Source organism: Schistocerca serialis, chromosome 2 (assembly GCF_023864345.2).
Source record: "Schistocerca serialis cubense isolate TAMUIC-IGC-003099 chromosome 2, iqSchSeri2.2, whole genome shotgun sequence".
In the NCBI taxonomy this organism is placed as follows: domain Eukaryota; kingdom Metazoa; phylum Arthropoda; class Insecta; order Orthoptera; family Acrididae; genus Schistocerca; species Schistocerca serialis.
Genome location: NC_064639.1, coordinates 495076179 through 496229611, shown reverse-complemented (window position 1 = coordinate 496229611; position 1153433 = coordinate 495076179). Strand labels below are relative to the sequence as shown.

Genomic DNA, 1153433 nt, shown 5'->3' with positions numbered 1-1153433 from the left:
GTGCTGTCCTTAGGATAGTTAGGTTTAAGTAGTTCTAAGTTCTAGCGGACTCATGACCATAGATGTTACGTCCCATAGTGCTCAGAGCCATTTTGAATACTAATTCACGGGACGTACGTGCATATTGCATCCAGTTTGAGTTAAGGGACGGGTGTGTAGTGTAAGGGCTCCTAAGCTTATCTTTTAGTACGCATACAACCAATGCATATATGCAACTGAGGCAAAGAACGTGGGCGGTCGAGGTGAACAATTTTTTACAAAAATGTTAGGACATCTCCATTAGTTTGGTGTCAAACCAATTAATCGAACCCATAGTCATAATCGAACTAACAGAGGCGCCTTGTCACGGCCCGTGCGGCTCCCCCCCCCCCCCTTCCCCCGTCCCACCGTCGCCCCCCCCTTTCCCCCGTCCCACCGTCGGAGGTTCAAGTCCTTCGGGCATGTCCGTAGCGTAAATGGTGTGTAAGCTTAGGGACCACAAATTTCCAAATAGACATAAATTGCAGGAATTTTAAAAGTCATAAATGAAAGACAAGAAGTCGGTGGTGAGCTTTTTTTTGTTTTTAGTCAGTCATTAGTGACTCATAGTACAGGGTGTCCCACTCAAACCTCCCTGATTTCTAGGACCCAAGAGAAAAACCACAGTAGATACGACAATGAAAAATGCACTACAATGTAGAGCATCTCAAAGAATTTATATTCCCATGTCAGAAGGGCCAAGTATCGTCGTCAGAGTGCAGCTTGGTTGCATGAAGTGAAAATTGCAACTCCACAACAGCGCGTGCAAGCAGGAGTGTGGTTTGCAGAAAGAAAATCGCCGATTACTGTGCAAATAAATTGTCGTCTTTTGTATGAATGTGTTCCACCTGATGTGAAAACAATTAAGGAATGGTATAGGACGTGTCTGGCAACAGGAAGTGTCCTGAAGCATTCTGGCGGTGCACGTTATGGAGTTTCAGAAGAGACAGTGGAGGACATCAGACAAACGTTTCTCAGAAGCCCAGATCAACATTGCATCGTATAGTTCACCAGCGTCTTCGTATGTGTGCTTACAAAGTGCAAATTCTGCAACATCTGACACCGAACGACAAACCACGCCGACAACAATTTGCTGCGGATATGCTGCAGCGTATTGATATGGATGCCGGCTTCCTGGATAGATGTTTATTCTCAGATGAGGCAACCTTTCATCTATCAGGAAGGGTTAATAGGCATAATGTTCTGATTTGGGATTTGCAAAATCCGCACGTTGTCATTGAACATGTTCCTGATAGCTCTAAACTAAACGTCTGGTGTGGGTTAATGCACGACAGGATTGTTAGACCATTCTTCTTTGCGGAGCAAACAAAGAATGGGTCAGTGTATCTCGACATGTTGGAGCAATTTGTGTACCCTCAGATACAAGACTTGCAACCCAACATCATTTTTCAAGAAGATGGAGCTCCACCGCATTGGTCAATGGCTGTTCGCAAGTTCCTAGACAGGAAATCTCCCAATCGTTGGATCGGACGTGGAGGACTCATTGCCTGGCCACCACATTCACCCGACATTATGCTGCTTGATTTCTTCATGTGGGGATTCGTGAAGGACTGCGTGTATGCGACCAAAGTGAAAGATACTCCTACGTTGCGACATCGTATCACTAATGCGATTGCAACAATAACAGAGGAACTGTTACAAAGAACTTGGCAAGAAATTGAATATAGTCTAGATATTCTTCGTGCTACAGATGGTTTACATGTAGAGGTATACTGATGATAAATAAATTATTTGGGATGCTCTACAATGTGGTGAATTTTTCATTGTCGTATGTACTGTGGTTTTTTTCCTGGGTCTTTGAAATCAGGGACGTTTGAGTGGGACACCCTGTATTTAAGCTAACAAATTCTTAAACACTTTGTAAGTCCATCTGGATGGATGAAGTGACATTAATATTGTGTATGTGGTATCTCGAAACATTTGCTAAATTCTGAACGCTGCCATACTACATTTTCCGTGGGTAATCAGAACTATGCTAATGCTTCACCTTCTGATAATACGCTAAAGATGAACTGTCGCTGCGGAGCATACTTAGAATTGATAACAGGTTGTTCCACTCTGAATGTTGTATTTGAACCTTTTTATATCTCTTAGTCGACTGAAATGATGCCTCCCTACATTTTGTTCTCGCTATGTATGATGTATGATTATGTGGTCGTTTGTATCTGAATACATGTTACACTCAATGTTCCCACCAGTCTCTGTTCTTGTCTTTTCCATCGTTCTTTCCAGTTCTGTTCTTTCAGCTAGCAGATTAAGTTATGAGTAGCTAAATTAAAGACATGTACCGGTAGTGTGCAGCATCCAATTTCGCTCTCATTACAATGACAGTAGTAGGGTAAAGGGGTTCCGAGCACAAAATTGGTATCAAATTGCTATGCAAGCTAATTAAATTGATCAGTTAACACTCCCACTCCAACCCCCGCACCCCACCACCTTGCCCAAGATGATGTCATGTGTGTTCCCCAACTGGGACGTGGCTCCCTGGCCCCTCTCCCTCCCTATCTCTCTCACTCCCCCTCCCCTACCTACCCTATTGACGAGAATTTTGAATTTTGGCAGGAATTACGAATTTTAGTGGGAATTTCAAATTTGGAAGGAATTTCCAATTTTGGTGGGAAATTCAAAAACTGTGGAAATTTCAAATTGGGGGAAATTGTTTGTCTCAAGGCTGTGCTGACGTTCCACCCATCTCCCACCCAGGAATTGGCAGGAAATGCCCTTTCCAGGACTCGAACCACAGTCCTTCTGGAAAGAAAGCCCAAGTGCACCCCTCAGCCCCCAACACATGGAAACTATCCAGATGCAATAGAAGAGAGAAGAAGGCTAGGTTAGTGTACTTTATTTAATCTGGTTGGGAAAGTGGAGTAAACATCGGCCCTAATTACATTGTTAATCATAAAGATCGGTCTCAGTTACACATCTATATGCATAGCACTACACCAGGAGCGCCTAAAATCGCAGTACAGCTCAAAAATTGATGGTGCCATAAAACTTGCGTTATCCTATTGGGAAAAAAATTTCACAATACCAATCGAAACTAGTGACAGACATACTCAGCTCTACATAGGAATTATTGCTTCACCTACAAGATGGTGGGAAAAAAGGCTGACTGGAAATATGTTCAACTGACGTTATGCTGTTGTTGGACAGAGAGGAGTTTAATAAGTCTATTACCTGTAAGCATATAGCTGAGGACTGTGTCTATCGCTGTATGACGTCAGAGTTCGCTACAGGCACCTCCCGCTGCATTGCTCGACAATCACCGAGCAACCCAGCTAATCGAAATTCAGGAAAGCAAAATACCCGCTACAACAACTGAAAGAAAACGCCTCACTGTTCTAATTACACATAGACATTATCGTGAAAAAAGCAATATTCGTAATCAACAGGTCATGATGCAACACATGTACTGGGGATCGGGGAAAATCGTTGTTCCAAAGGATTGCACCAGGAGAGAGGGGCGGCAGTACGTGTGTTCTCATCGATGCGCGGTCACAAACTAACGAACTTAGAGCCACTCTTACCTCCCCTCATACCTCCCTCTCCCTCCCTCTCCGCACCTTAAGTAGCGATACAGCCCTGTTATATCTTGTCACTGTTGTTGGACAAGAGATCCATCTGGTGGCGGTGATATACTGTCTCCGGTCTGCGGAACTCAGTCACAGATTGACAGTTCCTGCAAACCAGTAAGCATGTATCTTGGAAAGATTGGAACATCAATGAAATGAAAGGGAACACTATAGATCGCTTTTTCAAACAGACAGCTGCTATCGTTTCTGCATACCGCCTATGATGACTGCAGCGACCGTATTAACTTATCTCACTTTTCCAATACACGACCAATTTATATAAAATCGAAAAAAAGTACCACTGTTTTGCGCAGAAACTACTGATCACTGTAGAATGTCCTCGTTATTTTGAAACGTTCATCAGAGTAAAGAAAAAGCGAGAATTTAAAGTCTGAAGAAAAAAATATCTATGATAAGTGATTTCTTTCAGTTTGGTGTTTCTTTCTCTTTGATGTTTTCAGAGCGTCTCTCACATTGAAATCAGTGTCTATAAACAAATTGTCATGCACGTGTAATTACAAACATTTCAGACATGTGAAATAACATTAAAGAATTCAGTCTTTCACGCCATTTGCTCACATGTCGGAAAATACACAGTCACATTACTTTCAACAATAACATGCAATAATTAAAGAGGGCATTGTTGCTTTGTACACGATGGCAGGTCCCATGTTACAGCCGGCCGGAGTGGCCGAGCGGTTCTATGCGTTACAGTCTGGAGCCGCGCGAACGCTACGGTCGCAGGTTCGAATCCTGCCTCGGACATGGATGTGTGTGATGTCCTTAGGTAAGTTAGGTTTAAGTAGTTCTAAGTTCTAGGGGACTGATGACCTCAGAAGTTAAGTCCCATAGTGCTCACAGCCATTTGAACCATTTGAACCCATGTTACAAATTTTATGCTATATCGCACTGGCTTATATGAAATGTAAAAAAAAGAGATCTTGAGAGCGTGGCCTAGCAGAGAACCCTATAAGACTCCTCCGATACATCGAAAACAAATATAGGCTTCGTGCTACATTTGATATTTTTTATCCGTAACACCCCTCTACTAACCTGTGCGAACAGTTTAGCCGCACATACTTGATGAAATTGTCCAAATGCAGCAGACTATTATTCGCAACAAAAACAGATTCTTGCATTCTAGTATCACAAGTAATTTGATCATCATATAGCAGTCCATTTCACGCAATCTACTCACGTGTTGGGAACAACACTGTCATTTCTAGGTTCCACAATGAGCTTCAGTTCAAGTGCTGTCTGCTTTACAATTACGGGCTATGAAGTATGAAATAACACAGAACTTGCAGTAACACATTTTTTAAACACGAAAATGTGTCGATAATAATAAAAACAGTCATGACGCCACAAGAATAAATACAGGCGATTTCTATTAGTTATTTGAGCAATTCCATGTGTTCAAATTATATAATGTAATACACGAGGGCATTACATTCATTTCAGCTGTATGAAATACTGATACCGTTCAGATTCCATACAGTCATCTAGTACATTCAAGAGCAGCCTTAATCTTTTCTTTGTAATATCCACAGATGGTAAAAAACTATGAACTTTCTGCATCTAAACTTAAACCAGTCATACCACTCCTTGTAGTGGAACCTCCTATAAGATTTTACCGCGTCTCTCTTCCAATGTATCAAAAAACAAATACTGACTGAGTGTTGCCATGGAACATATTACACACATATGCATTGCTTCAATCACAAGATTCCTATGTTGTTCTTTCACAAGTAATTTAATATATTGATTTTCATCTGTAGCACATCCGAGCACTGTATGACTACATCTTTCTACATCACAATACATTTTGTTTTTCTACCATGACTTCGAGGTCTATTTCAGGTGCTAAACTAACATTAACAAATTTTGATCCATTCACTCTTACTGAAATCTGAACATGGCATTGTATAAACTATGCTGCTCCCACAACACACAGGATAACAGAAATAAAACAGAGAGGCAAAGTTTCTCATTGACGCAAATGTGGAAGACCTCGTAATGCATGGAAACAGGACGAGTTTGCGGCATTGTGGAGCGTTTTCAAACATCTATCCTCTATAGGTAATCTCATCTTCTACAGTGATTGGGTAGCAGATGTATTTATGTTCCATTAGGAAGAGCATTCTTTCCTCATTTTACAGATATGTACATGATCACTGTTCTGGTGTTGACCACCACCAGCAGGTGTTGTTCACAACACGTGCAGTATGGTAGACATCAAGAGAGGTACTGTTACCTTATTAATGGAAAAACAAGTGTGGTGGTGGTAGTCAACACCATACCAGTGGATGGACGGGATGGAAAAGACACCGTCGATATGTGACAATGTACTGTAAAAAGAACCGCAGTTGACAGCGGGTTAAATTTTAGCAATTTCACCAGATATCCGTAATTTTAACGCCAGCCAGTGACCAGCAGAATACTTCCCAATTGCTATATCATCGCTAAATCAACCCTCCACTATTCTCCAATTGCCATATACTAGACTGGGAATACATATGGATGGACTGTGCAATACACCTGTTCGGTGATGTACACCAAAGTATACCAAACAGCAACCCATACCTATGCAGTTAGATTATCTACATACTTGTACTTCTAACACATCGATCACAGTGCGGAACTTACGATTACGACTGGTCATCTTTCCATATGTTGGTGGGAGTCACGGAGTATCCCTCGCATTCATAGGATAAAGTCGGAGATTGACAGGCCCATCCATATTGTGCTTGATAATCGTCCCTGAAGAACGATTGTCGATTTAATCTGTAACTGACAGAAGTAGGAGGGTACCATACCCACAACCTTCTACATTTCGTGAGGGAACAGAGCGAGCTGTGTCCATATCTGTTGTTCAGCAAAGACTGTTCCACATCAGCCTTACCCACAGCATCTATCCAAGTGCACAAGATCTCTCTGGATGAGTTTATTTCCAGGAGTTTAGCACCACTTATCGATGTACGGTAGTGATGAGAGAGTTGTGATGATGTAACAGACTGTTAAGAAGAAACGTGTGGTTTATACGTGATGGAACTCCAGCTGGATGGGGTTTGAAACATTTCCCATAAATCAACTGTGCTATCTATTCTGGAGTATTATTCCAGTGTCTGGAGTCAGTACCAAGAATGTACTGGCACAAGAGAAATGGTTGTTGAGCATAAACACACACTCCTATAGGTTCACGGTTTGTCTATACTGTTAAAGCCATTTGATTTACGAAGTATTACCCATGTGGAATGTAACGCTCTTTATACTCTTATGCGGAACATATACGTCGAACGTCCGAAATACAACCACCCCACAAGTTTTCTACCCAATCAGTGGTGACAAACTCCAAAATGATAAAAATGCTTCCGTCTACATTATCCTGGTGTCCAAGGAAGTGAACGAGATGTTCCCCACTATGAAGCTATTGTCTGTGCATGTCCTCCACTCAAACTGCTTATAAACCAACACAAAGAGTCGGGAGAAAGCTATTCTGCCTCTTAGAAATGATGAATTTTATACGTCTTTTTAAGTCGGAAACGTACGTACACTGAATCATATTTCCCGTGTCAGTGGTGCTTCGTGGCAGTAGGAGCAGTTTTGACGGATGCGACTATGCGTCATTAGGAAACAGAGTAAAGGAAAAACGACATGAATACACTCGGTAGTTGACATATTGAGTAACCAGCCATGCCATACTGCACGAAGGAACAGCGACTTCTTACAATGGAGTAAGCATGATGAACACTTTCATGTCTACCATACTGCACATGTTGTGAACAACACCTGCTGGCGGTTGTCAACAACAGAACAGTGATCACGTACATACCTGCAAAATAAGGAAAAATGCTCTTCGTAATGGAACATAAATACATCTGCTACCCAATCACTGTAGAAGATGAGATTAACTGTAGGGGATAGCTGTTTGAAAACGCTCCACAATGCCGCAAACTCGTCCTGTTTCCATGCATTGCGAGGTCTTCCACATTTGCTTCAATGAGATACTTTGCCTCTGAGTTTTATTTCTGTTATCTTGTGTGTTGTGGGAGCAGCATAGTTTACACCATGCCATGTTCAGATTTCAGTAAGAGTGAATGGATCAAAATTTGTTAATGTTGGTTTAGCACCTGAAATAGACCTCGAAGTCATGGTAGAAAAGCAAAATGTATAATGATGTAGAAAGATGTAGTCATACAGTGCTCGGATGTGCTACAGATGAAAATCAATATATTAAATTACTTGTGAAAGAACAACATAGGAATCTTGTGATTGAAGCAATGCATATATGTGTAATACGTTCCATGTCAACACTCAATCAGTATTTGTTTTTTGATACATTGTTAGAGAGATGCGGTAAAGTCTTATAGGAGGTTCTATTACAAGGAGTGGTATGACTGGTTAAAGTTTAGATGCAGAAAGGTCATAGTTTTTTACCTTCTGTGGATGTTACAAAGAAAAGATTAAGGCTGCTCTTGAATGTACTAGATGACTGTATGGAATCTGAACGGTAACAGCATTTCATACAGCTGAAATGTATATAACGCCCTTGTGTATTACATTATATAATTTGAACACATGGAATTCTCTAAAAGTACTCCGATTTTGCTCAAATGACTAATAGAAATCGCCTGTATTTATTCTTGTGGCGTCATGACTGTTTTTATTATTATCAACACATTTTCGTGTTTAAAAAATGTGTTACTGCAAGTTGTGTGTTATTTCATACTTCATAGCCCGTAATTGTAAAGCAGACAGCACTTGAACTGAAGCTCATTGTGGAACCTAGAAATGACAGTGTTGTTCTCAACACGTGAGTAGATTGCGTGAAATGGACTGCTATATGATGATCAAATTACTTGTGATACTAGAATGCTAGAATCTGTTTTTGTTGCGAATAATAGTCTGCTGCATTTGGACAATTTCATCAAGTATGTGCGGCTAAACTGTTCACACAGGTTGGTAGAGGGGTGTTATGGATAAAAAATATCAAATGTAGCACGAAGCCAGTATTTGTTTTCGATGTATCGGAGGAGTCTTATAGGGTTCTCTGCTAGGCCACGCTCTCAAGATCTCTCTTTTTTTTTTTACATTTCATATAAGTCAGTGCGATATAGCATAGAATTTGTAACATGGGACCTGCCATCGTGTACAAAGCAACAATGCCCTCTTGAATTATAGCATGTTATTGTTGAAAGTAAAGTGATTGTGTTTTTACCGACATGTGAGCAAATGGCGTGAAAGGCTGAATTCTTTAACGTTATTTCACATGACTGAAATGTTTGTAAATACACGTGCATGACAAATGGTTCAAATGGCTCTGAGCACTATGCGGCTTAACTTCTGAGGTCATCAGTCACCTAGAACTTAGAACTAATTAAACCTAACTAACCTAAGGACATCACACACATCCATGCCCGAGGCAGGATTCGAACTTGCGACCGGAGCGGGCGCTTGGCTCCAGACTGTAGCGCCGAAAACCGCACGGCCATTCCGGCCGGTCGTGCATGACAATTTGTTTATAGACACTGATGTCAGTGCTAGAGACGCTCTAAAAACATCAAAGTGAAAGAAACATCACACTGAAAGAAATCACTTATCATAGATATTTTTTCTTCAAACTTTAAATTCTCGCTTTTTCTTTACTCTGACGAACGTTTCTAAGTAACGAGGACATTCTGAAGTGATCAGTAGTTTTTGCGCAAAACAGTGAATTTTTTTATTTTTTTTTATTTTTTTATTTTTTTATTTTATACATATTGGACGTGTATTGGAAAAGTGAGATACGTCAGATGTATAGCACCGACCTCTGCAGTTTTGTCATCTGCAATTAGCGGTAGTTCTATAGTTTCTTTTTTTCACTTCGTTGGATGGCGCAAAATATCGGTAGTTGGTCACAGAGAGAGATGCGAACTATATTCTGCAGTCGAATGTAAGAACTGTACCTATAGTGCTCATAAGATTAAAAGAAAATAGACTGCGCGTATTTTCTTGGGAACAGGACATTCATTACCGTCACGATTTTGTTTTCTTTTTTTAGTAGACACTCGCTTATAAGAGGTGTGTTGACGTCAAATACAAGTGTTCTCCATCGCAGAACAGCATTCGCTTGCAGTTGGAGGTGCTGGAGGCGTGGGGCCGGCGCGGGGGATGGCGCAGCGCAGCTCCATATTAGACGGGTAAGTCGCGCTCGGGGTAGCCGTCATTCATCTTGCTTTCTTCTCTGGATTGCCAGCGTCCCGCTCTATTATATACGTCATCTTCGTTAGAAATGTCCTGTCGCCTGGTAGCCACGTGCTTCACTGGGGACACATTGGACTGAAGACTCTGCTCCCAGATGTGATTAGAGGGGGGGAGGTGGGGGCAGGTCGCTGCAGTCAGCATAGGCGGTATGCAGAAGCGGTAGCAGCTGTCTGTTTGAAAAACAGACAGACCTTTAATTTCATTGGTGTTCCAGTCTTTCCAAGAAACATGTTTACTGGTTTGCAGGAAGCGGCAATCTATGACTGAGTTCCGCAGACTGGAGACAGTATATCACCGTCACCAGATGGATCTCTTGTTCGACAACAGTGACAAGATATAACAGGGCTGTATCGCTATCTAAGGTGCGGAGAGGGAGGGAGAGGGAGGTATGACGGGAGGTAAGAGTGGCTCTAAATTCGTTAGTTTGTGAGCGCGCATCGATGAGAACACACGCACAACTGCGGCCCCTCTCTCCTGGTGCAAACTTTTGGAACAACGATTTTTCCCCATCCCCAGTACATGTGTTGCGTCATGACCTGTTGATTTATCTTAATTTTTATTCTTGTGATTATGTCATTTGGACAAGAGCATTTTTGCTCAGATGTCTTTCCCATATGGCGTGATTAAATGCAAGTACACTGTTTGTACAGTATATGGAATTAATCCTAATAATTATATTGTATTTTTGGGCCATGTCATTGTGTTTTCTAGGTAATCGTATGTAATTTTAATTCTGATGAAGACCGCCTTAGAGCTCTGAAATCATGGCCAATTTGACAACAATTTTATGCAGCCAAGGTGGCTAGACGTACATTCTCTAATTAAATCTAGAGAACGTATTAGCTAAGACCTCAGTTTAACACCAGTATTAAGGTATATCGTGACGTCTTGGACAACGTGTGGTTTTGCTCTATCTTGTTGAAAGAAGGAAGGTTGGGAGACTGGGTTTAATGTCTCGTCGACATCGAGTTCATTAGAGAAGGAGAAAAAGCTCGGATTATGTCAAGGATGCGGAAGGAAATCAGCAGTGCCCTTTCAAAGGAACCAGGCCACCATTGCCTGGAGCGATTTAGGGAAATCACGGAAAACTTAGCCAGCCAGAGTGGCCGAGCGGTTCTAGGCGCTTCAGTCTGGAACCGCGCGACCGCTACGGTCGCAGGTTCGAATCCTGCCTCGGGCATGGATGTGTGTGTTGTCCTTAGGTTAGTTATGTTTAAGTAGTTCTAAGTTATAGTGGACTGATGACCTCAGATGTCAAGTCCCATAGTGCTCCTATTTCCATTTTTGAACGGAAAACTTAAATCTGGATGCGGGAAGCAGGTTTGAATTGTCGTCCTCCAGATAGAGTGTCCAGTGTACTACCCAGTACGCCACCTCCGTCTGTGAAAGATGGCGGTGGCCGTGTGGTTCTAGGCGCTGAAGTCTGGAACCGCGGGACTGCTACGGTCGCAGGTTCGAATCCTGCCTCGGGCATGGATGTGTGTGCTGTCCTTAGGTTAGTTAGGTTTAAGTAGTTCTAAGTTCTAGGGGACTGATGACCAAAGATGTTAAGTCCCATAGTGCTCAGAGCCATTTTTTTGTGAAAGATGGACTGTCCTGGGCTCATCATATGAAGAAACCTGATGTATACATTACACTATGTATTCTTCCGCAGTTGCTATGATCTCACTGAATTTCGATTCACGCGGATCAGAAGTCACGCTCTCTCGAGTACAGTCAAGTACGATAATAATGATACGTTCTATGCTCTGCATTACTCGCTCATCGACTCACAATCAACGCATGTAACTTGGACAGCACTGGCCATTCAGCTGCTCCAACTGACTTGCAGTGATGTGAACAGTTACAGTTATGACGTAAAAAGAGACGAGCAGGCAAACAATATAGTTTCGAATGTCTTTTCATTTTTAAACAAAATAAAATAATATACGGCAAAAATCCGGCAATCCGCTTATTAGAGGACCAGGAGGGAAACATAGCATGCTCTCGTTCTTAGGTAACATTGTATCCTAATTAAAAATAAGAGTGACGAAATTCCTAACTTAGATACAGCGTAATTTTTCTGTGAGAGCTACGTGTGACGTAAAAGCCTATCGTAGAAATTTCGCTGTACAGTTAAATATTGAAGACACTGAAGGTATTACTTACAGTCAGTCTTTTGGTAATTCTGAACTCCTTCCGTATCTGAATCCGAGGAATACGTTTCAATACTGGAACTGTCACGTACTCCGTTGATAATGAGGCAATCAACGACAAAATCCACATTTTCTCCTCTCCTTCTATGACGTGCCGTTCTGTGTCCCGCCAGCGTTCGGCAGTGACGTGTGACAAAGCTTGCTACATTAGATCCACAACATCTGGCAACTTAAATGTCTTGATATTTCTAGCGAAAAATCGCTTAACTTGGGTGCAGATCAATTCTACTGGATTAAGAATGCAATGGTACGGTTGCAGCTGCAAAAATAGAGCATATAGAAGGTGTGTACGATGCCGTGAAAAATACTGTTTTCTGTGTTTCTAAAATGCTCATCGCCCTGAGTCGTGAAGACCACATGTGCAGCACAAAAAATGGACATAGGCCAAATAAAGAGTATTCGTTTTTCTCTATTTTTACCCCCAAAATTTAATTTCTAATATTTTATTTATTTAAACAATCTACATTAACAATCGAACCAATAATTCAAAGAATACCAGAGTATTAGTCTCGAAACACTACCGATTACGTCATGCAACTCCTTTTGAAAGATGTCTTAATTTTAGTAGACATAATCCCACAGTAAAATTCCAATCTGATTCGTTCTGTGAACTTGTGAAAAACATTAAAAACAAGCTGTTTGTCACCATTTTTAACGATGTTCCTTGCGCACGTTCCACAACGGAGCAGGAAGCAGCATCAGCGATTTTAACAGTACGTATTAACAGCACGACAATCTGAGCACAACTAGCATTTACAGAGACTGCGAATGTACACAACTTTAGTTAACGCATGATTAAGAAAAACTTTGATGGTTTTTAATGTATTAGAATACCCCAAAGTTTCATTTATAGTAGCACTGCACTAAGTTATCTAATACTTAAGTAGGACCTGCTTCAAAGCGCGCAACGACACCAGTGTACGGGTGCTACGGCTGCTGGCCTATCATTGCGTTTGTGTTTGTTTATATCAGGTTTATTCTCTTGATGAAGGAAGCACAACGTCACATAGACCTCTAAGATAGGGAACAGACAACGTGCTGCTCAAATTACTGCCTATTAGAACCAGAGGTGGCACCCCATACCATCACTCTAGGTCAGTGGTTCTCAAACTGTGGAATGCGCGATCCCTCCGGGCGGGGAGGGTGGCGGGGGGTGGCGACAGCGAATGGTGTGAAAGATGGGGGCGCCGTATATTAAAAAAAAATTCTTAGTAATAATCAGTAAGTTATCTTTTCCTTCGAACAAAGAAGATGCCGTCGATGTGGACTGAATCTCTGCCGACTTTGGTGTTACGCCAGACGCGGTCGAGGACAGTGAAACCGCGGTCATATTTTTAGCATTGTTTGAAACGATCGGGCGAGCTGTGCGACGTCGGCCTTCAGCGGAATCTCCCGTTGTCTGCTGCACTGTCACCGTATCCATATCTACCATGCACAGTGCAAGCTTTGGCTTGTGTATCTCGGCGCCTTCTTAATAGTCTTGCAGACATCGCGTGGAAGCCTTGACAGCAGCATGAAGCAGTTCCTGGTTAGAATATGCCAGTGGTTTATTACTCGGCGGAGAGGAGGGAGATACTCCGAAGGCGACAATGAGAAGGTACGATGAGATTTATTGCTCGGCTTCACGAAAATTACGGTCAATGGTTCAAATGGTCCAAATGGCTCTGCACTATGGGACTTAACATCTGTGGTCATCAGGTCCCTGGACGTAGAACTACTTAAACGTAACTAACCTCAGGACATCACACACATCCATGCCCGAGGCAGGATTCGAACTTGCGACCGCAGCAGCAGCGCGTTTCCGGACTGAAGCGCCTAGAACCGCTCGGTTACAGAGGCCGGCTAGTCAATGGTGAATAACGTCCGCAGTCTGTAATTTGTTTAATCATTTTAGCTGCTGATAGCCTGAAGCGAAACAAGTTAAACGGACATCTTGAAACTAGATATCCCGTATTAACGAGAAAACCGATATAATTTTTTGTTAATAAACTAATTTTTTTTGCAGTCTATCCAGAACAAGTTAGCGAAAACGACGAATGTGACTTCCAACGCTCTTTCAGACTTTTACAGATTTCAAGGGAATCTTACACCATTCGCACAGGAGTACTAAAAGCAAGAAACCACACACTGTTGCAGAAACTCTAATTTTACCACCAGGGATTGATGTAGTATCAACAATGTATAAAAGTATTCCTATCGCTAACGACAGAGCACATAGAAGAATTTCAGACATTTCTGACGATTTACACGAGCAGTTAGTCGATAAACTGCGTAACAACTGTTTTGCATTCACGTGGTCGAAAATGGTTCAAATGGCTCTAAGCGCTGTGGGACTTAACAACTGAGGTCATCAGTCCCCTTGACTTACAACTACTTAAACCTAACTAACCTAAGGACATCACCCACAACCATGCCCGAGGTAGGATTCGAACCTGCGACCGTAGCAGCATAAGTGGTCGAAGCGACGGATATTCATAAAAATGCTCATGTGATTGTTTGTGTTAGTTCCGTTGATAATTTTAACATTCGAGAGAAATTGGTTTTCTGTGCGCCGATACTGAGATCAGCTACACCTCAAAGCCTTTTTGACATGATTAACACTTTTTTCCAACAAACCGGGATATCATGGAACACTGGATTATGTACAGATGGAGCTCGCTTAGTGTTTGGAATTCATGGTGGATGGCGAGCGAAAGTTGAAGCTTTAGCTGTTGATGCAGTAATGATTCCCTGCACGGTAGCTCTTACCGTTAGAGAACTTAGTCCCTTAGCTCGCCCATTCATGAAATGCTCCTAACGTTTACAGAAACAGTTAACATTATTAAAGAAAAATCTATAAATTCGAGTCTTTTTGAAGTTCTACGGAAAGAAACGGGTTCTAAACACACTCAACTACTCTTTTTTTTTTAGTAATACTCGATGGCTTTCAAGGGGTAAAGTACTAAAAATAATGTTTCCACTGAGGAATGAGGTATTCTGCTTCTTAAAGGAGAAAAGACTCTCTGGAAGACTGTTTTAGCGACTGAGATTTTCTATTGAAAATTGCTTACCTGATTGTTATATTTGAGAAACGAAATATTCGTATCACTTCACTTCAAATTAATCAGACAGCTGTTGTATTTTGTAATGAAAAAGTGAAGACATTCATTGATAAATTAAAGCTGTGGCAAATCCGAATGGAGAGTGACGTGCTAGATATGTTCCCTGCTCTAGTGTCACTGTTGGAGGGCACAGATAATCCGATACTTCCAATGGAGATAAAAGACGGTCGCCTACTTCGTCTTGCAACACTAGAAGTTCAGTTCGAAAAGTATTTCAGCGACGATTTTTATACATTTAACTGGATTAAAAATCCATTCAAAAATGCCCCTGGCTCATCACGTCTAAATATAAAAGAGCAAGACCAACTTACTGATCTTACTTGTGACACTTCACTGAAAAGTAAATTTAATGAAGTGTTGTTGGAGTTTTGGATACGTATTAGCAAGGAATTCCCAGAACTGAGCCAAAATGCAACGAAGATCCTGTTTTATTTTCCAACAAGGTACTTGTGTGAAACTGGCTTTTCAGCTTTGGCAACTGCAACCGTTCAAAACTAAATGTATGTAACGATTTTGAAGTGGCTATTTCTGCTATTACATCACGCCTTAAGAAACTGTCTTCTCAAAAGCAATCTCATCCATCGCATTGAACTTCTTAAAAAATGGCTCTGAGCACTATGGGACTTAACAGCTGTGGTCATCAGTCCCCTAGAACTTAGAACTACTTAAACCTAACTAACCTAAGGACATCACACACATCCATGCCCGAGGCAGGATTCGAACCTGCGACCGTAGCAGTCGCACGGTTCCGGACTGCGCGCCTAGAACCGCGAGACCACCGCGGCCGGCTTGAACTTCTTAATTTAAAATTATATTGCTCTTGTAATTCTTGTTTGCTGAATTATAAGTGTTGTTCACTTAATAATTTTTGAATAAATGAAAATGCGATAAGTAATTTGTTACTCATTTTCGTTATAAAGTTCATGTATTTTTGGTTTCTGTTGCGTAGGATCGTTCTAAATTGAATTTGACGAAACGGAGAATAAGGTAAAGAAAATATTTAAAAGATGACTATTTCGATGAATCATATAGGTTGGGGGAGGGGGCTGACACTATTTTTCCTCTTGAAGGGGAGGCCCAAAGGTAAAAAGTTTGAGAACCTGTGCTCTAGATGCTGGGATCGAATGACATTGATGAATGCAATCCGGCAACGTCTGTTCTCTCAGGAGCCTCCACACACGGACACGATGCTGACAGTCTGTGGTGCTCCAGTCCTCATCGCACTGTGAGTGTAGACACATATCTTGCTGCAAGCAAGCCCTCTTCTCTGACTCAACTTAAACATTAAGTGGCTGAACGATCCCGCATCGCTGATCCAGCAACATGTCTGTCATCTCGGGTACTAGGAGCGTGGGCTGTGGAGATCCTTAACCAATCAATATCGTATTTGCGTAACACTCTTGGGGTCCCGATCAACGTGACCAGCAATATCGCAGAACCATAAAAGGTTATCTCAATAGCCCAGGATCACGCCGCTCTCGAATTCCGATACGTGCTACGAGATGTTTCGCCTTCTTACAGTAGATGTAAGATTATGATCTCACATACAAGCAACATTCAACTGCGATTTATGAATGAAAAACGAATATGTTAACTTTGCCTTTATACAAAATGTGTTTGGCGTTCCTGTACTTCTGCATACAGGGGATGGACAAATATATGGAAACAGTAAAAACACGGCACATCACCACTCTTAATACGGTGTAAGAAAACCGTTGCCATTCAAAGCAGCTTATACTCGTCTCGAAGTGAGTAAGTACAGATCCTGTATGGTCTTCAAGGGAATCTTATACCATTCTTCCCGTGAAACAGTGGCAAGTTCAGGTAACGATGATGGGGGTGTGTAGCGATCAAGGAACCTTCTCTCCAAAGTAGACCACAAAGGCTCTCTAATACTGAGATCTGGTGACTGTCGTGGCCAGGTGAGATGCGACAATTCATCGTCGCGCTCACGGAACCAGTCCTGGACGACGCAAGCAGTGTGAACAGGGGCCCTCTCAGCTTGGAACACATCACTATTGGCAAATAAACATTGTACCATGGGATGGGCATGATCAGCCAACATAGCCACATGGCAGTAGTGTGACTTTGCAGAGCACCCATGGGGCTCTCCCAGTACCATGATATGCCTGTCCAAATCCATCACCAAACCACCAGCTACGGTCGCAGGTTCGAATCCCGCCTCTAGCATGGATGTGTGTGATGTCGTTAGGTTAGTTAGGTTTAAGTAGTTCTAAGTTCTAGGGGACTGATGACCTCAGATGTTAAGTCCCGTAGCGCTCATAACCATTTGAACCATTTTGAACCAAACCATCATCATGGTTCACTCTTGGGCCGTGAACTCGGCCAGAGGTTGGAAACAGCATGCAACAAGACTCATACAACTAAATGACTTTCTTCCATTACTCCATAGTCCACTCAGCAAAGTTTCCAAAAATGGGCATTTGGATCACTGATGAATGATTTTGGGAGTACAAGCTCGACCTACATGTCCCTCCTTTTCAACCTCCTTTCCTGCTGTTTTGGTACTGTGAAGATCCGCTATTGCGATATTTTGTTCTGCAGAGACTTTTTCAGCTGTCGTCCCCTTAGTTTTGGTCACAATGACCGTCTGTCACAATTACTTAATACCCACTTTCGTCCACCTTGTGACTTAGCGGATGATGTATGCGGTATAAATCTTCGACCTGACGCCTTAGTTACGGAAGCAACCCCAATACGAGCACCATTTATTTGCCCACGTTCGAATTCACTTAGTTCCGACATAATGCACTCACAATTACACAGAACCCTGTTCTGACCACGACTGTTACTGTAATGTACTGAGGACATTGCACAGGTGACATTTATGGAGAAATACAGCAACGCATCTTGGACAGGATTTGCATTTATGTTCTGAAACGTCTCCTTTGCAAAATTATAAATGACTGTGCTGGTAAACCTCTACCTTATTTGATTTTCAAACAGCTGAGCAAAACTGAACGTACTCAGACATTTCACTCTTTACGTATTCTGATCAACACTAAAGTGACACACGATATTTTTAGCGCAACGCAATCTGACTTTCAATAATCCCTACAGAAGAATAGCCCTGACCAACAATAAACTATACCTTTCATGAATCACTTACCTCACAAAAAATCTTCGTTACTCGGACTACTGCAATACAGCTAGCGCCAATACTCACTCCGTCATCAGGCCACATGTGGCCCACCGGGACCATCCGACCCCCGTGTCATCCTCAGCTGAGGATGCGGATAGGAGGGGCGTGTGGTCAGCACACCGCTCTCCCGGTCGTTATGATGGTTTTCTTTGACCGGAGCCGCTACTATTCGGTCGAGTAGCTCCTCAATTGGCATCACGAGGCTGAGTGCACCCCGAAAAATGGCAACAGCGCATGGCGGCCCGGATGGTCGCCCATCCAAGCGCCGGCCACGCCCGACAGCGCTTAAATTCGGCGATCTGACGGGAACCGGTGTATCCACTGCGGCAAGGCCGTTGCCGAGCGCCAATACTGCCAGCTAAATAAAAGATTCTATCTACTGAAGGCACTAACTACTGATAGGCATAGTTAGCAAATGAAAGATTTTGATAGAGAACAAAAAATTTAGTCTTACAAATTTCCTTTTTCTCACAGACACACGTCCAGATCGTCCGCTCTCAAAATTCTGCCATCTCTCTCCCCACATCCACGACTGCTGGCGGCTCGCCTCCAACTGCACACCGCTACGCGCTGTTCACATCCAACTGCCCAACACTACAATAGCGAATATTACAACAATGCCAACCGGCTACAGACTGCACACAGCACAGTCAACGATTTTCATACAGAACGGTGCGAGGCGTTACCAGCATAAAAACCTAAACAGTCTACTTACAGTTCAAGCATCCATAGCTGGCTATGTTTCTGTATTTTTGTTCAACTCATGCACTTTGTATAGATGTACTGAAATGCTAATCATTTGCATATCAAAGTTTGTAGTACACTTCATGTGAGTTTAACACGGATGTATGAGCCACAGCAACTCAGACGCGAGATGCGGCACCTGAAAAGCGTTCTGAGGAGCAATGGCTGGCTGCTCTGCCAGTTATAAATGAAGCATAACAAACACTCTGGGGAGTGAAACATAGAAAAAAAATGTCGAGTACGGCCTTTCCGTCATACATTCCCAGAGTGACGGATAGATTGGTTTTATGTTACGCAAACACGGCGTAAAGACTATTTATAAACTGACGAAGAACGTCAAAGAGTGCTTCAGATCAGGAAAGGAGAAAAAGGGACCCACTTGCAATGTGCGAAATATATCGCATACCACGTGCATGTGGAAAAGTCCATGTTGGAATGACTGGACGATTAGTCAACACTAGGGTCACTGAACACAGGCGGCAGTACATGTTCGGGAAGTTGGAGAAATCAGCCGTCCGGAGCACGCACTGTGTGAGACCGACGACACAGTAAAATTCGGCGACACCGAAGGTCGTGCTGCAAAGAAGAGATATTATACCCGCTTGTTCACAGAAGCTATAGAAATAAACAAACATGACAATAGCTTAAGCAGGAAAGAAGAAAGCCAACAGGCGGTTTGTCAACAAGCGACCACGAAAACCTTAACAGTTTTCTACTGCGCTTATATGGGGAGTAGATTTGCAGATTGTTCTGGATTCCCGTATTGCGACGAACTACCGTTGCACGTAGCAAGGAGAGAATCGCAGCAGTCATGACCACGAAAAACTCCTCGGACGTTGGCGCGCCAGGTACATAAAATCTGCAGTCGCGAGGTCGACCCCAGTCCATCTTTAGCAGTAGGTGAAGCTTTGACAATGCCAGCCACTCGTGCTGGTGGAACGTTAGAAAAACCAACAAACAAACGTCGGTCGAAGAACCCGAGACAGAGGCCAACAGGCAGTTTGTCAACAAGCGGCCACGAAAACGTTAACGATTTTGTAATACGCCTCTAAGGGGAGTAGATTTGCAGATTGTAACGAAACCTTGAACAAAAAGGGAGGAAGATAGCGCAATGTCCTCTCTCGCGTTTCCCTCGCGGTGATGATATCAAGGGGTCACATCAAAATTGTTGAAATGTAAGAGCCTAGTCACAACCGCCCAAGCACATCGTACCTATGGTATAATAAAACGAACTTTCCTTCGTGAGCGAATTCATGCAACACGGAGATGCTTCACAAAAACAGATGAAGAAGGTTTTGACATTTGCTATTAATTAAGTGGCAACATGCATCGAGACGACTGAGACAAGATCGACAGCATCATTCAGAGGAGTATACAGAACGAACTCCACTGCTGCACCGAGCGACAGAAGAAAGTTTACAAGATGCAGGAAGCAGATTGACAAGGCGATTTCCGACATGTCACGCATAGTGGTCAACCTCAGTGAACGACAGTTGGCCAAAGAGTAACAGCCTGTCCAAAAAGGAGGGAATTTCGCTATCATCCCGAGAACTATACCTATGGAGGACATCATAAGCGGCCACTTGTGAAAGAACTGAGGAAACACGCATTGGAACCGCCATGACCCTGCACCGAGCGAAACCACCAGCCTGCAAGCTGAAGAAAGAAGAGTATCAGACAACCGACAGTCTTGACGCCGACAAGAGTATTGGTACTACCTGCTAATAAAGGAAATGCGATAGTCGTAATGAAGACCGAAGATTATGAGCAGAATATCTGGGACCTCTTAGATCTGACGCGGCACTCGAAACTAAGCGCATATCCAACACAGCGGATCACACGGAATACGAATCGGTTACTCAAGGCGTCTTCTCTCTCGGTGGATATTCAGAGGAACCTGCGGAACACAGAAGATCTACCACCTTGGATGTATGGATTACCAAAGGTTCATAAGAATAATATTCCATTAAGAGCTTCGAGCTTACCGACGTATAAACTGGCGAAACACTCGACCTCTCTGCTCCAGTCGCACATGGGAAAAACTGACACATACATGAAGGACTCAGGACATTTCACTGCGACGCTGAAAAAAATTAAAACTTGTACCAAAAGACATACTGGTCAGCTCTGATGGTGTTTCTTTGTTTACCATAGTGCCAGTCTGTGATTCTCTGGAGTATATCTGTTCGCCGGTCGGAGTGGCTGAGCGGTTCTAGGCGCGAGAGTCTGGAACAGCACGACCGCTACGGTCACAGGTTCGAATCCTGCCTCGGGCATGGATGTGTGTGATGTTCTTAGGTTAGTTAGGTTTACGTTGTTCTAAGGTCTAGGGGACTGATGACCTCAGAAGTTAAGTCCCATAGTGCTCAGAGCCATTTGAACCATATATCTGTTCCATTTTCCCACAAGACATCACCAAGCGCTCTTTCATGCATGTCTCATCACGAGCTGTTTCACGTGGAATGGCAAGTTCAACGAATAGCCGTAAGCGACGCCATAGGTAGTCCACTTAGTCGAGTGGAAGACACCTTCTCCATGGAAGATTTCTAAGCTCAGGCGCTGGAATTGGGGCCTCGTAAACCTAAAGGTCGACCAGGATATATGTAATCGGCCGTGACCTTTCTCAAAGAAACCACTCGCCTTAATTAATTCAAGGAAACGTAAATCTAGATGGTGGGACAGGGATTTGAAAACAGTTCCTCCAGAATACGCCCCTTCTCTCTTTCATTCATAATGAGCGAAGTAGAAATAGGGCTGCGCATGTTTTTCAAAATTAGTGCCAGCCAATTGATTTTCCTTCCAAGGGCAAAAACTGACTTCTTCTACCCCATTCTCCCATTTCCCTTCTAGTATATCCCAATAAATGGAGACTGTCATAACTCTCCCTTTCCATTATAGACTGTAACCTTATTTCCCGACTTTTGCAGGTGAGGTGTCGTGGGGCTGTGATGTTCCAGCCACTGCTTCTGGTGTTCCTGCTACTTCCGGGACCTGCGCGCTACTGTGCAGCCAAGTACCACGTGGCGCACACTCTGCGTATCGGTACGTACTGTCCTCGGTGTTCAGCCGACGTCACCTTTAACGTAGCAAACCACTACTCAAAACACGCACAGAGTGTGCCTTTACAATACTGTATACTTAACATTATCTTTGATGTAATCACAGAAAATATTTTGTACTGTTAACTAGTATCGGCTATCGTTAACCATTAGTAGAACTATTCAAACTAGCATACGGTGGTCAATGAGCCGCGACATTTCGATCGTCAATATAGATCTTTTAGAGACTTCTGTCATCGTCATCATAATAAAAGATACACTATGTGGTCAAAAGTATTCGGGCACCTGCCCGAAAATGACTTACAAGTTCGTGGCGCCGTCCATCGGTAACGCTTGAATTCAGTATGGTGTTGCCCCATCCTTAACCTTCATGACAGCTTCCACTCTCACAAGCATACGTTCAATCAGGTGGTGGACGTTTCCTGGGGAATGGCAGCCCATTCTTCACGGAGTGCTGCACTGAGAAGAGGTATCGAAGTCGGTCGGTGAGGCCTTGCACGAAGTCGGTGTTCCAAAACATCCCAAAGGTGTTCTATAGAATTTAACTCAGGACTCTGTGCAGGCCAGTCCATTACAAGAATGTTATTGTCTTGGAACTACTCCACCACAGGCTGTGCATTATGAACACGTGCTCAACCGTGTTGAAAGATGCATCGCCATCCCTGAGCTGCTCTTCAACAGTGGGAAGCAAGAAGGTGCTTAAAACATCAATGTAGGCCTGTGCTGTGATAGTGCCACACAAAATAACAAGTAGTGCAAACCCCCTCCATGAAAAACACGACCACACCATTACACCACCGCCTCCGAATTTTACTGTTGGCGCTACACACGCTGGCAGATGACGTACACTGGGCATTCGCCAAACCCACACCCTGCCATCGGATCGCCACATTGTATACCTTGATTCATCACACCACACGACGATTTTCCACGCACAGTGTGCGTGATGTTGAGGTACTCCAGTGGTGTCCCACGGTTTTGAAGATACGGTTATGGACTTCCTGGCGAAATGAAACTGTGTGCATGACCGAGACCCGAACTCGCGATCCTTTCCTTTTACAGGCAAGTGCTCTGTCCACCGAGCAACTCAAGTACAGTCTCACGACCTATCCTCACAGCTTTACTTCCACCAATAACTCATTCCCTACCCTCCAAACTTCATAGAAGTTTTCCGGTGAAACTTGCAAGACTAGCACTCCTCCTAGAAAGGATCTGCGGAGACATAGCTTAGCCACAACGCTCGCTCCGTTGCAGGGTGAAAACTTCATTACGATGATGAGCACCAGGACAGCTTTTCCGAATCTAGGCTGCCTCCAAGCGCATGATCTCTTGTTGATCATGACATCTTATACACTACGTTAACATGACATATTCTTACATTTCTTTCATAGTGCATGGTGATAGTAATAACGTAATGGCCCCGAATGTGATGGGACAGACATTTGTACGGTTCCAGTATCGACCATCTAGATTCCAGTGCCAGCACAAAGCGCTGTCAATGTCCGTTTATCGCGGTGTAAGAGTAATGAGATGTAGTGGAAAGTTTTTCTGAAGACGTCTGGGCAGACAGTGGGCTTCGGAGGCGCATAGCGGCCGGCCATTTCCGGCAGGAAGCGGCAGCCGTCATTGTATCGCGGTGGCGCGTGGCCAGACCAGAAATACCGGCCGCGGGCTCACAAAGCGATGTTCGCACCAGCGACGGAATTAGAAGCGGCCGGAGCCTCCAGCGACACTCGTTGCACTGGTGCGTGTCGGCTGCGGCCTCTTCCCACCGTTGCTCCAAATTCTATTTCCATCTGTTGTCTTAAGGGCTGGGCGAACCTAATTGCAGTTCGGAATTCACTGAAACTCGAAAGCCATGGCTTGCGCTATGGCGCGACACACTAGTCGGCTCTAAGGTCAAATCGATTCTGCGGCTTCTTGCCTTAAACCTCTCTAGTTGACCACCTTTCCTGTTTCATTGTCGCAGACCGACAACATTATTTCGTACCCAACAAAGCAACACCTCATAAAGTACCTCCCGAGGAGATCACGAATGTAAAATTAGAGAGATTAGAGCACGCACGGAGGCTTTCAGACAGTCGTTCTTCCCGCGAACCATACGCGACTGGAACAGGAAAGGGAGGTAATGACAGTGGCACGAAAAGTGCCCTCCGCCACACACCGTTGGGTGGCTTGCGGAGTATAAATGTAGATGTAGATGTAGATGAAAGTTAGGTATGGCGTACATGACTATTTAAAGAAATGCCGACCTTATATATTATAGACACTGAGGATTTTATTAAATTTGAGTGATCACAAGCAAGAAGGGAGTGAGGATAGCGTTTAGTGTGGCCTTACAAAAAACCGTCGCAGCTTCACCTTGAGGTGATGTAGAGGAACCACGAAATACAAAAATTACGTTGACGAGTCAAACATAAACACCAGCTGCTTAATAGCGTCTCGGACCGTTTTTGGAACAGAATACAGCAGCAATCCTGCGTGGCATGGGTTTTACACGTCCTTGACAGATTTCCGGTGGTGTTTACGCACAGGTCACACAATTCCCGTAAAATACTGGCCGGTGGTTTGTAGGCGCTGAGCTGTGGCTCGATAGCGTCCCAGATGTTTTCCATCGTGTTCTGATCAGGTGAATGTAGTGGACGAGACAGCAAAGTCAATTCACTGCGGGGTTCCTCAAATCACTGCAGCACGGTTGTGGCCTTGTGACACGGACTGTTATGCTGGTGGGAGATGGTTTCACCGTCGGGGACAAATCAAGCAAGAAAGGACACAGGAGATCTGCAATTATTTTCACGTAGTCCACAGGTGTCATGCGGCCTTCGATTACTACCACAATTCCCGATGAAGCCCAAGTGAATATCCGCCACATCATAATACTGCCCCCAGCGGCCTGTGTCCATGAAGTGGTACCTGAAGACTGGAAAGTTGCACAGGTTACACCAGTACTCAAGAATGGAAATGGGAGTAATCCGCTGAATTACAGACCCATAGCACTAATGTCAAATTGCAGCAGGATCTTGGAACATATGTTGCTTCCGAACATCATGAATTACCTCGAAGGAAACGATGTTTTTCACAAAGAGCCAACACGGATTCCGGCGAAACACAACCAGCTCTTTATTCGTACGAAGTAATGAGTGCTACCGACAGGGGATGTCAAACTGATTCCATATTTTCGTATTGCGAGATGGCTTTTGACACTGTTCCTCACAAGCGATTTCTAACCAAATTGCGTGCCTACGGAGTATCGTGGCTCTGAGCACTACGGGACTTAACTTCTGGGGTCATCAGTCCCCTAGAGCTACTTAAACCTAACTAATCTAAGGACATCACACACATCCATGCCCGAAGCAGGATTCGAACCTGCGACCGAATCGGTCGCGCGGTTCCAGACTGTAGCGCCTAGAACCGCTCGGCCACCCCGGCCGGCCTACGGAGTATCGTCTAAGCTGTCAGACTGGATTAGTGTTTTCCTGTCAGAAAGGTCACAGTTCGTAGCAACCGGCTTAAAGTCATCTAGTAAAACGGAAATAATATCTGGCATTCCCCAAGGAAGCGTTGCAGGCCCTCTGCCGTTGTTGATTTATATAAACGATTTAGGGGACTCAGTGGCCCTCTTAGGCTGTTTGCAGATGATGCTGTCATTTACCTCCTGGTAAAGTCATCACATCAACAAAACCAATTGCAAAATGATTTAGACAAGATACAGTATCTGTAAGGCTCGAAAAGTGGTAATTGATTCTAAACAAAGAAAAGTATCAAGTCATTTATATGAGTACGAAAAAGCATCCGTTAATTTTCGGTTACGCGATAAGTCGCAAAAAACTAAAGGCTGTGAATTCAGCTAAATACTTACGGATTACAACTAAGAATGGCTTAACTTGAAAAGACCACATAACTCAACTTGTGAGGAAAGCGAACGAAAGACTGCGAATTATTGACAGAACACTTAGAAAATGCAACACATTTGTTAAAGAGACTGTCTACACTATGCCTGTTCATCCTCTTCTGGAGTATTGCTGCTCGTTGTGGGATCCGTAACTGATAGGATTGATGGAGGAGATCCAAGAATTTCAAATAAGGGCAGCTTATTTTGTATTATCGTGAAACAGTGGAGAATGTGCCACTGATATGATACGCGAATTGGACTGGCAATCACTGAAACAAAGGTGTTTTTCATTGCGAGGGAGAAATGATGATCATAATAGAATAAGAGAAATCAGAGTTCGCACAGAAAGATTTACGTATTCGTTTCTCCTGCGCGCTGTTCGAGAGTGGAAAGGTAGAGAAGTAGCTTGAAGGTGGTTTGATAATCGCTCTGTCAGGCACTTAATTGTCATGTAGGTGTAGATGTAGATGTTTCGAGCAGCGGTTCGCTTGGATGAACGCGTATTCGAACACTACTATCGACCTGATTCGTCCGACCAGGCGACATGTTCCCGTTATCGACGGTCCAGTCTCAATGCTCCGGTGTCCACTCCATTCATAAGTGACGATATCGTATGGATCAATATGGAAGAGAGGGACAAGGTTAGTGTTTAACGTCCCGTCGACAATAGGGTCATCAGAGACGGGGCTCAACATGGGTACACTTATACGTTGTCTGCTGCAGAGCTCCATGTATAACGTGAGTTGAACGGTATGACCCTAAACACTTGTGCCTCCATCAGTAATGCACTCTGCCGTCAGATCTGTCACAGAGCGCCTCCTGCTCTACTTTATAGGGCGGATAAGCCTCCGACATCCGCATTTTGTTATGAGGCGTGGACTTCTGATACTCTCTCGCCTACTCGCGATTTCACCTTCACTCACTTTCCACAGAGGCTCACAACGCTTGAATACTGTGCCCAACTTCGCAGTTTCCGAAATTCTTGTCCCCAGAAGACGGGCCATAACTGTCCTGTCCTTTGTCAAAGTCGTTTATGTCAATGGAGTTCCCTATTTACAATGATTCCCCATTAGTCTCTGTTCGCTTATGTACTTTCATTACGGCGACACGATGTATGTGTGTGGGTGTTATTTTGACGAGGTGCGCAAGAGATTGATCTGATAAGTACCCTTTGGCTCCTGCAGGAAGCAATTTTCACCCCACACTACTACAGAAGTCAGACAGACGCTCCAACGTACCAAAAAGAAATGCCTGAGAAACTTTCGGCAATAAATATCTTCTGGATTCGCCCACTGTAAGGTAAAGACACAAAAATATTCTATTTTCTTACGTAAATAGTGAGATACTCGGTTACTGGAGTATTGCTAGTTAGTGTGAGAAAAACATTAAATGAACAGAAAATATTATTTATTGCAAAATCTGAGAAAATCAAGTGAAACTTTTATTTATAAACTCATACACAAATTTCCTGGTTCTTTTCGGAATAGGAGGTTACCTCTTATGGATAGGAATCCTGTTAATGAAATTTCTATACAAAGTGTGGGAAAGCTCTTTTATTGCTTTTCTTTAAGAATGTTATTTACTTGGCATAATGGCTGAGAGCCGCGCCTACTCAACTTGAATAATTATCCAATTGAATTTTTCTAAGTACGGTCGTGGTAGTCGCGTGAGAAATGTAATGGAGTGACGTGAATGAAGTATGTTATTCCTAATGGAGGAAAGATGGGTCTAGCCTACACTGTAGCGCACAATACCGTGAGCTGCGACGACTGCTGCCTGCGTCGTCCGCCGCTGAAAAATAAAAAACTATCTCTTTGACCTTCATCAACCGAACTCTCACTACGCCTTGATGAAGTCAACGACTCCGTTACGCCCCTGGTGGCCGGCCGCGGTGGCCGTGCGGTTCTGGCGCTGCAGTCCGGGACCGCGGGACTGCTACGGTCGCAGGTTCGACTCCTGCCTCGGGCATGGGTGTGTGTGATGTCCTTAGGTTAGTTAGGTTTAAGTAGTTCTAAGTTCTAGGGGACTTATGACCTAAGATGTTGAGTCCCATAGTGCTCAGAGCCATTTGAACCACGCCCCTGGTCTAACTATTGGTGTGGTACACCAGTCAGATAACCAGTCCATCGTGATGCCACTCAATGTTCGCTCGCAGACTCTAACTAATACTCTGTCTGTGTTCACACCACACATTAAGTGTTGTGGCCAACACAGTGAACAAACACTTAATCGTGAGTGACTCAATATAGAAATATCACTCTGATTCGCTAGCAACAGAAGTGCTCTCTCAGTGCAGTGCTGAGTAGAGACTTTGTTCCTCGCTCTCTGCATACACGCACGAACACACTCACTCCTGCTATGAGTTTCCGCTTCAAAAGCATCACCAGAACGACCTCTCTCCAAGCAAACAGCGAAAGGGTATATCATCTGCTATCTTTCCCTCACTCCTCCGGCTGATTGCGTCAGAAATAGTCCGCCAATCAGCGTTACTCTTACAAACGGGAGGGTGGCATTTAAGCCAACCAATCCAGAAATATATAGCATCCGTGTTAGGCATTTACTGTCCACCTGTGAGAACTCTGAAACTGCGCACTAGGTCCGTCAAACAATGTGGATGCTGGGGCTTTCCCAAACAATACAGCGGGTTTTGCTTTTAAGGTGAACACGCAGGCCATTATTCCTTTTCTCTGGCAGAAAACTGTTTTGGTTCCCGGCCGGCACAGCTGCATGCTAACTCACCCTCCTACGGACTTTCCAGTGGGTCGGTTGCCTCCACCATGTTACAATGGGGCCGCAACGCCACCAGTCAATACGCAATATCGCGGTAGGCAGTGGTCATAATGTTTCGGCTCTGCAATGTAAGCAGGCCCAAAATGGGTTATGGACTGTCATCCTTTGGAATACGAGTCCTGTGTCTCGTCACAGCGCCAACTCGACCATTGATCGAAGTACAAGAAATCTTGTCTCCCAGGAGCAATGGTAAATATTTGGTGACAAGAGAAGAACGATCATACGAAACAAAAAAGTCTAGTAAGCATGGGCTCTAAAACTCATATTTTCGCTACTGTGAAACACATCTCTCCTATTGAAGAAGTGTTCACAACTCTTAAGGTGCGAAATTTAGTCCCTATATTTACTAGACAATTTTTTCTTGGTTAGGCCCATAACACCTCCTCCCAAAATATAAAACAAAACATTTCGCAATAGAAAAGATTTATTTCACAGTATCGAAGATGAAGATGTAGCTCATAAAAATGGTTCAAATGGCTCTGAGCACTATGGGACTTAACATCTAGGTCATCAGTCCCCTAGAACTTAGAACTACTTAAAGCTAACTAACCTAAGGATATAACACACATCCATGCCCATGGCAGGATTCGAACCTGCGACCGTAGCGGTCGCGCGGCTCCAGACTGTAGCGCCGAGAATCGCTCGGCCACTTCGGCTGGCTGTAGCTCACACCTCTTAGGGTATACATTTGGGAGACCATGTTTAATGGACCTCTTTGCTTCGAATGATGGTTCCCGTCATGTCACAGAATATTCACCATTCATCCTTGAACACCCTGTATTATGCTTGTAGACAAAAATATGAATTTTTAGATCAAAGTGATTTTAGTATTTGTCCTCTGAAGCAGATATAGTTTGCTGCTCTACTGTTTCCTGTGTCTATGTCTGTAGACGCCGACTTTCAAAAGAATTTCCTTTATTTAATGCACAGCGCTACGAATTCTTCAAGACTTAGGAGTGGGTGAGACATGATCTACAGACAATTGAGACTAATCTACAAATGTACAAAATGAACAAAATGGTTTGGAGTATCCGGATAAGCTTCTCCTGAAACATCGATAAAGTGGAGAAGGAACATTGTGCAAGATACCAGGACATTTAGGATTCACTGTGAATGAGCGAGGAACGTACGATGAGGCAACGAGCCATTTGTAGTGCACGGTGTTACCTCACAGTAGAGGGGATGGAGCATGTCTTAATTGTGATTGAGTGACTGGAGATACAAAAGAGCGAACTAGACCAAGTGGAGCGAACGACGAGGCCTTGACAAACACCGCTCCAGTAGCTTCGGTGCAGAAAAAAACTTTTTCGTTTCAGAATCATCATTCTTCTGGTTTGATGACGTCATTATTTTATTGTACCGACCTTTTTTCTCTACGTAACTATTACATTCACTATCCTATATGATCTGTTTGCGTATTCTGTTCCTGGTTTGCTGCTAATTTTTTTTCTCCTAACTGCTGTTTGCAGAGCCAAATCAACTGATTCTGGAAGCCTGAGCAGGTGTCGAAATAACCGATACTTTCTTTTAGCAAAGCTATTTCATTGACTCATCTGTCCTTTTCAGTAGTCTGTCATGTCGTGCTTTATCTGTCGCCTTAAACAGTCTTCGATAGCAACACGTTTTAAATGCTTCCAGTTCTGTCTTCCGTGAATTTTCCAATGGCGCACGCCTGACTTCCGTAAAATACTGCACTGCAGGCATACACCTTCAGGAATTTCCAAATCAATACACGACGTCAATGGATCTCTTTCACTTAACATAGCTTCATTCACCTATATCATTACGCTTTTTATACAATCCTGGAAATTGAAATAAGAAGACCGTGAATTCATTGTCCCAGGAAGGGGAAACTTTATTGACACATTCCTGGGGTCAGATACATCACATGATCACACTGACAGAACCACAGGCACAGAGACACAGGCAACAGAGCATGCACAATGTCGGCACTAGTACAGTGTATATCCACCTTTCGCAGCAATGCAGGCTGCTATTCTCCCATGGAGACGCGTAGAGATGCTGGATGTAGTCCTGTGGAACGGCTTGCCATGCCATTTCCACCTGGCGCCTCAGTTGGACCAGCGTTCGTGCTGGACGTGCAGACCGCGTGAGACGACGCTTCATCCAGTCCCAAACATGCTCAATGGGGGACAGATCCGGAGATCTTGCTGGCCAGGGTAGTTGACTTACACCTTCTAGAGCACGTTGGGTGGCACGGGATACATGCGGACGTGCATTGTCCTGTTGGAACAGCAAGTTCCCTTGCCGGTCTAGGAATGGTAGAACGACGGTTTGGATGTACCATGCACTATTCAGTGTCCCCTCGACGATCACCAGTGGTGTACGGCCAGTGTAGGAGATTGCTCCCCACACCATGATGCCGGGTGTTGGCCCTGTGTGCCTCGGTCGTATGCAGTCCTGATTGTGGCGCTCACCTGCACGGCGCCAAACACGCATACGACCATCATTGGCACCAAGGCAGAAGCGACTCTCATCGCTGAAGACGACACGTCTCCATTCGTCCCTCCATTCACGCCTGTCGCGACACCACTGGAGGCGGGCTGCACGATGTTGGGGCGTGAGCGGAAGACGGCCTAACGGTGTGCGGGACCGTAGCCCAGCTTCATGGAGACGGTTGCGAATGGTCCTCGCCGATACCCCAGGAGCAACAGTGTCCCTAATTTGCTGGGAAGTGGCGGTGCGGTCCCCTACGGCACTGCGTAGGATCCTACGGTCTTGGCGTGCATCCGTGCGTCGCTGCGGTCCGGTCCCAGGTCGACGGGCACGTGCACCTTCCGCCGACCACTGGCGACAACATCGATGTACTGTGGAGACCTCACGCCCCACGTGTTGAGCAATTCGGCGGTACGTCCACCCGGCCTCCCGCATGCCCACTATACGCCCTCGCTCAAAGTCCGTCAACTGCACATACGGTTCACGTCCACGCTGTCGCGGCATGCTACCAGTGTTAAAGACTGCGATGGAGCTCCGTATGCCACGGCAAACTGGCTGACACTGACGGCGGCGGTGCACAAATGCTGCGCAGCTAGCGCCATTCGACGGCCAACACCGCGGTTCCTGGTGTGTCTGCTGTGCCGTGCGTGTGATCATTGCTTGTACAGCCCTCTCGCAGTATCCGGAGCAAGTATGGTGGGTCTGACACACCAGTGTCAATGTGTTCTTTTTTCCATTTCCAGGAGTGTATATTCCTTGTTTCGGAATATTAAAAGGATTTTGAACATCTAAATCAGTTTTATATTGCGAAGGGGGACTCAAGGACCACAATTTCTAGGCAGGTTTTCACATTTTTATGCAACCTGTCTTCCATTGCTAAGTTGCGATGTTAGAATTGCTGTCCTGGCACATTTACCGTTCCTAAAGCCAAATCACTCTTCTCACAGTAAATTCTCAATATATCATTCGTTTTTCTGCATATTATTCTCATCAGAAGTTTACAAGTGTAACTTGTCTTTCTAATCGTCCAGTGGTGTCCACATATATCTGCACGTGTGTTCTTTCTTAATGCGATGATAATACTTTCAGGAAATATGATAGCACGTCAGACATTGCTGATTCTTCTGCCTTTATTGACAGGAGGAATAAAGAGACCTGAACATATATTAGTTCCTCCGCTAGCTGAATATGGCGCAAGTCTTCGGTCGTTATAGTCGATTTTTATTCAAAACCTGCGCAATAACTGTGACCAAGTGTAGCACTCAAGACATTTGGATCAATAGTCACAGATGCTAACTACTAAACCAATGTGTTTGAAAAAAAGAAAAGTGAATCAACTGTATGAAGAATATTAAGGCTAGGATAACACCCTCCTCCTAGGAGAGGAGAGACCTCACCAATTTTCGCGTAACAGTTTTGGTACGTCTCAGTTTATTTATCTATGCAGTAAGAGAGGTGGGCAGTAGTTTCCCCTCAATTTCAGGTTACAGTGGGACAACGGTCGACACAGTCTTAAGGTTTTATGTGTTGTCCGGACTTCCTGCCAGATTGGGCCAGGAGAATATTTTAATGTGTATCACAGCATTTTGGCTCCCCTTTCTTTTGCTAGCCAGTCACCCCCATCGGAGCGAACGAATCGAAGTGTAACACTACGGCTTACTATTAAATTAACAATACACAGATAATGTTACTTCTGTGAAAGGACTTTAATTTGACCGTGGATGTGTGTAACGGATAAGGTATCGGACTCAGTTTCGCCTCTGGAAAATATAACTATTGAATGGAAGCAGTAGCAAAAGAAACGGGAATCGAAGTTTTTGTTAGTAATAAGATAAACTGCAATTATGCAAAAGAAAATGGTCGCCAGCCTAATTTGGCAGAAGTGTGCCAAGTACTAGTACTATTCATAAGCTACAAATAATTCAATACCTTCTCTTACTGACACTACGGGTTATGTAACTGATGATGATATACAGAAGGCCGAAATTCTAAACATAGCTTTCAAAAACTCGTTTACGGTAGAAGACTGCAGCACCATTCCCGCTTTCAATTATCGAACAAACGAAAGGATGGCTGATATAGTGTTTAGTGTATCTCAGATTGTAAAACAGTTAAGATCCTTAGACGCCAGGACGGCATCTGGCCCAGACGGTATCCCCGTAAGATTTTTGTGTTGACTATGCTCAAATATAGCACCATTCTTATCCATAATCTATCAGAGATCATTGGAACAGCGGAAACTTCCACGGGACTGGAAGAAGGCCCAGGTCATAGCAATCTATAAAAAGGATACAAAATCGGATGCACATAATTACCGGCCAATTTCACTGACATCGATTTGTTGTAGAATCATGGAACATATTTTGACTTCAGACATAATGACCTTTCTAAACTCTGAGATGCTCGTCTGCAGAAAAAAAGCGGTCATGCGAGACACAGTTGGCCCTCTTTGTGCATGATATACAACAGGCTCTAGATACCGCCTCCCAGGTTGATGCTATATTTCTCGACTTTCGAAAGGCGTTCGACTCAGTTCCGCACTGTCGCTTGCTACAAAAAGTGAGCGCTTACTGTTTATCAGATGACATATGCGGTTGGATAGAAAGTTTTATAACAGACAGGGAGCAGTATGTCGTCCTGAACGGGGTGACTTCAACAGAAACAAGCGTAGCTTCAGGTGTGCCCCAGGGCAGCGTAGTAGGGCCTCTGCTTTTTACGTTTTATGTAAACGGTCTGGTTGATGGTATTGACAGCGGCCTTAGACTGTTGGCCGATGATGCTGTAGTCTACAGGAAAGTGGTATCACACGAAAGTCGTGAACAAATCAATGAGGATTTGCAGAAAATAAATGCGTGGTGTAATTACTGGCAGTTATCTCTCAATATTAGTAAGTGTAACCTACTGCGTATAACAAGGCGAAAATCCCCATTAATGTAGGAGTACAAAATAAATGCCCAGTCTTTGGAAGCGGTAACGTTCGTCAAGTATCTGGGTATGACTATTCGAATGATCTCAAGTGGAAGGATCAGATTACACAAGTAACGGGTAAGGCGAACTCTAGATTGTGATGTATTGGTAGAAGCCTGAAGCGATGCAGTCCTTCAAAAAGGAAATAGCTTACAATACGTTAGTTCGTCCAGTCTTGGAGTATTATTCGTCTGTATGGGACCCTTACCAGTTGGGTCTGATTCAAGAGATTGCGAAGGTCCAAAGAAGAGCGGCAAGATTCGTGACTGGTATGTTTAGCCATCGCGAGAGCGTTACAAATCTCACAGAAAGTGTGAAGTGGGACACACTTGCAGATAGACGGCGCGCTAAACAGGAGGGGCTGCTCACTAAATTCCGAAATCTGATCTTCGCCGAGGATGTAGAGCATATATCATTACCACCAACTTTCAAATCGCGCAATGATCACCATTCAAAGATAAGGGAAATAAGAGCTCGTACTGAGGCGTTCAGACAGTCGTTTTTCCGTCGCGCGATCCGCGAGTGGAACAGAGGGGGGGAATATGACTTTTGCGCGAATTGCCCTGCGCCACACACCGCTTGGTGGCTAGCGGAGTATATATGTAGATATTAAGACTGGTTTTACTTGATACCGAAATTCTGTTTTGCAAATAAGCTACAAGAGAGTAGCGCAATTTAGCAAGTTCAAATAAATGGCTCTGAGCACTATGGGACTTAACTTCTAAGGTCATCAGTCCCCTAGAACTTAGAACTACTTAAACCTAACTAACCTAAGGACATCACACACATCCATGCCCGAGGCAGGATTCGAACCTGCGACCGTAGCGGTCGCGCGGTTCCAGACTGTAGCGCCTAGAACCGCTTGGCCACCTCGGCCGGCTTTAGCAAGTAATGTACGAGTGGTGTGAAATGAACTACATAGGAGGATTATTAATAAGTTTGTCAACAACTGGCTCTCAATAACACTTACATAATAAAGGAGCACTGCAACGATCATTACAAGCATAAGATTTACTTACCGTGGAACACTATTAACTTGGGACTGACGTTTTTTTATTGCTAGAATTATCGAAAAATAATGTCATTGAAATCGTTTTCGTATAATTATATAATTTTTGCGCATTATTATTAGCGTTCTCCAGCAGCATTTTCTTCCTTATACTGCGCTGATGAGCCAGAACGGTATGACCACCTACCTAAGAACCGGTATTTCCACCTTTGACACGGATAACACCGGCGACGCGTCGTGGCATGGAAGCAATGAGGCCTTGGTAGGTCGCTGGAGGGAGTTGGCACCACATCTGCCCACACACATCACGTAATTCCCGTAAATTCCACGGAGGGGTGCGACGAGCTCTGACACCACGTTCAGTCCCATCCCAGATGTGTTCAAATGTGCGTGAAATCTTATGGGACTTAACTGCTAAGGTCATCAGTCCCTAAGCTTACACACTTCTTAACCTATATTACCCTAAGGACAAACACACACACCAATGCCCGAGGGAGGACTCGAACCTCCGCCGAGACCAGCCGCATATTACATGACTCCAGATGTGTTCAATCGGATTCAGATCTGCGGAGTTGGGGGTTAGGGGGGGTAGCACATCTACTGGAACGCGCTACTGTGTTCCTCGAACCAATCAGTGACAGTCCTGGCGTTGTGATATGGCGCATTATATTGTCGAAAAATGCCACTGCGGGAAACATGATCGTTATGAAGGGGCGCGATACTCGTTGGCCGTCATGGTGCCTTGCACCAGCTCCGCTGGACCCATGGATGCCGTCGTAAATGTTCCCCGGAACATAATGGAGTCGCCGCCAGCTTGCCTCCGTCCTGCAGTACAGGTGTCAAGGAGCTGTTGCTCTGGAAGATGAAGGATTCTCACCCTCCCATTGGCGTAATGAAAAAGGTGCCGGGAGTCGTCATACCATGCAACGCTCTGCCATTGCGCCAACCTCCAGTGCCGATGGTCACGTGCCCATTTCAGTCGTAGTTACCGATGTCGTGGTGTTCACATTGGCACATGCATGAGTTGTCGCCTGCAGAGGCCCATCGTTAAGACTGTTCGGTGCATTGTGTGCTCAGACACACTTGTACTCTGCCCAGCATTAAAGTCTCATGTCAGTTTTGCCGTTGTTCACCGCCTGTCCTGTTTTACCAGGGGTGGCCGCACCATCCCACGACGTGTGGACGTGGTTTCACCTCGGTTTCACTACGTGTTGAGGCACTCACCACAGTTCTCCTCAAACACCCGACAGTCGTGCAGCTTCCAAAATGCTCATGCCGAGCCTCCGAGCCATCAAGATCTGCCTTCGGATAAACTCAGATAGATAGCACGCCTTCCCTATTCTACAAGGTGCATTCAGGTTCTAAGGCCTCCGATTTTTTTTTCTAATTAACTACTCACCCGAAATCGATGAAACTGGCGCTACTTCTCGACGTAATCACCCTGCAGACGTACACATTTTTCACAAGGCTGACGCCATGATTACATGGCAGCGGCGAAGGCTTCTTTAGGAGTCTGTTTTGACCACTGGAAAATCACTGAGGCAATAGCAGCACGGCTGGTGAATGTGCGGCCATGGAGAGTGTCTTTCATTGTTGGAAAAAGCCAAAACTCAGTAGGAGCCAGGTCAGGAGAGTAGGGAGCATGAGGAATCACTTCAAAGTTGTTATCACGAAGAAACTGTTGCGTAACGTTAGCTCGATGTGCAGGTGCGTTGTCTTGGTGAAACAGCACACGCGCAGCCCTTCCCGGACGTTTTTGTTGCAGTGCAGGAAGGAATTTGTTCTTCAAAACATTTTCGTAGGATGCACCTGTTACCGTAGTGCCCTTTGGAACGCAATGGGTAAGGATTACGCCCTCGCCGTCCCAGAACATGGACACCATGATTTTTTCAGCACTGGCGGTTACCCAAAATTTTTTTGGTGGCGGTGAATCTGTATGCTTCCATTGAACTGACTGGCGCTTTGTTTCTGGATTGAAAAATGGCATCCACGTCTCATCCATTGTCACAACCGACGAAAAGAAAGTCCCATTCATGCTGTCGTTGTGCGTCAACATTGCTTGACAACATGCCACATGGGCAGCCATGTGGTCGTCCGTCAGCATTCGTCGCACCCACCTGGAATACACTTTTTGCATTTTCAGGTCGTCATGCAGGATTGTGTGCACAGAACCCACAGAAATGCTAACTCTGGTGGCGATCTGTTCAACAGTCATTCGGCGATCCCCCAAAACAGTTCTCTCCACTTTCTCAATCATGTCGTCAGACCAGCTTGTGCGAGCCCAAGGTTGTTTCGGTTTGTTGTCACACGATGTTCTGCCTTCATTAAACTGTCGCACCCACAAACACACTTTCAACACATCCATAACTCCATCACCACATGTCTCCTTCATCTGTCGATGAATTTCAATTGGTTTCACACCACGCAAATTCAGAAAACGAATGATTGCATGCTATTCAAGCAAGGAAAACGTCGCCATTTTAAGTATTTAAAACAGTTCTCATTCTCGCCACTGGTGGTAAAATTCCATCTGCCGTACGGTGCTGCCATCTCTGGGACGTATTGACAATGAACGCGGCCTCATTTTAAAACAATGCGCATGTTTCTATCTCTTTCCAGTCCGGAGAAAAAAAATTGGAGGCCTTAGAAATGCACCTTGTACATGCGGACAGCACGCTCACTGATACTATATGCACCATGACTAGCAGTCATTCCTCTTCCAGGTGATGCTGCTATCGCCTGGATGGGTTTATATCGATAGTAGGTCAGTGTTCATGCAGTCCTTGCTGATCAGTGAGTGTAGCTGGTGGTAAGCCCCTATGGGACCAAATTGCTGAGGTCGTTGGTTCCTTGTCTATAAATCAGATGGGACATGTGATACCTGGATCTGGTGTACCCTGAGTAGTTGTAAATGTTGGCTTATTACACTACAAAAATGTTAGAAGACTGGAAAATGCACTTCATTAATATTGCAGTTGTAATATGAAACTGAAATCTGTCTCAGTTGTCTATCAGTAGACACAGAACTAGACTGAATCCTTTAGGCACAACACATAATGAGAAATACCTTTAAACATATATATTAAAATGTAATATATGAATGAAAATGTAAATACTGTTACTTCCAAAACCTGCACAACAATTAATTATCCTTAAACTCCCTCCAAGTCCACTAGCCAGTAACTGTTATGAATTGTCATAGTTTTTGTAGATAAATGTGATACTGTATTGAGATTTCAATAAGAATAATCTACAAGCTGAATACTTTAAATCTTTTCTTGGCAGTTATACTTCAGTAAAACTTTAACTATCATTTTTGAAAAATACTTGGAGTACTTCAAAAACTAGGCTCACTGAATTATTATTATATTTACCACCACAAAAGTTATAAATATTTATTAAGCAAGATACATACAGAGTGCATGAAAAAGAACCATCCGACTTGGCACTTCTATATTTCTGAAACTAATAAATATATACAATGAATCTTGTTTTTTAATGAACGGGAGACTCAAAAACGTTTTTTCATACCTTTACATAGGTGTCCAATATGCCCCACTTAAGATGCATGGCATATGTCAATGCAGTATTCAGATTGTTCCCACACTACAGCGAGCATATCTTGAGTTAGTTTCCACAGCTGCTGTTATGCGATGTCTCTGTTCATTCATTGTTGTTGGTAACGGAGGCACATAAACAGAATCTTTCATAAACCCCCACAAGAAGTGATCACATACAGTCAGATCCGGTGACCTTGGAAGCCAGTAATGTAAGGCTGAATCATTTGGAGCAGTGCGACCGGTCCATCGTTCAGTAATCATTTGATTTAAAAATTCCCGCACTTCCAGATGCAGGTATGGCAGCGCCCCATCCTGCTGAAGTCGTTCGAATAAGTCTCCAACTGTGGGAAAAGAAAGTTCTCAAGGATATCGAGATTCTTGTAACAGTGTCCTCGGCAAAGAAAAATGGACCATACAGCTTTCCAGTGAAACTGCACAAAACACATTAAATTTTGGAGAGTCTCTCTCATGTCGTACAACTTCATGTGGTTGTTCCGTAACCCATCCTCTCGTATTACGACGGTTCACCTTTCCATTTAAATGGAATGTTGCCTCGTCACTAAACACTAAGCGTGGAAGACAATTGTCATCTTCCATCTTGCCAAGAACGAAATTGCAGAACTCCTCACGTTGTTCTTTGTCACCTTCACAAAGAGCTTGCAGTAGCTAAATTTTGTATGTTTTCATGTGCAAACGTCGACGAACATCGGGGGCCTGCTGAGCTTCGAGCTTCACGACGAACGGATTTTTGCGGGCTCCTCGTGAATCTATGGCGGATGCGTTTGACGTCTGTGTCAGACACTTGGGCCCGGCCCGGAGATTTGCCTTTACACAAACAACCTGTTTCTCGGACTTGTTCATGCCATCGTCTAATGCTCTGCGCTGTAGGAGGATCCACATCATACCTAGTACAACAGTAACGCTGAACAATTATTACTGACCCGCTCTGCGCGAAACGTAGAACACAAAACGCCTTCTGTTGTACCGACACCATTTTTACTAGAACTGAAGTGGTTGCACACTGATGCTACCTAGCGGGAACCATGCAAAACTCGAGAGTTTGTTTGCTCTTTCTAACAGTACGTTCTTTAAGCACATACCTTAAAAAACATAATAGTTACGACCTTTTTAAATGGGATGATTCTTTTAAATACACCCTGTACTTTTCAGTTCAATAAAATAGGATATTCGGATTGTTGCAGCACGTGGAATAGGACCTTGTCTAGGGAAATCACTAAGGATAAAATTCGGGTGCCCGACACAAGGTTTAAGGATCACAAACTTATAATATACGTAACTGGTGCATGCAGTTATACAGTACTCAGCTGAATCGTGGAAATGAAGTGGTGGCATTGTCGATCTCCTGTGTCTCTTAGAAAAAAAGGGCGGCGAAAATATACATGGTTCTTTCTGTACAACAAGTTTCGGAAATTCTGTTCTTGGCGTCGTACTTTCGTATTTCAGAGCCAAGCAATGAATCAGAATTATGAGCCTAACTTCTTACACATCTGACGCTATACAAAATAATCTTGCTGCTCTTCTTGCCACGTTCAGTTCACAAGGTGCGAACGCTTTGCCTGCTAGCTACCGACTCTCCCTTGCCACAAAGGAGCATTTCAGTTTGATCGCCAAAGCCACCTTTTCTATTCCCGCCACGCAAGTTTCATTTGCTGGTGGAATTCCCTCCAAGTTTTACATGATTGCAAACCTGCTTTCCCTACGTATGAACCACTATTACAAGTAAATTTTTAAAGTTTCTATTCTTTTACAGAATATTATTTTTAAAATTACATCCGTAGATTAATTACATTGACATAAATTAATGTAAATATTGAATAACATGTACATATATGTTACATAAAAGGCCTTGGTGATGCAAAAGTCATATTAAGTAAAAATTTAAAAAGAGAAGTTAGATAAGACGCATATAGGTATATCGATAAGAGCTCCATGTTTAAGTGATGTTTCCTGTTAGGGAAACATCCATAACGCCTCTAACAGTGCTGGGCGAGAAAAAACTGCAAACATGTCCCAACATTATTCACTCTACATAAACAGCAATACAAAGACAAAGAACATCATTCCACCACATTCACATAAGAAAAACTTTAGTTACATTTTGCAAAAACATCTATCGACAAAGAAAAATATCTATGTTACATACAGCACTGGGTAAAAATGAGTATACCCGCATTAGAATGACATGTGTACATGAGAACAAATAATAGAGAGAAAATGTGGTACAAAATTTTACAGAAACATTATTTAAAATTTGTTCAGTATTTGCAGTTGTTTACTGGAAACTTTAAGAAGTCCCTTTATTTGGCTTTCAAGGGATAATTTAATTTTCGAATTTTTATTATTTTCAAAATATTACTGAAGATTTTACTTTCAGTTATTGTACAAGTAAAAAAAGGAGTAAGTATTATTTGCAACAGATAGGCACTTTTGACTGCATTAATCTTTATACAGTTCAAAAAATAACACAATATTATTTACAATAAGCATAAATTTTTCATTGCCTCTTCGTTATTTCAGGCAGTCCACTCCAATACCTTTATTTACAAACCTTGTTCCACCAAAGAAACACTTTTCTGCCCACTGAGATCTATGGCTGTCCATCTGAAACAAACTTTCCTACTCTATTCACTTAGCAAGAAATTATGCCACCCATTTCACATATTGGCAGTCCATTTTCTTAAGCTTCTGCCCATTATGCAGTCAGCATTTAGTATGTCGTTTCACTTTTTTGGCCTGTCCACTGCATTCTATACACAGTTACATCGTTAAGAATCTGAAACTTATGTAGTAATAAAACTATAAAGGTAAGTCTTCACAACAGTATAATATCTATTACAAAACACATTTTGTAAAAGTAAACATATTATAATACAGTACACATTATTCTTGGCATGTTTTCAAACAGTGCTCCTTTTTTTCTGTTCTGTGGACATAAAGTTTCAAGTCCACTATATTAGGAACAAATAAGGACTTCCTTGATTTTGGGTACATCAGATATTATGCATTAATGTGAGGAGTTACTTGTATTTCAAACGGGTCATTGTAAATATATTTAAATTTGGAAATTTCATGATTTAATTCGCTAGATTTCTCATAAGTTTTGACGACTACAAAATCTCCAACTCTGAACTGGTAACTTTAACGTTTTTATCATGCCTCTTAGATATAGCTTCCGCTTTTTGCTCCATTCTTACCCTCACTAATTTCTTTTGTCCTGTTCAGCCCCAAGTCTACATAGGGTGAAAATTCTAAGGTCTTTTCTATTATGATTTTACTATTTAGCTTAATTTGTTCTGGTGAACGACCCATGGATTCATTGTGTAGGACATTCCTGATAACTTCAAATTCCGAAACAAACCTACCCTCTGGTCTATGGTTGTGGTGGCAGTAAGTTCTGCATAATTTACCCTGCTCATACGTAAAGCGTTCAACCGAACCACTTGCTGGGTGTTGGGACGAAGTGTATTTTACATGCACATTGTAATGTTCCATATCTTCCTTCCAGATCTTTGAAATAACCTGGGGTCCATTATCTGCTGGCACTGATTTAGGTTTTCGTAAGATATTGAAGTATTCTACAATCCTTCTGAATAGTGCTTCAGCTGTTGCCTTCTTGATAGGGAAAAGTTTTATAAATTTTGAAAAATACGTCTAATATTACTTAAACATACATACAATCTCCAGAAGTTTTCGGGAGAGGGCCGTACAAATCCACGGACAATAAATCCAGTATATCTTCCAGTATGTTGTTTTCTAAAAGACCTTGACTTGTTCGATTCGCTACCTTCGCTTTTTGGCAAATGTCACACGAATTTGTATGATCGGTTACTTTCTTGGGTGCATTACTGATTATTGGCATTACACTTGAAAGCTATGCTACACATTTTTTGGTCCACAGCGTCCTAATGCGAGGTGAAAGTAGTCTGTCACCTCAGTCTCGCACTTAGACAGCCAACATATTTTCCGATCATCCACTCCCAGATTTTTTCATTGATACAAAGGGCATTTAAAGATCTTCTAATATCCAGCAGTTTGAGGATAATTTACACTATCACAATTTTGCTAGAGCCACATGTTCTTACAAATGTATTCAGTTTTCCTTTTCCCATTGACTTCTTTAATGAACCTCATTTGAGAAGTACCGTCTTCATTATTTTCGTTTGGCACACAGTTTAGATCTTCTGGTTATATACATAAGGCATTGGCTACGTAACAGTCAGAGCCTATGACATAACAGATTTTGTAATCGAAATGCTGACGGTACGATCCCCAGCGGGTTAATCTGCCGGTTAATAAGTGTCAATTTTCGAGAAATGTTAGTGCTTAATGGTGTGTATGGATAATTATGTTGTTCCCCCAAAAATTTCGGAATGGTTTCAAACCCCGTATGATTGATAAGGCTTGTCTCTCTGACCTGATATAACTCCTTAATTTAGTCAAATTTAGATAAAGTTCCTAGTTACGAAGGATATTGTTTTGTAACGTGATTCTTCTACACTAGTTTATCGGAAAATTTCAACCTCGATTCCATACGCACTGCTATTAGCACTCACGTGAAAGCGTACCGTTAATACGGGATGGTGTAAAACATTATTTCTCATTCATTACGATTTTAATGTTTTGAAGTCATCCTGATATTCTTTAGTCCAAATAAAAGCACTATTCTTTCTAAGTATGTTGTTTAGATCTTGTTCCTCTTTAGATCTTGTGGCCCTGACTAACATTAACCTATATCTTTCACAAATCACTTACCTCACAAAAATCTTTGTTACTCAAGCTACTGATATAACTCCTTAATTTAGTCAAATTTAGATAAAGTTCCTAGTTACGAAGGATATTGTTTTGTAACGTGATTCTTCTACACTAGTTTATCGGAAAATTTCAACCTCGATTCCATACGCACTGCTATTAGCACTCACGTGAAAGCGTACCGTTAATACGGGATGGTGTAAAACATTATTTCTCATTCATTACGATTTTAATGTTTTGAAGTCATCCTGATATTCTTTAGTCCAAATAAAAGCACTATTCTTTCTAAGTATGTTGTTTAGATCTTGTTCCTCTTTAGATCTTGTGGCCCTGACTAACATTAACCTATATCTTTCACAAATCACTTACCTCACAAAAATCTTTGTTACTCAAGCTACTGCAATACAGAGAGCGCCACTACTGCCAGCTGCAGGGTGTTTCAAAAATGACCGGTATATTTGAAACGGCAACACAAACTAAACGAGCAGCGATAGAAATACACCGTTTGTTGCAATATGCTTGGGACAACAGTACATTTTCAGGCAGACAAACTTTCGAAATTACAGTAGTTACAATTGTCAACAATAGATGGCGCTGCGGTCTGAGAAACTGTATAGTACGATATTTTCCACATATCCACCATGCGTAGCAATAATATGGCGTAGTCTCTGAATGAAATTACCCGAAACCTTTGACAACGTGTCTGGCGGAATGGCTTCACATGCAGATGAGATGTACTGCTTCAGCTGTTCAATTGTTTCTGGATTCTGGCGGTACACCTGGTCTTTCAAGTGTCCCCACAGAAAGAAGTCACAGGGGTTCATGTCTGGCGAATAGGGAGGCCAATCCACGCCGCCTCCTGTACGTTTCGGATAGCCCAAAGCAATCATACGATCATCGAAATATTCATTCAGGAAATTAAAGACGTCGGCCGTGCGATGTGGCCGGGCACCATCTTGCATAAACCACGAGGTGTTCGCAGTGTCGTCTAAGGCAGTTTGTACCGCCACAAATTCACGAAGAATGTCCAGATAGCGTGATGCAGTAATCGTTTCGGATCTGAAAAATGGGCCAATGATTCCTTTGGAAGAAATGGCGGCCCAGACCAGTACTTTTTGAGGATGCAGGGACGATGGGACTGCAACATGGGGCTTTTCGGTTCCCCATATGCGCCAGTTCTGTTTATTGACGAAGCCGTCCAGGTAAAAATAAGCTTCGTCAGTAAACCAAATGCTGCCCACATGCATATCGCCGTCATCAATCCTGTGCACTATATCGTTAGCGAATGTCTCTCGTGCAGCAATGGTAGCGGCGCTGAGGGGTTGCCGCGTTTGAATTTTGTATGGATAGAGGTGTAAACTCTGGCGTATGAGACGATACGTGGACGTTGGCGTCATTTGGACCGCAGCTGCAACACAGCGAACGGAAACCCGAGGCCGCTGTTGGATCACCTGCTGCACTAGCTGCGCGTTGCCCTCTGTGGTTGCCGTACGCGGTCGCCCTACCTTTCCAGCACGTTCATCCGTCACGTTCCCAGTCCGTTGAAATTTTTCAAACAGATCCTTTATTGTATCGCTTTTCGGTCCTTTGGTTACATTAAATCTCCGTTGAAAACTTCGTCTTGTTGCAACAACACTGTGTTGTAGGCGGTGGAATTCCAACACCAGAAAAATCCTCTGTTCTAAGGAATAAACCATGTTGTCCACAGCACACTTGCATGTTGTGAACAGCACATGCTTACAGCAGAAAGACGACGTACAGAATGGCGCACCCACAGACTGCGTTGTCTTCTATATCTTTCACATCACATGCAGCGCCATCTGTTGTTGAAAATTGTAACTACTGTAATTTCGAAAGTTTGTCCGCCTGAAAATGTACTGTTGTCCCAAGCATACTGCAACAAACGGTGTATTTCTATCGCTGCTCGTTTAGTTTTTATTGCCGTTTCAAATATACCGGTCATTTTAGTTTTTATTGCCGTTTCAAATATACCGGTCATTTTTGAAACACCCTGTAAATAAAAGATTCAAACTACTGAAGGCACTAACTACTGATAGGCATAGTTAGCCAATGAAAGATTTTGATAGAGAACAAACAATGTATTTACCTTAATAGTGTTCAAAAGTCATAATACGAGGGTTATTCCAAAAGTAAGGTCCGGTTATAAAAAAAAAATTAAAACTAAAATGTTTCTTCAAAACAATTGTTTTATTTACATTCCTTACATCTTTATCTATTTTTCTACATAACTTCCATACTTATTTAAACATTTGTCACATCGTTCAACAAGCTTTTGAATGCCCATGTTATAGAAATCGGCCGCCTGTGACGATAACCAGTCCTTAACTGCTTCTTTCACTTCATCATCTGTGTCGAAGCGCTTGCCGCCGAGAAACTCCTTTAAGTAACGGAACAGGTGGAAATCACTTGGCGCCAGGTCCGGACTGTAAGGAGGATGGTACATCTGTTCCCATCCAAATTTCTTGATCAGAGCTTGCGTTTCATTTGCAGTGTGGGGTCTGGCATTGTCATGCAACAACAAGATTCCAGACGACAAAAGACCACGTCGCTTATTCTGGATTGCACGTCGAAGTTTAGTCAGGGTAGCGCAGTAGGCGGCTTTATTAATCGTTGTTCCTCTCTCCATAAAGTCGACTAACAATACTCCACGTCTATCCCAGAACACAGTCGCCATAACCTTACGTGTTGAGATTGTCTGCTTTGCCTTGACCTTGACTGGCGATGACGTGTGACGCCATTGCATTGACTGACGTTTAGACTCTGGAGTGATGTGAGAAACCCATGTCTCATCCCCTGTGACAACATTGTCTAAAAGACTGTCACCTTCCTTATGATATCGCTCCAAAAAATCAAGAGCAAAAGCCATTCTTTTCATTCGTTGGGGCTCAGTAAGCAGCCTGGGAACCCAACGGGCACACAATTTGTGAAACTTCAAATGTTCAGACACAATTCTGTACAAAGTTGTTCTACTCACATTCGGAAAATGCATGTCTACGTCTGTAATAGTGAATCGGCGATCTTCACGAATTTTTTTGTCAACCGCATTGACCAAATCGTCTGAAATCACTGATGGTCGGCCACACCGTGGTTCATCGTGCACATTATCCCGTCCTTCATTAAAAGCTCGCACCCACTTGCGCACTTTACTGTCGCTCATTATGTTAGGGCCGTACACTTCAGTAATCTGCCGATGGATTTCCGCCGCTGAATTGTTTCTTGCAGACAAAAACCGTATCACTGCCCTTACTTCACAATCGGCGGGCTGATCAATTGTCTTAAACATTGTAAAGTGACACTGTGAACTACACTCAGCAACAGTAACAAAGCGAATGGCGGCGTTTGACGCGCAAGGCTTGCCGGGAGTCGGCGCGCATGCGTGTTTTGTCATTGGCGCCAAATTTCAATAGTTACGGCGAATCGGACCTTACTTTTGGAATAACCCTCGTATATACATCAGTTCATGATATCCAGTCTTACAAATTTACTGCCTCTGTCCAGATCATCCGCTGTCAAAACTCCGCCATCTCACTCCCCACATCCACCACTGCTGGTGGCTCACCTCCAACTGCGCAACGCTAAGCGCTGTTAACATCCAGCTGCCCAATACTACAATGGCAGACAACAATGCAAACTAGCCACAGACTGAACACAGCACAGCCAGTGATTTTCATTCAGAGCGCTAAGTGGCGTTACCAATAAGAAAACCTAAACAGCTTACTTACATAGCCCCCATGCTCCCCACAAAAAATTTTACAAATTGTTTTGGGCACTGGCCGGTACATATTTGTTAAAATTTTTTCATAATTACAATAACAAAGATATCAAATGCACACACTTATTGATACAACGTTGGTCAAAAGCTAAAATTTTCTCACAGTCCATGAAGACAGTCCTGATCGTTCATCATAGTAAAATTGCAGTGTTTTTCTCAAAGTCTGAGCAGTAAAAGAAAATGCACACGGAAGTAGTGGATTTCCATGCAGTCTTGAAGAAGTAATGTTGTCCTTCCAACGGAAAGACAGTGCTGACTCTTGACATGTAATGGGCCACAACAGAGCAAACCCACAGCAGAGTCAGTCGAAGTTTTGAAGAATATTGGTAGGTCATCACAGAGCAGACCACTGTAGTCTTGTTAGAGATTACGGTTTGGTGAGCCACCAGAGGTGCAGACCCACCGCCGTCCTTGTAGAAATAATGGTATTGGTGGGCCATCAAAGATGCAGACCCACTGTAGTCCTTGTAGAGACGGCCAGCAGCCATCTGTTACGACTGTGCAGGTGCACAATCACCATCGAAGAGTCTTGTGGACAATATAGCAAGTCCATATACCACCACTTGTGCACTCACAAAGTTTTTGGAATTGTCCTTCGAACCAGCAATGCTGTTACCCAGTCCCTTGCTGGATTATCAACACACATGTCAAGCACTAACAGTCCCAACTTCTCACATATTGTGCATATACTATGACCAACAGAAACGTGTGTACTGAAATGAATGCTTACAAGTTACTTAATTTTATGAACTGGTGTCAATTGCAATTTTATAACATAATAATACAATAACAAAGGTACAAAACACATCATTAAAGAACATAACAATACAGATAACATTTGTAGTAAAACGGGATTTACAAAAGAATCGAAATAAACATATACATCAGTGTCCCAGGACTTATGACATAAGTAAATACATAAAAGATCAGAATAACTTTTGAAACATCAACTTCACACATGAGCATTGAAACAAAACAGAATAAATAATGTCTAAACATCTTTACAAAGTAGTAACATATTATCAGAAAAATTCTGCAACGTAACTCTCATCAGATAAACACATAAAGACAGGAAGAACACAAATACCCAAGGGTACACAAACACATAGTGGGATAACACAAGGAAAGGACAGGGTTTGTTTTACTGCAGTGTTTTGCAAACAAAACTTTCTTTATTTCTCGGAGAACTCCCTTCGTTCTTCATTATTTCCAAAAAGTCCTATCTATACCTGCTTTCTGTACTTTTTTCGTATAACTTCTCAATGCATTTCTTCCAATTCATCGCAACTCATTCTCTTATATAGTCTACCCCCTCTTAAGCTAACTTAAATCTACTGAGCTCAGATGCATAAACTAAGGGACGAGGCAATGCAGCAGCACAAAACAATTAATACAAACAGCAATGACAAAAAATGGAAATTGGCAAAGCAAGCAGCAGTAAATGAAAATAACTTATATCTAAACATGACAAACCCACAAGCAGAAAAAATAGTACACTAAAGGCAACAATGCAGATAAGGGAAATGTATAATCACATCTTAATGTCTATGTAATTAAAGTGGTGCACCACAAAAACTAATTCTACAAAAAATTACCAAGTACTTGAAAAGAAAATTATATATGAAGTTACTGTTATTAGTCCCTTCTTATTGTTATTTCCTTTCCAAGTGCTACTTTTTTTGAAGAATGTGGATCATAAAATTATTATTTAATAGATCTGTTGACAGAAAATGTTCGCATTAGCAAATGCATTTAATTTTATTTTATATAACCAATGCTGCAACACAGCTGGAAACCAGATATCAAATGAAATAAACAACTATGTACAAAGTAAAGCATAAAAATATCATGACCCCATACCAAATACATCATTCAGAGCTCTCATAGTATCACAATGGTTCCAAAAAAATATGAACAGTTCACAAAGTACAGACAAAATACAATTTCATAAGTGAGAAGTTATCCAACTGTGTAATTGCGTAAATATCTGTCACTGACGTAGTAAAATAAATGTTTGTCTCTCTCAGTTAAATGATCAGATAGCTGTGTAATTTATGTGTTAGAGAAATATGGTACCGAAGTGTAAAGTTGTATAAGCAAATACCATATTAGCTAGGGCTCCTTGTGCTTACCAGACACATGGTACACAAAGTAAGCGTGTACCCCCCTGAGGATTAATGTAATTATAACCTCAGGTGTTACAGATTACAGCAATGGAATGAAATGTATCACGGAAAACCTTTGTATCATTGTAATTCAAAAATCTTTAAAAATAAATGTTTTAAGAACAAAATTAATCACTCAAATGCGTGTCCTGTAGCGTTAAATGTGCGTCTTGCTGTAAGATAATTCTGTGGAACTGTCGTAGTTATCGTCCTCTGTAAGCAAAGTTTCACATTAGCAAATGCATTTAATTTTATTTTATATAACCAATGCTGCAACACAGCTGGAAACCAGATATCAAATGAAATAAGCAACTATGTACAAAGTAAAGCATAAAAATGTCATTCAATTTGTTCGCTATCAAAATCTTTCATTGGCTAACTATGCCTATCAGTAGTTAGTGCCTTCAGTAGTTTGAATCTTTTATTTAGCTGACAGTAGTGGCGCTCTCTGTATTGCAGTAGCTTGAGTAACGAAGATTTTTGTGAGGTAAGTGATTTGTGAAAGGTATAGGTTAATGTTAGTCAGGGCCATTCTCTTGTAGGGATTATTGAAAGCCACATTGCGTTGCGCTAAAAATATTGTGTGTCAGTTTAGTGTTGATCAGAATAGGTAAAGAGCGAAATGTCTGAGTACTTTATGTTTTGCTCAGCTGTTTGAAAATCAAATAATGTAAGAGATTTATCAGCACAGTAATTTATTAATTTTTCTAAGGGGACGTTACAAAGCGTTTCCTCCTTTATGGACCCTGATAGGCGCGTAAAAATTTAATAAAGGAAACTTCAATATATATATGCTCTACTAGTGTCTGTAGTAGTGCTGGAGGGAATTGACACCAAGAATCCTGCAGGGCTGTCCATAAATCCGTAAGGGTACGAGAGGGTGGAGATCTCTTCTGAACAGCACTTTGCATACACCCCAGATATGCTCACTAGTGTTCGTGTCTGGAGAGTTTGGTGGCCAGGTGAAGTGTTTAAGCTCAGAAGAGCGTTCCTGGAGCCACTCTGTAGCAATTCTGGGCTTGGGAGCTGTCGCATTGTCCTGCTGGAATTGGCCAAGGCCGCCGGAATGCGCAATAGACATGAATGGATGCAGGTGATTAGACAGGATGCTTACGTACGTGTCACCTGTCAGAGTCGTATCTAGACGTATCAGCGGTGAAGTATTACTTCAGCTTCACACGCTCCACACCATTACAAAGCCTCCACCAGCTTAAACAGTCTCCTGCTGATATACAGGGTCCATGGATTCGTGAGGTTGTCTCCATATCCCATCGTCTATCCAGACAACTCGTTTCCAGTCATCTAAAGTCAAATGTCGGTGTTGACGGGCCCAGGCGAGGCGTAAATCTTTGTCTCGTGCGATCATGAAGGGCACATGAGTGGGCTTCGGCTCCGAAAGCCCATATCGATGACGTTTCGTTCAATGGTTCGCACGCTGATACTTATTGACGGCCTAGCACTGAAGTAAGCAACAATTTGCGGAAGGGCTGCACTTAATGTCACGTTGACCGATTCTACGTCGTTGGTCCATTTCCTGCAGGACCTTTTTACGGCCGCAGCGAAGTCGGAGATTCGATATTTTACTGGATTCCTGATATTCACGGTAGAGTCACGAAATGGTCGTACGGGAAAATACCCACTTCTCCGCTACCTCGGAGATGATGTGTCCTATCGGTCGTACGTCGACTACACACACACACACACACACACACACACACACACACACACACACATATACACACACACACACACACATATATATATATATATATATATATATATATATATATATATATATATATATATATATATATATATTATTATTATTACATTATTAACAACGAGAAAGTCCAGAAACACCACAGTAACATTTGTTGATTTCAAGAAGCCTTACGATTCCATAGATAGAGAAACACTTTTTAATACGCTAGAAGAAATGAATGTAGACAATAAGACCAGAAAACTAATTCAGGAAACATTAACAAATACAAAGTCAAAAGTGAAGTTCATGGGCGAGATCTCAGAATCTTTCGAAATCAAGACAGGAGTGAGACAGGGAGATGGCCTGTCACCCATGTTATTTAACGCTGTTTTAGAGAAAATTATCAGGACGTGGGACAAAGGAGTCAATGGGGTAAAGATGGGGAGAGAGAAAAATAGAACCGTCAACATAAAATGTCTGGCCTTTGCCGACGATATAGCCATCATTACAAATGACAGAAAAGAAGCCAGAGAAGCCCTAGAGATATTGCATGAAATCGCAGCCAGAACAGGACTACAAATATCATATGAAAAAATCCAGTACGTGGACACAAAATCTGCAGACAGAAGCCCATTGATAACAAAGTACGGAAAGATAACACAAGTAGAAAGCTTCAAATACCTGGGAGAGATTATACAGAAAACAGGACTGAATTCAACAGCCAATGAAGAAAGGGTTACAAAACTACAAAAAGCATACAGACTTACCTGGAACCATTACAATAAAAGAAATATTTCTGTCAATGCCAAATTAAGACATTACAAAACAGTAGTCTTATCTGAGGCCTTGTATGCCTCAGAAACAACAGTAATCAGAGGAAGAACTAAAATCAAGGAAATGGAAAAGCAAGAGAGGAAGATTCTGAGAAAGATCTATGGGCCAGTTCAGAGACAGGGGATCTGGATAAAGAGACCAACAAAGGAATTGTACAAACAGGCAGAGACAATTACAGACAATATCAGAAAAAGAAGGGCAAAATTCTATGGGCACATTCATAGGATGAATGAAAATAGGCTGACCAAGAAGATTTTTAACATAGTGGTGACGAATAAGGTGAAAACTAACTGGGTAAAGGAAACCATGGAAGACCTCAAAAATCTAAACATCTCCACAGAAGAAATATCAAACAGAGGAAAATACAGAGAAAAAATCAACAAACAGAAATTCGAAGAAACACCAAAAGAGAAGAAACCAGGAAAGAAGTGGACAGAAGAGAGGAAGAAGAAACGCAGTGAATTTATGAAAGGTTTTTGGGAAGAGAAAAGAAAGAGACAGAAAAAAGTGCCATGAATTTGAAATGTACCAATTTATGTACCATATTGTCATTGTGAATATTGATTGTGTTTTAACGCTCTCCTTAATGGGGAATTAACGATAATAATAATAATAATAATATATATATATATATATATATATATATGGCCAGTCCATTACAGGGATGTTATTGCCGTGTAGCCACTCCACCACAGGCCGCACATTAAGCCGCGTACACACTGAGACTGAAACATGTTTTCAAAACATGTTTCCGGTTGCTTGATGTGGACACCATTTGGAAACATGTTTCGAAACATGTTTGGAAACACAGAAACATCCATCCGTAGCAGTGTCGGTACAGATCAAAGGAAACAATGTTTCCGGCTAGCTACCACTTGTCACCGCTGCACGGCGCTAGCGTATGTGTGTGTGTGTCGTCAACGTTTTAGCGGTGTTCTGTTTACTGTCGTTTTCGTTTTCGCTTTGTTTTTGTAGAATAATGGAGTGGTCAAGGCAACAAATTGTCGATTTAATTGCAATGTACCAGGGGGAGGATTGTTTATGGAACGTTCGGAGCAAGGATTACAAAAATACCGTTAAAAAACACGATGCACTTGCAAAAATTGCAGCAGCTTTTGGCACGGACAAGGGAAGTGTTGAGAAGAAAATACGATCGCTCGTGGTTGCGTACAGGCGCGAGAAAAGAAAAATTATTGCCAGCAGACCATCTGGTAGTGGTGCAGACACTGCATATGACTCGAACTGGTTCGGCTATCGGCTGCTGCAGTTCTTGGACGATGTACATGAGCCAAAGGAGACAACAGATACTGTGGAAAATGAGGTACGAAAATTATGCTTATTTGTCTTTATTTGTATTTTATAGTACACAGTCACATTCACCCATAGTTATTTTGCCACGGTACACTTCCTTGTGGGCTTAAAAAATAATTAGCAAATTCGTCTCGAATTTGTTTATTCGTGGAAGCAGCTTTCCTTGGTATGTTCTGTGCTGAAATGAAAACTGATGCAGTGTCATCTCGTCTCCATGTGCCTGGAATCATTTCACCTGTTTGTAAATCGTAGGAATCGAAGCTTCCATGTGGGGTGTACTGGTTCCTTGCCGCAGCATTTCGCCTTAAAAAATTGTGGAGACATACAGCTGTAAGTGTGACAGTTTTTGCCTTTTCCGGTTGTAGCAACATAGGTTTTCTAAACACACGAAAAACTGAAGCCATAATGCCGAAAGTGTTCTCAACAACCATTCTGGCCCTTGAAAGTCTGTAATTAAAAACTCTCTCTTTTGAACCTTTAACATGTTTTCCCGGGTAGGGTTTCATAATGTTTTCCTGTAAGGGAAAAGCATCGTCTGCTACAAAAACATATGGTAGGGCCTTGGTGCCACCTGGTAAGCATTCGGCATGTGGCAAGTTAAGTTTCTTTTTGTTAATTAACTCATTTATGCTCGCGTTTTTGAACACACCACCATCTGATATTCTGCCTTGGCAGCCGATATCTGCGTACAAAAAGTTGTAGCTGGCATCGACGACAGCAAGCAGCACAATGCTGAATGAACCTTTATAATTATAATATTCACTTCCACTACCAACAGGGCACTGTAGCACGATATGTTTCCCGTCAATTGCTCCGACACAATGTGGGAACTGAAGAATCTGTGAGAATAAACATGCTGTTTCACTCCAGTCGTTTTCAGTCGCAGGTATCTGAAAGAAAGAAATTTGATTTTCAGGTTTTCGTACATTCGCCAGAGGGCACAAATGAGGATGAAGAGGTTGCAGCTGGACCTTCCAGTCCTCCACCACCAAAAAACAGAAGGATGATGGGCGAGAAAAAAGACATGCAGCAACCCTTCAAGATTGCGTCTCAATTGTTAACTAAAGTGCTGCAAAAACAAGAAGACAAGGACGATGAATGCAGTGCGTATGGGCAGTATGTGGCCTCAGTTTTAAGGAAATTGCCCGAGTTACAACGAGCAAAAACAATGGCTTTGCTTAATAATGTACTAATGAAACAACATGTAGCGTATTTAGAAAGTGAGCAGTCGAAAAGGGGTATGAATGTAGCAGGGCCATCATCATCAAGTAACAAGTCCCCTGTTACATTTACAAGCTATGTAGACAGTGACAACGCAGTTGAAGAAGTTGTGTTTGACGAATTATGTAACGTAATTGAGAAATAATAACTCTTCGAAAATGTGCTTATTTAACGATGTTTTTCATTTACTTACCTTTACATAATCCTTCAGTGCTTCCACCAGAGCTCCACATACTTCGGGTACTATTTTAGATATTGCTTGTTTCGAAATGCGAAATAAATACGCAAGGCTCTGAAATGAATCTCCTGTTGCCAGGAAACGAAGAGTAACTGCAAGCCTTTGGTTGACTGAAATAGCTTTCCTGAAATTCGTGTCTTTTTTTGAAACAAATGGTGATATCATATTTGCCAGATATTCAAAATCGGTAGGTGAGATCCGAGCGAAGTTGCGGAAGCCAGAGCCGTCTTCCATACTCAGCTCACGTAGCAGGTTATTTCCGCCAGTTCTTCTATAGAATGTTTTTCTCCACCAACGACGAGGACGCCTTTCATTTTGTTTGTGTAAACCTTCTAGCATTAATAATGCAGCTCCACATATCATTATTGTTTCTTCGACACCAGACATAACGCAGCAGCAGACGATACGAACACAATAACACAAGGGGCACTGCAGACGGCGTGAACACACGAGAAATGTTTGCCGCCAGTGTGGACGGAAACAGAGACCAGAAACAAAGTCGGAAAAATTTGCGAAACATCGCAGAAAACAATGTTTCCGGCAGAAACATGTTTCCAGTGGCAGTGTGTACGCGGCTTTATGAACAGTTGCTCGATCCTGTTGAAGGATGCAATCGCCATACCCGAATCGCTCTTCAACAGTGGTAAGAAAGAAGGTGCTTATAACATCAATGTAGGCCTGTGCTGTGATAGTGCCACGCAAAACAACAAGGGTTGCAAACCCACTCCATGAAAAACACGACTACACCATAACACCATAACACCAGCGCCGAATGTTTCTGTTGTTACTACACACGCTGGCAGATGACGTTCACCGGGCATTCGCCATACCCACACCCTACCATCGGATCGTCGCATTGTGTACCGTGATTCTTCACTCCACACGACATTTTTCCATCGTTTAATCGTCCAATGTTTACGCTCGTTACACCAAGCGAGGTGTCGTTTGGCATTTACCGGCGTGATGTGTGGCTTACGAACAGCCGCTCGACCATTAAATCCAAGTTTTCTCAGCTCCCGCCTAACTGTCGTAGTACTTGCAGTGGATCCTGATGAAGTTTGGAATTCCTTTGTGATGGTCTTGATAGATGTCTGCCTATTACACATTACGACACTCTTCAATTGTCGGCGGTCTCTGTCAGTCAACAGACGAGGTCGCCCTGTGTGCTTTTGTGCTGTACGTGTCCGTTCATGTTTCCACTTCACTATCATATCCGAAACAGTGGATCTGGGGATGTTTAGGAGAGTGGAAATGTCGCGTACAGACGTATGACACAAATGACACCCAATCACCTGACCATATTCGAAGTCCGTTAGTTCCGCAGAGCGCCTCATTCTGCTGTCTGACGATGTCTAATGACTACTGAGGTAGCTGATATGGAGTACCTGCCAGTAGGTGGCAGCAAAATGCACATAATAAGAAAAACTTATGTTTTTGGGGTGTCCGGATACTTTTGATCACATAGTGTATATTTATGCATTTCAGCTGTTAATTTATAAATGAAGTACATCAAATTAATTTCTGGAAACGTGCCGTTACGAGGATGAGAAACTTATTTAAGTCTTGATGCAGCATATATCTTTTATGCCCCAAAATTTTGGCGAATCACAACAAATTTTAAATTTAGTATTTTAATCTTATTTTGTCCCAGAACAATGCACTGATCCCTGTACAAACCTTTCATACATAAACCAAACCCAAGACAGAGGATGTTAAAAAGCTGAAGCACTTCCTTCTGTTGGCTTCATAACATTTCCCCAAACATTAGCGACTGTGGCCAATTTTCCCTCTGCCAAGTTGTAAAGTCAGTGCTGCTATCATCTCGCAGTTGCATTTCCTTCTTTTTCCATTTCTCTGCGACACACGCCACTTTCTTTCCTCTTCTTTGTGTTACCACGTTCCTCTTTCCCCTACCCCTCTCTTTCACGCATATTGCTAACTAACACTCGCAATTAAAACTTACCTTCCTGTATTTAGTATTTGTTATTGTACTTCTCATGTGCGATTGTAAACTTCGTGTGCATTATTCTATCTGTGCTATTGTAATTTTGACTCTCCAAGTGTATTTTAAAAATTTGAATGTAATTTATGCCACGTAAAATCTACAGAAAGTTAGATGTAAGAGCGGGCCTGGTAGCTCCAATCTTGAAAGTTAGATATACTCAACTTTCATAAAAAAACAGAACGCCTTGAACGACTAGAGACAGGACGTTCATATGCACAGGACACATACATTAGTATGTTCTGCAGAAATGTTTAAATCTGAACCCTGTCATCCCGCGGGTTCAAGATGAACATTGATATCGCGGCGCAACACCACGTGCAGGTAAAATGTGCCTGCGGCTCTCGTTGTCGATATAAACCACAGGTAATGGATCAGTGTGTTTTGAGCAGCCACGCAGGGTGCCTCACAGACGTATGCGGGAACCTTACCGTCAAATCAACGAGTCAGCTTATGAGAGACAAAGTGTTCCGGCAGTGCGACGGGTGTGTGCCGAATGACCCAAGGGAGGCCGCAGAACACAATGTGATGGGTCAGGCCTCAGTACCCAGACCAACCCCAGAGAGGATCGACTCCTCACCCGAATGGCACTGCATGACAGATCTGAGTCCTTCTCGGCTCTGGGGCAACAGTGAAACAGTGTAAAACATCGCACACTATCAGACTGTCGTCCACTTTTCCTCCTAACTTTGACGAACGTGCAGAAACATGCTAGACGGCAATGGCATATGGAGCGACGTCACTAGGGACGGGAATGGAATCAGATAGTGTTTTCAGATTTATACCGGTTCTGCTTGTTTGCTTATTTGAAAATGATGGCCGCATTTTGGTTCGCCGCAGACAGGGGGGAGTGAGATCACAGTGACTGCACCCAGACAAGACATACAGCGCTAAATCAAAGCCTTACGGTGTGGTGTGCTATAATGTACAACCACAAATCACAGTTGGTGCGCCGGCCATTGTGGCCGAGCGGTTCTAGGCGCTTCAGTCCAGAACCGCACTGCTGCTACGGTCGCAGGTTCGAATCCTGCCTCGGGCATGGATGTGTGTGATGTTCTTAGGTAAGTTAGGTTTAAGTAGTTCTAAGTTGTAGGGAACTGATGACCTCAGATGTTAAGTCCCATAGCGCTTAGAGCCATTTGAACCACAGTTGGTGCGTGTCCAAGGCACTGTGGCCAGTGTGACTTAAGTGAATGACATTCTGCGGCCCGTAGCCATAGCCTTTCTGCATAACACCCCAGACGATATTTTTCAGTAAGACAATGCACGACCACATGTTACCGCACCTTCTTAGTGCCACAGGATGTCAGCCTTTTGCCCTGGTCCGCCATATCACTAGACCTGTCGTCAATCGAAATTTGAGGGATATGGTGAAACTGCAGGTGCAGCACTGTGAGCCAGTGCCAACCACCACAGACGAACTTTGGAACCAGGTGAATGCAGCACCGATGGCTATACCACAGGACGCCATTCGCGCCTTATACCCGTCGATGCCATCACACATGTAACAAGTTATCACGGCCCATGGCAGACCCTGTGCCAGCTGCGCAACACGACACAATCTGAATCCCCGTGACTGGAATACTAATCATTTCGGCAGAATAGACACTCCTGGAAATTGAAATAAGAACACCGTGAATTCATTGTCCCAGGAAGGGGAAACTTTATTGACACATTCCTGGGGTCAGATACATCACATGAACACACTGACAGAACCACAGGCACATAGACACAGGCAACAGAGCATGCACAATGTCGGCACTAGTACAGTGTATATCCACCTTTCGCAGCAATGCAGGCTGCTATTCTCCCATGGAGACGATCGTAGAGATGCTGGATGTAGTCCTGTGGAACGGCTTGCCATGCCATTTCCACCTGGCGCCTCAGTTGGACCAGCGTTCGTGCTGGACGTGCAGACCGCGTGAGACGACGCTTCATCCAGTCCCAAACATGCTCAATGGGGGACAGATCCGGAGATCTTGCTGGCCAGGGCAGTTGACTTACACCTTCTAGAGCACGTTGGGTGGCACGGGGTACATGCGGACGTGCATTGTCCTGTTGGAACAGCAAGTTCCCTTGCCGGTCTAGGAATGGTAGAACGATGGGTTCGATGACGGTTTGGATGTACCGTGCACTATTCAGTGTCCCCTCGACGATCACCAGTGGTGTACGGCCAGTGTAGGAGATCGCTCCCCACACCATGATGCCGGGTGTTGGCCCTGTGTGCCTCGGTCGTATGCAGTCCTGATTGTGGCGCTCACCTGCACGGCGCCAAACACGCATACGACCATCATTGGCACCAAGGCAGAAGCGACTCTCATCGCTGAAGACGACACGTCTCCATTCGTCCCTCCATTCACGCCTATCGCGACACCACTGGAGGCGGGCTGCACGATGTTGGGGCGTGAGCGGAAGACGGCCTAACGGTGTGCGGGACCGTAGCCCAGCTTCATGGAGACGGTTGCGAATGGTCCTCGCCGATACCCCAGGAGCAACAGTGTCCCTAATTTGCTGGGAAGTGGCGGTGCGGTCCCCTACGGCACTGCGTAGGATCCTACGGTCTTGGCGTGCATCCGTGCGTCGCTGCGGTCCGGTCCCAGGTCGACGGGCACGTGCACCTTCCGCCGACCACTGGCGACAACATCGATGTACTGTGGAGACCTCACGCCCCACGTGTTGAGCAATTCGGCTGTACGTCCACCCGGCCTCCCGCATGCCCACTATACGCCCTCGCTCAAAGTCCGTCAACTGCACATACGGTTCACGTCCACGCTGTCGCGGCATGCTACCAGTGTTAAAGACTGCGATGGAGCTCCGTATGCCACGGCAAACTGACCGACACTGACGGCGACGGTGCACAAATGCTGCGCAGCTAGCGCCATTCGACGGCCAACACCGCGGTTCCTGGTGTGTCCGCTGTGCCGTGCATGTGATCATTGCTTGTACAGTCCTCTCGCAGTGTCCGGAGCGAGTATGGTGGGTCTGACACACCGGTGTCGATGTGTTCTTTTTTCCATTTCCAGGAGTGTACGAGTACTACGACTCACGCCCCCCTTCACAGCTTTACTTCTGCCAGTACCTCGTCTCCTACCTTCCAAACTTTACAGAAGCTCTCCTGTGAATCTTGCAGAACTAGCACTCCTGAAAGAAAAGATATTGCGGAGACATGGCACACCGTTTTAATCTGCGAGGAAGTTTCATATCAGTGCACACTCTGCTACAGAGTGAAAATCTCATTCTGGATACATGCCCAAGGCTGTGGCTAAGCCATGTCTCCGCAATATCCTTTCTTTCAGGAGTGCCAGTTCTGCAAGTTTCGCAGAAGAGCTTCTGTGAAGTTTGGAAGGTAGGAGACGAGGTACTGGCAGAAGTAAAGCTGTGAAGAGGGGCGTGAGTCGTGCTTGGGTAGCTCAGTTGGTAGAGCACTTGCCCGCGAAAAGCAAGGTCCCGAGTTCGAGTCTCGGTTCGGCACACAGTTTTAATCTGCCAGGAAATTTCATATCAGCGCACACTCCGCTGCAGAGTGAAAAATCTCATTCTGGATACGAGTCTTAGTCTACATATGCTGTGAATATGAACATCCTATCTCTAGTCGTTCAAGATGTTCTGTTTTTCTGAACATGAGTGAAAATAATAAATAAAAAGTTTGTAGTACTGGTAGTAGTCGGTGCAAAAGACGCCCGTTGTGTTTCAGCCGGGCTGTTCGAAGAGGGCTCGCCCCCAGAGTGGGCGTTCGCCTTCCAGTCGGCTGTGGACGCCATCAACCGGCAGACAGCGTCGTGGGCGCCGCAGCGCGTGTTCCGGCCCACGCTGGAGCCCGTCCTCAGGACGCTCAGCCCCGGCGACAGCTTCGGCACCGGCCGCGCAGGTCAGCCTCCCCTTCCGCCCTGACTGTTACCGCTCACCTCCCAGCTTCGTTCTCCATGTTGTGGGACTAGCCGATTTTTTCCCAACAGCTCAGGCTGCGCAGGTCACTTGCTGCCGATTTCTGAAAGTATGTTACGAGTTAAGGGCCACCACTGCAAAATTTACTTTGGACAACACAGTAGTCTGCAGAGGATATTGGCATTCTCTTTCTCCGACCACACGCCCGGCTCACCGAAGTTCTATAGAGCTCCTACGGTTTAATTTGGAATTCAAACCCTGATGCAGCTTTATTTGTTCATCGTCGTAAAAGATTTCCAGAGGCCACAGTAAGTCATGCAGTCTGAATCCCAAAGGTCGGCTGATCCTTTGATACTTTTGAATCTTACGTATGCAACAACTGTGCCATAAGTACTTGCAATTTTTCGAAATACTTATATTCTCTTGGTGGAGGCCTTACATTACTGAGTAACATTTTCTTCGCAGCGTAAATTATCCTTTATTCAGCCAAAGTGAATATCGTGAAAGACTATGAAAGATCATGATTTTGTCAAACATTTTAATTACAAACCTCATTAGAGGTTCATTCATAGGCGTCATGGAAGTTGATGAGAATTTAACTCTAGTTCTTAATTTTCAACAGCTAAGAAGCATGCCGCAGAATTCACATATGCAGTTGTTGTTGTGGTCTTCAGTCCTGAGACTGGTTTGATGCAGCTCTCCATGCTACTCTATCCTGTGCAAGCTTCTTCATCTCCCAGTACTTACTGCAACCTACATCCTTCTGAATCTGCTTAATGTATTCATCTCTTGGTCTGCCTATACGATTTTTACCCTCCACGCTGCCCTCCAATGCTAAATTTGTGATCCCTTGATGTCTCAGAACATGCCCTACCAATCGGTCCCTTCTTCTTGTCAAGTTGTGCCACAAATTCCTCTTCTCCCCTATTCTGTTCAATACCTCCTCATTAGTTACGTGATCTACCCATCCACTCTTCAGCATTCTTCTGTAGCACCACATTTCGAAAGCTTCTATTCTCTTCCTGTACAAACTATTTATAGTCCATGTTTCACTTCCATACATGGCTACACTCCATACAAATACTTTCGGAAACAACTTCCTGACACTTAAATCTATACTCGATGTTAACAATTTCCTCTTCTTCAGAAACGCTTTCCTTGCCATTGCCAGTCTACATTTTATATCCTATCTACTTCGACCATCATCTGTTATTTTGCTCCCCAAATAGCAAAACTCATTTACTACTTTAGGTGTTTCATTTCCTAATCTAATTCCCACAGTATCACCTGACTTAATTCGACTAAATTCCATTTATCCTCGTTTTGCTTTCGTTGATGTTCATCTTATATCCTCCTTTCAAGACACTATCTATTCCGTTCAACTGCTTTTCCAAGTCCTTTGCTGTCTCTGACAGAATTCAATGTAATCGGCGAACCTCAACGTTTTTATTTCTTCTCCATGGACTTTAATACCTACTCGGAATTTTTCTTTTGTTTCCTTTGCTCAATATACAGATTGAATAACATCGGGGAGAGACTACAACCCTGTCTCACTCCATTCCCAACCACTGCTTCCCTTTCATTCCCATCGACTCTTATAACTTCCATCTGGTTTCTGTACAAACTGTAAATAGCCTTTCGCTCCCTGTATTTTAGCTCTGCCACCTTCAGAATTTGAAAGAGAGTATTCCAGTCAACATTGTCAAAAGCTTTCTCTATGTGTACAAATGCTAGAAACGTAGGTTTGCCTTTCATTAATCTATTTTCTAAGATAAGTCGTAGGGTAAGTATTGCCTCACGTCCAACATTTCTACGGAATCCAAACGGATGTTCCCCGAGGTCAGCTTCTGCCAGTTTTTCCATTCGTCTGTAAAGAATTCGTGTTACTATTTTCCAGCCGTGGCTTATTAAACTGATATTTCGGTAATTTTCACATCTGTCAACATCTGTTTTCTTTGGTATTGGAATTATTATATTCTTCTTGAAGTCTGAGGGTATTTCGCCTGTCTCATACATCTTGCTCACCAGATGGTAGAGTTTTGTCAGGACTGGCTCTCCCAAGGCTGTCAGTAGTTCTAATGGAATGTTGCCTACTCCCGGGGCCTTGTTTCGACTTAGGTCTTTCAGTGCTTTGTCAAACTCTTCACGCAGTATCGTATCTCTCATTTCATCTTCATCTACATCCTCTTCCATTTCCATAATATTATCCTCAAGTGCATCGCCCTTGTATAGACCCTCTATATACTCCTTCCACCTTTCTGCTTTCCCTTCTTTGCTTAGAACTGGGTTTCCATCTGAGCTCTTGATATTCATACAAGTGGTTCCCTTTTCTCCAAAGGTCTCTCTAATTTTCCTGTAGGCAGTATCTAACTTACCCCTAGTGAGATAAGCCTCTACATCCTTACATTTGTCCTCTAGCCATCCCTGGTTAGCAGTTCTGCACTTCCTGTCGATCTCATTTTTGAGACGTTTGTAGTCCTTTTTGCCTGCTTCATTTACTGCATTTTTATATTTTCTCCTTTCATCAATTAAATTCAATATTTCTTCTGTTACCGAAGGATTTCTACCAGCCCTCGTCTTTTTAACTACTTGATCGTCTGCTGCCTTCACCACTTCATCCCTCAGAGCTACCCATTCTTCTTCTACTGTGTTTCTTTCCCCCACTCCTGTCAATTGTTCCCTTATGCTCTCCCTGAAACTCTGTACAACCTCTGGTTCTTTCAGTTTATCCAGGTCCCACCTCCTTAAATTCCCAACTTTTTGCAGTTTCTTCAGTTTTAATCTACAGTTCATAACCAATAGATAGTGGTCAGAGTCCACATCTGCCCCTGGAAATGTCTTACAATTAAAAACCTGATTCCTAAATCTCTGTCTTACCATTAACCATCTATCTGAAACCTTTTAGTATCTCCAGGGTTCTTCCATGTATACAACCTTCTTTTAAGATTCTTGAATAAAGTGTTAGCTATGATTAAGTTGTGCTCTGTGCAAAATTCTACCAGGCGGCTTCCTCTTTCATTTCTTAGCCTCAATCCATATTCACCTACCATGTTTCTTCTCTCCCTTTTCCTACTCTCGAATTCCAGCCACGCATGACTATTAAATTTTCGTCTCCCTTCACTACCTGAATAATTTCTTTTATCTCATCATACATTTCATCAATTTCTTCATCATCTGCAGAGCTAGTTGGCATATAAACTTGTACTACTGTAGTAGGCATGGGCTTCGTGTCTATCTTGGCCACAATAATGCGTTCACTATGCTGTTTGTAGTAGCTTACCCGCACTCATATTTTTTTTATTCATTATTAAACCTAATCCTGCATTACCTCTATTTGATTTTGTATGTATAACCCTGTATTCATCTGACCAAAGGTCTTGTTCCTCCTGCCACCCAACTTCACTAATTCCCACTATATCTAACTTTAACCTATCCATTTCACTTTTTAAATTTTCTAACGTACCTGCCCGATTAAGGGATCTGACATTCCACGCTCCGATCCGTAAAACGCCAGTTTTCTTTCTCCTGATAACGACGTCCTCCTGAGTAGTCCACGCCCGGATTTCCGAATGGGGGACTATTTTACCTCCGGCATATTTTACCCAAGAGGACGCCATCATCATTTAACCATACAGTAAAGCTTCATGCCCATTCGGATAAGGGAGTTCTAATCTTGAAGATAATCCCCTCGGAGGATGTCCCAGAACTGCAGGCACAGATGGTGACGACGAGAAAGTACACACATTAATGTTTCGTATGTTCTGTTATGTTAACCGGGGACCTAGAAACGACGGAGAGGCTCCGTCCCCGCCGCAGCCGCAGTGGGCCACAACCCCACAAAGACTACCGCTGTCTCCTTCATCCCTCCGCCGCCCTACACCGAACCGAGGGTTATTGTGCGCTTCGGCCCCCGGTGGACCCCTCAGGGAACGTCTCGCATCAGACGAGTGTAGCCCTTATGTTCGCGTACGTGGAGAACTCTTTTGCGCAGCCATCGCCGACATAGTGTAGCTGAGGCGGAATAAGGGGAACCAGCCCGCATTTGCCGAGGCAGATGGAAAACCGCCTAAAACCATCCACAGACTGGCCGGCTCACCGGACCTCGACACAAATCCGCTGGGTGGGACCGGCGCTCCTTCCCGCCCGGAAAGCCGTGCGTTAGACCACACGACCAACCGCGCGGGCACACACATTAATACTCGACAACCGGAGATCATAGGCACATGGAACTCACGTTATAGGCAAATCAGAAACTAAGAACGCCGTACATTCTTTTTATGAACACCTGACTGAAAATTTCTGCGAGAAGAAAAGAGTTCGATTGCAGATTAAAAAGCTTCCTTTCCTCAACACAGTTAAAGGTGCTTTCAGAATGGGAAAAAGGAAGATTTTGAAGTATAGAGTGTAGAAACAAGCATCATATTCATAAGATTTTGTATTCCCCGATTTCCACCTGTTTCGCATATAGGAAAATTTATGGTTAGGAAATGTTTTGGGTTCTATGAACAGACTGACAGTTGTAGATGGATATTTCGCGCATCTTCTAGAACCGCTCTTCAGAAATAGAACTATTCACTAATTAACCGCTTGACTACATGTTTTGTCTATAAAGAGGAACTACGGAAAATAAGGCAGTTTTTTGACAAATAAAAGGACTGTCAGACGTTACTCCTTGACGCACACAGGGTCTATAATTCTATAATTCTGGTCACTACCACCGAACAACCGGCACTGACTGCTCCACAAGCTATTTTCTTACAGGAGATTGGAAAAATGCTCTTTTAAGCACATTTATCATTTACAGTTTTTCGTAATACCGTTAAAGACGCATACTTCGTGTGCCCATCAGCATATATCATCATGAAATAGGAAATGAGCAGTGAACGTTAACAAAAAATGGTTCAAATGGCTCTGAGCACTATGGGACTTAACAGCTGTGGTCATCAGTCCCCTAGAACTTAGAACTACTTAAACCTAACTAACTTAAGGACATCACACACATCCATGCCCGAGGCAGGATTCGAACCTGCGACCGTAGCAGTCGCGCGGTTCCGGACTGCGCGCCTAGAACAGCGAGACCACCGCGGCCGGCGAACGTTAACAGAAAGGCAGCTTGTATCACTGAGAACAGGCAGTTATCGTCACAAGTAGAATGGCCCCTATCTCTACATGTAATTTTTAAGGTAATTTTTCATAGGGGTCATTCCACACCAAGTGGTCTAAAACTGAAAAAAGTTCCCACCATCATGGTCTCCAATTTTCGTCAAATTTTAACTGTAGCTTTAGTCAAGTGTTGAAGTAAGTTTCCCACAATTTCAGGCCTCTAGCTGCAATAGCTGCTGATCTAGACCCCCTTGTCTGAAGTGTACTTAGTCCGTGTGCATGCAACATAAAAAAAATGTCATATTTGGAGTCTAATAAAATCGAAACTAATTCATAAGAATGGTTAGTAAGATGCGACCCTGTACAGTTTTTTTGCTGATTCCAACGAAATTATGTATAACATTACTCATGCAAACCCCGGTCAAATAACTCGACTCAAAGTATACTTCAAAATTTGTCGTGACACAACGCGACAAATTTTGACCAATATTAAGACTGCAATGATTTCCTTGCAGTTGAAGATATGGACTTGAACTTTTGGCCAAGCTTCATGCTTGTGCTAGACATAATGCAGCCGGATTTGCAATGATCCAGGCCATATGGTCGCCCTGCAGTATCTCTTCAAATTAGGCAGTGTCAGCACAAACGGTAAAATTTACCAAAGTTTCAAGCCAATTACTAAAAAATAGTTGGCCTGAATCTGCTTGTGAATAGTATCACCTAAAAGAGAAACTCTTGCTCTACAAGACTGACATTTGTTTTTTTTGCAACGCGACCATTAAGTACTCATTAACTCACATCAAAGTTGTTATATTTTGTATGCGCGATGCACTAATTTTTCTTCATTTCTAGGAATTTGAATCTTAACAGTCGCTTAGAATTACTGATATAATTGGATATTTCATTCGTGTTTTATTCAGTGATTGGCCAGTGAGAGATGTCAGAAGTTAATGAAGAAGAAGAATCGTTGGCCCCCTGTTCAATTGGAAAAGATGCTGCTGCATCGAAGTGCCATGTTATCTTCTATGCTAAGAAGACTGGATTCAAAGCGTTTAGTGATTTCACAGAATGTGACCAGAAATTGCTTGTTTCGCGTTCAGAAGCCAAACTTGACGAAAATTCCATCATTTGCTTCCACCATGAAGCCCTCTTCCTACATGAATATCAAGCGATGCAAAAGAAATGTTGCAATCCATTCAAGAAGAGGAATCACAATGTAAAAGCTGGACTTAGACTGCTTGATAATGAAACAGCTGCCAAACTTTGCCTGTTAAAGAAAAAAGAAGTGATTGATATAAAACCTGGTCAGAAGCTTTGCCCTCGCTGCATGTCGGCACTGAACCAAAAGCTAGAAGATTCATCATCACTATCAACCCAATCTGAACAAGATTTCACAACGGATGAAACTGAACCAGCCATCAACAAAAGTTTATCATTTATTGGTGCTTCACCATTGAAAAGAAGACAACTAAGTAAAAGAGATAAGCAAAGCTATGCAAAAAGAAAGATCTTGGATGCACAAAGTTTAATTGGGAATCAAATTGCTGCTGCTGTAGGAATCAATTACGATGAACAGCCAAGTTCAAGTAAAAGTCGCCCATGCAATAATTGTGCAGATCTTGATAATCTTATAGAAGAGTTGAAAGAAAAATGTAAAGTGTCAAATCGTAGGACAAAAGTTCAAATATTGACCTTGGTTCCAAGAAGCTGGACAATTAAAGATACGACAACAGCATTTAATGTATCAGAAAGAATGGTAAAGCAAGCGAGAAAACTGAAGAATGAGCAAGGTGTTCTAGTTTTTCCAGCAAATCGGCAAGGAAGGAAGCTTTCAGATGAAGTTGTCCAGAAAGTACATGACTTTTTTCAAGATGACGAATTCAGCAGACTTTGTCCAGGGAAGAAAGACTGTGTGCCTGTGAGAATTTCAGGAACAAAGGTGTACAAGCAAAAGCGGTTGTTGCTTTGCAATTTGAAGGAAATGTACGTGTCTTATCAGAAGCAAAATGGACCAGAAATTGGCTTCTCAAAGTTTTGCGAGCTTAGACCAAAATGGTGTGTTACAGTTGGCTCTGCTGGAATGCACTCAGTTTGTGTCTGTACAATACACCAAAATGTCAAGCTTATGCTCACTGGTGCATCAATCAATGAAGACTACAAGGAAATTCTTAGCAAAGCTGTTTGCAGCTTGGAAAACAAGGATTGTATGCTTCATCGTTGTGAAAACTGCCCTGGTCCAGAAGGTGTAGAAGCAGTTATTGCAACATATTTTGAAGATAATGACCCTGAAGAACTGATTGAGTACAAACAATGGATTCATACCGACAGGGATACTTTAGAAACAAAGCAGCTTTCAACAGAAGAGTATGTTGAAGATATTGCAGCAAAAATTTGGAACCTGTCTTGTCATCACTACATTGCCAAGCATCAAAGCCAGCACCTGAAAGCTCTCAAAACTGATTTGAAAGAAGGCGAATTCATAATACTAATGGATTTTGCTGAAAACTATTCATTTATTGTTCAAGATGCAGTGCAAGGCTTTCACTGGGAAAACAGTCAAGCAACAGTTCATCCATTTGTAGTCTACTACTGTGAAAACGAAGAGGTGCAATGTGTGAATCTTTGTGTTATTAGTGACTGCCTTCGACACGATACGATTACTGTCCATGTTTACATTGGAAAAGTAATCAATTACCTGAAGATGCAATTTTCCAAAATAAGCCACATCCACTACTTCAGTGATGGTTCAGCTGCACAATATAAGAATTTCAAGAATTTTCTCAACTTATGCTATCACAAAGAAGATTTTGAAATAACAGCAGAATGGAATTTCTTTGGAACAAGCCATGGAAAGTCGCCTTGTGATGGCATTGGAGGCACAACAAAACGGTTGGCAGCAAGAGCAAGTTTGCAACGTCCATATGAAAACCAGATTCTAACACCCAAAGATCTTTTCAACTTCTGCAATGATAATATCAATGGAATCAAATTCTTTTTCATCAGCAAAGAGGAAGTTGAAGAAGAAAAAGCTTCTCAAGAAGAAAGATTCCTGCAAGGGCACACTCTAGCTGGCACAAGAGAAAACCACCATTTTTTGCCCATTGATATGACGACAATTAAGGTCAGTAGAGTTTCTAATGATGCGACATCTTTTTTGGCCAAAATTAGTGCTGCTGAAGTAGTAGTTCAAGTCATGGATCTTCAGCCTGGGCAGTATGTTGCTTGCATTTATGAAAAGAAATGGTGGATTGGAAACATCGTTGAAATCTCAGTCGAACAGAAAGATGCTTTCATAAGCTTTATGCATCCTCATGGTCCTGCAAGTTCATTTTATTGGCCCTTAAGACGTGATACTTGCTGGATTCCAGAACAACTTATCATTGGTGTTATTCCAGCTCCATCAGTGACATCATCTGGTCGGCAATACAGTTTTCCTGAAAGCATTCTCTTGCAAATCAACGATGCTTCCAGAATGATGAAGTAACTGAGGAAGACAGGCTTGGGAACCTGCATAAAGAAACCCACAATCAGGCTTGGGATCCTGTGGTAAAGACACCCTGTAATCAGGCTTGGGAACCTGCAGTAAAGATACCCACCCGTGGCTGTTACTGCATGGCTATCGGGCGTGGCCCCTATGGCGATGGGGATGCTGGTTTTATTGTGATAACCAGTAATGGCTCAGCCATCATGGACCAACGCAGGGCACTGCGCACACAAAATATAAGATACTTTGACCTGAGTAAATAAGCACTTAATGGAAGCGTTGCAAAAGAAAAATATATCCATCTTGTAGAGCAAGAGTTTCTCTTTCAGATGATACTATTCACAATTAAATCCAGGCTGACTATTTTGTAGTAATGGGCTTTGAACTTTGGTAAATAAAGCCATTTGCGCTGACACTGCCAAATTTGAAGAGATTTTGCAAGGCGACTATAAAGCCTGGGTAGTTGGAAATCCAGCTGTATTATGTCCAGCACAAAGATAAGACTTGGTAAAAAGTTCAAGTCCATATCTTTATCTGCAAGGAAATTATTGCAGTCTGAATATTGGTCAAAATTTGTCGCATTAAGTCACGACAGAATTAGGGGTACACTTTGAGTCGACTTGTTTGACCGGATTTTGCATCAGTAATCTTATAATTAATTTCGTTTGAATCAGCACAAAAAACTGTACAGGGTCTCATCTTACTAACCATTCTTATGAATTGGTTTCAATTTTATGAGACCCCAAAAATGGCATTTTGTCTGATGTCGCGCGCATGCGAACTTACTACCCTTCAGACAAGGGGGTGTAGATCAGCAAGTATTGCAGCTAGAGGCTTGAAATCTTGAGAAACTTAATTTAGCACTTGACTAGTGCTACAGATAAAATTTGAAGAAAATTGGAGACATGATGGTGGGAAGGTTTAGACCACTTGGCATGGAATGACCCATAGTTGTTACCAGCAGTGTAAGAAAATGAGACATCTTTTTAAAAACGCCCTATACATTTTTTGTGTGCTTTCTTCGTTGTACTGCAGTTTCTATGAATACATCATACCTGATTTACTCTTGTGTTTTGTTCAACTACAGTCACTTCGAAAATTTCAAATAGGGTGCCGCCAGGGACCAGAATGTTGCGAGAGTATCAATACGGCTCGGACAGTGCAGGAAGACTCGGACACCACTACTGAGCTAGCGTGTTCCGCAGCTGCGTGGCGTTTCTCGCCGTGTATACAGAGTAACCAATTCGCAGCGGCGCGGGGCAGTCGCGTTCGGCGTATGTCCGCATTACAGAGCCTTTTGTGCCGCTCTTGGTGTGGGTGAAGGTGCACATCTTCACAGCCTAACACAAACAGCAGTGACAGAGCCTCTCATTTTTGTTATAATATGCGACTGCAGCGCTCCAAGCGGCTAGTAAGATACACTTCTGAAAACGATATCGGATGAATGCGAATACTGTCATCTATATTGAATTACAACATAGTTTTTGCAATGGGAAGCGACTGTAATAACATAAAAGTCGACAATAACTATAAAATGGCACCACATTTGCCTTTCTTAAGTTTCTGAAGTACCCTAGGAAGTGTGGAACGGTACATTGCAGAAAAAATTGTTTACGATTCTCTTATAACCTACAGATATTTAATGAAGAGTCTCGTTTTCTTTTAAGAACAAAAATGGTTAGAAAACAGCAGGAGACCTGACCTTTTGCAGAAAGACGTCATATAGCTGCTCAACAACGTTAAGTTTTCTTCACTGGACTTCCAGTCAAATGAGTGAACATGGAACGTAGAAAACTTGTATTGAACGCAATATCTACTTTATTTCACGTGCCAAGTAAGTCACCACAGCTGTAGCGTTAGGGAAAATCTCGCAGATGTGACAATAAAACGTCGAAATTAATCACTCTCTTTCCCAGCGCAGAAGAAACCGATTCCAGTGTTGTTGCTACATCTGAGTCACAAACAGCAAAGATCTTCAACACATTCGCTATTGATCCAAAAGCTGTTAAATTTACAAAAATATTCGTGCGTTGGAAAGTCGAGTAGAATGCAAGAATATGCGAATCGTTAGACTCAATACGAAATGGTTACGTGTCAAGGAAAGTGCCTAACATAATAACAACAGACAGCAACAGAAATACATTTTCCTCATGCATGAAATATGTTTTTATATTCTCTTGATTTCAGCTGTATAAGCTGCAGTTATACACATATTCGAAAGTATTTCTTCGTGAATCGTAGCTTATGGCACTGAATCAGTGAGATTCGGCTGTTTTTACATTTACTTCACATCATTCATGTCTATCGATAATTTACTAGTGCTTGGAGCGCAAAAATGTAATAACTATTTTGTTTGTTAGGTAGAAAAATAATTAAACACAAACGATAATCTTTTGGCTGCTTTCTCGCCACTAGGGACGCTAGTGTCGATACAGCAATTATTAATGCAGTTTTCCAGGTATGTGATTTCATTTGATAGTGACGACTCAGTGCGTCGAAACTAGTTATGTTACCTTTTAAAAACTTATTTTTTTAATTATCGCTGCTTGACGACAGTTTCTGGAGTCGAATAAACACTTTAAAGTTCAGAAGCTTGTTAAGAAATGGTCTTACATGCAGGGACCAACGCGACGTTGCCCTATCCTGTTGAAAAATGAAATTTTCAACATTTTATAGCAATTATGGAACACACGCAGCTACGCCTTACGGTCTTATTCGTGAGAAAAGCGCTGGCCATAAAAACAACAGAACTTTCGGAGCATCTCCCTTGTGGTCGACTATGGTATGTGGCTGCTGTGTTCCCCGTAGTCAAATGTTCAAATGTGTGTGAATTTCTAAGGGACCAAACTGCTTAGGACATCGGTCCCTAGACTTACACACAACTTAAACTAACTTTTGCTAAGAACAACACACACACCCATACCCGAGGGAGGGCTCGAACCACCGGCGGGACGTAGTCTTGCATTGTGATCTATTTCTTTTTCTTTTAAATGGAAATTAGCAACATAGCTGAACAGCAAATTCTTATCTTCTGTCTCCAGGTCTAGAATGAATATACGAGAACGTGCTGAAACGTAATCTTTCCTAATTTTTTATGTGAAAAATCTTAAAGCTTTTTAAATAAAAAGAACGTAGTCTGCTTTCTATAACTTCTTTCTTCGCGCCGACATAATTGCAGCTCTTTGCCGCTAGACGGCACCGAAATGTTACGTGTAACATGGCGGTATGTAATGTAACTAAGATGGGTCGTAAACAACAGCGTGCTATAACCGAGTTTCGAATTCGAAGAGTTCGTTCACACATGGAGCACCCTCTCCTTCAGCGTGACAATGCCAGACCACAAGACCACACACGAGCGCTGAGACATCTGCATCAATCCGGCGGCTTGGGTTGACTGTCATCGATCATCCTCATCCTTGGTCTCAGCCGATTTTCCTCGCATTCGGGAGGACGACGGTTCAAACCCGCGTCCGGACATCCAGGTTTTGGTTTTCCGTGATTTTCTAAATCGCTTGAGCTAAATGTCTGGATGTTTGGCTTTGAAAGGGATCAGCAGATTTCCTTGCCCGTCCTTCCCTAACACGAGATTGAGCTCTGTCTCTAATAACCTCGACGGCGACGGGAAGTTAAACCCTGAACCCCTCCTCCCATCAGATTTTCATGTGTTTCCAAAACTGAAAAAGAACACCTCCTAGGACTGAGTTTGATGGTTGTGAAGCGGTTTAAGCAGAGGTGATTCTATAGCGACTGCATCAGCAAAATGGTATCTCATTGGGAGAAATGTGTTCGTCGCCAGGGTGGTTATGTTGAAAGATAAATATGTAGACCTGAAGAATGGAGATGTGGAATGGTAATAACATTAGTTTTATTTAAAGAGCTTTAAGAGTTTTCACATAAAAAATTCGGAAGCAGTACTTTCCAGCACGACCATGTACAAAGCTCTACAGTTTTTCGTTTATTACCATCATGACTGGATTGTAGCAGCTGAATGCTGTACGTTTTCAGACAGAGACATCACCACAAAACACGTCAGACACACACACATGAGGAATCGCTAACGTGTGGCTGACACAACGTGAAGACATCTGTGGACTGCATGCAGATTCTTAACGCAGACGGGCGTACCGGTGTCAGCTGTGGTTTTCCCGTTACATAAAGGACCGGTGTCTAGAAACTGCCGGTGCCATCGTCAAACGCTTTGTACTGTAGGAGAAGCAGCGCCGTAGTCTCGATGACTGAATATCGCCCATTGAAACAGAGACTGAAGAACGCGTTTCACCGCTGTGATCGTCACACGATTTGATGCACATTGGCGAAGGGAAGAGCGAATGAGTGAGGTAGATTCACCAGGGAGACCGCTACTAGCAACTACATGTACTGGCAACCTACAACAGTTGCAAAGGCGAGCTTTTCATTTCGACGTATAACTTAATATTCACGCAAAGTTTCTATTTCCTTTCATCCTGCGTTCACTTTTTTGAAATCGGATACCTCTTTTGGAAGCGAAACGTAGATTTTCTTTTCTGAAAGTGAGGAACGTTCTCGCCAAATTTTAGTACCTTTTTTTTCTCAGTCCCTATATTCTAAGTGTAATATGATTCTCACTGGATTGGTTTAGCTTTGTGCGCTGCTGCTGTTGCAGTGTGCAACCTGACGTCTGAGGGCGTGGCCGGCATCATCGGCCCGCGGCAGACCGCCTCCACGGACATCGTGCGCTCCGTGTGCGACCGGCTGGAGATCCCGCAGGTCGTCACCAACTGGGACCCGCGGCCACCGCTGAGGCGCGCCTACCAGTTCAACCTCCACCCCGACGCCAAGTTCATCGCCCAGGTCAGCGCCACAGCTCTGGCCCTTCTGTGCCGCTCGCTAAGGTCCGCGACTGTGCGCTAACGTTAAACATGTCACCCCTTCAGATGACTGTTAACTGGACGTGGTCACTGTGGCAAATGACCACTTATATTGTGCCTTCCTGCTGAGTTATCGAACGTACACTACTGGCCATTAAAATTGCTACACCACGAAGATGACGTGCTACAGACGCGAAATTTAACCGACAGGAAGTAGATCATGTGATATGCAAATGATTAGCTTTTCAGAGCATTCACACAAGGGGGGGGGGGCGTATGGGCGCTCAACATCGTTCACACAAGGTCGGCGCCGGTGGCGACACCTACAACGTGCTGACATGAGGAAAGTTTCCAACCGATTTCTCATACACAAACAGCAGTTTACCGGCGTTGTCTGGTGAACCATTGTTGTGATGCCTCGTGTTAGGAGGAGAAATGTGTACCATCTCGTTTCCGACTTTGATAAAGGTCGGATTGTAGCCTATCGCGATTGCGGTTTATCGTATCGCTACATTGCTGCTCGCGTTGGTCGAGATCCAATGGCTGTTAGCAGAATATGGAATCGGTGGCTTCAGGAGGGTAATACGGAACGCCGTGCTGGACCCCAACGGCCTCTTATCACTAGCAGTCGAGATGACAGGCATCTTATCCGCATGGCTGTAACGGATCGTGCAGCCACGTCTCGTTCCCTGAGTCAACAGATGGGGACGTTTGCAAGACAACAACCATCTTCACGAACAGTTCGACGACGTTTGCAGCAGCATGGACTATCAGCTCGGAGACCATGGCTGCAGTTACCCTTGACGCTGCATCACAGACAGGAGCGCCTGCGATGGTGGACTTAACGAAAACCTGGGGGCACGAATGGCAAAACATCATTTTTTCGGATGAATCCAAGTTCTGTTTACAGCATCATGATGTCGCATCCATGTTTGGCGCCATCGCGGTGAACGCACATTGGAAGCGTGTATTCGTCATCGCCATACTGGCGTATCACCCGGCATGATGGTACGGGGTGCCATTGGTTACACGTCTCGGTCACGTCTTGTTCGCATTGACGGCACTTTGAACAGTGGACGTTACATTTCAGATTTGTTACGACCCGTGGCTCTACCCTTCATTCGATCCTTGCGAAACCCTACATGTCAGCAGGATAATGGACGGCCGCATGTTGCAAGTCCTGTACGGGCCTTTCTGGATACAGAAAATCTTCGACTGCTGCCCTGGCCAGAACATTCTCCAGATCTCTCACCAATTGAAAACGTCTGGTCAGTGGTGGCCGAGCAACTGGCTCGTCACAATACACCAGTCACTATTCCTGATGAACTGTGGTATCGTGTTGAAACTGCATGGGCAGCTGTACCTGTACACGCCATCCAAGCTCTGTTTGACTGAATGCCCAGGCGTATCAAGGCCGTTATTACGGCCAGAGGTGGTTGTTATTGGTACTGATTTCTCTGGATCTATGTACCCAAATTGCGTGAAAATGTAATCAGATGTCGGTTCTAGTATAATATATTTGTCCAATGAATACCCATTTATCATCTGCATTTCTTCTTCGTGTAGCAATTTTAATGGCCAGTAGTGTATTAAGATCAGTTAGAAGAATATCGAGCTTTCTTATGAAGCTTGTGACACTACTTATCATAAATGTTTGATGTATGATCACTAATTTGCTACATTTTGTTAAACTATATCCCGTACTCAATATCCTTAAGGTTTTTGTTTTTGAGTCATCAGTCTTTTGATTAGGTTGATGTGGCCTGCCACGAATTCCTTTTCCGCGCCAGTCTCTTCCTGTCAAAGTCACACCTGCACCCAACTTCTTCGGTTATTATTTGTTGGATGTGTTCAAACGTCTGTCTTCCCCTATAGTTTTATTCTTTACTGATTTCTCTTGTACTATGGAGGTATTCCCTGATTTCTTAACACGTATCCTGTCATACTGATCCTTCTTCTTCTCAGCATTTTCCACATAGTTCCTTTGTCGGTTACTGTAAAGTGAGTGATTACCACGCACCACTAAAAACAGTTCTTGTAATTAACTTGCTCTGAGAAGAAGCCTTTGTTTATGCGATTTTTAATAAACTTGTTTTGCACTGTTGACGCGGACAATGTTCTCATTGCGCCTCCACCAGCAAGAGGCATATCAAAGTGCTTTCTTGAAATAATGAATAGCCATAGTACAGTTTTGGTGTTTAACCTTCACGCATCTGTCCAACTAATATTTAACATTCTTCTGCAGCACCATTTCTCTTGTGCTTCGAATCTCTTCTTTTCCGGTTTTCCCACATTACATGATACACAATCACACAATCCTGTATTCCAAACGTACGTCCTGAAAAATTTCTTGCCTATATTAAGTCCATTGTTTGATAATAACAGAATGGTTTTGGGCAGGAATGCTCTCTGTGTTTGTGCTAGTCTACATTTTATGTTCTTACTTCGATGCAGTGCGGCTTAGGCAAAATTTTAGCACTTTAATCTGTAATGTAATGGCATCTAGCCTTTGCACTTACAATTGTAGTAATCGAAACTACATTGAATATATTAAGTTTACACATCTTAATTAAACTGTATAAATATACTTAAGTTCTATAATTAACAATTAATGAATGAAGTGAAATCAAAATAAAAATGTTGGTAACAGCGAGAATCGATTAATGTTTTTACATGCGTTACTTCAATAGGAAACTAAATACCAATCTTCTTCGCAGAAAAAAATGAGTGCCAACCGAGACTAGCACTCTAGATCTTTGCCTTTTATGGGCAAGTACGAGGTGCATTCAAGTTCTAAGGCCTCCGATTTTTTTTCTAATTAACTACTCACCCGAATTCGATGAAACTGGCGCTACTTCTCGACGTAATCGCCCTGCAGACGTACACATTTTTCACAACGCTGACGCCATGATTCCATGGCAGCGGCGAAGGCTTCTTTAGGAGTCTGTTTTGACCACTGGCAAATCGCTGAGGCAACAGCAGCACGGCTGCTGAATGTGCCGCCACGGAGAGTGTCTTTCATTGTTGGAAAAAGCCAAAAGTCAGTAGGAGCCAGGTCAGGTGAGTAGGGAGCATGAGGAATCACTTCAAAGCTGTTATGACGAAGAAAATGTTGCGTAACGTTAGCTGGATGTGCAGGTGCGTTGTCTTGGTGAAACAGCACACGCGCAGCTCTTCCCGGACGTTTTTGTTGTGGCGCAGAAAGGAATTTGTTCTTCAAAACATTTTCGTAGGATGCACCTGTTACCGTAGTGCCCTTTGGAACGCAATGGGTAAGGATTACGCCCTCACTGTCCCAGAACATGGACACCATGATTTTTTCAGCACTGGCGGTTACCCGAAATTTTTTTGGTGGCGGTGAATCTGTGTGCTTCCATTGAGCTGACTGGCGCTTTGTTTCTGGATTGAAAAATGGCATCCACGTCTCATCCATTGTCACAACTGACGAAAAGAAAGTCCCATTCATGCTGTCGTTGTGCGTCAACATTGATTGGCAACATGCCACATGGGCAGCCATGTGGTCGTCCGTCAGCATTTGTGGCACCGACCTGGATGACACTTTTCGCATTTTCAGGTCGTCATGCAGGATTGTGTGCACAGAACCCACAGAAATGCCAACTCTGGAGGCGATCTGTTCAACAGTCATTCGGCGATCCCCCAAAACAGTTCTCTCCGCTTTCTCAATCATGTCGTCAGACTGGCTTGTGCGAGCCCGAGATTGTTTCGGTTTGTTGTCACAGGATGTTCTGCCTTCATTAAACTGTCACACCCACGAACGCACTTTCGACACATCCATAACTCCATCACCACATGTCTCCTTCAACTGTCGATGAATTTCAATTGGTTTCACACCATGCAAATTCAGAAAACGAATGATTTCACGCTGTTCAAGTAAGGAAAACGTCGCCATTTTAAGTATTTAAAACAGTTCTCATTCTCGCCGCTGGCGGTAAAATTCCATCTGCCGTATGGTGCTGCCATCTCTGGGACGTATTGACAATGAACGAGGCCTCATTTTAAAACAATGCACATGTTTCTATCTCTTTCCAGTCCGGAGAAAAAAATCGGAGGCCTTAGAACTTGAATGCACCTCGTATTCTACAGAAATTTTTATCTCTTTGTGTCGGCACAGTAGCTCAGCGTGTTCGGTCAGAGGGTTAGCTGCCATCTGTAATAAAAAAACTGAGTTTATCGATCAACAACGAACTGAAACGGGTGTCTTACGACGTCCGTTCCGAGCAGATGCAACGAACAAAAAGCGATCAAAATGAGATTTTTTTTTGAAAAAAAGAGAGGTCAGCGCGATGGACTGTCAGTCCTAAGGGCCCGGGTTCGATTCCCGGCCCGGTCGGAGATTTTCCCCGCTCAGGGACTGGGTGTTGTGTTGTCCTAATCATCATCATTTCATCCCTATCGACTCGCAAATCGCCGACGTGGCGTCAAATCGAAAGACTTGCACCAGGCGAACGGTCTACCCTCCGGGAGGCCCTAGCCACACAATGTTTTTTTTTTTTATTGTGCTGCAACACTATTTCCAAGATAGCAAGTTTCCTACTTTGTTTACTTCGTGGTCCCAAATTTTGATGTCAGGTTTATCGCTAATTTCATTTCTGTTACTCCTCATAACTGTCGTCTTCGTTCAGCTTACACTCAATCCATAGTATTTACTCATTAGACACATCCTGCAATTATCCCTCACTTTCACTGAGGATAGGAGAGTCATCAGCGAGTATTATCATCGTATTATTTCACCCTGAATTTTAATTCAACTTCTGAATCTTTCTGTTGTTTCCATCATCTCTTCTTCGACGTACAGATTGAACAGTAGGGGCTAAAGACTACATCCCTGTCTTACACCACTTTTTAATGAGAGCACTTCGTTCACGGTCTTCCATTCTTCCTTTACCCTCTTGGTTTTTGTAAGTAATCTATGTTACCCTTCTTTTCGTATAGTTTATCCCCATTTCCGGAGAATGTCGAACATGTTGTAACATTATAGATGGATAATTCCTGTGATCGTATCTCGATTTATTCAGTCTTGCTTCCATAATCAAGTGCGACGTCAGAACTTCCTCTGTGGTGCCTTTACCTTTCCTAAAACCAAACTGGTATCACCTATGAGACTCTAAGTCTTTTTTCGTTCTTTTGCACATTTTTGTCAGCAACTTTGATTCATGATCTGTTAAGCAGATTTCGTGATAGTTCTCTCACATGGCATGGCATGGTGTGGCTGATAGGGGTCTGGAAGTCTGCTGGTACATCTCCAACTCATAGATTGTTTAAACCACTTTGAATAATTGTTTGGTTACCACTTACCTCACTGATTTTAGAAATTCCAGAGGAGTTTTATCTATTCCCACCAACTTATCTGATCGCTACTCTTCCAGAGCTCCGTTAAACTCTGACACAAACACTGGCTCCCCAGTCCTCCACACTGGTTCCGATTTCTTCTTCTATCACGTTATTTCATGGTTCCTCCCTCTCGTAGAAGCCTTCAGTGTTCTGTTTCCACCAAACTACTCTTTCTTCTGTATTTAACAGTAAAATCCGTATGGTAAACTCGATGTTCAAGCCTATGTTTTTAACTTCATCAAAAATTACTTTGACTTTTGTATATGCTGGAACAGTTCTTCTGACGACCATTTCCTTTTCGATTCTTTCGCATTTTTCCTGCAACCATTTAGCTTTAGTTTCCCTGTGGTTCCTATTCATTTCGATTGTTAGTGTTCTACATTGCTATATTTCTTGCTTTCACTTAAAAGTTTCGTAGTTCCATCTTTTGTCAGTCATTTGAAGTATCTGTTACCCTGGGTTTCTTCGCAGTTACCTTCCCTGTACTTATATTTCTCGATCTATCTTCTGTGGTTGCCATTTTTGGAGATTTCCATTGGTATTCAATTGAATTGGCTATTGTGGTATTTATTATCGCAGTATCTACAGCCTTAGAGAGCGTTAAACACACTTCCTTAGTACTTCAGTATCCAACTCATTCCCTCATTGATTATTCATGATCATTCTCGTAAACTTCAATCTAATCCTCATCATTACTGAATCGTGATCTTGGTCTGTATCTGCTCCTGGGTATCCACTGAAATCCAATACCTGATTTCGGAACCACTATCTGACCATGATGTAATCCAGCAGGGATCTTCTCATGTCTCTAAGCCTTTTCCAAATGTACCTCCTCCTTCTCTATTAACTGTTACTAAGTGAAATTTAACACAAAACTCAATTAGTCATTATCCTTTTACATTCCTACTATGGAGCCAATATTCGCTTTTAAAACCAACTTCAGCTTCGTTCCTCACTACGCCTCACTACGATGTTCGAGTCACTCATGATTATTAAATTTTCATCTCTCTTTATGTGCTGAATTTCACTTTCAGTATTCTCATATACTTTTCCCATCACTTAACCTTCTGCTTGTGACGTTGTAAGGTGTCTGACAAATAACACACCTTCCGCTGAATTCCTGAAACAATTCCAGTTAAATTGATATGTCAAAGACATAGTTACATGAAAATGTACGAATTTTTTTGATATGAAAATTGAATAGACAAGCCAACATCTCGTGAATATAAACCACTAACACTCACACTAGGAACTGCAAGCAAGTAATTTTCCAGACCCAAGCTAAGAGGCGCAGTTCTGAGGAAAGGAGAATTTTGCAACAGCAATGCCTGTCCACTGTTTGGCTGAAACCTTCACAGTGGGACATCCAGTGTACACAATGAGGCGCCATAGCCACTGTGCACGCCGCTGGCCAAAGCTACCCTTGTTCTTGCATTTTGCAAAGACCATCCAGAAAGCCTTTGTGCAGGTACATGGCTGGAGATGACAGATAAACGTCCGGAGAAACCCAACTCAAAACATTGGTGACTCACCATAAATGTCTTTAAAAAAATGGTTCAAATGGCTCTGAGCACTATGGGACACAACTGCTGTGGTCATCAGTCCCCTAGAACTTAGAACTACTTAAACCTAACTAACCTAAGGACATCACACACATCCATGCCCGAGGCAGGATTCGAACCTGCGACCGTAGCAGCAGCGCGGCTCCGGACTGGAGCGCCTAGAACCGCACGACCACCGCGGCCGGCCCAAATGTCTTAAAACCCACATGCAAAAAGCTGTTTATCTCAGTATTATGTAGCAAAAGCTTAACTCTGCCCTATGAAAGAAGCGACGCCTTTGATAGGTCACAGAAACTCTAGTGGATGGAGCTGTACAAAGTACAAATGCCCTGATTGGCCAGAAAGAAAAAGCGTGGCCACCGGCTTTGATATAGGCAAAATGCAGACAGAAAAATTCGCTCTTCTCTTGCATCAAACCATCGAGTGTTTGAGCAAGGCGAGTCACGCCACACCGAGACGATTGCGAGAGTAATTATGTGTTGTTCACAGGCTCATCTTAACTCTTAAGGAGTTAAACTGCAAAGTATCCCAGTATGGAGAATTGCACCGCTTACTGACAGTTAAGGCATGCGAGTGATTTGAGGGCAACGACGTATGTACCGTTTCAGCCAAATAGTATGTACCATGCCAATAAACTTAGATAGGGAACAACTAGGAGTCTCGGCTTCACCGAAGATGTAGGGAATGTATCAGACTGGTGTTTAACAGCGGAGAGAGATTTAGGATTGATTCTCAGGTTCACAGCTCGCGCCAATAGCAGCCACTGCCACCGCCGACGAAAGGTAAACACGCGCGCTCGCGTTACGCCAGCAAGTGATATTCAACTGACACTCAGAACTACGGTAATCTCCGTCTCTCCTATTTTTTTCGTACTTCCAATCATGACCTGTAGTTAAACATATTCATGATTGTCGAGCTTAATTGAAAGGGAAATACGTGATATATCCGATCTAGCGAAAAGGATTGATCAGCCACTGCAGAGTGCTTTATACTCTGAAGGTATTGAACTGTTTTAATTGTGCAATTATATTTGAAGTGATATTTACGTACCATATACAGATCCTATTTAGTTTTGGGTATTTTCTTTGTGCATTTTAGCGTAACTGATTTCTTTGACCCCAACTGTATTTAATTAGTTGTATTTTATCGACTCCCAGACATGGTCATCAACCCTCTTACTATTAAACCTTAGAATAGTTAGCAATTTGGCTTCACAGTTGTGAACACCCAATATCAATATTTTACCATCCTGTACTTATTACAACTAATTACTATGTCATAAAATCATACTTAGAGTAAAAATAAACTGTAACAATGAAAATCTGAGATTTTAATTTTTTTCTAACATAAACTTATGCCTGAACCCATACACTATTTTCTGTTAGCGATAACGTTTCCTTTACAGGGAGTCTAGTGCAACCGACGTTGAGATCGTTATCTGATTACATCACTGTCCATACTGCTGCACTTTTCTGAGCTCTGCATGGTGAGCTGTTATCTCCCTACCTTGCTGGCTGTAGGTTCAAGACAAATTCCTAAAACACTCACAGAGCATCCCTGCGCAACTGTGGTAGGAAGGTAGATCAGAACCAGTCTCACACATGTTAGCACGTCGGCATGTATACCTGAACTATTGTTGTTGTTGTTGTTTTGTTGTCGATCCTGATGAAAATAATACTATCACTGATGTGTCAATAGTAAGCCTATGGTCTGTCTTTGTATTCATGACAAATCCTTCTCCCGTACAAACTTTTATGCTGCTGTTAATATTACCCTATATTCATCTGACCAGCTATCCTTCTTTCTATTTTTCTTCACTGACAACCACTATATCTTGACTAAGCCTTTGGATTTCCCTTTTTAGATTTTACATCATACCTAGTGCATTCAGATTTCTGAGATGGTTCAGATGGCTCTAAGCACTATTGGACTTAACATCTGATGTCATCAGTCTCCTAGAACTTAAAACTACTTAAACCTAACTAACCTAAGGACATCACACACATCCATGCCCGAGGCGGGATTCGAACCTGCGACCGCAGCGGTCGCGCGGTTCCAGACTGTAGCGCCTAGAACCGCTCGGCCACACCGGACGGCTCAGATTTCTGACATTCCATGCTCAGACTCGTAGAATATTTCCTTTTCGTTGCTTCTTCAATCTTTTTCTCGTTTGTAGTCCACACCCGGATATCCAAATGGGGCAATCTTTTGCCAATGGAGAGATCATCATTCTACATTTCCAATTACAGCCCACATAACTTATGGATACACATTAGGCGTTTCCATTACCTTCCGCATCCTCAAGCCACTGATCACTGCTGATTCTCTCGCATTTTAGTGACGGTTTTTCATCCGAAATGCGAGAGGGTGTTGCGGAAATCTATCCGATCTGCTGCCTCCTTTAACACGCTAATAAGCAGTACGAGGGTGAATTCCTTTAGCAAAAGTGCTTGGCGGCCATTGCTGATGATTTTTATTCAAGTTTTAAGCAGTGGTTGGGATCGAACCAGACGTTCTTGTTTCACTAGTCAAAGATGCTGTGGCGGTTATCTTTAATCAAATGACTTACTTTCGCGATGTCGAGGAGAACATTCGAGGGCCTTCGAAAGTCCCATCGACAACGAGATCATGAAAGACTCGGAATCTGAATCATGCAGAGCATATGGGGAACGCACTGAGTAGATAAACCGCAAGCCCAGCAACCACCACAAGGGACTCGTCCAGCCTCTGCACTGATCCTTGTTAGAAAAGGATTGGGCTGGCTGTAGATCTCTTGATTTAATTCTGGACTCCACTGCATGTCAACTGTTTCAGATGTCCCATTGAGAGATCTGTATAAACGACTTAGAAGACAATCTGAGGAACCCTCGTAGACTGTTTGTAGATGATACTGTCATTTACCATCTACAAAACTTGTTACAAGCTCAAAACCAATTAGAAAATGATTTAGACAAGATATCTGTATGACGAGAAAAGCGGCAATTGACTCTAAAGAAGGATAAATGAGAGGTCATTCAAATTAGAACTAAAAGGAATCCATTACATTTCGGTTACACAGGAATCTAAAGCCAATCAGTTCAACTAAATACCTGGGAATTGCAATTATGGATAAGTAAAACTGAAACGATCGCATAGATAATGGGAAGGCAAACCAAAGACTGCTTTTTGCTGTCGGAACATTTAGAAGTTGTTACAGGTCTACTAAAGGGACTGTCAATGCTGCGATTTTCCGTCTTCTACTAAAGCACTGCTAAACGGCGTGGGATCCTTCCAAGGCAGGACAGACAGGCGACACCGAAGAAGTCGAAAGGAAGGCAGGTGGTTTTGTATTATCACGAAATGTGGTGGATATGATAAGCGAGTTGGGGCAACAATCATTGAAACAAAGGCGTTTTTCATTACAGCGAGACCTTTTCACGAAATTCCATTCACCAACTTTCTCCTCTGAATGCGAAAATATTTCATTGACGCCATACTACACAGGAAGAATGATCATCATAAAAAACAAGAGCAATCAGAGTTCGCCCCGGATGATTTAAGTGTTAATATTTCCCAGGCGCAATTTGCGATTAGAATGATAGGGGAATAGTTCGATGAACCCTCTGCCAGGCACTTTAGTGTGATTTGCAATCATGTATCTGGAGATGAATAAAGGGCTATCAAAAAGTTTTCGTTCAAAGTCCGTACAGTGTAATATCGATGAGCCAATCAGGCAAAATCGCTGTGAACATTGACGCAATCATCACTTCGACACATCAGGTTGAAGATACCCTTTTGATAAAACACTGTGTCGTGCTGAGTGAAGATGTCCATAATTGCCTGCTGCACATTCTCAACCGAGAGGAAGCGTCATCCCTTCAAGGCCTTTCTAAGGGACCGAACACGTGTTGCACTAAGTGATCAAAAGTATCCGGATACCTGGCTGAAAATGACTTACATGTTCGTGGCGCCCTCCATCGGTAATGCTGGAATTCAATATGGTGTTGGCCCACTTTTAGCCTTGACGACAGCTTCCAATCTCGCAGGCATACTTTCAACCAGGTGCTGCATTTTGGCAGCCCATTCTTCACGGAGTGCTGCACTGAGGAGAGGTATCGATGTCAGTCGGTGAAGCCAGAAGGTGCTTAAAACATCAATGTAGGCCTGTGCTGTGATAGTGCCACGCAAAACAACAAGGGGTGAAAGCCCTCTCGATGAAAAACAAGACCACACCATAATTTTACCCTCCGAATTTTACTGTTGGCGCTACACGCACTGGCAGATGACGTTCATAGGGCATTCGCCATACCAACACCCTGCCATGGGATCAGCATATTGTGCGCCACATTACGCTCCTTACAGCAAGCGAGGCGTCGCTTGGCATTTACCGTTGTGATGTGTGGCTTATGAGCAGCCACTCGACCATGAAATCCAATTTTTGTCATCTCCCACTTAACTGCCATAGTACTTGGAGTGGATCCTGATTCAGTTTGGAATTCCTGTGTGATGGTCTGGATAGATGTCTGCCTATTAAACATTACGACGCTCTTCAACTGTCGGCGGTCTCTGTCAGCCAACAGACGAGGTCAGCCTGTACGCTTTTGTGCTGTACGTGTCGCTTCACGTTTCCACTTCACTATCACATCGGAAACAGTGGACCTAGGGATATTTAGGAGTATGGAAATCTCGCGTACAGACGTATGACACAAGTTACACCCAATCACCTGACCACATTCGAAGTCCGTGAGTTCCGCAGAGCGCCCCATTCTGCCCTCTGACGATGTCTAGTGACTACTGAGGTCTCTGATATGAAATACCTGGCAGTAGGTGGCAGCACAATGCACCTAATATGGAAAACGTATGTTTTTGGGGGTGTCAGGATACTTTTGATAGCCGGCCGGTGTGGCAGAGCGGTTCTAGGCGCTTCAGTCTGGAACCGCGCGACTGCTACGGTCGCAGGTTCGAATCCTCACTCGGGCATGGATGTGTGTGATGTCCTTAGGTTAGTTAGGTTTAAGTAGTTATAAGTTCTAGAGGACTGATGACCTCAGATTTTAATTTCCATAGTGCTCAGAGCCATTTTTTGATACTTTTGATCACATAGTGTAATTACCTGATGATACTAAAATGTAAACTTTCACGGCCGGAAATATCATGTCCATTATAATTATACGGGCTGTTATGCCGTGGTCGGTTGATGAATTCTGAGGTGATTCCCAATGTTTCGTCTCCGACTGCGGGAGACATCTTCAAGGGGGTCCGTAGCTTGATGGAAGGTCCAACACACACACTGGCTCGCTACTGACCAACTCAGAATTCATCAACCGACCACGGCATAACAGCCCGGATAATTATAATGGACATTACCTGATGAGAGATAAGGACTACAGGGTGGGTGCTTGAGTTGGCGTAACTTCTGCGGTAAGCCATTTACGATAACTTGGTGCACCATTCCACACCGGTGTTTTTCGACAGACATGCAGCCCCATGCACATTCTTCATTCCCCGATTGATATATGCCGGTGTTCATCCTTTGGCAGCCAAGAAAAGAATAACAGCACGTTGGCCAAAGTTCACATTTCCGCATTTACTGCACGCACGTCGGAAAGATACGAATGTGACACCAATACCTTACTTACATGTTGGTGCTTATACACCCGCATCGCAGCAAGGATTCGTTGCTTGTACGCTGCAATAACGCCTTCAAACGGAAACTTTTTGATCGCTATTTGTAGATGTGCTGTCATTTCTTTATTTTGCTTGTCCTGGAGACTACGTAGTGTAGATAGACAGCAGCTGTGTTGCCACAGGCGCTGGTGGACGTGCTGCGCGAGCTGAAGTGGCGGTCGTACACGGTGCTGTACCAGGGCGACGAGTCGCTGGTGCGCCTGCGCAGTGTGCTCCAGGAGAGGGAGCCCCGGGATCCGCCCGTCGCCGTCCGACAGCTCAGCCAAGACGGCGACCACAGGTATGTCAACAAGGGCCCCACTGGCAAGCTATCAGATAGCAAGCAAGGAAGGAAGATTGTAATTTAGTGGTCCGGCAGCGACAGAGTCATTAGAAACTGGGTAAAAGCTGCACTGGGGGAAAGAAGAGAAAGAAAGCAGCCGACCCCTTTCGAGGGATTTAGGGATATAACGAGAAACCTCAGTCTGGATGGCAGGGTGGATATTCGCACCACCTTTTTGCCGAATACGACTCCAGAGTCTAACCACTGTGCCACCGTGCTCGGTCAAGCTTTCAGCTGTTCTTGCACACATTTACTCAGTGGTGTGACAGAGGAAGCTTGTGGTTGGGTGGTTGGTTTGTGAGGGTTGAAGGGACCAGACTACAAAGACCATCAGTCCCTTTTCCACGATCATGAAAAACACCCACAAGGAACAGAAACAAGCAACTGAGATGACAAGGGATGACACAGAACAAGAAAGACATAGACAAAGACCAGAAAAGAGGAATTAAAAACACACAGAGTGTTACAATGGTTGGCCCACCATGGAAACAAGAAAAGGAAAAGCCAACCATCAAGACAGACACTAAAAAGCCCAATCTAAAACAGTTGGCCAAAGGCCAGACTCAATACAAAAGAAAGAGACAAACCCTCAGATCGAGCGATAAAAGTCTACTGCACGATTAAAACTCCAAACTAAGCCTGCCCTTGCAACAACATCCGTTAAAAGTGTATGGAGCGTATCAGGCAGCGCAAACGTCTGCCTGAGCGTCGTTGAAAGTGGACAGTCCAACAAGATGTGGACCACTGTCAATGCTGAACCACAGCGACGGAGAGGTGGGTCCTTGCGGCGCAATAAATAACCGTGCGTCAGCGTGGTTTGGCCAATGTGCACCCGGCAGAGTACAACAGAGCCCTTGCGAGAGGCCCACAAGGAGAAGCGCCACACACCGGTAGTCTCCTTGACGATCCGAAGTTTGCTGGGTGAAGGCAGGGTGCGCCATTCATCAACCTAGTTACCAAGGACCTTCTGCCGAAAACTGAACGGAGATCACACTCCGAAAGGCCAATCTCCAAAGCCGTTGCACCGACTGCCGTTTGGCCAGCGTGTCAACACGTTGACTACCCGGGATGCCTAATGACCGGGGGTCCACAAAAAAAACCACGGAACGGCCTCCTCGGGCAAGAGTATGGATGGACTCCTGTATAGCCATCACCAGACGACCAGACGAGAGTGAGGAAAACACTGGTCGCTAGCTCGTAAACCGCTCAAGGAGTCACTGCAGATAACGAAGTCACAGCGGGAGCGGATATACTCAAGGGCGCGAGAGATGGCGACCAGTTCGGCAGTGAAAACCCTGCGGCCAGCCGGCAATGAGCTTGTGTTACCTAATGGTTCGTTGCAAAATAATTCGATGTTGATGTGACAGACACGTAAAGTTTCTGGTACTGTAGAAATGAAATTTGAAACAAGTCAACCACTCATTACGACCTGTCTCCTATGGTATCATGTATATTTGAGCAGATAATCAATATCTGCAAAAGAAATCATGTTATAAAAACTCATCATACAAAACTGACACACATTTCTTATAACATTGTTCGACATCTGTTCTGTTACTGAACAAAATCAAAATATGGATGACCGGACAGAGATCTGAACCATTGTTCTCTCGAAGACTTGAGCAGTGTGCTAACCACTGTGCCACCTCGATTGGTTGCGCAAGAGTAAGAAATTAATATGCACCTCTCTGCAGTAATAAACAATAGCGATAATAGCTCAGCTGTGGATCGTGGATCGGTACAGACTACGTTGAAGAACGTTGCAAATTATCGGAATGCCCCCAAACCTCCCAGCCATTTAGTACAAATTACTGCTATATCATCGTTGTACAGCATTGTCTCTATCATCTGCTGCATTTCCTCATTGCCAGCATGGTGGCTCCACACCCTGAGCGTTGTTATGTATCCTCTACCGCACTGCACGGCAATGTGTGTCTTTCGCAGATGGCACGACAACTGTAATCAGCTAGAGCCCATCGCAGGCAAGCGAAATACGCTCATAACTAACTCCGCAAGTTAACGATATGTTCATCCACTCTCAAGTGGATTTACGTATCCCTGTTTCTCGAGCCGGCCGACGTGGCCGTGCGGTTAAAGGCGCTGCAGTCTGGAACCGCAAGACCGCTACGGTCGCAGGTTCGAATCCTGCCTCGGGCATGGATGTTTGTGATGTCCTTAGGTTAGTTAGGTTTAACTAGTTCTAAGTTCTAGGGGACTAATGACCTCAGCAGTTGAGTCCCACAGTGCTCAGAGCCAACTGAACCATTGAACCTGTTTCTCGTAGAAACCAAACAAACTACGTTCATTTGGATTCGCCTCAACTTATAGCACCGCACTATTGTTTGTTAACATACGTGGCCACAATATATCCATCCATATTTTTAATGGCTTACCATAAAAAAGATTGTCTGTGCATGATTACTCTTGGTAGGTACAATTTCAAATTCAGCCAATGAAAATAAACTATCACATCAGAGCATAGCCATTTGCGTTGTCTCGTTTTTTTCCCACCTCCGACTCATCCGTACTTTAGGGCGATATGAGTGCGCACCCTAGCTGCATGACACCTCTGGGAAGCAACAGCCCCCTTTCCTCGAGCGCAATATGAGCGGAAGTCCAACTGAACCTTGCGGTTGTGCAGCGTTTTTAAGCCACAATTAACACACAGTTGGATAGAGGTCAAATAAATACAACAAATAAAAAATTAACGCACAGCCAGTATTAAACCCCCATTTCCCTCAGAGATTCGATGAAGAGATTAGTTGAATTGTTTACCCACCTAAAATGAGGCAAATATCTAAGGAAATTTGTGATAAGGTCTTATGGGACCAAACTACTTCGGTCATCGGTCGCTAAGCCTACACACTATTTAAGCTAACTTAAACTAACTTACGCTATGGACATCACACACTTCCATGCCCGAGGGAGGACTCGAACCTTCGACGGGGGGTGGGGAGGGGTGGGGGTGGGGGGTGGGGTGGCGCACGGACCGTGGCAAGGCGCCCTAGACGGCGCGGCTACCCCGCGCGGCAAATATCTAAGATAGGCGGATGTGAATGAACGATCGAAGAAGGCTATGATAACGACATGCCTTATATCCATATCGTTATGAGGTTTGCTATTCGGCTTGACAATGCGCCCGCTATAAATCAGAACAACTAATGAGAATGAAATGGATGGGCGATATCCACTCCCATGACAATACCGTCACGAAGAGCGCAAGGCAGAAAGGTATGCAGAACTGACAAACGCTCTTCCCACAACTAAAGACAGCCGCACTAAATTGTAATTTGTCGCAGTTTTTCCATCTTATGTCGAGTACCTTATTCTGAGCAAGGGTGGCCTACAGACTAAACAGCAGCTCTTTCTACAATCGACCGTTTACCTAAACCTTCGAATCAGAGGGAACTACAATCGTTTCTCGAAAAAATTACTTAACACGCAACATTTTATTCCGCTTTGTCAGAGATTTCAGAGCACCTTAATGCACTTCGAAAAAAGAACATGCCTTAAGACTGAAAAAAACCCTGATATTTTGTTGTGGCTAACCACGTACAAGCAAGGTAATCGTGCTCGTAGCAACCCATGCATCTCGTCAACAAGGCGTCTGCAGCACGCATTCTCTTCGCGAGGTACACATTCCTTGCAGCTTTGTACATAAGCATCCACGATCCTGCAAGGATCGACTATAAGCAAACTGGAAAGGAGGCACAAGCAATAATCCAGAAAATTTCACTTTACTTTTTATGGCGTCAATTTCCCCATTGTTTTTGACCATAATATGTCATTGCTGGTCGTATTTTGAGCTGACAGCCCACTGGCCCAAGAAGACGTCTCAGTATATGCCATGCTCGGCTTTGGTCCTAAGAAAATGCAAATAACAATTCGTTGTAATCCAACCTCTGAACCTGGGAGTGCAGAAGCTCTTTCTCGCCTCTCCTTGGGCCCAGATTTTATGACACCGCAGATTTTTACGACCATGGCTACCTAGAATGAACAAATGATACACTTCTAAGCAGATTCGTGAAGTACTTCATTTGCCTGTGCCTCAGAATGCATCTAGCATGAACTAGTTCCTCTGTGCAACAGGTAAAACTGATTAACGCGTGCTGTTCTACTTCTCGGCATCACGATGGAAGCTTGATCAAGCATCACTCATATTTGTCAGCGAACATAGACTACAAAGAACGCCTTGCCAGTGCTCAGAGCGTGGCCAGAGTACTGGTAAGAGGCACCGCCACAGTTCGTCCCAAGGTGCCCTTCATCTCACATTGACGAGCTATGTGACCAAACCTTGACATCATTGGGCTGTCTCTTCAACCAGTTTGTTTTACAGCAGTGGATGCACTATCAAAGCTTAATTTCAATGTTCGTATGAGTTCCATCACAACAATGACTCCTGATGAGTCGCGTTAAGAGGCGCCATGTCACTGATTGCGCGGCCACTCACACCGGTGTTGTTCTTAGCATAAGTTAGTTTAAGCATTGTGTAAGTCTAGGGACCGATGGCCTCAGCAGTTTGGTCCCTTAGGAATTGTCACACATTTGATCATTTTTTTTGACTCCTGATAATGTTGACAAAAAATTTAACGATCGACGTGATTTCATGCTCTGCCGAGTCCAACAATGAGACGACACTTACGTCACAACAAATCGCTAACGACTGCACCTGTAACGACATCGACGACTTGACGACGCCCCCTTATTACACAGTATTTAATAACGATATTGACAGGATAACGCAATCATTCAAGAAGCATATAACGAAGGCGGTACCTTTACACAGCTTTTAAGCACGTGCTGGGCGACGCTGGTGAGAAGTCACAGCCTAGCAGCCATTGCATCAGTCCTCCCTGGGGTAGTTGTCACCTTGGGGCGTGGGCCAGCATTAACACATATGACACAGCCCCCTGACTATCTCGCTCTACTCGACCAGCAAACCAGAGGGGCGTCGCTTGGATAAATTCCGTGAATAGCACTACGGAATAACAGAACGACAGCACGAGTGACTCCTCATGTACGTTATTCACGGACAAAATAGACTGCTCCGATCCTGTCGTATGCGATTGGCTTTCGCTTTTCTGGACGTTATTTAAGATCATGCTGCCCAGGCATTACGTACACTTATCAAGGTGAACGTAGCCTTCGATATTCCTACTGCGGTAATAACCTCTCTAGTCGCTACTCGTACATTGTGTATTCCCACTTGTGGAATCTGCCTGTATTTTGATCGTGCGTATACCCTTCGTTACCGGAACTCCCGAACACACACTTATTCACATCCGCTCTTTTCCGATGACTAATAATCGAACTCTATATCCATTTATAATTTCTCATAAAAGGCAATTAATTTGGATCGTATATTTGTTTCCAGAATACAATGTTCTGTGGTAGTAAACAACACTGACAAGGAAGAATCGATTAATTTACTTACGTGTACGACCTTTGAAGCAAAATGTGTGGACACTATGAGGTAATTACATAAAGAAAGTCTTATTTTTAAAGAAAAATTGTTGTAATCGAAGTGAGGATGTTTTCTAATAACAATGAATCTGTTCCTGAACAATGAGATCACTATACGTAGGGGAACAGCACAGCTGGTAGTGTGGAAGCCTTCTTGGCTGCTGAATTCATCAATTTGTTGGTCTGAACATCGACATGAGTTTACCTCGCAGAAAATTTGCTTCCTTTTTCTGCGGTCTGTAGGGGGAGTGAGCGTACTGATCTTGTAGTCATTTCTCCGCTGGGTACTTGCAATGAAGCGTATACAGAGAGTCGGAGCAGATGGGAAGTTTCCTAGACCTAGTAAACCTCATTTTCTCCATGGCCGTGAAGTTCATATCTACCTCCACAATACAGACTAACTCTTTTGGTGACAATAGTTGACGATCTGAAAAAGGCAAACCACAGGGCAGCCAAACGCAGTGCAAACCGGCATGGTAATATACTAAGGTGACAAAAGTCATGGGATAGCAATGTGCATACATACAGATGGCGGCAGTACCGCGTAATAGGGTATAAGAGGGCAGTGCATCGGCGGAACCGTCATTTGTGCTCAGACGATTCTTGTGAAAAGATTTCCGACATGACTATAGACGCACGACGGGAATTGACAGACTTCGAACACGGAATGACAGTTGGAGCTAGACGCATGGGACATTCCATTCCAGAAATTTTTAGGGAATTCGGTAGTCTGAGATCCACAGTACCCTCAGAATGTGCTGAAAATAGCAAATTTCAGTCGTTATCTATCGCCAGAGATAACGCAGTGACCGACGACCTTCATTTAACGACCGAGAGCAGCGGTGTTTGCGTAGAGTTGTCAGTGCTAACGGACAAGCAATAATGCAGAAAGTAATCGCAGAAATCAATGTGAGACGTGCGACGAACGTATCCGCTAGGTCAGTGTGGGGAAATTTGGCGTTAATGGACTATGGTAGCAGACGACCGACGTGAGTGCCTCTGCTAACAAAACGAAATTGCCTGCAGCGCCTCTTGTGGGCTCATGACGACATCAGTTGGATCCTAGACGACTGGAAAACCGTGGCCTGGTCAGATGAGACCCGATTTCAGTTTGTAAGAGCTGATAGTGGGGTGAGAGTGTGGAACAGACCGCACGAAACCATGGACCCAAGTTGTCAACAAGACACTGTACGAGCTGGTGTTGGCCCCATATCAGTGTGGGCTGTGTTTACATGGAACAGACTGGGTTCTCTTGTCCAACGCAATCGATCATTGACTAGAAATGGCTATGTTCGTCTACTTGGAGACCGTTTGCAGCCTCTCGTGGACTTTATGTTCCCAAACAACTACAGAATTTTTGTTGAAGACAATGGGCCATGCCACCGAGCCACAGTTGTACGCAGTTGGTTTGAAGAACATTTTAGACAGTTTGAGCGAACGATCAGGCCATCCAGACCGCCCGACTTGACTCCCATCGAACATTTATGGGCTATAATCGAGAGGTCAGTTCGTGCACCAAATCCTGTCCCAGCAGCATTTTCGCAATTATGGATGGCTCAGCGTTTCTGCAGGGGACTTCCAACGACTTGTTGAGTCCATGGCACATGGAGTTACTGCACTACTCCGGGAAAAATGATGTCCGACACGATGTTAGCAGGTATCCCATGAATTCTGTCGCAGCATATACTCGTAATGGTCCCTTAAAATAATAGCAATGCGAGATGTAATAGTGATGCTTTAGAAGTTGCAGGAGTAAGAGATACAGTACTCTCTGACTTCACGCAGACCGCTGCTGAAGGAGATCAGGCAGTCTGGAGAGACGCGGCTGGTGCTGGACTGCGACACGGACACGGTGCCCGAGGTGATGCGCCAGGCCGAGGAGATCAAGCTCATCGGCGTCTACCAGTCCTACCTCATCACCTCGCTGGTGAGTCGCCGTTCCTCTTGTCCTCTGATGTCATCACTGAGAATTTTTCTAATTTCTTCTTGTTCTGTGGAGCTGCCTTCCCCATTTCCACATTCCCATGTGGTGCAGGGTATGAGTGGAAGTTGAGTTTTGCTGGAGGGATGTGCAAGTGTTGGTCCTGAAACAGCTGTAACTTAATTTTACACTACCGGCCATTAAAATAGCTACACCAACAAGAAATGCAGATGATAAACGGGTATTCATTGGACAAATATATTATACTAGAACTGACATATGATTACATTTTCACGCAATTTGGTTGCGTAGATCCTAAGAAATCAGTACCCAGAACGACCACTTCTGGCCGTAACAACGGCCTTGATACTCCTGGGCATTGAATCAAACAGAGCTTGGATGGCGTGTACAGGCACAGCTACCCATGCAGCTACAACACGATAACACAGTTCATCAATAGTAGTGACTAGCGTATTGTGACGAGCCAATTACTCGGCCACCATTGACCAGGCGTTTTCATTTGGTGAGAGATCTGGAGAATGTTCTGGCCAGGGCAGCAGTCGAAAATTTTCTTTATTCAGAAAGGCCCGTACAGGACCTGCAACATGCGGTCTTGCATTACGCCGTTGAAATGTAGGGTTTCGCAGGGATCGAATGAAGGGTAGAGCCACAGGTCGTAAGACATCTGAAATGTAACGTACACTGTTCAAAGTGCCGTCAGTACGAACAAGAGGTGACCGAGACGTGTAACCAATGACACCATATACCATCGCGCCGGGTGATACGCCAGTATGGCGATGACGAATACACGCTTCCAATGTGCGTTCACCGCGATGTCGCCAAACACGGATGCGACCATCAAGATGCTGTAAACAGGACCTGGATTCATCCGAAAAACTGATGTTTTGCCATTCGTGCAACCAGGTCCGTCGTTGAGTACACCATCGCAGGCGCTCCTGTCTGTGATGCAGCGTCAAGGGTAACCGCAGCCACGGTCTCTGTGCTGATAGTCCATGCTGCCGCCGGCCGAAGTGGCTGTGCGGTTAAAGGCGCTGCAGTCTGGAACCGCAAGACCGCTACGGTCGCAGGTTCGAATCCTGCCTCGGGCATGAATGTTTGTGATGTCCTTAGGTTAGTTAGGTTTAACTAGTTCTAAGTTCTAGGGGACTAATGACCTCAGCAGTTGAGTCCCATAGTGCTCAGAGCCATCCATGCTGCTGCAAACGTCGTCGAACTGTTCGTGCAGATGGTTGTTGTCTTGCAAACGTCCCCATCTGTTGACTCAGGGTTCGAGACGTGGCTGCACGATCCGTTACAGCCATGTGGATAAGATGCCTGTCATCTCGACTGCTAGTGACACGAGGCCGTTGGGATCCAGCACGGCGTTCCGTATTACCATCCTGAACCCAGCGATTCCATATTCTGCTAACGGTCATTGAATCTCGACCATCGCGAGCAGCAATGTCGCGATAAGATAAACTGCAATCGCGATAGGCTACAATGCGACCTTTATCAAAGTCGGAAATGTGATGGTACGCATTTCTCCGCCTTACACGAGGCATCACAACTACGTTTCACCAGGCAATGCCGGTCAACTGCTGTTTGTGTATGAGAAATCGGCTGGTAACTTTCCTCATGTCAGCACGTTGTAGGTGTCGCCACCGGCGCCAACCTTGTGTGAATGTTCTGAAAAGCTAATCATTTGCATATCACAGCATCTTCTTCCTGTCGGTTAAATTTCGCATCTGTAGCACGTCATCTTCGTGTTGTAGCAATTTTAATGGCCAGTAGTGTATTAATGGAATGAACTGTACAACTAACGGAGTGCATGCATATGACAAAGAAACTTAAGAGTTCGTGCTCAATTTTCCAAATGGCCTAACATCTTGCGCAGTGACATAAATATTCGAGTAAATAAGCTTTTGCTCCGCAATAGCCTCCGGGCTATGATGAATATACAATCATGAAATCTTAACCTGGTATACATACAGAGTGTAACTAAATTCCCTTTACAGACTTTGAGGACACCAAAACAAGAAAGAATGAGCCAGTAAAATTGAGCTCTCATATGCACACTTTAATAATTATGGGCACTTGTTCAATAGACGATATGTTTCACAGAAGCGAAATGCGTTCACCTTGGAAACTTCATTGCTGCGGGAAAAACAGCACGTGACAGAACCGAGCAAGCTGGAGGGTTAAGAGTAAAGTGGGCAAGAGTGAATGGAACAAGATTGTTTCCACAAAGGATTCTCAGTGCACACCGTCGACATTTACTCTGTGGTCCTGTCACATTAATGTGACCACCGCATATGTTCGCCGTTAACGTGCAAAAACCCAAAAACCATTCACAGACGGCAGGTGGAAGGACTTGCACTGGAGCATGTCGGAGGGACGCGGAAAATAGTGCAGTCATCGTCGTAATGTGGAAACGGAGCCATTTATCTGACGTACAGACTGGTATTACCATTGACTTTCGGGCCAAGGGCGGAAGCATTTCCGAACCAGCTTACAGTAGAACCCCTCTAATCCGTCGCCTTCGGAACCGGGACCATGATCGGAACGAAATAAGGGTCGGATTATCCGAAAAATCTAATGTTTATTGCAAAAAATATAAAAAGACATTTAGTACAAAAAATTAAACTAGTTAAGAACTAAAAGACGTCTACAGTAATCTAAAAAGATCTTTTTTACACAGTGTTAAACAATATATTAACTACAAAACTTCTACACACACTATAATATTTATTGGTTTTAAAAGGAAAAACGACAAACAAATTACAGTACTGTACTGTACTTAATGACGTATAAACTATACATACTGTAAACTAAAAAATGTTTAGAGCACTGTACATAAAAAAGAAATTTTTTACAAAGAAATAAACTACTGTATGTATATGCTAAGAATGAATATACTGTATGCATTGTTTTTACAGTAAAGGCGAAAACAAATTACTTGGAAAAAAAGTCAGTGATACATTTTTGTTTAGCAGATGTTATTCTAGATTTAGCTGCAGTGTCCCTCCATTTTTTTTATCCACAGAACGTCCTTTGGAATTGAAGTTGGATTCTTCTCGATGTATTGAAGGGCGACGTCAAAAACGTTTTTTGCGTCGGTGTGTGAAATCCGGGTGGGGGGTTCGTCTTCGCCGTCCGCTCATTCACAGTTTCCTGGCTAACAGCGGCATCAATCTCGTCGTCATTAAGCTCTTCTAAAGTGTCACAGTCCTTGTCACATTCGTTGATTCACTCTTCAACTTCAATGGCAGGGACGTTCGGCTCCAAAGTTTGTAGATCTTTAACGATTTCCAGTGCGTCGTTGTTTTGCTCATCTTCGGTATGCTCATTTTCAGTCATACCTTGTGGCCAAAGCTTACGCCACGATTTCCGCAGTGTGTAATGTTTCAGTTCATCCCATGCTGCAGCGATTGTGTAGATAGCATCTTTGATATTCAGGGATTTCATTGCCTCAAATAAGTTATGACCTCGTTCAGATTTTTCCAAGATTGAGCTGATATACTTTCAGCGATATCGCCTTTTTAACCATTCGATAACGCCCTGATCCATTGGTTGGATGAGTGAGGTCACATTAGGAGGCAGAAAGAGAGCTTTTATGTCCCCTTTCACCCAAATTTCCTCAGATGGATGTGATGCTGCGTTATCCAACAGCAGTAGAGCACGAACAGACAGATTTTTTTGCTTCAAGTCTTTTTCGACCGATGGCACAAACTTGTCAAAAAACCAGGATTTAAAAAGGTTGCAGTCCATCCAAGTAGATTTTTGATTGCGGAGATAAACCGGCAGGGAAGATAAATTTGTATTTTTGAATGACCTTGTCTTCTTAGATTTCCCAATGACGAACAAGGGGAGCTTGTGGGTACCATCTGCGTTGCTACAAGGAATGACTGTTATTCTATCTTTTATAAGTTTCGTTCCTATCACGGATTCATTTGGAGCTGCGAACGTTTTTGTTGGCAACATTTTAAAGTTCAGCCCCGTCTCGTCGATTTATACTCTTGGCAGGGTAACAATTCATTTTCTTCTACAATTTCTTGAAACTTAACAGAAAACTGCGCCATCGGCAGATAGTTTTTCACCGGAAATAGAAACAAGTCGGACACCAAGACGAGTTTTCCAGCTATCAATCCAGCCTTCACTGGCAGCAAATTTTCTTTCGGCTTCCAGTTTTTTGTACAAAACTATCGCTTTTTCTTTGAGAATTGGCCCGGATATTGGAGTTCCTTTCCTTCTTTCTTGTCAAAACTACATCCACAATTCCTTATCGAGCAGTTCAAGTTTAGGCTTTTTTGATGTTTTGCGATTCTTCAGTGTGTTTTCACCATCAGTCGTAACTAAAATGGTTCAAATGGCTCTGAGCACTATGCGACTTAACTGCTGAGGTCATCAGTCCCCTAGAACTTAGAACTACTTAAACCTAACTAACCTAAGGACATCACACATATCCATGCCCGAGGCAGGATTCGAACCTGCGACCGCAGCGGTCGCCCGGCTCCAGACTCTAGCGCCCAGAACCGCACGGCCACTCCGGCCGGCTCAGCCGTAACTGTATAGGATTCAATGTCTTTCCGATTCTTACTGCAATCATTAATTGTGCGAACAGCTACATTCAGTTCCTTTGCAATTTTTTGGAGCGGTTCTCCTTCGTCCAGTCTTAATTTTTCATTTAGTGAAAGAGTTACGTGTTTACGTTTGAACCCAGACATGTTGAAAAACAGACAACTGTACACACAATGAATCTACAGTAATAAGTACTGTAGAGAACACGGAATAAAGCAAACAACGACGTTTTTTAATCCCAACAAAGGATAAAACTGCACAATAACGTACAGTATAACGATATGCACAGTGACAGACACCGTAACAATGGCCCCACAGGCGTCCAGTCTGTGACGAGTCGGCACAGGCTCGCGAGCCTGAGCATGGTCGGACTAACCGGAGTGACGGACCATCCAAGGTCGGATTAGAGGGGTTCTACTGTAATTTGAAAAAATATTCGCGTGTCGCTATGGCTAAAACAAACCCCACATGGCGAAACTGCGCTTTCACTGAGGAAACTGTGGTGACAGTCGATGACAAGGTTGAGCGATGGCTGCGGAGGTGTGTACTGCCGAACAGACGTGCAACTACCCAGATGAACCAAGGAGCTACGAACAGCGTCTTCTGAACTACCGTTCAGCGAACGTTGCAGCGTATAGGCCTCCGCGGCACCTCGTTCATGCGCCCATGTTGACTGCCGTTGCCGGACGGTGTGGCCGTGCGGTTCTAGGCGCTTTAGTCTGGAACCGTGTGACCGCTACGGACGCAGGTTCGAATTCTGCCTCGGGTATGGATGTGTGTGATGTCCTTAGGTTAGATAGGTTTAAGTAGTTCTAAGTTCTAGGGGACTGGTGACCACAGATGTTAAGTCCCATAGTGCTCAGAGCCATTTGAACCATTTTTTGCTCAGAGCCATTTGAACCATTTGACTGCTGTTCATCGGCGACAAATGCTGGGACTTGCGCACCAGTACCGCAACTGGACGTCCACTGACTGCGTCAAGTGGCCTTTTCGGATGAATCACGTTTCATGCTCTGTCCGACAGACGGCCGATGGCGTTTACGTTGGAAACATCTGGGAGTAAGGGGCACAGGCCAGTGGAGGAGCGGTATGATATATGGAACGTATCCTGGAATTCCATGGGTGATCTCGTCGTTATCGCTGGAAGGCACTGTGGATCTACGAAAGGGTGCATCTGTCATTGGTGACCACATCTATCCCCACGTGGATGTTGTTGTTCATCGGCACGCTGGCGTCTATCAGGAGGACAATGAAACATGTCACACAGCTCGTTGCGTATGTGCGTGGTTCGAAGAGCACCAGGATGGGTTTACCGACTCCCCTGGGCACCAGACTCCCTGGATGTAAACGCAATCGAGTATCTGTGGTACCACCTTGACCCGGATGTTCGTCCCATGAATCCTCTATCGAGTTCCACGGCCCTGGAGTCTACATGGTTCCATATTCCCGTCAGAATATTCCAGAATTTCACTGACTCTCATCCTGAACGCCTCGCGCTGCAAATGCTGGTTACTCAGGCTTTTGACAGACGGTATATTAATGTGACTGGACAGTGTAAGCTGGGGCAAGAAGTCAAACGAAATTCAATTAATCTGTAATCAGCCACGGATGATCATGGTTCCTTTACACCAAAACACCTAAATATATCTGAAAATCCTCCGAAATTGTGTTGGTAGATGTTGGCTTCGCAGTAATGGTTCTACAACACTCCTATTCAGCTCGGTATGTTATGCACTTGGAACTGTCTGTCGTTGGGTTCAACGATGTGTAGACAAAAATGGCAGCTTATTTAGCATACTATCAGTTTTGTTGTCCTACGAATTTACCTTATGTGGTAATACAGCTAAACATTTAGTTAGTCTGGTCATTGTGCTCTTCGATCGAAGCAGTACGACATGAAATTACTTGCTAGTTCTAGCATGATTAGAGCTGTTTTCTAATTCATCAGGATAAATGCGAGAAATCAGAAGAAAGGCAGGTGTCAATGTGGGAACGTTTTGCCGTAAGTGTAATGGTATTGTATGGCTCCGTCTTGATGTGCGATCTGCTGTTTTCTCTGACATTATGCATAAAAAAACGAAGCCATTTGTACGAGGGTGAGTCAAATGAAAACCTTACATATTTTTTTAAATATTATTTATTGTGCAGCTGTATCACTTTTCAACATGATCTCCCCCACGCTCAATGCAAGTTCTCCAGCGCTTACAAAGTGCATAAATTCTTTTAGAAAAAAAAATTCTTTTGGCAGTCCGCGCAACCACTCATGCACCGCGTGGCGTACTTCTTCATCAGAACGGAACTTCTTTCGTCCCATTGCGTCTTTGAGTGGTCCAAACATGTGAAAATCACCTGGGGCAAGGTATGGTGAGAATGGTGGATGAGGAAGACACTCAAAATGCACGTCTGTGATTGTTGCAACTGTTGTACGGGCAGTGTGGAGCCTTGCATTGTCATGTTGCAAAAGGACACCTGCTGACAGCAATCCACGTCGCTTTGATTTGATTGCAGGCCGCAGATGATTTTTTAGGAGATCTGTGTATGATGCACTGGTGACAGTGGTCCCTCTAGGCATGTAATACTCCAAAATTACGCCTTCTTCGTCCCAAAAGAGAGTCAGCATAACCTTCCCTGCTGATGGTTCTGTTCGAAACTTCTTTGGTTTTGGTGATGAGGAATGGCGCCATTCCTTGCTCGCTCTCTTCGTTTCCGGTTGGTGGAAGTGAACCCCGGTTTCGTCCCCAGTAACGATTCTTGCAAGGAAGCCATCACCTTCTCGTTCAAAGCGCTGAAGAAGTTCTTCACAAGCATCAACACGTCGTTCTCTCATTTCAGGAGTCAGCTGCCGTGGCACCTTTCTTGCAGACACTTTGTGAAACTGGAACGCATCATGCACAATGTGGTGTGCTGACCCATGACTAATCGGTAAACATGCTGCAATGTCATTCAGTGTGACTGGGTGGTTTTCCTTCACTATGGCTTCAACTGCTGCAAAGTTCCATGGAGTCACAACTCGTTGTGCCTGACCTGGACGAGGAGCATCTTCCACTGAAGTCACACCATTTACGAACTTCCTACTCCATTTGTAGCCTTGCTGCTGTGACAAACATGCATCACCGTACTGAACCTTCATTAGTCGATGAATTTCAATAGGTTTCACACCTTCACTACGCAAAAACCGAAAAACAGAACGCTGTTCTTCCCCGGTGCAAGTCGCAAGTGGGGCGGCAATCTTTATATTGATACTGCGACGCTATGTGTACATCTGCACTACGCTGCCACGTACAGGCCATTCTGTACGCTGTTTGTAGCACGCTTACCAACTTACAGGATAACGGCGCGAAATTTCAATTTGTTGTTTCAAATTAAAGGTTTTCATTTTCCTCACCTTCGTAGATTTTCCGAATGTCTGCCTGGCCCACGTCGTAAGTATTTCGGCAAACAAACTAGTTTCCATCTTAAGGTAATTCCTGATGACTGCTTCTCTGCTCGGGTGGGCGTCTATATACATCAGCCGTTACACCCCCCTCCCCTCCCCACCCATCACAAGGAGTGGGTGGTGGAGATGGCGTAGATTAACGGCTGCTTTTCGTACTGGATGTGTGACAGAACATAGCGCGAACTTAACTCCAATTATTAGCACAGTTTTAACATCATGACTGTTTTTCCTTTCTCGTAGCACTGTCGTTGCATGATGATAAGAGAGTTCCGTAAGCAGCCAGATAAAAACGTCGTAGAGGGAAGGTTGCAAATTACATGCAGCTAATGCTGTTCGTTGGTTGTTAAGGAATGGAAAATCTCAAGTACATCCTTGTAAATGTAGACACGAAGATTATTATTTCTTTTTATGGCTATAGTCTGACTGTAAACTAAAAAGCGAGCACCGGTCTTGGTGGAGGAGAGGTCTTCCCCGGAAGAATGATACAGCTACCGTTCACAGTGTCGAAGAAGCAACTTCCCGTGGAGCACTGCACTGCAAAGTTTTATTCTTTTCGCAAAATCTGTTCATGTACGTTTCTTGCAATAGTTATATTCGTTACTTATTTCTTTATATCGTTTGAAACGCATTTACTGAAAAATAACACTCCAAATGATACATATCGAACGTGCGATCGTAAATCGATCATGTGACTCTGGTGACGGGCGTTACGAGTATGTTTACGGTGCTCGCTACATCAACGACAAAAGAAGAGCGTTACAAAAATACACTCCTGGAAATTGAAATAAGAACACCGTGAATTCATTGTCCCAGGAAGGGGAAACTTTATTGACACATTCCTGGGGTCAGATACATCACATGATCACACTGACAGAACCACAGGCACATAGACACAGGCAACAGAGCATGCACAATGTCGGTACTAGTACAGTGTATATCCACCTTTCGCAGCAATGCAGGCTGCTATTCTCCCATGGAGACGATCGTAGAGATGCTGGATGTAGTCCTGTGGAACGGCTTGCCATGCCATTTCCACCTGGCGCCTCAGTTGGACCAGCGTTCGTGCTGGACGTGCAGACCGCGTGAGACGACGCTTCATCCAGTCCCAAACATGCTCAATGTGGGACAGATCCGGAGATCTTGCTGGCCAGGGTAGTTGACGTACACCTTCTAGAGCACGTTGGGTGGCACGGGATACATGCGGACGTGCATTGTCCTGTTGGAACAGCAAGTTCCCTTGCCGGTCTAGGAATGGTAGAACGATGGGTTCGATGACGGTTTGGATGTACCGTGCACTATTCAGTGTCCCCTCGACGATCACCAGTGGTGTACGGCCAGTGTAGGAGATCGCTCCCCACACCATGATGCCGGGTGTTGGCCCTGTGTGCCTCGGTCGTATGCAGTCCTGATTGTGGCGCTCACCTGCACGGCGCCAAACACGCATACGACCATCATTGGCACCAAGGCAGAAGCGACTCTCATCGCTGAAGACGACACGTCTCCTTTCGTCCCTCCATTCACGCCTGTCTCGACATCACTGAAGGCGGGCTGCACGATGTTGGGGCGTGAGCGGAAGACGGCCTAACGGTGTGCGGGACCGTAGCCCAGCTTCATGGAGACGGTTGCGAATGGTCCTCGCCGATACCCCAGGAGCAACAGTGTCCCTAATTTGCTGGGAAGTGGCGGTGCGGTCCCCTACGGCACTGCGTAGGATCCTACGGTCTTGGCGTGCATCCGTGCGTCGCTGCGGTCCGGTCCCAGGTTGACGGGCACGTGCACCTTCCGCCGACCACTGACGACAACATCGATGTACTGTGGAGACCTCACGCCCCACGTGTTGAGCAATTCGGTGGTACGTCCACCCGGCCTCCCGCATGCCCGCTATACGCCCTCGCTCAAAATCCGTCAACTGCACATACGGTTCACGTCCACGCTGTCGCGGCATGCTACCAGTGTTAAAGACTGCGATGGAGCTCCGTATGCCACGGCAAACTGGCTGACACTGACGGCGGCGGTGCACAAATGCTGCGCAGCTAGCGCCATTCGACGGCCAACACCGCGGTTCCTCGTGTGTCCGCTGTGCCGTGCGTGTGATCATTGCTTGTACAGCCCTCTCGCAGTGTCCGGAGCAAGTATGGTGGGTCTGACACACCGGTGTCAATGTGTTCTTTTTTCCATTTCCAGGAGTGTACTTGTAATTGCAAAGGAGACGACTTATCTAACTCGTCATCGGTATTGTCATCAAGGGAAAGTCCATTACGGTGGTCTGGTTGGATAATTTGGAAGAGTCGAACCATGTATTCTTCCTGTTACTCGTTCGTTTCCCGCACTGTCCGCAATGAAATTGTAAACAGTATTTCAGCATCGAAACCTTTCTTACGAAGTTTTACACACTTGCACTACCACAGTCTACATAGTCCCTTCATCCCTCGCCCTCGTCCCATGGTACTCCATATTTTCGATAAAAAGTCGAACAATTTTCTACGCTGGATTAACATGGAATTAGATTTTTCCACGTGTGAGAATCCGCCGAAGAAACGTCAAGAAAACCAGACATCCCACTCACTAACGACATAAATCGTCCGCGATTCCCTAGCAACTCACAAATAATTCGCAGAGGTATGCAATCTAGAGCAACTAAGGGAACGACGGAAAACGGATAAAAATTACGATCACAAATAATTGATTATAACTCCCGCCACCAGAGTCGCATGATCGATTTACGATGTATCGTTTGAACATCATATCTTCGATAGGCAATAATTCTTGGAAATTACCGATTTAAATGACTCAATGTTGTAGGGTCGGTATAACTTTGTGGGTCAGCCTGTAGATGCTCCTTGTGACGTAGCTCGGTGGAGAGAACGTTGACTCGCCTACTCGCTCTTCAGTTTGCAAGCAGGGTTATACCGCTGCTTAGAAACGATCGTCTTCTCGGCCAACAATGTTCTCGTATTCATTAATTCGGATATCCTCTATACGTACTGTATGTGCAACATAAATTTTCACAAAGGGGGGAAAAGGGGGGAGGGTTGGTAGGAGCGGATACATGCCATCTCTGCGACGCTCCTGGCCAACACTCACAGCTCAAGGAGTACGTAAAGCAGACATACATTTATCCTTCTACAAAGGTAGGTGTGATGCCTGTAGGTAACGACCGCTTAAATGATTTTATGTAGTCGAAACGGAAATCTAGTAGTTATTAATTTCATATTTCTACCATCCTATGTTAATGTGAACAATATTGTGTGTTAATTAACATTGACACAAGTCAGTACCGGCAGAATTGTATCGGCTGCTGCGCTCCCAGCCAAGTTTCATAGCACTTGTAGCGTTAACGTTGTTTACTGCTACAGGGTGTTTCAAAAATGACCGGTATATTTGAAACGGCAATAAAAACTAAACGAGCAGCGATAGAAATACACCGTTTGTTGCAATATGCTTGGGACAACAGTACATTTTCAGGCGGACAAACTTTCGAAATTACAGTAGTTACAATTTTCAACAACAGATGGCGCTGCAAGTGATGTGAAAGATATAGAAGACAACGCAGTCTGTGGGTGCGCCATTCTGTACGTCGTCTTTCTGCTGTAAGCGTGTGCTGTTCACAACGTGCAAGTGTGCAGTAGACAACATGGTTTATTCCTGGTGTTGGAATTCCACCGCCTAGAACACAGTGTTGTTGCAACAAGACGAAGTTTTCAACGGAGGTTTAATGTAACCAAAGGACCGAAAAGCGATACAATAAAGGATCTGTTTGAAAAATTTCAACGGACTGGGAACGTGACGGATGAACGTGCTGGAAAGGTAGGGCGAACGCGTACGGCAACCACAGAGGGCAACGCGTAGCTAGTGCAGCAGGTGATCCAACAGCGGCCTCGGGTTTCCGTTCGCCGTGTTGCAGCTGCGGTCCAAATGACGCCAACGTCCACGTATCGTCTCATGCGCCAGAGTTTACACCTCCATCCATACAAAATTCAAACGCGGCAACCCCTCAGCGCCGCTACCATTGCTGCACGAGAGACATCCGCTAACGATATAGTGCACAGGATTGATGACGGCGATATGCATGTGGGCAGCATTTGGTTTACTGACGAAGGTTATTTTTACCTGGACGGCTTCGTCAATAAACAGAACTGGCGCATATGGGGAACCGAAAAGCCCCATGTTGCAGTCCCATCGTCCCTGCATCCTCAAAAAGTACTGGTCTGGGCCGCCATTTGTTCCAAAGGAATCGTTGGCCCATTTTTCAGATCCGAAACGATTACTGCATCACGCTATCTGGACATTCTTCGTGAATTTGTGGCGGTACAAACTGCCTTAGACGACACTGCGAACACCTCGTGGTTTATGCAAGATGGTGCCCGACCACATCGCACGGCCGACGTCTTTAATTTCCTGAATGAATATTTCGATGATTGTGTGATTGCTTTGGGCTATCCGAAACATACAGGAGGCGGCGTGGATTGGCCTCCCTATTCGCCAGACATGAACCGCTGTGACTTCTTTCTGTGGGGACACTTGAAAGACCAGGTGTACCGCCAGAATCCAGAAACAATTGAACAGCTGAAGCAGTACATCTCATCTGCATGTGAAGCCATTCCGCCAGACACGTTGTCAAAGGTTTCGGGTAATTTCATTCAGAGACTGCGCCATATTATTGCTACGCATGGTGGATATGTGGAAAATATCGTACTATAGTGTTTCCCAGACCGCAGCGCCATCTGTTGTTGAAAATTGTAACTACTGTAATTTCGAAAGTTTGTCTGCCGGAAAATGTACTGTTGTCCCAAGCATATTGCAACAAACGGTGTATTTCTATCGCTGCCCGTTTAGTTTTTATTGCCGTTTCAAATATACCGGTCATTTTTGAAACACCCTGTATATCGTTATCACTACGTTATCGACATACTGTCAATCTCGCCTCCATGTGCTAGTGATCGGCCCCCTGTTGCAGGACACGCACACACTGGACCTGGGTCGCTACCAGCAGAGCGGCGCCAACATCACGACGCTGCGGCTCGTCCAGCCGGACAGCGAGCTCGTGCTGAAGAGCATGCAGGACTTCCAGTACCTGCGCACGGCGCAGCCCATCCACATCAGACCGGAGACTCTGCGGGTGAGGCTGCAGTGTAGGAAAAGAGATGTAGGCTACTTACAAGGGAATCTCCCCATCGCACTCCCCTCAGATTTAGTTATAAGTTGATACAGTGGAAAGGCCTTGAAAAACTGAACACAGATCAATCGAGAAAACAGGAAGAAGTTGTGTGGAACTATGAAAAAATAAGCAAAATATACAGACTGAGTAGTCCATGTGCAAGATGGGCAACATCAAGGATGATTTGAGGTCAGGAGCGCCGTGGTCCCGTGGTTACCGTCAGCAGCTGCGGCACGAGAGATTCTTGGTTCAAGTCTTCCTGCGAGCGAAAAGTTTAATTTTTTATTTTCAGACAATTATCAAAGTTCAGGCACTCACACATAATCAACTTCGCTCTCCAAAATTCCAAGACATGTTCAGATTTGCTTGGACATATGCAGGATTTGACGGTCTACACACGGAAAAATATGAAAACGTTAAAAACATATGTTTTGACAGAGCACAGGGAAAAGTGTGCGACTGTGAAACTGTTGGATTCATTTGTTGCAGTTTATGTGACAAACTCTTATGTTTTCATCACTTTTTTGGGAGTAATTATCACATCCACAAGAAAATCTAAATCGGGCAACGTAGAAGAATCTTTTTACCCATTCGCCAAGTGTACAAGTTAGGCGGGTCGACAACATATTTCTCTCATGTGACTCACATGCCGTCACCAGTGTCGTATAGAATATATCAGACGTGTTTTCCTGTGGAGGAATCGGTTGACCTATGACCTTGCGACCAATATTTTCGGTTGCCATTGGAGAGGCACGTCCTTTCGTCTACTAATCGCACGGTTTTGCGGTGCGGTCGCAAAACACAGACACTAAACTTATTGCAGTGAACAGAGACGTCAATGAACGAATGGACAGATCATAACTTTGCGAAAATAAAGAAAAACTTTTTACGCGAGGGGAGACTTGAACCAAGGACCTCTCATTCCGCAGCTGCTCACGATAACCACGAGACCACGGCGCTCCTGAGCTCAGGTTATCCCTGATGATCCCTGTCTTCGCATGGACTACTCAGTTTGTATATTTTGCTTATTTTTCCACACAACTTCTTCCGTTTTCTCGATTGATCTGTGTTCAGTTTTTCAAGGCCTATCCACTGTGCCAGCTTATAACTAAATCTGAGGGGGCTGCAATGGGGAGGTTCCCTTGTAAGTAGGAGACAGTCTGTTCGTCACAGTGTCACTTCGTTCACATATTCGTGAACATAGTACAATTTTTTCGATACGAGCATTTTAGAAATTTTAGTGCGAAATTTTGCGTGTGTTTCGCAAACTGACCAGTCGAGAACCAATATGTTGTTCATTCTTGCTTGCCTGCTTGCTTGCTAAGTTAATTATCTTATATTTGTAGTGTTTAGACATGTTATCCAAAACAGACAATCGCCACAGTAAACATTTGACTCATAAAACAAACAGCCGAAGCTGTAGCCACATAACTTTAGGTCTCGCTATGCGTGCCAGACAGCTAGTACGGTTTTACAAACGAGCTTGTGTTCAGTCGATGTAAAAAGAAACAAAGCTGTCAGTGGAAGCTACTTCTGGAAGGTTGATAAATATTCCAAAATCAGTAATTTCTACGAGCAGAAAAATATGTATTTGAAAGAAACGTACTGCTGAAGATTTTACAATTAAGGCTTTCCTTTGTTATATCCGTTGCTGCTGCCTCTGGATCACGAGGTCCGTGTTCGATTCCCGCCAGGGTTGGTGATTTTCTTCGCCCTGGGACTGGGTGTCTGTGTTGTCCTCATCATTCCATCATCATTCATGAAAGTGGCGAGATTGGACTGAGTAAAGATTGGGAATTTGTATGGGCGCTGCTAACGGCGCAGTTGAGCGCTCCACAAACCCAACATCATCATCCTTTGTTACGTCACGCCCTTACATCTAATGATATTGATCTTCGCAATGCACGCTTTTCTGGCCACGCGTGTTCTTCATATCACGTCTCATTACGACCACATGTAATTCATTTGCACTCATGCAGGTTTATTTTGCGAAATGGGGATATTACTGCGAACAATCCCTGAGATTATAAGCGGCAAGCAAGATCGTATGGACATGTGGCCAGAAATTTCCAACATAAACATAGAAGAACTTTGACCGTAACCGTGGTATCAGCCCAAGGAAGGGGGCCCGCCGTTACAGAGTAAGTCAGACGACCGTGTGGAACATTCTCCACCACAACTACCACAATGTTTATGATTTACAGCGCAGGCCGGCGTTATTGCCTACGGACTTACCTTCGCGCCGACGATTTTGTCAGAACTTTTTGAGTGGGGCTATGTGACGCCGATGTAAATCGTGGGAGGTCTCACTTTCGTATAAAGTCAGTCTTGCCGTTAAATACATTTATTACGACAGCATTTCCAACAAAAACACATCTAATACCCTGTCGTAACTTCTTACCACGCAAAATGACAATAGCATATTAGAAATACTACGCAATAAGCCGGCCGTTGTGGCCGAGCGGTTCTAAACGTTTCAGTCTGGAACCGCGCGACCGCTACGGTCGCAGGTTCGAATACTGCCTCGGGCATGGATGTGTGTCATGTCCTTAGGTTAGTTGTTAGGTTTAAGTAGTTTTAAATTCTAGGGGACTGATGACCTTAGATGTTGAGTCCCATAGTGCTCAGAGCCATTTGAACTACGCAATACTATCACGGAGTTGTAGCTATCTTAAGATCTAGATGCCAACTTAACTAATACACAACATCATACCACTTCGGTCACTATCGGCCACATTCTCATTCAATTCATACATTCAGTTCTTTTGTCAACTCTAGCCTGACATATCCTACAAAATATCTCGCTCAAAATCATGTGATTAAAGTGGGTTTCACGTTGTGGCAATTTCGATTTCAGATCATGGTATACATATAAATTATTACCTTGTAGGCGAGGGGAATATTCCGGAAACGATGGTGACATTGGAAAGATGAGACCTTTTTTTAATTTAGTTCTTTGAAACCATCTCTCAGACAAAAAAAGAAGGCCTATAATATGTGAAGGCGTATTTTTTTTATGAATTCAGAGAGTATAATGTCAATGACGTGCAAAACATGTGCTAAACAGTGTATTTACACTGCTTCCAACTGTGTGCAGTTCCACTGAAGAACACATATTACTATATTTAAGTTAAATATAAAGCCATCCTGCAATAACACTGAGAGAATGACGGTAATCTGTGTACCTTCCCGGACGCGAGTTAATGTGAAATTCTTGCTCCTTTTCATGTAAGGATCGATCTTCCGAAGTGAGTCACTATAAATTACCTGGTTAAATATATCTATAGTGTTGTTAGGGGACACTAATATGGGTGCCCTTCGTCTTTATGACGGCTTGGATTCAGTTGAGACAGTCTCAGTGAGGTGACAATGTAGCCCATTCTTTCTCAAGAGCCGAAACCAGAGAGTGATGATGTTGGACACTAAGATCTAGAGTGCAGTCAACGTTGTAATTCAACCCAAAAGTGTTCCACTGGGTTCTGGTCCGGAGTCTGGGAAGGCCAGTCCATTTCAGAAGTCGCGCGGGATAGCCGTGAGGTTTAGGGTGCCTTGCCACGGTTCGCGCGGCTCCCCCACGTCAGAAGTTCGAGTCCTCTCTCGGGCATGGCTGTGTGTGTCGTCTTTAGCGTAAGTTGGTTTAAGTTAGATTAAGGATTAAGCCTAGGGACCGATGACCTCAGCAGTCTGGTCCCATAGGAACTTACCACAAATTTCCAAAATTTCCATTTCAGGAATGTTATTCCCCCCAAACCATTGCCTCACGGATGCTGCCTTATTACAGGGTGCTTTGTCATGGTGATAAGAATCAGTCTTCGTTTCCGAACTGTTCCACTTTTGTACATTATGGACAAATTCGTAAAATGTGCCCATATCCTTCTGCATTTAGAATTTTCTTAAAACACAGTAAGCAAACCATCCTCGAACGACGAAAAACACTCCACGCCTTAACATCACCTCCTCCGTAATTCACTGTTGTCACTACACACGATGGCAGACATCCATCGGTTTCAGACCAGGTATAGCGTGATTCATCACTCCAGATTACTCCCTTCCTCTGATCCACTGTGCAGTAGCGACACTATTTACACCTTCTCAAGCGTGGCTTAGCATGGACTACAGAAATGTGGGGCTTCTGAGGAGCTGATCGACCGTTGAACGTGATTCGTTTTAACTCCATACGCACAATTGTTGTGCCGGGTGGTTGGCTGATACCACTTTGCAACTCACTAGTGATTCCTTGCACTGATTTCATGAGATTTTTACAGTCACCTTCCACAATGATCGATGATACCTATCTGCCAGTGTAGGAGGTCTACCTGGTCTTGCTTAGCTGTGACTGTTCCTTCGTGTATCCGCTTCAGATTCACATCATCAATAGTGGACTTCGGCAGCTTTAGAAAGATTTGTTACTCATTTCAGTTGACATCCAGTGACTAGTCCACGTTCGACGTTACAAAGCTCTCCCGATCGGCTCATTCCCCCTTTGCTGCTTCTCTGGTGACAACACAATTCTCCTTGCGTCCTTTTATGCTGATGGGCCAGCCTCTCGTGACATCTAGTAGTAAACTGGGGTTTACACAGGGTTAGCTTTATTATTATTATTATTTTCGATTATTCCCTTTTGAGAGAGCGATTGAACTTGAGCAGTCATGATTTCTTCTTCCTTCTTCCTTCTTCCCAAATTCTCTTCATACGTTCACTGTGTTCTCTCTTGCGTTCTTCTGACCATATTTTTCCAGTTTTGTTCTCCGTATGTTCTCGTTTAAGTGTGTGTTTCTGTATGATGTTTCTAAACTGTTATCTATTGTTTATGTTGTCTTGTGTGATCCCCAGTTCATTAATGTCTTCTTCTGCTTCAGTGATCCACTTTGTCTTGTTTCTGCTCTTGTTTACTATCTCAAAGATTTGTCTTGTGAGCTTGCTTTTATTCATCCTGCTGATATGTCCATAAAATTTACTCCTTCTCTTTCCACAGGTGTCTGTTATTGTTTCTATGTCTTTGTAAATCTCTCTAGTTCGTCTCTTCATTCAAATTCCTTCCCGAAACAATGGTCCATATATTTTCCTCAGAATTTTTCTTTCCTGCTTTTCAATCTCTCTGATCTTCGCATGACCATGAATCACTGCAATTTCTGCAGCATAAAGTGCTTCTGGCAGGACTGCTGTGTTGTAATGCCTTAGTTTCGCATTGACAGAAAGAGATTTCTTATTATAGTGATTCCAAGTGAGCTTATATGCTTTTTGTAATCTGGAGATTCTATCTTTATTGGCTATTGAGTTCAGTCCTGATGGCTGGATTATCTCTCCCATGTATATGAAGTGGGCAACTTGTGCCACTTACCCGTATTGAGTAGTAATGAGGAAATTATCTACGTGTTTGTTTTCCATAAACTGTGTTTTCTTGTAGGAGATTTGTAGCCTAGTTTTATGTGAGATTTCATGTAGCTTTACCAATGCAAGTTTGGCTTCCTCTCTATTTCTCCTTAGAATCGCGAGGTTGTCCGCGAAAGCCAGACGCTTCACCCTCATTCTCTGCTCTTTTTTAATCCCAAGCGTTAGCTTTATATCTTTTTACCAGATAGTATAGTTACTAGGGTAGCATGTTTATTTCTATGTACTGCCTGTTTTGTATTGTTTTAGTAGTTGCTGTGTAGCAGGCACAGGGTGACAATTATTGAACTATAAAAAGAAACGTAAATTAGTCATGAACTACGGCGTGCACACACTTTAGTCAACATGTAAACGTCATTACAGGTATGCGGATTTAGGTTATGACATGTTCGATATGCGTGCCATATTGGCGATGATGCGCAGCCGAATAGCGAAATTGCGTGTGATCCGCTAAAGTGTCAGAACATCGGTGCTGTCGATGATCTCCTGAATGGCTGTTTTCAGCTCAGAAATGGTTTTGGGGCTATTGCTGTACACCTGGTCCTTAACATCGGCCCACAAAAAGGAGGCGCATGTGTTCAGATCCGGAGAATCTGGCGGCCAATCGAGACCTATGCCAATGGCTTCTGGGTACCACAGAGCCACGATGAGGTCCCCAGAGTGCTCTCCTGCTTCGACGGGGTCGAACTTCGTCTTACATGATCCACATATTGTCGAAATCAGGGTCACTTTGGATAATGAGGATGAAATCATATTCCAAAACCTTCACGTACAGTTCGGTAGTCACCGTGCCATCAAGGAATATCACAGTGATTATCTCGTGACAGGACACTGACCCCACACGGTCACCTGTTGAGGGTGAAGAGACTTGTCGATAGCGAAATGCGGATTCTCAGTCCCCCAAACGCGCCAGATTTGCTTATTGACGAACGTATTCAAATGAAAGTGGGATTCGTCTCGAAACTAAGGCATTTTCATATCAAAGTACTGTTCGTCAATTCTATGGACAATAGTGTTAGCGGAACACAACCGCTGTTCCACGGCTCTGGGGATTAATGGTTGATGGGTTTGAATTTTGTGTTGGGAGGGATGCAGGTCTTCAGCAACAATTTGTCGCAATGTATTCCGGTTGATTCCCACCTGTTGTGCACCTGGTTTGAAACACAACGCCTGTCTTCTCGATGTTTTCAGGCGTTTTCACCCTTTTTGGACGACCAACATTACCAACTCTGTCATCACGAACACTACCCGTTCTTTGAAACTTGCGAATTAGGTTCACGATTGTTAGCACACTTGGAACGGTTGTGTTAATCACGAACTCGGTGGCAAACTTCCTTAGAATCGCAGCTGGGCTGTTATTACTCACATAGTAGGCTTTCACAAGCGCTATACGTTCAGGCAACGTGAAGTTTTCACGTGCAAATGGCCGACTACAACAAGGCGCGTGCGCATGCGCATACTACACTACTGGCCATTAAAATTGCTACACCAAGAAGAAATGCAGATGATAAACGGGTATTCATTGGACAAATATATTATACTAGAACTGACATCTGATTACATTTTCACGCAATTTCGGTCCATAGATCCTGAGAAGTCAGTAACCAGAACAACCATCTCTGGCCGTAATAACGGCCTTGATACGCCTGGGCGTTGACCCAAACAGAGCTTGGATGGCGTGTACAGGTACAGCTGCCCATGCAGCTTCAACACGATACCACAGTTCATCAAGAGTAGTGACTGGCGTATTGTGACGAACCAGTTGCTCGGCCACCATTGACCAGACGATTTCAGTTGGTGAGAGATCTGGAAAGTGTGCTGGCTAGGGCAGCAGGTGAACATTTTCTGTATCCAGAAAGGCCCGTACAGGACATGCAACATGCGGTCGTGCATTATCCTGCTGAAATGTAGGGTTTCGCAGGGATCGAATGAAGGGTAGAGCCACGGGTCGTAACACATCTGAAATGTAACGACCACTGTTCAAAGTGCCGTCAATGCGAACAAGAGGTGACCGAGACGTGTAACCAGTGACACCCCATAGCATCACACCGGGTGATACGCCAGTATGGCGATGACGAATACACGCTTCCAATGTGCGTTCACCGCGATGTCGCCAAACACGGATGCCACCACCATGATGCTTTAAACAGAACCTGGATTCATCCGAAAAAATGACATTTTGCCATTCGTGCACCCAGGTTCGTCGTTGAGTACACCATCGCAGGCGCTCCTGTCCGTGATGCATCGTCAAGGGTAACCGCAGCCACGGTCTCCGAGCTGATAGTCCATGCTGCTGCAAACGTCGTCGAATTGTTAGTGCAGATGGTTGTTGTCTTGCAAACGTCCCCATGTGGCAACTCAGGGATCGAGACGTGACTGCACGATCCGTTACAGCCATGTGGATAAGATGCCTGTCATCTCGACTGCTAGTGATAAGAGGCCGTTTGGATCCAGCACGGCGTTCCGTATTACCCTCCTGAACCCACCGATTCCATATTCTGCTAACATTCAGTGGATCTCGACCAACGCGAGCAGCAATGTCGCGATACGATAAACCGCAATCGCGATAGGCTACAATGCGACCTTTATCAAAGTCGGAAACGTGATGGTACGCATTTCTCCTCCTTACACGAGGCATCACAACAACGTATCACCAGGCAACGCCGGTCAACTGCTGTTTGTGCGTGAGCAATCGGTTGTACACTTTCCTCATGTCAGCACGTTGTAGGTGTCGCCACCGGCGCCAACCTTGTGTGAATGGTCTGAAGAGCTATCATTTGCATATCACAGCATCTTCTTCCTGTCGGTTAAACTTCGCGTCTGTAGCACGTCATATTCGTGGTCTAGCAATTTTAATGACCAGTAGTGTAATTTCCATGATGCCCGCGGCCATCAGTGCAGTTTGAACGTTCTAACGCAAACCGTTCAGAAGTTAAGACGATTTTATTTCACGTGGTTCAGTAACTGTCACCCTGTTAGGCGTGTGATGGTGAGGTTATGACGGAGTGTCGTTGCGTCAGACGGAGACGGCGCTGGTGTTCGACGCGGTGCACGTGCTGGCCAACGCGCTCTTCAAGGGCAGCACGGCGCAGCCGGTGCGCGAGCAGCGCCTGCCCTGCCACGGCGGCGTCGGCGCCGTCTGGGACCACGGCATCGGCGTCCGCGAGTTCATCCGCGACGTGAGTGCTAGTGCTCCGCCTCTCTGTGGGCGCATCACCGCTCCTCACAAGGCAATCTTCCCATCGCACCTCCCCCCCCCCCCCCCCCCCGCCACACACACACAGATTTAGTAGTAAGATGACCCAGTGGATACTCCGTCAAAAACCGAATGCAGGTGAAGCATGAAAACAGGAAGAAGGTGAATGTTAAAAAATATATCGGCTCAACCAGTTGTTTATAGTGTAAAACACTAAGATTGACGCGTTTCGGAAGTCGAGCTTCCATCATCAGAATAATAAAAAGTAAAAGAACCTGTTAAAACTCGCTAAAATGGAACATGCACCAGGCAGTTGATAATAAAATTAAAACATCGTGGCTTCTTCCCTTGTTGCAGCCGTGTCTTCCAAGGCGCATCTCCACATAGTCATCAAAACATAAAAAACTCTAAAATGGTGTCGACTATGGTGTTCAACATCTAATCACATGGCTCTCTCTTCTATCGTCGTAAACCGCACCGTCCGTCTTCGTTGATACCACACACCACGTAGCCAAACACGACACTGAAACGCGAGTGAGCTCACGCGCAAGTAAACAAGGAAGTCACAGAGATGTCTATACAAACATCTTCCTGCCATCCTAATAGCCAGAAACTTCCTGCTTTTAGTCAAAATATCCACGGGTGTGCTGCCTGTCTATAGTGTCCAACGGGCACAATATTTCGGCGATCATACATGTCGCCATCATCAGGTGAACTGACGGACTGAGCTCTTGTGAACGTGCCGGCACGGAGATCCGTACGCTATGGCTGCTCAGAGGGAACTGGGTTCGGTCGCGGCGGCGGCTGATTTAAATACCCTCCGCCCGCGGCGCGCTCCCTCCGCCGTCCGCGCCCCGCGCCACGGTCGCGCGGTGGAACAGATTGCGACGGCGTCTGAGATGACGTCGGAGTGATGGCTCTGTCCGCCGTGGTCGTCACAACTATACGTTTGCTCGATTTACTCTTGATTAACCCGATCGCTGGTTCCCAAGCCTTGCAGAGATTATAGCCACAGTCACGGTTTATGAGGTCGTCATTGGTGCGAATTTCGATGGCCTCTCTAACAACGCCGAAATATTGTGCCCGTTGGACACTATAGACCGGCAGCACACCCGTGGATATTTTGACCATCAAATACGCCGGGAGAAACTCAAGAATCACTTCCTGCTTTTAGATCTTTGATAGATACAGCCTTTTGAGTCCCTGTGAATGAAGAAGACAGAATGACTGAGCTGAACATCGTGAAACAATTAGCCAGAGCTAACGGATATCACCAAAACGTTGTCAATAAATTAATACGACAGAAACAGAGCGCGAATGCAAGGAAGAATACCGCAAATAATATTACGAGAATCACAATACCATACTTCGGTGATATTTCGCAAAATGTGGCTAACATTTTAAAACCTTTTAAAGATGATACCGCTTTTCAGACCAATAATACGCTGCGATTTAAATTAAGAAATAATTTACAGCAGGAAAGCGATAAATATGAGAGAGCTGGGGTCTATAAAATTTAGTGTAACACGTGCAAGGCAAGCTATGTAGGCCAAACTGGTAGGTCCTTTAAAGTACGTTACAAAGAACGTAACGATGCTTTCCGGCTTAATAATTTCGAAAAGTCAGCTGTAGCCACGCATATTTGGGAAACGGGACACCCAATGTTGGGAATAGATCAGGATCTCGTTATTTTACATAGATAGGACAAAGGCAAAAAGCTGGATCTACTAGAACAGCTGGAAATTACGATACATAGCGTGGATAATCAGAACACACTGAATGAACAGCTAACTGGTGATACAAATAACTTTTTCAAACATTTCACCGGTTTCTTTTACTAACTACATTTTTAGCAATTGGCAGGATACCATCATTTCATGAGGTCCTTGGAAGATGTATACGTTGTAACCTCCCCACAAAATTTTTAAAGAAAATAAAGCAATACTTAATAGAAATGGGAGCCAAGTGTAACCTCCCTACAAAAATTTTAAAAGAAAAGGACGATACTAATTAGAAATGCTAATGGACATTGCTCTAAGCGTAACCTGCCCACAATCAAATGTACTGACAATGGCAACAAAAATGTGAAATTCGCAATCTGACTCAAATATAAATTCTTCACAAAATTTAAAGTCCGTTCAGTGATAAGAAAATTAAATTAAACCGAAATATCGGTCTTTGGCCCTGTGTAAAACAATCGGAATTAAAGTCTTACCTCAGAATAAATGGATGTCACATATCTGCTCTTGTTGTTGCGCACCGCTTGGAGGAACTGCATTGCAAATAATAATATTCTCTTTTTTTTTGTGATTCTAGTGAAATTTTTCTTCAAAAGAAGTGGAATGAAATGGGAAGTGCAACGAGATCTTCAGTTCAATAAAAAATTAAATTTTTGAAAAAATGCTTTTGAAATAAAAATTATTATTGGGGAACTTGTTGGAGAATAATTACAATAAATAAATTTTTACATTATCTAATGATTATATTAATTAATGGTATACCTTAGTCACCATCTTGACCAGTGTTGCCGACCGCCTACATCATACAACCGCACTGGGCTGCTACTGCTGACCGACCGCTCTGCATGACGATTACTAGCGTACTGCACGCGACGACTACTGACAAAGTACTGCTCTCAACTATACAGAGCTACAGACTAGCAACGACTGCTACTGACTCGCAACGACTGACTGACTGACTGAGAACCGCTCGCAACACTCGCGCGGTCAAGCGCATACTCTCTGGTCACAGATGCTACAATGCCTCGCCATCGCTGCTATGTTACATACGTGTTTCATAACCCTCCACTGGGGGGGCAAAAATTTGGCAGCGATGGTGAGTCATTTGGACTTGCCAAGCGCGGCAAAATTTTTCTTTAATTAACAAAAACCTACAACTTACAGAATATTTAAATGTTGTGCACACGCACTAAGTACAAAATATATCAGACAAAGACAAAATGTGAGTACAAAACATAGTAGCAAATCAGAAAAATGTATATACAAATTATTTGACAGATAACAAAGTGCACAGGCACTGAAAATTCTTTAGCATATTCAGAACAAATGAACAGACTGGCAAAAAATATTATGTTGACAAGTGACATAAGTGTACTCGCATTGGAGTTCAGCGAATCGAAAAATGTATAACCTATGAACATAAATGATGTTACCAAAAAAAATTTTTTTTTTTTTTTTTTTTTTTTTTTTTATGTGACAAGAATCAGGATAGGAAAGGGAAGGATTGCATCATGGTTGTAGCACTTTAGATTGCACACAGCTGCTCTGAAAGTCCATATCTTTCCACAGAAGTACAACACCAAGTGACACAACTTGAAGTTCTTTTCCCATCAGAATTTATCAGTGTAGCCAAGACACTGAACTGTCGTAGTAATGTTCCATGTTTTCATTTTGGCAGCACATTACGTACACCAAACAGTGGGACCATAATAATGTCTTCATCGCTCATGGTGGTGGACAGCATGTCGTGTCAACACCACACTCTTACAAGGCACACCAACGTAGAATTAGTGCAAAACCAAATATAGTGCTCCATGATCACTGGGATAAACAGGACAAATGGACATTGCAGTAATTCAGGGTAGTCAGCTTATGAGGTGAAGGACATCAAGTCACATAATATTGACAATTACAGACTTAATTAGTAGTTTGTGGCATTCATAGCCCAGTTATTGAACATTTCTGTACCAAGTATGTAGTATTACAGAAAAATGTTCATTAATTGTTGTACATAGAATCAGTAGCCTTCTTTTCCTGGTTACAAAGCATTATGAAATAATCGCATTCTTTTCAGTTACAGAGTATAATTAAGAATCATTAGCCTTTTCCTAATTACAGTTAATTAATTATTTGTCATTAATTAATCATTTGTCTAATTACAGTTAATTAATCATTTGTCTAATTCCAGGTAATTAATCATATTAATCATTTGTCTAATTACAGTTAATTAATCATTTGTCGTTAATTAATCATTTGTCTAATTACAGTTAATTAATTGATCATTTGTCATTTCAATATAGTAAGAATTATTAGCCTTAATTAATTACAAAGCATTATTAAACAGTACCATAGTTAATTAATTATGTGTCATTCCAATCTATTAAGAATCACTAGCTGGCATCATGGGTGATCGTATTACAATAAACAGTGGTGGTCCTTGGCCAGTTACAAAGTATATTTAGTAAGACAGAATAATGTTCATCAGAAGCCAGAGTCAATTATTGGCCTAGCATTAACATAATACATTGAGTGATACAAATTATTGGCACTCATTGGCCATTAACCAAAACATGAAAACTCAACATGGGAAAAAAAGGGCTAATTAATGGCATAATTAATAACAATTCTTCAAGTGACATTAATTATTGGCACTCAGTGGCCAGCAAGTATTGAATAGAATCATCATTCAGCATTATTCAGGTTATTACGAAGTCATTATTAAAAATCAGTTAATTACAGTCAAATCATTAATAATCACAGGCATTATAAGTAGTATCATTACAATAAACAGTGTTCCTCCTTCAGTAGTATTCAGATCATTACAAAGTCATTATTAAAATCAGTTAATTACAGTCAAATCATTAGTAATCACAGGCATTATACGTAGTATCATTACAATAAACAGTGGCAGTTATTAGCTAGTGACAAAGCATTATTTTGAATATAGTTTCATTAAAAGGTCATTACTCAAGTGACATGCTATTCAGAGTTGATCAGTATTATTCAGAATTTTCTCAAACTGGTATCACTATTTGGGACTGTTAATACATTTTATTTTTTTTTTTTTTTTTGTTAGCAATGCATTGCGTTGGGATCGATAATTAATTGCTGAAACATAACACTATTTGCTTTTGACCCATTGCAGCAAATGAGGATAGGTAACGTCATTCGTCATGAGTCAGCTGTAGCAAGATTATGTAACAAGGCAGTACATGTGTTCACATTTATAAACGATAGACACAAATGGGTAAAAATATAAAAATGCAAGTACTAGAACAGGTATAATAAGTAACAGGTTTAGTAAGTGTCATGAAAAACTTCTCCTGGAAAAAATACAAAAACGGATTATTGACCTGAAAGAAGAAACGCACACTATGCTGAAAAGTAGTGAACTTCGAATTAACAGGCAGTGAAGTGTGTATAAAAATGTGTTCCATAGCTGTCCTTTCCAAAACTTTCAGTCATCCTACTATGCAATGTAACACCTGCTGTCAAAGCAAACTGCAACAAATACTTAAATAACTACGTAGCATAAATACATAACTTCAACATTATCCTCATCTGTAAAGAAAAAACTTCATTATCCATCACTTCATTATCCATATTATCATAACTTCATTATTATCATCACCTGTAAAGAAAAACTTCATTATTCATAATACCATTTCCTTCATCATTATTCATCAGTATTCATTATCATCTGCAAAAAATCACTTCATTACTCATTACACAATTATTCCTTATCTCTAGCATATTTCATCACTAAAACTAAGATGTGTAGTTCAGTCTGACAGCCTGCATCAATCACCTTGTATTCTGAAAGAAAAAATTAGTTAAGACTGCTATTCTGTGATGAGTATAGTATATTCTTGTTAATGTTTGTTAATCCTGATCCATTTACTCTTCCTCATAAAGTTATTGCATCTCCTTTCGTTTATTCCGTAGGTGAAATTCCCATTTATGTTAAATTTATTTCTTACATACATCATTTCTTTCTGAAATTGATGACAGAGATTAATGTCTTGCATTTAAATCATATACCCACTAAATAATGACTGGTTTATGGTGACACAATCAGCCATACAGCATAACATGACAGAAAACGTAATATGTTAAAGACGTTGACAGTGTTCAGATGCCAAAATGTACACAGAATAATACAATGCAGTAGCAAAAAAAATGTTAAACAGTCACGATCTTGAGGTGTCATATGGCAACAAAAAATGTCAAAGTCGACTGGTGTGTGTTATATCTTAACTATTTCATAGTGCATACAAACAAAACTGGAGTACAGTCATATACACAAAAAATGGAAAATGTGCACGGTCTGATGTGTAACGACAAGAAAAGCGACCTGCTAACCTTACCTTGCCGGGCACTTGCCAAGAAAAAGATACGATAATCATCAATAATTAGTCAGGTGAATTAATTGCATTAGTAAATGGCATCATAGTGTGTTGAATCATACAGTGGTTTCACTCAATAAACGGTTTAATGTTTGAGATATGGTGATTGCCTTTCGATTTTCTGGTTCTCAAAGTTTCGACGTGTACAACATTGGGGTGAGGGATGCTGCGAATCCGATATGGACCTGCGTATAGAAGTTCAAATTTACTGCACTTACCTTTTAATTTGCTGGATAAATAGTGTGTACGTACTAGTATCTTCTGTCCAACGTGAAAGACGCGGCGTGTACAAACCTGTTTTTGCTGTCTTCTCCGGCGCTCTGCGGCACGTTTGATGTTGTTCAGCGCAATGTCAATTATTTCGTGGTGTCGTAGGCGACGACTTTTGGGAAATTCTATTAATTCTTTAATTTTGTTCGGTGGTTCAACGTTTTTCAGTATAACGGACGGAGATAGCATAGTGGATTCATTTGGAATGGAATTAATTACATCTTGGAATGAGAGTATGCGTGTATCCCAATCAATATGTCTTTTGTGGCAGTATATTCTACACAGTTTACCAATTTCCTTCATTAATCTTTCACAGGGGTTCGAAGAAGCGTGGTACTTGGATATATAGATCGGAGAAATGTTTCTGGCTCGTAACATGCGTGTCCATACGCTACTACGAAATTGAGATCCATTGTCAAAAATTACTTTCATTACATGCCCTACATGAGATAGAAAATGTTTTACAAATGCTTTCGAAACAGTTTTAGCAGTAGCTTTGCGTAATGGAGTGAAAGTAACAAAATTTTGAAGTGAGCTCAACAGCGACAAAGATGTAGCAAAAACCTCTGTTAGTTCTCGGAATCGGACCAAAAATGTCTACTGCGGCCATGTGTCTTAATTTCACAGGTATAATGGGATATAAAGGAGGAATATGTGAATTGGTGTCTGATTTAGCTTTCTGGCAAATTTTACAAGACGCTAAAACTCGTCGTATACGTTTCTCCATGTTGGCAAAATAACAGTTCTGTCTCAGTATAAGAAAACATTTTCGTGCTCCGTAATGTGCGTAGCTTAAATGAGTGTACCAAATTAATTTGTTGACCAGTTCGTCAGGAATGCATAATAACCAATTGTTGCTGTCAGGATGAGAGCGGCGAAACAGAATGTCATTGCGCACAGTGTAATGGTTTCTAATCGTAACATTATTCCTATCTTGCCAAAGGTGTTTAATTTCTTTCCACACATTGTCTTTATTTTGCTCTTGTGCTATGTCCTGTAATGACGATGAAATAAAATTTTCAAAAGCAACTTGCTGAATGTACATGACACTGAAATTTGTTTTGCAGAAGTTAGTTGCTACGTCTTGCTGATTGTTGCCGAGAGAACGCGATAGTGCGTCTGCTATAACATTTTGTGTGCCGGGAATGTGAACAATCGTAAAATTAAATTCTTGCAAATAAAGTTTCCATCTACTTAACCTGTCGTGAGTGAATTTAGCCGAAAGTAAAAATTGTATCGCTCTATGGTCTGTGTAAACGGTGGTATGTCTGCCATAAAGAAAGTGCCTAAATCTCGTAAAAGCCCATACAACACATAATGTTTCTAATTCTGTAACGGAATAATTTCGTTCAGCAGGTGACAGAATGCGGCTTGCAAATGCGATGTTTTTAATTACTATTGAACCATCTTCTTCAATTTCCTGGAAAATATGTACGCCTAAGGCGGTGTTGGAACTGTCGGTGGCAATGGAAAAATTTCTCGTAAGATCTGGGTGCGATAATAGTGGTGCATTCAACAAAGCATGTTTCAAATAACATTCTCGTGAACAAAATTCTACGTGTCAAAAGTAATGTTTGTGTTACTGTAATATGCAATCTGTGCTCTATCTGGTTAAAATTTATCGTACGTGTTATTATTTACGGGAGAATGTTGTGGCATATCCACTATATGAACTGTTCTGTTATTTATTACTGACGTGTTACGTTATGGATGACACCTATTGTCTGTTTCATTCATGATTATTTGTTGTTGCTGATGTTGTTGCTGCTCATAAGATCGACTGTTATTAAATGTACGCTGAAAATTGTGCTCGTTATTTTTACGTCTGTCATGATAGTAATTTCTATACGGCGCATTGCGATAGGAATTGAAATGGTGTGTTGTCTGTACGTAGTCATTTCTTTGCTGCCATGCGTTACTATTTGTTGGAGCTAGGACTATACGTGCACGCAGCAAAACATTAAAGTTTGGTTGACCTTTTTAGACTGCATTGTTGGTTAGGTATGCTACGCGGCTGACTTTCATGCTATTGTGGTGAAAAAACATCTATTGTTACCAAAAAATGTGGTTGCGACTGCCGAAAATTTTGTACATACTGATGATTACGATTTTATCTGTAATTAAAATTACGCTGGTTTTGGAGTGCCTAAAGAATGTTGTCACTTTCAGTAAAAATTTGTCATATCCGGTTTTCATTATTCGTTTCTTAATACTACGTAGAGCAATAGTTAAAGAGCAGTTTGGATAGATATAAAGGATAGTAGAAGAAAAGGCAGCAGTGCAGAAAACTAAAGATGAAATAGCACTACTACAGCTCGGGGCCCTATGCTCGCTACGGCACATATTCATTAAAGCGTAATGAATCCCCTGAGGTCATTTACGCACTGCAAATAAATTTTATCTTTTGCGTTGCAAGCAATAGCGGTAAAATTCCAAAGGCAAATTGTTGTATCCGTGCTAATTCCTGTTTCTGCATTATAGGCAATGCTGTTGTAAATACAAAAATAAATTGTCGCATCTGGTTCAAAGCTAGCTTCTGCATTACAGGCAATAGCGGTGAATGTACAAAGATAAATTGTCGTATACAGTGTAAAGCGTGTACCTGTACGCTGTCATTATTACATTCCTTACATTTTCTTACAAATGCAAGTTGCTTATAACCAACGTTCTCGTCACTGAATTTGATAACACGTTCAGGTTTGTGTGTGAATCTGTTCGTCTGTGTCATTTCGGATTTCAAGTTGCGTAGCTTTTCAGATTTTAAGTCGCGAAGTTGCTGTAAATTGCTCACATTATACACGCTGCGTGACTCTGACAAATGCTCGCAACGTGGCGTCTGCTGTATGTTATTAACTGAAGTGTTTTTCATTTCTGCTACTTCCTGTTGTAAACTTGATAACTTCCGACGTAACGTGTTGTTAGATGAATCGATCTCATTAATTGTCTGCTGTAAATTTTGAAATTCAGGTGTTTGGTTAAATGAAACCGGTGCAGTATCGTCTGATTTATTGTCATTAGTATTTTCGATGACATCAATACGGCTGGCCAATTCATCACATTTTTCAGACAGCATTTTAACCTGATCATCGGTTTTAGAATCAGACGCATTAATCTGTTTTTGCAACTTGCGCGTAGTTTCGCTCAGTTTTTTAACATCAGCTTTGATAACATCACAATCCTGTGTTAGATCTAATTGTTCGAATCTATCTGTCACTGTTTGAATATTTACTGTGTGTGTATCTGTTTTTGATTTAAGGTCAGAAATTTCATCCCGTAATTCCGCGTTCAATTGTTCTATGGTATTAATTTTGTCGGACACTGTAGTAATATTATTGTCTACATACGTCTTCGCTTTCGCGAATATTTTACGTTTGTCCTCTTGTCTTTGTGCAGTGATTGTTTCCATGACTTGTCGTTTTACTTTGTTTTGATCCTGAATAAATCTGCGGAAACGCGTATCACTGTTCTGTATGTGCTGATTAAAGCGCTCGTTAATCTGAGTGTTCTGCTGTTCGAATTTCGCGTCTATCTTTGCGTCCATAGTGCGCGAAAGTTCTACCGTCATTGCTCTAAACTCGTCCCGTAATTGTGTCGCTTTTTCAGAGCATTGTTTAGCGACTCCGCTAATTTCGTCTCTGAGTGTTTCTGTTGCGGCTGTTTGCATTTCCCTTAATTCTTGCGCAACAGACTTAATTTCTTCGCTATTTTTTTGAGAACAAGCCTCAATTTCCACGCGCAACTGTTCCTTAGTGTCATGGCACTGCGCGGCAACGGCTGTAATTTGTTCACTAAGTTGTTTGAAATTTTCGTCATTATTGTCAAGTTTTTCATTTAAGTGTTTGTTATCTTCCCTAAGTTGTTTAAAATTTTCATCAATTTTATTAAATTTTTTGTCCTGTTCACTGAGTTGTTGTTTGAGATTTTCGTTATCTTGTTTGTTATCTTCCCTTTGTTTGTCTAATTTTTCGTCATTTTTATCAAATCTTTCATTAAACTGTTTGAAATTTTGCCGCAAAAATGCCATAATTGGATCCGATTCAAAATTAGCATTTCTATTCTCTGTGCTGTGTGGTGGTATATGTGCAATTGTCACGTTCTGTGCGACCATTTGGTCATTCTGCATTTTAGAAAAAGATTTACCAGTCAAATGTACATTATCAGTCATTGTTTCGGAATTAAATAAATCCGCCCTACTTTGTGTGATCTGTTCATATTCATTAGACAAATTTGTCTGTTCGTTACTTGGGTTTTCCAAATCGGGTGTGTTAAGCTCTGCAGCGCTCATTACAATAGAGCGTTCTGCGTCATCAATTGTCGTCAAGTTAACAGACGAGACAATTGAGTTCGTTTGTTCATCATTAAGGTGAAAGTCATCATTAGTGGTTGGAATGCACTGATTGTTAGTGATCGCAGGATTGTCATCATTACGTTGCGTATCACAATTACTATCGGTCACGTTGTTTAAGTCGGTAATTTCATTCACAATACTTCGCGATACACTATTCACAGTCTTTCGCGGCATTTTTACAATAGTCAAAATTTTTCACAAAACAAATCAACACAGTGCAAAAGCAACACACAAATACAACAAAGCAACAAACTGCCGTTGACCTGTAGAGAGAAAGTCACAATATTATTAAAAGCGTTGCGCTAAATCCTAATTATATCTAAGCAAATAAGAGCAGATATCCGACTGTTGCTCAAAAGACTCTCAACGAAATACGATCCTGGACTGGGTGTCGCCAAGTGTAACCTCCCCACAAAATTTTTAAAGAAAATAAAGCAATACTTAATAGAAATGGGAGCCAAGTGTAACCTCCCTACAAAAATTTTAAAAGAAAAGGACGATACTAATTAGAAATGCTAATGGACATTGCTCTAAGCGTAACCTGCCCACAATCAAATGTACTGACAATGGCAACAAAAATGTGAAATTCGCAATCTGACTCAAATATAAATTCTTCACAAAATTTAAAGTCCGTTCAGTGATAAGAAAATTAAATTAAACCGAAATATCGGTCTTTGGCCCTGTGTAAAACAATCGGAATTAAAGTCTTACCTCAGAATAAATGGATGTCACATATCTGCTCTTGTTGTTGCGCACCGCTTGGAGGAACTGCATTGCAAATAATAATATTCTCTTTTTTTTTGTGATTCTAGTGAAATTTTTCTTCAAAAGAAGTGGAATGAAATGGGAAGTGCAACGAGATCTTCAGTTCAATAAAAAATTAAATTTTTGAAAAAATGCTTTTGAAATAAAAATTATTATTGGGGAACTTGTTGGAGAATAATTACAATAAATAAATTTTTACATTATCTAATGATTATATTAATTAATGGTATACCTTAGTCACCATCTTGACCAGTGTTGCCGACCGCCTACATCATACAACCGCACTGGGCTGCTACTGCTGACCGACCGCTCTGCATGACGATTACTAGCGTACTGCACGCGACGACTACTGACAAAGTACTGCTCTCAACTATACAGAGCTACAGACTAGCAACGACTGCTACTGACTCGCAACGACTGACTGACTGACTGAGAACCGCTCGCAACACTCGCGCGGTCAAGCGCATACTCTCTGGTCACAGATGCTACAATGCCTCGCCATCGCTGCTATGTTACATACGTGTTTCAACGTTATCCGTTTGTATAGACATCTCTGTGACTTCCTTGTTTACTTGCGCGTGAGCTCACTCGCTTTTCAGTGTCGTGTTTCGCTACGTGGTGTGTGGTATCAACGAAGATGCACCGTGCGGTTTACGACGATAGAAGAGAGAGCCATCTGGTTAGATGTTGAACACCATAGGCGACACCATTTTAGAATTTTTTATGTTTTGATGACTATGTTGAGATGCACCTTGGAAGACACGGCTGCAACAAGGGAAGAAGCCACGATGTTTTAATTTTATTATCAACTGCCTGGTGCATGTTCCATTTTAGCGAGTTTTAACAGGTTGTTTACTTTTTATTATTCTGATGATGGAAGCTTGACTTCCAAAACGCGTCAGTCTTAGTGTTTTACACTATAAACAAGTGGTTGAGCCGATATATTTTTTAACACTGACATTCACAACCACGACCTCTCATCCAGTATGGATAAAATCAAAGGAAGAAGGTGTACTGAACTGTAAAAAAAAGAAGCAAAATACAATCAGTGAACGATGCAAGTTCAAGATGTGCTACATCGAGCGAATTTCAATTGCCATGTCATTGTGGTTCTGTGGTAACAGTGTTGGAGTTTGCATGGGCAGATCCGTGTTCAAATCTACCTCGTGATCCATATATATATATATATTTTTTTTTCACAAGCGTCCGAACTGTCAGTCCGGTCATTGACGTGTCTGTTCGCTATATACAAATTTGTCTCTGTGCCGTGGTGTAATGTCTGTTTTCAACAGCGAGGTGTTAGTAACGGACCTGCAGACATATATAATTCTAATTCTGCTACACAAGTGTCACACTCTTGCGTCCCGTTGTGACAGTTTTAATTCTTGAGTTCCTTTGTTGTAACATAGGTCACACCCATATATTTGTTGTTTTCGTTTCTGTGAGAGGTCTATGCGGCATCTCGCCTGCTGTCACTATTCATCACATTCACTTGTGACGGCAATATATTCTTACCACATGACTGATATTCTATTATCATATAATCAATGTACAGTATGACAATTGTCAAGACTACAGCAGGAGAACAGATAGGTCAATGAGCGAATGGGAAGTTCATAGTTTTCTAAAAAGAAAAAAAAAATGAAATTGAGCACGACGGCAGTCTGAACACGGATATCCGGCTTTGCAGTCGTGACCACACAGCCACGACGACGACGCTCTAGTATTTCACTCTGTGTTGCATATCTCGAGCTTAGACTGTTCACTGTTTCCATTTTGCTTCTTTTTTCACAATTCAGTACACATCTTTCCTGTTTTCATGCTTTATTTGTGTTCAGTTTTTGACGGACATCTTATGATTAAATCCGACAGGGGTGCAACGGGAAGTTTCTTTTGTCACCACCCACATCTGATAGCTGCAGCAGCTGTTGTTTTAGATGCAGGGACCCTCGACGCCCACTCTTGCGTTGTGACCACCACGTACGTTCTGGTGTCACCTTTGTGAAAGGGTAGCTGCATCCAAGAAGACAGAAGATGCTGCTCTGCTATGTGCACCACGCTTCTGGGTTCGTGCAGTCGTTAATATAGAAAACAGTTGAAGTGGCAGACAAACGAATATTCAAATTAGTATGCAGAAACAATGAGGCTGTATACATGCCATCGGAGGAAATAACAACCACACAATACGGAATATAGCAACGGCAGACAGACGCGAGAAATATCGCATCGTCAGGTTGACATCTCATGCATCCAAACTAATGTTGCTGACTGTGATAATGTACAGACGAATGGAAAAGGAACTGAGGAAGTATTGAGGAAGTAGAACGTAACTATCAGTTTCACTTTAGGAGAGGTAAAGGTGCCAGAGAGGCAGCTCTGATGTCACGCTTGATAATGGAATCAATATTAAAAACAGATCAGAAGACTTTCTATTGATTTTTCGATGTAGAGAAAATGATGAAGCATCTCATATGGTGCAATTTTTTTAAACCTGCATAAAAACAAAAGATCACTGTGGAGAGAAACGAATAATGTGCAATGTGTACAAGATCGAAGAGGGAACAGTAAGGATTGAATACTAAAAGAGAAGTTATCGGATTAAAAAGGGCATATAGCTTCTCCTACAAATATATTGTAGAAGCGACGAAGTAAACAAAAGAAACATTCAGAAATGGCATTAACTAAATTTTCCGTCGGTACTTGGCAGAACAAGATAATAATATTAAAAAGGAAAACACTTCTCAATTTCACGGAATATTAGTGTCTTCTCCTTGTTAATACTCAGGAACTGGTTAGAGTTCAGGATATCAGTGAAAAGAGAGCAAGCATTGCTGGGAATGGGATAGTCTTCTAAGCACAGAGTATCTATTGAGACTGAACCAAAGAAAGACGAAAGTATGAATGAGCAGCGAAAATGAGATTAGGGAGAAGCTTAACACCATAATTAGTGACAATATAGTAGAAGAAGTGATGGCATTCTGCTTCACAGAATAAACTACCGCATGACGGATGAAGCAATGAACCTATAAGAAGCCGGTTAGCACCGGCAAAGGGAGCAGTCTCTGCTGAAAAAAGCGTGCTATTATCAAAACCGGAAAGCATTTGAGATTTGGTGGAACAGTAGTACGCAAAAAACTGAATGGGTAGATAAAATACGAAATAACGAGCTTTTCAACAGAAACGGCGAGGAAAGGAAAGGATAGGGTTATTGGGCATATGTTAAGACATCAGGGAACAATTTCCATAGCTCTAGAGTGAGCCACAGAGACCAAATACGCTAAGGGACGACAGAGATTGAAATGTATTCAACAAACAATTGAGGATGTCGGATGCATGTGCTGTTCTTTGGTCAGGTTTCTACAGAACGTTCTCCATTTCACACAGCAAATACTTCGTATTACAACGTTTTTCACTCTTTAAACCTTAGTATGGCTTCATGAGTTACCCCAAAATATGGTTCTTATGTCATTAAGGAATGAAAGTAAACTTTTTTAATTTTACGTATCATCTGCGTGAGACAAGATCCGCATGGAAGAAAAGATTTCAGTAGGTCTTTCAACAGTTCAGTATTGTCCTGGTCCCATCTGTATTTATTATCATGCTGTAACCCCAAGAATTTAATACTATCTACGTCTTCTAAAATTTTGACAGAATGTATTTGACATAATCTTGTTCGACACGTGTTAGAGTAAGGTGAGCTAAATGAATCATTTCAACTTTTTGGGCTCTAAGGGGGTAGTACATATTTTACACTGCATGTTAAATTGTAGTGGTGAATAAATAATAGTTATACGTTTTGTATGATAAAGGTACATACTTCAAGATCTACTCTTCTTCACTGTATATAGCAGAATTTAAAATGTTGAAATCGTAAATGGGGCTGCGTCGAACATTGTAAACTGTCATGTAATTGTGCATTACGCAGAATGTAACATTTTTTAGTTGTTCCAATAATGGTTACATGCATTTCCCACAGCGGAATTGGTTACGACGAGCACCCCACACAAATTTCTTGAAGCCACACCTTGCACGTATCACACCCGATCCATTTCCTTTTCTTCGCAGATCTAGGGTCGTAATATTTAATGTTCCGGAAACCACAAGGTATGTTTTATTCCTCCGACTCAGCTATAGGTGATGATGAAGATGAATTCTCTTCTGGATCTGAAGGTTTCTATTGAACATCCAGAGCATTTCTGCAACCCTAGAGCTTCTTTCTTTGGGAGTTTTCAAAATGAAATTTTCGCTTCTCTCTTGTAAGCCTGATATGAACTAGTGTAGTCAGATGGCAAGCCGAATTTTTATCTCTACAGGCACGTGTGGTACCAGTGGTTTTCGTTGGGGATGGCAAAACAGAAGAAAATTATGATGGTGTTCCTGAGCTCAGACTTTCCGAATTTCTTGGAGGACTAAAAGTTGCAAGGTCTGGGTTTACTTCTGATTCTATGGTAACAGAGCAGGGCTCATCATTCAGGAATGTGGAGAAAGGAAGTAATTTGCATGCTGGTATTTTGTTGCGATTGAAGGGGAAAATTCCCGTGTACACAAATCCCTTCACTTCATTTCCTACAGTAGTTCTGTGTTTCCAGACTGCGTCATAAATTTTACCAAAAACAAATTTTGTAATGAAGGTTAAGTGATTATTGTGTGTACTTAGGCTACATAAATACTTTGACAAAGAAGAAATAATACATATTATACTCCATTTCAGGAAGCGCACAAAGGGTGATTCAAATAGCCCCATTTTCTTATTATTTTTTAAAAGTAATCAGTTGTTCAAATTTGTAGTAGATGTCCCTAGTTGTTCTGTTGACCGACCTGGTGGATGCTGTACAACTGGATTTATAACTAGCGTTTATACTTTTCAGTAATATGCTTTATTTTAAACAGGAGCGTAATACCGTATGGCGGGTTGTTATAAGCAATACCGTTTTATCTCTTCTGTTTCGTTGTGGATGACTGCTGTCTGGATTAAATATATCTGGAAAAAGCTTCTTGCCATTTGTGTACTACTTGTCTAGCAATGATTGTGTAACATAATAGCGCCCGAGCTTCACATACGGGCCGAGCGGTAGAATATGTCCTTATTTCTGTCAACATAGCCCCATGATTCAGAAAGACCCACCGTACTCTGAGTATTCTGATTTGCATATCGTGTATCTTTTCGATTTATTGACTAACAAATCAATAGAAACCATTTATAAATGGACATTAAAATTTCGTTTGCAGCTCTCCATAAAACTACACTTGACTTGGTAAGATTTTTGTACCACCCCCTACAAATGTTCGTGTGAGAAACTGTATGGATTTCCCTTCTTTTTTTTCTGTGTAAAACACCCTGTTAATTGTGCCTGTTGCTCTACGAAATAGTCAATCTACCCTGCAGTAATCATTTTTTACGACGTCTGCTGCGTCACCAGCGCACAGAATGTGTTGTGCCAGTAGTGCAGCGCCGTGTGTGTGGCTGTGTGGTCCCAGATGCGGCACGAGGGCCTGTCCGGAGACATCCTGTTCGACGCGAGCGGCTCGCGCGTGCGCTTCTCGCTGGACGTGCTCGAGTCTTCGTCCAGCGGCTTCCAGCGCGTCGCCACCTGGACTCCGCAAGAGGGCTTCCTCTCCAGCCGCACCGAGACGCAGGCGCAACGACAGACGCAGAGCATCATAGAGGGCCGACACCTCATCGTCTCATCCCGCCTGGTCAGTGGCACCGCGCTCTCCTAATGACAGTCTGACACTACACTAATATGTGCTGACAGGTCCGAAGCTGCGGGCATAACTTCTTCACAAATGTCCTAAGTAAATCAGTCATCTTCCCAAAGACAGGGTTGCACAACATGGTGCTTTACAGCACTAGGTACTATGTTGTTGTTCCTGATCTATATTAACGACATAGGAGACAATCTGAGTAGCCTTCTTAGATTGTTTGCAGATTGCTCTGTCATTTACCGTCTTGTTAAATCATTAAATGACCAAAACGAATTGCAGATAAGGTATCTGTGTGGTGAGAAAAGTGCCAATTGACCCTGAATAAGGAGAAGTGTGAAGATATTCACATGAGTACTAAAAGAAATCAGCTAAATTTCCATTACGCAATAAGTCACACAAATCTTAAGCCTGTAAATTCAACTAAATACTTAGGGATTACAATTACAAATAACCTAAATTGGAACGATCATATAGATAATATTGTGGGTAGCGCAAACCAGAGTGCGATTCATTGGCAGAACACTTCAAGGGTGCCACAGGTGTACTAAAGAGACTGCTTACACCACGCTTGTCCACCATATTCTGAAGTGTTCCTGTGCGGTGTGGGATCCGCATCAGGTGGGACTGACGGATGACATTGAAAAAGTACAAAGAAGGGCAGCTAAGTTTGCATTATCACGAAGTAGGGGAGATAGTGTCACAGACATGATACGTGAACTGGAGTGGCAATCATAACAAAAAGGCGTTTCTCGTTGCAATGGGATCTTCTCATGAAATTTCAATCACCAGTTTTCTCCTCCGATTGCGAAAACATTCTGTTGGCACCCACCTACATAGGGAGAAACGATCATCACAATAAAATAAGAGAAATAAGGGCTCGCACAGAAAAAATTAAGTGCTTGTTTTTCCCGCGTGTCGTTTGAGAGTGGAACGGTAGAGAGAGAGCTTGAAGGTGGTTCATTGATCCCTCTGCCAGGCACTTTATTGCGAATAGCAGAGTAATCACGTAGATGTCGATGTAGATGCTATAGTAAGAATTGGTAACATTTCGACATGAATATCAGGTCACTGTGGTGATTACTACAGTTTAACGTGGAGTGAAATGGAAGGGGAATTTTCAGATATAAGAAATTTCAGACCAGAAGGAGACGAGTTTAGCTATAGCAAGAGTTTCTAATGCAAAGCGGCACGCAAACTTGGAAGCTTGCAATTTGTAGTCTTTCCCATAACTATTGAGTCACTAAGACAGTTTCTTCTGTAGTCGCCCACTTTTATTCACTGGTGTGCAAAAGTTAAGGAATAAAACAACTTTCGCAAGATGTATCACTGCCAAGAAACGTAGCTCTATGAAACTTGGACCATACGTAAAAATAACTCCAACAGAGCAGTATAGAAGGTAACTAAAAGAAACGCGCAATGAGACGAACAGAAACGACACTTTTCTTCAAATGCAATAATTACACTGAAGCCACCGCGATTTATGACGGTCCCCGGACGGAATTCAGTTCTTAATAGGCTGTGAGGTCAAAACAGACAGCAATGCATGCTCTGCAACGTACTCTCATGCTAGCCACGAGATCGGTGAGGTGTTCCTGCGGTAGGGCGTTCCATTCCTGCACCAGCGTGTTGACCAGCTGTTGGACGGTTGTTGGTGCTTGTGGACATGCTGCAGAAAGCCCCCCCCCCCCCCCCCCTCCTTCCACCCAATGCACCTCACACACGCTCAATGGGATTTAAGTCGGGGATACGAGCAATGGTGCTGATGATTCGCTGTCACCATACCATGGGGGTTCTGCGTACTGTCCCACAAATGACTTATGAAATTTGAAGATATCATTCCGCGAAAAGATGGCCTCATCTGTGAATAGGAGATGGATGACACAAATCCCGGAATCGTGGTAGCCTGGTGAATAAACCAGTGACAAAACTGCTCCCGATGTCGAAAGTCTGTCGCTGTTAAGCCCTGCACACGCTGTAAGTGATAAGGGTAGTAACAATTGTCATGGAGAATGTTCCACACGGCTGCCTGCCTTACCGTGTACTGTCGGGATAACTGCCTGGTGCTGACACGGCGGTCGCCTTCCATAGTGTTAATTACATTTCCCTCCAAGTCTAGTGTCCGAACATTTCGGGTACGTCCTTCATGATTTCCTGCTTCCTGAAACGACCCTGTCTCAGGCAAACAGCGAAACACTGTTGCAAAAGTTTAATGCTGTGGTTGTTGTCGGTTGGCAAAGCTCTCTTGAGACAACCTTCTTGTCCGCCGCCCGTTGCCATTTGCCTTTCCTTAAGTAAACACCATGTCGGCAAGCTCTCGATTCGAACACGGAACCGTTGTGTGTGAGTCAGAAAGAGAAGTGATCCGACACAGCATTTCCAGGTACTATGGCAGGAGAGGGCGCTAGGGCATGACGGATTAGGAACAGTGCCACCGTCTAGGAGGAAACGATACATGCTGTAACTGTAGCACCATAGTACAGCGCGTATTAGACCGCATTCTCAGTAACGAAGTACGATTGAATAAATGGTCTTTAGCCTGGAAACCATGCTTTTCTGGTCATATGTTCATTAGACCTTTTTCGTTCCGTATCCTCTCATCGATCAATCCCTAGAGTATGTATACGGTGGAAAAAATCACCCTGTATATGGCGTTCCATTTCGAAATGCAGTTAGCCCCAGGCACCGCTCTTCTTATGTAATGATTGCTGTTGGCCGGCTTTTTACTGGTCTACGACGGATACTTGGTGCTTCTCTGGTCCTCCAGTACAACCGTGATATGAGACTTCGATGTGCTGCGACATCTGCTACAAAGTGTCCAAAACCAGGACGTGCAATCCTCGTGGTATTCTACTGCAAACTTCGTCAAGAAACTGTGCTCTTTTCACTAAGGAAGTGCAAACAAGGCTTAGATATGATGAGACAAATGTAGTGCTCTGTGGAGTCTTTGCAAAAACTGACAATGTCTGATAGGATAGCCGCAATCAGTGATTTTACAATGTTACTTATAATCCGTCTTGATTGCAAATATTTATTCATATGACCGGTTTCGGTTCCTCTAGAACGATCTTCAGATCTGATATTTCAGTTACAGGAGTAACCCGTCCAAACTCAGCAACTTTCACATGCTGCATCACATCATTTTACAATCAAGACGGATTATAAGTAACTTTGTGGAGTCCTTGATTTTCGTGCCTACCTCGGAAAATAATACACCCTTTCTACAAAGACAGCACAGTTGCTGTCTGTGGTGAAACCTTGACGGCCAATTACGGTATTCTCTTCTTTTTTTCTTGTCCTGATTGTGATTCGATCCTTTAAAAGAAACTGTCAGTGGAGTCAGCGTAATTGTAAAGAAATACAACCTAGCGTGTTTGCTCTTTGAACACAATTTTATCGATTTATCAAATGCTTTCTTACATATCCTGTACGCTGTCGAGGCTACTATTTGAAACAGCTGTTGTTGCTATAATATAGATAACTCGGAAGTCAGTGATTAGTGTAGTCGCGAAACAAGAACTTCGCAGGTGTCTACATTGAAGCATTCAGTGACGATGTCATATGCAGACTCATACGCATGAGCAACATTAAGCGCCTACTGATGCTGCACCGCTGACTCTTAACAATAATACACCCTTTCTACAATCGAAGAAATGATCACCAGATGACAATCAACCATATATCATTGAGCCAAGTCGAAACAAGATATTCGCTCTGATTGTAAAGTCGTTATAACTTCTTAGTTGGAATTAAGAGAGGCAGATATGGCTTAACAAGCATGCGTTTAAATAAATATATTTATCAGTCCCCCCAGGGCAGTGGTCTATAAACTGCGACTTCCGAGCCACAGGGTGCTCTTTGGATCCTGATAGTGACTCTTCTACAAATACCACGCTAGGGCGCACGTAGAGCGCGACGGCAAATTCGTGGAACATGCGCGAAAGACTAGAATTGCAAATTAAATTTTCACCCCGCCTGCTTCCATGGGAAGCTCTTTGTCTGCCCTCTAAGGTTATGCCACAAGCGCGACACTTTTCACTCACAGCCGCTCTCGGCATATAGGGGCCACAAAGATTCAATCAGCTTGATGTGCGGGAGAAGGCGCGCGGTTCAAGCTCGAGTTGAGATCTTCAGTCAGGCAGCAGTCTCATGCTGCAGTGCTTAGTGATCCAATCATCTCCAAACCATACAGCTATTTTTGTAATAAATTTAAGATTTGTTATTATTTTGTGTTGCTGGCTATGTTATTTAAAATGAAATTTTTATGCCCTGTTTGACATGGGAATGAGGTAGAAGCAAAGGAAAACGGAAGACGAAAATCGAGTATTTAAAGTTAATGGCCTTCTGACCCGTCTTACTGTGGGCAAAACTCATAACAAGAAATCAAATTTGAAAAGACACTTTACGACTGAACATCTGACATTTAGAACTGCATATCCTGTCGTTGACGAAAGAGCTGAACTTCAGAAGTGAAGAAAAATGAAGTTCTGTATGGAAATATTGGATGCAATCTTCCAACAATGCAAATATTGCATGTTTTGTAGTTGGTGAAGAGAGAAAGAACATATAGAGATGGCGAATACATAAAAGGTTGTTTTGTAAATACGTCCGAAAAGCTGCTTCTGGTTTTTAAAACTGATTAAAGTGTTACAATTATTTCCTAAAACAGTGAAGGGCAGAACAGTCAAAATGTCTTCGAATATAAACAACGAGCAAGTCGAAGATCTTAAATTGCTTTCAGCTTTATGCATAGCAATTGACGAGACTTGTGACATAAATGATAAAGTGCAAGATTCACTTTTTGTACGATTTATTTCATTGGTAACTCCTAAAAAGAACTTTTAGAATTACTGCCACTCAAAGGTCAAACACGGGGAGGAGATATAGTAAATACTGTAATTTAATGCACTGAAGAACGTCATATTTCATTCAATAAAATTATCTCAATTTCAAAAGACGACGCGAGAAGTATGAGTGGTTTTAGAAATGGGTTCGTCCCGGTTTTTTTTAAAATTAGTCACTGAATACGTACATACTATTGCATCAGTCTCAAGAAGTGCTTTGGGTACGGACATTTCCAAAAGAAATTGGCAAAGTTATAGAATTTTTGATTCAAATTGTCGATTCAGTTATAACTAAAGATCTTAATCATCGCCAATTTAAAGAATTTTTAGTTGAAATGGTAGATAGGTAGGTCTTCTGCTGCATAAGAAGGTACGTTGGTTGTTAAGAGAAACGTTTTGAAATATTTCACTTCCTTATTAACACAAGTTAAAGCATTTCTCATTGAAAATGGCATTCGCTCTCCAGAACTAAGAACGATCAGTGAATACAAAAATTTTACTTCATAGTAAACGTCTAATCTAAACCAGCTTAATCGTAAACTCCAGGCGAAAGTAAACAATTTGTTCGTTGTTAGAAGATTTCATCCGGACACAAATTGTCTCTTTTGCTCAAGATGTTGAAAGAAGTACTTTGATTCACTTTCCAACCCTGTTGGGCATAGTCAAAAATAATGTTCCAAAATAACTCTTTTAATGCAAGGGATGCTTTCCTCACTATGTTTTAGGAATTCATAAACAGCAAAGGGACGCTAGAATTTGTTAAAAATCGCTTAACGCTGCTGTAACAGAATTGCGTCTTCCTCTCTTTAATACAGTTGCTGGAAACTTTGAAATGTAGTTCTTGCATTTGCTTAAAGAAAGAGAAAAGCTCGAAATTTGAAAGTCTTTGTGCTGATGTAGAATTATTGGAGACAAAATAAATGCCGGCTGCTGTGGCCGAGCGGTTGTAGGCGCTTCAGTCCGGAACAGCGCTGCTACTACGGTCGCAGGTTCGAATCCTGCCTCGGGCATGGATGTGTGTGATGTCCTTAGGTTAGTTAGGTTAACGTAGTTCTAAGTCTAGGGGACTGATAACCTTATATGTGAAGTCCCATAGAGCTTAGAGCCATTTGAACCAAAAAAATAAATGTGAACTTTGTTCTCAGAACTAGTGGTCGGTTTTGAAAGACCTATTGAAGGAAGATAATTACGTCGATTTTTAACACTTGCAGTAGTATTTCTATCTCATGTAATGAGTTCAGAAAACTAGCATTCCCTGTCCTCTCCTTATTTGGGCCTTCGTATTTATTCCACCAATCTTTTTCACGCATGGACCTGATGAAAAGTAAACTTATTGATGAGACCCTGGTTTCGTGCCTAAAATTGAAAATAATGTACAAACTTGACCTACCTAAACTTCCCAAGGAGTTACCGGGCCATTGATCACATTGCTGTTCTGTAATAATTGTAATGACTTAATTCTATGGATACCTTACTACTTAATTTAATCAATGACCAACGTCGTTATTAAGTATGACATTAAATTTTATTCAACGTACCTATACTTTAACTGAGACTAAAAATTGCAAGTGAAGTTTATTAAGTTAATTTTAGGAGACACTGTCGAGTGAAAGTGACTCTACTATCGAATACTGAGAAAAGTATTTCGAGATGGTTCAGACATACAGAGAAGATGAACGAAAGGAGATAAACGAAACAAGTATACGAGTGTGAATGGGAGAATTTGAAGGGGTCGACTTCACTGAACATCCCTCGATCAGACATGGAGCGTTTTTCAAAGGCCAGCTTGGAAGTACACTAATTAAGTTAATAACAATGTACCTGCTTATGTAGTATAAGTTTAAAAAATTTGAATCTCAAAACAAATTTCAGTCGTTGCACTGCTGGTCCACCCGCTAATGAGTTTACCGATGGTTGCACTAAGGAGGTTTCACTGACAGCAGGTGCGAGGCAGTTCCTACAGTCTCAGCCTGAATCGTGTTCCGTCGTTTACTTGGCAGGATGCACCATACTTGCGTATGAAGGCGCCCACTACACCTCCACGAGTCGGCAACGACCGTTACGAGGGCTACTCCATGGACCTCATCGCCAACATCGCCGAGCTGCTCAACTTCACGTTTGAATTCAAGCTGGCGCCAGACGGCGAATACGGAACGTACGACAAGAGGAAGGGCACCTGGAACGGCCTCGTCGGAGAACTCATCAACGGGGTAAGTCCTATCTCTTCTGCCCTGCAATGCTAGTGCTGAGCCACTTCTGCACATGAACTCTTAGGAGACTTAGTCAGTCTCCAGTTCAGCAAATAAGAAAAGAGCGAACGTTGCTGATCAGTAGCGTTAAAACAAAAATCTTATAGTGACTTTGGAGATCGTTTGTACGAAAATAACCAGTTGCATAATTGTGCCTTCGAGCCCGCTTCCGTAGCTGAGCTTCCCATTTTCGGATACGAATCTACATTCCTCTGTATCGCCTCATAAAACGCTTGCATTCTCTTCAGCTACAGTTACCGCACAGTCCACAATTCAACGCATACAACGTCCGCCTTTGTACACTATTGGCCATTAAAACTGCTACACCACGAAGATGACGTTCTACAGACGGGAAATATAACCGACGGGAAGAAGATGCTGTGATATGCAAATGATTAGCTTTTCATAGCATTCACAAAAGGTTGGCGCCGGTGGCGACACCTACAACGAGTTGACATGAGGAAAGTTTACAACCGATTTCTCATACACAAACAGCATTTGACCGGCGTTGCCTGGTGAAACGTTGTTGTGATGCCTCGGGTAACGAGGAGAAACGCGTACCATCACGTTTCCGACTTTGATAAAGGTCGGATTGTAGCCTATCGCGATTGCGGTTTATCGTATCGCGACATTGCTGCTATCGATGGTCGAGATCCAATGACTGTTAGCAGAATATGGAATCGGTGGGTTCAGGAGGATAATACGGAACGCCGTGCTGGATCCAAACGGCCTCGTATCACCAGCAGTCGAGATGACAGGCATCTTATCAGCATAACTGTAACGGACCGTGCAGCCACGTCTCGATCCCTGAGTCAACAGATGGGTACGTTTGCAAGACAAGAACCATCTGCACGAACAGTTCGACGACGTTTGCAGCAGCATGGACTATGAGCTCGGAGGCCATGGCTGCGGTTACCCGTGACGCTGAATCACAGACAGGAGCGCCTGCGATGGTGTACTCAACGACGAATCTGGGTGCACGAATGGCAAAACGTCATTTTTTCGGATGAATCCACATTCTGTTTACAGCATCATGATGGTCGCATCCGTGTTTGGCGACATCGCGGTGAACGCACACTGGAAGCGTGTATTCGTCATCGCCATACTGGCGTATCACCCGGCGTGATGATATGGGGTGCCATTGGTTACACGTCTCGGTCACCTCTTGTTACACGTCTCGGTCACCTCTTGTTCGCTGTGACGGCACTTTGAACAGTGGACGTTACATTTCAGATGTGTTACGACCCGTGGCTCTACCCTTCATTCGATCCCTGCGAAACCCTACATTTCAGCAGGATAATGCACGACCGCATGTTGCAGGTCCAGTACGGGCCTTTCTGGATACAGAAAATGTTCGACTGCTGCCCTGGCCAGCACATTCTCCAGATCTCTCACCAATTGGAAACTTCTGGTCAATGGTATCCGAGCAACTGGCTCGTCACAATACGCCAGTCACTACTCTTGCAGCACTATGGTATCGTGTTGAAGCTGCATGGGCAGCTGTACCTGTACCCGTCATCCAAGCTCTGTTTGACTCAATGCCCAGGCGTATCAAGGCCGTTATTACCGCCAGAGATGGTTGTTCTGGGTACTGGTTTCTCAGGATCTATGCACCCAAATTGCGTGATAATGTAATCACATGTCAGTTCTTGTAGAATATATTTGTCCAATGAATACCCGTTTATCATCTGCAGTTCTTCTTGGTGTAGCGATTTTAATGGCCAGTAGTGTAGTTGAGCGGTTAGTTTCATTCCAGCAGACTTCTTTTGGCGAGCAGTTCTTCCTTAGCTGAGTTCGTCTACTAATTACGTCATCTTTACTTCGACCCTCAAGCGTTATTTTGCTTCAGTCGTGCAGTATTGCTGTAGAACGACAACATGGTCCCCGTTATTTTTGTTAAGTTAGTTGCTGATCTCACCAATGCCTTCGTCTATATTTGGTTTGCTGTTAATCTATATGGTGTGCTTAGCAGGCTGCTCATTCCATTAAACGAGCCCTTTTTTTTATAGACGATAGTAATGACGTCAACGAATCTTATCATTCATATCCTTTCGTCCTGAGTTTTAACCCCACTTGGTAACCTTTCTTTCATATCCTTGATTGCTCCTTCGATGTACAGATTGGACAGTAGAAGAGAAAGACTCTCCCTTACACCTTTCTTGAGTCTCATACTCCTCCCTTATTTTCTATTCTTAGTGTAGCCTTCTGCTTCTTGTATCTATCGCGTAAGTCACTCCTTTCCATATATCATATACCTATTTTTCTTAGAATTTCGAATACCTTACACTACGTATATTAAACAAGCATGAAGCTTGTACCTCAGGGTTGCGACTGACTTACGGCTTTGATATTAGCAAAGCTCTGGGTGTCGAAAATTTAATGTAATACCATAGTGAAGTGCCTTATATCACATTTGTAAACTCATGCAGTGTGTCTCAAAAAATTTCAACCAATGTCGTAGGACTGTCACCTAAATAGCTCATCACAGAAACTTGGAGTAAATTTTAACTTTCAAATACGAATGCAAAGTTTTTATTTTCAAATGAACCATCAGATTTTAGAAAAGTACATCTTTTACATACATGCACATACATTATTGATGGACTTTTTACACTTACGTTTAGGATTAAAGTTTTCATTTAGCCTTCAAAAATATCTAATGTGCCCTCCATCTGGAGTAATACAAAACTCCACAGAATAGTCAAATAAGTTCCATACTTTTATAGGCATGTCCTGAATTACTGCATTTACTGCGGCTGCTCCGCCATGGTTCACCCAAACTTGCTGGTAAATGAGGCACAAGCCCCTACAAAAGAAAAACAAATGAGATGAGGTGACCTCGGAGGCTCATGGTGCAGTGCGAGATCCGTACTCTCCTTGCAATCAATCCATCACTGACGCATTTCAATGATAGGAATTGACCTTAAATGCAGGTGTCGCTGAGGTTGAGCTCGGTCCTGTTGGAAATGAAAATTTCGGCATTTTCTAGGAATTCTTGAAAAATCTACATCTCCAACATACACATAACTCCTCATCTACATCTATACTCCGCAATTCACCAGTCAGTGTTTGGCGGACAGCATTTTGTGCCAGCAACTGATCAATTTAGGGGAGATAGGGGAGCCAGTATTAGAATCAGAATTTAAAAGAGGTTTGGAGGACTTAAGGTCAAATAAGGCATAAGGGATAGATAACATTCCATCAGAATTTCAAATCACTGGGGGAAGCGGCAACAAAACGACTATTCACGTTGCTGCATAGAACGTATGAGTCTGGCGACATACCATTTGACTTTCGGAAAAATATCGTCCACAGAAACCCGATAGCTGCAGGAGCCGACAAGTGTATCGTACAATTAGCTTAACAGCTCATGCATCCAAGTTACTGACTAGAATAATATACCGAAGAATGGAAAAGGAAACTGAGGTTGTGTTAGACGACGATCAGTTTGGCTGCAGCAAAGGTAAAGACACCAGAGAGGCAATTCTAATATTGCGGTTGATAATGGAAGCAAGACTAAAGACAAATCACGACTCGTTCATAGGATATGTCGATCAGGAAAAAGCGTTCGACAATGTAAAATGGTGCAAGATGTTCAAAATTCTGGGAAAAATAGGGGTAAGCTATAGGGAGAGACGGGTAATATACAATACGTACAAGAGTCAAGACGGAATAATATTACTGGACAACTAAGAACGAAGTGCTCGTATTAAAAAGGGGGTAAGACAGGAACGTAGTCTTTCTCCCATACTGTTCTACCTGTACAACGAAGAAGCAATGATGGAAATAAAAGAAAGGTTCAGCAGTGACAATAAAATTCAAGGTGAAAGAATATCAATGATACGATTCGCTTATAACATTGCTATCCTGAATGAAAATGAAGAAGAATTACATGATCTGCAGAATGGAACGAACAGTCTAATGAGTACAGATTACAGATTGAGAATAATCGAAGAAAGACGATAGTAATGAGAAGTAATAGAAAAGTGAACAGCCAGAAACTTAACATCAGGATTGATGGTTACGAAGTAGAAGAAGTTAAGGGATTCTGCTACCTAGGCAGCAAAATAACCGATGATGGACGGAGCAAGGAGAGCATCAGAGTAGCATTGGAGAAAAGGGCTTTCCTGACCAAGAGAATTCTACTAGTATGTAACATAGGCCTTGAGGAAGAAATTTCTCAGAATATACGTTTGGAGCACAGCATTGTATAGTAGTGAGACATGGACTGTGGGGCTGTGGGGGAAACCGAAACAGAGAGAATCGAAGCATTTGAGATGTGGTGCCACAGACGAGTGTTGAAGATTAGATGGACTGATAAGGTAAGGAATGACCTTCTGCACAGAACCGGAGAGGAAAGGAATATGTGGAAAACACTGACGAGGAGAAGGGACAGAATAGATGACAGAGGAATAGAAAAACAGTTAAAATCGCTCAAAAGAGGAATGGCCGCTGGACATGATGGGATACCAGTTTCATTTTACACAGAGTACGCGAAGGAACTTGCCCCCTTCTTGCAGCGGTGTACCGTAGGTCTCTAGAAGAGCGTAGCGTTCCAAAGGATTGGAAAAGGGCGCAGGTCATCCCCGTTTTGAAGAAGGGACGTCGAACAGATGTGCAGAACTATAGACCTATATCTCTAACGTCGATCAGTTGTAGAATTTTGGAACACGTATTATGTTCGAGTATAATGACTTTTCTGAAGACTAGAAATCTACTCTGTAGGAATCAGCATAGTTTCGAAAAAGACGATCGTGTGAAACCCAGCTCGCGCTGTTCGTCCACGAGACTCAGAGGGCCATAGACACGGGTTCCCAGGTAGATGCCGTGTTTCTTGACTTCCGCAAGGCGTTCGATACAGTTCCCCACAGTCGTTTAATGAACAAAGTAAGAGCATATGGACTATCAGACCAATTGTGTTCTGTGTGATTGGATTGAAGAGTTCCTAGATAACAGAACGCAGCATGTCATTCTCAATGGAGAGAAGTCTTCCGAAGTAAGAGTTATTTCAGGTGTGCCACAGGGGAGTGTCGTAGAACCGTTGCTATTCACGATATACATAAATGACCTTGTGAATAACATCGGAAGTTCACTGAGGCTTCTTGCGGATGATGCTGTAGTATATAGAGAGATTGTAACAATGGAAAATTGTACTGAAATGCAAGAGGATCTGCAGCGAATTGACGCATGGTGCAGGGAATGGCAACTGAAACTCAATTTAGACAAGTGTAATGTGCTGCGAATATATTGAAAGAAAGATCCCATATCATTTAGCTACAATATAGCAGGTCAGCAACTGGAAGCAGTTATTTCCATAAATTATCTGGGAGTACGCATTAGGAGTGATTTAAAAAGGAATGATCATATGAAGTTGATCGTCGGTAAAGCAGATGCCAGACTGAGATTCATTGGAAGAATACAAGGAAATGCAATCCGAAAACAAAGGAAGTAGGTTACAGTACACTTGTTCGCCCACTACTTGAACACTGCTCACCATTATGGGATCCGTACCAGATAGAGTTGATACAAGAGATAGAGAAAATCCAACGGAGAGCAGTGCACTTCGATACAGGATCATTTAGTAATCGCGAAAGCGTTACGGAGATGATAGATAACCTCCAGTGGAAGACTCTGCAGGAGAGACGCTCAGTAGCTCGGTACGGGCTTTTGTTCAAGTTTCGAGAACATACCTTCACCGAAGAGTCAAGCAATATATTGCTCCCTCCCACGTATATCTCGCGAAGAGACCATGAGGATAAAATCAGAGAGATTAGAGCCCACACAGAGGCATACCGACAATCCTTCTTTCCACGAACAATACGAGACTGGAATAGAAGGGAGAAGCGATAGAGGTACTCAACGTACCCTCCGCCAAACACCGTCAGGTGGCTTGCGGAGTATGGATGTAGATGTAAATGTAGATGATAGGACATCTATTAAGACATAAAGGAATGACTTCCATGGTACAAGAGGGACCTATAGAGGCCAAAAACTATAGAGGAAGACAGGGGTTGGAGTACATCCAGCAAATAACTGAGGAAGTAAGTTGCAAGTTCTACTCTGTGATGAAGAGACTGGCACAGTAGAGGAATTCATGGAGAGCCGCATCAAACCAGTCAGCAGACTGCTGATGGCTCAAAAAAGAGGAAAAGAGAAGAAAAGAAAAACTGATCCCTGCCTTCCCTGTTACAGAAGCGAACGGTCAGTGGGAAGAAAGGTAGTTGATAAATCAGTCAATTAGCTCTAATTTCCCACAGTTTCTCGTTGTGGTTGTTTCGCGAGACATATATGGGAGGACGCAATATTTCGGCCGCCTCTTCGAGGAACATAATCTCTTGGAAATTCAATCGTGATGCAAAACGCATCTCTTGTAGCGTCTACTGCTGGAGTTGCCGAGCATCTCCTTAACGCTCTAACGCCAATTAAAGGATCCCGTTACGAAACACGCCACTCTTCTGTGGAACTTGTCCCTCTCTTCTATTATGCCAAACTGGCAAGGGTCCCACGCTGATGAGCAATACTCCATAGTTGGTCAAACAATACTTTCGTAAGCCACTTCTTTCGTGGATCAATTACAGTTTCTTAAGATTCTTATTACGAATCTCAATCGGGCTTCTACTTTTCCTACTTTTCGTTTTATGTGGTCATTCCTCTTTTGTGGTCGCTCCTGTATGCATCTTTTCCGCAAAAAGAGCAAGTCATATTAATTAAGTCGGAAAACGTCACAAAACAAGTGAAGCATCGAAGAGTCTGTGGCTACAACAGTGTTCCACAAAACTCTGCAGGTTTTTATTTGTCACCACCATAAAGGGCTTCCAGGGAATGAATCCTCCATGGTTTGAAACACAAACGACGCCAAGAAACATGACTGACAGGCACATTAGGAACGGCGGTAGTATTGCTATGAAGATTCTTGTCACTTTGTTTACGTAGTAAGTTCTGATCCACTTTGATTACATCATGTGAGCCGGGTCATTAACTTGACTTCATGAGCCATATCCAGTTATCTATGATTTCATGAAGCGCTGCCCATTTCGCCCTCCCCTCCCCCTCTCTTCCCCTTTTCCAGCCAGTCTCAGCGTAGTATTAAAATGAGGCAGTATTTTAAAGTACTTTACAGAGTGTTCATAATCACCTGAAAGCTCTGAATTGTTTGCTCTATTTCAATCATAATTATATAAAACAGCACTTGTGTTCGTACAAAGCACTTACAAAATGCTCAGAAGTATCCGAGCAATCTTTTTTGCATGATATTCAACTAAAACTTACGTAAAAGGTCTAAATTCCAGTTTTTCAATGTGTTTTACACAGTGCACAAAATGATCCAAATGCTCTTTTTTGTGCCATTCAAAAGTATTTATCCAAAAAAATTACGTAAAGCAGCACTTGCACACATGCGAAGTTCGAGTGGAGCCGTAAATTAATAATTTTCCACATGTAATTTGTTTGCCGGATGTCAGAAGTTAGACGAGCACGAATCAGCAAGACTGGACTCGCTGACTAAACATTTTGCTGAACTCTTGTCTTGCTATCACCCATTCAGCGTAAGATGACACACATCGACAACAAAACTTAAACTCCACTTGTTGATGGGAGTGAACATTGTTTCGAAGACTAGCAATTAAGCGAAGATCAAAAGTGGCTGAACTTACTTTTTTAGAAGCTCAGTAATACGCTACTTCCAGTTCAACACCCAAAAATTCAGAGCATTCTACCCTATTTACTGAGCCCTGTCAGTGTGCTACATCAATTGTTGGTATGACTCTATTAGTTGTACAGATGTGAATGCAGTGTGTTTTATTAAAATTTAGGGATAGTCCGTTTGTGGATAACCACTTATAGCTCTGCGTAAAACGTCATTAACTACTGCTGCGTTCTCCTAATGGGATTTATTGTAATACTAGTATCATTAGCAAGAAGTACCAATTCTGGTTGTTTAATGTTAAGTGGGAGGTCGTTCACATCTATAAGGAATTGGAGTGGACCAAAACTGAACGCCGTGAAACTTTTTGTCATTTCTCTCCAGTCACTTTTCTACCTTTCTACAAAGATTTTGTTCACAGAATATTAACAGAACACACAAAACTGCAACGAAGCATTTTGTGAAAGAAGAATGCATATTGTCTAGTTCAATTATCAGACAAAAGAAACGTATGGAAAAACAGATTCCGATCCACAATAATCGAAATTGTGAGTTCGACCACACTGCTCACAGCGGCTCAGAACAGACGTGAAAACCTTGCATCGGTATCGTTGCCAAGCTACGGATTGTAGCAAATATTATCTTGCCTTTTACTGCTCGTACACGGAGAGCTGCAGGTCGGAATGAAGACGAGCCATTGCAGCTGCGACTGGAGATGATACACCACAGATATCGATCCATGGCTACAGTCTGCTCGCGACATCACGGTCGTGAACAACATGAGAAATTGGAATTTGCGAATTTGACAGGCAACAATCAGTCTTCTTCTGCCTTCATGCCAGACATTGTGCTACTTGAATGTATGTGGTGTCACCGCCAGACACCACACTTGCTAGGTGGTAGCCTTTAAATCGGCCGCGGTCCGTTAGTATACGTCGGACCCGCGTGTCGCCACTGTCAGTGATTGAAGACCGAGCGCCGCCACACGGCAGGTCTAGAGAGACTTCCTAGCACTCGCCCCAGTTGTACAGCCGACTTTGCTAGCGATGGTTCACTGACAAATTACGCTCTCATTTGCCGAGACGATAGTTAGCATAGCCTTCAGCTACGTCATTTGCTACGACCTAGCAAGGCGCCATTATCAATTGCTATTTATCTTGTGATGCATGTACCGTCAGACCGATGTTCACCAATTATGGATTAAAGTTAAGTATTCCAGAAGCTACGTACTATTTTTGCTACTATAAAGACCTTGTTATTTTCCAGACCTCACGCCATCCTGCGTGAGCTTAAACGCGTGCCTTTCGGCTTCCTCCTAGTGGCTTGGCTGTCTTGCCAAGTCACAACAATGTACAAGCAGAAAAGTGTTAGTGGGTTCACAGTTACAGCCGACGGAAGCAGAACAGTGTACTGGACTGCTCGCTCACCATCACACACACACACACACACACACACACACACACACGGATGGACTTGCCAGACAGCTTGGAGCGACCTTTCCATCAGACCGTAGCGCCACACAAATGCACCCCCGAGTGCCTTAAATCCTTGAATACAATTAACCGTTTTGAGGCTCTAGGGAATTGTGAGCAACAGTAACAGAATCAGACTGAAAAATAACGCTAAGATAACCTTATTGAGATACTCAGACATCCTTGAAGGGGTAAAATAATTAAGACAATTCGACAGTTGTCGCAAACATCTAATATTCCCTTAATTTTCATACCTGAGCAAGACGATAAACGCCTTATCTATCAGTACTGCTTGTTTTTGCATTGTTTCAGAGGGCTGACCTAGCTATATGTGACTTGACCATAACGGAAGAAAGACAGTCTGCAGTCGACTTTACTATGCCATTTATGAATCTCGGTAAGTCATTACTATAATTTTCTGACAGTTTATTCACAGTAAAATTTTTGAATATGCAATTCTCTACTGATATTACACATGTCTTATTCATGGAGCAATGCATTTCCATTTTAGTATTGTATTATTGTAAATAATGTTAGAAGTAATACTAACATTTCAAAATTGTAACAGACAATATCGGTAATGCTTGTCATGCCTATAGCATTCCTTGAAGTATAATACCCTTTGGACACGTACACGAGATGACACTGCTAACTGCGGTTGAATGAAGCTTCTGCAAGCTCCGGACTTTTAAGTGCAGCCATTATCTTACCCCAAACAATCCCTGCATCATGAAGCAAGGCGTAACTATGGACTATATGTGTTGTTGGAAGCTACGAGCAGTGGCGAAGCGAGAGCCCAGCGTTGTGGCTTTGCTGATGGCAAGAATTAGTGCCTGAATGTGGTGCTGCAACCCTGTAGTAGCAACGAAGGAAGAGTAAATAATGTATTCGAAACAGTGTTGCTGTTGAACGTCTGTTCCCAAAAACGAATAGTGGTTTCTCCCTTGCGTCAGCGACTCTTGTATGGCTGGCTTTCCACACAGCTGCTAGTCCTCCATTACGTTTTTCTGCAGCTATGATTACAGATACCTTTTTGAAACCAGTATTATCGGATACTGTCTCCAGTTGCCCATAGAGCGGTTCCCCCACAATTCCCTTGTTTAAGATAAAACTTTTGACAAGCATAATAATCTATGGCTCCCCAACTACTGTAATTTTCTATGAGGATGATTCTCTTGTCCTGGCAGTTGGAGGTTGAGAGGTATGACAGAAGTAATTTGTTTCTTCCGGTAACTACAAACCTGTTTTTTAAACAAATCCTCTTCTGTTTCCATTATCAAATTTATAGTGAAGTCAAAGAGTACCACGAACTCATCTAATTTGTACTTGCATTCATCGAAGGTAAAAGTAACTGTTGCCATAACTTCCACAATGTTCTGCACTGTTCTTTCGTGAATAAAGCACGAACTCACCTAGTATTGGACCAGAATTGTGACTGGTTTCAGGACTTTCTATGACGCAGAAATAAATCCGTCATTCTTAACTGGATGAACTCAACAGTTTTATAGGTAACTTCAGTAGTAATACAATGGAGTATTACAGGCCATTACTGTTTACGATATATGTAAGTGTCCAGGTGGATTGCCTCAGGAGTTCCACAAGTCTTTTTGCAGATGTTGTTGCCTACGGGAAGGTGATAGCGCCAGAAGAGAGTAGCGAAATGTAGCCTATGGAGCATCAGTGACTGGTGAAGGGACTAACAGTTGACCTTGAATGTTAAAGAAATGTAACGTAGTGCACGTAAATGGGTGAAGGGTTCCATCATTGTTGGATTACATTACAGGTGAAAGATCACTGGAAACCATAAGAACCGTAAATACCTAGGAGTAACCATCTGGAGCGACCTAACGTGGAATGATCACGTTAAGTTAACTACAGGAAAAGCAAATCCCAGGGTGAGCTTCATTGGAAGAATTAAGAATTTTAAGGAAATGTATTCTGTCTATGGAGGAAGTGGCTTGCAAAACACTTACCCAACAAATTCTTGAGTATTATCTATCTGTCTGTGTCACTACAAGAGAGGCATTGTGCATCACAGAGAAGATAGGGGAAACCAGGGCTAGTTGTTATAAGTTTTCAATCATTTTGTACAAAAAAGTTTTAGAGCTATTTTAATGTGAAATACCTTATAATGTAGCACCATTAGGTCTGACTCTGCATATTTTTTTTCCTTATGCTGTGCTGTCAACACTGACTCGATATTATTTCCTGTCATCCACACTGCAACAATTGATCCCACAAAGGGAAAAGTTGTTGCACATAGAGTAACCTATTAAGCATTGATCAAAAATCTTACAGTTTTCTGTTATTTATTGCTATTTTGACCTTGCACGTAAAATGGGATGAATATTACAGAAAAGTCTTATTCACTATGTGTTTCTACTGGCGTTGCGTTCTTTATGTAATTTCTCATGTTGCCTTCTCAAGAAGATTGCATAATAATAAACTGTACATGATATGGAGCAGATTGTAACACAATAACAGCTAGCCCAATGAAATTGTAACAATGTGCCCTACGTATTTGCGTTTCATATTTGGGTCAGATAAGCATCAATTTTCGATTGTAGAGAAATTTTAAACATTTTATCATTCCCCTGATGGTCAGACTTTCAGATGATACAGAAAGGCTCTGTTGCCATTAAAGGAAAACTAAGAGAAGAAAAAATTGTAAAAGACAGTGAAACAACGTTTCCTCTCTGTAACACTGATAGCCTACCCTCCAGCCATTGGCAAGAGAACTGTACAATCTGTCCTACCATTTGCTTGCAGGACAGTGCATTGCTACCAGTGATTAATTTATAATTTTCATGAAACAATTTACGTCTTGTTGCAACATGCCCCACTATGGCCTACTGTTGATATTCTGACATTACAAAGTCGAAGATGAGTGGGGCAACATATTGCTTCGTCTCACATGTGTCTCACTAAGTGACAACAGCAGAAAATCGGGTAAATTAAATCTCATGTAGAGGTTTACAGGCAATTATTCTTCTCCATGCAGAAGTTTAAGACAATCATTCTACCCATGCACCATTTGTGAACTGAACAGAGGAAGAAGTAAGTGATAACGATAACAGAGATACCATTCATCATACGTCGTCAGGTGGCTTGCTGAGTGTAGATGTAGGTACGAATGTAGAATGTTTCCTGTCGATTATCGATCAACGTCCTTTACACAAGTTGTTCAGGCTGCAGTACACCTTCCTTACATTATTACTGCCACATATATTTGGCGACTAAGCCAACAGAACACTGAGCGGGTGCGTATCATTGGTGAGACTCTCTCCAGCATTTTCTTCGCGTTGATATTCTAGGCTGAGTACTTCCTGTGAAAACTCTCTCGTGGAACAAACTTAATTTTGTGATGTAACCTGAGAGCTGGAAAGATGGAAAATGCGTGACTTTCGTGGTTTTGAAGGACTGGATTGGCTCTATTGCAATTATTATGAACAGAATGTGAGTGGGTAATTGTGTGGAGAATACTGTAGAAACTGAAACTCATCGGAGATCTCAGGCTAATACCAAGAGCAACAGTGACTGGATATGGTAACTTTGTCTTTTCTAAGAAACCAGAGAGCTGGAGGAAAGTAACGTGTTCCTAGAATCAGCGGAAAACTTCCTGAGACTGTGCACTGGCCTGCATTGACAAAAGTTATGCTCTCTCAGAAATGTCTCCACTTTGATGGTAGACAATGATCTTTCCCAGAACTCCTTCGAGTCTGTCTTCTCTGATCTCCTTGCGTGGCAGATCCAGTATGCTGTAGCTCAGAGTCCACTTCCGTGTTCAGAGTCGCCTATTACTGACTTATTTAGCAAGGCACTACATACTGTTAAAAGCTCTCCAAGTCCTTCATAGCTAGGTTACATATGAAACGATGAAGATCACTGTGGGGCATGAATGTTTCTGGAGTGTTGCATACTAGACAAATGTGGTGAGCGGTAAACTACTTCACCATATCCTACACTCCTCCGTCCTTCAACCACCAATATCGGCAGGAAAATGTCGGTGAAGGAAAACTTTATATTTCAATGATATTAAACAAAACAACCAGATTCAAAACTGTGGAGATAGGTAACAAGATTGAAGTTACTTGGGATATAACTTACTGAAAAGTAGAATCATAATTGCTAGACACACACCATTAATAATAGCAAATGCTAAAGGGAAACAAGGATAAATTTGGAAGGAGAACGAAGTTTAGGGCGAAGAAGAAAAAACTTTCAGTTTTCCGGAACATTGTAAATTTGTCATAGATAGCAAAGGGATGGAAGACCAGTTGAACAGAATTAATAGTGTCATTATTGTATGATTACACGGTTGCAGAACTATCACTGGAAGCAGTAACTTCCATAAAATGTCTGTGAGTATGCGTATGGAGTGATTTAAAGTGGGACGACCGCACAAAATTAATGGCAGGTAAGGAAAATGCTAGAGTGAGATTTATTGGGACAACCCTCAGGGAATGTAGTCTGTCAACAAATGAAGGAGCTCAAAAATTCTCGTGCGACCAATACTTGAATATTGCTCGTGTATCTGGGATCCGCGCCAGATAGGAATGCTAGAGGAAATAGGGAAGATCCAAGAGGAGCACTTTTCGTTACAGATTCATTTAGTAAGCACGAAAGGTTCACAGAGATTCTCAGCCAACTCCATTGGCAAGCGTTGCAAGAGAAGCTTTCTGCATCATTGCGTGCATACATTCATAGAAGAGTCAACCAATATACTGTTTCCTTCTACGTATATCTAGCGAAAAGACGATAAAGATAAAATTAGAGAGACTCGAGCCCACATGGAACCTTACCAGCAATCAGTCTTCTCATAAACCATTTGTGGCTGAAATAGGCAAAGAGTGAAGTGACACTTGTGCGCTAAGTACCCTCTGCCACAAATCATAAGCTGTCTTGCGGAGTATAGATATAGATGTAGATGAAAGGCGTTACAAGACGAACACTAACAAGATTTAAACAAGGATAATGGAATGTAACAGAATTGGATCAAGTGATGCTGGGAGAGCAATATTAGTAAATGAGAGACTGAAGGTAATAGATAATTTTTGCAATTTGGGCAGCAAAATAACGACGGCCGAAGTAGAGAAGTTGTGAAATCCAGACAGGAAACAGCAATACAAGTGTTTCTGGAAAAAAGAAATTTGTTAATGGCTAATATAATTTTACATGTTAGAAAGTATTTTCTGGAGGTATTTATCTGGAGTGTGCAGTACAGGGAAAAATAGAAGCTTTTGAAATGTGGTGTTAAGGATAATGCTGTTGAATAGGTGAGTCATCGAATAACTAATGAAGAGATACCTAATCGAAATGAGGAGATAAAAAATAACACTACTTGACTAAAAGAATCGATTGGCTGATGGAACACATCCTCAGCATCAAGCTTGATAATAGAGGGATGTGTGGGCGGTAAAAATTGTGCAGATGGACAGGCCTGCACGAGACAATTTAATGTCGTGAGTTACATCAATCTTGAAACTGAAGACCACAACAACAACAACGACAACACAATCTAATTTAAATAATGTGAAATTATATCTTTAGCTGTAAACTATAAAATAGAGGCTCCATTTATAAAAGAAGTGAGAAGCAATTCACAAACACATTTAGGGTCTCATATGATCAACAAACTTACACTAAACTGGGACGAACAAACAATCACTAGTTATCAAAAGTGTATATAGTACTTTGGTTCTTTCTTGTATATTACACATTCCACCATAAAATCCAAGTCGCTTCATGGACAATTTGTTAGCATCATGACCGAAAAACTGTGTGCAAATCGACATGCATAGGTTGGAAGCTCTTGCTGAGGTTCTCTCTGCCACTGCAAATAAAATTTGGGGTTTTAAACTCTACCTTACACAAAAGACATATTTGTGTTTCATTTACCCAAAAATGTTTAGACACACGTGTGTCATCTTCAGTGGGTCCCCATTTGTTGCTGTAAAATATCATGCAAAGTTCATGGCTGTTTTTTCATTTTTGAGCCAGATTGTTTTTTTTGCCTTTTTATATTTGACAGTATGTCACCTGCAAAGTAGTTGGAAAGAAATTTGCTTATTTTTAAGCACTTTTTCCTGAGTATGGTTATATATGTCGCTATACTTATATTTTTCGTCCAGTTGTGCATTTATGGTGGGTTTACATTTTCTGTTGCTATTGAATACACTGCTTCCCATGTTTTTTATATTTAATTGTAACCAGCCTTCACAAATTTAAAAAAAAATTGGATATAAGCAAAACATTTATGTTGCCATACTCATAAAGTGGTCCTGTGTTATTTTTAACACTCAGTTGTTCATTGGTTTGTTTATGTTTAGTACGGCATTAATTTTGAATGTTTGGTGAAAAATATTGTATTGTGGGAGAACTTGCTAACTACTAATTAAATTAATCAGTGATCCCAAAATGAGGAACCACCGAACATTGGGAAACTTCTGAAAACCGTGAAAGAACCATCACAAAATTTCAAGCAAAATAAACGAGTATGGCACTAAGGAGTCCCAAAGCACCCAATCTAAATACTCCACAAAAGATACGCAAACACAGCTGTCCAATTAGACCGACAATTAATCTCAAATTGCACCGTCCTAACACCTAGCTAGACACACATACATTATTACAGAAACTGCAGTTTCACGACTAGTAGGAACCTACAAAATTCCAAAGAACTCCAGAATGAGATTTTCACTCTGCAGCGGAGTGTGCGCTGATATGAAACTTCCTGGCAGGTTAAAACTGTGTGCCCGACCGAGACTCGAACTCGGGACCTTTGCCTTTCGCGGGCAAGTGCTCTACCACCTGAGCTACCGAAACACGACTCACGCCCGGTCCTCACAGCTGCACTTCTGCCAGTATCTCGTCTCCTACCTTCCAAACTTTACAGAAGCTCTCCTGCGTACCTTGCAGAACTAGCACTCCTGAAAGAAAGGATACTGCGGAGACATGGCTTAGCCACAGCCTGGGGGATGTTTCCAGAATGAGATTTTCACTCTGCAGCGGAGTATGCGCTGATATGAAACTTCCTGACAGATTAAAACTGTGCGCCCGACCGAGGCGTGAGGACCGGGCGTGAGTCGTGCTTCGGTAGATCAGATGGTTGTCCGCAGCTCGTGGTCGTGCGGTAGCGTTCTCGCTTCCCACGATTCTCGGCGGGGTCAGGGATTTTCTCTGCCTCGTGATGACTGGGTGTTGTGTGATGTCCTTAGGTTACTTAGGTTTAAGTAGTTCTAAGTTCTAGGAGACTGATGACCATAGATGTTAAGTCCCATAGTGCTCAGAGCCATTTGAACCATTTTTTGCCGGCACGGTAGCTCAACGTGTTCGGTCAGAGGGTTAGCTCTCTCTGTAATAAAAAAAACTGAGTTAATCGATCAACAACGAACTTGAACGTATGTCTTACGTCGTCCGCCCCGAGCAGATGCAACGAACAAAATCGAACTAAATGAATTAAAAAAAAAAAAAAGATGGTAGAGCACTTGCCCGCGAAAGGCAAAGGTCCCGAGTTCGAGTCTCGGTCGGGCACATAGTTTTAATGTGCCAGGAAATTTCATATCAGCGCATACTCCGCTGCAGAGTGAAAATCTCATTCAGGAAACATCCCCCAGGCTGTGGTTAAGCCATGTCTCCACAGTATCCTTTCTTTCAGGAGTGCTAGTTCTGCAAGGTTCGCAGGAGAGCTTCTGTAAAGATTGGAAGGTAGGAGACGAGATACTGGCAGAAGTAAAACTGTGAGGACCCGGCGTGAGTCATGCTTCGGTAGCTCAGATGGTAGAGTACTTGCCCGCGAAAGGCAAAGGTCCCGAGTTCGAGTCTCGGTCGGGCACACAGTTTTAATCTGTCAGGAAGTTTCATACCAAAGAACTCACAGAAAAGGTAAACGACATAAATGTACCACCAACAGCAAACTTCATATCTTTGGACATCACATCCATGTACACAAATGTCCAGTGGGAGAAACAATCAGCACTATTAAAGAACATTGGAGAAACAGGGGAACACAATAAATGGACGCACAAATGGAGTTGGAGCCTTTCTTAATATTATAGCAGAACAGAACTATTGAACTTTCAACAAAGACTTCTATTTACAAAAAGAAGGCCTAACAGTGGCCTCACACACTAGTGGTCGACTTGGAGACATGTTTCTGAGCTACTTTGGAAACATAATATTCAGTAAAATCATACATGCAAAATAACAAAAGATTATATATTGATACCTTCATGAGGACAACGTCATTTATTTGGTAGATGAAAAAGACACCTAGATAAAACAACTACACTGCAACATAAACACAGTACGCCCTAGAATAAAATCCACCATTGAGACAGAAGTAAACACGGAACTTAATTTCCAAGAAGTCACCATACATAGAATCAACAAAAAACATAACTGTGGAATATTCAGTAATCGTACAGTCACAGGTACAATAATTCACAACCAATCCAGTCACCCAATGACACACAAACACTGAAGTTTCAGATGGAAGTTCATAGACTTAATTCCACTGGCCAAACTCATCTATACGCAGGAACTAAAGACAACATATGACATAGCCAGAGAGAATACGTATAACACACAAATAATGCATAAAATACGCAATAAAATAACAGGGCAAATTAAGAAAGAACAAACCAGACATAAGTTTCCAAAATGAAATTTTTCACTCTGCAACCGCCGCGTGGGATTAGCCGATCGGTCTCAGGCGCTGCAGTCATGGACTGTGCGGCTGGTCCCGGCGGAGGTTCGAGCCCTCCCTCGTGCATGGGTGTGTGTGTTTGTCCTTAGGATAATTTAGGTTAAGTAGTGTGTAAGCTTAGGGACTGATGACCTTAGCAGTTATGTCCCATAATTTTTTTTTTTTTTAAAAAAAAAGAACTCTGCAGCTGAGTGCACACTGATATGAAACTTTCTGGCAGATTAAAGCTGTGTCCTGGATCGAGACTTGAACTTGGAATCTCGCCTTTCGCTGGCACAACCCTACTGAGTTCTGTTTTTTTTTTTTTACAAATTATCATTGTTTCATTAATAATTTTTAAAATCTTCTTATTTTTATTTATTTTTATTGGGGTCACAGCCAGCTACAGGATGGAGGCGGCTGGGACAAGGTGGCCAGAGGTCTAATCCCGAGACCTGGCCACGATTCCTCCCCTCCCCCCTCCCCTAACGCTGTGCTGTACCCTCACACTGTTAATCTTCATTTTACGTATTTATTTGTTTTTCTGCACATACATACAGTGAAAAAAAAAAAACAAATTGAAACCAGTCCACCGATATGGAACCCTGGAAACCCCGCAAGGTGTGAACGATGGCAGGCGGGCCTAGTACAAGATGAAGGCGTGTCATGTATCTTCCCGAATCGGGCGGCTGCCTTCCACGCCGGGAACATTCCAGCTTAGTGAGGGCGTGGTTAAAACGATGTTATGACAATTGGCAAAATATGCGCGATAACGGGAACAGAATGCAACCTCTGCATGTGTAATCCGCAAGTACTGCCAGAAATCAAGGCGCGAGTGATGAGCGTCTCCATATAGATATGGCAAGGTCTCTAGCCCTTTATCCAGAGGACCGACCGAGACTTTGTGACAGGAAAATATTCTACCGCTGGATGAAGAACGGACTCTGCGTCAATAACATGCAGCAGCATGCGTAGAAAACGAGCGGCCCTTTGTCGCCCCAACAACCAGACATCCGCGGATAGACAGTTGAATCGGTGATTATCATCGTCGACATTACGACAGACGGTGCAGAGGGGAGAGTTCGCCAGTCCTATGGCATGGAGCTGCTGATTGGTTGGATGCTTCCCAAAGGTGACGTAATACCAAGTCGATTGGATACGAGTCGGAAAAAAACTGTGATGAATGTGCTGCCAAATCACAGTCCACTGTAACAATGGGAACTTGCTTTCTACCACCTTACAGGCTACGCTATGCAGGAAAAGGACGTAGAAGTCCTTTGCCCGCGGCCGGCGCATTCGTGAGAGTTCGGCGCGAGCGTAACTCAGTTCCACAGTGAACGCCACGATGTGTGCAAATGCGGGCATGATCCTGCCGACCGGGAACGGAGGGGAGAGGGACACCGGCACAAGGACGTCAAGTTAAGGTGTGTAATGGAGGTCTCGACACCGCGCCGATGTTTGTACATCGTGGCCGTGTAAAGTGGAGCCGTACGACGGCGTACGTTTTACGTTTCGTACGACCCGGGGGTAAGCAAGCGTTTCACAGTGTACTGTGAAGGTGGACCATCCGTCAGAAGATATCCGAATGTAACTTAAATACAACGTTCTATCATAACCGGCATCGATAAAATCTGCGCAATATGAACCATTCTGAACGCCACATGGGCATTCAGGTAGGCAACACACTGCAAGGGATCGAGGCGACGTAGGGAGTCGTGGCTGATCGTCATACGGATAGTTTTCATAACTTGAAGAAAGTTGGTCGCCACTGTACGGCGTGTTGACGACATAAGGATGATCCCAAGATAGTGGAGACGTCGGACACAGGGCACGGGCTCCAGATCGGTCGGACGTAGATGGCGACCAATAGACAGCGCCATGGATTTTCGCACATTTATCACACTTCCAGCTGCCCTCCCATGAGCCGTAATTGTGTCGAAGATCTGTGCGAGCTCCTCCCGAGATCGAACCGACAGCACGACGTCATCTGCGTACAAGCGACATCGGAGAGTGTAGCTGTGTAAGAAGAGTCCAGACAGATCTATGAGCGGCTCCAGCGCCACTGCTTAAAGGTTGCATGGGTAGGGGGCAGCCTTGCGGACCGGCCATTGGATCTGTATCAAACCCGTCACACACCCATTGATCTGGACCAACGAATGGGCGCTGCTAAAGAGCTTCCGAAGGACGCTGCTGAACCAGGCAGGGAAACGCATCCGCTCTAAGGTAGAATATAAAAATACATGGCGCACTCTGTCAAACGAGCCGACAATATCTACGACAGTGTCGCCGTGCGAAGTCTGCGCGCCTCCGCCAGGCAATCACGCCACGACAGTCTTCGGTGGCTGTCTGGGCATTAACTGTGTTACCTGGCGTTGTTTTTTCGGTGGGAGGGCACATGGCAAGAGGGGTCTGCAGCGCATAAAAATCTTGCAATCAGTATTTCATAAGGCGATAGGACGGCAGTGGGCTGTAATAATTCCAGGTGGTCGTTTATGAAGGGGAGCAATAACGCCCTTGACAAAAGATTGTGGAATCGCAGATGAGGACGTTATCAGTTCATTATACATCTTCGCCCATCGTGTAAGCGTGAGATCACAAAACGTACAATAAAATTTGGTAGGGAGTCCATCAATGTCTGATGACTTGCACAACGCACCCCTGAAGATAGCGGTAGTGACCCACTAGGAAGTGAAAGGTTCCATAACGTAACCTCCTCCTCAAGCGTGGAGGGTTAGAAGAATGTCTACTGCGATAGGGTCGAAGTCTAGGAAGACCCCGTCAGTGCCACGGTAGACTTGGCAATAACGTTAGGTAAAGCTATCGATTATGTCCGCTTGGTGGATGACGTGTTGCGTACGGTGATCAACAAGCTTGAGACTAAGTTCCGTCTGCATTGTTTTCAGTATGTGGGTGTTATACTGACGAGTTACGCAACGGATTGATCTGAAAAGTACCCTTTGGCACCTGCAAGAAGCAATTTCCACCCCACACTACTGCAGAAGTCAGACAGACACTCCTAACGTATCAAAAACGCCTGAAAAACTTTCAGCAATAAATGTCTTCAGAAGTCGTCCGCTGTAAGGAAAAGACACAAAAATATTCTATTTTCTTACGTAACTAGTGGGAGTATTGCTAGTTAGTGTGAGAAAAACATTAAACGAATGGAAAATATTATTTGTTGCAAAATCTGAGAATATCAAGTGATACTTTTATTTATAAACTGAAACACAAATTTCCGGGTTCTTTTCAGAATAGGAGGTTACCTTATTCTTTAAGAATGTTATTTACTCAGCAGAATGGCTGAGAGCTGTGCCTACTCAACTTGAATAACTATCCAATCGAATTTTTGTAAGTACGGCCGAGGCTGTCGCGTGAGAAATGTAATGGAGTGACATGAATGAAGTATGTTATTTATAATGGAGGCAAGATGGGACTCGCCTATGCTGTAGCGCACAATACCGTGAGCTGTGACGACTGCTGCCTGCATCGTTCGCTGCTGAAAAATAATAAAACTATCTGTTTTTATCTGGATTGACCTTCACCAACCGAACTCTCACTACGCCTTGATGAAGTCAAGGACTTCTATCTGTCCCTAGTCTAACTATTGGCGTGGTGCACCAGTCAGGTAACCAGTCCAGTCCACCACGATGCCACTCAACATTCGCTCACAGGCGCTACTAATACTCTGTCTGTGTTCACACCGCACATTAAGAGTTGCGGCCAACACAGTGAACAAAGGGTTAATCGCAAGTGGCTCAATATAGAGTATCACTCTGATTCGCTAGCGACAGAGGTGCTCTCTCAGTGCAGTACTGAGTAGAGACTTTGTTCCTCACTCTCTGCGTACACACATGAGTGCGCTCGCTCTGGCTATGTGTTCCCGCTTCAAGAGCATCACTGCAACGACCCCTCTCCACGCAAAAGGCGAAAGGGTATATCGTCTGCTGTCTTTCCCTCATTCCTCCGGCTCCTTGCGTCAGAAATAGTCCGCCAATCAGCGTTACTCTTACAAACTGGAGAATGGCGCTCCATTTAAGCCGACCAATCCGGAAATAGATAGTATCTGCGTTAGGCGTTTACTGTCCCCCTGTGAAAACTCTGAAACTGCGAACTAGGTCCGTCAAAAATGCATACGCTAGGGCTCTCCGAAACAATACAGCGGGTTTTGCTTTTAAGGTGAACACGCAGGCCATTAGCCCTTCTCTCTGGCAAAAAGCTGTTTTGATCCCTGGGCGGTCGGCCGGCCGGTGCTGCTGTTTGTGTACGCCAGCTTCGACTTTTTAATCCCGGTTCGCACTTGCTATTTATTTATTAGATTTGCATATCGATTAAATGGAAATATGTAAAATTGACTCTAACCTATCGAGTTTGGGCTCGAATGAAACGTCTTGATACGCAGAATACGATGCTGATGTCGGAAAATGTAAGAAATGAAGGTTAGGAGACCCCGCCACCTTACATTGTCTGTGTCCGTGCACAATATGATGCATACTGGGTTGCTCCTACCTCATTACATCAGGTCTGTGGGGACGCACCATAGTCCCCTGTAGTTTCCAGCGAGTAGCCGCTAGTGGCTTAGCCTTAATCGTGCTGCATTCAGTTTTCACTTTCAGGGAGGGCGGCTGTCCATCAAGGTCGCGTAGGAAGCTAAAGTAGAAATCTATAGTTTGCCTATGCCAAGCAGCCACCTCACTGCTGCAAGTGACGAATGTGCAGCCACCAGTCCACCACTGATACATAGGATGGGAGATGCCATTCCCACTATGTCCACGTCTCTGTGATACGTTCCCAACAATAAAGATCCTGCAGCTGCTGAGTGTTGAGTTTCCATGGTGCCAGACTGCCCGAAACCTCCTGGCGGGGAAGGAGCAGTGTATATGTGTACACGCAGTGGCCAGAGAACACTAAATGTCACTTCTCTATATCAAACACTGCTTCAACCAGCCAACGGGGCACATAAATGCAGTCTAACTGATTTGCCGAATGGTTAGTGTAAAACGCGAATTACAGGTCGTCTGCGCGTCGTACCTCTCAGATATTGTGCAGGACTGGATTGCGAACAATGAGACGTAGCTCCTGGCACGTTATAAAATCCGGGTATTCTTCTCTCTGGCCGAGTATGCAGTTAATGCCCACTCCCCACCCCGACCCCAGAGGAAAGATGTTAATGTCGACCTAAGAACAGCCTCCGTATTAAATCGTGCCTTTTCACGCCGACATCCGGTACCAGAAGGCGCACAAACTTTAATAACAAGCGTGGAGTGAATCTTATACGCCATACTCCTGGAATATGGGAGGTATATGAGGTCGCCAGTTGGGATGCCTTCACATATATACACAGCCACTCCGTGTCCAAGGTGACCGTCGTGAGAGGCGTAGAAGTTATAGCTTGCTACCCGCGGTAGCGCTGCTAAATGCACCTCCTGTAACAGTGCAGTGTCTAGTTCTGAAGCCCATATGATTTCTTACAAGAGATGTATCTTGGCGGACAAGCGGACGCCGTTTACATTCAGTGTCGTGCTACGGTATTCGTGGAGCTGCACCACACTGGGGGATAGGGCTACAGGTCGTTGCTGCGAGGAGGCGGGGCACAGGGTGGCAGGCCCCTCGCACGGGGCAAAGGTTGGCACCAGCGGGTCGCCTCCCCTAACGGCGGAGACTCCTGTACGGGATCTGCTGTTTCTTCAAATCCCCGCTCCACGCCAGCGGTGACTTCGTCGGCGTGGTATCCGCATGCCTAACGCCTGCCGATACCGTCACATCCTCTGGTATCGTTCCTTCTCCAATAGGGACTTCGGAGGCGGGAACATTCCGTTCTGTCGATGCGGGAACCACTGACGGCCAACGTTCCACAGAAGCACTGACGACGCCGTCGTACACGGTCTCAGACGCTGAAACGTTGGGTTGCTCAACACTTAGTGTATCATCTAGACAGGGAGAAGAGACTCGTTCCGAAGTCGCACGGGGCCCGCTTTTGCGTTGTTATGGGGAGCGTTGTTTACGCAATCACCCTTGCGTGTCCAAAGACAGGAAGGAGTCGCGCCGGTCACGCAGGAAGGCCGTCTTCGAGATAACCAGAGAGTCGACAAGGAGTTACGTTCGACATCAACGTCGGCCACAGGCGCAGCCGGAGCAGCCACAGGAACTGAGGACATAGTTGAAGTCACACCATCAGTCACCTCGTCCAAAATCGCGTCAGGAAGGGTCGGGACGCTACGCATCAGCTGTTCACGTGAGTCCGAGAGCCGCCGGGCGGCCGGCGGCAACTTAAACGCCGTCGCGTATGTGACCGGAAGTATCGTAGACGACGAGAGAAGTACCATTCCTCCAGTCGGTAGCTGCATTATCTGCCTCTGCAGATATTCATATCTGATGTGGCTGTCTTTTCCACACCCATAATAAGTACGCTACTATCCGTCGTACATGATTACGGTCCGACATCCTCTGTGGGTCAGATAATCAATTGTGAACAGGTTATGTGCTGACGTGAGCCCAGCGTTCTACCTTATGGTTATGAAGAGCGCCTTATGGCTGGAAAGCCGACATGACGTCCTCGGAAAGTACCGCGAATGGCAGTTCGAACACGCGAATTGTACTAATGCCTAATCCAGCATGTTCGACTTTGATAACGCCGACGTTGCCGTCAGCGTGACAGAAACGGAGTCCCTGTTGGTCGCCTTTAAAACGCGCTTTCACGCAGTGTCATTGATCATTTTAACGTAAGCGGTGATCCTAAGAATCGAGTTTCGATGGTGGGTTCTTCGCCTCCTCACGGACGAACCTTTCCACATCTAAGGCTTTCGGTCGTTCATATTCCGGGTAAAAGTTGAAACGTAATGCCGATTTCCTGAACCTACTAGTTCCCTCTCAGGCTAAGTCGCAATATAAACAAACACTAGGTCACACCCTGCAGGTGGAAGTACGGCACGTCCTCTCCCGACGGTTGCTAAAGACAAATTGGTCCGACTGAGCAACACAAGCATGACTCACGACCAGACCTCACAGCTTTACTTCCGGCAGTACGTCATCTCCTACCCTGCTGCGAAAGGCAAAGATCCCGGTTTTGAGCCTTGGTCCGCCACTCAGTTTCAGTCTGCCACGAAGTTTCATGTATAAATTAGTATCCACAACAGAGAGCAATGAACACCAACAAATGACAAACACAGAGAGCACAGGGAACCAGGAACACCTTACAAAGAGCGCAGTGTGGTATGTTCTAACATGCAACAACAACAACGTCCAGAGTGTGATGAACATTCTGAAGAACTAAGGACTACAAATATCCTTCCTCACAGTAAACACAACACAGAAAAATCTAAATACTTAGAACATTTCTACAAACAAATTTTCCAAAGCTGCAATCGATCATTACCCTGTAGTTTATCCCAATCTCTCTGCATAGGCCAAATATGCAGAAATATTAAAACTAGTTATTCCGAGCATATCAGAGTCTTAAAAAGTGACAGTAAAAAACACCATCTAATCCAGTAAAATCACAGTCCTAATAACATTGAGACAGATCTCAAGATCCTCAGAGAAAACAGTAGTCTCCATCAAAAACTCACTACAGAGGGGATTTGCCATATACAAAAAGGGGTGATACAAGGAAAGAAAGTCTTGAATGAGTGTGCAACATTGTGCAACAAAACACTGTTTGCAACTCTCAATGAACTGTACAACAAATTTCCCCATATAAAACATAGTTTTGAAACATCCTAGAATATCCAAAAACATTTCTGTCTCAGTCTTTCCCCGTCCCCTCCCTTTTCACACACACACACACACACACACACACAAACGGTGAAAGATTGAGCGGCTGCAGTAACATGGGGTTGCTCTATGAACATGGCGATATAAACATTTGGCTCAAATTCTCTTTTGTGTAAAAAAGTATGAAATACAAAGAAAAGGTGTTGGAAGCAGTGTATACAATCGCAACAGAAAAAGAATGTCCACCTGAGACGCCAAAATCGTCAACAAACGTATGTACAGTGACATACATAACAACTATTCACGAAAAAATACAATAAATAAGCAAATTTCTTTACGACTTCTTTGCAGACGACGTGCTCTGAATACAATAAAGGCACAAAAACAAACCCACCTGTAGAAATACATTTTCACAAGTAATACAGGGTGAGTCAGGAGGAAAGGTACATGCATTGAGGGATGACAACGTTAATGATACTGAAAAAAAATACATATGGACAAATGTTATGTTTCGAATGGTTTCCGAGATAGAACACATGTAATATCACTTTTCTATGATTTCTTGAATCACTTGAAAACCGCACCTTCCAGCGGAAACATATCACGGTACAAAATTACATTCAGTTTCCAACAAAAAAAGGACCGGTTCATGTTTCTCTAGGACTTACAATTTGCCCAAAGACAGCGCGAGTATACTGAAAACCTAGCGCGACGCGCATGCGCTGCAGCTTAGGTTTTCTTTGTAGCCCAATCTGAAGTAGTTTTCCGACCTGATTGAACATAAGTGTCCTGTATGAAACTGTTCGTCCTAACTTCTTCTACACTACCGTCGTACGTTGTGAACAATAACGATACTTAAATAACACAGAAAATAAGTAACAAAGTATTATTACATACGTTCTATCTCGGAAACCATTCGCAATATGGCATATGTCCATGTGAAGTTTTTTGTTCAGAATCACTTATACTTTCACCCCTCAAACCCTGTACCTTTCCTCCTGATTCACCCTGTATAATCTCAGGTTTGAAATTTAAACAAATTAAACAAAATGCACAGGTTTCAAGCCTAAAAAAACGACAATGAACTTTGTATGATATTTTACAGAAATAAATCTATACTCACTGAAAATGACACAAAGGTGTCCAGACATGTCGGATGGGTAAATAAAAAATAAATACGTTGTGTTTTTCACACGGCAGATTTTAGAAAACGAAATACTATTTCAAGCAGAGATGAATTTTTTCTAGTATTCAGCTTGGAGAACTGAAACTTCCTGGCAGATTAAAAGTGTGTGCCGGACCGAGACTCGAACTCGGGACCTTTGCCCGAGTTCGAGTCTCGGTCCGGCACACAGTTTTAATCTGCCAGGAAGTTTCATATCAGCGCACACTCCGCTGCAGAGTGAAAAATCTCATTCCAGCTTGGACAACTAATTTACATTTCTTATGATTATTAAAGCCATATAATGTGTATAGGGTTTGGCTAGTTGCTGTCAGACTAATTGAAGTAGTGTGCCTATGTGCATCATTTACGATCTGTAAAATAAATGGAAGCTTCAAGAAATAATTACAATACATCATGTGGAGATGGATAAAATCACGAGGGAGGAGGTAGGCACTGCGTTTATTCCATATACAGGCGCACTCTCGGGGAAAATCGCCCGCATTTTGAAGAAACACCGGGTCGGAACTGTGTTTTGTTCTCCGAATAAAACTCGTGCACTGGTGGGGAGCGCCAAAGATGACCTCGGTTTGAGGAAGGCCGGCGTGTACCAGATTCCGTGTCAATGTGGCAAGTCGTATATTGGTCAGACAATGCGTACCGTCGAGGATCGATGCCGTGAACACCAGAGGCACACTCGACTGATGTATCCCAGCAATTCGGCGGTCGCTGAACATTGTTTGTCGGAAAATCACGCTATGGAGTATGAACGCACGAGGATTCTGGCACAGACGTCGAGATACTGGGACAGTGTTGTTAGAGAGGCCATCGAAATTCGCACCAATGACGACCTCATAAACCGTGACTGTGGCTATAATCTTAGCAAGGCTTGGGAACCAGCGATCGGGTTAATCAAGAGTATATCGAGCAAACGTATAGTTGTGACGACCACGGCGGACAGAGCCATCACACCGACGTCATCTCAGACGCTGTCGCAATCTGTTCCACCGCGCGTCCGTGGCGCGAGGCGCAGACGGCGGAAGGAGCAGCCATAGCATACGGATCTCCGTGCCGGCACGTTCACAGGAGCTCAGTCCGTCAGTTCACCTGACGATGGCGACATGTATGATCGCCGAAATATTGTGCCCGTTGGACGCTGTAGACCGGCAGTGCACCCGTGGATATTTTGATTATCAAATACGCCGGGAGAAACTCAAGAATCACATCATGAAAGTTTTTTCCCACAAAATTTGTTTCATGGACGATACACAAGTTAATAGTAGTTATCATTTACGAAACTGATCAATAACCCACTCTACAGGGTTTAAACCACGGCAACAATAATATTTCCATCTTACACTAAGATTTACAACAACATGCCTATTCTATTAATGATAACCCCATGGTTACATACTTTGAAACAAATGGAACATTGACAGGCGGACTGTTACTCGAGTACACCAGTGTATTTCACTAGCAAGTGGTGGGCGGCCAGTGTGATGGCTTTGTGTGTACAGTGGCTGTTGTATGCGTAGTTGCGACCCGGCAGGACTGGACAAAGCGTTTAGCAGCTGTGACTCTGTACTGGTTGTTTTCCCTTGTACGTAAGTAATGGGTGGGATGATCTTTCAGAACGCGGAAAGCTATCTCACATCAAGTGTAACTCGAAAGTCTCCCATAGATGGAATACCTAGGATTCTCATATCTTCCATAGTATTCCACAAAATTTCGATCCTGGATGGGACCTAACTTTTGATTGCCAACTTCTTTTCTTTCTCTCATTACTGTGGTAGCTGCTACATAGTGTTCTCCTTTTCAGCATTAAAAGAAAGGCTATGGCCTTGCCAAAACGTATTCTGTAAAAGAACAACAGTGAGTGGAGAGCTTTCGCACTGCTAGAAAATTATTCAGACGGGGAATCACTTTGGCTGTCATTGGCTGGCGAGTTTTTTCTCTATTCTGACCTTGGGCTCGCCTTGCATACACAAATCAAAACGTCCACTTCATCTGATAACTATTAGGCATTTGGCCGACTTTCCACCAATGGCGATGATTTTCTTCCGACTGACAATAGAATTACGGAGCCACGTGTGATACTAGTGTTACTGGAAGGCCCAGTACCAGTCCTTCATTATGAGTATGAGTTAAACTAAACTAAGCTAAACTCCGTCTGAACAGGCCTTGGAAGCCCAGCCGTACCGACCAGCCACCGTGTCATCCTCAACCCACAGGTTTCACTGGATGCGGATACGGAGGAGCATGTAGCCAGCACACCGCCCTCCCAGCCGTATGTCAGTTTACGAGACCGGAGCCACTACTTGTCAGCCAAGTAGCTCCTCAGTTTGCCTCAAAATGGTTGAGTGCACCCTGCTTGCCGATAGCGCTCGACACTCGGCAGACCGGATGGTCACCCATCCAAGTGCTAGCCCAGGCCGACAGCGCTCAACTTCGATGATCTTACGGTAACCGGTGTTATCACTGTGGCAAGGCCGTTGGCCGACTTTGGGATAACGTCATCTAAGTAATAGCCGTCACTGTGCTGGAAGGAAGTTACTGTGGGTGAGGTTTTTGAAGTAATGTAAAGGAACTCCACGTGTAAAAGCTCGAAGTTTTTCCTTCACCTGAAAATTCCCCGGTCTGTAATCGATATGAACGTTTAGGAGACTCTCTTGATCTACATCTACATCTACATCTACATGATTACTCTGCAATTCACATTTAAGTGCTTGGCAGAGGGTTCATCGAACCACAATCATACTATCTCCCTACCATTCTACTCCCGAACAGCGCGCGGGAAGAACGAACACCTAAATCTTTCTGTTCGAGCTCTGATTTCTCTTATTTTATTTTGATGATCATTCCTACCTACGTAGGTTGGGCTCAACAAAATATTTTCGCATTCGGAAGAGAAAGTTGGTGACTGAAATTTCGTAAATAGATCTCGCCGCGACGAAAAACGTCTTTGCTTTAATGACTTCCATCCCAAATCGCGTATCATATCTGCCACACTCTCTCCCCTATTACGCGATAATACAAAACGAACTGCCCTTTTTTTGCACCCTTTCGATGTCCTCGGTCAATCCCACCTGGTAAGGATCCCACACCGCGCAGCAGTATTCTAACAGAGGACGAACGAGTGTAGTGTAAGCTGTCTCTTTAGCGGACTTGTTGAATCTTCTAAGTGTCCATCCAAAGAAACGCAACCTTTGGCTCGCCTTCCGCACAATATTATCTATGTGGTCTTTCCAACTGAAGTTGTTCGTAATTTTAACACCCAGGTACTTAGTTGAATTGACAGCCTTGAGAATTGTACTATTTATCGAGTAATCGAATTCCAACGGATTTCTTTTGGAACTTATGTGGATCACCTCACACTTATCGTTATTTAGCGTCAAATTCCACCTGCCACACCATGCAGCAATCTTTTCTAAATCGCTTTGCAACTGATACTGGTCTTCGGATGACTTTACTAGACGGTAAATTACAGCATTATCTGGGAACAACCTAAGAGAACTGCTCAGATTGTCACCCAGGTCATTTATATAGGTCAGGAACAGCAGAGGTCCCAGGACGCTTCCCTGGGGAACACCTGATATCACTTCAGTTTTACTCGATGATTTGCCGTCTATTACTACGAACTGCGACCTTCCTGACAGGAAATCACGAATCCAGTCGCACAACTGAGATGATACCCCATAGGCCCGCAGCTTGATTAGAAGTCGCTTGTGAGGAACGGTGTCAAAAGCTTTCCGGAAATCTAGAAATACGGAATCAACTTGAGATCCCCTGTCGATAGCGGCCATTACTTCGTGCGAATAAAGAGCTAGCTGCGTTGCATAAGAACGATGTTTTCTGAAACCATGCTGATTACGTATCAATAGATTGTTCCCTTCGAGGTGATTCATAATGTTTGAATACAGTATATGCTCCAAAACCCTACTGCAAACCGAGGTCAATGATATAGGTCTGTAGTTCGATGGATTACTCCTACTACCCTTTTTAAACACTGGTGCGACCTGCGCAATTTTCCAATCCTCGCGTACATTCTGGGAAACTTGTGACACGGATCATTCAGCAGCCGAGAGATAAGGTTCAGAGTAAAAGTGTTTCGAACAGATCCGTAGTCTCAAACGAGCATCAAATTCTCGCTGCAGTTTAAGAGTAGCACAGATGAAGTTATAATCACATGATGGTCACGTCACTGTCGTTGTGAGATGTACATCTTTTGTCATTAAGTTCGACACGTCGCGAACAATAAATTTCGTATTTTTTAGGTTCGCTAGTTTACTCAACAGACCAGACTTTCAAGTTTCTAAGTGTCACATCTTTATGGCAAAAAGTAAAATATTTTACACCATTTCGAAACAACAGTTTTGACCACACCCGGTAACATGGGAATGGGAGTTGTGGCATAGCCAGTGGAATGATATGATGGCTGTCGAACATTTGTACTAAAAAGCTTCTGAATATTAAGAAAAAAATAACACGACAGACATTATTCGCCTCTTAAATTTGGAAAATGTTTAGTAATGAAACATCAGCGTTCATTGACACAAGTGCGAAGCCTATAAGGCCACAACCCTTTACTACCCTGTGGAAGGAAAGTGTGGGAGTGGGAAATATATAAATTAGAACTACTCAGTGGTCTTTCCCACTAAGGAACCACGATGTGATTGGTCAATTACATTTCTGTTAATCCATTCAGAATACCTTGCGTAATTTATTTTCTTTACTACATAATTAATAATTACATTTATACGAACTTCTTTACGCATTTATATGCACCGTGCAGTATTGACGCAGCCATTCATATTACAAAAATACAAAGTCGATAATATGGACATCGCATACAAATCAGACAGTATCTATAAATGTGGTTGCAGTACACGTGTTACAATTTGTATTAAGGCATGACTCATCGTCAACAAAATGGTCAGAGAATTTCTTGGAAACTAAGTGGTAAACGAGTTTTTCCGCAAAACATTGAAAATTAATTGTTGAACACTCATACTCTTTTGATATTATTAGATCACTTAAACATTGATTTGACCTAATATTCTTGAGTATTTATTGTTTGTATCTAGCAAATTTACTGTTGGTTCTTCAGTTGTATGCATAATATTTAAAGAGACTTGTTATTCCACATGGGAGTCTCTGCACAAATGATAATGAATCACTGTTTACCTTCGTTCAAAAAATGGTTCAAATGGCTCTGAGCACTATGGGACTCAACATCTTAGGTCATAAGTCCCCTAGAACTTAGAACTACTTAAACCTAACTAACCTAAGGACATCACACACACCCATTCCCGAGGCAGGATTCGAACCTGCGACCGTAGCAGTCCCGCGGTTCCGGACTGCAGCGCCAGAACCGCTAGACCACCGCGGCCGGCTTACCTTCGTTCAACAATTTCTGCATTGGCACACTTTAATGCATTACATCAGTATTATAACAGCAGCACAATCAAAGGTTTATGTGTCCTGAGGAGACTTTTTCTGTCACTAAACATTTTGGAAATCACGAAGCAAATTAGTGTAAAGGATGCTGAGCTAATGCGGACAGGGCGTTCAACAACAGTCATTGTTGAACACATTCAGTGACACAGTGTGTTTATCATTTGCCTTTTGATCTGTGCATGAGAAGACTTGTAAAAATCCATCATTTACAGCAGAGTGGTGAATAGTCGTTCATAGACACTTTCCCAAACTTGCACTGATTCACGGTCAACGGCATAAAATAAAAGGATACACGCCCAAAACGTATGTTAACAAATACCGAGTGATGTGTCGACAGAAGTGCCGACACAGTGTGGTTTGAGGGGACCGCAATGCACGCTATAAGCACACGAAGGATGGCGTGAGGTCTGAAAGAGGATACGTAATGAATGCTATAAAGAAAAGTACGTAGCTGCTGGAATACTTAACTTTAATCCATCCTTGTTGTACATCGCTATTGACGATACAAGTGAGACTCTGTAGATTCAGGCAATAAACTACTAATGGCGCCTTGCTAGGTCGTAGCCATTGACTTAGCTGAAGGCTATTCTAACTATCTGCTCAGCAAATGAGCGAGGCTTCGTCAGTGTGCATCGCTAGCTACGTCGTCCGTACAACTGGGGCGAGTGCTAGTCCGTCTCTCGAGACCTGCCGTGTGCTGGCGCTCGGTCTGCGATCACTAACAGTGGCGACACGCGGGTCCGACATGTACTAATGAACCGCGGCCGATTTAAAGCTACCACCTAGCAAGTGTGGTGTCTGGCGGTGACACCACACCGAGATTTCTACGATAACAGTCTATGAGACTTTCACACCAATAGCTACTGCATAGCATACATCATTCTCTTTGGTGTGCTTATGGTTCGCTCTAATAGAATGCTATGCGACGTAGCTGGTGGAGTAGCTATTTCGATAAAAGACAAATGGTCTCTGTTGGTAGTTACTCAACGCAGGTAACGCCCATAATCTTGGCTAGCAGATAATGCTGCGTTCCGTGCATTTACGTAGTGGAAACGGTGGTTAGTTTGGGCGGACGAGAAGTATGGATTACTTTGTGATTCTCGTGTTTACCGCTGACCAACGGACGTATGCAGTACCTGGAATGAAGCACAGACGTCAGTTCATCATTTGGTGCAACTTAAGTGATGCAACTGTTAAATTTATGTCACAATCAAATTTTATTTGTTTTTGAGTGTCTAAACTGGTGAATGTTGTAATGTTCAGCATCGGTTTGTACTGTTGACGGTAAGAGGTAATACGTTTTATCATACTGGTAGTAATATGTAAGTAGTCTGACGTTTGTTGGATGGTGTAATGAAATCCCACTCACTCAAGAGTTTCTGTTGCCATAGTGTTTTAAAATTCAGCTTCAGTCGGGTAGTATGCACAATACCCATCTCGGGTGGTGTGTGATAAACGAGTAAATTTTCTTTTGATTTTGAGTTAGTTTTTAAGATGTGATGCCGAGTTCAAGAACAAACGTGCAGCTGACGGTCGAGGGGAGTGGTTTGAGACTACAGTGAACCGAGCGGTTTCAAGAGTTTTGGCGAAATGGCCGAAAGGGCTGCTGCCGATCATTTTAATTTTCCTACACTGAAGAAGAGATTAAAATCAGTTGTAGAGGATCAGCAGACATGATGAGATTTTCACACTAATACTATTTGTGGGGAATTTCTTTAAGTAAACTGGGTCCATCGTGAAAGATTTGAGAGCTGGACACACGAACTTTGTGCAGAAATTGAGTATTCATTGTATTACAATGAAAAAAAATTGTTTTTAGTTTCATCTTTGAAAATCAGCCAAGTGTTGTTTAGCTAACTTGTGCAAAAGAGTCAAAATGTTATTTTCCATAGTAAAATTTATGTTTCTGTTGTACTTTTGATATCCAACCAGTTTACATTTGTTTGTGAACAACAAAAACAACTTTTTTTTCTAATAGCTATATTTTGTTGTATGGTTCATACTATCCGACATTCCTTCAGTATCTCGACTGTAAGTCTATCAAATTTTTTTAATGGTTATGTCGTCTGGTTAGAAATCTTTTGTTCACCATTTGCAAGAAAACAAATGTTCACATAAAGGTTTTATGCAGTTATACCACTTTTAAAAAGCGACAAGACTTCTATACCAATACATACCATACAGCCGCCGTTTCCCTGCTCATAGTCGAAAACACATTATTGCTTTCAAATGTTCGGAAGTGGATGTGTTTTACGAAAGATCATAAACACAGGGTGACGTTAATTCCGAAACTGTATGGCTACAACAATGTCAAAGTAGCAGCACGAAGTATTGCACCTAACGTTGATAGTGACCGTAAACAAGTGAATATCGGTTTGAAGTCATTTATATTGTCTTCCATTTCTAATGAAAGGATTGTTCCCTTCACTTAGAGCGCCGAGAGACTTGAGAGTGAACAATGAATACATTAATCTGTGAAGTAACCGATAATACTCTTTACTTATCGTGTCTCGCAAACACATGTATAGTTATTTCACTCTATCTGGAATCTTTCACACATATTAATAACTTTCCATTATCCGATACACTTCAGAACGCCACATATGATTACACCAGCAATCCTTCACCACTAGACACTTACTGAATCTATTTAACATCATTAAAATACACATCTGACTGATAAGACTGGCCATGCAATACTAATCAGTGGCCGAGTGTTGAATAATTTACTTGATATTTACAAACCACTATGACACATTAAAATTTGGCTGGTCATTCGCATGCTTTACCAATATTAGTCAAATGTGTATTTTACTTTAATTTACTAATTTTAATATATCCATCATCTCAGACGCTTACAGCTAAATTCGCTAAATGTCGTTACTATACTTGCCCAAAAGCAGCTCTACAGTAGTTTTCTAACAACAACAAACGAGGACTGTTTGTAGGACACTATAAAAACTGGATATCTCAGTTTCAGATTTTGCGTTGAAGTCTTTCTCTGTACTGCTGCTAATACTGTAGGAAACGATGCAAGTACCAACCCTGTATCATTTAGTTCAAAGGCATGTTCAAATATAGCACCTGGAGTATATCCATTAGATTCCTCATGGAGACCGATATAAGTGCCTTCTACACGCACAGTTAGAGGCCTCCCATACATTCTGTACTCTGTGCTTTGCCCGTGAACATGTACATTTATGTGCTTCAGTTCGTTATTTATTAGCTTATTGCGTTAAGATGGACCTAAATACAGAGTGTAATACCGTTAGAAAGAAATCGACTGGCAGGAAAGACTTCGGAGCTCATGAGGAGGCTTCACTACATCACAATGTAGTGATATGCGTGCACTAGCAGATCTGTTCATCAATACGCCCATACACAAGCTGATCCAATGCTACTAAGCTAAAGTGAGTAATGCCAACAAAATTTTGGTCGAGAAAATTTTCAGTGAAACTGGGGAATGGAATTCTTATTCAGTCTTCAAGAAAGATTCCTTACTCGGATGAAAAATATCACATGCCTTACAGAAACATGTGTCAGTGCAGCCACTGAAGAAAAAAGAAAACCAGAGAAGTGGAATTAAATTTCAAACCACTTAACATTTCTTTTTCCGCGTTTGTTATTTTGAAGTATTTCCTTTTCTGTATTAGTTATATTTGTGATCCAATAAAACCGTTATTAATGGCAAACAAATATTATACGACGTTTGAAATGTTTTTCCTTTCTTAAAACAAAAATACAATTTGGCTCTTACGCCGTTTCCACAAACACTCCTCAAATGTCTCTAATGGTACTAATAAGCCGTACAAACACCGAAATTGTGTAAAACATGTAGTGACTAGCTACTATTAGTGCTGCAGGGCCATTTTACTGCTAAGTCCTCTAGCGGCGCAACTCAGGCAAAGTGTCCAGGCAAGAATTATAAAAGCAAGAGATTTATTTTAAGCAACTCCTACTCTGGCGGTTAGTGTGGCTGCCTCTAGATCGGGGGATCCTGGTGTCGATTGCCGGACAGGTCGGAAATTTCTTCCCTCGGGTACTCTTTGTTTGTGTTGCCCTTATCATTTCATCTTATCACCATCGTCGCACATGCCACCGGAGTGGCGTCAAATAGAAAGACTTGCATCACGCGCACGAAAAGCACCAGGCGGAATCTTCCGGCCAACAATGCCATACGATCATTTCATTTAAAATTACAAGCAGAAATTCTATTTCAGTGCGTTTGAAAATTCAAAGCTATAATCGCCAAGTATAGATGTTGATTGATCCGATGGAAGCAAGGCGCAACTTGGTGTATGTCGAACAGTAAATTTAAAGTGCAGCGAAAATAAACTTAGGAAAATATTGTTCAGTATTTACACACGAGTGCACCACTGGCGACATTTTCTCAGTAATTATCGACAAGCCTCGAGCATCACGTGCGAGTTAGAATCTCATCTCTGCTTCACACAGTATGATTGTGGACACCTTTGGAGAGCTAACTCCTTCGTGAGTCATTTCCAACTCTGGCTATGGGTGTTTCGGGAATTTTGGAAACTGTGGCTACTAGCAGGTGACCGAGTCTCGAAAACTTAGAGTCAGGGACTACAATAACACACTCTTCTATTGAAGTCACTGTGCCATGTTTACTGTTACCATATGAGCTTGCCGAATGTGGAATCGATGTACACCTTTTCAATCGCCATACGCAAGCATTTTTTCTTGGTATGCGTGTACTGTGTACTATGAGCATTGTGGAGTTACTACCATCTACTCCATATTTACAATAAGGTCAGAATTGGGTTAGTCATGAAAAATCACTTATTTAACCACAGATATGTTACACGTATGTATGGCTAAAGGATCACCGATCTGCGCTTTCATTTACTCGTTTCTGCTCATAATGCTCCATGAGATGTGCAGGAGATGTACACTCGAGTGAGAACACTCTGATATGGATCCACTAACGGACAGGCTAGCATTCGGAAGTAGGCTTTCTAGACCCTGCCTAAATCATAAGCAAAATCAAGGATGTCCAGAATATTGTAGATTATATTGCCACATGATTTATGCAGCAAATGAGACCTCTATTCACAGGACAATATAGGAAATTGCTGGCCATAGTAGAATGAGATGAACAGGATGCGAGTGTACGTTTGTTATTTTTTAGGTAGTTTAAGTGGATCTTATGTTAGTAAAAGTTTGTAGAGTCGACTTAACTACGCTGAGTATGGGCGTGTTTTCAGGCATCAGCATCCTGTACACCAAGCCCGAGAAGCCCCCACCCAACCTATTTTCATTTTTGGACCCATTCACGATAGATGTATGGATCTACATGGCAACTGCTTTTCTTGGTGTATCTGCGATTTTCTTCGTGTTAGCAAGGTTTGTAATACACAGATGTTGCATGAGGTTACATACATCTGTTCTCTTCTTCAGTCCGGAATCATATTTTATCTAATAAGCATTTTGATACACTTCTGTTGCTTCTTTCGCTAACTTTTTTTGTTCTGCGTTGCGTAATTTCTTAAATATATGGCATTTTGATTCTTTGGCTCGATGTTTTACTTTGCTGTGTTTACAATAAAGTATTTCTTTTGTCATTGTAAAGAGTTCATCAACTACCAAATTAACACAGCATATAAGTTTCATACAGTTGTCTTTGCTTTCTCTTGGGCCTAAAACTATATTTATGCATCACTTCTGTTAATCCTATGTTTATTTATTCATTCATTTTTCCACTTGTCTACTTCATTTCTATCAAGTCTAGTATTACGAACAGACCTGTTGTGCAATTACGTACTCCCTATATTTGCTGCCGAAGCTATTGTGATATTAATAAGTCACTGTATGTTCTTTTCATTTACTTCTTTGGAGATATTCTGTTCAGAGTTCTTAAGATATAACTAAACCAATTCATCGTTGTCATGCGGAAATTACTTAGGTGAAAGAAATGGTATTACTTTCAAACTTAATCAGGATAGTGTTTCAAAGCCGAGTTCACAGTTGTATAGCGTAGCCCAAATAAAGCAGATGTTTCTTAATAACAAAAGGAATCAAACTACACTTTTTGCAGATTCAAGTCGGTTGTTCTTCGTTCAACAAAAAGTTACATTTTTTCCATGACTCTAATACAAGGCTATTAACGGCCGATGAGTGGCTGTTAGATATGGGGAAGTTTCATATGAGCTTTGTGTCATTCACTGTTTGTAATCCAATTACCTTCTGATTACCTGCAAGCAAATTTTAAATTTTAACTTGAGACATGTCCTTATGTGTTTTGTCTGTTCACTTCTACATACTTATTCTCACTGAAATTAGTTCCTGTCTTTGTTGGTGTTTCTTTCTAATCTTGTTAAACAAAAATGAGGCTTCTCTTGTGTCTTGTGCACTTATTTTGGTGTATGTCCTGCGAAATATTAAGAATAACGCGTGAAAACTGTTAGCAATATGTGCTTGATTATTATTCCAAAACTTCTGTGTGTGATGTTCAGTCTAATTAATAGTGTATTGTAATATAGAAGGAATGCGTTTATTAGACCAAATGAGATTAAAAAGCACGCATGACAATACAAATAATCTACATTCTCTATTACTTTGACCATTTAGTAAATAGAACCACAGCATTTTTGAAGTATGATGATTGAAAGTTTATGGACATAATAAGATTAAAATTTCGTGATACATTTCATTTTTCATTAACTAAGATTTATGCTTTTCCCACGAATGTGATCTGTTCCACATATACACTCCAATGTAATAACTACATAAAAAGATCATATGTTTTTCGTTTCAGAATGGCACCGAATGAATGGACGAGACCGCATCCCTGTGATCAAGACAGCTCAGAACTTGAAAACACGTTCAGCTTGATAAATATTCTTTGGTTCACAATGGGATCTCTCATGGGTGCCGGATGCGATCTCCTACCAAAGTGAGTCGTTAAATATCTCCTTCAGCCTACTAAGAAAGGAATGTCCACATGTGGATGCACACAGATTATCTTAAAAAGTATTGCATTACAAGTATTGCATTACATGATTTGAAATCGCTTCCAAGAAAATGCCCAACGTATCGACCACAACGTCTGCCGATATCAAAGATTCGCGTGCCGATAGGAACAGCCATCTGTGTGCTCTCCTGAATCCTCGAAGATTAGGCCCTTGGTCCGTTGTTTCTGTCCCTGTATATCAGTGATATTTCATCACTGTTATATTCTTGGAAGTATTACTTATTTGCTGACAAGAACATTACATCTGTCTTATTTAGAACTCACTATACGGCCGTGCTTCGTAGCGGAAGTTAAAGAAGGGTCTTTGCATACCGTTCTTTTTTAGGGTTCCTTATCTCAGTCGGTAAAAACGGAACCGCTATGTGATACTTCATCTATAGAGTAAATCCTTTTTTCCTAGGCAATAAGTCAAATATAAATAAAACCTATCGAAAGAAGCAAAGCAATTTCGTTACGTTTTTAATGCACAAAGGGAAATCATGAAATCCGTATATCCTCGCCACGTAAATTCAGTGTCAATGTTTGTATTTGTAACGTAATTCTGCCACTGACGTGAACTTTGAACTTTCGAAAATACTTGTGTAACCGAGGCAAAAAAAAAAAAAAAAAAAGAAAACAACCCAGCGCCAGCCATGGTTTTTTTGTGTACTACGAAACTAATAGCGCCATCTGTTGTTTCTTTGGCGTGTTATGCCGTGACAGTCGTGTCACTAAGGAAAAAATCTGAACTGTTAAGCTGCGCAGATTCTTAAAACTTTAGATTACGATGTGCATTTTTTCCGTAAGGCGATTTTGATGAAATAAAATCTATATGTTGCCCCAAGCTACGCTCGAGTCGCCTATGGAAAGCACATGAAAATTCGTCTAGCGGTTTTAGAGACACGACGGTTTTATTATCAGTGCACATCATTACATCTTATAAAAAATGTGTGTGTGTGTGTACGTGTGTGTGTTCCACATGTCCTAAACCACTGGATCGATTTCAACTAAATTTGGTACACATACACCTCACATTGAGGCGTCAATCGCTGTGGCGGTAAAAACCACCTACCTGTCAAAGGTGTGGGCGGTGGGGGTGAAAAAGAAGTGTAGTCAACGACGCGTGAATTCCCAGACTTTATCCACTCAGTATTTGAGAACGATATCACCTAGTGCCTTGTAAGAAACTATGCGCACAATTTCAATCTTTACGATACTTTTTCTCGCTGACAACCCCTACAAAATCATGAAAGGAAATATGTTTATCTCATTCAGTAAAAGTACCGCATGAGGTACTTTTTTCCTACTAATTGTATTCGTGACATAGTTTACAGACAGTATGCACATGTATCCAACAATATAAGTGAAAATTATATTATTATACGACACACAGTACAGGATATATGACGTCAGAAACAATGAGGTGCGTGAAAAACAGCCTCATTGTGCACGACGTTTAAATGTATTACTTAGTTGCTACTATCTCCAATCGCAGCACGTTTGGCAGACAGTATCTACATCTACATCTACATCCATACTCCGCAAGTCATCTGACGGTGTGTGGCGGAGGGTACTTTGAGTATCTCTATCGATTCTCCCTTCTATTCCAGTCTCGTATTGTTCGTGGAAAGAAAGATTGTCGGTATGCCTCTGTGTGGACTCTAATGTCTCTGATTTTATCCTCATTGTCTCTTCGCGAGATATACGTAGGAGGGAGCAATATATTGCTTGACTCCTCGGTAAAGGTATGTTCTCGAAACTTCAACAAAAGCCCGTACCGAGTTACTGAGCGTCTCTCCAGCAGAATCTTCCACTGGAGTTTATCATCTCCGTAACTCTTTCCGCACATGCCACTGAATGTACCTAGAAAATTCTCAGGAAGTATGACATCATAAGCATGAAGCACAAGGCCATACACTGAGTGATACGGACGTGGACACACAGCTATAAGTAAATACTTGGGGAGCATCGGATTCCTGCGCTAGTATACACGTAAATGAAAGATAACCTTTGTTCAGTATCACGAAGGACACAAGACCCGGGTCTCAAACTACCCGTCCGTCTCTGATGATCTCTTTATTGACGGGATGTCAAATCCTCGTTGACCACGATGGCACCGAAACAGAGGACGACCGAAGAAAGGCAGAAATACTGAATTCAGTGTTCCGAAACTGTTTCACTGCGGAAAATCGTAACACAGTCCCTGACTTCAGCCGTCGCACGGACGCCAAAATGGAAAATATTGAAATAAACGATATCGGAATTGAAAAACAACTGCTATCACTTAGTAGCGGAAAAGCATCCGGACCAGACGAGATACCCTTAAGATTCTACAGTGATTATGCTAAAGAACTTGCCCCCTTTCTATCAGCAATTTATCGTAGATCGCTGGAAGAACGTAAAGTACCTAGCGACTGGAAGAAAGCGCAGGTCGTTCCCATTTTCAAGAAGGGTCATAAATCAGATGCGAATAATTATAGGCCTATTTCGCTTACGTCAATCTGTTGTAGAATAATGGAACATGTTTTGTGTTCTCGTATTATGACGTTCTTAGATAATACAAATCTCCTTCATCATAACCAACATGGATTCCGCAAACAGAGATCATGTGAAACTCAGCTCGCCCTATTTGCCCAAGAAATTCACAGTGCCGTAGACACTGGCGAGCAGATTGATGCCGTATTCCTGGACTTCAGGAAGGCATTTGATACGGTTCCGCACTTACGTTTAGTGAAAAAAATACGAGCTTACGGAATATCGGACCAGGTTTGTGACTGGATTCAGGATTTCCTAGAAGAAAGAACACAACATGTCATTCTTAACGGTTCAAAATCTGCAGATGTAGAGGTAATTTCGGGAGTACCGCAGGGAAGCGTGATAGGACCTTTATTGTTTACGATATACATAAATGACTTAGTTGACAACATCGGTAGCTCCGTGAGGCTATTTGCAGATGACACGGTTGTCTACAAGAAAGTAGCAACATCAGAAGACTCGTACGTACTCCAGGAGGACCTGCAGAGGATTAATGCATGGTGCGACAGCTGGCAGCTTTCCCTAAACGTAGATAAATGTAATATAATGCGCATACATAGGGGCAGAAATCCATTCCAGTACGATTATGCCATAGGTGGTAAATCATTGGAAGCGGTAACGACCGTAAAATACTTAGGAGTTACTATCCGGAGCGATCTGAAGTGGAATGATCACATAAAACAAATAGTGGGAAAAGCAGGCGCCAGGTTGAGATTCATAGGAAGAATTCTAAGAAAATGTGACTCATCGACGAAAGAAGTAGCTTACAAAACGCTTGTTCGTCCGATTCTTGAGTATTGCTCATCAGTATGGGACCCTTACCAGGTTGGATTAATAGAAGAGATAGACATGATTCAGCGAAAAGCAGCGCGATTCGTCATGGGGACATTTAGTCAGCGCGAGAGCGTTACGGAGATGCTGAACGAGCTCCAGTGGCGGACACTTCAAGAAAGGCGTTACGCAATACGGAGAGGTTTATTATCGAAATTACGAGAGAGCACATTCCGGGAAGAGATGGGCAACATATTACTACCGCCCACATATATCTCGCGTAATGATCACAACGAAAAGATCCGAGAAATTAGAGCAAATACGGAGACTTACAAGCAGTCGTTCTTCCCACGCACAATTCGTGAATGGAACAGGGAAGGGGGGATCAGATAGTGGTACAATAAGTACCCTCCGCCACACACCGTAAGGTGGCTCGCGGAGTATAGATGTAGATGTAGAACTAAACCCTAAGAAATTAAAGGTCATCCTCATCTCGCAACGAAACTTTAACTGCGGATTTTTTGTGCAACAGTTCTTCGCACACTCTTTGGTTGTATCCAGTCACCTTATCAGATAATATTAGAAGATCAAGCCATAGTCTTGAATGGACATCTAAACTGGGAACAAATAAACTATCAGAGACGCAGGAAACTCTCTCTTGTTACATGCAGTTCAAAATTTAGAAAAATATTTTCCCTAAAATAAAATAAAAACTAGTCCAATCTTTAATTCCGGTGCATCTTTACTATTGTGATGCAGTTCAACACGGCACAAATATCGAAAGGTTCATACGAACCGAATAGCGAAAGGTTCATACGAACCGAACTAGCAATGAATATTTGCGTAAGATAGATATGTAACGTTGGGTTGTTTAGTCACGGTAAGTCCCCCCTATGTCCGGTTAGAGAGACTGTGACAGGATGGCTGATCCGATTTTTACATACTACGTTCTCTTCATCGACTTTTTAGTCAGTGGTGTCCTCGACATACTGCCTCACATTTCAAATACCTATCATCATTCCATAACAGCAATAGAACATATTGGCTATACGTATGTATAACACAAAACCTTTTTCTATTTCTTTCAGATAGCTCCCTTGTGTCCAACAGCGAACTAGTATTTATGTCACATTTTCAAAACTATCCATCCATTCTTGCCGCTTCTCTTTGTTTTTATTACATATTATCTGCTAACGTTTTCTTATTTTGTTTGATGCTGGTTCCCTATAGCAACCAACTACTTTTCCAGATTTGCTTCTCTGTGAACTCCTGCAGTGCAATTCTTTTAGTATATCATTAACCTCATTTCACAGAAACATCACATTATGAAAAAAAACTAAAGATAATGTTAATGTTTCGGGCATTATTATAAGAACATATTTTTGTTACTATAAGTTTATTATTATTACTGTTCTTCTTATTAATAATAATATTATTATCAGTTGTAGTAACAATAATTATTATTATGTACATCTTATTTAAGTGTGGTTATTGCAATATCAAATTTCTAAGGATATCTGATTAGATACCAGTTGATATAAATACATGTATAAACTAAAATAAAATTTTAAATAAATTTTTCGGGCTTTCTGCTTGACAATACTGTGCAAATCCCACGATATTTCGTCGATACAACTGCTCAACATCTTCAGGTGCTGGTAGTTGCTGTAGTCACGGCTGCAACAAACGACTGATGATAACAGCGTGGCGGTGTCAAAATTTACTAGCAGGCGATAAGCGTGCGCGTGAAGTCGCCCGCAGTTGGATCAAAGCGGCGCTCATAGTGCCCCCAGGCGGGAGTCGAGGAACGGCCTTTCACGCTTGCGCTTTAGGCAAAGATTGTGCTGCCGGAAACTGCTGTGGCTAGAAGCTGAATTAAATCTCAGCAACGCGAATATTTAATGCTCCTTGCGAACTTGTGTTACCAATGACACCTTCCAAAATTTGATCGGAGATTTTTCATGAAAAATCACGACGTTTAGTGAGGCACCCAGGTAGAGCCTAATCTGTTTTATGTTTACATCCAGTTAACTAAGATAACGTACACCGCACTGTTAGGTGAGAAGTCCCCTAGGGTTTCACTCGCGTAAGGCGAAATATTCTCAAACTTCCACTTTATTAGTTACATATCCAGTGAGAACTAAAATATCTTCTGTGATGAGTGCTTATACGGTATAATTTCTTGTCCATACTGTTCATAACAGTGCGAGGCGGACAGGCAGAAAGAGAGAGAGAGAGAGAGAGAGAGAGAGAGAGAGAAGGAAGATGACGAAAACCGATGCTGATACACGGCCTTCTCGTCTAATATAACATCAAATAGGCCACCGAATTGAATGTCTTCATCCAACAACAGTGGTACCTCTATCGACAGTGGCACATACCTACAGGTTATGAGATATTGCGGAGGGATTTGACATTTAAGTCAGAGCTTTGGTGCCAAGTCTCCTGATGAGGAACTTAATAACAACATTTCTCTGACCCTTGTAGGTCAAATGTTGATGATAACTGACTTCATAAAAATTATGCGAATCTAAATTGAGTCCTTGATTAAGGAATAAGGCTCTGGAGCTTGACGGTGGTATTGAACATCGCATGATGGGGACGACACTGCGACCATTACTCTGGTAGCACCTGAAAGACTTACAAATCGTCTTACTCACTTGTTAACCAACTAGTAATTTTTTCCGGAGAATTTTATTCAGTTTTGTGGCGAATGAAAGTTCTAACAATGATATCCCATATTCATTCTAAAATATCGAATTTTCACGATACCATTTTCATCTACACTACTGGCCATTAAAATTTTTACACCACGAAGATGACGTGCTACAGACGCGAAATTAAACCGACAGGAAGAAGATGCTGTGATATGCAAATGATTAGCTTTTCAGAGCATTCACATAATGTTGGCGCCGGTGACAACACCTACAACGTGCTGACATGAGGAAAGTTTCCAACCGATATCTCATACACAAACAGCAGTTGACCGGCGTTGCCTCGTGAAACGTTGTTATGATTCCTCGTGTAAGGAGGAGAAATGGATACCATCACGTTTCCAACTTTGATAAAGGTCGGATTGTAGCCTATCGCGATTGCGGTTTATCGTATCGCGACATTGCTGCTCGCGTTGGTCGAGATCCAATGAATGTGAGCAGAATATGGAATCGGTGGGTTCAGGGGGGTAATACGGAACGCCTTGCTGGATCCCAACGGCCTCGTATCACTAGCAGTCGAGCTGACAGGCATCTTATCCGCATGGCAGTAACGGATCGTGCAGCCACGTTTCGATCCCTGAGTCAACAGATGGGGACGTTTGCAAGAGAACAACCATCTGCACGAACAGTTCGACGACGTTTGCAGCAGTATGGACTATCAGCTCGGAGACCATGGCTACGGTTACCCTTGACGCTGCATCACAAACAGGAGCGTCTGCGATGGTGTACTCAACAACGAACCTGGGTGCACGAATGGCAAAACGTCATTTTTTCGGATGAATCCAGGTTCTGTTTACAGCATCATGATGGTGTGTGTGAAATCTTATGGGACTTAACTGCTAAGGTCCTCAGTCCCTAATCTTACACACTACTTAACCTAAATTATCCTAAGGACAAACATACACACCCATGCCCGAGGGAGGACTCGAACCTCCACCGGGACCAGCCTCACAGTCCATGACTGCAGCGCCTGAGACCGCTCGGCTAATCCCGCGCGGCAGCATCATGATGGTCGCATCCGTGTTTGGCGACATCGCGGTGAACGCTCATTGGAAGCGTGTATTCGTCATCGCCATACTGGTGTATCACCCGGCGTGATGGTATGGGGTGCCATTGGTTACACGTCTCGGTCACCTCTTGTTCGCATTGACGGCACTTTGAACAGTGGACGTTATATTTCAGATGTGTTACGACCCGTGGCTCTACCCTTCATTCGATCCCTGCGAAACCCTATATTTCAGCCGGATGATGCACGACCGCATGTTACAGGTCCTGTACGGGCCTTTTTGGATACAGAAAATGTTCGACTGCTGCCCTGGCCAGCACATTCTCCAGATCTCTCACCAATTGAAAACGTCTGGTCAATGGTGGCCGAGCAACTGTCTCGTCACAATACGCCACTCACTACTCTTGATGAACTGTGGTATCGTGTTGAAGCTGGATGGGCAACTGTACCTGTACACGCCATCCAAGCTGTTTGTCTCAATGGCCAAGCGTATCAAGGCCGTTATTACGGCCAGAGGTGGTTGTTCTGGGTACTGATTTCTCAGATTCTACGCACTCAAATCGCGTGAAAATGTAATAACATGTCAGTTCTAGTATAATATATCTGTCCAATGAATACCCGTTTATCACCTGCACTTCTTCTTGGTGTAGCAATTTTGATGGCCAGTAGTGTACAAGGAAGTACACATTAAATAATCTCCAGTTTTGAAGATAAGATTTCCTTTTCACCAAGTGGCCACCATGAAGTGTAACCGCAACAGCCTGTTTTCAGGGCTGTGTCTACGCGGCTGCTGGCGGGCATGTGGTGGTTCTTCACGCTGATCGCAATCGCGTCGTACACGGCCAACCTGGCCGCCTTCCTCACTATCAGCAGGATGGAGTCGCCCATCAACAGCGTCCAGGACTTGGCCAAGCAGACCAAGATCAAGTACGGCACCTTCGGCAGGGGCTCCACGGCAGCGTTCTTCAAGGCAAGTTTTAAAGTACCCTGACATAGTCTGACCATTCATTAGCAGTAACGTCTAATAATATAAGAACGCAGTGTTTCACGAGAGACATCTTGAAGAAAGAACTTTCAGCTGATCGTCGGGTGTAAACGTTAACATTTACATTTGCCCAAAAACGCGAAACTGCTAACAGACTACCTGTGAACAGTGCAACTGTCTTACCTATTTATTTGCTTCTACTCTCCGCCTTTTTAACGCATATATTTTCGTCATGTCATCGTGAGTCCACATGATGTTGTACAGGGCGGAGGAAATATAACTGGCCTGCAAAATATTTACAGTCATACGCAGAATGAATTTTGTTAACGAGCAGCACAGAAGGTGCTGGAAGTGGAGACCGTACCGCTCCATTTTGACTCTAAGTTCTGCATTGCAGACTTTGCTGAAGGTTTTGTCATAAATCTTCCACTCTTAACTACAGCGCAAACAGATCCCCGTACATTTTCCGCGAATTGTGCTGCACATAAATCTCGACGGTGAATAGGCTGCTTTCCCATGAGCACCATTTTGTGCTGCATTTAGCTAGTCACTAAACACCGCTGCTCCTCCCATTCATTCAGACGTAATGGCACAGCGAAATATTCGGGACACAGCATGAGGGGAAAACTGAATGCCTGACATGTGGCAGCAATCGATTGGCGCCTAGAAATCATGATTTCCAGCATTTCCTGTACTAGAAAGTTTTCCTGTTCATTAACAAAGGTCAATTCCGAGTCAGTCTTATGAATATTTTCCCGGCGTTTTATTTTGTCAATTTTCAACATTTCCTCACCATGCTTTACCACAAGCGACGTCACCCTGTTTATAAATGGAAGATTTCCTACTTTATCTGGAACAGACTAAAAGCATTTAAAAGACAGAGTATGAGCTTTACATCTACGAAACCTGTGACTTGCGTGTACGAAGTAATCGAGGGCTTTTTCATGATTTATGTTTGAGGGTCTCAGTTCCACGACCAAAGTTCGCCAGAAGCCGAATAGTGAGTTTAATGTAGCCGAAATGGGACGTTACAGCAGCCAGTAAGATAATACAGATTCCACGTAGCAATGGCGGTTATCTGCGACAGCTGGATTCTAGAATTGTCGTTACTTGAAGGAATTATCCACTCTAGAGTTCATCTTTGGTTTTCACTGAAGGCCATGTGTTCCACTTTTCTTACCGGCTTGACTACCCTAAGAAGCTGATTAAAGCCAAACTACAAGAGTTTAACTCTAAGTTCCGATCTGGTGCTTATCTATCACACGCGCAACACACATAGAATCGAAATACCCATTTGCTGACAATATGGATAAAAGACTCTGATAACAAGAGGGTCAATCATGTTACACATTCGCAGTACAGAATTTTTAATATATCTCACAACCCCCCCCCCCCCTCTTCTCCAATATCCAAAAGGTGACAAAATCTGAAGGGTACAAGTACTGGAAAATTAATAATATTCGATGGTTTTATTAGACCACGTTAAAAAAAAATTGTACGAAACCGGTCAAAATATTCTATCAAAATATATGAAGTTCTGCTGCATACACCAGTTGAGTATTAATGAACATTTTTCTCGAACAACAACGGAAGTCCTAACCTTACCAGAACTTAAATCAAGACAATCCTACATTGATTAGGTCAAAGTATCTGATCGTCATATATCTGATTCACTGTGGTATTTTTCGGCACTCTAGATACTCGCAGTTAGCAATGTTCACTGTCCTCTGTACACGGGACTATTTCTCCATCGTCCATCAGTACGTTGCAGCACCATTCCTTTCGAGAAGTGATGTAATTTCCAAGTACACTTTTTAAACCAAATGCGTTGCAGTGTATTTGGTTTACTCTGTTGCGTCGCGTTCTCGATAGCATTCTCAACTTGCGTGTGAACTTCTCCCGCCTTTGCTTCTAACCATTCTGTCAAATCCTCCTCTATCTTAGTCGTCAATAAACTCGTGTCTTGTGATTTTTAAATCTTCTACTTGTTTAGCAACTCTGTCGATCTGTTCACCTATTTTAGTCTGTTCTCTGTTTATTGCTTCCACGTTCACTCTAATTTGGAGACCGAACTTTTCAATGTTTCGTTCATTTCATTGCAAGATTTTGCACTTAATGTTTACTTAACTACCGACACAGATAAATTTTCATCCCTTTTCTTAGTATGTCATTCAATATCACTAACAGTCTTTAATACATCTTCCTCAAATTCTTGGTCTTGATAATCTCGTTGCTTCTGTAATTCTAACATCTCTCCCCGAAAAGCTTTTTCCGCAAGTTCGCGTTGTTTCTCTTGTTCCCTTTCTATAAGCTCGCGTTGTTCGTTTTACTCTAAAATTTCCTCTCTAAAGGCTTTATCTCTAAGATCACGTAGTTTATTTAGCTCTGTCCTGTTAACATCTAAATTTTCCACGCGGTTTTCGTCCTCGCTCGTATCTTCTCTCCCAAAAGTCCCTAGACTTGTACCTAGATTCGATCTTAAATGGTATCCCCGTTTTATTATTATCAATATACACTCTAAGAATAACACCAAAATAAGAATACATAATAAATAAAATATAACTCTAACTACTTCCACAGTTTCTGCTTCACAGACTTGCCTTATCCACGCAATTAAAATTAAAAGGAAGCGCAATGAAGTACTGTTCAGCCAGTAATAAAATGTCTTTAAACATACAAGTGCGGGTGATTTCCAAGAATGTTTGCATCTCGAAGTCGTGGGATCCAAACGATGCATATCAAACGTGCGATCCTAAATCGATCACGCGACTCTGGTGGCGGTCGTTATGATCAGTTATTTGTGATCGTCATTTTTATCTGTTTTCCGTTGTTCCCTTAGTTGCTCTAAGCTACACACCTCCACGAATTAATAGCAAAAAGGGAATTGTTCTCGTAGCGTACACATCGCACGAACTTCCACATGACAAAACCGACAATGAGTAAGGTAAGTCGCCGGCCGGAGTGGCCGAGCGATTCTAGGCGCTTCAGTCTGGAACCGCCCGACCGCTACGGTCGCAGGTTCGAGTCCTGCCTCGGGCCTGGATGTGTGTGATGTTCTTAGGTTAGTTAGGTTTAAGTAGTTCTAAGTTAAAGGGGACTGATGACCTCAGAAGTTAAGTCCCATAGTGCTTAGAGCCATTTGAGTAAGGTAACTCGCCTCCTTTGCAATTAAAAGTATTTTTGTAACGCTCTTCTTTTGTCATTGCTGTAGTGACAACCGTAAACATACTCATAACGCTCGCCTCCTGAGTCGCGTGATCGATTTAGGATCGCACGTTCGATATGTATCGTTTGGACCCCTCGACTTCGAGAGGCAATCATTCTTAGAAATTACCCTAGTCGGAGCCGCAGTAAGACAAGTCAATTATTTCCTACCTTTCCTACAGCTTTTGAAGTCTTGTAGTTCCCGAAGTTGGCGCCTTTTTGCCGGCCGCACTCGCAGATGCGATCTTCCGTCCGCAATCAACTTGTGTCGTTGCGCGTGCGTCGTGGGTTGTCGTATTGGAGAATATGAAACAAATAATTGAAAGTTTTCAGTCACTGTTCATTACACAATCACAAAAAATATATTTTACAACTGTTTATTTCGTAATAATTGTTTTCATACCTTTTTTCGAGCCACGTGTTGGGCGCCAGTTGTAACCGCCCTCCGTCGATCTGCTGCCGTCAACTTCTCTGACGTAAACTATTGATTTTGTTATCAACTGTAGATGCCCGACTTTTAGTTATATCTATACATCAGATGGGGCATCCACAAACATCTTCACTGCAACGGCGACTAAATTTCGGGTTTTCATAATAATTAATGTTAACTTTTTGCTCAGTCGATCACCCTTCATTTGTTGTTGCATTACCAAAGACAAGATTGTTAATAACCTCTTTGAATGTTAGTTGTTATTTACTAATACACACTTAATTATGGAAATCACTTTAGTTTTTTTATTAAGAATATTCAATAATGATTAAATGATCATGAATGATTGCGTTTTGTTTAGAGGGGAAAGGAGGATTGATTCTACAATTACTCTCAGCGATTACGGCAACTAAAATGTCTGTGATTTTTATAGTTCATCACTCAAAGATATTATAGAAAGGAATATAGTCCATTATTATATTTCGATACAGTTATTCAAACTTCGTACGCTTTTATTTTCACAAAGCTAACATCCAGTTCCGTTCTTATGTTCGATTTAACGCCCCTTCGCATGTTCCACAGATCGGGAATTTAATACTGAGCGATACTTTTTCTCGCGCAGACAATTAATTCCTCAGATATTCTTAGTCCGTGCCCTTACGGCAAAAGTCTAACCCGTAAAAATTAACATACAGTCAATTTTGTTGTAGTTTAACAAAAGCGCCCTGATCTTTTCCCTAGCATATCACACTGAAATGCCCGCTATATCGCACACCGCAGCTACATAAACTTATTCAGAGCGCAGAAAAAAAAGACACGAGAAGTAACAATGCCCGCTCATGGTTCACATAGTAGAATTTAGAAACAAAAGCAGCCGTTGATTTCCCTGAAGTGCTACTTCGCTGCGAGCGATCGATAATTTTAACTAAAACTTTTTGAATGCTATTAATTATTTCCGATATTATTGATCACCTCCCTCCAATATGAAAATAAGCCTGACAATATTGCTCTTAATTAAAAGAGCGGTTATAACTGGTGCAAGCCAATGAGGGCGCAGTTGTACCAACATGCTCTGCCAGAGGAAGCTTACTTCTGCTTCTGGTTCCTGTATTGGAGTGATATTGAGGTTCTGTCTGGAGGTGATGGATGTTTTGATGTCTCAGCACGCTCCTTGGTACAAGTACCTGTATCTATATACCTGTACCTTTACCTGCTGCTATCAATTCATTCGCTTTCCACTCTTGAATCTTGCGTTTCAAATACATCTACGAATAACGTTTATTCAGGACGGCTTCTCGTACCATGTGTTTGTCACGTTTCAATGGGACCTGTACATTTCTTTTGAGACATGAACACATCTGTAACAAAACGATCCCGACAAGTGGCGAAGGGTGATAGACGGAGTCTTGAACAAATTCAGGGCAGGAACCAATGTCTGGAAACGACATCCAACTTCGCTAAAAAGCACAGAAATTATAGTGCCCATCCCTGCCGCAGGGCTACTCTTCTGAAGCAAACTTGGGTTACAGTCATTGATCGATGTTAAACGAAACGTAACGCAATGGCTTCACATCATTCAATACGTCAGATGGCACAGAACATGTGCACATCTGTCACAACAACATTGGTTGTGGGCCACCAGTGAACGGAGTCACGTTCGCTATCGAAAGGGTACCCCAGCGACAAGCGTTAGCCATTACATGTACACCTACTTAGGTATTCTGCAAGCTACCGTAAGGTGCGTGGCGGAGGTTACCGTGTACCATTACTTGTCATTTCTTCTCCTGTTCCACTCGCAAGTAGAGCGAGGGAAAAACGACTGCCTGTACGCCTCCGTATCTTGTCTTCGTGGTCCTTACGCTTGATTTATGCTGGCGGGAGCAGAATGGTTCGGCAATCAACTTCAAGTAACGGGTCTCTAAATTTTCTCAGTACTATTTCCCGATAAGAACGCCGCCTTCCCTCCAAGGATTCCTATTTGAGTTCCCGAAGCATACCCGTAACACTAAAGTTTTGTTCGAACCTACCGGTAACAAATCTAGCAGCTATGGTCTGAATTGCTTTGGTGTTTTCCTTCAATCGGATCCCAAACACTCAAACAATACTCAAGAATAGGTCGCACCACCGTCCCATATATGGTCTCCTTTACAGGTGAACCACTCATTCCTAAAATTCTCCCAATCAACCACAGTCGACCATTTGCCTTCCCTACCACAGTCTTCACATGCTGGTTCCACCTCATATCGCTTTGCAACGTTACGTCCAGATATTTAAACGCCCACAGTCACTCATCTTCGATACCTAGCAGTACACGAAGCATCGTCAGCAAACCACCACAAATTGCTGCCTACTTTGTCCGCCAAATCAGTTATGGATACACAGAACAGCAGCAGTCCTATCGCACTTCCCAGGGACATTCCTGACGATACCCTTGCCTCTCGTAAACACTCGCCGTCAAGGACAACATACTGGTTTCTATTATTTAAGAACTCTTCGAGCCAGTTACATAGCTGTGAACTTATTCCATATACTCGTACCTTCGTTAACAGCCTGCAGTGGGACACCGTGTCAAATACATTACGGAAATCTAGAAATATGGAATTTGCCTGTTGCACTTCTCAGTTTATCATGTGAGAAAAGGGAAAACTAAGTTTCTAACACCATGTTGATTCGTGGACACAAGTTGCTTAGCATCAAGAAAGTTTACTATATTCGAACTGAGAATGTGTTCAAGGATTCTGCAGCAAACAGAAGTTACGGATATTGGTATTACAATTTCGACACAATGTTGCGTCGCTGAATGACGTTTCTTGCCCTCAGTTTATTTCTCAAGACTCGCTCTATAGTCCCTTGATGTTGGTCAGTATCACCGGCCGGAGTGGCCGAGCGGTTAAAGGCGCTACAGTCTGAAACCGCACGACCGCTACGGTCGCAGGTTCGAATCCTGCCTCGGCCATGGATGTGTGTCATGTCCTTAGGTTAGTTAGGTTTAAGTAGTTCTAAGTTCTAGGGGACTTATGACCACAGCAGTTGAGTCCCATAGTGCTCAGAGCCATTTGAACCATTTGGTCAGTATCGGTATCGTTCCAACACACAGGGCGGGGTAACTGAGAAACGCCACTTCAATTGCGCTGTCGGTGTTGTCTTTGTCGACCGCACACGACGGGTCGCGAACTCTCACACTCCTCAAAAGAATCTATTTTTAAAAGAGCCACCATCAGGCATGCCACGTTGAACATCGCTTTCTCCAGGGCTCGCCGATTTCCTACGCATGATGCTACGGGCGCCACCAGTGGACAGCGTTTTCGCTTTTGCTCACTCCATGCAAATATAACCCTCTGTTCCTGTTTTTAAGACGCCACATACCGATTTCCACACAAAATCTCGGAAGGCCCGCAGTGAGAATAGGACACAGCGCGACGCAATTAATGTTTTGGCCACTAGCAAGTGATGGTATGGTGTAACAGTTAACAAGCGACTAACTCAGAGAAATCGCTAACAGAGTAATTTCTTTGCAAAAAGGCATTTATATAAATTATATTCTCTAAATAGTGTAAATAAATATGCTGACGTTGTATCACTTAAATAAATGTTTGTAGTGCTCTTATGAGATGTCTCTTATCAAAAAACATTACAAGTGTTTTCGCTTACGTAGAACGTTGCTCACTTCTATTCCCTGTTAATCGTACTTTGTGTGTTCCAATGCTTGGTGCGTGAACTGCATGCTGGCACTGTTTGTACGCTTGGAACTTTTAAATCATATGTTCCACTCAGATGATTCCGTAGAGCAATTGCTTTAAAGTAAGTGGAATTCGTGGTATTTGAAAATGAGCATTGGTATCTAGAAACTATTTACGTCTTAATTAGTTAGTAGTTATTCATTTTGGTAATGTAGGTGGTTGTACCCACTCCCAATTCTCGCTCTCTCTGAGGCAGTGGAGTTTAAGCAAATAGTAGATTGCAAAGTATAAAAAAGCGCGTTTTTCTGCTGATGTGGATAATTTGAGTCGTAGTTAACTATAAGAACAGTGTAGGTTTTTTTGTAGCAGAAAATCCCAGAACTGTGCTTACTATTTAAATTACTGATATTTAAATCGAGAAATTTAATGGAACCATAATTTTCCTACCTCACATGTAAAATTTATTTTCTCGAATAATTTAATGAATTTAATCACAAACTCATTAATTTCATCATCATTAACATTTGCTAGGAGAAGCATGCCGTCCACATACACATAAAATACACATTTTTTTAGCTAAATGGGGGTTCTCAAGGAAAAAAATCTGTTAAAGGCAGTTATGGAAAATATCGGCGGAAAATCCTGAGATGGCACTTCCCATGGCAAGGCCATTTTTTGTGGTAAATCTTATTACTAAATTTGAAATAGTTATATTTCAAGATTAAAGACAACAAATCAACAAACTCATTTACTTCTCATTATGATAACCTGTTCTGAGCTATCAGATTTCCCCTAATGATATGAATAATATTATCAATCGGCATAATAGTGTATAGATGCACAATATCCAGAGGCACAAACTTCATGTTGGTTGTTACTGGAATGTCACGAATATATCTGCTAATTCATAACTTTTCCCTGTGTATTGATGACTGTAAATGTAATGAGCCTTCAATAAATGTAAGCACTTCCGAGTGACTCTACTGGTGGGGCCCCAGAACCATTAACCACTGGCCTCACAGGCATGTTCTCCTTGTGAGCCGTAAGTTGTGCTCTTAGAGTGCGTTCATAAGCCTTAGTTGTTGCTTTCTCTAGCAGAAATTATTTACCTTTACATTTTGAGTTTATCATTTAACTTTCTATGTGGTTCTGCACTTAAGTCCTTATTAATTGCCTTATTAATTCTCACTGTTATTTTCATCAATTTTTTTGGTTTCGTTGATATATTCAAGCTTCTCCACAATCACAATCGAGCTGCTCTTTCGTTATAATTACTTCCTCCACTCCTCACATTGTTTCAGCCTTAAACTGTCTACGATAAACTTTTCTTTCGTACAATTTTTGGCAAATTTATTAGATTGATGTGAAATAACGTAATTCGCTGAAATTGGGATCCTATTTGTTCAAGTCTTTTAGCTTTCAGATTGCCAACTACAACTTTCACCTTCGCTATAGTATCTTTAACAGCGCTATGATCTACATTCGTATTTATATTGAAACTACCTCTTTAATTATTTTGTTTTTATTAAACACTGACTTACAGAATTTTCCCCGACAAAGACAACTCTAACCGAACCTATTCATTTATTACCCACAATATGCAAGCCCAGCGCAATCTGACTGCTATACATTGACAACATGATTTCCAGTAACTAACATAAAAGAATGTCCCCGAATTTCAAGAAATCCCAACAATAATACAAATCCAAAAAATATGAAATTAAAGAAATATGAAACTATCTCCAACTCTCTTAACTGCCTAAACTCATTTCGGTCACGAATCCCGATAGTGGAAACCCCATTCTTTTTCATAAGTCACTTACCTCACAGAAAATCTTCTTAATACAAACTACAGCAATTACAACAAGTAGCAACAACAGCTAGCTAAATAAAAAGATTCTAACTACTATAGGCTCTAACTACTAGGAGGCATATGGTTAGCAAAAGAAAGATTATGTTGAAGAGCAAACACTGTATTTAGAAAATTTTACCTTATTCATGTGACATCAGTTCCAAAAATTATATAGTTGTCAATAATTCCACCACCCAAACATTATAAACAACATCCATTCTCATACATTTCCCTGCATATTTTCTTATAAACACATCATTTCATCTCACTTTACAATGCATGTCCCACCAACACAGAGTCACCACACAGAATCTGTTGCCGAGGGCGCAGAGCGCTGACAGCGATATTAGCACAATCTATAATGCTGGCAACATACAAATAGGCTCCTTGCAATATTATACTTCAGGCTTTATTTCAGCAATAGTTGTTCTTTCTTGTTCAAACAAATATTTGTCAGGGATAGCAACCACAGAAAAAAGTAAGTCTTTAAATCATTGTATGCATTAATATCAACTTACTGACTCATTAACTTACGAATTTACTATTGTGTTAGACCATGTTCCTTACGCAACCAAGTAGATTGTCAAAAACTAATGGCTTTACAAGCCCTGCCGATTTACGATGTAGATTATAATTTGTTACCAATCACTTCTTTTTTAATAAATATCTCGATGATTTCATTTTGCATAGCAATCGCTTCACATATCAAATTATTTTAAAAATGGATTAAAACCAGTCTCGACGGCAAAAATATTTATTTCGGTGGTAACCTTTTTCGGTCAGTGATGCCATGATGGTAGGCGATGGCGCTGAAATGGAGTGGGTGTTGTAATGCATGAGCGTCCATTGATCTCCACTGCGTACCATCATGGTATGAGGGTCTGAGGATGGTTATACACTGGCTGAAACCATTTACCACCGAAATAGATGTTTTTGCGGTCGAGACTGTCTATAATCTATTTATGAAGATCTTTTGACCAGACCACAATTTCTCCAGGAGAACAGTTCTCAGAAATTACGTCTCGAATTATATTCGATCGTACGCCTATTTCTGAAGCTGATGTTGAAAACTGCTTGTATATACGTTGGTGTCACTCTGTTGGTAATGCATCGTTTGTTGAAGGGTATATGCTGGATGCTTATAGTATCTGTGGAAAACAGCACTTGCCCAGCTAGCCAGAATTTAGTTAATTTGAAATCCATTAGATGTCTGTGTGCATAGCGACCGCTGAATATTTCAACCAAAGGAAGGATAGCAGTCAGTCGCAAAATCCGTAATTAATTGCAGTTCTAGATTTTGACCGTAACATAGTCATTATCGATGCTAAAACACAAAACAGATAGGATCAAGAACAGGTACAAAATAAGTATATAACACAGTTACAGGAATCCTTTTAAGTGGGAACAGAGCAATAACATATCATTGCCAAAGAGTCATATACGTTCCAACTTGTCAGAGCATAACTTATGACCAAATGACGCTAGCCTCTGCATGGCAGACACAAAACTGAGACCGTTGCTTACATCCAACGCAGCCTGTATGAATAAACGTCTTAAATCACCTGTAGTGCCCTCTATTGAAGTATGCATCTAACAACGCATGTTTTCATTTTTTTGAGTAAAGCTGTAACGGGCAATGGAGCTTATAATACGATTTGTATGGTATATGCAAAATACATGGAGAATATGTAGTTTCATAAAAATGAACAACCGAATTTAGGTGTAAATGAAGTCATAAAGGACATTTAGCGTCCCCTATAGGGCTGCATTGCGACAAAAGCTTAATGAATTTAATAATAAGACTAAATCCGTTTACAAAAGCGTCATGCAACATATTTGACTTAATGTCTGTAAAAAGATATAAAAACATTGTCAATAAAACCTGAAAAATGTGCTCTGAAGTAAAATAGCATTAAAATCATGCCGTAAGGGTCATGACGCGCACTCTCTGGGCTTGCACTAAAGTGAGGTGATAATCTGAAGAGCCAGATATTTGGTTGAATATACATTACACACTCTCATATTTCTATCTGATACAATAGAGACCATTGCAATTTTTTTTATATTTGAAGAAGACGTGGTAGTGTGACAACGTACTAATCATGGACACAAGTTAAGTTTCTTCTCTGGTGACGCAATATAAAGGCATATATTGACGTGTAAAAATGAAACCAGCAAGTCAGATATAAAAAGGAGTTGCGATGTTAACATGTAAACTTATGTACGTGATGTTTTCATTTTCATACCACCCTACTCTTCTTCAAATATGGAAGAATGTTAAAATGTTTGTTTGCTCTCTATCGTAGCAGACAGAAATATGACAGAGTGTAGTGTATATTTGTCAAGATATTTGATCTTGTAATATGAAGCTCTTCAGATTCTCACCTCACTTAAAGGAAAGCCCAGACACCCTTAAGGAACGACATTAATGCTAACCTACTTCACTGTACATTTTTAGGGCTTTTTAAAATATTTTGACACACATGAACTCCAATATGTTGTATGAAGCTTTTGTAAATAGCTTTTAATGCATTAGTCTTATTAAGTTGGCTATGCTTGTGTCGCAATACAATCCTATAGGGGATGCAAAATGTCCTTTACGACTTTATTTACATGTAAATTCAGATGCACGTTTTCGCAAAACAACGTATTCTTTATGTAATTAGTATAACCTAAACGTATCTTATAATAAGCTCTATTTTCCGGTTATGGTTTTATTTAAAAAATAAAAACATAGTTTCTTGGCTGTATACTCCAATAGAAGGCACCACAATTCCTGTATGGCGTATATTGATGAAGTCTGCACTGGATGTCAGCAACGGCCTCAGTTCTCAGTCTGCCATGCAGAGGCTAGTGTCAGTTAGTTGTACGTTATGCTCTGACACATCGGTACCTATATGACTTTTTGATAATGATGTGTTACTGTTATGTTCGCACTTAAATGGATTCCCGTAACTGTGTTGAACAGATGTTCTGTACCTGTTCTTGATTCTATCCATTTTGTGTTTTAGCACCGACAATGACTATGTTAGGGTCGAACTCGAAATCTGCAATTAATTACGGATTTTGCAAGTGGGTGCTATCCTTCCTTCAGTTTAAATATTCAGCGATCGCTGTGCACACAGACAGCCAACGGATTACAACTTTTTTAGATAAATAACTGTTCATCTCAATTTTGATTTCGAGATCCTTTAAATTTTTCTACAACTTTTTCATGGTTTGGCGACCTACTAATAATAAATATAGCCTGGTGCACATCTAAGCTTGTTTTTAGCACTGTGATGGTCTTATCGTTGTCTACAATGGCTAAACTAAATAATCATTCTCTTATTATTCAGTGAAGGTAACGAGGATTGCACTTGCTTATCTTATTTGAATATAAATCTGTTTATTGATAATAGAGAGCAGTGTCGATTTCCGCTGGGATTTTAAGCTTATTGTGTGTTAATTTGATGACTATTTGGCTAACAACCACGCAGTAATAAGCAGCGACATTGCAAGCTGTCACTTGCTCTGATCATAAGTATATCTCCGAGTGATGCTAAATGTTATTGTCTTTATTATTATCTTTCCAATAATAATTATCTTCCCAATAACCTTGAAGTCGTGAGCAACATCCAAAATTTTTTATTTGTGAAATTAGTGAATTTAGTCATGGCACTTTTGTTGCCTATGTCTGTGGTCACTTTGATAACTCAGATTACGAGTCAAATTAACTAATTTAGTAGAATTGAACCTTGAATTGCTGATGGATCCATGTATTACCATAAAAATAGGAAAAAGATAATAAAGACGGCGAATAGTAGTGGGAGTATGAATAACAGCGGCGTATTTAAGTTTACGAAGATAATGACAAGTTCTTGTTCATTCTTTTATAACTACAATTGAGCTGATACATTTTACAAAAAGTGACAAAGACAAGTCAGAAAAAGGATGGTGCTTGATTGGCAAAGTATTCGTTGGGGTGGAAACTATACAAATTCTGCCCTGAATTAATTCCTTTTACAACGCAATTTGACTTTGTTCACATGAATCCATTGTGGGGCCCAATTCTATTCAAATGGAATCAAGTATGACCAAGTACACCACAAACTATGGTTCACCAGACAACAGGGAACTGTGAATATCATTTAACAGCCCTGCGCGGGCGCAGCAATACTTTTCCCTTTCACCTCGATTCAGGCTGCAGCAGAAATCGGCCCGCTTTGGGGGAGGAGCGACGCGCTGCCGCAGCTGTAATGTTTTGATGCGCCCACCAAAATTTGCAACTACGCGGACTGGCGTTCTGTTTGTTAGAAAACGGGAAACTTCGCCATCAGAGCCCTGAAATCTCGACAGATTTCAGTGTGACCAGCACCCGTGCGCTAGTCTGGCCAAACCAATTAGACTCACAGGTACGACCGTGTCTCCTGGAATTGTCAAACATCAGACAGCACACTCGTGACACATGGTATGTCCGAGACGATATGCAGTTCCACTGTCGGTACAGGTGGAAACTGCCACTGGGTCTTAGTCCGTCACAAGTTTCAGACTACAAGTCTCACCCACTAGTCAAAGACCTGAAGTTCTCCACCAGGGTAGGTCCAGAAGATGAAGAAGACAAAGAATCACCACCACCCTCCAACAAGCCTCGGTATGGTATCGGAGCCAAAGCAGCGAAAAGAAAGGAAAAAAATAGCCGCCTCCATGTTGTACAAAACTATTGAACAATCCTCTATTCATTAAATCCAGAAACAGCACCGGTGTTCCTGCGCTGGGCGAGAAGGCCTCTACTCCCTGAGGGGAACCAACCAGCGACACAAAATCTCTCTTGTCTGCAAAAAGAATATTTTAGACTAGGACGCGTTGTTCTCACAGTAAGCATGCCCATGTTCCGGAAAGAAACACCTATCTAGATGGGACCACAGTCCCTCTTTCACAGAGAGATCTCATCTTTCCAGGCTGATCATTTCCAATTTCTGAAAGAAGGCTGTTAAGCTTACTGGGCAGTCGTGCCCGTGAAATATTTGTTTTTGCCACTTGCTAAAAGGACCTAGCGACTTCCTGGTATCAGGTGACTTGAAGTGTTGCCTCCGTTAAACACATGCACCAGCCGCTCTGTCTATATCATTCCAGTTTCTAACATGAGAATGCTTGGAGTTTTATGACCGTCCCACCATTTGCACAAAAGCTCAGATTACAGCATTCTCTCTTAAATGGATCCCTCCATCCACTTTCTGCTAGCTGGCCACTTTCGCGACAGTCTCTTTCTTGGTCCTGGTAAAATGTTTCGCGAACCGGCTGCCTCCTGCTCTGACCATAAGTGGTAAGAAGAGAGTGCCATGGTCTGTAGTCCAGCTGCAGGTACAATCCACAGAGCGCTGCTTCCCAGAATGACTCGCACAGCATTTACGGCCCGCATTCTACCTTCCTCCCTGTTCTCTGTCGGCTCCACTACGGTCTCTCGGATACAAGTTCTCTACGGGCTACACACGCAATTATATGAACATTCTGCGCACAATGTCCTCATGTGTTGTTGTTGTTGTGGTCTTCAGTCCTGAGACTGGTTTGATGCAGCTCTCCATGCTACTCTATCCTGTGCAAGCTTCTTCATGTCCCAGTACCTACTGCAACCTACATCCTTCTGAATCTGTTTAGTGTATTCATCTCTTGGTCTCCTTCTACGATTTTTACCCACCATGCTGCCCTCCAATACTAAATTGGTGATCCCTTGATGCCTCAGAACATGCCCTACCAACCGATCCCATCTTCTAGTTAAGTTGTGCCACAAACTTCTCTTCTCCCCAATCCTATTCAGTACCTCCTCATTAGATATATGGTCCACCCATATAATCTTCAGCACTCTTCTGTAGCACCACATTTGAAAAGCTTCTATTCTCTTCTTGTCCAAACTATTTATCGTCCATGTTTCACTTCCATACATGGCTACACTCCATACAAACACTTTCAGAAATGACTTCCTGACACTTAAATCTATACTTGATGTTAACAAATTTCTCTTCTTCAGAAAAGCTTTCCTTGCCATTGCCAGTCTACATTTTATGTCCTCTCTACTTCGACCATCATCAGTCATTTTGCTCCCCAAATAGCAAAACTCCTTTACTACTTTAAGTGTCTCATTTCCTAATCTAATTCCCTCATCATCACCCGACTTAATTCTACTACATTCCACTATCCTCGTTTTGATTTTGTTGATGTTCATCTTATACCCTCCTTTCATGACACTGTCCATTCCGTTCAACTGCTCTTCCAAGTCCTTTGCTGTCTCTGACAGAATTACAATGTCATCGGCGAACCTCAAAGTTTTTATTTCTTCTCCATGGATTTTAATACCTACTCCAAACTTTTCTTTTTTTTCCTTTATTGCTTGCTCAATATACAGATTGAATAACATCGGGGATAGGCTACAACCCTGTCTCACTCCCTTCCCAACCACTGCTTCCCTTTCATGCCCCTCGACTCTTATAACATCCATTTGGTTTCTATACAAATTGTAAATAGCCTTTCGCTCCCTATATTTTACCCCTGCCACCATCAGAATTTGAAAGAGAGTATTCCAGTCAACATTGTCAAAAGCTTTCTCTAAGTTTACAAATGCTAGAAACGTAGGTTTGCCTTTCCTTAATCTAGCTTCTAAGATAAGTCGTATGGTCAGTATTGTCTCACGTGTTCCAACATTTCTACGGAATCCAAACTGATCTTCCCCGAGGTCGGCTTCTACCAGTTTTTCCATTCGTCTGTAGAGAGTACGCGTTAGTATTTTGCATCCGTGACTTATTAAACTGATTGTTCGGCAATTTTCACATCTGTCAGCACCTGCTTTCTTTGGGATCGGAATTATTACATTCTTCTTGTAAAAATTCATAAAACAGACATACCAAATGTAGTAATGGGGAGCCCCCGAGATCGTGACGTAGAATATGATTATTAATCTGACTGATAGCGTTGTTAAAGTGAGAGAGTGGCGTGCTACCTCTCAACATTGCATATAAACATCAATCACAAGAACCGTACATGTTGACCCTTATCCAGGGATTTACTAACTGCAGTTAGGTCGGCGCTGTGAAACATATCTTAGGGTGAAAAAATTTGTAGCAACCATCTTTGTTCCATCTTGCGGCTTGTACATTAAGCTGCTGCTGCAAATATTCTAGTAAGGCGCATTAAACTATATATTGTTTATGATTTGTTTGTTTTATATGTAATTGTTTTTGGAGGATTTTATTGAGTAAATTTACATTAAGAGTGAAGTTTTTTTGTATAATGTTTCAAGGTATTTCAGTGCTTGGGGTTATTCACAGATGTTAAATTTGTTGTACCAAGAGTAGACTGTGTAGTAGATTATGTTTTCATTTCTTACATACAAGGACGGGTATAGTCGAGCATGACATAGAGAGACAAGGAGAGTTTTTAATCAGAAGGGTTTAATGGAATCATAGGAAGTTGTGTCGGAATTCTCTGAGGGGGAAGCGTCAGAAGCAGTTACGTTGCCTCACACCCAGAAAGCCGCACTGACGGCTGAACAAAGAGAAACTCGCACAACGTGTGAAACAGAGTCTACCCTGGTACACATCAGTTAGAGTTTCGGAACCATGGGGGATATTCCATTCTTTCTCAAACAGTGCAGCGTGTGGACGAGCGAACTGAATCTGAAGCTATGCAGCTGGATCAGTTCTTAGAAACTGCGATATTTACCTCGCTTTAACAAGATCTAAAGAAGCTATGGAGGGAGACTGAGCGACAAGAGTTCCGTGACCATTAATGCCCAAAAGCAGAGAGTAGGCTGAGGGTCGCTTAAGAGGTATATTTGTGAGAGGTTGGAGCTTAGTGGCGCGCTGTCAGTAACGCAAGACAGGGACTTTGCGAGGGAGTCGTGTGGATCGTAGAGGTCTGGTCTGCCCGTTGGCAGATTTTGATGACAAGGATTTCTTCTCACTGAGGAAGTTTCTCACTTATTCTGTGTGGAAAAACCTGCATGCTGAGACGTCGATTGAGCAATTTAAGGAGAGCCTCCCGAACTCCAGGCAATTCAGATAAAGTTGGAGTCCATGGGTAGCCACATGGGTGTAGATGTAATCGGAAAGTTTTATCAGTCACAAGACAGTGTAAAACCTTCGTAGATTTTGAATCTGAAATTATGAAACTGCACTGGTTGGCTGTGAAACCAAATAGGGTGGAACTAAACATAGAAGCCCTGCCACTGGGAACAATGCGGTTTCAGTCTAACTCAGTGCAGTGTGACGAAATCATAAAGCAGACTCAGCATCTTGATCACGTATAGAGAAGTGTCAAGCTGATTCAGTCGTTCATTACGACGATATCAGCATAACGCAAGAGATCTCTGCTCTGCGTTGAAAACGGTGATCTGGATGCATTTTAATTAATCTTAACAGACCTTGATTCGTACGTGAGGGTAGACAGGAGAGTGGGTTTGGCAACTGAAAGCTACCGGTACAGAAACACATAGGAGAATGAGTGTACGTGTGGCAATGTAGGTGAGAGTAGCAACAGTAGGTGTTCTCAAACTCAGAGCAGTAATTGGTGAGGTCAGAAGCGCAGACGTGAGGAGAGAACCTGTCTGGGAAACAGCGTGGAAGGAGGAGGACAACGGAGTGCTAAAAACTGTTTTAAATATGGAACCCAGCTTCAGACCACGATCAACAAGTATGACAAAAGAATGAACAGAAAACGAGTGCAGGAGGGGTCCAAGCCTACACTCTGTGCTAAAGTATGAAAAGTTCAGAGACGAGCTGCTGGCCGAGATGGACAACACTTGAGTAGCGGTGTGTCCTGTCATAGATATTCAAAGCGGTAAAGTTCTTGTTTGTGTTTAAAAATGACACTCATTGTTGCTGCAGTTTATGTACGTGTTTTTACCTTTTGGGGGTAAGTAAGAGGTGGAATGATGCATAAGGGTGTTGGAACTAGTCGCACCTTGCAAGGCATACTTTTTTTGTTACAACGTGTATGACTGAATGTACAAGTTTACTGGTAATTCCCTCTTATGGCAAGTTAATACTATATTTCACGAGTGATGTTTGTTTTGCAAATGTTTTGGATAATGCAGTGCAGTATTAGTCACCAAGAATCGCTAGAAGATCCACAGGATGCTTTTATTTGTCATCTTCCAGAAGCATCAAGGATGCGTTAAGTAACAGAATGTGATGTATCATTCCCCTAAAATTGTAAGTTTTTAGTTTCTATCACTTACAGTAAGGTTTGTTAGGGTGTAGCCAATCGTATTATAGTGTGAGAGATGACTTCTGTGGATGACATAAGGAGACTCTATGGATTTTATGTTATGATTGTTTACAGAACACACCACAGAAGTTATGAGGTTTTGGATTGCCAACAGCTATAAACATTGCCTTGGAGCAAGGGCATCCATTCGATAGTTTGTATGGGTGGGAAGGACAGACTTGGGGTAAGCAGTAGTTTTATTATTTTGGAATAAAAAAAAAAGAAAAAAAGTCCTGCACTGTGACGTCTATATATAAACCTCCGAGCAGGGAGTTCAGATTCAGTGAGTCAACCAACTTCAACTCACAACCAACGAAAATAGTAGTGGGCGACTTCAACTGTCATGGATCAACCTGGGGGTACAGGCACACAGACAAAAGTGGGGACGACCTAGAAACCTGGGCAGACTCAACTGACCTTAAATTAATACACAGCCCCAAACTTCCATATTCCTTCAACAGCAGCAGGTGGAACAATGGATACAATCCAGATAACATCTTTGTCAGCGAAAACGTAGCACATCAAACCAGGAAGGATGTGGGAGAACCCCTCCCACATACACAGCACCGAGCTATATTATGTCTCGTTGAAGCAGTTGTTAAACCAGCAACTACCCATTTCCAAAGACGTTTTAATTTTAAACGTGCCCTATGGGACAAATTCTCTGAAGAACTTGACAAAGAGGTGCAGAACCTTGATGCTAGCACGGAAAAATATGACACTTTCATTGAATTAGTTAAAACTGTCTTCCGAAGAAATATCCCCCGAGGCTGCAGAACTAGTTATATCCCTGGACTTGACGGAAACTCAAAGGTTCTTCTGGAACATTACCAACAGCTCTTCGAGGAAAACCCTTTTTCAGAGGAAACAACTATGGCGGGAGAAGAACTCCTCCAGGCCATATCAGCCTCAAGAACAATGAAATGGTGTAATCTAATCACAAACCTAGACATGAAACAGAATAGCCGAAAGGCCTGGCAACTTCTTAAAAACATCAATAATGACCCCTCATCTAATACACAAAATTTGTATGAGGTCACACCAAATCAAACAGCAAATCAACTTCTACTTAATGGTAAAACCAACAGGAAGCACCCAAGAAAAAAACTACAGAGAGGCACTCAAGAAAAAGACCACCTAGGCACCCCCTTTACTCTGAAAGAATTAGAAGATTCCATCTCCATAATGAAAATTAATAAAGCTGCTGGCCTAGATGATCTACGCCCAGAACAAATAAAAATGTTCAGACCTGTTACCAGACGGTGGTTACTAGATATGATGAACAAATGTGTCTTTGAAATGAAAATCCCCAAGACTTGGCGGAAGGCAAATATAGTAGCTATACCAAAACCTGGAAAAAACCCCACAGACCCTAAAAATTTTCGGCCTATCTCCCTGCTTTGTCAGCTCTATAAAGTCTTAGAAAGAATGATCCTTAACCGCATCTCAGAACATGTAGACAAGAATATAATCAAAAAGCAAGCAGGATTCCGCCCAGGAAGGTCATGCTGCGGACAAATCCTCAACCTTACACAGTACATAGAAGATGGATACGAGCGGAAACAAATTACAGGTGCTGCCTTTATCGACCTTACAGCAGCTTACGACATCATAAACCACAGTAAGTTAATATCAAAAATATATAACACCACAAAAGACTACCGGCTGGCGCAATTCATCCAGTGCCTGTTGCAGAATAGACGGTATTTTGTCACGCTGCAGTCGAAGAAGAGCCGATGGCGGACCCAGAAAAACGGCCTACCTCAAGGTAGCGTCCTCGCCCCATTGCTGTATAATATTTATACCAATGACCAACCGATCAGCATGGACGCTCGCTCCTTCATCTATGCAGACGATACAGTCGTTGCCACCCAGGGAAAAACCTTTGAAGAGGTAGAAAGTAAATTAACTTTAGCGATTGAAAAGCTGAGTGACTATTATGATAATAACCACCTCAAGCCAAACCCAGCAAAAACCCAGGTCTGTGCTTTTCACCTACGTAAAAAGGAAGCAAGGAGGAAACTCAACATAAACTGGAAGGGACAACATCTGTCTCACTGCGACACACCAAACTATCTTGGGATTAAACTTGACCGTGCTCTCACCTACAAGGAACACTGTTTGGCCACAAAGATGAAAGTGAGTGCCAGGAACAACATCATCCGCAAGCTAACAAATAGCAGATGGGGAGCGCAACCTACAGTTCTCCGCACGTCAGCTTTAGCTTTATGTTTCTCCACTGCGGAGTACTCGGCACCCGTTTGGCAAAATTCCACCCACGCTGAACAAGTAAATATAGCATTGAATGAGACTGGACGCATCGTGACAGGATGCCTCCGCCCAACTCCCACAAAGCAGCTGTACCACCTCATGGGCATAGCCCCGCCAGACATCAGAAGAAGGACTGCCGCAGAAATCGAGAAGCATAAACAGGAGACAGATCCCAAGCATCCAATGTTCGGATACAATCTTCAACCTCGCCGACTTAAATCAAGGAAGAGTTTCCTACGAACAATTGAAGCAACTCTTTTATCGCCTAGAGCACGACGAGAAGAGCTGTGGTACAATGTGGACCCAGGAAGACCAGGGAATAGCCCCAGGGAATAACCCACAGCTGGCTCTGAACTCCCATATACGACCTGGAAAGCCCTGAATAGACTACGAACAGGCGTATCAAGATGCAGAGCAAACTTGGAAAAATGGGGCTACATCAGTGCAGACGAGCCCTGCGAGTGTGGAGAACAGCAAGACCCACAACACCTGCTGGTCTGCAGGAAACTAAACAACCCGTGTTCGACTCAAGACCTATTTGAAGCAAATGACAAGGCTATTCAAGCTGCAATGTATTGGGCTTCACGTGGGATATGAAAATCGCTCTGTTTCGCATCCTTAGCGCTTATCATTATATGTTACATACTTTTCTGTATTATTGTAGTTAATTTACCTTATACCCATGTATTATTGTATTATAACTGCTTCTCTTGCATTGTAATATAATTTTTTTTTGTAAAATGGTGATGTCTTGGATACGATAAATAAATTTTGGAATGACAACTTGTAAGTTCCTACGAAAACGTTCCTGTTCCGTCACTGTTAAAAACCTGTGTAATACCGATTTTTAAATCATTTTCTTGAAAGAAAAACGCCTGGGGGATGGGGTGGGGTCACAGCCCCACAGTACCCCGGGTGTGGGCGCCCTTGCTCTGAAGTTCTTCCTGAGATGTTTTAAGAATTCGTCAGGCGCCAACTTTTGCCAATAGTGCTCTGAGTGATCTTGACCATATTTGTATTACGATCTGTGTCTTCCATTGTATCGTTTTTGCACATTCAGCAACCTGTAATGCTAAAACCTGTTTTCTAATTTGGATTACGCCATGCTCTCTGAACTTAGTATGCATAGATCACATCCCACCTAAACCATAACGCACACAGACCTATGGCGGAACACCAGTTGTCTGATATAATTTTGGGAGGTAACGAGATCTGAGTAAGATTATAATTAACAAAATTAGCCGACTCAGGAATTGACCGTAGCTTTTGCTTTGGATACTGCGCTTTCTTTGCCTTAATTCATCGTGTACATTGAAGTTAAACATTTTCTTCTAACAGTTGCACGTTCACATTCACACTAAGGTCACGCATGGAAATACTTAAAAGTCCTTATCATATGCCACTCTTATCTTGTATACATTTGCAAAACTTGCTGACTGAATCTCAAAACTACAGAAGGTGCCTCTAGGCTTCTGGTAGAGGTGAGAAGGGAGGGAGCCAAGGGGGTCAAGCAGCAGCTAAAGCAGAGCGCCCATCCTGCCGCAGCCCCCCCCCCCCGCACCCCCGCCCCTCAAACTATGAGGTTAACAACTAGCCCTGCGTTAAGCCACAAAGAAAATGCTCACCTGTGTCTCTTCTTTTTTTGTCGGTCAGCACATAACAGATATCTCCTTCATTGATTTCAAAAAAGCATATGATTCGATTGATAGAGAATCTCTGTTATCAGTCCTGGAAGAAATGGGTTTGGATAAGAAAACAACTAATATTATAAAAGCGACCCTTACGAATACATATTCGAAAGTTAAATTTATGGGCGAACTATCGGAACCCTTTGAAATAAAAACGGGAGTGCGACAGGGTGATGGGCTCTCACCGTTGCTGTTCAATTGTGCTCTTGAGAAAGTAGTCAGAGAATAGAACACAAATATTAAGAGTGGTATAAGACTGGGTTGCAAAAAGAAGAACCTTAAAGTAAATTGCATTGCTTTTGCAGATGATATGGCCCCGTTTGCTGAAACAATGGAAGAAGCACGGGAGCAAATCCTTGAACTAAAGAAACAAGCAGCTAAAATTGGTCTTCACATCTCCTCTGAAAAAACTAAGATATTGACAAACATCATGCACTCATGTAAATACCTCAAAGTTCAAGAACAGAAGATTGAAATAGTAAAAGAATTCAAATATCTCGGAGAATGGATTACTTGGAATGCTGGGAAAGCAAAGCAATGGAATCCAGAAAAAATAAACTTGAATTGGCCTTCCAACTAACAAAAAATACATACAACAAAAAATCCCTTTCATGGGGGTCCAAAATTACACATTATAAGACAGTGATTAAGCCAGAAGCACTGTATGCAGCAGAAACACTTAACATGAATTTCAAAGGCCAAATGGAGAAACTTGAGATAAAGGAAAGAAAAATTTTAAGAAAAATCATTGGGCCAAAATTTCAAGACAATAAGATTATATACATTAAAAATGAAACTCTCTACAAGAAAATTGAAAAACTTTCAGATTCTATGCGAAAAAGGAGAATAAATTTTTATGGTCATCTTCTCAGAATGAATTCCAACAGATTAACTAAACAAATCTTTGACTTCTTCCGTAACCGAAAAACGAAGCCCAACTAGTTTAAAGAAACTGAGGAAGACCTAGTGGAATTAAATATTTCAGAAAATTCACTTATTGATCGAACTGCTAAATTAATTACTAAAGATGAAAACATAAGGTTCCAAGACAAATCCACACAAAAGTCCAAATCCTTCATCTTGGAAGAAGAGAGGAGAAGAAGATCAGAAAGAATGAAGAAATACTGGGCCCTAAGAAAAGAACAACGCACAAAGAAATGATTGATCCAGCGTACCCCAAAGAGGGTGAAACGAAAGAAGAAAAGATATCGACGTAAACCACCCACAAAAGAACCCTAAGCCACAGAGTGTGGTCCTCCTTTCAGACAAGTGTAAACTTACGCTATCTGAGTTATCTCTCAGAGGAAGGAAAGTTTTGACTGTACTGTTTAGCATATGCCTATATGGAAAGACTCCATTTCTTGGAGAACAGTCTGATGTACATAGTTAATTCTTAGGAATCATAAGTAGTGTTAATAATTTTTCATTGTAAAGAAGCGGCAGTGACGGAACTCATGCGCACATCTACTATTCTGTCGGTCATATTTATTAAATAACAGCTGCATCTGGCTCATTCAGGTGCCATAAGATTATATTTTTAAATTATCAGATCACTTCTTTTATTTTGTGAGTTTGTTCAACACACTATATATCGTGTAAATATGAAATCCAAGTAACGAGACTTCTCTACTGTAGAGGATATTTGATGTTACGTTAAATATTGTTAGTTTTTAGATTTTTATGAGCTTGATGTTTGCAATATTCCTTTCTGACATGAAAGATGTTAGCTATTAGTCTTCCTTGTGACACGTTCTTATGAGCAAGTTATTTTATTATTACAGTTTCGAAATCTTGGTGTGGAAAAACAGTATTGTATGACATATAATCATCCTTTTTTGTAGTAATCAAATGTTGAAAGTTGAATCTGGTTGGCACAACTCTACGAAATATGCATTTTATGCACAGATTTTTCATTATCTGACACAAGAAAATCTTGATTAATTTACTCAGTTAAGCATCAAACCTGCACTGTGAGCTCATACCAAAAGACAATTTTATGAATATTAGATTTATGTGATGTGGAAAGAAATTTCATGTTACTTTATTTTTGCGTTTTATTTATGTACAAACTTGAGGTTCCATATTCATCCTCAAGTCATGTTTCTTCTTATGAATCAAACAGGCAGAATGATGCCTTGCCTATATCTTTATTCTGACGGAAGACTCTTATGAGTCATTTTCAGGTTCCTGTGGTTGTCTTGAGTTAGTTATGTGTTCCATCAATCAATCTCACGGTAACCATTATGGTTTGGAATGTGTCAAGGCTCTATTTTTTAAACGAAAAATTATTATTACCTACCCCAATTCCTTAAATGGCACAAAATGCATATATTGTACCTTTACGTTTATTTATTTCTATTCCAGAATACGTCCACGGTATAGAAGTAGTTGTCAAGGAGATTTGCTATCAATTTATTTTGAAAGAGTTACTGCTGTCTGTCAGGCATTTTATTTCATCTGGTAATTTATCGAAAAGTTTTACAGTGGTATATTTTACCCTTTTCTGTGCCAAAGATAGGTTAAGTAGAGGGTAGCGTAAGTCTTGCTTTCTTATGGTATTATAATCATGATTGTCACTGTTGTTTTTGAACTGGTCGATGTTGTGGACAACAAATGTCATTATGGAGTAAATGTATTGTGAGGCTATTGTAAGAATTTCTAACCTTTTAAACAGATGCCTACAGGATGGGCGACTATGAACCTCACATATTATTCTAACCACTTTCTTTTGAGCAGCGAATACTTTTTGGCTAAATGTTGGGTTACCCCGAAATATTATTCCATATGACATCAGGGAGTGAAAGTATGCAAAGTATGTTAGCTTACTAATTTTCATATCCTCAGAACTAGAAATTACTCTGATTACAAAATTTGCTGAACCTAGTCGCTTTAGGAGATCCAAAATATGAATTTTCCAATTACGATTCTGATCTAAATATACACCCAAAAACATAGTATGCTCTGGCCTGGCTATTGACTTCTGTTGATGTGTTATATTATGTGAAGGAACTGTACTCTGTGCCACAGAAAATTGAATGTACTGTGTTTCCTCAAAATTCAGAGCAAGACTATTTGCAGAAAACCAATTAATAACTTTACATTTATTTGTATCATTTTCAATTGGAGTTTCTTTTACTGGATAAATAATGATGCTTGTACCATCAGCAAATAGTGTCAGTTTAGCTTCTTGTTTAAGATAAGAAAGGAGGTCATTCACATATACCAAGAAGCATAAGAGGACCCATGATCAAACTCTGTGAAACACCTAATGTAATTTCACCCCAGTTAGATGAAGTGGCAAGGTTCCTTAAATCACTTAAACCATATGAAGAAACTTTTTGCTTCCTGTTCCGTAGATATGACTTAAACCACTCATATACTGTTCCATTTATGCCATAGATTGTAATTCCTGTAACTTAATGTCATAGTTCACGCACTCAAATGCTTTGGATAAGTCACAGAAAATTGCTATTGGTGACATTTTATTAATATTATTAAAGGCATATTTAAAACTGTCTTGGAAAGTACCTCGACTTATTGATGCATTACATATGTCACTCAGAATTTTTAATTTCTGGGATGCCTAAGCCAGGTGACGAATAAGTATCGAAATTTTTGGGGACTTTCTATTCTTTTTGACGTGGAATGAAGGGGTAATGTGATATTACTCTCATATATTGTTAAGCAACATTTTTTTCATTTTCTGCCACTATTTGGTGATCTTTTATTGCGAGTACTGGGAACATTTACCAAGAGGAAAGCTTTGCTTTTTTCGCTTTGGGGATATGAACTCCTGGTGCCATCTGAGGGTCTTGTCATCAACAGAAAGCAGTCAGTGAATATCATCAGGGGAGACGAGCCTTTCAGGCAGATAGGCGGTCTTCAAAAGTGAGACTGCAACCTGGTTCAAAATGGTTCAAATGGCTCTGAGTACTATGGGACTCAACTGCTGAGGTCATTAGTCCCCTAGAACTTAGAACTAGTTAAACCTAACTAACCTAAGGACATCACACACATCCATGCCCGAGGCAGGATTCGAACCTGCGACCGTAGGGGTCTTGCGGTTCCAGACTGCAGCGCCTTTAACCGCACGGCCACTTCGGCCGGCGACTGCAACCTGTTTAGTGGTTTTTGAGCAGACGCACCAGCAGACCTAGCTGAGGGCAGGAGGCACCATCGCAGAGATCAGTTTAGTTTAACATTTTAGCCTTTTCTGTATGAACGTTAAAGGTGAAGATAATGTGGTGCAGCCCAGTCAGTGTGAGAAAAACGATTGCTTTCACTCCAAAATTTCACTCCAAAATTTCGAACTCCAAAACCGTGTCTGGCGCGAAGAAATCGTCCAACCGAGGTGACCGCTACAACCCTGGACCAACCTCGTGTCTGTTAATGTGTGTTTTGTATACTAAGATTGGGAAGTTTCTGCTGCGCTCCCAGTTTTCTCGTCAAATCGACAACACTCTCGTCTGTGACATGGAGATTGTGATATCATCCATATGGTATTTTCGAAACTTAGGCAGATGATGACATTGTTTGAGAATTCTAGGCGATTCTGGTCTGGGCTGCCATGTTGGGTGCTTCTTCTGCGGGTCACCATCCTGGTGCTGATCGATTCACGTTAGCTGTGTTGAGGAAATCTAACATCCAAACCTCCAGATACCAGACACTCAGACCGGTGCCAAACGTTGTACGTAAATAGAGTATCAACCAAAACTCCGATTTAGTTTGTGCTACGTGCTGTCGTCCAGCAGAACTGTAGTAAAATGTAATTAAAAGTAACACTAGAACTACGGACCACAGGAAAAGCGTAACTGTAAATAATACGTGTAGTTTCCGTGGGAAAGTTGGTAGAGTGTTAGGTCATCGTACCAAGGGTTCTGGATTCAAGCCCCAATGATGACAATTTTTTAGCTGATTTATGCGTGAAAGTTTTCTATGGGACTATTAATGCTTCCGCAAGTGTGATGAAGTTGTTTCTTTATTCTACTGCTCCGATTTTATATGTTTATTCTGTGAAACTACAAATACACTAGCTGCTTCATCACGAGTCGTGACCGTTCTGTCTCACATGGCCGACCGGTGTGGCCATGCGGTTCTAGGCGCTTCAGTCTGGAACTGCGTGACCGCTACGGTCGCAGGTTCGAATCCTGCCTCGGACATGGATGTGTGTGATGTCCTTAGGTTAGTTAGGTTTAAGTAGTTCTAAGTTCTAGGGGACTGATGACCACAGATGTTAAGTCCCATAGTGCTCAGAGCCATTTGAACCATTTGTCTCACATGTCGACGGAACACCACACCTGTCTGTACAAATGTACTCTGGCTTGCTACTTTCAACTAACGAAGAGAAAGCACACTGTCAAAAAAACATTGTTACGAACTCCGAAAAGTCCTTTTACATGTCAGGAAAACTTCTTCCATGCAACAGTTTCATGCGTAAACAACAGCCGTACTTTTGGTACGTCGACTTCGCACTCTATCAACTCATCCACGCAAGATCTACAAAACTATCCCTCATAGATACCCTTTTCCTATGCTCCGTAATTCTGGTGTTAATTTTAACTACCATTTACGCCCGTTCTACTGGATGACAGCACACAGCACGAACTAAATCGGGGTTTTGGTAGAGACTCTATCGACATACAACATTTGGTCCGCTCTGAGTGTCTGACAGCTGGAGGTTTGAATGTATTGCAGGTCAATGCACATTCTGAACAGTTCGTTGGTTTGAGTTCTATAAGACTTCGTTGTCTCGTAATTTTTTTGTGATGTATGTCAATAATTAGAGAAAATAAGTGTCTATTAATATCAGTCTCGATTTTTTAAATTATTCAACATCTTTTCCACGGTTATGTGACCCACTTATAATAAGTATAAGCTGGTGCACACCTAGGCTTGTTGTTGTCACCGTGACAGTGTTATTGTTGTGTACAGGGACGAAACTCAACGATCGATATCTCACTGTTCAGTGAAGGCAACGAGCATGCACTCGTTCATCTTGCTTGATTATAAATCTGTTGACTAGAGAAAGCTGTGTCGATTTCCCTAAGGATTATACTATAGGTTTACTGTGTGGTGTTTCATGACTATTTGGTTAACAACTCTGCAGTATTCAGACATAGTAAGTAGCAACTTGCATACAATCTTCAATATTAAGAAACATTCATTGTATGTAGGTGTATAGTGGCTACTGTAAACTTTTGATTCAAACCCTGCCATGATATTTGGTGCGTCAGATAACAATGAATCTGAACCGCCACAACAATCTGGTTTTAGAGCTCAGCATGAGTACAAATTGTCCCTCGTTTCACATAGAAAGCACGGCAGCGCCTTCTACTGTTGAGAGACTCAAACAGACTAATTAATAAACGCATATATCCAAGAAATTTTGTGCAAAGTAATTGAAACACAACATTATCAGATTGTTTGGAAATTTTTTCGGTTGTGTCTGCTTGTATTCTGCATACAAAAACAGTCTCAATGACACCAGGATATATCAATGGATACAGACATTTCTCGATTTTTTCAGAATTCTAACGACTCGTTGTACCAGCGGATGTGGATAGTGATGAAGCAGGCACGGCCAGATGTGTTTACTGACGATAACCACGAGGGCGTGGAGCGAGTGAAGAAGGGGAAGGGCAACTACGCCTTCTTCATGGAGTCCACCAGCATCGAGTACCAGACGGCGCTCAACTGCGACCTGCGCAAAGTCGGCGGGCAGCTCGACTCCAAAGGCTACGGCATAGCGCTGCCCCGAGGTGAGAAATCATAAGGCCTCACATTTTCTTCAACTTTTCATCATCAACATTACTAAGGTGTTCGATCACCGCCGGCCGCGGTGGCCGTGCGGTTCTGGCGCTGCAGTCCGGAACCGCGAGGCTGCTACGGTCGCAGGTTCGAATCCTGCCTCGGGCATGGATGTGTGTGCTGTCATTAGGTCAGTTAGGTTTAAGTAGTTCGAAGTTCTAGGGGACTTATGACCTAAGATGTTGAGAGTCCCATAGTGCTCAGAGCCATTTGAACCATTTTGTTCGATCACCTAGGTCATCTGCTAGTCTTACAACGCCCCTCAAAATGTTCATAGCAATGAGCAATCAGTTTCAGTTGCACGAACAAGTAAGTCCCTATCTACATGTCTTTCACATTCTCAATAAATATGTGTCGTGATCACCTTCAGAGCTTTTCTTCCTCAACCTACCTTCCATAACGTCACAAAACGAGTCTCCAAGTCGCCCATCGTTCTCTATCCATCAGCGTCTACTTCCATTTTTCTGTCTCATAAATATTTCGTTTCTTTCTTATATCAACAATGCATATTTTGTCCAATACATACTCCTGTGTATGACGTACAGTGAAGTAAAATTTTACTTTTCTCTGTCCGATTCCCTAATTGTCCATTTTTGGACTGAGCATCGGGTTGCACGGATTTCCGTTTATACCATTTGCTACATTCCACATTGTTTCATTAAAATTGGTATATTACTTCATGACAGCCGATATATTTCTAATGCGTTATATCTACATACGCAGCTTCTTGGCAAGTTACTGTACACTGCACGGCAGGGGGTACTTCGTAGTATCTTTAACGTCTTTGCATCTCAGTTGATTTGCTTATAGACAGAGGGATAAGTGAATTTCTGTACTCCCTTCTACATTATCTCTCTTATTTTCGTGATCGCTACGCAACGTAAACGATGAAGGCAGCAGAATGGTTGCATAGTTCTTCGGTTACCTTTTATTAAACCCACAAAACACTGATGTAATATTCTACAATATTTGTTATTTATTTCACAAACCGGATTTCGATTGTTACGCCATCATCAGGTATGAAGATAAATGTCTGACGAAGTGAAATTTTGTTGGATCAAAGATTTTAAACTAGTGAATCTACAGATTATCTCCATATCCAGAGATGAAAATGTTAGTGCTGTATTACGATAAAATGGGAGGAATTATTTCAGAGTAAATAAAACATAAGATTATTTAATAAGGTATGTGACACATTAACTAATGAATTATATACAAATCAGAACGATCTTTCATAGAAGAAAATAAATTTAAAGACAAAATTTGGCGCCATGCTTCAAGTATGTGGCTGAACAAAATAATGTTTTCTTTGATAGGTCTTAAATTACAAGCAAATAAGACATACTAGTGTGATTAAGCATGTAAGTGAAACAGCTGTAATTATACAAAGTCAAAATTTTTAACACTAGAAGAGAAATTATAATAACTGAAATGAAGGAAAAATGGGACATGTGAGTGAGAGGCAACCATGGGCTACACTTGTGGATATAAGTTCACAGTCAGATGCATTTTGCTGCTCACAGTCCTAATGTTTCAGCTTGTTGCTATCACAACTCCACCATGTGGAAGTCTAATCCATCTTACGGTAGGGATACTGAAATTTTCATAACAATTTACTTCTAATTTAAACTAATTCTCAGTTTTTAGTATTACATTAAGCCCATTGCTTTGTTCGAGAGATGTGAGTTCTAGGACTTCTTGGCGAACGCTTCGACAGTTGACAAATAGTGTTTCAATTTTGCCACTCTTCATATTTCCTGCCCTGTGGCTTTAAGAAGTGGTTACTGGATATCTGGTTTCTATCTGAGGACTTTCGAGATAAGCCTAATTTTACGATGATGTAAAATAAAATACTCTGATACCTAAGTGGTCATTTCGGGTGTATAATCCACGCACGATCTATCCAGAAAAGCTGTGGAATACATAACATATGATCAAAAATAAAGCCAATATTTTCCGTTTTATTTTCAGAGTAGCCAAGATGCTTACAGTCATTAAGGTTGCTGCTCTACCGGGATGCTATGCTTTTACGATGATAGCATGCCCGCTTTGCAAATAATTTTCGTATATATATTCCAGATTTTCATGTAAATGTCTCTCCTTTCTTTCTCCTACATTGATATGTCATTGGACGTCCAGTAAAGGTATATGTGCAAAAGAGAAAAGAAATTTGAATGGCAATAGTAACAAATCGATATTCAGTTAAACATTTCCCACACAAGCATATTTTGTGGTTTTAACATTTCTAGGGTGACCGTGGCGGTCTAGCGGCTTGAGCACAAGACTTCAGCTCTCGAGGTCTTGAGCTAAATGCCGGATAGGGGTAGGGATTTTTCCTCTTTCCAGTCCTTCCAGGACGGCCCCAGATCCACTTAGCCCGATGTCAATGAGCACCGGGGTTCTTTCCTGGGGGAAAATGATCTGTCTGGCCGATGGGCACACCAACCTCCCCCTCCTAGTGCCGCGGCGAAGAAAGGCTGCACTCTGCCTGTCGTCAGACCAATAGCACGGGCACAGCCTGAGCCACAGGTAACAAAATCTCTGTTATCTACATCTACATCTACATCCATACTCCGCAAGACACCTGACGGTTTGTGGCGGAGGGTACCTTGAGTACCTTATCGGTTCTCCCTTCTATTCCAGTCTTGTATTGTTCATGGAAAGAAGGATTGTCCGTATGCCTCTGTGTGGGCTCTAATCTCTCTGATTTTATCCTCGTGGTCTTTTCGCGAGATAACCGTAGGAGGGAGCTATATACTGCTTGACTGCTCGGTGGAGGTATGTTCTCGAAACTTCAACAAAAGCCCGTACCGAGCTACTGAGCGTCTCTCCTGCAGAGTCTTCCACTGGAGTTTATCTATCATCTCCGTAACGCTTTCGCGATTACTAAATGATCCTGTAACGAAGCGCGCTGCTCTCCGTTGGATCTTCTCTATCTCTTCTATGAACCCTATCTGGTACGGATCCCACACTGCTGAGCAGTATTCAAGCAGTGGGCGAACAAGTGTACTGTAACCTACTTCCTTTGTTTTCGGATTGCATTACCTTAGGATTCTTCCAATGAATCTCAGTCTGGCATCTGCTTTACCGACGATCAACTTTACATGATCATTCCATTTTAAATCACTCCTAATGCGTACTCCCAGATAATTTATGGAATTAACTGCTTCCAGTTGCTGACCTGCTATATTGTAGCTAAATGATAAGGGATCTTTCTTTCTATGTATTCGCAGCACATTACACTTGTCTACATTGAGATTCAATTGCCATTCCCTGCACCATGCGTCAATTCGCTGCAGATCCTCCTGCATTTCAGTACAATTTTCCATTGTTACAACCTCTCGATATACTACAGCATCATCCGCAAAAAGCCTCAGTGAACTTCCGATGGCATCCACAAAGTCATTTATGTATATTGTGAATAGCATCGGTCCTACGACACTCCCCTGCGGCACACCTGAAATCAATCTTACTTCGGAAGACTTCTCTCCATTGAGAATGACATGCTTCGTTCTGTTATCTAGGAACTCTTCAATCCAATCACACAATTGGTCTGATAGTCCATATGCTCTTACTTTGTTCATTAAACGACTGTGGGGAACTGTATCGAACGCCTTGCGGAAGTCAAGAAACACGGCATCTACCTGGGAACCCGTGTCTATGGCCCTCTGAGTCTCGTGGACGAATAGCGCGAGCTGGGTTTCACACGATCGTCTCTTTCGAAACCCATGCGGATTCCTACAGAGTAGATTTCTAGTCTCCAGAAAAGTCATTATACTCGAACATAGTACGTGTTACAAAATTCTACAACTGACAGACGTTAGAGATATAGGTCTATAGTTCTGCACATCTGTTCGACGTCCCTTCTTGAAAACGGGGATGACCCGTGCCCTTTTCCAATCCTTTGGAACGCTACGCTCTTCTAGAGACCTACGGTACACCGCTGCAAGAAGGGGGCAAGTTCCTTCGCGTACTCTGTGTAAAATCGAACTGGTATCCCATCAGGTCCAGCGGCCTTTCCTCTTTTGAGCGATTTTAATTGTTTCTCTATCCCTCTGTCGTCTATTTCTATATCTACCATTTTGTCATCTGTGCGACAATCTAGAGAAGGAACTACAGCGCAGTCTTCCTCTGTGAAACAGCTTTGGAAAAAGACATTTAGTATTTCGGCCTTTGGTCTGTCATCCTCTGTTTCAGTACCATTTTGGTCACAGAGTGTCTGGACATTGTGATTTGATCCACCTACCGCTTTGACATAAGACCAAAATTTCTTAGGATTTTCTGCCAAGTCAGTACATAGAACTTTACTTTCGAATTCATTGAACGCCTCTCGCATAGCCCTCCTCATGTTCAAAAGATGTCATCATTTGGCGTACAAATCTGTGGTTCCCATTTTTCGGAAATATTTCTTCATATTTGTTCCATTCATTTTCACTGGTCTTTGTGATCTTCCTGAAATACTGCCGTGTGATTCCTCTACCATCCTGAGAATTAGTCTGTCATTATGAAAGGGTGCTCCTGACTGTTAAGTTAAAACCATATGGAGTTTTCTGAAGACATACTTTTCTAAATTTATAGGTTAGAGACACACTGTTTATTTTATACAGCGATCTAGGGCCTTGCGTAAGGGACTACTGCATCAGTGTTGCCATCTCACTATGATATTCACTTAGCCCAAATATAGTTTAGGCGAAACTGGTCACCAAAAGCCTATGTCTGTAGTATGTACAGGGTGATTAGAAATAGCCTGAAAAGCTTTTAAGGTTGCTGGAGGGTATGTTGTACTGAGAAATATTTTTAAGGAGAAAAATCGATATGCTGTGCCATTTCTGAGTTAATTAGCATTGAAATTAGGCAATCAGGCTGTTTCGTATGCAAATCCAAGTGGTCTGCGAAGATGGTGTTGCCAATGTGTCCATCGTTTGATGTCATAAGACTGAATAAGAGAGGGATACAAAATTGAACATGGGGCAGTAGCAAGGATCGAATCCAAGCCAAAGGCTGAGCAGTCTCGTGCCCTCTCATCTACACTATGAGAATAACGGACATTAATTATATCTGGTGGACCACTTGAAGCTGCTTGTGCAATGGCTTGAGTGGCTAGCTTCAATGTTAATTAATTCAGAAATGGCGCAATGTATCGGGAATAGTGGAGTGGTCGAAATTTTTTCTTAACAGTTATTTCTCAGCACAACTTACCCTCTAACACCCTTACAAGCTTTTCAGATCTTTTCTGACCACCCTCTAAACGTAAAAATGTATGTATGTGTGTATGTTACACATCCACTAAACCAATCGATCGATTTCTAAGCAAAGTTGATATACAACTACTTAACGTCCGAAAAGAAATACTGTCTGCGTAAGAACCAACCAACTCACATAGAGTTATGGGTGGTGGTGAAGAGGGTTGGCCGGCCGCGGTGGTCTCGCGGTTCTAGGCGCGCAGTCCGGAACCGTGCGACTGCTACGGTCGCAGGTTCGAATCCTGCCTCGGGCATGGATGTGTGTGATGTCCTTAGGTTAGTTAGGTTTAAGTAGTTCTAAGTTCTAGGGGACTGATAACCACAGCAGTTGAGTCCCATAGTGCTCAGAGCCATTTGAACCATTTTTTTTTTTGAAGAGGGTTGGTAATAGCTGACACCTGGAGTGGCCTGCACGATTAGCATATCATGCAGGTAGTATCACAACGTATTCCACTGGCTATATCTGTGGATAGGCATGGATGAAAAAAAAAGAGGTGCGAACATATGGAGACAGAGAAAGTGGAGGATGAGATGGACAAAGAAATTGGAAGGAGGAGATAGACACAAATTGAGGGAGTATGAGATGCGCAGAGAGAGGGAGGAGGAGGAGTTGGACAGAGTGGGTTGAGGAAAAGGTGGACAGTGTGAGAGGTGAGGAGCAAATGGACAGAGAGTGATGGTAGCAGATGGATAGACAAAGAAAGGGCAAGGATGAGATGGACAAAGAAAGGATGAGGGGGCTATCAACAGAAAAAGAGGGCAAATGAGATGGACATAGAAGGAGGAGAATATGAACAGAGATGAGAGAAGAAGATGGAAGGGAGAGTCATGGCACAGGAGATAGACAGGAAAAGGGGGAGAAGTAGATCAATAGATAGAAGGGGGAGTAGGGGGAGGTACATGAAGCATGTTGGAGATAAAATGATGTGGTGGGCTGGTGGCAAGGGAAGAGGGTGCAAAGAGACATGTGGAAGAGGGGGATTGTGTGAGATGGAAGAGAGTGAATGTGTGATGAGGCATTTGGTGGTAGGTAGGATGAGATGGATAGAAAGAGGAGGCAGAAGTAGATGGACAGAGATATGGACAGAGCGAGGAGGAAGAGGGGATGGACCGAGAGGGAGGAGTAGGTGTACAGAGAGAGGGGGGGGGGGAGAAGATGGTCAAAGAGAGGATTAAGGGGGGCAAGACTAAGAGAGGGGGAGGACTAATTATACAGAGAGGGGCACAGGAAGAGATGGCTAGAGTTAAGTTGAAGGCGGGGTGGGCAGAGAGAAGGGGAGGGGAAGCTGGGCAGAGGACAGAGTCTTCTAATATACGACTGTAATAAGTAAATACCCTGACAACGCTGGGTACTCATCTAGTATGTTATAAAAACGGAGATATATATGTGCTCATGAATGTGTATATATTCCACATCTTTTCCCAAACAACTGGATCAGATTCAACTAAACTTGCCACATATATCGCTCATTGTAAAGAAATAATGTATGAGGAATAATGTATGAGGACACAGGTGTGATGAAGCAGGTGGAAGAGGGATGAGTGAAGCAGAAGGGGTAAGATTAAGGAAGCGATTTAAATTGTTCCTGATAAGTTTGATGAAACTATTTCAACAAAATTTGATATCCAGCTGACTCTTTATTGGTAGTTCTTTCCCGTATTTAGCTGACTGGTAATACTTTAAAATTATAAAGTCTAATTTCTCCTATTCGTGATGTTCAGCACTTCAGCAAGGCCGCGAGAGTAAGCACTATAGCGACCCAATATTTTTGCCAACGGTTTTCGGAATCAAAGATCATACGACAGGACTGAATATCACAGATAAATTAGTCGTCATCTCTGGAGTCGTATAATGTAAAATAGCAGATATTCGGACACATATGAGTGCAACGCATGCAGTATATGCATACGTGGGTGAAGCCATAGGTAAGAATCTAGTACATATTAAAAAGCGGTTTTGAATGTTTCAAGATAAGTTCGACACAAATGTTGTGTATGTGACTCACGTGTGCTGTAAATAAGGGAATGGGCCAAATAATAGCGGATTCAAAGCGGAAATGTGCAACTCTAGTTTCACGGTGCCGGTTACCATCGTCCACAGTGGAGGTAGGTTTTGAGAATAGAAAAGAATGATAATTATCATCAAAACTTCATATATCGGACAGACTAATCTGATATTAGAAGCCCCACTAGACATTTATTCTTTCCTTACTCCTGTTTATAAAAGTACTAAGCTTTGTGCTTGAATATGAGGCGCGTCAAATGCACAATAACGTGTCTGTGTGCCGAACTGTAGTGGAAGTTATAAAATGCTATTATAACACAAAAATTTTCTCCTTCACTCCGGAAATGTTTTCATTCGACGGTGAGTGGAAAAAGTCTTGCAGATCTACCGTGCAATGAGACGTTTTGAGTGCCAGGTTTGACGACTGGGCTGTGGAAACAGCAGCAGGAGTTTGTGAGCTAAAACTATGTTAGGATTAGTAGATATCACTAGAATGTATACCCAGGTCAGTAAAACGGAACTTTTGAAAGCTGCCTGAGGATTCTGTAAGGAGGGCATTGAGATCTAAGGTCGGAAGATGTTCTGGTATACGTTCAACACCGCATCAGGCTTCAAAAGTACTGGGATAAAGGTTTTATCTTGAAGATTAATGGAGGAATGTGATGTTCGGAGAACATGAGAACAGGAGGAAATATGAATAACTGATAGGTTATGTAGGTGAGAAGGATGTGAGGCAGAGAGCATAGCGCAGGGAATGGCAAAATGTACGAGATATGAAGATCTAGTCAGCTTGCGAAGTAAAGGCAGGTCCTTCACACTATGTGTTTACTCGGTTGGCATTTTTCTCTGTCCGCTAAACGCCTGCGGCTTTAGCCAACCTATAGCTGGTCATGTTTCTCCGTCAGTGCATACTGTTCCTCCTTACCCCTTACTCTCGACTGACAGCACATGTAGATCTCTCGTTACCTTACATTTTGAGTCATCTTCTTAGAATATAAATTAGGAAAATAATCGAATGGACAGTCATGTAGATATTTCAAGCTAGTTAAATGTGAGACACCATTTTCTTTATTGTTTTTTGATATTTAGAGCCTGAGGTGCAATTTGAAGATTTTGGTTCTGGTAAACCACTTGAATTTTCTGCAGGAATATTGCGAGGTGCCGGGGTGGAGAAGACTTTGTACCTCTTTAATTCAGATGCATTTTGCATGAGAAAGACACATGCACTCGACCCCCTTCTTATCTACCAGCTAATTAATTATGTGCACTACGCTCTCGGGAGAAAATGATGGTGGCCCCTGCTAGTTGGTAAAATAAGGAGTGCAAACTCACAATAATTTAATAAAAATCGTAATCTCCTCAGAAAAAAGAGAACTTTGTCATAATAAACTACAGGAAATGGGATTCCGCACATATCTACGAAATGATGTAAGGATTAAATATCACAATCAGGTTTATTATACATCAGAACATAAATGCACATGATTATCGACACAAACAGTAGGTTAAATGATAGGGTATACTGAAATATTATGAGAATAAGAGTTGGCTCAAGAACAAGGGGCTCCTACTCTTTTTGATGCAATAGATTGACGATAATGACTGGAGGTCCTAATGAATCAAATATTAATCTCCCGACTATATAACAGTATCGCAATTAATACTGAGAGATCAAATGGGATCAAATGGAGAAACAAGCAAGGTGGACTTGTAGCAAAGCGAGCGCGTGTGCTGCTGAGGGATTCAGTATAAAATTATAAGGTCCTACAATACCGGAGCCGCAAAATACTGTACCAGTACTGAAATCTGCAGCACGTCGTCGGTAGGCAGCGTCCTGATGATGTAGGCGCCGACTTCTGCCGTGCAGAAACTCTGTGTCGACCCCTGGCTGCGAAGGCTGTCCAAGGATTCTAAGTTCTTCCGAAAACGAGCGACCAAGTCGCAAGACCGTCCGACTCAAAGGAAGATCAGATGCCGAATTCCCTGCCCGTACAACGCAAGAGCGAAGCCAACATTGCTCTACTCCCTACTCTCCTCGAAAACCGCGAATCAGCATTCAGTTCTGATTCCCCCACACATCATTTGCGCCAATAGCGACCGTTCACTCCAATTTCGAGCACGGCTTTATCATGTCAACTAGCCTCAGTTTAAGTTGTACAATCATGCCTCTGCTATTCAGCTGAGGTGCCGTTTGACCGGCTACGAAAACAACCTGCCTAGACCACCGGCCATCCAGCGCCAGACAGTCGCACCCAGCAGGGCACAGTCCACAAGTATTCTCAGAATCAAGAGGAAAATGAAGTCAGTCGGTGCCAGGAATCTTCGTTCCGGACGCGCCGGAATGGTAAACACATAAACTGCGGCGACACTCAGACGTCTCACAGGTCGTTTCACCCTGCATACAATAGGCGAAACTCGACCGACGTCAGTCGTTCCGCCAAGGGCTTAAGCCTATTGTACGAACCCGTCAGAATTCAGGGAAGTGCAGCCCTCAACCGGAAATGCCGTCCACCCAGGGAAGTAACAGAACATGTTTAGGAATCAAGTGAAAAGTATTTTTGAGCTCTCAGTACAAATACTTTCATTACAATAACCTTATTCGATCTGTTACTACCGTGCAATGACATAGAACATTAATAAAATTGATGAAAATGAGAGGAGACATGCAAAAGAGGGCATGGAACCTCTCAATATCTAAGGTCCTTTTAACAGCGATCGTTATTAAAATGAATGAAAATTCAGGTTTACGTTTATGTAACGCCGATCCGTATCATTCCATGATCCTGTCATCGTGATATGGACTTTCCGACTTCGTTTTCCCATCGTGTTTTCTATTCCTTGGTAACATGGATTCCATATACTGATAGTTACACCGTAAGTGTATTTCCATTAGAAACCTAGTTGAAACTTCGTGGCAGATTAACCCTGTGTGCCCGATAGGGACTCGAAACTGGGACCTTTGTGTTTCGCGGGCAAGTGCTTTATCACCTGAGCTATCGAAGCACGATTCACGACACGCTCTCACAGATGCACTTCCGACGCTTCCTCTTCCCCTACAAGTTTAAATCTGTCAGAAAGTTTCAAAATCGGCGTTCACTTCGCTGCAGAGTGCAGTTTCTAGAAATGTAGTTACCGAAGGGCTTTGCCCAGAACTGCTTATCTGTCACACACTGTTCTCCTCCCGATGCAGACTCACCGTACCGGACGGCGGTGAGCGGTGCGGTGCTGCAGCTGCAGGAGCGCGGCAACCTGAGCGCGCTCAAGAACCGCTGGTGGAAAGCGCCCGAGGGCAAGGAGTGCGACGAGGACGACCCGGACAAGAACAGCACCGAGCTGGGCATCCTCAACGTGGGCGGCGTCTTCCTCGTGCTCTTCTTCGGCACGCTCATCGCTTTCGCCGTCTCCGTGTTGGAGTTCCTCTGGAATTGCCGCAAGATCGCTGTAGAGGAAATGGTCAGTGCCGCTCAAGTATTGGCGAATTCTCGTGTTATACACTACTGAACGCTCCAACGTTTTATGCCCAGTAACTAGGACGGTGAGTCAAATGAAAACCCTAAATATTTTTTCAAATATTATTTATTGTGCAGAAGTGGAACAAAGCTGTATCACTTTTCAACATAATCTCCCCCACGCTCAATGCAAGTCCTCCAGCGCCTACATAGTACATAAATTCCTTCAGAAAAAAATTCTTTTGGTAGTCCGCGCAACCAATCATGCAACGAGTGGCGTACCTCTTCATCAGAACGTTAACTTATTTCCTCCCATTGCGTCTTTGAGTGGTCCAAACATATGGAAATCACTTGGGGCAAGGTCTGGCGAGTATGGTGGATGAGGAAGACACTCAAATACAGGTCTGTGATTGTTGCAACTGTTGTACGGGAAGTGTGGGGCCTTGCATTGTCATGTTGCAAAAGGACACCTGCTGACAGCAATCCACGTCGCTTTGATTTGATTGCAGACCGCAGATGATTTTTTAAGAGATCTGTGTATGATGCATTGGTGACAGTGGTCCCTCTAGGCATTTAATGCTCCAAAGTGACGCCTTTTTCGTCCCAAAACAGAGTCAGCATAACCTTCCCTGCTGATGGTTCTGTTGGAAACTTCTGTGGTTTTGGTGATGAGGAATGGCGCCGTTCCTTGCTCGCTCTCTTCGTTTCCGGTTGGTGGAAGTGAACCCAGGTTTCGTCCCCAGTAACGATTCTTTTAAGGAAGCCATCACCTTCTCGTTCAAAGCGCCGAAGAAGTTCTTCACAAGCATCAACACGTCGTTCTCTCATTTCAGGAGTCAGCTGGCGTGGCAACCATCTTGCAGACACTTTGTGAAACAGGAGCACATCATACAAAATGTGGTGTGCTGACCCATGACTAATCTGTAAACTTGCTGCAATGTCAATGAGTGTCACTCGGCGGTTTTCCTTCACTATGGCTTCAACTGCTGCAATGTTCTGTGGAGTCACAACTCGTGCCTGACCTGGAGGAGGAGCATCTTCCACTGAAGTCACACCATTTGCGAACTCCCTACTCCATTGGTAGACGTTCTGCTGTGACAAACATGCATCACCGTACTGAACCTTCATTCGTTGATGAATTTCAATAGGTTTCACAACTTCACTAAGCAGAAACCGAATAACAGTACGCTGTTCATTCCTGGTGCAAGTCTCAAGTGGGGCGGCCATCTTTATACTGATACTGCGACGGTATGTGTGTATCTTCACTACGCTGCCACCTACAGGCCATTCTGCACGCGGTTTGTAGCACGCTTAGCCACTTACAGGATAACGGGGCGAAATTTCGATTTGTTATTACAAATTTAAGGTTTTCACTAGACTCACCCTCGAATGTCGTTACCACCACGAGATCCGTAGTGTAAAACAGCTGGGTTCAAATTCTTGTCTGGGTTTCCAGATTTGAAATTTTATATGGCTTGCAAATGGTAGAATGGTGCCTCTCACAACGCCAAGGCCATTAACTTTCACCAGGTTAGTGTAACTGAGCTAGCGGTCCGTTCCTTACGACTAGGGGGTAAACTGAATAATAAACATTCTCCATCTTTTCCGGTTCATATGAACACTGCAAGCGGCTTCGGTAGCGCTCAGACCGGAAGTATTCGCCTGTACGTTGAAGCTGGAATAAAATTTTGATGAACGATATTTCATCATGTGATCTTAAATTATATTAATTTCGTGAACTAAATCTTAGTGCTTTGAACAATATGTTGGGCATTTAAGATACGTTTTACTGTTGGCTTCACCTTCGGATGGGGATGTTAACCTCGGCCACCCTGTGTTGTTATTCGAGGAAAAACAAAATGCACAGCGCTGCAGAAGCACTCATCACAACAGTCTACACAACACAGGTACTAACTGATCAGGAACGCAGACAAGCGTAATTCAGCATTTCAGTATGCTGTGTGAGAAGAATTGATCTCCACATAGGAACACGTACCTACTGTAACGCCGCTTCCTTTGGACGAAAAATGAAGAATATAAAAATAGTACCCCAAAGCCCAAAAGTCCCAAAAATCAAGTTCCAATTTCATAAATCAAAAAGAGAAAAAAAGTCCCTTTTGGAATAATGTTGCTTAAATAGTAGCAGGTAGATAGAAAAAGTTTCAGTACCAAGTAGCTTAGTGTTTTGAAAAAGAAATAAATAAAAAGATAGAATGCCATTAGTTTCAAAATAAAATCATAGTAGATCGCAAAGTCCGTAATTAGAAATTACGGAGTAGGAAGAGCGATCTCAGTGAATGTCTCGGAGCACTATGGGACTCAACTGCTGAGGTCATTAGTCCCCTAGAACTTAGAACTAGTTAAACCTAACTAACCTAAGGACATCGCACACATCCATGTCCGAGTCAGGATTCGAACCTGTGACCGTAGCAGTCTCGCGGTTCCAGACTGCAGCGCCTAGAACCGCACGGCCACTTCGGCCGGCGATCTCAATGAATACTCCTTATGAGTACTCCTTGAGAATCGTGTGTAATACCTAAGAAAGAGCCGTGCATTGTTACTGTGTTGCCGGGGCAAGTCGTACCTCAGCGTGTGCTCGTATACGTGGGCGCGACGAGATTGTTTTTTGAACACTGAAGATTTGCGATCTACTACGACGCACTGACCTTGTAAGAAGTAAATCTGTAATTTCAAATAGGATATCACGTAGAATCCAGATAGTGAAAGATTCGAAATTGTCTTAAATTGAATATTTTCAATAAAAGACTGGATATTGCCCAAAGTTAGAAACTTTAATGATGGACCAATGTAGAGACTAAACTTTGAAACCGAATTTTGAGAAAGAATTAACTTTCGTAAAATCAGTTAATGGACTCTGGAACTTGCGTAATATCTTGGGCTGAAGTACACATCATTAATTACACCCAGATAGTAAAAGCTACTTCCTTATGGCAAAGTTAGGATGTGAAAATAGTGCAATAAACCAGCATTCAGTGTTATTACTGCGTTAATAACTTCTTTCAATCCATTCACTATTGTGTACTCAGTAAAGAATTATCTGTGCGACGACATTGATTGCCCAAGGAACGCGGCGTGTATAAGTACTCTTTGCCGCATTAACAAATTATCGCTCTGTTACGAACTATTAGGCTCTAGTAAACTGAAAAACTTTGAAGGAGATATTGATATTGTGTTACTGAAGCTATGATTAATACCGGAATAGGAACTGATATATCACTACGTGTAGCTGTGTTTAAATACGCCGGGGAGCACGTAATTGCTTGACCTGATCGAGACAAATAATACGCAGTCGATGGGATTTCAGCGTAGCCCAAAAGGATTTTTTACATAATATACACAGCTCTACCGCTGGTTAGCCAGACTGCGACGTTATACTACATATATTTCAGAAAAGTGTGCATCACCCTACATACTACATTTTCAACAGGCCTCCGCAAGAGCTGAGAATTTTGGTTGTTCCCAATTTATTTTATTGTGTTGATAACAGATATTTCGTCAATTATGGTTTATGTGTGTATTGACATATCATATATATTTTTAATTTCCATCCTACGTATCGTATACACCTTCACACACACACTGCCGGGAAAAAAATGTATCACCCTCAAGAACAAAGTCATTTTATTGACAAGTGAGGTTACAGGTAGTTCAGCGTTTTAGGAGTATATGATAACTTCATACCAAACGAAAAACGTTGCCGGAGTGGCCGAGCGGTTCTAGGCGCTACAGTTCGGAACCGCGAGACCGCTACGGTCGCAGGTTCGAATCCTGCCGCGGGCATGGATGTGTGTGATGTCCTTAGGTTAGTTAGGTTTCAGCAGTTCTAAGTTCTAGGGGACTGATGACCTCAGTAGTTAAGTCCCATAGTGCTCAGAGCCATTTGAACCAACCAAACGAAAAACAAATTTCACAGTAAAGGGTGGCTAAACTCATCATTACACAGTGTATCTCCTACCCCCACCCATCCCGGCGGCAACACAGGCGTGCATTCTCGCAAGCAAACGATCATAATGGTGCCGAATGGCATCCTGCAATGGATTGTCCGAAGGGTCTTGCGTCTTTTATTGCAATTTGGCAATGGTTCTAGCAGGCCAGTGAGCGGTTTCTTTGACATTTAGCAGTTTGTGGAAGTAATTAGCTATTATTGATTATAATTATATTATAAATTTCATTATAATTATTAACATTAATTAACCTATTTAATGTAGTCAAGGTAATGTTTCATAGTAAGGTAGAAATATGCCTATGACTTAAAGGATTAACATTAAAACAAAAGAAAAACAATGAAATTGGTAAGTACTGTTACGAAGTGCCAGGTGCAAAAGAGGAGAGTCACAATTACCATGGCTGATATATTTAGATGAGATTTTCTAACGGTTGTGTCTGTGTCAAGGTATACTACTGGCCATTAAAACTGCTACACCACGAAGATGACGTGCTACAGAAGCGAAATTTAACCGACAGGAAGAAGATGCTGTGATATACAAATGATTAGCTTTTCAGAGCATTCATACAAGGATGGCGCCGGTGGAGACGCTTACAACGTGCTGACATGAGGAAAGTTTCCAAACGATTTCTCATTCGTAAACAGCAGTGGACCGCCGTTGCCTGGTGAAACGTTGTTGTGATGCCTCGTGTAAGGAGGAGAAATGCGTACCATCACGTTTCAGACTTTGATAAAGGTCGGATTGTAGCCTATCGCGATTGTGGTTTATCGTATCGCAACATTGCTGCTCGCGTTGGTCGAGATCCAATGACTGTTAGCAGAATATGGAATCCGTGGGTTCAGGAGGGTAATACGGAACGCCGTGCTGGATCCCAACGGCCTCGTATCACTAGCAGTCGAGATGACAGGCATCTTATCCGCATGACTGTAACGGATCCTGCAGCCACGTCTCGATCCCTGAGTCAACAGATGGGGACGTTTGCAAGACAACAACCATCTGCACGAACACTTCGACGACGTTTGCAGCGTGGACTATCAGCTCGGAGACCACTGCTGCGGTTACTCTTGACACTGCATCACAGACAGGAGCGCGTGCGATGGTGTACTCAACGACGGACCTGGGTGCACGAATGGCAAAACTTAATTTTTTTCGGATGAATCCAGGTTCTGTTTACAGCATCATGATGGTCGCATCTGTGTTTGGCGACATAGCGGTGAACGCACATTGGAAGCGCGTATTCGTCATCGCCATACTGGCGTATTACCCGGCGCGAAGGTATGGGGTGCCATTGGTCACACGTCTCGGTCACCTCTTGCTGGCATTGACGGCACTTTGAGCAATGGACGTTACATTTCAGATGTGTTACGATCCGTGGCTCTACCCTTCATTCGATCCCTGCGAAACCCTACATTTCAGCTTGATAATGCACGACCGCATGTTGCAGGTCCTGTACGGGCCTTTCTGGATACAGAAAATGTTCGACTGCTGCCCTGGCCAGCACATTCTCCAGATCTCTCACCAATTGAAAACGTCTGGTCAATGGTGGCCGAGCAACTGGCTCGTCACAATACGCCAGTCACTAGTCTTGATGAACTGTGGTATCGTGTTGAAGCTGCATGGGCAGCTGTACCTTTACACGCCATCCAAGCGCTGTTTGAGTCAATGCCCAGGCCTATCAAGGCCCTTATTACGGCCAGAGGTGGTTGTTCTGGGTACTGATTTCTCTGGATCTATGCACCCAAATTGCGTGAAAATGTAATCACATGTCAGTTGTAGTATAATATATTTGTACAATGAATACCCGTTTATCATCTGCATTTCTTCTTGGTGCAGCAATTTTAATGGCCAGTAGTGTACATGGCGAATTTTGTAAAGAGATGTGACTTGCGACGTGTGTGCCGCAGATGACGCCGTGGGAGGCGGTGGTGTCGGAGCTGCGGTTCATCGTGCAGTGCGGTCTGGACGCGAAGCCGGTGCGCCGGCGGCGGGAGCCCGCGCCCAGCGACTGCAGCGACTCGCGGCTGCACTACGGCAGCCTCTGCAGCAGCGGCCGCAAGTAGCAGCGTGCGGCCTGCGGGCAGCTCGACTACACATACACTCAGTGCCACTGTCGGCGTTCCTGCGGCTCGCTCCTCTTCACTGTGTCAATGTATTCGAGTTTCTAGCCCCGTTAACGACTGAATTTTTGCTGACAGTGTTTCGATGCTGACCCCTTGTCACCTCAGTCAGATGCCCGAGCAGTGGTCTAACGTCTGTGTGCTGCTCTGATTCCAACCGCACTATAAGCTACCGACCAAGTAGCACACTGTTTAAAGCCGTATTGAACACACGTTCCACGCTATGACTCAATTTTCTGCCTGTGCTCATTCTGAAATTCGATAAAACAAATGTCTCCTTGCCTTTTTTTATGGCTGATAAGGTGACCCACAAACATTGTAAGACAAAAAAAGGCGACGTACCACAAACGAATTATTCTAATGGGACGGAAATAGGTACACGTGATGTACATGTATCACATATTGACAAACAAATGCGTTCAGTCTCAGAAAAATTGGATGATTTATTCAAGAGAGAGAACTTGGCAAATTGAGCACGTCAGTAACGCGATGGTCCACCACTGTCCCTGTAGTGAGTATTTCCGCTTGGTATCCATTGATAGCGTTGTTAAATTTAAACGTCCCCTTGGAAAAATTATGACTGACTGTGCCGGTAAACATTTTACGTTATTTGGTTTCCAAACAGCTGAGCAAAACTGAACGTACTCAGACATTTCTCTGTTTACTTACTCTGATTATCACTAAACTGACACACAATATATGTAGCGCAACGCAATCTGACTTTCAATAATCCACACAAAATAATGGCCCTGACTTAAACTTTCATTTTCTAACTATGCCTATCAGTAGTTAGTGCCGTCAGTAGTTTGAATCTTTTATTCAGCTGGTAGTATTGGCGCTCGCTGTGTTGCAGTAGTTCGAGTAACAAAGATTTTTGTAAGGTAAGTGATTCATGAAAGGTATAGTTTATTATACTTTTCATGAATCACTTACCTCACAAAAATCTTCGTTACCCGAACTACTGCAACACAGCGAGCGCCAATACTGCCAGCTGAATAAAAGCTTCAAACTACTGACGGCACTAACTACTGATAGGCATAGTTAGAAAATGAAAGATTTTGATAGAGAACAATCAATGTATTTACCTTAATAGTGTTCAAAAGTCATCATATATATATCTATCATTTCATGACATCCGTCTTTCTGGCGGAAATACGTCCAGGTCGTCCGCTTACAGTAACCTCTCAAAACTCTGGCGTCTCTCTCTCCACATCCACCACTGCTGGCGACTCATCTCCAACTGCACAACGCTACATGCTGTTCACATCCGACTGCCCAACACTACAATAGCGAATGCTTCAACAATGCCAACCAGTCACAGACTGCACACAGCACAGTGAGTGATTTTCATACAGAGCGCTACCAACATAAAAACCCAAACAGCCTACTTACAAAATGTCCTCTTGCCGACATTGTGCCAAATTCTGTCCAGTTAGATCATCAAAATCTCTAGCTTGTTGGAGGGGCCTGCCCATAATGTTCGAAAGGTTCTCAGTGAAGGAGAGATCCGGCGCTCTCGCTACCTAAGGAGGTGCTTGACAAGCACGAATAGAAGCAGTAGAAACCGTCACTGCGAGCGAGCGGTCATTACGTTACTGAAACATAGCCCAGTACGGGATGACAAAGAGCAACAAACTGGGGCATAGAATATCGTCGGCGAACCACTGTGCTGTAGCAGTGACGCGGATGACAACCAAAGGGTTGTTATGAAAGGAAACGGCACCCCAGACCATCACTCCTGGTTGTCGAGCTGTACAGTGGGCGACAGTCATGTTGGTATCCTATCCCTGCCTGGGACGTCTCCAGATGTGTCACCAGCCTGTAATGGTCTTTGGAGTAGAATTGTCCTCAGTTGTGAGTCTCGCTTGGAACTGAACACCCATGACCAGCGAAGACGTGACTGGAGATGCCTTCGACAGTGGTGGGATACCAATTGACGATGTTGTACGCCCCGTTTTGTTGCCCTTCATTGCAAGCTACACTGGGCTAACATTTCAGTAAGATAACGCCTGCTCACACACCTTGGCCAGCAAGGTCGCCGGATTTCCCCCCCAATTGAGAACTTTTTGACCATTATGGGCAGCACCCTCCAACCAGCTCCAAATTATGACCATCTAACTCGCCAAGTGGACAGAATTTGACACGATATCCCTCAGGAGGACATCCAACAACCCTGTCAATGAATGCAAAGCTCAATAACTGGTTGCTCAACTTGTGAAGTTCTTTTTCTTGAGTAAATCTTCCAATTTTCTTAAACTGTAATGATTCGTTTGTACATGTACATCACAGCTACCGATTTCCGCCCCATGTCCTATTAGGATAATCCCTTCGTGGTGTTTTTTTTTTTTTGTCTTAGAGTGTAGATGGAACCGCTCGAAAAATAACTACGATACTTAGTTTCATAGAAATGGATATTCGGCTGGACGCATAAGCGACCATTGCAATCAAAATAAACTTCGCATGTGAAAGGAAACAATGTCGAGAGAGAGAGAGAGAGAGAGAGAGAGAGAGAGAGAGAGAGAGAGAGAGAGAGAGAGAGGGAGAGGGGTTGTTTGCTTTTCTTATGCCACCAAAAATTCCGGAAAAGTCAGTAGCCCCTTCGGAAACATGGAGCAAATCCATTCCTCTAACACCAACACAAGTGACAGACGACCCACCTCTCAAGGAAGGTCTGAACTATTTCCCTGTCAGTGTAGCCTTTCGTATAGAGAACGCACTACTGGAATAGCCGAGAAGTGCTAGAAACACTAGCGAAAAGGGTAATCAATTTGGTTTTCGGTTATCATCGAGCACTGTTTGAGGTTTCTCTTTGCTCGTATCATATTTCAAAAGCTTGTATTAGCTTCTTGTCTGAATTTATTGTCCGAACGTTTCACTTCTGTGCCTGCCTACACTCCACAAATATATCTTCAGAAAAGACTTTTTAGCACTTGTATTTATATTCTATATCAACAAATATATGTTTTTTCCGAATTATTCATCACGCCGTTGCCAATCTGATTTTATATCCTTTCTACTTAGACCATCGTCACATACTTTGCTATTAAAATAATAATGCTCATCTCATGTCTTTAGTGTAACATTTCCGACTATAATTGCCTCAGTACCATCCAATTTAATTCGAATAAATAAGATTACTCTTCTTTTTCTTTAGTTGATTTTCATATTATAGGGTCTTGTAGGCACTATACATTCCATTAAACTGCGCTTCCAAGTTCTTTGTCGTCCTAACAGAACTGCACTGTCACCAGTAAATCTCAAAGTTTTAATCTCTTCTCCTTGAAATTAAATTTCCTTTGAAAATTACTCCTTGGTTTCCCTCTCAGCTTCCTCAGTGTACAGATTGAGTAGCATCATTACTGCTTCCACTGCATGTCCTTCAAGTGCAATAATTGCGGTCTAGTATCTAGACAGGATGTAAATAACCTTTCGCTTCTTGTATTTCATCCCTATATCTTCAAAATTTTAAAGAGTGTAATCTAGTCGACTGTCAGACCATTCTCTAAATACGAAAATGCAATAAACCTCGAATTACCTTCTTTCGACATATTTTCTGAGGTAAGTCACAGGGTCAGAATTGCCTCGTATGCTCCTACATTTCTCCAGAAATCACACCAGTTTCCAATCTTCTATAAGTAATACACATCAATATTTTGCAACCCTGAGTTAAGCTGATGGTTCGGTAAAATTCACACTTGTCAGCATCTACCTTGTTTGCAATTGAAATTATTATATTCTTGCCTACATCTTGCATACCAGGTAGAATAGTTTAGTCGTGGCCGCTTCTGCGGCAGAAATCAACAATTCGGTGGAAATTTCAAGTAGTCTAAGGACTTTGTAACGACTTAGGGCTTTCAGTCCTTTCTCAAAGTGTTCTCGCAGTATCGCATCTCCGTTCTCAATCCAATTACCTCCTCCTCTTTTTCTAAGTTACTGTCATCAAGTTAGTTTCCCTTGTGTGAACCTTCTATACACTCCTTCCACTCTTTAGACCTTTCATTGTTTGGTACTGGATTACCATCTGAACTTTTTGTGTTCGTACAAATGTTTCACTTTCCTTCATATATCGCTTTAATTTTCCATGCTTCTAGAGTTTTGTACATATCTCTGGCAATTCCTAGTTTCCCATTTTCCACTTTCTGTCAATCTCATTTTTAGACGTCCGTATACCCTTTTGCCTGCAATGCCTCACACCTCACAATTTGGCTGCAGTCCAAGAATCGACCACTGAAAGGAGACAACTAGGTTGATTGTCGAAAAATTTCGCGCAAAAAAAAAACACAGAAACAAAAAAAAAAAAAAAACGTCAACATGGCTGGAAATTCGAAATACCATCAATGCTAGCGACAGTCAAATACCCACTGTAGTTTACCATATGACGACACAGCTCAAAGAAACGGCTTCAATTGACATACTATATTAGATGCAGACCACCTAAAAGGAATTGACTAATTACAAAAACGAAAAACACTGTTGTAAATACAGAATTATTTCAGATTATTTGGCACTTCTGTAATGTTATATTTTAATGAACAACAAGCACAAATAACTGGCAGCTCTAAAGAAATATTCTCATTTCTGACTGACAATTTCGGCTTTTATGTCGTTCTCAAACCGCTGGGGTGCAGACCAGGTGTCAAACGCAAATCAGATTAAGTGTAATCTCGTCGGTATCTCTCACCTTACGGAACGTGCCATGCATCAGATTCACGTAACAAGTGGACTGTGACGTTACACTGTCTTCTGAACAAATGATCAGACATAACTGAATAAATGATCTTGTACACATGAGGACATTTATGAAAAGTAAGCGATCTATTGACCTAACAGGTACTGATTAACGACTTCATGTAAAGCTAGACGTTCATATGCTTGAGTGGTGAGATTTCGTTTCGTAGCAAACAATCCCCTGCTACTTCTCCTCTGCAATGAGTTGTGTCATTGAGCTATATTACAACCAGTTCAGATACACACATCCTACTGTTTTTCATAAGCGAAATAAATGGAGAAAGACGTATTGTTTAGAAATGGCACAAAACGTTTTTGCTTTTGCGATTTCACTCTCGATATCAATGATAGTGCTGGATTTAAGGTGTTCCTCTACCCCCATAGTGCCATTATTTCTATTTTACAAACAAACAGTTTCAGTCACACTGTCATCTTTTCAGCAAATGTCAAAAATTCTTACAAAACGCCTGGTCTTCAAGGGGTAGTTGAAGCAGAGCTTGTAGTTTGCTTAGGTCTGCTGTAATCACTTGTATAGACTTTTGCTTGCCATTGATACTGACAACTGTACATGGATGTCTCCATTTATTACTACCGAGTCCGTAGATTGTATCTCATACCTGGCTCCTCAGCACGTCGTTTCTTTAATTAACGATATATTCTCTGTCGTATTATCTTGAGATTAGCGACACGAACACCTTCCAAATTACCGTCTACATACGTGCGGAGCATAAATACCACTCTCTTCGTTTGAATTCAGCCACACGCCTATTTTACAGTATGAAAAAAATTGAAATGATCATATGGTATTGTCGGCCGGGTTGTCCCAGTCGGGTTCGGCCTCCATGTGCAAGTCTTATTTCAGCTGGCGCCACATTGTGCTACGTGCAGCCGATGATGAGGATGAAATGGTGAGGACAACACAACACCCAGTACCCGAGCGGGGAAAGTCTCCAATCTGGCTGGGAATCGAACCTGGGCTCATTGCATGAGGGGCAAGCGCCTTGGTACCCAGCTAAGCAGGCGGACTATTTTGTAATGGTTACTCACTACGGATACATTAAAACACATGCGAGTTGTGGCGAAGGAATTAGCATCCATTGAGGGAGTCCTCACAGCAAGTGACGTGGAACAGCTTAATTGTACCTGGACGCAAACTGGCCATTGACAACTGTAGGGGAATAACTCCATAGACTGTGATAACGAACGGTCTTTGACAGCAGCCATTAGCACAGATATTAGCTGTAGCATTTACGACTGCGAGATGCTAAGCTACTGATGCAGGTTGCCACAAATGCATCCTGCACCGTCCCCTATCCCGTTCTATAACATGTAGCTTTTTAAGTGTATGTGTAACAGAAAACTGCATTATTTTAATCATGAAATAAAAGTAATAATTCGCTGAAGCACGGAGTACTTTAATATATTTAAGCGTAATCCTAATGAAAACCAACTTAATGGCTTTTTGAGCTTTTGCTGTATCTACATAAATATTAAAATCGTCCTTAGCTCGAGTCATCTCCTAAAGCACATTTTATTTTCTACAACCTTTTATAAATCCGCCATCGCTTGCTGGCGTACGCAGATGGAACAGTGCATGCTAAATAGCTTTTTCGTATTGCCTGTGTGGTCTTTATCACAAACCAGTATTCATAAACGTCAGGAAAATAGATTGTGGAGGGTACTGCTTAGATTAGATTATTACTTGTTCCATAGATCATGAATACACTTCGTAATGATGTGGAACGTGTCAGGTTAATAAAAGGTGGCTATACAAGATATTACATTACACAAAATGTTACATGACTCAATTTTTTTTGTGGGGGTTGGGAAATTACCCACTTACGATATCCAAAAATTCATCTAATGAGTAGGAGGAGTTGCCATTAAGAAATTATTTTAATTTCCTTTTAAATGCTATATGGCTATCTGTCAGACTTTTGATGCTATTGGGTAACTGACCAAAGACTTTAGTGGCAGCATAATTTACCCCCTTCTGCGCCAAAGTTAGATTTAACCTTGAGTAGTGAAGATCATCCTTTCTGCTAGTGTTGTAGCCATGTACACTGCTATTACTTTTGAATTCCTTCGGATTGGATTGTTAATAACATAAGTATATATATATATATATATATGTATATATATATATATATATATATAGTGAGGCTACAATGAAGATTTATAGCTCTTTAAATAAGTGTCTGCAGGATTATCTTGGATGAGCTCCAGCAATTATTCTGATTACATGCTTTTGTGCAATGAACACTCTTTTACTCAGTGATGAGTTACCCCAGAATATGATGCCATACGAAAGCAGAGAATGAAAATAGGCGTGGTAAGCTAATTTACTCAGATGTATATCGCCAAAATTTGCAATGACCCTAATAGCATAAGTAGCTGAACTCAAACGTTTCAGCAGATCCTCAGTGTGTTTTTTACAGTTCAACCCCTCATCAACGCTTACACCTAGAAATTGTGAATATTCTACCTTAGCTACCGATTTCTGATCGAAGCCTATATTTATTATTGGTGTCATTCCATTTACTGTGTGGAACTGTATATACTGCGTTTTGTCAAAGTTTAATGAGAGCCCATTTGCAGAGAACCACATAATGATTTTCTGAAAAACATCGTTTACAATTTCACCAGATAAATCTTGTCTGTTGGGTGTGATAGCTCTACCTGTATCATCGGCAAAAGGTACCAGCTTTGCATCTTCGTGAATATAGAATGGCAAGTCATTAATGTATATTAAGAACAGCTGAGGACCCAAGACCGAACTTTTCGGCACCCCACTCTTGATTGATCCCCAGTTTGAGAAATCTTCATTTTTTTGCATATTATGTGAACTGTTTATTTCAACTAGTAAGTATGTCGAGTTCAGCACAAGGAAGTGATGGAAGATGGCAAAAAAAAAGAAACGTGTGATTAATAACATAACAGAGCTCCAAATGTGGAACATTTGATAAAGGTAGCAGAATCTATTATGTGTACGTGCACAGTGAAGCCACGAATCGCAAATTTTCATTCTTCGCTTCAGTCTGCATATAATCAGTTTGCTGCATATCTAGCTGCGCCCCTGAATATCTTCGATGTGTCGCTTCACTCTACTTTTAGTGATCTTGTCACCAGCTGGAACAGTCTTACTGTTGTTGTTACTTACTTGTTGAAGACCCTGTGTTCTTGACGAGTTCTAAAAACTCGATAGCACTATTCCCAGCCGAAATCTATAATATGACTGTTGTACAATCTAATATGAATTTCTGTCCTAGAGTTGTAAGCTGCAGCTAAGTTCATAAGAGGCAGACTAAGTGAAAAAAATGAAGTCTTGCGTCATCCACTGTCTAGCTCAACATCACTTCATCGGTCTTCCGTAAATGAATGAGGCTCACGCGCAGTTATGGTTGCCTAACAGAAACACATGGACGTGGTGTGTTATATCGCTATTCTACTGGGTAAAATGAACATGAATGTATAAAGATTATAAAGTATGTTGAATTTTTAACACTTCTGTCGTTTCCAACTCTTTGGCTCATTTCCCGCAACATAACAAAACAACTTCAACACAACACTGGAAAGCACCGATGAGACAAGACAAATGAGACAAAATGACCAACCCATAAAATTATTATTCGAGAAATGTTTGATGTTACATGCACAAATCGACGATATACAACGTACACTCACTCATTCTATACGTAAGTTTGATTGTCACGTCCTTTTTGTTCCATTAGTTTACCTTATCGTTTTCAGGAGCTAACATAGTTTAAAACAATGTTGGTCAGGTCAGGTAAAAGGTCTCAAAACCACAAATAGTACATTGAGACATACGTTGAGAAGGCCATTTACATGGAGAGGTTTCTGTTAGGAGAGCTTTGTGTATTATTTGTTATATACAGAAGAGTCAAAGAAACTTGTACACTTGCCTAATATCGTGTAGGGCCCCCGCAAGCACGCAGAAGTGCCGCAACACGACGTGGCATGGACTCGACTGTTGTCTGGAGTAGTGCTGGAGGTAACTGACACCGTGAATCCTGCAGGGCTGTCCATAAAACCGTAAGAGTACGAGGGGGTAGAGATCTCTTCTGCACAGCCCGTTGCAAGGCATTCCAGATATGTTCAATAATGTCTATGTCTGGGTAGTTTGGTGGCCAGCAGAATTGTTTAAACTCAAAAGAGTGTTCCTGGAGCAATTCTGTAGCAATTCATGACGTGTGGGACGTCGCATTGTCCTACTGGAATTTGCCCAAGTCCTTCGGAATGCATAATGGATATGAATGGATGCAGGCTATCAGAGAGGATGCTTACGTACGTGTCATCTGTCAGAGTCGTATCTAGACGTATCAGGGGTCCCATAACACTGCAACTGCACACGCCACCAAACACCATTACAGAGCCTCTTCCAGCTTCAACAGTCCCATGCTTACATGAAGCAATAGGTACACATTGTCGCTGTTCTACATTCATCCATCAAAGGCCACCTTACGGTGCGTGGCGGAAGGTACTTTGCGTATTACTGTTTCTAGTTTCTTGTTCCAGTCGCAAAGAACTATTGTTGATAGATCTCCACGTAAACTCTAATTTCTCTACTTTTATCTTCATGGTTTTTTCGCGATATAGAGAACGGGTAGAAACAGTCTGGCAACCTGGTAAATGTGTTACGGGGTAGGTCGCGCTGAGAAATAATTGTTAAAAAAATTCGATACTTTACGCCATTTCCGAGTTATTTAGCACTTAAGTTACCTAAACAGGCCGTTGCACGCGCCAAATGAAGCGGCCCGTACAAGTGTACAATTAGTGTCAGTTGTTCTCACTGCGTAGATGAAACAATAGCTCGGATTCGATCCTTATTACCGCCCCACGTCCAATTTTTGCATCGCTCTCTTGTTCGAGTCGAGGAAACCAAACGAGGAACACGTCTGGCGACACTGTCTGAAACGTCCCCTTTGAACAATTATACATGACTGTGCTTAAACTGACACACAATATTTTTTAGCGCAACGCAATCTGACTTTCAAAAATCTCTACAAAAGAATGGCCCTGACTAACATTAACCTATACCTTTCACAAATCACTTACCTCACCAAAAATATTCGTTGCTCGAACTACTGCAATACAGCGAGCGCCACTACTGCCAGCTAAATAAAAGATTCAAACTACTGAAGGCACTAACTGCTGATAGGCATAGTTAGCAAATGAAAGATTTTGATAGAGAACAAACAATGTATTTACCTTAATAGTCATAATATATAAAGCAGTTCACGACATCCAGTCTTACGAATTTCAAAACTCCGCCATCTCTCTCCCCACATCCATCACTGCTGGCGGCTCACCTCCAACTGTGCAACGCTACGCGCTGTTCACATCCAGCTGCCCAACACTACAATGGCAGACAACAATGCAAACTAGCCACAGACTGCACACAGCACAGCCAGTGATTTTCATACAGAGCGCTACGTAACGTTGCCAATAAGAAAACAAACAGCCTACTTACATAGCCCCCATGCTCCCCACTAAAAATTTTACAAATTGTTTTGGGCACTGGCCAATACAGATTTGAAATTTTTTTTCATAATTACAGTAAGAAAGATATCAAATGCACACAGTTATTAATACAATGTTGGTCAAAAGCTAAAATTTTCTCACAGTCCATAAAGACAGTCCTGATCATTCATCACAGTAAAATTGTAGTGTTTTTTTTTCGAAGTGAGCAGTAAAAGAAAATGCACATGGAAGTTGTGGATTTCCATGCAGTCTTGAAGTAGTGTTGTCCTTCCAACGGAAAGACAGTGCTGACTCTCGACATGCAGACAGGTAATGGGCCACAACAGAGGAAACCCACAGCAGAGTCATTCGACGTTTTGAAGAATTTTGGTAGGTAGGTCATCACAGAGTAGACCCACTGTAGTACTAGTAGAGAGTATGGTATTGGTGGGTCATCAGAGGTGCAGACCCACTGCTGTCCATATAGAAATAATGGTATTGATGGATCATCAAAGGTGTAGACCCACTGTAGTCCTTGTAGAGACTGCCAGCAGCCATCTGTTGCGACTGTGCAGGTGCACAATCACCATTGAAGAGTCTTGCGGACAATATAGCAAGTCCATGAACCACCACTTGTGCAATCACAAAATTTTTTTTTTAAACATCCGTAGAACCAGCAATGCTGTTAACCAGTCCCTTGCTGAATTATTAACACATGTGCAAGCACTAACAGTCCCAACTTCTCACATACTGTGCATATACTATGACCAACAGAAATGTGTGCAGTGAAATGAATGCTTACAAGTTACTTAATTTGATGAACTGGTGTCAATTACAATTTTATAACATGAGAATACAATAACAAAGGTACAAAATACATCATTAAAAACATAACAATATAGACAACATTTGTAGTACAGGTTTTACAAAAGAATCGAAATAACATATACATCAGTGTTACAGGAATTATGACATAAGTTCATACATAAAAGATCAGAATAACTTTTGAAACATCAACTTCACACATGAGCATTTAAACAGAAAAGAATAAATAATGTCTAAACATCTTTACAAAGAAAATAGCATATCACAAAAATTCTACAACATAACTCTTATTAGCTAAACACATTAAGACAGGAAAAACACAAATTCACATAGTGTAATAACAGAAAAATAAAGGACAGGGTTTGTTTTCAGTGTGAAATTTGGTACTGCAGTCCACCCTAAAACTTCATTCCATATATCTTTCCTCTTATTTCAACATTTGTTTCCACAAAAAAAAGTTCTATCCAAGGATGCTTTCTGTATTTATATGTTCACACATTTCTTACCTCATTATTTATTTTCCATTATCTTACATCAACATTTATTTTCAAGAAAATCCTACCTAAACCTGTTGTCCCTAAACCCTACTTTTTTGGTTCATATTCTCTTTCAAAATACTTTTTTGGCCAAACCATTTTCTTATAGCTTCAATGCATTTCTTCCAATTCATCACAACTTGTTCTCTTATGTAGCCTACCCCATCTTAAGCTAACTGAAATCTACTGAGCTCAGATACTAAACTAAGGGACGAGGCAATGCAGCAGCGTAAAATAATTAATACAAACAGCAATGAAAAAAATGGAAATTGTCAAAGCAAGCTACAGTAAATCTAAATTACCAAGCAATGCAACATTACAACTAATATGAGCCAATGTGCAGCAACAAGAAAAATAAATCAGTAGTAAAACTAGCTTAACAGAGTAATACAAAGTGAAATTTAGTAGCACTATGCCTGGCAAACAGCAGCAGCAAATGTAATAACATATCTAAACATGACAAAGCTCAAGCAAAAAAAATATTACAGTAAAAATGGCCATGTTTAATACCTATGTCAAATCTTAACACTAGAGTGATGCATCACTGTAACTTGCTCTAGCAGACAAGTTACCAATAATTATGTATGCAATTCCTGTGAAGTGGAAATGTCTTTTTATGCTCCCTCATTTTTTTGGAGTACATCCATCAAAGTTATTTTTTACTGGAACTGTAGGCATAAAATATTTATATTAGTACATCTCTAAAATTTTATTTTAACCAATGCTGCAGTGCAGCTACAAACCAGATATTAAACAAAATAGGCAAAGCAAGGTGTGAAACGTCATTCACTAGCCATATGGCATTTCATAATGCAGTAAACAATCTTTCAACTAGCAAGACAATAGACATGAAATGTTTCTCATCATTTCATTTCAGTAAATATCATAAATTAAGAACTATACAGTGTAATCATGTTTTCAAGTTTGAGGGTGTCGTATTAACGATGCTTTCTATAAAGGAATGTCGATAGCGAGTATAATGGCCTCTTTTTTTTCTTTTCCACCTGTGCCTCTGAAAGACACACACTAATGGCTTTTTTCCAGGCGTCTGTCATGCAGCTGGGTGCCCATGACGCATTACTTTCTTACCCAAATATTTACGACAGCAGTTTCCGCTACAGTGACAGTCTCATAGAAAAATATTTCACAGGTCAAGAATTTGCGGCTCAAATCTGTAGAAACAAAATCCTATTGATATAACAGAGTCCAAAAAATTTTCGTCGGCATTGTAATACATTCACGCATTTACATACATTTCACCTTTTTCACAAACCAGAGTCCCTAACCACTCCTCATTATTCCTAACCTTATTCGTCAACACTTCTTCAATATTTCATCATAACAGATACGTAGCATACTCAAATAACTCATATAGCATCAGCTTATTGATCATAAACATACTGCAACAGCATAATACACATAGTCATCGTAATAATATCATCATAACACCTCAGTCAACTCTCAAAATCGTTGTAGCTTCCTCCAATAATTTCAAAACCTAAAAAAAATTCTCTGCTCATGACAAAAGTGTCATCTGCCTCAAACATACCTTAAAAATCGTGATCCCATACCAAATATATCATTCAAAGCTCTCATAATATCACAATGGGTCCGAAAAAATATGAACAGTTCACAAAGTACAGACAAAATACAATTTCGTGAGTGTGAAGTTACCCAACTGTGTAATTGCGTAAACATGTGTCACTGATGTAGTAAAAAAAATCTTTATCTCTCAGTTAAATGATCAGATAGCTGTGTAATTGGTGTGTTAGAGAAATATGGTACCGATGTGTAAAGTTGTATAAGCAAATACCATATTAGCTAGGGCTCCTTGTGCTTGCCAAACACATGAGGATTAATGTAATTATACTCTCAGGTGTTACGGAAAACCTTTGTATCATTGTACTTCAAATATCTTTGTTGGCATATCCTTAGGAGGACGTTTTTTGTGTCTACTTGCATAGTCAGGAGAACCTTCCATGGTTTGTCTGACTGCCATTATGTGCTAGCTCATTTGGCGTTACCCGGGGTGCACCACGTAACAGTGGAAATATAAGGAGTGTGATGCTAATGGTGAAACCTTGGTGAAATGGGCTGAAAATGAAAATCTTAACCTTATCTTTGATGCGAAAGACCGTTACACATTCAGATCAGCTGCCTGGGAGCAGGAATACAACCCGGATCTATGCTTCACCTCAACTGACGGAAATAACCAACCACTACCAGCTACCCGTAAAGTCCTGTGCGACTTTCCTCATAGCCAGCACCGACCAGTCATTATTGAAATTGGCAGCCAAATCCCACTGGTGACTTCCATGCCTTGCCCCAGATGGAATTTCAAGAACGCAAATTGGGAAAAGTACTCTCGAGACCTTGATAAATGTCTAGGATGGATACCACCTACCCATAAAAACTATAGAAGATTCATCGGAGCAGTAATAAGCACTGCCAAGAACCACATCCCTAGGGGATACCGACGAGAGTATGTCCCAGGGTGGTCCAAAAACAGTGATGAGCTCTACCAGCGCTTCCTCAAGACAGGCGACAAAGAACTGGCCGATGACCTTCTCCACAGTCTTGATACTGCAAGACAACGTAAATGGACAGAAGCAATGGAGAGCCTGAATTTCCAGACTTCAAGCCGACAAGCATGGACCCTGTTAAGGAAATTAGGAAGTGGAGCACCTATTCAAAGACAGACAGCAAACGTCTCCCCAAACACCATGGCATCTCATAGTGGCCACGTCCAGAGCCCCTAGTGACAGAGCACACACGATCAAGATAAAACGAGAACTCAGGAATCTGAGGAATAAGGCGACAAACTGAATACGCTCTCCCTTTCTCACTCGAAGAAATACACTCCTGGAAATTGAAATAAGAACACCGTGAATTCATTGTCCCAGGAAGGGGAAACTTTATTGACACATTCCTGGGGTCAGATACATCACATGATCACACTGACAGAACCACAGGCACATAGACACAGGCAACAGAGCATGCACAATGTCGGCACTAGTACAGTGTATATCCACCTTTCGCAGCAATGCAGGCTGCTATTCTCCCATGGAGACGATCGTAGAGATGCTGGATGTAGTCCTGTGGAACGGCTTGCCATGCCATTTCCACCTGGCGCCTCAGTTGGACCAGCGTTCGTGCTGGACGTGCAGACCGCATGAGACGACGCTTCATCCAGTCCCAAACATGCTCAATGGGGGACAGATCCAGAGATCTTGCTGGCCAGGGTAGTTGACTTACACCTTCTAGAGCACTTTGGGTGGCACGGGATACATGCGGATGTGCATTGTCCTGTTGGAACAGCAAGTTTCCTTGCCGGTCTAGGAATGGTAGAACGATGGGTTCGATGACGGTTTGGATGTACCGTGCACTATTCAGTGTCCCCTCGACGATCACCAGTGGTGTACGGCCAGTGTAGGAGATCGCTCCCCACACCATGATGCCGGGTGTTGGCCCTGTGTGCCTCAGTCGTATGCAGTCCTGATTGTGGCGCTCACCTGCACGGCGCCAAACACGCATACGACCATCATTGGCACAAAGGCAGAAGCGACTCTCATCGCTGAAGACGACACTTCTCCATTCGTCCCTCCATTCACGCCTGTCGCGAAACCACTGGAGGCGGGCTGCACGATGTTGGGGCGTGAGCGGAAGACGGCCTAACGGTGTGCGGGACCGTAGCCCAGCTTCATGGAGACGGTTGCGAATGGTCCTCGCCGATACCCCAGGAGCAACAGTGTCCCTAATTTGCTGGGAAGTGGCGGTGCGGTCCCCTACAGCACTGCGTAGGATCCTATGGTCTTGGCGTGCATCCGTGCGTCGCTGCGGTCCGGTCCCTGGTCGACGGGCACGTGCACCTTCCACCGACCACTGGCGACAACATCGATGTACTGTGGAGACCTCACGCCCCACATGTTGAGCAATTCGGCGGTACGTCCACCCGGCCTCCCGCATGCCCACTATACGCCCTCGCTCAAAGTCCGTCAACTGCACATACGGTTCACGACCACGCTGTCGCGGCATGCTACCAGTGTTAAAGACTGCGATGGAGCTCCGTATGCCACGGCAAACTGTCTGACACTGACGGCGGCGGTGCACAAATGCTGCGCAGCTAGCGCCATTCGACGGCCAACACCGCGGTTCCTGGTGTGTCCGCTGTGCCGTGCGTGTGATCATTGCTTGTACAGCCCTCTCGCAGTGTCCGGAGCAAGTATGGTGGGTCTGACACACCGGTGTCAATGTGTTCTTTTTTCCATTTCCAGGAGTGTAGAAACAGCACTCAAAGAGGTCAAGCCAGGGAAAGCACCAGGACTCGACAGCATTAACCCAGAACTCCTGATACACTGCGGTAAATACACAAAACTCTGGCTGGCGAGATTCTTCACCGACATCATCCCAACTGGTAATGTGCCTAGTGACCTCAAAAGATCGAAAATAATAGCCATCTTAAAACCAGGGAAACCAACAAACTCACCGAAGAGCTACAGGCCCATAGCACTACTGTCAGTAATATATAAATTGTTAGAAAGGCTCATCTAGAATAGAATCTGCCAGAAAATACTCAATGCTATACCAATCGAACAAGCAGGTTTCAGACCAAACCGCAGCTGTGTCGATCAAGTTCTCTCACTCACGACGTACATTGAAGCTGGGTTCCAAAGAAAGCTTGAAACCTCTGCAGCATTCATAGACCTGTCAGCTGCCTACGACAGTCTGGAGAGAAGGCATGATTTATAAGTTCCTCCGCATAATCCCATGTAAACTAACAGCTCGCCTACTAAACAACATGCTGAATGACAGAACGATCCAAGTCACCATGGGTTCAGATATTAGTTCACCGAGGAAATTAAAAAATGGCCTACCTCTAGGATCGGTGCTTGCACCACTCCTCTTCAATCTCTACATTGCAGACATACCGGAAACAAGATCAAAGAAGTTTGGCTACGCCGATGACTGGGTCTTTGCAACGAGAAGTCAGTCATTTGAAGGGGCAGAGGAGACCCTAACAGCTGACTTGGAGAAGATGGGAGAATATTTCCGAAAATGGCACCTGCAACCTAACGCCAACAAAACAGAAGTATCATGTTTTCACCTAAACAATAAAGCGGCTAAGAGGGAGCTCAGAATAAAATTCGAGACCACATGGCTTACCCACAATAAAACCCCAAAGTACCTAGGTGTGAACCTCGATAGAACACTCTCTTTCAAAGGTCACCTAATGAAAACAGCAGAGAAACTAAAAACAAGGAATAACATTATACAGAAGCTCTGTGGAACGACATGGGGAGCGGCAGCTACTACGTTACGGACATAAGCCTTAAGTCTCGTCTTCTCAGCTGCCGAATATTGTGCGCCGGTATGGCTAAACAGCCCCCACACCCATAGAATCGATGCACAGCTCAATAACACAATGAGAATGATCGCTGGTGTAATAAAGACTACACCCGTGGAATGGCTCCCAGTACTAAGCCACATACCACCCCCTAACCTACGCCGCACAAACGCTCTTATAAGAGAGAGTACAAAAAGATAATGAGCAATCGGAATCTACCCATCCATGAGAATTTTGAAGATGCCACCCAAAGCCGCCTCCGCTCCAGAAGGTCACCCATCAGAACCGCAATAGCCACATCTGCAACAGAGGAAGAATTCAACATAACCAGCGCCTGGCACCAAGAATGGTCCTTAAGGAACATCAGCAAACTTCCATGTATCTCCCAGAAGCCTCCAGGTTTTGACTTATCACGCAAAACCTGGGCAACTTTAAACAGAATTAGAACTAAACATGGCAGATGCGCCTATTCCCTCTACCAGTGGGGCATGACAGAATCGCCGCTATGTCAATGTGGAGAAAATCAAACTATCCAGCACATAATAGAAGACTGCCCCAGGACAGCCTATGATGGGACTCCAGAAGATTTCCTGATGGCGACTCCAGAATCAATTGTATATATTAACTCATTAGATGTTTGTTTGTAATTACTTCCAAACTACTATAACTTTGTATAACTACTGCAACATGTGTATTATGTGTAATTTTGTATAATTTTGTATAATTTTGTATAATTCTGTATAACTATTGTAATAACTGGAAGAATATCTAATGTCAAATTATTACAATTTTGCATATTGATTGTAATAACAATTGTGTCTAAATGCCATACGCTAAATAAATCAAATATCTTTAAAAATAAATGTCTTAAGTACAAAATTAATCACTCAAATACATGTACTGTAGCGCTAAACTGTGCGTCTTGTTGTAAGATAATCTCTGTGGAAGTGTAGTTATCGTCCTCTGTAAGCAAAGTTCTGCTGAAGTCAATGTACTCACCTCATCATAAAAGTGAGATGCTTTGCGTATAGATATCGTAGTTATTATGCTTATTGCCGTGATGAAGAAAGTACTATAATGTAACGTATTGTTGTGCTACGAAAAAGGCTGTCTCATTGTAGCTATACCACAAAAGTTACTACTAAAACATGTTTTACTTTCCAGAAGAATTCAGAAAACCTGTGCAGATCTAAAACAGATACACCGCAAAAACAACATTGTAAATTGTCACTCATTAGTAGCGTCGTGATAAAATCGTGTAGCTGTCACATGAACTAACCACTGTGTCATCTGGTATCTCACAGAAAGTACTTTAAATACAGAATGTATTTTCAAGTAAACCAAAATGTTGCATTAAAATCTCATTAGCAGTACTGGTAAATGTTCTAAGTATGTGAGCCTTATAGACGTTACGTAATCGTGCAACTAACAAGCAAGAATGTGCACACACAATAACACTGTGTCGTCTGTTCACAATAACAATGCACTCGTAATTTCCATTTAAATAAGTTCTCTTGGTTCTTGACTGGATATTTAACTTCAAACATTGTTGCATGTTAACAGATTCTAAGTCTGACAAAGCATACTAGTAATGTAAAGTGAAAAATTTTATGGCAAAGACAAAGTTAAAAAGCAGTTTATCATTCAAGAAACGGTTTTACATGTGAATGTGGTGTAAACCTTTATTCTTCCTAGTACGCAGAATTTCAACTTCAATGCAATTATGTTGTATACGTCTGTAAGGTATACCGGAATTTCTCAAGGTTAGCATCTATGTTATTTTTCTCTGACCCAGCCGGCGCACGTGGCTGCCTGCGGTGCGAGTCATTGTCTGTCTCTTCGTCGGCGCGCGTCGTTATTGGGATTTGGAGACCTAACTTCTACAAATTCACCTTGTCAAGAGGGCCCTGCTCTGTTTGAATCCCTCCAGTTCTGATGCAATTCAGGTCTGTCGTTACGATCATATCGTCTGTTGTCATGTCGGTAGACTCCATAGTTTCTTTCTTGTCGGTCACGTGGTGGAGAATTTCTCCCTGAATCGCAACTGCGCGCTGGACTGTTGCATCTAAAGTTATTCTTTCTCCCTTGATAATAATTATTTTGGTTCCCATATTGTCTGTTTCTCTGACTGTCTCTGTGATAGTCATTACTGCAGAGAGGTGATCTTTCCCTGTAATTATTACTACTCTGCCAACGGTTGTCATACGGGTGGTGTCTGTTTTGGTCACGATTTACGTTGTAAGAATAGCCTTGTGTATTATTTCTGTTTTCGCGGAATTGTAACAGATGTGGCCTGTAATTGTTGTGCTCCTGTTTTCGCGTTCTGCGATTGTCAGTGTCAATTTCCAGTTCTTGTAAGAGTCCCTGAAAAGCTTCAATGTCGTCTTTGCAACGTCCTGCTAAAATAATGTGTCGTAAATGTTCAGGCAATTTGATTAAGCAAATGCGGATGAGTTCTGAGGGGCTGTATGGGTTTGAAAGATACTGATTCTTATGCAACATGTCTTCTAAATATTTCATAAGACTGGAAAATTCAGATTGTTCGAAACGTTTCATCATTATGATGCTGTGTTTTACTCGGTCTCGTGTAGCTTGAAACCCATACGCTGAGAGGAAGGCATGATAAAATTCTCCTTCACTGTGGCAATCGTGAATGACCGATCGCATTCTTACAGCTGGTTCATTCTCTAAATAGCCACACAAATTCTAACCTGTGCTCCAATGACCAGTTGGGAGGAAAACAATGAGAGAATTGATGAAGCCATGCTTGTGGATGAATGTCGTTGTCAGAATTCTTAAATGTTTTGAATTTACGTGTAGTAATGAACAGCTTATAGTCAAAATCATCGTGTCGGCGAGTCGCACATCGCTCATTGTTACTTCGTTTCGCCGGTTCCATCTCAACATCCAATGAGCCTTGCCAATTTCTTTCATAATTTCCGAAGTGTCCTGTGTTATTATTTTGTGGTTGTTCCGTATTTCTATGTCCCTCTTCCTGTACTGGAGTGCGAGTGTCCTCTGAAATATGTAATTCTTGTATTACTTGTGCCAATTGATCTTGTACTTCCTGGATTTCGCTTTTGTACTCTGTATTGATTTGATTTTGATTTTGTTTGAATTTTCTAATTTGTTCATACTCTTCAGTGTCTGTGAAGGCTACAGGTCTTGTGTCATTCAGATCATCATCTACCTTTGTAGATAAGTTAGTGAACTGATGTGAAAGTTCGACTACTTCATCCGATAGTGAAATTATTTCCTCTGTGTGTTTTTCTGAATCAAGTTTCAGAGTGTCCATTTGTGTTGAAATCTTATCTACTGTGTCTTAAGTTTTCCTGAGTTTTTGCAAGTTGCGTAACCGAATCGGTAGATGCAACTGAGTCAATTTTAGCTTGCAAGGTGTCGTGATTTTCATGAACAATAGTTTGCAGTTCTTTTATGGCTGCTTCGTGATTCTGTAATGCATTTTCGTGACGCGAAAAAATAGGTTGGAAATGCTCACAAATTTGTGTTTTTACGTCGTTACAGACTTTTTGACATTTCGATTAGATTTTATGTAACTAAGTAGTTAAATCTTCACGTTTTTGTTCAAGCATGGTGTGAAGATTTTGTTCCATTGCGTCTAACTGTTGCTGTGTTTGTCTCTGGTGTTGTTCCATTGTGTCTAACTTTTGAAGATTTTGCCCCATTTGTTTCTGACTTTGTTCAAGCGTTGTGTCTGACTTTTGAAGCCTTTGTCCCATTTGTTGCATTAACTGTAATAACAATGCACTGGTGTCTGAAACATGTTCCTCAGTACTATTCGGCAGTGCATTTGAACTGGCAATATTTGCATTTTGAAAAGCAGAAAATGTGTCTTGATTTATTTGAGGAAACAGTGAGGACGCAAAACCTGAATCTACAGTATTTGCAAGATTGTGTCCTGTCATTTCGGAATCCTGAGGCGAGCTGTTGCCGACCGATCGATCAATAATGCTTCCCTGTTCACTAATTGTTTCACTGTCTACACCATTATTTGCTGCCTGCTCCATTTCCCTATGCACAATTACCAAATTACTACTTTGAATGTCTGTTAATTCATCACACAGTGGTGCTGATAAGCTACGCTCGTCGTCACTACGATTTCTCAGTTTACTTTGGAGCCTAGTGTTACGTTTTTCACACGCCATTATTGTCACAATGTTTCACACGATAACACACAAGAGCACAATTTGAAGAGCAAAAATAAGAACACATTAACATAGCACTGAAAAAAATATCTAGTTAATTGCAAGCGCAGCTGTGAAATACATGGTGCAAATTTACATGCATGCCACAACTGTTTTACTGTACAACAATGAAAGACTGCTACCACAAAGGAAATTCTCTCTATAATTACACGCTAGCAATAAAGAATAGCTACACTAATTACACAAACTACAAGAAAAAAAATCAGAAGATTCCATTGAGGTATCCTTGCAGGTTCGCCATATGAAACGTCCCCTTTCAACAATTATACATGACTGTGCTTAAACTGACACACAATATTTTTTAGCGCAACGCAATCTGACTTTCAAAAATCTCTACAAAAGAATGGCCCTGACTAACATTAACCTATACCTTTCACAAATCACTTACCTCACCAAAAATCTTCGTTACTCGAACTACTGCAATACAGCGAGCGCCACTACTGCCAGCTAAATAAAAGATTCAAACTACTGAAGGCACTAACTACTGATAGGCATAGTTAGCAAATGAAAGATTTTGATAGAGAACAAACAATGTATTTACCTTAACAGTCATAATATATAAAGCAGTTCATGCCATCCAGTCTTACAAATTTCAAAACTCCGCCATCTCTCTCCCCACATCCATCACTGCTGGCGGCTCACCTCCAACTGTGCAACGCTACGCGCTGTTCACATCCAGCTGCCCAACACTACAATGGCAGACAACAATGCAAACTAGCCACAGACTGCACACAGCACAGCCAGTGATTTTCATACAGAGCGCTACGTAACGTTGCCAATAAGAAAACAAACAGCCTACTTACAGATCCTTATTACCGCCCCACATCCAATTTTTGCATCGCTCTTGTTCGAGTCGAGGAAACCAAACGAGGAACACGTCTGGCGACACTATCTCCGACGGGCTGCTTGAACTTGTGCACACAACTGCCTGATTGATGAACTTCAGTGCTGGTTAACTCGGAAACGGCGGAAAGCTTCGAATTTTTTCCATAACAAATATTTCTCAGCACAGCCTACCCTGTAACACCCTTACAAAATTTTCACACTGTTTCTGACCACTCTGTGTAGACAGAAAGAAACAATATATTGGTTTACTCTTGTGGGAATATACGCTCTCGGGATTTTAACAGTAAACTACACCGTAATATACGATACCTCTTGTAGCGGCTGCCATTGGAGCTGAGTGACAACCTAATGACGCATTGACGATTACTACATGAAACTGTAACGAAACGCATTGCTCTTATTTTATTTTTTTTTTTTTTTTGTTGGATCGTCCCCCCCGGTCCCATGTGGTAAGGACTCCAAACTGAGAAGCAATACTAAAATATCGGTCGAACGAGGACTTTGTAAGCTACTTCTTTCGTGAGTAAACCACATTATCAGAGGATTCTTCCAGTGGATTTCAGTCAGGCGTCTACCCTTCATACGATTAATTGTACGTAGTTTTTTCACTTTCAGTCATTCCGTACACATAGTCCCAGCTGTTTATTGAATGTGAACGCTGTGAGGGATTGTTCGACAATCGCGTAACCGTGTAATTATAGAGCAACGGGAATTTCTGCATGTTTATGCTCAGTATGTTACATTTGTTTATTTTGAGCGTCAACTGTCAGTCCCTGCACCAACCATCGCCCCTCTGTACACCTTCCCGAGTTTCGCTACGATTTTATCGCTTTCCGATCCTTACCGACTCCTCGCAGACTTTTGGAGTTGGAGACAGTGCAAATCAACTACACCGGACCTTACAAAGATCAGAATGATCAGAACATCGACCTACACTGGGTTGTCAGTACCAGCCTTCATACAAAAGAATATATGTGCATAAATTTTTGGATTGTTTATTGTTGACAGCACAACCCCATGATGGTCGAAACCATTAGGTGAAAAAAAAACTAGTGGACGGAGGCATACCATTTGTGGTCATATAGATGTGTCGTATTGTTCGTCGGTGACTGTGCAACACACCGAAATCGATGAGGTCTCAAACGCCATAGCTTCTTATACCAACTGCAGTGAGCAACGCACCATCACATTACCGTATGTACAATTGCTGGAGCAGCTGTGTGGGGAAAGCAAGATGACAATATACACAAGAAATATGTTCGCTGTGTTGCTCTAAAAAAGGAGGATACCGAGAAATAAGAATGACATTAAAAACGTGCTATCTGGTTCGAGAAACAGATTGAATTAAATGAGAACTGTCCTAAATAGAAATCTGATATTTCAAAAATCATAAAATCAGATCTGGAGAAAGTGAGTTCGTGATATTGGAGTATCAAAAATTTCTATGCAGTCTTTTCCGGCGTAACGACAAGCGCTGGCACGAAGATCAAGAACGGAAAAGCAAAGAGGGTTGTGGGACGTCAGCCAATAGCAAGCTGACTAGGGCGTCACCACGACAGGAGCGGTCTCTACACGAAGACAATAAAAGCTACGCGCCGCCTAGCCGCGGCCGGACAGTTGGAGAGGCGCACTAGAAGAGCCACAGTGATATTAACGATACCACTGTCTTATGAACTTGTGTGATTAGCTTGCATGGAAAGCGTATCTATCGAAGGACATTGATTATTTGCAGGTCCCCAACTGCTCGCGACGAGTCATGCAGAAACGAAAGTTAAGTATTGTCAATTCAGTTACTGTAATAAACTCCATTAATATGATATGTTGCATGTTGTCTAGTTATCCGAGAAAACAGCTTTCTAGGCATCCTATAAGAGACGAGTGGGCAGGATCCCACACAGTCTGCATGGACATCATGAAACAATAAGCAGAAGAAAACCTCAAAGAATTGCAGGTCATCTATGAAAGTACTAGCATGCGCGTCAACGAGCCACGGTTGATAAAAAAAAAAAGGGTACAATACAGAGCCAAACTTTTCTGGCACTATTGTACACAAGTCACACAGGAATGCAGCACGTGCGATCTGGTAGAAAACCAAGTAAATTAAGGCACAGCATGACATTGCGACAATCACAAAGAGAAACTGTCGCATATTGTCGATGAATAGGAAGGACATTGAATTGTGTTAAATTAGTTACTTATAAATGTAGGATAGATTTGGCACCAAATTGTAAAATGACAATAATAAGATGAAGCTAGTTAGTAAGTTCCATTTCCTAAAAATCGTATTCAGGAAAACGTTATTATAAGGAAAGTGTCAACCCTGCATAGAATATATACATATTAGTGAGCACATAGGTTTTTAGTTGACTACTTCTTTTCAAGTATTCATCTAAGGTATAGACGGAATTGTTGGGGAGAAAAATCTTTAACTTATATTTGAAAATAAGTCTGCTGTTTATTGGAAATTTTATTTCCATAGCCCTATTACAAAAGAATTTTATAGCTGTGAACATCACTGCTTTTTGCGCAAAGAATTCTTTTTGCTAGTGACGTGTTCCCCCGAATAACACCCCGCAGGGCATCTTAAATAAAAATATGCGGACTATGTTAGCTTATAGACTTCTATGTTTCCGATGTTGGCAATTATCCTGAAGGTAACCGTTTTAGCTAATCTACTATATGGCTTTTTCATTTTGAATTTTAATCAATATGCACACTGTACAACTTAGAACTTTTTGTGTGTCGTAGTAAGGCAAGAAACCAATTCTACTGTTTTATCTTCTGGAGGAGGTCGAGAAGCTTCTACAACATTTAAACATCATTAGATCAGTTTCAATAAAACAGTTAAATAACAAACACTTGTCTTTAGAAAATATTCATGTCGATATGTGGGACGATAATACACAATAGAATTTCAGAACACAATCAGGAACTGTTCTTCATTTCGAATAATAGTACTGTTGTTACAACTGTTTATAGTTCTTGTACTGAATACGAGGGTGAGTCAAATGAAAACCTTAAATATCTCTTTTAAATATTATTTATTGTGCAGAAGTGATACAAAGCTGTATAACTTTTCAACACAATCTCCCCACGCTCAATGCAAGTCCTCCAGCGCTTACAAAGTGCATAAATTCCTTTAGAAAAAAATTCTTTTGGTAGTCCGCGCAACCAATCATGCACCGAGTGGCGTACCTCTTCATCAGAACGGAACTTATTTCCTCCCATTGCGTCTTTGAGTGGTCCAAACATATGGAAATCACTTGGGGCAAGGTCTGGCGAGTATGGTGGATGAGGAAGACACTCAAAATACAGGTCTGTGATTGTTCCAACTGTTGTACGGGCAGTGTGGGGCCTTGCATTGTCTTGTTGCAAAAGGACACCTGCTGACAGCAATCCACGTCGCTTTGATTTGATTGCAGGCCGCAGATGATTTTTTAGGATATCTGTGTGTTGATGCACTGGTGACAGTGGTCCCTCTAGGCATGAAATACTCCAAAATGACGCCTTTTTCGTCCCAAAAAAGAGTCAGCATAACCTTCCTTGCTGATGGTTCCGTTCGAAACTTCTTTGGTTTTGGTGATGAGGAATGGCGTCATTCCTTGCTTGCTCTCTTCGTTTCCGGTTGGTGGAAGTGAACCCAGGTTTCGTCCCCAGTAACGATTCTTGCAAGGAAGCCATCACCTTCTCGTTCAAAGCGCCGAAGAAGTTCTTCACAAGCATCAACACGCCGTTCTCTCATTTCAGGAGTCAGCTGGCGTGGCACCCATCTTGCAGACACTTTGTGAAACTGGAGCACATCATACAAAATGTGGTGTGCTGACCCATGACTAATCTGTAAACTTGCTTCAATGTCAATCAGTGTCACTCGGCGGTTTTCCTTCACTATGGCTTCAACTGCTGCAATGTTCTGTGGAGTCACAACTCGTGCCTGACCTGGACGAGAAGCATCTGCCACTGAAGTCACACCATTTGTGAACTCCCTACTCCATTGGTAGACGTGCTGCTGTGACAAACATTCATCACCGTACTGAACCTTCATTCGTTGATGAATTTCAATAGGTTTCACAACTTCACTAAGCAGAAACCGAATAACAGTACGCTGTTCATCCCTGCTGCAAGTCTGAAGTGGGGCGGCCATCTTTATACTGATACTGCGACGGTATGTGTGCATCTGCACTATGCTGCCACCTACGGGGCATTCTGTATGTTGTTTGTAGCACGCTTACCAACTTACATGATAACGGCGCGAAATTTCGATTGGTTATTACAAATTTAAGGTTTTCATTTGACTCACCCTCGTACATAGAAATGCTGTCGGCGTAACACGACTATAAAGTTTTACACGTTACGTTTAATTCTGAAATGTAGTACACTTTAACGACTCTAGCTCGATGTTGGATCCGAACTACAATGAGGCTGCTACCGGAGAGGGTGAGCGGTGCTGCGCTCTGACGAAAGTAGGCTTCTAGTAGCGGCGGCGTACGGAACTTCTTGAGGGACTGTCTTCGTCGACGTGTCTCATTCGTGGCAGCGTCTGGCACTGAGTCTCTTTGGCTTGCGGCTCCGTCTTGAGATGCCAACTTCACCAATGGACCTCGCTCTTTACACGACACCACATTACTCTTCTTCCTCCTCTCCTCCCCCCCCCCCCCCCCCCCCCCGCCCCGTCACCACAACACCGCAAATCTACACACCGTCGTCGTGTAGTGGCGGGACACGTGATACTGCAGAAGGGGGAGAGGAAGTCACCTGAATGCTGTCATAGGTGAGGAGACAAAGACTGCAGCGATGACCGATGGTCGCGCCCCGTACGCATCCCTGTATCCACCTTGCGAGTGACCAGGAACAAATAAAATGGCTCTGAGCACTATGGGACTCAACTGCTGAGGTCATTAGTCCCCTAGAACTTAGAACTGGTTAAACCTAACTAACCTAAGGACATCACAAACATCCATGCCCGAAGCAGGATTCGAACCTGCGACCGCAGCGGTCTTGCGGTTCCAGACTGCAGCGCCTTTAACCGCACGGCCACTTCGGCCGGCCGACCAGGAACAGAGGCAGAGGAACCACCCACAGGGTGCACGCCCGAACCAGGACGCAGACGCCGTGGTCGGGATGAATGAGAGGCAGAACTCAAGGTGTCACGGCGACGGTTCCTCCACAGACATATATGCTCTGGCTTCGAGACCAGGAACGACGTCGGCGCAGCGGCGCGACGTCTATTTCCATAGCCACCGCGCTGTACCGTGCCGACCGCAAGGAGCGGAGAGACGTCTATTGTTGCGGACTCCAGCGGCGTGCTGGGTTGCGGACAAGAATTCTGCGGTGGAGCGTTGCAGCGGACTCTGGTGACGCCAGTGTAACCCAGAGAAACCTTGAACAACGTGAGATGAACGACCCAAGTCCCGTGTAACAAAACCTTGCTCACAACGCTGTCTTTTGCCAAAAACCTTGAAGAAAACTTCGTCCTGCGGTTGAAACTCAGGCTGACGCAATGGAATGTGCTGTTTTCTCGACGAGAGGATGCAACATGTTATGGTGACGCCAACATTGTAATAAGTCTGCTGGCGACTTCTCGTCATGCGACAAGGAGCGCTAGGAGGTATAGAATTTCTAACGATCCATTCAACTTCACCGTTAGACTGAGGGCAAAAATGGAGGAAGAGTTACATAGTGTGTGTAACTGTCAGCACAAAACTGTTGAAAACTGTTTGGGTTGTGGGGCGCTCAACTGCACGGTCGTCCACCCCTGTTCAAATTCCCAATTTTTACACACTCCAGTCAAGCCATTGTCACGAATGATGATGAAATGATGAGAAGAATACAAACACCCAGTCCCCGGGCAGAGAAAATCCCCAACCAGGGTGGGGATCGAACCCGGGACCTCGTGATGCAGAGGCCCCAACGCCTAGCCACTGTACCACGACCTGCGGACAAAACCGGTTGACGTGAACTGCAGTTCATAGTTCAGGAGAAGACCTCAGGAAATAGTGGATAAAGCCGATCAGTACTAACGATAGTGGAAATGACGATTGTATGCGTCTACCAACAACAACCATCGCGTATTCCAGAATGGACCCGCGAATTGGATATGCAAGCACTGCCACGCTCCGAACGGACTGGCCTACTGAAAAAAGCCTAGAGGCGGAGCGGGATGATGCCCCGCACAAGCTGTGCAACGAGAGGTCATTTGCTGAATTTGGTGATCCGTGCCCTACCAAGTACAATGACGTCGGGACGTTGCTTTGTGCTAACGACGCCCCGCTGACCTTGATGTAACAAAGACAAAACTTACCGCAGCAGAGCACCTGACCGCGGACGTGTTATGTTGCGAAAGTTAGCGACGTGTAGCTGGGTGGGAAATTTCTTTCAAATTACGTAGCTACCCACAATGCACATATTGCACAATTACCCAAAGAACTGGCACTGCATACTTTTATTTATGTTGCAAATGTTCGTAGGGAGTGATCTGTCACTGGTAAATATGAAAGTCTTCTGGAGCAAACATCGCTTGGTACATTTATTTTATTTCACAATAACCAATTTCGATAGAATCTTGCTGTCATCATCGGATCTTCGAGCATTATTATCAACGTGCATACGTGCCGCAAACACAATGAGAAAACTTTCCACTCATAGGAAACGATACCACGTTGTTTTGTAAGTCTCGTAAAAAAAAACAACATTTAAAATATTCATTGCATCAACCGCGTTTCCATGATTGAAGGTGAATAAACAGAATTTGCAGTTGTGGCCCAAGCATGTCACATGAAAACTTCCAAAGATTAAATGATGACAGTCACTGTGAAATAAAATAAATGTGTCACGCGATATGGCTCGACAAGATTTTTCTACTACCAAAAGAGTTCAATCGGAAGCATGTTGCAGCAGTAATACGCCAAAAACGAAAGGCGAAAATTTTGAAGAATTTCGAAATCTTGAGCGTCAATTTGATAACATGATTCTTCTGTCGAATCAAACGCTGTGTCGCTACTGACCGGTAATCGAGATAAGAAATCAGTGTTCGAATATTGTGCAATGGAATTGTACAACAACTTGCACTGCGCTGATCGCGGTGGTTTTTTTTTTGTGGGGTTCAAGGGCGCTCAACTACTGAGGTCATTAGCGCCCAGTCACAGTTGTTAGAGCACATGTAATCTAGTAAAACTCAAGGGGTGGGTGGGGGGGGGGGGGGAGGGACACCAGAAAGTCCTGACAAAGATGCAGATAAAATAAGTAAAAAGGTTAGATGTCTTTGGACAAGCCAGTCAAAGTTATAAAACGCGGAACACGAGCAGCTGCTCGAGCGTTATCAGCTAAAATATCTGGTAATGTAGATGGCAGGGACAGGACATCACGAGATTGACTAAAGTGGGGACACGACAATAAAACATGGCGCACTGTTCATGTCTGACCACAAGGGCACTGCGGGGCTGGGTCACCGGAGAGCAGGTAGCGGTGGCTAAACCGGCAATGCCCAATCCGCAACCTGGTCAGAAGGACCTCTTCTCGCCGAGATGGTCGGGAGGAGGTTGTCCAAGCAGTTGGGAGCGGTTTTACTGCCCGGAGCTTGTTTCCTTGGAGGGATGACCAAGCATCCCACCACAACGACACAAGCCTCTTACAAACAACCCCACGAACGTCAGATTATGGGACACAATGGGAGGCTGGCCGAGGCAGGAGGACTGCAGCCTTGGCTGCAGCATCTGCAGCCTCATTCCCAGGCACTCCTACATGTCCGGGAACCCACAGAAAGCTGTCAGGAGAACCATTATCAGCGAAAGAATGGAGGGACTGCTGGATCCGTTGAACCAAGGGATGGACCGGATAGGGAGCTCCAAGGCTCTGAAGAACACTGAGTGAGTCAGAGCAGAGTACATACGATGAATGGCGGTGGCAGCGGGCATACTGAATGGCCTGATGGAGAACAAAAAGCTCGGCCGTAAAGCTGGAACATTGGTCAAGGAGCTGGTATTTAAAGGTGGCGGCCCCGACGACAAAGGCACAGCCAACACCATCGTCAGTTTTGGAGCCATCGGGGTAAATAAAGGTGTGACCGGCAAGTCGAGCACGAAGTTCGACAAACCGTGAGCAATACACTGCAGCCAGAGTACCCTCCTCCAGGAGTGAGCTGAGGTCGAGATAAATATGAACCGGAGCCTGGAGCCAAGGTGGTGTCAGGCTCTCACCCTCTCTGAAGGTGGTAGGGAGGGCAAAATCCAATTGTCGAAGCAGGCGACGGAAGCGGACTCTGGGGGGCAGCAGGGCAGACACATACAACCCATACTGACGGTCGAGAGAATCGGCGAAGAAGGACTGATAAGGGGGGTGGTCGGGCATTGACAACAGCCGGCAGGCATACCGACACAGCAGTACGTCGCGCCGTCAATGGTAATTCGGCAGCTTCAGCATAAAGACTCTTGACAGGACTAGTGTAGAAGGCTCCGGTTGCAAGACGTAACCCCCGATGGCGGATGGAGTTGAGACAGCGTAAGAGGGATGGCCGAGTAGACGAGTAGACGAAGCTCCCATAATCCAGCTTCGATCGGACTATGGACCAATACAAGCGAAGCAGGACCGTGCGATCCGCTCCCCAAGATGAACCACTAAGAACTCTGAGGACATTAAGGGAACGTGTACAACGGGCCGCCAAATAAGAGACATGCAGAGACCAACACAGTTTCCTGTCCAACGTGAGCCCTAGAAACTTAGTTGTTTCGACGAATGGGGGAACAACGGGACCGAGATGTAAGGATGGCGGAAGGAACGCTTTATATCGCCAAAAGTTGATACAAACCGTCTTCTCTTCAGAGAACCGGAAGCCATTTGCCACGCTCCATGAGTATAGGCTGTCTAGACAACACTGAAGGCAGCGCTCCAGGAGGCATGTTCTCTGGGCACTGCAGTAGATCGCGAAGTCATCGACAAAGAGAGAGCCTGAGGCACTAGGTGGAATGCAATCTATAATTGGATTGATCGCGATGGCAAAAAGGGCTACGCTCAAGACGGAGCCCTGAGGCACTCCGTTCTCCTGGAGGAAGACGTCGGACAATACGGAACCCACACGTACCCTAAACTTTCGATCCGTTAAAAAGGAATCAATAAAAAGGGGCAGGCGACCGCATAGGCCCCACCTGTGCATAGTGCAGAGGATACCTCCTCTCCAACAGGTATCACAAACCTTCTCCAAATCGAAGAACATGGCTACCGTTTGGCGCCTTCGCAAAAAGTTGTTCATGATGACTGTCGACAAGGTCACAAGGTGGTCAACAGCAGAGCGGCGGCGACGAAAGCCGCATTGGACATTGGTAAGCAGCCGTCGAGATTCAAGAATCCAAACTAACCGAGCATGAACCATGCGCTCGATCACCTTACAGAAACAGCTTGTAAGAGAAATGGGGCGGTAACTAGAAGGAGGGTGTCTATCCTTCCCGGGTTTGGGTATAGGAACAACGAGGGCGTCACGCCAACGAATGGGGACCTGACCTTCGGTCCAGATGCGATTGTAGGTACGAAGAAGGAAGCTTTTGCCCGCCGGAGAAAGGTGTGCCAGCATCTGAACGTGAATGGCATCTGGCCCCGGAGCAGAGGACCGGGACAGTGCAAGCGCACGTTCGAGTTCCCGCATAGTAAAGGGGGCATTATAAGTTTCCAGATTCAGCGAGTGGAAGGAAGGTCGCCGAGCCTCTTCTGCCTCTTTCCTGGGAAGGAAGGCAGGGTGGTAATGGGCGGAGCTTGAAAAATCCGCGAAAAACCGGCCGAAGGCGTTGGAGACAGCCACAGGATCAACAAGGACCTCATTACCTGAGGTCAGGCCAGGTACCGAGGAGTGGGCCTTAATGCCCGACAGCCGGCGCAGGCCACCCCAAACGACAGAAGAGGGAGTAAAACTGTTAAAGGAGCAGGTGAAAGAGGCCCAACAAGCTTTTTTGCTGTCTTTGATGACTCTACGGCATTGCGCTCGGAGTCGTTTGTATCCAATACAATTCGCCAACGTAGGATGGCGGCGAAAGGTGCGTAAAGCACGTCGTCGAGCACGGATAGCGTCTCTACAAGCCTCATTCCACCAGGGGACGGAACCGCGACGTGAAAAAGAGGTAGTACAAGGAATGGAACGTTCGGCAGCATTGATGATAACAGCCGTGAGGTATTCGACCTGACTGTCACAACTGAGAAAATCGTGGTCCGGAAAGGTCGCCAGGGAGGAGCAAAGTCCTCAGTCAGCTTTCGGTATGTTCCAGCTCGAAGGACGTGGGGATGGGGTGTGGTGCAGGAGACGAACGACACAGGGGAAGTGGTCGCTCGAATAGGTTGTCAGAAAGGACATACCACTCGAACCGACGGGCAAGAGTGGTAGAACAGATCGAGAGGTCCAAGTGGGAGTAGGTATGAGTAGAGTTTGAGAGGAAAGTCGGGGCGCCAGTATTGAGACAGACAAGATTGAGATGGTTGAAGACATCCGCCAAGAGTGAGCCTCTTTGACAGGTTGCAGGAGAGCCCCAAAGGGGATGATGTGCATTGAAGTCGCCAAACAATAAAAACGGAGGAGGAAGCTGAACAATCAGGTGCATCATGTCAGCCCGACTAACTGCGGATGACGGAGTGTAGATGGTACAAACTGAAAAAGTAAAAGCAGAAAGAGTAATACGGACAGTTATTGCTTGGAGTGGGGTGGTCCCAAACGAGCAACATGACCCCACCATGAGCTGGGATACCGTCCACAGGGATGAGGTCATACTGCTCCGAGGTATAGTGGGTAAAGGCAATACGGTCAGTCGGGCGCAACTTGGTTTCCTGGAGACCAAGGACGAACGGACAGTGCAGGCGGAGGAGCAGTTGTAATTCCTCCCGATTAGATCGAATACCTCTTATGTTCTGGTGTAACAAGGCCATCACTTGTCAAAAAAGAGGGGGAACGAGATGGGGGAAGAGCTGGTCACCTCGACGGCCGCGGAGGGCCAGATTTCGAGGGAACAACGCTACAACCGGCGGGAGGCGGATCCTGTTCCATCGAGTCGTCGCCAGCTGCGGCCACTGTCCCGGGTTGTGTAGGAGGGGCAGCATCATTTGCCGACGAGAGGCCAGCTGAGCGCCTGGCAGCAGAGCGTCCCGGCGAAACTGAGGACGGCCAGGAGCAGCGACTCACGGATGGAGCGTCAGACGAAACGCGCCAGGGTGGAGAGGGGGATAGAGACTTCTTCTTGGAGGCCTTCTTGGAAGTCCGAGGAGGCACCGGGATGTTGGGCTGGACCCTAAGAAGGTCCTCACGCACGGGGTCCGTTTTGGAACGCCGGACCTCGGAAGCTGGGGTCCGGAACGTTTCCTCGATGGATGCCTGAGAAGAGGATCGCCTCTCAGGCGGCGGGGCGGGAGGAGGAGAAAGGGTGGCCCCTGGGACAGAGGGGGCAGGGGCCGCGGGGGAGGAGGATTTGGAAGGGAGGGATTTGGGAGGCAGAGGCATAGACCCCGGATGGGGGGAGGAGGTGGAGGGGGGACAGGAAAGGGGTGAGGATACCGTGGAAGGAGTGGACACGACTGAGGCAAACTAAGTGGTCAACATCACGGGATGGAGGCGGTCATACTTCTTCCTGGCCCCAGAATAAGAGAGACGATCCAAAGTTTTGAGTTCTTGTATCTTCTTCTCCTTCTGATACGCGGGGCAGTCTAAGGATCTAGGCGAGTGGATGCCAGGACAATTAACACACCGAGGTGGTGGGGTGCATGTATGTTCCTCACGAAGAGGACGTCCACAATCGCCACAAAGGGGATCAGCCTCACACTGTGACAACATGTACCCAAAGCGCAAACACCGAAAACAGCGCATAGGAGGCGGGACGTAAGGTCGCACATCACACCGGTAGCACATCACCTTTACCTTCTCCGGGAGAACATCCCCGTCGAAGGCGAGGATAAAGGCCCCGGTGTCGAAGCGACGGTCTTTGGGGCCGCGCTGGACTCGCTGGACGAAATGCACACCTCGGCGCTCCAGGTTGGCCCTGAGCTCCTCATCAGATTGCAGCAGGAGGTTCTGATGAAAAATAACCCCCTGCGTCCTATTCAGTGCCAGATGCGGGACAATGGACACTGGGATGTCCCCTAGTCGGTCACGTGCCTGGAGCGCCGCTGACTGTGTGGCGGAGGTGGTCTTTATAAGAACGGACCCCGAACGCATCTTACTGAGAGCCTCGATTTCCCCGAAGATGTCCTCGATGTGCTGAACAAAGAACATGGCGGTGGCGGAGGTGGCGAACGTCCCCCCATCGGTTCGAGGACAGACCAAATAGCGGGGGAAGTACTTCGCCCCAAGCCGGTGGGCCTGTCCCTCCTCCCAGGGAGTGGCCAAGGGGGAAAGGGCAGGAGAACCAGAACCAGAGACAGTACCTTTCCTTTTGAAAGACTCGGCCGCAGGGCGTCCTGATACGTGTTGACGTTTCATCTGCGAAACGTCCGCCCCGATACCATCCACTCCGACCAGGGGCTCTCCCCATGGGCGCCACCCAGCCTCAGCAAGGGCCACCTGGCAGGATGACTTACCTGGAGTCCTGATGCCCCAAGGAGACGGGCATCTACTTCTTGGCCGACATGGGGAGGGTGCAGCTCAGGTATCGGCAGTACGATCCCTGTGTTATCAGGGGGCTGCAGCCTAGAGGGTACATGACGACCCCACCACAATGGGCTGGCTACCGTGCTGGATTTCGGGTGCCATGGAAAGTCCATCATGATCGTAGGTGCAGATGGGGACGCACTATGGGCATAACTTGTACAACCCATCAGGCGTTTAGGCCCAATTTGAGGAATAGTGGGTATGGTGACAACGCCGTTACAATGCTGAGTGGCATGATCTTAGTGCACTGAGGACCAGTGGTACACCACGTAAGGCGTCCTTCCCCAAAAGGCTCGTACTTCTGTAGAATTTTGAAAAATGGAGGTCAAACCCCAAGGGGGACCATCACATGGAAGGCCGAAACGGTTGAAACTCTTTTTAGTCGCCTCTTACGACAGGCAGGAGGGAACAAACAAAGTTGTTGTCGGCCGATGATAAATAATCTAATAACACTCTGTAACACTACAAACGGTGGTGTGTGCCTCGGTTTCAGTGCAGCGCTTTGTTGAGAGTTTTGAGGAAAAAGCAATAGGCCTATCAGACGAATCAGTTCTATGGGAGAGCAGTGCTTCAATCCTTAAGAAGCTCCATATACAGTTAACACAAAAGGCTCGGCTGCATCAAAATGAACTAGACAACAGTGACTTTGTAACGTCCCCTTAGAAAAATTATGAATGACTGTGCTGGTAAAATTCTACGTTGTATGATTTTCAAACAGCTGAGCAAACTCAACGTACTCAAACAGTTTTCTCTTTACTTATTCTGATCATCACTTAAGCTGACACAATATTTTTAGCGTAATGCAATCTGACTTTCAATAGTCCCTACAAAAGAATGGCCCTGACTAACGCTAACCTATACCTTTCATGAATCACTTACCTCACAAATATCTTCTTTACTCTACTGCAATACACAATACGAGCGCCAATACCGCCTACTAAATAAAAGATTCAAACTACTGATAGGCATAATTAGCAAATGAAAGATTGATAGAGAACAAACAATGTATTTACCTTAATAATGTTCGAAAGTCATCAATATATATATATATATATATATATATATATATATATATATATAGGGGCATATATACAAATTTCCTATTTCTGGCGGATCGTCCTCTCAAAACTCTTGCATCTCTCTCCCTCCACATCCACCACTGCTGGCGGCTCACCTCCAACGCTACGTGCTGTTCACATCCAACTGCCCAACGCTACACATGTGAATATTCCAACAGTAAGTCGAACGAGCCACAGGCTACACACAGCGCAGTCAGCGACTTTCATACGGATCACTACGTGGCGTTACCAACATAAAAACCTAAACAGCCTACTTACAATTTAAATGAAAGTCCTTTAAATGCTGAAGTGCGTCCTGATCTTCGTGGGACCACACACAGGGAACACCTTTCCAGCACTGTCTGTTCAGTGGAGTAGCAATTTTGGCAACATTAGCAATAAAATTAATGTAATAGGTTAGTTTCCTCAGGATGTGCTATAAATCCTTAATGTTACGGGGCGCCGGCAAATCGCTGATCACAGATAAATGCAGGGCAAATACCCTGTGCATTTATTACTTTTTTTAAATACTCGTTCTTCGTGGGAAAAGGAGCACCTTTTCCTGTTACGCTATAAGCCAGCCTCGGTGAGAACATAAAACAAACATTCTAAATTTGCCAAATGTTCAGCAGGAGAACGAGCCACGACAACTATATCATCCAGATAGATCGTACATAAAGCGACTTTAGCTGTTAGTTGTTCCAGGAAATGTTGAAAAATTGGTGGCGCTGAAACGCTTCCGAATGGTAGTCTTTGAAACTGGAACGATCCCAGGTGAGTATTAATCACAAAAAATTGCCTGGACTGCTCATCCAGCCTGAAGTAAATCAATCTTCGAGAAGAATACCCCCATGCATTAATTGCCCCGATCGTGGCAGAGACAAAAAAATCTACGATACTTTATGGATTTATCGTGGATTTGAAATCAGCGCGCAGGGATGTCCACAGGCCTGCAGAAATGGGTTGTATCAGCCCACTGTTGCATTTCATTTGCAATCTGCTCAGATATAGCACGGGGGACAGTGTCTAGCATGATATACTCATGGTTATGTATTATCTTTAACAATGAACAGCACCTAAAAATCTCTAGCCCTTCGTAATCCTGCTTCAAAAAGTTCACTGTATACCTATTGCACATGCCAGAAACAGGGAATGAGACACTTTCTCACATGCACAGATCCAACAAATCAGGCAATACTAAATTAAAAACATTTTTTAATAAGAACTCCGCAAACATCTGTATTCAGACCAATTTTATTAAGGCGCTGCCGGTTTCTTAACTTGTACGTACATCATTAGGCACGTATAAACATTAAAACATGGTACAAAACGTGGCTAAGAATGTAGAAGGCCTAACCTTCTTAGTTGAAACCATAATGTCCGCAGCGCTGGTAGTCAATAAATAAAAAGTTTGGAGGCGGAAAACCTGCATATAAACATCAAATCATGGTAACCAACATGGTAGAGAATGTAGAAAGTTCAATCTTTATAGATAAAATCTTCATATCCGTATGGAAGATAGTCAATTGGTAAATAAAGTTGACATATGGACTATCTGTCCCACGGACATTAAGGCTTTAACTGTGAAGGTTGGGCCTTCTACATTTTCCACTATGTTTGTTACCATGTTTTATATGCCAAAGTTTTCCCTCGCCCATCTTTTTAGTCATTGACTATGCACCCCACAGACTTTATGGTTTTAACAAAAAGCTTTGGCCTTCTGTTGTCTTCGCTATGTTGTGTACCATGTTTTAATGTATTTTGTGTCCGTTATGAGCAGACAGAAGTATGCTTCATAGCCGTGGCTACCAAACATATCATAGAAGTCTTTATTGATTAGGGAAACAGACATACCTGAGTCTAACTGAAATTTAACTGTTTTATGAGCCACTGTTAAGTGGGCAGAAAGTTTGTTCTGTCTCTGGACTGCACTCAGGCTCAGTCGTTACAATATTAAATTGCTGTTAGCTATTATGTGGCTGTGCGTTAGACTAGCGCCTTGTCTGGCGGAGTTGTAAAGAGATATGACCTTGCCACACTGGAAGCACCACTTCACGACATGGTCATGCTTTCTTATCATGGACAGAAAAACACCGTGGACAAGGCTTCAGTACCTTATTCTGACTTACACCTCGTGTACAGCGTGACCAAAATGCTTCACCTTTACCTGAGCCCTGTATTTATTTATCTTAACATTAATTGTAGACTGAGTGCCTTGTGCACTATGAACAAGAGAAACACATGGATCCTCAAAATCAACTTCAGTTGTGTTCACAATGCTCGGATTCTACTATTAACAGAACTGATTTCAAAGTCGGATCTTGCAATTTTAGGACAGCAGCCCATATGCGTGTATCTGACGTGTTTTGCGTGATTACATTATGTAGCATAACATCACTATAATTTCGTCCGCAAGAGCATTTGAACCTGGATTGTCTTCTTAGCCTCCTAAATTCAGTAATCCATTGTTTAATAAGTGGTCAGGGTGCTTCTTAAGATTAAAAAAAATGAATCTCTCTGCAGCGACATGATTATGCGCCTCCTAACGCTCGTCGCGTTTTCTAACTAGTTCCTATATTCAACACCAGTATCTGGATGACAGTCGGGAAACAATTTTAGACGATACCTGTAGATGTTGTTGTTGTGGTCTTCAGTCCTGAGACTGGTTTGATGCAGCTCTCCATGCTATTATATCCTGTGCAAGCTTCTTCATCTCCCAGTACTTACTGCAACCCACATCCTTCTGAATCTTTTTAGTGTATTCATCTCTTGGTCTCCCTCTACGATTTTTACCCTCCACGCTGCCCTCCAATGCTAAATTTGTGATCCCTTGATGTCTCAGAACATGTCCTACCAACCAGTCCCTTCTTCTTGTCAAATTGTGCCACAAACTCCTCTCCTCCCCAATTCTATTCAATACCTCCTCATTAGTTATGTGATCTACCCATCTAATCTTCAGCATTATTCCGTAGCGCCACATTTCGAAAGCATCTATTCTCTTCTTGTTCAATTCAATTGGCTCTGAGCACTATGGGACTTAATATCTTAGGTCATCAGTCCCCTAGAACTTAGAACTACTTAAACCTAACTAACCTAAGGACATCACACACATCCATACCCGAGACAGGATTCGAACCTGCCACCGTAGCAGTCGCGCGGTTCCGAACTGAGCGACTAGAACCGCGAGGCCACCGCGGCCTGCTCTTCTTGTCCAGGCTATTTATCGCCCATGTTTCACTTCCATACATGGCTACACTCCATACAAATACTTTCAAAAACGACTTCCTGACACTTAAATCTATACTGTATGTTAACAAATTTCTCTTCTTCAGAAACGATTTCCTTGCCATTGCCAGTCTACATTTTATATCCTATCTACTTCTACCATCATCAGTTATTTTGCTCTCCAAATAGCAAAACTCATTTACTACTTTAAGTCTCTCATTTACTAATCTAATTCCCTAAGCATCACCGACTAGATTCCATCGTCGTTTTGCTTTTGTTGATGTTCATCTTATATCCTCCTTTCAAGACACGTAGTCCATCCAAGTAGATATTACGTCCGAAAGTGGACAGAAAGAATACAATGCACACCGTAAATTTAATACTGTAGGCTGAGAAATGCGCTTCCAGCTGAGGAAGATATTCCGACCAATCCTCTTCCTTGCAGTTAAGCGGGCAAAACCTGGGTGTAGCAACCGGCTGTGGTACTGCTCATTGCGATAGCGAGCCCGTTCTCTGTTGAACATTGAGAAACAGTCAGCCAGTCAGTCTCCTGAACCTTAAGCTGAAGACTTCTGTTACCGATAGTTTACGTGGGCCTCAGATATGTTTAGAGATTTTAGACTAGATTTAAAAAATGATTGCCGCTGCGACCAGCGGAACACAAACCACGTCCATGCTGGCAGATGAAGGCGGAATTCGATTCAAAAACTCCTCGCCGCTATTTTCATGTGCCGTAATAAGCCTGGATGACAGTTCTATGGTTTTAACGCCTGGAGGAGGTTGGGAAGGTTCTACAACATTTCAGTATCACTAGAGCATTTTCAGCAAAAAACTTTAATAAGAAATACTTATCTTTAGAAGACATCCGTGTCCATAAGTGGGACTATAATACCTAATACAATCTCAAAACACAGTCAATGATAAACAGTCTTTTGCCTCGAATAATAGTACTGCTATTTTTGTAACTGTTTACAGTTCTTCTACTGAAAAATTCTACACAGAAATGCCGTCGGCCCAACACGAGTCAAACATGACTTGTTACATTTAACTCTGAACTTTAACACACTGTCCTGATTGACGGCGCTAGCTCACTGGTGGATCTGAACTACGGTGAGGCTGCTATCAGCGTAGGGGAGCGGCTCTGCACTCTGATGTAAGTAGACTTCAAGCAACGGCGGAGTACGGAACTACTTGCGAGCGTGTCTTCGCCGACGTGTCTCATTCGCGGCTGCGGGGGCGGTGGCTGTCTTTGATTTGTGATTCCGTCGTGAGATACCAACTTTACAATGGGATCTTATTCTTCGCGCCACATTACAGAACTTGCTGTCCTACTTATTTTTTGTTACATTTCATTAATAGCGTTTGGGGTATGTCAGAGTACTAAACTGTTTCAGGAATGAAGCTAGTTAAGGGTGCAAAAGTAGGTAATAAATTTAACAAAAGCTTCATTTACTGTTTTGTCTGCGGATATTTCTTTGCTTGCCTTGTGCATAATACTTACATAAATTGCAAAAATTGGTGAAATGCAATGGCAGGAAGAACAGGACCTCCGGTCTGGTGGTGTACAGGGTTAAAAAACATAAGCATAATGCAGGAGTAGCTGTAATAGTGAATAAGGAATTAGGAGTCTGGGTAAGTTTCTATGCACAGCGTAGCGAGCTGATTATAGCTGTAAGGTAGATATGTAGGCAACATCCATCAGAGACGAACGAGCTTAAATGCTTTTGGCTCCGCAGATAATGAAGAGATTGAAACAATGTTTGACGTGATAAAAGAAAATATTCATACTATTAAGGGAGATGAACATTTACCCGTAATGTGAGACTGAAATTAGATATTAGAAAAAGGAAGAAAAGGAGAAAATAGTAGGAGAACGTGAAGTGGAGAAAAGGAATTGAAGAGGATGAGGGCTGGTAGAATTTTTCACGGAGCATACTTTAACCATTGCTAACAAGTAGTTTAAGAATCATGAAAAACATTTGTATACGTGGAAGAGACTTCGAAATACTGGAAATTTTAAGGCACCACATGACGATAAGGCACCACATGACGATAAGGCACCACATGACGATAAGGCACCACATGACGATAAGGCACCACATGACGATAAGGCACCACATGACGATAAGGCACCACATGACGATAAGGCACCACATGACGATAAGGCACCACATGACGATAAGGCACCACATGACGATAAGGCACCACATGACGATAAGGCACCACATGACGATAAGGCACCACATAACGATAAGGCACCACATAACGATAAGGCACCACATAACGATAAGGCACCACATAACGATAAGGCACCACATAACGATAAGGCACCACATAACGATAAGGCACCACATAACGATAAGGCACCACATAACGATAAGGCACCACATAACGATAAGGCACCACATAACGATAAGGCACCACATAACGATAAGGCACCACATAACGATAAGGCACCACATAACGATAAGGCACCACATAACGATAAGGCACCACATAACGATAAGGCACCACATAACGATAAGGCACCACATAACGATAAGGCACCACATAACGATAAGGCACCACATAACGATAAGGCACCACATAACGATAAGGCACCACATAACGATAAGGCACCACATAACGATAAGGCACCACATAACGATAAGACAGAGATTTTACCGAACTTGGTGGAGCAGTGGTTGGCACATTGGACTCGCATTGGGGAGGACAACTGCTCAAACCCGCCCCCGGCGATCCTGATTTACGTTTTCTGTAATTTTCCTAAATCGCTTCGCGTAAATGCTGGGGTGGTTTCTGTAAAACGGCACGGCCGACTTCCTTCTCCATCCTTCCCTAATCCGATGGGACCGATGATCTTTCTGTTTGGTCTCCTCCTCCGAATCAACCAACCAGCCACAGATTTCGAAACCAAATTTTAAACTGTAAAACATTTCCAGGGCAGATATGAGCTCTAATCATAATTCATTGGTTATGAGCTGCATATTAAAGCTGGAAGAAGGTTGGAAATTAAGGGCATATGAACCTGGATGCATTGGAAGTATGAGAGGTTGTTGAGAGTTTTAAGGAAAATATTAGACACCGTTTGACTGAAACAGGGGATCAGAATATATTAGAAGACGAGTGACTTGAGTTGAGAGATGAAATAGTGTAGGCAACAAAAGATCGAATAGCTAAAATGATAGGGCCCATTAAAAATCCTTGGATAAGACACGACATACTGAATGTAACTGATAGTAAGATAAAATATAAATATGCTATAAATTAACCAAGCAAAAAAGAATAGAAATATCAAAAAAATAAAATTAGCAGAAAGTGCAAAATTGTTCAGCAGGTGTGGCTAGAGGAGAAACGCAGAGCTGTAGAGGCGTACATGACTAGGGAACAAATAGATAGGCCTACAAGTATATTAAAGAGAAGCAGCTATACGAATATCAATACCTCAGATGGAAAGACAGTACTGAGCAAAGAAGGGAAAGTTGGAAGGACTATGTGGAATGGCTATTCAAGAGAACTGAACTTGAAAGCAATAACACGAAAATAGAAGAGGTATTAGATGAAGATATGTTGGCAGATACTATACTGCAAGAAGAATTAATAATTCTAATTTCAAACTGGCTGGTACTCAGAGGTGCAGACACTATCAAATCATCAGTTTAACAAGTAATGATTGTGAAATATTGACATGAATTATTATCCATAGAAGAATTATTAAACTAGCTGAGGCCGACTTCGGTGAAGACCAGTTTGGATTACGGAGAAATGAGGGAACAGCAGAGGCAATGAACCTATGATATATTTAGAAGATAGATTAAAGAAAGACGAACTTCGGATTATAAAAATTGAAGTTTTTGAAGGTCTTTGTCAATGTTTACTGGAATACACCCTATGAAATTCTGCAGGTAACAGCGATAAAACACAGGGAGTGCAAAGTTTTCTTTAACGTCTTCAGGAACCAGACTACAGGTATAAGAAAGGAAGGAGTAGTAGTTCTCAGGGGAGAGTGACAGGATGTTATATAATTACTCACACTGAGCAAGTGGTAAGGAGAAATTTGGAAAGAGGATTAAAGTTCAGAAAGAACAAATAAAATGTTCGATGTGTGTCGACGACATAATTATGCTAGAGACGGCAAAAACTTGGAAGAGAAGCAGAACGAAATGGTTAGTGCCTTGAAAAGAGGATATAAGACGAATAACAATAAAAACAAACTAAGAATAACGGAATGCAGTAGAATTAAATAAGGCGATGCTGAGAATATTTGATTCAGATGTGAGGCACTAAAAGTAACAGACGAGTATTGCTATTCGGGCGCAAAGTAACTGAAGACGGCACAGGCAAGAGAGGACATGAAATGCAGAATGACATTCGCAATCGGGTTTCAGAAAGGAAGATTTGCTGACAAGAAATATGAATACAACTGTAGGGAAGTTTCATCTGAGGATATTTGTCTGGAGTGAATCCTTGTAAGGAAGTGGGACATGGACGATAATCACCGATACATGAAGAGAATAAAAGCTTTTGGAATCAAGGAGGAGACAAAAGTGATGGGATAGCGATATGCACATGTACATTTGAAGGTAGTATCACGTACACAAGATATGAAACGGCAGTACACTGACGGAACTGTAATTTTTACTCAGGTAAATTACGTGAAAAAGTTCCGACGTGATTACGGCCACACGATGGATATTAACATAGTTTGATCACGAAACGGTAATTGAAGCTAGACGCGTGGGACATTCTATTTCGGAAATCCTTAAGAAATTTAATATTCTGAGATCTTCAGCGTCAAGAGTGTGTAGAGAATACGAAATTTCAGCATTACCTCTCACCACGCCCAACGCAGTGGCCGATGGCCTTCAAATAAATGGCTCTAACAAGGGAACCTCCCATCGGACCCCTATCAGATTTAGTTATAAGTTGGCACAGTGGATAGGCCTCGAAAAACTGAACAGATCAATCGAGAAAACAGGAAGAAGTTGTGCGGAACTATGAAAAAAATAAGCAAAATATACAAACTGAGTAGTCCATGCGCAACATAGGCGACATCAAGGACAATGTGAGCTCAAGAGCGCCGTGGTTCCGCGGTTAGCGTGCGCAGCTGCGGACTGAGAGGTCCGTGGTTCAAGGCTTCCCTCGAGTGAAATGTTTAGTTTATTTTCAGTTTATGTGACAAACTTATGTTTTCATCACTTTTTTGGGAGTGATTACCACATCCACAAGAAAACATAAATCGGGCAAGGTAGAAGAATCTTTTTACCCATTCGTCAAGAGTACAAGTTAGGTGGGTCGACAACACATTCCTGTCTTGTGACGTACATGCCGTCACCGGTGTCGTATAGAATATATCAGACGCGTTTTCCTGTGGAGGAATCGGTTGACCTATGACCTTGCGATCAAATGTTTTCGTTTCCCATTGGAGAGGCACGTCCTTTCGTCTAATAATCGCACGCTTTTGCGGCGGTCGCAAAACACAGACATTAAACTTATTACAGTGAACAGAGACGTCAATGAACGAACGGACAGATCATAACTTTGCGAAAACAAAGAAAGTAAACTTTTCACTCAGGGGAAGACTTGAACAACGGACCTCTCGTTTCGCAGCTGCTCACGCTAACCACGGGACCACGGCGCTCCTGGCCTCACACTCTCCTTGATGTCGCCTGTCTTGCGCATGGACTACTAAGTTTGTATATTTTGCTTATTTTTTTCATAGTTCCACACAACTTCTTCCTGTTTTCTCGATTGATCTGTGTTCAGTTTTTCAAGGCCTATCCACTGTGCCAACTTATAACTAAATCTGAGGGGGGTGCATGGGGAGGTTCCCTTGTAAGCTCTATGGAACCTAACATCTGAGGTCATCAGTCCCCTAGTCAGAACTCCTTACGGACATCACACACATCCATGTCCGAGGCAGGATTCGCACCTGAGACCGTACCAGCAGCGTGGTTCCGTACTGAAGCGACTAGATCGTCCGGTGTGCCGGCCAGCCTGTGGATGGTTTTTAGGCGGTTTTCCATCGGCCTCGACGAATGCGGGCTGGTTCCCCTTAGTCAGCCTCAGTTACACTATGTCGGCGTTTGCTGCGTAAACACTGTCTCCACGTACGCGTACACCATAATTACTCTACGACGCAAACATTTGGGATTTGGGGTACACTCGTCTGGTATGAGACTGGTGTGTGTGTGTGTGTGTGTGTGTGTGTGGGGGGGGGGGGGGGGGGGTGTGGACTGATGTGGCCTGTTGTGGGGTTGTGAACCACTGAAGGTTACGGAGGGACGAAGCTTCTCCGTCGTTTCTATGTACCAGGTCCAATATACAGGGTGATCTATTGATGGTGACCGGGCCAAATAGCACACGAAATAAGCGTCAAACGAAAAAACTACAAAGAACGATACTCGTGTAGATTGAAGGGAGAAATCAGATGGCGCTATGGTTGGCCCGCTAGATAGCGCTGCCTTAGGTCAAATGGATATCAACTACGTTTTTTTAAGAAATAGGAACCCCCATTTTTATTACATATTCGTGTAGTACGTAAAGAAATATGAATGTTTTAGTTGGAGCACTTTTTTCGCTTTGTGATAGTTGGCGCTGTAATAGTCACAAACGTATAAGTACGTGGTATCACGTAACGTTCCTCCAGTACGGACGGTATTTGCTTCGTGATACATTACCCGTGTTACAATGGACCGTTTAATAATTACGGAAAAGATTTATATCGTGTTGATGTTTGGCTATTGTGATCAAAATGCCCAACGGGCGTGTGCTATGTATGCTGCTCGGTATCCTGGACGACATCATCCAAGTGTCCGGACCGTTCGCCGGATAGTTACGTTATTTAAGGGAACAGGACGTGTCCAGCCACATGTGAAATGTTAACCACGACCTGCAACAAATGATGATGCCCAAGTAGGTGTTTTAGCTGCTGTCGCAGTTATTCCGCACATCAGTAACAGACAAACTGCGCGAGAATCGGGAATCTCAAAAACGTCGGTGTTGAGAATACTACATCAACATCGATTGCACCCGTACCATATTTCTATACACCAAGAATTGCATGGCGACGCCTTTGAACGTCATGTACCGTTCTGCCACTGGGCACAAGAGAAATTACTGAACAATGACAGATTGTCTTGCACGCGTTCTTTTTAGCGATGAAGCGTCGTTCACCAACAGCGGTAACGTAAACCGGCATAATATGCACTATTGGGCAACAGAAAATCCACGATACTGCAACATGTTGAACATCAGCGACCTTGGCGAGTCAATGTATAGTGCAGCGTTATGGGAGGAAGGATAATTGGCCCCCATTTTATCGATGGTAATCTACACTACTGGTCATTAAAATTGCTACTCCACGAAGATGACGTGCTGCAGACGCGAAGTTTAATCGACAGGAAGAAGATGCTGTGATATGCAAATAAATAGCTTTTCAGACCATTCACACAAGGTTGGCCCGGTGGCGACACCTACAACGTGCTGACATGAGGAAAGTTTCCAACCGATTTTCCATACACAAACAGCAGTTGACCACCGTTACCTGGTGAAACGTTGTTGTGATGCCTCGTGTAAGGAGGATAAATGCGTACCATCACGTTTCCGACTTTGATAAAGGTCGTATTGTAACCTATCGCGATGGCAGTTTATCGTATCGCGACATTGCTGCTCGCGTTGGTCGAGATCCCTGAGTCAACAGATGGGGACGTTTGCAAGACAACAACCATCTGCACGAACAGTTCGACGACGTTTGCAGCAGCGGAGATCATGTCTGCGGTTACCCTTGACAGGAGCGCCTGCGATGGTGTACTCAACGACGAACCTGGGTGCAAGAATGGCAAAACGTCATTTTTTCGGATGAATCCAGGTTCAGTTAACAGCATCATGATGTTCGCATCCGTGTTTGGCGACATCGCGGTGAACGCACATTGGAAGCGTGTATTCGTCATCGCCATATTGGCGTATCACACGGCGTGATGGTATGGGGCGCCATTGGTTACACGTCTTGGTCACCTCTTGTTCGCATTGACGGCACTTTGAACAGTGGACATTACGTTTCAGATGTGTTACGACCCGTGGCTCTACCCTTCATTCGATCCCTGCGAAACCCTACATTTCAGCAGGATAATGCACAATCGCATGTTGAAGGTCCTGTACGGGCCTTTCTGGATAGAAAAAAAATGTTCGACTGCTGCCCTGGCCAGCACGTTCTCCAGATCTCTCACCAGATGAAAACTTCTGGTCAATAGTGGCCGAGCAACTGGCTCGTCACAATACGCCAGTCACTACTGTTGATGAACTGTGGTATTGTGTTGAATCTGCATGGGCAGCTGTAATAGTACACGCCATTCAAGCCCTGTTTGACTCAATGCCCAGGCGTATCAAGGCCGTTATTACGGCCAGATGTGGTTGTTCTGGGTACTGATTTCTCAGGATCTATGCACCCAAACTGCGTGAAAATGTAATCTCATGTCAGTTCCAGTGTAATATTTGTGCAATTAATACCTGTTTATCTGCATTTCTTGTTGGTGCAGCAACTTTAATGGCCAGTAGTGTAAATGGTGCAATGTATGCTGATTTCCTACGTAATGTTCTACCGATGTTACTACAACATATTTCACTGCATGACAGAATGGCGATGTACTTCCAAAATGATTGATGTCCGGCACATAGCTCGCGTGCGGTTGAAGCGGAATTGAATAGGATACTTCATGACAGCCATACCATGGCCCGCACTTTCACGTGATAGGACGTCCCCGGATTTCTTTCTGTGGGGAAAGTTGAAGGATATTTGCTATCCTGATCCACCGACAACGCCTGACAACATGCGTCAGCGCTTTGTCAATGCATGTGCGAACATTACGGAAAGCGAACTACTCGCTGTTGAGAGGAATGTCGTTACATGTATTGCGAAATGCATTGAGGTTGACGGACATTTTGAGCATTTATTGCATTAATGTGGTGTTTACAGGTAATCACGCTGTAACAGCATGCGTTCTCAGCAATGGCAAGTCCACGAAGGTACATGTATCACATTGGAAGAACTGAAAAAAAAATTTTCAAACGTACCTACGTTCTGTATTTTAATTTAAAGAACCTACCTGTTACCAACGGTTCGTTCAAAATTGTCAAAATTGTGAGCCATATGTTTGTGACTATTTCAACGTCGTCTATCACAAAGCGAAAGAAGTCGTCGAACTAAAACATTCATATTTCTTTACGTACTACACGAATATGTAATAAAAATGGGGATTCCTATTTAGAAAAACAGTTGATATCCATTTGACCTATGGCAGCGCCATCTAGCGGGCCAACCATAGAGCCATCTGGTTTCCCTCTTCAATCTAGAGAAGTTTCGTTCTCTGTAGTTTTTTCCTTTGACGCTTATTTCGTGAGATATTTGACCCGGACATGATCAATGGACCACCCTGTGCACAACAGACACTCAGCTTGGTAGTACACTTTACTGAAAATGCGTTGATATTGCTAATGATGTCCTATAAGATATTTCAGGTTCTGGACCGTACTTACACCTGAACACCTCTTTGAAAACTATGTTTTATTGTAAGTCAACACCAAATAACGAATTACGTTTCTTTACAACTTTTTATAGTGTGGACACCCCCTCCACCCCTTGGTATAGTGCGTTATGGGAAATGCGTCGGTACTGCTAGGGTTAAACCAAGTAACAAAGTTAATTTATATGACAGAACATTGTGAGTGACACGTTCAGGTGTTTTCAGTAACTGGAGAAAGAAACGCAAGGGGAAACGACTACACACACACACACACACACACACACACACACACACACACACACACACAGCTCCCAGCATTCGACGTTCCCCGTCTCTCGTGCGGCACAGACTGCTTGATGCTGTTAAGTGTTCCTGCCGCTGCGGCTGGCACCGAGCGACTTCCTCGCGGCCCTTGTTGCTTTTAGCCCGTGCCCAGCCGACTCACGGCCTCGATGTGGTCAGCGGCGTTGCCCTCTGTTCTGGACGCCATTGTGCAGTCTGTTTGGTGAGCAGCGCCGTGCTCCACTGACGTAGGCAAGTGCCTCCGCTTACAGCTCCCGCTTCCACTTTTGCGGGAACCCCACACTTTCATGTATCGTGCCGGGATGGAGCTGTGATGAAAGATCAAACCAGTCTCTTGTAAAATGTAGGACTGTAGGGATTTCCTCTTGGAGCATTTAGTCTCGCAGAGGTCCTGATCATCAAGACTGTCATGATACTGAGCATTTTCCTATTTTCAGTCGTGTCTGCAAGGCACAAGAATTATGTTCTATGATATCGCAAATAAAAATCATGCTATTATACTGGAGGGTGGAGTTTTGCAAATGTGAATATGATATCTACGACAATTTATGCAGCCCATAAAGTATGTCAGTGTCGTGTTTGGACACAGCCTCTGTCGATTTCACTTACAATGGATACAGGACACAAAGAAAAGAATCTACTAATGTGGGTCTGGCCAAACTGCGCTACGCGAGAGCGAATGATCCGGCGGCGCTCCTGCCTAGCTCTCGCAGCGCAGCGGACGTGGGGATGAGGGGCGGCGAGGAAGAGGCAAATGAAGGCTGCAGCTGGACGCCGCTAGAGCGAAGTAGTCAATGGCTCAAATGGCTGTGAGCACTGTGGGACTTAACATCTGAGGTCATCAGTCCTCTAGGCTTAGAACTACTTAAACCTAACTGACCTATCACACACATCCATGCCCGAGGCAGGATTCGAACCTGTGACCATAGCAGTAGCGCGGTTACAGACTGAAGCGCCTAGAACCGCTCGGTCACAGCGGCCAGCGCAAAGTAGTCATTTTGTCACATCCCAAGCAGTTTGCTGAGATAACTATTTGTATTGGCACCTTGGGGCATACAGTATGTGGGAAACTGATGCATACAGCTATTTGTGTGCAAATATCTGTCGCCATTCTTTGCAGATGATGGGAGTTCTCAGAACTTTAGTTCACAGAACACATAGCATTTCCGATGACAGCAGTCTGCAGGCCGAACTCCTACATTTAAAGCGAGTTTTTGAAGTCAGTGGGTATTCTCAACAGCAGAGACGTAAGACGCCATGAATGGAATCAAAGGTGGCCGTAAGCAATGCAGAAGAGGGCGCAGTAAGATATAAATCGTATAAATCAATGGCTTTCCTACCATATGTGGGAAGCCTATCGTCAAAAATAGGAGGTGTAGTCAACAAGCACAAAGTAAAAGTTTTTTCGTCCTTCACTGAAGACAGCAACACTCTTGGATTTCGTTAAAGATAATTTGATGCTTCGGAAGGTGGGGTTTACAAGAAGTGGTCTCTCATACATCGGTCTGACGATTCGTACAGTCCATGAAAGATGTACAGTACTCTGCAGGTACACCCGCCTCTTACAGCCAAATAAATCGGCTGTGGCAGAACGCTGTATTGATAATGGCCACTCTTTGTTGTAGAAAAACTTCGAAAGTTTAGCGTCTACATCTTCCTTCTGGGACTTGGTGCTGGAAGAGGCAATTGAATTTAATTAATAGAGATAGTGACTACAACTTCGATAAATTATGGAATCCGGTGCTTTCTGTAAGAAACTTAGGAAGACGTCGTGACACTGCAGCTCAGAGCGATACATCAACATCGCAGCATGGATTGGCTGCGCAGCCACACGGTCCCAGAATTTAAAAGGACGGAATAAATGCTGGAGCGTTAGTCTTTCGCCTCACGCTCAAGATGGCTGAACGATATGCAGCCGAGATATTAGAAGAAGCTGAATTTATGCGGCTAAACACACGACAGTTAATGAAGCAATGATAAAAATCCTACTTAAGTATGCTGTATTACTTACCTCTTACATAGAAGCCGCGGGGGATAGCCGCGTGGTCTAGGGCGTCCTGTCACGGTTCGCGCGGCTTCTCCCGTCGTAGGGTTGAGTCCTCCCTCGGGTCTGTGCGCGCCCGTGCGCACCCGTGCGCGCCCGTGTGTGTGTGTGTGTGTGTGTGTGTGTCCGTGTGTGTGTGTGTGTGTGTGTGTGTGTGTGTGTGTTGTCCTCAGAGTAAGTTACTTTAAGTTAGACTAAGTAGTGTGTAAGTTTAGGGATCGATAACCTGAGCAGTTTTGTCCCATAAAATCTTAACACAAATTTGTTCACCTTTTAGAAGTAGTCTTACTGTGTTTAGAAAAAAATGGCTCTGAGCACTATGGGACTTAACACCTATGGTCATCAGTCCCCTAAAACTACGTAAACCTAACTAACCTAAGGACAGCACACAACACCCAGCCATCACGAGGCAGAGAAAATTCCTGACCCCGCCGGGAATCGAACCCGGGAACCCGGTTGTGGGAAGCGAGAACGCTACCGCACGACCACGAGATGCGGGCTACTGTGTTTAGAACATGTCTACTTAGTTTCCCGCATCTGCAGGCTTCAGCATATAGCGGTCTCACTCACACCGTTTCTCGGAATAGTGCTGTGATGGGGGAAGCTCTGGAGCGCAAATCTTCGCCAGACCTGCCTGTACTGTACTGTACTAATGCGAGATATTTCATTCGTAGTTGTTTACGTATCACGATCGAATACCTGCCCCCCGCCCGCTCTCCACCCACTTCCATCACACCTGCACTCGGACAGAGAATCTTTATCAGGCGTTAGCTGTATGATGTCTCAAAAACTTAAATCATAGTACACTAGTGTGAATTACAAAGTATTATACGTGGAGCAAAGAACAGTGACACTGGTACGTGTGAAAGTCGAGCTGTGAGTGCGTCGCCGTCTGTTCATGAGCTATAGCTGTGTACTGCTTTGCAGCGAGTTCGCTGGCAACATCGCACGCGCGTCACATATTTACAATATCGCCGCCAGACTAATAACTGATATTACAGAAAAATTTCTGCATCTGGCTGAATCGTCACAAACGGACGCACAGCGTGAAATGTTCCATCGTGGTTACTTCTCATATCCATCAAATCGCACTCATAATCTCGCGCCGTGCCAATAGTTAACAAAACTTAACAAAGTAACTCTCTACTAGCAGCTCTATATCCTCATGCACCACACTCACATATTCATATATATCTGAGGCTACCACTAAATAGCGTGCACCCCACTAGAGGAGAAATAGAAATGGTTTATAGGTTGTTACCGAAATGTAAGACTCGACATTCTTTCCGAAATAGAAACCAGACCAACAGCGAGTAATGGGTGCCTAGGAGTTACCAGGAAGGATGTGTCCTCAATGCTTCACACAGATATTGATGAGTGCTTGGCAGAAGACTTACACAGCAAATACGACGGCCTAAGTGGTCTCACATTTCTTCATTTGGGATAACATCCATTGTGTGTCGTGAACAGTGAAGCACTTATGAGTGGTTTAAGCATTGTCATACGGCCATTTGCAGACAGTTCCACACTTGAGGTATGGCGAATTCTTCCTCTTTTTTATTTTCCCTGGCGATCTATGAATGAGACCGGTGTTTCAGGATTTGGGAAACGTCCATATATTATTTAACTTCGCGGCTGGATGCACTCACTGACACCACGGTCGTGAACGTGACGTAAGGGAGCGAAATGGTGAGCACCATCTTTCTGTGAATCGTGTAAATATTGTTATGCATGTCATATTTCAACGGTTTGTGGGTTTATACACTGTAGGAAAATGTGGTACAAGCCCAGCATTTGCCTAAACGAGAGTGAGAAACCGCCTAAAAACCATACTCAAGCTGGTCGGTGTAACAGCCCACGACCGCTAATCGCCCACATGGATATCATCCACAAGCCTGACTCAACCCCTGTGTCACAAGCTAGATCAAGATGTGCAGCATGAAATGAAAACATTCAGTAGGGCTCGTGCTGCCACCTGACCTCTTGTTACCCATCAGTGGTAGCCGTCTATTTGTCCTTCAGAGTTTCTCACCACATCCTGCGACGTCCATCTGTTAAGCGAAGCAGAAAGCATTACTCACCAGGAATGACTAGCAGCCAACAATCAGTAGTTCTGTTTTTATATAATAGAGCAAAGCCATGTCGCTTATGTTGCTTTACGGTCGATAACGTAGTGTGTACTCCATGAATCTGGTATGGAATTCCTAGACTGCGAGCTGCTGCACTGTAACTAGTCAATTGGATTCTATACCTCATATGTGACGACATTCACCTCGGACAGATATGGTACGTGGAAATTTGTTGATGCTACGATGATTACTTCTCGTGGGTTTGTTACTTATCGCCCAAGAAACTTTCACTTTTGACTATCAACAGCCTTTATCCGCCCCTAGTAGCTGAGTGGTCAGCGCGACGGAATGTCACACCTAACCGCCCGCATTCGGTACCCGGCTGGATCGGAGATTTTCTCCGCTGAGGGACTGGGTGTTGTTTTGTCCTTATCATCACTCAATCCCCATCGGCACGCAAGTCGCCGAAGTGGGATCAACTCGAAAGACTTGCACCAGGCGAGCGGTCTACCCGACGGGAGGCCCTAGCGATACTGCATTTCCGTTTCCCAACAGCCTTTGTCGTTTTTACCGTTAAACCCCCCAACAACAAAGGAATTTCGCCTTTGTCAGGATTCTGCCCCCCATGAACTATGGACATTGCCGTTGGTGGGGGAGGCTTGCGTGCCTCAGCGATACAGATAGCCGTACCGTAGGTGCAACCACAACGGAGGGTTATCTGTTGAGAGGCCAGACAAACGTGTGGTTCCTGAAGAGGGGCAGCAGCCTTTTCAGTAGTTGCAGGGGCAATAGTCTGGAAGATTGACTGATCTGGCCTTTTAACACTAACCAAAACGGCCTTGCTGTGATGGTACTGCTAATGGCATAAAGCGAGGGAAACTACAACCGTAATTTTTCCCGAGGGCATGCAGCTTTATTGTATAGTTAAATGATGATGGCGTCCTCTTGGGTAAAATATTCCGAAGGTAAAATAGTTCCCCATTCCGGTCTCCGGGCGGGGACTACTCAAGAGGACGTCGTTATCAGGATAAAGAAAACTGGCGTTCTACGGATCGGAGCGTGGAATGTAAGATCCCTTAATCGGGCAAGTAGGTTAGAAAATTTAAAAAGGGAAATGGATAGGTTAAAGTTAGATATAGTGGGAATTAGTGAAGTTCGGTGGCAGGAGGAACATGACTTTTGGTCAGGCGAATACAGAGATATAAATACAAAATCAAATAGGGGTAATGCAGGAGTAGGTGTAATAATGAAAAAAAAAAAATAGGAGTACGGGTAGCTACTACAAACAACATAGTGAACGCATTATTGTGGCCAAGATAGACACGAAGCCCACGCCTACTACAGTAGTACAAGTTTATATGCCAGCTAGCTCTGCAGATGACGAAGAAATTGAAGAAATGTATGATGAAATAAAAGAAATTATTCAGATAGTGAAGGGAGACGAAAATTTAATGGTCATGGGTGACTGGAATTCGAATGTAGGAAAAGGGAGAGAAGGAAACATAGTCGGTGAATATGGATTGGGGCTAAGAAATGAAAGAGGAAGCCGCCTGGTAGAATTTTGCACAGAGCACAACATAATCATAGCTAACACTTGGTTTAAGAATCATGAAAGAAGGTTGTATACATGGAAGAACCCTGGACATACTAAAAGGTATCACATAGATTATATAATGGTAAGACAGATTTAGGATCCAGCTTTTAAATTGTGAGACATTTCCAGGAGCAGATGTGAACTTTGACCGCAATCTATTGGTTATGAACTGTAGATTAAAAATGAAGAAACTGCAAAAAGGTGGGAATTTATGGAGATGGGACCTGGATAAACTGACTAAACCAGAGGTTGTACCGAGTTTCAGGGAGAGCATAAGGGAAAAATTGACAGGAATGTGGGAAAGAACTACAGCAGAAGAAGAATGGGTAGCTTTGAGGGATGAAGTAATTAAGGCAGCAGAGCATCGAGTAGGTAAAAAAACGAGGGCTAGTAGAAATCCTTGGGTAACAGAAGATATATTTAATTTAATTGATGAAAGGAGAAAATATAAAAATGCAGTAAATGAAGCAGGCGAAAAGGAATACAAACGTCTCAAAAATGAGATCGACTGGAAGTGCAAAATGGCTAAGCAGGGATGGCTAGAGGATAAATGTAAGGATGTAGAGGCTTATCTCACTAGGGGTAGATAGTTACTGCCTACAGGAAAATTAAAGAGACCTTTGGAGAAAAGAGAACCACTTGTATGAATATCAAGAGCTCAGATTGAAACCCACTTCTAAGCAAAGAAGGGAAAGCAGAAAGGTGGAAGGAGTATACAAGGGCGATGTACTTGAGGGCAATGTTATAGAAATGGAAGAGGATGTAGATGAAGATGAAATGGGAGATGTGATACTGCTTGAAGAGTTTGACAGAGGGCTGAAAGACCTGAGTCGAAACAAGGCCCCGGTAGTAGGCAACATTCAATTAGAACTACTGACAGCCCTGGGAGAGCCAGTCTTGACGAAACTCTACAATCTGGTGAGCACGATGTATGAGACAAGCGAAATACCCTCAGACTTCAAGAAGAATATAATAATTCCAATTCCAAAGAAAGCAAGTGTTGACAGATGTGAAAATTACCGAAATATCAGTTTAATAAGTCACGGATGCAAAATACTAACGCGAATTCTTTACAGACGAATAGAAAAACTTGTAGAAGCCGATCTCGGGGAAGATCAGTTTGGATTCTGTAGAAATGTTGGAACACGTGAGGCAATACTGACCTTACGACTTATCTTAGAAGTTCGATTAAGGAAAGGCAAATCTACGTTTCTAGCTTTTGTAGACTTAGATAAAGCTTTTGACAATGTTGACTGGAATACTCTTTCAAATTCTGAAGGTGGAAGGGGTAAAATACATGGAGCGAAAATCTATTTACAATTTGTACAGAAACCAGATGGCAGTTATAAGAATCGAGGAACATGAAAGGGGGGCGGTGGTTGGGAAGGGAGTGAAACAGTGTTGTAGCCTCTCCCCGATGTTATTCAATCTGTATATTGATCGAGCAGTGAAGGAAACAAAAGAAAATTTCGGAGTAGGTATTAAAATCCATGGAGAAGAAATAAAAACTTTGAGGTTCGCCGATGACATTGTAATTCTGTCAGAGACAGCAAAGGACTTGGAAGAGCAGTTCAACGGAATGGACAGTGTCTTGAAAGGAGGATATTTGAACCATTTAAGATGAACAACAAAAGCAAAATGAGGATAATGGAATGTAGTCCAAGTCGGGTGATCCTGAGGGAAATAGATTAGGAAATGAGACAAAGTAGTAAAGGAGTTTTGCTATTTGGGGAGCAAAATAACTGATGATGGTCGAAGTAGAGAGGATATAAAATTTAGACTGGCAGTGGCAAGGAAAGCGTTGTATGGAGTGTAGCCATGTGTGAAAGTGAAACATGGACGATAAATAGTTTAGACTAGAAGAGAATAGAAGCTTTCGAAATGTGGTGCTACAGAAGAATGCTGAAGATTAGATGGGTAGACCACATACCTAATGAGGAGGTATTGAATAGAATTTGGGAGAAGAGGAGTTTGTGGCACAACTTGACTAGAAGAAGGGATCGGTTGGTAGGACATGTTCTGAGGCATCAAGGGATCACCAATTTAGTATTGGAGGGAGACCAAGAGATGAATACACTAAGCAGATTCAGAAGGATGTAGGTTGCGGTAAGTACTGGGAGATGAAGAAGCTTGCACAGGATAGAGTAGCATGGAGAGCTGCATCAAACCTGTCTCAGGACTGAAGACCCCAACGACAAACAGGGTTTTGTATTTCAGCTTCATTTTCAAGGGCTGATGCGATCTAACGCAGATCAACAACATTTATGAATATCCTAGGATCTACCGCACATTTCAACAGCGTGAGTCAATGCAACGGATGTTTTGTACTTTCCATTAGTTCGGAAATTACCTACAGGAAAACGGAAGCTACCATCCGTATAGCCCCCATAATTCACCAGTGCGCACTACGTGCGATACTCTCACGAACAACTGAACTACATGCGCCTGCTGTGCTGCAGAAGTAGTGCAGCTTTCGCCACAGCGAGTAAGTTTCCTAGTTGTAGTACTCACCAAGAGACCAACTGATATCGACGGGTTTTGGCATGGTATAGGGCTCAGTAATATTAAAGTGACCACCGCATACGTTCGACGTAAATGCGCAATAATCACTCACACATGGTCGGCGGCAGCACTGGTAGTGGAAAGCATATAAAGCGTGTCGGAAGACGCGGGAAACAGTCCAGTCCTTGTCACAATGCGGAAATGGAGCGATTTATCTGATCTCGAAAAAGTAATGATCATTGGCTTCCGGGCAAAGGGTGGAAGCATTTCCGAAAGGTCTAAGTTTGTAAACTGTTCGTGTGTCATCGTGCTTGAAGTGCACCGTGAGTGGCAAAATGGCGCTATCCAAACAGGCTCCGAGGCAACGGTGGTGCACCAGAGGCCATAGATGACAGGGGGAATAGATGTGCAACTGTTGAGCAACTGACCGCCCTGGTAAACCAAGGAGCTACGAACAGTGTTTCCTCGACGACCGTTCAGCAAACGTTGCTCCCTGCAGCTGGAGCCTGGGTGATGCATCCATGCTACATGATGATCGTAGTTGACGAATGCAACTGGACATCTACCGAGTTGTGACAGGTGGCGTTTTCAGGTGAATCACGTTTTACGCTCCACAGAACAGATGGCCCTTGTGGAGTTCACCGTGAAGCGCCTGAAAGCAAACACCCTGTAATAATCGTCAGAAGGGCCAGACCATAGGAGGGGAATGTTTCCGTGGCATTCCCTCAGTGATCTGGTCATTCTGGAAGGCACTGTGGATCAACAGAAGTTTACATACATCCTTGGGGACCATGCACACCCTACATGCAGTTTTCTCTCTTCGGGGCAATGGCATCTACCAGCAGATGTCACACAGCCCGAAGAGCATGTGCGTGGTTCGAAGGGCACCAGAATGAGTTTACCGTACACTTCCGGCCACCATACTTCTCGGATTTAAAGCAAGTCGAGAATCTACCGGACCACCTCACTAGTGCTGTTCGCGCTACGGACCCTCAGCCGAGAAACCCAGTGCAACTGGCTACGGCACGGGAACAGGCATGGCTCCACATCTCGGTCGCTAGCTTCCAGAAACTCAGTAACTCTCTTCCTACCTGTCTCGCAGCGTTCGGCGATGCAAAATGAGATTATTCAGGCTTCTGACAAGTGGTCACATTAATATGACTCGACAGTACATGTGCCTAACGGAAAACAGCTTTCATTTTTTCTTAGTGCAAAAGAGTTTCCTGCTTTCTTTTCGTGTGAGATGAATACCTTTCGGCACATGATGAAGACTAACAATGACAGGAAGAAAATAAATGAATCGTTGGGAAACAGAGACTCGAGCAATAATTGCTTATCCATTTGGGTGTTCTTACATCCACATATTCGCTAAAAAAGATACACTCCGGGAAATTGAAATAAGAACACCGTGAATTCATTGTCCCAGGAAGGGGAAACTTTATTGACACATTCCTGGGGTCAGATACATCACATGATCACACTGACAGAACCACAGGCACATAGACACAGGCAACAGAGCATGTACAATGTCGGCACTAGTACAGTGTATATCCACCTTTCGCAGCAATGCAGGCTGCTATTCTCCCATGGAGACGATCGTAGAGATGCTGGATGTAGTCCTGTGGAACGGCTTGCCATGCCATTTCCACCTGGCGCCTCAGTTGGACCAGCGTTCGTGCTGGACGTGCAGACCGCGTGAGACGACGCTTCATCCAGTCCCAAACATGCTCAATGGGGGACAGATCCGGAGATCTTGCTGGCCAGGTTAGTTGACTTACACCTTCTAGAGCACGTTGGGTGGCACGGGATACATGCGGACGTGCATTGTCCTGTTGGAACAGCAAGTTCCCTTGCCGGTCTAGGAATGGTAGAACGATGGGTTCGATGACGGTTTGGATGTACCGTGCACTATTCAGTGTCCCCTCGACGATCACCAGTGGTGTACGGCCAGTGTAGGAGATCGCTCCCCACACCATGATGCCGGGTGTTGGCCCTGTGTGCCTCGGTCGTATGCAGTCCTGATTGTGGCGCTCACCTGCACGGCGCCAAACACGCATACGACCATCATTGGCACCAAGGCAGAAGCGACTCTCATCGCTGAAGACGACACGTCTCCATTCGTCCCTCCATTCACGCCTGTCGCGACACCACTGGAGGCGGGCTGCACGATGTTGGGGCGTGAGCGGAAGACGGCCTAACGGTGTGCGGGACCGTAGCCCAGCTTCATGGAGACGGTTGCGAATGGTCCTCGCCGATACCCCAGGAGCAACAGTGTCCCTAATTTGCTGGGAAGTGGCGGTGCGGTCCCCTATGGCACTGCGTAGGATCCTACGGTCTTGGCGTGCATCCGTGCGTCGCTGTGGTCCGGTCCCAGGTCGACGGGCACGTGCACCTTCCGCCGACCACTGGCGACGACATCGATGTACTGTGGAGACCTCACGCCCCACGTGTTGAGCAATTCGGTGGTACGTCCACCCGGCATCCCGCATGCCCACTATACGCCCTCGCTCAAAGTCCGTCAACTGCACATACGGTTCACGTCCACGCTGTCGCGGGATGCTACCAGTGTTAAAGACTGCGATGGAGCTCCGTATGCCACGGCAAACTGGCTGACACTGACGGCGGCGGTGCACAAATGCTGCGCAGCTAGCGCCATTCGACGGCCAACACCGCGGTTCCTGGTGTGTCCGCTGTGCCGTGCGTGTGATCATTGCTTGTACAGCCCTCTCGCAGTGTCCGGAGCAAGTATGGTGGGTCTGACACACCGGTGTCAATGTGTTCTTTTTTCCATTTCCAGGAGTGTATATATTCTTGAGAAGAAACAGACATGTAGTCTACACCGAGAAGCAGACACGTGTCACATAAGTATTTAAGAATGTACATGCATGATCGTGTTTCGTTTGGTGGCACTAAAATTCTTATTACTTAATATATAAATTCCGGGGAACTGCTTCTTGAGCCCACGCAAACTTCTGACATTGATCTGAAAGCAGATCTTGCACGTTTTGGCCATAATCTCAGTTTGTAAAGGCTTTTTTACTCATAAATACTGCAACTCATCGAAATAATTAATTCTTCGATTTCTCGGAAGCTGTCAAGTTACGGATCTGATAGGTGTGAACAAAAGTTTCATTTTTCTCTAGTGTTGTAACAATTCAGTGGCAACAATAAGAAGACAAAGAAGACAAATAATTGAAAAAAAAGACATTCCGTTTGCGGACATAATGACTTTTAATGTATTACTTTTTTGATCTTTGAGTTAATCACTTTTTTATAACAATGTTAACCTGTTTCGGATATCAAAGGCCATCTTCAGATGCTGTGGGTGGTATTCGACGATCAAGTATTCATGCGTTGTCAACGCTTGAACGCTTGTTCATCAAATGATTGGTCAAAATATAAAAAGAAATACGTAAGAACAACATTAGTGTGTGAATATCATATTCGGGAATGCTGTAGCTGTGACATTGTTGTGAACCAACTGAGCGTCAGTAGCCACCGTGAGATGTCAAGTAGTATGCTTCTGCAACAACCACAGACCACGGAAATGTAGCAATGTACACCCTCGCAATCTGATTGCTCTATGGGACCGTATCATCAACAATTTGCCTAACTCCATATGCCATACTTTAAGTAACTCGTAGAGTTTCTTTTTCGCCAAATTGAGACCATTATCAGGGCTAGAGGGAGTTTTACGTGACATCGGCGTAGTATCTCTGTTGGACGAGTAGTATTTTGTCTGGTGTTCCGTGCAAAAAGAAGTAACTGGTAATCATGTGTGTATGCCACTGTCAGTGCGCAGTCAACGTGCCGGAAGCTGGAGTTCGGATTATAATCGGAGACGGTCAATACTAAACCTCGAACCATTTTGCTTTTCATTTTTCTGAAAAAATATTAACGCATTTTTGTAAGACACGATTCAGTTTATAGACTTTATGGCAGACAGTTACAGTAAGTGTTCATCCACGTGTGCGTCATACAGGTGGGTATAGCTGCAATGTTTTTCTGTCCAGGCCCAGCTGACTGCGCCTTTTCTCTTTGCCTTCGCCAGTTTGGCGTTCCCTTTTTTTGTGATACGGCCAGAGGGCGCGTGGAGCGTGCTAATAATAGCGCATTTGGAACGGCGTGCGTAAGGAGGCGGGCAGTCGGTGTGTGTCTCAGTGCCATCGCTGACGCAGCTGCCTGGCGTTTCCAGCCTGGTGCCTGCTGCTTGCTACGGTATCTGGCAGTCGCGTCTCCCACCAGGTACTGCAACTGCCACTTGTTGTCTCTCTCTTGTAAACCCCTCCACTCTAATGGAATACCCTGTCCATCAATCGAACAGTGCTATTCTGTGTGATGATTCACTATGTAAATGCGGACATTTATTTAGAAAAGCTTGTTTTTCAGTTGTGTGTTCCAGGAACCGACTGTGTCTTGCCGTTATAGACTAAAAAACAGTGGACAGTTGGATGAAATAAATCAGATAATTTACGAGAAGATAGATGACACTAGAGAAATTTTCGATCGAATTCCACAAGGTTCAATGTTTGGGCCGTTATTGTTCCTCACACAGTAAGTTTACGAAGGTGCGTAGATCTGACCAACATTTTACAAACGCCCAGTTATGAGAAAGAGGCAGTATTGCTTTAATGTCTGTTTTTGTTTTGTGAATGGAACGATGTAGGTCCCAGATCTTCGAGATTTTCATGTAACGTTTCTGGAAGCTTGCATTGACACTCAGTTCTGAAAGCGCGACTTAGGTGATAAATGTGAAGCCCACTTCTGATACAAGAGCACAATTCTCACTGTTTAACCTGACGCTTACACGTACCGGTTCTCATTGTTACCGACGAAAAGAAATCGAGAAGTAACATGGAATAAGCCAGATTATCGAGGCAGCGCATCTGATGTGGGGGAAGTGGCCAATGGAGTTTCACAATGTTCATTGTTCGCTCTGCTATTAGTCCTTGCCCACTAAGTTTCCACAAAGATATCAACACAAGGTTTTCGTTGAGTAAAAGTGTACAATTTGGGAAAATTAAATTTGTGGGGGTGCGGGGGGGGGGGGGGGGGGGGGGAGAGAAAATTGGAAATTTGTGGCAAGTTCCTATGGGACCAAACTGGAGGTCATCGGTCCCTCGATTTACACACTACTTAATCTAACTTAAACTATCTTACGCTAAGGACAAAACACACACCGATGCCCGAGGGAGGACTAGACCCTCGGACGGGGGGAGCCGCGAGAACGGTGGCAAGGCGCCTCAGACCGCGTGGCTACCCCGCGCGCCCAGGAAGGAAGTGAATTGTTTTGCTACACTTAAATACTTGTAGCTTTTTCCTGGAGTAAGACGTTGAAGAAAGTATGTAGCTTTGTGATTATAATGATGTATTTGGAACATCCTGAAATAGAGGGATGTTTTCAGATATCTGGAGGTCTGCACAGATACGGCCATGGATATCCGCTTTAATAACTACTTTGCGAATAAAAGCCTGCGCTTTCATGCATATTTTCTTGTAAATCTTCAAATATTACCTATAAAAACATCTTTGTGGGCCTAGAAGACAGTATCAGTACTAAGAATTTCGTTCATTTGTGTTACATGAGGATGATAACGATAAGTTTTAAGTCACTATTGTAAACCATTTGAAATGATGTGTCACTATGTTGGGTTCGACGCCCACTGTCGTGAAGAGGGTAGATGCTTTGTTGCCATCTGCAATGGCTAAAGATGCCGAGATACCCTTCTTCCTGTTTGTCCCCATACTTACACGCAAACCCTGATTACGGTGTATTGCAGCGGCCTTACTTGTGATTGACTCCTGTTTCGTCTACTGTGTAACAGGTCACGTACGCAATCAGGATAAGCTGCCACAATGCTGCCTCAAGGCTCTTCTAGGGCACTATATCCACTGTAAACTTCGCGTCACGGTCTAACATCTGTTTATGTGTCAGATGTACAAGATGTATCAGAGACGTCACAAATAATGTGCAGCACAAAATATACCAAGGACCCTCTTATATATATATATATATATATATATATATATATATATATATATATATATATATATATATAAAATTAAACGTCTATTACATTGAGAAGTATATTATGTTAGCATGATTTAATACTGTTGAATTGAAGTAAATCTGACATTAAACAGTATGCATTAAGTGACAACTTTTAACTCCATTAGACTGGCCAACTGCTACGAAGAACATTTCACAGTAATCTTAATAACTCCAGAAAGTTGCAAGTTGTGGAACGTATCAAGAATATGACAGGTTATATTATATTAAAATGTGGTCATGATCGGTCTATGTTTTTAATCCGTAGAATGTAAATTACAACCTGTGTCTTGGGAAGACAAAACTTTAGGCTAGCGGCGTTTTAATGAAAAGAGCTCCGAAGTACAGAACAGGTTAAAATGATTAAAGAAATTTAATATCAATGGATGCAAGCGCGGATTACGACACTTGCGGAAGCGTATCTGTGACCTCTGTACGTAATGTTCGACAGAGTTTAACATTTTTTTGCAAAACAGCTGCATGCGACATATTACAATACTGGCCATTAAAATTGCTACACCACGAAGATGACGTGCTGCAGACGCGAAATTTAACCGACAGGAAGAAGGTGCTGTGATATGCAAATGATTAGTTTTTCAGTCCATTCACACAAGGTTGGCGCCGGTGGCGACACCTACAACGTGCTGACATGAGGAAAGTTTCCAACCGATTTCTCATACACAAACAGCAGTTGACCGGCATTGCCTGGTGAAACGTTGCTGTGGTGCCTCGTGTAAGGAGGAGAAATGCGTACCATCACGTTTCCGACTTTGATAAAGATCGTATTGTAGCCTATCGCGATTGCGGTTTATCGTATCGCGACATTGCTGCTCGCGTTGGTCGAGATCCAATGACTGTTAGCAGAATAAGGAATCGATGGGATCAGGAGGGTAATACGGAACGCCGTGCTGGATCCCAACGGCCTCGTATCACTAGCAGTTGAGATGACAGGCATCTTATCCGCATGGCGGTAACGGATCGTGCAGCCACGTCTCGATTCCTGAGTCAACAGATGAGGACGTTTGCAAGACAACAATCTGCACCAACAGTTCGACGACGTTTGCAGCAGCATGGACTAGCAGATCTGAGACCATGGCTGCGGTTACCCTTGACGCTGCATCACAGACAGGAGCGCCTGCGATGGTGCACTCAACGACGAACCTGGGTGCACGAATGGCAAAACGTCATTTTTTCGGATGAATCCAGGTTCTGATTACAGCATCATGATGGTCACATCCATGTTTGGCGACATCGTGGTGAATGCACATTGGAAGCGTGTATTCGTCATCGCCGTACTGGCGTATCATCCGGCGTAATGGTATGGGGTGCCATTGGTTACACGTCTTGGTCACCTCTTGTTCCCATTGACGTCACTTTGAACAGTGGAAGTTACATTTCAGATGTGTTACGACCCGTGGCTCTACCCTTCATTCGATCCCTGCGAAACCCTACATTTCAGCAGGATAATGCACGACCGCATGTTGCAGGTCCTGTACGGGCCTTTCTGGATACAGAAAATGTTATACTGCTGCCCCGGCCAGCACTTTCTCCAGATCTCTCACCTTTTGAAAATGTCTGGTCCATGATTGTGGAGCAACTGGCTCGTCACAATACGCCTGTCACTACCCTTGATGAACTGTAGTATCGTGTTGAAGCTGCATGGACAGCTGTACCTGTACACGCCATCCAAGTTCTGTTTGACTCAATGCCGCGGCGTATCAAGGCCGTTATTACGGCCAGAGGTGGTTCTGGGTACTGATTTCTCAGGATCTATGCACCCAAATTGCGTGAAAATGTAATCACATGTCAGTTCTACTATAATGTATTTGTCCAATGAATACCCGTTTATCATCTGCAATTCTTCTGGGTGTAGCAATTTTAATAGCCAGTAGTGTAAATGTGAAATCCATTTGTGACGTCACTGCGGAATTTCCACTCTGTTACGCGATGCTTACTTGTACTGTGTAGGCTGTCTGTGTCTCTAAGAAAGACTCAGTGTAAACTCTGACAAGAGTCATACCATATTCTCCTTCTTCCATCAGTTTCAAATGCATTAATTGGAGTATATTGTCGCATTTTCTAAGAAAAGCTTTGATTTCTTCAGTACCATCATACTTAATAAAGTACTGAACATTAATCATGCAGCAAACTACTAGCCTCTTAGTATTGTAGCCCATTCCAGCCCGGTTTGCATCAGGATGGGTGAAAAAGAATGCTAAGGGAGAACAGATATAAGCCAAGGTGTACAGTGAAAAAGCGGTAGTACTGGCAGGCGTTTATTCAAGCAGCGTATAAGCACTGTGTACTTGCAAACACAGCCGATCGCGGAATGCGCCGAAACCCCAATCAGGCAATTGCGTCCGCAGTCATGAGTCGTGGACCGCATTGCCGAGCATCCCATCAGCAGGCGACGCCGAGCGTGTCGCGTGTGGAGAAGAACGTGTGTGCTTTGATGCAGTAGCCGACGACAGACGTCCGTTGCCAAGTACCTGTGCCCTGTTGAACACCCGCCCCCCTCGCGCTGCCCATCTCCCCAGGGGTCGAAGGGATGATAGTCGATGACGTCTAGGTGGCTACGAGGTCGCGAGGATCCATCTGACCCAGCCGAATCGCAGACAGATTGCAGTCCGTCGGCCGAATTCTCTCAGAGCGCCGATGTTGGCCGCCTACCTGCTTCCTGCATCTGCGAAGCTTCCAGAGTCCCGCGACATTACGCTACTGGTAGGCACACCTCGCCAGAATTCGATGAGTCAGTCAGGGTGTAGGTTGTCAGCCGATCTTCAGCGCCAAGGGTGGGTCGCATTTTCTCTGAAACGCAGAAGCCCAGCATTCTCTCCGATTCAGGATGCAGAATCGTGGCACGACTGAAGAAGCTTTGAGCCCCTGAGCTCAATTATTTATACCCTCATAGCTACCCCTCTGATGTCCTATTAGAGGCGGGCAAGTAGGTTTGCTTCATATTACTTGTCCTGTAAGCTTTTCCTCGCTCGCTCTGCACTGAGAACAGGTTACTAGGCCCGGTTAAATCTGCAACATGTGAGTTTCAAGTTAGCACGCAAATGCCCAAATTATAAAATATTACTTCACTCATGGTCACACTGAATTAGCTGTTCCGTACCCTTAACTGTTGGCCAGTGTCGCAAATTCCGGTCTCCGGATTGTTTGATCGTAATGTCGCCTATAAGGTCCAGTGGCTTACTTGATTAGCACAACGGTGTAAGTAACCAATCATGCCTCGCACCTCACTAAGCTGTTGAATCTGAGCAACTGATAAGAAACGCAATAGATGGGTTAGTTGTACGAGGGGAAATAACTGGAATTAGCTACATAGTAAATTGGATATCGAGATCGACTATGGCTTGAAACTTTGTGCAGCTTTGACAGTATAGGGAGAACCTACTTTGACAGTCTGGCCAGGAAGTAGATGACCCTAACCACACACGTACCACGAATCATTAATATACTACAGAATATTTTACCCAAAGAGGGTGCAGCTATCATTACGCCATACAGAAGAGTTGCATACTCTCGGGAAGACAAAGGATTGACAGAAAAAGCAGAGGTGACCCAAAGAAATTTAGCATGCTTCGACACAGGTACATTTAGTACACTCAAGATCACATACGTAGTTATAGGCCATGTGGACATCTAATGCCGAATGGTATGAACTCTGTCGAATCTGTGATCGATTTCGGTTCAAAAACTTATTGGTATTAGGTTTTATGTGTGACTCCGTTCAGGCTGTCTACGCTCACTATTTGGACTATCCTAGTCACCCCTGGGTGGGAGTGGTGGCGTGCTCCTGTTATCCAGCTACCTGGAGGCTGGGTGTGGTGGACAGTCTGAGGATGTGAGTACTGTTTCACAGCATCTTGTGTTGATCTGGTGTCCGCACTGAGATCGCTTTCAATATGGTAGCTTAAGAGGAGTCTTGAGCGACCAGGTTAGCTAAGGAGGGGCGCACCGGGCCAGGCAGGAAACTGAGCAGCCTAAAGTCTCTCTCCTAGTCATCCCAATGTTTCTATAGTTCCTAGTCCGCTGAAGGTTACCTGAATCTCAGCCTCCTGGGTAGAGTTTTACGGGCTACGTGGGCTTTCCGAGCGTGCTGTTTCCTACCCTTTTGAAGACGACGCAGATACGTGGGACTTCTAACAAGTTTTGCACAGTGGGTTTTCCGACCATAGCCTCTCCCACTGATGACTGACGCCAGTCATTCACCAGCAGCGTGCGTCTTATTACCGTGTCGGCCGGGCAGTGCCCTCGCCGATAGCCTTTGTTTCCGTTTAGTTTGGTAGGCCTAGGCTACTTTGAGTTCTAGGCACTGCAGGAAATGGAAATATTAATTACAAAAACAAAAAGGAAGCTGTATCTTCTCAAGGATGGTCATCGCTTCCGGATGCTCAGAAAATGAACTGGTTGCGCGTGAATTTCGAACGGAGTAAGTGCCGAGGCCATTTAAAAATTGCAAGTGGCAGAATCATCGCTGAACAACATTATCGTCCACCAGACGAAGCAGATGTGCAGATTAAGAAAAAAAAGTATAATTGCAGGAAAAGAATCCATGAAGAAAAGGCTGTGTCTTTCTTCCAAAACTGTATAGAGGAATTTCGATATTTGAAATATAAAAGTTTAGATTTCGTCGCAAATATGCCAAATCATAAAAATTCCAAGACTACATTGTGTAAAGCTACAAGCGAAGCTACGGCAACGACACAGAACCGTGAAATTATTTTGGAGAAGTTGAGCGAAGACATTTTGAAAGTAACTCAATGTAAAGTTTTTTTAAATTACCACTACCAGTCACAAACTTTGTCAACCATTGTATTATTTATTTACCGACATGTTTCGAGGGAATACCTCATCTTTAGGCTAAATGACATTACAACACAAAAATGGTTCAAATGGCTCTGAGCACAGTGGGACTTAACATCTGAGGTCATCAGTCCCCTAGAACTTAGAACGACTTAAACCTAACTTACCTAAGGACATCACATACATCCATGCCCGAGGCAGGATTCGAACCTGCGACCGTAGCGGTCCAGACCTTAGCGCCTAGAACCGCTCGGCCACTCCGGCCGGCGCATTACAACACAACTTTACAATAAGTTCATATCAATGTTGCATAGTCTTTTCGTAAATGCTGTTGCCATTCTGTGAAAGAAGAGAAAACTTAGTTAAGAGGCGATGTCACTTTGGAAGCTGGACTGATGTTTGCAAGAAACCGTTACAAAACATTTTCGTGCAAACATCAGTCCAGTTCCCAAAGTGACGTCGCTTCTTACTAAGTTTTCTCTTCTTCCACAGGATGACCACAGCATTTACGAAAAGATTATGTAACATCAGTATGACATTGTAAAGTTGTGTTGTAATGCCATTTGACCTAAAGATGAGATATTCCCTCGAAACATGTAGGTAAATAAATAAGTAATACAATAGTTGACAAAGTTTGTGACTGGTAGCGCCCATTAAAGAAACCTTTACATATTTCTTGAGACAGTCACGGTCGGAAAATAGTCGAAATTGCTTCAAACTGAAGTTAACAGGTTTTTTATAATTGTCGATGGGTCTGTTCCTAACAAAAGAATCCTGGTGTTTGGTTGAGAAGAAACGGGGAAAATCTCATGTGAAAACGGAACGTCATATAGGCGGTACATCTGACAATCGTTCGAAACAATTGAAACAGCTGTACACCATACAGTTGATTTCGGAATACAAGAAGAGGAGACGAAAGTATATACTGTTTTATTTGTTTTTCTCGCAGACAAAATTCAAAACACACATGAAAAACTTTTTTCTGGATTGAAAAATGAGATGCCTCGATGGTCATTGAAAACTACAGTGTAAGACTTCGAAATGGCTACAATTAGAGCTATGGAATCAGTGTTCTCCAGAACACCCCTTTCCGGTAGAACATTGCACTTCAACCAGTGCCCATGGAAGAAGATAAAGGAGTGGGGATTAACGGACGAACACAGGGATAGAGAAGTCCAATAGTTTTGTCACATGTGTGCTGAAGTGACACGTCGTACACCAAACAATGTTGATGACTTTTGCATCGGTAATAGTGGAGGAAATGCCCGGTAGAGAAAAGGTTATGAAATTCACTCACTATATCGATAATCAATGGATGGAAAATCCTAGTAAACATGTTGAAATGTTTTCAAATGCTATCGAAGTTTGGCATAGGAAACTAAAATCCTCAGTAAATCAAAAACATCGAAACGTATACCCTCTGATAAACAAGCTGAAGGGGGAAGAGTGAATGCTATATTTGACATTAAAGAAAATTCCGTTGGCATGCCTCTTCAAAAAAGTAGAAAAGGTACATGGATCTTGACAAAAGGCTGAAAGGGATTATAAAAATATATACAACGGCTAAGGGGGTTTAAGAAGATGTTTACAATATTTGGCTTTCTTACAAATAGAATGGGTGAAAAATTGTTCATAAAATCAGACAAGAAACGTGATAATTTGCTGCAGTAATGCTTTCGAAAGAAAAAATAGGTAAATAAAAAAGCGAAATAATAAAACATTTGAACATGTCTATGAACTATGTGCAGAGCCAGTTCTCAGCCTGGATAAAATATGAAATGTTCTTGTTACGAAATTGTTGGCACAGGCTTCTCCAATGGTGTGGCTTCATTCAACGTTCGGAAAATCAATGGCTAAAATATTTGTGGTCAGAAACACCACGTGGACGTCATGGCTCACAAACCACACGATCGGAAATCCCACGACACCATTTTATGGACTGTCCTTACCTGAACCCTCCCCCCTCCCCCGCCTCTGGCCAACTGGCTTGTCACTTTCTATATCAGTGGCAGCTTAGCATTCACAACGTGTTTCCTGCGTAAACTCAAGCCCTCATGCAGTCTCCAGGAATAGCTAACTATCATTACTTAGCTGAGAAAACTAATTCATTGTGAATAATGTTTGAAACAGTACTGCTCGAGTTCACTAACGGATTAGCAACGCCGAAAGCAGCAACGCCGAAAGATAATCTCCAGACTTGAAAAAGACCGTATCCACACACACACACACACACACACACACACACACACACACACACACACACACAGAGAGAGAGAGAGAGAGAGAGAGAGAGAGAGAGAGAGAGAGATAATAGTATAGCTACTATACTAAAAAGAAAGTGTACTAATGGTCCGTTTTTAAAATAGTAGCAGATAGTGTACTTCTTTCAATTATTGAGAAAGAGCAACAAAATGATCTTTATTTAGATGGAATCGTTTTATAGAAATTGGATTTCCTCATATTAAAGTCAATTATCTGAACTGTTGTTGGGCTTGCTAGTCTCGTGGCAAAGTGATGCCTGGAAACCCATTTCCGGTCGGACCACGGATCTTTCAGACAGTTTTAACCTAACCCTCACCTCTCAACGATGTGAGGGGTCGCCAAAAACGACACATGGTTCGGGTTCCACGTTAACTCACTGGGCACTACTGTTTCTTCCCAGGCTGGTGCATGTTACTTCTTGGTGGCCGCATCGACGCATGACCCTCGGGAGATAGCGACTACATACTGAGTCCCCACAAACTGTTTACCTTTCGACGTCGATTTATTCTGCGCACTGGATAGGTGCTTTAGGATAAGTTTCGAAGCAGATAAACAGTTGGGATTTTCGTGAGCAGACAGATGGAAGATTTTTTTTATGTTATGTCCAATCGACAGCACTTATCTCAGCTTGACCACCTTTGATATACCTATTCACCGAGGTCTTGAAGCCAATCGAGTGTGGTATGAACAAACTTTGCGTATTGTACTTTGCTCTGTAATGTTATCACGAGTTAGCTGGGAGTATTTCGTAGAAGGGTTGCAACGTAACCTTCCAGTACTGGTGGTGGTATAAGTCCACCTAAGTAGGAAGATTACCGTCGCTTTGACATGTCCTACCGCGCCTGCAAGCTACCGTCTGTAGTAAACGATTTCTTAAATTCGTGAGGTCCACGAAATTACTGGCCCCTGCGAGTTATTGCTGGGTATTAATTTCTAGCGGAAGGTTTTAACAAACCGGTAGATATTTGAACGCAACGGATAACATTCTTTTGAACCACTACAGAAGGCACCTATACAGGGCTTAATAGGCATTATATAGCTTTTATTTGCTTCCATGACCCAGAATTCGACTGTGGTACTGACTGCCACCTATTCTTTATGATGGAAGGAGTAAATAATCAGTCGAGGGTAGAGATTAATTGATATTTATTCAGTACCGATGGTATTTCAACAACTAGTCTTGTTTCTCTTGCAATGTACATCATCAAAACCGGTCTCTAGTTAACACGGTTCAGTTTCGCCACGTAATTATGGAATGGGGCAGAGGAGCGCAGACCTGGCTTCAAGGTAATTCTATTCAACCGCACAATTATACCTAAACCCTCGGTTATTACATTCAGTTACTATAGATTACTCAGAACAAGTTCCGCAAAGACAATACAAGCAAAACTAGGTCAGGGTGGAAGAGTATTTTGCAAATCTTTATCAAATCAGTGGGCATTAAAATCCGATACTTTTCCTAGTGGCACGAGTATTTTACTTAACGCACAACATCGCCAACAAATCAACTCGTTATGGGCGTGCACAAGAAACATCACTTCAATGCTGTTCCACCCACATGGCCAAGTTTCAGTAGCCAACAGAAACCCAGAAAAATATGGACACACTATTATTCCTTCCCTATTTTACACTCGCTCACTATCATATGATTATTCATCGTGTACAATATATTTTCAGACCGAAACTACAATTTATCAATGCGGCGGTTGCTCCAACCGACCACGTGGCGCGAAAGCAAGCTCACAAAGAAAACATATGGAAAATAAATAAAAAACCCAAAATATTACTGTAAATGTAAGAGGCAGATTAAAACACATTGAATGAGTGAATTTCCGTTAAGCACAGAGCAATAACGTGACTGTGAGCTTAAGGTACATGGTGCGTTGCCTGAACAAGGCACTAACGCAAGGTCTACTGAAATTCGAGTAAATTAAGAAAATCAATTCCCTTATGGGGTTCAGTGGTAATTTCGCGCCTGATTTCAACATCTGGACTTCGTTACAGAGCAGATTTCAGACAATCTAATACCTATGTTAACATCACCAAAACGAGAGCTGCGTCTCCATGACTGTCCAGCACCACGACCCAGGAACAAGTGCTCCTCTAACCGAATTCGCCCAACCGTTCCGCTTACAAACGTGTTGGGGGTTACGCGCCAACCTGACAGAGCCAATACGCGGGCCTACGTGTCATCTTTGCCCTGACCCGCAAACTTGGCCTCTGCTAAACTTGTTCACGCTTGGGGGGTTGGTACTACCTACCCCAGAACGACCATTCATGCAGTGTTACAATCTGTGCCATAAAGCTTTCTGCTAGTTCACACACTCACTCATTTATACCGTCCAGGCCACACAAAGGAAAGGAAAATGGGAAACGTGGTACACAACAGAAAAAAATTCAATAAGTTACACTGTTTAGTCCATTCTCTCCTTTTGGACACCACCTGAGGTATTACCTGCAAGAGAAGAAACTTTTGCTAATAATTTCTGCGTGCTAGCAATTTAATAAAACATTGGAACGCTACAACAAGTTCCGTTTCAGGGTGTTCACACTAACGAGGACTTTATTTCACAAAACTCAACATCTACATCACCCTGGTAGGGTATTAGATACCATTAAAAAGGATTGACGAAACTTGAAACCGCAACGTTACCGTCACGCATAATCAGGTTTTGAGCCACCATTGTACCTGTATGGTTCTGGGAAAGGACTGGCATGTGTACGATTCGAAACCAGTGGTAACAGATTAATAAATGGGCAGATACCATTCAAAATATCTGAAGCAAGAATTCTTTACATAAAATGAAACAAAGATAATGCCATCTGCAAAGGCGAAACAACATGCTTTTCCCCTCCGATCATTGTTGAAATGCAGAAATCCAACATAGATATTTTCAAGGACATTGATTAATCAACCGTAATAAAATATAGAAACAATCTGAGTGTCAAGAATCTTACGATGTAAAGAAACTACAGAGATATTTTGCTACATCATCAGAAGAATCCTGAGAGTTCTATGGGAAGGCCACAGAGTCTTGCGATGAACGTGACAACGAAAATAATGAAGTAAGTATGCTAATAAGACAATATATTAAATTATTATTTGTTGAGTAGGTTAAAATACACTGCGATGATACAAGCCACGGGATACCGATATGTATGTACATATGTACACCATGGCGGTGCTATTGCGTACGCGAGGTTTTAAACAGGCAGTGCATTGGCAGAGCTGTCGTTTGTACTCAGGTGATTCATGGGAGAACGATTCCGACGTGATTATAGCCGCACAACAGGATTTAACATATTTTAAACGAGGAATGGTATTTGGAGATAGATGCATGAGACATTCCATTTAGGAAATCCTTAGGGAATTCAGTATTCCGATATCCACAGTGTCAAGAGTGTGCCGGTAGTACCAAATTTCAGGCCGTTACCTCTCACTACGGACAATCCTGTGGCTGACGGCCTTCGCTTAAGGACCGAGAGCAGTTGCGTTTGAGCACAATTGTCACTGCTAACAGACAAGCAACACTGCTTGATATAAACGCAAAGATAAATGTGGGACGTACGACGAACGTATCCGTTAGGACAATGGGGCGACATTTGGGTTTAATGTGCTGTGGCAAGGGGCGATCGACGCCTTTGCTAACAGCACGACATCGCCCGCAGCGCCTCTCCCGTACTCGTGACCGTGTTGAAACGTCCCCTTAGAAAAATTATGAACTGCTGGGCTGGTAAACTTCTACGGTATCTGATACAAAGACAGCTGAGTGAAACTGAACGTACTCAGACAGTTCCCTCTTTACTTATTCTGATCATCACTACACTGACACACAATATTTTTTTAGTGCAACGCAATCTGATTTTCAATAATCTCTACAAAAGAATGGCCCTGACTAACAATAACCTATACCTTCCATGAATCACTTACCTCACAAAAATCTTCGTTACTCGAACTACTGCAGTACAGCGACTGCCAATACTGCCATCTAAATAAAAGATTCTGACTACTGAAGGCACCAACTACTGATAAGCATAGTCATCAAATGAAAGATTTTGATAGAGAAGGAACAATGTATTTACCTTAATAGTGTTCAAAACTCATTATATATATATAGGGTGGTCCATTGATAGTGACCGGGACAAATACCTCACGAAAAAAGCATCAAACGAAAAAACTACAAAGAACGAAACTCGTCTAGCTTGAAGGGGGAAACCAGATGGCGCTATGGTTGTCCCGCTAGGTGCCGCTGCCATAGGTCAAACGGATATCAACAGCGTTTTTTTAAAAATAGGAACCCCAATTTTTATTACATTTTCGTGTAGCACGTAAAGAAATATCAATGTTTTACTTGGATCACTTTTTTCGCTTTGTGATAGATGCCGCTGTAATAGTCACAAACGTATAAGTACGTGGTATCACGTAACGTTCCGCCATTACGGACGGTTGCTTCGTGGTACATTACCCGTGTTAAAATGGACCGTTTACTAATTGCGGAGAAGGTCGATATCGTGTTGATGTATGGCTGTTGTGATCAAAATGCCCAACGGGCGTGTGCTATGTATGCTGCTCGGTATCCTGGACGACATCATCCAAGTGTCCGGCCGTTCGCCGGATAGTTACGTTATTTAAGGGAACAGGACGTGTCCAGCCACATGTGAAACGTCAACCACGACCTGCAACAAATGATGATGCCCAAGTAGGTGTTTTAGCTGCTGTCGCGGTTATTCCGCACATCAGTAACAGACAAACTGCGCGAGAAACGGGAATCTCAAAAACGTCGGTGTTGAGAATACTACATCAACATCGATTGCACCCGTACCATATTTCTATGCACCAGGAATTGCATGGCAACTACTTTGAACGTCGTGTACAGTTATGCCACTGGGCACAAGAGAAATTACGGGACGATGACAGATTTTTTGCACGCTTCCTATTTAGCGACGAAGCGTCATTCACCAACAGCGGTAACGTAAACCGGCATAATATGCACTATTGGGCAACGGAAAATCCACGATGGCTGCGACAAGTGGAACATCAGCGATCTTGGCGGGTTAATGTATGGTGCGGCATTATGGGAGGAAGGATAATTGGCCCCCATTTTATCGATGGCAATCTAAATGGTGCAATGTATGCTGATTTCCTACGATGTTACTACAAGATGTTTCACTGCATAACAGAATGGCGATGTACTTACAACATGATGGATGTCCGGCACATAGCTCGCGTGCGGTTGAAGCGGTATTGAATAGCATATTTCATGACAGGTTGATTGTTCGTCGAAGCACCATACCACGGCCCGCACGTTCACCGGATCTGATGTCCCTGGCTTTCTTTCTATAGGGAAAGTTTGAGGATATTTGCTATCGTGATCCAGCGACAACGCCTGACAACATGCGTCAGCGCACTGTAAATGCATGGGCAAACATTACGGTAGGCAAACTATTGGCTGTTGAGAGGAATGTCGTTACACTTATTGCCAAATGCATTGAGGTTGACGGGCATCATTTTGAGCATTTATTGCATTAATGTGGTAATTACAGGTAATCACGCTGTAACAGCATGCTTTCTCAGGAATGATAAGTTCACAAAGGTATCACATTGGAAAAACCGAAATAAAATGTTCAAACGTACCTACGTTCTGTATTTTAATTTAAAAAACTTATCTGTTACCAACTGTTCGTCTAAAATTGTGAGCCATATGTTTGTGACTATTACAGCCCCATCTATCAAAAAGCGAAAAAGTGGCCCAACTAAAACATTCATATTTCTTTACGTGCTACACGAATATGTAATAATAAATGGGTGTTCCTATTTTAAAAAAGGCATTTGACATCCGTTTGACCTATGGCAGCGCCATCTAGCGGGCCAACCATAAGCGCCATCTGGTTTCCCTCTTCAAGCTAGACAAGTTCCGTTCTTTGTTGTTTTTTCACACGTCCAGATCGTCCGCTCAAAACTCTGGCATCTCTCTCTCCACATCCAGCACAGCTGGCGGCTGACTTCCAACTGCCCAACGCTACGATCTGTTCACATTAGACTTGGCCACTGTTTCTATATTTCGATACAGTGTACCGATACGCGGAACTGTATCAGTGTTTCGGAACGGCTGTGGTTCGCTGGTTCGAAACAGTGGTGTTTCATTCCGCCCCTGTCTCGGATAACCGGACCAGATTCGATCTCGAGCCAGACACTGTATCGTTGTTTCAAAATAAGGCTGTTTCAGTCCACCTGTGCTTGGAACGGACTAATTGTATCGAAACAGTGTTGTTTCATTCCGCTCTGTGTCGTACGAGATTCGGGCTCGGCACAGGTACTGAAACACAACACTTCATGAAACACTTTCAAGAGTGTCGAAATCTTTTTGACAAGCAATAGCATGAAGCTAAGATATCCGAAAATGAAGCTTCGTTTCTAGCTGATTATCCTATTGCGAAATTGCTTTATAAACACCAACCAAACAATAAAACAACGCATACTATTCGCATTCAAAATAATAAATATGTGAAAATCATTCGATTAAATTACACTTTTTTTAATAACATATGCTTCTCTTTTCATGTACTGTAATCATATTAAGAAACGCAAGTAAGCCTACAACATTTTGAATAAAAAAAGGCGCAGAGTGACAGTTATAAGACATATACATAAATTTTATGTAGGTATAATTGCAAGCAATCTGTTTGACATATCACTGATAGTGTAACGGTGAACGGGAAGGGCTGGGAAACATGGTATATTTATAACAATGGTTCGAAACACCTTGAAAGACAAAATTTTTTTCTGTTATATTTTGTTATTAATTCGAATTATTTGGCGTCATTTGTGAGTCTATAGTCACTGTGCCTATTATCCACAATGATTCCCTTTGTGTGCATGGAAATTAGCGGAATGGGTATATTACCCATACTAACGGAATGTGGGAATCCCAGTAGCATATCCGTTGTTTCTGCAGTTTGCTCCCACCTCCAGTTCCGTTCGTGGTGGTTCTTCTGTCTTCAGCTATGGCTGTCCTCAGCCAATTGAAAAGTATGAAAGTCACACGACACGAAAGCAGCGCATTTGCTGCAGGAAATACGAAACTGCCTAGACGCCTAAGTGATAAGTTTCATACTTTCTGCGACATGATTAGCGCACTCGCACCTCATTTGTGTTTATATGGACATACTTATACAGTAGACATTTAAGATGATAAAATGTGTAGGTTTATTAGCTTACAAAACACAAACTGTTTCACTGTTTCGAAACAGCGTATCGAAACATTACAGTGTACTGTTTCATTTGTTTCGAAACAGTTACTTGTTTCAGTTTGCCCATCTCTAGTTCACATCCAACTGCCTAACACTACACAAGCGAATATTCCAACAATGAGTCTAATCAGCCACAGACTGCACACAGCACAGTCAGTGATTTTAATACAGAGCGGTACGTGGCGTTACCAACATAAGAACCTAAACAGCCTACTTACAGTATCGGTTAGATACTGGACGTCTGGAAAACGGTGGCCTGGTAAAATGAGTTGCGATTTCAGTTGGTAAGAGCTGATGGCAGGGTTTGAGTGTGGTGCAGACCCCATGAAGCCACGGATCCAAGTTGTCAACGATGCAGTGTGCGAGCAGGTGGTGGTTTGATGATGGTACTGGCTCTGTTTACATGGAATTGACTGGGTTTTCTGGTCCAGCTGCCATTTGGAGACCATTTGTAGCCATTCATGAACGTCATGTTCCCAAACGAAAGTGGAATTTTTATGGATGACGCTTGTCCCTCTTAGATACCCTTCCGTTCTGGCAGCAGAGGCACGCCAAGGCACTCCACCTCGGCAAGGTCGTTGGTTTATGGGGGAGGCAGCGACCTTAGACGTGAACAACTCTTAAAAACAGAGTTTTTCTTAAAATTTAATTACATATTTATATTTTATAATTTTTAGTTTAATGTTTTTGTTGTTATTTTTATTACAGTTACGTATAAGTGGTTATAGAAGAACAATTAAGAGAATATTACAAAAGTTGTACTAAAATTTCAACTCTTGGACAGTTCCAGAACATTTAGTTGTAGAAAATAATGCAAACGGTTTAAAATAAATGTATTTTATGGTGAAAACGTTTGGATAAGCAGCAATTTTAGCAAAATGAGGTGTGATACTCAAAACGCCTACTCTTAGTTATGTGTCGAGAGTTGGAGGTTATTTTTAAATACGTTTTTGAACGAATTGTATTTCTGTTTGATGTTAATGCCTAAGCCGCCTCCTCTCGTCCAGAAGACTTTTTGCATTGCCCCCTCCATTACTTTACTCTTAGAATATGTAGGCGGTAACACACACGCTCAGTTTCAGATCTTTCGGCATGTGTACTGCGGAAACAACTTTCTTGAAACGCCGTGATTGTCTCCCATAGTGATGCAGAAGTTTGAAATTTGGCTCAAACGTGCGTACTGCCTGCCTTTGTAATTGTGGAAAGGCGAGACGCGCTGCAACGTCAGCCTCGGATTCGGCCGATGGTTCAAACAGGATGGTGTCAACACGTGAGAGAAAAAGGCCAGAGTTCGGAAGTTCATGTGAGGTAAAATTTGGGTAAATGATGTCACATTAGCTCCAAATTTCGCCACAATTCTACCAAGCGACACCGTAGACGGGTCATACGATAGGGAGGTCGTAACACCACTTCTTAGCCACAGCTGACCCCTCCTTTTGACGCTTCTCCGATGGAGGTCAGAACTGCAACGCCTGCCGTTGCAGTCGAGCTGTTTTCTTACGAGTGGCTCAGAAAAATATTTCAGGCACATCGGCGCTGAGAATCGACTTCGAAAGGCCGTAGGGGGTGACATAAAGGGCGTCAATGAAAGCACCCATTTCCTCCGAGCCTTGATTCCCAGACATTTCCAGGTCGAAAACGGAAGTTTCCAGTGTGATGAGCAGCAGGACGACGTTCGTGACAACCTCTGACACTGCTGATACCCTCCAGCCGACTCAACCCTTCTCTAAGGACACAGTGGACCAGAAATGCCAGGGAATGTGATGGCACCCCTTTGGAGCGCACTGTAAACGCAGATTTTGATCTAGTGTACAGGGTGGAACCACAAGGGGCCGTTCTAAGCCATTCGACGAAATCCGAGCGTGATCCGAAGCAGCAAAGGGTCTTAAGTTTTTTTCAGCCCGCGCAGGGCGTCATGCATTTGTACCATTACAGAGGTTGGTAACTGGCATGTTTGAGCCAAATGTCAAACGTCTTCGTCCAGATTACATTAGATTAGTACTTGTTCCACAGATCGTGAATACGACACTTCGTAATGATGTGGAACGTGTCAGGTTAATAAAAGGTGTCTATACAAGATATTACATTACACAACATATTACATGACACTTAATATTATTAATTTTTTTGTGGGGGGGGGGGGGGGGAAATTACCCACTTACTATATCCAAAAATTCATCTAATGAGTAGAAAGAGTTGCCATTCAGAAATTCTTTTCATTTTCTTTTAAATGCTAAATGGCTGTCTGTCAGACTTTTGATACTATTAGGTAAGTGACCAAAGACTTTTGTGGCAGCACAATTTACCCCCTTCTGAGCCAAAGTTAGATTTAACCTTGAGTAGTGAAGATCATCCTTTCTCCTGGAGTTGTAGCCATGTATACTGCTATTACTTTCGAATTCGTTCGGATTGTTAATAACAAACTTCATAAGTGAATATATATATATATATATATATATATATATATATATATATATATATATATATATATTGTGAGGCTACAGTGAAGATCACTAGCTCTTTAAATAAGTGTCTGCAGGATGATCTTGTATGAGCTCCAGCAGTTATTCTGATTACACACTTTTGTGCAATGAACACTCTTTTACTCAATGATGAGACCCCAGAGTATGATGCCATACGAAAACAGAGAATGAAAATAGGCGTGGTAAGCTAATTTACTTAGATGTACATCGCCAAAATTGCAATGACCCTAATAGCGTAAGTAGCTGAAATCAGTGCATACACCTAGAAATTTTGAATATTCTACCTTAGCTACCGCTTTCTGATCGAAGTCTATATTTATTAATGGTATCATTCCATTTACTGTGTGGAACTATATATACTGTGTTTTGTCAAAGTTTATTGAGAGCCCATTTGCAGAGAACCACTTAATGATTTTCTGAAAAACATACTTTACAATTTCATCAGTTAATTCTCGTCTGTTGGGTGTGATAGCTGTACTTGTACCATCGGCAAAAAGTACCAGCTTTGCATCTTCGTGAATATAGAATGGAAAGTCATTAATATATATTAAGAACAGCTGAGGACCCAAGACCGAACTTTCCGGCACCCCGTTCTTGATTGTTCCCCAGTTTGAGAAATCACCATTTTCTGCATTTTATGTGAACTGCTTATTTCAATTTTCTGCACTCTTCCGCCGCGCGGGATTAGCCGAGCGGTCTAAGGCACTGCAGTCATAGACCGTGCCGCTGGTCCCGGCGGAGGTTCGAATCCTCCCTCGGGCATGGGTGTGTGTGTTTGTCCTTAGGATAGTTTAGGTTAAGTAGTGTGTAACCTTAGGGACTGATGACCTTAGCAGTTCAGTCCCATAAGATTTCACACACATTTGAACATTTCTTTGCACTCTTCCAGTTAGGTATGATTTAAACCACTGTCCCATTCATACCACAGTACTTGAGTTTATCTAGAAGTATTCCATGGTTTACACAATCCTAAGCCTTTGAGAGATCACAAAAAATCCCAACGGGTGACTTTCGATTACTCACAGCATTTAATCTTTCATTAGTGAAAGCAAATATAGCATTTTCCGTTGAAAAACCTTTCTGGAAACCAAACTGACATTTTGTTAAAACTTTATTTTTACAAAGGTGTGGAAGACAACTATGGCGTTTCGAGGAAGTAATCAAATGGCTCTGAGCACTATGGGACTTAACATCCATGGTCATCAGTCCCCTGAGGAAGTAATCCTTTAACTGGGTTACACAGTGTAGATTTCAGTGCTAGCCGTTTGCATATGTTGGTTTTATATGGGAAGAAGAAAACTATCGTCTAAATTGATTTATATTTTCTCTGCATGTTTGTTATTTTTCGCCAGTTTTCATAACACGTAAATAGCAGAGTGTTATCTGTCGATCAATTTCGATTTTATATGGACGAATGTCACAGCTTTTGGAGACTGTTGAGCACACGAATTGTACAGTTTCAGTGGCTTACATCGGGGCGAAGGTGAAGGACCGTGGTCCAGCACGGCTGCAGAAGAAGGAAGAGCGAAGAAGGAAGGAAGCACCATGTGGCGGCCCGCGTCCCTGCTGATGGTGCTCGTGGTGCTAGTAGGAGCGGCTGGAGGTGGTCTACGCATAGGTCAGTGGCTCCCACTCAGTCCCACAAACACCAGTTACATTTGGATTGGATTGGTTGGGGGAAGAGACCAAACAGAGAGGTCATCGGTCTCATCGGATTAGGGAAGGAAGTCAGCCGTCCCCTTTCCAAGGAACCATCCCGGCATTTGCCAGGAGCGATTTAGGGAAATCACGGAAAACCTAAATCAGGATGGCCGGACGCGGGATTGAACCGTCGTCCTCCCGAATGCGAGTCCAGTGTGCTAACCACTGCGCCACCTCTCTCAGTACACCAGTTACACTGAGGTGGCAAAAGTTATGGGGCAGAGATATGTTGTGAGGTGACAGGCTTTGGGGGCGGGTGTGAACACCGCAGTTTCTGCAGTAAAAATCGCGGCGAAGTGTCAGTCGAGAATCTGGCGTGTTTACATCTAAGATGGGTGTGTGTCACAGCAGCAGAATCGTCCTAGTTTCAGCACTGACCGACAGATGGCGGTTCTTTAAAAAGAGTACGGTCAGTCTGGCGTCCAGCCACGTGACGCGGAAACTCAACGGCCGGCACGCTGGCTCATGGTGGGCTTCCTCCTGGCAGGTTTTAGCATAAAGCTAAAGTAAATGTATGATGTAGAAATAAATAAAAACTGATCTCAATGTGGCACAAAGGAGCTTGTAGGCTCATTTTCAAGCAGAAAATTAGCCTCTTGTGCTCACATAAACGCGCCTGCAGTCGCTTTGGTAGTTTTTGAATTATAATAAATCGAATATTTTAATAACTAAGAAAGATTGTACATTGGAAATCTTGGAGACGCTTCGAAAAAATTTTACGAACAACGTGTGAAATGAAAGGTTTGAATGAGTAGTATTAAGATATCTATGTAACTTTTTTACACGTTTTAAAAATTCAAATGAGGAGCCGGATGCTGTTTTCGTGATTACAAATGCAGAATTTTGATAACAAAAAATAGGAACTATAAAGATAGCGGCAGTATGGAAAAGTAGGCAGAAAGAAATAGGTAATACAATAATAATATCAGTTATTTAAGCATTAAAAGTATTTTAAATAATGAAAAGTTCTATATGAAGAACACACAAATTTTAATAATATGAGAATAGGGTCCCGTACAGACATTTTTTGATCAATCTGAATTCAGCGAAAAATTTCCGTCTGAAGAGAAGTGTTACATGCATTTTATTGTATCTATATTAAGAGTAAAAATAAATTTTATGTGCAAACAAACTTGATTCGACTTCAAAGTGTTCAAACCGAGGGCTTTTAAGGACGGCCATTTCCTGTGGTAGGGGGCAGTCATTCAGTTGAGTTGAAAGGGGTAGCACGTGTAACTGGCAAAAGTCCGTGCACGAACTGGACTTCGAATATTTTCGGACCGCGAAGTCGCGTGGAACATGTGATTTTCAGCAGTTGGGTGCTGCTGGACTTTGAAGAATTCTCGGTGGTGCGTTTGTGAGACTTGTGAAAATTTCGCACACGAGTTGAACTTAGAATATTTTGGTACCGCGGAGTCGTGTCGAACTTTAACTCTGAACAACCGCCGTGGGATATAGTGATTTCAGCTTGCGGTTGGACTTCGGATTGTGTTTGGTTTATTATTATTTTTCGAGAAGTATTCTCCGCTCGGAACTTTGTTCATCTTGGAGTTTCAGCTATTTTAAAAGAAACATTAAGTGAATAACTGCTGAATGATTGTGATTAATATTTGACTGGTGCTGTTAAACTAACTCGGTAAATACACTCCTGGAAATGGAAAAAAGAACACATTGACACCGGTGTGTCAGACCCACCATACTTGCTCCGGACACTGCGAGAGGGCTGTACAAGCAATGATCACACGCACGGCACAGCGGACACACCAGGAACCGCGGTGTTGGCCGTCGAATGGCGCTAGCTGCGCAGAATTTGTGCACCGCCGCCGTCAGTGTCAGCCAGTTTGCCGTGGCATACGGAACTCCATCGCAGTCTTTAACACTGGTAGCATGCCGCGACAGCGTGGACGTGAACCGTATGTGCAGTTGACGGACTTTGAGCGAGGGCGTATAGTGGGCATGCGGGAGGCCGGGAGGACGTACCGCCGAATTGCTCAACACGTGGGGCGTGAGGTCTCCACAGTACATCGATGTTGTCGCCAGTGGTCGGTGGAAGGTGCACGTGCCCGTCGACCTGGGACCGGACCGCAGCGACGCATGGATGCACGCCAAGACCGTAGGATCCTACGCAGTGCCGTAGGGGACCGCACCGCCACTTCCCAGCAAATTAGGGACACTGTTGCTCCTGGGGTATCGGCGAGGACCATTCGCAACCGTCTCCATGAAGCTGGGCTACGGTCCCGCACACCGTTAGGCCGTCTTCCGCTCACGCCCCAACATCGTGCAGCCCGCCTCCAGTGGTGTCGCGACAGGCGTGAATGGAGGGACGAATGGAGACGTGTCGTCTTCAGCGATGAGAGTCGCTTCTGCCTTGGTGCCAAAGATGGTCGTATGCGTGTTTGGCGCCGTGCAGGTGAGCGCCACAATCAGGACTGCATACTACCGAGGCACACAGGGCCAACACGCGGCATCATGGTGTGGGGAGCGATCTCCTACACTGGCCGTACACCACTGGTGATCGTCGAGGCGACACTAAATAGTGCATGGTACATCCAAACCGTCATCGAACCCATCGTTCTACCATTCCTAGACCGGCAAGGGAACTTGCTGTTCCAACAGTACAATGCACGTCCGCATGTATCCCGTGCGACCCAACGTGCTCGAGAAGGTGTAAGTCAACTACCCTGGCCAGCAAGATCTCCGGATCTGTCCCCCATTGAGCATGTTTGGGACTGGATGAAGCGTCGTCTCACGCGGTCTGCACGTCCAGCACGAACGCTGGTCCAACTGAGGCGCCAGGTGGAAATGGCATGGCAAGCCGTTCCACAGGACTACATCCAGCATCTCTACGATCGTCTCCATGGGAGAATAGCAGCCTGCATTGCTGCGAAAGGTGGATATACACTGTACTAGTGCCGACATTGTGCATGCTCTGTTGCCTGTGTCTATGTGCCTGTGGTTCTGTCAGTGTGATCATGTGATGTATCTGACCCCAGGAATGTGTCAATAAAGTTTCCCCTTCCTGGGACAATGAATTCACGGTGTTCTTATATCAGTTTCCAGGAGTGTATCTTAGGTCAAATCAAGAACACTTAACAGTATTTTAGTCAAATCTGTCCTGAACAAGTTAAAATAAACTCCAAATAGTTAAAGCTGTGTTTGTTCACTAGAAATTATTCCTACCTGCTAGCATTTGTTTTTATAAACTTGAAATTAATTTAAAATTATTGGAGATAGTGCAGCGGATGTGGCTGACATCCCTCAGGCCTAACGTAGCCAATTTAGTAAATAAGTCCGACCACATTTTACGGAACCCCAAGAGGATGCATGCTATGTAGATGCTTGGGTGATTATTGTTTTTTTTTATTTTTATTTTTTCGTGCAGAAGGACGTGGGGGCTCGAACCATCTAGTTTTACTAGATAACTGACTTTGAACTAAAATTATTGTGACCACCCAGTGCAACCAGTGTGTTTCTCCCGGTCTCGCGCTTAGAGAGAAACCGTAGCACGTCGCAAATGTTTTTCTCGACCCAGCGAAGTTCGCAAATGGGTATTTCTCGTCCGTAGTAGCTCAGAGTGTACATATAAAGGTAGTGCTAGTATCGCATACAAGGTATAAAAGAACAGTGAACTGGCAGAGCTGTTATTTTTACTCAAGTGATTCGCTTGAGAAAGGTTTCAGCGTGATTACGGCGGAACGACGGGAATTTTTAGACTTAAAACGAGGAATGCCAGTTGCAGCTAGACGAATGGGATATTCCATTTCGGAAATCGTTAGAGAATTTAATATTACAAGATCCGCATTGTCAAGCGTGTGTCGAGAACACCAAATTTCAGCCATTATCTCTCATCACGGACAACTCAGTGGCCGGCGGCTTTCAATGAATGATCGGGAACAGCGGTGTTTGCGTAGAGTTGTCAGTATTAACAGACGAGCAACACTTCTTGGCATAACAGCAGAAATCAATGTGGGACATACGACTAACTTATCCGTTAGGACAGTGCGGCGAAATCTGGCGTTAATGGGCTGTGAGAACAGGCGACCGACGTGAGTGCCATTGCTAACAGCATGACATCGCCTGCAGCGCCTCTCCCGGGCTCGTGAGATATATCGTACCCAAGATGACAGGAAAACCGTGACCTGGTCAGATAAGTCCTCATATCAGTTGGTAAGAGCTGATGGTAGGGATAGAGTGTGACGCAGACCTCATGAACCCATGGACACAAGTTGTCAACAAGGCTCTGTTCGGGATGGTGGTGGCTTCATAATGGCGTGGTCTGTGTTTACATGGAATGGACTGGGTCCTCTGGTCCAATGAACCGATCATTGATCATTTGGAGCCATTGATGGACTTCATATTCCCAAGCGACTATGGAATTTTTACGGATGACAAGACGCCATGTCACTGAGCCACAGACGTTTGCGATTGGTTTGAAGACATTCTGAACAATTCGAGCGAATGATTTGGCCACCCAGATCGCCCAACACGAATCTCATCGAACATGTATGGGACATAGTCGGGCGTCAGTTGGTGCACAAAATCTTGCAGCGGCAACACTTTCGCAATTATACACGGGTCTAGAGGCAACACTGCTCAGCATTTCTGCTGGGGTCTTCCAACGACTTGTTGAATTCATGCCACATCGAGTTTCTGGGGAATAAGAGATTAGAGATATACCATAACTTCTGTCGCAACCGAGAGAGGTGGCGCAGTGGTAAGCACACTGGACTTGCATTCGGCTGGGTTCAAACCCGAGTTCGGCAGTCCTGATTTACGTTTTCCGTGATTTTCTGAAATAGCTTCAGGCGAATTCCGGGATGATTCCTTTGAAACGTCACGGTCGATTTCCTTCCCTATCCTTCCCTAATCGGAGATTGTGCTCCATCTCCAATGACCTGTTTGTCGACAGGACGCTAAACATTAATCTCCTCCTCCTCTACTTTCGTCACCTCAGTGTACATACGCTCTACACTGTATTACATTCACTCAACACATTCCCGGCAGCCATGTAAACGGCACTGTGTACGAAGCCGCGGTGCGGGAAGCTGTATGGCGACTTCCACATTCACACATAAAGGGCTGATGGTGCCCATCAGTTACCAGACAGCCGTGGCCCTGTGGACCTGCTAGAAGCTTCCACTGCTGCAGCTGCCTGCCGTGCCACACACAAAGTGCAACATATGAGATTTGATCAAAAAGTAACGGGCATATTTTGATTTCACGTGCTTTATACATCAGATTTTCAAGTTTTTTTGCATTGTTGGTACATGTGTTACTATTGTATGTTTTCATTTTCAGCTCTTTTGAATATTTGGTTAATTGCTGACATTCGAAAAGGTTATTCGTGTTTTCAAGCGCTCACCGAATTTTTACTTTTGATAAAAAAATTGTTCAAATGGCTCTGAGCACTATGGGACTTAACAGCTGAGTTCATCAGCTACGGTTGCAGGTTCGAATCCTGCCTCGGGCATGGATGTGTGTGATGTCCTTAGGTTAATTAGGTTTAAGTAGCTCTACGTTATAGGGGACTGATGACCTCAGAGTTAAGTCCCATAGTGCTGAGAGCCATTTGAACCATTTTTTTATCGAAAGTAAAAATTCGGTGAGCACTTGAAAACACGAATAACCTTTTCGAATGTCAGCAATTAACCAAATATTCAAAAGAGCTGAAAATGAAAATATACATCAGTAATGTTGACTGTGGCTTTTGGTGAATCTACTGTGAGTAATACAATAGTTTACGAGTGGTGTAAACGTTTCAGAGAGGGTCGAGAAGATGCCCTGGACGCCCTAGCACATCAATTACCGACTACTATGTGGAAAGAGTAGGGAAAATGGTTCAGAAAACCACCGAGTCACCATCAGAGAGGCTGCTGATGATATCGGCATCTCATTTGTCTCGTGCCTAGACAATTTTTTCGAGTGTTTTGGGCATGAAACGTGTAGCAGCAAAGTTTGTTTCGAAACTGTTGAATTTCACATAAAAACCACATCGCGTAGACATAACTCAGGAATTGCACACTGAAGTCGATAACGATCTAGAACTTCTAAAGAACGTTGTAATAGGTGACGAAACAGGGTATACCGGTATGACATCGAAACCAATGCCTAGTCGTTCAGTGGAAGCTACCTAAAGAGCCAAGACCAAAAAAAATTCGACAACTTCAGTCAGATGTAAAGGTTCTTCTCATTATTTTCTTTCATTACAATGGGATAGTGCATCATGAGTACCTTCCTTATGGTCGTAAAGTCAATAAGAAATACTACCTGGAAGTTATGCGCCGTTTGCGCGAAGCAGTCCGAAAAAATGACTAGAATTGTGGCAAAACCACTCGTGGAAATTCCACCCCGATAATGCTACCGCTCAGATCTCAATGGCTGTTAGAGATTTTTTGGCAAAGAAACAAATGTGCCCTGGTGTCTCAACCACGGTACTCTCTGGACATGGCCTCTTGCTATATCCTTCTGTTCCCGAGGCTGAAGAGAACCCCGAAAGAACGTCGTTTTGACACCATTGATGAGATAAAAACATAATCACTGAAGGAACTGAACGCCATAACGCAATGTAAGTTCCAGTAGTGCTCCCCAGATTGGAAAAACCGATGGCACAAGTGGGGATTACTTTGAAGGGGAAAAAGTTGATGGTGCTATGTAAATAAAGGTTCTTTAAGAAAAACTTCCTTTACTTTTTGAACGTACTTCGTATCTTTCCTGGTAACGCCCATAGGCTCGTCCTATGCCTTACTGTGGACGCCAGTTCAACAAAAAAAAAAAAAAAGGTTAAAATGGCTCTAAGCACTATGGGACTTAACTTCTGAGGTCAGCAGTCCCCTAGAACTTAGAACTACTTAAACATAACCAACCTAAGGACATCACACACATCCATGCCCGAGGCAGGATTCGAACCTGCGACCGTAGCGGTCGCGCGGTTCCAGTCTGTAGCGCCTAGAACCGCTCGACCACCCCGGCCGGCTGTGGACGCCAGTGCTGGCTTACAATAACTGTGGGGGAAGCCATGAGATTATGAGCTGGTAATTTCTGTATTAAGTTTAGATACATGCTTGAAAATAACTCACCGTTGAAACTGGCCAATTGGACGGATAATAAAAAGTATGCAACCTACTTGGACCACGTTTTCATTCTCAATACACGTCCAAGCAGTTTACCACAAAAATAAAATTTTAAAACCCCTGCATTCCTTCTAAATGGGTTGTGTACCAAGTTTACCAGGCTGCCTTGAGGGGTTTAAGTTACCTGAACGGTAAGCGGTTCGTGTTTTCCAACACTCATTGGAAGGAATCATCTGAGAGTCCTGGTAGGAAGCAGGACTTTATAGAGAATACTTTTGGTAGCAGTAGGAAGTGGCCGATCAGATGCGTGCATTCGAGTCCTGAAAGTGGTTGTCAGAACGACCTGAATGTTTCATGACAGTTTCGTGGATCAGGTTTGGAACTTGCGGCAGCCCTCGCTAGAGTAGGAGACGAGTCGTGGGGCCTGTGGCTCAGAAGTTACGTTTTAAGAGTTTTCCGTATTACAAGGCGGTAATCAGTTGACCTTAGCTATCAGGCTATTTAATTTTTCTTAATGGAAAGGTCGAAACAGTTTGTAAGTACGTCTTCCTTGTGCGGGGACAGTCGCTTTCATTCGACGAGGAGAGTGTCGCTTTTCGTAGCATCTATTACGTCAGTGCGAAAAGTGTCGCTTGACTGGTTGGTTGTTGTTCAAATATTTTCAAGCAAAAAATTTTGAACAAAAAATGATCAATTTATTTCAGGAGGCCCATTTGGCATCCACATAATAAGTGTTCTGAAGTTTTCCATCTTGTTCGCTTGGCTCTTTGCGACTTTGCAATACAATTTTAATGCTGCCAATTTGTGAGCGTGTACGTCCCCTGTAGACGGGGGCCTTTTACACCAGGTGGTGGACTCAGTAACTTGCAGGAGGTGCTGTTCAGTGAACGACGTCGATTTGACAAGGTTTAACTGAAGCCAATAAATTACTTTTGTTCCCGTGAAAATTTAGACGTAGTGTAGTTGTGTGAATTTTAGCTGTTGATTTCGAACTATTTCCTATTTTGTTGTTGTAGAACATTACCAACGGAAGTTGCTAGCAGTCATTTCGATGTGGTGCACTGAAATGTTAGGGATGGAGTTTTTCAGTCCAGTGCTCGGATCTCAGAATTTTCCTAGAAGTAAGTACACTACTGGCCATTAAAACTGCTACACCAAGAAGAAATGCAGATCATAAACGGGCATTCATTGGACAAATATACTAGAACTGACCTGTGATTACATTTTCACTCAATTGGGGTGCATAGATCCTGAGAAATCAGTACCAGAACAACCACCTCTGGGCGTAATAACGGCCTTGATACGCCTGTGTACTGAGTCAAACAGAGGTTGGATGGCGTGTACAGAGCTGCCCATGCAGCTTCAAGACGATACCACAGTTCATCAAGAGTAGTGACTGGCATATTGTGACGAGTCAGTTACTCGGCCACCATTGACAAGACGTTTTCAATTGGTCAGAAATCTGGAGAAAGTGCTGTCCAGGGAAGCAGTCGAACATTTTCTGTATCCAGAAAGGCCCGTATAGGACCTGCAACATGTGGTCGTGCATTATCCTACTAAAATGTAGGGTTTCGTAGGGATCGAATGAAGGGTGGAGCCACGGGTCGTAACACATCTGAAATGTAACGTCCACTGTTCAGAGTGCCGTCAATGCGAACAAGAGGTGACCGAGACGTGTAACCAATGGCACCCCATACCATCACGCCGGGTGATACGCCAGTATGGCGATGACGAATACATGCTTCCAATGTGCGTTCACCGTGATGGCGCCAAACACGGATGCGACCATCATGATGCTGTAAACAGAACCTGGATTCATCCGAAAAAATGACGTTTTGCCATTCATGCACCCAGGTTCGTCGTTGAGTACACCATCGCAGGCGCTCCTGTCTGTGATGCAACGTCAAGGGTAACCGCAGCCATGGTCTCCGAGCTGATAGTCCATGCTGCTGCAAACGTCGTCGAACTGTTCGTGCAGATGGTTGTTGTCTTGCAAGCTTCCCCATCTGTTGACTCAGGGATCTAGACGTGGCTGCACGATCCGTTACAGCCATGTGGATAAGATGCCTGTCATGTCGACTGCTAGTGATACGAGGCCGTTGGGATCCAGCATGGCGTTCCGTATTACCCTCCTGAACCCACTGATTCCAAATTCTGCTAACAGTCATTGTATCTCGACCAACGCGAGCAGCAATGTCGCGGTACGATAAACCGCAATCGGGATAGGCTACAAACTGACCTTTATCAATGTCGGAAACGTGATGGTACGCATTTCTCCTCCTTTCATGAGGCACCACAAGAACGAACGCCGGTCAACTGCTGTTAGTGTGGCCGAGTGGTTCTAGGCGCTTCAGTGTGGAACCGAGCGACCACTACGGTCGCAGGTTCAAATCCTGCCTCGGGTATGGATGTGTGTGATGTCCTTAGGTTAGTTAGGTTTAAATAGTTCTAAGTTCTAGGGGACTGATGACCTCAGATGTTAAGTGCTCAGCATTTTTTTTTTTTTCGCTGTTTGTGTAAGAGAAATCGGTTGGAAACTTTCCTCATGTCAGCACGTTGTAGGTGTCGCCACCGGCTCCAACCTTGTGTGAATGCACTGAAAAGCTAATTATTTATCATTTGCATATCTCAGCATCTTCTTCCTGTCGGTTAAATTTCGCGTCTGTAGTACGTCATCTTCGTGGTGTAGCAATTTTAATGGCCAGTAGTGTAGGTAGCGACAAGGCTGCAAGTATTGACTCAGGAGTAGAGAGACTTATAATCCTGTCTTCCGCGTCATTTTTCCCATTTACATACGCAGCATAAACAAAGACTTTTAGCCGATGCTGCCTTGCATCAGTGCGTTTGTGACGCTAAAAAAGTGTTCTAAGTGTATAGACGAGAGAAAAAAGAACGTGAGCTGCAAAGGCGGCTAATAATGCATTCAAGATGTAGTCGACAAAATCGTAGTATAGTATTCATCAACTGAAGATGGATATAAACGCGGAACGCATCTTTGCATACGTAAGCCCACATCAAATGTGGCCTGATGTTGCATTTCGTCAAGTAATTGAATCCGCAGCCGCGGAACTCAACCACTATTATAATCGATGAATTAATTATTTAAAAATCAATCTCATATCGTGTTCCTCACAGTATTTGCTCAAGTTTTTCTACCCATTTAAAAGTACTGGAAGAATTTCTCAGAGTAGTTGCAGAGCTCTTTAAATAGGACTTGAAATAACCATATTTGCTACTTTTCAGTTTAATTCGATGAATTCACTTTATGGGTTGGGTATTTTGGGAGAGGAGACCAAACAGCGAGGTTCAAATGGCTCTGAGCACTATGGGACTTAACTGCTGAGGTGATCAGTCCCCTAGAACTTAGAACTACTTAAACCTAACCAACCTAAGGACATCACACACGTCCATGCCCGAGGCAGGATTCGAACCTGCGACCGTAGCAGTCACGCGGTTCCAGACGGTAGCGCCTAGAAATTCTCGGCTACTCCGGCCGGCAGACAGCGAGGTCATCGGTCTCATCGGATTAGGGAAGGACGGGGAAGGAAGGCGGCCATGCCCTTTCGAAGGAACCATCCCGACATTTGCCTGGAGCGATTTAGGGAAATCACGGAAAACCTAAATCAGAATGGCCCGAGGCGGGGTTGGACCGTCGTCCTCCCGAATGCTAGTCCAGTGTGCTAACCACTGCGCCACCTCGCTCGGTAATTCACTTTATCGTTTTCCTTTGTCTTCATAATCTACATTAACGAAAATTCGTGCCTGAGTTTGATCGTTTTCCATTTCGCTGTGACTGTGTTGAGAGAGTGGGAAGGAACAATATTAAAAGGAGGAGCGGCTGGAACTGTCCTGACTAAATTACCTACCGCTTTGATGTGCTAAGCTAGTTAAGATGATTCTCTTAAATGATAATAAATTTGAAATGTTTTGGTGAAAGCCGGAACAGGTCCAACATAGCCAAGCAGAATACTCTCACCTCACAGTTTATAATGAAGCAGTAGTAAGAATTCAAGTAGTGTTGCAGATAAGAAGTATACCGATGCCCAGACAGGATGCAATTGAGCACTACTAACCAGAATTATCTCAAAATGCCAAGCCGCATTAGTCTGATTCGGTTTGTAGCAAGATGCTTCAATGCTGAGTTAATATATCTACATAAATTTACTATACATTTCAGCTTGACATTACATTGGTGTGGCCGCGCGGGAATAGCCGAGCGGTCTAAACAGCTGCAATCATGGACTGTGCGGCTGGTCTCGGCGGAGGTTCAAGTCCTCCCTCGGGTATTGGTGTGTGTGTTTGTCCTTTGCAGAAGAATAATTGATACACAGTCACCTTCAAGCCTTTCTTTGGCCTTCTTATCCAGTCGGTTCACCTTACTTAGTGGTATCACTAAAGGAGGCGATAGTGAAACAGTCATCAGTCAGTCTCTCCACCAGCTTAACAAGCGACAACACACCTGTCCTTTCCGTGATATACTGCAGGATCTAAAAAAAGAACTGTTTGCTTGCGAGTGCCTAAATTGAGAAATTTGTAACGTTTAAAAAAGGCTAACAAATTCGAGGAATAATGTCTAGAATCCATATATACCTCAAAATTACCTCAATCGCCTAGCATTTATTTACAATTGATAACTTGTGTTTTTAAGATAAGTAATAATAAATATCAACAGCTGAAATACAGGCGTTCATGCTAGTCAGGACTCCAAAAATTCAACTAGTAGAGAATTTCTTCAACTCTAAGTATAGTGCAACTTCGTGTCTTTTAGTCTGAAGCGATATGAATATGCTGCGTATAGTGACCGAGAGAAATTAATTTTCACTATCCAGATACAGAAACGTACTGTAAGTGTTACTAATTACGGAATTACTAGGAGTGGTATGAAAACTATCAGATGGAACAGGTGTCAGATTGGTGTTTGTCCTTAGGATGATTTAGGTTAAGTAGTGTGTAAGCTTAGGGACTGATGACCTTAGCAGTTAAGTCCCATAAGATTTCACACACATTTGAACATTATTTTACATTGGTGTGAGAGTGTTTAGTGATAAAAAAAGACAGTAAAAATACACTCGTTGCACAGCAACTGCTGGATAAATATAAAATCGCCGAGGTGTTGTGCTGCTGTTTGGACATGCTGTAGGAAAAGTGTGAAATGTGCTTTCATGACGAGGGGTCCGTTTTCAGCTACATAACGCGTAGTTGTCAGTTTAAGATTTACCAATCTTCTTTTACATTTTACACAGCGAACACTTTCTCCAGCTTTACAAGATCGATGCCGAATTCTTTGATGAAGCAGCTGAGCCACAGAATTAAGTTTCATGTGGCACGGTGACACTTATTTTGACTCAGTTTCTTATTCATTTATTAACTTTCTGTTTCAAATGTCACGAGGGAAAGCTGCAGTGATTGTATAGTGAGCGACGTGTCGCTTTGGTTATGTAATGGTCTGGTATTTGAGAGGATCTGGTTCAAACCGCGTCCCGGTCATCCCGATTTAGGTTTTCTATTGTTTCTCTAAACTGCTCAATAAAAAGTAGAAAGGAACACGGCTGATGTCCTTCCCTGGCCTTCCCCAAACCTACACTGAGCATCAGTTCCAACGACTTCGTCGCTGACGATATTTTGGGTCCTAATCTTCCTTCTTTTGGTCGTACCTCTGTACAATGACCGTGAAATATGTAACCGAAACTACTACTCACATCTAGTTACACCGGGCACGTCACTTGTCAGTAGATGTAGGCGGCACCATCGTATTGCCCAAAGGTGAGTTCCGGAGATAAGTGGAAACATGTTGGCATGTGTTCATCGGCTCAAAAATATGAAAATTGTCATATGGTTCACGCCAAAAATTAAAAAATACTACTATTCTTGTAATTATCTGTAAATGAAACCGAAATATTATTGAAAATTGTTATAACAATGTTGAGGAACATGGCAGAAGTTCGCCTCGTGTTTGTATTTGGTGGAGCAAGCCTAAGGTGCATTGTTATACAAGCTGATTCAAAGAGAAAGAAAAGATTTCAGCTGTTATTACAGAAAAACTATGAAAAATAGAAACACCTTGTGCATGTCACTGGGTAGAAGGAAGTTCAAAGTCTTTCCCAGATATTATACCATACACTGAACATCAGCACCATGCGTTGCTCGAGGAACATCGGAACGGTAGTCCAATTCATTCCACACACGAATGAAGAGTTCCCTGTTTAGCGAATCAGCAGCTTGAACAATTGGCCGGCCGGTGTAGCCGAGCGGTTCTAGGCGCTTCAGTCTGGAACCGCGCGACCGCTACGGTCACAGGTTCGAATCCTGCCTTGGGCATGGATGTGCGTGATGTCCTTGGGTTAGTTAGGTTTAAGTAGTTCTAAGTTCTAGGGGACTGATGACCCCAGATGTTAAGTCCCATAGTGCTCAGAACCATTTGAGCCATTTGAACAATTCGATTCCTCAGCTCATGAAGTGTAGCTGCCATGTGCGGAACAAAGACTCTGTCTTTTATGTACCCCCACAGAAAAAAATCGCCAGGTGTGAAACACAAAACACATTCAGTTTCGGTGAGTCTATTTCAAGTTCGATGGCGATGCTAGGACTTTTTGTACCCCAAATTCTTACATGAAGTCGGTTTGTATTGCTCGATAGAAGGAACGTCGATTCGTCCATAAAGATGAGTCGTTCGGAAAAACTGTCGTATCCTGGCGAACTGAAATGCACAAGTCGTACCATCTCTTATAGTCGTCGGAACGCTGTTGCTGCAGTAATAGCAACTTGTAAGGCTTCATATGCAGTCGTCGGTTCAGAGAACGCCAAACGATGTTTGCGGAAGCTGAAGCTTCTGACCTGCCCGTCCTGTGTACATCCGAGGCCTCGTGATGCATCTCTAATACGCTCGACATATGCCTCAGAAATGCGCAACCGACCAGTGCTCTTCCCACTGCATATGCGACCATCTGCCAAGAATTTTTTATATGCCAATCACAAATCTACAAATCCAACAAACAAAATAATTTCTTTTGTGGTGTAGTCGCCATGTTGCTAAAAACAAACAAAAGGGCAGCTGTGGTAAAATTTGATCTTCCCTCTATTCACTGACATGCGCAATGTGTTTCTGTCGTTTATAGTTTGTAATAAACATCTGAAATCTGTTCTTCCGTGCCGCGCGGGATTAGCCGAGCGGTCTAAACAGCTGCAATCATGGACTGTGCGGCTGGTCCCGGCGGAGGTTCAAGTCCTCCCTCGAGTATTGGTGTGTGTGTTTGTCCTTTGGAGAAGAATAATTGATACACAGTCAACTTCAAGCCTTTCTTTGGCCTTCTTATCCAGTCGGTTCACCTTACTTAGTGGTATCACTAAAGGAGGCGATAGTGAAACAGTCATCAGTCAGTCTCTCCACCAGCTTAACAAGCGACAAACACACCTATCCTTTCCGTGATATACTGCAGGATCTAAAAAAAGAACAGTTTGCTTGCGAGTGCCTAAATTGACAAATTTGTAACGTTTAAAAAAGGCTAACAAATTCGAGGAATAATGTCTAGAATCCATATATACCTCAAAATTACCTCAATCGCCTAGCATTTATTTACAATTGATAACTTGTGTTTTTAAGATAAGTAATAATAAATATCAACAGCTGAAATACAGGCGTTCATGCTAGTCAGGACTCCAAAAATTCAACTAGTAGAGAATTTCTTCAACTCTAAGTATAGTGCAACTTCGTGTCTTTTAGTCTGAAGCGATATGAATATGCTGCGTATAGTGACCGAGAGAAATTAATTTTCACTATCCAGATACAGAAACGTACTGTAAGTGTTACTAATTACGGAATTACTAGGAGTGGTATGAAAACTATCAGATGGAACAGGTGTCAGATTGGTGTTTGTCCTTAGGATGATTTAGGTTAAGTAGTGTGTAAGCTTAGGGACTGATGACCTTAGCAGTTAAGTCCCATAAGATTTCACACACATTTGAACATTTTTTTGTTCTTCCGTTTTGAATCACCCGATATTTAGCGACGATGTTAAAGTTACGAAAGAAAGATAATTGCTAATCAGCCTGCACAGGGTGTAGTCGTTTGCCATCATATGACGTATTTCTGACTGTCTAATCATAGAAAGTGTGACAGTGTCGCGATAATAAATCTTATATCAAAGTAGATTGTTTTCATGGTATTACCACAAAGACGGGCCCTGTATTACTTTTATACACATTACGACGGAAGGAGAAGTTGTTATGCAGGGAAAGGGCGCTCTGGTTTACAAACGTTTCTCTATACTTGTTATTTACTAATTTATTATTTTTAAAAAAATACAGTTTAAATTTAGATTTATGTAGGAAGACTCCTTACAGAAAATAAAAGAATTTGACATACAATTCTTAGAAGAAAGGCGACAAAAACTTTTTAGTTGTAAAGAAGACGTTTCATTACAGAAGAAGACCATCATACTAAGGAAGAAGCATACTTTAATATCTTTTTTTTTTGGTCATCAGTCTACTGACTTGCTTGATGCGGCCCGCCACGAATTCCTTTCCTGTGCTAACCTCATCTCAGAGTAGCACTTGCAACCTACGTCCTCAATTATTTTCTTGACGTATTCCAATCTCTGTCTTCCTCTACAGTTTTTGCCCTCTACAGCTCCCTCTAGTACCATGGAAGTCATTCCCTCATGTCTTAGCAGATGTCCTATCATCCTGTCCCTTCTCCTTATCAGTGTTTTCCACATATTCCTTTCTTCTCCGATTCTGCGTAGAACCTCCTCATTCCTTAACCTTATCAGTCCACCTAATTTTTAACATTCATCTATAGCACCACATCTCAAATGCTTCGATTCTCTACTGTTCCAGTTTTCCCACAGTCCATGTTTCACTACCATACAAGGCTGTACTCCAGACGTACATCCTCAGAAATTTCTTCCTCAAATTAAGGCCGGTATTTGATATTAGTAGACTTCTCTTGGCCAGAAATGCCTTTTTTGCCATAGCGAGTCTGCTTTTGATGTCCTCCTTGCTCCGTCCGTCATTGGTTATTTTACTGCCTAGGTAGCAGAATTCCTTAACTTCATTGACTTCGTGACCATCAATCTTGATGTTAAGTTTCTCGCTGTTCTCGTTTCTACTACTTCTCATTACCTTCGTCTTTCTCCGATTTACTCTCAAACCATACTGTGTACTCATTAGATTGTTCATTCCGTTCAGCAGATCATTTAATTCTTCTTCACTTTCACTCAGGATAGCAATGTCATCAGCGAATCGTATCATTGATATCCTTTCACCTTGTATTTTAATTCCACTCCTGAACCTTTCTTTTACTTCCATCATTGCTTCCTCGATGTACAGATTGAAGAGTAGGGGTGAAAGGCTACAGCCTTGTCTTACACCCTTCTTAATACGAGCACTTCGTTCTTGATCGTCCACTCTTATTATTCCCTCTTGGTTGTTGTACGTATTGTATATGACCCGTCTCTCCCTACAGCTTACCCCTACTTTTTTCAGAATCTCGAAGAGCTTGCACCATTTTATAATGTCGAACGCTTTTTCCAGGTCGACAAATCCTATGAAAGTGTCTTGATTTTTCTTTAGCCTTGCTTCCATTATTAGCCGTAACGTCAGAATTGCCTCTCTCGTCCCTTTACTTTTCCTAAAGCCAAACTGATCGTCACCTAGCGCATTCTCAATTTTCTTTTCCATTCTTCTGTATATTATTCTTGTAAGCAGCTTCGATGCATCAGCTGTTAAGCTGATTGTGCGATAATTCTCGCACTTGTCAGCTCTTGCCGTCTTCGGAATTGTGTGGATGACGCTTTTCCGAAAGTCGGATGGTATATCGCCAGACTCATATATTCTACACACCAACGCGAATAGTCGTTTTGTTGCCACTTCCCCCAATGATTTTAGAAATTCTGATGGAATGTTATCTATCCATTCTGCCTTATTTGACCATAAGTCCTCCAAAGCTCTTTTAAATTCCGATTCTAATACTGGATCCCCTATCTCTTCTAAATCGACTCCTGTTTCTTCTTCTATCACATCAGATAAATCTTCACCCTCATAGAGGCTTTCAATGTATTCTTTCCACCTATCTGCTCTCTGCTCTGCATGTAACAGTGGAATTCCCGTTGCACTCTTAATGTTACCACCGTTGCTTTTAATGTCACCAAAGATTGTTTTGACTTTCCTGTATGCTGAGTCTGTCCATCCGACAGTCATATCTTTTTCGATGTTTTCACATTTTTCCTGCAGCCATTTCGTCTTAGCTTCCCTGCACTTCCTATTTATTTCATTCCTCAGCGACTTGTATTTCTGTATTCCTGATTTTCCCGGAACATGTTTGTACTTCCTCCTTTCATCAATCAACTGAAGTATTTCTTCTGTTACCCATGGTTTCTTCGCAGCTACCTTCTTTGTACCTATGTTTTCCTTCCCAACTTCTGTGATGGCCTTTTTTAGAGATGTCCATTCCTCTTCAACTGTACTGCCTACTGCACTATTCCTTATTGCTTTATCTATAGCGTTAGAGAACTTCAAACGTATCTCGTCATTCCTTAGTACTTCCGTATCCCACTTCTTTGCGTATTGATTCTTCCTGACTAATGTCTTGAACTTCAGCCTACTCTTCATCACTACTATATTGTGATCTGAGTCTATATCTGCTCCTGGGTACGCCTAACAATCCAGTAACTGATTTCGGAATCTCTGTCTGACCATGTTGTAATCTAATTGAAATCTTCCCGTATCTCCCGGCCTTTTCCAAGTATACCTCCTCCTCTTGTGATTCTTGAACAGGGTATTCGCTATTACTTGCTGAAACTTGTTACAGAACTCAATTAGTCTTTCTCCTCTTTCATTCCTTGTCCCAAGCCCATATTCTCCTGTAACCTTTTCTTCTACTCCTTCCCCTACAACTGCATTCCAGTCGCCCATGACTATTAGATTTTCGTCCCCCTTTACATACTGCATTACTCTTTCAAATTCCTCAAACACTTTTTCTGTTCATCTTCAGCTTGCGACGTCGGCATGTATACCTGAACTATCGTTGTCGGTGTTGGTCTGCTGTCGATTCTGATTAGAACAACCGGTCACTGAACTGTTCACAGTAACACACCCTCCGCCCTACCTTCCTATTCATAACGAATCCTACACCTGTTATAGCATTTTCTGCTGCTGTTGATATTACCCGATACTCATCTGACCAGAAATCCTTGTCTTCCTTCACTTCACTGACCCCTACTATATCTAGATTGAGCCTTTGCATTTCCCTTTTCAGATTTTCTAGTTTCCCTACCACGTTCAAGCTTCTGACACTCCACGCCCCGACTCGTAGAACGTTATCCTTTCGTAGATTATTCAATCTTTTTCTCATGGTAACCTCCCCCTTGGCAGTCCCCTCCCGGAGATCCGAATGAGGGACTATTCCGGAATCTTTTGCCAATGGAGAGATCATCATGACACTTGTTCAATTACAGGTCACATGTCCTGTGGATACACGTTACGTGTCTTTAATGCAGTGGTTTCCATTGCCTCCTGCGTCATCATGTCTTTGATCATTGGTGATTCTTCCGCCTTTAGGGGCAATTTCCCACCCCTAGGACAAGAGAGTGCCCTGAACCTCTATCCGCTCCTCCGCCCTCTTTGACAAGGCCGTTGGCAGAATGAGGCTGACTTCTTATGCCGGAAGTCTTCGGCCGCCAATGCTGATTATTTATCAAAATTTAGGCAGTGGCGGGGATCAAACCCGGGACCGAAGATGTTTTGATTATGAATCAAAGACGCACCCCTGGACCACAGGTGACCACACAGCACTTCAAAATCACAGAGCACTAAATTTAACTTTCTTTTTAATAGGAAAACCAGTCACAGATAAGGGCAGCCAACCGAGCCGGCGATCATCGGCGAGAGAAAGGAAGTCTATAAGGGAAAGTTGGGGACGAAAGAAAAGTAAGAGAGATAACAAAGCTGGGTAAACGCAACACCACAAACCTCAAGATCCAGGGATGCATTCCTAAACGATCTAATCATTTTTTCCCGTTTTTTTTTTTTTTTTGAGCGACAGTTTTATTTTCTTCCAATACGGTTTTTATTACCCTGCGCTACAGGAGACATTGCACCAGAAAATAACGGTTTGTGTGACCAGCGTGCTGACTGAATGAAATTTTTCGGAAACACACTCTACAAAAATATCGATATAAACAGCGCTGCATGTAATAATGTAAGAAGAAAGAAGCTGCAAGCTCATAACATGGAAGTTTTTCAATATTAATAGTTTTCGCAAGAACTTAAACTATTACATTAATTAGCTTTTTGTATTAAAACCCGTTGCACAGTAGACTCTCGAGCACTTACTTGTACTCTGTTCATGAAGTGTGTTTCTGTTTCCCACTTACGTTATTCGTGGTGTTATTTAAGTTCTGTGTTAAGTATCTTATTGATAATTGCAATTTCCTAGTTTGCGTAGTGGCTGCAATATCGGTCACTGCAGCCAAAGAAAGTGAAAACTACTTCGGAAAAGAACTCTGCGAGCCTGGTAGGATCATTCTGGCAGAAAGCTGCAGGCCACGTGCTGCAGGGACGTAAGCACCCAGGCGCACGGCTGACAGTTATATGAATGTTTATCACCGGCGGGCACGTACAAAGTGCGTCACAGTCCTACGCCTTCCCCTCACACTGCAGACTGAGGCACTACAGAGCGCTGCTTTGTACCTTCCAACTAAGGAGCTCTACTTATTCTAGTTTTCCTGTACTGCTCGCCTTAATATTGTTACATCATCTGATTCTTTTCTTGTTTTTTTAGGTTTCAGAACGTAACTCTTCATAATCCTTTTTAATCTCTTAGATTTATTTTTCTTTCTGCAAGCTGCAGTTAAACTGGACAACCATCCTTCTACGTGACTCTACTTCAAAATTTTCCGGTTTAATTTCTTCTATTTACTCCACTACAAGAAGTTCCAAAATTCCAATCTAAATCGTATTCTCCGGTAGCTGCCACTGGTGGTGATCCCTGCATTCTCCTTTTGCCCCTGAAAGCTGTGCTGGCGGGAGCGTGTAAACCCCTGGTAGAGTCACTTTTAGCCAGGCACGTCAAGTGGTAGGATCCAGGACAATTGCAGCCCGTAATGAAGGGCAAGGAAATCAGGTGAGGTGAAACCAGTCCTGGGAGAAGGAACTCAAAAAGAAACGGGAATAGGATGATAAGTTAGGGGCAGTTAAGATAACTCCTAGCTCCTCTAATCGCTGGAAACCTCGAGACACTGTTCCTGTTCCCCAGGTTTTGCTCGGTTTGGTATGTCTAGTTTCCCAAAATGAACAAAAGATAATACCTCACACTCTAAATTCAAACAGGAACAGATGAATTGAGGAAGGAAAAATGATTTAGTATGGATGGATGAATGACCTGAGTAACTTGGATATGAGAGGCTTGAACCCGAAAGCAAATTAATTATATCATAAACATGCCAAAATGGAAATGCCATGAAAATAATTTCAAAGACAAAACAGAAATTAAAAGGATATAAAGAACAGAAAAATTGTCATGTTTTATAGTGAAGTAACCAAGGAAAATCGTCCTTTATCTGGAATAGCTATTTAACAGAAAAATAAATACTGACAAATAAGGGGCTATCGAAAGGTTTCCGCCTGAGGGCGTTGCTACAGGGCAAATGCAACGTAGTGCGACTCCGATGCGGTTATACGCTGAAGAGCCAAAGAAACTGGTGCGCCCGCCTAATATCGCGTAGGGCTCCCGCGAGCACGCAGAAGTGCCGCAACACAACGTGACCTGGACTCGATTAATGTCTGAAGTAGTGCTGGAGGGAGCTGATACAGTGAATCGTGCAGGTTTGTCCATAAATCCGTAAGAGTACGAGGGGGTGGACATCTCTTCTGAAGAGCATGTTGCAAGGCTCCCAGATACGCTAAATTGTGTTCATTTCTGGGGAATTTGGTGGCCAGCGGAAGTGTTTAAACTCAGAACAGTGTTCCTGGAACTACTCTGTAGCAATTCTGGACGTGTAGGGTGTCGCGTTGCCCTGCTGGAATTGCCCAAGTGCGTCGGAATACATACGCCCCGCACCATCACAGAGCCTCCACCAGCTTGAACAGTCCCCTCCTGACATGCAGGGTCCATGGCTTCACGAGGTTGTCTCCATACCCCTACACGTCCATCTGCACGATACAATTTGAAACGAGACTCGTCCAATCAGGAAACATGTTTCCAATCATCAACAGTCAAATGTCGATGTTAACGGGCCAGGATAAGGCGTAAATCTTCGTGTTGTGCATTCATCCAGTGAACGAAAGCCCATTTCGTTCAATGGTTCGCACGCTGACACTTGTTGACGGCCCAGCACTGAAATCCTTACAGTTTGCGAAAGGGTTGCACTTCTGTCACGATGAACGATTCTCTTTAGTTGTGGTTAATCCCGTTGCTGCAGGATATTTTTCCGGTCGCAGCGATGTCGGATATTTAATGTTTTACCGGATTCTTGATATTCGCGGTACTCTCGATGGTGGTACGGGAAAGTGCCCACTTCATCGCTAACTCGTAGATGCTGTGTCCCACCGCTTGTGCGCCGACTATAATGTTGTTGTTGTTGTGGTCTTCAGTCCTGAGACTGGTTTCATGCAGCTCTCCATGCTACTCTGTCCTGTGCAAGCTTCTAAATCTCCCAGTACCTACTGCAACCTACATCCTTCTGAATCTGCTTGGTGTATTAATCTCTTGGTCTCCCTCTAAGATTTTTACCCTCCACGCTGCCCTCCAATACTAAATTGGTGATCCCTTGATGCCTCAGAACATGTCCTACCAACGGATCCCTTCTTCTAGTCAAGTTGTGCCACAAACTTCTCTTCTCCCCAATCCTGTTCAACACCTCTTCATTAGTTACGTGATCTACCCATCTAATCTTCAGCATTCTTCTGTAGCACCACATTTCGAAAGCTTCAATTCTCTTCTTGTCTAAACTATTTATCGTCCATGTTTCACTTTCATACACGGCTACACTCCGTACAAATACTTTAAGAAACGACTTCCTAACACTTAAATCTATACTCGATGTTAACAAATTTCTCTTCTTCAGAAACGCTTTCCTTGCCATTGCCAGTCTACATTTTATATCCTCTCTACTTCGACCATCATCAGTTATTTTGCTCCCCAAATAGCAAAACTCATTTACTACTTTAAGTGTCTCATTTCCTAATCTAATACCCTCAACATCACCCGACTTAATTCGACTACAGTCCATTATCCTCGTTTTGCTTTTGTTGATGTTCATCTTATATCCTCCCTTCAAGACACCATCCATTCCGTTCAACTGCTCTTCCAAGTCCTTTGCTGTCTCTGACAGAATTAAAATGTCGTCGACGAACCTCAATGTTTTTATTTCTTCTCCATGGATTTTAATACCTACTCCGAATTTTTCTTTTGTTTCCTTCACTGCTTGATCAATATACAGATTGAATAACATCGGGGATAGGCTACAACACTGTCTCACTCCCTTCCCAACCACTGCTTCCCTTTCATGCCCCTCGACTCTTATAACTGCCATTTGGTTTCTATACAAATTGTAAATAGCCTTTCGCTCCCTATATTTTACCCCTGCCACCTTCAGATTTTGAAAGAGAGTATTCCAGTCAACATTGTCAAAAGCTTTCTCTAAGTCTACAACTGCTAGAAATGTAGGTTTGCCTTTCCTTAATCTAGCTTCTAAGATAAGCCGTAGGGTCAGAATTGCCTCACGTGTTCCAATATTTCTACGGAATCCAAACTGATGTTCCCCGAGGTCGGCTTCTACCAGTTTTTCCATTCGTCTGTAAAGTATTCGCGTTAGTATTATGCAGCCGTGACTTATTAAACTGGTAGTTCGGTAATTTTCACATCTGTCAACACCTGCTTTCTTTGGGATTGGGATTATTATATTCTTCTTGAAGTCTGAGGGTATTTCGCCTGTCTCATACATCTTGCTCACCAGATGGTAGAGTTTTGTCAGGACTGGCTCTCCCAAGGCCGTCTACTCCCGGGGCCTTGTTTCGACTTTGGTCTTTCAGTGCTCTGTCGAACTTTTCAAGCTGTATCACATCTTCCATTTCGTCTTCATCTACATCCTCTTCCATTTCCATAATATCGTCCTCAAGTACATCGCCCTTGTATAGACCTTCTACATACTCCTTCCACCTTTCTGCTTTCCCTTCTTTGCTTAGACGTGGGTTTCCATCTGAGCTCTTGATATTCATACAAGTGGTTCTCTTTTCTCCAAAGGTCTCTTTAATTTTCCTGTAGGCAGTATCTATGTTACCCCTAGTGAGATAAGCCTCTACATCCTTACATTTATCCTCTAGCCATCCCTGCTTAGCCATTTTGCACTTCCTGTCTATCTCATTTTTGAGTCGTTTGTATTCCTTTTTGCCTGCTTCATTTACTGCATTTTTATATTTTCACCTTTCATCAGTTAAATTCATTGTTTCTACTGTTACCCAAGGATTTCTACTAGCCCTCGTCTTTTTACCTACTTGATCCTCTGCTGCCTTCACTACTTCATCCCTCAAAGCTACCCATTCATCTTCTACTGTATTTCTTTCCCCCATTCCTGCCATTTGTTCCCTTACGCTCTCCCTGAAACTCTGTACAACCTCTGGTTTAGTCAGTTTATCCAGGTCCCATCTCCTTAAATTCCCAGCTTTTTGCAGTTTATTCAGTTTTAATCTACAGTTCATAACCAATAGATTGTGGTCAGAGTCCACATCTGCCCCTGGAAATGTCTTACAATTTAAAATCTGATTCCTAAATCTCTGACTTACTATTATATAATCTATCTGATACCTTTTAGTATCTCCAGGTTTCTTCCATGTATACAACCTTCTTTCATGATTCTTGAACCAAGTGTTAGCTATGATTAAGTTATGCTCTGCACAAAATTCTACCAGGCGGCTTCCTCTTTCATTTCTTACCCCCAATCCATATTCACCTACGACATTTCCTTCTATCCCTTTTCCTACACTCGAATTCCAGTCACCCATGACTATTAAATTTTCGTCTCCCTTCACAATCTGAATAATTTCTTTTATTTCATCATACATTTCTTCAATTTCTTCGTCATTTGCAGAGCTAGTTGGCATATAAACTTGCACTACTGTAGTAGGCGTGGGCTTCGTGTCTATCTTGGCCGCAATAATGCGTTCACTATGCTGTTTGTAGTAGCTTACCCGCATTCCTATTTTTTTATTCATTGTTATACCTACTCCGGCATTACCCCTATTTGACTTTGTATTTATTACCCTGTACTCGCCTGACCAAAAGTCTTGTTCCTCCTGCCACCGAACTTCACTAATTCCCACTATATCTAACTTTAACCTATCCATTTCCCTTTTTAAATTTTCTAACCTACCTGCCCAATTAAATGATGTGACATTCCACGCTCCGATCCGTAGAACGCCAGTTTTCTTTCTCCTGATAACGACGTCCTCTTGAGTAGTCCCCGCCCGGAGATCCGAATGGGGGACTATTTTACCTCCGGAATATTTTACCGAAGAGAACGCCATCATCATTAACCATACAGTAAAGCTTCACGCCCTCGGGAAAAATTACGGCTGTAGTTTCCCCTTGCTTTCAACCGTTCGCAGTACCAGCACAGCAAGGCCGTTTTGGTTAGTGTTACAAGGCCAGATCAGTCAATCATCCAGACTGTTGCCCCTACAATTACTGAAAAGGCTGCTGCCCCTCTTCAGGAACCACGCGTTTGTCTGGCCTCTCAACAGATATCCCTCCGTTGTGGTTGCACCTATGGTACGGCTATCTGTATTGCTGAGGCACGCAAGGCTCCCCACCAATGGCAAGGTCCATGGTTCATGGGGGGCCGACTATAATACCATGTTAAAACTCATTTAAATCTTGATAACCTGCCATTGTAGCAGCAGTAACCGATCAACAACTGCGCCGGACACTTCTTGTCTTAAATAGGCGTCGCCGACCGCAGCGCCGTATTTTGTAGTATTTGAACACGCATGCTTATACTACTTTCTTTGGCGCTTCAGTGTAGAAGCATAGACTTGTAGGCTAAGGATTAGTACGGCATTCGTACGACGTGCGTGCGATAAATGAGGAAACGTGAACTGTGGCAGTGTAATTACCAAATGCGCCCAGACAGGAACAACATGATGTTATTCTTTTCTTGGCTGCCGAAGAACAAACTCTGGTGGACATCCATCGGAGAATGTGTAAGGGGTAGCAAGTCTGTCGAAAACGACCGTTGCGATACGGTACGCCAATGGGTGCTACTGCTTCATGATAAGGCACGTCCCAACATCGCAAATGTCGTAACGCAGAACTTACGCCAACACAAGTATGGAGACACAAGCAACCGCCCTATAGTCCACATCTCTCTCCATGCGATTATTATGCCAGCTGTCCCTCAAAAAAGGCCATGAAGGGTCGACGAAACCTATCGGGCGAGGAAGTGCAGCCGGCAGTTACAGAGTCCTTCACGCTTCAAACTGTTGCGTCGCTCAGATGATTGCCTCAATGCTCAAGTCAATTTTGCCTGATTGGCATTTCGATTCTGAACTGTACGGCATTCGAGAGGAAATTTTTTGATTGCTCCTTATTGAATACAAGGTTACAAGTCTATGTATCAGAGGATAACTAATTCTAGCGATATAATCACTGGGTGTTATTTAACAATGCTGACCATTTTCTCCTTACAGAAGGTGAGGAAATAGGACATCAAGGAATATTGTGAACCTTTACATTATTTTGACACAAAAAACGATTACTGGATCACTGAAAAGAAGATAGAAAGTCTAAGAGTTTACATACTGTATACGGCAATATCACTACACACAGAAACCATCCGCATTATTTGCAAAGGAATTTATGTTAAAAGATTAAAAAATACAGAACATGTAAGTCGTTATACCTTCGATGGCGGCCATTGTGAGGACGTCCGGTATGTGATAAGGATTCCTGTAATGATTTCCTGAGAGTTGTGCGTTATCGTCTTTAACGACGAACCCGTCTCCGATAAATTGACTACACTGGTGGACGTGAAACTGGAGGACCCTGGCTCGGTGCTCGGTAGCCCTCACTTTACACTCGACAATTATGCGTCTGGACAGCTGCTCGAAACATGGCTCACCTACTTCCGACTTGGAACCATTCGACTACATACCTGAGACGTGGTTTGGTGCCTGGCAGCCCTTACACTCTTCTACGATGATCATCTGGGGTCAGACAAATCCTGAACTCACCAGTGAAGAGAACCCGATGCCACGGCCTATATTCCATTCCAGGTGTTCCACTGTTAACCTTCTTCGCTGGGAGGTTTGTACCTTCCTTCGTAATGGGCGCCTAGAGATCAAATTGATCAAATGGTTCAAATGACTCTGAGCTCTATGGGACTTAACTTCTGAGGTCATCAGTCCCCTAGAAATTAGAACTACTTAAACCTAACTAACCTAAGTACATCACACACATTCGTGCCCGAGGTAGGATTCGAACCTGTGAGGTTCCAGACTGCCGCGCCTAGAACCGCTCGACCATTCCGGCCGGAGCAGATCGATCAGGTGTAGACTGTTGCGTACTGTCTGTGTCGACACAATAGTTTTAGTTGCCTTTAAAAAAGGCATCGCGGAGTTCTGTTGAATTCTACCCGTAGTACCTAGGAGCCATAATTTCTATACAGTGGGCATCAACGGGAGCTGATGACTGTGGATCACCTTGAGGTAAATCACAAATTGTTTTTTGCCTCAAAATAGCTGTTGAAAGACGCCGCCTTGGTGTACGTTAATTTGCCGAGATACTACCTATCTGACAATTCTTGTGCCTTAAAGTACAGAATCTACTGTTTTCTACAGTTGGCAATTTGTTCTCGAAGCATCTCCGCAACACTTGCGCGTTGTTCGAACCTACCGGTAACAAATTCTGCAGCTCGCCTTTGTACTGCTTCGATGTCTTCCTTTAATCCGTGCTGCTATGTATACCAAACACTCGAACAGTACTCAAGAAAAGGTTGCACAAGCGTCTCCTGCATGCGGTTTCCTTTATCGATGAACCACACTTTCCCAAAATTCTTCCAATAAACGGACGTCGACCATTCGCCCTCCCTACCATAATTTTCAATGTTCGTTGCATTTCATGTCGTTTTTCAACGTTATGCCCAGATGTTTAAACGACGTGACTGTGTCAAGCAGGACACTGCTGATGCTGTAACCGAAAATTGTGGCCTTGGATTTCTTATTCATCCACATTAACTAACATTGTCCTACATTGAAAACTACCTGTCATTCATCAGACCAATTAGAAATTTGGTCGAAGTTATCAACTTCTACACGAGCATTATCAGCGAACGACAGTAGACTGTTGCCCGGCATCTCCGCCAAATCGCTTAGGTGCATAGAAAATAACAGCGGTCCTGTCACGCTTCCCTGGCGCACTCCTGACGACATCCTTGTACCTGTATTTGTATTGTGTTTTCTAAGTACAGAATGCAGAGGGCAGTTATAAGAGTCGAGGCACATGTAAGGGAAGTAGTGGTTGGGAAGGGAGTGCGACAGGGTTGTAGCCTCTCCCCGATGCTATTCAATCTGTATATTGAGCAAGCAGTAAAGGAAATAAAAGAAAAGTTCGGAGTAGGTATTAAAATCCATCGAGAAGAAATAAAAACTTTGAGGTTCGCCGATGACATTGTAATTCTGTCAGAGACAGCAAGGGACTTGGAAGAGCAGTTGAACGGAATGGACAGTGTCTTGAAAGGAGGATATAAGATGAACATAGCCGGCCGCGGTTCTAGGCGCTGCAGTCCGCAACCGCGGGACTGCTACGGTCGCAGGTTCGAATCCTGCCTCGGGCATGGATGTGTGTGATGTCCTTAGATTACTAAGGTCTAAGTAGTTCTAAGTTCTAAGGGACTGATGACCTAAGATGTTAAGTACCATAGTGCTCAGAGCCATTTGAACCATTTAAGATCAACATCAACAAAAGCAAAACGAGGATAATTGAATGTAGTCGAATTAAGTCGGGTGATGCTGACGGAATTAGATTAGGAAATGAGACACTTAAAGTAGTAAAGGAGTTTTGCTATTTGGGGAGAAAAATAACTGATGATGGTTGAAGTAGAGAGGATATAAAATGTAGACTGGCAATGGCAAGGAAAGCGTTTCTGAAGAAGAGAAATTTGTTAACATCGAGTATAGATTTAAGTGTCAGGAAGTCGTTTCTTAAAGTATTTGTATGGAGTGTAGCCATGTATGGAAGTGAAACATGGACGATAAATAGTTTGGACAAGAAGAGAATAGAAGCTTTCGAAATGTGGTGCTACAGAAGAATGCTGAAGATTAGATGGGTAGATCACGTAACTAATGAGGAGGTGTTGAACAGGATTGGGGAGAAGAGAAGTTTGTGGCACAACTTGACTAGAAGAAGGGATCGGTTGGTAGGACATGTTCTGAGGCATCAAGGGATCACCAATTTAGTATTGGAGGGCAGCGTGGAGGGTAAAAATCGTAGAGGGAGACCAAGAGATGAATACACTAAGCAGATTCAGAAGGATGTAGGCTTCAGTAAGTAGTGGGAGATGAAGAAGCTTGCACAGGATAGAGTAGCATGGAGAGCTGCATCAAACCAGTCTCAGGACTGAAGACCACAACAAGGACAACAACAAGGGGGAGATTGAGTACCAGCCGAGCACTTGCGCAGATTTACGTCGGAAAAGGGCTCTGCCAAACGAACAGTCGACAATCGTACACGCAAATTCTCTCTGGATCCGGCTCACTTCCCTGTCCGGCAAGTTAGCACACTTTGCGTTAAGCTGTACTAGTAGGACAGGTACAAAGAAGTGTGTATTTAGCAATTCTTATAAACCGTCGACTTTTTGCACCTTTTTCTATTTTCATCCTCTTAGTGCTTCGCTTGATTTTGAGTACGCGCCTGAGCTGCATTTTCGCAGTGCGCTTTCAGCGCCGTAAATCACCTGGAAGGTACAAAGGATGAAAACGTGCCTGGCCACTATATACTTTTCATATCGCTCCCATCGGGCAGAGTTGGCTAAATGCGTGGTGGCCGCTTACCAGCGCTATTTTCTCCCGGGAAACGTAAATCGGTGTGATGAATAAATCGGCCTTCCCTTGTGCACGCCTGCCAGGCACACTTGGCCGGCGCGCCAGCTGCCGCCACAAGCGATTAACGGCGTTCTCTAGCTGGCGCCACGACGGCCCATCCTCTGCGTCTCGCGGAGCACATTGTGTGTACACACGACAGGTCCCAGAATCCACCTGCGCAGCCGAGACCGCTGACGCACGCTGGCATCGCGGCATCTGTGCAGGAGGTAGTTATTCGTGACACTGATTAAGGAAGATATTTCCACCACCAGAATCTTGACAGATATCCAGTACGATGGTCCAAACCGCAGGATTGTCTACGGACTCTCGTGGAGTCTGCGTATGTGACAACGTTGGTGGAAGGTTATGTGTCAATTTTGGTGAAAGATCGGTTAGCGGTGCTCGAGAGGCGTGTGTCAGAACAGGTTTCTCCCTGCTGCTTCTCAGCATAAAGACGATACTGCATACCACAGGCATCTATGACCGTCACCTTCAATAAACAGTTCCACTTCAAACACAAACCTCATCCTGCCATGCTCACTCTGATGCACTTTTTTTTTTTTTTTTTTTTTTTTTTTTTAAGAGAAGACTACAATTTCAGAAAATTTGAATGACTTATCCGAGAGAAAGAGCTCCACAAACTCAGCAAGTAAACAATGCGATGGTCCACTTCTGAATCTTATACAAGCAGTTATTCCGGTGGCATTTACCGAGAGCCCTTACTGGGAGTCTTTCTCCACCCATATTGTCTACCTGTTTCTTCAATTTCTCAACTTTCCTTTAGTTTTTCGTTCAGCTTAATATTCCTAAATACTTTCCTTATAGACCTATCCTCATTTCATGGACAGCCAGTAACGATTTAATGAACAGTATTTTAATTTTTTTGAACGGCTTTCTTGTATTTTTTTTTTTTTTGGACGGAGACTGTTACCTGAAATGCTCCTCCATGATTCTGACAAGAGGGAGATTGAGTTAATAATTAAATCACTAAAGACCAAGAACTCTCATGGATATGACGGGGTATCTAGCAGAATACTGAAGTATTGTTCTATGTATGTTAGCCCAGTACTTAGCCATATCTGTAACTTTTTCTTTAGGAGTGGTCGGTTTCCTGACCGACTAAAGTACTCGGTAGTGAAGCCACTTTATAAAAAGGATGACAGGGATAATGTTGACAATTATAGACCTATTTCTATGCCATCGGTGTTTGCTAAAGTTATCGAGAAGGTTGTATATACAAGGTTACTGGAGCATTTAAACTCACATAATTTGCTGTCAAATGTACAGTTTGGTTTTAGAAATGGTTTAACAACTGAAAATGCTATATTCTATTTTCTCTGTGAGGTTTTGGACGGATTAAATAAAAGGTTGCGAACTCTAGGTGTTTTCTTTGATTTAACGAAGGCTTTTGACTGTGTTGACCACAAAATATTACTGCAGAAGTTGGACCATTATGGAGTAAGGGGAGTGGCTTACAACTGGTTCACGTCTTACTTTAAGAACAGAAAGCAGAAGGTATTTCTCCGCAATATTGAGAGTGGTAGTGATGTTCAGTCCCAATCGGGCACTGTTAAGTGGAGCGTTCCCCAAGGGTCGGTGCTGGGGCCACTGCTGTTTCTTATTTATATAAATGATATGCCTTCTAGTATTGCAGGTGATTCAAAAATATTTCTGTTTGATGATGACACCAGCTTGGTAGTGAAGGATCTTGTGTGTGATATTGAAACATTATCAAATAATGTAGTTCATGAAATAAGTTTGTGGCTTGTGGGAAATAATTTGATGCTAAATCACAGTAATACTCAGTTTTTACAGTTTCTAACTCACAATTCAACAAGAACTGATATTTTGATCAGACAGAATTGGCACATTGTAAGCGAGACGGAACAGTTCAAGTACCTAGGCGTTCAGATAGATAGTAAGCTGTTGTGGAAAGCCCATGTCCAGGATCTTGTTCAGAAACTAAATACTGCTTTATTGACCATTAGAACAGCATCTGAAACAAGTGACAGTTCAACATGAAAAGTAGGCTACTTCACATATTTTCATACGTTTATGACATATGGTATTAATTTTGGGGTAATTCTTCTGATTCAAAAAGGGTATTTTTGGCTCAAAAACGGGCTGTTCGAGCTCTATGTGGTGTAAGTTCGAGAACCTCTTGTCGACCCCTATTCAATAGTCTGGGAATTCTGACATTGCCCTCACAGTATATATTTTCTTTAATGTCGTTTGTTGTTAGCAATATTAGCTTATTCCCAAGAGTTAGCAGCTTTCACTTAGTTAACACTTGACAGAAATCAAATCTGCATGTGGAATGCACTTCCTTAACTCTTGTGCAGAAAGGAGTGCACTATTCCGCTGCATCCATTTTCAATAAGCTACCACAAGAACTCAAAAATCTTAGCAGTAGACCAAACGCTTTTAAGTCTAAACTGAAGAGTTTCCTCATGGCTCACTCCTATTCTATCGAGAAGCTCCTGGAAGAGCTGAAAAATTAAGCAAATTCCAGTGTTACATTGTTGATTTTTTTTTTTTAAACTTACGAATTGTCGCCTGAATACGTTTCTTGTATTTCATTTTATCTGTTTCTACTATCGTGTTATAATTTCATGTATTGACTCGTTCCATGACCATGGAGACTTCTCCTTAATTTGGTCCCACGGAACAATAAATAAATAAATAAATTCTTGAGAACAATTTTGGCGGGGAGCAGTACATATTTGGCCTCCATAAGATAAAGCGTGCCGTCTTTGTTGGTCCGTTGACCTCCCCGGAGAAAACGTTTTGTGATCTCTGAGCAGACTGGCGACGACACTTACACCTCCGTTCCTGGCATCCGTTCCTGTAACGCACACTCCCCGTCTTTTTTAAGCGCTGCAGCTCCACTTGTGTCCGATCTTTAGAAGAGGCAGCCTGTACCTCGACGCTACTGAGAGATGATAGCGTCGCGTAGGGAGACGATAGAACGGTGCGGGGCAGGCAGATGCGTACCAAACGAAAACGCATAGCAGATACGTTAAGTGGCGCCGTCCATTTTCCTCCGCTCGATCAACTCGTCACTCGCTTGCTTTCCCATGAGGTTGCATGGTCTTTACATAAATCAACGTTCCATCGAAATTAAGTCTGTTCATTTTTGTATCCAAACTTGAGTTTGTATTCTCTAAAAAGTTGCTGAGACAAGAAAGAAGGCGTTCAGCAATTTTTAAAGTCCCAAATAGCATCAAGATAACTGCTTAGATTTCCACTTGCGTTCGTCACCGTCAAAACTCACGTTTGCTGTGGGAAGGTGATATAGCAGCAGGCGATTCCCTCATAACGTGACCTGCTATACTAAATCCGTTCCTCAAAACAGCATGTAGAACTCCTCGAAGCTTGTATAGCAAATGTCAAATAATAAGAATCGGAGCTCTGTAGCCAAATCAAGCCGAAATTGAAACTTTCTTTGGCACAATCAACATTAATTCACTCATAGCACCAGGAAGTCTCTACAAATTAGGAGGAACTCTTGAAGAACAAAAAATTATAATTTTATACAAGCAAGAAACAAGACTGTCAGGTAAGAACACCTTGGATATTGAAACTTACAGACCATTTAAAAGCAAAGCAGACGAAAGAATCTTTAAAAATACATCCTATGTGGGTATTGCATCTGCAGTTTTAGAATAAATTCTGACATTTGTAATCGGATAAAACCTGTGAGCAACAGATTAATGTCAGTTTCCTTGAAATGTGCAAATAAAAAGAAAAAAAAAGTAATTCACGTATGCTGACCAACAAAAATGTAAAATAAACCCAAAAATGTTGGGAGGTTGTAGAAAATGCAGCTTCCAAAATGCCAAAAGATCATCTGAATATTTTGATGAGCGAGTTTAATGCACATTTGGGGAAAGAGAAAAGATTGAGGAAAGTAGTTGACGAATTAATCGCGCGCGAAAGGAACAATCAAAACGAAAAGACACCTATACACCTATGCAGAAATTTCAACCTGTTTTATGAAAAAACCCTCAAAACAAAAACATGGTGATCATCAAATAAGAAAATAGGTGAATTCCTAGTTGAGCGTACCGCGATCTTTTATCTACATCACAAGAAAAAAAATTGCAAATCTATGGTAAGGTCTTATGGGACCAAACTACTTAGGTCATCGGTCCCTAAACTTACAAACTACTTAATCTAACTTAAACTAACTTACGATATGGACAACACACTCACGTGCCCGAGGGAGGACTCGAACCTCCGGCGGGGGAAGCCGCGCGGACCGTGACAAGGCGCCCATAGACCCCGCGGCTACCCCGCGCGGCACGTCACACGCATATTTTAAATGTTAAAGTACCCAAAGGAGCTAATACTGACACAGACCTCTACCTAATCGAGTGAAACTAAATTTAATGAGATAAAAATTCAGCAGGAGGATGCCAATAATGAAATTTGATAGTACTGAAATCCAATCACTACTACTAGCAAACGCATTCGGCAAAATGCAAACTTAAAACTGAGAACAACTCAAACACCAGTTCGTAAAAACTGATCAAAACCATATTTCTCTATAAAGATGGAAAACTACCCTAGGAGGAATGGCGATTATGAAAAAGCAGTAATATCTGCTCACTAGGGATTCCAAACATGGAATAATAAGAAATCAGAAAAAGCACTAGATTCCTAGCAAGTAGGAAAAAGTTTCAGAATTATTTGAACAAAAAAAACACGATATAGGAACAGTAACTCCATGAAAGCGAGGAAGACATCCAAAAGTCAACACCAGGAATTTTTATAAAATTTATAAGATATCTAAATTGATACCAGCCTCAAAATTTCTGATTTAAGAAGGAAAACAGAATTGGCACTTAACAACCAACAAAACTACAGAGAACGTTGAAATTTCGAATATTTCTCTGGTACTCAGGGTGCTCAGTAGAGTGATGTAGTCTAGAAGGCGTAATATTTCGGCAAGCCGACTTCATGCCATCTCCGGGTGTTCTTGATGACTCATCACCAGGAGCGCCTGAAGATGGCGAGAAGTCGGCTTGCCGAAATGTCACGCCTTCTGGGCGACGCCAACCGGCTGAATACCCGAGAAATATCCATAATTTTCCTAGGCAAACATTTTAAAAAGCTTACCAATTGCCTTGAACCCACAGAAGTATACACTATGTGATCAAAAGCATATGAACAACCCCAGAAACATACGTTTTTTATATTAGGTGCATTGTGCTGCCACCTCAATATGCCATAAACGTCGCGAGAGAGCAGAATGGGGCGCTCTGCGGAACTCACGGACTTGGAATGTGGTCAGATGATTGGGTGTCAGTTGTGTCATATGTCTGTACGCGAGATTTCCACACTGTTTCCGATGTTATGGTGAAGTAGAAACGTGAAGGGACACGTACAGCACAAAAGCGTACAGTCCGACCTCGTCTGTTGACTGACAGAGACTGCTGACAGTTAAACAGGATCTTAATGTGTAAGAGGCAACATCTATCCATAACATCACACAGGAATTACAAACTGTATCATGATCCAGTGCAAGTACTATGACAGGATGGAGGTGAGAAAACGTGGATATCATGGTCGAGCGGTTGCTCATAAGTCACAAATCACGCCGGTAAATGTCAAACGATGCCTCACTTGGTGTAAGGAGCGTGAACATTGGACGATTGAAAAGTGGGAAAATGTTGTGTGGAGTGACGAATCACGGAACACAATGTGGCAATCCGATGGCAGGGTGTGGGTATGGAGAAAACCCGCTGAACGACATCTGCCAGCATGTGTAGTGCCAACAGTAATATTCGGAGGCGGTGGTGTTATGGTGTGGTCGTGTTTTTCATGGAGGAGCTTGAACCCTTGTTGTTTTGCATGGCAGTATCACAGCACAGGCCTACACTGATGTTTTAAGTAGCTTCGCGCTTCCCACTGTTGAAGAGCAATTCGGGGATGGCAATTGCATCTTTCAACACGATCGAGCACCTGTTCATAACGCACGGCCTCTGGCGGAGTGGTTACACGACAATAACATCCCTGTAATGGAGTGGCCTGCACAGAGTCTTGACCTGAATCCTAAAGAACACCTTTGGGATGTTTTGGAATGACGACTTCGTGCCAGGTCTCACCAACCGACATGGATTCCTCTCCTCAGTGCAGCACTCCGTGAAGAATGGGCTGCCATTCCCGAGGAAACCTTCCAGCACCTGATTGAACGTATGCCTGCGAGAGTGGAACCTGCCATCAAGGCTAAAGGTGGGCCAACACCATACTGAATTCCATCATTACCGATGGAGGGCGCCACGAACTCGTAGGTCATTTTCAGCCAGGTGTCCGGATAGTTTTGATCACATGGTGTATATGCCAGAAATTCAGCTATAAAACAGTCAACGTTCGCAAGAACTAGCTGAAGAGGAAACTTCTAGACATCTACATCTACATGATTACTCTGCTATTCACACTTAGGTGCCTGATTGAGGATTGATCGAATTACCTTCAGATTATTTCTGTGCCATGCCACTCTCGAAGAGTCTGTGGGAAAATGAATACTTGTATCTTTCTGTATGCCTTGCTCGCTTCTCTTCATTTGTTGCCATAATCATTTCTTAGTATGTAGGATGGCTACAGTGAAATATTTTCGGAGTCAGAGGAGAATGTTAGTGACTGAAATTTCGCTGCAACGAAAACCGCCTTTGTCTTAATGATTCTGTCCTAACTGATGGGGAGCCGACAACACGCAGCAATACTCCAGAACAGGGCGGACAATCGTAGTGTAAGCAGTCTCTTTAATAGTCCTGTTGCATTTTCTAAGTATTTTGCTAATAAACTGCTGTCTTTGATTCGTTTTCCTCGCAACATCATCTATGTGGTCGTTCAAATTTAAACTATTGGTTCAAATGGCTCTGAGCACTATTGGACTTAACAGCTGAGGTCATCAGTCCCCTAGAACTTAGAACTACTTAAATCTAACTAACCTAAGGACATCACACACATCCATGCCCGAGGCAGGATTCGAACCTGCGGCCGTAGCGGTCGCGCGGTTCCAGACTGAAGCGCCTAGAACCGATCGGCCACACCGGCCAGCTTAAATTATTCGTAGTTGTAATCCTAAGTAGTCAATTTAACTTACGGCCTTCAGATTTGTGTGTGTTATCTCGTAGCCGAAATTTAGAGCTTCATTTCAGGAGCCTTGTGGATGACTTCATACTTCTCATTATTTAGAGTTAACTGCCATTAAACGGACAACTTGTCTAAATCTTTTAGTAATTTGTTTTGATCAACTGATGAATTTATAAGACGGCAAAGGACAGCATCATAGGGAAACAATCTAAGAGAGCTGCTCTAATTATCTCCTAAATCGTTTATATAGATTAGGAACAGCAGAGGGCCTACTTCCTTGGGGAATGCCATACACACTTCTGTTTTACTCGATGTCTTTCCGTCAATTACAATGAACTGTGGGCTTTCTGACAGGACATCACGAATCCAGTAGTATAACTGCGACGACGCTCCATACGAATGTAATTCGCTTAGAAGTATTCTGGAATTCTAAAAATATGGAATCAATTTGAGATTCCCTATTGATACCAATCATTACTTCGAACGAATAAAGAGCTAGCTGTGTTTCACAAGAACGAAATTTTATGAATCTGTGCTGACTACATGGTAATAGACTGTTTTCTTCGAGGTAATTCAAAATGTTCAGACATAGTACGTGTTCCAAAATTCTACTGCAAATCGACGTCAGTGATATGGTGCTTTTGTGTGACCTGTGAAACTTTTCATTCAGTTGGTACGGATCTTTCGTCGACCAAGCAGTTGTACATGACTGCTCAACACGGAGCTATTGTATCAGCATACTCTGAAAGGAACGTAACTGGTACAGAATCTGGACCGCAAGACTAGTCATTATTAAAATAATCAAGCTGCTTCTCTATACCGAGGATATCTACTTCTAAGTTACTCATATTGGAAGTTGTTCTTGATTGGATTTCTGGAAAATTTAATTCGTTTTCTTTGGTGAAGGAATTTCAGAAAACTGTGTACTGTAACTCCTCTTTATTTGCACTGTAATCGGTAATATTACCATTGGTAACGTGCAGTGAAGATGTTGATTGTGCCTTGCTGCTGCTGTACGTCACATATGATCAGAACTCTTTGGATTTTATGCCAGATTTCGAGGCAGTTTCGTTGTGAAAGCTATTAAAAGCATCTCACATTGAATTCCGTGTTAACTTTCGAGCTTCGATCACACGTCGCCAGACTTGGAGATTTTGTGTTTTTATAAAATGTGCAGCAGTGTTCTGACCTGTTTTATATACCAGGGGAGGATCAAGACTAGCTTTTATTAAGGTTAAAAAATAGCGAAGTGTCTATTGAAGGAAGAGTTAATGCAGAACTTCTGAAATCAGCTAGCCAGAAAACTTTACAAGAAATTATACTGATCATGCAAAACTGTTAAACTGAGAAAATTCTTGATGATTGGAAAACTGCATTGTTACAACCACTACGTAAAACGAAGACAGAATGGATATTGATAGTTCTTCCTGTGCTACACAAAATTCTGTCCCAGTACTCCTGGATCGAACACAACAACAACTTGAATGTGAAATATTGAATTCCAATCAGGTTTTAGAGGAAACAGATCTTGCCTAGAACACATTTTAGTTCTGAAACTAGTTCTCAGGGTATAAAAAAATTTGTAATTAGAAAGTAGTTCGTACCTTTGCAGATTTTAAGTAGCTTATGGTTCTCTTCCAAATTTTGAAAGAACAAGGTCTGAACTTCAAAACCAGTGCAATTATTAGCGTAACACTAAATGGTACAAAATGTAAAGTTCAGGGTAGATATTTTAGAAAATTTTGAAACTGAAATAGCAGTGAGTGAGATCGTGATCTCTCTCCATTACTTTTCAATTGCGTCTTAGTAAAAATAATCCAAGAGTGGCGAAAACTGAAATCAAAAGTTAAAAATTGTTGAAACAATTAAATTAGGAAGAACTGGTATTAGGATAGACTGATTAGCTTTTGAGACGACCTGAAGATTATATATGAAGGTAAAAAATAAGCACAAAAACCAATAGAAAGTGTTAATGAAACAGAAGAAAAAGTAGGGCTTCAATATTATTTAAGAAAACAAAGTATGTCTAACAACTATCTGACACCCTCCGTTCTACAACCTAAATACGGGAAAATAAAGAGATTCCCAGTTCAAATATTTAGACGAAACTATTCAGGAAACTGTCCTGGGAAAGACTGAATTGGTAATCACATTTGGAAATAATTTTCAGTCTTCTTAAAGACGTCTGTAACAAAAAATGCACCTCAGAATATGTTAAACTGAGGTACTACAACACAGTAGTGAAACAAGAGTGTCTTTTTGGGTTTGAAATACTCATTTTAAACAGGAAGAAGAACTTTGAAAAAATAAAAAAAAGAACGAAAATTAATCAGAAAAATTTAGATACTTTTTGTAATGAAGAAGAAACATACAGACTAAGAGAAAATAGAAATGATGGAAAGAGTACCAACGTTAATTCGGATGTAGAAAAAGCCTGGTTAAGATTCTACGAGCATAGTAAAAGATTGGAACCAACCAGGTGAACTAGACAGGTTGTGGTATTCTATGAAATCTACAGTAAAGTTGGGCTGAAACACTGAAATGGATCGGCGCAGCAAAAGAAGACCTGAAAGAAGCAGAAATGAAGGACAGTGATGCACCAGACAGGAAAATTGACGACTGGACTGTTGAACCAGCAGCGAAAGGCCAGGGGACCTCGACAGATTGGTCTAACGAGCGGAAAAAAGCTCATTCTGAGAGTGTGACAGTAACAGGGCACAAGGAAAAGCTAAAACTAAACCCGGAAAATGCCTCTTTCTGTACAATCTGTGGTCCAGTAGGACCCAAAACTGAATATGTAGGGTGTCCCAGAAACGTTGCAACGAACTTCGAGTGTTTGTAGAGGGATCGTGAGGAACAAAACGAGGATAAGAACCAATGCCCAGAAACATCACTCAGTGACACTACAGAGCGCCAAGGTTTTGAGTGCCACACCTTCGGCACCAAAAGTGACTTTATGAGCTGACAAACCGTAGACAGAACGTCTCACATTGTTGTTTGTGATTCAGTGACAGCGACTGTTTGTCAAGATCGCCAGGTGGGAGATGGAATTGCTGATACATATACAGGTCTTGTCTCCTATGAATGCGCTGATTGTTTGGTAAAGGGGTTTGCATCCATGATTTATTTTTCTCCTGGAACCCTTAAAATCTCCAGTGTTTTTCGGTATACAGGAGAAAAATAAGATGCGTCAGCGCACAAGGTCACGTTTGCTGCTGAAGGGTTGGTCTAGAAACAGGCGCCAGCACCTGTAACTTCGACGCTCTTTAGAGTCGTCGAATGACGTTTCCAGTAACAGGTACCTATCCTCTATTTGTTCGTCAATACACCCGTTACAACCCCTTAAAGTTTGTCGCAACGTTTCTGGAACACACTGTATATATAGGATGAAGAAAAAATGCTGCACTTGGCTGCTCGCATGTTACCCATCATCTAAACTCAAGATATAAGTATTGTAGCAAAACCTAGTCCCGCCAAAGGGTTTAATAGAAATGCGATTTAGAAAACGAGGCTACGGCAGTGCTGTAAGTGAGTGCAGCGTGGCCTGGAGCGGGTAGCATGAACTCTGCACTGTGCCGAAGCTGTCACATCAGTTCAGTGAGACGAGGCAATGCCGTGGGGAACGGATATGTAGACTCGCCGATATTTGAGACGCGCTGTTGTCGAACTTTTTTCCCAGTTAAAGCGTCAAACTGTATCACATCTGTTTACACCTCCACAATGCGGTACCTTGTGTATGTTTTGGTTGCTGTTGTCTTTGTTTAAACATTGTGACGTGACATGAACTTCTTAGAGAGGTAAATGACCACTTTGTTTTGCCCATGAGACAAATGAAGCCAACACAAAATAGTAGTGGTTAAAGTAACATCGTCTGTACCTAGTAAGGTACAAAAGCACTACAGGTACGGTACACTGGGTTGCAAATTATGCTACGCATAACAATGCCATTCTGTACGTTTGACGTACAGGCTTACATTCACAGAGCCAGTACGCACTCGTACAAGCAATGCTCGCTTTAGAGACGATGTTCAGAGTGACCTTCTTGCATTTGCAAACATTTCGCCAGTCGTTGGATCACACTTTGATGGACCCTATGCAACACACCTGCATCCACCATTGCCATAGTACCTTGCACGTACCTATTAGGTCGTATACATCCGTGGGTGGAGTATTGTGAACTTGTTCCTATAAGTGTCCCCACAAATAAAAATCTAGTGGATTAAGGCCCGGCGAACTTGGAGGCCATAGCATTGGATCTTCACGACCAATCCATTTACCAGGAAACGCTTCATTTAAGTAGTTAAACACATTTACTCCGAAGTGGGGCGTTGTACCATCATGCTGAAACCATATCTGTCGCCGAGCATCAAGTGGAACGTCAGGCGAAGTATTTCAGGGGCGCATTCAACTCGTCCAGCCACTCGTATGACGATTCCAGCCCGCAGGTTTATGCGAAAGCGTGCCTGAAAGCCACTTTACAAGTGATATGTGTGTTGTGTTCTGATCAATAATGGCTGTTGTGGAGGTTGAAAATATCATCACGAGTGAAGCTAGATCTGTCAGTTCATTTTACGTTACTTATAAAATGTTCGTTAGCTTCCACTTGGAGCAAATGCCATTCACAAAACTGTGCTTGTCGAATGCTGCCTTCAGGTCGCTTGTGTTGGGTTTACGTATAATGATATAGAAGCAGTTCTACATCGTGCAACACTTCAACAATCAGTTTTTGAGATATCTGGATCTGCCTTGCAATATCACGGGTACTTCGCTGAGGCGATTGGCGAACGGTTTCAAGAATCGTGTCCTCTGTTTGTGGAGCACTTCTAGTCCTTGGACGAGCTCTGTCAATTAGTCGTGGACTAATATTGGCAATTTCCCGAAGGCGTTGGTCCAGGCTGTGGTGCGGCGTATGTACGAGCAGCAGCAACAGCTTTGTTATCGTAAGCAGCCAGCACCAAAAGCATACTGACGCATTCATCGTTTGTGTACTCCATCAGGAATCTGTCCTATATAAACTCAATAAGACTATTTATGGCAGTGCACTGCGGGGTTAGTAGACACATTTCTTTCTTTCTTTCTTTCGCTACTGCCTTAATCCCACACTAATCGGCAGGATTAGGTACGGATTTGGCATGGTTAAGTTAAGGGGTGGTCAGATACCCTTCCTGCACCCTATACCCCCCCGGAAGGAATTAGTGTGCCCTAGCTGTCTGCGTCAAGTGTAAAGCGTGAAATAATGTGAATCTGTTTCGAATGTCTGCGAGTCGTGTAACTGAGGCGGAACTTGAGGACCAGCCCGGTATTCACCTAGTAGGATGTGGGAAACCGCCTAAAAACCACATCCAGGCTGGCCGGCACACCGGCCGTCGTCGTTAACCCGCCGGGAGGATTCGATCCGGGGACGGCGCGCTTACACGAGTCCAGGAAGCAGAGTGTTAGCGCTCTCGGCTATCCTGGCGGGTCGGTTATTAGACACATACAGGTAGTTTAATAGATTCCACTGTCATTTGATAGGCTATTGTCATTGTACTGCTTTTAAACATCGAGGACTAGTGAATCGGTGCCTAAAGAATAAGAAACCTGGGGAGGATTCGAACCAAAGCAAGTGGGTTTTATGTCCCAATAGCCTACTCAGTGTGCTACAACGAATGGTTGAGTAGGGCGGGCTGATACACATACATTCTGATTCTCTGCACGATGTGACACTGCTGTTAGCTTCTCGTTTTCGTACATGTATTTTCAAAATTCACTTCATCTAATTTTGATTTATAAACTTTTGTCTTGAATCTGCATGAGGAATCACATTGCCGACCTTCAAGTGCGGCATTTTTTCTTCATTCTGTATAAGCTCTCTACCTCTGCCTACTGACACGTTCCCGTAGCAGCCGTTTACTCAACTATCACCGCCCTAGCGGTCGTTCACGCAAACAGTGGTTAACAAAACGGAAGTTTGGACTTTTCTTTCCTTCGATATGTAGACTGTTCATGTTCCATTTATTTGTCATGAAATCCAAATTAATTAAATTGGGTGCATATTTTTAATTCACACTCACATTACGCGGAAACAAGGTTAATGATGTCAGCAATTACGACGATAAGTTATACGTAATGTTAAAAAAATTTCATTTAATTACAGACAACTTATTTAGTCATATGCATAAAGTGCCATAACTACGAATCTGTCCTCATGTGTACACTTTTTAATTTGAAAATATCCTAGTTCATAGTAACTCCTACGTGTCGTTAACCATAATCTGATGTTGTAACGTATGTACAGTGCATTCATCAACTTGAATCGCTCTGTATCATCGGATGTGGCGAGAATTTAGAAAAGTTACTCGTTATTCCACAACCAAGAGTGCAGTGTTCTGTTACAAGGTCATAAATGGACTGAAAGTTTACCATATGTTCAGATTCATATATATGTTATATTTAAGATTAAATGTCCTGAATGGTGGCTATGTTGTAAGAAAGTGTGTTGAGTAAAACAGTGGTTATATGAGTGAATCTTTAAACAAGCCCACACATCAGACCTCGCATTTCTTTGCCAGGTGTTTGTTAGTGAGGTAAGATAGCAGAGGTTGGGAGGCCAGAGTGTCACGGGGCCTCAGATTGTATTAATGGGACTTAGGATATTTTGTTGACACGAACTGAACACTTGGAAATATTTCCGGACTCTCAATTCAATAGGGACTTGGGAATTTTCAAGTCACTTTCAGTGATTGGTTTTTTGCAGCCACCCGAACTTTATTATTGTTCATCTGTTTATAAGCAGCTGTGAACTATTGTGACTTTTCTGCGTTTTATGATTTCGGTAGTGTGACGAAATTATCCCGTATGAAGTCGCAATAATCTTGATGATAATGGACCTTAGATGTCGCCGTGAATGTTAGTGGGATTTCTCGGTCTCAAACTTTTTAAGATTTTCCTACTGGTTCTTCGTATATTTAAGCATTACGCTATGCACTTTTTCCATGCTTGCTACTGTCTGTAAATGCTCTGTTTGCGCTACTTATTTACCTTGCTACTTAGAATGTTGTTCAGCTGACTTATTAATTCGATGTGGAGACACCATTCACACATATTTGTGTGCTTGTTTAAAAAAACGTTTGCTTAAGATGGAAACAAACTGGATTAGATAACATCATTATCCTATGAGATATTTTTCAAATTTTTCTTTCCCCTTTAATTATTTATCACTAATGTCTAACATTCTCATAATGGAGAAACGGATATTTATGTGCTTTGTTGAAATATAAAAAGAATTCAGAGATTTGCACGTTAATGACTGATGTGATTTTTGCTGGTGAACTTGTTTATTCAGCCTGTACGAGTATGGTGTACAGGCAGGCTCAGTTTTGTTGTTGCTGTTAGCTGTAAATTTGTTATTCATCTTGTGTTCTAACAAATATACGCAACTGCATGATTATTATTACTAGTACATCTGGTTTGTGTTCAACCTGCATTTAATATGAACGTGTTCTATAGATGGTTATTACTTACAATCGAAACTAGATAGTCATCATATTTTAATTTTCTTATGTAAAGGCGATACAGGCATTAAAAGATTTTTGTGAATTTTTTTATAAATTTGAAAATATTTATTTACTGCTAATTTCTTGATAACTTCGCTAATGTGTGTACTTGTAAAAGGATTTCAGGTTTAAATTTGTGTTAGAATTTGGCCTTAAAAGTGATGGTGCACGACCAACCCCTACTGATTTCAGCGAGCCGTACAAAAATATTACATTGAGCATGCCTACAGCAATATTATTGTTAAGTCGCGATTTAATTGTGACGCGTTAAGGCAACAGTTTATTCTGTGGCTTTCTTTTCTGAAGGTATTTGTATGTAATGCAGACTTGTACGTAAGTGAAACCTGGACGATAAGCAGTTCACACGAAAAGAGAATTGAAGTTTTTGAAACGTGGTGCTACACCCTGAGGCATGAAGGAACAGTCGGTTTGGTATTCAAACGGATGTTGGTTGGAGTAGGTACTTGAAGACGAAGACAATTGCACAGCATGAAGTAGCATGGAGAGCTGTATAAATCCATCCTTCGGACTGAAGACCACAACAGGAAATGAGCAGTATGTAGAAAATCTGTTGGAGGAAGAAAGCTTTGGTAAGGATGTGGAATGGCTGAATAAGTTGTGAGCAGCGAATCATACAATTTTGGAGGACGGGAAACCCAGGCGACGTTAGCGTAATAGAGGACTGGTCAGATTAAAGCTTTGCAAGTGTAAAGCATAGTGGATGGTATTACTCCTACCTAGGCATTACGGCAGCACTCAAACGCTAATCATTTTCGTGTCCAAGCTTGTTGCACGTTTCATGCCAATATTATTGTATTTGAATAATGCGGGCATGGTGAGGCAAGGTGTTTCAGACCGAACAGCAAATATTTTAGGAGGCAGTAGTGTAAACAAATACGAGTAAAACGATCCATACAACATATGCGCTGTTTACAATTATAAGTAAAATCATTATGACCACTGTCCACTGAGAAGGTGGATGGGACCGGGTGGCGCTGCAGGAACGTGACGCGGTAAGGAAAGCACACTACTGACCATTAAAATTGCTACACCAAGAAGAAATGCAGATGATACACGGGTATTCATTGGACAAATATATTATACTAGAACTGACATGTGATTAAATTTTCACGCAATTTGGGTGCATAGATCCTGAGAAATCAGTACCCAGAACAACCGCCTCTGGCCATAATAACGCCCTTGATCCACCTGGGAATTGAGTCAACATAGCTTGGATGGCGTGTACGGGTACAGCTGCCCGGGCAGCTTCAACAAGATACCACAGTTTATGAAGAGTAGTGACTGGCGTATTGTGGCGAGCCAGTTGCTCGGCCACCATTGACCAGACGTTTTCAGTTGTTGAGAGATCTGGATAATGTGCTGGCCAGGGCAGCAGTCGAACATTTTCTGTATTCAGAAAGGCCCGTACAGGACCCGCAACATGTGGTCGTTCATTATCCTGCTGAAATGTAAAGCTTCGCAGGGATCGAATGAAGGATAGAGCCACGGGTCGTAACACATCTGAAATGTAACGTCCACTGATCAAAAAGCCGTCAATGCGAACAAGAGATGACCGAGACGTGTAACCAACGTCACCCCATATCATCACACCGGGCGATACGACAGTATGGCGATGACGAATACACGCTTCCAATGTGCGTTCACCGCGTTGTCGCCAAACACGGATGCGACCATCATGAAGCTATAAACAGAACCTGGATTCATCCGAAAAAATGACGTTTTGCCATTCGTGCACCCAGGTTCGTCGTTGAGTACACCATCGCAGGCGCTCCTGTCTGTGATGCAGCGTCAAGGGTAACCGCAGACACCGTCTCCGAGCTGATAGTCCATGCTGCTGCGAACGTCGTCGAACTGTTCGTGCAGATGGTTGTTGTCTTGCAAACGTCCCCATCTGTTGACTCAGGGATCGATCCGTTACAGCTAGTGATACGAGGCCGTTGGGATCCAGCACGGCGTTCCGTATTACCCTCCAGAACCCACCGATTCCATATTCCGCTAACAGTCATTGGGTCTCGACCAACGTGAGCAGCAATGTCGCGATACGATAAACCACAATCGCGATAGGCTACAATCCGACCTTTATCAAAGTCGTAAACGTGATGGTACACATTTCTCCTCCTAACACAAGGCATCACAACAACGTTTCACCAGGCAGCGGTATATGTTGTAGCAATCAAAGACAGCTGACGGCTGATGGCAAGCTGCGTCGGTTCACGCTTGATGTCTTCACTGACGGCGATATCATATTTCAGCCGTGTAATAGTCCGTGCCTCTAAGACAGAATTGTGCTACAGTGGTTTGAGCTGTATGATTGTGAACTCACGTTGATATCTGGTCCACCGAATTCGCCTGATGTGAATCCAATGGAACCCATCTGAATCGGTATCGGACGCCATCACAGCGTACACAAATCAGCGGTTAGTTATCTATGGGAATTGTATGACTTGGGCATAGACATCTGGCGCCACATACCTTCACAAAGCTATCAACAAACTGTACAATCGATGATACGAAGAAACTGTCCTGTATGCGTTGCAAAGATGGCTCAACAAGCTATTAAGCGTTGCAAAGATGGCTCAACAAGCTATTAAGCAGGTGGTCATAATTGTTTGGCTCATCAGTGTATATTGGTCAAAGCGAAACAATTAATCACAGAAGGTGTTTGAGACGCCCTGCTAAGCTCGCAGGACTCGACAGGTAGTTTAAGTTGTGAAAAGGGGCCTAAATAAGCAGCTGTCAGTTACACTCGAACATACAACCTTTTATTTGATCAAACAATACAAGAGCTAAGAATTAAAAAAAAATAAAAAAAACACAACTTTAGTTTTGGAACTTAATTAGCTGCTGAATGCACCGTACAATCTCGTGCCTTAAAGGCAAGACCACTTTTATTTAAAAACGGCTGAAAGCCAACAACTTAAAGCTCAACCAAAATCAGAAATTTAAAAGGCAAAGCCTTATCTCAAAACAGGTCCTTAATTAGGCTGAAGGCCCAAATAATCTGACACTTTAACAGCAAAGAACTTAAATTCCAAATCTGCTGAAGGCCCAACACATAAGACTCAATAATATTAATTTTAAAAATGCCAAAGGCTTTACGTAAAACATTCTTAAATTAAGCTGAAGGCCCAAACTATCTGACGCCTTAAGGGCATAACAACCTTAATCTCGAAAACGGCTAGAAGCCATACAAGTACAAACAACAAGAACAAACAAGCAAAGGGATTACACCCAAGGGCACTCAGAAGTTCGAAGGGTCGGCCTGGAATTCAAACACTACCGCTCCTTTAGGTGAGACAGGCAGTCGGCCCAACCATTCTCGATCCGACGACAACCCAACCGACAGACAGTCAACGGACCCACCGACAAGATAACCTCCACTTCAACTGACCAGCACACAACAGGGAGTTCAATGGAACAACGTAGAAGGTATTGGCGCCTACAACAATTATACTTTGAACTGTCAAACTACACACCGTGCTGAACAGCGACAACACGATGAGTAAAATACACAGCCTGAATTTACGCCAACGGCCAGGGCAGGTAACCGGAACGTTAACGGCCACAAGGCAGAAGATTCCGCTGGTGCACTTCAATTCAAATAACCAAGTACAGTTGAACTCCACCGGAGGGTGGCTAAAATTTGCCAACTTGAAAACACACGTTGTTGGTTCAAATGGCTCTGAGCACTATGGGACTTAACATCTAAGGTCATCAGTCCCCTAAAACTTAGAACTACTTAAACCTAACTAAACTAAGGACATCACACACATCCATGCCCGAGGCAGGATTCGAACCTGCGACCGTAGCAGTTGCTCGGTTCCGGACTGAAGCGCCTAGAAGCGCTCGGCCACCGCGGCCGGCCATGCGTTGTTGCTCGCGGAAATATCTCAACAGCCGACAACGAACTCCAAACGACATAATGTGAACAGTCGTGACTTGCTCGTGGATTAAGTCAAAACTCAACACTCTCAAAATTCCGCACACCTCTCTTCCCACATCCACCACTGCTGGCGGCTCACATCCAACTGCGCAAAGCTACACGCTGTTAACAGCCAACTGCCCAACACTACAATAGCAAATTCCAACAATGCCACCCAGCCACAGACTGCACACAGCACAGCCAGTGATTTTCATACAGAGCGCTACGTGGCGTTACCAACATAAAAACCCAAGCAGCCTACTTACAACGTTCTCCGAAGGGCGCAAAAATGCACCGAATCTGACTGTGGGACTTTCCAACATTTATCGTGAAACGTACAACAGTTATAATGTGACTTGTACTACAATGCTTAGAGATGAATCTATTAAAAATACGTATTTTTCAATCGATACTTTTTAAAACGCACGTTATAATGTTCATTAACTGTTGTAAAGGTGTATATGTGTAAAGCTGACGATGTATTGAATAACGGAGAAAGTTTAATAACAATGTACGTTAAATGCGTTTTTTTTCTCGGAAATCTTTCGGAATAGCACATATGTCTATGTGGAGTTTTTTTTTTACTTCAAACGATCTTTCCTGTGTTGTTTTGTATCCCGCCTGGATAGGCGGGGCGTGGATCTGCTCCTGTAAACTGAAGGGTAGGCCGAATGTAGGAAGCGAGTAGGAGAAGGAAAAGGTGAAGTACTGTGGTACTGCGTGTAAGTTAACATTCTTTTACTGCTTTATCAACATGTACAAATTATAATATTACTTAACTTTGGCTGAGATGAGCATGTAGGTGCGAAGCCGTACAGGTATCAACGCTAAGAGCTGCTAGTAGTGAGACAAACTATCATTGAAGTAACTGCAGTAACAAAGCCTATAATGACTAGCCCCCTATGAAGTAAAAGCTAAGTTGCTTGGTCGTCGGCTCGGAATCAAATGGACTGAATCTGGAGCGGCGCTCGTAGAGCTGCACAGCGCCGGCTAGAGGGCGCTGTCGTCGGTGTCTGTCATAGTGCCACCCTAAGAACTTGCACCTACCCCGAGGCATCGTAACTATCGATACCACATGATGTCACTGAATATTGAACATTCCTCCGAGAGCACCCTGAATATTTGTGTCTGCTTCCGCAATCAGAGTCAGATAACATGAAAATCCTATGGGTACGGTGGCGCGTCATAAAAAAAATTAAAAACAACCTGTCACTGATGAAACCAACATTTCGGTCATTGTTACAGCGCCTTCTTTTGGATCTTTTGGTGTAGTTTTGGTTTCAGTAAATGTAAGGTTACATTTTTTAATTATTTTCATTTATTTTTTTACGGTATGACGAAGTACCATACGCAGAAAAGTTTCATTTTAACACCCTCTCTCTCAGGTAGGCAAAACAGGTAGCATGTTCAAAGACAGAACGACACTGATACATTTAAGACGTGGACAAGAATTAGTAAGGCCCTCAAACGCTTCTGAGAGGCCCGCTAAACCCGCTGGGCAGAACAGGTAATAGGATTGTGGAAAGGGCCAAGGGTTGAGGCCAGTCTCTGCTTCTAATTGTCATTTATTGTAATTTAGCAACTCTTTCACGGCTGAAGGCCTCCAACAAGAAATCTTAACAAGATAAAAGTCCAATTAAGATAGCAATAAAATAATTCAAAAAACAATATACACAAAGTGCAATACAAATGGCTGAGGGCCACAATTAATTTCCAAAATTTTAAAATATATTACCATAGACCTTTAAAGGCAGAAAGCCAACAAGAAATCTTAAAAAACATCAACAAGATAAAAATCCAATTAAGATAGCAATAAAATCATTTAAAGAAACAACATACACAAGGTACAATACCCATGGCTGAAGGCCACAATCAAACTTCAAAAGTGGTTCAAATGGCTCTGAGCACTATGGGACTTAACAGCTATGGTCATCAGTCCCCTAGAACTTAGAACTACTTAAACCTAACCAACCTAAGGACATCACACAACACCCAGTCATCACGAGGCAGAGAAAACCCCTGACCCCGCCGGGAATCAAACTTCAAAATTTCAAAATTTATTACCATAATCTTTATAGGCAGAAGGCCGCATTGTTTAAGCATGAAAGATAAATTTAAAAATTAATTTTGCAAAATTTTAAGAAACAACAATAACCACAAGACTAAAATTTAAAATAGCTGACAACAGATAATTAAACACCGGCGCCACTCAAAAGGCATCCAGGGAGGTCGGTTTGTCCTCGTTCACTTAGGTGACACAGGTGGTGAGCCTAACTATACTTGATCTGTCGGAACCCAACCAGGAGGCAGCCAAGGACCGACCGACACAGCTACTTGCTTCCCGTCCATCAGTACATGAGAACTCCAACCGGCAATGTTATAAACTGTGACAAACCACAATGGAGCACGTATTAGCTGTCAAAATTACACGCCATGTTGGACAGCGACAACAGGTGAGGAAAGGACGCTGCCTGAAATTGCGTTAGTGGCCAGAGCAGGTAACCAGAACACTAACGGCCATAAGACAGAAAATTCCACTGGTGCACTCAAATCGCAGTCGATCAAAATAGTTAATTGCACCCCATGGCGGCTAGATCTCAGCAGTAGAACCATTCGGTGTTGCTCACCGGAAAGCTTCCCAAACAGCAAACCACCGAAGCGAAACATCGCAACATGAATAGACGTGGCTTGGGTAGTTGAAACCACTACTCAACTTTGACGTCCTGAGTCGGCGAACCACGAAGCTCGTAGCGATCGGACAGCTCCACACACGCTCCGACACTGCGCAGGGACTGCCAGAGGCCCCAGCCGACTGCACCGCGCAGAGATCTTACCTCGTCTGCAACAACCGACCGACTCCCCTCAGAATGCCGACAACATCTGAAATCGTCGTCAGTAGACATAAAGCGAACTACACACACAACCTGACAAGCACTTGCACGAAGAGCTGGACGATACACAACAGTAACTAAGCATGCACGAAGACAAATCGGGAGTCGATGCATACACACACAGCCGACTCATGAACGATCGGCGAGCCAAAACGCGTCGTCCGGTTGGACGACCGACCGACAATCCAGCAAGACCGTGGCCCGGCTCAAGTGATGTGTGGCGGCAATGGTCGGACGAGCCATGTCGATGCAGACCTCACTGCTGCTCCAACCCGACTGCACTAGTGCCGCATTGCAACTCCCCGACTGGCAGGTCCAGACTGCGCTCCAGACGCGTATTCAACCGACTGTCAGCACGAACTCGCAACACGAACTCACTACGTGAACTCTCCTACGATAGACAACGACCGGGAAGTAATAGCAGACAAGCAAAGATACTACGAGAGGGGATATATCGATAGGAGCTGCTAATGCTGCACACGGTCAGGCAAAGCAGCAACTCAGTGACAGTAGTAATTTAAACTAATATAGTGAGGTGGAAGTACGTTAAAAACAAGGTGTAAAATACATAATGGCGGGAACACCAGCCACGCCCGGCTCAGATTCGATTGTACGCATTGAAGACGATTTAAAATGAGAAAGGGAAAAAATGCTAAAACTTTTTCCTTTGATGTTCACCTCCATGTCTAAGTGGGAGCTCGAGTGCGGTGAGAGATGTATTACTCTTACAGCTGCCGTGTTTGACGAGGCGGACCCGCCGCATCTGCGGTCGGCGTACCTCGCGGCCGTGGAGGCCGTGAACCTGCAGACGGCCGGCTACCGGGTTCGCGCCAGCGGCTTCTCCAGGCCCGTCCTGGCGCCGCTCAACGTCACCGTGCCGCGACACGACGGCTTCAGGACCGCCAGGATCGGTACGCTGTCCAGCCGCTTTCACGTTTACTCTACAGGCTGTCCCAGGACAGTGAACAGTACTCAAGGATTTGACAGTAATGATCATTCGAAGCAAAATAATCCAGTAAACATGCGCCTTGCAATGCATACCGTAAAATCTGTGATCGACGCTGCGAAACAACCCTCTTCTACTGCAAGCTCTTTGCTTTCCATATTTTGGCAGGAGGCAGTATGGACCGAGAAATCCGCCCGGCGGCTTAACGACGGACCCCGGTGTGCCGGCCAGCCTCGATGGTTTTCCACATCCCCCTAGGTGAATACCGTGCTGGTCCCCACGTCCCGCCTCAGTTTCACGGCTCGGAGACATCTGAACATATTCGCACTATTCCATGGGTAACACTAGACGCAGGCAGTTGGGGTACACTAGTTCCGTACCGGGGGGTACGGGGTGGGGGCAGGAAGGGCATCCGGCCCCCCCTTAAATTAACCTTGCCAAATCCGAATAACCATGCCGACCCTGCACCATTGCGGGAAAAAGGCACAAGCAAAAGAAAGAAAGAAAGAAAGAAAGAAAGTATGGACTGAGGCAAGAAAAAAATGTCTAGTAAACACGGGCACTAAAACACATACCTTAAGATCCATGAGCACTTGTTCGCTAGAACAGACTTGTTTCACATTGAAGAAGATGAACACTTGCTCATACCTCCTAAGCTAAGCATTTTAGAACGCATGTTTACGACACATGTTTGCTTCGAATATTCTTTCCTGTCTTATCCTTGACTGCTGAGTGTTCCTTCTGGGACACTCTGTATTTAGATTAGCTTAGATTTACTTTTCGTTCTAAGTGATTCATAGTAAGGAGATGTTCCAGGATGTAGAACATATCAGACAACAAGAATACACAATAAATATTTACGAAGAAAAACCGATGTGCTACTCTACCTTTCACATATCTCAAGTTAAGCGGTTCTCGTGGGTATGGAATAGGTCAAAAAGTCTTAAAGATATTTTTATTTGAAGGATAAGAAAACTTGTCACAAAACATGTAAATGTTCACCAACGGCTAAGCTACAGGGAGTCAGCCAGAGAAGAGTCAACAACAGAGAAACACTGCGGAGTGACAAATCGGGCAATCATGTCGTGCCTGCTATGCAGCACTGGCTGAACTCTCTCTTTTTCTGTCTGTCTCTCTCTCTCTCTCTCTCTCTCTCTCTCTCTCTATGGCTGGGCTGTTAACTGAGGATGGCGCGCTAGCGTGAGCTACGTATCACTTTCAGTAATGCTGCATGAGGATGTCACGGTTTCGTACTAGCTGGATTGGCGGCGAATTGAAGAGGACACAGCCACAAGCAGAGGCCGACGTGAACTTCCTTGCGAGTAAACGGCTCTGTGGATTCCAAATCACGGTAAAGGCCATTTAAGATGCTTTCCTTTTTGCCGTGGTGAGGCTCAGGTTTGTGTTGAAGGTGTGTTCAGCAGAAATTTTGGTTTGGTGACAACATGGGAGTTTTTTAACTGTGGTTCCGACCCGCGTTATTCGTTAATCCATACAGTAGTAGGTTGCGTCCTAGAATAGAATATTGTGTTCACACCCCAAGTTGACTAGCCGCTTATCTAATAGGCTTTGCCACGATGTGAGCCGGCCGCTGTGGCCGAGCGGTTCTATGTGCTTCAGTCCGGAACCGCGATGCTGCTACGGTCGCAGGTTCGAATCCTGCCTCGGGCATGGATGTGTGTGATGTCTTTAGGTTAGTTAGGTTAAGTAGTTCTAAGTGTAGGGGACTGATGACCTCACATGTTAAGTCCCATAGTGCTGAAAGGTGGCTACACTGAGCCACTGCGCCAGAGATTGCGCCAAAGAGTATTATTAAGCCGCCTCCACAGTGCCTGTTAAGAACTCGTAGCAGGCAGTGCGTGGGCAGAGCTCGTAGTAGTGAGTGCTTGTCGAGAGCTCGTAGTAGAGTGCCTGTCGAGGTCTCGTGGCAGTCAGTGTTGAGATGTGCGAGTGGGCAAGGCTTGTCGAGAGGTTGTAGTAAGGAGTGTTTGTTCCATGTTTTATCCAGTCATTTGATGGGAGAGATAGCAGATGTTATTCTAATGAAGATATTGTAATGATCAGAGTGCATTTCGTCAATATATATGAAGGTAAAAACCACTATGTTCTTTTATTATTTGTGTGTCTCAAATAATGCATCATTACAGGTTCAGTCAACAAAGCATCTGGCTTGTGCTCTTGTATTAGAGTGTAATTCTGGTTTTCTTGCATAATTATAGTTTTTCTAATTTTCTTTTATCACGTCAGTATAATTGGTATTTAAAATTCTTCTCTTGTTGAAGAAGAACCGTGCCAGATGTGCATTGAGTCATACTACTACATACAGAACAGCTACACTTGTGCTTGTTGGTTTCGTAGGTTTCATAGTTGCTGGGGACTTAATTAATTAATTGTATCAACGAAAAATTTCATTTCATTCTTGTTGTTGTTCTTTGCAGTCAGATAGCGTAACAATACTAGTCAGGGCCAACCGTTTACGAAACAGCGTAATCGGACATACAGCTACGAAAAATTTAAAAAGTATTTTCAATAATATTTAATTAAGCCCCCATGCAGTGCTTAGAGCCATTTGAACCCCGTTGTAATTGTCGTCAATGTAACATCAAAACTTTTATTTAACTGGTTGTGTATGTTGATACTGTAGTGTTATATTTAGTCGAGTGCATAATTTTATTAAAGGTGGTAATATATAATAGATGTGTCGTAGTATTTAGAGCGCAGTTGGCACTGCATATGATTTCAGTAGAAATTTTGTCCTTTTATTCTTGTTGTTTCAGAAAACAAATTGCCTTTATGTCAGGAGAATTGTTGTGTCTGTATATAGTTAACCTGTGGGCATTCACGGCGAGATAAGGATCTTATTGCATCTGGTGGCATGTTGCACATCCGGCGACAGGGTTACCTACTTGGACTTCTTGCTTGCCCGGGGATCCACCAGGAATTGATCAAGTTTCCCTGGGGAATCACCAGCCCTTTCCCTCCTTCCCCTCCCCTCCCCTCTGGACCATTGGGGATGATGCACCCCCTCCACACCTCCATGTTTTATAGCTGTGTAGGAGGAGTTACTCTGCAGCTGGACGTCATAGGGAGACGATCAGGTTTTGTCTTTTTGCTTATAACAAATTACGTTAAGTCATATCACTTGAGTTGTGTTTGTTAATACTAATATTACGTGACACCAGCAGAGACCACAACGACACAGATATGTAAGTACTCTCGTTTTTACACATTTCCCATACTTTTCGTAGTTTCCCCAATTTGACCTATTTTCCACAGTTTTGCACACTACGCTCAGCTACGCGAATTGTGTGTCAACATCACATCGTGTCGTGTCACGACGTTGCGTCAAAGCATCGCGTCGCGTTGATGTCATGATGTTGTCAGCTATGTTCCCGATTTACGTATCGCTCCTATGCCACCACTGCATTAGTAATAAACATCGTAGTGTTAGAAACGGACACGTTGGTAGAAACAAAGACGTCATAGAGAATTGTATAAGCCAAAGATATTGTATAAGAAATACCACACCACCTTTCTGCATTATGTGACTTCAAAGTAAAATTCTGGTGCTCCAACCAAAGATACTGTATTTATAGCACACCTCTAGAGAGAGACGTTCAGTATCTGTAACAACCCCAGCGAAAATCATTTCCCCTACTGGGAGGTAGATCAGTCCCCTCAGATTCCGACGTGTGGGTGTGTAACAGCGAAAGCCAATAATCGCGGATACAGTGTCGACCTATTGCTGAGAAAATTGCGTTTGGTGCCTAACGTTGCTGCTAAAACAATTCTGACCGCGAAATCTCCCGCTCGCGGTAATAACGGCCAACAGATCCCAAGACGTAGGTGGAAATATCAAAGACTGTTTCACGCCTAGATAACGAGGAGCTCCTCCCCAATATCCGCCGGATAATGTCGATATCGTATGGAACTCCTTGTACGATCGTGGCCACCAGGACGCGAACGGGAGAGATCCACATGTCTGTCCAACACTACGCCAGACCATGTCCCCAAGTGTGGTAGAGAAATTAAAATAATGTATGCATAATCATCTTAGACCTAGAAGCTGACACAAATGAAGCTCGATCCGATCGCCCAGGGAGAGAGCTTATGCCACCGCTAAACCTACCATAACTTGTCGATGCTTTTACAGATAAACACTGCTAACAGTTTAAAAGCCAACCCGCTCCCTTCCCCACCACTCCATAATTTCTCTGTGGAACACCTAGACAAACGACTCACAACTCGCAGACATGTTCATGATCACCGGAGGAAATCTGTGGACTCCTTTGTGAATAAAAGTTGTTAACAGTTTAATCGCCAAGCACGTCCTTCCCACCACTCTTCCGCTCTGGACCTTTCAGAAACATACTCCCCTTCACGCATCCAACCATCATGCTTTTGAAACCAGCGTGGCTGACTCCTTTTTCAGTCAGGGAGCCTCCCAGATGGAATGAAGACCCTCAACAAAATCGATCTTACAAGTATAAACGACGTTTCTACCAGCGTTGTTGACTCCTTTTTTCAATCAGGTAGCCTTCCAGATGGAATGAAGACCCACAACAAAATCAATCTTACAAGTACAGGGTGGCGCACGAAATATGTAACCAATTGTTTCTTTTTCACAAGTTACTGCGCACTTTAGATATCCCGCTGGGATTTCTACAGCAGTACCAGCAGAGCTTGGAAAAACAAATGAGTTACGAAATGACGTGTAATTCACGATACTGCCGTTAGGAGACTAGTAAGCAGCAATGGCTGACAATGGAAGACTGACGACACAGCAACGATCGGAAATTGTGTTACTTTTTCATGAAACGAAAAACCTTGTTGTGACTCAGAGGCGTTTTCGACAACAGTTTTACACACGATGGGTCCCTTGGAAGAAGACCATCCACAGGTTGTACGATAAATTTGTACAGGAAGGAACAGTATTGGAAGCGAAGCGACCTCGGGCTAAGCCTGTTTGTTTGCCGGAGAATATTGAAGCGGTACGAGTTGCTGTACAGAGAAGTCCCGGGAAATCGTGTAGAAAGGCAGCATTGCAACTAGGAATATCCAGACGCTCCGTTCAACGCATCCTTAAGAGTGACCTCCATATGTACCCATACAAGATGACCTGTGCACAGCTCATTGAAGAACACAAGCAGCAGAGACTACTGTTTGCCCAGTGGGCGGAGGATAGGGAAGAAACTCTCAACAACGTTTGGTTTTCAGACGAGGCGCATTTTCATTTAGACTGTGTGGTTAACAAATAAAATGTACGCTTTTGGGTCACTGAAAACCCACAAGTGCTTCATGAACGACAACATTATGCTCCGAGGGTTACAGCGTGGGCAGCAATTTCTGGTCACGGGCTTATTGGACCCTTTTTCTTTGAAGAAACTGTGAACAGCGAGTGTTATTTGAGCATGCTTCGCAATAGCTTCATTCCACAGCTTCTTGCTACTGCCTTGCCCTTCAACACGAAGTGGTTCATGCAAGATGGAGCAAGGCCACATACTGCAAACACTGTGTTGGAGTTTTTACACGAACATTTCGACATGCGGATCATTTCACTCACTTCAATGACGGAAAAAATTGGCCCCCCAATAGTCCAGACCTCAATCCATGTGACTTTTTTCTTTGGGGGTACCTAAAGGAAAAAAAATTCCCCGAAACGTCCACGTGATTTAATGGAGCTCAGAAGACTTTTCTTGAAGCTTGCAGTGAAATTACGGAAGACATGTGCCGTAGAGTAATCACTAACTTCAGTGTTCCTTTGAAGGAAGTTAGGAAACGAAATGGTGGACATATTGAGCATATGCTGAGTTAGCACAAATCTCTGTGGATGGCTCTTCATTGTAGTATATGTTCCTTTCAGATTGTATTGACAATAAAGTTTATACTAAAACAAAATGGTAACACATTTCATGCGCCACCCTGAATAAACGACATTTCTATAAGGCTCGTAAATTAACCACAGGGAAATCCAAATATTGTCCGTAATTTCGACTGCCAAGCGCAATACAAAGCCATCGACTCGCAAAGGTCGCGATGATACAAAATGCGACCTTAGAGACCGAGCATCGTATACGGAGAAACCGATTCTCCAAAGACAAATTACCAACATGATTAAAATATACGATCAACAGATACACAATGATACAAAGAAAAAACTGGTCACACGTACCTGATAACAATGCAGTCGGCACCGTATTTATGACGAGAAGATGTGTGTTTCCGTCAACCCAGTATCGGGACTCTTGCAGAAGCCACTGTGAGCGTACAGAGAGACATGGGAATAATGATCAAACTTCAGCCACGCAGCAGATCCCCGTATGTGCCCGCCAGACGCGGGGAAGTGCCATCTCATTGGCTACAAATAATTACGGGAATAATCACCGACCTGTCGCTATTCTAACGGTTCGCAATAAGTGCGAATGCATTCGCCTGATAACTAGCGCCGCCTTTTAAGGAGAATGGCCGGTTGCTGTGGTGGAACGGTTTAAGGCGCTTCAGTCCGGAGCCGCGCTGCAGCTACCGGTCGCAGGTTCGAATCCTGCCTCGGGCATGGATGTTTGTGATGTCCTTAGGTTAGTTAGGTTTTAAGTAGTTCTAAGTCTAGGGGACTGATGTCCTCAGATGTTAAGTTCCATTGTGCTGAGAGCCATCTGAGCCATTTAAGGAGAATGCTCCAGCGACCGTTTGAAAGAAACGGGATCCGTGGATCATCCGCGTGCTGCCGGTATCAGGGGAAGCCGGCGACTGATAACGTTGACAGCGTGTGCCACCTGGCGAAGACCCGAAACATCTAGAGGAGTAAAAACCTACTAAAATTAATTTATATTACACACTTGTAAGCAGTCGCATACGGTCTTATCCACAAAAAAGCATTATTTAGTAGCAAAAAGCAATCCATATTTGTACTCGTTATAATAATATCCGCATCTCAGATCGCGTTAGAGCTCCGAAAGTACAATGGTGTCGATGACAAATCAGGAAATATCGACGTCCAATACTTCTCAGAGGGACGGTTGCAGTGTCTATTTGTATAGTGATATTTTATCAGGTCCGTTGTACTAGGAGAAAAACGTCTGAGACACGTATGCAATAACTTTGGTCATGTTTGCCACCATGATGGGACTCATTAAAAAAATGGTGCTGACAACGTATGTAATTCTACATTACGATCAATGTATCACAAGACATACTCGTACACTGTCCCTGCGAAGAAGAAAAAAAGAGCTATGATCAACCAATGTGTTTTAACACTATTGACCAACTTCGTTTGTCACTGTAACACACTAAGGTGATGACTTCTCCTATGTCTATTATTCCCTAGGTAGGCAAGCACTGGACTGTCAATAAAAAATAGATTTCTATGGAAATAGATCTTGCGATGATGGTAGCCTACAGCCATTAAACCAACCTGGAAATGGTCTAAAGCTGTTGATAGACTTTCGTATTTTGTCGTAAGACATCGTATCCTAAACATGTTACGTACATGATAAATAATTTTTGATTCGAAGACCAATCGTAGCTAACACCATACTGACATTTGCACTGTGTAGTGGAACCGTGGCACATCTGGAAAGACGACGTTTTTATTAACAATAGCTATGAGAGAATAGGAAAGGTCCTAATTGTCTTCTTTTTAAGTAGAGTATCAAGATATTGCTTACTACCATTATCGAATAATTCATTAAAACTAGAGTCTTCCACAAAATGTACACATACAGCTAAAATATAAGATGTATTCGAATTTTAGGAGTCGTAATCGGAAAAGACGACACACCAATTCCATCGGAGCTAGTATGGTTCATGTCAAGTAGACAAACTGCGTAACGATCTTAGATTAACATATTCAGAAATTTTAATAGGTCTGTTCGACAAACACTATCTCCAATACGAATCAGGAAGGCATAATTTATTCTATATCGCAACCAACTAGACGGTCTGGAACAGATCCGTAGTTGTTTCTTGCATTCTCAGACTTAGTCTCGCTAGAATTTTCCATACTGATTTGTGTACGACAAACAGTGACCGAGATGTGCAGCATGGAGTACCACGTATACACCACATCGTCTTGTAAACCAGTATATGTTCTAAAAGTCTTTTTTTAAGTAGATTATAGAGATATTACATCCCATTCTTACCGAATAATCCATTAAAACTACAATCTTCCACACCATTTACACACCCAGCTAGAAATGTAACACTTATATATTCTAATTTAAGGAGTCATAACCAGAAAAGACGTCACGATCAATGCCATATGTTCCAGTATTACTCCCCCCCCCCCCTCCCCCCATCAGACAAGTTCCAGAATGATTTTAGCGATACAGATAAGAAAAACTTTAATAGGTAATACTCCAGGTCTGTTCGACAAATAATGATTAACTACAGGGATACACTTCTACAACAGATTATCTGAGGTGATTGTCAGGAAAACGTGTGACCCTTTACACGTCACTCATTTCAACCTTGTGTTTTATATCTCACATCCCCCTGTCTTAGTATTTACCTCTTCTCCTTCCTATGTGTCGTTTTTTGTATGCACATGGTAAACACAAGATAACGATTATTCATACTGATTACAGAAAACAACATGTGGGTAAGGATGGAAGCACTGTGGATCTAATAGAGTTGTTACTCTTTGAACCACCTAATATACGCCCGCTCGACACATTACATCCTTTAGACTTTTATACAACCACCAGTTAGGGCTCTCCTTTGCAGCATCTGAATTACTCTCATTAGATTTTATCCCCAATATTCTTAACACACCAGTAAATGTCTCTGAGGATCGCTACACCATTGACAGTTTTAGAAACCGTAAATAACAAGAATGCCTTTCCGTCTTGATTCAATAGCGTGTACAACACTTCCAACTGTAACATTTCTGATGAAGGGTGATCATCCGCCCCCCTTGCACTGACAGAGGGGGAGAAAGTACGTTTCTATACCATATTAATTTATTTGTCAGGAATATCCATGCTATGAAAAAAAGAAATTTGGTTTATAAGCAATATTTTTTCAGATATTCTTACAACCAGTGAACTATGACGGGAGAAGCTTGCAGGATGTCATGTAGAACTGTCGACGGCCCTGGACGATTCAGCAGTGATGGACATGACCCAGTAGAAATGAGATATGGATTACGGGTGAGGCGCGATTTTGGCGTCCATGATGACTGGGTTACGACAGCAGCTGCCACCCGCCACACAGATCTACTGTTGTGGTCAGTAATGCTTGTGGGAACCAATCCTAATTCGGCAATATCTTTATCTCACGTTATTGTGTAGAACAAAGTTCAAGACTGAGAGAAAGGTTTTTCTCATGCTTGAATGCACCACTTCTTCAATATAGCGCTCCTTCTCGATCGATTACCCCATCCATATAATGTTTGTGTTTATTCCAATTTCCATACATCTATGACGCCATGTCTATCACTTGCTCTGTATAAGTATGAACAAAACCCGTGTAAATGGTGAACATTAATAAAACCGACAAACTGAAGGGACAGACCTGACTGGAAATGGAAGAAAAAGGTCCTATGAACACGTGTTTTGAAATGCATCATTGCCACGATAGATGGCGCTGACGAATGGCAGTTCCTCTGACCACGTACCGTTTATTCCTTGTGTGTTGCAGTCTGTGTGATTGATGCAGCATACGACCGCTACGGTCGCAGGTTCGAATCCTGCCTCGGGCATGGATGTGTGTGATGTCCTTAGGTTAGTTAGGTTTAAGTAGTTCTACGTTCTAGGGGACCGATGACCTCGGATGTTAAGTCCCATAGTGGTCAGAACCATTTGAACCACCATTTCGGCACGTACAGCTGGACGTCGTCGCGCGAGGTGAATCGTTTGCTCCTCAGAGCCTTTTTAAGGGGACCAAGACGGCCCCCTTCTGATTCAGTTCCTGCAGCACGGGACAACGGTGAATGCCCTGCGTTACTCGCAAACCTTGACCACCCTTTAGCAAGCGATCAATTCAAAATGACCAGGCAATCTCACCGGTGGGGTCATTCTGCTCCACGACAATGCAAAGCCTCATACGGCCAACACAGTCGCGGCACGCCTGCAGAAATTCAGATGGGAGGTTCTCGGCCACCCTCCATCCTCCATACAGTCCGGACCTCCCTCCCTGTGGTTACGCCATTTTTGGTCCCCTTAAAAGGGCTCTGAGGGCAAACGGCAAACGATTCACCTCTGACGACGACGTCCAGCTGTACGTGCGGAGCTGGTTGTCATCGCAGCCCCGGGAATTTTATGAGACAGCCATTCACCACCCTGTGTCACAGTGGGACAAGTGTCTCAACAGCCAGGGTCAATACTTCTAACATACAGGTACTGGTTTCTGGAATTATGCCTCCGGCTCGTTTCTTTTTCAACGCCCCTTATACATTGAAGTGCCTGGGGAGAACTCTTGGAGCTATGAGAATGACTAATCTATTAAATCAGGACGGAATATGCCTCCGAACTGACTGAGATCTGTGCTAAATATTGACAGAGTAATCTCACTCTAGACCCCTTGGGGAAAGATGTATAGATTTTGTTGTTACTTATACAGAGGAAGTGACATATAGGGGGTCATGGATGTGCAGCACTTATAAAAAAAAACACAATCATTATACAGGTGGGGTAGTCGGTCGAGAGAAGCTGTAACTCGTAGATACTGGAGTAATAGTGATGTCATACATACCGATTACATAACATTGGAAAACAACATCTCGAAGGTAAACGGCTATGTGATAGTGGAAATTGATAAGACAGACGACGCATGAGAGAGAGACAAATGTGGTAAATACCGAGACAGGTCGATTTGAGATCTAAAATATAACATTCAGGGTATTTAAGGTAGATATGAGTGAAGTGTTAAGGGTCACACGTATTCCTAACAATCACGTCGGATAATCGGTTGTACAAGTGTATCCCTATAGTTTATCATTATTTGTCGAGAATACCTAGAGCATTACCTATTGAAGGTTTTCATAGCTGCGTCCTGAAAATCATTCTAAACTTGTCTACTGGGGGATGAATAATACTAGATCATGAAGTATTGATCGTGACGTCTTTTCTGGTGATGACTCCTAAAATTAGAAGACATAACTGTTACATTTTCTATTTTCTGGTTATGACGCCTAAAATTAGAAGACATAAGTGTTACATTTTCTACACTTGTGTCCAAAATTAAAGCAACAAACGGAAATTTTGCAAGATTGCGTTCATTTTGCAACAAAACAACATAAACAGGTGACAGTAAAGTAGAAACAATGTAAGGAATACAGAAGGTAAACAACTGCAATATGCATAACGGTAGACAAAAATGTTCTTCGTTCTTCCAACTTAATGGATTTCCACATACATTCCGACATTTGGTTAATGCTCTCGGTATGGGGTCTGACCACTTCTGGCCGGCCGGAGTGGCCGTGCGGTTCTAGGCGCTACAGTCTGGAACCGAGCGACCGCTACGGTCGCAGGTTCGAATCCTGCCTCGGGCATGGATGTGTATGATGTCCTTAGGTTAGTTAGGTTTAATTAGTTCTAAGTTCTAGGAGACTGATGACCTCAGAAGTTAAGTCGCATAGTGCTCAGAGCCATTTGACCACTTCTGGTAAAAATACAGGCCTGACATCGACGGCGAATGCTGTGAATGATATCGTCATTCTCATGTTGAGGCAATAACGCCCATCTTCCTGGAGAACTGGTCGCAAGTCCTGGAGAGTGATTTGGTGGATGCTGACATGGAGCAACCTGTCTCCTACTTGACCCCAGACTTGCTATATGGGATCAAATCGGGAGAGCGAGCAGGTCAAGCCATTCGTGCAATATCTTTTGTTTCCAAGTAAACATAAACCTCTCTTGCTCTATGAGGTCGATCATTATCGTCCATCATTACGAAGTCTGGGCCCACACCACCTCGCAGCAACCGCACATGAGGTAACAATATCACGTCACGATACCCACCAGCAGTTAACCGTTACCGATTCACCCACACAATTTCATGAGGAAGTATTCATGTGGTCAACATAATCCTTTCCCGCAACATCAGGGGTCCTCCTCGATATCGGACTCTTTCCACAATGTTTGGGTTCGGAAATGGAGTTCCACGTTGCCTCCTGATGAGAAAGCGTCACCAGACCAAATAGGGACCCATCTGTGAAAAGAACACTGGACCACTATTCTACCGCCAAGGTGGCGTGTTAACGACTCCAGTTTAGACGTTCCCTTTTTCTGATTGATTGATTACTTTGGGGGAGGCAACCAAGTAGCGTGATCATCGGTCCCATGGGTTTAAGGAAGGAAGTCGGCCGTGCCCTTTCACAGGAACCATCCCGGCATTTGCCTAAAGCGATTTAGGGAAATCACGGAAAACCTAAATCAGGATAGCCGGGCGCGGGTTTAAATCGTCGTCCTCCAGAATGCGAGTCCAGTGTGCCAACCACTGCACCATCTCGCTCGGTTTCCCTTCTGTAAAGACGCATCAGAGGTACAGTCGTGCTCAAAAGTATCCGAACGACCTGAATTGCATTTTGCCTGATTCGCATACAACCCAACTGTCTAGCAGGTCCTCTAATCGCTCTTCGGTACAGTCGTTTGACTATTGAAAATGGTTGCAACAAATCACCACTAGAAAACTCTGCTCTGTATCGCAAATAACTCAAGATGTAAAGTAATACCAAGATACTACTAATATCAGGGAACACCTTATCACAGATGAGACTGTCCTTATGGATTGTAAGCTCACATTTATTACAATAAATGACATACCTGAAATGTTACCAACCTCATTATTACGTCAGATACGTAATGCACGTGATAAGTTCGTCGTATTCATAATTTCCTCTTCAAATTAACATACCGTTCTTATTATTTAACACAAAATGACATTAAAAATTTAAGTTTTTCACGAGTTGCTAGTTGAGAATATGTATGAACTTAAAATGACAGGACGAACCGTCTCGTTCTGCATATGGATTCAAACCCGTGTGATGCAGACTAAGCAAAGATTTCGTGACTGACGGAAACTAACTGTCATTCCTGACTAGGCAAGCAAAGATTTCGTGACTGACAGAAACTAACTGTCATTCCTGACTAGGCATACAGAGAGTGATATACCTCGATTTTAGACAGTATCAGTTAGGAAATATCAACTTTAAATTACATAACGTAAACATTTTGAACGGACGCGAATTCCTACCCAGCATCTATTGTCCCTGTAAACGAACTACGAGAGATGTTAAATATTTCTTCGTCACAAGTAACTTACTTGAAATGCCGTGAGGTAAGGCTTTGTGTTGGACAGGGATTCGAACCCAGAAACTAATCGTATTGTTATCGAAGCACAATCAACTGTAACATATCGGATTTTCTCGGCAGTAGCAAGATGTTTTAACTGAAATGACGAGACGAAACATTAATGTTTTCCTTCCCAGGACTCCAGCCTGGCACCTATCGCTGTTATATTCTAGAGAAAACTAACGTTAAATTTGGGTTTGTTACACGAGCAGCGACATGTGAGCATGTTTGAACTAGAAATAATAAGACGAAGAGTTCAGTTCTGACTGGTAATCGAACCCCACACATATCGTTGTTGACTACACACAAAGAGACGTCAGCTACCGAATTTTTCTCCACCGAAAGCTCGGAATAGCATTCTTGGACTCACAGTGATCTTGCAAATAGTTCTGTGTCTCAGTGGGAGTCAAAAATGTCATATATCGTTAGTGTTGACAACGAATGAAAATACATTAAAAATCAAAATTATTATACACTAGCAGATAGGTGTTCTCATGCTAGAACTTGATAATAAATAATGAAAACTTTAGTGGCGGGCCAGGATTCGAACCTATTCACGCGCAATATGTGGAGATTTTGAGGAATCTGCAGTTTGAAGAAACAACAATTTGTAGTCGAGCTGTACTGTCACGAAGGGATCAAATTCCACGTTAAGGGCGGTCTGAGTTGCATTGCCAGTTGGGAACCAATTTGATCAACATACAGAAGCTCAAATAAAAGCTGGAATAAGTGTCCTGTGACCCTACATACCGTTTGTTTCGTCACTAGAAATAAATAACTAGTATAAGAAAGGTTACTGGTGACAGATTTTCTACATGTTGCCACTCCTGAATATATCGTCGTTCAACCTAATGTCTACTTGATACAGAAGGAATATCATGTTTAATGTGAATTTCAGACCACAATGCTATTATACCTTCTTCACTTGGCGGAGCCAGAAGAGAATAGAATCTGTCTGTCCCTATCAAAAATTATCGTCAGAAGTTGGAATTGAACGCAGATCACGAGTATGCGAATCTACCAGCTATCCTATTGTAACGTCGTTGCGCCACACTGGATGAGCATTCTGACACACAGGCTCCCTGTAGTGGTTTGCAGCATGTTCAGTACATTCATTTACTTGGTTGACCGAATCGCCATGAACTAGCTGCCTCGGCTACCCAGTGCACACATTCGGCTCCATTTTGTAATCACCGAAATAAAATCACGTAATGCCACCTACACAGAACTGCCAATAGTGCAGAATGCAGAAATTTAAATAGGAAATGTTCCTTGCCACTTGAGTTATTCTATTGCGCTATTTGTTTGTTGAAAATGTCGTGCAGTGCAAAGGAAAATTTGTAACTGTCTGTCTCTCATAAGTCTAAATCCGGCCATATGCATTATCTCACAACACTTTGGAATGCGGAAGTTCTGGAGGCATTGTTGTCCAAATGGTTCAAATGGCTCTGAGCACTATGCGACTTAACTTCTGAGGTCATCAGTCGCCTAGAACTTAGAACTAATTAAACCTAACTAACCTAAGGACATCACACACATCCATGCCCGAGGCAGGATTCGAACCTGCGACCGTAGCGGTCACGCGGTTCCAGACTGAAGCGCCTTTAACCGCACGGCCACACCGGCCGGCGCATTGTTGTTGCCTTCTGGAGGTGCTGTAGCTACTGTTCAGCTAGTAGTGTAACGGTAAGTGAAGTACACCTTAGACAAAACGTCGTGAGTTCAAATACATCCACTGCTACATTTTTTAAAACGCAATTCTGCTGTCTGCTGAAGTTGTCAATTTAATGGAACTTTGAACATAATTCCCTTTGCTTCTCAATCCAAAATAGTCGCATGTGGAAAAAGGGCCAACTACTGCGACATTTTGTTCTTTTCAAGTTTAATACATGGCCAGGCAGCAGATGCATCTCGAAACTTTTGTATTATCTATTTGGAGAGCGCATCGTGCCAAAATAGTCAGAGAAGTATTTTATACATTAGCTGTCGTGTGGTAATGGCATTTTATTCTTCTTCAAACCTCGTTTGACAGCTTTAACTCAGAACAAGTTTTCTACATGCATGTAATCAATAAACTGCATGTGCATTGTCAGACTGTTATGGATAACATCATAGAATTCGCATATATCGTTGATGAATTTCTCTCTCATGTTTGCTATTGTTTAAACAACCTTAAAAGAAACCGACGAAAATTGTGCACTATATTACAGGAAATGAAATAAAACTACTCACGATAACCTTACGAGGAAAGTCTGTTTTAATAAAGCTGAGTATCTGTACACAATTGTGTCTCTATCAAACCGAATTAGAAAAATACTACTCACTTAGATTTCAATTGGGTCTGTGTTTAATTGGTATGCTGTGTCATACTCAAGAGGTATGAAAATGTAGCATTTCATAAATAAAGTTATGTATTTGTAGAAACCCAAAATTTGCTTTTCACCTGTTGTGCAGCATTGTAAGTTTGTCAACATTGCACTATGAGCAGAAAGTATTTTCTTGCATTTTCTTTGTCGATGTTTGATCTGACTGCTTGTAGCTCTTTCACAGAAGGGATAAAAACGTCACACTCAGCGAGACTGGAACCACGAACCAGAAAAGACACTTTTTTACAAGTCAGCAGTCACCACAGAGCTAGCGATGATTTATGTTTCTGTGATTCCTACTACGAGGCCAATAGTCACTAGAACTCGTAAATCGCTGTTTAAAGAACAAGATTAGTTGCAATTTCCACGTGCAACGACTTTCCTGGGCTGAAAACCGTAAATTTACAATCTTTTGTTACACCTCAAGCGATAATAACTCAGATTGTTCAACGGAAATGACAGGAAAAATCAAGTGAACTTTGAGGCTTAATTCCGTGCACACCAGGAAGTAACTCGTCGATCACAGAGTTGCCAAACATACTTTGCCTTGTTGCCAAATCTCAGTTACAGTACCAGCAGGAAGAAGACGAACCGATGTGTTCCTACTGAGGGCTGGGAAGTGACCATAGCTGGCATTCCAAAGACGCAGCTGGCGCGGCGTGGAATACGTAATGCGTCTGATTCGCCTTTCTGTAACTAGGTTTAGGGACTTGAGCGTAGTTACTAATAATACTCAGAACTGACTGTAAACTAAGCATCATAAATCCGTAACTCTCATAGTTGTTTTTATATGTCTTTCGTAACTCTACTCAAAACTAAGAAACTCATTCATGGACGTTTTCGTGCCTGGCCGATAGTCGAGCACAACAAACAGATAAAAATAAAAATCAATGTTTGTGTGTTTGCGTTGTAAGTAGGCTGTTTATGTTTTCTTATTGGCAACGTTACGTAGCGCTCTGTATGAAAACCACTGGCTGTGCTGTGTGCAGTCTGTGGCTAGTTTGCATTGTTGTCTGCCATTGTAGTGTTGGGCAGCGGCAGCTGGATGTGAACAGCGCGTAGCATTGCGCAGTTGGAGGTGAGCCGCCAGCAGTGGTGGATGTGGAGAGAGAAATGGCGGAGTTTTGATATTTGTAAGAATGGATGTTATGAACTCCTATATATATTATGACTATATTATGACTTTTGATGATATTAAGGTAAATACATTGTTTGTTCTCTATTAATATCTTCCATTTGCTAACTATCCCTATCAGTAGTTAGTGCCTTCCGTAGTTTGAATCTTTTATTTAGCTGGCAGTAGTGGTGCTCGCTGTATTGCAGTAGTTCGAGTAACCAAGATTTTTGTGAGGTAAGTGATTTGTGAAACGTATAGGTTAATGTTAGTCAGGGCCATTCATTTGTAGGGATTTTTGAAAGTCAGATTGCGTTGCGCTAAAAATACTGTGTGCCAGTTTAAGCACAGTCATTTATAATTTTTCTAAGGGGACGTTTCAGCGTGTGAGAGAGAGAGAGAAAAGAGAGAGAGAGAGAGATAAATATAAGAAGAATGGGAAAGAGAGAGTAAATAATTGTTGTAAAAAATTGCATCATGGTATGTAAAGAAATCTTTCATTAAAATGACTCGTTCCACATCCTTACGAAATGTAAACTGAAAGACATGGCTGGCGTGGCCTGGAATACGTAATGCATTTGAATCGCCTTACAAACAAATAAATATAAAAATCAATGTTTGTGTGTGTGTGTGTGTGTGTGTGTGTGTGTGTGTATGAGAGAGAGAGAGAGAGAGAGAGAGAGAGAGAGAGAGAGAGAGAAAGAGAAAGAGAGAGAGAGATAAATATAAGAAGAATGGGAGAGGGAGCAAATAATTGTTGTAAAGAAATTGCATCATGGTATGTAAGGAAATCTTTTATTAAAATAACACGTTCCAAATCCTTACGAAATGTCATATTCATGATCTATGGAACAAATATTAATCGGATCAAATCTAATCTAATCTAATCATATTGCTGACTAGCTATGAAGAGTCATGAATTACCGAAATTTTCGTCAATATCAGTAACTAAATCTAAACTTGAAAATAAAGGACCACAGTTTTTGTAGTAAACCAGGACTCCTATCAAGACCCTTCTGTCTCTGTTAACCAACCACTAAAGATGTCTCATGTACCTCTATTCTGAAGTAACAAAGTGTGCATGCATTTAAAGATGAAGTGCATGGTGTGAAGTTCTGTGACGGAGATACGAACCCAACAGGTAATCGGTTTGTTAATTAAGTAAAATCAAATATTATGTATCGGTTTTTCTTACCAGCTGCTAGGTGTTTGAATCGAAAATAAGGATACAAATTTTTGTGCCTGAGCGACAATCGAACCGTACACCTACCGCCCTTCTTTATCATCCACGAATATAGCTTAAGTACCAATAGGTTACTCACCAACAGTAAGACGTGTGCGTGTTTGACCAGAAAGTGTTAATTTGCACTATCAGGCCGGTATGCACGTGATAGGGCTTGAAATGAAATTATGAGTATTTTTGTATTGGATCAGTATTGAGACCCACATACTTACCTTTGGAGGAGACCTAGAGAAGACTGCAGTCTTGCGAAAAGGAACGAAATGACTGATCTGTACTGTTCCGAGAGGTTCCGATGCTCAAGAGAGGAGATACGAATTCGAATCACAGTCCAGCACCAAATTTTTCAATGTCCTTAGTTCAATCAAGTACAAGTAAAATAAGAGCCCTGTTCCTTTAAATGGCTATCAGTTCATCAAATAAAATAAAATTTTCTAATGTAAGTAAGTTTACTGGCGACAGTATTTCTGTTACCATTACTTCCGCCTATGTCATTTCCCAACGTAAACCATCTTTGCATAGTTGGTAATGAAGGAACGTGATGTTTAGTGCGGATTCTGAATTGTAACGTATTTCTCTTGTGGTTGCCAAAGTAAAGTAAATCTGTTTGTGCCTCTTAAAAGTAAATGCCAGAACCCACGCATTGCACCTGTGATAGTTCGTTCCACTACACCATTGTGGCCATATTTCCCAGCCCCAGGAGTGTGCTGTAACGGATCATATACTTATCTTACAAAATTAGTTACGGTGGAAAAAATGCGAGTCTGTTAAATGGTTAAGTAGAAGCAAGCTTCTGACGCGGAGATTATGCCATTCTCATTTCAGCGGGATGTAAAGAATCTTCTATGCATCATAACCTCGATGTGAAGCCATTTTGAAATTTTCACTAATTCAGCAAATATTTCTTAGTTCTAAAAAATCCACTGTGAAGTTACCGGATAATTCGATTATTAACGTCATTATTACTATCAATTTCTTCATGCCGCTGCTGGAACACATGTGCTTGAACATCATTTAATGCCTTTTGCTCATTATAGAAGTAGTTACCCAAGAACAGGTTCTTTCCCTGTCTACAGAATTCTTTTCATGTTAATATCAAACATCAGCAATTACTCGTAGATTACATTAAAACTGAAGTAATTGGTGAAGACGCCACTTGATAACAAAAACGCGCTGTCTTTCTTCATTTACTTGAGCCTAGAAATGGCTGTAGAATACTGCCAAACCAAAAGCCAAGGGATCTTACTTCCTTCCGATATACGTCGCTGTCAGTTCTTCCGTATGATTTGGTCGACGTGACCTGTTTCAAGTTGTGTATGACAGAGAATGTTTTAGAAAATCAGTTGTTTTCTTTCGCAATAAACAGAAAGATTTTCATTCTAAGCTATCCAAGTTTAAATTTAATATTCGCTTCTGTAATGTGAGAAGCAGATTCAGAAGGATGTAGGTTGCGGTAGGTACTGGGAGATGAAAAGGCTTGCACAGGATAGAGTAGCATGGAGAGCTGCATCAAACCAGTCTCAGGACTGAAGACCACAACAACAACAACAACAACAACAACAATGTGAGAAAGTGTTTCACAGTTGCAAAACCCGCATACGACCCATTGACCTTACACTTAGTCGCTGACCATAAATTCTAGCTCAGAGTGACACAAGTTTAAGTAACATAATGTAGCGATGACTGTTTGCCAGTGCTCTTTATCACCGGAAAATACGAAATTAACCCATTGGGCTCCATAAGTACACTTTAACAGTAATTTCTGCGTGCATGCAATGCATACGGATTGTAGAATTTAGTGGTGCTTTCTCTTCCACTTCTGTATACAACATGCCTGATATAAACGGGCCCTTTATCATTATAGGCCCTGGGCAGTGCAACATCATTCTGACAACAGTAATGTGCTTTTACTGACAGCCTCACTGTTCGTTTTATCTGATTTTGTAATCATTTAAATAAAACAACATGACCTTCCAGCATACGTTTTTTCTCATACGACGAATAATGCCAATGAAGATTGAGGCATCAAAGAGAGCCCATTTATGTTGTTTAATTTTTCTCGTTTTCTGTTTATGCCAACTTGAAGGCACTACCTTCAATTCAGTACTCTTTACTTTGGTGCGCAAGTGCTAACGCAGGCACAAACAAGAGATCCTCAATTTTAATGCCAAGCAGAACCGACAGTGGTTGCTACATGGTGGCAAGGTTATAAATAGCAAGACTACGAGTAGGAAGGTCTCGGCTTCGATCCCTGGTCAGTCCCACGAATCTTATCTCCCATTTTACACTTACTTCCCCTCGGGCAGTGTTTGTTAATGTGAAAAATGCCGAGTTGCACTGTGGTCCGAAAGCCATTTTAAACTGTAGGTTCCCCTGTTAACTGTCTAGGCACGTCAACTCAAAGGTCGGAGGAAAGCAACAGCATACCACCTCCAACAGCACCGTGTCTATTAAAGCACTGTGGTGTTCAAACCAATCTTCCAACTGATGACTTCTTTACTTTACTATGGGTTCCAAAGTTAATGAACTTCATGTTATTAACATTTTTGTGTTTTCGTGCTGTAACTTAGTAAACGTAAGTAACCGGCCGAGCACTGTCTCCGTTCGAGTTGTCAAGGTGGTAGACGACGATGCTGTCGACCCCAGTTACAACTTGTTCATGGCTATGTTTCAGTCGAATATCCCTTTGTACCTTTCTGTGTATTTCAAGATATGCTTTTATACACTTGGTACGCATCCACATTGATATCTGATAGAGCTGTATTTAGCAACATGAATCAGATATGTTTTCCGAGCAATATATCAGACAATACGTCAGTGCAGTGAGATTTCGTTTGTGTGTTGTGCATGGTGCAAGAAATATTTGTGTTTTGCTTGCTTCTGTGACAGGTTTCACCCCACTGAATGCGCGCAAGCTCACGAACAGACTATAAATAATTGGAATTACGCAATAATACACTTAAAAGTATATGCCTACTTGCTTGCGCACTCCTGGGACTGTAAAATGTGGCCACAATGGTCTGGCGGAACGAACTATCACAGGTGCAATGCGTGGGTTCTGGCATTTACTCTTAAGAGGCACAAACAGATTTACTTTACCTCTGGTAACCTCAATAGAAAGACGTTATAATTCAGAATCCGCATTAAACATCACGTTCCTTCATTACCAACTAGGCAGAGCTGGTTTACGTTGGGAAATGACATAGGCGGAAAAAAAGGGCTCTGAGCACTATGGGACTTAACATCTATGGTCATCAGTCCCCAAGAACTTAGAACTACTTAAACCTAACTAACCTAAGGACATCACACAACACCCAGTCGTCACGTGACATAGGCGGAAGTAATGGTAAACAGAAATATTGTCGTCAGTAAACTTACTTACATCAGAAAATTTTATTTTATTTGATGAACGGATAGCCATTTAAAGGAACAGGGCTCTTATTTTACTTGTACTTGATTGAACTACAGACGTTGAAAAATTTGGTGCTGGCCTGTGATTTGAACTCGTATCGTTCCTTTTTCCAAGACTGCAGTCTTCTCTAGGTCTCCTCCAAAGGTAAGTATGTGAGTCTCAGTACTGATCCAGTACAAAAATATTCATAATTTTATTTCAAGACTGATCACGTTCACACAGGCCTGATAGCGAAAATTAACATGCAATGTCTGTTCATGTGTTGCCAACATTCGCAATACGTGTCGTTATTTCTGGGCAAACACGCACACGTCTTACTGTTGGTGAGTAACCAATTGGTACTTAAGCTATATTCGTGGATGATAAAGAAGGGCGGTAGGTGTACGGTTCGATTGTCGCTCAGGCACAAAAATTTGTATCCTTACTTTAGATTCAAACACCTAGCAGCTGGTAAGAAAAACCGATACATAACATTTGATTTTACGTAGTTAACAATCCGATTAGCTGTTGGGTTCGTATCTTCGTCACAGAACTTCACACCATGCGCTTCATCTTTAAATGTTACTTCTGAATGGAGGTATATCAGACATCTTTCGTGGTTAGTTAACAGAGACAGAAGGGTCTTGATAGGGGTCCCAGTTTATTACAAAAACTGTGGTCCTTTATTTTCAAGTTTGGATTTGGTTACTGATATTGGCGAAAATTTCGGTAATTCGTGACTCTTTATGGCTACTCAGCAATATGATTAGATTGGATTTGATTCGATTAATATTTGTTCCATAGATCATGAATACGACATTTCGTAAGGATGTGGAACGTGTTAGTTTAATAAAAGATTTCTTTACATACCATGATGCAATTTCTTTACAACAATTATTTACTCTCTCTCCCATTCTTCTTATATTTATCTCTCTCTCTCTCTCTCTCTCTCTCTCTCTCTCTCACACACACACACACACACACACACACACACACACACACACACACACACACAAACATTGATTTTTATATTTATTTGTTTGTTATGCTCCACTATCAGCCACGCACTAAAACGTCCATGAATGAGTCTCTTATTTTTGAGTAGACTTACGAGAGAAATATACAAACAACTATAAGAGTTATGTTGCTTAGTTTACAATCAGTTCTGAGTATTATTAGCAACTACGCTCCAGTCCCTAAACCTAGTTACAGAAAGGCAAATCAGACGCATTACGTATTCCACGCCGCGCCAGCTGCGTCTTTGGAATGCCAGCTATGGTCACTTCCCAGCCCTCTGTAGGAACACATCGGTACGTCTTCTTCCTGTTTGTACTATAACTTAGACTTAGCAACAAGCAAGGTATGTTTGGCAACTCTGTGATCGACGAGTTACTTCCTGGTGTGCACGGAATTAAGCCTCACAGTCCACTTGATTTTTCCTATCATTTCCGTTGAACAATCTGAGTTATTATCGCTTGAGGTGTAACAAAAGATTGTAAATTTGCGGTTTTCAGCCCAGGAAAGCCGTTACACTTGGAAATCGCAACTAATCTTGTCCTTTAAACAGTGATTTACGAGTTCTAGTGACTATTGGCCTCGTAATAAGAATCACAGAAACATAAATCTTCGCTAGCTCTGTGGTAACATGCTGACTTGTAAAAAAGTGTCTTTTCTGGTTCGTGGTTCCAATCTCGCTGAGTGTGACGTTTGTTTCACTTCTGTGATAGAGCTACAAGCAGTCAGATCAAACATCGATAAGGAAAACGCAAAAAATACTTTCGGCTCATAGTGCAATGGTGAAAAACTTACAATGCTGCACAACAGGTAATGCCTCTTTCCGTTGCTGACAAGCAAAATTTGGGTTTCTAGGAATACATAACTTTATTTATGAAATGCTACATTTGCATACCTCTTGAGTATGACACAGCATACCAATTAAACACAGACCCAATCGAAATCTAAGTAGTATTTTCCTAATATAGTGCACAATTTTCGTAGGGCTTCTTTTAGTGTTGTTTAAACAATAGCAAACATGAGAGAGAAATTAATCATCAACGATATATGCAAATTATCTGAAGCTATCTATAACAGTCTGACAATGCACATGCAGTTTATTGATTACATGCATGTAGAAAACTTGTTCTGAGTTAAAACTGTCATACAAGGTTTGAAGAAGAATAAAATGCCATTACCACACGACAGCTAATGTATAAAATACTTCTCTGACTATTTTGGCACGATGCGCTCTCCCCATACATAATACAAAAGTTTCGAGATGCATCAGCTGCCTGGCCGTCTATTAAACCGGAACAGAACAAAATGTCGCAGTAGTTGGCCGTTTTTCTACATGCGACTATTTTGGAACGAGAAGCAAAGGGAATTATGTTCAAAGTTCCATTAGATTGATAACTTCAGCAGATAGCAGAATTGCGTTTTAAAAATGTAGGAGTGAATGTATTTGAACTCACGACGTTTTGTCTAAGGTGTACTTCACTTACCGTTACACTACTAGCTGGAGAGTAGCTACAGCGCCGGCCGGAGTGGCCGTACAGTTCTAGGCGCTGCAGTCTGGAACCGAGCAACCGCTACAGTCGCAGGTTCGAATCCTGCCTCTGGCATGTATGTGTGTGATTTCCTTAGGTTAGTTAGGGTTACTTAGTTCTAGGTTCTAGGCGACTGATGATCTCAGAAGTTAAATCGCATAGTGCTCAGAGCCATTTGAACCAACCAGAATGCAACAACAATTCCTCCAGAACTTCCGCATTCCACAGTGTTGTGAGATAATACATACGGCCGGATGTAGACGTCTGAGAGGCAGACAGTTACAGCTTTTCTTTTGCACTGCACGACCTTTTCATCAAACAGATAGCGCAATAGAGTAGCTCAAGTGGAAAGGAACACTTTCTATTTAAATTTCTGCATCCTACACTGTTGGCAGTTCTGTGTAAGTGGCAGTTACGTGATTTTATTTTGGTGATTACAAAATAGTGTCGAATGTATGCACTGGGTAGCCGAGGCAGCTAGTTCATGGCTATTCGGTCAACCAAGTAAATGAATGTACTGAACATGCTGCAAACCACTACAGGGAGCCTGTGTGTCAGAATGCTCATCCAGTGTGGCGCCACGGCGTTACAATAGGAAATGAGACAATGAGAGGAGGATGTGATGGTCTATTGGATAGCTGGTGGATTCTCATACTCGTGATCTGGTGTCAATTCCAACTTCTGACGATGATTTTTGATAGGGAGAGACATATTCTATTCTCTTCTGGCTCCGGCAAGTGAAGAAGGTATAATAGCATTGTGGTCTGAAATTCACATTAAACATGATATTCCTTCTGTATCAAGTAGACATTAGGTTGAACGACGATAAATTCAGGAGTGGCAACATGTAGAAAATCTGTCACCAGTAACCCTTCTTATACTAGTTATTTATTTCTAGTGACGAAACAAACGATATGTAGGGTCACAGGACACTTATTCCAGCTTTTATTTGAGCTTCTATATGTTGATAAAACGGTTCTGAACTGGCAATGCAACTCAGACCGCCCTTAACGTGGATGGGTGGTGGTGGTGGTTAGTGTTTAACGTCCTGTCGACAACGAGGTCATTAGAGACGGAGTGCAAGCTCGGGTTAGGGAAGGATTGGGAAGGAAATCGGCCGTGCCCTTTCAAAGGAACCATCCCGGCATTTGCCTGAAACGATTTAGGGAAATCACGGAAAACCTAAATCAGGATGGCTGGAGGTGGGGTTGAACCGTCGTCCTCCCGAATGCGAGTCCAGTGTGCTAACCACTGCGCCACCTCGCTCGGTCCTTAACGTGGAATTTGATCCCTTCGTGACAATACAGCTCGACTACAATTTGTTGTTTCTTCAAAACTGCAAATTCCTCAAAATCTCCACATATTGCGCGTGAATAGGTTCGAATCCTGGCCCGGCACTAAAGTTTTCATTATTTATTATCAAGTTCTAGTATGAGAACGCCTATCTGCTGGTGGATAATAATTTTTATTTTTAATGTATTTTCATTCGTTGTCAACACTAACGATATCTGACGTTTTTGTCTCCCAGTGAGACACAGAACTAATTGCGAGATCACTGTAAGTCCTAGGATGTTATTCCGAGCTGCCGGTGGAGAAAAATTCGGTAGCTGACGTCTCTTTGTGTGTAGTCAACAACGATATGTGTGGGGGTCGATTACCAGTCAGCACTGAACTCTTCGTCATATTATTTCTGGTTCAAACATGCTCACATGTCGCTGCTCGTGTAACAAACCAAAATTTAACGTTAGTTTTCTCTAGAATATAACAGCGATAGGTGCCAGGTTGGAGTCCTGGGAAGGAAAACATTAGTGTTTCGTCTCGTCATTTCAGTTAAAACATCTTGCTACTGCCGAGAAAATCCGATATGTTAGAGTTGATTGTGCTTTGATAACAATCCGATTAGGTTCTGGGTTCGAATCCCTGTTCAACACAAAGCCTTACCTCACGGCATTTCAAGTAAGTTACTTGTGAAGAAGAAATATTTAACATCTCTCGTAGTTCGTTAATAGGGACAATAGATGCTGGGTAGGAATTCGCGTCCGTTAAAAATGTTTACGATATGTAATTTAAAGTTGATATATACTAACTGATACTGTCTAAAATCGAGGTATATCACTCTCTGTATGTCTAGTCAGGAATGACTGTTAGTTTCCGTCAGTCACGAAATCTTTGCTTAGTCTGCATGACCTGGGTTTGAATCCATATGCAGAACGAAACGGTTCGTCGTGTCATTTGAAGTTCATACATATTCTCAACTAGCTGCCCGTGAAAAACTTAAATTTTTAATGTCATTTTGTGTTAAATAATAAGTACGGTATGTTACTTTGAAGAGGAAATCATGAATACGACGAACTTACTACGTGCATTACCTATCTGACGTAATAATGGGAGTGGTAACATTTCAGGTATGTCATTTATTGTAATAAATGTGAGCTTACGAGCCGTAAGAACTGTCTTATCTGTGATAAGGTGTTCCCTGATATTAGTAGTATCTTGGTATTACTTTACATCTTGAGTTATTTGCGATACAGAGCAGAGTTTTCTAGTGGTGATTTGTTGGAACCATTTTCAATTGTCAAACGACTGTACCGAGGAGCGATTAGAGGACCTGCTAGACAGTTGGGTTATGAGGGTTGTATGCGAATCAGGCGAAATGCAATTCATGTCGTTCGGATACTTTTGAGCACGATTGTACATATACAATAGGTCTCCAACAATAATACCTCGCTTCCGAAGGTTGCATACCGTTTGTCTCGTTACAACGCATGCTGAGCGGTCAGATGCAAGGTGCCGTGCGGTACTAAGGTGGTACTGTAGTGCCCTTACATTCAAATAGCGATCCTCTGTTTGTGATATTACGCTTAGTCGGCCCTGCCTTGGTCTCTTGTGTTTCATTCTCTATAAATTGTTGCCACAACCAAGAAACAACAGAAAGATCAAGCCATCAGGCCTCACCAGTTTGCTACTGTCCTGCTTCCATCCTTCTTAAAGCCCTCCAACGTAGAAAGTCGTTTGTGCGTCTTCCTTTGTGCCTTACTACACCGTCGGTGACTGTATACACAGCGATTGTAGGTGTGAGACTACCCAGCAGACACTATCCCGTTTGGTAGGTAACCTGATGTTATCTTTCACGCGGTTGTCTGTCGGCCGGAATGCCATTTCCCTTTCAGAACACGATTGTACGGACATCTGTTGACAGTTTGTATGATTATACGGTAAATTAGACACAAGACGGGGAAGTAGTGGTTCGTTGCTTTGATTTTGGACACCATTATAGCTAGATGTGTACATAGTATAGAAGAGTATAGTTTTATCAGATTATTCGGCAATGATGGGATGTAATATCTCCATAGTCTAACTTTAAAAAAGAATTTTAGGACCTAAAACGGTTTACAAAACAATGTGCTGTATACGTGCATATGTAGATGACTGTCGCAAACAAATCAGTACGGGAAATTCTAGCGAGACTAAGTCTGAGAATGCAAGGAACAACTACGGATCTGTTCCAGACCGTCTGGTTGGTTGCTATATAGAATAAATTATTCTCTCCTGATTCGTATTGGAGATAGTGTTTGTCAAACAGACTTACTAAAATTACTGAATATGTTAATCTAAGATCGTTACACAATTTGTCTACTTTACATGAATCATACTAGCTCTGATGGAATTGATGTGTCGTCTTTTCCGATTACGACTCCCAAAATTCGAATACATCATATATTTTTAGCTGTATGTGTACATATTGTCGAAGACTGAAATCTTAGTCGATTATTCGATAGTGGTAATATGCAATATCTTGTTACCCTACTCAAAAAGAAGACAATCAGGACATATATTGGTTTATAAAAATTTGCTGATACCTGGAGCTTTAACGTGGAAATCGATTACACAGAAGATCTGTACTGGTAGGCGAACTAATCGTGGAATTCAGAGTTACTCAGCCGCATGACTGAAATCATCTCATCTGCCCACGTTGCTTCCTACAGAACCAAGACTGGGAGCCTAGCATTCTTATGTTCTCACAACTATTGTTGATAGAAACATCGTCTTTCCAGACGTGTCACGGTTCAAATACACAGTTCAAATGTTCATCTGTTTGTCGTTCTTACGGCGAGCGGGAGATCTCTCGGCCAGCAATGTCGGGCACCAAAAGCAGCTTTCTCAGCAATAGGTGGACATTGCATCCTCGATGATCAGCATTCGCGCTGCACGCCTACTTACATGGGAGCCTGAGGGGGCTGCTCTACCCTCCAGTAGGCGACATCATTCTCGCTGGGTTTGTCGTGGACACTGGACGACTCTCTCCAGAGGTGTGCTACAAATACATTACCTTTTTTTTTTTTTGCAGGCGTCATAATTTTACTATGACTTCACATACTCTAATAATGTGGTATTTCTTATACAATATCTTTGGCTTATGGAATTCTAAATGACGTCTCTGTTTCTACCAACTTGTTCCTTTCTAACACTCTGACGTCACACAGTAGTACTGCACTGGTATCATAGGAACGATTTATAAATCGGGACCAAAACTGAGATCATGACGTTCACACGGCGAGATGTTGATATACAGGGTGGTGCATTGATCGTGACCGGGCCAAATATCTCACGAAATAAGCGTCAAACGAAAAAACTACAAAGAACGAAACTTGTCTAGCTTCAAGGAGGAAACCAGATGGCGCTATGGTTGGCCCGCTGGATGGCGCTGCCACAGGTCAAACGGATATCAACTGCGTTTCTTTAAAAATAGGAACCCGCATTTTTATTACATATTCGTGTAGTACCTAAAGAAATATGAATGTTTTCGTTGGAGCACTTTTTTTGCTTTGTGATAGATGGCGCTGTAATAGTCACAAACATATGCCGCATAATTTTAGACGAACAGTTGGTAACACGTAGGTTTTTTAAATTAAAATACAGAACGTAGGTACGTTCGAACATTTTATTTCGGTTGTTCCAACGTGAAACATGTACCTTTGTGAACTTACCTTTTCTGAGAAGGCATGCTGTTACAGCGTGATTACCTGTAAATACCACATTAATCCAATAAATGCTCGAAATGATGTCTGTCAATCTCAATACATTTGGCAATACGTGTAACGACATTCCTCTCAACAGCGAGTAGTTCGCCTACCGTAATGTTCGCACATGCATTGACAATGCGCTGACGCATGTTGTCAGGCGTTGTCGCTGGATCACGATAGCAAATATCCTTCAACTTTCCCCACTGAAAGAAATCCGGGGACGTCACATCCGGTGAACGTGCGGGCCATGGTATGGTGCTTCGACGACCAATCCACCTGTCATGAAATACACTATTCAATACCGCTTCAACCGCACGCGAGCTATGTCCCGGACATCTATCATGTTGGAAGTACATCGCCATTCTTGTAGTAACATCGGTAGAACATTACGTAGGAAATCAGCATACATTGTACCATTTAGATTGCCATCGATAAAATGGGGGACAATTATCCTTCCTCCCGTAACGCCGCAACATACATTAAACCCCCAACGTCGCAGATGTTCCACTTTTCCGTTGCCTAATAGTGCATATTATGCCGGTTTACGTTACCGCTGTTGGTGAATGACGCTTCGTCGCTAAATAGAACGCATGCAAAAAATCTGTCATTGTCCCGTAATTTCTCTTGTGCCCAGTGGCAGAACAGTACTCGACGTTCAAAGTCGTCGCCATGCAATTCCTGGTGCATAGAAATATGATACGGGTGAAATCGCTGTTGATGTAGCATTCTCAACACCGATGTTTTTGAGATTCCCGATTGTCGAGCAATTTGTCTCCTACTGATCTGCGGATTAGCCGCGACAGCAGCTAAAACACCTACTTGGGCATCATCATTTGTTGCAGGTCGTGGTTGACGTTTCACACGTGGCCTAACACTTCCTGTTTCCTTAAATAACGTAACTATCTGGCGAACGGTCCCGTCACTTGGATGATGTCCAGGATACCGAGCAGCATACACAGCACACGCCCGTTGGGCATTTTGATCGCAATAGCCATACATCAACACGATATCGACCCTTTCCGCAATTGGTAAATGGTCGATTTTAAGACGGGTAATGTATCACCAAGCAAATACCGTGAGCACTGGCGGAATCTTACGTGATACCACGTACTTATATGTTTGTGACTATTACAGCGCCATTTACCACAAAGCGAAAAAAGTGGTTCAACTAAAACATTCACATCCTTTACGTACTAGGCGAATATGTAATAAAAATGGGTTCCTATTTTAAAAAATGCAGTTTATATCCGTTTGACCTATGGCAGCGCCATTTGGCGGGCCAACCATAGCGCCATCTGGTTTCCCCCTTTCAGTCTAGAAGTGTTTCGTTCTTTGTAGTTTTTTCGTTTGATGCTTATTTCGTGAGATATTTGGCCGGGTCACTATCAATGGACCACCCCGTATAAAACACGTATGTAACAGAATACAGCTTGCAAAAGTGTGTAAAATACGTAAAACTGGGGAAACTACAAAAAATATGAGAAAATACGTAAAAATGTATCTGTCTGATTGTGTTCTCTGCTGGTGTCACGTAATATTGGTATTAACAAATAGAATCCAAGAGAGGTGCCTTAACGTAATTTTTTATTAACAAATAGACACTGCCTGATGCTCTCCCTATGCCGTCCAGCTGCAGAGTAACCCCTCCCACACTAGTGTACAGTTATGAAAATGAAGTTGTGGAGTGGGTGCATGATCCTCATTGCTCCAGAGGGAAGGGTGGGAGTGGGAGAGTGAGAGGAGGGGAGCGGCTGGTGAGTCCCTTGGGTGACTTTGATCAGTTCCAAGTGGTTCCCTGGGTGAGAGGGAGTGGGGGAATCAAGGAGCCCAAGTAGGTAAACCTGATACGGAAAGTGTAACATGATACCTGATGCAGTAAGATCGTTATCTCGCCATGAATACCAACAGCATTGTATTTGGAGAATGTTCTTGAGGCTTAACACCTGTATATTCAACTCTTGTTATTTGGGTGTAAATACCTTTAGTTTTTTGAGCGGTATTAAGTGGACTACCGCCTGTTTGCTTAATATTCTGGTTATTAACTTGGGTTGTGTTGATTATTGTAAAGTGTCTTTTGGAGTGAGGTGTAAAACTCTAGATCTGGTTGTTATTCATTAATTTCTTTCAAAGTGTTATTTGTCCTTGCTATCTCCAGCACGTTCCACATCCCATCCCGATTCCAGTAGCGTTTCAGTGGCCATGTATTATCATACAGAAAAATCATTCCATAACAGTTATTTACAATGGTCATATTTCTGCACTGAATTTGTACAGAAGTCGAATTCTAACTAATACTCGAATTATTAGATATAATTAAGAAATTGACCAATAGAATAGAAGGAGTTGGCCACCAATAAATCTTTTAGGCTCCTATAAACTAAACTTTTTTGTATTATACTCTTTATGGCTTTTGGTAGAAATCAGTGTATCTGAATGACAGACTCCTTTCTGGACCATAGTAACTGATTTTAAATCTTTGTGAAAGTTATTCATATTTCTGGTGCTGATTTCATGAACTGCATTGTTGGCTTGAAAAGGAGATATATTTTTAATAGAGAATTTAATTAAGTTGTAAATGTACTGAGAAGTAGCATTTTCTGTTTTTAATTCCCTCGATATGTTGGCAAAAATACTTGTTCAAAACCGGTGGTAGGCAGAAAACATCTTCCGAGATTGTCCTAAATGCTTTCTCCGAAAATTATTTCGAGCAGTTAGTCCACGAACCCACGCGAATTGTAAATGGTTGCGAAAACACACTTGACCTCTTAGCCACAAACAATCCAGAGCTAATAGAGAGCATCATAACTGATACAGGGTTTAGTGATCACAAGGTCGTTGTAGCTAGGCTCAATACCGTTTCTTCCAAATCCACCAGAAACAAATGCAAAATAATTTTATTTAAAAAAGCGGATAAAGTGTCACTAGAAGCCTTCCTAAGAGACAATCTCCATTCCTTCCGAACTGACTATGGAAATGTAGACGAGATGTGGCTCAAATTCAAAGATATAGTAGCAACAGGAATTGAGAGATTCATACCTCATAAATTGGTAAGAGATGGAACTGATCCCCCATGGTACACAAAACAGGTCCGAACGCTGTTGCAGAGGCAACGGAAAAAGCATGCGAAGTTCAGAAGAACGCGAAATCTCGATGATTGGCTAAAATTTACAGACGCGCGAAGTTTGGCACGGACTTCAATGCGAGATGCCTTTAATAGGTTCCACAACGAAACATTGTCTCGAAATTTGGTAGAAAATCCGAAGAAATTCTGGTCGTATGTAAAGTACACAAGTGGCAAGACGCAGTCAATACCTTCGCTGCGCAGTGCCGATGGTACTGTTACCGACGACTGTGCCGCTAAAGCGGAGTTATTGAACGCAGTTTTTCGAGATTCCTTCACCAGGAAAGACGAATGGAATATTCCAGAATTTGAAACACGAACAGCTGCTAGCATGAGTTTCTCAGAAGTAGATACCTTAGGGGTTGCGAAGCAACTAAAATCGCTTGATACGGGCAAGTCTTCAGGTCCAGATTGTAAACCGATTAGATTCCTTTCAGATTACGCTGATACAATAGCACCCTACTTAGCAATCATATAAAACCGCTCGCTCACCGATAGTTCTGTACCTACCGATTCGAAAATTGCGCAGGTCGCACCAGTGTCTAAGAAGGGTAGTAGGAGTAATCCATCGAACTACAGGCCTATATCATTGACGTCGGTTTGCGGTAGGGTTTTGGAGCATATACTGTATTCAAACATTATGAATCACCTCGAAGGGAACGATCTATTGATACGTAATCAGCATGGTTTCAGAAAACATCGTTCTTGTGCAACGCAGCTAGCTCTTTATTCACACGAAGTAATGGCCGCTATCGACAGGGGTTCTCAGGTTGATTCCGTATTTCTGGATTTCCGTGAAGCTTTTGACACCGTTCCTCACAAGCGACTTCTAATCAAGCTGCGGGCCTATGGGGTATCGTCTCAGTTGTGCGACTGGATTCGTGATTTCCTGTCAGGAAGGTCGCAGTTCGTAGTAATAGACGGCAAATCATCGAGTAAAACTGAAATGATATCAGGTGTTCCCCAGGGAAGCGTCCTGGGACCTCTGCTGTTCCTGATCTATATAAATGACCGGGATGACAATCTGAGCAGTTCTCTCAGGTTGTTCGCAGATGATGCTGTAATTTACCGTCTAGTAAGGTCATCCGAAGACAAGTATCAGTTGCAAAGCGATTTTGAAAAGATTGCTGTATGGTGTGGCAGGTGGCAGTTGACGCTAAATAACGAAAAGTGTGAGGTGATCCACATGAGTTCCAAAAGAAATCCGTTGGAATTCGATTACTCGATAAATAGTACAATTCTCAAGGCTGTCAATTTAACTAAGTACCTGGGTGTCAAAATCACGAACAACTTCAGTTGGAAAGGCCACATAGATAATATTGTGGGGAAGGCGAGCCAAAGGTAGCGTTTCTTTGGCAGGACACTTAGAAGATTCAACAAGTCCACTAAAGAGACAGCTTACACTACACTCGTTCGTCCTCTGTTAGAATATTGCTGCGCGGTGTGGGATCCTTATCAGGTGGGATTGACGGAGGACATCGAAAGGGTGCAAAAAAGGGCAGCTCGTTTTGTATTATCACGTAATAGGGAGAGAGTGTGGCAAATATGATACGCGAGTTGGGATGGAAGTCATTAAAGCAAAGACGTTTTTCGTCGCGGCGAGATCTATTTACGAAATTTCAGTCACCAACTTTCTCTTCCGAATGCGAAAATATATTGTTGAGCCCAACCTACATAGGTAGGAATGATCATCAAAATAAAATAAGAGAAATCAGAGCTCGAACAGAAAGGTTAAGGTGTTCGTTTTTCCCGCGCGCTGTTCGGGAGTGGAATGGTAGAGAGATAGTATGATTGTGGTTCGATGAACCCTCTGCCAAGCACTTAAATGTGAATTGCAGAGTTGTCATGTAGATGTAGATGTAGATGTAATACGCCGTGAAACAAATCTCAGAATCACCTTCTTTAAACTGTTAAGAGAACTCGTGTCTAAGATATAAAAGGAGCAGTAAGTGTTGTAATCAATTAGTGCCAAAAAAGTTAGTCATAGCCAAACTCCTTTGTTATAATTCCTGAAACTTAACCACTTTGCAAACTCTACATTCTCTGTGGTTGGCTCTGAGCACTATTGGACTTAACTGCTGTGGTCATCAGTCCCCTAGAACTTAGAACTACTTAAACCTAACTAACCTAAGGACATGACACACATCCATGCCCGAGGCAGGATTCGAACCTGCGACCGTAGCGGTTGCGCGGTTCCACACTGTAGCGCCTAGAACCGCTCGGCCACTCCGGCCGGCTACATTCTGTGAATTCCGTCGTTATATTCTGACATCTCTGAAGCGTAATTGTCTCTATCGCGCCATAATGCCACTTCAAACTAAAACATAATTCTGCTAACTGTGTAAATGCTCTGACGCATGTTTTCAAATTTAATACCATATTTCTTGCTTTGTTTTAAGTGTGAGTCGGGAATCGTTGTGGTAATCATCTCAATGTGTGCGGTAAACCACCCAAAAGAAGACTTCTTCGTTGACCCATTATGGACCGTGGGACAAGGGCTGGCATGTATTTCTTGATGCAATAATTTACCAACAGCCGTATGTATTTTAGAAATTTATTTTATGAACTTCTTATGTGCTACCAGTTTCGGCATTACACTGATGCCATCTTCAGGCCCCACACGTCATAGTCGTAAAAACGCTATACATGGAAGGAGCCATATAACTTGATCTGTGAATCAAATTTTTATGCAACAGCATGAAGATGGCATCAATGTAATACCGAAACTGGTAGCGCATAAGAAGTTCATAAAATTAATTTTACAATACATACGGCTGATGGTAAATTATTGTATGAAGAAAAACAAACTAAGACTGGCCCCGAATACCAGCCCACCGTCGCGGGGTGGAACTAGGCTGCTGAAGGTCACTCGTTCAGTTCCTCTTGCCTCTTACCATTTTACCTGTCACGCTATTACAGTGCCATGACCTGTACTGGTTGCATGCCTACACAATTCGCTATTTGATTATGACTAATTGCTTTATTCCTTGAAGTAATTTTCAGTTCCTTGCAGCTCTTAATTTAATAGAAAATAATTCTTAAGGCAGTCGCGATTCTTAGCTTCATTTACCAAGAATGAAAGATTAATTTACTATGTCTACATCATCTACATCTAAGTGACTACTCCTCAGTTCACACGTGAGTGCCTGGCAGAGGGTTTGTCAAATCACTTCCAGACTACATCTCTACCATACCATTCTCGAACAGTACGTGGGAAATATGAACACTTAAATCTTTCCGTATGAGCTCGGATTTCTCTTACTTTATTGTGATGATCATTTCTTCGTGTTAAGACTGGCATTAAGTATTTCGCGTTCAGAAGAGAAAATTTCTGATTGAAATTTTGTGAAAAGATCTCCTGCATGGAAAAAGTCTTTGTTTTCATGACTGACACCCCAGTTCGCTTATCACATCCGTGAGACTCTCCCCCCTATTTCGCGATAGTACAAAATGAGCTTCCCTTCTTTGGACTTTTTCCGTGTCCTCTGTCAATCCTATGTGGTAAGGATCCATGTTGTTGTTGAAGTCTTCAGTCCAAAGACTGGTTTGATGCCATTCTCGATGCTACTGTATCCCTTACGAGCCTCTTTATCTCCGAATAACTACTGCAACCTACATCCTTCTGAATCTGGTTACTATATTCATCTCTTGGTCTCCTTCTATGGTTTTTACCCCCAACGCTTTCTTCCAATACTGAATTGGTGATCTCTTGAGGTCTCAAAAAGTTTACTATCAACCGATCCCTTCTTTTGATCAAATTGTGCCGCAAATTTCTTGTCTCCCCAATTCCATTCAGTTCCTCCTCATTAGCTAAGTGATCTATCCATCTAATCTTCAACATTCTTCTCTAGCACCACATTTTGAAAGCTTCTATTATATTTTTGTCTAAACTATTTATCGTCCATGTTTCACTTCCATACATGCCTGCACTTCCTTTACAAATACCTATCTATATTTTATGTTAACAAATTTCTCTTCTTCAAAAATGCTTTTTTTGCCATTGCTAGTCTAGATTTTACGTCTTCCCTATTTCGGCCATCATCAGTTATTTTGCTACCCAAATAACAAAAACAAAAGAAAACAAAAAAGAAAAAACATTCATCTACTACTTTAAGTGTCTTTTTTCCTGATTTAATTCGGCTAAATTCGATTATATCTGTTTCGCTTTTATTGATGTGCAGCTAATATCCTCCTTTCAAGAAACTGTCCATTCCGTTCAACTGTTCTTCCAAGTCCTTTGGTATTTCTGACAGAACTACAGTGTCATCGGCAGACGTCGGAGTTTTTATTTCTTCTCCGAGCTGTAATTGTCATCCCAAATTTTTCTTTGGTTTTCTTTACTGTTTGTTCAATGTACAGACTGAATAATATCAGGGATAGGCTACAAGCCTTTTTTCGACTTAGCCTATTCAGAGCTCTGTCAGATTCTTCTCGCAGTATTGTATCTCCCATTTGATCTTCATCTACTTCCACTTCCTTTTCAATTAAATTGGCTTCAACTGCATGTCCCTTGTGTAACCCCTCTACATACTCGTTTGCATTTTCTGTAAATCTAATTTTTTTAATGAATAAAATGTTCTCGGGTTTCCAAAAATGGCCAAGGAGTGCTTGGCCGAAAGTTCGTGTAGTTTTAACCAATTGACGCAGTTGGAAACCCGAGAACATTTTATTCAATGTTATCGCCGCGAGACTCTACATTCATAATATTTTTAATGTTTGTATTCCCTTTCGCTTGCTTCATTTGCTGTATTTTTACATTTTCTCCTTTCATCGAGTAAATGCAGTATTGAGTTATCCAAGGATTTCTACTTGATCTTGTCCTTTTACTTATTTGCTGCCTTCAATTTTTCATCTCTTAAAGCTGCCAATTCCTTTACCCCGTTTAGCCAACCGTTGTCTAGAGCCCCATTTGAAACTCTCAACAACCTCTGGTTCCAGGTGCAATCTCTTCAATTTCCTATCTTTTTGCAGTTTCTACAGTTTTAATCTACATTTTATAAACAATAAATTGCGTCAGAATTCGTATCTCCGACTTGAAACTTCTTAAAATTTAAAATATGGTTCCTAAATCGCTGTATTACCATTATATAACCAATATGAAACCGTCCGGTGTATCCAGGTCTGTTCCATGTACATAACCTTCTTTTATGATTCTTAAACCAAGTGCTAGCTATGATTAAATTATGCTCTGTGCAAAATTCTATCAGGTAGCTTCCTCTTTCATTCCATTCCCAGAATCCATATTCACGTGCTATTTTTCCTTAGCTTCCTTTTCTTATTGCCGAATTACAGTCTCCCATCACAATTAAATTTTCGTCTCATTCAACTATCTGAATAATTTCTTTCATTTCATCATACATTTCTTCAATCTCTTCATCACCTGAGGAGCTAGTTGGCATATAAACTTGTACTACTGTAGTAGGCATGGGCTTCGTGCCTATCTTCGCTACGATAATGCGTTCACTATGCTGTTCATAGTTAGTTACCCGCATTCCTATTTTTTATATTCGTTATGAAGTCCACTTCTGCATTACCCCCATTTGATTTTCCATTTATAACCCTGAATTCACCCGACCAGAAGTCCTGCTGCTCTTGCCACCAAACTTTACTAATTCTCACTACATCTGACTTCAACCTATCTATTTCGCTTCCTAAGTTTTCTAATCTACCTGCCCAATAAAGGGGAGTTGGAACGCCCTATCCCCGACAATGTTAAATTTAGTGACTTGGCTTCCCTGTATTTCAGGAACTACTGTAGCCATTGACATGAAACTTTACAGGACATTAAACTGTATGTTCTGAGTCTACTGAACTACAGTAATTGCATTTCAGCCACTGCTTTCGAAAATACAATTTTTAATTACACAATTAAAATTTTGTATACTTTTTTGTACTTTTTCCTAAGTAATTTTAACTATACATAACATTATGTTCTTCTTTTAGTTCAGTAGACTCAGGATATGTAAGTTATTACTTCCTGAAAATCTGAATACTCTACTCGAAGTGGTTTTTGGGATTTAGGGAAAATGCAATAGAAAATGTAAATTTTCAGGAACGGCTTCTGTATCTCACTTAATATATGCTTAATTTTTTTTATTTTTAGTCACTCAGAAGCACCATGCACCATATTGTATATCATCCTCTTGATTTTTTCCAAGTTTTTTCTTCTTTTCTTCTTTCTGGACTCGTTAGTGCCGAACTGTGCTGCATACTCTGCATTATCAATGCGAACCTTGTCCATCCGTTCAAGTTCTCTGAGGCAGTTTGCTCCAGGATTAATTCCCATACGCTGTAGCACTTTCACCCTACCAGTGGTGCCATCATTAAAATAAATAACAGCACCTCTGACCCCCCACTTTAGTGTCTTCATTCCTACAAAAAAAATTTTTGGTAAGCGAGTCCATATAAGAGTACTGTACGACTAATTGGGATTTTGAGTCTGATCATGCAGACACTCCTTCAGTAATTCAGGATTTGCAATGTCTCTGTAAATAGTTTTTGTGATATCCATGACTGGTGATGGGATGGGATGTTTATGAATGTATGAACTCTTTGAGTACTGGGCATTGCGGTACTTGCACCTTGAGTCAGGTCCAGGAGGGCAAAGGTGGTGACTGGTTTTCTCACCAGTTGACAGTCTGTGGAAGAAGGTAGCCCATACTGCCTGCTTCATTTCCAACAAATGCTCAGTATTATTTCTAATGACCATCCCATAATACTGCTGTAATTTATTAATCATTTTGTCTGTCAGCCTGCCTGTTATGGCTTAGTAACACTACTGGGAAAATCATTGATGTATATCAGGAATACTATCGGTTCTAATATGCTACCTTGTGGAACCCCTATATCAATGTATTTTGGTTCTGGTAAGTGTTTTACTAAATGTTTGGACCTATTTGAAGTATGTGTTATCTCTACTCTTTGTACTCCATCTGTTAGGTATGGTCGAAACCAGTCATTAGCTACTCCTCTTATTCCTAATGCTTCTAATTTATTTAATAGAATCTTGTGGTCGACTGTATCAAACACGTTAGAAAGATCCAAAAATATGCCTGTGACACACTCATCTTTATCAAGAGCATCAAGTACAACTTTTGTTAATTCTACTATGGCTGACTCCGTATTTTTGCCACTTCGGAAACGAAACTGTGATTCGCTTAAAAGATTGTATTTAATCAGGTAATTCATTAATCTGTCTTTCATAATTGCTTATATTATTTTTGAGAATGCTGACAGCAGGGAAATGAGCCGGTAATTTTCTATGCCTTCTGCATTACCTTTCTTAAGCAAAGGTACAACTCTTGCCTGTTTGAACTGCTCTGGAAATGTCCCTGATGTGAAAGATTCATTTATTGTATTTGTTAAGGGGCCTTGTATAATCCCTGTGCATTTTTTTCAGTACACACATTGGTACTTCATCTAAGCCTACTGACTTTTGATTTGTTAGTTTTTGAATTGTTTTACTGACTTCATTCTCTGTGGTTGGAAGTGACATCATTGTATTTAGTGCAACATTATTTACAAAAAAATGGTTCAAATGGCTCTGAGCACTATGGGACTTTACATCTATGGTCATCAGTCCCCTAGAACTTAGAACTACTTAAACCTAACTAACCTAAGGACACCACACAACACCCAGTCATCACGAGGCAGAGAAAATCCCTGACCCCGCCGGGAATCGAACCCGGGAAGCCGGGCGTGGGAAGCGAGAACGCTACCGCACGACCACGAGCTGCGGACATTATTATTTACAGGTGTTATATTTGTTCTGAGGAATTTTTACTGTAACTTCTCTGCAATACTTGAAAATACTGCAAGTTTACCATTTTGATTGGTATCTCAAACATGAAAATTGCGTTGTGGCATTTGACATAAACTTTGGGCTAGTTTGTGTGCTCTTCTCCCCTTAAAAAGTTGCTTGTTCAGTGTTGTTTTCGTTTATACTTCATTTAGGACTACGATGAAATTTCAGCTGCCTACTTAGCATGATATCAGCGTCTTGTACAGTTATAGACCAATTTAGATGTAGAATTAGGAATGTGGCAATCAGTTACTAATAGTAATCAAAGCGAACTCGGTCCCTGGTTAGAAGCCCGCCACCGCTTAAATTTTGATTAATAATCAACAATGGCCGCAGAAGACTTCCGGCGTAGGAAGTCACCCTCCCTCATTCGGCCAACAGCCTTGTCGAAGAGGGCGGAGGAGCGGACAGAGGTTCAGAGCACTCTCTTGTCTTTGGGGTGGGAAACTGCCCCTAAAAGCGAAAGGATCAGCAATGATGAACGGCAAGAGGTTGCGAGGCGTATATCCGCAGGACATGTGGCCTATAACTGAAGAAGTGTCATGACGATCTCTTCATTAGCAAAAGATTCCGAAATAGTCCCCTATTCGGATCTCCGGTAGGGGACTGCCAAAGGGGAGGTGACCATGAGAAAAAGATTGAATAACCAATGGGTGGAAAACGTTCTACAAGTCGGGGCGTAGAAAGTCAGAAGCCTGAACGTGATAGCGAAGCTAGAAATTATGAAATGGGAAATTCAAAGGCTCAGACTAGATATAGTAGGAGTCAGTGATGTGAAATGGAAGGAAGACAGGGATTTATGGACAGATGAGTAAAGGGTAACATCAGCAGCAGCAGAAAATGGTACAACGGCAATAGGATTTTAATGAATAGGAAAAAAGGGCAGAGAGTCTGTTACCGTGAACAGTTCAGTGATAGCGCTGCTTTCATCACAACAGACAGCAATCCAACATGAACAACTATAGTTCAGATATATATGCCGACGTCGCAAGCCGAAGATGAAGAGATAGAGAAAGTATATGAGGATATTGAAAGGGTATTACAATACGTAAAGGGAGATGAAAATCTAATAGTCATGGGTGACTGGAATGCAGTTGCAGAGGAAGGAGCTGAACAAAAGGTTACAGAAGAATATGGGCTTGGGACAAGGAATGACAGAGGAGAAAGACTAACTGAGTTCTGTAATAAATTTCAGCTATTAATAGTCTGTTCAAGAATCACGAGGAGCAGGTACACTTGTAAAAGGCCGGGTGATACGGGGAGATTTCAGTTAGATTACATCATGGTCAGGCAGAAATTCCGAAATCAGGTAGTGGGTTTTAAGGTGTACCCAGGAGCAGATATAAATTCCGATCACAATGCGGTAGTGATGAAGAGTAGGCTGAAGTTTAAGAAATTAGTCAGGAAGAATCAATACGCAAAGAAGTGGATACGGAAGTACTAAGGAATGATGAGATAAGCTTGAAGTTCTCTGAGGCTGTAGATACTGCACTAAGGATTTGCTCAGTAGGCAGAACAATTGAAGGGGAACGGACATCTATAAAATAGGCGATCACGGAAGTTGGAAATAAAATATAGGTGCATAGAAAGTAACTATGGGTAACAGAAGAAATACTTCAGTTGATCGATGAAAGAAGGAAGTACAAAAATGTTGATGTAAAATCAGGAATACAGAATACAAGTCGCTGAGGAATGAAATATATAGGAAGTGCAGGGAAGCTAAGCCGAAATGGCCGCATGGAAAATGTGAGTAAATCTAAAAAGAAATGATTGTCGGAAGGACTGACTCAGCTTAAAGGAAAGTCAAATTAACTGAAATGAGAAGCAAGGGTGGGAACATGAAGAGTGCAATGGGAATTTCACTGTTGAATGCAGAGGAGAGAGGGGATAGGTGGAAAGAGAACACTGAAGGCGTCTACGAGGGGAATAACTTGTGTGATGTGATAGAATAAGAAACAGGAGTCGATTTAGAAGAGATAGGAGATACAATATTAGAATCAGAATTTAAAAGAGCTTTGAAGGACTTCAGATCAAATAAGGCAGAAAGGATAGGTAACATTCGAACAGAATTCCTAAAATAGTCTCCTTTTTGGGTACACCAAGAGAGCCACAGTTCCCCTATGCTGTAGCCATCCACTTACTACCATCATATCAAGGAAATGAAAAAATAACCAATGGGAGCACTTTCTTGATCTGACTCTAAAGGAGCCCCTCCTCCCATAAATTCATTGTAGAGAAGAATAATTGATAAAGAGTCAACTTCGAGCCTTTCTTTGGCCTTCTTATCCAGTCGGTTCACCTTACTTAGTGGTATCACTAGAGGAGGCTATAGTGAAACAGTCATCAGTCAGTCTCTCCATCATCCTCACGAGCTACAACACACCTATTCTTTCAGTGATGTACTGCAGGATCTAAAAAAAGAACAGTTTGCTTCCGAGTGCCTAAATTGACAAATTTGTAACGTTTAAAAATAGGCTAACAAATTCGAGGAATAATGTCTACAATAATGGTTTTTTTATCCAAATATACCTCAAAATTACCTCAGTCGCCTAGCATTTATTTACAATTGATAACTTGCGTTTTTCAAGATAAGTACTAATAATAAATATCAACAGCTGAAATACAGGCGTTCATGCTAGTCAGGACTCCAAAAATTCAACTATTCAAGTAGTAGAGAATTTCTTCGACTGTAAGTACAGTGCAACTTCGTGTCTTTTAGTCTGAAGCGATACGATATGCTGCGCACGGTGACCGAGAAAAAATGCTTTTCACTATCCAGATACAGAAATGTGCTGTAAGCGTTACAAATTACGGAATTACTAGGAGTGGTATGAAAATTATCAGATGGAACAGGTGGCAGATTGGACAGGAAGACAATTATGTGGCGGTGGAGTGGATGGTAGACTGACAAAGAAATTTCTTTTATGGATTTCTGTAGATAAGAAAAGACCGAGATGACGCGTCAGTGGAATGCGTGTGCACAACGTTAGAAAATGTGTGGTTGCAACATGGATGCGTTTATCTGAAGACTGTAATCTATGGAAATGTCTCTAGGAGGTCAGTACCCACGACGCCTGACGATCTTGAGGATGACGATTACATGTAAGAGACTATATGTTATTTATGAACATTTTTCGAACCACTCGTCTCAGAAAACATAGAAACGCTATGTCTTAAAAGGCCCCAGAAATAACTTAAAAGCTTAATTTACTCACCGGGTAGAACATAGAACTAAAATACACCCATAAACGTCTCGTTTAGGGCAGAGGATACAAGTATTATTTTTCTTAGAAATGTTCGAAGTGAACTTCATTGTTAGAGGATAAAGAAGGTGAAGTATTGTCGGCAGTGTGCAGGCTGATGGAGCAGGGCGTGGCGGGCATCATCGGCCCCTCGCAGAGCGCCTCCACAGACATCGTGCGCTCCATCTGCGACCGGCTGCACGTCCCCCAGTTGGTGCTCAACTGGGACCCCAGTCCGCCAACCGCAGCCTCCTACCAGCTCAACCTGCACCCTGACTCTCATCTTCTGTCGCAGGTGAGCCATCAGTACTCATGTGAGCAGATATTCGTTTGAGTCACTCAGTAAGAAAAGTTATGTACAGTTATCGGTATCAAACAATCTATGTAAAAAATATATCTTCTTAGCCAATGTCGGGTTTGACAGGCACGAAGACAAGCAGCAGAAATTCTCGCCATGTGCACGCGGACATAATCTTGCTGAAATGTAAACCCAGGATCGCTTGATATAAAGGGCAACTAAACGGGGCGTATAATTTCGTCGATGTACTACTGCGCTCTAAGGGCGTAGGGGATGACAACGAAAGTGGTCCTGCTATGAAAAGAAGTGACACCCCAGACCATTATTGGTGGTTGTTGGGCCGTATGACGGGTGAAAGTCAGGTCGATATTCCACCCCTGTCAGCAGCGACTCGAGTGGAACTGTCTGTAGTGACGAGTCAGTCACTCTTCGAGCTGAGCCTCCATGCCCAGTGAAGACGTGTCTGGAGTTGCACCAGACTGCAGTGATAACACTGGGATACCAGCCTGACTGTAGCCCGCCATGCGGCCCAACAACCATGGGTGATGGTCTGTGGTCCACTTCTGTTCATAGCAGGACCCTTTTGGTCGTCATCCCCTACACCCTTGCGGCGCAGCGTTACGTCGATGATATTCTATTCCCTTTTATTGCGTTTTTGTGAAGCCGTCCTGCTCTTACATTTTAATAACACAATGGCCGCCCGCATACGGCGAGAGTTTCTCTTGCTTGCCTTAGTGTTTGCCAAACCCTACGTAGGTCAGCAAAGTTTCGGGATGTCTCATCAGTTGAGAACGTTCGGAACATTATTGGCTGGGCCCTCCAACCATCTCAAGATTTTGACGATCTAACGCGCCAGTTCGACTGAATGTGGCACGATACGCCCCAGGATTACATCCAGCAACTCTCTGAACCAATTACAATCTAAATAACTGCCTGCACCAGAGCCAAAGGTGGACCAGCGCATTACTGACTTGCTCAATTTGTCAAGCTCTTTATCTTTAATAAATCACCCGTTTTTTCGGTGATAGTAATAATTCGTTTCTCTGTACATGTACATCTACCTATTTCTGTTCCATTCGGACAATTCCTTTGTGGTGTGTCGTTTCCATTTTTGCATGTAACACTAAGTTTGCTCCAGCAGCCGCTAGCCAACATCTTATTTATTCGTTTATTCATGCAATTATTTCCTGATATCAGACTACGCAGCGTGTATTCGCCACATTGACTGCCAATGGATGGATGAAAATTTCCCTTTCATTTTGTTTTCATTACCGCACTGTTTAGACTACGAAGCCATCTTCAGTAGCTTATATAGTGTAACCCATCAAAATTAACAAATCTGTTCAAAAAATGTTCAAATGTGTGTGAAATCTTATGGGACTTAACTGCTAAGGTCATCAGTCCCTAAGCTTACACACTACTTAACCTAAATTATCCTAAGGACAAACACACATACACATGCCCGAGGGACGTCTCGAACCTCCGCCGGGATCAGCAGCACAGTCCACGACTGTAGCTGCTCAGACCGCTCGGCTAATCCCGCGCGGCGACAAATCTGTGTTCGAGTTCAATTATTCATCAAACAAGTCAGTGGTAAAAGTGTGAAAGGTTGGTCGACTTCATACTTAAAGATATAATACCAAGTACATCTAGAATAAAGATAACGTAGACATTATTCCTAAGTGGTATACTACAAAATGGCTGTTCTAGGTAGCAAAGGCGTCACATTTTTATATTTGCAGTACGAGCAACAGCGATCAAAGATAGTTCAGACTCAGGAACAACACTATTGGAGAGGGAAAACACTATGCGGACTGATGAGTAGTGGTAAACATTGGGAAATGCCCATGGCTGGGTTCTAACACACCGATAACCGCTTTAGCGTAACAGACGTACGTTCAGGCAGGTGCTGGAGGTATTCTTGCGAGCATGAAGATTACATGCGATTAAGCGTGGCCCCAGATTTACTTGTCATAGTCCTAGAAGTCCGATCATGTGCATCCGTTTGTTCCATTATGGTCCCTCGCAGCCGACTCCTATGTTCAGCCTGGGCTTATGTAGTTCCCGTGTTACCTGATCTCTACCCTAAGAGGACCCCTGTAATGCCTTCGAACGAGAATCCCGCATCCCAGTGCCGACTTACCTTCATGAGTTCTGCGGGTAAGCTGAACGATCACGGATGAAGACGGTTCTCCATCCATTACTGTGTTGTCGTGTCCATGTTACTACGGGTCGCCGTTATCAAAAAGGTGAAAGATGTTCCCGGACGCACTAGGAATGGTGTGAGTTCCTCATGAGTATGCAAAGACAGTGATGAAGTAAAATTAATAGCAATAGCAGCCCTCGGTCGCAAAAAAGGATTCTTTTGCCCAAGGTTTCGTCACTGCTATGAGTGTCTTCATCAGTAATAAAACTCTCAACTGGTCATATCATTAAACTAAAAATCAAATGATATAGTTTTAGTCACCAGATTTGTAAAACAGAATACGTAAAACGCAAGCCACTATGGGCTGCTCAAATGCGTCGAGCTACGGTAGCACCAGACTCTGTATTTTATGTGGCTTTACTTTGTAAACGGTCGATGACCACGAAGCCATATTCAAAACTTGATAGTGACGAAGAGTAGAAAATGTGATATCATGTAGCATACATCGGTTAACGGTTCTGTAGTTCATGTTACTATTATATCCATTATGAATCTTTTAAAGACTTTTCCGTGTGACGGCAGCAAATAAGCTGTATTCCATTTCGATCCGTTGTCCCCCTGCATCATAAAACATCAGCAATATGTTGTGCTGCATTTTTAATATATCGCCTTCTGTGCAAATCGTCTTGTTGCCCATTTTTATTCTGAGGGCGGTTTTCGTTGGGACTGCGAAGACTTGCCTCGCCTCCCCTCCCCCCCCCCCCCCCCCAGTACACAAGGGGCTATCTACAAGTATCTCCAGGCTGCCAGAAGATGACAGCGCACAAACTACAGGACATTCACAAAAATTACACTTATCAGTAGATAGAGCATCTCTCGAAGTTTCGATTCATAAAGTATGGACAAAGAGCGCACAATTAGGGCGCAGGCGTGTCAGAACACATAGACAAATCATCTGCTCCACATTTTCATACTGAATTAGTTCGTGCAACCCACTGAACAGATTTCCAAAACTGGTAAAGGAACTGCACGCACGTGCTCTTCCATCCGTGATGACATTTGCCACGTCCCAAGTTACAAACATGGGAAGATGTTCTGTCCACTGATAATCTCATTTTTCGATATGTCTTGTAGATTTCACGCAGTTGTCTTTCGAAACCCCAGAGTTACTTACGAATAAGCCTTTATCTCTGATAGCAGCTAATGGGCGAAGCTTTGTGTTAATTACAGATTACAGAGGATTAACTCCTCTATTGGGATATGTAAATTGCCTTTTAGGCTTCAAAATCTATTCTATTCTAAATCTATTTTATAAACGGACATATAATATTTTCGTAACATTAGCTCTTGCATGCAGTTTGGTAACCTAAGATCATAAGTTTATACATCCACATGTTAATTTCCTCATTAGAACTTTGTATCTGGTGACTAACTGTCGAATATTATCAATACCTGTGCTCTGATTAATAATGTTCACGTCGTTGGTGCTCTGCACACTCGTCATGTCCAGAGTAACTCGCTTAAGCTGTTTTGCTCCCTTCTTGCAGTTTTTAGTGTCTTGCACAGTATAACATATTACACTACTGGCCATTAAAATTTTTACACCACGAAGATGACGTGCTAGAGACGCGAAATTTAATCGACAGGAAGAAGATGCTGCGATATGCAAATGATTAACTTTTCAGAGCATTCACACAAGGTTGGTGCCGGTGGCGACACCTACAACCTGCTGACATGAGGAAAGTTTCCAAACGATTTCTCATACACAAACAGCAGTTGACCGTCGTTGCCTATCGCGATTGCGAGTTATCGTATCGCGACGCTGCTGCTCGCGTTGGTCGTCAATGACTGTTAGCAGAATATGGAATCGGTGGGTTCAGGAGGGTAATACGGAACCCCATGCTGGATCCCAACGGCCTAGTATCACTAGTAGTCGATATGACAGGCATCTTATCCGCATGGCTGTAACAGATCTTGCAGCCACGTCTCGATCCCTGAGTCAGCAGATGGGGACGTTTTAAAGACAACAACCATCTACACGAACAGTTCGACGACGTTTGCAGCAGCATGGACTATCAGTTCGGAGACCATGGCTGCGGTTACCCTTGACGTTGCATCACAGACAGGAGCGCCTGCGATGGTGTACTCAACGACGAATGTCAAAATATCATTTTTGCGGATGAATCCAGGTTCTGTTTACAGCATCACGATGGTCGCATCCGTGCTTGGCGACATCGCGGTGAACGCACATTGGAAGCGTGTACTCATCATCGCCATACTGGCGCATCACCCGGCGCGACGGTATAGGGTGCCATTGGTTACACGTCTCGGTCACCTCTAGTTCGCATTGACGGCACTTTGAACAGTGGACGTTACGTTTCAGATGTGTTACGACCCATGGCTCTACCCTTCATTCGATCCCTGCGAAACCCTACATTTCAGTAGGATAATGCTCGACCGCATGTTGCAGGTCGTGTACGGGCCTTTCTGGATACAGAAAATGTTCCACTGCTGCCCTGGCCAGCACATTCTTCAGATGTCTCACCAACTGAAAACGTCTGGTCAATGGTGGCTGAGCAACTGGCTCGTCACAATACGCCAGTCACTACTCTTGATGAACTGTGGTATGGTGTTGAAGTTGCATGAGCAGCTGTACCTGTACACGCCATCCGAGCTCTGATTGACTCAATGCCCAGGCGTATCAAGGCCGTTATTACGGCCAGAGGTGGTTGTTCTGGGTACTGATTTCTCATGATCTATGCACCCAAATTACGTGAATATGTAATCACATGTCAGTTCTAGTATAATATATTTGTCCCCTTTATCATCTGCATTTCTTCTTGGTGTAGCAATTTTAATGGCCAGTAGTGTAGAATAGCTCGTTGCGGAGTGCGTGGACTGAAGCTGGTATGAGCTGTGTGGCGTGTGCAGGCGCTGGTGGACGTGCTGCGTGAGCTGAAGTGGCGCTCCTACACGGTGCTGTACCAGGATGAGGAGTCGCTGGTGCGCCTGCGCAGTGTGCTGCAGGAGAGGGAGCCCCGGGATCCACCAATCGCCGTCCGGCAGCTGAACCCAGATGGCGACCACAGGTACACCTGCATCGGTTACCTCATACTCATGACAGTCATATTGTCGGTCGAAAGTTATCTTAATAAATAAGAGAGGTTAAGAAGATTTGCTTTACTTCTGGCTTGTTTCTTTCTGAATGTAATGTTTTTATGAATGTAAGCTGTTGCATACCAAAAAATTCCACTCACAGGAAATGAATGTGGGCATAAGTTAACCTCACATTTACTGTTAAGGACTGAGTCACCTTAAATCCCAAACTTCGCAAAATAGTATCTATCTTAGTTTCTGAAGAAGAGAAATTTAAGTGTCAGGTAGTCTTTTCTGAAAGACTGTAGCCATGTATGGAAGAGAAAAGTGGACGATAAATAGTTTAGACAAAAAGAGAATCGAAGCTTTCGAAATGTGGTGCTACAGAAGAATGCTGAAGATTTGATGGGTAGATCACATAACTAATGAGGAGGTATTGAATAGAATTGGGGAGAAGAGAAATTTGTGACACAACTTGACTAGAAGAAAGGATCGGTTGGTAGGACATATTCTGAGGCATCAAGGGATCACCAATTTAGTATTGGAGGGCAGCGCGGAGGGTAAAAATCGCAGAGGGAGACCAAGATATGAAAACACTAAACAGATTCAGAAGGATGTAGGTTGCAGTAGGTACTGAGAGATGAAGAAGCTTGCACAGGATAGAGTAGCATGCAGAGCTGCATCAAACTAGTCTCTCGACTGAAGACCACAACAACTTAGTAAACAAATCTCATTCAATACATATGATAATGTTCCATTTGTAATAATTATATCTCCCATCAGATCAATAAATTAATTCGCAAGAGCACCACGTTCTGTGTTTTCATGTACAAGCTCACTGCCACGACACCGCGCTACAACTCCCTGTCTCTTCTCCTCATGATCAAGAGTTAGCACCCTTGCATCTTCGCAAAGCGAAGATCACCTAACTAGGCGCCGAGTAGCACATCGTCTCTGACGAGGCTACGCACGCGTAACTAAACGATACAAATGTTACATGCGTGTTCTAAGACACCCAAAACAAGAAAATTGCCTATAAAATATATACACACACCTTTCATTACCACTCGGCCCCTCCCGCCACAATTTTGCAGAGTTAGGTTTGTAAGTGACAAAGATTAGTCTGGAAAATTCTGTATCGAAGTTGTGCAATAGAGTAAAGAGTACATAAGCTGAAACAAGGGAATAACCAAACGATGAACATAGAAAAGTAACTTGTTTTACAGTAATGACAAATGCATTAAACCGTCGTGCACAGGCGCACAAATAGAATAAGAAACATCAATGTAAACTAGGCACAGGTATGAAAGACTCGTGGTACTCGTCCCTGTTTTCTATGTTACTATTTTGTGCACATAATAAATGGTTGATGGATACGCACTGCACATTGTATGTGAGACTGCTGCAATAAATTTATTCTATCACAAAGTTGAAGACAGCACATCACTGAAATGCCGATTTGTATAGCCCTGCATAAAAGGTGTCGCTGTCGTTGATATATATGCAAGGAAAATTAGTGTCAACATGATTGTACGCAGTACAACAGTAATATGTCGTAGAAGAGTGTGTCGAAATAAACATTTTGTCGAAGACTCAGGGCAAGATAAACACTGTGTTATATCCCATGGCCTCGATAGATGTTACATGAGTAGATGACTTCATTTGTGAATAGGCTAAGGCCAGATTCAGAGGATGCAGAATCAGTCCAAAAATTCTCCGCTGACAACTCTAAGCCAATGTGTCTCACAACCTTACTGCCAGGTGTAAAGTTACGTATTAAGACGAAAACGTAGTTTCAGTTCATCAGGTGTCTGGTGGTTGGTAGTAACCTTCTCATAAATCCAACTGAAGAGAGCTAGCCTATTTTTGTTGTGAAACTGTGCATTACTTACACAAACACATTACAGTTCATGTGTCCAGACATAAAGAATCCTAAGAATGTGTGCGATCAGAATATTACATAGTAGATAAACAATGTTGTAAAAGATTGAATACGTAAGCTAATATTAAGACTGAAAGATATATGTTATAGTATTGTAATACACTAATAGCTAAGGGAAGTTTGCACAAAAGAATAAGTTTGGAGGAGGCAGTCAAACCCAATACACAGCACAAAGCTTAAGTTGAAGATCCTAATGCAAATCAAATGACGGAAAACCGTAAACTTTGCATAGTAAAGTGTAAATGAAATTATTCACACCAGTGGAACAAAATAATCTAGGTAAGAAATCATGAACAAAATATTGTTTCCATACTACACATTAAATGGGAATAGAAAAATTAATGCATCATGATATATTACATCAATATTCGTAGGTGTAATACTGACCTACATTGGATAAAACATATCTACAACAACCATAAATCAGAATATACTTCCTATCCAATTCTCAGGCTCGAGCAACTACTAACAAGGAAACTGGATGAAAGGAGAGAACAGAGGGTTTGTGCACAAAATTGCCATTGTACTTGGTAAAAGAAACGAATTGTACTGAAACGTCTGTTGTTAGCCTGTCAAACACAAGAATACTAAAATGTGGACAAAACTGCTTAGTCTATGCTCGTGCCTAGTAACAATTATCATCCAAGAACAATATGCTGAATGTATCCCACAAATGAGAAAGATAATGTTGTAAAATAGACACACCTTACAGATATACTCAAAAAGATAAAGAATTAGTATACTAAATTACTACTAAATACGTGTAACCTCTTAAGCTTATGTATACTGACCATAGCTAAACGAAGCGTCATTGGCCTGTTGACTGGAAAAAAAGTTATTAGAACAAGAAAGAGAAAAACAAACATAAAACTAAGAACACAAAAATAGTTGTTATCTACCACAAATATGAATATCTGATCGACATATAAGTACTTAACATCTTACGCCAGTGTCCAAATTGCTCACCATAACAGTGTATCTGCCTGTAAGAAATTTTGTTGGTTTATCCTGTATCCGATGTTAATGTTACCTTCTATCAATCAAACTTTTATTGTGTTTTATATTACTATGTGATGAACATTTGTTGATATCTCATTCCTTTGTCGCTTTCCTGGAATCCGTGTGACATATACAGCAAAAATATGGGAGTTATTATCTGTAACCTTAGAGCAATTCGTATTAACACAAGTACATGAGGTAAAAGATATACAAAATGGTTTACACCCTCTTCAGTCTTTAAAAACCAAGATCTGCACTTAAGCTCCAACTTATGTCTAACAAGACAAAATGACATGGAAGATACACATCAAAACAAATTGTATAATCTAACATGCGATTAACAATATTTATTTTGTATATAAGCACGGGACTCCACTGGCATCACCGTATTTGAACGTGGGTTCTCTGTTGGGCGTGAGGAAGAGGACAGTGGGCGTGTGTCGACGAATGGCTGCTGAAGACAGAATAACAACATTTACTGATTAACTGCAATATATTGGTTGTTGGCCCTCTGGGCGAGGTTTACTTCCACGCGTAATATTCTCGGCGGCGATGAAGGTAGCCGACGGGCGCTCTAACGTGCGTCCACTGCTGCGACTGTAGCTGCCCTGTCTTTAACTGGAAACCGACTCTGAACTGGTGGCGGCGATGAGTGGCGCAGGTTCTTGCGTCATTCCAGTGCCTCAAGACGGTCAATGATGAGCTGGGTGCCCGTCCTTAAACTTCGATTGGGCGCCCCTATATATATAGTGCGCCAACAACAGTTAATATTCTCTCGACTGTTCCATTATTATTTTGCAGTTGCAAGCCCACATCTATTCTTTCATTATGCCTTCAGCTAACACAGCAACAATTTGTATCATCATACGTCCAAGCAAGCAGCAAAATACAAAATAAACAGCGAGCTAGGTGAGAAAAAATTTATGATCTGTGCAAGAAAATGACCCAATTCCGAGCGAGCAGCACACTCTCACAATGATGCAGTCGTCTACGAGATAATTAGTAACTGAATAAGTCTCTGACAGGACTCTCATGCAACTACCCCGATGGGGTTCATTACTGCAGGAACACTTGTATACATCAACACAGCGATATAATGAAAGTTTATTCCATTATTGTTCAATTAAAGTTATACTTTATTTTATTGTTGTTAAACTAATATTAAACTGTGGTTTTGCCCAGACTTGTGTACCATGGTAACATAAAGACAGCTATTCTTTAAGTGTGTACAAGTTACGCCGTGTGCTCACTCGTGTTACGAAAATAGGAGCGCCCGCTCCACGGATAAATATGGATTTCTGCCGCTGATATTTGCGGTTCTTCCCGCACAATAGGTCAGTAGAATATTCTGTTGTTGCTCGGCTATCGTAACATACCATGCTACTGAGCTGCGCAACGATATGTTAACACACATACGACTTCTGGCTGCCAATATTCCTTCACCTTGTAACTAACTTCATTACTGTAAAACTGCTACCTTCGAATACTTTACTTGTACCGTATTTCCTTGGCTCACTTCCTTTGAAACAATATTTTGTGGCTTGCCACCACTAACTACATCACAGTTATTGCTCTTATACACCATTGCTCATTTGCCTTCATAACTGTGCGAGCTTTCTATTTAAATAAATGAGATGGTGTGATGTGGCCCTCAACTACGTACCCACTGACTCAGAGTTGCAATTCAAAAGTTTTGGCTGGTTTTGATGTCTAGGGGCTGGGATACGCAGTTGCCGCATTACAAGCCAAATACTGCTGAGTCTACAGTATACAATATGAATATACACATGAATCGAATGGTCGAAGGTTCCTATCACTCAGCAATTGCGAATGTGACGTAGAAATTTATAAATGAAAGAGTGCAATTAAATGAAATCTGAAGGTACTATCTTAACGACTTTACATGTTAAGTACAATGGTAGAAGTACTTTTGAGAATGCGGTATATTTTTGCAAAACACTTATCGGTGTTGATGGTCAAGCAATTAAATAAAACATAAGTTGAATAACAAGGAAACAATCGATTCTTACTTCACGTAATGAGTTATGAGCAACAACATAGCTCGCGAGATATTCACTTTTAAACGCATACTACGTCTTCACAGTAGCAACCACCGCAAGTTCAAAAGTCGGCACTCCGAAGTATTTCTATCACCCGCGACCACGCGCAAACCGCTCCGCTCTCTCCAAGTGTCTCTCGCGACTGTCCGTGTTCTGTGCCGTACTGCCCAGAACTCTTCTTCCGCTGCCATCCGCTCTCCCATTCACGAGTGCAGTGATTAGCTAGAGCGCTCGCGCCATGTCTTCAAGCCAACGCACCCACACAAACATAATGAAGTACATTGGAAATACTGGATTTGCATTTAAATAACTTGAAATTAAATAAATATTCCTACGGCTGGACCATAAACACGATCCAACACACATTATTAGATACATAAACAAATTAAATAAACATATATTAAAGGAATAGAACAAAAGGTAGGCCACTAGCCTAAAGTCTCTGTGCTTTCTAAAACACAGTAAATATTTAACCAATTTCTTCATGAATAGTATATATCGGATATAAACAAATACGTAGATGAGTCAACATATTTATAAGCATGCTGCTATCTTTTTGTAGTGGGACTGTGAAGTACTTATGGCCTGATGCGGTCGATAGTAATCGGCCACTTTGACCTTCAATATCTCATGTACTATTCAAGCTACATGCCTGTAATTTACACCAATTTCAGTTTACACTAATAGCTTTCTCAAGATGCGTAGATCGACGAAATCGGATGAAGCGTTAAGATTTTGGAAATTCCTTACTGGGTGTTACTTGTATAATTTACAGTCAGATACTGAACAGTCAGATATTGAAAATCTGATTACACCATCAGAATCGTCGTGCAAATATGGTAATGTACATGTTTCTTTTTGAGGTATCATGATTCCTCTGGCTACTATTAATTTCTATATGAACTGTGAAATATCTGCCATTAAGGTTTCACAAAATCCGCCATCTTTGGCACTCCCCACTTACAAGTCTCTTTCATCGACATAGCGTCACCAAGGAATTCCCAGCCATGTGGTTGATGGACCACGTGTTGCGGCTACCCCTCTTGCAACGGCCAATGTCCGGCACCACGCGGCTTACCTGCCGAGCCCCGGCTAGCCGAGCGGCCCGTGCGGTCACGCCAACTCCGGATTAGAATATTTTCAGGGCGCGCCCGTTACCTCACAATGTTCACTCATTATACTGCTGCTTACTTCTGTAGCTTTTCACGTGCGCTAAGAATTGCTCCATGGAAACAGAGTCATTTTGTGTGACGGTCATCTGATGCACAGATGTGATCAGGTCCTCATCAATGGTATCGGCAAGAAATGGGTGGCCAAAACTGAGGAAGGTAGGTCAGGCATATAAATTAAGGATGGACCATACTGACGACTATGGATCCCATTATCGTAGCTGGTAAGCGGAAAGTGGGACCAGATATCTCACAACGAGTTCCATTTTTAACCCTTGACCCTGCAAAACCAACCTTTGTGTGCTATCTAACCAGCCCTGCTCAAAACAAGTACTGATAGCGACTGGCGACTCTGGCACTGAATGTAACGAGTGGTGTCCTACCCCCTCCTCTGACAATACTTCCTTAGGAGATTCTGTGGCCCTCTTCTCAAAATGAAACTACACGAACTTGCAAGGCTGTTAATGCACTGTATGCATTAACTTAGAAGAGCAGATGGTAACCAGTCCGGTGTGACAGCGTAACAAATCTTATGAAGACATTAAGACGTGACTGTGTCTGACTGGTACCACTACTAAGTTCTCCTGTACTTTTAGTCAGACGCACTTCCGCAAAGAGTCCCATGCTACTGGGTGTGCGTGTACTGCATAGCACTGCAGACATCAGTTTCTACAAGTTAGTGGTATTTGTACGCAAACTTCTAGATGAGTCACTCTCTACTGGCTTGTACCGGTAGCCAAGCGATAATACATAATCAAGTACTCCTCCCTAGCCGGTTTTAAGTTCCATAGGCGCTGGCACAACAATCTGGGTTTCTTTGAAAGACGTGAGCAATCGTTCCAGTGGTAGTAGAAGTGGCGTAAGGTGCCTCCGCAGTTTCAACACGGCCATCCATAAAGATGTCAGCAAGATTGTATAATAATGTGGCAATCATTAACGGTGCATCAGTATTGTTCAAGCGATCACCAATAATACGGAAATTCCTATTGGTAGTTTTAGGAGATGATCTAATATGTGACATTAAAGTAGCGGTTAACTTACGATGCTGCCGAGTGTTTTTCAGCACAGAGCTTTGGATAGTGGCGAGCTGAGTTGCGTGCAATTTCTCTGCCTCCTGTTACTTTTCCGCCTATTCCCGATACTTCTGTAATGCCTTATTGAAGTTAGATATGTCATCTGCATCGGCTGTGCGAAACACTGTCTTTAAGATGCTACCACCTCCTGCGTCCAACCACCCTTTTCTTCGTCTAATCCGCGGGCTCGACTACGTAGTCTGTCAGAGATGCGGTAGTTGCTCTTGTAGCTTTGAAAACTCCGATTATATCAGACGATACTCTCCTTGTGTAACGTTATACCCTGACTGATTACTCATCATGCTGAGCAATTTTATAACGTTTCTTCCAGTCTCCGAATCTCGTTCCCGTGTGCCCAAATTTTGCAGTTTACCCTTAGTGTCCACTGGTGATCCGACATAATCAAGTCCCTCTGCTCGGAAAACACGACTTCTCCTGACACAGAACATGCCTTAATTGATGCGGCTGCATACCTGTAGTACAGTGGGCCTAACACGGTAAGACTCCGTGCTTCATCCCTTCTCCATGACCGAATGTTTTCCCGGATACTGCTTCCATTCTCTCCTGGCCCGGGGTAAGAACGTGCGTTCTGCAGGGAAAGAAAATCCTAATACCCGTCCCACATCCCTGCTCTAGATCTTAGCATATGCCTATGATTCGCCATATTATCCTGTTTCCTTCGCATAGCTTTTTTCCTTTTCCTCCTCCTCGCTCGTCGTTTCTCCCAGTCCCCCACCTCCGCCTCCCCTTCTACGGAAACTGACGTCACACGAGGCAAATTGGCCACATCCGTTTCAACTGCCGAATTCAGCTCACTTGATATTACCTGATAAGAGCCATTATACCATGTCACAAACTTCTTCATTTCCCATTCGGCACACAAGGATTCGTTAACATAACCCACTGACCCACATGGTACTTGGGTAAAGTCTTGTTACATCATGCACCCTTTCCTGTTTCCCTAAAGCTGAAGGAATTAGATTAGGTAATGAGACACTTAAAGTAGTAAAGGAGTTTTGCTATTTGGGGAGTAAAATAACTGATGATTGTCGAAGTAGAGAAGATATAAAATGTAGACTGGCAATGGCAAGGAAAGCGTTTCTGAAGAAGAGAAATTTGTTAACATCGAGTATTGATTTACGTGTCAGGAAATAGTTTCTGAAAGTATTTGTATGGAGTGTAGCCATGTATGGAAGTGAAACATGAATGATAAATAGTTTGAACAAGAAGAGAATAGAAGCTTTCGAAATGTGGTGCTACAGAAGAATGCTGAAGATTAGATGGGTAGATCACATAACTAATCAGGAGGTATTGAATAGAATTGGGGAGAAGAGGAGTTTGTGGCACAACTTGACAAGAAGAAGGTACCGGTTGGTAGGATATGTTCTGAGGCATCAAGGGATCACAAATTTAGCATTGGAGGGCAGCGTGGAGGGTAAAAATCATAGAGGGAGACCAAGAGATGAATACACTGAGCAGATTCAGAAGGATGTAGGTTGCAGTAAGTGCTGGGAGATGAAGAAGCCTGCACAGGATAGAGTAGCATGGAGAGCTGCATCAAACCAGTCTCAGGACTGAAGACAACAACAACAACAACAAAGCATTCGTATTCATTTTTTGTACTTGTCTCCAGATAAGTTTCATTGTCCTAGCGAAATCCTTCACTGTCGAGGTGTCTCCTTGCGAGGGGGCTTTGCAAAACTCAAAGGGTGATGGAACCTTGCACCCAAAAATTATTTCGTATGGAGATAACCCTGTGCTTTGGTGAAATTTCAGTGGTATGCAGCGATGACGTAGGCCAATAGGACGTCCAAATTGTTATGCTCGGAATTTATATAAAAACTCAATATTTTCGCAATATTGTGGACTCGTTCTGTGCGGCAGTTGGCTTGAGAATACAATTTTTCTGTCCATTTGAAAGGATTTACCAGCTTCTGGTAACTTCTATAATTTAATTTTCTGGTGGTTAAGTTCTGCTCTTTGAGCAGAGGGAACATATTTTTTCACGTATTGGTCCATGTGCTGTTTACACATCATCCACCAATAGCTCTGCAGTGCCCTCCTTTCCACTGGTCTTCGACACGAATGTCCCGCTAAAATCGAATCATGCGCTTGTCTTAACACTTCGTCACGCAAACTCTGTGGTACCACTAACTATGGCCCATTTCGTGTTGTCTGATGCAATACTTCATCTTCCGTGCACAACTGCTGTTGTTTAGGAAACTGCTGACAGTCTGGGTCAGCACTTTGTGCTGTCCTCCGTCCACGTACGTCAATGCCTGTGCATTCCTTATCATGTGCCTTACAACTGAGTCTGTCCACGTTAGCGTACGACCTTCCTGGCCGATGTACTACCTCGTAATCGAATTTGCTTAACCACAATCTACTCTTTGGATCTTTAAGTCTTAAAAGCCACTTAAGCGTTGCATGATCAATCACACTTTAAATCGTTTACCATACAGGTAACAACGGAAGTACCCAATTTCAAAAATCACTAAGAGCACTTCCTTCCCTGTAGAGGAGAATTTCGTTCAGCATTATTGACCTGCCATGAAGCGTACACAACAGGGTGCTGCTGTACATCTATTTCCCGACTCCAAATAGCTCCTAGTGAAAAATCGCTCAAATCACAAGAAAGAATAAACGGTTTTTCAAAAACCACATAGACCGAAACGAGACTGGATGTCAACAGATCTTTTAACTTCTCGAACGGCACTTGATACTCATCTGTTCAACGAAACTTTACTTCTTTCCAAAGCAATTTCTGCAGATTTTGGAACATATCTACGGTAGAAATTCGCGAACCCCGAATAAGATTGCAGTTCCTTTAACTTGGTGGGCGTTGGATAATTTTGAACAGCCTCAACCAGTTTTAGCTTGGAATGAACTCCATCCTGCCCTATAATGTGACCCAAAGTCGAACTTCTTACGTTACAGAATGATACACTCATGCTCATAAATCAAGGATAATGCTGATACATGGTGAAACAACGCTCTGGTGGGCGATTTTCGGGTTTAAATCACCTCGGGGTATGACCTGCGGTCGTTGGACGGTGGCGTTGGCAGCAGCCCACATACACAGAGGTGTGTTGGTGCATGTCAGAGTACGGTGCAGTGAGTAAGTGTGCAGACGTTTTCAGACGTGCTAATGGTGATTTTGTGTTGAAAATGGCTCAAAGAACACATATTGATGACATTATGAGGGGTAGGATACTAGGGCGACTGGAGGCTACTCAAACACAACAGGTCGTAGCACGGGCCTGCCGTGTGTCACGAAGTGTAATCTCAAGATTATGGCAATGATTCTAGCAGACAGGAATTGTGTCCAGGCGCTACAGTACGGAACATCCATAGTGTACAACACCACAAGAAGACCGATACACACCATCAGTGCCTGCAGACTGCCATGGAGTACTGCAGGTAGCCTTGCTCGGCACCTTACCGCAACCACTGGAACAGTTGTCTCCAGACACACAGCCTATAGACGACTGAACAGACATGGTTTATTCACCCGGAGACCTGCAAGGTGCATTCCACTGACCCCTGGTCACAGGAGAGACCGTAAAGTCTGATGTTAAGAACACAGTATATGGTCATTGGAACAGTGGTCCCAGGTTATGTTCACGGACGAGTTCAGGTATAGTCTGAACAGTGATTCTCGCCGGGTTTTCATCTGGCGTGACCAGGAACCAGATACCAACCCCTTAACGTCCTTGAAAGGGACCTGTACGGAGGTGGAGGTTTGATGGTATGGGGTGGGATTATGATTGGTGCACCGACACCCCTGCATGACTTCGCCAGAGGAACTGTAACAGGTCAGGTGTATCGGGACGTCATTTTGCACCAGTACGTCCGCCTTTTCAGGGCTGCAGTGTGTCCCACCTTCCTCCTGATGGATGATAACGCACGGCCCCACTGAGCTGCCATCGTGGAGGAGTACCTTGAAACAGAAGGTATGAGGCGAATGGAGTGGCCTGCCTGTTCTCCAGTCCTAAACTCCATCGAGCACGTCTGGGATGCTCTCGGTCGACGTACCGCTGGACGTCTTCAATCACCTAAGACACTTCAGGAACTCCGACAGGCTCTGGTGCAAGAATTGGAGCCTATACCCCAGCATCTGCTCGACCACCTGATCCAAAGTATGCCAACCCGTTGTACGGGTGCATGGTGATCATATTCCATATTGATGTCGAGGTATATGCGCAGAAAACAGTGGCGTTTTGTAGCACATGTGTTTCGTGACGGTTTGCTCAAATTATCACCAATACCGTGAACTGACAGATCTGTGTCGTGTGTGTTCCCTATGTGCCTATGCTATTAGCGCAAGTTTTGTGTAGTGCCGCGTTGTGTGGTACCATATTCTGCAGTTATTCTTAATTAATGAGCGTAAGTGTATTTCTCTAAACTCAACGTGAACCATGCTACACCATTATGTCGTACAGCATTACCATGCACTGTTTTGGTTTTAATCTGTGGGACACACTACCCAGCAAATGCTGAAAGGTTGCCGCCGCGTTTTCAAGTCCAAAAGGCACGCGGTGAAACTGAAAGTGCCTAGTCAGCGTTGAGAACGCTGTTTACGGCCGGTCCTCCTCCGTCTCTTTCAACTGGTGGTAACCACTAAGCAAATCCAATGTTGTGAAGTACCAACACTGACACAAGCTGTCCACTGTCTCTGTTATATTAGGCATATGTAACGCATGCGACACCGTTTTCTGGTTGAGGAAACGGTAATCAGAACAGGCACAATATGCTCTGCCAGCATCTGGTGATTTTTGGCCTACGATTGCAATGGGAGCAGACTAGGGGCTGCAACTATGTTTCATGATGCAGTCTCAAAGTTGCTAATCTATAAACTCTTCCATAATAGGCTGTACTCGTAAATGCCTGGGTGCTTAGCTTCCAATAAGAATTCGGTACTTAAAAGGCGATGTTGCGGGTAAGTGGCCCGACAGATTAAATAATTCCACGTACTAATGCTCTATCCTGATCTTCAACATGTGCTACCTTACTCCTTAGCGCTGACCAATCGTCAGACCCTCCCAGAATTGTGTAACTTGCTATAAAACCACGGTCTACTTTATCCTCATCTTTTAAATTCACAAGCAGGGTATCCTGCGACAACTTTACTTCCGAGGGGCCAAAATTATCAATACCGACAGGCATCACTCTAGTGCCGCCTGCCTCCTGAACGCAGGACACGCTACGTCATATAAAACAACTAACTGCTTCCAGTACTTCATTATCCGCCAAAGTTTTGATGATGCACAACGCGTTCTCTGGCAGGTCAGTACCAACATCAATCCAGGCTACCTTTGCTGTAGCTTTCTGTCTGCAATCCAGCGAACTGATCTTAAAGGACCTTGTGCGCAGTTCAGTTGGTTTCTCCTGGCCATGAGGTGGATCTTGCGACAGTGAAGGTAATCCGCCTACAGAGCCTAGTTGAACCAAAGTTCCATTTCCTACCGTATGCCGTTCCAGGTCAATTATGGCGCAATGTGGAACCAGGAAATCAAGTCTGAAATCACCTCGTACCTGCCGGTAACGACCGAAGGAACTTCAACATTCCAGCACCGAGTGAATTTACACGCTCTCCACCTACGTCACTTAACGTCCAGTGAATGCATTTAACCTTTTTGACCCAAATACTTCTTTGCTTGCAACCGATATCTGAGAACCGGTATCCAACAACATTTTACATAATTTATACGCCACATAGCTGGTCAGAAAAAGTCTGCCACTGGTTTCTCACATGCGCTAACTCTTATTGGGAGCATAGCACAGTGGACACCCCGCCACATACGCCATTTAACTGCTGTCCGCAAGATCTACCCTGTGATTAAAACTCCTGTTGTTGCTGATCTCTGTTATGGCGTTGCCGATCTGAGTGAGTAAATTTCTTGCAATACCTGCAACGTTGCTGTTTGTAATCTTTTTGTACGTGGCCCTTTCGTCCACACCAAAAACAGTTTATGTGCATGTTTGTATGTATTGATCTGAGGACCTAGAAAACGGCAGAGAGGTTTCGTCCTCACCGTAGCCCTCAGTGGTACACAACCGCACAACAAGCTACAGCAGTCCATTCACCCCACCGCTGCTGTGCGGTTCGGCCCCCAGTGTCTCCCCCCGGGAACTTCTCATTCCAGACGAGTGTAACCGCAATGTTTGCGTGGTAGAGTAAGTATGGTGTATGTGTAAGTGGAGACAGTGTTTGCGCAGCAATCGCCGACATAGTCTAACTGAGGCGGAATAAAGGAAACCAGCCCGTATTAGCCGAGGCAAATGGAAAATCGCCTTAAAAACCATCCACAGGCTGGCCGGCACACCGGACCTCGACACTTATCCACCGGGCGGATTCGTGCCGGAGACCGGCACGCCTTTCCGCTCGGGACGCAGTACGTTAGACCGCACAGCTAGCGGGCGGGCGTTTATGTGCATACTAAACACTGTCCGATGTTCACGTTCTGGTATCGCGCGCCGCGGAATTTGAATCCCCGCCTGACGTCATCGACGTCGAAGATCCCTAGAGATCTCTGCACCATCGCGCTGTAAGCTGTGGCGGCGCCCGCCTACTGGCCTGCATTTAGTGTGAGGGCGCCACAGTTGAACGCGTGGTTCCAGCGGCCAATAGCGGCGCCCCCGACAGAGTACTTAAGCGTCTGCCTCTCGCTCAGCTAGTCAGTCTAACCTTGCGTACGTCTCTGGACACATTGCCTCGCCTTACACAGCTTTTTATTTTCTTGTTCTGTTAACGAGTGGACGTGGTTGTTAGGTTTTCTTGTGACTCCGTTGTTTCGATCTTGTTGTCGTTCGTTCTGTCCTTCGTTGGTAGTGTCCGTCCTCTCCGAAATTTAAAGATTTAGTTGATCAATGAAAGAACAACATGTTATAACGATCGACAGACGGGATTCATTGTTCTGTACATCAAGAAGCACTTTGCTCTAGATTTGCAGACATGGAGCAGGTGAAAAATTGGAGGTACGTACAGTAAAATTTCTCAAGTTGCAGGCATTTCTTCCCTGTCAGTTGCAACAGTTTTCAATGGATCTGAACGATAAGGAGACTTCATGTATTACTGCTAAGTACATTGGTTATGACAAGGGGCATGCCTGAAACAATGTTTCGGTTTAAAAACCACTATTGTCGAATTTCTGAAGGAAAAAGGAGTGCAGGAAAGAACATTATACCATGCGGAATGGATTGCAGACTTCGCGGCTTGCCGGCCGGAATGGCCGTGCGGTTCTAGGCGCTACAGTCGAGAGCCGAGCGATCTCTACGGTCGCAGGTTCGAATCCTGCCTCGTGCATGGATGTGTGTGATGTCCTTAGGTTAGTTAGGTTTAAGTAGTTCTAAATTCAAGGGGACTGATGACCTCAGAAGTTAAGTCCCATAGTGCTCAGAGCCATTTGAACCATTTGAACTTCGCGTCTTAAGTGGACTTGACCGCCAAATGGCTCTGAGCACTATGGGATTTAACTTCTAAGGTCATCAGTCCCCTAGAACTTAGAACTACTTAAACCTAACTAACTTAAGGACATCACACACGTCCATGTCCGAGGCAGGATTCGAACCTGCGACCGTAGCGGTCACGCTCCTAGAACCGCACGGCCACACCAGCCGTCTCTTCATAAAGGCAAAAATAATTAAATAATATTGAAAGTTCCTTTTGCTTGTGATCTACTTGTTGAGAAATATAAAACTAAGCCGTAGGTGGTGCGAGTGCCCCTGTTTTCCCCTCTTCCCCCTTCTCACGCTCAGACAGCATGCGTGCCGGCGTGCCGGTTGAAGAAATGTGCAGCGAGGCCGAGCGCTTTGGCACTCGTGCCTGGGCAAGGGCTGCAAGCCGAAATCTTGGCCTCCGCTGAGTTACAGCACGATCTATATCGTGACCTCTTACACTCGAAAATCTATAGTCAGGCAATCGATGCCCAAAGACACACTGACACATTGAACAATGACCGTTAAATTTTTAAATTGTTTCTTGCCTACTTAGCATACTTTAACATCAGCATACTTTTGTGGCAATGCAGTACATACAGGCTAAGACAGGTGCTAGCACTTGTCATTAGACACTCCATCTGAAAGCTTTATACCTCTTAAGATGTTAAAGAAACTATCGAATGAAAAGTTAAAGCTGTTTTCAAACTGAATCACGCATTTCTGAACGAAATTTAAGGAAACAGGAACACTTTATTCACTACCAGTATAAACAGTAAATTTTTAATCATTTATACTGAAACTGATTTCCTATACTTCAATAAATTTGAGAAATGTGTCAGAACAATGCATGACTGAACGTCCTTCATGTTTTTCTCAATTAATAGGAACAATAAAAGACAGAAAATTCAGCATTACACACTATTATTATGAATCGACACTAATAATTTTGCAGTTCTCTGTGTTTTTAATGAAACAAATGCTTAACGAAATTTGTTCTCTGTAATTTAGTGTAAAATAATCACCTATTTACGCCTATATCTGTAAGATTACTCTGTGGTTAACACTTAAGTCCCTCGCAGAGGGTTCAGGGAACCAACTTCATACCATTTATCTACTGTTCCACTATCGAACATTGGGTGGGAAAAGTAAACACTTAATTCTTTCCGTACGATCTGCGATATCTCTTATTTTATTTTAATGCTTATTTCTTTCTATGTGGATTGGCTTCAATGAAATATTTGTGCGTTCAGAGGAGGAAGCTAGTGATTGCAATTTCGTGAAAAGATATCAAAGCAACAAAAAGTGCCTTTGTTTTAATGACTGCCCCCCGAACGCGCTTACATATGTGTGACACTATCTCCGCTATTTCGTGGATAGCACATAACGAGCTGCCCTTCTCTGAAAATTTTCGATGTCCTTCAATCCTATCTGGTACAGATCCCATACTGCACAGCAGTACTCTAGCAGAGGACAGACAAGCGAATTTAGGCAGTCTCTTTAGTAGGCCTGTTGCAACTTCTAAGTGTTCTGCCAATAAAAAGGAGACTCTGGTTTGCCCTCCCCACATTTTCTACGTGTTCTTTCCAACTTAAGTTGTTCGTAATTGTAGTTCATAGTTATTCAGCTGTTCCTCATTTCGGGTCAATTGCCACTTTTCACATTATACAGACATTATGTCTAAGTCACTTTACAGTTGGTTTTGATCTTCTAATGACTTTACCAGACAGTAAAGGAAAACATCATCTGCAGACAGTCTAAGGGACGTACTAAGACTGTCACCTAAATCGTTTATGTAGACTAGGAACAGCAAAGGGCTTAGAATACTTCCCTAGGATACGCGAGTTATCAGTTCTGTTTTACTCGATGACTTTCTGTCAGTTACTACGAACTGTGACTTTTCTGACAAGAAATCGCGAATCCAGTCACACTACTGAGACGATACTCCATAGAATGCAGTTTAATTAGAAGTATTTTGTGAGGAACGGTGTCAAAAGCCTCCCGGAAAATATAGAGGTATGGAAACAATTGGAGATACCCTGTCGATAGCAGTCATTACTTCGTGTGACTGACGAGCTAGTTGTGTTTAACAGGAACAATATTTTCTAAATCCGTGTTGACTATATGTCAGTAGACCGTTTTCTTCACGTAACATATTCATAAAGGTAGATATACCTGTGTTAGTAAATGCAGATGCACTTTTATTAACTTACTACAGCCTAATCTATCTATGCTTGCCTTACTACAGTATAATACAGAAAAATGTAGCGAATAGACATGTGCAAAGCTTATTGAAGCTAATGAGGAAGGCTATCTGAAGCCCCTAACAAGTTTCTGCAGAGGCTAATTCAGAGAAACAGTTAAATTGACTGTACTCTCGCTATGTATCTTTGAAAATTACTCACATAAAATGCAATACGCAAAATGAGGGTGATTCATATTTTGAAGTGAAGCTGTTCATATTAACTGGAATCGATGCCAAAATACATGCATTTTTATTTCTTTTAGATGCAGTCACAGTTTCTGTGATTGTGAGTCTGATTGTGTGACTGAGTGTAAAAGACGCAAAAATATAAAACCTGGATAACTTTTCCCAATAGACATCACAATTCCAAAAATAATACCATGTAGATTATGTGTATTCTGTATAACAAAGAACCTCACTAAATAAAAATCTCAGAAAAAACGACCACTGAAAAATAAATAATAGTATTACCTTATCCTAGCTTATCAATATGGTACAAAAACTTGGAATGATTGAAGTAGAGTGCATGAAGTAGAGTGAATGCAGTACAGGGAGTGTAACTGAGTGAGTGAGGTAGAGTAACTGAGTGGGAGTACATTGGAGCGGAACGAATGAAGTAGAGGGAGTGAAGCTGTGTGAATGAAGTAGAGGGAGCCAAGTAAAATGACCAGAATGGAATGAAGTTAGTGAAGAAGGGTGTGAGAAGTAGAGTGAATCAATTAGAGTAAATAAAGTAGAGTGACAAAATTGGAGTAGCTGATGTAGTGTGAATGAATTTGTGACTGACGGGGTGTGAATCAATTTGTGACTGATGGGAAGTGAGTATAGTGGAATGAGTGAAGCAGAGCGAGGGAAGGGGAGTTAGTGATATAGAGTAAGAGAAGTGAGTGAAGTGTAGTGATTGAAGTGAAGTAAGTGTGTTGTTGAGCGAAGTAGAGTCAGCGACATGGTGTGAGTATTGTAGGGAGTAACGTGATGAGAGTTAAGCAGTGTCAACTAGATGACATGCAAATATATCTTTGCTTTTCTTGAGTGTAAATTACAATAATAATGTTATATAACTATAGTCAAATTGTGTTTGGAGTTTGACTTTATGTATCTGCATAAATCGATACATCCTATTCAGTTTCCTGAAATGATGGGAAGACATATAAATACTTCTTCTACTGTGTGCTTTCACTTGCAGGTCTTTGCTGAAGGAGATTCGACAAGCAGGAGAGACTCGTCTGGTGCTGGATGTGGACACGGAGCTGATCCCAGAGGTGCTGTGGCAGGCCAATGAAGTCAACCTCATGGGCCTTTACCAATCTTTCTTCATCACCTCACTGGTAGGCATGTTCAGGACGTTGCCACAAGTTCTTGAAATAATATCCAGATTTACAGTTCCGCCGAACTGATTTTACGATTATTGAACTGCGATACAGTAGTTTCTCTATTGCTTTTAACACTTTAATGTTCGGATAATAAGTTGCCGTCTCTTTAATCTAAGACTAGATGATCAATGGAGCTAGCCGCTATCTCTGTGTAATGTCTTGTCTGTATAGACGTGTATCTGTTGTCTTTAAGATCCCTTCACCTTCACACATAAGTCTATACAGTAAAGTAAGGCCCTCCCAGTTCTTGGCTGATCCGTGACAAGACAGGCGAAAAAATAGACTGATGGAGGATTATTAGTATTATCTCTATTTTCATTCGCCCTCTCTCTTTCTCTCCTTTATCTATGTATAGTTTTTAATATAAGATTTCATTACGTGATATATGATAAAAAGAATCAGCCAAATAGAATCTTTGGTGGAGTCCTTCGTCTTGGTAATCAGCGGCTGGCTTGCTGTAAGAGATCTTTACATTTATTATTACTGTTAAACACTGCAGTCAGTTGGGAGAATCAATCGTTTGGACAATTTGTTCCTTTTACGAAAGATTGCGAAATTCCAGATGTGTACGAAGCGTTTTTGGACGATTTAACACAGACTCAGTGATTGCAGGCTCTCTTCGACACAGCTGAAACTTCCCCACTGATTAGAGGGCCAACGTGATCAACAAATGATTCAGAAAGAAACTCATTCGTTCATTCACTCCAGAACAAAAATGTCACAAACCTTATTTATGGAGGAAATCGTGTATTAAATCCATCTCCATTACATGTCCAGATCTCCGGTGATTCCACGCCTTAATTATTTTCCTTTTACAATCTCTTTCTCTTCAAAACAAACCGGTAGCGGCACAAATGTTAATTGGCTCGCTTTAGCGAGAAGAAAAGCAGAATATGTATCTCTCAGAAACACGTCAATCCCTCAACAGATACTTCAGAAGCTGTCCTAGTTACCACTCTAACAACCTTGGAGAATGCATATATGCCTCTCTGTTATTTCAAAGAATAAGTGCACTAGAAAATACTTTGGCGTCGACGAGCTGTCGCCACATATATTACGAGAAAATCAGATCAGATAACTTTTCCAAAGTGAATGAATGTGGATGGTTTGATTGAAAATGATTAATTGGTGCGTGGTAGAGGGTATTTGCTGTGGGGACATTACATGCTCTTTCTCATGTGCGCCTAGTGCAGATCTCAGTTGCTCGCAGTCTGAACTTTTATCAACTACTTGCGAATACTAGAGTCCATGCATCATCTTTCTATTTAATCAGTAATTTTTTCTCGACACAGAACAATGACATACTGTTCCCTGCATCCGACTTCTACGGTTCTGACAGTAATTGAGCGCCAAATTTCACATTTATTTAAAAATCAAGTCTCTGTTTTACTGACTAAATTATCTCATTAATCTCGATAGCCTCTTTTATTGCACTGGTGAGACTAGCACTTGGCAGTGTGTGTACAAGCAGATACTGGACAAAAAGTATCAGAAATGAGGCATTATAAATGTGCTAAAAGTGGATATAGACTTTGAAATACTTTTCACCCAGCAGTGATTTACGACTTTTATATAAACAAACTGCACTTGTCATCCAACCCCGCCTTCCACTAGCCGTCCCGTCGCGCAGTAGTCCGCATGGGCTCTTATTCTGCGTTTATTTAAGACCTAGTTTAGAATCCTGGGTATTATCGTAATAAATATATTTATTTAAGATTTAATTTATTAACTAATTATCCTTATCTCGATATTTACATCACACTCATAGTTACCGCTGTAATTTATTAGCGACAATGACCACTGCTGTATTTATGTCACCCTTGTCTTTATTGGTGCAATTTATCACCTAATTAGCTTACCCAGGAGCCCTTATCCCAATAATTTATTATTCAGTATAGCCCCCGGGTATCTTTACAAGATATCAGGGGTCCGTATATTAATTAATATAACTTATGACACAATATGGCGACGCAGTCTAAAGATGATTGCAAAAAACGGTCAAAAACATTTTACAGGCATTGCCACCACTATGATAAGTATAAAATTGCACTAAATACAAGATAATTAACAGTTACTGAGGTAATATAAATTTTTATCGCTGTTACTTATGAATAATGATTTTACAAAGAATGTAGCTGCTGTACTTGTACTTACCCACGCAAAATAATCAGAACTAATTTGCAACATCATCATCCAAATACACACGAAAATTACCACAAATTCGAGTCTTTTAATGTTTAAGCAATTTGGCTGTGTGCATATCGTAGGATAGAATGGAACAGAAACATTTGTGTATGTAAACAAATAGTATGTCAGGGTAGTTCCATGTGTTGCAGCATACCGACAAGCTCGTGTAGGAGAAGAACAGATGTTATTTATACAAGAGTAGGTTGCTTATCATAATACACGAGTATCATTAAAGATTTATGATTTGGATCATAGCCATCAAAATCGTCTCGAATGGATTGGGTAGGGTATTGCAGTGTGTATCACATTTACAGCGCAAGGATACAATATAGCTGTCAAGCTACTGCCATCAAACAATTAATGCTGACAAGATACATAAATAAGTCTAGAAATTCAGTACTTCACGATTACACTATTGTCAGCAAGGCATTAGAAACAGTAACAACCGTATCGCTATATGCTGTGTGAAGTACTAATGCTAAGTGTAAAACAATCTCTTTCTTTAGAAACAGTGTCACTCACGCACTTACAAGCAACGGAATTAGTGGGAATTGCTAATTTTGATTCCTTTGCGATCATTCTACATGTGCGATCTGAAAAGCAGAATATAGTGGCATTAGTGTATTTTGTGACTACAGTTCTTAGTACACCTGAAACTACCTGGCAGATTAAAACTGTGTGCTGGACCGAGACTCGAACTCGGAACCTTGCGTTTCGCGGGCAAATGCTCGTTCGATCCTCGGTCCGGCATACAGTTTAATTTGCCATGAAGTTTCATATCAGCGCACACTCCGCTGCGGAGTGAAAATCTCATTCTGGAAGACTACTTCTTTTTAATAGTGAGTTGTTGTTGTTGTGGTCTTCAGTCCTGAGACTGGTTTGATGCAGCTCTCCATGCTACTGTATCATGTGCAAGCCTCTTCATCTCCCAGTACCTACTGCAGCCTACATCCTTCTGAATCTGCTTAGTGTATTCATCTCTTGGTCTCCCTCTATGATTTTTACCCTCCACGCTGCACTCCAGTACTAAATTGGTGATCCCTTGATGCCTCAGAACATGTCCTACCAACCGATCCCGTCTTCTAGTCAAGTTGTGCCACAAACTCCTCTTCTCCCCGATTCTATTTAATACCTCCTCATTAGTTATGTGATCTACAGATCTAATCTTCAGCATTCGAAAGCTTCTATTCTCTTCTTGTGTAAACTATTTATCGTCCACGTTTCACTTCCATACATGGCTACGCTCCATACAAATACTTTCAGAGACGACTTCCTGACACTTAAATCAATACTCGATGATAACAAATTTCTCTTCTTCAGAAACGCTTTCCTTGCCATTGCCAGGCTACATTTTATATCCTCTCTACTTCGACCATCATCAGTTATTTTGCTCCCCAAATAGCAAAACTCCTTTACTACTTTAAGTGTGTCATTTCCTAAGCTAATTCCCTCAGCATCACCCGACTTAATTCGACTACATTCCATTATCCTCGTTTTGCTTTTGTTGATGTTCATCTTATATCCTCCTTTCAAGACACTGTCCATTCCGTTCAACTGCTCTTCCGAGTCTTTTGCTGTCTTTGACAGAATTACAATGTCATCGGCGAACCTCAAAGTTTTTATTTCTTCTCCATGGATTTTAATACCTAGTCCGAACTTTTCTTTTGTTTCTTTTACTGCTTGTTCAACATACAGATTGAATAGCATCGGGGAGAGGCTACCACCCTGTCTCACTCCCTTCCCAACCACTGCTTCCCTTTCGTGCCCCTCGACTCTTATAACTGCCATCTGGTTTCTGTACAAATTGTAAATAGCCTTTCGCTTTCTGTATTTTACCCCTGCCACCTTCAGAATTTGAAAGAGAGTATTCCATTCAACATTGTCAAAAGCTTTCTCTAAGTCTACAAATGCTAGAAACGTAGGTTTGCGTTTCCTTAATGTTTCTTCTAAGATAAGTCGTAGGGTCAGTATTGCATCACGTATTCCAACATTTCTACGGAATCCAAACTGATCTTCCCCGAGGTCGGCTTCTATCAGTTTTTCCATTCGTCTGTATGGAATTCGCGTTAGTATTTTGCAGCTGTGACTTATTAAACTGATAGTTCGGTGATTTTCACATCTGTCAACGCCTGCTTTCTTTGGGATTGGAATTATTATATTCTTCTTGAAGTCTGAGGGTATTTCGCCTGTCTCATACATCTTGCTCACCAGATGGTAGAGTTTTGTCAGGACTGGCTCTCCCAAGGCTGTCAGTAGTTATAATGGAATGTTGTCTACTCCCAGGGCCTTATTTCGACTTAGGTCTTTCATTGCTCTGTCAAACTCTTCACGCAATATCATATCTCCCATTTCATCTTCATCTACCTCCTCTTCCATTTCCATAATATTGTCCTCAAGAACATCGCCCCTGTATAGACCCTCCATATACTCCTTCCACCTTTCTGCTTTCCCTTCTTTACTTAGAACGGGGTTTCCATCTGAGCTATTGATATTCATGCAAGTGGTTCTTTTTTCTCCAAAGGTCTCTAATTTTCCTGTAGGCAGTATCTGTCTTACCCCTCATTAGATAAGCCTCTACATCTTACATTTGTCCTCTAGCCATCCCTGCTTAGCCAGTTTGCACTTCCTGTCGATCTCATTTTTGAGACGTTTGTATTACTTTTTCCCTGCTTCACTTGCTGCATTTTTGTATTTTCTCCTTTCATCAATTAAATTATGTATCTCTTCTGTTACCAAAGGATTTCTACTAGCCCTCGACTTTTTACCTACTTGATCCTCTGCTGCCTTCACTATTTCATTCCTCAAAGCTACCCATTCTTCTTCTACTGTATTTCGTTCCCCCATTCCTGTCAATTGTTCCCTTATGCTCTCCCTGAAACTCTCTACAACCTCTGGTTCTTTCAGTTTATCCAGGTTCCATCTCCTTAAATTCCCACCTTTTTGCAGTTTCTTCAGTTTTAATCTACAGTTCAGAACCAATAGATGGTGGTCAGAGTCCACTTCTGCCCCTGGAAATGTCTTACCATTTAAAATCTGGCTCCTAAATCTCTGTCTTACCATTATATAATCTATCTGAAACCTTTTAGTATCTCCAGGGTTCTTCCATGTATACAACCTTCTTTCATGATTCTTGAACCAAGTGTTAGCAATGATGAAGTTATGCTCTGTGCAAAATTCTACCAGGCGGCTTCCTCTTTCATTTCTTAGCCCCAATCCATACTCACCTACTACGTCTCGTTCTCTTCCTTTTCCTACTGTCGAATTCCAGTCACCTATGACTATTAAATTTTCATCTCCCTTCACTACCTGAATAATTTCTTTTATCTCATCATACATTTCATCAACTTCTTCATCATTTGCATAGCTAGTTGGCATATAAACTTGTACTACTGTAGTAGGCGTGGGCTTCGTGTCTATCTTGGCCACAATAATGCTTTCACTATGCTGTTTGTAGTAGCTTACCCACAACTATTATTTTTTATTCATAATTAGACCTACTCCTGCATTACCCCTATTTCATTTTGTATTTATAACCCTGTATTCACCTGCCACCTCCTGCCACCGAACTTCACTAATTCCCACTATATCTAACTTTAACCTATCCATTTCCCTTTTTAAACTTTCTGACCTACCTGCCCGATTAAGGGATCTGACATTCCACGCTCCGATCCGTAGAATGCCAGTTTTCTTTCTCCTGATAACGATGTCCTTTTGAGTAGTCAACGCCCAGAGATCCGAATGGGGGACTAATTTACCTCCGGAATATTTTACCCATCATCATTTAATCGTACAGTAAAGCTGCATGCCCTCGGGAAAAATTACGGCTGTAGTTTCCCCTTGCTTTCAGCCGTTCGCAGTACCAAAACAGCAAGGCCGTTTTGGTTAATGTTACAGGGCCAGATCAGCCAATCATCCAGACTGTTGCACCTGCAGCTACTGAAAAGGCTGCTGCCCCTCTTCAGGGACCACACGTTTGTCTGGCCTCTCAATAGATACCCCTCCGTTGTGGTTGCACCTACGGTACGGCTATCTGTATCGTTGAGGCACGCAAGCCTCCCCACCAACGGCAAGGTCCGTGGTTCATGGGGGGTACAGTAAGTATTTAATTAAATTAAAATTGCTTTAAAGACGAATCCGATGCAATTCACTACTCAGAAACCTTGCGGTTAATACTACACACACCAAAAAAAGTTTTTCATCACCCCGGTTACCAGAACTCCTGAAGACAGACGTCGACCGTGGATATTGTATCACAAGCGGTTCAAATGGCTCTGAGCACTATCGGACTTCACTTCTCAGCTCATCAGTCCCCTAAAACGTGGAACTACTTAAACCTAACTAACCTAACGACATCACACACATCCATGGTAGAGGCAGGATCGAACCTGCGACCTCAGCGGTCGCGCGGTTCCAGACTGTAGCGCCTAGAACCGCTCGGCCACCCCGGCCGGCTATTGTATCACAGACTTTGACTGTTCAGAGATTTCACTAAACCCGCTCAAAGATGTAAACAACCATGCATGAGCAGCGCCTATTAGACGGAGGATGTCCGACAGCCGATGAGTTCCAGTCATTCCACCAGGAAGGAGGAGGACGGCTTGAGGTGTCTGCCTACACGGTCAATACCGAGGTTCGATCGTGTCCCCGTTGTTAATTTGTGCCAGGTAGGGCTGTCAACAAGGGAAGTGTCCAGGCGTCTCGGAGTGAACCGAAGCGATGTTGTTCTGACATAGAGGAGATACAGAGAGACAGGAACTGGCGTGACATGCCTCGCTTAGGCCATCCAAGGGCTACGACTGTAGTGGATGACTGCTATCTACGGAATATGGCTCGGAGGAACCCTGACAGCAACACCACCATGTTCAATAATGCTTTTCGTGCAGCCACAAGACGTCGTGTTACGACACAAACTGTGCGCAATAGGCTGCATGTTGGAACTTCACTTCCGATGTTGATGGCGAGGTCCATCTTTGCAACCACGACACCATGCAGCGCGGTACAGATGGGCCTAACAACATGCCGAATGGACCACTCAGGATTGGTTCAAAATGGTTCAAATGGCTCTGAGCATATGGGACTTAACATCTGAGGTCATCAATCCCCTAGAACTTAGAACTACTTAAACCTAACAAACCTGAGGACATCACACACATCCAAGCCAGAGTTAGGATTCGAACCTGCGACCGTAGCGGTCGCGCGGTTCCAGACTGAAGCGCCTAAATCCGCTCTGCCACTCCGGCCGGCGCTCAGGATTGAGGATTGGTATCAGGTTCTCTTCACCGATTAGTGTCGCACATGCCTTCAACCAGACAATCGTCGGAGACGTGTTTGGAGACAACCCGGTCAGGCTGAACGCCTTAGAAACACTGTCCAGCGAGTGCAGCAAGGTTGAGGTTCCCTGCTGTTTTGGTGTGGCATTATGTGGGGCCGACGTACGCCGCTGGTGATCACGGAAGGCACCGTAATGGCTGTACGATAAGTGAATGCCATTCTCCGACCGATAGTGCAACCATACCAGCAGCATATTGGCGAGGCATTCGTCCTCATGGACGACAATTCGCGCCCCCATCGCGCACATCTTGTGAATGACTTCCTTCAGGATAACGAAGTCGCTCGACTAGAGTGCCCACCATGTTCTTCAGACATGAACCACATCGAAAATGCCTGGGATAGATTGAAAAGGGCTGTTTATGGACGACGTGACCCACCAACCACGCCTGAGGGATCTACGCCGAAATGCCGTTGGGGAGTGGGACAATCTAGACCAACAGTGCGTTGATGAACTTGTGGATAGTATGGCACGATGAATACAGGCATGAATCAATGCAAGAGGACCTGCTACTGGGTATTAGAAGTACCGGCGTGCACACCTCTGAAAGTCTCGTTGTATGATGGTACAACGTGCAATGTGTGGTTCTCATGAGCAATAAAAGGGGTGGAAATAATGTTTATGTTGATCTCTATTCCAATTTTCTGTACATGTCCCTGAACTCTCGGAACCGTTGTGATGCAAAACTTTTTTTGATGTGTGTATTAACAACATTAATTTATAATTACACAGAGAAAACCAGTGACTGACTGATTTTTGCACTCATATTAAATCCTTCCTCAAAGAAAGTTTTGTTTCAGTCTCATTTGGGCAAAAAATGTTTCACGTATTTCAATACATGCCGAACGTTCAGTAAACAATCAGAGAATCCATTTCTGGCAGATTTCGCAATTTAAACTTTGAGTACTCGCGAAAATAAATCATTTTTCAGATGTTGATGCAACTGCAAACGATATCAAGATTTTTCAGAATCCTTTTAACACCGATACGTTCAGTGTTGCCTGAGAATTTCAAATGCAAATGGCCGATTTACAAAGAAGTGATTTTTATAAAGATAAGTATTGAAATTCCTCTCACACATTTCAATCACTTGCTTAAGTTTACTCTTGGTTTCTTTTCCACTTTCGGCACTACTTATCTGTGTGAGAAAAACATTCTCCAAAATGAAGTACACAAAAATATTCACAGATCCAAACTAAATGGCTAGCATTTAAAGTCGCTGCTTTTATTTCGATCAGTAAACTTGATCCACAACTTTATATAGTTGTTGAGTGGGAAGTTATAGCTAAATAAATCTCACTAATCATTATTACAGTGCTTAATTTCATTATTTGAGTTGGCTATGTGTTTCACTTAGGTATGGTAAATTTTCAGGAAATCTCAAATAATAAATTACAGTTGAAATGTCCAGTTACATTATATGTATGTCTGTTAATGTGTATCTTAATTGATCTTATAATAAAAGCAACTGGTTATTGCACGTATTTTGTATGATTTGTTTGTGTTGTAAATTTTACACAGTCCAGTGTCACATCGGTTAATGAGCGTGATTCATCCCTGAACCTTCCTCGTAATTAACTCTAGTTAATTGAAACATTTTTTCTGTAGGAATCCAATGAGAGTAAGTCAAATCGTTCCATTCCGAAACAATAGTAAAGCAGGTTTACGATGTAGTAATGTAATCTTTTAGTACAGTAAATCCTGTTTTAGAACAAAGTTGTCTGAAGATGTTTGTTTATGCCCATGTTTCAAAATTTACTTCAAGATAAATAGCATTATGGTTAATTAAAATCTTGGCGTGCATAGCTATTGCTTTATGGGTATCCGTAATGAATACGTGTCTGTTACCGATGACGAAACAGAATTTGAATTCATAAACAGATACTGCAATGGAAAGGGTTACCAGACGCTGGCGAAGAAAATATCTTGCAACATCGTTGCAGAGCATATGCGGCTCCGTCGCGGGCGGTATGGGTGGCGATAATTGCGGCCCGATGCGCTTTGCGATCAGTTCTGCTGACTGAGTGTATCATTCACGGAGTTTATACTTTACAGAGCGGTAGTTTATAGGAGAACGCCTGACGTAGTGTTCATTTATAACGGCCAAAGAAACAGATCCAGATCAGAAAGTAGGTTTGAGATGGTTATTAAAGACTGAAAAAAAAAACACTTAACAGACTATGCAAAACATGATTCGTTAAGCGAGTCAGTGTTTTCATTTTCTTCTACTCGTTTTTCGAATAACCATTATGGGAAGCGCTCGATAGGCACAGCTTGACTGTATTTAAAAAAAAAAACGGAAGATCGCATACCTTGCATGTCTGACGTGTCACCGTGGGCCGGATTGATGATGTTCGCGGGCCGGTTTTGCCTGTGAGCCGTAGTTTTATGACCCTGGTCTCAGGAGAGAGAGGGAGAGTGTCGGGTTATGTGAACCAAATGATCTTCTGGCCAAATGATCTTCTTCAGTGCGGATGCACTCACATTGCTCAAACTCTTATAGGAATCGGTAGATTGACTGCTGCGTGTAATGAGTACAGTGGGCAGGGGCACTATAAATGTAGTGCGTGGACAGTAAGTTGGAACTGTGGGTCTCGTGGGGAGCGTGCCAGAGATAAGTCTCTGCAATCACAGTCTCCTCTGTGTCCTCGATGGCTCAATCGGACAGAGCGTCTGCCATGTAAGGAGGAGATCCCGGTTTCGAGTCCCGGTCGATGCACAAATTTGCAACTGTCCCCGTTGATATTTATCAACGCCTGTAAGCAGCTAATGGTATGGATTTCATTGCAAATATTGTTCCTAGTTTTTATCTTTACAGCGGTGTTTTCCAGATGCTTCTTATAGGCTCTATCTGGTCCAGTGTAACCTCTAGATATTTTGAGTGCTGGTTGTGGCGAAGTAGTCTGTAACCAAAGCACACCTGGAGCCATCTGTCTGGCGCCCTGCTGCGCAAGTGAAAGCAAGCCATCTCTGTCTCGGTCGGGTTTGGCCTCAGTCTGCGTCTAAGAACGTATATTCCCAATATCATAAGATAGGATGTTAAAGATGGCTTCCGATCCTTAAAAATTTCATGTCCCACTGCCAACATCCGGTCATCAGCACATCCAAACTTATGAGAGCTAGTTTTAGGCATGACAAAGATGTACAGATTAAAAAGTTGTGGGGCAAGGACAGATCCCTGGGGTAGTCCATCATTTAGGGTCTTCGAAGGGCTTATCCTGTTGCACAGTACGACCAAGAATGACGTTCCAGTAAGCATGCTGTTAATAAGTTGGACTGTTTTCCTGCATGGGATTCTTTGAACAAGTTTGTAGAGAAGATTGTGCCTCTATACTATGTCATAAGTTGCTGACAGATCGATAAATGCAGTTGATGTTCTTAAATTAGTTTCAAAGTCTGCTTCTAAGTAGGTGGCGAGTGACATTATCTGGTCCATAGCCCAGATGTCTTGTAAATGGCTCTTTCAATACTTCTGTACACTTAGCCAGGAAGGGCTATTGTGCGGTAGCTTTCCGGCTCGTTGCTTGGTTTTCTTGGCTTAAGAGTAGCGATGACAGACCTTTCATTCCGTTCTGTATTCTCCTCCTCATCATGATATCAGTAAATAACTCTGTTACCCATTATTAGGTTAATTTACCACCGTTCAGGAAGAATTCAAGTTGAATTCCATCAGGCCCTGGTGCCTTTTCCGCTTTAACTTCTTTGAGTGACATTGTTATTTACTCGACAATTAATGATTGGGAAAATACGGTGTGGTCGGGCTTAGATGTTTCAGATTCATAAATTATTGTTTGATGTGGGTGGTGCGAGCTTTGTCCTGTGCTATTCTTGAAATAGTCACAACGTGCTTCGCAGTCCTGTCCGGGTGAGAGACCACTTCCCCTCTTGTATGCTTAGGACTTACACCTAATTCTTTAAAAGTGCCTGGCCTTTTCTGCTAGAACATTTGAAGTCCACTTTCACGACTGTTTCTGTCCATTTCTCACGTCTAGCCATGTCAAGTGTGAGTAGGAGGTGATCCGCTATCTCTCCTTAGAGGAACTCCTTGTATAGTTTTACACATTGAGCATTCCATCCTGATAGATATTCCTTGTGGAATCCTCTAGGGCTGGTGGTCTTTGCTACTTCAGTCACTACTCTTGTGAACCTTTGGCAACTTTCGATAGTGGGTGGAATCCAGCGTCAACACTTTTCAAGGTGGTTGGGGAACTTGTTCCAACCCGCCTTCTTAAAATTATATCTTGGACGAGGACAGGATCTGATCAGAGGAACGCGCTTTCGATTATGGGTGGTCGATGTTGACTGTGTGGAAGGTCTTTAAGTACTCTGCAGGTCCCTTGCAGCAAGTGTGAACTGACCGTCTTTTTTTACGAAGCACGAATCAGGGTTGTATTCTAGGTTCTAAGCTGCTGATTTAAAAGATCCCTTGTCTTTTGCATAAAATAGCAGAAACAGATTATCATCGACCCAGCTTGCTAGTGGTTCACTGCTGCTATCGTGCGTCTGATGACTCCTGAAGTCCCCCACTTAGCCTGCTGGGTGGGACAGTAAAGGCAGGACTTCAGGTGTCCGTTCGGTGGCGGGGAGTTTACATATATAGTATTGATAATTATTTCTATCATTTTGACTTCGTAAGTGTTGTTGGTGAAGGATGTCTTAACCCTGTAAGTACGTTACACGGAGGAGCGCACATTTGTGGCGACTCCATAGGTACGGTGACAAGTGGTTTGTAACAAGTCATGTTCAAAAAGATGTTCAAATGTGTGTGAAACATTATGGGACTTAACTGCTAAGGTCATCAGTCCTTAAGCTTACACACTACTTAACCTAAATTATCCTAAGGACAAACACACACGCCAATGCCCGAGGGAGGACTCAAACCTCCGCCGGGATCAGCCGCACAGTAACAGGTCATATTCTGGTATTTCCACTCTATTGGTTAAGTGGTCTTTACTGTCAATAAGGGTTTCCTGGATACAGAGATGTCGATACCGTTATCTACCAGACTTGAATGGAGGCCCTAGCATTTGGTCCTGCTTATCCCTTCCGTACAGATTGTCTGGCAAACAGTGTTGCCGGATCTTAGCGTTACCCAGAGTGCACCACGTTGAGGCGTGCTGACGTTGCACCACAATATCGAACACAATGTTTCAGCAAGGACTTTTCTTCATTTGTAGCTAAAGACAGACCTGATAAATTTGGCTCATTCTGCGCCCCATTCGCGCGTGTAGTACAGATAATTTTATCCAGTAATTCTCAGCTGAGAAACATTATATATCGCATCAGGGCAGAGGATATTGTTTTGAAGGTTTCGCCAAAGGTGAGTGTTTTCAATGCGGACGAAAAGGCTTAACAATAAAGGCCGCACTGTTGGTTAAGACCTTATCACCACAATTCTTAGGCTGTGCAACATGGCTGCAAGTAGTACACCATTCTTTGTAGACAGCCCGCGTGGTGCACCAAAAAATCGGGCTACTACATTCACAGTGTGGTGACGGACTCGTTCGAAATACGACAGTCATTTTGCCACGTCGTCAAGTCGACCCGTCTGCTGGTTCCACATTTACACCGCTCCACTCTCATGACTCTCGTCAGCGGTGGAAAGTCACGTGATTACCTGGTACTACTATTACATCATCTATAGCGCTTCAAGGCGACGAGTGTTGTCCTGATTTTCTCCGGTTAGTTTGTTTCCCATAAACTCGACCACTATCCATACAGGGACTGTTTTATGACTCATACTTTATTCGAGTATCTGTGGAAATGCTAGGGCGCGTCGTGAGGCAGTTATCTACATCTACATAATTGCTCTGCAAATCACAATTAAGTGTCTGGCAGAGGATTCATCGAACCACCTTCAAGTTGTTTCTCTACCGTTCCACTCTCGAGCAGCGCGCGGGAAAAACGAACTCTTAAATGTTCGCGTGTGAGCTTTGATTTCTCTTACTTTACTATGACGATCCCAATGCAGGTTGTCGCTAACGAAATGTTTTCACACTCTGAGGAGGAAGCTGGCGATTGAGATATCATGAGGTCCTGCCGCAGCCAGAAACACCTTTAATTCTGTCATTCTGATTCGCGTATTATATCCGTGGCACTATCTCCCTTATTTCGCGATAATACAGTACGTGCTGCCTTTCTTTGAACTTCATCGGTATCAGTCATACCTGATGCAAATCCTACAGTACACAGCAGTACTCCAAAAGAGGGCGGACAAGTGTAGTGTAATGGTTGGAATGGCTCTGAGCACTTTGGGATTTAACAAAAAATGGTTCAAATGGCTCTGAGCACTATGGGACTTAACTTCTGAGGTCATCAGCCCCCTAGAACTAAACCTAATTAACCTGCCTGAGGCAGGATTCAAACCTGCGACCGTAGCAGTGGCGCGGTTCCAGACTGTTGCGCCTAGAACCGCTAGGCCACAACGGCCGGCAGTAGTGTAAGAAGTTTCTTTAGTACACCTTTTACATTTTCTAAGAGCTTCAACAATAAATCGCAGTCTTTGGTTTGCTTTCCCCACAACATTATCTATGTGATCGGTCCAATTTAAGTTATTCGAAATTGTAGTCTCCAAGTATTTTGCTGAGTTTATAGCCTTCAGATTTGTGTAATTTATCGTATAAGTGAAATTTAGCGGATCGTTTTAGTACTCATGTGGATGAATTCACACTTCATTTTTTAGAGTGCAGTTCCCTTTGTATACCATACAGATATCTTGTCTACATTATTTTGCAATTCGTTTCGATCGTCTGACGCCTTTACAGCACGCTAAACGACAGCATCATCTGCAAACAATCTAAGGGGGCTGCAAAGATTTTCTCTAAATCGTATATCCACTACTGGCCATTAAAATTGCGATACCACGAAGATGTGCTACAGACGCGAAATTTAACCGACAGGAACAAGATCCTGTGATATGCAAATGATTAGCTTTTCAGAACATTTACACAAGGTTGGCGCCGGTGGCGAGACCTACAACGTACTGACATGAGGAAAGTTTCCAACCGATTTCTCATACACAAACAGCAGTTGACCGGCATTGCCTGGTGAAACGTTGTTGCGATGCTTCGTGTAAGGAGGAGAAATGCGTACCATCACGTTTCCGAGAAAGGTCGGATTGTAGGCTAACGCGATTGCGGTTTGTCGTATCGCGACATTGCTGATCGCGTTGGTCGAGATCCAATAACTGTTTAGTAGAATATGGAATCGGTGGGTTCAGGAGGGTAATACGGAGCGCCGTGCTGGATCACAACGGCCTCGTATCACTAACAGTCGAGATGGCAGGCATCTTATCCACATGGCTGTAACTGATCGTGCAGCCACGTCTCGATCCCGAACAGATGGGGACGTTTGCAAGACAACAACCATTTGCACGAACAGTTCGACGACGTTTGCGGCAGCATGGACTATCAGCTCGGAGACCATGGCTGCGGTTACCCTTGACGCTGCATCACAGACAGGAGCGCCTGCGAAGGTGTACTCAACGACGAACCTGGGTGCACGAATGGCAGCAAGTCATTTTTTCGGATGAATCCAGGTTCTGTTTACAGCATCATGATGGTCGCATCCGTGTTTGGCGACATCGCGGTGAACGCACATTGGAAGTTTGTATTCGGCATCGCCATACTGGCCCATCACCCGGCGTGATAGTATGGGGTGCCATTGGTTACACCTCTCGGTCACCTCTTGTTCGCATTGACGGCACTTTGAACAGTGGACGTTACATTTCAGATGTGTTACGACCCGTGGCTCTACCATTCATTCGATTCCTGCGAAACCCTATATTTCATCAGGATAATGCACGACCGCATGTTGTAGGTCCTGTACGGGCCTTTCTGGATACAGAAAATGTTCGACTGCTGCCCTTTCCAGCACATTCTCCAGATCTGTCACCAACTGAGAACGTCTGGTCAATGGTGGCCGAGCAACTGGCTCGTCAGAATACGCCAGTCACTACTCTTGATGGACTGTGGTATCGTGTTGAAGCTGCATGGGCAGCTGTACTTGTACACACCATCCAAGCTCTGTTTGACTCAATACCCAGGCGTATCAAGGCCGTTACTGCGGCCAGAGGTGGTTCTTCTGGGTAATGATTTCTCAGGATCTATGCACCCAAATTGCGTGAAAATATAATCACATGTCAGTTCTAGTATAATATATTTGTCCAATGAATCCCAGTTTATCATCTGCATTTCTTCTTAGTGTAGCAATTTTAATGGCCAGTAGTGTAGATCATGAGCATGTCGAATTGTAGATGTGACGCCTCGTGTACCGTTGCAGGACGCCCTGACTCTGGACCTGTCGCGCCTACGCGGCAGCGGCGCCGGCGCCAACTTCACGCTGCTCAGGATGGTCCAGCGGGAGCGACTGCTACACGACTCTCCAGCAGAGCTGCGCTCCAGCCGCACGGTAAGCTGCTGCTAACACTCCCCTTCATGTTGCACTCTTCCTGCGCTAACCTCTTCATGTCAGACTAGCACTTGCACCCTAAGTCCTCAGTTATTTGTTGAATTTATCTCAGTCTCTGTCTTCCTCTACAATTTTTAGCCTCTGCAGCTCTTTCTAGTACCATGGAGGTTATGTCCTATCATCCTATCCCTTCTTCTTGTCAATGTTTTCCCTATGTCTTTATTCGCCAATTCTGCAAAGGACCTCCTCAATCCTTATTTTATTTGTGCATCTAACTTTCAAAATTCTTCTGTAGCACCACGTCTCAAATGCTTCGACTCTCTTGTGTTCCGGTTTTCCCATAGTCTATATTTCACTGTCATACAGTACTGTGCTCCGGACATACAGTCGTGCTCAAAAGTATCCGAACGAACAAAATTGCATTTCGCCTGATTCGCTTGCAACCCGCATAACGCAGCAGTCTAGCAGATCATCTAATCCTTCCCTGGTACAGTCGTTTGACTACTGAAAATGGTTCCAAAAAGTCACCACTAGAAAACACTGCTCTGTATTGCAATAACTCAAGATGTAAACTAATACCACGATACTACAAATATCAGGGAACACCTTAACACAATAATACTGTCCTTAAGGCTTGTAAGCTCACATTTATTACAATAAAAGACATCCCTGAAATGTTACCACTCTCATTATTACGTCAGATAGGTAATGCACGTAGTAAGTTCGTCGTATTCATGATTTCCTCTTCAAAGTAACATACCGCACTTATTATTTCGAACAGCTAGTTGAGAATATGTATGAACTTCAAATGACACGACGAACCGTCTCGTTCTGCATATGGATTCAAATCTAGGTCATGCAGAGTAAGCAAAGATTTCGTGACTGACGGAAACTAACAGTCATACCTCGATTTTAGACAGTATCAGTTCGCAAATATAAGCTTTAAATTACATAACGTAAACATTTTTAACGGACGTGAATTCCTACCCAGCATCTATTGTCCCATCTATTGTCCCTCTTAACGAACTACGAGAGATGTTAAATACTGCTTCTTCACAAGTAACTTACTTGAAATGCCTTGAGGTAAAGCTTTGTGGTGGACAGGGATTCGAACCCAGAACATAATCGGATTGATATCGAAGCACAATCAATTGTGACATATCGGATTTTCTCGGCAGTAGCTAGATGTTTTAACTGAAATGATGAGACGAAATATTAATTTTTTCCTTCCCAGGACTCCAACCCATCACCTATCGCTGTTTTATTCAAGATAAAGGGAACGTTAAATATGGGTTTCCTACACCAGCAGCGACATGTGAGCATTTTTGAACTAGAAATAATATGACGAAGATCTCAGTGCTGACTAGGAATCGAACCCCACACATATCCGTTGTTGACTACACATAAAAAGATGTCAGCTGCCGAATTTTTCTCCACCAGCAGCTAGGAATAACATGCTTGAACTTACAGTGATCTCGCAAAAAGTTCTGTGTCTCACTGGGAGTCAAAATCGTCAAAAATGGTTCAAATGGCTCTGAGCACTACGGGACTTAACGTCTGAGGTCATCAGTCCCCTAGAACATAGAACTACTTAAACCTAACTAACCTAAGGACATCACACACATCCATGCCCGAGGCAGGATTTGAAGCTGCGACCGTATCGGTCGCGTGGTTCCAGACTGAAGCACCTAGAACCGCTCAGCCACAGCAACCGGCACAAAAACGTCAGATATCGTTAGTGTTGCAACGAATGAATATACATTAAAAATCAAAATTATTATCCACCAGCAGAGCTAGAGCTTGATAATACATAATGAAAACCTTAGTGCCAGGCCAGGATTCGAACCCATTCACGCGCAATATGTGGCGATGTTGAGGAATCTGGAGTTTTGAACAAACAACAAATTGTAGTCGAGCTGTATTGTCACGAAGGGATAAAATTCCGTGTTAAGTTCAGAAGTTCAGAACCAATTTTATCGACATACAGAAGCTCAAATAAAAGATGTTGTAAGTGTCCTGTGACCCTACATAGCGTTTGTTTCGTCACTAGAAATAAATAACTGGTATAAGAGAGATTACTGGTGATAGAGTTTTTACTCCTGACTTTATTTTGGTTCAACATAACGTTACGTGATAGAGAAGGAATATCATTTTTAATGTGAATTTCAGACCACAATGTCATTATACCTTCTTTACTTGGCGTATCCAGAAGAGAATAGAATCTTTCTCTCCCTATCAAAAGTCATTGGCAGAAGTTGGAATCAAACCTAGACCATAAGTATATGAACCTATCAGCAATCCAACAGACCAACAAATCCTCTTCTCTGTGACTCAGATCTCTGTCGCAACGCCATTTCGCCACACTGTATGAGAATTCTGACACACAGGTTCCCTGTAGTGGTTTGCAGCATGTTCAGTACATTTCTTTACTTGGTTGTCTGAATCGCCATGAACTAGCTGCCTCGGCTACCCAGTGTAAACATGGGTCTCTATTTTGTGATCACCGAAATAAAATCACGTAATGCCACCTACAAACAACTGCCAACAGTGTAGGATGCAGAAATTTTAATAGGAAGTGTTCCCTCCTACTTGAGCTACTCTATTGGTCTATCTGTTCGTTGAAAACGTCGTGCAATGCAAAGAAAAGCTGTAACTGTTTGTTTCTCAGAAGTCTAGATCTGGCCATATGCATTAATGTGGAAGTTCTGGAGGTATTGTTGTTGACTTCTGGAGCGGCTGTAGCTACGTGTCACCTAGTAGCATAACAGTAAGCGATGCACACCATAGACAAAACGTCGCGGGATCGAGTACATTTACTGATATATTTTTTAAAACGCTATTCTGCTGTCTGCTGAAGTTATCAATCTAATGGAACTTTGAACATAATTCCCTTCACCTCTCAACCCAAAATAGTCGCATGTGGAAAAAGGGCTAACTTCTGTGTCACTTTGTTCTTTTCAGGTTTAATAGACGGCCAGGCAGCAGATGCATCTCGAAACTTTTGTATTATGTATGGGGAGAGCGCATCATGCCAAAATACGTCAGAAAAGTATTTTCTACATTAGCAGTCGGTTGGTAGTGGCGTTTTACTCTTCTTCAAACCTTGTTTGACAGCTTTAACTCAGAACAAGTTTTCGACATCCATGTAATCAATAAACTGCATATGCATTGTCAGACTGTTATAGATAACATCAGTAAATTCGCATATATCGTTGATGATTAATTTCTCTCTCGTGGTTACTATTGTTTTAACAACACTAAAAGAAAACTTACGAAAATTGAGCACTATATTACAAGAAATGATATGAAACTACCCACGATAACCTTACGATGAAAGTCTGTTTTAATAAAACTGAGTATCTGTACACAAGCGTGCCTCTATTGGCACGAATTAGTAAAATACTACTCACTTAGATTTCGATTAGGTCTGTGTTTAATTGGTATACTCAAGAGGTATGCAAATGTGGCATTTCATAACTAAAGTTATGTATTCCTAGAAACCCAAAATTTGTTTGTCAGCAGCGGAACGAGGCGTTACCTGTTGTGTAGCATTGTTAGTTTTTCACCATTGCACTATGAGCCTAAAGTATTTTCTTCTGATTTCCTGGTCGATGTTTCATCTGACTGCTTGTAGCTCTTTCACAGAAGGGATAAAAACGCTACAGTCAGCTTCACTAGAACTTCGAACCACAACAGACGCTTTTTCACAGGTCACCACGTTACCACAGAGCTCGCACAGAGGTATGTGTCTGGGCTTCCTCTTACGAGGCGGATTGTTGCTAGAACTCGTAAAACGCTATTTAAAGGACGAGATTAGTTACGATTTCCACGTGCTAAGACTTTCCTTGGATGTTGTTGTTGTTGTGGTCTTCAGTCCTGAGACTGGTTTGATGCAGCTCTCCATGCTACTCTATCCTGTGCAAGCTTCTTCATCTCCCAGTACCTACTGCAACCTACATCCTTCTGAATCTGCTTAGTGTATTCATCTCTTGGTCTTCCTCTATGATTTTTACCCTCCACGCTGCCCTCCAATGTTAAATTTGTGATCCCTTGATGCCTCAAACCATGTCCTACCATCCGATCCCTTCTTCTAGTCAAGTTGTGCCACAAACTTCTCTTCTCCCCAATCCTATTCAATACCTCCTCATTAGTTACGTGATCTACCCACCTTATCTTCAGCATTCTTCTGTAGCACCACATTTCTAAAGCTTCTATTCTCTTCTTGTCCAAACTGGTTATCGTCCATGTTTCACTTCCATACATGGCTACACTCCATACAAATACTTTCAGAAACGACTTCCTGACACTTAAATCTATACTCGATGTTAACAAATTTCTCTTCTTCAGAAACGATTTCCTTGCCATTGCCAGTCTACATTTTATATCCTCTCTACTTCGACCATCATCAGTTATTTTACTCCCTAAATAGCAAAACTCCTTTACTACTTTAAGTGTCTCATTTCCTAATCTGATCCCCTCAGCATCACCCGATTTAATTTGACTACATTCCATTATCCTCGTTTTGCTTTTGTTGATGTTCATCTTATATCCTCCTTTCAAGACACTGTCCATTCCGTTCAACTGCTCTTACAAGTCCTTTGCTGTCTCTGACAGAATTACAATGTCATCGGCGAACCTCAAAGTTTTTATTTCTTCTCCATGGATTTTAATACCTACTCCGAATTTTTCTTTTGTTTCCTTTACTGCTTGCCCAATCACTGCTTCCCTTTCATGCCCCTCGACTCTTATAACTGCCATCTGGTTTCTGTACAAATTGTAAATAGCCTTTCGCTCCCTGTATTTTACCCCTGCCACCTTCAGAATTTGAAAGAGAGTATTCCAGCTAACGTTGTCAAAAGCTTACTCTAAGTCTACAAAAGCTAGAAACGTCGGTTTGCCTTTTCTTAATCTTTCTTCTAAGATAAGTCGTAAGGTTAGTATTGCCTCACGTGTTCCAGTGTTTCTACGGAATCCAAACTGATCTTCCCCGAGGTTCGCTTCTACCAGTTTTTCCATTCGTCTGTAAAGAATTCGCGTTAGTATTTTGCAGCTGTGACTTATTAAACTGATAGTTCGGTAATTTTAACATCTGTCAACACCTGCTTTCTTTGGGATTGGAATTATTATATTCTTCTTGAAGTCTGTGGGTATTTCGCCTGTCTCATACATCTTGCTCACCAGATGGTAGAGTTTTGTCATGTCTGGCTCTATCAAGGTTGTCAGTAGTTCTAATGGAATGTTGTCTACTCCCGGGGCCTTGTTTCGACTCAGGTCTTTCAGTGCTCTGTCAAACTCTTCACGCAGTATCGTATCTCCCATTTCATCTTCATCTACATCCTCTTCTATTTCCATAATATTGTCCTCAGGTACATTGCCCTTGTATAGACCCTCTATATACTCCTTCCACCTTTCTGCTTTCCCTTCTTTGCTTAGAACTGGGTTTCCATCTGAGCTCTGGACATTCATGCAAGTGGTTCTCTTTTCTCCAAAGGTCTCTTTAATTTTCCTATCTTACCCCTAGTGAGACAAGCCTCTACATCCTTACATTTGTCCTCTAGCTATCCCTGCTTAGCCATTTTGCACTTCCTGTCGATCTCATTTTTGAGACGTTTGTATTCCTTTTTGCCTGCTTCATTTACTGCATTTTTATATTTTCTCCTTTCATCAATTAAATTCAATATTTCTTCTGTTACCCAAGGATTTCTATTAGCCCTCGTCTTTTTACCTACTTGATCCTCTGCTGCCTTCACTACTTCATCCCTCAGAGCTACCCATTCTTCTTCTACTGTATTTCTTTCCCCCATTCCTGTCAATTGTTCCCTCATGCTCTCCCTGAAACTCTGTACAACCTCTGGTTCTTTCAGTTTATCCAGGTCCCATCTCCTTAAATTCCCGCCTTTTTGCAGTTTCTTCAGTTTCAAACTGCAGTTCATAACCAATAGATTGTGGTCAGAATCCACATCTGCCCCTGGAAATGTCTTACAATTTAAAACCTGGTTCCTAAATCTCTGTCTTACCATTATGTAATCTATCTGATACCTTTTAGTATCTCCAGGATTCTTCCAGGTATACAACCTTCTTTCATGATTCTTGAACCAAGTGTTAGCTATGATTTAGTTATGCTCTGCACAAAATTCTACCAGGCGGCTTCCTCTTTCATTTCTTACCCCCAATCCATATTCACCTACGACGTTTCCTTCTATCCCTTTTCCTACTACCGAATTCCAGTCACCAATGACTATTAAATTTTCGTCTCCCTTCACTACCTGAATAATTTCTTTTTATCTCGTCATACATTTCACCAATTTCTTCATCATCTGCAGAGCTAGTTGGCATATAAACTTGTACTACTGTAGTAGGCATGGGCTTTGTGTCTAACTTGGCCACAATAATGCGTTCACTATGCTGTTTGTAGTAGCTTACCCGCACTCCAATTTTTTTATTCATTATTAAACCTACTCCTGCATTACCCATATTTGATTTTGTATTTATAACCCTGTAATCACCTGACCAAAAGTTTTGTTCCTCCTGCCACCGAACTTCACTAATTCCACCATATCTAACTTTAACCTATCCGTTTCCCTTTTTATATTTTCTAACCTACCTGCCCGATTAAGGGATCTGACATTCCACGCTCCGATTCGTAGAATGACAGTTTTCTTTCTCCTGATAACGACGTCCTCTTGAGTAGTCCCCGCCCGGAGATCCGAATGGGGAACTATTTTACCTCCGGAATATTTTACCCAAGAGGACGCCATCATCATTTAATCATACAGTAAAGCTGCATGTCCTCGGGAAAAATTACGGCTGTAGTTTCCCCTTGCTTTCAGCCGTTCGCAGTACCAGCACAGCAAGGCCGTTTTGGTTAATGTTACAAGGCCAGATCAGTCAATCATCCAGACTGTTGCCCCTGCAACTACTGAAAAGGCTGCTGCCCCTTTTCAGGAACCACATGTTTGTCTGGCCTCTCAACAGATACCCCTCCGTTGTGGTTGCACCTACGGTACGGCCATCTGTATCGCTGAGGCACGCAAGCCTCCCCACCAACGGCAAGGTCCATGGTTCATGGGGGGGGTTTCCTTGGATGAAAACCATAAATTACAATCTTTTGTTTCATCTCAGGCGATAATAACTCAGATTATTCAATGGAAATGGCAAATAAAATCAAGTGAACTTTGAGGCTTAATTCCGTGCGCACCAGAAAGTAACTCATCGATCACAGAACTGCCAAACATTCCTTGCCTTGTTGCCAAATCTCAGTTCTAGTACCATCAGGAAGAAGACGAACTGATGTGGTCCTACAGCGGGCTGGGAAGTGACCATAGCTGGCGTCTCAAAGACGCGGCTGCTACGACTTGGAATACGCATTTCTGTAACTAGGTTTAGGGACTGGAGCGTAGTTACTAATAATACTCAGAACTGACTGCCAACTAAGTATCATAAATCAGTAACTCTCATAGTTGTTTATATATTCCTTTCGTAAGTGTACTCAAAACTAAGAAACTCATTCACGGACGTTTTCGTGCCTCGCCGATAGTCGAGCACAACAAACAAATATAAAGAATGTGTGTGTGTGTGTGTGTGTGTGTGTGTGTGTGTGTGTGTGTGTGTGTGTGTGTGTGTGAGAGAGAGAGAGAGAGAGAGAAGAGAGAGGGAGAGATAAATAAAAAAGAATGAGAGAGAAGGTAAAAAAATTGTTGTAAAGAAATTGAATCATGGTATGTAAAGAAATCTTTCATTAAAATGATACGTTCCACATCATTACGAAATGTCGTATTCATGATCTATGGAACAAGTATTAATCTAATCTAATCATATCATATCATATCGATGACCAGCCGTGAAGACTCATGAATTACCGAAATTTTCGGCAATATCAGTGACCAAATCTAAACTTGAAAATAAAAGACGACAGTTTTTTTTTAATAAACCGGGACTCCTATCAAGACCTTATCGTCCCTGTTAACTAACCACAAAAGATGTCTAATATAACTCTATTCAGAAGTAACAAAGTGAGCATGCATTTAAAGACGAAGCGCATGATCTGAAGTTCTGTGACGTAGATACGAACCCAACACTTAATCGGATTGTTGACTATGTAAAATCAAATGTTACGTAACGGTTTTTCTTACCAGCCGCTAGGTGTTTGAATCTAAAATAAGGAAGTAAATTTTTGTTCCTGAGCGACAATCGAACCGCACACGCACCGTCCCCCTTTACCATCCACGGATATAGCTTAAGTATCAATTGCTTACTCACCAACAGTAAGATGTGTGCGTGTTTGGCCAGAAATAACGACACCTATTGCGATTGTTGGCAACACATGAACAGACATTAAAAATGCACGTTAATTTTCACTATCAGGCCGATGTGCACGTGATAGGGCTTGAAATGAAATTATGAATATTTTTTTAACTGGATCAAAAATACTTAACTTTGGAGGAGACCTAGAGCAGATTGCAGTCTTGGGAAAAGGAACGAAATTATTAAACTATACTGTTCCGAGAGATTCAGATCCTCGAAAGAGGAGATAAGACGTCGAATCACAGTCCAGCACCAAATTTTTCAACGTCTCTAGTTCAATCAAGCACAAGTAAAATAAGAGCCCCGTTCCTTTAAATTGCTGTCGGTTCATTAAATAAAATAAAATTTTCTAATGTAAGTAAGTTTACTGGCTATAGTATTTCTGTTTACCATGACTTCCGCCTATGTCATATCCCAACCTAAACCGGCTCTGCCCAGTCGGTAATGAAGGAACGTGATGTTTGAGGCGGATTCTGGATTATAACGTCTTTCTCTTGAGGTTACCAGAGGTAAAGTAAATTTGCTTGTGCCTCTTAAAAGTAAATGCCTGCACTCACGCATTGCACCTGTGATAGTTCGTTCCACCAGACCTTTGTGGCCACATTTTCCAGCCCCAGGAGTGTGCTGTAATGGATGATGTGCTTAGCTTACAAAATTAGTCACAGTGGAAAAAATGCAAGTCTATTAAATGGTTAAGTAGAAACAAGCTTCTGACGCGGAGATTATGCTATTCTCATGTCAGCTGGATGTAATGACTCTTCTAGGCATCATAGCCTCGATGTGAAGCCATTTTGAAATTTTCACTAATTCAGCAAATTTCTTAGTTCGACAAAATCGACTGTGAAGTTTGAAGTTACCGGATAATTCGATTATTACCGTCATTATTACTATCATTTTCTTCATACCGCTGCTGGAACACATGTACTTGAAGATCATTTAATGCCTTTTGGTCAAGAACAAGAACAGGTTCTTTACCTGTCTACGGAATCCTTTTCATGTAAATATCAAACATCAGTAATTACTAGTAGATTACATTAAAACTAATTGATGAAGACGTTACTTGATAACAAAAACGCGCTGCCTTTCTTCATTTACTTGCGCCTAGAAATGGCTGTCGAATACTGCCAAACCAAAAGCCAAGGGACCTTACTGCCTTCCGAAACACTTCGCTGTCAGTTCTTCCATATGATTTGGTCGACGTGGCCTGTTTCAAGTTGTGTATGACAGAGAATGTTTCAGAAAATCAATTGTTTTCATTTGCAATAAACAGAAAGATTTTCATTCTAAGCTATCCAAGTTCAAAATTTTCGCAATATTAGTTTCGCTTCTATAATGTAGGAAAGTATTTCACAGTTGCAAAATCCGCATTCGACTCACTGACCTTAGACTTTGTCGCTGACCATAAATTCCAGCTCAGAGTGACACCAGTTTAAGTAATCTAATGTAGCGAAGAAAGTTTGCCAGTGCTCTTTCTCACCGGAAAATACACAATTCACTCACTGAGCTCCATAACTACACTGTAACAGTAATTTCTGTGTGTATGCAATGCATACGGATTGTAGAATTTAGTGGTTCTCTCTCTTCCACTTCTGTATACAATATGCCTGACCTAAACGGGCCCTTTATCATTACAGGCCCTGGGCAGTGCAACATCATACTGACAACAGTAATGTGCTTATACTGACAACCTCACGTTCGTTTCACCTGATTTTGTAATCATTTAAATAAAACAACATGACCTTGCAGTGGGAGACATTTCGTCCCCCTCTTCCTTCTGTGAAATTTGTCAGTATGCTTTTTGCCTTCCAACCAGCGAAATGAGGCAGAGTACGGCCGGTAAACGATTCACAAACGACGGTTTAGTGCCGTTAAGACGATTTCTCTAGACATTGTCGTAGCTGAAGGAATTTAGTTTATTCTTAAATCGTCTTATGCAGCAACGTTCACAGATGTCTGAAATAGGAAAAGCTCTTTAACCAGGTACGATGGTTGTAAAACGAACTTCCCAGAGCTTGCGTCAGCTTGATCTTTTCGTCTGATAGCACTGCATAGGTATTTTGTCTATAGATCTTATCTCCACTCTTCTCTGCTGCTCATAATGTCCACGTTCGAACCACAACAACTTGAGAACTAATATAAAACGAAAGTCATGCACAAAATGACCCACAAAAATGTTCCCCTTTTTGATAAGGATTATTTGGAGGCTTCTATCCACGTCTGTTCATTTTGGTGCTACTTCATTATGAACTTACTCAGCCCACTAATTAGCAACCTTTCACAGCACCGCTTTTCAAATGTTTCCAGCTTCTTTTGGATATTTGCCTGACAGAACTAAAAACGAAGTCGGAACAATATGATACGTAATAAATTGCATATCGAATCTTCCTAATGCACGGTGCCTTGAGGTAGGGGGCTCGTAATGCAGCTGGGCCGCCGTCACAAAATATCGCTTTTTTAGCAATGATGCAGGGTTGTTGTACCAGTGTTCTGTGACAGCTGACGTCACAAGGTTTTCTATGGTAGCAGTGTTCTACATAGCGTTCACAGACAAAACCAACAGTTTTATTTGCATAAATTGCGTCATATGCTCATGGTTTTTTTTAACAAGGATGACGTCAGCCCTTTCACTCTAACAGGGCTGTTTTCCATGGGTTCATCTTCACTCCATTTCCGTATCTGCACTTCGCAGCCCCTCAGCCTAAACAGTATGGCATCTACCCTCCTTAGTATATCAACGAGACTTCATTTCTTGTCTCCTAACATTTTGTCATAATTAACAGATGTACCTCCAATTCCACACAACCGTTGCCCCTTTCGCTCTCTCGAAAGGTATGGCAGATTACAGGACGTAGCAACTTCCATTCCCACGGCTTTGACCTTCTAACAATACCACCACTTGTAAAGTAGGTTAGAAATCAGATTAATAATGTTGCTCGCGCAGCTTTATCGGGCAACAACAAAGTTACTGACTGTGGATGGTATCGTCATAATGGAAATAATGAAGACACTGTAAAAAAGTCATTAATTTTGGCACTTATCTTGAATGGATTGCCACGTAGATTTCGTCGAAGTAGTTATGGCTCGTCTTGTTGATTCTAGGGTGATTCCACTTTGACTGCTAGAAGGTCCAGATTTGAAGACCTAACAAATGCGTTTTTCAGGAAATTCTTAATGATCAAACAATCCCAGATCAGAACAATGGTATGGTAGAAATAATTTTTGACTTGGTATTCACGATCCAGATTTTAGTTAAACTTCTTGTAAATTCACATATACTTCTTCTTAATTGTCACATCATCAAGAAAACAGTTTTGTATTGTAACCTCCCCACCGCAATTTATAAAGAGAAAATATAGTAATACTTAATAGAAATGGGAGCCAAGTGTAACCTCCCTACAAAAATTTTAAAAGAAAGAAAAGACGATACTAATTAGAAATGGGGATGGACATGACTCTAAGCGTAACCTGCCCACAATGAAATGTACTGACAATGGCAACAAAAATGTGAAAATACGCAATCTGACTCAAATATAAATCCTTCAAAATTAAAGTCCATTCAGTGACAAGAAAATTCAATTAAACCGAAACATCGGTCTTTGGCCCTGTGTAAAACAATCAGAATTAAAGTCTTACCTCAGAATAAATGGATGTCACATATCTGCTCTTGTTGTTGCGCACCGCTTGGAGGAACTGCATTGCAAATAATAATATTCTCTTTTTTTTTGATTCTAGTGAAATTTTTCTTCAAAAGAAATGGAATGAAATGGGAAGTGCAACGAGATCTTTAGTTCAAAAAAATTAAACTTTTAAAAAAATGCTTTTGAAATAAAAAATTATTATTGGGAGACTTGTTGGAGAATAATTACAATAAATAAAATTTTTCATTATCTAATGATTATATTAATTAACAGTATACCTTATTCCTCATCTTGACCATTGTCGCCGACCGCTTACATCACACAACCGCACTGGGCTGCTACTTAGCGACAACTAACTCGCAAAGACTACTGTACTGCACTGGCCTACAGCTACTAACAGACTGAGCAACGACTACTACTGACTGAGAACCGCTCGCAACACTCGCGCGGTCAAGCGCATACTCTGGTCACAGATGCTACAATGCCTCGCCATCGCTGCTGCGTTACATACGTGTTTCATAACCCTCCACTCGGGGGGCAAAAATTTGGCAGCGATGGTGAGTCATTTGGACTTGCCAAGCGCGGCAAAATTTTTCTTTAATTAACAAAATCCTACAACTTACAGAATATTTAAATGTTGTGCACACGCACTAAGTACAAAATATATCAGACAAGGACAAAATGTGAATACTAAACATAGTAGCAAATCAGAAAAAAGTATATACAAATTATTTGACAGATAACAAAGTGCACAGGCACTGAAGAAATTCTTTAGCATATTCAGAACAAATAAACAGACTGGCAAGAATAAGTAAATGTTGTGCACACGCACTAAGTACAAAATATATCAGACAAAGACAAAATGTGAGTACAAAACATAGTAGCAAATCAGAAAAGTATATACAAATTATTTGACAGATAACAAAGTGCACAGGCACTGAAAAAATTCTTTAGCATATTCAGAACAAATAAACAGACTGGCAAAAAATATTATGTTGACAAGTGTACATGCACTGAAAAATGTCTTTAGCATTTTCACAACAAATAAACATAATGGCAAAAAAAAAAAAATTCATGTCCAAAGTGCACATGCACTGAAAAATGTCTTTAGTATTTTCACAACAAATAAACATAATGGCAAAAAAAAAAAAATTCATGTCCAAAGTGCACATGCACTGAAAAATGTCTTTAGTATTTTCACAACAAATAAACATAATGGCAAAAAAAAAAATTCATGTCCAAAGTGCACATGCACTGAAAAATGTCTTTAGTATTTTCACAACAAATAAACATAATGGCAAACATCATGTCGACCAGTGACATAAGCGTACTCACACTGGAGTTTAGCGAATCGAAAAATGTATAACCTATGAACATAAATGATGTTACCAAAAAAAATTTTTTCTTTATGTGACAAGAATCAGGATAGGAAAGGGAGGGATTGCATCATGGTTGTAGCACTTTAGATTGCACACAGCTGCTCTGAAAGTCCATATCTTTCCACAGTAGTACAACACCAAGTGACACAACTTGAAGTTCTTTTCCCATCAGAATTTATCAGTGTAGCCAAGACACTGAACTGTCGTAGTAATGTTCCATGTTTTCATTTTGGCATTACATTAGGTACACCAAACAGTGGGACCATAATAATGTCTTCATCGCTCATGGTGGTGGACAGCATGTCGTGTCAACACCACACTCTTACAAGGCACACCAACGTAGAATTAGTGCAAAACCAAATATAGTGCTCCATGATCACTGGGATAAACAGGACAAATGGACATTGCAGTAATTCAGGGTAGTCAGCTTATGAGGTGAAGGACATCAAGTCACATAATATTGACGATTACAGTCTTCATTGATAGTTCGTGGCATTCATAGCCCAGTTATTGAACATTTCTGTACCAAGTATGTAGTATTACAGAAAAATGTTCATTAATTGTTTTACATAGAATCAGTAGCCTTCTTTTCCTGGTTACAAAATATTATGAAATAATCGCATTCTTTTCAGTTACAGAGTATAATCAAGAATCATTAACCTTCTCCTAATTACAGTTAATTAATCATTTGTTTTTAATTAATCATTTGTCTAATTACAGTTAATTAATCATTTGTATAATTACAGTTAATTAATCATTTGTCGTTAATTAATCATTTGTCTAATTACAGTTAATTAATTAATCATTTGTAGCCTTAATTAATCACAAAGCATTATTAAACAGTACCATAGTTAATTAATTATGTGTCATTCCAATCTATTAAGAATCATTAGTCTTTTCCTAATTACAAAGCATTATGAAACAGTCACATTTATTTCCAATTACAAAGTATGAACATTGAAAACAAGAGTTAATTAATGGCATAATTAATAACAATTTCGTTGATTGACATTAATTATTGGCACTCAGTGGCCATCAAGTATTGAATAGAATAAAACATAGTTCATCATTCAGTATTATTCACATCATTACAAAGTCATTATTAAAAATCAGTTAATTACAGTCAAATCATTAGTAATCACAGGCATTACAATAAACAGTGGCAGTTATTAGCTAGTGACAAAGCATTATTTTGAATATAGTCTCATTAAGAGGTCATTACTCGAGTGACATGCTATTCAGAGTTGATCAGTATTATTCAGAATTATCATAAACTAGTGACATTATGTGGGACTGCTAATACATTTTTTTTGGTAGCAATGCATTGCGTTGGGATCGATAATTAATTGCTGAGGCATAGTACTTTTTGCTCTTGACCTATTGCTGCAAATGAGGATAGGTAACGTCATTCGTCATGAGTCAGCTGTAGCAAGATTATGTAACAAGGCAGTACATGTGATCACATTTATAAATGATAAACACAAATGGGTAAAAAATATAAAAATGCAAGTACTAGAACAGGTATAATAAGTAACAGGTTTAGTAAGTGTCATGAAAAACTTCTCCTGGAAAAAATACAAAAACGGATTATTGACCTGAAAGAAGAAACGCACACTATGCTGAAAAGTAGTGAACTTCGAATTAACAAGTAGTGAAATGTGTATAAAATGTGTTCCATAGCTGTCCTTTCCAAAACTTTCCGTCATCCTACTATGCAATGTAACACCTGCTGTCAAAGCAAACTGCAACAAATACTTAAATAACTATGTAGCATAAATACACAACTTCAACATTATCCTCATCTGTAAAGAAAAAAACTTCATTATCCATCACTTCATTATCCATATTATCATAACTTCATTATTATCACCACCTGTAAAGAAAAACTTCATTATTCATAATACCATTTCCTTCATCATTATTCATCAGTATTCACTATCATCTGCAAAAAATCACTTCATTACTCATTATACAACTATTCCTTATCTCTAGCATATTTCATCACTAAAACTAAGATGTGTAGTTCTCTCTGACAGCCTGCATCAATCACCTTGTATTCTGAAAGAAAAAATTAGTTAAGACTGCTATTCTGTGATGAGTATAGTATAGTCTTGTTAATGCTTGTTAATCCTGATCCCTTTACTCTTCCTCATAAAGTTATTGCATCTCCTTTCGTTTATTCCGTAGGTGAAATTCCCATTTATGTTAAATTTATTTCTTAGAATCATCATTCCTTTCTGAAATTGATGAACTAAGATTAATGTCTTGCATTTAAATCCTATACCCACTAAATAATGACTGGTTTATGGTGACACAATTAACCATACAGCATAACATGACAGAAAACGTAATATGTCAAAAACATTGACAGTGTTCAGATGCAAAAAATGTACACAGAATAATACAATGCAGTAGCAAAAAAAATGTGAAACAGTCACGATGTTGAGATGTCATAAGGCAAAAAAAAATGTCAAAGTCGACTGGTGTGTGTTATATCTTAACTATTTCATAGTGCATACAAACAAAACTGGAGTACAGTCATATACACAAAAAAATGGAAAATGTGCACGGTCTGATGTGTAACGACAAGAAAAGCGACCTGCTAACCTTACCTTGCCGGGCACTTGCCAAGAAAAAAATACGATAATCATCAATAATTAGTCAGGTGAATTAATTGCATTAGTAAATGGCATCATAGTGTGTTGAATCATACAGTGGTTTCACTCAATAAACGGTTTAATGTTTGAGATATGGTGATTGCCTTTCGATTTTCTAGTTCTCAAAGTTTCGACGTGTACAACATTGGGGTGAGGGATGCTGCGAATCCGATACGGACCTGCGTATAGAAGTTCAAATTTACTGCACTTACCTTTTAATTTGCTGGATAAATAGTGTGTACGTACTAATATCTTCTGTCCAACGTGAAAGTCGCGGCGTGTACAAACCTGTTTTTGCTGTCTTCTCCGGCGCTCTGCGGCACGTTTGATGTTGTTCAGCGCAATGTCAATTATTTCGTGGTGTCGTAGGCGACGATTTTTGGGGAAGTCTATTAATTCTTTAATTTTGTTCGGTGGTTCAACGTTTTTCAGTATAACAGTCGGAGATAGCATAGTGGATTCATTTGGAATGGAATTAATTACATCTTGGAATGAGAGTATGTGTGTATCCCAATCAATATGTCTTTTGTGGCAGTATATTCGGCACAGCTTACCAATTTCCTTCATTAATCTTTCACAAGGGTTCGAAGAAGCGTGGTACTTGGATATATAGATCGGAGAAATGTTTCTAGCTCGTAACATGCGTGTCCATACACTACTACGAAATTGAGATCCATTATCAGAAATTACTTTCATTACATGCCCTACATGAGATAGAAAATGTTTTACAAATGCTTTCGAAACAGTTTTAGCAGTAGCTTTGCGTAACGGAGTGAAAGTAACAAATTTTGAAGTGAGCTCAACAGCGACAAAGATGTAGCAAAAACCTCTGTTAGTTCTGGGAATCGGACCAAAAATGTCTACTGCGGCCATGTGTCTTAATTTCACAGGTATAATGGGATATAAAGGAGGAATATGTGAAGTGGTGTCTGATTTAGCTTTCTGGCAAATTTTACAAGACGCTAAAACTCGTCGTATACGTTTTTCCATGTTGGTAAAATAACAGTTCTGTCTCAGTATAAGAAAACATTTTCGTGCTCCGTAATGTGCGTAACTTAAATGAGTGTACCAAATTAGTTTGTTAACCAGTTCGTCAGGAATGCATAATAGCCAAATGTTGCTGTCAGGATGAGAGCGGCGAAACAGAATGTCATTGCGTACAGTGTAGTGGTTTCTAATCGTAACATTATTCCTATCTTGCCAAAGCTGTTTAATTTCTTTCCACACATTGTCCTTATTTTGTTCTTGTGCTATGTCCTGTAATGACGATGAAATAAAATTTTCAAATGCTACTTGCTGAATGTACATGACACTGAAATTTGTTTTGCAGAAGTTGGTTGCGATGTCTTGCTGATTGTTGCCGAGAGAACGCGATAGTGCGTCTGCTATAACATTTTGCGTGCCGGGAATGTGAACTATTGTAAAATTAAATTCTTGTAAATATAGTTTCCATCTGCTTAATCTGTCGTGAGTGAATTTAGCTGAAAGTAAAAATTGTATCGCTCTATGGTCTGTGTATACGGTGGTATGTCTGCCGTAAAGAAAGTGCCTAAATCTCGTGAAAGCCCATACAACACATAATGTTTCTAATTCTGTAACGGAATAATTTCGCTCAGCGGGTGACAAAATGCGACTTGCAAATGCGATGTTTTTAATTACTATACAGCCATCTTCTTCTATTTCCTGGAAAATATGTACGCCTAAAGCGGTGTTGGAACTGTCGGTAGCAATGGAAAAATTTCTAGTAAGATCTGGATGCGATAAAAGTGGTGCATTCAACAAAGCATGTTTCAAATAACATTCTCGTGAACAAAATTCTGCGTGTCAAAAGTAATGTTTGCGTTTCTGTAATATGCAATCTGTGCTGTATCTGGTTAAATTCTATCGTTCGTCCTGTTATTTACGGGAGGATGCTGTGGCATATCCACTATATGAACTGTTCTGTTATTTCTTACTGACGTGTTACGCTATGGATGACACCTATTGTCTGTTCCATTCATGATTATTTGTTGTTGCTGATGTTGTTGCTGCTCATAAGATCGACTGTTATTAAGTGTACGCTGAAAATTGTGCTCGTTATTTTTTTTTTTTACGTCCGTCATGATAGTCATTCCTATACGGCGCATTGCGATACGAGTTGAAATAGAGTGTTGTCTGTACGTAGTTATTTCTTTGCTGCCATGCGTTACTATTTGTTGGCGCTGAGACTATACATGCACGCGGCGAAACATTAAAGTTTGGTTAACCTTGTAGACTGCATTGTTGGTTAGGTATGCTAAGCGGCTGACTTTCATGCTATTGTGGTGAAAAACATCTATTGTTACAAAAATATGGTTCCGACTGCTCAAAATTTTATACATACTGATGATTACGATTTTATCTGTTATTAAAATTACGCTGATTCTGGAGTGCCTAATGAAAATTGTCACATTCGGTAAAAATTTGTCATATCCGGTTTTCATTACATATGTTTCTTAATACTAGGTAGAGCAATAGTTAAAGAGCAGTTTGGATAGATATAAAGGATAGTAGAAGAGAAGGCAGCAGTGCAGAAAACTAAAGATGAAACAGCACTACTACAGCTCGGGGCCCTATGCTCGCTACGGCACATATTCATTAAAGCGTAATGAATCCCCTGAGGTCAATTACGCACTGCAAATAAATTTTAGCTTTTGCGTTGCGAGCAATAGCGGAAAAATTCCAAAGGCAAATTGTTGTATCCGTGCTAATTCCAGTTTCTGCATTATAGGCAATGCTGTTGTAAATACAAAAATAAATTGTCGCATCTGGTTCAAAGCTAGCTTCTGCATTACAGGCAATAGCGGTGAATGTACAAAGATAAATTGTCGTATACACTGCAAATCGTGTATCTGTGTTCTGTCATTATTAAATTCTTTACATTTGCTTACAAATGCAAATTGCTCGAAATCTACGTTCTCGTCACTCAGTTTGATAACACGTTCAGGTTTGTGTGTGAATCTGTTCGTCTGTGTCATTTCGGATTTCAAGTTGCGTAGCTTTTCAGATTTTAAGTCGCGTGGCTTTTCGGATTTTAATTCGCGTAGTCTCTGTAAATTGTTCACATTATACACGCTGCGTGAGTCAGACAAATGCTCGCAACGTTGCGGATTCTGTGACGTATTGGTGACTGAAATAATTGTTAATTCTGTTACTTTAATACTTTCATCAATCTGGTTGTTGTGTCGTGCAAATTTCTCGTCATCTTCCGTATTCGGAGTGTGTGAAACTTCCACTGACTCTAAGTTAATTTTGTCGCGAATCTGTACTGCGTTTTTAGGGCATTCTTCAGTGACTGCATTAATTTCGTGTATCACTGTTGCGTTTGCTGAACATTGTTCAGTGACTGCTTTAACTTCGTCTTTATGTAATTCTGTTGTGCTTACATGTGTACTATTTAATTTTTGTGCAACAGTGCCAACTTCTTTATTACTGTTTTTAGCACAAGCCTCAGTATCCTCACGTAAATGTACTTTATTGTCCCGACATTGCACGGTAACAGCTGTAATCTCTTCCCTAACTTGTTTGTTCTGTTCGTTAACGTTGTCGTGTTTTTCGTTCTGCTGTTTAAGACTTTCAGAAAATTCTTTGTTCCATTCTACAAATTCTTTGTGCTGTTCATCAAGTTTTTCATTAAGTTGTTTGAAATGATTGTCGAAAATTTCGTTCTGTTGTTTGAACATTTTATTTAGTTCTTCACTGAGTTGTAGTAAAAATGCGATAACTTGATCCTCAGTAACATTACCCATTTGTTGTACCAATACTCTAATTTCATCCTCAGTAACATTGCCTACTATATTCTCTGTGCTATTTGACGGTGTATTTGCAATTGTCGCGTTTTGTGTGACCATTTGGTCATTCTTTGGTTCACAAAAGGCTTTCCCTGTTAAATGTACACTCTCATTCACTATTTCGGAATTAAATAAATCCGTCCTACTTTCAGTACATTGTTCATTTTCACTAGACAAATTTGTCTGTACATTACTTAGATTTTCTAAATCGGGTGTGTTAAGCTCGGCAGCGCTCATTACTATAGACCGCTCCGCGTCATCAATTGTCGTCAAGTTAACACGCGAGACAATTGAGTTCGTTTGTTCATCATTAAGGTAAAAGTCATCATTAGTGGTTGTATTGCACTGATTGTTAGTGAACGCAGGATTGTCATCATCACACTGCGTGTCATAATTACTATCGGTCACGCTGTTTGAGTCGGTAATTTCATTCAAAATACCTCGCGATACACTATTCACAGTCTTTCGCGGCATTTTTACAATAGTCAAAATTTTTCACAAAGCAAATAAGCACAATGCAAAAGCAACACACAAATACAACAAAGCAACAAATTGCCGTTGACCTGTAGAGAGAAAGTCACAATATTATTAAAAGCGTTGCGCCAAATCCTAATTATCTAAGCAAATAAGAGCAGATATCTGACTGTCGCTCAAAAGACTCTCAACGAAATACGATCCTGGACTGGGTGTCGCCAAGTGTAACCTCCCCACCGCAATTTATAAAGAGAAAATATAGTAATACTTAATAGAAATGGGAGCCAAGTGTAACCTCCCTACAAAAATTTTAAAAGAAAGAAAAGACGATACTAATTAGAAATGGGGATGGACATGACTCTAAGCGTAACCTGCCCACAATGAAATGTACTGACAATGGCAACAAAAATGTGAAAATACGCAATCTGACTCAAATATAAATCCTTCAAAATTAAAGTCCATTCAGTGACAAGAAAATTCAATTAAACCGAAACATCGGTCTTTGGCCCTGTGTAAAACAATCAGAATTAAAGTCTTACCTCAGAATAAATGGATGTCACATATCTGCTCTTGTTGTTGCGCACCGCTTGGAGGAACTGCATTGCAAATAATAATATTCTCTTTTTTTTTGATTCTAGTGAAATTTTTCTTCAAAAGAAATGGAATGAAATGGGAAGTGCAACGAGATCTTTAGTTCAAAAAAATTAAACTTTTAAAAAAATGCTTTTGAAATAAAAAATTATTATTGGGAGACTTGTTGGAGAATAATTACAATAAATAAAATTTTTCATTATCTAATGATTATATTAATTAACAGTATACCTTATTCCTCATCTTGACCATTGTCGCCGACCGCTTACATCACACAACCGCACTGGGCTGCTACTTAGCGACAACTAACTCGCAAAGACTACTGTACTGCACTGGCCTACAGCTACTAACAGACTGAGCAACGACTACTACTGACTGAGAACCGCTCGCAACACTCGCGCGGTCAAGCGCATACTCTGGTCACAGATGCTACAATGCCTCGCCATCGCTGCTGCGTTACATACGTGTTTCAGTATCAATCTTCATATATTTAATTTCCGCTTACACCAAACAGAAGGCTTGACTGTTCTTTCACAAAGCGAAATAACAATTTAACTTCTGCAAAGTGAAACAGACTGCTCTGTGCGCATTCGCGCCAAAACGGTTACAAGTAAGTCAAAGGTTATGACAGTCTCACAGAAAAAAAATACACACAAGAACCATATCGCTGTAATATATCGATACATCGGAGTACCTATACATTAATAAAACCAAATTTGAATATTGTCACAAAAATATGTCTGTTACTTCGCAGAAAAGTAGTACGATATTACTGGTATCGAGAACTGGGGTTGGAGTGCCGTAATGGTGACGTAAATAAAGAACCATTACAACCTCACCATTCAAAATAATTATATGCAGCTCACTACCTAGGAGCAAATTTTTTTACATCGTTATACGCCGTTGGTGTCACTCAATTCACAAAATGCGGGGATATTTCCATTGAAAGGGAGCAGCCGATTTTCTTCCTCGTCCTTCTCCAGTCCGGGGTTTTGCTCCGTCTCTAATGAACTGGTCGTCGAAAGGAAGTTAAACACGAAGGTGAGTCAAATGAAAACTTTAAATTTGTAATGTTGTTGTTGTTGTTGTTGTTGTTGTGGTCTTCAGTCCTGAGACTGGTTTGATGCAGCTCTCCATGCTACTCTATCCTGTGCAAGCTTCTTCATCTCCCAGTACCTACTGCAACCTACATCCTTCTGAATCTGCTCAGTGTGTATTCATCTCTTGGTCTCCCTCCACGATTTTTACCATCCACGCTGCCCTCCAATACTAAATTAATGATCCCTCGATGTCTCAGAACATGTCCTACCAACCGATCCCTTCTTCTAGTCAAGTTGTGCCACAAACTTCTCTTCTCCCCAATTCTATTCAGTACCTCCTCATTAGTTATGTGATCAACCCATCTTCAGCATTCTTCTGTAGCACCACATTTCGAAAGCTTTTATTCTTTTCTTGTCTAAGCTATTTATCGTCCACGTTTCACATCCATACATGGCTACATTCCATACAAATACTTTCAGAAACGACTTCCTGACACTTAAATCAATACTCGATGTTAACAAATTTCTCTTCTTAAGAAACGCTTTCCTTGCCATTGCCAGTCTACATTTTATATCCTCTCTACTTCGACCATCATCAGTTATTTTGCTCCCCAAATAGCAAAACTCCTTTACTACTTTAAGTGTGTCATTTCCTAATCTAATTCCCTCAGCATCACCCGACTTAATTCGACTACATTCTATTATTCTCGTTTTGCTTTTGTTGATGTTCGTCTTGTATCCTCCTTTCAAGACACTGTCCATTCCGTTCAACCGCTCTTCCAAGTCCTTTGCTGTCTCTAACACAATTACAATGTCATCGGCGAACCTCAAAGCTTTTATTTCTTCTCCATGGATTTTAATACCTTGTCCGAACTTTTCTGTTGTTTCCTTTATTGCTTGCTCAATATACAGATTGAATAACATCGGGGATAGGCTACAACCCTGTCTCACTCCCTTCCCAACCACTGCTTCCCTTTCATACCCCTCGACTCTTATAACTGCCATCTGGTTTCTGTACAAATTGTAAATAGCCTTTCGCTTCCTGTATTTTACCCCTGCCACCTTCAGAATTTGAAAGAGAGTATTCCAATCAACATTGTCAAAAGCTTTCTCTAAGTCTACAAATGCTAGAAATGTAGGTTTGCCTTTCCTTAATCTTTCTTCTAAGATAAGTCGTAGGGTCAGTATTGCCTCACGTGTTCCAACATTTCTACGGAATACAAACTGATCTTCCCCGAGGTCGGCTTTTATCAGTTTTTCCATTCGTCTGTAAAGAATTCGCGTTAGTATTTTGCAGCTGTGACTTATTAAACTGATAGTTCGGTAATTTTCACATGTCAACACCTGCTTTCTTTGGGATTGGAATTATTATATTCTTCTTGAAGTCTGTGGGTATTTCACCTGTCTCATACATCTTGCTCACCAGATGGTAGAGTTTTGTCAGGACCGGCTCTCCCAAGGTTGTCAGTAGTTCTAATGGAATGTTGTCTACTCCGGGGGCCTTGTTTCGACTCAGGTCTTTCAGTGCTCTGTCAGACTCTTCACGCAGTATCATATCTCCCATTTCATCTTCATCTACATGCTCTTCCTTTTCCATAATATTGTCCTCAAGTACATCGTCCTTGTATAGGCCCTCTATATACTCCTTCCACCTTTCTGCTTTCCCTTCTTTGCTTAGAACTGGGTTTCCATCTGAGCTCCTGATATTCATACAAGTGGTTCTCTTATCTCCAAAGGTATCTTTAATTTTCCTGTAGGCAGTGTCTATCTTACACCTAGTGAGATAAGCCTCTACATCCTTACATTTGTCCTCTAGCCATCCCTGCTTAGCCATTTTGCACTTCCTGTCGATATCATTTCTGAGACGTTTGTAATAACAAATCGAAATTTCGCTTCGTTATCCTGTAAGTTGGTAAGCGTGCTACAAACAGCGGGCAGAATGGCCTGTAGGGGGCAGCATAGTGCAGATGCACACATACCGTCGCAGTATCAGTATAAAGATAGCCGCCCCACTAGCGACTTGCACCAGGGAAGAACAGCGTTCTGTTGTCCGTAGTGAAGGCGTGAATCCTATTGAAATTCATCGACGGATGAAGGTTCAGTACGGTGATAGACGTTTGTCACAGCAGCAAGTCTACGAATGGAGTAGGAAGTTGGCAAATGGTGTGACTTCAGTGGAAGATACTCCTCGTCCAGGTCAGGCACAACGAGTTCTGACTCCACAGAACATTGCAGCAGTTGAAGCCATAGTAAAGGAAAACCGCCGAGTGACACTGAATGACATTGCAGCATGTTTAGGGATTAGTCATGGGTCAGCACACAACGTTGTGCATGATGTGCTCCAGTTTCACAAAATGTCTGCAAGATGGGTGCCACAGCAGCTGACTCCTGAAATGCGTGAACGACGTGTTGATGCTTGTGAAGAACTTCTTCAGCGCTTTGAACGAGAATCGTTACTGTGGATGAAACCTGTGTTCACTTCCACCAACCGGAAACGAAGAGAGCGAGCAAGGAATGCCACCCTTCCTCATCACCAAAAGCAAAGAAGTTTCCAACAGAACCATCAGCAGGGAAGGTTATGCTGACTCTCTTTTGGGCCAAAAAAGGCGTCATTTTGGAGCATTACATGCCCAGAGGGACCACTGTCGCCAGTGCATCATACAGAGGTTCCCTAAAAAATCATCTGCGGGCTGCAATCAAATCAAAGCGACGTGGATTGCTGTCAGCAGGTGTTGTTTTGCAACATGACAATGCAAGGCCCCACACTGGCTGTACAACAGTTGCAACAATCACAGACCTGCACTACGATCGCAGGTTCGAATCCTGCCTCGGGCATGGGTGTGTGTGATGTCCTTAGGTTAGTTAGGTTTAAGTAAATCTAAGTTCTAGGGGACTGATGACCACAGATGTTAAGTCCCATAGTGCTCAGAGCCATTTTTGAACAGATCTGCATTTTGAGTGTCTTCCTCATCCGCCGTTCTCACGAGACCTTGCCCCAAGTGATTTCCATACGTTTGGACCACTCAAAGACGCAATGGGAGGAAAGAAGTTCCGTTCTGATGAAGAGGTACGCCACGCGGTGCATGAGTGGTTGCGCGGACTACCTAAAGAATTTTTTTCTAAAAGAATTTATGCACCTTGTAAGCGCTGGAGGCCTTGAATTGAGGGTGGGGGAGATTATGTTGAAAAGTGATACAGCTTTGCACCACTTCTGCACAATAACTAATATTTAAAAAATTATTTAAGGTTTTCATTTGACTCACTCTCGTACTATTGCAGATCTTGAACGCTTGGTGCTACGCAGCTTTCAGATATAAAAGGCATCTTGTATACACCTTTAGCTGCATTAGAATGGTTTATTTGCCAAATTGATTTTCGGGTTAATAATCCATCATTAGTAGCATCTGATACAGAGGGAAAGGAAACCAACTGCATGTACACGATTTCTACAAAACGACAACTGCAATTAGTAGCAGTAACATATGTCTCCTCACATTATTTGCCTCTATAGGAGTGACGCGATAGGATATGAAATCTGTTCTGTAACATATAAGGTTGTCATGTATATTATTGCTATGAATTCTTAAGGAGTGACATTCCTTGACAACGTTTGTCATAACTAGTGTAAACATGGAATTGACAGGTCAACTAGCCTACATTACCTGTCTTTTGTTATTTCTAAGATTATATTTATAATTATTTGGGACATGCATTCATATATGTAAATTACGATTTTGCGTCGTGCAGGATAACTGTGCGGTCTGAAGCACCTTGCCACTGTTCGCGCGGCTCCATCCGTCGGAGGTTCGAGTCCTCCGCTGGGCATCGTTGTGTGTGCTGCCCTTAGCTGAAATTAGTTTAAGTTAGATTAAGTGGTGTATAAGCCTAGGTACCGATGATCTCAGCAGTTTGGTCCCATATGAACTTACGACAAATCTCCAACAATTTTTTAACAATTGCTACATGAAGATAGAATATACAAGATATATAAAGTTGCAAAATGATCCAACACATCACATCAAATTAGACAATTTTACACGCAGGACCAAAATTATTCGGTTAAAAAACTGTTGAAATTTTGTTCAAAATGGTTCAAATGGCTCTGAGCACTATGGGACTTAACATCTGAGGTTATCAGTCCCCTAGAACTACTTAAACCTAAGTAACCTAAGGACATTACACACATCCATGCCCGAGGCAGGATTCGAACCTGCGACCGTAGCGGTCGCGCAGTTCCAGACTGGAGCGCCTAAAGCCGCTTGGCCACTCTGGCCGGCTGTTGAAATTTTGTATATATAAATCTATTCGGTGAAACTGTTTGTTCATTAAGTTACAGCCTCTGCTTCCTCTCCGCACAGCGGCCTCTTCCTGACCCCAACACCTCCATTCCCAGACTGCCAGTCAGCTAATCTCGACTGTCGCACCATGTATGGCCTCTGCCGAGTTTCCGCACGACTGCCATCCGCTTACACCATAGCGCAGGCGCTGGCCTCCAGCATATGTACTCGAATAGCGAAAATTGAAACCAACAGCTGTACTGTAATTCAAACGACGTTTATTCAAAACGTGGTTCCAATTTCGACTCGGAAAAGAATCATCTTCAGGCCCCAAGCATAATCTGCCATCAGCGTACGAACCACAACGAGGATGACCAATGGAGTCTTCAAGTGTAAACAGTGCAACATATTAGCCATGTTAAGCTAGTATGTGCAACCAAGAAAGTAGAGTGCAGGGGGCAAAATCAAATGCATTCAGTAACTTCTAGTAACAAGCCCACCAATGATCCAACTTAAATTCGCGCATTTACTCCCGGTCGTTGTCATTTGCGCCCCACACACCAAATATGTTTCTAATAGCTGTCATAAACGTAGCACTCAAAACCTCATCAAGCTGTGTTTTGTCCTCAACCCTGGCGCTGTGCAGCTCTGATTTCAACGCATCGCCCTAACTCGATCCATTCACACACTCTGAAGACAAATTCCCGACACAATTTCATTAGGCATATACTGTAAGTTTACTAAACTCACATAGTTCAATAGAACTCACACCTCTAAGCTTCTTCCTCTCATCAGAGCTCCTGCCTCTTTCTTTTATTTCCTTAAATCTTAGGTCAGCCACAAGACTTAGTCACATCAACTGACAAATTTTTCTCATCAAAATTATATGTCTTCTATGGCACGTAATCCCCCCAAATTCTTAAGTCCCTCCAGATCCTTGAGTGGCATGCAGTTCGCCTCGCCTTCAGTATACCCCTCCCATTCCCCATGCGGATCCTCTATGACCTGATTCCTTTCCCTCATCTGCTCCTATTCCTCGAACATATCCACATACTCTACACCTCCCGCTACCTTGATCCACCTCATCCCCTGGTTGCTCCTCTCCTCTCCAACCCCCGGCCTCTGCTGCACCTTCACTGTTGTGTCCCTCCAACCCTTATCTCTGCACCCTTCATCTCCTTTCCCAAGGTGGCTTCTGTCAACTTCCCGTCCCAGATGATGCCCTCTCTCCCTCCATTTATCCCTCCTGTCAACTCTGATCCTCATCTCCCCCTCCTTTCCTCTGTCCTTTCCCCGGGCTCCCTCTTCCCCCCCACCCATCCTGTTTTTTCCCCACCTACCCTCTCTCAGCTTCCTTCCTCCCGCCTCCCCCCGAGTCCTTTTGCATTCCCCTCCTCTGCCTTTCCCCATTCCCTCTCGCACCTGCAAGCCCCCCCCCCCCCACCTCTTATGAGTCCTCGTCCTCTGTCGGCTCCTTCCCCCCCCCCCCACTTCGTTTCTCCTCTCCTCACCCCCCTTTTCTTTCCCATCATCTGTCCAGCTTCCCCCTGTCTGCCCTCGACTGTGGCGTATCATATTTGTGCCAACTTTTTAGTGCAGTGTTCAATTGAGTGTTCAGTGTTGTGCGTTGTGTTGCGAACAAAAATCATGCTGTCAGTGGGTGTGATTTTTATATCACTTGCAAACAGAAACCAGACTGTCACCGTGTCCATTATTTTATGATTTAAGTTCCACAATTTGCCGCCATTTTAACATTTAAGTCACCGATTTTATCACCTGCTTTTATTATTTACTATCTTCATTTTTTAAAACAAATTGTGCAGGCTGAAGAGCGGCGTACTAAGCTGATGCCAGCCTGCCCCCTTCGGGGGGACTCGAAATTCAATAAAGGAAAAAAAACAGCACATAAATAATGATAAATATTCTGATTTCTTTTTAAAGAAGTTGATCTTTTTAGTGCCAGATTCCAGTTGAAGATAGTTTTTCCATAAGCACGAGCAAATTTATGACCTTCTGCTTGCTGTAGTCTGTCGCAAATACGAGGAGCAGGTGAAAGCGTGGTGAAGCTTTGAGATGTAGTTAATACAAAAAAGTGGTTCAAATGGCTCTGAACACTATGGGACTTAACTTCTGAGGTCATCAGTCCCCTAGAACTTAGAACTAATTAAACCTAACTAACCTAAGGATATCACACACATCCATGCCCTAGGCAGGATTCGAACCTGCGACCGCAGCGGTCGCCCGGCTCCAGACTCTAGCGCCTAGAACCGCACGGCCACTACGGCCGGCTGTAGTTAATACATAAAAAATATATTTTGAGAGGGTAAACTGAGGCTTATTGTGTTTCAGCTAGAACTAGTTACTCGTTTGTTAGCGTTGAGAACACACTGTGTAGCAAGAGAAATGATTCTGCCTCTACTCAGTTACGCAAGAGTGCAGGAGTGGTGGTGTGTTGCAGACGGGTGAGGCGCTGATGCAGGACGCGGTGGACGTGTTGTCCGAGGCTCTGTTCCATCAGGACTCGGAGCGACCCCTGCACGCTGAGAGCCTCAAGTGCGACGGCCCAGCCTGGATGCGCGGCCAAGGCGTTCGACAGGCCCTGCACGACGTCAGTACTGACACCTGCTACTCTCACTCACTCACTCTCTCTCTCTCTCTCTCTCTCTCTGGCTGTTGTTTCACACTGTTCATTTATCTAAACTATGGCAACCATATTTCCTTATTTATTGGTATAATTTTTCTCTGTCAGCTAGACTGCACAACAGGTCTTCGATTTCCACATAATAATTCACAGTTAATTTCTCATTTACACCATAGAACTATTACTTTTTACAGGGTTTCATGAAAACCCTGAAACTTATACTAAATGAGTCGTAGGAAAGGTACTAAATTAACAGTGGTAACTGATTGTGAGACGAGAAAATAAAGAAGACTGGAAAGGTAGAAGATGTACATCATCCCATCACTAACGCAGTCCAGGTATAGAGGCCTAGGAATAGCTTCGATCCTGGTACCCCTGGACAGCACGTGTCGCTAGACTACTCTATCACTTCAGGTCATCACCGAAATACCAGGGAGTTAGGTTACACTCAGCTGCGAAGGGCTATCAACTTGCCTTTCCGAATCTGATGCCACCACATCACTTGTGTTTCTGCTATATGTTGAGCACAAACTGGCATCTTCTGCAGCGCACAGTACCCAAAGGGGCCAAACTAATTTTTCCTTAAAATGGAATGTAGGATCTACGGAGAAGGCATCAACCCTGTCAACCGACAACGGACCAAACAGCCGCTACACTCACCAGTGGTGGAGGTGATGAGAGTTCTGAGTGACTACTTTTTCTGAGTCATCAATATTTTGACTGGTTTCATTTTGATGAGGCCCTCCACCAGTTCCTATCCAATGCCAAACTTTTCATCTTAGAGTAGCATTTGCAGCCTGCATCCTCAATTATTTCCTGCGTGTATTCCGATCTCTGTCTCCCTCTCCAGTTTTTACCCTCTACATTTTCTTCTAGTACTATGGAAGTTGTCTTACGCGATATTCTATCATCCTGTCCCTCCTCCTTGTCAGACTTTTTCACCTATCCCTTTCTCCGCCGATCATTTGAAGAACCTCCTCGTGCCTTACCTCATCAATCCACCTAATTTTCTTCATTCTTTTGTTGCACTTCACCTTAAATGCTTCGAATCTCTTCTGTTCCGGTTTTCTCACAATCCACGTCTCACTGCCGTACAATGCTGGATTGTAAACGTACATCCTCAGACATTACTTCCTGAAGTCTATGTTTGATACTAGTAGACTTCTCTTGGCCAGAAAAGCCCTTTTTTCCAGTGCTAGTTTACTTTTTATGTCCTCCTTGCTCCGTTCGTCATGGATATTTTGCTGCCTAGGTATCAATATTTCTTAATTTTTTCTACTTCGTGATCATCAATCCAGATGTTAAGTTTCTCGTTGTTCTCATTTCTGCAACTTCTCAACACATTCGTCTTTCTTCGTTTTACCCTCAATCCATATTCTGTACTCATTAGACTGTTCATTCCATTCAATATATCTGTAATACTTCTTCACTTTCTCTGAGAATAATGGCATCGGCGAACCTTGTCATTGATATCCTTTCACCCTGAATTTTAATACCACTCTTGAACCTTTGTTTTATTTCTGTTACCGTTTCGTCGGTGTATAAATTGAAAAGTAAGGGCGAAAGACTACAACCGTCCCTTACACTCTTTTCAATCCGAGCATTTCGTTCTTTGTCTTTCTTGTTGTTTCCTCTTCGTTCTTGTATATTACCCACCTTTCGCTATAGCTTACCCCTGTTTTTCTCAGAATTAAGAACGTCTTGAAACACTTTACACTATCGAACACTTTTTTTTTGTTCTTCCGAAATTCTAATGGCATGGCGACAGTCTCATAAATTCTACTCACCAACGTCAATAATAGTTTTGTTCCCACTTCCGACAATGATTTTAGAAATTCCAATGCAATGTTACCCATTCCTTCTGTCTGATTTGATCTTAGATCTTCAACACTCTTTTAAATTCAAATTATGATACTGGATCTCCTATCTCTTTCCTGTCGACTTCTGTTTCTTCTTCTATCAAGTCATCAGACGAGTTCTGACCCTCATAGAGGCCTTCAGTGTGCTCTTTCCACCTATTTGCTCTCTCCTCTGCATTTAAAAGGGGATTCCCATTGCACTGTTAATAGTATCCTGAATTCCCGTGCACATTTTTGTACTTCCTGCTTTCGTTGATCAACTGAAGGATTTCTTCTGTTATCCATGATTTCTTCGCGGTTACCTTCCTTGTACCGACGTTTTTGTTTCCATCTCCCGTGACTGTCCTTTTTAGAGGTTAGGAGGGAACAGATTGTTCCCTCCTCATTATAATTTTATGTGATATTAAGTGGCTGATTTCATAAAGAAGTAATTTTCATTTGATAAACTGATTAAGGCAAGACCTTCAGACTATAGTGAAGAAATGGACAACCTGTGTTTATTTATTGAACTCCATAATACACTTCCTTTTAAGTATTCTACTGTGCGGCTACGCATTATTTGGATCTGATAAATGGAAGTTCGTTTTCTAGATGTATTAATTCAGAGACAGGTAGTTTATTGAATATCTGGTGTCAACTTAAATGTTAGAGTACAGTCAGCAAAGATGCACCTGTTTGGTCCGGGAAAACGGGGATTGGCAACAGGTTCCCCCTCCACTACAGAAAGAAGAGCTGGGCGATCATTGTGTCGTTGCCGTTTGATTGAATTCATGATGCACTTCGGAGAGATCACACGGAACCTATGAAGGTGTCCGTCTTGGAAAGCAGATATTATTTCTGGGATGAAGTATGATCTAATATATGTGACTAATCCGTTCTCTTTCAGGCGACTTATAGTTAGAATAACGTTACGACAACTTTTTGTAGTAATTTTGATAGTCAGTTTTACGGACAGAACTTTGCTTTCAGATGAAAGCCTGCAGACTCACTCCATTCATTAGTTTCAACGTAATCTTTCGGTGCCATAAGCACACATGAATAAGAATAGCTTTGCAATTCATTTAACTTCATTAATAAAGTTAACGTTTAGTGTTCTGAGTAATTTCGGTCTATTTTCCTTTGTGATGTAGGCTTCACCGAAGCAGGTAATGAACAATGCGGAAGATAGTCGTATCGTGTGAAATCAAACAGGTCATGCGTGTGTTAAGTGTGAAATATTTAGTGCTCAAGGCGTGTGAAGTTATTTGTTGAAATTTCATGAATATATACGGTCGGTGTTTGTCTCTGTACTACCTTACATGGATTTCCTGCGGGAGTCCGGAACGTTACGTCCTAACTTAGTTTAATGAATAGGAAAAGCGTGTGAAGTTTGGCATAGATGAAAATCCAAGACGATCAACGTGACGAGTAATAAATTATGCCATTGGTTTCGATCATTCACGTGGTGACGAACTGCACAATCGATGAGTTTACAGATCGTACTTGAGGATAGCTAAGTCGGGTTTACTTGTGTGTGAATCGTGTGAGGAACTTATTATCCAACGGGGTGTAAATAATTTAGGTGAGTGAACTTAATGACTTGCGTCTGCCTATGAAAGGAGATGACTGCACAGTCAACAGAGAATAGCACGCTCTTGATGAGATTAAATGTAATCGTATGAAGAAATTTCTAGGATACATTAATTTAATTTTCTTTGTGCATGTGCGTCCATGTTCGTTCTGCCTACCCCAGTTTTCTGCCATTTGATTTCGTATTGTGGTTCAAAGTGATATTATTGATGCCCAATTCCCTGGTTGCAAGGATTGCTAAAAACTAATGAATATGAAATAGGAACTAAAGATGACGTTCCAGCACATGGTTCATTATGCTAGCGATATAATTCCTTCCCCCTCTACTGAGCACAGAATAACGAAGAGAGGGCGCTCGGAGCTGCCGCGAGGTTTGAGGCGCCATGTTACGGACTGCGCGGCCTCTCCCGCGGAGGTTCGAGTCCTCCCTCGGGCATGGGTGTACGTGTTGTCCTTAGGATAAGTTAGTTTAAGTACTGTGTAAGTCTAGGGACCGATGACCTCAGCAATTTGGTCCCTTAGGAATTCATACACATTTGGAAATTTGGTTAATAACAAAGAGACCACTAATTTAATAAACTGGGTGCCCTCAACAATAGACAAAAGCGTTCATTCAGCTCTCACTATTACAAGTTTGTCATGATTTTGCTCTTGTCCTATGTTTAGAGAAATGATAAATTTTCCGATAAAATTAATTGTGCAAAAGTAATTATCCATTGTGTTTCGCGTAATAATCTGAAATCTCACCTTTTCCACCGTGTTCCCGATTTCCTGAAGAGAGTAATTCCATTCTCATTGTAACTAGTCAGCCAGTGTTTAAAAATGATTGAAATCATAGTATGTAGACCGTATTGGAGTGTGATATGAAATATTCTTCTTATCATTATGAATTAACTGATTATTTGTATCGGGCCGCCCCCTTTAATTGAATCATTGAACAAAGAAGACATTTTAATCGAAATGTGTGCACATAACACACACTGGCATAGACTAAGAAACATAATGAAGAGAGACAAGAGGATAGGAGTCTTTTAAGATGTCCATCCAACTTCGGCTTACCTGCCTTCTGAGCTATTCATTATCATAGTATCTATAGTCTCAGAGAACTTCAAGCGTATTTCTTCATTCCTTAGTACTTCTGTATCCCATTTCTTTGGCACTGATCATTCCTCAGTAGTCCGTTACACTTCGATCTACTCTTCGTCATTACTATATTGTGATCTGGGTACGCCTCACAGTCCAATATCAGATTTCGGAATCTCTGCCTGACCATGATTCAATATAACTGGAATCTTCCTGTGTCTCCTATCCTTTTCCAAGTACACCTCTTCTCTTGTGATTCTTGAATAGAGTATTCGCTGTTGCCATCTGAAATGAATTGCAGCACTCAATTAGTCTCTTAGATTTTCGTACTGAACTTCCCGTTAAACATTCTCATATACTTTTTCTATCTTATCATCTTCTGCTTGGCTCGTCGTGATGTATACTTGAACGACTGTTGTAGGTGTTGGTTTGCTGTCGATTCTGATGAGAATAGCACTGTCACTGAACTGTTTACAGTAACTCACTCTCTGCCCTACTTTCCTGTTTATAACTAATCCTACTCCCGTTATGCAAATTTCCGCTGCTGTTGATATTAAACTATAATAGATTGACCAGAAATCCTTGTCTTCTTTTCGTTTCACTTCACTGGCCTTCATTATATCTAGATGGAGCTTTAGCATTTCCATTTTCAGATTTTTTAGCTTCGCTGCCATGTTCAGAGTCCGGACATTCCACTCCTCGACACACAGGACGTTACCCTTTCCTTGGTTATTCAGTCTTTTTCTTATAGTCACCTTAGACTTGGAAGTAAACTCCCGGAGATCCGAATGGAGACTACTCTGGAATCTATTGCCAATGGAGAGATCATCATGACACTTTTTCAGTTACAGAGCACATAAGCTGTGGATACACGTTAATGTGACTTTAATGCCTCCCCCCAGAGGGGGACTGTCAAGGCAGACGTGACCATGAGAAAGAGATTGAATAACTAGCGAAAGGATAATGTTCTACGAGACGCGGCGTGGAATATCAGAAGCTCGAACGTGATAGGAAAGCTAAAAAATTGAAAAGGGAAATTCTAAGGCTCAGTCTAGATATAGTGGCTATCAGTGAAGTTAAATGGAAAGAAAACAAGTATTTCTGGTCAGAAGAGTATAGGGTAATATCAACAGCAGTAGAAGACGGTATAGCGTGAGTAGGATCAATTATGAACAGGAAGGTGGGGGCGAGAGTGTGTTAGGGTGAACAGTTAAGTGATAGGGTTGTCCTCATCAGAATAGACAGCAAACCAACACCGAAAATGGTAGTTCAGGTATAAACCCCGACGTCGCTAGCTGAAGATGAGGAGACAGAGAAAGTATATGAGGAAGTTGAACGAGTAATTCAGTAGGTAACGGGAGTTGCAAATGTAATTGTCATAGGGGACTGGAATTCAGTTATGTGGGAAGGAGTAGAAGAAAGGGTTACGGGAGAATATAGCCTTGGTACTAGGATTGACAGAGAGGGAAGATTAACTGAGTTCTGTAATACATTCAACTAGTAATAGCGGGTACTCTATTCAAGAATCACAAGAGAAAGAGGAATGCTTTGAAGAGCCTGAGAGATCATGGTAGGACAGAGGATCCGAAATCAGATACTGGATTTTCAGGCGTACCCAGGAGCAGATATACTCAGATCACAATATAGTAGTGATGAAGAGTAGGCTGAAGTTCAAGATATTAGTCAGGAAAAATCAAAACGCAAATAAGTGGGGTGAGGAAGTACCAAGGAATGAAGAGATATGGTTGAAGTTCTCTAAGGCTGTAGATACCACAATAAGGAATATTTAAATAGGCAGTACAGTTGAAGAGGAATGGACATCTTTAAAAAGGGCAGTCACAGAAATTGGAAAGAAAAAAATAGGTGGAAAGAAGGTATCTGCGAAGAAACCGTGGGTAACAGAAGAAATACTTCAATTGATCGATGAAAGAAGGAAGTACAAAAATGTTCAGAAAAATTCAGGAATACAGAAATACAAGTCACTGTGGAATGAAATAAACAGGAAGTGCAGGGAAGCTAAGACGAAATGGCTGCATGAAAAGTGTGAAGAAACCGAAAACAAATGATTGTCGGTAGGACTGACTTAGCATGTAGGAAGGTCAAAGCACTGAAACTAAAAGTAAGAGTGGTAACAATATGAGTGCAATGGGATTCCACTGTTAAATGCAGAGGATAGAGCGGATAAGTGGAATTAGTACACTGAAGGCCTCTATGAGGGGGAAAATTTCTCTGATCCGATAGAAGGAGAAAGAGGAGTCGTTATAGAAGAAATAGGGGATGCAGTAGTAGAATCAGAATTTAAAAGAGCTTTGAAAAACTTAACATCAAATAAGGCGGAAGGAATAGATAAGATTCCATCGGAATTTGTAAAATCATTGTGGCGAAAGGGCAACAAAAAGGTTATTCAATCGGTGTCTAGAATGTACGAGTCTGACGATATACCTTGTTACTTTTGGAAAAAGTACTCCGAAGACTGCAAGAGTCGAAAAGTGTGAGAATTATCGCACAATCAGCTTAACAGAGTTTTACCTGTCACCCAGTTTCTGCGTCTCAGTCCAGAAAATAAATGCTAGTCAGTGTTGTCACTAGGCTGGAGTTACAGCGCGCTACAATAGTTGAACTATCTGATCTGTCCTGCTCATTTACAAGGTAACATAAATGTGCTGAAATCTGTGTGGATGGTACTGGCTCCATATACACAATCTGCCCTAAAAGTACCAAGACTGCTTTTATTCTAGCCGTATAAGCGACGTCAGCGCAGTAGCTATAGTGGCATATTGAACAAACAACTGTAAAAGACAGCTCTACGTTAGACGAGTCAGTTGTGAGCAGGCGGTGTTAAGTAATGGATAGGCGATCATGGTGTGTTGTGTCAGAAATAGAAATAAAGCAACGAATGATTACCTCTAAGTCAAGTGTCCAAGATATTCTCGAGAATTTTTTGAAAAAGATAGAATGGATCTCTGACGGCTCTTCAAGACCGAAGGAGGTGCGAATGTGATGCACGAGTTGGACATGTCAAAGTCTTGCAGTTTCACACGGTGAGTGCAGGGAGATTGTGTAAGACACCTGAAGCATTAAAACCAGCCTTTTAACGTTTCTCTATTTATATTTATTAAACCAGACTCTAAATTTTTTGACTGGGGACGGTATAATCGTTTCAACCTGCAATTTGCATAACGATTCCCTTTGTCTATTTTTTATTTAATCGTGGTGCTAAGTATCTTGCATATTATCTTTTCTTTCCAGCAATTCTCCCTCTTTTTGATTTATAAAAGTAACGCAGGCTATTTGTAAGATGGCTGTATAACTGAAGCTTAATGTACATTTCATTAAACAGAGAAGTAGCTCATCACATCCCCTGAAGTGATTAGAGGTTAAAATCCTGATTTGTGCTCTGCATACGTTTCATGCCGTTTAAACTACCTGTGAAAGTATCTGAAGGTGGAAATGTCTAGCCGAAATTAACACTGTCGATTTAGTGGAATTTGTACATATAACTCTCAGATAAATGTCCGGCTGACATCACCTATCCATTCTTATTAAGGGGAGTAAATATGAGACGAAAGGGTAACTTCCTACAAGTCGAAGTTTGAAAATTTTTACATGGCAGGGAAGCTAGAAACTCTGAAAATGTAAATACAAAGACTCATTCTAGACATGGTGGGGAACGTAAAGTGAAATGGAAAGAAGGCAATGATTTGTAGTCAGACGAACAAAGAAGAAAGTGGTGTAACAGGAGTAGGAATCGTTATGAGTAGGAACGTAGGACAGAGTGAGTTACTGTCAACAGTTCAGTGATAAGATTCTTCTTGCCAGAACTGACGGCAAATCATCGCCAGCAACAACAGTTGAGGTACAGGTGCTGGCATCACAAGCAGAAGATGAAGAGATACAGAAAAGCTGTGAAGATGTTGAACGAGTATTTCACTATGTAAAAGAAGGTGATAATCTAATAACGATAGGGGGATAGGAATGAGGTAGTAGGAGAACGAATAGAAGAGCAAGTTAAAGGGCGCTAAGGGATTAGTAATAGAAATGAGAGAGGAGAAAGTCTAATTGAGTTTTGCAATAAATTTCGACCTGTAATAGCGCATACACTATTCAAGAAGAAGGTATACTTGGAAAAGGCCTGCAGACAAAGAAAGTTTCCATGTAGATCTCACTTTTTTGGTCAGACAGAGATACCGAAATCCGATGTTGGATTGTAAAGCATACCTAGAAGCAGATATAGACTCGGATCACAATGTAGTAATGAGGAAAAGTGGAGTGAAGTTTAACAGAACCGTCCGGAAGAGTCAATCTGAAATGAAGTGCGTTTGTAGGTTACAGGGCTGTGGATGCTGCGATAATGAATACTGTGAGTGTGTGGGTTTTATTTTTGTCAAGTTGCTAAATGGATTGATCCAACAAGTACCCTTTGGATCCAGCAAGAAACAAGTTCCACCTTACACTACTACAGAAGTCAGACAGACGCTCCTAATGTACCAACAAGAACTGATTGGAAAACATTCAGCAACAAATATCTTCTGGAGTTGTACGCTGTAAGGAAAAGACACAAAAATATTCTGTACTCTTACGTAACTAGTGGTATACTTGGGTACTGCAGTATTGTTAGTTAGTGTAAGAAAAACATTAAACAAACGAAAAATATTATTTATTCCAAAAAAATTCTGAGAAACCAAGTGAGACTTTTTCTTATAAATTAATAAATTCCTGGGTTCTTTTCGGAACAGTAGATTGCTTCTTATGGATAGGAATGCTATTATTTTACAAAGTATGGAAAGGTTCTTTTCTCCCTTTTCTTTAAGAATGTTATTTACTCTGCAGAATGGCTGAGAGCCACAACTACACAACATGAATAACTTTTATAGGTACAGTCAAGGCTGTCATGTGAGAAATGTAATGGGGTGTACTGTTAGGGAGGAAAGATGGGGCTCGCATACGCTGTAGCACACAATACCATGAGCTGCGAAGACTGCTGCCTGCGCCGTTCGCTGCTGACAAATAACACAACTATCTCTTTCTGTCTGGGTTGACCTTCGCCAATCAAACTCTCCCTACGCCTTGATGAAGTCAAGGACTCTTATCCACCCCTACTCTAACTATTGGCATGGTACACCGGTCAGATAACCAGTCCACCACGATACCACTCAATATTCGCTCGCAGGTGCTAAACTAGTACTCTGTCCATGTACACACCGCACAATAAGTGTGGCGGCCAACACAGTGAACAACGCTTAATCATGAGCAACTCAATATAGAGTATCACTCCGATTCGCTAACGACAGAGGTGCTCTCCCAGCGAAGTACTGAGGTGAGACTTTGTTCTTCACTCTTTGAATACATGTACGAGCGCACTCGCTCTCATTACATGTTCCTGATCCAAGAGCGACAACGGAACGACCCCTTTTTCTTGAAAAAGTGCAAGGGTATATCATTCGCTGTCTTCCCTCACTCCGCTGGCTCTTTGTGTCAGAAATACTCCCCCAATCAGCATTGCTCTTTTAAACGGGAGAATGACGTTTCATTTAAGTCGACCAATGTGGAAATATGTAGCATCTCCATTAGGCATATACTGTCCTCCTGTGAGAACTCTGGAACTACACAGTCGATCCGTCAAAAAAAGCGTCTTCTGGGCGCTCCCACACAATGTAGCGGAATTTGCTTTTAAGTCGAACACGGGGGTCGTTTCCCTTCGCTCTGGCAAAAGCTGTTCTCTCTCTGGGCGGTCACTCCAGCTGAAGTAGGTGTGTGTTGACTCACCCCTCTGGAGGGATGGGCCTCCCAGCGGGCTGATTGCCTCTTTAGAACGAAAATTCCTGTGGCCGTCATGTTGTGTACGCCAGCCTCGGCTTTTTCAAGCTCAGTGCGCACTTATTAGATTTGCACATCGCTTACATGAATTCATACAAAATTGACTCTACCTTATCGAGTTTGGGTTTGAATGAAGCGTCTTGATATGTCGAATATGGTTGTGAGGACGGAATATGTAAGAAATGAACATCACCCACTTTGCAGTAGCACTCGAACAGCCGAACAACTTCGCCGCTTCCGAGATTCTCGCTCCCAAGCTTTGGGTCTGTTGTCGAAGTTGCTCAAGTCTGCGGATTTCCGCATTTGCTGAACTTAATAGCTCTAGAATGATTCCCCATTTGTCTCTGCTCCGCTCATACGCTTCTCTTACCGCGTCACGTGCCCTCAGCCCTACCAAGCAGCATACAACCTCTCGTTGGGCAGTAGTCATAATGTTTTGGCTCGTCAGTGTAAGTCACTTAGGAAATAAATAAATCGGGAGTGTGGAGGAGACAAAATGAAATACCGATAGAAAAAATAAGAAGAAATCGAAAAGTAAATTCTCTTCGGAAGGCTTGACTCAGCATTTAGAACAGTCAGAGCAACGTGAATTGAAAATAAAATGCGACAATGTTAAGAGTGCACTGGGAATTGCGCTGTTAAACGTAGAGGAGTGGGCAGTTAGATGGAAAGACTGCATGAAGGTTTTACGAGGGGGAGGACTGATGCGATAATGTGACATAAGAAGAAATGTAAGTCGTTATGGAAGACGTAGGGTATCTAGAATTATGGTCAGAGTTCAAGCTAGATTTGGAAGACACGCGATCAACCAAGGCAGAAGGGAGATGTAACATTCCTATAGAATCTCTAAAGTCATTGGGGAAGCTATTAAAGTTAGCTGTAAAATCCTCGAGACTGCAGACATGCCATCTGACTTTCGGAAAAATATCATTCATATGATTCTGAGTATAGAAACAGAAGATAAGTCAGGAACTATCGCACAATCAGGTTAACAACGCATGCATCGAAGTTGCTGACAAGAATTATGTATAGAATATGGTAAATAAAATTAAACATGTGTTAGACGATAGTTTGGCTTCATAAAGGGTAAAAGCAACAGAGAAGCTTTCCTGACGTTGGGACTGAAAACTTAAGGAAAATAAAGACTCGTTTATAGACTAAAAAAGCACTCGACAGTGAAATATGGTGCGAGATACAGGAAATTCTCACGAAAATGGGGGTAAGCTATATGGAAAGGCGGGTAAATAAACAATACACTATCTGATCAAAAATATCGAGACACCCCTAAGTAAAGCGGAATTAACCACCGAATGTCACGACAGGAGAACCCGCTAGTGTAAAAGGAGGCGAGGGTATTGTATCGTCAGAAGAGAAAAAGAGACAGTAGAATGGGCCTATCAGGAAACTTCAGCGACTTAGAACATCACGCCGGGAGATACGCCAGTACGGCGATGACGAATAAATGTTTCCAATGTGCGTTCACCGCGATGCCGCCAAACACGGATGCGACCATCACGATGCTGTAAACAGAACCTCGATTCATCCGAAAAATGACGTTCCGCCATTCGTGCACCCAGGTTCGTCGTTGAGTACACCATCGCAGGCGCTCCTGTCTGTGATGCAGCGTCAAGGGTAACCGCAACCATGGTCTCCGAGCTGATAGTCCATGCTGCTGCAAACGTCGTCGAACGGTGTTTGCAGATGGTTGGTTTCCTTGCAAACGTCCCCATGTGTTGACTCAGGGATCGAGACGTGGCTGCACGATCCGTTACAGCCATGCGGATAAGATGCCTGTCATCTCGACTGATAGTGATACGAGGCCGTTGGGATCCAGCACGGCGTTCCGTATTACCCTCCTGAACCCACCGATTCCATATTCTGCTAACAATCATTGGATCTCGACCAACGAGAGCAGCAACGTCGCGATACGATAAACTGCAATAGCGATAGGCTACAATCCGACCTTTATCAAAGTCGGGAACGTGATGGTACGCATTTCTCCTCCTTACACGAGGCATCACAACAATGTGTCACCAGGCAACGCCGGTCAACTGCTGTTTGTGTATGAGAAATCAGTTGGAAACTTTCCTCATGTCAGCACATTGTAGGTGTCGCCACCGGCGCCAACCGTGTGTGAATGCTCTGAAAAGCTAATCATTTGCATATCAGAGTATCTTCTTCCTGTCGGCTAAATTTCGCGTCTTTAGCACGTCATCTTCGTGTTGTAGCAATTTTAACGGCCAGTAGTGTTTAAAGAGTGACGTCACTGGACGGGAGATGACTGGAAACGAGCGATTTGGAGTAACAAATCACGCTATACCCTACGAAAATACAACGGAAAGGTTGGGTTTGGCAAGAGGAACGTGATATACCGTTCAAATGGCTCTGAGCACTATGGGACTTAACATCTATAGTCATCAGTCCCCTAGAACTTAGAACTAGTTAAACCTAACTAACCTAAGGACATCACACAACACCCAGTCATCACGAGGCGGAGAAAATCCCTGGCCCCGTCGGGAATCGAACCCGGGAACCCGGGCGTGGGAAGCGAGAACGCTACCGCACGACCACGAGCTGCGGACCTGATATACCGTTATGTGTAGTGTCAACAGAGAAGTATTTAAGGTGCGATCACCTAACTGAGATAAAAAAAGACTAAATGCGGAAGAGTACAAACACATTTCACAGCTTATGTACTGCGTACAGTAGAGGAACAGATCGGAGACGATGTCTGTTGGTATTAACATGCCAACGCAACCTATCATGAAGCAGCATCTGTGAGGCAATAGTTTGTGGACAATAACAATCTTGAAATGGACTGACCTGGCAACAGTCTCTATCCGAACTCAGTGGATCACACTTTCGGATCGCTGACAACGTCGACTTCGCTCCAGACCCCAGCTGCCAACATTATTTTCCTGTCTGCTTTCGGCTCTTGAGTGTGAATGGGCTGAATTCCTCCACAGGCTTTCAGACGTCTCATTAAGATGCCCCAGCAGAGACCAAGCCCTCATCCAGTATCAAGTGTCGGGATACTTTTGATCAGATAGTGTGTTACAACTACCAAGACTGAACAAAAAGAATGGAAGACAAAAAACAAAGGGCTCGGATTAAAAAGAGTGTAAGACAAGGTTTCAGTCTATTACCTCTACTGTTCAAACCATATGTCGAAGTTGCAATGACCGAAGTACAGGAAAGATTCAAAAGTGGGATCAAAATTCAGGGTGAAAGAATATCAATAATGATATTTGCTGTCCTCAATGGAAGCGAAGAAAATTACAGAACCTGCTGAATGGAAAGAACAATATAATTAATGAGTACACAATATGGACGATAGTAAAGAGGAGTATCAGAAACGAGATTAGCTATAAAGTTAGTACTAAATTGCTGAAAACGAAGTGGGCGAATTGAAGGAACACATCTACACTCCTGGAAATGGAAAAAAGAACACATTGACGCCGGTGTGTCAGACCCACCATACTTGCTCCGGACACTGCGAGAGGGCTGTACAAGCAATGATCACACGCACGGCACAGCGGACACACCAGGACCCGCGGTGTTGGCCGTCGAATGGCGCTAGCTGCGCAGCATTTGTGCACCGCCGCCGTCAGTGTCAGCCAGTTTGCCGTGGCATACGGAGCTCCATCGCAGTCTTTAACACTGGTAGCATGCCGCGACAGCGTGGACGTGAACCGTATGTGCAGTTGACGGACTTTGAGCGAGGGCGTATAGTGGGCATGCGGGAGGCCGGGTGGACGTACCGCCGAATTGCTCAACACGTGGGGCGTGAGGTCTCCACAGTACATCGATGTTGTCGCCAGTGGTCGGCGGAAGGTGCACGTGCCCGTCGACCTGGGACCGGACCGCAGCGACGCACGGATGCACGCCAAGACCGTAGGATCCTACGCAGTGCCGTAGGGGACCGCACCGCCACTTCCCAGCAAATTAGGGACACTGTTGCTCCTGGGGTATCGGCGAGGACCATTCGCAACCGTCTCCATGAAGCTGGGCTACGGTCCCGAACACCGTTAGGCCGTCTTCCGCTCACGCCCCAACATCGTGCAGCCCGCCTCCAGTGGTGTCGCGACAGGCGTGAATGGAGGGACGAATGGAGACGTGTCGTCTTCAGCGATGAGAGTCGCTTCTGCCTTGGTGCCAATGATGGTCGTATGCGTGTTTGGCGCCGTGCAGGTGAGCGCCACAATCAGGACTGCATACGACCGAGGCACACAGGGCCAACACCCGGCATCATGGTGTGGGGAGCGATCTCCTACACTGGCCGTACACCACTGGTGATCGTCGAGGGGACACTGAATAGTGCACGGTACATCCAAACCGTCATCGAACCCATCGTTCTACCATTCCTAGACTGGCAAGGGAACTTGCTGTTCCAACAGGACAATGCACGTCCGCATGTATCCCGTGCCACCCAACGTGCTCTAGAAGGTGTAAGTCAACTACCCTGGCCAGCAAGATCTCCGGATCTGTCCCCCATTGAGCATGTTTGGGACTGGATGAAGCGTCGTCTCACGCGGTCTGCACGTCCAGCACGAACGCTGGTCCAACTGAGGCGCCAGGTGGAAATGGCATGGCAAGCCGTTCCACAGGTCTACATCCAGCATCTCTACGATCGTCTCCATGGGAGAATAGCAGCCTGCATTGCTGCGAAAGGTGGATATACACTGTACTAGTGCCGACATTGTGCATGCTCTGTTGCCTGTGTCTATGTGCCTGTGGTTCTGTCAGTGTGATCATGTGATGTATCTGACCCCAGGAATGTGTCAATAAAGTTTCCCCTTCCTGGGACAATGAATTCACGGTGTTCTTATTTCAATTTCCAGGAGTGTAGTTTGGAAGCAAAATCACACATGACGGACGACGCGAGGAGGAGATAAAAGATGGACTAGGGCAGGTAAAGAGGGCGTTCCTGGCTAATAGAACTCCAGTAATATCATAAATAGGCCTTCATTTGAGGAAGAAATTTTTTGTAACTTTTGGATAACAGTGTTATATTGACAATGAATCATGAAAAACCAGAGAAAACGGAACTGAACGTCTGAGATGTGGTGCTAAGGACGGAAATCGAAAATTAAGTGCACTGAAAAGATAAGGAATGAGGAGTTTCTCTGCAAAGTCGCCGAAAAATGAACGTATGGAAAACACTGAAGACGGGACAGTTTCGAACATCGCTGATTTGTGGTGGATGTTCTTACTTTTACGAACATAGTACTGCGTCATTTTTTCCGAGCGTGTTTCTTCACATTCTTCTGACGAGACGATCTCTGTCCGTTTTCGTATCAAGTAGTCGGACTGGACAGCGCTCTGTTGCCACTGTACTCTTGGCGTCGGAGAAGCAGCGAGGCGCTGTTTCTCGAAATAGGTTTTCTTTATTTGCTACCACAAAAAAATGTCCAGTCTTCCACAGGGAAGCTATCGCGGTCACGGTGCCAAGGACCATACGACTCCCTTCTGCATGGCTTGCAGTCGTATTTCTCCCGGTGACTGTGTCCGTTCAGAAATAATTTTACATGTTAAAGCTTGGGTTAATTGCTTGCAGTTTTGTGAAACTGCTTAGGAATTCAATAGTTTCACACATTTACAAGATTGTTTTATCCAAGACACGTCCCTTTGATTTCTTCTTGGTGGGCACCAGAACTCTGACAAATTCTTAGAAAGTATTCATCATATCCAACACGCTGTTTGTACAAAACAGACCTATGTTCTTTATTTATCGTAACTGGCCATTTTAGAGCTGTAGTTCATTTTAAACTGTGCCTATAGCACGTCACCACATGAGAACTGAACAGAAGAGAAAAACATTAAAGTCTCAACAGCCGAAACGGATGTAGCGAATTAAGTTATACAAAATAAAATGCGGACACATCCTTCTAGTAATTATACACTGACCGCCCAAAAGTTTCCGAGACTGATTTTAGTCCTGGGTATACTGCGGCGACAAAAGTCAGGGGACAGCGATGTTCACATATACCGATGGCAGTGGTACCGTTTAAGCAAGGGATAAAAGGGTGGTGTATTGGCGAAGCTGTTATTTGCAATCAGGTGGTTCACGTGAAAAGTTTCCTACGTGATCATGGCCGCAACATGGGAATTGAACGCAGAGTGGTAGTTGGAACCAGACGCATGGGACATTTCGAAAATCGTTGGGTTTTTCAATATTCCGAGATCCACAATGTCAAGGGTGAGCCGGCGATACCAAATTTTCAGGCATTATCTCTCACCACGGACAACACAGTGGCCGATAGCCTTCACCTAACGACCGAGAGCAGCATTGTTTGAGTAGAGTTGTCAGTACTAACAGAAAAGCAACAGTGCGTAAGACAACCACAGAAATCAATGTTGAACGTACGACGAAGGTATCGAATAGGACAGCACGGCGAAATTTGGTGTTAATGGGCTATGCCAGCAGATGACCGAAGGGAGAGTTTTATCTAACAGCACGACAGCGTCTGCAACGCCTTTCCTGGGCTCGAGACCGTATTGGTTGGACTCTAGAATACTGGAAAACCGTGGCCTGGTTATATGAGTCCGAATTTCATTTGGTAAAAGCTCGTGGTAGTGTTCGAGTGTGGCGCAAATTCCATGAGGCAATGGACCCAAGTTCCAACAAGGCACTGTGCAAGCTGTTGGTAATTCTATAATGGTATGAGTTGTTTTTACATGAAATGAACTGAGGCCTCTGGTCCAACTGCTACTTGGAGACCATTAGACAATTTGCAGCTATTCATGGACTTCATATTTCCAAACAACGATGGAATTTTTATGGATAACAATGCTACATGTCACTGGGCCACAACTGTTCGCAAATTGCTTTGAAGAGCATTCCGGACAACACTGCGAACGTTTTGGCCACCCAGATCATGAATTCCATCGAACATTTGTGGGACATAACATAGAGATCAGCTCATGCACAAACTCCTGCATCGTCAACACTTTCGCAATTATGGATGGCTATAGACGCAGCACGGCTCAATATTTCTCCAGGGGCTTCCAACGACTTGTTGAGTGCACACCTCGTGCAGCTCCTGCCTTACGCCAGATAAAAAGAGATTCGACACGACATTACGAGGTACCCCATGATTTCCGTCACCACAGTATGTAAGTGACATGAGGGCAGTAACCATGCTGATTGTTTGAACTAACAACTGTAAACAACAAATGTGCAGTCAATTACAGGTAGTTAGTGTTAAGTACGAGCACTTCGAGTCGTGGAGGTGTAGCTGTAGTGTGTCAACGTTGTTGAATCGTAAATAAAGCGTTCAAGAAATTCTCCACATGTTTTGAAGAAGAGAGAAGTGTTTCCAAAGTATGTCCCGCATACCACGACTCCTGAACAAAAACAACGACCGTTGACTCCTGCAGCGACTTGATTGAAATGTGAAACGCAAACAATTCTTTCTGGGAAAGACCATCACTAGTGACGAGAGCTGGTGTTATCAACACGAACTCATCTCAGAACGAAATTGTGCAGAAGTTCACATGAAGGATCAACACTTTGACGACGCAAGCGACATTGAAGCCGATGTGACGTGCGAGTTGAACATCATCGCAGAGAAGGATTTTTGTGACTGTTTCGCATAGTTTCATGAATGTTCTGTGCGTTGTACTGAAGTAGGGTGTGTCTATGTAAAACATATAAGGCACTAAAACCACCATTTTACGTTGCTTGTGGAGAATAGGAAGCTAACATGTAGCAGTTCCACCAGTGCTTGAGAACGTTACTCTATATTTATAAAAATGAGTGACGTTAGGTGAAGCAGAATTAGAAATTGTATTCATTTATCTCTTAAAGTTTAATTACGACAACAATTTGTATACGTGTTGCACGTCTAGTTTTTGAAACCATTATCTGGGGAATAAGCGTCTAATATCATTTAAAATGACCAGGCTACTCTCAGCGTATGTAGAAATATTGTATGTCTGAAATTTTATAGTTTTGAGAAATAAGTTGCAATAGATTTCAGCAGGGGAATGTACAGGCACAGAGAGAACAAAAATAAACTATAGTTAAAGATTAGACACGGACTCCAACAAATCGTCAGTACATATCGACCATGTCCATTCGAATAACCGAAGTGAATAGGTATAGAGATTATTTTTCTTGCTAGCAATGAAAGCAGTTGACAAGATAATGAAATAATATACATTATAGAGGAACCTTGAAAAGTGGCGATTATTGTTTGAAATTTAAGTAGGATATAGCAAATGAAGTAAAGACTCAGTTGCAGAATGGGAAAAAATTTTGTCAGCCACAAAATGTGCGATTTGTAAATTCTAAAGGAGAAATTTTCCCATGAGATTTCGAATAATGAACTGCATGCTTTGGAGCTTGGGAACAGGTAGAGAAAGATCGTATTCGGTTTTGTACATACAGATAGAGGTCTGGAACTGATACTACGAATCCATCACAGCACATATATGTCTCTGAGAGGTTAATAAGTGCACTTGTGCATTATGTAAATGACAGTCAGCTACCGTGTGCGTGTGTGTGTGTGTGTGTGTGTGTGTGTGTGTGTGTGTGTGTGTGTGTTTGTGTTTGTGTGTGTGTGTGTGTGTGTCATATCTCACCAACGAGAATCAGCTGAGTTTGGCGTCGCTGCATGTCGGCCTGCCTGTTACACCCCGAAAGGCAGATAATTAAACTATTTTATTGCCTCTGGAGTCTGCAGAAGTCAGCACGTCGGCGTGCGTACTATCCAAACAAAAGTTAGCTATAATGATTCAGACATAGGCTACATTTTAGAAGTAGACCTTGTGTATCCTGAAAACATCCATGAATTTCGCTCCGTTGTATCGATATGCACAGGTAAAATGATAAAGCCAGGAGTACCAAAGAAGCTGATTCCCATATTATCCAATAAAAAATTAGATAATTCACTATAGAAATATAAAACAGTGTCTGAACAATAATCTTTTACCAAACAAAATTCACCGGATATTATCATTCCGTCAATCTTGCTGCATGAAACTGTATATCTATATTAATGCTGAGAAATGTATGAATGCAAAAAGTAGTTCTGAAAACAATTTTTTTTAAATTAATGAATAACAGTGTTTTTGGATAAACTATGCAGGATATGGAAAAAATGAGGGATTTGAAACGAATAACACATCGGGAAGATAGACGTTAAGCTGTTGCTCTGTCTGCAATACTGAATTTAAAGCAGTGTCGTGTTTAAGCAAAATTTGGTTGCTACTGAAGTAAGCAAAAACAAAACCTCTACCTATAGGAATGGCTAGTGTAGATATTTCTAAGACACTTACGGGTATATGTTGAAGAAATTTCAAGCAAAACGTGTTAAAATGTTTTACTCAGATATATATAGCTTAATTCGTCATGGAACTACCTCGAATATTTATTATGACTTTAAAAGTTATGAGCACAGCTGTTCTGACAATTCGCTTTAACCCAATGATAACATTTGTAACATCCGATGCATCCATAAAAAGAAATTATGTTTAATGAAAGATGAATTATTACAGAAATCTCAGAACAGAGAGAAAAAATTTACACTCTTAAAACTGAAACACAACACGTAAGGTGGGGCGCAAAGGGTGCGAAATGCTCATTAGCCGAGGAATTAGTCATTGGTAACTACTGAGAATGTTTGGTAAATAACGTTGATAAATCGGCTGTTCAGTATATAATTTGATCAAAGTTATATAGAGTTACCACTATAAAGTGAAATAACTGGCGTTATTAACAAAAGGTGGTAAACACTTCTACCTTGAATTGTGCAGTATAGCATGGTATCATTTTCCGGAAGACATGGCTAGTCATCACTTGTATGTGCAACAGAAAGTGATTTACTATTGACTTACCAATAAAATACTTGTTGTGAATGTAATGAACTGAAATTGTAACCTATGTGCTGTAGATGTAGGAAAGACGTAAACTAAAACTGTAAGCTGCATGTGATAGTAAAGTTATGTCTAAAATTGTAACCTACAGGTAGTAGTTACATAATGATAATGTAAATGTAACACACTGATTATAGATGTATTATGGAAATGTAAGTAAGCTGAGGGGTTATTGGGACAACTAAATGTGTGTAACACAGCTGGTTTGGAAGTTTGGCTTGGGATGGCAGGGAAAGGGGTGTGGCTTATGAATGGCAGGGGGAGCGGGAAGGGGGAGGGGACTGAGGCTTAGGGTGGGGAACAGTTAGGGGGGGCGAGGGAGGGGAGGAGAGCGGGAAGGGGAGGAGGACGGTCATGGTCAAATCTCAACTTTGGTCTGAAATACCCATGCATTCTTACTTGTCCTGAAAGTGTTATAGAAGCTCCCTGTAGCCTTCAACGTGAAGTTGTATATGGTCGTCTTGAAGCAGTAGTGACACAAACTTCGTTGGCATCCTTCTCAGTTCTTCTGAGAGAATACTTTCACAGGTACCAGAATTTATTCCCAATATGATGTAGAGGTTTTAAATGGTGTGTCAACACTGTAGCAGACTCAGGTCCCCAACTTTCTGAACATTTGCTGGTTTGTCGCCGGTTGACGGCCGACCGGAACGATTATCATGGCCATTCGATGTTTACACTTTGGTGAAACGCTTATACCAGTCGTAAGCCTATCTCTGACGTAATGAGTTCTCCTCCATATCTTGCTTCAACATTTAATGCGTTTCTTCAGCAGTTTAGTCAGGTACATAACTAAATTTCGTACAGAAACACCGCTCTTCCGGGCTAACCACAAAATCACTTAAACACAGCAACCGAAATACGCTTACCGCCAATTGTCCAAACTGCTCAGCTTGCAGCCACCTGTCACACAGATTCAAGAACTCTGAATGGCGAGACGCATAGCGGTAACTCGCAGCTCACGTAACCATTTGCGGGCAAAATTCAAGTTTCTGGAACTTCTGCATGACAACTCGTATAATGTAGTGAATATTAGAGTTTAATGATTGCGAATTTTGTTGATGGATCGTAGATACAGCACGAAGGAATCTCTGGAAGCATCGCATTCGACGACCTGGGCCGACGCGTGGGCTTCTCGCTGGAAGTGCTTCAGCTATCTGCTGCTGGATTCCGACGCGTCGGCACCTGGACGCCGGCCCAGGGCTTCTCCAGCACCAGGACCGACAAGGAGGACATGGAGGACACGCGGAGCATCCTGCAGGGGCGGCACCTCATCGTCTCGTCCAGGATTGTGAGTATGCACAAGTGACGAGCTACCCACACATAGCTAAGTTTCAGGTGTGAGTAGTTTAGCACTGCCAGTTCGGGTGACAGCGAAGTCAGCACTTTCGGCGGTGTCAGATTAAAGCTGACACAATTAAGTTTATTGTATTCAGGTCACCCTTTACCCTCACCTTCCCCTATCCCCCCACCCAACCCTCTCTTCTCCTTCCTCCATTTTGCTCTTGGCCGATAGGAATCATTCGAGGTCTGTACTCTGTAGTGAGAGGATCATAATGAAATGCTACTTGCAGGGAGCAGTTGCTTCCTCAAGCCAGAATAAAAGGCAGAAGAGCACTGGCAGTAAGTATTTATCTATCAGATAATAACAATAATATTGTTATTTACATATTCGGCTATACTTACGTTTTGTCTTTTTTTCATCAGAGCAAAACACCTTTAGCAGAATTGGAAGTCTTGCCTGCACCTTCACAGCAACAGCAGCAGTCCACAGGTGGTCTTCTTGATTTATGACCCCCAGTTACTGTAACATGAAGTCGCATATCAAGAACTGGTCGTTTAGTATTTATCTCAGCTGTTTTGATCAGAAATCTCGCTACTTGCGTTAGTGCTTGCTTGAACAAAATCAAATCCACTGCACAGAATGCAACAAAAGGAAGAATCAGATTTGTTATTAATTTAAATAAAGATCAGCTCTATAGGGTGTAGAAAAATATCCGCTACCAGTCACAATAAAAGGTTATTTATTTTTCACACGACCGGTTTCGGGCTTGCGCCCATCCTCAGGTGTTTATACATTTATTTACATGTTTATACTGTTGGAGATCACTGTATAAATACAAAAAAAAATTGCTGGTGACTACACAGATACAAGTGGGACAATTGTAAGTGGTAAGACAGCATTTGGCGAAAATATATCTCTATTTACATAAAGATGAAGCACCATTATTACAGTTATGCTGTTTTTACCAAGTAAAACTGAAATATGGACGTGAAAATGACAATAAGTGTGTAACTAAGTGGCAAAACTGTCACCACACCAAAACGTCTTTGGATCACGTGACATGAAGTCAGAGATCTGCAAGAAAAGCAAACGTGAAAATGTTGAACATTCATGTGATAAGCCAACGATTGCATTCGTTCCTTTCTGTGGCGCTATATCCAGCAAAATAGGCAGAATCCTGGGAAGACGGGGTAACAAATCTATTTTCCGGCCTCTTAAGACGATAAAAAAGATACTACGCCATGTTGAGGACAGTCTAGGCTCTGGATCTCTGGGATTTATAACATCCCTTGTGAGTGCAGAAGCAATTAAATCGGTCAGTCCATCCGCACCGTTTGCGATCGCTGTGCAGAACATCAATGGCATACTAAATACCGAGAACTGGAGAAATCTGCAGTTGCTGAGCACATCCTCACAAACAAATATAAAATACTGTATGACGTACAGAAGTTTTGTAGAGGATATTCAACCGTGCCGATGGATATGATCTTACTGATGCATGAAAGCTTGCTCTCGATGCAGAGAAGACCACGGATATTCGTCGCATTGTTTACGCTATGGCTGGAGTGATGGCGCCACCGTCGCAGACGTTTACACCATTTGCGACGGCGTTACGTAATCGCCGACCAATCAGAAGCTCTCTAAGGGTCATACAAGGCCACTATAGCAGCAGTTTTGTTAGTCACTTACTACTGACGAGAAGGTAATCGTCGAAAACTCAAAGTTTCACCCTGAACAGACGCGGTAAGAAGTCCGAGGATGTTATAAACATATATCAAAAGAAGTTTTGCATCACCCGGGTTCCCAGACTCCTGAAGACAGACGTCGACTGTGGATATTGTATCACAGACACAGTCCCTTTGACTGTTCAGAGATGTCACTAAACCCGCTCAAAGATATTAGCAATCATGCATGAGCGGCGCCTATTAGACGGAGGTGGTCCAACAGCTGATCAGTTCCAGTTATTCCACCAGGAAGGAGATACACGGCTTGTGTTGTCCTAGACGGTCAATACCGCGGTTCGATCGCGTCCCCATTGTTACTTTGTGCCAGGAAGGGCTCTCAACAAGAGAAGTGTCCAGGCGTCTCGGAGTGAACCAAAACGATGTTGTTCGGAAATGGAGATACAGACAAACAGGAACTGTCGATGACACGCCTCACTCAGGCCGCTCAAGGGCTACTACTGCAGTGGATGACCGCTACCTACGGGTTATGGCTCGGAGGAACCCTGACAGTAACGACACCATGTCGAATAACGGTTTTCGTGCAGCCACAGGACGTCGTGTTACGACTCAAACTGTGCGCAATAGGCTGCATGTTGGAACTTCACTTCCGATGTCGATGGCGAGGTCCATCTTTGCAACCACGACACCATGCAGCGCGGTACAGATGGGCCCAACAACATACCGTATGGACCGCTCAGGATTGGCATCACGTTCTCTTCACCGACGAGTGTCGCATATGCCTTCAACCAGGCAATCGTCGGAGACGTGTTTGGAGGCAATCCAGTCAGGCTGAACGCCTTAGAAACACTGTCCAGCGAGAGCAGTAAGGCCGAGGTTCCCTGCTGCTTTGGAGTGGCATGATGTGGGGCTGACGTACGCCGCTGATGGTAATGGAGGGCGCCATAACGGCTGTTCGATACATTAATGCCATCCTCCAACGGATATCGGCAGCATATTGGCGACGAATTCGTCTTCATCGACGACAACTCGCGCCCCCGTCGTGCACATCTTGTGAATGACTTCCTTCGGGATAATAACATCGCTCGACTAGAGTGGCCAGCAGGTTCTCCAGACATGAACCCTACCGAACATGCCTGAGATAGATTGAAAAGGGCCGTTTATGGACGACGTGACCCACCAACTATTCTGAGGAATCTACGCCGAATCGCCGTTGAGGAGTGGGACAATCTGGACCAACAGTGCTTTGATGAACTTGTGGATAGTATGCCACGACGAATACAGGCACGCAGCAATGCAAGAGGACTTGCTGCTGGTTATTAGAGGCATCGGTGTGTACAGCAATCTGGACCACCATCTCTGAAGGTTGTACAACATGCAATGTGTGGTTTTCATGAGCAATAAAAATGGCGGAAATTATCTCTATTCCAATTTTCTATACAGGTTCCGGACCTGTCGGAACCGAGGTGATGCAAACCTTTTTGTGATATGTGTACAACATACTGTCATGGAAAAACATACTGTCATGTACAACTTTGTTGACTTAGCAATATAAACAAAGTCACTTTCAGCTGTTTTTAATACCACTGTCCCCCCTTCCCCCCTCACCGTTAACTGACAGCAGGTTAACTGATTACTCACTGCCTCTATAATCCCCCGCCACACTTCGCATTCGATACTCAAACATGGGCCTATTACACCAACCTAACATAGATAACTAGCGCTCCTCACATTCTCTCGTACCCTGATACACTTCAAGCCTTTTTTCTCTTTCGAGCAGTTAACTCATAAACATCCTTAAAACAGTGCCCTGCTACGTCGTCCCAGGTGAATTTTCCAGTAAAGCTGTCGTCAAAAAGTAACAAATATTAATTTTTAATAGGAAAGAAACACTTCTCAACTAACATCGCAATCCTTTTGGTGTTTATAAATAGCCTCGGAGTTCCTGGAAGCACTGTTGTTCCATAACTACTGCAAGTATCGCAAGGGTTTCACAGCAAACATTACTGTGGGCGGGTTTACTTCGCTGTGTCTGGTGTTCCCTAGGCTCTTGTACCTGAACGCATAATTAAGCGCATCTTGCCATTTCACCGTGTCGCTGTACAATATATACATGAAGCTCTCTTTCAGTGGAAATTGTTATCTAGCTAAATTTTGTTTTCCCTGCTTCCGAGATTTGCCACAGTCCATAGCATATGTCCACCATTCCCCTTTATTTAAAGAATATGGGGCCCCGAGTTGACATATACCTTTAGATTAAGACCCAACTGAATGATACATCAAATGCAAGTCTTATGTATAACCAGTTGAAACTTTTTCCTGACGGAGCACGAAAAAGACCAATGTATTCTTCCTTAAAAGAATGACAGGAGATTGGGAAACCAGCACCTGAACCCTCTTTCCACCTTTCTAACAAAATGTTTTGGCACAACACAAACCATTCTAAATTTTTTTACACAGTCTCTTTTTGTAGTTAGGCCTTCACACTTAGCATATCCCTCTCATGGCGACTGCATGTTTTAAGTCTCTCTCCAACTGACACCGTTTTCTCCTATTGGTTTACAGCAGGGATTCCTATCCTTTTTAGCTGGTAGATCCTTTTTCAGGCAAAATTTCGCGACAGACCCCTTGGTAACAGTAACTGTTGAAATTTAGCGCGAAGCCCTTTGGAATTGAAAACTTCGTAATGCAAGTGCCACTTTCACTAAACCCGCAACGAATTGAGAGTCTTTCGTTTAAATATGAATAGAAACAACTTGAAACTAACGACGTTCCCATTTGTTTGAAATCCTACTATATTCAGATAATTGCTGTTGAGTTTACTCCCACTGTTCAACAATGTAGGCAGGCCATATTTCTAATTGTGTGAAGGGGAATACACTGCAAAGGAAAACAACAATCGTTGGATATAACTTTAATTTTCAGAGCAAAAATATCGATGACATCAGAATTCAATTATATATTAACTAACTGATAGAAAACTCTAACAAAATACGTATAAAAGTTATAGTTCGGGAACGTGAACGTACTTTGCTTCGTTGATGAGCAGTGAACTGCTCATCAACGAAGCAAAGTACATTTTTCTTTACTAGAGAAAAGTCTGTAATAATAATAACTGGATCTTAATATGAAGGTTTAGGGTGCTTTTGCTGACACAATTTTGAAAAGTCAGGTTCAGTACTTGACAAATGGAGACGGATGTCTGGTTCAGCATCTAGATAGCTTCGGTATTTAGTTTTATTGGCAGTATAGATCGAGAATCCGGAATCGCAGGTGTACGTTGTGGCAAATGGAAATAGAAAACGTTTTGCTTTTTCAATAAGGGCGTAGAATTTCTCGTTTTCCAAATGGATCCAAAAGTGCGAGTGACGGTCACCGTCGAAAGTAGATTTCAAGGTTGAGTATGTGGAAATTTCTATCAACATCTCAAATTCATTCGGCGATAAAATGTTCGGCTTCTTGGATACAGCGAATGGGTCGACCACCCATTCGTGTCCTGCAGCTTCTTATCATGAGCTGTTGGGAAGCAATGCTCCAACGATGACGTCGTGCTTCGGAGAAATTAGAGAATATCATGAAACAAATTGTTCTCAAGCTCCTGTGTCTTGTCTTTCAAAAAGTCGTTGAGAAGAGGAAAACATTCCACCTCCCCCTCCTCAGCACTCTGTGCCCAAAATTTGATTTTCCTCTTGACCACTCGAACTTTGTCGTTGGCAGTGACCGTTGTTACATTTTTCCCTTGCAGTGAAATACTAATTTCATTCATTTCGGAGAAAATAACTGCCAAGTAAGCAACTGTGCATTGCCAATTTTCGTAATTAATAAGATCAGCTAATATTGTGTTATGGTCTAAAAGTAAAGTAGTTCATATAATCGAGAGAACGTATTCCCACATCTGTGGAGAGCACAATGACTACTGCTGCAATTCTTCGAGCTCTCTTTTGTTTTAGTTAGCGCTCCGACGGTTGGACCCGTCATAGCTTTCCCGCCAACTGTGCACACATTAAAAAATCGTCCAACAAATGGAATATTTCAGCACCTTTTGTATTGGCAGGTACTGGTTTACACAATAAGAGGTCCTCCTCGAAACATCCCGAGTATTCATAACGGACAAAAGCCAATAAAATCGCTAGTCCTGCAACGGCAGTAAATTCAACTGTACAGAGAGAAAATGAATTGTGTGATGCGAGAAACCAGTGATTCTTTCACATCATTTGACTTGTCAAGTATCCCTCTCTTGACAGTACTGTTTAATAGTGGCACCGAAGATACAGGTTTTACTGCCATTTCGTCTAGCATACAAGAAGCAATATCGCTAACACTCGGTTTTATGATGGTTTCCGCAATGGTATGTAATTTACCTGTCTTTGACACTCGATAACTTATCAAGAAAGAGACTTCTAATAAGTTTTCATTAATTTTTGCATGAGTTTTCATGCAGTATTGAGAAGCAGCTAATTTAGTGCCCTTCCTCTTGGAAAAGGAAGCCCAAGTGAGTACTCTCAAAACGACGGTAAACTTTAACTGGAACCATCGAACTGTTTGGAAGGACTCGCGTGCAAATTACACACTGAGCTTTAGTCTCCTCTGTCTCAATAAAGCCCATTTCCAAATAGCTGTCGTGGTACATATGCATTTCAGTTATTCCACTTCCACAGGGTATTCCAACTAATGGAGCACCTGCAGAGTTTTAGCATAATGAATCCGGCTGTGTCGCTTCCAGCAATTGTTCTTCATTTGGCTGTGCTGCCTCCTTATTGATTTTCAACCGGGAGCTTTCCTTGTTGTGAAGGCGATGGAAAAAGTACCCGCTTCTTCAATGATCCCGATTTCAGCCATCGGTCCATGTTTGAAGTAATAAACTGACCAAAAAGTTAGTGCACTCACGAAAGAAGTTCAATATTGAATGATGTCTCGGACCGCATATGCGCCAGCGAGCTCTCTAATTGATCGAATGAGCTCGTTCCATTTCGGAATATCATGTACGAAAGTTTTCTGCTCATCGAACCCCGCGAGCCGGCGCGCTCGCGACTCCCGGCGTGTTGCAGAAACAGTCGAGCAGGAAGGCCGCGTTCATCAGCACTAAACTACATGCGAAAATGGTTCAGATGGCTCTGAGCACTATGGGACTTAACTTCTGAGGTCATCGGCCCCCCTGAACTTAGAGCTACTTAAACCTAACTAACCTAAGGACATCACACACATCCATGCCCGAGGCAGGATTCGAACCTGCGACCGTAGTGGTCGCGCAGTTCCGGACTGTACCGCCTAGAACCGCTCGGCCAAATAGGCCGGCAAAACTACGTGCGAGTCCCCGCCTGGGAACGGAACCGCTGATTGGGAACGCGACCTGACGTACATGTACACATACTTTTCAAACAATAAAAACATAATACTGACGAACTTCGTTTAGGCATTTTTAATTAGTAATTTTTCTCATTATTTCACAAATTTTGGTCAAACGTGGCCACGGATCGCCTAGAAAAAGCGGGGGAACCCCTAAAGCGTTCGCGGACCATATGTTGTGAAGTCCTGGTTTACATTATAGTCCAGTGCCTCTGTTTCTTCTCTCACTTACACCGTCTCCTTTTGCTTTCTTTCCCTCTGCCACTGTCTCCATCCTATCTCGACAGCTCAAAAATTTTATCGGGTCCAACTTACTTTTTCTCCTGTACCCACATGTTAAGGTTCTCTGGTATGGGTGGGTCCAGACCTAGAAGGCCTAAGTATGATCTGTACTCAACAATACTTTCATACCCACTGTCTCATCTCTCTTGTCTCCATCCACCTCTCTTTCTCTTTTACTGCCAGTATCTCTCAAGGCCTTCGATATGCCCTCTCTCTTTGGCTCTCACTTGTATTGCCTTCATCCATCTCTCTTTCTGTTCACTGCCTCTCTCTCGCTCCCAACAGAACTGGTTTATCTCTCTTCCTCTCCCACTGGTACCGCCTCCTCTCTTTCTCTCCCACTTCCACCGTCTCTCCTCTGTTCCACTCTCACTGCCCCACTGCTGCGCTCTTTAAGCACAAGAATGCGTGAATGTGTTCGCATGCCACAATTTTCTTTGAGGAAGGCGAAATTGATGATTCAAGCAACTGATTTCCCACTTTTCTGTCAGAGTCTTTTAAAGGGGAGTGTATTCACCTTTTTTGTGCTCCGACAGTAGCATTTTTCCGCTGTTTACCAATTTCCTGCTACTTCAGCGTAGACTGCTTATATAAAACGGATTCTATATAGGTCAGTGAAGTTTGACAGCTTATTTATATAATTCGACATAAAAAACAAACAAGTAAGCATAATTTAAGATAAACACAAAATCGTTTGTTTCACACTCTTTTCTGGATACTTCCCTCATCGGCCTCAATTCACCGAAAACGCCCGGTTCGTGATTTGTATATTAAAATATTTTACTGATTTCACAGTCTTCCCAGTTTTAAATAATTTCTGACAGTTATTTTACGTTCTTTTCTAGCATATTAAGACCTTCTGAGGCCGTTTTGGTCATGGAAGTATCACTTTCAGATTACCTGTACAAGCGTGAAGTGCTCATTATACAGTGACTGCGTGTCATAAAGTTCTATTGGTGAAAAAATGTTGACTAGAAATATAGTCTGGTGACCTCAGAACCCTTGGGATAACCTAATAATCTTTGCTATGTATTCACATGTCTGTTAAAACTACATCTATGCCTCAGACTGGATATATCGTGCGTATTTTACAGCACAAGTACGATAAATTTGAACTTCTCGATCTCGGTAAAGGAAAATACTATAGAAAAAATTTAAAGGCTCCCAGAGAACATCATCTTAAGGACAAATTATTAAAATTTCGACGATTTGCCATGAATAGGAATTATAGATGTGGCCATCACCACAACTGGTACTTTTGGTTCCCAAAAAATCATGATTTTTCGCATTTTACTTAGGAATTGCCCACGAACAAGTGGTGCTTTCTTAAGCCGCCGAAGACCCACCCTACACCATACCTAATGCATAGGAAGCAAACGATTTGCTCAATTTACCTGTGCTGGAGACACTTTTAAATATTTATTTGGACACTGTACCTTAAGCTAGCTACAGTATGCTCGTTCGTCGGGTCGTTAGGCCAAGGGCTATGTAAACACTTGTCTCTTTATCTCTGTGATCAATAGATACTGAGATAGGGCCCCATTAAAAACGCATTCTCGTGCGAGGCATTTTAGAGTATACTGGTACAGTTCACTGTCGGGCACGGGCCGATACAGGGTGAATGAGAACTCCACCGACCGACTTTCATTCTTTGTTCAGGGATACCTTCTGAATATTTTGGTATAAGTGACCCATTTTCTGGTTAATATGTAATTATGATTTTTTCGAAAAACCTCTAATGTTGCCATAAGCATAACGTACAAGACTAACACACAACAAAGAGAAATGCAACAACCATCAGACGAAACATGTACATTTTAATCACATTGTGTCAAGTCTGTTATGCCAGTGTACAGTACAGCACGTAACAAATGCTGACCGTTCCTTTACAGGTGTTGTGCAAAAGTTAGTCCGCCATGATCACGACAAGGTATACAGAGAGGCATCGTAGACTGCCTTACATGCTGAAGAACTCCAACAGTTGGGTGTGCTAATTCCACCACCATGTCCGTGCGTGTATCGACCGGAGTCTCGTACACTAGGCTCTTCACATGGCCTCAGACGAAGCAGTCCGTTGGTGTTACAGCTGATGACAGAGCTCCCAAAACGGGAGGACTGAGACAAACTATTTGTTGTCAAACGAAATGCAATAACTCTGCAACAAGCGGCCGGAGACCCAGGGTCCCTAACTCCAAAATATTTAGAAGGTATCCCTGGACAACTTATCGATAGAGTTCTGGTTCACCCTATATAACACTTTGTCTGCATGTGTGTAAAAGAGAGGGAGAAAGAGAGAGATAGAGAGAGAGAGAGAGAGAGAGAGAGAGAGAGAGAGAGAGAGAGCAATGTTAACCAGTAACAAATTACAACAAGCTTATTATACATATTCTAAGGAGTACTTTTGACAGATATACCAATGTATTGTCGTCGTTACAGGGCGCGCCGTACCTGATGATGAAGAAACCTACGACGCCCCCGCGGGTTGGCAACGACCGCTACGAGGGCTACTCGATGGACCTGATCACGAAAATCGCCGAGCAGCTCCACTTCACGTTCGAGTTCCAGCTCGCCAAAGATGGCGAGTACGGCAACCTTAACGAAAAGACCGGCGCCTGGGATGGACTCGTCGGCGATCTCCTCGCGGGGGTGGGTATCCGACCGCTCTCCGCCATAGTCCCACACCTGATCAGGAGGGCCGTGGTGTGCGAGCACGTATAATCAGGCTAAGTAGTGCCACATCGTACCTGTCCTGCTCCCAACGACTGTAGCAAGTCGTTCCAAACTTTTACTTCCAAACTATTAACTACAGCATTCCATCGCTATATGTGTTATTTCATCAATATTAATAAGGGCCAGATAAGAAGAGGAATTAAATCTTAGAAAGGAAGTGAATGCTATCTTCGCCCTAGGATGCAATGAAAGAAAGAAATTACATCGTATTTAAAACAACTATTCACATTCGATCGTCAATCGGAAATACGAACCACTGTAACAAATCACATTTATTATTCTTCCCAATATGCATTTCGGAGGTGAATTTATTTCAATTAGCCCTTAAATATTAAAGGAGGGGAAAATGTTGCTATTAAGCCATTGTAAAATTTACTACTCCACATTTCACTCAAAGTGTAATCTACCCACCCCTCACATAATTTGTTCATTGTCACTGATTTCATAATTAACTCTTTTAATAAGTTCCGAGAGGAGTAAAATCTACAGTAAACTTTTTACTTATCTTGTTTTCTCGTAGTTATCTCCAGTTCTTCGCGCCTAGAGGCTGATTCTTAAAGCTGAAATTTTTGACATTGCAGGTTCTCATGGTTCCAATTGACGTAAATAATACTGAAGTATTGCATGAGTAGTTTATTTTATTCTCTCTCATTTTTCTATATCACACTGTCTTTACAATTTCCACTTCAAAACCGAAAATTACATCGTTATTGCAAAAAATAAAAACACGTCCGATCACAACACCCGCATACCCACTATAAATCCATTCTGCAGTACCAGCAATATTCCAAAGAGTTTACAGATTTTCTTGACAAATGAATCTCCACCAATTTATATCATTATTTTATAAGTGTATCCAGAAGTAAACATAATACTAGTAAATATCGCCAGAGTGCGCAGTTAATAATAGGAATTTGAAGTGTGCCGGATATTTCGTAATTCCAAATATTTCTAAAAAAAAAAGTAATTTTGACTGTACATACAGTGCTAGTACACATCGATTGTAACAACGAAAATAAAGTAATTTCTTTTTATGGATTATAGGCTGAAATATACCACATAGTGTACAAAATCATACGGAATTCTTTTAGAAAAACAGCTGAGATAATATTAACCTATTTAAAAAGTTGTAATTATTTTTGGTATCGACTAGTTCTGTTGAGGAAAAGTAATGCTATAGGAGGGTGTCTCTGTAAATAGGAAGTTGTAAATTATGGTCATGCATTAGTTAATTACAATTATTAGATCGACAACGGCATATTGCATACAAAATTAAGCACAAAATGTCCTGTTTCATACCGTAATGCAATCGTAAATTTTTCGAGGATTTAGAAATCTAGGGTTAATATGGCACGGACTATTTTCATGTACGACAGTTTATGGGCAACCTGTGGCACTACTATCCGCATCCTGACGTCAGAAACCTCAATATCAGCATACCAAAAGAATAGACTAAAATTTTGTTGAATTGTTAGAGGAGATAAAAAGAATCGCGTTTTCTCACAAATAAACAATGTGTTAGGACATTGATTTCTAACGATTTATGTGAAGGATTTTAATATTGGTCATATTTCATGTAATTTACATCCTTTCACGATGTATAGAGCTTCGCACTTGTTTATGTTGCTGTATTTCTACAGTGAAAAGCCTTATTTTTGACGATAACATGTATACATCTTGGAGAAATCTAAAGTATGACACGTACTGAAGCAGAACCTGTTGTGGACTGGCAAGACAGCCAATCCACTATGACAGGAAGCCGAAAGGCACGCGTTTAAGCTCGCGCAGGCTGGCGTGTGGTCTGGAACAGGACAAGGAATTTATAGTAGCAAAGAACGTACGTAACTACTGGAATACTTAACTTTAATTCATAATTGGTGAACATCGCTCTTGACGGTACATGTTTTACAGCATCAATAGTAACTGGTAATGGCGCCTTCCTAGGTCTTAGCAAATGACGTAGCTGAAGGCTATGCTAACTATCGTCTCGGCAAATGAGAGCGTAATTTGTCAGTGAACCATCTCTAGCAAAGTCGGCTGTACAACTGGGGCGAGTGCTAGGAAGTCTCTCTAGACCTGCCGTGTGGCGGCGCTCGGTCTGCAATCACTGATAGTGGCGACACGCGGGTCCGACGTATACTAACGGACCGCGGCCGATTTAAAGGCTACCACCTAGCAAGTGTGGTGTCTGGCGGTGACACCACAGAACCTTTTGCAGTACCAGTTGAAAATGGTCAAAAGACCCTATACAAATATCTACACCATGAAAGAAATGTTGTGAGACTAGTTGTAGTATAATAAGCATTAATTACAGTGACAGTGGACGATTTGCTCACTGAAAATGCAAACAGCGTTACCTCTTCATACACTACCTTTTCGAAAGCTGAACTAGATACGACACATAATGTTTACCTAATTTGTGTGATAGTTAGGAGTATCATGCTACACATTTTTGCACAACTGATAACTGTTAACTCTAGTAAAGCTACATTAAGGTTTAAATAATGTTAATACAGTAAAAGGAAAAAAAAATTCCTTTAAATTCAGAGTTAATAAACCATTCAACAGCTAATACTATGGATTGCACCTACTATATCATCAGGTTAACTGAGGTCGTTTCTGTTCATTTTACAAGAGACATTGACGCTTTCAGATAATGAAGATGCACCTCGTCCGCTAAGAACAGTTGAGACAAATGTCACTTTAGTGACGATAGTTTCTTTTTAATTTATCCAAAATAAACCATACAAAAGGTTTGTGAACAAGTATCACTTCGGTGGTCGTAGTTGATTTGTAAGGGAAATGATGTGTACGGGTGAACTCTATGACTCCGTTTCGAATAGTTTTTTTGCTCTAGGTTACAACATGAGGCGGGGATTTAGAAAATCATCAGAACAGTAGCCACTGCTCCAGAACGCAGTGTTGACCAATGCAGTATCAATACGGCCACAGATCGCACAAGCACTGTATGTGCAGGACCGAGTGCTAATACATCACATACAAAGCTATATGTAATATCAAGTACTTACACAGTGTAAACTAGCGCAGCTTACAGAACCTGGACTAGCAGACTGAAAACGAGTGCTACGCCACCGTGCTATGATCACTGGGCCTGGCACCGCAAACAAGTGCGTTCTATCTGAGGGCTGCTGACAGGGGAGCATCACGTTTCACAAAGAATGTGAGCACTAAAGTCACCATGTCAGGCGAGAGTGGTGATGGGTAAGACGAGAGCCGAGAAACGGGAAGTTCTCAGTTCTAATGTGTTTTCAGGGAACGGCTGTCCAGTATTCGATACCCAGTATTCGGTACCATATTCGTGACGAGGCCTCCACCTTCACGTCGTAGAACGGCTTAAGTCGGCAGCACACTTTACTAGAAGGAGAACAGTTACGAGCTGCACCCGATTTGGAGAACTGAACTTTCTAATCCTAGAACTTCACGATTTGGCTTCTTGATAAGTGAATGTCTCTCTGATGGAACAGCCAGTAAACGAGGTCACATATGGTCGCTTTAGAAGAATCTGTTACGGAGCCGTAGATGTGGATATTTTTGATATGAGCATCTAATAAGTTGCTGATTATTAGACGACTTACACCATAATTACATTACCACAGCCGCGTCAAATACTGCTGTTAAACCTTCAGTCGCCTGCCAAATCGTCTTTTCGTTTTATTACTGTACTGAACAAGTAGATATGGATTCCCCCAGTAACTTCAAGGCTGTCGCTGCTTGAGACACCAAGGCATAGACTAGTGACGTTGCACAGGATGATTACAGGTCATTTTTGTTTAGGTAAAATAGATATAAACTGTGAAATTGTGGGCAACTGTTATCACAAAAGCGTTTGGAGCAAATAAATAGAGCTTTCAGATAAACATTGGCACGTTTAATAATTTATATTTAGATCGCTACACCACATCAATTCAGGTTAATTGTTAATAAAATAGTGGTAATTTAGAATTAAATTCTTTGTAAATGTATTGGTAATGAAGGAAGGCAAATGTATTTGCCTCTTTTGTATTCCTGGACATTTCAAAGTGTTTGTCTTATTCTCATACCTGTCTGCAAGTTTGACGCTTACCGACTCTCTCTCATAACTGGTTGTAGGCATCGAACCACGCTCTTTACTTCGCATACGTACGTTGCTGATTGCCTGTTTTGTTGCAGAGGGCAGAGCTGGCTATATGTGACCTTACGATTACAGAGCTAAGACAATCGGTTGTGGACTTCACCATGCCTTTTATGAATTTGGGTAAGGTTAAAAGCTATTCGCATATATTTTATGCTAAGAAACTCTCAATAGAAAAATATTTAACTTACGAAAGGCTTGACGAATCAGTGAGTTTGATAGTATTGCAATTTCACTCATCGTGCTATTACTTACTGCATTGTGTTCGTTGAAGAAGACATCTCATGTTGCCTCTGTCAGGCATGTTTCAAGAACGTTATAAACATTTGGTGTACGATATTTTGTCCAGTCAATGGTCAACGATCGTTTTAAACGTGCTTACAAACATTTTCGGTTTACGTTATTGTTAATATAAAAATCATAGCTATTTCATGTGAATAACAATTCGTTTTTAACAGAGGTATATAGAGAAGCTTTTGCTAATTCCGTCCCAGTATCAGTATTATTTCCTTAGCTGGACATGAGGGTGACCGTTATGTAAGGAATATTTCTTCACGTCAGAAAGAAACACTTTAGAAAATATAGCAGGAAGCGTTTTCTATTCGATAGGCATACCGAGAAAACTTCTCTCTATGAGGAATGCAATGCTTTTAAATACTGTTGCAAAAACGCCTATATAGGCCATGTGAAATTGAGAAATTACTTAGAGCCCTTAAATAAACAGTACACAAATGTAGAGAGTAGTAAAAATGTCCACCGTCTGAATCCAGCAGTAAACATGTGCAGATCAGGCAGTGGTACTGGGGGAAGAGCAACTTTTTTCTTTAAGGCTTGATAATTCGCTTTGGGGAGCGCCCCGTCCTGCACCTTAGGTATAACAAATATCTAGGAAGAATAGGGTGATTTAGACGGCTCAATAACCCCCTGTTTCAACACTTCATCGATACCTGCCTTAAGCTGCTTAAAGTGAGGTGAAGACGACCGATATGACAAGTGTCTTGCAGAACCATTGGCTGTAAGCTCTTTTTTATATTCTTCGCCTTTTAATTCAGAGAAGACATAGCTAAATGGACTACACAGGTGACCGAGCCGACGACCCTGTTCGGGAGATATCAATCCTCTGCCTTACAAGCATCCGTCATTCACGTTTGATTTCGGGCCTCTCCTGCCACTGCTTACGAAAAAAAAAAAATCTTGCCGGAATAAGGCCAAATTGTCGCATAAAAATCGTCCCCAGAATAGCGGGAATCGATAAATTCCGTGCCATGTTAGTTTTAATCACGTAGGCAATATTTTGAATCCTGTCCGTAACGGGAAATTCCTCCCATAATAGCATTTTCCCAGAATTTGCTACCCTGCAAGTCTATCCCAGCAGTGAAAGTGGGAAGTTTGCTTACTGCACTCTGTGCCATATACCAGTCATCACTAATCAGCCTCAGAAAACTTCCGGAATGAAAGTGCACACACAGGTTCTTCGTTGACGCTCCCACACACGAATGGGCTCTTAACCCGGCACCCGTAACACCTGATGTCTGATAAGCATGATCAGTTATCTGGAGCCATCCACACATACAGCTGCTGACCCTTCGACTCACTCTCTGCACGTGTTCCATCGGCGTGACACATGGTCTTCACCCCTGAAATAAATCTTTCCAGTTGTTTGAAGCTCCTAGGTTGCTCACTAAATCGGCTTTAGACCGGTCGCTGGGACAAAGTGCCTCTAAAATATTACAAGGAATCTCTTTTGAAAATCTGAGCATTTATTTCTGATAGTTTCTTTCATTCTCTTTATGCACTTCTCCAATAGCTCATCGTGCCACTGTACATAGAAATAACTCTTTTTTATTGAGTGATGGCACACCTGTGCAGACACATAGCTTTACGTGTTGACTGCCTAAATTCCGAAAAATATAAATTATTCCATATTGCCTGCTTTAAAGATTGTTCAAAACGCCTAGTGACCATTGGAAATAGAAGTCGGTAACACTGCTTGTAACTTGCACAGAACTCTTCAGCACAATCCTGTAAATCCAAGAGAAATTAAAATGACCATTCGATCTCCTCAGTACATGTCACAGACAATACTCCCCTTTCCGTGGCAGACCCAGTAAATGGTTAGGCACTTTTTTGGCTCGTTCGCTCACTATGCGTTGGTTTCATAGATATAGCTGCCCTCTCCATCGTGGATTTAGCGGTACAATTGATCACCGTCTGTGTTCTCCTGAGTAATTCGTCAGCTTGCTCCTGTAGCTGTTTATTGCGCGTATCTGTTGTGCTGACACTACACAATTCTCAAGCCCTGGTAGCATACTGCACCACTAATGTCCTGATTCAAATATTTTGTGAGTGTGGTAGTTCAGTAGTTTTGAAAACAGACGCTAACAATATAAGCCCCTCTAGCGCACACTGAATGTTGGTGACGGCATCTCCCACCTCAGTTGAGTTCAAGTTTTGTGTGGCCATGATATAGTTGATTGCCTCTCTCAATCACACACCAACTCGACCATACTCCTGGAAAAGTCGCAACCTCCAATGCAGAGTTCATACATGATATCACTCTTCCGCAGTTCTGCGATACCAGGCACCTCACTTGCAGACATTCTGAAACACAATTAGCTAAAAATACCGTCCGTTAGACCAGGCTAATTCAAAAGCAAATCTCCTCATTAAAACTCCGAAAATTTTTCAGTTGTGCATGCCACTCTCCACCTCCATAACCACTCTCTGCTACCAGTGTGCGGTGGTAGTTAGAAATGGTGGTGCTGCTTGAGAGATGTGCATCATCTTAGATAATATCTTTATTAACAACGTAAAAGTCATCAAAATCAAGAGGCAGACTATCAGTTCATATTTACAATTCATTAGCACGACTTATAACCCCAATATACTGCCACTAAAAAACAAAATACAGGACAGTGTCACTTCCATATAAATTTATAAAATGTAACTCTCAAGGGTGCCTGGTTGCCAAGGTCACAAATAAAAGAAACGCCCTGAGTGTCTCAGACCTTTACATTTTCTTAGAATAATCACATAACACACGTTCATGCCTAACAGCTGTTAGAACACCACATAACCTTTGGTACACCAAGCACTCAGACTATTATGACAGGTCCAAATAATCAGTCCCAAGCAGTAATGACCAGAGATTTGAGGAAACACTATTTTGTCTATAATGAGCCACTCTAAATAGCCCAAACATTAGCATTAAAGATGGCTACCAATTATCATATGGCCATGATGAAAACCACAACTGCCATTCAGTCAACAATTTGAACCAACATGAAGTCTTTTCTATTAATCAATAATGAACAGAGAAACTTTTGTACAAATTAAAAAACGGCGCAACTGAATGTGAGCTTGCTAACAGCACCTGCACAAGCATGCATCATTGTAGAGAATACAGTTGTGTTACTGCAGCCACACTTTAACACAGTTTCTGTGCTGTCCGAAATTCAAGTCAATAGATGCACAAAGGATTCCTAGAAAACGAGGAATACACCATTTCATTTGGTGCAATTTATCTCCATTTCATACAAGCCGAATTGAGCTGATATCGACCCAAGGTCGCTTCCAGCTGATGAGTCCAATTTCTTACCAGGTCGAGGCACGTGGTACTAAACACACTCACCGTCAGTGTGATGGCAGGTGACGTTTCCTTGCTGATGACTCCACAGGGAAGACCACACTAGGAAACTCGCGCCACCTGAAGTGAGCCCCAGTGTGTCCTATCAGTTTCGGCCAGCGTGAATACTTCCCCAGCAGCGTGCGCAGTGCGCACCGGAGTCGTTCGGAGGGTGCTCAGACGCCTCGGTGACGTGATGGAGCGGAACCAGCAAACAGATAGCGTCATTTTTGAGCCACAGGTGGAGAATGAACTCTGGGAGGATGGTGGATACTGCCACAACTGACAATGTACAGACCTACGGTCGAAGGCATGGAGACAGCTTTGTTCTGGGAGGGTCCCAGTCTATTGCTAGCCCTTTGCTGGTCCTCCACTCAAATAGGGCTTTCCATCAGTCCATTATTAACGTTTCGAAGAATGTAAAAGTTTATAATAATTATACTAATAATAAAATACAGAGAATGTTGTAATATAATGAAGCTAATAATAATAATAAATTGTTTAAAATTTGAAACAGTCTTTGATGGCAATTTTTTTCCCTTCAGTTTATGATCGGTTTCAACCTGTGATCATCCAGTGTATCTTTCTTATTATAGTATACAAAACGTTAAAAAAGTTGTAGCCTAATTAGGCACAAGTTTTTGATATTTTGGACATATACAAGTTTAGGAAGAGAGACATAGCTGATGGTGATCACACAAATCACAACAAGTCATAAAATAAAAGAGAAAGAACATTGCCGCGATCAAAGACTGTTTTAACGTAAACACAATCCAGACCCTCGGATTAGGTCTCAGGCGACTGGCTAATTGCTGCCTACAAGAAAGTACGAGAAGGTATTTATGATAGCAGGACATGTGATCAGGAAGTCGCCATTCCCTCTAGCCGTTATTGTCAATAGAAGAATCCAGGTGAAGCCGAACCCAGCTCCTCCTTTGGCCTCACTAGACTGAGAGAACTGAGGACCCAGTTACAGGCCATCCCACCAGAGACAAAAGTCTGGGGAGATACCGGAAATCCAACGTGGTCCTTCCGCTCCGAAGGAAGCGACGCTAACCTTTTTCTTGGGGAGGAGTCTCCATCCACCACTAAGTAATTCGGCTACAGAGGTGGTCGTTCAAAGACTGCTTTTAAATGAAAAAATTTAAACTACGTCGCCCTGCCCTTCGCTGCGATTACTTCACATGTCATAAATTTTTTAGTTACAATAACGTATAACCTATGTTACTGATCGAATTTGTATGTATTGTGTCACTTCAGTTTTGATCATGGAGGTGGAAAAAGAAGAGAGATGGCACTAGAAACTTACACCGTATATTGTTTTGAAGCCAGAGTGGGCGGGGCCTGCCGCCATCTTAAATAGCATTGGCAGACTGCTGCTTACGACTGCTTCTTGGTCATTATTTCTGTTGTGAGCACGCGACAGTTGTCTTAAATATGAAATATTACAAGTCTTAAATGAATAACATAGTGTCAGGAAGGCAGCTTCGAGCGTTTTTCTGTTCTTAAATATGTATTTGCTCTAGTAATACGACACATTTGGCTTCGTTACTGCAATTTATTTTCTGTTGATATATTTCGAATAACCAAGAAGAGAAGGAAGTGATGTGAAAATCATGCTGTCGTAATCCATTTCATTCTACGTTTACTGTATTTGTATCGATAGCAAATGAAGCTGGCACTCCGAAAACCAATGCTTGTTTGCTTACTGGTACTGCTTCTTGTTCGTTACATTTTCAGCTTTCAACAAGTACGCGAAACATTTCTAACGTTCACGTTTCCAAAAAGAAAAAAAGAAAAAAAAAGAACTTGTCTACGTGTTCTTTGCTAGTATGTAAACCTGTGCAGTAAGGGAAAATGGAAGGCATGATATTGTTTCTTCTGCGTGTTAACTAGCTGAACGAGTGTTGAAATGTCAAAGAAACAGAACTGTGTGGAGGTGTACCTCTATGCGGAATAGAGCTCTTATTTTATTAGATTATCAGTACATTAGTTTCACTGTAGTTTACACATCTTCTCTATTTTAAATCTTACCTATGATGCGTCATTCAGTCTGTGACCAATGATAGCAATTTACAGGATAAAAAAAGATATAATTTTTAAGCACGTTCCAGCACTGCGCAATGCTATAAATGTGTTTGAGGGGATGGTCTCAAACGCTTAGACCACGTAAAATGGATATTTTACTTTAAAATGTATGTAAGTCATTTTTTAGTAATGATAGCGTAGCCTGTGTAACATATTAGGCCCAACTTTCCAATAGTAGCCTAATGGCTTCTTTTAATGGAACATTTCTCGCCAATAACTCTGTCAGTTTTTCAGGAATAAACAAGCATATCACAATTGGAATGTACATCTGTTTTGATCATCTGTTTCATTTTACTTCTGAATTTCATTTTGAAGCTTTCAAAGTGTAGGCTGTACTATCCGTTGTGATATACCAGACGTTAATAATTTCATGTTCCACGTATCATTTATACAATAAATCTTAATGACGTGGGAAGAGTAATTTTATATTAAATTTTTTTTAATTGGCTCCATGCTGATCGTTTATTAGTTTGTTGTTTTTCAATTATAGACAGATGTTAGTCAGTAATTCCTGGTCATCGCCACTTATACTCTACAATAATAAATAGTATTCTGCGGAATAGGAGGAATTTTCAAAGAGAAACGTTTTGAGTTAAGTTTCAAATTTTACTTTGCTCTCTTTCAGGCATTTTATATCACTGAATACGGGCCAAAACTTTCGGTTGCAGCATTATGAACCCCTGTTTCAGCTACAGACAACCTTAATGTAGTGTAATGAATGTCATTGTTCCTGCTGGAGTGCAGTGGATTATTTCCAACGGTTAGTCTGCTACTCACACGCCGAACAGCGGTCAGACACGACGGAAAGCGTGTTCATATAGGCTTTTGGCCAAAGCCTTCTTCCGAAAGGAAGCAAAGCACACGCACACGTTCATACAAGCATAGAAATGAAACTCATACACACATGACCGCTGTCTCCGGCTGTTCTAGCCACAATCTTTTTTTAAAGAGGGAGGAGTGCGAACATTGAGTAACTATCGGCTGAAGGAATTTAGGGCATGAGATGCTGCACCAACAACCAGAGCGGTCACGCAGCCGTGTATTCTGTGAGGACGAGGCCGTTGATACAGGATGGCTCGGATGTCGGAACGTTCGCGGTTTGAAAGACAATGAAAAACACAGGAAAGAGTAAAGTAAATAGCGCAACCACAGTTCATGTACAAAGAAGAAAATATTGCTTGAACGGCTCCATATACGATCGGATCGATTAGTACCCCAGTAAACGAAGAAAGCTGGCATTTTTAATGAAAAAATTACGTCTCCAGACGATCGCAGCACCAGATGCTATTTGGGATATGACTACAAAACTTGATAGATATCTCGAACAGCCGAAATTAGGTCCGACAACGCCAGACTGACATCATAGGGAAGTGTCATCATTGCTTAGTTGGGAGGTAGCGTGCTCGCCTCCCATAAAAACGGGCTCGGGTTCGATTCCCGGCAGGGTCGGAGATTTTCTTCACTCGGGGACTGCGTGTTGTGTTGTCCTCATAATTATTTGATCCTCATTACCGGAGCGCAAGTCGCCCAATGTGGCGTCGACCGAAATTAGACTTGCCCTCGGCGGCCGAACTTCCCTGGATAGGGCCTCCTGGGCAACGATGCCATAGGCTCATTTCATTTTCTGTCACCATGGTGAACCATGGAGGTATAAATGCCGTGAACCTATTCATATCTTCGGCCACAAAACAAATATAAGTCGATCACCTTCGTGGTACACAGTTCTAAGTCTCTCAGATGAATCCTCCCAGATCTTCAAACTTAGTCGCTATCGAGGTAAGATTTATATTTCCATAAGCACAATCTAGATACAATGGAGGTAAGTGGAGTGAAATGGAAAGAGGACAAGGATTCTGATCTCATGAGTGTTGGGTAATATCAAGAGCAACAGAAAATAGTATAACGGGAGTAGGATTCGTTATGATTAGGAAGGTAGGGCAGAGAATGAGTTACTGTAAACAGTTCAGTGACAGGGTTGTTTTCATCAGAATCGACAATAAGCCAACGCCTACAACAAAAGTTCAGATGTACACGCCGACGTCGCAATCTGGAGATGAAAAGATAGAGCAAGTATATGAGGATATTGAACAGGTAACTCAGTACGTAAAAGAAGGCAAAAATATAACAGTCGTAGGGGATTGGAACGCGGTCGTAGGAGAAGGAGTAGAAGAAAGGGTTACGGGAAAATATGGTTTTGGTACTAGCAATGAAAGAAGAGAAAGACTAATTGAATTCTGCAATAAATTTAAGCTAATAATAGCGAATATTCAAGAATGTGAAGAGGACGAAGTATACTTGGGAATGGCCGGAGATATGTGAAGATTTCAGTTAGATTACGTCATGGTTGGGAAGATACACCGAAATCAGATACTAGATTGTAAGGCCTACTCAGGAGCAGATATAGACTCAGATCACAACTTAGTAGCGATGAAGAGTAGGCTGAAGTTTAAGAGAGTAATCAGGAGCGGTCACTGCGCAAGGAAGTGGGATACAGAAGTACTAAGGAATGAGGACACCCGCTTGAAGTTCTCTGGGATCGTAGATTCTGCCGTAATGAATATCTCAGTAGACAGTTCAGTTGAAGAGGACAGGAGATCTATAAAAAGGGCAATCACGGACGTTGGAAAGAAAACCGTAGGTACAAGGAAGGTAACCGCGAAGAAACCGTGGATAACAGAAGAAATCAGTGAAGGAAGTAAGTTCAAAAAATGTTCAGTGAAACTCAGGAATACAGAAATACAAATCACTTAGGAACGAAATAAGTAGGAAGTGCAGAGAAGCTAAGACGAAACATCTGTATGAGAAATGTGAAGAAAATGAAAAAGAAATGATTGTCGAAAGGACTGAATCAGTATTGTGGAAAAGTTAAAAGAACCTAAGGTGAAATCAAAAGCAAGGATGGTAACATTAAGATTGAAATGGGAATTCCGCTGTTAAATGCATAGGGGAGAGAGAGAGAGAGAGAGAGAGAGAGAGACAGAGAGAGAGAGAGAAATATGCTCAACTATATTAGACTGCGTGACAAAGTGAAAAGCCTGGAGTAAAGCTTACAAAGAACTCGGCAGTATGAGTCCACTTATTGTTAAGACAATGAACCATCTCTGCCATGATCGGGTTCTGAAGGTCTCTAACAGCCACTGTATCCTCTCCCTACGAAACCTGGCTCACATCTGCTCCAAATGGTCTTTGACATCTTGGATACTGGCACTGAGCCTGAGATGATATCCCTTCGGTTACCACACGTGTTCTATTGGGGACAGATTTTGGGACCTTACTGCCCACGGGAATACTTCAACTTCGTACAGACAGTTCACAGAGACACGTTTCATGTGGGTAAGACCATAGTCCTGTTGAAAAATGGTACCACGATACTGTCACATGAGAGATAACAAGTGACGTCGTAGCATGTTCGTGACATATCTTTACAAATGTTTTTTATTCCGGTCTTTGATCACAATATCAATTCTTTTGACGATGACCTGTTTCAGTCCGTAATGACCATCCTCAGATCTTTTTTACACCATGTCATAAAGTGATAAAGCCATAATGGCATCGTCAAAATATATAAATATAGTCAGCACAGCATCGTACATAGATCTAAAATAAGGTGTAGAATAGGCCACACAGTCATTATTGCAACTGGCTACTCGAGTAGCTTGTTACGTGTGTATGTGTGTAGACTGATATTTAACCAGGTCTTCTGGGTGCTTCACATTTTTGTCATGCACTGTATAAGCTCTCGTCAATTTTCTGTAATAGTACAACTTTTACAACTTGTTTTTGTTTGATTATGTAATGAAGAGGGAAAAAAGCTGTTTCACTGATGTCCATGAGGCTGTGGTTAAGTCGAACTCTCCGATTCTGACGGCCCTTGTGGCCGAGCGGTTCTAGGCGCTTCAGTTCGGTACCGCACTGCTGCTACGGTCGCAGGTTCGAATCCTGCCTCGGGCATGGATGTGTGTGATGTCCTTAGGTTAGTTAGGTTTAAGTAGTTCTAAGTCTAGGGGACTGATGACCTCAGATGTTAAGTCCCATACTGCTTAGAGCCATCTGAGCCATCTCCGCACTTTTTTCCTCCTTTGCCGGCAGGTCATCAGCACAGCAGGAAATGCTCTGTATAGCCTGGAGAATAACAAATCACAGATTTAAGCTTTGAATAGCCCTGTTAGGTGTGCAGTTGTCACGTTCTGCCACAGAGTCCAAGGATGTGGGTTCGTGTTCCGAACCGACTCACACACGGATCTACTCCAAACGTTCCTCGCACCTTATTTTGCGCCAAAGTCTGAAAACCACACTCTCTCTAATATTTTTTCCCGTAACTGAGCAGCAAGTTCTCTCAGATTCTACTATTAAAGTTATCATACTGACTTTAGCGTTACCGGAACAGTCAAGTTTGTTTATTTGGGAAAATGTGCCATGCCATGCATATCCCAAACACAGCAAAACTCTCTTTTTATGCAACGTTGGCGTTCTTGTTCTGTGAATATATGATTAATTTAAGGAATTCTGGGTACGTGCTGAGCACTAATGTGACAAATGTGTCTTGTGTAGGTATCAGCATCCTGTACAAGAAGGCTGAGAAGATGGAACGCAGTCTTTTCTCGTTCATGGACCCTTTCATCGTTGACGTATGGATCTTCGTGGCAACAGCCTTCCTCGGCGTCTCCCTCATTTTCTACATAGTGGCAAGGTGCGTGCGCCTAGCAAGATAGATCCAGTTAATTGTTTACGTGGATGGAATTAGTTTGATTGGCAACGGGCTACAAATAAATCATCACCTTCCTTAATTCAGATCAGTAACATACAGCTTGTTCCAGAAATGTTGCTATGAAATTCGAGGGTTTGCAGATGATGTCTTGAGGAAGAAATAGAGGGCAGGAACCCACATCCGAAAATGTCATCCAACGGCGCTATAGAGCGCCGGAGTTATACGCGCCGGCGTCTGCCGCGCGGTCACGCTTTCGGCAGTAAACGTGACTTCGTACGCTAACGGACCATAGGCGGAACGTCTCGCAATGTTGTTTGTTATTCTGTGATCGCGACCGATTGCCACTGGAAATCGCCAATGGAGTAGATGGAGCCAGCGGCTGCGTAGACAGGCCTCGTCTGCTATGTAGGCGATGCTCTATCGCCTCGTGGTTGCCGGTCTCCATCCGCAATTCATTTTTCTCCTGGAACCCTCTAAAATTTCCGATGTTTTCGGTGTACAGGAGAAAAATAAACTTCTGACAGAAACCCTTGTCCGAAATCGCCATCCACCCAGGCAACAGAGCATCGATGTCATGGGCCACAAGACCTTCCTACGCAACAGAGGGTAGGTGGCGTTTCTTCCATAAGCCCTTCAACCTAACTTCATACGGTGAGAATTTTCTAGTTCTAAATTTCCTTGGATATCAGTTAACCAACACAGACAAACACATTCGTTAACACTTTTAGATAGTTATTCTTCAATAGCTTTTGTCCTATAGTTGCCCACGTAGCGTCTTTGATTATTAATCAAAACGTCATGGTCCAGGTTTCGAACCCCGCCACCGCTGAGATTTTGAATAAAAATCATCAGCAGTGGCGGTCGAAAACTTGCGGGATAATAAGTAGCCTCATTCTGCCAACGACCTTGTCAAAGTGAGTGAAGGAGCGGGTAGAGATTAAGAGCAGTCTCTCGCCCTTGAAGTGGGAAACTGCCCCTAAAGGCGGAAGAAAAGGCAAGGACCAACGGCATGAGGACGCAAAAGGCAATGGAAACCACTGCATTAAAAACACATAACGTGTATCCACAGGACATACGGCCTGTTATTGAAAAAGTGTCATGATGAGCTCTCCATTGGCAAAAGATTCTGGAATGGTCCCCTATCTGGATCTCTGGGGTTTGCCGAGGGGGAGGTAACCATGAGAAAAATACTGAAGAACCAACGAAAGAGTAACGTTCTATGAGTCGGAGGATGGAATGTCAGAAGTTTGAAAGTGGTAAGGAAACTAGAAAATCTGAATAGATAAACTTGTATGCTCAAACCAGATATAGTGTAACTTAGTGAAGTGGGAAGAAGACAAGGATTTATGGTCAGTAGCGGGAAATGGTGTAACGGGAGTGGAGTTGTGAATAGGAAGGTAGATCAGAGAGTGAGTTACTGTGAACAGTTCAATGATAGGATTGTTCTCGTCAGAATCTACAGTAGTCCAACACCGACAACAATAGTTCAGACATACATGCCGAAGTAGCAAGCCGAAGATGAAGAGATAGATAAAGTATACGAGGATATTGAACGGATAATTCATTACGTAGAGGGAGACGAAAACCTAACACTCATGGGGTATTGAAATGCGGTTGTAAGGGGACGGATAGAAGAGAAGTTTCCAGGAGAATATGGTCTTAGTACTAGGAATGAAAGAGGAGAAAGACTAACTCATTTCCGCAAAAAATTTCAGCCAGTAACAGCGAATACTGTATTCAAGAGTGAGAAGAGGAGGAGGTAAACATGCGAAAGGCCAGGAGATACGGGAAGATTTCAGTTAGGCAGAGATTTCAAAATCAGATATTGGATAGTAAGGTATACCTAGGAGCAGATTTAAGCTCACACCACAACTTAGTGGTGATGAAGAGCAGAGGGACGTGTAGGAGATTAGTCAGGAAAAATCAATGCGCCAAGTAGGGGGATACGGAAGTACTAAGGAATGACGACTTACGCTTGAAGAACTCCGAGGCTATAGATACTGCCATAATGAATAGTTTTGTAGACAGGCCAGTTGAAGAGGAGTGGTCATCTATAAAAAGGGTAATCACGGACGTTGGAAAGAAAACCGTACGTACAAGAAAGGTAACTGCGAAGAAACCGAGGGTAACAGAAGAAGTACTTCAGTTGATCGACGAAAGACGGTAGTTCAAAAATGTTCAGTAAAATTCAGGATACAGAAATACAAATCACTTAGGAATGAAGTAAGTATGCAGTGCAGGGAACCTAAGGCAAAATGGCTCTATGAGAAATGTGAAAGGAAATGAAAAAGAAATGATTGTCAAAAGAACTGACTCAAAATAAGGAGAAGTTATAAGAATCTCTGGTGAAATTAAAAGTAAAGCCGGTAACATTAAGAATGTAATGGTAATTCCACTGTTAAATGCAGAGGAGAGAGCAGGTATGTGGAGGGAGTACACTGAAGGCGTCTGTGAGGGGGATGACTTGTCGAATGACGTGACAGGAGAATCGACAGTGTCGATATAGAAGATATAGGGAATCCAGTTTTAGAATCAGAATTTAAAAGAGCTTTGGAAGACTTACGATCGAATACAGTAGAAGGGATGGACAACACTGCATCAAAATTTCTAAAATCGATGGGGGAAATGGTAACATAACCATTATTTACGTTGGTGTGTAGAATATATGAGTCTGGCGATATACCATCTCACTTTCGGAAAAAATATCGTTCACAGAATTCCGAAGACTGCAAGAGCCGACAAGTGTGAGAAGTATCGCACAATCAGCTCAGCTGCTCATGCATCTAAGTTGCTGGCCAGAATAATATACAGAAGAATGGAAAAGGAGATTGAGGGTGTGTTAGATGACGATCAGTTTGGCTTTAGGAAAGGTAAAGTACCAGAGGGGCAATTCTGACGTTGCAGTTGATACCGGAAGAAAGACTGAAGAAAAATCAAGACACCTTTATAGGATTTGTCGACCTGAACAAAGCGTTCGACGATGGAAATTGTACAAAATGTTCGAAATTCTGAGAACAATAGGGATAAGCTATAGGGGAAATTGGTAATACACAACATTTACGAGAACGAAGAGGGAACGACAAGACTGGAAGACCGAGAACGAATTGCTCGGATAAAAAATGGGGTAAAGCAGGGGTGTATTCTTACAGCCCTATTGTTCAACCTACGCATCGTAGAAGCAATAAGGAAGTGAAAGAAAAGTTCAAGAGTGGAATCAAGATTCATGGTGAATGGATATTAATGGTAAGATTCGCTGACAATATTGCTGTCCACAGTTTAAAGTGAAGAAGAACTACTGGATATACTAAATGGAATGAACAGTCTAATGAGTACAGAATATATATTGAAAGTAAGTCGAAGAAAATAGAAAATTATTAGAAGTAGCAGAAATGAGAATAGCGACGAACTTAACATCAGAACAGATGGTCATGAAGTAAATGAAGTTAAGGAATTCTACTACCTAGGCAGCAAAATAACTCTTGACGGTCGGAGGAGCCGTGGTAGTCAGAAGACGGATCACTAAAAAAAAAAACAGGAAAAACAAAATGTTAACCACTTCTTGCGCATGCTATTTGCATTGTTGCAAGGACTGTTACATAGTTCACAAATATCAAGTTATTAAGTCTTTTCTCATTTATTCTAATTCCCACTTTTTCAATTAATTTTTCACATAGCCACCTGAAGGACAGTTATAAATAGTTTCGGTGATATAAAGTCACCCTACTTTACTGCTCTTTTAACGGAAAGTTCCTATGCAAAAAGAATCTATCGCGGTATCGCAGTCGTAACATAATATGTTTTCGTACTTTGTTCCACACATTGTACGGTCAGTGCCTTCATAACTGCAGTGTGACTGATAGATTTAAAAGCCTGTTTGACGTCTATAAAATCTGTAGGTATTAATCTTTCATTTTCATTTACTCGATTGATTGCCATATGTAGGTCGATTTACACATGTTGACAGTTTATTTTTTTTTTTTTCACTGATCTTGGTCGCCGTCTTTCTTCTGGATGTTTATGTCTACTTTCGCTATTAGCTATCTGTGGCCGCTATCAGTATTAAATTGCTTTACAACTGAAACGTCTTTGATTATTTTGTTTTGGTTTGCAGCTGTAAAATCTACTTCATTTAGACTTTCATGATGTGGACTTCTCCATGTCCATTTTCTGTTACATGTTTCTTAAAAAAGTGTTATCGGTTAATAAGTTACTCTCATCGGCAACCTGAACAAGTGTTCCCCCTCTTTCATTCCTTTCATCGATTTCATGGCAATTTCAGATACGTCTTTTTTTAAAATACCAACATTGGCATTTAAATCTCCAGTTATCCAGCTTAAAGTGACAGTCCCGTCTTTCATCGTGTACCTGTTTTAGTTCGTCATTAAATGCTTCTAATTCATCGTCAGAATGGCTTGAAGTAGGAGCATATAATAGTACTATTTGTAATTTGTATCTCTTTGATATTTTTATAACAATCCGTGCTATCCTATTTCATTTGCCTTTTCCTATAGCTTATCAATTATGCTCTTATTTACTAGGAACCCCACATCATTTATTCTTCTATCTGGATCTCCGGAGTGGCACAAAGTGTTTTCTGACTGTAATGTTGAAGTGTAACACACTGCTTCCCTTTATGGCGTACTTCATTCAGAACAACAACTGGCAGTTTGATTTCCTTCAACTCGTCCTCAGTTTCTCTTGGTCTATGTTCACCTGCAAGTGATAGGCAGTTATATGCGCAGACGTGCAGATGCCTGGCATTATCAACATTAGGTCCAATAATAAAGGGACTAATCCGGAATTTTGTAGGTTAGCATTACTCATCATAAAGCCTTATTGGTTTAAAGTAAAATCGCCACGTTTGCTTCAGAACAGATTGGCGATCTAATTTTCCAGGCCGCCCCTAATATGGAGTACAGAGATTTCAGCAGGTCACTCCACTAGAATACAGATGCCACAGATGTTTCTGGTTTTGATACACCCCAGGCATTGTATTTCAGGGTGCCACCTACATCTGGGATCCTTTCCCCAATTCACCGCCTGGGGAGGTGCCCGACACAGCACGGGAAGAAAAGAAATATACGAGGGTTGGAACTTAAATAGTGGCAACTATTTATCCCCAACCGATACAAAAGTGTTACATGTTTGCACCTGTTACTGTCCTTCAGTGTAGTCACCAGCGTTGTGTAGAACCCGTTGCCAGAGATGTGGAAGGCGTAGTACACCGTTAGCAGAGCCTGTTCTGTTGATGGTGCGAATGGAGCGGTGTACTGCACTTCGAATCTCTGGAACAGTTCTGTAGCGAATGCCACGAAGTGGTTCCTTCATTCCTTCATTTTCGGAATCAAATCAAAGTCACAAGGACTTAAGTCCGGGGAGTATGGTGGATGGAACAGTACTTCCCATTTCCATCGATCGAACAGAGTAACCACAGCTTGCGCTGTATGCTTCCGCGCATTGTCGTGCAAAATGACGGGTGGGTTGCGCAGAAAGTGTAGCCGCTTCTTTCGCAAATCTCCTCGCAGATGATGCTCCAAAGACGAACAGTAATACTGTTATATTATTACTTCCAGTTGTAAGTGAAGAGTGGTCAATAAATGTAGGGAACGACAACGGGTCTGTGTGGAGCCAACACCTCAAGAGACTAAAATTTGTTTGCATTTTATTAGTTATGGGCTGAAGTGATGGTGGCACATAGGCTTTTTGTTTCATTCTTTTTATGAATTGCTATCGTTTGATGTGGGTTTAACTTCTGATGGCCCTCGTTCACTCGTATCGTCGTTTTGATGATGAAATAAAGAGCTATATACAGTATAAAGTGCAGACAGTTAAAATAAATTTGGAGCCCACGCATATGTGATGGGAAATAAATGGAATTTCACCCTCAGAATTAACTGAAGTCTCCAAGAGTAGAAAAGAAACAGCTTCTAATCTGAAAGGTAAACAAAAATAAAGAAAAAGAGAAAAGAATACCAGAAACTGAAAAATAATGAAACCTAGAGAAACGAAAATTTTATTAAAGAAAAGATACTTCTAGCTGTCGAACGTTAGATTTTGCTGTCCGGAGTGGCCGAGCGGTTCTAGGCGCTACAGTCTGGAACCGCGCTACCGCTCCGGTTGCAGGTTCGAATCCTGCCTCCGGCATGGATGTGTGTGATGTCCTTAGGTTAGTTAGGTTTAAATAGTTCTAAGTTCTATGGGACTGATGACCTCAGAAGTTAAGTCCCATAGTGCTCAGAGCCATTTGAACCAGTTTGAATCTTAAATTTTCCCGAAAAATGTCATCTGTTCTTTGCTTGAGAAATGTCAATTTCGATGAGATAATTTTACTAGGTGTTTTGCATCTGCAGCTGATAAAAAGAAGCCATTATGTTACCAGCGTATGTACAGTGACTGATACTACTAGTTCAGTAACAGTTACGGCTTATAAAAGAAAGAGAAATTTTAATTTACGTAAATCAACATTAAACAAGAAGTGAAGTCGGAGGCTACGGATATGTCGCAGGCATCGACGTAAATTATACCTCCTAGCATTAAAAAGCTCGTTAATTGCGGAAATGGAGAGCCTTTGCGTTACGTGCACTCTGAGGAAAAATAAATAAATAATCGGTAAGTTGTTATTTAGAGATCGACCACTTGTGCACGTTTTTAAAACGGTGATCCAAAATAGCGATATACTAGGTTTATAATAGAATCAGTTTGCCTCGTTAGCGATGTGTTTATAACAGAACGGTTTTGCCTAGTTACCGGTGTGTGCATAGTCTCTGTTGCCATCAAAATAAGTTATCAGAGTAAGCATACAATTTAACTATCCAAGAACCATGATTTAGTGGTGAATCCATTAAGATTTTGTTTTTACAAAACACGCTCTAGTTAATCGAGATTACTAAAAAGCTAAAAGTCTATGATTTGTAGTATAGAGACGAAAAAGGAGGGTTTATTTCGCTGAGTGGTTTTGAGTATTTTAATAGAATATCATTCAGTCAGATATAAGTCAATCGAAAGTTAAAACATCGCTTATACACTGTTGCCTCCTACGTACTAACAACTTAATACGTTAGCTGAGAATCGTTTGGTGGTTAGACACGTCTGAACGTGAAATTGTTAGTAGATTTTTTTCGCTCAATACTGTTTTAATAGACTGTTGTTCAAATGTGTATCTGGAGAGAAGGGTAACTGAATGTGAGGAAGAGAACACCAAAATTTATAGTTGTCATTTGACTCGCACTTGTTGTGGTGCTGGTTTCTGGTACAGCTGTATATATGACGTGTTGCTTGATGTTTTAGGGCGGCGCCAATGGAGTGGCAGAAGGCAAATCCTCGCGATCCCAACTGCAACGAGCTGGAGAACCAGTTCAGCATGTCCAACATCCTGTGGTTCACCGGCAGCGCGCTTCTTGGAGGAGGCGGTGAGGAGATGCCCAAGTGAGTGTTTACTCACTGCTGGACCTCCGTTAAGGAACCTGTTACAAAAAATCCGAAAAAACACAAACTCTCTCGGAAAATTGAATACATAGAAGGCTAGAAGTACGTGAAAAGACATATTATGAACATGAGAGTACGTAGGTGATTATGAATACACAGCTGAATACGAACTCTGACCTTGATAGTGTAGTTTTAGTGACGGAGCCCACGTACTCCAATCAGAATCTCCAGACATCATGCCCTGAAATCAGTGATGAGCTGGATATGCTGATGTGTCTCCGTGTGGTTTGTATACGAGTCTACGATGGAGAACCATGGCGACATCGTTAATGATAACCCATATCCCAGATGCGTTCAGTAGACGACACGCCAGGCAAATGAGCCCGCCAGCAGAGCAATAGTAGCCGTAATTGTAGGAAGCGCAGTGCCTCGAGTTCTAAAATCTCCGCCGGCCGCGGTGGCCGAGCGGTTCTAGGCGCTTCAGTCCGGAACCGCGCGACTGCTACGGTCGCAGGTTCGAATCCTGCCTCGGGCATGGATGTGTGTGATGTCCTTAGGTTAGTTAGGTTTAAGTAGTTCTAAGTTCTAGGGGACTGATGATCTCAGATGTTAAGTCCCATAGTGCTCAGAGCCATTTGAACCATTTTCTAAAATCTCCAGATGCAGCAGTCGCTGTTCTGGTCCGTTGGAGACGACTTTGTTTTATCCTATAGGGACCAAAACCAACACATTAGGTGTTCTACCACTAAGTCGATCAAACAATACAGGCTTCCAGATTATTCTCACCTGGTGTTGCTCTTATGATAAGTCTTTGCCTGCCTGCAGCCGCCTATTACTTTCGTCGAAGTTTCTCTCTGTGCAGGAACATTTTAAAGCGCTCAACAAAGGAAGGCAGGGTGTTGCCGATGCGGCCCCGAGTGGTGGGGTGGGGTGTGGGGGGGGGAGGTTTTAGAGCTACCTTTTGCCGATTTCGTCACTCATGTGTCAGTGTCCCACCCGGTCGTGATCACGCCATAGAGGAGGGCGAGAAACAAGAAGGCTGAAACAGCATATGCAGCTATTCCTGCTTTGGATCACGTTCAAATTAAGTCGAATGGTTTTCAACGGTTCCTAGTGGTTCCTCCCTCTACTGCCGTTTTCGACCGCCAAACATGAGGGAATCAAAACCCCAGCAATGAGATAGTCCAACTGAAGCCCTTTATGCAGCCACCCCCAGCCCTTTCCGTGTCGATTCTGAGAGGCGGTGGATCTGAAATGTTTTCGGCCGCCCATAAGAAAACCGCTTGATATCAACGCTGGCTGTCGCGTTCTGAACTCCAATCGCAGAGGCGTCAAAAAAAGGCGTGAAATGTGTGACGATCTTCCCATCGTGTGACGCGTCCACGGTGGCGTTTCTCACAACTGTCGTGAAATTTGCTGTCAGTCTAATATCCTTAACCCATTGTACACCTCACATGACCATCTGAGCTCTCGCTTTTCTTTTCACACGTGTGGACACGTTGCTGATTGAAGCGCTGCCGCGACCGATAGTGATATCACAGGGCGTCACGTTTTTGCACCATGACAGAGGAAAGCTGTAGGCACATTCGAGACAAATTTGAAATGTATGCGCTGCAATGGCAGACAATTACGGCCTTTCGAAAAAACAATCCTTTAATTGTGTTTCGCACAGTACTTAATTCCAGGAGGTGCTGCTGCGACATGTGACAAACACGTAATCGCCTATAAAACAGCCCATTGTGTGTCATCCGCAGGCCGGGGTGGCCGAGCGGTTCTAGGCGCTACTGTCTGGAACCGCGCGACCGCTACGGTCGCAGGATCGAATCCTGCCTCGGGCATGGATGTGTGTGATGTCCTTAGGTTAGTTAGGTTTAAGTAGTTCTAAGTTCTAGGGGATGACCTCAGAAGTTAAGTACCAAAGTGCTCAGAGCCATTTGAACCATTTTGTGTCATCCCATTTTCCGGAAGACATCACTCAGACCATCTGTGCTATAAATTCACTACTCTGTAAGCTGGAAATTTATAAGGCGAATCTCCCTCGTTACAAATTTTGTATTCAGACGTTATTATTTAGAGCTATCCGTCCTGTTGACCCACAGTACAATATGACTGTCTCCCTGCAACATTCCAGTCAGTGAACGTGCATTTGTCCAAATATTTCTGTCCTGAATGACACTGTAAAGACATTTCTTTTACTCTTGACTTCCATTTTGTGTATCTGGAGGTGCAATTTGAAAACTTTCAGTCATACGTCCACAGATACTACACAGGTATCATTTACCGAGTATGGAGAAACACAATAATATAATAAAGTTAGAGGAGCGCAGGGAACGTAGAATCGTGCAAAATTTTCCACATAATTCCACTGTTGTGGAGCTACGGCCATAAAACGACAGCCAATAAGCGACGTGAATATGATCAATGGTAGCCATATGAATTTTAACCAATACTATCACTTCTCCAGCACGAACGCCAGAAAACTCCCCTTTTATAAGTGGACGCGACACTCGTCTCTGACGTTGTTGTAGCAGTAGTGGACGCCAAAAAATCCTGAGGAAGACCCCATCAGAGGGGTCGAAACGTAGAACATTTTAGAAGAAGACCACGAAAGCCTGCAGACGTACATAAGCTAACTTGTTCCATGTAATATCAGCTGTACTAAACAATGCAGTTACTAATCAAATAAGTTGTAGATAATAGTTTCAGCCGAACAGTCAAAGCAGAGCGAACTTTAAATTCTTATCCATAAACGCCGATTTTCTGTGATGTTTAGTGCGTGAAGTTTGGCTGTTAAATTGTTGTTGTTGTTGTGGTCTTCAGTCCTGAGACTGGTTTGATGCAGCTCTCCATGCTACTCTATCCTGTGCAAGCTTCTTCATCTCCCAGTACCTACTGCAACCTACATCCTTCTGAATCTGTTTAGTGTATTCATCTCTTGGTCTCCCTCTACGATTTTTACCCTCCACGCTGCTCTGCAATGCTAAATTTGTGATCCCTTGATGCCTCAGAACATGTCCTACCAACCAGTCAATTCTTCTTGTCAAGTTGTGCCACAAACTCCTCTTCTCCACAATTCTATTCAATACCTCCTCATTAGTTATGTGATCTACCCATTTAATCTTCAGCATTCTTCTGTAGCACCACATTTCGAAAGCTTCTATTCTCTTCTTGTTCAAACTATTTAGCATTCACGTTTCACTTCCATACATGGCTACACTCCATACAAATACTTTCAGAAACGATTTCCTGACACTTAAATCAATACTCGATGTTAACAAATTTTTCTTCTTCAGAAACGCTTTTCTTGCCATTGCCAGTCTACATTTTATATCCTCTCTACTTCGACCATCGTCAGTTATTTTGCTCCCCAGATAGCAAAACTCATTTACTACTTTAAGTGTCTCATTTCCTAATCTAATTCCCTCAGCATCACCCGACTTAATTCGACTACATTCAATTATCCTCGTTTTGCTTTTGTTGATGTTCATCTTATACCCTCCTTTCAAGACACTGTCCATTCCGTTCAGCTGCTCTTCCAAGTCCTTTGCTGTCTCTGACAGAATTACAATGTCATCGGCGAACCTCAAAGTTTTTATTTCTTCTCCATGGCTTTTAATACCTACTCCGAACTTTTCTTTTGTTTCCTTTATTGCTTTCTCAATATACAGATTGAATAACATCGGGGATAGACTACAACCCTGTCTCACTCCCTTCCCAACCATTGCTTCCCTTTCATACCCCTCAACTCTTATAACTGCCATCTGCTTTCTGTACAAATTGTAAATAGCCTTTCGCTCCCTGTATTTTATCCCTGTCACCTTCAGAATTTGAAAGAGAGTATTCCAGTCAACATTGTCAAAAGCTTTCTCTAAGTCTACAAATGCTAGAAACGTAGGTTTGCCTTTCCTTAATCTTTCTTCTAAAATAAGTCGTAGGGTCAGTATTGCCTCACGTGTTCCAACATTTCTACGGAATCCAAACTGATATTCCCCGAGGTCGGTTTCTATCAGTTTGTCCATTCGTCTGTAAAGAATTCGCGGTAGTATTTTGCAGCTGTGACTTATTAAACTGATAGTTCGGTAATTTTCACATCTGTCAACACCTGCTTTCTTTGGGATTGGAGTTATTATATTCCTCTTGAAGTCTGAGGGTATTTCGCTTGTCTAATACATTTTGCTCACCAGTTTTGTCAGGACTGGTTCTCCCAAAGCTGTCAGTAGTTCTAATGGAATGTCGTCTACTCCCGGCGCCTTGTTTCGACTCAGGTCTTTCAGTGCTCTGTCAAACTCTTCACGCAGTACCATGTCTCCCATTTCATCTTCATCTACATCCTCTTCCATTTCCATAATATTGTCCTCAAGTACGTCGCCCTTGTATAGACCCTCTGTATACTCCTTTCACCTTTCTGCTTTCCCTTCTTTGCTTAGAACTGGGTTTCGATCAAAGCTCTTGATATTCATGCAAGTGGTTCTCCTTTCTCCAAATGTCTCTTTAATTTTCCTGTAAGCAATATCTATCTTACCCCAAGTGAGATAAGCCTCTACATCCTTACATTTGTCCTCTAGCCATCCCTGCTTAGCCATTTTGCACTTCCTGTCAATCTCATTTTTGAGACGTTTGTATTCCTTTTTGCCTGCTTCATTTACTGCATTTTTATATTTTCTCCTTTCATCAATTAAATTCAATATTTCTTCTGTTATCCAAGGGTTTCTACTAGCCCTCGTCTTTTTACCTATTTGATACTCTGCTGCCTTCACTATTTCATCCCTCAAAGCTACCCATTCTTCTTCTACTGTATTTCTTTCCCCCATTACTGTCAATTGTTCCATTATGCTCTCCCTGAAACTCTGTACAACCTCTGGTTCTTTCAGTTTATCCAGGTCCCATCTCCTTAAATTCCCACCTTTTTGCAATTTCTTCAGTTTTAATCTACAGTTCATAACCAATAGATTGTGGTCAGAGTCCACATCTGCCCCTGGAAATGTCTTAAAATTTAAAATCTGGTTCCTAATTCTCTGTCTTACCATTATATAATCTATCTGATACCCTTTAGTATCTCCAGGGTTCTTCCATGTACACAACGCTGTTAAATTAACTACGCTAAAAAGTACCGTAATTCCACCAACTTGTTAAGTTAACAATCTGTGCTGTAGAAAAAACAGTGCAGCAAGATAGGTGAGAATTGGCACTCTAATGTGAGTTCTGTTGATAATGAAACCTAATGGCCACATCCGATGGATGTCTACCGGGGTTTGTCCTTCGGTAGAAAAGAAAAGGTCCTGTTTGGAAGCAAGCGGTAATAACGTCGCCATAGTTCACGCTTCCGTCTCTACCGCACGCACGTTGGAAAGAACGAATGGCACAGTAATCCTTACCTACGTAGCGGTGCTAATATACCCGCACCGGAGTCTCGCTACGTTGCATATACGCTGCGACAACGCCGTTAAACTGCCCTCTTTGATATGGTTTTAGAGCACAAAACTGCACTGCTAGACACAACCGAACACTTCCGCTTGCGGGCAAACTTCTGCATGTTCGTCGCTGATTGGACGTCGTGTTATGGTCATAGCTCGATAGCGATGTGTTCCCGATCTAAGGCTATTTTCGAAAATATTGTTTTTCTCAACGTTGTATACAGATGCTTTACGATGACATCGAACCAATACGTGACTAGAAATTTGATCCAAAGACGCTACAGAATAGTATCGATGGTCGCTTACCTAAACTCACCGGTATATTTGAAGAATGTGGTTGTGAGGGAGGTATTCATTGGCAGGACACATGCCTCGTGTTAAATTGTTTATCATATACTACGCATAACCCATTAGATGCTGTAATCGATACACATTGAAGCGCCAAAGAAACTGGTGTAGACAAGCGCATTCAAGTACAGAGATATGTAAACAGGCAGAATACAGCGCTGCTGTCGGCAACGCCTATATAAGACAACAAGTGTCTGGCGCCGTTGTTAGATCGGATACTGCTGCTACAATGGCAGGTTATCAAAATTTAAGTGAGTTTGAACGTGGTGTTATAGTCGGCGCACGAGCGATGGGACAGAGAATCTCCGGGGTAGCGATGAAGTGGGGTTTTTCCCGCACGACCATTTCACGAGTGTACCGTGAATTCTAGGAATCGGGGAAAACATAAAATCTCAGACATCGCTGCGGCCGGAAAAAGATCCTGCAACAACGGGACTAACCACGACTAAAGAGAATCGTTGAACTTGACGGAAGTGCAACCCTTTCGCAAACTGCTGCGCATTTCAATGCTGGTCCACCAACAAGTGTCAGCGTGCGAATCATTCAACGAAGCATCATCGATAGGGGCTTTCGGAGCTGATGGTCCACTCGTGTACCCTTGATGACTGCACGACACAAAGCTTTACGCCTCGCCTGGGCCCGTCAACACCAACATTGGACTGTTGTTGACTGGAAACATGTTGTCCGGTCGGACGAGTCTCGTTTCAAATTGTATCGAGCGGATGGAGACAACCTCATGAATCGATGGACCCTGTAAATCAGCAGGGGCTGTTAAAGCTGGTGGAGGCTCTGTAACGGTGTTAGGTGTGTGAAGTTCGAGTGATATGAGACCCGTGATACGTCTAGATACGACTCAGACAGGTGACACATACGTAAACATCCTGTCTGATCACCTGTATCCATTCGTGTCCATTGTGCTTCCTGACGGACATGGGCAATTCCAGCAGGACAAAGCGACACCCCACATGTCAAGAATTGCTACAGAGTTCATTAGTGAGCATATCTGGAACGCCTTGTAACGTGCTGTTCAAAAAGGATCTCCACCTTGTCGTAGTCTTACGGATTTCTGGACAGCCCTGCAGGATTCATGATATCAGTTCTCTTCAACACCACTTCAGACAATCGTGTCGATGCGAAGTCGTGTTGCGGCACTTCTGCGTGCTCACGGGAGCCCTATACGATATCAGGCAGGCGTACCAGTTTCTTTGGTTCTTCAGCGTATGGCATAAGTATTATATTTTTGGGAACACACAGTTCGTACACTTTTCAGTTTTCTATTAACATTATCTAATATAAAAGTCGATTGTCTTTGAAGCCATGCAGTTTGTATTTTTCCCGACGAAAAGATGAGTTACGTTTCTAGCTTCTATCGCTTCTTACGTACCCCTACTAATTGCCACAATGCCCAGTGATGAAGGTGCGAGAAAGCTCTGATCTAGCGGCTACTGGTTTCAGTATCTTTTTAGTGCTCTGTTGCTTTGTTGGGTTTATCTCGTAGACATTCCTGGTACCCTATTTAAAACAAACTTTGAATTACATCGTAGTTTTTGTCAGTATCATTTTTAAACATGCTGTTGAATCAATTTATGGGAGCACCATGCTCAGAACCTTACGCTATCAGCCTATGAATGTGTTGTTCTCGCTGGCAGGGCCGTGTCGACGCGGATTATGGCGGGCACGTGGGCCTTCTTTAAGCTGATCATGCTCGCCTCCTACACGGCCAACCTGGCGGCGTTCCTCACCAGCAGCAGGATGGAGTCTCCCATCAACAGCGTCAACGACCTGGCCAAGCAGAGCAAGATCAAGTACGGCCTCTACGGTTCTGGTTCCACTGCTGGCTTCTTCAAGGTACGGGCTGAAGTACAATGATGTGCAAAAGAAATGCTTTCTATAATAACCACTTTTATATGGCCCATAGCTTCTCAAACGGACTGTGGGGGTTCACCCTCAGGTGACGCAGAGAGACGTACAAAAGTTCGCGGGCTAGAAGAAGGGGAGCGGAGGCAGAAGGTGTTCGTAAAACTCCTTCTGGTGTGTCCATAAAATGTTCTCAAAAACCTAATGTAATACGTACAACAGAACTGGTGTACGAGATAAATTTTGTTTTCTGCCAGTGCTGTGATGAATGCGTTTGGTTACATGCGCCATCATCTCACACAAGTGAAAAGGGTGTTATATCATTTGATAAATTTTGACGTGAAAACGTCAATTAGCTCATCGATCTGGCTTTCCTGTGTGACAAAATACCGTCAGATTTGCATCGCTAGTAACAACGAGACTAGTAATGCGTAAACAGTTGTAGAGCCCACAACGAATAAATCAAGTTCATACGTGTTTGTCACACAGTATTTGTTTTGATGTTACAAAATAATGGAAGACGTCGTCTCATGTGACTAGTAAATAAGCTCGGAATTACACAGAATGGAAGTCAGAGGAAAATCCGCATCGTAAGGGATCCAGAAGACCTTTAGGCTGCTGATTTAATGCGAGAACTACGGCAGCCTCGAAGTATAGACGTAAAAACGCCGCAAAACGATTACGTAGCTGGCGCATCGGGCATACAGCGGCCAACGACAGTCAAGAAATCCTGTAACCATTACTCTGCTCTGTACAACCATTGTATTAAAGAGAGTGATAACTACATTACATGCTATTACGAAACAGTTGTTACGATTTTATCATGGCGTTTCCTGAAAAATTAAGGCGCAGTGTCAACTGCGAACACAAAAACTTTTGCTTGCATAGCAACAAATAAATTCAGTTATGCTTACAGATATTCCCAGTTACCCCATGCTTTATATAACAATATGTAGCATAATATTAGTAACAAAGAGCAAATTTCTACTGTACGTTGTAAAATCTTGACTTGTTTAGAATCGTCTCTGCAATTGATGTTAGCTGAAGATTAAAGACAGTGCACGGCATCAAGGAGTAGCAGTAACATGTCAGTATTCAATAACCACATATAATTAAGGATAAAAGGTGATCGGAGTTAAAAATTTATGGAAAAAACGTCATAAATTATTAAGTCAGTGAACTTAAATACTTATCATAGGTACTTTCTCAAGCGAACGGGAGATGACGATAACGTTAATTATGACGCTCATAAACCTTCTCAGCTTCGTTTCATTTATTTTGAAATACACTGGTGAGTCGCTTTTCTCAGCGAATTGAATATTCAAAGAAGCTTCGGGCTTGCTGCCGGTTGTCGTTAACTACAATTCACGAAATTTCGAGTGGGCACCTGCCAGTCATCTTCATGTGAAGTATCGAAGACTTCGATGACTCACCTGAAGATGACTGGCACGTGTTCAGTCGAAATATCATGGATTGTAGTTAACGAAGACTGGCAACAAGTTTGTAAGTTCTTTGATTATTCAGATACGTTGTTGACTCTGTCGAGAAATATTGTTAAATTAATGTGGTTGAAAATGAGAGAGAACTGCTTTATAAATTTCTTAATAACGCCGCTGGCCTCAACGAATTTCATGCATCATGGCAAGTGTGAATGTAAATAGTGATGTTCCTTGAGTACAGAGGTGTTATTCCCCCATTTTTGCTGATCAGTATGCATTAGAAATTAAGTTACAAATTATCACGAATATAGTGATTTCTGTTAAAACGGAGCTTTCGTGATCAATAAGGGATGCTCCTGCGGGTGACGTTGGCGTCAAAACGTTTCCAGTTCCTGGCAACCTAGCATCAGAGAATCGTTTCTTAGGAACTTGCTGCAAAAAATACGCAGTAAGGTTGGCCACAAAAGTAGGTTTGCTGTGGTCAGCCGAATGTTTCTTCCTGGATATAAGACTCATGGATAATAGCCATCCTGAATTTTGAGATACGTCTCAAGGAGACATGCTCTTCTGCATTCGGTATTCTCTGCAGACAGGTCACAATTTTCAGAATATTTCATTAAGTGTTGTATCCACAGAAGAATAGGCAAGGAAACCACGTTGATGAGTTATCAAATGTTCAAATGGCTCTGAACAATATGGGACTTAACATCTGAGGTCATCAATCCCCTAGAACTTAGAACTACTTAAACCTAACTAACCTAAGGACATCACACACATCCATGCCCGAGGCAGGATTCGAACCTGCGACCGTAGTGGTCACGCGGTTCCAGACTGAAGCGCCTAGAACCGCTCGGCCACAACGGTGAGTTATCATTTCAGTTGTTTAGCTACATGCAATTCGTCACAACTTTCGGCTAACTTAACGAAGGTAGCATGAATGAACGGTCGCCACCTTTCAGGAAACGCCAAAAGGTTCTACTCCCCAATTTAGCATTACACATCTGTATCACTCTTTTTCTTCTCATTGTCCAATGATTCTTATGATCTGAAAGTCCTTTCTTTCTGTTTTACTCAGTTTTCCGAGTAATGTTCGTCGGATTTGACGTTTTGAAGAAACGGGACTTCTGCCGCCAGACATGGGGGCGCGGACTGCATAGCGAACACCCGCTGCGGCGCGGACCGACTAGGGAGCGCCCAGCACGTTACAGGCATAAATACTGGACTCGATCTGCCCATTCTCACGTATCACCTGAAGAAGATAGCAAGTTATGCCGTCGAAATATCATGCGCGAACGACGCAAACATCCGGTAGAAGTCCCGTTTTTTTCAAAATGTCAACACATCGCTGGGAAAGCACGAAGAATTACTTCGTCGGATTTGTTACTACCATTTTTATGATACAAGCACTCTCTGGCACGTTCTAAGTTTGATAAACGTCATTCGATCGATATGATCTAATTCCTTATATAAACGATATTCACAATACGTCTTCACGAAAAAAATCACACCTTTGTACATATACTATCTGTTAAAAAATGTCCGGACATCCATGTGTAATGCAGCATTGAGCACTAGATGTCACGAGTGGTGGACAGGCTAGAAGAGAACTCACTAATCAGTCGATATAAAAGAAGGCAGGGTATATCGTGCAGACAGCAGGGAAGCAGTTACAGTAAGATAGGTCGGTCGTTAGAGCTCAGTGACTTCAAACATGAACATAATAAATCCATCAACGACATTCGAACTCTTCTAAAGATGTTCAAGGTGAATTTTGCAGATGTGATTGTGAAATGGAAACGCAATCCCCCACGCGGATCCTCTATGACCTGATTCCTTTTGCCCATCTGCTCCTGTTCCTCGAACATATCCGCATACTCTACACCTCCCGCTGCCTTGACCCCCCTCACCCCCTGCTTGCTCCCCTCCTCACCAATCTGCGCCCTCTGCCACGCCTTCACTGTTCTGTCCCCCCTACCCTCCATCTCTACACCCTTCATCTCCTTTTCCAAGGTGGCCTCCATCAACTCCCGCTCCCGGATGATGCCCTCCCTCCCTCCATTTATCCGTACTATCAACTCTGACCCTCACGCCCCTTCTTTCCTCTGTCTTTTCTCCGAGCTCCCTCTTCCCCCCTTCCATCCTGCTTTCTCCCCACCTAACCTCTCTTTGCTTCCCCTCTCCCACCTACCCCCAGAGTCCTTTTGTATGCCCCTCCTCTACCTTTCCCCACTCCCTGTGTGCAGTGTTCAAGTGAATGTTCAGTGTTGTTGGTCTTTCCAAAGTGTTGCAAACATAAACCATGCTATCGTTGGGTGTGATTTTTATATCTCTTGTGACCAGAAACCAGACTGTCGCTGTGTTTTTTTAATTGTCTGTCTACTATTTTACCTGTCTGTCTCATGTGTATTTTATTAGCATCATCAACCCTTTGTTTTATGTTTGAAGTTCCACGAATTCTGTAGAATGAAGAGCAGCGTACTATGCTGCTGCCAGCCCACGCCCTTTGTGGGGGGGGGAATCGAAACTCAATAAAGGAAAAAAATGGAAACGCAAAGGAACAAGCACAGCTAAACCGAAATCTGGCAAACCTCATGTACTAGTGGACAGTGATGGTCGAGTATTGAGGAGTGAGGTTGTAAAAAATCGCAAGAAATCGGTGGAAGGGATCACTCGTGAGTTCTAAAATGCTACCAGTGGTCCAGCTGACACAATAACTGCGTATAGGGAGTTAAAAATACTGGGGTACAATGATCGAGCAGATCCTTAGAAGCCACGTATTTCTGTAGACAACGCTAAGCGACACTTGAGCTGGTGTAAAGAGCGGCGCCACAGCGACAGGCGTCGATACGTTCCAGGCCTGGCACACCTCGCTGTATTCCCTAAATTCCATTAGTCAATCATATTTCTGCCACACTATTTACTCTGGTTGCTAATTACACTAATGATATCAATGACTGTAAAAGTCAAGCAGACTACCCTGGAGAATTTTTTGGAACATTGTCCTTACAAAAAACAGTGATCGGTGAAAGTAATTAAAATTATTTCAATGAAACAATCTTCGTCGCCTGTACGTCGTATATATTTTGTTTGCTGATCGGTTTCGATCTTTTATAAGGCACTCATCAGACCATTTGTTTACTCTGTAAACACGAGTGTTGCATATCATAACTGGTCGAGGAATGAATTCAATCCTGGAAATAAAATAACACGAAACGAATGGCTACACATCTACAACTACATTTATACTCCGCAAGCCACCCAGCGGTGTGTGGCGGAGGGCACTTTACGTGCCACTGTCATTGCCTCCCTTTCCTGTTCCAGTCGCGTATGGTTCGCGGGAAGAACGACTACCGGAAAGCCTCCGTGCACGCTCAATCTCTCTAATTTTACATTCGTCATCTCCTCGGGAGGTATAAGTATGGGAAAGCAATATATTCGATACCTCATCCAGAAACGCACCCTCTCGAAACCTGGACAGCTAGCTACACCGCGATGCAGAGCGCCTCTTTTGCAGAGTCTGCCACTTGAGTTTGCTAAACATCTGCGTAAAGCTATCACGCTTACCAAATAACCCTATAACGAAACGCGCCGCTCTTATTTGGATCTTCTCTATCTCCTCTGCAACCCGACCTAGTACGGATCCCAGTACTCAAGTATAGGTCGAACGAGTGTTTTGTAAACCACCTCCGTTGTTGATGGACTACATTTTCTAAGGAGTCTCCCAATGAATTTCAACCTGGCATCCGCCTTACCAACAATTAATTTTATATGATCTTTCCACTCCAAATAGTTCCGTACGCATACTCCCAGATATTTTACAGAAGTAGCTACTACCAGTGTTTGTTCCGCTATCGTATAATCATACAATAAAGGATCCTTCTTTCTATGTATTCGCAATACATTACATTTGTTTGCGTTAAGAGTCAGTTGCCACTCCCTGCACCAAGTGCCTATCCGCTGCAGATCTTCCTCTTATTTGAAGAGTAAAGAAAATGGTCATAAAAAACCGACACAGACCACTAAACGAAATGTATACCATTGGTGACAGCTGGAGCAGGTGATGTGGAACAGAGACCACTCTGGAGGCATGTGGAACTCTGCTGTGAAGAGCTCAGTCGCTCGTGGTTTTATAGCGGACGCTCCACCCACCGCCTTCTGCATAACGCCACCAACAGCCTGTCATAGAGAACCGTTACTGTAAGCTGTGGGAGCAGTTTGTAAACGTATGTTACTGTAAGTTAATGTCGTGGGAAAAACAATTATGGGTGTCATGAATATACGTAAAAGACGTGCAATATAAACTGTTCTTAAATAGAGGAGATCTACTCGCCCAATGAGACTGGTTCATTTCAATATATGCTGCTCTTTATAGGTGAAGTGAGTGAAGCAAAGATGGTTGATGGAACGCCAGCTGATTGCCAAGGCGAAGAATGTCAGTCGGTATGCTCCACTATGAGCCAAAGATGTGGCATTCAGTATGTAGCGACATGACTTTAACTTACTACAACGTAAGTTTACAAAATTCTCTCGCAGATTACAGCGACGGCACTCTACTGTTGCCTTGTGATGACGTCATGCAGGAGGCGGTTTGTGGAGCTTTCAGTGTGAAACCACGATCGACAGAGCTCCGCTCAGCAGCGATCCACTATCCTCAAGAGCATCCTGCTGCACGTCACCATCTCTTGCATTCACCAGTGGTATACTAGACATCTATTTTTTGTTATTTTACGTATAGCATTGTATTCATTTCTTGACCACATACGATGTGTAACACTCTTATTTGCAGAGCAAGGAAAATGGTCATAAAAGACCGAAACCGATCACTAAACGAAATGTATATAGTATAGATGCGACATAGTGTTTCATTGAAATAATTTTAACGCATCTTCTCCTATGTGTTAATCTTCTTTAAACTGTTTGAGAACTTTTGCATGTGGTTTCGTAAATGTCACTTCTGAGCCCTGCGTTGGAGGGCTGGCAGCATACCACAGCAGCGTCTGCAGGCCGAGATCCATGCAGAGGTGCTTCCTGAAGGACAGAGGCTGTCTTTCCAGGACCCTTCCAACAGGAGAAGGGGTAGTGCCTCTGGTCAACTGGGACGCAGGCATTCAGTCATCCAACAATGTTCTGATGAGTCCCGTTCTGGCGGCCCCAAAAGATTTTTTGAGCTGTAGGCCGACAGTGCTCGCAACACGGATGCAGTTAAAACGTGAGAATAATGAATCTTAGAGAGCATCGACCATAGCAAGCAAATGGCCGATTTACAACCAGACCCAAGTCGGTCAAAGCACGCTTTGCAGAGGGCACTGTACACAACCCAGTGACTTCTCGGTAGACAGTTGCAGCGGGACACAATCTGTATAGATTCCTATCTCCTGCTGTTCCGAAGGAAGCGAAGCTATTCAGCTTTTTTTAACGTGTTTTCGATCTCCCATTGAAAGCAATTTGCGTTGACTAGACACCAGCCACGGTGGCGCGAGGATTTTTTCCTCCAGAAGGTGGTACGTGTTCTTATGGGGCGTTCTTACAAAATAATCGAGAGTGGGAGGCTAGGACCTGAAGATGAGGAAATCTTGTACGCTGGAAACCCACGGACTGGTGGCCTAAGCAAGAAATCGATGACGTAGGAAATGGAAATGGAATGTTCTAGAAGTGACGCTGGCAAGAATCCGACAGACTGGACAATTTTTTACACCATTCCCTTGGCGTGAGAATAAAAATCACATAAACAATTACATCACTGGCCATAATGTATATATGCAGACTGAACTGACGCTTGAAAAATTGTACTAAAGATACAAACGCCACATTTATACCAAAAAAATTTGAAGTTCAGACATCCAGTAACTTTCCCAATTGTTCCAATTGTAGCTGCTACAGGCAACGCAAAAATGATAGTAGATGATAAATAAATTACGTTCTGAAACAAGTGGTAAATCTCTAGCTATCAAACTGCAGTGCGACAGCCGTTTACAGACAACGCTCATCAGCCATCTAACCTGATCCACAGCGACATATAACCCAGTATACCACCACTCTATCGTGATAACATGTACTATTGCTAACGAAATAAAAACTTCTTACGTGATAGGTCTTAAGAAATCACATACGCCACACCATCAGGAAACTGTCAAAAAAGGCAGTGGCACCAGTGCGCCACAACAGCTTCGAAAGCTGTAGCTGGTACATCTGCAAACTCAATACAGAATCACGATCAAACAGACCGACAGGAGCTAAAGTTCTTTTCGGTACGGCCGGAGATAGGAAAAGTCAATGATCGATACTCCGAGAGGATAACTGTTTGCACAGATGCTTTTCTCGTTAACGAAGCTATCGTACACCTTTATTAGTACCTGTGCTGTTGTTGGTGGTAGGTCAGTGACTTCATCCCACCTTTGCACTGACTTACGAAAACGTTATAGTGAGTGGGACATACAATTTAGCATGAACCTTGAACCACAGAACTTTTCTCGTGTTAACATATCCTTCGCAGAGGCGAAAGAAAGTGAAATGGACAAGGATGCCCGCAAGAAGCAAGAACTGGTGGACAATAATTCGACGCTATAACGTTTGAAACATAACCTCTGAAATGTGTCCGTTTGCTTGCTGTAACCTTGTCGTTGATTTACAGGAGCATATGTAATTGGAAGAATCAAGGATAAGAAGCAAAGTAAGGCCGTGCTGCCGTCTCTGAAATTTGCCACTCGCCGCTGGGGCACCACATGCCAGCAGCTCACACTGGATAACTGCTCCTGATCAATATCACAATACAGTCAGAAAGCGCAGGGGTATGTTTTATAGAGATCTGTTACTTGCAGCGCATTTTGGCTTCCATCTACTTTCGCGCAACCACAATCAAACACGCGGTGGTGGCTGAGTTACGTGCGTTTACTACGATAAACGGATGTTAAGCTTAACGAAAAACACAGCTTTCACACCAGTACAGTCTTCAGAATTACGGGGAAAGGCTCAATCATCTTACTACTTGTTAGTATTTATTTTTTCCTTCCGACAACAACATTGTTAATCGCTTGTTCTTCGTTTCCGAACGCCGAAACAGTGATCCTGGAATTCGGTCTGCCTATCATGTAAAATTATCTACTTATGCCACTCCAGGACATGTAAATACCACGTCTGACTAGAATAAAGAAAAAATAAAACTATTAGTAATAATGAAATGCTTTTCCTGTCAGAACGCTTTAACTGAGCAGATTTCATAAGTACCATATAGTTCGGTTGCGAAAATTTCTCAAAATTACACTAATTCAAATTAGTAACTGAATATTTAATTTTTATAATGAACGTTCAAATTTCTACTCTGTTGTTTATTTCTTTCCTTTGTTCTAGAACAATTTGTTAGCGACATTAAATTGCTACAGTTTTCACAGAGGCGGAAATTATTTAAGGAGTTTACACAATTTAGGTTATCAGAGTGTCAGTCTACAATGGCAGGTCACAATTTCCTTTTACAGTGCAATAAAACATCAAGTGATTAACATTGTCGATACTTTTGGGTAGCGTCCTGAGGTCGTAACTGATAAAACCAATTCATTATCACTTTTCCCTACGAAGGAACACTAGAAAAATATTTGACATTCGAAGGCACCACTTCCTTCTAAACAAACGAAACAGAATCCGATTCACTTCATCGCAAAACTATATAACTTTTGATGGTGTTGGGACAGCAACCAGCCACAAATTTACTTTCAGTCCCTTTATTCAAAGGGTACCGTTAACGGTTTCGAATCGTTGTGATTCTTCTTCAGACGGTTTACATGCTTTCCTTATAACATGTGGTGTGTTTTTTTTACGGATTAATTGTCCTGCTGTAAGTAAAATGGGGCTGGACGTTTTAGCTGTTAGTGACATTCGGGTAAGGGGTGAGAAAGAAGAGGAAGTGGGAGAATACAACGTCTACCTGTCAGGAGTCAAAGCAGGAATAGCACAATGGGGTGTAGGGCTTCACATCAGGAAAGAAATGGATCCCAGCGTAGTTGCAGTAAGGTGTGTAAACGAACGACTGATGTGGATAGATTTGACAGTGTCTAGCAAGAAAATTAGGATTGTGTCAGTATATTCGCATTGTGAAGGGACAGATCAAGATAAGATGGATAGTTTTTATGAGGCACTCAGTAATGTAGTTGTTAGAGTAAAGGACAAGGCCAGTGTTCTGCTCATGGGTGATTTTAATGCCAGGATTGGAAATCGAACAGAAGGGTATGAAAAGGTTATGGGTAAATTTGGAGAGGATATGGAGGCCAACAGGAACGGGAAACAACTCTTGGATTTCTGTGCCAGTATGGGCTTAGTAATCACAAACTCCTTTTTTTAAAAATAAGAACATTCACCGGTATACTTGGGAAGGCAGGAGAACCAGATCTGTCATTGACTATATAATAACAGATCAGGAATTCAGGAAGGCTGTGAGGGACACACGTGTATTCAGGGGATTCTTTGATGACACTGATCATTATTTAATCTGCAGTGAAATTGGGATTGTGAGGCCGAAAGTGCAGGAGGTCAGGTCCATATGTAGGAGGATAAGAGTGGAGAAACTTCAGGATAAGGAAATCAGGCACAAGTACATAACAGCGATCTCAGAAAGGTACCAGATAGTTGAATGTAGTCAATTACAGTCATTGGAAAAGGAATAGACAAGGTACAGGGACACAGTACTAGAAGTGGCTAAAGAATGTCTTGGAACAGTAGTGTGTAAAAGTAGAATGAAGCAAACAGCTTCGTGGAATGACACAGTCAAGGCAGCCTGTAAAAGGAAAAAGAAGGCGTATCAAAAATGGCTACATACTAGAACTCAGGTAGACAGAGAAAGTTATGTTGAAGAAAGAAACAAAGCCAAACAGATAATTGCAGCATCCAAGAAGAAATCTTGGGAAGACTTTGGAAACAGGTTGGAGACTATGGGTCAAGCTGCTGGAAAACCATTCTGCAGTGTAATTATCAGTCTTCGAAAGGGAGGTAAGAAGGAAATGACAAGTATTTTGGACAGGTCAGGAAAACTGCCGGTGAATCCTGTGGATTCCTTGGGCAGATGGAGGGAATATTTTGAAGAGTTGCTCAATGTAGGTGAAAATACGATCATTAATGTTTCAGATTTCGAGGTAGAATGGGATAGGAATGATGATGGAAATAGAATAACATTTGAGGAAGTGGAGAAAATGGTCAATAGATTGCAGTGCAATAAAGCAGCTGGGGTGGATGAAATTAAGTCGGAACTCATCAAAAACAGTGGAAGGTCAGGTCTTAAATGGCTACACAGGATAATTGAAATGGCGTGGGAGTGGGGATAGGTTCCATCAGACTGGACAAAAGCAGTAATCACACCAATCTTTAAACATGGAAACAGAAAAGATTGTAACAACTACAGAGGTATCTCTTTAATCAGCGTTGTGGGTAAAATCTTCTCAGTTATTGTTGAAAGTGAGAGTATTAGTTGAGGCCCAATTGGATGAAAATCAGTGTGGATTTAGGCCTCTTAGAGGTTGTCAGGACCAGATCTTTAGCTTACGGCAAATAATGGAGAAGTGTTATGAGTGGAACAGGGAATTGTATCTATGCTTTATAGATCTAGAAAAGGCATATGACCGGGTTCCTAGGAGGAAGTTATTGTCTGTTCTACGAGATTATGGAATAGGAGGCAAACATTTGCAAGCAATTAAAGGTCTTTACATGGCTAGTCAGGCAGCAGTTAGAGTTGACGGTAAATTGAGTTCATGGTTCAGAGTAGTTTCAGGGTAAGACAAGGCAACCTGTCTCCACTGTTGTTCATATTATTTATGAATCATATGTTGAAAACAAAAGACTGACTGGGTGAGATTAAGATATGTGAACACAAAATAAGCAGTCTCTCATATGCGGATGCAGGTGCTGGACTCGTATGACGAGGCCAAATGCAACTTTCTTTCTCCTCGCAGCCACCACACACATTTACATCCATTGTGGTTCTGAGCGCAGAACTGGGACTTGCATGAAAAGACTGTGTCCTGAATTAAGTAAAGCCGCAACAACGGCCGTCGTGCTGACAGTTCGTGGTGCTCCAGACACCGTCGCACTGTCCGTGTGAATACTTGTCTTGCTGCAAACAAATCCATTTTTTTAACTTAAGTACGTGACGTGGAGTACGTTCATGCCCGGTCAAGTGTACAATATGTCATCTCAGGTGCTAGTTGCGTGTGACCTTTGATGTCCTGCGTAGTGGTGGGGTATGGCTCTCCTGAACCAAAATCTTCAAATGTGTGTGAAATCGTATGGGACTTAACTGCTAAGGTCATCAGTCCCTAAGCTTAAACACTACTTAACCTAAATTATCCTATGAACAAACACACACACCCATTCCCAAGGGCGGACTCCAACCTCCGCCGGGACCAGCCACACAATCCATGACTACAGCTCCTTAGACCGCTCGGCTAATCCCGTGCGCTCCTCTGAACCCATCGATTCCATATACACATGACAGTTGTGGTATCTCGATCAACATGATCAGTGATACAGAGGTTTCATAAACGACAGACTCGAGAATTCTCGATTTGCCACTGTTGAACTCTGACACATGATGGTAGATGCTTCTGCTTACTACCCGACCACGATATTACTGAACTTGGGCTCTTGTGGCCTATATCCGAAACTTGCTGTGTTTACTGTAAACAAGTACAGGGGTGGCAGAGGAAAACACATCATACTGTGAATGATTTCGAGACAGTTGTGCGTATGCTATCAAGTCGTTCAGAAAGTCCTCGTAAAATATCACGAAAATCTGACTGAAGTGCCCTCACTCCCAGATGCAATAATAAAACAAACATTTAAATGTCATTTATGAATGAGAAACACACTGCGTATTCTTTCCTTATGTACGGAATGTATACATCGTCCCTCTTACCTGCTATAAGCAGTTTCGTTGAAACTCTAATGAATTACGTATCTCAGCAACTATCACACTTTATGTTGCAATTTTATTGCACAGCAGTGTAATACCCGCCTAAGTCAATGCTGGGGTAGTTCCCTAATATCTAACCCAGAAAAGGTGCATGAAAAAATTCGAAACGCGAAAATACTAAGCACTGAGCACTTTTAAGCTTTTACAGACGATGTCCCCATTTTAGATGAAGGCGATGTTGAGGGATCTTCTAGTACATGGCACCTGAGAAAAAACTGCCAGATTCAACATGAACGCAGAGTTATTAGCACAGCATCTCACGAACAAAACAGCACAGCGATAGGAAGGAAAATATGTAGGCTCCAACAAGGTATCTGAAATATTTTTCATGTTGAGAAAATTCGACGAGGACTGAATTTACATTCAGAAGCACCCTTAGATGCATTAATAGACTGAACACTATACTCTGTTCAAAATTACTGTATGATTAGGAATTACGAAGGAAGCAGTGAGATGAGCCTCATGCAGGAGGCACAGCACGTATCCAACCAATCTCATGAGACACGTAGCCGCAGCAACCATCAGCTGTTGCCAAACTTTCATTCATACCACCACAACACGTCTGTCAACACATGGCTTCAGTTTCTGGCTCATCAGAAATCGTAATAACAGGTTAAGTGTAAACCGTAAGATTTGTTTAAGTTACTGACACGAAACGGGCAACCACTTAAATCTTGAAGCACGACTGGAATCTTAGGAGTCACATGTGACTGACATTACGAGAGCTGAAAAAAAACAGTAAATTCCGATCGGTCGCGAAGCTGAAACCACAGTGAAAATCATAAATGTTTTATCTTAGCTACAGCTTACATTTACTCCTCCACCTAGGTGCCGCTCAGACTTATGCATGTGTCGTAGCCTTCTGCCTGTTTTCCAATACCTTCGTCATAGAAGGCACCCAACTGTGCTTCCCGCCAATTCTCTACGCCGGTCCGCAGTTCGTTGTCTGTGCCGAAATACTGACTTCATAGCTAGCATTTTATGTGAGCTGAGTTGAAAATTAGAGGGAGCCACATGATCAAACACTTCCCGTCGAAAACACTGCAAGAGCGTCTTCATTGCCCCAGCAGTTTGCGGCCGAGAATTATCATGGAGAGGGAAATGCATGACGGTTACGTTATGTGGTGTTACATGAAATCAGTCGAAATCTCTTGCCAGACATCCATTCTTGGCGAGAGACACTATTTCCGAGGCATCTTTTGTATGCTCGCTGTGCGCTCACATGTGCAAAGTGCAACGTGACGCGATCTACAGGGATTCTAGAGACACTGCCCAACACATCTTTGCACATTTTCGTCGGATTTTCATTGTGGACCCATTTCGCATCCAATCGGAACTTACGTTTTGGGCACACATTGTATCACGCCTGATAAATTTCTGAGTTTGGATCAGATAAAAATATGGTGTATTTTTAAGATTTCATACCCATAATATATTCGCTTATTTTCAGTAACAAGAAAATTTCCTGCTTATAGGAAATCTGTTGGTCGTCAGTAAAACGATGTCATAAACTTTCTGTACATCATATTAAAAGTTTAAAGTCACAAATAAAATTGAAAACACTACATAATGCAGTTACTGGGAATGTTGGCCTGAACATCCACGGCAGCAGAACAGCGTCTTACTGGTGTAGCTCTTTAAAGGCGGCAGACTGCACGCTATAACCATCAACTTAAACACTAGTTAGACAGGGAGGCACTGCAACAGAAATTTGGCGACGCAGTAAGAAATAGCTGACAATATTTATTAAAAGTACACTACTGGCCATTAAAATTGCTACACCAAGAAGAAATGCAGATGATAAACGGGTATTCATTGGACAAATATACTAGAACTGACTAGTGATTACATTTTCACGCAGTTTGGGTGCATAGGTCCTGAGAAGTCAGTACCCAGAACAACCACCTATGGCCGTAATAACGGCTTTGATACGCCTGGACTTTGAGTCATACAGAGCTTGGATGGCATGTACAGGTACAGCTGCCCATGCAGCATCAACACGACACCACAGTTCATCAGGACTAGTGACTGGCGCATTGTGACGAGCCAGTTGCTCGGCCACCATTGACCAGTCGTTTTCAGTTGGTGAGAGATCTGGAGAATGTGCTGGCCAGGGCAGCAGTCGAACATTTTTTGTATCCAGAAAGGCCCGTACAGGACCTGCAACAAGCCTTCGTGCACTATCCTGCTGAAATGCAGGGTTTCGCAGGGATCGAATGAAGGGTAGAGCCACTGGTCGTAGCACATCAGAAATGTAACGCCCACTGTTCAGAGTGCCGTCAATGCGAACAAGATGTGACCGAGAAGTGTAACCAATGGCACCCCATACCATCACGCCGGGTGATACGCCAGTATGGCGACGACGAATACACGCTTGCAATGTGCGTTCACAGCGATGTCGCCAAACACGGATGCGACCATCATGGTGCTGTAAACATAACCTGGATTCATCCGAAAAAATTACGTTTTGCCATTCGTGCAAGCAGGTTCGTCGTTGAGTACACCATCGCAGGCGCTCCTGTCTGTAATTCAGCGTCAAGGGTAACCGCAGTCATAGTCTCCGAGCTGATAGTCCATGCTGCTGCAAACGTCGTCGAACTGTTCGTGCAGATTGTTGTCTTGCAAACGTCCTCGTCTGTTGACTCAGGAATCGAGACGTGGCTGCACGATCCGTTACCGCCATGCGGATAAAATGCCTGTCATCTCAACTGCTAGTGATACGAGGCCGTTGGGATCCAGCACGGCGTTCCGTATTACCCTCCTGAACCCACCGATTCCTTATTCTGCTAACAGTCATTGGATCTCGACCAACGCGAGCAGCAATGTCGCGATACGATAAACCGCAATCGCGATAGGCTACAATACGACCTTTATCAAAGTCGGAAACGTGATGGTACGCATTTTTCCTCCTTACACGAGGCATCACAACAACGTTTCACCAGGCAACGCCGGTCAACTGCTGTTTGTGTATGAGAAATGGGTTGGAAACTCTCCTCATGTCAGCACGTTGTAGGTGTCGCCACCGGCACCAACCTTGTGTTAATGCTCTGAAAAGCTAATCATTTGCATATCACAGCATCTTCTTGCTGTCGGTTAAAATTCGCGTCTGTAGCACGTCGTCTTCGTGGTGTAGCAATTTTAATGGCCAGTAGTGTATGTTATAAAATGGTACTTAACTTTGATACAGTTCGACGCACAGGACTTGATGTCCTAAACCTAAAACAATGGCGTCTGATACCTTTGCTACCTATTCGCAATCTATGTTATCACTACTTCTCAATGTAATTTATTAGAGACTCTACTATTTCTCCATAAACATCGACTGCTAAGTCGGAATATTGTCTTCTCAACAAACCTCGTATAACTGTACTATGTGGAGTAACTGCTGGAGCTGAGTAGAGCTGCAGACACTCAGCCAAAGTACTTGTCTACAGGAACAGATTGTTGAGTGTCTATGGCGCGTCGTCTTTTGAACCTGTCAACCGGAGGATTTCTATCTCTGGCAGTAAAAGGTGGAAGCCCCAATGTAGTCCGAGGTTGACAACGCTTCCTTTGGCGGCAGGCAACACTATCAGAGGATGAGTACGATGCGCAGATGGACGTAGCGAGGAAGCAGAAAGTGGTCCGTGTGTGTGAGCGCCATGTGGAGGCTGGCACGCCGAACTGCGAGGCACCATGCGGCCTTTCGTAGTATTTGTACCCTTGAGCCTGGTACAGAACGACAGCTCTTCCAGACCAAATTTATGGCAGTTCCACCCATCTTTGTAATTGAATAGTTTGCTCTGACTGAATAAAACGTAAGATTATACATGATTTCCATGCGGGTTGTGGCAACTCTGCTCCGAATTCTACGTGCTGTCGTCAAAGTGTCAACCCCAAAGTAATTCTGAAAAGGATACAGATTATGCAAATTTTTGTATCAACAGGAAAAAGTTTGAGCCTGAAAAGAAACCCGAGGTATTGTGGAGGACCCACGATGTTATATTCAGACGCCCGTTTGCTGTTCTCATTCATTCCTGAATGACTCAAGTTTTCCAGAAAGTATGTCAGAGAAACTTCCTGGCAGATTAAAACTGTGTGCCCGACCGAGACTCGAACTCGGGACCTTTGCATTTCGCGGGCAAGTGCTCTACCATCTGAACTACCGAAGCACGACTCACGCCCGGACCTCACAGCTCTACTTCTGCCAGTATCTCGTCTCCTACCTTCCAAACTTTACAGAAGCTCTCCTGCGAACCCTGCAGAACTAGCACTCTTGAAAGAAAGGATATTGCTGAGACATGGCTTAGCCACAGCCTGGGGGATGTTTCCAGAATGAGATTTTCACTCTGCAGCGGAGGTGCGCTGATATGAAACTTCCTGGCAGATTAAAACTGTGTGCCCGACCGAGACTCGAACTCGGGACCTTTGCCTTTCGCGGGCAAGTGCTGTCGTCAAAGTGTCAATCGTAAAGTAATTCTGAAAAGGATACAGATTATGCAGATTTTTGTATGGTAGAGCACTTGCCCGCAAAAGGCAAAGGTCCCGAGTTCGAATCTCGGTCGGGCACACAGTTTTAATCTGCCAGGAAGTTTCGTATCAGCGCACACTCCGCTGCAGAGTGAAAATCTCATTCTGGAAACATCCCCCAGGCTGTGGCTAAGCCATGTCTCCGCAATATCCTTTCTTTCAGGAGTGCTAGTTCTGCAGGGTTCGCAGGAGAGCTTCTGTAAAGTTTGGAAGGTAGGAGACGAGATACTGGCAGAAGTAGAGCTGTGAGGACCGGGCGTGAGTCGTGCTTCGGTAGCTCAGTTGGTAGATCACTTGCCCGCGAAAGGCAAAGGTCCCGAGTTCGAGTCTCGGTCGGGCACACAGTTTTAATCTGCCAGGAAGTTTCATATCAGCGCACACTCCGCTGCAGAGTGAAAATCTCATTCTGGAAGTATGTCTTAGATTTTGTCGTATGGTAAATGTGCCAACAGAACTCGAACGACAGCCTGTACCAGCGGATGTGGACCATCATGAAGCAAGCACGTCCGAACGTGTTCACCAATGGCAACGACGAGGGCGTGGAGCGCGTCAGGAAGGAGAAGGGCAAGTACGCCTTCTTCATGGAGTCCACCAGCATCGAGTACATCACGGCGCTCGACTGCAATCTGCGCAAAGTCGGCGGACTGCTCGACTCCAAAGGCTACGGCATAGCGCTGCCCAGAGGTGAGACAGCCCACTTGACTCCACAGCTGCTGCTAGCGATCTACAGGGTGTCCGAAAAGTCTTTCCTTGATTACATAAATTGATAACTCTGGCTAGAAGTAAGATACAAATATGAAATTGGTGTCTAATTGTTTAAAAACTATCAAAGTTTTTTTCACACATCAGTAAACTTCCACATGAGCACCCTTGGTAGCACGTAGCACATCTAACCGATATTCAGTTTCCGTCCACACACTAGCCAACATTACTGGAGGGATCGATTCAACGACTGTGGTTATCCGTTGCCGCAGGGTTTCAAGATCTGGTACACGTGTTCGGTAGACCTCGTCCTTGACATAGCCCCATAAAAAGAAGTCTAATGGGGTTATGAGAGGAAAGCGTGAAGGCCAAACCGTTGGCCCATCACGACCAATCCATCGCCCAGGAAAGGTCATATCGAGATAGGCTCGGTCGTCCAAACCCCAATGAGGCGGAGCACCGTCTTACTGAAACAAGACATCGGGGTGATACTGAAGCAACTGAGGAACAGCAAACAGTTGCAACATGTCCAGATACACTGCAGATGTGATGGTAGCCTCAGCGAAGAAGAATGGCCCGATAATTCGATGGTGCAATAGCGCGCACCAAACATTCACCTTTGGACTGCCTCTGGTGCACTCCATGACCTCGTCAGGGAGTTGTGAAGCCCAAATGCGCACATTGTGGCGATTCACTACTCCACTGACAAAAAAGGTCGCTTCGTCGGAAAATGCAATTCGTCTGAGATAACCATCATCGTCCTCAATACGTGATAGCATTTCGATCGCAAAGTCATATCGACGTGTACTGTCATTGGGCAACAAAGCCTGAACGATTTGCACTTTGTATGCACGAAACAATAAACGTTTATGTAAAATGTCATGGAGAGAGCTTTTTGGCATATGTGATTCACGTGAGGCCCTGCGCACCGATTTCTTCGGACTTCGCAGAAAAGACTGCCTTACAGCTTCCACCCTGTCTGCTGAGGTTCTTGGGCGGCCAGACCTCGGAAGGTCAGCAACCGATCCTGTATTCTTGAACCTCTCATACCAGGCTTTAATGCTCTTTACATCAGGTGGATTCCTTCCAAATGTTGTCTGGAAGTGTCTCTGCACTGTGGTTGGTGATCGTGTCTCATGGTACCACAGGGCACACTCTGCCTTCTCCTGATTGGTTGACGTGGCTTTTTGGGCACTGCACCTCATCCACTACTTACGTACTGCGAACCTAAAACAGAAAAAAAACTTTGATAGTTGTAAACAATTCGACACAAGTTTCATATTTGTGTCTTACTTCTAGCCTGAGCTATCAATTTATGTAATCAGGGAAGGCTTTTCGGACACCCTGTATTATCGTATGTGAAGTAGAAGGAGCATTTTGCTTAAAGTAATTTATTACACAGAAATTCAAACTTCGATATCAAAACCCAAAAACTTTTCTTTACCTTTCACAGAATAACAAATGCTCTGTACTTAATATTACAATTTCTAATAACATCATGCAACAAGAAATAACAGTTTAACAGCATGATGGTGATCCCCATGAAACCAAACAGCAACAACAAATTTTACACACTGACTATAGCTTTGGAAAGGAGAAGGTGTCAAAACTCAAATGACTTTCAAAGACTTCAGATAACAACTATAAAATGACGCATTCACTTGATATAAAAGTTAAACATTGAGTTGAGCAATGTCATCAGTTATTTGCTATATTAGGATGTCCCTTTCCTCTCCATTTTCTGCGATCCATTGCTTCCTTCTTATGGCTGCTGTATGTTGTACCGTCCATCATGTCATCCAGTATCTGGAACCTCTTCCTTCCTCGCTTCCTTTTCCCTTCTACATAACCTTCTAAAACTGTTTTTATCAGTCCGTCATTCTTTCTTAATATATATCCAATCCAATTTCTTTTTGTTTTCTTTATTACATCTAGTAACTGTCTTTTCTCTCCCACTCTTCTCAGTAACTCTTCATTTTTTACTCTGTCTATCCAACTTATTCTTTCCACCTTCCGCCATGTCCAGATCTCAAAAGCCTCCAGCCTATCTCTGTCTTTTTTTCCTCATAGCCCATGTTTCAGCGCCATATAGAAGAACACTCCATACAAGACATTTTATGAGCCTCTTTCTGAGTTCTCTGTCCAGACCGCTGCAGAATATTCTCCTTTTCTTATAAAACGCCTCTTCTGCCATTGCTATCCTTGTTTTAATTTCTGTGGTGTACTTCCAGTCGGTGTCTATCCTGCTTCCAAGATACTTAAAATTTTGCACCTGTTCTAGTGTTTCTTCATTCAGCATAATTTTTATTTCCTTATTTCCTCCTAGTGCCAATACTTTTGTTTTATTTGTGTTAATTTTCATTCCATATTTTTTTCCGTTAGTTGCAATGGTGTCCACCAAATCCTGTAATTCTTTTTCCCCTGTGGCTAGAAGGACCATGTCATCAGCAAATCTCAAATACCCTACTCTTCTTCCTCCAATTTCTAATCCTTTGTCATCTAATGGGCATTGGTCAATCATATTTTCCAAGTAGAGGTTGAAAAGAGTAGGTGATAAACAGCATCCTTGTCTTACTCCTTTTCCTAGTCTGATCCAGTTTGTACTTTCTCCTGTCACTTTAACTGAAACTTTTTGATTAAGATATATGAGTTTATAAGTCTTCTGGTTTTCCAGTCCATTCTCTTTTCCCTCATTATAGTCCCCAGCTTGTCCCAAACCACATTGACAAATGCCTTTTCTAGATCGATGAAGCACATATATAAGTCTCTTCCTATTTCAATAAACCTTTCTCCCAAGATTCGTAGGAGCCCTATTGCATCTATGGTGCCCGTATTCCGTCTAAAGTCAAACTGCTCCTCGCCAAGATTCTCCTCCATTACTTTTTCAAGTCTTTTATTAATTATTCTTAGCATCATTTTGGCTGCATGTGAAATGAGGCTGATTGTCCTGTGCTTGCTGCATTTCTTGGTTCCTTGTTTTTACGGTAATGGAATCATTACTGGTGTCAGAAAGTCCTCAGGCCATTCACCACTGTCATATATTTTATTACATAACCTCAGTATTTCTCTTATTCCATCGTGGTTCAAGCATTTTAGTATTTCTCCCGGTATTGTATCTGTACCTACCGCTTTGCCATTTTTCATTGCAGCTGTGGCAGACTTTACTTCTTCCATTATGATGGTCGGTCCTTTCTCGTCATCATTTACAATGTTGTGTGATTCAAGTTCCAGAGTTTCTGGTTTGCTATTTGTGTCATATAGCTCTTTTATATATTCTTCCCATCTCTGGAGGACATCGTCACGATCTTTGCACACTACCTCTTCGTCTTTACTCAAAATTTCCATAGTAGCACTTCCTGCTCTGTTTTGTTCCCATGTCATAGTCTTTACTCTGTTCTTCAATTTCATCACATTCCTCTTTTAGCCATTTTTTCCTAGCCTGCTCTGTTTCTCTTCGTGGTTCATTATTTAGCCTTCGGTATATCTTTCTTGCATCTTCAGTGTTCTTGTTTTTCAATTTTCTTCTCTCCTCCAATGTCACTGTGCTTATTAAATTTTGACTTAACCAGTTACAACATTTCCACCTGGTTAAGCTAATATGACCTTTCAGCTATAATGTAAATTATTAAACCTTGTAAATGGCGCTACGCCAAAGTTAAATTCAGTGAACAGATTTAAAGAAAACAGTAATTACATAACTTCAGTTAGTGAACAACTCTTGTAATTTAAAGCCCGTGTATACAAATACGAAATAACATTTATCACAGGCACACAGTCTTTCCAAACTAGTATCTATCTATAGGAGCCGATTTACTGCATTACAAGACGCTCAGTTCAACCAGACTGTTAAAAAGACAGTAATGACAGCTTGGAAGCAAATAGAAAATTTCCATAACTAACAGTCCCCACAGTACACAGAACTTGAACAGCTAAGTAATAACTGCAACGGAATAACTTACAATAGGATTTATATTTCCAAATAATAACACACAGGTAAAGCCCCACTGTCAAATGGCTGTTCCGTGAGTTTTTCTAAAACATCAGTCACCAATGTGGCCTTTACAGTAAATTAAGCAGTGCAAAACATTTGGATAGAAACACCAGAAACATAAATTTGCTGCCACAAGTAACACACATATGTAAATCCTTACACAGGGTGTCCAGAAAACGACTCCCTGATTTCAAAATTAAATATCCCGAAAACAAAGTTCGATAGAGGAAAGCAGTAAACGGTATGTTTATTGTGAAAGCTGTAAGAAGTTTATACAGCAGTTTGAAATAATAGTTACAAAAGCTGCTAACAGATGGCGCTGTAATCGCCATACGTAATGCCTAGTATAAATAGTGATTGGAGGCCCAGAGCGATCAGTTTCACTACTGAAACGTGAAAGGAGGTTAGCGTACCGAAGGAAGAGATTAAAACCATGTACTCCATTGAACAACGCGTTTTTCTGGTGCTAGAGTACCACAGGTTAGAAGAGAGTCCTACGGCAACAAGGCGAAGTTTTAAAGCACGATTTAATGTTCCAAGCGAAAACCATTCGTACGCTCTTAGCAAAATTTCAACGAACAGGCAGCGTAACTGATGATCTAGTGGGGCATGTTGGCCGCAAGCAAACCGCAGTTACGCCTGAAAATATCGCCACGGTTTCTGGAATTATTCAGCGAAATCCAATCTCATCCGTCCGTAGAATTGCATCTGAGACTGATTTGAAGCGTTCCAGCACGCATAAAACACTGAGAAAGAGCCTACACATGTTTCCATTCAAAATTCAAACGCACCAGGCCATACCCGTACGAGCTGTGCAACAAAGGGTTGCCTTTGCTAATCAGGTGCTCATAATGATTGATAGTGAAGGATTTGATGTTGGCTGCATCTGGTTTACAGATGAAGCACACTTCCACCTGAATGGATACGTGAATAAGCAGAACTGGCGATTTTGGGGTTCCGAAAAGCCATATTGATGTGAAGCGAAATCCCTGTATTCTGCTAAAGTTACAGTGTGGGCTGCAGTATGCAGCAGTGGCATTATTGGCCCTTTTTTCATTCGAGAAACTGTCACTGGTACACGTTACGTTGCAATTTTGGAACAATTTGTCGCCACACAGCAAGCGTTAGAGGATCGACCAGGTACTGAATGGTTTACGCAAGATGGTGCCCGACCACATCGGACCGAACAAGTGTTTCGCTTTCTTGAGGAATACTTCGGAAATCGAGTCATTGCTTTGGAATATCCGAAATTTACTGGTGCAGGCATGGATTGGCCTCCATATTTGCCGGATTTGACTCCCTCTGACTTTTTTTTGTGGGGCACAGTGAAAGACATGGTCTACCCGAAGCATCCCGCCACGCTGGACGAGCTTGAATCGGCGATCTCTGTGGCATGTGAATCCATTTCGGTTTTGACACTACGGAATGTGATGGAGAATTTCATTCTTCGTTTGCGCCACCTCTGTAGTGCCAATGGTGAACATTTTGAAAACATTGTGATGTGATTGTTTGCAAAGATTGTTTTCATACGATTATTTCACTTATGTATGCTGATATGAGCTGTACAGCGTACAGCGCCGTTTTTGTAGCTATTATTTCGAACTGCTGTATAAACTTCTTACAGCTTTCAGAATAAACATACCGTTTACTGCATTCCTCTATCGATATTTGTTTTCGAGATATTTAATTTTGAAATCAGGGAGCCCTTTTCTGGACACCCTGTAGAAGGCACTTACACACTAAACAGGGACGGAATTACTGTTATCTGTTGCACACAATCGCTACTGATTTAAAACGTTACAAAACGGGACCAACTTGAGGTCACGATACTGTTCCAAACGTGATAAGAGAAACATTACTCGGTTTTTAGATGTAACTAGGGTGCGGGAACAGTATAATAAGCGCTATAACCTCTCAGATTTCTGGAGAGCCGGAAGAAGAAAGCCACCGCGTCATATTGTGTATTGAACTGGGAACCTAGAAACGACGGAGACGCTTCATCCCCGCCGTAGCCCACGGTAGTACATAACCACACAACAGGCTACAGAAGTCCACTCACCCCACCACCTACGTGGAGACAGTGTTTGCGCAGCAGTCGCCGACACAGTGTAACTGAGGCGGAATAAGGGAAATCAGCGCGCATTCGCCGAGGCAAATGGAAAACCGCCTTAAAAACCATCCACAGACTGGCGAGCACACCGGACGTCGGCACGAATCCGCCCGGGCGGATTCGTGCCTGCGACCGGTCTGCCTTTCCGCTCGGGAAGCAGCGCGTTAGATCGCGCGGCTAGCCGGGTTGGCTACCGCGTCGTAGCTTAGCTCTCAAGACCAACTAGAAACAACTTCGGGGCCACAGGCTACCAGGGTGAAGAAGAGTTGACAAGACTCCCACAATGTCATCAACTCATTTCGGCCTGCACAAGACTACGCTGTCCGCGTTTCTAGAACATCATGCAGCACCTTGATTAATACTTTAGGATGCTGAAAGTGCTCTTACAAACACACGTGCCTCTAGCAGTCGCAAAGCGGTCCATGCCATTGCTCAAGTAACAGCGACATCGAACACACCACAGCCCACTGCTCCGGCCACTGCCACCACACTCCGCGCCACTCGCAGCACCACGTGGGGAGCCACCACACAGCCCCAGCTCTGGAATCCAAGTCCATCAAACGGCAACGCGCACGCGCCCAAATAGCCTTCAATTCTCTGCACAGGAAATCCTCTGACGGGAAGTTTCGAGAGAACAATCGAACCACCCAAAACAAATAGAAGACGCAACAACACCAGCGCAAAAACGATTTATTACAAGTTATCCGTGGATGGTTCATGAAGGATACTCAGTATTGTAGAACACTCAGTATAATGTCGTTTATTGAAACTGAACTACACTTCTTGAACAATCACAATATACACTCACAAAAAAACAAACAAATAACTAGTAGACGACCTTTCATCAAGAGCGTCGGTGAGGTCCGTCGGAGCTGGTCCTAGCTCGGCGAGGAACTGGCTGTACTGCTGCTGCGCTGGCCTTATAAAGCCGGCGGCCGGCGGAGTACTCCAACTTTCCCTGCATCTGTGAGGCGACCTCTGCAGGTTCGCATTAGTCTCTAGCAAGTTCTGTTTGTTTCGAAGAATTGTTTTCCTCTTGGTTGCGCCTGCAAGTGCTTGTGTATGTTCTATGGTACACAGGGGTGTCTTGAGTGTAATCTTCCTGGCAGGGGCCGTTTGTGACAACGTAACAGTTCAGTATGGAAGGCTCAACAGGGTGGAAAAAGACATCCTAATAATTAATCAGAGCGGGGTGGGGGACATCGAATCGAGCTAAATTTTGTAACTAGCGCTTGTCGGAGATGCGCCATTGAGGAGCAATGTCATAAAATGGCAGCCAATCAGTGACGAGTGTATGGGAGAGGAAGTATTTGGGTGACATTTTGTGGCTGTAGCGACTCAACGGTAGTTTTTCTTCCTGTGGTTATCTGGGAAATTTTACACGATTCGACATGCCTTACCCTGCTCTGACGTTACTTTCGGGTCGTTTTACCCCTCACTGTAAGAACGGGCAATATCGTGGTCGGCGTATCCAGGAATACATACGATCAGCAAAGGCTGTACAAATCAGCTCGTTAATCGTAGTAGCTGTAACTAATGCATATTATCGTGCCATGAAGACTCTAAACCTACTTGATAAGTTAGATAAACAAGACAAAGTCAGCACTATGTCATTTTAGTTATTCAAAAGACGCATACACCCAAAATTTTCAAGAAATAATGTCCTTTCCTTCCTAATTTGAATCCCACAATTTCTTTTAATCACTCCTAAAGAGCCGTTTTGTATACGAGGATACATTGGGAATCTATCTGTTTCCATGGTAAAATGATAGATAACTGTTTTGTGTAATTAACTCTAAAAGCTTTCTTTGTAATCTCAATAAATTCGAACGTCAATCAGTGCTGTAGTTCCCGTCTGCGGCCATCTTAATGCGGTGAACTGAATGAGCACTACATACAATTCAAATTCCGCACATTGAAAATTTATTTCTTCGTCACGCGTGGGGCAGGTGGAGTAGATTAGTTCTTCCTTACCCTTCTGTGCACAAACTATGAAAACTGTAACAAAGGATTTAGTATTTGAGGAGAATATTACCGAAGTAACTAAAAATAGAGTACTATGATTCGTCGTATCTGGTCGGGTTATTTATTTATTGCATTAGTAATATCACTTAAAATTAACTAAAACAATACTAAACCAGGTTATAAAAATCAAAACACCCACAATAATGATCTTCGAGTCAGCAGGACCCGTAAAATCACTTGACGAAATGAACAACACAAAGGTACGACAGTCAGCTGGTTATTATCTCTGTGGGCAGAGATATTAAAGTATAATAGCTAAAGAGTGTCCTGCTCTACATCAGCGGCACACAGACGTCCCGACACGACGCCAGTACTGTTTCATGACTGTAGGAAGTGGATAGGACTTTTTAGTACCGTCAGGCAGTAAACGCTTAATAACTTGCTTCATCTGACGATCGATAATCTTGTGCTCTTTTTCCATTCTCTCCACGTAATTTGCTACGTCCTTCATTATATATCAAAATGTTAAGCTCTTAATAAGGTTCAGTTTCACAATTACTCACCCAGAACAGATATGAAAGATCTGTAAAAGACGATAGTCTCTTCCACAACACCCCCTTGCCCCTCTCATCTTTCTCGAAAATCCTCGTTTACTCTTATTATAGGACTACTGGTGAACTGTACGTATCTGTTAGATGAATATTTATTTAATCACATTTTAGGCAAACATTAGTCATAGGTACATATCTAATGGGAGAGACGATAAAGGGATGCAAGGTGACCGTCAGAAATATTTGAAACAGCTCCAGAGCACTGTTAAAATCGGTTAAGAGGAAGGAACAAATCACAAAAACAATACATTTACTCCACTGCAAGCGCTTATACCCTGATCAGCCAGCACATAATGACCAGTTACCTAACAGTCGGTATGTCCACCTTCGGCACGGATAACAGTGGCGACGCTTCGTCGCATGGAAGCAATGAGGTAGATCGCTGGAGGGAGTTGGCACCACATCTGCACGCGCAAGTCACCTCATTATCGTAAATTCCTTGGAGGGGAGGGGTGATGACCTCCAACGCCACGTTCAGTCATATCCCAGATGTGATCGATAGGGTTCAGATCTGGCGATCACATTCCTGACCTTGTGACAAGGCGCACTAACTTGTTGAAAAGCGCCACTGCCGTCGGTAAACACGATCGTCGTGAAGGGGTGTACGTGGCCTGCAATCAGTGTACGGTACTAAATGGTTCAGATGGCTCTGAGCACTATGGGACTTAACTTCTGAGGTCATCAGTCCCCTAGAACTAGGAACTACTTAAACCTAACTAACCTAAGAACATCACACACATCCACGCTTGAGGGATGTAGTGCCTAGAACCTCTCGGCCACTTCGGCCGACAGTGTACGGTACTCCTTGGCCATCATGGTGCCTTGCACGAGCCCCAGTGGGACAGCTGATGCGCACATGAATGTTCCCCAGAGCATAACGAAGCAGCCGCCAGCTTGTCTCCGTCCCGCAGTACATGAGCTGTTCACAGGAACATGGCGGTTCTTGCCCTCTCATCGGATTGACGAAGAAGATATCGTGATTCATCAGACCACACAACGCTCTGTCACTGCACCAACGTCCAGTGCCGATGTTCATGTGCCCATTTCAATCGTTGTTGTCGATGTTGTGGTGTTAACTTGGCACATGTATGGGTCATTGGCTGCGGAGACCCATCATTAGGAGTGTTCGTTGCACTTTGTGTTCAGACACACTTGTACTCTGCCCATCATTACAGTTTAATGTCACAGTGTGCCTCCTGTCCTGTTTTACCAGTCTTCCCAGCCTACGACGATCAACATCCTACGACGTTCGACATTTGTAAAGAGGAGTGGCCGCCCAATCCCCATTACGTCTGGATGTCCACTTGGTTTCGACAGTTGTTGAAGACACTCACCACAGTGCTCCTCGAACACCCGACAAGTCGTGCAATTTCCGAAACGTTCGTGCCGAATCTCCAAGCCACGACAAACTGCCCTCAGTCAAAATCAGATAGATCGTGAGTCTTTCCAATACTAAACACAGATACTGATACTGATACTCCATGCAGTGTGAGTTTGTCTGACTAGCAGTCATTCCTCGTCAGGTGACGCTTCTATCGCCTGGACTGCTTTATATCGATAGTAGGTAGGTGGTCATAATGTTGCTGATCAGTGTAAGCGAGTCTTAGAAACTCTTTGCACTCAATGGAAGACTGTGCCGTGTTAATGGTAGCATAAGAGGGTTAGCAATACTTTCAATTACCTCCTGAAAAAAAAAATTCAGCAGTAGCCTGTAAACGGTCGTTTGCTGCTGTGTTTTAGTGCAAAAGTTACTAGTGCTGGTGGAACAAACATGTGTATGTACAGACTGTGCTGTTTTACCATGTATGCACATGTGTGCTCGCACTACTTAGCAGCGTTACGAATATATATAACAGCAAATGACAACGACTTATAAATGTGTCAGCTTGTATAAAGTTGACATGGATTAAAGCCAGAACATCTGCAGTTGATAATGGCATAAGGCCGAAATTGCAATAGTGGAAATAAAAAGTTTAACAGTCACTGGTGAACATGATGTCCTTAAAAAATGTGCAAATATGGTGCTGTATAGCGTCCCCTCGATTCTCCATTGCTCATATTGAATAAATTATATAAGCGACGGGTAACACAAAATCAATATTACGCATTTCTCATTTGTTTGACCTTTTCTGCCCACGCCCCATTCCTAATCCATTAATACGGAGACATTTCTATACGTCTTTCTCACATTTACAACACCATATGGTGGCCAAAATTGGACTTAATTTTTTCCAGCGTAAATCAGCTCCACATTAACACATTATAATATCTACTAATTTTCGCTGCCATACGTTAATTACAACCCACACTGGACCTCTGTGATAGCTCCGCTTTAATTAAAACACCCACCTGGTATATGAAAAGCAGGTGTGGGGCTGAGAGTTATTCGAAAGTAAGGAAATCAATCCATCCACAAAAGAAGTGGGTACAAAGAGACTTACTGGACCGATTCTTAAATATTGGTTATCAGTCTGGGAGCCTTATAAGTTTGGATTAATAGAAAAGCTGAAGTGGATCCAACAAAGAGTGACTCGTTTTGTTACGGGACTGCTTACTCGACGCAAAAACGTTGTGGTAATAGTTACCAAACTCCAATAGTAGACGCTACAACTGAAGCGTTCTGCGTATCGCAGAGCTCTGCTGTTGAAGTTTAGAGAGAGAGTACTTCAAGAAGACTCAGGCATCTACATATCTCTCGTAAGTAGACGAGAAAATGAGTGAAGTTAGAGCCAACACAGAGGTTTCCCCTCAGTCGTTGTCATGTGCGAATGGAACACAGAAGGGAGGGACTAACAGCGATGCCAAGGTGGCTTGCAGAGTGTAGTTGCAGATATAGATGCGGAGCAGTCGTAACGGATATTCCTCCAGGAAGGCTCATCTTATGTTGGTACAGACTCACCCTACCGGACAGCCATCAGCGGGGCAGTGCTGACGCTGCAGGAGCGAGGCAACCTGACCGCCCTCAAGGAGCTCTGGTGGAAGGCGCCCGAGGGCAAAGAGTGTCCTGCCGAGGATGAGGGGCCTTCCAGCAGCAACGCCGAGCTGGGCATCCTCGATGTGGGGGGCGTCTTCCTCGTGCTGGGCTGCGGTATGATCCTCGCCATGATCATCAACGTCCTGGAGTTCCTCTGGAATTGCCGGACTATCGCCGTTGAGGAACAGGTGCGTGGAGCTACAACCATATTTGTGTAACTAGGCAGCTCATTGCTAAAGGCCTAACAAATGTTACATGTGCTGCTACACCAATAACATTTTCTTTTATTCTGGAGGTGGGCTACAATAAAATCACCACTCACGTGCATCAAATGTGTGAAAGTAAACACAACAGATGAATTTAAGAAATATATGAGTATAATTATTTCACATGAGTGTACACTGTGCCTCCGTAGCCGTTATCACGAAAACTCACAGACGTATTTCGAACCCTGCTTCGTCAGTGAGGTAATGAAAGGTATGTGCTAAGGTCTGATCAGGGTAGACCCAGAAAATAAAGTCGATTGTTGCCAACCGCAAGGTGGAATGAGTATAATATCTTTGCGTGGGAGGATCTTTGATGGTTAAGAGAGCCGGGCGCGCACAGTAAAAAACTCAGTAGTCTCAGCTAAGTGCTCTGAGGAAGCAGACGTGTGGTGACAGCTTTAAGAGAGGATTCGCGCTACGCATTTTTCAGGTTGTACACTGAGCAAACTTTAGCACGTTTATGGGAGAAGCTATAAAACTATTTCAAAAATGGTTTTTGTTAGATACTGTTCAGAGTAAGGATTTGTGTGTCCAAGTTTTGACGCAGTAGGTATTTTGTAAAACTTTTTGTAAGAGTGATTCGTGCCGCAAAAATGTTGGAAATGGTAGTTTTTGTATATGACTTAAATTTTTATCAACATTGTGTTTAAATCTAACAGCCTGAATCATAATCCACATCCTTTGCTTGTACGGGATATGAAAATGAGTAGTAAAGTAAAGTTACCCACCAAATGAAACAACGTAAAGAAAATGAGGCCTCTATGCAATATGTATGTGCAGTTCATGGTTCGAAATAGATTTTGGTATAACTTAAGTTATGAGAGCTAAGCTATTTCAAATAACTACTTTTATGCCATTGGACAACTGGCATTATTCAATTCAAGATATAATTTCATTAAGTAAACATCAGAGCCAAAAGTTAATTTTTCAGTACCATCTTAATGCCACTGCACAAACGGCATTATTCTCTTAAACTTGATTGCTGAGTCAAATACATGTTTCATTGCTGGCAAAATGGAGGAGTGCACGAAACAAGTTCGCAGTCAGAGCAGGTTTGTTGAATAATTATTTTGGAGCAATTTTATCTTTGATACTTCCACTAATTAAGAAGGAAACAATTTTGGTTAGATACTTTCACTTTTAAAGATTATTTGGACATTATTCTTTCGATATGAAGAGGCCGTGAAGTAATCACTGCAGTGAACATCGTTGCTCTCTTTCCAACGAACTGTCTACAAGACGTTGCATGGTGTTGAGTTCTTCATTACATTGGGCACAGATAGATTGATACAACTGCAACGTTCGCGAGAACTTGGGCATCGGCCTTAGAACAAATAAAGTGCAATAAAGACGTCAAATACGACAGACAAACAGAGCATGTTGTCTCTTTTGAATGATATGAACGCGCTGATCAGAACTGCGTCTATGCCTTCGTGTTTGAACAGGTGGGGTTGGTTTATACAGGGTGACTTTTTCCATCGAATTCAAACTCTGATAGATAAGAGGATACGGAACAAAAAAGATGTAATGAACTTACGTACGGAAATGCATGGTTTCCATGCTAGAGACCATTTATTCAATCATACTTTGTTACAGAGTCTGGGTCTTATAAGTGCACTACCACGCAGCCACAGTTACAGTATGCATTTCCTCCAAGAGGATCATACTGTTCCTCATACGTCATGCTGTAGCGCCGTTCCTACCTTAGTAATTGGTAATGTTGTGTCCGATTCATTCCTCTTGCTGACTCACCTTGTAGTGGAAGTGATGCAGCGCTGTACGCAATGATTCCGTATTTGAATCGAGAGCTTATCGACGTGGTGTCAACTTACGGAAAAGCAAATGGCAACGGGCGGCAGGCAGCAATGTTATAGCAGGAGACCTATCTCCTCCGACAAAACCCACAGCATTCAATGTTTGCAACAGTGTTTCGCCGTTTGTCTGAGACAGGGTCGTTTCAGGATGCAGGAAATCGTGAAGGACGTACCCGAAATGTTCAGACACCAGACTTAGAGGAAAATGTGATCAACACTGTGGAAGGCGACCGCTGTTTCAGTACCAGGCAGTTGACTATCCAGTACAGGATAAGCCAGACGATCGTTTGGAACATTCTCCATGACAACTGTTACTACCCTTATCACTTACAGCATGTGCAGTGCTTGCTAGCGATAGATTTTCCACATCGGGTGCAGTTTTGTCACTGGTTTCTTCACAAGGCAACCATGATTCTGGGATTTGTGTCATCCTTTCTATTCACAGAATAGGCCACCTTTACGCGGAGTGGTATCTTCAACTTTCATAACGGTCATCTGTGGGACAGTGTGCGGAACCCCCATGGTATGGTGACAGCGAATCATCAGCATCGGTGCAACCGGAATATGTTGGCCGGGATTATTGGCGACCGTAATTTGGGACCGGTCTTCGTTCCACGACGCCTAACAGGCTAAAACTATCAGCATTTCTTACGGGTGGCTTTGCCTCCACAGCTGGAAGAAGTTCCATTGGTGATTCGGAGGGTTATGTTGCAGCTATATGGTGGTGCTCCAGCCCACTTCGCCGTTAACGTCCGGATGCATCACAATCGTGTCATCTGTGGTGAATGGATCGGACGAGGGGGTCCAGTTGCACGTCCTGCTCGTTCAGCGGACCTCAATCCGTACGATTTCTGGTTAGGGTGCCATCTCAAAAGTATCATGTATGTAGAGCCCATTCCAGATGTGAAGACACTGTAGCAGAGAATTCCTGCTGCCTTTGACACTGTTTGGATGAAGAACGGCCGACGTGAACGTGTGAGACAGAACATGCTACGGCGCGAACACGCATATGTTAAGGCACATGGAAACTATTTTCAACACATACTGTAAATGTGGGTGCTTGGTACAGTGCGTGTTAGATCGTAATCTCTGTGACAATGTATGACTGAAAAATGGTCTCTAGCATGGAACTTATGCATTTCCGCAAATAAGTTCATTACACATTTTTTGTTCCGCATCCTCTAATCGGTCAATCGGTAGAGTTTATACGCGGCGGAAAAGATCACCCTTTTTTATTTCATATAACTTCAGTTCTATCTTGACTGCAGCCATTCTTCTAGAAGTTTTAATCTGATGGTTTCAGAGTCGTAGTTTTGATGTTTAACTGCTTATCCAACACCTTGCTTTTGAAGACGACATCGGCGAGGATCACTAGGATGAGTTTAGCTGACAGCTCCCTTAATGCGGTGAAGTGTATGTGGACAACATGTGTACCCGTTCGTCTTGAACAAGTGTTGTTGGCTTTGTGCACTTCTATTCCTGCAAGTATAGCTGCAAACGTAAATATTCGTGCTGCCATTACTTATCAACTTAAGACATCAGATTTCTGATTCTTGAAGCGAATAATGTTACAAAGACGCCAAAAAACTTTTTCTTCCTTGTTAGATGGTAGAAAAAGAATTTTTTTTAAACAGGCTGCTCGGGGTAGAACGACCGTTAGCTGACACCTTTTCAACGCCGTTTATTAATGTGGGCAGCTGATACGTTTGCGCTGGAACAGATGAAATCCTGTCGCAAGTGATCGCTGAAACACAATTTAGCTCTGAAATTTCGACGAGCGAAGAAATATTTCTGTAGGCGTTGGTCAAACAAATCGTATTTTGCTCATAAAATGTGACTATGTTACAACTATCTCTGATAGTTCGTTTGTCCACAGCTCTGCTAGAAAAGCTAGCCTCTACAAATCCTAAAATTTGAGGTAAATGTGAATATGAATTGCTGAATCATACTCCATAATTTTACCCTAAAAGATTTTCAGTAACCTTCGGCTCGACAAATGTAGAGCCTCTATTCCTGGCTGAGATACTCTCCACTTACAGCCAACCAGTAAATTTCATGCATCATAATATGATACTGGAGTCTCTGAATGTACTGTAGTAGTCAGACTTGTTTCATTTAATGCGTAGAGTCAACTGAAAAGATACCTATAATTAACGCATGCGAGCTACAGAGACTCCAATGCTCTTCCTCATTGTTAACTGTTCATTTTGTTGAATGGTTATATTCTTGAAATTAACGTTGAATTAGGTGCCTGTAATACTGCACTGATTCATTAATTTCCTTTTCTTCTTAAGAGTCGTTTCTTGTGTTTCGTATTACTATAAATCCGTATACACTGTTTGGCAGTAAAAGTGAAGCACTCAGGACAGGAGAAAGAAAAGAAATGAAATTCGATGGGTTGAAAGGGCATGTGATTTATTTCTGTGATTACGAAATCGAGTCAAATCTGCTAAGAACTTGGCAGTATCAGCCCACTCATCAGTATGACGTTGCGTCTTCTCAGGCCTGGTTGCATACACTGATTCGGTTGGCAAGGGTGCCAACAAGTCGTGGTATCGTCAGATGGGACAAGCTGGGCCACAACCGCTGTAACTTGTCCTTGATATCCTGGATACTGGTAATAGGACGGATCTGACGTCCGAGCTGGTTCCCATATTTGTTCCATTAGGGATAGATCCGGGAATCTTGCTGACGGCAGGAGAACTTATGCATCATGCAGACAGCTCATAGAGATACGTACCAGGTATGCATGAGCAGTATCCTGTTGGAAAATGGCTCCATAATACTGTCACACGAGAGATAACACATGGGAACGCAGACCTATCGTTGTACTGTCAGACTTCTCTTAGTCACTATTAGCCGTGACCCGAAGTCATACCCAATTGCTCCATTCACCATGATGCCAGGAGTAACACCGCTGTGCCTCTCCAAAACATAGGAAGAGTGGGACCCCTCCACAGGGCGCCACCACACTCGCCAACGGTAGTCAACCACGTTAGTGCAGACCAGAGATTGATCGCTAAACGCAGTACCACACCATTCATCAGCAGTTGCACAATATCGTGATCCTCCCTTGTGGTGGTCAGACATCGTCAACCGGAAACTTGACGAGGAGTATGCCTCCCGTCAAGTTCCCATGTAGTTCCACTGTCACATCCGAATGACCCACGAGTCTGGATATTACGAGGTGCATTCAAGTTCTAAGGCCTCCGATTTTTTTTCTAATTAACTACTAACCCGAAATCGATGAAACTGGCGTAACTTCTCGACGTAATCGCCGTGCAGACGTACACATTTTTCACAACGCTGACGCCATGATTCCATGGCAGCGGCGAAGGCTTCTTTAGGAGTATGTTTTGACCACTGGAAAATCGCTGAGGCAATAGCAGCACAGCTGGTGAATGTGCAGCCACGGAGAGTGTCTTTCATTGTTGGAAAAAGCCAAAAGTCACTAGGAGCCAGGTCAGGTGAGTAGGGAGCATGAGGAATCACTTCAAAGTTGTTATCACGAAGAAACTGTTGCGTAACGTTAGCTCGATGTGCGGGTGCATTGTCTTGGTGAAACAGCACACGCGCAGCCCTTCCCGGACGTTTTTGTTGCAGTGCAGGAAGGAATTTGTTCTTCAAAACATTTTCGTAGGATGCACCTGTTACCGTAGTGCCCTTTGGAACGCAATAGGTAAGGATTACGCCCTCGCTGTCCCAGAACATGGACACCATCATTTTTTCAGCACTGGCGGTTACCCGAAACTTTTTTGGTGGCGGTGAATCTGTGTGCTTCCATTGAGCTGACTGGCGCTTTGTTTCTGGATTGAAAAATGGCATCCACATCTCATCCGTTGTCACAACCGACGAAAAGAAAGTCCCATTCATGCTGTCATTGCGCGTCAACATTGCCTGGCAACATGCCACACGGGCAGCCTTGTAGTCGTCCGTCAGCATTCGTGGCACCCACCTGGATGACACTTTTCGCATTTTCAGGTCGTCATGCAGGATTGTGTGCACAGAACCCGCAGAAATACCAACTGTGGAGGCGATCTGTTCAACAGTCATTCGGCGATCCCCCAAAACAATTCTCTCCACTTTCTCGTTCATGTCGTCAGACTGGCTTGTGCGAGCTCGAGGTTGTTTCAGTTTGTTGTCACACGATGTTCTGCCTTCATTAAACTGTCGCACCCACGAACGCACTTTCGACACATCCATAACTCCATCACCACATGTCTCCTTCAACTGTCGATGAATTTCAATTGGTTTCACACCACGCAAATTCAGAAAACGAATGATTGCACGCTGTTCAAGTAAGGAAAACGTCGCCATTTTAAGTATTTAAAACAGTTCTCATTCTCGCCGCTGGCGGTAAAATTCCATCTGCCATACGGTGCTGCCATCTCTGGGACGTATTGACAATGAACACGGCCTCATTTTAAAACAATGCGCATGTTTCTATCTCTTTCCAGTCCGGAGAAAAAAAATCGGAGGCCTTAGAACTTGAATGCACCTCGTACATGATTCCACCAGCCAGCCAAATCGAGGTCCACAATGAGGCCACTTCCAAACTCTGTCAGGTGCAGGCACGCGACATCTCCGTGTCCTTCACAGCGATTACTCAACATCTGACGCTGTGCAAGCCCATTATATACTCTACCAGGCCTGGTAACAATACTAAAAACGAGCAACACAACTCAAAATCTCCAAGATTGGGGACATTTTACTGAAGCTCGAAACTTAGAGCGGAATTCAATGCGAGACAAATATGATAGTTTTCGCAACGAAACTCTGTCTTGAAATCTGCCAGAAAATCCAAAGAGCTTCTAGTCGTATGTTAAGTGCACCAGAGGCTATAACACCCCCCTGCTTCCCGGGATTTGCGAAATTACTAGTTGACAATGACCATGAATTATGAATTTTGACCCGCGTCAGGATAAAGCATCCGAATCCGAAGTAAATAATGATTATTCCACGGGAAACAGGGGACGTTATAACTTCATCGTTACTGAATGAGTAATTTCATTCAATAACGATCGGTAAATGAAATAATGGAAATAATTTGGAAATAAATTTTGCCAGTGGAAATTTTGCTGAAAGAAATGATTAAGTTGTAAAAGCAATTTAAAAAAATCGGGCGCCATCTCAACTGATGAGCGACAGTACTGTTAAGTACGTGAATAATTGTGTCAAAAATAAAGTTTACCTGGGTTGTAGCGCAGCAGGTGGAACGGGGACTTTTACGTAAGTGCTGTGTCAGGCTCAGTAGTCATATAAAACAATGTCAGAACAATCTAACTACACTTAAACATTAATGGTTAACTTTCAATAAGTATTTTGATAGTAATTTGATTCATAATTTGTCAGCTAAGTGCAATGCTGACAACACAGATAATTATGCATCGAAATTTTGAATAATCGACTGCCATTCTGTCTTTAAAATTAGGTACTTCGTACAGTTTAATCTACTGATAATGAAATATATTGCCAATAATTGATTAACTATGTTTTGAATGATAATAATTCATTAATTGAGGGTTTGTCAGGTGGAATAAGCTTTATAGTTTCATGAAATATCCTTGAACTAACTTCAGCTGAATATGCATTGAAGTAAATTGTAATAATCAAATTTATTAATTCAGTCACTACGGTTGGCGAAGCTTATTAAGTGCAAGAAGTAACTACGATAACCAGTATGAAATTTACCCTTCACCGTCTATGCAAATAATTTGATAATTAAGATATTTTCTCTTGAAAATGGCGTGACACACTCGGTTCAATAGGGCAAGGATCGGAAGGAACCTACTTGGTGTTGTTGTCGGGTGGAATGTAACTGCAAAACTTCGATTATAAAGTGCTTGTTATTAATTGTTGAACTTCAGAGAAAAGCACAGTCATTGGCAAGCCTTCAACAATTTTATCTTACGAAAATTACGTAGATATTACTTCCCTCGTTGTCGGTGGATCGACGGAATTCCACGGCAGCGACACAATGTGGCAGCGGGATTTTACTTTTGCGACTTGGGCCCACAGTGCGCTTCACATTTAAGTCCTCGTTTCTTCAGCAATATACCCATTAATCCATAATAACTTGCCCGGCCATGCTTCCAGATATGCCGACCATTACTTTCCCGTCGTACTTAGATCGGCACACTAGCCGTTATATGTAACACAGCTAAGAATAGCAGCACTCGACTGTACGTTTTACTCCGAGCACGTCGTCACTGCTACTACTACCCGCTGGCGCGCTCCCGCGCCCAGCGGCACGACAAAACAATCTCTCAGCTTCAACGTCAACTAAATATGCCCTGACTTGCCAGTGTTAAATATTACATAATTTAAATATAGTATTTACAGTACATATTTACACTAGACAATACATCGTATACAAACAGTTTCATGTGTTAAGTAGCCGTCCGGGGTGGCCGAGCGGTTCTAGGCGCTACAGTCTGGAACCGCGCGACCGCTACAGTTGCCTGCCTCGGGCATGGATGTGTGTGACGTCCCTAGGTTAGTTAGGTTTAAGTAGTTCTAAGTTCTAGGGGACTGATGGCCTGAGCAGTTGAGTCCCATAGTGCTCAGAGCCATTTTTGTGTTAAGTAAGCGAAAATATTCATAGCAAGGACTGCGTTGTAGCCTCACAAGGCAAGACACAATCAATACCTTCACTGTGTGACACCAGAAGTAATATTACCGATGACGTCGTCATTAAAGCGGCGTTATTAAACACAGTTTTCCGAAATTCCTTCACCAAAAAAGACAAAGTAAGTATTCCAGAACTCGAATCAAGAAGAACTGCCAACATGAATAGCTTAGAAGTAGATACCCTCCAATGCAGCGAAGTATCTTAACAAAGGCAAGTCTTTGGTTTCAAATGGTATATCAATACTGTATGCCGATACAAGAGCCCCATACTCAGGAATCATATACAACCGCTCGCTCGACGGAAGATCCGTACCTAAGACCGGGAATTCGCACAGGTCACATTAATACTCAAGAAAGGAAATAGGAGTAATCCGATTAATTATTGACCCATATCCCTAACGTTTGTTTGCAGTAGGTTTTTGAAACAAACACTATATTCGAACATTATGAATTGCCTCAAAGAAAACGGTCTATTGGCTCGTAGTCAACAGAGATTCAGGAATTGTCGTTCTTGTGAAATACAACTGGCTCTTTGGTCATACAAGATAATGAGTGCTGTCGACAGAGGAGTTCGATTTGATTCCATATTTCTAGATTATCAGATGCTTTTGACATCTTTCCCTACGACAGACTTCAAATCTGGTTGCATGCTATGACGTATTGCTTTAGTTGTGCGACTGGATAAGTGATTTCCTGCCAGAAAGGTCACAGTACATACTCGATGGTAAATCATCGATCAAACAAAAGTGATATCTGGCGTTCCCCAAGGAACCGTTACACGCACTTTCCTGTTCCTAATCTTCTTAGATTGTTTGCAGATGATGCTGTTATTTACCTTCTAGTAAAGTCATCATAAGATCAAAACGAATTGAAAAAAGACTTAGACACGATATCTGTACGATGCGAAAAGTGACAGTTGTCTCTGAATAAGGAAAAATGTGAGATCATTCACATGAGTACGAAAGCCATCCGCTAAATTTCGGCTGCACGATAAATCGCACAAATCTAAAGGCTGTTATTTCAACTAAATGCCTAGGAATTACAATTACAAACAATTAAAATTGGAAGTATCACATAGTTAATGTTGTGGGGAAGGCAAACCAATGACTGCGTTTTATTGGCAAGACACAGAAAATGCAACAGGTCCACTAAAGAGACTGCATACACTACGCTTTTCCGTCGCCTGCTAGAGCACTGTTATGCAGTGTCGGATACGCATCAGATAGAATTGACAGTGGACATTGAAAAAGTCCAAAGAAGGGCAGCTCCTTTTCTGTTATCGCCAAACAAGGGACAGAGTGTCACGGATAAGCGAGTTGGGGTGGCAGTCGTTAACACAAAGGCGTGTTTCGTTGCGGAAGATCTTTACACGAAATTTCAATCTCCAACTTCACCCTTTGAATGTAAAAATATTTTATTGTCGCCAACCTATGTAGGGAGAATACTCATCGTTATAAAATAAGAGGAATTAGAGTTCGTACAGAAAGACTTAAGTGTTCATTGCCGGCTGGTGTGGCCAAGCGGTTCCAGGCGCTTCAGTCCGGAACCGCGCGACCGCTACGGTCGCAGGTTCGAATCCTGCTTCGGGCATGGATGTGTGTGATGTCCTTAGGTTAGTTAGGTTTAAGTAGTTCTAAGTTTCAGGGGACTGATGACCTCAGATGTTAAGTCCCATAGTGCTCAGAACCATTTGAACCATTTTTAAGTGTTCTCTTTTCCCTCACTCTTTTGGAGAGTGAATTGGCACAGAAATAGTCTGAAGGTGGTTCGAAGAAACTTCTGCCACGCACTTAAGTGTGAATTCCAGACCAGTCGCATGGATGTAGAACACTAATGCACTGTGGTGCCCGTTCTAACCCTCACAGAGGATTGCAACTCTAAACATTTGCATACCTGCCGGTAGTGTGTACGTGTGTGAAGTTACACTGTCATCCGACCATGACTTGTGGGTGCTTCACTTCTTTTTCAGGCAGTACAGATTTGAAATAGCAACTACAACTATGTTTAATACTTAACAGGAATTGTGAATGTATCCAAAACTTGTATCAATTTGATAAAGTGTGATTAGATTTGTGCGCTGAACCATCGTACAGATCAAAATATGGTGACAAATACTGAAAATTAAAGGCTGCTACGTACTTTCATACTATGTATTCCTGGATATCAATTGGTAGAAGATAGTATATAAGAAATTTTTTCAGTTCGGCTGTTATTTTACAATTCAGTATAAAATCACAAAGTAATTAAATGTCTTTTTAAATAAGTGATAACAAAATAGTTTTTCTCCTCAAGCTACAGAGGTTGTTGGTGTCTTCAGTCTGGAGACTTGTTTGATGCAGCTCTCCATGCTACTCTGTCCTGTGCAATCCTCTTCATCTGCGAGTAGCTACTGCAATCTACAACCTTATGAATCTGCTTAATGTATCCACCTCTTGGTCTCCGTCTACGATTTTTACCCTCCGCCCCCCTTCCCCCCCCCCCCCCCCCCCCAAGAGACATACGTCCCTCCATACCAAATTCGTGATCCCTTGAGTCTCAGAATGTTCCCTACCGACAGATCGCTTCTTCTAGTCAAATTGTGCACAAATTTCTTTTCTATCCAATTCTGTTCCTTGCCTCCTCATTAGTTACTTGATCTACCCTTCTAATCTTCAGCATTCTTATGTAGCACCAGATTACAAAAGCTTCTAATCTCTTCTTGTCTAAACTGTTTATTGTCCATGTTTCACTACCGTACATGTCCGCTTTCCGGACAAATGTCTTCTGAAAGTACTTCCTAACCCTTAAATTTATAATCGATGTTAACAAATTTCTCTTTTTCAGAAACGCTTTTCTTGCCATTACCAGCCTACATTTTATATCCTCTCTGCTTCGCCATCATCAGTTATTTTGCTGCCCAAATAGCAAAACTCATCTATTACTTTAACTGCATGGTTTCCTAATCTAATGTCCTTAACATCACCTGATCTAATTCGACTACATTCCATTACACTTGTTTTGCTTTCGGTGATGTTCGTCTTATATCATCCTTTCAAGACACTGTCCATTCCATTCAACTGCTCTTCCAAATACTTTGCTATCTCTGACAGAATTACAATGTCATCGGCGAACCTCAAAGTTTTTGTTTCTTCTCCTTGAACTTAAATTCCTTCTCCTAATTTTTCTTTAATTTCCTTTACTGCTTCTCAATGTACAGATTGAATGACATAGGGGATAGGCTACAACCCTGTCTCACTCCCTTCTCAACCACTGCTTCCCTTCGTGCCCCTCGAGTCTTATAACTGGCATCTGGTTTCTGTAAAAGTTGTAATTAGCCTTTCGCTCCCAGCATTTTACTCCTGTTACCTTTACAATTGCAACGAGAGTATTCCAGTCAACAATGTCAAAAGCTTTCTCTAAGCCTACAAATGCTATATATGTAGGTTTGTCTTTCCTTATCCTACGAGGTAAGATTAGTCGTGTGGTCAGTATTACCTCACGTGTTCCTACATTTCCATGGAATCCTGAGGTCGGCTTCTACCAGTAATCCCATTCTTCTGTAAGGCATTCATGTTAGTATTTTGAAACCATGACTTACTAAACTGATGGTTCGGTATTTTCATACCCGTCAGCAACTGCTTTCTTTGGAAGTGTTATCATTACATTCTTCTTTAAGTCTTAGAGTATAGCGTCTGTCTCATACTGTACGTCTTGCACTCTAGATGGAAGAAGTTTTGTCATAGCTGGCTCTCCCAAGGTTGCCAGTAGTTCTGACTAAATGTCGTCTATTCCTGGGGCCTTGTGTTTCAGTGCTCTGTCAAACGCTTCTCACAGCATTGTATCTCACATCTCATCTTCATCTATGTCATTGATAGTAGAAAAGTAATATCACAGCTTTGACATTCTGATGAAAATACGTAACTAAACCAACAAAAAAAATATTACTTGCAACTTTTGTACAAACAGAAACGTTCACGCTTCACATCAGTGTAATGTATTATACAATTTTGTATTGTTTGACTTTTGGAATATGATTAACGAAATATTAACAAATACAGAAATTCTTTTATTACACACACACACACACACACACACATATATATATATATATATATATATATATATATATATATATATATATATATATTTCCAAATCGAGTATACAAGACCTTTTCAGCTTACTTACAACACTGTTTTATTATGAGTAATATAAGAATTCAATAGGAATCACACTTTCTACTTATTTCTACATTACTAGTTTCATTAGACCTTAAATACATCAACTACAACTCATAGAGTCCATATTTCTACTATAAGTATTAGAGAGCTGCAAGTAACATTGGTTAGAAGGCCTCAACTTGTTATTAAAATTAATGCAAATGCCTTTGTGTATTAAATTTTTATGCTAGTTACTTTCCATTTCTGTTGTGTGATATTAATTATCATTATCTAAAAGATAGAAAGTGGTGTAGAAAGACCGTTTGAAAACTGAAGGTAGCTTCCTGGATATTTTTTCTTTCTTTTATTTTTTTAACTGATTTCATCCTACAGTTACTTTAACTGCATTTATTAAACTGGACTAGGATGACTTAAACATTATTGTTTACACACTACCAGTGGTTGAACTTTTTGGTTTACAAACAAGCACTTGGTTATAAATGATAAGATATCTGCGATAGGTCAGCGAATGTATTCATCCAAAATTTTTGGTAACATTTTTGAGGAACAGCGAGATTGTTGGAGTCCTTGTAGCGTTTCATACAATTTAAACTCCAGGTTTCCTTGGAGGTATTGTCTTACATGCATGAAAAACTTCTGTAGTCTGTCAGTGATCTAAAACTTCTTAATGGGAAATGGAGGAGTAGACCGGCGACTCATATATACCGAGATAGCTAGAAATTAAACCTACATGGGAGAATGTTTGGGCAAAACTCAATGTAAAGAGCGGACATTAACTTATAACTGCATATCTCTATCGACTACTGGACACACCTCCACGTGTAACAAAAAACTGTAGAGAAAACTTCAGCTCGCTAGTAATTATGTACTCCAACCAAAGTGCCATCGGAGGAGGAGACTTGAACCACCAAATGATCTGTTGAGTCAATTTCAGTTTTGTAGGTCGTGGGCATGAAAAAAGAGCCTGCGAATCTACATTAAATACCTAAAACAGACAGTTAGAAAGGCCACTCGTGATGGTGATGTATTGTGTTTAATGGAAAGAGGCAGACCTGACCTCTCTGAGTATATCCAGGTTGAAACTGGTGTCAGTTATCACGTGGAAATTTTGGGATCGCCAAAGTGCAATGAACAAGTAAAGCTAGTAGAAGGATTTATATGTTCAGCAAACTGACAGAAGTGTCACATCGCAAGGAGGAAATTGAGAAATTTAACTCTGGGAAGTACCATGTGTAACAAGTGTGGCCCAAGTTAGGAAGAATAATTTGTCAAGTACTGTAACTCTCTGACCATCCTGTTCCACACCTACATTCCGTTTCTTGCTCCAAGCTTATCTGTACTGAATTCATGTCACCACTTTTCTTCATGAAACGGACAGTGTCTTTGGTAGCACAAGTCATGGAATAAACCACTGGAACCTCATTTACCAAACAATCGTCATCGAAAATCTGTTTCAGGACTGTGTTCAAAACTAGTGTAATGTATGCATAACGCTGGAAAGATCGCAATTCCTTGCATATCTTTGCGCCTTGGTTAGTGACGAATGAAATATTATTAAAATTCTGATGATTTACTCCTTAAAGTTAAACAACGTTTTCTTCAATTAGTTCTTAATAAATTCCCCAGTTTTTTCCTGTCAAAAAAGTAAGTTGTCACCAATACTACATTTCACATTGCTAAATCTTGATAAGCAAAGTGCACGGTACCTGATAGGTAACACATTTTCCGATATGTATCGGTCCGTATACTTGTTGTATGTCCACATGCTTTCCGTCTATGGCCTTTATAATGCTGGGCACCATACGCGCCAGTATTAGATCGGCTTGTCTTTCAGCGTTTCGCGCTCCTGTCGCAGGATGAGGCTAAATATTAGAGACGTCTACATGTCGCAATTCTGAACCGATGTCTGCAAGCTTGCAAGCTACCTCGTGTGGGAGGGAGAAAGAGGTGTGAATGTTATATGAAATGCAAGGAGTGCTGTTCAACATATAAGTGGATTATTCAGTAAAACTGCATTAAACGGCACATGCAATAATGATTGAAATTTTATCAAATTCATTTAACAATCACTCACAAATTTTTCAAATAATGATAAACAAAAATAAAAAAAATTTGGGTCGCCAGATTCTGTAGAAAGTATCAAATAAAAAAAACAACAAATAGAATTGAATTGGCACCAAGAGGTCACAACAAGTGAATTATATAAGGTCCTTGCCCTGATATTTGCCTTTTAACATGAGCATTGTATGACTTCATTCTAATTTAACATATAAATAAATTACGTGAGACGGGTTGACCTGGTGTATTAAATGAGGAAGGAATAAAAAAAAAAAAAAAAAACAGCTATCTTAGCGGGCAAACGGTGAATACTGTGCCTTCCGTCTTTATGAGCATCTAACACATTGCAAGGAAATTGAAGAAAGCGTAAGAAGAATGCGCAGCTAGGAAAGCGGGCGTTTTCTGTATTACCGTGTTCATAGCGTGGTCGGCGTGGCGGTGGAGTCGGCTGATTGCGCGCGGCTGCATCTAGACTCTGCCGGCGACGTAGTTGATAGCGTCCAACATGCCCTACGCTGAAAATAGTGACCGAAATCTGCTACTGGAAGTTATCATTACTGGACGAAGGTAAGCGTCCATCTGCAAGTGCAAACCTACGTGAAACTGCATTAAACAAAGCTCAAACCCGTTCTAACAGTACTACCGTCATCGGACATGTAGTAAATCAAAATGTGATCCTGAGTTAAGCCCTTGATAACGCGCACAGTGAGTGAAGCTCGCTTACTTGGATCTAACAGACTTTGCTCCCTACGCTGTTTGCGACGAATGCAAAGTGCATCGTCTCATGACAAGCGATAAGGGAATCAAAAAAAATGGTTCAAATGGCTCTGAGCACTATGGGACTCAACTGCTGAGGTCATTAGTCCCCTAGAACTTAGAACTAGTTAAACCTATCTAACCTAAGGACATCACAAACATTCGAACCTGCGACCGTAGCGGTCTTGCGGTTCCAGACTGCAGCGCCTTTAACCGCACGGCCACTTCGGCCGGCAATAAGAGAATCCTTGCGACTTATCGGAAGCAGTCAAGAGTGAACTCCTGCCTCATCAAATGCAATATTCGGAATTCCAATACTAGAGCGCTCCTTGCACCTGGAGAGAGAGAGCCGCTCCCCTCCAACGTCTTGTCTCCGCCCTTCCGCAAATTACGTAGCTCTTAATATTTTTCAAAGCCAATGTTAGATTCTTGCCAATAAAGAAGTCCCTTTCAAAATTTCCCCCCACGTTGCCGTCGCATTCCGCGAGGAAAAGAGAGCCACACTCTGTGTGAGACAGAGTATACAAATAAACCAAGACTTCTCCCTTTGAGTATTGCCGCTACGTTCCCAGGTGTTTTGCTCGCGGGAAACGGTCAAAATTCCCCGGACCACTTGAGATTCTTGGACACCCAAGTTGTGCTGTTGCTATTCAACTCGCCGCTCTGTCCGCGTTACCTAGAATCGTGACAAAGCTGTTTTTTGCTCTAAATTTGTAGTTTCCGCTGCCTCGGGCACACATGCGAATGTCCACGGCTTCCCTTGGAAGCGTGTTGATGTATGCAGCGTCTTCGCCTGTCGCTAATCCTCTGGTGGCCTGCCCTCTGTGAAGCGTGCCGACATAGGCGCGCGACTGCCACTCGCCCGTGGGCACTACCTGTGTCCACCTGGTCGCCGGGCTTCCCAGCTAGGAACGCATCAGAAGAATTCCTTTCATGCACAAAGCGTACCAAGTTTGCAAAGAGAAGAATCATAGCCCTTTACCGACGCAATAATTCACCTCCATCACACTTCATATATTGCAATAAATTAATGACTGATTTCTTTAACTATAAACATGAAAAGCTTTGACGCTTTTCAGGCTCCTGGCAAAAAGCGTGAAATCCAACACCTAGTATTGATATAATAGTCGAAGATCTCTGGTGTGGTGTCACCGCCAGACACCACACTTGCTAGGTGGTAGCTTTAAATCGGCCGCGGTCCATTAGTACATGTCGGACCCGCGTGTCGCCACTGTGTGATCGCAGACCGAGCGCCACCACAAGGCCGGTCTCGAGATACGGAATAGCACTCGCCCAGTTGTACGGACGACTTTGCTAGCGACTACACTGACGAAGCATCGCTCATTAGCCGAGCAGATAGTTAGAATAGCCTTCAGCTAAGTCCATGGCTACGACCTAGCAAGGCGCCATTAGCCTTACATAGCAATTGATAATTATCGTCTAAAGCATGTCTCAACAAGAACGATGTATACAACAAGGATGGATTAAAGTTAAGTATTCCAAAAGCAACGTACTTTTCTTTATAGCAATTCATTGAGCGTCCTGTTTCAGACTTCAAGATATTCTGCGTGAGCTTATAGCGTGCATATCGGCCCCCTCAAAATAACACTGTGTCGGCACATCATCTGGCATGCATTTCTACGCGCGTTTGATTGTCTTAGCTTGCTCGTGTCCTGCAGACATGTGTCTTCATATGTGTGGTGGCGGATCTGTGAGACAGGAGAGCAGAGCACTTGCCACAGCACACCTAAGCCGACATCTTTGTCAGTCACTAAGGAAAATCTCTCTCAAACATTGTTATGACCATCTTCCTTCACACTCAGGACATATTCCTTCGAATCAAGTTTCGCTTTCACATTCTCCTTCTTCTCACGTTCAAGCGCCAAGATACAACAGCGGGTGACTAAACGGCGCTCTGGTAACTAGGAGACGGTGAGGCAATTCGAGCATATGGTGCTCGAACGAACTTCGAGGAAGTCGAGTCCAGTTGCTAGCCACGTCAAAAGCGATTGTATTGACACCTGCCGGAGTTACGCGGAACTACTTTCACCGAGCAGTTCTAGCGAGCATAAACCTCAGATGCAGACCTGTAAAAGTCAGATATCCTGCTACTCTGGGCTATCAAATTTTGCCTCACAGTCCGCATTCTCCTGACATGGCACCCAGATACTTCTCTCTCTGAAAACCATTGTGTGGCAGGCATTTCCCCAAATACGCGAGGTGGTTTCCGAGGTGGAACATTTCCCAAAGAATCAAAACGCACACTTCTACAACCAAGGTGTCCATCAAGTCATCCATTGTTCGGAAAAAGTTTTGCTTTGAACGCGGAATGGGTAACAACATCATCAAGTTTCGTGATCGTAACTTCATTTTTTCGAGGTGATAACTAGAACTTTATGACTAACTCTTGTAGAGGTTCATAGTATAGGGTGCGTCAAAAAAATGTATACACACTTTGAAGCGTCATAGAAAATTTATTTCTCGTTCTACAGTGTTAAATTTCTGGAAATGGAAAGCTTAAAGTCCAATTGGGAAAATAAATATACATTGCAAATGTGATTAATGTTCAAACTGGTGGCCTTCAGCATCAATACATTTCTGAGTACGAGTCACCACTGATTCCGTACATCGTACCAAAGTGTCCAATGAGATTTCTGCGCACACCGCCTGAATCTCATTCCAAAGTGTGTCCAGGTTACGTGGTTTACGTTTGTACACCTCATCTTTTACTGTGTCCCATAAGAAGAAATCCAGCGGCGTGAGGTCTGGACTGCGTGCAGAAAACTCGATTGGTCCCCTGCGTCCTATCCACTGGTCTGGCACATTGTGATCCAGGTATGCTCGTACGTCCCTATGATAGTGTGGCGGGACGCCATCTTGTTGGAAATAAAACTCATCATTACCGTATAATACACGAATGGCAGGGAATATGGTGTCAGAAAGCTTTGTTAGGTATGTTTCTCCAGTAACAGTACCTTCAAAGGCCCAATGAGTCCCCTTGCAGGCAAACCACACCACACATTTACACCAGGCAAATTCACAGCCTTTTCAACTGTAATGTGAGGATTATCTTCAGCCCAGTACACACAATTGTGCCTATTGACAGTTCTATTGAGTTTGAATTGGGCTTCATCCGACCAAATTATGCTACCCATAAAACCCTGTTCACGTCTCACCATCTACTGAACCCATTCACAAAATTCTAACCTTCGATCTGGATCGTCGTCACTTAGCTGTTGCACCAGCCTTGGAATGTACACACGAAACTTACCTTTCTTCAGAATGCGTAGTACACTACTAGCACTTACATTACTCTCACGTGCCGCTTACCATTAAGATTTTTGAGGCGAACGGTGAAACAGTTCCAAGACCGCAGTTATGGAATCATCAATTGTAGCTGTACATCACACACTGTTTCATGAATTTCGAATTTGTGTCGTAGAAGTGTAATTGTTAACCTTGAAAGTGGTTCTGTACCATAGTCACTTCCCCACTGTCTTCGAACCGCAGCTACATTCTCAAATTTTCAGTACCACTTAATTATCTGCTTCCGCGCTTCAAAGCTCAAACGCACGTCCGCCATGTTGCAGTTACTTCCTTGCCACTGCTGCCACCTGTTGAAGAAACATAACATTACTTTCTCTCAGATATTTAACCTTGTAGAACGGGAAATAAATTGTCTATGACAGTTCAAAGTGTGTATACATTTTTTGACGCTCCCTGTATAACGCCAGTTTTCAGGGCACTGCTCTAGGTTTACAGATCTTTCACCAAGTTAATTACATTGCAACTTCTGCTACAACAGCGCAGGGACAACAATTTTTTTTAAGACGTTGTTCAAGTGTTCACTTCATAACGATGCCCAGGTATGAGCGCACCAGCTATTGAAACCTTCGAGATCCTCCGAACCAGCGAGATCCACCTGTCTACAAGTCAGCGACAGCCTTTTATTCAAAAAAGCACTGACCGCATGTTTCAGATCTCGCACTGGGACGCGTTCGTGTCTGAGCTGAAACTGGTGTCGCGCCTCTGCAGCGACGTCAAGCCTGTCCGCAAGAGCCACCTGCCGCAGCTGGAAGCACCGCAGCCACCGGACGTATGCGGGTAGACGCACGAGGAGCGCGGTGGTGTGCGACCAGATGAACACATTGTTAGTGCAAGTGCTCACAATCAGTCAAGTCTGTGGTTACTGGCATTAGATCCGAAGCGCTTTAAAACCGATTCTCGTTGTAAGCACATAATAGGTTTCTGCAGTCTCCAGGCTTACACACCTACATCCACATTTATACCCCGGAAGCCAATTTAATGTGTGTGGAGGTGCGTATTTCTCGTATAATCAACTGTTACCCTTTCCCTCTTCCATTCGCGGATGGCGTGTGCGCAGAATGACTGTAGGTGAACCTCCGTATTAGCTCTAATTTTTCGGATTTTTCCACTGTGGTCGTTTCTCGGGAGATTTGTCGTCGGGTAATATCAAGCACATGAAGGGCTTATTTCAGTAGTGGTACAACTTCATTTTTGTTCATTCTGAGATACAGAGTCCTAAAGTTAAAAGAGCGCTGAAAAATCTGCAGTTGAGATACCAGAAATATTCAAGAACCGGGTGATCAAAAAGTCAGTATAAATTTCAAAACTAAATAAATCACGGAATAATATAGATAGAGAGGTACAAATTGACACACATGCTTGGAATGACATGGGGTTGTATTAGAACCAAAAAAATACAAAAGTTCAAAAAATGTCCGACAGATGGCGCTTCATCTGATCAGAATAGCAATAATCAGGATAACAAAGTAAGACAAAGCAAAGATGATGTTCTTTACGGGAAATGTTCAATATGTCCACCATCATTCCTCAACAACAGCTGTAGTCGAGGAATAATGTTGTGAACAGCACTGTAAAGCGTGTCCGGAGTTATGGTGAGGCATTGGCGTCGGATGTTGTCTTTCAGCATCCCTAGAGATGTCGGTCTATCACGATACACTTGCGACGTCAGGTAACCCCAAAGCCAATAATCACACGGACTGAGGTCTGGGGACCAGGGAGGCCAAGCATGACGAAAGTGGCTGTTGAGCACACGATCATCACCAAACGACGCGCGCAAGAGATCTGTCGGACATTTCGTGAACTTTTTTTTTGGTTCTAATAAAACCCCATGTCATTCCAAGCATGTGTGTCAGGTTTTACCTCTCTATCTACATTATTCCGTGGTTTATTAAGTTTTCAAATTTATACTGACTTTTTGATCACCCGGTATATATACTTGAATATTTCTGGTATCTCAACTGCAAATTTTTCAGCGCTCTTTTAACTTTACTTGAATATTTCTGATATCTCAACTGCAGATTTTTCAGTGCTCTTTTAACTTTAGGACTCTGTACCTCAGAATGAACTAAAATGGACTTGTACCACTATTGAAATAAACCCTTCACATAGCAATATACGACCGATAGCTTGCTCAATATAATTCCGAATTTCAATAGTTAATCTCTCAGTGACGCTCATCGCCTCTCTTGTACCATGTGCCATTGGAGTTTGTCATTCATCTTTGTGACACGAGCCTACAACCATCCCGTGACGAAACGCGACGCTCTTGGTTGAGTCTTGTCTATGTCTTCCATTAATCCAACCTGGTATGTTTTACATTTCCATCAAACTCTTTCTGTGAATCTCACTCTGTCATCTGCTTCTCCTGCTATTTGTTTTATGAGATTATTCCGCTTTAGGTCACCCCAGATGGTCACTCCTAGGTATTTAACAGTAGTTTTTGTTTCCAGTGACTTGACGCCAATAATATAACCGTAAAGTATTGGATTTATTCGCCTGTTCCTGCGCAATATGTTCCATTTATTTTCGTTCAAGGCTACTTACCAGCCCCTGCATCAATCATAAATGCTTTGCAGTTCGCTAAAGGCTTCTGGCGTTCCTACCGTCATACACAACCCCATCTGCAAACAGTCTCCGCTAGATCATTTACCTATTTTGCAAACAATAACAATCCTGTTACACTTCAAGCTGTACTCCTGAAATAACCTTTACATCTATCGGTTTTGTTCAGTTATGAACGACGTGTTGCGTTCTATCTGCGGGGAAGTCCTGAATTCAGTCTCACATGTGGCCCGACACTTTCTTTCACTTTCCTTGTAATTTGTATCAACTATTGTCCAGCAAATGTTACACATTTTTGTGTTAACATTTACTGTAATTGTTTTAGTAACCCAATTAATGGCTCTCAATATAGCTCTAAACGGTGACTTTTCGATATTTACGGAAAACGGAAAACCAAATAACGTATAGATAATGCTACATGGAGTCTAAATGATAGACTACTTTTCACGCTGAATCTAACATTCTAACGCTCATAAACACCAAGTTAGAAGAACATAAAACTAACTAATTAATACGTAAAATGAGCACGTTATAAATATTTGTGGGATCTGCTTTGTCTAAATGAACGATGCTACTTGTAATATTCAGAAAATGTTGATGTAGTGAACAAGGCAAACAGGGTTATGACTTTGGAAGTAGTGTACTTTTTCCTGGCTTCGCAAGCAGGGCTACTTGGCGAACACAGTCGGGTGAATTTCGTGTACACTGTCTAGCAAACAGGGTGTCAAAAAGTATTCCGTATACTGACGACTGGCAGTATGATTGAAACAAGAAAAATTGTCCAGTGATCATGGACTCTGAAATGCGTACTTGAAGAGCTATGAGCACCTGTTTGTCTTCGCTCCTGTCAAAAATATCTCTTCTATAGCAAGCTCGTTGCTGCTACGAACGACCTACAGAACGCAGTAAACAAACGAGGACAAATTTCTCTCTTATTGACCATGGATACAGCATGTAGTAAAAATCTGTTAGTGTTGTTACTTTAAACCGTATTTACGCTACTGGCTAAGTGCAGCGCATAAATTAGTTGTAATGGAACCACTCTGTGTTTTGACAAATCTGTGAAACGCTTTTACATTGTAGTTTTATATGTGCACATATCAGCATAATGGAAGTCTATTATTCCACACGGAAATTGGCGGACGTAATCTTCTCTTACCGTCCGGAAAGCCCGCCTGCTTAACTGGGTTGTAACATGCTTGCCTCCTAAGCAGCGGGCCCGGGTTTGATTCCTGGCCGGGTTGGAGATTCTCTCCGCTCGTGGACTGCGTGTTCTGTTGTCCTTATCATTTCAACCCCATCACAGGCACGCAAGTCGCCCATTGTGGCGTCGACTGAAACACTCGTGAGACTTGCACTTGCGCTTGCCAGCAATGCCACATGATCATTTCATTTTATCGTACGGAAAATGGAAACAACCGTCGAATCATGCTTGCCTTTTTCCGTGTGGAATAATAGTCTTCCATTGCTCTGGCAGGCCCAAAGATAAAACTACAATGCAAAAGAATTTTAAAGACTTATCCAAATACTAATGTAGAACTAATGTATGTGCTGCACTTACTCAGAACTGAGAATACGGTTTACAGTAACAACACTAACAAAGTTTTACTACATGCTGTATCCATGAACAATAACTGAAAAATTTCTATAGGTCCTTTGTGTTAGTACAAATGACTTCTTTTTCATAGTAGTGAAAATGAAGAAGTGTTCACTGCCCGTGACTATGCATTTTTAGCTCATAATTATTGAACGTTTTTTCTTGTTTTGATTCATACTAACACCCCTCGAAACATGGAATACTTCTTTAACACACTGTTTGTCAGCCAGATGTTGTCAACATGGACATGGAGGACTCCAGTACGGTTGATTGTCCAACAGCCACATGGGTCTGCCTGTTTCAGTCACAGGCGCTTTCCGAAAATGGTTCCCATAAATAGAAACTTTATGTATTCATTATTGACTAAACAATTGGACAAACAAATTAAATGGTAGAAGAATTTTCGTCTGTAGGTAGTGTGTACTTTCTGCAGGTAACGTTTCCATATGAAGGACTACAGTTGATTTTACAAAAACTGTTAGGAAACCTAATACGTAATTAAATTCTCCTTTCATTGCATAGGATTTTGGTGAAGCAGTACAGAAAACATCAACTTGCGAACGTTGTCTTCAGACAAAGCTTACGAAAAGACTGTTGACGAAGTCATTGAGATGTATATTTTATTATTGTTCTCATGAGAATCACGTTGTCCACTGAATACTTATTTCCTGCAGCCTTAATCGTCATTGAAGTCACCCCCAGTAAGAAATTTTGTAAGTCCGGGATGAAAGCCTATAGTAATATTTCAGACTGACGGTACTTTGGAGGAAATGGGTATATCTTTGGTGATCTCGCAATTTGATTAGAGGTACCATAAAAGTCTGGCCACAATGCGAAAAGTAATTTTGTATTGTTCCTGAATGGGATGGTCTCCTCTGGAACTCTGAATGAATTATGCTGCTTGACAAAGGAAACCTAATTTATTTCTATCATTCTTATTTTTTAAAACTGTGTTACTCGTTGTGCGTGTTTTAGAAAACTGAAGTCAATGAGGCAGACACATTAGCCACATCTTCATGTCATTAATTATATGAAACAACGAAGTAAATTTTTGTTATTTTAATTTAGTTCATTCCTTATACTTCTCACTCCTCCTATGTAATTTTTTCCTTGTGTGATTAATACAATGTCCATTAGGGATGTAACAGTAGTGTTCTAATGGCAACTTAACGTGATATTTTATTAAATAATTCAGGCTCATGAGGAACCAGATAGAGAAAATATTCTCATTCTGAAATAATTTCACAAGTATTAAAATCCACCAGCAGCACAAAACTGACTTGAGGGTAGCTTAATTTAGAATTAATGCAGTGTATAGAAAGTGCAGTGTAGGGAAACCACTATTTTTTCTTCATTCTTGGTCCTTAAACCCATATTTATTTTTCTCGCATTAAATACTTGCATTATTACTGTTAGGATGAATGAACACAACTGTCAATCCGCTGGTGAACACTTATCGTAGCATTTCATTTAGTTGACAGAAATATGCTGCATCGTTGACGAATATAATTATTGAGGTTAGCAGGAGACATATTTTCGACATACTTTTGAAAGTATACAATTTTTGACGTGGTACACTGCACATGAAACTGCAGTCGCTTATTAATATCAAACTTTCCTTCAGAAAATTTTCAGTTGGCTTGACAAGTTACATTAATAATATAGTTTTATTGTACTTTGGGTTAACGTTCCTGCATAGTACGTGGGCTGTTACGTCTTGCGTCTATCAAGCCCACCCCATTCCAAAACACGAAATCGATCAGTTTCTCGATAGGAAATTTACATTGTTTTACAGAAACTGCACAGTGTCAAACTGTAAGTGCGTTCTTCATAAGTTATCCCATTTTGTTTTGAGAATGCTTAGTTAAACTTCAAAATAAATGAAAATTTCGTCAATATGAGTTCCAGCTGTTTATTTAAAGCTCGCAAAATTAGAAAACATTCAGAAAATCATACACCGTGGCAAACATTATTTCTCCTCAGTTGTCTTCATCTGTCAGTAATGTAAAATAAATCAAACCAGCGATATGAGTTCTATTCTGTTCGCTTTAGACTAACATTTTCGAAGCACTTTATCCTGGTGCCGGTATAGTATATATAAAATAAATACATACTTTCATTTTTTCCCATTCTACTTGGTTTTCGTACCTTCTGTCACCGAAGAAGAGACAATTAATGAAGTGTCAATTAATTTGTGAGACACCTGCTTTTACGAGATTTAATTGCCCGTATATGGCAAAGACTCACATGCAATCAGTGTTAGTAGTCATTCTAGATAATTTACTACTGTTCTGTTGCGTATCTGGAGTTTCTGAATAATTTCTTATTTTTCATTATATTTTCCTGTTTTTATTTTCCCTCCTTTACTCTACGCTATTTCTCATGAAGTTCTATAAAATCACGAATACTTTCCATCACATTTTTTTCTTTGCGCTGATATTTATAAATTATGTAATGGGCATATGCAAAATGAGGTCTTTCTTATGGAAAATATTCTGTACCGTGTTTATGTCTATGAAACTGCCGAAACATTATCTACAAATAACACACGAACTGTGTTTCGGCCGACAGACAGCAAAATATTTGAGATAATACAATTCTTATTATTGCTCTGAATCTATCTCTAAACATGTACCTGTTTTTCTACTCTAATTTGTAGTGAATCTACCTCTGATACGTTTCTTATATTTATTGAGATTCGCTGTGTAAATATTTTACTTACATTTGTAGTGAACACACCAGCAGATTTGTACCAGGAAGCTTCCTTGAATTTTTAATTAAACTACTTTTACATTTGTATTTTTATCTGTTATTGCAAGTTGGTATAAATTAAATAAACACACTGCATTTGAATTTTATGTTGTTGTTTGAAGAAACAAATGTTTATCGTTTTGACGATAACGTCTTCTATGTATTTTCTATGTAAAGCTATTAAATTCGTAAATAAATGTAAAATACTGGCTTTAACTGAAATAAAGCACTGTTTATCGTATTAAATTCAGTCCTCTAGTGTACTGATATTTCATAAAATTTGGTGCAGAATCCTGGGAGCAAATCATGGAAGTAAGAGTGCGAGAAAATTAGTACCGAGACTCTGAACTCGGAAGCAGTAAGTTACCGCAACACTAATCTTCTTTGTTGCTTACTGTGATTACGAGACTTGTACAGTAGACAACAGCTTGTAATTTAGTAGTGCGCTCAAGCATTCTATAGTTACGTGATAAGTGGCCATAGTATGTTGATGAGTTTGTGCCACCGCGATAAATGTATTACGCAAAAGCTAAAATATTCTAACGAAGTGCCAACTTGAATGTAGCGCTGTGGCTGTTGCTTGTTTATTTGCCTTTGTTCGAGATAGCGTATTCTACGATCTACTGACGAAATTAGCGGCCTGCAGGACACACTAGTGTGTGAGTCTTCAGAGAGGCTTGTAGCTTCAACGCACGCCACCATGACTCACACGACGCAATTTCTGTCAGAATTATGACGCAGAAGTGGCACACAACTCTCCGACGCAGCCCGATTCATTCGCCAATTAAGTACATTCCATGTTTCCACGCCAAAGAATAAAACTGAAAATACTCAGGTATTTTTGTAAAAAAAATTGAATCCGTTAGATTATCGAATATGACACATTCTTGAACATACGAAGTACCACGCTGACACTCGCAAGTGGGCTATTGGCAGGGAAAATGACCTCTTAGCAGGAGCAGATTCAGCGGATGCGGATGCCATTGTTAAACCTACCTGTACACCAGTACCAAGCCAACTTATGCGTTTATCGAAGTCATGGTGCTAACCATAAAATTTTAGGCTTTCCCTGTCATACTGAAGCTTGTCCCAGATAATAATCAATCAGCATCAGTGATCAATAGACTGCTAGCACATTGCTCAATTTCAGTTTATAAAAATCAGATCTCTGAAAACATCAATAAAAGGCTTTTATTTTACACAATTATGAAGCTAATACTTTGTTTCTTTCTGAACGTGAAAAGAACTAACGTTTCTGTGCTATTACAGTAATAGAAATTAGTTGTACTGTAACCGACTTGTGGCCTTATTTCTTCATTTTCTTTCTTTTGACAGAACCGACCTACTTGCTAGAGAGTAATGCGAATACTGTCGCTGTACTGAAGCAGCGTGTCTCTATGAAGTCACTGTAGGAGGGTACTGGCAAGAAACCTTTGCCAATACTACACGCAGCTCACCTATAATCATACTCTCGTCAGAATCATTATTTGTGCCGCGTTCGCAAGAGGGCAAAATGAGTCAGCTTACTTTGTAAATAATATTGTTTTATTGAGGCTACTAGGCATAATGTGGTCGTGGAAGGGCCGTTGCTTGTCTTGAAACTTATCAAAGGTTCCTCCATGGTGGCAACTGCGATAGCAGTCATAAAAAGTGCGACCTTATTGCGTTGATCTGCGTGAGATTATCAGGACGCAAGTTGTAGCTAAGACTAAAAGATTGATTGAAACATTGATATAAAAATGGATCTAAATCTGGATAGTTAGAAGACAAAATCACTAACAAAAAGTGATTATCGCGATCAAGACTGTCAAATTATAGTAGATATTCGTTGATTTCGGATACATATGGCTGTATTTATGTAATACTGCTTCTTGATCTTGAATCTAACGCACATTTCTTTGATGAGGGTACTTTAACATAACACAAGAAACAACACCTTATTCTATTTAGAGCGAGGAAGTTGAAACTGTGGTTCATAACCCGAGTTTCATTCCTTATAGTGTTGTAACTATCACAGAGAGGGAAATGGCATTCGCCTTTGCAATTGGATCAAATGGTTCTTTTGTTTGAAACATGTTTTTTTTTTCCTTATGACGCTTCTAAGTCATATGAAATGGCGGTTCATGTGTTTCAATGTCTCCTTTCTAGTCTATAGGTTCATTATCTATCTGCATTCCTGGCCCCAGTGCCACATTTCGTGTTAGAACAATTTCTTAGTTCCATAAGTCTGTTGCTCTCTAAGTTCACTATGGGCTGAATTTAACATGTACTTTTTGCCCTTTCTAGTCTGTTATTATCTGACACACAGGGAAAAAGTGGATTACAATATCTACCAAGTACCAGCTTTTTTAATTTGAAGCCGTATTGACTATTAATCGACCGTGATTGTATCAAAAATATTAAAAAGTTATTATTTATTGAGAGAAGTGTTTTGAGGTAACACCACATCATCATGTTGTACTAGTATTACTAAAACGTTTAACACGTTTACACAGCTATTAAGGCTTTTTTATATGACTGCTGTGATCATCCTGTGAAGAGAGAGAAGAAGAACTTGGTAAATTGCGATGTCACTGAGTGTATTGGACTTCTGTTTGCACTTCATTTCGAATTACAATTCAGTAATCTTAAAATATAATGTACATGACATATATATATATATATATATATATATATATATATATATATATATATATATATATACCCCCATGAACCATGGACCTTGCCGTTGGTGGGGAGGCTTGCGTGCCTCAGCGATATAGATAGCCGTACCGTAGGTGCAACCACAACGGAGGGGTATCTGTTGAGAGGCCAGACAAACGTGTGGTTCCTGAAGAGGGGCAGCAGCCTTTTCAGTAGTTGCAAGGGCAACAGTCTGGATGATTGACTGATCTGGCCTTGTAACATTAACCAAAACGGCCTTTCTGTGCTGGTACTGCGAACGGCTGAAAGCAAGGGGAAACTACAGCCGTAATTTTTCCCGAGGGCATGCAGCTTTACTGTATGATTACATGATGATGGCGTCCTCTTGGGTAAAATATTCCGGAGGTAAAATAGTCCCCCATTCGGATCTCCGGGCGGGGACTACTCAAGAGGATGTCGTTATCAGGAGAAAGAAAACTGGCGTTCTACGGATCGGAGCGTGGAATGTCAGATCCCTTAATCGGGCAGGTAGGTTAGAAAATTTAAAAAGGGAAATGGATAGGTTGAAGTTAGATATAGTGGGAATTAGTGAAGTTCGGTGGCAGGAGGAACAAGACTTCTGGTCAGGTGACTACAGGGTTATAAACACAAAATCAAATAGGGGGAATGCAGGAGTAGGTTTAATAATGAATAGGAAAATAGGAATGCGGGTAAGCTACTACAAACAGCATAGTGAACGCATTATTGTGGCCAAGATAGATACGAAGCCCACACCTACTACAGTAGTACAAGTTTATATGCCAACTAGCTCTGCAGATGACGAAGAAATTGAAGAAATGTATGATGAAATAAAAGAAATTATTCAGATTGTGAAGGGAGACGAAAATTTAATAGTCATGGGTGACTGGAATTTGAGTGTAGGAAAAGGGAGAGAAGGAAACATAGTAGGTGAATATGGATTGGGGGACAGAAATGAAAGAGGAAGCCGCCTGGTAGAATTTTGCACAGAGCACAACATAATCATAACTAACACTTGGTTTAAGAATCATGAAAGAAGGTTGTATACATGGAAGAACCCTGGAGATTCTAAAAGGTATCAGATAGATTATATAATGGTAAGACAGAGATTTAGGAACCAGGTTTTAAATTGTAAGACATTTCCAGGGGCAGATGTGGACTGACCACAATCTATTGGTTATGACCTGTAGATTAAAACTGAAGAAACTGCAAAAAGGTGGGAATTTAAGGAGATGGGACCTGGATAAACTAAAAGAACCAGACGTTGTACAGAGATTCAGGGAGAGCATAAGGGAGCAATTGACAGGAATGGGGGAAATAAATACAGTAGAAGAAGAATGGGTAACTTTGAGGGATGAAGTAGTGAAGGCAGCAGTGGATCAAGTAGGTAAAAAGACGAGGGCTAGTAGAAATCCTTGGGTAACAGAAGAAATATTGAATTTAATTGATGAAAGGAGAAAATATAAAAATGCAATAAGTGAAACAGGCAAAAAGGAATACAAATGTCTCAAAAATGAGATCGACAGGAAGTGCAAAATGGCTAAGCAGGGATGGCTAGAGGACAAATGTAAGGATGTAGAGGCCTATCTCACTAGGGGTAAGATAGATACCGCCTACAGGAAAATTAAAGAGACCTTTGGAGATAAGAGAACGACTTGTATGAATATCAAGAGCTCAGATGGAAATCCAGTTCTAAGCAAAGAAGGGAAAGCAGAAAGGTGGAAGGAGTATATAGAGGGTCTATACAAGGGCGATGTACTTGAGGACAATATTATGGAAATGGAAGAGGATGTAGATGAAGATGAAATGGGAGATATGATACTGCGTGAAGAGTTTGACAGAGCACTGAAAGACCTGAGTCGAAACAAGGCCCCCGGAGTAGACAATATTCCATTGGAACTACTGACGGCCGTGGGAGAGCCAGTCCTGACAAAACTCTACCATCTGGTGAGCAAGATGTATGAAACAGGCGAAATACCCACAGACTTCAAGAAGAATATAATAATTCCAATCCCAAAGAAAGCAGGTATTGACAGATGTGAAAATTACCGAACTATCAGCTTAATAAGTCACAGCTGCAAAATACTAACACGAATTCTTTACAGACGAATGGAAAAACTAGTAGAAGCCAACCTCGGGGAAGATCAGTTTGGATTCCGTAGAAACACGGGAACACGTGAGGCAATACTGACCTTACGACTTATCTTAGAAGAAAGATTAAGGAAAGACAAACCTACGTTTCTAGCATTTGTAGACTTAGAGAAAGCTTTTGACAATGTTGACTGGAATACTCTCTTTCAAATTCTAAAGGTGGCAGGGGTAAAATACAGGGAGCGAAAGGCTATTTACAATTTGTACAGAAACCAGATGGCAGTTATAAGAGTCGAGGGACATGAAAGGGAAGCAGTGGTTGGGAAGGGAGTAAGACAGGGTTGTAGCCTCTCCCCGATGTTGTTCAGTCTGTATATTGAACAAGCAGTAAAGGAAACAAAAGAAAAATTCGGAGTAAGTATTAAAATTCATGGAGTAGAAATAAAAACTTTGAGGTTCGCCGATGACATTGTAATTCTGTCAGAGACAGCAAAGGACTTGGAAGAGCAGTTGAATGGAATGGACAGTGTCTTGAAAGGAGGATATAAGATGAACATCAACAAAAGCAAAACAAGGATAATGGAATGTAGTCTAATTAAGTCAGGTGATGCTGAGGGAATTAGATTAGGAAATGAGGCACTTAAAGTAGTAAAGGAGATCTGCTATTTGGGGAGCAAAATAACTGATGATGGTCGAAGTAGAGAGGATATAAAATGTAGGCTGGCAATGGCAAGGAAAGCGTTTCTGAAGAAGAGAAATTTGTTAACATCCAGTATTGATTTAAGTGTCAGGAAGTCATTTCTGAAAGTATTCGTATGGAGTGTAGCCATGTATGGAAGTGAAACATGGACGATAAATAGTTTGGACAAGAAGAGAATAGAAGCTTTCGAAATGTGGTGCTATAGAAGAATGCTGAAGATTAGATGGGTAGATCACATAACTAATGAGGAGGTATTGAATAGGATTGGGGAGAAGAGAAATTTGTGGCACAACTTGACCAGAAGAAGGGATCGGTTGGTAGGACATGTTCTGAGGCATCAAGGGATCACCAATTTAGTATTGGAGGGGAGCGTGGAGGGTAAAAATCGTAGAGGGAGACCAAGAGATGAATACACTAAGCAGATTCAGAAGGATGTAGGTTGCAGTAGGTACTGGGAGATGAAGAAGCTTGCACAGGATAGAGTAGCATGGAGAGCTGCATCAAACCAGTCTCAGGACTGAAGACCACAACAACAACAACAACAACATATATATATACGCAAGCTCACAAAACAAATTCAGTATGAAGAACAATTAGTGGCCATTTTCAACTAAGCCATAAGCGAAAAGTACATGCTGGCTCCTAAACTTATTTATTTTCACCTAAGTTCAAACCTCCAAGTACCGTATAATACTTAAGTGAGGCAGGGACGGAAGATGGCGTTCAAGCGCAGTTTATTTCACACTGATCAGACGCTAATAACGTAGATATTGAGAGCCCCAAACCAAAAATCCCTCGTCAGTTTATCAAATTCGCAGATTAAAAGTTCATGAAATTTTTTTATCAGATCTGTTTTGACCTGAGACTGTGGACAGTGTATCCCCTATGTGCGAGTGTATATGTATGTATGTGTGTGTGTGTGTGTGTGTGTGTGTGTGTGTGTGTGTGTGTGTGTGTATGAGTGTGTGTGTAAGTATGAATGATGAGTGACTGTTTTGGCCTGCCTGCATGAGTGAATGAGTTCTATGATATTTTTGTTTTTTGTATTTTTTATTCTATAGACTCGTGGTTTACATCGAAGCGGTTTCAGTAGTAGTAATTGAATACGCTGTGTTGTAATCGGGTTGTTTCTTAGCGATCTGTGGTATGTGCATACTGGTCCGCCTTAATGCAAAAATTTGTGAATTACTGCTAACAATTAAATTAATCTAGCTTCCTCAACGTGGAATTGGATTCAGTAAGAAACTCAAGACCTTTTCTCGTCGGCGCCCTGCGTTCTTAATGGCACTGTGGTAACCAGTAATGTTCAGAAGCATGGCAATTCAGCCTCATACAGGGTACATATTGACTCCCAATGTGAGATTTAAAAAAAGTACCCTTAAACCAAGTAGAAGTAGTTGCTTGGCTGCGTAATTGGGCATTCAATTACGTAAAGGACGGACAGTGGCATATTCGCTAATTAACAACGAGGTCTTTCGTATCAGATTGTTCATACCTGATGATCCAATGAATGCATTATAGTACCCGCGTCTACTAATAAGTTCAGAGTGTATGCGCTAGAAACCCGGACTGAAGAGCATCTGATTGTTGAAAAGTATTAGTGATTTAGACTCGTTGACTGACTTACAAAGAAAAGTCATATGCCGCGTGGGATTAGCCGAGCGGTCTAGGGCGCTGCAGTCATGGACTGTGCGGCTGGTCCCGGCGGAGGTTCGAGTCCTCCCTCGGGCATGGGTGTGTGTGTTTGTCCTTAGGATAGTTTAGGTTAAGTAGTGTGTAAGCTTAGGGACTGATGACCTTAGCAGTTAAGTCCCATAAGATTTCACACACATTTGAACATTTTTTGAAAAGTCATATGCAGATATGTTTACGCTCACAACTTTCAGACACTTGACTGGAGAGCATTTGGTCCCGGCGCTTATTATATCCCTAGAAACTGATGCACACACATTGCTTGATGTAAGAGAAATTCAGACCTCAGCCGCAATCGGGCACTGAAATAAATCCAGTGGCGACCGGTGAAAATTTGTCCCGGATCAGTCCTTATGCGAGCGCTCACCTTAACTGCTGCGGTTATCCGAGCACGCTTTTTGTGTAGCCCAGATTCTCAACGTTTCGCACGCTACACATGCAGCTTCCACTGTCCACTATCCTCCCTGATCACTGCTTTACCTGATTCCCGCAGGAGTTCGAACATATTGTGCATCCGCACAGAAGGTATCATTATCCGCCGTCAGGCGCACATGTGTATACGTTTCTTGGTAGAGGAGGTTTAAACACTGAATCTTTCACATAACCCCACAGAAAGAAATCGCATGGGGTTAAGTCGGGAGAGCGTGGAGGCCATGACATGAATTGCTGATCATGATCTCCACCACGACCGATCCTTCGGTTTTCCAATCTCCTGTTTAAGAAATGCCGAACATCATGATGGAAGTGCGGTGGAGCACCATCCTGTTGAAAGATGAAGTCGGCGCTGTCGGTCTCCAGTTGTGGCATGAGCCAATTTTCCAGCATGTCCAGATACACGTGTCCTGTAACGCTTTTTTCGCAGAAAAAAAAGGGGCCGTAAACTTTAAACCGTGAGATTGCACGAAACACGTTAACTTTTGGTGAATTGCGAATTTGCTGCACGAATGCGTGAGGATTCTCTACCGCCCAGATTCGCACATTGTGTCTGTTCACTTCACCATTAAGAAAAAATGTTGCTTCATCACTGAAAACAAGTTTCGCACTGAACGCATCCTCTTCCATGAGCTGTTGCAACCGCGCCGAAAATTCAAAGCGTTTGGCTTTGTCATCGGGTGTCAGGGCTTGCAGCAATTGTAAACGGTAAGGCTTCTGCTTTAGCCTTTTCCGTAAGATTTTCCAAACCGTCGGCTGTGGTACGTTTAGCTACCTGCTTGCTTTATTCGTCGACTTCCGCGGGCTACGCGTGAAACTTGCCCGCACGCGTTCAACCGTTTCTTCGCTCACTGCAGGCCGACCCGTTGATTTCCCCTTACAGAGGCATCCAGAAGCTTTAAACTGCGCATACCATCGCCGAATGGAGTTAGCAGTTGGTGGATCTTTGTTGAACTTCGTCCTGAAATGTCGTTGCACTGTTATGACTGACTGATGTGAGTGCATTTCAAGCACGACATACGCTTTCTCGGCTCCTGTCGCCGTTTTGTCTCACTGCGCACTCGAGAGCTCTGGCGGCAGAAACCTGAAGTGCGGCTACAGCCGAACAAAACTTCATGAGTTTTTCTACGTATCTGTAGTGTGTCGTGACCATATGTCAATGAATGGAGCTACAGTGAATTTATGAAATCGCTTCAATCATTTGTAATAGCGCTGTATAGACACCACACTTATTTATGGTCTCGTGAAGCAGCAAGTCGCTCCATGACACATCGTGTTTAGTGCCGAATCCAAGTTCAGTCTCGGCGCTTCATGCTGGGCATGAAAAACTGCCCCCACTGCTGATGGACTGATTGAAATACTCGTTATAAATAAAGGGTAGTATTCTTAAAGTACAACTTGCGGACGTCATCATTACACCATTGCCTCACTACCATGGCTTGCTTTGAAGGCCTACGTCTTTCCAACAGAATGCGACTCAATACCTGGTGCGATGCCATAATCATCGGTACTGGAATGTACTCTGTAAGTAGAGCTACCGAAGGGAGAACTCTAACATATCGTCGACGTATTACATTCTGGCGAATAAAGATTGAAAATGAACCTGTGGGAATGTATTGAAGGAACCATTCCACAATTCGTCCCCTTTAGGTTACCCAGGAACTCCCTAAACCAGAATGAGCGAACGGGAATGTGAACACACGGCATTCAGAAGTCTGGATGCAGTGAGAATGATACAGACATGCAGTTGCATGTCAAAAGTTTATTCAAATCTTTACCTATGTTTCGACAGATACAATCTTGTGTAGTAATAACACCTAAACTTAGGATACATTACAATCAGTAGATGCAAGTCACATGTGCAACGAAAAGAAACATTAAAAACTACCTACAATGGAAATCTAAAATAAACTTCCGTGTTACACGTTCTGTGAACAGAGAAACGAAGTGATAAGGCTTAGTCAACAGGAAAATGATAGACATAATGCTGTGGAATAGCCCTACGGCTTAGTCAGCAGTAAAAATGATCTACGTAAAATGTATACTACTGGCCATTAAAGCTGCTACACCACGAAGATGACGTGCTACAGACGCGAAATTTAACCGACAGGAAGAAGATGCTGTGATATGCAAATGATTAGCTTTTCAGAGCATTCACACACGGTTGGCGCCAGTGGCGACACCTACAACGTGCTGACATGAGGAAAGTTTCCAACCGATTTCTCATACACAAACTGCAGGTGACCGGCGTTGCCTGGTAAAACGTTGTTGTGATGCCTCGTGTAAGGACGAGAAATGCGTACCATCACGTTTCCGACTTTCATAAAGGTCGGATTGTAGCCTATCTCGATTGCGGTTTATCGTATCGCGACATTGCTGCTCGCGTTGGTCGAGATCCAATAACTATTAGCAGAACATGGAATCGGTGGGTTCAGTAGCGTAATACGGAACGCCGTACTGGATCCCAACGGAGTCGTATCACTAGCAGTCGAGATGACAGGCATCTTATCAACATGGCTGTAACGGATCGTGCAGCCACGTCTCGATCCCTGAGTCAACACATTGGAACGTTTGCAAGACAACAACCATCTATCTGCACGAACACTTCGACGACGTTTGCAGCAGCATGGACTATCAGCTCGGAGACCTTGGCTGCGGTTGCCCTTGATGCTGCATCACAGACAGGAGCACCTGCGATGGTGTACTCAACGACGAACCTGGCTACACGAATGGCAAAACGTCATTTTTTCGGATGAATCCAGGTTCTGTTTACAGCATCATGATGGTTGCATCCGTGTTTGGCGACACTGCGGTGAACGCACATTGGAAGCGTGTATTCGTCATCGCCATCCTGGCGTATCACCCAGCGTGATGGTATGGGGTGCCATTGGTTACACGTCTCGGTCACCTCTTGTTCGCATTGAAGGCACTTTGGACAGTGGACGTTACATTTCAGATGTGTTACGACCTGGGGCTCTACCCTTCATTCGATCCCTGCGAAACCTTACATTTCATCAGGGTAATGCACGACCGCATGGTGCAGGTCCTGTTCGGGCCTTTCTGGATACAGAAAATGTTCGACTGCTGCGCTGGCCAGCACATTCTCCAGATCTCTCACGAATTGAAAACGTCTGGTCAATGGTGGCCGAGCAACTGGCTCGTCACAATACGCCAGTCACTTCTCTCGATGAACTGTGGTATCGTGTTGAAGTTGCATGGGCAGCTGTACCTGTACACGCCATCCAAGCTCTGTATGACTCAATTCCCAGGCGTATCAAAGCCGTTATTACGGCCAGAGGTGGTTGTTCTGGGTACTGATTTCTCCATGCACTCAAATTGCGTGAAAATGTAATCACATGTCAGTTCTAGTAAAATATATCTATCCAATGAATACCCGTTAATCATCTGCATTTCTTCTCGGTGTAGCTATTTTAATGGCCAGTAGTGTAAGTCTGACGAGCCTCGTACACACAAACATATAACTAACAGTACTAAACGGACAAGCCGGAGGGAAACGTACGCCCAAGTGTCTCAAAAAAGGAGCGCTGCCAACCACAAAAGACACCTGGTACGTTAATAACATTACATTAAAATAACCTTACAGAAACGGTAACATAACAAATATTATGAATGTTTTAAAAAACTGTATAAACCTATGCAAATGGTAAACAAAACTATGACGCACATTAAAGTAAGATGATGGCAGGCGGCGTCTTTGCGAAAAATAACATCTCAAAACAGCATGGAAAACCTGATACAGCTGCTATGTCAATTTAAGAACAGGCCAAGAGCTATCAAAAAAGTTTCTGTTTTTAAGCTGTAATTAATTCTTAAGAATAAACGCCTATCATTGAAACTGTGCTTACAGATTCGAACTTACAGGTTTGAAATACCTCCAGCAAGTCCAGTCTAAACCCTTTCTCTTCCCTATACAAAATAACCATGTCTTACAATTTAATAGGGGAATGTGCAGATTGTATGTGATGCCCTGTGTAAGCAGAGCCGTGAACGTCACCGCCTTCTTATCCCAATAAATATTCTGTAGCTTCTGTTCTTAAAGAGGCGGGTAAAAACAACGTCTGACTCATATTGATCAGCTGAATGCGGATGGGCAACCATCTGCCTACGTGGAAAGGAACGGGATACTACCACACTATTTTTTCCCCAGTAAACACATCGTATGTATCTCTTTGTAAAAGAATCCGGAGGCAAAACTTCCCCTCCATCGGATCTCTGGTAAATATTACATCGAAATTAAATACAGAGGCGCTGGAGGAGGATGAAGAAGGAAAGAGGAAATGGAACAGAAATAAGGAAGGGAAATTAAGGATTGGAACATGAAATGTGCTCACACTATTGCAGGCTGGATAGTTGGAAAATGCCAAATAGGAAACGAAGAAGAAGAAACTTTTGTGTATTAGTTGTTTGTGAAATCAGATGGAGGAGTAAGGAAGAGTTTAATAGTGCAGAGTACAAACTGTTTTACTCAGGATGGGAGAATATTGGCAGCCGTGGTGTGGCAGTTATGATAGGAAAGAGGCTGACAAAATACGTATTAAAAGTGGAGTACATTACGAAAGACTGATGATGATGAGATTGAAAAGTGAGAAGATGGATGTCGTTTCACTAGAAATACATACGCCAACAAGTCAACACACTGATGGGGAAGTAGTGGAATATTATGAAAAGACTGAAGAAATTATGGAAAAAGAGAAAGAGCTGTATCATCGTAATGGGAGATTTTAGTGCAATGGCAGGAGAGGGAAAAGAAGAGGCAGTGAGTGAAAGATTTGGATTGGGAAATAGGAATGACAGGGATGAAAGGCTGGTTCATTTCTGCGGAGAAAATTCTCTTCTGATTGTAAACACATTGTTTGAAAACCACAGAAGACAAAGATCTACATCGATATATAGGTTGAATAATGACAGATACCAAACTGATTATATCATAATTCAGAATAGGCACAAGAACTGCCTAAAGAACACCAGAGCATAACCTGGAGCAGACGTAGATTCGTAACACAACTTGGTTAACGGACTTGCAAATAAAATTGAACAGAGGAAGAAAGCCAAGAGAGAAATTTGACTCAGAGGGACTGAAGGAAGAGGGTAACGGTGCTGAGTTGGAAAACGCTTATATGTCAAAACGGGATAGAGGGCCCGATGAATAGAGTGTGAATGAGAAATGGCAGAGGATGACATAAATTCACAACGAATCTGCAGGAAAAGTTGTAGGGGTGAGGAAGTTCGAAAGAATAAGGAAAGGACTGGTAACAAGGACAATACTGGGTAAGATGGAAGAAAGAAGAAAATAGAAAACAGTAGGGACTGAATAAGAAAGAAGAATGTACAAAAAGCTGAATAATGAATTAAGGAGAGAAACATAACAGACAAGGAACACGTAGACGAAAGAGAGATGCAAAGAAATAGAGAAAGTAGAAAAGGAATGAAAATATGAAATGATGTGAGGATTAGCTGCAGGTCTAGTCTTTGAAGCAAAAGAAGCAGGACCAGTATGGGAACAGACAGAACTGACGGTACTATGGTACGTAAACCAGAGTAAGTGTTGGATAAGTGGTAAGACTATGTGGAGTGTCTTACATGAGGCTGATCAAAAACCAAAAGACATAGAATTAGAAGAGGAGAGGAGAGTTATTGAAGAGGGTAAAGGTTGCTCCGTATTGGAAGGAGAAGTAGGATGGGTTTTAAGAAAGATGAAGAATCATAAAGCAAGTGGAAGTGATGGATTACCTGCAGAGTTGTTTAAGAGCCTCGGGAATACTGGCGTGAAAGAGTTAACACATCTATGTAACAAGATATATGAAAATGGTGAATGGCGGATGACTTGCTCTCGGCAGTAATAATACCGATTGAGAATGAAAGGAATACCAAGAAATGTGAGGATTTTAGAACTGTAAGTTTGATTTCTCATGCATCAAAAGTTTTATTAACGGTGATAAATAGGAGACTTAAAGGAAGAAAGTATTGCAGAGGATCATTATGGATTTAGAAGAGAGAAAGGTACAAGAGATGCAATTGGACTGCTGAGAATTATTGGTGAGAGATACATTGAAAGAGGGAGAGAAGTTTATACTGTTTTCATTAACTTAGAGAAAGTCTTTGTTATAGTACAGTGGAGTAACTTAATGGACATTCCAAGGAAGAATGGTGTCGACTTGAGGGATCGAAGGCTGAAAAAAAAACTTATACCTACAGCAGAAAATAGGAGTACAGATAGAGAACGAAATGGTAGCGGAAAGCACTATTGGAAGGCAAGTGAGGCATGGCTGCTGTCTCTCCTCAATACTGTTTAACATATATTTGGAGCATATTATTCAGAAATGTTTGAAACAAAATAGAGAAGTGCGGGTTGGTGGTAGGCGGATAGAATGTGTTCGATTTGAGGATGATATGGTGTTATGCAGAGAGCGAAAGAACTATGACTGGAATGTTAAAATAACTGGAAATTCGTGGTAAGGTCTTTTGGGACCAAACTGCTAAGGCTATAGATCTCTAAGCTTACGCACTACTTAATATAACTTAAACTAACTTACGCTAAGGACAGCACACACACACACACACACACACACACACACACACACACACACACACACAAACACATACACACACACACATGCCCAAAGGAAGATTCGAACCACCGACGGGGGGAACAACACGGACCGTAACAAGGTGCCTCAGGCCACTCGGCTGCCGCGCGCGTCTTTAAAACAATGAGATCTGTGAGGGATTCGGAATGAGAATTAATAAGGAAAAGACAAAGGTATGGCGTTAAGTGCAAGAAAAGTAAGAACGACCTAAAGATAGGACAGGAAGATATAGAACAAGTTAGTGCTTTCAGATGTCTGGGAAACATTTTACTGTCATGGATTTTCTCTGCCTCGTGATGACTGGGTGTTGTGTGATGTCCTTAGGTTAGTTAGGTTTAAGTAGTTCTACGTTCTAGGGGACTGATGACCATAGATGTTAAGTCCCATAGTGCTCAGAGCCATTTGAATCAAACATTTTACGGACGACATGGTATGTAAAAAGGACGTGCGAACACGTATAGCAATTTCCAAGGAGGCATTTAATAAGAAGAGAGGAGGCTTCTATGTATGTACGTGAACAGGGACCCGAAGAAGAGACTGGTGACTTGCTTTACATGGAGTGTGGCATTATACGAAGCTGAGACATGGACACTGAGGAAAGAGGAAGAAAGAAGGAAGCATTTGAGATTTGGATTTGGAGGAGGATAGAATGGATAAAACGGGTTGACAAAGTAAGAAATGAAGTCTTGAGAAGAGCGGGGGAAGAGTGTGAACGTTTAAAGGTAGTAAGAAGGAGAAATCACAATTGGCTAGCGCTCTGAATGAGTAGAGACTGTTTATTGGTGGATGCTACAGAAGGAACAGTAAATGGAAGAAGAAGAAGAAGAGGACGCAGAAGATACCAAGTGGTGGATGGTATAACTACAGGGAAACAATTATGAAAAAACGAAGTAGAAAATGACAGGACTGCATGGAGAGCTATACGTGAAGGTCTGCCCTAGGGCAGAACACCGATGATGATGGCGATGTTGATGACCATGATGACGACTATGATGAGCTGTGAATCCAACTTTTACTGCTCTTTCCCTCTGCGCTCTATGGAAACAGAAACAAATATTAAAACTTATTTGTAGACTGCATAATGGAACATTTTTAGCGATTTTATTAACCAATATTCGGTCTTCTAATGATGGTTCGTGGTCGTTATTACCAGCTATAGCTTTAATCAAATATATCTCTACCTGAAAATTCTCCCTGGATAACAGAGTAACCAAAGCAAGATGAATATCAGAATCGATAAAGGCCAATCTGTGTGCTTGGGAGTGAGCCGATCAATACGGATAATGTTATTTGTAATTTTCTGTAGCCAGAGTTATCGTTTTATACTCAGAGTAAGAGCAAGGAAATTCAACTCACTATTTTCGTACGGCAGTTCTTTAGCGAACACTGTTATCTCATGAAACTGAGTGAAAGTATGAAACAACTGATCTAATTCAATGTCTTGGAATACAAAAATTAAGTCGTCAGCATACCGAACATAGAAGCAAATGTTGGTTGTTTGCTCAGAATTACTCTGAAAGAAATCCCATGGCCAAGCCAAAAGGCTACACGCATAAGTTCTTGTTTAACTTCAGGATCTCTTAACTTTTTGTGAAGACGCAAAGTATTTTGAACAGTCTCCAAAGTAGTGTCGTCTGCGACATTGGTATATAAGCTAGTGATGTCAAAGGAATCTAGCATGGCTTGTGGAGAACATGTGATATTTTCTAACCTATTAATCAAATATATTGAATTTTAACGGAAAAACTCTCTTCAGACTCATACGCTTCTTTAAGCTTTGTATGTAGAAACCTGGCTAAGCTATGGTGAGCACTGCTAGTGCTGTCGGCAGCTGGACGAATTGTGTGTCCATGTTTATGTGACCTTAAACTGGCTCCTCAGGACTGGTGGTTTGGGATGATATTAATGAACCATTTTTGTGGAAATCTCCAAGCAATTTTTTAGTATTTTTTAAACCGTTCCCAATTTCTTTCTGTAAACTAGCAGTCGAGTACAAGTCAATATCTACGATGTTATTTTCCTCAGAAAAATGTGTTAGTTTCAGCCATGTACTGGTATTCGCTCCCTTTATCTGAGTTATTTACAACCGTTCTTGAGTTTGCGGTTCATACTGGTAAGTAGCGTCTGCGCTACTGGGAACACGCTGTATTTGGAAGAGCATTTTTTTCCAACACATTACAACACTCATGAGCAATCCTAAACTGTTGATATCTCTATATTTTGGAACTGTCAAGACCAATTTTAAGATCTACAATAACGTTTTCAATAACATTTGGATCAGTAAGTTTAGACTTCATATTATATTTAAGAAATTTACATAAGACATCCTTTTCTTCCCGTGTAAAACTACTATCAGTCTTATTTACCATCCTATCATAGAATCAGTGCTCATGCTGATTACTAGGAGTTACATAGCGTTATTAGTCACATAGCAGTTTTATTAATGATTTTGCTAATTTATTTTCGCATCTGTCAGTAATTTCACATTTCCGGTTATATTACCAATCATTGACACAACACCAGACATTGTCTATTGGAAAATTAAACTTGTCTTTGAAAGCTTTAGTTAAAATAAATATGATATTTACGCTTCTCGTTCAACTTATCTTTGTCATCATAGGGTTTCACTACTCTGCTAGAGATAATTGGTATTACATCCTTTATAGCTGACTGAGCTTTGCTACACTATTTAACATTGATATATACTTTTACATAATCGGGTATCAAAAAACGTTTCTTACACTGTTTATTAAAAGCAATTGCCAGGCCAGGATCCATGGGGGGCAAAGCGGGGTATCAACCCCGGGCGGAAATTTCAGGGGGCGCCAAATTTATATCCTTGAAGAAAAAACCCTTGTTTCACAAAGCGCCTAACTTACAACGCACTTTGGACTATCGATTATTCACATGATCTTGAGATGCATATCTGTTGGTTTCTGAACATTTTTGAACACATTCTAAGTTAATTTCTGAGGGATCATAAGTTAATTCTTGAATGCATGCGTATTGTACGTCATGTCTCTACAAGGGGAACCCCGTCGCATCTAGAAATAAAAAACTTTCCCGCAGACGAAAAGGGACGGGGCTATATGAGCTGAGCCGAATAAACCCGAAAGGGTGAATGGTAATCGCTAATTGTTTGTGTGGTTGATTGGGTGTGCGGATGATAAGCGTTATTATAACTGTTGCCGAAGTCCACAGATTCAAACTAACAGAGTGGAAATAAACAACGAACAGGAATAACAGGGAAGAAATATTACATATTACCTTCCTGGTATATCCAAGAAAATAAAATTTTTACAGAAAATATTTGCCACATCGCTACGCTACTAAGGGCCAGTTGTACAGTCCACGTTTAGCAGCCGCTAAGTTATATTCTCGGAATACCGCGGAAAATGTGTTTTACGAACACGTAATAACGCGTAACCGGAAAATAAACACCTCGTAAACGAATCCGCGATTCTGGTAAGGTTAGTGAAGTTAACCAGAGACTAAGTTTTGACAATGGCAGGAATAGTTGCAGAATTAGTGATGACGATATTGTTTGTTAGAACGAGGAAGGAGCAGAAACGGGGACATCACACAAATTATACGGAAGAATATGAAGATTCCAAATTTATATAACAATTTCGTACTGCTACTACTTTTCCATCTCATGCCTGAGAAACTGGAGCATATGAATGAAATGCGACACTATTTCCTAACATTAAACTTTTTGCTGGCAGTAGGCCTAATAAGCATTTGATATTGGTATTTCGTGAATTGTATTCTCTTGTGTTGTTTACGTAAATGAGGTAGTTAAAAGTACCATTTGTGCCAAAACGGTCTCGCTTATTTGGCGTATGTTGCAGTTGTTGCAATGTTAGAAAGGCTAGTTTCGTTTTACTAGCAGACAGTGACGTAACAGACGATAATCAAATCGAGAGGTCACACCAGTCTTAGGTACTATTCGTATTAACAGCTTTTTCAGTATTAGACAACTACATTTTGATTTGTCATGTAGCAAAACGTTTGACGAACTTTGATGAGGTAACAGTTTCTTTCGCAGGAAGGAAAGGACGCCGAGTAAATCCGTGGCAAGATTAGAGAGAAAAAAATGCTGAGACGTAAGAATTGAAGAAATGCCTACTGTCTTGCTTGTATCTTGTCTTTACTGGCTTTATGTTTCCTATATTTAATTTTATGTCACACAAAACAGAGAGTCATTAGCTAATACGCAATAAAGAGTGCAAATTTTCTGAAGAGTTCTTAATCTCCTGCTAACAAATAATCCAACCCAGTATTAATTGTGTTTTTTAAGGGGGTCAAGGTGTCAAAACGGCCGACTGGGAGCGGGAGAGGTGCAACGGGACATTTTAAATTCCACTGTCCTGAAAATAGGTTTAACGGCTTCCTATGCAAAACATACACGTTTGAATTCTGCAGGGCTAAATACAGTGACGTGATGTAGAAGAACGCTGTGTGGAGAGGCGTGGAACTGAACTTTGTCACATGGTCTCACATTTCCTCGAACATATATGTTTTATCCATCAGACTCTTCTTGTAACATGTTTTTGAAAAATCGATTTTTTAAAATGTTTGATTTCCTATATCAAACGCTCAAGGTTTTGCACGGTTCAAAAATATCGTAGATCCAGGGCTGTCAATTGCTATGTCTGTTTCTAAAGTTTTGAAAGAAATGTCCATGTACTTGGCAGGACCTTTAGATCCATGGGCAAGTACAAACTTTAAGATCTTGAACATGTCAGCACTCAGGCATTATTAGAATTATGGACACGGTGGAAATCTCACCGGTAACAAGTTGTTGCACATCGAAAGTTTATTCAAGAGTTTACCCAGGTTTCGATAGATATACCTGTCTTCCTGAAAGGAGGTAATAACACCTAAAATGGCTTATATTACAACCAGTATGTGGAAGTCATATGTGCAACAAAAAGAAACTTCAAAAATTTAATGGAATGTTCTCTAAGGAACTGCAAAACGGCAATAGTGAATTAAATTTCCTTTATCTTACTTTGGGTTTAAAAAACGATTAAACTGACATCAGAATCCTTCGTTAGAAAACTTTTCAAATAAAGTTATCCCAGTTGATTCGGCTAACCTCCAAGCACACAAACTGGCCTTATCGATTCTGATATTCATCGTGCTTTGGGTACTCCGTTATTCCCGGATAATTTTCGGGAAGACATATACACTATGTGATCAAAAGTATCCGGACACCTCCAAAACATACGTTTTTCATATTAGGTGCATTGTTCTACCATCTACTGCCAGGTACTCCATATGAGCGACCTCAGTAGTCATTAGACATCGTGAGAGAGCAGAATGGGGCGATCCGCGGAACTCATGGACTTCGAACATGGTCAGGTGATTGGGTGTCATTTGTGTCGTACGTCTGTACGCGAGATTTCCACACTCCTAAACATCACTAGGTCCACTGTTTCCGACGTGATAGTGGGGTGGAAACGTGAAGGGACACGTACAGCACAACAGCGTACAAGCCGACCTCGTCTGTTGACTGACAGAGACCGCCAACAGTTGAAGATGATCGTAATGTGTAATAGGCAAGTATCTATACAGACCATCACACAGGAATTCCAAACTGCATCAGGATCCATTGCAAGTACTGTGACAGTTAGGTGGGAGGTGAGAAAACTTGGATTTCATGGTCGCGCGGCTGCTCATAAGCCACACATCAAGCCGGTAAATGCCAAACGACACCTCGCTTGGTGTAAAGAGCGTAAACATTGGACGACTGAACAGTGGAAAAACGAAGTGTGAAGTGACGAATCACGGTACACAATGTGGCGATCTGATAGCAGGGTGTGGGTATGGCGAATGCCCGTTGAACATTATGTGCCAGTGTGTGTAGTGCCAACAGTAAAGTTCGGAGGCGGTGGTGTTATGGTGTGGTCGTTTTTCATGGAGGAGGCTTGCACCCCTTGTTCTTTTCCGTGGCACAATCACAGCACAGGTCTACATTGATGTTTTAAGCACCTTCTTGCTTCCCACTGTTGAAGAGCAATTCGGGCATGGCGATTGCATCTTTCAACACGATCGAGCACGTGTTCATAATGCACGGCCTGTGGCGGAGTGGTTGCACGACAGTAACATCTGTAACGGACTGGCCTGCACAGAGTCCTGCCCTGAATCCTACAGAACACCTCTGGAACGTTTTGGAACGCCGGATTCGTGCCAGGCCACACCGACCGACATCGATACCTCGCCTCAGTGCAGCACTCCGTGAAGAATGGTCTGCCATTCCCCAAGAAAGTGCCGGCCGGAGTGGCCGAGCGGTTCTAGGCGCTACAGTCTGGAACCACGCGACCGCTGCGGTTGCAGGTTCGAATCCTGCCTCGGGCATGGGTGTTTGTGATAAGTTCTAGGGGACTGATGACCACAGCAGTTAAGTCCCATAGTGCTCAGAGCCATTCCCCAAGAAACCTTCCAGCACCTGATTGAATGTATGCCTGCGAGAGTGGAAGCTGTCATCAAGGCTAAGGGTGGGCCAACACCATATTAAATTCCAGCATTACCGATGGAAGGCGCCACGATCTTGTACGTCATTTTCAGCAAGGTGTCCGCTTACTTTTGGTCACATAGTGTATCTTATTGAAGCTGTAACCGATAATGATGGCTACGAACTATAATTATATTGGATAATGAAACCGCTAAAAATGTTCCTTAGTGGAGCCTATAAAATAAAATGTAATGATTGTTTCTATACAGGGCAGAGGGAAAGAGCATGAAAGCTAGATTCAAAGGACATTTATTGGGTAAAGGAGGTGGTAATGTATGTGGCTCTACCTACGCCGAGCGTCTCATACAATGTGCACACTCTCCCGTTAAATTGTAAGACGAGCTTACTGTGCATAGAGGAGAGAAGGGTTTTAGAGTGGGCTTCCTGGAGGAATTTCAGATTTTTTAAGTACAGTTTCAGTTACAGGGGCTTCATTCTTAAGGTTTAATTACACCTTAAAAACAGAAACATTTGTGATAGCTTTCGGCGTTTTGTAGATTGACACAGCATCTGTATCGTATTTTCCGTGTTGTTTCCCGATTTTATTTTCCTCAAAGACACAGTTAGTTATTATCTTGCGTTAATGTGCGTCGTAGTTTTGGTCACCATTTGCACAGGTTTATACATACTTTTTTATAGTTTTTCAGAATTTTTGTTGTGTTATGTTTCTGTAAAGTTATTTTAACGCAATTTTGTTAACATGTCAAGTGTTTTTTGTGGTTGGCAGCGCTTCTTATGGACGTAACTTTCCTGATGGCTTATCCGTTTTGTTCTGTTAGTTGTCTGTGTGTGTAATGCACGTCTGCCTTAGATTTTGCATGGATCATGTTAATGTAGACTAAACCTTATGGCTATGCCATTGAATTATGTGGATCATTTTCCTGTAGACTGGGTCTTATCACTTCGTTTCTCTGTTCACACAATACGTAACACTGAAGTTTACTTTATAGTACACATGTATGTAACCTTTGATGTTTCGTTTTGCTACACTTATGAATTGCATGTAATGGTTGTACTATACCCTATATTTAGGTGTTATTATTTCTTATGAGGAAGACAGGTTCATAGCTGCCGAAACCTAGGTAAAGGTTTGAATAAACTTTTTGACGTTCAACTGTTCTCTGTAGGATTCACGTTGCATCCATAAATGTACAGTTGCTAAGTGCTGCCATGTTCAAGACTTTAACATTCAGAAGTCTATTTGCAGTAAATATTGTGCAGCAGACTATAGTCGAAAACGTTGATTCGCCAACAGGTGCTGAGATATCATCCGATATCCACCGTAGAATTGGCCCATCAGACAACTAGAAAACCTTTTGTTCATTTATTTCAAATTATCCTTAAAATTCTTTTATTTGTGATGTCATAGTCATTAACTTTTCACATGATATTAAAGCTTGGTGAAAAGTTTCTAAATACCTATTTTGTGTGCTTTATTTATTCTGGGAATTAGTATATTTTACTCAATTGTTTAAATGCAATGAAGGCACACTTAGGAAATGTTGGAGGAAACTAATACTTACTGAAAAGATTACAAGGGTTTTGGTTTGCTTTGAACGACCTTAAGTTCCAGAGTTATTGAGAAACTTGTTTGGTATAGCTGTTTTGATAATATAGAATACTATCATCTTAATGTAGAATTATCAGTTTTTTTACGTTCAACACATGAATCTATCGTAATCCGACAGGAAGGAAAGCATATTTTTCTACCATCGATTTGTATTCACTGTGGCTTTCATTGTCATTGTTTATGGCGTTTCTACGTAATAACTTTTCCATGTGATAAGCAATTGTCCAAGTAAATAAGAGTTGGCAGCTTTGAAATTGGTGTTCTAACAATTTTATCACTCCTAACATAACAGTAGATGTCGCCAACTTGTAACTCGAAACTGCGACAAAGCAAAGTTATTTACAGCGGAGGATTGTGGCAAAGGGAGGGAGACTGTGATTTAATCTTCCATCCTCACGAAGATCATCAGTTGGAGACTGTTGGTGAGGAAATGGGTGATCACTTACTTAAAAGTAGAGGGTCATAAAACTTTTGAAAACGCACTGATTCATGGAATAATGCAGGTAGAGAAGGCAATCATTGAGATACATGACTGAAAGGACATTGGATTTTATTGGAACCAATGAGAAGCTACTCGCCAGTGACGCCGCATGAGAATCGTGCATCAAATGAGTTGTAGTGGGAGAGGGAGTCAGATGTGGCAACAATCAGGCATGTTGACTTCCCCAGAAAACCCACTGTTAGTGAAGTTTTCCTGTATGAATGAGGAACCCGCCATTGCAGCTTTACTATCCTATCACCATAAGAAGGGTTTCAGAACTTGTAAATGTCCTGTGAAAGGCATGGCTCTGAAGGAAAAGATCACCAAGTTCGATAGATACCTGCTGGAAGGTAGGACATTTGTGCAGGATGGCGCTCCAGTTCATATTGCTTCATGTGTATATGATCTTTTCCGCACATCGTTCGGGGAGATTCGTGTGCTGAGTCGCCACTTCCGTCTTACTTGGCTTCCGAGGTCCCCAGACATCAATTCGTATGATTACTGGTTGTGAGTTTACCTGAAGTCGCAAGTGGGCGTATTGAGAATTTGTTATATAGAGCATCGTCTTTGCTAAAAATTAATTGTTATGCTAATTATTGCTTTTGTGTCACATGAAGCGCCATCTGTTGTCCGTTTTGGTTTCAATAAACCCATGTCATTTCAAACAGATGTGTAAATTTTTACCTCTCTACCTACACTATTCCGTGAAGTATTGAATTTTCAGGTGCAAACGGACTTTCGGGTCACCCTGTAAACTACTTCAGGAAATCACGGCAAACCTGAATTTTGGTGGCTGCAGTGAGACTTTAACTTCAATGTATGGAAGCCAGCCATGCCACTCAGTAGTTAGACAGCTTTCGGCGTGACGACGAACCATAGTATTTCATAGCACAGATCTCGGAGGATACCAACGATTTGGTTCCTTGACCTCAAACATGTCTGCAAGGTTAATACGTTAGAGGATTGCGACATTTTTACCGAGAAAATATCGTCACGTAGAGGAAGGTGTAATTAGATGAATGACGAACGCTAACTTCTCTTAACGATGGTTTATTCAGCGCTTGCATATACAAGAGTGCGGAGCGAACTGCCTCCGGCCAGAACACATACAGTACAGAACATTCCAGTACAATGATTCTTGCAATTTGTGGATACTTCTAGAACGTACTCGACCCGAAAACAGAAATTAACATTCTACAGTTGAGGTGAGTTTTGAACTCACGACCCTCCATGCGACAGTCTACGATCATAACCACTACACTACGGCGACTGTGCTATTCAGCTTCTTCTTTGACTATAGAATTCGCCGTAATAAACTTCCCGTCGCAACTATACACTTTTAGTAGCAAACCCGATAGCGAAGAGTTCATCTGACCAGTTTAATCTCAAGGTAAAAAGATGTAATCCTGATGGTATAAATATTTACATCACCGACATTTGGTCCGACAGTGAGGCAGAAACTGTGGCTTGAAGTTCCTGCTCGCTAGAGTGCGCGCGCGCGGGCGCGCCCGTGTGTGTGTTCGTGTGTGTGTGTGTGTGTGTGTTTATTGTCCGCTATCCTCTATGAATTGTTTTAGGGCGTAAGACTCTTTGGATTGGCCCAGAAGATAAGGCACATGCTTCGAATTCAGGACGAGCGCAATTGAAAACCCTGCTCAGCTGTCGAGTGACTATCTGAGTTTCGCTAATTCGAATACTGCTAACGGTGGTATCGGCACCTTCTAAAAGGCTGGTATGGTACCTTATAAAAGGTCATTCTCCTATCAATATTCTGGTATCTCGGATTTTGCTACGTCTCTAAGCATACAAGCGTCGACGGAATGTTAAAACCTAATCTTTCCCCTTCTTTACGGAGGGAGGAAATGTGAAGTCTCTGAGGCCGATCCATTCACTCGAGGATGTCGTCAAGCTCTAAGGCACCTTGATGTTGTTTCAACGTAAGTCTGTGTGCTGGCACAACACAAGTAAACGAATGCACTAAACACGCTTTCACAGCGGTCACAAAAGCTAGGACCTTACTGTGTGGACATGAAACGCACATTCCGCGAAGAAGTCTACATGCACGTAGTGAAAATTTTTTCAATCAGGCAATGAACGTACAGCTAGGGACCTGCTTTACCGGCGTATCCCAGTGAATAATTTCACGTTTTATTTCATTCCTGCGATAACAGTAATGGAATAGCAGTCTTCAGTTCGAAAGCTGATTTCTTCGTGGCAGCACTTTGCTAGAGATCGTCTTATTAGAGGTGGTATTTTTCTGCAGTCAGATATTATATGACTGCCTGCACTATAACGTTGATTGTAAGTCATGGACCGCAGTACCGGTTCTTTCATTTTCAAAGAACCGACACAAGTGGAAGAAGTTACATTAAGCGTAAAATAAATACTAGAAAAGATCTGTAATCGCACTGAGTACCTTTCAAATAACAGCCGCACTCATTAGCCATTAACTTTCAATATTAATATGCCCACGAGTAAAGGGTTAGAAAAGGAAACAGTTTTTTCATTGCATGCCGAACATATCATCGACTTTATACTTCGACACATACAAACAGCGGCATGTACAGACGCTAGGCTGACAGTATTGTCCCAGCAACAGATTAAATTTCAATATTAATATCCCCGCGAGTAAAAGGTTAGAAAAGGAAACAGTTTTTTCATTGCATGCCGAACATATCATCGACTTTATACTTCGACACATACAAACAGCGGCATGTACAGACGCTAGGCTGACAGTATTGTACCAGCAACAAAAAATGGTTCAAATGGCTCTGAGCACTATGCGACTTAACTTGTGAGGTCATCAGTCGCCTAGAACTTAGAATTAATTAAACCTAAATAACCTAAGGACATCACACACATCCATGCCCGAGGCAGGATTCGAACCTGCAACCGTAGCGGTCGCGCGGTTCCAGACTGTAGCGCCTAACACCGCACGGCCTCCCAGCAACAGATTAAAGGTAGTTCCAATGCTCCGATTACAAACGAGATTTTCGAGAGGTTCTCATGTTTTGAGGTGAATGGCAGAGCTGGAAACCCCACTAAAAAGTTTGACATTTGGTTAACTTTTCGCTCCGGCTCGCTGGGATTTGGCTGAAGAGAACTAAAAGTTTTACAATGCGACGCCCTGACCACGCGGAAAGTGAATTAAAGACGGCAAGTTGTTAATAACTCAATAGCACAACAAGCCGCAAGGGATTAAAAAAAGTTTTATTTTAAAGTGACAACATCAGTGGTTCTTTACACCACTATATGGAAAACAAGCCCTGTCTGAAACGCTAGATACGTTTCCCATAAAGTGTAAAAAATCCTCTGCAAATCTTCTGTGAAGCGTAATTGTTTCGCGCATGTAGAATTATGCTACATGGTTTGAACTGTGGCAACGACTATAATGTAGAGCGCCAACATGATTATGAATCATTCTGGATAAGTCCGTACTAGCGGAATTAAGACTAATATTTGGTTTCCTCAGACGTCTGCACACGTGCCTAGTTAATTGGCTGTAGTTGCGGCACGCTTGGCGATAACTTAAGAGCGAACTCAGAAGACGGCGTTCACCTTCACAGCCTTCGGCACCGCCAGCCTGTCTGTTGCTTGGCGCGTACACAACAGACCGCGAAGAAGAGGTATCCAGTTCAGAAACCAGCATGGCCAGGTCCAAACCAGTTTCCAGCTCACCACGGGAGCTGCCTCACAAGCTGGCAACAGTCTTAGCCAACTTGACCGCTGCAAATTTCACATCCCCTTCTAACGATGTTATTTCATTTTATGTTGGTAATTACATAAGGCGAGAGAATATGTTTAAAACTTGATTTTGAAGTCAGTTAAAAGCGAACAAGCATCTCGCGGAAAATATGTTTACTTTAGAATCCCAACGAAGGAAGCGCATAAACCTCTTTCTTCTTATCTTCACTTATATAATAATTTGCGATATACATGCAAACATTTCAGACATTGCAGTACTTGCAAGATGGAACTCAAACACTTACAGTTGTTAGCGAAGATGAACTACAATAAAAGGGGTGTGTGACTGGCTGCACCATTAGTGTACATATTTTAAACTTGCTCACATTATCACAATACCATAATAGTTCAATAGCAAATTTGCCAGTACTTTTTACATTGTAGACGTTTAAGGTATGAATACATTAAGACTGAAGGTAAAAGCAAGAAATCTGTTGTATGTGTTACGCGTGTTTGTAGTGTTGGTACAAGCACGCAAAAATATTCGTATTTACAAGCGCACTTAAAATATGGCGTTCAGTGCTTAATGATCTCCTTAGCCATCAGATGTTACGTATTACAATAGTTTTGTGCTTTATTTTGATGAAAACGCCAATACTTTATTTTCATCGAACAACGCGCCATTACGATTCAGTTAAAGTAAGTTATCTAATCTCTTGATGGTGCATCAAGATGTCGCAGTATACAGATGTTCGTAAGTATCAGGCAATTTTACAGTTTTTTGGCTTACGTTGAATACCTTCAAAAATAATTTTATAGATCCTACTTCGGTTAAATATCAAAGTACCTGCTGGATTGCGTGTTGTGTTCTTCCACTGACATACGTTTTAATGATTCTCTTGCGTTTGGCTATAGGAGGAGTACCAACGCTTATTGCTGGCGGCAAGATGACTTTTTTTTTTTTAAATGCAGACCAAAAGAACTGTTCACTTCTTGTTTCATAGTTATTAGAGTAAAGGGATTTTCAACTGTTCCTGTGTAGTCCGCCAGATGGCGTCGTCCAGATGGTGCAACATCCGCTATTTTGGTGCCATCTTCAGGCGGTGCTGATGAATGAATGACTTCCTGTGGGTGCTTCCTTATATATTCACCTCATCCTGCTGTAGGTTCCGGGACCTCAGCGGCCACACGTGGCTTCCTTAGCAAGGCAGAGGAAGGGGTTGGGAAAGGAGGGGTGGGGAGGGGGGGGCAGGTGTGTCATCGAGGCACGAACGGCGGACATCAGTCGCCATGCCACAGTCGCAGTTTCCAGGGCGCTGCTGGAACGGAGGAGCTACGTCTTTTTGGTACATCAGCGTGGTATAAAAGGATCTTCTATCTGACTGACATTGCTATGGTCACACTTGTCATGCCCAAACATGTATTGATTCTTTTTTTTACAAGCGTGGCTAGAAACGACTTAAACAATTGTTATTGTGGATTGCGTATCCACAGACGGCCAAAAAACTGAAGGAAGTTGTACTCATGAAGACTCTTCGAGTGACAGAGGCACGTATAATCATCAGTTAACTCCGAATATTAAGAAACGCCTACGTCTCATTATCGTTCAACATAAATATCGCTTTATCGCTCTGAACGTGAATTGTATAGATGGAAAAAGGAACTCTCTGAATAACGTAAGATTCGACTGGAATTTGCGATTGGGTTAATCTGCAAATTTTTGAGTGACTTACCGAAGACAGATGAAAGTCATTTATTGTCAACGATAAAGTTTTACGTGATTGAACGTTAGATACTGCCAACGCGGTAGGCGCTAAGGAATTTCCAGCTTCTCACAGTTGGATTAGTCACTTCGAAAGATAACATAAAATTGTGGCAAGAAAATAACAGTCTCTGTATCGAGAACAGAATAAACAATGTGTTTCAAACCGAAATTATAGAAGTATTTATTATGAATGCAAAGCGTAACATCGCTAGTGTTAGTGAATCTTACGTTTACATTCGAGACCAGTCCTGCTTCCACAAGGAAATGCGTGCTAAAAGAACATTAACATGCAAACGAGAATAAAATGCAAAGGCGACTGCGCAGCCCAAGACTGCACACACATTCGTACACTATAATGCCCATAATTAGTCTGGATGGTTTATTGTTGGCTAAACCATATGTATATCTTCAAGAATCAACAGGTCGCTTTGAACCAAGTGTCAAAGAACAATGTTCTACGCAGACATTCTTGCGATAGTCGCACCGAAGTCGGGAAAAATGGAAAGTGAAAGCTTTACAGTTTTCAAGGGTCATGCTTTTCTTTCGTTCTGCAGGAACAAATTTCTTCTCCTGCTAGATTCGTTGTCAGGCCATAAAAGTTATGATTCATTAAAGGATGTATTTGGAGCTCACCCTGACAAAGAAGGAGAGATAATTCAGATTCTACCGAGCAGGACGAACGTAATTCAACCTTTAGAAAGAGAATTTTTCTATCAGTGGAAGGTATTCTTCAGAAAACTAACAGAAAAAATTATTGTGGACTTATCACTGCAGTTTACAGTCGACCACCATGACAATATTCTCCAGTTTAAATTAGTAGTACATTATGAGTTTTCCTCTAGAGGATTTCAAAATTTAATTAAATATGCATGGCACTCCTAGAAATATAATGACATAAAGCCTGATTCATTTCTAACACCGGCCCAGTTTTGTATAGGGCCGTCTATTAACGTCTCTGACTCACTGGGCTATTATATGTGATCTTTCCTTATACGTTATTGGTGCACAAAAAACATTTGTTTGGAATATTGCATTAGTATTTCGCATTTTGCGGTTGTTACAAGAAATAAAATTAATTTTGACGTGTTCTAAAACGTATATTTATTTGTGTCTATTTCATAGCAATTTGGAAAGAATGTTGTAAGTAACACATCAGGTGTACTGGTCAACGAATGTTTAATTATCTTACGATCGCTTTAAGGGGGAATCATCTCTCTCAGTGCTGTGACAAGAGAGCGGCTTCTAGCTATAGCCACCTTATAGCTAGATGGTGTCGACACAACGTGGGGAGAGAGGTCAGGGCTGTAGAAGGCAGTTACAACCGCGGAAATCGTGTGACAAATGACCTATTTCATACAATTTCTTTACAGAGTTCCAGATCATGTCAGCAGCTAAAATATTGCGTACGGACATTTTTCAGCGTTAACTCACAGCGGTAAAAAAAAAAAAAAGACAACATAGGTTACTACATGACAAGTCAGACTATTCCCTTGTGAGAAGAGCTGGATCCCATGCTTTACTAAGCTGCCAACCATTGTTACTCATTTACGAGCTCGTCATGTAGCCGGATCTCCACTGGTATCTTAAAGACGATGTCCCACGAAGTATTGGCCTGTTTTAACATCTTCTGTAACATTTGGAGATGCAGTACACTACGACAACGTCGTTGGCAGATTACAGACAACAGGGTAGTACATGTGTAATGTCGAATTACCTCACACAGCGTGAAAGTTTCTGGAACTGGTAAATGTCAGTTATGGCCATTTTCCGAAATGTGTTCTTCTCAGCGTAAAAATGGTGAGAAGGTTTGCAGTGATGTAGCTTGGTGGCCTCTTACTGCTACACGGGCTTAGCTCGTTGAGTCACTAATAGCGCTCGATTCTCTACTAATTCTCAATAACTTCTCCCGTCCAAATATTATGTGAAGTTCCATCATAGACTAAGTCATTGGAGATGTTACAAAGTTCGTAGCTCGGACTGGAGAAGAATGGGGACGAAACTAAAAGAAACTTACTCGGCCTTAAGTGATTTGAGGTCGGCGAATTCATTTCCACACCTCTTGAAGGCTCTGTACCTCTTCGTCACTCTCTGTGTTGCATAGCCGATTAAGGTGATAATCTGTGTCAAATGTGGTAGTGATGTCGTCTTGTACGATGGCGAATCAAACAGTAAGTTACACTTCCAAGTTATGGGCACTTATTAAGGGGGGTAGGACGTCAAACGGGCCGACTTGCAGCAGGAGAGGCACCACAGGACATTTTAATTTCCACTGTCTATACTTTTACAAATAAATTCATAAAAGTTTGTTACCATGACCAGGAAGGATTCAGAAATCACACTCATAGCAGTGGAAGTTCGAAAACATAACGAAGTAATTTTTTTTACATGTGAAATTTCATCATTTTTTTTTCACTTACTAATGGCAGAATTTGTTGCTATAGGTACAGTTTTCTTCATAAGTAAGAGAGATGCTTCGATGAATTTTGCATAGCATACCAACCATACTTAAAGGTGTATGAAACTCTATAGTTTTCCGAATCTATTAAAAACTGTGGAAAAAATTGAGGTAATTAACTATAAAATTTGTGTTTTTTCTAAACATGAAGTTTAAAATATTACAGCTCATTAGTTTTTTCATAAATTAAATAAATTCTAGAGTTTCATATACCTGTAAGTATGGTATGTATGCTGTGCAAAATTCATCGAAGAATCTCTTTGACTTATGAAGAAAAGTGTACCTATAGCAACAAATGCAGCCATTAGTAAGTGAAAAAATGATGAAGTTTCACACGTAAAAAAAAAATTACTTCGTTATGTTTTCGAACTTCCACTGCAATGAGTGTGAATTCTGAATCCTTCCTGGTCATGCGGACAAAGTTTTATGAATTTATTTGTAAAAGTATAGACACTGGAAATTAAAATATCCTGTGATGCCTCACCTGCTCTAAGTCGGGCCGTTTGGCGTCCTACCCTCTTAAATGACATGTATATAGGAAACACGACTATGCCGACATACAATTTAAGTTCACTTTTCCACATAGTCCCCAAGAGACGGTAAACATTTCTAGAAACGGTAACGAACTTTTCGATTCTGGAAGCGAAGAAATCACCTCCAGCGCTGTGTAACCACCTGAATACAATTGCTTTCACCTCCTCATCGTTGCGGAATCGTCATCCATCGAGATCCTCTTTCATCTTGCGAAACACATAATAATCGCATGGCATTAGGTCTGGACTGTATGGAGGATGTTGGCATACCTCGCACCTGAACCACTGCAGCAGTTCTGACGTTTGGCGGGCTGAGTGTGGTGTTGCGTTATCGTGAACAAAATCACATCGGTGTTCAACTTTGTCGCCATTTTCTTTAATTGCTTCAGTATAAAAACAGTCCTGGTTGAGGAATTATTCAATCTCAATGAGGCGTTTCACCCTTCTGGGGCATCATCAGATTTTCTATAAAAACAAGAAACTCATCATTCAGTAACAGATAGAGGAATAAGAATAGTCCTATCTTGAAAGATTGAGAAGGTAAAATAAGTGAAAGCAACGAAACTTCCGTAAAAATAGCTAGATATGAAACTCAAGCGTCGTGCCTGTATAGCCATACAAAATGGAAAATGGACGCAACAGTAACTGGACATGTAATCCACCCGTCATAAAAACACACAGAATCAAGGTGGGCCTAGTTAAAAGAAAAGAAACCCGCCAGTATATCATCAAGAAGGTATAGAAAGGTGACGAACAGATTTCACCGCCGCGCGGGGTAGCCGAGCGGTCTAGGCCGCCTCGCACAGTCCGCGCGGCTCCCCCCCGTCGGAGGTTCGAGTTCTCTCTCGGACATGGGTGTGTGTGTTGTCCTTAGCATAAGTTAGTTTAAGTTAGATTAAGTAGTATGTAAGCTTAGGGACCGATGACCTCAGCAGTTCTGTCCCATAAGACCTTACCACATATTTCCAATTTACAGATTTCATCAGCTATCGCGTGTTACCTTGAACGCACCAACTGACACCGCCACAGCAGTACAAAATAGGCCCACGCTTACAGAAATAAACGCGGTGTGAGCCGCCCGCAGCACAATGTCCTTTTGGCATGCACACAAATAGTACTGTGACAAAACAAGATGTAAACACAGCGTTTAGTATGACAAGATGAGCCGAGGTGGTGCGCATGACTGGCGTACACCACGTTTACGAAATATAAGAACTGCATAAACCTAATGAATTAAGATACATATAAGCAAACCATTGCATTCACACGAAGCCGAAAGTACACCAAGGTAACCTAATACAAAACAGAATAATTAGTTTAAATTGTGACATAAAATAACAAATAATCAGGAAGAGGGGCATTCGTAAACATTGCCACTATTGATTTTTTTATACTTTTTATTACAATTTGAGGGCCATAATTACTAGCAAAGGTTGTTTCGTAAGGACTACAAATGTATTTCTTGATAACAGCACCTAAAACATGCCTGGCCAACGTTTGGGCTCCCGAAGCGCGCCCGCACTTCGTGAGCGCAACCGAGTCTACTCAACGCTCCTGTTTTCCATATCACTGTGCTGTTCCGAGCAGGTATTATTGAAATGGCTGTATGAAGAAGGCTGCACATGTCCGAAACTTATGAAGACGTATTTGCAGCACAGTGCCACTACTTCTAACAGGCGAATAATGTAGCATACTTTTACAAGTACGATTTTATCGCGTGTTCATTTTCAACTTTTTACTTTTCTGCCAAAGCAATAACGTATTTTTGCTTAATGAAATGAGTATGTTAGTGCTAACGTGGTGATAAGAGCTACAAAAAGTTCTACATACAATATTTAGCATTAAGTTGTGACGTTTATAAATTCATGCTCATTTCGATTTTACAAACTGTAACATATCTAGAACTATTGTTCGTGATATCCAGTTTAACGCATGGAATTACGCAGGTAAAAATCATTTAAACTCAAACTTTGGTGGGACTTCGTCAATCTCATAACTGAAAAGAAACTTTCGGACACATACTTGCGTTGAATCAAACATTGAAACAACTTTAGCGTCTTATCTGTGCGGTCGAGTGAGTGCTAAGCTGTACGTCTACAGCTCAAGTTGAAATTAATGACGTGTATCAGGAGCCAAAGACTGAAAACGGCCCGACAAATAAACCTAAATCAGTTGGAATAACTTTGGGAACTCATGATGAAGTGTGTCTATCTCTGAAACGTTGTCAGTCATGTCTGGTCCACAAATGTCTGCCTTGAATTCCGGGAAGTGCTCCATGCCATGAACTAGAGTCCGATTTTTCCTTAGAATTAATTATTGTTTTATAGTATCACTCTTTCCCGCCACATCTGTTACCAGATGCTATTCCCCTTGCACTAAGAAACTTAAAGAATTCAAATAATAGGTGATGTCGACCATAAAATATTTTGTCGCCATTCTACTTACCCTAATACAGATTTTTCCCTAATGGCCGCTTTCAGTTCAACCAGTATTGATTGTCGTGTATCAGAAGACAAGTGCCTCATCTCGTCTCTATGGTTGGTGTTGTAATGACCATCCACTGAGTGTTTTTCCTGCTCACAATAGTGAGAAGGCAGATTAAGCACTTTGTGTGGCCTACAAACAACACACATCAAAAAAAGTTTTGCATCACCTCGGTTCCGAGTGTTCCGGAACCTGTATAGAATATTGGAATAGAGATAAACATAAACACCATTTCCATCCTTCTTGATGCTCATGAAAACCACACATTGCATGTCATACCACCATACAGCGGGACCTTCAGGGTGGTGGTGCAGATTGCAGTACACACCGGTACCTCTAACACCCATCAGCACGTCCTCTTGCATTGATGCATGCCTGTATTCATCGTGCCATACTATCAACAGGTTCATCAAATCACTGTTGGTCCAGATTGCCCCACTCCTCAACAGCGATTCGGCGTACATCCCTCAGAGTGGTTAGTGGGTCACGTCGTCCATAAACAGCTCTTTTCAATCTATCCCAGGCGTGTTCGACAGGGTTAATATCTGGAGAGCCGGCCGAAGTGGCCGTGCGGTTAAAGGCGCTGCAGTCTGGAACCGCGAGACCGCTACGGTCGCAGGTTCGAATCCTGCCTCGGGGCATGGATGTTTGTGATGTCCTTAGGTTAGTTAGGTTTAACTAGTTCTAAGTTCTAGGGGACTAATGACCTCAGCAGTTGAGTCCCATAGTGCTCAGAGCCATTTGAATATCTGGAGAACATGCTGAGCACTCTAGTCAAGCGATGTCGTTATCCTTAAGGAAGTCATTCACAAGATGTGCGCGATGGGGGTGCGAATTGTCGTGCATGAAGACGAATGCTTCGTCAGTGTACTGCCGATATGGTTGCTCTATCGGTCGGAGGATGGCATTCACGTATCGTACAGCCGTTACGGTGACTTCCATGACCACCAGCGGAGTACGTCGGCCCCACATAATGCCACCCCAAAACAGCAGGGAACCTCCACCTTGCTGCACTCGCTGGACAGTGTGTCTACGGTGTTCAGCCTGACGGGGTTGCCTCCAAACACGTCTCCGACGATTGTCTGGTTGAAGGCACATGCGACACTCATCGGTGAAGAGAACGTGATGCCAATCCTAAGCGGTCCATTCGGCATGTTGTCGGGCCCATCTTTACTGCGCTGCATGGTATCGTGGTTGCAAAGATGGAACTCGCCATGGACGTCGGGAGTGAAGTTGCGCATCATACAGCCTATTGCGTACAGTCTGAGTCATAACACGACGTCTGTGGCTGCACTAAAAGCATTATTCAACATTGTGGCGTTGTTATCAAGGTTCCTCCGAGCCATAACCCGTAGGTAGCGGTTATCCACTGCAGTAGTAGCCCTTGAGCGGCCTGAGTGAGGCGTGTCATCGACAGTTCATGTCTCTCTGTATCTCCTCCATGTCCGAACAACATCGTTTTGTTTCACTCCGAGACGCCTGGACACTTCCATTGTTGAGAGCCCTTCCTGGCACAAAGTAACAATGCGGACGCGATCGAACCGCGGTATTGACCGTCTAGGCATGGTTGAACTACAGACAACACGAGCCGTATACCTTCTTCCTGGTGGAATGACTGGAATTGATCGTCTAATTGGCGCTTATCATGCATGGTTTTTTACATCTTTGGCCGGATTTAGTTATATCTCTAAACAGTCAAACGAACTGTGTCTGTGATCCAATATCCACAGTCAACGTCTATCTTCAGGAAGTCTGGAAACCGGGTTGATGCAAAACTTTATTTGATGTGTGTATAATAAAAGGGATATTTTTTGTGGCAAAGTGCATACATGCCGTAGTATTCCTAATGCAGAATGTAAATCTAATTGTAGTGCAATATTGTGTGCAAACTGCTTGGAGTCTGACGAGGCGCCTGCTTTGCTCTAGCGACGTCCCGCTGCAGCCTTCATCCTCCTTTTCTTCCTCGTCCCTCAGCCACATACGGCTCTGCGCTCAGAGGACCAGGTAGGAGCGTGGCAGGAACGCTCGCTATCGCGGAGCGCTGTTTGGCCAGACCTGATTTAAAAGAAGGCAGACCGGCACGTCCTTCGATGTCCGTTTCAAGCAACGTACATACAAGGACAACAAATCAGCCTTCAGATTAGTAAAAAAAAAACATATTGTTATCAAAAAAATTGTTATCTAGACAACCTCTACCTCTAATATTGTCAAATCCAGATTAACATGCCCACCTTGCACAGATACGGTAGCAGGCCAGGAAAAAGAAGAGGAATTTTATTGAGTAAAGCACTTTTATACGCTCTTTTACAATTTTCATTAAAAACATTTTGCTGAAACACGTCAACATCAAACAACTAGCCAGTAGTCCACCAGGTAATTTACTTTTATATACATGAACCATCTCATGAATATTCATTGACAATGTCTTTTCCGCGGTGGTGAGACTGAACAACAGCATGAATTTCACAGTATTACATCTTTTCTGTGCTTTAGTTTTGACGTACTATTCACAACATCTCTTTTAATTTTCAAACTTATTTCCCTTGTACACTACTGGAAATTAAAATTGCTACAACAAGAAGAAATGCAGATGATAACGGGTATTCATTGGACAAATATTATACTAGAACTGACATGTGATTACATTTTCACGCAATTTGGGTGCATAGATCCTCAGAAATCAGTATCCAGAACAACCACCTCTGGCCGTAATTACGGCCTTGATACGTTTGGGCATTGAGTCAAACAGAGCGTGAATGGCGTGTACAGGTACAGCTGCCCATGCAGCTTCAACACGATACCACAGTTCATCAAGAGTAGTGCCTGGCTTATTGTGACGAGCCTGTTGCTCTGCCACCATTGACCAGACGTTTTCAATTGGTGAGAGATCTGGAGAATGTGCTGGCCAGGGCAGCAGTCGATCATTTTCTGTGTCCAGAAAGGCTCGTACAGGACCTGCAACATGCGGTCGTGCATTATCTTGCTGAAATGTAGGGTTTCGCGGGGATCGAATGAAGGGTAGAGCCACGGATCGAAACACATCTTAAATGTAACGTCCACTGGTCAAAGTGCCGTCTAGCGAACAAGGGGTGACCGAGACGTCTAACCAATGGCACCCCATAACATCACGCCGGGTGATACGCCAGTATGGTGATGACGAATACACGCTTCCAATGTGCGTTCACCGCGATGTCGCCAAACACGGATGCGACCATCGTGATGCTGTAAACAGAACCTGGATTCATCCGAAAAAATGACGTTTTGCCATTCGTGCACCCAGGTTCGTCGTTGAGTACACCATCGCAGGCGCTCCTGTCTGTGATGCTGCGTCAAGGGTAACCACAGCCTTGGTGCCGGAGCTGATAGTCCATGCTGCTGCAAACGTCGTCGAACTGTTCGTGCAGATGGTTGATATCTTGCAAACGTCCCCGTCTGTTGACTTACGGACCGAGACGTGGCCGCACGATCCGTTACAGCCATGCGGATAAGATGCCTGTCATCTCGACTGCTAGTGATACGAGGCCGTTGGCATCCAGCACGGCGTTCCGTATTACCCTCATGAACCCATCGATTCCATATTCAGCTAACAGTCATTGGATCACGACCAACACGAGCAACAATGTCGCGATACGATAAACCACAATCGCGATAGGCTACAATCCCACCATTATCAAAGTCGGAAACGTGATGGTACGCATTTCTCCTCCTTACACGAGGCATCACAACAACGTTTCACCACGCAACGCCGGTCAACTGCTGTTTGTGTATGAGAAATCGGTTGAAACTTTCCTCATGTCAGCAAGTTGTAGGTGTCGCCACCGGCGCCAGCCTTGTGTGAATGCTGTGAAAAGCTAATCATTAGCATATCACAGCATCTTCTTGCTGTCGGTTAAATTTCGTGTCTGTAGCACGTCATCTTCGTGGTGTAGCAATTTTAATGGCCAGTTGTGTAGATGTGAGGATGGCCGATGCCGGACGAAACCAATTATTTAGTTTTAAATTAGTTGTGTTGGACAATAAATTACTGTCAAATGAATCAACAACTATAGTCTCCAGCTCGATTTAAGTGTTGTTCTTTCGAAAAAATGCTCTTCGTTAGAAGACTGCTGCAGAATCGATCTACGTGGTTTGTAGTCTATGGTAACACGTTCCATATCTGTCCAGGAGCTCTATCAGCCACAGTCAGAAACAGAACCATCATTAATTGCTTTAACATCTACGTCTTGTATATCACGGATCTTTGACTCTTAACATCATCTTGCGACACTAACTACCAGTTTCGCTCTTGTGGAACTCTCTTTTCAAACGTGTGCAGATGTGTTTACTATATTCTTTTCGGCCAGTGGCTCTACAAATTCTCCTCACTATATTTGAAACAAAAAGGATGATACAAAGTTCAGACAATTTAGATAAACATCATGATTCACTTTACAACAAGTATTATAATACATAGAGTGAAGTTTATTCGGGCTGCTTCCAGATATCTGTGTTATTAATTCACATACAGTATTGCGAGAAGAGCGCACATCTTAAAGTAACCAAAAATTATATGTTGGATGCAGAAGACGTAAAACAAGTACTGTAATATAAGTGTGTAATAGACACTGTATCATAACCCGCTGCAGCTAACAACAAAGCTCGAGCTTTATTATGCCAGTTTTCACACTGGGGGTAGGATAAGAGAGGAACAAATGCGGACAGGTGATGTTGCATGATGCACAACGCGAATATCTGAGATGAGCTTTATTCTGCTTTCGTACCCACTGATGCAGAACAACTGCCGATATCAAAAGCACGTGACGTGATCAAGCTTCAATAAGCGTATGGATACTATAGAAGATGTAGTTATATGCTTAGAGGCTGACCGGTGGCGAGAGACAGACACACATGACACCGACAGTATAACATCAGGAAGTTAGTAACTTCCTGCAAGAGCAAAAATGGTTCAAATGGCTCTAAGCACTATGAAACTCAACATCTGAGGTCATCAGTCCCCTAGACTTAGAACTATTTAAACCTAACTAACCTAAGGACTGCACACACATCCATGCCCAAGGAAGGATTCGAACCTGCGACGGTAGCAGCCGCGCGGCGCCGGACTGAAGCGCCTAGGGCCGCTCGACCACAGCGACAGGCTCTAGCAAGAGCCTGTTGATTAACGGCAGTACACTGGGTAGTGTATCTCCATGTAGTATAGCTAACATCGAAGTAGAATCAGTATAAAATGTGAATCTGTTTGAGAATAATTCCCCTTCTTCTAAAATAAGGAAAACCAGATCACGTGATTTCAGTCCCGGCAGATAATTCTACGTGCATGCACAAGGTAGAATCTTTCATAGTTAGTACTGCTCCTAAATGTGTACTATTATCATGATTGGTAGAAGAGGAACTGTGTGCATATAAGATCACAGGAATTTCCACAGACTCCGTGGGTGCAATTGTGGAACTAAGAGACACATCTGTCAGATGGAGAAAAAAAAATGTTAATCAAAAGTGAGTAAAAACTCATTTCCTCAATTTATCTTAAACAACAATACATATTTTGCATGAGTCCTTCAATGCGAAGAAAATGCTGCACTGATAGACACAGGAACTTCTTACCCACCGTGACCACTAAACACCTGTTAGAATATTTATGTCCACTGTGTTTCGACCCTACAAGTATGATGCCAAACCGACTGTATGACACATAAACAGTTGCTGAAATCAACTCTACCTGACGTTTTCCGACACTACATGAAACAGCAGAGAAAAATAGAAAGAAAACAATGTGTGCTGCGTCAGCTTCATGCATCCATATAAAGAGTTTGTCACATATAGCCGAATTTCAAACAGAAATTGTTGAACTACTGGAGCGTCTTCTGGTATTATAATGTGAACTCTCCAGGTTGGACAATGTGCAAAAACACTCATTTTGCACAGGTAAAATATTTCAAAACACCAGCTACGTACGTAGAAAGCAAGATGAGGAAACCACATTAAGAAAACAACATGTATACAGCAGTTCTCGATCACACGCTTACATAGATTCAGCCTTGATTTGCAGGTTTATTACTCGCAAGCAGACGCTCTGGTGAACAGTTTTTGACTGTGAAACTACATACGTTTCTGGTAAATCTACTGAGAATAGAATAAGTCTCAAACCACGAACACTATGTTACGAAAAATATTAAAAAAAAACATTACAGTGTCCCTAGTTTAGGCCTAATTTCCGCTTCACAGAAAATGTGCAAGTATCGCATTTTAGCAGTAGCTGACTAACTACACTCCTGGAAATGGAAAAAAGAACACATTGACACCGGTGTGTCAGACCCACCATACTTGCTCCGGACACTGCGAGAGGGCTGTACAAGCAATGATCACACGCACGGCACAGCGGACTCACCAGGAACCGCGGTGTTGGCCGTCGAATGGCGCTAGCTGCGCAGCATTTGTGCACCGCCGCCGTCAGTGTCAGCCAGTTTGCCGTGGCATACGGAGCTCCATCGCAGTCTTTAACACTGGTAGCATGCCGCGACAGCGTGGACGTGAACCGTATGTGCAGTTGACGGACTTTGAGCGAGGGCGTATAGTGGGCATGCGGGAGGCCGGGTGGACGTACCGCCGAATTGCTCAACACGTGGGGCGTGAGGTCTCCACAGTACATCGATGTTGTCGCCAGTGGTCGGCGGAAGGTGCACGTGCCCGTCGACCTGGGACCGGACCGCAGCGACGCACGGATGCACGCCAAGACCGTAGGATCCTACGCAGTGCCGTAGGGGACCGCACCGCCACTTCCCAGCAAATTAGGGACACTGTTGCTCCTGGGGTATCGGCGAGGACCATTCGCAACCGTCTCCATGAAGCTGGGCTACGGTCCCGCACACCGTTAGGCCGTCTTCCGCTCACGCCCAACATCGTGCAGCCCGCCTCTAGTGGTGTCGCGACAGGCGTGAATGGAGGGACGAATGGAGACGTGTCGTCTTCAGCGATGATAGTCGCTTCTGCCTTGGTGCCAATGATGGTCGTATGCGTGTTTGGCGCCGTGCAGGTGAGCGCCACAATCAGGACTGCATACGACCGAGGCACACAGGGCCAACACCCGGCATCATGGTGTGGGGAGCGATCTCCTACACTGGCCGTACACCACTGGCGATCGTCGAGGGGACACTGAATAGTGCACGGTACATCCAAACCGTCATCGAACCCATCGTTCTACCATTCCTAGACCGGCAAGGGAACTTGCTGTTCCAACAGGACAATGCACGTCCGCATGTATCCCGTGCCACCCAACGTGCTCTAGAAGGTGTAAGTCAACTACCCTGGCCAGCAAGATCTCCGGATCTGTCCCCCATTGAGCATGTTTGGGACTGGATGAAGCGTCGTCTCACGCGGTCTGCACGTCCAGCACGAACGCTGGTCCAACTGAGGCGCCAGGTGGAAATGGCATGGCAAGCCGTTCCACAGGACTACATCCAGCATCTCTACGATCGTCTCCATGGGAGAATAACAGCCTGCATTGCTGCGAAAGGTGGATATACACTGTACTAGTGCCGACATTGTGCATGCTCTGTTGCCTGTGTCTATGTGCCTGTGGTTCTGTCAGTGTGATCATGTGATGTGTCTGACCCCAGGAATGTGTCAATAAAGTTTCCCCTTCCTGGGACAATGAATTCACGGTGTTCTTATTTCAATTTCCAGGAGTGTATATAAAAAGAAAATATTTGCTAAAAGTAAGGTGGAAAGTTATGTATACAACCAAATATGGAACTAAAGTACGAATTCGAAAATGTGCAAAAAGTAGCTAATACGCCCATATCGCAATCTGTGTGTAACCTTATTGACGTAACATACCTATTGAACAAATAAAAGAGTTTGCTGATTGTACACGATCCAGTAACATATTCGATGTCAACGTGTAATAATCACTCACACACGGCAGGTGGCAGCACTAGCAGAGGCGACTATATAAACCGTGTTGGGGGGGGGGGGAGGGGGACATGGGAAACAGTGCAGTTGTTGTCGTAATGCCGAAATGTGGCTACTTATCTGACGTCCAAAAGGGCATAATCATTGGCTTTAGGGCCACAGGTAGAAGCATTTCCGAAAGTTCGTAAAATGTTGGTGCATCGCAGTACACGGTGCTCGGCAAAATGGCGCTATCCAAAACCGGCTCTGAGGCAACTGTGGTGCACCACAGGTCATATAGACGACAGGGTTGAACGGCGACCGCGGATCCTCTGTGACCTCATTCCTTTCCCCCATCTTCTCCTATTCCTCGAACATATCCGCATACTCTACACCTCCCGCCACTTTGATCCCCCTCAACCCTGGTTGCTCCTCTCCTCTCCTCTCCTCTCCTCTCCAATACCCGCCCTCTGCCACATTTTTACTGTTGTGTCCCCCCTACCCTCCATCTCTACACGCTTCATCTCCTTTCCCAAGGTGGCTTCCATCAACTCTCCCTCCTTGTTGATGCCCTCTCTCCTTCCATTTATCCATCCTATCAACCCTGATCTGCACCCCCCCACTCCTTTCCTATCCTTTCCCCAGGCTCCCTCTTCCCCCCCTTCCACCCTGTTTTCTCCCCATCTAACCTCTCTCTGCCTCCCCTCTCACCCCCCACCTAAGTCCTTTTGTATACCCCTCCTCTGCCTTTCCCCACTCCCTGTCGCGTCTGCCCAGCACCCGGGTCCTCATCCTCCATCGGCATCTTTCCCCCTCCTCCCCCACTTCGTTTTTTCCTCTCGTTCCCGCCTTTCCTTTCCCATCATCTGTCCAGGTTCCCTCCATCTACCCTCGGCTGTGTTATGTCATATTTGTGCCAATTTTTATAGTGCAGTGTTCAAGTGAATGTTCAGTGTTGTTCGTCTTTCCAAAGTGTTGCGAACAGAAACCATGCCGTCGCCGGGTGTAAATTTTATATCTCTTGCAAACAGAAACCAGACTGTTCTTTTAATTGTATGTCTATTCTTTTACCTGTCTGCTTCATAAGTATTTTATTAGCATCATCAACCTTTTGTTTTATGTTTTAAGTTCCACGATTTTCCGCCATTTTACCACTTAAGTCACCGATTTTATCGCCTGCTTTTATTATTTATTCTCTTCATCTTTTTAAAACAACTTCTGTAGGCTGAAGAGCGGCGTACTAAGCTGCTGCCAGCGCGCCCCCTTCGGGGGGAACCGAAACTCAATAAAGAAAAAAAAAGAGGACGGAGATGTGTGTGGGCGAAAAGCAACTGACCGCCCAGATGAACCAAGGGGTTGCCATTCAGCAAAGGTTGCTGAGGATGGGCCTCCGCAGCAGACGCCTGGTACATGCATCCATACCACCTGCTGTTCATTGGCGACAAAGGTTGGAATTGGCGTGCTGGTACCAGGACTGGACGTCCAATGAGGGGCGGCAAGTGTCTTCTCAGACGAATCATGTTTTATGCTCAATCTGACAGATGACCGTTGACGTTGCGTGTACGGCCCTGCAACAATCGCTAGAACCGTCCAGGCCAGAGCAGAGGGTGCGAAATATTTTCGTTTTCGTGGCATTCCCTGGGTGATCTAGACATTCTGGAAAGTACAATGGATCAACAAAGGTATGCGTGGGGGCCGTATCCTACATGCAGTTTGTTTTTTCTTCGCCATGATGACATCTACCAACAGCACAGTGCATCTTCTCACACACCTTGCAGTGTGCGTGCGTGCTTGACACAGTACAAGGATAAATTCGCTGCAGGCCGCAGGTCATCAAACTTCCCTGATTTAAACCCAATCGAGAACCTGTGGGACCACCTCGATCGGCTGTTCGCGCCATGGATCCTCAACTGATGAACCCGGCGCAGCAGGCTACGACACTAGAATCGCCATGCCTCCACATCCCTGTCAGCACCTTTCAGAAACTCACTGACGCTCTTCCTGCACGTTTCGCAGCTGTCTGCTCTGCAAAAGGTGGTTATTCAAACTTTTGACAGGTGGTCACATTAATGTGACAGGACCCTGAAGTACTACAATACTAAAATATTTTTGGTTATGAGAATACTGTTTTTGCACAAGGCTGCTATCTCGAATTACTTCACATGTAATCAAGTAGTGAAACTTAATTGACAAAGTAAAATCGGCTTGTGACCAGGAGTAGATACTGTGCCTCTTCATTTCGCAAGTGATGCTCTGAGGCTATTTTATAGCTACTCGCGTGACAATTTCTTTGGCGCTAGCAACGTACGTAGGTGCTATTGGTAGACGGATCTTTTAATGGATGTTCTGAGGCGTGAGTACATAGCACAGTCGATCAAAACATTGATGAAGAAAAGCTTGAGTATTTGTCGGTTCAATAGATTTAGACTACCAACAAGTCTTGCTATGAAAGTGTACATTCCATTACAGTGTGGAAGATTCGTTCTAATTAATTAGTGAGCTCCAAAACAGCGGAACTGGTCGACGTTCTCACTACTTATAACTGGACCTATCTAGATCTACTTCTAAACTCCGCAAGCCACCTTATCGGGGTGGCTTTTCCTGTTCCAGTCACGTATGGTCCGCCAGAAGAATGATTGTTGGTAAGCTTCCGTGTGAGCTCGAACCTTTGCGTTTACCCTCATTTTCTTTGCGCGACGTATACGTAGGAGGAAGAAATATAACGACTGATTCTTCCAATAACGTACACTACCGGAACTCTAATTAGAAACCACACCGTGAGGAACAAGGCCTCTCTTGCAGCGTTTTCCACTGGAGTTGGATGAGCATACCCGTCACTCTTTTCCACCTACTAAAGCAGTATACGACGAAACACTCCGCTCTTTACTGGATCTTCTCTAATTCCCCTATCAATCCTATCTGGTATGGATCCCAGACTGATGAGCAATATTCAGATATTGACTGAACCAGGGTTTTGTAAGCCACGTCCGTGGATGGACTACACGTCCAGACGCTTCTTCCACTGAATCTCAGTCTGACACTTGCCTTACCTGTGATTTGTTTTACGTAGTCGTTGCACTTTAAATCTCTTCTTCTTAAACGTACTTCCAGATATTTAATGGGTGTGACTGCTTCCAGTTGTGATTCTGCAATCGTGTGATTATACATCAATGTGTCTTTGTGTCTGTTACTGCAGTACATACATATTGTCTTTCTAACTCTACTACTGAGCGACTTTTAATATTACAATGAACAGATTACCAGGTTAGTACATAATCAAGTGCAATTATTTATTTTTAAACAAAGAAACATCACATATTGCCACAGCTACCGTAAATCAACATACGACGTTACTTACATACGGAAAACTCTAACGTGAACAGATTCTGGAGTAACAGTTTTTTAAAAAGTTTTATAAAATTGTTTTAACATAAAGAAAATAAGATATTAATCACGGAAGACCAATAAACTTTTGATGGGTACATATAAAAAACTTTTATACTGTGAAATAAAAACTTTTAACTTTTTTATTGGATAAGCTTACCTATTTTCAATAAGAATATGGAAAGACCTCTGAGCCCCTGAACTTGACTACAATATTCATGTCAGTGAGGAAATATATGAAAATCTCGAAAGTAAACAACGACAAGCGTAAGTCGGTAAGAAACAGAGTTATTGCGTGTGAAACATGGTATATGATGTGGTTTATTCAAATTATTTAATAGTTTCTCGCTAAACCAACAAATCAGAGATTTATCTCCGATTTCAGATTCTCACTAATGGCAGCTTTGTCAGGATGTGTGCATTAATGTAGTGGTAAATTCCAGTGGCTGCCAGTTGTAGTAACGCGTGCAGCTTTCGTGCCAGAGGAAATGCTTTTCAGGGACAATAGTTAAAAATCCGATAGTGACATGGATAACTACAGCTCAGATAAAGGTCCTGAATATATAACTGAACACAAACGCACTTCAAAGGCTGTTGCTAATCTGTTAAATATGAACAATTCTCTAAGCAAGTAAAGAGTGCTAAGCTGTGTTTAGTACCACTGTTTACTGGAGTTTACGTGACAGTCGTGGCAGATATGTTAAGGGACATCCTTAATATCATAACTTACTTTTTCAGGTTGTTATATTTCATTATTTTAAAACTTGGCAATGGAATCTTAGTATCATCAACTGAAACAATTCGGACTTTCTAAATTTGCATTTTTGAGAGGTTTCACAGTATTGTTTCGTTAACTCGCCTAACAAGTAAACAATAGTAAGTCAATGGTAACTTATGTAATGTGCACTGAGTTTGTAAGTAAACATTGTTGAGTACCAACTGACGTATTTTTAAGATAAAATTTTGGATGGAATTTAAGATTTTAACAATCTGTCGTTACTCTAGAAATATTTTAAAACAATGGTTTATCTGAGTAAAAAATCACTGTGGATGTACTTAAAATATACAACTTATGAGATATTATTGATGTTTAACTGTGCAATTTCTGAGACCAACCAACTCGTGTCTCGCCATCGTTTACAGCCTAAGTCTTCATATATTTCAGTTTTGGAATAAATTTTTAAATTTTAAAGATTAACAAATAATTTTTCAATACGTATGTAGTTCATTCGTATCACAAAAAATGACATGGGTTGTAAATCTCGCTACGAACTATTGTCACATTGGCAGAATCCTTTGTTCTTTATTTTCAGCTTACGAAGACCAGCCTGAAAAAATGCTATGATTTCAACTGGATTCTGGTTATTGACGTTACGATATTCTTACAGCACGTAAAAATTTTTAAGACCTTTCTACCAGTGAGTTTCACTTGTTTCGCAATATGCGTGGAGCAGAAAAAATGGTGGCGTTATTACACTTACTATAAGGGAGAGTGGTGTACAGAAGGTGCTATCCCATTGTTGTTTTAACCACTTTAGAACAGAGCGTAGATATGGGCATCTGAAAACTGATAAAAATGCGAGTAAGTAAGAGACCGATGGCGGCAACAAGACTTGTCGAATATTTATATGAGTGCTGGGTGTCAGACACCTTCCATTCACATAAATGATAAGCCTGGCTGAGCAATAGATCCACTTTCTTCACTGCGAATGCAACCTCCTGCAGGAACTTCTGAGTAACGAACAGGAGTATAATGGACAGGGACTGCGGATAGGTGGCATACCGACATACTCCTTGGTGTTGTGATAACGCTGAGCCCTGAATTGCGCAGCGGTTACCACACCTACCGAGTAATCAGGAGTTCCCGGGTTCTAATCCCGGTCCGGCACACATTTTCGCTCTTCGTCATCTGATTCCGTTTAATGTCCCGCTGCAGCTGACCGTAGTGATCCCCCTCCCATTTGCATATAACTTGTCGAACAGCTGTCGTATGACGTGTTCGTGGTGCACCACAGTTCTAACGAGATAGCACCACAGCGAGCCGGTGGCGGCAAGCTGCGGGGGAAACAGAGGGGCAATAACGGCGTCAGACACAAACAAACAGAAATAGGCGGACGCCGTGGAGCGGTGGTCGCAACTAGTGTAAACCAGGCTGGCGATATCAGAATACGCGTGCGCGCCGCGCCGAGCGCGCTGCTATGTATAGCAGGTCGTGTGCTCAGCGTCTGACAGCGGCGCCGCTGCACCAGTCTCAAGACGCTGCCGCCCGCGCGCTGCTACACACCCAACGACACACGGTAAGAACTCCTCCCGGTGGTTGTATGCAGCGTCTGTAAACAGCGCAGAGTGCGCACGTGCGCCTTGTGATGGGAGTTCTTTTTCAACGTGCCATCTGCTGTTTTCATTACTCCACTGTGGCATCAGAGAAGATTTATCTGCAAAGCCCTTTACGATGTTATCATTCGACCAAAAGAAGAGAGTGCCTCGATGGACAGCATGTATTTCGGAAAGATAAAAAAGGTGCAATGTACCAACGTTATTTGTATTTCTTTTTTCACTGAATTCTTTACTTAGAGAGGAAAATTTGTAGGAAATAGAAACGAATTTAATCAGTGTTTCGTTTCACATTTTCGGTATGGAATTTTCTTTTCCAACCAATCACAATACGGCTCATTGCTGTCCTGAACACCAAACAAATACGCGTACCGTGCTCGGCCGGGCTACAGTTACAACGGACCGTCTGTAGAACATGTAGCCGGAAGACAGAAATTAATGAAAGCATGGTGTCTGCTCTTTTAGACATGTCAAAAAGAATAGACACTACGGATTCATATAACTGACTCACCTCGATGGGCAGTGAATCCACCACCTTCAGCTGGATGTACAGTTTACGTCTGACCTCCTGTAGGAATCTGAAAGTAGCGAGCGTGGAGTTCATGTACAGGGTGGCACAGTGGTTAAAGCAACTGCATAGTAATCAGGATATGCTGGGTTCGCATTCCTGTCCGGCACACATTTTCGCTCGTCACCGCTGTTTTCGCATAAAAATTCCAATGAAGCTGGCTGCAATAGTCCTTTCCTTTCTACCCCACCTCCACCCTCAATTTACGTAAGGAGACATAAATGTCCATTAGCAAAAATTTCCCCTTTCTTCGATACAAAAGCGATCGAAGTTGGCGTCATTTTACTGGGTATTCTGACACATTGAAGCGCAAGAAAGTAAGTCAGCCGAGGAGGTCTTAGAGGTATCTAAAGCTATTTCGTCGCTATTATTATTGGTGTTTTGCCCTTAAAGAGCGCAGTTGGACTAAACTACATGGCCAGTTCCTTTTGCTGCCTTCCTTCCTGCCCAAACTTCCGTCATTCGCTCGCTGTATTTGTGCTTCCCGTCCTCTGTCCATGCTTCTTGTCGGCTTCGTGTCTTCGGCTTCATCTTGATTGCCGTTTTTGTTGCCCACATTTCTTTCATCGTCCGGCTGTGATCTTGCTTGCGTTTTTCGGTCCATTTTACGCCTGTTCGTTTCTGACAGTGTATCTCAAGTAGTTTACTTTTATTAATGATGTTTCTGAATTTTATTCTGTCGTTTATTGCGTCTGCTTTTATGTTGAGTTGGTTCAGGTCGTTTTTTACCTCAGGCACCCATTTGTTGTTTCTAGTGGTTACCCAGTCAAAGATCTTTTTGGTCAGTCTGAGTGATGGAATTCTGTATAGGTGTCCATAGAATTGTAGTCTGCGTCTTCTAATCTTTCCTGTCAATGTCATATACGAGTCATACATCAGATGTGATGTGACTCGTCGTATATATATATGACTCGTATATGACGACAACAATTTATGTCTGGTTTCAAAGAGCATGAACATTTAATAATGAGACTTTATCCTTGAAACTAATTGTGAGAAAATAAATTAAGAAATAAGCCGCTGTTGCAGAAAAGTGATTTTCTACGTAACAACAACTATTTCCTCGGAAGAAAATGGAGTTGTCTGAGAAGAATGTGCCTGGAAGGCAGGAACAATGGTCAGATGTGACATCACAACTGAGAGTTTCAGCGGGGAGATGATCGTCGTACCAGCCGCTGAGACGTAGTGTATTAGATTTCAGACGTCTCACTTCAGGACAGTATTCACTGAGATATGTGTTTTTGGTGCTTGAAGCACACTTATTTCAGTACGACACGTACTAGGAGAGTGGATTTTATAATATAAAGCGACTTGTTACCCTGACGTTTGTTTTATCTGGCGGTGTGGTGCCTGTACTAAATTTTTTATTTGGTATATGTCTAATGTGTTTGCTTGGAAGAATTTGAAGAATTTAGTTCCTGCCACGTGCTATTTCATGTTCATGATTGTCAGTTACACGTATCTTCTGTAGCATTTCAATTGCTTCTCTTTCCTTGTGTCGTTTCTTTCATAGTTGTTACAAAATAGAGAATCCCTGTCTCTGTCTCTTTCTCTGCGTCTCTCCCTCTCCCTCGCCCCTCCCCCCTCCCTCTCTCTCTCTCTCTCTGTGTGTGTGTGTGTGTGTGTGTGTGTGTGTGTGTGTGTGTGTGTGTCTATGTGTGTGTGTGTGTGTGTGTGTGTGTGTGTGTGTGTGTGTGCGTATGTGTGTGTGTGTGTGTGTGTGCGTGCGTAGATTTTAACCACAATCTTAACATTTTGATATGTAAGATGTAACTAGGTACAACTTTACTTTCTGTTTCTACCTTCTACCCCATATCTTGTCAATATTCATGACATTGGTTCTACAAACAATGACCCTGTTAATATGACATACTTTTGAATTCATTAAATTCATTAGGTAGAGCTGTGAGGCCTAATTTGAATTTCAGAGTTTCCGTTCAGTAGCACGTCACAATAAACAAAAGCTTTCAGGTGATATCTGTGATTTATGTCCCTATCTTAGGCACCTACGTTCCTCTAGTTCACTGACAGTAATTTTCACGGACATCGCTGCACCCATAGTGGACCGCCCGCCGTCACATCACAACAATGAGAAAATGCAAATCGTCAACAAGACGAATAGAGTCGTGATATACGAGTACTATGTAGTACTACATCTTCAATTGCAAACATGACCTGTACTTTCCAGAAACATGTATACCGAGTAGCATTGCATCGTCAGTTTTAAAGTTAACCTTTGCTTTTGAGAAATTTTTGGCCACAGTATCCTTATTCAAACCAAAATTTCCCTACTTTCATTATACATTTACATGAGAAAAGGTATATATTTGAAAATTTTCGGAATTTTGTAAAAAATTTCGTAATTTAGTCCCTCGTAATTCATGAACTACTTCGTAGAAAAGTCATATTAGTTTTCTAGAATGTATACTGCCTGCATTTATCATAAATTAACGCTATTATCGAATCTTTTAACGACGATAACCTTTCAAAGAAACGATAAAACTGGTATGAAGATTTCTGTTGTCGTAATAGATATCTCGTTTTACCTGTTAATCACTTTAGTTCTAAAGGCTGCTGGTAACATGTGTGCACCAGGCACAAGTTATTTGTTTACTTTTCAGTAAAATATTGCATCAGACATAATGCACCCTCACTGTTTTTGCTGTTCTTGGACAGGGGATGAGTTGGTTGCTATTCATTAACAGGTGGAAATCGCCCTGACTACTGTCAGACAGTTGGAAGCTGTTGCCAGTAAAGAGTTAGGTTGGTAGCGCGAATCAGCTATCAGAGATACCGGAGATACCTGAAGTACTATCCTCTCCTGTGGATACTGTCTCTTCCACAGGAAACACAAAAAAATGGTTCATATGGCTCTGAGCACTATCGGACTTAACTTTTGAGGTCATCAGTCCCCTAGAACTTTAGAAGTACTTAAACCTAACTAACCTAAGGACATCATACACATCCATGCCCGAGACAGGATTGGAACCTGCGACCGTAGCGGACGCGCTGTTCCAGACTGAGGCGCCTAGAACCGCTCGGCCACTACGGCTGGCCAGGAAACACAGGATCCATCATTACAGGTCCACTTGACTGTTGTGGCGTGTCATGCTTAGGTCTAGGTGTCCTGTGCAGGGGAGACAGATACGAGGGAGACCTTAAAATGTTACACCTATCCACTTGATCGACAGCTTCGAGGTGGTGCCTCCACTGATAGAGAAACTGAGCCAGTGCCGCTCACTTCGCTTGTTGGGAAACTCTCTGTGTTCTGTGTCAATAGAAGACAAACGAAACTGAGTAGGGGTCTGTTAATCGTCAGCAATTGAAACATAGGGAGTATAGTTGTACCCATTAGGAAAATTGCAGCAAGGGATGGAAAGGAATATCAGGTACACCCGTTATGTATGCCTGGGGGTACTCATTCAGAAATGTTGAAGAGGCTGTACCGGCAGCATTTGAGGGAACAGGATGCAACCAACTGCAGATAGTGGCACACATTGGAACAAACGATGCCTGTTGTCTGGGCCCTTTGCACTTTTGCTACCCGTTTCAGTGAAGCCATTAGTAGACAAGGCTGAGAATACCAGCCGTGCTCACGGAGTTTAAAGATATCTGTAGGAAACCCAGTAGCATCAGTGTAAGATATAAAGAGCGCGCCCCACAAGTACACAAGTAGTGAGAATATTACAATCCTAGTGGTTAACTGCAGAAGTATTCGCGACAAATTGCCAGAGTTTGAAGCTCCCCTAAAAAGCAGTGAAGTTCACATAATACCAGGTACGCAAAGCTGGTTAAGACCTGAGGTTTACAGTAGTGCAATTTTTGAGTAAAATTTAAGTGCATAAGGGAAGGATAGGCTAATGGGAAACAGAGGTGATGTATTTGTCACAGCAGAAAAGAAACACAAATTCATGGCGATAGAAGCTGAAGCTGCATGCAATATTTTTTGTACATGACTCTGTATCAAGTGTGGGTATCAAATTACAACTGGTTCCTTCTATCGACACCAGGCTCACCTCCTTGCTTGTTTATAACTTCCCTAATAATACTGTAGTCATTCAAAAACCAATTGCAATAATTATAGTTTTGTTAGTGCTGGATAAAACATTACTAAATGCCTTCTCCAAAACCTGCCTGGAACTAATATTTCGGAACCCCACAGAAGATCGAAATCACTCTGTTTTAATGGTAACATATAGATCTGACCACTTTGAGGATGTCCAAATCGAAATTTTTTTCAGTGAACGTAAGGCAGTTATAGCAGCAATGAATACAAAGGGCAACTGAAACAAGTAGAGAGATTTATATGTATCTGAAAGAAGATCTGGGACGGGCCTTCGAAGGTATACCGTCACTGTCAAAAGAGTTCTAAAGAAACAAACTACTGCATAACAGGTGTAAAACGAAGCATAGGACTGCAGATACAGAGATGCTGAATGAAACACTTTCACCTGTCAGAAAGAGCAATACGCGAGGCCCTCAATGACTACCGTAACTGAAAACTGTCGAAAGATCTTTCACAAAATACAAAAAATTCTGGTTGTATGTAAAAGCCGTTAGTGGCACCAAAGTTAGAGTCCAGTCACTCACGGACGAGACAGGAACTGAAATTAAGAGGAGCAAAGCAAAAGCGGAAATGCCAGTGCTCCTTTAGAAAGGCAAACTCAGTACTACTGCCCTAATTTAAATCTCGTAACACTGAAAAAATGATGAACTAGCCCAAGAGTTCCCATTGTCCACGATTGAGGACACTCGGTTTTCGATTATTATTACAAATGCATGCTACTTCAAACCACCAATGGCCTTTTGTTGTGGTAAAGTGAAGTTTCCTTCGAAAATGGGTAACAGTGTTATTCCTCTGCTATAGTTATTCAGTTCAAGACTGTTAAGGAGAATGGTGTGTTTTTGCAAATCCTGCTAGTTATCTCTGTTGTTGTTAGTGTGGCTGAGTCTAAGGCAAGACCATTGTCATTTTCTGGCTCCTGCGAAATGTAATACTTTAACAGTGTTTGGTACTAGTGAAGGCCAAAATGCTTAGTTGTACTTTGTGTTCCAATGCATGAAAACTGTACGTCCTCGTTTAAGGACACTGGATACTTCCGTCAGAAACAGTAGATTTTTCAGTTTTTTCCGACTTTTTTTTCATGTCTTGCCAGTGTTTTAAGGCAGTTGTAGAGGCAGGAACACCTACATTGGGAAACACAGAAGCAGATATGGTACCTCTACCTCCAGATGTAGATGAGCAGACATATGACGAAAATATTGAAGATGACTTGTTAGGAAAAACCTATGTAAGCAATATTACAGGTACTTCTGAAATTTTACATGCAAGAGATAACGGATACATTTCTCATGTTTCTTTCAAAAGATCCTGTAAAGAGGAAGTTAAATAGTTTGATCAGATTTAGGGACGAAAGCTTCTGATCTGTAGGTTGAATTCAAAGAAACGTCGTATGACCTCAATCACATATAATTTTTTGAAGAACTCTAAACTGAAAGTTACGCTAGAGAGTGTGAGAACAAAATACCTTCTTCAGATGTACCTGAGGAAATTCTTGTATTTGTTATGTAAGGCTATCGTAAATTGTCCAGTGGAAGAAATTCTTGATCTGAGCATCATGATCTTGGTGTTCAGACAGTGAAAGATGCCATCAGTCATAGCAGGTATCTGGAACTGAAATCTGTATTACATTTCAATGACAATAAAAAGGCCAATGATAACATAAGTAACAAATCTTTCAAAATAAAGCCATTAGCAGAGGCTCTGGTACAAAATTATCAAAGATGGGGAGCCTTTCAGGAAAATGTAGCAGATGATGAAATCCTATAAAGTAATTTATAAGACTCAAGCCCATACGCTTTGGTTATAAAGTATGGGCCTTATGTGGTACTGACGGTTACTGTTACAACTTCTTACTCTGTTGTGAGAAGTACCAGAAGGATGACAATGATGATTTACCACTGGATTCCAAAACTCTTTTGAAAATGTTGTCGATTATTGATGAGCCAATCAGTCACAAAGTATTTTTTGACGATTACAAGTCACACACAACCTGCTCGTCCAAGTGAAGGAACATTGATTCCATGTAAGTGGAACCATAAGAGAAAACAGAACAAGCAAGTGTCCTTTATCACCTGATAATGTAATGAAACAAAAGGGAGCGGATTTTTTAATTCAGATTTGCTAGAAAGAAGGAAATTTTGGTCACAAAATAGAATAATAACAAGTATGTTGTACTAGCAACTAATGTTAGCTATAATCTATCATTGATCCCTAGAACAAAAAACCGTTCCCAGTAGTTGAAAGAAATCACAGGTCACACCTGGCTAAATGATCCACAAAATCATCGCCAATATTCTTGACATCCATTTGTTGTAGAATCTTAGAACATATAGTATTCTGTGCTCAAATATAACAAAGTATCAAGAACAGAATGACCTCCTTCATCACTCACGTGAAATCCAACTCTCACTTTTCTCACATGGCAGTGATAGCTTTGGAACACGGCAGTAAGGTAGATGCAGTATTTCTTGATTTCCGAAAAGCACTTGACTCAGTACCACGCCTACGCTTATTATCAAAAGTACGATCGTATAGGAGATCAAGCGAAATTTGTGACTGGTTTGGGGATTTTTTTTTTTTTTTTTTTTTTTTTTTTTTGTAATGAGGAAGCGGCAAAGAGGTAAGTTATCTTGAATGGAGAATCATCGATGGGTGTAGAAGTAACTTCAGCTGGATTTGAGGCAAGTGTGTTGAGTTCCTTGCTGTTCGTGTTGTATGGTGGTGACCTTGTGAAGAATATTAATAGTAACCTCGGACTTTTCGCAGCTGATGCTGTTAACTGTAATAAAGTACAGTCAGAAAGAAACTGCACAAATCTTCAGTCAGATCTCGATAAGATTTCAATCAAAATGGTGAAAAACGTGATACCATGTGACTACAATTCCAGTGACTCGCAGCTGGAATCGGTAAAATCGATAAAGTCATACAAACACCTTGGTTTAACACTTAATAGGGACATGAAACGGAACGGTAACACAGGGTCAGCCGTAGGCAAAGCAGGTAGCGTCCTATGGTTCATTGGTAGACTATAAGGGAGGTGCAGTCAGGTTACAAAGGCGATTGGTTACAAATCACTCATGCGATTCATCCTAAAATATTGTTCAAGTGTGTAATACCCGTAACAGACGGGACAAACAGGAGAGATTGATCATACATGCCGGCCAGTGTGCCCGAGCGGTTCTAGGCGCTTCAGTCTGGAACCGCGCGCCCACTACGGTCGCAGGTTCGAATCCTGCCTCGGGCATGGATGTGTGTGATGTCCTTAGGTTAGTTAGGTTTAAGTAGTTCTAAGTTCTAGGGGACTGATGTTAAGTCCCATAGTGCTCAGAGCCATATGATCATACACTTATCAACCACAACACTGTGACCACCGACCTACTATCGATATAAATCAGTTCAGGTGATATCAGCGTCACCTGGCGAAAAATAACTGCTGGTCAGACACACGCACGGGGCATGTAGTACCAGTGAGAGTGTTGACCGTGTTTAGAATGCAGAAGACGCGCTATCTATCTGAGTTTGATCGAGGACAGATTGTGATGCTCCGGAGGCTCGGCAGGATCATTTCGGGAACTGCACGACTTGTCGGGTACCCGAGGAGTGCTGTAGTGAGTGTCTTCAACACGTGGCGAAACCAAGGTAAAACCATAGCCAGACGTTGTGAGTTTGGGCGACCACCCCTTATTACAGATATCGGACGTTGTAGGTTGGGAAGACTGGTAAAACTGGACGGGCGGCTAAATGTGGTGAACTGACGTCAGACTTTAATGCTGGGCAGAGTACAAGTGTGTCTAAATACACAGTGCATCGAACATTCCCAAAGGTGGGCTTCCGCAGCCGACGACCCATGCATGTGTCAATGTTATACGACATCGGCACTGGAAGTTGGAGCAGTGACAGAGCGTTTCATGGTCTGACGAATCCCGACATCTTCTCCATCATGTCAATGCGAGGGCGCTAATCCGTCTTTTTCCAGGGAACAGCTCCTTGACACCTGTATTACTGGCGGCGGCTCATTATGCTCTATTATGTCCTGGAGAAAATTCACGTCGTAGTCCATGGGTCCATTGGAGCTCGTGCAAGGCACAACGACGGACAAGGAGTATCGAACACTGGTTGCAGACCACTTACATCCCTTCATGACGATCATGTTTCCCGACGGCTGTGGCATTCTTCAACAAAATAACGCGCCATGTCATAAGGAGTGTGGAGTGTGATGGAGTGCTTCGAGGAGCACAGTGGCGAGTTCCAATTGATGTGCTGGCCCCTCAACTCGCCATATCTGAACCAGATCGAACACATCTGGGATGTGATTGAACATGGCGTCAGAGCTCATCGTCCTCCCCCACCCGGAATTTACGGGAATTAGGTGACTTGTGTGTGCAGATTTAGTACCAACTTCCTCCAGCGACCTACCAAGGCCTCGTTGCTTGCTTGCCACTACGCGTCGCTGCTATTACCCATGCCAAATGTGGACATAGCGGCTCTTAGGTAGTGGTCATAATGTTCTGGCTGATCAGCGTATACAGAGAAGCGCGGCACGAATTGTCACAGGTTTGTTTGATCGGCGGAAGAGTATCTCAGGAACGTTCGAGAAACTGAACTGGCAGACTCTTCAAGATAAACGTAAACTATACCCATAAAGCCTACTTACAATATTTCAAGTAACGGTTTTAAATGATTACGCTAGGAATATACTTCAACCCCCTACCTATCGCTCCCATAGGGATCGGTAGGAAAGATTAGATTGATTGCAGCATGTACAAAGGTATTTAAACAGTCATTCGTCCCACACTCCTTACGCGAATGGAACGGGGAAAAGCCCTTATAAATGGTACAGTGGGATGTAGCCCTTGCCATGAACCTTACAGTGGTTTGAAGAGTGTCGATGTAGATGTTCAAATGGCTCTGAGCACTATGGGACTCAACTGCTGAGGTCATTAGTTCCCTAGAACTTAGAACTAGTTAAACCTAACTAATCTAAGGACATCACAAACATCCATGCCCGAGGAAGGATTCGAACCTGCGACCGTAGCGGTCTTGCGGGTCCAGACTGCAGCGCCATTAACCGCACGGCCACTTCGGCCGGCCGATGTAGATGTAGGAGAATTGTTCTCTCCTTATAATGATGACTCTCCATGTGACTTTGACTTGTTCCTACAGCTGAAGTTGAAAGAATAGCAAATTTATGCGACTGAGAACTTCCTCGAAGACAGAAGACGACGATGTGCCCACCTTTCATACGACATTTTGTGTTGTGATGACTGATTTCGTAATCTCGAAAGATGCTTGGAACGTAGAGAATATTACTACAAAAACATGAAATAAATAACACAGTGTTGTGAAATTGTTATGATTGTGTTAGTATTAACAGGTGTCACCATCCAAAGACGTTCTCCATTGTGCCTTTCGATGTACCTAGCAGTTAATCTTCAGACCTATCCCCGAAAGGTGCAGGTTGTCAACAGTGGTATGAATGACATAAAACTAGAAATCGTTAGTTTTATGTAATTCATACTGGAAGCTGCGACTGGGCTAAGGCTAAATACAACTTGAATCTAACGAACCTGTTCGATTTGCAGGTAGGCTCCTACGAGTCAGATGCATTTCATAAACTGGGTGCAATCGAAAGGGAAGGAAAAGCTGTTGGCTCTGACAAATGAGTTGCTGGTGAGTTTTTTTTAAGTTAATAGTGATACCAGCGAGCAGTGGCTCATCTCTAAATACTGAACTCAAAGATAGGTAAGTTAGACCATCGTTTACCACAAAATGTTTTACAGGAGGAACAGCAGATGACAAATTAATGTAATAGTTAAGTCTCTCACACATTCGAGATGAGTGGAAATTGTAATATGAAACGCATATATTTAACACTTGACAAAAACTAAGCGGAAAAGTCCATGGGGAAGGGAAGAAAATAGCCTGGTAACTAACTTACAGAGTCATTCGGGTAAATTAAGTACACAGTTTTCCATAGGACATGCTTTTTACGTCCTTCTGGTAGGATTAAGAACCGAGACAATTGAATCATTGTTAAGCCATTGGCTCGCACAGCCTGATTTAAAACACCATCAATGCTTCACATGAAAGAGCGCCTATTCCTGTCTCATCACTAACTTCTCGCTTACTATGCTGGCAGAACGTAGAAGCTTAACAGGCCAAGAGACGGGCTGCTGCTTCAGCAACTGCAGAAGGCATCTGCATTCGAGTGCTGCCCACACAGAGTTTGAATTTCTCGCCTCGGTCCCCGTCCAGCCAACGAGAATTGTTCCACCACGGTCCCAACCGAGAGGACAGTTCTGCTTCCGTCCATACTAGGAGTACTTTACAGCTTCGTGTCCCCACCAGGAAAACTTCCCTACTTGGCGTTCCGACTAAGAGGTTTTCTCTCCTCCGCGCAAAGTGTTCTGTTGAGCTTCGCTTCCCGACTGATAATACTTCAAAAGCGACGTTCCTCTGCGTTCTCTCTGGAAAGACCACTTAAAATTGCCGGTTGTCCAATCAGACAGAATGCTAAGAACAACGCTTCTGAGAGGGCCGTAACTAAAATTTTCCTCTCTCTTCCAAAATGTTTATTATTACTTGTACCATTCTCTTAATTTTTCAATTTAAACGACTTCACAATAATTTGGTGCTAGATCCCAGTCCAGGGAAACTGTGGAAGCTCTGGGCAATGCGAGAAAACTCACACTTCCGCCCCTACGACAGTCGCAGCCAGTTCTCTCACTCCGGCTAATTTTAAGATATCGTTCAACTTGGGTCCATAACGCCCAAGTTGGCAGTGGCTGTGGTGAAATTCAGGAGTTGGTCTAATGTGTGAGACTGTGCTCCACGTTCTCCACCAGATGTTATCTGCGTTCCAAGCTACTGCCCAAATTACCCAGAAGAGTCCTCTCGGCACACCGGGCTGGTGACATTGCAAAGCGAGCATAGGGTTTAGGTAGCTACCCGCCTACAGCCTCTGCAAGATATTATTTGCATCCAGTACAACTGCCCAGAACCTCTGGACACATTCTGTGCTCGGCGCTATACGCGATAGCACCGCGATTAGTGAGCGTCCACCGAGAGTGCTCGGAACTGGGGCATGGGGGAAGGCGGACCACCCATCCTACGGGGGGACACACTTATCTGAGGGCAGGGGTATTTGTTGTGCAGACACACTCTGCACTAAGTAATCTCTTTGCCACCAGCGGCCTGCGACGGCCATGCCAAGACTTAGAAGAAGTGCTAGCCAGACCCTACATGCAAACCAGTACGGAATTAATGGAAAATATTTTATTAGAGGGAAATTTTAATCGCTACAATTATCATGTAAGATTCGTTTGCATATCAAAACCCGTATTATACTAACACAAACAAAGGAAAACGAATCTCGCTGTCTCTAGTACTTTTGAAAAAAATGAAACCAGCGGACGGGCTCTAGCCTTACACGTTTCAGTACCACAGGTGAGAAACTGCGTCTTTCAGAGCTGGATATGAAGTTGATCACCTACACAGATAAACATCGATAATCCTTAATATAAAAAACTGTGATTCACACAGTATTTGCACATTCGTTGTAACAACTGAGATCACGATTCCTGAGACATGACATCCATTATGATGTATCAGAGTTAACTGTGTCTTAACCGTATCTGTTGATAGCAGATGACTGTAATGGGTCGGTGTATGATAAAGTGTTGTTGTTGTTATGGTCTTCAGTCCAGAGACTGGTTTCATACATATCCTCAGGCTACTCTATCCTGTGCAAGCCTCTTCATCTCCGAATAACTACTGTAACCTACATCCTTCTGAATCTGCTTAGTGTATTCATCTATTGGTCTCCCTCTAAGATATTTACCCTCCACGTTTCACTCCAGTACTAAATTGCTGATCCCTTGATGTCTCAGAAGGTGTCCTACCAACCGATCCCTTCTTCTAATCAAGCTGTGCCACAAATACCTCTTCTCCTCAATTCTATTCAATGCGTCCTCATTAGTTACGTGATCTACCCATCAAATCTTTAGCATTCTTCTATAGCACCACATTTCGAAAGCTTCTATTCTCTTCCTGTCTAAACTAGGTATCGGCCATGTTGCACTTCCATACATGACTACACTGCATACAAATATTTTCAGAAAAGATTTTCTGACATTTAAATCTATACCTAATGTTAACAAATTTTTCTTCCTTAGAAACACTTTCCTTGCCATAACCAGTGTATATTTTATATCCTCCCTACCTCGACAGTCATCAGTTATTTTGCTTCCCAAATAGCAAACCTCACTTACTACTTTAAGTGTCTCATTTCCTAATCTAATTCCCCCAGCATCACCTAATTTAATTCAACTAATTCCATTTCCTCGTTTTGCTTTTGTTGATGTTCATCTTATATACTCCTTTCTAGACACTGTTCATTCCGTTCAGCTGCTCTTTCAGGTCCTTTGCTGTCTCTGACAGAATTACAGTGTCATCGGCAAACCTCAAAGTTTTTATTTCTTTTCCATGGACTTTAAGTCCTAAGCCAAATTTTTCTTTTGTTTTCTTTGCTGCTTGCTCAGTATACAGACTGAATAACAACGGGGATATGCTACAACACTGTCTCACTCCCTTATCAAACACCAATTCCCATTAGTGCCCCTCGACTCTTATAACTGCCTTCTGGTTTCTGTACAAACTGTAAATAGCCTTTCTCTCACTGTATTTTACCCCTGCCACCTTCAGAATTTGAAAGAGATTATTCCAGTCAACATTGTCAAAAGCTTTGTCTGAGTCTACTAAAGCTATTAACGTAGGTTTGCTTTTCCTTAATCTGTCCTCTAAGATAAGTCGTTGGGTAGGTATTGTCTGCAGGGAATCCAAACTGATCTTCCTTGAGGTCGGCTTCTACCAGTTATTGCATTCGTCCATAAAGAATTCCTGTTAGTATTTTGCAACCGTAACTTATTAAACTGATAGTTCAGTAATTTTCATACCTGTCAGCGCCTGCTTTCTTTGGGATTGGAATTAATACATACTTCTTGAAGTCTGAGGATATTTCACCTCTCTCATACATCTTGCTCACCAGATAGAAGAGTTTTGTCATGGCTGGCTCTCCCAATGCTATCAGTAGTTCTAATGGAATTTTATCTACTCCCGGGGCCTTATTTCGACTTAGGTCCTACAGTGCTCTGTCGTATTCTTTACGCAGTATCATATCTTCCATTTCATCTTCATCTACGTCCTCTTCCATTTCCACAACATTGTACCTCGCACTTGTATAGATCCTCTATATGCTCCTTCCAACTTCCTGCTTTCCCTTCTTTGCTTAGGTTGGTTTTCCATCTCAGCTCTTGATGTTCATACGAGTGGTTCCCTTTTCTCCAAAGGTCTCTTGAATTGTCCTGTAGACAGTATCTATCTTACCCCTAGTGATGCATGGTTCTGCAGCCTCACATTCGCCATCTACTCATCCCTGCTTAGCCATTTTGCGCTTCGTGTTGATCTCATTTTTGAGACTTTTGTATCCCTTTACACCTACTTCATTTACTGTATTTTTATATTTTCTCCTTTCATATTTTAAATTCAATATCTCTTCTGCTACCCATAGATTTCTACTAGCCCTCGTCTTTTTGCATACTTGATCCTCTGTTGCCTTCACTATTTCATCTCTCAAAGCTACCCATTATTCTTCTATTGTATCTCTTTCCCCTGCTATTGTCAATCATTCCCTAATTCTCTCTCTGAAACTCTCTACAGCCTCGAATTCTTTCAGTTCATGCACGTCTCATCTCCTTAAATTCCCTTCTTTTTGCAGTTTCTTCAGTTTTAATCTGTAATTCATAACCAATAAATTGTGGTCAGGGTCCACGTCTGCCCCTGGAAATGTTTCACAGTTTAAAACCTGGTTCCTAAATCTCTGTCTTACCACTATATAATCAGTCTAAAACTTTCCAGTGTCTCCAGGCCTCTTCTGAGCAAAATTCTACCAGGCGACTTCCTCTTTTATTCCTTGCCTCCATTTCATATTCACCTACTAAGTTTCCTTCTCTTCCTTTTCCTACTATCGAATTCCAGCTACTCATGACTATTAAATTTTCGTCTCCCTTCACTATCTGAATAACTTCTTTTATCTCATCATACATTTCATCAGTCTCTTCGTTATCTGCGGAGCTAGTTTGCATATAAACTTGTACTACTGTGGTAGGAGTGGGCTTCGTGTCTATCTTGGCCACAATAATGCGTTCACAATAGCTTACCCGCACTCCTACTTTTTATTCATTATTAAACCTACTCCTGCATTACCCCTATTTGATTTTGTATTTATAACCTTGTAGTTACCTGACCAGAAGTCTTATTCGTTCTTCCACCGAACTTCACTAATTCCCACTGTATCGAACTTTAATCTATCCGTTTGCTGTTTTAAATTTTCTATACCTACTTGGACGATTAAGGGATCTAACATTCCACGCTTCCATCCGTAGAACGCTCATTTTGTTTCTGCTGGTAACGACGTCCTCCTGAATAGTCCCCGCCCGGAGATCCGAATGGGGGACTATTTTACCTCCGCAGTATTTTACCCAAGAGGATGCCATCATCGTTTAACCATACAGGAAAGCTGCATGCCTACTCCTCCCACCAAGCTTAACATCCTCATCTGACGGACGGTTTACCATCAACAGTGTCACATGCCCGCATTGCGTGAGCAACAGTGGCAGAGGTTTGGGATCTAACGCAGGATATTCCGACTGCGAAATTTGTTCAAGCACCACTATTCGAAACGGCTACAGTCATGTCCACAAGAAAGTGTACGCCGTTGTCTGTATGAAATAAAAAACACTATTATAAATATATGTTTACATGAAAATACATTTTATTACTAACTGCACACTTACCTGATAGTTAATCCAACCATCGCCATTATCGATTATAGCTTCATACCTTACCCCACTCTCCGGTAAATCATCCACGTTTCCAATCTCTAAATATCATTTGACCCACTTCGCAACGAATGTCTTTGACTTTCTAAGAATTTTAGCAGCAGCTCCATATGGAAGCTTTGGCCCATTTGGATGATTTACAAAGATCACTGCCTCATGAGGCTTCAGCTACTTTGCACTGATATTAAACTGTAACCGACAAAACAAGACATTCAACTCTCACTCTGTTTATCTATACACTGTGCAAAAGTGCATTGATTACAAATTCTAGACCACTACCAGAGATGTCAATGCGGACGTTACTTTTAAAATTATGGCGTACACTTTTATTGTGGACCTGACTGTACGGCCAAGAACTGCCATGGCACAGACGTGTGTTCAAGACCTCGACTGCGGTGATAGGTTAGTTGACTATAGATTTGGCACGGCAGAGTGTAGCATCTAACGCGTCGGTAACGCATAAACCATCTCACTGATCATGGACGCACTGATGTCTTATTGAAGATTTTCTACCTTTTTGAGCTACTATCGTATTAATATGAAGCTGAAATCATTGAGTTATTTCTGTTTACCCAGTTCCCATGATTCCATCACGAAGAGGCCATTGGCTAGATTTCTATCGACACCGTTATCACATTTTACACGGTCATTCGAATGTGGATGTTCAGTTTTCGTTTTTGTGTAATTCTGAGGAATATGCATTGTTTAGGTGATCGATAACCATTTCGTGATGGAGATAGCAAGAGCTTCTCTGCAGTATCTGTAATTTTCTTTGGTTGATCTTTTCCCGCTAAAGACATTTAGCCATTTTACTAGTACCAGACTCACTTTGTAATTAGTTCGCAGTGAACGTAAGACTCTAAGACTCCGACCCGTTTTCTTACTCTATCAGGAAATAATACTGATAGTATATAGCTTTTCTCGGGAGACTATATCAAAGTTCGTAATCCTATGACTGTCACTAATGTATGCGCAGTTTTCTCCGATGTGCTATGTAGTCGGCCTTCCATACCATTCTCAGCTATGGAATTTCCATTGGAATCAGACTAGCCATCAGGTATTTCTTAGAGAAGACCTGCTTTACTGACCACACGTTCTACAAACAGACACATGCTATGTTTTGACGTATTGTACCGAGCAGCAGGTTTCGAAATAAATATCATGTATGATCTGTTGGTTGCCATTCAGAAAGTTTCTCAACCAGAGCGAATCTGTTCGTAGATAACATAAGTTACTCTGAAAAGACCTCTTACAAAGCAAAAGATACTTCCCCTTGCAACAGAGATGTATTTCTTCCTCCTTTTCCAAAACTTAATTACAGTGTATTGCTCAAGGCTTCGATGTTTACACACTGCAACAACACTTTTAACAAAAGTACACTGGACGGTTATATAGCGTCTATTTCTTTGTTGCTGCTTACAATCCGAAGACTAATTTGATGGAGCTCTCCCCGATAGTATATCCTTTGTAAATCTCTTCATCTTAGTGCAGCGATTACAATGTACTTACGCTAGACCATACCGACTATATCCAAGCGTTGCTGTTGGCCCTCCTCGGTAGCTGCGAGGTCAGCGCAGTGGATTACCAAGCGAACGGGCCCGCTTTTGATTCCCGGCCGTGTCGGAGATTTTATCCTCTCGGGGATTGGCTGTTCTGTTGTCCTTACTTTCATATCGTCATAACTGACATTCTACTTGTTGGATGTGGGGTCCTCGAGTTATGCAAAACACCGTTTCTTCTCTCAGTACCCATAACTGGTGGACCTCACATCCAACAATTTTAACATGGCCAATAAAAGGAGCTGCAAATCAAAATGATGAATATGACATTCTACTATTGACATAGCTGAATAGACACGCCTCTAAAGCCAATAAATTTTTTAAAAAAGTTTTGTCTTCCATTACAAATTTCACACCTTACGCTTCCATTTTCAAATGGATTACTCTTTGATGCCCAGAACATCTCGTATCACTCCATTTTTTCATCTTGTCGTATTGTGATACACAATTTTTTTCTCCCCAGGCTGAAGCAGTATCTCTTCATTAGTCACTTCATAAATTGATATAATCTTCGGTCTTCTTGTATAACATTTCATCCCAAAAGTTGTGATGTCTTGTCGGTGCTGTTTATCGTCCAGTTTTAGCCGGATACCTATTAGTGGACATTGTGGCAACGGCCTTGCCGCAGTGGATACACCGGTTCTCGTCAGATCACCGAAGGTAAGCGCTGTCCGGCGTGGCTGGCACTTGGATGGGTGACCATACGGGCCGCCATGCGCCGTTGCCATTTTTCGGGGTGCACTCAGCCTCGTGATGCCAGTTGAGGATCTACTAGACCGAATAGTAGCGGTTCCGGTCAGAGAAAACCATCATAACGACCGAGAGAGCGGTGTGCTGACCACACGCCTCTCCTATCCACATCCTCATCTGAGGATGACATGGCAGTCGGATGGTCCCGATAGGCCACTTGTGGCCAGAAGACGGAGTGCTTTTATCAGTGAACATTAATATAGGGTTTTGTCCACCCATCGCCTTTATAACGACTTGAACTCTGCTGGTAACACTTTCAATGAGGTGTATGAATGTCTGTGAAGCAATATCAGCCATATCTTCATCAAGACCCTTACCAGACAAGATAGTGATGTTGGATGCTGGGGTCTGGAGCGATGTCAGCGTTCTGACTCATCCCAAATGTGTTCCATTGCAACCAGATTACGACTCTGGGTAAGATAACCCATTTCAGGAATGTTGTCCACAAACCATTGCCTCGAAGATGCTGCACCATGATAGGATGCATCTTTGTGCAGATACAGTGATAGTGCCCGAACTGTTCCTCCACTGTACTCTTTACACAATGTTGTAGAATATGTTGATATCCTTCCACATTTCTTAAGCTCAGTAAGCGAACTGCATTATAACTATCAAAACCACCCCAGTACCAGTGTACTACGTTCTCCGTACTTCATTGTTGGCACTATTCGTTTTTTAGGAATTCGGCGAAGTCAAACCGTTCCATCGGACTTCCACAGGATACAGCGTACTTCATCACTCCAAATCACTCGTTTACAGACGCCTAGTGGTGTCGCTGTTTACACCATCACAAACGTCGCTTAGCTTTGACTACAGAAATATGTGCGCCATTCTTTTTAACTCTGTACTCACTGTATTGTACTAGATAGGCTGCTGGTAGCACTTTGGAACTCACCAGTGACTCCTTCAGCTGATTTCATGCGATTTTTTACATCCATCCTCTTCAAGACTGTCCTTGTCCTTCAGTATATGAGGTCCACCTGGTCAGTCGACGAGATGGAGTTGTTACTCAAGTGATATCTAATGAATAGCCTATACTCAAAATCACTGAGCTCTCCTGACGGTTCAGTCCGGAACCGCGCGACTGCTACGGTCGCCGGTTCGAATCCTGTCTCGGGCATGGATGTGTGTGACGTCCTTAGGTTTAAGTAGTTCTAAGTTCTAGGGGACTGATGACCTCAGATGTTAAGTCCCATAGTACTCAGAGCCAATTTTTTCTCCTGACGGACCGATTGTGCTCTTGCTGCTTCTCTGCTGACAACACAGTACTCCCCTCCGCCTATATCACTTCATTCTCAATTACGGCACCCATTTTATGTGCTTCGACAGTTAAATTTAGTTTGCTTTCTGTTCAATACGCAGGTAGCATTTGGCTGTTTGGTTCTTAGTCTTGCTACGTTCATTAGTTCGAGAAATATATTATAGTCAACACTATTAAAAGCTTTTCCTAAATCTATAAACGGTATAAATGTGGGCTGATGTTTCTACAACTTATTTCGTTGGACCAGTCGTTGGGTTTTCCGTCTCTCGTCATCCAGTATCTTTTCAGGACTCAGACTTACCGTCTCCCAGGCACGCTCACACCAGTCGTTCAATTCCGCATAGCGTTTGTAACCACCTACATATCGAGCTGGGCCTCAAGGACTTAGGTAGCAAAAAGGGAAAAGGTAGGAGACTTCCTCCATCGAAGCGACAACCTCGTCCCTGTTTGAAAATCTTGATCTTATTTTTTCGGAACAGCAAATTCATTATATAGATGAGGCTAAAAGTTGTAGCAAGGAAATCCACAAAGTTATCTGTCAGAGACATGCCCCGAGTTTCCTTACTTTATAGTATGTGTACGAAGGTTTTTAACCATCTGAGCTTCCAGTGATCTAGCTTTATACTCCAAAAATATTGCTGCATTTAACAACGTCTGTGGTCAAGTATTGATAGACAGCAAATAGTTGGGTCCGAGCCTGGGATTTTTTTCTGTCTCTTGCCGCTAGTTCCTCTCAGCCAAAAACAGTTAATATAAAAAATATCAAGCCTACAACTCAAAGTAAGTGAAGGGGTCGAACAGAAACAATGGTTAAATTCAATACTCCAATTTATTTATATACACAGTTATGGGGTTAACATAGAAAACGAATAATCAGAAACTTGTGACAGTTATATCTGTTCTAAGTTGCGTGAAGATTAAGAGGAAAGCAGTGTCACTCTCTTATAGGTTAAGTTACTTCTTTCCCTCTTAAAAATTTACTATCTCTCGATGTTCACAACAACTGACAACTATTCAATCCTGCAATTCTCGATCAAAACAGTGACTGTAAATTCGTGACTAAAATCCGGAAGTCCACACTTTCATTACCAGTGCAAAGGGAGATGAGGCAAGCTATCGTCCTGGATTCCACAAGTGTGAAATCGAATTGAACAACTCTGCCAGTGCTGCGAATTACGCTCACTGTAACTATGACAATTCTGCCAGTGCTGCGAATTACGATGACTGTAACTATGACTGGGCTGTGCCGAGCTGTGCGCTGGAGGCGTGCTGGTTTCTTCACGAAGACGGAATGCTCAGCATCTTTGCAAGTCTCCAAAATGAGGCAGCCTGCACTGCTTTGCTACACAACGTCGATCAGGACACCAGCGCATCCCACCGGAATGTCGAACGGCGAGTGCTTCTCCTGCGACATTTACTTATGTCCTGAATGTTCCTTGCAACCAAAATCTGCCAGTCACCGATCGCAAAATTAGGAACCACTATGGCCCAATCTCGAGAATTCAATCCAAAACTCCCGCTAAAAAATAGTGCTTCTTTTGCAGCCTCCAGTGACAACATCAGACAGTCCTCTACTACCAAAAGCATTCATTTCAACGCTGCAATATGACATCACATTTATTTACGCCTACTGCACGTTCTCCAGTCAACATTCATAGCCTTGCAACTGAATGAAAGAAATTCGGAGAGGACTGCTACGAGACTAGAGGTTGTTTCATGCTGCCTGCGCCTTCTTCAAGTCACCGATGCTAATCTGCAATAGGAAACACTGAAAGCTGTCATACCAAACCTGGCCAGACCTTAAGCCACACACTCGTACACTATGTGATCAAAAGTGTCCGGACACCTGACTGAAAATGACTTATAAGATCGTGGCGCCCTCCATTGGTAGTGCTGGAATTCAGTATGGTGTTAGCCCACCCTTAGCCATCATGTCAGCTTCCCCTCTCGCATGCATACGTTCAATCAGGTGCTGGTAGATTTGTTAGGGAATGGCAGCCAATTCTTCACGGAGTGCTGCATTGAGGAGAAGTATCGACGTCGGTCGGTGATGCCTGGCACGAAGTCGGCGTTCCAAAACATCCCAAACGTGTTCTATAGGATTCAGGTCAGGACTCTGTGCAGGCCAGTCCATTACAGGGATGTTATTGTCGGATCGCCACATTGTGAACCGTGATTTGTCGCTCCACACAACGTTTTCCCACTGTTCAACCGTCCAATGTTTACGCTCCTTACACCAAGCCAGGCGTCGTTTGGCATTTTCCAGCGTGATGTGTGACTTATGAGCAGCCCCTCGACCGTGAAATTTCTCACCTACCACCTAACTGTCATTGTTTGAAATTCGTGTGTGGTGGTCTGGATAGATTACGACCCTCTTCAACTGTCGGCGGTTTCCGTCAGTCAGCAGACGAGGTCGGCCTTAACGCTTTTGTATTGTACGAGTCCCTTCACGTTTCCACTTCACTATCACACGGGAAACAGTGGACCTAGGGATGTTTAGGAGTGTGGAAATCTTGCGTACAGACTTATGACGCAATCCACACCCAATCAACTGACAACGTTCGAAGTCAGTGAGTTCCGCGGGGCCCCCCATTCTGCTCTCGCGCGATGTCTAATGACTACTGGGGTCGCTGATATAGAGTACCTGGCGATAAGTGGCAGCACGATGCACCAAATATGGAAAACGTATGTTTTTGGGGGTGTCCGGATACTTTTGTCACATAGTGTAGTTCGACTGGTCATTCAATGACCCAGCCGAGCGGGTCTCTCCCCTGACACGTTTTCTTTTGTGTTGTACGATTTTATAGTGGTCGGTTCCACCAGGGCCCAGGTGTGTCGGCTCCACCTGTACACTGTTACCTGCTAGGCACTACCTCTATGTGACACCCCCACACTATGTCCTTTTCCCTTCTGTTTTGACATGGTGAAGTCTACCATGCAACTGGGTACAGGTAGGGTCTGACACGCAGTCGCAGTGTACCCACAGACAGTCAGACAGGTCAGCGATCTGCTCAGCAGGAGGACTGGCAGATTCTACAGCCAGTGAATCGGTGGCTTCGGCCACAAGCAGTTATCTGTGAAGATAAAGCTTGCCGGCCTCTGTGGGTTCTGGGCCAACCTCACTTCCAAGGATCTTATATCGCCCAGGCCACAGGCCCATCCATCGGTCACCCGTCTGCTTGGCCGAAGTGTTTCCTGTTGCTCTGTCTCATGTCCACTTCTCTGCGCATTCGCACACACAAAAGAATCATTAAAACTGTTATCGAGTTAATTAAGAGATACATGCAAATTAAAGAGAGCACCTTACCGCCAGTGACCAGGCTTTATAATATATAGAACATTTTTTATATAGATTTTAGCCGCGTGGAGTGGCCGCGCTGTTTGAGGCGCCATGTCACGGATTACGCGGCATCTCCCACAGGAGGTTCAAGTCCTCCCTCGGCCAAGAGTGTGTGTGTTGTTCTTAGCATAACGTAGTTTAAGTAGTGTGTAATTCTAGGGACCGAAGACCTCAGCAGTTTGGTCCTTTAGGAATTCACACACATTTGAACATTTTTTTTATAGATTTTCCCTGTGGTCATCTTCAGAATAACAAATATATTCTAATTATTGATGAGATTTTCATGCAAAAATGCTTCTCGCGTTTCAGTGGGACATCAGTGTAACTCGTACTTGGACATCAGATGAGTGGCGGACATGGAGATGTTTCCTACTCCTGTGAGACAGTTATCAGCATGTGACAGAGTTTGAAAGATGCCTCATTGTGGGTCATTTGGCCAGCTGGTCGAATAGTGGATGGGAACATGTGGGCAAGCATACTCACATCAATGTTCCCGCTGACCACGTCTGACCACTACAAGAGAGGATCATCGTACTGCACATCGTAACTCCTTCACATCTGCATCTGTCATTCGAGAACAAGCGAAAGACTCTCTGCAACAAACTGTGTCATCTAGCTCCATTGGTCAGAGACTAGAAGCAGCCAGACTAGGGACTCGTCCCAAGAATAGGGTGCGTTAACACCACAATACAAATGGCTATGTTTGCAATGGAGCCGTGACCGGGAAGCATGGACTGTTAACAAACGGCTTCATATTGTGTTCAGCGATGAATCGCAGTTCTATACTACACTGGACGATCATCGTCAGCGAGTGTGGCGGCGACCTGCGGAGAGAATTCATTCTTCCATTGTCTTCAGGAGGCACAGCGATGCTACTCTTGGCAGCAAGTGTAGTTAGGACCCAAAAACTGAAGCAATAGTAAATATGTGTAAAATTATTTGTCTTATCTCAGTGGTACATACCTAATATTTGTTACTGTAATCGAATGAGAAACTGCTAAATTACGTGTTAAAAATAAAGATCAGTACCTTTTCCCTGCTTCACATATTTCGCTTCTTTCTGACCTGCTCATTTACCCGACGCATTACCCTTCGAACATATAGGATTTTGTAGGGTGACTCGCACGTGATACAAATGGAATGAACACTATAGCAAAGTTCTGGGTTCAGGTAAATGTTCTATCTCTCGGCCGCAGTTTCAAATCTTTATTTGGTGATCCATCATGAAAATACACTCATGCTCATAAATTAAGGATAATTGCCGAATGTGGTGCCACACAACGTGGCACTACACGAAACTGGCGCTAATAGCATAGGCACATAGGGAACACACACGACACAGTTCTGTAAGTCCACCGCATTGGTGATAAGTTGAGAAAACCGTCCCGAAACATATGTGCTACAAAACGCCACTGTTTCCTGCGCATGTACCCCGACATCAATATGGAATATGATCATCATTCACACGTACACAGGCCGCACAACGGGTTGGCATACTCTGGATCAGGTGGTAGAGCAGCTGCTGGGGTATAGCCTCCCATTCTTGCACCAGTGCCTGTCGGAGCTCCTGAAGTGTCGTAGGCGTTTGAAGACGTGCAGCGATACGTCGACCGAGAGCATCCCAGACGTGCTCGATGGGGTTTGGGTTTGGAGAACAGACAGGCCACTCCATTCGCCTGATATCTTCTGTTTAAAGGTACTCCTCCACGATGGCAACTCGGTGGGGCCGTGCATTATCATCCATCAGGAGGAAGGTGGGAGCCACTGCACCCCTGAAAAGGGAGACATACTGGTCCAAAATGACATCCCTTTACACCTGACTTGTTACAGTTCCTCTGTCAAAGACATGCAGGAGTGTGCAGGGGTGTACGTGCACCCATCATAATCCCACCCCACACCATCAAACCACGACCTCCATGCAGGTCCCTTTCAAGGACATTAAGAGGTTGGTGTCTGGTTCCTGGTTCACGCTAGATGAAAACCCGGCCAGAATTACCGTTCAGACTATACCTGGACTCGTCTATGAACATAACCTGGGACCACTGTTCCAATGACCATGTACGGTGTTCTTGACACCAGCCTTTACAGGCTCTATTGTGACCAGGGGTCAGTGGAATGCACCTTGCAGGTCTCCGGACGAATAAACCATGTCTGTTCACTCGTCTGAAGACTGTGTGTCTGGAGACAACTGTTCCAATGGCTGTGGTAAGGTCCCGAACAAGGCTACCTTTAGTACTCCGTGGCCGTCTGGGGGCACTGATGGTGAGATATCGGTCTTCTTGTGGTGTTGTACACTGTGGACGTCCCGTGCTGTAGCGCCTGGACACGTTTCCTGTCTGCTGGAATCGTTGCCATAATCTTGAGATCACACTTTGTGGCATAAAGAGGGCCCGTGCTACGACCTGCTGTGTTTGACCAGCCTGCAGTCGCCCTAGTATTCTACCCCTCATAACGTCATCAATATGTGTTCTTTAAGCCATTTTCAACACACAGTCACCATTAGCACGCCTGGAAACGTCTGCACCCTTACTCGCTGCACCGTACTCTGACATGCACCAAAACACCTCTGCTTATGTGGACTGCTGCCAGAGTCACCGTGCGACGACCGCGGGTCAAATGCAACGCATGGTCACACCCCGAGGTGATTTAAACCCTCAAATCGCCCACCAGAGCGTTGTTTCACCATGTATCAGCATTATCCTTAATTTATGAGCACGAGTGTAGTTTTACCGCAGTAGGTGGTAGTTTGCTTGTTTATTTAGAGAGCCATGAGGTATCTGAATCACGATCGCCACCTGCTGATTCAAAGCCAGTAACACCACCTCGATTCCTTCGTAATAGCATCGTAATAATAGCATTGAAATTCAATGTCCCGTTCGTGATTAGGAATCCCACGCTCGGAGTGGGCCAGTGGGAGGAATAAAATGGTCACGTCTAACTTTCGAGCGATCATCATGCTACAGCAGCTTCCACTTACTTTACAATTTTGGTCATAAAGATCCAAATTGTGGTGAGCTTGGCAAAGTGATCAGGCAACCTCCCATAGCTCGACAATTTCAGCCCTAAAGAACCGCTGTAGTTCACGAAACGTTGACAATTTATCCTTTAATGCTTATTGTATCCATACTTATTTCTTTTTGGACTATAGCACTGACACACCATCCTTGTCAACTGGTTAACGCTTTCCTAGATACCTCGTTCTGACGAAAACCGGCACATCTATTCTCCTTTCTGCGCAACCAATTACCACAGAAATCCGGTCAATGACGTACTTAGTACTTAACAATAACAATATGGAATATAAACAATTACTATAATTATTTTTTTAGCCATAAAGATACATTTCCATAGTTCACGTAGCTACCAGTTGGGTACTTCTTATCTTTCCGTAAAACACTGCGCAAAAGAATCAAAGGGTTACTTTTTTGAAACCCCGCAATTTTCCTCCATTGATGCAGAAGTGTAACATTTGGCTGAAAGGTGACTACAACTTCCTCTGTAATGGGGCGAAATCCTGGCGCCCTGCAAAGTCATCAGTGGGTTCGGCGAAGCTACAGACAGCAAGGCGTCGACACATGCGGAAAAAAGGTCAGAGCTCAGAAGATCATGTGAGGTGTAAGATGGATTAATGATGTCACCTTGGCATCATGTTGTTGTCTGAAGCGTCGCCGAGCCCGACGCTGCCACGCTTTTGCACCATTGCAGGGGAAGGCTGTAGACACCTATGAGCCAAATTTCACACTGCTGAGGTCATCAGTACCCTAGAACTTAGAACTACTTAAAACTAACTAACCTAAGGACATTACACACATCCATGCCCGATCCAGGATTCGAACCTGCGACCGTAGCCGTGGCGTGGTTCCGGACTGAAGTGCCTAGAACCGCTCGGTCACAGCGGCCGGCTCTTCTCTCTCCTATGACCATTTGACAACAACTGTTTTACAGTTTGTTTTACGTTCCTGGAAACCTTTGATTTTCTTGATTTTTAGTCTGAATTTAAGGTTGTCTGTTTTCGTGATGTTGCGATACTTGGTTTTTAAAATCGTTGAGTTACATTCATTCGTCATGTATTGCGTCTTTTCAAACGATATTTGTAGCCCCACCTTTCATTTGTCTCATTCGGAAGTTTTCGCCTTTTTTTTTTTTTTTTTTTTTGCATTCTCTAAGGTTCCGTTATTATTGCGAAATCGTCTCCAAAAGCTAAACAATTTATTTCTTCTTCAGATCTACTCAACTTTATGTAGTTATTAACCTTTTCTTTTAATTCCTCTATTTCCCATTCTCTCATAACTTCTCGCAGCGCACACTCGAACTATGGCGACAAACGGTCTCCTTGTCTGACCCCTGATGCAATTTGGATGGCATTAGAAGTTGTTTCGAGAAATTTAACTTTATACAGCATTTATAAGGGTTTGTCTCGTCTTTTCGGAGATTACCAGTTTACTGCAAATTCCTTCAGGATTCTTATAAGGGAGTCTCTTGCTATTTGACCACATGCGTTTTTAAAAACAACCGTTATTAGCACTATCCTTTTACTTGTTACTATATTTTCGTACACCTAATTATTTTTTAAGAGTTTAAAAGTTGCCTAAGACGAACTTAATGCTGTCCAAATGGTTCAAATGGCTCTGAGCACTATGGGACTCAACTGCTGTGGTCATAAGTCCCCTAGAACTTAGAACTACTTAAACCTAACTAACCTAAGGACATCACACACATCCATGCCCGAGGCAGGATTCGAACCTGCGGCCGTAGCGGTCGGGCGGTTCCAGACTGTAGCGCCTTTAACCGCTCGGCCACTCCGGCCGGCTTAATGCTGTCCAATTTGTTTATGTAATGGAAGACTTGATTTTGTCTAGAAGAGCTTTCGACAGGTTTTTGCATCCACAGGGTAGTAGTGAAATACATGTGTAATCACTGAGATGTTTTGCTCCCTTTTTTTATGAAGCACGTGAATTAATGCAACCTTCCACTTTTGTGGTATTGTTTCGGTGTCGCAGACCTTATCTAGTTTTTCTTTTGTAATTGTGTCACCTAGATTAAATGAAAAGATCGTGTGGCACTGGTGGCCTGGAGGTCCCAACCGGGGAAGTTCGGCCGCCGGGTTGCAAGTCTTAATTCAGATGACAGCACATTGGGCGGCGTGCGTGACGGTGGTGATGAAAGGATGATGAGAACAATACAACACCCAGTCCACGAGCGGAGAAAATGTCCGACCCGGCCGGGAATCGAACCCTTGCCTGTGGCATGGTAGGCAAACACGTCACCACTCACCTAAGCAGGGGGCCGCGCCTAGATATCCATTGGCTTTTAGAATCTCTGCAGCGAGGCCAGCTTCACATGGGCCTTTGTTATGTTTTAAGTGTTTGAAGTGATTTTTCATGATATCGACGCTTGGTGGTTTTCAGTTTTCATTTGGAATATTATCATGGAATTCCATTTCTTTGATCGGTCTGTCACAGTTTTTCATAATATGCTGTCAGTAATTTAAAGTTTCCTTCAGTGTAAAGTGCGAGTTTTCCATTTCATTTCCTGAAGTGTAACTAATGAAGAATATATCCAAACAAACCGTTCTTGAATGTTTTGTAATACATTCGTGTATTTTTTAAAGTGTTCTTCGATAATTTTAAGTTGCTCTTTTTCAAAGTACCATATCTGTGCCCTAATAATGTTATCTGCTCACTTCTCGAACCGGTAGATTTTCCTATTACTGTTTGTTTTCTTGATAAACTAGTTGTCCCTACCTTCCTTTTTCAGGAATCCATATCTAATGCCAGAAGCTGATTTATTAATTTATTATTAGACTGCTGTTATTGGATTCCTCTGTTTTGGATCTCAAAAATGACAACATCATGCGGCTCGACAGTTATTCAATATTTATTTATTTACTTACGATCGCGATTTGCCCTATGGTAACACTATGAAGTAATAGTTCACTACGTAGTGCATCAATGCATATTCATTCTTGGTCAGAGGATAGCATACTCAGGGCAGCTACATTTACATCATTTAATGTCAGTTGCATAAGAAAATAGTGTTTCCAGGCATCTATATAAAATATCTTCAACATTTCGCGGCCCTGTCATCAACTGTATAAACATTAATTTTAATTTTAATAATCAACAGCCTCAGTTGCACCGTTTACCTAGAATGTACCTAGGTTTCAGTCGGGATAACCCAACCTTCTTCAGAACAACAGTAACTACCGTTTGTCCATAGTGGACATAGTTCCAGTACAGCACTCGTGGCTGCCGCATCGCGGTCGCGAAGTGGGGCCGAGGCAGTTCCAGATAAGTTTTATAGTCTGACGATAATTTATGGATTTGTAGTTTTAGCTTGACGATGTCCACTACGGACAAACGGTAGTTACTGTTATTCTGAAGAAGGTTGGGTTGTTCCGACTGAAATCTTGGTAAATTCTAGGTAAACGGTGCAACTGAGTCTGTTGATTATTAAAATTAATATCTATATAAAAGCTGAATTACAGCTGAATTCATCTTAGTGCCGCACTCTCATTTATCACTGTGCATTACGAATCACGAGCGTAGTAGCACTTTTTACGACTTTCCGCCGTTGCCCGCCAGTGTGTTGCAAGTGCGCAGTTTTTGTGGCGGCTGAGTGTAGAGACAAGGCAAAGACGGGTGTGGGCGGCGACGCACCAGTGAGGCCGCGTCTGGCGCGCCGCCGCCTGGCAACCGCACAAACGGCCGGACCGCCCTGGCCGCACTCTCGCTTTCCGTCTCACTCTTCCCTCCACATATCCCCACCCCCCTCTCTCACTCTCACTCACCCGCTGCGTCCTTCTAGTTTCCCGAGAAACGGGCGGTGACTCTTCTTCCACTAGGCAAGAAAACAGCGTCTTCACGCACGATCTTCCCCATACAACATTCCATTGTACTATGACTTCAGATACGACACAGCCGAAGGAGAACATAGACCACAGCATTTTGGATACGATTGTAAAGACAGTTATAAATACGATCTAAGAAGAAAAAAGGACGCATCACGAAAGAATTGTCCGAATTAGACGGAAATCGGTAGGTGTGATTTACATGTACAGACAAATAAATGATTACAGTTTAGGAAAAAGTGGATGATTTATTCAAGAGATACAGCGTGACAAATTGAGGAGCCAGTAACTCGATTGTACCCGTCTGGCCCTTACGCAAGCCAGATTGACAGAGTTGTTGGATGATCTCCGAGGGATCTCGTGCCAAATTCTGTCTAATAGGTGCATTAAATCGTCAAAATTCCAAGCTGATTGGAAGGTCCTGCCATTAATACTCCAAACGTTCTTAATTGGGGAGAGATCTCCCGACCTTGCTGGACAAGCTACGGTCCAACAGGCACGAAGACAACCAGTAGAAAAATCCTAAGTGCGCGGGTAGGCATTATCTTGCTGAAATGTACGCCTTGACATCAAAGGCAACAAAACGGAACGTAGAATATTATCGTGATATTGCTGTGCTGTAAGGGTGCTGCGGATGACAAGCCGGCCGGTGTGGCCGAGCGGTTCTAGGCGCTACAGTCTGGAACCGCGCTACTGCTACGGTGGCAGGTCGAATCCTGCCTCGGGCATGGATGTGTGTGATGTCCTTAGGTTAGTTAGGTTTAAGTAGTTCTAAGTTCGAGGGGACTGATGACCTTAGAAGTTTAAGTCCCATAGTGCTCAGAGCCATTTGAACCATTTGTGATGACAACACCTAGTGACGATTCCACCAGAACACCAGCATATCCGGAAATACGCTCCTGAATTTAGTGATGTGCGCACCAGTATATCCAAACACCTCACAGCTTCTTAAGAAGACACTATACAAAATCATGACAAAGACCGCACCAGGAAACCCCCTTGAAGAAAGGGAACCGCGGGTGAACTGGGTAGTACTGTGGAGAAATATTCACCAGACATTCCTGCCTCCACGGACTGACTGACAATGGTATCTGATTCTTAATGACAAAATCCCTATGAGCGACAAACTATACAGAATATACATCAGTGCAACAGCCGCCTGGCGCGAACGCGGAAACTTACTCTCGCTAGTGCACCGGTTTGTGGACCAACGCAGGACGTGTGACATTTTCTCAACCAGCAAGTAACTACCACTGATAGGACGAACGCACGCTATTTAAACGTTTGGGAACTGATGCGGCCAGACAGCAAGCAGTAGCCAAGTACCGTACACAACGAAGCTCTATGGATGGTCATATATACAGCCATATAAATCATTGGGAAACGAGATTCTACATACTCGGAATGCTTGTCCTGTATTGAAGAGGAACAGCATCGAATTTCACGGGACGCCAATCACAGGAAAACATGTGTCAACAAGCTGCATCCATCTAAGGAATCCCCGCAATCATCCCCGTTACTTGTAATCGATACAATGTGGAAACACAAACCAAGGAAAGATATATATATATATGATCCACCAAGCCGCTGATGCACGTATTCCAAAACCCTTAGGCCATCTACAAAGACTACCCGTGTCATGGCGGAGTGAATGTTGCTCTGCCATATATATCCCTTGTGTTAAGCCGATTTATCCTTTTAAAAAGCTATTAACAAAAATAAAATGCTGACAAGAAAAAAAAATTTACTAATGTGGCGCAAGAAATCGGCCGCAGCTTTGTTCAGAGGCTCATTCCGACATCTGACTCAGGCACTCTAGTAAAACTTCGGAGAATCCTGACTCAGAGTAGCGGAAGTGTGAATATATACTCTCTCCTGCCCCCTTCCCCGGCGTATTAAGCAACATGAGCCTCTCTAGGATGTCCACCGACTCCCCGTTAAAACTTATTGGGATTACACAAACACGGATAATAGTTCACGTAATTTAGTATGTTCCCTTAAATTAAATGCAGTCTTGTAAACATAACCAAAGTTAAAAATTCTGCTTTTAGTCCGAAGAGAGCTGTCTTTGCAACCCTGCACTCATGATCCATATGGCTGCAACTATTTAACGATTGAAAGTAATAAACGAGTAATTGTTGGTGTTGTGTCTAGACAAGACAGCCTAGACACAATGAGAGGAAGCCGAAAGGCACACGCTAAGCTAAAGCAGGATGGCGTGAGGTCTGAAACAGGATACGTAATGAATGCTATAAATAAAAGTACGTAGCTTCTGGAATACTTAACTTTAATCCATCCTTTTGGTACATCTGGAGATTGTGGCAATACAAGTGAGACTCTTTAGATACATGCAATGTTACTAATGCCGCCTTGCTAGGTCGTAGCAATGGACTTAGCTGAAGGCTATTCTAACTATCTGCTCGGCAAAGTAGCGAGGCTTCGTCAGTGTAGTCGCAAGCAAAGTCGTCCGTACAACTGGGGCGAGTGCTAGTCCGTATCTCGAGACCTGCCTTGTGGTGGCGCTCGGTCTGCGATCTCTGACAGTGGCGACACGCGGGTCCGACATGTACTAATGGACCGCGGCCGATTTAAAGCTACCACCTAGCAAGTGTGGTGTCTGGCGGTGACACCACAGTTGGCCGTTTATTTGAGCTTTGACCTAATGAGCTTTAGATATATCAGCTTCGGAAAAGAATCCCGCATTTATGAAGTTTAGAAGCATCAGGTCTGTAAAACATTTCCGATCTTGTTTAGAAGAAACCTGGCAACTCCGGTTTGGCTTGTTACACGGAACAAAATTTGACTCCCAATTCTGAAGGTAGAGATACGAAAATTCAATGAAAAGATACACAATTCGTCATAAATTGTTTAGTCAGCGTGGGACTGTCGCACAAACGCTCATTAATTCTCTGAGGGAGGCTCAACAGGAAAGACGTTTCGCGTCGCGCAGTCTTAGTATTCTGAAAACATAGACAATTATCATGAGCATCTGTACAGAGCCGTGACTGCCTTATTTTCCCAGAACAAAGGAGGATGCAATCACAAAGAGGATACCTTATTATGAAGAGAAGAACGTACTCCAGGCATTAAACTCATCTGCTTTTGCTTCGTCTTTCTCGCCCGTAATGAATAAGACTGAAGTAAAAGTTGGAACAACAACACTGGTGCAGACAAGTCGTGCAAGCACAAGTTGTAAGTAGGCTGTTTAGATGTAAGTAGGCTGTTTAGGTTTTTATGTTGGTAACGCCACGTAGCGCTCTGTATGAAAATCACTGACTGTGCTGTGTGCAGTCTGTGGCTGGTTGGCATTGTTGAAATATTGTCTATTGTAGTGTTGGGCAGTTGGATGTGAACAGCGCGTAGCGTTGCGCAGTTGGAGGTGAGCCGCCAGCAGTTGTGGATGTGGGGAGTGAGATGGCGGAGTTTTGAGAGCGGTAATACATTGTTTGTTCCCTATCAAAATCTTTCATTTGCTGACTATGCCTATCAGTAGTTAGTGCCTTCAGTAGTTAGAATCTTTTATTTAGCTGGCAGTAGTGGCGCTCGCTGTATTGCAGTAGTTCGAGTAATGAAGATTTTTGTGGGGAGTGAGATGGCAGAGTTTTAAGAGCGGATATACATTGTTTGTTCCCTATCAAAATCTTTCATTTGCTGACTATGCCTATCAGTAGTTAGTGCCTTCAGTAGTTAGAATCTTTTATTTAGCTGGCAGTAGTGGCGCTCGCTGTATTGCAGTAGTTCGAGTAATCAAGATTTTTGTGAGATAAGTGATTCATGAAAGGTATAGGTTATTGTTAGTCAGGGCCAATCTTTTGTAGGGGTTTTTGAAAGTCAGATCGCGTTGCGCTAAAAATATTGTGTGTCAGTTTAGTGTTGATCAGAATAGGTAAAGAGCGAAATGTCTGACTACGTTCAGTTCTGCTCAGCTGTTTGAAAATCAAATAATGTAAGAGGTTTATCAGCATAGTCATTCATAAATTTTTCTAAGGGGACGTTTCGAAGTACATGTTCATGCCGGTGCACTTTTAAAGTCATATTTTTTGTTCAAAGAGTACTCAGTTGGGCCAAATTCTGACACAACCAAAACAACCTAAGGCAACAACGCAACAAAAAACGTAAAAAAAAAGAGCCAAGGCATTCAACATCACCAACGTACCAATAAAGGAATAAAGCGGGACAAATGATAAGAAACCAAAAAGAAACGTTCTTCAGAGTCATCAGATAATCCTTCACTAGAGATCTCAGACTAGTGTGAAAATGACTCATTTGAGAAAGCAGTTGACTGTAAGGAAAGGGCTAACTTGGATTAGGTGTATTCGCGTCTCACCCTTACCAACTACTTGCAAATAGCCGCTCCAGTGTTACACTTCCTCCTTACACCGCAGATGAAGAGTATCTCTCAGCATCCCAGCCAGTTCATCCTTTGCCGGGGTCTTCGGTGTACGTAGCCTACAATGCGGTTCCACCGGCACGTGCGCCAACGGTCAAGTTATTGACTGCTTCACATCTTCAAAAACTTATGCCTTCTGAATAGGGAGGGTGCAAAACGTAGTACAGGATCGTACTCCACTGTAGATCTCGTGATATGATCTATAGCTTCGCAGAAACACTCCATTGACCGCTTCCTGATCTAGATACACCTAAGAGATCAAGTTGTGCGCAGAGGGAAATCGTTGAAACGGAAGCTCAGTGAAGGAAACTATTCTCGGTACAACGAACTGGTTGTTTATGAGTAACGGCATACGAATCAGGAATTAGTGTATCCTAGTAAGACTGTGACCAACCAAGCAGCTGATGCACGTATTCCAAAACCCTTAGGCCATCTACAAAGACTACCCGTGTCATGGCGGATGAATGTTGCTCTGCCATCAGGACTAAGCGTATAATTTGGCGTCCACGTTCAAAATATGCTCTGAGCGGCTGTTTTCACAAAATAATGAAGTATTGCAGCCGGCCGGTGTGGCCACGCGGTTCTAGGCGCTACAGTCTGGAACCGCGTGACCGCTACAGTCGCGGTTTCGAATCCTGCCTCGGGCATGGATGTGTGTGATGTCCTTAGGTTAGTTAGGTTTAAGTAGTTCTAAGTTCTAGGGGACTGATGACCACAGATATTAAGTCCCCTAGTGCTCAGAGCCATTTGAACCATTTTTGAAGTATTGCAGGCCTGATGAATAATGCCTCACACGAGGACTTTGTTGTCATGACCACGTTTTGAAAAATTTTGAGCGGTGTGCGGTTACAAGGCATTGTTTCTTAAATTGAAGAGATTTAATACATTTAATGTTAACGTTATCCTTTTCGATAATGTAAACAAATGTGATGTCAATACATTTATATACGTGATGACATATTTTCATTTCAAATTTAACTCTGGAAAACAATGACATGAACAATAAAGAACATGCTTGAAAAACAAATTGTCAGAAAATAACACACAAATTGACAAAATAAACAATTAATTTAAAAAAAACACCAAATATAGGCATGAAATAAAGCGTTTTTTCCTGTCCTTACTGATGAGTTACACAGCTTCAAAATGTCAGCCTACAGCTGAGATTCTTTCAGATTTTCTGGTAGACGGGTCGAGATGCCGCCAAATCATAAGGACAGTGAGAAAAGATCGGAGTGTGTGTTTCTCGATATTAAATAATACACAAAAGTAGCTTAATATGGGAAGCCAACAGGAGGGTCATTGACCGAGGTGAGATGTAACCGATTACTCGCCCTATAAGAAGACACTCTCTTCAAACTAACTCGACAGTCACAGCGGAGACAATGACGGAACAGAATGAGATTTTTCGCTCTGCAGCGGAGTGGGCGCTGATATGAAACTTCCTGGCAGATTAAAACTGTGTGCCGGACCGAGACCCGAACATGGGACCTTTGCCTTTCGCGGGCACGTGCTCTACCTGGTAGGCAAAGGTCCCGAGTTCGAGTCTCGGTCCGGCACACAGTTTTAATCTGCCAGGAAGTTTCAATGACGGAACATTTTGACCAAGTGGCCGCCACCGTCAGTAAAAATACTCACTTCGAAGATCACAGAGTCACTGTCGGGAGTTGCAGCTATACTTCACAACTGTCCCTTCACCATAGGGAATCTGGTGTCGGTAGTGTCTGCTGCTCACGATACAGCATCTTTGATTATGAAGTGTATGTTTTGACAGCTCATAGGGGCAGTAAAAGATCATTTCCCTGTTCACAAATGTGGGTTCCTGCCCGACCTTCAAGCGCCGTCACTCCACGCAGCATTCAAATGCCACTTTTACACCACAAGCGTGCTTCAAAGCTATTCTCAAGTCACGCAAAGCTAGACCATGTTTGGGACCAGATTCTAGTGCCCATCCAGGTTGGAGCCGACTGCCACCTTGGCATCTCATGACTCCCATATTCACATTAGATTTTGTGTGGAACAAGAGAGAGAAGAGAGGGGGGCGGGGGGGGAGGGAGAGGGAGAGAATACACCAGTTTCAATTTTCAGAATTTTTGAAACAATTACGTGAGCCAACAGCAGTATGAGAGACTGATTTGTTCACGTTGTAGACTCGAGATCCGTTTACCAAAGCAATTCTGTGTCTTAGATGCAGTGGTAAACGTGACTTTGTGGATAATGCAGCAAGCAACATGCACTTAAACTACGGCGTTCGCTGTCTTCTCCTACCACACTAGTACACTGAAAGCCGTCTGCCCACGTGCTCAGCAGATGAAACAGCCCAGAAAACTCCCCTCCGTCTGCTGCAGCGAGGGAAGAAAGAGATATTATCCCGGACGTCCTGGAGAATGGGAATTTGGACCACTGAAGTATCAGAAACAGCAGCCCAGAAGGCTTGTTCATTAGTCACAGTATCAGAACGTCAAGACTTACACTGAGGTGACAAAAGTCATGGGATGCCCCTTAATATCGTGTCGGACCTTATTTTTCCCGGTGTAGTGCAGCAACTCGATGTGGCACGGACTCAACAAGTCGTTGGAATTCCACTGTAGAAATATCGAGCCATGTTGAATCTATAGTCGTGCATAACTGCGAAAGTGTTGCCGGTGCACAATCTTGTACACAAACCGACCTCTCGATAATGTCCCACAAACGTTCGATGGGATTCAAGTCGGGCGATGTAGCTGGCCAAACCATTCGCTCGAATTGTCCAAAATGCCCTTCAAACCAATCACGTACAATTGCGGCCCGATGATATGACAGCGTTGTCTGGGAACATGAAGTTCGTAAACGACTGCACATTGCCTCCAAGGAGCCGAAAATAACCATTTCCAGTCAGTGAGCGATTCATCTGGACCAGAGAACCCATCCATATCATGTAAACACAGCCCACCACCACCAGCTGGCACAGTGCCTTGTTGACAACTTGGATCCATGGCTTCTTGGGGTCTGCGCCATACTCAAACCCTACTAGCAGCTCTTACCAACCAAAATCGGAACTCATCTGATGGCCACGGTTTTCTAGTCGTCTAGGATCCAACCGATGTGGTCTCCACCCCAGGAGAGGCGCTGCGGATTAAAGGTACTCTCGTCGGTCGTCTGATGTAATAGCTTATCAACACCAGATTTCGCCGCAGCGTCCTAACGGATACGTTCGTCTAAGTCCCACATTGATTTCGCAGTGTTGCTTACCTGTTGGCACTGACAACTCTATGCGAACGCCGCTGCTCACGATCGTTAAGTGAAGGCCATCGGCCACTGCACTGTCCGTGGTGAGAGGTAATGCCTGAAATTTGGTATTTTCGGCGGGCTCTTGACACTGTCGATCTCGTAATACTGAATTCCCTAACGATTTCCGAAATGGAATGTCCCATGCGTCTAGCTCCAACTACTACACCGCGTTCAAAGCCTGTTAGTTTCCGTCGTGCGGCCATAATCACGTCGGAAACCTTTTGACGTGAATCATCTGAGCACAAAAGACAGCTCCGCCAATGCGCTTCCCTTCTTTACCTTGTATACGCAATACTACCACGACCTGTATTTGTGCAAATCGGCATCCCATGACTTTTGTCACCGTCTGCAACATGCAGTGACGTCGTTTTTGGAGCGCTCTGTTTTAGTTTCTATGATGGCAGGCTCATCAAAATTTTTTGTACATCAGCCATCTAAGCTCCTAAGTTACTAGTTTAGCCGTTATTAAAGGAGTCACAGTGAAACAACCCTGATTCTCACTGTAGGATAACAACGAAGTTTTATTGCTAAACGGATACAAAACGTGTCATGTAACGGTCACTGCCACGTACACTTTACAAGAAGAAAAGGCAGTCTTTTTACTAGTAAGATCATTGCCTAAGTTGCAGGTGGTAGCATGGTACATGCAACTGGAAAGTACGCCCAGTGCAAGCTTGGGAGTATAATAGTGTTTACGAATATGGGAGAAACAAATAAAACAAAACACTTAAATTGATTATTACAACCGTTTTTTTTCTTTCTAAGTGGTCCTCTCTTAGAAGACCTTAGGATTAAGATCAGGATACCAGTTTGGAATTAAGGATGATTGAGTGCGACTGAATGAGTGAATGGCTCTGAGCACTATGGGACTTAACTGCTGAAGTCATCAGTCCCATAGATCTTAGAACTAGTTAAACTTCACTAACCTAAGGACATCACACACATCCATGCCCGAGGCAGGTTTCGAACCTGCGACCGTAGCGCGAATGAGCGACTAAGAGTGAAAATGACAGAGAGTATTTTAAATAAACTTGTATCTTATGAACTTTTTGAGCTTTATATGACCTAATAACATTCGTCTCTGGTAACTGCAGGAAGGACGCTGATAGCCACGTTATTAAATATAACATCAAAAGCAATAATTACTCTTAGCACATGAGAAGTACGCACTTCAGTTAATTTACCAAGTTTAAAATCTTAAAATTACGTCACCATATGGTGTTATTTTACCAAACCTTACTGACTACAGAAACAGCATAGTCAATCACAAGAATTTTAAATATTACGTGTACATTGAGTAAAAAAAATGGGATGCTTACATTCATCCGTGGACAAAAATGAAACTTAGGAGAGCTTGTTATTTCTAGTAATGAAGGTTTTTTTCAACGCCTTTAGATTTTTAAATCCACTTGTCTTCAAGAACAGTTGACAGCGTTGGTCGTTCAACCGTCTTCACTTCGGGGGGGGGGGGGGGGGGGGGGCAGAGAGGTACGATCACAACTGCAGAAAACAACGTCCGCAAAATCGCCAACATTCAATGGGCTTCCTTACTTTTCACGACTGAAAATACTACTTTCGCATGAGTATTATTAATACAGGAGGGAATAAAAGGCTGGGTATGAAACTGACCATTCAGTTTACAGTAATTAATAGCTCTTCTACACAATTTCTTGTTGGCACTAAATTTTTTTATTGTGCATCATGCAAAAGTTTATTTTTCAGCTTTCTTTAGAGACCATGTAGAAATCTAAATACCAGAACGTTGCATCGTAGACTATTGATCCTCACTCCATGCAGCCCAGCACCATGACTGTGGTGCCACCCCGACTGCCTAATAGTCGCAGATAGCTTGTTTTAATTCGACTCGTACCTAACGGATTTACTTGTTAGACACAGCACGTACAGTGACAAGAAGCAGGTCCAAATCAACAACTGTCTATTTTAAATTAATATGGGAATTAATTTTATCTCGATAACGCTCGACAACGCTCCTAACTAAAATAGTCTCGTCTTTTTTTGAATAGGAATCGAAAAACGTTTTGCGTTTTCCTTTTTTAGAGAATGCTACCTTAATATCACGTTTTTCATAGACATTCTCTCAAAACAGGCATGTCAGATGGTAGACAACTCAACATGATCCGCTACCTATCCCACTTAGGACAGATTTCCTATGCCGAACACACAACACGATAAAAGAAGGGCTGCATTCAGTAGCAGTCATGTTTCAATGAAGAGTCCTTGGAATTTATATTATTCCTTGTGAATGTCAGTGAGTTATGTGTACAGTTTCAGAAAGTTGTGAGCAACACCAGTGGGGTATGAGACAGCACAAGAGGACAAATCGGTAGTTGTTGAGAACAGCCTCACAACAAGCGTTAAATTACACTTGAAGAATCAAATATCTTGCCCTTTGAACCGGCCTATTGTGAAATTGTGACATCAAGAAGACCGTCGTGATCATAATGTAAAACTGAGCCTCAGAAAACGGAAACAAATTTATCTATGCACAGTAGCGGGCTTTAGGCACCAATGGTCTACGTAGAAGTACACTAAGTTATTTAATTACGTTCGCGAGTGATAAAGTTAGTAGCGATCCTCCATCACAGACACCGACGTAACCTTTGGCAGCATATGCAAGTTCATTCATTTCGGCATGACTTGGATTGGTCGACCAGCTATTGGATACAAGGCTAATACGTTAGCAACCACCATACAGTAGTCAACTGTACTGTAGCAGTGTCTGCGTAACACAATTTATCGAACACAAGACAGAATTCGCTTTAAGCATTGATAAAACTGTACTCGTACAGATAAACGTCGAATAGCCAAGTTATTAACAGAATATAGGAACATATCCACGCAGGACCAATGATCAATTCGCAACAATTCTGTAGCAACAGTCATACTAAGAATAGGTTGCTGGTGGCATCCAAGTAGCATCTGGTTGGAGGAACAAAACTGGATCCACGGCTTCTTTTTTTCTTCATTGCTCATTTCATTCTGTCCATATGGGGACGGCTAGCAACAGCCCTATTGGTGCTCTTCAACCAAATGATGTTAAAATTATGGATATCTAGTTTTCTTATGATACAAACAGTAAATACTCAGCAAAATCCAGTGGCAGACGCTACAAGGGAGGCGTTGTGCATATTGGCGAGGTTTACTATTGAAATTTCGAGATATCACTTTGCGGGAAGAGTCGAACAACATACTACTTTCGCCCACACACGTTTCGCGAAATGACCACAACAAGAAAATTCGAGAAATTAGAGATATTACAGGGACTTACCGACAATCATTCATCACAGGCGCCAGTCGCGAGTGGTACAGGGTAGGAGAGGTCAGTCAGTGGCTCCAGAAGTATCCTCCTCTACACCCGGTAAGGTGGCTTGTAGATGTTGATGTAAAATAATGGATTAATGTGCAATAAAATGACTTCTTAATGGCTGTGTGGTTGATGCTAAGATAATTAGGATGCTGCTTCTGGCAACTCCCTCCAGGTCAGCTCCCAGTATGCGTTCGAAGAAATTATGAAGAGATGAACGACAACAGGCAATTCAGATAGATGGAACGCATGTGTGGGATCGGGAAGGGGTGGGGATGATGATGATCTCAGAAGTGGAATATGTAAGTGGAGGCTGTAACTGGAAGGAACGAGGATAGGTTTATGACGTTCACGAAATTGGTCGAGATACTGACGTCTCTATATAAGGAAACGGCATGACGGATGTGGCTGCTGTTGGTAGGATGAGCAGATGTCGACTGATGTCCAAGTCGGGAAGAGGGGTCTTGTTGAAGTTTCCTTTCTGTATGATGTGGAGGTTGTGGAGGTGGAGAAAAACCCAGGGTTTTGATATTCGAGTTTACGGAATGCTTAGGATTAACAAAAAGGTACCAAGACTCTGAGGATTATGGGGTGTGCATGAGGAGAAGGTAGATGGAGTGCATAACGTCCAAAAACTTCTAAGGGGTGGTTTAATTTTGAGGGTGTGGAGATCCAGGTTGTATTGGCAAAGGTAAGGCTGGGTCAAGTAAGGCTTCTGTAGGTGTGGATGAGTGTAATCCCTACATATTAAGTACAGTCTGTTGTAGGCTTTTTGTTGGATGGTTAGTAGACCGGGTGCCAAGTTAATTTGCGGTTAATATTTAGTCATGATAATTTAGTGTGTTAGTAAGATGGACGGGATGGCTGTGAATGGATAGATAGAAAGCGGGGAGACGGAAGCAACGGGAAGCGCGTTCTGTGATTATTGCCTAGGATTTGATGAGATGAAGTACGGCCTGAAGTGATCGTCGTTGTAGGGCACTGCAGGGCAGGCTGTGGCGCTCGATGACCCTAAGTTTCTGGTTCCGATCGAGAGCAGCACCGCGACAAGTGTATTTTTTGGCGATGCCGCGGTCGGTGCTTTTCGTATCGGAAGGGGCCACAGCCCTTTGCTCCTAACGGTCACACTGAAGGAAGTCATCGAAAGCTCGAGTTCTTCTTCAAAACAGAAAACTGAGGACACATTACCCTGAATTGTGTTTTCCTATGTTTCCAGAATTTTTTGAGGTGAATACTGTGCTGGTTCCTTAAACTGTCTCGACATGCGATCTCCTTCTTCCTCTTGTTCAGATCGAGCCTGTGCTCTGTGTCTAATAATATCGACAGTACACTAAAATCTATCCTTTTCCACAGTCTCGTGCAGGTGCCTGTTCATTAAAAAATGACTCTGAACACTATGGGACTTAACTTCTGAGGTCATCAGTCCCCTAGAACTTAGAACTAGTTAAACCTAACTAACCTAAGGACGTCACATACATCCATGCCCGAGGCAGGACTCGAACCTGCGACCGTAACGGTCGCGTGGTTCCAGACTGAAGCGCCTAGAACCTGTTCATTAAAAAGAATACAGTGTGGACATGATCGTGAAGCACTTTTTGTGTCTTTTTGCAGGTAGCTGGCCTCTTTACCCTCCTGAAGCCGGTGTGCAGCTGCAGTGACGCCATGCCGCCAGGCCACCATGCGATGAGTCTCGCTAGAAGCTGGTGAGAGCTTCGGGCAGCATGTGGCGGCTCTGCACCGCTCACCCGCTCTGCACGTGGGCGTGGCTGTGGACGCTGCTGGTCGGATGTCTTTTGGAAACGCACGCCGCGCGCAGACCAGTTTATAGTATTCGCATCGGTGAGTCTCTGCCTAGGAATGTTCGTAGGTACCTGGCCCATTGAGAGAACACTGTTGTCAACACCAGCTAACTTTTTTTTTCTTTTCTTATTTTTTTTCTGTGACTCATCAGTCTTTTGACTGGTTTGACGCAGCCCGCCACTCTAGAAGGTAGGTTAACTCTCAGCAAAAAAAAAAAAAAGAAACCCACACTTTCTCATCAACTTCGTTTGGTTGCAGGTGACAAGCTACCTGTAATAATTATCACAAAAGTGGTCCAGAAAATTCATGCTCACCAAATGTAAAGGTATTTACAAAAAGAAACGATCTGTTGTTTGAACTAAAAATGCAGATAATTTTATAATCATGTAACAAAAATGTTCACATTGCAGAATAAATAAAAGTGATAACCCACAAATGATGGCACGGTGGTGCCGAAACATGTTTGGCTACTGAGGAAAACGGTGTTTTGCATAACTGGCGGTCCTCAAATACCAAAAATCTAACTATGACTATTGCTACAGAATTGTTGCGAATTGATCATTGGTTCTGGGTGGAAATGTTCCTGTTTCTGTTAATAACTTGGCCACGAATTACAGTTTTTAGCCTCTGCTGTCCTCTATTCTACAGTTGAAGTTGTTCACGACGTCTTAACAGAGGTCCCTTCTTCTTGTCAGTGTTTCCCATACATTCCTTTCCCTGCGGAGGACCTCCTCATTCCTTATCTTACCGGGCCACCTAATTTTCAGCATTCTTGTCTAGGATCATATGTAAAATGCTTTGATTCTCTTCTGTTCCAGTTTTCCCACAGTTTTGTTTTACTACCGTATTGGCATTTATTTTCATTTTTAATTATTCATTCCCTACTGAAGTTTACAGGACAGGAGTTGGTAGAAGTCTTGAGCCTTTTCAGTCAAATTTCATTGAAGATGTTGCTCACTGTGAATGCCTGGAAGGGGACTGCCTATCTGGAATTTGCCTGATAACCGTGGAAAAACTCCCAAAACGATTAGCCAGAACTTCGGGATTGCACCTATTTCAGCTTGTTTCTGGAAGAACTTTGTTTCGGACAAAAATAAGAAGTATGTGTGCGTGAGTGAATTGTAATAGTTTCTTTTTTCTTGTTACTGGCCCGGAAGTCAGTCCATTGTAGATCTCGGTTCCAATTCAGCCATATTCTGGTGGACTGGGAGTAGGAGTGGAGCAAAAGAGTTCCCAACTGAGGACATTTGGGAGAGCCTTTTTAAGTTCCGGAAATTGCCTGGTAATGAAGGGAAAACTCCATAATATCTTGGTGGGAACTTGAGAAATGAGTCCATTTTCGTTTCACGGCCTTGGATGATGATAGATATGGCAGTCACGCACAACGCATTGCACAACTGCGAAAGATCAGCCGCTGGTAAGAGCACAAAACGAACAAAAATTTCATGATACGTTATTAACGGCCAGTTAAACTGAAGCGGGATGGACGAGAATACGTTTGTCTTTGTAGCTCTTTCCCATGTCTTTCAGACATAAGGGGCATGGAGGTTAAAGCAATATATTCGCATCCTGGAAATATTTATATGTTCATTCGGTCGCCCAGATTCGTTGACCTTGTTACAAACTTTCAGCGATGATGTAGAAGGGTAAGTGTATCAATTTGAGGTAAGGAACCCCGGCCCCGGAACGGCCGAGTTGGAAGTCAAAATCGTTCTGACACCTCTGACAGTTGAATACATGTAGCGAGACTGTCATTGCTAGGACTGTACTGTAGGTTAGGCAATCACAACGAGATATAGAGGCTGGGATGATTACTTAACTAATACAGTATAGTTAGCGAGCTGTGTACTGACATGAGCAATCCTGGCGTGCAGTGTCTGTACTGTAGCAAACTGCAGTCTGCATTTACAAGTGGAAGAATTAATACTTCAGCTTCAACATTTCGTTGAAAGGGAACAGCAACTTAATTTCAATTCCTTAAAGCAGTTATTAACGGTTCTTTCAACAGTTGCAGTATTTGTTAGGCCACTAGTTTCGATTCTTACAAGTTCATTTTGAGGCCTGGCCTACTGAGGCTGCACTGACTGTGCCTGGTCTTAATAATAAACGTTGAGTGGCAACATATGCTCTATAAATGTTTGCACGATGAATGCCACAATACAAACCTACCTGTTACCAAGTCTAATAAATATTGCAACTGTTGATATAATCATTAATAAACGCTTTAAGGAAGTACTAATGTCGATCAGCCCTGAACAAGGAGAGTTGTACCCCTGACGGAACTTGCAGACACGATTTTCGTGCATAGGCAACCAAATGGAAGCAGCGGAGGCGACTCTCCCCCGCCGGAAGTTCGGGTGTGTGTGTTGTCCATAGCGTAAGTTAGTTTAAGTTGGATTAAGTAGTGTGTAGGCTTACGGACCGATGACCTCAGCAGTTTGGTCCCATAAGATCTTACCACAAATTTCCAAATTTTTCTATTGACAAGTTAGATAATCAAGCCTGCTTTCGTTGTCATGTACGGATAGTGAGATGCAACAGTACACAGAGTCTGTATCTTCTAAAGAGACAAGTCTGCACAAACTATTTATTATTGTGAAAATATGAGAAAAATTGAGGGCAAAAGTGGCCAAAGAGGGACAACGGAAGTAAGTAATAATTTCTCATTAACGCGTAAAGTTTCCCAACCTCGTGGTGTAACAGTCTGAATAGACATTTACCAGCTGTACGAGGCACTCGTAATACGCACTTTACTCAACTGTTTTTTTTTTTTTTTAAAAAATTCTTTATTCATAACATCACATTACATTATTCATATAACCCACTACCTAACTACATTAGTGGGTCTTACTAATGATACAATTAATACAATTAATGCAGCTTATTCTACACTACAGGTACTTCTATTACTATTCTATTCTATTACTGTTACTATTTACTCTAGTCTAACCGCTATGGGATTCTAAGCTACTTAATTTAAGTCTACATTCTACCTGCAGCGTTACAGGTGTGCCAGTGCTACTATAAACCTACTGGTGTTGGCCACAGCCCACTGAGCTAATCCCAGTGGGCGTGCCCCTGGCACTGGGCTGGCCTTAAGTTGGTGTCGCTGCAGTCTACTCTAGGTATTATTCTATCTTCTACGTCTAATCTAATCTAACTACATGTCACAATTGGTGTGCGGTCAAATCCGGTGTTTTGTACCCCCCTCCCTCCTAGTCCAAGGTAAGGCGGATTCCAGCCGTATGGCGGCTGGCCAGGTCCCCACTTGGCGGTACAGGAAGGGTGTACGAGTCTAATTCGGTGAAAAGTGTTGGTCCTTCACTGACGGTTGTCCCTAAGAAAGTTCTTAATTACTTTCTTTGATATCACATCAGTGAGAGTATTTAAGATGTTGAAAGTGTTTTCACTTCTTAATATGTGGTACGTGTCCCTGTTTGGTAGCTGTTGTCGTAGATCATGGGCCACATCATCGAAGAGGTGGCATTCATACACCACATGTTCTGGGGTACCTTGCACAGCACCACAGTCGCACGCTGGTGTAGCCTGTTTCCCAAACCGACATAGATATGTCGGGTATGGTCCATGTCCAGTAAGAAAGTGCAGCATTCCTCTTGTGGGTTTGAAAAATGTAAATTTTAACCTTTCCTCGATATCTGGTAGCAGTTCATAAGTTCTGTGTCCCGTATCCTCACTACTCCATTGATTCTGCCAAAGTTCAATTCCCCTCTTTTTGATAGCATACCTGTCCCCCGCGTAGACCCCAAGTATTTCCCTGATTTTACCCCTGTTTTCCTTCTTCACCCAGTACCAGGCGGCTTGCTCCCTGATTTTTATGTCTAATGGACAAATTCCCATTAGTACTAATAGCGCTCCTCCTGGTGTAGTTCTGTAAGCCCCTGCTGAACGTAGAAGCATGTTCCGCTGCACTCTTCTTACGGCCATGGCAGGCATGACCCTCGTGAGTCTGTGTGCCCAGACTCCTGATCCGTATCCTACTATGGAGGTCAGAATACTATTGTGATATAGTTTTATTAAGTTTGGTGGCAGGTGGAATCGCTTGTGACCTATTCCAATGAGGTTATTTAGTAAGACTAGTGACTTTTGGGATACGGTGTCAATATGTGATGCAAAATTCCACCTCTCATCGATGATTACGCCCAGGTATCGGGCCTCACGGCGCCGAAGAACTGGCATGCCGTTGATTCTTACTGTGGGATTTCTGACCAATTGGCCTTTGAGAAGCAAATATGTTGACTTGTTGGGGGCAATAGTCATTTTACTTCTTTGGCACCACGATGTAAGCACAGTTACGGCTCTCTCCACTTTCGGTTCTAGATCCTCACGGCTTCGGCCGCCGACCAGCAAGAGGAGGTCGTCAGCGTATGCTATGACCTCTAGCACATCGTCACAGTTCTTTAGATCTTCAAGTAGAGGCTCCATATTTATGTCCCAAAAGAGAGGTCCCAGGACAGAGCCCTGAGGACATCCTTTGGTCACAATTTTCCTGACCGTGCCGCTAGGGGCCGATAGCCAGACCTCCCTGTCTACACAATAGCTCCTCAGACAGCCGTATAGTAGCCCTGGACAGTTCTTTTCCCGCAGGCGAGAAAAGAGTGAGGGCCACCACAGGTTGTCGAAGGCGCCACTGATGTCTACCATGATGCCGACAACATACTTGTGCGGGGCAGAGCCACAGACCTCGGCAGCCAGGGCGATTGCGTCAGACGCAGAGCACCCAGACCGAAAACCGAATTGTCTGTCGCTCATCCCACACAGCATGCGGTGTGCTGTCAGTCTGTGTGCTAGTAGCCTCTCAAAAAGTTTGCCCAGTACATCTAGCAGGCAGATAGGTCTATAGGACTTGATTTCTGTAGGATCTTTGTCTAGACTCTTTTTGATTATTATTACATTTGCTTTTTTCCAAATTGCTGGGAATTTCCCGAGTTGTAGGCACTCGTTGTACAACTTAGTGAGAGGAGCTACGAGCTGGGGGGCAAGGAATTGCACCACTTCCGCAGTAATGCCGTCCGGGCCAGGAGCTTTGCCCTTTTTAAGGGCCTTTATTTGGGCAGCGACTTCCTCTTCAGAGAAGGGGTATGTTCTTGTGTTATTGTTGTAGTCCCTTTGGTCTTCTCTTCTTATTCCTTTCTGTTCATCTGTCTCATTTTCTTCCACGTCGTCAGGCAACAGGACCCGGAGGAGGGCCTCGGCAGTTTCCTGCCACGTGCCCGTCATCCGGTCCCCGTCCCTGACTGTGGAGAGCACCATAGGTGATCTTATTTTCTCTCTTACTAACTTGTATGGGACTCCCCAAGGGTCCGTAGCCAATTGGCTTTTCACGTAACTTTCCCAACTTCTGAGTCTGACAGCCCTGAGCTCCTGTTGGAATTGATCCTTACTCTCTCTGTAGATCTGCAGCCATCTTTGTTTTTCTCTCCAGACGACACTCCGCTGGTAGTACCTCCTCGCCCTCCTTACAGCCTGGCGCATCTGTTCTAATTCAGCCGACCATGGTGTGGGGGTGGCCGCGACGGCTCTCCTCCTGGTTGGTACCGCGGCTCGCACTGCCCTGGTGATAGTCTGTACCAGCTCTTCGGCGTATTCGTCTACGTTTTCATCACCCTCCAGCAATGTCGGGATGTTGCACTCCTCCGCGAGACGGTCCCAGTTGGCTTTGTTATAATTGAACTGCAGCTCCCACCCCATGTCCCTGTGGCACTCCCTTTCCCCAATATTGAAAGTAATCAAGTTATGGTCACTGGTGGTTGCTCTGTCCCACACTTTCCAGTTGTTGACTATTGTGATGAGATTTGGTGTTACCAACGTCACATCTATATTTGTGCCATCTCCCCCACCGCCTGTATAGGTGGGGGGGTTCCCTTGTTGGTTTGCAACCACCAGTTGTAATGCCATTATTGTCTCTTCGGCCTTTAGCCCTCGATCATCGTGAGTGCCACTGAGCCAAAGGGGGGACTTTGCATTTATGTCTGCCATCACTATCATCCTGCGTCCCCGCAGTGCCGTGGTGACCTGTGTGAGTATCTCCAAGAACTCATCTATTTCTCGCCCATATTGGAAGTATATGTTTGAGATGTAAATCACTCCTGTCGATGTTTGGAGTTCCACGACATTGCAGTGTTCGCTCGAGAACTGCGCGAGGACCGTGATTCTGAATGATTTGTTAGTAATTATTATTGCGGCTTTTGGTTCTACTCCGGTGTAGATTATTTGCCAATTGGCAGCCATGTGTGGGATTCGTCCCGCTTGAGAGTACGGTTCCTGTAGACAGAGTACATCTAGACTCTTCTCTTCCACCACCCTCCGAAGTTCCTGCAAGACTAGTTTACTGTTGTGTGCGTTTATCTGACCCACGTTTATTTGGTTCACGTGGGAAGTAGGTATGAATATGTGATTCTGGCCAGTTTTTGGACCAGTCGTGAGCTACTCTACCATTGGTTATTACTGCTTGATAATATAGTTCTTCTATGTTGAAATTCTCGTTACGTCTTTCAAATACCTTTTTAACTAGATCTCGCAGGGCTCCGAAGTCGGAGGGGAGATTCATTGTCTTGAGCTGGATTCTATCCACAGCCTCCATTACTGGGCAGGTGACATCTCTGCCATATTCATGGCCGACACGTACCACATGTCTTAGTGCCGTGGTGAGGATTGCCGGCTCCTCCAATCTGGAGAGTTGCAGTGCATGCTCCAGGTTGGGGTATATTCGTTGGGGGTCTATTCCCATTCCTCTCTGGGTTGGTGAATCAGGGGATGAGTTTGTGCTAGTCACTTCATCAAACTGGACTTGTGCGGTATTTTTTGATTCTTTGCTATGTGGAAGTGAACTCCCAGGTACAGGATGCCTTCGTGGCCGAGAAGGTTCTTGGTTCGACCCAGGTCCCCAGCAGGGAGGAGAGGGAGCTTCTTCTTCGCACGGATCTGTTTGTACACATACATCTTTCATTATTATAACCATAGATCTTGGTTGCATGACTTTTTGTAGAAATTGTTTAAATTTGCTTGCTCTCAGAGCGTCCCTCAACCTCTTGCTTGGGGATTTCCTTTTAGGCTTCCTGAGTTCAGTTGTTGCCTCAGCCATAATCAATTCGCGAAATTAACCTTTGTTCCAACATCCTGTACGTTGGGCAGTTCCTTCCGGTGGTGTTGCACGGTTTTCTTCCTCTTTTTGTACATGGGATGCAGGTTACATTTTTGTTGCAATTTTTTCTTGTATGGTCTTCTGCCCCACACCTGGAGCAGGCCGGCTTCCTTTCGCAATGCTTATGGACATGGTCCAGATCGCCACAATTGTGGCACCGGGGGACTACTAAGTAGTCTCTGACATTAATTGCATGAAACCCTATGTATACTTTGCCCATAGCGGTTAGTTTGCGCCACATCTTACCAGAAACCTCGGCAACGTGATGGACGACATCTCGTTCCCGAGGCCCGGTTTTAAAACGCAGCTTGAATTCATTTTTGAACGTTTCCCACTCACAGTCATCAAAATTCTGGTTATAAAGGGTTTCATAAATGTCACTTTCGGTCAAGGCTACAGGCACATCATACAAGATAACTAATGGATTTCTCTTTTTGAGTGGTTCACATTTGACTGCCTTCTTTAGTTTATTGTTATTTAGTATCTTGTCTCTGTCTTCCTCTGTGGCAAGATCCACGATTACCACATTCTTGGTAGCTTTCACTTTGTTCACTTTAATTTTGTCTTTTGCCGGGTCAATGGTAGTTGTAAAGATTTCTTGTACTTTTTTAATGGTCTGTCCCGGTAATGGTCTTAGAAAGACTGCCGTGTCTGGTTTCTTCGAAACCTTGGCAATCGTTTCCTTGGTTGTTTGGGTCTTCGTGGCGGTTTGCGCCACCACTCCAGCCCATGTCTTAATCGGTTGTTGTCGAAGTCTGGTATTCTCTTTCTCCAACTCTTCAAGCCGCCCTTCTAGCTTAGCATGTGCTATGGCCCAGGCAGCGAGCTCATTATTTATTGCCAGGACCGCAGCCTGACTAATCTTTCCGTTTTTGACACTGGAGTCAAGAATTTGACTAATGCGACAGTGTCTTTCATACACGTTCTCATCTTCGTGTCCCACTTCCTCCTGTGAGGTAGGGACAGCGGACATACTCGCCCTCGATAGCGCACTCGAGTCACTCGTCTCTTGATCAGCCATGTTGTTGACGAGTGAAAGAAGGTTGGGAGCCCGTCTCTTACCCCGGACCGGCTCCTCTGGCATGGGGGGGGACTGTTGCAGCTCGCCCACCGACCTCGCCCCTAGGTCAAGGGCACTCCTGAGCTGCAGGGTTCAGCGCGCCGTTGCCAGCGCACTGGTCCCCGTCGAAGGCCTCGTCGTCCACGATTTCACTCGACGCTCCTCGGCAAGTGCACCCCGCACTCCGGAGAGGCGGATGCACCCCTCGCCCTTCGCCGCCTACTAGCCCGAGTTTCCACCGGAAGGCCAAGGACCCACTCCTACTCAGGTGGTGGGTCGGTCCCCCAGTCGTTCAGCGGTCTGGGCCCATCTAACCTAGCCCAGGCGATGTCACCACCTCCTGGGTTTGGCAGAACACGCCCCGGTTACCCAGGGGCGCGGCGAAGCACCCTTGCCGACTCGCGCCGCGATCCCACGCCGACAAACGAGGTCGCCGGCATGCAGAGCACCTGCTGGTCTGTGCCCTGCGAACAGAGAGGGACTGGTGTTCGGTCCCTTGACACAGCTCCCCCTGTGCCACGCACCCTTCGCTTTCGCATCGGGTTGGGTCGCAGCTCTCCCTTTTGTCGCAAGGCAGAAGGCCAAGCTTAACATCTGGCACCACGGGAAGGCGGAAAGAGCCACTTGGGAAGGAGAGGCTATGAGAGACGCTTCACTTCCCCTGTGAGGACGGCCGCGGCACACCCGACTGGAAAGCGATACGCCCCAGTGCGAGCTTCCGTGCCCTACGGCGCGCCGGCAGCGGGCGGGCCCGCCCCGAAACGCGCCGTCAAACGACTGACCTCACGCCAGACTTACTCAACTGTTTGCCCAGCTGGCGTGTTCGACGAGTCGGGGCCGCCGGCGCTGGTGCAGGCGTTCCGGTCTGCGGTGGCGGCCATCAACATGCAGACGCGGGCAGACGCCATCCTGGGCCGCCTCGACCGCCGGCCCCTACTCGACGCCCAGGAGGTCACCGTCAGCGCGCTCGACAGCTTCGGCACCGGCAGGAAGAGTGAGTCTTCCGCTTCTCTTGCCGGCGATAACTCCCAGCGAGCATGCACAGAGCACGCTAACTACGCTAAACACCTCGTACATCTAAACTGGTTACAATAAATTAAGGAAAGAAATAGGAATAACATATTATATGAATTGGGAACGAAGTTTTTCGCGACGGTACTTATATGTAAAACATTCTTGGTATTTTTGTCGCGTCAGTTCTGGATAAAATCTCGAGCTTTCGACGATTACCTCCATCGTCATCGTCAGGAGCTGGCCGATTTTTCGTCCTCCTAAGGAAATGCGCCCTGTTAAGGACAATCTCGGCCTCAAGGTCCCTGGAGTTTATAATATACCCTGTGAGTCTGGAAGCAATTATATAGGTCAGACGATTCGTACGGTTTCCGACCGCTGTGCAGAACGTCAACGTCATATTAATAATAGAGAACTGGAGAAATCGGCAATTGCGGAGCACAGCCTCACGAACATACATAAAATATTTTTCGACGAAACAAAAAATTCTGTCCCATACCTCCACGTACTAGGATTCTGTTGAAATAAGAATGAGCCAAAATAACTGTAACCGCGATAGCGGATACCATCTGAGCTGTGCATGGAAACGAGCGCTTGATGCAGAGAAGCAGCAGAGACGTTCCTTCCAAGGTTTACTCCAACGGAAGCGGTGCAGCCACCGGTGCACACAGTGATATCGTTTGCGACAGCAGTACGTAATCGCCGACCAATCATAAGCCGAGCAATCAGAAGCCGTCCACGGGATATAAATAAGGCTACCACAGCAGCAGTGAAGACAGTCAGCTCCTGACGATGACGATGGAGGTAACCGTCGGAAGCTCGAGATTTTATCCAGAACTGACGCGGATAGAATACCGAGAATGTATTACATATATTATGTAAATTGTTGGTGGGAGGGGGAGGTGGTAGGAAGGAAAAGAAAGGGAAGGTACTATTGGTGTCAGCTGCACCGGGACCTTTTGCGGAATCAGTGTGTCGACAACCGAAATGTACGCCGGAGACCCGAACCAGGGCTCACCTGTTTACTACGTAGTTGCGTTAAGTACTGCGCATGCTGGACACAATGTTTATCCCAATAGCGACGACTACCTCGGTACGCCTGCCGACCGACCCACGTTCCCACCCAGCGCCACCTATACGCAATCCCCACCCCTGTCCTCCATGCTCATTACTTTGAGTTTCCCGTCGGAGGTAGAACGTGCATTGAGGACACGTCCGAAACAACAGACACTACGCATTCATGTAACTGATATACCTAGAACCGGAAGGAATCCACCACCTTCCGTGCGGATGCACAGTTAGGTTCGACCTCCTGCCGGGATCTCACAGTAGCGACCATGAAGGACATGGAGGGGGACTGTGGATACGTGGCGCTGGGTGCGAATGTGGGTCGACGGAGAGGCGTACCATGACAGTCCACGCAATTGCGGTAAAACTGTGTCTGGGTGGCACAATAGTTAACACAACTGCCTAGTAAGCAGGAGATCCCAGGTTCGATTTCCAGTCTGGCACACGTCTTCACTCGTCGCCGCTGATTCCGCCTATAGTCCCAATGCAGCTGAGATCAACAGTCCCTTCACTTTCCTTTCCTCTCTCCCAACTCCACCTAAAATATATGACATGTATCAAAGCTGCTGATCCCTTGTGGTGTATGTTCTTTTAGACATGTTCAAAATATTTTGTAGCTAATGTGAAGATACTTACTGATAGCGCATAATACAAGAAAACGTACTTTCAGGCAAGTGGTTTAAGTTAGAAGATACAATACTGGCCATTAACATTGCTACACCACGAAGATGACGTGCTACAGACGCCAAATTTAAGCGACAGGAAGAAGATGCTGTGATATGCAAATGATTAGCTTTTCAGAGCATTCACGCTAGGCTGGCGCCAGTGGCGACACCTACAACTTGCTGACATGGGGAAAGTTTCCAACCGATTTCACATACACAAACAGCAGTTGACCGGCGTTGCCTGGTGAAACGTTGTTGTGATGCCTCGTGTAAGGAGGAGAAATGCGTACCATCACGTTGATAAAGGTCGGATTGTAGCCTATCGCGATTGCGGTTTATCGTATCGCGACATTGCTGCTCGCGTTGGTCGAGATCCAATGACTGTTAGCAGAATATGGAATCGGTGGGTTCAGGAGGGTAGTACGGAACGCCGTGATGGATCCCAACGGCCTCGTATCACTAGCAGTCGAGATGACAGGCATCTTATCCGCATGGGTGTAACGGGTCGTGCAGCCACGTCTCGATCCCTGAGTCAACAGATGGGGATGTTTGGAAGACAACAACCATTTGGACGAACAGTTCGACGACGTTTGCAGCAGGATGGACTATCAGCTCGGGGACCATGGCTGCGGTTACCCTTGACGCTGCTTCACAGACAGGAGCGCCTGCGATGGTGTACTCAACGACGAACCTGGGTGCACGAATTGCAAAACGTCATTTTTTCTGATGAATCCAGGTTCTGTTTACAGCATCATGATGGTCGCATCCGTGTTTGGCGACATCGCGGTGAATGCACATTGGACGCGTGTATTCGTCATCGCCATACTGCCGTATCACCCGGCGTGATGGTATGGGGTGCCATAGGTTACACGTCTCGGTCACCTCTTGTTCGCATTGACGGCAGTTTGAAAAGCGGACGTTACATTTCAAATGTGTTGCGACCAGTGGCTCTATCCTTCATTCGATCCCTGCGAAACCCTACATTTCAGCAGGATAATGCACGACCGCATGTAGCAGGTCCTGTACGGGCCTTTCTGGATACAGAAAATGTTAGACTGCTGCCTTGGCCAGCACATTGTCTAGATCTCTCACCAATTGAAAACGTCTGGTCAATGGTGGCCGAGCAACTGGCTCGTCACTACTCTTGATGAACTGTGGTATCGTGTTGAAGCTGCAAGTGCAGCTGTACCTGTATACTCCATCCAAGCTGTGGTGACACCGCCAGACACCACACTTGCTAGGTGGTAGCTTTAAATCGGCCGCGGTCCATTAGTACATGTCGGACCCGCGTGTCGCCACTGTCAGTGATCGCAGATCAAGCGCCACCACACGGCAGGTCTCGAGAGACTTACTAGCACTCGCCCCAGTTGTACGGACGACTTAGCTAGCGATGCAACACTGACGAAGCCTCGTTTATTTGCAGAGAAGATAGTTAGAATAGCCTTCAGCTAAGTCAATGGCTACGACCTAGCAAGGCGCCATAGCAATTGATAGTTATCGTATGAAGCATGTCTCATCAAGAACGATGTATACAAATGATGGATTAAAGTTAAGTATTCCAGCAGCTACGTACTTTTCTTTATAGCATTCATTACGTATCCTGTTTCAGACCTCACGCCATCCTGCGTGAGCTTATAGCGTGCATTTCGGCCTTCCCTAGCTATATAACACAAGCTTTGTTTGACTCAATGCCCAGGCGTATCAAGGCCATTATTACGGCCAGAGGTGGTTGTTCTGGGTACTGATTTCTCAGGATCTATGCACCCAAATTGCGTGAAAATGTAATCACATGTCAGTTCCAGTATAATATATTTGTCCAGTGAATAACCGTTTATCATCCGCATTTCTTCTTGGTGTAGCAATTTTAATGACCAGTAGTGTAGAATAAAGATGTGCCATAATGGTTCATCGCAAGTAGCGTTAACTGGGTACACACAAAACAACGTGTTTCTCTCATTATACGTCGCGCACTAGCGGGGCATCATTGCGATTGTGAGCAGCCTATAAAGTTAAATAAAGCCCAAGTGTTTCTGAAATGGTCATGGATGCGCACTCGCAAAACGGGGAAGGCAGCTGAAACCCTCTACCAACGTAACAATATCAACAAATGGATGGCTGCAGCCTCCCGGCGCATTGGTTGTCAGCCGTCCCAGTAAAGTGGGGCGACTTGGCCCCCCAAGTCACCGGACACTGCCACGACCGACTTAAAACTAACAGTACACATGGAATTCGATTGATGATCAGTTCCCTACATGAGTAACTTAGAAGTGGATTTCCTCGGGGCAGTGAATAAAAATAGGTCTTCCGGCCCAGATTGTATACCAACTACGTTCTTTTAAGAGTATGCTGATGGAATAGCCAGCCGTTGACACCGAGCGGTTCTAGGAGCTTCAGTCCGGAACTGCGCTGCTGGTACTGTAGAAGGTTCGAATCCTGTCTCGGGTATGGATGTGTGTGATGTCCCTAGGTTTAAGTAGTTCTAAGTCTAGGGGACTGATGACCTCAGATGTTAAGTCCCATAGTGCTCAGAGCCATTTTTGAGCTGATGCAATAGGTCCATACCTAACAATGATATACCACCGCACGCTTGATGAAAGATCCATACCCAGGGGCTGGGAAGCTACACGGGTCACACCAATATTCAAGAAGGGCAATAGGAGTAATCCAATAAATTACGTGCCTGTTTCATTACCGTCGGTATGCAGCAGGATTTTGGAACATATATTGTGTTCGAACATTATGAACTATCTTGAAGAGAATGGTCTATTGACACACAGTCAACATGGATGTAGAAAACATCGTTCTTGTGAAACACATGTAGCTCTTTACTCACACGAAGTGCTGAGTGCTATCGAGAAAGGATGCAGCCCGATTCTGCATTTGAAGATTTCCAGAAGGCTTTTGACCCCTACCTCATAAGCGACTTGTAATTAAATTGCATGCTTGTGGAACATCGTCACAGTTATGCGACTGGATTCATAATTTCCTGTCAGGGATGTCACAGTTCGTAGTAATTGACGGAATATCACCGAGTTAAACAGAAATGCTTTCTGGCGTTCCACAAGGTAGTATAATAGGCCGTCCGTTGTTCATATAAATGAATTAGGAAACAATCTGAGCAGCCGTTTTAGGTTGTTTGCAGATACTGTTACGTTTATCGTCTAGTAAAGTCCAGAAGGTCAGTACCAATTGCAAAGCGATTTAGGTAAGATATCTGTGTGGTTCGAAAATTGGCAATTGACGCTAAATAATGAAAAGTAAGAGGTAATTCACATGAGTGTTAAAAGAAATCGGCCAGCCTCCGGTTACACGATAAGTAAATCAAATCTAAAGGCCGTAAATTCAACTAAATACCTAGGAATTACAATTACGGACAAATTAAGTTGGTAAGAACACGGAGAAAACGTTGGGGGGAAATCGAACCAAAGACAACGTTTTATTAGCAGAACACCTAGAAGATGCAACATGTCTACTAAAGAGACTGCCTACGCTACGCTTGTCCGTCCTCTTCTGGAGTACTGCTGCGCAGTGTGACATCCTTACCAGATAGGATTAACGGAGTACATCGAGAAAGTTCAAAGAAGGGCAGGGCTTTTTGTGTTATCGAGAAATAGGGGAGAGAGTGTCACGTACGTGATACGGGGTTTGGGGTGGAAATCATTCAAACAAAGGCGTTTCTCGTTGCTGCGGCAGGATCTTATCACGAAATTTCAATCACCAACTTTCTCCTCTGAATATAAACATATTTTGTTGACGGCGACCTACATATGGAGAAACGATCATCATAATAAAATAAGGGAAATCAGAGTTCACTCGGAAAGATACAGGTGTTCTTTTCTCCGCAAGCTGTTTGAGAGTTGAATAGTAGAGAATTAGCGTGAAGATGATTCGATGGTTCGATTAACCTCTGCCAAGCACTTAAGGGTAATTCGCAGAGTAACTATGTAGATGTAGAACTGCAGTCGGTTTTCCGCGGTTAACAGCACAAAAACACGGCTCCCATACCAAGTATTTCGTGACAGAATCCTTGTACAAAATTCTCTCGGTGTACAAACAGCACCACTTCTGAGCTACAACTCGACCTTTCGAAGGTAAGCAAAAACTTTTTCGTTAGCAGATGGTATCAGGGCAACACGATTTTAATCTGCCCTCACAGCGTGGGTACACTGCACTAGGTCTTGGACCACATGAACTCCATACACTCATAGATTGGCTTTACTATGTTAGTAGAAACGAAGGTAAGTTGTTGTTCTTCAACTTGTTGGTCTCCCGGAAGTTACATGGAGATTGGGTCGTTAAGTCTAAAGAAACCCGACGCATACAGGCATTTATGAGGGGGGAGGGGGTCAGTATGTAACGCAACACGTTTTTTCGTGGCAAGTTTCTGTTGAAAAAATGCAGAATTTGTTGTGGAATATCTTGGGATATTCCCGCTTTATCCCCTATAGTTTCATGAACTTCCGGAAATTGGGGGCGCTATATGTAGCCTTAAAAATGGCGCCTGTACCGGAGGTGTGATCGAAGCAGAGAGCTGTCATTGAGTTCCTTCTGGTGGAAACCAAGAGCGTTGCAGATATTAATAGGCACCTGCAGAATGTCTACAAAGACCTGGAAGTAAACAAAAGCTCGGTGAGTCGTTGCGCAAGGCGTCTGTCATCATCGCAGTAAGGTCGCACAAATCTGTGCGATCTCCTTGTTGCCGGGCGGCAGCAAACAGCTGTCTCGCGTACAGCACTTCAGGTTTAATCACTGTACTATAATGTTTGATCTTTGTATGAATGAACATACATTTTTGTTGTAGATTTCACGCATTCTCCCATATGCTCGTTTGAGCTTTTGTAACCGAACTTTCTGTACTTCCTTTTCCAACCCTGTTGGTTCTGTGATCTCACCGAGATATTTGAAGTGTGGAACTCGTTTGATCAGCCCGTATTTTGTGTTCAGTTTCTGACTGTCAAATTTAGTGAAAATGAGCTTGGTCTTCCCGAATGAAATTTGGAGTCCAGTTTTCTCAGCGCATTCCTTGAGGACTTCAATTGTTTGATCGCTGTATTTTCGCAGGCTGCTAGTACCGCTAGGTCGTCTGCGAACGCCTAACGACTGACCTTGACGTCATCATTCTTTCGTCCAAGTTGAATGGGTTTCTAGTGGTCCTGGGTTTTCAATTCTTTCTCCCATTCTCGGGTGACTTTATCCAGAAGAAGGTTGAAGAGCAGTAGTGACAATCCATCACCTTGTCGAACACTGGTCTTTATCTCAATGGGCTCTGACAATTCGCCCATGAACTTCGCTTTTGACTTCGTGCCCGTGACTGTTTCCTTGATGAGTCTTAATGTATTTCGATCAAGTCCTTGTTCTTCTAAGATGTTAAAGAGGGGCTGTCGATCGACCGAATCATATGCCTCCTTCAAGTAGACGAACATACAGACGATCGGCGAGCTTCGTGTTGCTCTATATTTCAAAAGCATCTTGAAACTGAAAATTTGTTCAACACAGAACGCCCCCGTCGGAAACCGGCTTGATAGTCACCAATTTAGTTTTCAAGCTGTTCTTGTGTTCTTTGAAGAAAGCACGCGGATAGTATTTTGTAGATGACTTCAAGGAGAGAAATCCCTCTGTAGTTATTGGCATCTGTTCTGTCTCCTTTCTTGTGTAACGGATGGATGAGTGCACATTTCCATTCTTCAGGTACCTTTTCAGTTTTCCAGATGTCTGTGATGATTTGTGTAAGCTCCTCAAGTGGATTTGGGCTATGTTCTTCAATAGTTCTGGAACTATGCCTTCTTCTCTAGTGCCCTGCTATTCTTGAGTCTGAAGATGTGTCTATGGATTACTTCTTTGGTACGTGGTGAAGATTCTGGGTTTACTTGTGCGGGTGTCTCTTTGGGCCATCTTGATGTGGGGTCCTGGCAATTGAATTGCTCTGAGAAGTATAGAGCCAATTCTCTACAACTATTACGGTCGGTCAGCGCGAGGTAGCCGTCTGGTTTTCGGAAACATAAGCTCTGAGGGGTGTATCTTCGAATCTTCCCTGCGAATGTCCTGTAGAAGTCTCGAGTATTGTGATCTCAGAAGTCTTTGCCTGTCGAGTCCAACTGGTCCAAGAGCCTCCTCTTTGTTTGCGTGATCCTTTTTGAGGCTTCCTTTCTGGGCTGAAGATAATATTGTTGAGTCAGCAGTGACTTCTTAGAGTTACGTTTCTGGAAAGCAATCTTTCGTTCTTCCAGTGCTTCTTCACATGTGGAGTCCCACCACGGGTATTTCGTATTCTTCTTCAATGGTTGTTATGGAACTGATGTCAAGTGCCTGCCTTTTAGCTTTCATGTCGTTTGCTTACGTTACAAGGACCCATACCTCAAGTTCATACATTTATGCTCCTCCATTAACCTACAAAATTTGTAGCATTATCATGCAATCACCTTGCATATACATACACTACTGGCCATTAAAATTGCTACACCAAGAAGAAATGCAGATGATAAACGGGTATTCTTTGGACAAATATATTATACTAGAACTGGCTAGTGATAACATTTTCACGTAATTTGGGTGCATAGATCCTGAGAAATCAGTACCCAGAACAACCACCTCTAGCCGTAAAAACGGCCTTGATACGCCTGGGCATTGAGTCAAACAGAACTTAGATGGCGTGTACAGGTACACCTGCCCATGCAGCTTCAACACGATACCACAGTTCATCAAGAGTAGTGCCTGGCGTATAGTAACGAGCCAGTTGCTCGGCCACCATTGACGAGACGTTTTCAATTGGTGAGCGATCTGGAGAATGTGCTGGCCACGGCACCAGTCGAACATTTTCTGTATCCAGAAAGGCCCGTACAGGACCTGCAACATGCGGTCGTGCATTATCCTGCTGAAATGTAGGGTTTCGCAGGGATCGAATGAAGGGTAGAGCCACGGGTCGTAACACATCTGAAATGCAACGTCCACTGTTCAAAGTGCCGTCAATGCGAACAAGAGGTGACGGAGACATGTAGCCAATGGCACACCGTACCATCACGCCGGGTGATACACCAGTATGGCGATGACGAATACACGCTTTCAATGTGCGTTCACCGTGATGTCGCCAAACACGGATGCGACCATCATGATGCTGTAAACAGAACCTGGATTCATCAGAAAAAATGACGATTTGCCATTCGTGCACCCAGGTTTGTCGTTGAGTACACCATCGCAGGCGCTCCTCTCTGTGATACAGCGTCAAGGGTAATCGCAGCCATGGTCTCCGAGCTGATAGTCCATCCTGCTGCAAACGTTGTCGAACTGTTCGTGCAGATGGTTGTTGCCTTGCAAACGTCCGCAACTGTTGACTCAGGGTTCGAGACGTGGCTGCACGATCCGTTACAGCCATGCGGATAAGACTCCTATCATCTCGACTGCTAGTGATACGAGGCCGTTGGGATCCAGCATGACGTTCCGTATTACCCTCCTGAACCCACCGAGTCTATATTCTGCTAACAGTCATTGGATCTCGACCAACGCGATCAGCAATGTCGCGATACGATAAACCGCAATCGTGATAGGCTACAATCCGACCTTTATCAAAGTCGGAAACGTGATGGTACGCATTTCTCCTCCTTACACTAGGCATCACAACAACGTTTCACCAGACAACGCCGGTAGACTGCTGTTTGTGTATGATAAATCGCCTGCCGGAGTGGCCGAGCGGTTCTAGGCGCTACAGTCTGGAACCGCGCGACCGCTACGGTCGCAGGTTCAAATCCTGCCTAGGGCATGGATGTGTGTGATGTCCTTAGGTTAGTTAGGTTTAAGTAGTTCTGAGTTCTAGGGGACTGATGACCTTAGAAGTTAAGTCCCATAGTTCTCTGAGCCATTTGAACCATTTGTAGAGAAATCGGTTGGAAACTTTCCTCATGTCAGCACGTTGTAGGTGTCGCCACCGGCGCCTACCTTGTGTGAATGCTCTCAAAAGCTAATCATTTGCATAACAAAGCATCTTCTTCCTGTCGGTTAAATTTCGCGTCTGTAGCACGTCATCTTCGCGGTGTAGCAATTTTAATGGTCAGTAGTGTACATTTTGAAACTTCCCCTTTGAAAATTAAGAATGACAGTGCTGGACAAACTCTTACGTTATTTGATACAGAAACAGCTGAGTAAAACTCAACGTACTCAGACAGTTTTCTCTTTACTTATTCTGATCATCACTAAACTGACACACAATATTTTTAGCGCAACGCAATCTGACTTTGAATAATCCCTACAAAAGAATAGCCTTGACTATCAATAACTTATAACTTTCATGAATCACCTACCTCACAAAAATCTTTGTTGCTCTAACTACTGCAATGCAGCCAGCGCCAATACTGTCAGCTAAATAAAAGTTTCTAACCAGTGAAGGCATTAACTACTGATAGACATAGTTAACAAATGAAAGATTTTGACAGAGAACAAACAATGTATTTACCTTTATAGTGTGCAAAAGTCATTATAAATATCAGTTCGTGACATCCAGTTTTACAAATTTCCTTTTTCTGACGTACACAGGTCCAGATAGTCCGCTCATAGTAACCTCTCAAAACTCTGGCATCTCTCTCCCCACATCCACCACTGCTGACGGCTCATCTTCAACTGCCCAACGCTGCACGCTGTTCACATCCAACTTCCAAGCACTACACTAGCGAATAATCCAACAATGAATCCAACCAGCCACAGACTGCCCACAGCGCAATCAGCGATTTTAATACAGAGCGCTACGTGGCGTTGCCAACATAAAAACCTATACAGCCTGCTTGGAATTTGCAGTCGCCGACCCCTAAAACTTTTAACCTCCGTAGCGTCGTTGGATGACATTTCTGGACATGGATTCCTGTGTATAATGTCATGAGTCTCTCTACAACATCCAGAATTGTGTAACATGAATTGTGAAACACCCTGTATACGTGTTACGCTTTGCTCGGCCGGTGTGTGTATTTTGTCGCTAAGTTGTAGTATATTCCGTGCCAAGTTCACTGGGGTTCTTTTGCGTTAGTGTGCAACCTGACGCTGGAAGGCGTGGCGGGCGTGGTGGGACCTCGGCAGAGCGCCTCCACGGACGTGGTGCGCTCCGTCTGCGACCGCCTGGAGATCCCGCAGATCGTCGTCAACTGGGATCCCAAGCCGCCGCCTTCGCGCCGCTACCAGTTCAACCTGCACCCAGACGCCGAATTCGTCGCGCAGGTGGGCAACCGACGACTGACACTACATTAAATTCGCTACCTACTTCCGCAAATAATGCTGCGAAATTGTGACACTTCAAAGTAGGGACGTGAAAAACCGACCTCTTAAAACCGATATCGGCATTTTAGTTCTGAACCTCAGGTATTTTTCGGTATTTGTCTGGTATTAGTTATAACATGTGTTCTTTTCATTTTCTTATTAATTACCGATTAATAAACCAAAATATCAACTAGCCGTAGAAACAGAGCTAAAATTTTTCGTTTGTAAATAATTTTTTTAAAAAAAAATCCGTAACGTATTACTATGTTTACGACGTTGCTCATCGAGCCACATACGTTATCTAGCATTTCTAGCTGCTTCTCTCACACAAATAATGATAAAAATTCAGAAATTGAGGGTCGCCACCAACCCAAGCCCTTCCTAACCATTCAGAAAAAACGGAGCTGGAAAATTATTAGTTTAATTAATTTAATAATTTAATTACAAATACGCAAATTTCGTTAAGCAGCCAGATAAATAGCACTCCATGTCGTGCATGAAGCAACTTGATTAATTCAGAAATGGAAATCAGAGTAAGTGGGTAAGATCGACACCAAAAAATTTATCTTTCACGTATGTTATTTATTGTATCTAAATATTTGGTTGCACATCCTAACTACACATAACTGGTGCCTGACTCGAAATATTTAAGTAAGAATTACGTGAGAATGAAACAGAGCACAATTTAACTACAGCAAGAAGAAACACAGAAGACGGGGGCAGGAGACAATTATGCTATCATCTCCTTTGCATTAATACCATAAAAATATCTAACTGAGATTTGCATTACTATTCTAAGCATACTCTATTCTGGACAGAGGTTTAACCAATACACAAGGCTGTGCGATAATTATTTAACATACTAACTGCATCTGCTGCTTGCAAACGGCCGAACTAGGGCACGTGGTGCATTCTGACTCAAACTGTTGTGCTGCTTTGTAGAAAACGCACGAAAGAACAGATATTCTTGCACAAATTGTAGCTCATTAAACAAGCAAACTGTTAAAATAAAGCCTATTGCGGTGCCGTGGTGAACCGGAAGGGTCATTGATTACCAAACACGTGGCACAAAATCGACACACAAAGACAAAAGAAATTTCCACAAAATATAAGACTAAAAATCTTAAAAAAAATAACTCGCTTCACACCCTTCAGTTAAGCTCAAGTTCTTAAGTGTTTCACCAGTTAAACATAACGAAGTCCTAACTCAACCCGATTCCTATCACCTGAAACCCCCCTTAAGAGCAACGATCCGTACTCGCCAAGCGTTCACCGAAGAGTGCCCCTTTCTCTTTAGAGATTACCTAGCTCCCCGTGTAGCGGAAGCTACCAGAGGGGTAGTCCTCCGTCACCAACTTCACACACAAAAACAGCCTTCGACACAGCCTTCGACTAAGATGGGTAAACCTCTCTGTTCAGGTATTGGAAACCTAAGTTGGTCATCCTGTGCTCTCCTTTGAATGAGAAGCAAAATCGTCTGCTCCCGGCACACGACGACCAATTCAGCGATTCCCACAAAACAAAACCGAAACCCACATTAATATACACATATAATAATCAATAAGCCTTATTTGAGTGCTCAGTCTTTCTGGAAGAGTTCATGAATTGAGCTAAAAAAAAATCAAATGGCTCAGAGCAGTATGGGACTTAACATCTAAGGTCATCACTCCCCTAGAATTTAGAACTACTTAAACCTAACTAACCTAAGGACATCACACACATCCATGCCCGAGGCAGGATTCGAACCTGCGACCGTAGCGGTCACGCGGTTCCAGACTGAAGCGCCTAGAACCGCTCGGCCACACCGGCCGGCAATTGAGCTAAAATCAGGTAGTAAAATGAATAGGTTGTACCGAATTCGGCAAGCGTCTTATGAAACGACTACACAGAGACGTTTCAATTGGTTTGAAATATTGCGTTAGTATAGAAAATGGGAAAAACGATCAATGCTATTTTAATAATACCGATAGAAACGAGCGACAAAAACAAAGCATAAGAATTAGTACAGCAGTGCTGAGACAATAACTGTCCCTGTTGCCGTGTGTTGTAGCTTAAGGTATGCCTGTATGTGGAGTGTGCAAGACTTAACTCGCCCCACCCCCCCCCCCCCTCCCACCACACCTTCCCCACCCTCCAACTGATCTGTACAGTAGTTTATCTCTGTCGTCGCCGGACTTCCGTTGTACTGCAGAATGGGATCAACCTTAGATTGTAAACATTTTTATGAAGTGACGTAGCAGTGAAGTGCAATGATTCATTTGCTTAAAATATTGAATACTTATCTGCCCTGTCGACGAAATAAAAATGAGGAAGGAATTATGGCAACGGCAATAAATTAACAACTTAACAATTCATTTACAGTTTACAATAGAAATAGAAACTAGTTGATCTGTTGTCTGTATTTACATATATGCCTTTATCTGCTTGCAGTTTTAGAAAACGGACAAATTAACACGAAAAGTAGAGTTCTTTAATCTCAGTTTTCACAATTTAGCACTGACTACTCATAATGCTCAAAAAGTGGCATGATCCCCAACTGTGATATGACTTTTGAGCAGGTTCTTTTTTGTTAGAATCAACAGGAGAATAATGGTGATTATTTGTAGTATTTAACCACTTATCACTTTTCGAGAAAAGCAGCGAACGATGGACGAACTAAATTTCTTTTACTTAACTATTTCATTGGATATTTGATTCCACGTATCTTAAAACTGAGAGAGAGTTAATTTTAAATCCTTGTTCGATGTCCACGTTTATGACAGGAAATAACAGGAATAAAAAGCTGAAAATAGCTCTTTCAGAAACCGGCTATTTTGAGAGTTTTTAACAGTCAGTTTAAAATGGCGTGGTAGAAAACCGATATAACAGAAAACTGGTTGTTTCAGCGCTAACCGTCATCCCTACTTCACATTGATTCATCATTTTCTTGAGGCCTTATTCCCGCTACAGTGTGAGGTCGGCCTGGTTACTATTGATCTGGCAGAGTTAGTTGCAGAAGGTGGCCGGATGCCTTTCCTGCCGCCACCTACTTCAGATTGATTAACCTAGAATAAATTCTGAGATTACAGAAGCAGTTTTCACTGTCCAGTAGGATGTGCGCTTACCTGAAAATTCCTGACGATTGCAACTGCGTGCCTGACGGAACTCGAAACTGGATCCTTTGCGTTTCGCGAACAAGTGCTCTATTGACATTATTTTTTCTTAATCGCGTGACATCTCTCAGATTCCATCGATTTTTACTACAGAGGCTGGGCAGTCAAATGAGTGAACATCGCCGGCGCTGAAATATTCAGGCACGACTCACGATCTACCTTCACAGCCTTATTTCCACCAGTACGTCACCTCCTACCTTCCACACTTTACAGAGTTTCTCCTGCGTACCTAGCAGGATTATCACGCCTGGAAGAAGGGATATTGCTTGAATATGGCTAAGCCATAGTCACAGTCACGTTCAAGTCCCGGACCGGCACACAGTTTGAAACTGCCAGAACTTTTCACATTCTGAGATGTTCTCTGTCTGCATTGCTCACTAATTTATTGCTCACGAAGTTACATCTGCAGGAAGACAAAGAACAGCGACTATTTCCTTGGGAAACTAGTAAGGGAGAGTTAGCCGTTGCAACGGCGGATCCAAGGGGTGGTGTTGAAAGTCAATGCACACACACCAACATCTCAAAAAAATAAAAAAAAATACAGAAAGGATGCGGTTACGTAGCATCTGATCAGCACACCCCTCTCACAGCCTTTGTCGGTTTACGAGAACGGATCCGCTTTTCTCAGTCAAATAGATCATCAGTTTGGGGTGTACCTTGCTTGCCAACAACGCTCGGTAGACCGAAACGGTCATCCATCAATGGCCGACAGCGCTTAACTTCGATGATCTCATGGGAGCCGGTGTTACCACTGTGACAAGCATTAACATTCATAAATTTCTCAGCTTTCGGAGACTAAACTGGCTACAAAGCGAAGATTCTCGAAAATGACAAGGAATTCTAGAAGTCACGACCCATGTTTAACACACAGTTTTTCAGTTCTAGTGTCAGGACCAGACCATTTGGACTGGCTTGCGATTTGACCGTCCGCGGAAAATATTCCAGCTAGGAAAAGGCGCACATTGACAGACCCTACCGTCAACAAAAAACTTTACATGGCTCGTGAGTCCACTGGATATGCTCCGCAAACCACCAAAATTTCAGTAAAGTAATACAGAGAGAGAATGGCTCTCCTCTGAGAATAAAATAACAGGAAACTGACTTCCCGGACGTAAGCAGAAGCTACTAAAAGATACTGGATTCCCCATATTTACAGACCGTCGTATGCGTGATCTGCAGATCTGAGTTCCCAGACGTAGTGGTGACTGAAATACTGATAAAAATGCGCGCACACTTCGATTTCGAGTTGTATAAATTATAATGTTGTTGAAGCTATTAAAGTTTTATGCCGTTATCATTTTTAAATTATGTACAATCTGTCGGATGAAGTGACTGGTTGTGAAAACGGTCTTCCACCTCAGCAACCACTTCGTCATCACTGGCAAAATGTTGCATATTGACTGGTTTCTGCAGTTTACGTAAGAGGAAGAAATCGTTAGGTGCCAGATTTGGCTGATAATGTGGATATGTTAAGATTTCACAATAATTCCTCGTCACTTCTACTTGATATCAAGCCACAAATTGGCGAGAAGATTTTGGTAATCTTGTGCCAAAATGATCTGTTCCCTTTTTTGGGTAGTACGTGAGGAAGACTTTCGATTACTCCTAAAAGACAGACTGTGTAATCCTCCCACAAGAGGAGAGGATTGCTCCAGTCTCTTCTTTGGGGGAAGGGACGATGTGTGTTTCCATTTCTGTACCCGTGGTCTAGGGGTAGCGTCTTTGATTCATAATCAAAACGTCTTCGGTCCCGGGTTCGATCCTCGCCACTGCCTAAATTTTGATAAATAATCAGCATTGGCGGCCGAAGTCTTCCGGCATAAGAAGTCAGTCTCATTCTGCCAACGGTCTTGTCAAAGAGGGCGGAGGAGCGGATAGAGGTTCAGGGCACTCTCTTGTCCTAGGGGTGGGAAATTGCCCCTAAAGGCGGAAGAATCAGCAATGATCAACGACATGAGGATGCAGAAGGCAACGGAAACCACTGCATTAAAGACACGTAACGTGTATCCACAGGACATGTGGCCTGTAATTGAAGAAGAGTCATGATGATCTCTCCATTGGCAAAAGATTCCGGAATAGTCCCCCATTCGGATCTCCGGGAGGGGACTGCCAAGGGGGAGGTTACCATGAGGAAAAGATTCAATAATCAACGAAAAGATAACGTTCTACGAGTCGGGGCGTGGAATGTCAGAAGCTTGAACGTGGTAGAGAAACTGGAAAATCTGAAAAGGGAAATGCAAAGGCTCAATCTAGATATACACTCCTGGAAATGGAAAAAAGAACACATTGACACCGGTGTGTCTGACCCACCATACTTGCTCCGGACACTGCGAGAGGGCTGTACAAGCAATGATCACACGCACGGCACAGCGGACACACCAGGAACCGCGGTGTTGGCCGTCGAATGGCGCTAGCTGCGCAGCATTTGTGCACCGCCGCCGTCAGTGTCAGCCAGTTTGCCGTGACATACGGAGCTCCATCGCAGTCTTTAACACTGGTAGCGTGCCGTGACAGCGTGGACGTGAACCGTATGTGCAGTTGACGGACTTTGAGCGAGGGCGTATAGTGGGCATGCGGGAGGCCGGGTGGACGTACCGCCGAATTGCTCAACACGTGGGGCGTGAGGTCTCCACAGTACATCGATGTTGTCGCCAGTGGTCGGCGGAAGGTGCACGTGCCCGTCGACCTGGGACCGGACCGCAGCGACGCACGGATGCACGCCAAGACCGTAGGATCCTACGCAGTGCCGTAGGGGACCGCACCGCCACTTCCCAGCAAATTAGGGACACTGTTGCTCCTGGGGTATCGGCGAGGACCATTCGCAACCGTCTCCATGAAGCTGGGCTACGGTCCCGCACACCGTTAGGCCGTCTTCCGCTCACGCCCCAACATCGTGCAGCCCGCCTCCAGTGGTGTCGCGACAGGCGTGAATGGAGGGACGAATGGAGACGTGTCGTCTTCAGCGATGAGAGTCGCTTCTGCCTTGGTGCCAATGATGGTCGTATGCGTGTTTGGCGCCGTGCAGGTGAGCGCCACAATCAGGACTGCATACGACCGAGGCACACAGGGCCAACACCCGGCATCATGGTGTGGGGAGCGATCTCCTACACTGGCCGTACACCACTGGTGATCGTCGAGGGGACACTGAATAGTGCACGGTACATCCAAACCGTCATCGAACCCATCGTTCTACCATTCCTAGACCGGCAAGGGAACTTGCTGTTCCAACAGGACAATGCACGTCTGCATGTATCCCGTGCCACCCAACGTGCTCTAGAAGGTGTAAGTCAACTACCCTGGCCAGCAAGATCTCCGGATCTGTCCCCCATTGAGCATGTTTGGGACTGGATGAAGCGTCGTCTCACGCGGTCTGCACGTCCAGCACGAACGCTGGTCCAACTGAGGCGCCAGGTGGAAATGGCATGGCAAGCCGTTCCACAGGACTACATCCAGCATCTCTACGATCGTCTCCATGGGAGAATAGCAGCCTGCATTGCTGCGAAAGGTGGATATACACTGTACTAGTGCCGACATTGTGCATGCTCTGTTGCCTGTGTCTATGTGCCTGTGGTTCTGTCAGTGTGATCATGTGATGTATCTGACCCCAGGAATGTGTCAATAAAGTTTCCCCTTCCTGGGACAATGAATTCACGGTGTTCTTATTTCTATTTCCAGGAGTGTAGTAGGGGTCAGTGAAGTGAAGTGGAAGGAAGACAAGGATTTCTGGTCAGATGAGTATCGGGTAATATCAACAGCAGCAGAAAATGGTATAACAGGTGTAGGATTCGTTATGAATAGGAAGGTAGGGCAGAGGGTGTGTTACTGTGAACAGTTCTGTGACCCGGTTGTTCTAATCAGAATCGACAGCAGACCAACACCGACAACGATAGTTCATGTATACATGCCGACGTCGCAAGCTGAAGATGAACAGATAAAGAAAGTGTATGAGGATATTGAAAGAGTAATGCAGTATGTAAAGGGGGACGAAAATCTAATAGTCATGGGCGACTGGAATGCAGTTGTAGGGGAAGGAGTAGAAGAAAAGGTTACAGGAGAACATGGGCTTGGGACTAGGAATGAAAGAGGAGAAAGACTAATTGAGTTCTGTAACAAGTTTCAGCTAGTAATAGCGAATACCCTGTTCAAGAATCACAAGAGGAGGAGGTATACTTGGAAAAGGTTGGGAGATACGGGAAGATTTCAATTAGATTACATCATGGTCAGACAGAGATTCCGAAATCAGATACTGGATTGTAAGGCGTACCCAGGAGCAGATATAGACTCAGATCACAATGTAGTAGTGATGAAGAGTAGGCTGAAGTTCAAGACATTAGTCAGGAAGAATCAGAATCAATACGCAAAGAAGTGGGGTACGGAAGTACTAAGGAATGACGAGATACGTTCGAAGTTCTGTAACGCTATAGATACAGCAATAAGGAGTAGCGCAGTAGGCAGTACAGTTGAAGAGGAATGGACATCTCTAAAAAGGGCCATCACAGAAGTTGGGAGGGAAAACATAGGTACGAAGAAGGTAGCTGCGAAGAAACCATGGGTAACAGAAGAAATACTTCAGTTGATTGATGAAAGGAGGAAGTACAAACACGTTCCGGGAAAATCAGGAATACAGAAATACAAGTCGCTGAGGAATGACATAAATAGGAAGTGCAGGGAAGCTAAGACGAAATGGCTGCAGGAAAAATGTGAAGACATCGAAAAAGATATGATTGTCGGAAGGACAGACCCAGCATACAGGAAAGTCAAAACAACCTTTGGTGACATTAAAAGCAACGGTGGTAACATTAAGAGTGCAAGGGAATTCCACTGTTAAAGAGGAGAGAGCAGATAGGTGGAAAGAATACATTGAAAGCCTCTATGAGGGTGAAGATTTGTCTCATGTGATAGAAGAAGAAACAGGAGTCGATTTAGAAGAGATAGGGGATCCAGTATTAGAATCGGACTTTAAAAGAGCTTTGGAGGACTTACGGTCAAATATGGCAGAAGGGATAGATAACATTCCATCAAAATTTCTAAAATCATTGGGGGAAGTGGCAACAAAACGACTATTCACGTTGGAGTGTAGAATATATGAGTCTGGCGATATACCATCTGACTTTCGGAAAAGCATCATCCACACAATTCCGAAGACGGCAAGAGCTGACAAGTGCGAGAATTATCGCACAATCAGCTTAACAGCTCATGCATCGAAGCTGCTTACAAGAATAATATACAGAAGAATGGAAAAGAAAATTGAGAATGCGCTAGGTGACGATCAGTTTGGTTTTAGGAAAAGTAAAGGGACGAGAGAGGCAATTCTGACGTTACGGCTAATAATGGAAGCAAGGCTAATGAAAAATTAAGACACTTTCATAGGATTTGTCGACCTGGAAAAAGCGTTCGACAATATAAAATGGTGCAAGCTGTTCGAGATTCTGAAAAAAGTAGGGGTAAGCTATAGGGAGAGACGGGTCATATACAATATGTACAACAACCAAGAGGGAATAATAAGAGTGGACGATCAAGAACGAAGTGCTCTTATTAAGAAGGGTGTAAGACAAGGCTGTAGCCTTTCGCCCCTACTTTTTAATCTGTACATCGAGGAAGCAATGATGGAAATAAAAGAAAGGTTCAGGAGTGGAATTAAAATACAAGGTGAAAGGATACCAATGATACGATTCGCTGATGACATTACTATCCTGAGTGAAAGTGAAGAAGAATTAAATGATCTGCTGAGTGGAGTGAACAGTCTAATGAGTACACAGTATGGTTTGAGAGTAAATCGGAGAAAGACGAAAGTAATGAGAAGTAGTAGAAATGAGAACAGCGAGAAACTTAACATCAGGATTGATGGTCACGAAGTCAATGAAGTTAAGGAATTGTGCTACCTAGGCAGTAAAATAACCAATGACGGACGGAGCAAGGAGGACATCAAAAGCAGTCTCGCTATGGCAAAAAAGGCATTTCTGGCCAAGAGAAGTCTACTAATATCAAATACCGGCCTTAATTTGAGGAAGAAATTTCTGAGGATGTACGTCTGGAGTACAGAATTGTGAAACATGGACTGTGGGAAAACCGGAACAGAAGAGAATCGAAGCATTTCAGATGTGGTGCTATAGAGAATGTTGAAAATTAGGTGGACTGATAAGGTAAGGAATGAGGAGGTTCTACGCAGAATCGGAGAGGAAAGGAATATGTGGAGAACACTGTTAAGGAGAAGGGACAGGATGATAGGACATCTGTTAAGACATGAGGGAATGACTTCCATGGTACTAGAGGGAGCTGTAGAGGGCAAAAACTGTAGAGGAAGACAGAGATTGGAATACGTCAAGCAAATAATTGAGGACGTAGGTTGCAAGTGCTACTCTGAGATGAAGAGGTTAGCAAGGAAAGGAATTCGTGGCGGGCCGCATCAAACCAGTCAGTAGACTGATGACCAAAAAAAAAAAAAATCACACGAATACTGACTGCTGCTATAAATGGGATTTCTAGTTGATCTCATACTTCTAGATTTCCATAAGGCTTTTGACACTTTCTCAGAAGTGGCTACAACTCGCGTGCCTACGGAGTACCGTCTCAGTTGTGCTACTGGGTTTGTGACTTTCTGTCACGGAGGTCACATTTCGTAGTAAATGGCTGACAATCATCGATCATACCAGAAGTGATATCTGGCATTCCCCAAGGAAGTGTTATACACTCTCTGCTGTTCCATACATTTATAAAAGGTTTGGGAGACAATGTGAATAATCCTCTAAGATTGTCTGTAGTTGATGCTGTCATTTACCGTCTAGTAAAGTCAATAAAAAATCAATACAAATTACGAAATTATTTAGACAAGACATCTGTATAGCGCGACTAGTGGCAGGTGAGAAGAGCAATAAATAGTTGGAGGTCCTCCGCATGAGTACGAAAAGAAATCCGTTACATTTCGGTTACAAGATAAATAATACGAATGTAAAGGTTTTCAATACAACTTAAAGCCGAGGGATAACAACTACGATCAACTTAATTGCAATCATCACACAAAAAAGTCATGGGAAAGACGAACCAAAGACTACATTCTATTGGCAAAGCACTTAGAAGATGCGACAAATCTGCTAAAGAGAATGCCTCAGCTAGAGTGTTACTGTGCGGTATAGGATCCTTACCAAATAGAATTGACGAAAGACGTCGAAAAAGTTCAAAGAAGGCATCTTGCTTTGTACCATCGCGTAATAGGGGAGAGAGTGTCGCAGATGTGATACGAGAGTTCGGGTGGCTACCATTAAAACAAAGGCGTTTTTCGTACGGATAGGCCATTTCACGAAATCACCAACTTTCTCTACCGAATGCGAATACATTTTGGTGGCTCCTACCTACGCAGGGAGAAATGACCAACGTAATAAAATAAGAGAAAGTGGTTCTATGAACACCCTGCCGAGCACTTAATTATGAATTGCGAAGTAGTGATGTAGATGTAGACGTAGATTCTGTTCCTGGGATTTATTAACGAACCCAAAAATCTTCTTTTGTGATTAAATGGATGAAAAATCCGTCTTTATTTTCTTGCAGTTTTTCTAAATTTCCGCAGCAGATATCGTACGATGCTTCTTCTGAATCTCCGCTAAGAAACAAGGAACTCTTTTGTAACGTCCAGCGCATCATGCAGAAGTTCGTACACTGATCCAACAGTACTGCCATCCTCTCTGACGACTGTCTCCATGATAATGTACGAAGCAGCATCCTTGGTGCTTCCAAAAAAAAAAAGAGACTGCGTGACAACACTGAAACACCCTATTCCACTTTTTCACAGTCTCATACGCAAATAGATTGTCTCCATAAACAATCATCATTTCCTTCTGAATATCCTTTGTCGATCCCAATTTGAAATGCAAATGACAAGTCGTCTAGAGCATACCTGGCCACGTTACGCGCCACAGTATATATCCCATTACATTTTGTTAGCAGCAACGCCGCCAGGGGACGTATCACAGAAGGAATTGTACGAGCAACAGGAAGACAAACAGTGGTTGCAATACATACGGGAACATTCACATAGTCGCAAAATATTCATATACTTGGCATTTGTTTGACTCTTGAGTTGTTTGTTCCCTTCTCACTGGACCTTAGCAATTACGTGTGGAGAATTTTGTTGGCAATGCTACATACACTATGTGGTCAAAACTATCGGGGTACACCTACGTAATTCGGAACAGACCACTACATCTCGCGAGAGAAAGTGCCGCCAGAATAAAAGGAGGCTGGGAGAATAGCAACAAGAGCAGAATGGTTCGACCAGAGGAGCCCACTGTGGACTGGTCATTCGATATCAACTGGGCAACCAACTATTAGGGATATCTCAATCTTTGTAAAGCTAGCTGGTCAAGTAGACTGTTGGTTATGTCGTCGTGAAGTGGAAACGCGAAGAAACAACCACAGGTAAAAAAAGAGTGGGTTTAACTCAAGGAATGACGGACAGGGACAGAGGCGCATTGCGGATGTTGGTTGTAAAAAATTGCATGAAATCAGCGGATGGATTAAATCGTTAGTTCCAATGTACTGTCAGAAGTCCAGATAGTACACTGACTGCGCGTGTGGAGTTAAAAAGAATGGAGTACAATAATCGAGAGGTTCCTCGTAAGTCACATATTTCTAAGCGACGTTTTAGGTGGTGTAAAGAGCAACGCTATTGCACAGTGGAGGACCGGAAACGAGTGATTTTGTGTGATAAATCACGTCAATCAGATGAAACAGTTTGGGTTTGGTGAATGCCTGGAGAAAGTTACCTGCCATTAGGTGTAGTGCCAACAGTGAAGAACAGAGGAGGTTGTGTTACGGTATGGGGGTGTATGATTGGTCAGGGTGAAGTCCCCTTATTGTACATTAGAAAACGATAAATGAGGATGAATATGGACATATTCTACAGCCTTGTCTACTGCGTACAGTAGAACAACTGTTCGGTGACGATCAACTGTTTGTATCAGCATGATAATGCACCCTGACACAAAGTAACATCCGTGATGGAATGGTTTGTGGAAAAAATTTGCTTGAAATGGAGTGGCTTACCCAGCGTCCCGTTCTGAACCCAATGGAACACTTTGATGATGAGTGAGTTAGAAGGTTGACTTCGCTTCAAAGCAAACATCCATCGACAAACGACGAATTTGCAGCATGCTGCTAATTTCCGTCCTGTGTGGTGTGTTTACTGTTGTTCAAATGGTTCAAACTGCTCTGGGCACTATGGGACTTAACATCTGAGGTCATCAGTCAGCTAGAACTTAGAACTACTTAAACCTATCTAACCTAAGGGCATCACACACATCCATGCCCGAGGTAGGATTCGAACCTGCGGCCGTAGCGGTCGCGTGATTCCAGACTGAAGCACCTAAACCCGCTCGGCCACACCGACCAGCTTACTGTTGTTGAGTCGGTCATAGTGTCGCTTTGATCATCACTGAAGAGGCAGTTTTTGTTCTTAAGCTATAGCCTGTATCGTCACACTTATGATATGGATGGTTTGAAAATGGACACAGGTGCCGAAACTGTGTGTCACCATCTAGAAATAAAAAAGGCAGTTCTCAGTGCAACTTATGACGGAGCTGCATCCATAGCCATTCAGGCACCTCATTGAAAGTGTCGCCAGTAGTACTGGAACCATATTAATATCGATTAAATGATGTGATACAGTTTTTATCAGATAGTGTAGTTCACCAACCCATCCAGATAGCCGCGTGTGTTAGCACTCCGCTTCCGTGATCGGGAAGATCCGCCGGCTCCAGTTGGGGTCCACCCGGCGCGTTAACGACTAGGGTCGCTGTGACGGTCAGCCTGGATATGGGTTGTAGGCCGTTTCCAACATCCGACTATGTGAATTCCAGGTGAGACCCACTTCCTGCCTGACTTACACGATTCGCACACTTTTACGTGGATAATACGAGACACAGATAACTGGGTTGCTTTATTTCCGTCCCAGCAGATGAAGGGGTGGCGACAGGACAGGCATTTAGCCAGTATCTGCAGTTAAAATTTCCAAATCCGAAATTTAATTAGCCGACCCCGACTCGATCTGGCATAAATGAAAAAGAAAAAGACGAAGAAAAGCGTACAGCTGGCCAAGAATCAGATTTTATTAATACAGAGCGAAATCCACATCAGCTGCATTCTAGGGCTCGAATCCATTTACTTGCGTTCATGGACACTGCTCTACCAGTTGAGCCACCCAACGCATCGTATGAACTGTCCCTTCATTAAGAGGACCCGTGGCAGATTGAAACTACGAGTGACTCTATCAAGAATGTTAGGCTCAATTGGTAGAGCACTGTTCCCTACAGACGGACATCCAGGTTCTCGTTCTGGTCCAGCACACAGTTTTATCTTCGTACTTAGAATGAACGGAATCAGAATTTCGAACACCGATCACTCCGGTTCCAGTATTTATTCCCCGACTAAAATAATATTTCCGTTGACGTTTAAGCGAGTCGAGCGGTAGAGGCTGTGTGGTAGCCACTCACAGCTATATCCTGCGTTCCACATGCTCACTGTGCTGCCCGTGGCTTACCTATGGGGAAGGATGGAGCCAGTGGGGACAAGCCTCACTTTCTTTTATGTATATATAATGGGCTTGGCGGGGAATTTGGTTTTTGTGAGCGTGCATCTCTCGATCACTATAGCACGTAGCCTGTTGCGTACGAGCCGGCAACTCCGCTCACCACAGACATCTTTATATCCCAAAGTTATTCTGATCAAAGTAGAGAGTAGGAGATCAGTTTCTGTTACTTTCACCCATTTGATACTTTGACGTCGGTGTCGCAGGCGCTGGTGGACGTGCTGCACGAGTTGCAGTGGCGCTCCTACACGGTGCTGTACCAGGGCGACGAGTCGCTGGTGCGCCTGCGCAGCGTACTGCAGGAGCGAGACCGCACGGACCCGCCCATCGCGGTCCGGCAGCTCGACGAAAGCGGCGACTACAGGTATGTGCCTGTAACCTCTACACCTAAGAAGTTATTAGAATACTTGGAAAGGCAGTTGCACCACATTTCATTGTCGTAGAACGTCATTTACATCATCAGAAGCTAGTGATCCTGGCGGCAATTCCTTATAGTAACATGCATGTTCCAGTCAGAGTAATGTGACCATCGCCTACATTCGACGTCAACGTTCAATATCCACCCACAGACGGCAGGTGATAGGACTATCAGTGGAGGGTTTATAAAGCACGTCAGAGGGAGGGGGACGCGGAAAAGGTGCACTCGTCGTCGTGTTGAGTAAACACAGCAACTTATCTGACGTCGAAGAAAAAAAAAATGGTTCAAATGGTTCTGAGCACTATGGGACTTAACTGCTGTGGTCATCGGTCCCCTAGAACTTAGAACTACTGAAACCTAACTAACCTAAGGACATCACACACATCCAAGCCCGAGGCAGGATTCGAATCTGCTCCCGTAGCGGTCACGCGGTTCCAAACTGTAGCGCCTAGAACCGCACGGCCACTCCGGCCGGCTGACGTCGAAGAGGGATGAACATTGGCCCTCAAGTCAAGGGTGGAACGTTTTTCGGAACCCTTACGTTTGTAAACTTTTTCCATGATGCCGTCTTTAAAGTATACTGTGAATGGCGAAATGGCGCTATCCAAAACTGGTGCTGAGGCAATTGTGCGTCACGAGCCATTGATGTCAGAGGTGAATGACAGCTGTGGGGATGCGTACGGGCGCGTAGATGTGCAACTTTTGTGCAACTGGCAGCCCGGATGAAACAAAGAGCTGCCAGCAGTGTCTCCTCAACAACCGTTAAGCGAAGGCTGCTGCGTATTTGACTCCACAGCAGATGCCTGTTCACGCACCCATACCAACTGCTATTCGCCGTCGACGAGGGCTGAAATTTGCACGCCAGTACTCGACTTCCACGGAATATCGACAGGTGCTCTTTTCTAAGCTCCATCAGACTAAAAGCAGACACTCTGGAACAATCGACAGAAGTGTCCAGGCTGGAGGAGGTAGCTTTATGATCTGGAGAATGTTTTTGTGGCACTCCCCGGGTGATCTCGTCATTCTATATTGACAATGGATCACCACAAATATATAGCAATCCTTGAGGATCATGTCCACCCCTATAGGCAGTTTGTTTTCCTCGGCAAGATGACATCTTCCATCAGGACAATGTAACACGGCACAGAGCTCTCAGTGTGTCGTACACGATTCAAAGAGGAGCAGAATAAGATTACCGTACTTTTCTGCCCACCAAACTCCCCTGATTTAAACCCAAATGAGAATCTGTGGGACTACCTCGATCGTGCTGTTTGCGCCATGGATCCTTAACCGAGAAACGTAGTGCATCTGGTCACGGCAATGGATTCTTAAAGCCTCTGCATCCCTGTCGGTACCTTCCAGAGCCTCACTGACTCTTTTCCTTCACGTCTCTGCGGTCCGCGCTGCAAAAGGTGGTTATTCAGGTTTTTAACAGGCTGTCACATCAATATGGCTATACAATGTACTATGCTTGCGTTCTGTTCAAATTGATGCGAAGCGTGCAGGTAGTACCTCAACTTCCCAGATTAAAAGTAAATTTCTGGGAATTAAAACTGAACACCATGTAGGCGGAAGTGCAACAACTGTCAAACTGGCATGAGGTGTACTACATGCATCGGCACGTAAATGACTAGCATTTCAGCGCAACCGCACAAGGTAGGAAGGAGTAGCATCCACCACATTCTGTATATGAGGAAACTTTCGCAGCGGGTTTCTCAGTGCAAAATCGTGGCTGAGGATGTTCTTTGTTGGTGAGAGAACGGTGTTATGCCTCGTTTAAGAAAATGAATCGTCTCAAAACAAGTACCGGACAGTCACAAGATGGTGGGCTATCGAGACAGCAGCATGTCGTTCCACAGTATTATTGCTCGACTTGTCCGGGATCCGACGACCGTCTTCGAATATGGAATCGATAGGTTTGGGACGCCCATGGAGAATCTCAATGGCTCCAGGCAACTACCGACCAAAAGACAGACACATTACACTGTCCATTCACGTTAATGTGACCACCTGCTAAAAGCCTGATTAATCAACATTTTGCAACGCCGAGCGCCGCGACACTAGCAATATGAGAGTCAATTACGTTCTGGAAGGTTCCGACAGGGATGTGGAGCCATGTCGACTCCAGTACCTTGGCCATCTGTGCTAGGTTTCTCGGCTGAACATCCGTGGAGCGATCAGTCCAATCCCAATCGAGATGGTCTCGCAGATTCTCGATTGGGTTTAAATCCGAGGAGTTTGGTGGCCAGAGGAGTACAGTGTACTCATCCTAGTGCTCTCCGAACCACACCTGTAAACTGAAAACTGTGCTGCAGGTAGATGCCATTGTGCTGTGGAGAAACACAGTGCATGCAGGGGTGGACATGGTCCCCAAAAATAGATACGTACTGGTATTGATCCATTGTGCCCTCCAGGATGACAAGTTCACCCAGGGAATGCCACAAAAACACTCCCCGGTCCATACTGCTTTCTCCTATGGCCTGGACCCTTCAGACGATTGTTGCTTGGAGTTTGCTTTCGGACTTTTAACGCCGTAGACGCCAAAGGCCATCCATCCGACAGACTGTATAACGTAATTCACATGAAAAGGCCACCTGTCCCCGCTCAGTGGACGTCCAGAAGCGGTACTGGCGTCCAAATTCCACTGCACTGTCTTCCGTGTCCCGCCGACACGTTTGCTGTATCCTCCACTGCTATTGCTGCCATCTGCCCTATTTGAGTGGTTATTACACGTTGACGTCACCGATGGACAGCAGTCAGCACCGAGTGCAAGCTGCGGAGGCCCATCTGCAACAACGTTTGCTGAACGGTCGTTGAGGAGACAGTGTTGGTAGCACTTGATTCATCTGGGCGGTCAGTTTTTCAACATTTTCACGTCTGTTCGCCCGCACTTCTGTTCAGCTGTCGTGCAATCTTCTCATCTATGGTCCGTTGTGCACCACAGTTGCCTCGGCGCCCGTTTTGGATAGCGCCATTTTGCCATGCGCAATATACTGTAACCACACCAGACCCGAACAAAGTTACCCATTTCGGAAATGCTTGCACCCTTGTCCCAAAAGCCAACGATCATGCCCTTTTGGTCGTAAGATAAATCGCTCTGTTCCCACATTACGAAAATGACTGCACTGTCTTCCGTGTCCCGCCGACACGTTTGCTGTATCCTCCACTGCTATTGCTGCCATCTGCCCTATTTGAGTGGTTATTACACGTTGACGTTGTGAGCGGCGGGGTGCTATTCTGTCATTCTGCACAACGGATTAATCTGAGATGTACCCTTTACCCAGTGGCTCCTGCAAGATGCAATTTCCACCCCCACACTACTACAGAAGTCAGACAGACGCTCCTAACGTTCTAAAGAGAAATGCCTGAAAAACTATCAGCAATAAATATCTTCTGGAGTCGTCTGCTGTAAGGAAATGACACAAAAATTCACAAAATTTCTTATGTAACTAGTGGGATACTTGGGTACTGGAGTAGTGCTAGTTAGTGTAAGAAAAACATGAAACTAACGAAAATTATTATTTATTTTGCTAAAATTCTGAGAAAATCACAATGGCACTTTTAGTTATGAACTGAATAAGTTATTTCCGGGTTCTTTTTGGAATGTGAAGTTACCTCTTAGGGATAAGATTCGCTAATGAAATTTCTATACATAGTTTAAGATTGTTATTGACTTGGCAGAATGGCTGAGAGCCGCACCTAATCAACTTGAATAATTATCTGTTAGAATGTTGCTAGGTATGGTTGAGGCTGTCGCGTGTGAAATGCAGTGAAGTGTACTGTTGTGGAGGAAATATGGGGCTCACAAGAGCTGTAGCACACAATACCGTGAGCTGCGATGACTGCTGTCTGTGCCGCTCATTGCTGACAAATAAGATAACTCTCGTTCTATCTGGATTGAGCTTCGCCAATCAAACTCTCCCTATGCCTTGATGAAGGACTCCTATTCGCCCCTAGTCTAACTATTGGCGTGGTACACTGGTCAGATAACCAGTCCACCGTGATGCCACTCAAAAATTCTCTCGCAGGCATTTAACTATAACTCTGTCCATTCACACTGCACAATAAGAGTGGCGGCCAACACAGTGAACAACGCTTAATCACAAGGACTCAATATAGAGTCGCACTCCGATTCACTCTCGACAGAGATGCTCTCCCAGTGAAGTACTGAGGAGAGACTTGTTCCTCGCTTTTTGAGTACACGTATGAGCGCGCACGGTCTTGTTACATATTCTCGCTCCAAGAGCGACAACGCAACGGCCCCTCTCCACGCCAGACGTGAAGGGGTATATCTTTCGGTCTCTTCCATTACTTCTTCAGCTCAAGGCGTCAGAAATATCGTCTGCCAATCAGCATTGCTCTTCTAAAGCGGGAGAATGACGTTTCGTTTAAGGCGACCAATCCGGAAATCTGTAGCATCGGCGTTTGGCGTTTGCTGTCTCCCTGTGAAAATCTCTGAAACTGCGTGTTATATTTGTAAAGAATGCGTAGGCTGGGCGCTCCCACACAATGTAGCGGAATTTGCTTTTAAGCCGAACACGGGGTCGTCCTTTCACTCGGGCAAATGCTGTTTGCTCTAAGGGCGGTCACTGGCCGACGTAGATAGGTTGGGACTGGCCTCCTGGCGTGTGGTTGCTCTCCCGAACTAAAAGTCCCTGCGACCGTCGTGTCTGGAATGTGTGTGTGTACGCTAGCCTCGAGTATTTCAATCCCGGAGCGCATTTGCGATTTACTAGTTATTTGGATATCGTTTACATGAATTCATACAACATTGACTTTATCTTATCGAGTTTGGGTTTCATATGAAGCGTCTTGATGTGCAGAATATGATTGTGAGGGCGGAATATGTAAGCAATGAAGGTCAGGAGACCATGACGTCTTATAATGTGGAACAGGCGGTGATCACATTAATGTGACTGGATGGTGTATCTGGCCAGCTATGCATGATCATAGAGCGAAGACACAAACATTGAGATAGGAAATGAGCTTTGCAGCAAGAAAATATAAACACAGTCAGTGTGGTGGTGTGTAGAGTTCCATGGACTCTCGGAAATGGCGCTAATGTTCCTGCTACCTTTGATACGGCAGCAGAGGGATGTGTGCCAATAGTGGTGCGTCCCTTGAAAACATTGGACACCACGTCGTCTCTTTAGGCAAGCCCCAGTTCTGCGTGCAGCAACACGATGGACGCAATCGTGTCTGCAGGCTCCATGAATGTCACCAGACTGCATTCTCCATCATCGTATGGGGCCAGCAGCTGGCATGATGTTATTTGGTGCCGTTGGGTGTCATTTCTGACTTTCACGAGCAGTATTTGGACAGCAGCAGTTACATTTCTTACATATTAATGCTATTGACTGCGCCCTCCCTTGGAGGTCCCGGTGACGTAATTTTTCAAAAAGATAATGCAGTACCGATTGTTGCCCATGTAGTCCTGGCCTGTCTCGGTACAAAGGGTATTCTAGTGTTGCTCTGGCCAGCATGTTATCCAATTATCTCCTCTGTTGGAGACATCTAGTCATAGGACCTCCAGAGACTGGCAGCTCAGCACTGACCAGCTGTTACGATTGATGAATTCTGGCATAAAGTTGAAGCAGCATGGAATGACGTAACAATATTTGTCATCGAAGCTTAGTTGTTGGCATCGTTGGTACCAGAGGTAGCAGCTTTATGTATTGAATTTCGCGCTCTGTGTGCACTCAGGTTACGTCCATATTATTCTTTCTACGATACCTACGAAGCTTTCAGTTTTTTGATATCCCCGCTGGTTTTGCAATTCTAAGATCCACAGTGTGTTTAGCGAATAGGGTGCAGCTGGCAATGATTTCATAAAATGAATAATGTTGACAATAGCCTCAACTAGCCAATCTCTTTGTTCTGCTTTCTATTTCTCTTCTTTTGTTTCTGAAATATCATTAGTGTAGGGTAATACGTATCATTCTACTTTCTGTACGGTGTTTTTAAACAAGTACGTAATAAAGCAGTTGTGAACGTGTTGCTGTATTACAGTTTTCATCGTAAGTGTTCAGTTTTTAGTTTAAATACAACTTTTTTGGTGCTCAAGCTAACAAAGGTATTAGCAATTTCTGGACTCACATACGATTTTGTGTCGTACGTTAATCCCATATGTGTCTCGATGGAACTATATTTAGCTGTCCTGTACAGTCCAACAGGTGCTGTTGTTGACATTCATGAGCACATTTCGCTACTCATACTTCGCATTTCCAAAAGTATTTTTGCGCGTGTTTACTGTACGAGTTTAAAGGTTGTAATATTGCCAACTGTCACGATTCGTTCCCCACTCCACTCTTGTGACTGTTAGGTGGCTGCATGTATTTCAGTTTTCACTTTTTGTTGTGCAAGCGTGTGCATACGACACAAGCGTATGTATGTATGTATGTATGTGTGTGTGTGTGTGTGTGTGTGTGTGTGTGTGTGTGTGTGTTTGTGTGATGGGCAACTAAGGTACTAGAAGAAGTGGAAAAATTTGGGATGCGAAAATCAACAGTATTAGTTTTTATCATAATTTATGTGGGTGCTTTTCTATATGGGTAGGAGGGCGCTGGAAGATGACAGGAATAGACTATTTATCGTTTAACAGAGTTCTAATCTGCATCTTCATTTGTCAGTGTTTCAACTATGTTGATGACTAATACAATCAAAGCATTGCTAATTATTTCATTTGGCCACTCAGTACTTCCCTTCTAAATGCGCATTTGTGTATGGTAACTTTCCTGCAAGGTTGGCAGGTTTCTGCTGTAGTTGTAGTTTGTAATAATTATAGTGTCGTGTTCCATGTTTGACGGCCGATTACCATTCTTTATTATGTGCTCAGAAAATGTTGTCTGGCTTTCTTCATCGCTGGAGTGTGTCGTTAAGTGAAATCCTGCTACGCTGCTGGTGATCCGTCTGTCAGCTGGGGACATTTAGGTTAGCGTCATCCTTGCTGTTACTTCGGAGCAGTGCGCTTCCATATTCATAACCATCTACAGCAATATAAAAGAAGACTACTCCACATTGAACACACGAACATTGTCACCGTACAATACACATACACTTTTGGGGCATAATACAAAGGGCCTAAGAAGGTAACGACTCATTACCAGTAGCATATCTAAATAAATGTACCAGGACACCTGTTAGAGGAGATGTACCGGTATATTATGGAATAAGTCCACATTTCGCCTTTGTGGTGGCTTGAACTCTGCTGGGGACACTATCAATTAGGCGTCTGAATGTCTGTGGAGGAATAGCAGCCCATTCTTCCTCAAGAGCCGAAATCAGAGGAGATAGTTGGATGGCGCGGTCCGGAGTGAAGTCGACTTTCTAACTCATCCCAAAATTGTTTCATTAGGTGCAGATGGAAACTGTGGTAAAGCCTCTACCTTTCATTAATGTTTTTGTCCACAAACTACTCCATCTCAGATGCTGATTTGTGACAGGGTGCATTACTATGCTGAGAAAAGCAGTCATCGTCTCCAAACAGTTCCCCTACTGTACACAGTATACAATGCTATGAAATTTGTCCATAACCTTCCACACTTAGCGTTTTCTTAAATGCAGTAAGGGGATCACAGCCTAACCAAGAAAACACCCCCATAATTCCCCACTTCACTCTTGGCACTACACATGATGGCAAGTAACGTTCTCCAGGGATTTGCCAAAGCCATCTCTTCCATCGGATTGACACAGGGTGCACAGTAATTTATCATTCCAGATCAGCAGTTTCTATCATCCACTGAGCAGTGGTATCCCTCTTTACACCACCTAAAGCGTCGTTTGAGATTGGTTATGGAAGTATGTGGCTTATGAGGAGCTGATCAACCACTTACCCCATTCCTTTTAACTCTCAACTGCTGGTGGCACATTATAACTGACGAGTGGTTCATGAGATTTTTTACAACCACCATCCACCATGTTCAACGGTCCCTGCCCATCACTATATGAAGTCCGTCTGGTCCTGGTTTAGACTTGGTTGTTCCTTCGCGTTTCCACTTCGTAATTACATCGCCAACAATCGACTTTGGCAGCTTCAGAAAAGGTGAAATATCACTAATGGATGTATTACTCAAGTGAATCTAATGAATAGTCCACGTTCTAAATCACTGACCTCTCCTGATTGAATGATTCTGCATACAGTCTGCCACTGATTTTAATATTCTATGAGTAATTCTTTGATTTGGATCCTGCGGAGAGAAAAGTCTGTCGCAAGAGGTGGCCGAGGAGGCTTACGTGCCTTAGACACAATTCCAAACTTCGTGTGGTGCCTCAGTACAAACACCTGTTACCAAAATAAGTGTTTATATTATAAAGTATGTGTTAGTTTGATAACATCAGTCGACTTCGCAACAATTGTATGTGAACCACAATGGCGATGTGAATATGTCGCAGTCAGCGTCATACCCAGACAGGAATATGACGGGTGATTTTAGTACAACACTTGTCGACGCACTCCTGGTCTGATTAGACATTCAATGCATGGACCTCAAAGTACGTTATGTAGGAGCTTGTTATGACTCATGGTCCGTATCATATTACCAATATTACGTCACAGACGTAAAACAGTAGAACTGATAGGCGCGCCTGAACATACTTTGTTGGATGTGACAAATATACCGGCTTTAAACAGGTTGTAGACAGAAGGTCTCGTATGCGTAAGCCAAGTCCAGTGGCAGTGCTTGATACTCTAGTGAACGACATACTCAATGATAAATAGGTATAAGCCATAATCCGTAATGGGGACAAATGGTAGCACTCGATATTCTTGTGAATAACATATCCAACGACAAATTAGGTGAATATCAAAATTCCAGAAGTCTCCAGCAGGAAAGTGAAGTCGACAGCAGTCATATTAGTTCATTGTGAATGAAAGACCAGTCAGTTTTAACGGCTGCTGCAGGAGGAGTAATATCACACGGACTAGAGGCCAGCTCAAGACGTGGCTGTTCTCACTATCCCACAAGTTTACCGTACCGAAGACAGAGGCAAAATAACTACTAAAATAATTTTTTTTTCACTAAGGAGGCGGGGACGGGTGTCCGTTGCCATTTCCTCCTTGGACACTGAAAGAGAAATGACTCTTGGTGAGAGTGATGATGAAGCGGTGTTGGCTTCTGGCGCAGTCACTGTGCGTTTGTAGTGCTACCAAAATGATATCAGGAAACTTTTCCTGATGACACAGTGGTAGTCTCAACCCATAGAAACACACCGGTTTTGTGCTTGAAAGACTTCCAGTGGATTGGGTAATGTAACATTGGATAGGGTACACCAGTAGTAGTCACATTGTCGTAATACAGTGTCTAGTCATGCTAGGTAGTCATACTTTGTTATATTTCAGTAACGGAGTGTGGACTCTGAGATCTGGAGAACAAGTACCTGCACGAATGACAGGAATTAACTGCAAAGTAAATTTAGAAATGTATTTAACGTTGCAATTACTAAAGATTCATTTAGTTTTAATGGTGTACATGGTCTCTCTCAAAATATTTATTCTAGCTCTAACAATGTATTCAGCATTGCATAGTAGCTGTATGAACACATTGTTTTAATTATGTCCAGAATTATAATTTGTATTATACAACCTGACTTGGGCAAAATACTGCATGTTTAATCTATAACAGCTATAAATAAATTAATTAATATTATCTGAGTGTGTTGAGGCATAATACACTGGCATTATTTGTTCACTGGATAGTGACATCACATTCAACGACTGCTTTGCTGCTTGTCAGGTTTAGTAGACTACAAAGTTGCTGCATGGAGAGTCACCGTCTGCCACAGAACAGCCTTACTCTTTAAAAACAACTATAATAGTCACCTGTACTATATGGCTCCATGCGTCAGGATGATAGTAACAGCACTTCGATTTTGCCAATTTTAATTTGGTTTTGGGTTTTTTGCAGACCAATGCTGAAGGCCATCAAGCAGTCGTCAGAGTCGCGGTTGGTGCTGGACTGTGACACAGACATGATCCTGCCAGTGCTGCGACAGGCTGCCGAGGTGAAGCTGACGGAGGTCTACCAGTCATACTTACTCACCTCCCTGGTGCGTTTCAAACTCCGTGAGCTCTTCACCAAACTATGAACCACACTGATTGACCAAAACATTACGACCACTGCACACCGAGAAATTGATTGCCGTCTGGTGCCACTGCGGGCATATGACGTGGAAGGAAAGTATATAAACGGAGCATCAAAGAACAGTGAAACATTCTACGGAGGATAAGGGCCTAAAATGGGGAAATCCACTGATACAAGCAACTTTGACAAAGGGCAGATGGCTATGGGCCGGCATCTCGCAACGATCATCTCACAAATGGTGAAGCTTGTCAATTTTCTCGTGCTACTGTCATGAGTACCCATGTAATTGGGTGAAGGACGCTGAGACCACAAGTAGGCGAAAAGTAGTTGGATGTCCTCATCCATCAAGAACGCGGAGGTGTTGCACTTGCTCGTTCTGTAAAGCAAGATAGGTAGCTGCCTGAGATAGATCTGATGACAGAGTACAGTGCTAGTGCAGATACATGTGTTCTTGTGTACATTGTTCAGTGCACATTCGTGAACATAGGTTTCCACAGCAGTTGAACCGTGTGTGTTCCCGTGTCGCCCTAATGGCAGCGTCAGTTACGATTGCTGTGGACAGGGGTCATCATGATTGGGTCATTGACCAAAGGAAATGTGTTCCCTGGTCAGATAAATCATATTCTTTGTTACGCCAGGTCAGTGCTTGGGTCTGGATACACCATAGACGAACAGCAGTAATAGGCAAAGGCAAAAACCAGTGCATGCTGCATTGTTGCTAGAGTTTCCCCCTCCTATATAGGTCACCCCATCCCCCATGCAGCGATGCCAGAGCTCCCCTCACCTTCTCAAAGTCAAGGTCACCAACCCTCTCCCCCCCCCCCCCCCCACCCTGTCATTCCTAGATAACGAGTTTAGCCCACTTGCCTTCTAGATATTGGAAATGGATGGTGGCATTGGTATTTTATTACCATTTGCTTGATGGTGACCTTAAAAAAGTATTTAAAAATGGTTAGCTGAAATTATAGCAAGATCTTGCAAAGTGTTTGAAAGCATAGCAGTTCCTATTTCTTACATATATTAGGAAGTTCAATAGGACTATTAATCCTATTCCTCCTTGAGTTACAGAAGAACTAGTTGTTTATTTGTAGAGTAGCTGAGCTGTCTACAAGTTACAGGAAGGTTATTGTGTTCTAGTATTCTGCTACAAAATGTTACTATGATCAACCATCGGCACATGGTTCAGTGTCTCAGAAATTCTGAAATCACTTTGTTACAAAATTATAAAACAGGGTTTTACCTCTTGATACACTATGCCTCTCCAATATAACAGATACATCATATGACAAGAATATTTATTTCATGGCCATTGCCTCAGATGTGGTGTGCCATAGCCTGTAGTGCCAGCTGTCAGTATATATATATATATATATATATATATATATATATATATATATATATATATATCACTTATTTACTCAAGACTAGAAAGAGATGTAGGTATCCTTGTTAGTTATATTTCGTCTGCACCAATGTATAATCTAAAATGCATCAAATGTAAAATAGTCAGTGACAACAATATATCATAATACATATGAGCAACAATGAAAAGAGAGCCAGTTCATTAACAGACTGCGACTTCAAAATGTAAGATGCAAAAGAATTGCATTTCTTAATCGAATGGTTTTCTTAAAATCTAAAGAGGAGCACTGCATAACAGGGAAATTCAGTAATTGTCGTTTTGTAATTTTTTATGCATAAGCAAAATTTTTACTGAAGAACTAATAACGAAAACACATGTAGCTTTGGTTTATATTAGTAAAACATATTTTTAGACATATGACAGATGTGTCAATATGCAATTCTTCACAGCTGGCCAAGTGGCTAGAGAACTCGGTGTCTTATCTCAGTACATCTTGAGTTGTCGAAATATTCCACTCATATAGCCCCAGCCTTTATATTGTACTGATTTCATTTAACTTTTTTATACACATGTTTCTGTATATACTGCCTAAGTAACTTCTTAATGTTGCTGTGTAATCACTGCAGATTTTTGTATTCACGCACGTCTTTTCTGTTATACTTTAGTTGTTTGCCATCTCACAGGTCTCTCTTGTCCTACAGAGGAATGTGGACTGAATCAGACAGATGAATTTTCTTACACTAGGTTTGTTATTGATAATAACCATTTACTTCTGCTCTTAGTTTTCTCCACCATAATCACATTTCTCAGAATACTACATGTTACTGTTTTCAACTTAGCCTACACGGATAACTGCGACATGAAGAACCATCCTCGAGTGTAGCTGTTCCTGGCATGGTTGGATGCAGCCTTGCCCAGCTCTCATGATGCTACCTGTCCCAGTGTAATTGTTTCATCATCATCATCATCATCTACATCCCTAACTTGGCATTTTGGTCCATTCTGCCTCCTTCAAAATGGGCAGTGGTCATAATGTTTTGGCTTATCAGTGTATAAACACTGGATGTCTCTTTTAAGATGAAATAGGATCCCCCAGTTTCTTAAAATTTCTCACAGTTTATTTCGGTTCATTTTATCAAACACCTTTTCGTACTCAGTAAAAGGCAAGAGAAGCTAGTGAACTCAGTTCATGGTATTTTTCTATTGGCTGTGTCATGGTGAAGAGACAGCCTGAGGTAGGTTTTCCTTTGCAGAAGCTATGGTGAGCATCTAATATCGTTTCAGCGATAGGATACAGTTGTTAAATTTCTAGCACATAATTATTACATATAATTAGTTCTGAAATTTATATCTGCTTCTTTTCTTATAAATTGGTCATATTTGAGCTATATTCCATTCGTCAGGTGTATAGCCACTTTACCAGCACATATTCCTAAAATCGAGTACTCTTATTTTTGCAATATTTGGTGCATATTTTATCAGTGCTATGTGAATCTTGTTACATCTTGGAGTCTTCCTGTTCTTACTGTACATTAGTGCGTCTTGCAGTTCTTTCAACGTCATTAAGTCTATATTCCTGTGTGCTTCACCAAAAATAATTTATTTATCTTGTGCGTCTCAGCAGAGGGTTTTGTTACCAATTACTTTCAGAGATAATGTTTATTTCTAGATTATCCATACCTTCTCTATTTGAATGTTTCATGATTTTTGTGTGCTTTGTCTTGTCTTCTTATTACTTCGTGTTCATTACCTGTAATATATATTTTCCAATTATGGTTTTAACTTACCTGAGTGTCCTTTCAACTACTGCTAATTTTCTTTTGTGATTCAATCTCTTATCTTGTTCATCTGGAAATTCAAGAATTTTCTTGTTGTCTTCTTTGTTTTTCGGTCTCTTTTTTCTGCAGTTGGAGATATGCAAGTTGTGTAGATTAGTTACCATCTTTTGCAATTGTAATGAAAGTCTTAATACGACCAAACGCATTTCGTTTTATACTAAGCATCTTCAATGGTCACTGTAACAATATGGGTTCCTTCTTTTTTACTATTTTGTTTCCTGTAACATATTTTTGATCAGACTTGTTGCTAATCTCCAATTAGACTACATATTTCAACAGAATCACAGACCCATTAAAAGAAGCTTGCTTTTCTTTCTTGTACCAAGTGTTTCTGTTGCTACTTCAGTTATTACTTCCTTTATATTATTCCTTTCCTGGTTATGTTATACACGTTTAAATTTAAATTTATGTAGGCTACTCTTCAAGCCTTTTCCGATATAGTAACCAGATGCTCTCTTCTTTAAGGGGGGGTAGGACGTCAAACGGTTCGACTTGGAGCAGGAGAGGCACCACAGGACATTTTATTTTCTACTGTCTACACTTTTACAAATAAATTCGTAAAACTTTGTTCATCATTATATTCATTTATTTTGCTTTCCGTCCAGCTATCTTTCTGTGACTTTGTTGTTAACTGTTATATTTTATTTTCATCGTGTTGATTATACGTTATTGCAGTACTGATTTTCTGGCCTGCTGTCAGACTTGCTCTGTTAAGTTAATCAGTTCATCGTTGAAATCCAAGTATTTTAAAAAAATGTTGATTTGACTCTCTGCCCCAAAGTTTTCCCGCAAAAAGTCCACACAAATCTTCCCTGAACAATGGGAAAGCTCAGCCAGTGATTACCAACTAAATGTTAAAAAACGGACAACATCTCATTTATCAGATATTTTTAAGCCACTCAGTTAGGTTCTTTTCTGCGTTGAGGGAGAGAAAACGTTTGTGTCCATGAGATCTTGCAAGCAGATGGCACTCACAAAAATGAAAAACATCTTTAACAGTAATTGCCACACACCTTCCCGGTGTGAAAGTGGTGAGTAGCTATATTTTTCCCAGCACGTCTCCGTCAAAGTTTTTTGGAAGGGTTTTCAGCGAAAAACGCATCCCCGAGATGTTCTTTTAGCAGGGTCAGCTCCAATTTTTGGATTTCGGATAGTTAGTTGAAGTGGTGGCCAGATGCCCTTCCTGTCGCCTTACCATTACTCACTGGGACGTCTGTACCCCGACTGTTTGGGTGTTGTCTTATACATGTGAAAGTGAGCGAAGGTTATCTAAATGTTTTGCGAATCGTGTAACTGAGGTGGAGCTTGGGTACCAGCCCGCTATTCACGTAGTGGTAAGTGGAAAATCGCTTAAAAACCACATCCATGCTGGCTGCCACACCGACCCTCGTCGTTAATCTGCCGGGCGGATTCCATCCAGTGCGAGTGCACCTACAGTGAGTCCAAAAAGTATTCGTCTAGCTGCATTTCTTAAGGAAACAATCTCTGTGTAACATGAAGAGAAATGTATACAAACTCTAAAGAGCCAGTCATGTAAGAAGTACCTCGGCAAGTCATTGTTGTTGAAAAGCAAGGAAAGACATACATCCAAATCGACAGCAAGGTTAACAAAATAGAAAATATAATACAAGAGATAGTTCATAAAGTATTTGTCCATCATCTGAATATGCCGAAATTCTACTCGCAGTGATTAAACTGCAACGCTGATCCACGGCACACAATAGAGTCACAATAGAGTGATTCTGAACGGCGCCGATACAGTGCAGTTAGCGCCATGGGCCGTAAAGGTAGTGAGACGACGCTGATCGAAAGGAAACTTATTCTGTGCTTACAAAATGAGTACAAATCTTCTTACGAGATTGCTAAAGTAGTCGGTAGACCTAGATCGACGGTTCAGTGATAATAGATCGATTTTGCGCAACAAAATCATTAAGAAACCAACCACGTACCGGACGACCTCACACTTTGACTGACGCAGACGTGAGACTTATCATGAGGGGAATGAAGAATAAACCTAAAATCAGCGCTTCTAAGTTGGCTGGGAAGTTAGAGTCTAGGGGAAAGAAGGTATATCCCAACACAATCAGGAATTCCTTCAAAATGTATGGGTAACGCACAAGAAATTTTGGGTCAGTGAACAGAATCGAAAGAAACGTCTTCATTTTGCGATGGAACACAGATTCAAAAAGGAAGACTTCTGGAATAGAGTAATATTTTCTTATGAGAGTAAATGTAACGTATTCGGGTCGGGTGGCAGGCGAATGGTGTGGCGTAAGAACAATGCGGAGATGTGGCGAGCGGCTGTATGAGTGCTGCAGGTGTTGGAATATTACATCTCTTAGAAGATACAATGGATCACCATATGTATATCAACATTTTAAAGGACCACCTGAATCCTAGCGTCAAAAAATTGGGTCTGCAAGGAAATTACATTTTTCAACGAGATAACGACCCAAAGCATATAGCTCTGTATACAAGGCTGTGGCTCCTGTACAATACCCCAAAATAACTTAACACCCCTCCTCACAGCCCAGACACTAATCCTTTGGAAAATACTGGAAGATAGCATCAGGAAAATACACATTTCTTAAAAGAAGCACTTCAAGACGGCAAACTTGGTCAAGTCGATGCTCAGAAGACTACAAGCAGTGATAGCTGCAAAGGGAAACTCCACTAAATATTAATTTTTGTAACTGAAATCATATTTTCAGATTGTAAGTTAAAAAAATGAGTAGACGAATACTTTCTGAAGTAGCCCTTAAATAAATTCTCCATTTTGTCGAATTTGTTATCGCTGTGGCTGTATTTATTTCCTTGTCCATCAATAAAAATGACTTACCAAGGTTCGTTGCATATGACTGGATGTTCACATTTTATGTTCCCTTCCTTTCACGTGACATATACATAGTTTTTTTTTTTTTTTTTTTTTTTTTTTTTTTTTTTTTTTTTTTAGCTTACAACTAGACGAATACTTTCTGGACTCACTGTACTTGTACCAGAAGTGGATCTTTTACACACATAACTATCCAGGTGGACATCATTACCCTTGACAGCCTCATACAGATTTATGTAATTCGGAGCAATAAAAGAGCAAGATGAAACGTACCAGCCGAACATCTGACTTACACATTTGAGAATATTATTTATCTGATAGAGATGCCTTTAATATAGTTTTTATCGTCTAGTTTACGGCTAAGACCACAGCTGACTATCCTTTTTAATGAAACAAATATCCTCGTGTGAAACTGTGTTTGATTTTCTTCTTTTCATCGCATTTCCGATACCTCTACTGTATCTCGTTTGACTTTGATTCCTTTACCAAATACTCTAACCTTCCTTTGGTTTCTAAAGTTCTGAAAATTATTGTCATTGTACAGAATATACACATTCTTTCCGTTCACCTTCGTAGCTTGGTCATCTAAACGGTGTTCCAAGAATATTAAACTAATAGAAGTGTGTTGTGTATAGGAAGAATTTGTCATGTATTTGTTCATTCCTTTCAGTGACCAATGAGAGTTAGTTACTGCTTTTAACCACAAAATTATCATCGCGAACAAAACCATTTTGTAGGATTCTATCGCCGTTTTACCAACAGACTCCAACCAACATAATTCCTTCATAATTTAGTGCTCTCTGGAAAGCATTTGTGCAGTATCAGAAATATCTTTGTTATTCAATACTGCTAATAATAAACAGAGAATCAGTAATCAGAGACACTTAAAAGCATGAATTGTTACCACTAGTTGCCAACTTCTTAGTGAAATGGAGTGAAATTAATAGCACCAGAAAGTTCTTTGTGTCTGTGAAAACTACAAGGAACCAAACAGTTGCTATAAACTCCTTTTTATCACTTGATTCGAGCTATGAGACCAAATGCGAAGTTACCCTTTTATCCACGTGCATTCAGTTTTCGTTATTCTCTACAAATTCTACTAACATGATGATTTCTGTTATTTCTGATAACATAGCCAACCATGTGTTTTGGACTACGTATTTCATTTACCCTTGGTACTACTATGTAGTTTTTTTAACTTTGTGCAACAATAAACGAAAGAATTTTGCCCTTCTACGGTACAAGAACTCAAAGGCACACGTCCTTATTCACATTTCATTTCATATTCTAGAAGATATAAGTCGAAGACAAACCTTACAGTTAGTATGTGTATCCGGTGCTAATTTGTAGTTCTCTCGAAATTTTTATAGTTGAAACTGAAAGTAGTTGGTAATACGAACTTTACATACTTCACAGATTTGCTTGATACAAAGTTAATTGTTCATTAGTTCCTTCTTTACTATTTTCCACTAAAAATTAAGATAACAAAATTATAAAATTCGAGAAAACCAGATTCCGTTAACTACAATATTATTTTCTGTAAGATCACTTTAAATTTCTGTCAGGGCTATATATCCATAGTTCGATGTTTTGAAACGTTAATGTCTCTTTGAAACAGACAAATAACCCTTATATATTTTCCTTATAAATACGCAAGATGTTATGATTTTATGTTGACAGGATGCGCACACTTTGGATTTGACTCAGTTCCGTCTCAGTGGTACCAACATCACAACATTGCGACTCATCCAGCCTGACAGCGAAGCCGTTCTGAAGACGATGCAAGACTTCGAATACCGTTGGAATAAAACTCCTGTCACAATCACTCCGCATACGATGCGGGTATGTTTGATCCTTGCTGAACTCCTCAGTTAAGCATCGTTGTCTGTTTATTCTATTTCATTAATAGAACGAACAGCAATTTAAGTTAAGTGATGTATGGAAGTTGCCGATAATAATCTAACAAATTTCTGCCTTGAAGCCACATTCATTGTAGTTAATCTCAGTGTCGTATTCTTGCTTCCACAAGTAAATTTAGTTAGGAACGATGGCAAGATACTGCTGAAAACTAAATTTTGAGTGTTATGCAGTACATTTATGTGGTAATCAGTATAACGGTAACAATCTGTGTTTCGGTACCTGCAGTTTTAAAGCAGTGGTAACATAACTCGTCCCTGCTCTATGACAGATGTTTGTTACTGGATCGGTGTACCTTGTCGATCAGATATGGTTTTTTGAGTATTAGTGTCCGTCGCTGAGCGTGATTAGAATGTGAGGCAGGATACAGTGCTTCCCAGATGATTTCGTAATAGAGATAGTTTGTTATTGCCCCCTTCCTACTTGTGAATTATACAACAGCTGTGAAGCTGTATTATGCGGACAGTTGTTATGAGTGTTTGTGAAATATATAGTCGTTTTGTGTCTGTGGCTAACAGTTATTACGTAACTGAAATGAAGACACAGGGTGTAGCCTGGTTCTGATACATAACTTGCTCGTGGGTTAGCACCAAGGGGCCGCAGACGACCAGCGGACAATAGTGTCTTACCCTCATTCCGTCGGAAGTCGTTGAGACCTATTGATTTAACTCATAATATTGGCGCGTAGGTTGGTATACAGGAACTGTACTCCATCGTATCTCCATCCTTGTTGTCCTGGTCTGATACCTATCCTTTCATAGCATGGATACTCGAATTATGTCCTTCGAAGGGTGACACTGAGGACCATATAGTCTAAAGTAATTACGGCATCCATTTTTGCAACCAAGAGTCTATTAGCAGTGAGTATTAATACACGAAACTCAATTCTCATTGAGTGATATCGTTAACTGCTGAGTAGGTAATCCGACACGAGTCATGAGACAGTTCATTCATCCGCTTGAGCAACTTGCTTCTTCAATGAAAAGCTGAATGCTTGTGGAAAGTTGACTACTCTGAATTTCTGTTTACTCCAAGAAAGTGTTACACGACGTAAATGGTGCTGAGACCATGTCCTGTACGACAGAGGTTACTGAAATTCGTTCATGTATCGTGTTCTGAAGATTCCATCAAGAAGAATAACCTTCAGGCATGCGGAACTAGTTAAGGTATACCTTTACAAAATACAAGCAAATCGTTTTAAAAAAATCGTACTACAATCTTTATGCTGTATTATCAAAAACTATCACTATACTGACTAATGATATTTGTGCTTCTGCCAGGCAAAGCTTACCTCGAAAATGAGGGAGAAATGTGCTACTTTAATAAAAACTGGTTTTGTCTCAGTCATATTAAAGAGTTGTTGTTGACCTATTGGTACCTTGATGTCAACTTGCTTACATGGATATTTTTCAAAGAACGTAATTGGCTAAATTTGTTAATATACTGTCCTTCTTACAACACAACATCAGTTGTAAGGCAACTTTACAATAAAAACTACTGTTTGCCATGTAGCTAACAGAATTTTTCAATCCTTGAATCCAAATATTCAGATGACTTGCAAAAGGGGTGTCTAATTAGGGATATTCTTTTTCTGTTTTTATTTTTAATTCGTTGGGATTACCATTTTCATGTTTCGATAACACTGATGAGAATGATGCTTCATCTGTTGACTACAGGTCGTCCTTTGAGTTAGATACTCTCTCTTCGTAGCACAATATTCTTTAATCTCAGGATTTACCAGTATTTTAACCTTGCTTCTATTCAGTTTCTTCCCCTTTAGGTGAAAACGGATATATTAGTCATCGAAGATAACAATGTTTCAAGTCACACTGTTATGTCTTGTCACTCTGTTCATGTAGCCATTTCGTGTCACGTGTTAAGGATATTACAGTGCTGTGTGTAGCACAGACAGGGCATGTCAAATGTTATATTGATTTGTTATGGATTAATGATAAAATGTAACGAAGGAAGAAGATAAATCATGGTCTCTGCAGAGAGACTACTGTAAAAATTCGGAAAGGAACAATTTATGCTTTCATTCAGTGAGTGACTTAAAAATCTTCGTAGGGGATTTATATGCTCCCGTTCCTTCTTCAAAATACTATAAGTCATTTAATTTCACGGCACTCCGGTGTATCGAAGGGAGACAACTTACAAAAGATAATGGCTGACAAATGATTAAACCGCGTGCCCACTGCCCGCGAAGTGCTCATAATTAATTGCCACATAAAATTAATAATTTATATTAAAAATGAAGAAATTCCTCCAGCTGTATTTAAGGTGTCGATTTTATTTTGGCAACTAGTTTCAACGTTATAACAATGTCATCTTCAGGCCCATACACTTGCTGACGTCAACTGCGTGCGGCTGATACTAGAAGTCAGTGGTGAGATAAGGACGTGCTCCGTGTAGCAGGTGGTTAGTAACTCCAACCACCTTCCACATGAAGCACGTCCGTATACATGGCTACACTCCATACAAATACTTTCAGATACGAATTCCTGACACTTAAATCTATACTTGATGTTAACAAATTTCTCTTCTTCAGAAACGCTTTCCTTGCCATTGCCAGTCTACATTTTATATCCTCTCTACTTCGACCATCATCAGTTATTTTGCTCCCCAAATAGCAATACTCATTTACTGATTTAAGCGTCTCATTTCCTAATCTAATTCCCGCAGCATCAGCCGATTTAATTCGGTTACATTCCATTATCCTTGTTTTGCTTTTGTTGATGTTCATCTTATATCCTTCTTTCAAGATACTGTCCATTCCGTTCAGCTGCTCATCCAGGTCCTTTGCTGTCTCAAATAGAATTACAATGTCATCGGCGAATCTCAAAGTTTTTATTTCTTCTCCATGGATTTTAATTCCTACTCCGAATTTTTCTTTTGTTTCCTTTACTGCTTGCTCAAAACACAGACTGAATAACATCGAGGATAGGCTACAACTCTGTCTCACTCCCTTCCCAACCACTGCTTCCCTTTCACGCCCCTCGGCTCTTATAACAGCCATCTGGTTTCTGTACAAATTGTAAATAGCTTTTCGCTCCCTGTATTTTACAACTGCCCCCTTCAGAATTTGAAAGAGAGTATTCCAGTCAACATTGTCAAAAGCTTTCTCTAAGTCTCATCATCAGTTATCTGCTATATTAGCAGGTCCTTTGCCTCTCCATTTTCTGCGATCCATTGCTTCCTTCTTAAGGCTGCTGTATGTTGTACCGTCCATCATGTCATCCAGTATCTGGAATCTCTTCCTTCCTCGCTTCCTTTTCCCTTCTACATAACCTTCTAAAACTGTTTTTATCAGTCCGTCATTCTTTCTTAATATATGCCCAATCCAATTTCTTTTTCTTCTCTTTATTACATCTAGTAACTGCCTTTTCTCTCCCACTCTTCTCAGTACCTCTTCATTTTTTACTCTGTCCATCTAACTTATTCCTTCCATCTTCCGCCATGTCCAGATCTCAAAAGCCTCCAGCCTTTCTCTGTCTTTTTTCCTCATAGTCCATGTTTCAGCGCCATATAGAAGAACACTCCATACAAGACATTTTATGAGTCTCTTTCTGAGTTCTCTGTCCATACCGCTGCAGAAGATTCTCCTTTTCTTATAAAACGCCTCTTTTGCCATTGCTATCCTTGTTTTAATTTCTGTGGTGCACTTCCAGTCGGTGTCTATCCTGCTTCCAAGATACTTAAAATTTTGCACCTGTTCTAGTTTTTCTCCATTCAGCACAATTTTTAGTTCCTTATTTCCTCCTATTGCCAATACTTTTGTTTTATTTGTGTTAATTTTCATTCCATATTTTTTTCCGTTAGTTGCAATGGTGTCCACCAAATCCTATAATTCTTTTTCCCCTGTGGCTAGAAGGACCATGTCATCAGCAAATCTCAAGCACCCTACTCTTCTTCCTCCATTTCTACTCCTTTGTCATCTAATGAGCATTGGTCAATCATATTTTCCAAGTACAGGTTGAAAAGAGTAGGTGATAAACAGCATCCTTGTCTTACTCCTTTCCCTAGTCTGATCCAGTTTGTACTTTCTCCTCTCACTTTAACTGAAACTTTTTGATTAAGGTACAATGAGTTTATAAGTCTTCTGGTTTTCCAGTCCACTCTCTTTTCCCTCATAATAGTCGCCAGCTTGTCCCAAACCACATTGTCAAATGCCTTTTCTAAATCGATGAACCACATATATAGGTCTCTTCCTTTTTCAATAAACCTTTCTCCTAAGATTCGTAGGAGCCCTATTGCATCTGTGGTGCCCGTATTCCGTCTAAAGCCAAACTGCTCCTCGCCGAGATTCTCCTCTATTACTTTTTCAAGTCTTTTATTAATTATTCTTAACATCACTTTGGCTGCATGTGAAATGAGGCTGATTGTCCTGTGCTCGCTGCATTTCTTGGTTCCTTGTTTTTTCGGCAATGGAATCATTACTGTTGTCAGAAAGTCCTCAGGCCATTCACCACTGTCATATATTTTATTACATAACCTCAATATTTCTCTTATTCCATTGTGGTTCAAGCATTTTAGTATTTCTCCCGGTATTGTATCTGTACCTACTGCTTTGCCATTTTTCATTGCAGCAATAGCAGACTTTACTTCTTCCATTATGATGGTCGGTCCTTTCTCTTCATCACTTACACTGTTGTGTGATTCAAGTTCCAGAGTTTCTGGTTTGCTATTTGTGTCATATAGCTCTTTTATATATTCTTCCCATCTCTGGAGGACATCGTCACGATCTTTATACACTACCTCTTCGTCTTTACTCAAAATTTCCATAGTAGCACTTCCTGCTTTGTTTTGTTCCCATGTCATAGTCTTTACTCTGTTGTATAGAAAGTCGTATCTTCCTTTCCTGTCCAGTTCTTCAGTTTCATCACATTCCTCTTTTAGCCATTTTTTCCTAGCCTGCTCTGTTTCTCTTCGCAGTTCGTTATTTAACCTTCGGTATATCTTTCTTGCATCTTCAGTGTTCTTGTTTTTCAATTTTCTTCTCTCCTCCATCTTGGAAATCATTTCTTGTGTGACCCATGGTTTTTTTGACCTTTTCCCTTTTACATATCCTATATTTTGCTGTCCTGCTTTAATTATTCCTTCTTTCAGCATATTCCAGTACTCGTTGGCATTATCAGGTGCTTCTTTGTCTCGTAATGTGTTTAGAAAGTCCCGAGACAGCATTTCTGTAATTTGTTCTTTGTTGGACCTTATCTTCTCTAGATCCCATTTCTTCACCATTGTCGCCTTTTTCAGTTTTTTCATTCTTATTTCTATTTCTGCCATAAGTAAGTTGTGGTCACTATTAATATCTGCACCTGGTAATGTGTGCACCTTCTTGATTCCATTCCTGTATCTTTCTTCTACCAGTATAAAATCGATTTGGTTTCTATATTTATCCCCTGGTGATTTCCAAGTGTAGAGCCTCCTCTTATGGTTTTTGAACCATGTGTTTGCCACTATCAGCTGCCTTTCCCTGCAGAAGTCAATTAACCATTCACCTCTGTCATTTCTCTTTCCAAGACCATGACTGCCTACTATGTTTCCCTCTTTCCCTTCTCCCACAATGGCGTTCCAGTCTCCCATCACTATTTTGCAGCATTTTTTATTTTCGTCCATTATTCTCTCTATTACATTGTACGTTTCCTCTACAATTTGGTCATCATGTTCTGAAGTTGGCATATACACCTGGACAATCAGTAAATCTTTTTGTGCTCCTTTCAGCCTTACACCAATAACCCGGTCATTTGCATAGTCTACATATTCCACACATTTAGCCAATTCCTTTGTCATAATCATTCCTACTCCATTAATTCCTTTTACTTCTCCTCCTGAGTAGTAGAATACATATTCATCTGACTGCAACTCTCCATGTCCATTCCATCTTACTTCAGCAACTCCTACGAGGTCCATATGATTCTTTTCCATCTCTCTTTTAAGGTTTTCTAGTTTTCCTGCTTGTAGCAGAGTTCTGACATTCCAGGTACCAATTCTCGTTTTGATTTTTTGCCTCCTTTCAAGTTGTCCCCCCCCCCCCCCCCCCCCCCCCGGAGATCCGAATGGGGGACTATTTTACCTCCGGACACTGATTTAACATGAGAGGAAGCCATTTTTTGCGCATAAAATGGAGACTGCATTATGCAGGGAAGATAATCTGCGGTGGTATTCCGTTGCCTTCCGCAGTTCTGGAGGCCGCCCCTAACATGGGATACAGACGCCTTTTGCAGCCGCCCGATCCGCTGCATGAGAAGTATAGGTTGGAAAATGAAAGACCCCTAGCCCTCGAAACCTAATAGCGTCAGGGTCGGAAAAGAACAAGAGCTGGCCGAGGGTGGCCAGATAGGAAAGATAAGAGTGAGGAGCCTGGCATAAGTAAGTGGAAGCAATGCCAGGACTCAGCTCGGGGCCCCGTGGTCGCCAGCCACGTATCACTAGGTGTGACTCCCTGAGGTGTCTCTAAGTCTACATATGCTAGAAACGTAAGGTTTGCCGTTCTTTAATCTATTTTCTAAGATAAGTCGTAGGGTCAGTATTGCCTCACGTGTTCCAACATTTCTACGGAATCCAAACTGATCTTCCCCGAGGTCGGCTTCTACCAGTTTTTCCATTCGTCTATAAAGATTTCGTGTTCGTATTTTGCAGCCGTTTCTTATTAAACTGATAGTTCGGTAATTTTCACATCTGTCAACACCTGTTTTCTTTGTGAATTTCATAAGAAGCACCACTGCTGGTATTCCTTACTCCTTCAATTTTATGACCAGCCGCAGCCCCACATCCACATCAATGATGGCTCATCTTGATCAAAGCAGGGCTTTCCCCGCGGTTGGGTTGCAGGTGGAGTCAGCGCTGACGTACGACGCCGTCCGCGTGCTGGCCGCGGCGCTGTTCCAGACCAGCACCATCGGTCGCCTGCGGACCTGGCCGCTCAGCTGCCTGGACGAGGAGGCCGTCTGGGACCACGGCATCAGCGTGAGGGACTTCATCCGCGACGTGAGTAGGCGCCAGCGTGACAAGTACCATGCATCCTCAAACGTGAGTCTCTGGGCATATAAAATGTTCAAGGAGCTTACGGGAAAGTACCCGGATGATGTCTTAGACAACCGCCGATAATGAGCACTCCCTCATTTTTAGGGCATAATGCAACGAGAGAGCGCATCCAGCATCATAACTGTCACCATCCGACTCATTGAGAAGGGTTACTCCGTACCTTGCCCAAGTCATCTGAGACCATCAATTTCAGCTTCGAAGTAACCCTTCGCCAGAACAATTATAGTGAAAAGAGTGATGAGACATACGTTGCGCAATCCACCTACCGTGAATCGTGTAAATGGTGAAAATAACGAGGTGTACATATTTCAACGGCATTTTTGCCTTACGCAGGTAGCATTTCCAACAAGGTTGGTCGAATTCTGCGGAAACGCACGTGAATTATGTCTTTCGACTACCGCACATTGTCTATAAAGTATAATCTTGGTTTAGAGGTCTGTGTAGTGTGGGCCGAAGAGCCAACACCGTGTTACTAGAGGAGGCCGAAATGCACGCGTTTTAGCTCACGCAGGCTGGCGCGAGGAGGGAAGAACTATACTGACGTGAGGTCTGGAACATAACAAGGAATTATAATTCAGAAAGCGGACGTAGCTAGTTTGGTACTTAACTTTAATCCATTAATGATGAACGTTTCTCTTGACGGTACATGAGTCACAATATTAATATCAATAGTAACTGAATATGGTTTCTTGCTAGGTCGTAGCAAATGACGTAGCTGAAGGCTGTGCTAAACTGTCGTCTCGGCAAATGAGAGCGTATGTGGTCAGTGAACCATCGCTAGCAAAGTCGGCTGTACAACTGGGGCGAGTGCTTGGGAGTCTCTCTAGACTAGACCTGCCGTGTGACGGCGCTCGGTCTGCAATCACTGATAGTGGCGACACGCGGGTCCGACGTACACTAACGGACCGCGGCCGATTTAAAGGCCACCACCTAGCAAATGTGGTGTCTGGCTGTGACACCACAGTCTGTTTGCCGAATACCTTGCAGTTGTGGCTTTTCGTGCATTCGTCAGACCATCAGGACCGTGGAGGACCAGTGCATAGAGCATAAGCGTCATACACACTTGCAAGAGCCGAGCAAATTTGTTGTTGAAGAATACTCCCTTGGTACCCGCCATCGTATGCACTATAACAACACAGAGATTCTGACGTCCACTTACAGCTATTTTATACTCAGAGACGGAGGTTCTTCCTTAAATTCTGCTTAGAATACATCTCTCTGCCTGATCACACAGCAACGGGAGAGTTTTAATATTACTTAGACACCAGTTACTAATTAATATTCACTATCGATAGCTTATGATGTTGGTCATTCTTCACTGTGTGTTGGCGCCAGTGTGTGTGTGTTGTCTTTCTGTACACGACGTTCTTGGTTCTTCGTCGGTGTAGCCCCGAATACCGATGCTTTAAATGTCCTTGCATAGCACTCTGTCATGGCATTGATGCCTTGAAAATGACGGGGTGTTTACCTATCGAAATACTGGCGGTTGTATAAGAATTTACGAAGCTACATTCTTGTAAGTTGTTTGAATAGTGTTCATCCCGAGGACACGGGAAACTCATGCATTGAAGACAAAACACCAGAACATCAAACGGCTACAGGACTTCGTGCTGCTGCCAAGATACCAAAGAAAGATAATTTAGCGAGCTGTATGAGACTCATTCGGAATTGCAACCGGATGATGCCAATTCATAACCACGATATTTCGGCTAGAGCCAGACAGCTATCATCAGATAAATTTTACAACTGCTGATTTCTGACGCGAACCACTATGTTTATACCACAAGCTTGAGCAGTGGCCCATATACGTGACTGACATCTGTTGGATTTAGTGCACTCCGTTGAATGCTGCTCATCTGTAATGCGCAGGTGCATGCGGAGATAAAATTAGGTGGTAAAATCACTAAAATTAGCTGTTGCTTGACTTTACACTAGGCGTGAAATTGAGTGTCTGTGAAAAAATTGAAGCTTTGTATCTTCCACCAAACAAATGTTCACAGATCCATTAATAATCGAATCCTTGAAGGATTTCATCACGGATAAGATTTTCGTGCCAGTATAATCGATGAAATGTCCCGAGGAGACGCTACGCTCAGATATGGCTGAATTATTGGCCTTTGTACGTCTCCATGGGAGGGCAGGTGCTGTATGTCAATGCCATGTACACCAGAAGTTCGCCAGTGCCCCTGGTTGTACGTATTTGTGCTACGTATTTATTGAAACACAGTATCCGATCAGTGAAACCATAACAAGTGACTGAGATTGCAGAGAGATAACGTGCATGTAGGCCCTGCAGCGCCCTCCTTCGTGACACCGTACCTCGCAGTCTGACACTCAGTCATTGCAGATCCCTCAAACTAAGTGGAAATGTGCAGAGCAGGTACCAGTACTCCTCGTCAGTGTCAAGGGTCCCAATATCAGCATGGGGGTGAGTCCTAATGGAGCAGAGTGACTGGTCTCCAGGTAACGCGTTTGTCGTACTGAGACATTGCAGTAGATACAGGGCACACAGGTGCGATAGTGGTGCGTGTGTGGAGCCAGTGGAAGGAGACAGACACAGCGACCAGTGACTACTGGGCCACAAAATATGATCACAGTGCGGATGACCGTCATCTTGCCCCATGGCCGTACCGACAGAACAGCTTCCCCCACAGTGTTGGCTCAACGTCGCGGTACTACAGCTGCCATGGACATGTCTGAGTCGACGATTCGATGCCATTGGCTGTGGGCTGGACTGGTGGTACGCATGCCGTTGACCAAAAACCACCAACACCTCACACTGCGGTGGATAGGTAAACACCATCGCTGGCGTGCTCAGTGATAAAATGTAGTGTTCTCGGACGAGTCCCACCCACATCAATGTGATGACTCTGTACGTGTTAGATGCTGCCGTGAAGAAGACAATAGGGGTAACAGCATTGCTGAGCGGCATAGTGGACAAACGTCAAATGTGATGTTTTGGGGCACCATTGGCTATAGCAAGCGATCTCGTCTCGCACCTATTGAAGGCAATCTGAATAGTAACTGCTACATCAAGGAGGCTTTAGAACTCGAGACTCTATCCCCACTGCAGGCACGTGTCTCATTTCAGCGGAATAATGACCTGTCATATGTGGTGTGGAATATACAAGATTCCTTCGAAGAATGACTGGTAACACTGCTTCCCTGGTCTGCACGTTCCCCCGACATGTCGCCCATCGAACTTGTTCAAATGTGTGTGAAATCTTATGGGACTTAACTGCTAAGGTCATCAGTCCCTAAGCTTACACACTACTTAACCTAAACTTTCCTAAGGACAAACAAACACGTCCATGCCCGAGGGAGGACTCGAACCTCCGCTGTGACCAGCCGGACAGTCCATGACTGCAGCGCCCCTGACCGCTCGGCTAATCCCGCGCGGCATCGAACTTGTCTGGGATATGATCTGATGATAATTTTTTCGTCTTCGTCCGCCTGCAACCACTGTCAGTGCTTCTGGACACTCCTACACAGTGGTATCGTGTTCGCCAGCCGCATATCCAGGCCCTCTTTCATTCTACGCCACAACGTAGCGTGACCAAAAACCACCAACACCTCACTCTGCTCTGATTGCGGCATGGTACAGCTTCACACCGTACTGAATTCTCACGGTGAAAGTGCATGCACAGTTCCGTAACACTAATCATTTGTTTATTGTCTTGTCCCTAATCTGTGGAATGAATTTCAGTGTAATCATACGTCTCCTTCTTGGTGCCGCAATTTTCACAAACAGATGTGTACGTAGTTGCAGCCTTTTCGTGTGGTGTGGTTCTGGGCCGAATTGAGAAATAAATGTTTTGTCATTAACGCTTGGCAGTGTGGTGTTCTAGGACGAACATGCAGTAAAGTTCACGAATACCAATGCAACTATGTTATAACGTTGACTTCTCGCTACAAAGACAGTGGACCTTCAGGAAAAGCTATACCCAAGATTTTAGAGCAGCATAACAGCTATGAATAAGTACACAATTGCGGTGGATCTCTGACAAAGCCCACATATAAACGATACAAACGATGGAGAAGCCTAGACTTTTGTTAGCCTTTACAGAGAAGACGTAATAGTGGCATCTCGGTTTTACGACAAATTTCCGAAACTCGAATTCAGTAATTTCACGATCCTTTCAGGTAACAAAGAAAAATGAAATTTAAGAAAATGAAAAAAAACGTGAAGCATTATTGATCAGCGAGTGAATCTGATGAAAACTATTTAATCTGATGAAAATTAGTTAGTTATTGTGTTCAAATACGTGTATGAAGCAAAACATTATGACAACTGTCCTCCATGAGACTGAAAGTGGTATAACAAGAACAGTTCTGGCCCGAAGTGTTGATGGTGACAACGATGATGTTACCGACGAGGCCGGCCACTGTGGCGGAGCGGTTCTAGGAGCTTCAGTCTCGAACCGCGCTGCTGGTACGGTCGCAGGTTCGAATCCTGCCTCGGACATGGATGTGTGTGATGTCCAGGTTAGTTACGTTTAAGTAGTTCTAAGTCTAGGGGACTGATGACCTCAAATATTAAGTCCCATAGTGCTTAGAGCCATTTTTATCGATGAGTCGTGGGATTTACCCACGCCTTACGCCTCCCCCATCTGACAGAGGCCGATTGCCCTAAATATCAAATGTCGGGAATTCAGATTCTGGCAGGAAATTAAAAACTTCGCGTGAAATTCAAAACATAGTCCAGTTGCAATAGTGTGTTTTCTTTGGAAGGAAGATTGTTATCCTAAATATGAATTGGCGGGAAATCCAAGATGATACATTGTCATCCTGGCTGACTTGGAATCTGGTCCTGGCTCTATGTCACAATCAAAAACCTGAAATACGAGGACCAGTGACGTCAGAATCCAAGATGGCTGACCTGGAATGTAAGATAGCGATCGATCATGGCGACTGTGGCATAGTGGCACACCTTTATGACGTCAAAATACAGCTCAAACTCGTCGGGCTGTTTATAAAAGTGTGGAATCCTGACATTCTGTCCCATTATCTTGAGATAATGTCATGGCTCTACTATGACGTCAGAAACCCAAGTTGGTAACCTGGAATACAAGGTGACAATCGAACTCGGCGACCAGGCCATACTGGGACAGGCTGTATGTCGTGAGAGTCTGAGTTCTGGAATACTGGCACAATGACGTCAGGGACAAAAAATGTGTATCTCCGGGCCTGTCCGTTGACCTACTTGCTATGTTTTTGACTCAAGCTACTATTCACTCAGAGGTGTATGGTCACGGCATACTCTAAGTTTGGATGGGTTTTTACTTAAACGAACAGCAGGATGGAAAGGGCCTTCTGACACTCCCGCATACCACCGCCCTTATTCCCCTAAGTTAAAGTCTAGTAATAAGAATACTTGTGTCTTTATTGTAACAAATACCTTAACAAGGAGTGCTCCCTTTTCGGCAGTCGTGAAGTTCATGGGCACCAGACATGTCGATAAGTACGCCACAGCCCGTCCGCAGGACCCCGCTAGGAGCCATATCACAGCGCACCACTGCGGCCAAAGTCACAGTGCCCGCCTAAGACATGGAGCTCCACCCACCCTGGACTTACACCACCACCTATGACAGCTCCACGCAAGGAGGCACCACAGTACCACCTGCATACCATCGATTTATCAATTCTTATCAGCCACGAATATGCTAAGAACATAGTAAAATTTGATGTGTTTTACAACACTTTTGCTACCCATAGTCAGCGAGTTTTTGACAGCTTTTCCCTGAACATTAAATGTTTATTTTTCGCTTTCGATGCGCTGTTCCCCATTTGAAACACAAAGAACGAATCATCAGTTTCTGTTTCACAAATAGGTAACGAAATGCAGAAATTTCTTTATTCACGAGATTTATCATTACTTTTCTATTTTCCCTTCCTTTTTCACGCTATAAGAGACAACCGTGAGAGTAGTGTCCATCAGCTGAACAAAATTTCCATAGAAGACTTTTCTTATGCCACGGGATGTTGTGAACTGTGTTAATAGTGCAATGACTGAAACTAATCGTATCTCGTGGAAGCGCTCTTTTTATTACTTTCGTCTGTTATTGGAGTATATCGTGTAAGAATATGATCAATGTATTAGCGATGCCATCGGGTAACCGTACAAAATAATCACTGTTCCCTCTTCACACGGTGTGGTGAGAATGAAGCTGTTTTGTACGTTACCCTCCTTTTACACCTAAAATATTGTTGCTATCAGGAATAATGCGATAGACAACTACCACTTCAGATTCCTTTTTGGTTGCTATAAGTAATGTACGAGGGGCAGTCACACGAAAACCTTTAATCTTTTAAATTTTTTTGTTGAACAAAAGTGGAACACAAGTCTGTCATTTTTCGACATAGGCCTTCTGTCATTCAACACAATTCCTCCGGTGCACAGGGAGTGTACAGATTTCTCTGAAAAAAAAAATTCTTTTGGTCGCGTGCACAGTCACCTAAGGATTAATGTTAGTGTAGTTGCTCTTCCAAACAGCACCCCGTATGAGCAAACAAGTTCCATCTTTACCTGCCGTTACTCGTACTTTAGGTACATGGGCTATGCATTGCACTGTTTGAAAAGAATACCTCGATGTAGTCATAGGGTCGAGCTGTGCATGTCTGCTTTCATGTCTCACAGCTAATTCGCTGCAAATAGTAACTTGTAGCTGTGATTGTGTAGTCAAATAGTTTTTGCTTCAGTTAAAACTGCGAGTTAATAAAATGCACACAAATACAAATTAAAAGTTGAATAATTTAGTAACTAGCGTTCCATTGTAGTCTCTTTAATCGATGTAGACGATAGAGAATTATGGTGAATAACGTTTATTCAAGAAATAACATGTCAAATACATGGAAAGTGATCCTACGATATTCAGTTAAAACACAGAAAGGAAATAATCTTACCAAATTCAGTAAGTTTCGTTGAGAGCGGTACGAGAACGGTAATAAAATCCAATACCTAAATAGTCATTAAAGATACAAGGAAACTGAGACCATTTCGTGATTACAATACATGAAATATTCTACAGCTCAAAAACATTCAGAGTTCAACATGATGATTCACAAATTAACATTTGTGATACAAAGAACAGTAATTCATACTCTGTCTATCCTAAATTCATAATACAAGTGGAAAAAGTTAGTCCTATACTGACAAACCTTTTGAAATAACATTTCCTTCAGAAGTTAAAGTATGGTAGTGGCCATTCACTGCCCAGTATTAATCACGTGCCCAGTCGAACACCTCTCCTTACCACAGGCAGGTCTGCTTCCTTCAAGCACAAACGTTAGTGTGTCGAGAATCACTCCCTTGAGCTTTTCATTCATAAAGTCCCAGTCTTCACTTGACTCCCATAGTGTTCCAATACTGTCTGGATTTCCATTGGCTGAAGGATGTCACCGCCAAAAATACATCGTTTTTAAGCTCTACGAGTCCCAGTCTAAACTAACACAGGGTGGGGCAAATACAAGTGGCCAGAGAACAGAGCTCCAGGGTACAAAGACAAACAGCAGAGGGAAGGAAATGGAGTACTAAACTGGGTGTAGCAGGTGTTGAGAGCGACCATCATTCATATCTTGGCAATTTCGGACCCAGGTCAACAATTTGCTGAAAGCGGATCGAAGCTGGACAGTTGCTGTTGCTACAATCTCATCCGAAATGTTCTTCTGCAATTCTGAGGGCTATGAGGATTGTTGTGATACATCTCACACTTGGGGGTTCCCCTCATAGAGTAATCGCACACTGACAGATCAAGTGACCTGATTGGCCAGCTAGGGCTGCGACCAGACTGACCTCTGCTAACAACTTTGTCAGACGTGAAGACTGTGTAAATGTGCTCCAAGGTTCTGCTGAGTGTATGGCTAGTTGCTCCATCCTGTTGAAAGTAATTGTAAGTCTTTCTCTCCTCTGTTAATGCAGCGACTAATGGTCCAGGCCACTTTTATTTGCCCCATCCTGTATATTACAACAATATTTAAGTAAATAAATCTTATAAACATTTGGTCTCACTCATACCATTCACAATATATAGAACAAAGGTTTGGCCATAGATAAATAGCTTTTCGGAAACGTCTTTTGACACCCTTTTACAAAGGTAGTGTCAGCTAACACATGCAATTGACTATTTATTAAATTACTATGATTTTGTATTATCAATTGTAATTAATGTTTAAATGGAGTTACTTGCCAAATAGTACACTTTTCACTAAGTAAATACACAAGTATGACAAAATATGAGGTATTCATTTGCTGTGTAATTGTGGAGGATACGGTGTTCTGATAAACATTTGCATAATAACAAGATGTTAAACATGTCATAAGTCAGTAAATAAAACAGAAACAGATGAGTGGCTTTGAGGGATGATAGCTATCATGTAATGCTTTCATCTGAGACGCTGTGTGTTGAAATCGCATGAAGCGCTTCAAAGTTGTTAATTCACAGGTTCATTGCGAAAACGTTTATTCATTGTAAAATATTAACTTCTGTAGTTTTAAATATATTGAAAATAGTGTTGTGTCACTGGACGTGCCTCATTTTTATGAGATCGCAAATATATTAAGATTTTCTTTAACACATGACTGTAGATTATTATAGATTCTCAAGGAGCTGTAAGAAGTCACCTTTCAACTTGTCTGACGCTCCGCTATTTTTGCTGCATTTCCTGCACGAAGGCAATGTGATTAAAAGCCGTCCAAATTCATAGCTTTGGGATTTACCCATTTTCAGCGACGCTGCTCGTCTTTGCACCTGGACTCAGGAGTACTGGCCGCCTATATGGACCAGCCGCAGCGCACCCTCCGTCATGGTCCTGCTAACGCCCTGCTCCCCTCGTATCACCTCCAGGCGGCCAAGTTCCTCGTCTACATATGCGTAAGGTTACAACCACTTGCTCCACCTCTTCAATGAAACGAAATTTATTTTCTCCCATCGTTTCTGCGAGTGATCCAAACATGTGGTAATCCCTCGCTGCGATGGCGGAAGAGACAAGAGTATGAAAGCGCAGGTCATCGATGGCTGCAAGTGTTGCACGGGCACTATGAGGCCGAGCATTCTCATGTTGCGAAATGACATCTGCAGTGAGAAGTCCACATTGTTTTGATCTTATTGCCGGCTGAATCATTTTTTTAAACATATTTGAATATTATGCACTGGTAATGGTGTTTCCTCTAGTCAGTAGTGTTCCGAGACAAGGCCTCGTTCATTCCAAAAGAGAGTTGCGAAATATCTTCCCTGCAAGTGGCTGTGTCCACAACTTTTCGAGTTTTAAACTTTTATCCACTATGGCTGAGGAACACTACGACTGTGATGAATAAAGGCTTCTTGAAATTACTGGAACCAGTCCCCTTTTCTTTTGTTTTTCAATTTTTGTATTCATTTACCGCTTTCGAACTGCCTAGTGATTCATAATCCGATGGTACATATTTATTAATTGTCTGCAGCAGTGTGAGAGTCGTGGAGCTATGGCAACAGGTACAAGCGAAACATGTAAGCACTCAATGTGGCGAGAATTATTCACATTACGAGATCGATATTGTTACTTTATTTACAGTGATTAGTATCAGTTGGTTGGCTGTTTTCCAGAGTACCGTGTATACCAACATCAAACCAACTGATACTAGTCACTGTAACTAAAGCAATAAAATCGATCTCATAACGTGAATAACTCTCGCCACAGTCAGCCCTTAAATGTTTCGTTTATCCGTCTTACCACAATCCTGCCAAATCCCAGGCGATGATAGTAGGCAAATCGATTTCTACATCACCATCTATGGCCGTCCTATCGCCCTCACCCCCACTCTTAAGTACCTTGGTGTCACCCTTGACCGTCGCCTCTCTTGGGCCCCCCACCTCTGGACGATCCAAGCCAAGGCACACTCCCGCCTCTATCTCCACAAACTCCTCTCCAGCCGAACTTGGGGTCTGGACCTCTCTACCATCCTCCATACCTATAAATCCCTCATTCGCCCTATCCTTTGCTACGCCCACACTGCCTGGATATCCGCTCCCCCTACCTTTTACAAATCCCTTCACATCCTGGAATGCCATGCTCTTCGCCTCATCTATCGCATCCGTCTCCCCTCCCCCACGCGGATCCTGTATGACCTAATTCCCTTCCCCCACCTCCTCCTTTTCCTCGAACAGATACGGATCCTCTACACCTCCAGCAAACTCGATCCTCCTCACCCACTGGTGTCTCCCATCCTCTCCCATCCCCATCCACTGCCGCGCCTGTACTTCCATGTCCCACCTCCTCTCCATCTCTCCACACCCTCTCCCTAGGTGGCTTCCGCCAGCTCCCCCTTCCTGATGATGCCCTCCTCCCCTCCATCTACCCTTCCAACCAACTTTTATCCTCCCTCCCTCTTCCTGTGTTTGTTCCTATGGGCACCCTCTCTCCCTTCTCTCCCCCTTCCCTCCCTCCTCCCTTTCTCCCCACTCCTCCCCCGGACTCCCCCTCCAGCCCCTCCTCCGTTCCTACTACCATCTCCTCCGCCATTGGCATCCCCTCTCCCTCCCACTCCCCCTTCTTCCCCTCTTGGCAGGTCCCCGTACACGCTACGTGGACATTCGCGCGCCAGAGATCATCGCCATCAGTTTCGCGTGTGTGTGCCGTCGTTTTGTTTTTTTTTAGTGTCCGCCGTCACGCTCATGCGTTCACCCGTGCCGTCGAATTCATCAGTGTTATGTGCGCTGTGTCAACATGTTTTCAGTGTCATTATCGACGAGTGTGAACGGCTCCGTGTTTTTTTGTATTTCTGTGTCCACTATTTTTTGCCCATCACTATGTATATTCTGGATCTTCTTTCTGTGTTCTATCATTGTCAACGCTAAGGCTGAAGAGCGGCGTAGCATGCCGCTGCCAGCCTGCCTGATTGTACAGGTATAAAAATAGCAATAAAGGAAAAAAAACGTCTTACCACAGCTACACGGCTCCCACACTGCTCCAGAAAATTAATAAGTACATGATGAATCGCTAGGCGGTTGGAAACCGGTTATGAAGTAAGGAAAAAATTGAACAAAACGAAAGGGGACTGGTTGCAATAATTTCAATAAACTTTTCTTGGGTTTTGATGACGTGCTTGCTCTCTTTGTTTCGGGTTGGTCCCAGTGTACAAAGGTTTCGTCTCCTCTAACGACGCCACAGATGTACTTCACAAACGTCAACGCATCGCTCTTTGAGTTCTGCAGAGAGCTGCTATGGCATTTATGTTGTAGACACTTCATGAAACTTAAGCACTTCACGAATGTTGAAGTGTGCTGAGCCGTAACTAATGTTTAGTTCTGCGACGATTTTCCATCACAATGGCTTCAGTTGCTGCAGCAGACTCTGATGCCACAATGCGGTGCAGCTGACCCGGGCGCTGAGCTCCGTCACTGAAGTCACGCCATTTCCGAACAGCCGCGCGGGGTAGCCGTGCGGACTGAAGCGCCTTGACACGGTTCGCGCTGCTCAACTCGTCGGATGTTCGAGTCCTCCCTCGGGAATGGCTGTGTGTTGTCCTTAGAGTAAGTTAGTTTAAGTTAGATTAAGTAGTGTGTAAGCATAGCGACCGATGACCTCAGCAGTATGGTTCCATAGAACTTACCACACATTTTTCCATTTCCGAACGTTCTACAACACTCATACACTTTCTGCAGTGACAAATATACATCATTAGGCTGCACCTTCATTCGCCGGTGCATTTGAATAGGTTTCACACCATGCACTGCTCAGAAAGCGTTTTACAGGCCGTTGTTCTTCCTTGGTGCACGTCGCAAGCATGGCAGCCTTTTGAACGAGTATTGTGACCGGGTTTCGCTTGTCCGTAGTATGCCAACACGTGTAGGACATTTCTTACATCATTGGTAAAAGTACTGCCAACTTAAAGAATAATGACGTGAAATATTGATTTTTTATTATACTTTTAAGGTTTTCACTTGATCTGCCCTCCTACGTTTCGTGTCCTAAACATCTCCTCCCCAAATGTAGAACTCTGCTCTTAGTATTGAAGCATTTGCTTATCATAGCAATATTACATACGTTGACTTGACAGTGTTCTCGTTTCTCTAATTATGAAACAGGTTCAATTAGATGTTCATTGTATCCTCTTGCTCTTCTCTTGCGGTAGGTCAACCATGATTATCGAGAATCATAGTGTTCGGCAACTACTTACAATTAACTCTGAATTTCAGTTCCATTTTTCTAATAACATTTTTTTTTCTTGGATTTTCGTGGTCTGTTCTTGCTTCAGTCATGACGATATCAGGAACAGTGGCGTAGTTAAAACCTGGTGCTCCAGCCGGCTGCACATCATTGATGTACAGTAGTGCCAACATTATTTTGTACGAATTTTTGTAGGTAGGCATGATAAAGTTACATTCTAGGCAGTATATACTCTTTCTACAACCTCATTGTCTTCCCTACATAAGTTTCTGTGGTACAGTAAGTACATCACCTTGACCGCCTATTGCATATACAGTTCACTGACCATGCACTTTGGTGTTTTCACTTGTGCGTGTCTGGTCGCAGATGCGGCACGAGGGCCTGTCTGGCAACATCATGTTCGACGCGGAAGGACGTCGCGTGGGATTCTCGCTGGAAGTGCTGGAACTGTCTGCGGCGGGCTTCAGACCCGTAGCCAAATGGACACCGGAGGAAGGCTTCGTCAGCAGCAAGACTGAGACCGAGACGCTGGAGGAGAAGCAGAGCATTCTCCAAGGTCGCCACCTCATCGTTTCGTCCAGAATAGTAAGTAATCTACTTGATGATTTCAGATGGACTGAGTCTAATCTTCGCCTGTCCCAAACATACGAAACTAAACTTACATTGACGTAATACCAATTTTGGAGCCCTATAAACTTTGACGTAGACTGCACTCGTGTTATTGGCCTATTTAAATAACCTTCCAAGTACTTTAAAGGACTGTTAAAAACTATTATTTGTTCATGACAGATGCCTCCGAGTTTTTTGTGAAAACTCTGAAAGCTATTTAAATAAAACATCTTTATTCTTCATGTCTATATATTTGTTTCTCAACTTAGTCACACTGGCTATGAAAAAGTTGGTCCTAAGAGAGACCAGTTTTTTGATACCGTCACTGTAGAATGTTTTACTTTGTTGATAGAGCCACAATCTCGCCTCCTTGCACCACTTCATCAGTATCAGAGCGAATACCTAGTTGTTGTTGGTGTTGTGGTCTTCAGTCCTGAGACTGGTTTGATGCAGCTCTCGATGCCACTCCATCCTGTGCAAGCCTCTTCATCTCCCAATACGTACTGCAGCCTACATCTTTCTGAATCTGTTTAGTGTATTCATCTCTTGGTCTCCCTCTACGATTTTTACTCTCCACGCTGCCCTCCAATACCAAATTGGTGATCCATTTATGCCTCAGAACATGTCGTACCAACCGGTCCCTTCTTCTTGTCAAGTTGAGCCACAAACTCCTCTTCTCCCCAATCCTGTTCAATACTTCCTCATTAGTTACGTGATCTACCCATCTAATCTTCAGCATTCTTCTGTAGCACCACATTTCAAAGGCTTCTATTCTCTTCTTGTCCAAACTATTTATCGTCCATGTTTCACTTCCATACATGGCTACACTCCATACAAATACTTTCAGAAACGACTTCCTGACATTTAAATCTATACTCGATGTTAACAAACTTCTCTTATTCAGAAACGCTTTCCTTGACATTGCAGTCTACATTTTATATCCTCTCTACTTCGACCATCATCAGTTATTTTGCTCCCCAAATAGCAAAACTCCTTTACTACTTTAAGTGTCTCATTTCCTAATCTAATTCCCTCAGCATCACCCGACTTAATTCGACTACATTCCATTATCCTCGTTTTGCTTTTTTTGATGTTCATCTTATATCCTCCCTTCAAGACACTCTCCATTCCGTTCAACTGCTCTTCCAAGTCCTTTGCTGTCTCTGACACAATTACAATGTCATCGGCGATCCTTAAAATTTTTATTTCTTATCCATGAATTTTAATACCAACTCCGAATTTTTATTTTGTTTCCTTTACTCCTTGCTCAATATACAGATTGAATAACATCGGGGAGAGGCTACAACCCTGTCTCACTCCCTTCCCAACCACTGCTTCCCTTTCATGCCCCTCGACTCTTATAACTGCAATCTGGTTTCTGTACAAATTGTAAATAGCCTTTCGCTCCCTGTATTTTACGCCTGCCACCTTCAGAATTTGAAAGAGAGTATTCCAGTCAACATTGTCAAAAGCTTTCTCTAAGTCTACAAATGCTAGAAACGTAGGTTTGCTTTTCCTTAATCTAGCTTCTAAGATAAGCCATAGGGTCAGTATTTCCTCACGTGTTCCCATATTTCTACGTAATCCAAACTGATCTTCCCCGAGGTCGGCTTCTACCAGTTTTCCCATTCGTCTGTACAGAATTCGCGTAAGTATTTTGCAGCCGTGACTTATTAAACTGACAGTTCGGTAATTTTCACATCTGTCAACGCCTGCTTTCTTTGTGATTGGAATTACGAGTATTATATTCTTGCTGAAGTCTGAGGGTATTTCGCCTGTCTCATACATTTTGCTCACCAGATGGTAGAGTTTTGTCAGGACTGGCTCTCCCAAGACTGTCAGTAGTTCTAATGGAATGTTGTCTACTCCCGGGGCCTTGTTTCGACTCAGGTCTTTCAGTGCTCTATCAAATTCTTCACGCAGTATCATATCTCCCATTTCATCTTCATCTACATCCTCTTCCATTTCCATAATACTGTCCTCAAGAACATCGCCTTGTATAGTCCCTCTATATACTCTTTCCACCTTTCTGATTTCCCTTCTTTGCTTAGAACTGGGTTGCCATCTGAGCCCTTGATATTCATACAAGTGGTTCTCTTTTCTCCAAAGGTCTCTTTAATTTTCCTGTAGGCAGTATCTATCTTTCTCCTAGTGAGGTAAGCCTCTACATCCTTACATTTGTCCTCTAGCCTTGCCTACTTAGCCATTTTGCACTTCCTGTCGATCTCATTTTTGAGACGTTTGTATTCCTTTTTGCCTGCTTCTTTTACTGGATTTTTGTATTTTCTCCTTTCATCAATTAAATTCAGTATTTCTTGTCACCCAAGGATTTCTACTAGCCCTCGGCTTTTTACCTACTTCATCCTCTGCTGCCTTCACCACTTCATCCCTCAAAGCTATCCATTCTTCTTCTACTGTATTTCTTTCCCCCATTCTTGTCAATTGTTCCTTTATGCTCTTCCTGAAACTCTCTACAACCTCTGGTTCCTTCAGTTTATCCAGGTCCCATCTCCTCAAATTCCCACCTTTTTCCACTTTCTTCAGTTTTAATCTACAGTTCGTAACCAATAGATTGTGGTCAGAGTCCACATCTGCCCCTGGAAATGTCTTACAATTTAAAACCTGGTTCCTAAATCTCTGTCTTACCATTATATAATCTGTCTGATATCTTTTAGTATCTCCAGGGTTCTTCCATGTATACAACATTCTTTCATGATTCTTGAACCAAGTGTTAGCTATGATTAAGTTATGCTCTGCGCAAAATTCTACCAGGCGGCTTCCTCTTTCATTTCTTAGCCCCAATCCATATTCACCTACTATGTTTCCTTCTCTCCCTTTTTCTACTGTCGAATTCCAGTCGCCCATGACTATTAAATTTTCGTCTCCCTTCATTACCTGAATAATTTCTTTTATCTCATCATACATTTCATCAATTTTTTCGTCATCTGCAGAGCTAGTTGGCATATAAACTTGTACTACTGTTGTAGGCGTGGGCTTCTTGGCCACAATAATGCGTTCACTATGTTGTTTGTAGTAGCTTACCCGAACTTTTATTTTTTTATTCATTATTAAACCTACTCCTGCATTACCCCTAGTTGATTTTGTACTTATAACCCTGTATTCACCTGACCAAAAGTCTTGTTCCTCCTGCTACCGAACTTCACTAATTCCCACTATATCTAACTTTAACCTATCCATTTCCCTTTTTAAATTTTCTTACCTACCTGCCCGATTAAGGTATCTGACATTCCACGCTCCGATCCGTAGAACTCCAGTTTTCTTTCTCCTGATAACGACGTCCTCTTGAGTAGTCCCCGCCCGGAGATCCGAATGGGGGACTATTTTACCTCCGGAATATTTCACCCAAGAGGACGCCATCATCATTAACCATACTGTAAAGCTGCATGCCATCGGGAAAAATTACGGCTGTAGTTTCCCCTTGCTTTCAGCCGTTCGCAGTACCAGCACAGCAAGGCCGTTTTGGTTAATGTTACAAGGCCAGATCAGTCAATCATGCAGACTGTTGCCCCTGCAACTACCGAAAAGGCTGCTGCCCCTCTTCAGGGACCATACGTTTGTCTGGCCTCTCAACAGATACCCCTCCGTTGTGGTTGCACCTACGGTACGGCTATACCTAGTAGATGTTCCTTAATTTTAGGAAACAGATGAAAATAAGATGCGACCAATCGGTACTGCATGCGTAATGATCGATAACAGTGAAGTCAAAGCGTCGGGTTGTTGCAGATGCTACAGCGCTCGTGTGTGGTTTGACATTGTCAGCTGAAGGAGAGAGTGCTCCATGTGTGGATGAACCCTTCGAATTCGAAACTCGATTACAGCATGCTGCTTCTCGAGCAGCGACATAGTTCCATTACACACTGCCATGTTACATGTGACAATTCGGAGCACTCTAGCGGCATAGGATTGCAGTTTGCATCTGCGAAGCGGTAAGTCAACGGAGTAACATACTTTACATATAGTAATCAATACTGAGAACAGAATCAAAACATTCGGAGACATTACTTTTCAGCACACCCACTGAATAAATGGACACCGTACATCTCAGTCAATCAAAGTTTCAAATAATGCCAATTCGCTTAAATAAATATGACCTGTTACTCTCAAAAACCGGCCGTATTTTAAGTGAAACGGTGTTTGTATAATTGCCCAGAATTCATCACATAGGCTGTTCCACTACTGCTCCATGGGACACGTGTGCCTGACGATCCATTTGGTGGTGCGTAGGAAGTGTAGGCAACCTACCGGACGGCGGTACTGATGAAATGTCCCCTTTGAATGTAAAGAATGACTGTGCTGGAAAAACTTCTACGTTACTTGATTTTCAAACTCCAGAGTACTGAGATTGTTTTCTCTTTATTTATTTTGATCATTTCTAAATTGACACACAATATTTTAGCGCCACACAATCTTACTTTTAATAATCCCTACAAAAGAAAAGCCCTGCCTAACAATAACCTATACGCTTCATGAATCACTTACCTCACAAAAATCTTCGTCACTCGAACTACTGCAAGACAGTGAGAGCCAATACAGATTCTAAGTACTGAAGGCACTTTCTTTTTTTTCCTTTATTGAGTTTCGATTCCCCCCGAAGGGGGCGGGCTGACAGTAGCTTAGTACGCCGCTCTTCAGCATACATACATTGTTTTAAAAATATGTAGATAATAAAGGACAAAAACAGGCGATAAAATCGGAGACGTAAATGGTAACATGGCGAAAAAAAATCGTGGAACTTAAAACATAGAACACAGGGATGATGATGCTAATAAAATACATATAAAGCAGACAGGTAAAATAATAGACAGATAATTCAAAAATCACGGCGACAGTCTGGTTTCTGTTCGCAAAAGATATAAAATTCACACCCAGCGACAGCATGGTTCCTGTTCGCAACACTTTGGAAAGACGAACAAGACGGAACATTCCCTTGAACACTGCACTAAAAAGTTGGGAAATACGACAGACCACACCCAAGCGTAGGTGGGGGGAAACTGGACAGATGATGGGAAAAGAATGAGGGGGGAAGGAGAAGAAAAACGAAGGGGCGGGGGGGTACTGAAGGCACTAACTACTGATAGGCATATAGTTAGCAAATCAAAGATTTTGGTAGAGAACAAACAGTGTATTTTCCTTAATAATCTTCTATATACACTCCTGGAAATTGAAATAAGAACACCGTGAATTCATTGTCCCAGGAAGGGGAAACTTTATTGACACATTCCTGGGGTCAGATACATCACATGATCACACTGACAGAACCACAGGCACATAGACACAGGCAAAAGAGCATGCACAATGTCGGCACTAGTACAGTGTATATCCATCCACCTTTCGCAGCAATGCAGGCTGCTATTCTCCCATGGAGACGACCGTAGAGATGCTGGATGTAGTCCTGTGGAACGGCTTGCCATGCCATTTCCACCTGGCGCCTCAGTTGGACCAGCGTTCGTGCTGGACGTGCAGACCGCGTGAGACGACGCTTCATCCAGTTCCAAACATGCTCAATGGGGGACAGATCCGGAGATCTTGCTGGCCAGGGTAGTTGACTTACACCTTCTAGAGCACGTTGGGTGGCACGGGATACATGCGGACGTGCATTGTCCTGTTGGAACAGCAAGTTCCCTTGCCGGTCTAGGAATGGTAGAACGATGGGTTCGATGACGGTTTGGATGTACCGTGCACTATTCAGTGTCCCCTCGACGATCACCAGTGGTGTACGGCCAGTGTAGGAGATCGCTCCCCACACCATGATGCCGGGTGTTGGCCCTGTGTGCCTCGGTCGTATGCAGTCCTGATTGTGGCGCTCACCTGCACGGCGCCAAACACGCATACGACCATCATTGGCACCAAGGCAGAAGCGACTCTCATCGCTGAAGACGACACGTCTCCATTCGTCCCTCCATTCACGCCTGTCGCGACACCACTGGAGGCGGGCTGCACGATGTTGGGGCGTGAGCGGAAGACGGCCTAACGGTGTGCGGGACCGTAGCCCAGCTTCATGGAGACGGTTGCGAATGGTCCTCGCCGATACCCCAGGAGCAACAGTGTCCCTAATTTGCTGGGAAGTGGCGGTGCGGTCCCCTACGGCACTGCGTAGGATCCTACGGTCTTGGCGTGCATCCGTGCGTCGCTGCGGTCCAGTCCCAGGTCGACGGGCACGTGCACCTTCCGCCGACCACTGGCGACAACATCGATGTACTGTGGAGACCTCACGCCCCACGTGTTGAGCAATTCGGCGGTACGTCCACCCGGCCTCCCGCATGCCCACTATACGCCCTCGCTCAAAGTCCGTCAACTGCACATACGGTTCACATCCACGCTGTCGCGGCATGCTACCAGTGTTAAAGACTGCGATGGAGCTCCGTATGCCACGGCAAACTGGCTGACACTGACGGCGGCGGTGCACAAATGCTGCGCAGCTAGCGCCATTCGATGGCCAACACCGCGGTTCCTGGTGTGTCCGCTGTGCCGTGCGTGTGATCATTGGTTGTACAGCCCTCTCGCAGTGTCCGGAGCAAGTATGGTGGGTCTGACACACCGGTGTCAATGTGTTCTTTTTTCCATTTCCAGGAGTGTATATATATATATATATATGGTGGTCCAGTGATCTTGACTGGGCCAAATATGTCGCGAAATAAGCGTCAAACGAAAAAAACGACAAAGAACGAAACTTGTCTAGCTTGAAGGGGGAAACCAGATGGCGCTATGGTTGCCCCTCTAATGGCGCTGTCATAGGTCAAACGGATATCAACTGAATCTTTTTAAATAGGAACCCCCATTTTTATCACATATTCTTGTAGTACGTAAACGAATATGAATGTTTTAGTTGGACAACTTTTTTCGCTTTGTGATAGATGGCGCTGTAATAGTCACAAACATATGGCTCACAATTTTAGACGAACAGTTGCTAACAGGTAGGTTTTTTTAAATTAAAATACAGAACGTAGGTAAGTTTGAACGTTTTATTTAGGTTGTTCCAATGTGATACATGTACCTTTGTGAACTTATCATTTCTGATAACGCATGCTGTTACAGCGTGATTACCTGTAAATTATACATTAATGCAATATATGCTCAAAATGATGTCCGTCAACCTCAATGCATTTGGCAATACGTGTAACAACATTCCTCTCAACAGCGAGTAGTTCGCCTTCCACAATGTTCGCACATGCATTGACAATGCGCTGACGCATGTTGTCAATCGTTGTCGGTGGATCACGATGGCAAATATCTTTCAACTTTCCCCACAGAAAGTAATCCGGGGACGTCAGATCCGGTGAACGTGCGGGCCATGGTATAGTGCTTCGACGACCAATCCACCTGTCACGAAATATCCTATTCAGTACCGCTTCAACCGCACGCGGGGTATGTCCCGTACGTCCATCATGTTGAAAGTACATCGCCATTCTGTCATGCAGTGAAACATCTTGTAGTAACATCGGTAGAACATTACGTAGGAAATCAGCATACTTTGCACCATTTAGATTTCCATCGATAAAATGGGGGCCAATTATCCGTCCTCCCATAATGCCGCACCGTACATTAACCCGCGAAGGTCGCTGATGTTCCACTTGTCGCTGCCATCGTGGATTTTTCGTTGCCCAATAGTGCATATTATGCCGGTTTACGTTACCGCTGTTGGTGAATGACGCATCGTCGCTAAATAGAACGCGTGCAAAATATCTGTCATCGTCCCGTAATTTCTCTTGTGCCCAGTGGAAGAACTGTACACGACGTTTAAAGTCGTCGCCATGCAATTCCTGGTGCGTAGAAATATGGCATGGGTGCAATCGATGTTGATGTAGCATTCTCAACACCGACGTTTATGAGATTCCAGATTCTCACGCAATTTGTCTGCTACTGATGTGCGGATTAGCTGCGACTGCAGCTAAAACACTTACTTGGGCATCATCATTTGTTGCAGGTCGTGGTTGACGTTTCACATCTGGCTGACCACTTCCTGTTTCCTTAAATGGCTCTGAGCACTATGGGACTTAACATCTATGGTCATCAGTCCCCTAGAACTTAGAACTACTTAAACCTAACTAACCTAAGGACAGCACACAACACCCAGTCATCACGAAGCAGAGAAAGTTTCCTTAAATAACGTAACTATCCGGGGAACGGCTCGGACACTTGGATGATGTCGTCCAGGATACCGAGCAGCATACATAGCACACGCCCGTTGGGTATTTTGATCACAATAGTCGTACAACAACTCGATATCGACGTTTTCGCAATTGTTAAACAGTCCGTTTTAACACGGGTAACGTATCACGAAGTCAATACCGTCCGCACTGGCGGAATGTTACGTGATACCACGTACTTATACGTTTGTGACTATTACAGCGCCACTATCACAAAGCGAAAAAATTGGTCCAACTAAAACATTCATATTTCTTTACGTACTACACGAATATGTAATAAAAATGGGGATTCCTATTTTTAAAAAAACGCGGTTGATATCCGTTTGACCTATGGCAGCGCCATCTAGCGGGCCAACCATAGCGCCATCTGGTTTCCCCCTTCAAGCTAGACGGGTTTCGTTCTTTGTAGTTTTTTCGTTTGATGCATATTTCGTGAGATATTTGGCCCGGTCACTATCAATGGACCACTCTGTATAAAGGTAATCCATGAAAATATAGTAATATGCATGGTCGGAAATTAAATATGTGTTGTAACTTTTCATAAAACAAAATTAATGTTATTACTCACAATACACAAATTCCGTAACACAAGATTATTCCTCTTTCACTACAACATTTCACCACGTGGAAATATTTAGCAAGTAATTATGGGTTTTTTCCGACTTAAAATCAGTGTGTGTGTGTGATAATGTTAGTATACACATCATCATATACAGTTCAGATGTTTGAAACTCGTTGTTTTTTTTTCTTTTTAACATATGCACATGTAGTCTCATAATACAGTGTTCTCAATACTTTACCACTAAATGCTGTTACTATTGAAGCCTTAACAAACAGCTGCTGCTGCTTCTGGTATTGATGTCTCTGCTGGAGAACATGTTGGTGTCCCCTGGTAGACTGTATTTTAATGTATGACAGATTTTATCACAAGCACCTCCACTCTGTCTGATTGCGCTGAACATTTCTACAATGTTGTACAGTTTCTAATTCAATTATAGTGACAAACTCGATGTCTGGTACTATTCCAACTTGAAGGATATCGAACTACATGAGGTCGGATGAAACTTCTTTGTGAAGAGAAACATCACTTTGATGACTAGGTGTACACTAGGGTGTACACACAGCCCGTCCCCACCACTTTCGCCGTTTACTAGTTATGATAGTCCCCATCAATCTGGAATGGTGAGAAGGGCTACCAAGTTGAAACCAGGCAGCCCAGAGTGGACGAGTTGGAGCTTGCTCAGGCCTGTCGATTGATTGTGATGGAGTGTGTGGATGGGTGGACTACATTGGGCCACAATGCAAACGTTTCGGGCTTAAAAATAGTAAATTTACATGTATTTCCATCTGCTGAATTCAAAAACCACCTTAAAAATGACAGATTAGCTTTTCTTTTGAAGATAAAGTGACATATCATTTTTTAGAGTGAAGATTTTAAATTTGGGAGAATTTTTTTTTTTTGGAGTTGGCACACCTGTCAAATAACAAAACACAAATGCTCTTCAACTCTTTGTAAGTCATAAACATAGATACTGTTATTGTACCTGTGAATTACATAGAGTTACTACTGAAATTAATACAAAATTTCTGGTTCGCGAATGCCTTTTTAGTGTAAAATTTGAAAAAATACCATGAAAATGTGTAAAGATGGTGAATAACTTTTGTAACATTTGTGGTGAAATAACATTTTCCTCACAGAAACGCACTCTGACGCCTCTTGTAAAGACTGCCTATCAGTATTATTTCGGTATGAAAGTAGGGCACCAGGATAAGTCTTGGACTCCACATATATTTTGCAACGCATGTTCAGTTACACTGCGAGAGTGGCTGAAAAAGAAGAAGCGATCTATGGCTTTTGCTGTGCCTATGATTTGGCGGGAGCCTACGAACCATACAGATGACTGCTATTTCTGCCTGACTCCACCTATAAAGGCAGGATTGTCTATGAAGAAAAGAAGAACAGTTCAGTACCCGAATCTTCCATCTGCTATTCGACCTGTTCCACATTCGGATTGTTTACCAGTTCCTAATCCACCCGAAAATTGTGTTTTTGAAGTAGAAAATGAAGACAGTGTGGAACAAGAAGAACCAAACAAGCCTTCCACATCCCATGACCCTGATTTTGAGGGAAAAGGTGATAAACCGCACAGACTGAGTCAAGCGGAATTGAGTGATCTGATTAGAGACCTTGGCCTGTCAAAGGAAAATGCAGAAATTCTTGGATCCCGACTACAGCAATGAATCTTCTCCAAGCTGATGTGAGAATCTCAAAGTACAGAAAACGTCACATGGAACTGATTCCCTTTTTTGAGAAGAAAAATAATCTTGTTGTTTGCTGCGACATTAATGGCTTGATGAAATCTTTGAATTTGAACCATGATCCAACTGAATAGAGGCTATTCATAGACTCCTCCAGGCTTAGTTTGAAAGCTGTGTTACTTCACAACGGGAACCTTCTTTCATCTATTCCTGTTGGTCATGCTGTTCACATGAAGGAGACCTATGCAAATATGACAGCTCTCTTGGACTCAATTAAACATCATGAACATAAATGGAAAATCTGTGGTGATCTAAAAGTAATGGCCATACTCTTAGGAAAGCAAACTGGGTTACACAAAGCATTGCTGTTTCTTATGTATGTGGGACAGTAGAGATAGGGAATCGCATTATATTAAAGAAGACTGGCCTGCAAGAAATCTTCACCCTAGCGACAAAAATGTCGTTGCCAAGCCTCTTGTGGACCCAAAAGCCGTTCTTCTTCCACCACTGCATATCCAGCTGGGTTTGATGAAAAACTTTGTCAAAGCTATGAACCGAGAAGGTCCGGCCTTTAAGTACATAAGAGAGAAATTTTCGAAATTAAGTGATGCAATAGGTAAGGAAGGCATTTTCGTCGGACCACAAATAAGAGAACTTGTAAAGGATCCTGCATTTGCCCAAGTTTTGGAGGGGAAAGAAAAGGAAGCTTGGGAAGCCTTCAAGGGTGTTGTTCATGGGTTTTTAGGCAACAAGAGAGATGACAACTACAAGCATTTGGTGACAGTGCTCCTGCAAAAATACCGTAACTTTGGATGCAACAGGTCCCTTAAGATCCATTTTCTCCACTCCCACCTAGACTTTTTCCCTCCTAGTTTTGGAGCTGTTAGTGATGAACATGGTGAGAGATTCCATCAGGACATTTCTGTTACGGAACAAAGACATCAGGACCGTTGGAACGAAATAATGCTTGCGGATTACTGTTGATCTTTGTGTAGGGATACTGCGGAACTCCATTACAAGAGGCCAGGTAAAAGACGACGAAGTCAATAGGCCACCACATGATTCTCTACAGACACGACCACCTGCGAAAAATTTTTCCATCAATTTAGAACTCTTAGCATGTAATTACCAGTTTCAAAAATCAAATGCACTTTCATTGTTGTTAGCATGTTGTTGTTGTTGTCTTCAGCCCTGAGACTGGTTTGATGCAGCTCTCCATGCTACTCTATCGTGTGCAAGCTTCTTCATCTCCCAGTACTTACTGCAACCTACATCCTTCTGAATCCGCTTAGTAGATTCATCTCTTGGTCTCCCTCTACGATTTTTACCCTCCACGCTACCCTCCATGTTAAATTTGTGATCCCTTGATGCCTCAGAACGTGTCCTACCAACCGGTCCCTTCTTCTTGCAAGTTGTGCCACAAACTCCTCTTCTCCCCAATTCTATTCAATACCTCCTCATTAGTTATGTAATCTACCCATCTAATCTTCAGCATTCTTCTGTAGCACCACATTTCGAAAGCTTCTGTTCTCTTCTTCTCCAAACTATTTATCGTCCATGTTTCACTTCCATACATGGCTACACTCCATACAAATACTTTCAGAAACGACTTCCTGACATTTAAATCTATACTCGATGTTAACAAATTTCTCTTCCTCAGAAACGCTTTCCTTGCCATTGCCAGTCTACATTTTATATCCTCTCTACTTCGACCATCATCAATTATTTTGCTCCCCAAATAGCAAAACTCCTTTACTACTTTAAGTGTCTCATTTCCTAATCTAATTCCCTCAGCATCACCCGACTTAATTCGACTACATTCCATTATCCTCGTTATGCTTTTGTTGATTTCATCTTATATCCTCATTTCAAGATACTGTCCACTCCGTTCAACTGCTCTTCCAAGTCCTTTACTGTCTCTGACACAATTATAATGTCATCGGCGAACCTCAATGTTTTTTTATTTCTTCTCCATAGACTTTAATACCTACTCCGAATTTTTCTTTTGTTACCTTTACTGCTTGCATAATATATAGATTGAATAACATCGGAGAGAGGCTACAACCCTATCTCACTCCCTTCCCAACCACTGCTTCCCTTTCATGTCCCTCGACTCTTATAACTGCCATCTGGTTTCTGTACAAATTGTAAATAGCCTTTCGCTCCCTGTATTTCACTCCTGCCACCTTTAGAATTTGAAAGAGAGTATTCCAGTCAACATTGTCAAAAGCTTTCTCTAAGTCTACAAATGCTAGTAATGTAGGTTTGCCTTTCCTTAACCTATTTTCTAAGATAAGTCGTAGGGTCAGTATTGACTCACGTGTTCCAACATTTCTGCGGAATCCAAACTGACCTTCGCCGAGGTCGGCTTCTACCAGTTTTTCCATTCGTCTGTAAGGAATTCGCGTTAGTATTTTGCAGCTGTGACTTATTAAACTGACAGTACGGTAATTTTCACATCTGTCAACACCTGCTTTCTTTGGGATTGGAATTATTATATTCTTCATGAAGTCTGAGGGTATTTCGCCTGTCTCATACATCTTGCTCACCAGATGGTAGAGTTTTGTCAGGACTGGCTCTCCCAAGGCTGTCAGTAGTTCTAATGGAATGTTGTCTACTCCCGGGGCCTTGTTTCGACTCAGGTCTTTCAGTGCTCTGTCAAACTCTTCACGCAGTATCGTATCTCCCATTTCGTCTTCATCTACATCCTCTTCAATTTCCATAATATTGTCCTCAAGCACATCGCCCTTGTATACACCCTCTATATACTCCTTCCACCTTTCTGCCTTCCCTTCTTTGCTTAGAACTGGGTTTCCATCTGAGCTCTTGATAATAATACAAGTGGTTCTCTTCCCTCCAAAGGTCTCTTTAATTTTCCTGTAGGCAGTATCTATCTTACCCCTAGTGAGACAAGCCTCTACATCCTTACATTTGTCCTCTAGCCATCCCTGCTTAGCCATTTTGCATTTCCTGTCGATCTCATTTTTGAGACGTTTGTATTCCCTTTTGCCTGCATCATTTACTGCGTTTTTATATTTTCTCCTTTCATCAATTAAATTCAATATTTCTTCTGTTACCCAAGGATTTCTACTAGCTCTCGTCTTTTTACCTACTTAATCCTCTGCTGCCTTCACTACTTCATCTCTCAGAGCTCCCCAGTCTTCTTCTACTGTATTAATTTCCCCCATTCATGTCAATTGTTCCCTTATGCTCTCCCTGAAACTCTGTACAACCTCTGGTTTAGTCAGTTTATCCAGGTCCCATCTCCTTAAATGTGTGCAATTAAAATGTATCCTTTTCTCTCAATCGGTTAATATGTAACAGTTACACCTTGTTTATGTCATTGACACTACATCGAATAAAACTTTTTCACTGTCATATTTGTTTTTCTCAACCCAAAATTAGTAGGAATTGCCTCATGAAGTGCTGGAAACATTCAAAAATTATTTTTTTGTTGCCCAGTGCTATTATTTTGAATTTCCCAGGTGTAGGTCTTTTTGCAGAAAGAAAGTAAGACATAATCTCATTTCTGAATATTTCCAAATGTCTGGGATAGACCTCCATACACAATGTTTTGTAATCCAGGAACACTAGCAGCGTGAGAGAGTGGCACATTGGAGTTACACATACTGACAATAGTCAGTTCTGAGACTTCTATACATAAATCTATAAAAAATTTATGTATACTGAGGTGCTGGTCGCAAGGCTGTACCCTTGCACCTCCGTAACAGGTCTGAGGTACTGCCCACTGCTGAAAGTACACTACTGGCCACTAAAACACCAAGAAGTAATGCAGATGATAAGCGGATATCATTAGACAAATATATTATACTAGAACTGACATGTGATTACATTTTCACGCAGTTTGGGTGCATCGATCCTGAGAAATCACTCCCCAGAACAACCACCTCTGGCCGTAATAACGACCTTGAGACGCCTGGGCATTCAGTCGAACAGAGCTTGGATGGCGTGTACAGGTACAGCTGCCCACGCAGCTTCAACACGATACCATAGTTCATCAAGAGTAGTGACTGGCGTATTGTGACGAGCCAGTTGCTCGGCCACCATTGACCAGACGTTTTCAATTGGTGAGAGATCTGGAGAATGTGCTGGCCAGGGCAGCAATCGAACATTTTCTGTATCCAGAAAGGCCCGTACAGGTCCTGCAACATGCGGTCGTGTATTATCCTGCTCAAATGTAGGGTTTCGCAGGGATCGAAGGAAGGGTAGAGCCCCGGGTCGGAACACATCTGAAATGTAACGTCCACTGTTCAAAGTGCCGTCAATACGAACAAGAGGTGATCGAGACGTGTAACCAATGGCACCCCATACCATCACGCCGGGTGATACGCCAGTATGGCGATGACGAATGCACGCTTCCAATGTGCGTTCACCGCAATGTCGCCAAACACGGATGCGACCATCATGATGCTGTAAACAGAACCTGGATTCATAAGAAAAAATGACGTTTTGCCATTCGTGCACCCAGGTTCGTTGCTGAGTACCCCATCGCAAGCGCTCCTGTCTGTGATGCAGCGTCAAGAGTAACCACAGCCATGGTCTCCGAGCTGATAGTCCATGCTGCTGCAAACGTAGTCAAATTCTTCGTCTAGATGGTTGTTGTCTTGCAAACGTCCCCATCTGTTGACTCAGGGATCGAGACGTGGCTGCACGATCCGCTACGGCCATGCGCATAAGATACCTGTCATCTCGACTACTAGTGATGCGAGGCCGTTGGTATCCAGCACGGCGTTACGTATCACCCCCCTGAACCCACTGATTCCATATTCTGCTAACAGTCATTGGATCTCGACCAACGCGAGCAGCAATGTCGCGATACAATAAACCGCAATCGCGATACGCTACAATCCGACCTTTATCAAAGTCGAAAACATGATGGAACGCATTTCTCCTCCTTGCACGACGCATCACAACAACGCCGGTCAGCTGCTGTTTGTGTATGAGAAATCGATTGAAAACTTTTCTCATGCCAGCACGTTGTAGGTGTCGCCACCGGCGCCATCCTTGTGTGAATGCTCTGAAAAGCTAATCATTTGCATATCACAGAATCTTCTTCCTGTCGGTTAAATTTCGCGTCTGTAGCACGTCACCTTCATGGTGTAGCAATTTTAATGGCCAGTAGTGTACTTCCGAGCCAACAAGGGCGGCTTCGCCTGTTGCGGCAGTGGCCGGACAAGTGCTTGTCATTGGGAGCTCCAGTTTTAAGAGACTTGTGCAGCCCCTTAGGGATATGGCAGCTAAGGACGGGAAAAAAGCCAATGTGCACTCCGTGTGCATACCGGGGGGAATCATCCAAGATGTGGAAAGGGTCTTTCCGGATGCCATGAAGGGTACAGGTTGCAGCCAACTGCAGGTGGTGGCTCATGTCGGCACTAATGACGTGTGTCGCTATGGATCGGAAGAGTTTGTCTCTGGTTTCCGGCGGCATCTGAGTTGGTGAAGACTGCCAGTCTTGCTACCGAGATGAAGGCAGAGCTCACCATCTGCAGGATCGTCGACAGGACCGATTGCGGACCTTTGGTACAGAGCCGAATGGAGGGTCTCAATCAGTGGTTCAGACAGATCTGCGACCGTGTGTACTGCAGATTCCTCAACTTGTGCCATAGGGTGGTGGGCTTTCGGGTTCCACTAAATATGTCAGGTGTCCACTACACGCAGGAGGAGGCTACACGGGTATCAGGGGCTGTGTGGCGTGGAGTGGGCGGTTTTTTAGGTTAGATAGTCTCGGGAAAGGTCAAAAAGGCTCCATTCTCAAAGGGTACAGGGCAAAGAAACGACTAGACTCGACCAAGGAACAGTCGGTATTGTAGTTTACAAATTGTCGTAGCTGTGTTGGGAAACTATCAGAGCTTCAAGCGCTAACAGAAAGCACTGAAGCTAAAATCGGTACAGGAACAGAAAGCTGGCTAAAGCGGGAGATAAATTCTGCTGAAATTCTTGCAGAGTCGCAAACAGTGTTCAGAAAGGATAGATTAAATAATATAGGTGGTAATGTGTTTGTGTCTGTTGGTAGTAGTTTATCTTGCAGTGAAGATAAATAGATAGTTCCTGCGAATTACTATAGGTAGAGGTTATACTCAACAGCCGTACCAAAATAATAACTGGCTCCTTCTACCGACCCCCCCGACTCAGATGATATAATAGCTGAACGGTTCAAAGAAAACATGAATCTCATTACAAATAAGTACCCCAGTCATACGGTTGTCATTGGTGGACACTTCAATCTACCCTCGATTTGTTGGCCAAAATACATGTTCAAAGCGGGTGGTAAACAGAAGACATCTTCCGATGTTGTACTAAATGCATCCTCTGAGAATTATTTTGAACAATTAGTTCATGAGCCAACACGAATTGTAAATGTTTGGGAAAACACACTTGATCTCTTAGTCACAAATAATCCTGATCTAATAGCGTCATGACGGATACACGGAATAGTGAACACAAGGTCATTGTAGGGAGGCTTAATACCATATCAACCAAAACCACTGAAAATAAACGCAAAATATATCTATTTAAAACAGTAGACAAAAATTTTCTTGGTGCCTTCCTAAGAGAGAGTCTCCATTCCTTCCAAGCTAATTATGTAAGTGTAGACCAGATATGGCCCAAATTCAACGATACAATATCGACAGCACTAGATAGATTCATACCGTGTAAGTTAATAAGAGACGGGACTGATCCACCATGGTACACAAAACACATCAGAACACTGTTGCAGAAGGAACGAAAAAAGCATGCCAAATTCAGAAGAACACAAAATCTCCAAGACTAAGTTTCACGGGAGCTCGAAATTTAGTGCGGACGTCAATGCAAGATGCTTTTAATAGTTTCCACAATGAAACATTGTCTCAAAATGTGGTAGAAAACCCTAAGAGATTCTGGTCGTTTGTAAAGTATACCAGTGGCAGAAACAGTCAATACCGTCACTGCGCGATAGCGATGGAGATATTACAGATGATGGTGCCACTAAAGCGGAGATACTATATACAGTTTTCCGTAATTCCTTCACGAATGAAAACGAAGTAAATATTCCAGAATTCGAAACCAGAACAGTTATCAGCATGAGTGACATAAAAGTAGATATCTTAGTTGTTGCGAAACAACTAAAATCACTTAAGAGCCGGCCGCGGTGGTCTAGCGGTTCTAGGCGCGCAGCCCGGAACCGCGCGACTGCTACGGTCGCAGGTTCGAATCCTGCCTCGGGCATGGATGTGTGTGATGTCCTTAGGTTAGTTAGGTTTAAGTAGTTCTAAGTTCTAGGGGACTGATGTCCACAGATGTTAAGTCCCATAGTGCTCAGAGCCATTTGAACCATTTTTTTTCACTTAAGAAAGTCAAGTCTTCCGGTCCAGATGGTATACCCATCAGGTTCCTTTCAGAGTTCGCAGATACAGTAGAGCCTTTCTTAGCAATCATATACAACCGCTCACTTGACTAAAGGTCTGTTCCTAAAGAACAGAAAGTAGCACAGGCACACCAATATTCAAGAAAGGAAATAGGAGTAACCCATTGAATTACAGACCCATATCACGCACCTCAATTTGCAGTAGGATTTTGGAGCATATACTGTACTCGAACATTATGAATCACCTTGAAGAAAATGACTTATTAATACATAACCAATACGGATTCAGAAAATATCGTTCTTGTGCAACGCAACTAGCTCTTTATTCGCACGAAGTAATGAGTGCTGTCGACAAGAGATCTCAGATCGATTCCATATTTCTAGATTTCCAGAAGGCTTTTGATACCGCTCCTCACAAGCGACTATTAATCAGATTGCGTGTATGTGGAGTATCGTCTCAGTTGTGTGACTGGATTCGTGATTTCCTCTCAGAGAGGTCACAGTTCGTAGTGATACACGGTAAATCATCGAGTAGAACAGAAGTGATATTGGTGTTCGCATGGTAGTGTCATAGGCCCTCTGCTGTTCCTGATTTACATAAATGATCTAGGTGATAATCTGAGCAGCCCCCTTAAATTGTTTGCAGATGACGCTGTAATTTACCGTCTACTAAAATCATCAGACGATCAATTCCAATAACAAAACGATCTAGAGAGAATTTCTGTATGGTGCGAAAAGTGGCAATTGGCAATAAACAAAGAAAAGTGAGAGGTCATCCGCATGAGTATTAAAAGAAATCCGATAAAATTTGGGTATACGATGAATCTCACAAATCTAAGGGCTGTCAATTCGACTAAATACCTAGGAATTACAGTAACGAGCAACTTAAAATGTGAAAGACTGCATAGATAATATTGCGAGGAAGGCGATACAAAGACTGCGCTTTGTTCGCAGAACACTTACAAGACGTGACAAACCCACTAAAGAGACAGCCTACATTACACTTGTCCGTCCTCTGCTAGAATATTGCAGCGCGGTGTGAGATCCTTGCCAGGTAGGATTGACGGAAGACATCGAAAAAGTGCAAAGAAGGGCAGTTCGTTTCGTATTATAGCGAAATAGGGGTGAGAGTGTCACTGATATGATACGCGAGTGGGGGTGGCAGTCACTAAAACAAAGGCGGTCTTCTTTGCGGCGAGATCTATTTACGAAATTTCAATCACCAACTTTCTCTTCCGAAATCTAAAATATTTTGTTGACACCCACCTACGTAGAGATAAATGATCCTCATAAGAAAATAAGAGAAATCAGAGTTCGAACGGAAAGATTTAGGTGTTCCTTTTTCCCGCGCGCCGTTCGAGAGTGGAATGGTAGAGAAGTAGGATGAAAACGGTTCGATGAACTCTCAGCCGGGCGCTTGAGTATGAATTGCAGAGCAACCATGTAGTTTAGATGTAGATGTAGGTGCCCATTGTTATAAATTCAGTGTCACATAAAGTATTTTTTATCGGATTTTTCTGAAACATGGAGTGTTTTGTTGCAATTCGGAGGCAATTTGCTACAGTTTGAGGTTTTTTCTTAGAGTTTGGGAGAATTTGTTGCAATTTTGCAATGCGATGGAGGTGAGAATCGCGACACTCAGCGTTGAAATCACGCAGTTTCCTTGTGAGTGCCAGAGGGAACCCAGACACTGCCGTGCAGAATCGGCGCGAAAACGCTTCAATATGTTGCATAAAGGCCGTCAGTGAAGCCATCCCTTTTCTTGGGGGTTGTATTCCACAAATTGTGTGGTCGAAAACTACAGTTCACAGTGAGATGTGCAACAGGAAGACATGCTTCACAAACTTTGACACTGCTGACACCCTGGAACGTTTCAACCCTTCTCTAAAGACGTTGTGGGACTCTTTCCGTATCGAACGTGATCGCACTCATTTGGAGCGATGCGTGACAATTTTTGCTCCGTGTACAGCCTGGACACACTAGGGACCATTCAAAACGATCCAACGAAATACGATATTTATACGAAGCAGCTAATGCCACGTATGCTTTTGCAGCGCTCCTACTTTGTGTCTTCCTGTGGCGTGATAGCGGGTGGATACGACATTCGCTCATGCTTAAATAAAAGAGCATAGGATCCATCTAAGACCTTATAACGTAGCAGTCCGGCTAACTAGCGGTAAAGCTGTATATATTGACGGTATATAAAAAATCTATTTGGGCTGCGCTGAAATCCCACCGAGTCTCGATCAAGTCAAGCAATTACGTGCTCCCCGGCGAATTTAAACACAGCTACACGTAGGGATATATCAGTTCCTATTCCGGTATTAATCATGGCTTCAACACCAATATCTCCACTAAAGTTTTTCAGTTTACTAGAGCCTAATAGTTCGTAATAATTAGTTAATGCGGCAAAGAGTACTTATGCACGCTGCGTTCCTTGGACAATCAATGTCATCGTGCAATAATTATTTACTGAGTACACAATACTGAATGGATTGGCAGAAGTTATTAAAGCAGTAATAACACTGAATGCTGGTTAATTGCACTATTTTCACATCCTAACATTGCCGTAAGGAAGTAGCTTTTCCTATCTGGGTGGAATTAAAGACGTATACTTCAGTCCAAAATATTACGCAAGTTCCAGGGTCCATTAACTGATTATACGAAAGTTAATTCTTTTCTCATAATTCGGTTTCAAAGTTTAGTTTCTATATCGGTCCATCATTAACAGTTTCTAACTTTGGATAATTTCCAGTCTTTTATTGAAAATCTTCAATTTAAGACAGTTTCGAATCTTTCACTATCTGGATTCTACGTGATATCCTATTTGAAGTTACTGATTTACTTCTTACAAATTCAGTGCTTAGTAGTAGATCACAAATCTTTAGCGTTCCAAAAACAATCTCGTCGCGCCCATGTATACGAGCACATGCTGAGGTACGACTTGCTCCGGCAAACTCTCTTAACACGGTAACAATGCATGGGTCTTTCTTAGGTATTACACACGATTCTCAAGGAGTACTCATAAGGAGTATTCCTTGAGATCGTTCGTCCTACTCCGTGATTTCTAATTACGGTACTTTGCTATCTTCTATGATTTTATTTTGAAACTAATGGGATTCTATCTTTTTATTTCTTTCTTTTTCAAAACACTAAGCTATTTGGTACTAAATTTCTTTTCTATCTACGTGCTACTATTCAAGCAACATTATTCCAAAAAGGGACTTTTTTTTTAATGAAATTTGCAACTTGATTTTTGGGACATTTGGGCTTTGGGGTACTATTTTTATATTCTTCATTTTTCGTCCAAATGAAGTGGCGTTACAACCTCCAGTTCGGCAAATCTGTCCGTGGCACCCACCCACCTTCATTGAGAATTTTAAAAATGTGTCCTTGCAGACGGAACACGTGAAGACGTCCTACTGCCTTGGAGACCGGCAATACCTTTGATTGTGTATAGCCTGCTACCAGACACAAGGGCAGTGTTTTAGCAGTGAAAGAGTAGCAATGTAGTCTGCCTGAAGGCGCCTGGTAATCGCGTCACGGACTCTGTCTGTAGAGATACATTTTTCAATTCTCAATAAAAGCTGGAGGGTTCCACTGAGGTTTAAGCCGAATTTAGGGTGGGGGCTCGTAGCGAGACTCTTTGCCGTTTTATTCACGCATGTGTCAATGTCTCATCCCTCCCTGATCATGCCACAGGAAAGCTGAAAAAGCGTAAGCACCCTTAGCTGCTCCGGATCACTTTCAAATTTAATGGAATGGTTTGGAACGGTCCCTACAGTTTCCTACCTGTACACGAGAGCAAAACTTCTTGCCGCGCTGCACTCCAAATGGGTGCGATCAGCTTCAGTGGGAATGCAGCCCCACAATGTCCTTAAAAAACGGCCGAAACGCCCGAGGGTGTTAGCAGTGTCAAAGATTGTTAAGAACGTCTTCATGTTGCTCCCTGCACTGTAAAATATCGTTTTCGTCCGTGAAAAGAGTTTGAATCAACGCCCCAGGAAACGGGGTGGTTTCACTGAACCCGTTTATGCCACCCCTTGCGGCCAATTCGTGCAAATTCTGAACGGAGGTGTGTATGGAATGTTTTCCCCGGCCACTCATGAGAAAACCGCGTGATTTAAACGATGAGCATCTCGATTCTGGCTTTCATCGCAGAGGCGTCAAAAGAAGGAGCGAAATGTGCGTGAGAGGGGGTGTTACGACATTCTGATCGTGTGACAAGTCCACGAAGGCTTTGGGCTGAATTGTGACGAAATTTGCTGCCAATGTGAGATCACTAATGTACCTTACACGTCACGTGAACTTCTGAGCCGTGGTCTTTTTTTCGCAAGTGCCGATGCCTTGTGTTTGAAGCGTCGTCGACCCCGTGGGAATTACGGGATTTCGAAAAAGTGATCCAGTAATTCTGTTGCACAGTTATGATCACTTACTTTCATAAAATGGTTTGTTTGGACCACAGGTGTTAAATTTCAGTACGCTTTACTAAACACAAATGCAAGACAACTGACATCTTTCCATCACTATTACTGAAGCAATAAAATTATAATATGTGTATTAAATCAATTGAAATGTCTCTGATTCATTTCGCGAGTTTTTAGCAGTTGACACTCAGAGACAAGCAGAACGTTGGCAGGCTGACTTGGTACGGAGTGCTATAGTGGCCGTCATTTACTGGGCGATCATTGGACTGTAGGCAGTGTGCTGTTTGGCTTTGCATCGTAATCAACAGGGAGCGAAGGTTTCCTAGGGGTTTGCGGTCGTGTGTTTACGGCACAGGCTGGGGCAGATCTCCAGTATTATGATCAAGCTTGTCAATCAAATTCGCTATTTACTTTTTACGAATGTGTCAAACAAGCGCGCAAAAGTACTAAGAAAGTTTGTCAAATTTAACCTTGCTTTTGAAGCAGCTGTCATGCAGTGGATATAGTGTTGTGAAGTATTTTGATACTAGTGGCAATAGCTACCAGTACAGACCGAACATTTCTCGCACTGACTTTGTCACTGTGTAAAAATATGAAAAAGAAAGGAAGCAAGACTCTGGTCCATGGAATGGTTTAAACTGAGAAATAAACACGCCTATGAAAATCTCCTAAAGGGAATATTAAACTCAGCATTTGATGTCTGCGTCAAATGTATCCGAACGACAGTCACCCCTTTAAGTAACTTATTAGAATTACTTCGCACTCACATAGAAAAAAGAGTCACAATTACACAAAAACCTATTTTCTTCTACCTAGATCTCTGGTGAAAATTCATTAAAATGCTGCCCTTTGGGAACTAATACATCGTCCATAGAGGAACTGGCGAGCTTCAATTTTTTTTTAATTGCATATCCGCTTGCATGTCGCTTGTAGTAGAGGAAAGGTGCCTATTATGCGATAGTTCCCTATTATGAGACACCCCAATTGTGCTTATGTTAGGGGCTGCACTCTGGTGGAGAGTTTCTTAAACACGTCTACTGCGTGCCAGACGACGACACAGCGAGTAGGACGCCATGGCTGAGCCGGACACAGTACGTAGAGGTTGATACAAAATTTCTTGTGTTTGGAGTTTTTGCGACATCGGTGTTAAGACAATATTTCAGCTTAAAAGCGAGTGGATATTACTGCACTCTTTTATTGTTGTTATTTGTGTCGGTATTACCTATAGTTATTGACAGTTAGATTCATTTTCCAACGAACGTTGTTAGCAAGTGCGTGATTCTTTGTGTAAGACGGCGAAATTCCTAATATGCGATAGTATGGGGATCCAAATACGCGTCAGTGTCGCATATTACGATACCTTTCGCATATTCGGGGAACTTTCGGGGAACTCGTTCTCTCACGATTTGTTATGTGTAATTTAAAGAAATGGCTCCGAGCTTTCCTTAAGAGTGAAACACGTATGTAACATAGCAGCGATGGCGAGGCATTGTAGCATCTGTGACCAGAGAGTATGCGCTTGACCGCGCGAGTGTTGCGAGCGGTTCTCAGTCTGTCAGTCGTTGCGAGTCTGTAGCTCTGTCTAGTTGGGTACAGTACTCTGTCAGCAGTCGTTGCGAGTCTGTAGCTCTGTCTAGTTGGGTACAGTACTCTGTCAGTAGTCGTCGCGAGCAGTAGCTCTGTTCAGTGGCGTGCAGTACGCTAGTAGTCGTCATGCAGAGCGGTCGGTCAGTGGTAGCAGTCCAGTGGGATTGCGTGATGTGGTCTGGCGACAACACTGGTCAAGATGCTGAATGAGGTATACTGTTAATTAAGATAATCATCGGATAATGTAAAGTTTAATTATTGTAACTAATTTTCAACAAGTGCCCCCAATAATAACTTTGATTTCAAAAGCAATTTTACATAAAATTTTCATTTAATTGAAGTAACTATTTCGTTCCACTTCCCTTAAACAAAAGTTTCAGTTTTCAATTAGATTACAAAAAAAAAGGGAATATTATTATTTGCAATGCAGTTCCTCCAGGCGGTGCGCAAGAACAAGAGCAGAAATTTGATTAGGTGTTGTAATGAGGTAAGAATTTTAATTTTGATTTTTTGCACAGGGCCAAAGACCGATATTTCGGTTTAATTGAATAATCATTATCACTGAATGGACTTTAATTTTTATGTAGAACTTATATTTGAGTCAGATCGCGATTCTCACTTTTATTGTCATTAAATTTAATTGCTAGGGAGGTTACGTTTGGCTCCTATTCATTTATTATTTCTGTCTTTAAAATTTCAGTGGAGAGGTTACACTTAGCGCAATGTCCATTAGCATTCATAAATAATGTTTACATTCTTATAAATTTTTGTTGGGAGGTTACACTTGGCGACACCCAGTCCAGGATCGTATTTCGTTGAGAGTCTTTTGAGCAACAGTCAGATATCCGCTCTTATTTGCTTCGATATAATTAGGATTTGGCGCAACGCTTTTATTAACTTGTGACTTTCTTTCTACAGGTCAACGGCAATTTGTTGCTCTATTGTATTTGTGTGTTGTTTTTGCATTGTGCTTATTTGTTTTGTGAAAAATTTTGACTATTGTAAAAATGCCGCGAAAGACTGTGAATAGTGTATCGCGAGGTATTATGAACGAAATTACCGACTTAAACAGCGTGACCGATAGTAATTGTGACACGCAGTGTAATGATGACAATCCTGCGTTCACTGACAATCAGTGCGTTCTAACAATTAGTAATGATGTAGACCTTAATGATGAGCAAACGAACTCGATTGTGTCTTGTGTTGATTTGACGACAATTGATGACGCGGGGCACACTATTGTAATGAGCGCTGCCCTGCTTAACACAACCGATTTACTAAATTCACGTGACGAGCAGACAAATTTGTCTAATGAAAATGAACAGATCACACAAAGTAGGACAGATTTATTTAATTCCGAAACAATGACTGATAGTATACATTTGACTGACAAACCTTTTTGTAAATCTCAAAATGACCAAATGGTTACAGAAAGTGAAACAATTCCAGATCCACCATTAAACAGCACTGAGAATAGAAATGCTGACTTTGAGTCGAATCCAATTATGGCATTGTTGATACAAATGACTAAGCAGTTTAATGAAAGATTTGATAACAATTCCAAACAACTTAGTGATCAGGACAAAAAATTTAATAAAATTGATGAAAATTTCAGACAACTTAGGGAAGATAACAAACACTTAAATGAGAAACTTGACAATAATGACGAAAATCTCAAACCACTTAGTGAACAGGTCAGACAACAGAATAAAAAAATAGACGACAATTTCAGACAGCTTAGTGAACAAATTAGAGCCGTTGCCGCGCAGTGCCATGACACTAAGGAACAGTTGCGCGTGGAAATTGAGGCTTGTTCACGAAAAAATAGCGAAGAAATTAAGTCTGTTGCGCAAGAATTAAGGGAAATGCAAACAGCCGCAACAGAAACACTCAGAGACGAAATTAGCGGAGTCGCTAAACAGTGCTCTGAAAAAGCTACACAACTACGGGACGAGCTTAAAGCAATGACAGCAGAACTTTCGCGCACAATGGATGAAAAGATCGACGCGAAATTCGAACAACAGAATATTCAGGTGAACGAGCGCTTTAATCAGCACATACAAAACAGTGATACGCGTTTCCGCAAATTTATTCAAGATCAAAACAAAGTAAAACGGCAAGTCATGGAAACAATCACTGCACAAAAACAAGAGGACAAACGTAAAATATTCGCGAAAGCAAAAACGTATGTAGACAATAATATTACTACAGTGTCCGACAAAATTAATACCATAGAACAATTGAACGCGGAATTAAGGGATGAAATTTCTGATCTTAAATCAAAAACAGATACACACACAGTAAATATTCAAACAGTGACAGACAGATTCGAACAATTAGAACTAACACAGGATTGCGATGTCATCAAAGCTGATGTTAAAAAACTGAGCGAAACTACGCGTAAGTTGCAAAAACAGATTAATGCGTCTGATTCTAAAACCGATGATCAGGTTAAAATGCTGTCTGAAAAATGTGATGAATTGGCCAGTCGTATTGATGTCATCGAAAATACTAATGACAATAAATCAGACGATACTGCACCGGTTTCATTTATCCAAACACCTGAATTTCAAAATTTACAGCAGGCAATTAATGAGATCGATTCATCTAACAACACGTTACGTAGGAAGTTGTCAAATTTACAACAAGAAGTAACAGAGATGAAAAACATTTCAGTTAATAACATACCACAGCAGACGCCACGTTGCGAGCATTTGTCAGAGTCACGCAGCGTGTATAATGTGAACAATTTACAGAGACTACGCAACTTAAAATCCGAAAAGCCACGCGACTTAAAATCTGAAAAGCTACGCAACTTGAAATCCGAAATGACACAGACGAACAGATTCACACACAAACCTGAACGTGTTATCAAACTGAGTGACGAGAACGTAGATTTCGAGCAATTTGCATTTGTAAAAAAATGTAAGGAATTTAATAATGACAGCGTACAGGTACACGATTTGCACTGTATACGACAATTTATCTTTGTACATTCACCGCTATTACCTGTAATGCAGAAACTAACTTTGAACCAGAGGCGACAATTTGCTATTGTAGTTTCATCAGCATTACGTATTATGCAGAAACTGGAATTAGCAAGAATACAGCGATTTACTTTTGGAATTTTACCGCTATTGCTTGCAACGCAAAAGCTAAAATTTATTTGCAGTGCGTAAAAGACCTCAGGGGATTCATTACGCTTTAATGAATATGTGCCGTAGCGAGCATAGGGCCCCGAGCTGTAGTAGTGCTATTTCATCTTTAGTTTTCTGCACTGCTGCCTTTTCTTCTACTATCCTTTATATCTATCAAAACTGCTCTTTAACTATTGCTCTACCTAGAATTAAGAAAAATGACAAAGAAAACCCGATGTGACAAACTTTTACCGAATGTGACAATTTTCAGTAGGCACTCCTGTAATGACAACTACCGCCGTAACTTTATTAACAGATAAAATCGTAATCATCAGTATGTACAAAAATTTTGAGCAGTCGCAACCACATTTTTGTAACAATAGACGTTTTTCACCACAATAGCATGAAAGTCAGCCGGTTGGAATACATAACCAACAATGTAATGCACAAGGTCAGCCAGGCTTTAATGTTCCGCCGCGTGCACGTATAGTCCCTGATACAACAAATAGTAACGTACGTCAGCAAGGAAACAACTACGTACAAAGAAGGCAGTATTTCAATTCCTATCGCAATACACCGTATAGGAATGACTATTATGACAGACGTAAAAATAATGAGAACAATTATCAGCGTACATATAACAACAGTCGGTCTCACCAACAGCAAAATCATACGCAAGAACATATTCTCATGAATGAACCCGACAGTAGGTACCATCCAGAGCGCAACACGTCTGGAAGAAGTAATAGAACTGTTCAAATAGTAGAAATGCCACAGCATCCTGCTAATAATAATAATACGTCAGATAGAATCTGACTAGATACTGCACAGGAAGCATCTTCCAATAACACAAGCACTACCTTTGACACGCAAAATGTTGTTCACGAAAACGTAATTACTTTTGACGATATCAGAGACACACTCTTGCAGGAAAGACCATTTGTTCAGAAATCTATTTCACATCCTGTTATCGAAATTAAAATTGGTTCATCGAAATTCTCAGCAGTAATTGATTCCGGCTCACCTATATCAGTAATAAATGAAGAAACTTTTAACGAGTGTAACAAAGAGAATACCTATCCGACATTACCTTTAGGCAAAACAAAACTGAAGGGAGCAGTATCGAGTAAAGGAGTAGACGTTAAATTACAGACGCATTTATCATTTTGTATTGGAGGTCATACCTTCAACTCTAATTTTTGGATTGTTCCTTTATTGACAACAAACGTAATTTTAGGTACGAATTTTCTCGTACAACACGATGCAGTAGTTGATTTTCAAAATTCTTATTTAATGCTAAAGGACGAAAATGTACAATTGGCTTTAGAGTTTCAGCATTCATTGTCTGCGGAAGAACAAACAATTAACCGCACAAAGGTCATTTCCGCAACACGTAACATAGACTGTTATCCCACATTGTTCACGGATACATACGTACACAATTATAATACTCCAGACGAAGTTGACTACGACGTAATGCAAATGATTTCCGATAAGGTTAAAAAGAGCAGTGCAACTACAGACGACGAACGAACGCAGTTACACAAAATTCTTTTACAGCAAGCTCCAGTTTTCGACAACATTCCTGGTACTATGTCCGGCTTTATGTATGAATTTCAAGTCAAACAGCACGATACATTTAAAGCTAAGCATTATCCTATTCCATATATCCACAGAGAACAGGTTAAAAAAGAATTGCAGGATATGCTTGATCAAGGAATTATTGAACCAGCAGTTAGTCCGTACATAAACCCGCTGCATATTGTTAAGAAAAAAGATGGCTCACTTCGCCTTGTACTTGATTCACGTCACATTAATGACATTATTATTAACGAAACAGATCGACCACAGACATTAGAGGAACTTTTACAGAAATTTCATGGTACAGCTATTTATTCCACATTAGATTTGAAATCGGGATTTTGGCAAATTCAACTTCATCCGAATTGTAGAAAATATACAGCATTTCTTTGTTTTGGCGACTGTTATCAATTTTGCAAATTACCGTTCGGTTTAACTATTTCTTCTGCAGCTTTTATTCGCGGTTTGAACACAATACTTCCGACAGAACTTAAAGACAGAATTACGACGTACGTAGACGATATTCTTATCGCAGAAGCTAACTGGTCTGAACACAATCTGATTCTTGAACAACTGTTACAAACTTTCCATGCACAAGGACTTACAGTTAATCTTAGTAAATCGCACTTCTATAAAATTTCTTGGACACGTAATTTCAGCAGAAGGCATTGCACCTGATCCGGAAAAACTTCAAGCTCTACGTGACATTACTGTTCCTACGACGAAGAAGCAATTACGCAGTTTTTTGGGCTTAATTAACTTTTTTCGTAAATTTATTCATCACTCTGCTTTAGATACACCCAGATTATGTCAATTAACAGGTAAAAACACTATTTGGTCTTGGGATAAGCAAGCACATTCTGAGTTCATGAACCTGAAACATGCTCTGTTGAATGCTCCACTTTTATCGCACCCCGATCTTACTAGAAATTTTTCCATTGCCACCGACAGTTCTAACACCGCTTTAGGCGTACATATTTTCCAGGAAATTGAAAAAGATGGTTCAACAGTAATTAAAAACATCGCATTTGCCAGTCGCAGTCTGTCACCTGCTGAACGAAATTATTCCGTTACAGAACTGGAAACATTATGTGTTGTATGGGCTTTCACGAGGTTTAGGCATTTTCTTTACGGCAGACATACCACCGTCTACACAGACCATAGAGCGATACAATTTTTACTTTCGGCTAAATTTACTCACGACAGGTTAAGTAGATGGAAACTATATTTACAAGAATTTAATTTTACGATTGTCCACATTCCCGGCACACAAAATGTTATAGCAGACGCACTATCGCGTTCTCTCGGCAACAATCAGCAAGACGTAGCAACCAACTTCTGCAAAACAAATTTCAGTGTCATGTACATTCAGCAAGTTGCATTTGAAAACTTTATTTCATCGTCATTACAGGACATAGCACAAGAGCAAAATAAGGACAATGTGTGGAAAGAAATTAAACACCTTTGGCAAGATAGGAAAAATGTTACGATTAGGAACCACTACACTGTACGCAATGACATTCTGTTTCGCCGCTCTCATCCTGACAGCAACAATTGGTTATTATGCATTCCTGACGAACTGGTTAACAAATTAATTTGGTACACTCATTTAAGTTACGCACATTACGGAGCACGAAAATGTTTTCTTATACTGAGACAGAACTCTTATTTTACTAACATGGAGAAACGTATACGACGAGTTTTAGCGTCTTGTAAAATTTGCCAGAAAGCTAAATCAGACACCACTTCACATATTCCTCCATTATATCCCATTATACCTGTTAAATTAAGACACATGGCCGCAGTAGATATTTTTGGTCCGATTCCGAGAACTAACAGAGGTTTTTGCTACATCTTTGTCGCTGTTGAGCTCACTTCAAAATTTGTTACTTTCACTCCGTTACGTAAAGCTACTGCTAAAACTGTTTCGAAAGCATTTGTAAAACATTTTCTATTTCATGTAGGGCATGTGATGAAAGTAATTTCTGACAATGGATCACAATTTCGTAGTAGCGTATGGACACGCATGTTACGAGCCAGAAACATTTCTCCGATCTATATATCCAAGTACCACGCTTCTTCGAACCCCTGTGAACGGTTAATGAAAGAAATTGGTAAACTGTGCCGAATATACCGCCACAGAAGACATATTGATTGGGATACACACATACTCTCATTCCAAGATGTAATTAATTCCGTTCCAAATGAATCCACTATGCTATCTCCGTCTGTTATACTCAAAAACGTTGAACCACCAAACAAAATTAAAGAATTAGTAAACTTCCCTAAATGTCGTCGACTAAGACACCACGAAATAATTGACATTGCGCTGAACAACATCAAACGTGCCGCAGAGCGCCGGAGAAGACGGCAAAAACAGGTTTGTACACGCCGAGACTTTCACGTTGGACAGAAAATATTAGTACGTACACATTATTTATCCAGTAAATTAAAAGGTAAGTGCAGTAAATTTGAACTTCTATACGCAGGTCCATATCGGATTCGCAGCATCCCTCACCCCAATGTTGTACACGTCGAAACTTTGAGAACTAGAAAATCGAAAGGCAACCACCATATCTCAAACATTAAACCGTTTATTGAATGAAGACACTTTATGATTCAACACACTATGATGTCATTTATTAATGCAATTATTTCACTTGACTAATTACTGATGATTATCGTATTTTTTCTTGGCAAGTGCCCGGCAAGGTAAGGTTAGCAGGTCGCTTTTCTTGTCGTTACACATCAGACCGTGCACATTTTCCACTTTTTTTTGTGTATATGATTGTATTCCAGTTTTGTTTATATGCACTGTGAAATAGTTAAGATATAACACACACCAGTTGACTTTGACATTTTTTTTTTTGCCTTATGACATCTCAACATCGTGACTGTTTTACATTTTGCTGCTGCATTGTATTATTCTGTGTACATTTTTGCATCTGAACACTGTCAATGTCTTTGACGTATTACGTTTTCTGTCATGTTATGCTGTATGGTTAATTATGTTACCATAAACCAGTCATTATTTAGTGGGTATATGATTTAAATGCAAGACATTAATCTCTGTTCATCAATTTCAGTAAGAAATGGTGCGTGTAAGAAATAAATTCAACAGAAATGGGAATTTCACCTACGGAATAAACGAAAGAAGATGCAATAACTTTATGAGGAAGAGTAAATGGATCAGGATTAACAAGCATTAACAAGAATATACTATACTCATCGTAGAATAGCAGTCTTAACTAATTATTTCTTTCAGAATACAAGGTGATTGATGCAGGCTGTCAGACTGAACTACACATCTTAGTTTTAGTGATGAAATATGCTAGAGATAAGGAATAGTTGTATAATGAGTAATGAAATGATTTTTTGCAGATGATAATGAATACTGATGAATAATGATGAAGGATATGGTATTATGAATAATGAAGTTTTTATTTACAGGTGATGATAATAATGAAGTTATGATAATATAGATAATGAAGTGATTGATAATGAAGTTTTTTCTTTACAGATGAGGATAATGTTGGAGTTTTATATTTATGCTATGTAGTTATTTAAGTATTTGTTGCAGTTTGTTTTGACAGCAGGTGTTATATTGCATAGTAGGATGACGGAAAGTTTTGGAAAGGACAGCTATGGAACACATTTTATACACATTTCACTACTTGTTAATTCGAAGTTCACTACTTTTCAGCATAGTGTGCGTTTCTTCTTTCAGGTCAATAATCCATTTTGTATTTTTTTCAGGAGATGCTTGTCATGATACTTACTAAAACTGTTACTTATTATACCTGTTCTAATACTTGCATTTTTATTTTTTACCCATTTGTCTATCATTTATAAATGTAATCACATATACTGCCTTGTTACATAACCTTGCTACAGCTGACTCATGACGAATGACGTTACCTGTCCTCATTTGCAGCAATAGGTCAAATGCAAAAAGTGTTATGCCTCAGCAATTAATTATCGATCCCAACGCAATGCATTGCTAACAAAAAAAAAATGTATTAACAGTCCCAAATACTGATACCAGTTTGAGAAAATTCTGAATAATACTGATTAGCTCTGAATAGTATGTCACTTGAGTAATGACTTCTTAATGAGACAACAAAAATACACATATATATAAAATAATGCTTAGTAACTGGCTAGTAATTGCCACTGTTATTGTAATGAGACTACTTATAATCCCCATGATTATTAATGCTATGACTATAATTAACTGATTTTTAATAATGACTTCGTAATGATCTGAATAATAATGAATGAGGAACAATGCTTTATACTATTCGATACCTGATGGCCACTGAGTGCCAATAATTAATGTCACTCAATGAATTGTTATTAATTATGCCATTAATTAGCTCTTGTTTTCAATGTTCATACTTTGTAATTGGAAATGAATGTGACTGTTTAATAATGCTTTGTAATTAGAAAGCTAATGATTATTACTATTGAAATGACAAATGATTAATTAACTATGCCATACTTTGTAACTGGAAAAGAATGCGATTGTTTCATGATGCTTTGTAATTAGGAGAAGGTTAATGATTAATACAATATTGAAATGACAAATGATTAATTAACTATGCTTTATAATTGGAAATGAATGTGACTGTTTAATAATGCTTTGTAATTAGGAAAAAGCTAATGATTCTTACTATTGAAATGACAAATGATTAATTAACTATGCCATACTTTGTAACCAGAAAAGAATGCGATTGTTTCATAATGCTTTGTAATTAGGAGAAGGTTAATGATTAATACTATATTGGAATGACAAATGATTAATTAACTATGCTATACTTTGTAACTGGAAAAGAATGCGATTATTTAATAATGCTTTGTAACTAGGAAAAGAAGATTACTGATTCTATGTAAAACAATTAATGAACATTTTTCTGTAATACTACATACATGGTACAAAAATGTTCCATAACTGGGCTATGAATGCCGCAAACTACTACTGTAATTGACAATATTATGTGACTTAATGTCCTTCACCTTATGAGCTAACTACCCTGAATTACTGCAATGTCCATTTGTCCTGTTTATCCTATAGCACTATATTTGGTTTTGCACTAATTCTACGTTGATGTGCCGTGTGAGAGCGTGGTGTCGACACGACATGCTGTCCACCGTGAGTGATGAAGACGTTATTATGGTCCCACTGTTTGGTGTACCTAATATACTGCCAAAATAAAAAAATGGAATATTACTACGACAGTTCAGTGTCTTGGCTACGCTGATAAATTCTGAGGGGAAAAGAACTTCAAGTTGTGTCACTTGGTGTTGTACTTCTGTGGAAAGATATGGACTTTCAAAACAGCTGTGTGCAATCTAAAGTGCTACAGCCATGATGCAATCCTTCCCTTTCCTATCCTAATTCTTGTCACATAGTGAAAATCATTTTTGCTAACATTATTTATGTTCATGGCTATACATTTTTTTCAATTCGCTAAACTCCAATGCGAGTACACTTATGTCACTGGTCGACATGATTTTTTTTGCTATTATGTTTATTTATTGCCAAAATGCTAAAGACATTTTTTTTTATTTGTTCTGAAGTACAGTATATGTGCACTTTTGTCTTTTATATTGTATATACATTTTTTATTTTCTGAACTACAGTGCATGTGCACTTCTGTTAGGTGTTAATATGTTTTCTACTGAACTTCAGTGCCTGTACACTTTTCTCATTTTTCAATATGATTTCTACTATTCTGTATATTCAATACTTTAATGCGTATGCACTTATGTCATTTGTTACTAATTGTACATACATTTCATCAATTACTGATATGTTCTCAACTGCAGTGCATGTGCACTCATGTCACTTGTCAACATAATATTTTGCCAGTCTGTTTATTTGTTCTGAATATGCTAAAGAATTTTCTTCAGTGCCTGTGCACTTTGTTATCTGTCAAATAATTTGTATATACATTTTTCTGATTTGCTACTATGTTTTGTACTCACATTTTGTCTTTGTCTGATATATTTTGTACTTAGTGCGTGTGCACAACATTTAAATATTCTGTAAGTTGTCGAATTTTGTTAATTAAAGAAAAATTTTGCTACGCTTGGCAAGTCCAAATGACTCACCATCGCTGCCAAATTTTTGCCCCCCCAGTGGAGGGTTATGAAACACGTATGTAACATAGCAGCGATGGCGAGGCATTGTAGCATCTGTGACCAGAGAGTATGCGCTTGACCGCGCGAGTGTTGCTAGCGGTTCTCAGTCTGTCAGTCGTTGCGAGTCTGTAGCTCTGTCTAGTTGGGTACAGTACTCTGTCAGCAGTCGTTGCGAGTCTGTAGCTCTGTCTAGTTGGGTACAGTACTCTGTCAGTAGTCGTCGCGAGCAGTAGCTCTGTTCAGTGGCGTGCAGTACGCTAGTAGTCGTCATGCAGAGCGGTCGGTCAGTGGTAGCAGTCCAGTGGGATTGCGTGATGTGGTCTGGCGACAACACTGGTCAAGATGCTGAATGAGGTATACTGTTAATTAAGATAATCATCGGATAATGTAAAGTTTAATTATTGTAACTAATTTTCAACAAGTGCCCCCAATAATAACTTTGATTTCAAAAGCAATTTTACATAAAATTTTCATTTAATTGAAGTAACTATTTCGTTCCACTTCCCTTAAACAAAAGTTTCAGTTTTCAATTAGATTACAAAAAAAAGGGAATATTATTATTTGCAATGCAGTTCCTCCAGGCGGTGCGCAAGAACAAGAGCAGAAATTTGATTAGGTGTTGTAATGAGGTAAGAATTTTAATTTTGATTTTTCGCACAGGGCCAAAGACCGATATTTCGGTTTAATTGAATAATCATTATCACTGAATGGACTTTAATTTTTATGAAGAACTTATATTTGAGTCAGATCGCGATTCTCACTTTTATTGTCATTAAATTTAATTGCTAGGGAGGTTACGTTTGGCTCCTATTCATTTATTATTTCTGTCTTTAAAATTTCAGTGGAGGGGTTACACTTAGCGCAATGTCCATTAGCATTCATAAATAATGTTTACATTCTTATAAATTTTTGTGGGGAGGTTACAAGAGACACCCAATTTTATCAATGAGAACCCCTCAGGGTCTTGCAGCAGCAAGAGTGAAAGCTTTCACTCCAGAAAATGTGGGGAGATTTTTTGATATTTACGAATCAACCATAACCCGCATCGAGTCTTCAATGTTGATGAAACTGGAGTGACGTCTGTGCAGCACAAACACAGCAAGATTATTGCTATGAAAGGGAAGAGACAAGTTGCTGCCTTGACTTCAGCAGAAAGGGGAAATCTCATCACAGTTGTGACGTGTTTGAACGCAGCTGGCACTTAAGTTCCACCACTAATCGTCTTCCCAAGGAAGAATATGAAGCAGGAATTGACGGACGGTGCACCTGCAGGATCAATATCAGCTTGTCATCCAAGTGGATGGATACAAACTCACATTTTTACTCAGTGGTTTGATCAATTTGTGACTGATGTAAAGCTATCTTCAAATGACCCTGTCATTTTGATTCTTGATGGGCATTATTCCCACACAAAGAATCTCGATGTATTAGATAAAGCACGTGAAAACAATGTTCATATTGTATGTTTGCCACCACACTCAACGCATAAAATGCAGCCACTTGATGTCGGATTTATGGGGCCTTTGACAACCTACTATGCCCAAGAGATAGAAACGTGGTTGGCAAGTAACCCAGGTCATGTTATCTCCCCATTATTAATAGCCAGGTTATTTGGGGCAGTTTACAACCGAGCAGCAACAAGGGAAGCATCTGTGAATGCCTTCAGAGACAACAGGTCTCATCCCATGAAACAGAAGCGTCTTTAAGGAACATGAATTTTCAGTTCATTGCCATATTGACGCTCTTCAAGAAAGAGATGCCAAAACGAAAATGAAACTACTGATGGTGATAGTCAAGCTGCCAGCCCTTCAGACATCAGACCTCTCCCACACATCGCAAAACCACCTGGAGATAAGTCAAATAGGTGAAACATTGCGTTCGTGCTCTGCTGCGTTACTAACTTCAACTCCTTATGCAAAGCTATTGCAAGAATCTAAACACAAGAAAACAGAGGCTGAAGCTAAGAAAGCAGCCAGACAGTTATTTGGGGAGAAGAGTGGAAAATCTTCAAATCGTAGACCTAAAGCAGAAGAATCGTCTAGTGACTCGGCATCCGATGCCCATCTTGATGACAGTGTGGACTGAGACAGCAGTGATGCGATGACGCAGAGTGTCTGTTCTGTACTGGGCGCTTTTCTGAAGACAAACACGGGCCAAATGGGCGCAGTGCATGAAATGTTATCGCTGGGCTCATGAAGATTGCGGTGTCACAGAAGACAATTTTGTTTGTCCCGGATGTCGTAAATATAAACCTAAGTAGTGGAAAAAATGAGTGAAGGATAACAAAAATGAATGCAACATTTAAAAATTGTATATTCATATGTCATTATTCTGTAATAAAATAATTAAAGCAAAATATTATTACTGTCTCATATTCGGAAACCTTGATCTCATTTCTATGAAATGCCTTGTTTGTGAAGATTTAATAACTACTCTGAAAGATTGTTTATTATTGCAAATACGATAATTGTATGATAAAATTAAATAATGCAAGATATTATTACCAGCATAAAAAATAAAATTGCACTTAGTTTTAGGTCTTTCAAATTGGTTTACAAAAGTGTGTCTCATATTAGGCACCTATCCTCTATAGTCATTCTCTTTTCAACGTCTTCCTGCATAATATACTGCTAGGAAAGACGCAACATCTCTGCCGTTTTTGTAATTGCCAGTGTTCTTTTGTTTTTATCCCTGATCATATTTGCGACAGTTGTAGGAACTCACAATGCAGTGATGTAATTTGTAACAGAAACTCTTTCTCGCAAAATTTTCGCGGCGAAACATCAACACGAACAACATCCGCCATCTTGTCAAATTGACCGTCAACCAAAATTACTCTCATTGTCAGGCACGCCAAACACAATTTATATTTGACAAAACGTTAAATAAGCCGCATACTGCTTTATATATGACAAAACTGGTGATATTTGTCTATCTGTTTGATTGTTTAGCGGCTCCTTTAGCGGTAGCGACTCCCACTAACTGCTCTGAAGCAAACACTTGAGTGACTTCCGATCTGTAGCGAATTATGACCAACTCGTATCGATGTTTCTACTCCGAGGTCTAGCAGCAAGCTGCCACTCTAGGACTATCACATCCCTAACGTTCAACAGTTTTCAAAGGGCATAACCTTACCATCTGATTGAACAACTCAAATTCTTCTTTTCTACAGTCAAATGGTTAAAATGGCTCTAAGCGCTATGAGACTTAACATTTGAGGTCATGTCCTCTAGCCTTAGAACTACGTAAACCTATCTAACCTAAGGACATCACTCACATCCATGCCCGAGGCAGGAATCGAACCTGCGACCGTAGCAGTCGTGTGGTTCCAGACTGAAGCGCCTACAACCGCACGGTCACAGCGGCCGGCTTCTACAGTCAAATTCTTCAATAACAACTCTAGTAGCTTTTGCGTAAACCCCACTTTCCTTACTCTAAAGGATACATACTTGCTTGAAGAGTTTATCTCTAAAACCATTCCTTCGTTAAGACAAGTTGTGTTTCTCTCAGTACCTACAGACACCTGATGTCCAGCAGACCTCTCCTTTTGTCTGCGTTGACTTTGAAAATCTTTGTTGTTGTGTGAATATATGCATGCCAGCAGCTGGCTTACCCATGGAATGAGCGCGCATCCGTTCCTTCTCTTCAAAAAATGGTACTTCATAACCTCGTGTAGTGGCATTCCCGGCCTATGATTTCGTACATCATATTCTGACTTGGCTGTAGGCGTCCCGCCTGTCCCATTTACTGTCTGACGTTGGCAGAGCGTCTTGACATATTCATTACAATCTCCATTTCTCACCCATTGGAATGAAAAAAAGATACATGTATTATGTTTCAGGGAGCCCCGTACTTGATGGAGAAGGAGCATACGACGCCGCCACGTGTCGGCAACGACAGATACGAGGGCTACTCGATGGACCTGATCACACAGATCGCAGAGATTCTCAACTTCACGTTCGAGTTCAAGCTGGCGCCCGATGGGCAATACGGCAATAGAAACGAGAAGACAGGCACCTGGAACGGGCTCGTTGGCGAGCTGATCGCAGGGGTAACGAATGGCTATATCATCATTATCATCATCCCCATCATCATCTCCTGCACGTATTAGGCTTCGCTTGTTACGCCTACATATAGCAATTAGTCCAAGTCCTTCCATTTGATCCTGGCTCTCCCTGCGTTTCTTCATCCTTTTACTTTGTATGTGCATGGTATATTTGGCAGTCTGTCATACTCCATCTTACTGATGTGCTCTTTCCATTTCCTTCTGTGTTCTTATATTTTCTTTATTTAGAGATTTTAATCCTAATTTTGCCCTCATTTCTGTATTTCACTTTCGACCTTGTGCGTTACGTTCTGACAGCACCACCCTGGCCTCTGGTGGCCGCTACCGCCAAGCAGCAGCGCTTCTCGGTAGCTATTGGAGTACTGATTATTCTCCGTGTTCTACTGTCCATGTTAATACTCATCGATAAAACAAATATTGAACTAGACTAATTTTGGACCGTTCTATCGAATGAACACCTGAAATTCCGCTTTAAAACTCATTTTGCTTGTAACGGGAAACAAACCGACTCTTTTCGTGGAAAACGTGTGTCACATGAGATACCTGACGAATAGTATTTATGTGGGATGACTCCAGATGCACAATGAAAAACGAAATTGCAAGTCAGAGGAAATAAATACGTATTGAGACGAACCGAAATGACACATTTACAATCCCGTAATTATGTGTGTATTCTTGAAGCGTGGGAGCAGATCAGAAAAATAGCCCCAGGACTATGACAACGTCATACATTGCAAAAAATACCACTGGCAGCGGTGCTCGGCTGAAAACTGTGAAAACAGTTATTAATTAAACTGAAGTCACCGTGATTCGAGATATTCTCCTGGACATTACAAAAGGCAGGATATGGTTCTTAATAGCGTCTGTGACCACCACGTACGGCAATGCAGCTCTCCAGCAAACTCCCTTGTTGGCCACAAAGGAGGCGTGGAGATGTTGTGGTAGGGCGTTCGAATCCATCACCAGCGCGACTGAAAACTGCTGGATGGTCATTGGTGCTTATGACGTACTGCATTACGCACAGTGCACGTGCTCGATGGAGTTTAAATCGTGGGAATTTGTGGAATACTAGAAAAAATCGTCAAAATTCGAATGAATTACCTAAAAACTGTAAATAACGTCATATGCTCGTGTTGTTGCTGGGCATGTATGCTGGTGCTTGTTGCTAAACATTTACAATCCCGTAATTATGTGTGTATTCTTGAAGCGTGGGAGCAGATCAGCAAAATAGCCCCAGGACTATGACAACGTCATACATTGCAAAAAATACCACTGGCAGCGGTGCTCGGCTGAAAACTGTGAAAACAAACCCCGGAACTGTGAATAGTGGCATACAGCACAGAAAATATTCTGTTAGAAATTGCAAGAGAACGAAGTTGGAGATATCACCTGAATTTGTCTCTGCTGACGCTACTGTTGCTCAAGCGAGGTGCAGAGCCCAAATGGCAAGTCGAGTCTCAGATTCTCGGCATTCTAAGATTGGAGGTGGTGTGTGGGCTGGTGGAGGAGGAACCGTAGGAGTACACTGCACTAGATGGGAGAGTAGGACGCCATTTTGGGAAATAAAATATGATAATTAAGATTAGGCTAGAAGCAGCTGGACACAGGGGTAAACATGGGACACTCTGCAGCCATCTTGGGTCACAAATTATGGTTATTATATTGAAGTTACAGGTCATTTATTACATCCTAAATAAACAAAGCAAATGTCAAAATTTGCAGTTTGTTTGATTACTGGTTATTAAATTAGGATGGGGCAAGTGGCCGGTTTGTTTACGTAAGAGAATCTTGCAAACCTTTGTCCGGAACATACATTGCCTAACTACTAAGTCATGATTGTAAAATACTGACCCCAGTTATTTACAGAAGAATGGAGAAACAAACAGAAGCCGATCTCGGGAAAGATTAGTTTGGTTTCCGTAAAATATAGGAACACATTAACCTATTTTAGAAGAAAGTTTAACATAAGGAAAACCTACGTTCACAGCACTTTTAGATGTAGAGAAAGATTTTGACAGTGTTCTTTGAAATACTGAAGATAGCAGACATAAAATTCAGGAGGTGAAAAGTTATTTACATATGGTAAAAAAAAAACAGACTGAGGTTACAAGAGTAGAAGTACATGAAAGAAAAACGGTAATTGAGAAGGAAGTGAGACTGGGTTGTAGTCTAATCCCGATGTTATTCAGTCTCTATGGTAACCGAGCAGAGAACAAAACCAAGTTGAAATTTTAAAGGAAAATGAAGTTCAGGGAGAAGAACTAAAGACTTTCTGGTTTGTCGATAGCATTTTAATTCTCTCAGAGACGACAGAAGACGTGAAACGGAAGTCGAACGGAACAACGAGCAGCTTTAAAAGAGAGTATAAAACGATGTGTCAACGGAAGTAAAACAATAGTAACTGAATCTAGTCGAATCAGTCAATCGATGCTGAGAGAATTGAAGAAATGAGACACTGAAAGTAGCAGATGAGTTTTGTTATTTGGGTAATAATATAAGTGACGATGGCTGAAGTAGTCAGGATATAAATTTCAGACTGGGAATTGTTAAAAAAAAAATCATTTCTGAAAAAGATACATTTGTCAACATCCAATATAAATTTAAACTTTAGGAAATTTTGTGTGCAAGGTTTCTGAATGGAGTTTAGCCTTGCATGGAAGTGAAATGTGGACAATGAACACCTCAGATAAGACTGGAACAGAAGCTTTTGAAATGTGGTGCTACAGAAGAATGCTGCAGATTAAATGGGTAGATCGAATAACTGGAGAAAAGAAAGTCATGGTACAACTTGATTTAAAAGAAGGAATCAGTTGATAGGACGTCAAGGAATCATCAGTCAGGTAGTGGAGAGCTAAAATTGGAGAGGGAAACCAAGACTCGAAAACAGTAAGCACATTCAAATTGACGTTGACTGCAATAGTTTTGCAGAGACGAAGAGACTTGCACAGGATAGACATGCATGGAGAGCTGCATCAAACTGGTCTTTGGACTGAAGACTACAACAACTAACACATAATTTTCATATATACATAAACGAAGAATTATTTATAAATAAAATTTCAAATTTAGAAAACTACCAGATTAACATACGACATTTTCTTTTTATCATTTAATATTGAACTTGAGAGTCACTTCTTCTGCACGGCGTTGTATCATAGACTTTACGCGAAACTAAAAACAGATAAACAATGTAAGTACGAATGCAACGTATATAATCCGTCAGCTTACGTTATCATTCTGATAAACTGGTAACTGATACATTGGTAACTGATACATAAGAGTCACGAGCACTGATGGCGGTACCTCCTACGTAACGTTGTTAGCACTCATTGTAGACAATTCTGATGATTTAATTGTACAGCCGCATGGGCAATTACCGAACAATTGTTATCATTTACAGACACCTGCTTAGCAAACGGGTACTATGCAAATTTCGCCCCGACAAGCTGACTGATACACGTTATTACAGCCGGTACGGTGTAAGTTAATGTGTGCTCCTCTCGGGTACTTTATTGCCAACACCGGCACATTAAAGTTACTTTCACGTAAGGCGCTAAATGAAGAATAACTCGGCGAAATTTTCGTGTACTCACTCCTTCATTCGATCTGCTTCTGTTCCAGAGGGCAGACCTGGCCATCTGTGGCCTGACGATTACGGAGGAGCGGCAATCGGCCGTTGATTTCACCATGCCCTTCATGAACCTCGGTGAGTACTCGTATTATTTGAAAGCCATGCTGTAACTTTTATGCTTTCACTCCCCCAGTGTAACTTTTCAACCTTAATATTCCACTAGTGCAACTCTTGAAATGCGTTATCCAGTGTTACATGCTTGTGCTAACTTTTCAAAGGAAAGTTTTTAGTTTTACGTCTCAGTGAAACTTGTAGACTTTAACCTGACTGTGTACAAGAAGTAACTTTATGTTGACTATTGGCTATATGTAACCATTAGTTTTAATACCTATGAAGCGACTATGTTTAAGGTACGTACATGCATAATTGTATTTATTATGTGTAATCGTTATGAATAATACCCATCTGACCTACCGCATATGAATAACCATATTGCTGTATACACCTTATACATAATCTCAGTGCCGACCAGAGTGGCCATGTGGTTCTAGGCGCTACAGTCTGGAGCCGAGTGACCGCTCCGGTCACAGGTTCGAATCCTGCCTCGGGCATGGATGTGTGTGATGTCCTTAGGTTAGTTAGGTTTAATTAGTTCTAAGTTCTAGGCGACTGATGATCTCAGAAGTTAAGTCGCATAGTGCTCAGAGCCATTTGAACCATTTTGAACCATAATCTCAGTATTTAAATCTTCAACAAAAACACTCACACAGCCACTAAACTAAATAATATGAAAATAAATACCGAACCAGTTATTGTTTCACTGAATGTAATCTGAACAGGTAATCACAGTTCTCTAAGTGCACAAGATAACGTTTAGTTCTGGCTAACTTGTGCGAACACGGATAAACAGGTAGTTGCAATGCAATTGCATTTCTCTGAAAAATGCTGAAAGAAATCACGCTGTTTTCCCCATTACTAAGAATAAAACTTGCAGAGTGCAATGCAAGTGTATTCGCAGGCTGCAATGCGAGACCGCATTGCTATTTTTAAAAAAAAATGTGAATATAATATGTAGGTTCAATGTTGAATAATTTGTAAACTAATTGCATTTCAGTTTTGTATTCATTAGTAGAAATTGAATGATATGAACATACCTACATAATTGGACATTCTTATTGCCAAATTATTATACTTTAAAAATAAACAGTAAGTTTACAAACACTCAACACAGAACTTTCGTGAAAATTAATTCTTTAAACAAATTTACATTCACTGCATTGAAGGAAAAATGGGTAAAGATTGATGTGAGTCTTTCTTGATTATATGCGCATTCTGCACTACTTGAAACAACAGTGCCAAATAGTCAAACAATGCAAGTTACGAAATTTGCTACCCAGAACTGCAAAGGTTCTTTAAACACGACATCCTACTTTCCTGCAAAGCTAGTGCACGCTTCACATTGCCCCTTTAATATACACCAATTAGCGGCAACAGCACTCCGAACTGAGGCCTGCTCACCAGTACATACATTACGTCGGCCAGTGCTCCACGCCGCAGTCTTGTTCAAGCAGACTAACCACTTCTCAGCAGTATAATCTCTGGAATGCAGAGAGTCTTATTTACACATGTACTCAGCAAAAGTGTTTATGTGGCATATATCACAAACAAACTGTCACTTTTTACTATGTAACAACCTTTCTATGTGATACAATGGCTGGATAAGTTGTCGGCAGTAGACACGAATTTGCAACACAAAAAATACCAGAAAATGAAAAGAGAAATTATGGACACATTCTAAGGTAGAAATACGAAGAGGCACTGTCCATCTTTGTCAAAGTCGTAATTATGGTGATAATGGATAGATCCCAAGGTGGAGCACTGCCTCTCATCACGAAATGAGTCTTGGCGAAGAGCCTAACAATGTGAGATCGTCCTTGTTAATCCTTCGTCTGAACGAGAAGACTAATGTGCTTCAATAACTTTCTCGGCCCCAACTCGCCTTGCTGTTCAACTGCTGAGTCTTCACCAGACTCATATGTCTTATGACCATTCTCTTGCAAAGCCTTCATTCTCTTGCAAAGCCTTCTGCCACTAGATCGACAATTCATTGTTGTTATTTACAAGTTTTTTCTCCCTTGTGAGAATCAGGAGATCATGTCAGATACAGCAATAGCAAATAAGTCTAAATTCACAAGAGTAATTGTAGTTCGTTGAAGCCGTCCTAACGAAATCTGTATGTAGCAATTTGTATAGAAACTATCCACGTTTTCATACAACTAAGGGCGACAATGTCTAGATTTAGCTTTTAGCGATTTTCTTCTTAGATCAAAACGTTCTTATTTTTCAAAGTAGTTCTCTTTTCGATCAGTGTCCTCTGCCCGAAGTTTTTCCAATGAGTCGATACTGTCATGGAAGTGTGATTCGCCAAAATCTGCAAAGTTCCCATGTAGAGATGTCATAACCTCTCCATCGCAATAATAACATTTTCCAGCTACAAATTTCTGATACGTGAGAACAGGTTGAATTCAGATGATGTCAGATCTGGTGAAAATAATGGATGTTTCCACAATTCGTAATATAAATCCCTCCATCTTCCTACAGCCAAAGTAACTTTGTCCTGATGAAGATTTTACGATGCTAGTGGTGGCAATGCACACTGTTCGGTGCACATCGTTGAATATGGTCTCTATAGCAGACGACTCCTACGGATTCCCACGTTGACCTAACGACATTGTCAATTACGATTTCAGTGGAGACGGGTTCATCGAGAGGGACTGTAGATCGGTGGAAACACGTCGCCTGGTCGAATAAATCACATTTCTTACTACACCAGGTCGACGTTCATGTGTTGACACATAAAAATTCGGGTGAATAGTTTCTCGAAACCTGACCTGCGTTACCGGCACAGGCCGATATGAATCCATCTCCGACGGCAATGTCCTTTTCCAGCAGGATAACTTTTCGTGTCACAAGACCATAATTGTGCTACAGCCGTTTGCGAATCATGATAGTGAACTCATGTTGGTGTCTTGGCCACCGGATTCGCCTGGTCTGAAACCGATGGAACACATCTGAGACGATGTCGAGCGCTACCTCACCAGTCCTCAATTTATGCAAACTGCCTGACCTGTGCGTAGATATCTTGTGCCACATCCCTCCAGAAACTTACCACGAACTCCTCGAATCCATACTACACGACCTATCTGTTGTATTGCGCTCCAAAGGTGGACCCAAACGCCAATAAAGAGTGTTCTTAACGTTTTGGCTGGTCAGTGTATCTTTTATCCTGAATGGTCCAATACCATGCTCTCGTTTTTCCCGATGTTCTCATTTGTGGTTGTGAATTTAGGACATCAATCGCGTAGATTATGTTAATGAGAAGTACAGCCACGTTTGAAGCCAGATGCTTATTTCTTTTATTACGATGAAGTAGTTTCCTTATCAATCTTCTCCATCTTTTGATAAATTTCCATTGGCGGTGGAACAAAAGAAATTTTTGGCTGCACAGATTCCCAGTTTATACAGTTTCATTAAAGACACTAAACCGTATAAACTAATCTAATCTGCTGATCAAGTTGACACTTGATGTGTGCTATTGTGCTGCAAGTACTTGCAAAAGCGAAACAAATATCTGTGATTCCAACACCACTTCTGTGCCATTCCGACAGTTTGCACCTTGCCCCGATACCATGGATATCTTCCACGTATCTGTTGTATCGTGACAGTCCATCCCCTGTAATAATACGATTCTGATTGAAATCGTATCGAGTCACTGCCTCTTCCTAATGACTTTATGAGGTTTTTTGAGTTTCCTTATCACCCAGCGTGGGAAAGTCTTTCGCAACCGAACTGTTCGAAAATGATTAAGCACACACTGCCTGATATTTGCAAGGCATTAGTAATATCAGTTTCGAATATTACGATGTTCCTTAACCAACCCTTCAGTATAACATACATTTCTATCTCTGATGGATGTATTCTGAGCAGCTGAAAGTTTAGCCTGATATCCATTTGCCTCGTTTTCAAAGAAAGCATTCCAAATTCTGTATCTCGAAGTCCTCCAGGTCCCGGCTTCTTTACTTTTACTAAGATAAGAAAAATATCTAGGAAAACTGATTAGGTTTAGAAGAAAAATACGAATTATTTCATCCACAACGCGAAATTAAAAATTCAAAGGGATCGAACATGCCAGTCATTTAGTAACGTATTTTTTCCGTGTTACTCCTGAAGATACTAAGCAGCAGACAAAAGTCAAATTTCTTGATTTTTCATATGATTTCTATAACGCAGACCACAAAATTCGTCTCACAGAATTTTAACATTGCAGTACTGTACTTCTGAAGTGACTTAATGGCGAAGTGTAAATGAAATCGTATGACACATATTAATTCTTAAACATACTCGGAATACTTTTCCCTCAAAACATAAAATCTTCTTCAGATAAATAACTTTTTTTAAAAAAACTTAAGGTTAATATTTACATACACAATGTTCTTTTTCCCTCACCAAGTCAAATAATTTTTTACGAAGGCTATTCAGACTTGTATAGACACGAATAAACATTAATATAAAAGATGTATTTCATTGTAGCAAATACAAGTGCGAGAATTTGGCGTCTGTTCGCCCAATGAAATGAGGTAGTGATAGTAATGATGAGTGGCCTGTAAACTGCTGTGAGAGAGTTCCACTCACAAAAGTTTCTTTATCTCGCCCTTGTTTCTACTATACTGTACTACTCTACTGGAACGAAACAAATTGAGTTCGTTATGAAAATTAAAACTACGTTATATTATTAAGTTTACGTAGATGCATAGACGTGAATGTATGCAAATGCATACACCTTTTTGCAGTAATATACATAAGCAATAAATCTGTGGTTATTTCTCCATCTGTTGCATGTGAAATAGATACACAGCAATAAATAATGAAGATTTAGATAAAAATTTGTACATAGATACGGAGGAACACTAAACGCTTCGAAACAGAATCGTGTTATTACTTTAAGGAACACCTGACAACAACTTCAGATTTGAAAATCAGGAGTTCTTTCTCCATTAACAATTGAAGTTTTCTTGTGATCGCTCGGAATGAATTTCAGTTTACAGTATCAAGTCACAATTTTTATGTTCCAGGTATTAGCATCTTGTACAGTAAGTCCGAGAAAGCGGATCCGAACCTTTTTTCTTTCCTGGATCCATTCACCGTTGACGTTTGGATTTACATGGCTACGGCATATCTTGGAGTATCTTTAACTTTCTTCGCACTGGCAAGGTTAGTAAGCCCTTCAGCACTGTCGTACTACTTCGGCATAGAGATTTCAAACCTATTTGATGAAACAGATTTCTTTTCTGTTCATCATTGTCTAGTAAACTCCCTGCCGGTGGTATATTAAATTATAAAATTTGGTTAAAATTTCGGAAAATGCGGCAATGATTTGACAAACTATCCCCGGTGACTTCACTCCGAACACGTCTAGACCTGCTCCAGTTGTGCAACAAGTGCAAAAAGCTATTTCCTCAGTTTCCTTTCTTTGTACGAGGGCGTCCTGGAAAGTAATGCCTCCGAATTTTTTACGTGAAATCCCTTAAAGTTTCTTTTTTAACAAAGCAAACGTTGTTAACAACCTATATCTTTATTCTTTATGTCTACATATTTATTTCTCGACATAGGCACCCTGATGACGAACACATTCCTCTCAACGAGAGACTAGTTTTTTTGACTCCGCCACAATGGAGAATCTGACTTTGTTGACGTAGTCGCAACCTCACCTCTGCCTGCACCGCTTCATCACTATCAAAGTGAAGTCCTCGAAGGTGGTCTTTAAGTTTTGGAAAAAGATGAATATCGATGGACCCAAGTAGGATCTGTATGGAGGATGATCGATGACAGCGAAACCAAAGTGTCGGGTTGTTACAGACGTCGCAGCACTCGTGTGTGGTTTGGAATTGTCACGCTGAAGGAGCGGGTTCACCATGTGTGGACGAACTCTACGAATTCGAAACTCGATTACAGCACGCTGTTTCTCACGCACCGACATAGTTCTGTTATACATCGCCACATTACACACTGAAATTCAGAGCCATCTCGCGGAACAGACGTCTCCAAATATGTAATCATGAAGAATAAAGATAAACAATGTTAATAACGTTTGTTCTATTTAAATCGCTTTTTCACTTAAAAATTATGGAGACATTACTTTTCAGAACGCCCTCCTGTTTCTCCCTGAGCACTTCATATATCATTTACATCCTAATTTTTCATCGCTCTTCTTTATGTCCTTTATCTTCAACTGCAAATGTTTCTTTCGAATCGTTTTCCCTTTTCTGATAAATACATTGCTTGTCCTGTTTCCTGCATTTACTCATACTTATCATCATTTGCAGTTAAAATCGACTGTATTAACACGACACTAAATAAAAATTACGTTCCACCCCATTCCAATCATGTGTTTTTGTCACTTTCTCCTTATTTTTTCATTGTACTAAATTCACATCATTGTTTCATTTTTGCTCGAGACTGCAAATGTAAATTTCAGAAAATAGTCCAATAAGACTGCCGCTCAACCTTAATTGTCAGTTTCATCGTTTAATCAAAGGTTTATTTTATTTATGATTCTGTATTTCACACGAGGTCTGTAACTTAATGTCTTTGCTCCTTTACCGTCTTTGGAATTAATTGTTCAAAAAAAAAAAACCTTTCAATAGCCAAGATCGCATTTTTTTTGTAAGTTAAGACAACCAGTTTCAACATGCCATGCTGTCGTTTTCGGGTCTTAAAATATTTTATTCTAAAAGATGTTCACTTTACGCTGGCCTCACGCACAAGATGTCAAGTAGATAAAAATAGCACATTATAACAGATTTGTCGTCGCTAAAATATTTAAAAACACAAAGCACCTTGTGTAACCGGATAATATATATATATATATATATATATATATATATATATATATATATATATATATATTGGGCACAGTTGCTTGTTGCATCAAACAAAACACGGTTTGCTTTTGCGTGATTCCCGGGGCCTCCCTCCCTCCCCGGACAATGAAAAAGCAAAACGTGTTTACACATGCTGGACAAGCAACTATGAGCAATATGTACATGGACATAGCCTGTGGCACAACGAGATAATGTTTTTAAATATTGTACCGATGACAAACCTTTAATAATGTGCTATTTTTATCAACTTGACATCTTGAGCGTGACGCCAGGGTAAAATTAAGGTGTTTTACAACAAAAGGTTTGAGGACCTAAAGATGACAGCATAGTCTGTTGAAACTGGTTATCTTAAATAAACAAACTGTTTTACGCGGTCTTGGTTTGTGAATGGTTTCTAACAATTAAAGAGATCGCCCTTCAGTTCTCTCAAAATGAGAAAATTCAATTTGGAATTAATGTTCTTGCTTTCGTTACCAACGTGAAGGTGGGCTACGTTTTGTGAATATTGATCCTACTGTGTGCTACCCTAAAACATTGAATGGTGAATATTAAATCGATAATTGTTGAATTGTGCACCACATAAGCAGTGCACACACACCATATTGATGTTTATACTTGTGTCAGGTTGTTATATTCAAGTTATAATACTTATACGAGGGTAAATCAATTATTATCCGCAAAGTAGTTATAAAATTTCATTGTAATCAAATAGGAAACTTACAAGAACATCATTTTTCGACATAGTCTTCTTGCGTTTCAACGCACTTCGCCTACCGTTGTACAAGCTTCCTGATGCCCTCATAAAAGAAGGTTCTCGTTTGAGCTGCGAGCCAATGATGCACCGCTTCTTTCTCTGCTTCGTTCGAGGCAAATCGACGGACCCTTAATGTCTGTTTGAGCGGACCAAACAAGTTATAGTCAGAAGGGGGAAGATCGGGACTATATTGAGGATGATCCAGTACTTCGAATTTGAGTTTCTGGACCGTTTCAGCAGTGTGGGCAGCAGTATGCGGACGGGCATTGTCGAGCAACAACACAACACCTTTTGACAGCAACTTCAGCATTTGCTTCGAACTGTAGGCTTTAGCCTGGCAGTAAGCTTCTCACTGTGACGTACACTGTTTATTGTTGTGCCCCTTTCCCCATTATGTTCCATTACTGGACCTTGTGCGTCCCAAAATACCGTAAGTATCAGTTTTCCTGCAGACAGTTGGGTCTTGAACTCTGCCGTTTACTCTCCGGCTCGTAATGAATACATGTTTCGTCATCATTAATGATCCTGTCTGAGAAGTTGGCCCCTTCGTTACCATAACGATCCAAATGTTTTTTGCAGATGTCCAAGCGCGTTTGTTTATGCAACTGTGTGAGTTGTTTTGGGACCCATCTTGCACAAACTATGAAACCCAAGTCTGTTGTGGATGATTTCGTAGGCAAAACCGTGACTAATTTTCAGACGATGTTCCACTTCGTCAATAGTCAATCGTCTGTCTAAAAGAATCATTTCACGTGAATGCTCAATGGTTTCGTCCGGCTCCTTCATCGCACGTAACACTTATGCGACCATTTCGGAATTTTTAAATCCATTCGTAGACACTCCGTTGTGTCAAAACACTGTCCTCAGACTGTACCGAAAGTCTCTAATGAATTTCGGCCCCTGATACGCCTGCCAACCACAAAAGACGGATCACTGAACATTGCTCTTCTTTGGTGGACATAGACAGCGGAACAACCATGATTAACAGCACATCTGCGTAACGAAACTAACATAGCAGCTTAAAAATTGCAAAGATATAACAACAAATAAACAAAGCATGCGTTATCAACGTAAAACGACAGTAATACCGAAATAAACAAACGTAACTAAATTGCAGATAATAATTGACTTACCCTCGTAACTCTATTGCAGCCATTTTTCTCAAAATTATTTTCGGCAAGATAGCAAAAAGGTTTCTGCTTAGCGTCCCATCGGCAAGATTGACGTCATTGGAGACTGAATTCTTGCTCGAACTGAAGAAGAATTGAGAAGGGAGTAGGTCGAGTCCTTTATAAAGAAACGACTGTAGCATTTTCGTTAACCGGTTTACAGGGACACCGGAGATCCTTAATCGGAATGTGTTGACTATGATTACAACCGCCGTCGTTCAGGCTGTGATTTTACTGTTTTACCCCTGCACCATCTCACACCCTAATGGAAATTTCAGTCTGGTTCACCTAAAAATTGCGTTTCAGATGTGAATTTCTCTGGAAGAGTACTCTAGTATTTAGTACTAGTTGCTACACATTACGAATTCTTGTACATTTTTTCCGAAGTCTAGAATTACAGAACTATCGCAAGTCTAATGATATCTTACCTCCATCTTTATAGGTTGACATACTACAGAAACGCACACAGGAAGTTAATTGCGGGGCATGTGGCTGTGAATTGCGAATTGCTACTTAATAATTACAGTTTTCGTTCTACGATAAAGACAGTCTCTCCTTTTCCTCTTGTGCTTGCGAAACATACCGTTGAAAGCGAATACTTTCAAAACTGTCACTGCTGAGAATATTAAAATGAGCAAAGCAGATAAACGGACCGGTATTGCTTACAGGTAGTCTGTTGAAAAGGGAAGGGCTATTTTTGGGAATTTATCTTGATACCCCTACATAACAGCTTGCCAAACGTGGAACTCTGAGACCGGAAAGATCTCGTAGAGCGGTCCTGCTCGCTAGTTCCTCTGCTCGTTATTATTCCACGTGACAGTTCTGCTAGTTCGACTCCTTTCCACACCTCTTTACAAGGCAAATCAAGTAGATGTTATTAAAAAATGTGTTTTGTGAGTTCTTTAGGTCTTCATTTCTTCTTTGCACTACATGATACGATACTGGTCCGTGATATTCCAGGATGGCCCCTGGCGAGTGGGACAAGGGCCACCCCTGCGACCCGGAACCAACGGAGCTGGAAAACACGTTCAACATGATCAACATCTTCTGGTTCTCCATGGGCTCCCTCATGGGACAAGGCTGCGACCTGTTACCCAAGTAAGTTGACATGCTTAATCTGTATGTCAATATATACTGAAGCGGAAAAATTGTAACAGAAAACGCAAATAAGTTGTACTGTCGTTTCCATATTGGATGTCCTTCACTCATACTAGTGTGACACCTGAGATATTTGGCAGCACTATACTGTGTCCTCTCTCTTATCACTGCGACAATTAATTGTTGTTCGTTGGTATCACTTGAAAATGGCTAGTGATGGTGAGGAAATAAATTATAATTTTTGGCATAAGCTCACAGCTCCGGCAAAACCGCAGTTTTAATCTTTAATAAATATACTCTCAAAGCTGAAACACAGAACTCTACAAAAAAAGAAAAAAATGTTAGTATTCACTTTCATCACTATGCTCACTACTAGACCTCGAAAACAAACGAAATAAAAAAAAGGTATTACAGTCATTGCGTGAACTATGAGAAGATTCCCTTTACTCCCAGGTACGCGAATGAAATACATTACTGTATTTTCCAAGAATAACAGAAATATATTTATTGGCAGAAGTCTCATGCTATTTCAACGAACATACTAGATTCTTTTTAACGTGAGCAAATTATTGGAAGAATTAATATCTTGTGACATGGTTCCACAGCATCTACAAAAATTTTAAATGAAGTCAGATTCCCTCCAGCTGTTACTGTTGGAAATATGCCATTTTCAGGCGTTTTCAAAACGCAATCCAGCGTAGTGAGAACTGTGTGTAGTTGTATTAACAGTGCTTATAACCAATTTTGTAGTTTATTGAAATTTATAAACTTAAAAGATTTTGACATATAGGTTTACATAAGGCGGAGATAACAACTTCATATACGTATCATAGAACAAATACTCAGCGAAATCAGTTAACAGTCCATTTTGTGTACTGCAGTGGATTCTGTACACCACAAAAGGTTGACCCTGAAAGTGTAAATATCCAAAACAATCGAGAATTTTTTTCATTTCTGAGGTACGCTTGTTCACTGAATATGTATTGTGGTTCCTCCGTGAAGGCGCTATAAATTTCAGTTTCTTCTAGGGCGTCCATTAATCTGCCTTTCTCTACACCATGTAGTACCTCTGAGAATTCCTCGCCGTTGCTTGTGTTATGATTGTAGTTTCACAGATGCTCACTAATTGAAGATTTATAATTCTCACTTAGATTGTTTGTTTTCTTAATGTGCTGGAGAAACATCTACCTGCATGCTCCACAGAAAAATTTTCATATTCACCACAAAAGATTTTAAAAAGGTGTAAATGGTTTTGTTTTGTGACTGGTGTATCAGACTGTAAGTGTGCCTAGTTTGTTGTTCATGCAGAATCCGATTCGTACATTGGTTCCACGAAATTTATCAGCTGTTCTGTATTATTTGGCACTATAATAAGGTAAGGCAGTGTATTTCTTGTTTTTTCTTTTGCTTCTCTTGTTGTTGTTGTTGTTGTGGCCTTCAGTCCTGAGAATGGTTGGATGCAACTCTCCCAGTACTTACTGCAACCTACATCCTTCTGAATCTGCTTAGTGTATTCATCTCTTGGTCACCCTCTACGATTTTTACCCTCCACACTGCCCTCCGTTGCTAAATTTGTCATCCCTTGCCTCAGAACATGTCCTACTAACCGGTCCCTTCTTTTTGTCAAGTTACACCAGAAACTCCTCTTCTTCCCAATTCTATTCAATACCTCCTCATTAGTTATGTGATCTACCCATTTAAACTTCAGCATTCTTCTGTAGCACTACATTTCGAAAGCTTCTATTCTCTTCTTGTCCGAACTATTTATCGTCCATGTTTCACTTCCATACTTGGCTACACTCCATACAAATACTTTCAGAAACGACTTCCTGACACTTAAATCTATACTCGATGTTAACAAATTTCTATTTTTCAAAAACGCTTTCCTTGCCATTGCCAGTCTACATTTTATATCTTCTCTACCTCGACAATCATCAGATATTTTGCTCGCCAAATAGCAACACTCCTTTACTACTTTAAGTGTCTCATTTCCTAATCTAATTCCCTCAGCATCACCCGACTTAATTCGACTACATTCCATTATCCTCGTTTTGCTTTTGTTGATGTTCATCTTATATCCTCCTTTCAAGATACTGTCCATTCCGTTCAAGTGCTCTTCCAAGTCCTTTGCTGTCTCTGATAGAATTACAAAGCCGTCGGCGAACCTCAAAGTTTTTATTTCTTCTCCATGGATTTTAATACCTACTCTGAATTTTTGTTTTGCTTCCTTTACTACTAGCTCAATATACAGATTGAATAACATCGGGTAGAGGCTACAACCCTGTCTCACTCCCTTCCCAACCACTGTTTCCCTTTCATGCCCCTCGACTCTAATAACTGCCATCTGGTTTCTGTACAAATTGTAAATAGCCTTTCGCTCCCTGTATTTTACCCCTGCCACCTTTAGAATTTGAAAGAGAGTATTCCAGTCAACATTGTCAAAAGCGTTCTCTAAGTCTACAAATGCTAGAAACATAGATTTGCCTTTCCTTAATCTTTCTTCTAAGATAAGTCGTAATGTCAGTACTGCCTCACGTGTTCCAATATTTCTACGGAATCCAAACTGATCTTCCCCGAGGTCGGATTCTACCAGTTTTTCCATTCGTCTGTAAAGAATTCGTGTTAGTATTTTGCAGCTGTGACTTATTAAACTGATAGTTCGGTAATTTTCACATTTGTCAACACCTGCTTTCTTTGGAATTGAAATTATTACATTCTTCTTGAAGTCTGAGGGTATTGCGCCTGTCTCATACATCTTGCTCACCAGTTGGTAGAGTTTTGTCGGGACTGGCTCTCCTAGGGCCGTCAGTAGTTCTAATGGAATGTTGTCTACTCCCGGGCCCTTGTTTCGACTCAGGTGTTTCAGTGCTCTGTCAAATTCTTCACGCAGTATCATATCTCCCACTTCATCTTCATCTACATCCTCTTCCATTTCCATAATATTGCCCTCAAGTACATCGCCCTTGTATAGACCCTCTATATACTCCTTCCACCTTTCTGCTTTCCCTTCTTTGCTTAGAACTAGGTTTCCATCTGAGCTCTTGCTATTCATACAAGTGGTTCTCTTTTCTCCAAAGGTCTCTTTAATTTTCCTGTAGGCAGTATCTATCTTACCCCTAGTGAGATAAGCCTCTACATCCTTACATTTGTCCTCTAGCCGTCCCTGCTTAGCCATTTTGCACTTCCAGTCGATCTCATTTTTGAGACTTTTGTTTCCTTTTTGCCTGCTTTATTTACTTCATTTTTATATTTTCTCCTTTCATCAATTAAATTCAATATTTCTTCTGTTACCCAAGGATTTCTATTAGCCCTCGTCTTTTTACCTACTTGATCGTCTGCTTCCTTCACTACTTCATCCCTCAGAGCTACCCATTCTTCTTCTACTGTATTTATTTCCTCCATTCCTGTCAATTGTTTCCTTATGCTCTCCCTGAAACTCTGTACAACCTCTGATTTAGTCAGTTTATCCAGGCCCCATCTCCTTAAATTCCCACCTTTTTGCAGTTTCTTCAGTTTTAATCTACACTTCATAACCATCTGCCCCTGGAAATGTCTTACAATTTAAAACCTGCTTCCTAAATCTCTGTCTTACCATTACATAATCTATCTGATACCTTCTAGTATCTCCAGGATTCTTCCATGTATACAACCCTCTTTCATGATTCTTGAACCAAGTGTTAGCTATGATTAAGTTATGCTCTGCGCAAAATTCTACCAGGCGGCTTCCTCTTTCATTTCTTAGCCCCAATCCATATTCACCTACTATATTTCCTTCTCTCCCTTTTCCTACTCTCGAATTCCAGTCACCCATGACTATTAAATTTTTTTCTACCTTAACTACCTGAATAATTTCTTTTATCTCATCATACATTTCATCAATTTCTTCGTCATCTGCAGAGCTAGTTGGCATATAAACTTGTACTACTGTAGTTGGCGTGGGCTTCGTGTCCATCTTGGCCACAATAACGCGTTCACTATGCTGTTTGTAGTAGCTTACCCGCACTCCTATTTTTTTATTCGTTATTAAACCTACTCCTGCATTACCCCTATTTGATTTTGTATTTATAACCCTGTATTCACCTGACCAAAAGTCTTGTTCCTCCTGCCACCGAACTTCACTAGTTCTCACTATACCTAACTCTAACCTATCCAGTTCCCTTTTAAAATTTTCTAACTTACTTGCCCGATTAAGGGATCTGACATTCCACGCTCCGATCCGTAGAACGCCCGTTTTCTTTTTCCTGATAATGACGTCCTCTTGAGTAGTCCCCGCCCGGAGATCCGAATGGGGGACTAATTTACCTCCGGAATATTTTACCCAAGAGGACACCATCATCATTTAACCATACAGTAAAGCTGCATGCCCTCGGGAAAAATTACGGCTGTAGTTTCCCCTTTTTTTCAGCCGCTCGCAGTACCAGCACAGCAAGGCCGTTTTGGTTAGCGTTACAAGGCCAGATCAGTCAATCATCCAGACTGTTGCCCCTGCAACTACTGAAAGGCTGCTGCCCCTCTTCAGGAACCACACGTTTGTCTGGCCTCTCAACAGATACCCCTCGGTTGTGATTGCACCTACGGTGCGGCCATCTGTATCGCTGAGGCACGCAAGCCTCCCCACCAATGGCAAGGTCCATGGTTCATGTTCTCTTGTTAACGTTATTTCTTTGTCTATATTGTTGCTTTTTTATGTAATTTTAGTATACATTTTTCTGTCACATCAGCATTGTAGCGGTTATTTGTACCTATTTCTTTTACTGTACAAAACTCTTCGGTGCTTTCATTATATACTAATTGGAGGTTGAGGGTTCTGTTTGTCATAGAGTGAAAAAAGGCTTTCTTATGTGTTTCTGGGTGGCGCGAACTGTTGGGGATTATGTTGTCAGTACGTGCTGGTTTCCGAAATATTCTGAATTTGTGGTCACCAATGCCATTGTTTATTATCGATACTAAAAAATTAAAGGACTGTTGTTTTCCCAGTTGCCGGCCTGAGTGGCTGCGCCTCTCTAGGCGCCACAGTCTGGAACCGAGCGACCCCTACGGTCGCAGGTTCGAATCCTGCCTCGGGCATGGATGTGTGTGATGTCCTTAGGTTAGTTAGGTTTAATTAGTTCTAAGTTCTAGGCGACTGATGACCTCAGAAGTTAAGTCGCATAGTGCTCAGAGCCATTTTTTTTGTTTTCCCAATTCCACAATAAATATAATTTTTGAACGTACACTGCTGAGTTGTGAAAGCATACTTTCGATTTCAGCAGTTGTGCCAGCGAAGAGAACAAGATTGTCGTTTAGTAACCTCTTGTAATACAAAATCTTACTGGTGTAATCAGTAAATTTTTCTAAGAATTGGTTCTCATTATGATTTATGAAAACATCTCCAGTGTGCTAGCAACCTACTTCATTGCAACACCATCTGGTTATCAGTATATCTCATTTCGGAATTTAAAATAACTGAAAGATAATATCAACTGTAGCAACTCGAAATTTTCGCCCATTTTCATTTTTTACATTTGAGTACGTTATTTTTATGATATCAATTATTTCTATTATTAGCATATTAGTTAACAGATTTACTATATCAAATGAGACGAATTTTCCTTCTATAGATATGGATACATCTTTAATCTGGATAGCTACAACAATGACATTTTGAACTGTATAATCTGTTTCAAAAGTGTAATTTTTTTTTATTAGGAGCATATGAGTGCGGAGTGTGGGTGGTCGTATGTTCATGATCAAACATTTATTGACTTACATCTCTGTCAGGATGAATTTTCACTTCTTTAAAGCCTTCCTGACTAAAGCATTAAGTCTTTTTGTAGGTTCTCTAGCCGGCCGGGGTGACAAAGCGGTTCTAGGCGCTACATTCTGGAGCCGCGCGAGCGCTACGGTAGCAGGTTCGAATCCTGCCTCGGGCATGGACGTGTGTGATGTCCTTAGGTTAGTTAGGTTTAAGTAGTTCTAAGTTCTAGGGGACTGATGACCTTAGAAGTTAAGTTCCATAGTGCTCAGAGCCATTTGAACCCATTTAGGTCCTCTATTCAGCATCGTCGTATTATTAGCAGCAATGAAGTCTTGTATCTTACTAATACAATCTTTCTCATTTATAGCAACTACATGAACAACAGCAACGCTCATAACTTCTTTCAGCACAATAGCCGCTTTATTGTTAACTTCTTGTTAACTGCATGTACAGCAAGATTGTCTTGCGTCTTATTACGAGTATCACCCCTCTGTTCCAGGCATTTTATTTGTTCTGCAGTAACCTTAACAGCTTTGTTAGTAATTCTGTTTCTTTCACGGACTGGTGACTGGGCCATATCTAGAGCGACATTTGCGTTACCTATAATGTATAGTATATCCTGTCCTCACTGATTGCTAACAGTTTGTGTGCAAACTAAACACGTATATCACATTTTATCCATAGTCGTGTACTACATGATTTAACATGGTTTTCAACATTATATTTCGAATTTATCCTAACATAAACATATTTGCCCTCCAGACATCGTTTATTGAATCTAACACCTTCTACGAGTTTCATCAGTTTTTGGTTCAAATGGCTCTGAGCACTATGCGACTTAACTTCTGAGGTCATCAGTCGCCTAGAACTTAGAATTGATTAAACCTAACTAACCTAAGGACATCACACACATCCATGCCCGAGGCAGGATTCGTACCTGCGACTGTAGCGGTCGCTCGGCTCCAGACTGTAACGCTTAGAACCGCACAGCCACTCCGACCGGCATCAGTTATTCTTGAGTACGTTGATATGTTCTTACCTGGCAGGGTAGCGCGTCTATTAATTTCTTGTAAATTGGTTCACAACTTCAAAAAATTTTAAATGATGTCATCTTGATTTCATCTGCTAGTGTTGATTGTACAATTGCAGTTCTGAGATTATGCCGTTTCAAACATCTTTAAAACATAATACAACTTAATCAGAACAATGTAAAATATGCTCTTACAGTCCACGAGTGTACTGCCAGTCCATAGTGTGCAACGGGCACAAGCTCAGGAGCTTAGTTCGTCAGCGCACCTGACGATGGCGACATGTCTGATCGCCGAAATATTGTGCGCGTTGGACACTGTGGACCGACAGTACACCCGTGGACTGTTCGAGCAAGAAATACGCCGGGAGAAACTGAAGAATCACACTGTAAAATATGATTAATAGTACTGTAACCGATTTTGTAGTTTGTTGACGTTAATATACTTACAAGATTTTGACATATGGATTTACGTTAGGCAGAGATAACAACATAATGTGCACATCAAAGAAGAACTAATCAGTCGATATTCCATTTCATATACTGTAATGGACTGTATATATCACAACAGGTTAACGCTAAAAGTGTGCACTTACAATACATTAGAGTAAATATCTAAGAAAATCGCTGAAACTTTTAGTTCTGAGGTCTGCTTTTCAAGTGAGTATGTGTTGAGGATGTTCTTTGAAGGCGCAATAAATTTCAATTGATTCTAGAGCGTCCATTAATCTGCCTTTCTCTATCTTATCTAGTACCCTTAGAGATTCCTCGATGCTGCTGGTATTATGAGTGTAGTTTTGTAGATGTACACAAACGAAGATTTGTAGTTCTTGCTTAGTTTGCGTGCTCGCTTAATCTGGTGGATAAACCCGTGTCTCTTTGCCTCAGTAAAGACTTTCACATCCACCACATTTGACATAACGAATCCTTGACTGTGTAAATGGTTTCGTTTTTTGGGATGTGTAGCTGCTGACTATTGGTTGTTCATAGTTCTTTTTTTCTTCTTGTCTTGTTAATGTTCTTCACCTATATTGTTGACATTGTTACGTAATGGTGTATTATACAATTTTAACAACATTTAAAAAATATTTGGATGAATGTTTGCAGTTTTCACCATCAGCAGACGCTTCACCTACGTCAATTATTTATATAATTATACATTTTATGCTGTGAGTAAAAGAAAGATGCTCCTTATTTGTCCAGACACACTTAATAGCCGGTCTCAGATATCCGTCTGAACCTCTCTTTGGACCTAACGAGATGGATACACCTCCGAACAATATCCTGGATCCTGGTGGTACCCACAACATGCACAACCATATAACTTAGTGCAAGGATGCACTGTAGCTGTCAAGCTACAATGTAAGTTGAGGGGGGGTGGGTGGGGGGGAGTGAGATGACGTCAGCTTAATAAACAATAAACACACACTGCTAAATTTCATCCCTAAGTAGGTGTTTTGTTTCGAGAGTAAGACTACGACGGGCGTTTGACAAGTCCGTGCAAAGTCCGAGAGCTGGCACCACCGACGCGTATCGAGGTCACGTTTAGTTAGCAGCATCTTTGGATAGAACGCACAGCAAGTTTCAGCCATATTGGTCTATTTCTTTGTGTTTGGCATTCGTGTGAATCAAGGAAGTCGAGTGATTGTTAAAAAATGGACGAAAAAGAATTTCGTGTGGTGATTAAACATTACTTTATGAAAGGCAAAACGCCTCAGGAGACTAAAGAGAAGCTTGATAAACATTACTGTGACTCTGCACCTTCGATTCGAACTGTTTATAAGTGGTCTCAAAATTTTCGGAGTGGCAATATGGGCACAAGTGATGCTGAACATTCTGGACGCCCTGTGGAGGTTACGACTCCAGAAATCATTGATAAAATTCATGGTATGGTGATGGATGACAGAGGAGTTAAGGTGCGTGGGATTGCTAGTGCTGTGGGCACCTCGAATGAATGGGTACATAATTTTTTGCATGAAGATTTGGACATGAGAAAGCTATCCGCAAGATGTGTTCCGCGATTGCTCACGCTTGAGCAAAAACGGAATCGTGTGAAGTGTTGCAAATATGGTCTGCAGCTGTTCAGGAAGAATCCGCAGGACTTTAAGCGTCGTTACGTCGCTGTGGATGAAACATGGATACATTACTATTCTCCTGAGACCAAACAACAATCTTAACAATGGGTTACCAAGGGAGAACCTGCACCAAAAAAGGCGAAGACCATTCCTTCGGATGGGAAGGTTATGGCGACTGTCTTTTGGAATTCGCAAGGGATAATGCTCATCGACTATCTGGAAAAGAGTATAACTATTACACGTGCATATTATTCATCGTTATTGGACCGTTTGAAAACCGAGCTGCAAGAAAAACGCCAGCGATTGGGCCACAAAAAAGTCCTTTTCCATCACGACAATGCACCGGCACACACCGCAGCAGTTGTGGTCGCAAAATTAATGGAAATATAATTCCAACTCGTTTCACATCCCCCCCCCCCCCCTCGTTCTCCTGAATTGACTCCTTGGACTACTATTTGTTCCCCAATTTGAAGAAATGGTTGGCGGGACAAAGATTTTATTCGAACGAGGAGGTGATTGCAGCAACTAATAGCTATTTTGCAGACTTGGACAATTCCTATTATTTGAAAGGGATCAACTAATTAGAAAAGCGTTGGACGAATTGTATAAGTCTAAAAGGAGACTACGTCAAAAAATAAAAAAGGTTTACCCCAAACACGTAAGTAGTTTTTATTTTTGCAAAGACTTTTGAAACGCCCCTCGTATATGTAAGAAACACTCGCGGACTGCAGACTGCTGATCGTAACACACAAGTACCACACGAACCATGAACAAAAAATCGATACTGTGTCAAAATAGAATGGTCTGTATTATTATTAATGAATGCACATATTATTTCAAGTCAAGACACATGTGGTGCTGCTATTGTAACTTAGTTGTTCTATAGGAGTCAGAAATACACATGGGTCCCACATTAATACCACTGATAAAATCACATTATATGATTGACTGGTTGTGACATATCCACAAAGCAGCCATATCAGTGTAAACGAGCGATTGGATAACATCAGAAGCTCCATAAGGCAGGTCGTAGATGATGCGGTTGTCTATAAAAAGACAGCAAGGCAAAATGCTAAGGAACTGCATGGAGACCAGCAGAGGATCGATGACTGGTACAGGGACTGAAAATTACCACTGAATGTTAGTAAATGTAACATAGTGTGCATAAATAGGTCATGAAAACCAGTACTCTACGATTACACTATCAGGTCAAATCAATAGAAACAGTAGCAATCGTAAAATACTTGGCATCAATCATCCAGAGCGACCTAAAGTGGAATGACTACATAAAACAATATTCGTAAATTACCTGGATGTAAGCATCTGGAGAGACCTGAGGGGAAATGACCACATAACACAAAATGTAGCAAGCATGAGATCACTATGAAAATGCTAAGCAAACTCCAGTGGTAGACACTACAAGAGAGAGGTTATTCATTACGGAGAGGTGTACTGTTGGAAATCTAAGAGATTATGTTCAGGGAAGAGCTGAACAACATATTACTTTCTTTCACATACGTCTCCCAATAGAACAAAAAAGAGAAAATTTTAGAAATTAGACCTAATACAAAGGTTTATAAATAATCACGCCTTCCATATGCCATTCACGAATGGAGTAAGGAGGGGATTAAATGACAGAGTTGCCACATGTACTCTCCATCACACGTCGTTAGGTGGCATGTGGGTGTTACACATCTGCTTTTCGGTGCACTCATCGTATAGAGAGTAGCATCGGCTGGTAAAATGTTAAAAAGCATAAAACGTTATCTATTATAAACAGCAAAGGGCGCACCAGTGCGGATAAGATAAGGCTGGGTAGGTAAGTAGCTCATATCCTTTTCCAAGTAGTCATCACGTCTATCTGGTAACGAGTAACGATTCCATACCACGCAGAAATACCCTGAAAGACAACTGACAGTCGTAGTGTGGGCATTCTGTTTTAGTAGTTTTTCTGGATATCCTAAGTAATCTGGCATTAAAATTTAACCTTTGCTTCGCACTCTCACATGACCTAAACACTGTTGAGACGAGTAATCACACTATTTCGCCACATTTCTGTGAATGCACAGATCAATTCCTTCTCTTCTGAAGTTATTCATCATTTCCCCGCGTGTCCTCCTTGCTGTGAATTGGGAAAGGGGGGGGGGGGTGGTACCGTTTTCACTACTCGACTTTCAGTGGCCGGTGTGGCCTCAATATCTGGCAGATGTATGGTCCCAGTTGCGTTATTATTTTTATCAGACGTGTGTATCAACATTTCGAGTTTATAGCGATAATTATGGTGTATTATAGTAGCGCTATTACTGACACTGTCTCATAATTAAACCGCGTAATATGGAGCCTCTAGCAGGCCCAGCTTACAATCAAAAGCAGCCTGACCGGGCTGGTTACTCCCGGTGAGTCCTGAGAGGAAATGAACCAAAGTTTACAATGCATTTGGAAGAAATGACGAATGAAGTTTTCGACGACAGTGATATTGATCCAGATTACGAAACAGAAAGTGAAGACGATACAAATTCAAAACAGGACGTGCATGGGCATGATGTCGATGACGATGATGATGGAACCTAGGACAAACGAAGAGTTGCAGATGTTTTAAGTAGAAAACAGCCACACTGCGATGAGTCCTACTTTTGTAGCCATGGAAACTGTTTCAAATGGAGAAAAGCACAACCAGCAACTAATGCAGATTCCTGGTCTGCGACTAAGAATTAATGCCTTTGGTAAGAATCCATATTTGAGGAAGTATGAGGTCTAGCTTTTATTCAAGACATTTTATATGAGATTGTATAGCGGTCAAACAATAAAATCGGTAAAATAAAACTACTTTCATATCTAGTGTACATGATAGTGATATCCTTTAGGTGAAAGCTTTCACAGCAATCTCCAAATCTGGCAACGAATCCATAGATAAATTTTTCTCATTGGGTGAAAAAAGGCGTAACATTTTTCACAGTACTATCATACCTATAGCTCTTTGATTAGAAAATCTAGATGGCAGGAAAGAAATAAAATTCGAGTACCGCAGTGTCGAACATTTTAATAGATTTCTTGGGAACTGTGAGCAGTGTTACTCTTCAAGCAAGACATGGTGAACACATGCTTCAAAATCGGTAATCAGGCAAGCAAACCACAAAAACATAAGCAAAAATACATACATCCTAATCGAACAACAGTGCAAAACACAAGAGAAATAGTCTAAAACTAGTACTCAGAATACTGCCTCTTAACGAAAACGCGGAGATCCCACTACATTTAGATGGAAGACAATAAAATAAAATAAAATAAGCTAGAGTAAACATTGTAGCAATCATCCACTGCACAGAGCAGTAGACAGTGCCACAAATACTTTAGGCCATAAGTATAAGAAACTTTTTAATAGCCATCCACTGCACATGGCCTTAGTGCATGCTACAAGCATAGATTGTGAGCACAAGCAACATGTAGCAACCAGCTACCGAACAAAGCAGTGGACGCTGTAAACAAATAGACAGAAGTGATTTAACTATCAAATCAGAAGTGTTAAATTTAAATTTTTATTTCACTAAAAATGAATGAAGTTTTATTGTAAATTGTAAGTGTAATATAATACCTATGTTTTTGAAAGCTTCTCGCTAACTATAGCAAGAAAATGCTCTCAAGCAACCCGTCGTTTCCCTCCTAGAGGTGGAAGTATGAAGATAATACATAAAAATCACATGACACGTAAATGTCCACGGAAGCGTAAGTAAAGTGTATACTTCAAACAAGTCATTGACCTTACTTTGAATAAACAGTAAATGTGCACATAAACCAGGTTTTCATATATTTCGTCTGGGACTAATGGTACAAGAACAAAAATAAATATAGTAGCCACCCACCGATTCTGACCAAGGTTTTCAGGAGCATTCCCTTGGTTGTAAGGCAAACGCTCAGACTGGAAATCCCCCCTCCCCTCACAAATATTCCCAATCGTGACTCCCTATGCCTCGCTACCATCTCGCCTGGTATATGACTGAAAACTAGCTAACTATACATTGGATCTTTACTCGAACAGCTCACTGTACCTAAAGAATGAAAAGTGAGATAAAAGGAAAACACACACAGAACTGTCACCACTTGATAATGGCCAACGTGTGCTCCTTCAAAAGATTATGGATATTTAGCCACTTGAAGCGACTGGACGTTTGAGAAAATTTTATTGCAACGTCAATTACTTCCCTTGTTATTCTTCAACTACAAAAAATAATTATTTTCTTTATTTTCGGCCCTATATTAAGTAATTCACATTCCAGCACCAAAAATCATTTCAAGTCTTCTTAAGCTTGACTATGCTTCCAGTCAGCTCCTCTGTCTCTCTCTATCCATCTCTCTTGAGCCTCCTCCCTTCCTGGCTACAGTCTCTCTCTCCCTTCCTTTCTCCCTTTGTCCTTCACCCTCTCTGTCACCTCCTTCCCTCTCTTTCTCTCTCCTTCCTCATCTCTGTCTCTGTCTCTGTCTCTCTCTCTCTGAGTGTGTGTGTGTGTGTGTGTGTGTGTGTGTGTGTGTGTGTGTGTATTGTGCTTTTCTGGGGGGGGGGAGTCGCATAGCGCTTATAGTGCAGTCGTTCACTTCCTTCACTCCATTGTCTTGTCGAGAGCAGAGCTTGAAGTGTGTGATTGGTGTTGTTGCAGGGCCGTCTCGACGCGGCTGATAGCTGGCATGTGGTGGTTCTTCACGCTCATAATGATCGCCTCCTACACGGCCAATCTGGCGGCGTTCCTCACCAACAGCAGAATGGAGTCCCCCATCAATGGCGTAGAAGACCTGGCGAAGCAAACCAAGATCAAATACGGCACTTACGAAAGCGGTTCCACAGCGGCCTTCTTCAGAGTGAGCAGATGTTTCTTTTTGAGAGGCCCCTCCCAAGGAATTAAATGCTTAAATACCTCTCGGAGTGATCACTGAACTGCAACCACCTTGCTAAGCTATCAACTCATCACCGAGACCACATGATGCCGACAACAAGTCAAAGCAGAGGTCGTTGTTGCATTGCGATGGAACTAGCCAGTCAGTCAGTAGGCAGAGAGAAACGAGCCTAGTAGGCAGTTGAAAGGGTTTGCCGGTATTTGACACAGAGAAAGCTACGGGCGCCTGATAAAATAATGTGGCGATCTCTCAATTGGCTGCATCCTTCAGGAGTTCAAATTAGTCACTGTCTGTGACTGACATTGGACGTATATTCTCTGCTTTGATATCACAGTTTTGCTTCGTGTAATTCACATGGTTACTGATCTGATCCAAACAATAGTGTTCACAAACCGATAAGTCGGTAATGATTTGGCTCTTCCCAACGTTTACAGGTGTTGCTTTTCATTTATACTCTAGAGTACGACGAGAAAACGGTTCTTAGATCATCACAGTTATTTGTTTATTGTTTTCGATAAAAATATCTTCAGACTTCAAAAACAAAGGCAGCGAAAAATCACAGTGTTGCTCAGTCTAACTGCCGTGCAGTTTACAATACATGAGAACTAAACAACATCATTGAACTTTTATTTGGCAATTTAGACATTTTTGCGCGTCTGCAAACAGCCGATAGTGAATGACCAATGCTTTACGAACAATAACTTCACTTGCTCTAGAGCTTAGAGAATTTCGTGCCTGAAGAGTACGAGCAGCATTCGACATACCTAATGTTTTCCGAATCCGAATCATTTTTAACAGATGCTATCTGCCAGAACTGATGATGGTCGAAGTAGAGAGGATATAAAATGTAGGCTGGCAATGCAAGGAAAGCGTTTCTGAAGAAGAGAAATTTGTTAACATCCAGTATTGATTTAAGTGTCAGGAAGTCATTTCTGAAAGTATTCGTATGGAGTGTAGCCATGTATGGAAGTGAAACATGGACGATAAATAGTTTGGACAAGAAGAGAATAGAAGCTTTCGAAATGTGGTGCTACAGAAGAATGCTGAAGATTAGATGGGTAGATCACATAACTAATGAGGAAGTATTGAATAGGATTGGGGAGAAGAAAAGTTTGTGGCACAACTTGACCAGAAGAAGGGATCGGTTGGTAGGACATGTTCTGAGGCATGAAGGGATCACCAATTTAGTATTGGAGGGCAGCGTGGAGGGTAAAAATCGTAGAGGGAGACCAAGAGATGAATACACTAAGCAGATTCAGAAGGATGTAGGTTGCAGTAGGTACTAGGAGATGAAAAAGCTTGCACAGGATAGAGTAGCATGGAGAGCTGCATCAAACCAGTCTCAGGACTGAAGACCACAACAACAACAACATCTGCCAGAATGTGAAAATATTTACAGTTAACTTTTTTGTCTGTTCGGATGAAGTTATACAGAGGCGCAATCTTTAGTACTTCAGGTAGAGTTTCTGCATATAAAATTTGGAAATCGTTATAAGGTGCGTGGAAGAGAGAACATTTTACTGTGTCAAGCACGAGGTTTTATCCTATCCTCTACAAGGATGGAGCATGAAACGAATACCTGATTATACGTGTATGTTTCTGTGCGAGCACTATTCTGCCTTTACAGTCTACAGAAATAATATGAGGTCTAGAAAACTGGATCCTGAAAAACTGATTTTGGACCTTTTGAAGAAAGAATTTTTTGCGAAACAACTGTTCTGCTTCTTCACGGGTCCCTTGTTTGAGATATTATTAGCATTATTGTTACAATTCACCAATCTTTTCTGTTTGTGGCAGATGTTTCCGCTTACTTTACCTAACATGGCCACACATATCTGAGCAGTATTCCAGCATATGACGCAGAAAAGTTTTATAAGCACTCTGTTTCGTACACGACTTGAATTTTGGCAATAGGGGAGGGTGTTGTACCTAGAAGAATATCGTACCTAGGAACACCTGAAGCTTCCTGGTCGGTGTTTCAGTCTAATGATCGATTTTAGAATGACGTGAACATACGCGTACTAGAGGCCGTTATAAGCATTTTCCGGCATTTTTTACTATTTTTGTTGTTTCGAGACCACGAGGCTGTGTTTGAGCAGCGTTTGTAAATATCAAGAGTTCTGCATATTTAAGTGCTGTGCAATATATTAAAGCCATTTTAAGGATATTGTTAATTCATCTGTTGCAGACTTTTATGATGAATAAAATCCTGTAAATTTTTAAAACTAGTTACATAACACGTGGACCGTTGTCAGCCGTGCACCATCTTGTATCATGGAACAGAAGGTCTCTTTACTAAGTAAAATATGATATTTTCAAATGAACTGAGTATCTTTAATGTCTTAACAATTTTCCCTCTCTCAAAAATGGAAAATTGTGTTAGTTGCCAACAGCTTCTACTTCAATCGTTTTTAACTTGTAACTCATTTTGGATAATACTTCTACTTAATTTGACTTCACTTACTGATTACTGGTGTGTATTATTTAACACGTAGACTATTAAACACAGTAGTTCAAGATTTTTTTCGACCATCACACTTCTAAATTTAAATTGAATATTTATTCCTAGGTACGTGTCAAGTTGTACCTTGGAAGAGTTTTTCACATTTGGAAGAACCTTACTTTTACAAAGTGATTTTTGTAATTTCCGAAAACGACTGATGTACTGATACAGTGAGTGCTAGCATTTCAAAACAAAATAAGAAAATATAATAAACTTCCATTACAGGGCTAGATATGTAAGTCTAAAAAGTGTTACAAACAACTCTTTCTCCTACCTTTAACAATACGTTTGTACTACCGACGACCGAGCTTTCATGATAACCCCACTTCATATCCCCAAGTACTGTTCCTCCAAGATGTTTTTATGACAAGATTCACTCCCATTCTGTTTCGTTAAAAATGTAGTCAGCGTGTAGCACACAATGTGCTGTAATCTGGCTGTCAATAAAGTCTCATCCCATTAAAAAATGTAGTCGCATGTCTCATAAGAACACATTTTCTTCATCATATATCAGTGCACTGCTTAACCAAAGACTTTTCCAAATCCAAGAAAGATACGTCCTCCGTTATTAGGATACCCTACGTGAGAAATATGAATATGATTTCGAACGATCAGTGTCGTCAGTAACCCCAATACTTAAAGTTTTTCCTGTAATTTTTGCCTGCTACTTTGCACAAGGTAACTTATAAATTTCGTAAAGCTCTAGCTGCGAGTCCCCATGTATATTCAGTACCGCATGAACGTTTCCTGTCCGCAGAACTCGAATGATTCGCTGTTCTCTCGGATGTACACGGTGATGAGGCAGGCGAGACCCGACGTCTTTACAGACGGCAATGCAGAGGGCGTGGAGCGCGTCAAGAAGGAGAAGGGCAACTACGCCTTCTTCATGGAATCCACCAGCATCGAGTACATGACGGCGCTCAACTGCGACCTGCGAAAAGTCGGCGGGCAACTCGACTCCAAAGGCTACGGCATAGCACTGCAGCTAGGTGAGTGCAGCGCAGGCGGCATCGCTATGTTTCCGTAATTACTGGCGTGGGACAGGGGCTCCTTTTGTAGGGTAACCTCTCTATACAGACAAGCATAATCAAAAATTATTCCCTCCAGGTACTGCAGGATTAAAGAAAATGGGAAGCACATCTAAGCATGCACCAAGCTATTAGAAGCTTCAGAAATAAATAATCTTACTTTCTTAAGAGAACAAGGAACCGGAAATTTAACTGATGTACTTGTTGTCTATCTCAACACAATAATATACAAGAATAGAGGTATTAAATGTTGAAAATTATAAATTATCAGCTTCTTACTATAGGAGCAAACCGGAGAAAAGAGGACTTGTCGTGTGTGTGAAAAAAATTGTAAATTCAAAACTATAGACACAACACAGTTTTCGCGCAGAACAATAAATGGAAGTATTTGCATATGAAATCATAGTGCCTAACATCACAATTGTAATTATTACACTTTATAGATCCTTGTGAGAAATTTTCAGAAATTCGTAGAAATATTTGATACTCTAATATCACCTGCCTGGCTAAACAAGGCAAATTATAAATTTTCATGGTTTAAATATCATTTTTTGAGAGTCTGAGGAAAAACAATTACACAAAATTTTTACTTAATACTGACAGCAAAACTTCTTGTAAACTTTCTCACTGGAATTGTACAGGACAATAGCATCTCAGAAGAAAACATTTTTGTATATGAGGACATAATGAACAACGTTATAATCAAAAGAGTTATCAGACTTCTTGTGCTAGTGCCTTTGTCCCTCATTTTGCGCAGGGTCGGCGCGGTTAAGGTCGGATTTGGAATGGTTAATTTTGATGGATGGCTGGATGCCCTCCCTCTCGCCACCCCACACCTCCTGCGACAATATGAGTGTACCGCAGCTGTCTGCATCTAGTATAAACCATGAAATAGTGTGAACGTTTTTTAAATGTCTGTGAGGCATGTAACTGAGACAGGAAGTGGGGAACAGCCTGGTATTCACCTAGTGGGATGTGGAAAACCGCCTAAAAGTCACATCCAGGCTTGCTGGCACACTGGCCCTCTTCGTTACTGAGATGGGCTGATTCAATCCGGGCCTGGAGGGCCTCCCCGAGTCCAGGAAGCAGCGCATTAGCACTCTCGGCTGACCTGGTGGGTCAACTGTAATAGATAGTATGGCAAATCTAAATCACATATCAAGCAGAAGAACCATTAGAACTTGCAATAGAAACCTGTAGAAGGAACAGGTACAGCATGAGTTGGAATTACATACATGAGGCAGTGGATGTAAATGATAATTTTAATGCATTCCTAAATAAGTTTATCTCTGACTTTGACAGGTGTTTCCTATAGACAACTGCGAAATACGGCGCCGCTTGGGTATCAAAGAAACCAGGTACAGCAAATTACATAAAACTATAATGTACAGTCAGTTCAACATAAGAAGAAATCTAGTATATGCGACAACACCACAAGCAGTGACTCGAAACTAGTTCAATTTCTTCACTGGAAGCAGGAAAACGAATAATTCTCTTGACATCAAAGATGATCCTGACAAAATTTCAAGCAAAATATTAAATCATGGTCTTCTGTTATAGCTTTTGTACTTTTCCGTAAATTTAATACATCAGTTTCACAAGATACTTTTTCAGACAGGCTTAAGTACGCCACTGTCAGATCCCCTCTTTAAGAAAGGAGTAGGACCGATATTAATAACTAACAACTGATTACTCTATTAACTTCCTTCCCAAAAGAGTTGGAAATGGTAACTCATTAAAGAATGCGAAAATTTTTAGGCTAGGCTTTGTGATGTTACAAAATAAAAGTGATGTTGTTATTCAATGGAAAGTTGGAAACTGGGATTTAGCCTACTGTTTTATCAATCACAATTGGCGTAAGAATCATGGATTGACCATTGTCATAAAATATTGCATTATGAGGTGTGAATAGTTTTTACTTGCAGTTTCGCATGGCTTGAGGCAGTCACAACTAGCGTGCTATTGATTAAGAAATTGCATTATCGTCTTTCTAATTACTTCATGATCGTAGATACGATCATACCCGGTTGGGAAGTTATTGTTATGACAAAACAATTTCCTAAGGGACCAGAAAGTTCTTAAGGACGCAAAAACAACTGTAACATCACACAAAAGGGAAATTCAATATTAAAGCTGATGCAAGAAGACGATAAAACAGTTTTCTTTTTATCAATGTAACACGCACATTGGACTGCTGATCTTGGTGTCTGTAATATTAGCAAAATGCATAATTAAAATGAAAATAATACTGAGGAGATAATAGGAATGAGCACTGCTAAATGATTCAGTATTCCCAGAACAAATATTTATTATAACTAAAACATATATCGTACCTTAAGCTTAGTACTACAATGACGGTAGATTTTTATGTCCGTATCGTGTCCATTGAGCGCTCTTTTATATAGCCATTGTCTTCTTTGAGTCGCTCGTGCGTCGTCACAGTAAGTTATAACAGTTCTTTACACTTCACTCAAACTTAGACATAACACGTTTTTATACATTTAGTAAAAATTAGATCAGACTGCCACAAATCTGCGTCCGTCTTAGCCCGCATCTCGTGGTCGTGCGGTAGCGTTCTCGCTTCCCACGCCCGGGTTCCCGGGTTCGATTCCCGGCGGGGTCAGGGATTTTCTCTGCCTCGTGATGGCTGGGTGTTGTGTGTTGTCCTTAGGTTAGTTAGGTTTACGTAGTTCTAAGTTCTAGGGGACTGATGACCATAGATGTTAAGTCCCATAGTGCTCAGAGCCATTTGAACCATTTTTTTTTTTTTTTGCGTCCGTCTTACTTGAGAAAAACAGTGCAAGTCTTTTTAGCGCTCAAGGCTTCATTTGTTCTCCAGCGAACAAAATAGTGAAGGATCGCATATCTATCCGTATTTTTCTGTTTATATTGCGCCCAAAGACGACGAATTACATTATTTAGAAAATTCCACCGTCGCTATGCGACACCTCATTATACATTAATCATTATTTATAAACAAGTATTTGCCTTCTGGCTGAAAGTATTAACTACTCGTATTTGCTGTTTTAATGAAGTCAAAAATAGCGAATATCACATTGCCTCCCATGAGGAGAGAGGGAATGCCGAAGGATTACCTCGATCCTCATGTCCTCATGAGATATTCGTGATTTTTGGTGTGACATTTACATAATGTTACTGGCGTACTATGTACATAAATTGAAATTACATTTGTAAACATATATCAGATATTTATCATTTTTCAAAATAAAGTTTTTCATTCTTTGTTCATCAGTCACTTCATTCCATAATACCAAGATTAACATTTATGAGCATATTTAAGTTTGGTCCATATTTGCTTATAACAATAAGTAAACGTTCATTTCGCACTTCAGGGGATAGAATTCAGAAAATACTTTCTCTTGAGCTTAACAACATGAGTACAGTGAGTGCTTATTTTCACTAAACTAGAGTGGACAATGTTCGAGCATCTGTTGACTCATTGTGGTTCAATTACAGTTTAATAACGTAGCACTACACTTCGTGATGCTTTCACTTTCTGTGTTAGCTGTCTACGGCGTTCATCATGCAGTACATCTGTCCTTTCCACAGTGGTGCCAGGAATTGAAGTGGCTTCCCGGGTTTTTATTTACAATATGAAACAGAAGAAGTGGAAAATTATTAGTATAACTTACAACCTATTGGATACATTTGTTAAGGATCGGGACTGGTCTGGAGTTTAGGGTCTTCCTATAGTGCACATTCATTTTCTTTGTCCATCAAGAGACAGGATTATAATTCATTTTAGCAGTGTTCAGGAGTGCCGGTATTAATGGCTTTAAGGCCTGAGTAATCTAACAATCTACTTCTCACTCATCTTAACTTCAACTCTAGAAAATTGCTTAATTTACGTATGAAAATGTAGTCACAGAAGTGTACAAATGTCTTTCCTCCAGTATGTACGATGGAAGTCATGGCGGTTAGCAGTTTAAAGTTTTGATTGTTTCGTCACCCACACTTCAGCCACTCACAGCGGCTGCACAGTGTTGCGTGAGCTCCAATACTCAGTATCTGTTCGCGCTCAGGCTGTAACAGAGCTGCTGGTCGTCGATTGCTCCTTTTTTTTGTGAACTTCGTATCACACGAGTGCATCGATACAAACACCTCGCGCGCGTTTTCCATCGGAGGAGCCGGACACTGAAGCTGCCTCCGTACTTCTCTGTCAACTGCCTCCCATGAGGCTCACAGGTAAGTGACGACGAATGTTTTAGCTGTCGCTGCACTTAGAACAACACTGAACTTTGCGTTGCACCTGTTGTCGTAGCCTTGACTTCTTTTTACACTTGCAGTACAACACTACCACTAATATACAGTGAACAGTTATTTTTATTATGCACGTCGCACTTTAGTGTGCATCTTCACACAGCATTCGTGCTTAGTTCCTTCGCCGATAGAGTTCATTTACAAAACAATCAATTTTGCAGGTTTCCTCCATTGGTACAGAAAGATTTATATTCTACTATTTACAAAAGATCACTTACGAGCTAATATTTACAATTAATGGTCACTCCTCTTGTTAAGTCCAGTGAACAACTGCTTTATGAATGGACTCTTTATATCTCAAGGTTTACTTTCACTAGTGAACCTAAAAATATTCTTTCAAACTTTCTTTTAAGGGCTCATCTCCTCATTATGAAAACTACAGGTTTCGCAACACTCGTTGCATTTATTCAATAGTGCACCCAAGATCATTTTCTACTGCCACGCAGCGTATCTACTACTTAACGAGTAGGCAGATTTTTTTTTTTTTTTTTGGGCAGACTAGATAACAATATGTTTCATGTACTCAGCAATCGTTCTCTGTTAAAAAAAATAGGATAACGCGTGTCTACTATTTTTCGCATGAATGGAATTACCGACAGTTCACCGGGTTTACGCAACCGGTCCATAACAAACATTACCAAAGCTAGCGAAGTTCATCACGCTACGTGTCTCATTTCTCATAAGCACTGCTTTGCCTCGAAGCACACGTGCCTTTTACAAGTCGACCCTTGGTCTGGGTTAATGAACCAGGATCAAAAGGAACGGGCACAAGAAAAATGGATTTCATAAGAGGAGTGTCTTAGGAGACATTTTTGCAATAAAATCTGCATGTAAATAAAATTATCATAATAAACATAGGCACATATATAAATTTCAAACTCTTTCATTACAGCATGCTTTGCTACTTCTACGTCTTACTCTGGTTATAGTCAGTATTAAATTTAAATATCACTGCATTGCTTCTTCTTTAGATTAGCCTTCAATTAGGGTATTGAATGGTCGCTAGATTACACTACAAATCTTCTGAAGATCTTTACTTGGACTTATTTATGATACAGGGGGCTTGCTATGTGGTTATTTAGTACCTTGATTCTACTGAAATCAATTCGTCAGCTAACATTCCTCATATACTCTTTACATTGGGCTCAGATCACAGGGAAATAGTTTACTTTCATAGCAATTAATGGCCTCGTGGAGTACTTACGCTACATTATTGATGCTTCATGGTTTGCCTCTATTTGTGCTGTATTTCACCTCACTTAGTTTACTACAGCTTATTGTCTCCTTGCGTGAACACATGTGAGTTACCACTTGTTTTTCCATTTAACAGCACGCTTTAACTGAACTTTAAGCTATTTCTTCTACTCCTGTCCACTGTCTGGACTGTTTGAACATGTACCTTTTTTTTAAGCAGGTAATTTGGGCTTTTAAAACAGAACTTCAAGTACTTACATTACTAAAAATAAATCTATAAATCTTCTTGTACCTTGAGAGAAGTGCTTATTTACGCATCCTCCTCCATTTCTCACCTTTACATATTTATATAGATCCTGGCAATCACCTCGCAAGCACATTTTTTTTGTACTAACTTAAAGCTAAATTGAAATTCTTTCTGCAACCTTAATTTCCTGCTTCAGCTTGTCGAAGAAGTATCAGTTCATGTCCATCACTATAAACAATTTTTCCATACATAGCATTTAATACTTAAAGTTTACATGTAGTAGCCGTTACCATGTAGTCAGTGCGCTGTTCAACACAATACTTATCATTAACAGTTCACACAAGGAAATTTCCAGTACGCAAGAGGCAAGAAACCAAAACAGATTCTATCTGCAGTTGAGGCTGTGTCTGTAAACTAACTCTGTTTCAATGGACCAATCGCTCCCGATATGGAGCAGCCCTGAATCGGCAATGATAAAACTTTTGAAACAGAAGACACCTGTCTGAAGAGACATGATGACATCACATTGATGTTTGCTCCTGTATCAACAATGGCTGTGACAGGAATGTTGGCTATAGAAATCTTAATCGAAGCCTGGACCTGTTCATCATAAATGTCATTAATGTCTTGAGCTTCTAGGTCAGGTGCAAGGTCATCTCTTAAGTCGGTCTCATGGTCGTACCGTATCGCATTAACATACTCAGAATCAGAGTATTCGTTAGTACCCCCACTGGAACCGACAGCGACCTCTAGGAGGCTGAAAGGCGCTGCCTCTAATTTTCCGCAGGATGTTTAACCTGTTTGTCATTCATGGCCTTAAGTATTTGTTCCGTTTCATATTGGTGCTGGTTATGTGGTACAAATGCCGGTGTAAAGGGGTAAAATCCACTGGGTGCATTCACTTGTGAATAGAATACTTGAGACGGCTGCTGTCGCCCGATCTTTTGGTTGCCGGCAAAACCATTTCCTTGTGAAGGAAAGTTCGCATTTGGTGCCGTTTGAAAATTGTTCCGCGGTCCTCTATCCTGTGAAAAGTTGTTCTGATGTTGTGCTGGGTGGCCTCCGCCTTGCCCATGCCACTTCCTATTTTTCGACCTATAACAAAGGATTGTACACTGGCCCATTTGAAAAATTAGCAATCGTTTGTGGAAAATTTCCATACTGCTCAGGCTCAGAATTAAAGGGTGGGTTTCCGTACTGATGTTGTACCTGGTGGTTGTAAATTGGGTGGTATCTCTGCTGATTATTGTAATTGTTTTTCTGCTTCCGTTTAAAGTTATTGCCGTTTGCGTTTTCATAACGGCTGGCAGGTTGGTACCCGCGATCACAGTAGCGCACTCTCTCCTTCGGCGCATTGTTGTCCGCGTGCGATGCATTCTGCTGGCTGCCACGGAAGAATTTGCCGCTGCCAACCTTGGAGCGCACATCCTCGCTAATTAAATCTAAGGAATCCAGCACAGAAAGCAATACATCCGTGTCTTCTTCGGACACATTTACTAGTTTCTCTCTAATAGACACAGGGAGTTTGCTTTTGAGAATCATAATTACGTCCTTGGAAGAAATCGGAGAATCCCAGAATTTAATTTTTGCTAGATAGTTCTCAAAAGTATCGCCGGAGACTTCCATGCTTCTCATTGAAAATTTCCGCACCGTACACCTCCTTCCTTAATCTTTGCTGTACCCCATTACTCCAAAATTTTGCCAAGAACATTTTCTCAAACTCTTCATAATTCCTACACGTGTCTACCATTTCCGTTCCCCATAATGCTGCATCACCAGAAATAAAGCCAGTGACGAACTGAATACGCTCTCTGTCTGTCCAGCTCCTGGGAAATATGCCGGAAAAATTCTTTAGGAACACGATGGGGTGTATTTCTCGCTTCTGCGGATGAAAAACAGGAAAAGTGCGATGCTTAATCACACTTTCCTCTTGCATTAAACTCACAATTGTGGGCGGATCATTTATTTTCCCTACTCGGGACTCAACAGGACTGTTGTTTTGCATGTAATCAGGCGGTGAATGATAAGGAGTTGACTGACATTCGTCACCGTCTAAAGAGTTGTTTCCTATAGTTTGCGTATGCGTGTGCGGATTTTCTACCCAGTTTCTCAGCATTCTGACTTCGTCCACTACTTGCTGCTTCCACTCGGGAAGATCCCGTGTAAGTGTCCTCCGAATCTGTCCCAATTCAGAAACCACTGTGTCTCCCGACTTACCAGGAGCAGCTAAGATTTCATAAGTTACATCCTTGACAGTCTTCCTAAGCTCCTCCCTGACCTTCTTTTCGATAAAAATATCTTTACCCTTTATCCATTCACCGTAGTGTTCCGACAATGCCTCCGCGTGTGCTTTCACGGTGCTCTTAACCTGTTCTTCAATATTGATTGAGTCTATCTGCCTCGACAGATCCTCCGCTACACCTTCAATGTCAGATACTGCATTTCTAACTGAGTTTATTTCTTTGGTAGCTGCCTGAATTTTTGTGTTTAATGTTCCAGATACTTCAGCTATTTCACTTTTCACCTGTTTCTGCATTTTCTGAATTTGATCACTGATCTTAGTTTGCACCTCACCCAAATGGGTATTTAATTCAGCCGTAATTTCTTTATGCAGATCTGTTTTGATTGTGCCTAGCTGTGTTTTTAATGATTCGCTTACAGCATCTAATCGGGCGTTAACAGTCTCATTTTGTGTTTTTACTGATTGGCTTACAGCATCTAATCGGGCGTTAACAATCTCATTTTGTGTTTTTATAGTCTCATTTACTGCGTCAAACTGTTGTTTCAGCATTTCCATTAACGCGCCGAGGTCATTTGTAGCTGCAGCGGGAAGAGTTTCGACTTTAGGGTCACTTTCCCCTGTTACAGACATGGTTAGTTCAGTTTCCACACGGGAACCTACCGTTCGCGATCGTAAAGGGTATGGAATACTGTTAACGTCTTCACTCCCGTCTCCTGTTGTCACCTGTCTCTGTTTACTAACTGCCATTTTCGTCAGTAAATCACGTGCCACGCAAGGCTTTCGTCGTTTGTCAGTGACGTGGTGAGTCCGCTAAGAGCACCACTCTCGCGTGAGCAACAAATGAAATTCTATCTGGCGAGAAGACAAGATGGAACCTAAGCGTTTCAGACAAATGAATGAAGATGCTCTTCACTGCAAATTGCACACAATATCCACCATGTTGAAAATTTAATACAGCTATACTAACAATGGGGAGAAATAATTTCTATTATCAGACTACGAAGAATTTTACTTTGAAAGATAAAATAAAGCAGATTTTCTATAGCGGGAAGGAGATAGGATATTGATCGACTTGGAAAAGCAACGTTGCTACTGAAGCACTACACTGCGTATGCAAAATTCTGACTTACTTTTCGATGGCTTGGTTACCGCTATGTTGTCTCAGCAAATTCGCGTCTCTTTTCTTTTCCTTCCACTAGGTAATTAAACCGCGTTATCGACCAGCATATTTTCCGTCATTCTCACAGAGATGATGTGTACATGAGACGACAGAACATTTATTAACACAAGCACATAGAAAATTTTCCAAGAATTTGAACTAATTTTTGGTCAAGTCCCTGTTTGGGCGCCAAGTGTGATGTTACAAAATAAAAGTGATGTTGTTATTCAATGGAAAGTTGGAAATTGAGATTTAGCTTACTGTTTTATCAATCACAATTGCCGTAAGAATCATGGATTGACCATTGTCATAAAATATTGCATTATGAGATGTGAATAGTTTTTACTTGCAGTTTCGCGTGGCTTGAGGCAGTCACAACTAGCGTGCTATTGATTAAGAAATTGCATTATCGTCTTTCTAATTACTTCATGATCGTAGATACGATCATACCCGGTTGGGAAGTTATTGTTATGACAAAACAATTTCCTAAGGGACCAGAAAGTTCTTAAGGACGCAAAAACAACTGTAACATCACACAAAAGGGAAATTCAATATTAAAGCTGATGCAAGAAGACGATAAAACAGTTTTCTTTTTATCAATGTAACACGCACATTGGACTGCTGATCTTGGTGTCTGTAATATTAGCAAAATGCATAATTAAAATGAAAATAATACTGAGGAGATAATAGGAATGAGCACTGCTAAATGATTCAGTATTCCCAGAACAAATATTTATTATAACTAAAACATATATCGTACCTTAAGCTTAGTACTACAATGACGGTAGATTTTTATGTCCGTATCGTGTCCATTGAGCGCTCTTTTATATAGCCATTGTCTTCTTTGAGTCGCTCGTGCGTCGTCACAGTAAGTTATAACAGTTCTTTACACTTCACTCAAACTTAGACATAACACGTTTTTATACATTTAGTAAAAATTAGATCAGACTGCCACAAATCTGCGTCCGTCTTAGCCCGCATCTCGTGGTCGTGCGGTAGCGTTCTCGCTTCCCACGCCCGGGTTCCCGGGTTCGATTCCCGGCGGGGTCAGGGATTTTCTCTGCCTCGTGATGGCTGGGTGTTGTGTGTTGTCCTTAGGTTAGTTAGGTTTACGTAGTTCTAAGTTCTAGGGGACTGATGACCATAGATGTTAAGTCCCATAGTGCTCAGAGCCATTTGAACCATTTTTTTTTTTTTTTGCGTCCGTCTTACTTGAGAAAAACAGTACAAGTCCTTTTAGCGCTCAAGGCTTCATTTGTTCTCCAGCGAGCAAAATAGTGAAGGATCGCATATCTATCAGTATTTTTCTGTTTATATTGCCGCCCAAAGACGACGAATTACATTATTTAGAAAGTTCCACCGTCGCCATGCGACACCTCATTATACATTAATCATTATTTATAAACAAGTATTTGCCTTCTGGCTGAAAGTATTAACTACTCGTATTTGCTGTTTTAATGAAGTCAAAAATAGCAAATATCACAGCTTTACTATGACTATTGTTGATTGAAACGACAAGCTTTCTGTTACCAGTCACTGTTTATTTATTTTCACAACGCATTTCTAACATTTAAACCTCCATCATCAGGTGAATTTATGTCTTAATTTATGTCTTTTAATATGGCATGCTTGTGTTTTGCTACGAATTTGAGGTAACCAGTGGCACTTTCTGGTAGAGAACCATAAAACCTTATTTCAGAAGATGACCCTGTGGAGGTTTTTCACTAAATATTGCACGTAAATGTAAGTATGTAAGTAAAATAATTAAAATAGAGTACCTCCAGTGGCCACAGGCTGCTTTTCCTATCGTGATACATCACATATAAACGATCACGCTCTGTAAACACTTGGAGAATAAAGATGGTGTCTAGAAATGAATAAATAAATTCAAAGAACGTAAGACAAACACTATCTCACAGCGCAAAGAACACATAGCGAAGAACATACATGAAAAACACTATTTCAGGGCAAGTCTTAAGGCATTGCGGAGATCTATTATTGTGTAGATAAGGAGGTATGTTAGTGTAAATATCTCTGGTGGTACATAAACTATTTTCTATTAAGTGCACATACCTATTACTTTTTACACATGTCGAAAACATTATGTGTAGTAATTATATTGCCAAAAGAAGCAAAATTTATACAAAAATAATATTTAACTTATTATTATGTTACATTAGTTTGTGTGTGCTTGTCTGTCTCTCTGTACGTCCTCTCTCTCTCTCTCTCTCTCTCTCTCTCTCTCTCTCTCTCTCTCTCTCTCTCTCTCTCTCTCTCTGTGTGTGTGTGTGTGTGTGTGTGTGTGTGTGTGTGAGAGAGAGAGAGAGAGAGAGAGAGAGAGAGAGAGATCGCGAAATAGAGTGCCACGGGATATGATACGCGAATTGGGGTGGCAGGCATTGAAACATAGGCATTTCCCACTGCAGGAGGATGCCTCATGAAATTTCAATCACCAACTTTCTCCTCAGAGTGTGAAAATACTTTTTGGCATCCACCTACATGCAAAGGAATGATTATAATAATGAAATAAGAGCTATCAAAGCTCACATAGAAAGATTTAAGTGTTAGTTTTTCAGCTGCATTGTTCAGGAGTGGAATGGTAGAGAAACAGCTTGAAGGTGGTTCGATGAGCACTCTGTCATGCACTTAATTATGAATTGCAGAGTAATCATATAGATGTCGATGTACACATTACGTGTTGTAACTAAGTAAAGGCTGAAGTGATACATTGGTTATGATTTAAAATATGCAAGTATATACAATTTTCATAAAATAAACAAACAGATACATATACTCTCACACTGACGGAGCGTACAAAATGTTGATTTTCCATGAATCTGTTGAGCTTTATGAATGCATATCAGTTTTTTATTTAGATTATCGTTGACATTCTCGCCATTGTATTCCTTGAGTATATGATTTATGTGGCCTACATTATTGCTTTATGATGTCATGATTCTTCCCAACTCTTTTGTACTGGTGTCAATTGCATGCCTTTAGAAACATTGCCACTGTAAATGTCTTTTTACTTTAAATGGAAAGGTGGATCCACTAAGGTAAAAAATGTCCTTGTATTAATATTTTTATTTTGACTCTGAATGATGACACTATGAGTCAACATAGATAAATATAGTGATTTATCAACTCTTCTTTATGATGTGATGTTCCCACTGGTGGATAATAACGTAATCTCACGTTTTGAATGTCAAAGTAATGTTCAGTCATATTCAGTATAAAGTTTGGTATCAATGCCAAAATGTTTTCACTCATGGAGAGTGGGTATACATTCCCACTTTAACTAGGTTCAATTCAATTGAAAACTGATTAACGACAATTTATAATAGTTGGTTTTTACTATTACTAATTATAAGCCTTCTACATAAAAACTTAAGTACAAGAACTCTAACCTAACCCTAAGACTGAATACCTATAATGTATACTTTATGAGAAATACTACATGTTGTGACTATAAAAGTTAAGTAATTTTGGGAAAAAGTTTTACCATTAGCACAGGTAGATCTGATGATGAGATGTGAAGTCACTAAATCGACCATGTAATAAAATGTTATAAAACCGTCTTTTAAGCCTAAGATTATTTCAGTTAACGTTATTGTTGAAGTAACACATTATAAGAAACCGAAAATGTGCAGATAGATATACTGTTAATAACAGAAACAGATATATTTACTCTTAGATGGACACAGGGTACAAACTGGTGATTTATGGGTGGATCTATTGGGTTTTATGAGTTGGGATTGTCTACTGTTCATTTAAAAAATATCAAGGAAACATGCAAATAATTAAACTAATTCGTGGTGTAATCTTACCTTCCCACACACCACTATTAAATTTTTCTTAGTATCCACGTTAGTTTTAAAAGCTTAGAGAGGTGTAACACATACAAAAGAAGAACTATTTACTTATCTTCATTTTCACTTGTTGTTGTTGGCTCCACTTCTTGCATCTAGGGGTACATTATTGTGGCTGAAATTTTGATTTAACATTGTGGATTCCTGATGACTAAATAACTGATGGAGAACTATCTGTTGCTAGGATTTTCTTTTATTTCATCCCATTCTTCTATATCACACTTCACAATCTCCATACTCATACAACCATTAATTGCATTTTTCAGGACAAATTAAAAAAAAAAACACATGCATTTCCATCAGAGGCATGCCCACTAGCCCCTACTTTCTGCTGTACTCAGAATATTCCAAAGAGTTTACAAAGCAAAAGAGTTTACAAACTTTCTTGACAAAAGAAGAATCTTCGCTAAATATATCATTTTTTTGTTAATGAGTCCAAAATTAAATGTTATAATTATCAACAACAAATTGTAGAATTAATAATAGGAATTTTATGTATACCAGAAATTTTGTAATTTCATATGTTTTTAATGGAAGAGTAATTTTAACTGCATGTAAATAGTACTACCAAATTAATTTCTTTTTATACCTTTTAGGCTGAAATTTAATATGTTGTATCCTTTTAGTTAACGTTCACCTATACAAGAATCGATAGTATAAATTGTATCTGTTGTTTCTATAAAAATGGTAATGTTAGAAATGGGTGTCCCATTACATTAGCAAATATGAAGGCGAGCATGGACACGTGTGTGTGTGTGGGGAGGGGAGGGGGTTATTCAAAGATACAGTGAAGGGACTAACAGGAGGAGAACAAAGTATTAATTTTTCCACAGCAGTCCATTGTTCAGATTACATCTGTTACATGTAATAAGAAAAATATGCAATAGTACACTGAATATGATTTAAAAGATATGTGGAGATAGGTACACTCTTTATAGTATGAAGAGAGATTTTCACTCAAGGGTGACATGGGGTACAAACTGTTGGTGTGTTGTTGAGTCTATCAAATTTTGTGAGTCATGCTACTCCATTGTTTATATAGAAAGTATCTTCGGAAGGTGTGAATGGCTAACTTATTTGAAAGGGTGGGTGTACACAATTCAAAGATCTCCACAATATTTTAAGACTTTTGATTATAGTGGTTTTGTATTGCTATATGTTCTTTGCATTGTGAGATGGTGTTACTGTGTTTTTCATATGTTCTTTACATTTGTTTATTTCTAGATGCTATCTTTGTTCTCCTATTGTCAAAAAGTGTGATGGTTCATATATGATGTACCACAACACAGAAAGGAAGCTGTGACTGCTAGAGATATTGTGGTTTAGATATTTTACTTTCACATTTACATTTACGTTCAATCTCCAGTCAAAGACCTTTGCAGAGCCATGTTCCTAAGTAGTGTTTTATTTTTTCTTACTAGATCGTGTCAGAGGTATGTGATAGTCATAACATGGTATATAATCTCATATTAATACATTTAATCCATATGATGAAAAAAGTAAACAATTGAACAGCGTTTTGGAAATACATAGTGACTGATGAAGATAAACTTGTTCTTTCATTTGATATAAACCAATGATCGAGGATATCTGTAAATAATAGATTAATAGTCAATCCCAAATTGGATTCCACTAGCACCACTCCATTGAACTCTCATCTGCTATTTAACTGGCCATGTATTACAATCTCTGAATGAGGAAGCTTCACTTACTGAGGTTATTTGTGATCCATTTAAGACTTGTGACTATGCAGTTCACAACATTCTTTGAGAGAAACTTAAAGCTTATGACTTTAAGGTACATACAGAAGCTGTTTCACTTTATATTTGTCTGATAGGAAGCAAAGGGTCATTCTAGGCAGCTCATGTGGCTCTCATGACGAACCTTTTTCTGAATGGAGACAAATTGCTACTGGTCTTCCACTGGGTTCAATTTTGGCACCACTGTTGTTCTAGCTATGTAAGTACAACCTTCGATCTTACACTGATAAAGAATAAATTGTGCCATTTACTGGCATTTAGCATCACAATCAAGCCCAACAGAGCTACTACAGCAGAACGAGCAGTAAATGAAACGTTCAAAAGTATAGTTGATTGATTCTCAGTAAATGATCTGCCACTTAATAAAAACACAGTTCATTCAATTCTGTATAAGACAAGATATATCTTCAGCATTAGCAGTACACCATGAAGAGGAGGAAATATGTAAAACTGTGTGTTCAAAACCCTGAATGTGCATGTTGATCATAACTTGAATTCGAAATCACACATTATTGATAATCTCAAAATGTTTGATATCAGCTACATTTTGTATTGAAATCATCTGAAAATTAGCTGACTTTGAATACTTCATTTCAGTGATATTGTCTAGAATAATTTTGTGGGCTAGCTCCACACATAGAAACAAAATATTTACTGCACAGGAACGAACTGTACGAATAATATCTGTTGCATGTCCTCGAACTTCATGTAGAAACTTTTTTCAAAAATATGACATACTAACAACAGTCTCACAACACATTTACTCTCTTCTGAGAGTTGTTGTGAAGAAACAGACACTTCTGAAAGCAATAGCAGTATTCATAAATATAATGTTAGGAACAAAAATAGACTCTGCTATTCACATCTTATTCTAGCACAGAAATGAGTAAAATATGCGACCATAAGATATTTGGCCACGTTTCTTGTAAATTAAAGGTACTGGCAGGCATGAAAGTTTTAAAAACAGATTGAAATAGCTCGTATGTGCCAATTCCTATTCCAAACGTGAATTTCTGATCTGGTAGTATCTCTTAAGAATTTTCTCGTCTCGAAATTTGTGTTAGTTGATACTTCAAAATGTTTTTAACTTGTAATTGAACTTGAGTAATACTTCTTCTTAATTTGATTTCTTTTACTGATTAATTATTGGTTGTAGTAGAATAATAATGCAACACATAAACTGTTAAATGTAGTAATGACAAGATTTTCTCGACTGCCACACTTAAATTTGAGTAGAATATTTGTTCATATGTATATGTCATGATCTACCTTGGAACAGTTTCTCACATTTGGAAGAACCTCAGTTTTCTACAGTGGTTTTTGAAATTCAGAAAATGACTGCAGCACAGATAAAGTTCAGTGCCATCATTTCAAAACACAATAAAAAATATATATTAAACTTCCATCACAGATCTGGCTAGATAAAAAATGTTTCAAACTACAACAGTCTCCTCTACCTTTTACATCATGTTTGTCCTACTGACGAATGCTTTACATGGTAGCCCCACAATATATTGCCTCTCCATGGTATTTTTATGGCAAGATTCACATCCATTCTGTTATTATTATTATAGTCTAAGATAGAAACAAAATATGCACTTACGTGAATAGTCAGCATCTACGCAACGTGCACAGAAAAGATTTAAAGTGAAATATAACCCAAGAAACAAGTGTAAGGAAATCTGAATAGTATATCACTTCTGTAGACAGATTGTGATAGCGTTGCAAACGGACTAGGGAGTGATGCAAGAGACATGATGATAGTCGGATCATATACACAAGAACAGTCCTTTACCTATAACAGCGTACATCTCAGACTTGTAATTTTTGTTAGTGAATCCTCCAACGTAGTGACCGGGTTATGATTTTAGTAACCACCATTTTGTATTGTATTTATTTACTTAGTAAGTTAAGAGTCTTCCTTTGGTTTGAGCACACTTTTCTCCCTTTCTCTATCTTCATTTATATATATACTCTGAAAGACAATTGCAGACAACAAATTTTGTTTGTTCCATTGGAAACTAGTAGTGGAGTGTTTTTGTGTGTACTGTTCATCTTTTTTTACTTTACAGTACTGTCCTGTTTTATTTATAGAAATGGTGTCCTGACTGTCTGGAGTTTACTTTTTCCAATGAAGTGGTCGAATCTGGGAAGTTTGCTGAAAGTAGTTGGATAGCTACAGAGAATTTACTAATCTAACGAATGGCTGTTTTAAATGTGTCTTACGGACGACCCTTATTTATACTGATCGTACATGTGTAGCAGTGCAGAGGATTAATTCGGTTCCTCCAATAAAGGTATTCGAGTAAATCTGTACCGCGTAATTTTCGCATAATTTGTGTCGCGCGCCGCACGTAGCCAAAAGTGCATGAATTCTGGCCGTGGCTGCTAGTGAAATTGCCGTGAAACGGAGAGGGGGAGCGTTACAAAGATGTTCGTTTTTACCATCCTGTTCTTATCGATTTTTTGCTCTTTGGTTTGCTTCCACATGGTGCTAGCCTTCACACATAAAGTTATGGAAAGTTCATCCTCAATCATATGCCAAGTATATTTCATTTGTCTAAGACTGTATCTTTTCCCTGTAGCCCTCTGTTTCTTCTTCGTCTTCTTCTCTGTTTCGCTTGTCTTGTCTAATTTTGTTTCTTGTTAGCAGAATTCCTAGTCTTCAGTAATATCTACCATAAAAATCAGCTGACTGCTATCATTGTTCCTGAAACTGCTCAGAATTTTATATTAGTTTTAATTATTTTTTAGCAGAAAAGTAGGCTCTTCTTCATTTCATTTAATAGTTGTCCTAGACATCCCTTACTTTGAGCCAGAGGGTTAATTTAATCTATTAGCGTTAGAACTGTAACCAGCTGTTACTGTATTACTTCCACGTTTTTCATTTTTTTCACTCTCCATTCCACATAGAAACCACACACCTGCACTGACAATTGATAGCACTTTGTTACTCTCCACGTGAAACGACCTTGCAGTCCTTGCCTCCTTGTAATATTTCCGATTGGTTTTACAAATATTGTTGTAATTTCTTTACTTTTTACTTCATGGACGAACAGAGTAACAGATAGAATAACGAACATCACATGTGAAACACAAATTGCCCTCAAAGTGAGAACTTGTTTTAGTTTGAGGCGCATTCTGGAGGTAATACTAGCACAGTCGTCTCAAACTGTCTAAGGCTGCTTAGTCTCTGTGGTGATGCAGAATAAGGGTTGGCTTTGGACTAAAGTGATGTTCATCTCTTACCGTTTGAGTAATGCAAGCCGTGTGGACTTATCCTCAATATTATACCCCTGGCAGCAACTGGATTCGATAGTCGCTCAGAGGCTCATCGTTTCACGATTCACGAGCGCCACCGCAGGTGCGAGCGGATGGTCATATGTGCCCAGCCTCTCACAGCTACTGGAACAGACAAACAGCCGTATATCCGTCTTACTTAATTCTCTGCATGGGAAACTACCTGTCACTTCACTGCTTCCCTGATACGGGCCCTGCTGTAGGCATTGGCTCTCTGTTTATCATTACTGCCATTTGTTCAGTATTCAGCTAACGATAAATTTGGCTTTGTTTGCAAAATACGTCTCCGTATCGAGAGTGGAAATAAAAGTAGCAACAAGGTTTTCCATTATCGCGTTTTCGGTAACACGTCAGCACCCAGTTCCAGGGTCAAGGACCTCAAGTTTCTAGAAATTTGGCAGCAACAGTCACTGCAACAACAGGGAATTCAAGGAACAACAGTTTGCAGCTCAAGAAGAACAGTACCACCAACAACATTCGGCTGGTGTCTCAGCAGCAACAACAACGTTAGCCAGTCGCGGTGACTACACCCCCACGGCTGTCCGTCGCCTTCGTCAAGCCGTATTGTTCGACTAGTGGCATTTCCGATGTGCAGCAAACCGCATTTCTTTTGTCTTCTAGTAGTCGTTTATAGAAAGTGGTGCAGAAATTGCAGGCACTCTCAGGATCTATTGATTTGTCTTTCGATGATTTCTGTGCTCTGTTAACCGTATACTACGGTCAGTAGGCACACCTTGTCGCAGTTACGCTACAGTTTAATCAGTGTTATACACAACTTGGCCAGCCAATGGCGGGACAGAGCGCGGTGGAGCAATGGTTAGCACACTGGACTCGCATTCGGGAAGACCACGGTTCAAATTCACGTCCTGCCATCCTGATTTAGGTTTTCCGTGACTTCCCTAAATAGCTTCAAGCCAATACCGGGATGGTTCTTTTGAAAGGGCACGGCCGATTTACTTCCACATCCTTCCCTAATCCGATGGGTCCATGACTTCGCTGTTTGATCCCCTCCCCAAAATCATGCAACCAGCCAATGGCGGGAAGGTCTCAGCAAAAGCTTTCGCCGAATGTGATCCTAGTCTTGGTGAAGTGCTTAAAATTTTTCAAACTTTCAAGGTTGCTTCTGCAGGTTAATTTTTCTCGAATTGAGACGGTGGTTTTAGCAATCATTTAAGGGATGAAGAAAGTCGATGTGCCCTGCAAACCAAAACTTTAGTTCCGACGCCCGACCCGCCTTCCTCTTGACCCCAACGCGAAATTCGATTGCCGGAAAACACTCTCGCCCTGGACTAACATCTCCAACAAACCCTAGACGAATTCCCTCTGACTGCGCATGAGGTATTCATGTCGTCGTCACGCGACCCAGTCCTGAAGAAAGTTTTGTTTGCAGCACAGAAAGGGGCTCCAGAGCATGTTTCCCGACAGACCGATTCAGTTTTTCGTAATTATTTCGCGTTTCATTACTCACTCAACTAAACGAAGGTGTCTTAACCTTGGCCACGAAGGATTCTGAATGCTGGGTCCTCCCTCCACCACCATTCAAGCCCCGCATCCTCGAGCTCCTTCAAGCTTTGCAATATGTTGCGGATCAGCAGCACTTTTACTGGCCTTGCATCAGTGCTGGCACTGAACGCAGACACCACCCCTTTCCGTGTTTCCTCGCTTAAAACAGATCGCCCCTGCGCAGCGTTTGTCAACACGATCCCAGGCTAACCATCTACGGGAGAGGGTCCACGTCGAGCTTGCTGAGACATTTCAGGGATCAAGGTGGCTGCTGGTGGCGGAGGCGAGCTTACCTTACGAGGTGCCGTCCACTATCAACACTGATACCAGCTAAGCCGTCTAGAGAACTTTTGCCACCGAGGACGGGGCGTATCCTAATTTACTTTGATGCAATTCCAGGCTTTTTGTCACCGTAATGTTCTGAACAACTGACCACCATTCAAAACTGAGGTTATTTGCGAGTACAGGAGGTGGACAGACATGTGGAAACAGCAAAACCACAGCACATTACCATGTCTAATACGATGTATGAGAACCGCTGGAGTTCCAAACAGCTTCCAGTCTTCTTATAATAGATGAATATTTCCTGTGTTATTTTAAGGGTATCTTGCACGATTCACTGTGCAAAAGAAATGGAAATTTCAGGTAACAATGATGGAATTGGATAGCGATCACGCAACTTCTCTCCAAAGCACGCCACAAAGCTTCAATAATATTGAGATCTGCTGACGACGGTGGCCAGGGGAGATGCAAAGTTTCATCCTTGTGCCCACAATACGAGTCCTGCACGACGCGAGATATATTTACTTGTTTATTTTACACTATACTGGTCATTAAAATTGCTACACCAAGAAGAAATGCAGATGATAAACGGGTATTCATTGGACAAATATATTATACCAGAACTGACATGCGATTACATTTTCACGCAATTTGGGTGCAGAGATCCTGAGAAATCAGTACCCAGAACAACCACCTCTGGCCGTAATAACGGCCTTGATACGCCTGGCCATTGAGTCAAAAAACAGAGCTTGTATGGCGTTTACAGGTACAGCTGCCCATGCAGCTTCAACACGATACCACAGTTCATCGAGAGTAGTGACTGCCGTATTGTGACGAGCCAGTTGCTCGGCCACCATTGACCAGACGTTTTCAATTAGTGAGAGATCTGGAGAATGTGCTGTCCAGGGCAGCAGTCGAACATTTTCTGTATCCAGAAAAGGCCCGTACTGGGCCTACAACATACGGTCGTGCGTTATCTTGCTGAAATGTAGGGTTTCGCAGGGATCGAATGAAGGGTACAGCCACGGGTCGTAACACATCTGAAATGTAACGTCCACTGCTCAAAGTGCCGTCAATGCGAACAAGAGGTGATCGAGATGTGTAACCAATGGCACCCCATACCATCACGCCGGGTGATACGCCAGTACGGGAATGACGAATACACGCTTCCAATGAGCGTTCACCGCGATGTGGCCAAACACGGATGCGACCATCATGATGCTGTGAACAGAACCTGGATTCATTCGAAAAAATGACGTTTTGCCATTCGTGCAACCAGGTTCGTCGTTGAGTACACCATCGTAGGCGCTCCTGTCTGTGATGCAGCGTCAAGGGTAGCCGCAGTCATAGTCTCCGAGCTGATAGACCATGCTGCTGCAAACGTCGTCGAACTGTTCGTGCAGATGTTGTTGTCTTGCAAACGTCCCCATCTGTTGACTCAGGGATCTAGACGTGGCTGCACGATTCGTTACAGCCATGCGGATAAGATGCCTGTCATCTCGACTGCTAGTGATACGAGGCCGTTGGGATCCAGCACGGCGTTCCGTATTACCCTCCTGAACCCACCGATTCCATATTCTGCCAATAGTCATTGGATCTCGACTAAATCGAGCAGCAATGTCGCGATACGATAAACCGTAATCGCGATAGGCTACAATCCGACCTTTATCAAAGTCGGAAACGTGATGGTACGCATTTCTCCTCCTTACACGAGGCATCATAACAACGTTTCACCAGGCAACGCCGGTCAACTGCTGTTTGTGTATGAGAAGTCGGTTGGAAACTTTCCTCATGTCAGCATGTTCTAGGTGTCGCCACCGGCGCCAACCTTGTGTGAATGCTCTGAAAAGCTAATCATTTGCATATCACAGCATCTTTTTCCTGTCGGTTAATTTTTTGCGTCTGTAGCACGTCATCTTCGTGGTGTAGCAATTTTAATGGTCAGTAGTGTATTTATTCTTATGGCTCACATGCAGTTAAAATTACAGGTATATAACATTAGTAATACTATATATAACAGGAATATGAAAATACAAAAATTACATATAAAAAACTAGCTAAATATCAATATCTAGGTCCCTATTCCATGTAAGAGCCGTACCACCAGCTTTCATGAGGTCGCTGCAGATCCCCTAGTAGGAATGCAAGGGGCATTCATATCTAATGTGCTTGATTGACTGTTTCGGAGCTCCACAATTACAAAACAGAGACTCTGTAGCACACCATTTGTAATGAGAGTCTGCGCATCGTCCATGCCTAGTGTGAGCTCTGTTCAATTTGACCCACAGTTTCCCGTCGAATTCTGTGCCAGCAGTATCACAATTATACTTTCGGAACTACTCAGGCTCTTCAGATTTTCAATACGTTGGCAGCTTTGGTTCCACAGGTCTCTCACACCAGAATTACTGGCATCTACCTCTTCTGCTTGCCGTAATGGTGGGCTTCTTGAACGGAGTCTATTTCGTCTTAAACTTCGTATGTCTTCCTGTATGGGAAATTCTTGGCTCACCTTTATCTTGCGGTATGCCCTAAGCAAGGCGTCCCTCCTGCGGATTGCGGGGGGATGGATGTTAGTGAGCAGAGGAAGCCAATAAATCGGTGTTGGTCGGATTGCCCCTGTTATTAACCGCATAATGTGGTTCAACTGGACGTCGATCAAGTTAGTGTGGCAGCTGCTTAGCCACACTGGGACACAATACTCAGCTGCTGAGAAGAGCAGCGCAATGGATGATGTGCGCAAGGTATCTGCTGAAGCTCCCCACGTCATTCCACACAATTTTTGAATAATATTGTTACTAGTTTTTATCTTGGCAGCAGTATTTTCAAGATGTTTTCTATATGAAAGGGTGGGGTCAAGGGTGACACCAAGGTACTTGGAGTACTTGTTATGGCAAACAGTGTTTCCGTTAAGTTTCACTCTGAGCTCCGCATTAGCTTGTTTGTTTCTCAGATGGAATGTAAATGCTTCAGTTTTACTTGTACTGGGTTTAAGTCGCCACTTGCTAAAGTAGGCGCTCATGACGGCTAGATATTCTGTAAGAATTGTCTCCGCTCGTCCTAGGTCCTTGGTTTTACAGGCAAGAGCGATATCGTCCGCGTAGCAGAAGTTTGTAGATCTGGTATTTGGGGAGGTCGGAGATATATACGTTGAATAATAAGGAGGCTAAGATGGAGCCCTGTGGTAGTCCATTACTTAATTTCTTCTCCTTGCTCACATTTTCTTCCAAGTAAACACGGGAATATCTATTGTTTATCATGGTATTGATTAAAGTTACAGTTTTTTGGCATCCAATTGTTTTTAGTAATTTGTATACCATCGCTTCTCTCCAGACTGTTATATGCCGCAGTTAGGTCTACGAACGCGACAGATGTCTTCACGTTTTCTTGGAAACCAGCCTCTATGATGGCTGTTAAGGGGAAAGTACCAGGTCGCAGCAACTTCTCTGTGGCCGGAAACCCGCTTGCTCAGCTGGAATATGTTCCAGAATGAAGCCGCTAATTCTGTTATAGATGAGCCTCTCCAAGAGTTTATTAGTACAGCTCAAAAGAGAAATTGGTCTGAAGCTTTGCGGGTGATCAGCTGTTTACCTGGTTTCAAGTAAAGGAGTTTTGCTATTTGGGGAGCAAAATAACAGATGATGGTCGAAGTAGAGAGGATATAAAATGTAGACTGGCAATGGCAAGGAAAGCGTTTCTGAGGAAGAGAAATTTGTTAACATCGAGTATAGATTTAAGTGTCAGGAAGTCGTTTACTGAAAGTATTTGTATGGAGTGTAGCCATGTATGGAAGTGAAACATGGACAATAAATAGTATGGACAAGAAGAGAATAGAAGCTTTCGAAATGTGGTGCTACAGAAGAATGTTGAAGATTAGGTGGGTAGATCACGTAACTAATGAGGAGGTATTGAATAGGATTGGGGAGAAGAGAAGATTATGGCACAACTTGACTAGAAGAAGGGATCGGTTGGTAGGACATGTCCTGATGCATCAAGGGATCACAAATTTAGCATTGGAGGGCAGCGTGGAGAGTAAAAATCGTAGAGGGAGACCAAGAGATGAATACACTAAGCAGATTCAGAAGGATGTAGGTTGCAGTAGGTACTGGGAGATGAAAGAGCTTGCACAGGATAGATTAGCGTGGAGAGCTGCATCAAACCAGTCTCAGGATTGAAGACCACAACAACAACAACAATGGATATGCAATGCGTGATATTTCTCTTACGGAAATTTACTGTGTAATGTGTTGTTGAGCATATGGTGTGCTTAATCGGTTTTACTCTAATGCAAAGAAAAATTAAACAAATTGATCTGGAAAACGAGTATGCAATGCCTATAATGAAATCAATGCCTCTGAAATTTACTCAGTCTCGTTAGCACCGAATTCTATGGCCCTGTGCAGTAAACTTATAAAATTCTCTATGCAAATAAACAATGAAATAAATTTTCCTTAGCTCTTGGGTCGCAACGGATGTAATCTTGATATTCTCTTCACAACAGGCATACAAAATATTCAATCTTGGCTCAGCGAAGTGCAATGCCGGGCGTAAAATAGCTTCATACAAATAATGTCCGTAGATTAGTTGATAAATGAATAACCTTGCAAATGTTCAGTAACAATTTTGGATATTGGCTCAGCGCTGTGCAATGCTGCCCGCATTAAAGCTGTTACAAACATTAATACTTTTCTCATTCTGCCACATTAATATTTTTCTGTCTCTGAATGAAAAATCATTTCTTTTAAAAAATATTCATTGTATTTAAATAAACACGATGTGGAAGAGGATGACGTACTGATATCGGGATATGCTAATACCGAATGCTTCAATTCGAAAATTGTATTCAAAATAAAGTTCCTCCTTCACAAAATTTAATATGAAACATTTTACATTAACTTCAAAATCGGTGAACTTCTTAATTGTTCTATAATTCTCACCTACTGGCGTAATTAAAGACACTTGGATTGTTACATGACAAAAAATCTAACATCGTTTAACAAAATAGATTCCAAAATTTAACTTGTCTGTATCAGGATTACAAAACACACAAAATATTACAAATCGGGTATACCTAATCAACCTATACGTTAAATCTGATGGCAAATACATTCCTACATTCAAGGGTCAGTACTGTAAAATTAGCAAAAGCCACATTGCGTTGCTGCATACTTAAAACTAAATATACAAAATTTCTTCACCTTAAAAAACTATATTATGCTACGTCCATTGGCCAACAGCTTAATCCCCACAGCTAGCCACTAGCTTTAAGTCTTACAGCCTACCTTTAACAGAGTGCAACGGCTACTGACTCTTCGCTCCGCGCGCCCGTACTTACAATCGATTCTGCCCCTCAGGCAGCATCTTTGGTTCAATCGTGTCAAAGATACAATCTCTTCTACATGTGATAACCATTTCATGTCATTTCTCACGAAATATATTACAAAATCGTGCTCTACGTACAAGTGGACCCCTCACAACGCCGTCATCGAGGTGAACGGCGGCCCGAAATCTGCAGCGCGCCACAGACGCAGGATGGAGGAAGACGTATTATGCTGTGGGACACATTCTCCTGCGTTTGCATGGGACCTGTGGTGGCAACTGAAGACACACTGACAGCAGCGAACCACTCGCATCCGTTCATGCTTGATGTCTTCCCCGCCGGCAATGTCATCTTTCAGCATTGCCCGTTTCTCGGAAACATAAACGTGCTAAGTGATTTGAGGTGCATTATAATGAACTCACGTTGATGACTCGGCAAACAATTCGCCTGATGTAAATCCTATGGTACCCATTGGGGCCGCAATCCGGAGCCATCACCGCCTACGCAAATCGGCGGCTCTTTATTTACGCGAATTACATGACCTGTGCGTAGACATATAATTACACATGCCTCTACAAACCTACCAAAAAACTGTCGGATCCCTGATGTGTTTCGTTGCAAAAATGGACAAAAAAGCTATTAAGTAGGTGGTCATAATGTTTTGGTTCATCGATATTCAGGGCGTTACAAAAAGGTACGGCCAAACTTTCAGGAAACATTCCTCACACGCAAAGAAAGAAAAGATGTTATATGGACATGTGTCCGGAAAAGCTTAATTTCCATGTTAGAGCTCATTTTAGTTTCGTCAGTATGTACTGTACTTCCTCGATTCACCCCCAGCTGGCCCAAATGAAGGAAGGTAATGTTGACTTCGGTGCTTGTGTTGACATGCGACTCATTGCTCTACAGTACATCAAGCACGTCAGTACGTAGCATCAACAGGTTAGTGTTCATCACGAACGTGGTTTTGCAGTCAGTGCAATGTTTACAAATGCGGAGTTGGCAGATGCCCATTTGATGTATGGATTAGCACGGGGCAATAGCCGTGGCGCGGTACGTTTGTATTGAGACAGATTTCCAGAACGAAGGTGTCCCGACAGGAAGACGTTCGAAGCAATTGATCGGCGTCTTAGGGAGCACGGAACATTCCAGCCTATGACTCGCGACTGGGGAAGACCTAGAACGACGAGGACACCTGCAATAGACGAGGCAATTCTTCGTGCAGTTGACGATAACCCTAATGTCAGCGTCAGAGAAATTGCTGCTGTACAAGGTAACGTTGACCACGTCACTGTATGGAGAGTGCTACGGAAGAACCAGTTGTTTCTGTACCATGTATAGCGTGTGCAGGCACTATCAGCAGCTGATTGGCCTCCACGGGTACACTTATGCGAATGGTTCATCCAACAATGTGTCAATCCTCATTTCAGTGCAAATGTTCTCTTTACGGATGAGGCTTCATTCCAACGTGATCAAATTTTAAATTTTCACAGTCAACATGCGTGGGCTGACGAGAATCCGCACGCAGTTGTGCAATCGCGTCTTCAACACAGATTTTCTGTGAACGTTTGGGCAGGCATTGTTGGTGATGTCTTGATTGGGCTCCATGTTCTTGCACCTACTCTCAGTGGAGCACGTTATCATGATTTCATACGGGATACTCTACCTGTGCTGCCAGAACATGTGCCTTTACAAGTACGACACAACATGTGGTTCATGTACGATGGAGCTCCTGCACGTTTCAGTCGAAGTGTTCGTACGCTTCTCAACAACAGATTCGGTGACCGATGGATTGGTAGAGGCGGACCAATTCCATGGCCTCCACGCTCTCCTGACCTCAACCCTCTTGACTTTCATTTATGGGGGCATTTGAAAGCTCTTTTCAACGCAACCCCGGTACCAAATGTAGAGACTCTTCGTGCTCGTATTGTAGACGGCTGAGATACATTACGCCATTCTCCATGGCTACATCAGCGCATCAGGGATTCCATGCGACGGAGGGTGGATGCATGTATCCCCGCTAACGGAGGACATTTTGAACATTTCCTGTAACAAAGTGTTTGAAGTCACGCTGGTACGTTCTGTTGCTGTGTGTTTCCATTCCATGATTAATGTAATTTGAAGAGAAGTAATAAAATGAGCTCTAACATGGAAAGTAAGCGTTTCCGGACACATGTCCACAACATATTTTCTTTCTTTGTGTGTGAGGAATGTTTCCTGAAAGTTTGGCCGTACCTTTTTGTAACACCCTGTATATTTCTGTACAAGAGTCACATTTCAATTGAAAGTCGCTTGCCCCATGTCGGCCGAAAAATACCGTTTGCAAAGTAAATAAGTCTTTTTAAAAGTAAAATTTTTAAGGCTTAGTCCGCAATTTTCCTATCACAATTAAAGTTCGATAACTACAATGAAGCGCTATAGAAGCTGGTATAGGCAAGCCTATTCAAATACAGAGATATTGTAAACATGCAGAATACGGAGCTGCGGTCGACAACGCCTATATAAAACACCAAGTGTCTGTGCAGTTGCTAGATCGGTTACTGCTGCTACGATGGCAGGTTATCAAGATTTAAGTGAGTTTAAACGTGGTGTTATAATCGGCACTCGAGCGATAGGAAACAGCATCCCCGAGGTAGCGATGAAGTGGGGATTTTCCCGTACGACCACTTCACGAGTGTACCGTGAATATCAGGAATCCGGCAAAATTATCAAATCTCTGACATCACTACGGACGAAAAAAGATCCTGCAAGAACGGGACCAACGACGACTAAAGGGAATCGTTCAGTGTGACAGAAGTGCAATCCTTCCGCAAATTGCTGCAGATTTCAAAAAATGGTTCAAGTGGCTCTGAGCACTATGGGACTTAACTTCTGAGGTCATCAGTCCCCTAGACTTAGAATTACTTAAACCTAACTAACCTAAGGACATCACACACATCCATGCCCGAGGCAGGATTCGAACCTGCAACCGTAGCGGTCGCGCGGTTCCAGACTGTAGCGCCTAGAACCGATCGGCCACACTTGCCGGCTGCAGATTTCAATGCTGGCCCATCAACAACTGTCAGCGTGCGAATCATTCAACGAAACATAATCGATGTGGGCTTTCGAGTCCTTGATGACTGCACGACACAAAGCTTTACGCCTCACCCGGGCACGTCAACACCGACATTGGACTGTTGATGATGGAAACATGTTGCCTGATCGGACGAGTCTCGCTTCAAATTGTATCGAGCGGATGGACGTGTACGGGTATGGAGACAACGTCATGAATCCATGGAACCTGCATGTCAGCAGGGGACTGTTCAAGCTGGTCGAGGCTCTGTAATGGTGTGGGATGTGTGCATATCCCTGGAGTGTAATGGGGTCCCTGGTACGTCTAGATACGACTCTGACAGGTAACACGTAGGTAAGCATCCTGTCTGACCACTTGCATCCATTCATGTCCATTTTGCATTACGATGGACTTGGGCAATTCCACACGGCAATGCGACACCCAACACGTCTAGAATCGCAACAGAGTGGCTCCAGGAACACTCTTCTGGCCACCAAACTCCCCAGACATGAACATTATTGAGCATATCAGGGATGACTTGCAACGTGCTGTTCAGAAGAGATCTCCACCCCGTCGTACTCTTTATGGACAGCCCTGCAGGATTAATGATGTCAATTCAGTACTGCTTCAGACCTTAGTCGAGTCCATGTCACGTGGTGTTGCAGCACTTCTGCGCGCTCGCGGGGGCCCTACACGATATTAGGCAGGTGTATCAGTTTCTTTGGCTCCTCACTGTAGTTTCGGTTGCTATCTGCAACAATCTTCAGATCCGTAATACATGTAGGAAACACAGCCTAAGAAAATTATGTACAATCAAGTAGAAAACAGAAACATAGTACAACGCCGGAACAAAAATAAGGGGGAGCCAATTCTAGATATAAAAGTGAACATTCGACAAAGCCATATAACAGTGTGGTATAAACGACATTAATTGTAGTGTCTAGGTAGCCTGCAAACTCGGATCGCAAGACAAAGAATCAAACCAGTCGTATTAATGAGTTTTATTACAAAAAGAAAACTACAATACTTAATATGTTCAAATGTGTGTCAATTCCTAAGGAACCAAACTGCTTAGATCATCGCTCCCTAGACTTACACGCTACTTAAACTAACTTATGCTAAGAAAAACGTATACACTCACGCCCGACGGAGGACTCGAGCCTCCGGCGTGAGGGGCTGCGCAGTCTGTGACAGGGAGGTCCACTCAGCGTGCGACTGGCTGACTTCTCACAGCCTTCTCTGCACAGTCGTTCCCGACTGGCGTGCCGGTGCTTGACTTTACGCGGTAACTTTAATGTATATCAGTAACGTATCATTGAAAATATAAAATGCGGTGAATAAGCATAGGAAAGCATTGACAGCTGTAATCAGTAAACAACATGCTTTCGTAATTACCAAAACAATAGCAGTAAGGAGTTGAAAACGTCACCGCGAGCAAGCAAGTTTGCAGACTTGTCGAAAGCATTGTACACCAGAAATCTCAAAAACCAAATAGTTTTTAAGATATAAAGATACTAATGGCATAAAGTTAAAATTACAAGGCAGAGGTCTGTATTACGTCCTGCACTGGTAATATGCCGTTTGTACGAAGCACATCCTATGTAACTGGTATTAATTTATGAATAAAATCCTAGAAGCTTGTGTCTACCTCCAACTAATTTTGAAACTATAAAACTAATAGGGGAATGAAGTTATAAGTACAAGAAAGGGATCTGCCTTATACAGGGTGGTCCATTGATCGTGACCTGGCCAAATACTCACGAAATAAGCGTCAAACGAAAAAACTACAAAGAACGAAACTTGTCTAGCTTCAAGGGGGAAACCAGATGGCGTTATGGTTGGCCGGCTAGATGGCGCTGCCATAGGTCAAACGGATATCAACTGCGTTTTTTAAAATAGGAACCCCCATTTTTATTACATATTCGTGTATTACGTAAAGAAATATGAATGTTTTAGTTGGACCACTTTTCGCTTTGTGGTAGATTGCGGTGTAACAGTCACAAACATATGGATCACAATTTTAGACGAACAGTTGGTAACAGATAGGTTTTGTAAATTAAAAAGCAGAACGTAGGTACGTTTGAACATTTTATTTCGGTTGTTCCAATGTGATACATGTACCTTTGTGAACTTATCATTTCTGAGAACGCATGCTGTTACACCGTGATTACCTGTAAATATCACATTAATGCAATAATTGCTCAAAATGATGTCCGTCAACCACAATGGATTTGGCAATACGTGTAACTACGTTCCTCTCAACAGCGGGTAGTTCACCTTCCGTAATGTTCGCACATGCATTGACAATGCGCTGACGCATGTTGTCAGGCGTTGTCGGTCGATCACGATAGCAAATATCTTTCAACTTCCCCACATAAAGAAATCCGGTGGCGTCAGATCCGGTGAACGTGCGGGCCATGGTATGGTGCTTCGACGACCAATCCACCTGTCATGAAATGTGCTATTCAATACCGCTTCAACCGCACGAGAGCTATGTGCCGGACATCCATCATGTTGGAAGTACATCGCCATTCTATCATGCAGTGAAACATCTTGTAGTAACATCGGTAGAACATTACGTAGGAAATCAGCATACATTGCACTATATAGATTGCCATCGATAAAATGGGAGTCATTTATCGTTCCTCCCATAATGCCGCACCATACATTAACCCGCCAAGGTCGCTGATGTTCCACTTGTCGCAGCCATCGTGGATTTTCCGTTGCCCAATAGTGCATATTATGCTGGTTTACGTTACCGCTGTTGGTGAATGACGCTTCGTCGCTAAATAGAACGCGTGAAAAAAATCTGTCATTGTCCCGTAATTTCTCTTGTTCCCAGTGGCAGAACGGTACACGACGTTCAAAGTGGTCGCCATGCAATTCCTGGTGCACAGAAATATGGTACGGATGCAATCGATGTTGATGTAGCATTCTCATCACCGGCGTTTTTGAGATTCCCGATTCTCGCGCAGTTTGTCTGCTACTGATGCGCGGATTAGCCGCGACAGCAGCTAAAACACCTACTTGGGCATCATCATTTGTTGCACATCGTGATTGATGTTTCACATGTGGCTGAATACTTGCTGTTCCTTAAATAACGTAACTATCCGGCGAACACTCCGGACACTTGAATGATGTCGTCCAGGATACCGTGCTGTATACATAGCACACGCCACTTGGGCATTTTGATCACAATAGCCATACATCAAAACACAATATCGACCTTTTCCGCAATTGGTAAACGGTCCATTTTAACATGGGTAATGTATCACGAAGCAAATATCGTCCGCACTGGCGGAATGTTACGTGCTACCACGTACTTATACGTTTGTGACTATTACAGCGCCATCTATCACAAAGCGAAAAAAGTAGTCCAACTAAAACTTTCATATTTCTTTACGTACTACACGAACATGTAATAAAAAATGGGGGTTCCTATTTTAAAAAAACGCAGTTGATATCCGTTTGACCTATGACAGCGCCATGTAGCCGGCCAACCATAGCATCATCTGGTCTCCCCCTTCAAGCTGGACAAGTTTCGTTCTTTGTAGTTTTTTCATTTGACGCTTATTTCGTGAGATATTTGGCCCGGTCACTATCAATGGACCACCCTGTATAGCTAACTGGAAACGTGCCGTATGTAAGTGACAGAGCACATGTGAAAGTCAGTTGATAAAAACGTGAAAATAGTGCTAATGAATGTAAATAACAGAATAAAAGACGTGTTAGTCAAATGCCAATAAAATAGGATCTGCTTCCTACAAACCGCATGTAGACTGCCGTCTCCCCCTGATCATCTCAGGCTTCACGGAAGAATTCCATATTGTAGTGTCTGTGTTGTTCGAAGTACAAAGCAGTGTTCCTTCGGACATGCAAGGTTGACGAAATATGGAAGTTTGGGTCTGGCCGTGACACATACCTAATGGTAACGTGACCGCCCTGGGTTCGAGTCCCGATCCGGTACAAATTTTCATTGTCGTCGCTCAATTATACAGCTGATGGTTGTCCATATTCGCAACTGCGAATGCATTTCATGTAAGGTCCTGTAAGGCGACGCCCGCTTTCCTTCTAAGCTCCGCCTCTTACGAACTTGAGGTCGACATTTTGCTGTAAGCTAAGCCGTGTGCCTTGTGGGCGCAGACTCGCCGTTCCGGACGGCGGTGAGCAGTGCCGTGCTGACGCTGCAGGAGCGCGGCAACCTGAGCGCGCTCAAGACGCGCTGGTGGAAAGCGCCCGAGGGCGAGGAGTGCGACGAGGACGTGGACACGGTCGACAGCGCGGAGCTGGGCATCCTCAACGTGGGCGGCGTCTTCCTCGTGCTCTTCTTCGGCACCCTGGCCGCCTTCTTCGTCGCAGTTCTCGAGCTGCTGTGGAATTGCCGCACCATCGCCGTCGAAGAGAAGGTCAGCCACTCTTCACCCATTGGCGCACTCACCTACCTGCTGACAATATTTTTATAGTGAAAAGCTCAGCGTGATTCCAGCAATCACTGAAAGTCCAATTAGAAGAAAAAAATATGACTAGGATTAAAGTGTTGAATACTGTAGCTATACTTGATTACGCATTAGAGGTAGATGCACTCGATAAAAAAAAGGGCTCAAATGGCTCCGAATACTATGGGACTTAACTTCTGAGGTCATCAGCCCCCTAGAACTTAGAACTACTTAAACCTAACATCTAACATAAGAACATCACACACATCCGTGCCCGAGGCAGGATCCGAACCTGTGACCGTAGCGGTCGCGCGGTTCCAGACTGTAGCACCTAGAACTGCTTGGCCACTCCGGCCGACTGCACTCGATAACTAACAGTAAGTCATTTAATGGTAAAATCTTCTGACGCATTAGCTCGCATACGCTCCTCTTCAAACTTCTTTAAAGGTCTACGTTTCGCTCCCTGTGCTGGGATATTCTTCAGAATTTCTCTGGTGTCCCTGCACGACTGATCACTGTCGAAAGACGGACTCGCCTTTACCCATAGAAGGCTGTTTTCCCTTACTTTCCTGGAGAAGTGAGCGTACTCGGTAAAATTTTTCAGGTGCTATTGCTGTTAAGTAACAGCTCTCCCTCAGTGGTAACACCGGTTCCCCTCAAATCAGCGAAATTATGCACTGCGGCCTTGGCTAGCTCTTGGATAGGTGACCGTCCAGTCTTGCGAGCGCTATTGGTACGCGGGATGCACTCAGTCCTTTTGAGGCAGATCCAGAAGCTACCTGATTTCGAAGTAGCTGCTTCGGTCACAAAAGCTGACAACAGCCGGGAGAGCGGTGTGCTCACCTCACGCCCATCCAAATCCGCATCAAGTGACGCCTAAAGCCTAAGGATGACACGGAGTTCGCCGGCGGGAGTGGCGGAGCGGTTCTAGGCGCTTCAGTCTGGAACCGCGCGACCGCTACGGTCGCAGGTTCGAATCCTGCCTCGGACACGGATGTGTGTGATGTCCTTAGGTTAGTTAGGTTTAAGTAGTTCTAAGTTCTAGGGGACTGATGACCTCAGAAGTTAAGTCCCATAGTGCTCAGAGCCATTTGAACCATTTTTTGACACTGCTTTCGGTCAGCCGCGCTAGTGTCTGTCGAGACCTGTTCGGACGGCCTTAAGTTTAGTTATTGGTGATACGTCATCAGTGGGTAAACACTGAAAGCACATACTAAAGGACAGGAAAAATCTAAAATATTAATGTTGTCTCACCTCGGTTGTTTCCTGGTAGTTCCTCGTTCCCCATGTCATTTGCATGTGAGCGGGTAGCCACGAAAACAGGAGCTTATGGTCGTACCTCTGTTGAAATTGTATTTATTTTTCGATATTGTAACTGCTTCCCATACTTTGAACATCACTTTATCTGTATAGCACTAGTATATTGTCACAATCCACAGTGTGGTCAGAAACAGTCTGAAGAGCTTGTAAGGATGTTGCAGGGAAGGTTGTACTGACAAGGGAACCTCCCCATCGCACCCCCCTCAGATTTAGTTATAAGTTGGCACAGTGGATAGGCCTTGATAAACTGAACACAGATCAATTGAGAAAACAGGAAGAAGTTGTGTGGAACTGTGAAAAAATAAGCAAAATATACAAACTGAGCAGTCCATGGGCGACATAGGAAACATCATGGACAATGTGAGCTCAGGAGCGCCGTGGTCCCGTAGTAGCGTGAGCAGCTGCAGAACGAGAGGTCCTTGGTTCAAGTCTTCCCTCGAGTGAAAATTTTACTTTCTTTATTTTTGCATAGTTATCTGTCCGTTCGTTCATTGATGTCTCTATTCACTGTAATAAGTTTAGTGTCTGTGTTTTGCGACCGCATCGCAAAACCGTGCGATTAGTAGACGAAAGGACGTGCCTCTCCAATGAGAACCGAAAACATTTGATCGCAAGGTCATAGGGCAACCGATTCCTCCACAGGAAAACACATCTGATATATTCCATACGACACTGGTGACGGCATGTGCGTCACATGACAGGAATATGTTGTCGACCCACTTAACTTGTATACTTGGTGAATGGGTAGAAAGATTCTTCTACCTTGCACGATTTAGGTTTTCTTGTGGATGTGATAATCACTCCCAAAAAAGTGATGAAAACATAAGAGTTTGTCACATAAACTGAAAATAAAAAATTAAACTTTTCACTCGATGGAAAATTTGAACCAAGGACCTTTCGTTCCGCAGCTACTCACGTTACCACGAAACCATGGCGCTCCTGCAGTCCCAGTGTCCTTGATGTTGCCTATCTTCCCATGAACTACTCAGTTTGTATATTTTGCTTATTTTTTCACAGTTCCACACAACTTCTTCCTGTTTTCTCAATTGATCTGTGTTCAGTTTTTCAAGGCCTATCCACTGTGCCAACTTATAACTAAATCTGAGGTGGGTGCGATGGGGAGGTTCCCTTGTGAGAAATAATTGTTAACAAAAAAATCCATACTTTGTGCCATTTCCGAGTTATTCAGCAATAAAATTAGCCAGTTAGGTCGTTGGATGCAAATTCTAGGATCCTGCTCTAGACAGTGTCGACAAACGTGGTCTTTCTTTGGTTCACATAGCTTCAATCTGTAACTTCCGAAAAGGCACGTTTTAACTGGTAATGAACACTTGAACAAGTGGTAACCCACGGACCCACAGCCTTTTATTACGGCAATTTAGCGCATGCAAGTGCTTCAGTTAGCCTGCGCGACGGCCTGATTGACTAACATCAATGCTAAATAATTTGGAACGGTGCAATGTATCTATTTTTTTATTCTCAGCACGGTCTCCCCTGTAACACCTTCACATGCTTTTCTGTCTTGTATAATCTGATTAGAATGTATTTCTTTTGTTCCCGCCAGTGATCACAAAACTTTTGGCCCTTAGACCACCGGTTTCGGTCAGCAATGACCACCTAGAGATCTGTTTTAAAACGTGCCCTAATGAAATAAAGCCGTAGTGGCATTATATTAAGACAAATTGTGAAACAGATCTGAAGATTGTCATTGTTGACCGAAACCGGTAATCTAATGACCAAAAGTTTTGTGATCACTGGCAACAATAAAAGTAATTGCTATTTTAATCTGCAGCAATGCCGCAACTTTTGTAACCTCATTAGATCCTCCTCGGCGCTCCGCTGTCATTGATTTTAATATTTTCCTTAAACGTTAATGGCGATCGTGCTCTTTAACTTGATCTTTTACTGCACTTAGAGTTTCCCCCCAGGTGTACTTTGCCACGAACGCACGTCACTTCATACAGAGCTATTCTGACAAATGGGGACCAGCTGCAGGATCAAATGGACATATCGTCTGAAATGCATTCCAAGGAAAGTACACGCTCTTTAAGGCGGAGATAAAAAATACTTGACAGTGTAGGTTTCAACGATTGAAAGCACACATGAAAACGTGCAGGTGAATTGAAGTTGTTCTGCCTATATTAGTATTTTGGCTCCACATTCAAGACCGCAGTGAGCAGGAGCACCGTCATATACACACATCAAAAAAGTTTTGCATCACCCCTGTTCCCATAACTCCTGAAGAAAGACGTTAACTGTGGATACTGTATCACAGACACAGTCCCTTTGACTCTACAGGGATGTCATAAAACTCGCCCAAAGATGTAAACAAACATGTATGAGCAGTGCCTATTAGATGGAGGGGGTCCGACAGCCGATCAGTTCCAGTCATTCCACCATGAAGGAGGTACATAACTCATGTTGTCTGTAGTTCAACCATTCCTAGACGGTCAATACCGCGGTTCGATCGCGTCCGCATCGTTACTTTGTACAAGGAAGGGCTCTCAACAAGGGAAGTGTCCAGGTATTTCGGAGTGAACCAAAGCGATGTTGTTCGGACATGGAGGAGATACAGGAAGACAGGAACTGTCGATGACATGCCTAAGTCAGGCCGCTCAAGGGCCACTGCTGCAATGGATGACCGCTACCTGCGGATTATGGCTCGGAGGACAGCAACGCCACCATGTTGAATAATTCTTTTCGTGCAGCCACAGGACGCCATGTTACAACTCAACTTCGCGCAATAGGCTGCGTGATGGGCAACTTCAGTCCCGACGTCCATGGTGAGATCCATCTTTGCAACCACGACACCATGCAGCGCGGTACAGATGGACCCAACTACATGCCGAATGGACCGCTCAGGATTGGCATCACGTTCTCTTCACTACTGAGTGTCGCATATGCCTTCAACCAGACAATCGTCGGAGACATGTTTGGAAGCAACCCGGTCAGGCTCAACGCCTTAAACACACTGTCCTGTGAGTTGGCATTATGTGGAGCCGACGTACGCCGCCGGTGGCCATGGAAGGCGCCGTAACGGCTGTACAATACGTGAATGCCATCCCCCAACCGATAGTGAAGCCATATCGGCAGCATATTGACGAGGAGTTCATCATGGACGACAATTCGCGCCCCCATCGTGCACATCTTGTGAATGACTTCCTTCAGGATAACGACATCGCTCGACTAGTGGCCAGCATGTTCTCCAAACATAAACCCTATCGAACATGCCTGGGATTGATTGAAAAGGGCGGTTTATTGACGACATGATCCACAAACCACTGTGAGAGATCTACGCCGAATCACTGTTGAGGAATGGGACAATCTAGATCAACAGTGCCCTGATGAACTTGCAGGTAGTATGCGACGATGAATACACGCATGCATCAATGCAGGAGGATGTGCTGCTGGGTATTAGAGGTACCGGTGTGTACAACAATCTGGACCACCACCTCTGAAGGTCTCTCTTTGTTGTGGTACAATATGCAATGTGTGGTTTTCATGAGTAATAAAAAGGACGGATATGATGTTTATGTTGCTCTCTATTCCAATTTTCTGTACAGGTTCCGGGACTCTCGGAACCGAGGCAATGCAAAACTTTTTTTAATGTGTATCCACATTACCCTTTGTATCAATAAAGGCATGTCTTCCAACAATGGAGGAAAGGTCAACCACAGGAATTTCTTATATGCATCACCTGTGAAGCGATGTGGCCAGGCGATGTGGTACGATGACTTGTCCCACGAGGAGATGGCCAGTAATTCTCGTCCACTCACTGAGGCTGAATGGGTGCTGATGGTTCGCTGCCACCGTACCACGGTGATCCTCCATAGCCCAGAGATGGGTACTGTAACGATTGATGACACTGCTCCTCGAACAGGTAGGCTCATGTGTGGATAGGGTGGATGACAGATATCCCAGTACTGTGGTAGCCTGTGCAACGAACCAGTGAAAACATCGTCGCTGCGAAGGCAAGTCCGAGGGTAGGAAGGCTCCTGTTTAGGGGGAATGTTCCGTGCGGTTTTCTGGCTTACCCACATAATGGCAGGCCACCTATCCAGCATTGATACCGGAGTCACCGTCAAAGATCTTTTATCTCCACCTTCGAGTGGATGTACCTCCCTTTGGAAGCATTTCCAGCCATACATTCATAGAAACGTTTTTGCTCCTTATCCTCTCAGGACCGTTTTCTAAGTCCCCCCCCCCTTTAACAAAATCATCCTATATACTCACACAGCATCGAGGAGCTCAGGCATGTGCGTCATAGGTCGGAAGAATTCTTTTGTGTTTTTTTGACTGAAAATGTAGTACGTATACCATTCCTCCAATGGTTCTGCTTATGTGGTCCATTAGTCTAGTCTAGTCTTGTTTGCATTATTATTATTATTATTATTATTATTATTATTATTATTATTATTCCTCTTCACCTGAACGCCCTACTTATAGAAAAGTTATCATAGTCATTGGTCATTAATGTTTTCCTAAGAAACTCAAGCTCTGATCACTAGCTCTTATTGTCACTGGTGCGAGTTACGTGGGACAAGAGAATGCACACAAACTTCTTCGCGTGTTTTCCCTCGTTCCACGAAACTCGCATTTCAAGCAGCCAGGCTTTAATCGACCGGCTGTCCCCTCATTCGCCTTCATGCAGGCCAGCACCCGCCCATTGCGACCCAGAACCACATGTCCTACCATTCGGCGAAGGAAGCATGACGAAATTTAGATTCAGACTAGTCTTAAGTTCAGCCTAGACTTAAGTTGCTTGTATAACTATGCTCGAGTGAACCACCGCGCCGGCCGGAGTGGCCGAGCGGTTCTAGGCGCTACAGTCTGGAAACGCGCGACCGCTACGGTCGCAGGTTCGAATCCTGCCTCGGGCATGGATGTGTGTGATGTTCTTAGGTTAGTTAGGTTTAAGTAGTTCTAAGTTCTAGGGGACTGATGACCTCAGAAGTTGAGTCCCTTAGTGCTTAGAGCCATTTGAACCATTTTTGAACCACCGCATTAAGAGGCCTAAATAAAAATCCCGTAAACTAGTAATGTTACCAGTACAAAAGCCATAACTTCGGCTCTAGATTAACATCAGACAGCAATTAATATTGTTGTGCCACTCTGGCACCGCTAAAAGCACGCAATGATTTGGTTCAAATGGCTCTGAGCACTATGCGACTTAACTTCTGAAGTTATCAGTCGCCTAGAACTTAGAACTAATTAAACCTAACTAACCTAATGACATCACAAACATCCATGCCCGAGGCAGGATTCGAACCTGCGACGTAGCGGTCGCTCGGCTCCAGACTGTAGCGCCTAGAACCGCGCGGCCACTCCGGCCGGCCGCAATGATTTATCGGGCGACCAACCAACTGAACATCTTGGTGGCAGCACCGATTTATGTGGCCTAAATAAAAATCCCATTGAAACGTTATGTTACCAGTATAAAAACAATAACTGTAGCTCTAGATTAGCATCAGACAGCAGTTACATTTGTTCTGCCACTCCGGCACCGCTAAACACAAACACCGATTTATCGGGCGACCTATCAACCGAGCAACTTGGTGGCAGCCTCTACTCGGACCGACAAACAGAACGCAGCGATCGCCGCATCGCCCTGTCCCTGCCGCTGGCTGCTTGTTGTTTACGTTAGGTTTGCTGACATCACATTGCTCGAGGTGCTGCTCAGTGCAACAAAGACACAAAAACTTGCCTTTTCCTTGGTTGTTTTAGAACTGAGAAGGTCTGTAAATGTCAGAGAAAGCTATAGGAAAGGAAATTGCTTCCTTAAACAAAGAAATTCACCCACGCTTCATTAGTGAAGGATCTGGGATTCGACGATTTCCGATTTTTTTTTTTTTTTTTTTTAGAATGGATAAGAAATAGTTTTCTGGGCTGCTAAAATCGTCAAGCCGCTTTTGACGAAAACGAATACCATTAGTGTGTTGAGAAAAGCTATAAGCTTTGAGGAGAGGCTCTAACTGTGTCAATGTTCTTAGCTCCGGTACTGACAGAACTTATCAAGATCTTTAGTTCACTCCAGCTATATCTCCACAGTTATTATGTGAAATTATTCCTGAAACCGACAACGTTATTTGCCGAAGAAATAAATATCAAATAACAACAAATGGTGTTCATGTAAATATTATATATATTTACTTATATTTGTAGCATAAAAGATGTCTCCTATAAGCTTAAGGGGCTCATTACAGATTGGATGTGGAAAGACTACAAATGTTCGTGGCCACACATACATTAGAAATGAAACATTTAGCAGCTGTTTGAGCTGTATCAAAAGTCGACACTTTGTTCTTCATAGCAGTAGCCGTGACGGTAGGTGCTTTTTTTATACTTCCAGCAATGAAGCAAGAATATTTTACGAATAAGAGACTGTCGACTGTTTGTATTTCTTTTTTTTTGTACTTTTATTTCCACCACCTATCGGAAGTTAAATTTAAAAACCGAAATAGAGTGGGCGAACATTTATTTATTTAATATATATCTTTTATTGTCTCTGTGGGCCACTTAAAAACTTTGCACATTCCTTAAAAAATTACACAAGTGCTTCATTTTCTGGGTCTCAATTGGCGTTCTCTCGGACATTGTGTCCCAAAAACATCTGCAATCTTTAAACTTCTCCAGAAAGTCTATCTTCACAATATCTTTGTTCGCATGCCTTCTTCCGCAGCAGCAATTATTATTGGTTTTTTCCGTCTTAAGCTTACTGTAACTAATTAAAGAGTATTTTACACCAGACGTATTTCGCTTTTATTTGTTAAGCATGTTCTGTGGTCATTCTAGAAATTACTGATCCATAGTCAGGGGATAACTCCTAATGGGCTATGTGGTTTCGTGGGATTTTCCACTAAATGGATGAACTCTGTGTTCTATGAACCTCTGCCCGAGCATACCACTCAGAATTTTTGTTCATAGCGGTTAAATCATCAGCATGTATCGTAAGATTCAAGAACGTACATTAGTATTGGGTTACTATCGTGGCATGGACTCAACAAGTCGTTAGGTATCCGCTGCATACATACTGAGCCACACCGCCTGTATAGCCGTCCACAATTGCTAAAATGTCGCCGGTGCTGGATTTTGTGCACGAACTGACCGTCTCGATTATACCCCATAAATGTTCGATGGGATTCATTTCAGGCGATCTGACTGTACAAGCCAGTCGCTAGAACTGTTTGGAATGTTCTTCAAGTCATATGCGAACAATTGTGGCCCGGTGACATGCAGCATGTCATCCATAAAAGATCCATTGTTGTTTGGGGACATGAAGTCCGTGAATAGCTCCAAATGGTCTCCCCGTAGTCGAACATAATCATTTCGAGTAAACGATAGGTTAAGTTGGACTAGAGGACCCAGCCCATTCCATGTAACCACGGCCCACGCCATTATCGAGCCACCACAGTGGCTTGTTGACAACCTGGATCCATGGCGTCACATTCCAGTCCTAGCATCAGCTCTTACCGACTGAAATCGGGACTCGTCTGATCAGACCAGGGTTTGCGGTCGTCTAGGGTACAACCGATATGATCACGAGACCAGGAGAGGCGCTGAAGGAGACACCATGCTGCTAGCGTCGGTCGTCTGCTGCCATAGCTCATCATTGTCAAATTCCTCTCTCTCTCTCTCTCTCTCTCTCTCTCTCTCTCTCTCTCTCTCACACACACACACACACACACACACACACACAGCGTTCGAACGAATACGTTCGTGTAAGGTCCACACTGATTTCTACGGTTATTTTAGACAGTTTTGCTTGTCTGTTGGCACTGACAACTCTATATAAAAGCCGCTGTTCTCAGTCATTAAGTGAACACCGTCGGCGACTGTGTTGTCGGTGGTGAGAGGATGTGCCACAAATTTGGAATTCTGGGCCCACTCTAGACACTCGTCAATCTCGGAATATTGAATTCTCTAATGATTTGCGAAATGTAATGTCTCATGCCTCTAGCACGAACTACCATTCCACGTCCAAAGTCTGTTCATTCCCGTCGTGCGGCCACAATCAAGTAGGAAACCTTCTCACATGAGTCACCTGAGTACAAATGACAGCTTCGCCAATGCACTGCCCTTTTATACCTCCTATACGCGATACTACCGCCACCTGTATACGTGAATATCATGTTTGCCCTTTTTGATTTTTATAGATTAAAGACGTTATTTCTTTACAAACTTGTCGTGCAGTTCCTGCCTCCTGTTTACATATTCTGCAAACTATTTCTTTTTCCATCGTTGATAGCGGATGTTGCCGTCGAAAGACTCTTGGTTCTTCATTAACTCCTCGCAATTTTTCGCCTTTTTTGAAACCACTTTTCCTTACGCTACATTGGCGTTATTTCCACTTCGCTTAACTTCCTAGAACTTCTCAACAGAAAGAAATTGCAGTTACATTTGTTTCGCGCTCAGCAGATTGTTAATGTTTATTCGTTTGATTTTCCGTGAAGGCTGTGAGTGTTGCCAACCTCTGAATGCATATTTTTATTTCATTTATTTGCTTTTATTTGTGTGTGTGTGCGTGTGTGTGTGTGTGTGTGTGTGTGTGTGTGTGTGTGTGTGTGCGAGCGTAAGTGTAGCAGTGTGGGTGTGTAAATTAGTGAAGATTTCTTATATGCTCAGTAGAGACGTGTGTGGGAGGAGAGGGAGAGGAATAGAGTAGTGGTTCGAGTATTGGGGAATAGGGATTATAGGGAAAACAACTATGGGAACACGGATGTGGTGAATGGGTAACTGGCTTGAGGGAGGGGCGTCAGTGAGTAAGTGACATATGTAAGGATGTGGTCATACGTCTATATTTAAAGCTGTATTATGGGCGTCTATTAATATCAAAGTTCCGTCCTACCCACATCCTGTCATGAAAGCCATATTTCAAAACCGTTTATCCTGCTCGCAGTGACAAGACAAATTTTCATCGGGCGGTTGGCAAGACAGCGGTACACTCGGCACAAATTGTTAGGAGAAGTGGGGGCGGTGAGGGGAAGAGGCCGTGGCTGGTGGCGGGGGAGGAGAGGGGGGGGGGGGGTGGAGGTGACTGTCGGGTGGTCACTCCCAACAAACTGGCCACCAAGGAATACCGGTGTGTCGGTAGCAGCAAGCCTACACACATACGCTCTGTTGATCGGTCGGCCGGTAAATATTGGGTGTTTTGGGCCCATAACTAAACAACTGAACACACAACTTTACTTTCCGGAATGTAAATGTCGTGTGACTAGGGCCTCCCGTTGGGTAGACCGTTCGCCGGGTGCAAGTCTTTCGATTTGACGCAACTTCGGCGACTTGCTCGTCGATGGGGATGAAATGATGTTGATTAGGACAACACAACACCCAGTCCCTGAGTGGAGAAAATCTCCGACCCAGCCGGGAATCGAACCCGGGCCCTTAGGATTGACATTCTGTCGGGCTGATCACTCAGCTACCGGGGCCGGACATTTCCGGAATAAATTTCTGTAACTAATAGTGAGTTGTGAAAACTGCAAACAACTGACAACTGATGTAATACTCTTACATTTTTCCAGTAAAATTACAATCACTAAGGCTCGTAGAAATAAGCTTTCACAATCTTAAAAATAACTCTAATAGCATTGGCCTAGTAAAACTTCCAAACACGTTAGTCTAAGACGATTACAAACAGGAACCGGCTATTTCACGATCAAACTTTAAGTGTTTCTATTTAAAACAAATCCATTGCTTGGTTATGTATTGCTTCTAGTTGCATGGCAACTCTTCAGCTCCTCAGCAGCATCCTCATAAATCCGCGGAACGCAATGCTGCTTGGCGGCTCAGCTGTTCTTTGCCGTATAAATGCAAGAGATTTGTGCTGAACTTAATTAAACCATTTTTCCCACTTTTCGCCCTCCTCCCTCCAATCATAAAGCATTAAGGTTCATTATCTACCAATGTGTATATTAATACTTTAGGGGGAATAAAAAAATGTATGTAACTGTACCCCTCCAATATTATTGCAATTCAGTTCTCTTAGCACCATTTCATAATCAATTAAGAGTTCTACAGCACCTATAACATTTGAAAAAAGCTTGAGCTCACTAGTGTGTATTTCAGGAGTACTTATTCTTGTAGAAACCTATGAGAAAAGTATTCAAAAGATTGGTTAGTGGATTCACAGAGTCGAAATTAGCAACAACCAAACGTCTCAATTAGAAATTCTTGAAAGACGAGTCACTGTAAGCTATTTCCTATAGGTGTCACTAGCTCAGATGTTGCCCTTAACGCTACACTATGTTTGCAGATAACGCAGTGGGAGGCGCTGACGTCGGAGCTGAAATTCGCGATGAACTGCAGCAACGACGAGAAGCCAGTGCGCAAGACGCACGACGCAGACGCTGGTGGCGGCGGCGACAACGACGCGGACGTTGACGGCGAGGACGTGGAAGGGCTACGTTACGGCAGCCGCTAGACGCCTCCCAGCGCAAAGGCGGCAGTTCGGTGGCGCTACCACTTTTATAATTTACTGCTGCTTGGGCTATGTGGTTTCGTGGGATTTTCCACTAAATGGATGAACTCTGTCTCCTGTGAAGCCCTGCCCGAGCATACCACTCAGAATTTTTGTTCATCGCGGTTAAATCACCAGCATGTATCGTAACATTCAAGAACGTACATTAGTGTTGGGTTACTATCGTGGCACGTGAAACATTACACTGAAACAGAAATATGTTTTAATTTCAGGTTCTGTGTTATCCAGCTAATTACAATATACTGTGAGTCTTAGCCGGAAGACAAAAATACGAACCTAAAAAAAAAATGTTTTTGAGGCACTCTGTACGTTTGGAGAGCAACTTTTTATGTGCTTGCAACATTCCTTCACCTTCGGTCATAAGCTTTTATGGGTGTAGTCAGTTACAATAGAATTCTTCTGGTTATGAAAGTGCGCCGTGAGGTTCTTTCTTGAAGTATTGTTTTTAATATTTTTCATTGCGTAGGTAGAGCTAACTGTTCGGGTTGTGTTCCGTCAGCGACTTTTCAGCCAAATAATTCGCTCGACATGTACTATGTACCGAGTTCCAATTGTGTTTGGCCAGCCCACCTGACTTCTTCGGCCATCTGGACTAGACCGATAGAGATGCTGTTGAAGACGACTTCCCGCGCGGCATTTCACTTTATCAGTGGGCTGTACCACTCTGTTTTGGCTCATGTAGGGCGTGCTGCGATGTTGTTGTTGTTGTTGTTGTCTTCAGTCCTGAGACTGGTTTGATGCAGCTCTCCATGCTACTCTATCCTGTGCAAGCTTCTTCATCTCCCAGTACCTACTGCACCCTACATCCTTTTGAATCTGCTTAGTGTATTCATCTCTTGTTCTCCCTCTACGATTTTTACCCTCCACGCTGCCCTCCAATACTAAATTGGTGATCCCTTGATGCCTCAGAACATGTCCTACCAATCGATCCCTTCTTCTAGTCAAGTTGTGCCACAAATTTCTCTTCTCCCCGATCCTATTCAATACCTCCTCATTAGTTACGTGATCTACCCATCTAATCCTCATCATTCTTCTGTAGCACCACATTTCGAAAGCTTCTATTCTCTTTCGTCCATGTTTCACTTCCATACATGGCTACACTCCATACAAATACTTTCAGAAGTGACTTCCTGACACTTAAATCTATACTCGATGTTAACAAATATCTCTTCTTCAAAAACGCTTTCCTTGCCATTGCCAGTCTACATTTTATGTCTTCTCTAATTCGACCATCGTCAGTTATTTTGCTCCCCAAATAGCAAAACTCCTTTACTACTTTAAGTGTCTCATTTCCTAATCTAATTCCCTCAGCATCACCTGATTTAATTCGACTACATTCTATTATCCTCGTTTTGCTTTTGTTGATGTTCATCTTATATCCTCCTTTCAAGACACTGTCCATTCCGTTCAACTGCTCTTCCAAGTCCTTTGCTGTCTGACAGAATTACAGTGTCATCGAGAAACCTCCAAGTTTTTATTTCTTCTTCACGGCTTTTAATTCCTATTCCAAATTTTTCTTTTCATTCCTTCACTGCTTGCTCAATATACAGATTGAATAGCATCGGGGAGAGGCTACAATCCTGTCTCACTCCCTTCCCAACCACTGCTACGATACTATGGCTCAAACAAAGAATTAATTATGTAACTTTTTTTCGAGGTCATAATTGAAACTTGATGCAAGCACTGGACGCTTCATAAAAAGTTGGAGCAAGGCAAGGACGGGTCACATGCGCCTAGATTGCAACACTGTGGTATTTTTACATATTCACTGATGGAGTATAGCACCGAGTGTATGATACGGTTTGGACGGCATAACGATTCGAATGTGACAGAACATAAAAAATAGTTCTTGTAGACTTATATTCTTGCTAAGGAGCCACTCGTTGTTAAGGGAAAGATAAGAGACACGGTTGAAATAATTAAAGATCCTATTAACACACACCTCCACAACAATCTTTCACCATCTTCTCTGCCGACAATAGCCTATCGGTTGACTGCAACCGCGTACCTACTAGTTGTAACTGCCGACTGCAGCGCGGATCACTGGGCGATGTCCAGGAAGAGAGTCGATCAGGTTCTAGAGGGCATCGACTGGGAAGTGAAGTCATGCCGACTCCAGTGCCGTGTCCAGCTGCGCTAGATATCTCGGTTGAGGCGCAAAGAGATCGATCGAGGTGGTCACACAGATTCTCAATTGGGTTTAAATCCGGGGGTTTGGTGGCTATGTAAGTATGGTAAACTCACCCTGGTGCTCTTCGAACCACACACGTACTGTGTAACGCATTGCTTTGTCCTGCTGGTAGATGTCAGCATTCCGAGAAAAAAATGTAGGGTGGACATGGTCCCCAAGGATAGATGCGTACGTGGTTGATAAACTGTACCTTCCAGTATTACGAAATCACCCAGGGAATCCCACGAAAATATACCATAGACAATAACACTCTCTCCTCCGTCCTGGACTTCCGACAATTGTTGCAGGGTGTTTTCTGTCAGAAGTTTCGTGCCCGATGTAGCATAAAACGAGATTCTTCTGGAAAGGCCACCTGTCGCGACTCGGTGGACGTCCAGCTGCGGTATTGGATTTCAGCATTCATCACTGATGAACAGCAGTCAGCATGGTGCGTGAACCGGCGCCTGCTGCAGAGACCCATATGCAGCAACTTCGCTGAACGGTCTTTGAGGAGACACTGTTGGTACGCCTTTTTTCAACTGGGTGGACAGTTGCTCAACAGTTACATGTCCACTCGCCCGTACACATATCCGCAGCCATCGACCATACCTGTCATCTATGGTGTATGGTTCCCCAAATTAGCCTAGGCACCGGTTTTGGATAGCGGTATTTTGCCACGCAAAATACTTTAACCACAGCGGTACGAGAACAGTTTACAAACTCTGCCATTTTGAAAATGTTTCTACCCTTGCCCCGAAAGCCAATAATTATGCACCTTTGGACGTCAGATAAATCTCACCGTTTCCGCATTATGACAACGACTGTACTGTTACCGCGTCCCGTTACACGTTTTATAGACGCTCCGCTGGCAGTGCTGACACTTGCCCTCTGTGAGAGGTTATTGCAGGTTCTACATCTACATCTACATCCATACTCCGCAAGCCACCTGACGGTGTATGGTGGAGGGTACTTTGAGTTCTCCCTTCTATTCCAGTCTCGTATTGTTCGTGGAAAGAAAGATTGTCGGTATGCCTCTGTGTGGGCTTCTCTCTGATTTTATCCTCATGGTCTCTTCGCGAGATATACGTAGGAGGGAGCAATATACTGCTTGACTTCTCGGTGAAGGTATGTTCCCGAAACTTCAACAAAAGTCCGTACCGAGCTACTGAGCGTCTCTCCTGCAGAGTCGTCCACTGGAGGTTATCTATCACCTCTGTAACGCTTTCGCGATTACTAAATGATCCTGCAACGAAGCGCGCTACTCTCCATTGGATTTTCTCTATCTCCTCTATCAACCCTACCTGGTACGGATCCCACACTGGTAAGCAATATTCAAGCAGTGGGCGAACAAGTGTACTGTAACCTACTTCCTTAGTTTTCGGATTGCATTTCCTTAGGATTCTTCCAATGAATCTGTCTGGCATCTGCTTTACCGTCGATCAACTTTATATGATTATTCCATTTTAAATCACTCCTAATGCCTACTCCCAGATAATTTATGGAATTAACTGCTTCCAGTTGCTGACCTGCTATATTGTAGCTAAATAATAAAGCATCTTTCTTTCTATGTATTCGCAGCACATTACACTTGTCTACATTGAGATTAAATTGCCATTCCCTGCACCATGCATCAATTCGTTGCAGATCCTGCTGCATTTCAGTACAATTTTCCATTGTTACAACCTCTCGATATACTACAGCATCATCTGCAAAAAGCCTCAGTGAACTTCCGATGTTATCGACAAGGTCATTTATGTATATTGTGAATAGCAACGGTCCTACGACACTCCCCTGCGGCACACCTGATATGAGTCTTGACGTCGAACATAGGCAGTGGTCACTTAACGTAATTGGTCCGTGTAAAAACTATGAGTTTTATTCTTCATTTTTTATATCGGGATGAGTGGCGCAGCGTCGCGGCAGATATTTATTTCTTTACCTTGTGACAACAATCATATGAAAATTATTTCGAATTAAGCAGTCTCCTTCTCCCGTGTTTGCATCATCCAGCCACAATACGAGTTCTTTGACACCATTGTCAACAATGAGCAATGCGACGCAGCAGTATAAAGATAGCTATAGTGCCATAAAATTACCAATACGTTGATAATCCTGACGAAGACCACTCAGTAGCCCCAACACCGGAGAATTTTATCCCGTGACTCCATAGCAGTGTGATGAATTTTACTGAAATATTTCGATACGTCGTATCTCACGCAATAATAACCTACATTCGCATATTTTGTGAATCCTGAAACGAGCATTTCTAATTCCGACTAAAGAAAAGATTTCACGTGCTATGTCAACTACTTTACATCAATCTCTTGATCTTCAGAGACATTTTAGAGAGTCTTCAACTCTGGAAACAAGTGAACGTCACTTAGAGTAGGACTATCATGAATCGCGCAAAATCCGTTTCGATTCTCCTTCTTTTCCCTTCCCTTATCCCGAGTCTTCACGGGGTCGGCGTGTTAACCTGTGTTTGGCTATGTTAGTGGTAAAGGGTGACTGGGTGCCGTTCTTGTTGCCACCCTATCCTCCCGAGACGGATTCCGTGTACTGCATCAGTCTGCGTTTTTGAAATGCGTGCAAATCTTGTAATTGAGACGGGACGGGGTACCAGCCCGATATTCACCTAGCCGTATGTGGTAAACCGCCCACAAACTACATCCAGGCTGACCAGTACACCAGCCCTCGTCGTTAATCCGCCGGGTGGAGGAAAATTTGTTTAGATTGCCGTGTTCATCAGCATTTTGGATACTCAGAGAAGGGACAGCTTTCACTTCCCCACCATCCTCTAATTGTTAACATGTTTTGGATTGAACACAACCATTTTCATCGAACTTTTGATCGCAGTAGCGGAGCCATTGAGATCTGGTGCACGGTGGATCACGCATAGGCTATAGAAAAACGTTTGTGGAGGAGGCGTTGTAACAACTGTCACATTTTTATTAGACTTGCACCTTTATTTGCCTTGTACCTCGTGTTACTGTGCATCTTTACCTCTTCGCGCCTAGTGGGCAGAGGAGAAAAACGCTCTGCGAAAATCATGTTTGATAGAACATATACGCTAATGGAAATAAAAAGTAAAATGCATTTCACTTTTCACCTCTTACTCTGAAATGAAGTTTTTCTATGTTATTTTCCGTTCATTGACCTGACGGCAAGAAGTGTTACAAAATAACGTTTTGCAACAAGGGCTAAAAAAAGTTAGTGGGTAGAATAACTATCGTCTTTGTATAATTATTCTAAGCGTAATATTCTACTGCTGGAAGAAACGCTGTTCTGTAGACCATACCTGAATTTTCCACTTACAGCATCAGTTATTACCCGTCAACATAGCGTTGGAGCTTATTTGTCCTCTGTCTCAGTAGTACTCGCCTCAAACATACCACACAGACTGTATTAAGCAACTGAAACAATACGTGCATTTACCGTAAAAAGACTGTTAACACTGCATAATAACTTTTTTTGAAGAACTTCTTCTTCATAAGCAAGACACAAATCGACGGACTGCGAACATTGTTTGCATTTCCTGACTTACTTAGATTCATCACTGCCTCTGAATATTTTTAAGTACGCAATTAGCAAAAAGTAACATATAATTTCTAGTTAAGGGTAACAAAATTTTTTATACCATATTATTAATTTCGGTCCGTAATAACCATCTTCAGACTTACAAAACAAAGAGGATCTTGTACAAAGTAAAACAAATTTACAAAGCGATGCATCAGAAACCAAGTTAAGCATAAAAGACACTGTCACATACCTGAATACGCACAATATTGTAATCACACCGAGTCAGCATGTGTAAAAATGGTACAAAGTCATAAACCAAACAAATTTCGTCGTATTTATATAAAATACAATACCACATCCACAATTGTAACACACATGTTGACTCTAATAGCATCTTATTAGACTCCGTGAGGTAGCTTATAGATCCAGAACTTGGTAGAATCATGTCTATAGTTACAGAAAAAGCAAATAATATTTTATAATTTAGTGATTTAAGAATTATTGTTCGATATTACTTCTTAAAAAATTATATTTAAAGTAAAAAATGAAAAATTTTATATATACATTATTTTAAGTCTGAAAAAATAAAAGCTGATTGGTGAAATGCGTTGTCTTGTTGGAGAAAATACCTTTGCACGAGCACTGATTCTGTGGACTATTTGTTAACAGCGCTCGTTGCCGACTCCGGAGTTGCTAACATGATGGTTCCGGATTAAATTCTTGGTAACTACACGAAACTTTACACGATCAAACTTGCCTGGGCTGTAATCTATCCGCTCAAGTGAAGTCAACTGAGGAGTTACTTGTACCAGCTATTGATGTGAGATCAGCACTATACACTAGAATGTGAACCAGTCAAGGATCTGTTCAATACGGAGAGATAGTAGGACCACTAAAGCTGTATTAACCATAAGGTCGATAATAGTAAGAGCCTGTTAAACAGAAAATCAGCATGTTTCTAAACACAGGTGTCATCTATTACACTGCGGAATGCTCATAGATAAAGCTGTGCATCTCCTTACGTAACTTCCAGACACACATCACGATGCCGGCCGGCGTGGCCGTGCGGTTCTAGGCGCTTCAGTCTGGAACCGCAAGTTCGAATCCTGCCTCGGGCATGGATGTGTGTGATGGCCTTAGGTTAGTCAGGTTTAAGTAGTTCTAAGTTCTAGGGGACTGATGACCTCAGATGTTAAGTCCCATAGTGCTCAGAGCCATTTGAACATTGAGAAATGTTTTAATTAGCGTTTCCATTTCAAACTTGAGTATCAACAAGAATTGCTTTAATGTAAGAAGATGTATAAAAAGAAGAATGCTGTTTCAGTAACATCGTCAGAATTCCTTCTCATATAGAGGACGGACGTTATTATCATTGTGCAACCTCACAAGATACAACTTAATCGTCGAACATTCAAAATAAATAGGAATAATTATTTACAAATATATTATTTTAAATTTTAAAAGTGATTCCGTTTTGGACACTCAGGCCACTAATCTACAAGACTGAAAATAAAAAATCAAGAAAGCAGTAATTGTAAAACTGATCTGCGGATTGCGTGAAGCACGGCAGTGCCCCTGGCCTGTAATACGCTTCGAGAGAAGTCGTAAATTAAAAGCTAGCGCTTGGCAGTCGACTTGTGTGAGCTATTCTTAGACAAAGAAGTCGGACGCATAGAAGCTGCACATGCGGAAGTTCTCTCTATCAGCACTGGACATTTATTTTCCAGCGTATCTAATAATTATCTGAATCGGAAACAAAGTTCGTTATGCTGCTAATAAATAAACTTCGAGTAATCACGGAGAAACTGCTGATAAAAATTAACGTACCTTACAAGGAATCCGTTGGTGATGCAAATATCTTTGGAACAACGTGGCTGCAAATAACATTATCAAATTCAATAATTCACTGCTAGCAAGAGTGTACACACATAGCACCTTGAAGGATGCTTTCCTTGCCAACAGAATTCGAAATTCATAAGTGCGTGATATTCCTGCACATGACTCAGCATATTGTATGTAATAATCATCCGGAAAGGCTTGTGCAGCCGCCTGGGTAAGCGTCTACGAATTAGGTGAATTAAAGTTTCCAACGTATATAAAATCATCGTGTCTAGGCCATAATACTGATTACTCCTTCCACATATCACTAGTAAATGTATTTTGTACTCAACTTTTTTTGCTGAGAGGTAAACACGATTATTCAACGCGAGTTATTCTTAATGTAATGTGTATCGGGTACCACTCTCTGCTGTCTGTTCATTCCAAGCCGGCCGAAGTGGCTGTGCGGCTCTAGGCGCTGCAGTCTGGAACCGCAAGACCGCTACGGTCGCAGGTTCGAATCCTGCCTCGGGCATGGATGTGTGTGATGTCCTTAGGTTAGTTAGGTTTAAGTAGTTCTAAGTTCTAGGGTACTAATGACCTCAGCAGTTGAGTCCCATAGTGCTCAGAGCCATTTTTTTTTTTGTTCATTCCAAACCCACATTTAAGCACAAAAACGTAAAAGAACGCTGTGTAAGCACTACGCTTAGATTTTTTCACACATGAGCAAGCGAAGCGAAAGGGCAGACATCTGTTACCTAAAACGACTGCTGTACAATTTTACCTACTCCAGAAGTAGCCTTTACACTGCTGTTCATAGTACACTATATAAACAGAAGTCTAAACCACTCTTTAAGGATGAGTACAGACGTATCTTAAGCAATACTGTTAATCTTTCCTTATCTTTTTAAGAATGACGAGATATTTTACTGCATGTCATCATTTCCTTTCACCTTCGCGTCTGCATAGTAATCAGTTATTCACGCCAGGAGTTGAGATATTCCAGTACTAACTTCCAGTCGATTTCTGGCTCAGAGTCCCAACCTGTGCTTCATCCGTCATTAGTCTTTATTCTATGGTCATCTTTTGATATTTCCGTGCTTGCGAGAGCATGGTGCTGTTCTCACTTGGTTGTCCTGCACATCTGGGCTTCAGAAATGAAATCTACGTACATGCACGTGTCGCTTCCTGAGCTCAAGCTGCAAAGTACTCTCCCACTTACCCAACTCATACCGAGCGAGATGGCGCAGCGGATAGCACACTGGACTCACATTCGGGAGGACGACGGTTCAAACCCGCGTCCGGTCATCCTGATTTAGGTTTTCCGTGATTTCCCTCTATCGCTTCAGGCAAATGCCGCGATGGTTTCTTTGAAAGGGCACGACAGACTTCCTTCCTAATCCGATGGGACCGCTGACTTTGCTGTTTGCTCCCTTCCCCCATCAGCGATTAGCAGGAACAGATACAGTATTAGCTCCACCGCTTTTCAGCGCCAGTCTCAATTTTTTCTTCCTCATTTATCAAATGCCGGAAGGAAGATCATTGTGGCGGGCGTGTGCGTAAGCAGTTAAAGCTACCCAAATGAGTACAAATAGGTGAAAAATGGCTTGCATGTTGGTATCCAAACATTTATTTGGCACAACCAAACATATGTCTCCTAAGTGTATTTATGAGTTTGGTGACCTAGCGGAGACCATCAGAGTGAGCTGTGGGCAGTTAACTGACAGCACAAAGACTATTTTAAAAAGTGCTCACGCCACCGCGGTTCTGAATGAGGAGGGAGTTCTTACGCCATCGTCACGGTTTTCTTTCAATCAGTTTTTGCCTCAAGAGTTTCCGTCTCTAAAACACGTAAGAAACAGCCAGAATGCACTCCAGCAAACGTGTTCTAGCCACTCGGTTATCAAGACGGTAAGCAAATAATGGTATGCACGAGCGCAAACAAGTTTCTCACAAGTCAGTAGTAAAGTCAGAAACTGCGTCAGAATCCAGTTGTGTAGTTCTCCTCTAGTCCAATGTGAAAGCGGCGGGCCTGAGACAGCGGCAGCAGTGTGGGGCTTCGTAACGCGGATGAGTCTCATCGAGGAGTGTCATCTTCGTTCTCCTTTCCTTGTGTGTGGCTGGGGGCTTCTATAGCCTCCTTGAGCTATTGTGGCGTTAACATTCCTCTCTAAACCTATTTTTCTACATTTAGTAATGTCACAAATCTACTCCTGTTAGAGGCAGTCTCTTACAGACAAATCATACTTCGTTTTCCAAGAATGAACAAGTAAGACACAGCTTCATCTAGCAGAATATCCTAACACAAAAACTACACCCTATCTTTCTCCCCAGTTGTTATCCTTCCGCGGATGCTAAACTTGCCTTCAAGTCACAAACGTGGCTTCTTTTTTGTTCGGCCTGCCATGACATATACTGCCCAACAAAAAAAGACAAAAGAAAAATTGAAGAATCTTTCATCATTTATAAAATCGAATGGAATTTACAGAGATCTTGGCAGCAGTAGCCCACTTTCCAGTATGACATTCCACGCACTCTGGCCTAGACACACGCACTGATTTCGTTGGTAAATGTGTCAAAAAGGTGTTATATCTTATGCTGAGGCAAGAACGCAGACAGTTCATAGAGACAGGTGCCATGTGTGGACGAACATTGTCCTGTTGGAAATTGGCACCACGATGCTATCGAATTAGAGGTAGTGATTGAGGACGCAGAACGTTCGTGACGCACCGTTGTGCTGTTACAACTCCTTCAATCAGTACCATACGTGAGTTCAGGTCACACCTAATGACCCCCACGCCACTCCCTAATGACAACACCGCCCGCCTCGCCAAAACATAGGAAGAAAGTTACTTCTCTCCAGATCGCTGCTATTCTCACTGACGATGGTTATTTGGGACAGTAAAGAACCAGGAATCAGAGATGGAGACAGTGTCATACCATTCATTACCAGTTAATGATTCCCGGCTACGGCATCACTCCAAACGCAGCCGTTTGTGTTGTGTTGTTAACAGCAGTCTAAGCAACGGTAGTTCCCTTCTCCAGCTGCTGCTTATCTCCTGCCACTATATATAATATCGTGTGACGACGGCTTCCCGTCGGGTAGACTGTTCGCCGGGTGCAAGTCTTTCGATTTGTCGATTTGACGCCACTTCGGCTACTTGCGCGTCGATGGGGATGAAATGATGAGCAGGACAACACAACACCCAGTCCCTGAGCCGAGAAAATTTCCAGCCGGGAATCGAACCCGGGTCCTTAGGATTGATATTCTATCGCGCTGACCACTCAGCTACCGGGGGCGGACTCCGACCACTATTATGGGACGACACAAAACGTTCTGTTGCATGCTCTCGCACGGCAGGAGCGATTGGGAAGGAGATAATCATAGGCTTGGCGAATAATACGGCGAAATTCCCTTGAGTTGTCAGACGCGATCGACCGAAAATTCGACGACCGTAACCGTTCCAGCCCTCATGTTCCTATGCAGTTCAGCGTGTGGCCACTGTCACATACGAATGTCCACCAAACCTCGATACTGCACGATTCGGTCAGCCGGCCAAATGGAGACTCTGAGCGAGGCCCCTATCAAACTCTGTCAGGTGCTGATAACGCTGTCTCACACGAGGACGAGGCATCTGCGCGTCCTGTGATCACTCAACATCTGACGCTGTTTGTGCCCCTTATATACCTCACACCACGAACAACAAAGATGCATCTTTATGGCCGTACTACCTGTCACAGAGAATCGAAGCTGTAGTCATTTACATGCCCACCGATGATGCGTATAGGCATGAAGGTATACATTGGCGTGCGACCGTATCTTCTCGGTGTTTCACTTTTAAGTCAGGCAGGTGTTTCGGTTTTAAGTCAGGCAGGTGTTTCGGTTTTAAGTCAGGCAGGTGTTTCGGTTTTAAGTCAGGCAGAGCATTTGACAATACACACATGGTCTCTACTTTTGCCACTAAAATCGCCGTCTCCACAAAGGTAGCAATAGACATCAAAATTTAATATTTATTTTACAAAATAATGAAACACTAGCGCTAGCACATTAGACTTCCTGTCGTTTCTCAACTTCGTGGAATGTTTTCTTCGCCACCCACGTGGGTCACCGTATGACAGACTGGTTTTGGGCACTTTAGAGTTACCTGCAAGGAGCAGTGCGATGAGTGATGACGACGCGGAGTGTGACACAAGAGTTGGTTTGCCAGGTGGGCGCTATTAGGGGAGGCGAACGCGTGCGCATTGGGTCCACTCGCCGGCCTCTATGAATAGCGACAGGGCAGGCGCCTGTGACAGTGGCGCGGCTGCGGCCTGTCAGCGAGTGCATGCCGTTCTCTGGCTGCCTACACCCAGGGCCTGCAACAAACCAGCTGACTCAGCGGTGCATGCTCCGCGACTGCTAGTGGACTACAGGTGAGTGACAAGACCCACACTCTGATATCTTCAAAATGGTTCAAATGGCTCTGAGCACTATGGGACTTAACATCTCAGGTCATCAGCCCCCTAGACTTAGAACTACTTGAACCTAACTAACCTAGGAACATCACACACATCCATGCTCGAGGCAGGATTCGAACCTGCGACCGTAGCAGCAGCGCGGTTCCGGACTGAAGTGCCTAGAACTGCTCGGTCACAGCGGTGGCCTCTGATATCTTCCGTCACTCCTTAGCGATAAGAATCGAGCGCTTCATTGGTACCGTCGCACCATGGAAAGAATAGACAAGAATTCGTATTTTATAGTAAGGCATCGTTGGGTTCTATCAATGCCGCACACACGCAGTTGCACATGCGCTGTCTACGATGCCCTCGTCATACCTATCCTACTGCTATTGAGGTGACTCTTACCACCGTGTAAGCTGTAAGCCCACTGGTAAACAGCCAGTTGCACAGCGTATACGAACCTCTACCGCCTACTGTAGCCGTTTTACACTATGGAGCAAGCAAAAAGGAAAACTGTAGTGTCTATTGTGTTATCTTATCCTTCAAGAAAGACAAAAATAGAAAACCACTTTTATATCCTAATCATTGTAGACTACTAAATGTTTAATGTTTCCTGCTGTAGACGATTATAGTTTTATAAACTGTCAGAGCTGGCAATTCTAAAGCTGAGAATGTTAATAAAGTTTCTATTGTTTAAAGAGATGTTAGATATTTCACATAAAAAATGCAGCTTGCTCTCGTAAGAGGGTTACAGTTAGTACTGGAGATACGCTAACTATATGAACAATATCGCTGTTTATGGTTGTAAGGCCAAGTTATGAACACCCGGTTGTCAGCGACGAAGTTTCACCTCAGTTCCCAGTTATTGGAAGTATAAGCATCCAAGCTTTTCCAAAATATGGTAGTCGTAAGGCAGTAACTATTTACCTTACAAAATCATTGTCAACAGTACTGCTTATCTTTTTATTTTATAAACAGTACTGCTTATCTTCTTGTATTGTTCTGCAGGATTTGGACAAAAATGTGGCAATACCGAGAAAAATGCATGCTTGCACATAAAGGCAGATGCTAGGCAAGCCTGCAGATTGCGCTCTTGCATTTGATCAGGAACGGCACCTGTGCGATGTCCTCAGTACATTGCACGTGTCAGTCGTAGTCATAACGGTGTTCTGTGTAGTCGTGAGTGCTTTACGCCGTGCCTAAGTGAACTCGAAGATGAGCAAATTGTTGGTGCTCGTATTGAGGGAACTTGCGTAACAGTGGAGACCGATGTGTTTGGTCTTTCAAGAGGTACCGTAACGAAGATTTATACAGAGTATAGGGCAAACGAAAAAGTCACAACGCGGACGAAAGTGTTTGTTGAGTGATCGTGACATATAAAGAGGATTTTGACAAAAAGTAAAACGACGATAGCTGCAAACGTCTCTGCAGAATTAAATGTCGTAATCGCGAACCTGAAAGGGGTTCCAGAAGCAGGAAATTCCAGGTCGAACTGAAATTCCAAAACCACTAATTAATGATCCAAGCGCCCTTAACAGGGAAACTTCGTATAGTAACCATAATACCTGGACTGTGGTGCAACAGAAGAATGTTATTTGGTCGGATAACTCTTGTTTCACACTTTTTCCAACTTGTGACAGAGTTATGTCAAGAAACATGGCGTGGGATCGACAGTGATTTGGTAAGCTTTGTCGTGGTATTCCATGGGCCCCATGGATACTCTGCAAGTTCGTATTACTACCAAAGGTTATGTGACCATTTTGGCCGATCAGTTTCATCCTATAGTATAATGTCAGTTCCCCAGTGGTGACATTGTGTTCCAAGACGAAAAGACCCCTATTCGCACAGCTTTCATCGTCCAGGACTGGTTTTGTGAGCGTGAGGATGAACTGTCACATCTCACCTTGCTCATCACAATCACCAGACCTCAATATTACTGAGCCTTTGTGGTCTGCTTTGGAGAGAAGGGTGCGTAATCGCCATCCGCCTCCATCGTCATTACCTGAACTTGCCGCTATTTTACGACAAGAATGGTATAAGATTTCATAGGAAACCATTCAGGACCTTTATTTTTCCTTTCCGAGAAGTCTGCAAGCTGTTTTGAATCCTACGCCATATTAGACATGTTAATGTGTTGTGTTGTGTTTGTTGTTTGTCAGGTGCTGATAACGCTGTCTCACACGAGGACGAGGCGTCTGCGTGTCCTGTGATCACTCAGCATCTGACGCTTTTCATGCCCATATATACTTCACAAGACCTGGCAACAACGCTAAACACGAACAACAAAGATTTTCGTAAGTTGCGAGTTTAAAACGTTCGAATTTACTTTTTGTAACAATGGCCATTTTTGGTATACACTACATTGTGGAAACATAAAACCCCTCGAAATCCGGAGACAGAAGGGATGGAGAGTTGACAACGGACGTAACGGTGAGTGGCTTAACTCTCAAGTCGAGTAGCATGGACAACCAAGCTCAGAGATATGTCGGCAGGTGCTGAATGTGGATCTAAAACCAGAAAAGAATTTATTAAACCAATATTACTCTCTTGTCCAGTCCTTTTGCTACAGAAAAAGCTGTCCTATGAATATCAGAATAAATGATCCGTATTGTTGTTCATCGTCTCCAGTAAAATTATATAAACAGCATGACTTTAGCTATTATTTTGTTAATGACTTGAATTTTTTTAATTTCCAGACTATAAAGATCAAATCATCCTTTACAAACGTTACATAGATGATGTCTTCGTGATGTTAAATGGCGTCTTCGCACAACGGATATGTTCTGTCCACCCACAAATAAACTTCACCACTGATATAGAGGAGAATATTTCTGTTAGCTTGTTGGACTTAATAAACTTTAAAAATAACAGTAGGCACACGTTCGGTATTTTTAGAAAAACTACATGTACAGACAACATTATTCACGGTAAATCTCCCCACCCAGTGTGATGCAAGAGATCGTTCCTTATGTCCGTAGTTTACCGACCTATCCGCCTACCATCAGATAATAAAGAGTTCTTAAGGAACTAAGTATACTAAAAAAAACAGCGGAGACAAAAGCGTAGAAAGAAAGCTTTGTCACACGTCCAGACAACAAAATAAAAAAAGAGCGATACAAACACTCAGGACCACAGAAAACAGTAAACAGTAAGAAGAAATTTGTCCGGGTGACATACTGCGGACAAATCACTCAGCGTTTGGAGAAGAAATTAAAGAACACAATCGTCAGATGCGGATTTCAAGTAAATATCATTCCAAAATCGCAGCTTAGAGATAGTGTAGGTGACAAAACGTAATAAACTTTTTAACTCGGTTGTTTGTACAATACAATGCAGTAATTGTGAGAAGTTTTATCTTGGACACATGGGCAGCGATTTTAACATTACGTTCAAGAAACACACGCATCCACGAAACAGAACTGCATTTTGACTGCGCACAAGCATACCGTAACTAACATAGGTTGTACACACTGTGCCTGAGGGACGTCTATTGGATCCTTTGGAAGAAATAGAGATTTACGAGTATGTAAACAAGAAACGCCACCCTTCTAAACTACTTAATGAACAGAAAGAATTTGCACCCAAAGCCTATTTTTCATTATGTGGCAGACATTTGTTGTTGTATACCGGTGGAGCTCTGTTTATCCCCCGGCCCTGTACTGCCCACGTTGCCCTTTCTTGGATTCGGCGAGCCAACTGTGCCCTCAGCCTTTTTATAGTTTGTTTTGTTTTGCTTTAGGAGTAAAAACAACTGGGGTCACATGCGCCCGTGTCAGAAGCGTAGAACACGAAGACAAAAAAGGAGCAGAAAACGACTACGTGTTAACCCCAGTCGACGGAAGGAAAGACAGCTAAAAACGGACTGGAGAAAGGTCGATAATCATGTTTTGATATGCTGCTTTCCATTAGCTTAATACTTCACAGGCAACCACTAAAAATCAGCTTTCATAAAATGAAATGTCATTATGATACGTTTAGTTAAGCTTTAGAGCTTTTATTGATTGTATTTCTGATACTATACATTTTCATTATGTCTTGGAACCGCACTTGGTATGCTCGCTGTCAATTAACTTTATTTTACTGCATATTTCACAGACACTTATTTGAAGCTGCATTTTACGATCCAAGCTAATATTTCCCTTTGGACTCATGTTAAAACTCTAGTTCTTTCTTAAAGTGCATTTCAATGAATCCCGTTTAGTTTTATGCAGAATGTCTAAGGTCAAATTTCTGACTTTGTGTCATTGCATATCGCGTTCCGTCAGCGACATCTAGCGACCTTGCGTCCTCAGCTGTTTGCATCGCAGTTGCAAGCATAGTACGCCAGCGACGACTCGACATTACGGGTAATACATGTTGACCGTTTTATCATGATTTTACTCCATGTGATGATGTCACTTACGGCTATATATTTTGCGTGGTTACATCTTGAAGACAGGTAATTTGCTTACATTTCAGACTATGTGTATCTTGCAATACTTGGCAGTCTGCTATTGGATTGGTGCATAAGTAGGTAGCGTTTTACTATAAGTATAACAAACACAACAAATACACATGATAGATACTTTAGTCATTAATTATATATTCTCCTTCACAATTCATAAGTGTCTGGCAACGCTGCGGTATCTTTTAAATTCCGCGACTGTAGACACCACATGGTTTTGAGGTGAAGAGCTCGTCAATTCATGTTCGGAGCTCATTTTCATCCGGAAAGGAAATTCCTTGAAGGTTGTTCGACAGAGAGCGGACAAAGTGAAAATCTGAGGGCGCAAGATCAGGTGAATAAGGTAGGTGCGGAAGTACTTCCCAACCCAATTCCTGAATAGTGTTTTTTGTCAGTCTAGAAGTCTTCACGCAGTCTTCCTGATAGTTGTTCTTGCACTGCGTCTCCAGAACGCCTCAGACGTTGACAATAAATGTCTGTAGTGATAGCTACACCTCAGGGAAGCAATTCGTAGTGCAATAGACCTTTTTACGGGAAGTTACCCTTTTGTTTTGGTTCAACCATTCCTTTCTTTTGCTTATGTTAACATAAAGACACTATTTCTCGTCACCAGGAACTAAACAGGATAAGAACCAATAACGATACAGCATAAGAATGGTCGGCGTTGTTCATGAGTCAATTGATGATGAACAAGCAGAGATACACATATGGCCACCCACTGATTTTTATGACTTTGGCTTAGAGCACTCGGTACCCATGCACGCGATTTTTTAACTTTCCCCATTGCATGCAAATGTCGCACGATGGTGGAATGGTCACATTTCATCACATCTGCCAGTTCTCGTGGATCATTGCGGATTAATGAGTTTAAACGATCTTCATCACATACCGAAGGTCTTCCTGAACGTGGAGAGTTACTAATGTCAAAACGATGCTCCTTAAAATGAGTTTCTTGCCGTGCTCTGTCCATTGACATTATCCCCATTCACGACGAAAATGTATCTTGTTACCTCCACTGCCGTCACCCTTCTACTGAAGTCAAACGCAAGAATATTTCGGAAATGTTCCGTCTTCTCCTCTTGGCACTTCATTTTCTAGAGTCCACAGCTATACTCACTATCTCCAAATGACAAAATGACAATATGTAAAATCATATAACAACAGTGAACTACAAATAAAAAAGACAATCGATAAATAAACCTATAGGAACCGGAACACCAACATGCAAAACGAAATCGCTGCGAACTTTTGCAGCCGGCCGCTGCGACCGAGCGGTTCTGGCGCGCTTCAGTCCGGAACCGCATAACTGCTACGGTCGCAGGTTCGAATCCTGCCTCGGGCATGTATGTGTGTGATGTCCTTAAGTTAGTTAGGTTTAAGTAGTTCTAAGTTCTAGGGACTGATGACCTCAGAAAGTCCCATAGTGCTCAGTGCCATTTGAACCTTTTTTTAAATTGTCCAAGCCACTGTTTTTGACAATATACATCCAGAATAATGCTTGAATAAATTTTACTTTCATGTGGTACCATATCTTCAGAATGCTTTTACCCATCGGCGAATTATACTTCCATTGTGTCTTCACTGGTAAAAGCTATTTTCGGTGAAATGGTTTTCATTGACTGTTCATCGTTAAGCGGTGAAATGATGTTTTCTACAAAATGTGAATATTTTCCAAACAGTAATTATGATATGATGTGGGGCCAGGAATTTTATAAGCAGAGATATATTCACCTACAGAAAAACAAGTGTGAACGTGAGATAATACGCAACTAGCTCCCTGCTAAGGCGAGTATTTCCTACAACTACACCATCACGTCAGTCGACACGAGAGCGACGGTTCGCAAACCACCTTAGAGATCCCATACTTCTCTTTTCTTCCCGAAGTTATGCAGAATTGCAGTTTATATGTGAATCTGGCACTTTTTTCCTTGGCTGCATGCCGCCCTGACGTCACACTGTCACATTAATCTACAAGAAAGAATGTCATGTACGCCACCTGTCTGTAGATCATTTAAAATGTTTTCTACATGCCTTCGTGATTGAACCTCTTCGTACGAGGGCTCATCAACAAAATCCGAAACTAATTTTTTTCTGTAGCTTCCGTGATTGTTTCCTATCTGCACCATGAAAATTTGAAAACAGCTGGTTTTTATGTACAATATCCATGGGTGGCAGCACTCTGTATCGGAAGGTTAGCAGTAATCCTCTACTTTGTATACACTCTTTGCATTTCGCATGCCAAATATTGGAGGCGACGCGACAGGACGGTACGGTGCAAGAGAAGTTCGTGTTCGTTTAAACCATACAGCCACTGAAACTTGCGAAAAGCTGCAGCAATTGTACGGTGACGATGCACTACCTCTTGCGACAGTGTTTAGGTTATTCAAGGACTTCACTTGACTGTGTCTAGTAAGTCGGACCTGGTGTCTCGGCTAATGCTGTGTCAAAAGTCGACATCAACACAGTTGCTCTGATTGTCCCTGAAGATCGGCGGATAATATTACGTAACTGAGGTGAAAGAAGCGAAAGTTGTTCCATCTGCAGGGAAAGTATTGGCGATCACATTTTTTTACTGTCATGGAATGATTTACCAGCATGCATTTTCCACTCACAGTACTGTTACAGCAGCATACTAAGGTCAGTATCGGTTAAACTGAGAAAATACATTGTAAGGAAATGACCAGAACTTTCTCAGGCCGTGTGACGACTTCTTCATGACAATATACGGCCTCACGTCGCAAATCATTTCATGCAGTTTGCGGCACAATTCAGCATTACTTGTGTACCGCATCCCCCTTATAGAACCCGACCATTCACCCTATGATTTTTATTATTCCAATCACTAAAGTCAAAACTTGGGGCATTCGATTGGAGAGCTCGGAAGCAGTGCTTAAGAAAAGTGAGGCGATTGTCAAGGACCTGACAAATAATGGCTTGCGTCATGTGTTCGAGGACTGGCAGAGGCGCTATAAAATGTACATAGAAGGTAAATACTGTGAAAAAGATCGTGTAAGCAGAGAAACGGAGTAACAAACAGCTGCGGAAAAAAACAGTCTCAGTCTCTGTTCACCAGCCCTCATATTGTATTTCTAATTATGAATCACCTCGAAGGGAACGATCTGTTGGTACGTAATCGGCATGGTTTCAGAAAACATCGTTCTTGTGCCACGCAGCTAGCTCTTTATTCGCACGAAGTAATGGCCGCTATCGACAGGGGATCTCAAGTTGATTGCGTATTTCTAGATTTCCGGAAAGCTTTTGACACCGTTCCTCACAAGCGACATCTTATCAAGCTGCGGGCCTATGGGGTATCGTCTCAGTTGTGCGACTGGATTCGTGATTTCCTGTCAGGAAGGTCGCAGTTCGTAGTAATAGACGGCAAATCATCGAGCAAAACTGAAGTGATATCAGGTGTTCCCCAGGGAAGCGTCCTGGGGCCTCTGTTGTTCCTGATCTATATAAATGACCTGGGTGACAATCTGAGCAGTTCTCTTAGGTTGTTCGCAGATGATGCAGTAATTTACCGTCTAGTAAGGTCATCCGAAGACCAGTATCACTTGCAAAGCGATTTAGAAAAGATTGCTGTGTGATGTGGCAGGTAGCAGTTGACGCTAAATAACGAACAGTGTGAGGTGATCCACGTGAGTTCCAAAAGAAATCCGCTGGAATTCGATTACTCGATACATAGTACAATTCTCAAGGCCGTCAATTCAACTAAGTACCTGGGTGTTAAAATTACGAACAACTTCAGTTGGAAAGACCACATAGATAATATTGTGGGGAAGGCGAGCCAAAGGTTGCGTTTCATTGGCAGGACACTTAGAAGATGCAACAAGTCCACTAAAGAGACAGCTTACACTACACTCGTTCGTCCTCTGTTAGAATATTGCTGCGCGGTGTGGGATCCTTACCAGGTGGGATTGACGGAGGACGTCGAAAGGGTGCAAAAAAGGCAGCTCGTTTTGTATTATCACGTAATAGGGGAGAGAGTGTGGCAGATATGATACGCGAGTTGGTATGGAAGTCATTAAAGCAAAGAAGTTTTTCGTTGCGGCGAGATCTATTTACGAAATTTCAGTCACCAAATTTCTCTTCCGAATGCGAAAATATTTTGTTGAGCCCAACCTACATAGGTAGGAATGATCATCAAAATAGAATAATAGAAATCAGAGCTCGAACAGAAAAGTTTAGGTGTTCGTTTTTCCCGCGCGCTGTTCGGGAGTGGAATGGTAGAGAGATAGTGTGATTGTGGTTCGATGAACCCTCTGCCAAGCACTTAAATGTTAATTGCAGAGTAATCATGTAGATGTATGTGTAGATGTAGATGAGGTGGAGAATCCACCTGGCTTTTGCCTGTTTCAGAATCGGAGGTCGACATAAAACCATATCCAGTTTGGCTGGAGTGCTACACTAACTGCCGTTGCTGCACAGTACTCCACTTGGGACAGTGTTCCACATGTTTCGCTCTCGATACCAACGAACGTTTCACTGAACGTTTGTGATAGGATAAAGAATGTGAGCCTTAGAACTGCTTGATAGCTCCTCCTGACGACTGTCGCTCGGAGAAGTGAATGTTATCATATTCGTTCGATAATTTCCACGTAACACAGCCGCCTGCCAGAAAGACAAACAACGAGGAACAAACGATGAAGGCAGCAGCGACATACCGCTTAACCATCTTAGCCCAGCATCGACCGCGGGAAAAAGTTACTCTAATTTTTCAACACGAGCAAACAGTTGGTCACTGGCAATGGGTTTACGAAGGAACAACATACTCATCTTGTACTCATATTGACTAAATATATAATCATCTGATATTCTGAATGATACCGCTCTATGAAACTAAGCCTGTACTCAAACGACAGCGTTTTACAAGTGAGGCATAAAAAGGAAAAGAAAGGCCTTTATAATGTGGGGGCTGGCTGCGTCACTGTCTCGCAAAGTGCAGATTACAGATCAGCGTCGCCACTCGGACATGGAGGTGGATTTATAAAATATGCCGCCACAACGTGTGTCCGTTGTTGTGACATCCGTAGTTGTGACACGAGAAATACATACATTGTGAGTGTGTGTGTGTGTGTGTGTGTGTGTGTGTGTGTGTGTGTGTGTAGAATGCACAAAAAAAAAAAAAAAAAAAAAAAAAAAAGGATTTGGAATGAGTTGTAAGAGGGTGGTCAAAATTAGATGGGCCCTAAAACCATTTATAAATCTAATAACTACCGAGCGACGTGACGTGGTGGTAAGTTACATGTTTCCATTCGTTTTCTTAAAACGCATAAGGTATATTCTGGGGTGGTCCCTCAGAACTAATGCTCCGTCTTCAGTGACCGTGTGGTCCATGGGACGTTATACCACAACCTTCTGTCCTTCTAAAAAACAAGTTTCCCTAGTTGACGAACAGGATAACTACTCTTAAGAAAAGTTGCTGGCTATGACCACCGTCGACGTCGATTCAGAGTCGTGTTAGCTTTATCAGACTGTTAGACATGCATAACAGATGGATGGTGAAATTGCGTTTTCATTGCCCTGACAAAGCTCTTCTATTGTGTGGTAGTTGTTAATTACACATTACCAGGGATATAGCTGTTGATGCCTAATATTTTACAACCTTACACCGTCCGTACAAAAAGTTCCGCTGAGTTAACTTACCCCAGGCGTACAAGCGACGTCAGAGCAGTGACTGCAGTGGCATGTTGAACAAACAACTGTAAGCAACAAACGTGCATTCGAAAGTTCAGTTGTGAGCAGGCCGTGTTAAATAGTGGACGTACCACCGTAGTGAGTCAGTGTTATAGTGTTACAAATCATTGAAACAACATCTCTCAAATAGAGCGTTCGAGACACCCTCCGAAATGTTTTTAGAGGCAAAAGCTGTGTGCAAAGTTCATCCCGCACATCTTGATCCGAGATCAAAACAACGATGCGTGATCGCCTGCCGCGACTTGATGCACAACGCGGACAATTCTTTTCTAGAAACAAAAAAAAAAAAAAAAAACCTTACAGGTGATGAGGCTTGCCATCAGCACGAATCTATCGCAAAGCGACAATGATGTGCAGAACTGCATGTGAAGGGTCAAAGCTTTTAATGACGTAACTGACATTCGATCCAATATGACACACAACTAGACAACTTCCGAAACAAGACTTTTCTTTAAATGTGTGGTGTCGGTTCTTTCGGAGATTGTCCTCATTGCTCGCAGTCTCACCAGATTTCCACAAGAGGTCCGAAAGAAGAGGCAACACACATATAAATACAGGATGTTCGGAAATTTCACTTAGAAACTTCTAGGACTTGTAGAGGGGAGGTAGCACATTATATTTTGAATAGGAACCCAAGTCCAGAAACGTACTGTTTTCGTGCTACAAACGTTTGAAAACATTTGTGCTAGATAGGTGTGCTAAAGGGTAGTTACGATGGAGGGTGTATACGTCGGATCGGCGGATGACGTTTAACGTCTATCCTACCTCTCTGACTGGTTCGAGCCTCATTCACCTGCCTGTGAGTGTTAGAGCAACACGGTTGAGCACCCGTTCGCAGAATACACTGACATGTTCCTTCTGAATACCGAAGCTCATGGAATGGAAGAGCAGCTCGTCACCTTTATCAAGATCTTTCTCCACAACGTCCTACTCCATCGCACACTCTTTCCACCACAACGGCGTCAAGAAACGGCACCTTCACCGTCAGCAGGTGTGACTCAGATGTTCCAGCGAGACTACGCACACCAGAGTTGGTAGAGACCGAACTGCATCGCGTTGAAAAGAAACTGTCAACAAGTACACGAGCGATTTCTTTGGCTATTAATGAGTGGAATTGTAAAATAAATGATGTACTTCGTCACGCCTAATCAATTACTTTTAAAGCGGTCGCGTTACCAACATGTTTTCAAATGTCTGTAACACGGAAACGATATCTTTCCGGACATTGTTTCCACTTTAAAATGCACTACTGGCCACTAAAATTGCTACACCAAGAAGAAATGCAGATGATAAACGCGTATTCTTTGGTCAAATATATTATAATATAACTGACATGTGATTACATGTTCACGCAATTTGGGTGCATAGATCTTGAGAAATCAGTACCCAGAACAACCACCTCTGGCCGTAATAACGCCCTTGATACGCCTGGGCATTGAGTCAAACAGAGCTTGGATGGCTTGTACAGGTTCAGCTGCCCATGCAGCTTCAACACGATACCACAGTTCATCAAGAGTAGTGACTGGTGTTTTGTGACGAGCCAGTTGCTCGGCCACCATTGACCAGACGTTTTCAATTGGTGAGAGATCTGGAGAATGTGCTGGCCAGGGCAGCAGTCGAACATTTTCGGTATCCAGAAAAGCCCGTACAGGACCTGCAACATGCGGTCATGCATTATCCTGCTGAAATGTATGGTTTCGCAGGGATCGAATGAAGGGTAGAGCCACGGGTCGTAAACATCTGAAATGTAACGTCCACTGTTCAAAGTGCCGTCAGTGCGAACAAGAGGTGACCGAGACGTGTAACCAATGGCACCTCATACCATCACGCCGGATGCCAGTATGGCGATGAATACACGCTTCCAGTGTGCGTTCACCGTGATGTCGCCAAACACGGATGCGACAATCATGATGCTGTAAACAGAACCTGGATTGATCCGAAAAAATGACGTTTTGCCATTCGTGCACCCAGGTTCGTCGTTGAGTACACCATCGCAGGCGCTCCTGTTTGTGATGCAGCGTCAAGGGTAACCGTAGCCATGGTCTCCGAGCTGATAGTCCATACCGCTGCAAACGTCGTCGAACTGTTCGTGTAGATGGTTGTTGTCTTGCAAACGTCCCCATCTGTTGACTCAGGGATCGAAACGTGGCTGCACGATCCGTTACAGCCAAGATGCCTGTCATCTTGACTGCTAGTGATACGAGGCCGTTGGGATCCAGCACGGCGTTCCATATTGTGCTAACAGTCATTGGATCTCAACCAACGCGAGCAGCAATGTCACAATAAGATAAACTTTAATCGCGATAGGCTACAATCCGACCTTTATCAAAGTCGGAAACGTGATTCTGTGCATTTCTCCTCCTTACACGAGGCATCACAACAAAGTTTCACCAGGCAACGCCGGTCAACTGCTGTTTGTGTATGAAAAATCGGTTGGAAACTTTCCTCACGTCAGCACGTTGTAGATGTCACCACCGGCGCCAACCTTGTGTGAATGCTCTGAAAAGCTAATCATTTGCGTATCACAGCATCTTCTTCCTGTCGGTTAAATTTCGCTTCTGTAGCACGTCATCTTCGTGGTGTAGCAAATTTAATGGCCAATAATGTATCATCTACTCACTCCCTTCTACAAGACCTAGAAATCTGTATATGAGCCTTGTTGGCAAATTATGATACCATCAGTGAGAACGCGTTCTTCGACCTCTTGTGGGAATGAGGTGAGGCTGCGGGCAACGAGGTTAATGGACAGGGGACACTACGTATGTAGTGTGTGGCATATGGGATATTGGGCTGGACGGGAAGCGTGTTCGGATAGCTGAAGTTGTTAAGGCGACCGCTCGCAATAAGTGGGAAATCCGGGATCGAGTCCCAGGCCTGGACAAATTTGCATTTGAATTCCTAATTGCAGCTGACGTCGGAATTTTTATATCGTCAAGGACTTTTCTGATGGTTTCACATATATGGATGAACGTTCTTTGCGCTGTAGTCAAGGGGGAGGAGACCATGCAGAAGACCTGTGTCACATTCTGAGAAGGAGTAAGGACTGCTTTAGCGCGACAGAAGAGCTTATCTCGTGCTGTGGAGTTCGCTGAGTATAACTGGTGGTGGACTTCCTGATGATTTCCCGACCTCAGCTGAAAAGCAGGCTTTGAGTGATGCAGAGTACGGAACTCGGTAGGACTGCTCACGGAGAAGGGGAGAAGTGGCCAGCTATCGATGTGATTCCATTACATGCAGGTACCACTGGTACATTTCTCTATATGCAAGTCCATAACTACGATGGCCTAATGCGACATTTCCTAAGTCCAATATGCTTTCCACTTTAGCCAAGGCTATCGAAATAAACTAAGTCCTAACCAGACTGACGAGCGCCGTGGAGACGGTGTCATCTGCTCATAACTCATCCCGCTCTCCCCAGTATTACAGGGGAGGGTTCTATTTATATGGCTTCATTTGCACTCAGCACTACTACTAGAACGTTCGATGATTCTGTCCTGTGCCCTGAGCGTGGCTGATCACGCGGTTGACGCGTGATACGCTCTTTATATGGTACGCTTGGTATTTTCCTGCCTTACGTCTTTGCAGTCTGCAGCCGAGAGGCTGGTCACATGCCGCTGTTGTGCGTCCTAGACTCGTTACCGAGTTCAAATATTAGCTCGCCTCTTCCGGAGTCAGCGCAGTGTTCGGCTGCCTCTCATTATTATTTTGTCCTGCCAGCACTTCACACTGACATGTCGCGTGTCGATCATGTGTAGAATGTAATGGCCCAGATAGAGCTCGTGCAGGTTTTAGCAAACAGATGGAACAGGCGTCGAGTGCACCGCTGTTCTGACCACACACAGGTCAACCCCGTCAGACTGACTGCCGTGTCGTCACCAGTCAATGGCCTTACCGAGATGCGGCAAGGACGTGTGTGGTGTCAGCACAACTCTCTGCCGGTCGTTGCCGGGTTAACGGACCTGGTGCCGTTACCACTCGCTCAAGTTGCGGCTCTAGTGGAACCACGAGGCTAAGTGCACCCCGTTTCAGCTCTCTCGACAAGGAAAAATCTCTGCCAGTTCTGAGAATCGAACCTGCGCTTCACACATGGCAGTCAACAACGCTGATCACTAAGATACGGCAACGGACAGCCGTAGAATGGTATGGCCTATATGTGACCTTCACCAAGGAATACAGCTCAATATTATACTTGCACTTTTGACTGAATGGCCCAATAACAGGTTTCTCAATTCCATTCCTCATCTGAAACTATGGAATCTCTTGGCTTATTAGTATAGAAATGCAATTATTTCCTGTATTCGATATATATCCATTGCATTATTTGATACGTGACACTTAGTGGAATCAAGGAAAACTTTCTTTTCACACAACCTGTTTATTTAACAATATATAAACTGTGTTTTACAGATAATCGAATCATTTCACCATAAAATTTTCTTTGACAAAATGAACAAAGTTGCAAAATTCTTTTGACCTTAAACCATTGGCCAAATAAACTTTTAATCTTTGCAAAAGAAATCCGAAGTGCCGTATTGCAGAACACAGGCAATATGGCAATGATTACGAGAGGGCCGGTCCTGCAGCCCGCTCGTTATCGGGTGAAACAGCGGTGCATACTACCGCGCCGGACACAGTCTGTCTTATTAAATGCCCTTCTGCAACACATGAAAACTATATAAGCACGAATGACGACAAGAGTGATTCAGTTACTCAGAAAAAATGACCTAACTTTTAATTTGAGAGCTGTATGTCGAAAGATTCGGAGTTAAGATGCACACCTGTGTTTTAAGGTTCAACAGATTAGGAAACAATGTGACAATGATAACGCTTACTTCAAAGCAAACAACCTCTTAATTTCAATCGGCAGCCAAGGTGCGACTGGATCTCAAATCGTCCCTTCTGACAATTTAATTTTAACTAAAGCCTTGGTGACAAGTGGTTGTTAATATTTTCAAAGTTAAACTCACTTTCAGTTATTAAGATCACTCTGCAGGAACGTCTTAAAACATTACTTGTGAACACTTATTACAAGAGAATTCACTCGGCGGAACTACAAAACCCAGGTAAAATACACAAGTAATAACACGGTCTTTCAAACACAGAAACGAACAGCTTAGTACAATAAGTTGTTCAGATTATGCCGGCCGAGGTGGCCGAGCGGTTCTAGGTGCTACAGTCTGGAACCGCGCGACGAGTCGCAGGTTCGAATCCTGCCTCGGGCATGGATGTGTGTGATGTCCTTAGGTTAGTTAGGTTTAAGTAGTTCTAAGTTCTACGCGACTGATGACCTCAGAAGTTAAGTCCCATAGTGCTCAGAGCCATTTAAACCATTTTTTTTGTTCAGATTATAAGTAATGACTGAGAAAAGCAATTACAATCAAAGAATTGAACCGCTTAACAATTAAATCTAACCACAAGCTCCCTATTTTGTTTAACGGCAACCTGTGCATTAGTACAATTGTTCTGGCTGTATTTACGACCAAGAGCTGATTAACTACAACATTAATGATCGGGAACAAACCACAAAGGAAAGGCAATATAATAGCGGGACAAATTTTCAAACGACAACTAGTGTCTTAATACAATACTACTGCCTATATTTACGACCGAAGAGCCGACCGTGTAAAACTCTGAGGGTCGGGTACAAACCAGAAAATAATAAGGTGGGCAGGTAGACAATGAAACAAATCGCCACGAGGATTACAGAATGTTACTCTCCTTTATCAGCAAGCGGTTCCACGGATCCACGGTGTGTCGCAGCGGTTTCTGAGTGGTGCCGATGAAAGCCAGGTAGAAGGGGGCAGCCAGTCCACGAGCGGTCGTCCGACACGAATGTTGCCAACCAACCGACGGGATGTCGGCCTGCTACTTGTAGTCGACGCTGACCCCAGTGAAGTACTCTGGTATCTTTACTCTGGACAGGCTCTCCTTCCGCAACTCGCGGCTTCGGCCGCTCGGACCTCGTGACCATCTCTTGTCGCGACGCTACCGCCAGCCCCAAAACTTCGTGCCTCCCTCTCTCGGGCGAGCGAACCCGGTATACATATCGGCAAGCAAAGACCTTCTAAGGAAACAACCCACAGATACCAACTCTTCCTCATAGATATTGGCAATGGGGCCGCAAGTATCGACTATCCCTCATTATTTATGAATATATAAAAATAATTTGGAAACGACCAAACAAAATTTACATATTGTCGTTTCGATTTATTTATTTTTGTTTATGATGCACCCTTTTTTAAATTTAATTTTCTACATTGGCGGAAAAAAATGCTATGACGGCCGTGAGCGTTAGTTACCTTTCAGACAGAACACAATAGGTTGACGTTGATGCTAGTGAAGACAAAGACACCATTATCAACACCTCATTGTGAAACTTCCTGGCAGATTAAAACTGTGTGCCGGACCGAGACTCGAACTCGGGACCTTTGCCTTGCGCGGGCAAGTGCTCTACAATCTGAGCTACCCAAGCACGACTCACGCCCGTCCTCACAGCTTTACGTCTGCCAGTGCCTCGTCTCCTGGAAGGCTCAGACATGGTAATTGGATGTCTCTATAGGCTCCCTGGTTCAGCACCTGAAGGATAATTTGGAAAATATTTCGAGTAGATTTCCCCACCATGTTATAGTTCTGGGTAGAGATTTTTATTTGCCGGATATAGACTGGGAGACTCAAACGTTCATAACGGGTGCAGGGACAAAGAATCCAGTGAAATTTTTTTAAAGTGCTTTATCTGAAAACTACCTTGAGCAGTTAAACAGAGAACCGACTCGTGGCAATAACATATTAGACCTTCTGGTGACAAACAGACCCGAACTATTCGAAACAGTTAACGCAGAACAGGGAATCAGCGATCATAAAGCGGTTACTGCATCGATGATTTCAGCCGTAAATAGAAATATTAAAAAAGGTAGGAAGATTTTTCTGTTTAGCAAAAGCGACAAAAAGCAGATTTCAGAGTACCTGACTGCTCAACATAAAAGTTTTGTCTCAAGTACAGATAGTGTTGTGGATCAGTGGACAAAGTTCAAAACCATCGTAGAATATGCGTTAGATGAGTATGTGCCAAGCAAGATCGTAAGAGATGGAAAAGAGCCACCGTGGTACAACAACCGAGGTAGAAAACAGCTGCGGAAGCAAAGGGAACTTCACAGCAAACATAAACATAGCCAAAGCCTTGCAGACAAACAAACAAAAATTTTTTTTTTTCGGTCATCAGTCTACTGACTGGTTTGATGCGGCCCGCAACGAATTCCTTTCCTGCTACCCTCTTCATCTCAGAGTAGCACTTGCAACCTACGTCCTCAATTATTTGCTTGACGTATTCCAATCTCTGTCTTCCTCTACAGTTTTTGCCCTCTACAGCTCCCTCTAGTACCATGGAAGTCATTCCTTCATGTCTTAGCAGATGTCCTATCATCCTGTCCCTTCTCCTCATCAGTGTTTTCCACATGTTCCTTTCCTCTCCGATTCTGCGTAGAACCTCCTCATTCCTTACCTTATCAGTCCACCTAATTTTCTACATTCTCTATAGCACCACATCTCAAATGCTTCGATTCTCTTCTGTTCCGGTTTTTCCACAGTCCATGTTTCACTACCATACAATGCTGTACTCCAGACGTACATCCTCAGAAATTTCTTCCTCAAATTAAGGCCGGTATTTGATATTAGTAGACTTCTCTTGGCCAGAAATGCCTTTTTTGCCATAGCGAGTCTGCTTTTGATGTCCTCCTTGCTCCGTCCGTCATTGGTTATTTTACTGCCTAGGTAGCAGAATTCCTTAACTTCATTGACTTCGTGACAATCAATCCTGATGTTAAGTTTCTCGCTGTTCTCATTTCTACTACTTCTCATTACCTTCGTCTTTCTCCGATTTACTCTCAAACCATACTGTATACTCATTAGACTGTTCATTCCGTTCAGCAGATCATTTAATTCTTCTTCATTTTCACTCAGGGTAGCAATGTCATCAGCGAATCGTATCATTGATATCCTTTCACCTTGTATTTTAATTCCACTCCTGAAACTTTCTTTTATTTCCATCATTGCTTCCTCGATGTACAGATTAAAGAGTAGGGGCGAAAGGCTACAGCCTTGTCTTACACCTTACATAATACGATCACTTCGTTCTTGATCGTTCACTCTTATTACATTGTTGTACATATTGTATATGACCCGTCTCTGCCTATAGCTTACCCCTACTTTTTTCAGAATCTCGAACAGCTTGCACCATTTTATATTGTCGAACGCTTTTTCCAGGTCGACAAATCCTATGAAAGTGTCTTGATTTTTCTTTAGCCTTGCTTCCATTATTAGCCGTAACGTCAGAATTGCCTCTCTCGTACCTTTACTTTTCCTAAAGCCAAACTGATCGTCACCTAGCGCATTCTCAATTTTCTTTTCCATTCTTCTGTATATTATTCTTGTAAGCAGCTTCGATGCATGAGCTGTTAAGCTGATTGTGCGATAATTCTCGCACTTGTCAGCTCTTGCCGTCTTCGGAATTGTGTGGATGATGCTTTTCCGAAAGTCAGATGATATATCGCCAGACTCATATATTCTACACACCAACGTGAATAGTCGTTTTGTTGCCACTTCCCCCAGTGATTTTATAAATTCTGATGGAATGTTATCTATCCCTTCTGCCTTATTTGACCGTAAGTCCTCCAAAGCTCTTTTAAATTCCGATTCTAATACTGGATCCCCTATCTCTTCTAAATCGACTCCTGTTTCTTCTTCTATCACATCAGACAAATCTTCACCCTCATAGAGGCTTTCAATGTATTCTTTCCACCTATCTGCTCTCTCCTCTGCATTTAACAGTGGAATTCCCGTTGCACTCTTAATGTTACCACCGTTGCTTTTAATGTCACCAAAGGTTGTTTTGACTTTACTGTATGCTGGGTCTGTCCTTCCGACAATCATATCTTTTTCGATGTCTTCACATTTTTCCTGCAGCCATTTCGTCTTAGCTTCCCTGCACTTCCTATTTATTTCATTCCTCAGCGACTTGTATTTCTGTATTCCTGATTTTCCCGGAACATGTTTGCACTTCCTCCTTTCATCAATCAACTGAAGTATTTCTTCTGTTACCCATGGTTTCTTCGCAGCTACCTTCTTTGTACCTATGTTTTCCTTCCCAACTTCCGTAATGGCCCTTTTTAGAGATATCCATTCCTCTTCAACTGTACTGCCTACTGCGCTATTCCTTATTGCTGTATCTATAGCGTTAGAAAACTTCAAACGTATCTCGTCATTCCTTAGTACTTCCGTATCCCACTTCTTTGCGTATTGATTCTTCCTGACTAATGTCTTGAACTTCAGCCTACTCTTCATCACTACTATATTGTGATCTGAGTCTATATCTGCTCCTGGGTACGCCTTACAATCCAGTATCTGATTACGGAATCTCTGTCTGACCATGATGTAATCTAATTGAAATCTTCCCGTATCTCCCGGCATTTTCCAAGTATACCTCCTCCTCTTGTGATTCTTGAACAGGGTATTCGCTATTACTAGCTGAAAAAGCCCATATTCTCCTGTAACCTTTTCTTCTACTCCTTCCCCTACAACTGCTTTCCAGTCGCCCATGACTATTAGATTTTCGTCCCTCTTTACATACTGCATTACCCTTTCAATATCCTCATACACTTTCTCTATCTGTTCATCTTCAGCTTGCGACGTCGGCATGTATACCTGAACTGTCGTTGTCGGTGTTGGTCTGCTGTCGAGTCTGATTAGAACAACCCGGTCACTGAACTGTTCACAGTAACACACCCTCTGCCCTACCTTCCTATTCATAACGAATCCTACACCCGTTATACCATTTTCTGCTGCTGTTGATATTACCCGATACTAATCTGACCAGAAATCCTTGTCTTCCTTCCACTTCACTTCATTGACCCCTACTATATCTACATTGAGCCTTTGCATTTCCCTTTTCAGATTTTCTAGTTTCCCTACCACGTTCGAGCTTCTGACATTCCACGCCCCGACTCGTAGAACGTTATCCTTTCGTTGATTATTCAATCTTTTTCTCATGGTAACCTCCCCCTTGGCAGTCCCCTCCCGGAGATCCAAATGGGGGGCTATTCCGGAATCTTTTGCCAATGGAGAGATCATCATGACACTTCTTCAAATACAGGCCACATGTCCTGTGGATCCACGTTACGCGAAGCGAAATGTAGTGTGAGGAGGTCTATGCGAGAGGCGTTCAATGAAATCGAAAGTAAAGTTCTATCTAATGAGTTGGCAGAAAATCCTAAGAGATTTTGGTCTTATGTCAACGCGGTAGGTGGATCAAAACAAAATGTCCAGACACTCTGTGACCAAAATGGTACTGAAACAGAGGATAACAGACTAAAGGCCGAAATACTAAATGTCTTTTCCCAAAGCTGTTTCGCAGAGGAAGACTGCACTGTAGTTCCTTCTCTAGATTGTCGCACAAATGACAAAATGGTAGATATCGAAATAGACGACAGAGGGATAGAGAAACAATTAAAATCACTCAAAAGAGGAAAGGCCGCTGGACCTGATGGGATACCAGTTCGATTTTACACAGAGTACGCGGACGAACTTGCCCCCCTTCTTGCAGCGGTGTAACGTAGGTCTCTAGAAGAGCGTAGCGTTCCAAAGGATTCGAAAAGGGCACAGGTCATCCCCGTTTTCAAGAAGGGACGTCGAACAGATGTGCAAAACTATAGACCTATATCTCTAACGTCGATCAGTTGTAGAATTTTAGAACACGTATTATGTTCGAGTATAATGACTTTTCTGGAGACTAGAAATCTACTCTGTAGGAATCGGCATGGGTTTCGAAAAAGACGGTCGTGTGAAAACCAGCTCACGCTATTCGTCCACGAGACTCAGAGGCCCATAGACACTGGTTCACAGGTAGATGCCGTGTTTCTTGACTTCCGCAAGGCGTTCGATACAGTTCCCCACAGTCGTTTAATGAACGAAGTAAGAGAATATGGGAAATCAGACCAATTGTGTGATTGGATTGAAGACTTCCTAGATAACAGAACGCAGCATGTCATTCTCAATGGAGAGAAGTCTTCCGAAGTAAGAGTGATTTCAGGTGTGCCTCAGGGGAGTGTCGTAGGACCGTTGCTATTCACAATATACATAAACGACCTTGTGGATGACATCGGAAGTTCACTGAGGCTTTTTGTGGATGATGCTGTGGTATATCGAGAGGTTGTAACAATGGAAAATTGTACTGAAATGCGCGAGGATCTGTAACGAATTGACGCATGGTGCAGGGAATGGCAATTGAATCTCAATGTAGACAAGTGTAATGTGCTGCGACTACATAGAAAGATAGTTCCCTTATCATTTAGCTACAAAATAGCAGGTCAGCAACTGAAAGCAGTTAATTCCATAAATTATCTGGGAGTACGCATTAGGAGTGATTTAAAATGGAATGATCATATAAAGTTGATCGTTGGTAAAGCAGATGCCAGACTGAGATTCATTGGAAGAATCCTAAGGAAATGCAATTCGAAAACAAAGGAAGTGGGTTACAGTACGCTTGTTCGCCCACTGCTTGAATACTGCTCAGCAGTGTGGGATCCGTACCAGATAGGGTTGATAGAAGAGATAGAGAAGATCCGGCGGAGAGCAGCGCGCTTAGTTAGAGGATCATTTAGTAATCGCGAAAGCGTTACGGAGATGATAGATAAACTCCAGTGGAAGACTCTGCAGGAGAGACGCTCAGTAGCTCGGTACGGGCTTTTGTTGAAGTTTCGAGAACATACGTTCACCGAGGAGTCACGCAGTATATTGCTCCCTCCTACGTATATCTCGCGAAGAGACAATGAGGATAAAATCAGAGAGATTAGAGCCCACACAGAAGCACACCGACAATCCTTCTTTCCACGAACAATACGAGACTGGAATAGATGGGAGAACCGATAGTGGTACTCAAGGTACCCTCCGCCACACACCGTCAGGTGGCTTGCGGAGTATGGATGTAGATGTAGATGTAGATGTAGAAGTTTCATATCAGAGCACACTCCGCTGCAGAGTGAAAATCTCATTCTGGAAACAACTCATTGTGTTTGAACGAGGTAAAGATAGAGCCACGAGAAGCTGGATGTCCCTCCTGCTACACTGCAGACAGACTTGGTAGGAATGTAGCCGCTGTACATGATCGCTGGCAGCGTGGGGTCACGAGAATGTAATGTTGCTAGAAAACTAGGTTACAGAAGGCCACGTGTCACAACCAAGAAACAAAGCCATCGTGATCGGCGTATGGCAGTGCATCTGCAGCAGCAATTTGAGCAGCAGACGGCACCGTAGTCACACAACGAACTGTTATAAATCGGTTACTTCAACGGTAGCTCCGAGCCAGACGCCCTGTAGCGTGCATTCCAGGGACCCCAAACCACCGTTATTTGCTACCTTAGGGGTGCCAAGCGAGAGCCCATTGGAGAATAGGGTGGAGGCCCGCTCTGTTCTCTAATGAAAGCTGGTTCTGCCTCTGTGCCAGCGGTGGCTCTGTGTTGGTTAGGAGGAGGCCACTTGAGTGCCTGCAACCAACCTGTCTGCGTGCTAAACGCACCGGACCTAAGTTATGGCCTGGGGTGCGATGTCGTATGACAACAGGAGCATTCCCGTGGTTATCTCAAGCACTCTGACTGCAAATTTGTACGTCAGTCTGCCGACTCGACCTATTGTGTTGTCACTTGTAAACAGCATTCCAGGGGGTGTTTTCCAACAGTACAACGCTCGTCCACATACCGGTCTTCTCACACAAAATACTCTACATAGTGTCGACATGTTACCTTGGCCTGCTCGATCGCCAGATCTGTCTCCAATCGAGCACATGTGGGACGTCATGGGACGAGAACTCCGGCGCCATGCGCAAACCGTCCACGTATTGACCGACCAAGTGCAACAGGCATGGAGCTCCATTTCACAAACTGACATCCGGGAACTGCACGACACTGGAATTGGTTGAGCATCTCTGCGACGCTTTCGCGCTTTCTAAATGAGCCTGTAACGAAACAGGTTGCTCTTCTTTGGATCTTCTCTATTTCATCTATCAATCCTGTGTGGTGCCGATCGTAGACTGACGAGTAATATTCAAGAACTTTCGAACGAGGGTGGATGGAATGCTTGCATTCAACACTCTAGCCGTTACCCCATTTACTAATGTGCCATCACTTCACATTTCCAATGGCTTACCTTGCGCTTACACTAACCTGCGATCTTGCAATGTTACCTAGACAAGTGTATTCCCGAAATTTCATTACTCTGCCTTAATTATTTTTTCCGTCAGTGCAGTATCACTTCTGAAACACGATATGACAGTTCAATTTAGGTGTACACTTGCGCGTGCTTCTGCAGTTTTGACTTCTACTGAAATTGCTGTACAATGGCTGTCTGACGTAACGTATCATCTTTAGCCGCAAGTTACATTTTGTCCAATACAAAGAATGCGAACAGATTCTTTACCTGTAGCTGATACGGTATAAAAAAACCACTTAGGGTAATGGATGGAGAACTCCATCAAACGAACTACATTGTTTACGACCTAAACAAGCAGGAAGTGTAAATTCCTTGGAGCAACGGTCCCAATACTGAGACATGTTTCACACCTCGCGACAATACCGCTCGTTATGCTAACTTCCCGGCAAATCGTTACGTCTTGCTAGGTCTATAACAATACAATGCGTGATGTAAGAGATAACCATTTCAGCAAATCATAAGTATGCTCGTTATGTGGTCAGTGTTACCACGATCTTGAATCATTGCTACCAACACCTCTCTCGATGTCCCATGCGAATATAGTGTTCCTACGTCATGTGTTTATATGTTTCCGTTTCTCGTTTTCTGCTATTGCAGTTTTAATCTAAAAACAAGTCTGTACTGTATCGTAGCTACACATACGTACATCTACATGTACATCTATATTCTGCAAGCCACATTACGCTGTGTGTCAAAGGGTACTTCGTGTACCACCACCACTTTACCCCGTTCACATCCCAGTCGCGAGGGGTACGCAGGAAGAACGATTGTCGGTAAGCCTCCACCAGAACTCTAACTCTCTAATTTTACCTTCGTACTCTTTCCGTAGGAGGAAGCAATATACTGATTGACTCTTCTAGGAAGACACTCTTTTGGAATTTTAACAGAAGAGCGCAACGTCATGCAGACCGCCTCTCTTGCAGCATTTGCCACTGGAGTTGGTTGAGCATCTCTGCGACGCTTTCGCGCTTTCTAAATGAGCCTGTAACGAAACAGGTTGCTCTTCTTTGGATCTTCTCTATTTCATCTATCAATCCTGTGTGGTGCCGATCGTAGACTGACGAGTAATATTCAAGAACTTTCGAACGAGGGTGGATGGACATCACCTCATGAGGATTCTTTCGACAAATCTTAGTCTGGCACCTGCCTCATCTGCGATTAGTTTAATGTTGAAACTTCCTGGCAGGTAAAACTGTGTGCCCGACCGAGACTCGAACTCGCGACCTTTGCCTTTAGCGGGCAAGCGCTCTACCAATTGTCACCCAAGCACGACTCACGCCCCGTCCTCACAGCTTTACTTCTGCTAGTATCTCGTCTCCTACCTTCCCGAGATCGAGTCTCGGTCCGGCACACAGTTTTAACCTGCCAGGAAGTTTCATATCAGCGCACACTCCGCTGCAGAGTGAAAATCTCATTCTAGTTTAATGTTGTCGTTCCGATTCACATCGTCCCGTTCGCCTACTGCTAATTATTTTATGAACATGGCTTTTTCCAGTGACTGTTCTATAATCGTGTAACCACACTATAATAAGTTTTTCTGCCTTTTTATCCGCAACACGTTCGATCTGTGTATATTGAAGATCAACTGCCAATCCGTATATCAAGTGTCAATTCTTCCCGCATTTCGGTACAATTTTCAAGCGTCATCTGCGAAAAACCTCATGCAACATCCGACGTTCACCACTAAGTTCTCTTCTTCTTCGTCTTCTTTCCGTAGCGACATCTCTGGACAACGCTACTGGACTACGCACTTTTCCTTTTCCTTGCTCCTGGAACCTAACTGTAGCCCAGCGTTCCCATTCGTTCCCTGTCCTGTTCCTTCTTCGCTTCAGTCCATATTTTGCCAGTTTTCAGTTTTGGCCTTCTTGGAAGCTCGGGTGCTCTTGGGGTTTATTCTTAAGCGGAATGATTTATGGATATTCTGTAATGTTGTTCCCACTTCTTGTAGGTCATTTTCTATTTCGATGAACGGCGTGTCCTTGGTTTCCTTGTTGAGAAAGTAACAGTAGATTCGATCGCATGCTGGCAGTGTGACCATAGATAGCAGTCCTCCTCCTGCGAATTGAGTCTGCCATCATTTCTGCATATTTATGAAGTTCAAGGTTGTTTTGTCGTCTGAATTCGTCCTTTCCTTATATCGGGAGTAGATTTTTTCTCAAGACCTGTCTTTCTCTTACTTCTAATTTATATATCAGAGCTTTTCTGCTATTAGCAAGGCACTCTACGTCATGTAGGGCCTCTAGTCATATTACTGTGCAGTGAAGTCGTATCTTGACGTTAAATGGTATTGACGTCTTACTGTTTCCATTTTTCTGATCCGCGATACGAGGCTTCTTTTCCAGAGCAGTTTGGCTCTCTTCACTCTTCCGGACACTCAAAGATCGCCTTCTGTTTAATTTCCCCTTCTTCTATCTCTAGTCTTCTGGGTGGTGACTTGATGTTTGTAACAAATGCAGTTTTCTAGAAGGAGACCTGCAGTTCCGCCTTTGCTGAATCTCTCTTCAGTTCATTGATATGTTCTGCGGCCGTATCTAGCGAATTAGGAAAAAATGAAGAGGTCATCTCAAATACCAGGCAGTCAACATGTAACCTCCCAACAGATAAATTCTTTCCGTAACCTCGGAATAAAAATCTGACTAACCTCCCAATGAAAATGTGAGTCACATATAACCTTTCAATAATTAGGTGACTGTGAATTTAAACTGGTAAATCTGGACGTCAGCAATGCTGCGTCATGGCCCTGAAAAATAATTCTGAATAAATTGAAAATTCTTACCTCAATGAAGTCGCCGGATAACGCGTATATATCTGCTCCTATAAGAAATTTTTCTGGCGCAGCCCAGTGCAATGCTGGCCGCTAGGTTTCTCATTTATAAAAGGAAACAACTGATTTTTCTTTACAATAATCTGGATGATCATGGATAGGAGAAATTAGTAAAATCTTTAAATTCAGATGAATGATTGTCAAAAGTTATTTTTATAAGAAAGATTATTATTACAAAATTTCTTAAAACATTTACATGGGACTTGATATAACAATAGCACAAAACCAGTTGTTACAAATTACATATGCGCGCTGCTATAAATAGTAATTTTTGGTTTTACCTTATACTACATCGTTCAGGCACCGCCATCGTTCTCCACGACCGGCCTTCGTAATTCCATACAAGACACAAGTGCTCTCTGTGAGCTATGCAACTTGACAACTGCTTTCTACGAGCGACCTGACCCTACCGCCCGACTGCTCTCTGGTCTGCGATTCTATTGCAGCTTACATATCGCAGGCAGCGCGTGAGCAGTCCATCAAAGCTACATCTGCTCGAGTGCGCTAGCAATAATTTCCTTAGTCATGGACCTCTTACAAACAATCAAATGAATGTTGCTAGAGCCAAGCCTGACGCCATCTACAACACCTTTGTCACTCATTCCTTTTCGCCACCTTGTCAAATACACAACTAAAAAGTGCATCTCCTTGCCTGACTACTGGCCTGATAACAAAACATCTGAAATTTCTCCCACTAGCTTCGTTTTGCAGGTGGTGTCAGTAAGAGTCTGTCGGACAATAGCCGTTGTGTTGTTTTCTGAGACGAATCCTTTGAGAATTTCGAGAAGAGATATTCGGTCAAGTGAATCATAAGCCTGTTTTGAAATCTACGAAGGTCACTACGAACTTTTTACTTCCACGTTTTCGGTAAGGGAGAACACATTGAAGATCCACAGTCTGTTTGGCAAATGAACGCCATTTCCTGTACCCTCTCTGGTATTTAGCCAACTGATTTTCTGCCCCTTAGTCTTCCTAGTTCACAAGCCCATGTATATGAAAAGTAATGGACCTACAGCAATCCTTTAGGGGTATACCCGAAGTTATTTGTACTTTTGAAGATTTCTCTCCTTGCTGTATTCTGTTTGCAGGAAACTCCTCAATCAATCCAGTGAAAGAGCTGGTCTGATATTCTTTACTCTCTTGTTTTCTTCTTCAGGCAGCAGTGCGGCACTCTATCGAATGCCTTACGGAAGTGAAGGAACACGGCGTCACCCAGGCGCCGGTATCTACTGTCTTCTGGGTCTCGTGGACGAACAGAGCGAGCTGGGTTTCACACGATAGTTGTTTGAGTGTCAATAATTGCGTGCAGCTGTTTAGTTAATGAAACAATAAAGTCAAATAAGCGAAATTACATTGAAATAACATGACTAAATCGTAACGTTAGCACGCGTAATTAGACATAAATCTTAAAATTGGTGGCTTTGCAGCCTTGACGCTACCTCCCAAAAGTTGACATAGGTACTCCACACTTCTTTTTCATTTTTGTACGATGTAACAAAAGCCAAGCTTACATCTCTACAGCTGATTTAAAATTCGTAACAAAACATCAAAAACGCACTTTCTTCAGAAATTTCGCAAAATAAATCTCACAGAAACAACACATCTGTTTGAGTAACACGTCTGTTATAGATCAGACAGAATTTTTAACGACCACTATTCTTTCACTTCAAACACATGGCAATATTCAGAGATTAGTGCATCCCTGTATTTTGCTCTGAACGGACATGTACTTACAATGTTGAGAACGAGCTTCTAATAACTTCGAGAGACGTTCCAAGCCACGCAGTCGATTACTAGGGAGCTCCTAACTGTGGGATGCAAGTGCTGAATATAGAGCACTCAAGAGGTCGAATTTTAAGCCGTGAGCTCGAAGCTCAGCGTAGAAGACTTTGGTGGCAGTTCCTTTGAAAACACTGCAGGTCAGGACGTATCTCTGTGTAAATGAGACCTAGGTATTTCCAGTTTGGAAAGTTGAGAGAGATGCTGTTGTACCGAATGCGCTCTGCTGTGCCTTTTAGAGTCGTCAGGATACTGAAGGGGTGCAGCACGGACGATCAGTGTGGCCGAGCGGTTCTAGGCGCTTCAGTCTGGAACCGCGCGACGGCTACGGTCGCAGGTTCGAATCCTGCCTCGGGCATGGATGTGTGTGGTGTCCTTAGGTTGGTTAGGTTTAAGTAGTTCTAAGTTCTAGGGGACTGATGACCTCAGATGTTAAGTCCCATGGTGCTCAGAGCCATTTGAACCATTTTTGGGTGCAGCAGGTACACGAGCAGCCACGCTGGTTGGCCCATGGGGCTTAGCTAGGAGGCACCAGCGGTGATCAATTGTGTGCTGACAGAACTCTCGCCACGAGTGACTGAGGTAGAAATTTCACCAAAACATGCTTACAATAACTAAATGTGTCCCCCCCCCCCCCCCTACCTCCGACAGCATGCAAAACAAGATCACATTATTTTCAAAACGTCCACACCATTACTTAATATTAAAAATGTGGAAATTATTTACATCATTGCTTATCAATGGAAAATTGTTGCTAACATAATATTTTATGAGTAGCTATTCTTCCAAGCATATAGTTTTTGATGTCATTTTGTCCCTCTTTTGAGTGTGATTTATTGTGAGGCTATTTTTGAATGTTCAACAATTGGCCCAAAAGCTATATTTGTTCCAAAATCTATATTAAAATACGAGGGCTGTTCAGAAAGTAAGGTCCGATGTGGCGCGAAATGGAAACCACTTTTAAGATCCGATGAATCTTTGCACAGATGTGTTGGTCAGTGTCTCTACTATGCCCGTCGATCGCATCAAGTCGCTCTTTTCAGGCCTGAGCGCACAATCAGCACCGAAAGATACCTTGAAAACTGTGTCTCCCGCCAAGTGTAGGTGCCCGCGGAGAGGTTTCGCCACAAGCTATGCAGCCCACATAATGTAACTGTCATGCGTTTCCTTCTTCATGGCGGTTCTCGGCCGCACTCTTCAAGGGTAACAAAGACGCACCCGCAGCCTTTTCGATGGGAAGTGTCGTTCACCCACCACACAGCCCGTAATTGGCTCCCCTTAGTTTCTTCTCTGCTAACATGAAACGCTAGCTTTGAGGACAACATTTTGGCACAGACAACTAACTGCGGAGGAGTGTAGAGAACTGCCGGAAAGCACAAGTGGCAGCCTTCTTTGACATGAGTGTTGGAATATTAGCACCAGGCTACGACAAATGTCTCAGTCGGAGCGGCGACTATGTAGAGAAGTAGCTGGAAGGTGTAGCTTACTATAGCAAATAAAACATTTTTTACTTTCACTGTGGTTGCCATCTCACGACCGATCGGACCTTGCTTTCCGAACAACCCTCGTATAACGCAATTCGCGTCACTAGGATGGAGCGGCACAGCAGGGAAGAGACGATAGTGGCAACCAAAAGGAAGCGAGCTAAGAGAAGAAATGCATAATAAACTGATCTCGGCCGTCAGTAACAAAGTGCAGCGTGTTTTTAAATTCGAAAGGGTGGGGAGCTCGGTCTACAGGACGCGAATTTGTCAGGTTTATGTGATTTGATTTGTGGATGGCAAGTGGCCGAGCAGTGCAACTGCTGCGACTTTGATTACTTCCTATCGAAACTTAGAATTTTTCTGTGAGTGAGACTATAGAGGAACACTAAAGTTTTCATACTGAATATTTATGGTACACATTGTGGAATTTACAGTTTGACCAGCTATTCGTGAGTTTCAAGGGACACTCTGAGCCTGCTTTTCACGGATTTGGCTACCTGTTAGAGTTTCTGAGATAACTAGTGCTGCTACAGCAGAGCTATGTTTTAATGAGTACACTGTTGAATTTCAAAGCTATTGCTTGTGTCGCTTAGCGAATTTGATCTAACCAACTCTAGCTACATTCATTTGTTTATGTTGTAGCTAACAAGTATGCAAAAAACTCAGAAACTTGCAGCAGCGTGTTTTCGCCCTCTACACTAAAGTTGATGGGTTAAAAATCAGGTCGGATAAATCTGATAGAGCATTTATAAGATAACAGGTCCCCATCCAAGGTATGTTTATCGAAACAAGGTGGTATCTAGCATTGGTTTGCTAACTTAGTAAGATAAATCCATTAATAAGGGATCCTTTTAGTAGTTTAACCACAAATTTAATATAATTAGTTCTGTTTATAATCCTGTCACTGACCATCCCATGTGAATGATAAGCAGAACTCTTATCTCTGAAGAATAATTTTTTTTACGATGTATTTCACTGCATTATTTTTTTAGCCACCACGACATCTTTAGCGATTATTAGCCTAAGAACGTGACTGACGAATATCTGGAACATATATTAGTGTGAACTGAAACAGAAGTGAGCAAAACCAGCAGTCGTCTGAGATGCTGCAGTGGAAACACAACTTACGGTAACAGATTACACGCAGGAAACATGTAGGCCAATAATGTATAAATGCGAAAAAGGAAAAACAAATACGTAACAGGTAACGAGCAAATAAAATAAACTGCTCATAGGAAGTTTTGCATTACACTCGTGTTGTACACTCTTTCTACGGAAACCTCTTTCTCAATTCTCTTTTCACTGCAGGAAATCGCTTCGTACAGCTTAGTGTAATGAAGGTAAAAGTTAACAGGAATTCTCAGTATACACCAGTAGAGTGCACAGTGTCTACAAATCACTTCGTCAACATGCCTTGCAGCATCATTTCAAGCTTACGTCCCACGAACTGTTATTACCTAAGATGAGTTCCCAGCACGGGAAGTTGCCCGACAAGTTGATATAGACGACAGCGGCGTCATTAGAACATTCAACCACAGTTGTAACACAAAGCACTGAATGTCTTCCTCGTGGTGCACTTCCGCGGACAGCAATTCCAGCTGATGACGGCTATCTGCAAATTATGGCTCGTGGGCACCCCGAGCAGGAAGCTACAGAACAGTACACTGCCTGTTTGGAGAAAACTGGGAGAGTTGTGTCGCCCCAGGTAGTACACAACTGTCTTCACACCATTAATTTTACCTCTAGGCACCCATTATGAACAAGTGTGCTCCACAAATAAGGTGGCGAACGTACGGATGTCGGACGACGCCCATCGCTACTTCTCGCGAGCCCTGCTCTGGTCCGCGCGCTTTAGCGCTCAGCCTGCCTGCACAATTCCCCCATCACTACGCCACTCCGTCTGAATGGAAGGAGAGGGAGGAGGTGGAAACTAGGAACACGTCATATTTAGATGGCAATGCAACTGCACTGCATAGCACTTGGTGTCATTTTATATTTCTTAACTACACAGATCACAAATGAAACAAATTTTCAGTATTATTTAATTATTTTTGGTACGCTGAAGACATGACTTAAATTTTATCTGTCGCAGACTGTTGGCATACAGACAAATGCCGACACTTACACAGATTTTCGCACTCACACTGCCATGTAGTCATGACTTATTTAGTTCCACAATCGATAAAAGGTCTTCTGCACACATATGTTGATTGATGTATTGTAGCGCTTCTTCAACCTTCTTTTGGAGACTTCGAAACTCTGCCTAAGGAGAACAATGTAGTCGTCCTGCACAAATTTAACGTAAAATAATTTTTCTTTACAATGGAATTACACTACAGGTGAATCAGTTATTTCGATTTCCTTTTCAATTGCATCCCCACCAGATCAGAAATAAGTTGTATCTCACCTTGCAATGTCTTACTGTGGCCAACGGCCTTGCCGCAAGGTTCCCGTCAAATTACCGAAGTTAAGAGCTGTCTGGCTGGGGTAGCACTTGGATGGGTCACCATCCGGTCTATCAAGCGCTGTTGGCAAGTGGGATGCACTCAGTCGTCGTGAGGCAAAATGAAGAGCCGTTTGAATGAGAAGTAGCGGCTCCAGTCTCGTAAACTGACATACGGCAGGGAGAGAGGCGTGCTGGCCACATGGCCCTCCATATCCGTATCCAGTGATGCCTGTATGCTGAGGATGACTAGGTGGCCGGTGGGTCCCGTTGGGCCTACCAAGGCCTGTTTGGACGGAGTTAAGTGTTTTAGTTTTAACGTCTTACTGTCGACAATGTTCAGACAAGCTTACTTAAAATGCTAGATCTGAAATCCCCTCCGGATATTCTAATGTTCGTTCCTGCACTCCTTTCCCCTTCATAAACTCAACAATAAGGTGTTTAAAACCGAAAAATAGTTCCAGGTATGCCCCTTGACTTAACCAACGTACTTTCCAGTAATATATAGCCTCCATACTCTTCGTTAAATCCTATCGAAAATTTTTGAAACTGAGAGTGGAATAATTCATGCGACTTCAGAAATTTTACAGATCGTACCACCAGTTTCTTCAAGTGCCCTATGGCTGAAAATTTAGCACAAAGTGCTTCTTGATGTACAGATCAAAGAGTTGTAACTGTCGATAGGTGTTATTTTGCTCTTTCATTATCAATTAAATGTTTAAATTCTTTCTGCATAATATTACAGTGTCGTTTCATAGCAAATTTGCAGTACCTCTGGATTATAGACATTGAAAATTATCATCCCTCTCTTCTGTCATTCCCGTTCATTTCTAAAGGCTTGTCATGATACTTCACTAGACTGCCTCTTTTTGTGCAAACAACCAATGGAGCTGTGAACGTCCTTCATTTCACGAACAAACAGTGAAGAGTCAATAGCGCTAACACCGTTATTCAGCCAAAATGAAGAATGAATTTTCAGACGTTGTACAGGAGGTTATAAGACTGTTTCAAACTGTATTGCTTGTAATATTTATGATGAAATCCATGTCGTGAGGATGTAAAGAGACGTAAGGGCAGGGAGGGAGGGTAGCAGCTTGGTTATCTGATTAGATGTTTTGACCTCCACCCCGCCCAATGCTCCATACCTCTCTATACTCTGTTAACATAAGAAACTAAAGTGATATCCTACCACAGAATAAAACCTTTGCTATTTGTCTAAGTGTTCAAGCCTTCTACTGTAAAAAATAAATCAGTACAAATATTATTTTGAGCTGCAGTGAACAGAATCCGCCTTTAATAATATTGCAGATCATATTAATGTAAGAACAGAAATAAATCAGCAGTCCATTCAAAGTTAAGTGTAAAGTTTATCGCCAAACAAACAGCTGCTATTTTCTGCAAATACTATGACTTTATATTATTTCGTTTCTCTGCGTTCATGTTAACTCCAGTTTCGATTAACGTATTTGCCCATAAACTGCCTGCTTTATATGTTATTACAGTGAAGAGCCAAAGAAGCTGGTACACCTGCCTGTCCGTGTTAGGCCCCCGCTAGCACACAGAAGTGCCATAACACGACGTGACATGGACTCGGCTAATGTCTGAAGTAGCGCTGGAGGGAGCTGACACCATGAATTCTGGAGGGCTGTCCATAAACCCGTCAGAGTGCGAGGGAGTGGAGATCTCTTCTGAACAGCACGTTACAAGGCATCCCAGATATGCTCAATAATGAAACTTCCTGGCAGATTAAAACTGTGTGCCCGACCGAGACTCGAACTCGGGACCTCTGCCTTTCGCGGGCAAGTGCTCTACCAACTGAGCTACCGAAGCACGACTCACGGCCGGTACTCACAGCTCTACTTCTGCCAGTACCTCGTCTCCTACCTTTCAAACTTTACAGAGTTGTGAGTACCGGCCCTGAGTCGTGCTTCGGTAGCTCAGTTGGTAGAGCACTTACCCGCGAAAGGCAAAGGTCCCGAGTTCGAGTCTCGGTCGGGCGCACAGTTTTAATCTACCAGGAAGTTTCATATCAGCGCACACTCCGCTGCAGAGTGAAAATCTCATTCTGGAAACATCCCCCAGGCTGTGGCTAAGCCATGTCTCCGCAGTATCCTTTCTTTCAGGAGTGCTAGTTCTGCAAGGTTCGCAGGAGAGCTTCTGTAAAGTTTGGAAGGTAGGAGACGAGGTACTGGCAGAAGTAGAGCTGTGAGTAGCGGCCGTGAGTCGTGCTTCGGTAGCTCAGTTGGTAGAGCACTTGCCCGCGAAAGGCAAAGGTCCCGAGTTCGAGTCTCGGTCGGGCACACAGTTTTTAATCTGCCAGGAAGTTTCATATCAGCGCACACTCCGCTGCAGAGTGAAAATCTCATTATGCTCAATAATGTTCGTGTCTGGGGAGTTTGGTGGTCAGCGGAAGTGTTTAAACTCAGAAGAGTGTTCCTCGAGCAACTCCGTAGCGATTCTGGACGTGTGAGGTGTCGCATTGCCCTGCTGGAATTGCCCAAGCTCGTCGGAATGTACAGTGAACATGAAAGGATGCAGGTGATCATACAAGATGATTACGTAGTTATCAACTGTCACAGTCGTGTCTATGCGTATCAGGAGTCTCATATCACTCCAACTGCACGCGCCCCACACCGTTACAGAGCCTCCACCAGCTGGCAGAGTCCCGTGCTGACATGCAGGGTCCATGGATTCATGAGGTTGTGTCCATACCAGTACACGTCCATCCGCTCGATGCAATTTGCAGTTCTGTCTTGTTGAACGATTCTCTTCAGTCGTCGATGGTTCCGTTCCTGCAGGATCTTTTTACGATCGTGGCGATGTCGGAGATCTGTTGTTTTAGCGGATTCTTGTTATTCACGGTACACTCGAGAAATGGTCGTACGGGAAAATTCCCACTTCATCGCTACCTCGGAGGTACTGTGTCCCATCACTCGTGCGCCGACTATTGTTCAAACTCACTTAAATCTTGATAACCTGGCATTGTCGCAGCAGCAACCTATCTAACAACTGCGGCAGACACTTGTCTTATGCAGGCGTTGGCCATCGCAGCGCCGTATTCTACCTGTTTCCATTCCTCTGTATTTGAAGACGCAGGCCTATACTGGTTTCTTTGGCACTTCAGTGTATATGTTAATATAAGAATACAAAAATGAAAGATGATTCCGTCACACAACACTCCGACAGCCCACTGGGGAAACGGTAAGTCAGTAAGTGGAAACGTATCTCATCTCTCCCGCCAAAGAGATCCAAAGCTGTTCAGACAAGTTCCATTAAGGTGAAGATGACCTTTTTCTTCGCTGCAAGGGTCCTCTACTCGTCGAGTTCCTCGAGCGTGGAACCACAATTAATAGGCATCGTCAAAACTCCCAGGACTTCTGTCGGCGGAATCATCCGAGTACACGATAACGCCCTCCCAGACACTGCCAATCGCACGAAAACTACGCTTCAGTGATTTGGGTGGGAAATACGGCAACGCTCTCCGTACCGCCTGGATCTTTCATCGTTTGATTTTCACATCTCTGGCGGACTGAAGAAAGACATGCGTGGACGTAAGTTTCAGTCGGACGAGGAAGTGCAAGAGTGGGTGCGGTTGCGGATCCGTCAGCGGCCGGGTGCGTTCAACGAAACAGGAACCGATCGTCTCATTTCGCAGTGGGATAAATTCTTAATGTGTGTGATGATTACCTTTGAGTGGAACCATTCATTGTCCCCATTGTGGCGGGCGTTTGGTTGTCATTTGACTACTCCTTATAGTTTCTTAGCAGAGCTAGATGTCATAACTCAAAGGGACTACTTCAGAAAACGTCATATCCATTTTATAGATGTCGAAATTATACTAATAGTAAACAAAAAAAAAGAATGTTCAAATGTGTGTGAAACATTATGGGACTTAACTGCTAAGGTCATCAGTCCCTAAGCTTACACACTACTTAACCTAAATTATCCTAAGGACAAACACACACACTCATGCCCGAAGGAGGACTCGAACCTCCGCCGGGACCGGACGCACAGTCCATGACTGCAGCGCTTTAGACCGCTCCGCTAATCCCGCGCTGCTGATAGTAAACAATTTATTGTTTGTTGAACAGCCGCGGCTGCCTTGTCCACTAATAGGCAATAATTTGCAGTTCCATAATACAAGTAAAAACTTAGCATCTGTTGGAATGCGAACCTCTACAGCTCTCAGTTATGATGGCGAAGGAAATTTATAGCCAGTGCGACTGTCGCTGCACGGCACTGCGAAGTATTTGCGTCAGCTGGCAGCGGTTCCCGCCACACTTCGGGGTCACAATAGTTGTGCTGTTGCCAGGCGGATCATCCAGACCGTTGTCCAGCAGGAAACGAGCTACAGTCCAAGTATTCGGGTTGTGTTGTTCGTTTGTTTGTTTCTTGTTCGCTTGGTAATCAGTATTAAGGTACGGTCATCAGATATACTGTACAGAGTGACCCGTTTGAGATATCAGTAAAGTAAAACACTATATGTTACAAACTACGCACATTTGCTACTTGTTAACGTTACCTACTTGTGCGGGGGAGCCTGGAGTTTGTGTCTGAAGTTTGTGTCACAGCACGTTAGTACTCAACATCCATTGAGAATGTGGCATATATCATACCTCGCATCCATTTCGGCCAGATTCTGTAATTTTTGTACATACACTGTTCACTTAACCTAGTCCCACACAGAAAAGTCTGTAGGCCTTAGATCATGGCTGTTAGGAGGCCATGGGATAGGTCCACCATGACCGTTGAGTATCAGGTTTAATTGTTCCCGCACTTTGGGAGCCCAGTGCGGTGAAGCACCGTCCCGTTGATAGTTAATGGTCTCTAGTAGCCGAACCTGCTGTAATTGAGGGTCCACAAACTACTCGATCATTTGAAGGTAAATAACAGGACGAGCAAGTCTCCCCGCAAAAAACAATAGGCCGATAGCCTTGTACCGATGTCTGAAAGCTCACTGGATCTCTATGACACTCGAAAATTTCGCTTAGTGTACGCCACATAAAGCACACTGCTGCGGCGTAGCGACCATTTTCACTTAACAGTCACACTGAGCGCGCTGACTTGGGCCATCTCCGTACACTGTGTTTCTGACATTTGCTGTTTGCGCTGTGATGCACGCTTGTCTCCCGGAGCATGATCACTCTCAACTTCCCATGATTTTCACGTACATTGCAGAAAATACTTTTCTGATATCTTAGCGCATCACCCTATACAATAGCCCATCTTCCGTGGATTCATCGTAAAGGAAGTATGCTGTCCATGACAACAATTAGCGTCACATATTACAGCAACGTCTCGGACCGTATGGAAGACGGGAGCCACATTAACGGCCGTCAGTCTGGTGCACGGTTTAGTATCATTGATTTAATTTGAAGGTGGTTTAGTGTAATTACCCACTCAGCAGCAGTACGTCACACAGACAGTTAAAACTCTCAAATATCCACAGAAGCTTACACTATAGTGACGGATAAATGGTGCCGTCCGGGGTGGCCGAGCGGTTCTAGGCGCTACGGTCTGGAACCGCGCGACCACTACGGTCGCAGGTTCGAATCCTGCCTCGGGCATGGATGTGTGTGATGTCCTTAGGTTAGTTAGGTTTAAGTAGTTCTAAGTTCTAGGGGACTGATGACCTCAGAAGTTCAGTCCCATATTGCTCAGAGCCATTTGAGCCATTTTGTACGGATAAATGGTGTATGCAACATTCCTCGCACCAGATGAAGACGTCTGAACGTAGATACAAGATGCGGATCGTAGCTGAGCAAAGTATCATTTTTTTGTGAATCCAGGAATGAAAGCGGGATAGCACCCTGCAGAACAAAATCAAAACGTCTCCCCTAACACTAATCAGAATTTTTCGCTAAAGCGGCTACTGGTGTGAGGAAACAGCTCTCTGAAACACGCTAACACCAACAGGAAAGGGATTAAATCTTTCGTTGCAGAATAAGACGTGAATCATGTGGCCGAATTTCATGACTGTGGTACAAAACAGCACATAAAAGTACGTGTTTTGGGTGAAATCTCCTTTCACCCTCAATGACAAGTGGTAAGTTTATGTAATTGAAATTTGCCTCTAGCAACGCCCATGCACAAAGTTCGAGCCATTTCGGATACTTAGCATAAAATTTCATGATATCTCGCCAGAATACGTAATTCCGGATAACAGACATGGTGCATATTTCGACTTGCACATGTGGCAAACGGAACAAACGAAAGCAACAAAAAATCGAAAACGCTAATCCTCCAATCTCACGTCGACGCAGTTTGTAGCATCCTTAATAATACAAAATTAAACCTGCTGTTCGTCCTTTCAAGTGTATTCCCCTATTTGGTTCTGTCGAGGCAGTAAGATGTTCATGAGTTCCGTGCAACTGTGGGAAATATTATTATATTGGTCAAAAGTCCTACTCTACTAAAGATACCTGCGACGAACATGGGGCTCACGTGTTGTTACAGCAATTGGAAAAATTAGTGAGTGTAAAGCAGCGTCTGAATACAAGAGGGACAATAATTACACCACGATCTTAGTTACTGCTTTCACTTTTTGGGATTGTGTTGTCTAATACACTGTCAACAACGACACAAGATACAACGTAAATAACAGAGACACGAGGTATAGGCTCGGTAGGCCTTCTTCGCCCACGTTTGTCTTCATGAAATCATGTTGGCTGCAGCGGACGCTGCCTCGAGAGAACTGATAAGCCGCTACTTTTCCAGCTTCGAATTCGGCAGTCCGCCTGTTGACATAACTTCGCCGCTTTCCTATAGAATGCGCTGTTATTGGGGCACCACATCGTTACTTGGCGCAGGCGCACTCGTCCATATCATCGTGTCAAGATGAGAGGCAGATCATTTGCCAAAATTCTCAGAAGCTTCGGCGAGACATCTGAAGCTATGTCCTAGGGTCTCAGCAATATTTATTAGTTTAGGAAAGCTTGACACGGTAAGTATAGGCTACGAATTCGCGACAATGTTACTTGTCTATCGTCATGCAAATTTGTGATGACTGTTCATAGCGGCAATTCTTATCTAAAACCACTGTGAAACAAAACAAAACAAAAACAAGACTTAGTTTTATACATAACTAATCTGAAAGGAAACCCCCCATTACAAATACATATTTCATCGCAGCCACCTCTCTGAAAACTGTAAATCCCAAGAAAAAGAACTAAATGAAAAGTCTTCAGGCAACTGCATAGGCAGGAAAGTTTGTCTTGAACGATTCCGAGGTAAGTCGCCAAGTCGCTCCACGGAATGTTCTTGTTGCTCAACACAATCTGGCGATCTGGTGGAGTTAATTTGTTAGTATGCAGAACAGCTACGATTTTCTCCGAGTCTGTCTTGATTTTCCAGGCGTTGAACCATTTTATGATTGCGTCGAGGTGTTCTTGGAGTTTCGTGGTTATGAAGTTTAAGTTTATGCTGCTCTTAAAAACTGCCGTGTCGTCGGCATACAGTGCAGTTTCACCTCTGGCCATTTTTGGTACGTCATTTCTGTAGAGCGTGTACAGTATGGGGCCTACAACCGAGCCTTGCGGGACCCCAGCCACAGCGTTCCTGACTGAGCTGACATGCTTGCACAACCTGACAGAGTCCTTTCTTCCTGCTAGGGACGAGTCAACCATGCTGACATGTGCCCGGAATGTCTAACTGGGTTAGTTCATCAATTAAGCCATCATGCCAGACTTGATCGAAAGCTTGCGCGATGTCTAGGAAGACCGCTCCTGTGCTGTGTTTTCTGTCTCTCACCCAGCATATGTGTTCCACCAGAGCAAGGATTGATGGGCAGTGTTCGGGAGGGAAGCCAAACTGCTCAGGGGTGGTGATGTTGTTGTCTTCTAGGAACTGCGTGAGGACTCGAAGGATTAGACACTCCAGTACTTTACCGAGGAACAAAGGGCTGAGACTGGTTTGGAGCTTTGGGGTAGGATGGGGTTTTTGTTTGGTTTAGGTATAGTTGTTATCCTAGCAGTTTTCCAAGCAGGTGGGAAGTATGTTAAGGAAGTGCACTGGTTGTAGATTGAGATGAGATACTAGTTTGCTAAAGTAGGTAGGGGTTTCAGGTGTGGGGCGCGGACCTTCTCAGGACCGGGGGATTTGTTGTTCTCTAAGCGTCTGATGTAAGCACACACAAGACGGTCGGAAACTGGTTGAATTTTAATTTTCTTTTAACATGGCTTCGTGGGCAGCGACCGTTTATAAAGTTAAAGCAACTACAGCCCTCGGTCGCAAAAAATGTCTTTTGACCCTGTTTCGGCACTTCTGTGAGTGCCTTTATCAGAAATTAAACATTCAAATTGACATGTCACGTATAAAATAAATATCAAGTGATAAAGCTCTAGTCACAATTTTTTTTAATAGTACATGGAAGGGGAGCCACTATGGGCTGCTCATACACGTCAAGCCACAGGTAGCAACATACTGACTAATGAAGTCACCCATAGAAGTGCCGAAACCAGGTCAAAAGACGTAATTTTTGCGACCGAGGGATGTAACTGCTTTAACTTTAGTTTCGTGTGAATTTTGTATCTCGCCTGGTTTCTCTCCATTGAGCCACTCGTGCGACTGTTGTTCTCTCCTACCTATCAGTCTCGTCATCTTCGATGACGTGAGCTCGGAATTGTGACTTTAGTGATGTCGCCATTGTCTCCGTTTTTTCCTCATCATTGTGTACTTGCCCATTTGGACCTCGCAGTGGCCTGTCTACTCTGGGAGTAGCCTTCAGTGATTTTGTGATCTTCCATACTTGGTTCACATCATAGTCTGCACTTTCGAGTTTCTCTTCCCAACTAAGGCATCTGTACTCTTGAAGTTTTTGCTTTACGTGGGCTTCTAGTCGCCTAAGCAAGCGACTGTCGGCGGGGTTGCGGAAACGTTGCCACTCCCTCTTCCCGCACCGCTCGGTGATAATCAGGTCCCTGGCGCCAGGTTCAGTGGTCATCCTCGTGCAACACACACACCCAAACCCGAGCGAGGACTCGATCCTCCGGCGGAAGGGACCACGCAATCTGTGACATGGCGCCTCTAACCGCCACTCCGCGCCACTCCGCTGGTCCGAGCACAGATCTCGAGGAGCTTTGTAAAATAATCAGTTGCTGAGTCCACCTCTCTTTCATCGCGTATCTGCGGTATATCCTCCAGATGATGTCCTACCAGGATGGAATATTGTTCCCAGTTAGTATTGTAAGTCGTTTTTGCCATCCTCCGGTATATGCCTTCGACACTGGCACGTTCCAGATCAACTGGACTGTGGTCTGAGTCCGGCTCAAAGTGCACTGTGGCTGCCGTTCGCCACCGTAGTCCCTTGCACAGGAAGATATCCAGGATATCTTTCTTGTGCTGGTCGTTGCGCGGGATATGAGTAGTTAGTTAGTTAGTTAGTTAGTTAGTTGCGTGTTCCATTGATCAATCGCACGGTACGATAGCCGTTATGATGGGGAACGTGTCGAGTGCACGAGAAATGCACATATGAAACAAGATTTCTTAATATCTATATATTACAATGCAGAGTTAAAGATTAATATTTCTATTACTTACCCCATTCCCTTAAATGTCACAAAATGCATATACTATATTTATAGATTTATTTATTCCTATTCAAGAATTCATCTATGGTATAGAAGCAGTTGTCAAGCAGATATGACTTCAATTTATTTTTGAAGCTATTACTGCTGTCTGTCAGACATTTTATTTCATCTGGTAGTTTATAGAAAATTTTTATAGCAGCATATTTTACCTCTTTCTGTGCCAAAGATAGATTGAGTAAAGGATAGTATGAGTCTTTCTTTTTTCTGGTATTATAATCATCAATATCACTCTTGTTGTTAAACTGGTCCATGTTGTTGAAAACAAATTTCATTAGTGAGTAAATATACTGTGAGACTGTTGTAAGAATTTCCAATCTTTTAAAAAGATGCCTACAAGATGTGCGACTATGAACCCCACACATTATTCTAACCACTTTCTTTTGAGCAGTGAATACTGTTTGCCTGAATGTTGAGTTACCGCAAAATATTATTCCGTATGACATCAGAGAGTGAAAGTATGCAAAGTATGTTAGCTTACTAAGTATGCCCCATCCTGTCTACTGACTTATGTTGATGTGTTATATTTATTGAAGGAACTGTACTTTTTGCAGCAGAAAATTCGATGTACTGTGTTTTTTCAAAGTTTAGAGCAAGCCCATTTGCAGAAAACCAATTAATGACTTTTCCAAAGATCAGTATCATTTTCAATTGGAGTTTCTTTTACTGGATTAAGAATGATGCTTGTATCATCAGCAAACAGTGTCAAAAAAATGGTTCAAATGGCTCTGAGCACTATGGGACTCAACTGCTGAGGTCATAAGTCCCCTAGAACTTAGAACTACTTAAACCTAACTAACCTAAGGACAACACACACATCCATGCCCGAGGCAGGATTCGAACCTGCGACCGTAGCGGTCGCACGGTTCCAGACTGTAGCGCCAGAACCGCTCGGCCACCAGCGGCCGGCCAAACAGTGTCAGTTCAGCTTCCTATTTCAGGTAGGAAAGGAGGTCGTTCACATATATCAAGAACAGAAGGGGACCCATGATTAAACCTTGTGGAACACCTAATGTAATTTCACCCCAGTTAGATGAAGTGGCAAACTTATTTAAATCACTTGACCCATATAAGGAATCTTTTTGCTTCCTGTTCTGTAGGTATGACTTAAACCACTCATATGCTATTCCATTTATACCATAAAATTGCAATTTCTGTAACATAATGTCATGGTTCACACAATCAAATGCTGTGGACAAATCACAGAAAATTCTTATTGGTGACATTTTACTATTTAAAGACTCTATAATATGGACAGTGAAACTGTATACTGCTGTCTCAGTGGAACAGCATTTTTGAAATCCGAAACTGTGATTTACTAAGTACCCATTTCTGTTGAGTACGCTCCCCAGGAGCGATTACCCTCACTGAGGGATCGCTCTCGACAAACCTCCTCAGTCTCCCGCCACTTGTGCTCGCAGATCGGCATCCCCTGTCACCATATTTGCAGTTTAGGTCCCCTACTACTAGTACACGCTCGAAAGTATTTGTCAAGATCTGGAGGCCCTGTACACTAATGTTCCTATGGGGACAAACGGTGATTATTGTGAGAACGGTGTTCCCTACCTTTAATTCTACACCGGCAGCCTCGACCGTGACCAGATTTGGCGCCGGCCAGTGTGGCCGAGCGGTTCTAGGCGCTTCAGTCTGGAATCGCGAGACCGCTACGGTCGCAGGTTCGAATCCTGCCTCGGGCATGGATGTGTGTGATGTCCTTAGGTTAGTTAGGTTTAAGTAGTTGTAAGTTCTAGGGGACTGATGACCTCAGATGTTAAGTCCCATAGTGCTCAGAGCCATTTGAACCATTTTTGAACCAGATTTGGCATGTCGACTGTCCGATGGCAAATCCTCTGCCGCACAAGGACGGCCTCTCCGCCGCCAGGTCTGCGTCCGCGAAGTTGGCAGGGCCTGTCGACCCTGTGGACGGAGTAGTTGCACTTTAAGCGGATCGGTCGGAGGCAGATGCGTCTCTGAGATACAGGCGACGTCTATAGCATGCCAGTCAAGAAATGATGAAGTTGAATAGTTTTGTCAGAATTGCCGTTTTCATTCCAATTTATGACTTTGAAGCTTTTATGCCTAGGGGCCATCGAAAAATGTCAGTGGGGCTTGCGCAGTGATCATCGCCTTCGTGAATTAGTCTGGATCTGTGCGCACTTCTGTCATGATGTCCTTGAGCTTCTTTATTATGTAGCTGAGGTTAAATCCAGCAAACACCGCTTTGAAATATTTTAGTTCATGCATTAGGTTTACGAGCTCGCTTCCTGTACTTGTGCACTTTGCGGTTCTTGTGTTGCCGGCGGCGGTTCTGACGCGGCACTGACAGTGCTACAGTCGGCGTTATGTGTCTGTAGCTGGAGGAGGTTGAGGGCGTTGGTGGGGCGACCGCAACAGCGGGGCGGAAGGGGGAGGTTGACATATTTCGTGTCGGTCAGAGTTTAGGAAACTGCGCTTGGTTCATTTGAAAATCTGTTTGTCGATTTGCTTGTTGTTCTCGCACGGACGCAGGCGCAACAGTAGTTGTGCCCGCTTTCTGTTGCCTCTGGGCACGCACTAATTTTTGATACACCTGGCAGCCTCGATTGCCTCGATTGCAATTACGCAAACGGGGTCTGCTTTCCTTTCTTTTTGGCACAGTTTGGTTAGATGTCGGCTGGCACATTTTACGCACCTGGGTTTCAGGTGGCAGTTCTGACTTGTATGATTGTATCTTTGGCAGCGGTGACACTGACTAGGACCTTCAGGCCTGTTGTATTTCTCGATAATGGCCCTGAAACCCAAAATGAATCTGACTGAGAAAATTCTTTGAGCGTTTTCATTATTTTCGATTATCGCTAGAAAGTTCGGTTCTTTTTTGCGATCATCTCCCTCGTCTCCTTGTTGCGGAGCAAGATCGACAGCATGACTCACAGGAGCAAGCAGAACGAACTCGAACGCTGCACTGAGCGACAGAAGAAAAAGTTTGAAAGGTGCCGGAAGTAGACTGACAAGGTGATTCCCGACAAGTCACGCACAGTGGTCAACCTCACTGAACGACAATTGACTGAAGAGGAAGTGTCTGTTTTTCGAAAAGGAGGGAATTTCTCTATCATGCTGAGGACTATATTTATGGAGGACATCACTGCTAATGCCGAAGCGGCCATTCGGAACCTTCCTTGTGAAAGAGCAGAGGAAATGCGCACTGAAATATCCATGATACTCCGCCGAGCAAAACCACCAGCTTGCAATCTGAAGAAAGAAGAGGTACAAGCTATTAAGAATCTTAAAGCCGACGAGATTATATTGGTACTGCCTGCCGATAAGGGAAATGAAGCCGTCGTAATGAAGACCGAAGCAAAAGAGACCTATTAGATCCGACGACGTACCGAAAACTAAGCGCGGTTCCGACGCAGCGTATCACGCGGAATACGAATCGGTTAATCAAGAAGTCTTCTCTGCGGACATACAGAGGAACCTGCGCAACACAGAAGCCCTACCACCTCGGCTGTATGGATTGCCTAATATCCACAAGAACAACGTTCCACTAAGACCGATTGTTAGCGCTCCTGGCTCGCCAAGATATAAACTGGCAAAACACTTGGCCTCTCTGATCCAGCCGCACGTGGGGAAGACTGACATATACGTAAAGGACTCAGGACATTTCATTGAGAAGCTGAAGAAACTAAAACTTGCACCAAACGGTATCCTGTTAACTTTTATATTGTTTCTTTGCTTACGAAAGTGCCACTCAGTGACTTTCTGGAGTTCATCGGTTCCATTTTCCCGCAAGACATCAGAAAGCTCTTTCACGCATGTCTCACCACGAGAAATTTCACGTGGAATGGCAATTTCTACGAACGGCTGGAAGGCGTTGCAACAGGTAGTCCTCTTAGTCCAGCGGTGGCCAACTTTTTCATGGAACATTTCGAAGCACAGGCACTGGACTTGGTGACTTGTAAACCTAAGGTGTGGTACAGATACGTCGTTGATACTTTCGTTGTGTGGAGCCATGGTGAAGAACAGTCGGTGACTTCGTAAAACATTTCAACAGCCTCCATACCAAGATAAAATTTACCATGGAAGTAGAAAATGACAAAAATCTACCACTTCTAGATGTAATAAGTTTCCTTTAATTTACGTCTATGGTCACAAACTTCTAGTTAACAGATTACCGGTTTCGGTCTTTAATTACCATCATCAGATCTGTAGTACTACTGGCAACATGACTCGTGCATGTGATGTTATTTATATGCACTTGACGATGCAGGTGCTGATTCCGCATTTAACATTTGACGATGCCACTACGGCTGCAGTACATTAGGACTTTGTTTTTATGGAACAGATCTGATGATAGTCATTAAAGACCGAAACCGATAATCTGTTAACTGAAAGTTTGTGACCACAGACGTAAATTAAAGGAAACTTATTACATATACGGGTCATTGTTTTTTCGCGACGATATCGCAGCTTGTGATTTCTAGATGTGCTGATCACAAGGGATGGCTAAAACCTGGGACACAGAGGTATCGAAAACCGATACACACGGACCGATACCTGCTCAAACTATCAAACCACCACCTGAGCCAGAAAAGAGGCATGATTAATACGTTCGTAACGCAAGCACGACGAGTATGTGAGCCGCAGCACCTCAGACGAAAAATGCAACACCTGGAAAGTGTTCTGAAGATCAATGGGTACTCCACTATCTATATTAGAAGTGTAACAGAGCCAAACGCTCGGCGCAGTGGCAAATTAGGAGAAGAAATGTCGGGTACGGTCGTTCTGCCATACATTCCCAGAGTGACGGACAGAATAGGCCGTATACTGCCCAAACAAGGCGTAAAGAAAATTTTCGAACCGACAAAGAAGGTCAAAGAGTGTCTTAGATCGGCAAAGGGGAAAAGGGACCCACTTGCAGTGTCGGGAATATACGACATGCCATGCATATGCGGAAAAGTTTGTCGGAATGACTGAACGATGAATCAACATTAGGATCAAAGAACGCAAACGACAATGCAAGTTGGGGCAGGCGGAGAAATCGGCCGTGGCAGAGCAGGCACTGTGTGACACCGACCAAGTAGTAAAATTCGCCGACACGGAAGTTCTGGCTGTAAAGAAGCACTATACCACCTGCTTGTTCAGAGAAGCTATTGAAATACAAAAACATGGGAATAGCTGCAACAAGAAAGAAGAAAGCCTTAAGCTAAACGGATCCTGGCTTCCCGTGCTGCAGCGAACGACCTTCGCAGGTAGCAAGAGGAGAACCGCACCGGAAATGAGCGCGGAGAAGACCTCGGAAGTTGGCACGCCAGGTACATATAGTCTGCGGCCGCGAGATCGGCTCCAGTTCACAACCAGCAATGGCGGATGAAGCTTTGACAATGCCACCCACTCGTGTTGGCGAAACGCCAGTAAAATCATCAAACGAACGTCGGCCAAAGAACCAGAGACACAAGCCAATAGGCACTTTGACATATTATGACTCATGCGTTCCGTTCTGGAAGTCTTGATTCTTCAATTCCTTTGTTGTAACATAGTTCACAACCGCTTATTTGTTGTGCTCTGACTATTCATCACATATACTTTCGACGGTAATATATTCTTACCACACAACTCATATTCTGTATACTATGATAGTTGCCAAAATTACAGAAGGACAGTAAGTTCATTCTCCCGCTTTGCACACCAATATTGTGACCACACATCCACGACGCTATGATTCTTGCAATACGCTCGATGTTGAACATATTGAGCTTGGACCATTCACTGTTTGTATTTCCCTCCTTTTTCACAGTTCAGTGCACCTTCTTGCTGTTTTCATGCTTGATCTGCATTTAGTTTTTAACGGGCTGTCCGCTGGGCATGGCAGATCAGACTAGGCACCTCTTACGTTAGTGAGATTGTCTCTGTGAGTACTGAACTTGCTGCTCAGAAGATCGAAGAGCTTATGCTGTGAAACTTCCTGGCAGATTAAAACTGTGTGCCGGACGGAGACTCGAACTCGGGACCTTTGACTTTCGCGGGCAAGTGCTCTACCATCTGAGCTACCCAAGCACGACTCACACCCCGTCCTCACAACTTTACTTCTGCCAGTACCTCGTCTCCTACCTTCCAAACTACGGAACCGCAGTAAGACTTTATCAGACTCCCTATTCATGGAGACTGAATCACGAATACCGTCAGTAATTCAACGTTCAGGTTGAACTCCCAGAAACAGTACCTTTACAACTTGACGCGCTACAGAGCGCCACGCACTCCCGGATCTCTCCGTACTCGCCTCTAGCCACATTGCACTGCCATTAAACCATATAAAGTCATGTTGACCATTAAAACGGTTAAATGAAAAACGTTAAGCCACTTTTAACAATGCGCAAATTATTAAATTCAACAGCCGCGATATGGTACAGTATCCTGTTCCAGCTGCCTGAGCTGCGTCTTTGCTGCTCGTTGGATGACGTTTTCAGACACGCGTTCCTATGTAAAACTTGATCCACTAAGTCCGCTCCACGATCTCTAGAAGTGTATAACATGAATTGTGAAACACCCTGTACATTCTCACTCAGTCTGTAGACAGTTCACCGCTGCCGGTTTCTATTGGAGTCTGGAAAGACACAGATCGCACACAGAAACAAAGGGATCGAAATGAGGCAACGCCCTATAGGTGCGCAAGGTACCTAACTCACAGGTAAGACTGTTATGATTTTCACTGATCAAAAGCTACTAGGAAGACTACCGTAGGCTACGCTTTCTTATGATAATCTACAGTAGCCTACGGTAGTTTTGCAGTTCTACCTGGAGCTAGTAAACATCATCGCTTGTTTCTAAGCATCGCGAAAATCAACAGCTGTATTACGACACGTTTTATCGAGTTTGAACAGCCAGTCTTAATACAATAGAGCCTCAATTTTTCAGAGAATGGGTACCTGTAGACCAATAAATAAACAATAAATGAAAGAACTAGTGGTGCACACGTAGCTGTAAACGGCCAACAAGAAATATTTTTGAGTCTCAACGTTGCGTGTCGTAAGTCAGTCAGTCATGTACTACAAGGTGAAAGTAAAATTGCGTTCTGATTACAGTCCGGCACAGCACAGCTTTCTGTGTCTCTAGTTATGAACGGACCAGTATCATATATTAAATCGAACGACTCTCATGTCAATACGAGGGTAATTTGAGGGCTCTGCAGTGTCAGAATAGGTTCCTCCAACCTTTTATCCAGCGCTACAGTCAACACTTCGGCGATAGTTTCACCCTTCAAGAGAATAATTCAGGAGCACACTGCACCCACCTACCCACCCAACGAACAACTTCCTACAAGATAGAACATTGCAGTGCTTCTGTTGTTCATAAATACGATGCAGTGCAATACGATGCAAATACATGCATGCATGCCCGAAGGAACAGGCATCGCGGAAACTCCAGCCGTTATTAAATGTATTCGCAGCTGCGAAGATGGACACCGGTCAACTGTGTAATGGAACGACGACCATGAAAATTTGTGCCGGACCTGGACTTGAACCCAGATTTCTCGCTTATCGCCTGCGGTCGCCTCACCATTAGGCTTTCCGAGCACGCCTGGCGGCACATGGTTGACAATATACGGAAGTTTGGATCTGGCCGTGAGGCTTGCTCGGATAGCCTAATTGTAATGCGACAGCGTGCGTTAAGTGGAAAATGCAGGTTCGAGTCCCAGTACAGAACAAATTTTCATGGTCGCCATTCCATTACACAGCCGATGTTTGTCTGTATTCGCAGCTGCGACTAAATTTCATGTATTCCTAGAAGAGGTTGAAATTAAACGAATGGAACTGCCTGCCGTTTCTTCTGACATGTCACAGTAAAGGCGGGCTTTCATATAGTATATGATGAAAGGAAGTGGCCCTCAACCACATACCCTCCGACTCAAAGTTGCAATATTAAAAGTTCTGGCTGGTTTCGATGTCTAGGGGCTGGGATACGTAGGTTCCGCATTACAGGCCAAATACTGCTGACTCTATAGTATACAATATGAATACATATATGAATCGAATGGTCGAAGGTTCCTATCACTCGGCAATTGCGAATTGATATAGAAATTTATAAATGAAAGACTACCAATTAAATAAAATTTACAGGCTCTATCTTAACGACTTTAAATTATGAGTACGACAGTAAAATTACTTTTGAGAATGCGGCATATTTCTGCAAAACACTTATTGGTGTCGATGGTGCAGCAATTAAATAAAATATAAGTTGAATAACAGGGAAACAATAGATTCCTACTCCACGTAATTACTTATGAACAACAACATAGCTCGCGAGATATTCACTTCCAAAGGCGTATTTCGCCTTCACTGCAGAAGCCACGGAAATCTCACAAGCACATAAGGCGGCACTCCGAAGTATCTTTATCTCTCGCGATCATGCGCAAACTGCTCCACTCCAAGTCTTTCCGCCGACTGTGCGTCCGTCCGCTGTACTGTCCGCGTACCGTCCCGTGTCCTGTGCGACTCTCCAGAACTACCCTGTCCTCTCTCGAAACGATGCTCTTCTCCCACTTCCATCCAGTCTCCCCATTCACGAGCGTTGTGATTGGCTACAGTGCTCCCGCCATATCTTCAAGCGAATGCACATTCACAAACATAATGAAACACTTTCTAAATACTGGATTTGCATTTAAATAACTTGAAATTAAATAAATATTCCTACGGCTGGACCATAAACACGCTGAAGCAAAAGGTAAGCTAGGAGCCTAATGTCTCTGTGCTTTCTAAAACTTAGTAAATATTTAACCAATTTCTTCATGAATAGTATATATCGGATATAAACAAAGAAATAGATGAATAAATATATTTATAAGCATGATGCTACCGTTTTATCGTGGAACTGTGGAGTACTTAAGGCCTGACGCGATCGAGAGAAATCGGCCAATTTAACCTCCAATAATTCATGTACTATTCAAGTTACATGCCTGTAATTCATACCAATTTAGGTTTACACAAATAGCTTTCTAAAGACATGGGGATCGACAAAATCGGGTGAAGCGTTTCTAGTTTTTAAATTCGTTGCTGGGTGTTACTTGTACAATTTACCGTCAGATACTAAACTTTAAACTAATACAGGTATTGAAAATCTGATTACACCTTCAGAATCGTCGTGCAAATAATAGTAATGTACATGTTTCTTTTTGAGGTATCATGATTCATGTGGCTACTATTAATTTCTATACGAACTGTGAAATGTCTGCCATTAATGTTTCATGAAGTCCGCCATCTTTGGCACTCCCGCTATATACATCTCCTTCATCGACACAAAGCACCGTCCTCGTCACAGTGGATTTAGCGGCCACGTCGTATTTTATGTAATTCCTTCCCCTAGAGCTACAATATCTTCCACCGACTCACTCTAGTACTCTGCGTATAACGTATTGCAAGAAAGAAGAAGATTGCCGGCCGATGTGGACGAGCGGTTCTAGGCGCTTCAGTTTGGAACCGCGCGACAGCTACGGTCGCAGGTTCCAATCCTGCCTCGGGCATGGATGTGTGTGATGTCCTTAGTTTAGTTACGTTTAATTAGTTCTAAGTTCTAGGGGACTGATGACCTCAGATGTTAAGTCTCATAGTGCTCAGAGCCATTTGAACAAAAGATCTGCGACAGGTGAAAGAAGAAGATTAATATGTTTCCGTCATGGCTACCTGACATAAGCATTCAGTAACGGGTCGATCATATAATTTGGTACTGTAGTGTTCTTGTGAAAAGCAATTTATTTGCCAAGATCGCTATGTTAACACAATTATTGGATTACTGGTTTCAGCTTATGTATTGCCATCTTCATATATATAAAAAGAAAATGTCATATAAGAACTATAGTAGGGCATACACAACAGCTCAGTCACAGAAATTGCATACCCATAAAACTAGGCTATGACAGTTATATCACACAATGCCTAAATCACTATACTTCAAAAACAACAACAGCGTGCATCATTATTATACCATAAGAAGAAAATGACATCCATTGTCATTGTCCATCCAAGATTGCCTTAAGCACAAAAAGGTGTGGTGTCACCGCCAGACACCAACCACAGTTGCTAGGTGGTAGCCTTTAAATCGGCCGCGGTCCGTTAGTATACGTCGGACCCGCGTGTCGCCACTATCAGTGATTGCAGACCGAGCGCTGCCACACGGCAGGTCTAGAGAGTCTTCCTAGCACTCGCCCCAGTTGTACAGCCGACTTTGCTAGCGATGGTTCACTGACAAATTACGCTCTCATTTGCCGAGACGATAGTTAGCTTAGCCTTCAGCTACGTCATTTGCTACGACCTAGCAAGGCGCCATTACCAGTTACTATTGATGCTGTAAAACATGTACCGTCAAGAGCGATGTTCACCAGTTATGAATTAAAGTTAAGTATTCCAGTAGTTACGTACGTTCTTTGCTACTATAAATTCCTTGTCCTGTTCCAGACCTCACGCCAGCCTGCGTGAGCTTAAACGCGTGCCTTTCGGCTTCCTGTCATAGTGGATTGGCTGTCTTGCCAATCCACAACAAAAGGGGTGCACCAGCGCCATCACTAAACTCTTTGATCACTCAAACAATGATATTAAATGCTTCACAGATAGGAAAATTTAATCTGTAAACAAACTAGAGAAGTTTCTCACTAATAACTACTTGTATCAGATACAAGAGTTTCTGTTCATGTAGTAATAATGTGGTTGGCAGGACTTCCTAATTCATTTCCGTATTTAAAAAGAAATTGTAAATTGTCAACACGAAACCATTTTCACACATGATTGTGCAATGTGATTGTGTAATACGATTGTGTAATGACTCGTTCAAAATCATTGCGATTAATTGCACAAACGATCCATGCAAGATAAAAGTAAGGAACATAAAAATATATTGGTAGAAACAAAAACTATGTTTGTAAGCTTAATGAAGCGATTTCCCCAGTCTTAAATTCTCCAAGGTAGCATTTTCTACGAGGTGGATTTGGATGCAGACGGGATTAATAAGGAAATGATATGAAAAAGGATATGGGATGAGTCTTAGGAACGGTAAAGGGAAGGGGTGCACGTTGTAGGAGGCCGGTTGCATTGCAATTCATGCAAAGAAAGGATATTTTTCAGCATTTGGAATGGAAGAATTGGCGTATGTTGCAGTTAGCAGAATGCCTCCGGAATGAATTCACCCCTAGGAGAGGGAGACAGTTTAAATTACTGAAGGAAAGGACATGGAGAGTGTGGAGATATTAGGAAGGTAGGACGGTAGGAGATCAGGCATCTCAAGAACAAAGGAAGCAATGGGGTGTTGGCACTCGATTTTGCTGGGAGCGTACGACCGTGAAGGTGCTGTATCTTTATAGGCCGGTACAGGATGCGGTTAGGGGAGGGTAAACGAATTCTTAAAGTTAATTGGAGATCAGAACATTCGAGGATTTCGGACGTCTGCTGAAACTTGGAAGGGGCAGAGATCCAAGCAATATTTGCTAGGGACGTGACTTGTAGGTGTGAACGATAGTCGAGGTATTTATGTCTCATGTTTTGCTGGTTAGTAGTTTCAATACGAGTAGTTTCAATAGTCTGTTGCGGAGTTTCTTTTGGACGATTAATGGACGAGGTTACAAGTTAGCATTTGACCTATACTAGTTCAAGATACTGCAATGTAACTTTCATGGCTATAAACTCAGCATCAGGATTAAAGCTATTTAGAATATCAAGCATTGTCGAACACGACGTTAGGTACGTGTTCGTACGTAATTGTCTAAACCCTGTATGCATCGTGACGCACTGTATAGTGGTGGCGATGCACTTGACAGGTGGTGGCGTTACCGCAGGCGCCGACATGGCGGGTGGCCTGAGGCACAGGCTGAGGCTGCTACCGTGGTTGGTGGTGGTGGCGGCCAGCTGCCTCCTGGGCGCGCACGCCAGCAACAACCCGACCTACAGTGTCCGCATCGGTGAGTACCGCCATCGGCTGCTGCTCCTTCTCGTCTCATTTAAGGCTGTGTGAAGAGTATGATCACCTACATCTGCCTTCCTCAGTACCGAAATTTATGGATGTGCAAGGTACAAATCTACGTCCGAACGTCACAAATTAGGATTCCGGCGATTGACAGAAATCGATTCATATGAATTCCAGAATGGTTTCTTCACAGAGAGATAAGTTGGACTATACGGTCGAGCAACATTAATGTCATCACTGCCGATGTTCGACGTCAACGTGTAATAACCACTCACAGACAGCAGGCAGCAGAACTAGCAGTGAAGGGTATACGAGCGTGTTGAGAGAACAAGGAAAACAGTGCAGTCGTTATCGTAATGCAAATTCAGAGTTTTTCATCTGACCTGCGAAAGGACATGATGATTTGCTTTCGGGCCAAGAGTGGCAGCGTTTCTGAAACGACGAAGTCTAAACTCTCCGCGCGTCGCTGTGGTTAAAATGGCAAACTGGCGCTGTTCAAAACGGGCGCCGAAGTAACTATCGTGCGCCACGGGTCATAAAAGACAGGTGTGAACGACGGTTGCGGAGTTGTTTGCAGGCGAACAGAGGTGCAAATGTCGGCCAACTGACTGTGAAAATGAACTAAGAGTCTACCGGCAGTGTCCGCTTAACGACCATTCAGCGAACGTTGCTGCGTATAGGCTTCTGAAGCAACCACCTGGTTCACGCACCCACGCTGACTGCTACTCATCGGCGACGAAAACTGTAATTTTCACGCCAGTACTGCAAGTATACGTCCACTGAAAGGCGACTGGTGGCCTTTTCAGATGAATCACGTTTTATGATCCATCGGACTGACAGCAAATACCCTGCAACGATCGTCAGAAGGGTCCAGGCCAGGGCAATGGTGTGGGGAATGTTTGCGTGGCATTCCTTGGGTCATCTCGTCATTATAGGCACACTGGCTCAACACAAGTATGCGTCTATCCTTGGGGACCACATCCACCGCTGCATGTAGTTTGGCATGATGAAATCTACCAGCAGGATAATGCAACGTGCCACACAGCTCGCAGTGTACATTTGTGGTTCGAGGAGCACCGGGATGAGTTTAACGTACTCTCCTGCCCACCAAACTCCCCGGATTTACACAGAATCGAGACTCTGTAGGACATCTCGAACGGGCTTTCTCAACCGAGAAACTTGGTGCAGCTATCCCCGGTACTGGAGTCAGCATGGTTCGAGGTACCCCTCGGTACCTTGGAGAGCCTCGTTGATTCTCCTCCTGCACATCTCACAGCGGCCAGCGCTGCGAAAGGTTGATACTCAGGCTTTTGACAGGTGGTGACATTATTGTGACTGGACAGTGTGGTACTCCTTCACTGATAACCTCGAAGTCGAAGGGATATTGAAATGTAACCTTCCATTCTCTCATGCAGAGATGGCCATGAAACGATTAGTAAGGACACTGGATTCCTATTTGAGAGAAGCGATATTTATTTCTTACCGAGGGAGGTGGTGATGTGGTTAACGCAGTGGATCCGCATTCGGAAGGAGTGATAATCAACTCACCGTCCAGCCACCCAGATCAAGATTCTCGTGGGTTTCCAAAACCAATTAAACTTAACGTCAGCATGGTTCGTTTGCAAAGGACTCTCCCAGTTTCTTTTCGCATCCTTGTCCTATGTAAGTCTGTGTTTCTTATTTAATGCTCTAATTATACGATTGGGGATTTTCTCTGTTAATGTGTAATTTAAATCCTTACGTACGAATTTCCGCAACAAGACTTGCTGCCATCTTCAGCTGACTACTGATGACTGATTCGAACTTGATAACTAAAGACAGTGGCTTTCGTCTCAGCAAGGCTAGGGACACGACGCTCGGCAAACTGAGGGCGGAGCGTGGAGGCAGGACATGAACCCAAAGGCAGGAAAGCTGCAACTGAGCCGTCAGAGCCCGCCAGCCACCTTACCCCGCCGCGGGCCCGTACCGGAAGGGGTGGGGAAGGGGGGGGGGGCAGGGTACCTGTATAAAGGCATGCACCGACGGACAAATCAATCATCAGTAGTCATGTGAAGATTGCAGTAAACCTTGTTGCCGAAAATTCGTGCCGTATCAGCGACTGTACCCGGCTTAACAGAATGACTTCACTGTTAACGGGCGTTACATCTTCATTTTTCTTTCTTGCCTTAGTGAGGGTTATTGGACGAAATGGGATGAAAAATAGGAGGCAAATGAAAATATACGTGTGTACAGACGGCTGGCACTTCGCTCCTCTGTTGTCATAGATATTGGCAACAGTGTTTGTCCGTAATGTACTGTCAAGGACTACCAGGGACTAAAACGCACGCCGATTTCTAATTTTTGCTGCTTTGGAAGAAACATAGATTAATTCATTCCCAGCAACCGTCTCTCTCTGCTGCAGCTACTGAGAGCCGGCCGGTGTGGCCATGCGGTTCTAGTCGCTACAGTCTGGAACCGCGAGGCCGCTACGGTCGCAGGTTCGAATCCTGTCTCGGGCATGGACGTGTGTTATGTCCTTAGGCTAGTTAGGTTTAAGTAGTTCTAAGTTCTAGGGGACTGATGACCACAGAAGTTAAGTCCCATAGTGCTCAGAGCCATTTGAATCAAGCTACTGAGAGGATGTTTGCGAAGCAACAGCACGATTTTCAGGTCCACTAGAAAACGACTTGGACGTAAGTTAATGTGTATTAGCAACTGGAGCGGCCTTTCATTAATTGTATATACATTTGCGGAATAACAGCACTCTACGAACATGAAGAAACTAACAATACGTCTCTAGTATGCTCACAAATAAGTACACTAGTCTACAGATCAATGGACAACCGTTCTCTTAACAAGTGAGTCTCAGTTCAATTAGTAAAGAGAGTACACACCTGTTTCTTTTTGGTGCGAAGCTCATTTGTAAAGGGACTACACACAGGGTCCGAATGGTGCAGAGACCAATCCCCTTATCATCCATTAAATATCTGTGCGGGCTTACTTTCTCATAATTCCTTTGATGGACAAACAGGCCATATTATTCGACGTAAAACTGTAGGTTTTCATCCATTAGAAGTGACATCTTTGTTTTTCTGTTCTTTCTAGGTTTGAGGCCTTGTTTGAATGTTCTATTTCTTTATATTCCCCCAGATTCTCATATTTTTCCAATCTTTTAACTTTTCGTATTTTGTATACAACTCTTGTGTTTTGTTGTTCTTTCTCTCCATCTATTGTGTTTCTCATAAGTAGATCTGTTTTGCAGAGACTCCATGTAAGTGTTCAATTGCTTCTTCTGCTTGTGTATTGTTGCTGAGTATTGGTAGGTCATCTGCAAATGTCGAGTACTTTATGGTTCTTTTATTCACACTTGTTCTTCTAACAGAAGCAGTTTAACTTTTCTTCCCATTGTTTCATAATTTTGTCCAAGACCATTTTGGATAAAAGAGGGAGAGTTCACTCCTTGTCTGTTCGCTATGTGCACATCGGTGGTTCTGGGGATTCTCCAATAACTTTTATTATGGTGTCTGTGAGTGTCTGTTGTATGTATGCCCTAGTTTTTCTATCTGTTCCATTCTTGTATTGTGTGAAAGAGAGTCTGCCTGTCTACGGTCATAAAGTCAACAAATGTGACTACAGTCACACCTTCAGGTGTTTCCGCATTTTCCAAATATTTTCAATGCCTGATTTTTCCTTTCTGGGGCCTGCTCGATATTCACTTATCTGTATTTCCGTTTGTGGTTCTAGTCTGCTGAGTAATCCCTTGGAATTTTGTAAGTGACCGGTAACTATGAGACATATCTGTAATTATTAGGCTCTGTCTTGATGCCCTTTCTGCACAATGGGTGCATCGAATGGGTGCATAGACGCTCATTACTGTCCATGTGGGATTTTTCTGTAATCCATACTTAAGTGACAATTTTTTTGTGATATTTTGGTCTTTGCGTTTCCAGATTTCCAAAATATGCTACCTTCTCCTGGGGCTTTGTTGTTTTTTTAATCTCCCCTACCTCTGTGACAGCGGGCAGCTTCGAATCTGGATTTGTGAAGTTTATTTTATTTTTTTTTTTTTTCAGACTTTTCACAGTTGAAGAGTTTATCAAAGTATTGAGAATTTTGCAGCTTACATCAGTATTTGTGTCTAGAGATCTATTTGTTCTTTTAAAACAGATTATTGGGGGGCTTATAATCCTTTATGATGCTTAAAATTCTTATCTGTCTCGTACCGCGTCACTGTATAAAATACTTCAGTTATAAACTGTAAAATCGACGTTTCGATCGTGTTACCAAGTCTTGCCCTCTAAGAAGGCTGTTGTAATACGGTCGAAACGTCGGTTTAGTAGCTTATAATAAAAATATTTCATACAATGACGCGGTTGTTGTTGTTGTTGTTGTGGTGGTCTTCAGTCCTGAGACTGGTTTGATACAGCTCTCCATGCTACCCTATCCTCTGCAAGCTTCTTCATCTCCCAGTACTTACTGCAACCTACATCCTTCTGAATCTGCTTAGTGTATTCATCTCTTGGTCTCCCTCTACGATTTGTACCCTCCACGCTGCCCTCCAATGCTAAATTTGTGATCCCTTGATGCCTCAGAACATTTCCTAACGACCGGTCCCTTCTTCTCGTCAAGTTGTGCCACAAACTCCTCTTCCCCCCAATTCTATTCAATATCTCCTCATTAGTTATGTGATCTACCCATCTAATCTTCAGCATTCTTCTGTAGCAACAAATTTTGAAAGCTACTATTCTCTTCCTGTCCAAACTATTTATCGTCCATGTTTCACTTCCATACATGGCTACACTCCGTACAAATACTTTCAGAAACGACTTCCTGATACTTAAATCTATACTCGATGTTAATAATTTTCTCTTCTTCAGAAACTCTTTCCTTGCCATTGCCAGTCTACATTTTATATCCTTTCTACTTCGACCATCATCAGTTATTTTGCTCCCCAAACAGCAAAACTCATTTATACTTTAAACGTCTCATTTCCTAATCTAATTCCCGCAGCATCAGCCGATTTAATTCGGCTACATTCCATTATCCTCGTTTTGCTTTTGTTGATGTTCATCTTATATCCTCCTTTCAAAACACTGTCCATTCCGTTCAATTGCTCTTCCAAGTCCTTTGCTGTCTCTGACAGAATTACAATGTCATCGGCGAACCTCAAAGTTTTTATTTCTTCTCGATGGATTTTAATACCTACTCCGAATTTTTCTTTTGTTTCCTTTACTGCTTGCACAATATACAGATTGAATAACGTTGGGGAGAGGCTACAACCCTGTCTCACTCCCTTCGCAACGACTGCTTCCCTTTCATGCCCCTCGACTCTTATAACTGCCATCTGCTTTCTGTACAAATTGTCAATAGCCATTCGCTCCCTGTATTTTACCCTTGCCACCTTTAGAATTTGAGAGTATTCCAGTCAATATTGTCAAAAGCTTTCTCTAAGTCTACAAATGCTAGAAACGTAGGTTTGCCTTTTCTTAATCTTTCTTCTAAGATAAGTCGTAAGGTTAGTATTGCCTCACCTGTTCCAACATTTCTACGGAATCCAAACTGATCTTCCCCGAGGTCGGCTTCTACCAGTTTTTCCATTCGTCTGTAAAGAATTCGTGTTAGTATTTTGCAGCTGTGACTTATTAAACTGATAGTTCCGTAATTTTCACATCTGTCAACACATGACGCGGTACAACACCCAAAAGAATTTGAATCAGCACGACACCGGCTGCGGAAGCCTACTCATTTATGTCTACAACCTTTTATATTTTCCATGAATATTCAGTAGAAATTTCTCAAGCTATTTCTCTTAAGTCTTTCCAGATTTATGTAGTCTACTCTTCTAATACCTTTCTAGTACTGCTTCAGAACTTTGTGAATATCCTGCCATTTTTCTGTTTTTCTGTTACTGCTAAATTTCCTCCATGCCTGAATTCTTCGTTCAATGGCCTGATCACAAGTTGCGTTCCACCGCATGTATTTGCATTTCCTGCAAGAAGATCAAAGATTTGGAGCAGCCGCACTAATTTGTGAACAGACGCCGATCACTAACCACTGGATGCCAGAGCTAACACTAATAGGTTAAATTTATGTTAGTGTTTAGTCTCCCTTGGCTACTTCATTTCCCCTTCACCACCGATATGTATCTGCCACCTTTGGGAAACTCCCGATCGGGTGTCTAACAACAGTCTCTTCTCGTACAGGATGTCTCCCGCAGCATGATTCATCAGCAACGTTTCCAGATCTTTGCAATTTATTGACAAGTAACAGATGTTTGCTCTTCTTGGTGCAGGCCTGTTAAATTTCCGAGAGAAGTCCTGTTATATCTATAGATAGATAAACCGGACAGTTACGGGCTATCGACTTTTATCGTAAGCATTCTTCTTGATTATCCTGATAAAAAAGAATAATCTCACATTATCACAAAAATGATTTATAGTTATGTATTAGGTAAGTGCATCCACTACTACTTTGAAATCGATGAAGACTTTATGATAATGATCATCATCATCATCATTTAAGACTGATTATGCCTTTCAGCGTTCAGTCTGGAGCATAGTCCCCCTTATAAAATTCCTCCATGATCCCCTATTCTGTGCTAACATTGGTGCCTATTCTGATGTTAAGCCTATTACTTCAAAATCATTCTTAACCGAATCCAGGTACCTTCTCCTTGGTCTACCCCGACTTCCCCTACCCTCTACTGCTGAACCCATGAGTCTCTTGGGTAACCTTGCTTCTCCCATGCGTGTAACATGACCCCACCATCTACGCCTGTTCACCCTGACTGCTACATCTATAGAGTTCATTCCCAGTTTTTCTTTGATTTCCTGATTGTGGACATCCTCCTGCCATTGTTCCCATCTACTAGTACCTGCAATCATCCTAGCTACTGTCCTACTTTCATATCCGTAACCTCAACCTTATTGATAAGGTAACCTGAATCCACCCAGCTTTCGCCCCCATACAACAAAGTTGGTGGAAAGATTGAACGGTGCACATATAACTTACTCTTGGTACTTACTTCCTTCTTACAGAAGAGAGTAGATCGTAGCTGAGTGCTCACTGCATTAGCTTTGCTACACCTCGCTTCCAGTTCTTTCACTATGTTGCCATCCTGTGAGAATATGCATCCTAAGTACTTGAAACCGTCCACCTGTTCTAACTTTGTTCCTCCTATTTGGCACTCAATTCGTTTATATCTCTTTCCCACTGACATTACTTTCGTTTTGGAGATGCTAATCTTCATCCCATAGTCCTTACATTTCTGATCTAGCTCTGAAATATTACTTTGCAAACTTTCAATCGAATCTTCCATCACAACTATGTCATCCGCATATGCGAGACTGCTTATTTTGTGTTCACATATCTTAATCTCACCCAGCCAGTCTATTGTTTTCAACATATGATCCATAAATAATATAAACGACAGTGGAGACAGGTTGCAGCCTTGTCTTACCCCTGAAACTACTCTGAACCATGAACGCAGTTTACCGTCAACTCTAACTGCTGCCTGACTATCTATGTAAAGACCTTTAATTGCTTGCAAATGTTTGCCTCCTATTCCATAATCTCGTAGAACGGACAATAACTTCCTCCTAGGAACCCGGTCATATGCCTTTTCTAGATCTATAAAGCATAGATACAATTCCCTGTTCCACTCGTAACACTTCTCCATTATTTGCCGTAAGCTAAAGATCTGGTCCTGACAACCTCTAAGAGGCCTAAACCCACACTGATTTTCATCCAATTTGTCCTCAACTAATACTCGCACTTTCCTTTCAACAATACCTGAGAAGATTTTATACACAACACTGATTAAAGAAATACCTCTGTAGTTGTTACAATCTTTTCTGTTTCCATGTTTAAAGCTTGGTGTGATTACTGCTTTCGTCCAGCCTGATGGAACATGTCCCGACTCCCACGCCATTTCAATTATCCTGTGTAGCCATTGAAGACCTGACATTCCACTGTGTTTGATGAGTTCCGACTTAAATTCATCCACCCCAGCCGCTTTATTGCACTGCAATCTATTGACCATTTTCTCCACTTCCTCAAAAGTGATCCTATTTCCATCATCATTCCTATCCCATTGTACATCGAAATCTAAAACATTACTGATCGTATTTTCACCCACATTGAGCAACTCTTCAAAATATTCCCTCCATCTGCCCAAGGCATCCACAGGATTCCCCAGCAGTTTTCCTGACCTGTCCAAAATACTTGTCATTTCCTTCTTACCTCCCTTTCGAAGACTGCTAATTACACTCCAGAATGGTTTTCCAGCAGCTTGACACAAAGTCTCCAACCTGTTTCTAAAGACTTCCCAAGATTTCATCTTGGATGCTGCAATTATCTGTTTGGCTTTGTTTCTTTCTTCAACATAACTTTCTCTGTCTACCTGAGTTCTAGTATGTAGCCATTTTTGATACGCCTTTTTTTTCCCTTTTACAGGCTGCCTTGACTGTGTCATTCCACCAAGCTGTTTGCTTCATCCTACCTTTACACACTACTGTTCCAAGACATTCTTTAGCCACATCTAGCACTGTGTCCCTGTACCTAGTCCATTCCTTTTCCAATGACTGTAATTGACTACACTCAATTAACTGGTACCTTTCTGAGATCGCTGTTATGTACTTGTGCCTGATTTCCTTATCCAGAAGTTTCTCCACTCTTATCCTCCTACATATGGACCTGACCTCCTGCACTTTCGGCCTCACAATACCAATTTCACTGCAGATTAAATAGTGATCAGTGTCATCAAAGAATCCCCTGAATACACGTGTGTCTCTCACAGCCTTCCTGAATTTCTGATCTGTTATTATATAGTCAATGACAGATCTGGTTCCACTGCCTTCCCAAGTATACCGGTGAATGTTCTTATGTTTAAAAAAAGGAGTTTGTGATTACTAAGCCCATACTGGCACAGAAATCCAAGAGTTGTTTCCCGTTCCTGTTGACCACCATTGTTGTTGTTGTTGTGTTCTTCAGTCCTGAGACTGGTTTGATGCTGCTCTCCATGCTACGCTATCCTGTGCAAGCTTCTTCGTCTCCCAGTACTTACTGCAACCTACATCCTTCTGAATCTGCTTAGTGTATTCATCTCTTGGTCTGCCTCTACGATTTTTACCCTCCACAATGCCCTCCAATGCCTTGATGCCTCAGAACATGTCCTACCAACCGTTCCCTTCTTCTTGGCAAGTTGTGCCACAAACTCCTCTTCTCCCCAATTCTATTCAATATCTCCTCATTAGTTATGTGATCTACCCATCTAATCTTCAGCATTCTTCTGTAGCACCACATTTCGAAAGCTACTATTCTCTTCCTGTCCAAACTATTTATCGTCCATGTTTCACTTCCATACATGGCTACACTCCGCACAAATACTTTCAGAAACGACTTCCTGACACTTAAATCTATACTCGATGTTAACAAATTTCTCTTCTTCAGAAACGCTTTCCTTGCCATTGCCAGTCTACATTTTATATCCTCTCTACTTCGACCATCATCAGTTATTTTGCTCCCCAAATAGCAAAACTCCTTTACTACTTTAAACGTCTCATTTCCTAATCTAATTCCCTCAGCATCACCCGACTTATTTCGACTACATTCCATTATCCTCGTTTTGCTTTTGTTGATGTTCATCTTATATCCTCCTTTCAAGACGCTATCCATTCCATTCAACTGCTCTTCCAAGTCCTTTGCTGTCTCTGACAGAATTACAATGTCATCGGCGAACCTCAAAGTTTTTATTTCTTCTCGATGGATTTTAATACCTACTCCGAATTTTTCTTTTGTTTCCTTTACTGCTTGCACAGTATCCAGATTGAATAACATCGGGGAGATGCTAAAACCCAGTTTTACTCCCTTCCCAACAACTGCTTCCCTTTCATGTCCCTCGACTCTTATAACTGCCATCTGGTTTCTGTACAAGTTGTAAGTAGCCTTTCGCTCCCTGTATTTTACCCCTGCCACCTTTAGAATTTGAAAGAGAGTATTCCAGTCAACATTGTCAAAAGCTTTCTATAAGTCTACAAATGCTAGAAACGTAGGTTTGCCTTTCCTTGTCCGCAGCTCGTGGTCGTGCGGTAGCGTTCTCGCTTCCCACGCCCGGGTTCCCGGGTTCGATTCCCGGCGGGGATTTTCTCTGCCTCGTGATGACTGGGTGTTGTGTGATGTCCGTAGGTTAGTTAGGTTTAAGTAGTTCTAAGTTCTAGGGGACTGATGACGTTAAGTCCCATAGTGCTCAGAGCCAGCCTAGTGAGATAAGCCTCTACATCCTTAGATTTGTCCTCTAGCCATCCTTGCTTAGCCATTTTGCACTTCCTGTCGATCTCATTTTTGAGACGTTTGTATTCCTTTTTGCCTGCTTCATTTACTGTATTTCTATATTTTCTCCTTTTATCAATTAAATTCAAAATTTCTTCTGTTACCCAAGGATTTCTACTAGCCCTCGTCTTTTTACCTACTTGATCCTCTGCTGCCTTCACTACTTCATCCCTCAAAGCTACCCATTCTTCTTCTACTGTATTTCTTTCCCCCATTCCTGTCAATTGTTCCCTTATGCTCTCCCTGAAACTCTGTACAACCTCTGGTTCTTTCAGTTTATCCAGGTCCCATCTCCTTAAATTCCCACCTTTTTGCAGTTTCTTCAGTTTTAATCTACAGGTCATAACCAATAGATTGTGGTCAGAGTCTACATCTGCCCCTGGAAATGTATTACAATTTAAAACCTGGTTCCTACATCTCTGTCTTACCATTATATAATCTATGTGATACCTTTTAGTATCTCCAGGTTCTTCCATGTATACACCTTCTTTCATGACTCTTAAGCCAAGTGTTAGCTATGATTAAGTTGTGCTCTGTGCAAAATTTTACCAGGCGGCTTCCTCTTTCATTTCTTCCTCCCAATCCTTATTCATCTACTACGTTTCCTTCTCTCCCTTTTCCTACTACCGAATTCCAGTCACCCATGACTATTAAATTTTCGTCACCCTTCACTATCTGAATAATTTCTTTTATTTCATCATACATTTCTTCAATTTCTTCGTCATCTGCAGAGCTAGTTGGCAAATAAACTTGTACTACTGTAGTAGGTGTTGGCTTCGTATCTATCTTGGCCACAATAATGCGTTCACTATGCTGTTTGTAGTAGCTTATCCGCATTCCTTTTTTTCCTATTCATTATTAAACCTACTCCTTCATTACCCCTTTTTGATTTTGTGTTTATAACCCTGTAGTCACCTGACCAGAAGTCTTTTTCCTCCTGCCACCGAACTTCACTAATTCCCACTATATCTAACTTTAACCTATCAATTTCCCTTTTTAAATTTTCTAACCTACCTGCCCGATTAAGTGATATGACATTCCACGCTCCGATCCGTAGAACGCCAGTTTTCTTTCTCCTGATAACGACATCCTCTTGAATAGTCCCCGCCCGGAGACTCCATATCCTCTCCAAATTTACCCATAACCTTTTCATACCCTTCTGTTCGATTTCCAATCCTGGCATTAAAATCACCCATGAGCAGAACACTGTCCTTTCCTTTACTCTAACAAGTACGTCACTGAGTGCGTCATAAAAACTATCCATCTTATCTTGATCTGTCCCTTCACAATGCAAATATACTAACACAATCCTAATTTTCTTGCTAGACACTGTCAAATCTATCCACATCAGTCGTTCGTTTACATACCTTATTGCAACTACCCTGGGTTCCATTTCTTTCCTGATGTAGAGCCCTACACCCCAGTGTGCTATTCCTGCTTTGACTCCAGACAGGTAGACCTTGTATTCTCCCACTTATTCTTCTTTCTCACCCCTTACCCGAATATCACTAACAGCTAAAACGTCCATCCCCATCTTACTTACAGCCTCTGCCAGCTCTCCCTTCTTCCCAGTGTAGCCCCCATTGATATTAATAGCTCCCCATCTCGTTACCATTCGTTTGCCGAGTCGTATCGTAGGAGTCCCTGGTTTGTCAATTCGACTTTATGATCAACATGCATTTTTAATAGCGGTCAGCTGCTTGTTCCCTTGTTCGTGAATGAACGTTTTTGAAAATTCATCAACCTCTTATTCACGCCAAAGCGTACTCTGATTAAAAAAAACAAAACAAATCTGCAGGCGCAGGGGCACCGAACTCAGTAGTAGCCTCAAGCACCAGCATACAGCTTGGAAGGAGATGGGCGGAGCGGAAACTGCAGAGAGAGTGTGGGCTAGCGTTTAGGGTGACCACGGAGATGGTACTGTACAGCACAGTCTCTGACTCTTTCAATGTGTGTAATGTGGTTGCTTTGTGACCGAGTTCAGGCGCTTTAGAGGTCGTCTTGCTGAGTGAATGATGGATTTCGTACATATATCACCACGCGCTAGCCTTAGCTTTTTGCAACGGTAGCGAAGATGCTGTCTACCAGACAGACAACGCCTCAGGGCATATCGGTCTGATCCCTTAATGCAGTACACTGCAGCTGGGGACACGAACCAGTGGACGGCTCTATAAATAAAGGGAGACACGTTCCACTCGTTTCGTAACTACCGCGAATGTCCTAGAACAGCTGCGTTCCCTGTGCTTTTAGCAGTACACTGCTCCCACGCGCCAATTCTAATCTTACTAAAGTGCAGTAATCAGCGAGCGGAGTCCATGGGGTATTTAACATAACAAACACCAGACAGGCAGAAGGAAACGAAACTCCCAACAAAAGAGACTTACATTTTCATCACCCTTGATAGCAGAGAATCTGATTTATGGATAAATAGATCATAATCTAAAGTGTTCAATAGTAGGAGAAATGAATCTAATGATTAGAGTCGTACTAAAGTTTTAACTACGGTATTTTCTAAATAAATATGTGGATATGATTATGCAATTGTGGAAAATTATGCTTCGGCTAGCGTCAATTGTAATGGATGTAAAATAAGCTTAAGTATATTTATATATTTGTAATAATTCAGCAACTGAATAAATATTTTAAACTAATTATGTCTCGAAATAGCAGACTGACGAAATCTCAAGTTCTTATCGTAATTCGTAAAAATTAACATTTTTGTGATTATTAAGCAGAATTTCTTCAACTTAATATATCCTAATTATTCTTGATTCTTTATTTTTAAATATGAGCATGAGATTGGTTATTTTTATTACTTAAATATCACACACAACTATTAGTAAATGGATTAATTAGAGGAATCACTTCGTATCATTAACTAAAAGTAAATGAATTAAGTATTTTACACACGCCACCTTTTAGTTTTTAGAACAAAAATTACTTTATCAGAAAATGCACACAATACAATCGAATGCATAAGATGATCACTCCACTTCTTAGTTTATTCTACTCTTTTTTTACCTTTTATTGCTTGAAGTGCAGGACAGTAGACTTGAAGCCTGCTGAAAAGCATTTAATTGGGGTTTTTGTAATCTCAAGGAAATTTCTAACTAGGTTCTCACCTCGCAAGAGATTCAGAATGATTTAATTTAACCTCGTGAGTATCGCGTTGGCATCGTAAGAAAAAATGTGGATGAAAAAATATCTATAACATTTATAACTTGGGAATTTGTGATTGCTACTACAAATTGAAAGTAGAAATGTCAAATTAAACAATTATTATTTAACAAAATAAGTTTTTTGTACTGAAATCTAACATTTTGTGAATAATTCTCACAGTTTTGAACATAACCAAGAATTGTGCCGTATTTCGGCGAAATACTTGGAAATTACTATAATCTTAGCTCAACTCTGGAGTGAAATAATAAAGTATTCAAAATAAGATCCTATCAGTAGTCGCAGTTGGCGACAATAATGGAATGATTAAATAAATTCCTAACAGGAATACAAGCTTAGTTCATTTGAACAAAATGGCAGAAAAAAGGTGCCTGTTATCGTAAGATGCTGTCGGAAAGGCGCGCGATTAAAGAAGAAGCAGAAGAGCAAGAAAAGACGGCACACATTCTTATATAGAACAAAACACAGAGAATAATGATACGCTGCCCACATTATTCTGGGCGTACATATTCGCTGACTTCCAGCGCAGTTCATTGACTTAGTCTATAAATTATATCGTTAAATCTTAATACTTCGATAGAAAAAGAAAATAGTATGTTATTACGTTGCGGGCAGGGTACAATATTATAGAGTTCAGAAGTGAAAAAATTATGTTATTTTCAAAACAACATTATACAACAGCGGTCGAAAAAAGGGAGGCACCATAATCAAATTTACGCTGGTTTAATAAAGAAAGCCGGCCGAGGTGGCCGAGCAGTTCTAGGCGCTACAGTCTGGAACCGCGCGACCGCTACGGTCGCAGCTTCGAATCCTGCCTCGGGCATGGATGTGTGTGATGTCCTTAGGTTAGTTAGTTTTAAGTAGTTGTAAGTTCTAGGGGAGTGATGACCTCAGAAGTTAAGTCCTATAGTGCTCAGGGCCATTTGAACCATTTTTTAATAAAGAAAAAAGCGATCTACTGCCTTTAAAGACTGGAAAGGAATTGAAGAACATGTTTTCGCAGCTTTATGTCTGGAACTTAACATCGTTTAGACCTGAGACGTGGACCGTGTAAATAGCAAAGAAGTAGAAGTAGCCACGGGCTTTCGAACAGCGTTAAGAATAATGAACGAGGTAATGAAAACATGGAAAACTCCTACTAGGAGGCTAGTGTTCGGAAGGTATTTGCAAAGGCATCCAAAAATAGCTACCTCGGTAGTGGAGTAGTACATCTTGGTGGTGGAGTAGTAGAGACACGGTTAGAACATGTAACACATATCTGTCATTGTTATCTGAAGTAGGTATACAGAGAAAGACGGAAAGCTTACTAGAGTTCGAGAAACTGGTAGTTCGAGAAACTGGTAAGCAAACTATCACGTATTCGAGTGTTCCTGTAACCATCGGTGAAATTTTAAGCACTGTCTTGAGTCTGTACCAGTAAGGCGGAAGTAAGGCTTCCGACAACCACGGCACACTGACCCGCCAGGCAGTAAGAGTTTGGCGAGACATATGACACCTGAGTCCTTCCAAGCGTCAGAACCTGTGTCCAGCACCACTACACTACCGTCAAAAAAATGCAACACACTCAATAACAAGATCATTTTTTTGATATTTGAGGTGACAGATCATAACAGTAAAAGGTGTCAAAGTAGTCCCATGTACACACAATGTACCCCTCTCTGGCAGCAACACAGGGATGTATTTTTGCATGTAAACGACCATAAAAGTACCGGTCGAATGGCATCCTACGCTAGATTGTCCCAAGAATCTTGCGCTTTTTCTTGCAATTCCGCAATGGTTCTTACGGATCCTGAAGAACGAAAGTTCCCGCTTCGCCATGTTCAATTGTCAAGAGATATGGTGATCTTGCTGGCCAGGATAGTTGTTGTATTCGACGAAGAGCACGTTGCGTCCCAGAAGCCGTTAGGGCCAAGTGCATTGCCCCGCTGAAAAAGTATTTCACCTTGCTTTCTATGAAATTGCAGTAGCACATGGATAACATCCCGTGCAATGTAGCGTTCATTGATTACTTTACCCTGCAGAAGCACCAAATGCGTCCGCGAGTTGTAACTGATAGGTCGCTACGCCATGAAGACTGGGATGGTATCTGTGTATCGTGGGCGAATGGCACTCTGGAACAGGCAACTCACGAGATATACGCTACACACTTGTACGTCCGTCACTCGCAAACAGAACCTAGTCCCATCACTGATTCCATTCTCCAGCCAACTCTTTCTCGATACCGCAGTACCCGCGCTTGACAGTGTCGTGGTATCAGTGGCAGCATGGCCAGAGGCACACGTGATCTTAGTCCTGCATAAGCAGACGGTTCCCAACGGTCTCTGACTACACGGCAGCAGCAACATGAGCCTGGAATTGGTTCAAATGGTTCAAATGGCTCTGAGCACTATGGGACTCAACTGCTGTGGTCATAAGTCCCCTAGAACTTAGAACTACTTAAACCTAACTAACCTAAAGACATCACACACATCCATGCCCGAGGCAGGATTCGAACCTGCGACCGTAGCGGTCGTGCGGTTTCAGACTGTAGCGCCTTTAACCGCTCGGTCACTCCGGCCGGCGCCTGGAATTCGTCCCTCGATTACTTGCGGTCGCCGCTGTTGCTCGCAAAACGCGTCGATCTTGCAGTAAGTCTGTAGTACACGGGCGTCCAGAATCTGGTCTACAGGTATGAGAATGTTCCACAGAGGAGTGTTGAAAGCAGTGACGCACCCCACCGATACAGCGCCCCAGCACAGGCAGCAATCCCATCACCGACATATCGTCACCAGCATGTGCATCAATCCCACCACCGATACATCGTCCCCATACGCAGCAATCCCACCACCGATATATCATCCCCAGCAAGTGCAGCAATCCCACCACTGATGCATCGCCCCCAGCATGCGCAGAATGCCACCACCGATACATCGTCCCCAGCATGTGCAGCAGTTTCACCACCGATACATCGTGCCCAGCATGTGCAGCAATCCCACCACCGATATATCATCCCCAGCAAGTGCAGCAATCCCACCACTGATGCATCGCCCCCAGCATGCGCAGCAATGCCACCACCGATACATCGTCCCCAGCATGTGCAGCAGTTTCACCACCGATACATCGTGCCCAGCATGTGCAGCAATCCCACCACCGATGTATCATCCCCAGCAAGTGCAGCAATCCCACCACTGATATATCGTCCCCAGCATGCGCAGCAATCTCACCACCGATACATCGTCCGCAGCAAATGCAGCAATCCATCGATACGTTCATCTAGCTTCCCACAGACCCACAATGTGAACCCGTTTGAATGGCTGAAGCTGTTCAACGGGAATGCGTATTCACTGGTTGGGTATGGTTGTACCTTAGAATGAATTTCGATGAAAACCACCCAGCTATAGTCCTTTCTAGACAGGCACGCTATAAATGTCGCAGGCACCGCGGAGACGCCTCTATACCCACCAATCGATTAAATACTTTGTCCACAAGACAGGCAGGCTCGGCCGTCACTGCCGTGGCGAAGTGGTAGCTGTCCTTGTGCGTCGGAGGATTTGCCACCAAATCTGGTCACAGCCGATGCTGCAGGTACAGAATTAAAAATAAGAAACCATGTCCGTATGATACTTTTAGCATACAATACTTCCCATAACTACAGCAAGTACAGCGTCTTCAGGCCCTGTCCGGTAATTTTGAGGGTGTAATAGTAGCAAGCGATCTGAACGCCAAAGACAGTGAATGGAGTTGCCACTACATTAACGCCAGCGGGAGGAGACTGGGGTGGTTTTGCTCAGTTCAGGCTGGATATCCTAGACATCTTCAACTCCAGGGGCATTCTGTGGAGGACTGCGACCACACCTCACTATGAGCTGGACTCAGACCACAGCCCAGCTGTCCTGGAATGTGGCAATGTTGAAGGGACAGGCCTGGAGGAAGGCAAATTCAACGTAAATCATTGACTGGGAGCAATATAACTTCCTGGTAGGACATCACCTAGAGGATACAGTGCAATTGCAGAATGAAAGAAAGGTGAATTCGGCAATCGAGTATTTTGCAACCGTCCTCCATTGCGGTGCTCGAGAGATAAGCATCAAAGTGACAACAGAACATGGTTCCATGGACATTCTGTGATCCTGTGGACCTGTAGAACTGGGACCTGACAGTCAATAAGCGTTGCGTGTGGAATGACCTATTTGCAGACGACATGGCAGTTTATAAAAGCACCGGTAACCCAAAATTTCTAGTACGAAAACTGCAGAAACATCTCACTACAGCAATATCTATAAAATAAATCCAGAAAAAAACGTCGGAGTCATGTTTGCCAATAAAATAACTCTCGAAACAGCCATTCAGATACATAAAAACCGCTATCTTCACTAGTCATTAAGCCATGCTTGAAGGCAGAAGGACATAGCCTTGCAGTGTTTCCATGAAATAAAATCCAGACATCGAGATGTTGTGTTGTCAGTAAATAAGCCGCAAGGGTGGAATGGGTCAGCCAGGAGAACTCAGTGGACTGCTCGTGGCTGTCACCTGAGTAACAAATGTATCAGGGAAATTCCTACCCTTCCCAAGTTGGCTGATGGTGATACGGCTGCGAAGCAGAAACTCGAATAACCGTAGCTCAACCAAGAGAAGTCAAACCTCGTGTACTGATGGACAGGGTGGGCAGTGCATTGCGGAGCGTGTTGTACAAAATCAATTGAAATCAGCAGCAGAGAGCATTCCTGAGTCCAAACTGCTACCAACAATCCAGTTAGCAAAAAGGCTGGGAGTTAAAAAGAATGGATCACAAGGGTCGAGCAGCTCTTCATAAACCACGCATTTCTGTAGTCAATGCTAAGCGACGCTTGAAGTAGTACAAAGAATCGTATACTGCTGAGATGACGATGTGCCGCGACGGCGGCCGGTTGCCAGAGGCTGCCTGGCGGAGATTGAGTGGCCCGCTGTGCTATGTCGTCGAAATTTTCGCACCTCGGTGCTATTCGAGATGGCCAACTTTCAGTGTACCCACGCCAATTTCTTTTGCTATCTGGTGATCAAGGCATGCACAGCCGACTAATACAATGCTGCAGCGCGTAGAGTCAAGGGTCTTGCAATACGTTGGCGTAACGCTGGGGGCGGTTGCAAGTCTGATGTATCAAAGGCCATTGGAGTGATAAGTAGATCACTGTGCCTCGACACTCTACTGTGTCTTGGTATTCCATCCGCACGGCGACACATGTCCCTTTTTTGGAGAAATTACTTCTCCAAATTAGCAACGTGCTACTTCAACGAAAGCTAGCTGCGAAGGTGCTAGAAACAGATATATTCATATTCTGTAGCTGCAGTTCTGTTCAGAATATGTAAAGCTTTAGTCACTGGCTGGAATTCTCTGGTTCACCGATGGCATAAGCTTGTACTTGGATGAACTCTGGGGCTGGCCTTTGGATGACTTAATGTCTATGGTATAGGTAAGCTGTACCTGCAACCGGTAATACTAAGAAGATAAGTGATGAAGCGGTTCCCAGCACGATGGCTTAGTGCTGTTAGTCCTTGACGTATTGAAACGCATATTGAAATAATTGTTCCATTTTCATTCTGTTGTGGATGACAGATTCTGTATTTCATAGCAAGGATATGGAGTTAGTTTTGGGTAGCATTTGTTGTCCAGTGTGGAAGTGGTGGCTAATCTGCTGTACTCAGTCCGAAATATAGGCTGTTACATTCGCAATAGTCGATGGTAAGCCCTATCATCAACATGTTGTTCAAAAATGGTTCAAATGGCTCTGAGCACTATGGGACTTAACTTCTGAGGTCATCTCTCCCATAGAACTTATAACTACTTAAACCTAACTAACCTAAGGACATCACACACATCCATGGCCGAGGCAGGATTCGAAACTGCGACAGTAGCGGTCACGCGGTTCCGGACTGAAGAGCCTAGAACCGCACGGCCACAACGGTCGGCCCAACATGTTGTTGCCGAAGGCATTTTACCCTGATTCATGGTAGACACCTGACAGCTGGCTGGTGTGCCCGAGCGGTTCTAGGCGCTACAGTCTGGAACCGCGCGACCGCTATGGTCGCAGGTTCAAATCCTACCTCGGGCATGGATGCGTGTGATGTCCTTAGGTTAGTTAGGTTTAAATAGTTCTAAATTCTACGGGACTGATGACCTCAGACATTAAGTTCCATAGTCCTCAGAGCCATTTTGAACACCTGACACGGCGCTCGCGGAGATGCAGTGACCCATGCATGGGCTACAGACAATCACACTCCGTTCAGATCCACCGATATGTGCACTTTGCCCATACTGCGATACACTCCGACGGGCAGTATAAGGTCCGACGAGAAACTGTGTGCATGGCATGTCAAAATACTTCATTTTCAGCGATAGTGGGAACGCCGTCCTCCAAAACAGCAGCCTACAACTCTGTTCCTCAGAAGTATATTCTACCCCGAGGCTATACTACACTACAGGCCATTAAAATTGCTACACCAAGAAGAAATGCAGATGATAAACGGGTATTCATTGGACAAATATATTATACTAGAACTGCCATGTGATTATATTTTCACGCAATCTGGGTGCATAGATCCTGACATTCGGAAGGACGACGGTCAATCCCGCATCCGGCCATCCTGCTTTAGGTTTACCGTGATTTCCCTAAATCACTCCAGGCAAATGCCGGGATGGTTCCTCTGAAAGGGCACGGCCGACTTCCCTCCCCATCCTTCCCTAATCCGATTAGACCGATGACCACGCTGTCTGGTCTCCTTCCCCAAACCAACCAACCAACCAACCATAGATCCTGAGAAATCAGTACCCAGAACAACCACCTCTGGCCGTAATAACGGCCTTGATACGCCTGGGCATTGAGTCAAACAGAGCTTGGATGGCGTGTACAGGTACAGCTGCCCATGCAGCTTCAACATGATACCACAGTTCGTCAGGAGTAGTGACTGGCGTATTGTGACGATCCAGTTGCTCGGCCACCATTGACCAGACGTTCTCAATTAGTGAGAGATCTGGAGAATGTGCTGGCCAGGGCAGCAGTCGAACATTTTCTGTATCCAGAAAGGCCCGTACAGGACCTGCAACATGCGGTCGTCCATTAGCCTGCTGAAATGTAGGGTTTCGCAGGGATCGAATGAAGGGTAGAGCCACGGGTCGTAACACATCTGAAATGTAACGTCCACTGTTCAAAGTGCCGTCAATGCGAACTAGAGGTGACCGAGACGTGTAAACAATGGCACCCCTTACGATCACGCCAGGTGTTACGCCAGTATGGCGATGACGAATACACGCTTCCAATGTGCGTTCATCGCGATGTCGCCAAACACGGATGCCACAGTCAGGATGCTGTAAGCAGAACCTGAATTCATCCGAAAAAATGACGTTTTGCCATTCGTGCACCCAGGTTCGTCGTTGAGTACACCATCGCAGGTGCTCCTGTCTGTGATCCAGCATCAATGGTAACCGCAGCCACGGTCTCCGAGTTGATAGTCCATGCTGCTGCAAACGTCGTCGAACTGTTCGTGCAGACGGTTGTTGTCTTGCAAACGTCCCATTAGTTGACTCAGGAATCGACTCGTGGTTGCACGATCCGTTACAGCCTTGCGGATAAGATGCCTGTCATCTCGACTGTTAGTGATACGAGGCCGTTGAGATCCAACACCGCGTTCCGTATTACCCTCCTGAACCCACCGATTCCATATTCTGCTAACAGTCATTGGATCTCGACCAACGCGAGCAGCAATGTCGCGATACGATATACCGCAATCGCGATAGGCTACAATCCGACCTTTATCAAAGTCGGAAACGTGATGGTACGCATTTCTCCTTCTTACACTAGGTATCACAACAACGTTTCACCGGCAACACCGGTCAACTGCTGTTTGTGTATGAGAAATCGGTTGGAAACTTTCCTCATGTCAGCACGTTGTAGATGTCGCCACCGGCGCCAACCTTTTGTGAATGCTCTGAAAAGCTAATCATTTGCATATCTACTTGCATCTTCTTCCTATTGGTTAAATTTCGCGTCTGTAGCACATCATCTTCGTGGTGTAGCAATTTTAATGGCCAGTAGTGTATGTGAGTCACTGCGTTCAATGTGCGTATATGGAAGTAGGGTCTAGCGTTATGTACGAACTGATGAGGCTGCATAGTATTGCATCGATTTTCATTTAAATAGCAATTGACTTTTATTTTTTTCTTTTCTCTGGTTACTACACATTCAATATGAAATGTGAGCAGATGACATAACAATGAAAAGGACAGTGGTCTTTGGATTGAATAGGGGCGGACGCAGTTGACACTACTCTGTCATGGACTGATCTTCATCTGTACATAACAGTTTCAACCAACATCGACTTGAATCTGGTTATTGATGTCAAACCTTCGTCTAACTTGACAGTTTTTCTCCCTTACGCTCCTCTCCCCTACCAAACAAATTATTCCTTTGTTCTTCGGAATGATGTAAAGTGAAATAGATGACGCTGTTGAAAATGTGAATCCTTTGTTACATGTCTTGCTCTGTAAGTGAATGTTTTGTAAAGCCATTGTCATTTTATTTAAATTCTATATTTCAGCATTAGGGCACATAAACGTTATCGTCATCTATTTTCGACTATTACTGAATCATCCCTTCAGCCGACGATTTACTATGGAACTTATTCACTTATCTAATGATGGAAGTAAGTCGAAATCGGTAACGTCAACACTTGTCTGAAATGAGGCTGTTTTATATAATAAAAAACATAAAAAGATGTTTACTGTTTCCCTAAGTCAATATTCCACGTCTGTGTAGATAGCTGTCAATTCCTTTATACTGGTTTTAGTTTCAGAGTTTGAGAGCGCAGTCTATATGGTATACTGATTCAGTAAACGATGTAACTGATAGTAATCAAAATGTTAAACATGTGAAGAGATGAATTAACATATTCCACCTTCGGAATGCAATTCAGCGGTAATTCTGCGTGAGATTGATTCAGAAAGTCCTTAGGAGGTTTCCGGAGATGCGTGGTGTCAGATGTCAACGCACAGGTCACGCAATTCCCGTAAATTGCGGGTCGGTGTTTCCAGGGCGCGGAACTGGCTCCCGATAGCGTCCCAGATGAGTTCCATCGCCTTCTGTAGGGCGAATATGGTGGCCAGCACATCTTCTGTTCACTATAATTCTCGTAAGACAATTGTAACAGGACTCAGGTCTTGTGACAAGGACATTTTTCACCCTGGAAGATGTCACAGCCTTCGTGAAAGAATCTGCCAGAGTCGCTTATCTAAGTGGATTTCCCCATTTATACGGCCCACGTCATCACTATAAATAGTCCTCGTTCGTCTCTGCTCCCCTTACATACTCTTACTTCCCTTACTGCATAGAGCTGAGCTCTACTACAACTACGGTTCGGTAGTTTTGGTGTACTACACAAATGACGCAGTAAATGGTAGGGAAAGAAACATAAATGAATATGTAATAGAGAAAATGGAACCACACGACTTCTCTTTCTCTTTTTGTTTCTTTGTTTGTTTGTTTGTTTGTTTGTTTGTTTGTTTATTTGCATATAAGTACATTCATAGTTAGTCCAGCGTATATTTTATATCCTTACACAACATGAATTGCATTTTATAAATAATAAAAATTAATTAATCGCACAACGCCTGTGCTCTTATGTAACCAAAGCAATTACTTTTGATGCTAGTACAGTTTACATGCGCTAACGTAAAGAAAGCTGCATAATTACTTTTGTTGCGATGTACTAAACAGAATCAAAGGTAATACTTTCCTGACAAATGCGAAAGCTGTTTATGAATAACAAAACCATGTTTTATATAAGCTGAATTAAGTATTTAAGTGTTTTTGGTGTATTTTTGTTTTACGTTTTCTTTATTTTGCCGTTTTGTTGAACAAATCGCTTCTTCTTGCACTATGTGATAAATTGTGATACAGGACGCCGTACCATAGGTGCAATCACAATGGAGGGGTATCTGTTGAGAGACCAAACAAATGTATGGTTCCTAATGAAAGGCAGCAGCCTTTTCAGTAGTTTCAGGGGCATCAGTATGGATGATTGACTGATCGGGTCTAACTAAACAGTCCTTTCTGTGCTGGTACTGCGAACGACTGAAAGCAAGGGGAAAGTACAGCCGTAATTTTCAGAGTTTCCCTCCAGCCCCGCTACAAAAGCGGTCGGCAGCCGCTGTATTCTGCTGCACCGCTCAGGTGCCCCGACCGTCCGTCTTGACAACTTGCTGTGTCAAGCAGAACCAACACACCTGAGTGGGCTTCTCCACCCAGCGATTGACTCACACCTGCTGTTTCATTTCCACTGGCGTTCTAACCTCTACTAGTAAAGGCAATAATTCATTACGCCATTTTGATAATAAAGACAATCCATCACCTTTCATACAACAAGCGTTAACAACTATTTACAAGGTGCACGTGACAATGTCAGTCTTCCATAAATATTCATACATACGATGTACAACCTATCAAATTATACTTAATTCCTGTTGTAAATCTCAGCGAAGTATTTAGATGACTGCTTGCAAGGTGCGAAATTATAGCCACCTTACAAGGTAAGAAAATTTAAAAAGGGAAATAGATAGGCTGATGTTAGGTATAGTGAGATTTAGTAAAATTTAGTGACGGAAGGAATAGAATTTCTGGTCAGCTGAATAGCGCATTATAAATACAAAATCAAATAGAGGTAATGCAAGAGTAGGTTTAATAATGAAAAAGAAAGCAGGAATGCTAGTAAGCTACTGTGAACAGCATAGTGAACGCGTTACACACGAAGGCAACGTCTAACACGCTAGTACAACTTCATATACCAACTAGCTCTGCAGTTGATGAAGATATTGAAGACATGTATGAGGAAATGAAAGAAATTATATGCATGGTGTTATATGTGTGGTGGATCGTGGCAGCCGTGAAGAATGAAATTTCAATGAATTACGAATTTCACCTGCGTACGGGACGCTGATAGAAATCAACGGGAGAGTGGAAAATGTGTGCCCAATCGGAATTCGAACTAGAGATCTCCTACTTACTAGGCAGGAGCTCTACCACGCTTTTTATTGTTATCTCATTTTGTTTGTCACTGTTCGCTGTATTTGTTTGGGACGGACGTCCCATGACGCTTGTTCAAGTTCATCGTTGATCCAATAACTCGGTTTTTTATTACAGAGGGCAGCTAACCCTCTGACTGAACACGCTGAGCTACGAAAGTAGTGCTCCCTGCCGATTAATCTCAAAGCTCGTGGTAAAGCCCATTCCAGCATGAGTTCGAGGGTATGATCCTTGGCTTGTGATCGCCGTAATTATATGTGTATGGTGTGATGTGTTGGCAAATGTGCCAACACCTTGTAGATAGAGGAGGCCGAAATGCACGCTATCTGACGCAGACGGGCGTGAATTCTGGAACAGGATAAGTAGTGAATGCTAATAAGAAAAGTATGCAGCTCCTCGAATACTTAACTTTTATTCCTTCATGTGAATACAGCATTCTTGATGAGACATTTCATACGATAACTATCAAACTATGTAAGGCTAATGGCGCCTTGCTGGGTTGTAGCCATGGACTTAGCTGAAGGCTATTCTAACTGTCTCTCGGCAAATGAGATAAAGGCTTCGTCAGTGTAGTCGCTAGCAAAGTCGTCGTACAACTGGGGCGAGTGCTAGTCCGTATCTCGAGACCTGCCTTGTGGTGGCGCTCGGTTTGCGATCACACAGTGGCGACACGCGGGTCCGACATGTACTAAATGGACCGCGGCCGATTTAAGCTGCCACCTAGCAAGTGTGGTGTCTGGCGGTGACACCACATGGTGTATATTCTTTCGGACGCGCATGCAACACTCCTAACGAATACGTAGTGCGTATAGGACCTTAACAAACCAAAGCTCCCGTAGTCTGCCATTTCTTACGGTAGTCTACGGTAACCTACGGCAGTTTTACAACTGTATTACTGCATCACGTGCCTGCTACGTCACCAGGTGGCATTCAGCCCCACGCTAGCCAATGATCATAATGTTTCGGCTCATCACCATGAGCCAGCAGTGAATAGACATTCACATGGGATGAGTTACGTTGTCACTGCACTCACAAGGGAACCTCCCCATCGCACCCCCCTCAGATTTAGTTATAAGTTGGCACAGTGGATGGGCCTTGAAAAACTGAACACAGATCAATCGAGAAAAGAGGAAGAAGTTGTGTGGAACTACGAAAAAAATAAGGAAAATATACAAACTGAGTAGTCCATGCGACAGGTAGGCAACATCAAGGAGAGTGTGAGCTTACGAGCGCCGTGATCCCGTGGTTAGCGTGAGCAGCTGCAGAACGAGAGGTCTTTGGTTCAAGTCTTCACTCGAGTGAAAATTTTAATTTTTTATTTTCAGACAATTATCAAAGTTCAGGCACTCACACATAATCAACTTCGCTCTCCAAAATTCCAGGACATGTTCAGATTTGCTTGGACATAAGCAGGATTTGACGGTCTACAAACGGAAACATTTGAAAACGTAAAAAACATATGTTTTGACAGAGCACAGGGAAAACTGTGCGACTGTGAAGCTGTTGCATTCATTTATTGCAGTTTATGTGACAAACTCTTATGTTTTCATCACTTTTTTGGGAGTGATTATCACATCCACAAGAAAACCTAAATCGGGCAAGGTAGAAGAATCTTTTTACCCATTCGCCAAGTGTGCAAGTTAGGTGGGTCGACAACATATTCTTGTCATGTGACGCACATGCCGTCACCAGTGTCGTATAGAATATATCAGACGTGTTTTCCTGTGGAAGAATCGGTTGACCTACGACCTTGCGATCAAATGTTTTCGGTTCCTATTGGAGAGGCACGTCCTTTCTTCTACTAATCGCACGGTTTTGCCGTGCGGTCGCAAAACACAGACACTAAACTTATTACAGTGAACAGAGACGTCAATGAATGAACTGACAGATCGTAACTTTGGGAAAATAAAGAAAGTAAAACTTTCACTCGAGGGAAGACTCGAACCAAGGACCTCTGATTCCGCAGCTGCTCACGCTAACCACAGGACCACGGCGCTCCTCAGCTCACAGTGTCCTTGATGTTGCATATCTTGCGCATGGACTACTCAGTTTGTATATTTTGCTTATTTTTTCACAGTTCCACACATCTTCTTCCTGTTTTCTCAATTGATCTGTGTTCAGTTTATCAAGGCCTATCCACTGTGCCAACTTTAACTAAATCTGAGGGAGGTGCGATGGGGAGATTCCTTGTCAGTAACGGGTACAAGGATTCACTCCGCTAATCAAGCCATTGGACGCTTCCTCTGCTCCAGAAATTTCAAGCGAGTATTTGAGTTGCAGTGGGTAGAACGGTGTAGAGCGAGAACTGTGGTGCTCGCAGCCGGCATCTTCGAGGAGACTGACCCGCCGGCGCTGCAGCATGCCTTCCTGTCGGCGGTGGAGGCGGTCAACCGCCAGACGACAATGGAGTTCGTGCTGGGCAACGCCGGCCACCGCCCGCTGCTGCGTTCGCACGTCGAGGTGCTCAACGCGGCCGACAGCTACAGCGCCAAGCGCAGGGGTACGACTCATTCCTTTTACTGCAGCTGACTGCATTAACAGCACCATTCAGTCCTATTCCAGTGGCTATTAGGTCCTCTTCTACAACCCACAAATGTCTCCAAAAAATATGAGCATCTTGCAGTGTCTGCTAAAAGTAGTAGGAGTTTCCAGCGTTTTTCTTGCACTCTCAGTAGAGATAATGAGGGATCCTGCGATTTAAACACATGTAGAGCACTCTTTTATTGTGTAACTTATGCATGCTTACCTCTAATCCAAATGTTGTGATGTATGTGATTGGTTTGTTATCAAATTAAAGAGATACCTTCCTTGTCGAAATACACTACCGGCCATTAAAATTGCTACACCAAGAAGATATGCAGATGATAAACGGGTATTCATCGGACAAATATATTATACTACAACTGAAATGTGATTACATTTTCGCGCAATTTGGGTACATAGATCCTGAGAAATCAGTACCCAGAACAACCACCTCTGGCCTAATAACGGCCTTGATACACCTGGGCATTGAGTCAAACAGAGCTTGGATGGCGTGTACAGGTACAGCTGCCCATGCTGCTTCAACACGATACCACAGTTCAGCAAGAGTAGTGACTGGCGTATTGTGACGAGCCAGTTGCTCGGCCACCATTGACCAGACGTTTTCAATTGGTGAGAGATCTGGAGAATGTGCTGGCCAGGGTAGCAATCGAAGATTTTCTGTATCCAGAAAGGCACGTACAGGACCTGATCAAATGAAGGATAGAGCCACGGATCGTAACACATCTGAAATGTAACGTCCACTGTTCAAAGTGCCGTCAATGCGAACGAGAGGTGACCGAGACGTGCAACCAATGGCACCCCATACCATCACGCCGGGTGACACGCCAGTACGGCGGTGACGAATACACGCTTCCAATGTGCGTTCACCGCGATGACGCCAACGACGGATGCGACCATCATGATGCTGTAAACAGAACCTGGATTCATCCGAAAAAATTACGTTTTGCCATTCGTGCACCCAGGTTCGTCGTCGACTACACCATCGCAGTCGCTCCTGTCTGTGATGCAGCGTCAAGGGTAACCACAGCCATGGTCTCCGAGTTGATAGTCCATTCTGCTGCAAACGTCGTCGAACTGTTCGTGCAGATGGTTGTTGTCTTGCAAACGTCCCCATCTATTGACTCAGGGATCGACACGTGGCTGCACGATCCATTACAGCCATGCTGATAAGATGCCTGTCATCTCGACTGCTAGTGATACGAGGCCGGTGGGATCCAACACGGCGTTCCGTATTACCCTCCTGTACCCACCGATTCCATGTTCTGCTAACAGTCATTGGATCTCGACCAACGCGAGCAGCAGTGTCGCAATACGATAAACCGCAATCGCGATAGGCTACAATCCGACCTTTATCAAAGTCGGAAACGTGATGGTACGCATTTATCCTCCTTACACGAGGCATCACAACAACAACGTTTCACCAGACAACGCCGGTCAACTGCTGTTAGTGTATGAGAAATCGGTTGGAAACTTTCCTCATGTGAGCACGTTGTAGGTGTCGCCGCCGGTGCCAACCTTGTGTGAATGCTCTGAAAAGCTAATCATTTGCATATCACAGCATCTTCTTCCTATCGGTTAAATTTCGCGTCTGTAGGACGTTATTTTAATGGCCAGTAGTGTATGTTCTCCCTAAACTGGTTACGTTGTAAAATATAGAGCTCTTAAAGATTCAGTTGATATTACGTGAATCTGATTCAAAATATTTTTTAAAAATTTTTATGAGTAAGTTATTTTGTAATTAGATTCTCTGACAGAAACTCGTATTCTATATAATTTTCTTCTTGTTGTATATAAATTCTACATGGTTCTTGTTTCATCTCAACATACAGCTCAGTTTGTGGAATTACAGTGATTACTTTATGTAAATTAAGCTTTCAAATATTTTAATTCATGTGTCAGGTTGTCCCAGAAGCAATTGTCAATATCCAGAGTCGAAAAAAAAGACTAGTTAACAAGGACTCTAAAATGCATACCTTAAGAACCGCCGACCGGTGTGGTCAAAACCTGGACAGCAAGCTACACCGAGATGTAGGGCGCCTCTCTTGCAGAGTCTGCCACTTCAGTTTGCTAAACATCTCCGTAACGCTATCACGCTTACCAAATAACCCAGTGAAGAAACGTGCCGCTCTTCTTTGGCCGCTCTTCTTTTATTTCCTATTCTTAATGCACTCTTCTATAACTAAAAATTGTTTCTGTATCTCATGTATTTGATCCCCACAAACTGTTTCCTTGACCATAAACCTAGTTTACATAAAGAAAGTTTGCAACTTGTAGTGTCTTTGGATTCCGGCTCCAAGCTGAAGTGCTAATTTACATAATTGGCTGTTGCATTGAACAGGTAAGTTTGACGCCTAACATAAAGGTTGCAGGAAGTGAACTGCAAACCACTGAAAGTAGATGCTTGTGTAGAGGTGGCGTTCTAGCACGCCGCAGCTATCTGGTCAAAGGGGAATGATACACTACAGCTCGAATAATGATGGCAGCTCCATGAGAAACAACTAACAATAATTTATTAAACGAATGTACGTAATAAATACTCAGTTTTAGTTTTATGAGAAGGGGTGGCATTGAAATAAGTTTTGAATACTGGTTTAGCCTCTCAGTGAACGGCTATCGATATCTTAGCCTCTTATGGTGGTGACACGAAACTAATGCTGTCGGTAGATAAATTTAAACAAATTTACAGACATGTAAGGAAATTTAAACCAATTTAAAGAAATTTATAAAAATTATATTCGAATTTAATGTAAGCTATTACAGCAAAAAATTCGAAATTCGAGGGGGATGGCGAACACACTTTATGGCTGTACTGTTTGTAATTGTTTAAATAAAGACTTATGTCCAGAGCTGAATGAGTGCATGTAATAAAGATATTAAGAGACTGGGAAACTGATATCTCAACCTCTTGTGGTGGTAACACAACACTAATGCTGTAGGTAGATAATAAATTTAATCAAATTTATAGACGTTTAAAGAAAGCTAAAGAAATTTATACAAATTTATAGAAATTATATTCGAATTAAATGAGCAGCCTCTAGTGGGGCGACACCATACCAACTCTGCTAATAAATTTTCCTAGAGGGTGGCTAACAGAATTGATGGTGGTACTGCTTGTAATTGTTTAAATAAAGATTTATGTCCAGTTCCTAGGAAGAGGTTAGTGGTGGTAGCCCTTTCTTTCCCGCAATTTTCTTAGCTTAGTAGAGGTAGCCCAATTGAGCTATCTTCCCTCCAAAATTCAAACTTGCTGCCAGGGGGCGTGGCACTTTCTTAGGTTAGTAGAGGTAGCGCAATTGACCTATCTTACCGCCATCGTGAATGACGTCAATCGCGTCATCAGCTGACGTCACGTGACGTCACATACTTGCGTCACGGTCGCTATCTTGGATTTGGGGCTACGTCCTTGTCTGGGGTGGCCTACTTTGTTGGGACGTCCTTGTTGCTCCACTACCGTCGCCCACGTCTGGCAACCAGAATGGAGGAACGTCGAATTGTGCACCGAACACATCATAATACCTTTTACATCAGCGTCTGTCACCGTAGAGCACGTATAGACTTTCTGGAACATACTGTATCATCCTGGGCCACTGGTAGTAGCAGCCGGACTAGGGAATTATCATCCCATTCTTAGGTTGTTATTAATACCACAACGCATTTGCAGTCGTGCCTTGTCCGGGAAGTATGGACTGCTGATAAATGGCGTCGCACTGTGTTCAGCGATAAATCACGGTTTGCACTACCCTGGATGATATCGAGTCGAGTATGGAAAGGCGTGGTAAGAGGTCCCATTTTTCCAACGTTTTGGATAGGTACAGCAGTGTTACTGCTGAACCCATGGCGTGGGGAGACATTGGGTATAACTTCAGCTCACGGCTGGTAGTGATCGAGGTAAATCTGACGGCACAACGATACTTCACAGAAATCTTGCGTCCTCATGTGCTCCCTCTCAAGTGAGAGTGTCGTCGTGCCATTTTTCAGCAGGACAATTCTCGTCTACACATGACAAGTGTGTGTACGAACTGTCCGCATGATGTTGAGGCACTCTCTTGGTCAGCAAGATCCTCAAATCAGTCCTCAATATGACATGTGTGGAAGCAGCTCGGATGTGCGCTCTGACCCAGAACCAGTAGCCAGGACATAAAGGACCCATTACAACAGTTATGGTCAGCAAGATCCTCAAATCAGTCCTCAATATGACATGTGTGGAAGCAGCTCGGGTGTGCGCTCTGACCCAGAACCAGTAACCAGGACATCAAGGACCCATTACAACAGTTATGTGTCAGCTTGCCTCACGAGACCGCACAACAGCTTTACGACACCCTTCCCAACCGAGTCAGTACATGCGTCCATGCCAGACGGAGGTGCAACTTCATACTGATCGGTGGGCTCACACTGTAATGTTCTTTGTAAATCTGCCAATTTTGTAATCACTGAAATAAACTCGCATGCCCCTAAATTCAAAGAAGTTTCATCTCGTCTCCTCCTCTCTTTCTGGAACTCTTTTATTTTTGTTTAGTTTTTCAGGCAGAGTAGATTACGAATTGAGACACCAAAGAGAGTAGATAAGTTTTGCTATTTGGGCAACAAAATAACTGATGACGGACGAAGCAGGGAGAATATAAAATGTAGACTGGCAACTGTAAGAAAATTACTGAATGCATTTGTCTCGAGTGAAGCCTTGTACGAAAGTGGGACCTATTGAGCAATGGTGCTATAGAAGAATGATGAAGATTAGATGGGTAGTTCGAATAAATAATGAGGAAGTAATGAACAGAATTGTGAAAAGAATGCCACTTATGGAAAAATCTGACTAAAGGAGGAGATCGGTTGACTACACGTTCTGAGTCATCAACGAATCGTCATCATTTTCGTCACAGAAGAAACTATGGGTGTGGTGGCAGGAGGATAAAAATTATATAGGGAGACTTGAATATAGCGAGCAGGTTCAGATGAATTTGGGTTGTTAGTAGTAATCACAGATGAAAAGAGTGGCCCAAGATTGAGTATCGTAGTACGCTGCATCATACAATCTTAGAACTGAAGATCAGAATAACATAACATTTTTTTCATTTTTATGTCTTTTTTATTTTTCTCATCACGTTAAAAAGAATTCCGAATATAGGGTGGTCCATTGATAGTGACCGGGCCAAATATCTCAGGAAATAAGCGTCAAACGAAAAAACTACAAAGAACGACACTCGTCTAGCATCAAGTAGGAAACAGATGGCGCTATGGTTGGCCCGCTAAATGGCGCTGCCATAGGTCAAACGGATATCAACTGCGTTTTTCTTAATAGGAACTCCCATTTTTATTACATATTCGTGTAGTACGTCAAGAAATATGAATGTTTTAGTTGGACCACTTTTTCACTTTGTGATAGATGGCGCTGTAATAGCCACAAACTTATAAGTACGTGGTATCATGTAACATTCCGTCAGTGCGGACGGTATTTGCTTCGTGATACATTACCCGTGATAAAATGGACCGTTTACCAATTGCGGGAACGGTCGATATCGTGTTGATGTATGGCTATTGTGATCAAAATGCCCAGTGGGCGTGTGCTATGTATGCTGCTCGGTATCCTGGACGACATCACCCAAGTGTCCGGACCGTTCACCGGATAGTAGCGTCATTTAAGGAAACAAGAACTGTTCAGCCACAAGTGAAACTTCAACCACGACCTGCAACAAATGATTATGCCGAAGTAGGTGTTTTAGCTGCTGTCTAATCCGCACATCGGTACCAGACAAATTGCCGACAGAATCGGGAATCTCAAAAGCGTCGGTGTTGAGAATGCTACATCAACATCGATTGCACCCGTACCAGGAACTGCATGGCGACAACTTTGAACGTCATGTACATTTCTGCCACTGGGCACAAGAGAATTGCTGGCCGGGGTGGCCGAGCGGTTCTAGGCGCTACAGCCGGGAACCGCGCGACTGGTACGATCGCAGGCTCGAATCCTGCCTCGGACAGGGATGTGTGTGATGTCCTTAGGTTAGTTAGGTTTAAGTAGTTCTAAGTTCTAGGGGACTGATGACCTCAAATGTTAAGTCCCGTAGTGCTCAGAGCCATTTGAACGATTTCGAACAAGAGAAATTACGGGACGATGACAGATTTTTTGCAGGCGTTCTATTTAGCGACGAAGCGTTTTTCACCAACAGCGGTAACGTAAACCGGCATAATATGCACTACTGGAAAACGGAAAATCCACGATGGCTGCGACAAGTGGAACATCAGCGACCTTGGCGGGTTAATGTATGGTACGGCATTATGGGAGGAAAGATAATTGGCCGCTATTTTGTCGATGGCAATCTAAATGGTGCAGTGTATGCTGATTTCGTACGTAATGTTCTACCGATGTTATTACAAAATGTTTCACTGCTTGAGAGAATGGCTATGTACTTCCAACATGATGGATGTCCGGCAGATAGCTCGCGTGCGGTTGAAGCGGTATTGAATAGCATATTTCATGACAGGTGGATTGGTCGCCGAAGCACCATACCATGGCGCGCACGTTCACAGGATCTGACGTCCCCGGATTTCTTTCTGTGGGGAAAGTTGAAGGATATTTGCTATCATGATCCACCGACAACGCCTGACAACATGCGTCAGCGCATTGTCAATGCATGTGAGAACATTACGGAAGGCGGACTACTCGCTGTTGAGAGGAATGTCGTTACATGTATTGCCAAATGCATTGAGGTTGACGGACATCATTTTGAGCATTTATTGTATTATTGTGGTATTTACAGGTAATCACGCTGTAACAGCATGCGTTCTCAGAAATGATAAGTTCACAAAGGTACACGTGTCACATTGGAAGAACCGAAATGTTCAAATGTACCTACGTTCTGTATTTTAATTTAAAAAACCTACTGTTCGTCTAAAATTGTGAGCTATATGTTTGTGACTATTACAACGCCATCTATCACAAAGCGAACAAAGTGACCCAACTAAAACATTCATATTTCTTTACGTACTACACGAACATGTAATAAAAAATTGGGGTTCCTATTAAAATAAACGCAGTTTATATCCGTTTGACCTATGGCACCGCCATCTAGAGGGCCAACCATAGCGCCATCTGGTTTCCCCCTTCAAGCTAGACAAGTTTCGTTCTATGTAGTTTTTTTCGTTTGACGCTTATTTCGTGAGATATTTGGCCCGGTCACGATCAATGGACCACCCTGTATACATAACAAGTTTTCTTAAATTGTAATGTATTAACTGTTTCCTAACAACACATTTTTACTGAAGTAGGCCGTGACTTTCTGCCACAGTACGAGACACTGTGATGTATAATGAGTGGTGATCGCCTCGCTGACTACTGTACCCCGCACAGCCTGCAGCCTGGTGGAGGAGGGCGTGGCGGGCGTGGTGGGTCCCCGGCAGAGCGCCTCCACGGACGTGGTGCGCTCCATGTGCGACCGGCTGGAGATCCCGCAGATCATCGTCAACTGGGACCCCTACCCGCCGCCCATCGCCTCCTACCAGTTCAACCTGCATCCGCACGCTGACTTCATCTCACAGGTCAGCCACTACCTCTCTGCATTGCATTGGCGCCTTCAAGGCATCCTAATACTATTATCATATAGCCGGAGTGAAAAAAATCACACTCTAATCGACGTATAGTCCATTGCCATACAAATATTAATTAGTCATTAATTAGGCGTATCAGCATCAAAGTCTTTCTTCGACAGAATCACTGAACAGAATATCAAATCGAACACCTTTCAGCCGTCTAAAGTTCCAAATTGTTATTTTATTGGCTACCGTTTCGCCGATAATTATCCCGTCCTCAGGTCCCTTAACAGACTTTCAGGGAGATTCTTACCTTTGCTCCAGTCCAGATAGGGACCAGCCATCTGCAGGTGATGTTCAGAGCGATCACTGTCTCAAAAATCTACGGATACTGCCCCCTATTTCGACTGGATCACAGGTGGAAAGCTGGAAATTTTTGCACGAACAATACGAGACTGGAACAGAAGGGACAACCGATAGAGGTATTCAAAGCACCCTCCGCCACACACTGTCAGGTGGATTTCGGAATATAGATATAGATGTAGATGTAGAAGTTCCCTACAAGTAAGCCAGTCGAGTGGCATGAAGACGGCGTAATGTATCGCCGAAACTGGTAGCCCAACAAAATAACAATTTTAAAATTTTAACGACTGAGAGGCGTTTTGATTCTTCATTCTGTACTGAACAGCCGAGTTTCCACAACCATCTGTGAAAACATGGACATACAGAGAATCACAGTAACTTCTGCTGCTAATGTGGTGGACATAAAAAAGACAAATTGCAAAGTGGTTCACTCTCATAAATCCGATAAGTAGTTTCAAACAAATTACAGTATTTAGACTTTGGTATTTTGCTGCAGGGAACATCAAACCAGCTAGTGGCGTATTTCATATTCATGTTGTCATACGGAACTGTCGCACCCCACTGATGCATTTAAGGGTCCATTCTCCTCAGTTAGCCTATGAAATAAGCGATTATAACGATTTTCTTTTGAGAAAAACTAATAAGACAATCTACGTGAATCTTTTTGTACATTACTTATTGATTCTTGCGAAACATTTTCAGCCGCGCGGTTCCGGACTGAAGTGACTAGAACCGCTCGGCCACATCGGTCGGCTCACAGATGCCGGCAGTAAGGCATACACAAGGTGCAAAATGGCAGTCTACTGGCAGAGCAGCCATGTGTACTCAGGTGATTCATGTGAAAAGGTTCCCGACGCAATTATAGCCACACGACGGGAATAAACAGATCTGAACGCAAAACGGTAGTTGGAGCTAGACCCTTAGGACATTCATTTTGGAAATCTTAATGGAATTCAATATTCCGAGATTCACAGTGTCAATAGCTGTTGAGCACATCAAATTTCTTCTATTGCCTCTCACCAGGGACAACACAGTGCCCGACGGCCTTCACTTAACAACCGAAAGCAGCGGCGTTTGCATAGAGTTATCAGCGCTAACACACAAAAGTAACACTGGGTGAAATAACGGCAGAAACCAATGTGAGACCTACAACGAACGTATCCGATGTGGTGTCACCGCCAGACACCACACTTGCTAGGTGGTAGCTTTAAATCGGCCGCGGTCCATTAGTACATGTCGGACCCGCGTGTCGCCACTGTCAGGGATCGCAGACCGAGCGCCACCACAAGGCAGGTCTCGAGATACGGACTAGCACTCGCCCCAGTTGTACGGACGACTTTGCTAGCGACTACATGGACGAAGCCTCGCTCATTTGCAGAGCAGATAGTTAGAATAGCCTTCAGCTAAGTCAATGGCTACGACCTAGCAAGGCGCCATTAGTAACATTGCATGTATCTAAAGAGTCTCACTTGTATCGCCGCAATCTCCCGATGTACTAAAAGGATGGATTAAAGTTAAGTATTCCAGAAGCTACGTACTTTTCTTTATAGCATTCATTACGTATCCTGTTTCAGACCTCACGCCATCCTGCTTTAGCTTAGCACGTGCCTTTCGGCTTCCTCTCATTGTGTCTAGGCTGTCTTGTCTAGACACAACATCCGACAGCGCATGAGGTGAAATTTGGGGTTAATGGGCTAAGGCAACATAAGATCGACGCGAGTGCCTTTGAAAACAGCACGACATCGCCTGCAGCGCCTGTGCTGGGTTCGTGACCATATCACTTGGACACTAGATGACTGGAAGACTGTGGCGTGGTCAGATATCCCAATTTAGTTGATAAGAGCTGATAGTAGGATTCGAGAATGATCCAGACCCCACGAAGCCGTTTACCTATATTGTCAACAAGACACTGTGCAAGCTGGTGGTAGCTCCAAAATGGTGATGGGCTGTGTTCATATGGAATGGAGTCCTCTGGTCCAGCTGAACCGGTCATTGACTAGAAATAGTCGTGTTCGGCTACTTGGATACCACCTGCTGGTCCGGAACCGCCCTGCTGCTACAGTCGCAAGTTCGAATCCTGCCTTGGGCATGGATGTGTGTGATGTCCGTAGGTTAGTTAGGTTTACGTAGTTCAATCTGAATACTGATCAAGCAGTAAAGGAAACAAAAGAAAAATTCGGAGTAGGTATTAAAATCCATGGAGAAGAAATTAAAACTTTTAAGGTTCGCCGATAACATTGTAATTCTGTCAGAGACAGCAAAGGACTTGGAACAGCAGTTGAACGGGATGGACAGTGTCTTGAAAGGAGGGTATAGGATGAACATCAACAAAAGCAAAACGAGAATAATGGAATGTAGTCGAATTAAGTCGGGTGATGCTGAGGGAATTGGATTAGAAAATGAGACACTTAAAGTAGTAAATGAGTTTTGCTATTTGGGGAGCAAAATAACTGATGATGGTCGAAGTAGAGAGGATATAAATTTAGACTGGTAATGGCAAGGAAAGCGTTTCTGAAGAAGAGAAATTTGTTATGATCCAGTATTGATTTAAGTGTCAGGAAGTCGTTTCTGAAAGTATTTGTATGGGGTGTAGCCATGTATGGAAGTGAAACATGGACGATAAATAGTTTAGACAAGAAGAGAATAGAAGCTTTCGAAATGTGGTGCTACAGAAGAATGCTGAAGATTAGATGTGTACATCACATAACTAATGAGGACGTATTGAATAGAATTGGGGAGAAGAGGAGTTTGTGGCACAACCTGACTAGAAGAAGGGATCGGTTGGTAGGACATGTTCTGGCGCATCAAGGGATCACCAGTTCAGTATTGGAGGATGTTGTGGACTGGCAAGACAGTCTATCCACAGTGATGGGTAGCCGAAAGGCACGCGTTTAAGCTAACCAGGTTGGCGTGAGGTCTGGAACAGTTAAAGGATTTGAGTCTAGCAAATAAAGTACGTAGCTGTTGGAATACGTAACTGTAATCCATAATTGGTGAATATCGGTCTGACGGTACATGCATCACAAGATAAATAGCAATTGATAATGGCGCCTTGCTAGGTCGTGGCAAATGACGTAGCTGAAGACTATGCTAACTATCGTCTCGGCAAATGAGAACGTAATTTGTCAGTGAACCATTGCTAGCAAAGTCGGCTGTACAACTGGGGCGAGTGCTAGGAAGTCTCTCTAGACCTGCCGTGTGGCGGCGCTCGGTCTGCAATCACTGACAGTGGCGACACGCGGGTCCGACGTATACTAACGGACCGCGGCCGATTTAAAGGCTACTACCTAGCAAGTGTGGTGTCTGGCGGTGACACCACAGAGGACAGCGTGTATGGTAAAAATCGTAGACCAAGAGATGAATACACTAAGCAGATTCATAAGGATGTAGGCTGCGGTACGTACTGGAACATGAAGCAGCTTGCACAGGATAGAGTAACATGGAGAGCTGCATCAAACCATTCTCATGACTGAAGACCACCACAACAACAATTTAGTTCTAAGTCTAGGGGACTGATGACCGCAGATTGTAAGTCCCATAGTGCTTAGAGCCATTTGATCCATTTTTTGAACCACCTGCTGCCAGACAACGATGTAATTTTCATGCATGACAATGGGCCATGTCACCCGCTTGAAGAACATTCTGGACAATTCGAGCTAATGATTTGGCCACTCAGATCTCCTGACATGAATCCCATCGAATATTTATGGGACATAATTGAGAGGTCATTTCGTGTACAAAATCCTGCATCGACAACACTTTCGCAATTATCAACGGCTATAGCGGCAGCATGGCTCAATATTTTTGCAGGGGACTTACATCGACTTGCTGAGTGAATGCACTACGCAGGGCGAAAGGTGGTACGACGAGATATTATTAGTACCACATGACTTTTGTCACCTGAGTGTATTTTTTGGCATTCACGGCACATAGCTATCTATACATGCTTTATCATCACTATCACTTTCGGATAACAAGCATCATCACACTATTATAGATCATATAGTGTATATTTTTGCTTTGTCATATTTATATGGCAATGTTATTAATACAGATACAGAAAATACCATGTCTTGAGTACAGATGCCTGTTTGTTCTTTTGATGTGCAGCACTTCTGATGGATTTGTATTAATAACACTGCCATACTGATAGCACACGGCATGATAAGTACATAATACATAAACTTTAATGTTGCAATGATGGTCATTAACTAAAACCGGTAGTGATAATAAAGGGCATATACACAGCTGCCTGTCATGAATTTCATAAAATACCTAACACCTGTTGGCAGTCGCGTTCAAGAAATATTCGTTCAATAATACTCAGCAGTTGGTCGAGTGGGTGCTTTTTAAGCCATTATTTACTTCTAACTATCCGAATGAATTTCAGCGTGGCATTTTGTTTTCCTACAAATTGTTTCGTGTTGTCATTCTATATTTGCTCTTAGCATGGTGTTCACCCAAACCACAAGGCCCTATAAAATGTTGACATGAGCAACGTGAAAATAGCCTGAACCGAGTTACTCGCAATTTACCACATTTTATCTCACCGTGGCTGAAAAATAAACTTCTACTAATTACTTTGAGGGACTGAGGATGTAACTACAAAAATTTAATGTTTACTGTTTGTGTTAAGTACTTTTATTCAAAAATCTGTGGTTTCACACACACACACAGCTTGTAAACAGACCACATAAATTTTAATACACTCCAGAGAACCAACACAGTTCAGAATCTAAATCTTCTCAAATCTCCACGATTTAAAAATTCCTCTTCTGAAACACAATGTACAGGTAATTCAACACACAGATTAGCTCTCCTAAAAGTGAAAAGTCTTAATGCTCCACTCACCACACGGATGCAGAATATGGGCGGCGCACAAAAACCTGCCAGACCGAAAATGATGAAGCAATTAACAACTTGCAAATCACACTAAAGTAGAATTTTAATCAATTCGAATCAAGTGCGACATTAATGTTTCTCGACAAACAACCGTCCAAGGCTGAGTTTTGCAATTCCTACTAACTGCATTACGTAGTCCACTGCGAGTCTGGCACAGAGTTCGACTGCGGCACATACACAATTGACAAAATGACAATGAGCGGCGGGACTGTATATATAGCTTCGGTGCGATCCGGTGCAGACCTCGTAACAGAACGACCCCAACTAAACTGCCAGTGCACCTGCATCTGCGCCCTAAAAGCGGCCTCTCGCCACACAGCGTTGAAGAAAAACATCGCCAGTACTTACGTTATCACAGTCTGTATTAACTCTGTAGCTAAATGTCATGTAAATATCTTATAAAAATTTTAGGGTGGAGGGCGATTGTTTCATTTCTAAGAAAAATGTCAAAATTCGGCAAATAGTTCTTTATTTGCTTTTGGTGCCAAATCAAATAGGTGCCATCAGCCCGCATTTAAAATTAACAGCTAATATCACTGTCCTCATCTCACAGGTCATACCATGTGGTACACATGCAAGCCAGCCAGAAATGTACCGAAGTTCAACCCGAATTGTTACGCAATTTTCACAGTTTATACTCAGCTACAACATGAATTTTACATTCGGTCCTTTTCAGTGGATTTCTTTGAAAGACGTTGCTCGCCAACTATTCCGTAAACAATTACGAAATATGCCACGGGGAATTCTTCGCAAACGCAGAGAGTTCACACGCGTTTATCTCTCCAACTAATTCCTTCACAAAGCTCAAATTTTCACAATCTGTCCGTAAATGCATCTGCTTTCATGGCGATGTAAACCGAACGTGAAACAACAGTACCTTCTTCATTTTACATATAACTTTTTCGGACACGTTCAACATGGCCTGCGCGTCCCACAGCGAGACTACGACTGCCTCAATGCCGTTGCTCACAGCGCGTATACTACTTGCTAGAGCGTGGGAAAGACTTCACTCTGATTGGTTGATCAAACGAACAGCCTATCAGATCAATCTTTCAAGATTATATTCACGCCTAAACTGTTTTACACCAATCAACATTCGCAGATGCATTTACATCATGCTATGCTGCAAATATTAATAAACTGTTCCACCAAACCAAACCAACGAAAACTAATCTTGAAATAACTTTAGAAAAACATTACTCCACAAATGACTATTTTGACTGCCTTCTTACAAAAACAAGCACACTTGGACACACTTCATCAGCATGTAAGGGGAATTACAGCTTTCGTTGCAACAGCTTGTTGCATACTTTTCCATGATTAAGTTACATAATGTTTAAGAGGAGATAATATTGAATCTTTACGTATGTCCTGCATACGCACTCTCGTTTACTCTCATTTATTTACACAACAAAACAAATAGTTATTAAATGAATATTAATTCTTACTGAATTCTCTATTAAGAAAACGAAAAATAGTGAACGTTATTTAAGTATAAAAATTCAAACATCTGACCTAACATTTTGTGAACTTCAGTAATGATTCCACCTGATAGCAAAGGACAAACTGTTATGTATCTGAACTGACTTTAATCTTACTAACATCGGTTTTTTGTATTTTGGTAATTTTCTCTAACTTTGAAAGTATCCCAGCCAGAAAGATGAGATTTTGCAACCAGCTTTTTTATAAAAATCGCTCTGAGCACAATGGGACTTAACATCTGAGGTGTTCAGTCCCTTAGAACTTAGAACTACTTAAACCTAACTAACCTAAGGACATCACACACATCGATAGCCGAGGCAGGATTCGAACCTGCGGCCGTAGCGGTAGCGCGGTTCCAGACTTGAGCGCTTAGAACCGCTCGGCCACTCCGGCCTGCAGCTTTTTTTTTTTTATAACAAAAGGCTAAGTATAAAGTTTTTTCGAAATTGAATAAGATTTAGAATAGTTTATTTAGATTCTTAAGGGTTTGAATATTCTGTCCCTGGAACTGACACAAGTAAGCGCTTCCCACGGTCGTGCTAGCGAAAGGTGCGAGTGGATCACGCCGAGATACAAGCGGCTGTCACTGCCACCGACTCCAAAGCTACGAGCCCGTACTGCAAGGTAGCTTACTGCAATAAAATGCTATTGCGGTTTGACTCGCGGCGTTACACTTGTTACAGGAACATTTAATTTAATTTTTATTCTGTGTCTTCATAAATGTAATTGGTGCAATTTTGAATATCTAACTTTAAGTAGTCTTTAACCTGCAATTTTGCATATCTAACTTTAAGTAGTCTTTACCCTTTGAACTGTCCGCTCTGTCATCGCTGTACCCTTTTCAGTGAGATCATTCTTTTGAATCGTGGCACATCAGAATCATTCTCTAAATGAAACCTTAGTCAAAATTATTTTTCCTTCAAACATTCGAAAATTATAGAACTTTATATAATACTTCTGCATTAACTTTTTTATACCAAAATATGCACTCTATCAATATTAACTCAATATATTTAAATTTACGAGATTGTAAAGCCTTGTAAAAACGTTTGTTGAAGAAACTGATTATTTGATAATGTTCAAATTCTGGGTTATGGATTGTATATTGCTACAACATTTTACTAACAAATTACATAACTATAAAAATATCAAAATTTTGTATATGCAGTTATATAACATTATGGCTGCTGCAAGAACATGCAGGATGCCTCATTAGATTTGAGTTTGTAGTTCAGTGGTAGGGAGAGCACTCGAAGGATGGCTAACGCCGAAGCGTGCAGAAAAACACAGGCGAGTGTGTCACTGACTTTATTACATCGAAGACACACAGCGATGGAGCCACGCAGCCTGGGTCAGCGTCAACGCCAAATGCCGGAATCTGCAGCTCTGGTGTCCGGCTGCCCAGCCTTGCGGACATTGCGCTCCTACTCGCGCCAAGGCAAGTGGTCGCCGCATGCATTAGCTGCCCGGTACACCGCTGACTGCTCCCTCAGGCGCGATTCGTGGACCCCATGTAGAGCGCCGAAGGGTAGCGGCAGACCGCCGTCGTTGTAGTGAGCCTCAGCAGCTCCGGCCATCAGCCCAGGGCAGCTCAGTTCAGTTCGCGCAGACAGCTCTGCATCCGGGAGGCCGCTAGATCGCTCCCCGACCCCGCTTCTGCAGACGGCAGCTTGCAGTCCACCGGACGAAGCCACCAAAGGAAAAGGTGGTGGCAGCCCTCTCGCTCCTCGGGCTGGTGTAGCTCCAAGGTGCGACGCGGCGCGCCACACTAATGACGCTCCCATGCAGCGGATGTTGGAGGTAGCTTCAGCGGGCCGATTGGCGGCCGATATCCATCACCAAGAGGTCTTCGTGGTTGGGCTGCAATTTAAACAATCGCCATTCTCTCCGGTTCTAGACGCATACAAAATGGCGACAGGAGTGTTCGCTTTGAGCCTCCGGGCTCTCTTATTTATGCGTCTTTTCCTTACACCTCTGACGTAGTTTCTCTGGAGAAGACAAAGAATTACCAAAAAGCTTTGGTAATTACAACGTCAGCTTTCGCCAGGTCACTTCGGCCCCTACACACAGGTCACTAGGCGCTGTAGTAAGTGCAACGTATGGGTTCTTCACAGCACGTCGGTGCCCTGAGCTGCCCTGCCTTCTAGCCTGCGAGCGGTGTCGTGTATTTGCCTCGTGAACTCCTTTGCAAACTATGAACATTCCGATGTGCCTACTACTGTCTTCCTGCCATAGCTGCACAAACAAGAGTTCCCCAAACCCACGCTTGTACTTATTCGTGTCACTAGCTATCGAAAGCGCTTGTTTCCCCTAATTTCCACTTTAGTTGTTCAAAGCCTCCAGAAAGTCCCGACATTATCCAGAAGGTTATTGAATTAATTGTACGTAATAACGGCTCTGTAACTCTCCCTTGGTTACACCAACAATTATCTCAAAATTAGTAGATTTCATCACGTTAAAACGTTATACCTGGAAATAAGTCCTGAAACCAATAACACATCTAGTCCGATAGACGGTAAGTTCGTGTTTTATCCACTAAGCGACAGCGCAGAACTGTATCGAATGCCTTCCATCATTCTAGAATCACGGAATCAATCTGGGAGCAGTTTTCTACAGCGTTCTGGGTCTCACGGACGATCAGATCGAGCTGAATTTCGCAAGATCCTCGTCTGCTCGAACCACATTAATTTTAATATTTTCGTTCTCAAGTTAGGAAATAACTAGTAAACCTCACTTGTATAAAACAGCCTGAAAAGTCTGATTACTATTTGCAAATTAGTTAACGTGTTAAACGTTTTATCTTAAGCGTATAAGCAAGAAAAAAATTGCAAAAGGGTTAAAAATATTTCTTAATTTTGTTGGAAGTTGCTAAGTGTTCTCGTTAAAGCATTGGCTGATATAGTCTGGGTAATTGGCGCTCCATTTTAAGAAAAAGATAGTTGTTCACGCATTTCAATGCTTATGACGTCAAATCTCCTATGTCGTACAATAATATAATTTTGCAGATACATTCATCGGTATATGTAGATGTGTCTGCAAAGTTTGTTGCGAATAGAGGTAGTAGTAAAGAACTAATAAATTAAAACGCCATCCCTGATACTGATGTTTTACCGCTCTCCATTGCAAGCAGAAGCTAGTTTTCACACATGAGAATGTCTAAGATGTCGTATCTCCCGAACTATGTGACGTAGAATGATATAATTTTGCTGCTACATTCATTGCTACAAGTCGATACTGTCTACTAACTGTGTTGCGAATAGAGACGGCAGTAAAGAAGTCATAAATTAAAACGTCATGTATGGTGCTGAAGTTTTGGCTCAACACCATTCCGTTTTTCAGAAAACGACCCCTAAATTTCATGACGCTCAATCGACTCAAAATTGGCGTAATCGATAGGTAATTGAAATCCGAGCAATTTTCATCATCGTATATGGGGTGCATGAACGAATATTTTCCTAGGAACCGAGAAAACAAACTATTACGATTGACGCTTGTGTAATGCTGAATGCGTCTGGGAATCTAAAACGTTTTCTCGGCTCCGCTGCCAGATGCCTTGGTCCCTACGCCAGCACCGCTTATCCTGAAGGGTGCGGTGCTTAGCCGGCCGCGGTGGCCGAGCTGTTCTAGGCGTTTCAGTCCGGAACCGCGCGACTGCTACGGTCGCAGGTTCGAATCCTGCTTCGGGGATGGATGTGTGTGCTACCCTTAGGTTAGTTAGGTTTATGTGGTTCTAAGTTCTAGGGGACTGATGACATCCAATGTTAAGTCCCATAGTGCCCAGAGCCATTTGAACCATTTTTGAAGGGTGCTTACCTTACGGGAACATAAGGGGCAGTCGTAAAAGTTTCTTAACTCTATATGTAGGAAAATATACCTTTGTCGACCCCATATAAGATGATGAAAAATTGTCAGTTGTCAATTATCTATCGCTTCTGACGATTGTGCGTAAATAACTTTGGGGGGTGGTTTTCTCAACATGGGGGTACGGGGTGGAGGGCGAGCCAAGATATCATAGAGTCCTTCATTTTCAGTTGTACACAAGTGATATGCCAAATTGGCCGAATTGGTTCGCTGTGTCTAGTCCTTCCCCTGGTTAGGAAATTAGATACGCGGTCACAAAACGTGTTCCACATTTCTGTAAAATGGTATAACCGATATATGCCCATAGTTAAGTGTATCTCACCCTAGAATATTCCTCACGTTTGTATCATATCGGACTAACAGGTAATACTGAGCGTATACAATGGCAGCACGGGTGGTCATAGGTTTGTTCGACACTTTGAAGAGCGTCACTGAGATGGTGAAAAATCTGAAATTGCAGACACTTTATAGGAACGCAGTGGAACCTCCTAAGTATTGCTTCCATCGGAATTTCGAAGACAAGATTAAGTGCAGCGTGCAAAGAGGCGTTTAGGCAATCAATCTTGCCGCGCTCCGTACTTGAATGGAACTGAAGCAGTCATTAAGTAAGTGGTGCAATGTAAAATACTCGTTGCTATGCACTTAAAAAGGGTTTGCAGAGTGTATATGTTGTGTTACCTCACGACGTTCACGCTGACACGGAGCTGCGTGTTGCGCAGGCGCTGGTGGACGTGCTGCACGAGCTGAAGTGGCGCTCCTACACGGTGCTCTTCCAGAACGACGAGTCGCTGGTGCGCCTGCGCGGCGTGCTGCAGGAGCGCGAGCCCCGCGACCCGCCCATCGCCGTGCGCCAGCTCGACGAAGACGGCGACAACAGGTGCTGCGGGCGACCGGCGCCATCCTGCAAAATACACTACTGGCCATTAAAATTGTTACACCAAAAAGAAATGCAGATGATAAACGGGTATTCATTGGACAAATATATTATACTAGAACTGGCATGTGACTGCATTTTCACGCAATTTGGGTGCATAGATCCTGAGAAATCAGTACCCAGAACAACCACCTCTGGCCGTCATAACGGCCTCGATACGCCATTGAGTCAAGCAGAGCTTGGTTGACGTGTACAGGTAAAGCTGCCCATGTAGCTTCAACACGATAACACAGTTCATCAAGAGTAGTGACGCCGGTCAACTGCTGTTTGTGTATGAGAAACCGGTTGGAAACTTTCCTCATGTCAGCACGATGTAGGTGCCGCCACCGGCGCCAGCCTTGTGTGAATGCTCTGAAACGCTAATCATTTGCATATCACAGCTCCTTCTTCCTGTTGGTTAAATTCCGCATCTATAGCACGTCATCTTCGTGGTGTAGCAATTTTAACGGCCAGTAGTGTAGCTACTGATGTCACTTGATTATTAGCTTACAACATGGGGCAAAATAATTAGTACTCTGAATATCAATTTCGGAAAGAGCTCAAAGAATTCCCAATTCACTACTTTCCTGGCGCCCAACTTGGGGCGATCTCCTTGGTTATTTGCATGATACATTATATCACAAAGAATTTTCGATTTACTACAACCCCACCATGCACATAAAGTGCAAGCTTTCACTCCTGTTGACATCGGACTTCGTGTAGTATTCCGCCAATGTTGCTTGCAGAACCTGACAGTAGATCCCCTTTCTAGTGTACGAAACCTGTTTCACTAGAGACAGGATGGTAAATAGTCGGAATACTCATATTTGGGTCGATGAGGATCCACAAGCTACAGCTGTGAAGAGCTATCAGCACAGATTGTCAGTCAACATCTGGGCAGGCGTGGTCAATGATTACATACTAGACCTGTTTCTTCTTCCTGCCCACTTAAATGCACCACTGTAGACAGTGTTTGTCAGAGACCTATTACATAGGTTTCTTGAACATATTCCATATGTTATTCATCAACGGATATAGTGGCAACATGATGAAGCCCCATCTCACTTTGGATTGAAGTCTGACGGCACTTGGATCAGGCATTCTCTGAAAAGCGGTTAGGCAGAGGAGGTCATACTTCGTGGCAGGCACGTTCGCCTGATCTCACGCGAGGTCATTTCTTATTGTGAGCCACGTGAGAATTATTTTGTACGAGACGCCTCTCGAGAGTGAACAGGATCTCCTGGCAAGAAGTCTCGCTGCCTGTGACAATGTTCAAACGACACCACGGATAAATTCTGGTATCTTTGACATCAACTAACATACGCCGCTACTAGTCCATCAACAGGGGAAAATGTCTGAGGATACTGGGTAGTATTCAGAGGGCATTTTGTACGTTGTGATCAGGGTTCGGAAGTTGGGGCCCTTAGTATGAACGTTGGGAGAGTCTAAGGCGGAACTTCAGCAGTGCCTTTCGACTCGTTCGTTTCCGGACTAGGGTCTCTCACTTCAAATTGATACCTCTCTGAAACTTTGTATCATCATCATGAAATTTCACATTAGACGTTCGAAGTCAATAGTTTCTGACTTTCCCACTATAGTACCGAAAAAGCAAGTCACACAAACAAAGGATCTTCCAAAACGAGACTGACCAAGCACTGCCAAAAGGAAATGTCATAAAATAAGAGGGGTAAAAAATGTAGCTTTACGGACAATGTCGTTTTTTACGATACTGGCATGGTAAAATAAAGAACATTTATCTACATCTACATCTACATCCATACTCCGCAAGCCACCTTACGGTGTGTGGCGGAGGGTACTTTCAGTACCTCTATCGGTTCTCCCTCCTATTCCAGTCTCGTATTGTTCGTGGAAAGAAAGATTGTCGGTATGCCTCTGTGTGGGCTCTAATCTCTCTTATTTTATCCTCGTGCTCTCTTCGCGAGATATACGTAGGACGAAGCAATATACTGCTTGACTCCTCGGTGAAGGTATGTTTTCAAAACTTCAAAAAACGCCCGTACCGAGCTACTGAGCGTCTCTCTTGCAGAGTCTTCCACTGGAGTTTTTCTATCATCTCCGTAACGCTTTCGCGATTACTAAATGATTCTGTAACGAAGCGCGCTGCTCTCCGTTGGATCTTCTCTGTCTCCTCTACCAACCCCATCTGGGATGGATCCCACACCGGTTAACAGTATTCAAGTAGCGGGCGAACAAGTGTACTGTAACCTACTTCCTTTGTTTTCGGATTGCATTTCCATAGGATTCTTCCAATGAATCTCAGTCAGGCGACCAAGGCCCTTCGGAACAACGGAATCTACTCGCCCAACGTTTGAGACGAGAATGCGTTTCTGTGTCGGTGGCACGTTATTTTGCTTGAGCTCCACCAGGACATACATATAACATAGGAAATATACGCAATCTAGGGGAAGAAAAAAATTTATTGTATAATCATCAACTATGAATTTTCTGAAAAGAACGTAATGTTGTTGTTGTGGTCTTCAGTCCTGATACTGGTTTGATGCAGCTCTCCATGCTACTCTATCCTGTGCAAGCTTCTTCATCTCCCAGTACTTACTGCAACCTACATCCTTCTGAATCTGCTTAGTGTATTCATCTCTTGGTCTCCCTCTACGATTTTTACCCTCCACGCTGCCCTCCAATGCTAAATTTGTGATCCCTTGATGCCTCAAAACATGTCCTACCAACCGGTCCCTTCTTTTTGTCAAGTTGTGCCACAAACTCCTCTTCTCCCCAATTCTATTCAATACCTCCTCGTTAGTTATGTGATCTACCCATCTAATCTTCTGCACTCTTCTGTCGCACCACATTTCGAAAGCTTCTATTCTCTTCTTGTCCAAAGTATTTATCGCCCATGTTTCACTTCCATACATAGCTACACTCCATACAAATACTTTCAGAAACGACTTCCTGACACTTAAATCTATACTCGATGTTAACAAATTTCTCTTCTTCAGAAACGCTTTCCTTGCCATTGCCAGTCTACATTTTACATCCTCTCTACTTCGACCATCATCAGTTATTTTACTCCGTAAATAGCAAAACTCCTTTACTACTTTAAGTGTCTCATTTCCTAATCTAATTCCCTCAGCATCACCCGACTTAATTCGACTACATTCCATTATCCTCGTTTTGCTTTGTTGATGTTGATCTTGTATCCTCCTTTCATGACATTGTCCATTCCGTTCAACTGCTCTTCCAAGTCCTTTGCTGTCTCTGACAGAATTACAATGTCATCGGCAAACCTCAAAGTTTTTATTTCTTCTCCATGAATTTTAATACCTACTCCGTATTTTTCTTTTGTTTCCTTTACTGCTTGCTCAATATACACATCGAATAACATCGGGGAGAGGCTACAACCCTGTCTCACTCCCTCCCCAACCACTGCTTCCCTTTCATGTCCCTCAACTCTTATAACTGCCATCTGGTTTCTGTACAAATTGTAAATAGCCTTCCGCTCCCTGTATTTTATCCCTGCCACCTTCAGAATTTGAAAGAGGGTATTCCAGTTAACATTGTCAAAAGCTTTCTCTAAGTCTACAAATGCTAGAAACGTAGGTTTGCCTTTTCTTAATCTTTCTTCTAAGATAAGTCGTAGGGTTAGTATTGCCTCACGTGTTCCAACATTTCTACGGAATCCAAACTGATCTTCCCCGTGGTCCGCTTCTACCAGTTTTTCCATTCGTCTGTAAAGAATTCGTGTTAGTATTTTGCAGCCGTGGCTTATTAAACTGATAGTTCGGTAATTTTCACATCTGTCAACACCTGCTTTCTTTGGGATTGGAATTATTATATTCTTCTTGACGTCTGAGGGTATTTCGCCTGTCTCATACATCTTGCTCACCAGATGGTAGAGTTTTGTCACGACTGGCTCTCTCAAGGCCATCAGTAGTTCTAATGGAATGTTGTCTACTCCCGGGGCCTTGTTTCGACTTCGGTCTTTCAGTGCTCCGTCAAACTCTTCACGCAGTATCTTATTTCCCATTTCGTCTTCATCTACATCCTCTTCCATTTCCATAATATTGTCCTCAAGTACATCGCCCTTGTATAAACCCTCTATATACTCCTTCCACCTTTCTGCCTTCCCTTCTTTGCTTAGAATTGGGTTTCCATCTGAGCTCTTGATATTCATACAAGTGCTTCTCTTCTCTCCAAAGGTCTTTTTAAGTTTCCTGTAGGCAGTATCTATCTTACCCCTAGTGAGATAAGCCTCTACATCCTTACATTTGTCCTCTAGCCATCCCTGCTTAGCCATTTTGCACTTCCTGTCGATCTCATTTTTGAGACGTTTGTATTCCTTTTTGCCTGCTTCATTTACTGCATTTTTATATTTTCTCCTTTCATCAATTAAATTCAATATTTCTTCTGTTACCCGAGGATTTTTATTAGCCCTCGTCTTTTTACCTACGTGATCGTCTGCTGCCTTCACTACTTCATCCCTCAGAGCTACCCATTCTTCTTCTACTGTATTTCTTTCCCCCATTCCTGTCAATTGTTCCCTTACGCTTTCCCTGAAACTCTGTACAACCTCTGGTTTAGTCAGTTTATCTAGGTCCCATCTCCTTAAATTAACACCTTTTTGTAGTTTCTTTAGTTTAATGTACAGCTCATAACCAATACATTGTGGTCCACATCTGCCCCTGGAAATGTCTTACAATTTAAAACCTGGCTCCTAAATCTCTGTCTTACCATTATATAATCTATCTGATATCTTCTGGTATCTCCAGGATTCTTCCATGTATACAACCTTCTTTTATGATTCCTGAAGCAAGTGTTAGCTATGATTAAGTTATGCTCTGTGCAAAATTCTACCAGACGGCTTCCTCTTTCATTTCTTCCCCCCAATCCATATTCACCTACTATGTTTCCTTCTCCCCCTTTTCCTACTCTCGAATTCCAGTCACCCATGACTATTAAATTTTCGTCTCCCTTCACTACCTGAATAATTTCTTTTATCTCATCATACATTTCATCAATTTCTTCATCATCTGCAGAGCTAGTTGGCATATAAACTTGTACTACTGTAGTAGGCATGGGCTTTGTGTCTATCTTGGCCACAATAATGCGTTCACTATGCTGTTTGTAGTAGCTTACCCGCACTCCTATTTTTTTTATTCATCATTAAACCTACTCCTGCATTACCCCTATTTGATTTTGTATTTATAACCCTGTATTCACCTGACCAAAAGTCTTGTTCCTCCTGCCACCGAACTTCACTAATTCCCACTATATCTAACTTTAACCTATCCATTTCCCTTTTTAAATTTTCTAACCTACCTGCCCGATTAAGGGATATGACATTCCACGCTCCGATCCGTAGAACGCCAGTTTTCTTTCTCCTGATAACGACGTCCTCTTGAGTAGTCCCCGCCCGGAGATCCGAATGGGGGACTATTTTACCTCCGGAATATTTTACCCAAGAGGACGCCATCATCATTTAATCATACAGTAAAGAAAGTAATAGGGAAGTAGAAACTTTATATAATTGAAAAATGATTAAAGATTAAAAATTTTACCATGATTTTGACAAATATAAATTTGTCTTCTCCAGACGGGAAATGGAACTATTGAACAAGTTATTACAAAATAGTTAAAAATGGCAGCCAGAAAAGAAACCAATACTGATAAACAATAAATTACAATTTTTTTAGAAGAACTTACTCGTAGAATCATATATAAACAAAAACGGACATTGGAGCCGAAAGACTCTTGTCTAGTAGAATGCACATGACACCACAACTATCAGCAATTTGATGCATGACTGATGGTAGTAGTCCAATATTGTAGGGCTTTGTCGTAAAACTTTTAAATTAAATTATTTACAAGTTCTTCTCACGCTGCTTTATTCACACATATGCAAATAATTATCACTGTTAACCTGAGCCGACTTGCTCTTTACTTGTCATATGACTTTAACGCCTCCTCCCTCTCTGCCTCCTTTTTCTTATTTTATTAGTCTTATTCTGTTTTTAACTATTAACAATTTCATTTACTGAATCAGGCATTGCCTCCTCAGTGTGGTTATGCGCACACTCGTTCGCAGAGGGACTGCGTCTTACCATAGTTTTACTATTGCCGGTGCCTCCACATCTTAGTCTGTTGGCTTATGTCACTAGCCATTTATGTGCCACACTAAACGTCAGCTGAATCCAATGACACGTGTGTTTTATTTTACAAAGTTTTACGATAAAGTTCTATACCATTGGGAAAATCGAAATGTACTGTTTATCGATTTTAATTCCTTTTCTGGTTCGCATTTCTAACTATTCTGTAATACACAACTTTGTAATGCGGGCAGCCACAGACGTTAAACATCATAATGAATGGAAGTAAAGTCAATCGCAAGTCAGCTGTAACTGGTGATATCTTTATTGTCACTGCCGGTTTCGCTGCATTAAAACAGCATCCTCAGGTAAACTACATAAGAAGAAAAAGATACCGTGTAACACATATGATCAAAATACTATAAGAATCTTTTAATTTTTTGATAATTTTAAGAAAATTTTTAAAAATATTTTATAGGTCATACGTAAAGTATTTGAACAGGAAGAAAAGATCAAAATTAAAAAGTACTTACAACAGCGTCACAGGAGCGCACCAAGACGCCCCCCAGCAGTCACAGTCAAAAATAAAGCCCCTGAAGAGGGAAAGTCTTCAAAATAAATGAAACAGGACGTCTGGGAGAATAGTGTGGTGACACACTACGAGAAAAAAACCATATATAAGTACAGTTAGCGAAAACGAAAGACGTAAATAAGGACAAATCACAATTGGGTCCTCCAGCGAATTAAATAACCAACTCCCCCTCCCTCGACTCTTTATCACACGCTCTCCCCATCACTCACCCTCACGTCATTATGAACAAATGTCAAACGTCGGGAGCAAGGTGTTTGTTATTTATCTAGCTGGAGGCCCTTTTTTTCCTTAATGATTTTCCTTAATGATCGAAATTTTCACTCTACAGCGAAATGTGCGCAGATATGAAACTTCCTGGCACATTAAAACTGTGTGCTGGACCGGGACTCGAACTCGGGACCTTTGTCTTTCCAAGGAAAGTGCTCTACCATCTGAGCAACCCAAGCACGACCCTGGATCCGTCCTCACAGCCTCAGTTCTGCCAGTACCCCGTCTGCTACCTTCCAGACTTCACAGAAGCTCTCCTGTGAACCTTGCAGAACTAGCAAACCAGGAAGAAAGGATAATGCAGAGACATGGCTTTGCCATAGCCTGGGGGATGTTTCCAGAATGGAATTTTGACTCTGCAGCGGAGTGTGCGCTGATATGAAATTTCCTGGCAGACTAAAACTGTGTGCAGGACCGAGAATCGAGCTCAGGACCTTTGGCGCGTTCCCGATTTCGAGTCTCGCACCGGCACACAGTTTTAATCTGCCAGAAGGTTCAAGATCTTTCCTTATTCATGTCTTTCGTTTTCACCCATTGCACTTATATATGGTTTGTCTCTGGGAGTCTGTCACCGTACTATTTGCCCCGATGTCCTGTTTCATTTATCTTGCCGACTTCCCCTCTTCTGGATTTTGATTTTTGACTACGAACGTCGGGGGCGCCTTGGTGTGCTAATCCGACACCGTAATAAGTACGTCTTAATTTAGATTTTTTTCTATATATTTAAATACTTTACAAAGGATCCATAAAAATATTAAAAAGATTTTTCTTAAAATTCTTGAAATATTTAAAATTTCTTAAAATTTTTTTAAAAGATTCTTATAGTATTTAGAACATATGTATTACATGGGGTCTGTACCTTTTTATGTAGTTCACTCAAGAATGCTGTTTTAAAGCAGCGAAAACGGTTTTCATCTCAAAGATATAAACAACTGCAGATGGCTTGCGATTCATTTTACTTTCATTAATTATTTTGTAACAATTTATACAACAAGTCAATTTACCTTCTGAAGAACACAACTTTATCATTGTCGAAACCATGGTAAAGGGTTAGCAAGCTTTTAATTGTCCTGCTGGTTGGCTATTATTTTCCAATCCTACACTACTGGCCATTAAAATTGTTACACCACAAAGACGACGTGCTAAAGACGCGAAATTTAACCGACAGGAAGAAGATGCTGTGATATGCAAATGATTAGCTTTTCAGAGCATTCACACAAGGTTGGCGCCGGTGGCGACACCTACAACGTACAGACATGGGGACAGTTTCCAACCGATTTCTCATACACAAACAGCAGTTGGCCCGCGTTGCCTGGTGAAACGTTGTTGTGACGCCTCGTGTGAGGAGGAGAAATGCGTACCATCACGTTTCCGACTTTGATGAAGGTCGGATTGTAGCCTATCGCGATTGCGGTTTATCGTATCGCGACATTGCTGCTCGCGTTGTTCGAGATCCAATGACTGTTAGCAGAATTTGAATAGGTGGGTTCAGGTGGGTAATATGGAACGCCGTGCTGGATCCCAACGATCTCGTATCACCAGCAGTCGAGATGACAGGCATCTTATCCGCATGGCTGTAACGGATCGTGTAGCCACGTCTCAATCCCTGAGTCAACAGATGGGGACGTTTGCAAGACAACAAACATCTGCACGAACAGTTCGACGACGTTTGCAGCAGCATGGACTGTCAGCTCGGAGAACATGGCTGCGGTTACCCTTGACGCTGCATCACAGACAGGAGCGGCTGCGATGGTGTACTCAACGACGAACCTGGGTGCACGAACAGCAAAACGTCATTTTTTCGGATGAATCCAGGTTCTTCTTACAGCATCATGATGGTCGCATCCGTGTTTGGTGACATCGCGGTGAACGCACATTGGAAGCGTGTATTCGTCATCGCCATACTGGCGTATCACCCGGTGAGATGGTATGGGGTGCCATTGGTTACACGTCTTGGGCACCTCTCGTTCGCATTGATGGCATTTTGAACAGTGGACGTTACATTTCAAATGTGTTACTATCCGTGGCTCTACCCTTCATTTGATCGGGTCCTGTACGGACCTTTCTGGATAGAGAAAATGTTCGATTGCTACCCTGGCCAGCACATTCTCCAGATCTCTCACCAATTGAAAACGTGTGGTCAATGATGGCCGAGCAACTGGCTCGTCACAATACGCCAGTCACTACTCTTGCTGAACTGTGGTATCGTGTTGAAGCTGCATGGGCAGCTGTACCTGTACACGCCATCCAAGCTCTGTTTGACTCAATGCCCAGGTGTATCAAGGCCGTTATTACGGCCAGAGGTCGTTGTTCTAGATACTGATTTCTCAGGATCTATGCACCCAAGTAGCGTGAAAATGTAATCACATGTCAGTTCTAATATAATATGTTTGTCCAATGAATACCCGTTTATCATCTGCATTTCTTCTTGGTGTAGCAATTTTAATGGTCAGTAGTGTAAGTGAAATCAAAGAACACAAAATGTTATTAGAATAGGGGGCTGAGGTACGAATGGAACAGAGTAGTTATAATATTAAAATGTGAACTGTTTGCTTTTGTTACAACAGGTTTTACATAAAAAAAATTACAGATCTCAGAGCCGATTTGACTGGACACGGACACGACTCCGTTATTAAGCGGAAGGAGGGGAGAATGAATCATCTCACCATTTCGCGTGGCCGAAGCTGCGATATCACGGTGTCGGGAGGCGAATGTAGGCCAGGGATGGAAGAGCTCCTACGTCCTCTTGCTTCCGCGCTGTCTCCCCGACTGTCTTTTCACCTCTCATCACTGATGCTAAGCTCGCCGACTTATCGAATATTTCCTGCTCTCGGCGTTGTCAGTGGCGGACTGACTTTGCAATGCCGACCAATGACTGGTCGCAGTTCCATGACGATGCCTTCCTGGGCAGGGTGAAATTTTCTGTCTTGAGTCGGCTGGCGTGTGACGGATACTGGGGTCTTTCTTACGTTTTCACTGTCAAAACCGTTCTCAGCGTTGGTCGAATATTGTTCCGATGTTTTCCTGCATTCCTGGATTGCTCTGAAAGCTGCCAAACAACACTTCTTCGTAACAGCTGTCTCTACATAAGACCTGTACAGTACGATGTTTGTGCCTCGTCTAAGAATCTGCTGGCGTTCGTGATCTATAAGCATCCTCCTTACTATCCAGAGAAAACATTTTTCTAAGCACTCTCAATTCTTCCACAGTTGTTTAGTTTTACAAGCCTCCCTATAAGAAAACTTGGCACTTTTTGTCTACGCTATGCCGAGTGTCTGGAGGGGCGCGCCGGCTCCAACGAAGCGCCTTATTCTGGAGGCGTTGGAGAGTCCGCGTCCTAGCAGGGCTGGTGGTGGCCCAGGCCGAAGACCCGAAGGTGAGCAACGGTAGCACCACAGAGCGATACAAGCGAAGCTTCGCAGCTGAGGTTAGTGCGGTACCAATTTCCGTGATTCACTTAATCGTTGCAACAGTCTCCGCTTCAGTTATATGCTTTCCTTACCTCCTCACGTGCCCGCAAAGCCACCAGGTGACACTCAGTCTCGCGATGGGCAATTGTCACAATGTTTTGGTTCACAAAGTTATGTGCAGGAACGTCGCTTTAGATCGAGATTACTAGAAACAAATATTCCAAAACACCTGTATCCCTTAAACAAAATGGGCATTTATTCTAACTCAATCAAAACCCTTAAGCAAAATGTGCGTTTAGTTTAATAGTTTGTCAAAACGTGGCGTATGGGTTTGTGGAAAGAAGATTTTACCTAAACTGGATCAAAACTACCAAACAGTCAAACGCGAGATATGTCACTCTTAAGAAACAGGAGCGTGACGCCTGCCACTTTTAAGTAAATAAAACCAGAATTAAAAGGCATAATATAGTCTTGACGTGACATAAGTCACCCAAGGGTTTAAGGAAATAGAGCACCTTCAGCTAAAATGATCTCAAATTACACATTAACTGGGCATAAACGGCGGCGCCATTAAAGGGAGCAAGTCTTCCCTCCCCATTCTTATTAAAAAATTTATGTCTGTGATTGACGTGGAAAACAATACAACACCGCTCGCGCCTCAGTGGGATACAACGAGAAACCAGCCATGGCTATGTGTGAGGCACGCGGCACCAAATGACAAATACAGTGCAAACATCAAAGCACTCTTTCAAAGTTCTCGAATAATCACCATTCCAAACGGGAGCCTTAGTAACAGAGGCTTAATACCAATTACTTCAGTGGTGAAATCAAATATCCGAAAAGCTATTGATTAAGTCGTTAGTTTTAACTGAGGTGATACATCTCCTACTGCCGAAATGATATTAATTAGCCGCACGGGGTGGCCGTGCGGTTCTAGGCGCTACAGTCTGGAGCCGCGTGACCGCTACGGTCGCAGGTTCGAGTCCTGCCTTGGGCATGGATGTGTGTGATGTCCTTAGGTTAGTTAGGTTTAAGTAGTTCTAAGTTCTAGGGGACTGATGACCACAGCAGTTAAGTCTCATAGTGCTCAGAGCCATTTGAACCATTTTGATATTAATTAGCCTTAAAGCAAGATATTTAATCCTCATGAAAACGCATACTCAAATACAGAGTTGTGTAAATGGCAGAATGCGGCGCTATGGTCGACAAGAACAAAAGACGATAAGTGTCTGGCACAGTTGTTAGATCGGTTAGTGCTGCTACAATGGCAGGTTATCAAGATTTAAGTGAGTTTGAACGGGGTGTTATAGTCGGCACACGAGCGATGGGACACACTGTCTCCGAGGTTGCGATGAAGTGGGGATTTTCCCGTATGACTATTTCGCGAGTGTACCTTAAATATGAGGAATCCGATAAAACATCATCGAATCCGCGACATCACTGCTGCGGAAAGAGATCCTGCAAGAACGGGAGCAACGACGACTGAAGAGAATCGTTCAACGTGACAGAAGTGCAATCCTTCCTAAAATTGCTGCAGATTTCAATTCTGGGCCATCAAAAAATGTCAACGTGCGACCCATTCAACGAAACGTCATCGGTTTGGGCTTTCGGAGCCAAAGGACCAGTGGTGTAGCCTTGATGACCGCACGACACAAGGCTTTACGCCTCGCCTGGGCCTGTCAACACCAACACTGGACTGTTGATGACTGGAAACATGTTGCCTGGTCGGACGAGTCCCGTTTCAAATTGTATCGAGCGGATGGGTGTGTAAGGGCATAGAGACAATTTCGTGAATCCATGGACCCTGTATATCAGCAGGAGACTGTTCAAGCTTCTGGAGGCTCTGTAATGGTGTGGGGCGAGAGCAGGTGGAGTGACGTGGAACTCGTGATACGTGTAGATACGACTCGACAGGTGACACGTACGTAGCATACTGTATGATCACCTGTATCCATTCATGTCTGTTGTGCATTCCTACGGACTTGGGCGATTCCAGAAGGACAATGTGCCACCCCACACCTCCCGAATTTCTACAGAGTGGCTCCAGGAATACTCTTCTGAGTTGAAACACTCCCGCTGGCCACCAAACTCCCCAGACGTGAACATTATTTACAACGTGCTGTTCAGATGAGATTCCCACCTCGTCGTACTCTTAAGGATTTGTTGACAGACCTGCAGAATTCATTACAGCTGGCTGGTGTGGCCGTGCGGTTCTGGCGCTGCAGTCCGCAACCGCGGGACTGCTACGGTCGCAGGTTCGAATCCTGCCTCGGGCATGGGTGTGTGTGATGTCCTTAGGTTAGTTAGGTTTAAGTAGTTCTAAGTTCTAGGGGACTTATGACCTAAGATGTTGAGTCCCATAGTACTCAGAGCCATTCTTTTTTTTTTTTTTTGCAGAATTCATGGTGTCAATTCCGTCCAGCACTATTTCAGACATTAGTCGAATCCATAAAACGTCGTGTTGAGGCACTTCTGCATGATCGTGTGGGCGCTACACGGTATTAGGCAGATGTACCAGTTTCTTTGGCTCTTTAGTATAAGTTAAGCCCAGGCAACGGTTGGTCGTTGAGTCAGTTCAGATTTGTGCATCGTCCGCGTCATTCTGCTTTGCAGTGCGATGTGTTCTCTTATCAATGGTACTGATAACTGTAATTAAGGTGCTTGTGTAGTGGCTCGTTGAGGCTAGGATCCAGCTGCACTGCGATACTGGGGTAGGTAGTATTACTGTTGAAGAGAACGAGACAATCCTAACCAAAAGTAGCAAGTAGCTAATGTATTTAACTATCATTTCTTAAGTGTAGAAGAAAAAATTGGTGAGAACAGTTCAAAAGAAAAAGCTAGGCAGTACATGGAAGAGTCTGTTTTGAAAAAAAATAGTCAGATTAAGTTTCACCTAACAACCTCTTGTGAAATAAGTAAAAGTATTAAGTGTCTGAAAAATAAATGTTGTGTTGGAGTAGATGACATCTCTAATAAGATATTAAAACAATGTGGAGCAATTACAGCTGATGTTCTGAGTCACATATGTAATGCATCACTAACTCAAGGTATTTTCCCATACAGGTTAAAATATGCCATTGTCACGCCTCTCTACAAAAATGGGGACACCACAATGTCAATAATTATCGGCCAGCATCCTTGCTTACAGAATTCTCAAAAACCTTCGAGAAAGTAATATACTCAAGAGTGATTAGCCATCTCAACACTAATGGGACACTTAGTAAATCACAGTTCGGATTTCAAAAATGCTGTTCCACTGAGTCAGCAATATACAGTTTCACTGTCCACATAATAAGAGTCTTTAAATAATAAAATGTCACCAATAGGAATTTTCTGTGACTTGTCCAACGCATTTGACAGTGTGAACCATGACATTATGTTACAGAAATTACAATTCCATGGTATAAATGGAATAGCATATGAGTGGTTTAAGTCATACCTACAGAACAGGAAGCAATAAGTTTCGTTATATGTGTCAAGTGATTTAAATAAGTTTTCCACTTCATCCAACTGGGGTGAAATTACATTAGGTGCTCCACGGGGTTCAATCATGGGTCCCCTTCTCTTCTTGATATATGTCAACGACCCCCCTTCCTATCTGAAACAGGAAGCTAAACTGACACTGTTTGCTGATGATACAAGCATTATTATTAATCCAGTAAAAGAAAGTCCAATTGAAAATGATACAATTAAGGTCTTTCGAAAAGTCATTAATTTGTTTTCTGCAAATGGGATTGCTCTAGTCTAAACTTTGAAAAAACACAGCACATCCAATTTTCTGCTGCAAAAAGTACAGTTTCTTCAATAAATATAACACATCAACAGAAGTCAGTAGACAGGGTAGAGCATACCAAGTTTTTGGGTGTACACATAGATGAGAATCTTAATTGGAAAATTCATATTTTGTATCTCCTAAAGCGACTAGGTTCAGCAACTTTTGTAATCAGAATAATTGCCAATTTTGAGGATATAGAAACTAGTCAGCTAACATACTTTGCATACTTTCACTCTCTGATGTCATACGGAATAATATTTTGCGGTAACTCAACATTTATACAAAAAGTATTCACTGCTCAAAAGAAAGTGGTTAGAATAATGTGTGGGGTTCATAGTCGCACATCTTGCAGGTATCTTTTTAAAAGATTGGAAATTCTTACAACAGCCTCACAACACGTCTACTCACTAATGAAATTTGTTCTCAACAACATGGATGAGTTTAAAACCAACAGTGACATTCATGATTATAATACCAGAAAAAGTAAAGATTTACACTATCCTTTGCTCAACCTATCTTTGGCACAGAAAGGGGTAAAATATGCTGCTAAAAAAAATTTCCACAAATTACCAGGTGAAAAAAGGTGTGTGGCAGACAGCAATAATAGCTTCAAAAATAAATTGAAATCATATTTCCTTGACAACTGGTACTATACCATAGATGAATTCTTGAATAGGAATATATAAATCTATAAATACAGTATATGCATTTTGTGTCATTTAAGGGAATGGGGTAAATTGTTGTTGTTGTTGTTGTGGTCTTCAGTCCTGACACTGGTCTGATGCAGCTCTCCATGCTACTCTATCCTGTGCAAGCTTCTTCATCTCCCAGTACCTACTGCAACCTACATCCTTCTGAATCTGTTTAGTGTATTCATCTCTTGGTCTCCCTCTACGATTTTTACCCTCCACGCTGCCCTCCAATGCTAAATTTGTGATCCCCTCATGTCTCAGAACATGTCCTACCAACCGATCGCTTCTTCTTGTCAAGATGTGCCACAAACTCCTCTTCTCCCCAATCCTATTCAATACCTCCTCATTAGTTATGTGATCTACCCATTTAAACTTCAGCATTCTTCTGTAGCCCCACATTTCGAAAGCTTCTATTCTCTTCTTCTTCGAACTATTTATCGTCCATGTTTTACTTCCATACATGGCTACACTCCATACAAATACTCTCAGAAATGACTTCCTTACACTTAAATCTATACTCGATATTAAAAAATTTCTCTTGTTCAGAAACGCTTTCCTTGCCATTGCCAGTCTACATTTTATATCCTCTCTACTTCGACCATCATCATTATGGGGTAAATAACAGAAATATTAATCTTTAACTCTGTATTGTAAAATATATGTATATTAAAAAAATTTGTTTCATATGTGCATTTCTTGTGCACTTGACAAGTTCCACATCATAACGGCTACCGTACCGTGCGATTGATCAATGGAATACGCTACTAACTAACTAACTACCATATTTAGCCGCCGATACCACACAAGCGGCTTTCAAGTAAAATGTCTTACCTGTACGGAAATATGCGTAATGAATGTACGAGTGCAGGATGTGGATGTGTGGTTGACGACGTACGGAGGTTTGGATCTGGCCCTGAGTCGCTCATGGATAGCTAAATGGTAGGGTGACCGCTCGTGATAAGCGGGAAATCGGGGTTGATTCCCAGTCCGGCAAAAATTTTCATCGTCATCGTTCCATTCTCCAGCTGATAGTTGTCCATATACGCAACTGCGAATACATTTAATGTAAATTAAACGTTACCTGAAACTTACAACGACAGTTAGACACGGCCACAAAATATTTCAACACTAAACAGTAATCAAGAAACGTCTACAAGGTCAAAACACAATACAACTTAATTATGTACTGGAAATGACTGGTGCTATTCACGAGCTAAGATTCACTCATCTAGACTGATGAGTACGAGTTGCACATAATATTATCTCAGAATATTTGACCAACACACTCGAGTAATGAGTTGGTAGACACACTTACACTAGGCAGTCCTCACTACTGCGAATTGTCGGTTAACAAGAAGACGAGCGAAACCCGTGGTCTTTACATTTAAGTATTTCTAAAATTGAGCTTCTCATAAGGCTTGAAACTTCGCGAGTGTGTTAGTGAACAGCCCGACTCGCCCCAGGTTCTGTCAATGCTAACAGAACTACACGCGCCTCCACTCCGTGTCGTCCAGACGTCGACTGCCACCGCCAGCGCTCATCAGCCCAGCCGCAGCGGCGCTGCCCGGCACCTCCCCGTTCCAAAGTCCCGCTCCCCTCAAAACTCCTCTGCCCTCGGGCGGGCACCGACCTTCATAGTTCGTAAAGGTGCGTATACCGATACGCAAGAAACCATCGATAACCCGCTGCTCGGCAAACACAGTTATCACGTTTCCTTACCCCCCACGAATACGCCCTCGAGCTGGGAGACGCCTAGCGCCTGTTGTCCGTCGTCTGTTGCAGGCCGCTGCTGAAGGAGATCAAGCAGGCGGCTGAGTCGCGGCTGGTGCTGGACTGCGACACGGACCTCATCATGCCCGTGCTGCGCCAGGCCGCCGACATCAAGCTGACCGAGGTCTACCAGTCCTACCTGCTCACCTCTCTGGTAGGCCAGCTCACGGCGCTCTAGCCCTATGCGACAGGTTCTGAAATTGTTTCTGTAATGTGTGACGCACTGTCACATGTGATCAATGGCCTACTATTCAGTCTGCTAGGTCCAGTTGTTTCATGAGGTGACATAGAACATCTTGTCCCCGATTTTGTTGCTTGTAAATCTGAAGGTGGCTCTATAATGTATCCCCTGGCTACGTTTACATACACAGCCTAACAAAAAAAGTGTAGTATCCAGAAGAGGAGGAGAAACGAAATGAGAAGAGAGGAGGGGATATGTGATCTTATTTCAGTGATTACAAAATCGAGTCAAATTTACAAAGAATTTGGCAGTATTCACCCACTTATCAATATAACCTTACTACTCGTCTGCTCTGGAAGTGATCTCTCTCTCCCTCTAACACACGAGGGTCACCCCAGAAGAAATACACACTATTTTTTTTTAAACCCATCTTTTATTCTACATGTTTGAAAGCCTTACAGTGTGTAGATACATCCTTTAGGAACAGTATTTTCATTTCTCCACATAATTTCCATCCCTCTCAACTGCCTTACGCCATCTTGGAACCAGCGCCTGTATACCCGCACGGTAAAATTCTGGACCAACCTGTTGGAGCCACTGTTTGGCAGCGTGCACATCTTCAAACCTTGTTCCACGAAGAGAGCCTTTCAGTTTCCCAAAGAGATGATAGTCACATGGAGCTAGGTCAGGACTATAAGGTGCGTGTTTCAGTGTTGTCCATCCGAGTTTTGTGATCGCTTCCATCGTTTTTTGACTGACATGTGGCCGTGCATTGTCGTGCAACAGCAAAACATCCTGCTTTTGCCGATATGGTCGAACACGACTTAGTCGAGCTTCAAGTTTCTTCAGTGTCGTCACATAAGTATCAGAATTTATGGTGGTTCCACTTGGCATGATATACACAAGCAAGAGTCCTTCGGAATCCAAAAACACCGTAGCCATAACTTTTCCAGCAGACCGCATGCTTTGAATTTTTTTTCTTGGGTGAATTTGCATGATGCCACTTCATTGATTGCCTCTTCGTCTCCGGTGAAAAATGATGGAGCCATGTTTCATCACCTGTCACAATTCTTCCAAGAAATTCATCTCCACCATTCTCGTTCTGTTCCAAAAGTTCGCTGCATACCGTTTTTCTTGTTTCTTTGTGAGCCACTGTCAACATCCTGGGAACCCACCTGGAACAAAGTTTTTACTTTCAGTATTCTGCAGACACTTCCTTCCCCTATCCCAACGTAGCGTGACAATACGTTCACTGTGATGCGTCTGTCAGCAGTCATCAATTCGTTAACTCTCTGCACCTTGTCTGGAGTGTGTGCAGTACGAGGCCTGCCGCTGCGAGGACAATCCTTAATATTGCCGTGCCCGCTTTCATCACGTAACCTGCTTGCCCACCGACTAACTGTACTGCGATCGACAGCAGCATCTCCGTACACCTTTTTCAACCTCTTGTGAATGTTTCCCACTGTCTCGTTTTCACAGCACATAAATTCTATGACAACACATTGCTTCTGACGAACGTCAAGTGTAGCAGCCATCTTGAAGACATGCTGTGACGGCGCCACTCGCGGGGACAGGTTGAACTAAGTTTGAAAGCCGGCCGGAGTGGCCGAGCGGTTCTAGGCGCTTCAGCCTGGAACCACGCGACCGCTACGGTCGCAGGTTCGAATCCTGCCTCGGCATGGATGTGTGTGATGTTCTTAGGTTAGTTAGGTTTAAGTAGTTCTAAGTTCTCGGGGACTGAAGACCTCAAAAGTTAAGTCCCATAGTGCTCAGAGCCATTTGAACCATTTAAGTTTGAAAACAAGCTGGAAGCATGTATCTAAACACTGTAAAACTTTCACACATGCAGAATGAAAACTGTATTTTTACAAAAATAATGTGCATTTCTTTTACAGTGACCCTCGTACATACATGTGGTGTAACGGATATAAGCGCTGACACTTCTATATGTGGTACCTTAATATGAACATACATCAATGTGTTGGTTGTTTTTTCTCTGCATCGAACAATCTTCCCACAAACATGTCGGAAACTTTACAGCCTGGTGTTTTCTGCACGGTCGTAACTGCACCATTAAATGGACAGCACCTGTCAGAAGAGACTATCGGTTTCGTGTCCAAGTGTCCACACTTCAGTACCTGACCTGCTGCACAGGGAAAAAATGCCTTAATGGCTTGCCCTTGTCACATGTACTTAATGGTACTAACCATTCTAAAAACATACGACTTGTAATAGCTATAATTACCAGGCTGCAAAAGCGAAGCAACCGGAAGGGAAGGAGGAAGCAAAACAAACTTCATGGGTTGAGAGGGTATGTGATTTTATTTCAATGATTTCAAAATCGTATCAAACTTCCAAAGAACTTAATAGTATGAGTCCACTAATCAGTAAGACATTGCATCTCCTCTGGTCTGGGTGCATTCATTGAGTCTGTTGAAAAGGACATCATAAAGCCGTTGTGCACTCTCCTGAGGCAACGGCTGTTATAATGGTCCTTAATATCTAGATATTGTCACTGGGACATAGTTAACACCCATGCCGCACCCACATCTGCTCTGTAGGGGAGAGATCTCGGAATCTTTCTACTCATGAGAGCACCTTTGCATCATGTAGATTTCCTGTATGAACACGTCTCATATGTGGACGACTATTGTCCTGTTGAAAAATGGCACCACGATACAGTCGCAGAAGGTGACACATGAGGATGTAGGATGTCTGTAATGTACCCCTCAGTCAGGGGCTGTGACCTGTAGTCATATGCACTGGCTCTCCCACATCATGATGCCTTGGGTAAAATCGCTGTCCCCCACAGGACATTGAAAGAATGGGACATCTGCCCCAGCCGCTGCTATACTGATCGATGATTGTCATCTGGTGGAGTGCAGAATCGGGATCCATCACTGAACACAACACGACGCCATTCATCAGAAGTGTATATTTGCTGTTCACCGTTCCACTGCAAACGCAGCCATTTGTGCTATGATGTTCGCAGCTGCCTCTACAAGGGATGGTAAGTCCCTAATCTGGCTGTTGCTTGTCTCCAACCAGTGGTCCAGGACGACACAGAACGTTGCAGGGAGTCCACTATGTGTTCTCGGATCGCAGGCGCGGATTTGAAGTGGTTAGGGTGTTCTTGATGCACAATACGTCGTTCCCCCTTGTGGTGATGAGAAATGGTCCACCGGAAATTTGACAGCAAGTAAGACTACCATCACTTTCCAACGCACTCCAACATCGGGCCAATGTCAAATGTGAATGCCCCACATTTCTGGAAAATGCGTGATTCCGCCAGACGGCGAAATGGAGCCCTACAGTGGTGTCCCTCTCAAACTCTGCCAGCTGGTGATAACGCTGTCTGACACGAGGACTTAAGTCGTATTATTGTTCGCATCACCTGCGACCAGCTTTGCGAAAGAAGCGGCGACACTTTCTTCGCAACCCAACCATCATTTTGCACGACAATGCGCGGGCGCATACCGCGCATGCTGTGGCTGCTATGTTCGATCTATGGGACTGGGGAATACTATATCATCCACCATACTCGTCGGACTTAAGTCCTAGTGACTTTGATTTGATTCCGAAGATGAACGAACCACTTCGTGGCATTCGCTTCTGAACTTTTCCAGAGATTAGCCGGGCAATAGACCGCTCCATTCGCAATATCAACAGAACAGGCTCTAGTAACGGTATACTGCGCCTTGCACATCGCTGGCAACGGGTTCTACACAACGCTGGCGACTGCTTTGAAGGACAGTAACAGGTGCAAACATGTAACTCTTTTGTATCGATTGTGAATAAATAGTTGCCACTATTTAAGTTCCAACCTTCGTAAACTAACAAAATGTCTAAAAGGAAAAAGGAGCACTTACCATTTGGCATACAAATGATCTGCCGAGTGCCTCAAAATCATGTTGATGATTGCTACTTCTGTTTGACTAATGTAACTGGCTTTTCAGCAAAGAATAAGAAGAACATTAAGTACCCTAACCCGTCCTCAGCAATTAGATCTATTCGCAACCGTGAAGACCTGCCAGATCCAACTCCTCCACTAGTGTGGGAAGAAGTTCCTAATTCTGATCGCGAATCTACAACCGCTGAGGAAGCACAATGTAAATCACGTGGAGAGGAGCACTTTCCAGAACAAAGACCACATTTAATTACAGAAGCAGACTTGAATGACCTAGTTCGTGGTTTATACTTATCCAAGCAGCGTACAGAAATTTTATCTTCCGTCTTAAGGAATGGAACTTACTTCATGAAGAAACAAGAATTACTCACTTTAAGCAACGTAATAAAGATCTGATGACATATTACCGTATGGAGGGCAACGCTTGTGCTTGAAGTGATGTAGCAGGATTAATAAAGCAGTCAAACATACCATACGATGCTGCTAAGTGACGCTTGTTTATTGACGGTTCCAAGACCATCTGTAGCTGTAGGGTACTGTGTGACTATGAAAGAGAACTACGTAAATTTGTCAGAGATACTTGAAGGTATTAAGTATAATGAAGAAAATTGGAAAATATGAGGTGATCTTAAGGTGATTGGTTTACTAACTGGTGTACAAAGTGGTTTACAAAGTATGGCTGTTTCCTTTCTCTTTGGGACAGCCGTGCAACAGATAAACATTATACAGTTATCAGTCGCCACCACGAGAGAAATTGGCTCCAGGGAGAGAAATGTGAAATATGTACCTTAAGTGGATTCTGAAAATGTTTTCCTTCTCCGGCTGCATATTAAGGTCGGCCTTATGAAGAATTTTGTCAATGCTAGTGGTTTCATGTATCTACGTCAAGTGTTCCCAGAATTAAGTGACGCCAAATTGAAAGAGGGGATTTTTACTGGGTCACAAATTAGGAAGTTAATGCATGATAAGAACTTCGAAGAAAAATTAAGTCAGTTAGAACTTCCAGCCTGGCGATCTTTTAAGGATGTCTTTGAAGGTTTCCTAGGGAATAGAAAAGCAGAAAACAGTGACTTATTAGTGGGAACTCTTTTAGAGAACTATAAAAATCTTGGATGCAGAATGTCATTAAAAATGCACTTCCTTCATTCTCATTTAGATTTCTTCCCTACCAATTTGGGAGTGGTTAGTGACGAACACGAAGAAAGGTTCGATCAGGATATTTTTCGAATTGAAAGCTGCTTTAAAGGTAGATGGAACTCTTCAATGTTAAGTGACTACTTTTGGTTTTTGAAGCGTGAAGGATATATATATATATATATATATATATATATATATATATATATATATATATATATATCCCACAGAAGGAAGTTGTCATCAAAAAGACTCAACCCTCCACCCATTATCGAGCAAATGAATGTTGCAATTTTTCTTATAAAAATGCATATTAGGCCCAGGCCACTAGAGTAGGATAGTTTTATGGCATTAAGTATGTTATATATTGTCTAAATTTAGGGTAGGCCACCCCAGTCTCTGTCTTTAGATATAGGCATTTAAAAACCGCCGTAACAAAAAATTGGAGGGTGATGGCGAAAATCTAGCTGCATTTTCAGATTCAACAAGTCCAAATTAATTAGGTCCACCATGGTTTATCTCTATATCTGCAAAAAACTTTTTTTTTGTTGTATAGTGTAATCATTTACACATCTGACGATGGTGCGTGCGTGTACCAAGTTACAGTGACATCTGATAATGCCTTCCTGCTGCTTTACTTTTTTTCAGGTAGTGTAATTACTATAAAGGGCAGTGCTGACGTCCAGAGAGATATTGTGTGTGTAAATCTAGTGTCTCTGTCAGATTATCTTCCGTATAAGGAATCTCTCCCACTGACGATTTTCGTGCGCAGCCCATTGTTCCCATGGCACCATGCAGTATTCTTACCTTGCGTAAACACCGATGTACACCCGGCGACGTATGTAGCATCTTCTTTGACGTTTAGAGACATGGCGGGCTTCCCAGAAAGAGGACTTGCACCTATTATTGCTTATTTTGGATTAGGGACAGAGGACTATACGTATAATGCGACCGTTCATTTTTATTCCCATTCCGTCTATTTATGGAATGGTCCTCGGAATATCTTGGGAGGAGGAGACTGAAAAGGAGTCATACTAGTGTTCCTATAACGGACTAACCGAGTCGTGTATCTTACCGAATGACAGTTTGTGTGTTACTTCGGAATGGCGACAGCATTATAGCTTACAGGTCCTCTCTGGTGGCAACATTCATCGAAGATCTTCGCATAGAACAGAGTGTGTTTAATTAGACAGCCTTTCGCCCCATGTTTATAAATTTGAGACCATCTAATGGAAGATAGGTGGGATAATCTTGTATGTGAAGCGACATTATGAACACAGTAGATTTTGCAGAACGAACATTTTTCACTTCTTACTGTATTTCCGTAGCAAAGGTTCCGTCATTGTCAGTGTCCAAAGCCTAAACACATACTACTCCTTCATTTATATCTAAATGGTTCATTGACTAAATAACCAGAAAATTTGGTTAAAATAAGCAAGTGGAGGTGAAGGAAATTTCCGTACCGTTTTTTGGGAATTAAACCGGGAAACCTCCGTAATGAATTAGGATAACCAGGCACCACATAAAGCACTATGCTGGGATTTTAATTTAGGCTCCCCCGAATACCAACCCATTGCGTAAGCTCGGAGCTGATCGCTTGATTATTATTGCTTCCTTAGTGATAGCAGACTGATCGACATACTCGTATGCGACCTCTCGGAAACGAGCACCGATTCGCAGGCATTGCTGAGTGCATAGCCACTGTCTCTGCAGTAGTGTCTGATGAGCATTATGATTTCGGCGAAATTTTCAGTAACTGTGTCCCGGCAGAAGGAGGCGCAGCACAGAATTTTTGTTTTGTGAAACGGAATATTGTGCTAGGTCTTCTAGGTTCCTGTATACGTTGTAGAGATAATGTTGAGAACAGCGTTATGTAACAGTACGGCTAGACTGTGCTGAAAGTTTCTTTCATATGCATATTAAACTTTAATTTTTGGAATTGCGAGCCAAAACCACATTCAGCGTGGTGCAACATCCTTTTTCTGTTGAGACGCCATCGATAAGCAGGTCCTGAACCTTCTTGTCTTGGATACAACATATACTACATTGTATCGTTTCAAACAATGGAAGAGGTGGGGTCACTGTACCCCTATCACAGCTATTGCCAAATCCAGAATAACACGCCGACCCCGTGGTGACGCAGGACAATGCTTAGGCACAAGAGGAAATAACAAGAAATGACTTCCAGTATTATAAAATGTTTCCCATCTGTTCTGGGAACTACATACTACCATATACTACTGTTACTGTAATTTTCCTGAAATTAGATTGAAATCGTGGGCGTTCGAATCTCGTATACTGCAAGTCGAGTTTAATTGAAAATACGGTATCACACATTCCAAATAAGATGAAATTCATTTTAATCATGATTATTTATTAATCTGCACTTGTTCATTAAGTTAAGGTTACTGTATTTTCTGTCTAGACTAAGCTTCACTTAATGTAGTAGATATTCATTAATGAAACCGTTTTCCTCTGACTTCAGTATATGGAGTGAAATGGATGTAAGTGCAGAAATTTGTATTGTTGTCTCAAGATGCTATCCTGAACAACATGACATCAGTATTTACGTCATTTCCAGTCTAGCGATTATAGCTATTAGGAGCCTTAGGTTGGTTAGTACCTCCAAGTGCATGCGGCAAGAGCAAGCCATTAATGCCTATTGTCCCGTTGGCAGCAGGTCAGATGCTGAAGTGGACGCGAAACGGGTAGTATACACAGACAGCAGTTGGCCACTCAGTAGTGCAGTTACGACCGTGCAGAAAACATCAGTTCGTACATTTTGTGACGCGTTTGTGGGAAGACTGTTTGACGTGGAGAAAAACCCAACACATTGGTGAGTGTACATACCAAAATAACCAAACTCGTACCCGCTACATCCAGTATAGACAGTTCACAAGGAGATGGCTGCAACTACAGGAACAAATAACCACTTACAAACACTCCATAGCCGGCCGGAGTGGCCGAGCGGTTCTAGGCGCTTCAGACTGGAACCGCGCGACAGCTACGGTCGCAGGTTCGAATCCTGCCTCGGGCATGGATGTGTGTGATGTCCTTAGGTTAGTTAGGTTTAAGAAGTTCTAAGTTCTAGGGGACTGATGACCTCAGATGTTAAGTCCTATAGTGCTCAGAGCCATTTGAACCATTTGAAATACTCCGTACTCTAACCTTTAGAACAACAACTTCTGTTTGTGCATATGAACAACTACTTGTGCAGGACGCCCATACAATGGACTTCACGCAGTTCCGCCTCAGTGGTACCAACATTACCATCTTGAGGCTCATCCAGCCGGAAAGCGAAGCGGTTATGAAGACGATACAGGATTTCGAGTACCCAGGAACTGAAGTCGCCGATACGATAACACCGCAGACGATACGGGTAAGGAATGAGTTCTGTCAAATTAGTACTATTAATCGTCACAAACATATACTGTCTGGCCGGCCGGAGTGGCCGAGCGCTTCTAGGCGCTACAGTCTGGAACCACGCGGCCGCTACGGTCGCAGGTTCGAATCCTGCTTCGGGCATGGATGTTTGTGATGTCCTTAGGTTAGCTAGGTTTAAGTAGTTCTAAGTTCTAGGGGACTGATGACCTCAGAAGTTAAGTCCCATAGTGCTCAGAGCCATTTGAACCATATATTGTCTGACGCAGTTAATAAGTGCGAAACAATGTATCAGATACATCACTTAATACTTTTCAGTGATAGCAGATTTCTCTCAGAGTCATCTCCTGTCATTTATCTGAGCTAGAATAAAAAAATATGAATCACTGGGTAATAAAAGTAATATACTCTAGTGAAGTAGCTGTATACAGGTATCACATCTTCGGCTTAGCTAGTTGGAGCTATAAAGATTCAATATTATCTTTTTCATTTATTTTTTTAAAAACTGTCTGCAGCAACACCTTCTTTTTTTGTCACCTACAGGACATTCTGTACATTACAATATCAACACCGATGTGGTTCACTTTCACAACAATGGGCAGTATTTTTAATTGTATTTTAAAATTTAAAGTGGTTGATTGGGGGGGGGGGGGGGGGAGTGGGTCAAAGAGCGAGGTCATAGGTCTCATCGAATTAGGGAAGGATGTGGAAGATAGTCAGTAGTGCCCTTGCAAAGGAACCATCCCAGCATTTTCCTGAAGCGATTTAGGGAAATCACGGAAAACCTAAATCAGGATGGACGGACGCGGGTTTGAACCGTCGTCCTCCCGAATGCGGGTCCAGTGTGAAATTTAAATTATTCGGCTAACTGAACATGGAAAGAAAACGGAGCTGTCCATGAGCATTGGTATGTAACTTTAGATGCAGACGCGAATTTCAGGGCCCGTTAAGAAGTTGGGCCTCCTCGGCAGGAATACAAGTTTTAAAGATGTTTGGTAAATTTATTGTTACGTTTATTTGTTGCGTTTTTTTTTTAGTTAGTAGAGTAAGAATTTTAGTACTCTTCGGCTACCATTCACGTTCATCGGTAAAAAAACGATAAGATACTGTCGAGTAATCCATAAACCTAAGCCGTAATACTGACATTGAACACCTGTTAGAGTTTTCTAAGCTGAGCTTCCAATGCCTCTGGAATGGAAAGTTTACAGTCGTCGTGAATATCCTGTTTTGAACCGGCACTCGGTGACCGAACTTTCCCGAATGGGCCCCGGCCAACAATGCCATAGCTAATTTCCATATTACCTGTTTTGAGATACAGTACTCCTCGAAAGCATTTTGGTACAGTGTATTTGTACGATCAAGTTGGCACTAAGCAAGCAGACTGGCCAAGCTGAAGTACTGTAAGGGTACACATGACTCAGTGTTCGTTCCACGATACCGCAGAGTCGACACGGGTAGTTATGTTGTGGATTGGCAAGACAGCCAACCCACTATGAGAGGAAGCCGAAAGGCACGCGTTTTAGCTCACGCAGGCTGGCGTGAGGTCTGGAATAGGACAAGGAAGTTAGACTTTAGCAAAAAAGGACGTAGCTGTTGGAAACTTAACTTTAATCCGTAAATGGTGAACATCGCTCTTGACGGTACATGTTTTACAGCATCAATAGTAACTGGTAATGGCGCCTTGCTAGGTCGTAGCAAATGACGTAGCTGAAGGCTATGCTAACTATCGTCTCGGCAAAAGAGAGCGTATTTTGTCAGTGAACCATCGTTAGCAAAGTCGGCTGTACAACTGGGGCGAGTGCTAGGAAGTCTCTCTAGACCTGCCGTGTGGCGGCGCTCGGTCTGCAATCACTGATAGTGGCGACACGCGGGTCCGACGTATACTAACGGACCGCGGCCGATTTAAAGGCTACCACCTAGCAAGTGTGGTGTCTGGCGGTGACACCACAAGTTACGTATGTGGATATAGCACCTGCAGGTCAAATCAGTTTTGACGTAACATTTTAAAGGCTCCTTTCCCTAATTCTGGATCATTATTCTTTCCAGACAAATCCAAAGTCAGTAATACAAAATTAAGTCACCACCGAAGCTTAAAGAATAGTCCACACATGTGAAGGAGGAAGTTGCATGCTTTGAAACAAGATAAAACACGGGCTGATGATGGTCGTACTTTTGGAGTGCCTAGACAGCTGGTGTCTTTTTGGAACAAAATTTATAGAATCCATGGTCATATTAGCAACATACCACAACAAGGCCAAACACGATCAATGTAGATAGAATTATTACTCTGTAGCACACTCTTGTAAGATAGCGCGATAAATAACTGACGATCCAAACAAAAGTTGTGACGTATAAGTTGATGTTTCCACAGTAAAACGTCGACTTCGCGATCATGGCCTGTCAGGCCACCGTCCTTGCGAGAAACCCTTCGTCTGTGCAGCAAAATGGAAGAAGAGAGTTGCCTTTACTTTAAAATATTGGAAGTGAACAGTAAATCATTGGCCCAGTGCGTTATGGAGCAACAAAAGTAAATTTAATTTTATGTCTTCCGATGGGATTCATTGTGTTCTACATTCTTCACGTGCAGATGCAGTCCATGAAACTGGATTCTAACCATGATGCGTGGAGGAGAAAAAATTATGGTATGATAATGCTTCTCCGCCAAAGGTATGGGTCCTTCAGAGTGCACAGAGGGTATAATGAAAAGTCTGATGATAAGGACATTTTGGACAAACCAATGCTACCATTTGCTAAAAAACATATGCCACAAAACTAGGTCTTTCAAAGCAACAAGGATCCCAAGTATCGTACAGTGTATGAGCAAGAATATCTTAGAAAGAAACAGCTAAACATTCTGAAGTGGCCAAGATAAAATCCAGATATAATCGATAGACTGTGTGTGGAAGGTAAAAGACATATATGCTGATTCCATTCATGCTGCTTCTGGATGGTAGGTCCGCAGTTCTATAGTATTGAACAAATTTGGTACTTTTTTACTTTGTCTGTCTCAGTTACTGCAGCACAAATTGTATATTCAGGCAACTGAGACAGACAAAATAAAAATATTATCAAATTTCCTCACTAGACGTATAAGTTAGACGGAGATAATGCCGAAATAAAACAGATTTCAATGAAATTCTGCCCTGTGAATGGGAAAAGATGTCTCGTGACACAACAGTATGCTGTGGTGTTGCGGGCACGTGACGCGATAGCAAAAGTATGTAAGCGAAGCAGACACGGACAGAGGATCACTGTAGCAAAGATATGGGCTGCAAATGGGGAAATCCATTGAGATAAGTGATTTTGACAAAGAGTAGATTATTACGCAAAGCCTGTGAACGACTATCTGGTAACGGGAAAGCTGGTTGAGTGTTCACGTAGTACTGAAATAGGTAAAGCAGCGAAACTACCACCAGGTAGTTGGACGTTCACGACTCTTCACTGAACTTGGGGTTCGGAGTCTTGTCTTCTCTGTAAAGTAGGATAAATAGTGATCCGTGGCATCTCTCCCGAAAGAGCGCTTCGGCTCTTCGGATGAATCACATATTTGCTACACTAGATCGCTGGTCGTCTCCACAAACGCCGTCATCTAGGGGACCGGTGGCTCGAAACGTGCAGCGCGCCACGGACACAGGCTGGTGGGACCAGTATTATGCTGTGAGAGCCATTCTCCGGCGCTTACATGGGACCTTTGGTAGTAATCGAAAACACGCTGACAGCTGCGAACTATTTGCATCCCTCCACGTTTGATGTCTTCCCCGACGGCAATGTCGTCTTTCAGCAGCGAGGTATGTGCATAGACATCCAATGCCACATACTTCCACAAACTTACTAACAAACTGTCGTGATACGCAGAATCAGCCACGTATTTTGTTCCAAAAACAAACAAACAAGCTATTAAGCAGGTGGTCATAATGTTTGGTTCATCAGTGTAAGCGTCTCTCCCAAACACTGCCATTCTCCTTCCACCTTCCCACGTTCTCTGCCTAGTCATACGTACCGAGTGTCAAGTTCAGCTGGAGCTATGTCCGTTAACGGTGCACTGTAATGACCTTGTTTACAGCTTATGTATAACCTCACGATAGACTGGCGCCTGGCGCCACGTCATTACCGGCCTTGTGGTTATCCGCAATCTATCCGTTACTATTTCCTCACAAGGCTTGGCTTTTTTTCTATAGATGCTACATCTGTCTTTACACTCCCCCCTCCCCCTCTCAGTTCCCCAAAACATTAGCACTGAAAAATCATTGCCACTGTCAATAACAACCCACAAAACTATGGACTTGACAGTAATATCAGACGTCGTCTAACATTTTTACATGTCACGCATTTCCACCCGAGCCTCCACCCTTAGACATGATTGAAGTATTTTACCCTCACAACATTTTTACACAAATAGTTGAACAAATAATAAGCCATGTATATACACACATCAAAAAAAGGTTTGCATCACTTCGGTCCCGAGGGTACCGGAACCTGTACAGAAAACTGGAATAGAGATCAACATTAACATCATTTCCGCCCTCTATATTTCTCATGGAGACCACACATTAACATGTTGTACCACCATACAGTGAGACCTTCAGAGGTGGTGGTCCAGATTGCTGTACACACCGGTACCTCTAATACCCAGTAGCAAGTCCTCTTGCACTGATGCATGCCTGTACTCTTCGTCGCATACTATCCACAAGTTCATCAAAGCACTGTTGGTCCACATTGTCCTACTCCTCAATGGCGATTCGGTGTAGATACTTCAGAGTGGTTGGTGGGTCACGTCGACCATAAACAGCCTTTTCCGTCTGTACCAGGCATGTTCGATAGGGTTCATGTCTGGAGAACATGCTGGCCACTCTAGTCGAGCGATGTCGTTATCCTGAAGGAAGTCATTCAAAAGATGTGGGCAATGTAGGCGCGAAGTGTCGTCCAAGAAGACGAATGCCTTGCCAATATGCTGTCGATATGGTTGCAGTCGGAGGATGTCATTCAGGTACCGTACAGCCGTTAGGCGCCCTTCATGACCACTAACAACGTACGTCGGTCCCACATAATGCCACCCCAAAACAGCAGGAAACCTCCAACTTGCTGCACTCGATGGACAGCAGCGAGTCTAAGGCGTTCAGCATGACGTATCCGACGATTGTGTAGTTGATGTCATAAGCAACACTCATTGGTGAAGAGAACGTTATGCCAATCATGAGCGGTCCATTCGGCATGTTGTTGGGCCTGCGGGCTTTCAAAACAGAAGAAGGTGATGAGTGGTGGCCCTCAACTATGTACCCTCCTACTCAGAGCTTTGGCTAGTTTCGTTGTCTAGGGTCTCGCCTGTTACCTCACAGGCCTACCTCTACCGCGCTGCATGGTGTCGTGGTTGCAAAGATGGATCTCGCCATGGACGTCGGAAGTGAAGTTGCGTATCATGCAGCCTATTGCACACAGTTTGAGTCGTAACACGACGTCCTGTGGCTGCACGTAAATCATTACTGAACATGGTGGCGTTGCTGTCAGGGTTCCTCCAAGCCGTAATTCGTAGGTAGCGGTCATTCACTGCAGTAGTAGCCCTTGGGCAGCCTGAGCAGGCATGTCATCGACAGTTCCTGTCTTTCTGTATCTCCTCCACGCCGGAACAACATCGCATTGGTTCACTCTGGGGCGCCTGGACACTTCCCTTGCTGAGAGCCCTTCCTGGCACAAAGTAACAATGCGGACGCGATCTAACCGCGGTATTGACCGTCTAGGCATGGTTGAACTACAGACAAGACGAGCCGTGTACCTCCTCCCTTGTGGAATGACTGGAACTGATCGGCTGTCGGACCCCCTCCCTCTATTAGGCGCTGCTCATATATGGTTGTTTGCATCTGTGGGTGGGTTTAGTGACATCTCTGAACAGTTAGATGGACTGTGTCTGTGATACAACATCCACAGTCAACAAATATCTTCAGGAGTTCTGAGAACCGGGGTGATGCTAAACTTTATTTGATGTGTGTACAAAACTTGACTGAAATTGCTTCAGACATTCAGGGGTTAAGGTTCTCAGTCACCACAGTTTCAACCCCGTCCCTAAGGATGATAGGTGGTTTTCACCTTCACAGAAACCTTCGCGGGCGCGCACATAGTAACTCACCAAAGAGGCGTTGTAATCACATGAATCATATAGAAACGCATAGAAGACCAACAAATATTCATTTTTATACACTGACGGGAAAAAATCACAACACCAAGAAGGAGCTGTGCGACATAAACGAAAATTGGTGTCGTATTTTTACATCTGAAAGATAAAGTCTATTCCAGTCGCAGAAGGACACAAATCAGATTTGGTTTAAATACACGCTGTAGCGATCGTGAGCGGTAGTTACCTTTGCAATTGGACGTGATGAGTTGATATTAGTCAAGGACGCCTTCGAGGTGACAGACACACCATTATCAACACCTCACCGAGTTTGAACGAGGTCGCGTAATAGGGCTACGAGAAGCTACATGTTTCTTCTGCGATACTGCAGAAGGACGTGGCAGGAATGTGACCACTGTATATGACTGCTGGCAGCGGTGCTCACGAGATTGTACGGTCGCAAGAAGACAGGACTCCGGACGGTCAGGTGGCGCTACCGATACGGAAGACCATCCTGTTGGGAGTATGGCTCTGGCGGATGGTACCGCGTGAATTCTTATGGGACCAAACTGTAGAGGCCAGCGGTCCCTTTACTTACACACTAGTTTAAAGTAACTTAAACTAACTTATGCTAAGAACAACACACACGCCCATGCCCGAGGGAGGACTCGAACCTCCTGCGGGAGGGACCGCGCAATCCGAGACATGTCACCTCAAACCCCGCGGCCACTCCGCGCGGCTCGTACTGCGTCTGCAGCGGCAATTTGAGCAGGAGTTGGCACCGCGTCACACAATGAACTGTTACAAATCGGTTGCTGCAAGGATAGCTCAGAGCCGGACGCCCTGTATCGTACATTCCACTAATTCGAAAACACCACCACCTGCAACTTCAGTCGTGTCAAGCGTGAGCACACTGGAAGGCAGGGTGGTGGTCTGTTCTGTTTTGTGATGAAAGCTGGTTCTGCCTCTGTGCTAATAATGGGCGTGTGGTGGTTAGAAGGAGGCCAGTTGAGGGCCTGCAACCAACCTGTCTCCGTGCTAGACACATCAGACCTACATTTGGATTAAAGGTCTGGAGTGGGATTTCGTATGACACCAGGAGCACTCTTGTGATTATCTCACGCATCCTAACTGTAAATTTGCACGTAAATCTGGTGATTCTAACTGTTGTGCTGCCATTCATGAACGGCATTAAATATGGTTCAAATGGGTCTGAGCACTATGGGCCTTAACATCTGAGGTCATCAGTCCACTAGAACTTAGAACTACTTAAACCTAACTAACCTAACGACATCACACACATCCATGCCCGAGGCAAGATTCGAACCTGCGACCGTAGCGGTCGCGCAGTTCCAGGCTGTGCCGCCTAGAACCGCTTGGCCACCCAGACCGGTTGAACGGCATTCTAAGGGGTGTTTTCTAGTAGGATAACGCTCCTCTACATGCCGCTGTTGTAACCCAACTTGCTCTACAGAGTGTCGACATGTTGCCTTGGCCTGCTCGATCACCAGATCTGTCTCCAATCGAGCACATATGGTATGTCATAGGGCGAAAACTTCAGCGTCATCCATGAATGTCCTTGTATTCACTGACCAAGCGCAACAGGCATGGAACTCCATCCCACAAACTGACATCTGGCATCTGTACTACACAATACATACACGTTTGCATACTTGCAGTCAACATTCTGACGGTTACACGGTTATTAATGTACCAGCATATCACATTTGTAAGGGCTCGTTTTTACATTAACCTGTGATCTTCCAATGTTAATCACTTAAAAATGTTATCCAGACAGATGTATTCCCGAAATTTCATTACTCTATATTAACTATGCCGACCTCGGGGAAGATCAGTTTGGATTCCGTAGAAATGTTGGAACACGTGAGGCAATACTGACCCTACGACTTATCTTACAAGATAGGTTAAGGAAAGGCAAACCTACGTTTCTAGCATTTGTAGACTTAGAGAAAGCTTTTGACAATGTTAACTGGAATACTCTCTTTCAAATCCTGAAGGTGGCAGGGGTAAAATACAGGGAGCGAAAGGCTATTTACAATTTGTACAGAAACCAGATGGCAGTTATAAGAGTCGAGGGGCATGATAGGGAAGCAGTGGTTGGGAAGCGAGTGAGACAGGGTTGTAGCCTCTCCCCGATGTTATTCGATCTGTATATTGAGCAAGCAGTAAACGAAACAAAAGAAAACTCCGGAGTGGGAATTAAAATCCATGGAGAAGAAATGAAAACTTTGAGGTTTGCCGATGACATTGTAATTCTGTCAGAGACAGTAAAGGACTTGGAAGAGCAGCTGAACGGAATGGACAGTGCCTTAAAAGGAGGATATAAGATGAACATCAACAAAAGCAAAACGAGGATCATGGAATGTAGCCGAATTAAATCGGGTGATGCTGCGGGAATTAGATTAACAAATGAGACGCTTAAAGTAGTAAATGAGTTTTGCTATGTGGGGAGCAAAATAACTGATGATGGTCGAAGTAGAGAGGATATAAAATGTAGACTGGCAATAGCAAGGAAAGCGTTTCTGAAGAAGAGAAATTTGTTAACATCGAATATAGATTTAAGTGTCAGGAAGTCGTTTCTGAAAGTATTTGTATGGACTGTAGCCATGTATGGAAGTGAAACGTGGAAGACAAATAGTTTAGACAAGAAGAGAATAGAAGCTTTCGAAATGTGGTGCTACAGAAGAATGCTGAAGATTAGATGGGTAGATCACATAACTAATGAGGAGGTACTGCATAGAATTGGAGAGAAGAGAAATTTGTGGCACAACTTGACTAGGAGAAGGGATCGGTTGGTAGGGCATATTCTGAGGCATCAAAGGATCACCAATTTAGTATTGTAGGGCAGCATTGAGGGTAAAAATCGTAGAGGGAGACCAAGAGATGAGTACACTAAGCAGATTCAGAAGGATGTAGGCTGCAGTAGGTACTGGGAGATGAAGAAGCTTGCACAGGATAGAGTAGCATGGAGAGCTGCGTCAAACCAGTCTCTGGACTGAAGACCACAACTACAACATTAACTACACTCCTGGAAATTGAAATAAGAACACCGTGAATTCATTGTCCCAGGAAGGGGAAACTTTATTGACACATTCCTCGGGTCAGATACATCACATGATGACACTGACAGAACCACAGGCACATAGACACAGGCAACAGAGCATGCACAATGTCGGCACTAGTACAGTGTATATCCACCTTTCGCAGCAATGCAGGCTGCTATTCTCCCATGGAGACGATCGTAGAGATGCTGGATGTAGTCCTGTGGAACGGCTTGCCATGCCATTTCCACCTGGCGCCTCAGTTGCAGAACAGATCCGGAGATCTTGCTGGCCAGAGTAGTTGACTTACACCTTCTAGAGCACGTTGGGTGGCACGGGATACATGCGGACGTGCATTGTCCTGTTGGAACAGCAAGTTCCCTTGCCGGTCTAGGAATGGTAGAACGATGGGTTCGATGACGGTTTGGATGTACCGTGCACTATTCAGTGTCCCCTCGACGATCACCAGTGGTGTACGGCCAGTGTAGGAGATCGCTCCCCACACCATGATGCCGGGTGTTGGCCCTGTGTGCCTCGGTCGTATGCAGTCCTGATTGTGGCGCTCACCTTCACGGCGCCAAACACACATACGACCATCATTGGCACCAAGGCAGAAGCGACTCTCATCGCTGAAGACGACACGTCTCCATTCGTCCCTCCATTCACGCCTGTCGCGACACCACTGGAGGCGGGCTGCACGATGTTGGGGCGTGAGCGGAAGACGGCCTAACGGTGTGCGGGACCGTAGCCCAGCTTCATGGAGACGGTTGCGAATGGTCCTCGCCGATACCCCAGGAGCAACAGTGTCCCTAATTTGCTGGGAAGTGGCGGTGCGGTCCCCTACGGCACTGCGTAGGATCCTACGGTCTTGGCGTGCATCCGTACGTCGCTGCGGTCCGGTCCCAGGTCGACGGGCACGTGCACCTTCCGCCGACCACTGGCGACAACATCGATGTACTGTGGAGACCTCACGCCCCGCGTGTTGAGCAATTCGGCGGTACGTCCACCCGGCCTCCCGCATGCCCACTATACGCCCTCGCTCAAAGTCCGTCAACTGCACATACGGTTCACGTCCACGCTGTCGCGGCATGCTACCAGTGTTAAAGACTGCGATGGAGCTCTGTATGCCACGGCAAACTGGCTGACACTGACGGCGGCGGTGCACAAATGCTGCGCAGCTAGCGCCATTCGACGGCTAACACCGCGGTTCCTGGTGTGTCCGCTGTGCCGTGCGTGTGATCATTGCTTGTACAGCCCTCTCGCAGTGTCCGGAGCAAGTATGGTGGGTCTGACACACCGGTGTCAATGTGTTCTTTTTTCCATTTCCAGGAGTGTATTTGTTGTTGTTGCAATTTTTTCCGTCAATGTATATTAGACTGTCTCAACTACAAGCGTACCTCGCTCTCCGACGGTCACCGATCCATGTGGCGCACAGGCTAGCACATTGGATTCGCATTCGGGAGGACGACAGTTCAAATCCGCGTCCGGGGATCCCGATTTACGTTTTCCGTGATTTCCCTAGATCGCACCAGACAAATGACAGAATGGTTCCTTTGAAAGGGCACGGCCGATTTCTTTCCCCATCCTAAAGGAATCAGAGCTTTTGCTCCTTCTCTAATGACCTCGATGTCGATGGGACGTTAATCCCTAATTTCCCTTCCTGATGGTCTACCCACTGTAAGGCGTCTGTTTACACAAAAATCAAAAAGTTATTTCGCAATGTTAATTTCTGAAATAATGAACACCACTGCTCTGAATCACTCTGAATATAGCACACTTACCTTCACCTGAGTGTTTCTTTAGGTACAGCAAAACTCGGAACTACGCCAAAGCTGTTTCCGGTTGGTCTCGTTTCAGACGGAGACGGCGCTGATGTACGACGGGGTGCGTGTGCTGGCGGAGGCACTGTTCAAGACGAGCACCATGAACTGGGTGCAGGAGCAGCCGCTTAATTGCTCGGACGACACCGCCGTCTGGGACCGCGGCGTCAGTGTCCGCGAGTTCATCAAAGACGTGAGTGCCGAGGCGTCAACACTGACACGAGAAGGACGGCTTTATCACATGTTGGCCGCCCCACATGGCTGAAACCCACATTCCCAGTCCATTATATTCATGGCAAAGTAAGCCATCTCGACGAAATAGTAGTCACTGCTTCAAAGTGCACAGTTCAGTGGTATATAACTGGTACTAAGCTGTCATGTTAAACCTCTGCCGCTGATGTAAGTGATGTCAGTGAGGTTGTATGCATCTGCCAGTAGGTTGTATACTAAAGTGACAAAAGTCATGAGATGGTTCCATTTCGGAAATTTTGGGAATTCACCACTCCGAGAGCGTGGCGAGAGTACCAGATTTCATGCATTACCTCTCACCACTGACAACACAGGGGCCGACGGCCTTCATTTAACGAACGAGAGTAGCAGTCTTTACACATAGTTGTCAGTGCTAACAGACAAACGACATTGGGTGAAATAACCACTGAAACCAATGTTAGACGTACGATGAACGTATCCATTAGAAGAGTGCGGCGAAATTTGGCGTTAATGGCCCATGGCACCCGGCAACCGACGCGAGTGCCTTTGCTAGGCTAGGAGCAAATTGAGACGCGTATAGCACGTGAGACGTGACACGACACTACAGCGTGACAAGCACGTTCCGCACGAGTCGCGCGGGTGCAGCGCATCTTGCGACGCGTACACCAAATTTCGCATGCGCCGTCTGGCGACACTCTGCGCTGACAGAACCGAAGCGCGCGCAATCTGTTATCTTTCTCAAACAATTTTACAGAAACTATTTACTAAAAATATTTGATTTTTGCCTTATTTGTAGCGTTATATGTCAGCTAACAGTACATCGCCTGCAGCGTCTCTCCTGGGCGCGTAACGATATCGTGGCGGAATGCCCATCATCTCGCTAATGGCCAATCTTATTGTGATGCAAACATTTTAGTAAGACACTATGCAAAACGCAAGAAGTTTGCAACCTAAATTAGGGGTCGCTATGATTTTGCGTTTGGTGCGTATTACACCATATGTTGCTGCGTATGAAATTTAGGTAACATGTTGAATTTTTGTTTAGACTTGGAAGGAGGTCTCGATCTGCCTCCGATCTCGAGAAAATGGATCCTATGTAGCGCGCTCACTTCCGATCTCACGCCCGCGAGAATGAAATACTCGCAACATCTCTCATATCTCCTAAACCGATCGCGACATCGAAACGAAAGTTTGGCGAATGATTGCACACAAGGAGGAGAGTGTTTTGCCAATTCTTAAACACACGGAACTTTCTTATCTATGGCGATATATCAGTACTTATACTTCCCTTTCTATTTATTTCACTCCAGTGACTGTAATTTTTTAAGGGTTATCGACAGCTAGCGAAACAAGAGCTTCCTAGTATGAAAATAAACATGAAATTTCTTCTTCTATGTTACTGCAAACCGATACTACGAGGTTTTTCGTAAGCTATTGAGCTCTGTGATTGCCAATTACTTGTTTAATGAGGCACTCTGTTTCGGAATTCTGTCGCAATGGCTGCTGTGAGATGAGTTTGGCAAATTACACTGTCACCTAGAGAGAAATGCGGCCGTTACTAATAAATGGTGATGCTTCTTCGAATGAGAAAAGGTTAACAACTCGCACAAAAATAGATTGGCAATTCTTTTGGAATTTTGGTGAAATCCCCGTAACCCATCGTATTTTTAACACTGAGCGACTGGAATGGAAACTTACCAAAGGATTTTATTCCTTCTCTTGATCTGAGCAGTATTAAAACAATGAAGAGCGTTCTTTCAGGTGGAATGACAGGCACATGCCAGATACTGGTTACTCACCTACGGCTTGCCAAACTGACACTGTGTGTTCGCGAATAAAATAGTTCTTATTGAGAAAAATAAACAATTGGTCTGTCGCGCAACACAATGGTCAGTGTATTGTCAGCAGCGGAGGATAATGCGTGCGACAGGAATGCACAAGCTAGCCATGTGTACCTTGTGAGTTGGAGTTCGAAAAACATTGTCATGAAAGTAGATCCTTTGTCAGCAGTACATTTCAACAAATTAAATATATCTAATCATGATACTCTTTTAGGATATTCCTAATTTGTTAATAATACCGACCATTTTCTTCATTTGTGTAGCCTGTTGTATAATTAGTTTATTAATGCCGATAATGTGCATGCAACAATTGAAAAGCTTTTTGTCATCACGACGCACCAATTAAAACATTATTTGTGACAGCTTTTCGACTGTTTCTAGCTTGCAGTGGAAATATGATATTCACATGCATGTAGTACAGTGTGTCGTATTACATTATTACATCCATATCCAAGTAATCACAGTGAGACTTCTATACTTCAGATCTTGGATGCTTTTTATCAGGAGCACAAAGAGGTCACACCTGTGGAGATTATCCCTTTCCAAATTTTTGTGACAGATCGTACAGATACGCCAGCACACTAGGCAGCGAGAAGATAACTTTGTTTTACGTTCCTGCCTTGCTTCTTAATCACATTATTTTATAATATTCCTTGCTTCCTTATTCTCTACCCTCTGTCCCTTCTTGCGATCTGAAAACATTGCGGAGGCATATGACAGAATTCCAGCTGCCAATGGCTGACCAGCTAATGAAGTATGCATTTTTCTTGACAGAAGAAAACAAAACAAAGCAAAACTATAACGATACAAATAACAGAAAAGTATAATGTAATAACGAAAAATGCTGGAGCGTTTAAATGGCGAAAATGAAACACTACACAAAGGCAATAAAATTTAGTATACAGTAAGGCAATATTTATCGTATGGGCAATACTATCACTGCTTGTATGCGCCGTGCCGATGTGAGCATATGGCCAGGCTACTTTTCCGCTGCCCGCCTCAAATGTCCCAAGGTGCTAGCGAGGCACGCGCGACGCGCGGCGCTAGAAACTGTGCCACAACCACAACTCCGCGCGACATGGCACATGCGCGTTTCGAGTTTGAATCGCGTCACGTCGCGATTTGCACGGTCCCATTTAAACCTGTGAAGTTACAAAAACGCGTGCTGCGCTGCGCCACGCCACATGGTTTCCAGCGTGGCGCACGGGTATCCCTCCCTCTACTGGCACCCCTCCACCGCGAAAAGCCATCAGAATCTCCCCGACAGCAGGTGAAACAAACGTGCCACTTGACACAGCACAATCTTCCCCACACCGAATCTCTTGCCTCCTCCTCCTCCTCCAGCTGGTTGAAGGAGCCACCAACATACTGAAATACGAGGGGCATTAAATAAGTAAAGCAACACATTTTTTCTGAAAGCACGTCGGTTTTTTTTCCAGGATTTCAATACAGCATATTATTCCCCATTCTTTTGGCTACACAATCTCAATTCAGTACCACGATTTTAAGCCTCTTCACTGGAAAGGCTGCTGTGCTTGCATGTTACCACTCAATGGTCGACGTTGGAACCAACATATTGCTGCATGAGTAACCTCCACATCAACCACGTACGGCCTCCCGCGGAGTGCAGCGTTCATTGGATTAAAAATATGGAAGCTGGAAGGTGTGAGATCCGGGCTGTAGCGTAGATGAGTGAGGTTTTATGGGCTCCGCCCGAGAGTGCAGAGTTGTTTGAAGCCTTGTGCTGTCATGGAGAAGGGGAAGTTCGTTTGCATTTTCATGGCGACAAACATAGTGACGTCGTTTCTTCAGTTTTCTGAGCGGTAGCACAGTACGCTTCCGAGTTTATAGTTGCGTCATGAGGGAGGACATGAAACAAAATAACCCCTTCAGAATACCAAAGACCATCGCCATGACATTACCTGCTGGGGGTGTAGCTTTGAACTTTCTGTTCCGAAGAGAGGTGGTGTAGCGTCGGTCCATGAAGTGCAGTATTGTTTCCGGTTTGAAGCGATGAATCCATGTTTCACCGGCTGCGACGATGTTTGACAAAACATTATCACGAACAGTCTCGTAACTTGAGAACTTTTGACATTGCAGCGCGTCAGCAATCATGAAGAAGTTAATGATTATAAATAATCCGCCTCGATTGCAAATAGAAACCGGATGTTGTCCTAGGTTTCGGCGCGGATAACCACACCTTCTTCGGAACACACTAAAACTACAAACTGCCTAAAGAGGCATGGTCCAACATTAGTACAGAACTCCCAAAAGGGCAAAAGACTAGCATAAAATGTAAAATAAACCGTAGTGTGTACCATGTCAATAGCTGTACTTATCTCAAACATCAGAAGCGTGCTTCCTCACTCCAGCCAACGTTCGGTGGGTCGCGGGCTCTCAGATAAACTGAGGTGGCGCCGGCAGCTATGCCGTGAGAATGTCGGAAAGGAACGCGCATGGGCAAATTGAGAAATCGTCTTCCTCCAAGTGATTGGCATAGAATGTGTTACGGAAGTGATCCGATGACCGTTATTCATCCCCCATATTTTCAGCACGGATCTAGCTGGTGTTATTTTGTCTGTCCTGCGTGCATGCGTTTTGACCATCCGTGGAATCTGCTATCCCACATATATATTTTCAGCCTATCCACGTTCTGTAGTTCTATAAAATCGTTCTCGAGCTAGGACATTATACATACACACGCATTAACTTCCTGCGCCTTTGACCCGGTCATCGGATCACTTTCGTAACACATTCCATGCCAATCACATGAAAGAAGACGATTTCTCAATTTGCCCATGCGCGTTCCTTTCCGACATTCTTACAGCCTAGCTGCCGGCGCCACCTCAGTTTACCTGAGAGCCCGCTGCCCACCGAACGTTGGCTGGAGTGTGGAAGCACGCTTCTGACGTTTGAGTTGAGTACAGCTATTGATATGGTACACACCTACCGTTTATTTTACATTTTATGCGAGTCTTTTGCCCTTTTGGGAGTTCTGTATTAATGTTGGATCATGCCTCTTTAGGCAGTTTGTAGTTTTAGCGTGTTCCGAAGAAGGCGTGGTTATCCGCGACGAAACCTAGGTCGGTCTCGTAACTCACAAGCAATTCCGCACAGATGGTCCTTCGTTGTTGTTTGCGGTCTTCTGTTAGGCAACGAGAAATCCAGTGGGCACATACCTTTGAACTTCCCAATTGATGGACTAAGGTGTCAGCACTGCCAACAGTGACGTCCAGCTGTGCAGCGGGGTGTTTGATTACGATCTGTCGATCACGTCTAACGACAGTGTCCATACGTTCCAACATTGCAGGGTCACAGCTGTGTGCGACAGACCGGCACGCAGGAGACTGGGCAGGTTTGTGCGACCTTTTCGTGCGATAATGACAGACGCTTCGCCAAACGACTCACTGTGCTTTTGTTCGCTGTCAGATATTCGTACACATCCTGCAAACGCCTATGAATATCTGCGACGCTCTAGTTCTCCACGAAAAGAAACACAACGACAGCTTCCTACTTGGAACTTGCCTCCGTTACAAACGCCATTTTAGATCCTACGGTTGGCGCCGCCAACTTTTAGAACTTCATGAAACGGCACGGACTGGAGTTGGACTATTCCGCAACAAATCTCTCATTTTTTCAACCGAAATTACCCGAAAAATTGTGTATCGCTACTTACTGAATGCCCCTCACACAATAAACAATACAGTTGGCAACACTGTGACAAGGTCGCACATGTCACAACAAAACTTGTTGTCATAAGTTGTGGAATGTCCATCATGCATTCCCTTGTCACAGAAACATCCTTAATTAATATGAACATCGTGGTCATAAAGCGAATAGATTCAACAGGTCCCTTAAAGTGTGGCAGGAGCTTTCTCAGCTTCATTTCCACTACTCAAGAGTACCAAAACTCCTGACATCCACCTGGTCCCCCATTCTAACGAATTTGGGTGCTGCGAGCCAATAGTTCATGGTCCACCAGTATATTTTCTCAGGACCTACAACACATCTTAGGTAACATCTTACTAGGCTAATAAATCCTAAACTGATCACATGTTAGCCAATGAGGAATCAGTTCTAAATGCAAATATTAAAGCTGCCGGTTTCTGTTTCAGTGTTTCGTGCCTGCCTGCTTTAAAGACATTCATTAAATACCCCAAATTGTGTGGTCAAAATGATGATAAGCAACAAGACAGTCTTCAAATCAAGGTTCAGTCTCTCTGTGAGCGATAGGTTTGGGTAACACGGCGTGGTAGTAGAAATGCCTGATTCCTAATACACAAACAAACTCCTCGAAGACTCTGAAGACACGCGGCAAGGACCAGAGATACCTGAAACCCTCCTCAACCGGCGTACGTCACACTGTGCGATCCCTAGTCTATTAAGAAACAACCAGCAGAACCTTGAAAAGGCATCCATGCCTACGACAGCATAAATGTTCTTCTGAATCTTTGGAGGTACAAAGGGGCTGTGACCACCACACACGAACTATCAGCTGGTTTAATGTTTTCCATGATATGTAATAAGGAAATGTGTTTCTACCTTGATCAAGCACATGTTTCAGAGAAGTTTTTTCATCTTCAGTTGAACAGTACACAAATTTTTCTGCATTACGATGTTTATCTGTTTTTTGTGATTATAGTATTTACACTACTATAAGTATTGGCAGAAATATTAATATGAAGAATACATATATATCTTATTATTACATACTCGTGTCTACAAGTCTGTGTGGTATTTGTAGCACAGCAGCAATTATTGCATTCCAGTATGTCTTCTCCAATTAATAAATGTTTAACAATTTTTTGAAACGTAATTTATCACTTTTTGCGCCTAATATGATTTTATCGGTTTCTTTCCTTTCTATGCACTACTGTCACTATATTATCTTGCTTTGTAAACAAAAATTCGCTATTTTATCTTTGACTACCTTTTTTTTGAAAGTTACAGTACTATTTTTCAAAAAATCTGTTGAAATGTTTGCTGATTGTGTTTAGGCTTTACGTAATGTTTATTAGAGGGGGGGAGAAGGCTATGTACGTAAATGTGTGAGCTTACTTTCTGTAGATCTCGCGTTTTCGTGCTTCTAAGGAGGGTTTAAGGTGTTGAAGGTAAATAAGCACATTTATATATATAGTTTGCTCCCCCTCCCCGATCAACATTTCATGAAGCCTAAACACAATCAGCAGACATTTCAATACATTTTTCGAAAAATAGTACCGTAATCCAAAAACGCTAGTAACGGAGTAAAATAGCGAATCTTTCTTTACAAAGAAAGGTCGTATAACGATAGCAGTGCATAGAGAGAAAAAAATCTATAAAATCATATTAGGCCTAAAAATGTGATACATTGCGTAAGAAAATATATGTAATAATAAGGTACATATCTATTTTTCATTTCAATATTTCTGTCATGGAAATACTATAATCTCAAAAAAACTGATAAATATCATAATGCATAAAATATTTGTATACTGTTCGATATATAATAAATAAAACTTATTGAAGATGGAGAAACTTCTCTGATACATGTATGTGTAGTAAAACAACAAAAAATGCTTTTGCTCAAGGCAGAACCATGTTTTTTATAATTTTTTTAAATTATTTATTATACATTTTAGTAAGCAAATGTGGACAAGGAAAGGGTTTCGACCACAAAATGTTTAGCTTTCCACAATACCAACCACTACCTCAACCTCTGTGGCTGGAAGACAAAATACGCATGCACCTGTGTGAACACAGTTATCACTGAAAAGGTTCGTTTTTTCACAGTTCACATCTGTAATATAGGCCAATCAATATCTACATTGCCCTTGCAGGAACTATCCATTTACTTAACTGTTGGCGGGAAGTTGCTACAGTATCTCTGACAACTACGGCTCTCGCAGTCCTGCATGCCAGTCTACCTCCAACATGAGGATACATCAGCTGCAAGGCTTCCACATCTCTCACGGCGAACACTTGCTCCTGTCGTTAATAACATACTACAGAAACACTTCCCTGTATTGGTAATTAAATCCATCGAAAATTTCTTTTTATTTAACTTACCTACTAACAAATGGGGTATCACGGCGAATTGCGTTTGCCATGCACTACCCTTCTGTTCTGACACCTCTGTTTTATCCACTTGTTTAACCTCATGTGCTCACACTAAGTTTAAAACATCCAGCTACCCTGCAAGGAAGACGCTGCTAACAAATCTCTAAATATGACTTTTATCCTTGCCATTTCCTTGGGTAGCTCATTCAACACAGTCCTAATTGCCCCATCAGTTACTGCCAACAAATAATTAATTCTACGTGCTTAATGTATTTCCCTTGCTTGCCGCTTATGCACCAGACCTTGGGAAGGTGACTCAAGCTGGAGAAATTGTAGCACTAAATCGATCTCCAAGATGGCCAACCAGTTACTATTTAATTGATTATTCATGTCCGTCTGCTGTCACAAAGTCAATGACTCTGGTTCGTCCATAACCTGAAGAAGCTTCCTTGATCGCTCTGCCACCGTATTCACAGGTGCACGCTCATAAATAGTCGTTTCATAAGACAGCTCCGTCTCGAACTGCCACACTAAAGCTGGCGCTTCCCTAGTGACCATATCTGCAACACCACACAGGGGTTGCAAGACACAGTCTCTTGTGTACAATCCAATACTAGCAGCCTATGGGCACCATGCCCGCACAATACACAAGCATGCTCTTCTACCAGCTGTAGTGTAGGATTTGGTGGAGTCGGGTTTGGGCTGGTGGTTGCGTTTTATCAAGCCATAAACATCTCCCTTGACAATTAACAAAATAACTATCTGACAAACAGAATTTAAATATATGGCTTAGTTATAGTTTCTGAAGCAGGAGCATTAGAACAACACAATAAATTAATTACAATTTTTTCAGCACAATAATAAAACAATTAACACTGACCTAGTAACACTAAAATTGGGGGCAACAACAAGAAAACGAACAGTTTACAAAATAACAATAGCTTGTAAGCAAGAATATTTAACTTGGCTTTCATATGTTTGCGCTAAATTAAGTACTAGATCTACTAATCACTCGCACTCCTGGATTTGAACTGTCATCCTCCCAAAAGTGAGTTCACTTTACTGACCACTATGCCACTTCCCTGGGTTTCATAGAAAAGAACAGTTTTGTATCATTTATTGCCTACATTATCGATCAGTTCGTGTCAGAAAACCGACAGACTCTGACTGCACCCACGTGGTTAGTAAAAAAAAGTCACCTACCAGAATCCCTTAACTGCGTACATTAAACATTCCAGCATACTGAATAAACATGAAAACAATACGAGACACACATTTCCTTAATTTAAACAATAATAATCTAGATATTAAAGCAACACCATGCTTGAAGGGCCTCATGAACTGCAAGCAAAAACACTGAAAATTAGTCCAAGACGCAATAGTAAAACGATTTTAAATAGATATCCTACAAGATTGCACTTTCATGCAACATCTTGATGCATCCGCAGAAGACGTTACCAGCTTCTACAGAATTCTCACGCAATGCGTATACCTTGGTACAAGAAGAGCAGCCAGGCGTGTAAAGACTCTTCGGTTTTTCTTGTCAGTCCACCGTAACCGCACCCAAGCCTCCACTCCCTAACGGTCCACACTTCAGACAGAATGTGCCGCCACCATAACATGTGAGATATTGTCAACCTTGGCTCCAGGGCTATAATGAGTTCTCTGCCCAACGATTGTGTGTGCAAAATTGAGAACCACAGACCGACTACCAGGTACCAGCTTCTGAGGTCTTACCTATTTACAGCCATGTTTATCTCCGTAACTATGTAGTCTTCCTGTCTGGCGCCTATGCGGAGGACTCGCTTTCAAATCCCAGTATTGCTAGCGATTTTCCTTGCTGGGAGGACAAGAACGGGGTGCGCTCAACCTTGTGATACCAACTGAGAAGTAACGGCCCCAAGGTCTGGGATGCCGGCAACGGTCAGGACAGCACTGTGCCAATCCCACGTCCCTCCACGCCATTTGCATGACGATAACATGGCGGCCAGTCGGCCCTGAATGGCCCAACAGGCTAGTAGGCGGAGCTTTAGCTTTTTACTTATAATTACCAACACGGTAAATATTTAATACAATAAACAAAGTCTTGCAGTTTGAATTTGACTCCCAGTTTTGCCACCAATAGGACGTTACTTCTTTTATATGCGTGTACTGTGCAGAAGACTCGACTACATCCATCATTGTTTCCCTTAGCGATGGTGCACAATATTAAGTTAGCAAAGCTTTTGAAAAATGCGGCCATAGCAGAGGCGTTACACACACTTTGCAAACGTGGAAACTACTCACTGAGTTAACATCGTTTATGAACAGATAGAGGGAGCACCACATTATGCTTTCCACGTCTTCAAATGTTTTGATAAGGATTCATTTAACAACAGACCTCCGAAGAGTGATATCTAAGGCAAGTGCTCCACGGTCGTTCTGTCTAGAACGATCGATCAAAAAGTTTCTTTTCGAAGGCCGTACGGTCCAGAATCGGTATGCCAACAAGGTTAAATTACTGTGACCATTAAGGCAATCATTCCAACGACGCACAAGGTTGAAGATGTCCGTGTCCTGCAGCGTGAAGTAGCCTGACGTACGTCCTCGTCCCTTCAAGGCCTTTTTGAAGGAACTGAAGGCATCACAATCGCATGGGGAGAGATCAGAACTATAGGGTGGCGTAACGTCGTGTTACAAAATTACAATATTTGCAATATGGGGACGTGCGTTATCATCAAGCAGTGACACCTCTTTTCGCAATATTTCACGCAGGTATTCCTCATTCTCCAATGGATGTCTACCGGTATTTATCCTTCGGCAGATAAGAAAAGAATAATAGACATCGGTCCGGTTTGGACACATTTACTAATAAAGTCGCCGTATTGATATGATGGAATTAAATTTTCGTTCTGACACATGAGTCTTAACTTTATCTCCTACACTGACAGAAGTTCAAGAAATGAATTAAAAGTTGTGCCACCACTAGGAGTCAAACCTGGGTCTCCTGCTTAACTAGGCACATGTGCTAGATATTACCCTACTGTAGCAGTATAGCTAACGCATCTGCACGGACTACACTAGTCCATTGCCCTCCCTAACACAAACTACAAATCACTTTGTCAACCCATTTTGCACTTCTTAAATCGTCAATCTTGCCGAGGCTCTCCATTATTGGAATAGCACCCCCCCCTTTGCAATGGAGAAATCCTGCCTGTAACTGAGGTACGGCCAAGGTGGGTGTAATGGCGAGCACATCCGCCTACTAAGCAGAAGACACAGTTTCAAGTCCCAGCCGAGGCATAAATTTTAACTCATTTCTTCAGCTTCTGTCATTATCGTCGTCGTAGTTCACATATCAGCATTTATCGCACGCACATCGTAAACACACGAATGTCACACTAATCCCTTGCCTACATTTTGTTGCTTATATCCCTGCATCGGAGTCGCGCTATGTTGCATATACCATGCAGCAACGACCTGAAACGGAAACTATTTCATTGCCCCTTATACACTACTGGCCATTAAAATTGCTACACCACGAAGATGACTGCTACAGACACGAAATTTAACCGACAGGAAGAAGATGCTGTGATATGCAAATGATTAGCTTTTCAGAGCATTCACACAAGGTTGGCGCCGGTGGCGACACCTACAACGTGCTTACATGAGGAAAGTTTCCAACCGATTTCTCATACACAAACAGCAGTTGACCGACGTTGCCTGGTGAAACGTTGTTGTGATGCCTCGTGTAAGGAGGAGAAATGAGTACCATCACGTTTCCGACTTTGATTAACGTCGGATTGTAGCCTATAGCGATTGCGGTTTATCGTATCGCGACATTGTTGCTCGCGTTGTTCGAGATTCAATGACTGTTAGCAAAATGTGGAATAGGTGGGTTCAGGAGGGTAATACGGAACGCCGTGGCGGATCCCAACGGCCTCGTATCACTAGCAGTCGAGATGACAGCCATCTTATCCGCATGACTAACGAATCGTGCAGCCACATCTCGATCCCTGAGTCAACAGATGGGGACGTTTGCAAGACAAAAACCACCTGCACGAACAGTTCGACGACGTTTCCAACAGCATGGACTATCAGCTCGGAGACCCTGGCTGCGGTTACCCTTGACGCTGCATCACAGACAGGAGCGCCTGCGATGGTGTACTCAACGACGAACCTGGGTGCACGAATGGCAAAACCTAATTTTTCGAATGAATCCAGGTTCTGTTTACAGCATCATGATGGTCGCATCCGTGTTTGACGACATCGTGGTGAACGCACATTGGGAGCGTGTATTCGTCATCGCCATACTGGTGTATCAGCCGGCGTGATAATATGTGGTGCCATTTGTGTTACACGTCTCGGTCGCCTCTTGTTCGCATTGACGACACTTTGAACACTGAACGTTACATTTCAGATGTGTTACGAGCCGTGTCTCTACCCTTAATTCGATCCCTGCGAAACCCTACGTTTCAGCAGAATAATGCACGACCGCATGTTGCAGGTCCTGTACGGGCCTTTCTGGATGCAGAAAATGTTCGACTGCTGCCCTGGCCATCACATTCTCCAGATTTCTCACCAATTGAAAACGTCTGGTCAATGGTGGCCGAGCAACTGGCTCGTCACAATACGCCAGTCACTACTCTTGATGAACTGTGGTGTCATGGACAGCTGTACCTGTACACGCCATCCAAGCTCTGTTTGACTCAATGCCCAGGCGTATCGAGGCCGTTATTATGGCCAGAGGTGGTTGTTCTAGGTACTGCTTTCTCAGGATCTATGCACCCAAATTGCGTGAAAATGTAATCACATGTCAGTTCTAGTATAATATATTTCTCCAATGAGTACCCGTTTATCATCTGTATTTCTTCTTGGTGTAACAATTTTAATGACCAGTAGTGTATATCAGTTGACATAAGGTTTGTTATGATAAACTTATGAGGTTGTACAAAATTTGACCTTACGCTGTCACTGTCTGTAGTCTGGAAAAGGTTCATCTTGTGTCTTACTCTATCTGAGCAGATGCGGCACGAAGGCATTTCTGGAGAAATTAAGTTCGATGCGAGAGGTCGGCGAATGGGCTTCGAGCTGGAGGTGCTGGAGCTGTCAGCGGCTGGCTTCAAGAGGGTCGGCACCTGGACGCCGGAGGAGGGCTTCGTGGGCACCAGGACGGAGACGCAGACGCTGGAGGAGACGCAGAACATCATCCAGGGCCGGCACCTCATCGTCTCCTCTAGACTGGTCAGTACTGGGGCACCGCCCGCACGTGTAGGACTCCTGCCCTACTGTAACCTTAAGCAATATCTGCAGTCCTGTGTTGGTCACAGTTCTCAAGAATTGTTTTCTAAAAAAATCTGTAATTTGTATAATTATCCATCTGAAGCTATATCTAGGTTGTACAGACTGCACAAAAAAGCTACCCATATTGTTACAAGGTCTGGTACTGATCAAAACAAAATAAAACTAAAAAAGTTATTCACTTATATATATATATATATATATATATATATATATATATATATATATATATGCATGCCATTCCTTTGCAACTCTGCCTGAGTGTCCATACAAGATCATGAAGCCTGTTAATGCCCTGAGATACAAGCCCAGACACTGGATATGAACAATTACTAGCGTGATCTGACATAAAATTGAGCAAGCATACGGCAACGATTGCACAAAGGGCAACGAAAGGAAGAGGACAGGGGGGAGGGGGATCGAAAGTAGCACAACTGGGTTTTCAGTTAAATCATTAACCGTTAACCTCGTATCACACAACCACAGGTGACTTAAAATCTTGTCTTATAAGCTCGATTCGTCTGTTGCATACACTACTCACTAGCCTGAAAATACATTGAGGCCACACAAGTCGTGGGATAGCTATAGGCATCTCGTATACAGATGGCGATAGTATCGCGTATGCAAGTTACAAAAGGTCAGTGCATTGGCGGAACCGTCATTTGTACTCAGGTGATTCATCTGAAAAGGTTTCCGACGAGATTATGACCGCGCGACGGGAATTAACAGGTTTTCTACATGGAGTAGTAGTTGTAGCTAGACGTCATTTCAGAAATCGTTAGAGGATTCAATATTCCGCGATCCACAATGTCAAGAGAGTGCCGAGAATATCAAATTCCAGACATTATCTCTCACGACGGACAACGCAGAGGCCCATGCCCTTCAATTAAGGACCGAGGACAGCGGCGTTTCCGTAGAGCTGTCAGTGCGGAGAAACAAGGAAAACTGTGCGAAATAACCACAGAAATCAATGTGGGATGTATGACGAGCGTATCCGTTAGGACAGTGCTATGAAATTTGACAATGGGGTATGGCAGCAGACTATCAACACCAATGCCTTTGCCAACAGCACGGCATCCCTTGCTGCGCGTCTCCTTGGCTCGTGACCATATTGGTTGTACCCTAGATGACTGGAAAACCGTGGCCTGCTCAAATGAGTTCCGATTTCAGTTGGTAAGAACTGATGGTAGGGCTGGACTGTGGCGCAGACCCCTCGAAGCCGTGCACTGTTCAAGATGGCAGTAGCTCCATAAATGTGTGGACTGTGTTTACATAGCATGGTCCAAATGAGTTGATCATTGACTGGAAATGGCAATGTTCGGTAACCTGAAGACTATTTGCACCAAATCATGGATTTCATGTTCCCAAACAATGTTTTCATGTCACCAGGCCACAACTATTCTCAACTGATTTGAAAAATACTCTGGACATTTCGAACGAATGATGTGTCCACCCAGATCGCCCGACTTGAATTCCATAAAAAGTTTATGGGACATACTCGGGATGTCAGTTTTTGCACAACATCCTGCACCAGCAACGCTTTCGCAGTTTTGGAGGCTGTAGGGGCAGTGTGGCTCAATATTTCTGCAGGGAGGTTCCAGCGACTTACGGAGTCCATGCCACGTCGAGTAGCTGCAGTATGCCGGGAAAAAGGAGGTCCGACGTGATATTGGGAGGTATCCCATGACTTATCAACTCAGTGTAGTGAACTTGTTTGGTGAAGGAGAAAGTTTACTATGGTGCCGTCTCCGCAGTTGTGAAACTCCTCAAACTTCTTTATAGATGCCTTACATGGACTTACTGAAAATTCTTGCAAAAAAAATAAATAACACACTGCAATGATGCGTTGCACCAGTCTTGATCAGATTGGAGTAGAAGTAAATGGTGCACATCTTGTATGATGCAGATATTAAGTATTCAAACATAGAATTGCGGTACGCGTGGTATAATTTGTGAACAAAGAAGGTGTAAGACAATGAATTCGAGAAACTCAAATTTATGAAAAAAATACATGAACATACGTGATGAACAAGTCAACAGTTATAGTTTAGGACAACATCAAATCCCAACATCTAACATCCCTCCCTAGTAAAAAGAATTTTATATGTAGTTTAGAAAAAGATTAGCAATTGAGAGAAACTGCTGGTAAGTCACTTGAATTGACGGATGGTTAACAGGAGATATTTACCCACCACCACGAGTTCTGAAGCAATTGAAAGCAGCACAACATCAACCAACGCAAGTCCAATGCACATAAAGTGACGCGAAAGGACACGATTTTACGTAATTTCAACACTCTCCCAGTTTTCTTATAATACACTGGTAACCAAAGTTAAAGCAACACACCACCATTTCCCATTCCTTTGTCTAATTCTCGATATAATCATACGAACTGTGAACAGACGTCTGTACAAACGTATTGTGCACGGAAGATGGCATGCCGGTCAACGGACAAACATACCAACGATGAAGTGAGGGCACCTATCGAACGGGATAGTGTTTGCTGGGTAGTCCAATATCCACAATCACTGTGTACATAGTCACAGACGGCGCACAGAGAAGACTCCCACCAGACTCCCTGAGGCGAGGGGCTATAGGAAGAATGGAAGCAGGTCAGTTGATGGGGCCCGATGGCTTAACGTGAATCGTTCTGTTGTTTCTCGGATGTGGTGACAGTTTATAGAAACCGGAACTGTATCCCGAAGACCACAGCAGGGCCGACTACGTGGACATCAGAAATAGAGTACCGTCGGCTGTAAGGGCACGAGGGTATCGCCTCAATACTGCACGGCAACTGGCATCTGACCCAGCAGTATCCACTGGACTTGTTGCATCGAGGCAGAGTGTATACAGAACGCTTCAGCTGACTGGCCTTTATTGTTGGAGACCTGCTGTATCTGTACCTCTGATGCGTCTTCACAGAAGGGACGATTTAGACTGGAGTCGTTAACATGTGACATGGACGGTCGGACGGTGCACCAATGTTATTTTCACAGATTAATCCCGATTTGTCCTGGAGAGTGCTTTCGACGGATTCGCATCTGGAGGAAACCTGGAATACGATTTGGGGACCCAGACATTGTGGGAAGGGACCCATTAGGATCCCTAATGATGTGGACAGGGATTGTGTTGACCAACCGAAAACCTCTTCATGAAATTGTATGGGTGAACTGACAAGGTTTATCTACTGTCAGGTATCGTGACGAGATCTTGGGACCTCATACGAGGCTGTTATTAGATGCTGTGGGCCCAGACTTCGTACTACTGGAAGATAATTCTTGACCTCACAGAGCAAGGGTGGTTGACGTTTTCTTGGAAACGGAAGATACTGCAGGCATGGGGTGGTCTGCTCGCTCTCTCGATTGTAATCATATAAGGCATGTCTGGGACGCACTAGGGAGGCGGGTTGCATTAGGTCAGCATCCACCATCCACTCTCAAACACTCGCTAGCAGCTATGCGCAAAGAATGGGCGTTATTGCCTCAACATGAGATTCATGACATCATTCGCAGCATGACCCATCGTTGGCAAATCTGTGTGGATGCTAGAGGCGGTCACGCTTCATACTGAGCACATTAACAGTAGTCTGAATGTGTGTGCAGACGCGTTTAGTTTGAAAAAAAAAAGAAACGAAGAACTCTTTGCCTATACTTATGCATGTGCAGTTGATTACGTTCTGTGTTATGTACCCTGATTCTAGTACTGTTTCGGGCAAAATAAACGCAACCTTGCAAAATTTCCGTTTGTTGCTTCAATTCTGAAAATCAATGTATGAATAGAACCCGAATGCCCGCAGCTTGCTGCAATATCATCATTCTGCTGAAAGTTTCTGGTCGAAATCGCCCGTATCACATACACAAAATAGGTGTATTAACTATTTCTTCTCCGTTCTGCAGCCCTGGTTGAGGGACCAAACGAAGTCCTCCCGTGTTACAAACTGTGCGAGGAGAACAACGGAAATACGCGCACTCGGCGTGCATCAGAGACTGTCAAGCCATCCCCCTGAGACTGAGAGTGGATGATAGAAACTAGCTTCTTGAAAAATATACAACATTTTGTATCACATGATCACTGTTCAGAAGACTTTCCTTTCTTGGTATTAATTGACAACCATAGTTCCCATTTATGCGCTGAAGTATTAGATTTTTGAAAGGAAAATTGTGTTACAGTTTTGTCTTTTCGAGCTTACAGTAGCAACAAACTACAGTCCATAGAGAGAACTGCTTATGGACCCTTTAAAAATTTTGTAAACTCAGTGTGTAATGCATGGGTGGCAGCAAGCAAGCGACGAATGATAATATACGACCTTCCAGGCATTGTGAAAATTGCACTGCCAAACGCATTTACACCCAGAAATACATTGGCTAGATTCAAAGTGCAGACATCTCCCCCTTAAACAGGAACATTATCAATGATAGTGACTTCCTGCCTTCATACTCGTACATAACAGATACGCCGAATCCTAATGCCATTGGTTGTGGTTTAATTGACTGTTCACGAATACAATGGCAGGCCTATACTGTCAGCAAGCGCGCTCGTTAAATTAGACGTCACAGCAGCCGACGAACCGTGCTTTCCAACGCCTGAAGAAGTCAGGCCATTTTAGAAATCTCAATAGAGAAGAAAGACAGCCAACGAACGAAAAAGAACTTGAGCAGTACTGACAGACACTCCAGTGAAAGACGTATTACAGCACGAACAACAAGCCTCCACAGACAGAAAAGAAAACATTTTAAGGAGAAATATGAATATTCCGTGTAAAAGGAATTGGTTGTCATAATTAAGACAAATCATATGGTAAAACTTCTCAAATAAAAGCGCAGAAAGAAATTAGGCATTCGTAAGAACGTTCTTCAAGATGAAGGAGATGAGGACGAGGATGCCCTGTGCCTTAGATTTCTTAAACAATTTTCTCAAAGCAATCCAAGAATGGATTCAATGCACAAGTTGTGTGCTCATCTGTCATTTGTTAAAAATTACATGAAATAACATTTTTATGAATGTTTGAGCTGTGAAGACATCTATCGGGCATTGAGACGAAAACCGATGAAAGATCTGGGCATATTATTCTAATTTTTATTATAACAATGATAATACAAATTAAAGACTGTAAAGTTTGTCGTGCATTTGCAGGAATTTGTATTAAAATAAAGAGTAAGTTTTAAAGCCTATATATTTTCAGTAAAATTCAATGACAAAATTAAATGGACCAACTTTCTCTCACTGCTGGGCTAACTTGCCCCTTGAATGGGGTAGCTTAGGCCATGTGGTATTACTGGACTAAATATTTTTTTCATAAATAGATAAATAGTGAGAAGCCTTAACTACTTAGTTTTAAAGGTGCTGAAACTATGTACCAGTGTTTCCACATAAGAACATCAACAGAAGCAAAGCTGGAAAAAATAAAGAAGAAAAAAATACCGCAACCTGCTCCGCTCCTCCATAATGCTGTTACGTCGTACAGTGAGGTGAGGAAAGTCGTGGGATAGCGATACGCACATCTACATCTACATCCATACTCCGCAAGCCACCTGACGGTGTGTGGCGGAGGGTACCTTGAGTACCATTATCGGTTCTCCCTTCTATTCCAGTCTCGTATTGTTCGTGGAAAGAAATATTGTCGATATTCCTCCGTGTGGGCTCTGATCTCTCTGATTTTATCCTCATGGTCTCTTCGCGAGATATGCATAGGAGGGAGCAATATACTACTTGACTCCTCGGTGAAGGTATGTTTTCGAAACTTCAAAAAAAGCCCGTACAGAGCTACTGAGCGTCTCTCTTGCAGAGTCTTCCACTGGATTTTTTCTATCATCTCCGTAACGCTTTCGCGATTACTAAATGAGCCTGTAACCCAAGCGCGCTGCTCTCCGTTGGATCTTCTCTATCTCCTCTATCAACCCCATCTGTCATGGATCCCACACCGGTGAGCAGTATTCAAGCACTGGGCGAACAAGTGTGCTGTAATCTACTTCCTTTATTTTCGGACTGCATTTCCTTAAGATTCTTCCAATGAATCTCAGTCTGGCATCTGCTATGCCGACGATTGATTTTATATGGTCATTACATTTTAAATCACTCCTAATGCCTACTCCTAGATAATTTATGGAATTAACTGCTTCCAGTTGCTGATCTGCTATATTGTACCTAAATGATAAAGGATCTTTTTTTCTATATATTCGCAGCACATTACACTTGTCTACAATGATACTCAATTGCCATTCCCTGCACCATGCGTCAATTCTTTGCAGATCCTCATGCATTTCAGTACAATTTTCCAATGTTACAACCTCTCGATATACTACAGCATCATCCGCAAAAAGCCTCAGTGAACTTCCGATGTTATCCACAAGGTCATTTATATATATTGTGAATAGCAACGGTCCTACGACACTCTCCTGCGGCACACCTGAAATCACTCTTACTTCGGAAGACTTCTCTCCATTGAGAATGACATGCTGCGTTCTGTTATCTAGGAACTCTTCAATTCAATCACACAATTGGTCTGATAGTCCGTATGCTCTTACTTTGTTCATTAAACGACTGTGGGGAACTGTATCGAACGCGGAAGTCAAGAAACACGGCATCTACCTGGGAACCCGTGTCTATGGCCCTCTGAGTCTCGTGGACGAATAGCGCGAACTGGGTTTCACACACAAATTTACAGATGGCGATAGTACACAAGGTATAGACGGACACAGCATTGGCAGAGCTGTCGTTTGTTTTCAGGTGACTCGTGTGAAAAGGTTTCCGACGTGATTATGGCTGCACGATGGGAATTTTGAACGCGGAATGGTAGTTGGCACTAGACGCATGGACATTCCATTCTGAGATCTACAGTGTCAAGAGTGTGTCGAGAATACCAAATTTCAGGCATTACCTTTCACCACAGGCAACGCAGTTTCTAACAGCCTTCACTCAACAACCGAATGCAGCGGTGTTTGAGTATATTTGTGTATATTTGAGTATATTTGCTATATTGAAATAACCGCAGAAATCAATGTGAGACGTACGACGAATGTATTCGTTAGGATAGTGGGGCGAAATTTGGCGTTAATGGGTATGACAGCAGGCGACCGACGCGACTGCCTTTGCTCACAGCACGACATCACCTGCAGTGCCTCTCGTGGGCTCGTGACCGAATCGGTTGGACCTTAAACGACTGGAAAACCGTGGCCTGGTCAAAGAGTCCCGATTTCGGTTGGTAAGAGCTGATGGTAGGGTTCGAGCGTGGCGCAGCCCCACGAAGCCATGGAATGTGCAAGCTCGTGGTGGTGTGGTGGTGGCGGCTCCATAATGGTGTGAGCTGTGTTTACATGGCATGGACTGGGTCCCCTAGTCCAACTGAACCGATCATTGACTGACTACTTGGTAATCATTCGCAGCCATTCATGGATATAGTGGGCTCCATAATGGTGTGAGCTGTGTTTACATGGCATGGACTGGGTCCCCTGGTCTCACTGAACCGATCATTGACTGACTAATTGGTAATCATTCGCAGCCATTCGTGGATATAGTGGGCTCCATAAGGGTGTGAGCTGTGTTTACATGGCAGGGACTGGGTCCCCTAGTCCAACTGAACCGATCATTGACTGACTACTTGGTAATCATTTGCAGCCATTCATGGATATAGTGGGCTCCATAATGGTGTGAGCTGTTTACATGGCATGGACTGGGTCCCCTGGTCCCACTGAACCCATCATTGGCTGACGGTAATCATTCGCAGCCATTCATGGATTTAGTGTTATCAAACAATGATTTCATGTCAGCACGCCACTATTGTTCGCAACTGGTTTGAAGAACAGTCTGGACAATTCGAGCGAATGATTTGTCCACCCAGATCACCCGATATGAATTCTATCGAACATTTATGAGACATACATAATCGGGAGGTCAGTTTTTAATAACATCCTGCACAAGCAACGCTTTCGCAGTTACGGACGGCTATAGATGCAGGCAGCATGGCTCAATATTTCTGCAGGGGAGTTACAACGACTTATTGAGTCCATGCTGTGTCATGTTGCTAAACTACACCAGGCAAAAAAAAAGGTGGTCTGACACGGTTAGCAGATGCACCTGACGTTTGTCTCCTCAGTGTATATGCACTGCCGTGACGTAATTTGGGAAAAAATTTGTTTTGCGAATAGATGCATATGAAGGCAGAGCTGGTAGTCCTGAAATCGACAATGCCAAAAAATATTAAGAACCATCGTTGCAGCGAGAGGCTAATTTATTTATAATTTCAGTATCCACCCTTCTCTTCATTCCCAAATACTCCTCATCCTTTCCCTGGAAAATCTAACTGCTCTTTTTCGTTATACCCTGAGATAAACCCTTGAGATCTACCTGTTTTATCACCTGTAACCTACCGCACCTGCTCCATACCGAATGTAGTCCCCACCCTACTATCTGGCCTTTACAAAATGGAATTTTGTCGCAGGGCCCGCCGTACCTGAGGGAGAAGCCGCCGACCAGCCCCCCGCGTGTCGGCAACGACCGGTACGAGGGCTACTCGATGGACCTGATTGCGCAGATCGCCGAGATTCTCAACTTCACGTTCGAGTTCAAGCTGACGCCCGACGGAAACTACGGCAGCAAGGACGAGAAGACGGGAAACTGGAACGGCCTCGTCGGCGAGCTGATGGCAGGGGTAATGCCATCCTGAAGCAAGTCTAAGCTGGTATACTGACGAAGCTACCACTCAGAAACAGAGAGACACAAGATACAAAAACTACTCGATCTTATTTGACTGCACAATAGCATTTGCTTACAAATAATCACAAAATATATTTGTAACTAACGGAAAGCTGCGAGAGACGACAACGATATTCGGACAACATAAAAAACAGCGTTGTCGGCTACAGGTAGGCATACAAACTTACATCCCTCAAGCCACCGGACTGCCATCAGAAGTGATGTATTTTTATTGCCAGTCTTTCTGCCCTAATTCCCGTTTTCAATTATTTCTGATACGACTGCATGAAGAGATTATTTTTTTCAATTCCGTTTGCGTATTATTCGTTCAGTACCAACGTATATCCCAATTTTCCGTAACGTGTACTACCTAGGAGAAAGGAAGGGAAAAATGTTCAAAGGTGTGTGAAATCTTATGGGACATAACTGCTAAGGTCATCAGTCCCTAAGCTTACACACTACTTAACCTAAATTAACCTAAGGACAAACACACACACCCATGCCCGAGGGAGGACTAGGACCTCCGCCGGGACCAGCCGCACATGCCATGGCTGCAGCGCCCTAGACCGCTCGGCTAATCCCGCTTGGCAGGAAGGAAGGGAGAGAGGAGGGTAGGGAGGGGTACTTTAAGCCCAACACAAAAGAAATTAGAAAATAAATAAATTTCGTTACATGCCGTTAACTTTATGATCAACATACTTTTAAATAAATACTGATGTACAAGCAGCGTCCGGAAAGTGAAGATATCCTTTTTTCACGATCATTGCAATACCAAATCTTTATCCTTTATGTGTACACCATTTGTAAGGGAATTTTATGATCAACCCAAAGAAATTTAAAATTGTCGTTGAATTTTATTCGCATGTGTGTGTGTGTGTGTGTGTGTGTGTGTGTGTGTGTCTGTGGGTAAGAATAGGTCCTGAATCTGAACACATGATATGACATTTGTCGTGAAAAGTCACATTCTCAACTTATAAGACTTAAATTTTGGGCTAAGTTTTACTGAAAAATTTAAAACGATTAGGGAATCTGGTATAAGAATTCATTAAAAACTTTAATTTTTTTTCAAAATTTTAAAATATAAAGTACATCACAAAATTACGATGTCTTCAAAAGGTAGGCAAATGCGCCCCCCCCCCCCCTCTCCTCTCGCCCACCCTTGGTATTGTGTATTGTGACGCTTAATACTTGTGCTAGTACACGGACATTTTGTAAACATACGAATAGTAAGTCCCTCTTAACTTCGCCCTCTATTTCTGACCAATATACACGGAATATCCACTTCGCAGCATTTGAAACTAGTAATATGACATCGTTTACAAACTACTTAGACGCATTGAAAACAGTGTCGTCTGTTATAGCTAAGGTTGACAAGGTTGGCAGCGCCGAGAAAGCTATCGGTATCGACTGAATCAACTACCGAAGCAGCTACTTCCGTCAGACACGGCACCAAATGTCTTCTTGAGGAAAGCAATAAATAGTCTAGAGGTTAGTAATGTTGTTTACTAATTTAACGTTCAAGGACTTGGTAGCAGGTGATCAACTCCGATTTTTATACGGTGGAAAGGACTGGAACGCCATCAGGTCACCTTCTTGATGCCAAAAATAGGAGCTTCTAGAATAAATAAGAAACGAAACCGAAACACGTCGAAATGGCACCAAATCGAAAGGCTCGGAGCTTTGTCGTAGTTCATTTGGTCTCTCGACTTCATCTGAATTGTGCACCACTACGATTAGACTACAAAAATGTGAAAAATCATAGTTCTTCACACACACACACACACACACACACACACACACACATACATACATACATAAATACATATACACAGAGAGAGAGAGAGAGCTATGGCACGTTCATGACGACAGCAGTTAGCAGTAGTTTTAGTAACAGCAGATTTAGAAATTTTATTCGCGGAAGCACCAGCGATTTTCCCTTTGTTGAAAAATTGTAACGGAGTTCACTTAGCTTCGTGAGGACATTTGGAAAACTGTGTGAGAATACGGGATTCCTCGGCAAACTTCAGCAAGGAAATCATCTCAGGTACCATGCGAGTAACACCATCAACTTGAAGCTACATTTTGATAAGATTCTTACCTAACGAAAATAGGAAACTTGACGACCTTTACTTCAAGACAACGAAGTAGCTGCTTGAAGGATAAGTATGGTTCTGGTTTTGAAATTCGTGATTGTTCGCCAGGTAAGTGTTGTGCCAAATATGTGAACCCCCGTGCTGCCATCCTACGATATCTTAGAAACATCCAGCGGTCGGTAATTCCTTAGGTAGTCCCAACAACTTGCAATGGAATTACTTAGATTTTTCATTTAGCTCTTAAAACAGTAACGGTTTTGACGACCTAGCTAGCTTTGTAAATATTTCTGTTGCATCAGTTTTCAGTGTGGGTATTTCAATGGTGCAGCGGGAGATTTCGACTGCCTTGTACAGTCCGAGAGTCTGGATACTGGTCTCAACTTTCAATTCACAAAAATGATAAAGAAAACCTGGTTGTGACAGGAGTCATCGCGATAGTTTCCTTGAGAGCAACAAATTTCAGGGAGGATCATCGGCTCAAACGACGACGTGGCCAGTAATAACTGATATCACTTTTTTTTAGAAACAGTTTATATCTAAGCCCTTCTGTACGTGGTGGTGGCGGCTTTCGGTACTCAGACACTCCTGGAGATGACGTTGAGGTATGAGCTAAGGTGTTATGAAGGCTGCGTTAGGCTCTGAAGCCAAAGTGTCAGATGCAAATTATTAAACAGATAAATTGATAATATACTATATACACCTGTTATTGTTTGCTGTTATATGCATAATATTTGTTATCTTCTATTCATGACGGTACCTGTAGGAGTGAATCACATTGTAGTGAGTTTTATTGTTTGTATGTACTTCATCATGACTTTTATTTATATGAACATGTAATCACGCCCAAATTGATATTGACATTTCGATTTCTCACTGTACTACTTGTCCTCCAGTGATGATGCTTGTAATAAGTGAAACCGGTTGATAAATAAGGATGCACATGCACAGCTGAAGGCTCAAGATGCTTTGCTTCAAATATCTAATGGATGTAAGCAGTTACTTTATAAAGTTCTTAAATATTTACTTATTTATTCGTTGGCTCATGAGCTTATGCAAGACTTTCTAGGTGACGATATGTCAACAGCTTGAGTGCAAATTATCTCAAGTGTAACTGTTGTAGTATAAGTCACTGTCTGTATTGAGTGCATGTTAACTGTAATGACTGTAAACATATGTGTAAAGTACACTGAAGATCCAAAGAAACGGGTACACCTGCCTAGCCCCGCGAGCAAGCACAAGTGTCGCACCACGACGTGGCATGGACTCCACTAATGTCTGAAGTAGTGCTGGAGGGAGTTGACACCATTAATCCTGCAGTGCTGTCCATAAATTCGTAAGAGTACGAGGCAGTGGAGACCTCTTCTGAACAGCACGTTGCAAGGCATCCCTGATATGCTCAATAATGTTCATATCTGGGGAATTTGGTGGCCAGAAGAAGTGTTTAAACTCAGAAGAGTGTTCCTGGAGCCACTCTGTAGCAATTATGGACGTGTGGAGTGTCGCTTGGTCCTGCTGGAATTGCCCAAGTCCGTTGGAATGCAGAACGGACATGAACGGATGCAGGTGATCAGATAGAATGGTTACGTACGTGTCACCCGTCAGAGTTGTACCTAGACGTAACAGGGGTCCCATGTCACTCCAGCTGCACACGCCCCACACCATTAGAGAGCCGCCACCAGCTTGAACGGTCCCCTGCTGACATGCAGGGCCCATGGATTCATGAGGTTGTCTCCATACCAGTACACGTCCATCCGCTCGATACAATTTTAAACGAGACTCGTCCGACCAGGACATGTTTCCAGTTATCAACAGTGCAATGTCGGTGTTGACGGGCCCAGGCGGGGCGTAAAGCCCTGTATTGTGCAATCGTCAAGGGTACACGAGTGGTCCATTCGGTCTGGAAGCTCATATCAATAATGTTTCGTTGAATGATTCGCGCGCTGACACTTGCTGATGGCCAGCATTGAAATCTGCAGCAATTTGCGGAAGGTTTGCACTTTTGTGACGTTGAACGATTCTCTTCAGTCGTCGTTGGTGCCGTTCTTGCGCCGGCCGGAGTGGCCGTGCGGTTCTAGGCGCTACAGTCTGGAACCGAGCGACCGCTATGGTCGCAGGTTCGAATCCTACCTCGGGCTTGGATGTGTGTGATGTCCTTAGGTTAGTTAGGTTTAATTAGTTCTAAATTCTAGGCGACTTATGACCTCAGAAGTTAAGTCGCATAGTGCTCAGAGCCATTTGAGCCATTTGCGCCGTTCTTGCAGTATCTTTTTCCTGCTTCAGCGATGTCGGAGATTTGATGTTTTACCAGATTCCTGATATTCACGGTACACTCGTGAAATGGTCGTAGGGGAAAAGCAACACTTCATCGCTGTCTGGAAGATGCTGCGTCCATCGCTCCTGCGCCCACTGTAACACCACGTTCAAACTCGCTTACTTCTTGATGACCTGCCACTGTAGCATCAGTAACCGATGTAACAATTGCGTCAGAACTTGTTGTCTGATATAGGCGTTGATGACCACAGCGCAGTATTCTGCCTGTTTACATATTTCTGTATTTTAATATGTATGCCTATACAACGGCGTTTAACCTGCACTGCGTGGAATGTGTAGTTCAGGCTGCAGGTGGTTCTGGTGTTTCTGGCATCATCATTGGGCCCGTTCATTTGGCTTACCATGAACATGAACGAGGAAGTTTATATCCAAGTGTTTGCCATTCTTCTACATTTCTATGTTGAGTACACTGCAAACAATTCCATCTTCCAGCCATGATCGGATGGCTGTGCACATAAGTTATAGGGCTGAAGAAGATTCACGCACTCTGTTGTACATCCACTGTTGCCCAAGGAAGGGAAGGGAAATGAGAAGGTGAAAGAAGAAAGGGGGAGGGTGAAGGAGGAAGAGGAAAAAGGAAGAGGGGGAGGAAGGAACGGAAAAGGGAGAAAGGAGGAAGTGGAAGCACTAAGGGGGAAATGGAGGAAACAGAAAGGGGAGAAAAGGGAAGGCAAGAAGGGAAAGGGGCAGTGGAGGAGAAAGAAGGGGGAAGGGGCAAGGCGGAAGGGAAGAAGGGGAAGGGGTAAGGGGAAAGGAAGGAAGGGGATGGGGTAAGGGGAAATGGAGGAAGGGGAAAGAGAGAGGGGAGGAATTGGGAAGGGTGAAAGGGAGGAAGGGAGAAGGGAAGAAGGTGAAAGGACTATGGGGGAGAGAGGAAGGGGAAAGGGGTAAGGGGGAAAAGGAGGAAGCGGAAAGGATAAAGAGAAAGGAAGGAAGGGGAAAGGGGAAAAGGAGTGGAGGAGGAAAGACAGAAAAGGAAATTGAACTGCAATTAAGCAGAAAGTAAACTGGATATGCTGTGGGCACTCCAGTCTTCCAAAATAACAACAGCCGAATTCATAGGGGTGCACACGTGAGGTCTGGAGTTGATGCACTCAGGCACCCTGTCACACATTGACTCGTCCTATAAATCATGGACACATGAAGAAACTTGTGCTCTTCTTCACTGTTTTGAGGTCTTTGTCAAGCCGAGAGGCAGTGTCACTACGGGGTTATATTGCTGGCTCCTGAGAACGCCTAATGTTTGTTCGGTATGTTGATTTGTGTACGGATATCTCACACTGATAGATATCCACCATGAGAGCGATTCAGGGTAACGTCAAGCTGTACAACAAGTCGGTGCCATTTTTTTCTTTTGCTGTTGTGGAAGCTGCTATTTTCCTCATAATTACCTCTCTTGATTCAAGGTGTCGACGTCAATTTCTTTTCAGAGAGCAGACCTGGCTATCTGCGACCTGACCATCACCCAAGAGAGACAGTCTGCTGTGGACTTCACGATGCCTTTCATGACCCTTGGTGAGTAGACATTTGGTTGTGTGACCTTAACATAGGAATCTACAACATAACGAAATTATTTCACTATGGAATTTACCTGCAATGCTCGCTAGAACCCTACACAACTCTAGCTGTTTCCTTATTTATTTAATCAAACAATGGAAAATCCAGGATGGAATGTAACAATATTATGAGAAGGAACGTTGCTACTCACCACATAGCAGAGATGCAGACTCGCAGTTAGGCATAACAAAAAGACTCTCACAGTTAAAGCTTTTGGCCATTAAGGCCTTTGTCAAGAATAGACACACATACGCACACGCATACACACACACACACACACACACACACACACACACACACCGTAAACGCAACTCACACACACGACTGCAGTCTCAGGCAAGTGACACCACACTTTTTTATTTATTTAGTTATTCTAATTAAATCTCGAACATTTAGCTAGAAAATAGTCTTCTGTTTCATAATTATGACAGCGTTCTACTGTATAATGATCTTCCGCTAGTGAAAGCAACACTGGGCCATTTGTTAAGGGGCATTTGCAGAACCTCCTAGGAATCTACAATTTTAAATCAATGCTATATTGAAGGTCAGTCTGTAGTTTTGTATTGTATCTGTGCCGTCGGTATTGTAGGCCCCTGAATATCAGTAGTTACAATTTTCAAATCTCATCCAACCAGGACATTTCCAAGGAATTTAAGAAGAGGCTCTACCGATAATGGATGTGAAGCCGCGGTTGTGCTAAATTTGGAAGCTCAAATACAGTCTCAGCTACACACAATGCGAAATATTCATTTTTATGCGTTTCTAAGAAACATGCTTCCCACGTCAGAATCTTCACAGAAGACTCTGCGTTGCATAGGGACTATTGAAAAAAGTTCACCCATGAAAGAAAGACAGAAGAAGCAAAGAAAAATGACAAGTGTCATTGTATCAATGTAAAACATATCCACATAAAAGTCAACAAAAATTTTGTGATTACCTACCTTGTAACTGCGTCCTCTTCTTAAAATGCAGTGCACCAGCGACCGTTCTTTAGCAGATTGTGAACTCTGGTAGTGTCACAGCGATAGCAAATCGTGTGTGCGGCCTCTTCTCCTCCAGGAAAAGCACGTCCGGAGGTAAACAAATAGGCAGCAAGCTGCAAACCACCCTCAGTACATGGGACCAACGCCACTAAAGGATGAAAGACACTAAAGGGTAAAATACACTAAAACATACAGGAAAGCGTACATAAAGATTGGATGCACTGCATCTTGTTTTCCAGCTACTCTCAATTCCAAACATTCTCAGACCATTACAGTTCGGGCTAAAGCACAATAATACAGTCCGCATCCTGGACCTTTTTTTGTGAAGTAGACACATGTAAACCTGCTGCGACCTTTTTTCTGACACCATTTCAAATAAATTTTTTATTCAGAATCCATTCCACTGTCGGAGAAGTTGGTCAGCACATAGAAGGCGTCGCTCAACAAATACACGGTCCACTCCTATTAATGTGACTACCACGTTGTTCGACGTAAATGCATAGTACCCACTCACAGAAGACAGGTGCTAGCACACACAATGGACGATATATAACGTGTGTCGGGGATGCGGAAAACAGTGCAATCGCTGTAGTAATAGAGAAATGGAGCGGTTTAGATGTCGTCCAAAAGGGCATGATTATTTGTTTTTGGGCCAAGGGTGGAAACATTTACGAAATGGGTAAGTTTGCAAACTGTTCGCGTGCCACGTGTCTAAAGTATATCATCCAAGGCAAAATGCACTATCCAAATCCAGCGTCTAGGCAACTGCACTGCACCACAGACCATAGACGACAGTGGTGAACGGTAGCTGCGGAGATGCGTACAGGCGAATACAGGTGTAACTAATTACTTTTGAATATACTGTGGGAGTGAACAATGATCAATGTGTTACAAATATTTACTATCAAAAAACAATCTTGATCACAATTTATTTATTACGGTGACCGGTTTCGACCACTACTGTGGTCATCTTCAGACTTCACAACTGCAAACAGGAATGGAAAACATAATACTTATATTTATAGAAAACCCACATCAAACGACGTAATAATAAATGCTACATCGTGCCATCCTTTAAAATACAAAATGGCATTTTTTTAAAACAATGATACATAGGATATTGAAATTACCTCTTCAACCTCATGCAATCACGAAGAAAATTCATACCTTAAAAATGATAGCAGTTGCTAACAATTATAATAACCATCAGGTTGATCTGTCATATCAAAAATTACAACAAACAAATGATTCTGTTATAAATTCCAAGAAGAGATTTACTAAAATGATGTACAAGTGACCTATTTCAGATAAAATAAATAAATAATTTAAGAATACAAGTGTGACAATAGCATTCAAAGCCAATAACCCACTACAGATGAAACTCAAACGCACAAATGGGGAATCAAATATATACCAAAAGTCAGGCGTTTACAAAATACTGCGACTCGTAGTGTCAAAGTAACTTGAAAGGAGGGTATAAGATGAACATCAGCAAAAGCAAAACGAGGATAATGGAATGTAGTCGAAATAAATCTGGTGATGTTGAGGGAATTAGATTAGGAAATGAGACACTTAAAGTAGTAAAGGAGTTTTGCTATTTGGGGAGCAAAATAACTGATGATGGTCGAAGTAGCGAGGATATAAAATGTAGACTGGCAATGGCAAGGAAAGCGTTTCTGAAGAAAAGAAATTTGTTAACATCTAGTATTGATTTAAGTGTCAGGAAGTCGTTTCTGAAAGTATTTGTATGGAGTGTAGCCATGTATGGAAGTGAAACATGGACGATAAATAGTTTAGATAAGAAGAGAATAGAAGCTTTTGAAATGTGGTGCTATAGAAGAATGCTGAAGATTAGATGTGTAGATCACACAGCTAATGAGGAGGTATTGAATAGAATTGGGGAGAAGAGGAGTTTGTGGCACAACTTGACTAGAAGAAGGGATCGGTTGGTAGCACATGTTCTGAGGCATCAAGGGATAACCAATTTAGTACTGGAGGGCAGCGTGGAGGGTAAAAATCGTAGAGGGACACCAAGAGATGAATACACTAAGCAGATTCAGAAAGATGTAGGCTGCAGTAGGTACTGGGAGATGAAGAAACTTGCACAGGATAGAGTAGCATGGAGAGCTGCATCAAACCAGTCTCAGGACGATGACCACAACAACGGCTCGTAGTATTATAATTTTAAATTCCTTGCATTTTCATTATTTTTATTTGTTTATAAGACTGGCATGCAACATAAGACATAGTAATGCCTTTTAAAAATTCTCACATTTAAAAAAAATGGCATCTACATATGAACTTAATAGACAATATTTCATAAATATGCACAACTACTGTGCCCTCTCGATTCTTTTTTTTTTTTATTGATCTGTAAGAATTATTATGTAATCTATGTAAGTGGAAGTCTTTTATTACACCAATAAATCGTATCTGTGCAGCATGTACTACACATGTCAGTTAGCGATTATTGCAGCCTACTCATTGAAAATCGTTTCAATAAAGACACATTGCTGCTTAATAGTACATTGTCTGACGTGACAGTTTTTGCCATTCCACTTTCGCAACAACTTCGTTATAAATAAGCCTGCTGCCACATCTTTGGACTGTAGTTTATCCTCACCATGCAACCACTAGTTTGCCTATCGACTTAACAACTTCAGTGGAAAGAAGCCTACTGTCACATCTTTGGAACGGCGTCGAACTTCGCCATGGCAACCAGTGGTTCCAAATGGTTCACTAACAGGCCTTGAGAGGGCAAGCCATGTACTGTCAACACGAAGTTCATTTATCCTACATGTTTAAATATTTTTAACACTTCTTAATTGACAATAGCTGTTGAACAAGCTACGTTTAGTGTGTGTTTATTTTCCTTTCTTCACAATGTTCTTTTAAATTACATTGTTATTCGACCTATAACCCATTGGTTAGTAATGACATCATTGCGTCAGAAGTGCGAGGAGCCTCCATTATATACAGGGTGTTCCATTGATCGTGACTGGGCCAAATATCTCAGGAAATAAGCGTCAAACGAAAAAATGACAAAGAACGAAACTTGTCTAGCTTGAAGGGGGAAACCAGATGGCGCTATGGTTGGCCCGCTAGATGACGCTGCCATAGGTCAAACGGATATCAATTGCGTTTTTTTTTAAATAGGAACCCCCATTTTTTTATTAAATATTCATCCAAGTAAAACATCCATATTTCTTTACGTACTACACGAATATGTGATAAAAAATGTGGGTTCCTATTTTTTAAAAATCCGCAGTTGATATCCGATTGACCTATGGCAGCGCCATCTAACGGGCCAACCATAACGCCATCTGGTTTCCCGCTTCAAGCAAGACGAGTTTCGTTCTTTGTAGATTTTGTTTTTGTTTTATCCTTATTTCGTGAGATATTTGGCCCGGTCACTGTCAATGGATCACCCTGTATAGTAAGACGTGCAGTGGTTTCTCCAGTAGTGATTTACCACCAGTAATTCATCGTTTTATAGCTTAGTAAATCTATGTATTATCTTTAATTAAAGTTTTGTACACGACTTGTAGGTCTGAAGATGACCACAGTAGCGGTCGAATCCGGTCACCGTAATAAATAAATTGTGATGAAGACTGTTTTTGATAGTAAATACAGGTGTAACTGTTGAGCAGCTGATCCCCCAGACGTACCAAGATGCTGCCAAAAATGTGTCCTCAACGCTGAGCGAACGTAATTGTGCTTGGGCCTTCGCAGTAGGTGCCTTGTTCATTCAAACACGCTGACTGCTGTTCATCAGCGACGAGGGTTCGAATTTTGCACGCCAATACCGCAACTCGACGTCCATTGAGAGGCAACACGTGGTCTTTTCAGATGAATTACATTTTGTGCTCCATCCGAAAGATGACCATTGCCGTGTACGGCTTGAAACGTCTAAAACGTAAACACCCTGCAACAATAGTCAGAATGGTCGAGGCTGGAGGAGAGAGCGTTATGATCTAGGGAATGTTTTAGGGGCATTCCGTGTGTGATCTAGTCATTCTGGAAGACACAATGAATCAACACAAGTATGCATTTATGCCTAGGGACCATGTCCACCGCTACATGAAGTTCACTTTTCGTCAGCACCATGGTATCAAGCAGTAGGGCAATGCAACGTGTCACACAGCTGACAGTGCACTTTCGTGGTTCGAAAACCACCAGAATGAGTTTACCGTACTCCTCTGGCCACCAGATTCCCGGATTTAAAGGCAGTCGACAGTCTGTGAGAGCACCTCGATCGGACTGTTCGCGCCATGGACCCGCAAGTAAAAAACGTAGCGTAGGTGGTTCAAAAAATGTTCAAATGTATGTGTAATTTTATGGGACTTAACTGCTAAGGTCAGCAGTCCCTAAGCTTACACACTACTTAACATAAATTATCCCAAGGATAAACACACACACCCATGCCCGAGGGAGGACTCGAACCTCCGCCGGGACCAGCCGCACAGTCCATGACTGCAGCGCCCCAGACCGCTCGGCTAATTCCGCGCGGCTGCGTAGGTGGTCACGGCACTGGAGTCGACATGGTCTCACATCAGGTCTTGCAGAACCTCACTGACTCTTTCTGCAAGCCTCACAACGGCCCGTGCTGTAAAAAGTGTTTATTCAGGCTTTTGACAGGTGATCATATTAATGAGATAGTGTGTAACTCTTGGGTACTTGAATTAATTTTCACTGTTTGTTGGACGGAAAAGACATATTAATTTGAGGCTACAACCTTTTCCAACTTTTCCGATGACAAATGGATTCTGTGATACAAACAATTCGGGTTCTTTTGATGTGATCCGCTCATGGAGACAGTTTTCGAGTTCATTAAAAGATGTGTAGTGTTGTTCAGCAAGGTCATGCTGCATGGATCGAAACAAATAGTAATCGGATAATTGGAAGGGGCGATATCCGGTCCCTTTGGGGTTTACTTCACTCGGTTTCAAGCATGTGAACTGGCATTGCCATGAAGGAGAAATTTTCTTTGTCATACACAACTGGCCATTAAAATTGCTACACCAAGAAGAAATGCAGGTGATGAACGGGTTTTCATTGGACAAATATATTATACTAGAACTAAGATGTGATTACATTTTCACGCAATTTGGATCCATAGATACATCTGAAATGTAACGTCCACTGTTCAAAGTGCCGTCAATGCATACAAGAGGTGACCGAGACGTGTAACCAATTGCACCTCATACCATCACGCCGGGTGATACGTCAGTATGGCGATGGCGAATACACGCTCCCAATGTGCGTTCACCACGATGTCGCCAAACACGGATGCGACCATCATGATGCTGTAAACAGAACCTGGATTCAACCGAAAAAATGACGTTTTGCCATTCGTGCACCCAGGTTCGCCGTTGAGTACACCATCGCAGGCGCTCCTGTCTGTGACGCAGCGTCAAGGGTAACCGCAGCCATGGTCTCCGAGCTGATAGTCCATGCTGCTGCAAACGTCATCGAACTGTTCGTGCAGATGGTTGTTGTCTTGCAAACGTCCCCATATGTTGACTCAGGGATCGAGACGTGGCTGCAAGATCCGTTACAGCCATGCGAATAAGATGCCTGTCATCTCGACTGCCAGTGATACGAGGCCGTTGGGATCCACCACGGCGTTCCGTATTACCCTCCTGAACCCACCTAATCCATATTGTGCTAACAGTCACTGGATCTCGACCAACGCGATCAGCAATGTCGCGATACAATAAACCGCAATCGCGATAGGCTACAATCCGACCTTTATCAAAGTCGGAAACGTGATGGTATGCATTTCTCCTCCTTACACGAGGCATCACAACAACGTTTCACCAGGCAAAGCCGGTCAACTGCTGTTTGTGTATGAGAAATCGGTTGGAAACTTTCCTCATGTAAGCACGTTTTAGGTGCCAACCTTGTGTGAATGCTCTGAAAAGCTAATCATTTGCATATCACAGCATCTTCTTCCTGTCGGTTAAATTTTGCATCTATAGCACGTCATCTTCGTGGTGTAGCAATTTGAATGGCCAGCAGTGTATGTCTGAGCATATTGTGGGCGTTGGTCTGTAAGTGTGTATCAACATCTACATCTACATGGATACTCTGCAAGTCACATTTAAGTGCTTGCCAAAAGGTTCATCGAATCAACTTCACAATAATTGTCTGTTACTCCAATCTCTTACAGTGAGGGGAATAAAGGAACACCTATATCTTTCCGTGCGAGCTCAGATTTCCCGTATTTTATTATGATGCTCGATCCGCCCTGTGTAGGTCGGTATGAACAAAATATTTTCGCATTCGGAGAAGAAAATTGGTGATTGTGAAAGGAGTCTACTGGTTCACACTTGTATGTGGCACCCGAGTACGATAAGAATATTAATGTAAACTAAACTGAAGCTATGATATTATAAAAGAGGTATGTCTCTGATAGGCTTTATGAAGTGGACCGCTGGCTGTGCCCGACCACAGAGCCAAAGATACTGCTTCTGGTCTGAGATTGTAGTGTTGGAGTAAGAACCCATGGCACACAGTTGTAGGTAGCTGTCTGTGAGCGAAAGACGATGGAGTAGGCAGTTTTTGTGATGTGCTGTATGAAGCTACCAAGTGTTAGATTAATGTAGCGATTACGTGAACATGTAAGCAGAAGTCTTCCCATAAACAAGGTAAGGATGTAATATAATTATGATTTTTGTTTTTCCAGCGTGCTAGTATAGATGAGTTGGCTGATAATTTGTAATTGTTAAGTAACCCCAGAATATATGTAAACCGATTTGATAAAAAAGGGTGGTTAGATATTTCATTTTTTAATGTTCCTAAGATTTGTTAACAGAGCTGTATGCAATTGGATGATTTGCATTTTTACTGATTTAGTTAGGTTAGACAATACTTGTTGTATACAACTCATTTTTTGTGGATCAATTAGTAAATATGATATATTATTCTAACCAATGTAACTTCAGTTGTAGATGTTTTTGAAAAGACAAACTTAATTTGCAATACAATTTTGCTAAAAAAATTCAGTGTTAGTCATTCACCACAATCAGCACCGGCCCCTGTCCAGGTCATCTGTTTTTCAAAGAAATTGGGTTTTTCATAAATGTTTTCATTTATCACCCAAAACAATTTCATGTGCATTTCAAAGTATTACAGCCACCATTGCACACCGCAGAGCCTGGAGCTAGCAATTTATATTTTTTGTGAAAGATCAGAATATAGCGCGTTCCACCGTTTCTGCTTGAGAGGTAAGATAATTTAATTTATTTGTTATGTGCACAGGGACCAAAGTCATCAGTACTGAACAGGATCAGGGGATTCAGTTCCTAAGGGGCTGAATGTATTTTGCAGTGACTGTATTTCTCTCTTGGTATTAGGAGTTACATTACCCACACAGTTCGTATAAACTTTTTGCTAACAATAACACAGAGTAAGTACACCACTTGCACTTACAACACGCTACCCGATAATTCGTGTTTAGTATCCATTCCACAGTTCAGACATTCATTCAACGTAATCATAAAATTTTCATCGCTTTGTGAAATCTTTGATATTGAAATAGGTACATATATTCTGTCCTCTCAATCACTCTGTAGCGATAACAGTATTTAAATTTTTTGGCGCAACTAGCTACAAAATTTTTGCACAGTTCATCGGTATTCTTATGCTCCCCCTTGCTTTCCATTGATTTAATTGTTCAATATTTTTTGCCTTGGTCTTGCACACTGTATGTGATTTACGATGCCGCGCAAAAATGTTAAGTTTCCGGCGCGTAATCTGACAGTTAGAGATACCGAAATAGATGATTTTCCGATAATTGACAACAATGTTGAGGATGATAGTAACCATACTGCTGTGCAACAGATGCAAAGCACTACAGAAAACGTGTGTTCCGCTTCCCAGAGTAATGCACAGTTTACTAACAACATGATTTCACCTACACTACTGGCCATTAAAATTGCTACACCAAGAAGAAATGCAGATGATAAACGGGTATTCATTGGACAGATATATTATACTAGAACTGACATGTGATTACATTTTCACGCAATTTGGGTGCATAGATCCTGAGAAATCAGTACCCAGAACAACCACCTCTGGCCGTAATGACGGCCTTGATACGCCTGGGCATTAAGTCAAACAGAGCTTGGATGGCGTGTACAGGTAAAGCTGCCCATGTAACTTCAACACGATACCACAGTTTATCAAAAGTAGTGACTGGCGTATTGTTACGAGCCAGTTGCTCGGCCACCATTAACCAGACGTTTTCAATTGGTGAGAGATCTGGAGAATGTGCTGGCCAGGGCAGCAGTCGAACATTTTCTGTATCCACAAAGGCCCGTACAGGACCTGCAACATGCGGTCGTGCATTATCCTGCTGAAACGTAGGGTTTCGCAGGGATCGAATGAAGGATAGAGCCACGGGTCGTAACACATCTGTAATGTAACGTCCACTGTTCAAAGTGCCGTCAATGCGAAAAGAGGTGACCGAGACGTGTAACCAATGGCACCACATGCCATCACGCCGGGTTATACGCCAGTATGGCGATGACGAATACACGCTTCCAATGTACGTTCATCGCGATGTCGTCAAACACGGATGCGACCATCATGATGCTGTAAACAGAACCTGGATTCATCCGAAAAAATGACGTTTTGCCATTCGTGCACCCAGGTTCGTCGTTGAGTACACCATCGTAGGCGCTCCTGTCTGTGCTGCAGCGTCAAGGGTAACCGCAGCCAGGGTCTCCGAGCTGATAGTCCATGCTGCTGCAAACATCGTCGAACTGTTCGTGCAGATGGTTGTTGTCTTGCAAACGTCCCCATCTGTTGACTCAGGATCGAGACGTGGCTGCACGATCCGTTGCAGCCATGCGGATAAGATGCCTGTCATCTCGACTGCTAGTGATAAGAAGCCGTTGGGATCCAGCACGGCGTTCCGTATTACCCTCCTGAACCCACCGATTCCTATTCTGCTAACGCATTTCGTTAATGGAGTGAGTGACTGATTACTTTGTAAAAATTTTTTGTTCATTTATAGACACAGTCATAACCGGTTTCCGCCATACAGTGACCATCTTCAGATTCTATAGGCGGTATACACTTAACACAGGTTGATGCATTGTCAAACCCACGCATGAACCTGTGTTCAGTGTATTCCGCCTTTAGAATCTGAAGATGGTCATTTTATGGCCGAAACCGGTTATGACTGTTTCATAAGAATGTGATTGCGTCTATAAATAAATAAAAATTTTTTACAGAACTTCCCAATTCTTGTACTGTCTATCAGAATGCCAATTTAGTGTCAGAGGACAACGAAGTGCAATGTACTCAGGCTATTTTTAAAAATCCATCACATATCATTAACGGTAATTATGCAGATAATGCAACATACGAGGCATTCATGGTTGTAGATGTCTCCACACCACAAAAAACTACACAGGTGACACACGACGCAACACTTGAAAAGAATACAGTATCGGTACTTCAAAATCTAATGCAAATGATGATTAAACAGAATACTCAGTTACGAGAACTACGAGTTAACACCATGGCTCAGTTCCGAGAACTACGTGTTGACACCACCACTCAGTTACAAGAAATACGAGAAAAACAAGTAGACAGCATCACTCAGTTCAATGAACGATTTAATAAACACGATGATCATTTTTCCAGCATACATAACGAGCTTAAATCCTACACAGAAACGACTGATAAGCGTTCTAAACAAGTAGATACAGATACTAAGGTCAGTGAAAAACGTCTCTGCGATAAAATTGAAGCTACAGCCAGGCAATGAGCAGAAAGTTCACACTGTGACCTCAGAAACGCTACACAAAGACTTTCTCCTTAAACACACAGAGGAAAACAATCAGTTTTTACAGTCATTAGCAGTAAAAAGACAGGAAGTAGAGCAACAGTTGCTTAATACTCTTACAACCCATGTTGATGCTAGTATAAACTCCATTACAGACGAGGTTAACAGAGTAAAACAATCACAGAACCAAATACAGATGTAACTGAGTTTCAGAACCACTGTTGACACACGAACCCAAAATGTACAAGAAAAGAGCACAGGTGACATTGAGTCGTAAAGTTTCCGTCTTGAATAAACAGAGCTGTTGCAGGACACTGAGACAATTGAAGCAGATTTTAAAAAATATGAACAAATCTACACGCAAACTACAGAAGCAAGTCGATGCTTTAGATTCAAACAATTCCACACACATTCTTACGCTTACGGAAAGATGTGATGAGCTATCAGCAAGATTAGAAACACCTGAAAACCAAACTGAAAATAAATCAGACGACACAGCTCCCATTCCGTTTACTGAATCTCAGGAGTATCAGCATCAGGGACTTATTACAATTATTAGAAATTCAGCACTCGGACTACTCATTTGTCTATAAGAACTTTAATAACGTCAATCAAGGGAATAACTTATTCGGTTACAACGAGCAAGCCCGCCCACTCCATAACAAAAGAAATAAAAGATTTAGTTCCGATAACGATTTTGATAGACATTTTAATAAGAGACACCATTCTGGCAACCATCATATTCAGCAGCAGCAATAATACATGCAGAATTTCGACGCCGACAGTCACAGTTTCCAGCCGCAGTTCTTGCCGCAGCCGCAGCAGCCCGTAAATATTCACAGACCAAAAAAAATGGCTCTGAGCACTATGGGACTCAACTGCCGTGGTCATAAGTCCCCTAGAACTTAGAACTACTTAAACCTAACTAACCTAAGGACATCACACACATCCATGACCGAGGCAGGATTCGAACCTGCGACCGTAGCGGTCGTGCGGTTCCAGACTGTAGCGCCTTCAACCGCTCGGCCACTCCGGCCGGCTATTCACAGACAGTACGGTCTACAAGCTCAACCGAAGGTCAATGTGCCGCCGCCAAGCTTTGTCAGTACAGCCCAATCTAATTTCTCCCACAAAAACCAGTGGTCGCAGTCACATCGAAATGATCAACAGCAAAGTAATTTTCACAACTAACATAAAGGGAATAACCACCAATTTAAGCGTAATTTCGGCAACAGCAACTTTCATCAGAATTAGCCTCAGGTCATTCTTAATTAACCTAATATTCGTTTCCATCCACTGCAGCATTCTGCAGACCAAAATCATCGTACAGTACAAATAATGGACCTACCACAGCAATCTTCTGTCTCCAATCAGAACGTCATAACTTTCGACAATATTAGGTATACACTATTACAAGAGAGACACCAGACTAAAAAGAATATTTCTCATCCCATAGTTGAAATTAAAATTGGCTTGTATTTATTTTCTGTGGTGATCGACTCTGGTTCAACTGTAAACAGCATTTCAAAAATGTAACGCCTACAATATCTGTCCTACCTCTCCACTTCGTAAAACGAAAGTTCGGGGCGCAGTCTCAACAAGGGAGTAGATGTGAAACTGCAAAACCACCCATCTTTTATACTTGCTGATCACACTTTTCATGCTAATTTCTGGATCGTTCCATTCTTAACAACAGACGTCATTCTTGGAATAGATTTCCTTGTCGAGCAAGATGCTGTTATCAACTTTAAGAAGTTATTGCTTATACTGAAATCCGATACGCAACAACTATCTGTCACTTTTCAGAATATTTTGTCAGCTGAGGAGCAAGATATTAACAGAGTAGAGGTCATTTCAACATCAAAGAATACCAATTGGCATACAACGCTCTTTACGGACACGTATTTCCGTATTTGATTATGACGTTGTGCAGACGATCAACAGCAAGGTGAATGAAAGTAAAGGTTCGAAGGACGAAGAGCACCGACAGTTGCAGGAGATTCTTATACAGCACTCAGAAGTATTTAATAATGTACCAGGAACGATGTCCAGTTTTGTTTAACCCTCTTCACGTTGTTAACAAGAAAAATGGCTCAATTTGTCTTGTGCTGGATTCACGTCAGATCAACATCATCATTGCCGAAATCGATCGTCCGCAAACGCTGGAAGAACTCTTGCAAAAATTTCACGGGACGTCAATCCATTTGGAACTAAAATTTGGATTCTGGCAAATTCAACTGCATCCTAATTGCCGAAAATACACTGTTTCCTTTGTTTTGGCATCTGCTACCAATTTTGTAACTTGCCTTTTGGGTTAACAATTAGCTCCGCTGCATACATCCGTGCGATGAATACTATTCTCCCAAATGAATTAAAAGACAGAATCACCACATACATTGACGACATTCTAATTGCATAATCTTCTTGGTCGGATCATAATTCTGTTCTTCGCGTGCTACGGCAAACTTTTCTTACAGAAGTTGTTACCGTGAACTCTCATTTTGGCAAGGCTTCCATTACATTTCTAGGTCACGTAATTTCAGCTGACAGCTTTGCGCCCGACCCTACAAACCACAAGCCATCCATGACATTACAATTCCGCCTACCAAAAAACAACGTCGCATCTTCCTCGGCTTGCCGCTCAGGTTTAGCCGAGCGATCTAGGGCACTGCAGTCCTGGACTGTGCGGCTGGTCCCGGCGGAGGTTCGAGTCCTCCCTCGGGCATGGATGTGTGTGTGTCTGTCCTTAGGATAATTTACTTTAAGTAGTGTGTAAGCTTAGGGACTGACGACCTTAGCAGTTAAGTCCCATAAGATTTCACACACATTTGAACATTTTTTTCTTCCTCGGCTTGATCAATTTCTTCGCCGTTTCATACACCACTCTGCACTAGATACGCCTAGATTGTCATCTTACTGGTAAAAGTTCTATCTGGTCGTAGGATGACCAAGCACAGTCCGAGTTTCTCAGTCTAAAAATGCTTTACTTAACGCTCCATTTCTATCACATCCTGACACGACAAAGAATTTTTCGATTCCTACAGACAGCTCCACGACTCCTCTTGGTGTCTATGTACTTCAGGAAATAGAGGAAAATGGTACAACTATTAAGAAAAACATCGCCTTTGCTAGTCTGGTGAAAGAAATTATCCTATCACTGAACTCGAAACGTTAGTGTCGTTTGAGCTTTCACTAACTTTCGTCACTTCCTCTACGGCAGACACACAACAGCACACACAGATACACAGAGCTATTCAGTTTCTTTTATCAGCTAAATTCACACATGACAGACTTAGTCGCTGGAAACTTTATTTGCAGGAATTTAATTTTATGACTGTCCACATCCCAGGAACCCAGAATACTGTAGCAGAAGCACTTCCACGCTCACTGTGCAGTAACTAGCAAGGAATCGCCGCTAATTTCTGTCAAACTAATTTCAGCCTTCTCTACATTAAACAGATAGCTTTCGAAAGTTATATTTCAGCATCGTTAAAAGACATCGCCAGAGAGCAGAGCAAAGACGACGTCTGGAAAGAGATCAAACTTCTGTGGCGTGACATAAGCCAGACAACAATCAGAACCTACTACATCGTGCACAATAATATTCTGTTTTAGTGTAACGTTCTTTAAAAAATAAAACTTTACGATTACATTGAATGAATGTGTGAACTGTGGAATGGATACTAAACTCAAACTATCGTGTAGCGTGTTGTAAGTGCAAGTGGTGTGCTTACTCTGTGTTATTGTTAGCAAAAACTTTATACGAACAGTTTGGGTAATGTAACTCCCAATACCAATAAAGAAATACAATCACTGCAAAGTACATTCAGCCCCTTAGGCACTGTATCCTCTGGCTCTGTTCGATACTGATAACTTTCGTCCATGTGCACATAACAAATAAATTAAATTATCTTACCTCTATAACAGCAAAGGTGGAACGCGATATATTCTGGTCTCTCAAAAAAATATAAATGTGCTACCTCCAGGCTGCGGTGTGCAATGGTGACTGTAATACTTTGAAATGCACATTAAATTGTTTTGGGTAATTAATGAAAACATTTATGAAAAATCCAACTTCTTTGAAAAACGTCTGACTTGGACAGGGACGCAGTGCTGATTGTGGTGAATTACTAACACTGAATTCTTTTAGCAAAATTATATTGCAAGTTAAGTATGTCTTTTCGAAAACATCTTCAACTGAAGTTAGAGTGGTTAGAATACTATATCCCGGTAATTAATTGATCCATAAAAAATGAGATGTACACAGTATTATCTAATCTCAATAACACCAGCATAAATGCACCATCATCAAATTACATATAGTTCTGTTAACAAATCTTAGAAACATTTAAAAAATGAAATATCTAACTAGCCCTTTTATCAAATCAGTTTACATATATTCTGGGGTTACTCATCAATTACAAATTATCAGCCAACTCATCTACACTAACGCGCTGGCAAGACAAAAATCATAATTATTTAATTATTTTAAACATAGCTGCGTAACAGCAACGGTTCCACGTAATTAGATTAAAAACAGCCGACCCGTTGCAAAGGATAAAGTAATCTTTACCTAGGTTTCGACAAGTTTAAACCTATGTTCTTCAGAAGTCGACAGTATTATACTAACATGGAGTGATACGTCATTGCCATTTTTACAAACATCTCCATAGCTCCATTAGTCAAAATCAAATATAGCCCTAAGAGTAGGGTTTGTCAGATAAATAAAATTAAGTACATGGAAGTTGGAGAGCGCATAAGCATTTGAGTTGCTTATGCGCTCTCCAACTTCCATGTACTTAATTTTATTTATCTGACAAACCCTACTCTTAGGGCTATATTTGATTTTGACTAATGGAGCTATGGAGATGTTTGTAAAAATGGCAATGACGTATCACTCCATGTTAGTATAACACTGCCGACTTCTGAAGAAGATAGGTTTAAACTTATCGAAACCTAGGTAAAGATTACTTTATCCTTTGCAACGGGTCGGCTGTTTTTAATCTAATAATTATTTAACATATTTACCTTGCTTCTGGGAAGACTACTGCTTACATATTCTCCTAATCCCTACATTAATCTAACACCACGAAAACTGCCTACTCCATCGTCTTTCGCTAACAGACAGCTGCCTACAACTATGCGCCAAGCGCTCTCTTACTCCAACACTACAATCTCAGACCAGAAGCAGTATCTTTGGCTCTGCGGTCGTGCACAGTCAGTGGTCTACTTTATAAATCCTGTCAGAGACATACCTCGTTTATATTATCATAGCTTTAGTTTAGTTTACATTAATATTCTTATCATATTCGGGTGGCACATACAAGTGTAGATCCCTCTCAATTGAAATTTCGTGAGAAGATTCTGCCGCAACGAAAAACACCTTTGTTTTAATTATATCTACCCCAAATCCTATACCATTTCAGTGACACACTCTCCCTTGTTTCGCGATAATACAAAACGTGCTACCCTTCTTTGAACTTTCTCGATGTACTCTGTCAATCAAATCTGGTAAGGATCCCACACCGCACAGCAGTATTTTAAAAGAGGACGAACACACGTAGTGTAGATAATCTCTTTAGCAGATCTATTACATTTCCTAAGTGTCCTGTCCATAAAACACAGTCTTTGGTTAGAATTACCAACAAGATTTTCTATATGTTCCTTCTAATTTAAGCTGATCGTAATTGTAATTCCTAGGTATTTAACTAAATTTAGGGTCTTTAGATTTGACTGATTTATCGCGTAACAGAAGTTCAACGGATTCCTTTTAGCACTCATGTGGATGACCTCACACTTTTCGTTATTTAGGGTGAATTACCAACTTTTGCACCATACAGATATTTTTCCCAATTTTTGCACCATACAGATATTTTTTCTAAATCTTTTGCAGTTTATTTTGATCTTCTGATGACTTTACTAGTCCATAAACGACAGCATTATCTGCAAACAGCCTAAGATGGCTGCTCAGATTGCCTCCTAAATCGTTTATATAGATACGGAACAGCAAAGGGCCTCTACCACTACCACAGAACGCCAGATATCACTTCTGTTTTACTCGATGACATTCCGTCAATCTTTGATAGGAAGTCACGAATCCAGTCACATAACTGCGACTATATTCCGTAAACATGCAATGTCACTACAAGGCGCTTGGGTGGTACAGTGTCAAAAGCGGTTCAGACTGAGTAATTGTGCTTCGCAGCGTTTAGCGTTCACTGTTTGACCCTGTTGCCACGACTCACGGTATATCACGCCGTCCAGGACGCATTTTGTCACTTATCTCAAAATCGTTGTCTTTGAGTCACCTCTGCCCGTTATTTCCGACAGAGCATCTTCTGCAAACGCCTCCATTGGCAAATAATGACTTTCCACAGAATATTTCTTGATATGAAAGAAGAAGAATAACACTTCCCGTAACTACAAAACGTTATACGCTCAAGGCACTAAAGTAGTATGTTCTTTTCATTCCACCCGAGATTCGCACACTGTTTTGCAATCCGAATGTTTCTTATGTTAAACATGTCTCGTGTCACTGTTTGTTTCGCTGCGCTAGGACAACTACTGGCTCTCTTCGCCGTGAATTAATTCAAACTCTAAATACTTTTACACAATGACAGAGTAAATTGATGCAAATCAGTTTGATTTCAGATGAAAAGCTTATACATTCGACACATCTGGCTTCTCCTCAATGAGAAAATGAAGGTTTGGAGAGCGTCATTTTTACTTAGTCTGATAATTTGATGATGAGAAATCGCAATCAGTCATGCAAAGAATTTTCAGACATAACAACACACTGGCGCGTATACAGGGTGGTCCATTGATCGTGACCGGGCCAAATATCTCACGAAATAAGCGTCAAACGAAAAAACTACAAAGAACGAAACTTGTCTAGCTTGAAGGGGGAAACCATATGGGGCTATGGTTGGCCCGCTAGATGGCGCTGCCATAGGTCAAACGGATATCAACTGCGTTTTTTTTTTAAATAGGAACCCCCATTTTTATTACATATTCGTGTAGTACGTAAAGAAATATGAATGTTTTAGTTGGGCCACTTTGTTCGCTTTGTGATAGATGGCGCTGTAATTGTCACAAACATATGGCTCACAATTTTAGACGAACAGATGATAACAGGTAGGTTTTTTCAAATTAAAATGTAGATCGTAGGTACGTGTGAACATTTTATATCGGTTGTTCCAATGTGATACAGGTACCTTTGTGAACTTATCATTTCTGAGAACGCATGCTGTTACAGCGTGATTACCTGTAAATACCACATTAAAGCAATAAATGCTCAAAATGATGTCCGTCAACCTCAGTGCATTTGGCAATACGTGTAACGACATTCCTCTCAAGAGCGAGTAGTTCGCCTTCCTTAATGTTCGCACATGCATTGACAATTCGCTGACGCATGATGTCAGGCGTTGTCGGTGGACCACGATAGCAAATATCTTTCAACTTTCCCCACAGAAAGAAATCCGGGGACGTCAGATCCGGTGAACGTGCTTCGACGACCAATCCACCTGTCATGAAATATGGTATTCAGTACCGCTTCAACCGCACGCGAACTATGTGGCGGACATCCATCATGTTGGAAGTACATCGCCATTCAGTCATGCAATGAAACATCTTGTAGTAACATCGGTAGAACATTACGTAGGAAATCAGCATACACTGCACCATTTAGATTGAGATCGATAAAATGGGGGCCAATTATCCTTCCTCCCTTAATGCCGCACCATACATTAACCCGCCAAGGTCGCTGATGTTCCACTTGTCGCAGCCATCGTGGATTTTCCGTTCCCCAATAGTGCATATTATGCCGGTTTACGTAACCGCTGTTGGTGAATGACGATTCGTCGCTAAATAGCACGCGTGCAAAAAATCTGACATCGTCCCGCAATTTCTCTTGTGCCCAGTGGCAGAACTGTACACGACGTTCAAAGTCATCGCCATGCAATTCCTGGTGCATAGAAATATGGTCCGGCTGCAATCGATGTTGCTGTAGCATTCTCATCACCAACGTTTTCGAGATTCCCGATTCTCGCGCAATTTGTCTGTTACCGATGTGCGGATTAGCCGTGACAGCAGCTAAATACCCACTTGGTCATCATCATTTGTTGCAGGTCGTGGTTGACGTTTCACATGTGGCTGAACACTTCTTTTCCTTAAATAACGTAACTATCCGGCGAACGGTCCGGACACTTGGATGATGTCGTCCACAATATCGAGCAGCATGCCCTTTGGGCATTTTGATCACAATAGCCATATATCAACACGATATGGACCTATTCCGCAATTGGTAAACGGTCCATTTTAACACGGGTAAAGCCGGCCGGAGTGGCCGAGCGGTTAAAGGCGCTACAGTCTGGAACCGCACGACCGCTACGGTCGCAGGTTCGAATCCTGCCTCGGGCATGGTTGTGTGTGATGTCCTTAGGTTAGTTAGGTTTAAGTAGTTCTAAGTTCTCGGGGACTTATGACCACAGCAGTTGAGTCCCATAGTGCTCAGAGCCATTTGAACCATTTAACACGGGTAATGTACCACGAAGCAAATACCGTCCGCACTGGCGGAATGTTACGTGATACCACGTACATATACGTTTGTGACTATTACAGCGCCATCTATCACAAAGCGAAAAAAGTGGTCCAACTAAAACATTCATATTTCTTTACGTACTACATGAATATGTAATAAAAATGGAGGTTCCTATTTAAAAAAAAACGCAGTTGATATCCGTTTGACCTATGGCTGCGCCATCTAGCGGGCAAACCATAGCGCCATCTGATTTCCCCCTTCAAGCTAGACGAGTTTCGTTCTTTGTAGTTTTTTCGTTTGATGCTTATTTCGTGAGATATTTGGTCCGGTCACTATCAATGGACCACCCTGTATTAGACAATTGTTTTCAAATTTTAGCATCCCTTAGATAAAAGCAAACACACACAATAGCTCCTAAACGAAGCAAGATGAGACAAATGCTCATAATAACGTACCTACTTTTTCTTTACCAGCCGGCGACACGGATCTAACATACTCGTATATTACTCTACCCTGGTGTACAAAAAATTCATTGTAAAATGTTATGAAAAATCATTAATTTATGTGACTATCTTGTGCACATCAGTACTTTATGTATCGAGACTACAGTTTGCGCCAGACCGGAATCTGGACACTGCTTGTTGTAAGCAACTGCTTTAATCTGTTAACCCTTTCGAGCACGTTCCACAAGTGATTTATGATTGCAGTGATTGATTTTTTGTTCCCTTGCTTCAGAGCACTGACGCTAGCGTTTCTCCTACCGGGTATGTAGGAAGAGCGCCGCCGAGGGAATGGATACAGCGTAGGCACCGGTTGTACCAAAGACCCGAGGACGTTAATATTCGTGAAAACACTGAACTCAAAGAAAAGCGTGAAACTGAACTGAAATGGCTTCACTATTTTAAGTGTTTTCATGGATGTTACATCCCGTGGTCTGTGATACAGCGCGAAGCCTCCACAAAAATCGTTCCTTTAGTGTTGTTTTTCTCACATTATTCACAGTAGGATACGTCAGCGACAGTGTTAAATCGGTCCAGTATTGCAATTACATAATCTTTTAAGGTTACCGCTCGCGACAGGCAAGAGATCCCAGTCCGAATGAGGTCTGCCACAAATTTTAAACTGTTATGGTGGATTAATATTATCGCAGAGACAGCGCCAAAAAAGAGATTTTCTTCATTTTAATTGTTCATTGGATGTGGCACTTGAATAGATTTTCCTTCAGTCGGTGTTTCACTCTCATCTCAATGTTTCAGGAATAAGCATTCTCTACAAGCAACCAGAAAAGGCCGATCCTAATCTGTTTTCCTTCCTGGATCCTTTCACGATAGACGTTTGGATCTACATGGCAACAGCGTATCTTGGAGTCTCTGTTATATTCTTCATATTGGCAAGGTTAGTACACAAACAATTTTTGCACTATATAAAGGATAATGAATGTACCACGGGAAGTTTTACCAAACATCAGCCCTGTTAGCAAATTCTGAAAAAAATTTGAAATGCATAAATAAACTTCCTCTATTTTATGGTTGATTCTATAAAATTCACCACAGATTTTTTCATTAACATTTTGGAAAAAAAGTACTAAGCTCTATTTCTAAAAACTTCACTACGTTTGACGTAAAGCTCTCGAGTTTCCTCTCTGTGAAAAAAAGCAGCATATTATCCATAGCTGTTAAATGATTCATTACGTTCTTGTATTTTTATATATTATGAATGACACAATGACATGGGCGTTTCACTATGACCAACAAGTGGGTATCTTCAGACTGTCAATAAAATGGTTCAAATGGCTCTGAGCACTATGGAACTTAACATCTGAGGTCATCAGCCCCCTAGAACTTAGAACTACTTAAACCTAACTAACCTAAGGACATCACACACATCCATGCCCGAGGCAGGATTCGAACATGCGACCGTTGCGGTGGCGCGGCTCCACACTGAAACGCCTAGAACCGCTCGGCCACACCTGCCGGCAGACTGTCAATAGATGAAAAGAGGACAGTGTATGATATCTGCCAAATAAACATCTACATATTGACAACAATTAACGCCATTCGAAACTATATGTTTTTAATTTATGAGCCGGCCGGTGTGGCCGAGCGGTTCTAGGCGCTTCAGACTGGAACCGCGCGACCGCTACGGTCTCAGGTTCGAATCCTGCCTCGGACATGGATGTGTGTGATGTCCTTAGGTTAGTTAGGTTTAAGTGGTTCTAAATTCTAGGGGATTGATGACCTCAGATGTTAAGTCCTATAGTGCTCAGAGCCATTTGAACCATTTTTTAATTTATGTTGGTACGCGAATGAAAGACAGAATTGTTTACATCATACAAAGAGCTGCCACTGCCCACCACGAGTCTGAATGCCTTCTTGGGGCGTCGTAGGCGCGCTCGCGGTAAGGAAAATATGCAAGAGGAGCAAAGACGAACTGGAAGTTATTCTGGTGGAGATACGGGCCACAGAGAGGGAAATCCACTGACATTAGCAACCTTAACAAACGGTAGAGTGTCGTGGCCCGGGGCCAGGGAAAGAGCATCCGGTAAACAGCGAAGCAGGTGAGCCGTCAGCTTGCTGCAGTCGTGAGCGTCTAAGGAAACGACACTGAAACCACGACTAGCCGCTCCAGGTGGCGTGGAGGTCGCGAAGGCTTGCGCGATCTTTAAAGCAGGACAGGCGCGATCTATGGCAGATCCGACAACACAGTACAATATTAGTGCGGGCAGAAGTATTTTTGAGCACACCATTCCGGGCACACTGAACATGGCGCTCTGCAGCAGACCACCCCTACGTGTTCCCATGTTGACTCGATGTTATAATCAATTACGATTGCACCAGGCACGGGATCATTGCGATTGGACCTCGGATCAATGGAAACGTGTAGCCTCGTCTGATTACATTTCTTGTTAATTAAATTTCTTGTAACACAAGGTCGACGGTCGTGTCTGGATACGGCGTCATTCTCGCGCACTGCTGCTCGGAACAAGCACTTCGTCATAGGCGTAGGCTGCTTGGGGGCAGTGTTATGCTATAAGGGACATTGATCTGGGCTTCCGTGGGACTTGTGATAGTACTTAAAGGCAACATGGAAGTTCTGTACCAAGTGAACATTATCACGGACTACCTTCATCCCTTCATGGCTGATGTCTTTCGCAGCGACGATGCCATTTTGCAGCCGTATAACTGTCCATTTCACAAGGACAGAATCCTGCTACAATGGTTTTAGGAGCGTGATAGTGAACTCACACTGATGTCTTCAGCACCAAATTCACGTGATTGGAACTCAGTGGAAAACATGTCGGGCGCAATCTGGCACCCACAAACCACCGGACCGTAATTTATGGAAAGACCTGTCCATAGACACTTGGTACCACATATATGCAGAAACCTATCAAGGGCTTACCGAAACCATTACATGCAAAATCGGTCCTGCATTGCGTTCCAAAAGTGGACCAACATACTATTATACAGATAATGTTTTGGCTCATCAGCTTAAGTCTTCTTGAGGCTTCGCTTCATAAGAGATACTAAGACAAACAACTGCTCATGTAAAATTCTGTTCAATATCCCAAAAAAAATATACATTCACGGTGTGACTGGTACCGGCCAGGGTAGCCGAGAGCGCTAACGCGCTGCTTCCTGGACTCGGGTACGCGCACCGGCCCCGGATCGAATCCGCCTGGCGGATTGACGACGAGAGCCGATGTGCTGGCCAGCCTGGATGTGGTTTTTAGGCGGTTTTCCACATCCCGCTAGGTGAATACCCGGCTGGTCCCCACGTTCTGCCTCAGTTCCACAGCTCGCAGACATCTGAACACATTCGCACTATTTCATGGATTCCATGGAGTTGGGGTACACTAATTCCGTCCTGGGGGGTACAGGGTGGCGGCAGGAAGGGCATCCGGTCACCCCTTACCATTAACATGCCAAATCCGATTAACCATGGCCGACCCTGCGTAACCGCGCGACAAGGCGCAAGCGATAGATAGATAGAACACGGCGTGAGTTGTACACGTGCAGATATTTCTATTGCTGGTTGAGAACGACGTCCTGAACAACATTATATCAATACTTACGTCATTTTCGGACTAATAATATATCAATTACAAGTCGTATGATTTTAGGATGATTAGTCCCTCCAAGGTCATGCGGCAAGAGCAAGATATTAATGATTATTTCCCCCTGGATAGCAGGTCGGGTGTTGAAGAGTGGACGTGTGTGTGCAGTACAGTTAGTCTATAGTGTCAGTCGTAGTCCACTTACTGGTGTAGTACGACCATCCAGAAAATATCGGGTTGTAGAGTTTGTGACGTGTTTATGGTCCAAATGGCTCTGAGCACTATGGAACTCCACATCTGAGGTCATCAGTCCCCTAGATTTGGAACTAATTAAACCTAAGGACATCACACACATCCATGCCCGAGGCAGGATTCGAACCTGCGACCGTAGCAGCAGCACGTTTCGCCACTGGAGCGTCTAGCACCGCTCGGCCACCGCGGCCGGCTGACGTGTTTATGTGAAGCCATAACATTATGACTGCTGCCCACCGCGACGTTGGATGCTGCTGGTGGAACTGTGGGCACGGCGCAGCAAGAAAGGATGTGCTGCAAATGGGGAAATCCATTGAGATACGCTGCTTTGGCAAAGGGAAGACACTTATTACTCAGAGACAGTGAACGAGTATCTCAAAAACGGCGAATCTGGTCGAATGTCCACGTGCTACTATCGTGAGTATCTACGGGAAGAGATAGAAGGACTGTGAAACTACCACCAGGCTCTAAATGGTTGGCCGTCCACGACTCTTCACAGAACGTGTGTTCGAAGAATTTTCTGCTCTGTGAAGCATGACAGATGGTGATCTGTGGCATCTCTGCCGAAAGAGCATAATGCTGGTGCATGCACAAGTGTTTTGGAGCACACCGCTCGTCTTAAATTGTTGAACATGAAGCTCCGCAGCAGACCACCCCCACATGTTGACCCAACGACATCGTAAATTAGAGTTGGAGTGGGAATAGGACCATTGGGCTTCGACCGTTGATCAACGGAAACGTATCGGCGCTTCGTGTAAATCGCATTTTTGCAGCCCCAGGACGATGGTCGTCTCCACAAACGCTGTCAACGAAGTAAACGGCGTCTCGAAATGTGCATCGCGCCACGGATGCAGGATGGTGTGAGCAGTATTGTGCTATGGGAGACATTCTCCTCCGTTTTCTTGGGATTTGTGGTAGTAATGCAAATATGCTGACAGCTGCGAACAACCTGCATCAGTTCGTGCTTTATATCTTCCCCGACCATCTTTCAGCAGTACAACTGTCCGCGTCTCGGAGCCATAACCGTGCTATAATGGTTTGAGGAGCATTATAGTGAGCTCCCATTGATGTCTCAGTGAGTAAATTCGCCTGATGTAAATCCTATGGAGCCCATCTAGGTCGCTATCGGACGCTATCACTGCGAACGTAAATCAGCGGTCCGTTACGTACGCGTATTTCATGATCTGTGCCTAGAGATCTAATGCCACCTCCACAACCTACGAACTAACTGTGGGATCCTTGATACGTAGAATCAGCGATGCATTTCGTTCCAAAGTTAGAAAAACAAGCTACTAATCAGATCATCATAATGTTTTGGCTCATCAGTGTATGTGTGCACATATTAATGTACCACATATAAAAATACATATACTTATTCCCGTTACATCCTGAATAACATCCTATGTAAAATAAAAATTTTGAAAAGTTTACTCACCAATACAGATACATTAACGGCCTTCATAATATAACCTACTTCAGTACGAAGGCTACGCTAATTCGAAACCACTTCTCACATGACTAGCATCCGGGAGGAGGCACGTCAGTTGCCTACCTACGGGGGTAATGAAGCCACGAGCCACACCATCCTATCTACATCATCATCGTAATATGACATCCCACGCCTCTTTTTAATAATGTCAGCTTGTTATTTTAGCGTCTGTTTAAATTAAGCAGCCAATCAAAATCTAGAATTTTTGCAGACATTAATACAAGGAAGCCAATCACATTGTAGCTGTGATATTACGTAAGCTTCACTTGAATTATGTAAAAACTGTGTAAACATTACACAAACTGGTCGTATCATACACACACACACACACACACACACACACACACACACACACACACACACACAAACAGACAGACACACACACACTGCATAATGTTCGACCTCTGTATTTTATCTATCTCTATGTTTCTGTCACTGTTGTACTACCTTATCTTTAAATTTATTCTCACATGTGTGCACACAACATCTAAATGTGTACAACATTTTCGCATCTGTCTCAGTATCACACCACCATTATCAGTAGCCGGCCGGAGTGGCGGGGCGGTTCTAGGCGCTACAGTCTGGAACCGCGCGACGGCTACGGTCGCAGGTTCGAATCCTGCCTCGGGCATGGATATGTGTGATGTCCTTAGGTTAGTTAGGTTTACGTAGGCTAAGTTTTAGGAGACTGATGACCTCAGAAGTTAAGTCCCATAGTACTCAGAGCCATTACATAATCAGCAAACTTCATCTCTCTGATTTACACACCATAAAAATTCTTGTGTGAAATATTATACTACCCCCCCCTCTCTCTCTCTCTCTAATGTTTAAGGACGCAACAATCAAAAAACAAGAAACTATAGATATATATGTAACGTATTTTTTACATCGTCACACATTCAATCACGTTGTCACACACTCATTAAAATCACAGTTAAGTTTAACATATTATCTTATCGCACAGTGGAAACGTTCGAATTAATACACATTGTGCTCATCTTCAAATTTTTTTTTTTAAATCATCTTCTGTAAACAGGAGGTTGTTACATTTTACTCTAATGTTTGAGATATCTCCATTAGATAACCAAGTTTTTTACAGCTGTATCTGCTTTAATAAAATCGAAATGACAGTGAATTTCATTTAGTGGGCAAATTTTGTACAGTATAGATACCATATCCTTAATATAACAGTACACCTACCCTGTCCTGTAGCTTACATCATCAGACCCTGTAGCTGCCCCCCCCCCCCACATTAGCTAATCTCCCTCCCCCGGTACCTGACACCCACTGCACATATACACTGTCGCTCTTGTGTTACAATATGGTTTTAGGATCTAAGTTATGGCGCATACACTGTCAAGTTACTGCAGATACGCTGTCAGCTTCTGGTTTTAGAATACCATTTCAGTAGTGAATGCTTATTTTTTGTGTCTACTATTATTAACTGTGTGCTTGGCATCGTAATTTCCACTGTTTATAAGTTTATACCCCCAACACGGGATCGCTACAATATCTGGAAGACTTGGAAAGCAGGTAGTTGAAAGCATAGCTACCGTCGTTTCTTACCTACATGAATATGTATTACTACTCTCCACTACGTAATTTCATTGAAGTGTCACGTAGTTTGCACTGTGTGACAGTATGATTTAACATCAGCATCAGAAGATGACAAACGTTCCATACTGCAACATAAAGTTAACACCCTAGCAAGGGGTCCCTATACTGGTCGACTTTGATGTCGGTTTTAGCTGAACAAATATGAGTTTTTATCTGTAAAACTACTGCAGTTAATAGCAGTAGTTTCTTAGCAAGGCAATTCAGCCTCCATCTACGGAGGCTGTAATTGAAGCTGAAGACTTATTTAGAGAAATGAAGTACTTAGATAAATAACGCTTTCCTCGAAGTTGCTTGTTTTACAGAGTTTCTAGTTTCTGGAAGGTCTGTATCATTTGCAGTATAAATCAATAATTGCCAGTCAGTATCATCGAACGTATTTTTCTAGTGTTAAAGAATTGTTGCTTGCTAAAATGAAACATTGCTGGTAAACTTATAAACACTCCGGCGATGTCAGTTCTTTCTATGAACCACCAATAACATAGCCTTAGATGAAATTGCCAACACCCGTTACGTATTTTAGATATGGAGATAGCGCTGTAATACAGTTTGTGTGTGTGTGTGTGTGTGTGTATTTTCTGCTGATGTATTTTACATTTGTAAATACTGCAAGTTACATTACATCCTTCATGTAATTTTTTCGATAAATATTTATGGCACAAAGAATTCTGATATTTTTGAGCATAGGCAGGCTACACTGCGATTGGCTGTTTCATTTTAATGGCCACTAAATACTACACTGTGATTAATGGTTTCATTCTAATGGCAGGTAAAATACTAGCCTCTGGTTGGAGGAGAGGAGAGGGGTGGAGATTAGGAGGGGTCGGGGTGAGGGGAAGGGAATGGGCGATGGGCGATAGGGATGGTCGTGATGGCACCACTAAAAGGAGGTGTGATATGTCATGTGAGGATGTATATATAAAAGAAAGTCTTGTTACTTACACTATTTATAACTCAAGAATGACTGGACCGATTTGGCTGAAAATTGGTGGACGGACATAGGATACTTTTTATCCCGTTCGACCACTATAAAACGTGGTATAACAAAAACGCATCTGCCATGGAATAACAAAACGCAAATGTCAGCTAAACGCCACTATAAAACGTGGCATAACAAAAACGCATCTGACATGGAATCACAAAAAGCAGATGACTGCTAAACGTCTGTGGTTAAGTATCAGTACATATCATTAATTAAAAATTTAAAGAAATAATTTGTATTTTCTTCGAATCATCATTAACAATTCCGCGACCAAGACGATCGAATATTTCTCGACAAAGCCTTAATGCAAGAAGGATACAAAACATTGAGAATGAAATGACTGAAGAAGAACAATAAATTGCCTGTGAAGAGCGCCGCGTTAGTATGGCTCGACTTCGTGCTTCTCAGTCACAAGAGCAAAGTGAGGCAGCCCGTGAAACGGCTCGGTTGGAAAATGCTTGCATCGAATCTATGGCGCTATGTGAAGAAACTTCAGCTGACAACAAAGATGAGAGTTGCATTGCTTAATGATACATCTGCTGGAGATATCTCTGAGCAATTGCTGACAATCGGTAATGGTCGAGTACCTGTCGAAGAATAGAGCGGATTGATTTCATTTCCTCATAATTTCTGTAACTTTGTCTCATCGAAAGATGAACTTGTCAACAAAGTATTCCCAAACATCATTACTAACTACAAAAGTAATGAATGGTTGAGTGAGGAGCAATTTTAGCGGCTAAGAATAAAGATGTAGATGACCTAAACTACATAATTCAGAATGAGATCATTGGTAAAATGCATTCATTCAAATCTATTGACTGTGTAACAAATGAAGATGAAGCCACCAACCATCCAACTGAATTTTTAAACTCCTTGGATGTGCTTGGCTTACCATCGCACAATTTACGCCTAAAAGTTGGCTCCGTAGTTATCATGCTTCGAAACATAAACCAAACAAAACTGTGCAACGGTGCGCGTTTGGTGGTAAGTAAATTGATGAACAATGTTATTTACGCGACGATACTCAAAGGAAAATTCGAAGGTGAGGAAGTTCTCATTCCGAGGATCGCGATGGTTCCAACCGATATGCTGTTTGGGTTTAAAAGACTTCAATTTCCGATTCGTTTTGCATTCGCCATGACCATTAACAAATCACAAGGCCAATCCTTGAAAGTTTGTGGTTTAAATCTGGAATATCCATGTTTTTCACATGGTCAGTTATATGTGGCATGTTCACGCGTCGGAAGACCGTCTGCGTTGTTTGTTCTTCCACCTGATAAAACAAAAAATGTCATGTATCACAAGGTACTTAATTGAAGAGTGGAAGCTATGCACCAAAAAACATAAAGAATAAAGAATCATTAAAATACTTAATTTTTTTATTTGTATTTCCTAATAAAAAATTGAACTTAACATCCAAAATCTGATTATTTATTGGCTTTAAGGCGGAACAGAGTTCGCCAGGGCATGGCGTGTGACATCATTATCCCTGGAAGCAGGCAACCGGCGTGTCTCTCCATAGATGCTAGTCGAGTAGAAAATGTTTTCGAATCGGCATACGGGTCCATCTTGCTTCTATAGACTACTCAGAAAAATTTTAAAATCATTAAACAAAAAGTTACAGATCTAAACTAAGAAGAAACAATCCCAATCCAAGATTTCAAAATTCTCTCGTTTTAATGAATAAAGATGAAAACCGCCAGGTATGATAGAGATAAATTTGGAAATTTTTGAATGGTTCTGACGGCGCCATTATCTGTTTTTAGGATGGCTCCTGGTGAGTGGGACAAGAGCCACCCTTGCGATCCAGACCCCACGGAGCTGGAGAACACATTCAACATGATCAACATCTTTTGGTTCTCCACTGGTTCACTTATGGGCCAAGGATGTGATCTTCTGCCCAAGTAAGTTGACTGTTATCCTTATCACAAAGAAATCGATGTACTGAGAAATCCAATTAAATTAGTAATTTCTGGATCATTAATAGTTAATTAGTTTAGTGCTTGTTTGAGAAATTGCTCTAAACTCATTGTGTACCATCCAAGATAAAAGCGCTCCTTGGATATCAGAAGGATGATTTGCGACTAACGTTGCCCGACGTGTATAAAATTCTGCATTTTGTGGTAAATTCGCCACAAAAGACTTCAACAACCGGAAAATTCCGCTGCAGCCGAGCATTGTTTAAGTGAGGTGAACTGGGTGGAATACGAGGACATTCAGAATCTGATGTTAGGATTCGACTGCAAACCCTAAAAATATACCAACTTCTTTCATTCGTTTCTAAAACCAAAATTGCAGATACTCTACCTCGACATATTACATTTTCTTGTCGAAATTAAATACGGTGCGCCTTGAAACATGAGGACTTGTTCAGTCGATTTTACCTAAATTGAAGAAAATAAAATTTTATCAAGGCTAGGAATCTGCCTATCACAAAGGGGAGAGAATCAATTCGCTCGTCTATCAGCAGCTCTGCGTCTGATGACCATATCCGGTGTTGCAGGGCTGTGTCGACGAGGTTGATAGCGGGAATGTGGTGGTTCTTCACTCTCATCATGATCGCCTCTTACACGGCCAACCTGGCGGCGTTCCTCACCAACAGTAAGCTGGACGCGCCGATCGAGGGCGTCGAAGACCTGGCCAAACAGACCAAGATCAAGTACGGCACCTATGGTGGTGGTTCAACCGCAGGCTTTTTCAAGGTAAATGACGCCCACTGAAAATACAATCAGATAAAATACGCTGCACTACAGAAAATAAGTAACATTGAGATCTCGTTCTCCATCTCTTTCATTCTCTCCTTCTCTCTCACTCTCAGACTTTCACTCATTCTCACATTTTCTCGCTCTTCACTCGCCAGTTCTCTCTACCCCTCACGCGCTCTCAAACTACGTCATGTTCTCACTCTTCCTCACACTCTCTCTTCTCTCACACTCTCTAATACTATCTCACGTTCTCACATTTTCTCACACTCCCTTCTGTCTCACTCCCTCTCTTATCTCACAGTCTCTTCTCCTTCATGGACAGCAGTTCGGTGGACTTGGGACTCTGTAATGCTTTGATTAGTGGCATTGGCATACGGAGCCTTCGCATCCAGCCTGCAGTGTATCTCGTAGCTAGAGGTCTGTGCGGACAACAAAAATGCTATCCGCATCGCATCCGCAAGTGCCTATCTGCAACCGCAAGTATTTTATTGGCATCTGCAGACAAGACAATATTGTAAAGAACATTAATCTCTCTGATACGCTGGAGCTCTAACGATAGCGTAGTAGCTGGTCTGAACTTTCGTCTGCTGAAATCGGTTCTCGTAATTTTCATTCCATGGATTAAGAATTTAGATGCCCATCATGATTGCATTTTATTACTGTAGCCTGTCGTGTTCTTGACATGTTGCCTGTGTTACACCTTTCTTTCAAAGGTTTCTGCAGAATATTTCCTTAAAATCAGGATGTCAAAGTCGTGCTACGGGTTGTCGTCGCTCCTTGCACATTGCTAAACATTAATTATAGATATCGTTTTATCATTTGACCTTAATGTTTAATCCTGTTAGCGTGCTACCCTTCTCCATGTAATAAGTGTTGCGCAGTCTACTTGCGAACATAACAGACATGAACTTTTATACGTCACTGATTTTATAGTAGGATAGCTGCTGGTACGATAGGCTGTGTGTGTCCTTGTCTTCTTATTCTGCCTGAACTTATCCTGTCTCTACACGGGTGGGTTCGGCATGCTATTTTGGATTTTGTTCGTGGCCAGGTGTTCCTGACGCTTGGGGGGGGACCCGAACCCAATATGTAATCAGATCGTCAACTAAGTAAAATCAAATGTTTGTCAGCGAAATTTTCACCAGCAGCGGGATATTCGGATTTGGAATTAGGATACTATTTCTTTGGCTCATCGAGAATCGACCCTAACACCTACGACCATTGTGTTCTATCCACGAACTCTTTGCTCACCAGTAGTGAGGTGCGTACATGTCTGATTAAACAACATGACAGCTATTGTTATTGTTAAAAACACATGGAGAGACATTAAAAATGAAAATTATTTATCACTTGTAGTTCTATGTACATATGCTAGGGCTTGAAATGAAACCATGTATATTTTTGTGCTGTACCAGGATTCCAACTCACATACGTGACTTGCGTGGAGACCTAGAGTAGTTTGCAATCTTGGGGAAAACAACGAAATGATCGAACTACATCGTACCATGTGGGTCAGATGTCACAAAGAGGAGATCCAAATTCGAATCCCAGTCCAGCATCAAATTTTTTAACGTCTGGAGTTCTGATAAAGTAAGGGCTCTTTGTCCTGAAGTGACCATTGACTCATGAAATAAAATAAAGTTTCTAGTGTAAGGAACCTCATTGGCGACAGAGCTTCTATTTGCGCGACTTCCGCCTGCTGTGATCCTAAACCTGCCCTGTGCCATTTGGTGACGAAGGGATACGATGTTTATCATGCGCATTCTGGACTATAGAGCAACCTGACGTTTTCCACTTGGCATTACTAGACGTAACTGTGTCGTAACGTATGATGCACTTAGCTTACAAATTAGATACTGTGGAAAAAATTCACCTCTCTAGTAACTGGTGAATTATCAGCAGGTTTCTGACGTGGAAATTATGCTCGTCTCATGTCAGCGAGATGTAAAGACGCTTTTAGCCATTACAGCCTCTATTCGAAGCAGTTTTGAAATTTTCACTGTTTCAAGATAAGATCGAGAAATACCATTGCAAAGTTTGACGTTACCAAGTACAGCCGCTATCGCTATTAATACTTTAAATCTGCTACTGCAACACGTGTGCCTGAAGGAAACATTTAATTCTTCTTTGTCATTTTTGAAGTAGTTGCTCAAAAACTGGTAAATATTCGGTTCACAGCAAACGGTTGCGGCGTTCTGTGGAAAGTGGACTGCAACAAGTAGTTGTTTAGTTCTTTCAGTGTCTAGGAAATACTTTTCATGTTAATATCGGACAACTCCAATTATTCGTAAATTACATGAAAACTAAATTAACTGCTGAAGACCGTTATTTCACATCAGAAATTGCGTTGCACAACTTCATTTACTTGCGCTTAGCTACGACGCTTGCAAAATGCTAAAACTGGCGCAACAGACACAACTTTCATAGACTGAGGATGTTAGTGTCTTCTGTTAAATGTCATATTCATTCACTCCAGATGACTTGGTCGACGTCACCTATTTCAGGTATACAAGGAGGAAAATATTGCATAAAAATCAACTGTTTTCCTTAAACTCATTTTAAATGGTGGTCTAAGTCTACATTTTCGCGGGATTTCTCTAATTGTAGTATCCACTTCAACCATGTAGAAAAATATTTCAGCGTTGCAAAACGGACATCCAACTCAGAGGCCTTACACTCAGCGGCCAACCCAGATTTTCTAACTCTGGCAAACACCAGTTTCAGTAAACTGTAACAGACAGTCAGTGGTGTTGAAGCTATTCAATCTCTGTTGAGCAATAACTTCACAGGTAAAAATTAGGTATAGCCTATCATATTATGTAGTTATAGTCTGGTGTTATGATTCAGCAACATATGGAGAATCAATGCAAATTGTAGAACCGTCTGCCCATCCGTGCCGCGCAATAGAACTCTATGATTCTTATGACTATTGTGATAACATACAGGTGTCGTTAATATGAAAATGTTAGGGGCTAAATTAATAACACTCTGCGCAAGCGACGCCCAGAAGCTCAGCGGTATGAGGAACCTGTTGCTAATACGGGTTCTCTCTGTATTAAGCATACTGCGCGAAGAAAATCTCTTTAACATTGGCACTTTTCGCTTTTATTGACAAAGCATCAGCAGCCGATACATTTTAACGATAGGTATCTATCTTTTAGTATTTATGGACTGTACGACAGTTTTGCTCAACGATGATTTATTTTAGACATTATACTATCATGCTTTTGTGTTCCTTGTTGTACTTTCTGATAACAACAGCTCTTCCTTTCGCATTAGCAAAAGGTGGAATCGAATTTGCGCTACATATATTCGCTAGTTTTATTTTCAACGTAATTCTGAATCTGAATTTTCTGTCATTTCTTATGGTTTCCTACACAGAAGCCTTTCTTGATTTGGAACTTCATATTATTCGCAGCTTACGAAGTCTCCCTATCGATGTTACATTTTGAAATTAATGCTTTCTTCATTTGTATGCTTGTCTTACATGGAAAATGCCATTGACATAGATCTCAAGAAAAATGTTTCCAAGCCTACTACTATGAAAAATATGCATTTCCTACTTCTAATATTTACAGTGTAACTACTGGAGATATTCTAAAAATGTGAAACATGACTGGTGATGAGCTTTTTAGTTTCAGTACACTTAAGACAGAAAAACACAAATAATTTTGACAGTTAATGATTTGTGTTGCTTGCAGTCAGCGAATCTGAGTATTACTAGTGACAATACTAACCCTTAAACCCAGTTACAGAAATGCAAATAAAACTCATTGACATACGATTTGGATATTTCGGCACTCGACCGCCACGTCTTTGAGACACAAACTACAGTCACTTCCGAAACCTCTCAAGGCTGGTGTTCTTCATGCTAGAAGTATAACTGAATATTGGCAACAATATAGGATATGTTTGGCAACTCTTGTGATCGCCGAGTTACTTCCTGGACGATACAGAATTAGCCTACGGAATTCACTTGTTATATTCGTATCATTTGCATTAAGTAATCCGAGTAATTTTCACATAAAGTGTGAAATAAAGTTATTAATTTATGTTTGTGAGTCCAGGAAAGTGATTCGACATGGAACTGCACTTAATCTGGTCTTACATTGCGAGCTTATCTGTCCAAGCCAGCATTGAAGCAATAATACAGAGCGAGCGCTGCATTATTCCGCCGCTTGTGGGGTAGCATGGTCAATTGTAAAACAGGGACTGCTTTGTTCCGCGGTTCCAGTCTCATTGAAGGGTAGATTTATAGGTGTTTCGTGACAGATCTACAAGCAGTCAGATAGAAAATCAATAAGAAAATTTTATTTACTTTATTTCAAAAATGCAACATTTCCATATTATTTCATTGCAACACAGGATAACAAGTAAACACAGACCATTTGGAAGTCCAGAATGAGTAATATCTAATTTGTGCTGATATACACTCGTCTTGTTACAGATACTTTATGTTTTATTAAAACAGAACATTAATTGTAAGGATATTGTGGTAATTTGTATTTCATTTGAATCAGGACAGTGCATATTTTAATAGCGCTATCCATTATTTTATTGAGCACAACAGTACACATCAGAGAGAAATTAATCATCAACAGTATATTTCTCACATTACATAAAAAAAGTGCGACAACGCACATGTAGAGTACCGATTCCACACCTTTGGAAAACTTCTGTGTCTGAGTTAAAGGTATTGTCAAACCGGGTTTGATGGGTATCTTCGACCATAGAGGAATTTTCTTGACTGTTTTTCGATAAGGAGCTTGGAAGGTAAACATTTGAGGGGGTAAGATCAGAAGAATAAGTGCGTGAGGAATGACTTTTCAAATTCCTGGATAGTTTTGTTAGTGAAATTGGCAGAGTGTGTTATCATGTAGTATCAATACTTGATGAAGTTTTGTAGGTCATTTTTCTTACGCTGCAACCGATATGTATCTTAGCTGTTGGCAAAAAATACCATCTGAGTATATTCTACCATGAGGAGATTTTCGTAATTCACAACGCACTTTTTGAGCCACCAGAGGGAAAATATTCTGTTCACACTGTCCTTTGCTCGAGTATATGTCATTTGTTAGGGCTCAGCCATTAATTCTTCTTAAGAAGTTAATATAAAGACATCATAACTAGTCACCAGTAGGAATACTACATTGGAATTCTCATTAAGCCAACTAATGACGATCAATTGGAAATTTGTGGTAAAGTCTTATGGGACCAAACTGCTGAGGTCATCGGTCCCTAAGCCTACTCACTACTTAATATAAACTAACTTACACTATGGACAACACACACATCCATGTCCGAGGGAGGACTCGAACCTCCGACGGGGTGAGCCGTACGGACCGTGACAAAGCGCCCTAGACTGCGCGGCTACCCCGCGCGGCCAATGACGATCAAGCAAAACTGCATTAATAGTTTGTTGTTTTAAATTAGAGCATGCTGTGCTACTGCTTCCTACTCCTGAATTTTGGCTATTGAATGCAAATGACACACGACTCTTAAATGGTCGCACTTCATCACATTTATCTGTTATAGAGGCTCCCTGAATGTGTAAAATCATTTGTGCCAGTACGACATTTCTTGAAGCAAAAAATCTTCTGCTTTTCCCAAAAGCACTCTCCCCACACTTAATACAAATGTTCAGAACTGCCTCTGCTGCCCTCACCCCTTTACTAAACCCAAATCGAACAACGTGTCACAAATGTTAGACATTTTTCCGCTTGTGACTGTATTTCATCACACTTGAACTACGTTCATAAGTTTCAGGCCTGCGAAATCCAAGTCGTAAATGCGAGATAAATACGAGAATTTCAAATAAGAAAATGACCGTTGATAAATACACTTATAGCGCTGTGCGACATTCACCTGCCTGGAGTCGTCTGACGTTGGCAGTGCGAGGTGTATGGCCCATAGCCGGTAGCTGCTGTGGGGCGAGAAAACCCTCGAGCATGAAGTGTTCTGATCTTCACACAACCATGAGCTGTTTGGCGGAAATGTTTCTGGAAGTTTTTACTAATTATGTTTGAGGTTCTGCCAGGACGATAACTGAATCAGGTATCTGATATGCGATTTATGAAACTGGGGAAAGGAGTGGATTCAAACATGCGACATTAGGTTTACAGAGCAAAAACCTTACCACTCGACCCCAGACAGATACTTTTTCGCAACAGCTCGAAAAGACTGACAGACTTTCCTACATACACTTCTGCATTCTACAGTGTTGCCAGATCGTGCATGTGCCCAGACTTAGAATTATTAGGTGTGGTCGGGAATATTGCCCACCTTAAGTGAACAACTCTGACTTCGTCACTGTGCCGGCAGAAAGTGCAGGATCTAATACTGAACTTCCATGTAATCTCAATGAAATATTCTGAATGGCTTTCAATTAAGATGTGACACTGAGCAAGTAAAACTCATTGTTTGAACCCAGATTTGATATTTGGCACCTAAGCTACAATTTCTCTTTACTGTCCCGTTCCGACCAACCTACATCAGAAAATATGGACGTAGTAATAAAAGCAGTACCACAGCAGTATCATGTTGGCATAGTGGTAACACGCTTGATATCCTAAGCGCTAGTTGATATGTAAATCGGCTCCGATCTCAATGGGAAAACTCCACGTTTCGGAAGTCTTTCTCTCGTTTTCTTTGTTCGATCTGCAAATGGCCAGAACGAAATTCCGTAACTAAATGATGAGCCCTGCATCATAAGCCATCTCACAACCTCCATTCAATACATTTTAGCAGTGAGCTGAAGTGTCTGTTTTCGAAATACTGGGTTACTTCACAAGAATGGCTCAGAAAAAGCTCAAAGGGACCATTAATTACAGTAAACTGTGTGTTGCTTGTCTTTAGGGAATCATTAACTGTTACCTACTTTACGGAAGCAAAGAACATTCTGAGGTAAACCTTGAGATGAAAACCGTATTGAATAGCAGAATGGCAAGCTTTTTCATATCTTACTTTCGGTAATTGCATCAAAAGATATTAATTTTTATTGCAAATATCATTTCAAAACTGTGACTGAAACAAACCGTTTTCTTTTATTACATTCGTCATAAGATAGATATGATAAGATAGATATGATAAGTGTACAACTCAAATGCATTTCCTGATGCCGGCCGGGGTGGCCGAGCGGTTCTAGGCGCTTCAGTCTGGAACCACTCGACCGCTACGGTCGCAGGTTCGAATCCTGCCACGGGCATGAATGTGTGTGATGTCCTTAGGTCAGTTAGGTTTAAGTAGTTCTAAGTCCTAGGGGACTGATCACCTTAGAAGTTAAGTCCCATAGTGCTAAGAGCCATTTGAACCATTTCCTGATACATTTCAATCATAGTGACAGAATGTATGCTTCAAAGATTCGCAAGCCATTTTCTTCTACAGCAATTGCCGCATAAGTAACTTTTCCATTACTGTGTCGAAATTTAATGACAAGCTATTAAATTCTCACATTCTACCACACGCGGCGTCTCCAAAACAAGCAGATCTGATAAAACTTAGCAGAATATCTACTGCATCACTTTCAGTTAGTTGATATTCTTCATAACACCGTTAATGGTACTCAAAGTCAGGTGGACTTGCACTGTCTACGTTTCCATCGAAGTCGCATTGCGCCGGTTTCACTCGGTGTATCACTTCTTTTTCATAGAAAAGGTGTGGCATCACAGGCCGTATCATGCCCTTTTGTAAGTATAGCATACCGGATTGATAGAGTGGCGTAGTCGTTAAGACAGTCAGTTTCTAAGCTTCAGGTAGAGAGGGTTCGAGTCCTGTCATATCTGTGAATTTTAATCCGTGGTAAGAGTTACTACTTTAGGAGGACAATGAGAATTATGAGGTATTCATAACTCTAAAAAATTTCATTAGTATATAGCTGATGATGTAGTGTACTCAAACGTTCCATTTCGTCTGCACCGCCGTTCTTGCACCTGTATTCCTCTTTGTGTATTGTGATTTCTGCTTGTCCTCTGCCAATATTGACGTCCTGACTTCATGTGAACAAAGAGAAAACAAATTAATTTGATTCTTTTTCTCGATGTAAAAAACACTAAATACTTTCTCTTTGGTGCCTTCATCGGCACTTCATTGGCATGTAACAAAAAAATTACATGTTTGTTTGTCTTTTCGATCCATGGTCGTAAAATAATTTAAAGTTAAGAGTCTGTTTAACGACTGAAAAGAGTGAAATAGATAGCTTTGCTTCTCGTTTTCTCCTTAAAGAGAGAGAGAGAGATAAGAAAAAAAATTTCTCCTCCTGCGAGGGAAAACAAAGCGTTCGTTTGTCATAAACAAAATTTTCTACCTAATAGCAGTGATTCAGTAAGGTGTCCTGTTTCTGTCTTCCTCTACCACTGCAATTAGCCGCCGGGGAATAGAGGCAACAAGTTTCCGGATGAATCTGTTACTCCATGACAACTCTCCCTATGCATTATGAACTGCTTCAGATAGTGCTGTCTTGGTTGTCGGTGTTGGTCTTCTACACCTAACAGTTTTCTCAATCACTGTTCATATGTGCTAATATGGGACTGCGGTCAACACTTTTAGGAGGCCAGTTCAACAGCTCAGCATCTCCGTTCAATTGAAACCAGTGTTTTACACAGTTCGCTGTGTGGGCAGAAGAATAGTCATGTTGGAACATTGTATTCTGCCTCCTGAAAATCTTAGGCGAGCAGAAGAAAGCATTACGTTCTCCAGTACTTCCCAGTAGTATTGATTACGAAACGGACTGTCTAGTTGCCACAGAACGCCGCAAATACTTGTTGATATCCATCCCCAAACTGCGAAAGGATTCCGGCCACACCTTTGCCTCTGATGGACATATTTGCTGTCGAATCTCGCTCCACTTGGTCGATATACGTGGACTGAAATATCTGGTACAGTAGAAAACACCTTCTCCACCGTAAATATAACTTGCTCCCTGTACGAAAGATTTTTTCCCTTCAGTACGCCAGTGTGAAGTTTGATCTGGCAGTCTCATGTTGCTTCTTGAACATTTCCTTAACCATTAATTTTCATCCATACCTTCTTTCTCGTTGAGACAGTGACGAATGGTCGATCTGCTCACACTTATCTGGAGGATGTTCCTATTTTCTGTTCAAGTCGTGAAAGGGTCTTCATCACAGAAGTGGGGTATATTACTGTCTTGGCCCCATCTTCTTCACCTAGAGATGTGTCGGAGATCTTTTGTTCAAATGGCTCTGAGCACTATCGGACTTAACATCTGAGGTCATCAGTCCCCTAGAACGTAGAACTACTTAAACCTAACTAACCTAACGACATCACACACATCCATGTCCGAGGCAGAGTTCGAACTTGCGACTGTAGTAGTCGCGCGGTTCCAGACTGAAGCGCCTAGAACCGCTCGGCCACTAAGGCCGGCAGATCTTTTGTATCCAAGGGCACGGGAGATGGGCTGATACAGTATCCATCTTCACAAAGGGCAAGAATGTGACGTTTATCAAATTCTTTGAGCTGTGACATTTCTCAAGTAAGGACCTGCTGACAAGCCAGGAGGAAACGAACTGCGAAGCAAAGTTTAGAGTACTTCCTTCGCCTCACAAGTCAAATTCAATCCCGATTACATGTTTGAAAAAATATTTAATAAATTGGTTCCTTGTGTATATTGCTTAGAGTATCGCGAAATGTATTTTGTCTCTAAACATCATACCTAGTAATAATAATGACATCGTTTTCAGAGATTAAAGATAAAATTTAGATTCACTTTCTGATGCAGCTCACGTTGCTCCAGCTGTCTTTTTTTTTTCAACTGTTTTACCTTACACACTCCACAGAAGTCTGTAACAGCGCTTCATACAAGCGGGAAGATTGTGAAGTTGGTAAAGCATTGAGTTTGTAACCTCTTTTTATCGGCTTTTACAAATTTCAGTTCGTTGTAAACAAATAATTGTTAGTTCAGAAGGACAACGTCAATTGTAACGTTCAAGTTATTCACCGTACTGTAAAAATTTGTATATATGGCTCCAATGCTGACTGGAGTAAGGCGAGGACAATCGGTCTCCCCTGATTTCTCCATTCTAAATACACATCAGTTTGAGGATGAATGCAACCTTCTGTTGATAATTGTTTTTTATTTTTAACAGTACCATACTCTCACACGTTAAACTCTGTTTCAACTAATTATTTCCACATCTACAGGAACACAACGTGTGATACGTTGTAGTCAAACTATAATCCAGTGCTATGAGATAAAGAGGCCGACTTGGCCCAGACTGTGTAGACTACTTAGGTAATAAGCTTTATTTATTCTGTGAAATTGTGAACGTTGCTGCTTAAGATGTTTTAAGATTAAACTAAATTCCTTCACCTACGCCTAGGTTAAAAGAAATCTGAACAGCACTAAATAGCTGTTAGTGAAGCAATTACTGGCTGCATTTTGCCGCGTTTCGAGAAGGAAAAAAGCTTGCTTGGAAAAAACTTATTTCCCAGAAGGAATGGAGGAACAAAATTAAACCTCTCATGTTGGGAGGTCATGTGAATTATTTCAATGATTACAAAATCAAATCAAATGAACAACGAAGTTGGCAGTACGCTTACACTGTTGATACCGGTATGACGTTACAGTACCTGGGGCCTGAAATTATGCAGCGCCAGTTTAGTTTAGGAATACACTTATAATTCTGCAATTCGTATGCATTGCTAACACACTAAATTACTGTTGCAGTATAGTTATAGATCCCAGTAAGTCAATGGCGTATTTTCCGGTGAGAAAGAGCAATGGTAAACAGTCTTCGCCACGTCAGTTTACTGAAACTTGCGTTTCACAGAGTTAGAATTTGTGGTTGGCGACTAAATGTAAAGCCGCCAGCCCTGCTAGCCGTGCGATCTAACGCAGTGCTTTCGGGAAGGAAGGCGTGCCAGCCCAGGGCAGCAGATTAGTGTCGAGGTCCAGTCTGTAAATGGTTTTTAAGGCGGTTTTCCATATGCCTCGGCGAATGCGGGCTGGTTCCCCTTATTCTGTCTCAGTTACACTATGTCGGCGATTGCTGCGCAAATACTTTCTCCACGTACGCTTACACCATAGTTAATTATTAGTCAACCACGCACACATTGGAGTTACACTCGTCTAGTCGTCTAGTGTGAGACGGTCCCGGGGGGGGGGGGGGGGGGGGGGCTCCACTGGGGGCCGAACCGCACAGTAACCCTGGGTTCGGTGTGGGGCAGCGGTGGGGTGGGTGGACTGCTGTAGGATGTTGTGGGGCTGTGAACCACTGCGGGCTATGGCGTGGAAGAAACCTCATCGTCGTTTCTAGGTCCCCAGTTCCATACAATACAATACAAGTGTAAGGCCTCTGAGTCAGATGTCAGTCTGCAATGTCGAAATATTCTTTTACATTGTTGATGTGGTGTCACCGCCAGACACCACACTTGCTAGGTGGTAGCTTTAAATCGGCCGCGGTCCATTAGTACATGTCGGACCCGCGTGTCGCCACTGTCAGTGATCGCAGACCGAACGCCACCACACGGCAGGTCTCGAGAGACTTACTAGCACTCGCCCCAGTTGTACGGACGACTTAGTTAGCGGTGCAACACTGACGAAGCCTCGCTTATTTGCAGAGAAGATAGTTAGAATAGCCTTCAGCTAAGTCAATGGCTACGACCTAGCAAGGCGCCATAGCAATTGATAGTTATCGTATGAAGCATGTCTCATCAAGAACGATGTATACAAATGATGGATTAAAGTTAAGTATTCTGGAAGCTACGTACTTTTCTTTATAGCATTCATTACGTATCCTGTTTCAGACCGCACGCCATCCTGCGTGAGCTTATAGCGTGCATTTCGGCCTTCTCTAGCAATATAACAGTTGAAGTGGAAACTACAGTTAGAGAAATCCCGCGAAAATGTGAACGTGGACCACCATGTAAAATGAGTTTATTGCAACGAAAACTGTTGAATTTCTGCAATATTCTTCTCCTTGTACTGCTTGAAAAACATACAACAAAAAAAGGTTTGCATCACTCCAGCTCCCACAACACCAGAAGATAGACATTGATTGTGGATATTGTATCACAGACACAGTCCCTTTGATTGTTCAGAGGTGTCACTCAACCCACGCAAAGACGTAAACCACCATGCATGAGCAGTGCCTATTAGACGGAGTGGGTCCGAAAGCCGAGCAGTTCCAGTCATTCCACCAGAAAGGAGGTACACGGCTCGTGTCGTCTGTAGTTCAACCATGCGTACACGGTCAATACCGCCGTTAGTTCGCGTAGGCATTGTTACTTTGTGCCAGGAAGGACTCTCAACGAGGGAAGTGTCCAGGCGTCTCGGAGTGAACCAAAGCGATGTTGTTCGGACATGGAGGAGATACAGAGAGACAAAAACTGTCGATGACATGCCTCGCTCAGGCCGCCCAAAGGCTACTACTACAGTGGATAACCGCTACCTAAGGATTACGGCTCGGAGGAACCCTGACAGTAACGCCACCATGTTGAATAATGCTTTTCGTGCAGCCACAGGACGTCATGTTACGACTCAAACTGTGCGCAATAGGCTGCATGATGCGCAACTTCACTCCCGACGTCCATGGCGAGGTCTATCTTGGCAACCACGACACCATGCAGCGCGGTACAGACGGGCCCAACAGCATGCCGAATGGACCGCTCAGAATTGGCATCATATTCTCTTCACCGATGAGCGTCGCACATGTCTTCAACCAGACAATCATCGGAGACGTGTTTGGGGGCAACCCGGTCAGGCTGAATGCCTTAGGCACACTGTCCAGCGAGTGCAGCAAGGTGGAGGTTCCCTGATGTTTTGGGTGGCATGTGAGGCCGACGTACGACGCTGGTGGTCATGGAAGGCGCCGTAACGTCTGTACGATAGGTGAATGCCTTCCTCCGACCGCTAGTGCAACCATATTGGCAGCATATTGGCGAGGCATTCGTCTTCATGGACGACAAATCGCACATCTTGTGAATGACTTCCTTCAGGATAACGACATCGCTCGACTAGAGTGGCCAGCATGTTCTCCAGACATGAACCCTATCGAATATGCCTGCGATAGATTGAAAAGGGCTGTTTATGGACGACGTGACCCACCAACCACTCTGAGGGATCTAAACCATATCGCCATTGAGGAGTGGGACAATCTGGACCAACAGTGTCTTAATTAATTTGTGGATAGTAAGCCACGACGAATACATGCATGCATCAATGCAAGAGAAGTACCGGTATGTACAGCAATCTGGACCACCACCTCTGAAAGACTCGCTTTATGGTGGTACAACATGCTATTTGTGGTTTTCAGTGAGCAATAAAAAGGGCGGAAGTGATGTTTATGTTGATCTGTTCCAGTTTTCTGTACAGGTTCCGGAACTCTCGGAACTGAGGTGATGCAAAACTTTCTTTCGATGTGTGTATTAGATTCTGACTATCATAGTGGAAATCAACGACTAACAGGAATAACAGGTAAGAAAGATTATATATTATATTCTCGGTGTATCCAAGAAAATGAAATTGACAGAAAATTTTTGGCAGCTCGCTACACTAATTAGGACCACTTATACATTCCCGATTAGAAGCCGCCAAGTTTTATTCTCGGAATAGTGCGGAAAACGCGTTGTACGAGCACGCAATAACGCCTAACCGGAGAATAAACGCAGGATAACTCAACCGGTGATTCTGGCAGGTTTTAGTGAAGTTAACTCGAGATTACGTTTTGACAATGGCAGGCATATTTACAAATTAGTGACGATATGATCGTTTGTTAGAACGAAGAAGGAGAAGAAACGGAGTCGTCACACAAATTATGTGGAAGATTATGACGATTCCAAATTTATATAAAAATTTCGTACAACTGCTTTTCGATCTCTTGACAAACTGGAGCATATGAATGAAATGTGAAACTATTTCCTAACATAAAACTTTTTGATTGTAGTAGGCCTAACAGACATTTGATATCGGTACGTCGTAAATCATATTCCGTCTTGTTATTTATGTAAATGAGGTAGATAAAAATGAGCCTTTGTGGCAAAACAGTCTCACTTATTTGTCGCGCGTTACAATTGCTGCAATATTAAAGAAACACCTATTTCGTTTTATCTAGCAGACAGTGACGAAATAAACGAAATCAAATCGCGGAACCACACCAGTATTATATAATATCCATATTAACACCTTATTCAGTATCAGACAGCGACATTTTGATTTTTCATGTAGAAAAACGTTTGACAACGTTGATCACGATATAACTTTATATTGTGATCAAAGCCTGGAATAAAAAAACATTTGACAGTATTGGATCACTGTTCATATTCGCTACTATGTCTCAACTGGTGAAACGTTTGACAGTCTTTGATGAGGTAATAGATTCTTTCGCAAAAAGGAAAGCATGCCGTGTAACGCTGTAGCAAGATTAGAGAGTAAAAAATGCTGGGACCTTAAGATTGAAGAAACGTGTACTGTCGTGTTTGTTTCTTTTCTTTACTGGTTTTATGTTTGCTGTATTTTATGTTACACAATAGAGAAAATTTTCTGAAGAGTTCTTATTATCCGGATTACAAATAATCCCACCCCGTATTTTTGTGAGATTTTTTTAAGGGTGATAGAATGTCTAACCTGCCGAGTGGGAGCAGGAGAGGCGTCACACGACATTTTAATTTCCACTGTCCTGAATAGAAGTTTGATGGCTTCCATTAAAAAATATAGATGGTTGAATTTCAAAGAGCGAAATACAGTGACGAGCGATAGAAGAATGCTGTGTGAAGAGATGTGGCACTGCACTTTGTCACACTTAAGACCAAATAACATGTCTTACGTTTTCTAGAACATATATTTTTTATATGTCAAACTCTTCAGAAAGACGTGTGCTACAAAGTGAACATATTTTTAAAAAATCAATTTTTTTTAAATCTTTGACGTCTTATCTCAAACGTTGGAGGGGAGGGGCGGGGTGGAGCTGGGAGCGCCATTATCTAGTTTTTTTGCTCTGGTTCGGAAATATCGTAGATCTGGAGCTGGTTATGTGTACACTCAGGAAGCATTAAAGAAAACCAAAGGGAAATTTCGAAAGGGAAGTAAAAAATTTGAGGGAGAAGAGAAGCAACGGATCTGGAAGATCAGTTAAACGAAATGGATAGTGTGCCGAAAAGAAGTTATACGATGTACCTCAACAAAAGTGAGACAAGGGTAGTGGAAAGTAGTCGAAATACCTCTGGTGATGTCGACGAACTGGGATTAGGAGATGAAATATTGTAAGTAGTATTGCAACTTGCAGAGAAAAATAGCAGATAATGGCAGAAGCAAAGAAGATACAACATGCAGACTTGCAAAAACAAGAACAGCGTTTCCGATAAAGGTAGATATTTAACATCTAATGCAAACATAAATGTTAGTAAGTCTTTCCTGAAAGTATTTATCTGAAAGTACATAAGCTTTTGAAATGTGGTGCTGTAGAAGAATGCTTAAGATTAGATGGATAGATCAAATAACTAACGAGTAGATACTGGATCGCCTTAGGGGAAACTGTACCACAACTTGACTAAGATGGGACACGTCAATAAGACACATCCTAATGCATCAATGGATAATTAATTCAGTAATAGAGGACAGTGTGGAGGTTAAAACTGCAGAGGGGGACTGAGGTTTGCCTACAATAAGCAAGTTGAAGTTGATGTAGATTGCAACAGTGTCTGTTTTTGGTATTTATTCTGTAACAGTATATGGCAAGAATCTTGTGTGTAAGGCAGTAATTACCATTCGAGCATTGTAAAGAAACCCCTTTTTCGCAGAATTCCAACGATTCCCTGTACCAGCGGATGTGGCTAGTGATGAAGCAAGCGCGACCCGACGTGTTCACCGCGGACAACCAGGAGGGCGTGGAGCGAGTGAAGAAAGAAAAGGGCAACTACGCCTTCTTCATGGAGTCCACCAGCATCGAGTACCAGACAGCGCTCAACTGCGACCTGCGCAAAGTTGGCGGTCTGCTCGACTCCAAAGGCTACGGCATAGCGCTGCCCAGAGGTGAGCGGCAACAGGTGTTACGTCACATGCATTGCTCGCAATTAAAAATGCTGTACCATAGAGGTGGCATGCAACAAATGTCAAACTGTCATTACTAAATGCCTGGGTGAATGATTACCATTTCAGCGCAATCGCACAATGTCAGTAGGAGTAACGTCTTCTACATTTATCTGTCTTCTTATACTTCTTCGTCTGTCGCTACATGCATAAGCTGAAGTCCCTTGATCGCTGCTGCCTACATGTTCGGTCCAGTCTACGAAAGTAATGTGGGGCTTTTGGAGGAAGGTTTGTGCATATAATTTACCAATATTTCGTGCTAACTGACTGAACCACGATGAATTAAAAGTCCCCTGCCGCTGTGAAAACGATGTCTCCGCCATCTAGTGGCAATCGGTGATTGTATGATTTATTATAGACAATAAAGTGTATTCTCTCCTTTCCTTATCTCTTTTCCTCATCTGCTTCCCTTTTTTTATTCAAAAATGTATTCACATTTTGTTTTAGTGGCCGTGCCGCTCTTGGTTGCACGCTAGGTGGGTGACCTTGAACGGGACTTAGCCGCTGGATGGGGCTGCCGGGCAGGAGAAAGTATCATAGTTCCTTTATGAACTGTTCAGTCTACGTTCAATCTACACCAGAAATTTTATGCTGACGACTCCTTCAGCGTCTGTAACGTTTCAGAGCAAAGTAGTACGGTACTGGTAAACTGATCCAAGACTGCACGTTCTTTATTTGGGATGAGGTTCCGATGTCTCATAAAATATCTGTAGGAGCGTTACACAGAACAATGCGAGATTTGCGGAACAACAATAGCTCTATGACTGGCTCCACCATTTTATCCTCTGGAGACTTGCGTCCAGTCTTACCAGTATTTGCAATAGGGGCGATAGCAGACGAAGTCGAAGCATCTGCCACCACCATCAAGCAGTGAATTTCATCTCCTTGAAACTATCCATGCAGATTATACATTACATTTTTCCTCTGCGTTTATCTGTTTTTGCGCCGCTGCCCCACCGTCCATTTGCAGGACGATGCGAGTGGCTGCCATCGCGTCAGTTGTCTTCACTTTCATTATTACGACGTCTCTCGCAGCGTGCCCTGTTGCTGCATGATTGAGAGCGTTCGTTTCATCTTGGCTGCTACCTGCAGCAGTTCTCCGCTCGCTCCGGGACGCCATTGTCGCTCTCGTCCGACCTATTGTCGTTTTCTGTTGGCTCTGAGGACTATGCGACTTAACTTCTGAGGTCATCAGTCGCCTAGAACTTAGAACTAATTAAACCTAACCAACCTAAGGAAATCACACACATCCATGCCCGCGGCAGGATTCGAACATGCGACCGTTGCGGTGGCGCGGTTCCACACTGAAACGCCTAGAACCGCTCGGCCACACCTGCCGGCAGACTGTCAATAGATGAAAAGAGGACAGTGTATGATATCTGCCAAGTAAACATCTACATATTGACAACAATTAACGCCATTCGAAACTATGTTTTTAATTTATGAGCCGGCCGGTGTGGCCAAGCGGTTCTAGGCGCTTCAGTCTGGAACTGCGCGACCGCTACGGTCGCAGGTTCGAATCCTGCCTCGGGCATGGATGTGCGTGATGTCCTTAGGTTAGTTAGGTTTAAGTAGTTCTGATGACCTCAGAAGTTAAGTGCCATAGTGTTCAGAGCCATTTGAACCATCTCACAGGACGTGAAAACGTACGTGGATGAGGAGCCAGTGACGTCACAGGATGGAATTCGACATTCCACTACAATGTGAAGCCTGGAATGAAGAATCTGGCTGTTAGACTTCCGTCGCGTCAAGAGGAATGTGGCCAATTAGACGCGAAATCGATTTTATGTCGCTAGCATAGCTTAGAAGACGCCATATTGTTTACAATTAACTCCGTATTTGGTTTTTTATTGTAGAGTAGGTGGTATGAATACAGGCTGTTTCAAGCCATCAGAACATTTAGGATGTCTCGAAAACGCATCGTTTTAGGTGCGATTTGTTATAATAAAATGAAACTACATACCGGTAGTTAAAAGCTTCCCATATTCATGATTTTACTATTATAACAAGGGTGCTATGAAAGTATGGCGTTTCAATTCTGTGTCACGTTGATGATATATCAAAAGCCCATCTTTTTAGTACAGTTTATCATAGCTAAATACCGAATAATAACATTTGCAGATACAGCCGTTATAGAATGTATACCATATAACTCAGGCGCTTTAGCGTGTCAAAACCGTAGCGTAGTCGACAGCCTTGTGAAAGGTCGTGGGTTCGCATCCAGCTACTTGCAAATTTTTTTCATCTTTCGTTTTCGAGAAGATGATATTTATTTTAAATAAAGTATTTGCTGCAATTCTTGTTGCATAGGCCAATGACCAGTATGTTCCCAGTATGGCGAGAAATCCGTTAGTAAGGAACAGTCGATGTCAGAAAGTAACTGTTCGACATCACTTTAGGAACGTTAATCCATACAATCACGTTGGTATCCCACCACTATTTGGGGCGCCTCCAGACACGTCGTCGGCCTAGAATCTCATTGACTGGATTAAGACTGACTTCAGTGATGAGTCCTTCTTCTAATGAGTCCTGATGACCAGTGAAGACGTGTCTGGAGACGCCCTGGACACCAGTGGGATACCACCAACCTTCCATTCGGCCCGACAACCAGGAGTTATAGTCTGGGCTGCTATTTCGTTTCGTAGCAGGACCTCTCTGGTTGTCATCAGCGGCACCTTTACAGCATGGCGGTACGTCCTCGATACTCCTCTCTCCTTTTTGTTGCCCTTCATGGCAAGATAATGCCCGCCCGCACACGGCAACAGTTTCTACTGCTTCTCTTTGTGCTTGGCAAACACTAACCTTGGTCAGCTCGCTTCCCAACTGAGAACGTTTGGATTATTATAGGCAATACCCTCCAACCATCTCAGGCTTTTAACGATCGAACGCGCCAATTGGACAGAATTTGGCGCGATATCTCTCGGGAGGGCATCCAACAGCTCTATCAATCAATGCCAAGCAGCATAACTGCTTTCATAAGGGCCAGAAATGGACCAACGCATTATTTACTTGCTCGGATGGTGAAGGTCTCTCTCTTGAATAAATCATCCAATTTTTCCGGAATCGCATCATTTGTTTGCCTACAGATTTCCGTCCCATTCAGATACGAGGGTCACTCCAAAAGAAATGCACACTATTTTTTTAATCCATCTTCTATTCTACATGTTTTACAGTGTGTAGATACATCCTTTAGGAACAACATTTTCATTTCTCCACACAATTTCCATCCCTCTCAACTGCCTTACGCCATCTTGGAACCAGCGCCTGTATACCCACACAGTAAAATTTTGGACCAACCCGTTGGAGCCACAGTTTGGCAGCGTGCACAAGGGAGTCATCATCTTCAAACCTTGTTCCACGAAGAGAGTCTTTCAGTTTCCCAAAGAGATGATAGTCACATGGAGCCAGGTCAGGACTGTAAGGCGGGTGTTTCAGTGTTGTCCATCCGAGTTTTGTGATCGCTTCCATGGTTTTTTGACTGACATGTAGCCGTGCATTGTCGTGCAACAGCAAAACATCCTGCTTTTGCCGATGTGGTCGAACACGACTCAGTCGAGCTTGAAGTTTCTTCAGTGTCGTGACATATGCATCAGAATTTATGGTGGTTCCACTTGGCTGATGTCCACAAGCAAGAGTCCTTCGGAGTCGAAAAACACCGTAGCCATAACTTTTCCAGCAGAAGGTGTGGTTTTGAATTTTTCTTTATTGGGTGAATTTGCATGATGCCACTCCATTGATTGCCTCTTCGTCTCTGGTGAAAAATGATGGAGCCATGTTTCATCACCTGTCAAGTTATTCCAAGAAATTCATCTTCACCATTCTCATACTGTTTCAAAAATTCGCTGCATACCGTTTTTCTTGTTTCTTTGTGAGCCACTGTCACCATCCTAGGAACCCACCCGGCACAAACCTTTCTTAACGCCAACACTTTCAGTATTCTGCAAACACTTCCTTCCCCTATCCCAACGTAGCGTGACAATTCGTTCACTGTGATGCGTCTGTCAGCAGTCACCAATTCGTTAACTCTCTGCACATTGTCTGGAGTGTGTGCAGTACGAGGCCTGCTGCTGAGAGGACAATCCTCAACATTGCCGTGCCCGCTTTCATCATGTAAACTGCTTGCCCACCGACTAACTGTACTGCGATCGACAGCAGCATCTCCATACACCTTTTTCAACCTCTTGTGGATGTTGGCCACTGTCTCGTTTCCACAGCACAGGAATTCTATTACAGCACGTTGCTTCTGACGAACGACAAGTGTAGCAGCCATCTTGAAGACATACTGTGACGGCGCCACTCACGGGAACAGGTTGAACTAAGTTTGAAAACAAGTGCGAAGGATGTATCTACATACTGTAAAACTTGAACACATGCAGAATGAAAACTATATTTTTACAAAAATAGTGTGCATTTCTTTCGGAGTGACCTTCGTAATTTCTTCGTGGTGCATCCTTTTTTTTTATTGGGCTGTACATTCGTCTTCAGCGTTGGAGGAGAATCTATAGCCATTCTTCGATGTCATGTGCAATTCGTAGCTACCCACCAGATTCGTAATTGTGGAATGACTTTTTAGGAAAATAATGAGGTACTGGTACACTGATAGACGGTTGCCACCTTGTGATGTCATGATTTTAATTACGACTTATTATTGGAAATATTCTCATGTGCCGGCCGCGGTGATCTCGCGGTTCTAGGCGCGCAGTCCGGAACCGTGTGACTGCTACGGTCGCAGGTTCGAATCCTGCCTCGGGTTGGTTGGTTGGTTGGTTTGGGGAAGGAGACCAGACAGCGTGGTCATCGGTCTCATCGGATTAGGGAAGGATGGTGAAGGAAGTCGGCCGCGCCCTTTCAGAGGAACCATCCCGGCATTTGCCTGGAGTGATTTAGGGAAATCACGGAAAACCTAAATCTGGATGGCCGGACGCGGGATTGAACCGTCGTCCTCCCGAATGCGAGTCCAGTGTCTAACCACTGCGCCACCTCGCTCGGTTCCTGCCTCGGGCATGGATGTGTGTGATGTCCTTAGGTTAGTTAGGTTTAAGTAGTTCTAAGTTCTAGGGGACTGATGACCACAGCTGTTAAGTCCCATAGTGCTCAGAGCCATTTTTTATTCTCATGTGCCGCGCAGGGTGAGAGGCACCATGTCACGGATTGCACGGCCCCTCCCGCCGGAGGTTCGAGTCCTCCCTTGGGCATGGGTCTGTGTATTGTTCTTAGCATACGTTAGTTTAAGTAGAGTGGAAGTCTAGGGACCGATGGCCTCAGCAGTTTGGTCCCATAGGAATTCACAAACATTTGAACATTTTTATTCTCGTATAATACAAATATTCTTAGATCGCTTTTTTTAAGACTGGCTGCATTCTGTGTCCCCCTGCAGCTTCACCCATCAACAGGATACGGTCTGTTGGTCTTATCGAGCGACTACTCTCTCTCTCTCTCTCTCTCTCTCTCTCTTTCTTTCTTTCTTCTTGGTCTTCTTCTTCGGTTCCTCTCTTCCTCTTTCTTTCTCTTCTTCTCTTCCTCTCTCCCTCCCTCTCTTTCTCCCCCCTCCCCCACTCTCTCTCTCTCTCTCTCTCTCTCTCTCTCTCTCTCTCTCTCTCTCTCTCTCTCTCTCTCTTTGTTTCACTCATTTATCAAATACCCAGGATGTTTCCGCCAGTTTCTAGCAGTTAACGCGTATTGAGTGCTGTCCGTTGCAAATACCTGCATGGGCTGTGAAGTTCTCGGTGGTACTTTATCAGCCTTCAACCTGTGGAGAGGCGGCTGGTTGTATCTGAGAGCATCGGATCGTCTCAGCAACAACAGCCCCGAGCCACCGCACAGCGGCGTGCTATGGCGAGATTCAAAAAATAGTTCAAATGGCTCTGAGCACTATGGGACTTAACATCTTAGGTCATCAGTCCCCTAGAACTTAGAACTATTTAAATCTAACTAACCTAAGGACATCACACAACACCCAGTCATCACGAGGCAGAGAAAATCCCCGACCCCGCCGGGAATCGAACCCGGGAACCCGGGCGTGGGAAGCGAGAACGCTACCGCACGACCACGAGCTGTGGACTTATGGCGAGATTCACACAGACTATGGAGATATTAAATACGGGACTCCATCTAGGAATGGGAAAAACCTATCTCTTAAAACCGGTACCAATATTTTAGCTCTGAATATTTGTCAGTGTTTATTTGGTATCGCTTACAAAAGGCGTCTTTTTTTACTAACAACTGGGTAAAAGTCCTAAATATCAACTAATCATAGCAGTAGTGCTAAAATTTTTGGTTTATTAATAATCATTTTTGAAAAAATGAGTAATTTTTATTGGTGAAATTTCCATTGCTTTGAAATTGTGTTATTTTACGTAGAAAATGAGAAAAGCAATCATACAGAAACGAGCAAGAAACACATGGCGTAAGATCTGGTACAGCATTGCTGAGGCAATTATGAACCTGTTAGCAAGTGGATGATACATTGTAAGGTATGCGTGTACATGCATTGTGTCAGGCTTATTCCACCTCCTCTATATGGTAATTTCATGCTGTCCACCATTAGTTGTATTACAGTATGGCACCATCTAACTAATCGAGAAGTATTTTACGAAGTGCAGTATCAATGAGGTACAATGCTCACAAATAAGTCCCTTACAGATGTAAGTTGCTGAAGGGGGAGTGGGGGTGGGGTAAGGGACCCATATCAGGTTACATCCGAGAGCTTGAGCGTACCACACACAATAGTTCGACAGGCATGAGCGGAGTATCAGATTTTTTTCTTTATTGTTATTTTCATACCTTTACAATAAAGGTAGGCCGGCAGCGGCCTATCTACACCGCTCTTCGGCCATAGAGAATACATACAGTAAACAGAAAGACCGAGAAATAAACAAACATGGCGGATAAAAACGGGAGACAGACATAGTAAAATAAATTAAGTCATACACGGGCGCAGTGTTTGGATAAAAAACGTTCATCACTGTACACATTGGAGAAGACAGGCTTTACACACATGAAGGGAGGAGCACGAACGGAGAGACACTGAAGCACCGACGCGATGACACTGGCAACGATCTCCAGCACACGAAGATGGACCATTCACACCAAAAAGCCGGGGGCTTGCCAGAGGGACGAGATTAGGGAGGAGGAGAGGGGGAGGTGGTAGATTCCAGTGGGAGAGAAGAAGGGAGGGAAAAGGGAGAGAGTAGGGGGGAGTGTGGAAGCCCAGGGAGGGGGATGGGGGAGGAAGAGAGGAGGGAGAGAAGGGAGAGAAGGGAAAGAGGGTGTCCTGGAGGAAAAACACAGAAGGAGGAAGGGGAGGATGAAAGTTGATAGAAGGGGTAGATGGAGGGGATGAGGGCATCATCAGGAAGAGGTGTTGGAAAGGAATTGTCATAGAGAATCTGCATGGGGGAGGGGAGGCGGATGCGATAGGCGAGGCAGAGCACGTGGCGTTCCAGGATTTGAAGGGATTTGTAGAAGGTAGGATCCCGGCGTAGGTTCGAGTCCTCCCTCGGGCATGGGTGTGTGTGTGTTTGTCCTTAGGATAATTTAGGTTAAGTAGTGTGTAAGCTTAGGGACTGATGACCTTAGCAGTTAAGTCCCATAAGATTTCACATACATTTGAACATTTTTAGAAGGTAGGAGGGGCGGCGATCCAGGAGGGATGGGCATAACAGAGTATAGGGCGTATGAGAGATTTATAGGTGTGGAGGACGGTGCAGGGGTCCAGACCCCATGTGCAGCCAGAAGAGTATTCATAGCATTATCTTATCTTGAGTGAAGTGGCCCCTGATATTCATCTGGAGTAGAACAGGTATAGTTCCATTACTCAGAAAGTCGTAAAGTCCTCACGAAGTCGTTATCAACACAAAACTGACTAGTCTGTAGTCCAGTTCCATGGCAGGTACCCAGTTTCCAGTAGCATGTAATGATGACGATGTGTACAGCCTCCACCTGGCGATGATATGACTGTGGAGCTTCCGGTCACTGCTTAGATGGGCACTCAGGCCTCTAAGTGGCAGCACAAAGTGATTCATCAGAAGAGCCTCCTGTCCATTGTTGTCTGCTCTTCATCCACTGTGACATGATAACATTGATATCTTCTGCAATTAACATTGCTATCTGGGCAATATACAAGCGTTCACTTTAGGCACATATCGAAGCCAAATAGGAAACTGCTTGCGCCAAGCCACATGAGTCGCTAGTTCTCTCTCATTTACTCTCATCGTACCTACGAGACATAAATTTACGTCGCACGGCCTGTAGGCATCACGCGCTGACCTGCCCTTCCTGGTGTGCAGACTCGCCGTTCCGGACAGCGGTGAGCGGTGCTGTGCTGCAGCTGCAGGAGCGCGGCAACCTGAGCGCGCTCAAGACGCGCTGGTGGAAAGCGCCCGAGGGCAAGGAGTGCCCCTCTGACGTGAACACGGTCGACAGCGCGGAGCTGGGCATCCTCAACGTGGGCGGCGTCTTCCTCGTGCTCGCCTTCGGAACGCTGGGGGCCTTCTTCGTCGCCGTCCTGGAGCTGCTGTGGAACTGCCGTAAGATCGCCGTCGAGGAGAAGGTCAGTGAGAACACTGCGGAGACACTGCTGTTAGCTTCTCACCTTGAGCTGATGGCTTGTTGAGGAATGTATAGGGTGTAACGGAGGGGTGTAGCAAAGGGATGGGGCACATCTGCCACGCATGGAAAAAGAAAGTATATATTATAGTAATGCATCTGAAAACGCTTTTTGAGGGGTTGTCAAGAATTCTAAATTACCATCTCGAGACAACAATTTTTTTAAAAAAAATCACATACATTTCTATGGTCCTGGCACACACACCCATGCCACAGTACCGTAGCACGCCGCTAGAGGCAACAAAAGAAACAGGGTGGTCCATTGATAAATACTACAGTTCTTTCAGTCGTCTCCGAAAGAACAGACACCATTTTTGATCGTGCAACCCATTTGATCACGATACAAAAGAAAGAAAGACATTAGTTGCCATTGGGCATTTAAATATATCAATGGGGAAGTTGAAAATTTCTGCTAGACAGGGGACCTATTCTATATCGTTCATACCGATCGGTGCAGTATGTTAGCCTCAGTAGTGACGTCATTTTCGGCTCTTTATCCGAAGTTCCTATTCAGTAAGCTTCTGAGACGTGTTACCGATCGGTCCTCCTGCCGATTTTTGGACAGTTGCTCCGAGAGGTTTTGGGTTTCGGTATTGGCCTCTCGTCGGTTTCGGTGTGATTTATTTACACCTAGAATTTGTTATTTTAAACATATTGAGCGGTTTTAGCTTCGGGTTTAGTGACAGTGTTACTGAAGAATCACCAGGACATGTCCAGGTGAAAAGTGAGCTCATAATAGACTATTTTCCTTTGTTAGAAATATGGTTTGTATTGTGTCACTGTGAATGATTATAACATAAAAAACAGCTTCGGTCAATATCCTCACAAATTACTTGTTACTTTTACGTAAGTAAGAGTTTAAAAAATCATTAAATTTCAAAAGATCGGCTCTATTTATGCATATCACTTGAGTGTTAGCTGAAATTACTAGTGACTTCGCATACGTTCTTCGCAAATGGTTTACTTATTAATTATTGAAATGCGTTTAAAACCTTTAAATAACAATGCAAAGGAATTTTGTGAAGCCTATTAGAGGAAACCTTCCAAAATTTCAAGCATTTACCTCTCACGCCCGCATCATTCGGCAGCCGAGTCAGTCTGCCTCTTTCTGGAGTGTTACATGAAATAGAGCGTTGAGCGCTTGCGAGTTGTAACAGTAACGCTGAACGCTGGTAAGACAACAAACTGCCGTATCGAAAATCGTCGCTTTCGCATACCGTTAGACACCAATATATATATATATATATATATATATATATATATATATATATATATATATATATATATATATATATATATATATATATATATTCCTCTTCATGTTTGTAACACATTCTGAGACTTCGTTAATCGTCAAAGTTAAGCATTTTTCTGAGATGTTCGTTGTTATTTACACATAAGAGTGCGCTTTCTCAGTAACAAGCAACTTCAATTTCGTGATTCCATACGTTTAAAAAATGAAAGATGAAATTGCTGTGCGTGAAACAACTGACAGTGACATTTATACTTTTTCTTCTCACAAAATTCACAATTTTTTTCTGAATACGTTGCGATTTCCGAGAGTGTGGTCAGATAGGAATCTAGGAGCACAACTTAAATTACTGCGAATGAAACTAGCAGCAATCGTTTTTATACTCTAGCTTGCCACAAGTATTTATGTACCATCGAATCTTTAACAGAGATGAAAGATTCCCGCCATAATATTTTCAGACTGTACCAACATATATGAAACATTTTGATTTATCAGCTGCATGTTATAAACTACAATGAACATCTATAGCTGCACTTGCCACGGGCTCTCGAAAAGGCGTTTTTTTTAAAAAAAAATTGTGTTTATGAACCAAATCGTTGATGTATCATATAGGAAAGTACTCTACTTCATCATTTGGATCTCTAGGAGCGAGTTATAACCGCATTCTATGCATCTTCTTATTATTTAACACTCTCTTAAACAATTTTTCATGTTCGTGGAGATGTGTTCTGTCTATGCAATTAACTGAAGTCAGTTTGTTTTTTGCCATATGCGTTCGCTTCTTTTATTGGTGAAGCATCTTGTCAATGAGACATATTTTAATTGAGTGTGTTCTACATGATAAGATGAGGACAGGTCTGGGCTTGCCACAGGACACACCCTCTTTTTTAATACTGAGGAGAATGTAGTTCGTGTTTTAAGGTTTTATATGATGTCAGGACTTCTTCCCGAAATATTGTCTCTGAGATTTTTAAATGTCGCAGAGTGGCTCAGTCACCTATTATTTCTAATTAGTCATCCAGCCATAGTCATCTTTAACTTCGCCTCTACTGATTTTTTGTCCTTGGTTGTATTTAGTTGTTCTGCTGTGTTTTGTCTGACTTTTATGGTTGCTCTTTTATGAATCTCACAATTGCAGATTCGTATTTTCAATAAGTGTTTGAGGATACGACATGGTTCGAAATTCATTGTCATTTTTCAATAGATTTTCACCAGAATCGTCTGTATTTATTTAAAGAAAGGGTATTGATGACCTCATCAATAGTGGGTCAAAGCGGTCGCCAATTCATTTTGTTAGTGCAGGTTGCCTACATCAGGGGCAAGTATATACTCAGCGGCAAACCTGTTGTTCTCCTTTGATTGACAGGTACTTAACCTATTGTTCTGCTAAAAGGATCCTTCCTTTTGATTGACAGGCACATAACCCTTCGTTCCCTCACCTCCTCCCACTCCCCTCTCCCCTCAGGAAACCTCCAACCCACCCCCTCCCCCTCGCTGCTTTTAGGTCTGAGTTATTGGAATAGCTCATCTCACTCTTATCAGTTTGATTGACTACTTAATTAAATTGATCAATTAATTAATCTGCTTCATCGTATTTGACGTCTTTATTTAGTTGAGAGAAGATCGATTGTGGTGTGTGCATCTAGCAGGTGGAAGACATGTTTGCTGGTTTTCTAGATATGAAAAACACCTTATTTGACTTTCTAAATTATACGGGTGATTTGGAATCTGTTACATCACCGACATCAGTATTCGCGAGTGGAAATATCACTTTCCTCTATTTACTGTTTCGAATTTCCACGTAAATGTCTTCACAGATATGACAAGTTTCTCAGTCGAACGTAAAAAACTATACCGATTTTGCTCATAAAACTAAATTAAATTGGACTTTGTCTATTTTAGTGGGAATTCACACAGTCCTTGCAATCATCCCTGACTCATATATCAGACAGCCGAAAACAGAGACTTATGTCCAGTACAAACACAACCATACAATCCAAAAGTAAAGTAATGCATTACAACGATTTATCTTTAAAATATACCTAGTAACTTCGTACATTCCATCTACATGAGCAAAAATAACAACGGTCAGACGAAATGTTGACATGACGTAAGGTCCATTAAGTTGACTTTCACTCTTAAAACATGTGAGAGGAGACATACATTCTGCACTCAAACACATTTAGAAGATGTCATCAGTGTTACTGTACATGACATGCAATGCAACATTTTACAAACCATAAGTAAACACAAGTGATAAAATCAGAACAAATGAAAGTCAATATGGAAAATGGCGAAACACATTACCAAACGAGTAATTAGATTGTTCAGATGATGTACATCATGACAACAATAAATGTCTATGCTGAAAGCAACAACATGAAATCCCAAGGTATTTGTGCGAGAATTTCTACAAGATTGAAAGTGTTGAAAATGTACAATTATGACGAAGTGAACACGTGAATGTATCATTGTTCATGTATGTTTATCAGGCTACAGTGAAATCACACAAACAAAACAAAAAGGAAGACAAATGTCACCAGAGAAGCGGTGGATCTATGTGTCACAGAGGATTGTCATATGTCCAATAAGACATACACTACTGAATAACATAAGCAAGACAAGAATGTACGATTAAAAGAAATAATTACATGAAAATCTTGCAAGAAGTACGTGACATAAATCTTTGAAACAAACTATCGGTTGCGGAAGACAATGCCAACAATCTCGACATGGCACAGGTTTGTATGTCATAGACCTAATATTTAATTGTACAGAGCAAGACTTCACATGCTGATGCTGAGTGCCACACTGGCACTCAACACACACAGTGTATTCTCTATTCAAGGAGGTGGATGGGAGTTGTTGCTTGTTACTGTGTGATGCAGCGTGTGGGAAGTTCTAGGAACCATGCACATGGGTGTGCCAATGAGTGTGGCACAGCTATTGGCTGCAGGGAGCAGCACCAGACATCCCCCCATTCGTCAGTCATCACATTGGTAGGACCATGTAGTTTGTTGGCGACTTCTGGTGGTGTGGCGTGACAGGAGCGAAGTATGAGAAGATGAATAGGCTACTATCAACCACAGAGCTGCGTTTTACGTGCAGACTGGCTTGTGGCAAGAGTGCTAGGAGTCAAAGATGGTTGTGACAAGTTTGCGTCCTCAAACAGACATCTACAGATCATGTTGCCGTAGCCTTTTACCCTGGGAAGAACCCTATGGCTTCTTATCCCTCGTTCTCCATTCGGCGGTTTAATCACATATCAAAGTACACGGCTCTTTGCCGAAATAAATCGCACATACATTACTGGAGACACGACAGTAACACTCTTGTAGCTGTTCTGAAGCAACAATGATCATGTGGCGAACTTTGAATCATGGATATTGATTTCTCTCTGTAGCAATATAAACAAGAATGATGTAAAGAATTATCAACATTAGAATCAAGCTACAGCACCAGATGGAATTTTTTTTAACACAATGGTGCGTTTCAGCCATCAAGGCCTTTTGCAGATGGTCGTGCATGTACACAGTCTGCTGAAACTGATCGTGATGTTAAGAAAATAAAATTGCAGCTGGTGCTATAATACGGTTCGAAATAATTACTATAGTTGTGGATATCCTGAATTGAATCGCCGTGTTCAAGGTACTGAACAAAAGAAAATTATCAACGTCACTATCGTCAACATCACCAATTGTCACTTGATGTCCACTACTTGATAAAGACCTCATCTAAATCCCATGCATGGCCTTCATTTGCACGCGACCATTTAGCTCCCACATTTTTTCCTAAAGCCATCGACCCAGCTTCAATTGTGTTGGCTTCTCTCTATTTTCTTACCTCTTAAATCCAGCAGAGAACTTCGATGATGCACCCACCCTCCCTACTTCTGCCTACTTCTGATGCCCACTGTCATTTCATTGTCACTGCAGCATAAGTACGTCGTACCCTCCAGTCTATTCTCTGATCCATTTGTTTTCTTTCGCGTATTTTCTACGGACACTCAGCGTGTGTCTCTCTATTGCTCATCGAGCAAATCTAGTTTCTGAATGCTTTTCCGCACTAAAAATGCAAATAATGGACTCCTTGCAACTTTCTGTGTCATCCCGCACCATTGGTCAAAGACTAGCAGCAAGCTGGAACAGGGAATTACCATCCCATGAGCGGGCTGTCGGTAACACCACATCACAAACGGGCGCTCTTAGTCTGGTGCCATAACTGGGAAGCATGGACAACTGATGACTGACATCGCATTGTGTTCAGCAATGAATCGAGTTTCCTCATGTGTAACCTCATGTGTAACCTCTCGTGGTGGCATTTTTCGACAGGAAAATGCTCGTCTGTGCTTGTAACGTGTCTGCTTGGACTGCCTGCGTGATGTTGAGGTACTCCTGCGCCCAGCAAGAGCCCTATATCGGTCTCTGATAGAACATGAGTGACCCAAGCTCGTCGACAACCCTGTTTCAGTGCCAGTGTCCAGGATATAAAGGATCAGTTGCAACAGTTGTGGGCCAGCTTGCCTTAGGAGATGGTACCATTATTATATGACACGCTTTCAAACCAAAGTACTGCATGCATCCACGCCATAGTATATACAGAATACATATGATTAGAATAGCCAGAAGGTTTTAGCAAACGTCACCAATTATCTTACCATAAATACTCAAGAAGCTTTGCTTTAGCAGTGAAGCTTACAACGCGCACTCCTTCAAATAAAAAAATATGAAAATCTTTCTGTTATAATGATAAAACCTTGTCACATCTCTTGGTCTGCGTCTTAACATTACTGCTTGCATTAGGTATTAATGTTGCCACTTGAGCACCAGTTGCAACAACCCATATGACAACATCTACATCCATACTCCGCAAGCCACCTGACGGTGTGTGGCGGAGGGTACCTTGAGTACATCTATCGGTTCTCCCTTCTATTCCAGCCTCGTATTGTTCGTGGAAAGAAGGATTGTCGGTATGCTTCTGTCTGGGCTCTAATCTCTCTGATTTTATCCTCATGGTCTCTTCACGAGATGTACGTAGGAGTGAGCAATATACTGCTTGACTCTTCGGTGAAGGTATGTTCTCGAAACTTCAACAAAAGCCCGTACCGAGCTACTGAGCGTCTCTCCTGCAGAGTCTTCCACTGGAGTTTATCTATCATCTCCGTAACGCTTTCGCGATTACTAAATGATCCTGTAATGAAGCGCGCTGCTCTCCGTTGGATCTTCTCTATCTCTATCTATCAATCCTATCTGGTACGGATCCCACACTGCTGAGCAGTATTCAAGCAGTGGGCAAACAAGCGTACTGTAACTTACTTCCTTTGTTTTCGGATTGCATTTCCTTAGGATTCTTCCAATGAATCTCAGTCTGGCATCTGCTTTACCAACGATCAACTTTATATGATCATTCCATTTTAAATCACTCCTAATACGTACTCCCAGATAATTTATGGAATTAACTGCTTCCAGTTGCTGACCTGCTATTTTGTAGCTAAATGATAAGGCATCTATCTTTCTATGTATTCGCAGCACATTACATTTGTCTACATTGAGATTAAATTGCCATTCCCTGCACCATGCGTCAATTTGCTGCAGATCCTCCTGCATTTCAGTACAATTTTCCATTGTTACAACCTCTCGATATACCACAGCATCATCCGCAAAAAGCCTCAGTGAACTTCCGATGTCATCCACAAGGTCATTTAAGTATATTGTGAATAGCAACAGTCCTACGACACTCCCCTGCGGCACACCTGAAATCACTCTTACTTCGGAAGACTTCTCTCCATTGAGAATGACATGCTGCGTTCTGTTGTCTAGGAACTCTTCAATCCAATCACACAATTGGTCTGGTAGTCCATATGCTCTTACTTTGTTCATTAAACGACTGTGGGGAACTGTATCGAACGCCTTGCGGAAGTCAAGAAACATGGCATCTACCTGTGAACCCGTGCCCATGGCTCTCTGAGTCTCGTGGACGAATAGCGCGAGCTGGGTTTCACACGACCGTCTTTTTCGAAACCCACGCTGATTCCTACAGAGTAGATTTCTAGTCTCCAGAAAAGTTATTATACTCGAACACAATACGTGTTCCAAAATTCTATAACTGATCGACGTTAGAGATATAGGTCTATAGTTCTGCACATCTGTTCGACTTCCCTTCTTGAAAACGAGGATGACCTGTGCCCTTTTCCAATCCTTCGGAACGCTACGCTCTTCTAGAGACTTACGGTACACCACTGCAAGAAGGGGGGCTAGTTCCTTCGTGTACTCTGTGTAAAATCGAACTGGTATTCCATCAGGTCCAGCGACCTTTCCTCTTTTGAGCGATTTTAATTGTTTCTCTATCGCTCTGTCGTCTATGTCGATATCTACCATATCGTCATCTGTGCGACAATCTAGAGAAGGAACTACAGTGCAGTCTTCCTCTGTGAAACAGCTTTGGAAAAAGACATTTAGTATTTCGGCCTTTAGTCTGTTATCCTCTGTTTCAGTACCATTTGGGTCACAGAGTGTCTGGACATTTTGTTTTGATGCACCTACCGCTTTGACATAAGACCAAAATTTCTTAGGATTTTCTGTCAAGTCAGTACATAGAACTTTACTTTCGAATTCATTGAACGCCTCTCGCATAGACCTCCTCACACTTCATTTCGCTTCGCGTAATTTTTGTTTGTCTGCAAGGCTTTGGCTATGTTTATGTTTGCTGTGAAGTTCCCTTTGCTTCCGCAGCAGTTTTCTAACTCGGTTGTTGTACCACGGTGGCTCTTTTCCATCTCTTACGATCTTGCTTGGCACATACTCATCTAACGCATATTGTACGATGGTTTTGAACTTTGTCCGCCGATCCTCAACACTATCTGTACTTGAGACAAAACTTTCGTGTTGAGCCGTCAGGTACTCTGTAATCTGCTTTTTGTCACTTTTGCTAAACAGAAAAATCTTCCTACCTTTTTTAATGTTTCTATTTACCGCTGAAATCATCGATGCAGTAATCGCTTTATGATCGCTGATTCCCTGTTCTGCGTTAACTGTTTCAAATAGTTCGGGTCTGTTTGTCACCAGAAGGTCTAGTATGTTATCGCCACGAGTCGGTTCTCTGTTTAACTGCTCAAGGTAGTTTTCAGATAAAGCGCTTAAAAAAATTTCACTGGATTCTTTGTCCCTGCCACCCGTTATGAACGTTCGAGTCTCCCAGTCTATATCCGGCAAATTAAAATCTCCACCCAGAACTATAACATGGTGGGGAAATCTACTCGAAATATTTTCCAAATTATCCTTCAGGTGCTCAGCCACAACAGATGCTGAGCCAGGGGGCCTATAGAGGCATCCAATTACCATGTCTGAGCCTGCTTTAACCGTGACCTTCACCCGAATTATTTCACATTTCAGATCTCCGTCGATTTCCTTCGATACTATTGCACTTCTCATCGCTATAAACACGCCTCCCCCTTCACTGTCCAGTCTATCTTTGCGGTATACATTCCAATCTGAGTTTAGGATTTCATTACTGTTTACGTCTGGTTTCAGCCAACTTTCTGTCCCTAGTAATATATGGGCATTGTGACCGTTTATTAATGGGAGCAGTTCTGGGACCTTTCTATAGACCCTCCTGCAGTTTACTATTAGCACTTTAATATTGTGTTCCCTGTTGCATTTTGCCTACTTCTGCCTTGCCACATCTCAGGAGGCGTCTTGTCGGACCTAGGGAGGGAATTCTCTAACCTAAAAAACCCACATGTGCACTCCACACGTACTCCGCTACCCTTGTAGCCGCTTCTGGCGTGTAGTACACGCCTGACCTATTCAGGGGGACCCTACATTTCTCCACCCGATAGTGGAGGTCGAGAAATTTGCACCCCAAATCTCCGCAGAATCGTCTGAGCCTCTGGTTTAAGCCTTCCACTCGGCTCCAAACCAGAGGACCGCGATCGGTTCTGGGAACGATACTACAAATAGTTAGCTCAGATTCCACCCCGCGAGTGAGACTTTCCGCCAACCGCCTGTACGAACTGAGGATGGCCTCTGAAGCCAGACGGCAGGAGTCATTGGTGCTGACATGAGCAACAATTTGCAGTCGGGTGCACCCAGTGCTCTCTATCGCCGCCGGCAGGGCCTCCTCCACATCTCGGATGAAATCCCCCGGCAAGCAGACAGAGTGAACTCTGGCCTCGTTCCCCAACCTTTCCGCAATTTCCCTAAGGGGCTCCATCACCCGCCTATCGTTGGAGCTCCCAATAACTAATAATCCCCTCCCCCCGTGTGCCTGCTCGGACCTTGCTGAAGGAGCGGCCACATGTCCACTCACAGGCAGAGCGGGTGATGCCACACGGCCAGCTTCCTCATTGACCCTCCGCCTCGTGCGCCGCGAACGCCGCTGAACCCGCCACTCCCCTTGGGGAGAGGGTGGCCCAACCGTGCCCGGTACCCGCGAAGGGACAGTGGGTGAAGCATGTAACACCTGAGGTGTACCATGCGACGCACCAGACTCCCCACTGCCGCTACACTCCGAGGCAGCAGCCTGAAAACGGCTGACTGCGGCCATCAACATGTTCAGCTGTTTGCGAACAGTAGCCAGCTCCTCCTGCGTCCGTACACAGCAGTCACATATCCTATCCATCCTAAGAAATCGCTTTACTGTAGAGAGTTAATCAACTTTTAACTAGACTGCTAATTCACTAAAGGCGGCTGATAGTTGACTACACTTCTTGTAGAAAACAACAAAATAGCACTACCTGTCTCTGGACTGTATTGAAAACAAACACTAGCACTACTGGCTCTATGGTTGACTAAAGGGACTCTCTCTGACTGTATTCAAAACAAACACGAAATCTATGGAACACTATTACTAGCACTCGACAATTAAAGCTTCCTAAAAGCAAAAACACACGGAAGAAGAAGTGACAAGTAAGAAAAATACAGTTAATACTTAAATTAACGTAGCTCGTGCACAGCAGACGTGAAGCACACGGCAGTTACGATGCCACCTCTCATGACTTCCTCACATCATAGAACATCATGTCTTGTGCGATGTCAAGGTCTATTTACCTTTTGGGATTTTCCTCCCGATACCTGTAAGTGTAGTATGTATTGTCTTCATTTTTGGAATGCCTTATATCTTTAGAGGTAGTTTTATTTGTTTACTTTCAATACAGTTACCTTCTGCGTAGCAGGTCAGGCCTCTTAGTTTTGGAGTTGTGATAAATATAACCACCCAACACCTTGATTAGTCTGTTATCTGTCGGCTTTGCTTTCCTATGAAATTTGAGTGCAGTTTGATCGGATTGTTTGAAGAATGGTGGAACCTTGATGAAAAATCTCGTGGTAGATGAAAGGCGAGACTCAAGATACAGTTGTGCATTCACTGTAGTTTGATTATATGACAGTCAGAAGAATTTCCACATCAGTAGTGTATTTAAGTTTACAAAATAAGTTTTTATTAATCATTTCATACTTACAAAGAGCTGACAAATCTTACAAAAAAATGACAAACGCAAATCAGAAAATGAATGGTGTTTGATTGGTAAAGTCTTCTTTGGGGTGTTTGCTGGTTTGGCCAAACCAATTTGATTCACAGACACGGCAGTATATGCCAGAATTGTCGAACGTCAGACGGCCAACTCAGGACGAATAAGTTTAGCCTCGTGACACATAATATGTCTGAGATGATATGCAGTTCCACTGCCGGTATAGTTAGAAACTGCCATTGCACTTAGGCCACCACAAGTCTTACCCACTAGGGAAAGACCTGAAATTCTCCACCAGAGGAGGACCAGAAGATGAAGAAGGTAAAGAATCACAATCACTTTCCACCAAGCCCCAGTACGGGAGCCGAATTAGCAGAAAAAACCCGCCTCCACACTGTACAAACCAAACTATCCTCTAGTCATTGAATCTCACCTCTTGACTGTTCTGCTGGCCTGGTGGCACTACGGTTTCCACGCTGGGAGAGCAAGGCTCTAGTTTGCATGTCCTTAGAGGAGCCAATCAGCTGTTCAAAATCTCTCTTTTCTGAAAAAAGATTTTAGACCACGATGCCGTCATTCTCACGGCAAGCATAGCCACATTTCGGCAAAAAACGTCTACCTGTACGGGACCAAAGTTCCTCTTTTATGGAGAGGTCTAATATTTCCAGGCCAACCATTTCCAGTTTCTGAAAGGAGGCTGTTAAGCTTCCCAGACAGTTATGGCCATGAAACATTTGTTTTTGCTGCTCACTAAACGAACCTCGCCACTTCCTGGTGTCAGGGGAGTTACAATCTTGCCTCGACTAAACATGTGCACCAGCCGCTCTGTTCATATATGGGAATGCTTGTATTTTATGACCATTCCACCAGTTACACAAAAGTTCAGTTTACAGCAATCTCTCTTAAATGGCTTCCTCCACCCACTTTCCGCCAACTGGCCGCCTTTGCGATGGTCTGTCACCCGGTCCAGGAAGAATGTTTTGCTAACTGGCTCCCTCTTGCTTCTACCCTAAGTGGGAACAGTGGAGTGCCATAGCCCGAGGTCCCTTTTCAGATATAATTCACGGAGCGCTTCTTCTCCGAATCACTCGCACAGCCAGGTCGCTGGACACAACATTTGTGGCCCACAGTCCATCTTTCTCGCTGTTCCCTGTCACCTCCGCTACAGCTCCTTGGGTAAAAGCTCTCTACAGGCTACATATTCAGTTATATGAACACTCTGCCTGCAATTTCCTGATGTAAAAGAGTCGTAAACCACACATACCAAATGCTCTACTGAGAAACACCGAGATCATGACCTAAAATATGAATATTTATCTGACCAACAGTGCAGTTAAAGTGAGAGAGTGGCATGCCACCTCTCATGTGACAGGATTTTTAACCAACGGAATATTATTAGATGCACTAGTCAACCCCTGGGAGATTAGATTGAAATGATACAAATTACACAGCAATACATAGGCTAACTTCCTCATATTACAGTTACAGATTGTGTATAACATTGTATCTTGTTTGAAAGTACAGTATAAAAGATCACTTTTAGTCAATCCTTATATTACAGTACAATGGTGAACGAATTTCCAGCTGTTCCTTGACATTTGACATTTGAAATACACTTATTTACAAAATAATATACTGACATAGCTTCTTGTCGTAAAATGGTCTCATCTTCTAATTAAAGTCGTAATAATGTAAGAATCCAGTGAAACTTAATATAAAAGCACAGCAGTAAAATCAGTTTCAGTCACATCTCTTTGTCTGGTTAAAATACAAAATACAGTTACTAATCATGCCTTCACATTGTAGTTGATATGCAAGTGTATAACAAATATGGTCTCTGATTTCAACAGATCATAGAGCAAGTGAATACATTTAACTATTTAGGGTGCATTATTACATATAGGGCAAATAATTAAATACAAAATAAGATGGATCTACTTAACTATTTGTATCCAACCACACACTGGGTGTTAGGAAAAAAAATCCGCAAGGGTAGCCTACTGAAGTTCTCTAAGGTTTGGCTATACCTGTGCTGCTCTGTGTATGCGAAAACTGGACTCTTAAGAAGAGAGACGAAAAGATAAGAGAAATATATGAGATGTACTTTCCTAGATCTATCGCTGGATATACTTTTAGGGATAAAAAAAGAAATAATTACCTTCGAGCTGAAATGAATTCGCAAAACGTAACTGCCACAGTAACAAAATACCATATGTCACATGCAACAATCACAAAAACAATAAAAGAATGTAAATCAGGAGGTAAAATCTCTTTAGGAAGCCCGATGAAGAGATGGGTTGACCAGTTCTCAAGGGGATGGAAAGGACCAAAAGCCCCAGCCCTTCATGTACATAATGAGGATGTTAGCTGGCATTAGTATGACCACTTATAAAATCGCATTGTATATTTGTATATCAGTCAAATTCAACTACAACATTAACACATACTGCACATTGAAAAGAGAGAAGGGAATGACAGAACTATGTCATGATTTAAATACAAGAAAACAATATGCGGATAGCGAGAACCAGTAATAAATGACAGGCTGGGTTTTATATATCTCGATTGGCTCTGTCTGCTCTCTATTGACAACACAGTCTTAAACTTCACGAAATTTATTCGCCGATTGCGAATTCTTTGACATCAGCTGTATTACATACAGCGCACGTGAAAATTCGTGGCGGTGGGGGACTCGAATTCGGATGTCCCGACTTTTGCGAGCGGTCGCCTTAAACCATTTGGCTATCCATGCACGCTCCCTGGACCGATCCTGACCTCCACATGCCACACTATCTCTCATAATGCTCACAACGTACTTGGATTCCCGTAATAGGGAAAACGGGACTGCATTGGTCACGGCTCAGCCAACAAAATATATTTTGAAACCGTATTAAAGGCAGTAAATAATGTAGAGACGATCAAGAATCAGGGACGGCACTTTCAGTCGGGTAAAATCGTAAAGAACCAGTAGGGGGTCTTACAATGCGATGAGAATGTCACGGAAGTTGTCGAATTTTTTTAGTGTTTAATTCGTTGTAACAGTAAGAAGTTTACATTTTTTTTACTCCACGAATTTCGCCTTGTAAACTTTGCTTCGTGAGTATATACGACAATGACGACATGTTTGGTAAAAACCTTCTGGTTGTGTTAACTTCTACGTATTCTGGGTATTTAAATATACTGGAGCTGTCGACTACAGCTCACACAAAATATTTTGTACACTGAAAGCTTAGTTTTGAAAATCTCATTTAATTTACCACAAACGCTTCTGCTCACTTTTTACTCTTCCATTAACTTCTCTTGCTGGCAACCCAGTTGTCTTCAACTACCCTATATACCGAAGCTCATTATCTTGTTCTATAACTTCGTTGCTAATTCGTACAGGTTTCTTTTAGGTGTCTTTGCTCAGATTGTTTTCATTCCTGGGATTCTACTCTTTCTTTAATTAATACAATTACATAATAACTTTTTTCCTGAAAAAATGCGTCAATAACAGCACAGATAAGTGCAATCTTTCCTTACAGATTTCGTCCCGGGATCTTAAGTATTGAACTAAAGTCGAATAATCAATTTAAATTGGACTCCCAGTAGGGTGTGAGACGAAATTCAGCCGCGAAACGCACTGTGTTCTTTATTTAGGACCTAAGCCGGCGGACTGGCGAAGCGCCAAGGGTTCTGCTTTCGGTGATGCAAGAAAATGCGCCGCTGGCGACTCCGTCGGAATCCGCAACGACTCGTTGGCCAACCCTGGATAGTATCCAATCCCACAAACGCCAGCGTTTTTGCAAGTATGTTCCACGAAACCTTGCAGTTCTGCAAAATACAAAACTGTACTTCACTTTTAAGAGCTTCTCCACTCTTCAGCAGCTGCCCTGCGACCGTGGCAGTCTTCCTCTTTCATATCTCTCTTCATCGTCATTCCAAGTACTAGTGCCATCCACGTTAATCTCGGCCATCAAGACTGCTTTTGGCCATCGTTCTTGCTCCATTCGCCGTAAATGGCCATACAATTGAAGAGCTCTATTCTCAGCCCTTTGCACGACTGGTTGTTCCATATCCATTACCTCCTCACTTTTTCCCCGCTATTACCTGGGTATCCTTGCTGACTTCCTTCTTCCAGCCATCTCTATTGCCTGTATTCTGCTTCTCTGCCGCTCCCCTAGGACCCATCCTTCTGCACCGTATGTCAGTATTCTTTCCACTACTGTTTGCAGAATCCTCTTCCTTGTTTCTTTTGATGTTGCTTAGTTCCACTGAACTCCATTTAACATTTTAATTTGCTCCTCTTGCCTGCTGGATCCTGCATTCCAAATCTGATTCCCGAGGAATGGATAATCGATCTAACTACTTAAACTGTTTTGTAGCTTTAATCATTCCTTGTGCCAGTACTACACTCATCAGGCAAAACACTGTGACCTCTGCCCACCGTGTCGTTGGACGCTGCCTTGTGTCGTTGCGGGCACTTAACGCACCATGAAAAGTATGTAAGTGCAGCAGAGACGGATGGCGGATCACCCTAGCGAAGATATGGTCTGCAGATGGGGAAATCCACTGAGATAAGCGTCTTTTTCAAAGGACAGATTATTGTTACGAAAATCCTGTGAACGAATGGCAACGCCCTTCCCGCAGTGGAAACATCGGTTCCCGTCAGATCACCGAAGCTAAGCGCTTTCGTGCGTGGCCGGCACTTGGATGGGTGAACGTCCGAGTCGTCATGCGCTGTTGCCATTTTTCGGGGTGCACTGAGCCTCGTGATGCCAATTGAGGAGCTACTCGACCGCATAGCAGCGGCTCCGGTCAAAGAAAACCATCATAACGACCGGGAGAGTGGTGTGCTGACCACACACCCCTCCTATCCCCATCCTCAGCTGAGGATGACACGGCGGTCGGATGGTCCCGATGGGCCACTTGTGACCTGAAGACGGAGTGCTGTGAACGAATATACTGAAAACGGCGAAGATGGTTGAATGTTCACATACTACTGTCGAGAGCATCTACGGAAAGAGGTAGAAGAATAGTGAAACTATTACTATGCAGTGAATGTTTGGACATCCACGACTCTTCGCAGAATGTGGGGTTTGGAGGCTTGTCTGCTCTGTAAAGAAGAGTGAATGGTGATCTGTAGCATCTCTGTGAAAAGAGCACAATACTGACACAAGCACAAGTGTTTCGGAGCACACCGTTCGTAGCAGATTGTTGAACAAGGAGCTCCGCAGCAGAGTACCCCTGCATTTCACATGTTGACCTAAACCCAACGACATCGTCAATTACGATTGCAGTGGGCACGGGACCACCGATACTCGACCGTCGGTCAATTGAAACGTGTCAGCTGTTCGGGTGAATCACGTTTTTGCTACACTAGGTCGATGGTCGTCGCCACAAACGCCGTCATCGAGGTGAACGGCGGCTCCGTGATACCCCGGAATCAGTGATTTATTTCGTTCCAAAGACAGACAAACAAGGTATTAAGTAGGTGGTCATAATTTTCTGACTCATCAGCTTATATCCCTTCCATTTCCTCCCACAGCTAGACGTTCTGTTTTGCTCATATTTATTCTAAGCCCGCCTCGTTCAGATGGTTCCGTTAACTTCTTTATCATAAACTTGACATCCTATCAGCGACTGATCATCGGCAAATAATAATGAGTAGGTAGTACCATGCTGGAAAGGAAACCCCATCCTTCCAGTATGTACTGGATATGTAGTTTAAGCAGTGTCGGCGACATACTGCAGCCCTGTCTAAGTCCTTTCGATATTTCGAAGTCTCACTCAGCTTTCTCCCTGTTTTAACTGCTGCATACGATTGGTGGTATTCTTTGAATTAGGGAAATTTTTGTCGTGCTTCTACATCTGTATACTCAATCACTTCACATAGTCTATGGATGGGTACAGAATCATACGCTTTCTATAAGTCCACATGTACTAGGTATACTTCCTGACCCTTAGAACACACCTTCTCACTTATTTGTCTAAGGCTACAAATATGATCCATACAAGATCATCCAAATGTAAAGCCTACCTGCTCTTCTTGCAGCTTTACCACGGTCTCATTATTCAACCAGTTTTTCAGTCCAGTGCTAAAAAGTTTGTTGATATATGTCATAACACTAATTCCCCTTCTATTATTTGGGTGCTTCTTGTTTCCTGTTTTGTAGATAGCAGATATGTATGATACGCATCACTCTTTTGGTATTTCCTCTCCCTCCACAGTATGACTGAACAATTTGCATTTAAGTCTCACCATTGAGAGGGTCCATATTTCCACAATTCCATCACAACTCCTCCCGGTCAACTTACCTTATCACTTTTGCCTTTTTAGCATCTCTTTTACGTCTTTCTCTAGTATAGGTTCTATATTACCTAATGTACTGCTTCTGTTGTAAACTTCTATCACGTGGTCTCTTCTTTTTTTTACTAAAAGTTCTTCAAAGAGCTTTTTCCACTGTCCAATAGATATAGGCTGTATTGTGGGCGCCGGATTGTTAGCCATTTTCATCTTATTTATCATCCTCCATTCTTCTGCCGATATCCTATATCCAAGTGAATGCTCTATTGCCGAACATATTCTTTCCCATTCTTCTTCCTTACATCTTGTTGCAAATTTTTTTGCCCTCATTTCATATACCGTGTGCCTATTCCAGTACCCTTCATTCCCAGAGCTTAACCGTGTATGATACAGTTTCTTCTTTCCCTCAACCATCTCCAACAACTCGGTGATCATCCATTCAGTTCATACTGTTCTCTCCCTCCTCCGCTGCTTCCTTAATTGGCTGTTCCAGGTAACTGTATAGGTCATTAGCACCACAGTCTTCCTCCACAGTATCCAATCGTAGATTTAATCTTAGCTACTTGAAGTTTTCTCACTTTCTTCTTGTAGCAGATGCAACCTATATTTTGGATCCTTTATAGTTCTACTATCATCATCATCCTCTTTCTCCTCCTGTTTCCTCTTGGTCTCAATCGCAAAAGCTAGTTTTGAAGTAACTAAAAAATGATCGGAACCACACTCTATTTCTCTTTTTACACTTACATCTTGCACCTTACTTACCCGCTGCCTCTCCATTATTACATAGTCAATAATTGATTTTATGTTCCTTAACGGATTGGACCAGGTGTATTTATGTATTTACTTAACCTGGAATTGGCCATTCACAAAGGTACACTTCTGAACCTTACAGAAGTTCATCAACCTCCTGAAGATCAAAACTGAAAAAATAAGAAACTGACGAAAGTTGTAACAGAAGATTCCCTGGTGTTGCTGAAACGTTCCTTTCGTCTGTCCTCGGAGATTTCGAGATGACGCGCACTCTTCCAGTTGGTGCTGCGATCAGAAACCACACTCTTCACCGACGTATGGCACGCGAGACAATTTATGCGACGTATTGCTCCGCCGATTTACTTGGAAACGCTTTTAGGCCGACGCAGATTAATTATCTGCAGTGCGTTGTTGTTGTTGTGGTTATCAGTCCCAAGACTGGTTTGATGTAGATGTTCAAAAATGGTTCAAATGGCTCTGAGCACTATGGGACTCAACTGCTGTGGTCATGAGTCCCCTAGAACTTAGAACTACTCAAACCTAACTAACCTAAGGACATCACACACATCCATGCCCGAGGCAGGATTCGAACCTGCGACCGTAGCGGTCGTGCGGTTCCAGACTGTAGCGCCTTTAACCGCTCGGTCACTCCGGCCGGCTTGATGTAGATGTCCACGCTACGCTATCCTTTTCAAGCCTCTTCATCTCCGAGTAAATACCACAGTCTACGTCCTTCTGAAGCTGCTTACTCTACTCGCCTCTTGGTTTCCCTCTACTATTTTTATCACGGTGGGGGACGTCCAACACCTTGCCTACGCATGGTTTCATAATCCTTCAACCACTTTTCATAGATGATCATGATAGTAGTACATTAAGAGCCAATAAGTATCATCCTATTTCAGATGCTCGTTCCCAGGCACCGGCCCATATCAATCCGGCCTGTGTCAGAGTCGCTCCTGCCCGTGGTTTCCCCATTTGTGGCTCATATCTCAACTGGAATGATTCCTCTTTTGTCTCCGTTCCTTTTGTGGCCTCGCGGTATGAGCTGGTGATAATGTTTTGGCTCGTCAGTGTATCATTTCCGGTCGCGCCTGTGTGCTCGTCATGTCCGCTATTGTGGATGCAAGGTAATTTCCGGTATTATCTGAGGGGACAGACATTTTGGACCTTCCTGGAGATGATGGGTCGGTATCTCTAAAATCTGATGAAATAGGTTGTGTTTTAAAGTGGAAGTTAGTAATCATTCTTTATTAGTGAGGTGATTTTTCCAGCATAGGAACCTATTAATATTCGAAAATACGGGGTGGTGGAATTTGGCTGAGGTGTTTTCCAGTTTTTTTGGGCGAGTGTAGCAGCTTTATGAGCGAGCACGTGATCGATCGACAGGGCGCCGGTGCCAGTTCGCGGAGCCATTAGCGTACTGGGGTGGTTGAGAAAGTGACGGACTTGGTGACGTATAACTGAAGCCGATAAATTCCATGTTTCGGAAATTTGAGTGTGGTGTTTTTGTGTGACCTTTCTCCTATTGAGTTTAAATTGAATCCTCTTTTGTTGTTGTGGAGATATCGGTGGAAGCTGCTTGGAGCCAGCTGGAGGGGGTATATTAGCTATTAGCGCTGGCATTTCCCAGTCCGATGGTCTCGGAATCTTCGTGAAACTAGTTAGATAGTCACAGGGCTTTTTGTTATTGATTTTGCAGTAGGAGTAAGTTTAACCAGGTCTCGCGGGCCAAACGAGGCTGGCGGCACATATTCAGACTACTTTTAGTGTTATGAAGTTTTTTCTAAAGGTGTTTGTCTGGAGTGTAGCGTCACGGCAAAGTGAAACTTGATCAGGAAACAGTTCCGATAAGAAGGGGATAGAAGCTTTTGAAATGTTGTGCTACAGAAGAATACTGGACCATCCGCATTCCTTCATGGTTGATGATTTGCTGGTCGGCTGGATAACTGTACGTGTCAGAAGGCTAGAATCGTGGTACAGTGGTTTGAGGAGCATGAGAGCGAACTCTGTTTGTTGTCTTGGCAACCAAACCTGCATGATCAGAACACAGTGGAATACATTTGGGATGCTATCGGGCGCCAGCTCGACGTCCATCATAATTTATGGGGACTGCACGATCTTCTCATAGTATCTGGTTCTACACATCTCCGGAATCATTCACAGGTGCTAGTCGAATCCACGCCACGGATAGTCGCTTTTTTCTTTTTAACGTACCTTATCAGACTGCCAATTCCAAGAGTCGATGTCCGAAACAGCAAGCAACCCGACAGTTATTGACTCCTGTAACGCGTTATGCCAGACAGTGAGAGTCCTGTTGAAATACTAATACTATTTCAACATATCAGGATCGCTCCCTGGCGTTGGCTTAGACATAAGCACAGGTTGATTGCTTCAAACATCAGGTGCTACATTAGAATCAATTTTTATTTGTCATTTATTGATCTGTGCTGCATGTGTATAAGCAGTTCGCATCAGGATCAGCTTCTAACACATTTCTTACATATTAACTGCTTTGTCATATATTGTGCGGAAACATGGCATTAAAGTAATGCCTACCTTAGTCTGTTAGTGATCACTGACTACCTAAGTCTTACCGTGGCTTGTAAGTGGCCACACTAAGATGCCATATCGGGAACCCAACTGTCTTCAGTGCCATCTCAGGAAGAAATCCTCGTTCAAAATATTCGGTGCGTTCCTGAACTTGTGAACAAGGGAGTGGTGCTTTGCCGAATATCTGGCCTAGATTGCCGGAATTCTTCCCAAACCTCAGTGGCAGCAGACACTGATTCGTTCAATTTTCGCTCCCTTGGAAGTTCAACATAATCTTGTTTGCGAAACCGTGGGATTTGGTGCCTGGCCTGGTGGACGTCCCATATACGGTTTCCAGCACCACTCTACGCTGCAACTTGGACGGCGCTCGCAACAGCATTTCCAGGCGCTAAAATTTACCGTAGAGTTTTATCTCTGCTCATTTCGCTTAGTAAAATAGTTTATATCCTTTACCCTCTCAGTGTGATGGACCCAAACGGCGGGGTACTTGCCTGTAATTCTTCTTACGCTTTCTCGCTACTCAAACGGTTTATTAAGTGTGTGACCGATCTAATATTTGTTCATATATCGCAGACGGTCAAACATCTGTAACATTACCATGTATATTGTTCTATAAACTTTTAATAATTTTATCAACTGCGGGAATGGTTATGATCAGTGCTGTAAACTGATTAATGTTTAGATATAAAAATGTTTATTAAATCTTTGTTTAATTTCGAGAAAATAACAACAGACAGAGTCACTAGCTAGACACAGTCACTAGCTAGATTGCGAAAGTCCTAAATCAAGCACACTATGTTACTATTGAAAGCTCACGGAGATAGGTGGATAACTTCACCCAAATCCAACACGATACGGCTCAAAGTTTAGAACCCATAAACCCAACTGTCGAAAAGTTTGCAAGTCCTAACACGATGCTGTTCTCAAAATTAAAGAGTTCACCGAGCTAGCTGTCGAAACCTTTCTGTTTCCAGACTCCTGCACAAAAGTTTATATTTCCATGAAACCCTCACCCGAAACTTCAGTAACTTAGGCCGCGATCGACAGACCGTTCGTCAAACCATGCTCGATGGATCAGGAATCCACACTCACCCGCGCTGCGTCAACCATCAAACCAGAGTGCGTTCAGCCGCACCTGTCTGTAATGTCTCAAGATGCACTCAGTCGCTTTGTTAGTTTCAATCTGCCGCCAAAGTTAATACAACCGTCAGGTCCTGATTGGCGTTCCCTAACACCATCTACGTAGTTGGCCGGCTCTCTCTCCCACTCTGCCTTAAAAATACCACATATAGACAGCTAAACACACAGAATAAAACTGGCGTGATTCCCAGGGCTCATTTCGCACATGTGTTTCACCTCCCACTAATGTTGAAGCTTGAGTGTGACATTCGCATGTTACTCATAACAAGAAATATTCAACGAAAAGTCTCCGGTGTAATTCAAAGCTATGGATAAAATTAGCTTTCTGCATACTCTGATCAGCCAAAGCATAATGACCACTGCCCATCGCAACGTTTGATGCCTCCTGGTGGCGTTGTGGACACGTCAAGCGTTAACACAGGTATGTAAACGCAGCAGACACGGACAGAGAATAACCTAGAGAAGATATGGGCTGCAAATGGGGAAATCCTCCGAGATAACTGACTTTGAAAAAGGGCATATTATTGTTAAGCAGAGCCTGGGGGCGAGTCTCCCGAAAACGGCGGAGCCAGTCGAATGTTCGCTTGCTATTGTCGTGAGCTTCCACAGAAAGCGGTACGGCAGTGAAGCTACCACCAAGCGCTGAATGGTTGGATGTCCACGACTCTTTACAGGACGTGAGTTCGGAGGCTTGTCTGCTCTGTAAAGTACGATAGATGGTGATCTGTGGTATCTCTGCGAAAAGAGCGCAATGCTGGTGCACGCACAAGTGTTCAGAGCAAACCGTTCCCAGTAGACTGTTGAACAGGGAGCTGAGCAGTAGTTCATCCCACGTATTCACATGCTGACCCAACGGCACCGTCAATTAAGATTGCATTGGGCTCAGGACCATCAGGATTCGACCTTCGGTCAATGGAAACATGTTGGCCATTCGAATGAATCACATTTTTGCTACACTAGGTCGATGGTCATGTCCACAAAGGCGGTCGTCGAGGTAAATGGCGCCTCGAAACGTGCAGCATGTCACGAACGCAGCCTGGTGGGAGCACTATTATACAGGGTGTACATAAAGTATGACTGAACAAGAATCAAACATTGTACAGATGTCATACATATTGCATTTTGAAGAGAAACTCTGAAAGTTTTTTTTACAAACATTCGATATGCGAACCATAAGTGACCCGGGAGACGTCAATACGGTAATCGAATTCTTGCCATATGCCCAGCATGGCATCATCGACTGTGGCAGTCGCTTCCCGTATTCTCTCACGGAGCTCTGCTACATCATGTGATGGAGGCAGTACATACACCAGACCTTTAATATGTCCCCACAGAGTGATATATGGTGATCGGGAAGGCATTTTCATGAAACAAAATGGTTCAAATGGCTCTGAGCACTATGGGACTTAACTACTGAGGTCATCAGTCCCCTAGAACTTGGAACTACTTAAACTTAACTAACCTAAGGACATTACACACATCCATGCCCGAGGCAGGATTCGAAACTGCGACTGTTCATGAAACAGCTGTCGTCTTCTGTAGCACGGCCGATCCATCGATGCGGCAGCTCCGTGTTCAGGTAACCACGAACTTCACGATGAAAACGGGGTGGAGCCCCATCCTGCTGAAAGATGAACGGAGAGTCCGATTGCATTTGAGGCATCTACCGTTGCTGCAACATGTCCAAGTAGGAATATCCAGTGACAGTGCTCTCGGCGAAGAAGAATGGCCCGTACTGTTTTCGACGTGACACGGCACAAGAAACATTTACCTTTGGGTAATCTCACTCAAATTCAATGCATTCGTGTGGATGCTTTGTACCCAAGATTCGACAGTTATGCGTGTTCACTTTCTCATTAGTGCTCAGATGGTTCAAATGGCTCTGAGCACTATGGGACTTAACATCTGAGATCTGAGGTCATCAGTCCCCTAGAACTTAGAACTACTTAAACCTAACTAACCTAAGAACATCACACACATCCATGCCCGAGGCAGGATTCGAACCTGCGACCGTAGCGGTCGCGCGGTCCCACACTGAAGTGCCTAGAATTACTCGGCCACACCGGCCGGCTCCCATTAGTGTGAAAAGTGGCTTCGTCGCTAAAAACTAAGCGATGAACAATGCTATCCTCATTCAATTGTTGCAACTGCGAACAAAACTCAAAACGCTTGTCTTTGTTGTCGTCATTGAGCTTTTGTACTAGCTCCAATTTGAATGGTTTCATAGACGGCTTCTGTCACAGGACTTTCCACACTGTCATTGGAGCAATTTCGAGTTCACGCGATGCACGACGCACCCTTAAGCAAGTCTCTCGTACGCTCCACATTCACTTCACTCGCACTGGGACGTTCGCTTCTCTTTGCCGGGTAAAAGTAACCCGTCGTAACGAATTTGTTGTGCCAGTGGTAAGTGGCCTGCCTTGTTGGTGACTTCTTACCGTACTTGGTTCTAAATATCCGTTTAACAGCTGTAGCACATTTGTTTTTGTCGGACTCCAACACACAGAAAGCTCACTCTGCACCCGAACTCACAATGTTTGCGACTAGCGCTGACTATCGGCAGATTACCAAATTACGCTGTGGCGATATACATGAAAAAAACTTTCAGGGTTTCTCTTCAAAATGATATATGTGTGACATCTGTACAATGTTTGGTTCTTCTTCAACAAATTATTGGAAGTGTTCTCGGACTTTATGTACACCCTGTACTATGGGACACGTTCTTCTGCGCTTGCATAGGACCTGTCGAGTAATCGAAGACACACTGACATCTCGAACCATCTACATCCCTTCATGCTTGATGTCTTCCCCGATGGCGATGTCGTCTTTTAGTCTTTTAGTAATTGTCTGTGTCTCGGAGCCAGTGCCGTGTTGCAGTGGTTTGAGGAGCATTGTAGTGAACTCACACTGATGTCTCAGCGACAGAATTCGCCTGATGTAAATCCTATGGAATCCATCTGGGTCGCTATCAGGCGCCATCACAGCTTACGCAAATCGGCAGCCCGTTATTTACGTGATCCAAATGGCCTGTGCGTAGACATCTAATGCCACATACCTCCACAAACCAACCAACATACTGTATGAATGCAGAGTCTCGCGGCGACAACATTGAATAAAATGTTCTCAGGTTTCCAACCGCGTCAGTTGCGTAAAACTACATGAGCTTCCGGCCATTGACAATGGCCAAGGAGTGCTCGGTCGAAAGCTCGTGTAGTTTTAAGCAATTGACGCGGTTGGAAACCCGAGAACAACCAACAGACTGTCGGTCCCTGATACGCAGAATGAGTGGTGTGTTTCGTTCCAAAGATGAACAATCAGACTATTAAGCAGGTGGTTATAATGTTTCGGCTCGTCAGTTTACATACTCATGTTCCGCAAGCCTTCACCTGTTGGATCTTCTCAATGTTCTGCAACGGCTTGCCCTGTCCACATGGAAAAGGAGCCCACTCGGTAGACAGAATAGTAGTTAAGATATTGAAGATGAATGATTTGAAAGGAGATGGAAAGAAAATGTACTCCGGCTTGTAAGACGAGCCCTTCTTTTCCAGTTGTCTACGCAAAGAACTGTTACCCTTATTCCTCCGTCTGTACCAAATGAAAAAAAGGAGAGTAATGTTTACCTAGACGGCCAGACGACGATTTGAACCGCCGCCTTCCTGATTATCAGTCCTTTTGTTCCACAGATTTCCTCTTATACCGTAATTTTGGGATACGATATGACTGTATGAACTAAATAGTTGTTTGACTAATGTCAGAATATATGTCAGAGTCTTCATAATGTTCAATCTCTTCCTTGTGTTTCACATTCATGGTGTTGGGATGACTGAACCAATAATAATGAGTCGAGATTACAGATATTTGAGCTTTACCATGTTATGAATGTCAAGGATTTTCTCTTACATGCCCGAAAATCTACAATATTCGCGTAACTGAAATGTATTCTCATTGTTATAAGACATGTGCAGCCTCGTACTGTGAACAAGAAAGTGTTTCAAATGTATGTTAAATCTGTTAAATTCTGAAACAGTCTAAAGAAGTAGCCTCCATTGTTGTCATAGATCGTTCCAAACAGAATACAGCCATTAAACGAACTCAATTGATGCACCATTTGAGTTTACAAAATTATTGACTTTTCCATACGACACACCGGCAGATGTAAACATTTTGTATGAGACAATATTTAATTACACGCCTCTGATGGTGACTGCTCACCGTATGATACAAATAAAGACCATGACATCAGTTCAAATTGTGAATTAATCATTCTCTAGTAACAGAAATTTCGTTACAAACATTATCGTTTCTTGTTCAGTGATGTTACCTTGTTTATAGTCAACGCATACAAAATTTTATAATGCCATTGCACGCAATAGTAGCTTCTCAGAAAGCGTCCCCGAAAAGTCGAATCACCAGGCAGTGTTCGACGGTTAACTGCATATCATCATGATATTTCATGGGACGATACCATTCCAAATCAACATTTTCACTTAGACATTGCAAACACTTATTTAAAAAATAAAGTTGCTTTATATAGACACCGATATTTTCATACGCTGGTTGAAGAGCTGTGATTCATATAAAGTGATAAAAACCCTCGCTGACGAGTTTGATAAGTGTGTATATGCTCCCAATAATCGTTGTGGCTTAATAATCGCCAATGATGTTTTTGGCCTTATGAAAGAAGAGACAAATGGGTGTCAGATGAAATATATTATCGCATAGTGACGGGTGCAACACGGGGTGGAGTACCTCACTGTCATCGAAATCACAACTCTTTCTTGGTCGCATTATTTATTACTTTCGTAGAGCGTATTTGTATGTAATTTGTGCTGGAAGAATACATGACGTAGAAGACGACGCCCCATATGTGCGGACGGGCCGTCTCGAGTCAAATGGTCTAGTCAACAACGCTCTGACTCATAATTGTGATAAATCATTCATTTCTGTCATCGAAATCACAATTCTTTCTTGGTCGCATTATTTATTACTTTCGTAGAGCGTATTTGTATGTAATGTGTGCCTGAGCCTGTAATGTGGCAAGTGGAGTGTTATTAAGGTCGAGGCAGAGAGCGGGAGAGAGAGAGAGAGAGAGAGAGGATGGATGGGCATACACAGTTGATAGAGTGAACATTGTGCAACTGACTAACAGTAAAATCATAAACAGAGAAAGACTGGATTGAGTTGCGTTCTAAGGATATGGTCATTACTGACATAAATGGTGTGAAATGAAGAAGATTGTGGAAATTTTCGATAATCATGTTTTATAATAGAGATCAGTAACTTATTATTAGTATGTGTGTGTGTTTGTTTGTTTGTGTGTGTGTGTGTGTGTGTGTGTGTGTGTGTGTGTGTGTGTGTGTGTCTGCATTTGCTGCCACACAAAAAAACAATGCAGGCTGACAACCGTGAATCTGTATTTTTGAATCCTACATTTGCTACTGAATGAAGGAAACATATTCGTTGTTCTCTTTCTCCGTTAATATTTATGAAAACCTTGTCGTTATCCCATCCTCTCATGCCCAGTAGATTTAAAAAAAAATAATAAGCTTCAACCATGTACTGACAAAAAGTGTGGGAATTACAGCTACTGCGATGAACTGATAGGAAAAGAGAAGAATATTATTACTACCGATTTTTTACTATACTATATTATAAGCAGACCATCAATGAAAATCTTAACGAACACATTTTTAATCAAGTTTTTACGAATTACCTTACGTCTGAGCTATACTTTCCATTTATTTTACTAGACTTGTTGGGAAAAGTTAATATGTTGAATGCTGTAACTCTCTCGCTGCCGCCCCCTCCCCCCACCCCACCCCCCCAACCTGCAGATTATGGGGTGGGGGTAATTAACATGTTGAAACGTGGTGGAGGATAACATCTCCCCACTGCAAGAACAATGCTAGTTTTAGTAACATGGAAAGTGGCCTACTTCAGACAGCTTAAGTGTCTTTCTGGAAAAAATTCAGTTTTTGGCCATTTACGTTCTGTTCTAGTTTCATCATATTAACCCTTTTCCCACTATTTAACTTAGCACAAGTAACCTACTCAGATTTCTTGCATTTTAGCTTTATGTATTTTCTCACCAAAATTTGGTTTCTCCATCAATTTACATAGCGCAATTAGGCTGTTTTTTCCGTCTTACATTCTTCTGTTGTAAAGTTGGTAACGCTCCGTGAACGGAAGGGATGGTTGAATCTAGCAACAATAAATTGTCTTTGAACTGACACTAAACAACTACTCATGTTATTGCTCCTTCTTATACACTTTGAAAGGATGTCCCAAAATATTTGTCCACTGTGTTTGACACGGTGTAGCTACATTATTATTAAGCCACAGAACATAAACTCTAACGACCGAACAGGCCTTGGAAGGCCCAACGGTACCGACCGGCCGCCGTGTCATCCTCAACCACAGGCGTCACCGGATGCGGATATGGAGGGGCATGTGGTCAGCACACCGCTCTCCCAGCTGAATGCCAGTTTACGAGACCGGAGCCGCTACTTCTCAGTCAAGTAGCTCCTCAGTTTGCCTCACAAGGGCTGAGTGCACACCGCTCGCCAACAACGTTCGGCAGACCAAGTGCTAGCCCAGCCCGACAGCGCTTAACTTCGGTGATCTGACGGAAACCGGTGTTACCACTGCAACAGAGCATAAAAGAGGAAGAAATTAAATTTTTCTTAATTTCATAGTAGCGTAGCCACAGGTGACACCAGATAGAGGCGGTGACATAGTTATGCAGCAGAAAGAAACTATCAACACTGTAACCCAGTTATGTAAACAAGCGCATGTTGCTACATCAGCACCAAATGGCCAGGCACAAGTTACACATTCAGCAAAATGTCAACTGGGAGAGAGAGACAGACAGAAATTTATTGGTTTGCTCTTGTTATATGAAGAAACAAAAGAACAACCTTTACCTCTGATACAATGACATCTTTCAGAGACTTGACAGTGCAGCTGAGAGCTTGTACAAGTTGTTGAGCAAACATATCGGAATGAGGACTGTTGTGGCGTAACAAGACAGCTACGCCACACTGAAGTAGCCGAAAGGCACGCGTTATTTCAATGGCTAGATAGAGGTCTGAAACAGGATACTTATTAATGTTATAAAGAAAAGTATGTAGCTACTAGAACACTTAACTTTTTATATGGTCCTTTGGTTTACAACGTTCTTGGTGATACAAGTGAGACTCTATCTTGAGGTACATGCAATGTTACAAATGGCGCCTTGCTAGGTCGTAGCCATGGACTTAGCTGAAGGCTATTCTAACTGTCTGCTCGGCTAATGAGCAATGCATGCGTGCATGCTAACTATCTGCTCGGCTAATGAGCGATGCTTCGTCCGTGTAGTCGCTAGCAATGTCGTCCGTACAACTGGGGCGAGTGCTCGTCCGTATCTCGAGACCTGCCTTGTGGTGGCGCTCGGTCTGCGATCACACAGTGGCGACACGCGGGTCCGACATGTACTAAATGGACCGCGGCCGATTTAAGCTACCACCTAGCAAGTGTGGTGTCTGGCGGTGACACCACAAGGACCACTGATCAACATTAAGGGACCGCTGACCACTATTAAAGTAGCGGGTCACATTCTGCGATTACAGAGTCTAACATCATTATCTCCTGCCAATCTCAGTAAATACCGCAGTTCTCGAACTCTGAGTTCAGTTGGTCATTAGGATTGATAGCGTTCAAACAGAAGCACTCGATTATTACAGAGTAGAGACGTCCATGTATTAGATATTCCAGCATTTTTCGTGAACACGCTGCTTGCTGTTCCCGAGATGCTTCCATGTAAGTTTGAATTGGCTACAACCTATCATACAGCTGATGGGGAGACTGAGGGTCTTTCAACACCAGTGATTATCCAACACCAGTGCTTAAAGCACTAACATCACCGTCACTGCTGGGTGAGAAAGTCATCTCGGCCTCTGTTCCTGATCATTGCTGCAAGCACTTGCAGGTGCCAGGGCTTACACATTCAGTGGGGTCAGGGTCAGTCGACTACACGACTTCAGATGGTGCAGTACCTCCCAATGGGTCATCATAATTTTCTGGAAATGGACTCAGGACGCTCTAAAACAGTTTGGGGTACGTATTCATCCTTCTGATTCACATGCAGACTGCAAGACGGTAGCCCACAAGACTGACCAAACTGCTGGTGTAGCTGCCTTGGTGATGACCGGTCAGCTGACACAGGAGTCAGTGAAATTCCACTGTGTCACTGGCATGAGGCGTCAGCCAAGACTGACCATAACACGAGAGATTGCAGATCCGAACGAATAAATGATAATGTGCTAATCATGTTTTATTAGCGCTGAAAGACACTCTATAGGTTCCACAACACCATACTGACAATTTGCGGGTGTCTCCTCTTGGCACCCCTGCAGTATTCAATCATTGCACAGTGTGTTTCCAGTTCTCATATCACACTGTGAGGATTTTTAATGGGATGCAGCAGGTATGATTTTGAATAGAAACTTACAGAAATAAATACGTTTTAACAACGTATTCCATTTTGTCAAGAGTAATTCTTGCAGTTGAATTGTGTTTAGAAACAGGCTAAATATTTTTACCCAGTAGCAACAGTTGTCGTAAATTCATTAAAAAGGCTGGACTAATTACTTCTTCACACCTGCAGAGCGAGGTGTCTTTCTGAGTAAAGTGTCGTCGCCCCCCAGCGGCATAGCAGAGTATGCCCCTCGCTTTTATTTCGTTTCTGGCAACAAGTCTTGCTACTAAAAGCACCCTACTGTACGTGCTGCGTCGACACTCGAGGATGGCGGCAATTTTGGAGAGGAAAAGGAAGGGCTATACGGGAGGAAGGAGGCCCACTAAATTAAAAAAAAAAAAATTCGTAGGAAGTCGTTTAATTCTAAATGCCACGAAATAACGATTCGAGTGTACCGAATTCTATTGTCTACTGCGACCCATCAGGGTGGAGGAGGGCTCAGACCACTAGACCGCTCCGCCGATGAGGTGGAAAAATACAACATTCCTTTTTGTCTTTGTGAGCTACTTCTATTGCCATTGCCTCAGAACTTCGTGGCACCACCCGAAATCACGCTCGTAGCAAGGCCTCCAATCACATGCAGTATGGCGAAGGTATAAGGACTCGATCAGGTAGTGCTAACTGGTGAAGATGTTGTGCAAGTGAAATTAAGTCACACACAACGAATATGATTAAATAATTTCTACCTTGCACAGGCAATGTGGATTTCTTTTCCTACTTGTACGAGAGGGGTTCGTGTCTTTTAAGCGGCCTGCCGGTGTCGCCGAGCGGTTTTAGCCGCTTCAGTCTGGAACCGCGCGACCGCTACGGTCGCAGGTTCGAATCCTGCCTCGGGCATAGATGTGTGTGACCATTCTACGTCTTTATTCTTTATCTCTGCATATTTATTTCTCAACATAATCACCCTGGCGATGAACATCAGAAATTTAAAAGGCAGAAGGCCTTATCTTAAAACAGTTCTTTAATTAGGCTGAAGGCCCAAACAATCTTACGCCTTCAAGGCAAAACAACCTTAATTTAGAAATCGGCTAAAAGCCATACAAATACAAACAGCAAGAACGAATAAGAAAAGGCAGTGCACGCAATGGCGCTCAGAAGTTTCCAAGGCTCCATCTGGAGTTCAAACACTGACGCTCGTTTAGGTGAGACAGGCAGTCGGCCCAACCATTCCCATTCCGACGACAACCCAACTGACAGACAGTCAGCGGACCCACCGACAAGATACTTCCACTCCACCCAACCAGCACACAACAGGGAGTTCAATGGAACAACGTAGAAGTAATTGGCACCCATAACCAATTATACATTGAGCTGTCAAACTACATACCGTGCTGGACAGCGACAATATGATGAGTAAAATACACAGCCTGGATTTACGTCAACAGCCAGGGCAGGTAACCAGAACGTTAACGGCCACAAGGCAAAAGATTCCGCTGGTGCAGTTCAATTGAAAATCACCAAACACAGTTAAACTCCACTGGAGCATGGCTAAAATTTGCCAACTTGAAAAGCACGCGTTGCTCACGTGAATGTCTCCACAGTCAACAACGAAATCCAAACAACACAATGCGAACAGTCGTGACTTGCTGGTAGATTAAGTCAACACTCAACTTTTGTGTCCAGGATCGGTGAGCCACAGGCCTCGTAGCTATGGGAACAGCACCACACACTCCGACCGCGCATGGACACCACCAGCGACCTCGGTCAAACTACGCGCTACGGAGATTTCCTCGCTGCTCCAAGCCAGCCGACCAACTGCCCGCACTCAGCACAGCCGGAAGCTATAAGCACCAGGCCAAAGATAGTGCAAGGTGCGAATATCGATACACACTCACTGAGAGAGAGGATAACGGCATAATCGCGATACATGCGGGAAACTAAACACAGAATAACAACCAAGGTTTAATCCAACGCATAACATGAGCCAGCCATGGCTCACTTCCCTCCAAAATTCAAATTTCCCAGCAATTTCTAGGACGAGGCGGCGGTCGGATGACTTAGGTTAGTGGAGGCAGCCCAAGTGTCCTTTCTTTGCAACCATTTTCTTAGGTTAGTAGAGATTGCCAATTGATCTATTTTCCCACCAAAATTCAAACTCCCCACCAGTTCCTAGGAAGAGGTGGAGGTCGTGTGACAGGTTAGTGGAGGTGGTCCAAATGACCTATCTTCCTGCGATTATCTTAGGTTAGTAGGGATACCCCAATTGACCTATTTCACTGCCAAAATTTAAACTTGGCACCAGCACATAGGACGAGGTGGCGGTCAGATGATTTAGGTTAGTGGAGATAGCCCAAGTGACCTATCTTCCCGCCATTTTCTTAGGTTAGTAGAAATAACTGTGGTGTGATGCATTATCCTGTTGGAATTTGAACTTCTCGCCATTTTTCTTGGGGAGGGGAGGGGAGTTAGGTTAGTGAAGGTAGCCCAATTGACCTATCTTCCCGCTAAAATTTAAAATTCCCGCCAAAATCCGCCATCTTGGATGACGTCACGGCCGACATATTGGATGACGTCATCGCCGCCATCTTGGATGACTGTACTTTGGTGTAGAGCCCCCTTGCCCTAATATTGCGAATGACATCGGCAAGTGGCTTATCATCTATAAAAATCGTAAACCACGTGTAACTCATCGTCAAATGCTGACCACTTGCGTTGGGCAGCCCTGACTTTCTTCAAGGAGAACCAGAGTGGTTGGGTTGTATCACCGACGTGCTGCTGACTGACAGCACCAATAGAAGGGTACCACACTTTAGCTGTGACTGGGTGCCCTAGCGCGATAGCTTTCTAAAGTGTAATCTTTAGAATTCAATCATTTCATCTGACCACTGTACCCTACATAGCCCACAGGTGTTTCTTGTAGCCAAAGCGTCTGTGAGAGATGCCTGAATAGAGCAGGACAAATATGTGCAGTAGAAGTTTATCATGCCAAGAAAATGACACAAATCACAGTAGGTCGTGGGTAGGACGATATCACTGATGAATTCGGCGTGATCAGAAGTCGGGCGGATGACGTCAGCGTTGACTGTGTGAGCGAGAAAGCTTACACTTGCACGGCTTCATTGGAATTTGTTGTGGTTGATTTCCATGCCGTTGTCGCTTAGGGCAGCCCGAACCTGGGTCAGGTGGTGTTCATGTTTCTTGACAGAGGTGAGAATATGAGGATATCGTCGAAGATGGCGTAGCAACGACAGATTGAACAAGGGAGAGTCGACAGGCCTTTGCCATGTCTGAGCAGAGCTTTTTAGGCTGTAACGCATACAGTAGAACTCAAATAGGCCGAATGGTATAATGATTGTCGACTTAGCGATGCCATCTTTGAACATAGGGATCTGAAAGTACACTTTCTAGCACTCAAGAGTACTGAACACTTTTATCCCATTAAGCAGTTGAGTGAAGTCCTGGATGTGGGAAATAGCATAGTTGTGAGCAAATAGTTTCTAATAGTCGCGACACAACCGTAACGAACTGTCTTTCTTAGGCAAAGTTGAGTGGGTGAAGAGCAGTTATTGTCTGAGGGGCGTACAGTACCCACATTTAGGTGCGAGGCTGCGAGCCTTGGGGCACACACGAGGGTTCAAATGGTTCAAATGGCTCTGAGCACTATGCGACTTAACTTCTGAGGTCATCAGTCGCCTAGAACTTAGAACTAATTGAACCTAACTAACCTAAGGACATCACACACATCCATGCCCGAAGCAGGATTCGAACCTGCGACCGTAGCGGTCACGCGGTTCCAGACTGAAGCGCCTTTAACCGCACGGCCACACCGGCCGGCACACACGAGGGTCTTCTGTTGTTGCTATACTGTGGCAGGTGCCATTACTGATGACGTTTAATTGTAGATCTCGTGCACACGAAACATTAACACAGGTTTCCTAGCATGGGATGTGAGCACAATCATACGATACACTGGGAAACTGAATGTCACTAACTTTAAGGTGCTGATGTTGAGGCCCCAGTGGGGGCGTGTCGGCTGCAGAAGTTTTGTCTGTAGCGTGCGTCGCCCGCAAGCCGGAGAGACGGCAGAGTGTGAATAGAGCAGGCGACATTTTGTAGAGCACTCGTAGAGGGTGAGCAGAAGTGTTCCACTATTTTGAGAAGGAGCGAGGACAGAAGGACCGAAAGAAAACAGAGTGTGAGTGCTAGTAGCATGGTGCAGTAAGGATACGTCTTTAGATCCGGGAATAGGCCGAAATGCTTGAGGAAATCGACCGAAGGGCTGCTTCGTCGACGCCAGCTACGTGGAATGTCCAAGTAAACTCAATTCCCTGCGTAAGCTGGACCTGGAGTTCGGCTGCACCACGAACATCGATTTGTAGGCGGCACATAAGGAGAGTTTCGCCTGAAGGTTTACATGGACACTGTAGGTTTCTAGTACTAAATTCGGTGGAGGTAAACACAAAACGTAACAAATTATTTATTTGTCTCACAAAAACGCTAAAAACGAGCATGATCGTATCAACATTCCTCAGCAAAAAACCGGGCTAAAGGCAAAGATCTTCGTTTCTATAGTGGAAGCTGTTCAGTTCACTGTCGATAGTCATCACAACCCTATATAGTTAAGCCTTGTGCGCTAGGAGCGCTACTGCCACATTACGTGACGAGGTGGCCCATGAATTTAAAGTGGCGCCAAGGCGGTCAATAATATTGTGCAATAATACTGTGGTTTTGAATGTTGAACGAAAAAGACGCTTTCGTATACAGGGTGTTCATTTTAACTGAAGAACTGAAATACCTCGAAAACTACACGTTGGAACAAAAAAAAGTTATAATTCCAATTTGTCTTGGAGGGGGACATGTTCAAATGTTCAAATGTGTGTGAAATCTTATGGGACTTAACTGCTAAGGTCATCAGTTCGAAGCTTACACACTACTTAACCTAAATTATCCTAAGGACAAACACACGCACACAGCCATGCCCGAGGGAGGACTCGAACCTCCGCCGGGACCAGCCCCACAGTCCATGACTGCAGCGCCGGCCGGTGCGGCCGAGCGGTTCTAGGCGCTTCAGTCTGGAACCGCGCGACCGCTACGGTCGCAGGTTCGAATCCTGCCTCGGGCATGGATGTGTGTGATGTCCTTAGGTTAGTTAGGTTTAAGTAGTTCTAAGTTCTAGGGGACTGATGACCTCAGATATTAAGTCCCATAGTGCTCAGAGCCATTTGAACCATGACTGCAGCGCCCCAGACCGCTCGGCTAATCCCGCGCGGCTCGGAGGGGGACATCCAATGATACCACACTCGACCCGCGTACCCCACCCCGTGCGTGGATAGCGATGGGCAACTTTTTTTTATTTCGTATTACGTTTCTACGGCAATATCTACATATCTCTTTACTGGAGCATTTTCTCCATTTCGCGACAGATGGCTCTGTATACGGAGGAATAGAAATGGGTAATATATGTTCACAGGACAGAAGCACAGGCGTTTCTGATGCGGCCGACCATGTCTTCAAGTCTGTTGGCACTTTCTAGTACACCCTGTCTTTTAAATATCCCCACGGAGAAAAATCCGGCGACGTCAAATCCGGCGAACTAGCAGGCCAATTAATAGGGCCACCTGTACCGATCCACTGACTAGTGTAAACACGGTCTAATATCTCCCGTGCTTCAGTTGCATAATGCGCTGGGCAACTGTCATGCTGAAAGTACACAAACTGTTGAATGCCCAGGGCAACATTTTGCAGTAGCACTGGTAGTTCCTGTTCCAAAGACGTTCGACATTTGCATCCATTCAAAGTGCCGTCGATAAAATGCGGACCAATGAGTTTGTTCCCTATTAGTCCACACCACATGTTAACCGACCCGAGACGTTGACGGTCAGCTTGCCATAACCAGTAGGGATTGTCTACACTCCAGTAATGCATGTTATACCGTCAACGCTATCATGATTTGTGAAAGTTGACTCGTCGGAAAATAGTACCTCGGAAGGAGCTTGGGGGTCGATTGCACTTGTTGACATGCCGAGTCACAAAACACCACCCGGTTACTGAAATCGGCGCTATGACGTTCTTGATGCAGTGACATGTAGTATGGGTAGGACCTATAACGATGCAGTATTGTGGCAATACTACCCACAGGTACACAGGAATCCGGTGTAACTGCTTGGGTTATGGTGCAATGCCGCTAGTTGGGCTACTTCATTAGCTTAACCTCTAACGCATTTGCTCAGTTTCGTTGTGCCGGTCTGAACGCTGCCATCAGACATGGAGGCATTCGCAACCTTGTAAGAGAACGAACGAGAGCGAGCTTTCTCTGGAAAACGCTCAGCAAAGAAGACAACAGCAGCCTCAACATTTCTCCTATTTTCTCCGTAAATCAGGATCATTTCAGTTTTTTGCGCTTGCAAATTCATCGTCCACTTGCATGTCTATTCTCCAAATAATAGGTAGGTGTGCACGCAATAAACACAGTGCAAGTACAGTAATGTTTAGAGCCGCTATCTGTTCTACATTTGCATGATACGTGAGCTCCAGTCGCACTGTATTGCCTCTTATGATACGTCGCAGTTTGCTACACGGCCACGGTGACGCGTTCGGTGTGTCGGAGGAATACAACGTTGCGAATGGGGTTTCCAATTAGAAGTTTTGAAATACTGACCTGTCCTACCCTTGTAGCATGGAGGTGAGTTCCCACGTGCCACTGGATATTCAAAGGCCATTGAGCAGCATGTCGTAAATTACGATTGTTTACCCCTTTCTGTTCCTCCGATTATACCGCCATCTGTGGCGAAACGAAGAAAATGCTTCAGACAAAACGTATGTAGATTTTTCCGTAGAATCGTAATCTGCAATAAAAAATGGGGATTCCCATTGAAGATTTCAACGTTACCCCCCCCCCCCCCCCCCACACACACACAATTACCCACTCACAGGATTGGGCAGCTGGTCGAGTGTGGTATCGGTGGATGCCCACTCCGAGACAAACATATTGGGATTATAACTTTATTTTATCTGACGTGTTGTTTTTGAGATATTTTAATGTCCTCAGTTAAAACTAATAATCTGTACATCGTACATGTTTGTTTGTTAATGGTGCAATAGTTGATACGTTACTGGAAATAGTTATCACCATACATTTGAGTCCCCATACATACGCACTTCCCAGTCAGTCGAAGCTACTCAAGACCATTTTTCACCAAATTATTGATAACTCGTTACTATTGTGTTACTATAACATGTTAACATAAAATAGCAGCACACAGCTTAAATACTATTGTGAATCGGAGAAGTAATTTATTTTTCAGAATACGGGAGCATGAAAAAAATTGCTTGGCCCCGCATCGAGATGGCGTTGACAGGAACGCAATTTTGTTTTAAGGCTTTCGAAAGTAGCAGTATTTCCTTCAAACAGACAAACTGAAATAATGAAACATCACGCAATTCTTCGGCCTGTAAGATCTATTGTCAATGGAAACTCATCCAAGGTTGTTGAATGGCTATAAGAATTTAAGCAATTAAGCAATGGGTGACTATTCAAATCTGCCTTACTTCTCTTGTAAGTTATCCACGAGAACACAATCCCAAAACTGTAAAACTAATTTAACACAGAACTTGATTATAAACAGCAATTTTAGTTTTCTTACCAGGAAAAACTATAAATACGACACAAAAAAATTAATAACATTTAGCTGCTAGTGGGCGTTGATTCATGTCAATGAGGAATGTTTAAAATTTGTGCCAGGCTGGCATTCGAATCCGGGTCTCCTAGTCACTAAGCAGGTGCTCTGACAAGTTTTTTATCGCTCTTTCTTTGGTACACTTCGTTGTATTTGTTCGGTACGGACGTCCCTTGACGCTCGTTCAAATTCATCGTCGATCCATTAACACAGTTTTTTAAAATTTTTTTTTTATTTTTTATTACAGAGGGCAGCTATCCCTCTGAGCGAACACGCTAAGCTACCATGCCGGCAACCAGTAAGCCCTCTAAACACAGCAGTAACGGCAACTGCACGGACTAACCTAGCACGCCTCCCGTCAAACTCAAATTGTCAACTTAACCACACACTTCCAATGCAGTGAACAGGCACCACACCTGTAATACATAAACACCTGGGTGAACAAAAATGAATACATGTGAATTCGTGTTCCAATGTGACTCTGGAACACTTGAACAAATTACTGTGCCACATTATTATAATCCTACCTTCTCCTGAACCCTCCAACTTTAATGTATAAATGCGTTTGTACAGGAAGCAGAATAATTTCTCAGAACTTGGGAAAATTTCCTTAAGACTCCACATTGCTTTTGTTGTGGACTTCAGTTCTGAAACTGCTTTGATGCAGCTCTCCATGCTACTCTATCCTGTGCAAGCGTCTTCATCTCTCAGAACCTACTGCAACCTACATCCTTCTAAATCTGCTTAGTGTATTCATCTCTTGATCTCCCTCTACGATTTTTACCCTCCACACTGCCCTCCAATACTAAACTGGTGATCCCTTGATGCCTCAGAACATGTCCTACCAACCGATCCCTTCTTCTAGTCAAGGTATGCCACAAACTCCTCTTCTCCCCAATTCTATTCAATACCTCCTCATAAGTTATGTGATCTACCCATCTAATCTTCAGCATTCTTCTGTAACACCACATTTCGAAAGCTTCTATTCTCTTCTTCTCCAAACTATTTATCGTCCATGTTTCACTTCCATACCTGGCTACACTGCGTACAAATACTTTCAGAAACAACTTCCTGACACATAAATCTATACTCGATGTTTACAAATTTCTCTTCTTTAGAAACGCTTTTATATCCTCTCTACTTCGACCATTATCAGTTATTTTGCTCCCCAAATAGCAAAGCTCCTTTACTACTTTAAGTGTCTCATTTCCTAATCTAATTCCCTCAGCATCACCCGACTTAATTCGACTACATTCCATTGTCCTCCTTTTGCTTTTGTTGATGTTCATCTTACATCCTCCTTTCAAGATACTGTCCATTCCGTTCAGCTGCTCTTCCAGGTCCTTTGCTGTCTCTGACAGAATTACAATGTCATCGGCTAATCTCAATGTTTTATTTCATCTCCATGGATTTTAATAACTACTCCGAATTTTTCTTTTGTTTCCTTTACTGCTTGCTCAATATACAGATTGAATAACATCGGGGAGAGGCTGCAACCCTGTCTCACTCCCTTCCCAACCACTACTTCGCTTGCATCTTCCTCGACTCTTATAACTGCCATCTGGTTTCTGTACAAATTGTAAATAGCCTTTCGCTCCCCGTATTTTACCCCTGCCACCTTCAGAATTTGAAAGAGAGTATTCCAGTCAACATTGTCAAAAGCTTTCTCTAAGTCTACAAATGCTAGAAACGTAGGTTTGCCTTTTCTTAATCTAGCTTCTAAGATAAGTCGTAAGGTCAGTATTGACTCACGTGTTCCAATATTTGTACGGAATCCAAACTGATCTTCAGCTTCTACCAGTTTTTCCATTCGTCTGTAAAGAATTCGTGTTAGTATTTTGCAGCCGTGGCTTATTAAACTGATAGTTCGTTAATTTTCACATCTGTCAACGCCTGCTTTCTTTGGGATTGGAATTATTATATTCTTCTTGAAGTCTGAGGGAATTTCGCCTGTCTCATACATCTTCCTCACCAGATGGTAGAGTTTTGTCAGGACTGGCTCTCCCATAGCTAATTTTATTTGACTAAGCGTCATCTCAGGACTGTCACTGGTCAGTCTAGAGAACTTGAAAACTAAATATTAGTCACCACCTTAAAACGCCGCACAAGTCACTCCAGAGACCTGCAGACAGCGTAGAATTGGTACCAGGCACTCATGTCACCCAGTCGGTTATACGGAATCCGCACAGTAAGATAACGTGGAGACTTGACAGAAAGGTATTATCGTGTCTCGTCATACTCATGAGTACACCGATAATAATAAAGTTGGCCGATTTCTTGGTGTATCAACGCGGACTGTAAAATGTGTACAAGGAATGGAGTGTTATTCGCAGTAATGTATCTCGGCGAGAGAACAGTGGTCATAAAAGGGACCGGAGACAAGTATCCCACCTGGTTAATGAGAATCCATTTCGGACATGACATCTCAACCAGTTTCCGAGCAAACATTGTGAACGGAACTAAATGCAGTGGACATATGGAGTCGGTTACCATGCAAAAGGCCATTGCTCACGGTGGCACGTAAGGCTACGTGTCTTCAATGGGCTCACAACACTGAAATGGGACCGTCACTAACTGGAGGTGTGTAGTCTGCTCTGACGAGTCACTGGAGGTGTGTAGTCTGCTCTGACGGGTCACAGTTTAGTCTCTTTTCATATGACACAAAATGTCGAGAGCACAGACGGCCGTAAAATCGCAGTTTCAGGGGAGTTAGTCCAGGCCAGAGGTGGTTCTGTGACGTTTTGCAGGTGTTTTTCGTACCATTTCTTGGCCCAACTTATTCAAGTTACTCTGAACATAAATCTCATTCTATTTCAACACTCTCCGTGAACAAGTGCTGCATTTTCTTTTACATTTGCATGATGAAAATTGAGTGACACATGCCAATCAGCATGGCAGCAGTCTGATAGCTATATAGGATCTACTGTATATCATCAATTATTGGCGTTAGCTGGAGACTGCATACCTAAAGAAAGTTGTCGATTCTCTTCCTCACGGATATAAATGGCTCTGGGCACTATGGGACTTAACATCTATGGTCATCAGTCCCCTAGAACTTAGAACTACTTAAAGCTAACTAACCTAAGGACATCATACAACACCTAGTCCTCACGGATATAAAGCCCTTATGAAAGCTGTGTGGTGTTATACGAAACTAACGTGATGTACCTTTGCGGTGATTTTTTTTACTGCAGAATTGTTAATCCAACGGTAATATTAGTAATTACTAATTACTTTTATATGTCATCTCTGGTCACCCTCCTCCAGTCCTTAAAGAATTTAGGAGTGCCTTATCCTTAGAGTAGCCTTTCTTAAGTTAGCAAGTCCTTTGTGTACAGATTGCTCCAAGAATTACATAGTAATTTTTACATACCCTCTGTTCCCATCACCAATTTCTCTGTTATGTGTGACAGAGATGTCTAATCATCATAAAATATTTTGCTGGAACAAAATCACAGACCCACGTACCTCTATAAACTGGCCTATAAAAGAGGCAGGCATGATGTCCAAGATCGTAACCATATTCATTGAAAGCTGACCAAAACCTAATGCAAAAGCAAAATTCCCAACAGTCTTTGAACGGTTTTAAAACAAATTCGCCAATCTCGTGTGCCAATTTGTTACTATAGATGGAAGCCAGTTACCCCGCGCTGAATTAGTGAAGCCTAGTTCATCTGACTGAAAGATTATGAGCTGTGTTACTGATTACTTTACAAAGGGCAAAATGTAACTGACGAATAGTATGAAAGTTTGATGGACCGACTAGACAAAAAAATTGAGTAGAAGAGGTAGGGACTGAAAAGAAAAGCATTTCGGTATCATGACAACACATCTGCCAACAAAATAGCTTTAGCCATATCGTACCCCGAGGGATCCAAAGAACGAATTGTTGGAAAATATACATTGTTCAACGGCTCGTTTCTCTCTGCATTCCACCTGTTCCCACGTTAACAGAAATCTGTGGTTTGGAAAGGGGCGTGTAACGGCAGATTAAGAAAGGTACACCTGTGAACTTCCAGAATTGCACTCCACGGTTTTAATGTACAGGGTGATCAAAAAGTCAGTATAAATCTGAAAACTTAATAAACCACGGAATAATGTAGATAGAGAGGTAAAAATTGACACACATGCTTAGAATGACATGGGCTTTTATTAGAACCAAAAAAAAAGTTCACAAAATGCCCGACAGATAGCGCTGGACAGCAAAACTGCTACCGTGACGGGTGAGAGGAACGCAGATATGTTACAGAATCGCATCATTCCCAGCCTGGCTGATAAACACGTGCTGGAACGTACGATGTTTATGCAGGACGGCGCTCCACCCCATATTGCTAGACGCGTGAAAGATCTCTGGCGCGCGTCGCTTGGTGATGATCGTGAGCTCAGCCGCCACTTTCGTCATGCTTGGCCTCCCAAGTGCCCAGACCTCAGTCCGTGCGATTATTGGCTTTGGGGTTACCTGAAGTCGCAAGTGTATCGTGATCGACCGACTCCTCAAGGGATGCTGAAAGACAACATCCGACGCCAATGCCTCACCATAACTCCGGACATGCTTTACAGTTCTGTTCACAACATTGTTCCTTGACTACAGCTATTGTTGAGGAATGATGGTGGACATATTGAGCATTTCCTATAAAGAACATCATCTTTGCTTTGTCTTACTTTGTTATGCTAATTATTGCTATTCTGATCAGATGAAGCGCCATCTGCCGGACATTTTTTGAACGTTTGTATTTTTTTGGTTCCAATAAAACCCCATGTCATTCCAAGCATGTGTGTCAATTTGTACCTCTCTATCTACATTATTCCGTGATTTATTCAGTTTTCAAATTTATAATGACTTTTTGATCACCCGGTACTCAACTGAAAAAAAGAAAACATTAGGAAAAGAACATTACCTTAATACGAAACTGCACTGATAGAAAGGTGTTCCATTGGCAGGACGAGATCCACCTTGCTCAGGAATCCACACTGCTTCATCTTGCCGTGTGTTAAATGTGAACAACAGTGATTATCACATGCTTACCTCTCTGACTTCTCATTTATTACTTCCAGATAACACCTTGGGAAGCACTGACATCTGAGCTGAAGTTCGTGGTGCAATGCAGCAACGACGAGAAGCCCGTCCGCAAGCCGCCGGACCCCGAGGGAGACAAGGACGAGGAAGCCTCACACCTTCACTACGGCAGGCTGTCTGCAGACAAGTAACCAGCTCTCGAGTTGCAGCAACCCCTTACAGAAGCATGCTGTGCATGCAGCTGGACTGATTGCGCTGATACAGTGTTGTGTCTTCAGGTTCTACCTTTACCTACAGACTTTCACAATAATTGTATCTTGTGGCGTATGTGAGATACTGAAAAATAAATCTATTGTTGGTGTTTCAACTTTATCATCTTACTTTGACTTTGCGTCTACGTGTTTGTGTGTGCGTGTCTTACAAAAAGAATACCTTTTTGTCATTATAAATCTGCATGCAATTTCACGCTGAGAACATGAATTACTCAGATCCTGAAATTCCGCATGAGATACTCTACTGGTCAAAAGCTTTCGATCACCTGTCACAGCTATGGATTTCTACTTAAAATAGGGTTTTAGTTTTGAATATTCCACCACATTCCTTTTCAATGATAGAATGAGTGTAAACATGTGAAAGCCAAGCGACCGTTATGTGTTCGGTAGTTCGCATGGAGGGGCCCTGATGAGCATCCACAACAATACTGACGTGCCTTTACTTGAGATGGTTCCGCTCGAATATGCCTCTTTCCACCAGCTGCCTGTGTAGCAATCAGTTTGCGTTACTTTACACCACACTCTGTGCATCTAGCAGTGCTATTCTACACTACTGACCATTAAAATGCTACACCAAGAAGAAATGCAGATGATAAACGGGTATTCATTGGACAGATATATTACACTAGAACTGACATGTGATTACATTTTCACGCAATTTGGGTGCATAGATCCTGGGAAATCAGTACCCAGAACAACCACCTCTGGCCGTCATTACGGCCTTGATACGCCTGGGCATTGAGTCAAACAGAGCTTGGATGGCGTGTACAGGTACAACTGCCTATGCAGCTTCAACACGATACCACAGTTCATCAAGAGTAGTGAGTGACTGGCGTATCGTGACGAGCAAGTTGCTCGGCCACCATTGACCAGACGTTATCAATTGGTGGGAGATCTGGAGAATGTACTGGCCAGGACCTGCAACATGCGGTCGTGCATTATCCTGCTGAAATGTAGGGTTTAGCAGGGATCGAACGAAGACACGGATCGTAACACATCCGAAATGTAACATCCACTGTTCAAAGTGGCGTCAATGCAAAAAAGAGGTGACCGAGACGTGTAACCAATGGCACCCCATACGATCACGCCGGGTGATACGCCAGTGTGGAGATGACGAATACACGCTTCCAATGTCCGTTCACCACGATGTCGCCAAACCCGGATGCGACCATCATGATGCTGTAAACAGAACCTGTATTCATCCGAAAAAATTACGTTTTGCCATTCGTGCACTCAGGTTCGTCGTTGAATACACCATCGCAGGCGCTCCTGTCTGTGATGCAGCGTCAAGGGTAACCGCAGGTCTCCGAGCTGATAGTCCATGCTGCTGCAAACGTCGTCGAACTGTTTGTGCAGATGGTTGTTGTCTTGCAAACTTCCCCATCTGTTGACTCAGGGATCGACACGTGGCTGCACGATCCGTTACAGCCATGCGGATAAGATGCCTGTCATCTCGACTGCTAGTGATAAGAGACCGTTGGGATCCAGCACGGCGTTCCGTATTACCCTCCTGAACCCATCGATTCCATATTCTGCTAACAGTTATTGGATCTCTATCAACGCGAGCAGCAATGTCGCGATACGATAAACCGCAATCGCGATAGGCTACAATCCGACCTTTATCAAAGTCGGAAACGTGATGGTACGCATTTCTCCTCCTTGCACGAGGCATCACAACAACGTTTCACCAGGCAACGCTGGTCGACTGCTGTTTGTGTATGAGAAATCTGTTGGAAAATTTCCTCATGTCAGCACGTTGTAGGTGTCGCCACCGGCGCCAACCTTGTGTGGATGCTCTGAAAAGCTAATCATTTGCATATCACAGCATCTTCTTCCTGTCAGTTAAATTTCGTGTCTGTAGCACGTCATCGTGGTGTAGCAATTTCAATGGTCAGTAGTGTAATTGAATATTAAAGAAGGAAGGTCATCACAGGATACTGATCAACAAAGCAGTTCCATGTGTCGAGGGACTTATTAGTAGTGGGTTTGTTCTGCAGCAGGACAATAATCCCAGACATGTCCCTAAACTGTGCATAGGATATATGAATAGAAAAGAGTTTTTTCATAGGTGCTCGAAAAGTTTAGACTGGTAGTGTGTAACAACAGTGTCCACAAAGGAGGACTGGTTTTCAAATGCCTACACAGCCTCTCCAATTTGATCTCTATGTCAGCCAGAAGAAAACAAAAATTGGACTTGGCAAGGAACAGAAATTCACAATATTTTACCGAACATGTTATTGATATTGCCACCTTATGAAAATCTTATATGATTTTAGTTTTTCCCGTAAAAATAGGGTTTGATGATGCTATTACGTTAGTCTTCTTTCACAGATCGAATAGAGTGATATCTTAGTTGAGGAATATAGTCAATGATGTACATCAAACTTAATTAAGGTGCGATGCAGTGAAATTACTTAAAATTACTAAAAACTATTGTATACCAGTGCCAATTATAATTACAAAAAGCGTAATGCATTAAATGTAATCATTTCCATGAAGATATTCTTCAATAGAATAGAAAGAGTTGCCAGGCAGAATGTTGTTTAATTCAGTCTTGAATTCCACATGTCATCTGAATGGCATTTAATATAGTCTGGTAGGTTGTTGAATTCATGATTGCTCAGGTATCTGACTCCTGTTTGTACTTATGTTAACCCCTTGAAGTCTTCATAGAGGTTGTTTTAGGTCCTAAGTCACATTAATGTTTCTCTTCTTTTTTCTTAATCCAGTCTCAAAGGCTTCATGAACAGATTTGTGTGTGTGTGTGTGTGTGTGTGTGTGTGTGTGTGTGTGTGGTTCCCCAGAATATTGTTCCACAGCATGTTGTTGTTGTGGTGGTTTCAGTCCTGAGACTCGTTTGATGCAGCTCTCCATGCTACTCTAGCCTGTGCAAGCTACTTCATCTCCCAGTACCTACTGTAGCCTACATCCTTCTGAATCTGCTTAGTGTACTCATCTCTTGGTCTCCCTCTACGATTTTTACCCTCCACGCTGCCCTCCAGTACTAAATTGGTGATCCCTTGATGCCTCAGAACATGTCCTACCAACCGATCCCTTCTTCTAGTCAATTTGTGCCACAAACTCCTCTTCTCCCCAATTCTATTCAATACCTCCGCATTAGTTATGTGATCTACCCATCTAATCTTCAGCATTCTTCTGTAGCAACACATTTCGAAAGCTCTATTCTCTTTTTGTCCAAACGATTTATCGTCCATGTTTCACTTCCATACATGGTTACACTCCATACAAATACTTTCAGAAACGACTTCCTGACACTTAAATCTATACTCGATGTTTACAAATTTCTCTTCTTCAGAAACGCTTACCTTTCCATTGCCAGTCTACATTTTATATCCTCTCTACATCGACCATCATCAGTTATTTTGCTCCCCAAATAGCAAAACTCCTTTACTACTTTAAGTGTCTCATTTCCTAATCTAATTCCCTCAGCATCACCCAACTTAATTCGACTACACTCCATTATCCTTGTTTTGCTTTTGTTGATGTTCATCTTATACGCTCCTTTCAAGACACTGTCCATTCCGTTCAACTGCTCTTCCAAGTCTTCTGCTGCTTCTGACAGAATTACAATGTCATCGGTGAACCTCAAAGTTTTTATTTCTTTTCCATGTATTTTAATACCTACTCCGAACTTTTCTTTTGTTTCCTTTACTGCTTGCTCAATATACAGATTGAATAACATCGGGGAAAGGCTACAACCTTGTCTCGCTCCCTTGCCAACCACTGCTTCCCTTCCATGTCCCTCGACTCCTATAACTGCCATCTGGTTTCTGCACAAATTGTAATTAGCCTTTCGCTCCCTGTATTTTACTCCTGCCACCTTCAGAATTTGAAAGAGAGTATTCCAGTCAACATTGTCAAAAGCTTTCTCTAAGTCTACACATGCCAGAAACGTAGGTTTGCCTTTCCTTACTCTTTCTTCTAAGATAAGTCGTAGGATCAGTATTGCCTCAAGTGTTCCAACATTTCTACGGAATCCAAACTGATTTACCCCGAGATCGGCTTCTACTAGTTTTTCCATTCGTCTGTAAAGAATTCGCGTTAGTATTTTGCAGCTGTGACTTATTAAACTGATAGTTCAGTAATTTTCACATCTGTCAACGCCTGCTTTCTTTAGGATTGGAATTATTATATTCTTCTTGAAGTCTGAGGGGATTTCGCCTGTCTCATACATCTTGCTCACCAGATGGTAGAGTTTCGTCAGGACTGGCTCTCCCAAGGCTGTCTGTAGTTCTAATGGAATGTTGTCTACTCCCGGGGCCTTGTTTCGACTTAGATCTTTCAGTGCTCTGTCAAACTCTTCACGCAGTGTCATGTCTCCCATTTCATCTTCATCTACATCCTCTTCCATTTCCATGATATTGTCCTCAAGAACATCGCCCCTGTGTAGACCCTCTATATACTCCTTCCACCTTTCTGCTTTCCCTTCTTTGCTTAGAACTGGGTTTCCATCTGAGCTCTTCATATTCATGCAAGTGGTTCTCTTTTCTCCAAAGGTCTCTTTAATTTTCCTGTAGGCAGTATCTATCTTACCCCTGGTGAGATAAGCCTCTACATCCTTACATTTTCCTCTAGCCATCCCTGCTTAGCCATTTTGCACTTCCTGTTGATCTCATTTTTGAGACGTTTGTATTCCTTTTTGCCTGATTCATTTACTGCATTTTTGTATTTTCTCCTTTCATCAATTAAATTCAGTATCTCTTGTGTTACCAAGGTTTTCTACTAGCCCTCGTCTTTTTACCTACTTGATGCTTTGCTGCCTTCACTACTTCTTCCCTCAAAGTTACCCATTCTTCTTCTACTGTATTTCTTTCCCCCACTCTTTTCAATTGTTCCCTTATGCTCTCCCTGAAACTCTGTACAACCTCTGGTTTAGTGAGTTTATCTAGGTCCCATCTCCTTAAATTAGCACCTTTTTGCAGTTTCTTCAGTTTTAATCTACAGTTCATAACCAATAGATTGTGGTCAGAGTCCACATCTGCCCCTGGAAATGTCTTACAATCTGAAACCTGGTTCCTAAATCTATGTCTTACCATTATATAGTCTATCAAAAACCTTTTGGTATCTCCAGGGTTCTTCCATGTATACAACCTTCTTTCATTATTCTTGAACCAAGAGTTAGCTATGATTAAGTTATGCTCTGTGCAAAATTCTGCCAGGCGGCTTCCTCTTTCATTTCTTAGCCCCAATCCATATTCACCTACTACGTTTCCTTCTCTTCCTTTTCCTACTGTCGAATTACAGTCACCCATGACTATTAAATTTTCGTCTACCTTCACTACCTGAATAATTTCTTTTATCTCATCATACATTTCATCAATTTCTTCATCATCTGCAGAATTAGTTGGCATATAAACTTGTACTACTGAAGTAGGCGTGGGCTTCGTGTCTATCTTAGCCACAATAATGCTTTCACTATGCTGTTTGTAGTAGCTTACCCGCACTCCTATTTTTTATTCATTATTAAACCTACTCCTGCATTACCCCAATTTGATTTTGTATTTATGACCCTGTATTCACCTGACCAAAAGTCTTGTTCCTCCTGCCACCGAACTTCACTAACTCCCACTGTATCTAACTTTAACCTATCCATTTCCCTTTTTAAATTTTCTAACCTACCTGCTCGATTAAGGAATCTGACATTCCACGCTCTGATCCGTAGAACGCCAGTTTTCTTTCTTCTGATAACAAAGTCCTCCTGAGTAGTCCCCACCCGGAGATCCGAATGGGGGACTATTTTACCTATATTATTGATGAAAATCCACAGAATAAACTAGTCCCCTCATTTTTAAATCAACTGTAGCAGTACTCACCCGTATTTCAAAGCCAGCTCAACGAAGGTGCTTCATTAATTCTTGGAAGGTGGTTTTTTAATTAAGGTTGTAATCCCCCAAAAATGCAACACTTTCTACTTCTTATCTTCAGTTGTTTTAGAATTCTATTTTTATAGCTTCTGGAGAAGAAAAACTGTGTTTTCTGAGCCTTCTTAAAACTTCAGTGATAACCCATTTGAATTTTATCATCTGTTGATAATATAATAAAATAAGGGAACGGCAACCGCTCACCTGTAGTGGACTGACGTGTGGAGCAAAAGAAACAGCTAACATGAAACAGTATTCACATAACATACTCCACTGTAGCACAAATTTCTCTGAACTATCCAGGTGGGAATAGTCTCTCCAGTACATCTCACACTCTTGCAGTCGCCCTGGCCAAAACCTCCAATAACCTGTTTCCCACTGCCTCATCTTACCTTTTCCCTTCTTCTGTCCAAACCATCCCTTACCCATCCAAATTGTGTACTGTCTTCTACCAACACGCTTCCCTCCTCCTCCCCCCCTCCCAAATCACCAAGTGGATATCCTCTCCTTCCTTCCTTCCCCCCCCCCTTCTTCCTTTCTCTTCACCTCCATGTCCCCTCTTCATCTTGACCTTCCTATACTCCCTCCTCCACCCTTCTTCCTCTATCTGTATTTCTTATATGCTCTAACATCTACTGTCGTCATCTTGTGCAGCCACTGAGTCATCTGTCTAAAGATCTGCCTCACTCTAGCCCTCCCTATCTACTGCATCCCAGGGAATTTCTTTCAATAATCGAACAATGGAAACTCCATGTTGGAATATCAGGAAAAGAATAGACTGTCACTGATTGTAAAGATGACATGCTGAGTTTCAGACAGGCACAACAAAAAGCCTGTTACCTATTTGCTTTCAGCCAGAGCCTTCTTCAGAGAAACGCAACACAAACACACACATCCACACACACACACACACACACACACACACACACACACACACACACACACACACATTCACGAAAGCAAGCACACCTCAAGCGCATATGACTACCATTTCAAGTAGCTCGGGCCAGAATACCGGAGATGGCGGTCAAGTGTGTCTGAGGAGTACTTGCTTGTGTGTGTGTGTGTGTGTGTGTGTGTGTGTGTGTGTGTGTGTGTGTTTGCGTGTATGGGTGGGTGGCTGTGTGTGAGGGTGCATGTGCGGTTATCTGAAGAATGCTGCGGCCGAAAAGTACATGCGTAACAGTCTTTTTGTTATGCCTGCCTGAATATGAATGTGCCATCTTTATGATGAGTAGCAATCTATCCTTTTCTGAATACCATTCCTCTTTCAACAACCAGTCTTACTGTGCCCACGGGAGTGTGCATTTGGATGTCCGTGTATTATTAAATTATTAACTGATCTAATCTCTATACCTCCTTAAAGACAGAATCCTAAAAGATGGATGTTAGAATCTTCACATCACTGTAGTTCATGGAATGCCCTGTATCATGTTAATAAATAGATATAATCGATTTAATTTGGACAAAGAATGGGATCCGGCTCTTTGGATCATGAAATTGCAGAGGAATTGTCATGGTGTCATCGCCGCCGAACATACATCGATAAGTGAATCGAATGACTGTACGCCTTCGCCAAACGCGGTGCGTGTGTAAGTGTATCTCTTTGCTGATGACCAGCGTCTGTAACTCGCAGGTGCGTACCTCCGCGGTGGAGCATACGAGGCCGCGCTTCGTCCATCTTCCACACTTATCCAGATCTGACCATATCGAACTAAGGCATTTGGTCTTACTAATGTAACTATATCACAGTTAGGAAAGTTTCTCGCGACGTCACTTGAGTGTGATACATTCTCGGTTTTCTTGCCGTGTCAGTTCTGGATAAAATCTCAAGCATTAGACGATTACCTCCATCGTCATCGTCGGGAGCAACTGATTGTCTTCACTGCTGCTGTGGTAGCTCTTTTATAGCCTGTGGACGGCCTCTGATTAGTCGGCTTATGATTGGTCGGCGATTACGTACTACTGTTGCAGACGGTGTGGCGCTCGTTTCCATGCACAGCTCAGATGGTATCCGTTATCGCGGTTAAAGTTCTTTTGGCTCGTTCTTTTTTCAACAGCCTCCTTATTAACAGAATCCCAGTACGTGGAGGCATGCGACAGAATTTTTATTTCATCGAACAATATGTTATGTTTGTTCGTGAAACTGTGTTCCGCAATTGCCGATTTCTCCAGTCCTCTATTTTTAATATGGCGTTGGTGTTCTGCACAGTGGTCGGAAACAGTACGAATCGTCTGACCTATATAATTGCTTCCACACTCACAGCGGATATTATAAACTCCAGGGGCCCTGAGGCGAGGCCGAGATTGTCCTTAACAGGGCGCATCATCTCCTTAATTTTCTTAGGAGGACGAAAAATCGGTCTTATACCTCGTCTACGCGTGACTGTTCCTATTTTGCTGGAAATCGCGCCACAAAAAGGAAGAACCGCAATCGGTGTTTCATCCTGTGATTGTGCAGCGTTTTCACGTTTCCTTTTTTTGGAGAACGCTGCCTTTATATCACGTGCACCATAGCCATTCTTTCGGAACACGTACTTCAGATGGTTAATCTCGGACCTTAATTGGCCCTCGTCAGAAACAGTTTTTGCTCTATATACCACCATGTTCTGAGCAGGATGATGGAAACTCTGTGCATTCAGGTATAAATCGGTATGCGTCGGCTCTCGTCAGGGAATGCAATGCATTTCCCTATTCTGTCTACTGTGCGAGAACAGAATTACAAAGAATATGTTTCCGTACTTAGTGCAATAAAAGACGAATTTCTCAAATGATTTGGGGATATATCATTTATTTCAAGCTTTTGAATGGTTCCCAAGACCATTTGCTGTATCTGTAATTGATATTCATCCCAATTTGCAAATTTAATTAATAGATCTACAGTGTAATTCTCGTCTGAGAGACAAGTTCCTTTTGGCAAGACGTGTAATAGACTTTTATCACGACTTTCCACAGAAAGAGCTTCCTCATCTCCATCGTGAAGCCGCGAATATACACTCCTGGAAATTGAAATAAGAACACCGTGAATTCATTGTCCCAGGAAGGGGAAACTTTATTGACACATTCCTGGGGTCAGATACATCACATGATCACACTGACAGATCCACAGGCACATAGACACAGGCAACAGAGCATGCACAATGTCGGCACTAGTACAGTGTATATCCACCTTTCGCAGCAATGCAGGCTGCTATTCTCCCATGGAGACGATCGTAGAGATGCTGGATGTAGTCCTGTGGAACGGCTTGCCATGCCATTTCCACCTGGCGCCTCAGTTGGACCAGCGTTCGTGCTGGACGTGCAGACCGCGTGAGACGACGCTTCATCCAGTCCCAAACATGCTCAATGGGGGACAGATCCGGAGATCTTGCTGGCCAGGGTAGTTGACTTACACCTTCTAGAGCACGTTGGGTGGCACGGGATACATGCGGACGTGCATTGTCCGGTTGGAACAGCAAGTTCCCTTGCCGGTCTAGGAATGGTAGAACGATGGGTTCGATGACGGTTTGGATGTACCGTGCACTATTCAGTGTCCCCTCGACGATCACCAGTGGTGTACGGCCAGTGTAGGAGATTGCTCCCCACACCATGATGCCGGGTGTTGGCCCTGTGTGCCTCGGTCGTATGCAGTCCTGATTGTGGCGCTCACCTGCACGGCGCCAAACACGCATACGACCATCATTGGCACCAAGGCAGAAGCGACTCTCATCGCTGAAGACGACACGTCTCCATTCGTCCCTCCATTCACGCCTGTTGCGACACCACTGGAGGCGGGCTGCACGATGTTGGGGCGTGAGCGGAAGACGGCCTAACGGTGTGCGGGACCGTAGCCCAG

At 42.7% G+C, this 1153433-nt stretch overlaps 4 protein-coding genes and 1 pseudogene across 4 annotated transcripts; all 5 read left to right on the top strand.

The window, feature by feature from the left end:
* The first annotated feature begins 13554 nt into the window (after nucleotides 1-13554).
* LOC126456137 (glutamate receptor ionotropic, kainate 2-like) lies at nucleotides 13555-233526 on the top strand. The gene is made up of 17 exons (XM_050091891.1): nucleotides 13555-13646; nucleotides 21985-22099; nucleotides 60522-60695; nucleotides 73942-74129; nucleotides 86850-87007; nucleotides 94298-94439; nucleotides 107405-107566; nucleotides 116017-116175; nucleotides 133199-133417; nucleotides 140268-140477; nucleotides 149943-150027; nucleotides 177874-178012; nucleotides 179424-179561; nucleotides 187416-187614; nucleotides 216521-216752; nucleotides 227240-227502; nucleotides 233371-233526. Exons 1-17 carry the CDS (start codon nucleotides 13563-13565, stop codon nucleotides 233524-233526), a joined length of 2823 nt encoding a protein of 940 aa, XP_049947848.1. The 5' UTR covers nucleotides 13555-13562.
* Nucleotides 233527-294964: 61438 nt separating this feature from the next.
* LOC126456136 (glutamate receptor ionotropic, kainate 2-like) lies at nucleotides 294965-588793 on the top strand. The gene is made up of 17 exons (XM_050091890.1): nucleotides 294965-295046; nucleotides 314807-314967; nucleotides 366393-366572; nucleotides 409843-410030; nucleotides 415111-415268; nucleotides 433387-433528; nucleotides 449370-449498; nucleotides 478126-478275; nucleotides 499588-499806; nucleotides 509547-509756; nucleotides 514011-514095; nucleotides 524237-524375; nucleotides 531681-531818; nucleotides 539230-539428; nucleotides 556789-557020; nucleotides 568609-568877; nucleotides 588351-588793. Exons 1-17 carry the CDS (start codon nucleotides 295018-295020, stop codon nucleotides 588477-588479), a joined length of 2757 nt encoding a protein of 918 aa, XP_049947847.1. The 5' UTR covers nucleotides 294965-295017; the 3' UTR covers nucleotides 588480-588793.
* Nucleotides 588794-641761: 52968 nt separating this feature from the next.
* Nucleotides 641762-876393, top strand: LOC126457433 (glutamate receptor ionotropic, kainate 2-like). Its single transcript, XM_050093704.1, has 17 exons — nucleotides 641762-641852; nucleotides 683775-684002; nucleotides 693000-693179; nucleotides 703937-704124; nucleotides 718101-718258; nucleotides 728215-728356; nucleotides 736106-736267; nucleotides 743174-743329; nucleotides 755897-756115; nucleotides 794650-794859; nucleotides 798496-798580; nucleotides 803578-803716; nucleotides 808270-808407; nucleotides 821899-822097; nucleotides 825394-825625; nucleotides 858014-858276; nucleotides 869876-876393. The coding sequence occupies exons 2-17, from the start codon at nucleotides 683885-683887 to the stop codon at nucleotides 870041-870043; spliced, it is 2757 nt and encodes a 918-aa protein (XP_049949661.1). The 5' UTR covers nucleotides 641762-641852; nucleotides 683775-683884; the 3' UTR covers nucleotides 870044-876393.
* Nucleotides 659587-659704, top strand: LOC126458972 (5S ribosomal RNA; annotated as a pseudogene).
* A 5490-nt stretch (nucleotides 876394-881883) lies between the features above and the next one.
* Nucleotides 881884-1143816, top strand: LOC126457432 (glutamate receptor ionotropic, kainate 2-like). Its single transcript, XM_050093703.1, has 17 exons — nucleotides 881884-882020; nucleotides 935336-935476; nucleotides 962317-962496; nucleotides 969886-970073; nucleotides 981392-981549; nucleotides 998166-998307; nucleotides 1006593-1006754; nucleotides 1017782-1017937; nucleotides 1030839-1031057; nucleotides 1039552-1039761; nucleotides 1045660-1045744; nucleotides 1066364-1066502; nucleotides 1075268-1075405; nucleotides 1076005-1076203; nucleotides 1091957-1092188; nucleotides 1100534-1100796; nucleotides 1143483-1143816. Exons 2-17 carry the CDS (start codon nucleotides 935362-935364, stop codon nucleotides 1143633-1143635), a joined length of 2739 nt encoding a protein of 912 aa, XP_049949660.1. The 5' UTR covers nucleotides 881884-882020; nucleotides 935336-935361; the 3' UTR covers nucleotides 1143636-1143816.
* Nucleotides 1143817-1153433: the final 9617 nt, after the last annotated feature.

Excerpts from the sequence above, each read along its gene's own strand:
- LOC126456137 (XM_050091891.1), top strand. The coding sequence starts at position 13,563 with ATGAAGCAGTTCCTGGTTAGAATATGCCAGTGGTTTATTACTCGGCGG. Across the intron at positions 150,028-177,873 it reads TATGCCATTTATGAATCTCG|GCATCAGCATCCTGTACACC; the intron begins GTAAGTCATTAC and ends GCGTGTTTTCAG. Across the intron at positions 227,503-233,370 it reads AGATCGCTGTAGAGGAAATG|ATGACGCCGTGGGAGGCGGT; the intron begins GTCAGTGCCGCT and ends TGTGTGCCGCAG.
- LOC126456136 (XM_050091890.1), top strand. The coding sequence starts at position 295,018 with ATGTTTGGGCCGTTATTGTTCCTCACACA. Across the intron at positions 295,047-314,806 it reads CCGTTATTGTTCCTCACACA|TTTCAGTGGCTTACATCGGG; the intron begins GTAAGTTTACGA and ends CGAATTGTACAG. Across the intron at positions 557,021-568,608 it reads CGGCATAGCGCTGCCCAGAG|ACTCACCCTACCGGACAGCC; the intron begins GTGAGACAGCCC and ends ATGTTGGTACAG.
- LOC126457433 (XM_050093704.1), top strand. The coding sequence starts at position 683,885 with ATGTGGCGGCTCTGCACCGCTCACCCGCTCTGCACGTGGGCGTGGCTG. Across the intron at positions 756,116-794,649 it reads TCATCGTTTCGTCCAGAATA|GGAGCCCCGTACTTGATGGA; the intron begins GTAAGTAATCTA and ends ATTATGTTTCAG. Across the intron at positions 822,098-825,393 it reads CCACAGCGGCCTTCTTCAGA|AACTCGAATGATTCGCTGTT; the intron begins GTGAGCAGATGT and ends TCCTGTCCGCAG.
- LOC126457432 (XM_050093703.1), top strand. The coding sequence starts at position 935,362 with ATGGCGGGTGGCCTGAGGCACAGGCTGAGGCTGCTACCGTGGTTGGTG. Across the intron at positions 1,006,755-1,017,781 it reads TAACACCGCAGACGATACGG|ACGGAGACGGCGCTGATGTA; the intron begins GTAAGGAATGAG and ends GTCTCGTTTCAG. Across the intron at positions 1,039,762-1,045,659 it reads TCGGCGAGCTGATGGCAGGG|AGAGCAGACCTGGCTATCTG; the intron begins GTAATGCCATCC and ends ATTTCTTTTCAG.